General features: G+C 39.6%; 3 protein-coding genes, 6 long non-coding RNA genes and 1 other non-coding gene across 14 annotated transcripts; 6 read left to right on the top strand and 4 right to left on the bottom strand.

The window, feature by feature from the left end:
* Window positions 1-13,161: 13,161 nt before the first annotated feature.
* On the bottom strand, window positions 13,162-13,268 carry LOC127576316 (U6 spliceosomal RNA). The gene has a single exon (XR_007957218.1). It is a non-coding gene; the product is annotated as a U6 spliceosomal RNA (small nuclear RNA).
* Window positions 13,269-92,001: 78,733 nt separating this feature from the next.
* Window positions 92,002-150,080, top strand: LOC127576233 (uncharacterized). Its single transcript, XR_007957192.1, has 3 exons — window positions 92,002-92,091; window positions 140,717-140,820; window positions 150,059-150,080. It is a non-coding gene; the product is annotated as an uncharacterized LOC127576233 (long non-coding RNA).
* Window positions 150,081-321,380: 171,300 nt separating this feature from the next.
* LOC127575884 (PC3-like endoprotease variant B) lies at window positions 321,381-912,667 on the top strand. 2 transcript variants are annotated; one of them, XM_052026095.1, is made up of 20 exons: window positions 321,381-321,515; window positions 377,151-377,340; window positions 460,327-460,440; window positions 542,014-542,131; window positions 564,394-564,509; window positions 586,369-586,477; window positions 657,316-657,353; window positions 686,240-686,322; window positions 691,072-691,160; window positions 700,729-700,901; window positions 702,095-702,334; window positions 707,810-707,910; window positions 745,084-745,197; window positions 856,322-856,432; window positions 859,976-860,069; window positions 868,658-868,843; window positions 889,433-889,553; window positions 902,540-902,709; window positions 906,823-906,960; window positions 908,804-912,667. In XM_052026095.1, exons 2-20 carry the CDS (start codon window positions 377,161-377,163, stop codon window positions 908,867-908,869), a joined length of 2,361 nt encoding a protein of 786 aa, XP_051882055.1. In that variant the 5' UTR covers window positions 321,381-321,515; window positions 377,151-377,160; the 3' UTR covers window positions 908,870-912,667. The 2 variants fall into 2 exon arrangements, with proteins under 2 accessions (XP_051882055.1, XP_051882054.1); XM_052026094.1 differs by lacking the exon at window positions 321,381-321,515 and adding an exon at window positions 361,368-361,459.
* Window positions 875,162-906,406, bottom strand: LOC127575888 (uncharacterized). The gene is made up of 3 exons (XR_007957145.1): window positions 906,346-906,406; window positions 878,371-878,479; window positions 875,162-875,346 (listed from the first exon to the last, which is right to left on the bottom strand). It is a non-coding gene; the product is annotated as an uncharacterized LOC127575888 (long non-coding RNA).
* LOC127575887 (uncharacterized) lies at window positions 911,927-958,663 on the bottom strand. The gene is made up of 3 exons (XR_007957144.1): window positions 957,962-958,663; window positions 914,877-914,974; window positions 911,927-912,046 (listed from the first exon to the last, which is right to left on the bottom strand). It is a non-coding gene; the product is annotated as an uncharacterized LOC127575887 (long non-coding RNA).
* On the top strand, window positions 956,680-975,081 carry LOC127575886 (uncharacterized). 3 transcript variants are annotated; one of them, XR_007957141.1, is made up of 5 exons: window positions 964,847-965,051; window positions 966,276-966,389; window positions 969,303-969,404; window positions 972,852-972,965; window positions 973,418-975,081. It is a non-coding gene; the product is annotated as an uncharacterized LOC127575886 (long non-coding RNA). The 3 variants fall into 3 exon arrangements; XR_007957142.1 differs by lacking the exons at window positions 964,847-965,051; window positions 966,276-966,389 and adding an exon at window positions 956,680-956,718; XR_007957143.1 differs by lacking the exons at window positions 964,847-965,051; window positions 966,276-966,389 and adding an exon at window positions 962,983-963,028.
* Window positions 959,222-961,649, top strand: pou3f3b (POU class 3 homeobox 3b). The gene has a single exon (XM_052026096.1). The coding sequence runs from the start codon at window positions 959,559-959,561 to the stop codon at window positions 960,750-960,752; it is 1,194 nt and encodes a 397-aa protein (XP_051882056.1). The 5' UTR covers window positions 959,222-959,558; the 3' UTR covers window positions 960,753-961,649.
* A 7,025-nt stretch (window positions 975,082-982,106) lies between the features above and the next one.
* On the top strand, window positions 982,107-988,536 carry LOC127576218 (uncharacterized). Its single transcript, XR_007957187.1, has 3 exons — window positions 982,107-982,333; window positions 984,498-984,677; window positions 988,515-988,536. It is a non-coding gene; the product is annotated as an uncharacterized LOC127576218 (long non-coding RNA).
* A 93,146-nt stretch (window positions 988,537-1,081,682) lies between these two features.
* On the bottom strand, window positions 1,081,683-1,091,333 carry LOC127576203 (uncharacterized). Of its 2 annotated transcripts, none has more exons than XR_007957182.1 (3): window positions 1,091,249-1,091,333; window positions 1,088,430-1,088,519; window positions 1,081,683-1,081,909 (listed from the first exon to the last, which is right to left on the bottom strand). It is a non-coding gene; the product is annotated as an uncharacterized LOC127576203 (long non-coding RNA). The 2 variants fall into 2 exon arrangements; XR_007957181.1 differs by having other exon boundaries at window positions 1,091,149-1,091,331.
* A 258-nt stretch (window positions 1,091,334-1,091,591) lies between these two features.
* Window positions 1,091,592-1,152,385, top strand: mrps9 (mitochondrial ribosomal protein S9). Its single transcript, XM_052026773.1, has 11 exons — window positions 1,091,592-1,091,715; window positions 1,095,259-1,095,438; window positions 1,106,612-1,106,674; window positions 1,106,772-1,106,802; window positions 1,116,752-1,116,831; window positions 1,133,663-1,133,748; window positions 1,139,870-1,139,945; window positions 1,144,391-1,144,559; window positions 1,148,507-1,148,615; window positions 1,150,848-1,151,017; window positions 1,151,740-1,152,385. The coding sequence occupies exons 1-11, from the start codon at window positions 1,091,620-1,091,622 to the stop codon at window positions 1,151,829-1,151,831; spliced, it is 1,152 nt and encodes a 383-aa protein (XP_051882733.1). The 5' UTR covers window positions 1,091,592-1,091,619; the 3' UTR covers window positions 1,151,832-1,152,385.
* Window positions 1,152,386-1,153,433: the final 1,048 nt, after the last annotated feature.

Here is a 1,153,433-nt window from a genome sequence, read left to right as displayed (position 1 = left end):
CTATCTATCCACCTGTCCACTCACCTCTTCATTGATGCAGCCATGCCTCCAGACCTCCATCCAGCATCCCAAGAGATAAAAGAGACAATTGCAATGGTGGATTTTGTATTGTTCTCAGAAACACATAAGAGTTTGTAATAAATATTACAGAGTGAATCTGCATTGATGAAAAGTTAGGTCAGTTTATAGAAATTTATTTTTCCCAGCACTGTAGGCTTCATCTGTCCTTCTAATGCCACAGAACACTTAGTTTAATTTTCCAAGTGATTACCTATGTGTGGGTCTCTCTTGTCAGATATTATTTGATCATTTGTTGCTGTCACGAAATCAGAAGCAGCAACAGGAAAGCAAGGAAGGAAACACTTTTTCTGCTTCTGTGTTGTAATCTGTCATTATTATATATTTACTTTTCAGTCAACCATTCATAATTTGAAAAGAACAAATATTTATTGTTTACAAAAAAATCCCAACATTGAACATAATGGTGCGCTGCTGATTAAATCCTTCATGAGAAACATAAAAATATTTTCTAATACTATTGATTTGATGACAAAATAGTTTAATATTGAACCTATATGTATTTTTCTAGAACTTAGAACCACCTGTCCACTTTTTTAATGAGCAAATCATGTGTGTAAAGCCGTATGCTAAGTTGCCCCAACAATCATTGGAAAATTAGCCAGATCACTTCCATATTTAGTGCAGTTGATATCTGCCCAGCATCAGTCATGCAACTAGTGACATCACTGTACATACACGGCACACTTTCTGCACTAGTGGCAGAAAATGGAGCTTTTGGAGGTAGCCCACAACCTTTGTTGTTCATTCTCGGAAGAACTGAGAACACATCGTGCAGGATTCAGGAATGAGACAAGAACAAATGCACTGTAACATTGATGTCTCGCTCACGGCATCTTCCGGTCTTACTTATCAATGGCCAGCTTTATGTTTGCTGGGACCTTGCCAGATCACAGCTTTTTACTTTAAAAAAACTCTTGTGCTGAGCTGCATATGGCGACGAGTGGCACCTTGATCAGCCCACACCTCACTGTGGCTTGGGGCCATTTGATGCACAGGAGATCTTCAGGCCAGTTCATCACTTGAGGGGCACCCAGACACACCAAAGGCATCGGGCCTGCCCTCCCTCACCTTCATGGCAGCCTTTTCTGCGCCTGTTCTGTGCTTGCCAAGGGACAAATTCTTTAAGCACCGGCTTGCTTCCCAGCGGTTACTGTGACAATGATACAACAGCAATGAGCTGAGCATACACCTCCCAATGGGAACCGCAGAGCTCCCATTTCAGTGCATCAATCAGTGTGCTAAATGTGTTTAACATATTTCTGCCCAATTTCATGAATATTTTCATGAAACAGGTCCTTTGACTCATCAAGTCTGCGCTGACCATCAACCACTCATTTCCACTAATCCCACCTTTTATTCTCCTCGTATTGCAGGGGAGAATGTGGTGATGAGTGGCAATGCTGCCTACTTATTACTAAACCAAGTATGATATGCAAGTCATTATTAGCCCTATTGTTAGCAATGTTAGCCCTGTTTTATGAGGTGACATCATTGTGTCAGTATATTGTTACTTATAGTAGCTATAAATCTAAACAGAAAATGTTTGCATTGTGACAATTCATATACTGAGAAATGATGAGACTTATTCTGAAGATCATTTATGTATGAATCCAATATAAGCAACACCATGAATACCAAATAATCTTGGACAGTAATACAATGCAGAAGAAATGTAATAATATGAAAATTGGTAAGGGAGCTACATTTTAAATGTATGGAAAATCATAAACTTCCACTGTATTAGCTACACTTTAATGATGGTAACAGCAACTTATATTGAAATTATATAGGATCTGTAATAAACATGGTACTAAAAGTTGCTTCAGGGAGGTGTGTGGGTAAATTTATGATCCCCTAGTGTTAAATAAAATTGAAAGGATGAAGATGAAGTTTAAGGAAAGAGTTCCAGAGCAAGGAGCCTGGACCACTGAAGGCCCGGTCACCAAAAGTGGTGTGAAGAGGTTCTTATGGGAGATTCCTGTGTTATAGGATGTGGAAAGAAAAGTCAGTGAGTGAAAGGTTCTGGTTCTGAGTGGTTTTGAGTGAAGAAGGGAATTAAATAAGACAATCTCAGCAACGACAACAACTTGTATTTATATGACACTTTAAACTTTGTAAAATCTCCCGATTTGGTTCCCGGAGACATGAAAAGCAAAATTTGACGCTACATTACATAAGGGGATATCAAGACAGTGTTAAAAAAAAGATCTTGGCTAAAGGAATAGGTTTTAAAGTGTGTCTTCAAGGAGGAGAGAGAGAGGGGGCTAGAGAAGTAGGGAGATTTGAGAAATAAATTCCCGAGCATTGGGTTCAGACAACTGAAGGCAGTACCTTTAATGGCAGAGCCAAGAAAGTCATGGATGTGCTAGAGGGCATAGTTGGAGGAAAGAGGAGATCTCAGAGAGTTCCAGAGCTGAACGAAGTGTAAGAGATGTGGAGGGAGTAAAGTCACAGAGACATTTGAAAACAAAAGTGAGAATTTTCTTTTTCTTTTTCAACATTTTTATTAATTTCAAATAAAAAATACGAAGTGCATGAAACAAAGGAAAAAATAAACAAAATGTTACAAAATAGATGATATTGAGTCACACCAGAAATCACAATGCTTCATATTGATAAACAAAAAAGATAACAATTAATATTGATAAGTTGGAATAATTTTATTATGAAAAGATCTAACCCCACTACCAGAACTGAAGCTGTTTGTAACATCCTAAAGACAGTGTAGTATTGGTCAATATCTGTACTTTAAACACCAAATCAGTGGTTTTGAAAGTAGTTCAAAAAAGGTCCCCATAATATTTGAAAGTTCAGAATAGATCCAGAAATAGAGCAATGGATCTTCTCTAAACTTAGATATGACATAACATCCCGTAACCATTGAACATGAGTGGGGGGAGTAGTTTCCTTCCATTTAAGCAATACAGCCCTCCTGGCTATAAGAGAAATGAAGGCCAATATGTGTAAGTCGGAAGTCTCCAGAATTGTATCTTTTTCTCCAACAATCCTGAATAATGCAGTTAAAGGATTTGGCTTAAAATTTATTTTAAAAAGTACGAAAAGGTTTGAAATACCTCTATCCAGTATTTTTCCAGACTCGGACATGAGAGAATTTTAAAATCAAGGCAAAACCAACTGCCAGTGTAAGCCCGCCTGCGCAGGGATGATTAGTGGATAGATAACGCAAGTTCAAATATGGACAGAAGAGTTTTGGATGAACTAAAGCTTACAAAGGATGGAAGCTGAGCAGGTGGCATCAAGACTCAGGTCTACTTGTATTAATGACCAGATAACTAGCTGGAAAATAGAGGCACAACTCAGATGGGAGAAGAATTAGTAATGAGCATAATGTCATCTTTTATATTTTCAGCCTTGCTATTGGCCACAGATTCAGTAAAGATTCCTCTGATACTAGCTAACCAATTTCCTCCATTATCAATTCACTGCTTGTAATTTTGTCCAGCAGGATAGAGAGAAGTATGATCATAAATATTGTGCATTTATTACGGTTGAATAGTCAGTAGTTGGTAGCAAGCTTGAGTTGGATGGAGTATGAGGAAGTTAGTTAGGAGTCCTGATTTATAGATGTTAGTAGTGACTATTGGAGATGTGCTATACTGAGCAGTGCCTGAAGCCAATCATACAGTACGTGGAATCTTGCCTTGACCAAGCATTTAAGATTAAAAACACCATGATGTCGGAGGAAGTCAGCAGGTCAGGCAACATCCGTGGAGATAAGCAGGCAGTCACCAAAACCTCCAATGCAGTGTTGGAATTGCCTTCCTCTGGTGACATTCTTCATTGGCTTCTTGTTCAGCTTTACTTCCCACATACCTGCCATCACTTGTTGCATTCACAATTCACCTTCCCTTTAAGTGGTCCAAGCTGGCTTTAAGTAGCATAGGCCAGCCTTAGGTGATGCTAGCCATTCACAAAATTGGGCTTCTTGCTGAGGTGATAAATAGCACAGAAACCATGTACTTAATTGAGTGACATCAAGTTGGTGTGCCACTCTCATTGGAAGCTGTGGCTCAGGGTTAATCTTCTACCACCAATTTCACCATTGCCATTTTCCCCAGGTTATCTCCTGGGTAGGTATGGAGTAGATGTATGTTTTCAAGAGGCAGTTGATAAAGTTGCCACACAGAAGATTGTTACAAGAAATGAGAGTCCACAGGATTTGTACTGACTAATAAGGATGAATAGAGAGCTGGTTAAAAAACAATATGGCGTGAATATGATTGGATAGATCATTGTCAGGTTGGCAGATTCTTCCTAGTGGGATACCACATGAATCAGTGCTAGGGTCTCAGCCAATCACATTTTATATAAATGCCTTAAATGCAAGATAGAATGTAATGTATGTACGTTTGCCAATGATATACAGGTGAGTAAGAAAGTATTCTATGCAAAAAGGCATTTGATGGGGTAGGTGATGGGAGACTGTGTTCTCTATCTGGAGCATCTGGAATTAAAGGATAGAGGGTCAAAGTGAGGTGCTGCATTGTAAGATGGAGATGAGGCAATTTTTCTTTTAAACATACATGGTTGTAAATATTTGGAATGTTTCTTAATCAGCTGTGATTGCTCAGTTGTTGAGTGCATTCAAGTATGACACCTAGAGATCTTTTGGGCACCAAGAGATCGGGGGCAGGGGAAGAGATCTGTTTGGAAGGTTGATTTCAGACACAGGATCAACCCAGACCTAATCGAATAATGAAAATGAATCAAGGGGCTATCTGGCCAACTCTTGCATTTTAGCTGGTTATGTTGATCAGTGTGAATACTGGAAGGAATTGATTTGAATAATATTTTCTAACTCATCCTGGTCTTCATTTCAAATGTATTTGCATCTTTTATGGTTTTATCTCTTCTTTGAAACCTGTCTTATTGATATACCAGTGACAAATTCTCTGCCATTCTGTTTGCCTTTTGATGTTTTGTTTTAAGCCTCTCCTTACCCAGTGAAGACACTTATAATAAGCTTCGACATTTAAAAAAACTAATTATCTCAGGGAACACTTTCCCCCATATCACTGCAAAATTTATCAAGACTCTTTTCGTTCTTTCATTCACTCTTATTCGACAGTACCTTCAGTATGGGATCTTCCCTGCTTTTCAATTTAGCAGGAATGTGTGGCAATATGCAGCCAAAAACATCAAATATAACAATTTGACCCAGCAACAATAAAGCATTTCACTTCTGGTGCTTATGGTAATGAGGTGATCTGATATACACCTGAAAAATAGATGAGAACTGATAATTGCAATATTACAATTACAAATACTAAATGATTGGAAATAGACAAAATACTTACTCTTCTACCATCTTCCTGAAATAAAAGAATCAAGTGAGGGCGGACCAGTAAAGCAATTTTATTAAAATGGAAATGCAAGCTTTTATTCAAAATTTCAGTGAAGTATTGACCAATCTGGCTCTGAGCATCTGAAGAGATACTCCCAACATACTGCAACGCTGAACCCACAGTGAAGAACTGCCTAATTGCACTCCCTACAATTGATGATACTGCCATGCAGCACATAGAGATGACAGGAAATGAAGTAGCCATTTGATCTGCAGACATATCAGCAGTTTAGGAGCGTTGTTATTCTCTCCTTTCACACCTCCATGAGACAGTGACAGTGTGAGATATGCCAAGTAATGAGCATCTAAAGAAACAGACTAATATCTTGCAAACCAGCAAGAAATCATTTACAGGAAATCAGTCAAACCTTTCAAATACACCCACTGCAATCTTCTGATTACATTGGGAACTATTTAATTATAATTAATGTCTCTAATTAACACATAAGTAATTGTTAATTTTCATAACAAAATTATTGCAAGAAAGCTAAATAACACCCAAAGCATTCCCTTTGTACCATTTTAAATAAAATTATTTTGGTGCATATCTAGTTCATACTTATTTTATATGTGACTTATTACTGAAAAAGTTTAAAATGACCTTTGGACATTTACACTATTTAATCTGCAAACAGTCACTTTCAAAGTATAACTGGCATGATGAAGACTTTTTTTAATAACTGCAGATCATTACACTTCTTTTAGTTTTGCTCCTGCTCTACATGGGGAAGGAGGCACAGGAGCCTGAAGACCCACACTCTACAACATAGGAACAGCTTCTTCCCCTCCGCCATCAGATTTCTGAAAGGTCCATGAACCCATGATCTCTACTTCGTTATTCTTTTTTTTGCACTATTTATTTCGTAATTTATAGTAATTTTTATGTCTTGCACTGCACTGCTGCCGCAAAACAACAAATTTCACGACAAGTAAGTCGTGACAATAAACCTGATTCTGATTCTGACTTTCACTGTGCTACACCTAATTGCCAGCATTTCTTCAGGAAGCTTCATTTATTTTACTTCCAGCTTGTTTCCTTCTTCTCTACTTATTTTGTCACCTGAGAAACAGTTCTAAGTGAGAACCACTGAATTTATTTGCTGCAACCTGCTCCACTTGACCACATAATTCTCTTCGAAGCCTTGCCATCTGTCTACATCTGCTACAGATTGAGAAATAAATTATTTTGTGAGCTTGATGGCATTCAGTGACTAATTGCTGTTAACTGGAAAAGCTGAAAAAGCATAATTTATTATTTCAAATTGTGACATACAAAACTGACTGTATGGTAAACTGTTAATAGTTAACAGTTCTGTAATGTCTGTTAGGTGACGATCCCCTGAGGTGTATGATCTTGGTTGCTAGTGCATTGTGCTGGGCTGCTAACCATTTATAGGTTGGTGATTTCATGAACTGTCTCTCTTCACATGATTTATTCCAGTACAAGTGAAACAGTTTGAAAAGTGACCTTGTTGAGGATTATGGTAGCAATACTGCTCATTTAAATTACATATATGACAGTACTAGTTTTGAAAGAATGCACTGCTCTGTCTATTTTAAGTCATAAGTTCTTCACAATGCTGTTTCTCCATACACCTTTTAAAATCCTGATTATTTCCTGCATGGCAGGAACTAAAAGATGGCTAGCACTAAAATCTGAAAGTTAACATTAGCAATATTGGTTGATGAGTATGTAAATATTCATAAGTCTTTCCTCTGCTTTTTTTTAATTACCTGATTACTTTCAATGGATTCACATTTCTGTTATAATAGTCAGTGGAATGTTAGTCTTTTGACCACAGACAGTAACTTCTAAGCTTAAAAGATTAAATTATTGTCTGCACTCAAAATCCTGATCCAAAAATACATTTAGATCCATTAATGAAACTAATACCACAATTATAATTGACTGTTTACTCAAGAATTTGCTCCTGTACTCCAATGCTTCATAGAAGTATCCATGGAACAATACTGTATACATATTTATGAGATGCACGACTAAACCTATATTATCAGTAATCACCATCCTGATTAAAGGTTAAATGGTACTATTCATAATTAAATTGAGACTTCACTGTGTCTGCAGTGAATAATTACAGGAAAAATAAAGAATCTCTAATCATCATAAAACAAGATGTATTGACAAGCAGAAACATTACCCTTCTTTACATATGCTTTCCTGAACTGCCATAGGCTTCAGTTTGGAAACAAAACTTTAGTACTGAGCAACCTTCCTGGATATATAAAGTTCCTTAGTTTCCATTAATTGAAATGAAGGTTAAAGAGGTTCATCAAATTGCTGAATGAATCAGTTTCTGCATGCATGACTTTAGTTTACTTACCTGTCTTATGCAGTATACTCCTTTTATTCAAAGTTGATTAATTCAAATGATCTGACAGTTCATTGTAGCAATATCTTCCTACTCCGTTGTGTTATTTACATTGTTTAATTAGATGGTTCAATATTTCAAATTTTAGTGCAATTAAAAAATTAAGTTCTATTTGCTGGGTTCAGACTGCATTGTAACGACAGAATGCTATACTGCTCTGCTAAATCTTTTTTCCAATATTTGATCTTTGTCTTGGTGTAAATATTAGCTATATTTAAAAAATAAAAAAGTATCATTTTCAGATTGCCTTGCTGGTTCCATCCCAGTGTTTTATATCATCTTTCAGTGAAGAAAGTGGTCAGGCAATGTTTTAAGCTTGTTCATTGGCATCATATCGACCTTCACTACTTGAGTGATAAACTGGCAGGGTCAATTGCCTGTCTGTTACAGAAGCTGCCTAGCTTTCATGGGAAAATCGGGTGGGTTGTACAACAGACAGAAATCCGGCTTTGCCAATTTGTTGTCTGAAACACAAAGGTGTAAATATTGTACAATATTGAGGAATGATCCAGTAAGAAACAACTATTTAGAAGGAAACTACTATGGAAGCTGGATATTTAAAATAAAGACAGAAAGTGAAAAATATACTCCGCAGATCAGACAGCCTCAGTGGAGAGAGAATAGAGTTAATGTTTTAGGTTCATGAACTTTCTTCAGAATTGGGAAACATGAGAGATGGAATAGGCTATAAGTATGTACAGAGGCAGATCCATGTGATGGCCTTTTTGCGGGGTGGAGAAGGAGGTTGGAGAAAGGAACAAAAGGGAGTGTCTCTGATTTCCACCTCAAGGCATTTTTGCTAATCCCAAACCTGCCCCTAATTCAATGTCTGTGGAAATAGATGTCCAACAGTGAATATTGCTTGTAATCTCAAACAGAAAAGATAAAGAGGTAAAGATACCTTTATTAGTCACATGTACATCGAAACACACAGTGAAATACATCTTTTGCATAAAATGTTCTGGGGGCAGCCCGCAAGTGTCGCCACACTTCCGGCGCCAGCATAGCATGCCTACAACTTCTTAACCTGTACGTCTTTGGAATGTGGGAGGAAACCAGAGCACCCAGAGGAAACCCACGCAGTCACCTGGAGAACATACAAACTCCTTACATACAGTGCCAGGAATTGAACCCGGGTCGCTGGCATCGTAATAGCGTTATGCACAATTTCCCTTCACAAACACTGGCCATTGAGGTCAATTGCAGTGCATTGTCACCATCTTGTAGCTGAGATCACCTGCCATCATTCTGATCTTAATTACTGACATTAGCTGGATAAGCTACCATGCCATTAGGCAAGCTTATTTATTGTCATTAAAAGTCATTGACCTGCTAAAACATTTGTGATTCTGCTGAATTCACTATGTTATAAAATGATCAATGCTAATCAGTACAATGTGCTTGTGCCTTAGATGCAGTGATTATGGTTAAACAATGGTTGTAAAGGTATGTCTGTTTTAATTTTATTGGTATAAAATGCTGCACTTTGCCATTTTGCTGTTGCTATTTAGTGCGTTCAACAATGCTTCAGTGCTGAAGCTGGTGATATAACATTGCATTCAGATCCCAAACCAATTGAGTTGTATGCAGCAGTATGAGACTTGATCCAGAAAACTATCTATCTGGCCTCCAAAACATTCAGAGAGTTCCTGCTTTGAGGTAATCCTATTAATGGCTATTGTGTGATTATGAGGCTTCAGTACACATTATCTGGGTTTATAAAGGGCAGTGTATAACTTTATATCTGTCTTTTGTCTAAATATTTCGAGAAAATGCATGTGTTCTCAAAAACAAAAATTTCTTTTGCTAAGGAAGATAATTTGCACATAGTACTGGTTGGTGGTGAAAAATTGACTAGAAATGCAGCACAAACAGAAACAATGAGACAAAAATGATATATTTGATATTTTTTCACGTAAATCATTCTTCACTGATTAATCCATTCCCCCACATTTTTCTGATCTTTCTCATTCAATAATTTTGCAAAGGTCTCTGGACTAATCTTGGCTTGTGCATGATATTTTGTAATTTCAGTCACTTTATGCTGAGTGTTTCTTCATAACATGTTTCTTAATGAGACTGGTCATTCATTATCCACTGCACTAAAGCATATGCTTGTGTTATATGTCCTTCATAGTCTCCATTTTCAACTCCTACATAGCTTTCATTTAATCTCCTCTGGTGGATTCTTTTCTTAATTATTCTTGGCATGTGGGCATTGCAAGCAAGATCAAAATTAATCCTTCTCGGGGCCATTTAGGAATGGCGATAAGTCATCCATTATTTGTATGTCCTGGAAAGGAATATTGAGATTGCGGTGTCATCATGCACCCATTTTACCTTTCCTTGTTGATGATCTGGTTTGGGAACTGTTATGAAAGAAGCCTTATTAAGTTACTGCATTGGAGTTTAATGATGGCATATACTGCGGAGAGTATGAATGTTTAGATAGTGGATGAGATCACAATCAAGTAATCTGCATGATCCGAAGGATGCTGAACCTTTTGACTGTTGTTGGAGCTACACACATTGAGGTAAGTGGAGTGTATTTCTTCACATCCCGGACTTACGCTTTCTTGATGTGGCGAATATGTTAGGCTGTAAGGAGGCAAACCATTTGCTGCAGCATGCTGTGGTTGCAACCACAGTATTTATATGGAAGATCCAGTGAATTTCTGGTCAAGAATGCCATCCATCCATCCCCCCACCGCCCCCAACCCCCAGGATAATGATGATGGGGTATCTGGAAGTTGTAACTCTACTGAATATCAATGACAATTTTCCCTAATTGGAGTTGGTCATTGCCAAGCAAGAAGTTTGTTATCACATATCAGATTAATGTTATACAAGTCCATAACTATACAGATTTGGATTGTTTTTTACCTGTGAAATTGTGAATGGAAGTTAACCTTGTGGAATCATCATTGAACTTCTTATCTTTTGATCGAGAAAAGGTATTGATAAATCAACGCAAAATAGTAGAGTTTAGGATTCTGCACCGATGAATTCCTGCAGTAATATCTTGGGGATGAAATAATCGGCTGTTAACAACCATAGCCATTTTTCCTTGAGCTATGATTCTAGAGATTGGTGATCTTTCTCCTGAATTCCTATCATCTTCAGTTTAATCAAGGTTCCTCGACACCATGCACGGTCAATACTGCCTTGATTATCACTTCATCTCTTGAATTTGGCTCTTCTGTTGATTGAACGAAAGCTGTAATGAGATCCAAAGCCTAGCTGTTGATGAAGTGCACTGTTTTATAGAACTGTCAACAACAACAATAACATGTCGGCCCTACACCATGGGCCAAAGGGCTTGTACTGTGCTGTAGTGTTCTATGTTCTAACACCTCCATCACTTTGCTGAAGATTGAGAGTAGATTGATTGGATGGTAATTAACTGTATTAGATTGGACCTGCTGTTTGTCCACAGGACATACCTGGACAATCTTTCATTTTGTTGGGTGGGTGTAGGGTCAGTGTTACGGTGGAACTAGCCAGATAGAGGCCCGGATAGTTCCAGAAAACAAGACATCAACAGTGGGTATTGGGATGAAAGGCTGATCCCAGGGTGAGGTTATCTCTTTGTGACGCAGACACAAGCGTATTTTAAACAGAAGCTGCAGGAATAGAGTTAAGTTTTAACTTACGCAGTTGACTGTAACTCAGCTCTTACAGAGCTTCATACAAGACCTTGAGTTTGATGGACAGGGAGAAAGGGTGTGTTATACATAAATAAGAGTAATAACAATTATGACATGTTTGATCATGTACATATTGAAATGCACACGTGCACAGTCTAAGAAGTGCTTTGAATAAACTAAGCACATGTTTACAACTCTCAGTATTTCCCATACATTACTTCACACACTCTGCATACTACATTACTGAGAACCCACAGGGGTAGATGCACCACACTGACAAAGAGGAAAGATTGCTAAATAATTAAAGTGCTTGAAATAATGAAGTTTTCAAAGGCACACAGCTGCTGTATACTTATGATGGTTAGGTCTTTCATAGTAACTTCAACATGTGACAGGATACGAGGGGTCTCAAGTTCAGACTTAAGCACAGGAGAATTAATGTGGATGGAATCATAGAGTTCCAACTGTTAAAGTAGGAACAGAGCAGAATATTAAACTAGATCCAATCTGGGTATGCGGGAGCCTTAGAGTCTATGATAAAGTGTGGAAGCCCTTCAGTTCTTACATCAGATGGACAAGAATGTTGTTCAGGGCAAACTATATCATTGAAATCAAGGGTACGAGTGAACTGGTGCCTTCTTAAAATGAAGCTGTAAGGGAAAATTAAAAAAAAGCAATCTTACTGATAGGAATAGATTCAGGCACATGTCACTTTAGCAGATCTGGCAACATACAAGACAAAAGATGTTTCATCACTTGGAGGTGGTTGAGAGACTAAAGAATCACTTTAATCCAGTGCCTTGAAAATTGAAGAAAGTCACACATTCGGGATCAGAGATCAAGAGTCAGATGAGATCATTAGCGATTATATGGTTGTGCTAAAGAACTTGTTACAGCATTGTAATTTTGCTGTCATCCTGAACAAGTTTGTGCATGGTTTAACAGATGAGCAGATCCAATCTAAATTGTTAAGTACACAAGATCTGATATTCAAGGGTGAATTCAAAATTGAAATGGTTTCTAAAATCTCCAAAGAGTTTCAGCCGATGCCTAACGTCAGGTTTAGAGCTGTGTATGGTCATACTGAGTAGGAAAGTGAGGAGCTCCAATGTAAAGGCTGAATCACATGAGAGAGCTTCTCATGAAAAGTGAGGCTGGTGGAAAAAGCTGCTACTGAGATCACAGCAGACATTCTGGCTTAAGAGAACAAATGTTCCAACAATTAAAAGAAAAGCTCGGCCAAAGATGGAAAGCTAGAATAGTGTCCAGTTGGTGGGTTCCTGGCATAAGGGAAACACTGATAATAGAAAGCCACAAAAAAAAGGTTTGGATAACATGGAAGCTGATGAGCAAAATGAAGAGTGAAGTTCAAACAGATAAGATAAGATATCTTTATTAGTCACATGTACATCGAAACACACAGTGAAATGCACTTTGCATAACTATTCAAGGGGCAGCCCGCAAGTGTCGCCATGCTTCCGGCACCAACACAGCATGCCCACAACTTCATAACCTGTCCGTCTTTTTGGAATGTGGGAGGAAACCAGAACACCCGGAGGAAATTCATGCAGACACGGGGAGAACATACAAACTCCTTACAGACAGAGGCCGGAAGTGAACCCAGGTCGCTGGCTCTGTAATAGCGTTACACTAACCGCTACACTACCTTTTTCCCCCTAAAAATATGGAATGCTTCACGAATTTGCGTATTATCCTTGCGCAGGGACCATGCTAATCTTCTCTGTATCGTTCCAGTTTTAGTATCTGTGCTACCGAAGTGAGCACAGCAGAATAATGGGGAAACTTCACTCAGAACATATGTGTATTACCATGGATGTAGTAACTCACAGCTCTATTGGCCGGACATGGAGAAAGATCTGGAAAAGCCACCCAACAAATGTTTAGCCTATGACACAAAAATAGGTGGAGGGCATGTTACGATGAGGATATATGGATTCTGCAAAAGGATATAGAGAGGTTGAGTGAGTAGGTGAAAACTTGGCAAATGGAGTTTGATGTGGGAAAATGTGAGGTCATACATTTAGATAAGAGGAAGCTAAAGGCAGACTTATTACCTAGAAAGAAAAAGATTTCAGATGAGTGAAGCACAGAGGGATGTTAGTGCTCTTTTGCACAGATCACAATATGTTGGTAGGCAGGTGCAGCAAGTGGTTAGGAAAGCAAATGATATATTGATCTTCATTGCAAGAGGGCTGCACCTGAAAGTAGGGAAGTATTGTTACTACTGTTCAGGGCACTGATGATACCACACCTGGAGTACCGTGCACTGTTTTCACTCTCTTAATTAAGCAAGGATATTTTGCCACTAGAAGCAGTCTGAAAGAGATTCTCTGGGCTAAATCCAGGGATGCGAGGGTTGCCCTTTCAGGAGCAGCTAAAAGGTTCAGCTATCTATTGATAGAATATAGCACATAGAACAGTACAGCACAGGAATAGGCCCTTCAGCTCATAATATCTGTGCCAATCATGTGCCAATCTAAACCATTCCCAGCTGCCTGCAGAAGGTCCATATCTCTCTATTCCCTGCTTGTTCATGCATCTGTCTAAATGCTCCTTAAACATTGTATCTGCTTCCAACACTTCCCTTAGCAGCATGTTCCAGGCACTTACCACCCTCTGTGTAAAAAAAAACTTGTCTCACAAATCTCCTTTAAACTATCTCCCTCTCACTTTAAATTTATAATCTTTAGTATTTGACATTGCCATCCGGGGAGAAAGACTCTGATCATCTACTCTATCTATGCCTCTCACAATTTTTACATACTTCTGTCAAGTCTATAGATTGCAGTTCAAACAAAACAGTTATGCAATGTGTTAATTTAATGGAAATGTGTTAACAATCTGGTAAAGTGAGAGAAAGTATAATCCAGGATGAGAATGCAGCAAATACAGGCAGCTCTTTTCAGCAGGGCAGGTGTAGTGATCAAGTCACCAGTAATGTTACCAAAGCACCATTGTAGATAGGATTTGATGACAGTCTGGCTGACAGCAAATATGAAACTTGAGCTGAAAGGAATGCTAGGCAATCAAAAGTGAAACCTTCCTGGAGAAGGTAACTAGCAGATTGACTGAAGCTGGCAAAGGTTGTGTTCTAGGGAAAAAGTAAAAAAGATCATACGATATAAAAGCTGGGGATATGTCTATTGTGTTATTGGGTCAACAAGTGAAGAAGGTATTGGATAATGGTGGCAGAGAGACAGTAGAGTAGAAGTATTGATTACAAAACGGCCTGAGATGGCCACCACGAGTTTGAGAAACAGACCTGAAAAGCAAAGTAATAAGCCGGTCAGAGTATTAGCCCAAAGGGGAAAACATTCTTAACCTGAGAAGAGTAAAAAACAATCCACTCTGAGTAGCCTAAATCAAAGGGTCACTTTGATGGTGATTCTGTATTCTCAGAACAATGAAACTATTCACATATCTTAATGACAGGCAGATCTGAGGAAGAGTCTGTAATGCATAGTATAAGAGAGTCATTTCACAGGAATTTAAGGAAAGTTGCTATTCTTCAGAATTTAGAAGAATGAAGGGTGATTTTATTGAAACATAAAAAATCCTGGGAGGGACTGTCATGATAGACGTCAATGGAGTTATAAAATAATTTAAAACTGAGGTGTATAGGAACTTCTTGCAGAGGGTGGTGAATTTCTGGAAGTATCTACCCTTAAGGGTTGTGGAAGCTAGATTATTCAGAATCAGAATCAGGTTTATTATTATCACTGACTCGTATGTCATGAAATTTGTTGTTTTGTGGCAGCAGTACAGTGCAAAGACATGAAATTACTATAAATTACAAAATAAATAAAAGAGCAAAAAAAGGAACAAAGATTGCAGAGGGGAAGAAGTTGTTCCTAAATTGTTGAGTGTGGGTCTTCAGGGTCCTGTACCTCCTCCCTGACGGTAGTAATGAGAAGAGGGCATGTCCTGGATGGTGTGGGTCCTTAGTGTTGGATGCCACCTTCTTGAGGCACCACCTCTTGAAGATGTTCTTGATGGTGGGGAGGATTGTGCCCATGATGGAGCTGGCTGAATCTACAACCCTCTGCAGCCCCTTGCGATCCTGTGCATTGGAGCCTCCATACCAGGTGATGATGCAACCAGTCAGAATGCTCTCCATCATACATCCATAGAAATTTGCAAGAGTCTTTGGTGGCATACCAAATCTTCTCAAACTCCTAACGAAGTAGAGCTGCTGGCATGCCTTCTTCATGATTGCATCAATATGATGGGCCCAGGATAGATCCTCTGAGATGTTGACACCCAGGAACTTGAAGTTGCTCACCCTTTCCACCGCTGACCCCTCAATGAGGACTGGTGTGTGTTCTCCCAACTTCCCCTTCCTGAAGTCCACAATCAATTCCTTGGTCTTTTGAAAGATCAGAGATTTGTGGGTGATGGAATACTGGCATAGAAGGGGACGTACAACCTGGACATATTAACATGATCATATTGAATGGCAGGGTATGCTTGAGGGATTTAGAGGTCTACACCTGCATCTATTTTCTTCTGTTTTCATGTTATTCTGTTCTTCTGATGCCTAAGGGATTGGGGGGAAATCACAGGAGGTGTTTAAGTTGAAAATTCAGATGTGGGGCTGTGAAGATGATTGGGGATGGTGAAGAAACAGTTAAGGGGCCTGTGGTAATAATTTGGGGTTGGGTAACAATCGGTGTTGTTTGGGAGATGGTTGAAGGTCTGAGCAAATCAGGGGAGAGGGGAGTGAGATCGGCCAATCACTAATAATGGATAGTTAAAGAAGTAACCTAACAGGAAAATTATTTAACCATTCCACAAATGAGCTTTAAAAAATTTCTATCCAAAAATGTAAACATTTGACTATGCAATTGAATTCTTAGACCATACACTCTGTTTGTCACCAAATAATAATTAAACAAGATTTGCACATAAAATTTCACATTATGTTCAATTAGATGTAGATATGATTCACTTGGTTGGATCTTCTGCAGAGAAGGGCACTATAAACCTTGCTTTCTCTGTATTAACCAAGAACTTTTTATAAGCAAAATTTCATTATTGTAGTATCCTAAAAATGATTCAATGAACTAATAATGTACTGTTATCCAAAGGACACAGGAGGGCACATTACCTTCACCTCTCATTTAATTTCATTACTTGATTTGCTTCCTCCCAACTTTTACTTCAATATAACTCACTAATATTTTGTCAAATGTCACAGTCTTGTGAATGTTCTTGTTTGTTAATGATGCTTTAGCACACAGCAGCATAACATTTTCTGAAATAAGTTTGTATGGGATCAAGTGTATTATAGCTCTGAAGGTGCCAAAGCCAATAAAATTAGAAGATTCATATTACTGGAGCATCAATAATGTGAAACCACTGAATAGAATGGTACCATGATAGAACAGCACATTCCAGAGCCAACTAGAGAGTAGGTAATACAGGACCTGGTATTGTGCAATAAAATGGGATTAATTAATGTTCTCACAGTGGATCCTCCTCGAGAAAGCAGTTGTCATAATGTGATTGACTTTTACATTAAGTTTGATGGAAAGAAGAATGAGTCCAAGACTAGTATTTTAAACTTAAATAAGGGAAATTATGAGAGCATGAAAGCAGAACTAGTGATAGTTAACTAGTGATGGTTAACAGCAATCTTCGCCTTGGAATATTTCTTTCTCATTGCAATGTATCCATTCCCTGTATTCTGAAAGATCCCTTTAAATATCTGCAACTGCAGCTCGATTGACTGATTCCTAAACCTAAATAGGGAATGGATACATTGCAATGAGAAAGAAATATTCCAAGGCGAAGATTGCTGTTAACAATAGTATCAAAGTTAAAGGAAAATAATATAATTGCACAAGGATGGGTGCCAGGTCAAAAAATTGTATAGAATATTAAAAAAAGAATAAAAGATTAATAAGATATGGAAAGTTAGGGTAGGACATGAAGCTAGTTAGAAATATAAAACAAATAATAAGAGATTCCATAGGTATTCGAAAAAGAATAGTTAATAAAGTAGTTAATGCTTAATTGTCCTAGAGAGAGTGAGTTTGAGGAACTAATAATGTAAAATTAATGAGACTGGAGATGAATTAGCTGAGCATTTTGCATCAGTCTTCACTACAAAGGACACAAATGATATCCTAGAAATAGTTGTACTTTGGGACTTCAAAGGGAGACAACAACTCAGGTAAATTACAGTCACCTGAGAGATGGCACTGAGCAAATTGTTGGATTTGCGGATGACAAATCTTTGGTTCCTAATAGATTTCATCCTGGGGTTTTAAAAGAAGTGGTAAATGATAGATGATGCATTGGTTTTGATTTTCCAAATCCCCTGCATTCAAAAAAGGTTTGATTAGATTGGAAGATTGCAAATCAACTCCTTTATCCAAAAAGGGAATGAAACAGAAAGCAGGAAATTGCTGGTCAGTTAGCTTAACATCTGTCACAGAACAAATGTTAAAACTTATTATTAAATAAGTTATATAATAGGGTACTTAGAAATATTAAAGACAATCTGGCAAAAATCAACATGGATTTGTGAATAGAAAATCATGCTTGACCTACTTATTGGATTCTTTGATGAAGTAACGTATGCTGGATGAAGGAAAAGAGTGGATACATTAATATTTCCAGAGGCAGTCAAAGCTTGTGGTGTAGAATGTAACATATTGTCATGAAAAAGAAGATTGACTGGCAATGAGAGATGACTTCATTGAAATGAAATAGGAGCCTGAGGTTTTCAAAAGAATGCAAGTAAAGAGAATGTTTCCTGTTGTAAGGCAATTTAAAATAAGGGATTGCTATTTAAAAACAAGGGATCTCCAATTAAGGCAGAAATGAAATGATTCATTTTTCTTTCAGAGGCCCATGTGTGTTTGGAACTCTTCCTCAAAGTTTGACTGTATGTTCTTAAGGCAAGGTTATAAGGTGGTGAAGGTAACCAGGAATAGGCAGGAATGCAGAACTGAATTTACAAATACCATAATCTTACTGAATAACAGAGTAAGTTTAAGAGGCCAAAAATCCTGCTCCTAATCTGTATGTTTGCATAGCATTAAAGTACCAATAATAATAGCAACAGATGTGCCTAAGCGATATTAGTAGTAAAGCACTAATAAAACTTGAACATAAATATTACTACAATATGAATAATTATTTGGTGCCAATAATGCCAAAATAAAACCCAAACAATAACAAATAATACTCAAACTCCCACATATTGCAATTCCTAACTATGCTTCCATAGTTTCAAATGTTGCTGATTAACCATCTTTTAGGCTCTTAATATTTAAATTTGTAAGATAATGAAGGGTGTGAACTATGGATTCTGATGACATTCCAAACCAAACTTTTTTGGACAATGGAATCTTATTGGAACTTTTTAGTAAACGTTCACACTTGCTCTGATTAGTGTGACTGACTTGAGCTGAGCACAGGTTGTTGCCAGGGTGGTCCCATGGAATTCCCCTTCCTGGAATTAGAATTAACAAAAAGGAAATTAAAAGCTGAATTCAAGGTCATTTGGTACCAACAAAGATTTTGAAAAAATTGACCTTTGCATCAATGGGGAATTAAAATTATACCAGGTAATTTTCTACAGATAAGAACTTTTGGAAGGAAAATAAAACAGGAGAAATGATCTGTTGATGCTGGATCTGTTCTTGCTGTAGTTTTGCTTGCGTTGTACAGCAAGCTGTCTTCACTGGCATTATAGTTCTGACAGCATTTTTACCAGTCATGTTATAAACCCTATACTTTCAGTAAATTCCTTTCATTACCAATATATGCCTTTTCTGTTTGCCTCGCTGGACATCAAGAAGAGCAGAAGAGAAATGATGTTGAATTTCAGCTCTTCAACATTTCTTAAAGTGATACATTGAGATAAGGGCACCAGAATATAAAGATTACTAATGGTCATAAGAGAAGCAGAGCAAACCAGAAGTGATTACTAGGAAATGCTGTACAACTTCCACTGTAGGACTGAGAGGCATCTTTTCTTCAGATTCTTGTCAATGTCACTCCTGAATCAACTCAAAGGAGATATAATGCAATGATCATAATCAAGTCATCTTGTCCACCAGATGTGATGTATCTGACTTGAACTCTGATACTTTATTTGGGGGCAGATGGGTTCATGGAAAATAAGAATTGTAATCCTCCTGGAATGTTATCTTAATAAAAATGGGGCAGAGTGCAATGAGGTGGGAATTTCTTGAGAGTTACAAAGAAGTTAATCAATATATGCATAAGGTCTCACAAATAGATCACTGGAGCACTTAATTTGGTAGTTTACTTATTTTAAAGATATTCTTTAGTGTTTGTGAGGAAGAAGAAAGCCACTGGAGCAGAATGCACAATGTGGGTATTGTTATCTTGGAAGATTAGACAAAGGGTTGCAATCCCTCAGTGGAGCTAACACACTTTCATTCCAGTTGTGGCCATACAGTCCCTCTATATTGTTCTAATATATCCTAAATCTATGCAATTCTTCATTCCTGACTGCTTAAAAAAATCTTTCCAGTGGTTTCACAGAGCAAGTGTACAAATCAGACCATGGACAATTAACTGCACAGCTTGAACAACATCCTGTAATGTCAACACATTTTCCAGGACGACTTCTGAAGTCTCTAGGAATTGCAAAGTTCACAATGCAACCTGTTAAGTCATGTGGCAGATATACAACTTATTTTGATGAAGTAATTTTTCAAAGTGTACGAATATTATTGAAGTTATTGTAGTGGCTGACATTAAATTAGACTGATCAGCAGAGAAAAAGCTAGGATTGACCCAGAACCTATTATAGCTGCAACTACGAAACAACTGCATACAGAAGAAGTCTTTCACTGGAGAAATAACCTAAACAATAAGCTTGAGTTCTCACAAATCTTTCTCTGTTACAGAATCAGATTTTGTACTATAATACTGTAATATGAATGTGGTCATGTGAATAATTTTCATTTTATTCATAGCAACATTTAAAGGGAATATTACTTCCTCTCAAGGACCTGTAAACACTTGCTTTAATTTGCTGAGATGGACGTAAGGTTGCATAAGAGATGAAACATAATTTATTGTGATGTGATTTGTATTTACAATTAAGTGTTCCATGGAGCTTTCCACCTTAACTAGTGTAAAATAATTCCTAAATAATAGTTACAATTAATTTTGAACATTACCCAATGATTAAATGGGTTTATAATGACTAATAATATGAAAAGATGGCAATAGAGTGAACCTGGTTTTGAAAGGTGCTCAGAAATTAAATGAATTTATATTTCAAAGAAATGGGAGAGAAGTATGGAAAAGAAGACATAGTGTTGAATTTTCTGATCTCCTGCTTGGCTGGAATGAGATGAAAGTTCCTGCCATCACAATGGCTATCGCCATTTTCCTGATAACCCAAGCAGCCACTGAAAAATAAACTTCCAATTCCATATTTAGACTGAAGTGCTAAAGTGAGTGGAAGGCCATTAATGATATTGGAATCACAAAACCAAGAACTCATGAGTACTTGTCCAAAAATTAAATGTTTTCAGAGCAACTGGACCATGTCAAGGCTTTGACATTAACCTACTAAGACACAACATAGAATAGACTACACCCTGTATAATGGTTTCTGAATTCCAATAATTACAATGTCTAAAGGGTTTCAGGATCTATTAGCCACCATCATACTGTCACTCTGCTATTAAGTGAAAGATGTGGTCCATAGTGGAGTAACATCTAGTGTGCACAGAGTAATATGCAGGAAACACTGGTAGCCCTAGAAGGTGTGTCTGGTTTATTCAAAGTTTTCAGAGCACACACATCTGTAAATCAATGCAAGCAAGATCAATTATATTATCCAGTGACAACACAATTTTTTACATAAATACACCATTTGCCATTGCTAAATTAAAATTAAGAAATCACGGAGCTATTTTATAAATATTTACACATTTATAAGTATGATTGATTGATGGAGTTTCATATTCACTTTGATCTTCATAAGTCTGTAGGTGCCGATTATGTTGATTTTGGAAACTCAACAGATGTTGTTGATGCAGCCTCCATCTCCAGACATTAAAGACGTCACTTCCTGGGCACTGTAGTGTAGCGGTTAGCGTAATGCTTTACAGCACCAGCGACCTGGGTTCAATTCCGGCCCCTGTCTGTAAGGAGTTTGTACATTCTCCCCGTGTCTGCGTGGGTTTCCTCCGGGTGCTCCGGTTTTCTCCCACATTCCAAAGACACACAGGTTAGGAAGTTGTGGGCATGATATGTTGGCGCCAGAAGCGTGACGACACTTGCGGGCTGCCCGCAGAACACTCTATGCAAAAAGATGCATTTCACTGTGTGTTTTGATGTACATGTGACTGATAAAGATATTTTATCTTATCTTGACTCTCTTCAATCATGTTCTGTGTTGGCTCCTCTTCAACTATTGTAGGAATCACTTTGGAGAGCATATTCAAGCTTACCATCTTTTTCACTATTGAATACCTTGTGCTGAGATCAAATGATTTAGCTGGACCTTTCTGAATTTCTCACCTTCTCCTCCTTGGAAATGTATATCACCACAATCCCTCTGATATCCCATTTTCTTACCTCTAACTTGTCTTGTTTCATAACAGTTGGTCGTTTCAGCTGCCTTTCTTCCACCTTCCCTTCCTCCAGATGTGTTATTAATCCCTATGAGCATTAATGAAAGAATGTACTCTACAGGGAAGTGCTGCATCAGTCCATATCTCAGAAGAATATCTGCAAATCCATCATATAAAACGGGGTCTATCCTGTTTGGCTTGGTTCTTTAGTGCCTCTTTCACTGTCCTCTTAGTTTCTCTGGATGAGAATGAATTGTGAAGCAATTTTTTTTCTCATTCTATTTCACAAACTTTTCAAATTGAAGTGACTGAAATGTTGACTATTATCTGGTACAGTCTCTTGTGCAGGAGGACCATGTGCTGTGGAAATTGATCTGAGTTATTCTTTATTCTAAAGTGGTAGTGCTTTACCCTGAACCATTTTGAAAGGTTGTTCACCAACACCAGGATGTTGTCCACTCCTTTCTCTGTCTAGTCTATGTGGACACATTGGGGTGGCCTCATGAATCACAACCAGATTTGGTATGGTGTTCTCTTTGACTGCGATTTGCAGTCTAGACAGAGTAAGCACTTAACAGCTAGCTCTTTCAAAACTTTCTCCATATCAGACCAATAGACAGAGAATGAGTTACTACATTTATGTTAACAAAGAAATATTCTGAGTAAAGTTTCCCTATTATTCTGCTGTATAGTTCTTTGGGTATAACTTCTCTGAGACCCCAGGTTATGCATCCTGATTTGCGGGCAATGCATAATCTCTATGATGGAAAAGGCTTTATATTCTCATGAAAATATAACTCAAAATCAGTTCAGCAATTCAAACTGTTCTCATACACTTGTTTAAGACCAGATACTTCTGCATTAATTTCACTGTCTCTACTGCTGTTACAAGAAAATCACCTTCTACTCCTAATGGGTAACTTAGTGTGTTTGCCTTTTCAATGATTGTATCAGTGTTTTCTCTCGTGTTTCCTTGATTATGTCACTGTCACTGTCTGTCTAGATACTTGATATTCAGTATCACAACCATGTTGGGACAGGAGGACAGCTCACTGCTGTACTCTTGAGATGGCCATTGTGGGAACTGCAGACATGGATTCAAAAATGGCCGATAAGGGTGTGTAATGGATGACCAATGTGAATGATCCACCAAACTGAATGATGGAACTGTGTACCCCCAATTCTCTCATCTCTATCTGAAGAACATTCCCCATGTCCTTTGCCAGATTGCCATAATGTGGCTCATAATTTCACAAGTGAGTGCATTGCATGTGAGCTTCAGGGCATGGGTGGTGTCTCAGTTCATTTAGAAGGACTCAGTGTGAAGACTTCTCCTTCAGAGGAGGTAAGACTGCTACTGTTCTTTTCTCCACTGCCATGGTTCATCCTTCTTCAACAGTGGGTGCAGCATTGTCAGTATGTTGAAAGATCCAGCAGGAACCTGGCATAATATAGAAACATAGCAAGGTTCCTGCTGGGTCTTGCAACAGTACTGACAATGCTGCAGCTTTTCTAGTTTTAACAATGGCCTCAGACTTGACTGGTTGTAGATTTTGTATCCAGCTTTTGATTCAAATATACCACTTTTGTCTGCAGTAATTTATAATTACTCTTTTGAAGCTAATGTTATTCCCATGTAGTCTTCTGAATACCTTTCCAAGTATTTGGAGATTTTCTCCTTTGTGGCAGTTGCAATGTAAACATCACATTGGTTGCAAGCACAGTGTGAGATTACTTTGAATGTCTTGCCATGGGGGCCTGAAATATTTTAGGTGATGAATTTATGCTTAAGGCACTAAGGTATTAAGACACTAACAGATGTTAATTGTTGGATAGTTTCAGCGTTCTTTATCCACATTTAATTGTGCATATGCCTGGGACAGGTCCAATTTGGCAAAGACCTTGATCCTTACTAATTCAGCAGATAAATCCTGCAACAGGGGCAGAGGGCATTGTTCATCATCCATAGCTTGGTTGAGAGTCTTGTTCAACTCTTCCTCAATACCTTGCCTTCAATACCAATGGTACTGGTCTGGGTCTGTCATGGATTGGCCTGCTCATCAGTTTAATGCGTATCTGGGTCACGTACCCTTGAATGATGAGGACATGTGAGGGAAATATTTTATCACATTATATTTCACAAACTTTTCAGACTGAAATGACTAAATTTTAACCATTATCTGGTCCAATCTCCTCATAAAAATTACATGTTGTGAAAATTGATCTGAGTTTTTCTATAGTTCATTCAGTGGAGTTGCATGACCTCAATGTTTTAATTATTCTGCTTGAAATGGCTGTCCACCAACATCAAGATATTTTCCACTCCCCCTTCAATATTATAATTCCAAGCAAACTCATCTCCAACTTGCTGACCAACAGACTGCAATCAGTAAGGATAGGCAGCAACACCTCCGCCACAATTATTCTCAACACTGGTGCCCCACAAGGCTGTGTCCTCAGCCCCCTACTCTACTCCCTATACACTCATGACTGTGTGGCCAGATTCTGCTCTAACTCCATCTACAAGTTTGCAGATGATACCACCATAGTGGACCAGCTCTCAAATAATGATGAGTCAGAGTACAGGAAGGAAATAGAGAGGTTAGTGACATGATGTCATGGCAACAACCTTTCCCTCAATGTCAGCAAATCAAAAGAGCTTGTCATTGACTTCAGAAAGGGGGGCAGTGCACATGCTCCTGTCTACATAAATGGTGCTGAGGTCTAGAGGGTTGAGAGCTTCAAGTTCCTAGTAGTGAATGTCACCAATAGCCTGTCCTGGTCCAACCATGTAGATGCCATGGCTGAGAAAGCTCACCAGCACCTCTACTTCTTCAGGAGGCTAAGGAAATGTGGCATGTCCCCTTTGATCCTGTTTTTATCAATGCACCATAGAAAACATCATGGTTTGGCATGGCAATTGCTTTGCCTGTGACCACAAGAAACTGCAGAGAGTTGTGAACACAGCTCAGCACATCACAGAAACCAGCCTCCCCTCCATTGATTCTGTCTATACCTCTCGCTGCCTCGGTAAAGCAGCCGGCATAATCAAAGACCCCACCCACCCCGGATATTCTCTCTTCTCCCCTCTCACATTGGGCAGAAGATACAAAAGCCTGAAAGCATGTACCACCAGGCTCAAGGACAGCTTCTATCCTGCTGTTATAAGACTATTGAATGGTTCCCTAATATGATAAGATGGACTCTTGACCTCACAATCTACCTTATTATGACCTTGCACCTTATTGTCTACCTGCACTGCACTTTCTCTGAAACTGTAACACTTTATTATGCATTCTGCTATTGTTTTACCTTGTGCTACCTCAATGCACTGTGTAATGAATTGATCTGTATGAATGGTATGCAAGACAAGTTTTTCACCGTACCTTGGTACATGTGACAATAACAAACAAATTTACCAATAAATCAATTTACATCTTTCTCTGTCTGGTCTATAGGGACATATTGACATGGTCTCAGGGGCCTCTCCCACATTTGGAGTGATGCTTTTAGTGGCTGTGATCTGCAGTCTTAGCACACTAAGAACTTTCTGGCAAGCTTGTCCATTCTAAGCTGATGGTGACTTCCTTCATGTCAACAACAGCCAAAAGCTCTGAGTGAAATCTGTTGGAAAACTGACATAATATTGAACCATGCCTCTGAAAGATCAAAATTTGGAGAAATCCTCAAGTTCTCTATCCTTGAAAATTCCCTCAACCTTCCCTTTGACCAATGGTTGTCAGTTTGCATTCAGCCTTGGTGCCTCCTTCTGTACTGAGGTGTATTTGCTCTTCTTGAGAATGTTATGCTCAGGAAGCCTCCTCAAGTTCTCAGAGATGTTCTTTCCTTGTGGAAATTGTGATCAAAATAGCTGCTTGTTTATAGTCCTTTTAATATTTTATACACAGCGGCCTGAAATACTTTGGGTGATCACTTCACAATGTTCGGTAGTCCGGGATATTCGTAAGGACCCATGACTGACTTTCTTCATCCACAATAATTGTGCCTGTGTATGGGACAGTCAAACTGGCTTAAAATCTCAGCATCTACCATTTTAGCACACAGATACCGCAACAGAGGCAATGGGTAATGTTCATTGTCCATGGCTTAGCTGAGGTTTACCTTATAATCCTTGTAAAGCTGGACAGTTTTATCTGTTTTGGATATCACTAAAATGGGTGCCTCCAAATCATTCTGCAGTTTGTCCCAAATTGTTTGTGTCTGTTGAACACTTCATCTACTTGAGTCTTCAGTGTATATGATGCTGGTCTAGGCCTACTATAATTTGGCTGGTGTACATCTTAATCTCTGTGTGTGGGTCTTGTGCTCCTAATATGAATCCTTGAATAGATCTGCATATTGCTCTAAGTTTGCCAGAAGTGTGGCGACACTTACGGGCTGCCCCCAGAACACTCTACACAAAAGATGCATGTCACTGTGTGTTTCAATGTACATGTGACTAATAAAGATATCTTATCTTATAGGTTTATCTAGACATCGTTGTGAAGTGCTCAAATTGAATACATTCTTCCAATCCTATTTTAATTATTTGAGCCAGTATTTTCCTAATTGAGTTGATCCATTTACATAGAGATCAATAATGACAGGCAGTTTCCTTTTTGAAATTATGCATACTACACACTACATCTGACCTGGAGCTTTCAGTGTCTTGCCAAAATATATCTTCAGATTCAGCATGCTTTCTGTTAATGGCATTTTGTTGAACCTCCTCATGTACATTATTGAGCAATCAGCAGTTGCATTAATGTTCCTATCAATATATATGTCATTAACTACAAATTTAATTTTAAAATCTCTGTATTTTATATTATTGCCATGAGTTGCACAGATGTGGTTTAAGCTTTGCTTTTCAGGTTTCCCATCATTCTCAATACTGCACAAGCCTCTCTTTTGTGGTTTCTGTTCTCAATGTTGTTCTCAGTTGGAGAACTTGCTTGGCAGAAATTATTGTTGCTTGCATCCTGGGCCCAGCCTTACCCTTTGAGGATCTATGCCCTTTAGTTTGGCAGCTGAAGCTTTTCAAACTAACAGATCCATGATGGGTGACCTCCTTTACACTGATCGCAGCTTTTTTCAGCAGTGTCACATCTTCCATCAAACTTACTCAGTTGACTCGGGTTTAATAACTCCAGCTTTTGCGACTCCCATTTGTCCATTTAAAGCATTAGCACTGACATTATGCACCAGCTAATTTGTGGTGTTTTTGGAAGCCACCTCTATCAATGTGATGAAATGAATGCAGCTCAATATTTAAACCTTTTGCATTCAATAATCTATTGTGAATTTTCTCATCTGTTAAACAGTACACAATCTTGTCTGATTCAGGATGGCATCAAAAGCACAGCTTCAAGAGAGATATTTCAACCAACTACATAATCATAAATGGTCTTACTTGATGTTTGGTAGACTAAGATAATTTAGGTTACTGTGAGTAACTGGGAGTTTTAAGCCTTAACATACTACCATGAGTATAGTTGCTGGATGTGTTTGACAACTCTATTACTTCATTACTTCAATTCTTTTTCCATCTCATCCTCATCACCCGTGTGATTTATCCACACCTGTGGGTTTCTAGTCCATAGTCACATGTAGAGTACCATGAGGAAAACATATAATTTTGAGAATGTATGCCTTGCCCTTCTCAAACTCTGCACATGCACAATGCCATACATAAAGTTATATCAGGCAGTGATGTCACACTTATTTACATATACTACAGTGGCTGTTTTGGAATTCACGTAAATGAAATTGGACATGTATGGGCACAGTGCTTTGGATTGGAGGAGCTTAGATTCATTCAGGAAAATATGCCTTTATTTAGTGGACACTGGCATATTACTCGGATGAAGACTATTGTCATGGTTGTGCAAGGGAAAAGAGGGGGATGTATTGTTATGTGACACGGTGGGGGAATGTCCCTTTATTTGAAGGTGGGGGGCAGGAAAGCCTTTGGGTTCAAGGCAGTCTGGTAATCTTCCTGAATACAAGATCCCTGTGATGAGATTCGCCCTGATGTCCCTTGCTGTCAATGTTTTTTGACTCTCCTTGGCTCCATTCTGTGCTTCTGCTCCTCCACTCTTATGCTAATGGATGCAAATGTTTGTCCCTGGAGCACACCACACCTGTTTCTGAGCAGCCCTCACTCTGAGCTGGGGGTGGGCTGGGTCAAAAGATCTGCCACTGGTTCGACCATGTGGAGCAGTGAGAAGCAGTATCAGGGAAGTGCTGACAAAATAGTAACAAACAGTAACGTATTATGCTGCAAATATCACCATTCAAATTCTTCAAACTTATCCAGCTTAGAAATGCTTCACTTCCTCTGGGCATCAGCTGATCCCAGCAGCTGGTGCAACACATAAATCTCAGCTGGAGTCACTGCAGGTACTTGAAGCCAGGAGACTTGGATATGTGTGTCACTGACCCTCATCCTGACAGATGCAAATAAGAGCAGTCGGGGCTCGATTGATAAATCACAGAAAGATTCAAAAAATGCAAACAAACTCAGGGCAAGAATTTACTGGTGGAGACAATTTTTGTCCTAGTTTCCTGCTTGGTAAAACAATTTTTGCATTGTTTCTGCACCACTAAAGCATTGTAAATGTTGAGGAAGTTCATTCCCTTTGCTCTTAATATCTGTATGTGGAAATGTTTGGTAGTGTGATGATATGGTTAAGGATAGGGATTTATCATTGGGGGAAATGTTGGAGACAAAATGCATTGTTTACTTCCCTCACCTCCAGGATACTTTGCGCAATTGTGATTTCAATTCAGTCCATAGTTTGTCAAACTCAAAAAGCAACATGTAGTCAGGGTTTCATAGAAATGGATACACAAACATCCCTCGGTTTAATTAGGCCAAGGTAATATATTTTTAAGCTAACAAACTGAAGAGCAATAAATAAAATAATATAATAAATATTTAAATTACATACTCAATATATACTTCATCCAAGAGAAGCATTCTATCATAATCAATTTCTTTAATAAATGCATTAAACAGATATTTTAACTCTGACTATCACAATTTGCACACCTCCCCATCCCTCCCCACCCCCGTCAATTGCCCTGCCAACCACCTACACTAGGGACAATGTATAGTAGCCAGTTAACCTTCCATCACATCTTAGGGATATGGGCAGAAGCCAGAGCACCTAGGGAAAATCCACACACTCACAGGAAGGACATGCAAACTCCAGCAGCTGAGGTCAGGATTGAACCTGGGATGCATGGCCCTTGCACCTGCAGCACTGGCTGCTGTGCCACCATGCTGTTGAAGTGTGCATAAAGGCAGAGTGGATCTCTGTAATTTAATATAGTATTGTGGAACTACTGTTGTGTCTTATTGCTCTGAAGAGTCAATCTTTGAATCTCTGATTGTTCTAATGACATTTCCACATGGTAACACCATTGGGACATGAGGAATATAGCAAAAGAAAGAGCCATTTGGCCTAACCAGCCTCCTCCTTCCGGCAGGCCCTGGTGAAGTTTACATTCTCATGAATTAACCCTATTTTAGTATAATTGAATATTACCCCAGGGTAAAATTACTGTCAACATTAATTTTTCATTATCTTGTGCTGTTTACTGGCAAGCTAATTATCAAACTGGTTGATTAATGTAAAAAGTATAATTTCTGAATATATTTGTTGACGTAAGGCAAATATACCAATGTTTTCTTTCAGCTAAAAAGAGGTTGCTGCACAACTCAAACAGGTATTTTCTCAGAATATAGGATGAGAAGAGGTCCTGCAGGTTTATTTGTCTTGACAACCAGAATCTGTTTCAAAGTTCACTCTCCTTCCTACAACCTATGTCCCTCTGTCCCTTACTGAATCAGGAATTGCTCCCCCTTAAGCATTTACTGTAATGTTTATGAGCCTTTTCAAGGACTGAAAACAACCAAAAAGAAAAGAAACCAGATATTTTATTAATGATTTATTTTGTGATTTTTTTCTGTTCCGATAATCCCATCACCCTTTTATCATTAACGTTTGCCTATGTCAAATCGATTACAGTTTAATTTCTTATGCCATGTTGCACGTATATTGATGTAAATATTAGTAATTTCCCTCTATATATTCTGGCCAATTTTCCAAATACCTATTTATTTAGACATCCTTAGAAAGAAAATGAACTTTTCTCTAAAATTCATCCTTTTGTTTTTATTCAACTTATTCTCTATGGGGTAGGTCAAATTGTCTGGAAAAATAACTGTGTATAAGATGCATGTTGTTATCAATGCACAAATTAACCTGCGAGTTCATTTGTATCGTCTCTTTTCATGTAACTTCTCCTCATGATTGAATACTTGAAGTCCATGCATTATTCCAGAAAATCAAACTGCACTCCCTTCAAGTTCAATATAACTTTCATAAGATATAGGGTCTAGAACTGAAAATAATACATTAGCCTAATATCTGTATTAGGTGCATCTACTTAGGGCTTTGTTCAGCTACGGAATGACTTTTAACTTCTTATATTTTGGCCCTCTGAATATAATAGAGTGATAGAGTCCTAGATTGTACAGCACAGAAAGGGACCCTCCAGCCCATCATGAACATCTATACTAATCTCATTCACCTGCATTAGGACCATATCCTTCTATGCCTTGCCTATTTAAGTGTGGGTCTAAATGCCTCCAAAACATAGTAATTGTATCAAATTCCACCTCCTCCTTTGGCAGTGAATTCCAGAGATTAACCACTTTCTGTGTAAAATAAAATTTACTCCTCAGATGCCCTTTAAAGCTCCTTCCTCACACCTTAAACATACGCCCTCTTGCTTTTGATCCCCTCACCATAGGAAAAAGATTCTGACTATCTACCCTATCCATGCCTTTTATAATTTAATATACTTCTATCAGATAACCCATCAGCCTCCTTCAGTCCAGAGAAAACAAGCCCAGCTGATCCAATTTCTCCCCATAACTAAAGTCCTCCAGTTCAGGCAATATCCTGGTGAATTTTCTTTACATTTTCTCCAGAGACCAGAACTGCATACAATACCCTAAATGCAGCCAATGTTTTTTAAAGTTGCAACATAACTCTCCAACTCTGTTGTTATGTGAAGGCAAGCATGCCATATGCCTTCTTTGCCGCCCGATCCAACTATGTTGCCATTTTCAGGGAACTTTGGACTTGCACTCCCAGGTCTCTCTGTTCATCGACATTCCTTAGTCTCCTGCCATTTACTGTATATGTCCCACCCCTATTTGACTTCTCAAAATGCATATGTCACACTTGGTCTTCATTTCTTTCTGTCCATGGCACTATAGCAATTTATATCCTGGCAGTCCCAAGTCTTTTAGGACAGTGGTTTTCAACTTTTTTCATGCTGTGGGCCCCCAGAACATGTCCTTTTTAGATGGCAGACCCCCAAAGCCCACAAAATCAAACAATCGATAATTAATGCATACAACACTTAAATTACTGCACATAGGCCCCATTGAAATAGTGACTATTTCAATCACCGATAATTACCAGCAGTGTCTTTCAGTGTTCAGTTCAATGTGAAGGTTGTGCCTGTTTTTCACTGCAGAGTTTGTCCAAACGTGGTGGCATTTGCAACAAACATACACGTATGTCATCCTCAATATTCAGTCTTGATCTGTATTTGGTTTTCATGGCAGTGAAAATGCTATTTCGCACAAGTAACATTGATAGCTATGCTGGACAGCAGTGGATACTCCTGGGAACATGCTATCCAGAATGACAACAGTGACATTCGGTTGAACTGCAAGTGTAAAGTCCTGTCAGATGACAGTTCAGCCAATTCTTCTTGTTCACGTCCAGTTAAATCAGGAAGCATGCATTCAAACGGATTTCAAATCCAATCAAACATGCTTGTGTCATCATCACTGAAATACTCATGGAAATAATGTGACAGCCGTTGAATATAGTTCAAAATATGCTTGCAATGGCCTCTGTCTTAGTCTCGTTCACTGTCAGAAAGTCAGCCAGCAATGGAAACATATCAAAGGCACCTTGCTCGCATCTTCCCTTCCAGATACGGAGTTTTTTCTAGAAGGCATTGATTTTGTCATGCGTTTTCAGAACATTTGAGCCAGGTCCTTGTAATGATAGATTTAAACTGTTTAAAATGTTGAAAATATCTGCAAGGTAAGCTAATCTGGCAACCCACGTCTCATCTGTCAAGAACTGTGCCAATGATCCGTTATGCTCATTTAGAAAAATGAGCAGTTCATCTCGCAATTCATATACATGCTGTACAACGCGGCCTCGTGACAGCCATCTGACTTCTGTATGTAACAACAAATGCTTATGCTTGGCTTCCATTTCACGGCATATGTTTTCAAACAAATGATTGAGCAGCAGGGCTTTGATAAAGTTAACAATTTTAATGCACGTGGAAAACACATCCGCAAGATTTTCATCCATATCCTTTGCAGCCAAAGCCTCACGGTGAATCATGCAGTGGGTTGCTGCTACATGTAGAGCTATTTCTTTCACTTCTGCGACTAGACCCAACTTCCGTCCTGTCATTGCGGCAGCACCATACGTGCATACTCCAATACATTATGTCCACGCCAATGCCGATTGTACAAAAAAAGTGTCAAGCACACAGAAAAGTTCTTCATCGGTTGTACGCCCTGGGAGCACCTTGCAAAACAAAAAGGCTTCCAAAGCCTCTCCTTCCCAGCAATATCGGCCATAAACCAACAACTGCGCAGCACTGGCAACATCAGTACTTTCATCGAGCTGAATCACAAATCTGACTTGCTGAAGATGTGCTATCAGCTGGCTCTGTATATCTTCTGCCATATCGCCAATTCTTCTGCTTGCTGTGTTATCAGACAGTGGAATGGCTTTCAGTTGTTGACTGGATTCTTTTCCCAGTACAACTTGGCACATATCTACTGCTGCAGGCAGTATAAGCTCTTCTCCAACTGTGTGAGGCTTTCTGGAATGTGCTATTCGTAATGCTACCAAATATGATGCATGAAGAGCCTTCTCATTTACAGTGGTGCAGGCTGTCATTTTGCCTTTCTGCTTGAGGTACAGCTTCTTTTGCTGCTCAAAATATTCCTTCGGCTTACTAGCAATATCTGGATGCACTGTTGTTAAATGGCACTTCAATTTTGCTGGTTTCATTGCGTCTTTGGACAGTGTTTGCAAACACACAGCACAGAGAGGTTGTTCTGCATTTGTCCCCACTGCGACGAAGCCATATGAAAAGTATTCTGGATCATGCTTACGTTGTTTTCTCTTTCAGTCACCCTTATCCCCTTCGTCATCAGAATCTTCTGGTTTCTGGTCAGCTTTTCTCTTCAGAAATGTCTCCATACTCAGCAATGCACGCTGGACAGTTTAATTACTATTACTGATAAACAAAATTATCAAAGCTAGTCTAAAATTTACACGCTTGCGCATTTTTCATTTAACAGTGTCGTCACTGTGGCGTAAATGCACGGTAAGTAAGAGATATTATTAAGGCACACCAACAATGTCACTCAGTCTCGCTAACACTACAGTGCACAACAGAATAGTAGTGAGTAGTGAACACTACTGACTACTCTAACTACACAAATCAAATATTAAGCGGCAGCTTACCAGAAGGAAACACCATCTAAGTCTCTAAGATTGTCACCTATAACAGATAGAATAGATATGGCCACTTTTCTGAATAGTGGAAAACTGGAGCAAGCAAGTAAGCTACGTCTTCATAACAGGTCGCTTTTCCATTTTTTTCTTGGGTTGCTTGCAGACCCCCTGGAAACCCGTCGCAGACCCATAGGGGTCCGCAGACCACAGATTGAAAACCTTTGTTTTAGGACCTCCCAGCATCATGGCATGTGGAAAATAGATCTATCATTTTCAAGTGGATACCTTAATTGAAATCTGTATTCCACAGATATGTCCGTTTACTTAATTTATTATTATCTATTTGTACTTCAGTACTTTTATCTACACTGTTTGCAAAGCCACATATATTTGTGTGTTCTGCAAATTTAGTTATATAACTTTCTACCCCATCATCTGAATTGTTAATAATCACAGAAAATAGTTCAGGCAACAGCACAATTCCTGTGAGATTCTATAGGTTATGCCCTGTCAATTAGAATACCTGCCCAATATCCCTAATACCTGTCTCCTGGTACTCACTCAATTCCTTTACTGTGTACGTATTTGCCCTCAGTTTTATGAACTTCAGGTTTAGCTCCATTGTCTTCTGAGGCTTTTCATTAAAAGCATTCTGAAACTCTGAACAATGACACCCATAAATATTCCCCTGTCCACTACCTTTGTTACTCTTTTAAAAAATTTAATCTGGTTCATCAGGCATGATCTACCTTTGAAAATCCAGGTTGGCTCTCTGTGATCAGCTGGAAATTTTAAAATTTTTAAATCATCTTTAATTATAGATGCTAGTAATTTCCCAGCTGCAGAGATTAGGCTAGCCAGTTGATTATTCTTTGGTTTCTTTCCTTGACCGTTCTGAAATAACAAAGTATTACCTGTAACTTTCCAATTGAAAGGAATCATCCCAGAATCAAGGAAACTTTGGAAAAGCATATTTTGACTTGGACTTGGAATTGGAATTGGCTTATTATTGTCACATGTACTGAGGTACAGTGAAAAATTTGTCTTGCATACCATTCATATAGATCAATTCAATACACAGTGCATCGAAGTAGTACAAGGTAAGAAAAATAACAGAATGCAGAATGCAGAATGCAGAAAGTGTAACAGCTGCAGGGAAAGTGCAGTGCAGGTCGACAATAAGGTGCAAGGTCATAACGAGGTAGGTTGTGAGGTCAAGAGTCCATTTTATCGTACTAAGGAACCGTTTAATAGAAACTGTCCTTGAACCTGATCGTACATGCTTTCAGGCTTTTGTATTTTCTGCCCGATGGGAGAGGGGAGAAGAGAGAATGTCCAGGGTGTGTGGAGTCTTCAACATTATCATTTAGTTTCTATAAAACCCAGGAAGGAAATCTTCAGGTCCAGTGGAATCATTACTTTTCTGTCCTGTTATATTCTTCATTGTTGTTAATTGCCTTAATTTAATTTTGTTGAGTCCTGAAGTTCATTCATAATTGTCCATTAAATTCACTGCAAGTACTAAGAGTGAACAATGTGAAGATTATTACTCCAATGCCAATCAGCCCCTTCATCCTGGAAGGAGAATAATTTAAGTTGTTCATTCTCAATCCTGCATGCAATTCATTTTATAGATCTAAAAAGTGTCAAAATTCATAACTTATTTTTTGTTTGCTTTTCACTTTTCCTTCTTAACTTAAACATTCTCTCAAGTTCTCATTCTGCACCTGATTTGACTTAAAATAACCCATTCAAAAGTACCCCTTCTTCTAGGTCACTCTTCTGTTTCATTCCGATTACCAAAATTTCATTGGTTCATGAGTTGCCATTGACCTCTGCTTTCACTCAGGTCCCAAATATCCTCTTGCCCTCCCCTGTTATCGGCTTGAGTGTCCACCAAGTTAAGTCACAATTTCTTTTACAGCTGCATTGTGTCTTTGAGTTCGAATTTCGTTCATAGAGTCATAGAGATGTACCACAGAGAAAGAGGCCTTTGGGCAACATGTCCATACAGACCATTGCACTCATCTATACTGGTCCAAGTTACCTGCATTTGGTCTGTGGCCTTTCATGCCTGGTGATTCAAGTGCTTGTCGAGCTGCTTCTTAAATGTGAGAGTACCAGTCTCCACTACCTCAGGCAGTACGTTCCAGATTCCAACCACTCTCTGTGTGAAAAGAATTCCATCTTAAGTCCCCTCTAAGCTTATTACCTCTCAACTTAAACCTATGCCCTCTTGTTTTAGGCACTCCCACTGTGGGAAAAAGATTCTTACTATCTCCCCTATATATCCACCTCATAATTTTGTATACCTCTGTCAAGTCACCTCTCAACCTCCTCGATCCAGGGAAAACAAACTCAGCCTATCCAGTCTTTCCTTGTTTCAGGCAACATCCTGGTGAATCTCCTCTGCACTGTCACCAGCACAACCACATCCTATGTATCCAAATATAATGTATTTGTGTGCTCCACCAAAGAAATTAAACTAAAATCCATCACCAAATTTTTCATGTGGGTTGTGTACTATCAAAATTTTGTTCCATTTTTCAGTAAGTGGGTCCAGTAGAAATGAAATTGCATCCATCATTCTAAGCATTCGTTCCCTCCACCAGTCTTGCTTTATGGTTGCTCTTGCTTGCCTTGGCTACTCTGAGAGGACCTCACAAACCCAAGGGTAGTGAGCATTAGGGAACACTCCCATCTGTAGATTCCCCTTCAGGTCACGGAACATCCTGACTTGGAAATACATCTCCAGTCTTTCATCATTGGTGGGTGTAAATCCTGAAGTTCCTGACCTAAACACACTGTGGGAGCATCTTAGAACATAGAGAACATAGAACATTACAGCACAGTACAGGCCCTTTGGCCCACAATGTTGTGCCATCATTTTATCCTGCTCTAAGATCTATCTAACCCTTTCCTCCCACATAGCCCTCCATTTTTCTATCATTTATGTGGCCATCTAAGAGTTTCTTAAATGTCCCTAATGTATCTGCCCCCACAACCTCTGCCGGCAGTGCATTCCATGCACCCACCACTCTCTGTGTAAAAAACTTACCTCTGACATCCCCCTTATACCTTCCTCCGATCACCTTAAAATTATGCCCGCTTGTGTTAGCTATTTTCACTCTGGGAAAAAGTCTCTGACTGTCCACTGGATCTATGCCTCTTATCATCTTATACACCTCTATCAGGTCACCTCTCATCCTTCTTCTCTCCAAAGAGAAAACCCCTAGCTCACTCAACCTATCCTCATGAGACAAGCCCTCCAATCCAGGCAGCACCCTGGTAAATCTCCCCTGCACCCTCTCTAAATCTTCCGCATCCTTCCTATAATCTTTACCAGAAAGACTGCAGTGGTTCAAGCAGGTCGCTCATCATCATTGTCTTAAAGGAAATTAGGGATGGGCAATGTATATGCTGGCCTTTCCACTTCCTGAAAATATATAATGGCCACACCTACTTCCTGAACAATAAATAAATTAAAATTAGAAATGACAATGCACTGTTGTTTTTGACTCAACCATCCAGTATGCTTTCTAATATTAAATGTCTTTTGCTCAGTAAAGCTTGTGTTTGGAGTTTGATATTTACATGTAATCAAACTAGAAATAGAATGAATTGAAAATAACGAAGCTTATGTCAGATATAACTGACTGAAGCAATTGAGTTGCCTGTAAGACATGTTGGATGATATAGGTTTTACAAGGAAATTTATCTGTGACATTTTAAAGCTGCCACCTCATCATAATTTTATTTTGAGACCTGAAATTGAATGATTGGCAGTAAGTGTGATGCCAGTTCTACCATTTAAATGAAAAATACAAAACATATATTTGGAAGAATTGGGAAGTTTTGTGGGGAGATGACAATTTCACAGTGGATCAGGACACTCAAAAGTTACACCCAGGTTTGATGATAGCTCATTTGATGAAGTGCTTTGGACATTGAGAAGCCACAGGAAGGTACTCTTCCCCAGTCATGGCAGCAGATGGTTCACCCATCCATCTGGTGAACACGTGATCTTAAAACCAAGGATGGGTCAGTGTGGAAGAGAATACAGAACACTTGGCAGAGTAAAGGAACCAGAAATTATCCTTCACAGATCTGAGAATTGCCACCTTTGCAGAACAAGGGGGATCTCAACATCCCTGGCTAAAAAAGGAGTGATGGGACTGGAGGGAGGGGGATGGATCAGAAACCACCACTTACCTTGTGACACAATTAATCATCATTCACCTACACACCTTACCACAGCAAGTCACACTGACTTGAGTGAAATATTACCACCTCTAAAGGGTGCAACATTCTTATCGTGCCAGTATAAGTCACGTCCTTTCTCTCCATCATAGCTGTGCCGACTGTGGAAGCCTACTTGTCTGATGATTTGAGTTAAATTTCAGACCCCTCAACCTTGGCAGTGCAGCATGTCTCTGATTTGCACTCAGCTGCTCTCCTACAAGATGGTATGTGAATTGCACTTGGTCCTATCTGTGTCCTGCCCCCATAGTGGTCTCTCACCTCCCTTCCTCTCCCCTCCTTATTCCTGCGCAGCCTCCCCTCTGCTCCCTTATCATCCTTTTCCTGACCCTCCACCTCTCCCCCCGCATCATTTTTCCTTGCTCTCTTCTCCCTACTCCTCCTTTCCCTCCCATCTTCTACTTGCTCAACTCCTCCACCCCTTCTTACTGCACTAACTGCCCACCTCCTCTCTCCCAGTCCTTTCCCCTTCCCTCTCTCCTCTCCCCACTCCAGCCCTCCACTTTCTTCTCCTCCCCTTTCGCAGACAAGCCTGCTTCTCCTCTCCCTCACTGCTACTCCTCTTATTCCCCATCCTGTACCTGCCCGTCCAACTCCTAACCTTTCAGTCACTCCCTTCCACTGCTTCCCTTTCTGCACTGCCTGCAGCCCTGTCAGTAGGCGTGGTCAACGTTATTCTTATTCTCAACTGAGGTGCTACTTGAGGAGCCAAGTTTCATCTGTTTTGGTCAAGTCTCAGAACTGCTGAAAGTAACTTCTGCCCCAAGTTCCTCTGAACAGACCTTTTCTCAGAGATATGTAGGAAAGCAGCTGTAGTGCAGAACATTACCCTACTTGCCTGATTCCCAGAGCCTTGTGAACTTGTCTTTTGCTCTCATTTTAGTTTCAGTCATGAGTTTGAAAATCAGTGGATGCACCATTACAGCTGAAAACATATTGAAATATTAATAGGAAGCATTAACTTACATATTTAAATAGTTAACTTGGTTAAATGCAAATATCGGAACACAACTTTGTTAAACGTGAACATTGGGGTTTCAGACCCAGCATCCAGGCATATGTATACTTTTCATAAACTGAAACTCCAATACGCATTTTAGTCCATGGACTGTCCCAAATTAAAATTCCCACATGACATGACATTATTGGCCCAGTGTCACTGGAATACGTAATCTGTATTGTTCCTCAGTCACTAAAAGTTATATGTCATCTTCAATTAATTTCTGTAGAGTATTGCTCCTTTACTATTTTGGTCTAAGTTATTTAGAGGGATGCTGTGTAGAGTGTGTTAATTTTTTAAAATACAGCTAACTTTTTAGTTGTTTGCAAATCTCTGACACACATGTAATTTAAAGGTTGCTTAGCTTACCAAAGAGTAACATTAAGCATTACTGCATAAATGACACGTCTGCTATCAACAATACCCTTCAGTTTTTGCTACTGTCATAATCTCATTCACGGATTAATAGGATGAAGCCTAGATTATTCCTGAAGCATTCTAAGATAATCATTGATGGCTGCCTACACTGAGGAAAGCAATTATTATCAAAAAACACACAAAATCCATTTTTAATAAAGATAAGGATTTAGATAGTGTTAATGCATGCCATCTAAAAGTGGTCTTACAAACAACTGAACTTCATCTTTATACATATTTGGATGAGTGAGGATAATATTAAACCGTATGTGGAAAACAATATTGAAAGAATGGAGAAAATTATGAAAAAGCCTGTTGGCTATGTTGTTTTCCATAACCCATTATATCACACAATCAAATGCTGTGTAGGTAGCTTGATGCATATGTTCCAGGTTTTAAATCTGGATAATAAAGATTTCAAAATAAAAAGAATTTTACGGAGCAATGGGAATGTAGTTCTGGTGTTAGGGACCCAAGAGGCTAGGTAGTTTGGGTCTGTAGTCCTTGCAATTTAGAAGAACGAGAGGTGGCCTTGTTCAAACATATAGGGTAAATGTTGAGATGTTTTTACTAGCGAGAGAGTCATGAACAAGGGGATATAACTACAAAATAAGGGAGTGGTTACTTAAAACAGAGGTGCAGAGAAATTTCTTCTCTCCAAGGGTAGTGCGTTTGGAATTCTCTACCCCTAAGACTGCTGACAAAGGTGAGAATATTGTAGTCTGGTGAGCTGTCCTCTACCTCACAAAGACCAAACGTCAAATGGGATGAAAGTCAAAGGACCCTGGCGTGACGTTTGGATTGCAGCGCCTGTTGTTTGAGTGTTTTTTTTAATATTCATTCAAGGGACGTGGGCTTCACAGGCTGAGCCAGCATTTAATTGCCCATCCTTAGTTGCCCTTGAGAAGGTGGTGGTGAGCTGCCTTCTTGAACCGCTGCAGTCTTTGAGGTGTGGGTGTACCCACAATGCTGATAGGGAGAGAGTTCCAGGATTTTAACCCAGCGCCAGTGAAGGAACAACAATACATTTCCAAGTCAGGACGATGTGTGGCTTGGAGGCCAACTTCCAGGTGGTGGTGTTCCCATTCTTTTGCTGCCCTTGTCCTTCAAGCTGGTCAAGGTTGTTAGTTTGGAAGGTGCTGTTTAAGGAGTCCTGGTGAATTGGGTGCAGTGCATCATGTGTATGACACAAACTGCTGCCTCTGTGCATTGGTGGTGGAGTGAGTGAATGGTTATGGATGGAGTGCCTATCAAGCAGACTGCTACATCCAGTATGGTGTTGAGTTTTTTAAGTGTTGTTGAAACTGCTCTCATCCAGGCAAGTGGACAGTACTCCATCACAGTCCTGACTTGAGCTTTGTAGATGGTGGGCAGTCTTTTGGAAGTTAGGAGCTGAGTTATTAAGGTGAGCTACTAACTATGAAAACTAAGGCCTGAGGTACATGATACATTTGTGGGTTGAGTGGAATTGGATGGCACATTAATGAGGCCATCATTGTGAACAGACTGAACCTGCAGAAATATGCAGAGTAGGGAGATTATGATGCCACTCAGTATACAATAACAATTTGATCCCAGCAGTATCGTTTTGGAGGTCAATACTCCATCTCAAGCTTTTATCAGCAGAATGGACAACCACCCATGTGTTCTGTTTAATGCCAATGTCCATCACATACGGGTTATTTTGTTTCCTGTTAGTTGTTTTCCCAATTTTCTGAATTCTGGACAAACTCATTGCTCCCAGAAGGCACATGAATAGCCAATTTGCTTGAAACTGATAGGGTCTGTGAGAATGAGCAGAGCGCACATGGAATAGAACATGTTGCTGGAAGAGGAATAAAGAGGATGGGTTCTCAGCAGGAGTCCAGAACAATTCTCCTACTAGTACCTCAGTAAGGAATAGTGAGCCACCTTCAATTCAGCTAGCACTTTTTTCAGTACTTACCAGCTGCTCTTAGATTCTCAGAGCAGAGAAAGAACTGCATTGCCTGTGGTTGCCAAGTTGATCATGGTAGTGAAACTTTATGGATCTGTCTCTATTCAGGCTGCAATACATCAGAGTTTGTTGTGGAATCCTCTCTATTTTTGGTGCATAGTGAGCACGTCACACAACAGAAGTGTTTTAGAGTGAAGACGGGACTTTATCTCCATTATTCAGTCACTGTCATGGACAGATATACCTACAGAAGTGGATTAGTGAGGACAAGATTACCTGCTGAAAACTAAAACAGAAAATGCCAGAAACATTCAGCAGGTCAGGCAGCATCTGTGGAAAGAGAAACAGAGCTAAAAGATTGGAGAATCTTTGTCAGAACCAGAAACGAGAGAAAATGAATTAGTTTTAAATTGCAGAAAAAGTAGGAGAGTTGTTACAAAGGGAGTGTCTCTGATAGGATGAGCTCAAGGTTGCAAGGGAAATAATCTACCGATGAAATAATCTACTTGACAGATTATTGGGGGCAGTAGGAGGAAAAGAACATGAACAAGGAAGTTTAAGAGCTGTGGAGTGAGGGCAGTTAGAGCAAGAAAACACAAACAAAGGAATGGAAATGTTAAAGTCAAGTTTATTGTCATATGCACAAGTACACAGGTGCAATTAAAAACCTACTTGCAGCAGCATCATAGGCACACAGCATCAGATACACAATATTCACAAGAAAAACATAAATTATACATAAATTATACAAAAAATATACAAATAAGAACAAAATTAGAACAAAAAAAGCAAAGATGGGAAGTGCAGAGCTGTAGGGAATGCCATGCAGGTTAATCCATGCCAGTAGAGATGGAAATGCTGAACCAGTATTCCAGAAGAATGACCGATAGCAGAGCTGGAAACATTGGGTCTGCTCAGACAGTCCCGCTTGTGGATCCTGAACAGGAAGTAGAATCAGGCTGTGAAGGTTTGGGAGACTACAAAACTGATAGCTGTGGAGATAAGATCTCCTAAGGAAATTAAGTCTGAGACTGCCTGAACACAATGGCCTGATGTTCGATGATGGGGTCACAGTTGAGAGGGAGGTGTAAGGAGGTGTATGAAAATTTGCATTTGGTCTTTGTGAGGTAGAGGATAGCTCACCAGACTACAATATTGTCACCTTTGTCAGCAGGTTTAATGATGATATCAGGGTGAACTGATTTACACAAATGGTTACTGACTTGCTGAATGTTTCCAAGGTTTTCTGGTTTTACTTCAGACTTCCAGCATCTGCAGTTTGTTGATTTTCTGTTACATGTCACAAGCCCAGTCTGGCAGCTTTGTCCTTCAGAACTCAGCAGCCTCAATCAATCACGATGCTACCAACAACTCTTGATGGTGGACTTTAAAGTTGCCTACTCGAGGACATGCTGTGCCCTTGCTCTACTCGTTACTTCTTCCACTGCTACTCAACATTGAGGAGAATTGATTGATCAGTTAAGATGGAAGGTGGATGATAAGGATTGAGAGGTTTCACTGTAATTGACCTGATACTACAAGACTTTAGGAGTTAGGTGAAAATTTTCAGGGCTTTCAGATATCATCCTTTCTAAATCCATACTATATACCACTTCTTCTGCTCCTGCTCTGCTGGTGATTCAGGACAAGCCAAAGACTGGTGATGGAACAATCTGGGATGATGGCTGGGCCTTACGATTATATTGGGCTGGTGTTGATCGATCTTTCGAATAACTTCCACAATTTTACTATTGCCACCCCATGTAGGCTTGACTGGGCTGGGACTGCGTTTATTGTGTACAACCTAACTAATCAGATTAATGGCAGGTGGCTTGTCCTGTTTTATTTATTTATATATACTTTGTTCTAGCAGAGTGCAGTATGTGAGAGCACTATGTCCCATAACCAATCATTCTTTCTCCTCCCAGTTTGTCACTCCTTCGCTCAAGGTGTATTTTTCTTTATCACTAAATGTGTTTATCCACTTTCCCCTCCCTCCATAGGTTGCCTTCACTCAACATCTCCCAAAACAACTTCTTTTATTCTTCCCTTTTCTACTTTATAAGGTGGTTGCTTTCTTACATCTCCTCCACCCTATAACCTTCACTGTTTTTAAAATATTGAAACATAATTAACAATTATTATTTATACACTTATATTGACCTCATATTTTTTCTGTATTTGTACCCAATTACTTCATGAAAGTCTCTTTCCAATGATGGGTGCTACTGTCATAGAGTTATGTGGTAAAGTGGCGCACAAACAGGCCCATCGACCCACAAATCTATACCAACCATCAACCATCTATGTTAATTCTACATAATTAACAATTATTACTTATATACTTATATTGACCTCATATTTTTTCTAATCCAGTTTTTATTCTCCCCACACTCTCATCAACGCACCCAGATGCTACCACTCATCTATACACTAGGTGCAATTTACAGTGGACAATTAATCTGTCAACCCAGACGTCTTTGGAATGTGGATGGAAACCAGAACCTGGAAGAAACCCATGCAGTCACAGGAAGAACATGAAAACTCCACAGAGACGTCACCTGAGGTCAGGATTGAACCCAGGTCTCAGGCGTGTGAGGAAGGGACTTCATTAGCTGCACCACTGAGATAGGACGGATGCTGCAGAGGAAATAAAAATGAAAAGCATGAAGTTATGTAATACCTTGTTACATGAAGCAAAAAATATCCCACAACAGCCATGCATGACAAAGAAACAAGGTTGACTTATCTTGAAAAGCAGATCCAACCAAACAATAACATTGGAAAGGGTGCTTCTAAATCAAATTGGCAGCAAGGAAATTTTGAAGTAAATGTATTGAAGTATAAATTTGCAATCTGTTGAGCATTATAAGTTGGTGTGTGTTCTGTGAGCATTTTATGAGATATTTTGTCTTTTAATACTTGAGAATTGCTGCAGCAGTTATCATCAACAATGCTCATAAACGTAATGTCACTATAAATACAGCATTACTGTTGTTACATTACCTCTACTGCTACTATACTTAGAAATATAATAAGATTACTTGGAAAGTTGTTCAAGACAAAATCAAAACCTCACTGAATTAGAATGCAATTTGTTCATTGGAAAATAAACAAACACCACAATGTCTTAGGTATCCCGATTACATTAATGACAGCAAATTATTTCTGAAGGAATGTGTGCTTTCAGTGATATTTTTACTGGTCAAGTAGATGAATTCTGAAATTTTTATTCTGATTTGATTTTCTGATATTTGACTTTGTTATTCCTCTCAAATTAATGAATATGATAAATCAGAATGATAATTCTATTTTATCAGTCTGTTAACTTCCTGTATTTTGCTGATTATGAATACAATTACTCCCCTACTAGGCTTGGACTCCATTCTTTCTCACAATAAATGCAGGAGTATAATTGCATTTAGTTCCAGAAAGGATGAAATCAACTCCATTAACCATGATGATCATCATATAAGACAGTTAAATTAAGATTGTAAAATACCAACAACGGATCAGATCTTGATTTTATGCTACAGTGTAAAATGGGTGACTGTGTCAACAGGCTGATTTATATCTCCTCCCATTTTTATTTCCAGTGAAATCTAGATCGCTCCCAATGAAAGGCCAAAATTTGTTACATATTTAATGAGTAAAATATATTATTTTCCTGATGTGAGTAACATGCTGCCTGTTCCAGGTGCTTCAACTGAACACTCTTAACATTAATTACTGTAAAGGAAATGACTTTTCTCTTAATTAGCATCTTCCAATCACTTTCTTATTCTCATGTATTTCCTTTCAGAGCTCTTACAGGTTGTTTAATGATCTATTATTTACTGAAGCAGAAAAGATCCTGTTAAAAAGACACACATGGAGAATAAAACTAGCAATGAAAAATGTGTTGAGAAATAATGGGGAAAGATGTTTTGTTCAGAAGGGCTTTGCTGGCATTTTGTTCTATAGAAGAACACTGCTCCAATTACTGCCAACAATAGAAGAAAAGATACAGATAGTTTCATTAACTGCCATGGCACTAACAGTCTTCCAGTGAATTTGCTTATCTACTCCTTTTTTTTCTCTCAAAGAACCATGATTGTAGAAGGTGGAATAAATAAAGCACCGACTGACTTCAAAGTGTCACAAATTACCGCAAACACACTTTGACTCAATGCACTTTTCATTTCTCTCCTCATTAACTGTGTCTTTCTCAAAATGAGAGACTGGGCCTAAACATAATCAAGTTCACAGATAACAATTGGCTTGACTGCTGGGGCAGCCATCACCTTCCAGCTACCAGGGAATAAATTTAGAAATAAAATGAGTTAAAATAAAATTCACTCTGCTTTCTTTTACGCTGCTCAGATAATTTGAAGGCCATCAGGCCCCTGAAACAATCCTTGTCTCTGAAGAGGAAACCAGCCAGTGCCAATACCAATAAGGCATGTCTGTAGCGTTATCAAGAGTAGGCATAATTACATAGAGGAAAGGCCATCAGAGTGTCTTGGGCTTTGGTATTTTTTTTTCCTGAGGTCTTCATCAATAATACTGTCTGAATGTGGAGAATAAGAGCAAAGAAAGGAAAATAATATCCTCCAGATTGGTGTGAGTGACCTGCAATCTACTGAAAGCACATTATAATTTGAACGCTGCAGGTGGATTCAATAAAAAAATGCTGTGTCCCAGTTTTTAAACTGGGAAGAATTAATTTTGTGATGCTGTCTGCTTTTTATTAAATTTACTCTTTTATTTTATTTCTTGCATTATCACAGTACTGGAATCAAACAACTAAGAATGCTACACTGCACATACTGGACCAAGAATAGGAGACAATCAATATCACCCCCTTTTCAATTTTTATTTGGCTACATTTTAAAGAGTTTTAATCCTTTTTGTATTATTTTTTCAATCTTTTATCCAAGGAGTAAGGCAACCATTAATTCCTTGGGTACTGACAACCAGAATTACAGGTTTTGTTAAACTGCTGCTGAACAGATCTCAGAACTGCTTTTAATATATTTCTGTATTTGTTATTTGGTGCTTAATATTTACTGTCTTGCTTTGGTCACATTGACTAGTTAAGATTTGTTTTACTATTCAATAATGAAATGTGTTAATTTTTTATTGCTGCAGCAATTATAACCTTATTTCAGGACCTTTACTCAAGCATATGTGTTTTTAGACTTAACTAAAGTTCAATCTAACAAAGACTCGTATAAATTCAAAACAGATCTATTTCTTCGTTTTCTTTATTGCACTGAGTCTTGTTGTCTCTATTTTTATTAGATGTATTTTTGAATATGATGAAGACATTATGTGTTCAAATAGACTCATTAATAAAATAAATAGACATAGCCATTTTTAATATAAATGGCTTCAATGTTTCTCTGGTGTTGGCTGTGACATTTTCTGTTGAAGTTATTCCTATCCAAAACATAAGCCAAGGCCACTGGTATCTTATGTGACCAAATGTTTCTTCTCATTCCCTACCACCCTTCAGGAGAACAGCAACTTTGGTGAGAGGCTTAGAATATGCTCTTCATTGTTCACTTAAGATGGGCATATGCATATATTAATATACTTGAATCTTACTTATTTGTCTAATCATGGACTGCCTTCAAGTAACGAGCAGAGCATAAAATTAGTTTGTAGAAATCAGCAGAAACAGCGAAGCTGGTGGCATAGGACTGCTGGTTGACAGGTTTCAATTCTGGAGAAAACCCTCTCCACTGTTCTTGATCCCACCAAAATTTCAAATCCAAATCCAAGCTGTCTTGGACTTAGCTTTTTGGATTTTTATAGAGATAGGACAACAGTGGACAATTAGCCTGCTTTCAGAAAGCAAATTGATCATTGAAACCTTTTAAGAAAACTTTATGCCTCTATTTTGACAGGGGTTCTATTTACAGAAAGTCCATTGACCACAGTGTGTTAATCAATAAACTGGCGGGATTGCAAGGCATGTATCTAGTTGCCAGCAAACAAAGTCAATTTGGTCAAAAAAATGGAGTTTGATTAAAGAGCAATAAAAACAAAACATGAGAAACATCAGCAATTTGAAGCAGAGTCATTTCTCAAAAGTGAATGTGGAATAGTCACAGGTGAATTATGTGCACAAAATGAATCTTAATCTCTTTCAGCATTTCAGTTACTAGGCTTGATTGAAAGAGTAACAAATTATATCCACACTTGCTAGACTTAGCACTGTTACCATATGCAGCCTTCTATGTATAAAGCCATGTCAGCTGGGTTTCCTGGACTGGGTTAATCTGACATGGAAAAGGAGGCATGAAGAGTAGTATCATTGTGGGCCAGGAAGACAAGGATTACTTTTCCAGGCCAAACAAGCTTACTCAGCATCCCCCCCACCTATTACGCTACAACCTCTCAGAGAATCACTTCCTTTCAAACTTGCAGACACAGAAAAGGAAAGGAAGATGCTTACATATCCCATGTGCGGCAAATCAGCTTGGGCTGTTCAGTACTATGCTTCTTCACAATGCAAGTATTATTAATGCCACTGATGCAGAGTCTTTACATGAAATGTCAACAATTCCTTTCCTTCTACAGATGCTGCTCGACCTCTGAGTTCCTCCAGCAGTTTGTTTTTGGCTCCAGATACCAGCATCTGCAACCTCTTGTGTCTCCTACTATTTATGTCAGCTTCCTTCAAAAATGTCAGGATGGGATTTGAAAGTGATCCTCAAGCTCTTTTATTGCTATGTAACAGCAACTTTTACAGGAAAAGTAGAAGTTGACAACTCTGTGCCTCATTGAAGGGCTTTGAAAATGTCTGAAGCTTATTCGCGCTGTGTGCATGTTGCAAAAAAGAAGCCACAAATGTGACCAAGAGGAGGGAGTAGCCCTGAGCATAATAGCTGGTGTTGGATAATCTGAAGGAAGAAGCAGTTACAGTGAAGGACTCTGCTTTGATAGTGGGAACCTCAGGAAGGAGTATTAGTGTATAGAATGGTGCAGAGCTGACAGAGACCGGGAGTTATATGATTGTGAGCCATACCCTGGTGGTTCTGGTGTGATCATTGATTTTTTTTTCATGCGCTGTAGCCTGGTCCTGTCAATGCATCTTGAACCATTGATTTGCTCTGCAATCTTTTACTTTTTCTGCTGACTATTTTCACTGAGCATCTATAACTCTCAGAGGGAACATAGCCCGATTTTATGAGCTCCCCTATAGTTACATCAGTGAAGCTGGGGCCTCTCACCTCTGAGTGAAGTAAAGCTGCCTGCAGCTTCAGAAAATAACTCCATGAACAGAATGCATTTCTCCCATTTAAGTGGATGTAAATTGCCTTTACATAGCAGCTGAGTTTTCTGCCCTTTCAAGCACTGAGCTGCTTATAGGGAGCAGAATTGGCACTGGCAGCTTACCAATTACAATCATATGGCACCTGACTACAAAAATTATACTAAATGTCCGCTGTCTCTATGTAGTGAACTAATGGGTGCCTTCCCCACTGTTCTCTGTCCAGCCAATCTGCACAATTTTTGAAAATAGCATCATGTGTCTCACTATGTCTTCTAACCCGCCACAAGGTATCATTGAAATTATTTGTATTTCATAAGATGAGAAATACCCCAGTTTGTGTCACTGATATGTTATCAGAACAGCAGGTGGTGCAGCGCAGATATGGAATCCAGCTAATTTCTACTTATTCTAACAAAATTTCTGTTCTTGCATCATCGTCATCCATTTTCTGTGATGAAATGAAGTTAGCTGCATAGGATGATGCGTCTCAATGTTTCTGGTAAATTCTTTACACGTGGAACTGTTCTCTGTTAACCCAATTGATTGATTGGGTTAGGCGATTGATAGCTCTCTTCACTGCAATTCCTCTATCAAAGAATCTCTGCAGATCCATGGTCCAACATTCAACCATGCAGATTCCTTACAGAGGGTCTTGCCAGCCAACTGTGTATGTCAAGATACCACGGCCGAACTCAGTACAAGTTGTCAGCCATTATTTTTAACAAAAGGAAAATAATAGGGAAGCTTTCACTCATTTCCAGAAATTAGTCCCCAGAACCAAGCACCACCAGTGCACATTCAGGAAAGTAAACCCACATGTAAATCCACACTGTGCAGCAAATCAAAAGAGCATGCAGAAATTTGCTTAAACAGGTTATCATAAGCACGTTTAGATCTTTAAATCGGTCTACATCTGTAATGATAATTGTGTATATTTTGAACACTTAGCTTCAAAGAAGAATTGATGTCTTGTATAGAATTGAGAGAAAAACAATATAATTAATTTGTGGCAACGTATTCAAAGACATGGAAAGTCATTGCTGTTTCTGTAGTAGGAAAGAAAATGGAGAGAAGAAAATCTAGCTTTTAAAATGTGAATATTTAGTTGTACACAGGTGCTTGCATGTTGAATAGAAGCCAAGAGAATATAAACGAAACAATAAGTTAACAGGTCTCAAGGATAATGAGAAATAGGAAGTACCTTTCCACAGTACGGTAGATGTATGCAAAAATATACAGAAAAGACAAGTAGAATAACATCCATTAACTCCTTCCAAAAACAGAGATTAAATCTGTGTTAAAAATGTGCTAAAAGTTTATGAAGTTTAAATGGAAAAAAAAAGCTGGAACAAAGAAATAGAAACAGGGTAAGCCCATTTGTCTCTTGAGCTTGCTTCACCTTTCAATCAGAACGCAGCTAATCCAATGCCTTAAATCCACTCTGCTGCCCAATCCCCATATCCTCAAATTTTCTAAGTGTCCAAAAATCTATCAGTTTCAACCTTGAATCTGTTCAGTGACATGGCATCCAGAGCCCTCTGAGGAAGGAATACAAAAGATTTACAACCTGTGTAAAGAATTTTCTCCTCATTTTGTCCTAAATAGCTGATCCTTTATCTTGAGACCATGTCCCCTCGTCCTAGACTCTCCAGCTAGAGGAAAAAGCCTTTTGCGAACTACCCAGTAAATCCCTCTCAGAATCTTGCAAGTTTCAATTTCGTTTCATAGGATAACCTTCCCCTCCCGGGATTCAATCTAATGGATTTACACTGCACTGACTCCAAGGCAATTCTATCCTTCTTTAGGTACAGAGACCAAAACTATATGCTGTACTTCAAATGAGAACTCACCAAAGGCTTGTACAATCTCAGCAAATCTTATTTTTGCATTTCAGCTCTATGCTATAAAGTCCAACATACAATTTGTCTTTCTAATTGCTTGCAGTGCCTGCTTGCTGTACCTGCTTTTCATGAACGACCACACCAAGAGAGCTTTGTACACCAATATTTATTAGTTTCTAACCATTTAAAATAAATATTCTGCTTTTCTTTCTTCTAACAATAAGGAAATTATGTCATCTTCTCAAATAACATTGCATCATCCATCTTCCTGCTCACTCACGTAACTGGTCTATGTTCCTTCTTATTCACTTTGTGTCATCCTCACAGCTCACTTTTCCACCTACCTTTGTGACATCAGAAAACTTGGATATCAATCTAAGCAATTACGATAAATTGTGAGTATTTGAGAGCCCAATACTAATCCCTGACAACAATCTTGCAACCTGACATTTACCTGTCTCCTCCTGCTTTCTTCTTTCTATCATTTAACCAGTCCTCTTTCCATGTTTGATTTAATCCCTAATCCCATAAACTATTATAGTATGTAACAATCTTCTCTGTGGAACTTTATCAAGTGCTTTTTGAAAATGCAGGTACATTGCTTTCACTTGTTCTCCCTTACTTATATTGTGGATTGCACCCTCAAAAACATATTGATTTGTGAAGGACAGTTTTCCCTCCATAAAACCATGTTGATTCTACATAATCATATCATGATATTTGAAATAGCTTGTTGATGTATGTTTAATGATTGATTCCAGTTTTTTACTGACAACTAATGTTGGGTTAGCAGATTTATAGTTTCCTATGTTTTCTTTCATTTCATTCTGAAATCTGACTGAGTACATATTCGTAGCAACTTCCATGCCCTCAGGTTGTCTTAATTTACTTCATAGTCTGTAAAATATTTTTGGAATTACAGTCATTGTTTTAATGTACAAGACAGAGCCATCAAGGTGGCAACTAAAGCTTTCATAAAGGGAAATGTGATAATGATTTGATCTCCTGTTTTTAGCTGTTAGTTGATGGATAAATATCGGTCAAACTGTTCACTGGGATTTTTACACACAAGAAGACTTGTGTGTAATCTTGGTTTAACTTCTCATCCAAACCTCCAACTGTATAGCACTTCCTCAGCACTGCAATGGAATTCCAACCAATACCCTGTTGCATTTTCAAGAGCCAGGCTTCAATCCACAACCTTATGACTCAAAAACTAGAATGCAGTCAACTAAAAATGAAAATCAAATAAAAATGCAGATGTTGAATGCCTGAAATAATAAAATAATAGAAAGTGCTCAAAACACTACACTGGTCAGGCAACATCTGTGGAAAGAGAAACAGAGTTAGCATTTCAAGTCAAAGACCCTTCACCAGTTCTGATGAAGCTCCTTTGATCTGAAACATTGACTCTTTCCGCAGATGCTGACTGACCAGCTGAATGTTTCCAATATTTTCTGTTTTTTATTGTAATCAGCTGAGCTTTAGCATACACAGCCACTAACACAACACCCTCAACATAGAAGTAACATATTGCTGAAAACACCGGCATAAGTGAATTATGTCGAGTTTTTGGTTAGATGGATCTTCTGGAACTTCATTCAAATAATTACTGAGATTAGATTGAAACTTTGCAAAAACTTCCTTCAAGAGTTATGTGGAGTCCATGACAGAGAAAATAGCTTATGTTATTTGGAGGTAATGGCTTTGATACTTTTTGTGCACTTATAATCAGCAGACAACTGGAAGCATGTATGTTGATTGCAGAGCAATTTGGAAAGGAAGCAGCAGTAATATTGAAATTCTGATTTAAATTCATTTAATTTTATACACAAATATCAATGTAAATGTTAGTAATCTAATATATTAATGAATTATGTTAATTGGAGTTAATTTATTTATGCAAATTAGGTTGATTAGAAAATAAAATTCCCTATTTGACTGTAAAGAAATCACAAAGAGTATAATTTGTATGCTGAGAGAATAAATGATGTATGTGAGTATGCAACAGATCTGTAACACCCTCAAGGGATTTAGACAATCTCGTAAATTGTGAGAGAGAAATATAAGCCTGGTATGAAGAAATATAAATATGAGAAAAGATTTGAAACATTGTCCTTATTTGAAGGAGCAGCAGAGATTATGGGATGGTATAATAGTAATGAAGAAAATTATTGAAGTATTAGAGCAACCTTGGTTGGAGCAGACTGTTTCCAATAAGTTGAGAGGTCAAGAGCAAGCGGGTCTGGACACAGGATTAAATGTAAAGGTTTATAAAAGGGGGCAGAAGAAACATTGTTATAAAGAGCAATGAGGCTGTGGATCCACTTGCCAAGGGAGAAACTATGTCAAAATTTAAGATTTGATTAGATCGGTGAGTGAGGAAAAGGGCTTGCAGGGATTTGAAAACAGGATAGAAGAATATGATTAGAACTACATGGACTGTAAATATCAACACCGACTGGTAGCAGTATTGGACATGAAACAAATATAAAGGTGGAGGCTTCGTAGTCAGGACCAAGCTAACAGCACTGGTTTTGACCTTGGAATACAAATATGACTTCACCTTTTGTGATAGTCCTAGCAGGAACATATAGATAATGCTGTGAGGATTCTTCCATGGCAAGGCCTTCCATGGCATATGGGCCTTGTGCATCATAATGTGTCTTCAAACTGAGAAAAGAACTTCACAGTCATGCCCCAGATTTATTTAGCATCATCAAAGACTTAAATCTTTTGAAAACATTATGTTTCTAAGACATTGAAAGACATTCAGGGATGGAACAAGGGCAGAGCACTTAGTGCTACTGCTGCAGAGCTCCAGCACCCTGGGTTCAATCCTGTCTTCCAGTATTGAGTGTGTGGAGCTTGTATGTGACTGCATGGGTTTTTCCCTGGGTGCTCTAGTTCCCATATTTCAACGTAGTTTACTTGGCCAACAAAAATTGTCCCTATGTAAGTGTGTGACAGAATAGCCAGGGAAGAATTCTTGGACATGTGAGAGAGAATAAATCACAGGGAAATAAGTGGAGGAATGGAATTGATGGAATTGCTCTGAGAGCTGTCATAGACTCAATGGGCCAAATGTCATCCTTCTCTGTGGTAGAAAATATGAAAATTATATAACATGAGAAATTAAAATGCTTAAAAGCTTAAAAAAGATCTAAAATCACATCAAACACTTTAAGGCTTGAAAACATTTTTAAAGACCTTTAATATGTAAATTACCATGTCATTTGAGATGTTAAAAACAAACTCTTGAAAAGATTCTAAGGAGTTTTTTATAGTTTAACAAATTCTTGTCTAAATTGTTCACAGTCAGTCCCTTCAATTAAGATCAATGGGAGAACACCTCTTTTGTCTCTAGAAAGTGGTATGGAATTGTTGGCATGTTTGTGATATGAGGTTTGGGTAATTAGCCCAAGTACCTGCTTCCTTGTGTAGCCCTATGTGGAGTCCAGCATCAGGGCACTGCCTGGTGCCCAACACTGAGCAACAGACAGTAACTTCAGGATCATTATATTTGCATACACGTTTGCAAAATCCCAAAGTTATTTTCACTTTCAGGGCATGATGACTGTGAATGGTGACAGTTTCATTGCTATTATTTCATTGCTTGGCTTATTATATGAGTTCATTCTTGCTTTCACTTTTAAAGATGTCTGTTTGGAATAATTCAGGAGAAAATGCTTTAGAACTTTATGACATCAGACTAATGATGTGATTGTCAGCTGACGGGAACTATGGAGTTTATTGAAAATAAATTTAATCCTTTTACATGTATAATAATAGAGGGGTTAGAAACTGCTGTAGACCAGACTTCCATTGGCCTGAACTTTGCAGGGAAAATAATTCCAGGCAAACTTCCAGTATTTCCCTGTGCATGTCTCAGCAACCTAAGGATTCACAGACATATGTAAGTGAACATGGAAACCCCTAACTTCTTGGCAGCTGTTCCTGGGGAATTGCTCAATGGACCAAAAGACTTTCTTCAATGTTATAAGAGAATATGAGATATGAGATATCACAAACTACTGTACATTCAATACTCAATTTAGCTGCAATTTATTACTGCTTAAAATGACCAAAGAGCAATCATGTGGACCTCACCGATGTCCATTTAAGATCAGCAACGTGGCTTATGACAGAATCCTTAAATTCAAAGCATACTGAATGGCTCCCTGTCTTCACACACAATGCCACACAATCAATTTGTCACGAAGAAAGCGTTCCAAAAAAAAGGACTGATTAATAGTCAACCTGGCTATCAGAATTATTACTTGCAGAATCTTCCCTAGAACTAACTAAAAACTAACTCAGGAAATCAAGTTGCAGTTATATATAACTTTGGTTAGACTGCACTTGGTGTGCAATTCTGGTTGCGCCATTACAGGAAGGGTATGGAGGCTTTGGAAAAAGTGCAGAAGAATTTTGCCCGGATGCTAGACCTGATGGGTGTTTATAAGATGATGAGAGGCACAGATAGAATAGACAGAATCTTTTTCTGAGGGTAAAAATGTCAAGTACTAGAGGACATGAATTTAAGGTGAGAGAAGGAAAGTTTAAAGGAGATGTGTGGGGCAAGTTTTTTTTACACAGAGAGTGGTAAATGCCTGGAAAGGGTTGCCGGGGGAGTGGTAGAAACAGATATGATGGTGACATTTAAGAAGCTGTGAGATAGACACATGAATATGCAGGGAATGCAGCAATATGGATCATGTACAGGCAGAAAAGCTTAATTTGATATCGCATTATGGGCCAAAGGGCCTGTTCCTGTGCTGTGTTTTGAATGTATGCATCTTCAACAGTCCATTGAAGCTTTTATAGACAAAATGCAGTATTAGAAACTGACAGCTTAACTAAGGTGCAGCAAAAGAGACCATGGGATTTGACCTTCACTCTAAGACCCTGAATCCAATGCACAATGGCAAGCCAGATGTGGTTCCCTGCTTCGCAGTTGGCAGATTGTAGATACTCAAGCATAGGTAAGCCAACACAAACAATTGACCGTATAAATTTGTGCCATAAATGTTGATTTTAAAGTTTTTGGTGACTTCCATGTTGTGATAGCTGATGTCATCAAATGAATTCCAAACTTTAATCTAAAACTCTATTTTGCTAATAAATTCTAATATTCATAATACATTAACAATAGGTATTGGTATTGGTTTATTATTGTCACTTGTACTGAGGTACAGTGAAAAACTTTTCTTGGATACCGTTCGTACAGGTCAATTCATTACACGGTGTAGATACATTGAGTTAGTACACAGTGCATTGAGGTAGTACAGGGTAAGAACAATAACAGTACAGAATAAAGTGTCACAGCTACAGAGGAAGTGTAGTGCAGGTAGACAATAAGGTGCAAGGTCACAACAAGGTAGTTTGTGAGGTCAAGAGTCCATCTCATCGTATAATAGGTTTTATATGACATGAATAACTCCATATATGTAATTTTTAAGGTATACATTACAAGCATGAGCTTGTTTTCCTGGCGGGATCTGTCACCAGGGAGTCTCAATCATTGATAGCACATTTTTGAAAATTGTAGATTTGAGTCACCTGATTAATAGATGAGAATAGATTTAATATAGATTGAGCCACCAGCTCTTCTTATATTTTCCCAGTGGTTAGGTATTGGTATTGGTATCAGTATTGGTTTATTGTCACTTTTACCAAGGTACAGTGAAAAACTTGTCCTGCATACCGTTCGTACAGATCAATTCATTACACAGTGCATTGAGGTAGTATAGAGTGCATTGAGGTAGTACAGGGTAAAAACAATAATAGAATACAGAGTAAAGTATCACAGCTACAGGGAAGTGTATTGCAGGTAGACAATAAGGTGCAAGGCCAAACAAGATAGATTGTGAGCTCAAGAGTCCATCTCATCGTGTAAAGGAACTGTTTAATAGTCTTTTCACGATGGGATGGAAGCTGTCCTTGAGCTTGGTGGTATGTGCCCTCAGGCTCCTGTATCTTCTGCCTGATGGGAGAGGAGAGAAGAGAGAATGACCCTGGTGGGTGGGGTCTTTGATTATGCTGGCTGCTTCACCAAGGCAGCGAGAGGTATAGACAGAGTCCATGGAGGGGACTCACTTCCAGGTTTCACTTCCAGAATTGGTAAAATTAGCCCTGTGGTGCACACTTAAGCAGCTTGTTCAACAACAAGCAGCCAACACTGATCAGTAATAACCTAGCAAGCACCATCAGTTTTTTTTTAGGTCAGGTATCTTGGACTCTGTTGTTACTCTGGGGATTTATTCAACCATGCAGCTGAAGATAGATTCTTACAATCAGTCTGCTTCAGGGGTCAGAAAATGTTTACAAATACACAATGGCTTCTTTGAAATTACATATAAAATAATTTAATAATTGTTAAATTAGAAAATTGTTAAACCAAAAAGAAAATCACCCCTGTCCAAAGATCAACCAACACCAGTGTACTTTCAGATCAACCCTTAGCTGAATGCAAAATACACGAGACCTCTTGTTATGAACCTCAGGGCATGTTTTTTGTTATATTCTTGGAGTGAATATATTAATGTTATGATAATTGAACTCAATTTACAAACCAAGCTACGTCTGTTAGAAATTAGACTTCTATATATCAGGAACTGCAAATCTATTTTATGAAATTTTTAAAGCATAATTATTATGCTATTAGCACATTATGAATTATACTAATTAAATGTAATTTACACACTAAATTAGGTTATTTAAAATGCTTTCCCCATTAATTCATATGCACGTTGGTCTGTCAAACAGGAACAAACCTGTTAAAATATCTCTTCCACAGATAGGCTATGTCAGGGAACAAATTGAACAGTCCCTGAAAATGAGCATGAGGACAATGATACACACCCATTGATGGCAATGCAGACCTGCTGCAGAGGACCAAAATAAGGATTTTGAATGCTGAAAAAGAAGATTTAAGGGCATGCTCAAGGGAATGCTTGATGCATTGAGAAACCTACTAGGGGGGTTGAATTCAAAGTCAAGGAGTCAAGAAGCATTGGAGGAGTCTGGCACCAAATTGGCACAAGGTCCAGAGTATTGAGCCCATCCCCTTTCACGTCAAAATGGTGATCAGTTCTAATAGCACACTTCAGGGCAAATATTTCAGGCATCTACTGACTGGTAATGTGGCTTGCAATGAAGCACAGCCATAAACTTCACATCATGCAAGATTAGTTTATTGCAATCCAGGTTTGGTCTGATGTCATCAAGAACATTGCTACCACTCACAGCACTCCAACCACTTGTCCTTTGACAGATCTGTAGGATTGCTAAGTGCCACTCTTTTTACCACTTGGGCGTCAGCGTAACCCATTTACAAAATATATGGAAGAAACTTGCAAGGCTTTATTCCAAAATCATGACTCTACCACCTGAGAGAAAAAGGGCAGGGAACACATAGGTCAGACACCACCTCCACATCATTCATTATCCTAACCTGAAAATATATTACTGCCCCCCCAAAAATTGCTAAGTTAAAAGATTTTGAACCCTCTACCAAGTAGCACTGCAACTGTTAAAGAAGCCCATCAGGGCAATTACTTTACTAAAAATGCTTACATCCTATGTGTGAATAAAAATATCTGATGCAATGTGGATGATCACACACCAATGAACAATGAGTGCAGTCTCCTTTCATTCATAGTCCATCTCACAGTAGTTGTATAGTAATCAAAAACTGATGCGCACAGTCAACGTAACCATGCACCTTGAGGGTCTGCAATCCTCACTGCAGAGGGTTGGTCCACATGGTGTTTTCTGGCAAGAAAGAATGAAATGTATTCAGCTCCTTTGAATAGGAAGTGTGAATATCCTCTATCATGCAATAATATTTCCAATTTTAACCAGGAAGGATCATGGCAACTAAAGGTTCATGACCCAAGTGTTCTAGACCCAGGTGTTCTTGTTATGTACTGAGATTGCAGTTGCTGCTAGAGAATGTGGCAGATCTCAGTGAGACTGCATTTATTGAAATACAGCCTCCTTACACACTATTCCTGATGGAAGTTGAGAAGGGAGAACTATTCACTGAACTCCCTGGGAGAACAAGGTTTCCTGAGACATGCCCTTTTCCCCCCTCCTCCTACGTTTTTCTCTTCCAGAAGCTCGTTCTGGTCTGCAAGCTTTATGCACATTTGCCCAGACATACTTTACACCAAATAAGCAGATCTAATAATTCCCCATGTCTGAAAGGACATGGTTTCCAGAGAAGCTTGTGTAAAGGTTAAAACCCTTCAAAGACGGTCAGCCCATTTTCTGTTGCCTTTTTCCAGGTTTGCTGAGGATACAAAACTAGGTGGGATTGTGAGTAGGAAGGTGGACAGAGAAAGGTTTTAAGGCGATATGGATAATCTGAGTGAGTGGCAAGAACATGACAAATGCATATAATGTGGAAAAATTGAAGTTATCCACATATGGTGAGAGATTTGTTAACATTTGTATTCAATGTATTTTGTACAGAAGTTAATGAAAGCCAAAATGCAGTATGGTAAATTGTATATTGGCCTTTAATATAAGAGAAATTGCGTACAGGAGTAAGGAAGTCTTACTGTAATTACATAGCATCTGCAATGTACCTGAAGGACTGAGTACACTTTTGGTCTCCATGCAAACAAAAGGATGTATTTCACTAGACTGTTTCCAGATGTGGAAGGTTTGTTGTATGAACTCATTCATATGAAGTCGCCAAGAGTACTGGAAAATTGGAAGATTGGGAAACTTTAAAAAACAATGAAGAACCACTGAGCAAGCAATAAGGAAAGGGAAGATAGATTATGAAAGTAAACTAGCACAAAATATAAAAACAGATAGTAAAAGATTTTATAATTATATAAAGCAGAAAAGAGAGGCTAAAGTGAACGTGGGTCCCTTGGAAGATGAAAAGCGGGAATTAATATTGGGTAATGTGGAAATGGCCGAGACCTTGAACGACTATTTTATGTTGGTCTTCACGGTGGAGGACACATCTAACATGCCAAATAGAGATGTTATGGATGCGATGGGAGGTGAGGAGCTCGATACAATCGCTGTCACTAAAGAGGTAGTGATGAGTAAACTAGTGGGCCTAAAGGCAGACAAGTCCCTTGGTCCTGATGGGATGCATACCAGGGTACTGAAAGAAATGGTGGAAGTTATAGTAGAAGCCTTTGTGATAATTTACCAAAATTCTCTGGACTCTGGGCAGGTCCTGTCAGAATGGAAGACAGTGAACATCACACCACTGTTTAAAAAAGGATGCAGGCAAAAGGCAGGTAACTGTAGACCAGAAAATGCTTGAAGCTATCATTAAGGAAGAAATAACGAGACATCTGGATAAAAGTGGTTCCGTCAGGCAGACACAGCATGGATTCAGGAAGGGCAGGTCCTGTTTGACAAACTTACTGGAGTTCTTTTAGGATATAATGAGTGCAGTGGATAGAGGGGAACAGTTGGATGTTGTATACTTGGATTTCCAGAAGGCATTCGATAAGGTGCCACATAGAAGACTTATCCATAAGGTAAGCATGCATGCAGTTGGGGGTAATGTATTAGCATGAATTGAGGATTGGTTAGCCAATAGAAGGCAGAGAGTTGGGATAAATGGATGTTTCTCTTGTTGGCAATCAGTGGTCAGTGGGGTGCAGCGGCGGTCAGTTCTGTGCCTGCAACTGTTCACGATATACCTCAACAATTTGGAAGTGGGGACCGAGCATAGCATATCTAACTTTGCTGATGACACTAAATTGAGTGGAAAAGCAAATTGTGCAGAGGATGCGGAGACTCTGCAGAGAGATATGGATAGGTTAAGTGAGCGGGCAATGGTCTGGCAGATGGAGTACAATGTTGGTAAATGCAAGGTCATCCACTTTGGAAGGAAAAAAAATAGAAGATCAGATTATTATTTAAATGGTGAAAGATTGCAGCATGCTGTTGTGCAGACAGACTTGGGAGTGCTTGTGCATGAATCACAAAATGTTACTTTGAAGGTATAACAGGTTATCAAGAAGGCAGATGGAATGTTGGCCTTCATTGCTAAAGGGATTGAATTTATGAGCAGGGAGGTTATGCTGCAACTGTACAAGGTACTGGTGAGGCCGCACCTGGAGTGCTACGTGCAGTTTGGTCTCCTTACTTGAGGAAAAATATACTGGCTTTGGAGACGGTGCAGAGGACGTTCACCAGGTTGATTTTAGAGATGAGAGGGTTAGCCTATGAGGAGAGATTGAGCCACCTGGGACTATACTCACTGAAGTTCAGAAGAATGAGAAGGGATCTTATAGAAACACATAAAATTATGAAAGGGATAGATAAGACAGAGGCAGGAAGGTTGTTTCCTGTGGTAGGTGACACTAGAACTAGGGGACATAACTTGAAGATTCAGGGGAGTAGATCTAGGACAGAGATGAGGAGAAACTGCTTTTCTCAGAGAGTAGTGAATCTGTAGAATTCTCTGCTCAGGGAAGCAGTAGAGGCTACGTCATTAAATATATTTAAGACACAGTTAGATAGATTTTTGCATAGTAAGGGAATTAAGGGTTATGGGGAAAAGGCAGGTAGGTGGATCTGAGTCCACAGCCAGACCAGCCATGATCTTATTGAATGGTGGAGCAGACTCGACAGGCCGGATGGCCTCCTCCTGCTCCTATTTCTTCTTATGTTCTTATGAGGAGAGATGGAAGAGACTAGACCTGAATTCTCCAGAATTTAGAAGAATGAGAGGAGATCTCATTGAAACTATAAAATTCTTGCAGAGTTTGAAAGGGTGGATGCAAGGGGAATGTCTTCATGACCGAGGAGTCTGGAACCAGCGGTCAAAGTCTCAGAATAAGTGGTAAACTACTTTGGAGTGAAATGCAAGAAATCTCTTCATGCATTGGATTATGACTTTCTGGAATTCTCTGCCCCAGAGGACATGGGAGCCCCAGTCATTGAGTTCATTCAAAATAGACATAAATAGATTTCTGGATATTACAGGAATCAAGAGATATATAGATAATCCAGGAAAATCCAGGAGTTGAGGTAGATCAGCCATAATCTTGATGAATGGTGGAGCAGGCTCAAAGGGCCAAATGATCCACTGCTGCACATATTTCTTAATTTCTTTATTAGCAGAAATATAGATGCAGAGCAGGGAAATTATGATCGGACTGTAAACAGCACCAGTTAGACCTCAGTCTTAATACTGTGTACATTTCACCACATTACAAGAAAGATGTAATAGCACTGGGGAGGTGGAGAGAAGATTTAAGAGGATCTTGTCAGGGCTGAAAATTGTGTCTGTGAGGAAGGATTGAATAAGATAGAATTGTTTTCCTTCAAACAGAGGAAGCTAAAGGGAGACTTAATTAAGACATATAAAATTATGAGGAGCATAGAAAGAGTAAGTAGGAAGGAACCTTTTTTTCATCTCAGACAACCACAAATTAGGGGGTGTAAATTTAAAGTAATTGTTCAAAGAATTAGAGGGGTGATGAGGAAAAGGATGGTAGTGGTCTGGAACTCACTGCCTGGAAGGGTGATTGATGCAGAAACCATTTTCATGTTTAAACAGCACATAGATGTGAGCTCCAGACCCAGAGCCGGAAGATGGGAACAGGTTGGGAACACTCTGTCAACTGGTGCAGATAATATGGGCTAAATGGTTTCCTACAGAGATATAAAAAAAAATTCTATTCTGTGACTAACAACTTTAAATTAATGAATATTGCAAATTCATCATAATACATAGTGGAAATCAATTAGCCAAGAGACTAAAATGCATTGTTTTTAAAGCAGTAGAAGAATAATTACTAACATTAGGAAATTAAAAAATGAAAAACAATTGATCAATTCTGAAATGGCAAATACATGGAAGTATTTCAGTGAAATTCAGCTGCCGTTTTTGTACATTCCACACCCCTATCTGCAGTAAATTTCATATGACGCACATAATGCACTGAAAATAGTTTTAAAGCGTATTATTTTTATTTAGGGAAGCATATTACAGGTTCCCTTGGAGATAAATGTTGAGCCTTCAACATTTGCTTTCTTTTTCAGGCTTTTATACACTTTCTGTCATCCTACAAAAGTGAAGTAATGCTAGCTTTCTTATTTTTTTATATAAGCTCTATAACACTGTACTTTCAATGTAATTACTTGTTATCACATGTCACAGGTTTAAGTTGAGGGTTACTTTTCAGTTTCCAGTGGCTTTGTCTTTGGTTATCTAGAACAGTATCAGGGAATTTGGAAATCAAAAAAACTGCACATACTGGAAAATTGAAACAGAAGAAAACAGAAAGTGCTGGAAACACTTTGCAGAAGGAAAGGGAAACAGTTAATTCTTCAGGTCAAGACTGGTTACTGATGAAGGGTGTTTGACCCGAAACATTATTTTAGTTTCTTTTTCTAAAGCTGCTGCTTGCCCTCCTGAGTGTTTTTAGCCCTTTTTGTTTTAGTACCAGGGAACTCTCTCCTTAACGCTCTCTACGTCTTCATCTCAGATCAGAAACAGAATCAGGTTTATTATCATTGACATATGTTGTGAAATTAGTTGTTTTGCGGCAGCAGTACAGTGCAAGACATAAAATTGTGAAAACTTATAAAAATAAATAAATAGTGCAAAAGAGGAATAACAAGGTAGAGTTCTTGGGTTCACGGACCGTTCAGAAATCTGATGGTGGAGGGGAAGAAGCTGTTCCTGAAACATTGAGTGTGGGTCTTCAGGCTCTTGTACCTCCTCCCCGATGTAGTAATGTGAAGAGATCATGTTCTGGATGGTGAGGGTCCTTAATGATAGATGCCGCCTTCTTGATTAGGAACCTCTTTAAAACCTATCTCTCTCACCAAGCTTTTAGGAATAATTTCTCATGTTGCTTTTAGTCAGTTTACATTTCTGGAATAACACTGGGATATTTCTATGCTGAGGATGCTATAGAAATGTCAGCTGATGGTGCTGTTGCTGGGGGTGATGGGTATGTGACCTGAATAGCCAACAGGATGACCACTCTTGCATCTTCAAGAAAGGAAGAGTTTAATTTATATACAGCCTTTTTTTTTAATCCCAGCCCGTGAAGAACTGCTGAAGTGGAAAATGTGGCAGAGAATTTGGGCAGAGTAAACTCCCACGTACTTCACATTATATTGTTGGGATAATCTGTTTTATTAGTCAATACTGGTGACTAATAATCACCTGAGAGAGAACAGACAAAGCTTCACTTTTAATATTCTATCTGACATTAAGGCCAGCATAGATTTTTGTACTTGAGTCTCTGCAGTAGCATTTATACTGAGAATCTTCTGAGTCATAAGCAAGAGTACTACTAAATGAGCCTAAGCTAGCACTTATCTTATGTTTGTACCTTTATATTCCAAAATTACAAAGCTTTTCAGAGCCTTTTTAAAGCAGCTGAATTATTTTAAATACATGGTCGCTGTTGTTCTGTAAGCAGGTGCGGCAGTTAATTTGACAGTCATGGCCCCAAGTACTGCACTGGCCAGTTAAGCTGAGAAAAAGCTCCTGCTGAGAAATAAATGCTGACCAGGACACCAGGCAAACACATCCACCCTTCTTCAAATGATGGCACAGGATTTTTTTACATCAATTTGAGAAGCTAAAGGCTTTCAATTCAATATATCATTGGAAAGACAACCAAACATTACTTCCTCATGCATCGCTGAAATGTGAGCTTACATGTGTGCTTGGTCCTGAAATGGAGCTTTCAACTAACATTAGGGGAGATGTGAGGTGTGATTTTTTGCAACAGTTTAAATCAAGTGAATGGACTCAAAAATCAGGAGAGGCATATAACTAACAGGAGATCTGATATGGCCATGTTTGCACTTTGGCTATTACAAATTTGCTATGATAACCTTACTAATGATAACATGGACACATTATTTGTTGTATGTTTTTGAATCATTGGAACTAAAAGAATAACTGACTCCTGATCTCCCAATATTTAACATATTTAGATTTGGTTCTGGCAGATGGTTGCTCCTCTGACAACACAAGGGATTCCTTATGGAAGAGCTGAACTTGATATGTTAAATGGCTTGAATCTACTCAGTGTTCTTTTGTGTAGAGCGTAATCAGAAATAAGAAGACAACTTAATGTGGTAACAGTGGGACTTCATGGATTTCACAGTCCCTTTACTACAAGCTTGTCCCACGCTCCAGCTTCCATGCTGCATAATTGATTAATTATGTTTAGCCTACTACACAGCAAGATCAGGATGGTGCCTTTGTTTTGGAATCTGTAGCTCACTGTTTTTTTTTGTCAGTAAATGTCATAACTTGTACTTAATTAAAAATCTCTGAAATCACCAACTTGCTTCCATGGCTCATCCTGTCAACATGAGTGCTGGAGTCACATGCAAATTGTTGAAAACCAAACAGCAATTTAGCTTGGAAAACACAAAAAAACACAAACGTGCAGCCTTGCAATACTGCAGACTTGGAGCTTTCTGAAGTTACTGTGAACCGAACTGATTGAATTCAGAGCCTTATGAAATATTGTAGAAAATCTACACTTGCACAAAAGCAGTGTGTGAAACATCTTGCAATGGTAATGCATGCATCTAACATGCTGAAAATTACTTACTGTATGTTGATCAAGCAAAAATTCACCTGTGCTATTTAGAGATGGAGTGAACTTATGGATTTGAAAAAGTAGAAAGTGCTTTGTATTATCTGTCTTGTTCACAAGGTCTTACAGTTCTCCCATTCCAAAGGTTGCTGCTCAGTTTGTGCCAGAAGTTATTCTGGGCCATCAATTTACATTTAGCTAAATATACAAATACAAACTATCATTAGCAAGCAATCACATTGCAGAAAAAATTAATGTCAGTTTTGGAGTATTTATCAGTTTAAATTTTAGACTTTAATTTAGTTGGCTAATATTAATGAGCTTTTGGCAGAAAAATATACATTATTTCATGCATCACAGAACAAAGTTTCTAAATTGATCTTAAATTTCCGTGGTGCTTATTCACTTTATTCAGATGATGAAATAGAGTTCAGATTTTTAACTTGCATACATTTTCTACTTTTCTTGCAAAGGTTCTCACTTTTCAATCTCATATGAATCTGCTGACTCCTTTTAAATGTATGATTCCTTGGCTATCTCTCCCTCACTGGTGCCTTAACAATTAAACATGTATAAACCTTAGTAGAGTGTAGCAGTGGGGTATTTTAGAACACAACCTGAATCAGACCCACGTACACACATCCAGTAGGGGTCACTTCTCCCTAGCCCAGGAGCACCAGGGCCAGTTGTAGTATCGCACTGTTGTTCCCCTGAGAACAGTTAAATCAACACAGGCTGAATACTGAAATTTAAACCATTTCTTTCTGTATGATGGCTATCAATGGTAAACACACTGAGCCATCAGGAAGGGATGCAAATCTTTTCTTTGTAACATGTGTTGTCTAAGGAACATGTTGTCATGCAACGCTTTTAAGGTAATTCACGAAGGAAATAAATTATCATTTAAGATTAGTGAATCAGAGGCCTGTTTTCAGTCATTGTTTTCCTTTAAATGAATTTTAATCTAAAATTTTAAATAGCAGAAATCTTATTTTTTTTTGTTTTATTTTGTATATCGGTATGGACAACCATGATCTTACTTCAGAATGTGATGTGAGGCTCTTCGATTCACTGCCGCCCGAGGGGAGAAGCTAACAAATCGCTCAGCTGGTGGCTGACACTGTTCTTGAAGACAGCTCACAAGGAACACTTTGCAGTCTTTTAGAAACTCCACACCAGCTGTCACCCAGCCCTGAGTGCTGAAAAGCTCCTGTCACTTTGTCCAAAGGGATTTAGCTGGTCAGAGGGAAAAAATTTAAATACAAAGAAACCAGCTAAGAAGCTGGTGAAAGGGATTAAGAGTGCACAAGAGCACATGTGTATGAGACACTAATACATCTTTAGGAAATTTCAGATCCCTAAAGCCAGGATTACTGCCAGAGGCAGGGTGGTATACGTATGTGGGGATCTGCACCATCACAGTTTTAATCTGCTCACTATTCAAGTTATTAGCTCTTTCATCATCAACAATTTCAGATTCTTTTTTTTTGCTTTTTCCAGTAGGACAGAAAAAAGGAGAGTTGTTAATCTATTTGTTAGTCTTACTGACTCACCTGCATGCAAATATGACATTGCATCTTATTTTGTTGAATTATACTCGCACATTTAAACAAAAACCGCAATGAAATGAAAATGCAAGGTAAAAGGTTTGATCTCTTTAAATGTACCCATTTTCCTTAAAAAATTCTTTGACATTATTCCCAGTGCCAAAACTTGACTAAAATGATTTCTACTGATATCAGTCGAATAATTTTTACTGATTTCAGCAGAATACTAGCAGAATAATTTTGCTTTCAGAAATATTCTGCAGACCTTATTTGTAAAATAAAACACCAACAACAAAACACAAGCTTAGCTTCATAACCACTAAGGGCCAGAAATAACATGCCACCTTCCTTCTTCGTCTTCACATTAGGAAACTGAGTTTGATGGCATCGATTGATTGTTTTTGAATATTAAGCCTGGCTGCAAGAACATCCACTTCTAAAAACCTAGCCCTATTTAAAGTTACAGATTCGGATTCCACTATGAATCATTCAAAGACTTGTTTTAAAATTTTTTATAAGAGACCATAAAAGTTCGATATAAAAACATTGGCATCTTGTCTAAGACCAAAGTTTCAGCTGCACAGACTTCAGATCAGATAGTGATGAGCTGTAGCTACAATTTTTGAGTGTACATTTCCTTTCAGACAATGCAGGTAACTTGAGTTCTCCAGTCTTTTGCAAGGGAGAGGCAAACAATATTAGTAATCTGTGTCAGATTTCAACATTACTCTGGAGCAGTTGAGGTGATGGAGGAAGTTCACACATCAAGCTTCTCTTATAAAACTAGCAAAATCATTCACATCTAAATTTCTTCTGAAAAGCTGGCACAACACAACTTTTCCACTTCACAAGGACATTTGGTACTAATATATTTTAAACACTATAGGTTAACGTGCATCTATTTGGTATTACACGTCATTAATAATTGTTTAATTTTATACAATTTATTCAGGTGTTTAATTTCAGTGTAAATAGCAGATTTCCACTTAGTTGCAACCTCTTGTCCTCCCACTTGAGTTGGTAGGGCATATCTACCCATGACTGGCAATCCATCCAAGTTCACTGACCGTGCACGTACAGATCATATACTTCTTCCAAAAGGAACTCAGCTCCCAGTGAACTGGCTATGCCCTGCACAGAGCATGGCCTCTTTGATCATGGGTGGTGAACACATCCCTGCATTTTGTGTGCTTTCTGGAACTGAGGAGGAGGCTGGGGAAAATCTGGATACCAGGAAAGTAGGGGAAATAAGAGAAAAGAGTGGGGAAGCTGGAGAGGAAGGTAGGGGAAGTTTATTATCAGGAGAGCAGGGAGAGCTGAATATTGGGAGGCTATAGCTGAAGATTAAGGTAGTTCAGAAGGTTTTTTGGAGATCTTAGGTGCTTTTTCTCGGTCTGAAAGTTGGCCACATTTTTTTTGCTTTGATGCTCTTAGAAGTTTGAACTGCAGTCAAGAATTCTGGGCTGTTGATTAAGATTATCAACTTATAAATCACAGAACTCATATCTTCTAGCTGATCCCATGCCTTCCATGCGATGGAGTCCACGCCAGTCCATTTAAATGTCCCCTGAATCAAAATCCTTCTACTCCCAGGGTTGGACAGTTACAAGACATTATACCTACTGTACTCAAGGTAAGCAAATTGACAGAAGATCAGGGAGGGGTAGGGGGTAAGTAGTGGCCTGAAAAATTGATCCTTATTTGATTAAAGTGTAGATGGAGATTATGTTGAAGCTTAGATGGGTCATTGGGGCAGAATGTAGGAGCTTTTCAGTTTTGGAAGATTTGGCACACTATGTTCTAGAGTAGCACACACAAAATGCCGGAGGAACTCAGCAGGTCAGGCAGCGTCTATGGAGGGGAATGAACAGCTGACATTTCAAACCAAGACCCGTCATTAGGACAGGAAAAAAAGACGGCAGAAGCCAGAATAACTCATATTCCGTCTTGGTAGTTTCCAACCTGACAGGATCAACATCGACTTCTTTAACATCCAGTAACAACTCTGCCTGTTTTTCCTCCTCCTTTTGGTTTTCCCTTATCCCCTGGCCCCTTTACCCCTTCTCTTTCCCCTCCCCTGCCCTCACATCCTGCCCCTCACCCACACCTTCCTCCCTCTGGTTCCACACCTCCTTCGCTTTATTCCATGGTCTACTGTCCTCTCCTATCAGATTCCATCTTGTTCAACCCTTTGTCTCTTCAGCCTATCACCTATCACTCCCCACCCCCCCAACCCACCTACCTTTCCCCCTCACCTGGATTCACCCATCACCCACCAGCTCATGCTCCTCCTCTTCCCCCCACCCTTTTATTCTGGCTTCTGCCCTCTTTCTTTCCCGTCCTGATGAAGGGTCTCGGCCCAAAACATCGACTGTTCATTTCCCTGCCTGACCCACTGAGTTCCTCCAGCATTTCATGTGTGTTGCTCCAGATTTCCGGCATCTGCAGTTTCTCTTGTGTCTCCATGTTCTAGGGCAGTATTTATGAGTGTTTTATGATGGCTATCTCCCATATCTCAACACCAGTCAATAGATCAGATCCGGTTAGACCCTATGTGCATTAGTATGAGACCACTTTACACAATAAAACGTAAGGCTTCCACAAATACAAACAAAAGGAATGCTCCAACTGTAACAGCCTCTTCCATATAAAAATGAGATCCAATGTATCAACAAAAAATGACCTTCGTAGCACACATAAACAGAGACTTCTGAAATTTGCTTCACCATATAGTTGGTGAAAATTCATCCCTCAGTGTCAGAATTTGGCAGCCCACCAAACCTTGCAACTTTAAAAATGTAAAGTCAAAGGTGCTCACAGACCAGGTCTTGGACAACCTGGTATGGCTTTCTGATGGGTTATTACCCAGTGTTTCGGTCTGGCTGGAAGACAGGCCATTTGCTGAATAGATCATTTACTTAATCTGATTTCTGTATTATTTTTGTTCTGTGTTATTTGGAGTAATATTTTGAAAAATATAGCTGTTGAGGAACGGACCAGTTTTCACTTTTTCCCAGCTAGTCCTAAGCATCAGACAGCCCAAGGCAGTGGACTGCCATATCCAGCAGGCAGCATTCAGAGCGGGCAGAGATTCGGAGCAGGCAGCAGAGTGAGATGGAGCAGAGTGATTGGGCTTTGGCTCAAGGGGCTTAGAGGTAGGTGATTTGAGGAAAGGGAGTAGTATGAGTGCAGTTTTCTGTGCTCGGCATCAGATGTGGGAGGTCCTGGAGTCTCCAGGTACCACATCTGCACCCGGTGTGTCAAACTGCAGCTCCTGAGGGATCGTGTTAGGGAACTGGAAATGCAGCTCGTTGACCTTCGTATGGTCAGGGAGAATGAGGAGGTGATAGAAAGGAGTTATAGGCAGGTTGTCACACCAGGGCGACGGGAGTCAGGCAAGTGGATCACAGTCAGGAGGGGGACGGGGAATAGTCAGGTACTAGAGAGTACCCCTGCAGCTGTACCCCTTGATAATAAGTACTCCTGCTTGAGTACTGTTGGGGGAGACAGCCTACCTGGGGGAAGCAACAGTGGCAGTGTCTCTGGTACAGAGTCTGGCCCTGTGGCTCAGAAGGGTAGGGAAGGAGAGAGGAGGGCATTAGTGATAGGGGACTCTATAGTTAGGGGGGCACACAGGCAATTCTGTGGACACAGGAAAGAAACTCGGAAGGTAGTTTGCTTCCCAGGTGCCAGGGTCCGGGATATTTCAGATCGCATCCAAGATAGCCTGTAGAGGGAGGGAGAACAGCCAGAGGTCATGGTACATATTGGCACCAACGACATAGGTAGGAAAAGGGATGAAGTCCTGAAAAAAGACTATAGGGAGTTGAGAAGCAGGACGTCAAAGGTAGTAATTTCAGGACTACTGCCTGTGCCACACGACAGTGAGTGTAGGAATAGAATGAGGTGGAGGTTAAATGCGTGGCTGAGGGATTAGAGTGCGGGTCAGGGATTCAGATTTCTGGAACAATGGAGCCTCTTTTGGGGCAGGTATGACCTGTACAAAGAGGACGGGTTGCACTTGAATCCCAAGGGGACCAATATCCTGGCGGGGAGGTTTGCTAAGGCTACTGGGGGGAGTTTAAACTAGAATTGTTGGGGGGTGGGATCCAAACTGGAGAGACTGGGGAAGAGGTGTTTGGCTCTCAAATAGAGAAAGCTTGTAGTAGGTACGAGAGGGAGGATAGGCAGGTGATAGAGGAGGGATGTGCTCAGACCGGTTTGAGATGTGTCTATTTTAACACAACGAGTATTGTGAACAAGGCAGATGAGTTTAGAGCTTGGATCGATACTTGGAGCTACGATGTGGTGGCCATTACAGAGACTTGGATGGCTCAGAGGCTGAAATGGTTACTTCAAGTTCCGGGTTTTAGATGTTTCAGAAAGGACAGGGAGGGAGGCAAAAGAGGTGGGAGAGTGGCACTGTTGATCAGAGAGAGTGTCACGGCTGCAGAAAAGGTGGACATCCTGGAGGGACTGTCTACGGAGTCTCTGTGGGTGGAGGTTAGGAACAGGAGGGGTGAATAACTTTACTGGGTGTTTTTTATAGGCTGCCCAATAGGAACAGGGATATCAAGGAGCAGATGGGGAAGCAGATCCTAGAAAGGTGTGATAATAACAGAGTTGTTGTGATGGGAGATTTTAATTTCACAAACATCGATTGGCATCTCCATACAGTGAGAGGTTTAGATGGGGTGGAGTTTGTTAAGTGTGTTCAGGAAGGATTCTTGACACAATATGTAGATAAGCCTACAAGAGGAGAGGCTGTGCTTGATTTGGTATTGGGAAATGAACCTGGTCAGGTGTCAGATCTCTCAGTGGGAGAGCATTTTGGAAATAGTGATCATAATTCTATCTCCTTTACAATAACATTGGAGAGAGATAGGAACAGATAGACTAGAAAGGCGTTTATTTGGAGTAAGGAGAATTATGAGGCTCTCAGGCAGGAAATTGGAAGCTTAAATTGGGAACAAATGTTCTCAGGGAGAAGTACGGAAGAAATGTGGCAAATATTCAGGGGATATTTGTGTGGAGTTCTGCATTGGCATGTTCCAATGAGACAGGGGAGTCACAAGAGGATACAGGAACCATGGTGTGCGAAGGCTATAATGAATCTAGTCAAAAGGAAAAGAAAAGCTTACAAAAGGTACAGAGAGCTGGGTAATGTTAGAGATCTGGAAGAGTATAAGGCTAACAGGAAGGAGCTTAAGAAGGAAATTAGGAGAGCTAGAAGGAGACATGAGAAGGCCTTGGCAGGCAGGATTAAGGAAAACCCCAAGGCATTCTACAAGTACATGAAGAGCAAGAGGATAAGATGTGAAAGAATAGGGCCTATCAAGTGCAGCAGTGGGAAAGTGTGCAAGGATCCGGAAGAAATAGCAGAGGTATTTAATGAATTCTTTACATCAGTATTCACTACGGATTAAGATCTGGGTGATTGTAGTGAGGACTTGCAGCAGGCTGAAAAGCTTGAGCATGTAGATATTAGGAAAGAGGAGGTGCTGAAACTTTTGGAAAGCATCAAGTTGGATAAGTCGCCAGGACTGGATGAGATGTACCCCAGGTTGCTGTGGGAGGCAAGGGAGGAGATTGCAGAGCCTCTGACGATGATCTTTACATCATCAATGGAGATGGGAGAGGTTCCAGAAGACAGGAGGGGTGCGGATGTTGTTCCCTTATTCAAGAAAGGGAGTAGAAATAGCCCAGGAAATTATAGACTAGTGAGTTTTACCTCAGTCGTTGGTAAGCTGTTAGAGAAGATCCTGAGAGGCAGGATTTATGAACATTTGGAGAGGTATAATTTGATTAGGAATAGTCAGCATGGCTTTGTCAAGGGCAGCTCCTGCCTTACGAGCCTGATTGAATTTTTTGAGGATGTGACTAAACACATTGATGAAGGGAGAGTAGTAGATGTAGTGTATATGGATTTCAGCAAGGCATTTGATAATGTACCCCATGCAAGGCTTATTGAGAAAGTAAGGAGGCATGGGATCCAAGGGGACATTGCAATGTGGATCCAGAACGGGCTGGCCCACAGAAGGCAAAGAGTGGTTGTTGAACGGTCGTATTCTGCATGGAGGTCGGTGACCAGTGGTGTACCTCAGGGATCTGTTCTGGGACCCTTACTCTTTGTGACTTTTATAACTGACCTGGATGAGGAAGTGGAGGGATGGGTTAGTAAGTTTGCAGATGACACAAAGGTTGGATAGGTTGTGGATAGTATAGATGGCTATCAGAGGTTACAGTGGGACATAGATGGGATGCAAAGTTGAGCTGAGAAGTGGCAGATGCAGTTCAACCCAGATAAGTGTAAAGTGGTTCATTTTGGTAGGTCAAATATGATGGCAGAGTATAGTATTAATGGTAAGACTCTTGGCAGTGTGGAGGATCAGAGGGATCTTGGGGTCCGAGTCCATAGAACGCACAAAGCAGCTGCACAGGTTGACTCTGTGGTTAAGAAGGCATACGGTGTATTGTCGTTCATCAATCATGGAATTGAATTTAGGAGCCGAGAGGTATTGTTGCAGCCACATAGGACCAAGTGGATACGATAGGGTCTTTTAAGAGACGTATGGATAGGTACATGAAGCTTAGAAAAATAGAGGGCTATGGGTAAGCCTAGTAGTTTCTAAGCTAGGAACATGTTCGGCACAGTTTTGTGGGCCGAAGGGCCTGAATTGTGCTGTATTTTTTCTATGTTTCTATGTACAACTATGATGCAATGAATATATCTACCAATATCAGCGAAGCGTCCTAAGAAAAACCTCTGATGTCACTTATTTGGCACTTTAATTCCCTTCAGCCTATTAACGTGGCATTATGAAGATTTTATCTCTGATTTTTGCATTAAAGAAAATCAGTTATGGTTGCTCAAACATGGTTAATTTAACACCTGCAAGGGAGAGAAAAATGCTTTCAAATTCAGATCCCAGAGACTGGACAATGGGGTTGTGACCTTTTTTTTTAACAGATGCTCATTGTGTAACTTTACAACATTTTCTCTTGTTACACTACCTCTTTACACCTGTCAGAGGACTGTGGGAAAACACGAAGCATAGGTCAGAAACCCTTCCGAAGGAGGGAACAATAATCAGCAATAAACCTTTGTGCATCTCCCATCAGATGGATTTGGATGCCTAAACTAGACCAGTTGTCAGGACCATAAAGCAAGAAATCCAGTTTGAAAGTAGAAGGAAAATAATATGCATAAGATTATTTCCATTATATTTGATGAGGAAGTTCCTTGTTGTGTTGAGTGCAGTGTCTGTGTTTTCTAACATGCATTCAGTGTCAATGCACTTAAACAGGTTAAGCTTGTCCCAATAAATAGTATAATAATTTTTAGAAATCGATAGTTCCTTCTCCAGTAAAATAATTTATTTTTTGTTGTTTTCATTTATGCCATTTCCCACCACCTCCCGCTGTACGCTAAATGGATGAAACTGTTTTGAACTTGCAGATGTTGAGATGGTGTCTGGAGGTTGCTAAGCAACAGAGCAGGCACCCAATGACATGGAGATACTGCCTTCTTTTTACTGAGCATGTTTTTTGATGCATTTGTCAATGACTTTTAAGCTTGTCATCTGGCATCACTGAGGTTCAAAGTAAGCCTGGCATAACCAACAAAGCAAGCAACATACAGGAAATAATCTTCTATTTTCCAGTGCAGTATTTCCACATTTCTGAATTTTTTTGCACAACTTAGTCCTTAACCAGGTGAGGATAAGAGTTCCCGTTTCAGCAACAGCCATTCTCTCATTAATTACAGTGCAAATATAAAAACAACAGAACTTATATTTATATTGAAGGTTTAACATAGTAAAAAACACTAAGGCACTTCATAGTAAGGTGATTATATTGAGTTGGGATGTTCGACAGGCATCCAGGCACATACCTGAACCAAAGAATCTTGACTGGCAGGAAGAATTGTTGAGCAATATTTTTTTTAAAGAGCTCTTCTGCTATATAAAAGTAAGATTGTCCTTATAAACTGTTGGTTGTCCTTTGATCATTTTTGGTAATTCCTTGATTTAGAAAACTAGATTCTAATTTCCTGAAACTAGTCTTTACATGCAGTTGAATTGTTTTTAACTGCCTTTACTCTAAATGCAGCTGATCCAGTAAAGTTACATTGAGGGTGTAGGGAAATTGCCAAGATAGGATAGAGCAGGAGAAGGTGAGAATAGAAAGAGGAAGAAGCCACACCCATAAATACATTACTTTCACAATGGAGGCTATCACAAAGGTATGTCGACTGTTACATCCACAGCTCCAGGATTGGTCAGCATTGCCTCTTTGGACTAATCACAGCGATACACACTTCAAGTGTTTTAGAGGAAAATCGACTATCGAGGCAATTGCGGGCCTTAATATTTGTATAACAGACTTATTCCAGGCCAGACAACCAGCCATTAGTGACAACTCCTAGTGTCCTGTTTTCTGTTGTATTGCAAATTCATTTAAGTCTCGCTTTATACATTGGGAGCAACCTTCATATCTCTGTCCCCAGAGATCATGGAAAGCAGGGTGAGAAAGAGCACATGTTTTGTCTACATTTTAGTTTTTATCAGATTGCAAGAAGATACAGGCTGTACTCACCTTGCACTGTGTTTCCCATTACCAGTCTGGCTTCTTTCTAAATTTAAAAGGATTTCACTTTCTCAGTACTCAGTTTGTTTGCAGTCATGTGCAATGCATCATGCAGATCTGTGCCCAGTAGAACATTCATACTGTGTCAGTCATCTGCTTCACCTTTGTTCCAGCCAGACTATTAAGTTCCTTGTTGTCAACCTGGTGACAAGGACTATTCCTTCAAACCTGGATCATAACTCATGCTGGAAACCTAGGTACAGCTGGCCTCTATGAAAACCCAAAAACATTATCAAGCAGATAGTTGGCATATTTCATAACTTTGTCATAATGACCCAGACTTTACCACCAGCTGAACAACAAAAAATTCAGCAGGAAGAGGAGCAGGAAAAAATACCTACAGCTGCCAGATCTTCAGTGTGCATCTCAACCGAGTGCTCTTCACATCAAAGATCCTCAATCCATTAGTAATTCCACAATGTCTCTGGCAGCATCCAAATGCTCTGTTTCAGGCCAGTTATGTTCTCTCTTCACTACAAATATAAACACTGACAATTCAAAATAATTCAGAAACTTCACATGCAGTATAATTCTACCTGCATCCTATAGTTTACAGAAATAACTAAGGATACTGGCGTTCACCGTCTTATTGCCCACATAGTCGTTTATTTCTCAAAGTGTTCCTACAAACTGTTTCCCTAACAGTTTGGGAGGTAGAAGGTTTCTGAGCTTCCAATGAGAGCAGTTCAGATAGCTGTCTACACTGGTAGACCTTGAGAAGCTCATTAGAGATTGATCAATATTGTTTAACAGCATCCATAAAAAAAACATTCAATGCAGAACTAAAAAATGCATTATTTATTTCACTTATGTTGTAATCCTTGACCACTCACCTGTGGCTTTGTCATTCATGAATTATGCCATTCTGGTAATTAATACGGATTCTGTATTCCACATTTCTCCATTATATAATAAATGGTTTATAATAAATCTCATGTACAATGAAACATTTAACAAATCACAACCAGTTGTAATTTTTCAGATTCATTAGCCCAGAAATTAGATCATGTGACATGGTTTACTTCAGTTATATACTTACCAAAGAATAAAATGTAGCAACAATCATTTTTAGGTTATTCCGAGCCACTCCAGAAATTCAACTAGGTTGAATGGTGCAAGTCAATCCGGTGACTCTGATACAATTTCAGCATCAGATGTGAATCAAGTTACATCATTCCCCTTGCGATCGTCCCTTGAATCATTACAGAAGAAATTAGAGCATGTTGTTCCAGGAGCAATTATTTTATATTTTATATTTCATGAGTAAACTTTATTCATAAAGATATGTACAAAGATAGATAAGATATTTTTATTAGTCACATGTACATTGAAACACACAGAGAAATGCATCTTTTTTTTGCGTAGAGTGTTCTGGGGGCAGCCCGCAAGGGTCGCCACGTTTCCAGCGCCAACAGAGCATGACCACAACTTCCTAATCTGTATGTCTTTGGAAAGTGGGAGGAAACCAGAGCACCTGGAAGAAACCCATGCAGACACGGGGACGATGTACAAACTCCTTACAGACAGTGGCTGGAATTGAACCCGGGTCGCTGGCACTGTAAAGCGTTACGCTAACTGCTACACTACTGTTCAAATGGCCTTCTTCTCATTCATAGTGTCATGGAAGACCAACAAATTTTGGGCAGACCAAAGTGTATCTTTCACCAAGTTGATGACCTTTATGCAACACTTGATGTTTTTTTCCGTTGACATCTTGGGAACAGCCCGTAAATCATAGAGTCCTCTGTTACATAGCTACTTGGGATGGACCTTGACAAGGATCCTTTCATCCTTTCCCAGACCTTCTTTGCAAACACACAGCCCACAATAAGGTGAATGATCATCTCATCCTCAATTCTTGAGGGCAGCGTGCATTGGGAGTGAGAATCTGACCATGCAGAAAGGATCTGTCGGGGAGGGCCCCTCTCACTGCCAGCCAGGCAAGGTCTTGGTCCATGTTGGTGGGTTCTGGTCATAGAGCATAGAGTCATAGAACAATACAGCACGGATACAGGTCCTTTGGCCCAACGAGTCCATGCTGACCACGTTGTCCACCTAGCCAGTCCCAATTTCCTGCATTCGACCCATATCGCTCCAGGCCCCTCCTCTCCGTCTACCAATCCAAGTGCTTCTTAAATTACACTGTTGTACCTGCCTCAACCACTTCCTCTGGCAACTCATTCCACATACTCACCACTCTCTGCAAGGAAAAATTTGCCTCTCAGGTCCCTTTTAAATCTTTCCCCTCTCACCCTAAATTTTGCCCCCTAGTTTTAAACTCCCTTACCCTGGGGAAAAGACTATTATCATCCACCTTATCTATGCCTCTCATAATTTTAAACACTTCCATAAGGTTGGCCCTCATTCTCCAAGGAATAAAGGCCTAGCCTGGCCAACCTCTCCCTATAACTCAGACCCTCTAGTCCTGGCAACATCCTTGTAAATCTTTTCTGCACTCTTTCCAGTTTAACCAGGTCTTTCCTATAACAGGGTGACCAAAACTGTTCACAGGACTCCAAGTGTGGCCTCACTAATGACTTATACACTGTTGTAGGCCTCTACATAATGTTCCAACCTGACCAGTGTGTTAAGTGCCTTTTTCACCACCCTGTCTACCTGTGACACCACTTTCAACAAACTACATGCTTATACTCTTAGGTCCCTCTGTTCCATTACATTCCTTAGTGCCCTACCATTCATAGCATAAGTCCTACTCTGACTTTCCAAAATGCATCACCTCACACTGAAATCTGTTTGCCACTCCTCGGCCCACTTCCCTAACTGATCGAGATCCCCCTGTAATCAACAACAACCTTCTTCACTATCAACAACACCTCTTAATTTCATGTCATTCACAAACTTGCTGATCAAGCCTTGTGCATTCGCATCCAAATCATTTATATAAGTAACAAATAGCAAGCACCTCTGCGGCACACCACTTGTCACCAGCCTCCATTCCGAGAAACAACCTTTAACCACCACTCTCTGCTTCCTACCTCTGAGCCAATTTTGAATCCTCCTAACTAGCTCTCCCTGGATTCCATGGGACCTAACCTTCCAGACTGTCTGCCATGCAGGACCTTATCGAACGCCTTGCTACAGGCCAAATAGACAACATCCCCTGCCCCACCCTCATCTTTCCTTTTGGTTACCTCTTCAAAAAACTCTACAAGATTCATCAAATACAACTTTCCACACTCAAAGCCACACTGACTCCTCCTAATCAGACTTGGTCTATCCAAATGCTGGTTGATCCTGTCCCTCAAAATTCAGCATGAAGAGTGGCGACACTTGCGGGCTGACCACAGCACATTCTCAGTAACGCAAAAAGAAGCAATTCACTGTGTGTTTCAATGTACGTGTGACTAATAAATAAATATCTTAAAACTAATACAATTATGGTTGCTAGAGCGAAAGTGCTTCCTGACTACCACCTCAGTCACTTGCCCTGCCTTGTTCCCCAAGAGGAGGTCCAGTATTGCACCCTCCTGAGTAAGTCCCTCTATATATTGACTCAGGAAACTTTCTTGGACATATTTCACAAATTCCACCCTGTCCAGGCCCTTAACACTCTGTGTGGCCCAGTCAATAATACTGAGGAAATTAAAATCTCTCAGTAATACAACACTGTTATTCTTACAACTATGAGCAATTTCTCCTCACACCTGCTCCTCAAGTTCCCACTGTCTATTGGGGGGGGGGGTCTATAACACAGCCCCACTAAAGTGACACCCCACTTCATGTTCCTAAATTCTACCCTTATGGCCTCACTGGATGATCCTCCAAAAATGTTTCTTCTAAGCACTGCTGTTAGAGGAAGTGTTTTATCAAAAACATCCCGTCCTCACCTGTACCTCTGTCACGCCTGTAGCATCTGTATCCTGGAACATCGAGCTGCCAGTCCTGCCCTTCTCTCAGCCATGTTCCTGTTATGGCTATAACTTTCCAGTCTCCAGAGCCAATCCATGCTCTGAGTTCGTCTGTTTTACCTGTGCATTGAAATAAATGCTGTTTAACTGGGTATTCCTTTCCCTGCCTTTACTGTGCCCCTGGCTATCCTGTTACGGACTCAGTAAAAGTCCCTTTAAGATAGAGAGTGTGTGTGTATGTGTGTGTGGGGCGTGCTTACGTCAATAGAAGATAAAGGACGTAATGACGTGATTGAAGAAGTTAGAAGAAGAAAAAAGAGAGAGAGAGAGAAGGGAGAGAGACACCAGCCTGCTTGTTTTCTCTATCGATGGATGAGAAACAATAACTGTGTTTGCCACTGAAATCCATGTATGGAAGTTGGAAGTAATCCGGTGGAGTTCACTTTGTTGCTGACCTGTAGAAGGAAACAGGTATTTGTGTGTGGACAACCACGGTTCGGATGCTTTCGGGGTGAGGAAGTCACTACCGAGTAAACACTGGAGTGTCGTTTGGGGTCCATCGTGGAACATTTGGATTTCGTATGTACTCTCTCTATGTTTTTCTACATCTACATCTTATCTTCAGACAACGGTGGTTGTTGAAGAAGCCCTTGCTCATGTTTCACCTTATGGCTTGCGGAACTGAACTTTAAGAACCATTCCGGAACTGGGAGTTTTGGACTTTGTCACACACACACACGAAGAGTTTAGTTTTGGGGTTAACGTTCGAGGTTTAACATTCTTGAATTCTAACATACTAACATTTTTACTTTTATTTTACGTATTATCATAAGTAGTGATTAATAAAATAGTTTTTAACACTAAATCATGCTCAGTGTGTTTCTTTTGTTGCTGGTTCGTGACTATCCTGATTGCTGAACTTGCTCTTGTGGGCTCCTGCTTTATCCCATGACTTTCTCCTGCTCAGAGCTCACCCCCTGCCAATCTAGATTAAATCCTCCTGTGTAGCACTGGCAACCTTCCCTGCAAGGATACTGGTCCATCTCTGGTTCAAGTGCAACCTATCACAAGACGGTTGATGAGACATTCTGCCCATCTGCTTGGGAAACAATCTCATGGGGCTTATTGTGTCCTTTTCCCGCCGCACTTGCAGGATGTTCTGTACTGAACACTGCCGGGTGGACTTGTGGTCAAAGATGTTTTCCTGAAAGAATTTGCCATGAAGGATAGGTAGTGTGGTAATGTCCAATGGAATGGAACATTACTTGGCAATGAAGACAGGCCCATTCTTCGCAAAACCGGGGACAGGTAGAACGTCAGCACATACTGACAATTGGTGTTTGTTTACCTCAGTTCTATGCACCCAAAGGTAGCCTTCAGGACAAGGTTAACATTGGGTACACTTTTCCCCCTGTTGTCTGGGGACTTGTGCATCGAGACCCATCAGATGAACTCCACCTTGGATCTACAGATGAAACAGAAGATAGCTGGGGTGACTGCCACTGCAGAGGGGTGAGGTATAGGCCACACCTACATACAGCAACACCGAGACCACCTTGCATCCGATGACTAGGCTTTAGAGGACGTGCCATTCCTATGTTCCTAACTTTTGTTGCACTTTTCTTCACCACGCCACTCAATTTTTGCTGCACCCCTCAGTTCTTCTGAACCAGATCCCCAGCAACTTCGAGTAGTTAGACTTAACGGTGAAGAGAACAGAGGATCAGTCAGGCCAGTTGCCAAAGAGCTTGGCCTCACTCTTCCTGCAGAAAGGAGCAGATATTTTTTCCAAAGATGAAGTTTATTCATGAAAATTATATACAAGTAGAAATGTATAAAAAACACAGTGCCTGGCTCTCTTTATATCTGTAGTGTCTTTCAGTCCATGTTTCAGTCCACAGTGTTAGCGGTTCTATTCATTGGTAATGTTTGCACATTTCATGTACGTAGCACCATTGCCACTCATGTGGCCTCATGGGATGATGCAAACTTCAAGTGTATGAGAGGCTTCAACACCAGACTTAGCCGCTTGGTATCTGGTGGAAGGACCCTAGACTGCAGCAGACCTTCGCCACAAAGTCTTGGTTTTGGTTATACTGAGTTTTAATGCGTCCCTCATCATGTACTCCTGCAGTCAAGAATATGTCAATCGCCAGCATTACCTTATGGACATCTCATTGTTCTGGAAGACCAACAGGTTTCAGGCAAACCAAAGAGAATCGTTCACCAAATTGATGGTCTTCCAGCAGTATTTGATGTCTGTCCTGGTGTGCATCACTGGGGACAGCCCATAGATGAAAGTGTCCTGTGTTACACAGCTGCTTGGGATGAACTGCGACAAGACCCCTTGCATGTTTCTCCAGTCCTTCTTTGCAAATGCACAGTCCACAAAGAGGTGGGCGATCGTTTCATCCTCATTGCAGCCATCCCAAAGGCAGCAAGCATTGAGAGTGAGATTCTGACTGTACAAGAAGGATCTGACGGGGGGGGGGGGGGGGGGGGGCTCCTCTCACCACCAGCTAAGCAAGGTCTTGGTGCCTGTCGGTGAGTTCTGATGACATGGCAATCTGACAAATGATTTTGATAGTCTACTCAGTGAATCACCCCACCAGATCTATCGTGCAGGACTTTCTGTGCTGACCACTTCCTGATGGACTTGTGGTCCAAGGTGTTTTCCTGAAAGAATTTTTCCAAGAAGGATAGATAATACGGCAACCTGACTGTGATATTGTGCAGCAATGATGCCAGGCCTATGCTTCATAACACTGGCAGGTAGAACCTCAGCAGGTAGTGACACTTGGCCCATGTGTAGTTAGGTTCCAAGCACAGCCTGATGCAGCCATACACAACGGTGGCTCTCAGGATAAGGGATTCTGCAGATGCTGGAATCTGGAGCAACACACAAAGTGCTGGAGGAACTCAACAGTCAGGCAGCATCTATGGAGAGAAGTAAACAATCGATGTTTTGGGTTGAGACCCTTCATCAGGACTGGAAAGGAAGAGGGCAGAAGCCAGAATAAGAAGGTTGAGGGAGGGGGAGGAGCACAGGCTGGCAGGTGATAGGTGAGTACAGGAGAGAGGGGGAAGGTAGGTGGGTGGGGGAGGGGGAAGGGGGAGATGTAAGAAGCTGAGAGGTAATAGGTAGAAGAGGCAAAGGGCTGAAGAAGCAGGAATCTGGTTGGAGAGGGTGGTGGACCATGGAATAAAGGGAAGGAAGTGGGGAATAGATAGGCAGGTCACGAGGGCGAGAGAAGGGGAAAGAGAAGGGGGAGGGGGCCACAGGAATGAGGGAAGACAAATGGGGGGGCAAAAGGGAAAAAGGGGGCGGAGAAAAGGAGAGGGGTTACCGGAAGTTAGAGAAATCGATGTTGAGACCATCAGGTTGGAGACTACCAAGGCAAAATATGAGGTTTTGCCCCTCCAACCTATGTCTGGCATCAACGTGGCAGTCAAGGAGGTTGTGGATAGATATGTCAGTATGGGAATGGGATGTGGAATTGAAGTGGATGGCTACCGGGAAATCCTTGCTTTTGTGGTGGACGGAGTGAAGGTGCTCGACAAAGTGGTCACCCAATCTGCGTCGGGTCTCACCGATGTACAGGAGGTACACCGGAAGCATTGGATGAAATAAGTGACACCCTCAGATTCACAGGTGAAGCACTGCCTCATCAGGAAAGACTGTCTGTGGCCCTGAATGGTGGTGAGGGAGGAGGTGTAGGGACAGGTGTAGCACTTAGTGCAGTTGCAGTGGTAAGTGCCAAGATGGTCATCTGTGGGGAGGGACAGATAAGGGTGATATTGGGTATGCTTTTGCCCAGGGACTTGTGCATTGTGACTCATCAGACCCATTCCATCTTGAATCCCCAGGTGAACCAGAAGGTGGCTGGGGTGACTGCCAGGGTGGAAGAGCGGGGAATGGGCCACAACTTTGTCAAGTCCAGTAGCACTAAGAGCACCTCGCATCTGATCACCAGGTCCTTACCAGTTATTGAAAGGGAGCGCCACTCCCACAGTCCCAATTTTTGTTTAACATTGCCTGTCAACTACGTACAATTTTTGTTTCACGCTACAGCCCTTCCAAACCTGATCCCTTCACCATTGAACCTGCTGGGGACAACTTTTCCTTTGAAGCACATTGCCAGACTGGGACCTCCTTAAGGTAGGTTCCATATGTACTTTTTAAGCTTAGATTTTAGTCCTCAGCACGGATCATCCCACCCATCCCAACCCTCTGATCCTTGATCTCACCACTGGCCCCAATCCTGATTGCTGACTGCACACACCCAGCCACTTACCTAATCACTGACCTGACCTAACAACTTGCCAGTTCCTGTTCTCCACCCCTCACCATTGTACTCCTAAAGGCCAATCTTACCTATAGCAAGTCCTCTGTCCACCCCGGAGCCCTTATACTTGGCCTTGGTAACAGGGGCATGCTTCTGTTCAGGAAAGAGTCCTAAGTCAGCCAGTAACACCTGAGTCCTGGGGTTTGAGATTGCTGTCAATAATTGTCGGCACTGTGACACCCCTGTGCACCCATTACAGTGCAGAGATAGTTCTGAACCATTCCCATTAATTAACAGCAAAAAACAAATTGCAGAAAGAACTCTCATCCTCATCGAAAGGGATCTGACAAGGAAGGCCTCTCTCACCATGTCAGGTGAGGTATTATTGCTCATTGGTGAGTTCTGATGTTGAGGTATTTTGTCAGATGATTTGGACAGTCTGTTCAGGGAACCACCCCACAGGAACTTGAGTTCCTCCGGCAGTTTATTTTTTGTTCCAGATTCCAACATCTGCAGTCTCCTGTGTCCCCATTAATTAATAAACCATACTAAATTAGAACATTCAACAAATAATTAAGTAGAAATTTGAATCACTAACAAATATATGAGAGTGCCTCCCATTGTTTATATCATGCATGAACAATTATGGGAAAGAACTATCATCTGATATAACCAACCCTGCCCCACCTTCCCACACTTCCCCCTTTGAGGCCTTAGATCAATTTGGGAGGAGATTGTGTGGGAAATCCCTCCCTTGATCCTGAAGGCAGTCAAGCAAGTTCCAAAAGAGTAGAGCGACTGATATGACCAGCCCCATTAACCACCTACCTTTGAGAGGTCTAAACCTCGAAGCAATTCATTCAGCTCCCTTTTGAACTCCTGTAGGGAATCCAGGTTCACCGCATGTACGGCCAATTTAATCTCGAGTTTGAAGGCTATCTGTGAAAAGAAGTTAATACTCTGCCTTTGTAACTTGTACTGATGCCCCCTAATCCTTCTCTGTCTATTTAGCTTCAATAACCTCTTCACTTAGACAGATTCTAATCCTTTCATAATTATAAAGACTTCAATCATAACTCTCAATGTCTCTAGTTTTTCACAATACAAAGCCTTGGCTCTTAAGGCTGTCCTGATAATTAAGGGCCCTTAAACTGGGGATCAATTGAATGGTCCTCCTCCAAACCTTTTCAGAAGGTCTCAATATCCCTCATCACATGAAGGGACCAATTCGAACTCAGTATCTGAGATGTGGGCAGACCAGGGTCATATAAGATGAAAGTATTGTTTTATATTGAAATGAAAACTTCATATTTAATTATTCTAGCTATCTATCCAAGCACCCACTTCACTAAAAACCTCACGACACTAGTTATGTTCTTTAATGATTCACTTATGTTAGCTGTTAGGAGCTTCTCTCGTTCACCAAACCTGAACCTGTATGATAAGTACATTCCTGGAGACTTCCAATCTAAATGCACCCTTTGGCACAGACTTGTATTTGAAAATATCAGACAGACATCGGCCCAGTTCCCTCATTTTAACTAAACCTGCCCTCAAATTATGTTTTTATTCAAGTATTAAGTTCTGCACATATAGCATCTGATTATCTTCTAAAACTTTGCAGATCATTAATGAAGAGAAGCTTTTATACAAACCATAAATGAAGATATCAACGAACAACTGACAAAAACAAAGCCAGTGGGGACCAGGCCAATGCACGGCATACATGAACATTACGAGTGCAAATATGGATCAGTGGCACTTGTGTTACGGGCTTTCCGGTGCTATTTTGCTTCCAAATATGTCCCATGTGCATTTGCGTATTTTAGGCAGTAGACCATATTGGTTACAACTTTATTGCAGATGCAGCTATCTCTTGAGAGCTGGCAGGTCAGAATGGCAACTAGGTGTCATTTTGGAATCTAACACACCAGTAAACATCTTTTAACTTTACACAGCCAAACTCATAGAACACAGAACATTACAGCACAGTACAGGCCCTTCGGCCCACAATGTTGTGCCGACACTTTATCCTGCTCCATTATCTATCTAACCCTTCCCTCCCACATAGCCCTCCATTTTTCTATCATTCATGCGGCTAACTAAGAGTCTCTTAAATGTTCCTAATGTACCGGCCCCCGCAACCTCTGCCAGCAGTGTATTTCACGCACCCACCACTCTCTGTGTAAAAAATGTACCTCTGACATCCCCCCTATACTTTCCTCCAATCACCTTAAAATTATGCCCCCTCATGTTAGCCATTTTTGCTCTGGGAAAAAGTCTCTGACTGTCCACTCAATCTATGCCTCTTATCATCTTGTACACCTCTATCAAGTCACCTCTCATTCTCCTTCTCTCCAAAGAGAGAAGCCCTAGCTCACTCAACCTATCCTCATAAGATATGCTCTCCAATCCAGGCAGCATCCTGGTAAATCTCCTTTGCACCCTCTCTAAAGCTTCCACATCCTTCCTATAATGAGGCGACCGGAACTGAACACAATACTCCAAATGTGGTCTAACCAGATTTCTATAGAGCTGCAATATTACCTTGCGGCTCTTGAACTCAATACCCGGACTAATGAAGGCCAACACACCATACGCCTTCTTAACGACCCTATCGACTTGCGCGACAACTTTGAAGGATCTATGGACGTGGACCCCAAGATCCCTCTGTTCCTCCACAGTGCTAAGAATCCTGCCATTAACCTTGTATCCTGCCTTCAAATATTCAGCAAGTCAAAGAAGCCCTCACCTGCATTACTTAAAGGCATCATTAGAAGTGATTATCAATACCTTCAGGTTAGTTAACTCTCGTTTCTACTGGGTTTTGTTACAGAGCTTTATCACTTTCTGGAGTTCTTTAAAGTTGTTGAGGATTCCAAGTTTGGAAAGGACAAGTCCTGAATGACTTTGCAATCACTTCAAGGCTCTGCACAAGACAATTGCTCCTTAACATTGTATGTAAGCACTCCCTTGGGAGTACAGCATGACTAAGAGAATAAGCAAGATGGGGCACAGGAGAATAAACTACTTGGAACAGGGGCAGGAATTAAGAAAGAAAGGCACTCAGCAGAAGGACATATCTCCTCAGAGTGCATTTCACCTTCCTGATCACCTATGAGGACCAGAACGTGACATTTTTCAAGTTTGGTAATGTTGTCACTGGTCTAATCTGCACCAGCTAAAGCCACTAGTGCAACTTCAGAGCAGAGCAAGGACTGCATTGCAATGTTGGCCAGCTGACAGTCATCACAACCTTTGTATGGATGGCTTCTTCCAGGGTGCTGCTGGAGCATTTGCAACATTTGCTACCTGTTGTTGTACGAGGGAGGCTCTCTCCTCCAAGACAGCTGATGACACTTCATTCACTCTTGCTAGCGGAGCAAACGTGCAGTTTCATGAGGATCATGGACATTCCATGGAGCAGGACACAAGCCACTGCACTGACGTTGCTTTGGTGGCACTGCATGTTAGTTCTGAGATGTACCACACTGAAAGAATTGTCCAGCTAGTGTTCAGCCAAAGGCAGCAAATCACACAAGTCATTGCCAGGTATCCAGGCTGCAGTCATATGGCTCTCATTCAGTGGCAATCCATGAAGCCATCTGTGTGTGATGCACCAGGGGACAAACCATTGGATGGATACATAATATCTGCTGAAAACATGTTCATGACAGCAGAGCACAGCCCATGCACATGTGGGCAGTGTGCATACAACAAAAGCCTCACTGTTACTTGAAACATGAGTGGCACCTTAGCTTACTGGTTACTGGACCACTTAGGTACACAACATAGGCAAGATTTGAGTGCTGTGCCGATCCACCTTTAAGTTATCCTCCAAATCACAAGGAAGAGGGAGTGGGCAACCTAGATATCCCCTCTCTGTTCTGGCTGACTGTGAATAACTCATCCAGTGTGACACTATTCATCTCAATCCCAATCCTATTTGGTCTTTCATCAACATTCCCACACTATCTCTTCCCCCTGTGGCTGACAGTATTCTCTTGTTGCAATGCCAAAATAAAAACAACACATGAAATAATCATTACAAACCAAATATATAAACTACTGCCAGACAAATTACATGGCCAGATCAACTGACTAACTTTGTGTTGCCCCTTATGGTTGCTTTTCCTGTGTGCTGGTTGTCCTGGTGCTACCACACATTGGAACTACAGTGGCTGCAGCTTGCCTGGTGGAAGGCTGCTGGCTTTCATTGAGGTGGATGGCAGACTCTGGACCAAGAAGCTCTGGGCTCTCTATTCTCCTTATTATTGCACACTGTCCTTCAAGCAGGCCTGCCAATGCACCAGATATAGAGTCATAGAGTAACACAGCATGGAAACAGGCCCTATGGCCCCTCATCCATGCCAACCGTGGTGCCCACCAAGCTTGTCCCATTCACCCAGGTTTGGTCCATATCCCTCTAAACCCCTTCTATCCATATAGTTATCCAAATGTCTTTTAAATATTGTTATTTTACCTGCCTCAACCACTTTCTCTGGCAGCTCATTCCAGATACGCACCACCATCTGCATGAAGAAGTTGCCCCTCAGGTTCCTTTTAAATTTCTCCCCGCTTACCTTAAACCTATGCCCTCTAGTTTTTAGTTTCCCTTCCCTGGGAAAAAGACTGTGCATTCACCCTATCCAAACCTCTCATGATCTTATACACCTCTATAGGGTCACCCCTCAATTTCCTACATTCCAAAGAATAAAAATCCGATATTAAATATCAGTCTTCTATCATCCAAGGGCTTTAAGAGATAGGGGAAAAAGATGGCTGCCTGGATTGAGTCACAGATCACCCATAATCTTCTTGAATAGGTAGTGCAGTGGTACATCTGGTCATGCATTCTTGATAGCTGCCTTCTCTTGGCTATCCCATGAATATCCCCTGCAAAATAAAAGAAATCATACATGATCACCTCTCCCAGTATCTGGCACCTGCCCTCTTCTGCCCCTGTCCTGGCAGCTGGCCACCCATGCCCAGTCATGTGCTGATTGCACATTGATGTTAACCTCTAAATGATCTGCAATGTTAGCATGTGAAATGGAGGAAGTGATGCAACATCATCTCTGTCTTCTCGTCTCTCTATGGCTTGAGGCATGCAGGGTGGGCGTGGCATCTGAAAATACACTCACTGACTGTGACCACACTTGCGAGGCCTTTGAACTTCTTGCAGCATTGCATTAGATGGTCAGGCTTTGACCTCCAGTTATGCGGCCACACTGGACGTTAGAATTTCTCTGATAGGCCTCCTACCACCCAATAAATGGAGGACATATTTTGATGCTGGAGGAACTCAGCAGGCCAGGCAGCATCTGTGGAGAAAAATAGACAGTCAATGCTTTGGGTCAGGACCCTTCTTCAGAACTCAGATGTGAGTGGACAGTGTCCTGAAAAAAGGGTCCTGACCCGAAATGTTGACCGTCTGCTTTTCTCCATGGCTGCTGCCTGTCCTGCTGAGTTCCTCCAGCAGCTTGTTGTTTTTTCACCTGGATACCAGCATCTGCAGTCCTTTATTTCTCAAGGACATCTCTTGTTCTCTCCATCCCCTCCCCAAGTCTCCCTGTGCCACATTGCAAAGTCTTGGCACTTGGTCTCTCCAATGTTATGTCACTGTTTTGTAATTTTCCATGTCAGCTGAGTTTTTTCTCACAACTTCCACCAGCTGCTGCAGCCTCCTCCTGTCTGAGAGACATAAGCTTGATTTATCTGCTGCAGGTCAGCTTTATGCAGTGTTAGCCTCTCACAGTTTTGAGCCCTCTTCTGAGAGGACCTAAGGTTAAGGGAAAGCAAGGAGTTGGCATGGACAGAGGTTAATCTCACACTGTGATCTTTGTACAGGTTCTCAAGGGACATGGAATATAACCTCTACTTTGTTAGGAGTTTGAGGAGATTTGGTATGTCATCAAAGACTCTTGTAAATTTCTATAGATGTACGGTGGAGAGCATTCTGACTGGTTGCATCACCGCCTGGTATGGAGGCTTCAATGTGCAGGATCGCAAAAGGCTGCAAAGGGTTGTAGGCTCAGCCAGCTCCATCATGGGCACAACTCTCCCGACCATCAAGGACATCTTCAAGAGGTGGTGCCTCAAGAGGGCGACATTCATCACTGAGGACTCATGCCAGCTGGGACATGCCCTCTTCCCATTACTACCATCAGAGAGGAGGTACAGGAGCCAAAAGACCAACACTCAATGATTTGGGAACAGCTTCTTCCCCTCTGCCATCAGATTTCTGAATGGTCCATGAACCCATGAACACTATTTCAATATTCCTTTTTTTTTGCACTATCTATCCATCTATTTATTCATTCAGTTATTTATTTATTTATCTATCTATCTATCTATCTATTCATTCATCTATTCATTTATTTATTTATCTATTTATTTAGTCATTCATAGTAATTTCATGTCTTTGCACTGTACTGCTGCCACAAAACAACGAATTTCATGACATATCAGTCAGTGATAATAAACCTGATTCTTAATATCAACTAGGTGCACATTATCTAGTAAGATTAAATGCTCCTCAGTAAATTCAGTTGTTGTTGGGGGCATAAGTTCCCATTCCAGCAGACCAACAATGGATACCAAACAGCCCTGGTTCTCATCTGGCTTTCAAAAGGGCAAGGTTGTAAAGATAGATTTAGAGAGAATCCAGAACACAGGAGCAAGCCATTCAGATTGGTCTCTATAGTAACTAATACCCTACAATTGATTGTACCCAGTCTAATGACCTCTGCTCTCCCAGTTCTGATTTTTTTTTCTCTCCAATTTAACCTGTTACAACTTGCCTTCAACTGAAATTAAGCTATTGGTTCTTTAGCTTCCTCATTTAACTCATGGCGCTATGTAAAAATAGGTAGATCACAGACCTCTTTTCAGACCATGGGGCCAATTCCAAATACCACTGAGCCAACATATTATGATGAAGTGATTTACATGGTACTGCACACATTTCATACAGCTCCCTACGGTGACTACTGTCAGAACCCACAGCTCAAGTTGATTTAAGAGCTTTAATTCTACAAATTCAGTTTTACCTTCAACCCTATGCTACAGCATGAGAAACACATCAACTTCAGCTGCAAATTCCGATGAAAAATAACTAATTAAGACTTCAATTCTGACCAATTATCTTTGACCAGAAATATTAAATCTTTTTTCCCATCGATGTTGCACAAGCTTCTCAATCTTTCCATCATTTTCTGATTTTATTTTTGATTTCTGCAGTCTTTGGATTTTTATTAGTCACTCAGATCTGCTCTGTAAAATTTATCAAATAGTTTAAAGTAATTCTTTTATTGAGCCTGTAACACTTTACTAAGTGTTTACTAATTCATATTCATCTCAATTACTGTCTTCCCCATTACACATTTTGCCAATCAAATAAAGACTTTATTGGTTCATCTGATTTTATCATGTCTTATTTACTTTATCCTGTTGATATGCTTCCTGTAAATTTGATTTTGGACTTGACTAGTTAACCATTTTGACTTTATTTTACTTTGTGGCTTTCTTACTATATATGGTTTATAAATTGTTTTAGAAGTGGTTTTTTTTGTTAACAACATAGTATTTCCATCCATTAAGATTTTCAATCAGCTTTACTGCTTTAATTCATTAATTCAACACATCATCCACCACTGTCAATACCTTTTAAACAGCTTTAGTTTGGCTGATAAATTGAGTCCAATACTGGTAGTTATTCCTTCCCAATATTACCTGTACTATATAATAAACCTTTTCAAAAATAAAAACGACTGTTGATCTCCACTTTTTTATTCAGAATCATAATTTTATCAAAATATTCTTCAATCATAATTATTGATATGTTTTGTATAACATTAATTTTTTCATCTAGAGTTTGCTATAAAGATCTTGCGATCCTGATAACAACAAAAGAAAAATAGAATTCACATATTAAATATTTTATTTCATGAGCTCACAGAAAGTGTTGCCTTACAATAAATCAAAACAATGGAAGCAGTCATACCAGTTAAACAACAGCATCAGCAGACTATCTATGTGACATTCTTCTATTCACTATTTTAGCAGAGGCATACAACCATCAAAGTTAAATAAATTAATGTTTGATTCAAAATGGTGGGCAAAGGAATATTATTTCAGTAAGTGAAGTGTTCATCACCTATTATCAACAAGTTACAGATGTCATGATCTTGCATCATTTTAGAAATTGTTGATCCGAGGCTTTGTAAAATACAGTATTAAATAACTGTCTAAATCAAGCCTGTTTTATTTTATAAAACAACAAGACTTCTGAAATATTAATATTTTCATATTTTCCACTATTTGCTTTCAATGCATATTTAGACATAAGCAGTCAGAAAACCTTCCCATAGGGGTCACTAATAGATCATTGAATAAAGACTGAAATTTCTCAAACGTTACTGAGTTTCAGACAAGTATAGATTTTGTACAAATCTGTTCCTTGCTGTGTGCTGTTTTCAAAATATCTCTTCTGCACCATGCCCAGATAGGATTTCGTATTTGGCACAGTGCAGCTGATTAGTGAAGCAGCTTGAATCTGGCACATTCATTTTGCCAGCCACAAGCTGCCTTCTGCAGCCCACCATTCATTGCAGACACAGGCCTGGAGCAAGATCGCAAAACAACAAAATGCAAATGAGTTGTATCTTGCATCACTGAAACAGAGATGGCTGCAGTGCGCTGTAGTTTAACATGCCCCTGGGACCGGATGATGCCAGACCTGACTCACCAGCAACATCATTTAGACCCACTGATAGCCTCATAGGACTTAGCACCAGGTATGTCATAATGCTCAATGTGTGGCAGATTATCCTAGAATATTAACTATTGGTCATGGAGGATCAAATACTTTAAAGACAAATGTGGGAAAATGGTTTTGTTGGCTGTAGCCACTGAAAGAATACAATGGACAAAGGGGAATTTTAAAAAAAATGATATATTCCTTTTGTGTTTATGATATGAAATAGAATAGAACTGTCAAAAAAGTTTGGAAGGGACTTCTTTGCACTATAGTGGCAAAATGACCATTTACAAGGTAGACTAAGTACGGTCATACAAAAGGTATGCGCCACTGGAATTCCATGAGCCTGAAATTGCACCATGGGACCTGAGCATTGGATGCTTCATGTGTTTATCTGAAACATTCTCTGGTCTGTTTTAGCAAAATGGTTTAATAGTGTGGGTTATAAACTCAAGTAAAATAATGGAAGGAGGAAATTGGAAGGAATGGATTATGTGTCTGCACACTCACAAGATAATTTCTGAGGGGAAGTTCCCAATATTCCTTAAACTGGCTAAATGTAGGTTTGGACTACCTCACCACTGGGGACATGGGATTCTTGTCAAGGTTGTGTGTGTGTGTGTGTGACTCTCTATGTCTGCGTGGAAGTCTGTGTGTGTGTGTATGTATATATGTAAGTATATGTGCACGTGTGTGTGAGACTCTGTATGTCTGTGTGGAATTGTGTGTGTGTGTGTGTGTGTGTGTGTGTTTGTGTATGTATTTGTGTGTGACTCTATATGTCTGCGTGGAAGTCTGTGTGTGTATGTATGTAAGTATATGTGTGCATGTGTGTGTGAGACTCTGTATGTCTGTGTGGAAGTCTGGGGGGGGTGTGTGTGCGTGCGTAAGTACGTGTGTGCATGTGTGTGTTTGACTCTGTACTGTATGCCTGTGTGGAAGTCTGTGTGTGTGTGTGTGTGTGTGTGTGTGTGGGGGGGGGGGGTGGTTGGGGGGGAGGGTGTGTGTGGGGGGTGGGGTTTACCCCTGAGTCCTCAAAAACTATTTTCTCCCTGGTTTGTACTCTACATGGGCCTTGACTTACTTTCAGTTCTCCGGAAAAATGACAGGAGTGGTATAAAGCGAATGAATATAACTTCTGCTTTATAGCTGTGAGACTGATGCCTGTCTGAAAAATTGGCATGGTATTTTAATCAGTTTCATGAAAATTGAAAGATGAGGTGCTGTTTCTTTTCATCTCCGCTGCCTTTTGTCTTATCACCGAATGCCTGTTTCCTTTGTTCGTCTCTCTGAGTGTGTTCTTGCTCAATACCACTTACATCTCTTAATTTTTTCGGTAATGAAGAAAGACCATTGGTTACAGACCTTCATGGCTGTACAGAATCGCTTTGGATCTTCCCTGATTGGGCATTTGCTTTGTCTTCTCTTGCAATAAGCTTGATAATACTTCCCCCATGTCACTCCTTCCTTCATCCACTATCATTTCCAAAGTTCTACCAAATAGTCCCTGGTAATGGCCTGATCTCACCAATTTTCTCATGAAATTTTGGCTTCCATCAACTGCCAGTGATGTAACCTCCAATAACTTCAAGAAGGAGGCAATATTTGGGTATGCGAATGAGCCTTGGTAATGGGAAGGATGTAAGCCAATTGAAAGTGGCCTAAGTAATTAGAGTGCATGGCTGTAACTGTGTATCTCACATCTCATTCCTTCCGTTAGCTGATCCTTCTCAGAGAAAGTTCTTTAAACTAGTTCCTCACATAATTTTCTAATGACAATTGAGCAAAAATCTGTCACATTATTCTTAAGGCATTCATATAATACTGTGTACTACTGGGTTTTGCATCAATGTAATATCATCCAATATCAGACAATCATTATCATATGGACTGTTATTAACGAACGAGGATGAATGAAATTTCAGATCTCTTGTTTCTTGCTGCACTCAGTGAAACTAAAATTGATGAATTGACTTATCTCCAGGCCATACTCCCTCAGAGAATAACTGCTTGCTGGGGGCATGGGATTGATGAATTTATCATAAATATCCTTCTAAGAAATAAAATTGCAGAGAATTTAAGACATTAATTTAATGTCAGGATTTCCCTAAATGATTCATAAACTTCATACATCACATTGCTTGTATGTGCTGATCGTCTGTGATAAGTGAACACATTCTGAGATTATAATTGGCCATCATATTCTCCCTTTCCAGCCTTTTGAAAAAAAAATCCATTTTCCAGAGCAAACTATCATAGGGAGAAGGGAAAACTCTATTAATAACATGGTAACCTAAAAATGTAAAATGGTTACATTTCATTGGTTAGCAGTTTGTGTGAATGAGCCGTCAGTATCAAAATCTATCATTTTTTTCTTTTATTGTAAAATAATAAAGGTCTACACCAGATTTTACTCATACGATGCATTAGTGACATTGAAAGAAAGTAGAAAGATTTGACGTATTAGCCATTTCTGGCAAAAGTCATCAAAGCATTCTAGATAAAAGTATTAATTATTACACTAACATGAAGTCAAAGCAAATCTGCCAGATTTTTTATGATGTCACAAAATATAGTGGCAAAGCAACGGATTGATCCTGAGTGAATTAATAAAATAAATTACTATTTAAATTCTCTGAATAAAAAATCTGACAATCACTGATGGTGGGAAGTTAACAGCTTCTCTAAAAGACTTTGATAAATTTTTAGCATGTTACTAATAAAAAGTACTGCTGGATGCAAAACTACTGTCCTTTAAATTCCAGGATTTGAGGCTAAATTCACCTCAGCTCAATGGGATGACAGCTGAGATCTCTTAGATAACTGTTCCAGTTCCCACCGGGCATGAATCCATAGTGTAGTCAGAAACAAACATGCGTGTAAAGCTTTATGTAATTTAGGCCTAGCTGGCACTGATTCACCAAAGGTAGCTGTGACTGGCTCATGTGGGAGCTGGGATTTTCACAACAATGTAGTAGGCGGATATTATTCTGAGGCTGACGTTTGAGGCACATTGTGGAGAACAATCTAGAAAAAGTTGTGTGCTGTTAATCCATGACATGGGAGGGCTCAGAATCTGCACAGTTAAGGTATAAATACCAAAATAAGCTTTGTGAAGTACCATGTGTCGTATTTTTGAAGGCTGCTAATATGAAGAATGGAAATGTCTATATAACAATGTTTTATTAATTATTCTTTCTTCAAAAGATAATGGTCCTTAATTATTGCAATGGATATAATTGAAACATAGAACTGTTTTGCAACTGTTACTTACCTAACAGAAGTCTATAATGGACATATATCAAAGGTATTTGTACCATAATCTGAGTTTTTAAACTGTTGTATACAGAGGCGGGATTAATATTTCTCTCCTCTGTCTTTAAGTTTTGGCCTTCTCAAAAGCAAAGGAGTTTGTGCTCAAGGAATGACTCTTACATTTACGTGAAAAACAAGGACTTCTCTTTATATCAAATGAAGCTATAAACCTGACACCCTGCCATCGAACTGAGGTTGTGCCTACCTCCTTGGGTGGCTGATAAAATTCTTATGGTTTTACTTTGAAAAAGATCAGAGGAATTCCACTGGTGTTCTGGTCAAAAATTCCCCTACATTCAACATTTCAAAAACAGACTATTTGGTCACACTGTGACGTGTGGGAGCCTGCTGTGCACAAATTGGTTATCATCTCCCCTAAGTACTCTTCCTTAAGTACTTAGCTGTAAAGCAATTCAGGGCATCCTGCAAATGTTCTATTATTCTTTTTATTTAATATTTAGTCATCAGGGTTTACTGTACCCCACATTAAATATCATGAAACATTATAACTATTGGCATATCCACGTTAAAAAACCTACCTGCAGAAAAGCCCTAATATCATTATCAGTATTACACTGTAGGAATTGAAGAAAGTAGAATGGCATATTGTCCCTGATTTTGGAATTGCACAAGGAGGGCACCAGTACTGTAGCACTTGAAGCTTAATCCATGATAAGATTCCTTCATCATGAGTACAAAACTATCCCCTAACTCTGCTGGTTACCACACAGACTGGAAATCAACTTGTAAAAAGTACCCAATGTCCAAACTGGAAGTGGCACCTCCGATTGCCACCTAACACCATAAACAGATTAAAATAGTGGATAAGAATTTTTGATATTGCTAGCCTCCATTTTACCACCCAACTTTTTCTCCAAACCCTCCTTCAAAAGAAATACTTCAAAGGCTTCCTTGCTTCATGCATTAATCCATAGTGCCGAAGCCTGCAATCCAAAAGAGGTTTCCTTAAACCATCGCCTCAAAACACAACCCAAACTTTTGTTCCTGTCAACAATGTAGCAATTACAGCTCTATTGCCCGATGATTGGGCTCAGACCGACCTGCTCCTGCTATTAATTAATCTTACAAAAGGAGCTCATTTCCTGGTATTCCGATTGACAAGAGACTGGAGAACAGAAAGCTCTTTCAAAACAGCTTACTGAGGAAAGAGGTAACAGAAGAAAGGGAGCCAAAGCATTTGAGGGGGAGAGCACATATGATACCGCCCACTTCCCAGTGATTGAATGCTTTGTTAAAAAGAGCTCTTTACTAATCTTTACCTGCAAAAGCTCAGGCATGAGTAAATGTAACACAAGTGGTGCTAAGGTGAGCCATTCACAGGCCAGAAATTTTATTTCTTTCTCCAAATGCATCTTTCCCCTTTATCATATTCTTTCTTCACATTTTAAGTGAGTGTTTTACTTAAATGGACAAGCACTTGGAAGAGAAGGGAGATGAAGGGAGGCAAAAAAGCAGAGCAATAGAGAAAAGATTAAAGCATTTTATTTAGTATCCCTTTCGTATTCAAATTGTGCTAAGGGCTCTGTGAAAATTAGAAGCAAGCTTGTTCAGGAGGGCTTCTAAAGTGTGTATACATAGATTTCATGGGAATAAAACAGAAGCCATGGACGAAGTGATGAAAGGAAGATAAGATGCCCTATGTACAGCAACTCAAGAGTGGTTCAATTACTTCAGCTATCACCAGACACACTTTGATGGTCGAGAGAAACAGCATCAAAATAAAAAAAAGGCAGTCAAATTTTTATGCGATCACCTGAATGCTTAGACTTGAAAGGAAGATTAAATGCACCACATACGAAAACTCCTAGCTTTAAAGGCCTCAAGAACCACTGGGATATTTTAAATTGGAGAATAACTATTTATTTGCTCAGATTGCTGATGTGTATTTGCCTACATTCTTGTGTCTGATGCAGCACTTTCAATGAGCAATATTATGTGAGAAATGAGTTCTGGTTCTATTTCTCATCATGTTGTAGTTTTACAGTCTTTCTCTTAGTCAATTAGTTTCAGTTCCACTAATCTGCTAATTTATTTAATACACTTAATTGCTCTCCCACATGTGGTTCAAGGAGATTAATGAAACCCTCCCTTCAAATCTAACTGTCCCCTCCAACAGTTTCCCCAGTTTATTTTCATAGACACCACCCCATTGACTTCTCTACGTTTGAAGTACATTTTTTCTTCCTCCAGTTTTTATCTTGTTCTCTTTTACAGGTGCAGGACTCAAGCTATTATAACATTATTAGGGTAGTTGCAGCCTTTGATATGCCACTCAAATGGTTATTCTTGATTAATGAGTCCAGAGGATCAGTTTTTCAAGCTGTGGCTGAGAATCTTTAAATCCTCATATGGCATTCAGATACAAACAGTTTTTGCCAGATGATAATAGGTAGAGGAGTAGAACCACTGGATGCCTTTTCTCTCTTAGAGTTCAAGGGCACCAAGTCCAGCCTGAATACATCTTCATCTTTCCTGAGATCAGCTGAGAACACGGCTGAGATCAAGCCTGGTTATTTTGTTGATCTCTGTGACTCAATTCTACACAAACAAAGTGAGATTTTGTCTTCATTAACTTCTTAAGTCTAAGTTACTTAATAATAAATGTTTTGAATTACATTACCAGATAAAATTGAAATATTTCAGAATTTTCATGCCAAATTTTAACTTAATATATGCAAAAAACTAAAGGATAAAGCTTAAAGTAGGCAGTTAATGTCAACTCCATGACATCTCTACTGATATCCCATTTGTATGAAATTGCCTTCTATTTTAGATAGTCATTGTCATCTGTCTTTAAATCTGGATTACATCCTGATCTATATTTGGAATCATAGAGTACTGCAGCACAGAAACAGGTCCTTCAGCCCATCTAGTCCATGCTGACCTGATCTTTTGCCTAGTACCATCTAACTGCACCTGGACCATATCCATCCAAATCTCTCCCATCCAGGTACCTATCCAAACCTCTCTTAAATGTTACAATTGAACCCACATCCACCACTTCCTCTGGCAGCTCGTTCCACACTCACACCACCCTCTGAGTGAAGAAGTTCCCCCTCAGATTCCCCTTATATATTTCACCTTTCACCCTAAACCTATGTCCTCTAGTTCTAGTCTCACCCAACCTGAGGGGAGAAAGCCTGCATGCATTCACCCTATCTGTACTATATCCCTCATACTTCTGTATACCTCTGTAAGATCTCCCCTCATTCTCCTGTGCTTCAGGGAATAAAGTCCTAACCTATTCAACCTTTCCCAATAACTCAGGGCCTCAAGTCCCGACAACATCCTTGTAAATTTTCTCTGTACACTTTCAAACTTTTGAAATCTTTCCTACAGGTAGGTGACCAGAACTGCACACAATACTCCAAAATTGGCCTCACCAATGTCTTGTACAACTGACATAACATCCCAACTCCTGTACTCAATGCCCTGATTTATGAATGCAAAAGTGCCAAAAGCACTCTTTATTACACTATCTACCTGTGAAACCACTTCCAAGGAACTATGGATCTGTATTCCCAGGTCCCTTTGTTCTACCGCACACCTCAGTGCCCTACCATTCACTGTGTAAGTTGTACCCTGGTTTGTCCTCCCAAAATGCATCACCTCACACTTGTCTGCATTAAATTCTATTTGCCATTTTTCAGCCCATTTTCTTAGCAGGTCAAGATCACGCTGTAAACTTTGATAGCTTTCCTCGCTGTCTACTATGCCCCCACCCTTGGTGTCATCTGCAAATTTGCTGATCCAGTTTACCACGATATCATCTAAATCATTAATATAGATGATAAACAACAATGGATCCAGTACCGATCCCTGCGGCACATCACTAGTCACAGGCTTCCAACCAGAGAGACAGCCATCTACTACCACTCTCTGGCTTCACCCACTAAGCCAATGTTGAATTCAATTGGCTACTTCATCCTGAATGCCAAGCGACTTAAACTTCTGGAGCAGCCTCCCATGCGGGATTTGGTCAAAGGCCTTGCTAAAGTCCATGTAGACAACATCCACTGCCTTTCCCTCATTGACCTTCTTGGTAACCTCCTCAAAGAACTTTATAAGAATGGTTAGACATGACCTACCACGCACAAAGCCATGTTGACAATCCCTAATCAGGCCCTGTCTATCCAAATACTTATATATCCTGTTCCTTGGAATACCTTCCAATAATTTACCTACAACTGACATCAGGCTCACTGGCCTATAATTTATTGGCTTATTCTTAGAGCCTTTCTTGAACAATGAAACAACATTAGCTATCCTCCAGTCCTCCAGCACCTCACTGGTGACTAAGGATGTTTTAAATACCTCTGCCAGGGCCACTGCAATTTTTGTACTAGACTCCACAAGATCCAAGGGGACACCTTGTAAAGCCCTGGGGATTTATCCACCTTCATTCACCTCAAGACTGCCAGCATCTCCTCTTCTGTAATCTGGATACAGTTCATGACCTCGCTACTCTTTTGCGTCAGTTCTATAATGTCCTGTCTTCTGGTAAATACGGATGCAAAAAATTCATTTAAGATCTCCTCCATCTCTTTCGGCTCCGTGCATAGATGACCATGTTGATCTTTAGGAGGACCAATTTTGTCCCTTGCTACCCTTCTGTTCTTAATATAGCCATAGAAACCCTTGGGATTCTCTTTTACCCTACCTGCCAGAGCAACCTCATGTCCTCTTTTTGCCATCCTGATTTCTCTCTTCAGTGTTCTCTTGCATTTCTTATGCTCCTCAAGTGCCTCATTTGATCCTAACTGCCTATACCTGATATGTGCCTCCTGCTTCTTCTTTACTAGGGCCTCAATATCCACCAATATATAAAGTATTTAAAAATATTTAAAAATATTTTATATGCAAGTGGGAAATCTATGCTTGCTTCATGCCAGATAATGTTACGATTAAAGAGAGGCTATTTGAAACCAAGGTTTTAAGAAAATGAACAAAAGAAACATGAGCAGAGGAAGGCCTTCTAGGAGATTACTCTGCTACTCCAAACAATCTGTGCTTGATTTCCAATTTCAACTCTGCTTTCCTCCCCAACATACATATAACTCCTGTTCCTTTGATTCCAAGAAGCTGTTAAACTTGGTGTTGGTCTCAACTCCTTAGTACAGAAAATTTTGCAAGAAAAACCTCTGAAAGAATAAAATTTCCCCTGAAGTTAATGACCTCTTGTCCTAAGACCAATAGCTAGCACATCGTTCTGGACTCCTCAATTAAGTGAAACATTCTCTCAGCATTTATGCTGTCAGGGCCTATCAGAATCTAAATGTTTCATTGAGATCATCTCATTTGTTTAACATCCAGCAACTAAAGGTCCATTCTACTCCATTTCTCCTCTGTAGGATAGACTGCCTGTACCAGATTTTAGATTTAGATCCAGACTAAAATAGGCCAAGTGGATAAATTACATATTTCTCTGGTGTATGTTCCAAATGTAATTCTTTGATTAAAAAAAAATACTCTGTGGTTTGCAGCATGCAGGATGCAGATGGATGTGAGTACCAACCTGGGGTTACACTGGAAGATTGCTCACTAAATTTCTATCTTTTGTCAACTTCATCTCTTATTCAGCAATAGAGTAACTCAATGCTTCAAACAGAAATCAGAGGTCACAGTTAAATACTTCTGCTCATTCCGTAGAAGAATGGCTTTTGGGGGATTCAAGTAAACAAGGTAAATGGAAGCTCTGACAAAAAGAGATCTATGAGCAGTACGGTAGCGTAGCGGTTAGCGCCACGTTATTACAGCGCCAGCGATCGGGGTCTGATTCCCGTCACTGTCTGTAAGGAGTTTGTACGTTCTCCCGTGTCTGCGTGGGTTTCCTCCGGGTGCTCCAGTTTCCTCCCACATTGCAAAGACGTATGGGTAGGTTAATTTGGGTTTAAAATGGGCGGCACGGACTCGTTGGGCCGGAAGAGCCTGTTACCACGCTGTAAATAAAACTTAAAAAAAAATTTAAATGAAACTCCTTGCTTTTGCATGGTCTGTGCTGTGCAATCAAATATTTTGGTGAAAATGTATTTCTGTCCCACATACTTTATCATGTTCCTAATAGGGAGCTATTTTACATCAATCAGTATGAACATAGAACACCCTTATGTTACTTCAGGTAAATGCCCTCAGGAAATCTTGAGAAATTGAAGTCGTTCATGGGCCCTTTCTGTTAGGGTATGGTTTTTAATTGGAATCTTTGTCTAATAAATCCATCTCCACTATATTCTACAGTCTAATAATTCCACCACTTTTACTTTCTTATTCTTGTCTGATTTTGTGCTAGCATAATTAGAAATAACAATCAATAGAAATATGTCCACTTATTAAATTAATTATACTCATATACTTTAGCAGGGAGTGAGAGATAACGTGTTTCTCAGTAAAGGAGCTTCAGGGGGAAAAGCTATAATGATTTTGGCCACCTTATTAACTGCCATCTCAATTTGTCAAAAGTTTTTTTAAACTCCTGAGGTGAATTTATTACAAATAGCAAGGTAATAGAAGACTGATTTTTTTATTCTCCTTTAAGGTTGGAGTCATGCTGATCAGTAATTCAGTAGATGCACTCAGTTGTCTGCATCATATTCACTCAGCCTTACAATCATGTTTTGGCAACATTAGAAGCCTCTTCCTTTTATCTACTACTATTGTTAACTGCTGCTATTAGCCACATTTGGACCAGTATTCCAGCTGGGCTTTTAAGGGGTTTTTTTTTGTAAATGATGTTTAATCACTAGTTGCCGATTGTCATATTTCTTAATGTCGTTTCGCAATCCACTATGGCCAACTCTCACACCTCATATCTTTGTAGATGGCTTTGTTTGTATACAAGATCCCATTTTTGCATTCAACTACATCACTTTCAATGTTAATATAAAATTCTGTCAATTTATTATCAATCTTTTCTTAAGGCCCCTTAAGTACAGCGTTATTAATTAACCCTTTCTCTTTTCACAATACTGGATTTAAAACACCTTGTTCCCTTTGGGTTTCTTGACATACTGACCTGGAAAACCATCTTGTATGCACTCCATAAATTCATTATGACACATTATTATTGATAATTTGGTTTGCTCAGTCCTCATGTGGATTAAAGTCCCTTATAAATACTGAACATGCACCTCTAAATTTCTAGATTTAAGACAAGATAAGGTAAGATAAGATTTATTTATTAGTCACGTATACATCGAAACACACAGTGAAATGCATCTTTGCCTAGAATGTTCTGGGTTAGCGTACAAACGTCATCACGCTTCCGGCGCCAACATAGTATGCCCACAAATCCTATCCCATATGTCTTTGGAATGTGGGAGGAAACCGGAGCACCCAGAGGAAATCCATGCCATCATGGGGAGAATGTACAAACTCTTTGCAGGACAGTGGCCAGAATTGAACCCGGGTCGTTGGTGCTGTAATAAACGTTACGCTAACTGCTATGCTACCATGGCGCCTTATAGTTCCATCATTGTTTAGGGATCTCCTATTAACGTTACCTGCTTTTTGCTCTTTTTTAGCTCCAGACAAACTAAAGCTACTCTTTGATTTTCTGAGCTCAGATCCTTTCCCACCATTGCCTTTGTCTTATCCTTTAATGTCAAGCCTAACCATCCTCCTTTCCATTTTACCTTGAATGTTCCCAGAGTTAAGTATCCTGAAATTTTTAATTCCAACCTTGGACAATTTGCAACCATGTCTCTGCAATGGCTAATAAATCATACCTATTATTTTCCATATGTGCTGTTAACTCCACTATTTTATTGTGAATGACTTACGCATTCAGATACAGTGCCTTTAAATTGACTTTTTTTTTACCCTAACTCTAGATTCCATGTTAATCAATTACACCCCTATTAACTTTTTACATCCTCAGTCCTTCCCAACCTGCTCTGCTTGTTTTTATTTTAAACCCTGCTCATTTGTAGGAGTTATCATTTCTTTGATAACATGAAACTGCTAAAATGTCACAAACTTCATCTGGTACGCTAATGTTCTTTAGGGAAGGATATCTGCCATCTTTACTCATGGAATCATAGAGAGATAGAGAATGGAAAAATGCCCTTAGGCCCACTGAGTCTGTGCCGACCACCAAGCACCCACTTACACTGACCCCGCACTGATCCCATTTTATTCTCCCCACTTTCAACTCCCCCAGAGTCAATCCCTCACTTACACACAATTGGCAAGTTACATTGGCCAATTAACCATTCAACTTGCACGTTATTGGGATATGGGAAGAAACCAGAGCACCCAAAGAAATTTCACGTGGTCACAGGGAGAACGTACAAACTCCACGCAGACAGACAGGTCAATATCGAACCCAGGTTGCAGGAGCTGTAAAGCAGCCATTCTGATGATTGTGCCACTGTACCTCCAATCCCACAGCAATGTGGCTGACTGCCTTCTGAAAAATGGCTTAACAAGCCAATCATTTGATGACCAATTAATGGGCAATAAACATCTATCCAATAATGCCCCATATATTATGAAAGAAAAGACAATAATGGCTTTTGGGGACATTTACCTTAGAAACATCAATACATTCTCAAATTTTCCTCCTACCTCTTACACTAAAGCTATGAAACATTTGTTAAATGGTTCTGATATGAGGAAGAAATCCCATAAAATATTATGAAGTATTTTTATAATGATGTGATCTCTCCAATGATTGAATTGAAAACTTTTCCACTAGTTAGAAGCTTTACAAATAGGTGCTCTTACTCAAGTGGTGAACACAAAGGGAACTTGCAGCAATATGAAATAAAACAGAGGATACTAGAAATATTTGGCAGGTCAGGCAGCATATGTAGGGACAGAAGCAGAGTTACATTCTATGTTGCTGTCCTTTCATCAAAACTAAAAGGTCAATAACCTGAAACATTAACTTTTCTTCTCCCTCCACATTCTCAACCTGACAGCCTGAATATTTCCAGCATTCTCTCCTTTATTTGAATTTTCCAGCACCTGCAGTATTTTGCAACAATATAAATGCATTAGTTGGAAAATATTCAATGCATGTTCACCCAACGTGGAAAAAAGTGGAGATGGTGAAGAATGTGCAGGCCTTCAGCTTGGGCGTTGGAGGGAAATGATCAAAAGGGTAGGCAAGGGATCTGGGGACACCATCACAGGATGAGGTACAGTGAGTTGTGCAGGAAGACTGAAGAAGGAGAGAAGATCTGTACTGCTGAAGAGAAGACAGATGGGTTGCAGCGAAGAGTGAAGGAGTTGGGGAAAACAAGCTGGGGAGAAGATTGGGGGAGCTGTGGTCAAATGGAGGCAGGGCTGGGAAGATGATCAGGGCACTTGTAGAGAGAAGACAGGGGCTGGGAGGATCAGGGTTTGAGCAGAAGATCAAGATTCTAATTTTTTTTAAACATTAGTAGTCTCAGATGTTCTGTTTGTGCATATATTTTAAAGTCAACGGTACCAATTTAAAGTTACAATTTCACATTAAGCATACATTGATAAGATCAAGACAACAAGAAAATCTGAGACTGAAAATCAACTGAGATTGAATTACATAGTGTGTGTTTTTTATGTCATACATCACTGGCTTGAAGAGTAAAATTGATCACTAAATATGCTCAGTTCTTTCAAAATGGGAAACTGAATTCACTCAGGTGTGAGAACTGCAGTCACATGTGGTTACTGCACTTTACTGTGCTAAAGGCCTTGGACATGCATCTACCTCCTTGCATATTTTGTGTATGTAATCATGGCTGTGCCCATAGATAAAACTGGCACAGCTTCTCTGCTCAGTTTCATTTTCACATGCATTCTTTGTGTGATACAACTTCAGGTTCAAGGAACTGACTCACAGGTTTCTGCATAAAGCCTGAATCATTGTGAGTAGGATATCGGCCATTGATGAACACAAACTTCGTGCACTATTCACATGATTGACGGTTTGAACTTAAGCTAAGGTTTGAATAAATGCAAAGGTGGAAATTTGCAAAACTGGTCTTAACATTCTAAGAATATAGCAACACAGGCTGTCACGTTTTCGCTCTCTCGCCATGTATCACCCAGAAAACCACTGCAGAAATGTCTGTGGACAGCCATTTGCAAAGCCTGTCAATTCTCATTGCTGTTCATCAGCAATGAAACATTTACACAAAACTGAACGAGATTCAATTCAGACCAAATACGAGTCAATTTCAGCCAACAGAGCCTGCATATTAAAATAAGCAAATAAATAAATCACTTTAAGCTCTTTGAATGACCTTGTGGGTAAAGATGATACCTAATGCTGTGATACATATGATGGTCCCAAGTGGTCCAGGTTTGATTCTTACTCTGCGGAGGCATCAAATTAGAGCAGCAGCAGTGTTCTCCTATGGGCCAACGACTAGGATGGGGAATATCATCCAAAACTGGGAACAATCACAACCAATTGATCCCTGCTGGAAATTGGATATGAACGGGAGCAAACTGGGTCAAGCTGCCACAGGCGAATAGCTTCCCAACAGTTGCCTGCCAGGCTCATACATGAGTAATGGCTTGAATATGATTCCAAAATGCTGCTCATGGAAGCACTTTGTTTGGCATGCTGGCCTTCATCAATCAGGGCACTGGGTTTAGGAGCTGGAAAGTTACGTTGCAGTTGTACAAGATGTTGGCGAGGCTGCACCTGGAGTATTGTGTACAGTTTTGGTTACCCTGTTATAGGAAAGACTTCATTAAGTTGGAAAGAATGCAAAGAAGATTTATGAGACTATTTCTAGGACTCAAGGGTTACCTAGTACTTTATTCCTTGGAGCAGATGAGATTGAAGGGTGACTTTATAGAGGTGTATAAAATCATGAGGAGTATAAATAGGGTGAATGCACACAGCCTTTTTCCTAGGGAAAGAGAATCAAAAACTAAAGGGCACAGGTTTAAAATGAGAGGGGAAAGATTTAAAAGAGACCCGAGGGACTTCTTCATTGGTATTGGTATTGGTATTGGTTTATTATTGTCACTTGCACCGAGGTACAGTGAAAAGCTTGTCTTGCAAACCGATCATACAGGTCAGTTCATTACACAGTGCAGTTACATTGAGTTGGTATAGAGTGCGATGTGTATATGGAATGAGCTGCCGGGGAAGTGGTTGAGGCCGGTACAACTTTGACAGGTACATGGATAGGAAATGTTTAGAGGGATATGGGCTAAACAGGGGCAAATGGGACTAGCTTAGATGGGCATCTTGGTAGGTATGGATGAGTTAGGCCGAAGGGTTTGTTTCTGTACTGTATTACCCTTTGACTCGATGATTCTGTAAGGACATTGAGTGAAAAAGACCCCATGGTATTTGTGAGGTCCTCGTATTTAAATATAATCTTGGTTGCTGTTCTAATGCACCTGCAGCCCTTGCTCTTCTTGATGCTACAGGTTGCAGTGCTTTCCAAAGTGCGTAACTGCAGTGCATTTTGTAAACACTGCAGTTGCTGTGTGACAATGAGGGAAGGAAATGAATTCTTCAGGTGGAAGATGTGATCTCATCCAGCAAACTGCTTTGTCTAAATGAAAAACACGATGATGCTGGAGGAACTCAGCAGGCCAGGCAGCATCCATGGAGAAAAGCAGGCGTCAACATTTCAGGTCAGGTTCCTCCAGCATCATCATGTTTTGTCAATTTAGATTCCAGCATCTGCAGTCCTTTGTTTCTCTGGTCCTGAGTGATGTTGAGCTTCTTGAGAGTTTCTGAATCTGCAACCATCCAGGGAAGAGGAGACTGTTCGATCAAACTCCTGACTTCTGCCTTGTGGGTAATGATAAAGCTTTGGAGATTCAGGAGGTTAGTCATTTGCCTCAGATCCACCAAAAGAATTTATATTTATTGTTCCAGTCAAAAAGTGATCCTTGGAATGGAGGTGTGGGGAACTTGACGACAATGAGCTATTAGCATTGCCCAGTCATCGCATGGCTTGAATGTTATTTCCCACTTTCTCTTGCTTCACGCAGATGTGAATTGCTTTATTTCCTGATGAGTGATGAGTGGAATTGAACATCGTGTAATCATCAGCGAACATCTCCGCTCTTGACATGATGGGTGGAAGGACAGTGCTGAGGCACAGGAAGGTGGTCAGGCTTAGGTCACTGCCCTGAGGAACTCCTGAAGCCATGTCCTGGGGCTAAAGTGATTGACTGCCAACTACTTCAGCCACTTCCCCCTTGTTCCTCATTGACTTTACCAAGCCTCATTAATGGCATACTCAGCTGAATAATACTAAGAGTACTTACTCTCACCATGCCTCTGGAATTCAGCTCTCCTGTTCACATTTGGACCAAGGATGGATGAAGTCTGGAACTGGCAATAAAACTCTTTGTCAGTTGTCTTACTGTCTCTGCAGAGAGTATCCACAACTAAAGGGAGGTTTTGAAGTGACTCTCAGGAGAGATCTTAAGCAGCTGCCAGTTCACAGTCTGGAGCATCACTAAGGCAGCAGGGGTGAGGGCACAAGGAAGGAGCTGATCAATGGCTGTGTAATCAACAGCAGCCAGAGGCTGTGACTCAAGACCTCGGGTGGCCTTGTAACCCTCACCCATCTTTTCCATCCTTGCCATTATTACACTGAAGAAGGTCCTTGCACTTTGTTGATTCCACAAACTGCTCTCCTTTCCCAACCCCACTCCCCGACCCCACCTACCCCAAACTAGCGGAGAGGAGCTGTGTACATTGCAGCAGCTATATATGATAATGAGAGCCTGCCTGAGGGCTGTGTTCCACCTGGCCCACAGATCTTTTCCAGGCAGTGGGAAGAGTTTATTGTGCTATCCTAAGAAGTCTCTAGTGGTCCGATGTTCCTAGTTGTCCTAGCTTCAGGAAGCTGGGTACAGAGCTGCATGACACCAGGGATGACTCCTCATCGGCTGAGTTGTGACAGCCTTTCTCGCTCACAAAGGCTGCTGTCTGGGATGGGTTCTATTGTCAGCACTTGGGACCAATGACAACCTGCCCTTGTGAGAAGCCAGCTGTGGCAGCAAAGCACACAGGCCTTTCATGCTGACCATCGCCGTCCATGAGTAATTTGACACAAAGAGACCATGGATGACCCGCTTAAATGTGAGGGGATGTTGGTATTGGTATTGGTTTGTCATTGTCACTTCTACCGAGGTTACAATGAAAAACTTGTCTTGCATACCATTCATACAGATCAATTCATTATACAGTGCAGATACATTGAGTTAGTAACAGAGTGCATTGAGGTAGTACAGGTAAAAACAATAAAAGAATACAGAGTAAAGTGCCACAGCTACTGGGAAGTGCATTGCAGGGAGACAATAAGGTGCAAGGTCATAACAAGGTAGATTGTGAGGTCAAGAATCCATCTCATTGTATAAGGGAACCATTCAATAGTCTTATCACAGTGGAATAGAAGCTGTCCTTGAGCCTAGTGGTATGTGCCCTCAGGCTCCTGTTTCTTCTGCCTGATAGGAGAGGAGAGAAGAGAGAATGACCCAGCTGGGTGGGGTCTTCCATTATGCTGGCTGCTTCATCAAGGCAACGAGAGGTATAGACAGGTATTAGTTGAGAATGTGGCTGAAATTCCTTGTTCAAGTCTGGCAGGAATCTAAAGTCAAAGCATGACATTGGTCTCTTGACCTCCACAAGGATGTATGACCTGTTAAGAGAGTTATCAGAAAAGGGTGCCTCAATTAAAACTGAGGCATGTAGGAATTTCTTCTCACAGAGGGTGGTGGATCTCTGGAATTCTCAACCTTGGTAATTAGATTATTATTGTCACATGTACTAAGATACAGTGAAAGGCCTGGTTTTGCATGCCATCCAGACGGATCATTTCAAACATAAGAACATTGAGGTAGTATAAAATGAAAGGCAAATACTAGAATGCAGATTATAGTGTTAGAGTCATGGAGGTTAGATCACCGAAAATATTTAGAGGAGGTGGATTCATGTCTGAAGGATCATGGAATTCAGGGCTTTGGGGAACTGGCACGGAAGAGGAGTTGAGGCCTGGGGCAGATCAGCCAAGATCACACTGAATGGCAGGGCAGGCTTGAGGGGCCAATTAAGCCTACTCCTACTCCTACTTTCTTGTATTGGGACTTCAGGCCTTCTTGTTAGGGGTTCCACAGGTTTGTGCTGACCCCTGGAGAAGCTGATAGAGCCAGGGAAGGGAAATGATGCCTGTGAGAAGGCCTCTTTAAGGTTTCTCCTCACTGCTGATTCTGCTGCGGCCCCTTCCTCTAAATACACAAGATGTGTCCAGGATGGCTCACGTCTGGAGCTGCTACAGAAGCAGAATCATCATGAAAATTGGAAAGGACAAGAGAAGAAAGAATATTTCTGTGAATACAAACAAACACCAGTTACAGGCATCTTTAATCTCAGTTCTAATTCCTGTGTAGTGTCTATATAGCTATGTCCAAGATATTTCCATTTTAATGAGCCTTATTATGGGATCCTGATTTATCAACTGAGGCCTATTCCTGCTTCAAGAAAGCACCTGGTCCAGGCCCATGAGAGCCTTATTAAAATGGCAGTGAATGGCATCAAAGTGGGAATGGGTTGATGTGTAGTAATTCCAGTATAATGCGCTAACTGCTCTGTTCCTGATGGACAGAAGGAGTTAAGGTTAGTCCTGTCACCTGGTGTTGGAAGATTTTGATTTTACTGAGAATGGATTCCAGCGATCCAATTCAAAATCTCCATTGCCTCAAGCTTTGTAATATAAGTCTCACTGTTGTTATCCAAATTCCTTCAACATATGAAGCTAGTATTTTCAGTTACTTTCTTTATCATGCAGAAAAAAAACAATGGCTTGGATCTTCAGAAGCACAATGAAAGGGCCGAGTAATTTGAGAATTTCTTTGAAAAGATAGGTTTTGCAGCTCCCATACTCTTTGTATATCCTTTTTACCAAGTCTCAATCATTATTGCTGGTTAGTTTATTATTTGAATTTAGCATTGTGCATTATTCTTGGCAGAAGACATTACACGTGTGGTATCTTCATCTATGCTTGCTTTTAAAGAATATCAAGATACTTCCCTTTAACGAGTCACAGACCTTTTTCATGTAATGGAAGAAAAACCTAGCAGCCTGAATATTCTAATTATGTTTATTATTATTCAAAAAAAAGATTAATCAGAAGATAATTACAACCCTCTTCTAGTTTTATGACAGCAATTGTGAGATACACGATTGATGTTAACAATAGATAACAAGACTGGGCAATATATTAATATTATTTTGTTTTGGTATCTTGCAATACTAAGAAAGCAGAAAACTGACTGTACCCAGATCAGATAAGATTTATTATATACTTTCTAAGCCGTCCATTTATGCTGATGCATGAACTATTTCAGAATAGTGGATTGAATATAGGAACACAGGAGCATGGGGAGCCTATTTAGTTACTCAAACGTTACTTCCCCATTCAATTAGATCACGGCTGATCTGTAACCAAACTCCCTGCATCTACCTTCCCCCACATCCCTTAATAAATTTGCTGAGTAAATATCCCATCAATATTTAAGATGGCATCAATTGAAGTTAACAAAAGCACATTCCAAATTTCTACTGCCTTGTGTGTTTAGAAAGGTGGTTAGAAATTAGGAAGTAGAAGGGTAGTCATAACCATACCTGAAAAGCTTGCCTCTAAAGTTGAGTCGGTCCAGGATTCTTCAACTAATTTTTTTAATATTCATTCAAGGGATATGGGCTTCATAGGCTGAACTTATTATGGGACCCTGATTTATTAACTGAGGCCTATTCCTGCTTTAAGAAAGCACCTGATCCAGGCCCATTAGAGCCTTATTAAAATGGCAGTGAATGGCATCAAAGTGGGAATGGGTGGTGAGCTGATTGCTTGAATTGCTGCAGTCCTTGTGTTGTGGGTTATGCTTTTTGGGAGAGAGTTCCAGGATTTTGACCAAGCATTGGTGAAGAAATGCATTTCCAAGTCAGGATGGTATATGGATTGTAGAACGACTGCCAGTTGGTGGTGTTCGCATGCTTTTGCTGTCCTTATCCTTCTGTTTGGTAGAGGTCATGGATTTGGGAGGTGCTCTCTAAGGAGTCCTGGTGAGCTGCTGCAATGCATCTTGCAGATGGTACAGACTGCAGCAGTGGTGGAGTGAGCGAACGGTTGTGGTTGGGGTACATATCAAGCAGGCTGCTACGTCCTGTACGGTGTCGAGCTTCTTGACCTTCAAGGAAGGGTCCTGATCCAAAACGTTGACTGCCTGCTTTTCTCCATGGAGGCTGCCTGGCCTGCTGAGTTCCTCCAGCATCATAGTGTTTTTCATCTAGATTCCAGCATCTGCAGTCCTTTGTTTCTCTGGATTTTCACTTGATGGATATTGTCATTGCCAGACACAAATGTTACTTGCCACCTATCATTCCAGGCCTGGATATTGTCCAGGTCTTGCTGCATCTGGTTGTGGACTGCTTCATTATCTGAGGATTCATGAATGGTGTTGAACATTGTGCCATCATCAGCGAATATCCCTACTTCTGACCCTACAATTGAAGGAAGTGCTTTGATGAAGCAGCTGAAGATGTTTGGGATGAGGACATTAACCTGAGGAACTCCTCCAGAGATGTCCTGAGGCTGAAATGATTGACCTCCAACCATCGCAATCATCTTCCTTTGTGCTAGGTATGATTCCAACCACCAGAGCGTATTCCCCCTGATTCCCATTGACCCCAGTTTATCCAGGGGTCCTTGATGCCATACTCTATCATATGCTGCCTTGATGTCAAGGGCAAATACTCTCATTTCACCTCTAGAGCTCAGGTCTTTCTTTCATGTTTGGACTAAGGCTGCAGTGAGGTTAGGATCCAATTGATTTTGGCGTAACTCAGACTTAGTTTTTGTGAGCAAGCTGTTGATAAGCAAGTGCCACTTGCTAACACTATTGATTATACCTTCCATCACTTTGCTGATGATCGAAAGTAGACTAATGGGGTGGTAATTGACCAAGTTGAATTTGTCCTGCTTCTCAAGGACAAGACATACCTGGGCAATTTTCTACATTGTTGGGTAGATGTCAGTGTTGTCACTGCACTGGAATTGCTTGGCAAAGGATGCAGCAAGATCTGGAGTGCAAGTCTTCAGTAATGGAGGAACTTACCTCTTCTCATCCTAAATTTTCTTTAATATCATGGACATCTCTATCAAATCTCCCCTCAACCTTCTAATTCCCAAGGAATGTACCCTAGTTTGTGCAACCCTTCATCACACTTTAATTCTTGGAGTCCAGATACCATTCTATTGATGTGCATTGTGCTCCTTCCAAGGTCAAAAGATCTTTCCTGTGATGTAAGATAAGATTTCTTTATTAGTCACATGTACAACAAAACACACAGTGAAATGCATCTTTTGCGTAGAGTGTTCTGGGGGCAGCCCGCAAGTGTCGCCACGCTTCTGGCGCCAACATAGCATGCCCACAACTTCCTAACCCGTACGTCTTTGGAAGATGGGAGGAAACCGGAGCACCCAGAGGAAACCCACACAGACACAGGGAGAAGGTACAAACTCCTTACAGACAGCCGCGGGAATTGAACCTGGGTCGCTGGCGCTGGAATAGCATTGCGCTAACCGCTACACTACCGTGCCTGAACCGTACAGTACCGTATTGTGTATAAAATCATAGGACTAGGGGAATGAGGTAGGACTGCAGTATGATGCTGTTCAGTTGACAGAGACTTGTTGAAACTTATTCAAATGATTGACATGACTTGATTTGTTTTCAATTGACTTTTGAAGTTACAAAATGCGACAAAATCTAGTACATCATTATTAATGCATTTTTTTCCAGTCTCTGGCCACCTGTTTTGATTAATAGTCGTAAAAATCCAACATCTTGTCTTTTCTAGTTGAAAGGCTCGGGAGTTTAATTTGAGATGAGACTCAGTGTACCAGGAAATTTAGCAATTCACTGTTTATGAATGACTAATTTATGTCACATGATAATTTGCTTCAGTAGCTGAATTCAATGAGTAATCAAAGGTTGGAGGAATATGTAGAGAATTATTGCAGAATTAAACCATCTTCTCTGCTTCAAGGCCTTTTCTCTTGATGATAATTTTCACTTACAGTGAAATGAGAGGGGGTGGTGTGTTGGATGAGGGAAGTAAAATAGAAAGAGAGAGAGAGATGGTGCATTGGTTGGGTGGGTGGAAAGTGAGAAATGTTTTCTCCCACAACTCTATCCCTCCCTCTGTGTCTCACCCTCCTCCAACTTAACTATCTTCTCTCTGCTGTAACCACTTCCAACAACCCTCCATCTGTCTCTCAGCCCCTCTCCCACCACTCTCTTCTCACTCTCCCCAATTCCTTTCCTCCTCCTGCCCATCTGAATCTTTCTTTTGCTCTCCTTCAATTCTCCTGCCAATTTTCCCTGCTACTCTCTATCAGTCTTACCTTCTCTCAACTGCCAACTCTCTCTCTCTCCTACTCCCTCAACTCTTTATCTTATGCAGGTACTCCTTCTACCTCTCAGTGTCAAAGAACAGCATAACTTGGAGCTTTTGCCTGAAATCCTGATGTTCAGCAGGTTAAGTAAGTGAAAACTGCTCCCACCATCAAGACAGCAGGAAGGGTGTGGAGGGTCCAAGGCTCAATGTTGTTCGAAGGGAGTGGAGTGGAGGGCTGGCTTAAAATCTGGCCCTGACATGAGGTGAAGGTGGTGAGGGGGAGATTCCAAGGATCAATGTCGAGATGAGTCCTGAAAACCAGATCCAATATCAACGGATAAGTCAATCCTACAGCAGCAGGTTACGGGTGTCAAAGTTGGCCCTAGTCAATGCTGCACCCCATAGTTTGGAAAGATTTATATAAAAGTCACAACAGTGTATTAGTCATACCAGTACATAAGTTGCGCCTCCTCCTTTGGACCCTTCACTTGATATGATGGTAAGCCTACAGATACGGTTATTAGTGTAATTGTGTATGTTAACTTTAATCCTACAATTTTCTTTCCTAATTATACAGCATTCTGATGCTAGGACAAATATTCATAAAATTGTTATGAAAATGGGGAAGTAAACTGACAGCAGGTACAATGAAGGTCTTACACTCCTCATACTTTGAAACAGAAAGAAGTAAAATGCTGATGAGCATGTGACCATTAATAAACAGAATGAGCATTGACATCAATGCATCAACCAGTTGGTTGGAGGTGAGATGGGATTTACAATGGAATTTACAGAATACAATTACAGCAAAATTGATTATGCAGCTGAGTCTATTTACAAACAATCTCTATGAATTCTGGCAAACAGGACTCCTGACCAAACTACCTGCAAAATCTCCTGGTAAAAACAAGGCTTCCTCTCCAATGACATTCAGCATCAGAAGGATAGTTATGCATTGTCTTCTCATTGTCAGAGTCTTGCAATGTAGAAACAGGTCTTTTGGCCCAGCGGTGTCTGTGCTAGCTGATACTCAGCCTGTTTTCCAGCACTTGGCCATGGTGTTTCAAATTTCATCTAATACTTCTTCAATTTTTGAGATCACGTGACTCATCCTACCTACTCAGGCAGTGAGTTCCAAGTTCAGCCTTAAATCTCCTACCTCTTGCTTTAAATCCATGTTTTCTGGTCATCATCACCTCTATCTACCCTAGCGATGCCCCTCATAATTTTGTTACCTCCATCAGGTAACCCCTCCCCCCCCCCCCCCCGGCTTCTCTGCTCCAAAGAAAACATCTCAGCCTTTCCAGTCTCTCCTCATAGTTGAAAAAGCTTCTATCCATGCAACATCTTGGTGATTCTTCTCTTCACTGTCTGCAGTGCAATCACATCTTATTATCATAATATGGTTATGTAATGTAAAAATTATTTATTCCTTTCAGAGATCATAAATTGCATTTTAAATTAGGGTTCATGGACCTGAATCCATTTTGACGGATACACCATCTCTCACTGAAATTATGATTAATTACAAAACAGCACATGGATTAAACATGACATGAAGTGTCCTGGAGTCCTTAGATGCTCAGCTGACCAGTCTGAAACTGCCTCAGTCTGAACCTTGAGGTACCTTCTTCCATTAAACCAGGATGCTTCTGCCCTAGCTGACTGGAATGTAAACAACGGTATTTTGATTAACTTTGCATAGTCTTTGTGAGCACATTTCCTTTATGTTTGTCACATGCACATTTCAATGATTGTTCCTTTAAGGCACAAATACATTTGTGGTTGTTCATGGTTCATTCAAAGTTTATTTTGGTTTCCTCATCAAACTCTTCATAAAAACAAGGTTTCCTTTCCAATTACATTCAAAAAGGAGGAGGATATTGTACATATTATCATATTGAATATGAACTTGGCAAACAAGTGGTACACCAATAGCCTGCCAGTCTCCCAGTTAATTAGCTAACCAACCAGAATTGGTTATCTGAAGTTACTGTCAGCTAACTTAGAACCTGTTGTATCTGGGAATATACATCTGCAGATACTGTCAGAGCAAAGCATATTTTAGAATAGTGTACATCACCCATTTTGTGTGTCTGAAGTGTACACTATAATGAGTAAGAGCAATGATGAACCTTTAAAGAATTACATAGATCAAATTATTCTGGTTTCTGCATGGTGTGTTATCCTAAGCAGAAAGACGCATGGCGGGACACCTTGGATCTGTGACACATCCTGTGACATGTGGGAACTCCTGGAGGTGACCTGTGTTTTGCACAACTGTGGGTGAAGAAAGTGTCATCGCCTGAAGCTCAACTTAAGGTTTGGGAGCTTGAGCAAGACCTGATATGACTATGAATGTTTCCTGGACAGCATATTTCAGGAGGTGGCCCTGACAGGGGAATGGGAAGTTAGGCAAAGATTCAGAAAGAGAAAAGCAGGATGAGGAATGAAAAGCAGAAAATTTAATTAGAGAGATAGTAAGTAGAGAACACAAAGGTTAGAAAGTAGGCAAAAAAGGAATTTGATTGTGCTGAATGGCATATATCTAGAAGTATACTGAATACGGCAGATGAGGTGGGTGACTAATACACACATGGTTTATGATATTTCATGGAAATGTGGTTGACAGGGAGCCAGGATTGAAAGCTTAACTTTGTTAGTTACAGGGTTTTCAGATGTGTTAGAGGGTGCTTAAAGATGGAGGGTAAAGAACAAATATTGGTCAAAGAAGCAGTCAAGCTGGGCTTAATTTTATGAAATGAAGTTGGGTGGTTAAAGAAGAATCAGTGGAAGAGCATGTCCAAGGGAGTGATCGTAATTCAGTTAGATTCAGTTTCGTTATGAAAAAAGGTAAAGATAAAATAGGAGCAAAGGTCATAAGTTGAGGAAGGCCCAGCAGAGAGAAGCACACGAGATACTGGAGGAACTCAGTGGGTCAGGTAGCATTCTATGGAGGGGAATAGACAATCGATATTTCAGGTCGAGACCCTTCATCTGAACTGAAGGATAGAGGGGGGAGAACCAGTATGAAAAGGTGGACGGATGGGGTAGAGCAAGAGCTGGCAAGTGAAAGGTGGTGAAGAACAGAAGAGCAGCAGAAATCACAGAGGGGGAGCAGTGAGAGGGGGTCTCACAGAACTCCTGCTGAAGAGAAGCGGAAAACTTATCAAGACTTTGGAGTATGTGCTCTTAACTTCACCTTTGCAATACTCCAAGGTCAGGCCTGGTGTAACAGGAATGGTTGTCTTATCTGCTGTATTGAGGTCATAACTTCCTCGGACTGAACTGACAAAGCTTGGACTTTGTTTGCAGCTGACATCAGCTGTCACTCTCCCACATTCTTCTTGGCATTGGTATTGGTTTATTATTGTCACATGTGACAAGATACAGGGAAAAGTTTTTGTTTTGCGTGCCATCCAGATAGATCATTCCATACATAAGTACATTGAGGTAGTAGAAAGAAAACGGAATGTAGAATATAGTATTACAATTGCAGAGAAAATGCAGTGCAGGTAGGCAAATAAAATGCAAGGGTTACGACAAGGTAGATTGGGAGATCAAGAGCTCAAGGAATTCATCCTTTAGTATACAAGAAGTCCATTCAAGAGTCTAATAACAGTGGGATTGAATCTGGTGGTTTGTGCTCTCAGGCTTTTGTATTTTCTGCCTGATGGGAGAGGGGAGAAGAGAGAATGACTGGGGTGGGAGGGGTCAATTACACTAGCTGCTTTTCCGAGGCAGTGGGAAGTGTAGACAGAGTCAATGGAGGGAAAGTTGGTTTGTGTAATTGACTGGGCTGCATTCACAACTCTCTGCAATTTCTTGAAGTCTTGGGCAGAGCAGTTGCCATACCGAGCTGTGATGCATCTGGATCGGATGCTTTCTATGGTTTATCTATAAAAATTGGTGACAGTCATTGGGGATATGCTGAATTCCCTTAGCTCTTTAGCTCATCGGGGACATGTTGAATATTCCTGTACATACAGAAAAAAATATGAGGATAACAAACACATCATGGTTTAACTCAGAACCTGCTTTCACTCAGAAAATGCAAGCTGTCCTGAAGGTCTGAGACAGGCAAGGTAACAGGTTTCCCCTGACCAAAAAAATCTGAGCAACATTTTCATCTACACTGATTCTTCTGCACAATCTGCAGTCTGCTTGAAAGGCCATGGTGGATTCCCCCTCAGGCCCCATATACGGATAAGATCCTGAGTCTTCTGTTCATTTTATGTGGAAAATTAAATCCAGCAGAAACTTTTAGACTACGTTCACAGGCAATGGTAAAAAAAGATTGGCTCATGACTATCCTGCTCAGTTTTATCCACTGGGTAAAAGAGCAAGGGTTAAAATCAAAGCCCCTGCTTTTCCATATATTGTCCAGTTGGATGGATGCATCAACTTGTTATAATCCAAACTTCTTATGCTGTTTTCCTACACACAAATATCCCATGAGAAGTCCAGCTGAAAACTGATTAAATTCATCAACTGCTTGGCAGAGGCTGAAACAACTGATGGCGTCAAGAATAAATGTAATAACAATCAATGCATGGGTCAAACGTTTTGCTGCTATTGCCAGGCAATCCAGAGCATAGCTTAAACATATTCATGGATTTTCACAATGGTCTACTACTCACTACCTCTGTAGGCCTGACAATGAAAGCAATCCACTGGGTTGTTCATAAGGCTTCTATTTGTCAAAGTACATTACCGTAACAGGCTGAATTAACCTCTGCATGCGAGTTGCAGTGTTTCTTTAAATGACTGGATAGTCACAGTGTATTTGTTTAGTAAGGGCACAGACTGGGACTCTATAAGAAGTTGTCCAGCTGTGATAACTTGCATTGAAATTATACATTACAGTTCAAAGAATTCTGCCTTCACAAAAAGGAAGTAGGTATTTTTCAAAAACCTCTTCCTCCCAAAAAGATCACAGATGGTGGTGGTGGAGCTAATCTGGTAGATTAACTGCCATCTGAGAATTGCAGTCCTTGCAGGATGCCAATTTTGTGCTGCTTGCTCATTAGAATGGTTGGTGTTTGTAGCCATTGCTAAGCACATGGCTCATTGGATGGATGCATTCATCCATCCAGATGGATGGTACAAGTCTGCATGGTTTAGAGATACTGACAGTTGTCCTGGAAGCATATCTAACCTGGGAAAACAGTGAGGGGAAATTTCATCACCGGAGAGTGTCTGATCCAGGGTTTTTGGATGCTGTGGTGGAAGGACCTGTTGGAATAGGAGAAATTCCACTTGGTGGAAAGTAAGAAAGATTGTTCTGAATCTGCCCAGAGGCCCGAAAAATACAGGACCAGCAAACAGTGTCAGAAATCTAAACCAATAGGTTATCTCTGAGGACCTGTGGTAGAGCAAAGAAGTTCAATGGCCTCACCTGGTAGTTCAAGGGCAGTAAATGAATCTTCAGTTGTCACATCCCAACAGATTCTGATGTTGTTCAATTCATCACATGCTCCTCACTTTCCATTGACCAATCTTTAACCACTGGAGCATCTCACCCACACAGTATTTGTGCTGCTGTACTCTCCGAACTGGCATTTCACAGCTTGCACCTAACTTTTTTGTAATGTCATCCAGCTTTCACAACATTCTCTCTCTTTGTCAGGAGAAGGTGGCATATGACTGGAAGCAGAAGAAGTTATTTGTCAGGGTTGGGAGAGCCAGAATAATTGAACTGACATGGTGGAGACAGTGCATGCCATTATTGAGGAACCCAGCAGCAAGACCTGGGTCAGGACTAAAATAATGAAAGATGATTATAGTCTCGTACCTAATCATCCTCCTCATATCCTGGTTCCTCTTCATCTCACAAACTCTGCTGATTTATAAGCAACAGATAGTGTAGGTTTCTACTTCTTACTTTCCCTTTCCCTTCACCAGAACATTTTGCTTTTACCATTCACCTCAGAGATACACTAAAGCTACAGTCTCTCCCGCAATGAAGGAAACAACCATAAGGGAGATCCACCATCAGACTACTTCACACTTGTAGTCATCGGTGCATCAAGGCAGGATCGAAATGAGCTGAGATACCAGGCAAGAACAGGCTATGGTCAGAGGGAAATTTTTTAAAAAAATGCTGGGAATACAAAACAAAAACATTTGATGTAATATCAGGTCTGCCCAAAAGCCTGCATTCGGTGTCAGAGAGTGTGGAGGTACAGTTTTGGAATCTGCCCAAGACCACAAGAAATTACAGGGAGCTGTCAATGCATCCCAGTCCATCACGCAAACCAACCTCCCCTCCATTGACTCCGTGTACCTTTCCTGCTGCATCAGAAAAGCAGCTAACATAATCATGGACCCATTCCACCCTCTCCCATCAGGCAGAAGATACAAAGGCCTGAGAGCATGGACTACCAGATTCTAGGGCAGTTTCTATCTCACCTTTAACAGACTCTAGAATGGAACTCACTAATGGATGAACTCTTGAACTCTTGCTCTACCCTATCTACCATGTTGTGGGACTTTGCACTTATTTGTCTGCCTGCACTGCACTTTCTCTAACTGTAACACTATATTTTGCATTCTGTTTCCTTTTTTACTACCTCAAAATAATTATGTATGGTATGTTCTATGTGGATGGCAAACAAAAGCCTTTCACTGTATCTCAGTACATGTGGCAATAATAAATAGCAATACAGAAGCTGACAAGTCTATTCTGGTGTGGGAGTGATAGCTAAGACTGTTTGTACCTTATCTGGCTGGCTCTTGTCAGAAAGCATACCCCTGACATTAGGAGGCTACCGTTTTACCAATTGTTATTCAAACAGTTTTTCAGCCATAACTGCACTCACCTTGACAGTCTACTAGCAATGATTGGAAAAGGGATCATCTAACAGCCAATAACATTTCAAGTTTTGTGAGTGAAACCAAAGAATGTAAGGCCAAAGAAGCTTTGCGAAATTTGAATAAAAATGGTTAGACCACCATGCAGTTTTGAGTATTCAATTACATAAAGACCTTAAAGCCACAAAAAGCAAACAGTAAAGATTCAGCAGAATGATATTAAGGGATACAAAATTAGTTATGGGGATAGTTTTGAGGTACCAGGAGAATTTCCTTTGATGTACAGAATGCTAAGAGTAATTTTAGTAAAGATTTAAGAAATTATGAAAGTCATTAAGAGATTAAATAAGACAAGTGTATTTAATGGTTGGGGAGTCAGTAATGAAAGGAAGAGGAAAATATATGGAGTTGTTAGAGCACAGAACAGTTTCCTACTTCTAAATTTGCTGCATAAACATTTGTGTCTCTTAAGAGAAGAGTTGATTATCATTAAATCACATAAAGATTCAATATTGTAGAGAACTATGGCAAGTAAGTTAAGTTTTGATTGCTTTTGCAAGGAGATGGCACAGCCATATTAGGTAAAATGGCATCATTCTGTGCTGTACATTTTTATTATACTTCATGGTCAACATTGTTCCCTTGACGGAAGCCAGGAAAAAATTGATTTGCTTGTCATTTATCTCCTTCCACTTGTGGTGTGCTGTTTGTGCAGATTGACTGCTGTTTGCCTACTTCGCAACAGTCAGACGAATGTCAGAGACAGTCAAGGGTGAAAAAAAGTCATTGGGCTTATTGAAGCTCGTCCTGCCAGAATTCAAAGTCTCCCAGGCCTAACATCCAGCTATATTATGAAACTGTGTCCTAATATGTTTGTCTCTATTATCTTTAGGTAGTTTATTGAAAGAGTTATCTCCTTTGAACAAACCAATTTTATTTCTAATATCTGTTCAAATTCACTTTCATTATTTAAATGTATACTCTGTGATCCTACTGGCCTGATTTACCTTGAAGTGATGCTTTGAGTTCACCCTCTCTGTTCATTTTATTTAGTACTTTACATAACTTTACATGAGGTTCCTTTGTTACTGGTCTCTCTAAATTCCCACTGGCTATTTTTAATGCCCTTCCATGCCACCTCTGAAAGATTGGGTCAAATGCAAGGTCTAAGATGGACAGAGATGATAAAGTTAGTAGCAATAATAAACAAGATAACCATTAAATGGCTGAAAGCAAAGCAAAGCAAAAAATAAATTTGATATTTTAAAAGGAAACACTGAAAAATAATAGCAGTGAAATATAGAGGAACAGAACTGTCTTCTGTAACCACATCAAACAAAATATTTGTCAGAAATAGTGTGGTGTGAAGCAAGGATTAAAAAAAATCAAGAAATACATAAATATCTTGCTTTCATGTTTTGTTGGAGAATAAAATTTAAAAAAACTGCTTTAGGAACCAGACGATATGGAAGAGCTAACTGGAAGAAAGCTATGCAATAGCATCAGGCCAACTATATAAAAACAATTGGAAAAAGTGCAACAAAACTTGTTATGACACCACCAGGGATCAAATTATTTATTGATTTCAAAGACCAGCATACCATCTCCAGATAAGAGAGAACTAATTGAAATGTTCAGAGTTATGAAATGATGGTGAAAGATCATTTTCACTGGATGAAAGACAGCAGTGAGAGGTCATAAACTTAAGAATAGTGTTAGAGGGATAAGGGATCAGGTTAGAAAAAATCTATGGAAAAAAAAATTCTGCAAAAGATGTCAGAATCATGAAATGTCAGTAGATCAAATGTAATCTATCCCATATGATTTTCAAATAAAATACTGTATATTATAGTTCAAGTACAAGAACAAAGAGCAGGCCAATGGAACATAGATGAAGATTTTTAAAGTTAGCACTCTGTCACCGGGCTTGGATGATGGGACTGCAAGTAAGTTATTTCTAGGTAGAGATTAGTATAGCCTGCACAGTTCACCTGACATACATTCTAAAAGATGGAAAATAGTCTCAAAACCTCCTTCCTCAGTTTTAGAGCTATTGTTATGTGCTTCTGTTGGGGAAACTTTGCAACAGAACCTTAAGTTGTAAAATCAACTCTCTAAATTACTTTGAAGATAATTTTACCTTTTGCCTGGCAGTCTCTCAAAGAAACTTGAATGAGGGGTTATTGAACCAAGGCAAGTACATGAAGTTAAGCCACAGTCTAAATGGAACAGACTTGAGGGACCGAACTTCCTGCTCCTTTTCCAATGTTAACTTAAGTTATGGTATTTTCAAATAAATTTGCTGCTACATAGCAAAGACAGAAAATGTTTCTGATCCTTCATCAGAACTGGCAAAGCGAAGTTATAAATGTGTTTTAAGTTGCAGAGAGAAGAATGAGTGGTGAGAACAGAAGGAATGGCAAAGACTTGAATTTAAATAGAAAGATACAGATGTATCAGTGGGGACAGAAAACATTGTTAAATTCAATATTAAGTCCTAAGGGTTGTTACACATCCAGATGGAAGATGAGGTGCTGTTCCTGAGCTTATGTTGGGCATCATTGAAGTAATGTAGGCAGCAAAGACAGAGAGTGAGTGAGTGAGACAGAGAATTAATCTGACAGGAGCCTGGAAGGTTCGGGTTGCTTTGTCAGACTGAATGCAGGTGTTCTGCAAAGCAGTCACCCAATCTGCATTTGGTTTCTCCAAAGTGAGCACTGAATGTGATGCACTACATTATTCGGTTTGAACAAGAAGAGTTCTTGTCCTTGAAACTTAAAACTTGATAAGCAGAAATAGTGTCAGGAGTTTGTAGTCTAATGGGCTAACACACACAGTTCTTACATCCCTAGGACAAGCGTTCTAATTAAATTCAGATTGTTTATTTAAAACAATTTCACTGCCAGCTGAAACGGTTCCATATAAAGATAACTTGGCCAGTCTAAACTTGGTTCTTAATTAGGTAAATGTAATATAACTTAGAGAACTGCTGAAGGATAATTGATGTGGTGAACTCAAAAAATTACATTTATGGATTAATGTGTTGCTTCTCTGAAATTGAGGGGTAAAATAATGTTCGGAAAATGTGAAGGGAAACTAAGGAAGTTAGGGTAAAGACTGAAAGCTTCTAGATCTAAATTAGTCATTCATTACACACTCTTTGCAATTTTTCCTCCCATAGTGGGAGTTGTTAATAAACCCCCAAAGACTTGAACTTAGCTTGTAGCATACCCAACCTGATGGCACCTAATAGTGGGTAAATTTCACTCATTCTATGCTCTGAATTTGGAGCCTTGACAAGGGGAGTAGATTTTGGATCGTTGTCTCAGGTCATTTGATTTCCCATGTGCTTTTCAGTAGGTAGCATTCAGATATGGAGTTTTACTTGGAGGTAAACTCTGTGCTGAACTGCATAGCCTTTGAGATTGGGAAGCTTAGACATATGGGGAATCTGAAGTGATCAGAAGGCCCCAAAAATGGTGCTGATGTGGAATAGTGCCCAAGTGTTCCAATTGCAAAGGGAGTATAATGGATTGTGTGATGGAGGTCAGAGGACCCTCCTTGTACTTGGTGTGGGTGTGGACAGGGGTAGGGTGGTATATTGGTTTTGATTTTTGGATCTAGTAGTGGTGAGATAGTAGTTGGGAGTCCTGATTCTGAGGGAATTGGCTTGGAGGGGCCAAAGGGGAGTGATTGGTTTGCAACTCAGTGCACCTGACACTGTTCACAGACAGTGGATGGGAGGAGCAGGCAGGTTGCAGAAGTGAGTTTATAGAGGACACACTTGACCCACAATCAGTGTTGCAAATGCATTCATACCGCAGACTCAGTTCTTTTCACCCACTTTCAACAATCAAGATTAGCAAGGCTTGGAAACACCTGTGGTTTAAAACAAAGCATTGAAAATATAGATGCACAGACTCATTGTAACATTGAGATGAACACTTCACTTTCCACAAACTAATTTGCCACCAAATCCTTGCCTCAACTTCATTAACACAGCAAAGTAAACATCTTCAAGGTAGGATTAAAACAGAAGGTACTCGAAGTACTCAGTAGGTCAAGCAGTATCTGGTGGAGAGAAATAGAGTTAACATTCAGGTCAATGACCCTTCATTAGAACCTGGAAAAGTGAGAAAATAGTGTGTTTGTGTGTGTGTTTGTGTGTGTGGGGAGGGGTGGCAGGGGGTGCGGAATGGGGCTTGAAGAGGACAAAGCTAATGTCTGTGATAGGGTGGAGATGACAGCTGCCTTATGGCTTCTGCACAAAAGGAACCATCGTATTCCATAATTTATTTCTAGCATTTCAGTCCGTACCCAGCATTTTAGCTTACAGTTTGTTTGCAGACAAATTTATCTATCACTTTTCAGAAGGAATTACTTAGCATAACACTGGGAGCTTCAGCTGTGGATCTGATCCACGGAACTACTGTAGATTCATGGAGGAATAATTTGTCTGATCTGGTTAACAGCGCACATGCTTTTTCTTTACAGTCAAAAGGAAAGGAAATTGTGTATAAGATAAATCAACCTGCCAGTGATCCCTGAGTGTTTATGAGGCTTGTTTATTTTGAACCTACCTTCTAGTTCTGAGCCCAAAATCTAAGTCCAATAGCCTATTTTCTTCTCCATCATCCATGCCTCCAGCATTTTGGCTGCTTGAACACCCAAAATGCACAAGATTTGAACACAAAGCCTGAAAGAGACAAGAGATTACAGAAGCAACATATGAATGCAAACCACAGAGCTGGTGGCATCACTGAACAATTTTAGGCATCAGTTCAAACCTCCAGAGGCAGCAGTCCAAACTCACTTTACCACATGGAGGGTAAACAGCACCTATAATTCTATAACAATTTTAAACTTTGTCATCACAGAGAGGTGCTAAGCAATGAGAAACTTAGTTCTTACAGGGATGAAAAAGGGAAAAATAGGTCTGAGGCTAAATCACTTGGTAGTTGTCTTTGCAGCTTAGCTCAGCCAGAAAATGCTGCAAACACTCAGCAGGTCAGGCAGCATATGTAGAAAGAGAAACAGGGTTAGCATTTTAGGTTTGACTTACTGAGTGTTTCCAACTTTTCCTGCTTTTATTTCAGATTTCCAGTATCTACATTTTTTGATTTTCACTTATTGTTGAATTCATTGCCACTTCCTTTTTCTCTTGGCACTGTTGCTTAACAGTCCATGCCTGAACATTGTCTAAGTCTTGAAGCATCCAGGGAGGACTGTTTCTTTATCTGAGTGTTTTTTAATGGAATGAACATTGTTTGATTATTGATGAATATTTCCACCTGACTTTATAATGAAAACAAAGTCTTCTATGAAGCAATTGAAGATAGCTAGGTTCAAGTTACTGCGTCCTTGCATGTTGCCTCTGAATTTATTCTATTGACAATATTTTGAATTTTGTGGACAGAGTTAAAATATGTTGTCACTACAATATAGCAAGTTTAGCACTTAATGCCTGGGGATGAACACACGGACTGTATGGTGTAATGATCTTTACCAGTCAAACTCTTAGTGAATCAGTAGTCTGTTTAATAGTGCACCTGCTTTACTCTACAATCAAAAAAAAGGAAATTGTGCATAAGATAAATCAACCTACCAGTGACACCTGAGCCCGTTTAGTGCAACTGGCGTAAATGATTTTTACCCTTAAGACTCCTATGAGCTGATGCCTGTATACTGCACTTTGCCATGAGTTGGATATCAATTTATGAAGTAATAATTATACATTAATTACAGTCAAATAAGCCAGAAAACCCTTCAGGTCGCCCACCAGGATCTCCTATTGCTACCAAACAAGCATGTTGCTGAAGAGTTATGTTAAGTTGAAATTTATTTTTTTTGGTAGTCTATGCTAAAAATAGAGTGCATTAAATCATGCAAGACAATGTAATAATGAATATTTGTCACTATGGCTGGTAAAATCACAAGAGTACTTCAAAGGACTATTTAAATATTTTAATGCAATGGTTCAATCCACAGCAGCACTTTAATTCTCAGTAACTTCTAGAACCTTTCATTCCCCTCCAAGTACGTGTTTACTTCGACAGAACTGGGGTGATATCTAAAAATATGGAGAAATATGATTGAAACTATCTGTCGCAATGAAGTCATAGAGTCTTACAGCACAGAAACATGCCCTTGAAACCCACTTGGTTGGCCAGCCGAAACCAATGCCATATTCATATGATGACAAGGAATTGTGTAAATGGAGCTCTTTCTGCTAAATGATGGAAAGGAATAAACTCTTAGTTAAGAAAAATGAAATTAAGCATTTTAGTACTATGAAAAAATCCCATTTTTCTGAGCCCTACAGGTTGTTTCTGCCAGTTCATGGTTGTGATCACTTCACTTAAAATATCAAATTATTCAGATAATTGAATTAAGCAATTGCATTAGAATGGTACATTAATCCTATTTTGCATTCCCATTTGAATTGCCTAGTAATTCAAAGAACTTCCAATTAACAAGAATAGACTAAAGGTACATGAATGGTACATGAATCCACAAATTATTCTTTCATTAGCACACAGTTGATTTGCTCCCAGAAAGAAGACTCTCCACTTCCATTTCTTCCAGCAAATGTCTTCCTCCTTCTTACGTTCTTCTCTTCCTGCTTCTGGAATTCAGCAAAGATAGTACCTTCATGACAGAGATGTTACGTAGTCTACCACAAATCTTGTCACTTACCCTACTGAGTCCGAAAGGTCTCTAGAGTGGAGCAGGCAGTGGATGTGCTATTTCAGCATGCCAGTGATTGTTCTATCAGATTTCATGCGGCATTAATTTCTCAATCTATACAGGCTGCTTATGTTGTACTAGGTTGGGCACTCAGCTTGCCAGTGGTCACCTAGTAACCATCCTTTAACTTGTAGCTGTTATCCTCATCACATGTACAAAGTGTAGCTGACAAGAGGAAACTTGCAATTCTCAGAAAGCTATATACTTGCTTTCCCTGCTGATATCTGCCAAAAACATTGGTGACCTCCATTTCAGAATATTGGACGAATATTGTGAGATGATGCTTTACCCTGGTAAAAGTTAGAAATATTAAACTTCTTGGCCATGATCACCTGATTGCCACTGGCAATGTGATCCTTATTCTACTCTTATGGCTGGTGCAGGTGGTAGATTTCCATGAGGGACATTCTTGTTGAAGAAACCTCAGCCCTATTTTGTTACTGCTGCTTCAGTTGGGCTGTCTCCACGAGTGCTTATGGGCAGATTTGCACTTCAGTGAGTGCCCATCTATCCCTCTTTCTACTTCCTCTTCCAGCAAATTTTCTGCTCTGCTCTTTCTTCCAGTTCTGGCATATTACAAATGTGTTCTTGTACAATGCTGATCTGCTGCTTATTAATGGTGAGGTTACGAGAGGGCACTGGCTAGAGCATTGTGCTTTATGGCAGTGTTGGTGTCAAATCAACCCTGTACATTGATTGGAGTTGTCTACCTGCTTATTACCACCAGGCTTTCATCAGTGTGCTAATACGCTCACTGAAAAGCTTCTGGCAATATTCCTGCTGCAATCTGTGTATATGCAGTGAATGCCACTTTAAAGCTTAAATATTTTTTGCAGTATTCAAAATGGTTAGTAATATTGCTTTCAATATAGAACATAGAACATAGAAAAACTACAGCACAATTTTGGCCCTTCGACACACAAAGCTGTGCTGAACATGACCCTACCCTAGAAATTACTAGGCTTACCCATAACCCTCTATTTTATTCAGCTCATGTACCTACCTAACAGTCTCTTGAAAGACCCTATCGTATCCGCTTCCACCATCGTTTCTGGCAGCCCATTACACGCACTCACCGCTCTCTGAGTAAAAAAAAACTTGCCCTGACATCTCCTCTATATCTACTCCCTAGCACCTTAAACTTATGTCCTCTTGTGGCAACCATTTCAGCCCTGGGGAAAAGCCTCTGACATTTACCCAATCAATACCTCTCATCATCTTATACACCCCTATCAGGTCCCCCCTCATCCTCCGTCTCTCCAAGGAGAAAAGGCTGAGTTCCCTCAGTCTGCTTTCATAAGGCATGCTCCGCATTCCAGGCAGCATCCTTGTAAATCTCCTCTATGCCCTCTCTATGGCTTCCACATCTTTCCTGTAGTGAGGCGACCAGAACTGAGCACAATACTCCAAGTGGGGTCTGACCAGGGACCTATATAGCTGCAACAATACCTCTCGGCTCCTAAATTCAATTCCCCGATTGATGAAGAACAATACACCATATGCCTTCTTAACCACAGAGTCAACCTGTGCAGCTGCTTTGAGCGTTCTATGGACTCGGACCCCAAGATCCCTCTGATCCTCCACACTGCCAAGAGCCCTACCATTAATACTATATTCCACAACATATTTGACCTACCAAAATGAACTACTTCACACTTATCTGGGTTGAACTCCATCTGCCACTTCTCAGCCCAACTTTGCATCCTATCTATGTCCCTCTGTAACCTCTGACAGCCCTCCAAACTGTCCACAACACCCCCAACCTTCGTGTCATCCACAAACTTACTAACCCACCCCTCCACTTCCTCATCCAGATCGTTTATAAAAATCACAAAGAGCAAGGGTCCCAGTACAGACCCCTGAGGTACACCGCTGGTCACCGACCTCCACGCAGAATACGACCCTTCAATAACCACTCTTTGCCTTCTGTGGGCCACTCAGTTCTGGATCCACACTGCAATGTCCCCTTGGATCCATGTCTCCTCACCCCTTCCTCCATACGGCCTTGCATGGTGTACCTTATCAAACTCCTTGCTGAAATCCATATACACTACATCTACTGCTCTGCCTCATCGATGTGCTTAGTACATCCTCAAAAATTCAATCAGGCTCGTAAGGCAGGAGCTGCCCCTTGACAAAGCCATGCTGACTATTCCTAAATCATATTATACCTCTCCAAATGTTCATAAATTCTGCCTCTCAGGATCTTCTCCATCAGCTTACCAACCACTGAGGTAAGACTCACCAGTCTATAATTCCCTGGGTTATCCCTACTCCTCTTCTTGAATAAGGGAACAACATCCGCAACCCTCCAATCTTTCGGAACCTCTCCCGTCTCCATCGACGTATTTGTAGTGGAGTATTCATCTACAGACCCGTTTACTATTTTAGGCAAAGCTTTCCCAGCAAGAGATTAGAAATCATTCTTTGAAAATGCAAAAGAAATTAAAAATAGGCTGAGACATTTGTTTAATACTACATAATCTATATGCATTTTCAATGCGATCATTCAGAAGATTGTCAAGCTGTTCTTCTTCAGCTCTTTGTCAATGCTTTTGATAAACTTCTAGCCAAGAATAAGCATATAAAATGAGGAATCGTTTAGTTGCGTTTTCAAAAGTGGTTTTGATTTATCAGCCTACCACCTCTTCCAGAGAGGGTTTTCCTCCTTCTGTGTTATTACAAAGGCTGGAGAACCAATCAATGTGCCAGAGAGATACCCTTCAGGTACTACTATTGATTAATGTACATTAAAATGTGATTAAAGCCTGAATGACTAGCAGAATAGAATGGTCATGGTGCATAGTAAGTTGTGAATAAAGTTCACATGCTGTAAAGAAAACCTTGGAAATATTCACAAACCAGATGGAGTTGTGCAATATTCTAATGCTCCCCTTCGTGCTTCTGTCTTTCGTTATTAACACTCACAGAAAAGTTACTTCTTAATCTTAGGATAGGTTGTATTTTATGTAGCACATGGCTTTATATTAATTTATTTGTGTAATAAAAAAGTCTGTGGTATTTCACAAAAGAGACAGAAAACAACATTAGTCAACATCCATAAGGATTTACGAAGATAGATGAGATGGGTGTAATTGGGTGGTGCGGACTCATTGGGCCGGAAGGGCCTGTGACTCTGCTGTATAAATAAAGTTTAAATATTGGACTTTGAGACTTTCACAGGATTGAGAGATGGTGATGAGAGACTGGGTGATGTCACCAGGATGCAGAATTTTAATGAGAAATAGGAGAGGTGAAGGATAGGCCTTTGTAAGAGTCCAGAGGAAGGCATGCAAGGAACAGGAAGAGATATTGTTGTGTATGATCCACTGGCAACAGAGGATTGGAAAAGATTAGAACTAGGTGACTATTGTCCCACATAGTTGGGGGACAGAGGATGGTACAGTCAACCATCTCAGATTCTGCAGGCAGATTAAGATGGTAGTGACTAATTCTGCTATGGCCACATCATATTTGGCAGGGCAATCAATATTGTGGTAGTGGAGAAAACCTGATCAGGGTGATTCAACTATGGCATTGAAAGAAAGATAGTCATGGACACAGAAAACAGTGGTGCATTCAAGACCTTGGAGAGGAAAAGGAGGCTAACAATGTAGTAATCAAGACAGATGGATTGTGGATGGGTTTTATTCGAGGAAAAGGATGGTGATGGTAGATTTCAAGGAGAAGATAATACTTGTGTAGAGCGTGTCCCTAAAAATATTGGCTAACATTCTGAGCTGAAAGGTTGTAGGGAAGTTAGGAGCTAGGAAGGAATGGGATCGAGGAAACAGAAGGTATATCTCAAGGAATGTTTGAATTTGAGGGGATTGCTTCTTTGGGACATTCTGAAAGGATTGTGTTACATAAAAACTGATCTTCTGGTGGTGTTTCAGGAGACCAGAGAGCATTTAGTATTCCTTGAGACTTCGAATCAGACATAGTCATACTGCCAAACTTTAGTTACATAAAGCATTTTCAATTATGTTATCAAGATTTTCTTCAAGTAAGTTAGCATTTGGGTTAACAAATATTATTGATTCATTCTGAGAAACTTGGCATCTCTCATTTGCTCAAATTAATGGATCTGTCTTCAGCTAATGGTATCACTATTGTGGATAAAAATAATGAAAATGCAAAATGAATTCTGAGAGCAACTGAAGTCTAATAAATTGTTAATATATACTTCTCATTATTTTATTCAGAATTTCATTTTTATATGTTAGAATTTTCAGTTGTTGTCAAATAATAGGTGATTTTGACTGACTCAATAAATGAAAATCAAGAAGTCTGCAGATGCTGAAAATCTGAAATAAAACCAGAGCATGCTGGAAACACTCAGCAGATCAGGCAACATCTGTGGAGGGAGAAAGAGAGTTAAAGTTTAGTTTGTTTTAGATCTTTTCACAGATACTGCCTAAAATGGTGAGTGTTTCCAGAAAATTCTGTTTTTTATCTCATCTGATTCATTAATAAACCAAAGTATTTACATTTACATATAAACTTTTAATTTTAACATAGGCATAAAAATTATTTTCATTTGAAACTTTAGTAAAAAAATTGATGATTGCTGATCAAAGGGTGACACAAGAGACTGCAGATGCTGGAATTTGGAGCAACACACAATCTGCTGGAGGAACTCAGCAGATTGAGCAGCATCTGTTGGGGGAAAAGTGTGATCGATGTTTCAGATCGAAATCCTGCGTCAGTTGACAATATTCCACCTGCCCCCCCACACCCCCCCCCCCAGCCACTGCTCGACCCACTGAGTTCCTCCAGCAGATTGTTATTCTACAAAGGGTGACTGAAAACTGTTACTTTCTACCAATTCCATTGAAAATGACTGCAGTGACTCAAAATAGGAAGGTTTAGAAAGGAAGTGTACACCATATAACATGTTTTGATCATGCATACAGATGTTACACAGGAGATACAGGCAATAATCAGAATGTGACAGTTAATCATAAGGACTCTGCTTGTAGTTATCATGAGAAATCATTCCGGTACATTGAAGCTTTCTTTGATCCTTTCTTGCCAGCACTGGGTGTTATGGTTGCAAAGGAGAGGCATAATTCTTATTGCAATGGTTGTGTGAAGGTATCCAGATTAACAAGTTAATAGTTGTGAGTTATTAAATGATAGTCAATTAACTACTGAAAAATTTCAGTTCATATATAACATAACAAAGTATGTACTTTCTTGATCAATTTAATATTATTATATGGCTTTGTATGAGAGATCATATTAATCCTGTAAGATTCTGCATAACCAGTTAGATTTCCTGCAATAGATAGGTCATCAGCCTAAAGTACTGCAAGTTCTCTACCTGTTTACTATCTGCAATTATATTGTATTCACTTTGGTCTGAAGGTATGTAGTGTAGAATCACATCAGCTTTGAAATTCATCTGTGCTTTTTTTTTGCCTTTAAAACCTTGTTGCATGCCTCTGTTATACTGTTTTTTTTTAACAAGCTCTAAAAAGATTGCATAATTCTTCAGTGCTGTTCAAAAATTGGCATTGCCTGACTCCCCTGTGTAACATCACAGTGCTCCAGAAACAGTGGGCATTGCTGAAGAGCTTGAGTTGAGCTTCACACAGCTGCCAGTACTTAACCACACAGCTGAGAGCTCATTAGCTGGTCCTTAAAAACACCAGTGCACAACTACTGAAGGGGTGATAGTTGCTTGTAGTAACAGGCATCCCTGAAAGCAGTGACTGTGCACCCATGTTTACTGAGAGGATACCTCCAGAGATAAGTGGATCACAACATTTGTGGAAGGGAAATCCTTACTTTGAGGGGGCAAAGAGCCCCTCCAGGGTCACAGCTAGGTGTTCCTAGTGGGAAGTTGCAAGCAATGTCCATGTAAGGATATGTGAGCAGTCTGTAAATGGCTCCATTGTGGGGAAACCTGCAATGGGAGTAAATGTCTCTGGCTGCCCTACTTGCTTCTGTGGGCTGATGCAAAACTAGGTGAAGTTTATCTTAGAGAAGTGAGTGTAAGGTGAATAACAAACTGATATGCAGCATATATCCCCAGGTGTGGGCTGGAAGATCCTGGGGCTAAGAAGTTGAGAGTGAGGGTGACCTTGATATCTGCTATGAGTCCTGTGCAGAAGTATGTGGGTTGATATTTTATGAGATTACTGATTATGGAAACGTTTCTATAGCTGTATGCTCCTCCAGGAAGTAATTTTGTTTTACTTCAAAAATATAATTTAATGCTGTAACTACAATTGCTACTTATCTTCCTGTACACTCATTATACCATATCTTTTCTTACAATAAGTAAATGCTACTTGTATTTACTTCAACATTATACCCACAAAGTCTTTGAGTATGTTACACAGGCCTATCCCCTCAATATTTCAGTTGTGTCAGGACCTTAAACTGTCATTCTTCCCCATAAACCCTTTGTGGTGGCTGTATCAAGCTTCATTAGGGCCCTCGGCTTGTACTCCTGCACCTTGGAATGTTTTCAGCAAGCATAATTTGCTTGTAGACACTCCTTGGATGAAGTGTGAGGGGTCAGGCCCTTGAATGCCTCTTGTGTTGGTGTCCCTCCTTTGCTGATGATGGGGATGCCTTGGATGGGAACACAGCAAATCAGCCAGGATGAAAAACATAAGATGTATAGTGTAGAGATACAAAAACCTTTCAGCAGCCTATAGTTTAACAACTGTGTGTATATTTACACTATAAGTGCAAAATATGTGTGCATATAATTGCTATCAATATAATGTCAGATTGTTTGGAGTGTCTTCAGGTACAATTTATAAATGAGACAATAATATTGTTTGGACTCATGTATGCCACTGACTGGGCATTTTGTTTGCAGTGCATGCATCACAGTTGATCAATGTATGGTTTCAGAGGTCCAACTAGATGTGTGGGCTGGGTTTAAGTCCTCCCTTCCCCATTCTGTTCTACTGCTCCCATTCCATTATGAGAGTAGTCCTCATTCCCTAACTTTGATCTTGTGTTTCTCTCCTTCCTATCTCCTGTTTTCTCCACTCTTCATTCTCCTTCCTTCTTACCTAAGTAATCCCAGTTCCCTCCTCTTTCCAATCTCTTACTCCCTTCAAATCCTCTCTCCCTCCCACTTCCCTACCTTCCAATTTTCAACTTTTGCCGTTTGATCTCATTCTCCCCCTACAATCTAAACTCGTTACTCCACCCTGTGCAACGTGGGGACTTCCAAGATATGTATACAAGCACAGAAGGAAACATCCTGTGCCAGCTAACCAGAAGAAATCTCTGAGCTACGAATGTTGATTCCCAAATATATGGCATCATCAATTCAATACAATTGAACATGATTCATGGATCGTTCTGAAAAGTGAGACCAAATGACTACTCTGCTCCATGGCCCTGCATCTTCACCACATGTATTTATTTTTCATCTTTGGTCGAGTTGAAGACTGAGATAGACAGTTCTGGATGGGGAGCAATAAATCCTATTATTTCCAGTGTATTGAAGGATTCTGGACACGTTTTGTTTACTGCATACTGTACACTTGTTAATCATTTTGATCCTATTGAGCACTTGGGTTCATTAATCCTTCCTGCATCTTTTTCTTGAAATCCCTTATTATGAACAATAGAATTTTATAAAACAAGACACTTGAAATATTTTCAGATTCACATCATATTATTGAAATATTTGTTGGTAGGTTTTTGACTGACTAATTTGTTTAATCCTCTTTAACCTCCTAAAATAAAGTTTCCCAATTACATTTCCTTGAATTAAACTATCTGACAGCCCAGCAGCTTGTTCATCACATCTTACAAATTGTGGCACCTACCTCACATTGTTTAATTTATCATTTGATTCAGTCTAATTAGCTTTAGCTAGTTACTGCTGGTTGTTGTGGCAGCTAATTGTTAATAAGCAATTCAAATGGTAGGCTTCACTCTCAGACCCTCTAATGTGAATTTTAACACCCCCACCCCCTCCCCCCCCCAATTCCAAGCCCCATACCAAAACAAAGCAGGTGGCTTTGTGTCGGGGGCTGTGAAGGTTTTAACAACCACAATCCTGACCCCTACTCACATCCTTTCCTTTTCAATCTTTTTATTAATTTTCAAATTAATACAGATTAATACATATAACATTGGTAATTATACACGTAATACAAAGAGATCGGGAGGATAATCATGACATATATAGTCATAAAGAATAAAAAATATATTCTAGGCCCCACTGTTTCTTAGTAGATGAATACATTACAAAAAAAATCAAAAAGAAAAAGGTTTATTACATTAAAAAAAATCCAAATAAAAAAATTATAAGTAATAAAATGAAACAAACTAAAAAAAAATTTCAAAAGAAAAAAGAACTGGACTGATATTTCTCGATGAACAAAGAGCATTATTATGTTGTCAACTCCGCTCCTCTAAGTTCAAAGATTATTTACCCTACTCACATCCATGCAGCCCCATTCAGTGAGGGCACGAAAAGGACTGGGTAGCCAATACAATCCCAATGGATGGCTTAGTCATATAAATGGTAAAATAAAGCCACATGCATTTCTTTTTCTTTCTTCCACCTCTAACAAGGGAAACCCAGCAGCCAAACGGATATGATAACTTCCATGTGGAAGAGGTAAATGCTTTGCAAACAATCAAACCTGTCAATAGGATAGCTTCAGTGCTGGAGGACCACTTGGAAGAAATAGATGTGGCATTAAAATTCCACAGTGTTGGATCACAACTTCTTACCCCTTCCTCCTCCTCGGAAAACCCACCTAAGGGAAGATCATGACTTTGACTCAAAACTGCTGTTTTCTTTAATTGTCTGTTTCTCTTTTGTATTTTTATATTTTATAATTTATATTATTGTGTACCTGTATAATTTATTCAGTTACATACCAACAGAGCAAGTAAATCATTTTTTGCATTGAAATTAAATAATCTTATAATTTGACTTCAGCAAGAAAAAAACTAACAAAGTGGGACTTTGGTGTTTTAAAAAGTTCCCGTGTGATCTGAATGAAGCAGGGAGTGATTGACTGCACTCACCTTGCCTTGAATTCTGAGACCACGTACAGTCACAAAGATTCTCATTCCCTGTGACTTCAGATCATCTGTGTCTGTATCTAAAGGATCTTAATGGTCATTAACTTGAGGAGCAGCCGCAAATCTTTCATCTTTCAATAATCTGTTATGCTGCCCAGATTTGAGCTGCTGCACAAGAACAAAGAGTGACTCCTTGAGGACAAGAACACCTCATTACCATCCCACTTAGAAATCCATGAAAATGAACACAACCCTCATACTATGAGATCCATTTTGCTATCAGCAACCAGTGTTCTGATGCAAAGTTTCTGCTGCTTGGACTACTCCAGGGTGATCTGCAGTGCCCAGTAAATTTGGACTTCAAATCTGTGTTCACTAGTTATATCCACTGCATTCTGGCAGTGATGCTGACCCAGTCACTACCACCATCTCTGAGGCAAGAGAAGGGAGAAGAGAGAGGGAAGAGTTAACATCAAGGCTTCCTCTTTATTAAAATAAAAGGCTGCCATTGCTGGAAATCTGAAATAAAAGCAGAAAATGTGGAAACATTCAGCCGGTCAAGCAGCATTTGTGGAAGGAGAAACACTTAAGGGTTTCAGGTCAGGGACCCTTTGTCAAGACTTTCAGTGTATTCAGGATTTCAGTGTATACAGTCCTAACTTTCCACTCCACTGTGGTTTCTGCCTTCCCATCCCTCCGTTAATGATCATCACCATGTTTATTTGACCAATATCAGAAGACCATACCAACTCAACATTCCCAACTATATTCGTAGATCTATTTATCACAATAAAATACAAATATCAATTAATTGTGCTGCGCTTTTAGTGTTTGTCTTCCATGCGCCTTTGTCTGTCATACTGCTCGGATATTGTGATGATAGCATGGTTGGTTGAAGGCTGCCAACCTGCAGTTCAGTAGCTTGCGGGTGGCCTTGGAAGCAGCTTTGATCCAGAAAGGCCAGATTTCAGACTGCACTCTCATCTGGCTGACGGGAATTGGTGAGGGCACTGGTGCTGAAATCATAAACTCTGCCATCCTAACATAGGGCAACAACTTTGTGGTGCACTGAGAATCTGCATCTCTCCTGGGTGTGAGGCCTCAGCAATGCTTGCAACCCTGGAGGACAGGTTGTTGGAGAGCCCTCGGAGTCCCTTTGATGAACAAGATTCACCGTCTGAGCTTACGTGGCTGGCACCTGAGTTTCCACAGCAGCACTCAGACACTGGGGCTCTAGTTGTGCAGCAACATAAACTGAGATATCAGCCATCATGTGCCACATTATGGTTGGTCCCATTGCTCAAATGGAGCTTTCCACCAGTTCCTAGCTTGTAAATGATGATTTCTGGCTCAATGCATAGCCTTATGCAAACCTGGAACTGGACTGCTTTATGGTCCAGGACATTGTGTGCATAATTTCTGATAGGCTTGCCAAAGCACCAATCATTTCATATGCCTACATCTATAGGTTAGCCATCAACTATCCTATCTTTGTCATCCGCAGCAGAACTTGTGCACCTTCTAGGGAGCCAGCTCTATCCTTTTCTGACTGCAGACTTGCTATTTTGAGATCCAACCAGTAAGTTAAAATAAAATCAGAAAATTCTGGAAACACTCAGCAGCATCTGTAGAAGGAGAAACAGAAGTAACAGTTCAGGTTGGAGAACCTTCAGTATACCTTTCTTTATATCAGATATCTAGAGTCTACAGTCTTTTGGACTTTCTTCAGTGGTAAACAAAGTATTGATTGCACACCCATCTGATCTGACAGTTGTGGATGCCAGGAAGCTTGATGGGAATCTTCCCTATCTCTCTATTGCTGTTTAGTCAGTGCTGCCTGATCAGGTGAAAGCTCTCGGTTACCTGAAAAGAGAAGTGCTCAAGAGTGGGGTTAAGGTGAGCTGTGGCTTTCAGATGTTGAATATTAGGTTTGGCCTTAAATGTTGAAGGTTTCTCGGAGCTGAGTGATTGGGGCAGGGGCCACTGTATAGTTTATGAAGCTAGTGGTGCATTTGGTGGAAGATGTGATTCAGTGATGTATTCACTAATTCTGATCATGCAGGTAATACCATTAAGCTTCTTGTGGCACTGCATCTGTGAACATGGACCTTCTCTGCTCAGTGTCAATTGCTGCCTGTGTCCCCAACTCTAACCACAGCATTGATTCAATGAGTGCCTGCAGGACTTCTTGAGCCCACCTGGGTTGAGCACCTCGCCCCTCTTCTCCACTTTGTCCATCAAGGCCTCCAGAATTTTTCAGAAATTCACAGAGCATAGCACCACCTTTCCCCAGTTCTACTCCTGGAGCCCCACGAATCAAAGCCTCTGTTCCTCACACAATTCACTCAATCATGTAGATAACCTTCAAAGCAGTGTGTCCTCAAGTTTGTTGCCTAGGGAATAATTTCTGGACAATCACCTGTGAGGTTCTTAATTTCTACCCCAGATTCTCAGTCTCATACTTTTCTGATGGTCCGGTCAGACTTGACCTTTTTCTTTTCTGGCCATTTTATTTGCACTTGGACATTAGATGGCGGCTAATTTTTATTGTAGATAGTTTCAGGTTGAGACAAGAAACTCTATTTATCATCTTTGATATTTCAAACTCAGGCAGCCACATTCCATTCATCATGTGAAGGACATGATGTCCAACTACTTCAGTTATGTGGCCGCAAGTGTATTCGTCTTTATCTGAGGCAGCTTGAATAATATGTTTTATTTTACCTCTTCCATTAATATTCGCTTTGTTACTTTATGGCTGGCTTCACTTACTATCCTACTTTACATCCTTCGTATCAGTCATGATAGAGGAAGGATAGCTGTAGGCAGAGGACTTTCTTCCTGTACTATTTCAATATGCTTTTTAGGTAATAAATGAATTGTGGTGTTATATTGACTTGTGGAAAATTATTCTCTCAGCTTAGAAGAGCAATAAGAACAGAGAGAATTTTTCTGAGGAACTAATGCAAAACAATGCAAAGTATTTTTTTAATCACTATTAAATTTGTCTCAATTATTTGGAAAAAATCTGGCTTGTTAGTGTCAATGTATTGGTTTGCATTTTAAGAATGCTACTCTATACCTGTGTCAGTCGATACTATGTAACTGTGTTATGAGGTTAACTGTGCTTCCAGAAGACTAACACTAGATTAGCAACATAATAGTAACTCATACAAATGAGACCAGTAAGCTTCATAATTAACAGCAGCCCATCTGTAACTCTAAATCCTCCCTTTCTTTATGATTGATGCCGTGTGGTTTTCATGTATATTGTCATAAGGTGCATGGCAGCCACTTGCCTCAATGGCATCTCTTAAACCTGCAACCTCTACCAGCTACAAGCACATGGGAACACCAACTTCACTCTCCCACAAATTGCATGCCATTGTGATTTTGAATTATTACGCTATTTCGTTAACTGGGCTGAATTATAACTCCGGAACTTCCTACCCACAATGCAGTGAAAGTATCTTCACAACGTTGACCGCTGTTGTTCAAGATGGCTCACAAACAACTCCTCAAGGGTAATTGGGAATGGGCACCAAGTAATTTCTTTGCCAACAAAGTCCCCATTTCTTGAATGAATATTTTTAAAAAATTCTTCTGGACCTCTTACAACATTAAAGAAGAGGGTTGCTGAAGACAAAGATTTACACTGAGGATGTAAGGGTGTGAGATTGAAATCAATCAACAAATTCAAACAAGGAAGAAATCCTGAAGGCTTTGAAAGACGCCCTCTGGTGTGCCCGAAACTTGTTGGTCTTCCAGCACTGCGAGATGTCTGTAGGGGAATGCTGCCGAATGGAACATTCCAGGCTTCAGGAGTATGTGCTGAGGGACGCACTGAAGCTGGGTGCAGCCAATGCGAGGGCTCAGTGGGGAAGGACTACAGTTTAGGGTTCTTCTGCCACTGGAGAGGGAGGGACGGGGTCAAGCGAGAAATCCCCTTAAATATTGTAAATATGGTATTGGGGTAGCACCCCAGGGAGCCACACGAGTGGCATCGGTGCTGTGTTTTTTATATAAAAGAAGGTAACACTAATGATTGATTTGTACAAGAACGTAAAGATTTGCACTGTTTTATTATTGTATATAGTTTGTCTTTTATTATGAATAAAGTTTATTTTGGAATTAAAAAAAAGAAATCCTGAAGGCTTTGGATTGGCACTGCCCAGCACACAGCTTTCAGGGAAGTAGGTGAAATAAAGGGATTGAATAAAGGAGGACAACTAAAATAAACTGAAAATTTCTTTATTCTGAAAAATGTTGAAATTTATTTTTTGAATAATGACTCAAAGGCGAATAAGGCATGTTAAAAAAACACTGGAAATAATTAAATCAGAGAGAATTATAGTTTATTATATATTGCTTTTAATGCAGTAAAATATCTTGAAAAGCTTCACCGAAGTGAGTCACAAAGCACATTGGATGCAGCACAACAAATGAAAATATTTGGAATATTTGGAGAGGAGAATGAAAAACAGGTAAACTGCATTACCCACACTCTTTTAATGCAATATTTGTTCATGATTTAAGGAGCATTTTCTGAAAGAAACACCTTGGAGGTCAAAGAAGGAGGTTTAGGTAGCAAATTCCAGTGCTTAAGGTTTTGACATTTGAAGATTAGTATTGGTATTGTGAAAAACTTGTCTTGCATACCGATCATACAGGTCAATTCATTACACAGTGCAATTGCATTGAGTTAGTACAGAGTCCATTAAGGTAGTACAGGTAAAAGCAATAACAGTACAGAGTAAAGTGTCACAGCTACAGAGGAAGTGCAGTGCAGGTAGACAGTAAGGTGCAAGGTCACAACAAGATAGATTGTGAGGTCAGAGTCCATCTCATCGTATAAGGGAACCGTTCAATAGTCTTATCACAGTGGGATGGAAGCTGTCCTTAAGCCTGGTGATATGTGTCCTCAGGCTCCTGTATCTTCTGCCTCATGGAAGAGGAGAGAAGAGAGAATGTTCCGGGTGTGTGGGGTCTTTGATTATGCGGGCTAATCACGTGTTATGATTATACATGCAACAAGTAAAATCAAAAGGCAATGTGGGAAATATTAAGAAGTCATATTACAAGAAGATAACAAGAGAACTCTAATGAAAAGAGGAAACAGGTGGTAGAGACTTACCAAGATGAACACCATGAGGTGTGCTGTGCAAGATTCATGAATGGGACAGTTAGAAGGGTTAAGACGTGCAAAAGCAAACCATTAATTAGTAATCTTAAAATTAAAGCAACTTCAAATTAAAGAAAAAAAGAGCAAATTACAGGATGAGCAGACAGAGATTGAGGATTCTTAGAGGTGAATGACCAGTCATAAATTCAGTAAATGTGTTATTGTAGATAATTGATGTTTACAAGCAAGCGGCAGCCCTTGAGAAGTGACCCTTTGAGAGCCATTACTCTCAGAAATGTGCTGTCATGTCACTGTTGAAGGAACCCAAGGAAATAAGAATATTGAAGAAATGATTTTAAAAAACACAAAGAAAATTTAGTAACAATATATAAAAAAAAGCATATTGATGAGCACACATGAGCTCACACTCTATCAGCTGGTGTAGAAGATTACAATATGCTAGAAGAAAATCCAGTTCAAAGCCCATAGAGAATGTTCCAGCTTGATTCAGATAGGTATATACCAATGCCTAGCACATCCTCTCCTATTGAGAAGGAGTGGAAGAGCTTGGAAGTGATTTGATCCTGTAAGAGTGAAATGTAAGGTGGGCTAAATCTTTTTTTTCATCCAAAGGTTATTTTGTGTTTAAGCACACATTATTGCAGGAACCTCTAACATTAAGCACACATTTAAGCTACCTTCAGTAAAGGCTGACTCTGAAGTTATACCCTGCTTGCTACTTGTGGAAATTTTTGCTAGACATACCTGTGGTCTGGAATTCAATTCTCATCCACAGAGATTAAAAGTGCTAATCATTACAACAACAAACAATCTGCTGGAGGAACTCAGCGGGTCAAGGAGCATCTGTGGGAGTAAAGGAATCATCAGTATTTCAGGATGAAGCCATGAATTAGGATCTGATGCAGGGGTCTTTGCTCCAGATTTCAGCATCTGCAGTCTCTTGTGTGCTAATCATTATACTCTAAATCAAGATTGTTAAATAATGGTTCATTAAGGTGTTGGGACTCTTAACTATCTCATTGCTTATTCTCAGCTTCTATGCTTCTGACAACTACAAACAAGGTCAGTTTAGACAGACATGAGTACTTGATAGATTTATCAGGCTGCTTGGTATGTGACGCAAATATACCAAAAATTCAGTTCAGTGTCAATTGTCTGAACAAAGTAACTTTGTGCTATTAGTTTATCATACCAGATTTTCTAAAATTAAATATAACTAGTTTATCTTTAGTTTATTCTTAATTTATTAACAAATAAGACATAACTATAAGATGCAATTCATTTCACTGTTACAGCTAATGTTTTAAAGTAGACAAGTTAACATTTAACAATACAGAAAAGAATTTGCAGAAAACAAATGATATTTCCTTTTAAAAACCATGGAGCTTGTATTCAGCTTACTGTCTAAGTATAACCCTGATGCTGTACCTCAGCCACATGTGTTGGGAACTGTTGATCTCAATGGAAAGGAAAATTGGGTGATTTCTAAAAGGAGGGACGAGTCAACACCACCAGTTTTATGCCCAGTTAGCAAACTGAAAATCAGCACCAACGTCATTGCATATTTCACCCTGCATCTTTGTTGCCTTCAAGAAATGGGAAAAATTTTCACTTTAATATAAATAGCTACATTTTACATAACAGCAAATTAATCATGGTTTAAAGAACAGAAATTAATATTTAAATCCAGTTACTTGTGGGCAGGTTCCCACTGGGCTTTTCAAATAGTAAGCAGGCCAAAGTGGCACTGCTGAAAATCACAGTAAATCACACTCTGCATTCACGCCGTTTGAAAAATTAATGGTGTGTTGGACAAGCAGATTACAATATTGCTCAACCAGTCTAGAAATGATGTGGCCGAGGAGAATAGAGAGCTGGGAATTTGTATGGGGGGGCCAGTGCTATGCACGATTGGCAGTCTCATATGTATTGGTTGTTTGATGGTGAACACTAAATCCTTGGATTTATTTGTCAAAGCAAAAAGCTTAATTTTGAATTATATTTTTGTTTTAGTGCAGTGCAACATTAAATGGTAACACTTATAATGAAGTTTTGAGAGAACGTTTTCATGGTGTCATGGGGTACACGTTGGACTTCCAGTCATAGAGTCATACAGCACAGAAACAGGCCTGTCAGCACAACTCATCCATGCCAAATGTGTTACCCAGTGAGCTTGTCCCATCTGCCCACATTTGGCCCATAGCCTTCTAAGCCTCTCCTACCCACATACTAGATGGCTTTTAAATTTTGCTGATGTGCCTGCCTCAACCACTATTTCTGGCAGCTTACTCCAAATATGCACCACCCTTTGCGTGAAGAAGCTGCCCCTGATGTCCCTTTTTAAATCTCTCACCTCTGATCTTATATCTATGCCCTCTTGTTTTTAGCAACCCCCCAGTGAGAGAAAGACTATGTGCTTTCACCCTGTCTATGCCCCTCATGATCTTCATTGTTCCAAATGTCAAGGCGAAAGCAAGGTTGAAAGGACATCCCGCAACACAAGCACACCCAATAAATTTGATTCCATACGTTCATGAGCAGCTTATCGGTTGTTATCTCAGCTATCTCTCTGTTCTGCTCCATTTAGGATTACAATGGACACATTGACTTAAGTCGAAGATTTTAAGAGAACCACGCAAGACTGTGACCAAACTAACTGAGTCTCTTTCATGTTAGGTAATTTAAAGAGAATCAAAGCGGCACCTGTCATACTTCCCAAAAAAGCTCAACAAAAGATGAATGCCAAAAGGTCCTTCAGTTGACTTCTGACATGCATTGTGTTCATGCCAATTAATGATACCAAAAAAATCAAAAAGACTTATTCCCCCCAAAAACTGTGGATTAGTATTCTAAAGTCTTTTATTTCAAATGCCTCAATCTCCTTTTTCATGAATAATCAATGAAGAATTAATGTTCAAAGAAGAATTGATGTTCATCTTTTTATTGTATTTATCAGCTATTAGCCAGAGACTATTCTTGTTTGTGATGGAATGGATATAAAATGGGACTATCATCTGTTCTATTTCTGAAATTCACTTCAATAGAATCAAAAATTTGAAGCAGAATTCAATGCAGATAGCAATTATAATCAAACATTTAGTATAAATGAGTAAGGACAAATAAAGTTATTGAATTATAAAGACATTTTTAACAGATGCCATACTCATCTAAAGAAGTTAGGGTGTAGAAAATTTATCACTTCCTTCCCTATATGTATGGAGTCAGGATTTTACATTAATTATGTACTTATTGACTGGAAAGACAAAGTATTTATTTAACAACGTTCACTTTTCTGTTCAATGGAAAGTATCATAAAAATATAGTTTCCCCCAGAGTCATGCAGGTGAGTGTCATGCTGAATCATACATGAAGAGCCGAGTCTGATCTTTGGTCTTGGCTGGGTTCATTGATTACAACTAGTGTTTGGAGTGTTCTCTGCTTACAAGAATTACTTACTTAGAACAACACAGAATGAGGCCATTAAGACTATCACATCAATGCTGGCTCCCAGCAGACCTATCCCACCAGTCCGATTCCCTCTCCTTATTTCCCTGTAGCTCTGCAATTTATTCTCTCCCACATGCCCATCAATTCTCTTTTGACACTTTTGCCACTTACCTACACTGCAGTGCAATTCACAGCAGCCAATTAACCTAACGGCACAACTTTTGGATGCGGGAAGGAAACAAGCATCTGGTGGAAACCCACGTGGCCACAAGGAGAATGTGTGAACTTCACACAGATGGCACCCAAGGTCAGGATCAAACCCTGGAACTGTGAGGCAATAGTACCAACTGTTGTACTACCATGCCATGCTTTGGGGCATCAGGAAACGAATACTCGAGTTCTCATTATTGATCCTGATCTTGGTTCTGGAATGGAAATGAGAAAGTTTGGAGAGTTTCCTGTAGATTGTTTCATAGACCCAGACATTTAGCTGTGTTCATATAGCTGTCAGGTGAGGATTGGATTAGGCTAACGTCAACAATCAATTGCATGAGATGCTGAGTTAATGTCACTGGCCATCGAATCATAAAACAACCTGAGGCAGCATGTTAGGAGAAAAAGGGGAGAATTTAGTGTTACGATAAATGACAAAGGAGTACAATTAACTCTGCATATTCCTGATTTACTTTTCTTTATTTCTGTTGATTGGATGAATTTTGCCTTGTTAACATTCTTGGAATTTTAGGAAATATTTCATTACCTATTTCTTTGGCAGATCCCCACCACCATGCCACAAAGTGGATAACTTGCTTCTACTCCAGTTGTGTTGACTCTGAGATGGCTGAAGAGTCCTCTGTGGGATCCACAAACAGTGCCCCAGTTGAGGCAGGGGGTGGGTTGGTTGCTTGGGACATTATGCACTCCTTCCATGTTTTGCAGATGGTCTGCCAGTGCTCCCGGTATGGAGTCTTCAGGTGTTGAATGCTGAATGCCTTTCAGGATGGCTTTAAATTCTTGGTCTTCAAACACTCTTTCTCTCAGTTGGCCAAAGGTCATACTGGTGTACTGAGAGAAAATGATGAATTTTGTCACTGAAGACTCCTTTCACTGAGAGATGGTTCCCATGATATGGAAAGTGATTGACAATTTCCAGGGCATCAACGTGGATCTTGTTCAAGTGACTAGCGGAACTGTGTTTCAAGTGTGGGTTGGTGGAGGATCTTTGTCCTCCAGGTGTTTAATGTAAGGCTCACCCTCTCATTTGCTACAGTGCAGGAATTGGTAATGTTTCAGAGCTTGGTCTCAGAATGTGCACCTGCATAAGTGTCATCGAAAAACTGTAATTCAATTACTGAGGTTGCACTGCGCTTGGTTCTGGAGTGAAAGGAAAGATTAAACAATTTCCGGTTTACCCTCTAGATTAATTGCACTTCAGCAGCAAGCTTGTTGGAGGTGAACTATATTGCAGTGTGGAAGATTGAAGAGTTGGTTGGTGCAATGACATAACCTCATTTGACTCCAACCTGTCCTGAGATTGGGTCTACAGTGGATCATAGCTTGCATTCCATTATGTAACAGACATAAAACTGTGAAGAATTTTTGAGGATAGCCAAGTTTGAGAAAGATTCTCTGTAATCATTCTTGATTGATGGAGTTGAAGGCTTTAGCAAGGTTATAAAACTCATTTACAACAGTTGTTGGTGCCCCCTGTATTTTTCTTGGATTTGTTGCACAGTGAAGATCATGTCCATCTCAAGGATGCTCCTCAATTACTTTCTCCTATTTGCCAAAGAGCACACCTTCAAGAGTCGCAATATAGAATTTGTCAATCAATAAATACAATGGGTGAGATCTTCATGGAACATAGAACATTACAGCATAGCACAGGCCCTTCAGCCCACAATGTTGTGCCAATATTTTATCCTGCTCTAAGATCTACCTAACCCTTCCCTCCCACATAGCCCTACATTTCTCTATCATTCATGTGTCAATCTAAGAGTCTCTTAAATGTCCCTAATGTATCTGCCCTCACAACCTCTGCCGGCAGTGCGTTCCACACACCCAACACTCCCTGTGTTTAAAAAAAAACTTACCCCTGATACCCCCCCTTAAATCTTCCTCCAATCACCGTAAATTTATGTCCCCTCATGTTAGCCATTGTTGCCTGGGAAAAAGTCTCTGACTGTCCACTCAATCTATGCCTCTTATCATCTTGTACACCTCTATCAAGTCACCTCTCATCCTCCTTCTCTCCAAAGAGAAAAGCCCTAGCTCATTCAACCTATTCCTCATAAGACATGCTGCCCAATCCAGGCAGCATCCTGGTAAATCTCCTCTGCACCCTCTCCAAAGCCTCCACATCTTTCCTTGCTTGACAAATCCAAAAGGACATTTTATAATAACCAATTTAACATTCCGAATTATATAGGACCAAGTAGAACTAAAACAGAGCAAACAAAACAAAACTCAAGCAGATAATAAAGGAGATTTTTTTTGGCTGGTGTGTAGTGAAAAATAAATTTCCCGAGCATCTGTTCTGGGTGTTCATACTTCCCTCATAAACAACGTAGCAACAGAGCTTTCTCTGATTTTATAAATTTGTTAACACATCCAAGTTATCTTGCCTTTTTAATGAGTACCAGAAAGATTCACAATCTTCAAAGAAATTGAGAAATAAGTGGATTTATCAAATACATTTTTAGTGTGAACTAATGGGAAATGAGCCCACAATTACACATAAATGTGAGGTAATTGACAACCCAGTGAAATTTCTCCCAATCAATATAAAGCTGCCATCAAAGCAAGCTTGAATTGATTTCAGGAACATTTGTTTATGATTTGATAAAATCTGTTCTAAGCTTATGTTGAAACACTGATGAGGCCACAATTGGATCCTTGCAGTGTTTGGCAGCATGTTGAAAACAGATGAAAACAAAAAGGATAATGGATTCTAGGGTTAAATGCTTTAATTTTAAATTTAAGACTCATAAAGTTAGACACAAGAAGACTGCAAAATGAGAGGTGGGAGACACTGCCAGGTCAGTCTTTAATATGCCAAAAGGGATAGACAAAAATGGGTGTTAGAAGCTTGTAGACCAGAATTCGATATAATTGATATATCCCAAGCATAACTTGGCATTGAAAGAATTGTTAAAGCTTCTCGCCTGTCCCCAACCTTAACCAAGGAGGACCAACAACAATTGGTCATGTTAGAACACTTACAGAAAAGCTGGATGCATATCCAGTTGGAAAAGTAATTGAAGGTTATCGGGGCACTTGTAGATCAAGATAATTACCAAGGAACACGATGGTTTGTATGTTATTGGAACCAAGGAATCAGCTGTGGAATATAACTGAGTAAGCTTGACAAATCAAGATTGAAGATATTCAGAAATTCTCTCAGATGCTTTTAAGGAATGGAAGAAAGTATCAACACCTGTGTGAGATAATTTAATGGGGTAATAGGGTCAATTACATGGTAAGTTGTATGTGACCCATGGAAGAAGTGCCTTGGTTTCTCATTTCAAGTTTCCCTTGAATATTTGATTTCTACAACAGGTATTGATGACATTAGATCAACTTGATAAGAGTATAATTGATACACAGCTGAATATTGGAAAAGAAAAGTTGAAGGATCACATTAATGGGTATATCATGGAGGCAGATAAGATGAAAGTCAGCTTGAATGTCAGAGGTAGGTGTTTTACACAGAGAGTGGTGGGTGCCTGGAATGCACTGCTGGAGGTGGTGGTAGGGGCTGATACAATAGGGTCATTTAAGAGACTATTAGATAGGCACATGGACGAAAGAAAAATAGAGGTGAAGTAGAGAGAGGGGTAGATTGAGTGGGGATAAGGTTTATATAAGTCGGCACAACATCGTGTGCTAAAGGGCCCGTATTGTGCTATACTGTTCTATGTTCTATTAGCAATCACTAGGCAATTTTGCAAATATGAGGATACCCATATTGACAGGATAACTGTTTCTGTTTTCTATGGGTCAAAAGGGCAATAGTCAATCATCTGCAGCCAGGAAATGTGAAGAAAATTTGTATCATGTGACCAATTATTGGTAAGATCACTAGTGGCATCTTCTTTATTAAGGTGCATTAGTCAGCAGCGATAATACATTTACCTTTTTTCTTATAACATCATGACCACTGCTACTAGAGTGGCACATTTCTATGGGTCAGTAGTTATTACAATTTGTTTACATCAAGACTTTAGAATGTTTAAATATCACCAGGATTTCAATCATGTGTTGTATAAGATGTGAGTATGCATGAGACTCAATGAAGAAGATGAGTTTGTATTCCGGATTGGCAATGGCAATTCATTAAAGTGAGATTAGCTGAGAGACTGGAGTTTTTGTTATGTGCCATTCTCCAGACATATAATGCTGTTGGTTAACTGTAGACAATTCCATTCCATCAACTGCAAATATCCCTGCATCTGTTGTCAGATACAAGGGTGTGGAAGAGAGTATTCAAATAAGTCATTACCTTTTAACAGACATGGTGTACCATATTGCACAGAAAAACATGCCTTGGCTTGCATCAGTATCTTTGCACGAACATCAAATGGCAGAATACTTCAACATCTATCAGATGTAGTATGGAGTGAAAGTAGTGTTGTTTTATTATTTAAATATCTCTGCATGGGGTTCACTGTCTTCTTATCAAGCTGAAAACTGTTTCTTGAATTTAGGCTTTGGAAATTGTTCCAACATGCCTTTACAGTAGCCTTACAATGTTGAGACACTTTACTTCTGAACAGGAGCTCCTTAAGTTCTTTATGCCCCTGATTGTGAAAACCTCCCTGTGTTACAATACAATGCAAGGCTCAAGGTGACCAGAGGGCATAACTGAATTATCAAAATAACATCACAGCCCTCGTCCCCCAAACTCTGTGTACCACCACTGCCCCTTACCCCCAACCGCCCCTCCCACACTCCACCAACACCCATCCCAATAAATCCAGTGAGTTGTTACTTACACCACCAGTGAAGTTGTGCATAGTGAAGGTGTGCTCCTTTGAGGAATAAATCATATTGAGTCATGCAAAATATAAAAATGACCTTTTCCCTTCTGCAAAGGATTTACATATCAAGTTTCAACCTTTATTCTTTTTCAGATAACAGTAAAAATGAAGGCAGCATTTCACAATACATCTGTGCATTCCTTATCATCTATCCAGGCTCTAGAAATGTAAGGTATGCATATTCTCTTCTGCATAAGCTGTTGTATCTACTATGACCTAAACATACTTAATAATTTAGAGATAAAACACGATTTAATAAAACAAAAATTATTACACACCTACTCAATCGACCGTAGAACATAGAAAATAAGCACGGGAACAGGCCATTCGGTCCATGATATTTGTACCAACCATGTTGTCAATATAACTCATCCTATTTGCCTGCATGTGGTCCATATCTCTCTATTCCTTCCCTGTTCGCATGTCTAAGTGCCTCTTAAACGTTGCTATCATATTTGTTTCTATCATCTGCCCTGGCAGTTCATTCCAGGCACCCACCACTCTCTGCGTGTAAAAAAAAATTGTCTTGCATACCTCCTTTAAGCTTTCTCCCCTCACCTTAAATCTATACCCTCTAGTATTTGACATTTACACACTGTGGGGGGAAAAAACTCTGATTATCTACCCTATCTATGCCTCTCTCTTAATTGTATGTACTTCTATGAGGTTGTCCCTCAGCCTCTGATGCTCGAGAGCAAACAATCCAAGTTTATCCAATCCCTCCTTATAGCTGATACTCTCCAATCCAGGCAACATCCTGGCAAACCTTTTCTGCACCATCTCCAAAGCCTCCATATCCTTCCTGACATGTGGAAACCAGAACTGCACACAATACTCCAAATGTGGCCTAACCAAAGTTTTCCACAGCTGCAACATGCCAATGTTTATACTCAATGCCCCGACCAATGAAAGCAAGCATGTTGCATGCTTTCTTTTTTCACCCTATCCATTTGTGTTGCCACTTTCAGGGATCTGTTGACTTGCACCCCATGATCCCTCTGTACAGCAATGCTCATAAGGATCCTGTCATTTACTGTGTACTTTCCTTTTGCATTTGACCTCCCAAAATGCATCGCTTAACACTTGTCCGGATTAAAATCCATCTGCTGTTTCTCCACCCATATTTCTAACTGATCCATATCCACTATCCAGATCTCCACCAACATTCATGTTGTCTGCAAACTTACTAATCAAACCAACTAAATTTTCATCCAAATCATATATATTACAAACAACATAGACCCCTGCACTGCTTCTTGTGGAACACCACTGGTCACAGACCTCGAGCCAGAAAAACACCCATCTGCAACTATACTCTGTCTTCTATGACGAACCACGGGACTTAACTTAAAAGTTAAATTAACTTGAATTTGGTTCTGTCTTTATTTATAATCCAAATATAGAAATGGAGCTCAGTACCACAGTGAAGCTTTATTAGCAAGTCACCGCACACCTAAGGAAACTATTTTTATTCTGGCACAATACACTGAAGAATACACTGTATGACCTGTTTAGAAATCATTATTAATGACTTGTCCCAGTCTCAAAAGCGTTAGAAGGGGGTAGCTTATTAGGCTATTCAAGCTCACATTGTGCAAAGATAAATATTATTTGCTGGCAATTAATTTGTTCTGGCTATCATCCAGGGATAATCAGCATCCACAGCCAATTGCCTGTAATTCATTGGTTTGAAGTCATAGCTTGCTAAATTAGAGCTATCATAAAGAAAATAGTCATTCAAAAGGAGTGCAATTTTCATGGGAATAGATAGAAAAATGTATGTATATGACAATTTGTTTTATGCCAAATTATTTGTTTCCCAGAAAGTAAATATTTATTGTTTCTTAAAAAATTTCTTCCCATCTCACAAGTTTCATGGAAGAAGAACTAATCAAGGTAAGTATCTTTCCATGCGTACTTAGTACAAGAGGTATAGTTCAGAGGGAATGTGAACCAAAGGTTTATTTGAGCATTTAGATGCTTGTTATTCTGAGCCTTTCAAATTGTGGTGTCCTGCAAGACTCAAAGGGTCTGGTTATCAAGTTGTGCATATCAGAGGTAATATATACCAGTTATTTATGCAACATTCAAGACTTCAGAATATTCTAGAGTTTTAGCCTACACACAAACTTGGGAAATTCAGTTTCTGCTACACTTTGTTGCTTATCCTTCTGTGCCTACAGTACGATCCATGTAAGATATTGTTGTCCTTGTAAAGATTATGTGCCAAGACATGAAACAAAAGCATTACAGCTCAGAAAACTTCCACCCCCAATGTGTCAGCACTCAGCAGGGGTAGTGACTGCTTGAATAAATGAATATTACAGCATCATCAGCATTTTTTAATCTCTGTTTGTCATCCATTGTGCTGTTTATCAGTGACATCTGCAAAACTGATCTCTTCTTTGGGAATCATTAAACCAGATCTGAATTTGTAATGACCTCTATAAAAAAGAAAGTTTAAGAAAATAAGTTTATAATGAGCTCTCCTCTAAAATGCAAACCCAAGAAAATACATTTTTAATTTCCGGCAATGGGAATGATCATTTGCTGTTGGCTACGATGAGATGAGGCTCACAATGAGAAATGTGAAATTCATTCTCCTAAGGTAAGACTACCTCATTGTTTGAACCTTCAACGAGTACAGATGTGTTCACTTCTCTGCTTTTGCCATCAGCAGTTTGCTGCATTCACTGGATGTTCATATGAATGCAATCATCGGAATGAGGATGTCTCAATGCCTTGACACACTAAAACACTTGTATTTCTCATCAAATCTAGGGCAAGTAAGTGTAAGTACATTACATTCTTGTCCTGTGATATTCACACTAACCTGTGATAAAGCCTAAACAGTTTGCTTCTTGAAAAATTACCTTCAAAAAGCAAAACAAAAATGCTGTTATGATTGAGATGAATAAGTGAATCTGTAGTTCTGGAAGGCTTTCCCGTCTCCTACTGCGAGCCAGAAGTAAAATAATGGTTAGGATGTCATAAGAGATTTGGAATACAATGGTGTCATTGATTAGCCTTTGGTTACTAGTTTTAATATGTTCAGTTTTGGGCACTTTTAGTCAAGGACATCAAAGGCAACAGAAAGTGTGAAGAATATGAAACCAATATTGAGCATATTTTGTTACATGAAAAGACTGGAGGAGCTAAAGCCAAACTGAAATACCCTGGATTTTGAATTCATCCAATATGTGATCTTAATTGGATGAGTTCAAAATTCAGGGTACTTACCTAAACAGTTCAAGGTCAATTCAGATTAAGGTAACCTTGGGAAAATTTAAAATTATAATATAATAGGATAGATTAAGACAGTTTATAAAAATTAGTGGGACATGAACTACTCTATCCAAAACTGTAGTGGAAACAAATTTGTAAGCATTTGCTGAAAAAAAATCAAGTATGAATGCTACAATTTGCAATTCAGCAGAGATAGTCTTGAATTGTTAAGTTACTGGATGCTTTTTGTACTCTACAGTTTTGTAAAAATGGCTATTAATCTTAAACTCTCTACACGTTTCAAGAAAGTGATATATTCTGCATTCAATTTACTATAGAAAATTATGAGTAGTAATTAGTAGCATCACAATCCTTTGAAAGATCTGTCAATTATTCAAGACTGCTGATCAAACTTCCTGGCCCAGAAAGCGAACAATCTAAACCGTGAGTCTCATTCCTCAGAAACTGATTTGTTGTTGGAGATCTAAACCGTATTTTTTTAATTTCATTCTCTTCCTCTTTTTTTCTTTTCCTTAAACTGTTCTTTCCTTCCTTCTATTTCTCTTCCTCTACCAGCTTTTCAAATTCACAGGCCCTAATTTACACTTCTCAATCGCCACTCTATTTGGGACACAATGATTTAATCAAATTAGTTAATGAGATTAATTGTTGTTCTGGTTATCACGAAGATTCCAGATGCCCCCTTATCCTTGCTGTTATCAGCTCACAATTCCAGCAATTTAAAGGGCAAAAGCCACTTGATCTGAAGAGAGCAATCCGGACATGCCATGAGATATGCTGCTCCTGCAGGTTCATCACCGATTGCTTTTAAAAGGAAAGCAAGTAATTTTAATCAACATGGGGAAAGGGAGTAAGTGCATAGCTCTTTCATAAAGTCTACATACAAGAACATAACATAGGAAATAGAAGCAGGAGTAGGCCATTTTGTCCCTTTTTGTCTACTCTATCATTTAAGAAACGCTGGTTGATCATTTACCTCAGCACTGTTTTGGTGCACAAACCCATATCCTTTGATTCCTTTAATATCAAAAAAAATCTATTAATCCCTGTGTTGGAGATACTCAGTGACTGAGTCTCCACAGCCCCCTTGAGTAGACAATTCTAAAGAGTTACTTCCCTCTTTGTGAAGAAATTTCTAATTTCCGAATAGTTGACTATTTTAAAACTGTAATCCTTGGATACACCAAGGTACACCAATCAGGGGATACATCAACTCTGACCTACTCTCTCAAGTCCCATGAGAATTTTCCAATAGGATCACACCTCATTTAATTTGCATGTTAACTTTCAGTGATTCATGTATAGGGCCTCCAGCTCACTCTGAACCCTACCATGTTCTTACCCATTCAGTTAGGCTGCCCATACCACTGAAACATTTATGTAGTCACTTTACAGCCCATACATTTTCCTAGGTTTGTATCAACAACAAACTTGGATATATCACATTTGATCCCTTCATCTACCTCACTGATATAAATTGTAAACATCCAGATTTGATGTGAACAGTTGGTTCAAATAAGCCAAATAGGTTCCTTCCATTGTGTAAAATTCTCTGCAGCACTGGACCCAGTTTACACATTGGGTGCCCACTGGTTGGAAAATGTCCAGTCTGATTGACGAGACACCCAATCTAATTTAAGGACCGATCCTCACTTTCATTCCAGTCCTTGAGCTCTCAGCAGCTGCTCCTCAAGATAGGAAGAAAATATCTGATTCCATCACAGGCTTAATGAGAGAGATGAAGGTAAATATGATGAAGAGGGACAGTACAAATGATCATACAATTGGTTACAATATTTTTGTTCGGTTTGTTTGGAGGGAAGGAGGATGAGAGGAGACTTGATAGAGTGTACAAGATAATAAGTGGCATAGATCGAGTGGAGAGTCAGAGACTTTTTCCCAGGGCGACAATGGCTAACACGAGGGGGCATAATTTTAAGGTGATTGGAGGAAGATGTAAGGGGGATGTCAGGGGAAAGCTTTTTACACAGAGATTTGTGGGTGTGCGGAACGCACTGCCAACAGAGGTTGTGGGGCAGATACATTAGGGACATTTAAGACGCTCTTAGATAGGCACATGAATGATAGAGAAATGGAAGGTTATGTGGGAGGGAAGGGTTAAATAGATCTTAGAGCAGGATAAAATGTCGGCACAACATTGTGAGCCAAAGGGCCTGTACCATGCTGTAATGTTCTATGTTAGAAGAACCAGCGATGCTTCTACAAGTACCAGAAAAAATCAGTGCCACACCATTTCTGTATGAATTTCTGACTGATTGCAGAAGTCGCCCTTATAATTGTTGATTAGGCTGCTGCTTGAGTAGTGCCAATGGACAAAAGATACGCGATCTGAAATGCACACACTGAGGCTCTAAATGGTATTATTTGGATAAATAGATTCCTGTCATTCTGGATTATCCTGGTCAATACCCTCTGCAAAATATTGGCAGGTGTTCGGAAAAGAGTTGGAACAGTATGTTTTGCACTAGGATGCCGCATTCTGAGCCAAGGTGTAACTGCCGCGTTCCTGCCACAGAGAGGCCTTCAAAAATTTGACCTGTGGGTAGTACGGGGCAATGCATTTAAATTGTGCTGCACCATGTCATTTCCACATGTGAAAGAGATTCACACATGATGATTACTTTGAAATGCACTGGAAAAAACATGATCCGCATTTTGTGGACAGGAAGTTCCCACAAGCAAGAATGCAGTAACATAAACCTGCTGTTAATGGTTGTGGAAGAGAGAAGGATGCAAATGAGTCAGCAGAAATACTTTCCTACTCCAACCACTCTTCACAGGCTGAATGAGTGACAGTTTAATGTCTAGAACTTTATCAGGTAGCAGACAGTAGCCTGCATTTCTGTTTGCCATTGTTGATGCAAATCTGTAGTGGGATTTCTTTAGCTCTTGTTTAATGCATATATTTTTCAGAGTCTTTATTTTTTTGCTTATAATAAGGATAGTTCAACTAGTGGATGACAATAGTACCTGCAATAATTGTTCCTAAAATTGATGAGATGAAATTCACTCTATTGATTAGCTGCAGTCACAATTTTATTTCCTATTAACATCACACAAGCCTTATTTATTTCACCCAAAACAGACCATTAAAAAATGTGATGTTTTACAGAGCTTAATGGCAATTTACTTTCCTTCAAGGTGGCAACTTTTACTTTCATTAGTAATTGGAAGACATCTGTGTTCAAAAGCCTAGGATTTACTGTAATAATATTGACAATACTTTGTTGTACCCATGGAAATAAAAACAATCATTTGAATGGTGTTTCTCTGTAGTTTCATGCTTCACTTTGTCAATGGCCTAAGTAAATAATGAAAGGATCCTATTATTCTGTGGCTTCATTTTTGGTATGTAAATGCAATAATTAATAATACTTTTCAGATTGTTAGTAGTAATGCCACAGTGAAATGCAGCTATTATCTGAATAAAGTTTCAATCATAATGTTAAATATTCAATATTATAATTAGTCACACTTTCTCTAATTCTGAAGTACCTTTTGGAGGAAGGCAAAGACACCTATACCAGCAAACACTATAAGTAATTCAATGAGACCTTATTGCAGGTTTTGATATGATGTATGATGTAATTTATAAAAATAAATTACATCATACATGCTTCTCTGTAAACCTTTTAGTTATAACATTGACTCTGTTGCAATCTTCTGGATCATGCTTGATCATAATCAATGTTATAGGATATTCATAGTAATAACTATCTGTTTATAACATGCACAATTCTTGACTCTTGAGGGTTGTGCTATAAATAGAGGGTCACACATTTGAAAGGTTATTGTTAAAAATAATGCCAGTGCTTATGGTGGCTGGAACTGAATTTCAAAACATGCAATTGAATTTATAAGGTGTAACAGAGCAGCATAAACAGCATTAGTTTAATGCAGAGGAGGACCACAGAAAAACTAAGCAAAATGTATTAATTGGCACCACAGCACTGCCTAATTAGTGTCCTTGTGCACAATTCTGTTTGTTGAATAGAGTCTGTACTCCCATTGGTTTAGTTACAGGCAGAAGTTTCTTGTGAAGTTTCTTTTTAGTCATTAGAGCCAGACCTTGAAGTTTCTTGAGCTACCTTCCTTCAGGCTGTCTTTGCTCTTGTCAATTTAGTACTTCTAGGGAATTATTCCTCTTTGAAATTCATATTCCATGCTTAAAACATTGGTGTATGCACACTGTAGAGTAATTGCGTGGGCTAAATGTTTAATTACACATGACAGCTGGAGCTACAGGAGTCCGAGGCAAGCATGAAAACAATTCATGCCCTGTGCAATATTAAAAAAGTCAACAGACGCTCTGTACTTAGTGGGTGGACTGTGGTTTTTGCAATTCCATCCCACTGTCAGAATTAAGACTGAAATAATTGTTTTTTTTAGTAAGTGGACTTCTGATCAGCATTAATTCTGATTAGAAATATTTAACACTAATTTAGTTAAAATGAATTTCAGATTAGCAGACTTTGTTTAAATATAATGTTAATATATAACAATATTCTTCTGGTTGTAAAGATGACATGGATCTGATTAAGCAGATCATTTTGCATCTTTTGTTATAAAACGGATGCACCATTTTTATAAGCAGGCTGGTAGGTAACCTTTGAACACTGTAGGATACTTGCTGCTGGCCAACTGCCAGTTCCTAGATCACCTTTGTAGCATTTTTCATCTGGCAGTAGCAATGTCTGCAACTGTCATTTGCATTTGTCTTATTCACTGATTAGAAGCATATATTTTTTTACCCAGAGAGTGGTTGGGGCATGGAATGCGCTGCCTGGGGCGGTGGTGGAGGCAGGTACATTGGACAAGTTCAAGAGATTACTAGATAAGCATATGGAGGAATTTAAAATAGAGGGATATGTGGGAGGAAGGGGTTAGATAGTCTTAGGCAAGGCTTAAAGGTTGGCACAACATTGTGGGTCAAAGGGCCTGTATTGTGCTGTACTGTTCTGTTCTATGTTCTATAAATCCATATTTACATTCAACAACTTTATGAATTGTCTGCTACAGACTGAAAACTGTGATAGCCCCAAATAATTCTCACCTTATCAATGATGACCAAAAAAAGACAGTGACCACTGGAAATGTGGGAATCAAATTATACATGTGGGAATTATAGAGAATGCTTCCTGAAAGAGGAAGATAGGTTAATATTTCTGATTGGTTACTACACAAGGTTGCAATTCTTTTTGAATATTACTTATAATTTTGGACCTCTGAAATACAGTAAAAGAGAAGTTTCTGACATTGTGTTACCTTTAATATCTTAATGACCAATATCTTGCATTTATAATGTGATTTTACTGTGGCAAAATATCTCAAAATGCCTCTTGAAGACAAATCACTTAAAAATGGATGCTGAGCCTCAGAAAGAGAGATTAGATGGAGTGACAGAAAAACAGGCCATTTTAAAACATGGAAGCTCACTTGGTTTACAAAACTCTTCTGCCGCCACCATATTTTGCCACCACTATATTTTGCCACTGCCAAAGTTGACAATTCTGACCCCACCTCCATGCTGTGTGTCAAATATGATGGCACAGGTCTTTTCAATTTTTAACCAAATGAAATCTATACTCGATATTTGACGATACTGAAGTCATGGAGAGGGAGGCAAACCTGAGGTATCACCAAGGCACATTATGATCTTACCAAAGGGCCACATGTAGATGGGAGAAGTGTGGAGCCAAAGACAATTTTTCAAGGTACCTCGTTGTAAGGGCAGGAAAGGGAGACATTGCTGGAAGTGTTTTTGCTACATTTGTAAATCTAAGAATGGAAACAAGCAAAGTCTTATTAAACAGAAGAGTTCAACAAACAAAACATGGAAAAGGGCTTCAGAGAGGGAATATTCAGAGTATGAATAGAAGTTATATAGAGATTACAAACAGAGTGGTAGTAGAGGCCAAACAGAGACAACAGAGCATGAAGAGAAACAATAAGCAAGGTGGTAATAAGAGCTATACAGCAATATCAACCAAAGTGGGAACAGGAGGGAAACAGAGGCATCAGCCGGTGTGGTAACAAGGGTTATACAGAGCTATCATTGCGGGAACATGAACTATACAGAGACATCAATCAGACCAGAACTGGACCTATACAAAGGCCTTGACAAGAATGGGAAAGAGTAAAAGTTTTACAGGCAGTTAGATAACAGAATGCAATGAAATAGTTGTGGTAAATGTGAATTCAAGGTATAGACTTTCGTAAATTTGAGAGGGAGGTTGTAAGCAATATGTGAAAGAATGTTTTACCTGGGTAGCAAATAGGTTTCAAAGGAGGTGGAGAAATGTAGTCAGTAGGGATCTAAGATCCAAGAAAGTAGGGATCTAAGAAAGTAGTCATTACTTTAGATTACTTGTAGAATACCATGAAATCTGTAAGAAGAGGTATAGCATGCAAGTTAATAAGGTGGAGTAGAAGGCAATGAAGCTGTTTTATTAACAAATCTTGCTCTTTTCTGTACATGCTGATGATGCATGTTTTCAGTATTATGTTTCTTTTCCAGTTATTTGTTTAATATTGATGGTTACACATTACTACATTATATGAAGACTATACATAAGTTAAGAGCCTCAAGCTCTGAGCCAATCTAATGCACCTACAAGTACTGTCTATGTCTTTTGGTTTGTTACTGATTACAGTTACCTTTGTCAAGAAAGACTGGCACATTAGATTTTGTCTAAAATAGTAATCCAACGTTCACTGAAGGTTACTGTTTTGTAAGACCCATGATATTTTGTTCAGAACATTCTTCTGCATTTCAATTGTTCTGTTTATGTGAATCTTCCTTCCACTCTGTGCAACTGTCAATAGTAGTTCAATGTTTGGTATATATTCCAGTATTTATTTGACCTAATATTAGTTGATTTATTTATTGATTTAATAGCAACATTAGACTCCATGATGCACATTTATCAGAGATAGTTTCCAACTTTGTGATTGATTTAATACTCGGCTTCATCTCATGCTGAAACAATTGGTTGATAAATGTGCTGAAGCTCCTGATGTATGTGCACTTTGTCATTTATTATTGTACATTTGATAACACACCCATTTTGCAGATGATGAGAAACACACTTCCACCTATGTACACTAGACAAATTTTTCCAGTGCTATTTGCAATTTAATATACGATTACCAGAATGATTTCACAAAATTACAGATTTTCTTTGTTCCCAGCAGTGCATTCATGCCCTTATAGTACTTTATCAGAGTGTTACCACAATAGTGACCCTTCTCCATGCATGGCGAAATTGTAAACAAAATAAAACAGACAAAAACAAATCCTATCCCACTTCAGCATGAAATCTTCACAATGCAAACTAACCCACACCTAAATAATATAAATGAGTTAAGAGCCAGTTCGACAAGTAGAAGTCCCAATAATATTTTCCCAAATGTCATTCTTGTCTTCTCTCATTGTTGCTGTTCATTTAGGTTCAGGTGAGCAATACCCACTTTTTCATTAATATTTTCCATTTATAGATATGATTCAATTGTACTGACATTTTTAAGTGGAGTGCAATAAACGGATATTGTTTTCTGACTGTGGGTGATACTAAAAAAAATCACAGTAATTGTACATCTCTTGTTAAGAAAAGATGGTTGGGATTCCTCACATCATGAATATAAATACTTCTGAGCATTGATGCAGTGCAGAGGCTGGGAGCAAGGACTAGGAAAGTGACTAGGAATCAGGAACGTGGGTATGTTTGTGGCTGGAGCGAGGGACGAGGAATGGGTCCCAGTGCCTGGCCAGCTTCGGGAGCTGGTGACTGGGTGAGAAAGGAGCAGGGAGGCAGAGGGCAAGAGCTTCTGTGCCTGAATCCATGAGTGAGTGAGTGTGTGTGTGTGTGTGTGTGTGTGTGTGCACATGTGTGCATGTCTGCAAACAGGTGATTGTGCACATGCAGAGTGGCACCTGTGCGCATGCCCACCTTTGTGTGTGTCCATGAAAACCCTGGTCTCCTTTTGTCTTGATCCCCTTTGCTGCTGGATGAAGACCTTGTTCTATAAAGCCTGTGCGGAAGTTAGTGTACAATTACTACCATATATTAAAAGAAGACAGACACAGATAACTTCATATCCAAAAACATCAGGATCCACGTCGACAGTCCCAATGGTGACAGACCCAAATGGTGCTCTGTTCAGAAACTCCAACATTTTGATATTTGACATCACCATTCTGAGTGACACACAACAGGCAGGAGATAGCCAGTCCAAAGAACAAGTCAATGGGTACTCCTTCTGAAGGGACAAACCAGCAGAGGGACCTTTCTCATGGAGTGAGCTTCAGCCTCACATATGAGCTAGTCTGACATCTCAGCAACTCCCCTTATGGAGTTAGCGATGTCCCATGACTCTTTGGCTCACTCTAACTTGGAACCAACATATTACGCTCATCGCATGCACGCCATCATTGGAATCTTCAGGTGATGCCAAGGAGAACTTCTGCAGCAACCTTGAAAACTTCTGGTCCATATCCCAAAGGTTGATTAAACTGAACCTTCTGGGCCACTTCAGCACCAGGATGGGAAGGTATGATCTGCAAGGAAGGAGTAGGGAAGTCCAACTCCAACAGGTTCCTTCTCCTGACAAAATGTTTAAAGCATAACCTCATCATAGCGAAAACCTTGTTTTGTCAGAGAGACAAGCACATTATGTCATGGCAACAAGTGCTGGAACCTGTTGGATTATTTTATCACCTGAATGAGGCACCACGAAGATGAACACATCACCCGCACCATGAGAAGTACCTGTGACTGATGGACTGACGACCATCCTCATCAATCCTCATCAAACATGCTGGGCTCATCCAGTAGACCAGACTATACACCATTGCACAGACTTTACAACATTGTCACAAGAAGGTCAATGGCAAGGACCTCATGAAGCTCCTCTTCCCAGACAGTGCCTGACAGATAATGTCAACTTCCAGTCTACAGGGTCCATGGAATATCCACAGCTTATAGGCTGCTCTGAGGTTTGCCATAAATGGAAATTGTGAAGAGACTCTTAACTTCTCTGCCAAGAAGAACCAGGACTGAGGAGCTAACCAACTGCAAAGTTAAAACATCTCTGAATTGAAAGCTCCACTATTCACCTTGAGGTCCTTTGCAAATACCTGAAGGCAGAGGTCCAACAGAAAACCTGTGACTTAATGAATAAAAGGTGGATGGAAAGAGAGCAGAAGGCTCAATGACTCACTAACAGCCACAATACACAGGTCTTCTTCAACACCTGTAAAAATCATCCACAACCAAACACCTGGGATCCGCCCTGCTGAAAGCCAAGGATGGGGTGAATCTCATCAGGGAGTCAATATCCATTGGAAGCAGCACCTTGAAGATCTCCTCAGCCGTGATTCTGTCTTTGATGCGAGTGCTTTTGACTTAATTTCACAGCAACCGTCTCAGACCAGCCTTCCTACTGCACCAGGTTATAGAGGCTGTATCACTACCCAAAAATAACAAGGTTTTAGGAGCAAATGGCAAACCCCTCTGAAATCCTAAAACTTGGCACTGAAAAGCTTCAGTCACAACTCACAATCTCATCACCCACATCTAAGAAGAGCAGGGTACACCAGGAGAGCTCAGAGATGCCACAATTGTGACAATCATCAAGAAAGGAGCTATCGGACCATGATAACACTAGAAGCACCCCTGCTGTCTGCTATGGTCCAGCTTCAATCTTTATAAAGACAGAAAATGTTGAAAATGCTCGGTGTGTTGGGCAGAAGGGTCTTCAAACTGAAATCTTAACTCTGTCTTTTCTTTTCTATAGATGCCGTCTGACCTGCTGGGTATGTGCAGCTTTTTCTGTTTTTTATTTCATATTTGTAGCATCTGCAGTTTTTTTGATTTTTCAGTCTTTCAATTGTTGAGTTAAAGGTATTCTCCACAACTTGGGGAAAGGAAACAGCCATGCAACATGAGAGTGGTTGATAATTTAGATCTTATCAGGGAGTATTAAAAACAACGGTCTCCAAAAAAAAATCAAGCTGGTGAGTTATGTCACCAAAAAACAGTGTAAAACATTGTGGCACACTGATGTTGGTACAGCCTGGGAAGTGAAGCACACTGATGTTGGTACAGCCTGGGAAGTGAAGCACACTGATGTTGGTACAGCCTGGGAAGTGAAGCACACTGATGTTGGTACAGCCTGGGAAGTGAAGCCATTTCAGGAGATGTGCTGAGTTTGTTGGTGTAGCCTGGGGAATAACCATGTTGCTGAAGGTGGGAAGATGGATGTGGATGATTAGAAACAGACAAAAAGCAAAGTGCAGGAAAAGCTGATATATTTTGAAATTGATTGAAACTAATTAACAGCATGGAACTATCAGAGCATGCAAGCAACTTAAACTTGGGGGTAGCCCAGTCAAAGCAAAAGCTATTAAAAATCTCATCATAAATTCTATCTAAACAAGGTCATTTGTTCTGTCATTTCACTTAGGAGAAAAGTTTGGCGCTCATTAAGGCTTCTTTTCTATCTACTTCTGTGAAAATTTCTCAAAATGAAAGAATGAAGAGTTTAGATTGAGACTGACGGGCTTAAAGCCTGGAAAAAAAAACAATGTCTAGAAATTTGACCCCTTTGCATATATTGTTTGTGTGTAAATTGTGCACAAACCTCAATTCAGGCACATTCGATGGCATCAGTGATCAATTCCAAGTCAATTTTTGATCACAGGACACTCCTAGGTGTGAGTAACCTTAGCCCAAACAAAATTTGCTTGATGTTAAACGTGCACCTCATGATGTCATCCTGTGTACATTGCCACTATGCGACCTATGACATGCATTTACAGCTCACAACAAATCAAGGACCAAATTCCACAGTAGGTTGGCAAGGAGACATGATTCAAGTTTATTGTCATATACACCAGGGTGCAATGAAATTCCTTGTTAGCATGAAGCTCACAGAGTAATCAGTATACATGGTAATAATAAATACAGCAATAAATACAGTGATGAGTGCAAAAACAACAAAATGATGCAAAGTACAGCAGTGCAAACTGAGGTAGTGCAAAAAGAAATGCTAAGGTGACAACAACAGAAGAGGCAGAATTAAGGGATCGAGAACTTGGCAGTACCACTGGTCTCCACTGATATTTTGAACTCTGTATCTGTTACCTCTGTTTACTGATGAACATGTTTCCAGCTGGATATCCTGTAATGTAGACCAGAACTTTTAATTCACTGCACAGATAACTTTGCAATGTCTGGTGGTGTGGCATGGAACCTCTTGGAGTATGGTCTTGATCTGTATGGACAATAATGGCAGGATGGAAGGGGGTCCATAGGTGGCCAGACATGCAGAAGGCGTCTCTCTCCCTCTGCAGCTGTTCCATGGCTGCCAAATGGAAAAAGTCCTGAAAGGTTTTGACAGGCTTTCCATTTTTCACAGCAGCGATAAGATAGCAGCTGCCATCAGACAGATATAATCACAAACTGTGCAGGTTTTTAAACAGAAATCAGGATGAAAACCATCTCATCAATATTTTAATCAGGTTATTTTTGCCCATTTCTCTCCATCTGTGGCTTCCACTACTACCCCTAGTAACCTATTGCAGGTACCTACCACTCTCTGCGTTTTTTAAAAAAAGTCTTGCCCCTCACGTTGCCTTTAAACATCCCCCCTCCAGCCTTAAAAGCAGGTCCTCTGGTGTTAGACATTTTTACCCTGGGGAAAAGATATTGACTATCTACAATATCTATTCCTCTCATAATTTTAAAAACCTCTATCAGGTCTCCCCTTAGCCTCCGACCCTCTAAGGAGAATATCCCAGTTGTTCAACCTCATCTCCTCTAATCCAGGCAGCATCCTGGTAAACCTCTTCTGCACCCTCTCCACAGTCTCCACATCCTTCTTATAATGGGGCAACCAGAACTGCACACAATACTCCCAGTGAGGTTTGATAGAAGTTTTATATAGCTGCAGCATGACTTCCTTGCTCTTATACTCAACACCCCTACCAATTAAAACAACCTTATCCAATTGCATAGCCACTTTCATTGAACTATGGACTTACACACCAAAATCCCTCTGTACTTCAACACTATCAAGGGGCCTACCATTAATTGTATACTTCCTCCTTTCATTTTACCTCCCTAAGTGCAACACCTCACACTTTCCCAGATTAAACTCCATCTGCCACTTCTCTGCCCATATCTGTAACTGATCTATATCTCGCTGTATTCTTTGAGAGTCCTTTACACTGTCCACAACTCCACCAATCTTGGTGTCATCTGCAAACTTGCTAATTCCCCCGTCTACATTTTTATCCATGTTGACTTCAGAAAGGGAAAGGAGAGTGAACATGTGCTGGTCTACACTGATGGGTCAACAGTTTTAAATTCCTGGGCGTTAACACATTGGATGACCTGTCCTAGACCCAGCACAAAGATGCAATCACAAGGCAGGCATGCCAGTGTCTTTACTTTCTTGGAAGCTTAAGAAGGTTCAACATGTAACGGAACACTCCAACAAACTTCCACAGATCTGCTGTTGGAAGTATCCTGACTGGTTGCATCCATGGTCTGGTATGGCAATTCCAAAGCACAGGAATATAAGAAACTGCAGAGTCATGGACTCAGCCCAATACATCACAGGCACATCCTTCCCCACCATCAAAATTATCTACATAAGGCACTGCCTCAAAAAGGCAACATCTTTCATCAAAGTTTGCCACCATCTGGACCATGACATCTTCTCGCAGCTACCATTGGGCAGGAGGTACAGAAGCCTGAAGCCTGAAGTCCCACACCACCAGGTGTGTTGAAGGGAACAGTTACTTCTCTTCAACCGTTTGGTTCTTGAACCAAGTGGCACAACCTAATCACTAGAGTACAGCAACACTATGACCACTTTTATCACTTTGCCCTAAAATGGACTTCTTTTGTTCTAATTGTGTTTTAAGATAAGATAAGATAAAATATCTTTATCAGTCACATGTACATCGAAACACAGTGAAATGCATCTTTTGCGTAGAGTGTTCTGGGAGCAGTCCGCAAGTGTCACCATGCTTCTGGTGCCAACATAGCATGCCCACAACTTCCTAACCCATACAGCTTTGGAATGTGGGAGGAAACCGGAGCACCTGGAGGAAACCCACGCAGACATGGGGAGAACGTGGTCAGAATTGAAGCTGGGTCGCTGGCGCTGTAATAGCATTATGCTAACCGCTACACTACCGTGCTTGTGAACATCAACCAATTTCTCGCTGTTTGGTAGATATTTTGTTTTTCTATTCTTGCTTGCAAGGTGCACAACCTCACTTTTTCCCATCTTCCAGCTTCTTGGTTATGCTGCTTAACCTGATCATATACCTTTGCAGATTGTATCTGTAGTTGTCAATGTTATTGCTCAGACTATTTGTGTGGAATGTTAACCATGATTTGTTTATAAATTAGGAAATACTAAGTCTGTTGTTCAGTTTTGTTTAATGCATTTTACATCTTCCCTTGCACATATTGCTTTCTTTATTCTGATTTTGTACATTAAACTCTTCCTTAAGATGGAAAAGCAAGGGAAGATGATCATACAGATGTTGAGGAATCTAAGCTGAGCTATTATCTCTTGGCTGGGGATTTCTCAGTGGGAAACAGCACCCACAGATGTAAAGAATAGCTACTTCTTAATTTCTTTTCAACAATGCCAGAAATATGGACTGCTGTTGTGGTTGAGCATAGAAAAGGCTGCAACCTATAGTCAAATGTCATACTCTAAAATGTAGTACAGTGGATTGAGTGTGAAGCATTGTGGGATTTGATGCTTGTTGTCTAATATTGACGATTAGGTAATGGTATGTAATCAAATTATATCATGATTGGTTTGAATCCAGCCAATTTGATTGGATTAATATATTTATGATTATATCACAATTGATCTGTATGTAATTGTATGAAAGGTGTATGATTACATTTGTTCAATGGAGAAATTGCCTGGCATGTCAAGCAGCTCACTCCCCACTAATGCCGAACAATAAATATATGATGATTAGAATGGACCTGTGTGCCGAGTGATATTTTGATCTTCAATTTCCCCCAACACTAGTGAAATCTCAAGGTTGTCTCTGCTTCTGCAGTCAGATTGCCACCTGAACAACAATACAGTCTATTGCCGATAGCATGACCAAAACAATTAAATGAATCTGAGAGGCTGTAATAGATCATTGAAGATTCATAACTTACACCATAGGTTTTTATGTGAAAGTGCGAAGATGTATAATTTGAACAATGAATTATGCAGCTAGAATTATGATCCTTTCCTTGTATATCGATAATTTATCCTTTGATTATGCCAGATTACCAGCATAACCTGGGTGAGCAGAGGAGTAATATTGGCAGGGGAACTACTGTCACCCCTGGCATTTTCCACCAGAAATGACATTAGGCATTAAAAATATACCCAGATATAGAGTAGATGTTATTATTGTAATAAGAGGGGAGTGATAGAACTATTTAAACGTCACATCTCCATTAGGTTTCATTTTAGCAATGATACATTAATGGTGTTCTTGGAATCCAGAGCTAAGACATCAGTGTTAAAATGCTGCTTGGCCTATTGATCACAGAGATATTCATTTTATATGTTGCAGCAGTGCTAAATTCAGACATTTTTACTATCTACAGTTGGCTGTGATGCATTGCAGTAAAGCATGGTAATGACTTCCCTTCCGTCCTACCATCTGAGATGAGCAGTCCTACTAATGTGTAATAGTAAGCCTGACTCTGAAAAAAATTGGCCAGAGTCAGAGCTGAGGGTGCATTTTGGAAAAAGAACAAGAGACCAAGCAATTAATGGTCCAGTGTTATTTCAGTGAAAAAGAGAGTTCTTCCTCTGCCATTCATAGCTTTGCTTGTAAGTCTGATGAAAACATACACTGCATGTAATTAAATATTGTCAGGGTTATAAGAAACCTCTGGTATGATTAATCAAGTCTGTTTCTTTTCCAGTTAAACAAAACCACGTTTTGACATCATTGGTTATTTTAATTGTTCTATTAATAAAAAAACATAAAAATATTCATCCTCTTAGGACATATCAACCTATCAAAGAATTACTTGACACCTAGGTCCAATCTGATCATGAGAGGTTTTTTGTTGGAGAAGGTCTCAGACAATTTCTCCAATGAACAAACCTATCCTGGCCGACCACGGTCCTATCATAGCATGAACTGATGACATAGTCAACCAAATTAACAATTAAGCATCATGTGGTTACTTGATCAGTTTATGGACAGCTCAAGCCATCCCGTGATATTTATTAGACACCTTACCAACTGTCCTTGGATCTGTACAATGAATCCTAGTGTTCACAATACCTTCTGGGCTGATAAGAGGGGCCCTCTCTATCAGTCTGCATCAGCAAGTAACTGCAGCAATGTGGTCAAGTCCCTCAATACCTTGTATGCAGTCCACTGTTCTCCATTTTGCAATACAATATGTGACAATTCTCCATTCTGTAACATAATATATGATTATAACATAATATGTGATTATGTGTAGCTGCCTTGGTTTACTCAAATGGAATAAATATTGATTCAAATAATCACCCTTGCAAGTTTGGCAAAAGCAATAAGATGTAAGTAGTGCTGTCCTTCCTGTGTGGATGATGCTGAAATACAGTTACCGTGAGGTTCACTAGTTCTGAGATAATAAATCTGATTAAGCACGCTTTGCAGTATCACTGGAGTTCATTTTGAGATTCCACAGATGTCAGTCAAATATGTTGCAGTTATATCTTGTACTGCAAAATGAATATACCTAATGTGCTTAACAATCAATCAGATACAGCCTAAGTAGTAACATATTCCACATCACTCAACAGTATTAATGTTGGAAATAAAAGCACTGCTGATAACTATGTTTTATTGAAAGCATGACATTAAGCTGTACATTTTTCACTTTTTTGTTTGTCGCTCAGTATGTTTACATTATTTGAATTCAGCTGCTGAAAGTCAAAATGCTATTTGAAAATCCATCGATATGACATTTTAAAATTGCAACATACTGTTTCAATATTATAAAACATTAGTTGCCCACTTTATCACTTCTAAAATGATGCTGTAATCCTAACTTATAAACCAGAATCCCCTCACTTTTATAAAACAGTGCTGCCAGAAACAATCTACTCAGCAAAATAAGATTCTATCATTGCTGAAAAGAATGAAAAAGCGAATGACGTGTACAAGATGAAGCAGTCTGACAATCTGCCAGGATCTCAAATGGAGAACAACAAAGGAAATGGAAAATTGGAAATTCAGAAAATTCTTTTCCAGTGTAAATTTGGTAAAATAGGTGGAACAGGCTACCGACAGGATTGTAGATTGTCCTCTTAGTGGCTGCATTTTTTTTTAACTTTCAAGATGCAAGGGCATTGCCAGATGTCATTTCCCCACCATTTGCTTCTAACTCAACTTTTTAAAAAAATCCTTAAATTTATTTTATTACATTTCTTGTTATTAACACCTGTAAACAAAACTCTTTTTAGCCGTTCATCCATTTTCTGTTTTCCTTCGATGCAGCTTACATGTTGTCACATTCCCCTCTTCCTTGTGTGCGGAGTATCTTTTTTTTCTGAAAATCCATAGTTTTCCAATTCTGATATAAAGTTACACCTGAAGTATCATACCCCAATTTATTTCAAACTACTAAGTTTCCTTAGAATTTTCTGTTTTATTAATTTAAGAAGTACATATTTCGGCATGTTGACTGGGGAGATGACTTCAGCCAGAGACTGTTATTTTGTTCTAACTACATTCTGAATCTGTTAGAAGAAAGGAACATTTGGAAGATGTAAGGAATTCCATAGAATTGAGAGCCACTGAGCTCCATTAAGTTACTGCAATGTATTTTAGTTTCAAAGTGCTGAAGGTACATTGAGGATACCAACAGAATTTGAAGACTAGGAGGAGCAAGAGAGCAAAGTTCAAAGGATCAAAGGCAATAGTGGTGTCAATAGAACAAAGAAAATATAAAAAAAAGGTGCAATGAAATGAGAAGGTTAGAGGTCAGAAAGGGATTATCTTCGATTTTTTTGTTTGTGACTTGTCCAGGAGCAGAGGCCTTTTCCACTTAGCAAGAATACTCAAAACAAACAGAACATTTTCTTTTTAGAATTATGTTTACATTACAGTTTATATCACAAGTGGAGGATTCCACTGAAGCAGTTTTGCTTCTTATGGCTAAAGTGTAAATCCAGAGCTGAGACCCAATATATTCTTCTTGACAAGATACAAAACTGTAAAGCAACAATGTCACCATTGCTATGTTAGTTTTCTTTTAAACAGTACACCTGAGTATTTTATGTCCAGCTTATGATCATTCCCTTTTCAAAAACTTTGAAAGGACAGAGTATTGTCATGTCATTTAATAAATATGCACGAGGGTGAAGAGAACAGAGAATTATGAGATCAGGATGAGTAGAGATGGTTCAGCAAGTAGAAGCGCTTATTGAGTAGAAACAATATATTGGATCAATGAGGCAGAACAGCCCAGAGCCCTGCAGTGGTTTCTATGAATGAGTCGTTTCCAAGTCCAGTTTACAATGAAAGAATAATTCAATGGATTAATACAATGAACCACTTAAAACATTAGCATTTTTTGACCATCTATTGCTCATCTAATTCACACCAGATGTAGGACCCTACATCAAACTATTAAATAATGTTCATGCTTTAAAAATTACTTCATGATCAATGTCAACATTGTCCAATAAATATTGCCATGCAACACCACGTTTGTTAATGAATAGATGGATTTGTACGTTGCCAGTGCAGCTTCCCTGTGTCCAAGAACTACACTGGCAGAAGAGGTACCTGTGGGGAGTAAGCACAGGCCAATTCAGGTGAGGGCAGAAGTTATAACCTGCTCGGCTGGTGTATATTTGCTGAAAAGTATGTGTTGACTTGTGACGTGTTTCCAACATTGCCTGTCATTATTAGTGGAAACCAGAGGTGTCATTGTTCATGCATTCTTCTAAAGTAATTGCAGTGAAAATGATCAAAAAAGAATTGCCTTTAAGTACCCTCAATCCTAATTAGTGAATCTAAAACAATATGCTTGATATGCCCATGACCTGGAACAGTGTCTTGCTAATATTTCGCTGATACTGAATAGAAATTGTATAGGAAACAAGATTTAAAAAAACTGAATTTTTTGAGATATAACTTCCAGAGGTCTTCCTTAGGTAGTTAGCCATACCCATCACAGTATCTGTCGTCTCACCACAGTTCTAACTAATAGAATTTTGCCCCCATGTTTGATGTTGTCATGGTAATGGAATATTATCAGACGTGTCATGCACGCAGATCAGCAGCAGCAGTGCTGCATCAGGCACACAACAGCCAACAGTCTTTGACCATAAATGGGACTGTGCTCTGTCAAAAAGGAAGTTGATTGTCTTATACAAGTGCTGGCACCCATAGAGCAAGCCATTTTGTGTCATCCCCCCTGCCTCCCACCAACTTCACCCACCATCCCCCTTCCACCCATAGTCGTCTGTATGGTACTATTAACATAATAATAAACCAGGATGATCATGGGGTCTTTCACTGTTAGTCAAACAAAAAAATTGTCAATGAAGCCATAAAAGCTTTGAGAGAAACTAAAGGGTGAAACGTCAAAGAGCACTGCCTAGGTTCAGATCCGTGACTGTTCAACCTGAAAGTGACACCTAGTTCACCAGATAAAGTCTCTTTCTTCCTGCCATTAAATCTGACTGTGTTGAGTGACACCAAAGTCAAAGTCGATTCAGAGTTCTGAAAGGTGTTGGTGCATGTGGAGATTGCGCCCTTTGTGACACCACTTCCGAAATAATTTAAAACAATGACACAAAAGGGGTACATGCACACAAAAAAAGAGTGCCCTTTGACAAGACTGTGTATCGAGGACTGATAACTGTGGGAATCTCTGCTGAAACAATTGAAGATGGCTGGCAGTTAGTAATGGCACCGAGGTATAGTTCCTGTTGGAGAATGTTATCAACCATGGGATCTTGTGACATGAGTGACATCACATCCATGTTTGAGTTTGACAGTTGGCATAATGCATGATTGACACTGGGAAAGGATGCTATCTGCTACCTCTCAAAGTAGATCCATATCCCTAAAATATTGCCTTTTACCTTATGGAATATTACTACAGAGAAAATAATTACAATCTTATTTTTATATGTATTTTATTTGATTCAAGTTCACAAGCAAGATTGGAGCAGCAAAATACTGTTCAGAAACACAGAACTGAATTTGTGGACATGCACAAGACTTAAACACAAATGAATATTTAAACAAAAAACAAATGGAATTACGTAAAATCATTTCACCATGTGCAACAGTCTTAATAGAATCCAAGTAACCTTGTTATGACCTTTAATTTGCAGGAAAGGCTTGATAATGCAAGCAATTAGGCTTAGTCATCACACCTTGTCCACAGATATGACCTTCTTCTGATTGTAGCTCTGTCTTTTTACTGATAAAATGTGGACCATTTTGCTGTCAGAATTTTAAATGTCAATGGTATGCCTTTTCTGTCATGCAAAAGCGACATCAAATTTACAGTAAGCAAACTCAGGCATTGTACGGCCAGATTTTAACCTGAGGTGTATATGCTATCCAAAACCATTGAATGACTGGTCAGTGGTAAGGAGTGGAATTTTGGACAGCCATATGATGGTTGCACATAATCAATGGCACACATCCAGATAAGTAAATAGTCTGTGGTAGGATCCTAATGTAGCCAAATTCATTTTTGGTAGGGAAGGCCAAGTACGAGAGGCCTACAGTTTTCTTGGCTCTTAATCCTGACCACTTCTGGTTTTCTCACCCACAAGGAAATGTGTAAAGTGAAAATGATTACATTTTTGCCCTCTTCTCACTTCTGCTTTTGCTGGCTGTTATGATACCAGGTTCTTCGCCTGCTTCCTTTAGTTGGCTCTGAGATTGCTGTAATTCTGCAAGTTAAAATGGTGCGGGCACAGCAGTGTTGGGGCAGAGCAGGGAGTGCCTATCTATCATTTTAAACAACTGTCCAACCCATTTCTACAACCAAGTAGGGTTGAGTTCGACCACCTAGTCTTGCACTTAGTTTTCCTTTCTGAATTTATGAATGATGATATATAATTTGGTGCTGATACTTTTACATTTTACTCAAGAATTTAAAAGTACAAAACAATTCTCAGAATTGCATAATTTCAAGACTATATATTAAAGAAACATTGTCTAGATTTATAAATGAATAATAAATCCTTTATTGATTTGCTGCGGCATGACAATAGCTGATAGTGCTGGGCAAACTATGAAACTCAAGTAATGACATGGAATAGATTGCATTTTAATTGTAAAATAAAGAGGAAACAATCCTTAGAAACAATTACCTAATATTTAGGATGCCGTTCATTACCATTACCTGGATCTGACTGTGTCACAGCAATCCAATTACCTGACTATCATATTTACACGGCAAAACTTCAGCTCAATAATGCAACAGAACATTATATTCTTTTACATACAAAATTAAATTTTGTCTCCAGCCTCCCTGTTTCCTTACCACTACTGTCATTTATCACCACAAAACCCTATTAACTGATCTAATGGGAAACCACACTCGTTCATAGTTATCATCATTTCTTCTCTTTTTTATCTCAGTTAATTCTTTCAACAAAACAAAATAAATATGACATATTTCTAATTCTAATGAAGATATTTGTATTTTGGAATCTTTGTCATCTGGGTCTTATGATTAAGTTAACTGCTGAACTCTAATTAACAATCCATCAAGAAACCAAGTACAAAGTCAAAGAGGCAGATATTAGGAAATCATTGAATGGTTACAGCAAAGGAAGAGGCCTTTCAGCCTGTCATGTCCCTGCCTCTCTTTAGCAGAGCAACTGTTGTTCCACATACTGTTACCCCATAGTCTTGCAACCTTTTCTTTACCGTGTCATAGAGTTGGAGAGTTCCACAGCACAGAAACTCGTTCTTTGGCCTACCTATTTGCCTTACTACACAAATCCTATTTGCCTGCATTAGGCCCATATCCTTCTATGCCTTACCCATTTATCTGTCCAAATGCCTCTTAATTGTAGTGAGTGTATCTGATTCCACCATCTCCTTTGGCAACACATTTCAGCTATCAACCACTTTCTGTATTTACATAAGTCTCTCTTGAAGGCCACAGTGAACCTGCTGCCACCATTTCTGCAGTCAATGTATTCCAGATTCCAATCGCACACTACGCAAAAGGTTTTCCTTGACATTACTCTAAAATTCTTCCCTTTACATTTTACACTTGTTATCTCTTGTCCTCCAATCTCCGACTAAAGGGAACAGACTCCTATTGTCCATTCTATCCAGACCCCTCATCAATTTAAATAATTCTAGCAAATTCTCCTCAGTCTTCCCTTCTCCAATTTGTCCTTGTAACTGAAGCCCCTCATCCCAGGAACCACACAAATATTTTTTGGATCTTTCCTCATGCCTTCATATCCTTCCAATAATGTGGTGACCAGACTGGAATGCAATCCTTCAGCTAAGGGTTCACCAGTGCCTTATGGGCTCAGTATGATTCCCATACTTTTGTACTCCACACCCTTATTGATAAAACTCATACTTGTTTCCCTTATTAACTGCTTTCTTAACTTGCCTAGATATTTTCAATGTTATTTGCACACATACCCCCCGGGTTCCTCTGCTCCTGCACTCGTTTTAGAAGAGTATTCTTTATTCTATACTGCCTCTCTTCATTTTTTCAATCAAAGTACATCACCCCACATTTCACCATATTAAACTTCGTCTGCCCATTCAACCAGTCTCTCTATATCCTGCTGAAATCTATTATTATCCTCTGCATGGTTCAAACTACTACCAAGTTTTGTGTCATCTGCACATTTAGAAATTCCAGCTAGCACTTCAATGTCCAGCTCACTTAATGGATTTTTAAAAAATGGTCTTAACACAGACCTTGAGGAAATGGTATTAATTACCTTTCTCCTGTATGAAAAGCAACCATCCACTATGACCCTCTGTTTCTTCTATACTGCCTCTCTTCATTTCTCCAAGTACCACTTTTTTTACTATTTATATGCCTATCGAATACTCTGGGATTCTCATTTATGCTGGAAACTATATCTTCCTCAAATGCTCTCTTTGCCTCTCTTGTTTTGGTTTTCACTTCTTCTTTTACTTCTTTTGTAATCATCCTGATTCTTGCTTGTACTTATAACTCTATAGTTGGTATAAACAGCCTCATCTTCCTCCAAATCTCTTTTGTCTTCTAGGGAGCTCTGGATTTGTTTGTACTTCCTTTGGCCCACATGAGAAAATGCCTCAACTATAGTTGGCCATGTTTACTTTAAAAGACAACCCATTGTACCTTTACAGTTTTGTCTGTCAACTTTTGATTCCAATTTACTTGGGCCAGATCCACTCTCATCATATTGAAAATGGTCATCCACCAATTAATTACTTTTACTTTGGATTGCTCCTTCTTCTTTTCTATAGATAACCTACAGTAAGCTTATGATAATATGGAGTCATAGAGTTGTACAACACAGGAATGGGCCCTTCAGCCCACCACATCCATGCTGATCTTTTTGCCTATCTATACTCATCCCATTTGCCAACATTAGGACCGTATCCTTCTATGCCTCACCTATTTAAGCATCTATATAAATGTCTCTTAAATGTGGTAATTGCATCTGATTCCACCACCTCGTCTGGCAGTGTGTTCCAGATATCAACCATTCTCTATGTTTTAAAAAAAACTTAACCCTCAGATCCCCTTTAAAACTCCTACCTCTCACCTTAAAACTATTGCTCCTTGTTTTTTTGTACTCCTACCAATGGAAAAGGATTTTGACTATCTACCTATGCCTCTTAATTTTATGTACTTCTACCAAGTTACTCTTCAGCCGCCTTTGCTCCATGCCTATCCATGCCTACAAGCTCAGCCTATCTAACCTCTCCACATAACTAAATTCTTCCAACCCTGGCAATATTCTCTCCAGTGCAATCATTACCACCTAAACTTTCTCCCAGTGAAACATGATGTCCTTCCCTACTTCATTGCCTTGGAAGATTACCAAAAGTTTGACCAGACAGATGCATTTTAAGCGAAGTCTCAAAAGGAGAGGTGAAAGAGTTTGAAGAGGGAATTCCAGCAAGTGAGATCATTGTGGTTAAAGACATGCCTTCCAAGGTCAGAAATTTGGATAGGAATAGGATATGGGATGTGAGAGAAAGTTGGGTGAGTCAGAAAGGAAATGAGATAGGAGCACAGAATGGAAGGAAATATGAGTGGTGGAGCAGTTGATGGAAAAGAAGCCACTGATGGCAATGTTCAGCAATTCACTCTTAATCCTAATGAAACTCTCCTCCTTGATTTCTACATCATAGCAGTCACCAACTCCCCCCTAAAATTAAAGCAATAAAATTAGTGGGAGAGGAAGAAGATGTAAGATTAGTGAAGCTCCAGTGAAGAAAAGCAGAAGCAATAAAAGGGAGACAAAGGGACCAGAATGACAGGCCCCCAGAAATGACTGACCCTCACCCCTGCCCCCACTTATATTTTCAAACTGCACATAAGTATGCACACAAACATAATTAAACAGCAGGGGGAGCTTTAGCTGTAGATTTGCAAATGAGACTGCTATAATATCAGCATTCTTATTTTCCATTACTGTCATCATTTGTTATGTATATGGGAGTTTCTATTTTGCTGGACGATATATGTGTGTAAGTTTGTTGTAGTTATATTGTATGAGTGGTGGAAGCCTGGAACCCACTGTCTGATAGTGTGGGGCTGGCAGAAACCCTCATCACATTTTTAAAAATCCCTGGACGAGCAATTAATGTGCTGTAAACTACAAGACTACAGTCCGAGAGCTAGAAAATGGGATGTCAGAAAGCTTCTCTGTTGTCTGCCATGGACTCAATGGGCAGAATGGCCTCCCTTTGTGCTGTAATCTATGATCAGAATGAATTATCCTGATTATTAAATTCATCTGTCAGCGGAATGATCCATTTGCAAAGAATAAATGGTCCAGAAAAGTACTACTGGTGGACTGCATGAATCAGTCAGTGTTCAAACTCTTCTAAGGGAGATGATAATTGTTTTTATATACAGGCATTTTGACAGTGAGAGTCCACAGTTCCAAATAAAACTGCTAAGGAAGCACAATATATAGCGTGTTTATCTTAAGAATTACTAATATTGTCCAGTATATAATAATCTTAATGCCAAACCACCACTGCTTTGCATATCAGTTAGGCAGCTGGAAGTTACTTGAAGAATACTGTATACTGCAGAGTGACAACCTGGCACTACTCAGGATGTCACACCATTGCAGTGATCCAGCATTTTATAGTCACTGAAGGATACAGCCATGAATCATCATAGGAACCTGGGAAATATTGAATGTATTCTATTAATTTTACTTCAAAATGGAAATTCTGATTTTGTTCTATGTTTATGACAGCATTAGCTCTCAGAACGGAGATTCTCTATCCTCTGTGTCCTCCGTGTATAAAATGCGCATATCCACACTTGAGAGAGTTAGGATTCAAATGATTATTGTGAAATTATAACAAAATAATATGGAAAATTCCACAGTTATTTATGTAATCTAAAAGGGAAAGACTCAAATAAAGTATTAGGCTATTATTTTATCTTCAAAATTCTGTGACTGCCATATAAAATGTAATTCCATTGTAATTTCTCAGCAATCAGTTCATTTTGTATCTAATAAACATCCTGTGATTCTGCCCCAATCATTAATCCTTTAATATGATTGTCATCATACTTCAATAACAGGAGAACACTACTAGTCACTGACAACCAATAGGTGGTGCTGCAAACTATATAATTAAAAATGTTATTAAAAATGTAAATGAACATATATTATTCATTGTAACAATTATCCACATTTTACAGCAACAATCAAATACTTGGTTCTAAATCATCATGGAAGTTCAGCCACTGTATTTATCCAACTCTCTATGTGGACGTTCAACTGAATTCCTTCCTCCTGTCTGCCAGTCTGATTAATGGAACCCACCTGATCTTCATCTCATAATCAACGTAACAGAATTCTGGAAAGTTCTGAAATGGGCAATGAATTGGCTCTGCCAGATTCTTACGCAGGTGTGAAGATAAAACTATTTCCTTCTTTTTGAAATCTCTCTTGCTAGGCAAGTTTTTGGTTACTTTGCAAATTATTGAGTTTCCTTCTCATTTAAAAAAAATAATCCAGTATGTTTTGAAGTATAATCCAGAAATTTATGAACAAATGAGTTTGGGGGACAAATACATGATTCATTCTATTTTTATCTCTATATTAATATGGATTCAGTTATAGCATAAGGCAGCAAATTGGTCCAGATGTTGAGATTTGTGTTGAGAGCCTGGCTAGAGAGGGAATAAATAAACAATGCTATGTGTCATGGAGGTGGTGAGACAGAGCTCTAGGTTTGGGAGAAAATGCCAAGACTTCTGTGGTCAGAAGTCAAGGCACGAGGCTTTACAGTCAATGAGCAATGGGAAGGTGTGCAGTGTTGAATTATGAGTCACATACAGTGGCGTTGATGGCAAAACCAATTGTGACAATCTGGTCCTTTAATGTAAGGTTGGAAGAATTGTTTCTGCTCATACTTACCACTGAATATTTCCCTGCACCAGATGGTGCTGAATATCTAGTTGCCCAATTCACTGGCCAATCCGTGACCTCCTGAAATCACTTGCGGGCCCCTCCACAATAAACATGCTCCCAACCTTTGTGCCATCTGCAAACATACCCAAGCCCAGATCATTTATTTTTATTGAAAAGAACAGTTGTCCTAACACTGATCCCCAGAGAGACCACTGTGAAATAAATAAACGTGTGAGGCAAGATCATATGATTGCTGGAATTATTTTATTGTCAGGTTTTTCTTTCTCAAATATATTGCAATCTTTTTCTTTTATATTAATATGGATTTGATTGTATTGTACTATTCAGGACTTAAGCACTCATCATGAGATTTGTTTTATGATAAGTGTATGTTAATAATTAATTATACTCACGTAGATTACTTCTCACAGAAAATACTACATTTTAAAGTTTTATGTAGCTCAGGTCAAATGGAATTATCACATCACACAAGGCCCAGGTTGTCTGTGGCTATTGGTAAGAATTCACAAATCTTACATTACTAAATGGGAAATAAGCTCAGCCAGAAATGGATTGCCTTGTGAATTTATAATTCTCACTATAGACAACAGGATGAAATTGTGTTTTTTAACTCCTGCATAGAATGTCTTTTATTTTTTCCCTTTCCTGGGATCTAGCTGCTTTGCACCCTCTCCATTTTATCATTTCAGGCAAGCTCGTGTCCAACTTCTATCAATAATTGGATTTAGGAGGTTTATGGAAGTGGCCAGGGACAATCACCAGATGTTTTTCCTTTATTAGAATATCAGTGGTGCAAGCATGCATTTTGCCATTCCACACCACCACTTACATATGATTGATATGGAACAGCATTTAAGCCCAACAGAAAGGAAATTGTATAGAAGTTCCAGAAAGTTACAATCCCTAGAAAAATAGCATTCAAATTGTCTTGCATCATGAAAATGTGGTTTTCCTTAAGAAGGACTTGATTTGCATCGCCCCTGTCAGGGCAGCTCACAGAAATTTATAGTCAGTGAAGTAATTTTGGAGTATAAAGTATGTTTTCACCTTTGTAAAATAGATAATGCTGCAGCCAATTTGCTCACAGCAAACTCCCACTAAAAAATCAGATGAAACAATTTGCATTCAGCCCACTGCACTGCCTCACCCACCCTTCATCTACTCACCAGGTCTGAATGCAGAGAGCCAACTGACCTGACTCCCACATCCAGGAGGAATCCAACAAGGTCTCACGTGGCCCCAGTGGTAACGATACCTCAGGCCGTGGACCGCTGAAGTCCCTCCCACAGAACATCCCGACAGCCTTTGATGAAAGATGAGGCCGTGGGCGGAGCCTCATCTCCTGCCAATGCTGTGGAGACTTTGTCTCTCATCAAACTGTTGGACCTGTTTGTACTTAGTTGTGACTCATTAGGGAACCTGAAGGTGCATCCAACACATGGGTCAGTACACGCATCACTTCTGCACCTGTGCCTTGTAGAGGTACTGAGAACGCTGGTGGTTGGACACTGCTGCAGCTGACTATCCGCTCTACTGCTGGAGGCACCACCTAGTAGGGCTGGTTTTGGATCATTCTGTGATGATGGGCCAGAAACTCCTTGTACCTGGCACCTCAGATGTACTCAGCCATAGCTGGTACTTCCAGTAAGTGAAGGTTAGCATTTGTTTATTTATTTTTATTACTCTTTACATATTTTTGAAATTAATTTATAGTTGTTCATGTATTTTAGCAAAATTTGTTTATTAGTCATTTTTAATATTTTGGATTAAACCTATTTTACTCTGTACTACCTCAATGCACTGTGTACGACCTCAATGCACTGTGTACGACCTCAATGCACTGCGTAATGAATTGATCTGTACAAGCGGTATGCAAGACAAGTTTTTCACTGCACCTCAGTATAAGTGATAATAATAAACCAAAATCAAACAAAAACCTTTCAAATAAATGGTGATTCTAGTCCGATGCTTGATTTTGCTGGGGCGGTCGGATTATAGATTGGAGATGGAGTGTCAGTCACTCAGCTTCTCCCAGATTTAGGGCGAATCTAGGACTCACTTCCCTAAAAGTACTGAATGTTGGCTGTTCCTTTCAGAACCACTGATCAAAGCCCAATGATGGCTTATAGGTTCAGTGCGTTACCATGTAGTTCCTTTGTCGGTTGGAACTTCACTGAACTCTTCATCATTTGGTCATTAATATTCAAAAACAAAGTGACTTTATAACTTCACCAAGATTAGAAAAGAATCTGCTTCCTGTGACAGCCAAAGGGAACGAGACAGCAGATACATAAAAATGACTTACAATCAAGTAATAACCAGACACTTGTTAATTTCTACTTCATAATGTAAATCAGTTTGCAAAAGGGTTGAGTTCACAAAGTATATATTATGTGATATGATAAGAAGAGAATTGTCAGTAATTTTGACATTAACTGCTGTATTGCAAGGATCAAAGCAGAAAATAATATGGACTTAGTCACACTGCCAATCCACCATAAAGGAATCTTGACCACAAATACAAAATTGCTGCAATTGCCTTTTGAAAACACAAGGTTTCTTCTGTTTGTTTTTGAAACTAATTGTTTTTTAATATATCCATTCAAGGGATGTGGGCTTCGCAGGCTGAGCCAGCATTTAATCACCGATGCCTACTTGTCCTTGAGAAGGTGGTGGTGATCTGCCTTCTTGAACTGCTGCAGTCTTTGAGGTATGTGTATGTCCACATCGCGGTTAGGGAGGGAGTTCCAGCATTTTGACCCAGTGATGGTGAAGGAACAGCGATATATTTCCAAGTCAGGAAGGTGCGCGGCTTGGAGGGCAACCTCCAGGTGGCAGTGTTCCTGTGCTTTAGCTGCCCTTGTCCTTCTAGCTGGTAAAGGTCGTGGGTTTGGAAGATGCTGCCGAAGGGGTCTTGGTAAGTTGTTGCTGTGCATGCTGGAGATGATACAAACAGCTGCTACTATGCATTAGTAGTGGGGTGAGTGAATGGTTGTGGATTGGGTACACATCAAGCAGGCTGCTATGTCCTGTAAGGTGACAAGCTTTTTGAGTGTTGTTGAAGCTGCACTCATCCAGGCAAGTGGAGAGTACTCCATCACACTCCTGACTTGAGTCTTGTAGATGGTGGACAGGCTTTGAGGAGTTCAGAGGTGGGTTACTCGCTTCAGGATTCCTAGGCTCTGACCTGCTTTTGCAGCCACATTTTGTGCATGGCAACACCAGGTTAGTTTCTAAATGAATCAATGTAACTTTTTGTAACTTTTTGAATCAATCAACTTTCTTACCTGTGTCAAACCAAATTTATTGTCTATTACTGCTGGATTTTTTGTAAATTAACCCAGCTGCACTTCAGGCTCTAGTGCAAATTATATTTAGTAGTTAGGATTTTCTACCAGGCTGGATTTTGACTGTAGCTTAGAGCAGGTTCCATTTTGCATTTAAAAACTTTTGGTTAGAAATTCTCCAAATATTTCTGGGACTAACATTAGCATGCAAATTTGTAAGCTTTATTTGAAAAGGATTGTTGTACACAATAAAAGACTGATTATATCAGTGATGATTTTTATGAGCCCCAAATTACTATTTTAATGATAAATCAGTGAGGGTTCTGCTGTTATTGATGATAACATAGCAGTAAAAGTTTAGGCATGCATCATTTTGTAACATGTAATTCCTTTAAAAATGGATTTTTAATAATACAAATATGTCAATTGTAACACACTGGCAATAATACTTATTTAAGACTTCTAAAAGGAACTAAGCAGCGTGTTAGCACATAAAAATTTACATTAGCAGAGAGTGTATAGAAGACTGACCATCACCGCAGAAAAGCATATGTCAACAACAAAATGCTCTAAGCTCCAGTAACTGATGTAATGAAGTGTCGCATTGAGATATTTGGTGGGCAAGGAAGACTGGTAAATGAGAAGAACATAAATCAACATACTGAATATTATCTTCAGCATTAAAGAACCTGCGAGGATGTAAAGAAAAAATCTTTCACAATGGAAATGTTAAAGAAAGACAAGTAATTGTTACTAGTTAAAGTAGCACAGCTCTGCAAATGACATTGCAAGTAGAAAGAAAATACTGAAGAAAGACTGCTGCATGGAACAAAAATGACACAGTGCCAATCCACATTGCTCTTACTAACATAGAATAAGACAGGTGGTGGAACTTCACAGGTGAAGCATCACACAATTCAACCAGCTATTAAATACACACATTTGGAACAGCCTCTTTATCAAGTAATTCATTGATTTTCCAGTGAGTTAATTTTTGAACAATCTTAAAAATGCTTTTTAATGCATTTTCTCCCAAAACTACTTCATTGGGAGGTTTAGAAATTCTTTAAATAAATCCTTAAACTTGGAGTAAAGGACTGCCTCTTCCATGTTTTGATCCCTACTCATGATAAGTTTGTTTAAAGTAGGTATCCCACATTTACTACTCATGTTAAGATCCCTTAAAGACTCAGCTGGTAAGTACATTAATCAGCACAGAAACGAACTATTCAGATCAGGAAGATCCCATGAGAAACAAAAGACTGCAGATGCTGGAATCTAGATGAAAAACCATAGGCTGGTAGGATGAAATGTGAGGACAAGGGGGACCCTATCCCTGTTGGGTCTGGGAGGGGTGAGGTGAGAGCAGAGGTGAGGGAAATGGCAGAGATACGGGTGCGAGCTCTCTTGACCACAGTCGGGGGGAAGACATCAGGAAGATCCTGTGTTTATTTGCTGACCAGTACTTAATTCATTTAACTCTTTGAGCCAAGAGTAATAGCAATGCCATTAACATCTTGTGCAAGATAGGGACAAAGTTCAGCCTTTTAGTGCTCCTGCTCCTCATTGGTACCAAGTGACTTCCATGGAAAAAAATAGAAGAATTCATCTTCACAGAAGATACAATAGGATTTACTATGATTCTGCAGAATAATTTTCTAATGTATCATGAGGAATCATGCACCGCAACATGCATTGAGTGCAAAATTTCAAACAAATGTACCAGCTGTATAATTCACCAAATTGGTCAGGACTTTAATTTTGTTTTAATTTTCAATTTTAACTTAGTTCAATTAAACCAAATATTCTAATGAAGGGTCTTCAACCTGAAATGTTAACTGTTTCTCTTTCCATAGATGCAGCCTGACTTGCTGAGTACTTTCAGCATCTTTTGCTTTTATTTTAGATATTCCAGCATCCGCAGTTTATTTTTGATTTTCAGTACAAAGTATTTGTTTAATTTATTTACCATTTCTTGTACTACAATATAATTTCTCTTGTCTCAGTCTATAAGGGACCCATATTAACTTAAATTTTTATCATTATGTATAGTTTTGAACCATTAAATAACATGCATTCATCATTTTTTTGCATTTTAGAAGCTTATATTTTACCTTTTTCATATTCTTTTGCATAATTAAAATAAATATAGTTCTCTGAACATCAATAATCCTGGGAATTTTTCTCAACTTCAAGACATCCATGTCTCTTTGATTATGCCCAGAAGTGCACATAATAAGACAGATTTTCCTTCTGCTCCTATTCTGCTCTAAGTTCAGTGGGGTGAGGCTTCTGCCCATTCCATGCCTGTTTCCCTGACTCTGGCTGATTTCCCAGGGTCGGGTTCATTTTAATAATTTCAGCCAGGTCCCAGCAGGATTCCCACCTGTCATTGAGGCTGCCTCAGAAAGGATAGGAAACAGCTGCTTCTGGCTTCGGGGATGTCAGTGTCCTACAGTAGCACAGCCTGGCCAGCTGCCTCTAAAACATGCAGGAAATCACAGAATTTGGAAAACAATTTTTAAATGGGAACCTGAGTGAGCGCAATTATTTCAGTGAACATAACCAATGTGGAAAATACTGGCCCAATATGCATTATTGTTGCTTCATCACCGTTAGCAACAATTACTGGAATGCAGTAACAAATGATTGAAAATTATAAGCATTTGATTACTCATGTTTTGGTTATAATGGTAATAATTGTCAATTGAATGCTGGTCAGTACAAAGTCAAAATGAGATTCATTGAAAAAAACAAGCCTCTAACAGAAGTAATATTATGGCCAAAAATACAAAAGACGAAAAAAGTATATTAGTTTCTATGTTAAGATATAGTCTGAATGACATTTAAGTTGTGACTAGACAGTATCACTGTGTTAATTGTAGAATTCTACCACCACTCTTTATTCAGTGACCTCTTGTTTTTCTTAATTAATGAATATCCTCATTTGCAATGTTGATTAAAATGGTAAGGAAATTGATATATGTTGCAAACTTGTCACAAATTACAGAATCTCATGACAGAGAAGGAGGACATTCAGCCTGTCATACCTGTCCTTGAAAAGTGTGTTCATTTTAAAGTACAACTGTCATTGGAAACTTTTGTTCCACCCCCTTTCAAATGGTTTATTTCAGATATTAAACATTCACTGTTAAAAAATCTTTCCCTTTTAGTTTTTTTTGCCATTTCCTGTTAATCCATAATCTCTAGTTACCTTCCTTACTGATCAACCATTCAGATAAAAATCAAGTTGTTAGCCAAAGGCATACTCAAACTACCACCATCCCTTTAATATTGAATACTTCTATTTTCTAAATACTTCAGTTATATTGTAAATTATCAAATGCACTTAGAAAATGCATTGAAATAATTATCTGCTGCCTGACCCACCAGTAGAAGTAGCTTCTTGACAATAGCTCTGTCAAAAGTCCACATAATTTTAAAGACTTCAGTTAGGCCTCCTCATAACCTACTCTGCTTTAGTTAATATGATTCCAGCATCTCACATTTCTCTACTTATCTGAAATCGCTCATCTCTTGCGCCTCCTTTCTGCCTATGATTAGTAAATCTCTTCTGTACTGTTTCTCAGCATTTGATATCCTTCCTAAAGTGTATTGCTCAGAGTGGTATATAATTCACCATCTGCAGCATAACCAGTGATTTCCAAAGACTGAGCATGACATTTTTTTTGTATTCTGTACCATTATTTAAAAAGTTAGGTATCATAGACATTTTCCTAACCACCTTAACCTTCAAAAATCTGTGAATATATAATTCTGACTCCGTCTTCTTTTGCAGCCTTTACAAACCTGCATATTGTAACTCACATTACTCCACACATATCCACCTTAAATCTCATCTGCCAGCAGCCTATCTATGTCCTCTGGATTTCCATGACTATCCTGCTTACTATTCACAATTTTTTAAGCTTTATCCTATCCACAGACTTCTAAATTATCCTCCTATACCCAAGCCCATATCATTTACAAACAAGAAAAACAATTTTCAAAAAGCTATTCACCACTACTGTCTGTCTATTACCTATTAGTTAAGTATGCAGCTAAAATTCTAACATTTCTTTAATACCATGGGATTTTATTTTCCTAATACGTTGACTATTTTACATCTTATCAAATGTCTTTGGAAAACAAAAAATATAAAACATTTACTGCATAGCCACTTGCTGTTATTTCATCCAAGGAGTTAATCAAATCTGTTCCTTTGACAAACCCATGCTGACTCCCTCTTATTATTCCATAGTTCTCCAAGTAAAAATTAACATTGTTCTGCCTATTGATTCTAATAGCACTCCAACCATTGGCATTGAACTAGCTCGCCTTTGGTTACCAACCTCGTGCTTCTTCCCAGGTTTGAACAGGCCTCCAACACTTACAATCCACCGGTCATCTGGCACCAAGGAGAATTGAAACATTGTGGTCACAGATCCCACTATCACTTCTTTACTTAGAAGGCATCCCATCAGTTTTGGACTATTGTTCATTTTGAGGGCAGTCAACCTATTTGGCGACTTCTTTCCACCTATTGTGATTCTATCTGACATTGTTACTGTCTTCTCCCCTCCATCATATTAGCCTTATCCTTAATGTCTATAAAAACAAAGTACTCATTCAGTACCTCAGTCATTTTCTCTGCTATCACAGGAAGATTCCTTTTCTACTCCCTAACTATCCTTACCATACTTCTAGATGTAAGTAGATCCACATTACATTACTTGACAGCCTTTCTCATATTCCCCCTTTGGCCTGATGATGCCAATGTTTAATTTCACTCTGCACTCTTTCTGCATTCTATGTGCCTTTCTGTTGCATTCTAACCCAACATTTAACAGTTTTAATTTTACTTTTACCTTAATTTCTATTGACATCTAGTGAAGTTTATTTTCAATACCTTAAGACGACTTCTTAGGAATGTATTTGTTTTGTACCAGAAAATCTTTGGCTTCTCGACTTCACTTCATCCATGCATTAATGACCATACCTTCAGCTAAGTCAATTCCCATCTCTAAATTCCAGCAGTAAAGATATCTTCTTAAAACCCAACATTCTGACCAAGCTTTCAGTCAATCCTCCTATCTCTTTTGGCTCCTTGTCAATTCTTGGCTGATTATACCACTGTGAAGTAACCTGACACTTTTTCTTACATTAAAGACTTTACATAAATACATTGTTACAGGTTAAGTTTGAAAAGTGAGAGACGCTGCAAGAGGACTCCAATAACCAGGTCATGGAGGAATTTTAAGGTTGAGCATGGGAAATCATGGAAGTACTGGGAGTCAGGAGCTATATGCTGAAGATAGGTGACTGTTGGTAGATGTACATGATAACCAAGAAAATGGTAATCAAGAACATGATTTGCAGGATAAGCCTGGATTTGAGTTACAGGTTCTATGTTGTAACCATTGCTGTACAGGGATCAGAAGGCACAGAAGATGACACTCAGCCAACTAGAGGAGGTGATCATGGCATCAGAAGAGTGGACACCCAAGATGACAAATTCTTCTTTGCAATTGAAGTTAACACTAGTGGGTAAATTGAATTTATATTTAATAACCATGTATATGTACCTATGCAAATATTTAATCCAATGTATAAATGAAGATGTATGAATAGTTGATGGTTTATATTTTTTACTAAATGGGAAACAGTGTTGTGTAAGGGTAGCTTTAAGTCTTGAATATACCATTTGGTATGACATAGATATATTATTGTATTCGCTAGTGCTATTTAGTTGAGAGTTGACTGCATTCAGTTAAGGGTATTCTGTTGATAGCTCTATCTCTGCAAGCAACAGCAGTAAAGAACTAAAGATAGTACTCTAATCATCATCATGTCTTAGATTTAAATGAATCTAAAACACAGAGATGAAAAGAGGCACCAGATGCTTTGGAGCAGCCCCTCAGACACATACTATCCTGACATGGAAATTTATCACTGGTCTTTTATCATCACTGGTTCTAAATCCAGAATTTACTCAACACTATTGTGGGAGTACTGTAGATGATCAAGAAGGTAAATTGCCAGCATTTCTCAAGAAAAATTAAGGATGGACAATAGATGCTGGCATTACCAGTGATGTCATCTTCCTGAAAATTAATAAATAAATATAATGTAAATCCTTGCTGGATCTATTCTTGTCAATGTCCAATATATGGAATCATCTTCCCCAGTCGTACAGTCATGAAGAGAATAGGTTGGGAACACTAATGCCTTTGCTCCAGCTTCTATTTTGTTTGCATCCTGGAAGCCAATTTTTGAAGAAAATAATCTTCCACTCATCACAAGTACAGTAGTTCTGTCTCCTGAGAATAGTTTTTAAGTAGTTCAACCATTTGACCTCTGAATCTTTATCTCATTCATTTTATCAATATGTTCCACTTATTTTGATGATGTTAAAGGAAAATAAGAATGCAGTAGACATTTATGAGAGCAAAAAGGCAAAAGTATAGCTTGCCAGGCTTCAGATTATTTGACAAGTCCATGCTTTTGTAATCCAAGATGCAATTTACACACCTTTGGGATAATTTCACTGAATATCCATTGCCAATAACATGTACTACTGATTGTGATGAGGTACCTAATGTTTGATGAACTCTGAGTCATTCAGATTTAACATTAAATATATCTGAATATTTTAATGAAAAAAAACATACAGCATGAGACAGAAATGCCAGGTTTGATTGAAGGGAAGTAATAATTTCAACACATCTTAATTGACAGATGGAGGCCTGGGAGGCACCTCTCTACAAAAGTCTGTCAAACCAAAAAGTGCTAAAATGAAGGAAGTCTAGAAACCACTACATTTACTCAAAAGATCTAGAAAAAAAGTCTTTTAATTCTGATACTGGAAATATAGGTATTATGCTGCTTGATATTGAAAAGATCTATATGAAACAAAACCAGTAATTTGTCTGGCTATGTTTAATGGATTTGTTTCATAACAATCATTTAAAACATTACTATTTACCAAAATTGTGTGCATATTTAACATAAATACAGTCCTGTAATTTTAGATCATGAATTAATTAGAAATAATACGTATGGTTATTGTGAATGGTTTATTTGATTGTTCATCCATATTTCTACTAAGGGTAAAATGCAGTTACCAGATGAAATAATTATTTTAAAAATGAAATAATATTGAGTTTTTAAAGCTAACTGTTAAAATACAGTTGGATAGAGTGACAGTAAACTTCTTTATTATTGTGAAAAACCTGGAATTTTTAAAAAAGGATGGTTCTTGATGACCTCTATTGAACAGTGGCGATGCAGCCTGAGCTAATATTTATTTCATGCAAATGTCAAAATCTGAATGTCATCTTCAAAGACCCTTTTTATAAGAGATAACCCCTGTGTGTAAAAAAAAACAATTTTATGCATGCATGTTTGATGCCAGTCCAATTAATAAAAGCCCTTTTGCTATGCTTGGCCAGAAGCGAATTCCTCTTTTGAAATTGAACAGAGGGAAAATGAGATAAAAGGTGTACATTGTTTCTTTGCAAATTTTACAGTTTTATTTTTAATTTGTGTTTGGATGTGAGGAGCTGGGTACAGATGGTGTGATAGCCCACAGTATGTTCTGAGAACCTGAAATGATAACAAAGATATGCAAATTGGGGTGATTTGGATGGGATCCAAGATATATGGCTTTACAATAGCTGAGGACAAATTTATAAATTCAGGAAATTGTCCACAGGAGCTACATAAAATATGTTATTGCTCTAGTGTAAGATGTCTAGCATATACAAAATAAAGAATCTTGGATTCTCTGAGAAAAATAAAACAAGTTTATATTTTGCAAGCTGAGTCAAAATTTACCCATATTTCATCCCCTTTGTCATTATTGCCACTTGCTGATTCATATTGGCTTACCTAAGTTTACAATAAATTTTCAAATAGATACACACCTTCCTCCTCAAATGGTATCAGAAATTGTGGGTTACATTATACCTGGACAGTAAAATAAAAATCATTTGCATGAGGTTCAAATTAATTTGGTCAGTTTGACCCTTCAGTTTTCTATAAACTTTGTGGATTGTTGCATGATTGGTCATGTCTTCCATCAAATCCATTAAAACTCTAAAACCTTAACTATTTTGGAATACATGTGTCAGCTAATTTTTCGTTGCCATGTGCCTTTCTTTGTGCTCCTCTGTACTAAGTTTGTCCAATAATCCATCTCATTTCTGTAATTTGCATTTATGCACCCCCCCCCCCCCCCAAGTTTAGGGTTATCTGAATATTTGACCATTTGTATTGATATTCTAAGACCATTTTTTTCTTAAAAACTGAATCAATAATGGTGGATAATTTGAATGTTGCTATAATTTTTATGAGCAGCAAATTGAAAGTAATGAGTTCTGCTTTTGATGGATTAAATCATTCATCAATTAGGAGAATCATGTGAAATAGTTTCACAGTTCTATATTAGTATTTGCATTGCATCATTTTTAGGCCAATGTCAGTTGATGGATGGTTATCCTTCTGGATTTACTCCACCCACCAGAGAACTCTGTTTATTGTCCTTCTTCCTGTTCTTGTGCCAACAGGATATTTGTGGCCTGTTGCACATGTCCCATTGGTTTCCATCTTATCCTTAACAAAAATATTTTGCTTGATGAAAAATATGACTGAAGGACAACAGCAATGATTTCAATAATGAAAGAACCACAAGAGAAATATGAAATGGTCATTCTGGCACTGGCAAAACCAGAGACATGACCATTTTATTATATGATGCAGTAAGTGGCTGGGGATTGTGTGGCCCAGTAGGTTAAAACTCTACTCACCAGAGCTTGGGATTGAATCAGTTCAAACTGATAAAATATTTGTTTTCTTTTGTGTCAACTGTAAGGATGTTTGCAATTTATTTTCTAATCAGTATGTTGTCTACTATGAGTCATTGCTGATTTACAGAATAACCATGCTTGAGTTCTTCACTATGAATCTGTTATGGCATACTGTCATACACTTCTGGGATAGGTTTTCCTGCCAAGTCCAAACTGGAACGTGTCCAGTGTAAATGGGCAACAGGTTTACTCTTGCATCTCAGCTTCTTTTGTCTATCATTTCTCCCTGCTGTAATGTCTATATTGCTTTATCTAGCTTGAAACATTCTGGGGCTTTTTGTTACAATATGGAGATGCTTTGAGGACAAAAACAATGCATGATGGTAAAGTATGCAAAAACGTTGAATGAATACAATGATAGTCTATATCTAGTTGGTTTTGCACAGCTTACCAGGACATGCCTATGAATCCTTGGCAATAAGAAGAGATCAGGAGTGATTGACAAGCTAGCTACAGTTAGTAGAAAGCTGGTGCCAAACACGACAGTTGATGACTAAAAATAGCTTCCAACTCGATGTCACCCAATAGGTTTCCAGGTCTAAGGAGCACCATCAGGCAAAACAACAACACTTTCAATTCTATTCCAACCTGAAGATTCTTCCAGTTCTCTATTACATTTTCTCATGTTTCTGTAAATGTTAGCCTCATAATTTGTTATCTTCTTTTGGCAAACTGCAAGTGATTTTATGTGCAAGAGAACTGCTCGAACATGTTATTTTGACTTTCAAGAAATAACTTATTAACATGTATCTGTATATTTCTTTAATTTTATGACAAAAACCCTGTGTTGTCAAAACAAAATCTACAGTTTGCAATGACAAAATGTTATTATTCTTTGAACATTCATGGCCTTTCAAAATAAACTCTCTTCAGAAAGGAAAACCCCACAGTTGACATTAATGTCATCCTGGTGCAAACTAGAGGAATTTTAGTCACTTCTACAACATTTCCATTTCTCAATATCAACTAATGGTAAACTGTCATGTATACCTGCTTAAAGTCTATGCGTAAGTGCTTAACTCTCAACAACAGTATTATCAACAGCAGTATTATGTTTCAGTGCTAAGTTGAAAATCGACATCCCCCACTACCACCACCTGCACCACCTGCCCCCCCTGCCCCCCCTCCCCACTTTCCTCTCCCTTTTCCTCACAGGTATAGGCCATTCACATTGATATTTTCGATCAACAAAACAAAGAATCAATTGGGTGCAAAACTCACCTGGTGATTTGTTGAAAATTTAAAAGCATTAATTGTAGAAAGACATTTTTTTTTTTGACTTTCTCATTCTTAATCTTATTCCATGTTCTTTCTTGTTCCGCTTTCTGTTTCATACACAACGAACAGATAAAAGTTGAATGCTGTCTCACAGGCATTTGCACATGTAGGCTTTTAGTTTAAATTAAAAATGGCATAAATGAAGTTTTATCTTACAGAATTGGTGTCTTGCTAATACATAGATAGAATGTGCGAGAGACTCAAGAAAAATACTCACCAATGCAGCCTTGTAATCAGAGAAGGTAGAGAGAAAAATCAAGAAAAAGAACTATGTGAGGGTGGCCACGTCTGAAGCTGAGAAGCTGAAGTCTGTCAGACTCACAACCCCACCTGCAGCCCATCCTTACCCTCAGTGGAATATATGTTTCTCTGACTCTAGCCTTTTGAATGGCTCCTTCCTCCTTGCCAGTCATCTCCTCCATCCACTCCCACCACCTTGATCTATGTTCTTTCATACTGTGTCCATACACCTCTCTGTTTCTCTCACATATAAAGCAAGCTCTTTGATTAATCTTTTGAGAACTCTCCAAATATTTCCATTTAAATCCATCTGGGTATTTATGCTAATTTGTAGTTTTAATATTGATGAAACCAATGGCAATTTCTGGAGTACAAACATGAATGATTAAACCCAGAAACCCAGAAATAGTTTTGAATGATTTTCCAGATTCAACAGCTTTTACAGCTTTCCCCAAGATAATCCAGAAATCAGCAAGGACGAGGTTAAGTTATGTATGAACTACTCTCACCGTAAAATAACATGAAAATGCAATGCTTTCTTGCATGAATGTGGATCAGTTGTTTAATGGCTCACAAGGCCATGAGTGACTTCAATGGAATAAACGTTAGAGGCAGAGTACAATAGATGTTGCAGCCACATAACTTATTTAACATTAAGAACAAACTTTGCATTTCTAGGCAAATGGGTTTTAATATGAAAATAATTTTACGATGTTTGTTTATAATATTTCAAGTTCTATCTTAGCTTCATTTGCTTTTTTATATTTTTATTGTAAAATATTCAAAATATCAGATGTAGATTCTGCTTTTCGCAGTGAGTGGAACTTTCAATGCAATTGGCTGCTCAACCAGCTTGATAATATGATTATTGTAGGATGCCAGGGATTCTTTTGAAATGAGGTCTGTTGCCATTTGACATCAGGAATGGGGAAGTGGATGCCATTTAGATCACTAGATTGTTGTCTGTAGTTTTCTTTGAGGTCAGTGGTCACTTTGCTGCTGACCATATCATTCAGGACGTTATGACCTACAATCAGTCTGTGCCATTTTCCTGTGTGAAATGGCAATAGCAATCTCCCTAACCCTTTCAAAATAAATTTTTCTAAAATGATGTAATTAATTAATGACAGATCCAAAACAGCATCAGACTCCTCTCTCACATTATTCTGTTTTGAGGAATAACAAACATTAGGGGTCAAATTTCTTTTTGTTAGTAGCATCTTTCCTCACAACTCTGACTTCAGGAAGTAGCCCTTAAAGGGTAACACCTTTTGGATACCAGGGAGAATTGACAAAGGATGATCGCATGCTGCAGTAATGGTAAGGAGTGAACAAATTGGAGAACAACACACACAGGAAGCAAAAAAGAACTATGGCAGGAAATTAGTAGGAAGGTGTCTGGATATGAGTCCCCTCCGTGACTTTTGGGAGCTGGCTGTGGAATGCCATGAAATGCCTCTTACCGCTGCAAATGCAGAAAGAACATTTATCAAAAGATGGAAGGTTTGTTCTTTATCAGCAGAGGTATTCTTGGCAAATGCATTTTGCCGACCAAACAAATACAAGTGCCTGCATTGCTCTCACAGCCTCTGTAAAAGTCAGGGTCAATCTCACTACCAGAAACCTTACCTCAGGATCCTTCTGCAATGCTCACTGATGCATTGCAGAAGTCAGGGGTAGGTCTATTGCTCTTACAGACATCTCCCTGACAATTTCCTAGCATGATATTGACCTCTTCCTTCAGATGTCATTCCCTGGTATTTTACTTATTCAATGAAGATGGAGCCACATCTCTTTTGGCAGAATATTTTCTGGACACTAATTTTGAGGGGGAAGTTACTGAAACCACTTAGTTTGTGTGTATTGGAATCCACGTGGTGGTCAGTTTATTAGAAGCTCATTTGATCGAGTTCAGCAACATTCTGCCTGTGACTGCAGGAAGGATTATTAGTGAAAGAGTTTTTGTTCTGAAGGAGAACAGCTGCAGTCATGATTCAGACCAACGTAGCCGAAAATCTTACGAGAAAAACAAATACACTACTATTGATATCATTTGGACAAGGTGAACACCAGAAAAACAAAATTAGGGTACATCTCTAGTAATGACTTGTTACTTCACACACAAATATGGCCAAGTTGATTTATACCTTGTTGTTAATGAGATTTTTATTTGCATAATACTTTTTTAGGCATTTGACAGATGAATTTCTAAGCTTATATTTCTGTAAAGAACTTTGCATCATTTGTCTACATAGAAACTACCATAACTGTGGACAGACAAGAGACTGCAGATGTTGGAATCTGGAGCAACAAACAAGATTCTGGAGGAACTCAACGGGTCAAGCAGCATCCGTGGAGGGAAGCGGACAACTGATGTTTTGGGTTGAGACCCTTCATTTGGACTGTCCAATACTTGCACAATACTTCCAGGATGTTGGATACATGGTCACAAGAAGCCCACCACCTCTGGAATTGAAATTGCTATTTAATCATCTAATTAAGCACATGTTAATTGGTCCGAATACCCAGCAGATTCAAGTTCCATCCCAAATTCTCCTGGCATGCAACAAATCTGTTAAGATTCTATTCCCCTTGGAGGCCAAATTTCCAATTAAATGTTATCTTCCCTGTGCTTTTGCTGGTGTTTAAATCATGATAAAAGTTCTGGCCTCTGATATCAATTGTTATTCAAGGTTCTTCCCAAGTTGTTAATGTTATCTTTTGAAGTACCATAGCACATTAATCAGACTGTTGGTCTGCAATTTTAATCAGGCCTATTTCAAACTGAAACCAGAGTTTTAATTGGAAACATCTGGTGAAATTAAGATGTTTAACTCTTTGTCCATGTTAGAAGAAATTAAACAATACAAAGATTTGCCATCTGTACTAAAAAAAATGTAGAACATTTGTAAATGCAGGCAGAATGGCTGCCAATTTCCTGCTTGATCATCTATCATATTCCATCTAACATTCTCTTACACTGTCCTTAGTACCAAATTAAAAATCATAGGTCTTTCAATTTCAGGGTCTAATATTTTCCTTTTATACACTATAAAGACCACTTGAGCCAACACATACATTAATAAACTGTTATGGTTTTGTGTATACCCATTTCCAAGAGCACTCAACAGATAAATGTTTTCTGCAGCAGTACTGCTCTTAAAGTGAATTAAACTTCACTGGAGCCATATTCCTAATGAAACAATTTTTTCTGCAGTCATCCTCAGAAGGAGAAAAACAATGCATGCCATTATAAGGAAAAAGTTAAATTAGTCAAAAGTCATTTCTGATTCCTCCTTGGTATGTGTAGTAGTGGTGGTTGTAAGACAAAATGGTGATTGTAAGACAAAATGGTGACAGCTCGGAATGTGGGAATGTTTTGAGAACCTAATGGAGTACAGATGCACATCCTTGAAATTAGATACTGGTGAAGAATGTTTTCTTCTTTGCAGACCTGTTGTCTCTGTTTCTAAGTTAGGTGTTTAGGCCGAAGGTCGTGAGTGATAAGAAAGTACAGACTGGTACCACTAGGGAATGGAAAAATACTGGGGTAAAAGTTATGTTAAGTTTTTGAGGTGCATAAAAGGGGGCACCTTCCTTGTGTAAATTGGGATCTTCCCTTAGGCTGGGTCGTAACTGGTGCTAAGACACAGAGAGAAGGCTGCGTGTAAGGCTGTCGGACACCTGAGGTTCCCTCCGGCATTATATTGATCAGTTCATTGATTGGTTGATAAGTATTATTTTGCTTCTTTCTGTATTTTAAGTGTTCTTCTTCCTTTCTGTATTTTATTCTTTATATAGCTCTAATAAGATAGTTTTTATTACCTTTAACCATGTGTATAGTGCCTCCTTTGTTTGCGAATACCTCTTGTTGCTGAATCAGGAAAGAACAAGGATTGAATTTTAAAATATTTTTGTTACAGCCATATCCCACCAACTTTATTTTTATTATTTCTTTACTTGATATGGTGTCACTGGCAGGCTGCATTTGTTAATCATCCCCAAGTATCTTTGAGGATGTGGTGGTAATCTGACACATTGAACCACTGAAATCTTTGTGGTGAAGATAATACAACTGTACTGTTGGGTAGAGAGTTCCAGTATTTGGCCCAATATTCAATGAATCATAAATTATCTTCAAGCCCTGTGGATGATGTGTTATTCAGAAGGAATTGAGCAAATGGTTGCACTCTCACATGTAGGTTGCCCTTGCTCTATTACACTCAAGTCTTACAGAGTGGCTGCAATACACACTGGCATTGGGGGGGGGGGAATAAACATTTAGATTGGAGAAATGGATGCCCATTAAGGAAATAGTTGAATAATTGGTGGCTGACGTCGTGGGGTCCATTTCTGCACATGGAGTGGTGGCCAGCCAATATCTGGGTGCTGCAGGCCTCCAACCTTACAGAAATGTGGGTTTAATGTCGTCCACAGAATGTATCATATATTCTTGCTCTGAATTTCCACAAATATCTTCCCGATATGCTTCCATTACTTTAGTGTAACTCATGAAGAAATTGTATGAAGTTTGTTTTCAGCTGTTTATAATCTGATGACTTCCAGTTGTCATTAAAGCAGAAGACTAGAGAATCCACACCAAATTTTAAATCTTCGCTCATAATCTGGATTGATTATTAAATGGTTGCATTTTCTGCCTCTGTGAAAGACTGGTCCAATTTCCTGAGAAGGGGTGGCCTGCTGATTCACTTTCACCTGTATTGTACTGTTGGACAAAATCAAAATGACATCTTGTCAATGAACTGTTGGAGTAAAAAGTGTCAAGTCTGAGTAATATTAAGCATTCACAGAAGTTGCAAGCTTGTTATACAAATCATGTGCACCAGTCTAAAGACAATTAAAGGTCTGTTGTTTGTGCACAGGGCAGGCTGTCCTGGACCCAGGTAGTTCCAATCACACTGAAGAATATTATTTGCCTATCTAAGATCAAGACAAGAAAAGCATATTACTGGGATGTAAATTGTAGTAGCCAGATATCAATGGGACAGATTTTAACCTTTGTTACTGGCAAGTAGGAGTGGGTCTCTGCTAACATCATGTCTGATTTTAGTTTGAGTTATCACAACCAGGTTTGTTATAAATGCTTCTTTGCACCAAGCTCATGAGGAATGCTATGCACAACAAAGGACTCGGTCCTGATTCTTGAAGATGGAATAGTTAACCCACCTTCATACCTGCTTAGGTTGACATTTCTTTATTTTCCTAAATCTGACCAAAACTAAAAATCAAGGGCTTGAATGGAAATATCAATACAAAAATATTTAAAGCATTTACATGGAACTTCTTTGGTTAAATCATTTTAAGTGAACATATTAACTGCTGAGTACAATAATGCTTCCACTGAAATAGCAGATGAATAAATTCCAAGAAAATTCATTATAAACCTTACAGTCATGTGGTGTTATTTAATGTTCAAAGCCAAAATGTTGACATTATCTGAATCAAGATAGTACAGAAAATGCTCAGAATATTTATTCGATCAGGTCTGGGTCAATGGTCTTCCATCGGAACTGATGGGAGTATTTTGTTTATGCAGTGCTGTGGCTTTTCCTCTCATGCAATTGTGACACAGAAGATGCAAAAGGCAATCAGGATCAGAAATGGTGGAATGTAATTAAATGTGTGCATTGAGAAGAGGGAAAGGAATTACAAGAGGTATCGGTGACTACTGAGAACAGCAACCTGTGCTCGAGAAGCTGGATCAACGTTTCAAGCCAATGATCTTTTGTCAAACCTGTCCACAAAAAATTAAGAACTGAACTCATCCTCACCAATCTTGGGAAGTCTTTGAAGTTCTTGTACCTCAGCCAGAAAATCCCGGATTCAGGGGCTAGGATCTACAGATCATCCTTTGCACAGAATGGGAAGACAAATTTGGCCGTTATGCTGACCTATCTCATCAGGATCTCCAGTCAGTTTACAATGAACCTTGCAGGCAAGCCTCCAGTGTTACCTTAGTTTCCTGTTTCACCATCCCAAGCATGAAATCTTAAAGGAGGGAATGAAAGGAAGAAATTTAAATTTCTAGAATTACTGTATATGGAATCACATTACATCGAAAAATGTTGCTCTGAAAAAGGATGTATTTCATGGAGAGACGGTTGGAATTAATCCTTGGATCACTGATGCTTAAATGTTTAAAAAATGTTATGGTAGCCTCTGCAATGTTATCTGAAGATGCTGGAAATCTAAAACAAAACCAGAAAATACTGGAAACACTCAGGAGGTCAGGCAGCATCTGTGGAAAGAGGAACAGTCAGAACTGCATAAGAGAGGAAAACAAATTCATTTTCAGTAAAAAAGAAGAAAAATCTCAGTGAGTGAGTCCCGGTGGGTTAATGGGGCAGTTATCAGCACATTAAGCTTCTTATTTTCAGCTTCATATTAAATTTACAGGGGAAGACAGATTCCTTCAAATCTGGTCAGATTGTCACTTTCTTTCCTTAGCTAAATCTACCCTTGATAAAAAACTGAGGCCTTGAAATGACTGAAAATATTAGTGCAAAAATATTCAATACACTTAAATAGAATTTCTTTGATAATGTCATTTCAAGTGGATGCATCAGCTGAAAATACCATTGAAATGACAATAGAAATGAATTTAGGAAATGGAATGCATTGTGTTGCTGCTCTGATATCTTACTTTTATTGGTACTGGCCCATGGATAAGTTTCTCCTCACTAAGAGTCAGACTAGAAACCTGCTTGTGTGTTCACAAAGGTGGTCTGTGAGCTAAAATACCCTGTGGTGCACCAAGTTCACTGGTGCTCTGAGTTAGCACTGTATTCACCTTACAATGCACTTACACAACATCACCAGAATGAAGAGCATAGCCTATGAATCCATGAAATTTCCTCTGAAGAATGAACATGGAGATATTTTCATGTAAACCACTTCTCTGATTGTTTAGATTTTCTCAAGTGGGTTGCATTCATTGAAACAGCAGAGGGAGGAATTTCAGAAGAATGGGTTAAATGTTTGCAATTACCTTTTCCTTGTAAGAAGCATTCAAAATTAAATGCAACTTCCTCCTTCCCCAGTGACCCATCGTTTTGGATTTTCATATTCAGCAGAGAGTTGTTCGGCAGCCGAGAGCTAAGGGAAACATTTGACAGCATTATTCCCATTCTGTATGCAGATTAGGAAGGTTTGGCACTGGTTTCTGAACATTGTGTAGTGCCCACAAAGGCATAATTGAAATGTATTCACAGAGCACACAAGGGTCCAGGCAGATGTTTATACCCCATTGTCTGCTTACGATTGCACAGGGGAAGGCAGGGCCAGTAATTTTACATTGTAATACCGAAGTCAAATCTCTATTATTTAGAAAGTTAACAAGTAATTCAGTGTAAAAGAATCATGGTATCATAAAATCTCAAACTCATTGAGAGACATTATTTGGCCCATCCAGTCCATGCCAACCTTAGCAGGAGCAACCAAATGAGTTGCATTCCCTGCAACCATCCCAATAGCCTCTCATGTTTTATTTTCAAGCACTTTTCTTTCTTTTTTGGAAGCCACAATGAAATCTTCTTCTTTCAGCCTACAGGCAGTCGATTCCGTTATTTGCTGTCTGAGAAAGATTCTCCTTGTGTCTTCTTTTGGCTCTTTTGTCAATCATCTTAAATATGTATCCTCTCGTTTTCAAATCTTCAGAAATAACGTCTCTTTGTTTGCCTGTTTACACAATTTGTGACTTTGAATACATCTATTAGATCTCCTCTCAAACTTCTTTGTAAGGAGAACAATATTATCTTCTCCAGTGTATCCGTAACCCTCATCCCTTGAACTGTTTTCTCCATAAGGCATTCACATCCTTCCCAAAGTACAGGACCCAGAACTCAATGCAAAGGATATTTGCAGCAAAGAATACTTTTAATTCCCAAATACAACGAGCTACAGAAAACATTGTGAAAGTGAAAGGTTGGAGTTCTTTACTGACAATGTAAAAGAGTTGAAATTTGATCAGTAGCTCAGACTATTCAGTAGATTTGCCAATTCAGTAGTTTGCATTCATTTTCTGTGTTGTGAAATGATATTTTTAATGAATATGTGAAATGTCACACTTCAAATTGTTGTGTCTGGTTTTGGGTGTAGAGCAGGCACAAAGCATGCCAACACAACTGTGGATCCTGTTACTAAATTTATCTGGCCCTTTCTTTCAGATGTCCTGGGCAGACTAATAGTATAGACATTAAGCCCTTTGAATGTGCTAAATATGGGCATGGTGGCCATTAAAAGTCCCCTTCACAAGTTGCTTCGGCATGTGTTGGGCCTTTTTATAATACTTCAAAACCCATATGACCCCATCAGAAGGCAAGTGTTAAAATTGTTCTCACCTTTTGTCCAAAGCCAGGAGGAGCAGAAGTAGCCCTCTGCCCCAATGGCTTCACAATTGGGCCCAGTCCAAAACACCCCTGACACATACTTGAGGGCTTTGGTGCACTGAAGTGACATGACATGATGTCTGCTCTGCTGGCAAGCTGCTGTCTGGGAAGGCCAGGAGCCTGCAGTTCACCAGCCTCATTTAAATGATGCCTGAGGCCAGTTCAATTGAGCCTCAGTTCTCATTTTTTTTGGCCCATTCCATGCCAGTGTGCTTTCCTGCTAAGTTTTTTTTTCTGGGATGCTCTCTGGTATTTAGTAGAGACATTAACATAGACATTACTTTCAATGAAAGGGCCGAGAGGAAAATTTCAGAAAAATGGGTTGTGATCATCTATAATTATTTCCTAATTTCATTCTAAGGTTTGTGTATTATATGTCACTTTGAATCTATTTCTTCTAATAATGCCAACAATAATTATTATGAAACACAAACATTTATCGAATCAACAATCCAAAAAAATGTCACTCCCTTTTCATTATTAAAGGATGGGAACATTGCTGCTTAGAAATAACATCATCTCAGCTAAATAAAACATATGACTGCTCTCAATGCTGATGACTGGCAGATGAACAGAAAGGAGAAGGCTATTGGAAGACTTATTAAAGCAGCAATGAGAGCTCACTTAACCACTAAAAAACAAATTGAAATACAACTGGCTCCACTAGCAGAGTGCAATTGCACACTGTACATATTTACAGCCGTTAATGACAGGAAACCCTCATCACTTATCTGCAGCTCAGTTTCAGAAGTGGGCCTCTGTGTGTACATAAGCACTTTGTCATAACACAGTCTAATCCAACATACTGAATGGGCTTTTTATCTGTCAAATGGAAGACGCAGGTGCCATTATTATAGGCAAGAGGAGCCGCTTTTTTCAGGTGGTTATAAGAAGCAGTCTTATAACTGCTCCTTCATTTTATGCACATCAATGAAGTTTACAATTCTGCAGGAAAGGATCCTGGGAAACTTGAGCCTGCTGCTTTGTCACTGTCCATCAGGAGTGCAAGGGTCCAATCAAAGTGTGAAATCACCCACCACATACATACATGCATTATGGATAAGCTGTACGCAAAGTGAATTTTAATTGGCTATAATTGTCATTTCACTTAGGTGAAATATTATCAGGAGACCAGACTTTCAATTAACATCCTCTGACTGCTGTTAACTGTGAAAATTTACATACACAGGTAACTTGAGTTAAATGATAGACATAAGTAATAGTGGTATATTAATTAAGATAATTTGTGATTAATTAATCATAAACTATATTCAGTTATTAATCAAATAACTGCTTCCACTTCCTGTCCAGTGTCTCTGCCACTATATACATGAAGGATAAAATGATGCATCATTTGTACTGTGCAGTAAATGTTGCCATTTTTATTATGGTCTGAATGATTTTAATTGTTAATGTCATATTTTCATGATAGTTTTTTTGAATGGCATTTTCAAAAACCACTACTTAGCCTCCAGCATATCTGTGGACAAGAACAAACCCTTTGTTAATAATCTAAATGCAATAGTTGTAAGAAGTATTTTGTTGAGACACCAATAAAGGATGTTATCATTTGTCCCAAATGACTTTTATGCTTTAGTGTGGTCAGGCATTTGATATTGATTGACTCAACATCCATCCTCTGTCCTGGAATGAATGCCAGGATGCACCCTGAGTACCAATCAGCCATAATCCCATTTAACTCCTTCATGATCAGGAAAAGATCTTTTGTAAGAGTCAGAGACTCAAGCCACAAGAAATACATCTCTGGAAAACTTCTGAAGACTGCACAAACATTCTGGCATCCACCTTGAGACCTCAAGGAAGACCCCATTTCTATAACTGGACAGCTAGTACAGTTGGTCCTATTTGCACTATTGGCCAGTTGTTCTCTGCTTGGCAATGGCCCGTATTGGTTTATTATTGCCACTTGTACCGAGGTACAGTGAAAAACTTGTCTTGCATACCGATCATACAGATCAATTCATTACACAGTGCAGTTACATTGGGTTAGTACAGAGTACATTGAGGTAATGATTATAGTAAGGGTAATGAGTAGGTCTGTAGAGAGCAGCTTGCTACGAGTCACCACGCTCCGGCGCCATCTTTCTCGTGTCCTTAGATCAGTACCCTCAAAGGAGGCAGGAGAAGGCTTCAAATACAATCGTTGAGAAGCAGGACCCCAGATGTCTGGGACCTGTTTTAATTTGTTCAGGCTCCCAGAAGATTTAGACCATTTTGCTTGAGGGTGATGATTATTTTTGGTCTCCCAGTTCCTGCAATTAACACGGGCAGGCTTTATTCTGCACATTGTTAAATTAACCAGGACCAGTAGGTGGTGTACCTAAAGCCTGGAGCCCACTGCCCTTACAGCATACAGACATCAAAGATCACATGCATTACTTAACACAGCGTTGTTCAATAAATGTTCTTTCTCTTCCTTCCCCCTGCCTTTACTGACAAACCTTGACTCGAGGTCCCAAATGCCATAATTTTAAAATTCACATTTTCATACTCAAATCCCTTGCTCACCATATCCTTGTAACCTTTTTCTACACTGCAATTCTGTATTCCTTCACCCTCACTCCTTTCACCCCATCATTGCTGACTGTATCTTTGGCACCCTAAGCTCTCAAAATATTCTCCCTCACACCCAGCCATAACCTCTTCCTGCTTTAGGACTGGCTTCTTTGGCCTGGGTTTGGTGATTCATATTATTATCTTCTCCTCTGGCTTCATGTCATATTCTAACCTGCTGAGTTCCTCCGGCACTTTTTGTGTGTTTCTCCAGATTTCCGGCATCTGTAGTCTTTCTTGTGTCTTAATGTTATATTCTGCCTGTTTATACTCCCTAACCCTAACCTTTAACATGCTGTGCCACATTAATTGTATTTTATACATGCTAAGTGTTGTCTTTATGGTTCAAATCCCGCTGCCTTTCCAGTGGTGGTGGTGTCAAGAAGTGGCATTAACATACAGTAGACAAGGAACCAGGCCCCAAATCTCCACTGCTATTCACATGCAGCAGTGAGAATGATAGACCAGAAGTGAGCCTGGTGTGAGCAAAGGAAAGCCATTGCACGAAAAGCAGTAAGGAAATATCATGCCCTGCTACCTACACTTTCCTTTATTTCCTGCTGTCATCCCATCCATCTTCTATAGCCCCTCATACTATGTCTTAAAATTCTGAGGCTCAAATAAGTCATTGTTTTGGTCCATTATGACCAAAAGAGCTGGGTAGACACTTCAATCAAAATTGATATCCTATCATTCAGATCAGAAAGTGAGACAGTTTAAATTGCCTTCTGAACAAAGCAACCAACATAACAGAACACATCACAACAGACATTGAACATAATCTTTAAAATCTGGAAATAAAATGTAAAAGTAACCTTGATATTGCTGAATTTATGTGATAGAAAATCAACTTATTGACCTTTGTTTGGTCTATAAACAGTTCCAGTTGCTTATTAAGTTGGTTAACACCTGGTTGTCCTCTAAAATGGGTCAGCAAGCCACAATTCTTTTCAAAATCACAACTGAGGATCCAAGCAGATGACAGCTACCTGAGAACACCAATCACTATCCTTTCAGAGGTTGGGAATTACATGCCAACCTTGTCCATTTCTTGGAATTCTGCTCTGGGTGTGATCAGCAACCTGAGCCAATACTGTGCTTACAATTGCAGTGGAATTGAGAAGAATTCAGAGAAACTTTGCTCAAGTTTCTACTCAATTTTATTTACATATCATCCGATATGAAATGTTCTCTGAAAGAGTACAGTGTTCCAGAACAGAATTTTCATCTATTCATTCATGAAATGTATTTCTTGATATACTAAAGAGCAGTAACCTAGTGTTGTTTAATTCATTGTACTGAAAACAGATGTCTCCAAAGTGTACATCTTTAATCTCACTGCTTGGAAGAAACCGTACAATACCCACTTACAAATGACATTAATATGCAGAGCTCAGTTTCTTAGCAAATTAAATATAGCTTAATATTTGAAGTTGGAAAGGTGTCTATTAGTATCTACACACAGGCATGGTTACTGGCAATCAACAAAACATGGCTGAATGCTATGTTAGAGTACATAGTAGAATGCTGTGAGAACATAGTAGAGAACATAGTAGAGAACGTTATGTGAGAAGCCATGTGATTAATAACTTCACTTGATGGAATCTGGCCAGGGGTAGGTATTTTGCCTCCACTGATGCTGCAACTGTCCAGCTATATCTCTATATTAAATATTACAGATTCCAAATAGAATTCTTTGAAGAAAAAACAGAAGAAATGAAGATTATGCCGTAGTTGTAAACATTTGAATTTGTTCCATAAAACGATCTGCTGGAGGAACTCAACAGTCAGGTTGCATCTGTAGAGAGAAATGGACAGTCGATGCTTTGGGTTGAGACCTTTCATCTGAACTGAAAGAATAGAGGGGAGATGGTCAGTATGAAGGGTGAGGGGGAGAAGTGAAGCAAGAGCTGATGAGTGATGGGTGGATCCAGGAGAGGAGGGGTTGCTTGGCAGATGGATTCAGTTGAGGGAGGGAAGGGTTGAGATAGCAAAAGAAGCTGGGAGATGATAGATGTGGGCAACCAAGGGCTGCAGATTATGGAGTCTGATAAGAAAGAAAGGCGAAAAGGAACCATGGAAGGGTTGTATGGTGGGCAAATGGGAAGAGCAGGGGGAGGGTTCCAGTGGAAGGAATATGTGGGTGATGGGCAGATGTAGGTGGGGGAGGGGAAGAAGCTGGGGGGTGGTTTAGAAAGAAGTGAGTGTATGATAGGGCCTGAGTAGATCAGAGAGAAAAAGGGACAGATGGAGAGTAGGTTACTCCTTAATGTAGGATCCCCAGGCCCCCGTCTTTAAAGATTATAGGCTCCTCCAGACATCCCCATGCCTATTTTGTGAACAAAAAAAAATCTCCACAGCAATATTCTATTGAGCACAAGGTCCAAGGATAGAATCAGCCTCATCCATTTAAGCACAGATAAATACCTTTCCTCCACTTGCTCTGAGATGGGGGATATTTGGGGATGTAATTAGACTTGGATCCTGTGTGGCATGGTGGAAAGGGCTTCAGGGAACTTTACCAGACTGGCATCCACGAACAGACGTTCAAATGACTTCAAAGAGGAGGAGTGACAATAAGCACTAGGAAAATGTTTGAGAAACACCTAATTGCCAGAGGATCCACACATCATACACAAAGACCACTGATCTGGTAAAGCCATTTCCCTTCAGTACAGGATCAGAATTTAACTGCCTTCTTAACGCCTGATTCTGTATCAGTGCCCTACACCATATGTTGGCGATACATGCTGAAATAATTTTTGCACAAGTAGGTGTTTGATATACACACAGAAGGTGTGGAACTAATTCATCAACCTGCTCTAACACACAAAAGAACTCAATAGCTAAAATTCATTCAAGTGTTCATGAAAATATTGAGTAAAATGATTGAATTTCTAGCCTATTACCCTTTAGACTGTTGCATTTTATAACATGGAGTTAATAGCTGGGAACTTTGAAATATCTTTTCTTGATGTCTTTAGTTACCTTATTTTCTTCTTGATCTAATTGAGTTAGAAGGATTCCAAATTAGTTATATAGGCATTGGGACTGAACTCCGTGACATGACTAAGCTTTTCTATGTCTACTTTGTAGTTTGGCTTGTTTCCTGGGGGCGAGTTTATTTTCTGTTACTGCCCCATTTATGCCTGTAAAGAGTCTTAAGTCACAGGAGAAAAGACTTGCTAACTTCCTTTTTGAGGTCCATCTGTTTCAATTTTCAGGTAAAGCTTGAATTAAGAAACCAGAGCTCCTGCTGAAAATAGATGCAGTCAAACGACATTACCAAAGGTTATTGGTATTTTCACGACTATCCACATTGCTACTGACAATTTCTCACTCGCCCTCAAACCATGGGCACTTCAAGTTGGAAGGTATAGTTTTTTAGAAGAATTTTTATAGGCTTCTAGTTATGCGTGGTATTTTTATTATATTATATCTAAGGTGCTACTTCACTAAACAAGTTCTTGCAGGTTATGCACAATGTTCTAACCTTCTCAAGCTTCTGACAATGTTTATTTTTCCCTCAAGGGGATTTTCCTAATGATTCCTCTCTAGGAAACAGGAAGAAGAAGCAAACAGCAGTTCAGAGGGCAACTCAGTATAGTGCACAGGCCCACGTTCATCGCTCTGTACTTCTGAAACAAGTGTCTGCAGGTTTTTATTTTTGTATGTACTGGATGAGTTATCTCATCAACAGCATAACTTATGTGGCTGAGGTAATATTGGGTGTGTTGGCATTCCCCTTTACAAGTTGTCCCATGTGACCAGCTGCTCTCCAGGTATATACTGCAAAAGTGTGTAGGATGTCATTTTCAAGACTCTGCCTCTGAGAATAAGATATCCATCTCTGTCGACAAAGCCACAGTAAGAAACATTGTGGAGCATAAGGTCTTTAATATCTGATATATTTTAAGTTTTTGACTGTCGTCCTAAATCTTAGAGAGTGAACAAAGAAGGTGCTAAGACACACCACACAAGAAATCTGATCAATCCCTGTGAATTCAGTACAGCCATAATGTAGTAATATTTAATATTACTATAAAATATTGGTTATTGATTTAATCTGGAAGTTATTCAGAAATTAAATACTGTAGGTATTTCTTGTTTATAAGAGGAATATCCAAGATCAAATTTTTGAAATTTCGCATTACTCCTGCTGTTAGCATCTTGTCACAAGTCTTCCAGAACACTTCAGGTCACAACTGTTTATCTTTTCTAGGTTCCAACTGTATGTCAATAAAACTGTTAGTCCAGATCAACATTTAAAAGTCTCCTGATGTGCAGCATTCCTGAGTGATGAGATGTGTATCTTTTTCATCTCTGATGGAATTTTGGCTTTGGAAGTTGGAGATGGAATGCAGAGGAGAGGAAGTTATCTTCAGTTGCAGAGAGACTTAGTCAGTCTCCATCTGACCATCAAATTTAATTTTAGGCTACTCAAGAAGGATTTGGTGACTTTGAAGATTGTGAATCCCAGTGTCACCAAAAGGCACTATTTTAGAGGGTTAAATCATGAGGACCACTTTCATAAATTTGGCCTGAACTGCTTTGAAAATAGAAGATTAAGGGTTTATCTGACCAAGGTATTTAAAATAATTCAGTAATGAAACTACTTCCTCTGGCAGAGAAATCAAGGACAAAAGGATATAATCTTATAATTATTGGTTACAGAAAGATCTTGCAAGACTCTACTGTGTCTTCCCTTGCCTTAGGGGATCTTCTTTCCTCAAAGCAATCGCTTCCACTCAAAATATTTACCCATTAGCTAGTCACCAGTATATATTGAAAGTTTTACACTACATTAATTAGTTAAATCTAAACTGTGAAGAGAGAAATAGAGAAAATGTTATTCACAAATATATAACAGAAAACTTGAACGATCTCTTCCAAAAAAAGACAGGGATTGCAGGGTCATTTCGAACTTTTGGAGACTGAGGTGATTAATAAAAAATTTAGCTTAGAGTATCAAGGGACGTGGAGCAGAGTCAGCAAATGGAATTGAGATAGACATCGACCGTGATCAAATTGAATGGCAGAGCAGGCACGAAGGGATGAATCGCTGATTCCTGCATTCCCATACCATTTGTGTTCCTGCAGATATGCTGAAGATTAGAGGCTCATGGAGAAGGAATAAGGCTGATTTCTTTGGTCATTCATGTTGTAAAACTGATATCGAAGAAGGTTGCATTTAATCTTTTGGGAGTGATGTTTGTGCTTGTTAACTTATTTGTCCTCAGGGTGCTGTGGGAGTTCTAAACTTGGATATTTTTGTATGTATTCTTTTTCCCTTCATATCCAGATTTGCTGTGTTTGTTGCAAATGAACATAGGCTTCTGCAGTTTAGATAAATTCTTCCCTCTTCAGCAGTTATCTGGGGATATGTTTTCAAACTGTTTGGAAGATTGGCCCTGTGCGTGTATCCATATTTTTCTGCTCTTTTCAATGGGTTTAATCTTGTGGACGTGGCTGCTGTCTACTGTCATGATCCCTCACTATGGCCATCCATTCCTATGTTTACCTGGTCCACAAGTTGAGGGCTTGTCTTGCTGTATTTTCATGATATATCCTGAACAGCTGCAAGGCCTCCAATGGTGCACTGTTAAAGCCTCACCCTTGAAACACTCTTGACAGCCGGCAAAAAAAATGCCTCACCAAACTTTACTAGCCATCAAAACCATATGGTTTTCTAAGCGTCTCTGAATGTTTCTGATGTTCAGACACCTAAAATCTAGTTTAAAAAATGGAGTAATAAATGAAACAAAATTGAAGTACTAGCCAGAAGCTACTAAATACAAAAATAATCAAAGCATCAAATCAACTGAAATAATTAAAATCAAAAGAACTTAGCTTACCTTTTGATTACTTTGCCTTTCTCTTTCATTACCAAAGCACTGAAACCCCCCCACCCCATGTAAAAAGTAGGGTCTGGGTTCTGTGCCAGGTTCATGTAGGATCCAAGAGACAGTTCCACATAGAATCCAGCAGCATAATAGATTTAACACCCTGAATCTCTCAGTAAGTTCGGGATTTCTGCTTTTGATAACACATGCACAGGAGTCCTAGACATGCTGAGAGTTAAACAATTAGAATATTGCAGTTTCTGTTTGTAACCACTGCCGTTTACCATCAAGACCAATATTTTCATGGCTGTCAACACTCCCCAATGTTGCCTTGAACTGAAACATATGATGCAAGAAATTATAGCTGATGGTATTACAGCAGGAGTATTCAATGAATTCATGTACTTGTACCTTGCCCACTATTTAATTAGAGGAGTTAATCGATCTAAACAAAATGCCAGTGAAATGAATGTTGTCCCATTGCTTTAACCATTCAACCATGAGTATGACCAACATACTGGAACTTCTAGTCTTTGACCCTTTCAGCTGGAATGGCAAGGTGATTTTTCAGTGCATGCTTAAGCTGGTGAATAAATATCATGACTAATTGCCAATTTTACAGTTTCATACTGCCCAAAGGTAGGGCTGCTCTTGTATGTAAAGCTAATGGAGCTAAAGATCATCAGTGGATGGAAAAAAAGCATCCTGATACATGTCTACCTCTGATTTCACCTTAGTTAACAGGCAGTGTGGAGTGGGGCATGGGGAGAGATGACGTGGTTGGGTGGTGGGTGCACAATTGGTATAAGTTGTCATCCTGAGTAAGACTACAAACCAGCCTAATTTCTCGGATGTGGTTTGCTCCTACTCTTTAGTATTCTGATACATCTTGTTCCAGGAGATGTGCAACTCTCAATCATCCCGCAGCTCCCCAGAAATGTGAGTGCTGCTTGCATTATTGAGTCACTGGTCTGGCCCCAATCCAGCCCCTCCTCAATCACTTTCTCTGCAAGCTTTGGGCTGTTTAATCACTGTGATGTTCCTGAAGACAAGCCAAGAGCTAATGTTGCTATATCTTGGCCTATTAGTCTTCCTGATAAACTGTAGAAAAAAAATGTGGATTTTAACCACATTTTGTTAATTAGAAAAAAAACTTATTTCTCTGCAAATAGTGGAATGGATTCCCAGTTAATGAACTTCTCTGTATCACCCAACAAGATCTGAGTGAGTACCTAACTATTAATGGGGTTGATAGATATAATGCAAGATACTGGGAGAGACATTTATCTTTGGCTGCTGACACTAAACATGAGAGCACCAGCCATTGGTTGCAGTTACTTCTGCACATTGCAGTCGATGAGCATGGGTTCAATCAGCACTAGTATTGTAGCACAGATAGAGTGCTGTTGAGCATGGTCAAGTTATCCTACTTAATCACTTCCTGTGTAGAATTATAGAGTGGTGGACATCTAAAGAATAATGAAAAACCTAAATGTGAGGTTAAATAGAAAGATTTTGGAGTGGGAATGTGGAGAAACTTTTGAGGCAGTTCATCAGGAGATCTACGACGTCACATTCTCAAGGATCCCTAATTAGAATATGATTAATTGGCTGAATGCCAGTTCTCATCGTGAGTTGTTCTCTCATACCTCTTGATTCACTTTAAATTCTGAACTATTTACAAATGTCATGGAAAATGCAGCAAATCAATTCTTTAGGCCTTTCTGGGACATGCACTCTTCTCAAGCAAGGAATGAATCTGTTCTCAGGGAATTCTGTATATCATTTTGATAAACTAATGTGAGAGCACTGTAGACTGATTTAACCTGGATTTTCCTTTTCTCAGGAAGTGATAGCTCTTTACTCTGCATTCTGTACTTGCCCTCGTTACTTCCCTGTCACTTTTGTTGAAATGAGGAATTCAAACTATAGTAAAATTCTCTGTGGCTGCTCTGTGTGGCAATAGTGCAGAGATATTCAAAAGAAGCCAGCATTGGAAATGTATCTATTAGTGCCTGTTTTTTTAATGCAGAAAATTGCAATTCATTTTCATGCACCTGACAATTTTTACAGTCAGTCATGCACATAGCGACATCGCTGGACGGCACCACATGCCACCTCTCTTATGGCAAAAGCAACGAAGGAATTTTGTCAAATAGCAATTTATGTTGTGCTACTCTATTGAATTTATTTCTATTTAAAGAAGCACTCTGCTGATATCAGTGGACCTTCAGAACTGACTGCAGGCTGTTCATACACCTTCCGAAGTCCACAATGTACTGAAGGTAACAGGAGGTGATTTATTAGCACTTTGCTGCTGAGATATGTATGTAATGGGGGCCTCAGAGATAAAGTACTGGTAGCATTTTATTACTGGAGGCATGATTATGGCATTGACTGGGGTGGAAGAGTCAAATCAGGGCAGGAGGCAAAGGCATGTCCATCTTCAAGAGAAACCACACTGGAGGGTTCAGAGAGAGCACATCCTACCTGGAGCAACAAACAAAGTGCTGGAGGAACTCAGCAGGTCAGGCATCATCTGTGGAAGGAAATGGACAGTTGACGTTTCGGGTCAAGATGAGTCCAGATGAAGGCCCTCCACAGATGCTGCCTGACCCATTGAGTTCCTCCACCATTTTGCTGTTTGATTAGAAAACAGCATATGCAGTCTCTTGTGTCTACATCCTACCTGGACCTCTCTGATGTATTCTCAGGTTTAGGTTTATCAAAGCTATCATCTCTGAGAAATAGGGAATGCTGTAATAAGACCTGTGACCACACTCTCACGGCTGGACTGCTCTCTCTGTGACTCTCAACTTCCTCACCACACTATCATTCCAAGCAGCCATAATAGATCCTGGCTTGGGCTTCGTCCGGGTGCTCCAGTCTCCTCCCATACCCCAAGGACACACAGGTTGGTAGGTTAGCTGGCCACTGTAGATTTCCCTTAGTGTGCAAGTAAGTGGAAGAATCTAGGGGAATTTGATGAAAGTGTGGAGGGAATAAGAATGAGATTAATGTAGGTTTAGTATAAATTGAATCAGTGGGCCGAAGGGCCTGTTTCTGTGCTGTATCATTCCACGATTCTGTCTCTGTCATGTCAGAATCAGAATCAGATTTATTATCACAGACTTAGATGATGTGAAATTTGTTGTTTTGTGGCAGCAAAAAGACATAAAATTACTATGAGTTAGAAAAATAAATAAATAGCATAAAAAAAGGAATAACGAGGCAGTGTTCATGGGTTCATGGACCGTTCAGAAGTCTGATGGCGGAGGGAAAGAAGCTGTTTCTGAATCGCTGAGTGTGGGTCTTCAGGCTCCTGTACCTCCTCCCTGGTGGTAGTAATGAGAAGTGGGCGTGTCCTGGCCCTTGACGTCAGCAAGACCAAGGAATTGATTGTGGACTTCAGGAAGGGGAAGTTGGGAGAACACACACCAGTCCTGATTGAGGGGTCAATGGTTGAAAGGGTGAGCAGCTTCAAGTTCCTGGGCACCAACATCTTAGAGTCCAACACATTGTAGAAAAAAGAGAGGTAGGCTAGTAAAGGGGAGAAAAGAAGAGGCATGTGCGGGGGGGGCGGATGGCGAAGGGGTGTGAGGATTACTCTTCCCTTTTCCTTCTTTTCTTCCCTTATCTAGCCTCTCTCCCTTTTTACTACCCCCATTTTTTTCCTTTCTCTCCTTACCTTTGACCCATCCCCGATGGATCTGCTCTCCCCACCTCCCCCGTATCTGCCTATCCACTATCTCTGACCTGCATCTACCTATCACCACCTTGCTCCACCCTGCCTCCCCTCTTTTGTCCACCTATCACTGCTCTGCTTCTCCCTCCTATATATTGGGTTTCCCCTTTTCCGATCTTCAGTCCTGAGGAAGGGTCCTGACCAGAAGCGTTGACCACCTGCTTTTCTCCATGGATGCTGCCTGGCCTGCTGAGTTCCTAAAGCATCATCGTGTTTTACAGCATGTATGACATGTTCCTCCTCAACAAAACTGATCTGCCAAACATTTTCCACTCTTTTTCCCTGGCTCCAGATCCCAATCACAGCCCTTTGAAATCTGCTGAGTGCTGCAGCAATGACAGCCATATAAACACCTGGACTGTTGTGGGAAATACCACTGGTCTTCTGGGATGTCAGTGCCTTTGCCAGTCTCGGAGAGGGTGGGGAAGTGCGGGGAGGGTGGAGGGGAGGAGAGGTTACTTTGCAGTATAAACTCAATAAGTGAGGAGATATCTTCCATTTGGGCTGTGTGCTGCAAAACCCAACAATCCTCAGCCAGCAGCTGGTTTTGGAGGAAGAGCAGCAGGTAGACCCAGAGCCTGATGGACATGAGGCACAGGTTGAAGAGCAGCAGGAGGCAAGAGGTGCAGGACATGGTGGAGGTTAGAGGTGTAAACCACTGGGGCAAGTCCCAGCAGAAGTACAAAGCTTTATCTCTCAGCAGAGTGGAGGAGGATGCATTCATTTCACAGGAAATAGGAAGTTCTCTGATGGAGACACACTTTTCATAAGGATCTGCAAGGAGACAGGAATCACTCATGATTTTATTGAATAATGGAGCAGGCATGAGGGGCAGGATGGCCTGTCTCTGCATTTCCTTCTTATGTTCTTATTCTGCTAAATCACAGCCCTCAATCCAGACCAAGTGACCTTGTCCACAATCCAGTCCTTAGCAGGCACGGTAGCATAGTGGTTAGCATAATGCTTTACAGTGCCAGAGACCCGGGTTCAAAGCCGGCCACTGTCTGTAAGGAGTTTGTACGTTCTCCCCGTGTCTGTGTAGGTTTCCTCCGGGTGCTCCGGCTTCCTCCCACATTCCAAAGACGTACAGGTTAGGAAGTTATGGGCATGCTATGTTGGCGCCGGAAGCGTGGCGACACTTGCAGGCTGCCCCCCAAAATCACTACGCAAAAGATGTATTTCACTGTGTGTATCAATGTACATGTGACTAATAAAGATCTTATCTTATCTTAGAGTGCATTTGTTTACCTGAGAGAGCTCAGATGACACGTCATGGTCTTTCATATCCTCTTTTGCAAGATCAACTATATTGATTATAAGACATCAATGAATGAATCATTAATCATTTACTACAACAGTTTTCAGTACAGCTCACCATGACAAACCTTATGAGGACAAGAAATTTATTTCTCCATTGCTCAGATAAGTGGGGAGACTGCTGGAGCCATCTCCATCTTGGAATGTTTGTGCTTCTTTTGACTCCCCATACATAGGATATCCCTGTGTCATTTCTGTGGAAATGCAGGTCTTTTTCACTAGATCTCTGGGTCTTCTCCATTTCCCTGCAGCCTCTCCACTGTCCACGGCAACGGACGTATGCGTTGATGGTGTCTAGCTGCTTTGGGGAATGTGCCTTTATGGAATGAGGTTCTCTTCAGATTAGCTTGTAGCAAATTTGTCAAAAGGTTCATTCAGTTGAGCCTGATCTGATTGGGAACCACACTGGTCCTGTGTTAGAGCTTGATTCTGGATATAAAATACCACAATGCTGTTTCTAACATATTTTGGGTCAGTTTCATGATTTTTCTGGCAACCCAGTTGGGCCTTAGCACTATATATTTAATGCACTGAAAAAGAGTAAAATCTATTCTCTAAGCTGTTCATAATTTCGTCAGACACAATGATCACAGAAATTCTTCTTCATGGGACTCTTTTTAAAAAAAATGGCTATAACTCCATGGTCTTCATCGTGCATCATCAGGATAAAGTACAGTTAATGTTTGACACTGCTTGCTGTTGAGATATTACCCTTTCTGGGTTTGCAGAACTAGTGCAGCAAGAGAGATTGTAACAGAAGTGGTGATTTATTCTCTCACTTTTGCTATTACAGTATTGCTTGTCAGCATAGCACAAAGTTCTCCATTGGGAGAGAGCTAGACCCATCTTTTACTGCCACTTGCCCTGAATGACTTTTAAACCAGGGATAAGTGAGATGGGAGGATGAATGTCACCCTCTCCCATCTCAGGCCTGCTGGTACATGCTGCTAGTTTTTTGATTGACAGCTACTAATAACCTTTGTGCTCCATATGCCATGGAGACACTCTATTAGGACAAGCAGCCAAGAAAATCTAGGAAGAAAGCCAAATCTGCAGTGAGTTATTATCAGTCCAGTATTTATCTCAGCTTTATAATTTTTTCAGTGATATGCAAATTCTGAAGCAGAGCTTCTGCAGTTGAAGGGCAGGTCCCTCTGTTAATTGATCCACTGAGATTAAGCCCAATTCATTTCAATCTTCACTTATAGCTCCGACAAGGAAATAAATGACTGTGTAGCAGTTTACAGCTTCCATAAACTTACTGTATTTAAGCTATCATTTACCTTTGCATATCAGTAGCACACAATGAAAATGCCTCATATATATGCGATTAAATGTATTGTTGAGTAAAGTTGAAATCAATTTATGACACTTATAAACAAAGGAACAAAAAGAGTTCATCAAGGGTAACGCTTACATATATCTTTCAATAATTAGACCTTGGAAATTCTGCCAATTTTAATTCTATTTGCCTTTCCTGTAATGTAATGGTAAGCATATGTAACTCTGTGTACAGTTATAAAATATAACAATTATTGTCACTTAGTGCTGCTTCATGCAATTTTTAATTTTCCTACAAATAGCTGAATACCGAATGTATTAATAAAATAATATCATATTTCTTTTATTGCTTATAACCATAAGCAAATTTGGAAAGTAAATAAGAATGAGAATAGAAATTGATACACAGATTTCATAATATCTAATTATTCAGTTGCACATAAATCTTCTGATTATGGGCATGTTCTGATTACTTGTGAATGGTATTAAACTCCACAGTCGATGCAATTTGGCCCCAAATCAGGACATGTCATTATTTGCATGCAAGCTGCTGTGATTTCAGAAGGATCACAGCCTTCAAATGGCAAAAAATTAAACACAAAAACATGTAAACTAATGGTAATAATTACCTCAAAAGAATGTGTTTATTTAGGCTTTAACACAACCAATGTGTGATTCAGTCCTTGGCTTCAACTTGTCACTACACAGCACCCCAGCTAAGGCAAGCTTCCTCATTTATCTAATGTTACTCAAATACACTACAAGGACAAACTCATCCACCTTCTTTGACAATTTGATTTGTTTCCAAGAGATATGCCATTAAAAAGTCAGATCATAAGAAAAGTTTCAATTTGCTGTCATTTGTTATATCACTGTATGTTGCCACAGTCCATGATGCTGCAATTGAAACACATCATCATGAGATAGAGTGCAACAGTGACGAGACTCTCGACAAATTCTAAATGACTGACACAACAGTGAATCTTTATTAAACACAGGAGAATTGTTCTCTAATGTAGGTAGATAAAAATTCTATCAATATAATGTAATATTGTATACAAGAACACAAGTTTCTTGTACAGAAGAAATCAATTATTACGTGAAAAGGAGGTAAACTTTCTAGATTTAACACAATGTGAATTAAACAAGGCAGAAGAAATCTGTAAAATTTGAATTCATTGTCCTTTTTCTCGAATGTGCTGAGAGGCGTCCGTGTGCCGATTTGTGGAGCAATTCTATTCTGGTGAGGTGTTAGCGTATGCTCAGGTAACACTAGTGGGAGTAGGTAATAGGAGGATTGTGACCTCAGTCAGCGTGTGATGCTGATTTGTCTCCAATGCTGTGAAATTGGACCTTCACTCTAGCTAATGATCTACCCTCTCCCACCCGCACCCCTTAGCACCATTTAAAGGGATGATATATGATATACAGTTTTGTTAATAATTGGTGGTTTCTATGATGCTTGGTATTTTCCAGAAATATTTAAATTCCACAGGGAGTGGTGTGTCCAGTGTTGAAGGGCTTTGTTTCAATATTTAGCTCATGTAGAAATTCATTGCTCTCAGATGTGGGTGCATTAATTGGCCTTTCCACTGAACTACAGCATGGTCAGAGGGAGCACAGAGTGCTTCATAATGTTGGTACTCAGGTGAACAAGAGGGGGAGAAGAGCTTTGATCAAGAGGCTACATAAAACATTTCTCACTGTGTCTGAGTGAGAAAGGTTATGTTTGTGTATTGATGAATACATTGTCATTAAAATCTACCATCAAGTCCAGCCATAACTGCATCTTCAATACGGGGTGAGATAACATTGCCATTGGCTGTCAATGTCACTTTGGCCAGGAAGTTTGATGTGCTTGGTTGAGAGGAGATTTGGTGAAGGTGTACAAGATCATGATGAGGTTAGGTAGGGTAAAGGAGAGAAGCTGTTCCTAATATCAGATGGTTTGCGGACCAGAGGAGGCAGATTCAAAATAATGGTCAAAAGACATGGAGGGAGATGAAGAAATAGCTCTTTGTGAGAATGGTTATGCATCTGTGAAGACAGCGGAAACAACTAATCAGGCCTTACAGGAAATCAGGAAATGGAGGCGCTGAGGAGAAAGAGTGAGAGTTTGAAACTAAATAGATTGCTTACGTGGTGTTGACTTGAACCCAAAATGCAGATTAAATCCTTTTGTTCTGTAACAATTCAATGATTCTATGAATTTTCTGAGGCCAGTGTTGGAGATATTTGTAGCATCCTGCAGTTTGCTGTTAACTGATACTGCCAGTGGATTATATTGCCTTTTCTCATGTTAGTGAGAGCAGCAGGAGTAAGCACATGTCTGCAAGGACCTCCGGACTTGTGGTGGTATGCTGACATGCCATCGCAAGGATTCAAGCTTTGGTATAGAGTAGGATGAGGAGGTGGAGAAGGAAGAGAGAGAGCGAGGAAGAAGAGTCCTAGAAGGCTTCTCTCCGCCAGGGCTGTCCATGAACAACTCTTCGAACTGAAACATGAGTAAACACAACTCCAAATCCTCATTGACCAAAGTCTCACACCTGGTATTGGTATTGGTTTATTATTGTCACTTGTACCGAGGTACAGTGAAAAACTTGTCTTACAAACCGATCTTACAGGTCAATTCATTACACAGTGCAGTTACATCAAGTTAGTACAGAGTGCATTGATGTAGTACAGGTAAAAAAGACAATAACAGTACAGAGTAAAGTGTCACAGCTACAGAGAAAGCGCAGTGCAATAAGGTGCAAAGTCACAACAAGGTAGATCGGGAGGTCATGATGTCATAGGTCATAATCCATCTCATTGTATAAGGGAACTGTTCAATAGTCTTATCACTGTGGGGTAGAAGCTGTCCTTAAGTCTGGTGGTACGTGCCCTCAGGCTCCTGTATCTTCTACCCGATGGAAGAGTAGAGAAGAGAGAATGTCCCGGGTGGATGGGGTCTTTGATTATGCTCACTGCTACACCAAGACAACGAGAAGTAAAGACAGAGTCCAAGGAGGGGAGACTGGTGTCCGTGATGCGCTGGGCTGTGTCCACAACTCTCTGCAGCTTCTTGCGATCTTGGGCAGAGCAGTTGCCATACCAAGCCGTGATACATCCTGATAGGATGCTTTCTATGGTGCATCGGTAAAAGTTGGTGAGAGTCAAAGGGGACAAACCAAATTTCTTTAGCCTCCTGAGGAAGAGGCGCTGGTGAGCTTTCTTGATCATGGCATCCACGTGGTTTGTCCAGGACAGGTTGTTGGTGATGTTCACTCCCAGGAACTTGAAGCTGTCAGCCCTCTCGACCTCAGCACCATTGATGTAGACAGGTGTATGTACACTGCCCCCTTTCCTGAAGTCAATGACCAGCTCTTTAGTTTCTCTCTGTTGATCACTATCATTGTGTCTGCTTGACTGCAATCTATATATAAAACCAACACAAAATAAGCATTCCAAACAAGATTTGTAAACCAAAGAAGTATCAACGATCACCTTTGTATCCCCCCTACGGCCTGTATTCCATGATCCTTTGCCTGCCCTTCACCAGTGCCTCCATAATAATAGTTAGATCGTTGATGGCATTTAGTGGAGGATGCTGCAGAGGCCCTTTAGGAGCCCACCCTAAATAGCTTTGGACTTAAAATGCACAACTTTTGAATGCATGTCGACAGCAAGAGAAGGAACAGTCTGTCTGGCTGCTTGACAGCCAACAGCAAGGACGGAGGCTGAATGACAGTGGAGAGATCATGAGTTAACTGCTGAAGTGCATTGTGTGATTCATTGTCAGCTTTAACAAATTTACCCCTGCCCACTCTCAAATCCACCTGCTCACAGAGGTTAACTTTGCCCTAATGTTCTAATTTTCAATATACAGCATAAATTCAAAATGTTGGAAGCTGGTTCTGACACTATTGGGAAAACTGCAATTAGGACAACTAATTAATAGAATTCTCCAATTAAGTATGCCCATGTTGCAGCTTCCAAAAGGTTATGTGGTTTGCTCATGTCAGCTATAAATCATGCTTACCACAAGATGACAATTTTACCAGACCTAGCAAGAGGAGGAATGGGGTATTTACTCCTTTTGTGGCTACCATTGTCAGCCTCTGAGATAAGTAAAAGTTTCTAGTACTCAAAGGAAGACAACGTGTGAGGGGAGAGACTTTAAGGCCACAATATTAAACCTAGAATTAATAGAGTTGACCCTCGTACTGCCAAAGGCCACACCTAGAAAATTGATGCTCTCAGGGAAACATTTGTTGAAATTGTTGCCATTAATATTGAATAGCAGCAATGAGAGTAGAGCTGTCTACCTGGGCCTATAATAGCAGACTCACGTCAGATTGGATTTGAAAGCAGGCAGGTAGGGAATGAATGACAATAAAGTTTAAGGCACTAAAGTAGGAAGTGGAAGGTCAATAAACATAAAGGAAAAATAAATCTAAGGTCACAGATTCTCAGAGCTGTACATCACAGAAATAGGCCCTTCAACCCATTATGTCTTTGCTGGCATTTTTGCTCATTTGCACTCATCCCAAGATTTTGACTATTTACCCTATCCATGCCTCTCATAATCTTATATACCTCTATCAGGCCATCCCTCAGCCTCCTTCACTGCTGGAAAACAAGCCTAGCCTATCCAATGTCTTCCTGTAACTAAAGTCTTTCAATCCAGGCAACGATGCAATCATATCCTTCCTATAGTGCGGCAGCCAGAACTGCGCACAATACTCCATGTGTGGCATAACCATTAATTTGTTACATTGCTCCAACCTATAAAGACAAGCATGCGATATGCCCTCTTCACCACCCTATTTACCTGTGTTGCTACTTTCAAGGAATTATGGACTCTGACCTCTATGTCTCTCTATTCATCAATAATTATGAAGGAGGCACGCCAGTGGCTCTACTTCGTTAGGAATTTGAGGAGATTTGGTATGTCACCAAAGACTCTTACTAATTTCTATAGATGTACAGTGGAGAGTATTTTGACTGGTTACATCACAACATGATATGGAGGCTCCAATGCACGGGATCACAAGAGGCTGCAGAGGGTTGTAGACTCAGCCAGCTCCATCACGGACACAACCTTCCCCACCAAGGAGGAGATCCTCAAGAGGCAGTACCTAAAGAAGGCGGCATCCATCACTAAGGACCCTCTCCATCCAAAACATGCCCTCTTCTCGTTACTACCATCGGGCAGGAGATACAGGAGCCTAAAGACCCACACACGATTTAGGAACAGCTTCTTCCCCTCCATCATCAGATTTCTGAATGGTCCATGAACTCATGAGCACTACCTTGTTATTCCTTTTTTTGCACTATTTGCTTATATTGTAATATATAATAATTTTTGTCTTTGCACTGTACTGCTGCTGCAAAACAACAAATTTTACGACATATAAGTCAGTGATAATAAACTTAATTCTGATTCTGATTCCTTTGTGTCCCACCATTTACTGTCCTCTGCCTATTTGACTTCCCAAGTGCATCACCTTGCACTTGTCAGGATTAAATTCCATCTGTCAATGCCTTTGTAAAGATCCCACATGAAGGGTTGGTCTAAAAGGTTAAAGCATGTGGAATCAAAGGCAAGTTGGCAAATTGGATCCAAAATTGGCTTGGTAATAGGAGACAAAGGGTAATGCTGCAGAGTTGTTTTTTGTGTGTACCACAGAGATCATTGCTGGAACCTTGTTGTTCATCATATGCATTAACAACTTAGATGTGAATGTAGGATGTATGTTTAGTAAGGACATCTGGCTGTGTCCAGATGAAGGGTCTTGACCTGAAACATCGACTGTCCATTTCCCTCCACGGATGCTGCCTGACCCACCGAGTTCTTCCAGCTTTTTGTGTGTTGTATGTTTAGTAAGTTTGCCAATGACAGTCTTAAAACTGCAGAATGATGTAATCGATTGGTAAATTGGGCAGGCCAATGGTCGATGAAATTTAATCCTGATAAGTGTGAGGGGAAGCGGGTTGCGTTTAATATGCAGAGGATATACACAATGAACATTTGGTCCCTAGGGAGTACGAAGGGACGTTGGTGTACAAGTCCAAAGATCCCTGAAGGTGTCAGCAGAGTTAGATTGGGTGGTGAAGAAAACAAATGGGATGCTTGTGTTCCTTAGCTGGGGCATAGAATGTAAATACAGGGTAATCTTGCTACAACTTTATAAAACATTGTTTAGGCCACAGCTGGGATATTGTGTGCAGTTCTGGTCACCACACATTCGGAAGAATGTGATTGCATTGGAGAGGGTGCAGAGGAGAGTTACCAGTTGTTGCATTTTAGCTATGGGAGACCGGATAGATTGGGTTTGTTTTCCTTGGAGGAGAGGGGGCTGAGGTGTTCCTGACAGAAAGTTATGAGAGACATAGATAGGGTAGATAGTGGGAAACTTTTCCCCATGGTAGAGGTGTCTAGAACCAGAGGGCATAAGATTAGGAATAAGATGTTTGGAAGGAATCTGAGGGGGACCTTTTTCACTCAGAAGGTGGTTGATATCTGGAATGCACTGCCTGAGAAGATATTCTCACAACATTTAAGAAGCACCTGGACAAGTACCTAAATCGCCAAGGCATGCTAGACTACAGACCAAGTGCTGGTAAATAAGATTAGTGTTGATAGGTTCTTGTTGGTCAGTATACACATGGTGGGCTGAAGGGCCTGTTTCTGTGCTGCATGACTCAATGAAAGCGAATGAAAGGGTGGAGAGTTAATGGAGTACAATGTCACTGTGTGTCATGTCCAGAAGTGGAGTGCAGCTCGAGACTAGGGATAAGAGAGTTATAAAGTAAATGATGATCTGATGAAAACACAATGACTGCATCGTTTTTCTTTCTTGCAGATAAATTTAAAGATATTTTTAACAAGAATGCTTAATTTTAATGTAAACATGATGCAATACATTTTCTGATTCCCAAATCTAGGCAGTATGCTTTTTGTATAATACCAATGAATGAGTTAATAATTTACTATCCATTCCAACCCTGAGTGCTCGAACTGTTTAAAATGAATGAATACAAAGCCAAGCTGCAATTGGAAAATCATAGCAAATAAGAGAACTGAGGGTTTGAAAGGGACTTCACACATAATCTGTCTGAATGTATGCCATTGTCTGTCGGTTTCTCTGTGGCTTCCATCTATCTTTAAGGTTTTGAAAGACAGTAGGAAAATATTTTTGTAGACGTTCAAAAAAATCAAGTTTCTATGGCAGACTATCAGCCCTGACTGGCAAAATGGTCTTTTGGATGTGTTAAGGATTAGTAAAAATTGCAAATGCCCAATACAGGAATGAAACAAAAATCTTGCCCCATTTGTAATAAAAGATATTATTTTCCTTTGATTGTTTTCCCACCACCCCCTAAGTAGGCTACATATATAACCGACTCACTAGGAAGGAGAACATGTCTATGGAATTGAACATTAAACCAGCACAAAGCACAATATCAAATGGGTCATTGTACTATGCACCAACTTACTCAACGGGGCGAAGGTTCCACTGGGTGTGTTGTTCATCTCAGCACATTTGGCTCATAATTGACATAGTTCACACACAATTTTCAGCTAAACTACGACGCTTTTTATGTTCAGCACAAATTGAGCTTAAACTTGTTTGAAAAGCATCCCACTGAAAAATGGCCCCTCCTACACAAATGGCCAAGCCTCAAGAATGAATTAATCACCAACAGAAACCTTTGTTAATTTTGCTCAAGTGCAGACCTTCATAAAAGCTCCAAAAATCAGTCTTGCTCTTTTGGGTGCCAAGACCCTAAGGAGAAGATTTTAAAAGCTTTTGACTGTCCTTTTTTAAACTTAGAAATATAACTACTGTACTGCAATATAATGTAAATGAATTTTTGCATTTTTAGAAGTTATCTTTTGTCATTTATAATTTATAATCAGGTTGTTCATAGGTAACAGATTGATTGATAGAAGATTTTTTTTTAATGATGTACCGGTATTCAGCTATGTTAATCCAAGTGCAACAAACTACCACCCCTAAGCATATCAAGGGCATTTCTATGTTTTTTAAATTACGTTTTTAAATGCTGGACAATTGTGATGCAGGTCACAGTAGATTTTGCATTTGATGATATGCAAAAGAGCTTGAGCAGAAACTCAAAAAAATAAAAACAACTCTCCAAACAGGCACAATTTTGCATGGCTGATTTCACCAAAAGAGGAAACTCTCTCCACTGTTTTTAGATAGTAACATCAATTTGAAAATGATCTAACTTTACCGTTGCTATCAGGGTAAGAAAATGGGTAAATATCACTTGCAGTTGCTGTGAACAGGAAGATTACACCCAGTATTTGCACATCAAAACTCAAAAACATCAGTCAGTTAAACTAAGCATCTTCGCCACTGCCTGGAGTTCACGTACGTTCTGTGGTGCTGGCCCTGGTAAAATGCAGTGTTGGGCTCTTTAATCCCTATTAGGTGGCAAGGAACAGCAGTCATATGTGATAGGTTTTGTGGCATTAGTTCTCAGTGTCATTAATTCTCAGCATGTGTGTATTGCTGGGAAGACTGGTATTTCTTGTCCATCCTTATCTGCTCTGGGAAAGTGGTGACAGACCACCTTCTTGGTGTCATTTGAGGATCATATGCCTCCGAGTTAAAGGTCCAGAGAAGCTCCAGTGTCCATGTCCCATTCCAGACACACCAAATTCCAAAGTCTAGATTGAGACTCCATTGCAGAACTGAGGGAGTACTGACTGATGCTGTTCTTTGAATAATACGTTAAACCTGGTCTGTTCTTTCAAGTGGATATTAAAGATGGTATGGTATGGCATTATTCTGATTAATGCCATACCATACTATCTGGCATTTTCAGAATAATGCCATACCATACCACCTTTAATGGTATGGGAAATGATCCCTGGTGTCCTGGCCTATATTGGTCCTTCAATCATCATCCCAGATAAGAAAATGTCCTGTTCATTATTATATTGTTGTTTATGGCAGACTACTGTACACAATGGGCTGCCATGCCTTCTAAATCACAGCAGAGACAATATTTAAACTGAAGTGTTCCATTAGCTGTGAAACACTTTATCATACCCTGAAAGGAATGTGAAAAGCCCACACTTTCTTTTATTTACCTGCAGCAGTCAGTTTTGGTGGAAGTCTTGTCACAATATTAATAGGAACAGAGTTTTCACTTAGTAACTGTTTCGGAACTGTGTGAGTGTGTGATTTAGATGCAAGCTTGAATGGGTTGGTTTCCTTGCACCTGCGACCTTTGTTCTTCTGGGTGCTGGAGTTATTGATTTGTGGGGTGCAGCTGCAAAGAAAACCAGTGCATCCGGTATTGGTACACACTACAGTCACAGCATGCCGATGTTGGATGTTTATGCCGATGGATGTCAAATGAGCTACTTAATCTGGACAGTTTAGGGGCAGTGGTACAGCTTCACCCATCCAGGCAAATTGAGAATATGACATTATACCCCTAAAGTGAAATGGGTTTAAGGAGTTAGGAGAAACAGCACTCACATTTGTATGCCCAGTCTTTTAGTATTGCCGATTGCCACTGAATCAATGTAAATGGTCTAGTTTCTAGTCAGCAGGAGCTCTGGTGGAGGATTCTTTGATGTTACTGAATGTCATTGGGAGGTCATTAGGCTCTATCCTATGGAGCTGCACTTTGTCTCATGTGGGGCAAATTTTAGTTGCCACTTATTAATCCATGCACGGACCTTTAAGAGTCTGGCTGTATGCAGATATTGACTCTTTTCTGGAGTTATTGTCACAGAGTCATACATCATGGAAACAGGCCCTTTGGTCGAAATGGTCCACACCAACCAAGATTCCCATCTAAGCTTGTCCCATTTGCCTGCACTTGGTCTGTATCCCTCTAAACCTTGCCTTTTCATGTACCTGGCCAAGACCCTTTCAAATGTTTTTAATGTACCTACCTCAACCACTTCCTGTGGCAGCTCATTCCATATACTGACCACCCTTTGGGTGAAAAAGTTGTCCCTCAGGTTCCTGTTAAATCTCTCCCTTCTCACTTTAAACCTATGCTCTCTAGTTGATTCTCCAACTCTGTAAAAAAACTGTGGGCATTGACCCTCTCGCTGCCCCTCATGATTTTATACACCTCTATAAGATTACCCCTCGTTCTCCCACGCTCCAACAAAAAAGTCCCAACCTGCTCAACCTCTCTCTGTAACTCAGTCCCTCAAGTCCCGGCAACATCCTCACAAGTCTCTTCTGCACTCTTTCTAGCCTAATGGCATCATTCCAATAGCACAGTGACCAAAACTGAACACAATATTGCAAATGCAGCCTCACCAATGTCTTTATGAGGAATTGTCAATGAACACTATGCAATCTGCTGTAAACATCCCCACGTCTTTAAGTAGAGAAAGTGTCAGTGCTGAACAACTAAAGATAACTGGGCCTGGGATGCTACCCTGAGGCATTCTCTAATGCAGTCTCTTCCTCAGCTGAGTTGATTGGTTCCAACAATTTGTATTTGGCTTTGATTCCCAGTATTTTTCATAAGAACATAAGAAATACAAGGAAGATTGGGCCAGTTGAAGCCTCTTGCCTGCTCTATCAGTCAATAAACTTCTTATGGTTCCTTTGCCCCAATAATTCTTTTACCTCAGTATATTATAGGGGTGGCATGGTAGATAATAGAACATAGAACACTACAGCACAGTACAGGCCCTTTGGCCCACAATGTTGTGCCGACATTTTGTCCTGCTCTAATATCTATCTAACCCTTCCCTCCCACATAGCCCTCCATTTCTCTGTCATTCATGTGGCCTGGCGGTTAACGAGGCGGTTAGCGTGATGCTATTACAGCGCCAATGATCGGGGTTAAATTCTGGCTGTAGTCTGTAAGGAGTTTGTACGTTCTCCCTGTGTCTGCATGGGTTTCCTTCAGATGCTCCGGTTTCCTCCCACATTCCAAAGACGTATGGGTAGGTTAACATGGATTTAACATGGGCAGCGTGGACTCTTTGGGCCAGAAGGGCCTGTTACTGTGCTGTATAGATAATATTTTCTAAAATCATTTTCCTGCCCTAACCTCATATCCTTTGATTCTCCTGATAGCAAAAAAATTACTGATGTTTTGAATATAATCAGCAACTGAATCTACACAACCTCCTTGGATTCTGAAGATTCACTACCCACTGGGTGAAGAATTTTCTTTATGTTTCAATTCTGAATGGCTGACCCCTTATTTTGAGAAGATGGCCTCTGGATTTAGGCACCAGACAGAATAAACTATTATTAAAGTGAAATGAGAAAGAGGCCTCTTGCCTAGTGATGAGGTTCTTTGACAAAGGGTCTTTGACCTGAAATGTTAACTCTGTTTTTCTTCCCACCGATGCTACCTGACCTGCTGAGTATTTAGGAGACACAAGAGACTGCAGATGCTGGAGGAGCTCAGTGGGTTGAGCAGCATTTATGGAGAAAAAGATAAAGTCCAGATGAAGAGTCTCGACCCAAAAACATTGACTGTTGAGTCCAGATGAAGCGACTCGACCAGAAACATCGACTGTCTCTCAAACTATATCATGTTTAAACTTGGAAAAAATTAGGAGTGGTACTGTTGATCCTTCGTTTAAATTTGAAGATATTTGGAGTCCATTTATTCAATATTTTCACAAGATGTAGATCCCCTTTCAACAACTTTCCAACTTGGAGGAATGGAGTTGACGACATAATATTGCTCTGTTTCTACTGAGAAGTTTTAGCCCAGATTTTTTTTATTTTTTTGTTTATTTTTTTTGAAATTTTTTTTGTTTAGTTTAGTTTATATTGTTTACAATTTTTCTTATTGATTTGGTTTTTTTTTAACTTGTATAATAAATCTTTTTCTTTCCTTTCTTTTATATTATATTCATTTACTAAGAGATCGTTGGATCTACAGATTTTTTTAATATTTTATTGTTCTTTATGATTATCTATGCTGTGATTGTTATCCTGATCTCTTTGTATTACATGTATAAATATTGATGCTATATATCAATCTGAATTAATTTGAAAACTAATAAAAAGATTGAAAAAGAAAGAAACATCGACTGTCCATTTCCATCCATGGATGCTGCCTGACCTGCTGAGTTCCTCCAGTGATTTGTGTGTTGCTGCTGACCTCTTACACTATTTTCTGCTGTTATTGTAGATTTCCACCATCTGCAGTTTTAAACTCTTTTTTTCACTGATTGCACTACAACTTCCCCTCCAGGAATGCCAACCTTGAAGAAATTCTCCTCTGCTCTCCGACGGGATTTCTGTCAGTCCCTTTAGTCGTGTTCGCCTTCAGTGATTTCTCTTCCTCTTCTAATCTTTCATAAGGCATCTATGTCCATTTGGCAGATCGAGAGAGGGTAAAAGACCAGAAGGAGGGGTCCAGCTACATTGGGAATTCTGTTTTCAGATTTCAGGTTTTGACTTCGTTTTCTGATTTATAGCACGCAGTTCTTTTTAATTCCCACACTACCATCATCCTGGGGAATCACTTGACCAGAAACAGCCCTAATAGACTGCATTTTTATTGAAGTGACTGCATTATCCAAAGTGCACTATCCATTTTTTTTGTGTCTAATACACTAAATGAATAGATTTACCCATTAAAATGGTACTTTCTATCAAAATAATTCCCCCCCTCACCCAAAATGAATAATTACAGAATATTAGAACATTGGTTACCTCAAATTTTATTGCATCATAATTCCTGTTGTGTAGGTGTAGTCCAGTGTTATTCTTTTGGATGGGATATAGTTTATGTTTTCAACTTCTTAATTCTCTGCTTCTTTCATGTATTTTCTCAGTAGGTGGACAAAGTAAGGTGCGTCAGTGCTTCTAAGGACAGGTCATTAGATACAACAGACACAACAGGAAATGATGCAGTAGATCTCTGGCTGTTATAGATTCTGAGAAGTACGTAAATTATCTCTGCCTGCTCCACTCATTCTCCTTCTGCAGGACATTGCGTCGCCTGTGTGAACAAATTGATGAAACTGTCCAGTTCCCCAAAATAATGAATCCAGATATGACAGTTCGTTGTAGACTGGAGTCCAGGGTTTCCAGTCTTCCAAATCATTGTGTTAGAAAATGTAAGTGAAAAATTGCAGATGCTAGAAATCTGAAATTTAACAAAGAAGTGCTGGAAGCATTCAGCAGATCAGGAAGCATCTGTAAAAAGAAAAAAAGAGTTAAGGTTTCAGGTCAAAGATCCTGCTTGACTTGCTGAGTGTTTCCAGCGTTTTCCTGTGTCATATGGTGTTAGAATTAAAGAACCCTACAGAAGGAGACACTGAAGGGGCCAAGGTCACACTGTTAGTCTGCAGCTTGGTTGGGTTTATGCAGCACTGCATAATTATAATTGTGGCCCTTCTTATTCATACTCACAGATACCGTGAACACTCTCCTGCAAAGCATAACTGAATTCCCCCAGAGCAAACATAGTAAGTCGTCACCAGATAAAGGGTGATTGATTCAGCATAGTTGAATTGCTGAGGTTGAGTTAGACGTCACCCATAAAGTTACCTTGTTTTGCATCAGGTGATTGGACAGCTCATCCCCTATCTGGTGTGAGCATTTGAGTATGCCGACAACACCACTGATGTTGGACGAATCACGGGTGGTGATAAGTCAGCGTACAGGAGTGAGATCGGACACCTGGTTGAGCAGTGCCGTAACAACAATCTCTCACTCAATGTCAATAAAACTAAAGAACTGATTGTTGTCTTCAGGCAGGGGAAGGAGGGCGAACATGTGCCAGTCTACGTTAGGGGATCAGCAGTGGAAAGAGTCAGCAGCTTTAAATTCCAGGGCGTTAACATATTGGATGACCTGTCCTGGGCCCAGCACATAGATGTATTCATAAGGAAAGTGTGCCAGCGTCTTTACTTTCTTGGGAGGTTAAGGAGGTTGGTCTTGTTGCCGAACACTCTAACAGACTTCTATAGACATACTGTTGAAAATATCCTGACTGGTTGCATCATGATCTGGTACAGCAATATGAATGCGCAGGAATATATGAAGCTGCAGAGAGTAGCGGATTCAGCCCAATACATCTCTGATACATCCCTCTCCACCATCAGTAGTATCTACAGGAGGCACTGTCTCAAGAAGGCAGCATCCATCATCAAAGATCCCCACTATCTGGGCCATGCCATCTTCTCACAGTTACCATTGAGCAGAAGGTACAGAAGCCTGAAGTCCCACACCACAAAGTTCAAGAACAGCTACTTCCCTTCAACCATTTGATTCTTGAACCAACCTGCACAACCCTAATTACTACCTCAGTATAGCAACACTATGACCACTTTGACCACCTTGTACTACAATGAACTTTGTTTTATTACTCTAATTGTGTTCTTTCATGTATAGTTTTGTATAATCTACATTTACTTTATGTTTTTCTTGTCATTGTGTCTCTGATGCTATGTGCTTGTCACGCTACTACGAGTAAGTTTGTCATTGCACCTATGTATACGTGTACTTGCGCATATGGCAATAAACTCGACTTTGAGCAGTGTGTTGATCTTGCTGCTAGCACCATTCCACATTTCGTGGGGCAGAAGGGAATTATAATGGCATGCCAACAGCATAAATAAAGTGCCAAAAACATGGGAATGCCTATGCATTTAGAACTAGGTGAACAGCTGCCAAAGTGCTACCCATTTTCCCTCTGTGAAGCTCTGCCAAACTTGCTAGAAAGTTCTGTGTGCATGTGCATGAAAAGACAGAACGTGATGACGCTCCCTTTCACAACCCTTTTGAGGCCTGAAAATGCCTTGTGCAATAGCACCCATGCTTGACAGTTCCATGCTTGAGATTTTTCTGTTGCTCTTCAGAGGGAGGCTCCTGTCAGCAACTGAAGTAAGTGCCCTGTTTGCTTGTTACCCAGCTGGAGTAAGGCATCCAGAGCCCATCCGTGAGATTCGCCACGGTCTCCTGAAGCATTGTTGCAGCTTTCTCCCCTATCCCCTCAACAATTCATAGTCATAGAGTCATTGAGTCATACAGCACAGAAACAGGCCATGCAGTCCACCGCATCCATGCTGACCAATGGGCACCCATCTGTAGTAATCCCATCTTCCAGCACATGACCCTTAGCCTTCAATGCCTGGGTGATTCAAGTATTTATCTATTCATTTCTGTCAGTGACTCTGCTTCCACCATACTCTTCAGCTGTGCATGCCAGGCACTGAGAGTTTCAAAGTGACCATCAGCTCATTCATGGCTGCCAGCACTGGAACATTCACTCCCTGACCTGGTGCATGCCCAAAGCACACCAACAATGCACATTATGTTGGAAGATCAGCTGTTACCATCTCAAATACCCAGAATAACCAAAGAACAGTGGTTCTGCTGCCATGGTCTTGATATTAATTTGTAAAGAGATCCTGAACGAGTGAGGGGGTGGGGATCACAGAAGTGGAATTCTATTGGTAAATCCTAGAAATCAATAAATTGGTTAAAATTTCACCTGAGCTGAAAGAATACATTTTGTCTTTTCAGGTTTTTCACTTTGAGCTGCATCATTACCTAAGGTGTGGTTACATGATGCGACCTTGACTCCAGCTAAAGGAATACTTTGCAAGTTGAAATTGGAGGAGCCAAGTGGTTTCTTTGTTAATTCTTGCATGTTGATAAGGTCAGCACCCTTTAATGATGTTTTACTGGGAATGCTGCTGGGTGCCATCAGGGCCAACAGGGACATATTTCAGGAATGGGAGAAAGAATCCAAGGAGGGGTGATAGGAGATAGTTTAGGAGTGTGGTGTACAGCTCTTGGGGACAATTGAAAAGTGACTGCACTAGGAAGGTACTTCATTTTTAGTTATTCATGGGTCTGTTCCTTACCACGTGGACTGGAGAAGAGAGTACAAAATGTAAAGGAGAGGGCAGGCTTGAGACAAATTGTTCAGGTCACAAATGGAGGGGAGATCAGAGAATCATGGAAAAACATAGAGTCAGCACAGAAACAGGCCCTTTGGCCCACTAACTCTGTGCTGACCATCAAAATCAAAATAATTGCTGCTTGGAAGGTGATGGTGAGCTATCTTCTTGAATCATTCCAATATTTCTGATGGAGGTATTCCCAAGATGCTGTTGAGCAGGGAGATTAGCATAGACTAATTTTACTCCAACCTATTTTATTCTCCCCACGTTCCCATTAACTCCCCTTAGATTCTATTACTGGCAGGAATTTACAGTATGCAAGACAAGTTTTTCACTGTACCTTGGTACAAGTGACAATAATAAACCAATACCAATACCTACCAACCTACATGTTATTGAGACAAAACCAGAGCACCCAGAGGAAACCCACTCAGTCACAGGGAGAGTGTGCAAACTCCACACAGACAGTGCTGGAGGTCAGGATTGAATCTGGCTCAGAGCTGTAAGGCAGCTCTACTAGTTGCACCACTGTGCTGTTGTCCTGGAGACAGAGAATGAGGGAAGAGAGAGAGAGAGAGAGTCTGCAAAACTTAGCTCCTGTTATTTGGATGCAACAGTGGGCATCCCCAGCAAGGCCAGTATTTATTATCCATCCCTGATTGCCCTTCAGAAGGTGGTGGTGAGCTACATTCTTGAATCATTCCAATACTTCTGATGAAAGTATTCCTAAACTGCTGTTGAGCAGGGAGTTTCAGGATTTGATCCCAGTGATGGTGAAGGACTTACAATATATTTCCAAATCAGGATGTGTTTCAACTTGGAGGGAAACCTATAGGTTCCATATCTCTGCTGCCCTTGTCCTTATTGGTGCTAGATGTTGTGGCTTTGGGAGGTTCTGTCAGCCGACATGTGACATCAGTATCTGACCTGACTCGAGAGTATTAGTTTGAATGCCATTGTAACTTCACTTTACTTGCTTCTCAGCTCTCTGAATACCAACGATTCCACTTCCTGCAGCTGTTTGAAACTGAACCAGACTGTGGATAACTCGGGTGTCATACTTAATGCTCTTAACCTTGTACTCACATCTTCACCAGGACTGTCCATCTCTATCACCCAGCCTAACTCCTGTCCTACATTTGTTGATGAAAATTTCCATCCATGCCTTTGTTGTGCCTTGACATGACTACTCCAACACACGGCTGGCTGACATTCCTCACTTTAGGTTATTGAAAAGTCTGTTGTCCACATCTTAACTCACACTGAGCCCTCTTCACCCATCACCCCTATCCTTGCTGATCAATTTTGGTTTCCAGTTGAGCAATGCCTCGATTTTAAACTTCTCACTCCTTTTCACAAATCTGTCCACGACCTCACCTCTCCCATCCTGCTGCAGCTCTATAACAATCTGAGATATCTGTGGTCCTCCAGTGTTGGCCACTTGAAAATTCTTGCATTTAACAGCTATGCTCTCTGCTGCCAATCCCTTGGTTCTGGAATTCCATCTCCAAACATCTCTACCACTCCATCGCATTTAAGATCCTTCTTGAAATCAACCACTGACCAAGCATTTGATCATCTGCTCTAATATTTCCATTATATAGCTTGGTGTCTAATTTATTATTGATAATGCTCTGTAAGAGGTGTTGTAATGCTAAAAGACAGAATAAATATAAATATTACTATCATGGGGAGAAAATTATGTTAAATGCAGTCTACCCCAATGTCTACTTAGCTGGTCAACCCTTTAAATGGTAAGGTTTATCAGGACAGCAATGCTAGATGTCCAGCAGACCAGATGGGCAGGTGAGAAAATCATAATATTAATGTACTCAGCTGAATTGGCAAAGTGTATTTCATCCTTATCCTCTGCTTCCTGCTCCATGTTTTCAACAGAAGGTAAATGTTAAGCCTTTACATATTGCTCCATCGATAAACCTCTCCAGTTCTCGGCATTGTGCACAAAGCTCCACATCACAGTTATTTTGCGGTTCCTCTTGTGGTACTCCTTTGCCTTATTGGTAGGATGCCTCACACGTGTCATGAGGCAGTATCTCTTTTTTCTTATGAGCCAAACCTTAATTCTGCTTCCTGGAATTAAAGGACAGAGTATAAATGCATCGGACAATTCCCAAGGAATCTGGCACAGCCTGAATAGACCTTTTCTTGTAACTGCATATCAACTGTGCATTGATGGGTGAAATCTTGCAATTGATAAAATCTCTTGGTTGCTACAGCAATGCTCAGAGTGTCATATGTATGCAGTTGATGATCCTACTTATGAGGGAATCCAACCACATAGGTGAATCCCAATGTCTACTCATTCTGATTACAGTCTACCCAGGGGAAGTTTAGATAGCTCTGTGCCCCAATAAAATAAATCCACCAGTCCTCTGCTTGATATTCCCCGCCTCTCAACATTTTGGGAAGTCCTTCACCACATGGACTCCTATAGTTCAGGAAGAATCTCACCATCATCTTATCAAGGCCTATTATTAATGGGCAATAAGTATCCATATCATGGCAATGCTTATCTCATAATACTGCCCCTGTCATGGCAATGCTCATATTGTGACAATGGATATTACATAAGAAATGTTCATAGCGTCGCTGATATGGAAGCCACAACGAATGAATAACCTAAATTTTGGGTTTCAGGACATGTACTGATGCATCCAGGGTTTGATACTCACATTCTTGGGTTAGAGAGATCCATCCAATGAGACAATGTCTCAATGCCAGTTAAGAAAAGTGCAGGTGGTTTGTTTACTCTTACATTTAGCATTGAGTTTTCTACTTTCTGTGTAGTTTTGATTAATCTGAACTGTTGGCTTAATAAACCATGAGACCGAAGGGATGAACCTGTGGTAGTGGCTGGGTAAGAGAGAGCTAGAGCTGGGTGCGTGTTCTTGTGTGACTCCAATATATAGCTACACTGATGCTCCAATGAATAGGATGGTTATTTTTGGGCACCAAGAGCTAGTTTGCAACTCCTCAATTCTAATACATTCCATAGTATTAGCTCATAAACACTAGTGGAAACCTGGGACTGAATCTGGGCAATTATCATTTCGGTTATTGACTAGGGTAATTGAAATGTGTCCATCCAGGAGACAGCATCTATTCCCATTGGATACAGATTATAAACTGTATATTTCTATACATTTACATAAAAAATCTTACGTTACAGACTCCCAGATACAATTAAAGATATATACTGCACTGCATTCTATTGCAATGGACCAGGTTGTATTTATATTGGTTTGAATGAATGGAATATAATTTCATTGTTGTTGTATAAAATCAGTATTGTTTGTTAGTACGTAATGATGTATCAAAAAATTAAGAATTTTCCCAAAATTTCCTTTCTAATATAACCTGATAGTATAACATTTCTTGTAAGCATTGAATGTAAGTTTAACTTTCACAAAATCATTATTACTCTTTTTCACAAATGCACAACTTTAAAAGGATGAAAATGTTGTTTGCATAAAGTGCTTTGCACAATTTCAGGGTGCTGCAGCGTGCTCTCCAGTCAAGGAAGTATTTTTAACAGCTGGTCACAGTCATCATGCAGGAAACAAAATCTATCAATTATTTTGAAGCATGTTGCTGCAATCAGCAAAGTGCCAGTGACCAAATACTCTCTCGCAGAATGCTAATTGAATGACAAATATCGCCCAGAACATTTAAGGCAATTATGAAATGGTGTCATAAAATTTTTATATGTCTCTGAGAAATCTTTCCTTATATGCAAAGTGACATTAGATCCCAATGTATGGACTCTTGATTTAACGTTTTATCTGAAAGGCTGCATCTCTGACAATTTAACCCTCCCTCAATACTGCACAGAAGTGCCAGCCTGAACTTTATTAAACTCTGGAGTGCAACTTGATGCCAATAATCTTTGACTCAGGGTGAGTATGTTGAGCTATTGATGATGGTATTTTATTTCTTTTTATTGGTAAAATCAATACATTGTGAACTATTGTGAAACGGTGACAAACCTTTCTTTATGCACAATAAAAGGTAGTAGAACCTACATGTGAAATTTAAGCATTAATCTAATTTCTGCATTCAGACAGCATCTGTCTTGAGTTTCACTGTCAGTGTTCATGACAGCATCAGACTTCCACAATTAGATCCCTGTCTTTTCATTTACTTGCAATTATCTGTTGTAGTCTGTCTAGTACAATCCAGTGTGTGAAAACAGAGCCCCCAATGGAAGGAACATTTCCTGTTCATTCAACTGACTTCATCCAAATCCTACAACAACGTAACTTATTATCAGTACAGTGCATATAAATAAATAAATATATATATATATATATACATATATATATAAAAGGTCTTGTCTGTCTGTCTTATTCACCTATGGACACCATTATCTACCTTACTTCACCCTGTATTTCACAGATTTCAAAGACTAAAAGTTTAGGGTGGAATCATACAAAAATAAGTCTACCACATTGTGCGAAAGAGAGTTCAACTTATGTTGGCAAGAAATGTAATTCTAAAACACAGGAGGGAATAGCTATGTACCTACATTGAATATACGATACTATGTCATAAAGCACATTTGTTTTAAAACTCTGATTGTGTGAAATGGTGCATTATTATAGGCTAATGTGTGAGAGTCAAGAAAAGACACTGTTAAATCCCTTACAGGCAATATGTTCAGATATTTTACTGACAATGATTCACTGGTGATATGTGAATGATTTGTCAAACCATTCTTTTCCTTCAGGATGATATCCCTAAAGAAATGTATAATAATTCTTAGAAATATTATTCTTCATAACTATTCACAATGGAGTATACAAATAATAAGAATCCTGTGCAAAAACAGAGCCATTCTGGGTAACAGACCTATCAAGACAATGAAGGAGCCCCATCAATCAATTCCAATTAACAGGAATCTAAACAGGTTTCCTGCCTCCAGTGTCGGGCAGCATTGGCAGTGTCCTCTTAATTCTTAAAGCAAACAGCACAAGCTGGTGTTTCTTGCAATCAAAAGGCAGTTAATCATGTACATAACCTTTTTTCTTGCCAGTGGAGCAAAGGTCACTGAAGTGTAAATAGCCCAAATGTATGAACTGTCACCACAAGACTTCGAACCATCCATCAACCTCCTAGGGTGAGAACACGTTCAAAGCAAAATTATAGATACCAGCGGAAACAGCATCAGAAATGTTCAACTCAACCAAGTTCTTTCAGAAAATGTAGCTTTGGTATTTGATCTCAAATTTGGATGTTAAATGATTATATGTACCTTCAAAATTAAGTGAAGTCCCAATGCGAACTAAAATATACCTTTACAATATCTGTTGTACAAAAATAATTGTAGAAACTGTTAGAATGCCATCGCTTCTGATTACCACTTACCTCAGAGATGATACTTTTGTCTCCTGGCCACCATGTTAGGTGTTTAGGCTAATCCTTAATAACCATTCATATTCTCTGCCGACTGCCTCCCACTGATATATTCCTTATCATCTGCAAAAAATAGAACGTCAGCTGTGGTGCAGAATTTTCCTTAATCAAATGATCTTAGGCAGTTTCAAGTCAATTTTAGAGTTAAATAATTCTGACTATTGCATTAATGTTTTACCAGTTAACTCTGCTCTCCAATTGAACTAAGTTCTATCATCTATTTTACCTCTTCATTTGCCTCAGCTTTTAATTTAAAAAGGATCTCTATTTTAAAATTAAAGCTAATTTTCTTATGATTGCTCAATCGCTTTATTTACAAGTCAGGTTTTTGGTGAGAGAGAAAATAATTAAACAGCACCTTCCTTGTCGGCAACACTTTCTGCTTTTTGCTGATGATTGCAACTAAAACATCAGGGCAGTTATTAACCAGACAGGATTTGTCCTGGCTTTTGAACGCAACACAAAGCTGGGCAACTTCCCACCTTGTTAGGTGAATACCAGTGTTGAGGCTGAGCTGGAACCATTTGGCTGAAGGCACAGCAAGTTCTGGATCTAAGCTCTTCTATAGAAAAGCAGAGAGGTTTCTAGGGTTGATAACCATTATCTAATGTACTCAAGTGTTAAGGACTAGGCAACTGGTAATTGGTGAAATGTCCCTTTAAGACATAGCACAGTGCCCTTTAAGACATAGCACAGTGGTGTGTGTGTGTGTGTGTGTGTGTGTGTGTGTGTGTGTGTGTGTGTGTGTGTGTGTGTGTGTGTGTGTGTAGCGTGCTTACGTCAACAGAAGATAAGGACGTAATGATATTTTTGGAGCAGACAGTCAGAGTCAGTCAGAGAAGAGAAAAAGAGAGAGAGAGAGAGAGAGAAACTCCAGCCTGCTGGTCTCTGTATCGATGGATGAAAAACAATAACTGTGTCTGTCACTACAATCCACGTATGGATTTTTGGAATAATCCAATGGAGTCAACTTTGTTGTTAACCTGTAGTGGGAAACAGGTATTTGTGTGGACAGCCACGATTCAAGTGCCTTTCGGAGGGGCAGATGCTTCGGAACAAAGTGGTGGACTAGTCACTGCTGAGTAGACACTGAGGTGTTGTATGCATTCCATCGTGGAACATTTGGATTTCGTAATGTCTTTATTTTCTCTCTACATCTTGTCTTCAGTCAACTGTGGTTTTGAAGAAGCCTTTGCTCACGTTTCACCTTGTGGCTTGCTGAACTGAACTTTGAGAACTATTCCTGGACTTGGAGTTTGGGAATTTGCCACAAACACACTTCGAGTTTAATTTTTGGGGTTAATGTTTAAGATCTAACATTTTTACTTTTATTTATCTTATTATCATAAGCAGTTATTAATAAAATAGTTTTTAACACATACATGACTCGGTGTGTTTCTTTTGTTGCTGATACGTGACATCAGCTGTTTCTTTATATGATGTGGGGTGACTCAAATTCACTGGTTTCTGTGAGGGTAGTAACCTCAGGCAATGGCCAAGGTGGATCATCCACTCTGGACTTTTGGATGAAATGGTTTCAAGCACTTTGGCCTTGTCTTTTCATATACATTAGGCTCCTTCATTGTCATATTCATATTGATGCCAAGATCAATGCAGGGTGATCCATCCAATGTTAATCTTTTTAAGGTTTAGTACAACCAGGTTACTTGCTGGACCATTTCAGAGAGCAGTAAAGACTCAACCAAATTATTGTAAGCTGGCAGGATAATGGCGGCATGGTAGCATAGCGGTTAGCGCGATGCTATTACAGCGCCAGTGATCGGGGTTCGATTCCTGTCGCTGTCTGTAAGGAGTTTGTATGTTCTCCCGTGTCTGCGTGGGTTTCCTCCGGGTGCTCCAGTTTCCTCCCACATTGCAAAGAGGTATGGGTAGGTTAATTTGGGTTTAAAAAGAATGGGCGGCGCGGACTCATTGGGCCGGAAGGGCCTGTTACCACGCTGTAAATAAAACTTTAAAAAAAATTTAAAAGCTATTAGTGAAAAATCTAAAAAAAAAACTGCAGATGCTATAAATCTGAAATAACAACAGAAAATGCTGGAAACACTCAACAAGTCAGGCAGCAAGTGTAGAAAGAGAAATAAAGTTAACGTTTCAAGTCCGAGATATTTCAACTGACGAAGAGCCTCCAACCTGAAACGTTAACTGTTTCCCTTTACACAGATGCTACCTGACTGCTGAGTGTTTCCAGCATTTTCAGTTTCTTTATAATTAAAGGGCATTCAGGTACTGTATGACTTTTGACAACAGTTCAATAGTTTCATGGTTGCCATTACTGACACTAGCTTTCAATTCCAGATTTATTTAACTACTTGGACTTATCTTCCCCATCTGGCATGGTTGGATTTTAACTCATGCCACCGGGTCATTTGTCCAGGCCTTTGGAATACTAGTTCTATAACTATGCCATTCACTATTCACCATAGATAACCTGAAATTTGCTTTTTAAGGTGGAACTATCTGAAGGGAAGCAGAGGAGTTATTCCTTGTGTCCTGGCCAATAAACTTTATTGAATAAAAAATTGATAATCTTAGTTTTAGCATTATAGGTTGTTATAACATTTCTGTTTATGGGAATATGCAGTACACAATTGGGGGCCATATTTCCGACATCACAACTGTGACGAAACTTCAAGATAATTTTATTCACTGTAATGCACTCCTGGTTGGTTCTGAAGTCAGTAAAAGTTGTGATATAAGTTCAGGTGTTTCGTTCTTTATATATTTCTTTGCATAAGCCATGTGTGAGAATATAACTAATTTACAGGATATGATCCCAAAACACAAATAACCCAAAATCTAATTTATTATAAGGTGATTTAATTTACTCAGTTACCTTGAAACAATAATCCAGGTCATGAAGATCTCATCAGGAAAAGCTAGAGATGCTCAGTAGGTCAGGCAGCAAGAGTGGGGAGAGAATCAGAGCTAATGTTTCACATTGATGAAAAAATATCAAAATAAGATGCTAACTCTGTTTCATCACTCTACCAATTTGACTTTAGCAAGGGAAAGTTAAATGCAGTCAACCCTTATTTGATGGGAAATGTCGTTGCTCTCCTATTGTAACCTGTGATGGTACAGTTAACTCCAGCTCCAGCCAGCTAAAAATACATTACATTCAGTGGCCACTGACAATGTGGCTCCCTCCCAGATCTGAAGTGGGAGGATAAGCTTACTGAAGTTTTTTTTTATTTATTCATTTTACATGATCTGGGGTTTTGCTGGCAAGGCCAGCATTTATTGTCCATCCCTAAATGCCCTTGAGAAGGATGTAGTGAGCCGTTTTCTTGAATAGCTACAGTCATTATGGTGAAGGTAACCCCGGAGCATTGCTGGGTAGTTAGTTCCTGGATTTAGACCCAATGACAATAAAGGATAGATGATGATGTCCATCACAACTCCCATCTCTGAGTTTCAGTGTGGGGTGTAGCCTCCTGCAGAGAGTCGTTCTCCCCCTGCTCCTCCTCCTTGCTTGCCCAACTCTGTGTGCCTTCTCTTCATTTCCATTGTCAAGCCCTGCACCAAGGGGAATGCCAGGTATTGCGTAATATCTTTGTGCAGGAGCCTTAAAGTCGGGACTCATTAGGCACCTGATACACCACATGTTGTAGACCACTGCAACTTTGAAGATACGTATCTAGAAGGTGCCAAACAACAGAATTGTGATGAGAATTAGTAGACATCAGCCAGCAAATAACCCCCAAAAGCTGCAGCTGACTCATTTAAATTGTGCTGACAAAAGGTCCTTCCCGCTGCTGAATACATGTTTAGCTGAGAGAGGTTTAAAATGGCAATACCTTTATCAGTTCAGCTGTGCACTCTGATTGGTGTTGCAATCTGTTGGCCCTGCAAACTTCCAGCAAATGCTAACAGATTCACCAATATGACAGTCACTATCAGGGTCACAAGTCAATGGGCGTATGTACTTCAAGTGGCATATTGGAACTGATTTGGCACACAAAGTGCACATTAGTGTAGGGCTGGGTTTTGCAGCAGACTTGCTACATTTGGATGAAGCAGGTTAATTTTGGCCTTTTGCTGACTCCATAATTTGAATTTACTGTAGTTGCAGTTTTAACACAAGGATAAGTAATTTTAATGGAACAGTATGTGTCGGTTCCTTACACGCACTTCCACTGAAGTTGTCCGGGATGCTGGTTGGAACACAGCAGGGTGATGCGGGATGACTCGGGCTGAGGGAAGGGGCATACATTTTCTTGGATACGGCACTGTGGATCCTGGTGAAGGAAGTGGAAAGGGGAACAGAGAGCCTCCATTTCAGAGGAGAAGTTGCATACCCTGCCCTCCTGTGTGTCTCTCTCCTGCAGCAGCTTATGCTCATCTGCCTGTCCTCACATCCTCTCATTCCTCCTGCAAACCCAGGAATATCTTGCACAGGATTCCAGAGACCATTTCTCCAAAGACCTTTCTCCTGGTGACTACTGTTCACAAGGTAACATAGCACAACACTTAGTCCTTTGGAGAATTTCTGGAATATATCTCAATCAAGTTTACTTAATTCTTGAAAAAGGGTCCTAACATAAAACTCTACGCATTTTAGAAGTATATGCAACACTCTGGATATGGCCGTTTGAGTTATGGAAATTCACCCGAACAAAATTCACAAACCACAATCCAAAAATTTGAGATATGGAATACAATTCTCTTTCACAGAATTTGTGTGCATTAAATAAATCAACATAATTTTTTTCTCAACTTGTGTTTCTTGACACATGCGCAGACGCAGATGATGCAGCTTTATGTTGTGGAAAATTGTGATGTGGACCATTTTCTAGGAACACCAACCCCTCCAGTAATGTGGGGGTTGTCTGTAGCCTTCATCGTTCCAGCAGCAATGAAGATGGAATGGTGAACATTATTTGAAGCCATGCTTAAACTTAAAATGAACATGGTGCTTATGCCCAGGAGAGGGCGCTTGTCACCGAATGTCACACTGACCTCATGATCATTGAATTATAAAATCTTATTAAATTTATGACAGAGAAGGAGGTCATTTGGCCTATCAGGTCGATTCTGTCTGAAAAAATACCATCCAGTGTAATCTCACCTCCCAGTTCTTGATTCATAGCCTTGTAGATTACAGACATCAGCTGCTCACCCAAGTATTTGTTATGTGTTGAAGCTTGCAGCATTTGCCATCCCTTCAAGCTGTGAGTTCCAGTCTCCCACCACTCTCTTAGTGATATATCTCCTTAATTTCCTTCTAATCTTTCCACTAATTACCTTAAATCTAATTCCCTTAGCTGTAAACCTCTCTGTTAAAGAAAGTGGCTCCCTCCTATCCAATATCTAAGCCTCTAACAATTTTATACACCACAATTAAAATTTCACTTTGTTTCCTTTTCTTCAAAGAGAACAACTTCAAACTAGCAACCCTTTCCTCGTGATTCAAATATTCTAGCCCAGGCAACATTCTCCTATGTCTCCTCTGCCATGTGTCCAGAATGGCAGATTCCAGAAGGTGATGAATAGATCTAATCCCTGTGGTCCAAAATTTTAGATAGTTCGAATATGCCTTCCTGGACTTAAACTCAATAACTTGGTCAATAAAGCAAAGTATCTTCAATGCCTTCTTTATCAATTTATCCACCTGTCCTACAACCTTCAGGGATCCATGGACACGCACTTCAAGATCCCTCTGTCCTCTAGAATTCTTGATGTAATAGCATTTATCCTGTATTCCCTTGACTTTTCCCTGCTCATATGCATTATTCCACATTTCTCGGGACTGAATTTTAACCCTCACATTAATGGGCCAGATCATGCTCAGTCTGGCCCACACCACCGGCTGTGAGAGTCACCTGGTTGCATTAACCTTGTAAGGATACATGGCCCCCAGAATCCTGGAGGCATCAGTGCTGCAGTCATCTCACAGGGTGGAGAATTCTTCAAGTGGTGACTAAGTAGCAGGTAGCAAATTTTGAGGGCTCATCCATTGATTGCCCTGATCTCCTTTTGACTGCCTGTGTTCTACTTTTCTATGCCTCCATTGACTGGAGGCTTTTAGTAAAAGTAGAAATACAATTAAATAATTCAAAATATTAAATATTACTTAAAAGTGTTATTATAAAAAGGGGAAAAACACTCAGCATCACTTAACCTTTTTAATGGAGATTGGTGACCTTATTCAAATTCGTTGGGCCTGGCTTGATGCGCCAGCTATGCCCGGTGTATATGGAGGGGTCAGGTTTCGAAGGTATCTCCAGTCCCTCAGCTTTACTCATAATGGATCCATCGCTGGATTCAGGAAAGTCCAGAACTCAGTAACACATGCAATGCAGGCTGCCGACAGATCATTATGGAATTATCTTCTAAAATTCAGTGTGCTTGTGCCTGAATATCTTATGAAATAAGATTTCTTTATTAGTCACGTGTACATCGAAACACACAGTGAAATGCATCTTTTTGCATAGAATGTTCTGGGGGGCAGCCCTCACATGTCGCCATGCTTCCGTAGCTTACAGATTTCTTCCTCTCCATCAACCACATGGCAGTTACTATATCATCTTCAGACCTTTTAATCATGTCTCAATATTGCAAGTGATGCTCTTCCAGTCACTCAGCATCCATTGTAAAGGAGTAAAATGTATAAGGTTTTATTTAAACTCTACACAACTGTATTTTGTCAGTTTTTTAAAAAAATCTATTTTACATTTTGATTTGCTGTATTTGTAACCTGCTTTTCTCCCTTCTTTTCCATTTTCTCACTGCCTCTCACCTGCCTTTAGTTCTCATACTTGTTCATTCCTTGGTCATTTTTTGACAGATCCCAAAATCACTGCAGATTTTTTCCCTAGCCAGCAGTTTGATGATCATTTGATCCATTTATGCTCTTTCTGTTCTTTATTTTGTCTCTCTGCTTTGCCCTGACAGCTTTTCACTAACTTTATTAGAGTGTTTGTCATTTAACCTTCAATTCTGATAAAGGCTGATATGCTCAAAATGCAAAAATATTTGGCTTCTCTTTATAGATGCTGACTTACATGCTAATTAGATCTACCCATTTGTTTTTAATTAATATACAGTAGATCATCTCCACTATTTGAATCTCTTAAAGATGGACTTTATATTAAAATTATAACATTAGAAGGTGTCATGACACTACTGAAGCAAAAAAAAAGAATAAAATATAGCAAACACTCATTTTACTCACCATCTACAAACCCAGATTGTTTCTTAATGTATTGCTATGTGTCATTCTGCAGGCTTGTTAAACAAGATAAATGTGGCAATACAATATTGATTATATTTGACTGGCAATTTCATATTTGTTCTATACAGATTTATCAAGGTGATATTCAACATTATTCCTGCAAGCTCCCATAAAAAGACACACGGTAAAAGTATGGACCTTATATTTCTTTATTATGTTCTTTGTAGCTTTCAGTGATTTTTTTAAATCTTCCTGTTTTTAATTTTTTCGACTTAGGCATCTCATCTACAACTTTGCATTAGTTCCCACTGGTGTTTAAAGCATTTATTTCCAATTCTTTCTTGTTTAATGTCTAGTCAAAACACCCTTCATCCAGGATTATTATTGTTAACGATTGTTTATCCATTTTCCAATTGGCATGAAGAATACCAGGGCCTATAAAATGGTACCTTAAGTTGAAATGCCCTGCACATAGTGCAAGATACCATGTTTACATAGGTGCTGAAGCCAGTGGTAAGAATATCCAGAGGCTTGATAAAATAGCCCATCACCTTTTGTGGTATAAATCAATGATTTAGACCTTTGTTCTAAATGGAAACTGAGTCAGTCTCTATGCTCAGTATGTGAATAAATTATTACTCCAAAGCATTAGATATGTGCAACAGATGGATTAACACTTGCATTAAGGAATGTCAATGGAGTCTTTTAAGCATTTGTACATCAATATTAAAAATATTTTTTCAAGGCCATTTCACATTAAAGGGATTATTCTGTTTAATCTAAAATATTGTGTATAAGGAGCTTTATTATTGAAAGAAAATGCTTGAATCTTGCCTATATTAAATCAGAACTAATAATATAATTTTAGGTTTGTAACGGATGGCTTAACTGGTGTGGACCAGGAGCATATGTTGTTAGCTGAGAGTAATTTGTAATGACAGCATATTAATGCCTTTAATCAATAAAGCAGTCAAAGACCAGTTAACTGTCGTTAAGCTTAAGTAATCACTCAGAGTCCATATATGAAGTCAAAATGGAAAGGGGGAGGGATTGCACTTGTTTCATTCTCTATTTGTCTGTCATTCCAAGATGTTTGCTGAGTCTCATTTTGCAGCACTCTTCCCTTTGAGTCAGAAGGTCCCATTGCAGAGTCATAATTACAAAAATCTAGACTGACACTGCTGCACAGTATTGGAGGAGTGCATGCTGCCATAGGTACTGGGTATTGAACCAAAGACCTACTTGCTCTCTTAGGTGGATGGACACAAACTTTTCCAATAATTCAAACAAATGCAGGCAACTTATTCCTCTGTCTCCATTTATAATGGAAATACTTAAGCTGACTCATCACTCAGTGCAACCTGGTCATCGGGTTACGATAGAATTCCATATCCCGTTAAAACACAGACACAATTTGTAATGTTCAGAATTTAACCACAAATTAAAAAAAAAACAATTTTAAGCATTGAATTCTCGTTCATGATTTTAAATGCCTTCTCTGTTTTTTTCTTTGGTGGCTTAAATATCTCTTAAAAACTTGTGCATAAAGTCAATATTTTCCCTAGTATTGTGACATTGTTTTAGTTTGAATCCAATCATGTTCAGTGTATCTAATAACTAAGAATCCTTAATACTGATTAGTCTGTAGTATGAGGCATTAAAGTACTTTATCTGCTTGTAGTTTCCAGCCCTATATTTTTCTATTACTTGTGGAAAAAGAGGGGATCAAATTGTAAGAGATCTACTGGGGCAAATTATACAGGGTTTTTGTGAATAAAAGCAGTTGTCACCATCCTAGGTTGGGGCAGGCTCAGTTAATACCTGTGCAGTGTTCCCAACAGTAGTGCTATGTCAGGATGCCAATTAAAGTTTGGGGAGAAACTTGAAATAAGGGAGAATCAAAGGACTTGTGAAGCCTGGAAATGTTCTCCTTAATCAACAAGGCAGCTTAAAGGAATTTAACTTGCCTTTCTGGTCCTACTCTGGCGCTCAGTTCACTCCCAACAGATTTGAAGCTCTGTTCAAACCCAAGATCAAACTCACAAGATCAAAACCCTTGGAATAAAAAATAGAAAATGCTGGAAATACTCAAGTCAGGCAACTTCTGCCAATGGTTTTACATCAGAACTAGAAACTGTTAGAAAACATGCATGTTTCAATTTGCAGGGAATAGGGAGGGATAAAGAGAACAATGTGAATGTTTGTGATAGGGTGAAGACCGATAGAGACTAACTGGTAGAAATGGTAGTGTTACTGGCTTAGAGAGGGCAGTGAAGGTTTGGTAACTCGGATTACCTGTCTGGTGGAGATGTAAGTAGAAGCAGAGGAGTGAAGATAGACGACAGAGAAACAAAATCAAGGATGGAAATGTGAGATACAGAAGGCTGCCATGGCCAGACGACCAAAATAGAAGAAAATCTGGATAAGGCAGCATCTGTGGGAAAAGAAAAAACAAGTTATCATTTCTGGTTGATGGCCTTTCCTGAAAACTTGGCATTTCTGCAACAAACTGGAAAAGCTGGTTACCTGAAATGACTGAATTCCACCTTGAGTCCAAAGCCTGTAACATGCCTAGTTAGATGATAAGATGCTGTTCCTCAAGCTTGCATTTGGGCTTTGTTGAACAGTGTAAAAGGCCAAAGACAGCGAGGGCAGTCTGCGTGGAAACAGAAACAAAGTTAACGTCATAAGTCGAAGACCCTTTGTCAGAAGATTTCATCTGACAAACAGTGGCTTGACTTGAAACATTAACTTTGTTTCTTTTCACAGATGCTGCCTGACCTGCTGAGTGTTTCCAGCACTTTCTGCTTTGTTTCATATTTGGCATTGGTATTGGTTTATTATTGTCATTTCTACCGAGGTACAGTGAAAAGCTTATCTTACAAACTGATCGTACAGGTCGATTCATTACACAGTGCAGTTACATTGAGTTAGTACAAAGTGCATTGATGTAGTACTGGTAAAAACAATAACAGTACAGAGTAAAGTGCTACAGTTACAGAGAAAGTGCAGTGCAATAAGGTGCGAGGTCACAACAAGGTAGATCGTGAGGTCATAGTCCATCTCATTGTATAAGGGAACCGTTCAATAGTCTTATCACAGTGGGGTAGAAGCTGTCCTTAAGTCTGGTGGTACGTGCCCTCAGGCATCTGTATCTTCTACCCGATGGAAGAGGAGAGAAGAGAGAATGTCCCAGGTGGGTGGGGTCTTTGATCATGCTGGCTGCTACACCAAGACAACGAGAGGTAATGACAGAGTCCAAGGAGGGGAGGCTGGTGTCTGTGATACACTGGGCTGTGTCCACAAATCTCTGCAGCTTCTTGCGGTCCTGGGCAGAGCAGTTGCTGTACCAAGCCGTGATACATCCAGATAAGACACTTTCTATGGTGCTTCGGTAAAAGTTGGTGAGAGTCAAAGGGGACAAACCAAATTTCTTTAGCCTCCTGAGGAAGTAGAGGCGCTGGTGAGCTTTCTTGGCCGTGGCATCTACGTGATTTGACCAGGACAGGCTGTTGGTGATGTTCACTCCCAGGAACTTGAAGCTGTCAACCCTCTCAACCTCAGCACCATTGATGTAGACAGGTGCATGTACACCGCCCCCTTTCCTGAAGTCAATGACCAGCTCTTTAGTTTTGTTGACGTTGAGGGAAAGGTTGTTGTCCTGACACCCATTCTACTAAGCTCTCTATCTCCTTCCTGTACTCCGACTCATCGCTGTTTTAGATACGACCTACAACGGTGGTATCATCTGCAAACTTGTAGATGGAGTTAGAGCAGAATCTGGCCACACAGTCGTGAGTGTATAGGGAGTAGAGTAGAGGGCTGAGGATGCAGCCTTGTGGGGCACCAGTGTTGAGAATAATCGTGCCGGAGGTATTGCTTCCTGTCCTCACTGATTGCGGTCTGTTTGTTAGGAAGTCAAGGATCCAGTTACAGAGGGAGGTGTGAGGCCTAGGTCTCGGAGTTTGGTGACAAGCTTGCTTGGAATAATTGTATTGAAGGCAGAGCTGTAGTCAATAAACAATAGTCTAACGTACGTGTCTTTACTGTCCAGATGCTCCAGAGCTGAGTGTAGGGCCAGGGAGATGGCATTTGCTCTAGACCTGTTTCGCCAATAGGTGAATTGCAATGGGTCCAGGTTGTCTGGTAGGCTGGAGTTGATACGTGCCATGACCAACCTCTCAAAGCACTTCATGATGGCAGATGTCAGAGCCACTGGTTGATAGTCATTGAGGCATGTTACCTTGCTTTTCTTTGGTACTGGGATGATAGTGATCTTCTTAAAACAGGAGGGAACCTGAGATTGAAGCAGGGAGAGGTTGAATATGTCTGCAAATACTTCTGCCAGCTGATCAGCACAAGATCTGAGCACGCGGCCCAGGACACCATCTGGGCCAGGTACTTTCCTCGTGTTCACTCTCCAGAAGACTGATCTTACGTCCTCCACTGTAATCACAGGTTCAGCTGCATTGGTGGCTGTCAGGGTGGATGGTGACAATCCACTTCCCTTTTGTTGAGAACATGCAATGAATGCATTAAGTTCATCAGGAAGGGATGCGCTGTTGTTAGCTATGCAGCCCAACTTCGTCTTGTATCCTGTTATGGCATGTAAGCCCTGCCATAACTGGCGGCTGGTCAGGGACTTTATTTTGAGTTGGTATTGCCTCTTGGCATCCCTGATAGCTTTTTGAAGGTCATACCTCGATTTCTTGTACAGATCAGGATCACCAGATTTGTGTGCAGCAGTCCTCTCCTTCAGTAGGGAGTGAATCTCCCGGTTCATCTATGGTTTCCTGTTTGGGAACATACGTATTGTCTTTTGGTACACAGTCCTCCACACACTTGCTGATAAAGTCTGTGATGGTGGTGGCATACTCTTCAAGGCTGGCAGCTGAGTCTTTGAACATGGACCAGTCCACTGTCTCAAAGCAGTCACATAGGAGCTCATCTGCTTCCTCAGACCAGCACTGCGTGACTCTCCGTACCAGATCCTCCCATTTCAGTTTCTGTTTGTATGCAGGGAGAAGGAGCACAGCCTGGTGGTCTGATTTCCCAAAGTGAGGATGAGGGGTGGCTCGGAAGGCATCTTTGATGGTTGTATAGCAGTGGTCAAGGGTGTTGGTGCCCCTGGTGGAGCAGGAGATGTGCTGATAGTATTCTGGTAACGCACTCTTGAGGTTGGCCTGATTGAAGTCCCCTGCGATGATGAAGAGGGCCTCAGGGTATCCTGTCTCAAGGTTGTTGACCACGGAGTATAGCTCATTGAGTGCAGGCTTCATGTCCGTCTGTGGTGGGATGTAGACTGCCATTAGGATAGCTGAAGTGAACTCCCTTGGCAGATAGAATGGTTAACACTTCACTGTTAGATATTCCAGGCTGGGTGAGCAGGAGCTCACCAGGACCGTCACATCCGAGCACCTCAAGTTATTGATTAAGAAGCTGACCCTTCCGCCTTTAACTTTGCCTGAGGACTCTGTACGGTCCATTCAATGAATTGAGAAGCCCTTAGGTTGAATTAGCAGAGTCAGGTGAGGCAGGTGTGAGCCACGTTTCAGTGAGACATAGTACACAATAGTCCCTCAGTTCTCTTTGGTAGGTCAGTCTTGCCCTTAATTCATCAACTTTGTCCTCAATGGACTGAACATTAGCTAGGGGAGGGGGGTCTTGTAACCACATTGTTTCAGCCTCGTCTGCAACCCAGCCCTCTTGCCACGTTTCTGAGATACGAGGTGGCGAATCTTCGTTCTTGAAGTGGAGCCACCAAGTGAGTTATTGTTTAGGGTCAGACTTGTATGACCTGGAGTGGATTCTCCTGGACTGGACGGTAAGTATCTTCTCCTTGCTAGACTTTGAAGACCTGGAGCAGGTTCACCTGGACTGGTGGGTAAGTGATTGCCAGTGAACAGAATTGGAAGACCTGGAGTGGATCCATTACTATTTCTAGTAATCAGAAGTATTTTGGTTTTTGAGGTCAGAGTCAGGGGATTAAAGTGTTGGACATTGCAAACACAGAGACGATCTTGTGGACTGAATAGAGGCAAAGCAGAAATCCACTTGTACTTCTTCCACTTTGGTGAATCACACTTGGTGTTCACAATGTTGCCTCCTCTAGACTGGAGAAGCCAATTACAGATTTTACAAAACACTTCTGTTCAGTCTGAAAGTTTGAAAGCCACCACAGCAGGAGGGTAATTTTAACATGTTTATTTTGTATGGATCTGGGCATTGCAGGCAAGACCATCCCTACTTCTCCTTGGTGTTAAGCTCTTGAAACTCACTTTCTGGTGAAGCTGCTCTCACAGTGCTGTTGGGTAGGGAGTTTCAAGGTATAGACACAGTGACAATGAAGGAATGGTGATACAGTTCCAAGCAAGGATGATGTGTAACTTGAAGAGCAACCCTCAAATAGTGGTGATTCTATCTATCTGCTGCTCTTGTCTTTCTCGGTGGTAGAGGTCATGGGGTTGGGAGGTACTGTCAGAGTAGCCTAGGTAAGTAACTGTAGTGCATTTAAGCATGGTCTGCTCTGCAGACATATTGTACCAGTGCTGGAAGGAATGAATATTTAGGATGATGGATGGGGTAGTAACTATGTCGGCTGCTTTGAACTAGATGGTGTCGAGCTTCTTGAATGTTGTTAAAGCTGCACTCATCCGGGCAAGCAGAGAGTATCCCATCACATTCTTGACTTGAGCCTTGCGGTTGAAAAAAAATCTTTGGTATATAAGACAAGATAAGATATCTTTATTAGTCACAAGTACATCGAAACACACAGTGAAATGTATCTTTTTGTGTAGAGTGTTCTGGGGGCAGCCCGCAAGTGTCTCCACGTTTCCGGCACCAACATAGCATGCCCACAACTTCCTAACCTGTATGTCTTTGGAATGTGGGAGGAAACCGGAGCACCCGGAGGAAACCCACGCAGGCACGGGAAGAACATACAAACTCCTTACAGACAGTGACCGGAATTGAACCCGGGTTGCTGGCACTGTAAAGCATTACGATAACTGCTACACTCACAGGATAACTACCCCTTCTCTGCGTTGCTGTTTATGTTGCCTTGTTATTATGGCTGGTCCAGTTGAGTCTCCACTCATTGCTGACTATCAGGATGTTGATGGTGCAGACCCAGTGATGATAATGCCATTGAATGTTGACTATAAGTGGTTATACTCTCTTTTGTTGGTGATGATCATTGCTTGACACTTTCGGGTGCAAATGTTACTTGACACTTATTAACCCATAACTGAACATTGGTCCCACTGCATACAGGCATGGACTGCTTCACTTGTTGAGGAGTTGTGAATGAATTAAACATTGAACAGTCAACAACAAACATCTCCACCTCTGACCCAACAATGGCAGGAACGTCATTGATAAAGCAGCTGATTAGGCCTGGTACACTGCCAATAAAATCAAATAAATCTGGAATAAAATCTATTATCAGATTGGTGATAATAATACTGTTGGTTCATTGTAAAAGCTCCACTAGTTCACCAATGTCCTTTAGGGAAGGAAATTCTGCCTGTGTGTTTGTGACTCTAGAGCCACCAATGATGCTTAACTGCCTTCTAAAATGGTGTCCAAGACAGTTAGCGATGGCCAACCAATGCTGGTCTAGTTAGTGACTGGCACTCACTATAAATAAGACATGGGACTGTTAGGTGCAAAACAGAGATGCATTGAAGGGGAAGTAAGATAAATAGAGGGAGATGGGGTGGTTTAGGGCTCATTGCCTGCACAATCCTCTCTGTAATGTACAGCTGCTTTAAGCAGATAATGAGTTCCCTCTTAATCAGAGCCAGGCTGTATACTACTTTCTCAATGGGCAACAATAGCCAGAATAAAAGAACTCTGAGGTTTGCAGTAGTGTTTGACTTCCCCTATGTACAGGGCATTATTGATTAGAAACCAAAATCCACAAGCCCAGGACTGACCCAAAGTAAAAATCAGGACTCAACTAATTGCACTAAACCAGGTGCAGCAACACTGATCCTTTTTGATGCCTTTATGTAAAAATAAATGCTTGTCTTTTCAACTGTGGTTTGTGAATAAAATTTACATTGCATGCAGCTTCAATTATATAGAAAATAATTGATGCTTGTGAATAATTACAAGGCAATAATCTAATTAAGGGTTCAGCAGTCCTCATAAACTATGAAAGTAACACTTGAGTGTCTTAACCAAGTATATGGCCTATGCTATGTCTGTATTGTTTATATTGTATTTTCTGGAGCTGATGACAGGTGGCAGGGGTTGGGGGCTTTTATTGAATTACTTTTCACTATTTTCACTAACCCTGGCTAATGTGCTCCAGCTAATTGATGCACAATGATACCTTAACTGAAGGATGAATGTTGTGACAGCGTTCTTGCTGCTTTAACAGATAGTGATCAGCATTCAGTTGTTGTGAAGTAATACAGCCTGTCTATTGATAATTAAATGAATTGGAAGTTACAGTAACTCAAAATATTTTTGATGTTAATAAAATCTTATAAATATTAATATTCATTATTATACTAATTGTTATTAATCAAAATTTTGTATGAATGGGATTTCTAAGTTTTTTCTACATTTGAAAAATAGTAGAAGTATGGAAGGATATGAATATCATGCTTAACAGGGCCATTTATCCCTTAGAGAGATGAGAAACAGCTAATGGACAAGAACTGTACTGACTTTCAACTGCTTGCCATATAGAGTAAAAACCCATTAATCCTGCATCATCTCGATTTAGGTGGTGCCTGACTGGCAGATTTTATGTACTATTGGACGGTATTCCAATGAATACTGCAACACACATTTAACTTCATACCAAGATACAAGTGTTTAATTAGCCCCCCCTTCTTCGAGGTAAAATCTTGGTTGTTAAAGAATTTGGTCTGTACGCTCTTGCCACATAATTTGCACTCTAATCTGTCCTTCAATGCTCTGTCTCCAAAAATGAACTGAATTACACTACATTGCATAGTCCCTCAGACCGATAACATCCCCCTAGCATCTGATTATGTGTACCAGTCTTCTGACTGAAATATTTCAGGTGGTACTGGGTTGAAATGTGTATTTAGCTTCTCAACAATCTCATTAAATGAGCCAGTCCCATTTAAATTTGAATGCTGATGAAGGTCTTTGACCTGAAATGTTCACTGTTTCTCTTTCTACAGACATTGACTGATCTGCTGGGTGCTTTGAGCATTTTCTGTTTTGATTCATCAACTGAGATGCAACATTGCTGTACTGAGAATGTCTTTTTCTACTCTGTATTTAGCATTATCACCCTCTGCAATGTTGTCAGACCTAATGAACAAGTGCAAAGGCACCAAGTAAATTCTAAGTGCTTCATGAGTCAAATCTGATTTCCTGTGCTTTTTAATAGATCCCATTTGTGTTGTTCTGCCATCTAATCCTTAGCTCTATCTTTGTGTGAACTAATATTATTTTAGTTTTAAGGGATTTGCTTTTCTGTCACAGTTTTGTGGATTTGTAAACTCAAGCAGTCTTACTTTTTGCAGTTTAGGATTCCCATGCATACCATGTCACATGGTCATTCTGGACACTATGGGTTCTTCATGATCTGGTTTGTGGTGCTGAGTATTACTATTACTTAGTTACTCACAAAGATCAGGTGCATCAAGTAAATATTCTCATATTTTCTTATGATATAGAAGGAGACTTTTCACTATTGAGTCTATTCCAACTCTCAGAGCAATCCCTCCAATCCCATTACCAGTAATCTGTTGTCTCTCATAAACCCATCAATGCCACTGTTATTCCCCTACCATCCACCTACACTAGGGCCAATGTTATGTTAATGTGTTGCATTTGATCTTCAATTGAACTGTACGCATGGTATATCAATGTAACAAGATATAACCATGCATCTCAATGTGTTAAGGTAGAGACAACACATCAGCTCAAGGCAGCAATTTTCCTAGCAGTTAACAGACTTGCATTGTTTTTACTATTGCTGAGTCCCTCCCCATCAATGTCTTTGGATGGTGGGTGAGATCGGAATGGGTGTGGTGCAGTCAGCATTGACCACAAACTTAACTGGACAAGCTACAAGAGCAGGTCAGAGGTGATATGTTTTGCTCAGAGTGCCTCACCTCTTGCCTCCCCAAAGCCTTTGCATGCTGTTGGAATAATGGCATGTTGTTAGAATTCAGTAATGTCATGCCTGGTCCTTTGGCACTGATGTGAAGTATCAACTATGATCTTATTGCATGACAGAACAGGAAGAATGGTCAAATGCCTTCATCCTTCTTAGGTTAGTTTCATCTTCTACCACAGGATTGTGATGAATTCCTGTCCAGTTGACTGAATAAGTGTGGTTCCAAAAGCATTCCAGTACCCTAATGCCATCCAAAACAAAACAACCTACATGATTGGTGCCCCATCCACATCTGAATGTTCTCCCTCTCCATCACCGTGGCTGCAGTTTGTACCATCTGCTAAGTACCCTATAGCAACTTAATAATGTTTCTTTGGCAACTGCACAAACCTGTAACTTCTGCTATCTGTATAAACAAGGACGGCAGATACATCGAAAGGCCAGCATCTGTAATTTCCCCTCCTGATCACACACTATCTGACTTGAATCAGTATTGGCATTTCTTCATCTAAATCCTCGAACTAGCATTGTGGAATAATCATGGAGTCATACAGCAAAGCATTGTGGGATGGTCATTGTGGAATAGTCATACAGCAAAGAAACAGGCCATTCAGCCCACATTGTCCAGGCTGATCATCAAATGTTGGAAAAAATGACCGAAACACTCAGCAGCTCAGGGAGCATCTGAAGAAAGAGAAATGGAATTATTGTTTCAACTTCAAGACCCTTCACCAGATCTGATATGCTGAGTGTTTCTCGCATTTTCTAATTTAATTTTAGATTTCCAGTATTGACAGCTTTTCAGTTTTCATCAGCATTGTGGGAATACCTTCACTAAAAGACCTGTAGCAGTTCAACAAGCTGTCTCCTCATCACCATCTCCAGGGCAGTTAGTCATGCTGAAAGAATGCTGGCCTTTTAGGCGGTGACATCATGGGATACGGGAATTAATAAAGGGACATGTTAAAGATGATATAGGTAGATTGAGTCAGTAATTAACAGTTTTGGACTTCTTATTAGAGAATATACTCAATTATTTTGATGACGCAGTTACAGTTTACTAATTTCAACATGAAATGTTTGGACTTGGTTTTGACCTGGTGTATCTGATAGGCAACCATCCACTTCTATAAAATTCATCAGATTTGCATTGATAAAGGGTGAGTAATCCTCCACGGTGAAAAATGTATCTCATTAGGACAGACGTCATTGGTTATTGCTGGCAGTTCCAAACAGGACTGCTGGTGATTAGCCAGTAGCTTTTTAAAGTGGAGCAGGAAGTAGACCACCAATATAGAGGGCCCAAGTCCATCAGCTTAGCTCATCATCAGATTCCATATCGTTAGACTCACTCAGGATCCATGATCCCATTAATTTTAATGAGAAATGTAGGCTTCCGCTTAAGAGGAAAAGAGAAAAGTCATTTACTCGTCAAAAAATATTTTGTTTTAGTTAATCGTTTTTGGCACCTCGTCCATTCTTCCTCCCACCCAGGCTCCTTTGCACATGAATCTTCCACCTCTAATATATATGCAATATTACCTTTAAACCTTGCATTGAGACCAACAGTGCATTGTCAGAAGACCTTTGTGGACTCCCATGCTCATATGTACAGTCAGTCCTCAGAGTACTGCTGCCTAGCATCATTATTCTGATGACTTCCATCACTTCTTGCAGCTCATACACATCTCCCTTTTAAGAGATGCAGAGCACGTGTACAAGTAGTGTCAACCACTCATGATATTGAAGACCCTGGTGACGTGTGTAGTTAATGAACGGCACAGGTAGCGAAAGGTATGACAGAAATGCAAGGCTTCATGCTCTTTCTTTATGTTTTCATATGGAGTTGTCAGTTACAATTTTACTGATTTATCAATCAATCTTACTTTTGCTTGTGCTGTCATTAAAAAGAAATAGTTCGGGTGATCTCAAATTAGTGCATGGTTTTCATCTTCCACTGTAATTTGTACAAGTAGATGAGTTTTTAAAAAACATTCATTAATATCTTGAAGCATTATCTTCCTTCTCAATTTACTGGGAAATGTTTTGGTCCATACCAGAACAACGACTGCACAACAGGAAATAGCTTATGGTATGAAGCATTGGAGATGTTTAATGGAAAGAGGAGCTGCATAACCACAAGGATATTTTATATATATAATTATTAAAAGTCTTGCATATCACTGCTCACTTATTAAATCTGTAATGTGGTACATTAACTCTGCCAGTAGCAGGTGTCAGACTTTCCTCATTCTCTCTCAGACAGGCAATTCAAGCTCCACAATTCACAGAACCTATTGAAAAGCAACCATATAAAAGGCTGCAATTTCAGACATGCCACAGCAATTTCTTTCAAAATGCTTCTGGTTACCATTCTTTATTTCTGGCTCAGCAATATATATAGCTGTATAAATAACATCTATTAGATAATTTTTCCTAAAATCATGAAAATTGCCAAGTAAACCTCAGAGGAATTCAACATTCTTAAAATACCATATTTTCTAACAAAGTCCTTCTGGATCATGAGCCAAATATTCACTTTTATTTTCATGGTTACAGCCAGACTCCTTTCCCTGGGCAACTTGAGCACCAGAGAACCAGTAGAGGAGAGACCCATTGACCTATTATGCATGCACTGGTTCTATGAATTAATCCCACCTGCTTGTTCTTTACCCAGAGCCCTGCAAATGTTCAACCATTTATCCAACTCATTTTCAAAAGCTACTATTGAATTCACTTTCAAGCAATTCATTCAGACCATGACAAATTACTGAGTAAAGAAAAAAATAATTCTTATGTCCCTTGTGGCAATTTTTACTAATTAAATTAAATCTGTGTCCTTTGGTTATTGACCCTCTTGCCAGCAGAAACAGATTTACCCTATCAAAATCCATCATAATTTGGTACACCTCTATTAAATCACCCTCTTTGTTCTAAGGTGAGTTGCCCACATGCTACACATAATTGAATTCCCTCATCCATGGTACTGTTCCAGTAAATCTCCCCTGCAACATCTCAAAGGCTTAGACATGCATTTCATTGGACACAACACTATGGTTGAAGTCTAAGTAGTGATTTATAAAGGGCTTTCATAACTTACTTGTGTGTGTGTGTGTGTGTGTGTGTGTGTGTGTGTGTGTGTGTGTGTGTGTGTGTGTGTGTGTGTGTGTGTGTGTGTTATTTTTGTACTCAATAATTCTATGTCTGAACCCAGAGGATTTCTCTAACAGTTTTAGGAACATTACAAAAATGGCGCAGGTGAACCCATAGGTTTCTCTGCACCACCTTTAATTTTTACCATTTGGCTTATAGAGCCTCTCCTCTTTTTTAGTTTCAAACTTCAGCAATTTGTCCTTCTCTGCATTGAAGTTCATCTCCTACATTCTGCACATTTGACAAGTTTGTCTATATCAAATTTATTAATTTCCTCCTCATTGTCTGATACAGTTCCAGATTTTGTGTCGTTTTTGTTTACAGAATGTGGAGCTTGCGTCTATCGCACCTTTCTATTTCCTGCAGAGAAGGTGGTGATTAGCACTGCTGTGGCCCTTCTGATGAAGGCACTCCCACTGTGCTGTTAGGGAGAGAGGCTTCAGTGTTCAGAGCAGTAGCAACAGATGGTGTTATTCCCTTGCACCTTCTATCCTGGTCCTCATTAGTAGTAGGGACTATTGGCATTTGGGAGTTGCTGAGGAAATGGCCTTAGTAAGTAACTGCAGTGCTTCTTGCAGGAGATAGATGCTGCAATTAATCTGCCCCACAGAGAAACGACTGCACAGAGGTTGGAAAGGATGTTAGTCAAGAAAGTTGCATTGCCTGAATGGTGCTGAGCATTTTTAATACTGCTGGAGCTGCACCCTTCCCGACAACAGGACAGTATTCTATCACACTTCTCACATGCCTTTTTGGACGGTGGAAACACTTTGGGGAGTTGGGAGGTGAGATACTCACCAGAGGGTCTTTGACCTGCCCTTATAGATTTGCACAATGAGCAGAATTCCGACTGAAAACTGAAGGATAAGGAAAATTTCAGTGGATTAATTAAATTGGGCATCTCATAAGATCATCATTGCCCATCAATTCTCATGCAGATTGTCTGTTTGAATGTTCCTGGGCATATCACTAAAGGCTTGCTGAGGTAGGTCACTTGCTGAAGGATGATGGTTACAACAGGAAGGTAGCCTCCAGAGGTTAAAGTGTGCACAAAGACTGTCATTTACAATGAACATACCAACCTACCTGGTTATCAGTATATGCCCATTATATAACTAGATTGTTTTAAAATGGAATGAGACACCATGAGCTTGAAAGAAGACAGTGTGGCAGAGTTTCCAAATGTATGTTGCACCTTAAAGGAGTGAACCTTGAGATACAAAGGAAGAGGTATAAGTTTGAAAAAGAGCTCGTAATGATGAAGAGCAAGTGTGAAGCAAGCATAGTGTAACAAACTCTCAGACTTTGAGCGGTTAGCAAAAAAGTTCTCACAGGTTTTCATCTCATCTTTATCAGCAACATAAAGATCCTGCCGATTGAGTCTGCTTACCACTGGTTGCCATTCATGATGCTCTGATCTTCTGGAAAGAGGCTCATCAGTTGCAAATTGAACCTTCTCACCCTAACACTTAGCTGCATGTCCCTTCAGCCAATCATGGCAGTGGTTGTTGTATTTCTCAGTTTGGAATGATTTGCAGAATCACCTCACCTCATCTACGGCAGTCATTCCTTTCACAGCCACCACCTCAACCTGCGCATCCCACTACCAACCAAGGATCAGAAATCAGTGAAATACATGAAGTTAAAATGAAACTGCATGTTAGACAATGATCATTATTTAGTTCCATCCCTTAAAAGCGTACATGATGGACAAAAATTCTGTCCATCATATTGAACTGAGAAGTCCGATGGTGGAGCTGTGTCAGCTGGATGGAAATCTTTGAAAAATCTCTGCCTTTCTGCAAAGAGGGCTGTTTGTGCCAGCAGAACAACACAAATACCTGGCTTATACCAGAACCATAATTTTAGGACTTAATGTATTCCAAGTTTGCCCCACCCACTTCCTCTCATCAGCTTTTAACAAACTGCAATGTAACCTGAACTTGTGCACTGATTTAAAAATGCAATAATCCCAAAATGCAGAAAAGTAAACAGATGCTGCCGTCTTCTGCTACTTTTTCCCTTGGAGCCCACTAAATGTTTAAGCATTTCTCTTATTATAGAGGTTCTCATGAGTCATTACATCCAAGAGAGGTCGACATGGAACAGGGAGTGTTCAGCAAGAAAAATGAAAAGCAGTTGAAGGGAGCGGTATTTGGGAGACTGTTGATAACAGAGATGTAGGAAAGTAAATTTTCATTTCAAAGGTCAGGGGTAAAAACTAAAAATTCAGAAACACTTTACTAAAATAAAGTTGACACTCACCCTAATGTTTGTTGGCTCTGCAGATATACATGTAAAAAAAAATCACATTATCATTTACTGTTGTGTCCACCACATAGGTCTGAGTTCTAGAGTCCAAAACATTTGATCCAATGGACAATAGTACTTAGCCATTTGATTTCAGGGTGGTGTAAATCACTTAATTGCATTGTAAGTTTGTATTTAAAACTATGCTATCATAAATATGATTTAATAGTTAACAAAGTTTCACAGAACACAGTACTTTTTCTCAAGAAATGAAATGGTTGTTTGGTCTTTAATTTTATTTGCTGGAAATCTGATGTGCTTGCTCGAAGATAAATATAAACTGAATGAGCTGTGGCTCATTGAGTGTGACATTAACATTTAATTATAAGACAAGGAACATACATTTAACCAGAAACTGGTGTCAGTCTTTTGATGGTTCAATGTATCTGACTGTTCGATTAATTGTTTCAGCAATTGATGAAATATTAATTCACTAAAACGTTTCCACCATGATAATGTATAATTAGAATCACATATAAATAGGCATAAAACATTTCCCAAGAAGCAAAGGCAATTAACACTTACACCGTACAAATAATGAAGAGTCAATTTCTGTAATATTAGTGCTACTGTGACAATATAAGTACTGAAGTCATCTTTCAAATTGTTCTAAATCAAACTAATTCAGAAATAAATAATTTGCATGCAGTGGGCTGCCAGTAATGCTGTGACATACCCTTTAAGCACAAGTAAAAGAAGAACAGCGTAACTAAAATGTTAGCATTCAGTTAGGATTGCTAACGTTTTTAGTTTTTCATTATTGTCTTACTGCAGAATTGGAACATTAATTCTCTAAATGTGTTCTGTACTACATTCAGAACTAAGCACTAATAGGCTTCCATCTCCTACCTCTCACTCATCTCTCACCTGTTCTGATCAAAGCTCATTGACATAAAATATTATCTATTTTTTTGTTCACCATTGCTGACTGACCAGCTGAGTAGTTTCTGTTTTTATTTTATTTATTACCTGCTCAGCTGAACTCAGTGAAGTATCTCAGTGGCCCCAGGTGAAGGCAGGGGCAGCAACTGAGATACTTCAACCAGCACTTTCCCTGTGGTATGGAATGTCCTTCTGATGCATCATCTGGAAGGTTATGGTGGGATTGCGTACGGATGGGTGCAATGGTGTCCTGATTGTCTGGTGGGGAGATGGAGAAATTGAAGGGTTCACCATCACATGATTTTCTTTGTGTTCCAACATTGGCCCTTTGGTAATACACCTCTGAGCTAAGTCTTGAATACATAATCAGGGTTTAGATTTAACCGCACTATTAAGGGGGTGTTGCATTGCCGGTTGTACTACCATTTTGCTAAAATGGCACCCATTTGCTACTTACAATGGAGGTAAAGGACCCTTCAGTGCTGTTCAAAGTGTAAGAAAGCTCTTCTGAACTCATAGCCAGCAGTTATCCTTTAACCAACATCACTCGAATATGTTAATAATTCTTTATCATATTGGTATTGGTTTATTATTGTCACTTGTACGAGGTACAGTGAAAAACTTGTCTCGCATACCAATCGTACTGGTCAATTCATTACACAGTGCAGTTACATTGAGTTAGTACAGAGTACATTGAGGTAGTACAGGTAAAAACAATAATATTACAGAGTAAAGTGTCACAGCTACAGATAAAGTGCAGTGCAATAAGGTGCAAGGTCACAACAAGGTAGATCATGAGGTCTGAGTCCATTTCATTGTATAAGGGAATCATTCAATAGTCTTATCACAGTGGAGTAGAAGCTGTCCTTAAGCCTAGTGGTACGTGCCCTCAGGTTCCTGTATCTTCTACCTGATGGGAGAGGAGAGGAGAAAGAATGACCCGCGTAGGTGTGGTCTTTGATTATGCTGGCTGCTTCGCCAAGGCAGTGAGAGGTAAAGACAGAGTCCAATGAGGGGAGGCTGGTCTTCATGACATGCTGGGCTGTGTCCACAACTCTCTGCAGTTTCTTGCAGTCCTGGGCAGAGCAGTTGCCGTACCAAGCCCTGAAGCATCCAGATAGGATGCTTTCCTGAGAATTTGCTAAGTGTTTCACTATATTAAAGCAGTGAATGCATTTCATAAGTTTATCACTGATGTCACAATAGATGCTATGTTTACATATTGTATCTTTAACTTCCTATTTGTAACATGTCTACCATAAAATAACTATCAAAGATAAACAGGAATTGAAAATTGCATCCACGTGTTGTCTGTTACTTCTACAAAAATCAGAATGTCTTGCACATTAGTAATTATCTCTTGGTTGATTATGAACCATCGAGGAATTGGCACAGGCAAATCGGTGCACAATAACTTCAGTATGTCTGATATTTGCCTGGAACCAGCCATGTTAATGCCTAGAAACTGGAATTTTCCCACTTTTGGAGATAGGTGTGTAGCAGTAGTACCGTCAGGTTATCACAAAAAAAATCAGGAAGTCCTGGTTAAAAATTGTTTGGTTGTTTGTTACCCTGGATCATTTTTATAAAGTTTACCTACACAGCTCGCAACTGTCATATCACTGACACCCTGACCACTGGGAATTGAGCTCAAAGACCACTTCCCAATGGCAGCCAAAATAATGAAAAGTTGTAATGGAGGCAAGAAAAAAATGGGACACCTCCATTTGATGGATTGGCCTATTGACCTCCATACCACGAGATCCCCAAGCCTCTGCAAGACAAGGGCTTATCAAGGAGCCAGTGGTGGCAGCAACACACTAAGGTACATAATATGGAATCAATGATACTTATGGATAAAAGTAGAGAACAGAAGAGTGAATGTGGCAGATGCTGTGGGCAAAATGTCAATGTTCCAGAGCGGACTGTCTCCTCGCCAAATCCCTGCACATTTTGTTCCTTATTTTATTTTGAGTGGAAAATACAGCTTATGGGACAGTGGAGCAACTAAAAAAGAAACATATTGCAAATGGGGGAAAGTAATTTCCACAACAAAGCTCCATAGAGTGGACAATATGAGCAATGCAGGAACTGAGACAGGGTCAGTTTCAGAACATCAGTGGTAAATGAGATTACATTTGAGGAAAAAGCTAAAAATACCCGTACCAGGATGTTGATGCAAAGCCAACCAGTGACATTTCAGCTTTGTGTAATGTCCTTCTGAAGCAAGTTCTGCAATCTTGGGGTAGTGCAGATGAATCCAATGAATCATGTGCTGTAGATATATAACAAGACACACTAAAGCTTGCTGGAAGATGCTTTCTGAAGATGATGAACTTAAAGAGAACTGGAATGCTATTGTAACATGAAGCACGTATATTGAATAGTTAACTTGGATCTTGATTTTTCCTGTTACATTATTAAAGGAAGGATGTAATAGGTAACATTAGTTGTTAACAATCTTTGCCATCTTAATGCTATATCACTGCAAGTATGGTACCATTTAATTAGGTGTTCCCTATCTGTTGCAGCAATGTATAGTGTAGAATTTGGCAGAATTGCTTTCCTTGTCTGGAAGTAAACCACAATTAGGATAGAGTCTCTCACTGCCATTTTGTTTTTGTTGAATAAAATAGCCCTGATGTTAATTTGAATCATTGATTATGTTCTACCATCTTAGTGAATGACACTGAGACAGTAAGCATCCGGCAAATTTGTTAATTGTTGCTAATTGGCCCAGAAGTGATCAATAGTCTGGCCTAACATAACAAAACAGTTTTAATGCACAAACCGATCCAATTGTTTTGACATGAATGGTGCACAACTATTTCTGTATTTACCAACACAAATTGAGCCATGACCTGTGAAACATGGAACAAATCCTGCAGTAAATGGGGAAAGAGATGCAAATTAAAAGGTTCCCACTGGGACATTGATGTTTTGCCCACAGATTCATTTGTTCTGTGCATTACTTTTGGTGGCAAGCATCACTCTCAAAGGACACAACACTCCTATGTTATAAACCTCAGTGCATGATGCTACAATCATCAATCTTTGACAAGCCTGAACCCTGGCATCTTTGGCATGGGGGTCAATTAGACGAGCCAGTTGCGTGAAGGGGATACATGGGAGAGTACTGTATTTCCCCTTCATTCTATATTTTCCCGTACCTCCTTGGCAACCTTTATTGCTGCACCTGATTGTGCCACATGCAACATGAACCCCCCCCCCCCCTCCCGAGGGCTCAACAAACATATTTCAGGTCCAGTTGAAGGTTTAAGGCAGGGTGTCATAGTGTAAGGAATTCTCCTACCTGCAGAACCAACAATCACTACAACAACTTACAAAGCTACTAATAGTTCAGGCAGATGATGCAGCAATAATTGGTTGTACAGCAAACTTTGGTGCATAGATGGAGACACAAGATAATGCAGATGCTGAAATCTGGAGCTTAAAAACAAGCAGCACTCATGGAGGCAAAGGTATGGTCCACATTTCAGGTTGAGACCTTGCATCAGGACCAATGATGCAGGGTCTCAACCTGAAATAGCAACTATCCCGTAGCCTCTACAGATGCTGCTTGACCTGTTGAGTTCCTCCAGCAGTTTGTTTTGGTACACCGATGCTGCCTGGATACATGTGTACCCACCCAACTAAAAGCTGTTCGGCAGAATACTGTAGCGGTACAATGAATAGGTATAGATATTTGGCCAATATGTTGATATAAGTCAAGAGGTTGCTGCTAAAATTATATTGTGGCTCATAAATAAACACATAAAACTAACAGAACCCTTACTTCTATTTACCTTTGTTGGTAAATGCACTGCTCAATGTAATTTGAGCCATCCAGATCACAAAAGGATTGGTTACATTCTACCATCTCTGATCTGTGTAAGTCAATTGAGTTCAGCCCGAACAATGAAAGTACTATAATTGTCTCACCTTCCCTACGTAAGGGAATAGAGCATTTTCAGCTAGATTTTAATCCCTGATTTCTATTTTGTGAAAGAGAGTGAAGATGTGCACATTGAGAAAAAACAGGAGCAAGCTTGATGACTCCAGAGTTCAACAGCTCACTGGAATGCATTGTATAGCTTGACACTTGAGTAAAGGTTATTTGTGTGACGTATCAGAGAGTGGGATGGCATCTGTTGTACCTTACCTCAGAATCAGTCAATATGATTGTTACAGAAATGGAATTGAAATATGAGTCACAAGTATGTCTGGAATTCTTTGCACACCATTTTATGTGGAGTAATTTTATCTGTAGCTTTAAGGTAAAACTACTGACATAACAGACGTATTTACAGAAATGAAATGAATACAAAATTAAATCATTTTTCTCACACTCATAGGTGAAAGGGAAAGCCAATAAGACCAAGGAAACTTGGATATCAAGGGATATCACGAGTTAGATAAGGACAAAAAGGGTAGCTAGTGATGAGTTTAGAGAACTGAAAACAGGAGAATCCCAACAAGAGTACAGAAAGTGTAGACGTAAATAAAAATTAGTTAGTAGGGCAAAGAGGGGGCACAAAATAGCATTTGCAGGCAAGATCTAAAAACAATCCAAAACATTGTTTTAAGAATATTATGCACAAAAAGGTAACCAGAGAAAAAATAGGGACAAAAATAGGAATCTGTGCATGGAGCCAGAGGATGTAGGTGAGGTTTTAAACTCTGAATTCTTCTCATTTGTATCCACTATGGAGATGGGCATTGTTGTTTGCGCATTCAGGATGGGTGACTGTGGAAATACTAGAACAAATTATCATTGTGAAGGTAGGGTAATTAACATTGTACTAGATGTCTTCATCCCCAGGGCCTGATGAGGTGCATCACAGGCTGCTATGGGATGAGATTACTGGGGCCCTGACAGAAATTTCCGCATCTTCTCTGGCCACGGAAAAGGCACCAGATGACTCAAAGACAGCAAATCTGGTACCTTTTGTCAGGAAGGAACAGCAGTGATTACAGGTCCATGAATTCAACATCAGTGATATGGAAATTATTGGAAAAAAATCTGAGAGACAAGGATTAATCTGTGCTTAGGGAGGCAATGATCGATCAAGGATAATTGATCTGGTTTTGGGAGATCCTGCCTGACTAATTTGACTAAGTTTTTTGAAGAGTTAACACAGTGGGTCAGTGAGAGTAGCACAGTTGATGTTGTCAATATTCACCTGAGTGAGACCTTTGACAAGATCCCACATAGGAGACTGGTCCTAAAGGTCAGAGCACATGGGATCCAAAGCAATTTGGCAAAGTGGATCCAAAACTGGTTTACTGACAGGAGGCAGAGGGTGATGATTGAGGATTGTTTTGCGATTGGAAGTCTGTGATCAGTAGTGTACCAAGGTGATTAGTGCTGGGAATCTTGCTGTTTGTTCTGTACATTAGCAAACTAGACGTGAATGGAGGAGGTATGATTGGTAAGTTCACAAATAACACGGAAATTGATGGTATTGTTGATAGTGAGGAGGGTAGTCTTTGGCTACTGAACAATATTGATCAGTTGGTAAAATGGGCAAAGCAATGACAGATGGAATTTAATCCTCAAGAATGTGAAGTATTACAATTTGGGTGGATTAATAAGGCAAGGAAGTACACAATGAATGGTTGGATGCTAAGAAATACTGAGGAACAGAGAGACTTTAGTGTACATGTCCAAGGATCTCTGAAGGCAGAAGTATTGGAAGATAAGGTGGTCAAGAAGGCGGAAGGGATTCATGCAAAGAATGGAGGGATATAGACCATGTGCAGACAAATGGGATTAGTTAAAATTGGCATTCTGGTCGGCAAAGACATGATGGGCTGAACATTCCTGGGCAGTACTGTTTTGTGTTCTATGAACATTTGAATTACCATGGCACAGAAGACCATGGGCTGTTTGCTGGAAAATGGAATTAGTATAGATAGGAACTTGATTGGCATTATGGACATGATAGTCTTAAGAGACTGTTTGCATGCTGCATGACTCTATGACTTACCGTAGCAGATAAGAACAAACAAAATGCAGAGTGCATTTGTTTCAGATGCCTTACAGAACATTCAAAAGACAAATATGTCTATAACATTGCGATGGGACTTTATGTTTATCTTTGAAAATAGAATAAGACAAATGGAGATATATCTACTGGAATATTCATTGTGGTGTCACCTTCATTGTTAAATTCATAGTAAACTCTTTTCTGATTTTACATCAATACGTTTTACACTTGCTCTCTTACCTTTGGTAGTTTATAGTTAAAACTTCATAATCCAAAATCTTATATCTTAAGCTTAGCATATTAGCTATTAGTTTTACAGTCTTTGCATTAATTGCTAAAGCTGCAAATGTATATTTTTAAATTAACTTCATCAGGTTACCTACCTCCTCATTCTACTGGGGTATAAAATGAAGTCTTGCGTACATGATTTATCTATTATAAGCCTATAACATAACATTTATCCACTAATTACTTATAAAATAAATCAAATATAAGTAATCAAGTATACCATTAAACAATCAAAGCTACAATTACAAAATAGAATTATCTTTATCTCATTGATAGGTGGGGCCACTTAGGTCCTTTGGGAATTAGTAAAGCCAAATTACATAAGTGACACACTATTACATTGTTAAGTTATAGTTATCCCTTATTTTGCAGCAGAATGAGTGACTGAACAGTTTCATAAAGTGCTCTGCATGTAGACCAAAGTAAGATAACAGACAGAATTTTGCTGTAAAAGTGACACTTGTGTTAAAATTGCTCAAAATATGCATTGTTGAATGTAAAAATCAGAAAATTGCTGTCCAGGATGCCCTTCTGTTTCTTCCAAGAAATAGCAACTTGCCATTTGACTCACTGATCACAGACATTGAATAGCATGAAGCTTCTCTACCAGCATTATAGATGAAGCTTCTAATTTACAGAAATGCTAAGGCTTTACCATTTCGCTTAAGTAACCTGCTGTCAGTCTTAATTAATATCAGTAAAATTCTCAGGCACAGAACATTGGCTCTGTTGTGCATGAAGTCAAGGCTCTTAGTGTCCTCCTCACAACTTGTTCACCCACTTATCTTTGTATCATCTGTAAATTTGACCACAGTACACTCAGTCCCTTCATTAAAGTCATTAATATAGATTGTAAACAGTTGAGACCCGTCATTGATCCCTGTGGCACCCCACTAGTTACTGGTTGCTGATCCAGGAATGACCCATTGATCCTAACTCTCTTTATCCATCCAATTCCATGTGCTCTTACCTTGTGCAGTGACCTTCTATGTGGCATCTCGTCAAATGGCTTGCATCTAACTGATTCCCCTTTACCTGCTCCACTTGTGGCACCTTAGCAGAACTCTGACAAATTTATCAAATGTAATCTCTCTTTCATAAAGCCAAGTTGACTCTACTTGATTGTTTTATGATTTACTAAATGGGTTGCTGTTGTTTTTTTTAATAATAGATTCCCACTGACAGATATTAGGCTAAATGGCATAAAGTTTCCTGCCTTTCATTTTCCAATCCTCTGTGACTTCTCTAGAATCCTGGGAATTTCAGTAGATTACAACCAATGCACCCACCATGTCTGGGGTCACTTCCTTTAAGATCCCCCAGAGCATAAGCCATCAAGTCCAGGGGCTATGTCGGCTTTTAGGCCATTAGTTTGCCTAGTACTTATTCTCTTGTGATGGACTTTGTTTAAAGTTCGTCTCCCCCATAGCCCCTTCATTATCTATTATTATTGTAATATTATTAGTGCCTTCTACTCCCAATAAACCCTCTAGACTGTTCCCCATGCTCCTTTTAATGTCATGGTGGACCCAATTTCCATGCTCCCTTTCAACTCAATTGGTCCCTGTTCCCTGCCCTACGTTTTCTGAACTCTCTTTAAACTCACCAGGGCTCCATTTCTCTCCCTCCCTCTAAGCACATCGGTCATCCCATTCCTGTGCTCTCTCTTTAAGTTCACTGGGGCCCTGTTTCCTGCACTTTCTTTAAATTCACCAGGACCCAATTTCCCATGCTCCCTTTAAATACACCATGGCACCATTTCCCATACCTATTGGGGCCCTGTGTCCCTCACTCCCTTTCACTGCTCTGGAGCCCTGTTTCCCTCTCTCCCTTTTACCTTACTGGGGCTTTGTTTCCCTGTCAGCTTATTGGGTAGCTGAGTAGTGAGTGTAGCTAACATTTAGTATGGCTTTGAAGACAAGGAAGTATGTACAGGAATTAAATAAATGAATTTATTTGATAAATTGTGGAATTGAAATTGCGGAAAAAAGAAGGCGAATTGAAAGATATAGGAAAACAAAGGGTGATAGATTATGGGAGCTCATAGGACTCGAAGAATTGCCACTCCTGAGTTGTTTAAGAATGTTTCTATGAGCATGTGACTGGGCATGTAATCTGGCATGCCAGTCAGTTGTAATTGATGTGAGCAGTGACCTGCTTTGCAGTTTTCTGTGTTATTTTCCAACATTCATTCAAAGATACAAAAATGAATAGAAATCACTGATGTTGCAGAAATATTCAGGCATTTTTACATTACTGCTGAATTTTATCAAGATATTTTGGGTAAATTCACGATTGTGAAAAATATTTGATATAAACTAATTTTAATAGAGTGAAAAAAGATAGATTTCAATGATGCTAACAACTAAATTAACTTTTTAATATTGCTTCCTTCTTTAAAGATATTTTGTGCATTCCTGGACTGCTTCTAATTAATTTGTGCAATGCTAGTAAGCAGGAAATTTCACTCAAATCATGCATTTGTAAATAAATAGCAACTTATCCAAAATTCAGAGCAATGTTAGCTGGCAGGTTGTTTGTTGAGAAGTAAAGGGGTTTATCTATTTTGATGAATCAAACGAGAGAAATTTATGTTGCAAAGAAGAATTAAAAGCTGTCAGAGGACGTTGATCCAAATTTTCTTTGTCAGTTCTGATATGTAGTCACTACAACCTCATGTACACTGTAACAGAAACAATGATTTTTATAGAATTGTGGACATTAAACTTTATGGCAACGTACTTCATCTTTCCTTACAAAGCAAAACACTGCCTTATGATGAAAACTATCATGGCATTTATGAACCGATGAGAAACCGCTTCCTGTCTCTGCAGTGATACATTTTTCACATAAAATTGCTTCATTGCACTCATCTAAATGGACAACAAAATAAATGGCAGGATAAAAAGCATAATGTTAAAGCAATAAGAATCAATAGCTAAAAATATAGATTATCAATTCTAACAGGAAACAATATTCTAACACACACAATTCCTCAATCAGATAGCTGCCTGCATCTTACAGAACAATGTCAAGGAAAAGACAGTCCAGGAACTCGTACCAATAACCTCCCTGCTGCAGAAAGCACATAGATCAGATGGTGCAGACTGCAAGACAGGCAGACATTCTAATGATATTGATTGGCTTCAAGGCCATGTTAGAGATGAAGACAGGCCTCTGAGGAGAGGCAGTTGTCACCTTGACCTTGGGTCAGTGCTAGGTCATTGACCTTTGCCTTCAGAAACCTCTGTGCCAGATTTTGATGGCTTTCATACCTCCAGAGTAAATCACCAGGGGATGCATGTCGATGTGGCTCATGCCAAATGAGAATTGACTTGGCTGCAGGAAACTGGAGTGCAGCGGGAAATGTGGGTTAAAGTATGTCAATAATGTTTCACAAGAACAATTTCTCTCAAGAATTGTAGCTGGTGGAATGTTTTGACATTTATTCGGTGAAGAAATGTAACGTGTTTTGTGAAGCACTTCAACAGAGCTGCCGCTAACAGCCATGGTGTATTGATCTTTCTGTTAAATTGCATGGGCACACTTGGGAGATCATTGAGATTCAGGCACAGGACAGAAAGGATCGGCTGCAGAAGATGGTCACTAATGGTAATTGCTTTCGATCCTCACACTTGAAGAAGGCATGATTTGTTCTGTGTACAGATGAACTCTGGGCACTAGCTACTTTGGAACAAAAAATATATATTAATTGCTTTGCACCACGTGCCAGAACCCCTTGCCTGCGAATAATCTGAAACAAAGATTTTCCTTGGTATCTGAAGAGCAGAATATACAGAAAAAATGTTTAAAGGTAGGCCAATTTAAATTAAGTGGTTGCAACCACAGAGATATTTTCAATCAAAGTATTTCAAAAAACGTGTCAGTTTTTAGTTGACCAAATTAATGCATTTTGGTTTAATCACATTTATGAACATTTTTGGAAATATAAATTAAGAAAATAAATTTTATTTTTATATTATTTCAAACCAAATGTTACTTTTTTAAAAAGGTAGATTAGAGGGTAATGCATGCAAAAATAAGGCAAATAATTAAGTATTACAAGTAAGACAGACAGACAGGTAAGGAACCTAGCCAGAGCTAACAATTGTACTTTGGACTTCAAAATAAAACAAGTCTCTGAAATGTCCAGGAAGGAGGAACACATTCTCAAAGAAATTTTTAGGCCCAAGGACTAAACTCCATTATTCCTCAGGCCTTTTCAAATGATACCCAGCACAGCTTGCTTGTCTGGCATGACCAGTATTAAAGAGCAAGAAGCAGGAAGGCAAAAAACTGCAAAAATCAAACTGCAAAAAACAAAAATGTTAAAAAAAAATTGTATAAAATATGAAGTAGATCAGGTTCTTCTGGGGCCAGGAAGGGGCAGGTCAGAAGGGAAGATGAAAATGCAACAAGGGCTAAGATTGTGGGGAGAGATGGAGTCAGGAGAAAGTGAGAGGAAGAAATGTCTGAAGGAGAGTTCAAGAGGTGTGATCGCTGACAACTGAAAGTAAGAAAGGAAGTTTTTTTTGTTGAAGCATTAGACATGGCACAGTGGACCAGCATGGTTTTGACGTGGAGTGACTCGATGTTGTTGGAGAGAGGGATGAGGAGCATGTGTCTGTATATTTATAGCATTAAATGTAGATCTCAGAATGCAATGAGAATAGTATCTACCCACTGAGCACTACCAGTTTTTTCTGTGTTTGTATTAGCTGGCAAGAATGCTGCTCAAAGTGCATTGTTGTGTCCTGATTGTGGAGGAAGTGTCAATAGTTTGGTTGGGGATGTGTAATAATCAGTGTCTGGTAGTAGTCATAATGCGGACTGGCTTTATATTAAGGTATTTCAAAAAATTACCTGCAGGTTTCTTCTATTGCCTTTATTTGTCATGTTAAGGTATACATTGTAGGACCTAGGGAAGTATCTGGAACTTGCAGTGTTACATGTTCCAAAAAAGGTTTTACCGATTTGGGGAACAGGTCTAAGTAATGGACCCAAAGCCCAAATTCAGTTTGGATAATAATCAAGTTACTGTCGATTAGCCCAATGTCCACTTCCAGAAATCAGCAGGACCAAACATCCCGTGTTGAAATGTCCCATAATGTACTCCTTCAGTAATAAGAAGCTGTGTCAGGGAGCCCTCTCTCTTCACCATTCTCATGTCCCCATTAATTCCCACATTCCTCAGATTTATTCTGGTTATTTTACATCTCACTCTGCAATGGTGTGATGCTTTGGATCTTTTAAACATAAGAATTTGTCGTCAACAGCAAAGTAGTTAGCATAGAAATTTGTTAGAGAAACAAAAGACTGCAGATGCTGGAATCTAGATTAAAAAATGACAAGATGCTGGAGGAACTCAGCAGGTCAGGCAGCATCCATGGAGAAAAGCAGACGGTCAACGTTTCAGGTCAGGACCCTTCTTCAGGATTGAAGATAGGAAAAGGGGAAGCCCAGTATATAGGGGGGAAAACAGAGAAGTGATAGGTGGACAAAAGATGGGAGGCGGGAAGGGCACAAGGTGGTGATAGGTAGATGCGGGGGAGGAGGGGAGAGCAGATCCACCGAGGGGATGGGTCAAAGGTAAGGAAGCAGGCGGCCCATTGGGGGAGGGGAGGAGCGGGGAAGGGAGAGACAAGAAAGAAAGAAAAAAATGGCAAGGAGAAAAGAGAGACAGAGGCTAAGAAAGGTAAGAAAAAATGAAGAGGCATGGTGGGGTTGCTTTTCTTAAAGCGGGAAAATACAATGTTCATGCCATTAGGCTGCAAGGTCCCAAGATGGAAAATGAGGTGCTGTTCCTCCAGTTTGCATTTGGACTTCTCCCAACAGTGGAGGAGATTGAGGACTGACATATCAGTGATGGGGCGGGAGGGGGAGTTGAAGTAACTGGCAATGGGAAGATGCAGGTCGCAGTTATGGACAGAGCACGGGTGTTCTGCGAAATGGTCACCTAGTCTGCATTTGGTCTCACCAATGTAGAGGAGGCCACACTTGGAGCACCAAATAAAGTAGATGATATTAAAGGAGGTGCAGGTGAACCTCTGTCTCACCTGAAAGGACTGTTTGGGTCTCCGGATGGAGGTGGTGTAGGGGCAGCTGTTGCACCTATGGCGGGTGAAGTGGAAAGTTCCCGGGGTGGGAGCAGGATCGGGAGAGGGGGTGGAGGGGAGTGAACTAGGGAGTTGCGGAGAAAGCGGTCCCTGCGAAAGGCACAAAGGGGTGGGGAGGGGAAGATATGTTTGGTAGTGGGGTCCTATTGGAGCTGGTGGAAGTGGCGGTGAATTGTATGTTGGACGTATAGGCTGGTGGGATGAAATATGAGGTCGAAGGGGACTATCCCTGTTGGATCTGGGAGGGGTGGGGGGTGAGAGCAGAGGTGCGGGAAATGGCAGAGAGGTGGGTGCGAACTCTCTCGACCATAGTAGAAGGGAAGCCACGGTTAGTAAAGAAGTTGGACGTCTCAGATGTCCTGGAGTGGAAAGCCTCATCATGGGAGCAGATGCGGCAGAAGTGGAAAAATCGAGAGAAAGGGAAAGCATCCTTGCAAGAGACCGGATGAAAGGAGCTGTCATCGAGGTAGCTGTGAGCATCAATGGGTTCGTAGAAGAGGTCGGTGGATAAAGAATCTGTTGAGATGGAGATGGTGAGATTGAGAAAGGAGAGATGGGTATCAGAGATAGTTCAAGTGAATCGGAGAGCAGGGTGAAAATTAGTGGCGAAATTTATGAAACTGTTGCGTTCCACACGGGTTCAAGAGGTGGCACCAATGCAGTTGTCAATATAGCGGAGAAAGAGTTGAGAAATGGGGCCGGAGTAGGCTTGGAACAGAGACTGTTCAACATTGCCAACGAAAAGGCAGGCATAGCTGGGGCCCTTGCAAGTGCCAATGGCTGCACCCTTGGACTGTGGAAAGTGAGAGGAATCGAAAGTGAAGTTGTTTAGGGTGAGGACAAGTTCAGCCAGATGGAGGAGAGTGTTAGTGGAAAGGGACTGGTTCTGTCTCTGGTCAAGAAAGAAGGGGAGGGCAGTGACGCTGTCATGATGAGGAATGGAGGTATATGGGGACCGGACGTCCATGATGAAGATGAGGTTGTATGTGCTGGAGAACTTAAAGCTATGGAAGAGTTGGAGAGTGTGTGATGTGTCATGGACGTGGGTGGGAAGGGATTAGACCAGGGGGGACAGGACAGTGTCCAGGTATGAGGATACAAGCTCAGTGGGGCAAGAGCACGTGGAGACAATAGGTCTGCCGGGACAGTCCATCTTGTGGATTTTGGGGAGAAGATAAAAGCGGGCAGTCCTAGGTTGCCGGACTATCATGTTGGAGGTGGTAGATCTCCCGAGTTGATGAGGTCAGTGATGGTGCGGGAGATAATGTCCTGGTGGTCCTTAGTGTGGTCATGGTTCAGAGGTAGGTAGTGGAAGTGTCCGAGAGTTGGCGTCTGGTCTCTGCAACGTAGAGGCCAGTACGCCAGACTACCGCGTCACCACCTTTGTCGGCTGGTTTGATGACTACGTCAGGGTTGGTGCGGAGGGAGTGGAGAGCAGAGCATTCAGAAGGGGTGAGGTTAAAATAGGTGAGGGGAGCAGAAAAGTCAAGATGGCTGATGTCGCGCTGACAGTGGCTATGAATAGGTCTAAGGAATGTAACAGGCCTGGTGGGGGAGTCCAGGTGGAATAAGAGGGCTGGAGGCGGGAGAACGGGTCATCGGAAGGGGGAGAGGTCTCCTTACCGAAGAAGAAGGCACAGAGGTGGAGGCGGCTTGGAATTCGTTGAGGTGGGGGCGTAGAGGTACAAAGGCAAGGCCTTGACTGAGAACAGACAGCTCAGGCTCAGAGAGGGGGAGGTTAGGGTGGATGGTAAAGACCCGGCAGGGTTAGAGTCGGGGCCAGAGGAGGAAGGATGGGGAGAGGGGATGTAGAGGGGCTGGACTGGTGAGAGGAAAGGGGAGAGGGGGTTGGGAAATTTGTTGATATTGTGTCTGTTTTACATATTGAAGTATCCAATCTGATGGACTTTGCCATCTGTCATGTTATTCATATACGCATAAGCAGAGAGGACCTACATTTTTAACAGGCCTTATGCAAATAGGGAGCCTAATGCCAGTTACAAGAGATAGTCTGAAGATTAGGCAGCCCTGAGCACTGCCTGCTATGGACTCTATGCTCAGGATAATCAAAATAACATGCAGCGTAATCAGAGGTCCAGAATGAAAGTCTTACTGGATATGGAGCTGGGAGGCACTAATGCTTTTCTCAGTTCAACATCAATTCCAAAGACCATTCCTGGTCTGATGATGTCCACCAATCCCACTACCTTGCTGATGGAAGGAAAGTCATTGATGAAGAAGCTGATGATTGGGCCTTTGAAAGTCCTGCTGTCAAGTCCTCTATCAATCATAACCACCTTCCTTAGCAACTTCCATCACCAGGCACATCTTCCCCTCCCCTCCTCTTGAAGCTTCTAAAGAGAATGTTCTCTTCCCAATTCCATGATCCATACTTCTGTCTCCAACAACCATTTCAATTCTCATGGCAGCTTTCCGTGCAACTGCAGAAGGTGCAACATCGATCATTTTACTTCTTCCCTCCCCATCATCCAGGGACCCAAACACTCCCTCCAGATGAAGCAGTGGATCATTTGAACTTCTTCCCGTTTAGTGTACTGCATTTTGTGTTTACAGTGCAGTGTCATCTACATCGGAGAAACTGAACACAGATTGGTCGGTACTTTGAAGAGCACTTGTGTTCAGTCCCCAGGGATGACTCTACAATTTTATTTCCCCATTCCATTTCCAGATATATCAATGTATGGTCTCCTGCACTATTATAACAAGGCCCAATATAAGCATAATCTTCAGTCTGGACTCGATATTGAACTTAACATCTTGCTTTCTCTGTTTATATCAGAACTGCCAAGTTCACCTGCAATATTGTCTCAGTTATTCTCCCTCCACTAGCACGGTTAAACATGCTGGATATTTCCTACTGATCTATGTTTTGCAGCTTTTAATTTTTTTTTGTGTTCTCTCTCTCTACCCTCATTAACCTATCAATCAGATACTTCATCAACAACTTATCCCTGTGGTAAACTTGGTTTCACCCTATGAGAAATTTCTTTTGTCCCATCCATCTGCCCACAACCCTCACTGCAATTTTAAGCTACCTTGTTTTCTCTGTGTCCATGTTATAATGAATGGTCTCAGACCTGAGACTCTAACTCTGCTTCCCTTTCCTTTAATGGTGCTGAGTGTTCCCAGCCTTTTGGTTTTATTTCAGATTTCCTGCACCTGCAGGTTTTTGTTTTTGATTTCCATAACCATCCTCCCTGGTGCACTCTATGTCTCCAGCCAGTAGAGATCTTCCCTTATTTGCCATTGACTTCAGTTTGACCTGGGGCTCTTCGATGCCACACTTCGCCGAGAGCCGCTTTGAAGTTCAGGGGCAGTCACTCTCACCTCACCACTGGAGTTCAGCTCTTTTGAACAAATCTGTAATGAAAACCAAAACAACTACAGATGATGGAAATCTAAAATGAAAACAGGAAGTGCTGGAAATACTCAGCGGGTTGGTCCGCATCTGTGGGAGGAGAAACAGAGATAAAGTTTCAGATTGAAGATCCTTAGTTTGAGCTGCAATGAGTTCTGGACCCAAGAAGTCCTGGTGGAAACCAAACTGGATATTGATGGTGAGCTTTGTGTTATTGTGACTTGATAACAATCTTATATTAATTTACTGATGATTGTGAGAGGACTAATGTGTCAGTAATTGGCTGGATGTGATTTTCCATTCATTTTGTGGACAGGGCACACCTGATCAAGTTCCCATATTGACAGGTAGATGGCGGTGTTACAGCTACACTGGAAGAATGTGGCTGACAATTCACTTCATTCAGGAGCACTAAACTTCAAAGGTGCATCTTGAATGCTGTTGGGGGCCACAATCTGTGCTGACTTGCTGACTCCAGTCATTTCTTCATATCATGGTGAGCCAATCAAATTGGCTGAAGACTGGCATCTGTGAATCTGTGATAGAAGGGTCCTCGGAGGCAAGCTGGCATGGGTTATTCCCAGAAATTGGAAATGTTTCAGCTTTTTATTGTTCACTCATGTACACAGCCCCACCAGTTGGGGATGGCGGTGGGGTGGGGGTGGTAGTATTCATGCAGCCTCATCTCAATCGATGATTAATTGTCCACTATCATTTATGGTTGGAGATCTTCTGGCTATGGTTTTGCACTCAGTTTTGCACATGGCACCAATCTGCATGCACGTGCTCCTGTGCGGAGCTTCAGTAGACTGGCTATTGCCTGTTGCAGTTGCTGGTCACCTCTTGACAGTCTCACTTAACCAGGGCTGACCCCTGGCCTGCGATAGTGTTAGAATACGGAACATGCCAAGCCATGGAACTACAGATTGTGGTGGAATGTGATCTTGTTGTTTTTGCTGCTGACAGCCCACAGTCTGTCCTGTCATCCACCTTTGGCCCACTGGATCGGTTTGCACTTTATCTGGGCAATAGCACAGAGGATCACATCATCCTCCTTTTGTGGTCTGTGGATCAACAGTTCACAGGCGGAGTTGCACATTACTGCATCACCAATCGCAAAGGATGCATTTCCACCCCTTGGATCTTTAATTTTGCTGAACGTGCCTCTCATTTGGTAATTTGCAAACTTTTTTGGAAGTTCATCCAGGTAATACCAAGGGCATTTTCCTTTTCTTCAAAGAAAGAAAAAACATATCAATGAAACGTGGGTTGCCTTTAATCAAACCACTCTGTCTTCTCATTTGTTTGCCCACATTTGTCCAGTTGCTAATTTTGTTGTGAATGATAATCTCTAAAATATTCTGCACTAGTTCCTCATTTGTAGGTGCTGGGCTTATCCCTCTCCAATTTTTTTTAAATAAGGGAGTAAAATTTGTGATCGTCTGGCATGTTCCTAACCCCCAACCATAGCTGAGGTAGTTTGGAAGATTGAGCCCATGAAAGTAAATTTTAACCATTATTTTCCTCAGTAACCTAAGATTCCATCCAAACCAAGTGACCTTTCTACTTTGAAGCCTGCCAACCTTTTAAGTTCATCTTCTTTATTTATTTTATTTGGTCGAATGTTGTTACCGCCTCTTCCTAAATGACATTGCCAACTTCTTCTTGCTACTCAGAACCAGAAATCTGTTAAATAAATTTTGGGCAAAATTATCAGGTAAATTAATCTTCCTTAAAATTTTACACAGGGCTGTGATGGTAACTTGCTGACATGCAATTATTCATTTGTTTTTCTGAATGCTCTGAGGCTCAGCAAGGGTTTGGACAAGAACATATAAATTATTGATAAACCTACCTTAAACCTGACCTCTTTATTTTACCTAATATGCATTATTCAGTAATGTGTATACACTTATTTTCTTGAAGCCAGCAGAACTGAATTTCAGAAACAGAGTACATTACTCATCTTCAACTATTAGATTTGTCTGCTTGTATAGATCACAATAAACAAATAAATATTTTTACCAAATGACTGTAAATAGGGTTATTCTACAACAGTTTTCAACTGATCTTTCAAAAGATGTTGGAAAAGTTCAAGACTTAATTAAAATATTTATAAATGTTTGAATCCCACCAAAATCTCAGGAGAAATTCCTGTTCTTTGCCAAAGGCAATCATTGAGGAGGTCAGATCTGTATGTTTGCTTTACATGAAAGCAAAAGCAGTGAAAATTCACCCTCACCTGATGTATGGCATCTGGGGATTGCACTTTCTAACTGGGGAAAGAAAAGGTTTGTTTGTTTCTTTTATCCACTGGAAACATGCTTGTTATGAAAACTCACAGTTGTTTTCTATAAACATCAATTTATTGCTGTTTGATATCCTTCATGAGAGTAGCTGAAGCACACAATGGTAAGGTTATTGGAAAGGTTGAGAAAACAGTGGTTTATTTTTCAAAATCACAATCAATAATGTACCTCACTTACTTTAGCTTTTCCTATTTTTGTTTTGTTAGCATTTTGCAAAGTGCAGCTACTGTCTTTGAAGGCAACATTGAAATGTACACACGAGATGAGAAACGGTTCTAATTCAAGGTCATATCTGGAATTTGCCACTGGAACAAGTACTTGTACAAAATCACAACAACAAATTGTATGTATATAATGTGTCTAATTTTGTCAAGAGGTGTGGAGCTTGGTGGGGGCAGAGAGAAGGAGGGAGGAGTAGGTGAAGGCGTATTCCAGAGTCAAGTCCTCAGCGCCGGAAGGGATAGTCACCAATGATGAAGCAACTACTTCTGAAGATGAGCAAGTGGACAAAATTGGAGAAGAAAAGATACCTTGCAGGGCAGGAGAAGCTGACTGAAGCTGGGAGAGGTGAAGCCATGGAGGGATTTGAAAATAAAAGGATGAAAATTTCAAAGTATTTGAAATTTGATGGCTCAACATAAGCTTTTTACATACTGCTGAATGAAACAGTATTCTAAAATTAATTGAAACTGTGATTAGGACTTTCTGGGATACACTTGCAACTTTTGTTTTTGCAGTACAGTGCTTGAACTGAGCGCACACACGACATAAACCCAGTAAGCCAGTCAGAGGAAAGCAGGTCTAAACAGCAGAAACCCAGTTTGTACCATGCTCTCGAAAGTGATCATCCACTGCTTGTGGGCTTGTTGTTGATTCAATTGGAGCTGATTTTGCTGGAACTGCTGGAAATCCAAAATAAGAACCGAAAATGCTGGAAACGCTTGGCAGGAGAGGCCGTTTCTGTGGGAAGAGATGGTTTTATTTTGAGTTTGCAGAATACGGGTATGTAGACTTCTGGAGGGACCAAATCTGTGAATGTTCGTTGCAAGGGTGAAGAGGGAAGCCAAAGAAAGATGGTCTCTGGCCAGGAAGGTCCTGCCACAACCTGCCCTTGGGTAAAGATGTTCAAAGGCAATGCTGAGAGGGATCTGCAGCTGAGTGCCAAGCACCCACCCACCACTGTCACCCTTCCCCCACATTCCAGCTCTAGATCTGCAACCCTGCAGGTCGCAGCTCTTTGTACACATCCAAGGACTGTTCAAGTGCTAAGCACAAGAGACTGCAGATACTGGAACTTGGAGCAACACACAAACTGCTCCCGCTCTGTCCCTTTTTCTCTCTGCTCCCAATCGACCTGGCTCCTCTTACACCCCGCCCCACTCTACAGCCCCCCATCACCCAGTTCCTTTCCCCTTCCTCCACCCATTTCATCTGCACATCACCCACACGCACCTCCCACAGGGTCCCGCCCCCCGCTGATCCCATCTGCCCAATCGCCTCCCTTGTTTGATTCCATGCTCCACTCTCCTTTCCTATCAGATTCTGTCATCTGCAGCCCCTTGTTGCTTCCACCTATCACCTTCTGGCTTCTGTTGCTACTTCCACTCTTCCCTCCTCCACCTGCCAATCACCTGGATCCACCTATCGCTCGCCAGCTCTTGCTCCACCCCTCCCCCACCTCTTTATACTGACCCCCCCCCCCCCCCCCCCCATCTTCCAGTCCAGGTGAAGGGTCTCAACCCGAAATGTCGACTGTCCCGTTTCCTGCCACAGATGCTGCCTGGCCTGCTGAGTTCCTCCAGCATCTTGCTTGTTACATTTTAAATGTGTTGGGAGTTTTAGTCTCCGCTATTTCTTCAGTAGGTGAGTTCCAAACTCTGATAGTGACTGAACAGAAAAAAAGTCATCACCTTTCCTCTAATCCTGACACCTATTACTTTGAGTCGAGGCTACTCGGGTTTTGACCCTTCTGGATGGAAGATCTCCTGAGGAAATGAGGTCCTTGACTACATGGGAGACAATGGTCTGATGTTCACTAGTGGGGTTGTGGTCCAGAGGGAGGTATGAAGATGTGTCTGAGAGATAATTTCACCAGACTATCAGACCTGCCTACAAGGGTGGTCTGTTGTAATGATGTCAGGATTTCACCAAGTACTATGCTCTTCTGTGTCCACTAACCACTCACCATTTTAACACACTTTCCCATGCAACCAAAGCAGATGCAATTGCTGTCCTTACACTTCTTCCTCTCCCACCATCCAGGGACCCAAACAGTCTTTCCAAGCCCAGAGGCATTGAGCCTACCTTGCCAGCCAAAAGCATCCTGGACTCCTGCAGCTTAGTCTTAGAAGGGCCTCAGACAGTGCACAGAAGAATCTCTGTCCTCAAAATGGTCCTGAGAAGCTTTGGGAGCCGGCAAAGCCCTGACTCCAGCTTTGCCACCTCTCAGAGTTAAGAAGGTCTTTAAATGTCCCTAACATTCAAAGACATTTTCATGTGAGATCCTACCAGCATTTGGAACTGAAAACATACCACTGTTATGTCAAATGAAGAAGAAATCACCTCTATTCCCGTTCACTTAATAACATCACCATACTTATTGCTCAAAAGAGCAGCAACCTGAAGATTACCAGCTGCCAGAACCTGTCCTGGACCTGCCTTTATTGTGGCTGCAAGGGCAGTCAGGACTGAGTATGCAGCAGCAAGAGACTCAACCACCTTCACCAAGCTGTTCAAGGTTCATGTCAGGGCTCTGAGACCCTCTCTGCAGTTCCAAAGACAATGAAGATTCCTGCTCTGTGGAGGCAGATGCAAAGACAATGAAGAATGTTTTTATTTTATTCAGCACAAAATATCAGGCACTAAGCACCCTGAGCTTCCACCACAGTCTGACGTTGACAAGGTGACGGTTATGGGTGCTGTTTTCCAACCTGTGAAAGCTCCCTTCTGCTCCTCCTCTGCTGTCAAAAGGGGAAGATCTTATCTGTAAAACTTAAAAATTTTAAAGCATCACATCACCTGGGTACACCTGAAGCTGTGTATCTCCTCACTTGGAAAGACGTTTTCTTGCCTTGTGTGTTCTCACATTCCCCTGTTACCTTACGGGGGTTAAAGGTTACAGGGAGAAGACAGTAGAAAGGAATTGGAAAATAATATCAGCCACAATTGAGTGGCGGAGCAGACTTAATGGGCTGAATGGCCTAATTCTGCTCTTATATCTTATGGTTGTGCCAATTTACTGCAGTTTGTGAGTTCCTTGCCACAAGCTCTGCAGCAGCTCAGTGGGATAGTTCCTTCAACATACTCAATGGCAAAATGGGAAAGGCAACAAATCCTGACCCCCATCCTAGAGACGTCTGTCAGGAACAAGTGATCACAAATGAAGTAAAGTCCAAACCTCACAGTTCCCTCATAGCTCTCCCTCTTTTCTGATCACTTCCATGCCCATTGCAGCACAATCATGGCAGTCAGATCAAACTTAATCAAAATACTGAAGGTGTTTTTCAAATTTTTTTTACAGTAATTAAGACAAAATCCACACAATTTTCAACCTAATGCACCTACACAGTGCTCCTCCAGAAGTGCAATCGTGCAGTTGGATGGCTGTAGTGCAGTAGGTTGCAGTTGACCATGAAGGACCACCCAAGGTAATTGAGCAGAGCTGGTGTCCTCAGGACTGCAAGGCTTAGTCACAGCCAGCAGTGGTCTAAGGCTTGCTTGCTTGCTGACAAGCAACCGCAGGAGAATTATCAAAGTGCCAGTGGTGGGATTGAACGCTGCCACCCTAAGAGACGAGAGCCAATTCAGAGTCTGTGGACTCACTGTCACTCTGTCTGCCGAGGTCTTCTATCTTCTCAGCAATCTGCCAGAGTGCCAAGGCACTTAGGAAGCCCCCAACAATAATACAATCCAGAACGATGAAGGCATTGGTCTGAGATTGGATAGTAGCTGGATACTGCCTATTCTATAATGGAAGCTGTGACTCCACACATCAGATGCTTGGTCCCTATGTCTGGAAAAGATTGGTTTTATATTCTGTGCAAAGCCATGTGCAAACTTGGAACTGGACTCTCCCATGGTCCTGGGCATCCTATCAGGATTTCAAGCAGGCTAGACATTTCCCCCAAGCATCACTACTTGCACGTCCAGAAGCCTCTATTTGTAACTTACCCCATCATGCACTCATCTGAGTTGTCTGTGTCCGAACTAACATTTGGGAAGCCGGTACAATTAACTACACTGGTCTGGCTGGTGAAGATCTGCACCAAGTGCACATCCTGCCTTCAAGAGACCCTCTACAAAGTGGCAGGTGGGCAGGACTATTGTCCATTGTTGTCATCTTCTTCCTCTTATGATAGGTTGAGTGAGCTGGGGCTTTTCTCTTTGGAGAGAAGGAGGATGAGAGGTGACTTGATAGAGGTGTACAAGATGACAAGAGGCATAGATTGAGTGAACAGTCAGAGACTTTTTCCCAAGGTGACAATGGCTAACATGAGGGGATGTAATTTTAAGGTGATTGGAGGAAGATATAAGGGGGATGTCAGGGGTAAGTTTTTTACACAGAGAGTGGTCGGTGCATGGAATGCACTGCCAGCAGAGGTTGTGGGGTCAGATACATTAGGGACATTTAAGACACTCTTAGATAGACACATGAATGATAGAGAAATGGAGGGCTATGTGGGAGGGAAGGGTTAGATAGATCTTAGAGCAGGACAAAATGTCGGCACAACATTGTGGGCCGAAGGGCCTGTACTGTGCTGTAATGTTCTTTGTTCTATCTATGTTCTCTTCACAATTCAATGACTGAGCTGCCAGGGCCTGTCCAGGTAATGTTCCATGCATATCTGAAATAAGAAAGGAGCAAAGCTGAGGGAAGGAGATGGTGAGAGGGGCATGCTTAACCAACCTGAATGGTATAAGGTTAATGGTTAAGTGGGAGGATGGACAAGGGGAATGTGTGGATGATTAAATATGGCTTTGCTGCCATGGCGACCACTGCAGCTTGATGTGCACTAATAGGGAAACCAACTTTATGTAGCTCCTCCTTAGCATTCAATCCTTGCCCCAAGATGTGAGAATAAAAACTACACTGAGGGCCGTGGGACAAAGCAGCATGGATATCCCAACTGATGCAATTTTAGTGTGTGTTTTATGAACAATTCAATATTAGAGCAGGATAAAATGTCGGCACAACATTGTGGGCCGAAGGGCTTGTACTGTGCTGTAGTGTTCTATGTTTTATGTTCTATGTAACAGTTTTTATTTCATATTGAGGGAAATTGAAGTCAGTGAAAAGGGAAATCAGACAAGTGTTAGATTGTGAGTTTGTGTGGAGGTATAGAATAACTGAATGCAGGTTACCAAGCTGCTTACTTCTCTGTTTTCCTTGTGTTCATGAACCACACAAATGAGATCCCAGCATTAATTCCACATGCTGCTTGGAATGGGGTAAATGGTGGCTGCTGCTCGCTCATTCTCAACAAGCAAAAAGGTACGTGAATGAAACTACAGCAACTTTGAAGAAGACAGAATAACCAGTGTATCATTAAGAAACCACGCAGAATTTGCATAAATAATTAATGCCCCTACATTTAATACATGATGGAGAAAATCCTGGAGACTTTGTAAAAGGAACTAAATGCAACCACTGCAGGAAAAGAGCTAATGATGGAGTAATTGTATCAGTTTTTTAAATGCAAGTGATATTTTAAGTGTGTACAGACTCACATTTAGCACAAGTAGTCGCACCACTGTATTGCCACTGTCAGGAATGTTCTGTTCGATGACACTGCACAGTGATTTGTACACACAGTAGACTAAAGCTGATGGGTGAATGAAATGATCCATAACCCTCCCTGACATATTTAGAGCAGTTCAGCTACAGGGAGAGAACAGTCTATCATCTGCACCCTTCTGTGAAAGCTAGCTTTCGGAGTGTTTCAATGAAATATGTGCAACTTCCCATTTAAATTAGTACCACATGAACCATGAAGAACACCACAGGTATCAGCTATATTACGAGCCAAATGCAAAAATGGTCTGTCTTGTAATACTCTAAAAGGGAAGACATACAACCATTCATCTGTAACATATTAAAAACAGAAGAAAATAATTTACTCCACTGATGATGAATTATTGTTTGTGGGGAAAATATGCAGAGGCACTTCTAAAAAGTAGCTTTTAGAGAAAAATTATTGCAACTGCGGCCAATTGTTATGCTTATTTAATCTAACCCCATCAAACTCCACAAATCACGTGTTTTCTTACTTTGGAAGTAATGTGAATTTATGTAATAAAGGTTTAAGTTTAAGTGCTTTTTTCCACAAAGGTGCTCAGATTGCAAGTACACATTAGTTAGCTATTGTTTTACTAACAGTGATACATTCCAAGAAGTTATAAAGTAACAGATGCTTATAATCTCAGCTGCAAAATTCAGCAAAACACGTTCACTTTTCCTAACAAAATATGAATAAAAATTGCCTTTTAATCATAATTGTAATCCTTGCTTTCAGCTGGAATCTGCATAATTCAGTTCAGCTAGGTCCTTTCCTGGGAGCTGCATATTTCTTTAAGGAGGTGAATAATAACACTTGGTCAAATATCATAAAGCAAAGCTATTCAGACTTCTTTACAAATCAGAAATTCAGTGCTGAGGAAGTTAAAGATAATTGGTCATTTAACAGTAATATAAAGGAATGAAATGAATCTTTTAGGCAAAAGAAATGTTATAAATTTTTTATTCTTAGGTAAGTGCAGCAGTGTGCATAAGATGGGGAGGGGGAATGTGTGTGAGGAATCAGGGATTGTGCTGGAGAATGTTTAGCAACTGTACTAGTTCATACGGTGGAGTTATTTAACTTCCAGCCAAAACGTTGTGAGATGGAGTCCCTGGGCTGCCTGGCAGTCAAAGCTACTCGCCTCAGTTCAGTGAGTTTCATCAGCTTTGAGCTGGGTCACTCTATGGAGTACAAGACATTCCATCTTGGGAACAGAAAGAACTGGCAGAACCCAAGCTGCTTCATGAACCCAACTAATCCACTCTGCTGGTTGAGCACAAAGTGTCATTGCTGATCCCAATGGAGAAACGAGGAACCAGGCTATCGTGTAGTTGGTGAGTTGGACTTCAGAAACCTATTGGCGTGTGGAAAGAAGAACAAAACAAAGCAATTCAAAGAGACAGCATCTTACCACATTCTCATATGTAATTAGGTATGATCATTAAATACTGACCTTCCAAAAACCTTCTAGTGGTGAATAGAGATAAGGAGAAATGTGCTTTCAATTATACTGCAGTCACTATCAATCATGAATCTGTATTCATATCTCCTTTGGCATACCTACACATGTTTGCTTCTGCCACACACACACGCACGCAAGCACATGCCCATGTACACCTGCAAGCATCTCCTATTTTAAAGGTGCTTTTGTCAGTGCTAGCTATCTTCAACTGGTGCTTGTGATTCACATAATTGTACCTTATGAATCATAGCTAGTATAGTGATTCTTATGGTTAGGATAGTTAGCTGCTACGTCATGACAGTGAGGTGCAAGCACAAAATTCAGATGCAACCTATATCGAGTCGGACTGGTATAGATTAATAACACATCATGGTTCCAGCACACTTTTATCCAGTACTATCCAGTTTCTCTCCATATTCTGTTTTCCACTTGACCCTTTGCTGGGTATGCTTCACCTGTACAGAAACTTGCTGCGAAAGCAGCTCCATAAAAAAAAAATCAGCTGGTGAGATGACAAAATGACAGATACTGTCACGTAAATCACCAGAGTAAGCTCTTGCTGAGCAACTAATTAATTTTTGCCCCAACAGGACACTCTAACACTGTCAGGTTTGTGGTCCACATTTATATTGTTACTTAACAAAACAGCAATGAATCTGGCTAAAACAATCTGCATGTGATGCTTCACCAGCCACAGCCCTGGGCACCAAGTTATTTATAGGTGGCAGCTTGCTTGCATTAATTCCAATGTAACATTGTTGTAACCCTGAACTGTACTTAGTAATTTTAACATTATTACCAGAGGACAAGGAAGGAAGTGGAAAGTCATTTCTCTAAATGTGATTGGCACTATCAATTATCAGAAGATATCATTCAATTTGTTTCTTAATCCTGGCATTTTTAAAGCTAGGGGCAATTTTGGATGCAAACAAAAAGCCTTTCATCCTGAATGTTATTTTATAATGAAGTTGCTAACAAGAAGATGTTTAAACTGTCTCATAAAGAACATCTGTGTGATTATGGCACACTTATAATATACACTGGGTGTAGAAACCTGACCATGCCTGAAAACAGTTGACCAAGGAGTAAGGCGTACACTACACACACCTGTCACCGTTGACTCAGGCACTTGGTCAGAATGCAGTATTTATACTCTCAGCTTATTGAAATACTACAAGCGCGCTGCCGTTGTTCTCCTTGATGGTCACTGTCTGCACGCTAACTGCAGGGGAGGAGGAAAATATGATGCACTTCTGCCATCACCATAAGGCAGACAGCACCCCATAAAGTGCCCCTTCTAACAGCAGCAGAAAGGAGCTAATCTTGAATAAAATGGTTAAAGTTTATAGAGAGGAAGCAGGACATTCTCAGACACAGACAGTGGGAAGAAAGACCAGCTACGTTGTATGAAGCACATGGCAGTAATTCTGTAAAGAAAGCATTGGGCTAATTAGAGATGTGAAGTTGAGAATAATTATCTTATAAGCTGCTTACAGCTGCACCACATCCACCTCAAAATAATTCCAATACTGACTCCTTGCACAAGAACATAAAAAATAAGTAGGAGTAAGCATAGTGGCTATTATAGGCTGCTCTATCATCAGTAATATCATGGCTGATCTGACCTTTGTTCTCAATGCTAGGGTCCTGCCTGACTTGCATAAATCCCCTATAATCCAAAGATCTTTCTATCTACACCTTGAATGAATTACACAGGCTGGATCACCCTGAAGTGTGGCTAATAGTGTTCTAGAGAATTGCTGGCTAACAGCATTGCACAGGTCAGCATGTTCCTGACTTCCATCTTGGTGCATTGCAACATGAAAGCCAGTTACCAATGCATGAGACCTCCCATTCCATGGTTGATTCAGCCATGAGTCCAAGGGCATAGCCCAAACATGCTGAGCTGGAAAACTAGTTGCTCTTTGCATCAGCCTCTCAACTTTATTGCCAGGGATGGTTAATGAATGAATAGATGAATGGGGTCGCTGACGTGGAGTGAAACAGTAAGTGGAGGTCAGTGTTTTTCTTTATCTCCAATGAACTTATATCGGAGAGCAGAGGGTGCGAGGTTCACCAGGATGCTGCCTGGATTAGAGAGTATTGCACAGGATCGCTTTCTCTCAAGCATCAGAGGCTGAGAGGTGACTTGATAGAAGTTTACAAAATTATGAAAGGCATAGCTAAGGTAGATAGTCACCATCTCTTTCCCAGGGTAGTAATGCCAAATACTGGAGGGTTTACGTTTAAGGGAGATGTGCGGGGCAAGTTTTTTTACACAGAGGGTGGTAGGTGCATGGAACATGCTGCCAGGGAGGTGGTGCAACCAGGCACTATAGTGGTGTTTAAGAGGCATTTAGACAGACACATGAACATGAATGGAATGGGGGGATATGGATCATGTGCAGGCAGATGGAATTACTTTAATTTGGCATCATGGTCGACACAGACATCATGGGCCAAAGGGCCTGTTCCTGTGCTGTACTGTTTTATGTTCTACATGTTTCTAAATAAATGTTATTTTATATCTTTCAATTTAATTTTTAATTTTATCTCAATTAAATCTATCTCAATGGTTTCTTTTAATGTTTCTTATTGTCAGATATATTTGGAAACATTTTCAAGGGTCTTTGACAGTATGAGATGACAAAGGCCATCGGGACATTCCATAGCAGGACCTCAGGGTTGACGCTTGAGCCCTGGCCATCACTTACAGACTACGCTGCTTTGTAGCATTACTAAGACACCAAGGCCTGGAGTTCAATTTGTCCAAGGGCTACATAAGCTTTGTGCAGTGGTGGAATAACATTGGTTGGGGAGGGGGCTGGAGGGGAGCTGCTGAGGCTGGAGAAGGCAAGCCATGTGCCAGATTAAGCATTATTCAATCTTAGATTCAGCATTAATAGCCTTCTGAAGTCAATGATTCCAACAATTCACAAGCTGCGGAGAGAAGAATTCCTTGTCACTTCAACCATGTGTCCAAACAGAGCCTGGTTCTACAGTGTCCTTCCTGATGTCATTGATCCAGTCCTACCCCTCAGAATCTTACATGTTTTGATGAGTCTCTCACACTTCTAAACTGAAAAGGATGGACCCATTCTTCTCAGTCCTTCCTCACAAAACAGCACTCTGAACCCAGAAGTCAAGCTGGCCCTGCTTTTCTGCACTACACCCAAGGCGAGCATATGCTCCCTGTATAATTGTGCAAGACATCCTTCCTCCTGTGCTCCATTCTCCTTGTAATATAAACTAATACTCCATTTGCCACCTAGTTCCTTGAGTTGATGCATGCTTTTTATTTAATTACTTCAAGGGATGTGGGCTTCACAGATTGAGCCAGCATTTAATTGCCCATTCCTAATTGCCCTTGAGAAGCTGGTGGTGATCTGTCTTCTTGAACGGCTACAGTCCTTGAGTTTAGGACGAGAATTCCAGGAGTTTGACTCAGCGACGGTGAAGGAACAGCAATATATTTCCAAGTTAGGATGGTGTGTGCCTTGGAGGGCAACTTCCAGTTGGTGGTGTTCCCATGCTTTTGCTGCCCTTGTACTTCTAGCTGGTAGAGATTGTGGGTTTGGAAGCTGCTGCCTAAGGATGCTCAGTGAGTTGCTGCAGTGCATCCTGTAGATGGTACAAACTGCTGCTACTGTGCATTGGTGGTGGTGTGAGTGAGTGGTTGAGGACAGGGTGCCTACCAAGCGAGCTGCTACATCCTGTATGGTGTCGAGCTTCTTGAGTGTTGTTGAAGCTGCTCTCATCCAGGCAAGTGGAGAGTACTCCATCACACTCCTGAACCTTGTAGATGGTGGATAGGCTTTGGGGAGTTAGGAGGTGAGTTATTCACCTCACTATTCTTAGCCTTTGGCCTGCTCTTGTACCATAGAAACATAGAAAACCTACAGCACAATACAGGCCTTTCGGCCCACAAAGTTGTGCCAAACATGTCCCTACCTTTGAAATTGCTAGGCTCACCCATAGTCCTCTATTTTTCTAAGCTCTGTGTACCTATCCAAAAGTCTCTTAAAAGACCCTATCATATCCGCCTCCACCACCGTTGCCAGTAGCCCATTCCACGTACACCACTCTCTGAGTAAAAAACTTACCCCTGATGTCTTCTCTCTACCTACTCCCCAGCACTTTAAACCTTTGTCCTCTTGTGGCAACCATTTCAGCCCTGGGAAAAAGCCTCTGACTATCCATACGATCAATGCCTCTCATCATCTTATATACCTCTATCAGGTCACCTCTCATCCTCCATCGCTCCAAGGAGAAAAGGCCAAGTTCACTCAACCTGTTTTCATAAGACATGCTTCCCAATCCAGGCAACATCCTTGTAAATCTCCTCTGCTCTCCTTCTATGGCTTCCACATCCTTCCTGTAGTGAGGCAACCAGAACTGAGCACAGTACTCCAAGTGGGATCTGACCAGAGTCCTATATAGCTGCAACATTACCTCTCGGCTCCTAAATTCAATTCCATGATTGATGAAGGACAATTCACCATATGTCTTCTTAACCACAGAGTCAACCTGTGCAGCTGCTTTGAGTGTCCTATGGACTTGGACCCCCAGATCCCTCTGATCCTCCACCCTGCCAAGTGTCTTACCATTAATACTATATTCTGCCATTATATTTGACCTACCAAAATGAACCACTTCACACTTATCTGGGTTGAACTCCATCTACCACTTCTCAGCCCAGTTTTACATCCTATCTATGTCCTGTTGTAACCTCTGACAGCCCTCCACACTACCCACAACACCTCCAAACTTTGTGTCATCAGCAAACTTACTAACCCATCCCTCCACTTCATCCAGATCATTTATAAAAATCACAAAGAGTAAGGGTCCCAGAACAGATCCCTGAGTATCCACCTGTTCTGTTCAGTTTCTGGTCAATGGTAACATCCAGGATATTGATAGTAGGGGGGTTAGTGATGGTAATACTATTGAATGTCAAGGGGAGGACATAGCTAGATTTTCTCCTGTTGGATATTGTCATTACCTGGTATTCCTGGGGTGCGAATGTTACTTGCCACCTATCAGACCAGGCCTGGATATTGTCCAAGTATTATTGCATTAGGTTGTGGACTACTTCATTATCTGAGGAGTCGTGAATGGTGCTGAACATTGTGCAATCATCAGCAAACACCTTGACGTCTGACCTTTTGATTGAAGTGTGCTACCTTTCTTTTTCTTGTAAGAGGACATCTGAACCAACATTTAATAACCCCACACTATTTAAATAACACTCAGCTTTTCTATTCTTACCCTAAAAGATATCCTCACATTTTCCTTCATTATACCCCATCTGCCATTCTTTTATCCATTCCTTAACTGATCCGTATCCTGTTGCAGACACTTGGTATCCTCTTCACAAAAGGATCCATTTTTCTCCACTCTTTATTTTCAGTTCTCCCTCAATCCCTCAGTACTTCAAACCTACGTGTAGTAACCATTTATGTGGAACCTTTTCAAATGCCCTTTGGAAATCCAACATTAACAACATGTGGACTAGCTCTCCCTCATCTACCTTGTAATTTATATCTTTGGAAAATATTGGGTAAATACTACTTTCCTGTTAATGTTGACTCTGTAAAATTGTTCACAGAAACAGAACATTCTTGAAACACCCAGGAGGTAAAGTAGCATCTCTGAGGAACAAAACAAGAGTCAATATTTTGAGTCAGGGACTCTTCATCAGAACTGGAAAAGTAAGAAGACAAGGGGGTTTTATGATGCCTGGGGAGGCATCGAAAGAACAAAGGAAGTCCCACCACTGATGCTGCCTGACTGCTGAATACTCCCTTTTCAATTTCTAGGATTTGTCATTTCATTTAACTCCAATTGTTGTTTTCCAATCCATTAGAACGTTTTCAGCAATTAGGGCATTTTGGAAGACCTCAACCAAATCATTCAAAGTCACTGCAGCTACCTCTTTTAGAACAATAATATGTTAGTCATTTGGTCCAGAGGATTTATCAGCCCATTGTCCCATTAGATTGCCTGGTGCTTTGTCTCTGGTGATGTGAATTGTTTTAAGTTCCTCTTCTTTGTCCCCTTGCTGTTTTCTACTGAGAAGACAGATATAAAATATCTGTTAAATGTCTCTGTGATTGCCCTAGTGTCCATTATTAATTCCCCCTTTTCATCTATTAAGGCACTAATGTTTACTTTAGCAAATTTTACCCTTTGTAGAAGTAGTTACAATGTGCCTTTTAATATTTTTGCTGGTTTACACTCAAGTTCCATTTTCTGCTCTTTATTAATTTTTTCAGTCATTCGTTGTTGGCTTCCAATGCTTTCCCACTACTCGAGCCAACTGCTATTCTCTAGAAATCCTTTATTTCAGTCTATTGCTGTCCTTAACTTCTTTAGTTGGACATGGATGGATCACATTTACTTCAGATCTATTTCTCAATGGAATGTGTTTTTATTGAGAAATATTTATTCAAATGTCTACCACTGCATATATATTGTCATGACTTAACAAGTTTCCAATATCCTGCGTCAATTCACCCTGCATTACATGTGATTGCCTTTGTTTAGGTTCAAAAGTCTAGTTTTTGACCTAAATTTGTCACTTCCAAATGAGTGTGAAATTCTACCCCATTACAGTCACCCTTCTCCAGAGTATCCTTTATCATAAGACAATAATTAATCTTGAATCATCACACTTGACTAGTTCTGCTCATTGGTAGGTTCAACAAAATATTGTTCTTGGAAACAATCTGAAAACATTCCATGAACTCTTCCTCAAAATTGCTTTTGTCAGTTTGGTTTATCACATTACTTATGATTATTTTTTTTACTTTTGTTACAAGCCCACATTATATTTGAATGTGAATGACTCTTAAATGCCCTCTGAAATGGCCTAGCAAACTATTCTTTCTCTGTTTGCTTCTAACAGGGAAAGAATAAAACCACACTTACCAGCTGACATCGATCTGTGAACTGAATTTGGGCACAGCAATGTCTACTTGTGGTAGCTATTTCTGTCCACAATAGCATTGGTAGAAGTGACCACTGCACAACTGTTGTAAGAACATAACATAAGAAATAGAAACAGGAGTAGGCAACTGGCCCATAGAGCCTGTTCCACCATTCATTAGATTATGGCTGTTCTGGCCATCGACTCAGATCCTCCTGCTTGCCTTTTTCCCATAACGCTTATTTCCCCTACTCTGCAAAAATATATCCAACTGTGTCTTAAATATATTTAATGAGGTAGCCTCCAAAGTTTCCCTGAGCAGAGAATTCTACAGATTCACTACTCTCTGGGAAAAGCAGTTTCTCTTCATCTCCATCCTAAATCTATTCCCCCATAATCTTGGGGGTATGTCCCCTAGTTCTAGTCTCACCTGCCAGTGAGAACAACTTTCCTGCCTCTATCTTATCTATCCTTTTCATACTTTTAGATATTTCTATAAGATCCTCTCTCATTTTTCTGAATTCCAGTGAGTATAGTCCCAGGTGACTCAATCTGTCCTCATAGGCTAATCCTCTCAACCCCGGATTCAACCTGGTGAACCTCCTCTGCACCGCCTCCAGAACCAATATATCTTTTCTCAAGTAAGGAGACTAGAACTGCACACAGTACTCCAGGTGTAGCCTCTCCAGTACCCTGTACATAACCTCCCTGCTCTTAAATTCAATCCCTCCAGCAAAGAAGGCCAACATTCCATTTGCCTTCTTGATAACCTGTTGCACCTGCAAACCAACCTTTTTTGATTCATGCACACACACTCTTAAGTCCCTCTGTACAACAGCACGCTGCAATCTTTCACCATTTAAATAATGATCTGATCTTCTATTTCTCCTTCCAATGTGGATGCCCTCACATTTACCAACATTGTACTCCATCTGACAGACCCTTGCCCACTCACTTAACCAACCTATATCTCTCTGCAGACTCTCCGCATCCTCTGCACAATTTGCTTTTTCACTCAATTTAGTATCATCAGCAAACGTAGATTTGCTACACTCAGTCTCCTCTTCCAAATGTTAATGTATATCATGAACAGTTGTGGGCCCAGCACCGACGCCTGCGGCACCCTGCTCACCATTGATTACCAACCATGGAAACTCCCATTTATCCCAACTCACTGCCTTCTATTGGTTAAGCAATCCTCTATCCATGCCAACACATTACCCCCAACTCCATGCATCCTTAACTTATTGTTAATTCTTTTATGTGGCATCTTATCAAACCTTATAAAGTCTTGTCTTCACACTAAGGACACCCTCCATCACATTGTGTGGCACAATTATGCTCAATGAGATAGGCACAGAACAGATCTTGCAGCTCAAAATTAGGCATATGTGAGGTTCCTATGGATCATAGTCAACAACAGAAATGTATACCTCCACAATTTGTTGCCTCTTGGCTTGGCATTTCCCTCACACTCTCATTACTACCAAGTTAGAATATCGATTCTGGTTCAGTGAAGAGAGCAGAAGAGTATGATGGGAACAGCATCAAGCATGCCTATAAATTATGTGGTCCCAGCCTAGTCAAGCTGTAACAGAGGACACTGAACAGCTAAAACAGCCTGCAGAGAGCTAAGCAACCTCACAACTGATGGATCGTACCGTAGCTCTGTAGTTCTAACAAACTAGCTGCAAATGAACTTGGATAATTAAGCAGCTAACAGTAAGAGGAGGATCCAAGGATATCCCCATCTTCAATTTGTACTCAAGTTTAGTCAAAGATGATCCAACCCGGCATCTTCCCCATCACCATTTGAGGCTAGTCTTCAGCTAGTTTGATTCACTTTATCATGAAATGGCTGAGAGCACTGAATATAACAGGTTATAGAGCACACAACATCCCAGCTGCAGCCCTGACGACAGGCACCCCAGAACTAGCTTTGCTTCCAGCCTAGTTATACCAGAAATTTGCCCAGATTTTCTCAGATCATCCACAAAAAAAGTAGGACAAGTGCAATGCAGCTAATAATTGCCTAATCAGTCTATTGTCAGTCTTCAGCAAAATGATGGGATGTGTCAATTATGCTATCAAGCAGCAGTTACTCACAAAATTACACATTTTTGACATTATATTCCATCCACCATCAACTTGCTCATTCAATTTGCCTGAATATAAACCTGCAAAGATTCCTTCCGTCCTTGCCTCATTCTCACAGCTCACTTTCCCACCTAATATTAATATCATCAGTTATCTTGAATACATTACACTTTGTCTTTTTATTGAATTATTAATATTAATTGTGAACACTGGCAATCCAATACTGATCCCAATGACACCCTCCAAGAACAGCCTATCAACATAAAACGCACCTGTCTATCCCTACTCTCTGTTTTCTGTCCTTTAGCCATTCCTATATCCATATTAATATGTTTCTCCCAACTTCATGAGCCCCTATTTATGTGGTGACTTTTTGTGATTTTATCAAAAGCCTTTTGAAAATCCAAATGTACTGGATCTTCTTGTTCCCATTATCGAGCCAATGGGTTACATCCTCAAAACAAAAACTGCACTGAATGCATTTTTCCTCTTTCATAAAACTGTACTGATTTTATAACAATTTTTGAAGTACCGTTCTGACAATCAATTCCAGGATTTTCCCAATAGCTGATGTCAAACTAATTGTTCCTTATTTTCTCCCTTTCTCCTTTCCCACATGGAGGTTGAATTCACAATCCTCTGCTGCGCCCAGTCCAGAAACATGAAGCTTTGGTGGATCATCATTAATTTAACTGCTAATAGAACCTTTAGCTGTAGACCAACAGGACCAGAGGATTTGTTTGCTTTTCTCCAGTACTTCCTCCTCAATCTTGTTAATTACATTAAGTTCCTCATTGTCATTAAACCCAGTTTTGTTTATTGCATCATCTACAGTAAAGACGGGCAAAATATTTAATTCCTTGGCCTTGAGATGTTCAAAGGCTCTGCCGTGTGGTGGAGCAAAGGGTGGAAGGGATGCACAAAAGCCAATAGTTGGTGGACAGGAGGAGGTAAGAAGCCATACATTACTGTGGGGATGCAGTGGTAAGAAGGGTCAGGATCTTAAGAAATTAGTTTGTGGCCAAAAAGGTCCTGAGAGACAAGATCAAATGGTCTGCCTGCACACCTTCACACTTCTGATTGCAGTATCTATGGGAGTTTAATCATGCAGTTTCAGAAAGTTGTTAATCACCCCTTCTAATCATCCAATCAAAGACTATCAACTAGTAATGTTAATTGGATATCTCTCTCCAAAGATACTGCCTGAACTATTTTACCACATTTTGTATTTTTACTTCAAATTTCCATTATTATTTTGCTCTCTACTCTTATATTATCCCCTTCCTCTTGATAATTTCAAAGTCAATTCAAGACTGACACTTCGATCTTGCTTTTTGTTCCCTTGTCTTCTTCTTCAGTTCCAATTATTTCTGCTTTGCGAACACTTTGGTACATTTCATTATGCTAAGGTACTGCACAAGATGTTCTTGCTCTTGTCATTTGGCACGACCACAGAATATTATATGTAAACTTTATAACTGCCTGTGCTCATTATTAGGACATAGGTAAATCAAAGAATAAGCATTAGCCAAAATATGAGGGAGAATTTTGGCTTTGATCACCAACACTAAACAAGTGCAAATATATTGCCCATAGGTTGTATTCAACTCCACACATTCAGTTTCATTAACTTCAATGCAATAAGTGCCTGTGATGTGCATGATGAAACATTCAGTCTTCTGTTCCATCTGCACAAACTAACTCAGACAGATGAGAAATAAAGACAATGGTCTGGAGTTTTCAATCAATTATGCTGTTTCTTTCTGAGATTTCTTTCAAAGTCCTCATAAATGGGACAAAAATATATAGAATTTGAAGCAGAACTTTGTTCGGTCCCAATCCAGCTTCTACACACTTCTCCACTAATTCTAATAGCATCTTGCTGGAATTAGACAATACCCACAAAATTGATTTCAGACCTGGAGAATTAATCATCATTAGAAGATTCTACTGAACACACATGTTTGCAAGCCTTAAAAGAGACTATAAAATTCAATCCTTTGTTTTGGACAGAATGACTTTAAAAGGTTGCATTTTTAAGCTGCTTTGACAATCCTTCCTTTCCTAAAGTTAAAATTGAGACATTTGCCATTTGTTGCATAGTGGCCACAGTGAAGCAGGCCATGCCTGCATTCAACAACATCTAGTTGCAATTGGATTAGAAAGAGGGAGGTACTATTTATACCTCACATGCATCAGGCAATGACCATCTCCAGATAAAAGTAAGCCTGAGTATTTCCCTTATACCATTACCAAAATGACCACATTTAACATCCTGGGGTCACCAATGAACAGAAATGATGGCTGGCAGAGAAGGATAGAGGGCTGAGTAATTCACTCTCCAAATTATGCCAGGCATGCGATAGTCTTTACTTATTTCAGTATGTGAAATTTCAATAACACTCAAGAAGTTTGATAGCTTCTTGGACAACATATCTTGCTTGACTGGGACATTATGCACCATCTTAAAATATTCATTGTCCCATGACCAATGCAGCATGATTCTTGTGTGTATCAGTTCCAAGAAGGACTGCAGCAACTCATCAATACTTCTCTAACAGCATCCCAAAACACGATCCTGACTGCAAAGAAGGAATAGGGCAGGAGATACATGGGAACATCACCTTCTCCAAGTATACAGTTATCCCACACATATATTGCCTTCTTTCATTATTTCTGATACAAAATCCTGGACAACATCTTCATCATATGCATTGCAGCTATTCAAGAAAGCACCTCCTGACTAATATCTCAAGGGTAATAAGGGTTGGGCAGTAAATGCTGGCTTTGACAGTGATCCCAATAATCTGTGAGTAAGTGAAGAACAATAAACTGACTAATCTACCCCAATGTTCCCAGAAAATGGTCTCAGATGTTTTTCTGAAATGAACTTCAGTAATTTAAAGAGGTATATTGATTCAATTTGTGTTTTGGTGATAAACCTATTTTCATCTCTTATTATTAAAGTTTAAGAAGTTACTCAAATATATGAAGTAAAACAAAACAATATAAAAGTAAAATAAAATGGTTTGTGCAGGTTTTGCATTCTGGAATGTAAAAAAGATCTTGCATGGAAACTCAGGATGATGGGAAATCAATTTTCAAGTCTACTGTATTTGAACACAATTTGCTTTGGAATCAACAACTGCGCCAAAATGGAAACAGTAGGCTAACATCTATTTTGCAAAGTTCATATTCATTTTTGGCAGTGGATATCCATTAAAGTATCCGGGAGCCTGAAAATCTATTTTTATTTAATGTGTCATCTATTATTTGAAGTTTTCTAAGACTATAATCTTGCTTGTTTACTAACTGAGTGCAATTGTTGTCAATGAACATTGATTCCACATAAACTTGAACACGATGGAAAATAATCAGTCAATAATCTAAATGCCATTAAATCACAGATGAGATCTAGTTTACTAAATGCAACTAAACTAAAAGAACAGTAGAAACTTTTTAATGACGATTTAATTTAATTCAATATACTGTTTCCTTGCCATTAATTTGTTTTATTCTTAGCTTGTATCTATAGATTAAATGTAAATTGAATAGCAATTTTCAAAGTGACCAAGAATGTAATTTAAAATTTACAACACTGTAAATGTTCTTCCTCAAATTAGATATATTGGGAATATTGTTTTATGAGCTGTGGTGTGTATTCATTACCATCGTGAATAGATGATGGTAGGAAGGAGATAGGAAGGATCCAGGAAGGAGATAGAGAGCTTAGAAGAATGGGTGTCATGACAATAACCTTTCCCTCAATGTCAACAAAACTAAAGAGCTGGTCATTGACTTCAGGAAAGGGGGCAATGTACATGCACCTGTCTACATCAATGGTGCTGAGGTTGAGAGGGTTGAGAGCTTCAAGCTCCTGGGTGTGAACATCACCTGGTCAAATCACGTAGATGCCATGGTCAAGAAAGCTCACCAGTGCCTCTACTTCCTCAGGAGGCTAAAGAAATTTGGTTTGTCCCCTTTGACTCTCACCAACTTTTACCGAAGCACCATAGAAAGCATCCTATCTGGATGTATCATGGCTTGGTACAGCAACTGCTCTGCCCAGGACAGCAAGAAGCTGCAGAGAGTTGTGGACACAGCCCAGCATATCACGGACACCAGCCGCCCCTCCTTGGACTCTGTCATTACCTCTCGTTGTCTTGGTGTAGCAGCCAGCATGATCAAAGACCCCACCCACCCGGGACATTCTCTCTTCTCTCCTCTTCCATCGGGTAGAAGATACAGGTGCCTGAGGGCACGTACCACCAGACTTAAGGACAGCTTCTACCCCACTGTGATAAGACTATTGAACGGTTCCCTTATACGATGAGATGGACTCTGACCTCACCATCTACCTTGTTGTGACCTTGCACCTTATTGCACTGCACTTTCTCTGTAGGACACTTTACTTGGTATTGTTACTGTTTTTACCTGTACTACATCAATGCACTTTGCACTAACTCAATGTAACTGCACTGTGTAATGAATTGACCTGTACGATCGGTTTGTAAGACAAGCTTTTCACTGTACCTCGGTACAAGTGACAATAATAAACCAATACCAATACCGATACCAAGATGGGATGCAGATGAATTGCCAATCAATTGTGGTAAAAATATATCATTCTCCTCAAATGCATCATTCCTAGTTTAGTGGAAGGTGTTACTGAACAAGTATATTCTTGCAGGATCAGTAATTCTCCTGATATCAATTGGCAAAAATACTCCTCTACTGCTCTTAAATGAGTGTATTGTGACCCTTGAAAACCTTGATCACTTCCCATTTCTTGGGAGCAATCACTCAATAATGGCAGACATCAATGATGAAATTCACCACTGCTGTCAGAGAGCTACGAACCAACTGCAGCAGGCACCACAAAGCACTTAAGAGGTGACAGCAACCTCTCTCTGCCTAATCCTCTAATTTCGTGGGATAAACGAACCAATGTCATCATCTTCTCCCGGATTAAGGCTCTAATTGCAGCCACCCCGCTCCGATTTGGAGTTGACATCAATGGCATGGTCAACACTGAGTCCCATAACAGACACTCTACTCTGAGATATGTCATAGTGAGATTACCAGGTTGACAGAGGAAGGAATTCTCTTTAAGATTCTCTTAAAATGGGGCAGTGTGGGACAGAAGGGTTAGATAGATCTTAGAGCAGGATATAACGTTGGCACAAAATTGTGGGCCAAATGGCCTGTACTGTGCTGTAGTGTTCTATGTTCAGTTTTCTAATTCAAGGATATTCCCAAAGGCTTCTTTAAAAATGTGAAATTATCACTGACTCATGGGAATCTTGAATGATGAAGAAGAAATATCAAGTTGCCATTGAGAATCTTGAATCTCTTAACGTGGAAGCCCAGGAAAACTGGGTGGAAGGAACACACCATCTCCCACACCAACCATCCACCCACCCTATCAAGCATTTCCTGCCCCATTTGTGGCAGCATCTGTAGATCTAATATTGTGCTCCTCAGCAACCTGGTGCTCACAGAACTGGAGTGGATGCAAATCATCCTCAGACCCAAGGGATACCTTAGAAACAGAAGATATTAAGTTCCGAGGAAACCGTTGTCCATTCATTCTATGTTGTCCGATAGATTAACAGCAATAAAAAAAAATTCTGCTCATAAACTGGGGTCCCCATTGTGCACCATGTTGGAAGCCTGGACCCTTGGTGTAGGCCTATATTTTATTCACAAGCTATTTTTAATAATTCTGTATCAAACCTGTTTTACCACCTGCCACAGTTCTCTGCCCCAGTTGTACATATGTTGCCCGTGCCTCTTAAATAGCTTTATGTTCTTTTCCCATGTGTGCTATACTGCAGCCATACAATCATTTTCTGTTTCCCATTTTAAATCTTTACAAATCCATCTACTCTCCCATGTTTGTGTAGCTCCTCCCTCCCACTCCCCTTCATTGCCTTTTTGAATGCTTTTGGCTGCATCTTTTTAGTTCTGATCAAGGGTCTGCTCCTAAAACCACAACCTTCTAACCTTACTCAGATAAACACTCAGCTGCTGAATATTTCCAACATGTTCTGTTTCGTCTCAGAGTCATTGCCTTATCCCTACAATTAAAGGAAGGAAAGACCTTCATTGACCAGCCACCTTACACAACCTCAGGATTGCCCCGAGTGCAGTCCAAAACCATTCACTCACTCCACCACCAAAGCACTGTAGCAGCGGTTTATTCCATCTGCAGGATGCACTGAAGAAACTCACCAAGACTCCTTAGACAGCACTTTCCAAACCCACAACCTCTACCATCTAGAAGGACAAGGATAGGAAAAGCACGGGAACACCACCATGTGGAAGTTGTCCTCTAACCCATACACCAGCTTGTCTTGGAAATATATTGCCGTTCCTTCACCAACACTGGGTGAAGATCCTGGAACTCTCTCCCGAACAGCATTGAAGGTATACCCACACCTCAAGGACTACAGCGGTTCAAAAAGGCAGCTCACCACCACCTTCTCAAGGACAAGTAGGGATGGGAAAATAAATGCTGTCTCAATCTGTGAAGCCAACATCCCATGAATGAATCTAAAAGAAAAAGAATATTTAAAGAAATCACTATTGTTGGAAATTTGCCAGCCAAATTGTATGCAGCAAGTTACTACAAATAGCAATGTGAAAATAACAAGATAATTTGTTCTTCTGATTATCTTAATTGATGAATCCATATTAACACCTGCCGAACTCTTCTTCAAGATAGGGCCATGGGATATTTTACACTTGTCTGAGAGGACAGGTAGGTGTCATCAAAAGAACAGCACCTCCAGCTGCATAACCCTCCCTCAGTACTGCACTAGTGTATCAGCCAGTATTTTGCCTTGGTGGGACTTTAAGCCACAGTCTTCTGACTGAGATTCAAGACAGTTAGAAAAATGAGCTAAAGCTGAAAGGAACTGTTCCAGTCAAAAACTGCATACAATAAAGATTGAATTCCATTTTTTTAAACTGGCTCTGCTCAATAAAATTTAAATTGGCTGGTAGATTTTTTAAAAAGTGCACAGCTTTACCTGATATGGACAATATAAACGGTAGAATTTTAACCAAATCCAAATTAGTTCCCAAAATTCTATTTGCTGTGTGATGAACTGTGATGGAAGTACTTCACTCCGCCCAACTATTTAATCAATTGAACTTCTTCCTGCACATGGAGTGTTACACATTTTATTTTGTTTGGGGTTTAGAAGTAATCAAAAATCTACACAGCAAAGCAACTCTTCCTGACCTTTCTTCAGCTTGTATGCACCCCTGGCAATTGAACATTTCCTTAGTGTTCTAAATAAGAATGGAATTATAACCCATTTACAAACAAAATGGTCACAATTTCATGACATAAAATGCACAGAGGAAGTCTTCCCAGGATGTATTTTATCACATGTTAACTACTTGGATAAAAAAGAATGCTTTCCTGGAAAAATAAATGGATTAAATGTGATTTGTTTCCCCTGCTGGAGCTTTACTGCAGCACCACAGCAAGAACATATTAAAGTCTGCAGTGTTGACCTGTTCATTCGTTCAAATTATTTTAAATGCACAGTCCAACATAATAATCTAAATTCATTTACAACATATGTAGGATTAGCCTCAAAAATACTACTTGCCTTGGCTGATTTTTAGAACCAAAACCACTAGGCTCAAAGTTGTGGGAAAAAAACGGAGATACATGACATGCGTTTAGAATCTTTTACATTTAGTGCTGATCATTTTATATGTTTTTAAATTAATACCAGACAGAACTGTTTTCTTAAATGTGCAATTGTAGCAATGTGATAAACATACTGTGGACTACTCTGTACAGTTTTATGTTGTGCTATGACAATATTACTGTAATCCACCAGCAAAGTTCTTTGATGTTCTGCTTTAGATTAATGTGAAGTGTTGAAATTAGCCAAGACAATTATTTTTGCTGTTTTACGAACACAATTCACACATATGTACATGCAGATGTGCATAATACTCTAGGCATTGCTAAAGCCCTTTGTTATACCCACTGAGCCTTTGTCAATATCCTGCCAGTTGAGTCAGTACCTACGGTTTAATGGAACAGAGGAATGGACACAAATCAGTACAAAGTCTCTGGGTCATAGGAAGCAAATTTACAATTGATTAGCTAAGTACTGCTAACACCCTCTTTGTGCACACACTGCTGAACACATATCAAAGAGGCAGTGTTCAAGACAAAATTACAGGAAAGGTGAGTGAAAAATCCATCAGAATGTTAATCTCCTCCTAACATTCTAGTCTGTAGAAGAACTTTGTCCTTCTAGCCCTTATTTTTGAGATGTACTCATATCTCTAAAACCATCTGGACAACAAAGGCACACTGTGCCAGGATGGAATAGCTGACCAGGAGTTCCACTTTAACCTCAGCTCTGAGTTTTCTCCCAGAGTGAAGCAATTGCCCCAGATACAAGGCCTTCTCCCAAAACAGATATCAATTTACTGCAGTTTCTGCATCCATAGCATCATGGATCATGGAACATCGGCATCATGGCAAGTCTTTCTGCCTGCTGATCCTGCTGTCAAGTAAACCAGTACCATTGTGCTTGCCAGTGAAAGGATCCATCACTGATAGTAGGGAAGTGTAACAGATGGGGTTTCCAAGGCCTGTAAAATCTGCAAAGGAGGTTAAATTAGATATTTCTAACATTGTTAATATATTTAGCAAAGTTCTATGTCTTCTTGCAGCAGGCAAGCATTCCACCTTTGTCCTGTCTCACTAAAATCCATACGTCATCAGGCTGGAGCAGCTTCCAATCAGGCTCAGAAATTTTCCTCATTAAATCCTACACCCAACTGCAGCCAATACCACGTGTTACCCACATTAAAATTTGCAATGGTAATGCTATTATTATTTTTGTCCACCCAAATGTTGATCTTCAAAAATATGTCAAAATATCAAACCATAAAAAATAGAGTTGTGTATGTCATACCTTTATTTGATAAAATTCTCTGTTTCATATCTGTAAGTGAAACCAATAAACTTGCTTCAGGTCAATTCAAAATGCAGTCTTAGTGCTAGTTTTGACATTCTGCCTTGAATTCAATAATTGCTTTTCATGAAATTAAAAATATTTTTCAACAATGAGATCGAAGAAGCTAATTAAAACCTGCTTCATGCCCCTAATGCACTGGCTCCATTCTAAATCATGGCTTGTAATAAAGCACATGGCTGTCTTTTACATTACCTTTAAAAAACATTGAAATATAGCTTCTCAGGCATGTGCCAATACTTAAGCAGGTAACAAGAGCAGTAAAAAGTGCATAGAGTTTTCACCAAGATACTTATTAGCCAGAAATACGGCTTTTAGCTGTACGATCACCAAAGGTAGATTTGAACAGCCACCCAAATGACTGAGTAAGTAGGTATACTGTATCTGTGCTCTGTTACAGTCTTTGTAATCCAACAAGACATAACCTTGCCTCATGTCACTGATCTGGGACTAGATAATGTCTTTCTCATGTAGGCCTTTGTTGAAAATATGAGTTATGTTACAATTGTATGATTGGAATCTAATCTATATTTGTAAAGAAAGATCCCACACCCAGTTTCTCCAGCAGCTGACAACATGCAATTAAAATTAAAGATCAGGGTGTAGGCCCAACTTCAGGCAGAGTTAAAATAAGCATACATATTGTTTATTCAGTCAGCTTCTTACCTCACTCCTATGCACCGTTCTGCACTTTGCTCACAAATTCTGCTGGATTCCTTTAATTCAAGAGATTGTATTGGTAGAGAGGCTTTCGTCTTTTCCAGTTTTTCCATATCAAGATATCTAGTCCCTCCTAAATGCATTCCAATGGCATGCTTGAAAGAGAACATGTTGCAGAATGTATGCTCAAACTCGATGAAAAACACAACGATGCTGGAGGAACTCAGCAGGCCAGGCAGCGTCCGTGGAGAAAAGCAGGTGGTCAATGTTTCAGGTCAGAACCCTTCCATAGGACACTTCCCCAGTCCTGAGGAAGGGTTCTGACCAAAAAGTTGACTGCCTGCTTTTCTCCACAGATGCTACTTGGCTTGCTGAGTTCCTCCAGCATCATCATGTTTTTCATCTAGATTCCAGCATCTGCAGTCTTTTATTTCTCTAGTATGCTCAAACTCTATTAGCCTGTCACTGGTAATTTTATATTAAAAGACCTTTGCTGCCATAAAATTGTTTTCATCCCCCTATGTACCCACAGATTCCAAACAAAGTTGTTAAATCTTTATGTATGTGGTTGCCTTGTCTCAGTTATCTAATTTATTTTGTAGGAACAAAAGTTGGGTTTAATCTATCTTGTAGCATCAAAAGTTGGGTTAGCAATATTTACATCAATGTAAATATAATGGGAATGACTGTAAATGTTACTTTTTGCATCAAAACAATCTTTTTCTGACACAATGAAAAATAGCTTCTGGATGTTCTTGTGGTCAGATGATACATGAAAACATAATGCTTTGTCTCAGCATAAATTGGTTAGGTAATGGGCAGGCACTCAGAGAGAAATGTGCTGCAGGTCCTGCCACATCATTTTTCTTTGCTAGCTTCCTTAAAGGAATCAAATACCAACTGCGGTCTCTTTTGTCACTTCTTCAATATGCTATTAAGCTACATACACTGTTTGGAATGTGTTCTTTATTTTTATTAGAATTTAAATAAATTAGCAGCTTCGTTTCAGGCTGTTTTGGACAGGTTTAGCAGGAAATCTTAAAGATGGTGTAATTGCTCAACTCATGTTAAAATCATGTAGTCTTAATGAACTAGAAATTCCATAGTATAGCGCAACATTTACCTTCACTTCCTGATAGCATTTCCTCAGAAATCTGTTTTTCAAAGTACATTTGGGAACTGATTGGACAGCTTGTGAAGCCTGGATTATTTTTCTGCTGGTTCTCTGTGCATTTGATGTGTTAATTCACAGAGGGGCCTGGACATGCCCAGTGTTCTCCAGTGGAATGCAACACCTGTCTAGACACCCTTTCTGTAAATTCATTGACAAGTGAAAAGTGCAAACCACTCATATAAAAGAAGCCTTCTTTGAATATATGGGTCTGCTCCACTGCTTGTGGAGCGTGGTTTTGAGAACCAACCATGGATTGATGCCACTTTCAGTTAAGCAATCTCACTCCCTACAGTTCCACTCCTAACACCATTGTCCAAATCACAGTCTGCAACTCTCCCACACACAGGATTGTGACTGATACCTTGCGGCAACTGACTATGAGTCCACGATCAATGTCCCAACTCAAGTGCTTGACCCTTAAGTTCTTAATCTTCCCAACTAAAATTCTACCCTCCCCTGCACACAGCGACGGCAAAGTAGAGGAAAGGTTTTCGTGTACTTCAACCATGAAAGATTTGTTCTGTTGAGCTCAATGCCTAGGGTTGTGTTCACAGAATTTCATTACAACGGGTCTTCACAGGAAATGTTTGTTGGCCATCAGGCATTACTTATTTAATGCTCCATTCCAGGTGCCATAGGATTTCTCATCCTATAAGCCATCAGTCTACATGCAAGACTTTTAACTCAAATTGGCGATAATTACACATTAGCAGGAAATTAGATAATTTGGAACATTTTCAAGAGTTCCTTTTGAAGAGACGTATTCAGTCCTGGTAATGCAGTGGTCTATATTTTACAGCAGTCAACATTAAGGGGAAGGGTACAAACTCTAGCCAAGCAGCATGTTGTGCAATCACAATGTATTGGTTGCAGCTTTCCCTGACTCTCATGTTATTTTAATAACTCCATTGGATTTCATAGTCATCCACCTAATTTGTTTGGGAAAAAAAATCCTTCAATTTTAAGGATTTGACATAAATTTAGAAAGACCCCATTCCATCCCAAATGGCCACTGTGTGGTCTTATTTCATCCTACGCACGATGGTACATGTACTATTTCCATGGCCAGCTTTTTCAAAATCTTAGAATGCAAGTCATCAGATCCCAGCTTTTAGTCTTTTCGTGAATGTTGTTTAACATGAAGAAGCCCAAGCCTGACTATTGTTCAGACCTTGCTGCAGGCAGGAATGGGCTGTTTCATTATCTGCCGAGTTGTGAATGGAACTGAACATCCTGCAGTCATCTCCATGTCCTAACTAGTGATGGAGCGAGTATCACTGGTATGGCTTGCTGAAGACTGGTGGGTCCAGAATTCCTGCAGTCATGCCCAGAGCTAAGATACAATCATTGCCCCAAATCTACTCACTATGTTAATGCGATCAGCAAATTTTGAAATCGTTCACTCAGTTCCTAAATCCAGTCAACTTCCGCACATGATAATAAGAGCATGACCAACGTGGACCCTTTTGTAACAATGTTCATCTTTCCGATCTATAATATTTCCCTTGATTGATCATTTTTTTTATTTTTGGCCCTTCAACTGATTGATCACATTCCTCATAAATAAATATGCCATTATATTTTGCATTTTTATCAGTTCCATGCAATCATATCAAGTTCTTTTTGAAAATCCACATATATCTTAAGAATGAACTGGTCAAAAAAGGGTAGATGAAGAAGTGTGAAATAGTGCCTTTTATATTTGAACTCAACTTTAGCACAAAATTCCAAGGGATCTACTTGGGGTGAAAGGTTACAGTACTTGGCATTATGAAAGATGAGGCCTGGAGATGGATTACTCAAATAGCCACAACCAAACTTCCTCCGGCCCAGCCAGGAAATATTGTTCACCATCCCTAGATAAATGAAGCATTCATAACAATGGCAGAGGAAAGCGGAGCCCACCTGAGGTTCCAGGCCTTGGATTCACAAATCAAACAAACCAAAACAGTCATGTATTTTTCTCTTCGCCACTCTCTGCACAACCTCTTTCCCCACCTAACTCCAACCCCCAACCCCCTTGAAAGGCATTTGATCAGACACAAATCAGAATCATCAACCAACCATCTTGACGTGTTCCTGAGGCCTCTATGGAAACAGTAATGAGGATCCTCTCCCTTGATTCCAAGCAATCTGGTCAGGAGGCACAAGTGAGACTGCAGACGCTGGAAATCTGGAGCAACACACACAAAATGCTGGAGGAACTCAACAAGTCAGGCAGCATCTGTGGAGGGAAATGAATAGTCAATGTTCTGGGCTGAGATCCTTCATCAGGACTGGAAAGAAGGAGGGCAGAGAGGAAGAATAAATGGGTGTGGGGAGTGGGGGAGGAGCACAAGCTGTGGGTGATGGATGAATCGGGTGAGAGGAGAGTAGGTAGGTAGGTGGGGGAGGGGGGCAAGTGGGCATGATGTGAGAAGCTGGGACGTGATAGGTGGAAGAGGCAAAAGGCTGAACAAGATGGAATCTGATAGGAGAGGACAGTAGACCATGGAATAAAGAGAAGGAGGTGGGGAACCAGAGGGAGGAAGGTGTAGGTGAGGGGCAGGTTCTGAGGGTGGGGGAGGGGAAAGAGAAGGGATATAGGGGCCAGAGGAATGGGAAAACAAAAGGGAGGGGCAGGGGGTAGTGGTTACTGGAAGTTGGAGAAATCAGTGTTGATGCCATCAGGTTGGAGGCCACCAAGACAGAATATGAGGTGTTGTTCCTCTAATCTGCGTTTCGCCTCAAGTTGGCAGTAGTGGAGGCCATGGACAGCTATGTCAGTATGGGAATGGGAAGTGGAATTAAAATGGCTGGCCACCGGGAAATCCTGGCTGTTCCGGCGGACAGAACAAAAGTACTCGACGAAGCAATCCCCCAATCTGCGTCTGGTCTTACCGATGTAGAGGAGGCCGCATCAGGAGCTTCAGATACAATAAATGACACCGACAGATTCACATATGAAATGCTGCCTCACCTGGAAGGACTGTTTAGGGCCTTCCTAAAGGAGGTTAAGGTGTAGGGGCAGGTGTGACACTTAGCACGGTTGCAAGGATAAGTGCTTGGAGGGAAATCAGTGGGGACCTCATGACCTCTGGGGATCTCTCCTCTCCAGCTTCCAACCTCATAGTTCCCCTACCCTGTACTGCTCATTTCTACCTCCTACATATGATCCACAAAGCTAACTGCCCCGTAAGGCCTGTTGTTTCTGCCTGCTCCTGCCCGACTGTACTTGTATCCTCATATCCTGGCTCCGTTTTGTCCCCTTTGGTCCAGTCCCTTCCCTTCTACATCTGTGATACTTTGCACGCTCTCCATCACTTCAACAACTTTCAGTTCACCGCCTTGACCGCCTCATTTTCACCACGGACGTCGAGCCCCTGTGCACTTCCATCCCCTATCAGGAAGGCCTCAAGGCTCTCCACTTCTTTCTTGACAAGAGACCCAACCAGTTCCCCTCCACCACCACCCTCCTCTGTCTCACCGAACTGGTTCTCACCCTCAACAACTTCTCTTTCGGCTCCTCCCACTTTCTCCAGACCGGAGGTGCAGCCATGGGCACTGGCATGGGCCCCAGCCATGCTTACCTGTTCATTGGCTACGTGTTTCAAACCTACACCAGTTACACTACCCAACTCTTTCTCCACTTCATTGATGACTGCATTGGGGCTACTTCCTGCACAAGTGCAGAGCTCATCAATTTCATCAACTTTGCCACCAATTTCCTCCCTGCCCTCAGGTTCACTTGGTCCATCTCCGACACCTCTCTCCCCTTTCTTGATCTCTCTGTCTCCATCTCTGGAAACAGATTATCTGCCAACATCTTCTACAAACCCACTGAGTCCCACTTTTACCTTGACTACACCTCTTCCCACCTTGTCACTTGTTAGGATGCTATTCCCTTCTCTCAGTTTCTCTGTCTCCGCTGATGAGGTCTTCCATTCCAGGACATCCAAGATGTCCCCTTTTTTCAGAAAATGGGGTTTCCACTCCACTGCTATCAATGCAGCCCTCACCTGCATTTCCTACATTTCCCGCCATCTGCCCTCACCCCATTCCCCCCTCCCCACCATAACAGGGATAGGGTTTCCCTTGTCCATAAGACATAAGAGCAGAATTAGGCCATTCAGCCCATTGAGTCTCCCTGGTTCCCCACCTCCTTCCCTTTATTCCATAGTCTACTGTCCTGTCCTATCAGATTCCATTTTGTTCAGCCCTTTGCCTCTTCCACCTATCACCTCCCAGCTGCTCACATCATTCCCACTTTCCCCCTCTCCTCCACCAACCTACCTTCTCCTTCTCACCTGGATTCACTTATCACCCGCCAGCTCATGCTCCTCCCCCTCCCCCACCCTCTTATTCTGTCTATCTCCCCTCCTCCTTTCCAGTCCTGATGAAGGGTCTTGGCCTGAAACGTCGACTGTTCATTATCATATTTAGAATGTTGTGCGTTGCCAGCTTTATGGGGCCAAATCAGCTTTATACAAACATTTCTGCACCCTTTATCAGTTTTCAACCTCCATCTGTAAGAAAACAACTAAGGCATTTATCACTTATCTTGCCTCTTTGATTTCACCAGACTTCACAAGGCTCCTGCCTTGTTATGTGTATTGTTCCAATGAAACACACAACAAGGTCAGCCCTTGAAGTAAGAACCAAGACCTTGGTCTTTATTTAAATGGATCTCATTCACTCCTCTTCTGAGGGTATCAATGTCACTAAGGGAATGATCCACGTCAGATGGCACTCCGATCATTAGCATTAATCTTTTAAACAAATCTTATTTTAGTCACTATTTTGAAACTTGACATTTAACCAAGTTAAGTCATGGCCAGATTGTAAATATATCCAGGAATACACCGACTTTTCCGGCAAATCAGTTCTGCAAGATTTTCATCCAAGCAGCAGAAAGTTACATTTGCGATGAACTTCCTGGTTCTTCTCATCAGATCAGTCCAGGCTCTCCTTGTTAGAGAAGCCAAGTGTCTCTTGATGGGGGAAAATTCGGTTTCACTTATGGCAGCTGATAAGCCGTGGACACATTGCAGCTGCTGTAGGCTAGGAGCCAACGGGTTGTACATGAGATGATATCTGAGAAGAGAAGCCTTTCTGGGGTCGGTGAGAGCTTTGACATTAGTCTTCTTATGGCAACACTTCTGTTAATGCTGATGTGTTATCCAGATTGATGGAGAAAATGGAACAGATCAGAATCTTTCAGAACCAATGGGTAACTCTTGAACCTACCATGACTATACTCCTGAACATCAGACCTCAGTTGTCAGGCTGCAGCTTACATATAATGTTTAAATTTGAACACATTCAGAGGCCAAGCTCCAAGCCGTCATCAATGCTTTCATTGAGGATGAGCCTTACACTCAGCATCCATAAGACAATGTTCCTCTACAAACTTGCCTCAGCTACACCACATTGATGGCTCATTAACAAAACTCCAGAAAATAGCTGGACATGTCTTTTGCCTGCCAGACACAAGTATCCCAAGAAAACAATCTTTCCCAAACTCTTTCATGGGAAGAGCTTACCAAGCAGACAGAGTAAAACATTAAAGGATCTCCTCAAACCCTCTTTGAAGAGCTGCAACATTCAGCATTGACAACAGAAGCAGCCTGACCTGTTGAGTACTCTGAGCATTTTCTGGTTATAATTTAGATTTCCAGCATCTGCAGTTTTTTTTATTTTCATCCTCACTGATACCTAAGAATCTCTGCCCCATGACCATTCAAAGTGGGGAGGGAACTTCAAGGGTAGAATTGAGAACCTTAGGACTATGGATCAGGAGCACACAGATGGGAGGAGGGCACCACCTCACAAACTACCCACCCACCCACCCACCCCATTATCTGCCTCCTGCCCCATCTGCGGAAGAGTCAGTAATCACCTTAGTGGCTGGGGTTGAGCTGACTGATAGCAGATATTTCTGAAAGGAACCAGTGGCCAGCAGCTGTTTGCACCTCAGCTCATCCAGACTTTCAAACATGGTCACTAAAAAATGGAAGGCTGACATGAGCTGGTGGTCGGATACTAACGTGCCTCATTATCCACTGGTCTCACTAGGGAGGCTTGGAGAATGGGCATTGTCTCATACAGTTGCCAAGACTGGGAGAAAGGTAAGTGTAGGTGCGTGCTTGACTTAGTTTGCTTTATTTTAACATTTTTAATTACTTGTTGTTACTTTAACATATTTTCATTTTTTTTACTTAATGTTTTTTTTGTTTGTTGTTAATTGTATAAATTTTTAAGAATAGTTCATGAATGTCTCTGAGCACCATAAAAAAGCCTTTGAGACAACACGCTGAGGCAAAGCTTCAAGACTTGCTGCCTGAGGCCTACTCACTGCTCGGGGTGTGTGCCACCTCACCAGGTGCCTGCCAGGTGCAGGGCTCTGCTCATTCTGCCCTCCACCCCAAGAAAAAGTGCAAGGATGTAGGGGTCATGGTTGGCAAGTGCAGACAACTGCCTGAGTCCTGGACAATATAACCCAAGCCCATTGATTTCCTTTATTTATTCAATTAGTTACTTAGTCATAAAAAAAATCTTAAACGAGAACTACTTCCTTCAAAAACTCACACAATCTGTTTTAGATTAGCCCATCCTTTCTAAAGGCTTACAAATCTTGTCATAAATTATGCATTCTAAGAGTTTACAGACATTTGACATTGGCTGATCTATAAATATCAGATTTATCTATCTCTTTCTGGTTGAACAATGGTATTACATCAGTAACTCTGCAATCTCACTGCACAACTTACATATTTCATGAGGACTGAAATGTTCTGAAAGGAGAAGTTTAAACATGTCTTACATCAAAGGGAATCAATGCCAGCCATATATAGACACGTCCTGAGAGTCCAGCTTTCAGATGAAGAGGCAACCAAATCAGACATCAATGTTTTGAAAACAATTTAGTTACTGCAGAATTTATTAACTGAAGACTTATTTTAGAACTATTTAGAACTATTTTAGTTCTGAAGAACTACTTTAGAACTATTTCCTTGGTTAACATGAATACCTCAATAATATTCAACAAGCCCTTATCTGTTCTGACATCTGGACAAAAACTTCTATTTATATACCTGCTCCCTAAAGTATGGTAAACATCCTGAATTAGCTTGCACTAATAGCCAGTGGTTTAGGGAAACTCCCTTCCTGAGTTAGGGTTAAATTGGTGTAAAAATGTGCACTTGATGGTCAGCATGAACTCAGTGGCCCAAAGGGTGTGTTTCCTAGCTCTATATCTCTAAGGCTCCATGGCTCTGTAATAGACAAGGAAAAGCCAGTCCATCCATCAAAGTCTGTTTCAGACTGTTCCAGTGCCAGCTTAAACAAAATGTGAGCCCTATCAGTTTATTATTTCACCACCATTTCAGCTCCAGTGCACTTGGAATTGGAAAAAAATACTGAACCAGATGTTTCCAATGCATACAGGTGAACGTCTCGATTATACAATGCAAAATGAATATATCTGCCTGTGGACTAAAGCTTTCATCGATTACCAGTTTGCAGCTAATTTGTTTTTTCAAATATTGCCTAGGTTCCAATTTACATGTCTCACAGCACTATTAGGGGTATCTAATATAAGTGGAATTTTCTTCCCAGTTGTCTTTGACTGTTTCTGCAGTATTTCAAAGTAACTTCAAAGTTACTTATAAAATGAACTTTCTTTTAGATTAGTGTTACGTAGTTCTCGTTGATTATTGAAAATGTTTTATTTTTGTTTTGGATGATACTATTACTAGAGCAGCGAGGTGATGTTGCAGCTCTGTAGAACTCTGGTTAGACCACACTTGGAGTATCGTGTTCAGTTCTGGTCACCTTATTATAGGAAGGATGTGGAAGCTTAGGGAGGGTGCAGAGGAGATTTACCAGGCTGCTGCCTGGATTGGAGAGCATGTCCTTTGAGGATAGGTTGAGCGAGCTAGGGCTTTTCTCTTTGGAGAGGAGGAGGATGAGAGGTAACTTGATAGAGGTGTACAAGATGATGAGGCATAGAACGAGTGAGCAGTCAGAGACTTTTTCCCCAGGGTGACAATGGCTAACACAAGGGGGCATAATTTTAAGGTGATTGGAGGAAGGTATAAGGGGGATGTCAGAGGTAAGTTTTTTTACACAGAGAGTGGTGAGTGCGTGGAACACACTGCCGGCAGAGGTTGTGGGGGCAGATACATTAGGGACATTTAAGGGACTCTTAGATGTGCACATGAATGATAGAGAAATGGAGGGCTATGTGGGAGGGAAGGGTTCGATAGAACTTTAAGATTCTCTTAAAACAGGGCTGTGTGGGACAGAAGGGTTAGATAGATCTTAGAGCAGGATATAACGTCGGCATAACATTGTGGGCCGAAGGGCCTGTACTATGCTGTAGTGTTCAATGTTCTATGTTCTATGTTCTAATGATTAGAAACAGAGGACAGACAAGTGTTCTCAAATTTCCTTTATTCCCACATTTGCATTTGTTATTGGTATTGTATTTGTTTTTGTGAATTGTGAATAGATTTAAGTGATAGTTTAAAGAAAATTATGAAAGTAATCACTTCAAGCAATAGTAATGTAAAATGCAATAACATTCATTGTGAAGAATCTTGGCCAAAGCTCTCTGCTAGTTCCCCTCCAATGTCTTTCTACAGCTTTAGATGCTCGTGGTTTTCTGAGCCAAGTGCCTTATCCACCCAGAATTCTTCTTTGTGTTAAGAACCAATTCCTCGCATCAAAATGCTAACAGTTGTCCCATATCACACTCAAGTACATACTTCCATAATCATTTGTCGAAAAAAAAGATATCATTTTATACCTGACCACTTCTTCAAGCACTTTCATCCCGAGGAGATTCTGTTCTATCGTTTCCTAATCATTTACTTTTCATCTGCCCAAAGAAGATTTGACTAATTTCTTTTGCTTTTTCTCACATTTCCTTCAAACCATTCTAACTTCCCCTTTCACTGCCCTACTGCATATTCTAAATTCCATATGATTGCTTTCAGCATTGTTGACTCTAATTTTATCCTGTATTTTAATCTTGCTATCCATGGAACTCTATTTTTTGATTAATTTCCTTTTCACCTGACTGGAATATGTTGAGGTTGAATGCTAGGCCTCACATATTCTACATATCTGTTGACCCAATTTTACTTAATTTTCTATCCAGATAATTTGAAAATTACTTCTTATTTTACTGAATTTTGCCTTTTTTATTTCAAAACATTTTTATTTTTGGACATTTCATTCTTATTTAGTCTGTTGTTGAAGCCAATTATGTTGTATTCCCTTTTTCCCCATTGTTCTGTTAATTTCATACCATTTAGTTGCCCCACTTCATTTACTAGATCTAGACCAAACAATGTGTCTTTTCTTGTTGGAGAGACTCATACTCTGATCTAAAAAGCCTTCTCCTCTCTGGCTATCTGTGTTATCTTTTATTCTAATATATCAAAATGATTATTTTGTTTCTCTCTCCGTGCTGCCTGAGCTGCAAAGGATTTCTGGTATTTTCTTTTAATTCCTGCAGTTATAGAGTCCTCAAGTCATACAGCATGGAAACTGACACTTTGGCCCACCATCTCCATGTTGATCACTAAGCACCTATCTATATTAATTCCTTTTACCAGGACATGGCCCATAGCCTTCTATGCATTGGTAATTCAAGAGCTTGTTCAGATATGTATTAAATATTGTGAGGGCACTCACCTCTGCCATCTGCTATCTATCCTATCAAAGCTATTCATAATGTTGTATACCTATATCAGATCCCCCATCAGTCTCCTCCAAGGAAACCCAGCCTAGCCAGTCTGTTCTTATCAATGACATCCTGGTGAATCTCCTCTTCACCTTCAGTCACATCCTTCCTGCATCTCCTGGAGTTCTTATTACTTTCTTCTTTAATTTGCTTGCAGATCCACACATTTTCTGTTCTGCACAGCTTGGCAGGACAAATGCACAATGCAAATCTGTCTTTTTACTTCCTGCCTCTTAATTTTATAAAAAGAGGTTCCATTTCCCGGGGAAACATGATGATTGTATTTTAGGCTGGTGGGAAGAAGGTTGTGTTGTTCCCCCAGTGTTGAGACCACTGCCACTTTTTATATTTATTAATACCTGGAGTTGGGTATAAAGGATATAATTTCAAAATTAACTGATGGTGCTTTACACAAAAGTGTGGTAAATAGTAAGGAGGAATTTAAAAGATATTGGAAGTTCAGAAAGAGACTGCTGTAATGAAAAGCAATGTGGCAAATGAAACTTAGTTCACAGAGGTTTCAAGTCATACATTTTGGAAGAAAGATTAAGGAAAAACAAAAATCCTCAATGGTTCAATTTTTAAGGTGGTGCAGGAACAAGGAGACCTGTGAGATTGGCTTCATAACCTTTTGTGAACACACAGGAGTCTCCAGAAATTAAAGAGTAATCTATTATTTTCTGCCAGTCACCAGGAGATGGTTTTTTTCATTGTCCTTGAAAACCTTTGGGCATTTGTTATAAAAAATATTGGAGATGAAAATAAAGGTTGCTTAACTACACAGGGAGCTAGAGATTGGAGGTCTTATAATAGGATACAACCAACCATAAACCTTCCTGGGTTTTTGCCTTCCAAATCTTTGGATTTCAAAAAAATCATGAAATCCTTAACTTGGCTAATAGAACTAAACCTTCATAATTAGCAATAAGATCTCAGTTGAAGTATTAAGTCTAGTTCTGGACCCAATGTCTTTTTAGAACAGTGTCCATGGAGTGTGGACATTGGTGAATAAGGTGATGATTTTATTGTAACTTAAAAATGTGTTAGTTTTGTTTTACAATTAACTTATCTTGTGATTTCAGTGATATAAAGTAGCATTTAATCACCCAGGTGATTGGGTAACAAGCTAGAATTAGTTAATTGAAGTCAAATGATTCATGCTATTATTTGGGAATATAAATCTGTGATCCCAGTTTAAAGCCAATGTCTTCTACTTTTTGTGTATGTGTTAAATAGTTTAAGGCTGCCAGTAGTATGTGGGAGTTGGTAGAAAGCATTGGGATTCATGGTGATTATGAATTGGAATCTGACATTTGGATACTGTGAAGCATCAGAGAGTAGGGAAGTTATCTAGACTCTTTGTTTCAGGAGGCAATAAGAGCTCTTAGATTAAGTACTGTTGAATTAGTCAGGCAAAAGGGAATAGGGGATTATGACTATGTGTGAGGCAAGCCTTAGTATCCTAAAGTAATGCTGAACAAGCCTCAGCTCTTGCATTTATCCTGCGGTTTATGGGGATGAGAGCAGAGACTGCAAACTGACCACAGCTCTGTGGTGCATCAGATGATTCAAGTTAGGAGAGGGAACAGAATGTGGTGGGAGTAGGGTATGGTATAGTTGTAGGGGTTGGTACTATTCTTTGTAGCTGCAAGTATGAATCCCAAAGTTGTTACCTGTTTGGTGCTGGGGTAACGAGCATCTTCTTGGGGCCTAGGAAAAACGAAGTGGTAGGGAAAAGATCCAGTTGTCCTTGTTCTTACAGTTCCCTTAAAGTGATGTTGCAGGTGACAGGGTGGTGAACAAGGCATTTGGCATGCTGACCTTCAGTCAGGGTATTGAATATAGATGTTGGGATGTTATGTTGATCTTGTACAAGATGTTAGTGAGGCTACATTTAGAATATTGTGTTCAGTTTTGGTCACTCTACCGTAGAAAAGATGTCATTAATCTGGAAAGAGCAGAGGAGATTTATGGGGATATTGCTGGGACTTGAGGAACTGAGTTATGGAGAGAGGTTGGGACTTTATTCATTGGAATGTAGGAGAATAAAGGGTGATCTTTTAGAGGTGTATAAAATTATGAGGGGCATAGGTCAGGGGAATGCTCAGTCTTTTTCTCAGGGTTGGAAAATCAAGAACTAGAGGAAATAAGTTTAAGGGGAGAGATTTAATAGGAACCCTGAAGGGCAACTTTTTCACCTGGGGGTGGTCAGTATATGGAATGAGCTACTAGAGGAAGTGGCTTAGGGAGGTACATTAACAACATTTTAAAAGGAACTTGGACAGGTTCATGGTTAGGAATGGTTTAGAGGGATGTGGACTTTTCTTATCAGTCAGATGTGCTTGAAAGCACAGATTCATTTTCCTTGGTATCATGGCCTTGATGATATTATTGGAGTCTTCCAGATCAATATCAGTTGAAGAGTTGTGCAAAAATGTCCAGAACTTGAATGTTAGTGCCTTGCCTTGCAGATTTCCCCAGGTTGGAGTGTTGCACACTGCTGCAGCATTATCAGTATGCCCAGGCAATCTGCATCTGATGGAGATGCAATCTGCATCTGATCAGAGAGACCTTCAGACTAGATGTGGGTCACCCTTGCTTTTGTGGCTGACCATTTACCTTTTACTCTTTGTCCCCCAAGACTATCTTGTGAACACACAAGAACTTGGGGTGAAAAGTGATAATCAAATCGTTCTGCCTCCATCTAAATCATTGAAATGACACAGATGATGAAGGTGACCTTGGAATTATCCCTTCCAACTTTTTAAGGTTGCTGGACATTTACATGATGCCCTCAGTGGTATGAGAGACAGTTGTGAGGTTCATCAAGTAGTCTTGTATTATCATTCCCAGAGTTCTGCATTCCCCAGAACCTATACAAGATGAAAAACCTCAACCAATTCCTCATAGTTATCGAGCACTGTAGCCTTGAGTTCCAAGCAGAGCAACGGTCTTCAAACCTGCCTCCTTCAGGTACTACACCCCAGATGTCCATTGATAGGGTAATTCATGTTCCATGCTATTTCAACCTGTGACTTACCCAAGGTCCACTTTGCCCCTTGTTTTTCCTATAGTTCATTTTAGCTGGCCTTTCCTTTTCTCTTTTTCTCTCTCCTGCACCATTAACAGCAACTGACTGGCACTTAAGTCCACTTTGATCCTTGTAATATTTGTCCCTATATCAAGGTACCTATCTTCTATGGGGCATTTTCCTTTAAATTTGCACTGTTGGATTAGATAAGATATTTATTTTATTAGTCAGATGTAAATTGAAACACAGTGAAATGTGTCTTTTTGCATTACTGAGAATGTGCTGGGGGCAGCCTGCAAGTGTCGCCACTCTTCCAGCGCCAACGTAGCGTGCCCATAGCCCCTAACCTGTAGGTCTTTGGAATGTGGGAGGAAACCCACGTAGACACACGGGGAGAACATATAAATTCCTTACAGACAGCAGTGGGAATTGAACCCGGGTCGCTGGTGCTGTAATAATGTTACGCTAACTGCTACACTACCGTGCCGGATAAATGTTTAACATACTCCTGTAAGGTACTTACAAGAGCAAAAGCACAGCTAGGTAAAGGGTTCCTGATTACAATTTGACTATCTGCAAACATAGGAATTAAGAGTAGGAATAGGCTGTTTAGCTCCTCATGTGTGCTCTACCGTTTAATAAGATCATGGCTGATCTGATGACTTCATTTCGTTCCACCTGTGGTAATCTTTCACACCCTTTCTTAATTCTGCTTCCACTGCCCTTTGAGGAAGGGAATTCCAAAGATTCTCAACCTTGGGAGAAAAAGAATTGACTCATCTATCTTAAATGGGTGATCACAGTTTAAAAATGAGTGATCTCTCTCTCTCACGAGAAGGAAATATCTGCTCCACATCCACTCCATCGAGACCTCTCAGGATTTTGTGTATTTCAATCAAGCTCCTCTTGCTGTTCTAAACTCCAACATAATTTGTTCTTCTAAACCCTAGCACTGTTTTCCCCTTGTTCTTCTAAATGGATGCAAGTCGATCTGTTCAAGCTTTCTGATGAGACAATTCCTGGTATTTTGCTGGCAGTCAGCTTGGTATACTTTTGGCTAACTTAGTTCAACAAGCTAACTATTTTGACAATACTACCAGGGTACTGCTAAATTTGGCCTTAATATGCAAGTTAGAATAGACATCTTTAAAACTTTTTATATTCTATACTCCTTTCATCTATGTTTATTTAATGAGCATTTTTAGTGCAAAATTAATTCACCCAGAATAACAATTCCAGTAACATACTTATTTCCTGGTGGAGGGTAAGTAGCAGGGTGAATCATTTTGCGCAATGATATAACTGGCATGGGTGTGGACTTTGAGATGACCTGTGGTTAACAGTATCATTTGCATTGAGCCATTGAAGAGGAAGTACATGCATATATTGTTATGTATATTTAATTTTGACATTTTCTAAGATAACTAGTTAAGGAGTTCTTTTATGTATACAAAGAGTTAAAGTTCTTACATACTTGGAGAAAATAATTATCAGGTAGAGACAAGAAAACTGACTCACAGGCTCTATCATATACGTAATTGCAGAATTCATCACCTATTCACAGACTAATTTAAAGCAGCCTTTTTTTTTCTTCGTAACCTATACCTGGCCAGGTTATGAACTGATCATAGTAAAAGTGGGTGGGAACTACATTTAGAGAACAAATAAACTAGCTATGCAACGTAGTCTATAAGGATCTTAACCTCACGTTTGTGGTTCAAATATCTTTCAACCTTTTTACATCTTCTTCACCAAGGTTCTGACTCTGGACTCTTTAAACGTTCATTAAGGTAGAAAAATTGTTTTAAAATACCTAACCTCCTCAGTGGAAGTACTTGTATTACAAAGTAGGCCTTTCTTTTAAATGCTATTTGTAGAAATAAATATTAAATCTGATTTGAATACAACTGCTAAAGCATTGTTTTTAACTACCATGATTTCTGCTTCTGCTAATGGTTACATGGGACTAATTACTCTGTGGTCTTATTGTAAAATGTTATACTTTATTACCAAAATTATGGATAACTATAGTAACCCAAATCAACATTCTTCAGCATTTAGAGTTGCATGGGAACATTCCACTGTTTTATTGCAGTATAACCAGCTTATCACATTTCAATGTCTGATTATCAGGAATAAAATGTGGTGACAATGTTCAAGTCATGTGTTTGAGTACGATGTCAGACACAAAAAGAAATTGAATAAAATGTGGTTCTCTGTGTGCCGAGCTATTGGTCTCAGCTGCAAAGAAATATAAATTGCATGCAATGCTCTTTCCAAGAGGAGAGATGGAAAATTGAAGGATTCCTATCCTATAATTTTTGTGGAGGAGGGAAGAAACAGAATAGTTGGTTTACTCTTCAAATTCCCATTACCAGCATCATTACTTTGCTGGCTTTGAAGGAATACACCTGATTGTTATCTTCATCAGTGATGGTGAACACTGCATAGAGACTCAAACAAAAGAGGCATTTAATAAGTACTATGTACTTTTTAATCATGTGAATAAAATTATAATATTACAAATCTTTCTGGACTCCAGGAAATTGTGACTCATTTAGTCTTAGATTTGAACACTGTATGGCTGTTTCTCCGAAATGACTAAGGGAAGGAAAAGGCAGGGAACTAAACTTAACAGGTTGAACAGGTTTTGAAAATTCTTGCTGTTATATTTTACGAAGTAACATGAAGCAGCCAAGATAAATTAATTTGCATAAATAGCCTGTTTGATATAAAGGAAACTTGGTGACGCCAGAAGGACCAGGAGATAGCAAGTGAAACTGACAATTTGAGACTCTCTCCTGCTAGTGATTTAAAAGCTGGGACTGCACGCTGGGACTGGTAAGCTATTCTTCCAGTTTGCTTTTCCTATCCTATTTCTGATATTTTGCAAAGATAAGTCTGGTAAGTTATTGTATTGAAACCAATAACAAAAATAGTGTAAAGAAACAGAACTGTGTGTGAAAGAACCAACAAGTATCTGAACTTCCTAGTTATTTAGATCACTTGTAACTGAGGATATCTGTCTCCTTTGCTACAGGATACCTTAACTGAAAACCTTATTAGATCCCTCTCTATCAGTAAGTGGCATTTCCAAGCCACTACACATCACCTGCATTGTGTTTTATTTTTATTGAATGACATGTTTAAGCAAACGTGTTTAAATTATCTTATAATTTTATGGTGACAACCTTTATTTTATCTCCAGAGATGTGAGAGACTGCAGGTGCGGGAAATCTGGAGCAACACACAAAGGAGCTGGAGAGATCCAGCGGTTGAGGCAGTAGAGGGAAATGGACAGTCGACGTTTCGGGTCGGGACCCTTCATCTGGACTGGAAAGAAAGAATGGAGTTAGCAAGTTTAAAATGGTGGGGGGAATGGGTGGAGCAGGAACTGGCAGGTGATAGGTGGATCCAGGTGAGGAGGTGATAGGCGGATCCAGGTGAGGAGGTGATAGGCGGATCCAGGTGAGGAGGTGATAGGCAGGTGAGGGAGGTGGGAAGGTGGGAATGATGAAAGAAGCTGGGAGGTGATCAGTGGAAGTGACAAAGGGCTGAAGAAGATGGAATCTGATAGAGGATGGTGGACCATGGAATAAAGGGAAAGGTGGGGAAAGGAATCAGTGGGAGGAATGTGTGGGTGATAGATGGAGAGAGTGGAGGAGGGGAAAGAGATATGGTGATGGGGGCCAGTTTTATCAGGAGGGAAAAAAAGGGAAAGGAACAGAAGAGAATGGTTGGCAGAAGTTAGAGAATTCGATGTTCATGCCTCAGGTTGGAGACTGCCCAGGCGAAATATGAGGTGCTGTTCCTCTAATCTGCATCTAGCCTTGACTTGGCAGTGAAGGAGGCTATGGACAGACGTGTTGGTACGAATGAAAGAAAGTCCACCATACTAGCCGGTATCTCCTGGTGGCCAGCCATTTTAATTCCACTTCCCATTCCCATACCAACGTACCTGTCCACGGCCTCCTCCAATGCTGAGTCAAGGATTAGAGGAACAGCATCTCATATTCTGCCTGGGGAGTCTCCAACCTGACAGCATGAACATCGAATTCTCTAACTTCCGCTAACCACTTCCCTCTGTCCTCTTGCTCCACCCCTACCCGCCCCCCACCCCACTTTTTGTACTGGCTATCTTCCCTCTTCCTTTTCAGTCCAGATGTAGGGTCGAGTCCCGAAGTGTCGACTGTCCATTTCCCTCCATGGATGCTGCCTAACCCGCTGAGTTCCTCCACTCCTTTTGTGTGTTGCTTTATTTTATCTCTATTTTACACACTGAATCACCACTGGTAGATATTAAGAAGCGTGATACAGGTTTGGTGGTAGGTGGTTATGTTACTGGACTAGTATCCAAGGTTCTTGTACTAACAATCCAGAGAAGATATAATTAACTTCCATTATAGTAACCTGAGATAATGTAAATTAAATTTTGACTATTTTTTATATATATGAAAAATTGACTAATGCTGTCCATTTGGCTGTCATATTGTGGTAAAACCCAGCTGATTTACAATGTCACTTACACATTCAGACCTAAATATGACTTCAGTTCTGCACCTACGTGGCAAACTCTTAACTGAATTATCTGCACTCATTTGCACATAGAAACATAAGCACAAATCAGGACATGCAAAATCATACCCACTGATTCAACTTCACAAATTTCTCTGTGCCATTATCTATTATAAGTGATGAAGTTGCTATCAAAGTCCTAGATGTCCATGTCTAAGCTTGGTTACATGGGGTGAGAGTGGAAGACTGGAACAAGCTGGATTGCTTTTGCATAGAGCCAAAAGGGATTGCTTGCTTCTGTGCAGTCACCATTTTACAATGCTGTTCTTCTGATAGTGGTATGTACACAGTATAATGCAAGCAAAAACCCATGACGTCAAGAATCTTCAGCATTGATCCTGGATCCCTTTAAGTCTCCTATCTTTGGGTTAAATAGGAAGAAAGAACTTCCAACATATTATTGCCCTTTCTCAGCTGACGATTCAATATTTCTCCTTCATGTTGGACTGGGACGTAATCATCCATTGCTACTGATCGAGCTGGCTGATGAGGTGTGTTGACAGGTGATGATAGAACCAACTTGAGGAACTCATCCACTTGACATTTCCCTCATTGATCGGCTTATCACACATGGGTCTCTGAATGACAGTATTGATAGCAATATCTGCCACATAATCCTTGAGGAAATCCCTCCATCATTTTTTGAACCACTACCCCTGTGCTGTGAGATTACTTAAGACAGGTGTAGCAGTTCAAAATGAGACATCTGTTGCAGCAGAATCCAACCACAATCTGTAATCTCATGCCTGACATCCTGCTCCAGCTAAATAGTCTGGTGCAATGAAGAGTGCAACAGCGTGCTTCCAACTAAACGAAGCATGTCTGAAAATGAGGTACCAATCTGATGAATTTACAACACAGGACTGAATGCACGCTAAGCAGAACTAACACACTACAGACAGAACTAAACTAAGCAATATCACAACAAACAGACGTAGTTAGCATTCACAGCCTTGCTATATCCAGTGGTGGATAATTGATTAAAAACCCTCTGAATGAGGATACCTGAGCTCCCCATCCTCAGTAATGAAAGAACCCATTATGTAATCAGACTATATGAGCATGGGGATGAGTGCTAGTTTTCTGGGAATTTTTTGTGTGAATTGTGAGTGGACAATAACTCGTACCATTTGGAAGTTAGTTGGCATCACTCATACTTTGTGCACCGTTTGTGATGGTAGACATCTTGCAATGCTGATTTGATGCCAATGGTCCTACATTGGACTGTGACCCATCTGATACAGTCACAAAGCAAGAAGAACTACCTCAACATATGAGATTTAAAGGGATTGTACAAAGACTTAATGTTTTGTTTTTTCTTTAACTGGGATAAGAGTGGTTGTTCATATTTGCTCCGGTTTCATCCCTGGATGCCGCTGAGGTATCGGTAGACATGCGGAAATGCTGTGCCTCAGGAAACAACAGTTCCAATTGTAAGAGGGGACTTCAGTGGTCTAAATTCTTCAATTTAGTGTGATGGGGGGGGGGGGGGGGGGAAAGGAGAGGGGCCCAGAGCAGAAGAGTTGGAGAGGAGGAGGAGAAGGAAGAAAGATAGAAGACTCCTCAGTGAAATGTTTTATTCATAAGGTTTTCTGGGCGGATTTCTGCATAAATACTGGAGGACACTAACAGATCCATTACTCTCTGTAATCACATCAACAGCCGCTCAGCAGGCTCAGGCTTGTCTTATCCATGGCAATCTAATCATGGTCATGGTTAATTGCAATACCTCCAACTCTTTCCAGGCCAGGGGTTGGGAAACTAATCAAGTTCAACCGGGAGGTTAGAGGCTCTGCACTCTCAGCCAAATCCATCTCTCTCCACTTGTGTAAAAAGCAGCAGGCACAGAGAGGGAGAGGATTTTCCAGGTTGCATGATTCCCAAGAGTCCAAATGTCATGGACTACACTCACATTGCATTGAGGACTTAATTCTAGAACCAGAGATGCTTCAGAACAGATTGAGATATTTGTCCCTCAATGTGACCCTTGTCTACATCAACGTCAAAAGGATGTTTGGCCAACAGCTAAAAATTCAGCACCAAGCATGAAATATTCATAATGCAATACTTCTCAATGCCCAATCCATTACAGGTGATACTTCAGACCAGAGGCTACTTTGGAACAGGGGGTATAACTCGTCAGCTATTCAAACAGTGCACAGATCTGAGGAGGCTGAAAAATGTGAGGTGTTTCTTATCATCCACAACAATTCACACAACATTACTGTCTCTTGAAAAGCAAAAATACTGAAGATGCTAGCAATCTGAAATAAAACCAGAAAATACTGGAAATAATCAGCAGATCATGCAGCATCTGCTGAAAAGGAAGCAATGAAGACATCTCAAAGCACTGGTGTGGAACATATCTCATCAGAACAGATACTACTAAGCCGGGAAAACTGGGAGAATGTAGTGGAGGTCTGAAAAACTTGCCCTTCTAAACCTTTCCCTTCTCACCTTAAATCTATGCCCTCTAGTTTTGGACTTCCCCTGCCCTGGAAAAAAGACTGACCATCCATCTTTAGTGAGTTAGTTGAACCTTTTGATCCTGATGAATATTTTCTTGCATTATGCAGTTTCATCCCATATTTTTTCAGCAGTATTAGTTTACTCAAGACAATGCCCTGAAACAGTTGGGTACATTGGAGACAGCAAAGAGATTATGTCCCAACAACAACCTACTCACACTGTGTTGTAGAATTGGCTGTGCCTCTAGTGAAATGATTCCATTACAATATTACACTGGCATCTACCCAACAATGTGAAAGTTTGAAGATGACGTAAATTGCAGTTGCTGGAATCTGGAACAAAAAAAACAGAATGCTGAAGAACTCAGTGGGTCAAGCAGGATCTGTGGAGGCAAAAAGTGCGTGTCAACATTTCTGGTCAACACTCTGCATCGGGACTGAGAAGGAAGAGGAAACAATGCTAGCACATAGCAGTCTGAGGGAGAGGTTGGTAGATGATAGAAGGAACCAGACGGTGAGAGGATGATGGACAGATGGAGTCATGTGGGGGTGGGGGAGTGGATGGGAAATATGAACAAAGGAAGAAGAAAACTAGGTGGACAGGTGAATGTGTGTGGGAGAAAAACACCTGAAACTGGAAAATTCAATGTTGATACCACTGGATTGTAAGCTACCCAAGCAAATTATGAGATGTTCTTCCAATTTATGTTTGGCCTCTCCATTGCAATGGAGAAGGCCGAGGACATTCAGGTCAGTGTGGGAGTGGGAAGGAGAATTAAAGTGACATGCAACTGGAAGTTCAAGATGGCCATTGCGGACAGAGCACAGCTGTTCCTTGTAGACTACATCAACTGCATCACCCTTATCAACTCATTTTGTTATATTTATGAAAAATTTAGTCAAATTTGTCAGATAGGATCTCTCCCTAATATTGCACTGCTGACAATCTTTAATTAATCCCTGCCTTTCCTAGTATAAATGAATCCTACGTCCATTTTTTCTAACATCTTCCCTACCACTGACCTCAGACTCACAGGCCTATAGTTACCAGGATAATCCATGCTTCTCTTCTTGAATAAAGATACAATATTTGCTGTCCTCCAGTCACCTGGTACCTCATATGTGTCCAGTGAAGAGCCCCAGCAACCTCTTCCTTTGCCTCCTGTGGAAGTTTAGGATAAGTCCCATCTGGTCCAGGGTATTTATCCACCTTTAAACTCACTAAGGCACTGAGTACCTCCAGGAACAAACAATCTGCTGGAAGAACTCAGTGGGTCAAGCAGCATCAGTGGGAGGAAAGGAATTGTTGCCATTTTGGGTCAAAACTCTGCATCAGAACTGAGAGTAGACAGATGAGATGGACAGTTTGGCCTCACATCTCCACTTTCAGTCCTGATGCAAGGTTTCGACCCGAAACATCGACAACTCTTTTCCTCCTACAGATGCTGCTCAACCCACTGAGTTCCTCCAGCAGAATGTTTATTGCTCCAGATTCCAGTTTTTCTGCCTTCATTGAGTACCTCCACTTTATTTTTGGAGACCTGCACTAGACTTTCAATTATCCCTTCACTGAAATCTTCAACTGCAAATCCATTTCCAGTGAATGCCTATGAGAAGTATTCACTTAGGACCTCACCTATACCTTCTGCCTCCACACGCAGCTGCCCGTGTTGTTCCTAATTGGCCCTTCTCTTTCCATGGTTATTTTTTTGCCTTTAATATACTTAGAATCCCTTCAGATTTACCTTAACCCTGTCTGCCCGTGATTTTTTGTGATCCCGCTTAGCCTTCCCAATTTCCTTTTTAAGCATTTCCCTCCACTTTTTACACTCTCGATGAGTCTCCCCTATCATTAGCTCCCTATCTCTGTCACATGCTTCCTTTTTTTTCTTCTTTATCCATTCCTCCATATCCCTCAACATCCAGGATTCCCTATATTTGTTACCCCTAGCTTCTTCCCTGACAGGAACATGTTGGCCATGAACTCTTGCTATTTCTCCTTTGAATGCTTCTCACTTTGCAGATATAGACTTACTTGCAAGTAGATGCTCACAATCTACCTTTGCCAGGTCCTCCTAAATGTTAGTGAAATCCGCCTTCTCCCAATTTAAGACCTTTATTACTGGTCCATCCCTTTCCTTTTCCATAACCACTTTAACTATGCAGAATTATGGTCACTATCTCCAAAAATAATCCCCAACTGGCACTCCTTCCACTTGACCAGTTACATTCCCTAAGACAAGGCCCAGTTATGCTCCTTCACTCATTGGTCTATCTACATACATGACACACCTCAAAGAGAACTTCATGAATATTAATCACAATTTGTCTAAAATATGATATCTATCGTGCTTCACCTTCACTGGTTTTGTGGCTCAAATTTGAGTACTCAAGTGGGTCTTGAGTTCATGGCATGGGAACAGGCCCTTCCGCCCAATTGGTCCATGCCGACCAAGATGCCCCATTAAGCTATTCGCATTTGCCAGCACTTGGCCTATAACCCTCTAAACCTTTCCAATCCATGTATCTGTTCAATTGTCTTTTAAAAATTGTTATTGTACTGCCTCAACCACTTCCTCTGGCAACTCATTCCACATACACATCAGCCTTTATGTAAAATAACATTTGCTGCTCAAGTTCCTATTAAATCTTTCCCCTGTCACCTTGAACCTATGGCCTATAGCTCTTGATTCCCCAACCCTGAGAAAAGACTGGGTGCATTCACCTTATCTGTGCCCACCATGATTTTATACACCTCTTTAAGATCACCTCTTAGTCTTCTATGCTCCAAAGAATAAAGACCGAGCCTGTCCAATCTTTCCCAATAACTCAGTCCCTCAGTTCCTGGCAACATCCCTGTAGATCTTTTCTGCATTCTTTCCAGTTTAATAACATCTTTCCTATAGCAGCGTGACCAAAATTGAACACAATACTCCAGGTGTGGCATCAACAGCATCCTGTACAACTGCACCATCAACTTTTATACTCAGTGCCCTTACTGATGAAGGTCTTGTGCAAGCTTGTTGGCCGAAATTAATTTGGAGAGAACATGGAAAATGCATCTGTTCCCTCAGATGTCAATGCTCTATTGCCAGTTAGTGTGATATTATTGCATGTCAATGACATCCACAAAATCTGTTTTGCTTTTGCATCTTTTGCAATTATTATTCCCAACCACGGGGAATCTAGGCCAGAAGTGGAGCTTCACTTGAAAAACGTTCTTCTTAATCTTCCTCAGAATACAGTAGTGACTCGTACCAATAAATGCCTCCAAAAGGTATTGACAGCTCTCTGCTAATTCCTGACATAATCAATCTTAAAGCATTCACCATGGCAGGTACCAATAGGCTATTAAATCTTTAACAGTGTCATAAACTGAGATAATTTATCTACACGTCTCTGCTTTCCGCTAGATGACACTGAATAGTGATGAGCTCTGGAACACACTGATTAATTGTTTTTAATCCCCCTAGCCAAGGGTAATAGACGTGATTTATACAGTGTTCATTAAAAACATATATACTTTCAGAAAGGCAACAGACAATTTCAACCATGTTGGTTTGTAGAATGTGTGACACCCCCATGATGTAACATACCAAATCCTCATGCTATGATTTTGACTTGTTGCTGTCAGCATTTCAGAAGGACATCCACCAAAGCTCGAAGGGGCTCTTCTTTGAAGGTACCAATGAAATAACTGGGACCCAGCCATTAACCTTAACTGTGGGCTTCAGTGGGAAAACAGTTGCAGGACTTCCTACGGGCTCCACCCAGCAGGGCCAGAGCAGTTTTAATCAAGTTAATTGACGGTATCAAATAAATTGTAAGTATGGTGTGTAACATTACTCAGCTAATTTTCCACACAGGTATTGAATTGAACACAACATATGGTGAACATTTGTAATAAAAAAAATCAGAAAATGTCGGAAATACTCAGTAGGCAAGACATAAACAAATTCAACACTTCAGGATGATGACCTTTCAACACCTCTGATGAAGGGTCATTCATCTGAAAGAGAGTCACGCAGCACAGAAACAGGCCCTTCGGCCCACTGTGTCCATGCTGATATCAAGCACCCAACTACACTAATACCAAGCCAATCTCATTTTATTCTCCCCAGATTCTACCACTCATGCACACAGTAGTGGCAACTTATAGTAGCAGTTAACCTACCAACCTGTAATGTGGCTTGTGGGAGGAAAGTGGAGCATCCAGAAAAAAAAGCCCATGTGGTCACAGGGAGAATGTGCAAACTACACAGCAGTGATGGTCAGAACTGTACCATAGTGCCAGTGGTTTCTCTCTCCATAGGTGCTGCCTGACCTGCTGACTGTTTCTATTTATCAATTACTTCCTCATTTATCCAATTCAGTTTACTTCTCCAACCTCTCCCACTGTTGGGATCCATTCAACTGGAAAGTTGGGAACTTTTGTAGTTAGTAAAGCTGAGACTTTTCACACTCCATGCTCCAGCTTTAACAAAACATCAACACATTCTGAGTGAAGCATGTTTTCTTACACACAATTCAAGTAGAAATATCCTGTGCAGTGAAACCCCCTCCTCCTTCCTCCTCTCCAACTTCCCCTTTTCTGTCAGCTGATCCTATTTTGGATGCCCTCTGCTAGTTCTTCCAGTCAAGTTACCTTCTCAGTGAAGTGCTTGCAAATGTCCACATATCTAGAAGAAACTAAGTGATGCAGAAGCCTTGATTTTGAAGAATTGAGGGTTATGGGGAACTGGCACAGAAAAGCATTTGAGGCTTGAGTTTTCGTGTCGTTTGAATGGGTGCTTGCAGGTTGGCGTAGACTTGATGGACCAAAGGGCCTACTGCAGAGCTGTATAACCAAATGACTAAATGTTGTACCTCAGACTCTGACTCCTTGTGCATCCCTCTTTCCCTTCACCCCATTGTTGGGCTCTGTATCTGTGGTTACTTGGACCCATGCTCCAGAATTCAAGGGACTACATTTTCAAATTACTTCATTGACTGTACAGTGCTATGAGACAACCTGAGGTTGTGACATGTGCAACATGTATAGAAATCTTTCTTTGCCACTCCATCTTTCTCTTCAAACTGCTTTTGTACCACTAAGGCCCACATTCACCCATCCTAGTATTTCTTCCTTTGGCTTGGTGTCTGTTTTTGCCAGAATACACTGTGAGGTCCCATGGAATGCTCTTGCACAAATGTGCTCATTTCCTAAGACTTGCAGACACCATTATGTCTTTGAAACTGAGAACAATTTGGAGAAGGTCACTAGTTTTTCATTTCAGAATCTACTTAATTTGCAAGGAACTGACAAGCGAGCAACAAAGAAGCCAGCAAATAGCGTAGCAAATGCTTCAGTATGTGTTATTAAATAATTTTAGTGATTTTAAATTTGGTAACTTCCTACAATCTGTGCTGATTTTCTAAGATACACTAGTCTCTACATGTCTTAGAAAATCAGCATAATTTGCAGAAAAAAACATTTACTTTAGGTGGAGAACTGTACAATGCCTAATTTTGATGATAAATTAATTTTCAGCTTTATTAATAAAATCACTCAAATATATCAAGAGATATACCTTAATGGTGAGGAAAAAAAATCATTCATGTTATGTTATACTGCCCATTTGATGTGACTTATTTGTGATAATACAAATGACCTTCAGCAGAAACATGGACTGAAAGTTGGCCTGCACATTTCAGAAGGAATTTGCCAAATGCACACACATGTTGAAGACTCTACTCCCTCATTTAAAGTTCTTGCAACAGTATAAAAAGTTTCATATCAAGTAGAAACAAAAATAGAGAATCAAAATTTCTTTTTGACTCAGTGATGTACTTTGGACTCTGAAGTAGAATTTAAATGCTGTAGGTGATAATGCCTACTCCCTGGTAATTTGATTCAAGTCCAGTGTGAAGTCAATTTTAAGTTAGAAACATACAGTGGATTGTATGGACAACTCAAACCAGTGGATGTAGAAGATTCACCTTATTTTGTTACCACAACATTGATGATGAAGGCAAGGCAGCAACTAAGACCACCCATCTCATGTTGTTACGAGTGGTAGTGGGGCTTCTTCTCAATGCTCCAATAACAGTAGATAGGAGGTCGGCAATGAAAGAATAAAGATCAAAATAATATGCGACTTGGAGGGCAGTTTGGAAGCAATGTTTTTGCTGTGTGTCTTTGTTTTTGAAAGTGCATTCATGCATCACATAAGAGTAGCAGATGGAACAGGTTTTGTGTTCAATATCAGGGTGCTAAGCAAGCTGATATTATCTTATATTTGCTTACATTTTAGAGGTACATGGTACATGGAGTCTCTGCAGGCTCTCAGAATATTCCCTCAGTCCCATTTCCCCACTTATTTCTAACCTAATTTCTCACCTATCAACTCTCCCCAATTCTCCTTCCACTCACCTGAGCGCCATTTACAATAGTCAGTTAAACTACCAGTACGTCTTTGGGATATGGGAAGAAACCAAGGTACCTGGATGAAACCCATGGTACGGGGAAATGTGCAAACTCCACACAGATAGCAGCCCAGGTCAGGATGGAAGCGGGGTTGCTGCACTTGTGCGGCAGCATCATTAACTGCCATGCCACTGTGCTGCTCCACCATCTTGACTGATGTTGACCTGAATGTTTTGTAATGGCCAGCCCTAGCGAGTATAATGTCATCCATTACACAATTCATGACAGAACAAATGATCCAGAGGTCGACGCTAAGTTGCTTAATCTGAAGAAACTTTCAATGCAGCAATGTTGGTTCTCATTATGTTAACTTTGTATTGAAATTTGTGCAAATTAGTTGAAATTCCCTCAATGTGAAATAATGCAGCATTTTTTCTGACAATTTGTTTTGGCAATGTTGGAGGAAACATTTATAGCAAAAAGGCATCTTTGCAATTCACTCTTTCTGATGTTGGGCCAGATAACAGTTGACTTGGCCACTGCCTCATGGTCAGGCTCTGTATCAACCTCACGACCATACTAACCTTTTGTGGCAGGGTGGCTCTCAACGTCTGGCCTGCAGAGCTGCCCCAGTCAGTCTGCACAATGCACCAGGTTATAAATGGTTATGAGACCACAGGTGGTGGTAAGTGGGACCCCATCCCACGGGCCTTTCTGAACATTTATGCTTTTGGAAGCTCTTTTCCAAATGCCACTGATGATCACAGAAAATTGATGACAGAAAGGAATTAAATAACAATACTAATTAATGTTTTAAAATTTTAAATATTAACTATGCTTAACTGACTTAAGTTAATTTAATATATTAACATTAATTATAATGAAGTAAACAAAAAACAAACTACTTACCTTCAATGATCTTTTTCATGAAGGTTGGTGACCCCATTCAAATGAATGCGTCTATATTACCTGTATTGCATAGCATAAAGTTGAGGGAGCAGGTACAAAGTGTATCCAACCCTTCTGCTCAGTCTTAGACTCAGTAGTAAGTCCAGGTATGAAGCAAGAGATCAAATGCACTTGCATCTGATCCTTGGTGCGTTCTGTACTTCAGACAGTAGTGTGCAAGTGTGGAAGTTCAGAATATGAAAGTACATATGCCACAGAGTGCTCCTGGTTCTCTATGAAATTGTCAGTTCAATCTAATCCATTGGAATTGGTGTATTATTGTCACTTGTACTGAGGTACAGTGAAAAAACTTGCCTTGCATACCGTTCGTACAGATCAATTCATTACACAGTGCATTGAGGTAGTACAGAGTAAAATCAATAACAGAATACAGAGTAAAGTGTCACAGCTCAGGGAAGTGCATTGCAGGTAGACAATAAGGTGCAAGGTCAGACAAGTCCATCTCATCGTATAAGGCAACCGTTCAATAGTCTTATCACAATGGGATAGAAGCTGTCCTTGAGCCTGGTGGTACGTGCCCTCAGGCTCCTGTATCTTCTCCCTGATGGGAGAGGAGAGAAGAGAGAATGACCTGGGTGGGTGGGGTCTTTTATTATGCTGGCTGCTTCACCAAGGCAGTGAGAGGTACAGACAGAGTCCATGGAGGGGAAGCTGGTTTCCGTATGTACTCACTCAGTGTTGTTTTCATGGAAATCTTAAATCATTCCCATGTAACCATTCTTAGATGACTTTAACTGCACAGCTTTCAGCCACTTAGAGCACAATGAACTTCAAATGCCGTGAGTGAGTAGCAAATGCATTCTGTTCAGCCCAGCTCTCTACCTTTATAAAAGGGTAGATTTTAAAAACTATATTCTCCCTGCGATCATTTTAATGGTTCTCTGTTCTATTTAGTACCTGACCTTAGCTCATGGACACCGTGCAGATTAACAGCCCCCCTCACTTTTATCTTTACAAATGCAAATTTTCTCATTGTTCCAAATGCTTCATAGGAAGCATTGGAAAGGTCATATTTTGTTCTTCTTCTTCAAAGTGCAGTGTTCCATAAACAAGCCTTAAAACATAGTAGGTTATTAAATATAAGCTAAGCATTAATTATCATTGGATGATTGTAATAATGGGAACCATTTTGCTGGAAGTCAGTGCACTTTAAAAAGTAATTTGTGAAATGCAGAGTTAGGATGGCACCTCTCTAATTCTGTGAAACCATTGCCTGTGCTGGAGGAGAGGCAGGAGGGTGAGGGGTGGGGTTTGTGGAAGATAGTGTTCATGCAACGCACATTCAGACATACATAAAGAACTGCAGCAATACACAGAAAGTGCTGGAGGAACTCATCAGGTCAGGCAGCATCCATGGAGGGAAATAAATAGCCGACATTTTGGGCCAAGACCCTTCATCAGGACTGGAAAGGAAGAGGGCAGAAGCCAGAATAAGAAGGGGGGGGGGAGGACGGGGAGGAGAAACGCAGGCAGGGGATAGGTGAGTTCAGCTGATAAGTGAGTCCAGGTGAGAGGGGGAAGGTCGTGGGTGGGGAAGAAGATATTACATCTGAGAGGTGATAGGTAGAAGAGGCCAAGGACTGAAGAAGAATGATTCCAGGAGGAGGGGACATGGACCAAGGAATAAAGGATGGGGGAGGGGATGAGAGGAGACGGGCAGGCCATCGAGGTGGGGGAAGGGAGACATAGGAATAAAGGGAAGATAAAGGAGTGGGGGGGAGGTGGGGAAGAAAAATCAAAAGAGAAAGAGAAAAAGAAAAAAAGGGGTGGGGTTATTGGAAGTTAGAGAAATCGATGTTAAGACCATCAGGTTTGAGACTCCCAAGGCAGAACATGAGGTGTTGTTCCTCCAACCTGCATCTGGCCTCAACGTGGCAGTATAGGAGGCTGTGGATAGACATGTCAGTATGGGAGTGGGATGTGGAATTGAAGTGGGTGGCCACCAGGAGATCCTGGCCGTTGCAGTGACGGAGCGAACATGCTCAATGAAGCGGTCAACCAATCTGCGTCGGGTCTCACCGATGTACAGGAGGCCGCACTGCGAGTGCCGGATGCAATAAATGACACCCTCGGGCTCACAGGTGAAGCGTTGCTTGTGTCTTATGTCTTGCGTCTATATAAAGAACTGTTATGGAGATATCTGAGACAACTTCCATGCCAAATAATTTGCCATTATTCCCTCTGAGGGTGCAACATCCCAGGACTCAGGCAGATCATGTACCTCACTTTAATGAACCTTTTGGACAGATAGTTGGTGCTTCACACATCACGTGAGCAAGAGTGTTGGACACAGGTGTGGTGTCTGCGTCGGGGGGCTGCAGATCTATCGAGGCACTTGCCCACCCCAGGCTCTCCTTCTCTGGGGATGCTTACAATCAGGATACTTCTTGACCAACACTGAAGCTGTACGAAGAAGCGTTAAACATCCAAGGTGCGTGCTGTAGAGAGTTTGGAGTCCAGTGGCACAGCTGGTAGGGCCACTGCCTCACAGCACCAGAGACCTGATCTTGGGCGCTGTTTGTGTGGAGCTTGAACCCAGCTCTATGACGCCATGAGGCAATTGCTCTACTTGCTGCACCACCATGCCACCCATGTTGCAGCTGGTCCTCCTGTCGGCACTACTGGTATTGCTGGTTATCTTGATCATCTGTGCTGGTGCTGATCTGATGGTTCAGTATTCCAAAATCCAGATAAAGTACAGTCTTCTGAAACACAGTTAAATGGAAAAGGCCATATTAACATCATTGCATTGAATGATATCATTGCAACTGAATGATTAAGATGCTGAAATTTCCAACCCACCCCTCCCATGGTGCTGCATGCACTCAGCCCAGCAGTGGCAGGTCACTTTCCCCAGTTTTAACACTCCATCCCCTCCCAAGCCCATTAGCTCCAATACATTGAAATGTTTTCCTATCACAGGTAAACACTATTTGCATTTGGTCTATTGTTGTATTCTAATACTTCAAAATCCAGTTTTACCAATTACCAATTACTGCTAATAAATTTGAAGATTCCTTTTTACAGTAAATTAGAAAAAAATTCTCCTGACACGAAAGGGGGAAGAACGTTTATTTTTTCCTTACCTGAACCCATGTTAGACTATTAATGTGCAATGCAACGTCAGGGTGAAAATAATCCTCAATCATTTAAGCTGAGTCATTCACAAAATGGACAATAATGTATCATTCTTAGCACATGTTACAAAACTGAACTACAACATATATTCTTCAAAATTTAAAATATTTGTACTTTGCAATACACTGATATGCTAGCAATATTTTTAAAACACTGGTTAATCAATTCAGTGATAAAGTAGCCCAACTTTATTTTGTAATCAGGATAAACTGTTGTCACGTTATTTCTGGAATTGCTGAAGAGGTTATTATGAGGTGCCTAAACTGTGAAAATAATTTTGAATCGCCATTTAGCTTAACTAGTCTGTTTCATCCTTTGCTTGTTTCCTCAGGTTTTAGTGAAGTTCAACATAAAAATAAATTCAACTAACACTCTGACTTAATCATGTTTTCAACTCATCATCTACATTTTGCTACTAAAACTGAAAGAACTGAAAACTACTCAAGAAACCCAGAGTTTTAAACTTATCTGTTCTTACTTTTAAACTTAAAAGAACACATCATTCGCAAGAGGAATTGAAAGGAGTTGGCTGCCAGTGTAGACAGTGAAAGGGGAGAAAATAAAGATGTTTAAGAAAAAAACAAATAGATATAAAGGAGGTACTTAAAAATGAAAAATTGCCATGCTCAATCATAGAGTCATATCGCACAGAAACAGGCACTTCAGCCCATCAAGTTAGTGCCAACCATCAAGCTGACATTCATTTACACTAATCCTACACTCATCCCATTTTATTCTCCCCACCTTCCCATCATCTCTCCCCCGATTACACCACCAACCACTGGGGACAATTTACAGTGGCCAATTACCTTCTCAACGACTATGTATTTGGGATGTGTGAGGAAACTGGAACACCTGGGGGAAACCCATGGGGCCACAGGAAGAAAGTGCAAACTCTACACTGGCAGCACTGGAGATCAGGATTGAGCCCAGGTCACTGAGGCTATGAGGCAGCAGCTCTACTAACTGTGCCATCGTGCCACCCTAAATGCTGGAAGTAGTAACATCTAACGTGATGGAATTGCTTGATGAATTAACAGAGAAGAATAAGAAGGGCATTATGGCTGATGTGTTTATGGACACTCAAAACACATTTTGTCAAAGGATAGCATTATACTCACTAGCACAATTAAAATTCATGGAACTAAAGGGGCAATGGTAATGTAGAGATGGATTTAGTTAAAGGACAGAAAGGCAGAAAGTTGTTCTTCAGCCCAGAAGGCAGTATAGACGTTTGTTCTTAGAAGCAATGACCCTTTTGATATAAATTAACGAATTGTTATGGAGTACACAGGGTAGAATTTCATAGACTGTAGATAGCTTAGAAATGTAGTGTAAAATGAGAAGGATTGCAATATGTTTGAAAAGGACATGAGATCCTGGAAAAGAATAAGGAGAGTTAATGGAATTAGAATTGTAATTGTAGAATAGAATAGTAATTAGAAAGATAAACTCATGAATCACCTTTAAAGATGGTGTGGCAAGAAGCTGGAATATAAACAATTTTTTGAAGGTGACAGGACAGGTTTAAAAGGCTGTTTAAAAGAAAAAGCATTGCCTAGAAAGTTAAGCTTAGAAAGCAGCATTAAACTATACAACCACACCAAGTGTATTGTATTGTATTCTAACTCCAATATTCATACCATTGATGGAATGATGCAGTACATCTGGCAGTAACAGCCAGGAATACACTTCTTGGCACCTGTAAGTTCTTTGGCTTAATTAATAAAGGCACAGTGTACAAAACATTGATTAGGCCTCAGCTGGAGTTTGTTCTCCATATTCTGTCCACTACTCTTTAAGAAGAATGCCAAGGCCCTAGTAAAGATGGTGCCAGTGATGCTGTTTTCCAGTTTAGTAGAGAAGCTGGCATTGTTATCCTTAGTGTGGGGGTTTGAGAGGAGATTTGATCAGGTTGTTCAGAATCATGGACATTTCATTAGAGTAATAAAATGAGTGTTTATAGAAGGATCAGTAAAGAGAGGACAAGGATTTAAGATGATTGGTAAAAGAGGTAAAGGTGACATAAAAACACTTTCTTACATTTTATGGTCAATAATGCACTACTTAATGGATGATGGAAGTGGGTTCAATATTAACTCTCAGAAAAAATTTAGATAAATACTCAATGGGACAGACTAGAGCAGAGCTATGGGGAAAGAGCAGGTGCGTGGGACTGATTAAAGGGCTTTTTCAAAGAGCTAACACAAGCAAAATGGTCCAAATGCACCCCCCCCCCACCCCCTTTGGGCTTTATCATTCAATGATGTAATGAAGTTAGGTTTTCCTGAGCACAGCCCCTTGTGTCTCCACATTCTTTTCAAATCTCCTTTCCCCAGCCCCTCCCATCCAACATCTATCCACATTGTTTGTCCTGCAGCTTTTACCTCCCACTGAAGGTTGCTAGTCAACCCAAAGTTTCCATTTTATGGCACAAGAGGAACCAAACATTAAACACACCATCTGCAATTGTACCTTGCAACAAAAATACACAATGCTACACCCAAGACTCGGAAAACTACACAACTAGCCTCTCTCCAAATTACTGATAAACTTTCCTTCCTTAAACACTTGATAAGTAATTCTAAATATGCTATTTGATTATGGTAGCATGCTCTATTCTGTCTAATTGATTTAAATAGGATTAAATTTGAAAGTGGAGTAGAAACTATCATGAAATTAGGCAGAAATGATTCTGGAGACAAGTCAGGGAACTTCAGAGAGACAAGGGAAGTAACAAGATTTGTCCCTGCAGAATGAGCCAGGGTATGTTGTGTTGGATTCTGCTGTTTTAAGTAGTTTTTAAACATGTAAACCTCAAGTGGCTTTACAAGGTATAACCGCTTTTTAGCTTATTGGTTCGTCCATCAGGAGAATATGTGTTTTCTCATTGGTTGATTTTGTCACAGTTATCTAATAGGTTTTCTGATTGGACTATTGTTAGCTAAGGAGTACCTCTTAGTTTAGGTATAAAAGGTGTCATTTTTTGTTAATCACCCTCCTCCTCTCTTGCCCCTTCGTCTAGCTCATTTTTAGTTCCTTTGTCTCGGCTCATCTCCCAGTCATAAAGCTAGTGCCATGTGCTCTGTGACTGTTTCTTTGTTTTAAACTTTTCCAATAAAACCTTGTGAAGCACCAAGTTGTTTTCAAGTCATTCTTGGACTCCTAAAAGAACCTGCAGATTCGAAAATAACTGGATCCGACAGTAGTTATTGAGGAAGAGAGAGCATAAGATGTGATGTTTCAAATCATTGAAAGAGTGAGGAACTTAATGTACTGTAGTGAGAACAGAAAGAAATCTATGTTACATGGAAATTAATACCATTAAAGCAATTGGAAATTTCCTGAAGTTCTGCATGCACACAAAATGTGTAATCAACAGGAAAGTGAAGGGAAGTTATCGAAGAAAGTGGTCAGATCTGAACAAAGTACATTGTCAGTCACCAGCCAGTCCAGACCTGTACAAATATAGAAATGTTTCGATATTATTATATAATTCTTAAAAAAATGTTTGTAGAAAGCAATGGGAAAGCAAAGGCACAAAGGCACACAAGACTAGAGAGAAAAGGAAGAGAAGAATTTCAGTACGGGATAATTTACAGATGCCAGATGCACTGCAAATTAATCCCAAAGATTGAACTGTGTGGAGACATCAAAGTAACCCTCACAGCATTGACTGAGCTTTAACTTGACAAGTTAGTTTTCTTAAAGTGAAAAAAAGATTTTCTCTAAAATCCAGCTAGTCTCCTGTACTGTGGAGCTGCTATACATGTAACAAAGTGCAAAATATCGATGGTCTCAAGTGGGTTAGCAATGCATTAAATACAAGTAGGATCAAGCTAAGCATTGCATATACAAATAACAAGCTTAGTGAGTCCAAATCATTCAAAATAAATCAAAAACGTACGGTAATGGCAGCAATGACCAAAGTCAAGCACAACATTAAACCCTGGGAAAACTGCCATTGCACATTTACCTTTGAATCTGTAACATTTCTGTAAAAATACATGAGATGAGAACAGTACATTCCCGTCCACTCTGATGTGTCAATTCCAATGGAAACTTCGAGACCCAAATAGTTGGAAAACAGTGTCAATTTATACTCCTGGCTAATGTTATTCCTTCAATTTAAAAATTCCTTTGTTTAAATCTTACTAGCCCATTGGTAGTCAAGGTATTAATTTACTAAACCAGATGATCTGATTGAGAACAACAGCTCTTTATTGTTCTCTGATACCTCGTCACAGATTAATCCAGCTAAACTTTTGCCAGGTTACTTGCATTGGCCCTCCCAGGGCCATAAATATCCTGTCCCCAGTAGATTAACATGACATTGTTAAAGTATACAGGATTGTTGATGCAAGTGATATGACAGAAATTCAGAACATCCAGTCCATCTACTCGTTCCTCAGATTTGTTTTGAAGTTACAGTGCGTAGTCATACTTTTGTTGCAGATAAGACACAGACAACCTCAGATGATTTTACTGTAGTACTGTAAAAATCCAATTATCCATTATCCCATTGTTTGGAAATCCTGATGTTTCTGCATTTAGCTCATCTGGGAGCTAACCCAGACCAGTTCCCAGCCTCCCTTTAAAATCACCCAGGGCCCATTTCCTGTGCTCACTATAAACAATCCAGGGCCCCGCTTCCCATGCTTTCTAAAACCACAAGGGCCCATTTCCCATGCTCACTTTAAACTCAGAGGTCCATTTCCCATGCTCACTTTAGACACACTAAGATCCAGTTTCCCACACTCCCCTTAAATTAACTGGGGACCTGTTTACTGCACTCCCTTTAGACTCATTGGGTTCAATGGGAATGTTTATTATTCAACTGTGCAACATCTAAAAGATAAGATAAGATTTCTTTATTAGTCACATGTACATCGAAACACAGTGAAATGCATCTTTTGCGTAAAGTGTTCTGGAGGCAGCCACGCTTCCGGAGCCAACATAACAAGCCCACAATTTCCTGTACATCTTTGGAATGTGGGAGGAAACTGGAGCACCTGGAGGAAACCCACACAGTCACTGGGAGAACGTACAAACTCCTTACAGGCAGTGGCCGGAATTGAACCCGGGTCGCTGGTGCTGTAAAGTGTTATGCTAACCGCTACACTACCGTGCCTGCCTAAAAGGAAAGTGAATTAAAAGTCTGTTGGAGTATTAAAAGGAGTAGTATCCAATAGCCTGGAAAATCTGATTATCTGACACTGCCATGGTCCCAAGGGTGCTGGATTATCAGAGTTTTCCTGTATATTATGGGCAGGCACAGTAGTGTAGCGGTTAGCATAATGCTATTACAGTGCCAGCGACCCAGGTTCAATTCCGACCACTGTCCGTAAAGAGCTTGTACGTTCTCCCCATGACTGTGTGGGTTTCCTCTGGGTGCTCTGGTTTCCTCCCACATTCCAAAGACGTACGGGTTAGGAAGTTGTGAGCATGCTGTGTTGGCGCCGGAAGCGTGGCGACACTTGCGGGCTGCCCCTAGAACACTCAACGCAAAAGATGTGTTTCACTGTGTGTTTCGATGTACATGTGACTAATAAAGATATCTTATATATCTGCATGAAACAACCGACAATTTTTTCATGGCTGCCAGCAAGTTTCTGGACTCTCACACGTATGTGGAGTCCTGAGCTTAGAGCTGATCCACACCAGTCACTTCCTTGCTGTGCTTCACCGCTGAACTCTGCATGGACACAACCTTGCTGAGATCCCACAATGCGCACACACACAGGTAATCTACTCTCAGATCCTGCACCAGGTTAGAGCTGATCCAGGATCCACAAGCCAATTCATTTGAATAGAGATTGTGTTTCTGCAAGGAAGAAAGATAAGACTTAGGTAAGTTTCATTTGCTTTAATTATTTGTGATCGGCTTAATAATTTTAATTTTTCAGAAGTGCTTTTAGTTTTTCTTACATATGAAGGTAGTTAATTGTAATTAGCTTTTTATTGGCTCTGAATGACATTCAGAAATATTAAAAAATGTTTTGGCTGCGTTGTCACATGTCAAAGCTGGGGACAAGGCTTGGCTGTCTGCCAAAGATTTCCAAAGAAGTTTTGTAGCTGGTGCTTTCACTGTCCCATTCATATTAACCAATTACATCGTTGAAGACCCTGTCACTGCTCTGAACCTCACCACTCAGTTCGAGGACAGGACGTGTCGGTTGGATCGGCATTCAATCCAGAGAAAGCAAGTCAGCAGGCTGAGGAAATGGCCGGTGAGTGTGAGTGCTTAGCCACACTGAGGAAATTCCTGACCAGTCATTTTGCCAAATGACTCCTTTCTTTTTGGCTGAAAACACGTCAGGTGTTATTTTGTGCGAGTTTACACTGCAAACTTGCAGGAACCATCTAATTAAAGCTTCCTCAGTGGAATTGGTCTGGTTAGTGAATATTAAGGCTGCTAGGAACTCAGTTTTGCTCTGATTGATGTCAAACATGGCCCACTAATTTCTAGACTTTTATCCGCCTATAAACCATCTACTGGCATTTTCTTGGCTGTCAGCTAAACAACTAGCACACAGAAAGTGCTGGAGGAACTCAGCAGGTCAGTCAGCACCTATGGAGGGAAATAAACAGTCAACGTTTCGGGTCGAGACCCTTCATCAGGACTGGAAAGGAAGAGGGCAGAAGCCAGAATAAAAAGGTCGGAGGAGGGGGAGGAGCACAGGCTGGCAGGTGATAGGTGAGTCCAGTTGAGACGGGGAAGGTAGGTAGGTGGGTGGGGAAGGGGGGAGATATAAGAAGCTTAGAGGTGATAAGTAGAAGAGACAAAGGGCTAAGGAAGAAGGAATCCAGTAGGAGAGGGCCGTGGACCATAGAATAAAAGGAAAGAGGTGGGGAATAGATGGGCAAGTCATGAGGGCTGGGGATGGGGAAAGAGAAAGGGTTGGGGGGTCCACAGGAATGAGGGAAGACAAAGGAGGGATGGTGAGGAGGAAGTAAGAATAAGGAGGGGAGGGAGAAGAGGGGAAGGGTTGCCAGACGTTAGAGTTATTGATGTTGAGGCCAAGGTGGAATATGAGGTGTTGCTCCTCCAACCTGTGTCTGGCCTCAATGTGGCAGTACAGAAGGCCCTGGATAGACATGTCAATATGGGAGTGGGACGTAGAATTGAAGTGGCTGGTGACCTGCCCGCCTATTCCCTTCTTATTCTGGCTTCTGCCCTCTTCCTTTCCAGTCCTGATGAAGGGTCTTGACCCGAAATGTCGACTGTTTATTTCCCTCCATAGATGCTGCCTGAACTGCTGAGTTCTTCTGACACCTTGTGTGTGTTGCTCCAAATTCCAGCACCTGCAGAATCTCTTGTATCTCCGCTAAACAACCAAATTACTCAGCCCTTGTTTATCTGGAAACCTGTGTGAATAGAGCAAAGAACAACATATCTCTTTAACCAAATAATCAGGCTGAGGATTCATTGATCAGCAATGCAGAAACTGAATGAACAAATGCATTTTGCAAAAGCAAATTCACTGTCAAATAGAACAGAAGCATCATAAGGTGGGTGAAAGAAATATTGGATGAAGAGAGATAGATAAAAATTTAGAAAGAAAAAGTAAATAAAAACTCCAATAATATTTAAAAGCTGAGGGAATTAGTCTCTGTACTTGAGAAAGTAAATTTCCAATAATGTTTGACAGTTTAAGGTATGCAGTTAAACAGGTGTTTAGACTGAAATTGGCAACCTAAAGATGTGTTTGGGCATGTTTGGTCCTTTTCTGTGAGGTAATCACAGCACTTCACACCTTTCAATGTAGGTTTTGAGTCAGATTGCAACATGTTGTTTGCAAATAGTTATTTTGAGGACCAGGGCATCTAGATTAACAACTAAAGGATTTTTACGTTCATCTGCGATTGTGAAGTCACTGGAAACTGCCTTCCATTAGCGACAACCTCAAAGTTCATTACCATTGCCTGACACCCACTACCCACTAATTTCTAACCTAAAGCCACATAAACACATCACCCAACCCAATACCCTTCCATAATCCAATACCCACTCTGAACATTGGTGGAATTATACCCCTAACCATCCATTGTAACTCCCGGCTTGATAGACCTTCCCCTGACTTATCCGAATCTATTAATCTCTTCCCTCAACCAATAATTTCTGCCCCCCTGACTCGCCCTCCTTATCCTTGGTAATACTGCAGCCCCACACTGCCAGAATATGGGCCTTAAGCGGAAAATCTGGTGCTAATAGTTTATGGGCTTGAAATTTCCAGGAAGAATTGTAACACAGCCACACACCCACTGCCAAATCTTGGAGACATTACAAGACATGGAAAGGCACACAACACTGGAGAAAAGAAAAGGAAGGCAGCTTTTGACAGGTGACAACACTGGGGGCAGGGCTTTGCTGTCTATCAAAGTTTCCAGAGGAGTTTTGCAGGTGGTGCTTTCTCTTCCCTATAATGGTGAGTGACTCAAGCCTCACTATAACTCTCAAAGCAAAATCCACCCCCTAATGTCTTGTAATCAATGAAATATAAGTAAAAAGAAAGATAGTACACTCTCTCTAGAGCAAAGAAAAACTACAGGTGTTCGAAATCTAAAACAAAAACCACTGAATGCAGTGTCAAACACCTAGCAGGTCAAGCAGCATCTGTTCATCTATCTGAAATGTTTAACTCCTATCCTGGCTCTTTGATAATCCCTGAATTTAATTCTATTGGCAGCAGTATCTTCAGCTGCCAAGGATTATTGCTCTGGAATTATACCCTGCAGCCTACTTCTCTTTCCTTCCCTTTAAAGCCTATCACTTTGTCCAATCTCTTGGCTCCTTAGTTGATGCAGTGTCAACATTTTGTTGCTAACACTCAGGTGAAGCACTGTAGGACATTTTGTGGCATTAAGGTTGCACGGAAGTACAAATTGGTGCAGTTTGTGTTGTGTGTAAGCTGAGAGTTCCTTAAGGGAATGACCCGTTGTGCACCAACAATACCTTAATCTGACCTGCAATCAAAGCAACAGCAAACCAGAATTTATTAAATTCCTACAAGCATATATCAGGAACAGTCGACGTTTGAAGTAGTCTTTTAACTTGCTGCTTGGAGTCCTTGTGCAAAGGGATATCAATGATTTAAGCTTTCAACTGCAATTTCTTATATGGTCAGCTCAGGATGACGAAAGTAGATGAAGTAATTCCTCTCAAGGAAGGCAAATCTGAATGGCATGGGATCTTACACCCTCCTCAGCAGCTGGAATTGGCTCAACTACCTCAGGTTATGTTCCACAATTTTAGAAGTTTGTTTTCTACCTTACTAAAGTTGGCATTTGATATCTTAACAACAAACTGTAAATATATAAGGGACACCTATTGCATTTGATGTGTGCACTGAAATTGCGATGTCTTTTCATGATTAAGAAGTTTCTTTGTACAGGACTTATGTAGGTGGGTGGGGTGGGTTGAGGAGCAGTGAATACATGTTCTAGCTGCTATAGACAGAAGAGAAAATTCCATTTCATGATTCCACTGACATATTTACAGTTTTGCTTGGTGTCAGTAGAGATATATTTCGGATGTCTCTCACAAATATTACACAGAAGTACACAGCGAACAGGACAAAAACAGGCCATTCACCACATCCTAATCATGCTTGTCACTTCTTTCCTCACACATCTTTGCATCCTGTTCAATCAGCACAACCTTTTCCTCTTCCCTAATGGTTTAAGCTTCTCCTTAACTGTATCTACTCTATTTGTCTCACAACAGCTTGATAAAATAAGATAAGATATCTTTATTAGTCACATGTGCATCGAAACACACAATGAAATGCATCTTTTGCGTAGAGTGTTCTGGGGGCAGCCCGCAAGTGTCGCCATGCTTCCAGCGCCAACATAGCATGCCCACAACTTCCTAACCTGTATGTCTTTGGAATGTGGGAGGAAACTGAAGCACCTGGAGGAAACCCACGCAGACATGGGGAGAATGTACAAACTTCTTACAGACAGCAGACGGAATTGAACGCGGGTTGCTGGCGCTGTAATAGCATTACGCTAACTACTACACTACCATGCCTTGTAATTGTAAGTTGCACATTCTTACCACTGACTGGAGGAAGTCTTCTACCCACAATGAAGTTATTTGTGCCAAGATATTGTACTGCATAGAGTGACCTAAGGGGAACAGATACCAGATACCAGATCAGAATCAGGTTTATAATCACTGACATACATAATGTGAAATTTTGCTGCTTTGCGGCAGCAGTACATTGCAAAGATATAAAAATTACTATAAATTACAAAATTAAATAACATGCAAAAAAAAGGAATAATGAGGTAGTATTCATAGGTTCATGGACCGTTCAGAAATCTGATCGTGGAGGGGAAGAAACTGTTCCTAAATCATTGAGTGTGGGTCTTCAGGCTCCCGTACCTCCTTCCCGATGGTATTAACGAAAAGAAAGCATGTCCCAGGTGGTGAGGGTTCTTAGTGATGGATGCCACCTTCTTGAGACATCGACTCTTGAAGATGTCCTCGATGGTGGGGAATGTTATGCCCATGATGGAGCTGGCTGAGTCTACAACCCTCTGCAGCCTCTTGCAATCCTGTGCATTGAAACCTCCATACTAGGCAGTGATGCAACCAGTCAGAATGCTCTCCACCGTACATCTACAGAAATTTGTAAGTCTTTGGTGACATACCAAATCTCCTCAAACCCCTTACGAAGTCGAGCCGCTGGTATGCCTTCTTCGTGATTGTATCAGTCTGTTGGGTCCAGGATATATCCTCTGAGATGTTGACACTCAGGAACTTGAAGCAGCTCACTCTTTTCACAGTTGACCTCTCAATGAAGACTGGTGTATGTTCTCCTGACTTCCCCTTCCTGAATTCTACAATCAATTCCTTGGTCTTGCTGACATTGAGTGTGAAGTTGTTGTTGCAACACCACTCAACCAGCTGATCTACCTCACTGCTGTACGCCTCCTCGATGCCATCTGAGATTTTACCAATACTAGTGTGTCATCTGTAAATTTGTAGATTGTGTTTGAGCTGTGCTTAGCCACACAGTGTACAGAGAGTAGAACAGTGGGCTAAGCACGCATCCTTGAGGTGTGCCTGTGTTGATTGACCGCAAGGAGGAGATGTTACTACTGATCCGCACTGAATGTGGTCTCCTGATAAGGAAGTCGAGGATCCAGTTGCAGAGGGAGGTACAGAGGCCCAGGTTCTGAACCTTGTTGATTAGTATCGAGGGAATAATAGTGATAGTGATGAATTGGATTCTGGATCCAACTCATACTGGTCGCCTAATTAATTTACTTACCTGGTTTTGAAACTTCCATTGCACCCACCCCCCCCCCCCCATTGGTAATATCCGTCGAAATTCATTACCACTGCCTAACACCCGCCATCCAATAATTTCCTGGCCCATACCTCAACACCCACCTCTCAACCTCACACCTCTCCTGTACTTGAAATATACTCTGAATATATGTTGCACATTCCAGTTCAATTACACCCTGACCATCATCTGTAACTCCCAACTTGACAGACCTTACCATGACTGATCTTCTAACCTCCACCACCAACCACGAGCTCTCTTTCCTGTGACTCACCTTCCCCACTTTTTAACCACCCACCGCCAAATTTCAGCAGCCGACTGTTGCACTGACCTCCATCTAGATGTATGGATCTCCTCACAACCCTGGTCCCTTTCTCTCAATAATTCTTTTTGGGCGGCACAGTGGTGCTGCTGTAGAGCCACTGCCCAAGAGCACGAGTGACCCGTGTTCTATCCTGACCTCGGGTGCTGTCTGTGTGGAGTTTTCATGTTCTTCCTGACTGCGTGCATTTCCCCCTGCATCACAAAGGCATGCAGGTTGGTAGGTTAATTAGCCAGAATAAATTGTCCTTAATGCCTAGGTGAACGGTTAAATCTGGGGGAGGCAATGCCACCAGTCAGTTTTCCCCACCAGGTAAATGTAAGTACCCAGGAGATGATAATGGCTATTCTCCTGTCCCATTTCTCTCCAAAACTGACCTTCTTACCACTGCTGCTTGGGAATACCCAGTGGAAGACAGCAGTAGGCTCGATGATGTCTATGAAATTCTTTTACTTCTTTTAAGATTTCTCATCTCTTCCAATATATTAGCACCATTAAATTCCCCTTTCTCAGTAATAGGTCCCCGCTTGATTGTAAAATCTTTTAAGGATTCTGCAGTTCCAAATCAATGATCTCAATTAAAGTAAACAGCATCAGCATTGGTATCGGGTCAAATCATGGGCTGAAGTCTTTCTTTATTTCCACTGCATCCAAGATTGGAGAATTTAGCATGCCTTCCCCACCCCTGCCACCACCATTACAAGTTTATCTCAGTCTCAGCGCAAATTCAGAGTCATGATCAGAGATCCCACTGAGTGGTGGGAGATTAAAACTGTCAAATGAGTGGAATAAAGGATGCTCTTTTCAGTATGTCTTTCAAGATTTTTGATATCTATGCACAACTAAGTGGAGAAATACAAAATAATAGGGACAAGCATCCTAAAGAACATGTCAAACACCAACTGACTATAATTAAATCACTTTGGCTGTATTTTACAATATATTGTTGTTAAGTAATGATCTGTCTAGTATCAGAAAGACAAACAAAGTGGTTGCTCTTCAGAGAGTATGTTTGGGTGTCTGGAAGTACCCCTTGACATTAGGTTTAATGTTCATTATGACTTCATAGCTACTGGTACTGCAAATGCCCATTGCCCCTTTAGGCATTGCATTCTAACATATGATACTGAGAACATAGAGGCAGACAGTTTGGTCCAAGTTCATGCTAATATTATGCTTGACACAAGCTTCCCTACACCTGGTTTCATCCCATCCTACCAATGCGTCCTTCTGTTCCTTTCTTCCTCATGTACTTGCTTTATGTCTTCTTAATTGTTTCTTGGCTGCAGGAAGGGACCAGAATTTCTGGGCTGAACTCCTTCCTTTCCACTTTGACATTCTGATTTACCACTGATGTGGACATACTTTGAAATCTTTCTCTTTATGAAGCTCTCAACCATCATTTCTGATGGAATGAAGGACTGATGCCTGGAATTCTACAGGGATTCTGTCAGTCTCTGGCCAGTACCTCAGCCCCACAGAATCGGGGGAAAGGACCAACCATGCTATATTCTCTGGGTTCCTTCTCCTCTTCTTCCAAGGTTACAGTCTGCGACTGGAGAACCATTGCAAAAATTCTATGCCTAATTTCCAGTTTGTACAGCACCCAGCCACTTCATCAGTAATTGCCTCAGTAAGGTCATGACAAGTAAAAATAGGCTTGTTCTTGTACATTTGCTCATGTCTATCAATGCATTCCTAAAGGAAAGCTTGAGAAATATGGCCCTTTAACTCTTTGCACTCTGTGAGCAAACTTTAGTTATGTCCAATAAGATTTTACAAACTCTTTCTTTATGCACCAAATACAAGGTACTATGGAAACTCCCTTCACTGTAGTCATTTCTCCACTTGCGTTACATTGAAAACTATGTACATGGCTCCATATGGGACAAAAATGGTAACATAATCTCAAATTCCAAAACATAATCAAGTTATGATTTTTTTAAAAAGACCCTGACATACTGAATATAATAAGAAAATAAATTGATAACAATACACATTTTGTAGACTATCAATTTATAGAACAAGTAACAAGAGCAGAAAATACCAGTGGGAAGCTTTTCAATACTGCACATTAAAGTTGTGGATTTCACATTTGATAAAGTATGTCAGTATTACTTAAAGGGAATTCCAGTGATACCTCTCCTTTCTTTGACTTATTAAAAAGCCTTTTGTCTGAATGATTGCAGCTGGTTCGATAATTCAGATTAGTCCCTCATGTTTATTAATGCACTACATCTGTGCAAACAACATGTCAAGCAGAGAGTTCATTGTAATTGCCTAAGCAAACAGAACCTGAAATAAGCAATTTCCAGTTACAATGTGCTATGACAAGTAATGAGGTAATTGGCATTCTGTCCTGATTACTTCCACCTTTCTTTTCATCAGGTCTTTATTGTGTGTGATAGATATTTTTATGAAAATGAAGGTGTTTGATAATACTGCTCACTGCAGTTTTAACTTGGTGATTAACGACAATCATCATTTACTACAGATGAGTTATCATCTTTAATATTATTTATTCATATATATAAATAGTAACCAGCATCCAGTACAGAAATGTTTGGTTCCCCACTTTGTTGATATTATAGAACTTCAATGCCATAAAATCAGCCATTTTTGTCTATGGATGTGGAACTTGCATTCAAAGAAAACTACTACACAGTATAATAAGTAGTTGACAGTGAGTTATTGGGTAGCAATTCAACTGAATAATTCTGACAATGTTAGAAGATCGGAGTTTACAATCATCAATCAAACCTTAATGTTAAATTGCTACCTTAGATTTGTGAAGAGACATACAGTGGCATGCAAATGTTTGGGCACCCCTGGTCAAAATTTCTGTTACTGTGAATAGCTAAGCGAGCAAAAGATGACCTGATTTCCAAAAGGCATAAAGTTAAAGATGACACATTTCTTTAATATTTTAAGCAAGATTACTTTTTTATTTCCATCTTTTACAGTTTCAAAATAACAAAAAAGGAAAAGGGCCCAAAGCAAAAGTTTGGGCACCCTGTATGGTCATTACTTAGTAACACCCCCTTTGGCAAGTTTCACAGCTTGTAAACGCTTTCTGCAGCCAACTAAGAGTCTTCCAGTTCTTGTTTGGGGGATTTTTGCCCATTCTTCCTAGCAAAAGTCTTCTAGTTCTGTGAGATTCTTGGGCCGTCTTGCATGCACTGCTCTTTTGAGGTCTATCCACAGAGCATATTCACAGTTGGAGAGGTGTTCTTTTCATGAAATTCTACACCCTTTTTTCTTCAAACATACTTTTACTCATTGCAGCTAAGAAGTTCTATTTTAACTTCATCAGTCCACAGGACTTGTTTCCAAAATGCATCAAGCTTGCTTATATGTTCCTTTGCAAACTTCTGACGCTGAATTTTGCGGTGAGGATGCAGGAGAATTTGGAGAAAAAGGGTTGCAGAATTTCATTGAAAAGAACACCTCTCCAACTGTTAAGCACGGGGGTGGATCGATCATGCTTTGGGCTTGTGTTGCAGCCAGTGGCACGGAGAACATTTCACTGGTAGAGGGAAGAATGAATTCAATTAAATACCAGCAAATTCTGGAAGCAAACATCACACCGTCTGTAAAAAAAGCTGAAGATGAAAAGATGACGGCTTCTACAATTGGATAACTATCCTAAACACACCTCAAAATCCACAATGGACTACCTCAAGAGGCACAAGCTGAAGGTTTTGCCATGGCCCTCACAGTCTCCCGACCTAAACATCATCGAAAATCTGTGGATAGACCTCAAAAGAGCAGTACATGCAAGACAGCTCAAGGATCTCACAGAACTAGAAGACTTTTGCTAGGAAGAATGGGCAAAAATCCCCCAAACAAGAATTGAAAGACTCTTAGCTGGCTGCAGAAAGTGTTTACAAGCTGTGACACTTGCCAAAGGGGGTGTTACTATGTACTACCCATGCAGGGTGCCCAAACTTTTGCTTCGGGCCCTTTTCCTTTTTTGTTATTTTGAAACTGTAAAAGATGGAAATAAAAAGTAATCTTGCTTAAGATATTAAAGAAATGTGTCATCTTTAACTTTATGCCTTTTGGAAATCAGGTCATCTTTTGCTCGCTCAGCTAGTCACAGTAACAGAAATTTTGACCAGGGGTGCCCAAGCATTTGCATGCCACTGTATATAGTTCTCTATACTCTACACCTCAAATCAGTTATACATCATGCACAGATTATTATGTATGTCAAGGAAAATACCAACTTTAAGAACCATTATTCTCAGAACTCACCATTCTGCATCACAACAATTGATGCTGGAATTAATAGATTTGGACAAATAGACTTTAAACTTCAATATTATTGAAACATGAAAAATTCTTACCTAATTTGACAGGGTGGATGATGTTTCCCCTGGATGGTGTGTCTGGAACCAATGGTTATTGCCTCAAAATAAGGAGTTGGCCATTCAGGAGAGATGAGAAAAAAAATCACTGAGTAGGTAGTAAGTTTCAGGAATTGTCTGCCCAAGTGTTGCTCTGAAGATTCAGTTGCTAAGTATACTACAAAAAAAAGGATTGGTCATTTTTAGGTATTAAAAGAATAAAGGTATATGGGGTTAGTGCGTGAAAGTGGTGCTGAGGTAAAAGATCAATTATGATCTTATTGAATGGTGGGGCTGTTATGAGAGGCTGAATGGCCTACTCCTATTTCGACTTCTTACCTCCTTAAGTTCGCACAATTCTCTCTCATCAACATTATCTTCTTATTGGGTGTTGATGCCTTACAGGGTGTGGATCCACATGAAAAAGTTATTCTCTGCTGCATGACTAGAGTGCCTTTTATCTAAGTGCAAATTTGGACTTGACACAGTATATGCTGAACACCTCTGGCTTGGGTTGGGCCCAGTACAATCCTTAAGTGGTAAATGAAAGGGTGAATTATCAGGAAGCTTCTTGTCAAGTTTCAGGTTTACAGATGTCAGATATTAATAGCAGATCTCACACCCAAGGAAAACCTTTGTGTGTTTGTCTGGGTTCTTTTGATCTAGGTGGTTCAAATACCTAGATCAAATAGCAATTGTTTTACACTCATAAGCAATAGGGCTTAGATCCAGTCATATTATGCCTGTGTTGTGGAGCTCCAGATTTTTGAATCACATCATTTGTTCTGCAGCTCCATCCATCTGAACCACTTGCTGTGGCAGCTGCAGACTGAAATGTTTTAAATTCATAACTTTCCAAGTAGATTCAAAGCCACATGGCCAAATACCCAACCCTTCAGGTGAAAAGTTGGAGGCATCGAGTTAATGTGATACAATAACTGACTGATCATTTAAACATCGCCACTTACAAACCAGTGAAATGCCATTGGTGGTAACAGAGGCAGAGATAATAGAACATGTGTTTGATTAATATTTGTTCTGAAAACATGGGCAACATTAACAAAACCATGTTTACAATAATTCCAAGCTGACTCATGAAGGGAGCTGTGGATCATATCTATAAACCACTGTAGTATTTGTGTGAGGGTACTGATGCAATGTATTAAGCAGAGAGTTTGAAGATATTGACTCAGCAATCAAGAATAGAGTGGCAGGGTAATTCTGGGTCAATATCAGCAATGTATATAGCACCTTTAACAAAGGCAAAGCTCCCAATGCTATTCACAGATGTATAGTATAGTAAAAGTAGACACTAAGCCAATAAGAGAGGAAAGATCAAAAGCCTAATCAAATATGCAAGTCTTTAAGATGATTGTAAGGATGATGGAAAGCATAACTGAAATAATTTCCATTTATACAGTGCATTAAAATGTCCCAAAGGACTTCACAAGAGCACTGGCAAAAAAAAGTGATATTAAGTCTCTTGATTATGAGCAGGTATCCAAAAGCTTGTTCAAAGAATAAGCCTAAAGAAGCATTTTGAAAGATAAATGAGAGGTAGAGGGGTGAAATTGTTTATGGTAAAACATTATGGACCTCAGAACTGTGGCAACTGAAAGCAAGCTACCAGTGACAGAATGATTAAAATCAGGGACATACATAAGGTCCCAGTGGGTGGAATCCAGACGTCTCAGATGGCTGTAGGGCTGGAAAAGGTTACAGGACTGGAACAAGGGCAAGTTTGAAAATGGAGATGAGAATTGTGAAAGGAAAGTGTTGATCAACCAGGTGCTCATGTTGGTCTGCTTAATTAAAGGTGAAAAGGACTTGCTATGAGCTACAAGAGGGACAGCAAGGTTTTGAATGTGCATTGAGATATGGAGGAAAATTTAAGAATACTGTGCCCATGGAGTTGAAGTTCCCATTTACAGGGCAAAGGGAGGTTGCAGATTCTACCTATGTTGTCAATATCACATTTATGCACAAGGAGTTGGAGCTGAGCATTAGGGACATAGGAATAGAGAGAGGCCATTTAGAAACTTGAATCCAGAAATGAATGCAATGCATCATGTATAGTTTCACCAGAACTCCATACAGCTGTAATATACCTTCCAATCATTGAATTATAACCCCTATACTCCCTGTCTCAGCCTACCAACACCTTATACATTTGTTTCTGTGCTTCCCCTTTCCATGCTGGACCCTGTCTTCATAGAACTCTGATTGCTTAGTATTGCCTTGAGTGAACATTACTCTCTGGAATTTATTCTCCTTGATGTTCATAATACTAATACCTAATGTCTACAGTTATGCTGAAGCATACTCAACCTCACCAATAAGATCATTCGATGTAGCAGTCCCCCAGCTGGTATCCACAATGCATATTATGATATCAGGAGGATTGTTACTCTGTAGGCAGACGTTTAGTGAAGGACCTGGAGTCATAGAGTTAAAGAGCCATAGAGTTGAATAGCACAAAAAAGAGCCCTTTGGCCCGCTACGTCCTTGCTAACCCTTTTTGTCACTCTACACTAATTCCATTTGCCCACAATGAGACCGTATCCTTCTTTACATTGCCTATTTAAACTGCTTGACTAAATGTCTCACAAACATAGTGATTGTATCTGATTCCACCATCTCCTCTGGTAGCTCATTCCATATATCAACCACTCTTTATGTAAAAAAGAACTCTCCCCTCAGATCCCCTTTAAAACTAATTCCTCTAACCTTAAACCAATGTCTCTTGTTTTTGATACCCCTACAATGGGAAAAAAAACTTCTGACTATCCATCGTATCTACATCTTTTAAAAATTTATATACCTCCATAATGTCACTCCTCAGCCTCATTTATTCCAGGTAAAACAAGACCAGTATATTCAATATTTTCCTATCAATAAAGTCCTCCCAATCCAGGAAACATCCTGGCAAATGTCCTCTGGGACCATCCTCCAGTGCAGCCACAATCCTCCTGTAGCGGGTGGCCAGTACTGCACACAATACTCCCAAGTTCAGCCTAACCATTGTTTTGCAACTTACTGTCCAAACCTTTATATTCTGTGACCTGACCTATGACGGCAAACATGACTTACATCTTCTTCACCGTGATATCTACCTGTATTGCTACTTCCAGGGAACTGTGGACTTAAACCCCAGGTTCCCTCCTTTCATCAACACTTCTTCACATCCTACCATTTACTGAATACATACTTTCCCAAAATGTATTACCTTTCACTTGTTGGAATTAAATTCCATTTGTCATTGCTCTGCTGAACTTTCCATCTCATCTATGTCCTGCTGTAACCTTAGCAGACCTTCTTCAGTACCACATCATCTCCAATTTTTTATGTCATTCGCAAACTTACTAATGATACCCCCTACATACACATCCAAGTCATTAATATTTATCACACACAAGTACACCACTGGTCATGGACTTCCAATCAGAAAAACATCCTTCCACCACCATCCTCTGCCCTCCTGCCACTAAGCCAATTTTTGGATCCAATTAACTAGCTCACTTTGGATCCCATGTGCCTTAATCTTCTGGATCAACCTGCCATAAAATATCTTGTCAAGTGCCTTACGAAAGTCCACGTAAACAACATCAACTGCCCAGTGTTCATCAATCTGCTTAGTTACCAACCTTCTTGGTTAGGCGGAAGATAAAAGGGGTAAATAATTAGTAAGGGGTACAAAGAAATTAAAAATTGTTTTTTAATCATGTGATAATACTGAAAACCAAAAGAAAAAGGAAATGCTGGAAATACTCAGCATGTTAGAAAGAATCTACAGAAGGGAACAAAGTTAACTTTTCATTTCAATGTCTTTTCTTCAACTTAAAATGTAACCTCTGTTTCTTTCTCTGCAGATTTGCTGAGGATCTCCAGCAATTCCTGTTTTTATTTGAAATGTCCAGCATCTGCAAGTTTTTGGTCTTAGATTTGCTTTTCGATACTGGCTGGGTGCTGAAACCAACTGAAGATGCAGTCAGTTGGGGGAAGCGAATGGTTCAAGGACAATTAATAATTAATTAATCAATTAGATTGGTTTATTAACCAATTTAATTAAACCAATCATGCTGCTTTTCCTCAGCCCTCTTCCTCATCATCACCAGTGTTATATCTGTTACTCAGCTCCAGTGTTTGCTCCATCTAGATCCCTTCCACACATTCATTTCATCAGCTCTGCCTCATCCCTCCCTATTCTGCATTCACTTCTGCAAAAAGGGGATGGCCTGCTTTAAGAATAGCTATCAAGGATATGGTACAGTATGGTACATGTCAATTCACTGGGAGACCTTTTGGGAAAAGTGGCCTCAATCTGTGTACATTGCTGGCAAACCTCAAATACAATTGATCGTATTTATTGTTTGAGAACAGTGAGTGCTGTAATGAAGCTGAATCCATTCCTGTCATCAGCCTTCATACACCCGCAAACGCAACAGACACCATTTTAAGCTGCAACAGCATCCTTGTCTGATTCTGTTCTTTAGTTTCATCAAAGATGTTATGCCCAATTATAGCACCACCTCATGCTTCTGGCCCGCCTGAGGTGAGCACTCTGCTTGTAACTATATAACTGCAACATTCAAAATCTAAACCCATTATTATTTCTGTCAACCATTTCCCTGTTGTGCTGACTGAAGCATCCTTCCCGAGCCCCAAGAACACACTTAAATACCATGGATAAATACAACCTGTCATATCTTGCACTTAGTTCTGCAGAGATGACAACAGAACATGGTTTTGTGGCATGAATGGAGTTGGGTTGTCAGAAGTATTCACTTACAAATATTGTATTCCTCAAAGTAGTGGCTGATTTATGGCAAAAAGTCAAGTTAAAGCATGTCCACAATAAATGTAGAAGTCTGTCCATTCAAGTACTGATTTAGCAGCACAGTGGTGTTTATTATACTTTAGTTTAAGTGTGACGTAGATCCCACTTAATATTAAAAAGTATGGCCTGACACTGACAGAAGTCTTTGTGATCCCCTATAAATGCACATTCACCATGAAGTTTCCATTTCTAATCCAAAGTCTTTGTCTCAAAACTGTTTTCATTAATTGAGACATATTATCTGTTTGGTTTATTGGAAAATTTTAGGCAATTTAGCAACAAATTGTTTGCCAATTCCATTGATTTCTTTTAGCTGCTTCAGTGCTGAGGGAATATTCCCTGAGGTTGTTGTCTTGCATTGGATGCCTTTCATTTCTCGACAATTAAAATAGTAGGAGTCTGTAGGGCACCAAAAGTTAATCTAGTTTTTTTAATAACATGAATTAGATATCACTTTAATGCTTTATATTTTCAAATTTCCCAATGCAGGGTATTATCCAAATCTGTACCATAATAAAGTTTATGATTCCTTCTTTCCCATATGCAAATAACAAGTTTTATAATATTACACTAAATATAGTATTTAGTTCCATTGTGCTATTTATTACCAATCTTCAGACCTTAATTCCGTGGCCAAAAAACATTTTTTTTATTTATACTTTATATTTATCTTCCTTTGTCTCCTACCTTGTGATAGCAACATTACATGGAACTTCTTGTACTTCAGCTCACTTTCTCAGCCAGTCTGGATCCTTTTGTATTTAGCTTATCTTTTATTTGAAATAATCCCAGCCTCCCAAATTAATGTCAATTTCAAACAATTCAAATCATTTATACACACTCTGTACAATAACCTTTGCACTCGTCACTAATGATACCTTATCATGTCTATGCAGTTCAATTCAAAACAACTGTCTACTTCATTTAGATCAGCTCAAGTATACTATCAGTAAATTTGCCTCCTATTCCTTGCCCTTCTAAGGTACTAACCAATCAAAACATGGTTGAAAAAAGATCATTATGTATGTCTCATTACAAATAAGATTTATTCTAGAAAGCTCCTATAATTTGTAAATAGATGTAAGCAGAGTACCTTTTGCCATAGGTATTTCATTGTTGCTTCCTCAAAGATAGTAAATGTTTGGCATAAGCTCCATATGTATCCTTGCAGAGACTGATGTAACATTAGCTACCTTCCAATCCTTGTACACCACCATGATTTTTGAATAATTCTCTAAAGCTTATGTCAAGGACATGATTCATTTCATTGGGCATATCTTTCATACCATCAAATGAAGTTTGTCTCACAAAGTTCATAATTATCTTCCTTTAACTTCCTGAGCCCTATCAGCCTTGCCTTTAAACCTCCATTTCTTTTAGTACTGCTTCCATTTGTACCCTTTCTCTCATACTTAGAAACTTGCCCATAGCCTCCTCTGGGAATACAGAAATGATTCTGATTCTTAGACACTGCCTATAGGTTACTTGATAGCAAATCATTTCTGGCATTTCTCAATAGCTTCATCATTTCCTTTAACACCTGCTTGCTGCAAATATATTTCCTGCTTACAGATCCTGATTTTAGCACTTTCCCATATTAGGCACCATCTGCCACAGTTAAACCCACATAATTGATCTACCAATGCCTATTCAGTTCTTTTGCACTCATCCACACTACTTACTGTACTACAATGTTGTCTGCAAACTTCAAAATTTGGCAGGAAAACTCAATAGGGATCCTTGGAGAAAACACCAATCAGAACCAGACAGTTTGAGGACATACCAATTATTCCAACAGTCTGTCTTCTAATTGCTAACCAATTTTCCACCCTTGTCAACTAAACTACATATTGTGGCTACAACATTTGTCTCCACAGCAGTCATTGTTTGGACACTATTGGTGTTAAATTGCTTCTAATGTGGCAACCAAAGTGTGTGCACACATTTATAGGGTGATCTGCAATACTTATTATTTACACAGGAGTCATGGATGGCAGCTGCCATGTTGATAAAGGCATTAGAGCATGACGTATACCAGGCCAACACATCTGAGTTTTAATTAGCATGCAACACTGATTTGACACCAGTGATGCCAAATAGAGCTTAATGTTCCAGCTGAAGCCCTCTCTTAACCGTGCACAGCTGAACATGCATTTAGCAACAGGAAAGTCCCCTTAACAGTGCCATTTGAAGAGATTATCAACTACTCGGAGGATGGTTGCCAATTAACTCTGGCTATTCTACAAGAGCTCGCTGCTGCCTATCATTTTTTTTAAAGTCTACAGGAAAGGATGTGCCAAATGCTGAAGGACTTTGGGTGGACTACAAGGATTCTTTACAAAATCAACTGCTCCCAGGCATGGGTGCATTGGTAAGCATTCATCTTTGATGCAATGCACAGAAGGCATTCAGAGCAGGACGAGCTGCTAGAAGATGGAGGAGGAAGAGAAGAAAAGCCATTGAATGGTCATCTTCTATCATGTATGGGGTTTCTTCTGGGGGGAATTTTTGTATCATCTCACAACTGGTTATCCACTATTACTTAAAAAATCTATTCTAAGATGTAACATGAAACATTTCATTCTCCTTAATGAAGAAAGGCAGGTAGAGCATATACATGACTTTGTGGAATGTAGGAAAAAGATGTGAGAGCTCAATGATGGAGAGCTTTGTTTTTTCCTTGGAAATGAGCTAATGCAGCTGGGCCTGTCCCCAGCTGGTTAGCCGTTGCTGTATCTGGTTGTGTGCCACCTTGAGTTGCAAGAGAGTGGGCAGTGTGTCAGTGAGAGTCATGCAATCTGTTCATGTTGTAGTGTGCACACACTGAGTAGCTGGCAGTCTGAATAAGCTATTAGATGTGGGTGTGAGGCTTGCAGTGGTGCTACATTTGTGAAGGTCTGGTGGAACATATGAATGTTATTTATGAGTTCTGGTTGAAAGGCGTTAGTAGTCATTGAGCGATGGTGGTTTGGTGCCAAGAGCAGTGTCTAATACTTATGTAGTTGGTGGTGTACAACAAATAAAGATGTATTCATTGACCTTGACTGCATATGTGAAGTCTTTTAATCTCTTGCATTAATGCAACTCATCCTTGACTCTTGGCATTGGCTGCCACAACTATTGATTTACATTGTCTTCTGACTATCTAGCACGAGGGGCTCCTGGCTCCTGTAAAAAAAGCTACCTCTCTCATGCTCCACGTCCTACACCAAGACCTGCAGTGCCACATCAAAACACTGCATGGTCTACTCTTTTCCAGTTTCAACCTTCTTGAATATCTCCCAGCTCAGCTTTGGTTGCAAAAGACCTGCTGCAGCCACAATGCACCTCTCTTTTAAGCACTGCAGTTTACAATCCTGGCCACTTACAAAATCGTGACCCTGGCTAAAGCAAAAGGTCTTTGAACCAAGCAGTGAATGCTGGCTGCTTGCAACAATTATTGTAATCAGCAAGCAGTGTAAATTTGGTGTCATGCCTGGTCGACTGGCTGTAGGTTGGTTACACACTATGAATCGTTAATATACTCTATTTTACAGGCAGCAAGAGAATGTACAGAATGATAAAACTCACTTACTTTGCTTAAGTTCAAATCCTTCCTTTTGAGTAAGAAATGTTTCATGCTCTTCCACTTGTGAGCAAAATTAACTTCTTTTGATGGATCCACTGGTTCTGATAGACTTTGAACTTAAATTAAGCCAGCATTCCCTCTCAATGCCATTCTTAAAGGACATAGTGACATATCTGGCAAATGTTCATATCCTCTTTAATTCAGGTATTGCTGAAGATTATGTTGTATTTTAGTGATGAATAGTGTTTAAAGAAAAATACAGAGATGTTAAACATTCACTTTCATGTTCTTGTCAAATCAATAAACATTTACCAGCAGCAATTTTCATTCTGGGGATGAGCTGGCCCCCAGTGGCACTAGTGTGAGGAGCTTCTGCCATTGATTCCACTGCAAAATGATCTTTTTCTTGTAAGCTCCAAGTTCCACACAACTAGATTTACAGGAGGTCCCAGCAGAACTCAAGAGAAGCTTACACCCAAATACAAACTTCAGCCCATGAGAATATTGAAGAAATATATTAATATCTAAATTTAACGTCAAAACTATTGAAGAGGCAGTGGAGCCCCATACTCATTCAAATCCACAGAAAAAAACATCTTTTTTTAATATATTCTCTGCAATTATTCTTATTAATTGAAAAAAAAAGCATGGTTATTTTTATAGTTTGGATTCCAGTGCATAGATAAGTAATCAAACTATTTTTCTTAACAGCTGTCAGTGTTGAAATTTTTTCTTGGAGTTTAGCTCCAATTCCAATGGTGAAATCTTGAAAGAGCTATAAAGAAGATGACCAAACAGCCTAGCAGTTGGAATGCAAAGCACCATGTCTGCCTCATAATCCAACTTCAATGAGGTATGAAACAAAATTATAAACCTAGGACTTCATGCGAGTTGCACAAAAATCTGTGACTTTTGCAAACATAAGGTACCTCACCATCCATTGCACTGCAACTCCTCCACTAGATCTGGCCCCGGCCCTAGTCCTGGCCTGTGAACTAACCAGATTCCCTTTGCACATTCCACAATGACAATTCTAGGGCATTGAATGTGCCTTCCACACAAATGAATTACCCAGTAATGTGCCCCACAAAATGCAGTGTTTGTTAACCTGTGTTTTGAGAAGGTGATTTTACAGCATCAAACAATTCTAGGCAAAAATATTAAATGAAGAGATTGCCTAATGTATTCTGGACCATTCAAGGACAGACAAAACTGATAATTGTAATGGGGATGGCAAAAATGACCAGGCATATTCCATGCATAAGGTGGAAAGGGAAAGAGAGTTGATGTTTCAGGTCCAGTTTTGACAAAGGATTTCAGACCGAACAGTTAACTCTGTTTCTTTTTCACAGATGCTGCCAGACTTGCTGAGTGTTACCAGCATTTTCTGCTTTTATTTCAGATTTCCAGCATCTGCAGTTTTTTTTTAATCTTCAGATTAATTGAACACATTATATCAGTGTTCATAACAAAGAAGAAGATTTAAATGCCAGAAATATAAGAAGAAATAAAAACACATCGAGGAGAGGAACTTTTTTTTCCAAATTAAGTAGAAATTAATGAGATTAAAGATGGGTAAATTGTCAGGGCCTGGTGGTTTCTTGCCCAGAGGAAAACATTTTTGATCCAAAACATTCTTAATTTCAAAATTGTCTTCTTGGATTAGAAAATTGTCAGTAGTACTCAGATATTGAAAAAGGTAAGCAATATTTCAGAAAAAAACATATAATTATTCATTTAACATCTATTGTGGAGAAGTTACTGGCTCTGTTATCAGAGAAATATTGACTAAACCTTGGAACAAATATAAGCCTTTCAGAAAGAATATTAACTAAATCATGTTCAATGAATCAGGATGAATTCTATTGAAGAAGTAACTAACATTGCAGATAATGGAATATCTAAAAATATTTGTTGGTGTTCCAGAAAGGATTGAATAGCATTTCATATAACACACTATTAACAAAGAAAAAATGTATGGGCCACTCTATTCATTTGGATAAGGAACTGGCTAGGAAATAGGACAAAAGAATAGAGGTAATGGGTATTGTACTGAATATATGATGAATACTATGAGGCATGCACACGAGATTAGAAAGATCCAACTGATTTCAGCAGTGAGGGAATATACAAGAAAAGATGGCGTGGTTAATTTAGTTGTGGCCGGTGAACTAAGCAGGCACTACAAAGGTGGGAAATCTGTGCATGTTTTGGTGTGATGTCAGCAGTCTTGGCATGAAAGACAGATGAAGAAGCCCAAGTGGCTGCTCGTGTTCAAGTGGCTTCTATTGGAAGCCTTGTTGCAAATGGTCAAATGCATGAGTTGTTTATATGCAGAATGCATGGAAATGATTTTTATAGCAAATAATATAGTGGGAATTGATGGCGAGAATGAAGCTGGACAAAACAATGCTATATGGGAGCCCAAGAAAGGCATTTTTCAATCAAAATAAGTTCTGAAACATATTAATAATTCCTTAGCAAAGCAACATATGTTCAACTTAGAAAGTGATGTAAAAGTTACCAGATTATTACAATCCTACATCTTCAGATATCGTAGGGAGCTACTGAATTGGAACTGGGCAGCAGAAGTAAAGATGGGACTGTCATCAAGTATATTATAGTGTTCAAGGACTTGTCTTAGCACTGCACCTTTGTGCTCTTTTGGACCACGTATTGCATGGCAAATTTGTTGTTTAATTGATGAGTCAATTCAATCAAAGTTATTAAATATACAGAAGCTCATGTTGGATCCAGTGTGCAAAAATTGCAACATGTATAAAGTTGACTAAAAGGAATGCTAAAGAATTTTGTCCAATGTAAGACACATATGACTGCAGTTTACAGCCACAGAGCAATAACAAAGCTAGTGTTGCAAAGCAGAATCCACTGGATGTGCATGTAGATGTGCCTGGTGTGATCTTCTGTTGTAGATGTAATGGAAGCCATTCATGGAGCTTATGTCAATTCAAAATAACAGAATGTTTTAACATCAGAATAAAAGGCACATATCCTCAGCAGGCAAGATAAAATGCAAGACTGTGAATCAAAGAACTCCAGTGGTACATTTTTATCACAGAGGGTAAGCTTTCGCAGTAAGAATTCACAGAGAGGAAGTCTACCCAGGACTGAAGCTAGTGTGAACAATGGAGAATTGGGCTTGCATGGTACCTACCCAGCCAGCGGCAATGGTGGAAATCAGAACATGTTCACGATAAAAGCACAGTTAAAATATCAGTTCATCAACTCTGTAGCAGGTTGCTCAAGTGTGGGCGAGGATTCATATCTAAGTAAGTTTAGCCAAGTATCACTCATAGAATATGTTGAATTTGAAAATATATTCAGGCAAAGTTTTGAAGATGTTAGGCCAGATGAAATATTCAGTGAATCACTACAGCCAACAACTAGAATGATCACAGGTTTTAACTAATTATATGGACACAGACTGGCTCAGGAAATTGAAGCTAGAAGTTAGAAAGAAGAATTCAGTATGGATGCTTCAAAATCACACCTAGAGATAATATTGAGAAAACTTGCAGAAATATTCAAGGATATCTACAGAGGTTTTAAAGATAACAGTACCCACATTCTTATCAACCCAGATGCCTCATGTATCTAGCCTAAGCCTTGATCAGCTGCACATGCATTGAAGAACCAGATGAAAGAAAAGTTAGATATCTAACAACAAAATGAAGACCTAATGAAGAGTTAATGGGAAACACCAATTACTGGTGCCTGAAGCACATAGTACAGTTTGACTAATACCAGTAGTCACAACTGCTGAAGAAGAAAATCCTTGTAATAAAGATAACAGTACCCACATTCTTATCAACCCAGATGCCTCATGTATCTAGCCTAAGCCTTGATCAGCTGCACATGCATTGAAGAACCAGATGAAAGAAAAGTTAGATATCTAACAACAAAATGAAGACCTAATGAAGAGTTAATGGGAAACACCAATTACTGGTGCCTGAAGCACATAGTACAGTTTGACTAATACCAGTAGTCACAACTGCTGAAGAAGAAAATCCTTGTAATATTAGAAATGTAATCAGGCAGCTGCACGAACACAATGGTAAGCTCTAAGGAAAGTATGTGCACTTGAAAAGGTGGGAGCAATTTTGAATGTGAGTAAAGCTGAAAACTTTGTGGAACTTAGATCATTCTCAGGGATGGCACAGTATATTGCTAGATTTTTGCCAAATCTTACAAGGAACTGATATCATTTTATCACTTATTGAAAGAAGATGAAAATTGGAATTAAACGAGGAACAACAAAAGATATTTGACTTATGTAAGAATATAAGAAAGCGAAGCGGATTATACCCACTGGATCCTTCCTGCTAGTTCTGCCAGTCAATGAAATCATGGCTGACCATTTACCATTATTATACCAACCTCTTACCCCTTGATTCCTTAATATCTTAAAATCAATCAGTCTCCACCTTGAAGGCACTCGACGACACGGACTCCACAGCAATCTTGGGTTGATAAATCCAAAAATTCATTGACTTCTGAGTGGAAAAAGAACTTCACATCTCAGTCTTAAATGGCTGACCTCTTATTTTAAGATTCTGTCTACTGGTTCTACACTGGCCAACATCCTCCTTGCATCCATTCTGTCAAGCCCTTCAAGAATTTTTTATGTTTCAATGAGATTACCTTTCATTCTTTGAAACTCAAGAAAGTATGGGCACAGTATGTTTAATCTCTCCTTACTGAACAATTCCCCTGTCTCACGAATCAGTCTGGTGAGCCCTTGTTGCACTCACTCTAATTCAAGTTTGTCCTTCCTTAGGTAAGGGGACCATAATCACCAGTGCAGACTCACTAAGGCACCATATAGTTTCAGTAAGACATCTATACTATTCTATTCAAATTTTCTACCATGAAACTGGTGTTAGTTAATTAGAAACATAAATGTACATTTCAATAAAAGTAAACAAAAATTTACTATATTATACATCATTTGAAAGAACAGTGAAGTTCTTCCTGGTACCTTGGCCATTATTTCTACTTTAAAAAACATCACTTAAGAGAATGTATGTGGTCACATTGCTGTGAAAAGAACTTGCCACTGGATTTCCCACGTTGCCTGCAATTGAAATGTAATTCATTAGTGACTTAGGAAATATAGATAGTCAAGTGTTTTTTGTGAGAAGTGGCTGCACTAAATATTTGTGGCTGTGCGTCTCCCAATGCACTGCCAGCATCACCACTGTGGACAAGCAGTGGCCAGACTTGTCCTTTCCATTCATTCCAAATGTCTCAGATGATCAATTAAAAACCTTTAAAATTATCCAAAAAATTATAAATATTAAATACAGTTAAAAATACTTGAAGCTGCTGTCAATTCATTGAAGCAAACATAGAAAAATAAACCAAAAAGTTAGCTGAACTTAGCTTTACACCATTTGGAAGTGACGGATCCAGATAAGAGGAGTAACCAACCCTTCAGCTCAGCAACTTACAAAACAGAATGTACTTGGACTCGGTGATGAATCCAGGGCGAGAGCCAGAGGTCAAATGCTTGTTCATCTAACCTCAAGCTCCCAAGCACCCAAGTCTGGAACGCATTGTTATAGGCGGCACAACTGCAGAGCAAGTAGAGCTGCTGTCTCATTGCTGTAGCAACCTGATTCAAACCTGACCTCTAATGCTGTGGAATGTGCACATTTTCCCTGTGTTCACATGGGTTTGCTCTGGGTGCTCTGGTTTCCTTGCACATCCCAAAAACATGTAGGTTGGAAGCTTAAATGGCTATTGTATATTGCCCCCAGTGAATGGTAGGAGGATTTGACAGGAATGTGGGACAGATAAGTATAAAGGGGCATCTGATGCTTTGCATGAACTCGATGGGCTGATGGGCCAGTTTCCATGCTGTATGACTCTCTATGCCTAGCAGATGGTTTTCTGTAGACCTGCCGGCTCACCATCAGCCTATCACAGTGTAATGATTGCATCAAGAATGTAAAGATGATCTATTCTCTTGTTGCAATGTGATTATATGAACAGGTATCGAAGTTCAAAACAAAATGCCATTGTGGATACATTATCAAGGTTATCATGTGATAGATCAGATGTAGGGAGTAAATGGATGATCTTCATATTGAAAAAAGGTGATTTTTTTGTTTAGTGTCAGCAATAGAGATGGCCAAGAAGACATAAACAGATATTCTTCTGAAACAAATGCACAGGTATAGCTGCTGTCCCACAGCTCCAGTGACCCGGGTTCAATCCTGACATCTAGTGCTGTCAGATTGGAGTTTCCGTGTTCTCACTGTGAGTGTGTGTGTTTCCTCCGGGTGCTCCAGTTTCCTCCCACATTCCAAAAACATGTTGCTTGGTAGGTTAATTGCCCTGAGTATATAGGTGAGTGGTAGAATTTGGGGTGAGCTGATGGGAACGTAGGGAAAAAAAATCTCTGGCTGTCTACTCGGTCTATGCCTCTTATCATCTATCAAGTCACCTCTCATCCTCCTTCCCTCCAAAGAGAAAAGCCCCAGCTCACTCAACCTATCTTCATAAGACATGTTCTCCAATCCAGGCAGCATCCTGGTAAATCTCCTCTGCACCCTTTCTAAAGTTTCCACATTCTTCCTATAGTGAGGTGATCAGAACTGAACACAATATTCTAAGTGTGGCCTAACCAGGGCTTTATAGAGCTGCAACATTACCTTGTGGCTCTTGAACTCAGTCCCCCAACTAACAAAGGTCAGCACACCATACACCTTCTTAACAATCCTATCAACTTGCGCGGCAACTTTGAGGGATCTATGGACTTGGACCCCAAGATCCCTCTCTTCCTCCACACTGCTAAGAATCCTGCCATTATCCCTGTATTCTGCCTTCAAATTCAACCTTCCAAAGTGAATCACTTCACACTTTTCTGGGTTGAACTCCGTCTGCCACTTCTCAGCCCAGCTCTGCATCCTATCAGTGTCCTGTTGTAACCTACAGCAACCTTCTACACTATCCACAACACCACCAACCTTTGTGTCATCTGCACACTTACTAATCCACCCATCCACTTCCTCATCCAAGTCATTTATAAAAATCGCAAACAGTAGGGGTCCGAGAACAGATCCCTGCAGAACACCACTGGTCAGTGACTTCCAGGCAGAATATGCTCCATCTACAACCACCCTCTGCCTTTGATGAGCAAGCCAATTCTGAATCCACACAGCCAAGTTTCCCTGGATCCCATGTCTCCTGATTTTCTGAATGAGCCTATCATGAAAAACCTTATCAAATACCTTACTAAAGTCCATATACACCACATCCACTGCTCTACTCTCATCAATTTGTTTTGTCACATCCTCAAAGAATTAAATCAGGGTCCTGAGGCATGACCTGCCCTTCACAAAGTTGTGCAGTCTGTCTTTAATTAGACTATGTTTCTCCAAATGTTCATAAATCCTGTCCCTAAGAATCTTTTCCAATAATTTACCCACCACTAAAGTAAGACTCACTGGTCTATAATTCCCACAGTTATCCCTACTTCCTTTCTTGAACAAAGGTATAACACTTGCCACCCTCCAATCATCTTGTACTACTCCTGTGGCCAGTGAGGACACAAAGATCATCGCCAAGGGCTCAGAAATCTCCTGCCTCACACTCCATGGTATCTTGGGATATATCCCGTCTGGCCCAAGGGACTTATCTATCCTAATGTTTTTCAAAAGTTCCAGCACATACTCCTTCTTAACATCAACATGTTCTAGCTTATCAACCTGTTTTACCCTGTCGTCACAAACATCAAGGTCTCTCTCACAGGTGAATACTGAAGCAAAGTATTCATTAAGGACCTCCCCTACCTCCTCTGACTCCAGGTGCATGTTTCCTCCTCTATCCCTAATCGGTCCTACCTTCACTCTAGTCATCCTCCTTTCTTCATATGAGTAGAATGGCTTGGGGTTTTCCTTAATCCTACTCACCAATGCTTTCTCATGCCCCCTTCTAGCTCTCCTAAGGCTACCTTTTAGTTCTCTAGAGCCCTGTCTGATCCTTGCTTCCTGAACCTTAAGTAAGCTTCTTTCTTCCTTTTCACTAGATATTCCACATCTCTTGTCAACCATGGTTCCTTCACCCTACCATCCTTTTCCTGCCTCAGTGGGACAAACCTATCCAGAACCCCTTGCAAGTGATCTCTAAACAATCTCGACATTTCCACTGTGCATTTCCCTGAATACATCTGCTCCCAATTTACACTCACAAGTTCCTGCCTAATAGCATCATAATTCACCCTCGCCCAATTAAATACTTTCCCATATTGTCTGCTCCTATCCCTCTCCAAGGTAAAGGTCAGGGAGTTTTAGTCACTGTCTCTGAAATGCTCACCCACCAAAAGATTTGACACCTGAATTCCACATATGGAACACCTTGGGTTTAACAATGAGTACTGGGACAGATCTGAAGGTCAGATACATTCTCAGTTGTCCTACAAAATGTTCTGTTCTTCTGTACTTTAATACATAACTGTGGAAGTCTGTGGGTCAATGTAGATTCACCAGCTAGTCTGGGAGAAACCAAAGAATTTTGAATTGAATTTCAGTTTTAAAATATTTTCAGTAGGATTTATGTCAGAGGCAAGTTTTGCGATTAAGCTTGTGGTTTATTAAGTGGATATAACAGTTAAAAAATTCACGGTGAATAACTCTAATGGAATTTATATAATTTGTCTGATCTTCTGTATATTTTCTATTTGTTTCACGGTCATCCACCAGTTGCCTGAAATTTAACATCAAAATAATAAAATCCGTCTTCAGGAAAATGACAAATTAAAAAAACTAACCAATAGGTTGTTGAATCCATGTTTATGTAGTTGCCAACAACAAAAACATATGGGTAACATCTCAAAAATTCCTTTGCACACCTTTTTTTTCCTTGTGTAATCACTAAGGCATTGTGAGTCTCAACTAAAGAAACAGGTGTGGCGACTCACCGTCTAGTCGGGCGAACCGGCTCGGCAGTCGGGTCGCGCGGCGTCGGAGCGACGAGGCCCAAGATGGTGGCGGGCCTCGTCTTTCCGAGCGACGGGGAGAACCCACGCGCGGGAAAGTCTTGATGACGTAGGACTTACGTCATTGCCGGTTGTTTTGGGCGGGAACATTCTCCCTTAAAGGGCCCGCGCAAGGCGGGAAAATAAACCAGTTCTGTTTGGCAATCCTCCGAGTAGAGTCTTGTTTTATTCCGCAGTAGCAACCGTTACACAGGAAATATAAATCTAGTGGGGGTGGTGATTTTTAAAGATAGTGTTTTCTTGAAAGGCCAGTTTAGTGACTATTCATTTTAAGATTAATTGCACAGCTAATCTCAAAATTGAGTTTAAGAAACAATCTCACTTTGTAATAATTAATAAACGAAGAGAAGAACTTCCATTTTTATAGATGTATCCACTGGATATAATTTCCAAATTTAAGAGAGTAGCTTAGGCCCCAAAAAGTGGCACTATTTATTATTTTAATCTGCTTTTCTAGTCAGTCATTTCTGACCCAATCTTTCTCTCCTCAGCAACACTCATTAAGAGCTTACAGAAGTGGAAGAAAGTGCCATAATGAAAATTGTAGGGGGTAATATGAATAGAACTGGAAACCCTGCACAGAAATTTCTTCCCTCAGTAGGGAGTGAATCTCTGGAATTCTCTGCCCCCAAGCGTGGTGGAGGCCAGATCATTAGATATATTTGAGGTGGAGATGGATAAACATTTGAAACCTTAAAGGATTGAGGGTTATAGGGAGGAGGAGTTGAGGCCAGCATGGATCATACATGAGTATATTAAGTGGCAATGCAGGCTAGAGGGGTTTGGTGACCTACTCCTGCTCCTGTTCTCTTGTGGTATGCAAAGGCATTGATTCTTTCCATTAGTTACAGCAATCAGAGTGAAAATGAACAGAAGGGCCTAGGAACTGAAAATTATCAGTATTGATTTTGGAGAAGAGGCAGTGGGTGGGGGGGGGGGTAAAAGGAAATGAGAACGGATAACAAGGAGGAGGAAACAAAAGATGAGAAAAGGATGGTAGTGATAGGAAGGAAGAGGAATAGATGGCAATGACAAGGCCCATGATACGGCCAAAGTTTATAAGGACTAATGAAATAGACTTAAGAGAAAGAGTGCTTGCAATGGAATATTAGCAATGGGAACTAGAGGGAAGATGAAGCGTCAGATTGAATGGATGAAATGGAAGAAAAGTATTATCTGGTATGGGTTGGGGGAAAGAAGAGACTCAGCTTGAATGAGGGGCTGCAGAAGAGATCCAGGTTGAGGCAGAGGAAGAAAAGCACTTGTGTGAATGGTAAGGTTAGAACAGAAAATGCTCTGGACAGTCTTTGGAGATGCCATGATCTCCCTTTTAAAGCCATTTATGACATTTTCTGGTAGATCCTTTGATCTGTCACAAAATCAACAGGGATCTGATGCCATTGGTGGTCAGTTAAATATCCAAATCTTACCATTACTGCTGTTTTTAAGATGTAAAATATACAATTTATATGTTAAAAAGATTAACCAGGTTAATAATTCCAAAGGCTTCCATACCAACTTGCCCAGATCCTCAAGAAAAGCAGGTGTGAGAGAATGTAGACAACTTTTCTACAACTGAAGTTATAAAGTCTATGAAACTATTTATTTTTTACAGCAACACACAAAAAGCTGGAAGAATTCAGTGAGTCAGGCAGCATCTATGGAGGGTAATAGACAGTCAAAAGGTCTTGACCCGAAATATTGACTGTCCATTGCCCTCCACAGATGCTGCCTGATCCGTTGAGTTCCCCTAGCTTTAGGTTCCAGCATTTGCAGTCTCTTGTGTCTATGTATTCATTTTTTATATCAGAGATGTATAAAGAGAACCAGTCCTGGATATAGTTTGCTTCTAGAGTTGCTTCGACATTCTTGAAGCTGCTGGCTCATTAGCTACTTTCGTTGTGAAATTCCTTTCTTGGCTTTGAAACTAGGAGGAGTGAAAAAAATGCTCTTGTCCCTCCTGATGCCCATGAACAGGTACTTCAGTGCCACTCATAGTGCAGTGTTCCAGAAAGACAGGTTTACATGAATATGGTAAACTTCAGGATGTCTGAAGCATTTCACAACTCATAGCAATGTATGTAGAAAATTTGGAAGCCAATATGCACATAGTAAGATCCACAAAGACATTATGGTGACCAAATAACGTTTCTAATAAGGTATTAGCTGAAGGGTAAATGTTTATGGGCCTATCAGGGAGAAATTTCCTCTTTTTCTTGATAATATCAAGGGATCTTTTAATTCCACCTGAGAGTCCAGATGGCCTTTATTTTGACATGTCATCTAAAGTGTGGCATCTTCAGCAGTGCAGCACTACCTCAGCACACTACTGGGACTTTCAACCCAGAACTGTTTGCTGAGGTCTTGTGTTGGACTTGCTGCCATCATTCATGTCGGTCCTAGAGTATTCAATGGAGTCAGGATGAGTTTTGATTATTGCAAACAAGATTATTTTTGGCCAGAAAGCAGTTTAGTATTTGATGAAGGTTGTAGTCCGGCATCTCCATTGATAGTGTCAGATGAGTTAATGGATCGTATTACAGTCTTCTGAGAAAGACACCATAACATTGCAAACTTCTAGACTGCACTGTGTTTAGAATCACCAAGATAAGTGATGTATTTATTTCTAAAATTACCACTACAGCTCTCATCCTTTTTGATTTTGGCATTTCTGCCATTATCATTCATTTCATTGGAATTAAAATTCTGGAACCAACCACTTTAAAGTGACATACATGTGTGTGAGAACACATTTGTCTCCCGTAGTTAAGAAGAATAATTAAGCTAAAATGCAACAACAGTATTTAGTTTATAAATTAAACGTTCTACAAAAAATATTATTCTATATTGCTTAAACAGAGCCTCATTTATACAAACACCATGCAAAAGTTTCATTTGAAACTGAACTCCAGATCAAGAATCAATTAATTTTTTCAAAAAATGAATAAACAAATTCATTGGTATAACTGTATATTTTTCTTGCAATGTATTTACAAGAGAAGATGAGGATAATTCCAAAACTAAGAGGTTTTCAGTATCAAGAAAGACTAAACAGACTGAGGATCTTTCATTATAAAAATGAAGGCAGAAGCTTGACCTAAGTGGTCCTTAAAATTATGATGGGATTTTGTTGAAGAAACGGTTCCACTTGTAGAGAATCTAAAACAAAGATTCATAAGTGTAAGGTAGTCTTGGATAAATCCTACAGAAAATTAGTCAAATATTCTTTGCCCAGAGACTAGCCATAATGTAGATACCACAGAATAGTTGTTGTGAATAACATTAATGCATGTAAACAGAAGATAGATAAGAACATGAGGGAGAAAGGAATAAAATGTTTTGCAACCAGGATTAGATGTGGTAGGATGGGGAAAGGCATATGAAACATGAATCTAATGGCCTGTTCCTGTGCTGTAATTCTGGATGCTGCATTGGGAGCTCATAAAAGCTCCTCTTGCTTCAGTGCAAGCTTAGCTTCCTGCAATCAGTTAGCAAAATGAATTGCAGGATCTCAAAGCACTCTGCAGTCTGTGCTCCATAAGGTTACATGGACTAAAGAGGCACAACCTTACAGAGTGGTAGCAGCTCCATGGAGTACAAACCTTCTGTCCTCAGGGAGACAGCATTCGTCTTTGTACCTCTACCACAAAGCCATCACCTTTACTGTTGGCTTCCAGCCAGCAACCTGGACTGCTGTCGTTCATGCTGAAATGGTGCAATCTGCAGTTGGGTCTTGTATATCCTAAGCTGCTCAAGGTTATCATTCAAAGCTGTCTACAGACTCCTCCACTGAAAGTCAGCAGCCTTCCACCAACCACGTTCCAGCCACTTGGATAACACAGTAATGGGACACTAGCAGAGGTAAAAGTCAATGAAAGACAGATCTCATGGGAATGCAGAAGGTGATGAGTTAACTTTTATGTGCAATGTGACATGATACATTTTCTAAATTTGATTTGGAATCTCTTGTTTCTGCATTGAGTTTTAGCAGAGACTGTGATAGTCAATGGTGGAGGAATAGCAAGTTGCCGGAGTGCTGTGAATGGGGAATTGACAGTGCACTTTATTGTTCTCACACTCAACTACACGGAAAATTCAAACAGAAAGAAAAGCAAATCTCACTGCAAGTGCTAGAATTTGAAACAAATCACCCAATCAGGTGTATTCCATTCGTTGTACACAGTGTGGCCTTCTCTACCTTACACAACACAGATTGGGTGATCACTTTGCAGAGAGCCAGCGCTCAGTCTGCAGAAATGACCCTGAGCTTCTGGTTGCCTGCCATTTAAACTCATCTCATTCCCACTCTGACCTCTCAGTCTGAGGCCTCCAATACTGTTACAATGATGCCCAATGAACTTCAGAAGCACCACCTTATCTCTTGTCTGGACATGTTGTAGCCTGCAGGACACACTATTGAATTTTCCATCTTCAAATAACTTACTCTGTCTTTCTGTTTGCAGTAGGACTGGCCACTTGTACTTGCTATTCTCCTCCACTCTTTGAAGATGTAAGAGATTGCAGCTGCTTGAACCCAGAGCAATAAACAAACCTTCATCTATTGCATTCGGTGCTCCCAATGTGGCCTCCTCTACATCGGTGAGATCAAGCATGGATCAGGCAACCATTTTGTAGAGCTCCTGCGGTCTGACTGCAACAGCCACCTTGGGTTTCTAGTTGCACTTCATTTCAACTCCTCTTCCCACTCCCTCACTGATCTCTCTGTCCTCAGTCTTCTCCACTGCTACAGTGCGACCAAACACCTCATGCACCACTTGAGTAGTCTACAACCCATGATATGAACATGGAAATTTCAGGGGGTAACCCATACCCCCTGTGTTCCTTTCCTACTCCAACTGTCCCACATAAGTCCTCTCACCCTTCTCTCTCCCCCCCCCCAATAACCTAGATTCATTACCCTCCCCCACCTGGTTTCATTTGCCCATCACCTACATGTCCATCCACCGAGGTGTTTCTTCTTCCTTGGCCTATCTTCCCTATCTGGTTTCATCTGCCCGTCATCCCTCTCTTAACTGGTTCCACATCCCCCTTCAGCTTCTGTCTCCAAATTACACCCCCCCCACCCCACCTGGATCCATCTGCCCATCAACCCCCACCTCGCCTGGTGGCACCTATCACCTACCAGCCCCTGTCTCACCCTTCCCCCTCACCTCTTTCTACAGGCTATCATCCCTCTGCATTCTCAGATCCGAAATGCTGACCATTCCTTTTCCTCCACCAATGCTGCTTGACCTACTGAGATCCTCCAGCAGTTTGTATTTTCCTTTCCCCTCTTTTTTCACTTCTATCATTCGTATATTCTGACCCACTCAGCACATCCCTGTAGGCCAGACTACAGAGCATCACCCACACTTCACAACATTTGCAACACATTACACAGACAAAGGAGCTTAACTGTTCATTCACTGGCTACATCATTTCACCTATTACAGACATTCCCTTTGTTCCGCTCATTGGCTTTCTACACCTTCTCTGTTACTGAGACCAACTTGCTTTCTCTTTTTCTGATGAAGGGTCTTCAACCTGAAGCATGAACTGATGTCTCTCCTCGCTTGATCGGCTGAGTTCTTCCAGCATTTCTGTTTTTGTTTCAAGCAGAAAGAGTAGAAGTTGTCTCCTCCATAGCTTCTCCTCCTCGTGCTCCTGTTCTTGGCCACTCACCGTATGGCTGATGGCAAGGGCTGAGGTTTCATGGTTATAATGTTGTGCAACAGGCAAATCTTGACTCTCACTTTGCTGAGTACATGGCCTTGGCCAGAAAGTTCTGGAAGTGCTACTTCAGCATGCTGGCCATCTACTCTCTCTCAATTTTCTTTGCAGCATGACTTTGTTCACATGATTTGCTGTATTTGGTTGCACATTAGTTAGACATTCAGAGAATTGAGTTTTCTTATTAGATCAAGTAAAGGGCAGAGTTGACATTTGGAGTCCACATAGTGATACGGAAGCAGTCAATGGGAAGCCTGCAAAATATGACAAGCTAAGTGCTCATTCTGGCCCTGCTCTTTGACAAGAAATGGTGAAGGTAGTTAGGTCTCCACACCCAGAGTTGTAGTGGTCACCCTGCCACAACCTGGACGGCAAACTTCAAGGTTCTTGTGTGGAAGAAGATGGACTCATAAAAGATCAACCATTGGCAATGGTGTCCTTGCTTTGCTCTGAGTCAGCAGATGTGGCTGCAAAAGATGATAAGTTTCAGTGAGGAAGGTTTACTGAATCACAGATGTGCCATGGAGGGAAACAGCATGGATATGGATCCAGGTGTGAACCCGTTGCCTCCTCCTCCGATATCTTCCAGGAGCTTGCCCTGTTCTCTGCGCTTTTGGGCCCCCCCCAAATTTTGGAGAATCTTCCAATAAAATTGTCTGTATTTGAAGGGAAACATCTAGTAATGCACCTAATCCTGGGAACAAGTTGTTTGTGCAGAAGCCTTGAAATAAGCAAATAGTCCTTCAACGTCTGCCACTCCACTTCAGTCCCTACAGATCATTGCAACTTGTCCAAAAATGTTCAAAACCATGAAATATTTAGAGTCATAGAGCAATACAGCATGGATACAGGCCCTTCGGCCCAACAGGTCCATGCCGACCACAGCGGCACCAGCTATTCTCAATTTCCTGCATTCGGCCCACATCCCTCTAAGCCCTGTCCCTCCATTTCCCTACCCAAGTGTTCCTTAAATGATACTATTGTACCTGTCTCATTCACTTCCTGTGGCAGCTCATTCCACGTACTCACCACCCTCTGCGTGAAAAAGTTGCCCCTCACCCTTCCTTTGAAATCTTTCCCCTCTCAGCCTAAACCTATGCCCCCTAGTTATGCCCCCTATTTATAGAAACAGAAGAAACTGACCAGTAATCAAGGAGCCAATGACAACTTTACATTCAGCTTGAAGAGTGTGCAGACATGCAAGGGTAAAAGAAGGCAAGAGCAGGAGCATTGGGCTTCAATTTGGCAGTATCAATATCAAATTGGTTTTGCACACTGAATTGCACCATTAGATTCCTACTCTATCTGCTTCTGGCAGGAGTTCACTACACCTGTGCCAATGCTTTCACCAATCGGCGTACATCACCCCAACAGGTGAGTGCATCGCAGGTGCCATTTTGGAGGTCTAGCGGTACTCACAGCATGGGCACCAAGGATCCAGATTTTGTGCCCAAAGCAGCAGTGTGAATGTGTCACTTCAACTTGTGACTCAGATTTCACCATGAACGTATTCCAGTCCTTTAAATTTCTGGATTGAATTTTTATATAGTGAAGTTGTAACCTTAAAGTCTGTCTTTTGATATAATGTTGCTTTCTACCAACAGTTATTTGTAAATGCAACCTTTATTAAATAATAATACCATGGACAAGTTGAGACTAGTTGTTACTGTAACTCAAGCACGTAAATATATTACAGTATATTGTGTGCTGTTGATTAAGTTCCTGCCACCAGTATCAGTGCAAGGAAGGTTTACGTGTGATAATTATTGTCTGATTCTCTTCCTATTTTCAGGTTTAGATTCATGGCCTTTAGAAAGCTGGTCCAGCTATCATTTTCCCTCTGCTTCCTGCAAAGTGTATTAGTAACCACTAGAGGGGAGGAGACTGCTGGTCCTCTCAACTACTACACCATAGAGATTGACGAGGGAGAGGACATAGCCAGAGACGTGGCTAAAAGGAATGGCTTAGAATACATCCTACCGGTCAGTGCAACTGTTTTAAATATTGTATAACACTTAAAATTATTTTAAAATGAATTTTTCTATGCTCTTGTGATATTTATTTGCATAAAACAAGATATTTCCTATAGCCAGAGTCACTGCTGTGAAAAGTATCATTGAGGATAAAGAATGATACTTGCACTGTCTAGGTTATTAAAAAAAATAGTGAATTTCAAGTTATAAGATAATTTCTGCATGCCTTCATCTTTCTTTGACCTGTCATACTACTGTTTCAAGAATTTAATGAATATCCTTGAAAATTAATGTTTTTCTTCTTAATGGAATGTGCATGGAGTTTGAGATTAATTCCTATTAAAAAAAGGATAGCTATGAAGCCAGTTTTGTTAATTCCCATGAAGATAAATGCAAGGTGCTCCTTTTTGTGATTGGGGAGACGGTGGCAATTATTGAGATGCAGTACTTCATGCTTTATATGTCCAGAGCACAGTGCTTATTTTCTCAATACAATGAAACAGCTGTCTCATTTATTTTCTGCCCTATTACTTTAAGAAGTCGAAACAATGAATAGGAAAAGGTGAAACATGCATATTGAATGTTTTTGTTCTTTTATTTTTTTTGTATTTTTGCTAAGCAGTGAATGCACAAGCATATGAGATGATTTGTTTGTAACTTAGTTTATGCCATTTCCCTTATTTTATTTTTTCCCTTTACATGGGCTACATTTGGAATTCCCAAGTATATTATTTATGGAATTAATTTTTGTTTAAAAATCTCTGTGAGCAACCAAATATCAACCTGATATAAATAGAAATATTTTAGGCATTTTACAATTCAAACCTAAATTATTTAGCTGAGTTTGCAGGCATTACCCAGAGAATAGATATCATAAAATGACTTTCTCTGTTTTTTTTCATCTAAAGCAAGAGAAGCCACAGATAGTTAACCTTCCTGGACATTGCAAGTTCAACCTGTGTTTGTTATTTGACTGAGCTTGTCGTTTCTGCTCCCAGAAGGTTAACATGCTAAAAAAAATCTAGCTGCAAGCTGGTAGGAATGACTCTTTGTGTTGCTAATTATCCCACTGCATAATTATTAATATCACGAGTGGGAACAGGAAACAAGCAGACACCAAATAGTTGAGAATCCTATGATTCTGGCAGGAAGCTAGCCTGCATTAATAAAATGTGCCTGTGCCATTATCACAGTAGATAGAAGTGTTCCTTGTTAAGGATCATTTATTAACTGAGATCATCTTTTAGTTTGCCTTGGGGTAATGACTAATGTCAATGGCAAATTTCACAGTTGTCTAGAGAAATGAATTAAATTTACAATAAAAAGCCCTTTGGCTTGTTGTACATGTTCATTTATTGGAGTAGTTGAACTAGAAGAACTGTAAGGCAACCAAGAACATCGGCTTAATTTTCGTTATGTATAATAGTGACCTTTCAGCTCTGTATTGAAAGTTACATATTATGAGCTAGGGAATGGAATTTGAAGCATGAGCTATTAGTGGCTTCAGGTGAGGAGACCCACAGAAATGTAGAATGCTGTTCTTCAGTAATGTGTTCTATCTGTGGCAAGTGTTGCTGCTCTGAAGCAACAGGACTCTTGATTCTTATTACATCATACCACTAACTGTTGTTTAATTTAATTAAAATCTAAAAACACTTGAACATTTGAATTTATTGTATATTGAAACACACAAAGCAGTTGAATATTTGAGTATAGTGCAGAATTTAGCTATTTAAGCAATAGGTATTGAAAAATTATGATTTATCATGTGTTGCAAACTGTGACAAAAATAGCTGTGTTTGAAAGTTCTTGCTGAATGTATACTTCAAAGAAGATTATTTATCTGAAGCTTAAAGTTGTACAGACAGTGAAAGTAGAATGAGTGTATGCAGTTTCACAGTTCAAGATCACTTTGTTACCAATAACCAAGTACTTTTGAGTTCCTGTTAAAACATATTTAGCTGAACACTAGTTTTTTATGATTAGAAAATAATTTCTAATGCAAGGACAAATTTAGAATATTTGGATTTAGTCACATATTCGATGGTAATTCTGAATAAAAGATGGACAAAACAGTCTGAGGTCTTAATTGGATGATGCTGAGATCATGATATGTGAAATAATACATGCCCATCTGACTTGAAATGCACAAAGTTTGTTCTGTGACCTCATTGATATGACTTCAGCAGCCAGCATCCAGCAAACTTGTTTATTGTCTTCACACACGGTAGAAATTATTCCACTGAAACTTACTGGAAGACATGGTTGATTACAGCAGGCAGCTTGATTCTTCCAAAGTTGCTGTGAAGGCTTTGATTATGAGGTGGAGAGTCGCCCACTTCCCATTAAGGGACTCCTGTACAAGTGCTCCAGGCAAACACTCAAGTGGCGTTGGGAGGAAGATTCAAATCAAACCACAAAGAACTTATGCAAAGAGACAAGATAGATATTGATCTTCCATGGATGATCAAAGTCAGTGAAGACATCATCAGGCCTATCGCCCACCAAATGCACCACTAGCCTTATACACTGCTGCATGCAGTACACTCTCACTATTCATCTATTAGCAATCTATATCAATAAGGGCCACAACGTAAGATTCAAATGTCCCATTTGACCACCTTGTACATCCTTACAATGCATAACTATTTCTGCTGGCTATCCTACCATGGTAGGAACATCAGCAGACACAGTGCATGTCATTAGTCAACACTAACACATTTCCTTCCTCTTGGAAGAGAAGACATTGCACAACTGGCACAAAAGTCCAGCTGGAGACAGGTTGGTCCATTGGCTTAGCTTGGTGAAGGACAGAGCCTGGTGTATTTAATAGAGCGGCCAGCAAAGAGGGGATTGTGGATGACCATTCACCATACTTAGCATTCCTTCTCAGGTCCTATTTCAAATTAAGTCAAGTTGAGTTCATTGTCATCTGCACAGGTACCATGAGGTACAGGTGCAATGAAAAACTTGCTTGCAGCAGCATCACAGACACATGGGTTCAGACAACACACAGAATATAAATTGTACATAAAGTATACAGGACAGTGAAGAGAGAGGAAGAAAAACACAATCGGAGACAAGTCCATGCAAGAGATGGACCATAGTGTTCCATCGCTGAGGTAGGATTAGGGTTGTGCAGGTCAGTTCCTGAACCTGGTGGTGTGGGACTTGAGGCTTCTGTACCTCCTGCCTGATGGTAGCAGCAAACAGACCCCGATAGTGGAGATCCTTGATGATAAATGCCACCTTCTTGAGGCAGTGCCTCCTTTAGATGCTGTTAATGGTGGGGGGAGGGGTCTATGCCCTTGATCCCACAATTCCTTCTCTCTACATAACGCAGAGAACCCCGTCTCTCTATCTGGCAATGAGGACTTCGGTGGACTGGACTTTAGATAAGGGCTGATAGATGCGCACAATGAAAGTGTTGCTGCATTGACAAGCCTGCCTGAAAGCTGATACAAAATATCAATAAGAATGGCATGTCCAGCTCCAACCTTCCATGTGGCATTAGGGAGAGCTTTGAGCATGTCTGTCCCAGGAAGAATATAGAAATCACCTTCAAGTCACCAATGTCTCAGCTTCCATTTCAATACAAGCAGAAAGATGTCAAAGAGAAATTTAGATCTGGTTTTAATGGATGATATCAAACTTCACAAATGTTATTGGAACTTACTCATTCAAGCCGGAGGTGAGAATTTCATCTATTGACATGTAAGTAGTGGAATGACTTTGGGTTGAGTCACTTGTTGCAGGATTCTCAGGCATGACTTGCTCTTGAAGCCACACAAGTGCCTAGAAATTGGATCAATTAGCACATGATTTTCATGCACATAAAGACTGCTTTGCACAAGTTCAATTGCACTGGCAATCATTTCTGGGTCAATTTCTGATGACTGGGAAATTAGCTCTAGAATTTCCCAGCACGATTCACCTTGGAGTAACTGACATTTTCCTGACAGCTTATGATCCATAGGTTGTGAAGCATATGTTTCCTCTGCTGTTGGCAGAAAAAAATTGAAGCTTCTGGGAGAAACCTACAGACTTTGTTATTAACACAAAAAAAAACAGGAGCACATCATGCAGGAGTTTGGAATGAGATGGCAATTAAAGGGTCAACACTGTCACATCGATCTCCTGCACATAGTATTTCACAGCCCCTCTTTGCAATGGCAAGCATCATGTTCGATAATTCACTGCAGCTCTCTTCACTGATCACAGCTTGTTTCCTAACTCACTTGTGAGCTTCACACTGCAGTCACTGGCCCCTTGATCAACTCACCTTCACAGTGGACCAGGCATTTTTTTTAACAAAATAAACGTTATTCATAATAAAAGACAAATTATATACAGTTACAAAACAGTGCAAACCTTAACATTCTTGTAAAAATCAGTCATTAGTGTTACCTTTTTATATAGAAGAACAGCACCGATGCCACATGTGTGGCTCCCTGGAAGCTACCGGGTCCCGTATTTACAATATTTAAGGGGCTTTCTCCCTGTCCCCGCCCCTCCCTCTCCAGTGGCAGAAGAACCCTAAACTGTAGTCCTTCCCCACCGAGACTTTGCGTTGGCTGCGCCCAGCTTCAGTGCGTCCCTCAGCATGTTGGAGGTGAGGGTGCCCTGGCAAAAATGAAAACACTGTGAATTCTGCACTTAGCTCCTGATAGAAGCCACAGAGGACCCACTTTAAGGTGTGAATGTTTGTGCTGAATGCCACTGTGCTACTTTTCATTTACTTTTATCCAATTTTACTCATTTTTGTTTAGAAGGTTGAAGTGGGTGTTAGTATTAGCAGCAGCACATGTTTAGCACACCAAAAGGTAAAGAACTCCAATGTCTACACATAATTGTGTTGCAGGTCCTGTTAGATATCCGTCAGTGGTGATCCTCATTGTCCACTAAATGTTGATGGTGGGGAGTTCAGCAAAGGAAAGGCATTGAATGTCAAAAGAAGATGATTAGATTCACATTGCTAGCAACTTGTAGGGTATGACTGTTTCAAACCACTTATCAGTGCAGGCAGAAAGTTTGCCCAGGTCTTGATGCATATAAGCATGATCTGCTTTATTTTCTGAGGTGAAGTATTTGGATTCAGACTTCTCTTTGCTTCAGTGTTTTTAGTCTCTCCTTGACAGTCTAACTTTTTGGCGTTGCTTCCTTCTGTCCCTTCTCCTATTCTTCTACCTCCTGACCGCCAAATGCCGAGGTCAGGAGGTAGGTTGTGAATGATGATGCATTGAACTGAAGCAGTGACTGTGCAATGTAAGTCCAGACACAATGAGCAGTAGAACAAGAGCTGGAGACACCACCTTGTCTCACCTATAATGCTACAGGTGGATGTGCAGAGCTAATTGTTGAGCAGATATTCCTTGTCCCCATGTAGACTTACTTGAATCTGATGCTGTGACTGAGAAATAGCAGGCACAGTGGATAAATCACAATAACGAAGCTATGCTGCTTTACCCAGGAATTGAGCATTCATCGTCACTGGTCAGAGACGCGGTCAGAAAGGAGATCAACATGGAGAGGGTAAGACCTCTTTGGTCCTAGCATACCTTGGGGTTTGAGTGCAGCATCCCCAGGATGACTTGGGAGCAGCTAGCAGCTCCTTGTATCATAGGGAAGCCCACTAACCTCAAACCTGCACGCTCGCTCTACCTACTGCTTTCCACTTGAGGTGGAAAAAATGTTGTCTTTACTTCAGCGGGGAGCCTTTGTAACCTCTCTTTTGCAGAAGTATGCTGCAAATTGCAAGAAGTTATTAATCTTTCCAGCAACAGCTCGGAAATAGCTGGAGGCATGGAAATTCATTGCAGCGGTGACTCTCACTGTTGCTAGGCAATGAAGTTCAGGCCCTGCTGTGCAGTTGCAGGTGTGACTGCAGCAGGTGGCAGCTAAATGTGAAGACCTACTGGGAAAAGCAAAGTCCTCTCTCCAATGTGAGAAGTGATTTTGGTGAATGAGAGGGACAAGGTTTTCCTCCTGAGAATCCTTCCCTCTCTTCTTTAGCTCACTCCTCTTCTTAAAACTGAGTGTAGCCATCTCCACTTCCTCCTCCCAGTCACATTGAGGGCCTGGAAGTATAGCCACAGAAGTCCTCACATCTGGCTAAAACTGTTCTCAGCCTAAATTAAATGCTTCTCTAAACCCAAGCTTTGGAAATTCCAATGGTATCCGCTAATCAAACCCCTAACTAATCTGCACAACCAATACCACTAACTAAATCAATCACTAACTAAACCTGCAAGTAACAGCAGATTCCTTTAAGTTGTACAGCACGATGGGGGGAAGCGGGAATGGAGAAAGTCCCCGCTCTTGCCTAAAGCCAGATTCTCTGTGCGTGCTCAACGCATAGAATTAGCTGGATCTTTGCAGTCAAGTTGGCAGGAGCCACAATAAATCAGCATTGCATGAGGATTGTTGTCAGGATTTGTTTATATGGTATGTTTCCAGCATCAACAAGTGACACACACTCTACTGCCCTTCCCAAAATGGTGTCACTCTATGCACCCAATAAACACAAAAAGTTCATGTCAAATTGACAGTTTTACAACCTGTTTGTGTGTATCGGGAAAATTTTACAGCAAAGTGACCTGTTATGAGAAAACTTTTAAGGATACTTCATTTGGCGTATTAGTTTTCATTGACAGTTGATCTGTGAATGTGGGTAACGGATTGACAGCATTCAATGCATTGAGCGGCTGTATAACTCAGGAAAAAACTGAGCATGTGACAGGATTAAATATTCGAGTGTGCCTGGATTAGAAATTCCACAAATGAGTGTGAATGGGAAATTCATGATATATTGGAATTTTATGCTTGGATTAAAGTTTATTTGGATCAGGAGTGAAGAAAAAATTCACAGTTAATCAGTGTAACCACAGTAACTAATCATTGGAGGTTTTACTAATAAGATACCGCAATTGCTAATAGTTTCATGCTCTGATGATGAAAATATCTTTTTGATGTTTTGATAATTATTTTGAACAAGGCTAATGAGAAATAATTTTGTAAATGCAAACTATTGATTTCACTTAAATAAACATATTTTATTCACTTCACAATAAGTAATTAGTAAAGGTTCACATCTTTGTCTGACCAATTAACTTAAAGGTCATTAAATTCCTTTCCCTACAGCAAAAAAAACAAAGCTCAAATTTAGCAAGGTCAAAGAGCAAATTGCCTCTGCAATTTCACATGTGCTAGTAGCTTTTACCTGATGCAATGTTGCCTCTGGTTATTTTCACCATGTTTTACCTTGTGCTATTGTGGGAGTTATGGACAGTAGCCTATGCTTTATGTACAATTGATTATTTTATTCAATCGAGTATGTTATTTAAAATATAGGAGCAGATTTAATTGAGAAAAATCTGGAAATGACATGGCATACTTTGCGTTTTTGATCAAACCTGTTAGGTTTTATATTTGTTGAGGAATTGTATGTGAAGCAGTTAATGAAGCTATGTGTGCTGAACCACATCCCCAGACAATAAAATTAGCTAGGGTGACTTCTAGCGAGTAACATATTTCAATTTAATACAAGTACTAGAGTAGATAATACAAAGTTCTTTAACATTGTTTCTCATTATCTTTCAGAATTCAAATAAATAAAGTTTATATGTTCCAAGCAGTATTTATTGCATCTAAACAATTAGGCACCTGTGCACTAAATTTATATGTAGATATCATGGGCTATTATTAACTCTTAGAATGATGGATATTTTTGTAGTATTTGAGTGCTGGATAATTTTTTAATCTTGGATAATTCCAAGCCACTGAATAACTAAAAACATTGGAAATATGAGTAGGATTAAGCCATATGCCCCCTTAAGTCTGTCCTCCCATTCAATAAAGTCATGGCTCATTCCTCAACCTCAAGGGCACAGATTCCTCAACCTCAAGTGCACATTGCTACCCAATGCCTTGATTCATTTGCATAATAAAAAAACTCAAACTTGTTTGCAGTTGATGACTGATTATCCAGAAATTTCTGAGGTAGCAAATTTCAAGGATACACAATCAGTGATAAAGAAACTTCTCCTCAATCTTTAAAGTGCTAAAGAGTTTCTCCCAATTTCAGGCTCCCCAGTGGAAAGAAAGCATCTTCCAGACCTACTAAACCCTTGAGTGGTCAATGAGATCGCATTGCTTTATCATAAACAGCAGGAAGTAGACCCATCCTGTTTAATCTCTCCTGATAGGACATTCCCTCAACTCCAGGAATCAATCTGGTTAAACTTTGTTCCTTTGCTTTAAGTTAAATATATCCTGCCTTAGGTGTTCCAGTACAAAGTACTCTAGAATTCAGCTTCATTTCTGCCAACATGACTGGATCTGTGTCAGATTGTTCATTCTTCCTGTGGTCCTTGTTCTTGTCCATTCAGGCAGTAAGTACTTCTTTCCTATTGGACAAGGTCAAAGATTAGACTTCCTTCATCAATATGTCTTAAATCCCCATTCCTGTAATATCTGTAATATCCTCCAATGCCTGCCAAGGACACTTTCTGAAATTTGGACTCCAATCCATTACTTCCGGTGGACAGTTCTTGTTGCAGCTACTTTACTACAGGTCTGATTGTGTGGGCTGTCACTCTGCACTAACCAACACCGACACACTGTAGTTACAACAGAAACTTGCCCTGACTTTTTTAATTTTAATTAGTTTGAGGTTTGGACATTTCTTGTTTCTAGTTTTACGAAATAATGTGTTTATCTACTTGAAATCACTTCTTTCATAATGTAATAGCAAGATCATTCTGGCCTCAGAGTCAACTGCTATCACAGTGATGCAGTTGTTAGGGTTGCTACCTCACAGCTTCAGCGACTCAGGTTCAAACCTGATCTCCCGTGCTGTATGTGTGGAGTTTGCATGTTCTCCCTGTGACTGTGCGATTCCTCTGGGATGCTTCAGTTTCTTCCCTCGTGCTAAAGGTTTGCTGATTGGTAGGTTACATGGGCACTGTAAATTGCCCCTGGTATAGGTGGGTGGCAGGAATATTGGGGGAGTGTGGGGGGTTGTTCCTAAGGATGTTGTGGGCCAAAGGGTCTGTTTCACTCCTGTATGACTATGACCACCCTAGCTTACAGAGCAAATAAAACAGAATGCTTCACCAACAAACCAGCTGTCCAGGGATAACACTCCTCAGATTTATTATTTATTTTACTGATTTCCACCCTTTAGTGCTCCATTTCAGACTCATCACAGAGCTCCTGCTCTTTATCCTGGAGCTTCTCCTCTGACCGAGGTCTCACAGCTCTTCCTTCGGACTCCCACTCTTTACCCTGCTGCATTCTCCTCTGACCTCGTCTATAGATTCAGGAGTGATACCTGTGGACAGGGAAGTTGCAAATGTTCCTCCTTTTTTTTCAAAAAAGGGTGTACATTAAATCCAGTAACTGCAGACCAATAACTACAACCTCAGGGGTGGAGAAAGAATAATCGATGACAGAATTAGATGTCACTTGGACAGGGTGTGGATTGATTAGAGAAAGATAGTAAATGTTTGTTCATAACAAATAGTTTCTAACTACAGGCTGTCCCCAGGTAACAGATAGGTTCTGTATTTAGAAACGCCCATAAGCCAATTTTGTCTGTCAGTCAGAAAATACACAAAAATCACTTTTATGATAACCATACCTCCACAGTATTGTAATGAGTGACAGAAAAAGCATTTAAGACTGATAAGAAAGAACAATTACTAAAAGTGGAAAGAGAGAGGAAACTTGTTCTGTTGTTTTTAGGAGCAAATGTATGTCTATACATCAGATTTTTGAATGTATTAATATTATGGGAACTTGTTCCTACATAGGGGTGTTCATAACGTAGGGATGGCTTATAAACTTGGCACAAATTTTAACAAAGTTACAGAGAGGATCAATAAGGGAAAGTTGGGCACGGTAGTGTAGCGGTTAACATAACGCTTTATAGCGCCAGTGACCCGTGTTCAATTCCGGCCACTGTCTGTAAGGAGTTTGTACGTTCTCCCCATGTCTGCGTGGGTTTCCTCTGAGTGCTCTGGTTTCCTCCCACATTCCAAAGGCATACAGGTTAGGAAGTTGTGGGCACGTTATGTTGGCGCCGGAATCGTGGCGACACCCGCGGGCTGTCCCCAGAACACTCTACGCAAAAGATGCATTTCACTGTGTGTTTCGATGTACATGTGACTAATAAAGATCTTATCTTATTGGCTTCTGAAAAGTACAAAATAGGCTTGTGTTTAAGATTAAAGGCCAAGGAATAACAGCATTGGTAGAAATTTAGCTAAGTAACAAGAAATGGAGAGTGGTAGTGAAAGGTTGTATTTTGGACTAGAGGGAGTTCCCCTGGGTCAGTACTGGAAGCATTGCATTTCTTAACACATATTAATACTTTGTATTTGGGTGTCTTCGACAAAATTTCCAAATTTGCAGGTGACACATAGCTTAGAGGCACAGTGAACTGTGCGGAGATGTAGATAAGCTGGTGGAAATGGGCAGACAGATAACAAATGGAACTTATTGCTGAGAAATGGAAAGTATTTCATTTTGGTTGGAAGAATGAGAAGAGCCAACCAAAGGTGTAATTCTAAAAAGAAGACAGGAGAGCTAGGGTTATACTGTATGTGCATGGCTCTTTGAAAGTGGCAGTGCAGGTTGAGAAAGTGACCTTAAAAAGCATGTGGGATACTATGAGTACAGGAGCAAAGAAGTCATGACGATAAAACATTGGCTTGACTTGTGGAGCAATTTTGTCTATTTCTGGGTGGCATACTGTGGGAAAGCTGTGAAGGCATGGAGAAAGTGCAGAAGAGATTTACAAATTGATTCCAGCTTTGAAGGACTTCAGGATGTGAATAAGCTGGTGTTGTTCTCTTTAGAACTGAAGAGATTGCAAAGGAGTTTGAATACAGTTTGGCTGCTGGTCTCAATGACAATTACATTGAATTACCAGCAAAAAAACTTAGCTCAGTTGTCTGAGCCATATCAACTGTAAACTGTAAAAGCTATACAATTCTTAAAATTAGTCTGAAAGGAAAAGAAATTCCGAAATTCCACAAGCAGGTAAAGACCTGAGTTAATTATCACGATGCTGTTATTGTTGTTGAAAATTATTTGTATAGTTTGGAATAAACCATCTGAAACTTTTATGGCTGGCTATGTTTCCCAATCCTGAGAAGCCTCAATAGAATCCATGAAGAATAGGAACACCTAGCACAAGGACACATTGATCACATTGGAGTCTCACTGCCTCCTATTTTGCTTTAAGCTGTAATTTGTGAAGTTATCAGTTCTGAATTATTAAACAGTTTTAGATATAAATAATTCACTAATCAACAAATAAAGTGACAGCCCATTAATCAGTCTGTGTACTTGTACGTCGATGTTGCACTGATGTCTGGGTCACAGTACTGGTCCCACTGAGGTCTGCACATTTTCTCCTGCATTTTCACAGCTCCCCTTGGGGGGGGGGGGGGGGGGGGGGGAAGGTACTGCTGATTTATTTTAATGCTTGGTTTGTGGAATGGACAACGTTAAAAAGAGTGCAATTCCTATTTTTCTATGAAAATGAGAACAACCCAGATAAGCTTGCTTTTGTTAACCTTCCCCCAATCCATGCTGAATTTGACTTTATAACTTTGGTAAAGGGCACTTATCCAAATGAATTTGGGGTAGGGTTAGAGTCCGTTCTGTTGGACACAGTGGTGACATTTATTATAATGTTATGCTGGTGATACACCAGACTAGTAATTCAGAGCCCTGAACTAACAGTCCTGAGACATGAATTCACACCACCACCAACTAAGGAATTTCAATTCAGTTAATATTTTAGCATTAAAACTGGTCATGCATAATAACTTATAAAAATCTTTCTGGCTCACTAATATCCTTCAGGGAAGGAATTCTATCATCCTTTCTTGGTTTGGCCTACTTGTGACTGCAGACTATGCTGACGTCCCTTACGTATCCTAGCAAACCCTTTTGTTCATGGAATTAGGGGTAAATGCCAGCATTTCCAATGACACACAGATCCTAAAAAATGAATATTCAAAAGATAAAAATACTGGACTGGATTGTGTTCATCTTGACTAATGATTTCACAGAGAACCACTAGCCAGTTGCAATGCCTGGTCCTGTTCATTATCTTCAACTGATGGCCTTTAGTTTTGCTCCTCTACGCAGAAGAAAAGATGTTTTCTCTGATCATCTTAGCAAAACCTTTGATAATTTTAATGACCTCCATTAGTACACACCACACGATTCTCTTTTCAAGTGAAATTCCCCAACTGTGGGTCCCTTCCTCTTATGTCTAGTCTTGCATTCATGATGTCATTTTTGTGATACTTTTTTTGCATCTTCTTTTACAATAGTAGGAGCAGGTTTATTCACAGCACTTCAGTTACAGTCCAACCAAAGTTCAAAACAAGTTGAGCTGAAGTCTTTATTTTGAATTCTATACCCCAGGAAAAGACCCTGGATTCTCATTTGCCTTTTATTAATTTGTTTAATATCCATATTAAATGTTGTGGCTACTACAAATGATTTGTGCATTACTTTTGTGAGATCTCTTTACTCACCAGCTTAATTTAGATCCTTATATTACACGTGATTTGTGACCTCCTTAGTGAAGTAATGGAATGTGGAAACTGGGGCACAGCAAATGTCACCTGTTGAGCTAGATACCAAATAATCGTGATTTCTGAATAGTCAGATAAAGGATTATCCTAGGTTTACTCTATATTAATATCTTTGTATTTGTTCCAATCTTTGCTATTGACATTCCTCATTCTACTATGGTCTTACAGACTAAGTAGAAAATCTTTTTGATTCAAAATTCAAGATAGCCTCAATTAGATAGGTAAGTTGCTTAACAAAAGACCTTTTTACTCAGTTAATTTATTCAGCCTCAGAGCTCCTCTTCCATTTGTGCTGTAATATCGGTTGAATTTTATGGGTTACTTGAATTGGTCACAAAAGATGTTACTTTTGCAAGAGTACAGTTCTTTTTCCCTTCTCTTTTGCTGCTTTGCCATATTTCTGGTCAATTACTTGGTGCTGCTCCTGTGGGACTCTTTACCCTCCCAAAATTCAATAAGATGCTGAGAGATTGAACCATAAAATTCTGAAAAAACTAACCTTAGAAATTGGAGACTCCTTAGTAAATGCAACCTGTGATGACCATTCATTTTTATGCCTATGTTCCATGGGTTCATCTTCCAGAAACCTTGCTTCTAATGTGTTCATAAGGAAGCTGACCAGAGAATAATCATTTCAGTTAGTTACTTCCTTACATCTATCAGGCCTGGGTTCATTGTCTCTATCAGCGCTGCCACCCTGTCCATTGCTTCATGGTTGGCATTTGTGGTATTTTGTTACCTTGCCTAGAAATTCCATCTTCAGATGAGAAAATGAACCTTGGTTTCATCTATGGCCATTGTTGTAGCAGTTTAGGATATGCAGCTTTTTATCATTCAGAGTGTTGTTATGATTGGGATCATACAGTGCTCCTAATATATCTATGACCACATAGTAGTTATAACTACATTTGTAAAAATCTGTGACATTGCATTTTATACTCAAGTTCAAGTTCATTGTCATAGACATTCATACATGTGGGTATAAATGCCATGAAGATTTGCTTTTTGCAGCAGTGGTACAGTACATTGCAAGCATGACAAACATATGTTAACATAAACTTAATTTAACATAAATTATACATCACTTACACAACAAAATAAACACAATAACATTAGTGCAAGTTGAGAGAGAGAAAAACAAATGTGGTCCGAGACGGTTGTTAGGGTTTCTCAGGTTGGTTCAAGAACCTGATGGCAGTGGGGAAGAAGCAGTTGTTGAACTTTGAGGTGTAGGTCTTCAGGCTTCTGTGCCTCCTGCCTGATGGCAGCATCGAGAAGAGGGCAGGGCCCGGATGATTGGGGTCCCTTATGACGGATGTCTCCTTCCCGAGACATCACCTCTTGCAGGCGTCCTTGATGGTTGGGAGAGCTGTACCCATCATGGAACTGGCTGAGTCCACCACTCTCTGTAGCTTCTTGCATTTCTGTGCATTGGAGTTGCCATACCAGGCCGTGATGCAACCAGTCCGAATGCTTTCCACTGTATAACTGTAGAAGTTTATCAGAGTCTTCATGACATGCTGAATCTCTTTAAACTTTTAAGAAAGTAGAGACACTGGCGCGCCTTCTTCATGGTTGCATCTATGTGCTGGGCCCAGGATAGGTCCTCCGAGATGTTGACACCCAGGAACTTGAAGTCGCTCAATCTTTCCACCACAGACCCTTCAATGAGGATGCTCTTAATTTCATTCTGAACCTTCTTAATTTCATTTTGTAATTTAGTTTCATATTTATCTATTTTAGTTATTGTAAGCTATGATAGCAGCACAAAGGTACAGCTAGTAGGGCTGCTACCTTGCAGCTTCAGTGGCCAGGGTTCAATCCTGACCTCCAATGGTAGCTGTGTGGAGAATGCACATCCTCCCTGTGGCCGCATGGGTTTCCCCTGGAGGCCCTGGTTTCCTCCTACATCCAAAGACATGTGAATTGGTTGGTTAATTGGCCACCAATGGGTTCCTAATGTGTAGTGTGTGGGTGAGTGATAGAATCTGGAGGGAGTTCTTGGGAATGTGGGCAGAAACTCCTGCAGGGAAAATCAGTAGATGAATGGGATTGTTCTGTGAGCTGACATGGACTCAGTAGACTGGAATGGCATGTGTCATTAGGAAATATGGAAATATGTAGATTCTTAAACAATCTGTTGTATAATGTACAGATTGGTACTCACTGAGGGCATGCAAGATGTCTGAGGTTTATTCAAGGACCTTTCATGTACTGCTTGTGGAACTTCCCACTTTCACATGTCCCAACCCTTAAAGGTGTGGTGGTCTTAAAGTAGCAATATTATTCACAACTATATAAGGTGTACTACATTTCTCATTAGTTCTGAAGATTAGGTCCACTTCTGTGAGTAGTTTGTTGGAGGTAAGGTACAGCATTGTGACGAGAAAGACTGGAAAAAAAAGTGTTTCTACACAATGACATACCCATATTTGGCACTGGTCTTCACTGAGACGGGTCTGTTGTAGAGCTGTTGGTTAAGATCATGGCAAGCATACCATCATGAAGCAAACGTGAGGCGGTGACAATGTTCTGTGACCCACCAACTTCGAGGACACTGCTGCACAGTCTGTTGCAGCTGAAGGAGTCAAAGATTTTAGTGAGGTTGAAAAAGACCATATGTGCCACTCCCTGCATTTTTCTTGGAGTTGACATAGAATGAAGATCATAAACACTGTGTCTCAAGATGGATGGAATCCACACCGTAATTCAGACATCTTTGACCATTGGGAGGAGGCAGTCGAGTTGTCCTTGATCTCGAAGGGCTGCTTAAGAAGAAGGTATGGATACCAGTGTCATGGTATTATTTCTTCAGATGAATATCAGACCACCTCAAATATTTACAAAAGTAAAACATTGTTGTAAGTCCTCCTTATGCTTTCTTTGCTTTGTCCTTCTATGGCAATCTTTATAACCAAATCTTCTTCATCACTTAACCAAATTTTAAAGATACCCAATGGGTTGCTTCCCCCAATATTATGGACCTTCGTGAGTTCAGACATAAGGATGATTTGGAGCACAAAGCAACTGGCTTGTAAAGGGGGGCAGAAAAAAATCATTGGACGCTCGATCTTGCTGCAGAGATTATGATGTAATTTGATCTGATTACGAATATGTACCAAATTCCTGCTCCTGTTCATTATAATGATCTCAGTATGAAACCAGCACTGACCGTACTGTTCAATGGTTGCACAGCTCACCAGGGAGCCCTTTGTATGTGTGGCAGTGACTGTTCAAGGAGGGCTACACTACTTAAAGCCTTCCTGCACTACTGAACGGAGAGGGAAATTGTGGCTGCAGCAGGATTATAGAACTCATTCTGGCCCGACTGAGGGACCTTCAAGAAGGATGCATTGTGGGATAGGGTGGACCTTACTATTTTCAAGTCATGGCCGAGGAGGAGGGTCGTATCTGCAAAGGCTCACGGGGTCCTCATTTTCAGAAGGTAACGGTGATAATCATTGCCAGGAGCAGGCTGTGAGGGCCTGGATGCAGTGCACAAAATGTTCAAAGACTTCATGTGCATCTTCAAACAACTCCACCACCAACTGTTCACAGTATTTAATGCTCCACACTCCATCACTCACTCACCAGCAATTTCTATCAATTAGGACTCGTGCCTAACTTTCAAACGCTTTACCCTCATACACAGGGTACTGATGCAGCCCTCAAACCCATATCTCACAGATGGCACAATTCAACCTATTCAACCAGGGGAGGCAACACACCTCCCAGTGACACACTTCACTCTCTATTGTAGGACACAGTGGTACACAGCAACAGGTAATCTATGGGCCATACTTTCATCATGTGAGACCCATGGACAAGATGTTGCTCAAAGTAATTGGACCACACATTTGGACCCCTCCTCTCCCATATGAAAGTGAAGATCAGTTATGTCTCAGTAACTTTTAACCCGAATATAATGCTGTGGGTGATGTCTCAGTTTGGACACATGCTAGCTGCAAACCCTTACAGATGCAGTGCATCCCTGAGTTGAAATGTAGTGCCCCTAAAATGACTTACATTGGAACCTTGCACCATGGGGATGTTTGTAATTCTTGTAAATCCTTTTGCTTCCTCTACCTGCTGTTCACTGACAAGAGAAACTGAAATGTACTCACGTCTGTTAGAAAAGAGTACACCTTATATAGCAACAAGTGGCAAACCAGAATTCCCGCTAAGTACATATGATATCAGATCAGTGTCACCCCTGATAGATTTTGCCTGTCTAATCTGCATATGTTCAGTGCCCAATAATATTACAGTCACTAAAGGCAATAGCAATTTTGCAGCCATTGAGACATGTTACAATCTGTGTGCACATTGTTCACAATTTTTGAACAAATTTAGTGTGGAAATAATGGATGCAATGGAGCTGAATTTATAGAGATGGAAAGGGATAATTAAAAGATAGTACTGCATTTAAGATGGTATGTTACCTGAAAAAGGTAGGTTCAGAAAATTGCTTCAAACTAGACTATTAAGAAACAATTTCTATTCATTTCAGTGGACCTGAATTTTGAAGGATAGTGCAATCTACAGTACTGCAAGTTGACCGATACTGATCGACAGCAGATTTCTAGCTGATTTCTAGCTAAATTTAAGCATTTTCTATGTGAAATTAACCAACAAGTGGGAGCATACTTCAGGGTAGAATAGTATAAGTGAACAGGCAGAAATCATTCATGAAACACTAAATACCATATCAAGGGAATAATTTTGTCTTCTTGAAAGAGCAAACTCAGATTATCTCTGCTTGCCCTTATCTGTGCTTGCATTGTGATCTCCTGGCCATTGGGATTTGTAGATTGGTTCTGGTTCACATGGGTTTTGGTATCCTTAGTCCAAATTCTTCTAATTCATGATTTTTTTAAATGTTGATTTTTTACAATTGTACTGCTTTATACAGTTTCTTTTACTATTCCATTATATTACCCCTTTAGTATCTTACCTGTTTCTAAAATAATTTTTCAGGCTGCTTAATCCTATATCACTCCAGCAGTTCTCAGGAAAGCTAGAATTGGCTTTGACGGTGCCAACATTCATTAAATATATATAAAAATATATTTAAAATTTAAACCATACCCCAAAGGAATGAGAAAATATAATCTGCTCATTTAAGAAGTGAATAATAAAGCACCAAGATCCTTGAATTATACCTCTGACTGTAATGGGCCAGTGGACTAATATATTCTTTGAACAAGATTATAATTAACATAACACATTTTAAAAAGTACAACCATAAACTTACCAGTGTGATAATCACTCTACATCCTAGTTAGAGTTCTTATTTAAAAATAACATTTAATCAGTTGATCTTTGAAATCAAATTGCTTCAGCAATCATTTGATTATTGCTTGTGTTTTGATAGGAAAGGTAAACTAGCCATAACATTCAATCTTTTAGCAGGAACCAGCAGAAATCCCATGAAATTTATAATTAATGTCACTCATGGGACAGAGAAAGAAATATAAGATAAAAAAAAGAGAATGAAAGAGAAAAACATATTCACTCATTGACAGAAAAGATGCCTTTCCTCATCATAGTTTGTGTTCTTGATAGAAAATGTAAGCCATTTCACATAATGAAACAAAATAATATAAAAGGACAGACAGGAAAATCCAACAAACACAGAGATGATGAGACAGGAAGATGCACTTCCAAGAACCAGTCACAAACACCAAATTCATTACATACATAAATTTCTTGGAGGGAATACAAATTAGGCTGTTTGCCCTGGACTCTGCCCCAACTCCACTGGAATATAGTAAGGTCAAAGTAGGAACAACCCTATTGCATATCCCAGGATATGGCACATTTTCAGCTTCCGATAGTTAACTCCAGCTGGTATGTTATGCACATTATCTTCTACCATTTAATCATGGAAGTTGGTGGCAAATAACAAGTGAAATAGACATTTTGATTGAATAGCAACCTTATAATATTTCACTTAAAGACGTGTTATAATAAAATAAAAATATTTATTCATAGCAAGTGTACGGTGAAGAGCATGGTTAACAACAGAGATTAAGGGAAGGTATACTGGTGATGTGAAATGGAATGAAGGGGAGAAACACTGAAGAGCAAAGAAGGCCTAGAGAGATAATATGACTTAATAGGATAGATGTTTAATTTGCTACCCAGACATACAATTAGTATTGTTAATCAACGTCTGCTCCAGAGATCAAACTCTATTCATTTTCATTGTCAGAACAAAAATCGGGTGGTGTCTGCAATATGTGACAAGTTAAACTTTTATCCAGTGTTTTGGATGTAGGTTCCTTACTAGTTCCTTCACTTCTGATGTAGTCTCTGTACACTGAAACACGGGTCTCTATCAAGATGTTCCAGCACGATCATAAAACTGACACTTGGCCATCCACATTGAAAATTGCCCAGGTATATCCAGTTCACAAAAGGGAAGGACAAATCAAATTTGGCTAATTGCCACCCATTCTACTTTTAATCAACAGTAATTGGAGTGATGGAATATGTCATTGACAGTACTACCCAAAACTGGAATTCCAGACATGAGATGAGAATGACTGCTCTTGACATCAGGGCAGCATTTGACCAAGTGTGGCTTCAAGGAGACCTGATAAAGATGAACTCAATGGGGATTGAATGGAAAACACTCCAAGGGATGAAGTCATATTTCACACAAAGGAAAATATTTGTGTTGGAGGTGCAGAAGAGATTCACCAGGATGTTGTCTGGAATGGAAGGGCTTCAGTTACAAGGAGAGATTGGATAGATCACAAGATCACAAGACAAGGGAGCAGAAGTAGGCCATTCAGCCTATCGAGTCTGCTCCAAAGAAAAGAAAGGGAAAAAGAAAAAGGAAATGAGAAATGGGGGAATGTCCATGAGAAAAAACACAAAAAAACCTATTCCTTTCTAGCCCCAATTTCCTGCCTTATCCCCATATCCCTTGATACCTTGACTAATTAGATAACTATCTATCTCCCACTTAAACGCCTCCAATGATCGGGCCTCCACTGCTGTACATGGCAAAGAATTCCATAAATTCACTACCATCTGGCTAAAGAACTTCCTCCTCAATTCTGTTTTAAACCTGTACCCTCTAATTCTAAGATTGTGCCCTCTGGTGCTGGACTCACCCACCAAGGGAAACAGCTTGGCCACATTTACTCTGTCCATTCCTTTCAACATTCTAAATGTTTCTATGAGGTCTCCTCTCATTCTTCTGTACTCCAGTGAGTACAGTCCAAGAGCCGACGAACTCTCATCATATGTAAGCCTTTTCATTCCGGGAATCATCCTCGGCCTCTCCAACATCAGCACATCCTTCCCAAGATATGGGGCCCAAAACTGCATATAGTATTCCAAATGATGCCTCACTAATGCCCCGTAGAGCCTCATCAACACCTCCCTACTTTTATACACTATACCTCTCGAAATGAATGCCAACATAGCATTCGCTTTCCTTGCTGCCGATCCGACGTGGTGGTTAACCTTTAGGGTATCCTGCACAAGAACCCCCAAGGCCCTTTGTACTTCTGTACTTTGAATTTTCTCCCCTTCTAGATAATAATCTGCCCATTTATTTCTGTTTCCAAAGTGTACAACTGCACATTTCTCAACATTGAATGTCATCTGCCATTTCCTTGCCAATTCTCCTAAATTATCTAGGTCTCTCTGCAACCTTCCTGTCTCCTCAATGCTCCCTACTCCTCCACCTATCTTGGTGTCATCTGCAAATTTAGCCACAAAACTATTTACTCCATCATCCAAATGGATAGGCTGGTATTGTTCTTACTGCAGCTGAGAGGTGACCTAAAGAGGTTTATAAAATTATGAGGTGCGTAGATCAGGTAGATATTCTGAGTCTTTTTCCAAGGGTAGAGGAGTCTCAAACTAGAGAGGGGTTTAAGGTGAGAGGGGAAATATTTAAAGGAGATCTGAGCAGCAACTTTTTCAAACAGAGGGTGGTGGGTTTAGGGAACAAGTTGCCTGAGGAGGTGATAGAGGTGGATATTATTATAGTGTTTAAGAAGCATTTGGACGGGCACATGGATAAGAAAGGAATTGAGGGATATGGGTCAAATGCAAGAAAATGGGATTAATGTAGATAGGTATCTCAGTTGGCATAGATGAGTTGGGCTGAAGAGCCTGCTTCTGTGCAGTATGACTCTATGATTCTATGTCAATCATCCCAGCCACAGGAGTTCCTCAAGGCAGTATCCTAACCCAACCATCTTCAGCTCCCTCACCAATAACCTTCCATCCATTGTAAGGTAAGAAGTTGTGATGTCTGTTGATGATTACAGGATGTTAAATTTGATTCACAACTCCTCAGCAAATGAAGCAGTCCATACCTGCAGATTAGGCCTGGCATGAAAAATGAGAAACAACATCTGTGCCAGGCAAGAGTATCTCCAACGAGAGAGAGTTTAACCACTTATCTTTGATATCCAATGGCATTGCCATCACAGAATCCGCCATTTATCAATATCCTGGAGGGTCATAATTGAAGACGCAATTGGACCATCCATTTAAGTACTTTGGCTACAAGCTCAGGTCAGAGGTTAGCTATCTTGCCATGAATGACTCAAGAACGAGTCCCCCCGCAAAGCATTTCCAACATCTGCATGCCATTAACTCAGGAGTTGGGCAGCATACTCTTCACTTGGCCTAGATGAATACAGCTCAGGAAGCTCTACAATAAGAAGGATAAAGTAGACCATTTGAATGGCACCTGATCAACCACCATAAACATTCATTTCCTCTTACAATGGCTCACAGGGCTACACTCTGTACCATCTACAAACACTGCAGGTACTTGCTGAGGCTATTCCAACAAGCAATTCATGAACCCACAATCTCTCTCACCAAAAATGGAAAAGACAACAGATGCATGAGAACACCACCTGCAGGTTCCCCTTCACGTCACGCACTATCCTGACTTGGAAATATATCGTCATTCCTTTATCGTCACTGAGTCTAAATCGTAGAACCCTGTCTTCAGTGCTCTTGTGAAGGACTGCAGTATTTCAAGAAGGCGGCTCACTGCCAGCTTCTCAAGGGCAATTAGGGCAGGCGATTGCCGGAAGTGTCCACAGAAAATAAACAAATAAATAAATACATAAGTAGCCCAGATTTTTCTTCATAAATGTTGATGGACTTGATGTGTGTTTTCTACTTTTATTCTGGTAGGCATTACATTTTGTTTATGATTAAAATGGAACTCTATTTTCCTAATCCACTTACTGTGTGAGTGAATGGCATGACATTCCCATTATAGTAAAATAGCAAATTGCTTATTGTGAAAATCACAGGTTAATTTTCTATTGTTTAACTTACAAGAAGCAATGGAATTTACCTCACAAGTGAAGAGAAACCATCCCTCTAGTCATGAAGTACTTTCATATTTGTCTGTGCACTGACCAAATCTCTTAATTACATTTTGTAGAAGCATTAACTTGAGTTTAAATACATGAGTTGGTCTCAGGATAGTGATTTTGTACAAAGCATAGTCAGCATCAAGTCAGCTTCCCAGCTCGAGCAGAGATTACAGCCTGGGGCTGATAATATGTTCCTTTGCACAATAGGTGCTAGCTTTCTGTATTTTCTGGGATGGAAGCCCTCAGTCTGCAGTAGCCCCTGTCATGGAATTTAATGCAGTAGGAAGTGTTCTGGTACAGAAGTTGGAAGCCTGCAAACCAGGCATGAACTGTTTCCATTTAAACCCAAAATTACATGCAAGTAAACACATGACAACATTTTCTCTTAATTTGGAGAAATCTATGAGTACTGGAATGGATACAATATCAAAGTCTTTGAAGTTGTTTTCATTATTTATAGATTACTTTAAAACATAGTTTCTATAATTACAGAATATTTCCATTATTTCTGCATTTTGATTTCAACATGCACATTATTTTTAATGCTTAAAAGATTTTTATAAGTGTGTCAAGTACAATAATTTGTGATTAAAAGTAGTACAAGTTGAAAAAAGGCGTCCCAGGAAAAATAAGCTAACACTTGACACACCAAATGAAGGTTACTGAGGACAACTGCTTCAGCCACCTGAAGACTGGCAGGGTATTAGATATTGCCCCAGCCCACGGTGATTCATTCCCAGGTGAAATGGTAGTAGCAGTTAATATGCTGCACAGGTATGAGCTGAGAAGATGATTGTAACTTCATTCAGTGATACCAGCACTTTCACAGAATTTCCGACTGAGTAACATTACACAGTTGCTTGAGTCGCCATGCACAGCCTCCTCCCAAAGTATCAATCATCAATGACATCTTGTCCCGAAACTCATTCTATTGTATTCGTGTTAACATTTTAGTGGTCTGATAGGGGAAGATATTGAAGGATTTGAATGAGGAAAGTTACTAGAACTAGAACAGTTTGTAAGACAAGCTTTTCACTGTACCTCGGTACAAGTGACAATAATAAACCAATACCAATACCTTGACTAGATATCTTAATGAAATTTGGATTGTAGTGAAAGAGCTGTGAGGGCTGGTTAGAGCTTAATGTGGATCTATAAAGAGAAAGGATTAAGGGAGTTGAGTAAATAAAGCTGATCCATCCAACAAGAGAGAGTCCCAATAGTTATTTTTATCTGCTTCTGACCATTTACTCTCACTACAACTAACCTAAGGATGGCCATTTTATTCTCTCTCCCACTCAAGTGTCTTTCAATAATATTTGATTATTCAAATGCTAATGTTGTGAAACTCAGGGTATAAATGATGCTTTCAATACCACGGAAGTTTATTACAGCAAGATTACATCATCACCACATTTTACATGTAGCTTCAAGTTATTCAGAGAAAATTTTAATTGTCATTAATCACACAAAGTATGGATGTACTTTCAATTAGCTGATTGTGAAAAGTACAAAAATGCTTCTGAATGATCAATTATAGTTTAGAGTCAGGGGAAAAGAGTCACCATCTTATTACTTGTTGTGTGAAAGACACACTTGTGTCATTCACAAGAACTCAAGTCAAAGCCATCTGAATAATAATGTGCGAAGAATTTAAATGATTGGTGAAACACTTCAGATTCAGTATGGTATTGAAGATTAGAGCTCTGGAAATTAATAATATCAATGGAAAATTATTGCCTCAGTCTCATCTAACCGGATTTCAAAATGTAAGCCATTGGCTTACGGACAGACAGTAAACAGGAAGAAATAAACTCTGGGTGACACTTTGGAGCACTTGATGCTGGTACAGGAAGATGTTGACTTCAATTGCCGTGGCAGCAAGCTGCATGCGTCTCTCTTTGGCAACAAGAGAATGAGTGCAAAGCAGCTCTGAGGCTGGACAGCAAATCATGCATTTGTGACAGCAAAATCAAAGCATAAAACTGAAGACTGAAGTTCAGGTTGTCAGGTTATCTATATATTTATATGCAATGGATGTTCATATAGACATTCATGATTATTCTCAACATTTTATGATCCAAAGCATTCAAATATGAATTTTAAAAATATATAGAAAATTCTGTACCAAAACACTTAAGGGTTTGTTTTAAATGATGAGGTTATCCTTTCAGCATGATTTCACTGGTGATCTAAAGAGCTCAGGATAAGGAAAAATACAACTTTAAGGCAGATATTTTCAAATGGATCATCTGGAATATGGACAAAAATAAGACAGAGGAACTTTAAATGTTATTTGGACTGTTTCTACAGTTTTACAGTATGCTCAGTATGACAGATTGATTATGTGTCTGCGTATGTGACATTTGCAATGATACTGCTAATGATTTGTTTGCTGAATACAAATGAAGTCATTTATAATGTGTTCCATAAATAAATGGAAAGTCTGAGATTTGGATCCTGAAAACAAAATTCAGATAAGGATTGGCCATTTCCCAAATAAATGTTGGCCTCTATATTTTTGGGAATTTATTTGTGTTGGGATCATGATTATTAAAAGCATATATATTTCAAGTACAAAATGCATATCTTTGCTTTTACTGTTCAGTCACTAAGGCCTAAGGTCTCCCAATTTTTCTGCTTATAATCTCTTCACTTTCTTTGGAGCTGCACGTATAAATGAGTTTCTTTGGGAGGGTCACAGTGTGACACCTGTTAATGATAAGTAAAGATCAACTACCTTAAGCTATCTAATTGATGATGAAATAAAGTGGCTCTTAAATACATCTAAACATGCTGAATAAAGGACAAATACTGAAAGGACAGTGAACTGAGCAAGTAATGAGCAATGTGTCTGATGTGGGCTTCTAATATTCCAACATTTATAGGAGTTGAAAGATGCAAATGAGATGGCTTAGGAATTTTGCTTTAGCTTCAGAGAAAGCTGCATCAGCATGTCAGGAATGACCTTTGAATCCTGAAACTAAATGCCCATAACTAAAGCTAAGAGTTTTTCATAAAGCTAAAGATGTGTTGTCTGAAGAGAGGATTTTCAATAATCACAAACAGAGAATCATCTGGTTTGGCTTCCTCTGCTTTGACAAAAGTACCTTCATCTAGTTTCAATCCCCCAAGGCACCGTAAAGCAATACTGTACTATTTATATTGCAACTTTCAAATATTCCATTCACCACAAATTATCCAAACAAATTGTTTCTGATATTTCAATCAGCAGTAAAAGAGCTACAATGGCTGTTCACTTCGATTAAAAAAAACTACCCACAAATGTTAGCAGGCCCCAGAGGACTTACTTTCTTTTCTCCCCTTGTCAGCCCGAATCTGGGACTTTCTGCAAGGTGACTGGTGGCTCAGTACAGGCAGACTGATCAACCAAACAGGTGAATGAATCCTCACCGCCAGCAAAAGAGGAATGAAAAACCAATATGTTCGATCAGATCTTGTTGGCCAGCTCCTTTAACTACATCATTCCAGAAAATGGAGAGCCAAACTCACCTCTGTATTCAGCAGCTGGGGCTGGAAGGGCGTGAAGCAGTGCAGTGAGGAAGTCCCATCCCCAAAAGACTCCTAATGGACTGTGACAGCTGGCAGAACTGGTGGTGGGGCTTTGCCCAGCTGTACTTGCTATATATGATTTTTATTGCTTTTAAACATCTCTAAAAATATTTTTATATTATAGAGGTTCAAAAATAAAGTTAACAAAAACACATAAATAAACGAAGATCATTAATGGAATTTTTGAAAGTAACAATCTTTGCCTCTTCATCTTTTACCTGATAAAGCTCCATTGAAATCAATAGTTCTCATGCCCAGGTCCAAAAGGCAAAACAAAGAACAAACTCCAGATGCAGAAAATTTGAACCAAAACCAGAAAAATGTTGGAAAGTTCAGCAGATCAAACAGCATCAGTAGAAAGAGAAACTGAGTTAACATGAGACTACAACTCTGATTTTCTTTCTACAGATGCCGCCTGACCTTCTGAATGTTTCCAGCAGTTTTTTTATTTTGTTTCAGGATCCAAGAATTAATTACCCCATATAACATACCTGGAGACCCAGCAAAAACGGCTGTGTCTGGACTCCATGACTTCAGCAGCAGAGCAAACTTCTGAATCTGTCAGTAAGTCCTGGACCACTGCTTTTCTTGTACATATGCATTTGTTTAGGGCTTTCTGAATAAAACGGTTGAATGCTAAAGTGGTTGAGATCCAGCCCATTGAAAGCAGGAAGAGAAAATGAAATGAACTCATATATGGCCTTCAGAGAAAAATATAAAAAGCAAAGTATAAACTAAAGAAAAACCTCTAACATTTGAGTTTTCTGCCTTGAAAATTAGTCACAACCTTTAGAAAGTTGCTTTTAAGGCCTGTAAGACTGTTCAGCATTTATTAATATATAGTGTGGTATTACAAAGTCCATTACTCAAGAGTGAATAAGATTATTAATTTTCATTGGTCTTTACTTGGCTGCTTAGTTTAAATTCACACCAATTCACAGATTATGTGTTGATTTCATCTGCAGAAACTACAATCGCACACTCTGGAGAGATTTTTGTGTTTAACTGTATATGTCTAGAGCTCAAAAGTTGTTGTCAGTTTTAGCCATCAACAACAGAAAGCACTAACTACCTTACTGTTATTACTGCAGAAAATTCTAAGACCATTTAACATTACATTTTATATTACTGTGTTCTGAATTCAATTATTTTCAATGACGGAAGAGACCTGACTAAACTATAATCTGGCTGATCAATTGACTACAATATAGTTGGAACCAATACAACTAAATTAGGTATAAATATCTCAAACAAAAACAAAACATTTGACACAGGACAACATATGAAACATCACAATACAGAGCATTTTAATCAAAGTAAATGAAAGTTCTGTAAACTCCACCACAATGCACCAAATTGTGGTATTTGCAATGGCGGAGGAGTAACGGGGAGGGGAGAAGGAGGGAGACCAGTGAAGTAGGTTGAAGAGCTGAAACATAAAAGATGGGATATGAAAATATTAGAAGGGATTGGCTCTTTTATAAACTAGGGAAAAAAAACAAGAATTCTTTTGAAATCTTTCACAACAAAAACCGAGTTACCATGTTGGATTTAATGAACTTATGATATCTAATCATATCTGTTTTAATATGAAAGTGTCACATTTTTAGGTAGAAAATGTCTAACTGAATTTGACCAACATTAGTGGTCTTTAAGATATGGGTGATCCAGAGCCTAAAAGGCAATGATGTTGTTAATGAGCAGACCATACTTTCAACCAGCTTCAAAAGATGTTAGAAATCTGAAATAAAAACTGAAAATGCTGGAGATACTCGGGAGATCAGGCAGCATCTTTAGAGGGAGAAACAGGTTTCAGTTGGAACTGTCTGATGGTTGTCAGCTTAAAATGATTTTTGCTTCTCTCTCCCCAGATAGTGTTTGATCTGCAGAGTATTTCCAGTATTTCCTTTTATTTCAGATTTCCAACAATTCCAGTGTTCCCTATCTCACCATCACAGCAAGTCATTTCCTCTACCGCCCTTATTTATCTCGCTTCATTTACAATCATCCAGACAGAGTAGATTTGATTATTAAGAACTCTTACCCTTTTATAGATGATATCAATAGCATTTGTATAATCTGAGCAACCTTTGACTCTACCCCATCACAGACATTCCCTTTGCTCTCTACACCCGTGACCCTCTCTGCAATTCAAAACGTATTAACCTTCCCGCTTTTCCAGTTCTGATGATCTGAAATGTTAATTCTGTTTCCCTCTCTACTGATGCTGTCTGAAAAACCAAGTATTTCCAGCATTTTCTTAGGTTCCTTTCAAGCAGCCAGCTTCATGGAATAACTTGAATAGCTAAATCTTCTTCAACTATTTTCATGCATCAACCTCCAATTTACTTAAGGAAAAGGATACAATGGAAACTATGTTTTATGAAATGGAAAAGCAAGTGTCTTATTGGAGTTCCAGGAATTTATTCTTATGAAGATTATTTGTATCAGCTGTTATACTGATTCCTGAAGGAAGTTACAGTTTTGAGGTATAGTTAATTTGTCAATGTTTGTTGGCAAAAGTAAGCACAAGCTTCTCCCTTTCAGTCCTGTTCCTGGATGGGTTCACCAGGCCCAGTCATTCATTGGTCAGTACTGCTCCCAAATGTAGTGGCTCAGAATATAGAGTCTGGATGCAATGGAGCAACTGACAAGAGAGCAGGACTTCCCATGAATACAAAAAGCCTGATGTGTTTAGTTAAATGCATGAATTTTTAATTTGACTATCTCTTATGAAAGTAACAAACCAGCCTTGGTAACCGATTGAAGGGCATTTAAGAGACTAAATCTGTTCATTGAGTTCAATAATCAGGAGGTAGTCATAAACTTCACGTAAAAGTATGAGATAAACAAGATAATTCCTGCAGTGAGGAAACATTGCTGTAAAACTGAAGATTACAGTTAGTTATTTGTAAAAAATAACTTAGTATTAGATTGTAGCTCTCACCACTTTTCAACTTGGGAATCAAAAGAAAATTCTTATATAATGTTGGATTGTTCATTTGTTCATTCTTTTTTTAAATAAATGTGCTTGATTTCTATTAAATTAAGATGTGTAGTATGATATTCTATCAGTTTTAAAGAATAACAGCCTATGGGAACATAAAATAGTTCTGCATCTAATGCTAGAATGTGCCAACCAAAATTCTAAGTAACAGTGGACAGTCTTGAAGATGAAGGAAGTTGAACTCACCCATAACTCTATTTTAAAATGTGGGAACTAAAATAATTTAGCACAAGAAGAATAAAAAAAATTCAAAAGCATAGTGTATATGACTCAATGATCAAAAGCAAATCAGTATTCAGTTTTTCTATAGACAAGAGCACTGCTTGTAAGACATTCAAAAACAAGTAAAGAATCCCAGAATGTTCGCATAACTGCTGAAGGAAAAGAAAAGAAGGACTTGACTGACATTGCAATGATGCAAATAGAAATAAAGGTACACACAGGGGAAAGAACACAAAGGAAAGTAGGAGCATAGAAGGGGAACAGTAAGTGCAGTGGCTGCCCTAGGTAAGGGAACGAATCTTGTCACCCCTAGTTACTTTCGCTAAGTTAACAATTCTATATTTTAAGAAAGTGAACTACATTGACCATTTCATTTAAGTTTGTAATTACTGCTTCACACCATTAGCAGTAGACAGAATAACAATGGACGGCACGGTTTCATAATGGACGGCACAGTAGCATAGTGGTTAGCACAATGCTTTACAGCGCCAGCGACCCAGGTTCATATCCGGTCACTGTCTGTCAGGAGTTTGTATGTTCTCCCTGTGTCTGTGTGGGTTTCCTCTGGATGCTCCGGTTTCCTCCCACATTCCAAAGACGTGCAGGTTAGGTAGTTGTGGGCATGCCATGTTGGCACCGGAAGCGTGGCGACACTTGTGGGCTGCCCCCCAAAATCACTACGTGAAAGATGTATTTCACTGTGTATTTCGATGTACATGTGACTAATAAAGATCTTATCTAGAAAAGCTGCTGAGCTGGATGGTTTCAACCTCCTTCAGCTGTGACATACTTGTAGATTTTTGTGCATATTCTTAATGATTGTAACTTGAAGTTTGCAGCATACATGGAAAAGTATAAACATGAGGAAAATTTCACAAGGTACTTATGGGAATTAATCATTGAGTTATAAGACAAAAATTCAGTTGTATGGTGCTGTTTACTTCAATGCTGCACAATTGAATATGTACTTGTATGCAGTTGAGTACAGAGTGAAAAGCAATAACAACCATTTCTAGATCATTTAATATCACTCCAGAAATTTGACCAGGCACTTTCTGCATGAATCACTCCTGTGTGCCTGATGTCAGATGCACATCACATGATGTCATTTCCCATGCAAAGCTTATTACAGAGCAATATCTGGGAAATTAGGCCAAAATGGCCTGGGAGCAACCTTCATTGAGCTCTCTTGAAACATTTAGGTCTTTATAGAACAACATTGGGTGTAACCCCACTATGGTCTCACTAATTACTTTTAATACCTTGAGTCCCCCTGCTCCACACCACAAACTCCATTACCATAGCACCATGCCCCCCATTCCCTTCATGGTGGCCTGTGCCCTGATCACCCTTACCCACCAACATCCCCACCCTCCACACCTCAGAACACAACCACACCTTCAACAACCTCCTGTTTAGACCAGGCAGGTCCCATTCAAACTCCTCATCACAAATCTCCACCTCGCAGCTGACCATCTGTTTGACTAAGGCCCTGACACCATCAACTCACTGATCCACTAATGATCTCCGACCTTGGTGACTTATCTGATTGCTGGCTCAACCCCAGGCTCTGATTAAGCCTACGATCACCATCCTGCCCTTCCTCAACCCCTGTTCAGCCCTTTCTCCGGAACAGTATTACATCAGTGGCAAGGCCTCAGGTGCTGCTGAGGTTTGCAGCAGCAGGCCCACAAGCAAAATGTTCATGGGCTCAATGTACAATACCCTATAGTGCATCATTTAAGGGCCCTGGAACCTAGAGACCATGATATTATGAGTGAAAAGTACAAATATGAATGCCTTTGATAGGTTACTTGACCTAGCATTTAGATAACAGTTTTAAACAAAGGAAGGTTATATTGATTATTTGAGAAGGAAAACGAAACTCTAAAACTTGAAGACCACTATATTACATCTAGCACTTGTGAGACTAAGTGTCAGATTATTCTCATCAGTTAGCCATAAGTAGGTGCAACTCGCATGGTATATCTGAGCACTTGAACATGCAGAGCAATACAAAAGTACATGGAAGGCATCAAAGTTCTTGGGTGTTTTGATTAGTACAAAATAGCTCATTGATGATTAAAAATGAAACTTCAAAATGATCTGCGCTGCACGATTTAAGAAATTTGGCAGCATTCCTTACCTTGGTCTCAATAAACTGCACACCAAAGAATAGCATGAAACTTTGTCCTCCTTAACATTATTGTCACCACATCCAACAGAAGTCAGTAAGTACCTAGAAGGTAAGGAGACTCAACTTTGTGGTCTCACTGAGTCAATCAAAGTACCACTGGCTGAGATCAAGCTGGCACACCAATCAAACTGAATGTAAGAAGAAACAGGAGACTCTGCCTGATAATAAGGTAGCTGCTAATGTTGCTATGACCCAATTGGTCATGAAAACATAAGAGTCTTTTTATGCCACACCACACCACTAAGTTCAAGAACAGCTACTTCCTTTTAATGATTTGGTTCTTGAACCAACCTGCACAACTCTAATCACTACCTCAGTATAGCAACACCATGGCCACTTTGACCACTTTATACAGCAATGAACTTTTTTTTTGTTATAATTGTGTTCTTTCTCATAAAAATTGTGTTTAATTTATGTTTTTCTTGTGAATGTTGTGTACATGATGCTATGTGCCTGTGATGCTGCTGCAAGCAAGTTTCTCATTGCACCTGTGCATACATGTACTTATGCATGACAATAAACTCGACTTTTACTTTGACTTTTGGTGCTGGTGAGGAGGTTGCCCTGTGCATCCTTGCTGCCCTAGAAATTGGAAATAAATGGGAAGTTATGGGGCAGATTTTAGCTAAGGTTGTTTCATTTAAGGAAAGAGAAAGTGGTATGAACATCATGTCCATTGGATTCCTATTACAACTTTGATAGGAGTTTGGGTAGATTTATTTTCTACAGAGCCTCTAAGAGCTTAGGAAATTCCTCTATCAATGAAACTGTTCTTCTGGTTTTATAAGGCAATTTGACCTCCTTGGCCAGTTGTGGTTATTATAATGTATTGAGGCCACAAGATCATGGGTGGCACAGTGGCAGAGCTAATAGAGCTGCTATCTCACAACTCTTGTGACCTGGGTTCAATCCTGAACTCGGGTGCTGCCTGCGTTTGTACATTCTCTCAGTTACTGTGTGGGTTTCCTCTGGGTGTTCTGGTTTCCTCCCATATGCCAAAGACATGTGGGTTGATTGGAACTCGTGTCGGTGGGATGAGAATGCGGGAAGAATAGGTCACAGTGAAAATTAGTGAACAAATAGAATTGCTCTGTGAGCTGGCATAGGCTGGATGGGCTGAATGGTCTCCCATATCACAAGGAAATATGGAATGTCTGCTGGGTTTATAAAGTAGCCAATGGAATCCCTGTGCCTACAGCACACAAATAGCCTGCATGATCCCATGAATTTAGAGGACCCCACAGTGTGCTCTGTTTTATAGTCTTTCAGTGAATACAGCTTTAACTAATCTCTCAGTGATAGACCAAACAAAATACCATCACTATTTTGTTGGTAACTTATCCTACTAATTAAGGACCCTTAATTACATTGGGCTAATTTATCTGCAGAATTACAAACTGAACCCATTATTGTGTGATTTATGCAACTAAGATTGCAGCTTGAATTCAGAGAGAGACAATATTTCCAGTGTACAACCTTACATGATAAGAGTGCAGGTTGGAGAATGGAGCATGAAAGTCAGTGGTCCAATTCACAGATTTTCTAATTCCCCAGTCATGAAGATTAATGGATTATACTGAACAAGTGAAAGATGCTAAATAAATGCAAGTTCTTTTTTTTCATTTGAATAGATGAATAACCCAGAGAATCAGTTTTCAAGTATGCAGACTTCTTGCCCGATCTTCCATTCTGCTGACCAATATTCCTTGCAGGAGTGTAACCTTACTGAATTTACCCATCTGTGTACGTTTCTTACAAAATACAAACATTTACTTGTGTGAAATATTTCAAAAGAAGTCTTATGGAATACAGTCTCAGCAGGTTATCTACAATACTGCTCTGCAGACATCTAGCAAACATCATCCTGATTTATAGGTTAACTTAAAAAAAAAGATTGAAAGAAAACATGAATTAAGATTCTGGACATTTTACGTAACAGAATCAAAAGTATAGTTTCTGCATGGGCCCTAAAGGAAGTGGCTGCAATGCTGGAGAATGTGTTGGCTGTAATCTATTAAAGTTCCATGGTTATTGAAAAGGCCTCAAATGGTTGTCAAACCACAAAATTAACACAACTCTTACAATAGGGATGGAGACAAACATGTGTCATTGGGAAAATGCTGTGATACATTATTAAAGAGGTAATAGCAGGACATTTAGAAATTCATAAGGCAATCAGGCAGTGCTCAACATAGTTTTTTGAAAGGGAAATAATGTTTGACAAATTTGCTAAAAGTATTTGAGGATGTAATGAACCGAGTGGATCTAGGGAATCCAGTAGATGTAGTGTATTTGGATTTCCAAAGGTTTTCAGTAAGGTGCAGGATCTGTGTACAAGACAGGATATGTGGAGTTGGGGCTAATATATTGGCCTCGATAGGGGAATGGATAAATAACAGAAAACAGAGTTGGGATAAATGGGTTCTTTTTGGTGTGGTGATTGGTTATTGGTGGGATCAGTACTGGGGTCACAACTATATGTAATCTACATTCATGAATTGTATGGTAGTTACTGCAATTTGCTGATGATCGAAACATAGGTTAGAAGGCTGTGAGGAGGTCATAAAGTGCCTGCAAAAGAATATATTAGTTAAGTGAGTGGACAAGAAGTTGGCTGATGGAGTATTACCTGGGAAAATGTGAGGTAATTCACTTTTAAAGGAAGAATAAGAAAGCAAACTATTATTTAAATGGAGTGAGATGACAAAATGATACAGTACTGAAGGGATCTTGAAGTTCTAGTATATGGAACACAGAAATTAGTAAGCAAGTAGAGGAAGAAATTAGGAAGGCGAGTGGAATATTGGTCTTGTTGTAAGGGGCATGGACTATAAAGTAGGGAAGTTTGTGGGATTGTATCTGGAGTACTGTGTACAGTTTTGGTCTTCCTATTAAAGGAAGGATATGCTTGCATTGGAGGCAGTGCAGAGAATGTTCACTGGCTTGACTCCTGGGATGAAGGAGATTGACACATAAAGAAAGATAGAGCATGTTGCTCTACACTCACTGATATTCAGAAAAATTAGAGGTGATCTTATTGAAATATATCAAATTCCTAAGGGCAATTAACAGGGTGGATGTTGAGAGGATGTTTCCCCCAGTTGAGGTTTCTAAAACTAGAGGACATATGGTAGAATTAGGGGTTACCCATTTCAGATAGAGACAAGAAGAATTTCTTCTCTCAGAGATTGTCAATATTTCGAATTCTGTAACCGAGAGAGCTGTGGAGACTGAATCATTGTATGTATTCAAGGTGGAGGCTTACAGGCATTAAAGTTATAAGGGAGTCAAAGGGGGTGGGAAGGGAGCAGGAACGTAGTATTGAGCTCAAGATTAGTTCAGCCATGATCATACTTAATGGTGGGATTTAGGGGCTGGTGGGCCCCTGATCCTGTTTCTTATGTTCTTGTCCTTCAGACTACCACAACAGGGTCTCTTAATTGGATTAATAACTTTGTTGAAACAGCACACACAGAAATTTGATTCTGCTGGATTGACCAATGCATGAAAATGCTGGACCAAAAGCATTTCAGCTCATTTTGTGTTTTATTTACCAACGCCAACTTAATGTATCATTCTTGTGCTAAGAACTACTTCTTTTAGCTTTTAAAATGAGATTGATTTGCAAAGTTAACTCTGTTCTCCCAGGACTTTCTGTTTCATTTTAGATTTCCAGCACCTGCTGTATTAGGTTTAGGACTGATTTCCCTTTTAGAATGGATGGCCAGAAATTCTCTAGTGCAGGGAAATGTTTATGTGTGCTGTGCAAACTAATTTCACCTAAAACTCAAATGCTAAACTACATGCATACATAATATGGTCCTGAAAATTTGATCAGGGTTCTCCCAGCATTCGACACACACGTGGAAGCTGACAGTAGAAGTATACTCACATACGACCAAGGCACATTTTAACCAGATGAACCAGCAGAAGAATCCACATTGTATGGAGACAGCTAGGTATATGAAGTGACTTTAAATAGTGTGCAATGGACAGTTTGATACATGCCCAAAATTCTCATGTGCATACTGTATAAGGCCCACCTATGGTGTTGGGCACTCAAACCATAAAATACCTTGTTAGGAGTGCCAGCTTCAGTGCTGGTTAAAGGGGAGGGCTCTGACCTGATCCACTGCTGTGGAGTTTGAACTACTTGTTGTGTTGAAAGTAGTGAAATGAAGGTGGCAATAGAATGACAGGAAGAACTGGAAAAGCAAACTGGGGAAAGGATTTACATGAGCCAAGAGCTGTGGTCGGGTGGGAATATCAGAATAAGTTGGGGAAGGGGGTGTTGGGGTGGGAAGAATAACAGAAAAGGTGTTCCTTAATGCCAATATGATATGTGTGTGAAACACTTTTACACAAGCTATCAATCACATTTATCAATAGAAAATATCAAGTATCAATAGAATTCCATAATTGCTTGTTTTCCACACAAGAAATTGAGGAAAAATCCTAACACCTTTGTCACAATCTTCCCTTTTATACATGTTGGAATGCCAGGCATAGACAGTTCACCACTGAAGCATAACAGTAACCACACATCTTGTTTTCGGGGCCTTTATGTGTTGTCACCTTTTTAAAGCTGTTGCCATGCCATGGTTCACACACTGGGTTGATGTTTATGCTTTACCTCTATTTAATAATTATTGCCATCAGTGTTAATGATCAACCAAATTCACAAGTATTGGCAAGGATCCCTGTTTATGGTGAATAAGCCCATCAGCTGGAGTAGGCAGTGTTAGGAGATGTGAACATGACAGCAATCTGAATCATGGATTCGCTTTCCCACTCACACATGCAATCTGGTCCTTACAGAATTACAAATGGCATTTTTTGAAGAGGTTTCCAGTTTATGTGCAATTATGGACTCAGTCAGCCTGTAAGTGATATAAATCAGAACAAAGATATTTAACTATTTTATGGTTCCTATGCCAATGGAGAAGGAGTACACAGACTATCTTTTCAGAATGTGAAAAGCAGATGCTACTTTCTGGCAATAACTATGGCTGTCATTTATTCTACGTTCACTTAGTTGTACCTTGCTGGATTGCTATCTTTCCTAGAAGAAGTAATATTTTTGGCAGAAACTGTCATTAATCTTCATGCCCTAATGATTTATTAATGAAGAGTTCTAGGGCTGATGATAAGTTTGCCTATGTTAACACAGTCAATCAAAACACCTTATCAGGTAATCCACTCTATGCAAAGGCTGTTAAGCCAAACCTGTGCTTGAGCTGGAGGGTGCAATAATGCAATGCCAGAAGGGTCTGTACAACCCTCCAAGATTATGGGCAGAGGCTAAGGAAGCAGCGGCTTTGAGCAGCAAGGGAAAAATCATGTCCATGTCAGCAATAATGTTGTCTTTCCTATGATTTATAATTCCTGCCAGATCTGAGGATTTCCTGACTGCTTTTCTTTCAAATTAGACCAGCAGTTTTGTGCTATTAACAGGGATGATGCTCAGACAGAATTGCCATATGTTATCATGCCATTCATCCTTCATTTACAAATAATGAAACAGAACTTTAGTCAAAGCTTTCAGTAACCCTTACTACCCTCTCCAGTTGTTTTGCATTGATTTTCCCTACACCTCAGTGAAGTACCTTGGAACATTTTGCTCTGTTAAAAGTTTAATACAAACAAAAACAGAACATACCTCATGAGGGCAGCAGCATCAGTGGTGAAAGAAGCACAGACAATGTTTCAGGTCTCTGACCTTATGTCAGAGTAGCTCCACTCATCCAGAAATTCCTTCACACAACTTCATAAAAACAGTGTTGAGCAGCTGAAATTTGGCTTAACCCACCACAGTGCAAACTTTGTGGGCATTTCAGTTAGCATAATGCTTTACAGCACCAGTGACCTGGGTTCGATTCTGACCACTGTCTGTAAGGAGTTTGTACATTCTCCCCGTGTCTGCTTGGGTTTCCTCTGGGTGCTCCAGTTTCCTCCCACATTCCAAAGACGTACGGGTTAGGAAGTTGTGAGCATGCTATGTTGGCGCCGGAAGCGTGGCAACTCTTGCGGGCTGCCCCCAGAACACTCTACGCAAAAAGATGCATTTCACTGTGTGTTTCAATGTACATGTGACTAATAAAAAGATATCTTATCTTATCAGTGGGAAATTTAGCTATTGACTTTTCAGCAAAAATTTTTCTTTTGCCCTTGAACCATTGTTTTCTGTGTAAACATTCCCTAAATCATCTCCAGTGCAATTTTCAAAATGATAGACTTAGTCACTCAGGACAATCAGGTTTTGTCACCCCATTTTCCTTGAAACCATCTTATTTAAAGGATCATACTCAATCTGCATTCTTTGTCCTCAACAACATCTGCAACCTCGTACAACCTCAAGTATAGCCTTAGAATGCTTTGCCTGTGGAGGTCAAGGTCAAATTAATTCACAGCTTCCTGGTCACGAGATTACTCCATGCCACTGCTACCGATCTCTGCCACATCTCCCAGTTTGCTGCTCATTGCTTCATTAGGATAGACAGAGCAGGCACAGGGATCTGTCTGCTTTATATTCAGAGATGGCACCTTTATAATATTACTTCATATACTGATGTTTTTGGCAACCTCCTACCAGAAGTTCTAGGCTGTGACCTTCACGGACTTACATAAAGATCATACTTCATACAGAATCACAGAATCATGCAGCCAGACACAACCCTGTCATCCTATCAGGTCTGCACTGACCAACAAGCACCCATTTACACAAATCCATTTTATTTTCCCTCCAGCTTCTACCACTCACCTACACACCAGGGACAATTTGTTCTGGCCATTTAACCTAGCAACCCACTTGCCTTTGGGATGTGGGAGGAACTATAACGCCCAGGAGAAATCCATTGGGTCACAGGGAGAAGTTACAAAGTCCACACAGGCAGCACCACAGGTCAGCATTGAACCTGGGTCAGTGGAGCTGTGAGGAAATAGGTCCGCTAGCTGCAACGCTGTGCCACCCACTTTACCTGAAATTCTAAACTCAGAACAGAAAATGGAGACACCTTCTCCTCCACAGATGCTACCTGACCCTTTGAGTTCCTCCAGCAGTTGTTTTTTGTTAAAAACCGAAAATGATGGAAACACTCAGAAGGTCAGGCAGCATCAGTAGAAGGAGAAACAGTATTAACGTTTCAGGTCTGAGATCCTCCATCAGATAGGAGAGGTGTAAAGGGATATAGGCCTAATTTGAGCAAATGGGATTAGCAAAGATAGGCACCACTGTCGGCATGGACAACATAAAACATAGAACAGTATAACACAAGAATACAGACCCGTAGCTCCTTGCAACTGGCATCACAGGATAGATAGAGTTGTAAAGGAGCTTTTGGCACATAGGCCTTCATAAATCAGGGCACTGAGTACAGGAATTGGGATGTTATGCTGAAGTTGTATAAGACATTAGTGAGGCCAAACTCAGAATATTTTGTGTATTTCTGGTCACCTACCTACAGGAAAGATATCAATAAGCTTGAAAGAGTGCAGAGAAAATTTACACTGATGTTGCCGGGACTTGAGGACCTGAGTTACAGGGATAGGTTGAATAGGTTAGGACTTTATTCCCTGGAGCACAGGAGTATGAAGGGAGATCTTATGGAGGTATACAAAATTATGAAGGGAGTAGATACACTTACAGTGCCTGCATGCAGGCTTTTTCCCCTCAGGTTGGGTGACATTTGAACTAGAGGACATAGGTTTAGGGTGAAAGGTGAAATATTTAAGGGGAACCTGAGGGGGAACCACTTCACTCAGAGGGTGGTGTGAGTGTGGAATGAGCTGCCAGAGGAAGTGTTGGATGCGGGTTCAATTGTAACATTTAAGAGAAGTTTGGATAGGTACATGAATGAGAGGGGTATGGAGGGCTATGGTCCGGGTGCAGGTAGATGGGACTAGGCAGAAAACCAGGCTGGCATGGACTAGATGGGCCGAAGGGTCTGTTTCTGTGCTGTAGTGGTCTATGACTTTATGGCTCTAAGAACGGCCCTTCGGCCCACAATGTTGTGTTGAACTAATTAAGCTAATGATGCCTAATTACACTAAACCCTTCTGCCTGTATATGGTCCATATCCCTCCATTCTCTGCCTATCAATATTCATGTGCCTATCTAAGAGCCTCTTAAACACCTCTGTTGTATCTGCCTCCACCATCACCCTGGCAGTGCATTCCAGGCATCCACCACTCTCTGTGTTAAAAACTTGCCCCGCACATCTCCTTTGAACTTTCATCCTTTCACCTTAAATGCATGCCCTCCAGTATTAGAGATTTTGACCCTGGGAGAAAGATACCGGCTGTCTACTCTATCTATTCCTTTCATAATCTTATAAATTTCTATCAGGTCGCCCCTCAGCTTCTGCCGCTCCAGAGAAAACAATCCAAGTTTGACCAATCTCTCTTTATAGCACCTGCCCTCTAATTCAGACAACATCCTGGTAAACCCCTTCTGCATCCTCTCCAAAGCCTCCACATCCTTCCTATAATGGGGTGACCAGAATTGAATACAATGCTTCAGATGCGGCCTAACCAGAGTTTTATAAAGCTGTAATGTAACTTCCTGACTCTTGAACTCAATGCCACGAATAATAAAGGCAAACATGCCATACGCCTTCTTTACAACCCGATCAACTTCTGCGGCCACTTACAGTGAGCTATGTACTTGGACCTCAAGATCCCTATGTACATCAAAATCATTAAGGATCCTTCTACTATTATCTGTTTCACAATCTCTGTGAGAAAAAGAGACCTTTTTCTCCTCTGATATTTTCCAGCTGAATCTTTACTGGATATGGTCAGTAATGTAAGCAGGGCTCAATTCCGTTCTGGGTGAATTCAGCTATTCTCAGCCAAGGCATTAGTAGAGCAATTTAATTTTCCCCTCAAGTAAGGAAGGAGGAAGAGTAACAGCAGTGGCTATCTTGTGATGTTGACTGGGATGTTATAATTCTTCCATTGCTTCCCAGTGATCACTGCCTGAGCTTGCACAATGTCTTGCCACATCAGGCATTGGAAGGCTGCCAGTACCATGGATCTGTGACTATGATGAGAGACAAGCTGGCACCTGCCCCAACACCTGTAAATTTCTGATGTTGAAAAGGAACTGGCTTCCTTTCCATCTACTGTCTGGTGTTCAGCTGTTAGTTAGAAGCTTATCAGCAGTATTTGAGTTTAAGTATGCACTTGAAGAGTTCTACTTTCTCCTGCATTCTCAAAATAATAGCATGTGGGTAGAATAGCTACCATTTTTCACTTCCTTGCTACTCTACTGCATAAGACTGGCTTCTGGAATGGAACCAAGCCAAGAAGACCAAAGTATGCAGGGACTAGTTTTATGATCTCATCAATAGCAACAGGAAGAGCACCACTTCTGATCTGAGCTTTCTACTGAAGGGTGAAGAAAGATCCCAGAATTGTTCATCATTATCAACCAAACCCTTCGAAAAGCTCCGCCCACGAAATCCGGCTGCAAAGTTTCTGCTGTTTGGGTGGGGAGGCATGGTAGCATAGCGGTTAGCGTAATGCTATTACAGCGCCAGCGACCTGGGTTCAATTCCCACTGCTGCCTGTAAGGAGTTTGTATGTTTTCCCCGTGTCTGCTTGGGTTTCCTCCGGGTGCTCCGGTTTCCTCCCACATTCCAAAGACGTGCAGGTTAGGAGTTGTGGGCATGCTATGTTGGCGCCGGAAGAGTGGTGACACCTGCGGGCTGCACCCAGCGCACTCTTAGTGACAGAAAAAGACGTATTTCACTGTGTGTTTATTAGTCATGATGTACATGTGACTAATAAATAAATATCTTATCTTCAGATGTCAATTTGTTTTGATTTTACTCTCTGATATATTGGGATGGTCAGGTGCAAACTAGGAAAAGGTAAAGGTAGAATGTTTCAAGCTGCAGAGAAGGGGAGAGGGACGGTGAGAACAAAAGAGAAGTGTGGAATGTGGGCAGAATTGGGTGATATGAGTGGTGATGGAGTCAGCAGTAAGGGGCAAGTGAATAACAAAAGGCAGGTCTGGGGGACGTACATATAGAAGGCCCAGGTTCAGAATGTCCTCACTGTGGATGTCAACAGGTAAATTTGAGGGTTATTCATTTTCTGCCACAGCTGGGATAACTCTTCTACAATTTTTATATGTCTCTAACATTCAGAGGAATTTAAAGCTATTAAAATTGTCATAAATAATTAAGGATATGAACATTATTAATAAACTAAGTAAATAAGTAAAATTAATTACATCACAAAAAAGTAATGAAAAACATTAAGATGAAATAAAAACTTAATTGCTTTTTCCACCTAATCTCCATGGTGGGAATCCCCATTCAAATGAAAGGTGTCTTCAATCCATGCCAGTCTGATGGTATCGTGAAAGTGGAGGAATCACAGCAAGATGGGGTCCTGCACTGGTGATGGGGTGAAGTGTGGATGACAAGCTGGCCTCTCAGCAGGTGTGCGTGAGTGGCCGAATGTTGATGGCTCCCTTTGGAACGATTGGCCACAGCCAGCACAATTCAGCCTTCGATGCTTTCATTTGGTGGTATCCATTGTAACCTCCATTATTGTGCATGGTGCCCACCCAGATGTGTACAAGAGATGTCCTCCCACCATCTGGCCCCTGCTTCCAGCCCAACGTCCATCCCTAAAACGAGACCCATCATGCTGTCCGCAACATCTTAAAGCAGACGTTGATGAGAAAGCTCTGCCATCTGTATTGCACTGAAAACACCTTGCAGCACACAACAGAGTCTCCCAAGTACAAACCTCAGTGCAACCTCACCTGATTCCAGAGCTACTCTTCCCCCGGCCCTGACTGCAGGCCTTTCGTAACCTGGTGAATCAGCTCGTGTAGGTTCCACCTTCTAATCTAATCTCCACAGTGTCCGAGATAGTCTGATTGGGTAACCACAAGGGTCAGGACAAGTGACGGGGTATCTTCTCACTGCTGAGCTACTGCTGGCTGCCTGGGAGATAGTCAAGGATAGATCAGTCGAGGTGGCAGGGACTACAGGTGTAGAAAACTGAAGAATTAAGCAACGCATCTTTACACCAGCTTCTAACCACGACCATCTAACCTTAATATTTTGTGGGATTTGTGGGATTATAGACAAGCACAACGTGAAAGGAGAAAGTTTAGGTGAGAGCATGGTATAATCTTAAATGGTCTCCGGTCACACTGTGATGGGTGCACTAACAAAATCCAACACTTTGTCCTCTAGGCTGAAGCATCAGTGGAGCCATGCATTTCCCACCCTGGTTTATTGATGCTCCTGCTGGTTATCCAGCAAGAGAGAAAAAAGTGTGTAATTGATTGTATGAAAAGTGTTTGGATTAGATGCCCATTTTGGTTGAATAGCTAACAGTGTGTGCAAGCTGTGAGATGTGGGAGTGAGGCATGGCTGTGCTGGGACATATGAATATCATGTCTGGATCCTGATTTTTGCAAGGTCCTTGGTAGGTAAGTGGTAAGGTTATATTGCATTGGGCATGCTTGATGGTAGGAAGAGGTGGCATTTAAAGATCTGTTCAGTGACCTTCACTGTGTATGAGGTTCGTAACCATTTCCTTGCAGTGAATCCCTTTCACTCAGTCTGCATTCTTCAAATTGACCTCAACAGCTGTTTCCTCCCACTGCTACATCAGTGAGAGCTCCTCGTGGTTAGAGGACCTATCTCCTACGCTGCACAAGTCTTCCAATGTCTCCAGGCCACATAGAAAACCCCAGGTGTTCACCCAAGGCTTCAAGGACCTGTGAATGGCTCCAATACTAGTTAAAACCACAAAGATTCTTTGCAGATCACAATTTTAGTGCCTGCTTTCCAGTGCTGTCCTATTTAGCCATTTTGTGTTTGGGTTGTCACTTGAACATAAAATCAGACTAGGTCTTGATTATCCTCTGCGCATGGCTTGCTCACGGTCTCCCGACAGGAATGACTAGGTGGGTGCTAGTATGAGGCAGCAGGTTCTGCTGTGCCTGCAGGAGTCAGAACCCTTTGGAAAAGAAGGAGACCAAACTAACAAAACAAACCAAAAAGTCCTGGAAAACTGGAATATTTGTGCCCCAAATCAGCATCAGTCCTATTTAATTTGACTGTGGTTCAGTAAATCTGGAATAATTTAGATTCCAGTATATATGTAGCAGCACCCTGCCTCATTTAATATTGGTTCAGTTGAATTTGGATTGACCATTAAATTATTTTAATACTGTAACTAGTTTTTTTTTCATTTAGTCGAGAAGCTTACCCAGCCAAGCATCTGTACTTTATCAATGACTACCATCGTAAAATTTGGCTTATGTTCTAAAGAAATGCTAAGGATGTTGCCATCTGATTAATTATTCTCTGTGAATACAGTACAATTAATCGTTAACAACCACCCATTACAAGAAATGCCAAAGTCACTAAATAACAGACTCCAGCTATATACTCAATGAAGTTCAACAGGGCTTATTCGTTTATTAGAATATTTTAAGGAATATTGTAGTTTTAGGCTGCAAAATGGAAGTTGCAATCATAAGGTCACAAGTTAATTACAGGTGAAGGAAACCATTCAGCCAAATTGACTCATCCATCCTGAAATACTCCAGAATCTTTTCATCATGACATCAACTCATTTCTCTAATGAGTCCTGGATTTTCACTTCCTCTACTCTATCTGGTTATCCATTAGATACATCGATGACTCTTTTGTGTGAGCTGACACTAGTCCTAAATTTTGTCATTGCTTGTGTAACAATATGACCCCCTATCCTTCTCTCACAGTTCTGGTTAAATTGACTTACTTTTGTCACACCATTATTAATTTCTGATAAAGTCACCTTCCAGTAGTCTCCTTTCTGGGCTGAAGAGCCCAAGATTCTCTAGTCTTTTGCTTATAATGGGAAGTCCTAAAATGGGATCAACCCATGATTCATTTCTGAATAGCCTTTGATCCATGAATGTGTCTCTTTTACATCGTGGTAACTGATAATGGAGACGCTACTTCCCAATCCAGAGAATAGTGGACCACAGAATCAGTTGTCTAAATATTAGCCACGAGGTGATGTTGCAGCTCTATAGAACTCTGGTCAGACCACACTTGGAGTATTGTGTTCAGTTCTGGTTGCCTCATTATAGTAAGGATGTGGAAGCTTCAGAGAGGGTGCAGAGGAGATTTACCAGGATGTTGCCTGGATTGGAGAGCATGTCTTATGAGGATAGATTGACCGAGCTAGGGCTTTTCTCTTTGGAGAGGAGGAGGATGAGAGGTGACTTGATAGAGGTGTACAAGATGATAAGAGGCATAGATCAAGTGGACAGTCAGAGACTTTTTCCCAGTGCGACAATGGCTAACACGAGGGGACATAATTTTAAGGTGATTGGAGGAAGGTATAAGGGGGATGTCAGGGGTAAGTTTTTTACACAGAGAGTGGTGGGTGCATGGAACGCACTGCCGGCAGAGGTTGTGGGTGCAGATACATTAAGGACGTTTAAAAGACTCTTAGATAGATACATGAATGATAGAAAAATAGGGGGCTATGTGGGGGGGAAAGGTTAGATAGATCTTAGAGCAGGATAAAATGTCGGCACAACATTGTGGGCCGAAGGGCCTGTACTGTGCTGTAGTGTTCTATGTTCTATTATTGATGTTACTTAAGTATAAAAATTACAACAATTTCAAGCACAGTTAAACAAAAAGTTCCTTAAGTTCAAGTCACTTTGGAAGATCGAATTTGAAGGCAGAATATAAGGTTAAAGACAGGACCCTTAGAAGTGTGGAGGAACAGAGGGATCTTGGGGTCCACATCCATAGATCCCTCAAGGTTGTCACGCAGGTCGATAAGGTTGTTAAGAAGTTGTATGTTGTGCTGGCCTTCATTAGTCGGGGTATTGAGGTCAAGAGCCGCGAGGTAATGTTGCAGCTCTATAGAACTCTGGTTAGGCCACACTTGGAGTATTGTGTTCAGTTCTGATTGCCTCACTATAGGAAGGAAGTGGAAGCTTTAGAGGGGGTGCAGAGGTGATTTACCAGGATGCTGGCTGGAATGGAGAGCGTGTCTTATGAGGATAGGTTGAGTGAGCTGGGGCTTTTCTCTCTGGAGAGAAGGAGGATGAGAGGTGACTTGATAGAGGTGTACAAGATGATAAGAGGCATAGATCGGGCAGACAGTCAGAGACTTTTTCCCAGGGCGAAAATGGCTAACATGAGGGGGCATAATTTTAAGGTAGTTGGAGGAAGGTATAAGGGGGATGTCAAAGGTAAATTTTTTACACAGAGAGTGGTGGGTGCACGGAATGCACTGCCAGCAGAGGTTGCAGGGGCAAATACACTGGGGACATTTAAGATGCTCTTAGATAGCCACGTGAATGGTAGAAACATGGAGGGCTATGTGGGAGAGAAGGATTGGATTGATCTTAGAGCAGGATAAAATGTCGGCACAACGTATGTTCTGCGCCTGGGTTGTGCCACTCCAATATTGGCTTTGCGAAAATGGTGTCATGTACATCAGAGTTTTCATTTGCCATCATTGTTTATTGCCTATTCCTGTTCAGGTAAGTGCTAAAGGGCTGCTTTTGTAGTCTGTGTGAAGGTGCTCCTGCATCTCTACCTCAAGAATTCCCAGGATTTTGCCTCAATATGTTCTTGTCATGAAGATGCATGATTTATGGGCAACGTGGGGGAGATGGTGTTCTCATGTGCCTGCTTCCCAAGATGGAAGAGGAGTGGGATTGAGAGGTTGTAAAGAAGCCTTGCTGAGTTTCTGCAGTGTGCTTCTTTGGCAGTCTCCAAGGTGACATGCTTCTGCTCTTGTTTTGTGTGGCTGATGAGGCCAATGTGGGAACTGCAAACTCTTTCACAGATGGGGCAGGAGATGCCTGATGTACTGGGTGTGTGGGTGGTTTGGTAAATGGTCTGCTTCTTCATTTACTGAAGCAGGATTTCTGTATGCTCCTGATGGATGGCCTTGAGGTTCTCAATATCATCTTAAGTACTTTTTCAGTCAAGGACCAATATTCTCAGGAGTTAGTAAGTATGTTGCATTTCTTCATGGAAGCATTCAGTACCTCTTTGAATCTTTTCCTCTGTCAGCCTGGTGATCTCTTCCCATTACAAAGTCACGGAGTCAAAGAGTTATACAGCATGAAAACAGGCTCTTCGGCCCAACTGGTTCATGCCGACCAAGATGCTCCATCCAAGCTAGTCCCACTTGCCAGCATTTGGCCCATTACCTTCTGAACCTCTCCTGTCCATGTACCTGCCCAACTGTCTTTTAAAAGTTGCTATTGTATCTGCCTCAACCACTTCTACATGACCTTATGCATGAGTTTGGAATGGATTGCCTGTTTCAGGGAGGATCTTGCCAGATCTGTGAACAACACGGGTTATCCACTGAAGCTGGCTAAGAGTGATTGGGGCCTCAGTGCTGGAGCTGTTGCCCTGGGAGAAGACACTGACTTTGGTTCACTTATTCTTCCAGTGCATTTGGAGGATTTTGCAGAGTTGGTGTTATTTTTTCAGTGCATTGAGGTGCCAACTGTAGGTAGACCACGTCTCAGAAGCATATAGGAGAGCAGGGATCACTGCTGCCCAGTAGACCATGAGTTTTGTGTCAGATTTGAGGTCTTGATCTTCAAATACCCTTTTCCTCAATCCGCCAAATGCTGTGCTAGCATAATGAAGGCAGTGGTAAGTTTCATCAATGACGTCTGCCTTAGCCAAGAGGTGGTGCTTGAGATATTGGAGGTGGTCCAGGGTTTCTAGAGTCTTGCTGTGAATCTTAATTGTTGGAGGGCAGTATGGTGCAGCAGGGTCAGATTGTTGAATACAAAGTCTATCCTCTGTATACTTCAGTGAAAGTGTCATCAATGGCTTCTGAGTGTGCTCAAATGCAAGCTTCATCTACGTGCTGCAGTTTGACCACAGAGGTTCAGGTGATTTGGGTTCTAAATTGTAGTCACCATAGACTGAACAGCTTTCCATTAGTTTTGAAGATTAACTCCACTCCTGTAAGAGGTTTGTTGGAGGTGAGATGCAACATTGTGGTGAGAAAGAATGAGTAAACTGTTAGGCCAGTGAGCAGCCTCATTTGACACTGGCCTCTACTGAGATTGGTTCTGTTGCAGACCCATTGATTAACATCATGGCTTGCATGCCATCATTGATCAAACATAACATAGAGACACATTTCTGTGGAGAGCAAAATTTGAGGAGGATGTTTCACAGTCCCTCCCAGTTAATGAAATCAAAGACATTACTGAGGTTGTAAAAGGTCATGTATAAGGGCTGGTGCTGCTACCTGCATATTTCAGGCTATCCTGCAAATGGTAAACACTGCAGGGACATTCAACTACTGGTGGAGTAAATGAACATTTCGGGTAGTGAAGTGGGTGCTGATCAACCTGGCTGCTTAATATCAGGCTTGTGTTGTTGAAGTTGCACTCTTTCAGGCAGAAATAGTAGCATAGTGGTTTTATTACTTGACTAGTAATCCAGAGTTTTGAGTCCAGATATATGACTCAAAATCTCATGTTGAGTGCAGGCGAATTTAAGTTCAGTTCAGTGGAATAGAAATCTATTGGATAAAAACTCATCCGGTTCACTTGTGTTCAAGACAAAGAAAACCTTACCAGGTGTAGTCCATTGGTTACTCCAGGCACATAGCAACATTGCTAACTTTAACCGGCCTCTGGCAAAGTCTGTATGGTAGCTACCCTTCCCAATATTGCTTTGGATTTATGCATCTGTGGCAGGTGAATGCATGAAGGCTCTTCTTTTGTGTCTTCCCACTATCTACAACAGGGCTAATCTTGCAGATATGTCCTTCAGCCCTTGGCCTGGATCACCTTCGGGACAGGTTGTGAGGATCCCATGCAGAGTATATTCTGTGCTCCTTCTTGTTCTTGGTTATCATTCCCAGAGATGTCCCAACATGTCAGGATACTGATTCATCAGATAAGGGAAGACAGTAGTTGGTAATCACCAGGAGATTTCCTTGCCCAGCTTTCACCTGATGTCAAGACTGCTTTCCTGCTGACTGCTTCCTCTGAGCCATTGCCCCTGGATGTGGATGAATGGAGGACTCTGGGCCATTGGCTTATAAATGTGATTCTGTGAAAATGATGAATCTGAATTGTTGCTCAACTAGTCTATGCAAAAGCACGTCCCTGATGTTAGGAGGAAGAGCTTTGTAAGAACAGCTGGATATTTGAATTTGATGCCTTAACTGAAGGTGAGTGTACCACCATTGATAAATCTAGGCCACTGATATTTAAAATTTCTGTTGAATGTATTGGCTATCAAGTTCAACATTTTCTTGCCATTGCTGAAGATTTGTGAGGAGAAAATTAAAAACAAATTTTGGGAGGTTATCCTTCGGTTATCTAGGGTAACAGTGAGACCACATCCTGAATACTGTGCACAGTACTGGTCTCCTTATTTAGTGAAGGATGTTAATGTGTTGGAAGCAGTTCAGAGAAATTCATTAGACTAATACCAGGAATGGGCAGATTGTTTAATGAGAAAATATTTGACAGATTGGGCTTGCATCCACTGGAGTTTTGAAGAGAGGGAAGTGACTTGATTGGATGATGAGATCCTGAGGGGTCTTGACAGTGCGGATATGGAGAGAATGTTTCCTCTTGTGGGAGAATCTAGAACTAGAAATCACAGTTTAAAAATAAGAGGTTGTCCATTTAAGACAGAGAAGAAGTGATATTTTTCTGAGGGTCATGAGACTTTGGAACTCTTCCTCAAAGGGTGGTAGAAGCAGAGTATGAATATTTAAAATAGAGGTAGACAGATTATTGATAAAAAGGGTTAAAGGTCACCACAGATGGATGATAATCTGGTTACAATTAGATCAGCCATGACCTTATTAAGTTGTAGACAAAGCTTGGAAGCACTGAGTAGCCTCCTCTTGCTCCAAATTCACCTTCCCACTCATGCCCCTAATCCTTACTATTGCAAACACTGGCCACAACTACTTTTGCAAAGAAACAATCCCTCAAAAACGTTGAACACAATTAAACTGATAACCCCATAATCAATTCCATAAGTTCATAAACTATTCAAAGTATTAGTTATGATTGTGAATATGATGCAGAAGACTGCAAGAACTTTGTAATCAGATTAGAATAGTGATATTATATATTCTACTTAGTTTAACATAATTTTAGAACCATAGAACACTACAGCACAGAAAACAGGCCATTCAGCCCTTCTAGTCTGTGCCAAAACTTTATTTCGTTAGTCCCATTGACCTGCACCCAGTTCATAACCCTCCAGACCTTTCCCATCCATGTATCTATCCAATTTATTCTTAAAATTTAAGATTAAGCCCACACTTTGTGGCTTGTGCAGCTTTGGACTGGAGTTGGAAGTGGTGTTAAGGACTAAACTGGAGAATATACATTGACATTTTCTGTTGGCAGAGCCTAGGAACAGCAGAAGGGATATGAGAGCATTATTTGGTGTTCTGTTGAGAACTGTTTATTTCATGGATTGATTGAGCAGACAGTGCCTTAAACTGCACTGGTAGCTGAGTGGTGTCAAGGGTTATTAAAGACTCTTACATTTGTTGTTGCCAGGAACAGCAGAATGTGACTGGGGACAGTTTACTTGAATAGTGTAAAATGTTCTTGTTAGTACTTGTGTAATACAACAATTTTCTTGAACATATTGATTGGATCAGAACCACATTGTAATAAACCAATGTTTTGCAACACACCCACGATGTTCACATTTCTTTCCTCTCACTTACCATGTTCACATATCGCTGCTGATGCGATATGTATTTGTTGTCAGATATTTGGCTCCTCTTCATGCTTGAGACAAAAATGAAACAATGCCTTTATTTTTCTTTTAGAAGATTAAGTCCTTGGAACTCTCTTCCTCAAAGAAGCAGTGAAAGCAGTCTGCATATTTTTAAGGCAGAGGTGGATCATTCTTGATAAACAAGAGGGTAGAAGATCACTGTGGGTAGATGGGAATGTGGAATTTAAGCGCAACCATGACCTTATTAAACGGAGGAACAGGTTCAAGGAGCTGAGAGATCTGCTCCTATTCCTAGTATGTTTGTTTCTATCACAGATCTATATCTTGAGTTCAAACTCCACCACTAGTTGTAGATTTTTTCACTTTCATTCTTGCCTATTTCAGCACCCTTTGTAAAATAAGTTTGCTTCCTGACAAGAAGTACAGGAAATCTATGAGTACTTGTGAGGCATATCCCTCAACAATTCCATTACCTATTTTTTTTGATCTGTAAGGAATGGTATCAACAACCTCTAACTCAACATCAGTAAAACCGAAGAACTGATTGTTGACTTCAGGAAGGGGAAGGAGGGTGAATGTGCATCAGTCGATATTGGTGGATTGGCATTGGAGAGGGTCAACAGCTTTAAATTCCTGGGCATTAGTGTATCAGATGACCTGTCCTGAGCCCAGAACATAGATGCAATGGCAAGGAAGGAGCGCCAACATTTTTACTTTCTTAGAAAGTTAAGGAGGTTCAGCATGTCACCAAACACTCTAACAAACTTCCATAGATGTACTGTTGAACATATCCTGATTGGTTGCATCGTGGTCTCATATGAAAATTTGAATGCACAGGAACGTAAGAAGTTGCAGAGAGAAGTGGACTTGGCCCAATATATCACGGCACATCCCTCCCCACCATCAGAAGTATAGATGTGAGGCGCTGCCTCAAGAAGGCAACATCTATTGTCAAAGATCCCCACCATCTGGGTCACGCCATCTTCTCGCAGCTACCATTAGGTATGAGATACAGAAGCCTGAGGTCCCACACCACCAGGTTCAGGAACAATTACTTCCCTTCAACCATTTGGTTCTTGAACCAACCTGCACAACCCTAATTACTACCTCAGTACAGCAATGCCATGACCACTTTGAAAACTTTACACCACAATGGACATTTTTTGTTCTAGTTGCGTTCTTTCTAACATAGTTTTGTATAGTTAATGTTTTTCTTGAGAACATTGTGCCTCTGATGCTCTGTGCCTGTGATGCTGCTGCAGATAAGTTTTTCATTGCACCTGTGCATATGACAAAAGACTCAACTTTGACTTTGACTTTATAAAAATGCAAATTCTTGATGCTTGACCACATTGGGGATATCCTGTCCTGCATAAATTTTCTTTATAAGAAGGATGGGGCAGGTGCATCGAGGAGGAATGACTCCAACAGCAGAGGGAGCAATCAGAGAAGAGTTCCATTCTTTTGTGCAGAAGCTGCCTTCTTCCCCAATTCAAAGTGTGTCTGAAAGAAAGACTTTCATTTTTATAGCACCTTCCCTGCAGGCAAAGACATATCTTCGAATCATAATTACTGCTGTAATGTTGGAAACAATTCAATACAAGTTTCATAGCAAATTCCCAAAAAAAAGCGATATGTTTACGAGCAGAGGGATAAATATTGGCCAGGACGTAAGGGATAACTCTTATGCTTTTCATCAAAGGAGCATGGTGGGATTTTCCTTTTGTCCATCTGATATGGCAGGCAAGTTGTCAATTTAATAGTTCATTCAAAAGGTGGCTCCATCAACACCAAGCGCTCTCTCAGAACTGTGTTGCAATATCAAGCCAGGATTTGCCATTCAACCCTATGGAGCTGAATTTAATCCCATAACCATCCAACTCAGAACCGAGAGTGTCGCAAATTGTTTACCGTGACTAGCAATGTAAGGAGATCTGCACATTGGTAGTTGTCAGCCAGATCACTGCATTAATCTTTCATGGAAACCAGTAGTTTACCTTGTGTTCAAATTGGCCAGAAGCGATTTAATGAATATTTTCCATTTTCTCTCCAAGACTGGACTTTCCCTTCAACCACAATTAAGGAGAGAAAACAGAACACAAGTTGGGTGGAAATGTTGAATGGCTAACTCAACCTCCTTGGGAAATGTCTTCTCTTTGTACTTTACATTTTCCTGTTAATTAATATAGTGCTGTTGATAAAGGAAAAGGGGCTGAGAGTTTTTTTTTCACTATTTATACCGATTTGCTGAAAACATTTCCCGCAGCTTCATTTAAATCCTTCCTTTTACATTTTATTTCAGACTTTACTTCCTAATAACAGGATTTTTGCTTTTGACACTCCGTCATGCCTTAACCCTTTGCCCTCACAACAAAAGAAATGCTTCCATTGAATTGAATGGCTGGGTGGTGAAAAAAAGTCTACCAGTGAGAGCAAAGGTTTAAATACTGCTCATTTGTAAATGTTGGTGCGGGGGAGGGGGGTCAGCTTTATTTCTCTAGTGAAGGCTCTGAAGTAATCCCATTCATCTTCCTAAATAACATAACCAGTCTGGTTGAGAGTAGGAGAGAGGCACAATGAATTACTGTTAGTCTCCTCACTGAATAAACTGAGTTAACGTGTGAAGGAGCCAAATATCTGACAACAAATATGTTACATCAGCAACTAAATGTGACCATGGAAACAAACTGAGAGGAAAGAAATGAGAACATTGTGAGTGCTAAGTCATAACCAATGTATTGAAATAGTTCATAAACCTATGGCACTGATTATGGGGTTAAAGGTTTAATTGTATTCAATGTTATTTTGAGAAATTGTCTCTTTGCTTTTTACATTGCAGTAGAAGTTGGTGGGCGGGCGGTGTTTGCAGTGATGGGGGTTGGGAGTTCTGAGACAGGAGGGGTGTGGGGAGGGGGTGGTGGGGGAGTGGAATTCAAGCATTATCTAATTGTGCTCTGGCCACACTGTAGGTGTTGTGGGAGCAGCTGCTCCATATTCTCACTTGTGATGGCAAAGGCCCACCAGAACACTGTAATTGCTGTTCCACTCACTTCCTGGAGCAGTTGGCAGCCAGTGCCAGTCAGCAGGGAACAGGCAGGGTGGAAGGGGAACCAATCAGGCATACTACAATTTACATCTGATTGATGAAGGTATGAAGAATGTGGAAACAACCAATTAGATGCATATCTCCTGAGTAACCTCCAACATAGGCTCTTTTTATTCTTATTCTAAATCCATAGACTGTCATAGATCTGGAAAACAGTTTTGTTTCCATTTTCTAAAAACGTAGCAGTACTTGAATGTCACAGGCACCGACTATCTCTTCCTTTCATTTGTGTAGCAATAATTAATTATGGCATGGGCCGTCTTTTTTTGTCAAACTGAAATCTGAGAAATATTGAGAGCAAAGGCATTTCATTGCTAACAGTGTTTACATATCTTGGAGAAAGATTGGGTTTCAGAAATTTAATGAATAGATTTAGATTAGTTAATTAAATCAAACATAATTTTGCATGGAGGTGCAATGCAGACCAGCATTAAAGAAAAATATATCTTTGATGTGTTTATTTTTGGAGGCTAAGACCTGATTACAGTGTGAAAAAAGCTCCATAAGAATCCTTTGTTAATGCTTTAAGCCTCCATGTCTGCAGCACCCAGCAGCTCTACAAAGTCATCCTGCCTCTGACCACATAATTGTTAAATTGTGCATGCAAAATGGCTTCAGGATATTCTGCCCATACTCCAGCAGGTTACTGAGAAAACCTGCCAGTATGTATCGTCTTGTTTGTGTGTTTTTAAGAGTAGGAAATTCAAAGGTCAACAGTTGCCAAGAGGACTTGCATTTAGTAACTACTACTTTTTCCCAAGCTCTGTAACTTGCTTTAACCATGATCCTGATCTTCTCCACACTTCATTTTTAACTTTAGCCTGGTAACAACTTACAGCCCTGACAAATATCTGTTCTTTTAAAACTTGGTCAGAAGATTCACTGGCATTGCCTTTCCTAATTAGTTCAATTCATCATTCAATTTGAAAAATTGTGAACCTTCAGAGTTTATATTGCAAATATTATTTTTATTAACAATGTTTGCTGAATTGTCCATTTTTGTCCCTGCATTTTAACTTCAGAAATCAGTGTAATGTAGGTCGCACCCTGCAACTGGGAAGGGTATGTTCAGAGTGTGGAGAGCACTGCTATGCCCCTACCTGTACCTTAATAATCATTAGGCATGTTAAAGATGCAAGCTAATGCACATGTGTGTACAATATGTGTTTGTTTAATGTACTCCTGCAATAGTAGTCAGATATAAGTCTTGTGGCATGTTTCGAACCGCAGGTTGGCTTTCATTCCAAGTAGGACAGTGTTAAGGCACAAAATGCTAGAAATGCACATCAAGACTATAAACATTTAAAAGAAACACAACATTTTATCAGACCAGTTGAGGCAAAACAATAAACCAGCTTTCTCTTTATTTTCTGATTTTATTTCAATCCAAATTTGTTGGATTTCTCAGCCAAAAGGGATGACAAAAGCTGCTGTATGTCTAACTGAAGGAAATCAGAAATAAAGTAGCCTGAAGAGTTCAGCTACCTGCCAGGGAAGTTAAGAACCTTCTCTTTCAACAGTTGAATGGTGCAAATGTTAGGTGCATTTATGAAGGTTTCTTTCACTTTTATTTTGAATGAAATATTAAACAGGCTTTAAAGGAAGGTTCTTATGATATTGTTAGAAGTTCCAAAAAGGTGAATTAGTTTGATTGTATGTATGAAGTTGCAGTACAGAGCAACCCGAAGAATCTTACAACTTGGGGTTCCAATTGACTAAACCTTTTCCTGTTCACTTACATTATTTTGCAATCTTAATCCAAGCAAAATATGGCATAAAATTCTGATCCAAGCAAGAAGCCATCTTATGATGCACAGCATCTATTTATTGGGCCATCACACATTCAGCTTTCTAGTCACATTTGTGAAAAATTTCTAATTTGGCCAATACTTTTATGATGCTCAGATTTCAATAAAATTGCTGAATGAATGATTAAATGAGTAATGGACAAAGATGTGTAAGTTGGTTGTGTTTTCTGTAGCTTCTAGAGTTTTACAGCAGAAGAATAATATCACTTTGCAAAACAATTATGTTTTTCTTACGATTGAAATGCAATCTTAATTTCAACAAAAATATGAAGTGACTGTTATTTGGGAATATTTTCTTAATGTAGATGTCAGAGTTGATCGGGTTTTACACAGTATCATATGCATACAATATGTAATTCAGCAGCATGTATTTGATACTACAGTGGTTATTGGTTTAAAAAGCTATAAGCAAGCATGAGAAAATGCATTTATCACACAACATGGAAACACAGTTAAAGATGAGTGAAATTTGTTCTTGGCCTGTTCTGCATGATTTGATTTTCAAGATTTGCAGTTGTTAGAGCATGCATGTAATGTACATTAGCATTTACATGCTCGTAATGGTTACACTAAAGCTCTCATCATATTGTAGTTGCACACTGAAAGTACCTCAGTTTATAGAACTTTAACAGATGTAGAAAGGTAAAATGGTGTGACTTTGTGTTTATATTGAGGAAACATTGCTGTTTTTTTGTATGCCTGCTGACAAATACCTTGCATCTTGTAGGTTTCTGGACTAGACTGGTGCTTATATGCTTTATTTGCTTTACAACATCACGTATAGTATTTCCCATTAATCTCACAGTCTGACAGTGCAAAATTGCTGGCATAGCTGATGAAATTCTGAAGCATGGGCTCACGTGTGATTTATTAACAACCTCATGCATGCAGGGTTGGATAGGTCATTGTTTGCAGCCAGTTGCTGCCACTACTGCAACAGAATAACCCTCAGCATAAAAAGATGAAGATAGAGGAGACATTTCAAAATGTATGAAAAACCAAATCACCTGTTAACAGATGGGATTTTAAAACAATGAAGAACTCTATTTCTTTACAAATGGAGTCCTTATCCAAAACAAATGCAAGAAAAATTGCAGTCTTAATGGTGATGGGGGTTGGGGGAGTGGAAATCATTTGTATAAATATTAAAGTTGCTTTCTATGTAATGTACTATTCACAACAAAGTACCACGTGTTTTAGCAATGTATGCTGAAACATTTCACAGAGCCTCCATGCTGAATGAATTGTGCCTCCTGCTAATACCATTTTGGTTACTAGTGGAGGTATCCATGTCCTCGGCACCCCTTTTATTTTCAAAATATCTTTTAATATTAAACTTAAGTATGTGGAAAATTCTGAAATGAAAACAGAAAATGCTGAAAACACTCAGCAGGTCAGGCAGCAATTGTAGAGAGAAGAACAAAATTGATGTTTCAGGTTGAACACCTTTCACTAGAAACTTTGATGTGGAAAATTATCTAGGCTGACACCTTATATTAAAAGAGTACCATGCATTTGGATGCAAGTCTTCCAGATGAGGTGTTAAACTAAATCTATGTCTCTCCTCTGGGGCTAACTATAAGATTTCCAAAGACACTTTAAAAGAAGAGTAGGGGAATTATCTTCTTTTTGAAGTGAGATCACCGGTCATTTATCTCAGTGTTTTTTCTGTGGAATCTTACTGTCAGCCACCATATTTCCTACATTATGACTGTGACTGCATTTCAAAAGTAAATAATTAGTCGTACAACGCTCTGCGATATACTGAATCCATAATATGAATAGAAGCTCTTTCTTTAATTAAAATATATCTAAAATATTGGATTTACCAGTCTATGATTTTTATTGCATGCAATTATTTCTTTAGAACAAAGTTTCATGAGAAAATGAGCAACAAGTGAACTGATAATTGCTTTACTCCAACCTGATTCATCGATCAAATTTCCAGCATTGGTCCCATCCACTCTTGAAGCCTTTCAGTAACACTGTTCGTGTGCACCATCAGGATTAAAAAAAAGCAAATGTCAATGTTATTATGCCTGTTGGTTTGGCTTACATGTGAATTTATAACTAAACTCCCCTCTGACTACAGTCTAATCATTCATTAATTTTATGAACGTATAGCACTGCCTCTAGATTTTAAAAGAAAACATAATTACACAGGATTCATTCACAGTCATTCGTAGCACTAGAATGTTCTAATCAGTGGTTTCAGTGTTATTGCTAAGCATAATTATCTCATCTACACTGCATGTACAACCTAGTATTTTATAATAAAATAAAGTTTATTCATTCACTGCCAACTTTGTGATTCCTATTAATGATTCTTTTATTTAACTATTAAATCATTCCCTAATTATCAGAACAGTGGCTTTGGAGGGAATGTGTAATATATTTTAAGAAAGATTTGTATGAGCATTTAAAAAGAAAGAACCTAAAAGGAAATGGACAACAGAGAGATGGAAATAGGAGAGATCACTGGCATTGGCTTAATAGGCCAAACAATCACTTTCCTTGCTGTAATCTATATAATTTTACTTTTTTTTGGTATTTATATATTGTCTAACCTGATGGAGTGCTGATTTTCTGATGTCTGTGTCCTAAGATTAAATACTCTAATTTTTGAAACACTTGTATATCTATATGTTTTCCTGTGCATTAAAGAGGAACTATAACCTAATTAAATATAGCTCAATAAAAGTAAATGCGAGAGGTTTGTGTTCCCATTGTCTGTATATGGTACAAGGTTCCTTTTAATTTTTCTGTGTTACCTGTAAGTTCTTGGAGAAGTAACAAATAACAAAAATGCTTTGTCAAAAACATTGTTGTCACAGTTTGTTGCATGTTAAATATTAAATGATTTGTTACCATAAGGAGCCAGAGTAAAACAGGCTGAAAATTATAAAAGCTTGCGTAAAGCTATTTTTGTAAAAGCTATAAAATATAGTCAATGGGAATACAAAGCTCTTGAGTTTTTTTTCAGCTGTATTTAATTTAGTTGTAGTTTCCCTTTAATGTCCAGGAAAACATGCAGATATGGAAGTATTTCAAAAATCAAGCTATTTAATCTGACACAATTACTTTGCTGATGTCTTAAAGTTAATATTTCATGAAAATGGAAGTGGAACTGAAACATGCGTTTTGACACTTGATAAGAGATTGCACAAAGATAACACAGGAAAAACCAAGCTAAAATGGTTGAGAAATTGAGGGGGTGTGATACAGTAGTAGAAAGAGATTGGTGAAGAAGAACCAATTGTAAAACAGAGGAGTGAGTCATAGGGAAGAAGGATGATGTGATCAAGCGTCTGGGACAGTGAGTATAGAGAGAGTGGGGGGAAGAGGCCAAGAGGAAGAACAGTCAGAGAGTAAGGCTGAGAAGAAGAAGAATAGTAAGAGCCTGGGAGTTAGAGTCATAGAGCACAGAAACAGGCCCTTCAGCACAATTCATCCATGCTGACTGTGTTGCCCAGCGAGCTAGTCCTGTCTGCCCGCGTTTGGCCCACAGCCCTCTCAACCTCTCCTATCCATGCACTTATCTGGATGGCTTTTAAATGTTGCTAATGTGCCAGCCTCAACCACTATTTCTGGCAGCTCATTCCAAATACACACCACCCTTTGAGTGAAGAAGCTGCCCCAATGTCTCTTTTAAATCTCTCGCCTCTGATATTAAATCAATGCCCTCTTGTTTTTAGCACCTCCTCTCTGGAGGAAAAAGGCTGTGTGTATTTACCCTGTTGATGCCCCTCATGATCTTGTATACCTCTATCAGGTCACCCCTCAATCTCCTATGTTCCAGGGAATAAAGACTTAGTCTACGCAACATTTCCTTGTCACGCAGGTCTCCAAGTCCAGGCAATATCCTAGTAATTTTTTTCTGCACTCTTTCTAGTTTAATAATATCTTATCTATAAACAGGGTGACCAAAACTGTACACAATACTCCAGTGTGGGCCTCATAAACTCTTACGTAACTGCAACAGAACTTCCCAACTCCTATACTCAGACCGATGAAGGCCCAGCGTACCAAAACGCCTTCTTCACCACCCTATCTACCTGTGATGCCACTTTCAGAGAACTATGCACTTGCACTCCTTGATCCCTCCGTTCCATAACACCCCCCAGAAAATGGAATAACATAATGAGGGTAAATTTCCATCATTATCATAGAAGCATTCAGCATCATCCAGCTGGAGTTTTAGGATGTAACTTGGAGTAATGGATACTTGAACTCTGCAGCAGATGTGCTTTCTTTGATGTTCATATTTCCTCACGGCAGTCAGCCTGGGAAATGCCTTATGCTCAAACTTCAAGACAAAAATCTACCCAATGAGAGAGATGTACAGAAGGAGAAGAACAGCCAGGAGGGGCACTGGCTGAGAAGAACTAGGTTAGCAGTGGCCAGGAGAGCAGTGAAGATAAAGCAACAATGATAAAGGAAAGTTGTAAGGGAAGAACACAGTGAAGCATGTTGTCTTCATGTTCAATATTGCAGACTCCGTGAAGACTTGCAATAATAAGAGCGTTGTGAGTTCTGAATCAAAATGTGTTAAAGCAGGCCAAATTTGTATAATGGCAGTTGAACTGGAAATGATTCAGTGTGAGGTGGTTGTGAGGAAGTTTGCCTTCCTTGCCAGTCATTGCCTCACTACAACATGCCTGGAAAAAGTGTAGGTAAAGTCGGTCTGCTACTGACTAGTGCTTAGCACTGCCTGTGCTACATGGTGGGTTCAGATATCCTGACACGAGGTAACATATGCCTGTCATCTGGATTTCCAGTAATGCAGACTCAGTCCCCCATATTTGGTGTTAAATAAGTATGGCCTGGGCTTCAAAGATGTTTGGTGGCATCTTATTGAGTATGGACAATCAGACCAAGCTACATCATCTGAGTTTGCCATTTTAAATACTCGGCCACTGATAGCTTGACAACCCATGACCAGGATGCTTCTGAAGAACTACCTAACGTCACCTTTACTCAGCATTCACATATCTTTAGCTGTGTTATCCAATCTACTGGCCCATCATTCTTTGAGAATGGGCTGTACCCCTCTTAGTTCAAACTCACTTAATCAAATGATTACATTTTTGGAAATAACTCCTACTTTGTTGTGTCATTGATGTTAGTCTTTCCAAAATATTAAATTTTATAAGTGCAAATTATCAACTGCAATGACCCCTGCGTGCACTAACTGTCTATCCTGGAGAGTGGAGGTCACGTCCCTGGTTAATACTGGTAGGCATCCCTCAAATAGCTCAACCCCTGCTTTCAAACACACTTCCTTTGGAAAACCCAATGATTGCATTGCTGAAGCTGGTGGATCAAAATAATTGCAACAGGAGCCCAAAAAAGCAATGACATCTGATCTTGGGCAAAGAAAAATAATTCTAAATACCCAGAAATAGCCCACCAAATCAATGAATGAAATTTTGTTTGATTGTTTAAATTTACTGTCATGTTTAGCATAAGTGCAGCAAACTTTACACCATCTGTACTAATGGGTTGAGTTTCTATTTGGCATCAAATTGGTTTTATGTAACTTGATGCAATTACCACAATAATGTTACTTGTACAAATTTGTGTGAATACATAGTGAAATTCCTGCTCTTCAGCTTGATGCTCCCTGAATCTATTCCAATGCTTGTTTAGGATTTGTTTGCCATTCGGGTAACTGTTTAAAATAACCCTCTTTGAAGCTCCTGGACCACAAAACTGAAACAGGACAAATCAACGAAGAAATAAAGGCAAAAAATTGGACATAGCTGCCCACACTTTGAGGTCCAGAATAGTTCAGGTGGCCTGAGAGTATAATTTGGATAAACCACGTTTATAGTATTGAGATCCCCTCAATGAACAGTAACCAGAATTTGAACATAGCATTGGGTTTTTCATGACTTGGAATATGCTGCTTAGCTGGAAAGTATGTACTTGTCCTTCAGTAATGAGCATTTCTTTGGAGAGGATTACAAAAACAACCTTGTCTGAAATGCTGTAAGCAGACGGAACAAAACAAAGCAGGCTGATTTTGGACCTGCTACACTTTTGATATTTAATAAAGCAAAAACAAAGCCAAATGTTCTAGATATTTAACACACAATGCTTCCATGGGAGTGATAACAAATTAGTTCTGAGCGTAAGATTTTCCTGGCACTCTTACTCCAGCTGTCTGTTTTGTCTCTGTATGAATGGCATGAACACATGTTGCCCTGAGGTCTGTAACTGAGCTGTGCTTGGCCTTTTTTTTTCCTCCAACCTTGGTCTTGTTGAAAGGTTGATATGTGTTGTGCAGTGCACATGGCAGAGAGAATCCCTTCCTGGTAAGGGTATCAGAGCATGGGAAAACAAAATCCTATAGTTCCTCTCGCCCTTGTTCCACCCCGTTTCACCCTGTACACCAACCGTGCATGGCCACTTGTCACTGACCCCTGTCTTGTCCCATTTTCTTTCACCCTTTGAGGCTGCACATGTGTGACAGCACTGAGTGACATCATGTTCTGAAACTGATTGCAAAACATTGTCCAGCACAAACCATGCATAAACTTGACTGGCTACGTGCAGAGCCAGCGGAGAGTGTGGAGAAAATGCCTTTGGAGGTGGCCAGGAATGGAGCAGGGTCTCTGACAGACCTCATTGTGCTTGTATCTGACTGCAGAATCACTGGAGTAGAAATGAGGAATCGCAACTGAGAACAGAGTTCTAAACAGATTGATTTAATCTGCTGCAATTCAACTGTTACTTACTTTCCTCAAAACTTTACATGGTTATTTAATATCGCTAGATCAGATAAAATCAAGATTTTTTTTCTGTAGCTGTAAAACCTGACCAAGACCTATAGAGCATGAACTAAAATTGAGATCTTTACACTGACATCAAATAATAAATTGAATTTGTTGCTTGTATTTTTAACTCTGACATCATAAAATGGAAATTACACAAATAATGACTTTATTTGTTTATTTTTTTATTTACTAAACTGATAGATTTTTATAATTTAACTAATTAATGTTGTTTAAAAAATTGGTGTAATATTCTTCTGTATAATTAAGTCAATGTAGAATCTACCATTTTACATGAACAACATGTACACCTTCACTAACTTATGAGCCAGTGCATCTTTCTCCAAAGACAGCTGATTTCTTTTAATTTATCAAAACCAATTCAAAAGGAAATTTAACAGTGCAATACCAGTAACAAATACACTGTGTGAAATTAATCTCCTATTTGAGTGGATACTATACTTTCAAACATGTTCCATTTCACCTATATTTTCCCCAAGAGCACTGCTTATCCTTAGCCAATTTCAAAATAAGAACACATTTTTGCTCATATAACATCTTTATGGCACATTTCATTACTGAATATGATAGAATAATCCTCAATTCAAAGTAATTTTGTCAGAAAAAGATAGATTTTTAGTGTAAAAAAACAAAGTCCAAAGTGTTAGATTTTAGATATATAATATTCCACCCAAAATGTTATTCAGAGGCATACTTGCGTGTGTCTAAAGGAACCAGAGGGTCATTCTTTAGTGAAGTGTATTCAAACAGTAGCTCTGATCTTTTGACTGATTTTCCATTATTGTGTTCTATATTTCTCTTATGTGAGAAATCAGCAAAGTAAATAAAGATGCTGAATTAAAATATCATATCTGTGCTGGAAATGACAAACAATTATGTCTAGAATGCATCATTAACACAGACTATTAAATGGTCTATCTACCCATAATTGATTTTTTCTGTCATTAGTCACCTCTTTAACTGAGAACTATTCAAGCAGATTAAGATAAATAATTTTTGGATAACTACAAAAACATGGAAGAAAAATGAACCACCACAATAATTACCAGAAGCTTCACCATAAGCAAAAATCATGTAACTTCAACAAAATTTGTGTAACATTATCTATGGGTTTCAGTTGGAACAAACATACATAACATGGTCAATAAAAGCTTCCTTCAAAATATGGTATCTCTGAATACTGTAGGGCAACCAAAAATCTCTGTGTTTAAGGCAAATAATTAAAGTTGATAGAACAACCTGAAGATTTTAAAAAAGACATGTAAATCAATTAGACTTCATTCAAACAGTTCACATCATCTGAAAACACTTAGCTTTCTGCAATTTAACCTAACATGAATATTATATCCATAATTATGAATATTTCTATAATGAGCAGGAATTTATTATAAAATCTCCACCATATCTTGTGGATAAGGATGTGATTAGTATTAAGATTTAATTTAGGATAAATAACTTTTGATCTCCACTTTCTTGTTGCAACAGTCCCATTTAACTTAAGCCTATTCCACAAATTGTCTGAAATTCTAGAACCCAATTCCCCAACTAAAGGACTGCATTTAATTACCTTTATCAAAATAGGTAAGTTAACCCTTCTCTTACAAAATAGAAGAAGCCACAAAACAGGCTCATACAAATACACTAACGTACTGTTAATGTTGTCAAGAAAAGAATAAAAAATGCAAATGATAGGAAAAAAAGAGTCTGCTGGCAGAGGAAAAGAAGAATAGATGGGTTAAGATTAAGTTTAGATCCAATTCTGACTCTACCCTGTTCTGTTAACCTACCTTTTCTCCTTCACTTGCTGACTGACTGAATTTCCAGTATTTTTCATTCTTATGAATGGTACCATTAACATTAAAAATGTGTGATTTACATTATAATTCATTTTAACTACATCACTCATAACTCATATGGCATTAAATGCCAGCCCGCATACAAGATTCTGCACAAACTGCTGTGCATGCATACATGTATATTTAACGTATAACTCTAGATGGAGAATTAATCCTAAAAGTCGACAAAACTGTTACTTACTAACATCGTCATGCAAGTGACTTGTGGAAGACCTGCTGAAAAGAACTCTAAATTGTATATTCAACAGCTAATTTTAAATATTTTTGCAAGGCACTAACAAATAATGTTCATTTTATCAGTATATTCAAATATAACTTATTCTTGCCTATTGCGATTAGAGGTTTCCATTGCTTCCCAACCACTGGTGCAAAGCAATTTTTAAACTTTTTCAGATGATTTTTCTTGCTATGGAGAGCTTAAAATTGCAATGATTAAAGTTAAAAAATTATTCTACACTTTGCCTCCAGTACCATATATTTTAATAACTTGTTAATGGAACCACTTTACATTTCCTCTTATGATATATTTGAAATAACAAAGGTATGGAAAATACGGTCAGATATATTTCATGATTCATGGAACACATATTATGAGGTTATTGTTTATTATAATAAAAATGCCAAAATTAGAAGGGTATAAATTAATATCAACACTGTTGTCACTGCTAACTGCCAGCAGTAAGGATACAATGTTGACTCCAATTGATTTGTGGAAATGGAAATTTAGCATATTATTGAGACAAATGATTCAAATTACTGTTTCTGTGGCTTTGATTGCAGTGGTTCTGAGGAATGAATGGAACATGAGAAATTAGTGCTGGTAACCACACCTACATAAATTATGCAAATGATGTTCCACTGACTAGCAAAAGTATCAGGTTGATTTGTATAAATATATTTTTAACCCTGTCATTTATAACTTCAAAACAAATTATAGATGCACCCTTTTATTTAACATAAAATGAAGCACACATTTTAAAATATAATAAACTTGCATGTAACATAAACTTGACTTAAATGTTCTTGACTGATTTTTCCTACATGAATAGATAATTTATTACCTGAGGTCTCGACATCTATTTTGATGGAATATTATAAAGGACACATGCTGTAAATCATATAATGATTTTAATTAGAATGATATCTTGAATATTATCAGTCCAAAAACATAGACGCTAGTATTATTTTTTTAAACAGCTCTATACATTTACAGGTGGCAAAGATAAATGTGGGAAATACACACAATTGAGCTTCAATGTACACACATACTTTGTAAATAACATCCACAACAAACAATCATTTAACATTTCTCATATAAAACTAATTTTCTTTACAATTTTAGATCCTTTAAGTAAATATAAGTGAAATATTTTAAACCATTCACCCTCAAAAGATTTCGTGGTAAAGGCAGCTAAAAATGTTATTTCATTTTTGAATACTTATTTATGCAAATGTAAATTAAAAAATAGCAAAAATGGCCAAAGCCAAAACTTAAAAATCATGACTGTACATAGAAAATGATCATGTCACGGTTAGTGAACTAACCACTGAAGATACTCTTTGGCACAATTCCCACTGTAGTTCCTGGTCTCATGTAGATCCCAGATGGCATCTTTACTGCAGCTATACATAGTGGAAGTAGAGTGTAGCAGATCCCATCACACTGGCGATATATCGTAAATCTCTTGTATATATAAAAGAAAGTTTGTTGGCTACACTTCATGGGCTAAGAGGCACATTGCCTCAGATTGTCACATTTGTTTGAGTCATTGACCTTGCCTCTGCTTTGACTCTATTACAAGCAAGAAAATAAAAGACAATGCTCAATGACAGCATTAAAATTTAAGAAACTTTATAATAGTGAGCCATTTTTGCAAATATCTTCACATATTTAATTCTCCGCTCATGAACCAACCTGGTGCAAAACAACAGCTAATAACCAATATCTCCACAACCTTCTACCTTCCTTAGATGGTAATATTTTAGCATGTATTATCTGTGCTTTGGTCCCTGCACTGAGAAAATAAGAATATTCCATGGAGCAAGTTTTCATTTTTATTGTTAGGCCAATAATAGGCTGTGATGAATCGACCACTTGCTCGCATAGGAAATTTTATGAGGTTTAAAGACAGACCTGTTTGAATTCCTCCATCAAGGTCCACTCTCCTGCTGGCTTTGCCTGGTGTGAAATTTACTGGGTCTTGCTCGCTAGCCCTCCAAACTATAACTGCAGTTGGGTTCCCACAATGTCATCAGAAATGAACGTGTAGAAAATAAAATGCCCACCAGCTTTAGGCAGGTTCCTTGCTGCCTGCTCACTTAAGCAGATTAAAACTGAAACTGGAAGGTTCCTGATGGCTAAGTAACTCAGGCAATTTTAACCACATGCTGATAAGTAGGGTGAAAGTGACCCCAACCCTTTCTCAGCCTTCCTCTATCTCATCGTTGTGGACATACTTCACGTGTGAGCTGGCAAGCCTTTGAATTTTGTGGGAATTTTAGCCAAGCCTTCTTACCTGAAATCCGCCCACTTGATCTATTCAGTCATTGATTCATAATTGGAAACAGGAATCCCAACTGATTTGCTCTTCCCTTGTGCTGCACTTCAAAGTCAATTAAACCCTCTTTCTCTCATTTGCAGAGAATCACCCTAATTCAGAATAGCTGAAAGATCAGCCCCAGGACCATTGCCCAGTGCTGCTCAGATTAGTGTTGCTTTGCAGATTGTGCCAGGGAGAACATTACTATTCTTTATGAGTTCATTCCACTCCCCACCTAGAGCTTCCTATTTCTCAGGAGTCAATTCTTCACTGGGGTTCTCCAAATTTCTGTTTTGCTTTGATACAGTTCCTAACCTTGCAAACTTGAGGCTAGAATTAGGAAAAGGTCCATCTGATGGCTTCAGTCCTGCTGAATTAACTGATCTCATCAACTTGCCAATTCTTTCTAGGTGCTGACTGCTCATCCACTGGGTCTTAACAGCATCTTCTATTTCTGTCTTAGATATCCAACATCTGCAGCTATTTTTCTTCTTTCATTTACTTTGTTAAATATTTTATTGTGAAGTGACACAGAATGTCACGTAATGCTTTAAATAGAATATTTTCAAATTAGAGTTGACAACTCACTGTAACACTTTGATGCCACATGTGATTTGTTCCGGATGTCCTTAAATTTCTAAGCAATGCAGCAAGAATGCAAAGCAATTTTTTCTGAGAAATGATCACAACTAGAAATTCCATGAAGGAAATTATTCCCCTGGACTTTTTAACTTCAAGTGATTAAATGGCTTGGCCAAAAGACATACAGCATTTTAGCCAAACAAAAAGCTTACTGACAATGTGGTGAGAGCTGGCTGGTAAAGGACAATTCTAATCTGTTACATACAGTCTTACAGTTTAACTAATCCATTTGAATTAAACCTAAGGACAAAACACAAAAGTGAATACATCATTATGATATAATAGGGAAAGGCTTTTTTTGCCCTCAAGGATAGAGACTTGACTCAATTTCAATTAATTCTGGCAACTTGCACTCAAGACTCTACTGGCAGACTGCAAAAAATAAAAATGCTTGCTGTTTTACGTCATTGTTACAACAGAGTGAAAGCACTGTGTTTCGAGCACACACATTATGCTAAATTAAAATTTTAAAGAGAGGATCACACTTAATTTTGAAAAAAAATCTTAAGATGCTACAATGTCATTAGATCCCCCACTGCGAATGTGATTTGTTTGGTGATGACTTTTAATTTTGCATGTCCTTCATAGTATACATAGCTTGCAGAACAGGTCACAAATAGAGTGACAGAACGTAAACTGAAGACCTAAAGTGTGACTGCACCATTGACCATTTCAGTTTTGCTTTAATGGAATTCCTCAAAAGACTCCCTGGTAACGGCAATGCTTTGGCTACAATTGCCTTTTGTGTGTCTGCTACTTTAGGAGAATTTTCAGAACAATTCCACATTGATCAACCAGTAGGGGGAAGCAAGATTTAAGGAAACAGATTTTGGCAAAAAAAACAACAATTTGGTTCAGCATATTACTATTGCAAAACTGTTTAAAACATACACCATATTCGTATTTTCATAAACCTACAGTTATCCTTAATTCTTAGCATTTAGCGCAAGGCAGTTATAGAGCATAAAAATTACTTAAGGATTTTAAAAGAAAACAGATATTGAAAAGATTGCTGAAAGAACCATCAAAAACCTCTGATTTCTGTCTTGTACATGAATGTAGTAGGCTGTTACTTTCTATTCTATTGTGTGGGACACTATGTAATATGAGAGTTTAGATGGTGACTGTGATAGGAATTCTTTTGAGCTATGCTCTCACATGAAGCTAGTTCTTTTTTTAAAAAAAAGAGTCTGAGAACTCAGCTAGAAGAGTTGCTGTATCATGTGCCTGGACTCTTAGAAATTAGATTGTATTCGTCCTCTTGTTTAGTGTTAGTTAATTTCTGTAAGAATTGTATTATATTGCACACACTTCACCCCGCTGATGTCTGACCTCATTTCTTTCTAGTTTCTTTCATGAAAACACTTCTGCTATTTGTTCTCAGTCTGGCTTGTTCTGGAGTTTGATTCAATTTTACCTATCTTCACGAGATGTCTCAGTTTCATCAGAATCACAACCATTATTTTCTTGAAGATATAGGGGCAATGAATTGGCACAATTAGTAGAACTGCTCCCTCACAGCTCGAGTAAACTGGGTTCGATCCTGACCTCTGATGCTGAGTGCATAGAGTTTACACATTCTCCCTGTGATCACTTGGGTTTTCTCTGGGTGCTCCTTCAACATCCCAAAGACATGCAGGTTGATAGGTTAATTGGTCAATGTAAATTGCCTCCTAGGATGTAGGTAAGAGGTAGCATCTGGGGAAGTTGATGGGAAAGTGAGGAGAACAAAATGGAATTGGTGTAGCATTACTGTGAGTAGGTGCTTGTACTCAGTGGGTCAAAGAGCCTGTTTCCATGCTGTATCACTCTGACTCTATGTATTCAGATACACTAAACTATTCATGGAAAGACATAAAGGCTACAGGATTGTTGTACTGGGTGACTTTAATATCCCCAATATCGACTGGGACTTACTTAGTGCCAGAGGCTTAGAGTTTGTAAAATGCATCCAGGAGGGTCTCTTGAAACAATATATCGATAGTCCAACCAGAAAAGGGGCCATACCAGACCTTGTATTGGGAAATGAGCCTGGTCAGGTGATTGCAGTGGGAGAGCATTTTGGGAACAGTGATCATAACTCCATAAGTCTTCAGATAGTTGTGGATGAGGATAAAACTGAACTTCAGGGGAAAGTGTTAAATTGGGGAAAGGCTAATTACAATGATATGAGGCAAAAGCTGGGGAGAGTAGATTGGGAGCAGCTGTTATTGGGTAGGTCCATATCTGACGTGGGAGTAGTTTAAAGGCCAGCTGGTAAGAATTCAGGACCAATGTGTTCCTGTGAGGAAAAAAGACAAAGATGGCAAGATTCAAGAACCTTGGATGACAAGAGATAATGCAAATTTAGTCAAAAAGATAAAGGAAGCATATGTAAGGTTTAGGAAGCTAAAATCAGACAATGCCCTTGAGGAATATAAAGGAAACAGTGAAGAAGTTAAACAGGGAATTGGGAGGACTAGAAGGGGGATAGACTTATGAGGTATAATCAGCATGGCTTTTGCAGGGAAGGTTATGTCTCACAAACTTGATTGAGTTTTTTGAAGAGGTAACAAAGATGATTGATGAAGGTAGGGCAGTGGATGTTGTGCACATGGACTTCGGTAAAGCATTTGACAGAACCCCTCATGAGACTGATCCAGAAGATTAAGGCACTTGGGATCCATGGAAACTCGGCAGGTTGGTCTGAAGGACAAGGGTCTGTGACCAGTGGCGTTTCACAGGGATCTGTGTTGGGACATCTGTTGTTTATGATATATATATTTCTAAATGATTTGGACAAAACTGTTGGTGGACTGATTAGTAAGTTTGCAGATGATACAAAAATTGGAGGAGTTATGGAGAGTGAGGAAGGTTGTCATAAGATACAGCAGGATATAGATCAATTGGAAATATAGGCATAGAAATAGCAGATGGAGGTTAATCTGGACAAGTATGAGGTGTTGCACTTTGGGAGATCAAACGTTAGAGGAAAGTGTACAGTAAATTGACCATTAGGAGCATTGATGTACAGAACGATCGTTGGTGCAAGTCCAGAGCAAGTGGACAGAGTGGGAAAAGAAGGTGTACAGCATGCTAACCTCAATCAGTCAGGGCATTGAGCATAAAAGTTGGCAAGCCATGTGCAGCTGTATAAAACTTTGGTTAGGTCACATTTGGTATATTGTGTGCAGTTCTGATCACCACTTTACAGGAAGGACGTGGAGGCTTTAGAGAGGATGCAGAAAAGGTTCACAGGGTGTTGCCTGGAATAAAGAGTATTAACTACAAGGAGAGATTGGTGAAACTTGGATTGTTTTCTCTGGAGCGTTGAAGGCTGAAGGGTTGAACTAATAGAAGTATACCAAATTATGAGAGACATAAGGTAGATAGTTTTTTTTTATTCCCAGGACAGAAATGTCAAATACTAGAGGGCACAGCTTTCCGGTGAGAGGGGAAAAGTTTAAAGAGATTTACAAGGCAATTTTTTTTTAAAAAACACAACGAATGGTAGGTGCCTGGAATGCACTGCGAGGGGAAGTGATGGAAGAAGATACGATAGCAAATTTAAGAGGCATTTAGACAGGCACGTGAATGTGAATGGAATGGAGGGAAATCAACCATGTACAGGCAGATGGGATTAGTTTAATTTTGCACATGGTGAGCACAGTCATCATGGGCCGAAGGGCCTGTTTCTGTGCTGTACTGTTCTAAGTTCTATTTCCCTTCTTAAATCGTTCCTGATATTTTTAATTTATTCTTTCTTTCCTTCCCTCTTTAGATTCTTTTACAAATATATTATCAACCACAGCCTGATCTTTTTGAAAGGGACCTGTTCCCTGACCTACATCAAACGATTGTGCATGAGCAGATTTGTTTACTCTTTATGATTTTTCCTTCCCTCTCTTGGAGAACTGTTCAGATTCTGCCCAACAACTCCCCTAACAACATATTGACACCAGGAACTCACCATATAGGAGAACATCTGCATTCTGTACTCATCATTGTTATTTCTTTTGAGTTTGTCATGTTCAGACTGTGCTAGTTACCAATGAAAATCAGATCACTTTAAACACATTTTATGTGTGACCACTGTCCTTTTAGTTTTCATCTGTCAAAGACAAAATGGTAAATAGCAAATAATTTTCATTTTCTTTTCCTAATTTTCCCACCATTAACCTGTGTGATGATCACACACATACACTGTCTTTACCCAGTTGAAGCCGAGTACAGATCTTTTATTTTATAACTTATGTTCTGGAAGTTTGGAGATTATTTATATCGTCAACAATCACAAAAGCATGTATTCGATGTTTAAAACAAAATATTTCATTTTTGACATGGCCGACATTTGTATACAGTGAAGGTACAGGAAATGTTATGTTTGGAAATAAGTTGAATTGTCTGTGACAACATGCTGAACTATAATTGTACGTAGAATAGAGAGGTCTATGCAAAAGTATAATGACGTGTATCGTTACTTTGCAAGTCTATTCTTTTGTAAGAAAAAAATGTTTTATTTGTTTCCAGTCTGAAGTTTCTCATATTTGTCTGCAGAAGGGAAAATAACACATGAAACACATACAATTGTATTTTATTGAAATGAGAGATTTTCTATTGTGTTGAAACTGTACTTCAGCAATTACATCTAAACAATTTTATATCTCTTAACTGCAGATAAACCATTCTTGTAATTATTTTTTTATTTGCCTCTAATATCATTTTTGAAAACCCAGTGGTATATAGGAGTAAATTTCTATTTTGAGGGAATTGTTTTTCCTCCAATTCTCTCTCGTTCCTGTGGAGAAGCACCTGGCCTCCATTCAATGCCTATCCATGTTGGCACAGCTCAGAGTGGAACTCAACATGTGGGATTTGCAGACACAAAACCACATCCCACCACGTTCTAATACAGTTGCAGAGTATTGTGCCACTAGATCACACACACATTCCTGAAGGAATCCAGGCCTGTGTGGTAGTAGTTCTGGTTACTGGTGCCATAATAACAGATGCAACTTGCAGCATTTGTGGGTAAAATAGATGGCAGAACTATCTGCCATCCTTATACAACCCACAAAGCAAATTTTAAAGGGAAAAATAATCAGGCAAGATGTTAGAACTGCTGTTTAGTTTATTTCCATTTTACTTCCAACTGTAAGCTTGATTTGCATTCTTTCTTCATGTCGCAGGCTAGGTTTTACTGTTATGACTTTAGTCTGGATGTAATGAGTAAATGATTGGCTTTAGGCAGATTCAAATGGAATGATTTTGAATGTTTATCTTTAGCCCTTTCCAGGTTACTGCAGGACAAGTCACCCTTACACCAGTCAGCAGTGCACAGCTGCATTACGCAAGTTTAACTGGTGATAATCATTAAATTACTTTCTCAATGGACACCAGAAGCTGGAAAAAGAAAAAATTGCAGAAGTGGTTACCTTTCCTTGGCTATTGCAACACCAAAGGAGAACTAGACAGAAGTGTTACTTAATTGGAAAGCGTAACCTAGCTATCATTGCATCAATAGCCAGGTTAAGTTTAATTGTCACCAACCCATAATCTACATCCATTTCTCTCGCTTGCTTTCAACATGATACACTTATTCTTTACCTCACTCTTCTACGTCGGAGAGACCAGTTCCTCACTCCAACATACTTGAGTGGCACATCTGCAGTAATGGTCTTGAGGTCGCTAACAACAACATTGAAGCAAAGGTACTGATGTTCTTGGGCTCTTGAAAATTTTTCCCTGATACATTGGGTCATATATTGTGCTGTGCAGTGCACTGCTCATTGTGATTGTGCAATGAGAATGGGAAGAGACACAGAAAGAGCAAGAAGCATCAATGGAGATAAAGGGGGACTGACAGTAGGAAGGGCAGACGATACCTAAAAGCCAGACTAGCCAGGGAACAGTTGATCCGTCAAACCAAATGCAAAAAAATGTGAGAAGTTTATTTACAAACTGAACAGCCATATTCTCAACCCATGGTACTTTTCTTTGCGGGGGGATTTCTCACTTCACTACCCTGGAAGTTGCTCTCCTAGTAACCAATAGATCTGGTGGGAAGAAAGAATTACTTGAAATTACATATGCAAGAATTGCTGGAAGTACTCAGCAGGTCAGGCAGCATCTCTGGAGAGAGAAAAATAGAATTAACATTTCAGGTCAATGGCATTTTATCAGAATTGGAAAAGTTAGACATAAATAGTTTTAAGACGTGGAGAAAGAGTAGAAGGGAGGAGAAAATCAGTGAGGAAGGCTTGTGACAGTGGAAGAACAAAGAATAAATGAAAACTGAATAATATTGCATGGTAACAAAAAGTTAGAAGAGAAGTAAATGCAAAATTATTATCTGTACTCAACAAATTAATTTAGATGGGATGCTGGCAATCCAGAATAAAATGCTAGAATTGCTCAGTATCTGGAATTGATAAACAGTGTTGAATCCAGAAGGTTGTAATGCACCTAATAAGACCGTGAGGTGCGACTGTTTCTCACCCCACATGATTGTAATGTTGGAGACAAGTTAGTTAATTTTTGCACATGCACCTGGGACGAAAGATAAAGGCTCAATTTAAAAATTCATTCAAGTGGCAGCATGTTTGACAGTGCAGTACTCCCTTAAACTGCAACCTTAGACTTTGTGCTCAAGCCTCTCATGGTTACCCTTAAATTGGCTATAGCCAGTACAATATTTGGAAGGTCCATTCTTACCTTAAGTCACTTACAAGTAAGAGATGAAATGCATCTTTTGCATAGTGTGTTCTGGGGGAAGCCCACAAGTGTCGCCACGCTTCTGGTGCCAACATAGCATTCCCACAACTTCCTAACCTGTACGTCTTTGGAAAGTGGGAGGAAACCAGAGCACCTGGAGGAAACCTACCAAGACATGGGGAGAACATACAAACTCCATACAGACAGCAGCGGGAATTGAACCCAGGTCGCTGGCGCTGTAAAACATTACGCTAACCGCTACACTACCATGCCTGTTCACCTGCTGGATCTTCCTCCCCAGAAACAGGCTTGATTCAAGTTGAGTCTATCAGTTGGTAACATGCGCATTTGATGGGTGATGGTCCCATTAAATACTCCCAAGAGAAAGTAGAATGAACTGTGATGACTAGTGGTGTCTTTCCTCTCCCAATCACATCAAATCCTGCAGCTATGTGATCTGTGAAAGACAAAAACATTTCAGGAGGAAGAATATTCCTCGCCAAACCTTAAAGTGATCAAAACCAGTCTAGGAAATCACGCAGAGAAAATGATAATAAATGTCCTGCTTTCTGTGACATAAATGTCATTTGTAATGCGGTCCTTGGACAATAATTGTGCTTTCATGATGCCGTGAGTATAAGGACCATCTCATGTGACCAACTGCTCTCTGTGTTGCGACAATGTAGTATTGAAAGTTTCAGAGACTTTTGAAGAAAGCTGCAGTAGAAGATGCTGGATGGCAGTGTAAGCTATTTCATTGAAGAAGTACTTTTCTTATCAGTTTAAATTTATGACGATTTTCCAATCTCTTAAAGAGTTAATCAGAGAAACCTTGGCACCATCTACACAATGCCCATTCAACCCATTCAGGAGTGGCCTTTTCTTTGAGAGCCTGCAGGGAGTCACCATACTAGCTGGCAATGTGCTTCAGAGGCTCACAATTCTCAGGAAAAGCAAGAACTCCTTTAACTCAGTCTATTCTTACAAACACATGGCTTAAGCAGTTAAACCCAGGTCTCCTCCAACATATTAAATAACTAATTACTAAAAAACTATTTTGTCTTTTAATTATTTTATCATCTTTATTTGTTCATTTATAAATAATCCAATGTAAAAAGACCAAGATTCTGAATGCATTACAATAGCTGAGAATCTTTCAGCTAGCAATCATCTTTTCACCCTCCTCTGGATCTTTTCCAAGCCCTTCATATCACACTCCATGTGGAGGGACCAACAATAGGCACAAATTTTACCAGCGACCAATGTACTGGTGTCCCATGATTCATACGTAATAGTTTCATTAACATAACACACCTCTGTTACCTTTAGCTTTCTTCCAGAATTGACCATATACCTCTAGTAAACAGTACACAATAATTTTAGGAACTTTTTCTCTCTCAACCTCTTTCTGAATGTTTCCCTTCAAGTGATCTATATATTCTGTTTTGACCCTACCAACATGCATGACATTAGCCTTATCCAAATTAAATGTTGTTTGCCAAAATGTGAACCTAGCACCTTTAAACTGCTTTGGATTTATTTGCAATCCTCAACCATCTTAAGTTTTGCAGAGTGTGGAAACCATTCAGTAAAACAATCAGATGAAATGGATGAACTTAAAACTGAAGCAAATATAAGCCTACCCAGAGCTAACCCACATCTAAAACAGGGATCAATAACATGAGAATCCCTTGGATTTGGCACAGCATGGAATAGAGTTCCAATCCAATATTAAACTGGGTTTCAAAGGCACCCAGAACCTTGTTGTGATTTCTGCAGTCTTTTTAAAACCCATGGAAGCTTAACTTACTTTCAACTGTGAACAAGCAGAAGGATGATATTCAGTATACAGTCTAACCTGGTAGTACTGCATTAAAATCAATACCGAACATTGAACTAAATTTGTTTGTATTATTTTATGAGCAAAATTACACCTATTCTTTAAGGAAATATTGGACCATTTTTTTAAGGAATGGGCCAGTGGTAGTATTGACTGCTTGCTTGTTAGACTTCTTCCTGCAAACTTAAACTCTTTTTTTCATTTTCCTACAAGTGCAAAAACTGCTATCTTGGTGAATAATTGGACCAAAAGTCCATCTCCTTATCAAGAGATTTAAGGATTGGGAAGGAAGGAAACAGAAAGTAGAATTAGAATCCAATCAGGTGCAGAAAGATAAATAAATTGAAGGAAAGACTGGATTAAGAAAGAGGAAGAGGAGATACAAAAAGATCTAAGAAAGAAAATTTTAAAAATATATTTTTAAATGTTTAAGAATTTATTCCATACATCAATGAGTCTCAAAAATTAAGTAGCTCCTTTTCTGGGCCAGGGAGGTTAATCATTATTGCATTAACAATTATCGCATCATTAACAGGGTGCTGACACAGTTAAGCACCAGCAATAGCTTTATACAGGAAAGTTTAATTTGAGTTAAGTCCAAGAAGTTCTTAAAAATCACTGGGAAATTAAGACAAGCACCTAGCCAACAGCCAGATGGCATAAACTGACTAGTAAGTTATGCCAATTTGCAACTTGCTGGCTGATGTATGTAATTGCATGCATTATAATCTTGCAACTATTTTTCCAGCTCATTTAGACCAGTTGAATGTTGAAGACTGTGGTGGATGCACATGTTAATTCAAGAGTGTGTGGTTCATTTACAGGGTAAATATGAGTGGCCCAAAGCACAAAGTGAAAAACCAACTTATGTTAGCCAGGGAAATATTTGAAAAGTATTGATGTAGAGGTTGTTTTGCACCAAAAAAAATTGCTTTGAACTATCCTTAATGAAAGAGGTAAGGTTCAAAAAGACAAACCAAATATGAAAAACTTTAGGTAAGAAAGCTGTTTAGATTAGTTTAAAAATTTGCACCGGTAGAATAATTGGATACTATGAAATATTAAATATAGGGAACTGCAGGTGGGTCTCCTATCATATGGTAGGCCACTGCAAGTGAGAGATAAATGTCATTGTTTTCCATGTAGACACAAGAAACTATAGATGCTGGAATCTGGAGCAACACACAAGATGCTGGAGGAACTCAGTGGGTCAGGCAGCATCTATGGAGGGAAATGGACAGTTGACGTTTTGGGTTGTGACTCTTCATCTGGACTGAAAGATAGAGGGGAGATAGCCAGTATAAAATGGTAGAGGGAAGGGTTAGAGCAAGAGGTGGTAGGTGGATCCAGATGAGGAGGGATGATAGGCAGATGGAGGAGGGGAGAGTGGAAATAACAACAGAAGCTATCTAGCTTCTGGCACTATTTCCACCAGAAACATCTATAGGATTTCTCAGTAGGCTGTTCTCAAATGAACGTGGCAGGTAACACTTGCTTTCTTAGAAGGCATGCATGTCAGCTCTACAACTGATGGGTCAGTCAGCCTGAAGGGGCAAATAGATTGGCATCTTACCAGCTCACCACAGGTACGGAGGTGAGGATAAGATATTTATTTATTAGTCACTTGTACATTGAAACACACAGTGAAATGCATCTTTTTGCATTGCTGAGAATGTGCTGGGGGCAGCCCGCAAGTGTCGCCACACTTCCGGTCCCAATGTAACATACCCATAGCTCCTAACCCGTATGTCTTTGGAATGTGGGAGGAAACCGGAGCACCTGGAGGAAACCCACACAGACACAGGGAGAACGTACAAACTCCTTGCAGGCAGCAGCGGGAATTGAACCCAGGTCACTGGCGCTGTAATAGCATTACGCTAACCACTATGCTACAAGAAACCCTGGAGCAGCCTGGAGTAGTTATCAGTTGGAATAGGTTCCACTCCGTTAATGTGCAACAGGCCTTCAGCCACAGAGATATCCCTCTAGGTGTGTGCAATATGCCCGAGCAGCTCTTCACCCTGTGGCACTTCCATCACCATTAATATATTCAGTTCTCCAAGCAGAGAGTAGCACAGCGGTGCAGCTTCCTCACAGCTCCAGCAATCTGCATTCAGCAAACCTTCATGCTGCCTGTGTGGAGCTTGCATGTTCTCCCTATGATTGCATAGTTTTCTTCCAGGAGCTATTGTTTCCTCCCACACGCCAAAGATATTTGATGTGGTAGGTTAACTGGTCATTATAAATTGCCCCTAGGGTATAGGTGAGTATCAAAATATGGCAAGAGTTGATGGGAATGTGCAAAGAATAAAACAGGAGTACTGTCTGATTAGTGTAATTCGGTGCTTGGTGGTCAGTGGGTGCTCGGTGGGCCAAAGGGCTTGTTTCTGTACTGTATTACTCTATAACTCCACTCAAAGATGGAGACATAGTGGCTGGCTACTTGGGAACAAAGGATGCTCAATGAAAGCATGGCTGATGCCCCTACTAAGGAGCTCAAGTAGTGAAACACAGGAGCATTACAGTCAGCACCATTTGTCCACCAGAAATGTTATGGAACCTGCCATGAATCTGTTTAAAGGTGTTTTAGGAGTCCTAGAAAATCTTTCATCCAGAGTTTGTTGATGGTGCACTGTTGTGAGCTCACTTTGTGACAATGTTGATGTGCATGTTACGTCCTTAACTACAGGGTACAGCAGCAGTTAGACTGGACACGCAAGCTACAGAAGACGCAGCTTTCCACCAAATAAAGCAATACTGCAAACATCCATTTATGCCTTGACCAACCCCCTTGGCTTTCCATCAATCCATGGTTTGCCCATTCCACTCAACTATCTGACTTGCCAAATCCACAGAAGAGTGCACTTAGTTGACAAGAGTGGTGTGATGGTTCTCTCTCAAGCCCCAAGGGGTAAGCTTGTCCCATCCTGGGTCACATTCTGCAGGATGAATGAAGGTCCTTTGAGAAATTAATGCCTGAGGTAGGACTTCCAAGGTTTGCTCACGTGCATGATTACCTTTTACTTTTCACTCACAACTTTTATCCAAGCAATTAGATGTTGTGAGATAGAATTCTATCACCAGGAAATGTTGAAACCCCATCCCACTGTCATTCATTATGATATCCTGGTTACATGCAGGGCCAACCCTTCAGCAGATATTACCAGGTTGATGGCTGAAGGCTACCTGTATTTTTTTGTTGCCCCTCTGTTGTAAGGGAGGATAAAAAGAGACCTGTGATGAGAGCAACAGCTTATGTTGAACAGTAGTAGAGAACATTTGTTTATGCCAATGATAAAGGATAGGCATGAAATAGCTTAATGGTGAGGATGAATGTCAATGTTGACTGGATAAGTGGAGATGTAAGAAAGTGATATGCTGGAGTAGAGTACTGAGGTCTTTAGGTTAAAACTGGCATCAGTATCTAGCTGAATGTGCCCTTGTACTCACCTTTACTGATCTAGTGAATTAATTAAACTGCTTGCAGCATTGAATGCAGGCATGGAGACCACGGTCATGCTGCTGATTTCAACCATCCCTTCCTCTTGTTAGCCATGTGTTTCTTCCTCAGGACCACAGGGAATATGAGTTCACTGCAGGTTCTCTCAACCCCAGCATGCCATTTAGTGGGGCATCATTATCTATCCATTTTCTTCAATCCATCAACTCCAAAGTTCATCAAATGTAGGTATATGCCTTTAAATACCAGCGCTGAAATTGAGCATATGCATCATCATTGTACTCACACTGCCGAGTTATTCAGGAAACCTAGAATGAATATGACAATGCAGCAGCTGAGATAAAACAGCTTTACCGAATGTGCTGCTGAAATAGATCTTGCCCATTGGAGAGGCCTCTCCACCACTACTTGCCCCACGCTACCCACCCCCCTCCATCCCCCATAAATCTCACTGCTCAAAGCACATAGAGATACTGAAATTCACACTTTAATATGTACTTAATAGTGGGGAGGACAGCAAGGCAAGGGTGTAAAATGTTTAATGCAAGTATGGCCTTTTATTTTGGGGACATATTTAATCATTTTGTAATGTAAAATATGTGACATATACACTAATAAACAACCAATTTGTTTATAAATTTGGAATAAAAATTATTTTTTGGAGTAAATCTAATTAGTATTTATAAGCTTTAGAAAGAGACAAAAGTTATGGCTGAGTCCACAATAATTTTGTTAGTAAAGGATTTCATTTTATTTCCGTGGAGCTTGATTAAGGATTTATAACCAGATTGAGTTCTAAAAAGCTGGACCCTCTCAGCCATTGGCTCAATACCAAGGTACATAGGGTCATTTCTGTCAGGTCGAGCAGGTCAAAGGAGCCTCAGGAGAAAGATTCTAAATTGGTTCAGCTGGTAGGGCATAGTTTTTGACCCTGTCTCCACTAAAACTCCACAGAGGAATGAGCAGAAGACTTCAAGAAGGCAAAAGTGACCTCAGCAATCTTGCAAATCAAATCAGCGGTATTTTTTTCTCCCCGACTATGGATGTCCAAGAGGAGAGTACACTTTAGTTATGTTTTCATTTGGTAGAAGATCCATGGAAATGTAGGTTCTAAATACACTGCACTGAACAAGCATTTTGCCAGATGGAGTGAACATGTCACCAGTCTTGTTGTGTCTCAGATTCAAAATACACCTTCTGCTGTTTGCTGTTTGCTCCTTCCTTCATTATAGCTTGCCAAGTCACGACCTGGAACATTCACGCAGCAACTACAGAAAAAGAGGACAGGGAATGTAACCATCTTACTCTCTTCCAGTCAGATAAAATACTAACTCAAAACACATGGCATCATTTGGAACAAGAATGACAGCTGAAATACTGTTAAAAAGAGAACTGAACACTGCCCCAAGAAATGTAAATGAGAAAGCTGTAAGAAAGCATATGAATTTTTGTATACTTCAGCCCTCATGAGTGAGTTCACTTACTGATAAACTGGCTTGCTGTTTCAGAGGCAGCAAACAATTTCTGAAATCATTCCAGTGAAGAAAAGGGTATGGATTAAGCAAAATTATCAAAATACATCTTATTGTTTTATCATAAAATGTACTTATTTGACATCGTCGTAAAGAAACATTGTTGTAGGGCAGAGCAGTATTCTTAAACTTCAGTATATTAATGCTAGGGATTGGCAAAGGGAAACTACCATCCATTGGGATTAAAAAAAAGCATCAATGCTTTCATTGGATTTCGTAACATCTGGCTTTTTTTTCCAGTGGTTTGGGTCTATCAGTGTGTATCTCCATACAGGTCATTGTAATTAACATTCTTTACAGTCCTGGAGGTTGATCAAGAGGAATCAGCAATTTTAAAACTCAGTCCCGGCAAAGTACAAAGGAATACACAGCTGGCACTGAATTTTTAAAGTGCTGACACCTCCTGATCGAATATTCAGCTCTGAAAAGGATGATGGTTCTCGTTAACCCTGTGGAGTACTCACTGACAGACCTGTCACTGTTGAAATGAGGGGCCCTTTACCAATCTCAGTGCAAAATATTATGTCTCTCTGGAGCAGTGGAAAAAGGATTAAAACTAAGATCTCCTCCACTAGGTAGAAGGAAGCTTTAGTAAAAAGGCTCCTTATATGAAAAACACAATAATAAGGTTAGGATTTTTTTTGTTATATATTAATCCAAGGAATCTGTTGGGCATTGTAGAACTATAGTACAAAGTGCTGAAATCTGATCCTATATAAGTCTTAGTTTTGAACTGATCAGTGGCTGCCTGCACTTTTGATCTGTTTGTTCTTCCCTTTTGAGGAATGAGTTAGGAGGCTGAGAGCAACATGGACAAAACCCTAAAGGGCCATTGAATGCACAATCATCGATTAAGATGCTATTGGTTGCAATATCCTGATGTGTTAATGTGGATGGGGAGAAATTACTTAGCTTGGATCAGTCCTTTCTATTTAATTCAGTGCTTATTGGGACCATAAACTGAAAGCTAATAATTTTGGTGAGTCCTGAAATAAAGCCAAAAGCTTGAATTCCTGCCATCAGCTCTTGATGATGAATAGGGCTAATGAATACAAGTGAGTGGTAGGAATCTGTGACCAGCTGCATCAAGGCAGGTAATACAGCTCAGATTTAATTGGGAGCAGGTATTGGTAGGCTGTATTACTTTAATTGGTAAGGAGGATTTCTAAATGGAAAGGACAAAGTATAATGGCCAAATTGTGCTGTACAATAGCACTTGGGCTGGGATTGTATGCATTCGTTAATCTGCTGAGGAATGAGGCAATTCTGAACAATTTTCTCAGTGAAACCAACTCCAGAAAGCTTGTCCCTTTTGTTCTCCCTTGGGAAAATGCAAAATTGAAACAGAAAATACCTCTATGGAGGCAATCATTTGCCACGTGTGGAAAGCGGATACAGCTGTAAACTATGAAAAAGGGATCTTTGTAGTACAATAAAGGATGGAAAAGGAGATAAAGCCAGGGATAAGAGTGGGCCTGTCACTGCTTTACTGAAGGTATAAAGTGATGACATTTACAGTGACAATTGAGACCGTAAAAAGAACTCAGTACAATTTAAAGACAGAAATTTGATATTCAAAAGACAGCCTGCATAATTAAAAGTGGACTTAAACTGTTAAGTAAGTCATTAATGACAGAAGGGTTATAGGAACCTCTTAAAAAGTTAATGATGCAGTTGCTATTACACTAGGAACCATATTTTCTGATGCAATCAACTACACTTCATTATTAGATGATAGCATAACTGTACACTTAAATAACATGTTGGTTTGTAAATAAGAGTGGCCTTTAAATGCCAGATCATTAATCTCGAGGGATCATTTAAGAAGCTTATACTGTGATGGAATCAACATGGTAATAGTTTTTTTTAAATCTCAGAAATAATGTATCGAGATGCGCCTAAAAACATTGAATTTCTTAAAGTGATGTCATTTTCATTTAAATAGCAAATTTATGAAGAAATGAATGAGAGACCTTAAACTTACTAATATATTTATATCCTTCACTGAGTTATGTGCCTATAATTGAAAGATTACGTTGTACAAATAGAATGCAGTTTTCTTAATTTCATCTGTCATACTTGAGCCTTTTTTAAAAAGTGGAATGTTAATGTTGCTTGTGGTTATAACAAAATAGATTTCTCCATTGCAATTATAATATCACAATAATCAATATAAAATTTGATATCTTCTATTTGAAGACAATGGCATGGAAATGAGTCTGTCTCTTTTCTAGGGCCTAAACTCAACTACATAGAGGCAACATGCAGCTGAAAACAGGAAAATCTATGATCATTAAAAATTGGTCCTCAGCTCTCAGGAAATGTACCCAAAAGAAACCAATTGCAGCACTCTTGCCTTCGTGATCTTCAGTTACATCAATGGGAGGTAGCAACCAAGGCTGTTGTGGAATCAGGGAAGCAAGCACTCAACCCCCAGTCCCTGCCCAGTCACTGGATAATCATTTTTTGAAAGGGTCCATTTAAACTCCAATAAACATGTTCAGGGAATGTCACACCAGCCTTAAGTCAAGGTGCTTAAAAAAAGAATCCTCCATCTTGACAAGTCCTGCGCACTGCTAAATTGATCCTCCAAGTCCTCCAAAAATTTGATACAGCATATATTTTGCTTTCCAGAAAGAATTGGGTAGCCCCTGGACATTAGTAATGGTCTCTTCTCTATCTCCATAACCTGCCTTCCTCCGCCCCATGCACAGACAGAGAGATAACCGCCCCCCTATCCTCCACATACAACTTTGCACTGTTCTTAAGCTGCCATCACATGACATTTTTAAATTCCCATTGGACCTTGAAGAAGCAAGGGTTTCACATAATCTACAGATAATATGGTGTGAGGTATTCTTAGTAGAGTGGGTTAAATCTTTGGCAAGAGTAGAGCATGTCAGTATCATCTGTGTTGTAATAGTGCTCATGGTAGTCAATCTCATGGTTCAATAATTCTATAATCTTCTTTACTTTGTGGTGATGTAGGTTGGAAATCTAAAAGGGTTCCACATCTTGAAGTTACCAAGTGAACAAATCAGGAGGAGAATCTCAAAACGGAGCACAAAGCAGTTGCTGAAACGTCTTTCCCAGGATCCCCAGGTGGGTTTCAAATGTTGGTAAATGCTGAAAAGTGAGATGGATACCTTTGCTAACAGCTGAGTTCACATTTTCTAAACAATCCTGCCTGATGCACAACAGAGTCTTGGTGTGTTAACTGAGATTCAATGAGAGTTTTGAGCCATTTTCAATGTACAAATGGCAGATTACATGATTACAGCTAAGTATCTTTTTCTCATGTATCAAACCAATATACATCAAATCTGATATTTTTCTCTACTTTTAAAATTCTATTAAATAATGCATTATACAATATGTTTGAAATTATATTAATAAACAAAAACCATGTTGTTATCCTAAAGAGACAATGAATTGTCACATCCTTATTTTAAAAAAGTAATTTGATCCTTTTCTTTGCTTTTAACCATTTGTCTACAAGATTTTAAGAATTGCACTGTCCTGAAAATGATATAATAATTTCATACAAACAATTCAAAGCACATATAACACATTTAAAGAAAGCTTTGTTTACAAAAAAGCTTGGTTTAATATTCTAAATTAAGTAACCTATGAATCAGTGGATTAATAACTAATCAGTATATTCCCTTTTTTTCCTGGTTATTTTTTTTAAAAAATTAATACCAAAGTACTGCGGCATTTTGACAAAATGTCATTGACCTGGAATCTTAACCCTCTATACACAGGTACTCTGTGACCTGCAAGGTTTTGAAATCATTTTATGCTTTGTAAGATGTTAACCTCAGAATCTGTAATTATAAACAAACAAGTCATTACACAACAACTTTAGTTTAACATCAACACAAACCATGTAGCGTAGTATAGATAAATGTTTATGTATGAGATCTTCACACACATTTTGTCATTATAATCAGATGCAAAGCAAAGTTTAAGAAGTTCTCAGAATATCCAAGGGGAATTTTACCTTTTTATCCAAAGGGAACTTTATCCATTTAATTTTGAATCCACCTAGAATGAATGGCGTATGTAAGAAATGACATTTTTATCATGGGGAGAACTGGTTACTCAATTTCCTAGGAAGGATGCAATTCTTCATTTGTGATTGAAGCTCTGGAGGCTTTATAATTGTTCAACCCTTTTGTTTTTTTTGTAAGACGTCAAATAATATTGGTAACTGTATTAATAACATCCACTGCCATATCCTTTGTTGGTTTTGATGAAAGAAATAAGTGTGCCTCGGGTCACAAAATTATAAACCAAGTTAAAATGAAACCTATGACATTGAAAGACAAGCGATTTATGGAGTAAAGTGCATTTAAATCTCAGTGCAACAGATGAATACAACATCTTTTTGTAGCAGAAATTTTCACGTAAGGAACTTACCAAATATTTCCAAAATCACAGGGTAAGTTGATGTAGTTAATCTTTACCAATCTAATTAGCTGATGGAATCACAAAAGACAAGCATTATATGTATTTTTCCTTTTAAATACTAAATGAATATAAACAGCTAGATAAGTAGATTTAATTCTGTTGCTTCATAAATCTATTATTATTTTCTCAGCAAGAGCAATAAAAAAAGTTTTCTTTTTTTTAAATAAAGGTTATCATGCAGTTTAATATAAAGGGATCTGAATGAATGATTATTGCGGATGTGTTGTAAGATTCATCATTGGCATAGCTAATTTTATTTATGACTAACTGGACAATGATCTTGGAGGTGAATTATAAATTAGAGCTTGTTGATATAATTTTGGACAAGAAACCCCCGTGGCAGTGTTAAGTAGATGGATTTCTTAATTGCAAATAGCTTTGAAGTCTAAAGGTGAAGGTGTAGCCTGGGACGTTCAAATCCTCCACTTTCAGCACCGGCACATGAAGTTAGTCATGATTCCACCAGCTGTTTAAAATTCTTCCAAAACTTCCTTTCCTTTGACATAAATCCACCACTGACCATTTGTGCCTCCAGTAAAGTTGAAATTCATCCCCACTGGTTCCTGTGCTGCTGCACTGAGTGGAACTGTGGAGATGGATTGGTATTTTGTAAGTTTTTTTCCCTTTAATTAGATTTTAATGTTCAGGAATTGTATTGTACAGACTTGTCCTTCAGGAGATTAAATGGATTTGGGAACAAACCAAGGCAAAGTGGACTTTTCTTGGTCTGTGGACACAGTAGTTTTAATGTTCATCTGTGTTTTTGTTGTATTACTTTGATTTATTGAATTGCATAGTAAAAGAATTTTTAAATCTTAACTCCATCGCATATTCAGCACAATAGAAGTAACAGGAACCAATAGTTCTAAGTTGCATAATAACTCAAGAAAGATAGAAGAAATGCAATCATTTGATGATCTGTATTCAAGTATTAATACCCGTAACATTACCTGGCATGATTCAAAACACTAATGACAGTCATTTACCTTGAAGACAACGGATTCCGGTCTCTGCTGGTATCATGATTAAATGGGTGTTTACTAATTAAATGTAGCATTTCCTATTTTTGCTGAATCTTTCTTCTATAAAATACATGATAGCTAAGAGTGAAGGATAGTCTTACTTATGAGCGCTTTTTCCTAAATTGTTTTATTTATCTTCAGATACGACAGCAAACAGTGTTTATAAAAGCTGGCTCCTAGGGGAGAGATAAAATATTGAAACAAACCACTGAAATATGGCCCGGATCAGTGGTGGTGTAGGACGAAAGACTCTACACTCTCTTATGTGGGACTATGTGTGTGCAAATGTGAGTCTATGTGTATGTGATTGGGAAGTTGAAATGACAGGCTGTAAAATTCAGTTCGGTATCACGTGTTTAATTCTTGGCTTCTCTGGGTGCTGATTCAGTTCTGATGTGGCATCTAATGTGTATACTTGCTTTTGTGGTGTGAGTCATGCTGGATGTCAAATTGATGAAGAAGGCGTTATCACATGTGCAGCAAACGCCAGCCTTGTACTATACAGACTTAACACTAGTACTGTTATTTTGGAGCTTAATATTCCAGCTGACACTGTTTCCTTAAGCTGTCACGCTAAGCAAACGGACAGCAGCTGGAGTGAGATCCCACCAGTGCTGTTTAAAGGACTCATCAACCTCATGTAGGTAAGTTGCTAATTATTTCTATGGGTGTTGCTATTGTTTTGCAGAGCTGAATGCCTCCTGGAGATAAAGTTCAAGGTGCTGGAGGACATTGTCTCGAATCCAAAGATTATGCCCAGATTAGTTGCTTCCATACATGTGTGAGGTTTATTGAACTTTCTCTTCTGCTGCATCCAGGTCCATGGGTCTTGACTCATCACATTGACCTGCACAGTTATCACCTCTCATTGAAAAACACGGTGATGCTGGAGGTTTTTCATCTAGATTCCAGCACCTGCAGTCCTTTGTTTCTCTAGTGTCACCTCTCATTGCCTTTACAGAGTGTATCTGGAGGGCTTCCTGGTCCCTGTGGATAGACCGCTTCTTTCCTTCCCTGAAGCTTGCGATTTGCATCAGTTAGTGCTGCTCCCTCACAATTCCAGCAGCCCCAAGTCGAACCTGACCTCGGGTGCTGTCTGTGTCGAGTCTGCACGTTCTCCTGTGACTGCACGGGTTTCCCCGCGTCCTCTGGTTTCCTCCCACATCCCAACGATGTACTGATGGATAAGTGACTACTGCAAATTACCCTCGTTAAAAGGTGCATGGCAAAAAAAAATCAGGGGAGTTGATTAGCATGTGAAAGAATAGGTTGCGGGGTTAGATTGGAATCAGATGGGAATGACTGATGTGATTGCTCTGCTGGGAGCTGGTATTGACTGTATGAGCCGAATGGCCTCCTTCTGCGTCATAATAAGAGAGATCATTCAGCATTTAAAATTGGAAGACTGTTCTTACTTGGACAGTGATGTCTGTTTCCCTGATCAGCTTCTATTGTCAAGTGCCTGCCGACACCAGCATCAAAGACAAAGCACCTCTCCTTTCAGCTGTGCAGGCTGACTTTTCAAGTACTGCAGCCTTGCTTTTAGTCGTGTCAATCACTGGCGACGTTTGGCTGCTGCTGAGGCATGAACAATGAACAGAAAAGCAAAAAAAAACTGCAGATACTAAAGATCTGAATTAAAACAAGAAAATACTCAGTAGATCATGTAGTATCTATGGAGACAGAAACAGTGTTAATGTTTCAGGTCAATGACCTTTTACCTGAACAATGAACACTACAGTTAATCCTAGCAGTTTGTGACAATTGTCCAAATGAACAGGTAGTGCTAGGTTGGCATGTTGCCTATTTCAGTAACCTAGGCCTATCGGTTCTAGCGCATTTTGATCCTGGCATGTATATATATATATTTCGAGACGATCAAATTTATCTCCCTATTAAATAGCAGGTCCTCTGGAGCTGGTTTTTCTCCTTTCCTGTACCATGACACTAAACTAGAAGACATCTGCTAAGTACAGCAAATATTAAAAATGGCAAAGCTTCACACAGTCATGAAAGTTTTCCTTTCTATTAAATGTTCTAAATTGTCAAATCTAATTCTTACGATTTGGATTTTGTTGTTCCTTACTTGACAAGCAAGTTGCTTGTCAAAGTCAGACTTGACTGTGATGAATGCAATACTTACCTCATTATAAAACTGAGTTGTAAATAACACTGCTATCATATCCTGGTACCACAGTCCCCAGTTTTTCTTTCAGAGTAGCTCTTGTTGTGCAGGCTGTTTGCAATGGTGTTCACTTCATGATCACAAACGTAGGACATGTTATTATGCTAGGGTTGGTGTCGGCTTTTGTTGTTGATGTCTGACATGGAGTGAGCATAGGCTTGATGGGTTGAACCCCTCCTTCAAAAACTCCAAATTATCTGGATTGCATGGAGCAGCCATCCTTTTGGAGATGTGTAAGGATTAAATTGAAGCAAGTGTGCCTCTTTGGGCTCCACAAGTAAGCCTGAACCAGAATACTAACTTGGATGAGCTGCAAAGGAATTTTGCATGTGAGGTTTCCCTGTGTACTGCAAAGCTTTAGCTCAATGCTTGGGCCGTGATGGCATCCTCTCCCTGACTGACTTGGCTTATGCTTAGGCAGATATAAGAATGTAAGGAACAAGAGCGGGAACCAGGCATGTGGTCATTCCGGTCCACTTTGCCATTTAAATGAACAAGTTGGCATGTTGCCAACATTAGTAGCCCATTAATTCTATTTTCTTGCTTTATTCTCACAACGTTTGACAATCCTAAATCCTAAAAGTCTGTCCATCTCAGCCTTTAATAGGCTTAATGACATAACATCTGCAGCTCTCTGGGATGGAGAATTCCAAAGACTGGCACTTCTCTGAGAGAATAAAGTTCTCCTCCTCTCAGAGTTAACCATCTGACCCCTTATACTGAGGGTTCTACATTCTCCTCCAGTGGAGTATATCCTCTTAACACCTCCATAATCATCTGTCATTCTTCTAAATTCCAGGCAGTAAAGACCTGTTCTGTTCAGGTTTTCCCGCAGGGCAACCCTCTCTGCCCAGTGCACCTCCACTTCCCCAAGGTAAACTTCGAAATGAGGAAACCTAAACTACACAGTTCTTCAATTGTTGGCTTAACAAAACCTTGCCAGGCTGTAGAAAGCCTTCTTTACTCTAGCACATTATCGCACTTCCAATAAAGGCCAACATTCTATTTTACTTGCTAATTATTTGCTGTATCCTCATGCTAACATTCAGTATGCCTTTGATGAGGAAATATAAATCTCTCTGAAGGCCACATTTAGTAATCTCACACCACTTAAATAATATTTTGGTCTTCTATTCCACCTACCAAAGTGGAAAACCTACTTATTCACACTATTCTCTATCTGCCATCTTTTTGTGTATTCACTTAGTCTATCTCTCTGCTTTTGCATGCCCTCTTCACAGTTTACCATCTTTTTTGTATCATCAGCAAACATTACACTTGATCCCTTCATCTAAGTCATTAATATAGACTGTAAGTAGCTGAGGCACCAGTACTGATCCCCAAGATATTTAACTAATTGAACTTTCCTGCTTTATACAGTAATGCCCTGTTTACTCCTCCTTCCTGTCTTTTTGTCAATCCACTCACCACGGTGCCATGTTACCATCAACCCCATGAGAACTTATCCTGTGAGTTATCTTTTATGTAGCACTTTATTAGACCTCAAACCCAGCACGAAGCTTAAGGTGTACCAAGCAGCATGATCCCTTCCCTCCTCTATACTTCTAAGACTTATACTACTTTCTACAGGCACCTCAAAGCACAGGAAAGATACAACCAATGCTGCCTCCACAAGATCCTCTGAATCCACAGATGAGATTAGTGGACTAACAGTCATCATCTTCTCTATTCCAAATTCTATTACAGCAAAAGATTACCACTTGGAGAGGGGAAAAGATTCAAGAATGTCCTCAAAGGTACTTTGAAAAGTGTAACATCCCCACTGACTCCTGGGGATCCCTCATCCATAAACACTCAGGGTAGAGAGGGAGCATTTTAGTTGGCATTAAGAATGTGGTGTCCACGTGTCAGAGCACACAGAGGCCAATATTAATGGTGAAAGGAGCATACACCCTCCCAACCCTGCAGCATTCAAATCAGACAACCCTGACCTATACAAGGAATCGAGATATGACCTCCATAAAGCTATCAGAGATGCCAAGAGACAATATCAATCCAGAGTCGAGTCCCAGACCAGCCGTCAGTTGTGGCAGGGCTTGCATGCTATAATGGGCTACTAAACGAAGTCGGGCAGCATCGCTGACAACAGTGCATCACTTCCCGATGAGCTTAACGTTATCCATGCACATTTTGAACAAAAGGAGATTGGTACATCACTACCCACCCTGACAGCCTCCAATGCCCCTGAACCCACAGTCACCATTGCAGAAGTAAGATCAGTTTTCTGGAGAGTGAACCCGCGGAAAGCATCTGGCCCAGGTGGTGTCCCTGGCTGTATCCTTAGATCCTGTGCAGATCAGCTGGTGGGATATTTGCAGACATTTTTAATCTTTGCCTGCTTCAATCTGAGGTTCCCACTTGCTTTAAGAAGACCACTATCATCGTGGTGCTGAAGAAAAACAAGGTAATGTGCCTTAATGCTACCGCCTGGTGGCTCTGACATCCACCATCATGAAGTGCTTCAAGAGACGGTTCATGGCATGCATTAACTCCAGACTCCCAGAAAACCTTAACCCACAGCAATTCGCCTACCACCAAAACAGGTCTGAGGCGGACGTCATCTCCCTGGCCCTACGCTCATCTCTGGAACATCTGGATAGTAAAGACACCTACGTTAGACTATTGTTTATTGACTACAGCTCTGCCTTCAATTCTATAATTCCAAGCAAACTCATCACTAAACTTCAAGAACTGGGAACACCTCCTTCTGCAACTGGATCCTTGACTTGCTGACCAACAGACTGCTATCAGCGAGGACAGACAGCAACACCTCCAGCACAATTATTCTCAACACTGGTGCCCCACAAGGCTGCATCCTAAGCCCCCTACTCTACTCCCTATATACTCATGACTGTGTGGCCAGATTCTGCTCTAACTCCATCTACAAGTTTGCAGGTGATACCATTGTAGTGGGCCGTATCTCAAATAACGATGAGTCGGAGTGCAGGAAGGTGATAGAGAGCTTAGTAACATGGTGCCATGAGAACAAACTTTCCTTCTGTCAGCAGAACAAAAGAGCTGGTCATTGACTTCAGGAAGGAGGGGTGCAGTGCACAAGATCCTGTCAACATCAATGGTGCTGAGGTCAAGAGGGTTGAGAGCTTCAAGTTCCTAGCAGTGAACATCACTAATAGCCTGTCATGGTCCAACCAAGTAGATGCCATGGCCAAGAAAGCTCACCAGTGCCTCTACTTCCTCAGGAGGCTAAAGAAATTTGGCATGACCCCGTCGACCCTTACCAATTTTTATCAATGCAACATAGAAAGCACCTTATCAGGATGCATCACAGTTTGGTGTGACAACTGCTCTGCCTGTGACCACAAGAAACTGCAGAGAGTTGTGAACACAGCCCAGTGTGTCATGGAAGCCAGCCCCCCTTCCATGGACTCTGTCTATACATCTCGATGCCTTGGTAAAGCAGCCAGCGTAATCAAAGACCCCACCCACCCTGGACATTCTCTCTCCTCTCCCCATCCCATTAGAAGGTACAAAAGCCTGAAAGCACGTACTATCAGGTTCAAGGCAGCTTCTATCCTGCTGTTATAAGACTATTGAATGGTTCCCTAGTATGATAAGATGGACTCTTGATCTCACAACCTACCATGTTATGACCTTGCACCTTATTGTCTGCCTGCACTGCACTTTCTCTGTAGCTGTTATACTTTCTTCTGCATTTTGTTATTGTTTTACCTTGTACTACCTTGATGCACTGTGTAATGAATTTATCTGTATGAATGGTATGCAAGACAAGTTTTTCACTGTACCTTGGTACACGTGACAATTCCAATTCCAATTCCAACTGCCCACATCCCTGCCCTGTCAAACGCCGTTTGCTCCATCAGTAATAGCGGATGTTGGTCCCACATTGGTCTCATCAGTCCCTCAGAGTTGGAGTGGAAAAAAATTATTCATTCTTAGTCCCAAAGGACTGCCTCGAAAGATGTACCTCACCAATTGCCTTTCCGAAAAACAAATATACAAAACATCCATCTCTTCCTTTGTCACATCCTCAAATAACTAATAAGTTTGTTAAATATGATTTCTCTCTCACAAAGCTTTGTTTATTCTGCCTACTATATTACACTTTCCTATGAGCTCTGTTATAACTTAAAAATATTTTCCCTATTTTTGCAACAACTGGTCTGTAATTCCATGTTTTATCTCTCTCTCTTTTCCTGATTAATAGTATTATATTTGGTGCTTTCCAATCCAATGGAACCCTTCCAGAACCAAAGAAATTGTAGAAGATCACAACCAATCCATCCAAAATTTCTGTAGCCATGTCTTTTATAACCTTTGGATGCAGGTTCTCATTTGTCAGTCCCATTAGCTGCCTAGCACTTTTTCTCTGGTGATATTGTTTTCCATTCTTCATTCTCTTTTGCCCTCAGTGACCTACCATTTTTGGCGTGCTTTTAGTGCCTTTATCTGTGAAGACACATACAAAATATTAGATTGAACATCTCTGCTGTTTCCTTTGTCCTCATTATTAATTCCCTTGTCTCATGTTTTACATACTTCTCAAAATTGATTGAATTTTGTTTTCAAATTTCTTCGTAGTTTATTCAGTTTATCAGTCTTTAACTAATTCTTTGTAATTTTCAAAAACTGTATATAAGCCTTTTCTTACAGTTAATACTGTCTTTAACATCTGGTTATCTTATTTAAAAATGTAAGAATTTGAGGGGACTTGACTGGGTGGATGCTGAAAGGATGTTTCCCCTCACAAGGAAGTCTACAACAGGGAGCATGGTTTCAAAATAAGGAATGACCCATTTAAGGTGGAAATGAGGAGAAATTTTCTGAATCCCTTTACTATTCCTAGCATGTCTGATATTTTCAGTATCAAACGTGAATCTAAAGCATTACTATTCATGTAACACAGATTTCCCCCTTTAACATTGTAAATTAGAGCTTTACAGCACAACCCAACTTTGTTGCATGGTCTAAGTACAATGAGAGGCACATTGTGCAATTCCACTGGCTTTTTCTTTTATTTGAACGGACATTCTGCTGAGATTGGTAGACCTGACTGTCTACCTTCGAGCTCACTGCAGGCTGCTCATACACCTTCCAAAGCCTGCAAGGTGTGCTCTAGACAAGGATTGTTTCCTCCAGCATTTAGCTGCTGAGGTACCTTTTCATAAGTACCTCTGTGGTGGGAATCAGAGGAGGAATTTTGTCACTCAGAGGGTGGTTGGAATCTGGAGCACACAGCCTATGGGACAGGGGAGGCAGGAATCCTAACAACTTTTAAGAAGTATTTTGATGAGTACTTTACTCATCAAGGTATAGCAGGCTATGGACCATGCTGGTAAATGGAATCAGTATAGATGTGTACTTGATGGTCAACATGGATGTGGTTGGCCAAAGTACCTTTTCCTGTGCTGTATGACTATGAATCTATCCCCAGCAGCACTCTATTACTGAGGTGTCATTGTGTCCATGACTGGCCACTTGATGGGGTGTGTTTTGTAGGGGCAGGGTGTGATGTTAGAGAGCTCAGGCAGGAGGCAAACTCATGAACCCCATGGCCAGCTGCAAGGAGATTTCTCCACAGAGGCACCACGCCCTACTGGACCTCTGAGGTATTTGCAGGCTCAGTATTACCAAGGCTGAGTTATGTAAGATTCTTCAGGAAGACAATCCTCCACCTTTTTGTGTGTGCACTACTCTCCATGGAGGTCAAGATCACACTGACACTGAAATTCTTCACTACAGTATCGCTTCGAACAGCCACAGCAAATCTCTACCAACTTGCTGCCCACCATGGCAAAAGAAGGGGTTTGGATTTGTCCTGCTTTTTACACACAAGGAGGGGATGAATTCTCATTCCCAGGGATAATTTCTGTGGGGCAAGTACAGGTTTAAATGATGAGTCTACCAGGGCAGTCCTGCTCATGGATTTTAGGTAGGAGGTAAAGAGGGGCTGAGCATGGGTGGCGACCATGAGGGTGAAGGCTGTAGAGGGAAATGTATTGAGTTTGTTTAGATCAGAAAGAAAATTGATACATATAACCAAATTGTTCGGCAGTTTGCATTACACAAGTCGGAATATGAAACCAAAAATCTAAGTATGCATTTGGAGAAAATTATATTTTTTAGTAAACAAGTTTTACTTTCAAAGTACTTTTTAAAAAGAAAATGTTACAAATATAACCACGTCTCCATATGGGCCTTTCTCAATTTTGTTTATTTTTATTCATCCCAACATTTGCAGAATATTTTTGTCATGTCTTTGGGTTTCCTTGTTCACTTCGAAAAAAAATATGAAAAACTATTTGCTACCTACACATTATAAAAAAACTGCTAAAATTACACCAAAGGATTGTTAGCTTTTCTCATGAATTCTATTCATAATAGATTAAATGACTTATTTCTATACGGTGAAGAATGGTCCTGAAAAAATACAGTAGCTATATATGCATAAACATATACTAGAGTATCTAATTCAAGACTGCCATATAGTTTATTTTTGTCAGCCAGTTTTATATTTGAAATCTACAGTAAAGTTCTACTTTTTATGTAACGTAGCCCAATGGGAGTATTGGATAACAATCTGTCCTCACAGTAGCAGTGATGAAACTGATGTTTGCCACTTTTGCTAGTTAGTAGCTGAATGGTTGTAGGATATGATTGAAAGCAAGTGTGAAACCAGAGTTTTGCAAAGAAATTTACAGAAAGGAAAAATAGGCCCCCTGGGATAGGCCTCACTACCTGCCAGCTCAGCTTGTTAGCACTTAACCTTAAATATGTGTTGAAATCACATTGTGTGTTTCCATAGCTATTTACACTTCTTGTTAGTGAGAGTGAATGGTAAAACCATGGAGCAATGACGATGACAACATTTAACACAGATGACTGCAAGTTAAACTGATCCCTGTCAGGTTTCACTGTTGAACCTGTACCAGACACCACAAACACTCAAAGTGCCAGCAAAGCTTCGATCTGCAGAAACAGAGGTTGGCCAGAAAGTACCGTAAGAACAAATCTAATTGAAATTATAATCCCACTTGGGTTTATACCCTGTCTATCACTGTTTTATTTGCCTGATTGCTCTATTTAAATATTTCTGTAAATAAACTATTATTTAAGCATGGGCCTACCTACCTATTACACTGTTTGTTTGTTGATGCTGATCTAACAACAGTAGCAAATGACCAAGAAATGAAGCTCCATTAGAGCCACCGGTAATTCTTTTTCTAAATGTGGTCAGATCATGACATTCTAATCATGTACAGAAATATTTAATGAGGAAAATTTATTCCCTTATATGATACTGCAACAGTTCTAACTTTTGAAATTACCCCTTGTTATTATGATATAATCCTAAACCTAACTAAGCTTTTGTCTCTTCTAGCAAATTGAAAAATACTACTATAATAATTTTAATTTAAAAATCTGAAAAATTAAAACCAGCTTTGCCATCAGTAAAACCACTTGATGGAGCCTCGATCTTTGTTGAAGCCTTTACCTGCCTTAGCACTGGAACTTCAGGAATATATAAGACTAAAGACAACTCCCTATACAAAAGCACTACCTCTGGAAATACCTAAGGCATACTTAAGTGGTGGGATTATATCATTGACACCATTGTAACAATAAGCTGTTAGAACGTCACTTGGAAGTATGTAGTTTACTCATTAACTATTTCAATGTGAAATCAAATTATTAAGATTCAGCCAGGTTTAGAAAAGAATTAACAATAATTGTCAATAGTCCTGATGGAGCTCCATTCCTTGGTCTTTTGAGTCCAAGGAAGTGAGCAATGGACATGCATATTAAAGTGCATTGTACAAACCACCCTGTTTCTTTGTTCAATACCAACATCTTCTGTCAAGCTATTAGAATTTTTTTCTCCAAAATTCTCCATTTACTCAAATGTCCTGGCAGAGTGTCTATTACTAAACCTCTCGTTCACTCAGTACTACAGAGAGACCTTCCTGTGCCAGGTGTGGTCAGGTACACCATTTGATGCTGCTTCTAACAATTTCCATCTCTCTCTATCCGTTTGTATTCAGGTTTGCACCCAAGTTCTTTGGATCATAACAGCTCTAAACTGGGGATTTCAGAATCCATCTTTATACATAAATTCTCCAGCACTGAATGATATTATAGAGTCATACAAAGTAAACCAGAGTGACCACATAAGTGGTAGGAGGTTGGATGTTTTTGCATTTCTCACAGCCTAAGCACTTAGATTCCCTGCACTTCCCTGCATTCCCTGCACTTAGATTCAATAAAGGAAGGGTCTTATTGAGTAATACAATCACAGTGTGAGAGGCAATTGCCAACCCAGATCCCATGTTCTCTTCTGTAACCATTCTCCCCACAGATCCTTTTATATTCCTCCTTTTCAAATAATTATCACATTTCATTATAAGTGGTTTGTTTCTTGCTTCATAAATACTGTTGTTTCAAAAACTCACCACGTGTCTTCTTCATTTGATCACCACACTCACGTGATCCCCAGACCCCATCTCCTTCCTCCCACATCTTCTCCCCGAAACCCTTGTTCCTAACTCCCCATTTGTTGTATTTCCCTTCATGCCACAGTTCCTGTCATCCTCGTTCAAATAAGCCTGGTACCCAGCCCCATTAAATTGCCCTTTTATTCCACTTGCCTTCAAAGCCAATGATTCTTTCCGGCCACGAGACTTCCAGACCACACCCATAATGCCCAGTCACCCAGATGTTTCTCCATCAGCCAGTTCCTTCATTCACCCCAAAGATGGGACGGACTCTCAGAAAGAGACAAGAGGCTGCAGATGCTGGAATCTGAAGCAACGCACAAAGAGCTGGAGGAACCCAATAGTTCAGGCAGCATCTATGGAGGGAAATGGTCAGTCCACATTTCAGGTCGAGACCCATGAAGGGATGCAGCCTGACCCATGGAGTTCCTCCAGCGCTTTGTGTGTGACTCTCAAAAGGAATTGGTTATCTGGAGGAGACAGCCAGGGATGTGCTAGACCAGGAGGATGATGAGAAAATTTACGCAAACAACTTTCATCCAATCTGTCCAGCAAATTATGTCAAGAATGGTCTCACTTTATTGTGGCTCAGCTACTGACAGGAAAAGCTGCAGAAATCTCTCGAGGAAAACTAGTTTCCCGATTTAAACCTCAGCAACTTATATGGGATAAGATGTATCTTATAACAATGAGTTTTAAATGAATCAGAAGGAAAAGTTTACTCTTTTTAGCTTGTCCATGTCCAAAGATAGATTTTTGCCTGTCCCTTTACAAATTTGTATAACCTTGCTTTAAGGTAGCAATTCAAACTTTTTCCATTATAAAAATATTTTAATTCATAGCCTACATCTGATAGAAGGATTGTAGAGGTAAAGATAGCAGAGTTTCTGACTTATGTAATCTCAAAAGCATAGCTAAAATGTACACAACTTCCATATTTCCATTTTATATATTGGTATGAAACACAATGTTTTTTTTCTCTTTCATTTTACTTTTCTGCCATTCATTAAGAAAGTAAACTGTCGACACATCCAATACATGTGCTACTCTAAATCACATGTGCAATGACACATATTTTGAGCCTTGTAGGTTCCTGGTTGCAACAATGCCAACTTCCATTCATGTGGTTTTGCTTTTCTCTTCTAATTCAAAGCAACCAGCTTGCCTTAATTTTATGAAGGGAAGGACTTGAACTGAATCCAAAGGAACTTTTTCCTTTTTTTGTTGTAACCAAATTAACAAAAGGATCTGTTGACTATAAAAAGAAGTTCGCAACAACGAAAAACAATAATAAATGTTCTTAAAAGATTTTCTGAAGTCGTGAATCTGAAACCACAATCAAACATGGGCAAGTAGTTTGTCCTTTAACAAAGGGACTAACAAACAGAAAGTTAACATCGTATCAGTAAATTAGAGTTGCATACTGCATACATTAACAATTGGTGAAGATTCGATTTGAGGATAAACAGAAATGTTTCTTTCTTTACTGTTATATGGTTGATCATTTATTCCACACTAATTAATTAATTAGTACTTCTAGTCTAGATTATGTTATAACATTGCAACATAATCCACGCCTGTAGTTCTCTACAGATCTGCTCTCAAGAATGTTCCTCAAAGTTATAAGTATGTGAGCTTTTAAGTTGTTTTTGGGATGTGGTTGTCGGAAGTATGGATTTGGTATCACATGGAGGCCCCACCATACAGGACTGATGGGTCTTTTCTCTGAATGACGTTATTAAATGTTAATGTCTTACCACATTCCAGGAACTATGGGGTCATTGTGTCTGGTGTCATCACACAAATTATTTCATTTTTTAAATCTGATTTCACAACTTGTCATAGTGATATTCTAGTGTCCAGTCTCTGTGTAACTGGTACACACTTACACCAACACACTTGATTTACCAAAATTCTTAATGCTGAAACCTCAAGACCTTTGTTGTTTGTCCCACAACTAGAATTGCGACACTGATTCAGTCCAGAAGTTCCAAATGTACTCCTCCAGCTCTAGTTGTTACTTCTAACTTCTTTTAGAAGCCGCATTCACAAAGGTGTTCTTTTCCTGAAGAACCCCCTCAGAGAATATCAATACATCTGCACAACAGTGCTGGAAGTACGGATGCCACCATACCAACCAATGCATTCTGGTCCCTAACTTTATATTCTGAGTAGTCAGACGGCTTCAACATTTCATCGCTCAAGCTGCGGGAAGAAACCAAATGCACATTGGGTGGTTGCTTTATGGAGTGAACCAGAACTTCCATCTGCTGCTACTTTAATTCTCCATCACACTCCCACTCTGAACTTTCAGTCAGTAGCCTTCTGCACAGTTAGAGCATAAGCTTGAGGAACAACACTTCATCCTTCATCTGGGCACAGTGTAACCCTTCAGACTCAATAACAAATTCTCCAATCCACTCTTTCTTTCTGTCTTAATCAGAACTGGGTTTTTTTTGCCTGTTATCGTTTTGGCTCAGTATTTCTTATTCTATTCGCACAGTCTGGCTTGTTGGGTATGTCCCATTGTCTTGCTATTAGCAACACATTACACAGACAAAGAAGCATAATGTGCTTGTATTTCCCCCTCCCCAACCCATTTGGTCTCGTCCTAGAACAGATATTCCTTTTATTCTTTCCACCCTTCCTCTGCTACTGAAAAGTCTCTTTCTCAGTTCTGATGAAGTGTCCTCGACCTGAAACATTAATTCTTTCTCTTTGCACAGATGCTGCCTAATCAGTTGAATGTTTCCAGCATTTTCTGTTTTTATTACAAAGATTAGTGGGCTGTTCTCATCACTGGCTGTTCTTAAAATGAATAAAGCATTATTTATTGCCCATAATTATTTGATTGTACATCCTACTGAAATAAAATGTCTTGTTAAAAATCTATCATTAATAGACAAATTGTAACCTTATTGCAGTAGGTGAGAACCCTAGTACTAGCATTGAAATTGATGTGGATGGGACCGAACCTAAATCTTTGTTAATAGTAATAGAAATACAGGCAGCAGCTCCAAATGTGATGGAAGAAACTGGAATAACACTACCCATCTTCTACCACTGATTCACTACTCTGTTTTTGTCCAATTCTTCGTCTTAAAAATTCAGAATGGCAAAAGGATAATTCTCCAGAGGACAAAAGCACATTCTCAGATAGTCATTTAATTGGTGGCAACTTCTATAGAGTGTTCAAGATATGCTAATTAATTAATGTGAACAGGAAGTGATGGTGATTATGCAAGATGTAGTTACTACATCTGATTGACATTTGGATATTGGGGATTTCTTTATCTGAGTCAACTATGTTAATTAGCCAATAAAAGGTTTTATTGTACTTCACCATTCTAAAAATGCATGTGGTTATGCTGATTTATACCACTAGTAAATTGCATCCAGATTCAGTTCTCTGGGAGATTATTTATGCTAAGAATTTAGCATCTGCAGAGTTAAAGTAAGTTTATTTTTGTAATGAAATATTAAAAATAGATATTTTAAAAATGTTTTGATAATTCATATGCATATATTTTTTAACAATTCACTCTGTTGTTAATTAATTTAATAACATAATTGATGTTGCTTCAGGCAGCCAGAATGAAAGCTGGATAAGTGGATAAGTCACATGCTCATAAGATATCCTTTATGCACCATCAATCTGGCATACATATCACACCACTAGTAAAGCTGGGACTTTAAATTGATGCAAGATCATTTACAATAGTGCATAGATTACTTTCTTAGATTTGCAAATGATAAAACTGCAACGTTGCCACGTGTGTAAATAAATTATTTACTTTCGATGAGAACTTATTAATTTGGGACATCACCTAGTTTTTACTTATCTAAGTAAATGTCATCCCATTCAATCAATAAAATTTTTAAATGTTGTCTTAAAATAACCATTTTGTTAAATTCAGAAAAACAGATGTTTTATTTAGAGTAGGTGGCTAATAATGACCTACCAATAAAAAACTAGTTTGCAAAAGTAATACATAGAGATTTAGTTAATTGGATGAAGATAACAGATGTGGTTGTTTTGAGCCAATATACCACATCCTTGCTATAATTCAATGGCAAAGAACCAGGAAATAGTACATAACCTACATTGTGAGTTTGTGCAGAGGTTAAAAGAAGCAAAAACTCCTTGACTTGTGGAATTGTCCAGCCATGTGCAGACAGTGGAGTCAGTTAGAATCTCTCTATGTTTAAGTACCTACACCCTCAGCCTCAGGGACAACATGGTACCCTCAGAGGTCAGTAGAATACTGGTGTCTTCTGTGACAAAAATAACCTGAATTATTGAAGATTAAGTTTTAAATTACACTACATATTAAAAAAAAACAAATAAAGGCATTGAAGGGACATTAGAATCAGAATCAGGTTTATTATCATTGACTTATATGTCGTGAATTTTGTTGTTTTGCATCAGCAGAACAGTGCCAAGACATAAAATTACTATAAATTACAAAATAAATAAATAGTGCATAAAAAGGAATAACGAGGTAGTGTTCATGGACGGTTCAGAAATCTGATAGCGGAGGCGAAGAAGCTGTTCCTATATCGCTGAGTGTGTCTTCAGGAAATTTACAAATTTCCAAATCTGACCATTCCACCATCACATTTTTCAGATTTGCAACCACTTTCTTCTTGTGGAGAATTCCAAGATAATAAACGTGCACCCATTGTAACATTAGGACCTTCTACACATATGCAAATATTTGTACATTTACATTACCACTACCACGGACTCTGTATGCTCAGAACAATCATTAGTGGATTTACTGGTGTATTTGATGTAATGGTTGGAATTACATCCTGGAGGAACTTCTTTTGGCTATAAAGTGGAAATGAATTTCTGAGGCAGGTTGCACCTCACCGTGTTATAATTCTGGTAAAAATGTCATGAATATTTTAGATAAATGTCATTATCGGCATTAGGTTGCTTTTTCAGGGTCTCCACAATTCTTTCACTGAAGTGATGGAGGTTGAGAAATAGAATTATCTCCCTGGAAATTCAGTCTCTGTGTGCAGCAGTTTAAAGTTAAAAAATCTCACCTTTACTTCTTTGGTTCCAAGAAAATCTGTGAATATTTACATAATATTCTAATGGTTTTAGTTAGAAATTTAAAATATAATCTAAATATAATACAATATATAAATATATTAAAATATAATATAAGATATAATGCATCAAAATTTTGAAAAAGGAAATATCTCCTTTTACATTCCTTCTTTACCAAACTTTTTTTAATTATTATAAATCACACAAAACCAATATCTTTTTCAACAACCTTGCACTATGCATGTGATTCTGTTTGACCCGAGAATGGACTTGTGTGAGTGATTCTTTCGCTCCACAACACATGGATTAAACTGCTAACAAGAATCATCATTCAGTAGGCAGATATTTCCCACATTCTTAAGTGATTGACAAGACTGACATATGGAATAGTTCACAAATTCCCAGGTGACTGACAGATGGAGAATAGAAAGCCGTATAAAGTTGCCTGGAGAGCTGAGGACGATTTCATATTCAGTGGTTTTGATCAAAAACATTCCTGATCTCACACTAATTTTAGCATGAATGGTAATTAGTACTTGATTTATTCAGTATTTTTTTATTGCTCTTAAGCTACAATTTAACTTTGGAAAGACTAATGGATGAACTTAGAAAGTTTGTAAAAATACTTTTAGAGTCTTTGCATGTATTTCACTAAATATGAAGATTTCTTGTCCAGCATCAAAAGTGAGAGGTTTATATCCAATTGTTCCCTTGTTTACTTTGTTATTCCAGTTCCCAAGAAAGAATAAGAAACTTTGCCTAAGTTTATATTTTATAATATATTTAAAAAATAAGTTGTATGGCTTAGCCCATTTGGTTTATCAAGTTTAGAGTTCCTATTTTGACTGCTCTAAGAAGGAATAGTTCTCTCAGGAGAAAATAAAAGATTACCTCGCTCCGCCTTCTTCCACTTACTCCCCTTGATTTTAATTTCCCTCACGTTTACTCTTTTTCTGAAGGGGTGGACTTGTTGCTGCCTGCATCTTTACAAGCATTAGCAACTCTCACTTAAGTTTGTGCAGGTGAAAATCTCATCCATGAGTCCAGGCTGTGTGCATTGGCAGGATATTAAACAATAGCAGTATTGTGGTTGAGCAGCTGAATTAACAACCACGCACCTGTGTACATGTACGTATTTTCAGTAGAAAATACTAATAAGTTATCTTGAGTTATTTTGATCAAAACCACTGAATATGAAATCAGCCTCAGCTCTTCAGTATAACTAACTTTGCAGCCTTCTTTAGATTTAAACACTTCCACATATGCATTGATCCTAAGGCACTGACTTTGCGTTCTCCCCTTTATTCATTCAACTGTTGAGACTGAGTCTTTGCCTCAGGATACACCATTGAAATCTGTTTAAAAGCCTTTCAAATACATATTCCTTTGGCAAGATCTTTAAATAACTTTTCTATCCCTCCTATTATTTAGTTCCTTTTTATATGTCAACAATTCCCTCTGTAAACTGATTTTAAACACTTGAAATAAATGTAATCTGGTTTTTATGTGTGAATGAGGGTAAAACAAAGTGTATAATGTTATTAGAGCTGCCCTTTGCCTCTTCTTCTTAGTCAGTCACTAAGGATTGAGGATGACTTGCTTCCTCACCTGTTTTGTGGGTTCTGAGGGGGCTGATGAGGACAATGTAGGAACAGAGAGTCTTCCATGGGGCAGGAAGTGGTTGACATGAGGGTGAATAAGTAATTTGTGAAGTGATGCATTCCTTCTGCTGCTTGTGCAAAGCTTCCACGTCCTCCTGGAGGTTCTCAGTACCAATCTCCAATTGGAGCAGTCACGGGCCAGGAATTCCCAGGAGTCAGATGGGAAGTTACACTTTCTCAAGACAGCTTTGAACACATCCTTGGAACTTTTACTCTGTGTACCCGGTAACCTCCTTCAACAACAGAGGTCAAAATAGTGTCTGGTGTCAGGAATGTGAATGTTATGGCTTGCCTGACATAGCAAACTGAGGAGAAACTAGGGCTTTGTTGCTGGGGATGTTGGCCTGAGAGAAGATGCTAATGTTGGTTTGCTTACAGTTCCAATGATTTGGAAGACAGCACAGGTATTTTTCCAGTGCCTCGAAGTGTCTTCTGTAGGTGTTCTAGGTCTCAGAAACAGAAGGGCAAGGATCACTGCTGTCTGGGTTGAGGTTTTGATCTTCTAACACCCTTTTCCTCAAGGCTATGCTGGCATATTAAAGACAGTGGCAAATTTCATCATCAATGTTTCCCTTCACTTTCCACTCTGTGAAGGATAGCAATTTTAACTGAAGTTGAATTCAACAAAAATATTATTTTACTTCAGCACAGAGGGTAATTATCTCTGATTTTCTCAGCTTTCTTCAGAAATGCAAATTTACTTCTGCTGCGCATACCTGCTCTTAAGTAAGCTTGTGCATGAAAGCTCCAATGCAGGTCAGGATATTAACAACTTTACATCCAACGAAGACTGGAAGTAACCGTTTTCTTTTAGGAGTTCTTGCAAGTAACTCCTCCTCATCAATAAAATAATAAGGGACAAACCCACTTCTACATAATGTTTTAAGAGGCTTGCAGTCTTGCTCTGATTGGACTTTAATACCCTGCACAATGCTTTCAGAATTGAAGAATGTCATTGTGCAGCAATTTATTAGTAATTAGTCAGCAAGTTAACGTTGCAGCTTCAAATTTTTAGCTGCTTTGATGAATTCTGTTCCACGAACTAACGATGAGTTAAAGAAGGGAAGAAAATCCCGCGCACCAGTCACCAAATCTTAGTCCACATGTGTGCATTTGCACACCGCTGTCCTCTTTTGATCCCATGAACTTTAGAGATCCAAACTGTAGTAGGAGAGCACATGGCTGTCACGTGACAGTAACAACACTGACCCCTCTGGTCAGAGGACAGCATTGCTCCTTGGATCGGAAGTGACACCACTGTCAATCAAGGTGTAGCTCCACCCCACCCATCAGGTGTGGGCATAGGGATTGGACTTGGAGAGCACCTTTGTTCCTGAACCTACCTGACCATTGGCCTGTCTAAATCACCTGGCCAGGCTCCACCCAGCCTCCCAGCTCTATAAAGAGTGTTGCAATCCCCTAGTCTATTCTCTTTTGACTGCCCCAGGAGTAGTAAGACAACGCTGCAGAGACCACTGGTAAGAATGTGCATCACCACATGGTTTGGGAGCATCTTAGTCAGATTCCATGGAGTGTTAGGGCCAATGCTTGTTTGGGTCAAGGTATTCAGGCATTGAAGTGTTTATTTCTTGATAAGCTGTACCTTGTTTATTGTGTGTGTGTGTATCTCATCCTCGTTGCGATTTCCCCCCTCACATTTGTGGTCTCCTGCGTGTGTGTGAGTGTGCATCTATTCCCATTCATTCTGTCCCCGCATTTGCCTTTGTGATTAAACTACTTTCAAAATCCAAAGCCTGTGTCCAGAGTCCTCCATCTTTAGGATTCCAAAAGAACCTTTTCACACAACACCAACCCAGGTAGCTCAGCTCTAATGATAAATCCCTCCTGGATATCCAGGACCATTATTATATCTGCATAATAATGAAAAAAGATTTCCAAGAAATTCGGATGCTTGAGGTGTTAGGCAATTATTTTTTTGGCAGTGTTGCAGAACTGAAAATCATGTTCTTCCCGAGATTGTACCATAATAATGAGCATCTTTCAGGTTGTTTCAGGAAACTTGACCAAGCACTTCTAGCCGTGAGTCATCCTTGCACTGTGATGCCTGGGACAACAGCATTCCCATGCATTGGTATTTTTGTGGGTGAACTTGGACCACATTGTCCCTAATCTCCCCTGGATTGAGACACCCATTAAGTTGGTTCCTCAGTTTCCTTTTATCCTTTGAGCCCCTGCCAGCCCTATCCCACAAACTGTTCATTTTGCTCTCCATATTCTCCCACCCTGACCACCCTCTGGACTATATGACTCCCCCAAGGCCTTGAAGTCCTTGTCAAAACAATCTGGCTCATCCCATGATGGAGGCCTGGATTTCGTTGCATCACCCAACACTTAACCACATCCTCAACCTGATCTTGGTGCAAACCCTTTTCTAATCCCACAGCAGGAGGACAGGCTCCAGTGCCATTCCCTCCCCTGGTAACTGCATGATTCCTTTGCCTACCACCTTTCATCAAAGTTACAGTAGATGCTCTGATGCTCTCTCATCCCTATTCCTGCCCCTACCTTGAACTTGGAATTGGGTTTGATAAGATAAGGTATCTTTAGTAGTCACATGTTCATCGAAACACAGTGAAATGCATCTTTTGCGTAGAGTGTTCTGGGGGCAGCCCGAGAGTGTCGCCACTCTTCCAGCGCCAACATAGCATGCCCACAACTTCCTAACCCATATGTCTTTGGAATGTGGGAGGAAACCAGAGCACCCGGAGGAAACCCACGCAGACACGGGGAGAACTTACAGACAGCGGCTGGAATTGAACTTGGGTCACTGGCCCTATAATAGCGTTACACTAACCGCTACACTACCATGCTGTTCCCCCCCCCCCCCCCCCCCATTGGATTTTCAATGAGGAAAGTGTGTAACTGAAATTTGCATTGAAGTTTCAAGGACCAAAATGGTTGTTAGCTTCCTGCCGCATTGCCCCTTGCGCCTTTTGTGTGCACTGGAATTTCTGGATTCTTGGAGTTTAATTTGTCCATTTTGAAGTGTGCTTTGTTCAGCTCTTCTTTATTGGTTATGTAAACATAAATATGAAGGAGACATATGGGAGTTTTCTTGTGGGTTCATACAGAGGAAGCCAAGTTCAATTTGTAGGCCTGACACTGGTTTGAGACTGAAGTAAATTAGCAAAAGTCTTTTGCAGCCTGTAAACTAATGCTGGGACCATTGTGTGTGTCAGAACTAAAAATGCCAGTGTGCGCCACAAATAACAGCAACATTGATACTATTTACTTTGTCTACTTCAGGATTTCTCATTGAAGTATTAGTCTTTGGTATTATTTAATAGGTTATCGAAGATAAAATGTTTCCAAAATGGGCCTACTCACTCAATTTTGCAACTTCTTTACAGCTTTTCCACTGGCCCTGGGAACTCTTCCAGTTACACCAATATAAGCTCCTGGGACAAATATAACACAATCAGCTAAATCATATTAAATCGTAAGCCCCAAGCTCAGAAGGACAGTGCTTTGTTCCCTTAGTGTAGCATTTCAATTTCACCAGCCAGTCCATGGCTGTGCAGTCTGAGGTTCCCAATCAGTGCCAGTTTTGTGCTGTGTTCCCATGCCATAACCATAACCATTGCAGTCAGCAGAGGGAGGAGTGAGCAATTTGTCCTGTTGTACTCATTACCTTGGAAGGAAACAGAAGTGAAAAAGACTGATTTTTGTCAGAACGTGCCTCAGCTGAACCTGCATTATGCATTGTTAAGGCCACTTAATAGATGTTAAAACCCGAAAGCCTACTTTTGCTGTCCTATAGAAATTGGCCTAGATTGCTGCATCCTTCAATCTTTATCAAAGAGTGCACCCCTTCAGAAAAGACTGTTTTTTAAATTCCTGTGGAACCAGGAGAAACAAGAATGTTCTGATTCCATAGTCCTTACGATCAGTTGCATGCATATATTTGCTCCAAATTTCTCATAGGACTTGCACTTAAACCCCTGTCAGGCAGGTAAGCAGCCCAATGTTCTAGCCTGCTTATTGAGGTGCAGCAGGTACAGGTAGTAGACATAAAATCCTTTCATGAGTCTCGAAGAGCAATCTTGGACTTGGCTCGACTAATTTCACCCCATCAACACCAGTCACGGTGTGAAAGGACAGGGCCTAACTCATAGTGGCACCCAATTGCTCACTAAATAAAGCCCAATCAATGTTGTTTACTTGAGAGCATGAATTTTATAATGTTTGTTGCAGTCATAAGATGTCAAACCCAATAATTTTGCAATGCATTTGATGTTTAATTAGGCTTCACTAACTGAATCATCAAGAGTATTTGAACTAAATTACCTTCTATTTTATGCATTTGTACAGATAGAGAAACAATTGTTAACTGCCCATACTGAAACTTTCAAGGAACTTTTATTAGTTAATGACTCATTCAGTTTACTAATTGCTCTAGGGAAATACCTACTTTAGCCCTGAGAATGATTAAGCAATACTTCAGTTCTGTGACATTTGGGGCTTGCTCAGACAGATTTGTTTATACATAACATGTATAAGGCCAACATTTCATTCTCTAGTTATATGTCCTGCTATCACCTCCAATGCACACAGTATCAATTACCAATACTAGTTTTTTCCTGCTTTATTGATGTAATGGTTAGTGTAGTGTGCTCATTGATCAGTAACTGTGTGAATAGCAGTAATGTCGATAGATAATTTATCAAATCTACTCCTTTAAAAATTACTTAAGGTTATCCAAATGTAATCATTCAGACCTTTGAAAAACAAAATTACCAAGATTAATTAGATTTCTTCATGTCTAGTTATTTATCTTCAGTGTAAGTTGGATTTTGAGACATAAATTGACCTAGGGAACTATTCAGTGAGGAATTATCCCAACTTATTGTCATTTTTGGAGATGCATGAAGGAAAAACCAGCATCGGCCAGATATTCCATTAGTGCTTTTATCAATAACCGAAAACCTCTGGGCTGATTGTAAACTCCATATCAGGTATTTCGGGATGATACAAAACAAAGAAATAAATTACTTCTATTGAGACAAATCAGTAAACAAGCATGAACATATTATCAAATTTGCTGAATCTATCTTTCTGTGAAGAAAGCTGAAAGAAAAAGATGTTAATGCAATTGTATTCTAATTCATCATGACAGTAAGTCAGTAAAACAATGGTATTTGCAATGGATTCAGGAGATTGGTCCTGTTCCTACACAATTAAGAAAATTCCTGTGCTGTGATTTCTTCCAAGGGATAACAGAAAGCTTTGGCTATGTTACGTAGTGGCATCAGTTTCCTCTAAGAACTTTGTCAGCTCATTTTTGAATGTTTGCGGTAAATTTGCTTCTTCCACTAGCAACCTGCTCTTGAAGGTCAATATTCCTCATGAAATAGAACCATTCCTAAAGTCATCAGCTTTAGTGTCTGCCAAGCTGCTTTCAATTAGGAATGTATATAGGGTCAGGCCTTTTCAAATTTTAAAACCATAGAATATTACTGTGTGGAAAGAGGGCATTTGGCCCATCTTAATTGTGCTAGCTCTTTAAAGAAGCTGTCTGCATCCCACTTCTTTCTCCTAAAACCAATAATTTAATCCCCTTTGAGTATATGTCCAACTCATTTCATTATGTTTCATAATTTTTTTCAAGACAAAGTCATTCTTTTATAGTTGTTATGAGGAGGACTGATTTTCTCACAAATGGAAATCATTATTTTATTTCTCAAAATATCAGTATCAATATGTCTAATGTTAGGGATAGTATAGACAGCATTAACCCTCAATCGAAGAAAAGGACCAAATGAAATATCACTTTTCTCTATTTCTCTCAGTATACATCCCATAACCACAGAGAGAGAATACATGAACCTTGCTTAAAGATGAAAACCAAACTAAAGTTGAAACAAAATCTAGGTTGATTCCCGTCATTAACTTTGAAATTTGAACATTACTGAATACAAGGGAATCAAGGCTACATTTCTTCATGCATTTTGTGGAAATAAACCAATAACTTATTGGTCTCCAGATATTAAAACCCAATGCATATGTGGCCCCAATAACCTGGTTAATGCTTGAGGAAATAAATGACGTATGTACAATAATATTATCACACATGACATGATGACATTATTGGACCTACACACTTTGCATTTCTTGTTTCCTCAGCAAAAATTATATGGTGTGTGTATCATAGAAACCCACTAAGCATTGAATGATGATAACTGTGTTACATTCATATGTGTGGAAAGGTCTTTTAGCACTATGCGATTGAAAAATCAACTTAACCTGGAGTAGGTGACATTGTGGGTCGAATCACTGCAATTGCAAAATTTGACCAGGCTCTTCCCATTGTGACTCACTCCTGGAATCCCAATCTAATTTCTGTGTCAGGGATGCAGGTATGATGTCCTTTGGGGCATTGCAGGGGAACTTGGGCCTCATTGCTCTCTGGGTACCCATCACTGGTCACTTTTAGGCCATATATATTAATGATTTGGAAGAGAATGTAGGTGGCATGATTAATAATTTTGCAGATGATACCAAAATTGGTGGTGCAATGGACAGTGAAGAAGGTTGTCTAAGGTTACAATAGGATATACATCAACTGGGAAAGTGGGCAAGGGAATGGCAGATGGAATTTCACTCAGGCAAGTGCAAAGTGATGCATTTTGGGGAGTTAAACCATGGCAGGACAAACACAGTGAATGGCAAGGCCCTGTGGAGTGTTGCTGCTCAGGGAGACCTTGTACAAGTTATAGTTACCAGAAAGTGGTAACACAGGTAGAGGGGGTAGAGAAGAAGATGCATGACATGCTTGCCTTCATGGGCCAAGGCATTGAGTATAAGAGTTGGGATGTCATGTTACAGTTGTACAAAACTTTGGTTAGGTCACACTTGGAGTGTTATGTGCAGTTCTGGTCACCACACTAGAGGAAAAATGTGAGTAAACTAGAGAGGGTACAGAAAAGATTCACAAGGATGTTGCCTGGATTTCAGGACTTGAGTTATAAGGAAAACTAACAGGCTGAGTCTGTTTTCCCTAGAGTAAAGGAGGCTCAGGTGACATGATAGAGGTATTTAAAATTATGAGAGGCGTAGATAGGGTAGATAGCCAGTGACTGTATTCCATGGTCGGGGTGTCTAAAACTAGAGGGCATAGATTTAGCGTGAGAGGCAGGAAGTTTAAAGGGGATCTGAGGGGTAAATTTTTCACACAGAGGAGCTGATATCTGGAAAGAGCTTCCAGATGACGTGGTAGAGATAGGAAGAGTAACAACATTTAAGAGGCATCTGGACAGGTACTTGAATGAACAAGATATCGAGGGATATGGAATTAATGCAGGCAAGTGGGATTGGTATAGATTGGCATGGTCAACATAGACACAGTGGGCTGAAGGGCCCATTTCTATGCTGTATGACTCTAACACAAAACTTAAGCATCAGCACCAACTAGGAGACATGCGAGGTAAACTACCTACCCATGGTCTTTCTCCTCAGATTGAATACCTTCTAAATACCCCAAGATCTTCAGCCCAATGAACTACTGATCTGTAATGCCAACCCTGAGACATTCTCACCCCAATCTTTCCTGCTGCAGTTTTAATACTGGCCTATGTCCCTAATCTTTTCCCATGACATGTTGACCCTGTTCCTGACTTCCTGACTGGATCCACACCTCACCCCAACAAAATATCCCAATGTCCCCAATCCTCCTGACAGAACATCACAGCCCATTCTATTCAAAGCTGGTATTAAAGCTTTAAATCATTTATGTTACCACCTTTCTTTCCCCTCTCAAATCAAAAGAACACAATTAGAACAAAATAAACCAAAATTCATTGTAGTGCAATGTGGTCACAGTGTTGCTATACTGAGGTAGTGATTAGGGTTGTGCAGGTTGGTTCAAGAACCAAATGGTTGAAGGGAAGTGGCTGTTCCTGAACCTGGTTGTGTGGGACTTCAGGTTTCTGTATCTCCTGCCCAGTGGTAGCTGCGAGGAGATGGCATGGCCTGGATGGTGAGGATCTTTGATGACAGATGCTGCCTTCTTGAGAACAGTAACTGGAACTGCCTGTCCCTGGGATTATTTCAGGAAACCTGCTCTACAGCCCCTTCCATCCTTCCTAAAGTGCAGAGTGTGGAACTGGATGCAATGTTCACTGCAGTCTAGGCACCAATTTTACAAAGGTTTATAGTTGCTCGTTTGTGCATGGAATGCACTGCCTGGGGTGGTGGTGGAGGCTGATAGGTTGGTCAAGTTCAAGAGATTGCTAGATAAGCATATGGAGGAATTTGAGAGGGATATGTGGGAGGAAGGGGTTAGATAGTCTTAGGAGTGGTTTGAAGGTCGACACAACATGGTGGGCCGAAGGGCCTGTATTGTGCTGTATTGTTCTATGGTTCTAAAAATATCATCAAAACAGATTTTAAAATTCTGATTTTTTTTTTTAACCCAGACTAAACCTAACATCACAAAGTGTGGCTTGATAACCCATTTGCTTTCCGGTCAAGGTGAACAGCAAATCGTGGCCAACGCTGTGATAGCTATCTGTCCCTGGTTCAGATGATCGTCAATTAGCTCCATATTATCCTCCAGGATCTGTTCCCAGAAAACCTTGCACTCATTAGAGTGAAGGAGACATTTATGACAAATTTGAACTCAAGCTGCAGAGGTTAAAAATGAGGTCCAAACCACTACATCACATCTAACATTATTTCTTCAAAATAAACTTCCCAAATTTTCTTTTTATTGGATGACTTTGATTTAAAGATTGGAGCACAGGTGTAATTATTTAGGTTCAAAGTTGTTAAGGTTTATTTTGCTTTAAAAAGCCAAGGAGTCAATCATTCCCATTTGACCTGCTTTCTTCTTTGCAGGAAAAAATTATGAATAAAATATTTGTTAGGGTATCGCATATAATGCTTTGACATCTACGTTTACTTTAGTTCTTATAATTGCTTGAGGCCCTGAGATCCTCTGTTTAAAATTAAAATTCCAGATGTTGTTCAGTCTTGATACAATGAGCAAAATATCCAGAGGGGAATTTTTCTTCATTAAGCTGATACCTTGAGGACCAGACTTTGATATAAATATCTAGGCATTGCTTGATCACATTTTTCAAGATTTAGAACTATTTTTGATATGGTAAATGACAACATTTTCATTTCTCCTGGGTTTTAGAGTTCCACCTTACAATGCTGGAGACAATTGATATCAATTGAATGATGTTTGTAGAGATGGGAATCTCTATTTCTAGAGATGGAGTTTACATAGGAATATTCTTGTTTAAGTTACCTATTAATATAAGAATGTACATTTTAAAGGTCAGGCCTATTTTATGTATTCAGTAACAGCACAAATTAGGGTGCAACTGATTGTTTGAATGTCATCTTCCTGGGTTTTGCTTAACATCATTTAAAACAGATTAGGATCTTGGATTTAGCTTACACTAAATGATTTGAGTTTTTAGTACCCAGTTAAATATTGTGTTTTCATTAGCTTTGTAAAGAATAAGCAAAATTCATTACATTCCATGTTGGAATTTAAAATTTTGTTGATTAACATATGTCATGAATATGCTTTTTAATTTCACCAGTCTGATCTTGCAATGCACTCTATTTAAATTACTTATTAAGCACTATATTATCCATTTAATTAACTGCCAAAATAATAGCTTAACTGTGGAAAGTATGATCAACCATGTTGTTGAATAATGGGAAATTCTCCAGTGAGAGGAGGATGATGATTAGATTAAATAAGATCACTAGAGGATTTATTCCCAAGGGTGTTGCAAAACTTTTTACTAATTGACTGAATGCTAAGGACTTTACTACCTGGATTGTGTTCAAGTTCCATTGATGATCAGCTACTGGAAATTACTTTCAGCTGATATGCAGGCATTTAATTTTCATTTTGAAATACTAGACTTAATCATGGACCATACACAAATTTGTGAGAGTCAGGTTTCCTCTTATTCCATGACAGCCAGGAAGTGAAATTGTTCCAGAGTTTTTGGGAGAATCAAATCATGCATTTCTTTTCATAGAATAGTGTTCATTCGTGACTCTCAGTGCACAAACGTGTAAAGAATAAAGCATACTGAAGGGAAAGTTTGAGATATGGCAATGGAGCATTGATATGCAGTGGAAGCAGATTCTGACTCCATAATCCTCCAAAATTCTGTGGTTATCGTCATTCCTATCGGGATGCTTGGCACATTTCCATTAATGAAGAAAGAAATGAAATTGGATTGGAATGCTTCCTGACTCAGTGGTGTTATCAATCATTACTATGTGGTAGTCCTAGATGCAAAAGGTTTAGGGAAGGGAGACATTTGAAGGTGAGAGGGTATACAACAACACACTGTTTTTACAATATCCATATTATATTAAAAGTGTTTTACAGGCAAATGGATACTTGTGGAGAATCAAACAACATTGCTTGCATTTTCATGATGCATCTCATTTGAAGAAAATGGTCTATTATTTGACCAATAGAAAGTTGTCTATTCCACTATTTCATTAGATCAAGACTGATCTTACATTACTTCTAATCCCCTCTTTTTCTATGTACTCAATGCAAATATTGCTATCTCAGTTGTGAATTTTTCAAATGATATAGCACCCACAAACTTTTTGACAGAGAGAGAGTTCCAAATTTCCACTCTCCTCTGTGTCAAGTGCATCCTGGCATCACCTATGAATACCCTGGCTCTAATTTTAAGCCACCTGGTTCTGGACTTCTTACCAGAGGCAATAGTTTCTCACTATTTATGCCACTCATTTTAAATATCTCAACAAGATCAATCTGTTCCTCACAAGCATATATAAGGCCACTCAACGGAATGTACTTTTATAATTTAACCCCTTTAGACCCAATTAAAGTGGACCTTTGCACAAAAAAGTTCAGTGTGCGTCCAGGTGCTGTCGATAAATTCTCTGAAACACAAAGGAGACTGTGTTGCTAAATAATAATTGTCTGCAGACTGTTAGGAAGTGATTGGAGATTTTTTTCCTCCTCCTGGTTCTTATTATCTATTTTGGAAGCAGGGAAAATTCCCAGAAGGTTGGTTGTCAGCTGAAAGTCAGCTCAGAAATCCACTTTAATTTTTAGTTAAGCATATGCCAAGAATATATAAAGGTTGGATTGATCACAGGAAAGTAAATTATTGATCAGTAAACTGTGGTTCGCCCTGACCCCCTCAGCAGATAACCAGGCAGTCTGTGGAGTTAACACAACTGCAGTATTACGGTAAGGGTGAAGATGAGTTGTCTGCAAACAGTGCATAGAGAACACTCAAACAGATGTTTAGTTGATTGAACTTGGGTCACCTGAATTAGAAGTAAACCTCAAAAACTTGGCTGTAACTAAACAGCTTAAGTCCCAACCATTTGCATCATCCAGACTCATGCCAGACATCTATCTACATCAGGCAAATGGCACTATTTGCCACTACCATTGACATAAGATGGAGGCCACTGCTTAACATTTATTTTGGCTGCTTTATGCTGTTCAATATTGGACAAATGTACCAAAACTGGGAGCATTAAGTTGAGGATGGCGCAATTTTGCCATTTTATCTGAAAGTTAGAAAGAAATATAATTGAAGTTCGTAGCAGATCTGTTACTACGGCACTTTTTTATGGGACGAGCAGTTAAATTACACAAGAAATCAAATATGAAGTCACAGAATTTGAGTGTATTTTTTAAAATTTGCTCCTGCTTTTGCTGCAGAATAGGCTGCTTTGCACAACATCACCCAGATCTGAACTTTTTGTAAATTGCTGGATAAGCTCATTTAAATCTGGAGAGACTTTCAACCTGCAGGACATCTGATTTTCCAGGGAAGAGTAGAAAATTCCTGCAGGGATAGGAGCTAATGGTTGGCAAGCTTCTTCTGTGCTTGCCATTTTCAAGAGATAGTAGTGCACCTCCACTTTGAGGTGCTGGTTGCCTTTATATCACATCAGCAATGTGCCATATTGAAATACTCCATCGGCAAGCAGTCACTGCACAGCCTTAATGGAGACTTGCAGAGCGTCACTTATTTTTAATTAATGTGCTGCACAAATTTGGGATCTTCTTTGTGGCCATAAAACAGGTCAAGAACTCTGAATGTGATGTCTATTCTGTGCTTTAAGGAATATAGTAGCACTAGAAAATGCAGCAAATCTGAAGGATGGCAGCATGGGCTTGAAAGAAGTAATGTGATGCCTTACGATGATGCAGCGTATGAAAGCATTTGTAAATCAGGAACTTGTGAACCACGTTTGGTAGAGGAAGGCTGTCATGGCAGTAAGCACTTTAACTCCTTAGAAGTGTCAAATGACTTCCAAAGTTCTCATCTTTGAACCATTCTAACCCTTCCTGCAATCTCCCTTTTTGAATAGTGTGACTTCATGCTTTCCAGTCATGTTGTTCTAGCACAATTCAAGACCTTAAGATGAACCTCAAGACCTTAGGACATAGGTTATCAAGTCTATAGGATTTGTTGTTTTTAGTCCCATTGATTTTTCCAGTACTTTTTCTGTATTAATATTTATAATTTTTAATTCTGCAATATGATTATCCCTTTAAATATTCATTAATTCTAGTACATACATTATGTCCTTAACTGTGAATATTAAATGACTCAAACATTTCCAGAGTTCTTGTTGTTATTTCTCCTACCTTAGCCACCATGCAACCTATTTGGACTTTTGTTCCTCTCCACCTTTACACAAACTCTGCAGGTCTTCTACTGGAATCGCCAGCTACAATCATTTACCATTCCACCTACTAGGCACAAAAATGGAGGGCTATCTGATTGACTGCCTTCTGTCATAACTTTTAATCTAGTTTCTCAATCTGCTTTGGCCAGCTGGTCCCTCATACCATGTAATTGACTTCATTTTAAGTTAAGTTTAAGACTGTTATTTCAAACTTGAATACAATAAAATAGAATGTTACCTGGATGGTTTTGCACCGTGTTGTTCTAGAAAACCATCTGAGTTGCACTTCTTCAAACCAATCTGATTTGTCCAATCTGTAGGAAAATTAAAATCCCTGCCATTATTTTACTTTCTCCTTCTGTTGCTTAACACTTGTCAAACAGTGCATCTACTCTGAGGGGGCCTATAAACTGCTCACAGCAGCGTATCTATCTCTTGTTATTTCTCATCATTACCTATACTGATTCCACTCCCTTTTCTTCCTGGGCAAGATCCTTCCTTGCAGCAGCCTTTGTGACATCTTTCTTTTAGCTGAAGAAAGGAATTGTTTAATTTTAGCTGTACTGCAGTAATGTCTTATTTCAATGATAGTGTTATATTCTTGATTAAGACCTTAAGCAATTGGTCTTTGCGAACAATTGTTATTTCAATCAATTGTGATTGATTGAAAAGGTATTACATGGCTCTAATGTTTAAGAGCTGTATACCCAAATTTACAGGAAAGGCATATAATAATCAAAAGAAAGAAAGTTTCCTCCAGTTTATTTGGGATTTACTGTTGAGAAACACCCTTAAAAAAAATCCTTTACCAAGATCAGTCATCAACCTATTTTCCCACCAAGTTTGTATAACTACATGATGACAGACCAAACAATAGGCCAAAGAAATGACACATTTAAATGGGTTGTACCAACTGGAGAGTTAATTTGAAATGTTGTATTGTTGTTATCTACTCATCTTAAACTTTAGCACATTTAATTATGTGGCTTTTTATTTGGATTGCTATTGTAGTCATTAATTAAGAGGGTGATGAAATTTGGAATCTGACTTCAACTGTTACAGCTTCTTTAATGAGGAAGGTACATTTCATAATTTAGACAGTTGCTTTCAGAAGAGTCTATTGAAGTTTTCTCATGTAGACTGTAAATATCAAAGGAAATAGATGTCATGTGTGAACAGAAGCTGTTGAATTTACTATATTAGCTGTGAAAGAAGCTGAGACATTTCTCCACGGTGGTGGGTGGAGGATACTAAAAACTGACTTTAATGAGAATAGTGTGGAATATCTATCCTGGATAAACTGCCCTTTTACATAACCTTTGGATGAGATGATACATCATAAATTCCAAATTGCAATTGTTAAACTAAAAATCTTTTGTGTTGTGCAATAAGGTAAAGCAAACTCAAAAGTTGCTCTTTCTACTTTAATATAACTGTTACATCATATTTTCATTTCTCCATAAAAAGCTTTAGAATTTCATTGTGTAAAACTGGTCATGGTGAATTAGCAACCCATTGTACAGTCTAGCCAATTTCTTAAGAATTATAGCATCATGTTTTGCAATTAACCATTTTGCAATACTGACCAAGATCAATTTTATCATATGCAATACTGTATTCATAAAATATTGCATTAAGATCAACAGTGATAATCTGAATTGGGTGCGAATTTCCAGTTAGAAATAATATGATGTAAAATTAAATTATTGGAACAGAGCTGCCATGAAAAATTGGATGATCTGGGTAAAAGTATTTAGTACACATCTTGCTTCTACAGATTTACAGTTCATTTATGCAAGAGCACGGAATGATGTTTATCACTAGCTAAAAAAAGTATTGTTTTCACACAGGACTATTAGGACATCGAACACTTCACCAAAGTAACTTTTGAACATCATTCAAAATAGAATCTGTTAAGTATTTAAAAAGGAAGATTATAAAAGAATGCATTGAGAGAGAAGGTCATGGTGTACAGGAAAGGCCCTTCAGCCCACCCCATTCATGCTGACTATCAGAATACTAATCCCATTTCCCAGCATTGGGGTCCATCACCTTCCATACCTTGGTGACTCAAGTGCTGGTCTAGATACTTCTTAGATGTTGTGAGAGTCTCTGCCTTCACCACCCTCTTGGACAGTGCATTCCAGACTTCAACCACCGATATTCTTCCTTATCCCCTCCAAACCTCTTACTCCTTACGCTAAAACAATGTCCTTTGGTTGTAGACACCTCTACTACGGGAAAAGTTTACTTCTGTCTATCCAAATTATGAAACTTATAATTGTATATATATCTATCAGGTCCCCCTTCAGCCTTCTCTGCTCCAAGGAAAACAAACCCAGCCTATCTAGTCTCTCCTCATAACTGAGACATTCCATTTTAGGCAATATCCTGCTGAATCTCCCCTGTACCCTGTCCAGAACAATTTTCATACCGAGTCAACCAAAAATGATGTAATATTCTCAATGTGGCCTTACCAATGTTTTATATAGCTGTTTCATAACTTCTCTTCTCTTATGTTCAATCCCCTGCTAGAGAAGGCTAGCATCAAGGTATATCATAGAAATTAGATTAAGAAATTAAATTAAGTAAATAGCGTCATTTGAAATGGCTTTCAGAGTTGTAATCTCCATGATTCTAACAGAAGAGGGTAGGACTGAGAAAGAAGGAAAATAATCTTTTATCTTTTTCCATAGGCACATACTCATTACCTGCTCAGATAATGTCATGTCTCACTGACTCTGCACTAAATGTACAATTCGTCACTCATTAGTAAATCAGATACTTTTTACAATTATTTTTAATAGAGTAACTACATCTGCATTCATTGTGCCAATTAGTTGACTACAGCTGTTAAGTGTGGCCAACTAAGAAAAAAAAATTGGATCCATTAACACCTTTCATGTGCAAGAATCATGTATTAATGAATTTTACCTGAGGAAGATCGCACAAGTGATCATATTCGGGTGAAGCAGCAACTATCTGGATATCAGTCCATGCACATCTGTGTGAAATTCACCTTAATGTTGCTGACATTTTCCTGGCATCAGTCTCACAATTAAAGATGTCAGAAGCTATATGTTACATATTTCTTCCATTGACGGTGTAAGTTGGACCTTCTGGTGCACTCCTAAGAAAAAGAAAGTTGGAGTACATCACACTGTAATCAGTAATGGCACATCAGTTACTGGGTTTGCATTGTAACGCATGACATTACTGATTAGGAGCAGGAGCAGGCCACCCAGCCCCTCAATCTAAAGCACTCCGTTGCCTGTTAAGTATGAATCTACATCTACCCTGTTTCCACTGACCATTGAGGAAGAAAGTTCCAAAGACTCTCAACCCTCTGGGAGAAAGAAAAAAAAATCACCTTGTATCTGTCTTAAACAACCCTGGCCAGGTGACTGACCTTTCAGTGGGAGAACAGTTAGGGAACAGTGACCACAACTGCTTAAGATAGCTATAGATATGTATGGACCTTGCGGGAGAGAATTAAATTGGAGGAGGGCAAGTTACCAGAGTATTAGGCAGGAACTAGGGAGAGTTAATTGGGAACAGCTGTTTCTGAGCAAGTCCACATCTGACAGGTGGAGGGTGTTTAAAGGCCAACTGCACAGAGTACAGGAAGAAGGAAGGACAAGGATGGCAAGGTAAGGGAACCTTGGATGATGAGAGAGATGGTGAATTTAGTCAAGAAGGTAAAGGAAGCGTAGTAAGATTGAGGAAGCTAACATCAAACAGAGCCCTTGAGGACTATAAAGAAGCCAGGAAATAACTCAAGAAGGGAATTAGAAACCAGAGGGGACATGAAAAGTCCTTGGCAAGTAGGATTAAAGAATCCCAAGGCATTCTATACATACACTGAGAGCAAGAGGATAACTAGGGAGAGGATAGGACTTGAGGATAAAAGAGGGAACATGTGCTTGGAGGCGGAAGATGTGGGTGAGGTCCTAAATGAGTATTTTGCATCAGCATTTACCAAAGAGAAGGATGTGGAGGATAGGGAGATCAGTGCGGAACATTCTAGTATGCTAAGGCATTTTGAGATGATAAGGTGGTGGTGTTGGGTCTCTTAAAGAACATTAAGGTGGATAAGTCCCCAGGGCATGATGGGATATACCCAAGTTATTGAGAAAAGCAAGAGATGAGATTGTTGGGGCTTTGATCGATATCTTTGTGTCCTCTCTAGCCACAGGTAAGGTCTCGGAGGACTGTCGAGTAGCCAGTGTTGTTCCATTATTCAAGAAGGGATAAGGGATAATCCTGGAAACTATAGACCGGTGAGTCTCACTTTAATGGTAGGGAAGCTACTGGAGAGGATTCTTAGGGATAGGATTTATGAGCATTTGGAAAGCCATGGCCTAATTAGGGACAGTCAGCAAGGCTTTGTGCAGGGTAAGTCATGTCTTACTAACTTGATTGAGTTTTTCAAGGAGGTGACAAAGGTGATTGATGAAGGTAGAGCCGTGGATGTTTTTTTAAAATTTTATTTACAACGCGGTAACAGGCCCTTCTGGCCCAACGAGTCTGTGCTGCCCATTTTAAACCCAAATTAACCTACCCGTACGTCTTTGCAATGTGGGAGGAAACCGGAGCACCCGGAGGAAACCCACGCAGACACAGGAGAACATACAAACTCCTACAGACAGCGACAGGAATCAAATCCCGATCGCTGGCGCTGTAATAGGGTCACGCTAACTGCTACGCTACCGTGCCACCCCAAAGTCTATGTTGTCTACATAGATTTTCTTAAAGTGTTTGACAAGGTCCCTCACAGCAGGCTCATCCAGAAGTTTAAGATGCATGGGATCCACGGTGAATTGGCCATTTGGATTCAGAATTGACTTGCCCATAGAAGACAGAGGGTAGTGGTCAATAGGACTTATTTTGACTGGAGGTCTGTGACTGGTGGTGTTCCACAGGGATTCGTACTGGGACCTCTGCTGTTTGTGATGTATATAAATGACCTGGATGAAAACGTAGATGGGTAGTTTGGTAAGTTTGCAGATGATACAAGGATTGGTGGTGTTGTGGATAGAGTAGAAGACTGGCAAATGATACAGCAGGATATAGATCAGTTGCAGATATGGGTGGAGAAATGGCAGATGGAGTTTAACCGAGCCAAATGTGAAGTGATGCCCTTTGAGAGATCAAAGGTAAAGGGACAGTTCATCGTTAACAGCAAGACCCTTAATGCTGCTGATGTGCAGAGGAATCTTGGGGTCCAAGTCCATAGCTCCCTGAAAGTAGCTACACAGGTTGATAGGGTGGTAAAGAAGGCATGTGGCATACTTTATTAGTCGAGGAACTGAGTTCAATAGTCAAGAAGTTATGCTGCAGCTTTATAAAACTCTAGTTAGGCTGCATCTGGAGTATTGCATTCGGTTCTGGTCGCTCCATTACAGGAAGGATGTGTAGGCTTTGGAGAGGATGCAGAAGAGGTTTAGCAGGATGCTGCCTGAATTAGAGGGCGTGTGCTATAAGGAGAGGTTGGGCAAACTTCGGTTGTTTTCTCTGGAGTGGCAGAGACGGAGCTGAGGAGAGATCTGATAAAGGCTTATAAGATTATGAGAGGCATAGCTAGAGTAGACAGCTGGTATCTTTTTCCCAGGATTGAAATGTCTAATATCAGATGGCATGCATTTAAGGTGAGAGGGGGAAAATTCAAAGGTGGTGTGCAGGGCAAATTTTTTTACACAGAATGGTGGGTGCCTGGAATGCGCTTCCGAGGTGGAGGCAAATACAATAGAGGTGTTCAAGAGCTCTTGGATAGGCCCATGAATGTGCAGGAAATGGAGGGATATGGATATTGTGTAGGCAAAAGGGATTAGTTTAGTTGAGCATTTGATTACTAATTTAATTAGTTCAGCACAACATTGTGGGCTGAAGGGCCTGTGCTGTACTGTTCTATCTACCTAACCCTCTTTTTTGAAGAAAAGGGACCCTTTTGCTAGATTTTCCCACTAGTAGAAACATCTTCTCAACATTCACACTATCAAAATCATCAGATGTTATGTTTCCATCAATATTCCTCTCATTCTTCTAAATTACAGCAAATATAAGCCTAGTCAGACCATCCTTTCCTTATGCTTATTCCATGTACTTGTCCAGTAAATCTTCTCTGAACTACTTACAATGTTTTAACATTCTTCCTTAAATAAGGAGACCAATACTATGATCTATACCATAACCAATACTATGACAAATACTATAATGTGATCTCCACAATGCCTCACGAAACTGAAGCATAACCTTTGTTTTTGTATTCAATTTCCCCTATGAATAGCAATTATATTCTGTTACCTTTTCTAATTACTTGCCTCACCTGCATGTTAGCCTTTTGCAAAATATGCACAAGGACTCCTTGATGCTTCTGTATCTCAGAGCTCTGTAATCTCTCACCATTGAGATAATATGCTTCATTTTATTTTCCCTGCTAAAATTAAATTTTCAGATTTTCCCATCTCATACCCCATTCACAAGATTTTTGCCCACAGTCTTTAAATATTTCATCAGCCAGACTCAATTTCCAATGCTCAGAATGAGGGAGATCTTATCATTGGGGTTCATCATTGATTACAGCCTTTTAATACAATTCACACGAGCTGCAGGCTGTAATCTCTGCTCCTTTGACCATCCTGCACCTTGCAATGGTGTGGGACCAGTCACTGCATGGGGCTTGATTAGAACAACTGGATGGAAGCTGCCTATACACACCTGCAGAAGATTGCCTTGTACCTTCTTCTTAGATTTCCTTTATTTCCATTTTTTAATAAGCTCTTCCATGACTTTGTCCCTTTAAGGACAAATGCTCTTTCTTTTGAACAATGCAGCCAGCCATAGCAATCGCATTCTTTTCTGTCCAGGTTCTGGTGGGAACTGCACATGTTCTATTTGTTGCATGATTCAACGTGCAATCTGTCATAATGCCATTTTCAAAGCATTGTTAGCTGATTTCATGAATTTTTGTGGGGGAAATGAGCAACTATTCATAATATAGCCAGCACATATTATACATACCAAAAAGGGTGACATCAAATTTCAAGTCAATGACTCCTTACATCTTTATCAAGAGATTTAAAAAAAAATGTCCAATAATTCATTTATTTTTAAAAAAAGATCTGGTTTTAGTATCTTGGCTGTCTTCCTGATTTTAACTGAATAAATAAAGGGTATTTTGAACACTTGTCACAGATATTATAAAGATAATTTCACGATTTTACTTTGTTTATTCTTTGCAATTGGACATAAGTGATAAATGCCAACATTTTTAGTTATCTTGAGAAGGTGGTAGTGGGGTGCTTTCTTGAACTGCCAAGGAATCAATGAGTTTGGAAGTCAGGAAACAAAGAGCTGGAAAACTGGACAACAATAGAATTTGGCTGTGGTTAATAATATATACAGTTGCAGGACTTTAATCAGGAGAGCTGAGAGTACCGATAGACATGTGGAAGTATTATTCCATAGTTACTTCCGAACCTTGACTAGGAATGATGGTTCAATAGCATTTTCAGATAATAGAGAGGAGAATTATAAGGACTGTTGCAATATTTGTTAAAGAAACAATTGCAAGACAGAATTATGTGCTAAAAGGATGAAAAAATGAGAACGTGTTTAACTGAGGAACAAAAAAGTGGCAATCACACTGCTCATAGACCCCCAAATGTTCAGGGAGAAAATATCAGGTAAATATCTGAAGGACATAAACAGTAAAATGTTAATAATATGGGATACTAATAATCCCAATATTAATTGTGATAGAATTAATGTGAAGAATGGCTGCACAGGTTGATAGGCTGGTAAAGAAGGCGTGTGGCATACTTGCCTTTATTAGCTGAGGCACTGAGATCAAGAGTGAGGAAGTTGTATTGCAGGCACGGTAGTGTAGTGGTTAGTGTAACGCTTTACAGCGCTAGCGACCAGTGTTCAATTCCAGCTGCTGTCTGTAAGGAGTTTGTATGTTCTCCCCGCGTCTGCATGGGTTTCCTCTGGGTGCTCCAGTTTCCCCCCACACTCCAAAGACGTATGGGTTAGGAAGTTGTGGGCGTGCTATGTTGGTGCCGGAAGCATGGCGACACTTGTGGGCTGCCCCCAGAACACTCTACGCAAAAGATACATTTCACTGTGTTTCGATGTACATGTGACTAATCAAGATAGCTTATCTCTTTTAAAACCCTGGTTGGGCCGCTTCAAGAGCATTGTATTCAATTCTGGTCACCCCATTATAGGAAGGATGTGGAGGCTTTGGAGAGGGTGCAGAAGAGGTTTACCAGGACGCTGCCTGGATTAGAGGGCATGTTCTATAAGGAGAAGTTGGACAAACTTGGGTTGTTTTCTCTGCAGTGGCGGAGGCTGAGGGGAGATCTGACAGAGGTTTATAAGATTATGAGAGGCATAGATAGAGTAGACATCCAGTATCTTTTTCCCAGGGTCAAAATGTCTAATACTAGAGGACATGCATTTAAGGTGAGAGGGGATAAGTTCAAAGGAGACATAAAGGGCAAGTTTTTTTTTACACAGAGTGGTGGGTGCCTGGAATGTGCTGCCAGGGGTGGTAGTGGAGGCAAATACAACAGAGCCATTTAAGAACCTGTTAGATAGGCATATGAATGTACAGAGAATGGAGGGATATGGAAATTGTGTGGGCAGAAGGGATTAGTTTAGTTAGGCATTAATTACTAGCTAGTTAGTTCGGGACAATATCGTGGGACAAAGGGCCTGTTCCTGTGCTGTACTGTTCTATGTTCTAATATATAGGAAACCTAATTCTTAAAAGAAAAATGCACAAGGATACCTTTTGTTGATACATAGCAAGCCCAACAATAGAGTGGTAAGAAGGGAAAAGGTGAAAGGACAGGTGTTGCATTCCCTGAAATTGTATGGGGAAAGTGCCATAAGATAAAGATGGGGAAGGAAGGACAGACCAGGGAGTCACAAAGAGAGCAATCCCTTCAAAATACTGAAAGTGGAGGGGAATATTGGTCTGGAGAGTCGAATGGAGATGAAGAGATCTACCTGAGATGGAGATGAAGTGATCAAGAAAGGGAAGGGAAGAGACAGAGACCATGTGAAGATCAGAGCAGGGTGGGAATTGGCTGCAAAAGTGGTGAAATTTTCAAGAAGCTGCAACAATACAGTTGTCGATGTACCTGAAAAATTTGAAAGAATGGGCCAGAGAAGGATGGAGACAAAGACCATTCCATGTACAACACAAAAGACAGGTGTAGCTTGGGCCCATGAAAGTGTCCATATCTACACCTTGACCTGGAGAAAGTGAGTGGAATTGAAGGAAACATTATTTAATATGAAGACAAGTTTAGCCAAATGAATGAAGGTATTGATGGAGGGGCATCTGGTTGGAACTCTGTTCAAGGAAGAAGTGAATGGCCCTGATGTGAGATGAAGATGCAGAGGCATTGTACATACATGGTGAAGATGAACCGGTTGGGACCAGGGAACTGGAAATGGTTGGTGAAGGGCATCTGCAGTTCTATGGCTATATATGGCAAGGGACTATACTGGGCAAAAAAGAATGGAGTCGAGGTAGGAAGAAATAAACTTGGTGGGACAAGGTCAACCCGAAACAATGGATCTGTCTGGATAGCTTGTGGATCTTGGGCATAAGGTAGAAGCAGGCTGTAACACTACAAAGCTGGAAGCAGTGGAGGGAAGATCTCTTGAGAAGTTGAGGTCCATGACTGTATGGGAGACAATGGCCTGATATTCGACGGCAGAGTCATGGTCCAGAGAAGGCTGAGGATGTGTCTGAGATGTGACATTTGGCTTCTGCGAAGCCAGACCAAAGGCATTACCCTTGTCAGCAGGCAACAGGCCAAAGACAATATAGCAAAAATGGATTGAAAACAATGACTTGAATGTAAATCGCTCTCAAATCAATGGAAAACATTCAAGGAGGAAATACTGAAAGTTATAAGTAAATATTTTCTCACAAAAGTGTGCCTCCTAAATCTAAACCCCTGGAATATGAAGAACCATATACGAAGGCAAGAAAGAAAAAGTACCTGGAGTGAAGTATTGCAGAACGTCTCAAGGAATACAAAAAGTGCAAAGGAGATTAGGAAAAGAGAGAAAATGTGAACAACATATTTGCAAGTGAAATTAAGGAATGCCCGAAGATGTTTCATAAGTACATAGAGTGTGGATAACTAATGAAAGAATAGTGCATGTTGGAAACAAAATGAGTAACTTGTATGTGGAGATGGAAGACTTGTGTATGGTTCCTAATGAATGTTTTACATTTGTTTTCACAAAAGAGGAGAATTATATTGTGGTTGAGTAGGAAGAGTGTAAAGGACTGGGTGAAATAATCATACCAAGAGAGCAAATATTAAGTTGATCAGCATCCATGAGCACAAGTTACCACCTCCAATAACTGTAACCTAAGGTCAAATGAGGAAAGAGAAGAAATAGTCAAGTCTCTGACAAAGATTTTTCTATCCACTAAACAATGGAGAATTGCCAAGATTTTACTGTTAGTAAAAGGAGGAAAGTGTTAGACTGAGTAAGTATAAGCCAGTTATCTGACTTGGTGATTAGGAATTATTGGGAACACCATTAATCATCATTTGTAAGTTACAGATTAATTAAAGACAGTCAGCATGGATTTGTTCAAGGCAAATATTGTTTCACTAACAATAGAAATTTCTGAGATGGCAACAAGGGTCATTAGTGTCATCTGATCTGCATGGACTTCAAGAATTTTGACAAGGGCTCACATGGCAGACTAATCAGGAATGTAAAAGCCCAAGGTGTCCAAGAGAAAGCAGCAGACAGCGAAAATTGACTCAATGCCAGGAAGCAAAATGAATTAGTTGACTGGAGCTTTAACTGGAAGATGGTTTACAGAAGGCCTTTGTAGACCTCCATATTAATTTCCTTGCTGACTCTAGTCTTTATCAAAGATTTAGACTTAAATATCAGAACTATAATTAAGGTTCCAGAAATGCAACAGTTGGCTAAATGGTTAACAGGAAGGAAGAAAGCTTGAAACAAGAAATGTATTGAAGTTGAAAAAAATGCCAAATGTAATTCAGTCCAGAGGAGGACAAGGTCACTTGGGAGGACAAACAAGGCTACAAAACACAGTCAACAGCAAGATACTGAAGTGCAGGGGTTATTGGAACACATCTCCAGACTTCCCTTTAGGGTGCTGGATCGTGTCAATGGGGTTAAAATGCACAGGGGTTACTTCCCCTTAATAGCAGAGATGGAGACTAAACAAGGAATGTGTGACAGACCTGCATGAAATATTAGTGTAATGTGTATGCTGTATAAATCTGGTAACAAGGTTATAGGAGGGATCTGTGTGATCGCACCAAAAAGAATATTGAGTAGTTTTAAGTGGATATTGGCAGGTTAGGAGAATTTTAGCTACAAGGAAAAACTTGTTTTCCCTTGGAATAGAGGAGACTGAAGGAAATTTTAATTGGCGTATAAATGTAGAAGTCAAAATAAAGTGCTTGGGAAAAGTTTATTTTCCTTAGCAGCAAAGTCAATAATTAGAAGACATAGATTTAAAGTAATTGGTGTAAGAATTAAAGAAAGTTGAGGATATTTCCATCAGGATATTGGTGAGGTTAGAAGCTCACTGTTTGAAGGGGTGTGAGAAGGAGAAGATCAAAACACATTAAATGTGCACTTGGAATCCTGTAACTAGCAAAAAGGTTCAAGGGCTGGAAAACGGAATTAGGTTGGATAGCTCTTTTCGAATTGGTATGGATATAATGGGCTGAATGACTTTGTTCTATGTGATTAATGTCTTTTATTCTACAATCCTTTATATATGCACTAATTATATGTATCTTGCCCTACTTAAATTGAGACATTGTAGAAACTGCATGATATTAGACCTCTGTTACTGGATCATCCAACCTACCAGCCCTGTATTTCAGGAGGTCACCAGCACTCCCACTTTTGCAATCTCTGTCCTCCCTTTAGGCTGCTTCCAGGATCTCTAGCCTCCCTCTCAAACTTTGACAGGTGAGTTTCAGTCTTTCTCCCTAATTCCAGGGTCCAGAAACTGTTTCTATAGCAGACAACCTCAAACTGAGCTAATTCCATCTCTGGCAATACAATGCACTGCACTAAGAGATGCATCATTTTTTTAATGTTAGTTACCACAATTAATAGAAAGTAAATATTACTTTTCTGAGATTACTTTGTTTCATCTGCAACATTTTGTTTTTGATATTCATCCTGCATTTTATGCAAGGCCTTATACCTCATTAAAATCACTTTAAAGCCCAGCCAGTTTTTATCATGTGGTGTTCATAAATTAGTGTTATCTCTTAATACAGATTTAATTTTGATAGTCAATTCTGAATTCTATCATAAAATTTCCAGGTATTTTCTGACTGATGCCAAGCTGTATCTCTTACAAATCAGATTAATAGTTTGATAAATTCTAATATTTTGAAATCTCAATGCCACAAAGCCATTTCTAAATAAGTATCTGCATTTCCTACTTCATTCCCTTAAAGACATCTGCATAAATTGTGTTAAGGTCCCACTCTTCTAACAGCTATTTCCTCCATTGCATACCTGCAATTATCTTGCCTGTAGAGGCAGGAATCAAAGCTCAGTTCAATTTTATAAAACCAATGCACTTCAGCCATGGCCGCCTTCAAACTTGTTAAGATTAATATATCTTTTAGTCACATGTACATCAAAACACAGTGAAATTCATCTTTGCGTAGTGTTCTGGAGGCAGCCCGCAAGTGTCACCACGCTTCCGTCGCCAACATAGCTTGCCCACAACTTCCTAACCCGTACATCTTTGGAATGTGGGAGGAAACCAGAGCACCCGGAGGAAACCCACACAGACATGGGGAGTATGTACAAACTCCTCACAGACAGTGGCCGGAAGATGCATCAGCATTTCCACCATGTCAAAATGTCCATTTGGACCAATGTAGCAGAAATAGTTCATTTCAATGCCAAATCAGTCATCACTCAGGGAACCAGGACTGGTAGAATGATAATTCACCTGGATTAAACCAAATAATTACTCTATTTTATATGACTTCTTCTGAAGTAATCCTCTTAAATTGCCATGAAGAGCATGATCCTACTTTTTTCTAACAACATGGGCAATTCCCTGGTGCTTGTGTTTCTAAAAGATTTCTAATTTTTAAGGATCCACATAATTCCCATTATTTCTTTCTGTCTCTCTCCCTCACTTACCCATTCTCTTCTAGAAATTAGAATTACACCGTTTAAATAATAACAAAAAGTTCTCACCAAAACCAACTCATCATTTCTGAGTTACAATGAGCATATGCTCATAGAAGGAAGAAAAATCACAGATCTAGAAATTTACATTTTTCTAGTCTTCTATATGAAGTTGGACACAAGAAACAAGTTCTATTTTCCTTTATTATGGTGCATTTTTTCCTCTCACTGTTATTTTAATTTCAGTTTCTTTAGTGATTCCTTGCCAGGAGATATTAGAACACAATGGGAATGCAATCCAATGGGCTTTGAGTCCATGAATTTGGCTTTGGATCTACCCCTGCAGTTGACTAAATACCATGATTCCAAGCAAACTCATCTCCAAACTCCTAAACCTGGGACTCAACACCTCCCTTTGCAACTGGGACTCAACACCTCCCTTTGATCTTTGACTTCCTGACCAACAGACTGCAATCAATAAGCATAGGCAGCAACACCTCTGCCACGATTATTCTCGACACTGGTGCTGCACAAGGCTGCATCCTCAGCCCCCTACTCTACTCTCTATACACTCATGACTATGTGGCCAGATTCTGCTCTAACTCCATCTACAAGTTTGTAGATGATACCACTGTAGTGGGCCGTATCTCAAATAACGATGAATCAGAGTACAGGAAGGTGATAGAGAGCCTATTGACATAGTGTCATGACAACAACCTTTCCCTCAACATCAGCAAAACAAAAGAGTTGGTCATTGACTTCAGAAAGGGAGCAGTGCACATGCTCCTCTCCACATCAACAGTGCTGAGGTTGAGAGAGTTGAGAGCTTCAAGTTCCTAGGAGTGAACATCACCAATAGCCTGTCCTGGTCCAACCAGGTTGATGCCATGGCAAAAAGGATCACCAACACCTCTACTTTCTCAGAATGCTAAAGAAATTTGGCATGTCCCCTTTGACCAATTTTTACCGATGCACCACAGAAAGCATCCTATCCAGATGCATCTTGGCTTAGTATGCCAACTGCTCTGCCCATGGTCACAAGAAACTGCAGAGAGTTGTGATACAGCTTAGCACATCATGGAAACCAGCCTCCCCTCCATGGACTCTGTCTACTCTTCTTGCTGCCTCGGTAAAGCAGCCAGCAAAAACAAAGACCACACCTACCCCAGACATTGTCTCTTCTTCCCCTTCCCGTCAGGCAGAAGATACAAAAGCCTGAAAGCATGTACCACCAGGCTTAAGGTCAGCTTCTATCCTACTGTTATAACATTATTGAATGGTGTGCTAATACGATAAGATGGACTCTTGACCTCACGATCTACCTTGTTACAACCTTGCACCTTATTGACTACCTGCATTGCACTTTCTCTGTAACTATAACACTTTATTCTGCATTCTGTTATTGTTTTCCCTTGTACTCTCTCAATGCACTGTGTAACGAATTGGTCTATATGGACTGTATGCAAGACAAGTTTTCACTGCACCTCGGTACATGTGACAATAATAAACTGATTTACCAGTTGACAGGGGTGGAATTAATGTCATAGCTGGGCAAGCAGCCTACACCTGTGAAGATGCATCAGAGGGAGCTGTCCTGAACAGCTGACAGTATAAGGTGCTAAATGTTGTCTTTGAGTGATTCCCTAGGATGACTGACTACCTGTAATTTATTTCTTCAATTTTTCAAGGACATGGTAGTTTTGATTTTGTGCATTAGCTATGATTTGTTGACTGTTGGAGACTTGACCCTAAATGGAAATGTTAGCAGCTCTCAACAATAGTTCTGTTGGACCTAATGGGGGCTGAGGTGGTGGAAGTTCCAGAGCCTTCCCACGAGGTGCTTGCAAAGGATTTACAAACTTCATTGCCCAACTTTGAGGCCCCACTAAGAGTTGTAAATCAGACCAAATAAGTTGTTTCCTCATTTCCTGTTCTTTTACAGAAAGTTCTGCTACCTTCCTCCTCCCACCCCAAGAATTTCAACCACTATGCTTTGAGAAAATTAATATATAAATTATTACTTCACACAGAAACTTTGCAAACAACACCATAATTACGAAATCAAGTGAGCAAACTGCTGCAGCTTTATTTTAACGTGGTTATCACTGGCAAGGCTGCACCTTTTATCCATTTTGAGTTGCCTCTTGAGGAGTAGCTGGTTGGCCACCTACAGCTGGATTTGTGGCCACGTGTTTTTGTGGTCACTATAACCGACTACAGGTCCTCTCCAGCTTACGAACGCTCGACTTATGTACAGCCCGTAGTCAAGAATGAGAATTTAGGAGATTGGCGGGATGGATTTGCCTCCTGCTGTGGAATTGCTAGCAACTATTCTTCACACCAGCTGGAATTTTGCCACATTGAACTGAAGAAGAATACATTCTAGTTAATACATTGATGTCCATTTTTGCAAATCGTATCGAGTGACAAGCCACCTGGGCCAGCAGCAGTGTCTTTTTTAAAACCGCCAATTTCACTTGAATCCTCACCTGCAGTAAAATCTTTCAAAAGAATATCATTACTAGCCCAAGAGAGGTTCAGGCTAAATTTATTAATATCAACTTTATTATTAAGAATGGCAAAACAAGATTTAAAATGCTGCTCCAGACTATATATTTCCATGGGACAACCCACCTCTGCAGGCATCTTCTTTTATGTGGGAACTCTGTACGTAGCTGCATTTCAGGTTATGAACAGTTCTCAGGAATGGAACCCTGCCGTAACCTGGGGAGGACCTGTAGTTATTCTTCAAGATCATTCACAGATTTGAATTCAGCTCTCTGGATTATTAGTCTGTACCTCTGAGTTACTAGTCAGGTAATTTAAAAACTGTAACACTACCATTGTCATCATACCATAGGTTAAGAATTTCATCAATAAGTGCACGAGGTATAGAGCAAGAGAATATTCACATCCTTCAGTTGATCGAACTGATAGTTCATTTTACTAAAATTTACTGCACAGATAAACATATTTCTAATTTAGACGTTTTATTTAGAAGGTTCATTGCCTGGGCTCATTGCCATTGTAGAATTTCACCAACCAATGGTCCAAGGTCATTACCATTCATTGCTCGTTCCTCACTAACGCTGCCTCTTAATTCATTGGTATACCCTTCCTCATCGCACTTAACATGTTCTTTTAAAATCTGATATTTCAGTTCTACAGTGATTAGGTTAATCTCCATTAATATGGAAATCACTTGTGCCTAATTGATCCCCATTGCTGGATTACTAATCATTGCTTCCTCTAATATTGTTCGTTCTCTGGTTTACTCCCGTACTGTACTGAAAAGCAGAAATATAATTTGTTTCTTAGGGAGGTCTTATTCTTTCCATTTTAATCAAAGATAATTGAAATCAACTATGATTGTAATTCTCAATATTATATCAATCTCTATTAGTTATGCACAGTTTACAATTAACTTCTATTTATTCACTTTGCTGAGGTAGTTGTTAAAATGATTTATTAATATTATTATGCTAGAATCTTTGAAACTCCCTCCTCTGGAGCACAACACAACTCTATATGAATGAGCCTGTGGATTGTTAGGGCCTTCGTGCAAAGCTTTGCTCTAGAATTCCTTGCCCCCTAACTTGGATCAATGAACATTTGTGAAATGTTAGCAAAAAGTTCTCCTTTCCTGCTTGTTCATGTCATCAGTCATGAAAAAGTTGTTCATCAATACATTGCAGCGTATTCAAATGGAAAGTCTTTACTTTATTCTGGTCCATTTATTATGTTAATAAGCTAAACAAATACAAAGGCCCCAAAATTTGGCTCTGTAATGTTCCTTTAGGTGCCATGGGTGGAGAATTAGGTCCAATGTTTGCAGAGAGTGGGCAGACAAGGCAGATTGTATGATGTTAATTTGACGCCAGCATTACTATTTTAGAACATAACACTTTAGATAATGGTCTCTTTGAACCTCACACATCTGAACGCGTGTACAGCAACAAGGAGGAACCCCTTCTCCACCAACCTCCCACTAATGCTATTTAAAGGCATTTTTAACTATTTGAAGGTTAGTTGCTGAATAAATCCTTTTAAGCTTTTGGCTACAGTTCCACAAGTGCTCTGTGCTTTCTTGATTGAATTAAAGTTGCCAAGGACTATTGGTGTGAAGTGTTAAATCAACCTGCTTCCCAAACAGATAGGGAGGAAAAAAGTCAGATATTCTCAGTATCTCTCAGTGAGCAAGTCACATTTCTACATTAGCTCTAAATTATAGACAGAATGGGGGCTGAGAGACTTACATTGGAAGATGGTGTCTCTTCATTTTCCTCCTCTCTTCCTGGTACATCTGCCGTATCAGCCTTCAGCTCTTGGGTATTTGAAAGGAGGTGGTTGTGCTGAGGAAAGGAGTTTGTGGGGAAAATAATAGATGCAGGCTTATACCATGTGCATTTGAAAATCAGAAGAGATTGTAAGACATCTTGGAAATGGGATCAAGGGTCAGGTATGAAGATACCACCATCTTCCAGGGCTTCAGTTCTACGGTTGCCCATAGAATCCATATAGCCTCAGTGATGAATGTCATCTCCCCCATTAGGTGGTGAGAGGGGTGTTGGTGAGATGAAGCTGCCACACTTGCTGCTGCTTGGAACTAGCTGCCATTTTGTTATGAGTGTGTAAAAGAATGCATCACTGAATGTTACACAATGAGGTTGCCATGGTTGGACTGGTATGCATCCTGTGAGATGTGGGCAGTGCCAAATATGTGAAGGAGTGGTGGGGTAAATGAAAATTAGGCATGAGTCCTGATGAATATAGATCTTTGTAGGTGTGGGATGAGGGTGTGGTGAATTGTCTGAAGTTTGCGGTACATTTGATGGGATATGGCATTTGAAGATGCATTTGCTAACCTTGACCAACAATATAAGGTCATTGAATCCAACAACATCTGATTTTAAGTTATTATCACACATAAAGATCTAAGATTGCCTCATGTATCCATAAAGGTCATGTTGTTCTTTCTGATGAACAAAAGAATGGTGATTACCTAATTACTCCAATAAGTTCATTTATCTTGATATGTAAAAGTGTAAAAACATACCATTTCAATTAAGTCAAGCTTTCAAATGTTTCTGGACAGGTTTTTCACACAACAAAACAATTGCCCAGTAACACAATTCAGTCCATCTGTTTCTGAACCACTTCCTTCTGCTTCATTCAACCTAATGATTAGCTTTGCAGTGATGGATCTCTGAAATGCTGAATTAAATCTGTACCCTAAAATCTGTTTTTTGAAAGATAAAATCGACTAATGTAATTGATAAATTTGAAGAGTTTTTTCTGTTACTTGAAATTAAAGTTAACAATTTTTCATGTTCTCATATGACAAGAGGCTCTTCTACTCATCAAGTCTATACTAGCTCTTAGAACAATTCCATCACATCCACTCCCACCTATTTTCCCTGTAACATGTTCTCTCTCTCATGGCCATCAATTCTGCCATGATTCACCTAACACCCACCCAACACCAGGGGTAATTTGCAGTAGCCAATTAACCACTAACCAGCACATCTTTGGGATGTGGGAGGAAACTGGGTCACCTGGGGAAACCCACAGTCAGAGGAAGAATGTGCAAACTCAACACGGACATCTGAGGATGGTATTGAACTAAAGTCACTGCAGCTGTCACTACCTGCTAAGTCACTGTGTCACTCTATTATTGTTATGCACACTTATGGAAAGCTTTCAGTGGTATAAAAGAGTCACTCTTATTAATGGTTTTGTCAAAATATTCCCCATTTTTTTTGCTGCTAAGAAATTTGAATGTGATTTTCATTTCATTATCTCCACATTTGGGTGATAGCAGTTTGGAAATTTGATTAATGTATGTTTTGAAATGGTGCCAAAGGCCTGTCCAATCTGATACTCAAGCAGGCTTTGAAATAGACAGCCGAAATCCAATCCAAAAGCAGCAGGATCCTAACATCCATGTGTAAAGAAAGTTCACATAATAGTTTTAGAAGCAAAATGCCACATGGGTTGTCATGGGGCTGTCCCTTTCAATTCTCCAACCTGCCCACAGATATTGGTGTTTAAAAGCATCATCATTTGGTCCCAAGAAAATCACCAAGTTTTGTGGAAGCTTGTGGATATTTTTTAACTGCGGTATTGTCTTTACATCATTGATAATGGAACGTAACCTCCGGAATTCCTCTGGCCATGATGTCTGTGCTGCTGGGATTTCAATCCTGCTGGAGGAACAGCAGGAGAAAAATGGGGAAGATCAATGGCAGGAAAAGGCCCGAGAGCTCCACCATTAGTGGGAACAGGCAAAGGAAGCTGACAGGAATTCTCACTGAGTGATCAGACTCTGGACACTACAGCAGTAGCTCTGAAGGTGACATTGACAGATGTGTCATTTCCTGTAGTAATATCTCCAGGCAACCACCAAAGCTGACACTTCCTGGCCAATTGCTGTTAATGTCAGTGCTAATCTTTCCAGAGCCTGTCAGTGGTCATTCCACAATCAGACAAGTGGACCATGTAATCTTTCCTGAGCAAAGATATTGATCCTTTTCCCCATGAATGAGGAACAGTAGAATGAGGCTATGGGCTTTGCACAAATTGATGATGTCTCCCAAGTCCAGAGACCTGATGCAACATTTCAACCTGAAATGTGGACAATTCCTTTCCTCCCACAGATGCTGCTGGATCTGCTGATTTCTTCCAGCAGATCGTTTGTTGCTCCAGGGAATCATTAACTCTAGTTACTTCTCAGCAGTGGCTCAATGGGCAACATTCTTGCTTGAGTTAGGAAGTCACGGGTTCAATTTTCACTCCAGAGGGTTGAGCACAGCTCCTTAGCTAATGTCCCAGTAGAACACTCAGTGAATACCATACTGTAGGAAGTGCAAACTTTCAGATCAGTCAATAATTGTGGGCTTCATCTGCCCATTAAGTGGAATGTAAAATATCCTGATATCATTTGAAAATGAAAAGGAGCCGGGCAAGTCTCCTCATTATCCTTGCCAATATTTATCCCTTGTGTGCGTGATATAGTCATCGCCATATTGCAGTTTGTGGGACTCTGCTGTGTACAAATTGGCTGTAGTGTTCCCTGCATTACAGTTGTAACTACGCTTCAAAAATAAGGCACTTAATTAACTATACTGCACTTCAAGCTACTTTGAAGTTGTGCGGCCATTACCTATATATACATATATATATATATATATATATATATATATATATGGATGTATTTCTCATTGTCCTCAAGGATTTCCATACTCTGAATATAATCCTTACTAATGTTTTCAAACTGCACTTTCCCTTATCTATTTAAATCATTGGCCCAAGACATGGTACTGAGGGTAACCTTTTTATTCATTCATTCTTTTCTTCAAAAATGTTATTCATAACATTTGTAAATGTATAATATAATGCATTCATAGAGAAATATGACTCCACTTGCTTGCAAAATTTATATTGTATCAGCGTGACATCAATTTTTTGCATGCATTTCATTAATGATGTCCAAAAGATTTTTACAGTAAAAAAAACACATGCTGACAGCATCATAGTGTTTTTCATCTAGATCCCAGCATCTGCAGTCCTTTGTTTCTCAGGTTTTTACAGTGGCCAGCCCCTCAGTGTGCAATGGCAGGAGAGCCTTAAACTGTGAACTATCCCCATGGAGATTTTGCAGTGGTTGCACCAAGCTTTAGTGAATCTCTCAGCTCCCAGTCCTGGACTTTGGAATGAGTCAGTCTGCAATATTTGGTCATGGACAACTCCTTGTCCTGAAAGACCAGCAAGTTTTGGCAAGCCAAAATGTGTTGTTCACTGAGATGATCATCTTCCAGCATCAGTTAATGGGAATCTTGCAAGAAAAACACCAAATTTTATCCTGTTTGTGAGTGCCTGTGTGAAATTGATAAAAGCACTAAAACTGACCTTTAGGTCATTAACATTCTGGAGTTTGCCTGTATAAATGGCAAGTACAAACAAAAGTTACAATAAGCTTTATCTGAAGCATAGATTTTAAACTGATGACAGCTACCTGAAAAGTAACAAATAAAGCCTGGTGCAGAGAAACATGAACACATCTGATTTTTCCATTTGATGTGTAGGTAGAGATTTCAATGTGAGATTTGGTGAGCTTTCTGGGTTGGATTAGTGCCCTATGCTACGTGTACCAATGTAAACAAACATTCCAAAGTGTGCTCTGTAAAGACCTGTGTGTCAGTAAGGGGTTGACCTGGATCTACATCACCCAGCTTTCCTGTGGTGATATCTTGCTACAAGGTTTCTCAAATTCCCAGTGACTGGTTTCTAAAGTATTTTTGTTAGAAGCTACTCCAAAGAATTACTCAGATAAGAATCAGTACACCTGTAGACATAAGTGGAGAACATTAATGCTGTCTTAAATCTTTTTTTTGCTGGTTTCTTGTTCAGAATTGCTTATTGCAAATGAATACTAGTAAACTTATTTTGAATAGTAAATTCAGCACACTTGTATTTAATTTGAAGTGGATATGTTCCATGTCAATGGAACAGTTTTGTATTTGAATTAGAAGTCAGGTCTAAAATTGACTAAAATTCTATTTACAATATGTTTTAATGAACTGGAGTTGCAATGGATTTTGCAATTCACCTTTTAATAACTATTTGTTCCCCTCCTTAAGTACGTTGGGTTCAAATTAGTACAAATGAATACACATGCAAAAAGTACTGAAATAATTGTGTCAAAATAATGATTATAAAACCTTAGATGTGAAATTAGCACTGTAGGTTTGAAATCACAATGCAAGAAATTGGAAATGACTGTTAACATTCAGATTAATTTTACTATATCTACTATTTCAGAAGAAGGCCTTAATTTATTAAAACTACCAAATGTATTAAGATCCTGGTTTAAATATAGAAAGAATATATTTTATGATTTCACTAATCCATTTATTATCTGTATAACAATGCACAAACTTAGCCCTCAAGATTTTTATTTTTGAGCACACTAGGATAATCAGTTTTTAATTACCACAGTTGCTGCCAAGAGAAAATATTTATCTGTATACATCATTTTGAAATAAAGTGAATGAGACTGAAATTAACAGCATCATCAAAACTCCACTGATAATATTGAACTGCTTTCTTCTTCAAAAAAAATGGAGGAGAATGGGAAGGGACCTTATTTTTACTAATATGTTTGATTTCCTCGCCAAGAATCAATGATGGCTGCTACACTTCCCTACATTGCAAAACTGAATACTCCTCAAAAGTACTTAATTAGCTATAAAGCACTTTGGGATGTCCTGAGGTTGTGAATTGAGCTATTTAAATTTATTTTCGTTCTCAGACCTCTACCAGTGCTGTTCCTTAATTGACTGCTGGAAAGTGGCATAATGTTCCAGGGTGACATTCTACCCACTTCTCATCACTTTCTGCATCATCACCGACCTTTCTTCATAAACATTAAGTAATCACAAATACAAGCTCCTCCCATTACTTATCCCCTAGTACCAAATTATTATTTTTTTTATTGTTGGTGTTTGTGCTTATCACAATTATTACATCTTTTTTAATTTCTCATACATGTTCATCTTATATCCTTGACAGTTCTTCCTCTTCCTTCTTGATTCATCCCTTCCTATTTTCATTTTGTACCTTCTTTAATTCATTGAAAGGAAAATAGAAATAAAGAATTACAGCATGCAATGAGGTACTTTGGCCCATTATATTTTTGCCACTGCTTTGTAAGAGCTCTCCAATTGGTCCCACTTCTTTGCTATTTCCTTGCAGCCCTGCAGAGATTCTTTCCAATTCCCTTTTGAAAATTGTTACTTCAGCTCCTTCACTTCAGATGGAACATTCCGGAAGATAACAAGGAGAATAGCAACAATTTCCTCATAACCCCAATGTTCTCTGATTAACAACTCTTTTACCAATGGAAACAATCTACTTACAATATCAAAACCTATCAGAATTTTGAGCAGTTCTGTTAAATTTTCTGTTAACATTCTATAGTCAAAGGAAAACAGCTCCTGTTTCCTCACTCTCTCAGCAGAACAGATGTTCCCTCATCCCCAGCAGTAAGACAGTAAATCTCCTCTGCACATTTTCCAAGGGCTTTATTCTTGTATGTTTGAAAGGTTAAATTATGATTTATTTTTATCTGTATTTTCATGATGCAATGCATTAATATATTTGTCACGTCAGATTTGGACAAAAAGAATGAGCCCCATTAACTTTAAAACAATGTGAGGCAAAGGCAACAAATAAGTGATCAACATGGATTAGGTACTTTGTTTAGAATGTAAACACTTGATCAACATTTTATCCATGATCTCCAGATCTCTAACTGTGGAAATGATCAATGCAACAACGTACTGTACCATAGTCTAATACCGGTTTAGACCAGTACTTTATTTTTTCTTCATTTTTCTTATTGATTTTGGTTCCCACCTGAGAATGATTTTGCATTTTACTTTCACTTCCAATCTTCTTGGATTATTAGTTTAAAAAAAACTCAAAAGTTAAGGTAATCAGACTTCTTTCATTTGAATGTTTGAGTACTGTAACTTTAAAAAGAAATGTGACATATATTGCCATGTATGTCAAGGATCTTAATTAAATTAAATATCATCAACCTGAAATATTACTTTTCTTTCTTTTTCCATAAATGGCACTTGAACTACAGAACATTTATAGTATATTTGACTTTATTTCAGTTTTCCAGCATCTGCAGCATTTTTCTTTAAAAAGGTCTTGGAGACAATTTAATCTCCAGATGTAAAACAGTTCTAATTTGCACCATTTTAAGAACTGTCAGAATTTTGAGTTCTAATAACATGTATGTCAAATCTTATTTGTTCATATTAATGGCTCATTGTTCCAGATGCAAATTTTGTTATGACACCACTGGTAGAGGACAGATTCTCAATGTCAAAGCTGAAGGTATTGGGACAATTTTTAAAAAATGACAGAAAAAGGGAAATACCAATTTAGAAAGCTCTAGAGGACATTATAGGATAGATCAACCACTCAGCAACCTGAAATGTCATGGTAATAACAAGTAAAAGGGCAGGATGAAGAGAATGAGACACACCAATGTAGGCATTAGTCTGCAGACAAGTGACTGGGTAGCCCAGAAACTTGATGGTTGATTCAGATACTTGCCAAAAGGATTTCCCTATGTGGCCTTCTAAAGGCCAGCATTGCCCAATGTCTGCGTAAAGTATTAATTTCGGTAATTATAAAAGGTTTTAAGTATCAAAATTGCAGAGTGAAGAATGAAATATACATGCTGAAAAACACAGCCATTGGAAAGTTGTTACTTATTTTCCTGTTAAATACATTAAAAATAATTGCTTCTCCTTTCACCTTTTCCTATTTTCCAAGCATGGGATGCAGTTTCTTCCAATACGAGATTAGGAGTAAGATTTATTCAAAAGGACAATGCTGTCTAATAGGGCCATGCCCATCCACCATGGTTTGTGAGCCTCTACTTTATCTCACACTTTATCTTATCTGTCAACATGCTGTTCCTTTCTCATCTACCTTTCCAAATTTTCCTGAAATGCTTTTCACCTTAACAATTCCACGTGCTTGGAAGTTTTACACTTCAAACATTCTCTGGGTAAAAAGTGATAATCGTGTCAGAAAAAATATTTGGCATACTAATGAATAGGTTGATTCAAGCCCAGAAATAATTGTGAACTCTGCAACTGCATGATCATATAAGACTTAAAATAAGTGGGTTAACAGTTCCATTATAGTTGCGGAGTGGGAATTTGACACAGTTGAGTTAGGTATTCTTAGAATAAGCTTGCTCATTAATTTCCAGGCTCATATTTCTGTTGCTACTGTGTTTTAAACTGCTAATCCTTAATGAGTAATTAAGATCTCAGCATTTTTATGACTATAACCTGCAGTGATTTGTCCAAAGTTTTCTCTTGAACACTAAAGAATCCTTCAATAGCTTGTTTAGGGAAGAATCAGTCTGCAATACAGGATAAATGTAGGTTCAACAATGGTCTTCTGCGTTGTTTACATTCACCTTCTGCCAGCTACCAATTGCTTATAAAACATGCAGGTGGATGGAATAATTACTCTGTAGTCTGCTGAAGCTCTGTATTTTGCTTGCTGTTTAAAATCACTGAAAGCCGTTTTGGTTGATTCACCCTCCACTATTACTCTTGTATGTTTGATATTACTCTCACTCCTATTTCAAAGTTATACATTCAAATCCCACACCAGAGACTGAGTGCTGCACAGTCAGTGATGCTACTTTTTAGATGAGCTTGCTAAAATAATGCCCCATCTACCAGCAACAAATATATCAATGATCCGGAGCACAGGCCAGCATTCTGACCAGTGTCACAGCCGGTGCTTATCCCTCCATCAAACACTTAGAATAAAAACAAATTACCTGATGTATGGAAGCTGCTATGGACTATTTGGCTGCAACTTTTCCTGCATTGCAGCAGTAACTGTGCTTCAGAACCAGCCAACAGTATGTGAAGCCCTTTGAGATACACTTAAGATCATGAAAGGTGATGCATAGAGAAAAGAATTTCATTTGCTATAAAGAGCCTCACTTTTGGAGTTTGGAATATTTTAGCATTCAAATCAGAATATTACTATTTTGGAAATGGACCTTACAAATTCATTAAACTCTCATTTCAATTGGTTTGCATATCTATGTACTTTAATACTGCAAACTGATTAATACTGTCAAGTTAAACTTTGAAGTATTTTACTGCTCAGGCAATTAAAAATATAACTTAAAATTGACAGCCTTTAGCTAATAATAAAGTCTCAGTAGGCAAGTTTGCAAGATATAGACAGTTTCAAGTAATTCAGTACAGCTGCTAACTCGCTACAAAAGCAAATTAGTAGCTGGCATGTAAACGCCATATCTGTTGCTGAACACATTGTTAAATGTGCTTTCTCTACTACTTTATAATGCAAAATATTCAGTGATTTACTATATAAGCTGTCTTTTGTTTTCTTTTTACAAGTTTATCTTTTGTGGTGCAGTTAACACTTCTGCTTGCAATTAAAGTTCATGAAATAAGAGTGTTAATTTTGATTAACAGTTTTGATGATTGGGGAAGAGTAAAAATATGCAACACACCCTGTCTAGCTATACTTGCAAGGCACTAGAGACTTTTCCCTTAGTTTTGTTGTTTTTCCATTGTATTGGATTGTTTTAATTAAATATTAATGAGTCTCCTTCACCTGTTCAACATTAATTTAAAATCTGATTGATGTAAAATCTCAAATATTTCAAACAATATTCTTGGTTCCTGAACCAAGGTGAGCAGAAGAATAATAGGGTGGATAGCACCTGTGCACTTGTCCTACAGCATTCTGCTGTTGCATGGTTGCCAACAGATGTAGGGCCTCAGTCTGGATCGTAGGAGAATCAAGCTATATGTGGCCAGTACAGGAAAGTGGTGCTGAGGAAGATGACTGGTGATGATATAATTGAACAGTGGAACAGGCAGGAGAGATGGAATGGCCTTGTCCTACTTGTGTTTCATGGCTTTCTGATGAACAGACTGGGCAGGAAGCTGCAACCAGGCTTTCCTGAGGCCTGCCCCCAGATCTGCCCTGATGGCCTTTGAAAGCTCGTGTTTCTCATAACCAGAGCAGTTAAAAAAAAATTGTAAGTGATTTAATTTAAATATAAAAATTATTAACAGGAAATTTAAAACAATGTAAAACTACTTTTCAATATGTAAATATACAGTAAAAATAGGTGAAATAAACAGGAAATGTAGCTAAACTCACCTTCTTAATTAAGGGTGAATATCCCATTTAAACAAAGAGGGCTGCAACAGATGTGCCAGCCAAGGCTTATGTAAAGCCATGGTCATATATGAAGTATATCCAGCCTCGCAGTACAATAAGTTTTGGAACACCTTTAGACTCAATGGGCAATCCAGGGGCCTGACTACTGCATTGCATGGATCAAAATGTGTTAGTATAAAGGCTGCAGCTAGCTGCAGTTGTCTGTGTAACTATCGACTGGCTGTCAGCTCATTTTGGCCCTATGTCCTTTTTTCAAATTTTGAAAACAAAAACATGACAACTTCAGTACCACGGATATTAATGACTGCATGTTTTCATGACAAAAGCAAAACACAGCAGATGCTGATAATCTGAAATAAAAACAGAAAATTCATTAAACATCATCAGTCTCTCCACAAAGTCTGTCTAGTTTTTCCAGCATTGTACATTTGTATCTCATAATTGGAAATTGTTGAATTCCGATGTTGGAACTGAAAGACTATTGTATGTGCACAATCCAGGTGAATGGTGTATACAACTATGATGGTGAAAATCAGTATCGTACTAAAATGTAATTAGAATACAACACCCAATGTATAGCAAGTATCCAAGAGCTGTTCTTTCATTAACAGCTTAAAGTGTGAAGATGAGACAATTGGTGCTTGATATTTGGAATAAATCAGTCTATTGTCAGCAGACAATGTTAACTTCAACTCCATATGCTCAGAGTTTACAATGTATCCAGAGACAAAGTGACCATTATAATTCCTCTCTACTTTACATTAAGATATTGTAATTTTTCCAGCAGCATATTGAGTCACTTTCTTTTAGTCTTGTTCAAATTTGGCATCACTTCCACATTGTTTCACATTTTCCTTACATTATGTATATATTTAAACTCTTAGAGCCATGGGATAAGATTTCCATTATGGTTCTCCCAACTTCCTGCTGTAACTCCAGCAAAGGATAAGTGGAACTCCTGGGGAAAAATAGGACAAGCTGATGTTTATGCCACAATTTCCAGTAACCTTCCACTGAAGTTCTGATGAGAGAGGGAGAACTCTGGGAGAACATCATGGAAATTCCATGTCAATATTTCAAGTGCATACATTTTTGAGTATTTTCCACTATAAAGCTGTTATTTTTTTATCTGCTTCCTCCCATATTGTCTTTTAAAATAAACAGTTTTATATATCTTTACATTTTTATAATGATGATGTTCTCAGTCTTATGTCTGAACATATTTCATAAACGGCTAGGATAACTTATAGGGATGATGTGCAAAGATGTTGGTGGTTGTTGGTATGTAGTTATGTTGGAGGTGAAGTCCTTCAGTCTGAGTAGTAGGGACACATTTGCAGAGATCTGTGAATTCTCAGATAATGCAGTTTGGGAATATTAAACATCAAAGTTTCTGGATTTATTTTCTCTTCTAAATTCACTATCCTCTGCTTTCCACAAACCTATCTATTTTTACAAACTCTTCTATTCATACTCTCAAACACCCTTTCAGCCTTGTAAATGCTTGGACCCAGATGATCCAAATAACCTTTATCATTGGTAGGTCTATTTCTGAAATGACGTTGTACCCTCCTGCATTAGGGCTTGTCCTCCATCCTCCAAGTTACAGGTGAATTTCCAGCTGATTAGTCTTGCTGTTATCGACTTGTTCAATTAACTTTCTCATTTCTACCTCCACCATTAATGATCTTGTTCAGAGTAAAATCTGTGCCTTCTCCTGCCTTGGTTGTAACCAATGAACAGATAAATTAGGAACAGGAGGCCACATGGCCCCTCAAGCCTGGCCTAACATGTAGAAAGTACAAGGCTGATCTGATTCTAACCTCAACTCTGCGTTTCTGTCTGCCTGGCGTAACCTTTCATTCCCTTGCTTATTATGTATCTATTTTTCTCTGCCTTAGACATATTTAAAAACTCTGTTTCCATAACCTTTGAGGAAGAATGTTCCAAACACTAACAGCTCTCTGAGAGAAAATATTTCACTTCATCCCTGCCTTAAATAGACAACTCCTCATTTTTAAATATTAATTGCTAGTTCTTCCTCTGGATGAAATATTCTCTCCACATCTGCCCTGTCTGGACAACTCTGGCTCTTCACTCTTCTAAACTCCAGCAGATACAAGCCTAGCCTTTCCTGATAAAGGAAACCTTTCCACATAAGGTAACTCAACCATTCCAGGTGTTAGTCCATTAAATCTTTGAACTGCTTCCAATTTATTAACATCCTTCTTTAAATAAAACCATTACTGTACAGAGTACTTCATACATGGTCTCATCAATGTCCTATATATCTGAAGCAAAACCTCCCATTCGTTTTCCCCAAGCAGTAAATGATAACTTTCTGTTAGCTTTCCTAATTGTGCTGTACTTGCAAACCAGCACCTTGTAAATCGTGCACTAGGATAACCCAACCCCTCTGCATCTTCAAGCTCTGTGATCACTTAGGTATAATGTTATTTTATTGTTCCTGCCAAAATGGACAATTTCAAATTTTGCCACATTATACACCACTTGCCAGACTTTTGCCCACTCACTTAACCCAACTATATCACTTTATCACCTATTTACATTCTCTTCACAATTTGCTTCGCAACCTATGCTTGTGTCATCAGCAAACTTATCAACACCCCTCATGCCTTCCTACAACTCATTTATTTAAATTGTAAAATGCTGAGCCGCCAGCAACGACCCCTGTGGCTTACCACTCATTAAGTTTTGCCAAACAGAAAAAGACCAATTTATGCTTACCCTGTTTCCTTTTAGCCACTTTTCAGTCAATCTTTTATCCATGCCAATACGTTACTTCCTGCATCTTCAGCTTTTACTTTCCTCATCAGCCTTTGATCTGGTGCCTTATCATATGCCTACCACAAAGTACATTCACCTTTTATAGACAACACATATTATTTCTTCAGAGAATTCTGGTAAGGGATCCTTTTTTGGATCCTTTTTTGGTCCCTTAAGTGGAAGAGACAGCATTTTGAGTATGTCTGTCACACAACTGGTTTGACAACATCAACCACTACCGCACTCCAGTTTCTTTGGCCAAAACTGCAGATTAGTCCTGGAGATTAACGATGCTTTTGGCTTCTATAAACCTTTCTCCACTGCTTTTTCCATCCCCACACAGCAACTGCAATTGACATATTATTGAATAAGGTTGGGACCTGCTCAACTCACATTTTTCTGCTTTTCTCCTTCCCCCTTTCCATGAAACTAAACTTTCCTTTATGCTTTGTTCTTCCTTGTCCTAGAATATTGTTTTCTTCTGGCTTCTTTCCTCCCTTCTTGCCCAATACAAGGTTCCTTTCTATTCATTTAACCTCATTCTTGCCAACCTATTGGGTAGCTGATACTGTAAGTGTTTCCATCCTCAAGAATTGCCCCCCCACCTTTTCAATATTGCCATTATCATACCCCTCTTCAGAAATAAACACCCTTCACCCTTAATCAATAGCATCACTTCACACCATTTTCTACTATCCAAATTTCTTGATCATGCTGCTGTTTTCGAAATCTTGGTCAATACTTGCAACCATTTCTCCAAGGAAGCTTCAGCCTTGAGTTCAGTACCTTTGTCTTTGGCTCAGTCATGCAACTTTTGATCCTCGAGGGCAACCAAAAAGGATAGTTGGATATGACTTGATAACTGTTTTAGGAATCCTGAAAATGAATGGAAGTTGTTGCATCTGGGATTGAATCAAATCAATGGGGTTCAGAGGACAATTGAAGAAATCAATTGAAGAAACCTTTGAAGAAATGCATCTTTACAACTTTACTGCAGTATAATTTCTCATTGGGTAGATAGATGGCCAATTCACTGCATGGCACAAGTGCGGAAAACGCACTGTGAAGACATCAGCACTCATATGCCAGATCACCAAAAGAGCACAAAATAGAACTCTAACGTCAAAAAAGCACAGAAGCTGGAAATGAGACGGAAATGGAAATTTATGGAAACACTCAGCAAGTCAGAGTTAATGGCAGCAGTTAGAGAAAATAAACAAAGAGAATAAAGTCAGAGCATTTGGTGAGTGAGAATACAGAAAAAAAAATGTAGGTTGTGAGATGCTGGGCTATAGCTCATGCCCAGCAGGTCAGGCTATGCTAATAGGGAGAGCAAAGAAAGGAGTCAATGCCATAAATAGATATCTTATCAGTCTCACTCCCCCCATAAACCCATTGACTGGATGACTTCCACAAGTTATCTTCATGGATTCACACTATCAGAAATATTCCCTTTATAACACCCTATCTGTAATTCCATTTGATATAAGGGTGAAGGGTGTTTATTTCAGCCCATTAAGTCCACACTGACTCTCAGAGCAATCCCATTCCCTAATTAATGTTCCCAGTATCCAATTCTCCCCATATTTCCATCAACTCTCCCCAGATTCTACCATTCAGCTCCACACTGGGGACAACTTACAGAGGCCAGTTAACTTACCGACCCACATGCTGGAGGAAACTGGGACACCTGGGGGAAAACCCACAGAGGGAGAAGGTGCAAAAGCATTGGAGGTCAGGACTGAACCCTGTCTGCTGGAGCTGAGAGACAGCAGTTCTACTCGCTGCAGCCACTGTGCCATCCCCCATCCCTCCCTCATCTTCTCCACAACTGAAAACTAACTTTTTTTCTTTCGTTCCCAATTCGCATGAAGGGTCCTGGATCTGAAATGTCAACTGTTTCTCTTTCAACAAATGCTGCCTGATCTGATAAATGCTTCCAGTGTTCTTTTTTAAAATGTTATATTAGTGCAAAAATAGACTTGTATAAAAATGGTACAACAAATCATTATTAAGCCATTAAAATAATTGTTGACACCCCCAGTATTAAACCTGCACAGAAAAATGAGAGTTACCGATTCCCAATGAACAACAGATGCTGGATTGAGTTTGCACAGTCAGATGCATTTTTTGATAACAAATATTTGAGACGTTCTACATGGATTGCATGGAGCTAGAAATGTTCACACCTTAGATTTTCGTAGTGGATGCTGACAGATTGAGTTTGAAAATAAGGTGCAATTCATGTTTATCACTCACAATAGATTGCACTTAACTTGAATGATGGCTTTTGGCTGAGAAGATAGGTGCTATGTTCCATTTAATGAATTTAGTGCTTAAGAGTATAAAACACCAGAAATACATCACTAACTGAGACTTTGTTGTAATGTAATATACAGCTTTTAAGTGATATTGGGGATTTTGTACAACAAACTAAAGAAACATTATTTGGCTACAACAAGTTGAAATAAAATAATTGGGTCAACATATTTTCAGAACTACAGATAAATTCTCAATCAACTGGGAGTTAGCCAACATGGAGCAGAATGTGGCAAGTTTGCAAATATTCCCCTATTTTGTATCTGCTATGAATTATTAACTGAAAAACAAACAATATATTCCCTAGTCACAAATAAATATAGCAGATAAAATGCAGAAAAAGAATCAATTAAGATCATGAAAGATGAGCTCCAATTTGCCCTAACCACCAAAATTTCAACTTATTTGCTAATGGATACAGCTGATATTGGCTAATGAAGTATGTTATATTAACAACTAGCACTTACACAAGTATCTCTCGTGGCTCAGTGAAGCAACCCTGTCTCGGAATCAGGAAGCTGGATTCATATCATGAGCCCATCTTCTACAAACCTGATCATAAAATCCAGGTTGGTGCCCCTTCCCCCACCCCCACCCCCGGTGCAAGGGAGTGCTGCACTCTTGGAGGTGCTGAATTTTTGATCAGATGTTAAACCAAGGCAAGGAGGCCAGATATGTTTTCAGTTAGTAGTAAAGGTAATGGCTAGAGGCAATGTTCCTTTATTAGAAACTATGTGAAGCAAGGTCAGGCTATGGTATCAAATGTGGACTGGATTACTTAAAAGAGAATGCATGAGAGAGACTTGTGTTCTGATGCCCTTGCAGCAATAACTGAGGATTACTTGTAGTAACTGTTCATTATGATGATTTGCTCCACATTGTTCCGATTCCAGCTGAGCAAGGGCCTCCCTAACAGCCAAACAAATCAACAATAGCATGTAGTAACATGGTACAGGAACCAATACCGTGAAACAGTCAAAGGTGCTTTGCAAGTGGGGTGATGAGGAGGTAATTAGTGTGGAGCAAGGACAGAGAATACAGCTTAGTAGGTGATTAAAGATATTGCTGATATTATAGGTGAGCCAATATGAATTCAACATAATTCTTTATGATATTATGAATTTTCGGAAAAGCCTGGAAATAATATAATAATAAAGTGGCTAAATACTGTGCATACCAGAAATGTAAAACGCAAAATGCTGGAAATACTCAGAAGCCCAGGGATATCATAAATGAAGTCTTGCTCAGGATAAATCCCCAAAAGTGAAAATATTCCAAAGCAGCATAGATGACAATAGACCATATGCAATCAATAGGCTAGTTTCCCCAGTTGACTGTTATCATTTTTATCCAACCTCAGTAAAAACCAATACCATATGTTACGTAGACAATGCTGTGCTTTGTCACAGTGAGCTAAAATAAAATTCTGCTGTGACAGAGGATGAAAAATTATCATTGTTTTTGATCAGTGCAACAATAGTTTACACTGGCAATTCCACTGAGTCATAGAATCTATCGAGATGTAAGAAACCACCAGTCTGAGTACTTCAATAATGCCCTTGGGCTGATTATAAAACTTTCCAACAAGTGAAGAATATTTCAGGACACTTCTTTGTTTTAAAGCCAGTGTTCAATGGAGACAATGGCTCAGATATCTGATATTATTTCTACTTTTTGGCTGTAACATAGAATTTAAAATGTGACTAATTTCATGGTCCATACTTTCTACAGTTGTTAGATGGTTTTGGCAGCCTGTTCTAAGAGGCATTAAGTTTTTTGAATATGCAATTGAGATGATCTAATGCTTATATAAGTATTCCTCTGTGAACCTGATCAGTGTGAATTGGAGAATGCCTCTGACAAAAAAAAAGGCAAGCTTCATATTAATCCAGGAGGCAGGGTAGTACTTCTGGAACCACTGAATGCCGGAAGATCACTGCTGAACCGAAACCAGTTTTGTTCTTCTCCTCCATGACCTACTTGACCACTGCTTTGGGTACAGGTAGCAATCCAAATTATTCCGACTGGTAACAACAGTATGGTGATGATGTAATGGCACCTTGTGAGGAAAGTGAAGAGGTGCAGAGTAAGCACCACGTCACTCACATAACACTGAAAACCTTTGAGAACCAGCTAAACCATACCCCTCGCTTATCTGGCTGACAGAATTGTCAGAAACTTTGAATGCTTCTTATATTCATCAATATCTAGAAACATTCAATAACTTCAAAAAGCTTGAGGAACATTAAAAAGTTAAGAAAAATTATGAAACATTCTGAACATCTAAAAAGAAACACTCAAATATTTTACCACATTTAATAATATTTAAATAAACTCTAACAATTAACATTTATTGTTCCTGGTAGCCATTTCTTACTGTTGGAATCAATGGAGGAGTGGTCTCCATGTCAGATAAAATCTGGCACAACTTGTTCTAGGGATTCTCCGCCATATGTAGAGAGGAATTGTTGCAACTCTGTCCCCTCACTAGAATCCCATGAGCAGACCAGTGTTGGGGATATTGTGAATCAATACCCCAGAGACCTGGACTGCTGATTGGAGACACAGGTTGGGTTGGAATTCCATCATGGCTGCTGGGGAATGTAAATTCAGCCAATTAAATGAATTCAGATAATTAAATAATCTAAATTACGAAAGGTAGTATTCATTAATTAAACTACATGAGACAATGGGAGGAAAGTAGGGCGGAGTAAACAAAGTCATTTTACTCAGAATGCAAAATTGATTTCAAGAACAGAGGAAACAAAAACAAACAAATTCTTCCAATAAAGTTGAACATTTTCTCCAGGAAAATGATGGATAGTTACATATAGGTTATGCACATGAAATCAATCTCAGTCATCTACATAAATCTGGTCACTAGTTTCATTGATGGGATGTTACCCAGTCATCTCCACATTGTCCTGAGAGTAGCTTTTAAATGAAACTAATATCTCTAATAGTGACCATGAATCTATCAGATTGCAATTAAAGCATATCTGGTTTACTAACATCCTTCAGAGAAGAAAATCTGCTGCCCTTACTCTTGCTAGCTTATATGTGACTCAAGACCCTCAGCAATGTAGTTGGTTCTTAGCTGTTCTTTGAGCAAGACATTCTGTTCTATCAAAACCCCCATGTTAAGTCACAATAAAAATAAAACCATACAGATAACCTAGCATTGTCAGAGGCACCAGATTCAAAAAAGGACTGGCACTCCAGCCCAGTCAATCCTGCAATGTCCACTTCTCAGACATATCAGGATGTGTCTAAATTGGGAGACCTGCCTAACAGAAGTCAAGCCTTCCAGAATTGCACTGACAGAATCATATCATTCGTTCAATGTCCCAAGCTTATTCATAACAGTCTCTGGATATGTCTTTGTCCCACCAGCACTCTGATCCCAGCAGAAGCACTGAGATAATGGCAGACAACTGGTGAGAAGTGGCTTGACTCTTGTCTGCACAAAATTGCATACCATCAGATCAAAATTGGGAGCAGAAAACCCATGCTGAATACTCACTACTATTCTCCTTTAGCTGATAAATCAGTGCTCCTCCACAGTGAACAACACTTGGAAAAACCACAGAGCAGACTCTGGATGAAGGGTTTCATTGCCCATCACCAAGAATGTGGCAACAACACTGGCTGGTCTGCACCTGTTCTGAAAAGCAAGGCTACCAGAATTGATCTACAGCAGGTAGTAAGAGAATTGAAAGAAGGGACAAACCTACTTGTTGCCATCTTCACCAATGCACAACTATGTGGACAGGAGTGACCACCACATAATCCTGTTATATTGAAAGATATTAATATTGTGCAGAATGGAGTGGTTTCAGAGCAGATCTGGCAATTAAAATGAGGAACTGTGAGCCATCAGAAGCAGCAGAGGTGTACGCCACCACAATCTGTAACCTCAGGTCCTGGTATATCCTTTACTCTACATTTATTATCAAGACACGAGATGAACCTTGGTTCAATGAAGAGTGTTGAAGGGAAGAACTGCCAAGTGGCTGATAATTCTCAACTTCCTCCTGAGGGTCCCATCATTATCGTATCCAGTTTTCAGCCAACTTACTTTAATCTCCATGATATCAGAAAACAACTGGGTGCATTGGATGCAGCAAAGGGTTTGGTAGCAAACAACATTGGCTGTAGAGCTAAAGCTTTCACTCCAGAATTAGCTGTATCTCTACCCAAGCTGTCCTTATGTGGTTACAACACTGGTATCTACTTGGCAATGTGAAAAATTGTGAAGGTTTGTCCTGTCCACAAAAAAACAGGTCAAATTAAATCCAGCTAGTTATCATCCCATTATTCCACTCAGCCTTAGGGGGTGTAGTGAACAGTGTTATAAACTATTGTTTACTTAGCCTTACAGCTAAAGTCTGCTTACTAGTGCTCATCTGGAGGATAATGGCTCCAGACCTCATGGACAAAAATGTTAAATTCCAGAGGCAAAGTGAGAGTGACTGCCCTTGATATTAAGGCAATTTGGCTTTGTATGGCATCAAGGAGACCTGGAATAGTTGGATCATACCTCATGAAAGGGAAATGGCTGCAGTTATTGAAGATCACTCATCCTGACTCCAGAACATTGCTGTGGTTGATCTTCAGGAGAGTGTCCTGGATTTGACCTTCTTTGGGTTTTCATCAGTGTCATTTTAAGGTCAGAAGTGGGGATGTTAACAAAATAAATCAGTTCATGCCCTTGTGGAATACGATCTAGAAAATGTTCAGACTTGGGCCGATAAGTGGCACTACACCTGTGCCAAACAGTGACCATCTTCAACAAGAGAGTGTCTACCACCTAGCCTGACAGTCAATCATATTACCATCACCATGTCTTCCATCACCAATGTTCTGAGAGTTTTCATTGACTAGAAATTGTAATTCTGCATCACCCCAAGCTTGACATCACTAGATCAAAACTATATCTTTACCTCACTTTTTCTCAGTGTCATTGGCGTTTTGCTCTCTGGACCTCAGCCTTTGACTTTAGTTTGTTAATGAACAAAATTTGGTCCATTAGTAATTAAAAGATATTTTATGTCAAGATGGGTTATCCCAAAATTGTCCTGGGCTTCACATGAAAATAAAGTGTGGGAAGGATGATTTATCTTTCTCAATTGATAACAATGCATCATCATTCACAAACATTGGAAAAATAATGTAGATTAATAGCTGCTGCAGGATATAACAGAACTTTACACAAAGCTATGGCCATCATGGAAATTCTATCTTCTATTAAAGGGATATGTGCACATCAACTCTCATGTTGATTAGTCCAATAAATCGTATCAGAAAAAAAATTGTCTGTTATATAAATCAATCTGTGACTGTGTTATGACCAATATGTAAAATTAGAAACAGTGTATCTTTTTGTATTTGTGAATATGAGCAAAACAGAGGTGGTGAAAAGGACAAAACAGGCCTAACTCTAATACCTCTGTTTTATATTTTGATTGGCATTTTAATTCATATTGGTAGCAGAAGAAAATTAAAAAGCTGTTGTAGAGACCCATTTCTTAAATATAGCACAGCAATGGTCCTAACGTTAATATGATTAGAATCCAGTTATTCTGACTGGAAACCACTGAACATAAATTACAAAATGTCGAAATAAGACCAATTATTCTTGTGTTAAAATACAAATTGTTTTGAAATACGATTGTGTATTCTATCAGCCATTGTTAAAATTTATAAGCAAAAATGTGTTCAACAGATAACTTCAGTTTTAAATATTTAATCTTGTCTTTTAGTAATTAAACAATAAGTTAGACCTCCTAATGGCTTTCCATGTGTTCATCACAGCTACCTGCATGAGTCGGCAGTAATTAAGCAATCTGAAGCACTGACTGACCCAGAGAGATAGCTATTACATAGTGTGGGTGTCCTTGAAACGTCTTCATCATCACACATTCTCTTTTCTTCATCTCACTGAAAGATGGTGTCAGCACTATTTTGGATCATCCTGTACAAGCGCATTTATTGAAATCTTACAAGGGTTGCTGCAGCAATGAGGCTGCGAGCACAACAGAGGGGTTAAGCAGCAAAACAATAAAAGTGGCCAATCCAGAGTTTTTCCACCATCGAGGCAAAACAAAAGATTTTGTTGGACTTTTTATTAAGGTTAAAATCTGATTAGCATCTGAATAGGCACACAAGTTGATCTCGCCTAGAAATCATTATGGCCAAACCCATGTCATTTAATGTCAGGAGCCATCAAAAATTGTGATAAAATTAATAGAACTCCGAATGATTGATAACCCAGCTCATCTGCCATTCTCCTGGAAAACTCCCAGTGGTCCAGCAGTGGGAAACAATGCTTAGATCATTTCTGAAAGGAGCCCATTTGAAAGATGTGCCTGTGTGCTTTAATTAGTTCCTGAACATTATGACAGCCTTCTCCTACAAAACTACATGATTTGTTTACAAATGCAGGCAGAAATGATGAACATTTCAGCTGTAACGAGTGATAAGTGGGCCATGGATTCATTTCTGTTTCTCGTCACAAATCCGAGTTAGGGTGAACGTTTCCTATGGTTTTTGCATTTATGCACACTAGAAAACTACAGGTGATCATTCAGCTGGTGAATGACCTTTGGGTCCAGGTACATTTGCTTCATGATAAATGTATGAAAAATATCACATTTGCATACTTAAGTTATTAATGGCTGTTTATTCAGTTAAAAAAAATAGAATGGCCTTAGGATGACAGCCATTCCAGTAGCACATGAGCACTTTAAAGTCAGCTTGAGTTAATATTCAGCTGGTTTACAATAATTGCATATAATAAAACAATAATGAATGGAAGGGTTTGTGATTATTGCAGTTTGTGCTTTGCTGGCATTTATTTTGGCACTAGATGAAGTGCTGTCATCAGCTTCTAGTTCATCAGACTACTTGTATACAAACGATAAATAAAATACACGTTTCTGAGGGATGAAAATGATACTTCCCTCCAGTAACTCTACTTCTCCATTGAACAAGACCTTCCATTGCAGGTTTCTAGGTTCCTTAAATGTTATTAGACTATTGCAAATGTTTGATTTGTTACTGGACCAGGGTGCCCTTCGCAGGGCAACAGTGCAAAATCATTTCTGCAATCTCAGGTCGTCACACATGGTGTAGTTGACAAGAGATGCATCTTGGTAAAGGGTTAACTTGCTGAATTACACCAGTAAATTCTGCAATTAACCATTAAGGGGCAATGCATACATGTACGTGGGGCTGTAATTCATGTTACAGAGGTAGAAGTTATATAGTATGAAGCTGAATTACAGAGTCCTGAACCTCAAGTGTTCTTACACCACTTGCTGGAATGGCAAATCCCTTCAGATCAGCGACTTCACACTCAACTCATACAACACCTTTTGTGTTGTGTGAAACTGGAACTGATGGGATATGTGAAAAACCATTTATCTAATTGGTTCAAAAAGCACCTTTTGTTGTATGTTTAAGGATTCCCACCATACCTCTCCTCCCCACACACAGCTAAAAAAGCTTTAGTTAATTTTTACTTTCTTATTCAACAAACTCAAGTAACATCAGCACTCTTGTTACAGTTTTGTACCTGAGACAGAATCAATTTTGGCATGGGGTGTGTACTAGGCTGATCCTGCGAAATAACTGAGCTAATTAATCTGTCTGCTCTGTCTGCTTCGCATTCAGTAGCCCAGTAAATCTAATAGGAAGCTTCATTGTGTAAATAGGTCAGCTACTCAACTCAAGTCAGTTATTAATCCAAATACTTCAAATCCCAAACCAAATTTGACCATAACATATGCCTTTATTATAATTAAAAATCAATGTCTAGGTCTGACTGCAGTTTGAATGTGCTAGTCAATAAACTATTATATACCATTATGCACCCTTTATGAAACCTACAGAGAAATAAATGATTAGCTGTATTTAGTTGTATTCAGACTATTTTCAATCTCTATAAAAAAATGTCAATTTAACGCCTACCCTGCCTAATAAGTGAATAGAATCACCATGTGGTTAAGCAATTAATGTCGTTGAGCATTTTATGAGTTAAATACTTATTGAAGCCTTAACAGAAAACTGCGAATTCTAACACACTAAGCCATCAACCATGTCCAATGCTGACCCAATATCTTGATACCAAACAACTCCATTTGTCCTAATGTAGGAGATTCTCACAGCCTACTCTTTACAAGATAATATTTCTTTTCCAGTCCTTTGGTAGCTTGTCTCTTTTGGGATAGAACAAATTTTGTGGCATTGAGGAAAAAAGAAAACTGTCCATAAGTCCATGTTAGTTCATCAGAATATTTAAAGAGAACATTCCTGCACTATAGATTTTAGATCATGATCTGCAGGCCAGGTTTCATGCACCCACTGGACAACACTGGCTCCTGCTTAAGCAACACCTTAGTTTTAATATTCCCATGTTTGTTTTCAAGTCCCTCTGTGGCCTCATTCCTGCTTATCTCTACTCATCTCGGTTCTAACCATTAAATTCTCTGTGATATCCATGCTCCTCTAATTCTAACCTCTTCAGCAGCTACATTATTAATTACTACATGATGGCATCTGTATCCTCAGCTGGCCAAACCCTAAATCTTTCCATTTCTCCATCCCTCCAAAAATACTCTGTGAAAACCACCTCTTACAAAATTTGGATTTTTTGGTCATAGGACCAGTTACACATTTGGCATTTGCCCTTAGTACATCTATAAACTGATAGCAACTTCGAGATTTCTTTAGCTTAATGTGGAAACTCTGGTTGCTGTCATAGAGTGAGGTCTCCTCCTTAACCTGCAATCTTTTGGAGCTTTCATTATAACTGAGGTGAACAGAGTAACATTTCAGGTATTTATCAACTATTCCTACTGTAAGATTTCCTGAAAATGTTTTACTTGTTGCATGAGATATTACCACAATTACTTAGCAAACTCAATGACCTCAGTAAAATTAATCTTATCTACATAGGGCATAATTTTTCCAGGTAAATATTTCAAAATATAATGTTGGACAAATTCTCCTGTGCTGTAACGCATTAAATGTAAGATGTACATTTTATGCAATGCAGCACAGGAGCCAGAGGAATTAGGTGAGAAACTAACTAAATACTTCACATCGTTTCTCACCAAGGATAGCAAGATCAGAGAGGGGTATTGAACTACTCTTTTGAAATTTTATTCCTTTGACCAAGTTTTGTTCAGTGCTACATTATAGGAGGAATTTCTACCCTTTAAACTTTAAAATAATAAAAAAAAATTTCATCTTTTAATAAACTTCATTTAAGATGCTTCAGTAAATATCTTAAGATGATGTGTTTGTTCCAGTCTTTATTTTGTGCACTGCCCCATTGTTTCAGATATTGTCCCAAATATTATCTCAGATTTTCCTGAGGAACGTGGATGGTCTTGAACTACCTGATGGGTGATTGCTGGGGTGGGCTTTCATGAAATACCGAATGTGGGTGTGCAAGAGGAGGTCTATAAGGGGCCACAAAATGTTCTTGGTGAGTAAGATTAAGGAGAATCCCGGGGCGTTTTATACATAAGTTAAGAACTAGAGGGTAGTTCAGGAGAGGATAGGACCACTCAAGGACAAAGGCAGGAATCTATGCCTGGAGCCAGAGGAAGTAGGTGAGATACTAACTAAATACTTTACATAATTTCTTACCAAGGATAGCAAGATCAGGGAGGGGTATGCTGATATCCTAGGACATGTTAATATCAAGGTGTTGGGTCTCTTGCAGAACATTAAAGTGATAAGCTCCCAGGTTATTGTGAGGCAAGAGAAAGGATTTCTGGGGCATTGACAGAGATCTTTGCATCCTCTTTAGCCACAGGCAAAGTCCCAGATGATGGGAGAATAGCTAATGTTGGTCCTTTTTTTAAAGAATGGTGACAGTGACAAAACAGGAAATTATAGGACAGTGAGGTAGGGAAATTATTTGAGCAGACTCTTAGGGATAGGATTTACTCACATCTAGAAAAGCATAGACTTATTGGGGATAGTCAGCATGGTTTTGTGTAGTTGAGGTCGTGTCTTACAAACTTGATTGAGTTTTTTTGAGGAGGAGACAAAGATGATTGATGTGGGTAGGGCAGTGGATGTTGTCTACATGGACTTCAGTAAAGCATTCAACAAGGTCCCTCATGGTAGGTTTTAAACTTTAAACTTTATTTATACAGCACAGTAACAGGCTCTTCTGGCCCATACTCTATTGGAAGTATTCTATAGACCCCCCCCCCCCCCCAACAGCAGCAGAGATGCTGAGGAGCAGATCAGGAGGCAGATTTTGGAGAGGTGCAAAAATAACAGGGTTGTTTTCATGGGTGATTTCAACTTCCCTAATATTGATTGGCACCTCCTTAGTGTAAAGGGGATAGATGGGACAGAGTTTGTTCTGTGTGTCCAGGAAGGATTCCTGACACAGTATGTGGACAGGCCAGCTAGAGGAGAGGCCATACTGGACCAGGTACTAGGCAATGAGCCTGATCAGGTTTCAGATCTCTAGGTGGATGAGCACTTTGGAGATAGTGACCATAATTCCTTGACCTTTACCATAGCCTTGGAGAGAGATAGGAGCAGATGATATGGGAAGGTATTTAACTGTGGGAGGGGGAATTATGATGCTATTAGGCAGGAACTTGGGAGCGTAAATTGGGAACAGACGTTCTCGGGAAAGTACACAGCAGAAATGTGGAGGTTGTTTAAGGAATACTTGCATGGGGCTCTGGATAAGTTTGTCCCACTGAAGCAGGGTAAGGATGGTAGAGTGAAGGAACCGTGATGTAGAATATCTTGTCAAGAGGAAGAAAGAAGCTTACCTAAGGTTTAGAAAGCATGGATCAGTCAGGGCTCTGGAGAGTTACAAGGTAGCCAGCAGGGAGCTTAAGAATGGACTTAGGAGAGCTAAAAGGGGGCATGAGATTTCCTTGGTGAGTAGGATCAACGAAAACCCCAAGGCATTCTACACGTATGTGAAGAATAAGAGGATGACTAGAGTGAGGGTAGGACCGATCAGGGATAAAAGAGGAGACATGTGCCTGGAGTCGAAAGAGGTAGGGGAGGTCCTAAATGCTTTGTATTTATCAGAGAGAGAGACCTTGACGTTTGTGAGGATGGTGTACGACAGACTGATATGCTAGGGCATGTCAATGTGAGGAAAGAGGATGTGCTGGAACTATTGAAAAACATTAGGATAGATAAGTCACCAGGGCCAGACGGGATATATCCAAGGTTACTACAGGAAGCTAGGGAAGAGATTGCTGCGCCTTAGGCGACAATCTTTGCGTCCTCACTGGCCACAGTAGTAGTGTCGGATGATTGGAGGGTGGCAAGTGGTTTTCCTTTGTTTAAGAAAGGAAGTAGGGATAACCCTGGGAATTACAGACCAGTGAGTCTTACTTCAGTGGCGGGCAAATTACTGGAGAAGATTCATAGAGACAGGATTTATAGGCATTTAGAGAAGCATAGGCTGATTAGGGACAGTCAGCATGGCTTTGTGAGGGGCAGGTCGTGCCTAATGAGCCTGATTGAATTCTTTGTGGATGTGACAAAGCACATTGATGAAGGTAGAGCAGTGGATGTGGTGTACATGGATTTTAATAAGGTGTTTGATAAGGTTCCTCATGGAAGGCTTATTCAGAAAGTCAGGATGCATGGGATCCAGGGAAACTTGTCTGTGTGGATTCAGAATTGACTCGCCCATAGAAGACAGAGGGTGGTCATAGATGGAGCATATTCTGCCTGGAGGTCATTGACCAGTGGTGTTCCGCAGGGATCTGTTCTGGGACCCCTGCTCTTTGTGATTTTTATAAATGACTTGGATGAAGATGTGGAAGGGTGGGTTAGTAAGTTTGCTGATGATACAAAGGTTGGTGGTGTTGTGGATAGTGTAGAAGGTTGCTGTAGATTACAACAGGATATTGATAGAATGCAGAGCTGGGCTGAGAAGTGGCAGATGGAGTTCAACCCAGATAAGTGTGAAATGATACACTTCGGGAGATCAAATTCCCAAGGCAGAATACAAGGTTAATGGCAGAACTCTTAGCAGTGTGGAGGAACAGACAGATTTTGAGGTCCACGTCCATAGATCCCTTGCCACACAGGTTGATAGGGATGTTAAGGAGGCGTATGGAGTGTTGGTCTTCATTAGTCGGGGTATTGAGTTCAAGAGCCGTGAGGTAATGTTGCAGCTCTATGGAACTCTGGTCAGACCGCACTTGAAGTATCATGTTTAATTCTGGTCACCTCATTATAGAAAGGATGTGGAAGCTTTAGAGAGGGTGCAGAGGAGATTTACCAGGATATTTCCTGGATTGGAGAGCATGTCTTATGAGGATAGGTTGAGTGAGCTAGGGCTTTTCTCTTTGGAGAGAAGGAGGATGAGAGGTGACTTGATAGAGGTGTACAAGATGATAATAGGCATAGATCGAGTGGACAGTCAGAGACTTTTTCCCAGGGCAACAATGGCTAACATGAGGTGACATAATTTTAAGGTGATTGGAGGAAGGTATAAGGGGGATTCAGGGGTAAGTTTTTTACACAGAGAGTGGTGGGTGCATGGAATGCACTGCTGGCAGAGGTTGTGGGGGCAGGTACATTAGGGACATTCAAGAGACTCTTAGATAGACACATGAATGATAGAAAAATAGGGGACTATGTGGGAGGGAAGCATTAGATGGATCTTAGAGCAGGGTAAAATGTTTGCACAACATTGTTGGCCAAAGGGTCTGCACTGTGCTGTAGTGTTCTATGTAACGAGTCCACGCCGCCCATTTTAAACACGTTAACCTACCCGTACATATTTGGAATGTGGGAAGAAACTGCAGCACGTGGAGGAATCCCACACAGACACGGTGAGAACGTACAAACTCCTTACAGACAGCAACGGAAATTGAACCCTGATTGCTAGCACTGTAATAGCGTCATGCTAGCCACTACACTACCATGTCGCCGCGGGCTGATCCGGAAGGTTAAGGGGCATAGGATCGATGTGGGCTTGGCAGATTGGATTCAAAATTTACTTGTCCACAGGAAACAGAGAGTAGTTGTAGAGGGATGTTATTCTGAGTGGAGGATAACTGATCCACAGGGATTAGGGCTGGGACCTCCGTTACTTGTTTTATATACTGTATAAATTATTTGGATGAAAATGTAGGTGGGTTGACTCATATGTTTACAGATGACATGGAAACTGGTGGAGTTGTCGATAGTGAGGAAGCTTGTCAAAGATATCACGATATAGATCAGTTGGAAATACAGGAGGAGGACTGGCAGATGGAGTTTAATCCACATAAGTGTGAGGTGTTGTGCTATGGGAGGTCAAATGTAAGAGGAAAAATGCAGTAAATAGCAGGACCCTTGGGAGCATTTATTTTCAGAGGGATCTTGGGGTGCAAGTCCAGAGCTCCCTGAGAGTGGCAACACAATTAGATAGGGCGGTAATAAAAGGCATAAGGCATACTTGCCTTTATTGGTTGGAGCATTGAGAATAAAAGTTGGCAAGTCATGTTGCAGTTGTATAAAACTTAGGTGGGGTTCACATTTGGAGTACTGTGTGCAGTTCTGCTCGCTGCATTACAGGAAGAATGTGGAGGCTTTGGTGAGGATTCAGAAGAAGTTCACCGGGATGTTGCCTGGATTAGAGAGTATTAGCTATAAGGACAAACTTTGATTGTTTTCTCTGGAGCATCGGAGGCCAAGGGGTGACCTGACAGGAGCATCTAAAATTATGAGAGGCACAGACAGGCTAGATAGTCAGAGTCTTTTTTCCCAGGTTGGAAATGTTAAATACTAGAGGGCATAGCTTGAAGAGGGGGGAAATTTAATTGAGATTTGCGAAGCAAGTTTTTTTTTTACACAGAGTGGGAGGTACCTGGAATGCACTGCCAGAGGAGGTGGTGGAAGCCAATACAATAGTAATGTTCAAGAGGCATTTAGACAGGCATAGGAACAGCAAGGGGATGGATGGATATAAATAGACCATGCACAAACAGATGTGATTAGTTTAAATTTGTTTCATGGTCAGGACAGATATCATTGGCCAATGGGCCTGTTCCTGTGCTGTACTGTTCTATGTTCTAACTGGACTGTTCTTGGAGTTCAACAGCAGAGCACAAACTTGTTTCAATTCTCTAGCACCTACACGACACAGTGCCAAATTGTGTTTGATAATGGATTGAGTTACTTTGTCCCCTGCGCTAGATCTGGGGTCACACCAACCTTTTGTGGTTCTGTGTCCCCGAGTGACCTCAGTATTGTAGTTCTGTGGCCCTTCTATCAGTGAAGCTGTGACCAGGACTCCAGGTGTCACATGCTGAGGGCCTGCCCCCAGCATGCCCCAACAGCCAGAGTTCATGTTGGTAAAGACCTCACCAGTGTTTTGAAATGTCTCTGATAATCAGGAGATTTTAAAATAATTGAAATCAATTTAAATAATTAACTAAATTGAAACAATAATACATGTTTCAAAACACATTAAGTTAATTAATATAAAGATCAGAGAAATTTTTTAAAAAACCGAATCTCATCATTTTACCGAAGGTTGGAAACTCCATTGAAAGGAAAGAAATCCAGACAAGTGTGAGGTAATACATTTTGGTGCATCAAATACTAACAAGACATGTACAGTAAATGGCAGGGACCTCAGGAATGTTGATAGCTCACTGTAAATGGTGACGCAGGTGGATAGAGTGGTGAAGAAGACACTTGCCATGCTTCCCTTCCTAGGCCGAGGTATTGAGTAGAAGAGTTGGGATGTCATGTACAAATCATTGGTGAGGCTGCATTTGGACTGCTGTGTACAGTTCTGGTCACCACACTACCGAAGGATGTGGTAGCATTCATGCAGAAGAGATTCACCAGGACATTGCCTGGAATGGAGGGCTTTACTTATAATGAGATTGAATAGGCTGGGTTTATTCTCATTGGAATGTAGGAGGCTGAGGGGTGACCTGCCAGAGGTTTCTAAAGTTATGAGGGGCATACACAGGGTGGATAGTCATAGTCTTCCTCCTAGGGTGGGGGAGCCTAACACTAAAGGACATAGGTTTGAATTGAGAGAGGGGAAATTTAAAGGAGATCTGAAGGGCAAGTTTTTCACACAGAGATTGGTGATTAAATGGAATTAGCTGCCGGAGGACTTGGTAGAAGTAGATAGAATTACAATGTTTAAAAGGCATTTGAACAGGTACTTGGAAAGGTGTAGAAGGATACAGGCCTAATGCAGGCAAACGGGATTCGTGTACGTAGGCATTACGGTTGACATGGATGAATTGAGGTCAAGGGCCCATTTCTGTGCTGTTACAACTCTATTGATGAAAAAACACTAGATACGCCAGCGATGGTAACGCTGAAGGGTGTGTTGAAGCTTGTCCAGCCATTCAACCCAGTAAGTTATGGAATGCCTTTGGACTCCATTGTGAGGTCAGGAACAGAGTGAGGGAACAAGTGCACTCACATTTGACCTCCAACCCATTCAGTACTTCTGTGCTAAATGCACAAACTGCAACTGGCCAGCAGTTCTGTACAGAGCCTCTGGCTAGGTGTTAGTACAATACAATATCTTTAGCTGTTGCACTTGGCTAAATACAAGTTGTTGTTTTTCTAAATGAGACCTATTTGATAAAGAGGAAACTTTCTTCTCTATGCATGTTCTCTCAATTGTTGGTTTCAATTTTATTAGAGTGCCCCATTTTCCTATTTTCTTTCACAGATTTTGATGCAGAGCAGATGCATTTATCAGAATTACTGTTCAACACCCAATGAGGCAGTCCTGCCTACTGTAATGCTATGTGAGCAGTATTCAAAATATCCACTAATTGTTTCTGCAAAATGTGGACACTTTTCACCTACTTGCTCCTTTTGGGGTATGATCTGACCCTGAGCTGAGCTACTAATCCCATATTCTTTCCATTGCCAAGACCGCCCTTTACTCCTCCAACACATCACTCAGTGCAGCCTCCACATCAGGAGGTCTGCTGACAAAACTCTCCAACATATTTTATCACTTCTGGGCTCAACAGTTCAAGGCCCCGCCAGCCAGACTTCCAACCTCCACCCTCAATAACCTTCAACTCACCCAATCCTCTGCTGTATTTACATCCTAACCCTCTCAAAATCCCACTCAGGCTCTCAGTCTTCAGCCCCAGAACTGCAGACCTACTTTGACTGCAGTCCCACCAGTCCTCCATTTTAACTTTATCATCCTGCTTTCCAAAGCCCCTTAAGGTCTCCGCTCTCCTGATTTCTGTAACCTGATCCTGCCCTAGGACCCTCTGAGAACTTCCAAGAATAACATTTACTTTAAATTAATATGGGATCCAGAAAACATTATAAAATCAAACCCAAAATGTCAGCTACGCATTCCATCAGATTATTGCTTCCTTATGTGGATTTTAATAACACTGCTGGGTGGCTGCGGAGCAAGCTGTTCTGTGCTCAGCGCTACACTGAATAGAATAATATCGTTGGGGGAAGGGGAAGGAAGATGCCAGTTCTGTAAATTGTCTAAGATTTTTAAAAAGTCACAAAGAGCATAGGAACTTCTTTATTACATCAAAGGGGGTTCCATTTATTTCAAGAAATAGTATTCAGTTGTAACATTTGCTAAGCTGGTGCTGTGGAATATTTCTCTGGTGCTGCCAAGAATATTAATTGTTTCGGAAGCTATTGTTTAACACAAATTCCTCACAACATCACTAGAGGGCTCTGTGATATGGCAGAAGATTGGCTGTTCTCAAATAAACCAAAAGATACTTCACTTCACAAAACAAAGCATTCTGATTGGTGGATAGGTATCCAATGATTTAATAAAGATAGCAAGTAACAAAAAAAACTTATAAATTTCCTATAATATTTAGTTCATTTAAAAAAAGGAAATACAATTATTATGTATATGAGATGAAAAGGTGAGAGATTGGAGGGTGTACATTTAAAAGTATACCAAATTAACAATGTAAACTGGGCCTTAAATGAAATAATATCATAATGTTTCCAATGTATCCTAACATTCAGAATTGATTCTTTCATTTAGGTCAAGTGGGTAGAACAGCATTATATTCACGATGTGGAAAAGCGAGACAAGCTTGTTTTACCCGATTTCTCATCACTTTTTGAAGACGGCAATCCTGATTCAGCTTTTGAATTACTAGGTACGTACCAAATAACACAACTCATTGTAAGTCAATATGAAATAATTTACCATCATAAAAGAACAAACATAAGGGATCTGACATCAGCAATTTGTAAACCCAATCACAGTTGTAACAGTGCTGCACTCAGTGCTATTGTATTGACCTTGCTTTAAATATATAGCTTTGCATTCTATATCATTTACCTACAAACATTTGCTTCCTGATTCTCATTTTGAATGTAGCTTATCTAGGCTAGTGGAGTAATGAAGATCCTACCTTTCAGACAATATGTTAACCTGACATGGTTGGAAAGGATCCCATGACAATATTTGAAAGGAAGATCCAGATATTTATGCCTGATCAAAATTTATCCTTCAATCAATATTACATATATAGTCCCGACTATTTCCACATTGTATCTTTGTGGAAGCTTGCTGTGCACAAGTTGGTTGCTGTATTTTCTACATTACAACAGTCACTGCACTTCAAGAGTAGATCATTGACTTTGAAACATCCTGATGTCACAAAGGGTGCTTCATGAATGCAAGCCTATCAAAATTGTTTCAATTAAGAATTAAGAAATTGTTGTGTTTGTTACCAAGCCTTTTTCTCTATTATCTCCAGCGTAATTAAAATATTAAAACTCAATATTTTTAACTAATATGCTTCCACCAGCATTTCAGAATGCTGCTCCAAATTACCCCCCTTTATGCATAACATATTCAAAACTACAAATAATTTATTGTGGTTCGGGTACATTGACTCATCATCCTAGTACTTTTGACAATTATACAATTGCAATATTACTTTGTTTAATTAAAATTTAGATACATCTTCCACCACCAATGCACACTTTATTTAGATTTTCTGTGACTTTTGTCTTGTTAACCTTATTTGCCCTTGATGAATCTCAGCTCTCGGTGATGACGAGGGTGAGTGAAAGGGCCACAGACCCTGTTTCTCATTAAGATACAGACTCACTTTCCATAGTATGTAAATCACTTGTCACTTTTCCTTGAGGTGGGATGTCCCACCAAGCTGGCCAGCTGGTTTCTGGCAAAGCTTATTTTGCACATATTGGGAGGTTCAATAGTCACCCAGGGCTAGGACTGAGAAATCACAATCACTGAACTGTGACAGGAGCATTTTAACTGCAGCTCCATTGAATTTTCTAAGGATGCGTATTATTATTATACACTGTGTGTTTCTGGGTTTCAATCCTTTCTCATGCTATTTTTAATATCCTGTTTAACACAGATACCCACATTCTCTGCCTATGTGATTCTAATTTATTATACAGCCTTCATTTTTAAAGGATTGAACACAGTAATTTACACAAAATGTGTTGAACATGGCATGGAAAAGAGCACAAGGAAAAAAATGAACCCACCAATGTTATTTCCTTCACCTGGAATAGAATGAAAAATCTCCATTAACATGACATTTCCTACTGTTTAGTTTGTTTAAAGATACAACGATTTCTTACCAGGGAGTATTTGGGTAGCCTCAGTACAAATCGTGAGCTGCTAACATACCTCTCTGGCTATCAATTTGCAGTTTAGCACAGATCACAGCGTAAACTTTTTCCAACATTGTTTCTTAAAGCTCATCCAGCTATAAGTTGGTTGCTGGCAGCAGGAAGGAGACAGGCTTGATGGTCATAAATGTGTAATCAATTAATCCTCAAAACTTTATGTTGTTAAAAATGGTCTTCAATCAGATATAGTCAAATCTGATGTTAGTTCATTTATCCACTACAGACAGTGGCACTTGCAATAGATTAAATCAAGGAAAGTTTATTGTTTTTTTTAAGTAGTACTATACTGAATTAATTATTCAGTTAGGAGGGAAAATTAATCTTATTTTTTTATATAACAGAAATATAGAAGAAGAGGAAAAGAAGAGAATAAAGAATAGGACAGGTAGATAGAACTTACAGATTTTTTAACACTGCACTCTGTGAAAGTGCTTGTCTAAATTACAAGGCACTCTTCATATCTGATCACTATGAAATTAAAGTTTGTTTTAACTGAATTGAATTGGAAATATTAAAAGTGATCTGTTCGGGGAGATGGGCATTCCCTGAATTTCATTGGGAATCTCATTGTTGGCTTATAATCTTGCACTTAACCAGATGCCATCATCAATGTGCAGGACATCATGCTGTCAATCAGCTCTGCTAGGATATTTGCAAGCTATGGCAACAGTGTCTATTTAAATCACAGGTTTCCTTTTCCTAATTTATAGTGATGAAATAAATGTAATCCATAAAACTACAATAAATAGGATTATGATGCAATATCATATGAGACACAATATTTCAGACCCCAAAATAAATTCAATTAGGCAGTGGACACATTTAACTTCGGCAGAATCTTTAACTAAAATCTTGATTCTCAAGTGGCCAGTTATCCATGCTGAGGCCTCGCAGAGTCAGCTTTGTCTTCAGAACTGATAAATGTGTTCTACTGTGCAGCCTTCAAACTTTTGACTGCAAGCCAAAAAATTGGATTTTGATGCAGCTTGCTTTTCACTCATGTGGTGCAAAAGAATTTTGCCAAGTTTAATGATCATGCTTGAAATCTGGTACCTTGTCCCCAAGATCCACAGTCACTTTTGTTAATATTTAACAAGAAGAATCAAGAAATACTGTGTCTTCATTGAAGTGTGAAATTCACAGAAGCAGAGCAAACTAATAAAAGGAAACTAAGATGGGAGAAAGGAGCAATTAATAAAGAAGAAATAAAGTTCAACAAGGACAAAGGAATAGAAAATAATGTAACTGATGTGTGCTACTTGATAACAAGAATGCTTGCTTTCACTTCTTATTTATACCAGTGTTCTGGACTTCTCATGAACTTTATCTTGCATGGCTTAGCCTGGTGTTAATGGGGCAAGATGGGGTTAAGGGCCTTAACCACCTTCTCCAGATGGTATCATTTTGAAATGAATCTCTTGAAAGTATGTGGCCTTTCCTCATGGTAGAGTTATTTCAATATTCAAATTGTGATCTGAAGGCAATGCCTATCACTTTAGATTAAATGTGATGTGCACATTTCCACTAGTAAGGAAGGAATAAGGTCCAGCCGAGATCAGTTGGATTCTAATTTTGTGCAGAAAGGCACCACATGGTCATTGCTTCAGACCATACACAAATAACCAGGCCTGCTGCTATTCTCAACCTGTGCACAATCATGAAGTCTTTTTATGTCATCTGTTTGCTAGAGAGGCTCGGTATATCTAGGTTTAAATCTGGTGAGCTGCATTGGGATGTCTGCTTGGCACGTTGCAGATCGTTGACCAACATTTGCAAAGCCATGGCTCAAACCTACTGTTGCTTCTGAGCTTCTGCTGTGGTTGATCAGTATGTTTAATCTATGCTCAAGTATTCAATACTTGACTCCCTCTTTTTTAGATCCCGAAGTCCTGATCTCTCTGACTCAATTGGCTATTCTCTGTCAATGAGTAAATAAAAGCAAACACTTGTACTTGAAATTTCGGAGAAAAATAAAGAATAACTTAGATGAACATAAACAATAGCAATGTATCAATATGATAAAAGCGTGAAAAGTTTTAATGGGAAAAGAGTTTGGATCATCAAAATTATTGAGAGATCATCCATCAGACAACAAACTACAAAATAATTGATGCTAGATTATCTGGATCAACTGAAACTGCATGAGGGTGAACTTATAAATAAATATTAGTAAATTGTAGTGCTGACATTTTGAACAATGGGACTCTCCTAAGACCATGATTTGCAGTGAACACCCATAAACAATATTACAAGATTGTGGGCTATGTAAATTACAATGCTGACATTTTGAACAATGGGCCTTTCCCATGGCTACTATTTGCAGTATAACACCCATAAACAATTTTATATGTTGTGGGGTGTGTAACTTGCATAGAAATCTGTAAAATACACAAAATAAATGCTTTAGTATTAGGATATTAAACTAAATCAAACTATCACACAGTTTGGTCTGGTGAAGTTTATAACATATAAAATGTTCCATTTTACATTATTATTACAATTTCAATGTTTTCCCCAATGGTCCTAAAGTGAGCCTCAGACAGAGCTCCATGGATGCCTGCTTTCCAATACATTGCCTATACTGCTATTATCAAATTCTGCATCACTCAAATTCTGGCTCACTCTTTCTTTCTGTACACATCAGAACTTGCTGTTTCTGCTAGTCATCATTTTGACTCAGTTTTCCTTATTCTTATCATATAGTCTGGCAAGTTGGGCATGCTCCCACAACCTTGCAATTTACAATGCATTACATGGACAAAGAAACACAGTGTGCTCATATTTAACTCCTTAAACCTATTTGGTCTAACCCTATCAAAGATGTTTCTTTTGTTCTAATTATTGCCTCCCATTTTCTCTCCTGCTAAAAGATATGTTTCTCTCTTTCCGAAGAAGGGTCCCATACTTGAACCGCTACCCATTTCTCATTCCACATATGCTGCCTGACCTGCTGAGTATTTCCAACATTTTCTGCTTTTATTTCAGATTTTCAGCACCTGCACTTTTTTTGATTTTCTGTTAACCTCAAGACATTTAGTTTAGAGTTTCAGTGCTGATCAAATGAGGTCCTTGTGTGCCGACAATATCGTCAAATATAACATAAGTAGTGCAGCCAAGATGCCTATACAAAGGATGGGAGTAGATAAAAGGGCTATTGTATGCACTATCACCACTCCTTGAGGAGTCCATTCTACATCACAAGGTGTAAGGACAGAAGTGGCTGACAGCTGCAGAAAGGAAAGACTAGAGTTTAGCCATTTAAGCAGCAGTAAGTCACCCACTTTGGCAGGTTAACTATCAAACTTGGGGTGGGGAACTGACTAACAGATTGGGGGAATTGACTGACGGATTGGGAGAGCTTCATGTGCCGGTTCCCACCATCATCACTGCTGCCCAGCAACTGAGTCCCTTTGGGGTGGGATTTCCCAGCTTCCCGCTGGTGAACCACTGCTCACCAAGACTGCGGTGTCAGCCGTGGGGTTTGTAGGGCAACCACAGCGGAGGCAAAGTAAGTTCTAAATTATTTTGTCATATTTAATGTTTTCATTATTAAGTATTTTAGTGCTTTAATTACCTATTTTTTAAAAAATATGTTCAATTATGTTTAACTTTTTAAAATATTTTCTTGACTTTTTAATGGTTTTTAGATGTCTCTGGATGTCAAGCACAGTTAAAAACAAATTTAAAAAATCAATTGCACCTTTTTAAAGCTGTTAGAGCCCCACCCCCATCAAAGGCAATCAGAGAGGTCTCTGGGCTGGGTCTTCTCACTGCCCAGGCAAGGGGGCTGGACAGTATGGAGGGTCAGCAAGATTGGCTTTGTTTATTCAGAGAAGTAGAGGGGCAGGTAGACCGTAAGGAGCAGGCTTGAAGTGGGGACCTTACTGGCGAGTTTCCATTCATAGAGTTGAGAATTTATGACTAGTTGGACACATATTTAGAGTTAAAGGGGTGAAGTGGTTAATTAAAGAAGATGTGGTTTAGGCAGCAGTAGTTTGCATTTATTTTCTCCCTTGCCCGAGAGGAAAAAGAAAAGGCTTGGTTTTAATTACATAATTATTTATTAATATTTATTTATTACAATATAAAATACAAAGATTTGAGATAGATTTTTTCTTCATTGCTCAAATAATGTGACACATTAGCTACTATATATTTTTCGCCTTGAAAGTGTAACTATAACCAGTGCCTCATAGTTTAAAGGACACATTTTTACTACTTAAATTCCAGCACACATCAAGCGTAACCAAACTGGGAAGTTAAGCAACTTCTGCAATAAAGTACTGTGGTATAAACTACCATGGAAAAGTCTATGCAGTTTGTTTTCCACAGTATACCTCAACACTTGAAAAGAAAACAAAAACTGCAGATCTTGGAAATCTGAAATATAGAACAAAAATTGCTGGGGATTCTGAGCAGATCAGACAGCATCTGTGGAGACATAAACAACAATATTTCAAGTCAATGATCCTTTATCAAATTATTGCCCAATTCACTGGCATGTCTCTTCAGAGGAACAAAGCATCATTATCCAAAACATTAACTTCCTTCACCACAGAAACTACCTGACATATTGATTTTCCAAAGCATTTTCAGTTTATATTTCAACTCCTATTTGCCATTACTACCTGTATCATACATGACTTTTTGAGTTTGTTGCTCAATTTGAAGGTGTTCCACTACTATCATGGTATACTGATATGCAAAGGACAATACCCTCATTCAAAGTGTTTTATGTGCATTCATTAGTTTGGTTGATTGAGGAAAAGCATATCTCAAGATTAAGACCTCAATATTGTGATCTACTGGGCAGCAGTGATTCATGGCTTCCTATACACTTTTCAGACCTGGATTCCCTACGTCATGCACTTCAAGGCACTGGAAAAATATTACCAATACTGTCTCTGCAGAATCCTTCCAAAGCACCGAGCAATATAGACAAATCTAGGCAAGGGAGAAAATGAATGCTAATTTACTGCTGCCCAATCTACATCTTCTTGAACTGACAGCTCCACTCCTATAACTCTAAATTTCTGTCCAGCCATTCATAAATTCTCAACTCTATTAATGGTAACTCGGCAATAAAGTACTCACATTCAAATCTACTGCTTACAGTCCAGTTGCTGCTCTACTTGTTTTGTTCAAATAAGTAGACCAATGTCAGTGTCATCTCCTAAGCCAATGCCTAACTGTTGAGGTCCTGGTTACACTCAAGTCAGCTCTGTTGGACTAGCCAAGTAATTCACGTAGATGAAGTGAGACTTCAGAAACAGGTACTATTCTGTCATGAGAAGAAATGACCAGGTAGACAGGATAAGATTCAGGGATGAGCTCAAAACCCCTTTGAGGACATGAAACATCTGTAGTGACCCCTGGGAATCTTGGCTTATGAAGGTTGAAAGTGGAGAAGATATGGAATTGAGAACTTTGAATCAGTGCATTAGGAACATATGGAGGTCTTGCATTAGTGACAAAAGGAATGAACCACCTCACAGACTACTCATCCACCCATCCTGTCGGCCACAATCTGTGGCAGAGTTTGTATTTCCCAAACTGACTCCATTAATCAATAGTGGAAATAAAACAGCATTGATCTTGAGGTACAGCTAAAGAAGGTGAAAAGTATGAGAAGTGGTATTGCCCTCTTTAGGGTCCATGTGAAATCATATCACAAGCTGACCTGAAAATTATGCTGTATGAAGAAATCCTTAGCATCTCAGTTCAAGGTTAATGGAGGACTTTATCTATTTAGATTTCCTGTTAAAATGAAAGATAAAGGAATTGTGAATCAGCTCATCCAGCATTAATCAGCAAATCTCGACAAATCATAATTTTAAGGTGGAAGTTTCAGAACATGTTAGATCCAGATAAAATTTCTGGAATTCTAGTGAGCTGCATTAGGGGACAGGTTGCTGTATGCTGCTTTAATGTTTTGTAGGGATTAAGCTCAGAGCCCAATTTTGGCCTTGCATTAGGCTGAGCTTGTTAGGCATTGTTCCACCATGAATTAAAAACACAATATTACAATAGTATTTAGAATGCATGACAGAATTGAAGGCCATTATGATAGTATGTTAAATGCAACTCATTTTTGACTTAATATATTTTTTAGAAAAAGTGCCCAATCAGATACATAAAAGAAAATGAGTAAATATATTTTAAGAATACTTTCTGTAAGTAATTTCACAATAGGCTACTTAGAAAAGATTCTGATTATGGTACAAGAGTTTTTGAATGACAGGTGCTTCTGTGATTGGAGAAGTACTGGCAGTGGTGTACTGAAGAATTTTGTACTTTTACTAAAGTTATTAAAACAGCACCCTCAGGACCTTGGTAATGGGCAGTGGATTTTTGGGAGTATTGGATATTAGTCCTATTTATCCATGAACATGCTTTATTTTTAGATGTAAATGGCAACGTAATAAATTTTTCAGCAAACTCATTGAGTTTAAAGGGAGCATGGAAACATAGGCTCTGGTGAGTTTAAAGGGAGTGGTAGAAACAGGACTCCAGTGAGTTTAAAAGGAGTATAAAAAACAGCATCCTTGTGAGTTTAAAAGGAATGCTGTAAACAGGATCCTGGTGAGCCAGATGCCAAACCATAGAAATTTCTGAATAATCAGATGTCGGATGTCCAGAGTTTCTATGAGTGCCTAAGAAACACAATCATGAGTTGATCATTCAAAAAGGTTAGCAAATTGTTAGAAGAAACTTTGAGAGACCAGGAATGTGCGGATTAGTTAAAACAACTATATAATAATTTAATGAACTTGTGATAGGCGAAAAGGCCTTCTGTGTTACAAATGTTTAAAAGCAATTCAAGGAGCTTAAAGATAATACACAACTATATTAACTGTGTATATTTGTTACTGCTTTAAAGAATATTGTAAACCGTGAAAGCTAAATATTTCAGGTGAAATTATGTTAATTAACTAGAAGTAAGGGAAAGAAAAGAGCTTTGGACTGAAATGAAAATCATTATGATCAAGAAATTGTGCATAGCAAAATGTTGTACACTGATTTGTGTCTGCTAGTGATATTCTTCAGTGGATGACCTCAACAAGTATCATAGGGCTGATTACCTACTGATGTCAAAAGACTAAAGTCTGCACAAAATAGTTAAAAATACATTTTGAGATATTGTAGATTATTGCATCAACACCATTCATCATGAAGCATTGATGTGGTGTGTGAAATGTTCTTTATATAGGCATTATTTTATTGTTCATCTTCTATTTCAGAATTATTAAATCATTTTATGTGAATTTAGAAACATACAAACAAGAATAAAGCTTTCAATTTTTTGGGTTAATGCTGCCAAGCAATTAAATCATGGTTAATTTGTACCTGGACTTTAATTATCATTTTAGCTCTCTGTCTTATGCCATCCCTATCTGTCTGCCTAATGGCTCAGGAAATAATGAACACCAGTGGTGAGACAGTGGTTCAATCCTTAGTCTATATAACATTAACTGATCAGAACCATCTTAGCTAAGCCACATTATTGGATACTATAAAGGTAGACAGTAGGAGAATCAGGGTAGAATTTATGGACAGACACATCACAGGGAAGTAAGTGGGGAACGGGATTTCTCAGAGAGAGAGCATAGACTGCAAAAGAGCAGAATAATGACACAGCAGTTAATGTTGCTGTCTCAAAGCTCCAGAGATTTGGGTTTGATCCTGACTTCAGGTGCAGTCTGTGTGAAGCTTGCATGTACTCACTGTGACTGTGTGATTTTTTTTCTCCCAGATGCTCTGGTTTTGTCCCACATCCCAGAGCCATTGTTAAGTTAATTGGCTACTATAAATTGTGTCTAATGTAGGTGGGTGGAAGGAAAAATCAGGGGGATGTTAGTGGGCATATGTGAGAGTATAGATTATGGAAAAATAAGTGGGAACATAGGATTCAATTGCTCAGAGAGCTGGCATTGAAAAAATGTCCATCTGTGTCATGGGAAATATGCAATATAATAATGAATGCCCTTGGACTGGAAAATTGCTTACAAAGTTAGATTGGCTCATGGACATTCACTAATATGATTATATGTAACCTTATTATTTATTAATTTATGAGACGCGGACACTGCTAACTGCAGTACCAAATTGACCTTGACAAGGTGGCAGTGAGCCATTGTCTCGTGTTACCACAGTTCTTCTGGTGATGGTACATGCTCAGGTTGTTCAATAGGAAGTTCTGGGATTTAGACCCAGTGTATTTCAATGTACAGTTATAAAGAAAACTGCAATTTTCAAACTGTTTACTCAATGGCAGACATGAGTTTTGAAAATAGAAAGGAGAAATCCAACAAATGCATCCTTCTGCAGTCTGGAGAAAAAGTTATGGAAGGCAAGGTAATTCTCCCTCTAGGTGCAGGGAAAAGAATAGGCAACAAAGAAAGGAGGTTTTTCCTAACTGCTGCACAATTAAATAACTAATGCTTTGAAAATCTGTTAGCTGTTTTGCATGACATGCTGAATGGGAAATTGTTGCAAAGTCTTTACAAATTAAAAGGGCAGGAGAGGAACATTTAAAATAAAATTAGCAATCATAATGGGCATTTTCATAGAACAAATGGGTTTGAGTTGATTGCCCCTGGAATTATTCATTCCCCTTTCAAAATATAGGATCAAGGGTGGAGTAAGCTAATTCCTTTTACTCACTATAGCATTCACTACTCCATATACGGAGGGAACATAATTGGAAGGTTCATTGAGAAATACAGCACAGAAACAGGCCCTTTGGCCCAACTCATCCATGATGACCAAAGGTGATCACCTATACGAGTCCCACTTGCCCGTGTTTGGCTGATATCCCTCTAAACTTTTCCGAACCATGTACTTATCCAAATGTCTTTTAAATGTTGTCATTGTGCTTGCCTCAACTACTTTATCTGGCTGCTCATTCCATATACACTCCACCCTCTGTGTGAAGAAGTTGCTCCTCATGTTCCTTCTAGATCTTTTCCCCCCTCACCTTAATAGTGGTTGAAAATTATGAAGTATTTCAGCACACTGTTATTTCAAAAGAGGCATTGTTATTTCCATATAATAACTCACATTGTTTTATTTGTCACAATTAGGGCTTTCACGTTGTCACCAGCAAAGCAAGCTCACGGATAAGTCCATGTTAGTGACCAACCAAAACTTTAACCTTACAAGAAGTAAATGGATTAACCTAATACCCAATTATCAATCACTCTTAAGAAAAAATAGTCTCCTTGTTTTCTCAAAGCCCAGAAGATCATTCGATATACTTCTATTAATGGAGAGGAGGCTGTTCGACCCATTAGGTCCATGCTAGTTCTCAGAGGACCATTCTCATTAAGCCCATTTTCCCTTCCTTATTTTCCTAAACTTCTTTCTCACACATGCCCATCAATTCCCCTTTGATTCTTTTTGCCATTAACCTACACTAAGACTAAGTTACAGCAGCCAATCAAAAACTAGCAACACTTCTTTGGAATATGGGAGAAATTGGGAGCAACTGGAGAATATCAAGAGGTCATGGAGCAAACATGCAAACCCTGCCTAGACAGCACCAGAGATCAGGATTGAGCCTGGGTCCTGGAATACCATTTGTACATCACAACTTGTTTAGTGTTACCATCTTGATATATTTCTTTTCCTTCATTATCACAAGTGCACATATGAGCAACAGCTCCCTATTGTATGCTTTGGTAGATGAAAGACTGCATATAAATTAATAGAAGAAAATGCTCAATATAGTGTACACACACAAAATGCTAGAGGAACTCAGTGGGTCAGGCAGCATCTATGGAGGGAAATGGACAGTCAACGTTTCAAGTCAAGACCCTTCATCAGGACTGGAAAGAATGAGGGAAGATGGCCAGTATAAAAAGGTGAGGAGAAGGGGTAGAGCAAGTGCAGTTAGCGCAATGTTATTACAGCGCCAGCGATCTGGGTTCGATTCCCGTCACTGACTGTCAGGAGTTTGTACGTTCTCCCATGTCTGCGTGGGTTTCCTCCGGGTGCTCCGGTTTCCTCCCACATTCCAAAGACGTACAGGTAGGTTAATTTGGGTTTAAAGTGGGCGGCGCGGACTCGTTGGGCCAGAAGGGCCTGTTACCACGCTGTAAATAAAATTCTAAAAAAAATACTAAATTCTAAAGAGCTGATGTGTGATAGGTGAATCCAGTTGAGGGGGATGATATAGAATGCACACCCTGCCTTCCTCATTTCCCTCTGTCCCTGTATCCTCAATTCTTGCTGTAGTTCTTCTCTTCCACATGAGTCCAGTTACCTTATCAATTTCTAATCTACTTGTGAAAGCTGAATTTGTTTTTTTCTGTTTTGTGTGCCAATACAATCAGAGGGCAACTATCATATTACCACTAGTCATGGTGAGTCAGGGAGTCTACCTTTTAACAATAATCTCACATTATGCTTAGATGGCAGCAATCTCTTTTATCATAGCAACTAGAATCCATTCTCTTTCACATTCTAAAAATTCCAAATTCTAGATTGTCCAAAAAATGTCAGGTCTAAGATGATTTCAAATAACTGCACCCCTGGCAGGTGCAGAGATGACAATGTGGCAGAAGAATGCAGTAATTGGACATCCAGTTCGACTGAGCTTCCTTTCAAGACCTTCCTTAGAACTCTGCTCTTAAGCAAAGCTTCAGGTTGCTACTTTTCATGTTCAGCCAGATCGTCTGACCTGCTTCCCATGCTCGGTCCCCTTCATCCTCCCTCTGTGCTCACACTAATGTTTGATGGCAGTGACCTTTGAGATCTTGTTGTGACTTTGAGATCTCGATTCTGCCACTGTCCCATGACTGTATCAGGTCATGAGTGGCAATCAGTCCATTAGACATAGCATCTTAAGGACCTGCATTTAAAAGCAGTTGAAATTTATTTAAATAATTATAAAGTTAAATATTTAAAATTAATAAATGTATTTAAAATATTTTAAAGTACAGTTAATTAAAAATAAACATCAGGGAAATAAAGACAAATAAAGAAAATGCTTAGCTAAACTTGCCTTTTAATTGTTAGTGACTGCATTCAAATGAATCAGGCTGTAGTAGATATGCCAACCATGGCTGGTGGATGGGTCAGCGATCAGGTCGAAAGTCCAATTGGGTCTTGAGCTCAGGACATTATAGAACACCCTGGACTCAGTGGTGAGTCCAGAGGTGGAGCAAGAAATCAGATGCATCTGCTTCTGGCTTCCAGGTTGATTCATATTTTCACAATCCTATTCTCCACCAATGGCTAGCTTTCATCCTAATCTAGCACAAGGTCCTTTATCTCAGATTTGCACATTTGTTATGCTTCATTGGCATGTTTCTTCTCCATTGTGGAGAAGGTGCATTGTAAATTTATTGCGATAAATAAATCTTAGATACAGTGCTATTAGTTGCCACAAAACTGAAAACGATGTACAAATTTATTGGCTTCTTTCTGTTGGGTTTGTAAAGCTGGCAAAATCACTCCACTTTCTTTAGTACAGATTTGTCTTATAACATAAGTTTCATCAATGGCAGCTATCCAAGGTGTCAAACTTCTTATTTTAAATATAACATCCTGTGGGTTTTATTTGATTATGTGTTTAACTGACTATTTGAGCTTGAGAGAGAAGTGGTTAAATTTCATTCCTTCAGGTCAAATTTGGAAAGTACATATCTCGACCTATCTCGTTCCAGTTGAGCAGTCCTTCTGAAGTTGTCAGAAGATAGAGAAGTAATCCAGGGAGATTTGATGAGAAGTTAGCAGCAATCTGGCACAGAATTTTCTTGTTCCAGGCCCAATTCACTTTGAAGCTTAGTGCAGCAGAATTGGAGGTTAATTTCTAACTTCCACAGACCACAGCTAAGCCAGCAATTTAAACAGAATTCCCTGTATGTTTTAACTTTAATAAATGCATTTGGCAGTTTTCCGCCTAAGCAGTGGTCTTCTGAGGCATTCGTTTAACAATCTTCTGTAGATAAGGAAGGTATTGTGAGAAGGAGCATTCAAATGTATGCGTTTGGAGAGAGAAGCTTAATGTTTGGGTGAAAGTGTACACATGCTTCCATAGCTTCATGTTTATTTTGGATAGTTATCAGGGATAAGGTGGGTGGCATCACCCTCGTTTACAATCCCTTGCACACGATAGCACATGATCTAATCTGTAAACAGTATGCTGGCATACAATGGGAAGGATTTCATGGGTACTTTCATTTAATTCACTTTGTTTTGGGATGGGTATCCCATCCTGAATTACTGTTGAGAAGGTTATGGTTGAATCACAGTGGTCCTCCCAGTCAAAGTACTCCCACAGTGCTTCTGGTGAGGGTGTTCCAGAATTTAGATCCGGAGATGATGAAGGGCCAGTGATATGTTTCTAACTCTGGGTGGTGTGTGACTTGGAGGTGAACCTGCAGGTGACGGTGTTGCCAAGCATGCCAAGATGGTGTTATCCATCTTGATGGTAGAGCTCACATGTTTGGGAGTTCTATCGTGGTAACAGAGGTGAGTAACCGCAGTGCATTTTGTACATGGTACACACTGTAACCACCGTGTTCTGGTGATAGAGCGAGTGAATGTTTAGGATGGCAGTACCAATCAAACAGACTGCTTTGTCTTGGAAGCTGCTGAACTTCTTAAGACTTGTTGGAATTGCACACATCTGGGTAAGTGAAAACTATTCCATTTCAATCCTGACGTGCCTTGGAAAGGTTTTGGCACGTCAGGAGATGAGTCACTTGCCACAGAAATCCTTCTCATTGACCTGCTCTTAGAGTCATACAGCAAGGAAACTGGATCTTTGGCCCAACAAGTCTACACTAGCCATAAATAGGATATTTACATTAATCCCATTTTATTTTCCCCAAAATCCCATCTGCTTCGCCCAAGATTCTATCACTCACACATTCGTGTCAATTTTTACAGTGACCAATTAACCTACCAACCTGCACATCTTGGGATGCAGGAGGAAACGGGAGAGCCTGGGGGAAACCCATATCATCACAAACGAATAAGCAAATTCCACACAGACAGCACCAGAGATCAGGATTGAACCCAGGTCACTAGAACTGTGAGGTAGTAGCTCCACTAGCTACACTACTGTGCCTCCCTTTGTAGACAAGATTTTTGTCGTGGCTGGTCCTGTTGAATTTCTGGTTAGCTTTGATGGCGGAGGACTTGGCAATGCTAATGTTATTGAATGTTAGGAGTAGTGGTTCATCTATATCTTGGACATTGCCTGACACTTTTGTGGCATGAATATTAGTTATCACCCCATGCTTGAATATTGGTTAAATCTTGCTGCACAGAGGCATGGATTGCTTCATTTGTTGATAATTTGCAAATTAAATTGAAAATTGTATTGTCATCAATGAATATCCACACCTCTGTCCTAATGATGGAAGGATGGTCATTAATGAAGCAACTGAAGGTGGTTGGGCCTGGGACACTGCCCTAAGATCTCCTGAAGTAATGGCATGGAGCTGAAATGATTGAACTCCAACAAACACAGCCATCTTCCTTTGTGCAAGGTATGACCCAAGGTGTTTTCCCCTTGATGTGGATTGACTTAGCTTTACCAGGGCTTCTTGATGCCAGCCTTGGTCCAATGCTGCCACTCTGCAATTGTTATGAATACCCAGAAAGTAGGTAAGAAGAGGGGCGCTTCAGTTTTAGAAACCAAGGAGTTAGTATTCCATGATTTCTCTATCAGCCTGCAATGTAGATAAAATGAACAAGAGAAAATAAATATAAAATTACTCTTATTTTACTTGTGTTCTATGAATGCGGCACTACTTATGTTTTTTTGCATACAATAATCATTCTGTGAAATTGCTCACAGAGCAAATTTGTTGCATATTTTGTTCAGTATGCAATTGAAATGTAACACCAAGGGTTTTCATACACTTGAACATAAATAATTTTAAATATTTTCTTTTTTTTATTAGTTATTACTCAATTAATTCTTTGGCTTATCGTAGCATTCCCACTTAAGAATTGAAACAACCCAATGTTACCGTTTACTCGGTTGGGGAGAAAATTTTTTGGAAGGCATGGTAAACAAAGTCCCCTTATATTGCTGTTCATATGCATTCAGAGCAAACCTTATTCCTCTCGAAACCATAAAGCAGATAACAGGTCAGTTATCTCATTTGTTATTAGTCAGTCCTTGTTGTGCACAATTGGTTGACAATTTTGCATTCATTACAATTGTGACTGTATTCAAAGAGCAATTCTTTGGCTGTGATGCACTGAGAGATATGAAATATGTCATATAATGCAAGTTTTTCTTTTTTTCTCTTTTTTTTCTGAGATCCCCCTATACTACATGCTAACCTTTTACTGAGTGAGTGATTAGATAAATATTTGCCAGCTTCTAGCCAAGGAGAATCAGAAACTAACCACAGAGTGTATGAATAGCTTCAGGTGAACCTCTTTCCAAAACTTTCCTCCATCCCATCATTTTATCAATCTTTCCCACAGCAACATGCTTGAAAATGTTAATTCACTGTTTGGGATTCACATTCATGAATCTACCTCCATGCTTCTGTGTAATACTAGCACTTTCAACATGCTTTAACATTTCTGCACAATAATTCTTTTTGAGATTTTGTAAACTGTAATTTCTAACTATCATGACCATAACTATCATGACTTTTCTTTCTCCATATTATCTACCATGAGTGCCTGAAGACTAAAACTGGTAACTAGATTTCTATGCATGCCCACAGGCTTCTTTTAATGACTTGTGAATGATCGTAGTTTAAAGCTTTGAGGAACTAGTAGATTAATGTAATCTTGCTAGATGCAGACCACCCTGTGTCTAAGGAAAATGGAGCTTAATCCCATGTATTGAAGGGATGGTTACATTTTTACATAAACAGCGAGGCAATGAGCAGTAATGGATACTTTTATATTCAGAATTCAGCTCGAAATCATGGATTTTTTGGGTGCTATTGTTGCCAAGTGCATTTCAAATGGACAGTTTAAATGCATCCAATATGCCAATGTGAAACATTTTTATGAGGACATTAAAAAGTATGCATCTAATACTCAAGGAAGCTAACTTGATGTCACTGCTGTCATAGAGATCAAGCCACCAGTTAAATACACTTAACATTGCACAGGTGAGGTACTGTTCAGATCCTCCCCAACAGTGTCTAATTAAAATACTCATCAACTACTTTCAGATTAGTGGTTGATTTCCCTTTGTTTTTACCATGGTCCAACCAATGACTGATACTTTAGAGTTCTTTAATGTTGGTAATATCAACAGGGAGTTCTATTAGGTGCTGAAGGATTTTGTCCTGAATTCTGCACAAGCCAGATGTTCTCAAACGAGGAAAGTTAAGCTGCATTTCTTTTAGAATATGCTGTTATGAGGATTGTAGGCTTCTCCATGGTGCAGGAAGCATTAATTGTACACACATTGTGAACCGTGAGAAGTGATGCAGCCCAAAGTGAACCCTCCTCTCATAGGCCAGTTGCGGTGTGATTATATGTGGCACATTTTGCAAGCCTATGTCTAGCGTCCTAGCACTTGACAAGTAGGCTTCATTCCATGGTAGTCCAGTCTGCCGTTCACATTGGAGCCACCATGACATATCAAAGGATGTCAGCTGGATGATAAGGGCTATCTGCTACTGGCATTCCATAATTCTTCTTGGTTTCCTGTGTCAGTTCCTCTCCTAGAATACCTGCTACCACCACCTCCTTTTTTGAGAAGCAGGTTGTCATTAATTAGTGTGGACGAGCTTTAGCAGGAGTTGGCTGCTCATCATATTCACCCCCTGCTGAGGTGTGCACCCGTTGCCTGTGTAATGCTGACTGCATGTGGCAGTCCTGTAAATGAGCAGGCAGCATGTTGTTGGCAAGGCATCTGCATTGTAACCAATGGGATAAAGTTAATCATGCATTGTGGCGTTCGTGTCCATTTCACTGGTCGTATAATTTAATCTCCATTTCTTTGATCCAGTTTTGAAATAAACCATCACAGGATAATGCAGTAATCCTCAAGAGCAGAAAATCAATATAAGTGCTTTGATTAAGCAGGAAAATACTCTCCTTTTGCTTGTTCCAGGTGTGTGATGTGTACTTTTTAGAGGCAATGGGTGATGTGTCCAAACTCTCTGGTTTGCATTGTTTGGTGAAAGATTCTGTTTTGACCGGCAGTACAGAACCACAGGTCCCCCATCATCAAAGATGGAACAGATGATTTGGTGCTTTGCTTTTTTTAAATTGTTCCTCCTGAACCCATAGAAAATACTTGACAGGCCCAACATCCTCTCTCCAGGATGTTGCTAGGTTCTGGGTGTGACTCTAAGAAATAAAAATTTAAACAATTACCAAGGGAGGAAAAACATTTTCATTCATTAGTCTTGGGCTGTAAATATTTACAAGGCTATTTTACATAGAATGAACCAATGATTGATTTAATTTATTCAAGCACAACAAATGAATGTGGATATAATATATTGTATATGTGATTTGTAGAAACCTATTATTGTCAAGCCTGTTATAGAGGAGTTTACGAATGTCATATTATTTCAATTTGATAATTCACTGAGAAAAAACAAATTGTGATAGTTTTTTTTCAGATCCTAACATTTTGAAGTAATTTTACCCATGACATTCTCATAATTATTTACTTAACCAAATCATGGTACAAAGCTGATGCCACAAGAAATATAGCAGAGAGACAGGAATAAAAACAATCTCTCCTCTTTCAACTGCAAAAGCTGTGGGAAAAATATACAAAAGTTCACCATATTTCCAGGTCTGCAAATACTTATTAGATGAAGCAAAATTTAAAGGAAAATTGTTTGCTGTTAAGTCACAAACAACTGGCTTAGAAGATACTCCATGAAAAGTCATCTTCTTTGTCCAGAAAGGCATAATATTGAACATAACCTGAATCTTTGAAATGCTCAGATTCAGTAGATTTCTCTTTCCAACTCCTGGAGCAAAAATTGTGACAAATTCACTCAGTAAGTTCACTGTTTTATTTTCTTTAAAATCTGCAGTGTAAAAAGCAAGACACATGCAATATATATTAAAGTAACCTTTTCAATTACCAGTGAGCACAGTACCTTGGAAAATAGGACTCAGTCTGCAGCTGGTAAATACAATGTATTTGTAAGGTTTTTCTAATTTAATTTTTTTAATTGTTATTTTGGTATAGGTCATTGTTGCTAACTTCAAGTACATTCCATTTCAGTACAGTGATTTAAAAAAATATTCTATTTCTACTATCAAAATGCATGTTTAAAACATTTTCTCTCCCTAACCATAATTCATATGGGTTTTTCTTGTACATACCATTGGAGACTAGCCTTGGGAATATGCTAAGCTACAAAAAGCCTCTATTAGAGTTCTGGGCATAGGAGAGTAAACGGAGATCTCTTTATATTCATCAACTGCAGATTCCTAGCACTTTCTGTTTGTGTTGCCATTTCCTGGTGGAAAGGTGATATTTTATTTGGCTAGTTCATGATTTGTGTGCAATTGGGAACATTTTTCTTATTGGAATGGAACTAGGGAAAGAATTTCTATATTTATTTTTCTGCGTTCTCTATTTGAAATACTGAATATCAAAACCGCATTAGTTATTTATAATTGTGTAGCAGAAATAATTAATGCATACATGGATGATGGACACATATCAACAATATGTCCCCTTCCTTCCTACACTGAAAGTTCTTTGGTTGTTACCTGATAAGCTTTTAAATTTTATTAAACACCCTCCGCCAAAATAAAAAACCAGGTTTTGAGTTACAATGTGCAAACAGCTTCTTCATGAAAAGAAACCTGTTTTTCATTTATTTATTTTTTTTCTTGACACAAGTTCTTTGATCAACAATTAATGAAGTAAAGTATTTGAGATCTCTACTTGATTTCAAACTCTGCATGTTCTGGCCAATCCTTTTCTGATTTTTAATTTGGTGACTGTCAATGATATTTGTGCTAAACTTTGATCACATCCTTTTCATCTTTGAGATGATTGCTTCCCTTTCTAATATAATGCATATCATACTGTACAGATACTTATTGAAATTTTATTAATACTTCACAAACCATTTCTCTTCCCACTTTTGCTTCCACTGTTTGGGTACTACAGAATGGTTGGGTACAAAAGAATGGGTGTGTTCTACCAATTCCTTTGTTTATTAAATAGCTTAAAGATCTGTACGAGAAACATAAATGATATAAAAGAAAGTATGATTTACTTATCCAAAGCAAAATAACGAAGATGCAGGAAATCTGAAATAAACCCAGAAAATGGTAGAAATATTCAGCATGTCAGGCAGCACCTGAGGGGAGAGAATCAGAGTGAATATTTCAGGTCAATGACCTTCTGTCAGAAATTTGCATTGCCCTATATTGTTGAATTCACAAGTATGTTCAGAGGGTATAATGCACCTTGGTGAAAGATGAGCTATAGTTCCTCAAGCTTATGTGGATCTTCATTGAATCAATCTAGGAGGCAGAGCTTAGTCATCTGTTGTTGAAATTCTGGACTTGATATTTAACCTTGTTTCTTCCTTTATTTGTTTTGCGTTTTCATACCTTTATTTCCATTTAACTTCTCCTCCCTTCCTGAGCATTGTTTCTCTTTTCACAATTGTGATTTACTTAAGTTAGGTTCAAAATATTTTGCAAGTGTAATTATTATCTCAACAGCCACTTATACTACTTGGTTTGCAGTGGCATCAAGAAAGCTTGAGAGTTGTTCCACTATTTATGCTGAATTGCTGGAAATGAACTGGGTATTGTAAATATCATTTTGAAAAAAATTCAAAAAGCTGGGAGACATAAGTCATGTAGACAGGAAAATAACTGTACCAAAATACTTCAGATGTTTAAGTGATTTGGTGAAGCTGTAGCAGATGGATTCAGTATAGATAAGTACAAAGTCATCAATTTTAGACCAAAAAAGATGGCTTCTAGTATTATTTTTAAATGCTGAAGAACTAAACAGAGAAAGTCTGAAGTGAAGGGAGTGCATCAAGGTTCAAGTGAGTGCCATGAAGGTTCACTAGTCTGATTCATGAGATAGAGGGACTGCCTTTTGAGGAAACATTAGCTCCACCACGTTTGGATTGACTAGATCTTTGAAAAATAAGAGGGGATCTAATTGAAACTTACAAAATTCTGACAGGCATAAATAGATTGGATGCTCAGAAGATGTATTCCCTGGCTGGGGGTTGGGGGGAGTGGGAGGGTCTAGAATGAAGGGTCACAGATTCAGGTTACAGGGCAAAAGATTTGGGAGTTAGAGGAAGAGAAATGTCATTGCTCAGAAGGCAGTAAACCTGTAGAATTTGCTTCCACAGGGGCTGTAGAAGCCATCTCTGGACATATTTAACAAGTAGAGAAATAACTTCATAGACATCAAGGAATAAGTGGAAAGAGCAGGAATATGGTAGTAAGATGAATGATGTAGCATGATCTTATGAATGGCAGGTCAATTTTCTATGTTTCTATGTTATGTTGAGGTCATGCATGCAGATCTTTAAAACACAATGGTCAGATATGAAAAATAAAGAAGTTAATGGAATGAAAGCTTTTAAATTGAAAACTGAGGACATTTTTACTTTGCCTATACAAAGCCCATGTCTGGTGTCCCGTGTATTGTTCTCAATAACTCGCTTTAGGAGGGTGTATTGGCCTCAAAAACTGCACAATAAAGATTTATCAGATGGATACTAGAAATGCAAAGTATTAACTAATGAACAGAGTTTATGTACATTAGGTCTGAATATATTAAAATTAAAGCAGTAATTGAATTATGGTATTTGAGATTTTGAAAGAAAGTGATATCATAGAAAGAGACAAACTATTTTCCATTGACACAAAGGTGCAGGGTGCTGGCAGAAAGCCTTAAAATTGGAGCCAGTTCATTTAGAAATTAGGAAACATTTCCTCACACAAAATCTGTTACAAATGTGGCATTCTCTTCTATGAAAAACAGTGGATCTTAGCTCAATTAATTGTGTTAAATCTGAGATTTTTGCTTATCAAGATATTAAGGGATTTGAAGTAGTTAAACAGATCCTGGATCCAAGCTTGGGGGCTGAGTGGTCTGTTACTATTTCTTTTTTCCTACGTTAGGCTAGAGCACAGAAAAGAAAGTTAATGGTTTATTTTCCTATTTTGAAACCGTGTAGGAAATCAGAAATGTGTGTATGTTGATGAGGACAAAGATTCTCTGGGTTATAATACTTCCCCCCTACCCAACCTCCATAACTAAATTACTTGCCAACACTGGCTAAGGTGAAGAAAGGCAGTGCTTTACGATGGAAGTGTGGGTCTGTGTTAGAATGCTGTTAGAAACAAATGGAGGAAAAATGGTAGATAAAAGAAATAAAACCACCAATCTTTTTCTGTGACCAATTGAAATTGCAGTTTGACATCAGATCTGCTTTCTTTAATTTCTAAGTGCTCAGCAATTTAAAACAGAATGACTTTGGCATGAAGGTTATTTTTATGGAAGTGTTTAAGTGGAACCAATTTCCAGAATCCAAATACAATGTGCACAAAGCTGATCAGCATTTTCAACCAAAGGTGAATTTCTACCTCTTTTTAGTCTGTTTAGAATTAGACATTTTATATGTGTGTGTGTATATGTGTGAGGTGGAAATTTCTGGTGAATCTTAATATAACATTGTTGCACTATTTCATTAAAATGTTTTAAATTTTATTTGGAAACATTTTTTGTTAGATTTGAATTACAAAATAAAATAAGTGACTGATCTTTATGGTTGGTTTCCAGAGCGAGTGAAGAAAGATGCTATCCCTTCAGCAGTCTTCAAAGTATTGGACTCAGAAAGTGAAAAAGGAAATGCACTGCAGTTCAATGACCCTTTGTGGTATGCACAGTGGGAGTTGGTAAGCATTACATCACCAGTTTATCCATTTCATTTTTGTTAACCCTTGAAGCACAAGCTACTTGTGAATTCCCAAACTTCATACCTGTGCAGACAAGAGGATGATTCTATTATACATTATGGAGATCTATATACACATGAACTCAAATACATGTTTAAATCCATGAATGATCAAAGGATCAAAAAATTATTGTCTATACCAATGAATCTGCTTAACTTTTATGCAACCAATAGGTTTAGGTTGCCTCTTTCCCTTGTAATTGTACTTTCTGACTGATAAATCACGAATTATTTCTCTTTTCTTTTAATTTATTTCAGTCTTGCATTCTGTGATGAAACCATTTAATTACAAACCCAGGCATCTTCCTAAATGTTATCCTTTAAGGAGAGAAACATCATCAATTCAGTTGTTATAATAATAACTAGTTTAAAACAGTACACGTATATTAGATTATCAAGGGTCTAGCAAGAACGTGGAATGAAGGGAAAAAAGCATTAATCAAAAATTGATACTTAAGAAGCTGGTGAATTTGAAAAGTGATATATTCCAAAGACACTATGATTTGCATCACCAAGTTTTGTAAAAGATGGCTTTAGAGATGATGGATTCTCTGGTTATGGCAATTGTATAGGGCCTCAGTGAGAATGCATTTGCAGTATTATGTGCCGTTTTGTTCTCCATACCTAAGAAAGGAGGTATACTAAATTCTCTTTAAATAACCATTCATTAGATATATTTAAGACACAGTTAGATAGACTTTTGCATAGCAGGGGAATTAAGGGTTATGGGGCAGGTAGGTGGATCTGAGTCCATGGCCAGAGGCAGAGCAAGCTCGACGTGCCAGATAGCCTATTCCTGCTCCTATTTCTTATGTTCTTATGTTCTCTTTATTTAGAAGGAATAGGGGCATGGACTTCCTGCAGATAACAAAATGCAGATGCCTTAAGGGTGGTTACAATGACACTAAGGCTAAAAGAGCCTCCACGGATATAACAATTTCCATACAAATTTCAGCATAACCAAATGAAGTATAGAAGCACTCCAGACCATTGCTCCCCATGTTCCCGAGTCCCTAGTGTTTCTGACCCTGATCCCCAAATCTGGCTTTGAATGCATACCAGTTATTGATATTTCATTGCCTGCCAGCATAAGACATCGAATACAATCCATCTCATGGCCAACTGGATTCACCAAACACTGCAGGAGAGGACTCTGGAAGAACACATACAATACTCCTAGTAATACACTGCCAACTTCACATGGATCCATGGATAGTAAATCAGCAGACAATGAAGACTTTGCATACTTACCAGAAGTTACTTCACCAAATTGCTTCCAGGGATGGTGGGTTTGCAATATGAGGAGAGCTTCAGAAGACTTGGACAGCATTCTTTAGAGTTCAGAAGAATAGGAGGAAATTTCATTAAATCATACAAAATTCTTAAAGGGCATTACAGGCTGGAAGCAGAGAGGATGCTTGCCCTTGTCAAGGAGTCCAGCACCATGAGGGGACAGTTTGAAAAAGTGGGAAAGGTTCTTTAGAGCTGAGATCTGGAGAAATTTCCTCACTTGGCAGTAACCCAGGAGATCCATGGAGCTCACTGAGTTTCATTGAAAACACATCTCTGAACATTAAGAAAACCAGGATTGTGGTACTGAGGTCGCAGAACACCCGTGATCTTAATGGATGACAGAGCAATCTCGAAGGCTCCCATTTCTCATGTTCTTACGTCATGTTCTTATGTTTTTAATTATAATGGCTCCATTCAGTTTTACTTGAAGTTCTTGAGTCCCCAGTAGTTTTTACATCCTGTAGGTATGCATCTTATGATTGGTGTTTGAGTTGGTGAAGTCGGTTATAAGATTTACTGTTTGTACATGTTTTAAGCATTTCCTAGTGCCTTGCACACCTTGAAATGAAACCTTTGTGCACTAACATTTCATGTGCTGATATAATTAGCTTACAATATGTGCTCGCTGAATTTCTTAAATATTTTGCAATCATTAAATTTCTGGTCTTCTGCAGTAGCTGAAGACCTGGCGATCTAAAGCTGGACTAATTTGAAAACCTGGCAAAGGAACTGTAGCTGCAATAGAAATTGAGATTTTGAATGAACCACATGGAGACTGGAGCTGCAGACATTTAAGAGGAGGTCTGGTGGAAGAACTTCTCTTGGACAAATGTCTCAGTCAAATCTCACTGAACTCAAAAGTACATTGAGGTTTTATACTCTTTAAACACAAGATAACAGCAAGTGATTAAATACGTTTTTAGTAGTCACAATTACAGTTTACTTCAACATTCTGGGTGTAGACATATGACTCCATAGAATTACATATTTACAATGGAAGCACATATGAACAACTCTGCATATTCAAACACCTTTTTGGAATCCAGACACCCAAAACAGGCTTCTTTTATCATTGTGATGGTTTTTATTCAAGCAGTTATATTGAAGACTGAATATCATTTGTATAAACTGGCTGCTACCCCATGATTCCTAAAGGATGTCACCCACCTAGCAATCCCTAACAGATATCATTGTTCTTGACTAGTCATTGACGTTGATGTAAAAATGGTGTTAGACAAAAGCAAAAAAAATTGATGGAATACCTAAAAATCAATATGAGTGGCAAGGAATTTGATCCTTACATTAATGCAGATTAATGTAACATCACCCAGATTGTTTTAATCTTTTGAACATCGTGACTTTATTCAGAATGACCTGTTTAACAAGTCTTGATAAACAACCAACTATAGGGGGCATTCCTGCTTTTTATATTTTAAAGCAAATACTTTTGATGAAATTTTGCAATTACAAGTTTTTTTTATCCCAACTTGTAGCATCCTCCTTCACCTGTTCTTCACCTGATCTGCTCCATTACTGATAAAGCTCAATTTAATGCAAGCTGAGAAAGAGTGCACTGTGTATGCCACTGCATATCTTAGCCTCATTATTCCTTGATACCAAATATTTTAAGCTACAATGTGTGAGCATCAGAAGGTGTCACCGTGACATTTAATATTGTTAAAGAATATGAATCAAAACAATTCTGCAAGCTTTGTGTTAACCCACAGAAGTGAACGAACTGACAATGTGAAATAATTTAAGTCAAAATCATGAATCGGTTAATAAACATTAGCTCTGGAAAAGCAAACTTATTTCTTGACTAATATTTGGAAGCATTTCTGTTGATTATTTTTGGTTAGTCAACAATATGTTTCAATTAGTATTATACATTCAGGGATTCTACAAACAGAATTGTAAAATCAGACAGGGAGCCACATTAGGATTATTGCTGGCTCATGTGGAATGTTGAAAATTTTCTGTGGCGTTGATTTTGGTGACAGACCCAGAGATAGACTTGTGCTGCCTGATGTCCAGTACTTAACACAATTTACAAGAGAAATAATTAGAATGTTCAGGGACATAAATGGGATCAGATAGAAACCAGAGCACTCAATGGCCAAATTAAAAAACCTACTGCAGCTGCTGCTACTTAGTCCCCAAGCTATTTAAACTGAATGGCTGAACTTTGAGCCATGGTTGAACTTTGAGCCAATGGCAGAAATGGCAGAAATGTAATTTTCAAGACATTATTCCACCCTGAGGACAGCTTTCGTACCTATCTGGTTAGTTATTTGAATGGAATAGAATAACCCCCATCTCCACTGAGATAAAATGACTTGGAAACCAGAAATCTTTAGTCTTCAATTACTAAAGTAGAATACAAAAGCAGAAATATTTCTGATTTACCATGTGGATTTTAGCAAGAGGAAACCTGAACAGGTTTTGATCAATAGCAACCACTTTCAGCAGCCCATTGGATAAACAATCCACCTTCAATGAAACCAACTTTCAGAAGTGGAGTATAACGTACAGGACATGCTATATTGTATCTGCTTTTAATTCATGTGACCAAGGACAAATTTCTACCCCAATGGCAAAATTATAAGTGTGACAAATGACAACTTCAAAAACGATATATGGAAAGTCTTCTACATTGCTAAGAAGGAAAAGGAAGTCTGTGGTAATTATTACAGTATGCATTGTAAATTGACAATAGAAGTGAATGATCTGCTTGGAACATTTTCTCAACAGAATCATTGTGCAGATGAATAAGGTGTTTGAATGACTGGGTGTTGAATGGGACAAATTCAATTACATTTTCTTGTATTAGCAAACTAGCAAGGACAGGAAGAATATTTGTGCTAAATCTTTAAACACTTCTGAATATTTACAAATGATGGGTCTTAACTATATTGTTATATGGGGAGGCATGCTTAAAACTTCTGTAATACATGATCTTTATTTAAATAGAGGGATTTCACCGATTCTAAATGTTTTTTATATTAATTTTTTCTGACATAATTGAAAATTATTGAATGTAAATTATTAATATAAAAACAACCTACATATTCTGCCTTGGTCAAAGATATTGGGAAACCCACATAATTTGTATCAATTAATTCAATTTAATCTTCCAGTTAGCTGATCTCTAAGCAGTTTGGATTTGGTTGACAATCCCAAATTCAAGAACAATCCTTATTAGTTTATAAATCAAACAGATCTATTGTTCCAAATTTCTCTGTACTCCCTAATGGTGACAATCATTATGAATTGAAATGATAGGTGATTTACAAAATGGAAGGAAACTCTTTCTTGTTTTTCCCCTTGTTTGTCCACTTGTCTCTCATACCCTTGATGAACCCACAAGCCAGCACAGGATACTACAGTTTGTGGCCAGGATCAAACCAATGGGATAAAGGCAAATTGGCCAGAAATTGTGCTTGAATCCAGGTCAGGTTGGGTTACAGATGCAGGCCCTCAGATTTAGTGCATTTTTGGTGGAAACATCTCCATCACCATGTGATTTCAGATTTCCAGGCACCCTGGATTATTTCTGAATTACCCAGCATCCAGCTGAAGAATCTTCCTTCTTCTTAGACAACCCCTCAGGACTGAGGATGTCGTACTTTCATTCTTGTTTGAGTTCCTGAAATGGTTTAATGAGGCTGATTGTAGAAACCACAGACTCTTTCACAGGTGGGGTAGGTGGTAGCTGACTTATAAGGTGGTTGGGTAGTTGTGTGGATGGTGCACTCCTTGAAACCTTTTGCCTGCCGTCTGATAATTTCTTTCCATGACAGAGTTCAGAGAGTAGAGTTTCTGTTTTGGAAGTCTAGTGTTGGGCATGTGGGTGATCTCACCTGCCCAATGTGTGTAACTAGGGTTTCAATGCTGGATTGTTGGCCTGGGAGAGGTTTGGTTTTCTTGTCCTTCCAGTGAATTTGGAGGTTTTTGCAGACAGTGTTGGTGGTATTTAGTCCAAGTCTCAACAGATAGTCAACTCTCAGTAGCATGTAGGAGCTGATAGAGTTCTGCTGCCTGGTAAACTATGAGTTTTGTGCCAGGTATGAGGTCTTCATCTTCAAAGGCCCTTTTGCTCATTTGACCAAAGGCTGTGCTGACACATTGCAAGTACCAGTAGGTTTCATCATCCATGTCTGCCTTTGTTGAAAGGTAACTCCTGAGATACAAGTGATCTATGTTCTCCAGTGTCCCACTCTAAATGTTTATTCTTAGCTGAGAGTGTGGTGAGGTGGCAACAGGTTGGTAGAAGACCTTTCTCTTCTGGATGTTGAGTACAAGGTCCATCCTCTGTGAACGTGTCATTGATGGCTTGGAGCTGGGCCTCTGAGCATGCTCGAATGCAAGCATTGTCTGTACACTACAGCATGAGGTTTGGGTAAGTTGGTTCTGGAGGCTTGAACAGCCTCTCATTTGTTCTAAATATTACCTCCACTCCCACAGGAAGCTTTTAGGCGAGAGGGAGAAAGAAAAATTGAGAAAATATTGGGGCAAAGACACGGCCTTGTATGATATTAATCTTCACTGAGAATGGCTCTGTTCCAGACCAATTGATGAATATCATGCTTGCATGCCGTCATGAAGCAAGTGTAAGATGGAGATGAATTTCTGAGAGAGGACAAATTTGAGGAAGGTGTTGCACAGCCACTCCACAATAATGGAGTTAAAGGCTTTGATCACATCAGAAAAAGCCATGTATTTTTCTAGAAGTTGTTGCCTAGCAAAGATCATGCTTGCTGTGTCTCTGCATGAACAGAATCCACACAGATTTGGGGATCAGCTCTTTGACCACTAGGAGGATGCTTGCAGTGACTTTCCTGATGGTGGATAGCACAGGGATATCCTTCTGCAGTTACCCCAGCCAGACTTATCTCCCTTCTTGAAGATGGTCACAATTACAGCATCAGTGGAGTTTCCTGGAATATCCTCCTTTTCCCAGATGTGGGCAATGAGGCTGTGGATTTGTGACTACTTAGTTTTAAGATTTCAGAAGGGAAACCATCTGTTCCTGAGATCTTATTCTTTTGTGTTGGGATATAACCTTCTCCACTTCTTGTCATTCAGTGAGAGATGGTAAGGCTGGTGTAGACAAGTTATACAAGGTTGAGTTGAGTGTGCTGTCATTCGTAAATAGTATAAAAATTATGGAAGTAGAATTTAATCCTCAATGTAAGTATATTAATGGAAGCTGAGCTCCCTATTTAACAAGCATACACAGTCAGCACTTCTAACATTCATGCCCCAGTCTTAACCCTTAGTTTTTTCAGTTTTCTGTTGGGAGCCAAAGGGCTGCCTCTTAGTTTAATGAACCAACGAAGACCTTTTCCTTTTAATGAACTTAATGTATTACCTGAATCTTATGAAGCAAAAGACCATTTTTAAAAGATGATAGTTCAGATTTCCTTTGAGTTAATGGTGGACATGTACATGACACTTTCACATTATTGCTTGATTTACCAATTTATCTGAGGAATTAGTAAACATAATCCAAATACTTAATGCCTTTTTTTAATTTGAGGAAATTAAATAGATTGACATCTATCTGCAAATATTACCACCGGCAAATTCTAGAAGTTTCTCCAATTTTGAACTGGACTGTGAGGACCCACAAAAAAATGTAGGATATGAAAAGTTATTCAAAATATTCAAAGGTTTTGAAAAAAAAGTTCTCTTTGAATGAATGTTTTAGAATGGAGGTAAAAGAGAAAGAGGAGGAGAAGTTGAAACAGAGCTGACAAAAACACTTGAATATAAATGTGCATTATCCTATTCCTGTTTGACCCAGTGCAGGTTCTTCAGTATCACGATTGTGGTGTCCATCTGCTAATAATCAGCCCACTTGCTTCATTCATGCATTTCCACAAAGTCCAGTTTTGTAATTGGCTGTTACCAGTCAAAGTCAGGCAACATCAATCTCTTCAGGGAAAGTTTTTAATTTTCGGCAACTGTGGGTGAAAATTGTGATGGCAAGCATCCCAAATTTCCTCTATGCTCTGGATGCTTTGGCGGAAGAGGTAGAGGGGAGCAAGAAGGTTCTATGCATGCAAGAGCCCAGATATCCACTATGCTCAATACAAGATTAGAAGAATAAAGAGGCACACTCCAGGCCAATACCAGGAGTGAGGAACTGAGAACATGCATACAATGGAACAAATGTTTTTGGTCTTGCATGTGGATGCAATGTCATCACTGACTCCCAGCTTCACAATTGCACAAATGGCATCACATACTTCATGTAACAAACTCTCATAACTCACCTGACAGAAATCTATTTCAATTCCTATCTAATATTCATATGCATCTATTCCAAGCCTCACTTTCACATCTCAGAGTTTACTCGTACTGCCATCTATTCAGTCACAGTAAGCACATTGCTATACATTAGGGTACATCGCTTTCTTCTACTGGAGCAAGTAGGACATAATCAGCATTTGTACCAGTTCACCAGGTTGGAGGTGATTGTACCGGACAACATTGAATGGTGGTTGCCAATTGTCCTCGAGACTTTCATGATCTGCTGCAGTGCTGGTGGTGAAGTTTTGTTGTTATGTAGAGATCTGCAGGGTTTTGATGCAGCAACAATGGGGAAATTCAGATATAATTCCAAGTCCAGATAATGTAAACGTTGGTGGCAAACATGGAGGTGCTGGTGTTGCAATTTTATCCTTCCAGCTGGTTGTGATCACGGGGTTTCCAAAGGCTGCAGGAGAAGCTTTGGCAAGCTACTGTGGTTCTTTCTGCAGACCGTATGCACTTTCTGCAAGATACCCAAATTTTGACCTGTTCTTTGAGTCACAGTAATTACAAGTCAAATACAGGTAAGTTTCAGGTCAATGATGACTTCTTAAGATGAAGTTGCTCGGGGACTCGGTGAATGTAATTTTCCAATTTCAAGGGGAAATGATCAGATTTGATGGAGATGGCCATTTCTGGACACTCGAGGAACATGAATAATAATTGTCACTGCAAAGTCAAAGCCTGATTGTTGTCCAGATTCTGCATGTAAACAAGGATTCCTTCATTCTCTGAGCCATGTTGATACTGCATAAGCTCCTCACTTGAACCAATTGCCCATTAATTGGTCTTTTACATCACAGCTCGAGGGGTCTTCTCATTGTCTCCTTTCCTCCTCTTCCTTTCCCCTTATTTTCCTCATCGTCTTCTTTTTATGAGAACATAAGAAATAGGAGCAGGATGAACCGATAGCTCTCTTGAGCCCGCTTCGCCATTCAATGATGTTATGGCTGATCTTGCAACTCAAACACCTGTTTGTATATCCCCTGATTCCTTTCATATCCAGAAATCTATTGATATCTCTCCAAATACAATCAATGACCTAGCCACCACACCCCTGTGGAGTATAAAATTCCAAGGATTCATCACCTTTCAGTGAAGAGATTTCTCCTCATTTCTGTCCTAAATAGCCTACCTGTATTTTGAGACTGTGACCTTGTTCTAGACTCCATAGCCAAGGAAACACCTTTGTATCATCAAGCCCTGTAACTTGACTTTATTTTTTGACGAGCACCTCCCAGTTTTCTAAAGTCTAGAGTATAAAAGACAGTTCTCTATTTTTCCTCTCCCCCACCCCCAAGACCTTTGCCACTTTCCCTTCCTCTTCCACTTCATGCAAGGAGTCCGTCTCCAGGCTAGTCAGAGAATCGAACGCTATGTCTTGACACCCACATTTGCTGTACACAATATGTATGTGGCCTTAAGATAGAGTCATAGAATCATACAGCATGGAAACAGGCCCCTCAGCCCAAATCATCCATGCTAACTGTGTTATCCAGTGAGCAAGTCCCCTCTGCCCGTGTTTGGTCCAAAGACCTCTAAACCCCTCCTATCCATGTACTTATCTAGATGGCTTTAAATGTTGCTAATGTACCCACCTCAACCACTATCTCTGGCAGCTCATTCCATATAGGCACCACCCTTTGTGTGAAGAAGCTGCCCTGATGTTCCTCTTAACTCTCTCACCTCTGATCTTAAACCTATGTCCTCTTGTTTCTAGCACACCCTGCCTGGGAAAAAGACTATATGCTTTCACCCTGTCTATGCCCCTCTTATATACCTCTATCAGTTCACCCTTCAATCTCCTACGTTCCAGGGAATAAAGTCCTAGTCTATGCAATCTCTCCTTGTAACTCAGGCCCTCAAGTCCAAGCAAGATCCTGGAAATCTTTTCTTCACTCTTTCTAGTTTAAAACATCTTTCTTGTAACAGGGTGACCAAAACTGTGCATAATACTCCAAGTGCGGCCTCACCAACGTCTTATATAATTGCAACATAACTTCCCAACTCCTATACTCAGTGCCCTGATTGATGAAGGCCAGCATGCCAAATGCCTTCTTCACCACCCTATCTATCTGTGGCACCGCTTTTAGCAAACAATGCACTTGCACTCCTCAGTCCCTCTGTTCTATAACACTCCCCAGGGCCATACCATTCGATGTGTAAGTCCTACCCTGGTTTGATCACGCAAAATGCAATACCTCACGTTTATCTGGATTGAAAGCCATTTGCCAATCCTCAGCCCACATACCTAGCTGATCAAGATCTGCCTGTAATTTTTCATAACTTCCACACTATCTGCAACACTACCTATTTTAGTATCATCTGCCAACTTACTAACTATGCCTTGTACATTCACATCCAAATTGTTCATATAAATCACAGACAACAAAGATCCCAGCACTGACCCCTGTGGCACATCACCAGACACAGGCCTCCAGTCTGAGAAACAACCCTCAAACATCACTCTCTGCTTCCTTCTACTGAACCAATTATGAATCCAATCTGTCATCTCCCCCTGGATCCCATGCAATCTAGCCTTCCAGACTAGCTTGCCATGAGAAATCTTGTCAAAGGCTTTGCTAAAGTCCATATAGACAACATCCACTGCCCTACCCTCATATACCCTCTTGGTTACCTCCTCAAAGAACTCCAAGAAATTTGTCAGTCACAACTTTCCATGCACAAAACCATGCTGACTGTTCCGAATCAGACTCTATCTCTCCAAATGTTGGTAGATCCTGTCCCTCAGAATCCCCTCCAGCAAATTACCCACCAGCAATGTCAGACTCACTGGCCTGTAGTTTCCTAGGTTGTTTTTCTACCCTTTTTAAACAACGTTACCACATTAGCCATTCTCTGATCTTTGGAGATGATCTCTTGGGATTTTGCATCACCATGCCTGCCAGATCCTTCTCATATCCTATTTTTGCCCTCCTAACTTCTCTCTTAAGTGCACTCTTCCACTTGTAGTCATCAAGAGATTCACTAGTTCCCAATTGCTTATGCACAGTGTATGACTCCCTCTTTTTCTTAACCAGAGCCTCAATATTTTTCATCAAACAGGGCTCCCGAAACTTGCCAGCCTTGTCCTTCACCCTACATGAACATGCAGGCCATAAACTCTTGATGCCACACTTCTAAAGGCCTCCCACTTGGCAGATGCTCCTTTCCCTGCAAACAATCTCGCCCAGTCAACCTCTGCAAGATCCCGCCTAATGGCTCCAAAGTAGTTCACATCATAGAATGGTCTGCTCTCATGCTTGGAGCCCTAATTAAAGTTCAGTATCTGGTGCTTTGGGGATAACCTTTGTTCTCCAACACACACCTATTGATTTGGCATGGTAGCAGGAATATAATAGGAAAAACTGAATCTTGCAGAAAGAAAAATTGTGTATAAGCTCAGGATGTGTTGACCATGAATATTTTCTGGGTTTGAACAAAAACGTATTTGCACATTAGAGGTGTGAAATGCCATGCAATTCTGGTTAAAGTCTGGATTATTTAATGGTGCTCTTCACCCACTGCAGAAGAGAGAAACCTGCTATATCTTGAACCTCATACAGTACATGTGCTGCCTGCTGGTCTTTATCCAAGGAGAAGCCTTGGGTAAAGTGTGTTGTCCATTCAATGCAGTTGGTCAAAATGTCAGGAAATTTCAAATAGCCATGCAGTACTGCCAGAGTTACTCAAAACCTCAGAAGGTTCTAGCAGGCTAATTGATGCTGTCTGAAGCTGACCAAATGAGGCATTGAATTATAGAGCACAGAAACCAGCTCATCAGCCCGCCATGTCCACACCGACCACCAGGTATCCATCTATACTAATCTCATTTCCAGCATGTGTCCATCGACTTCATGGAAGGGGAATGTTTTTTACTCAAAGAGTGGTAAATGCTTGGAATGTGTTGCCTGATAGGGTGGTGGAGGCAAATTCACTGGGGGCTTTTAAGAGGGTCTTGGATGAATGACAGGAATATGGAGGGATATGGGCATTCTGTATGTAGGATGGAATAACTATGTCGGCACAACATTGTGGACCAAAGAGCCTGTTCTGTGCTGTACTGTTCTATGTTCTATGTTCATAGATTCTAGCAGCCTCTCTGTCTGAGGCCAGCTGTTCAGGAGAAACCTTCTCTGAAAGCTTTGGAAGAGCTACAGCAGACCAGCTGATACTGGTAGAGGATAGTCTACCAGTGCGCTGCAGATGACTGTTGAGTCTTGATGCATCTTTCACCAGTCTCCTTATTTAAGGAAGGATGTTAGTATATCAGAAGCAGTTCTGAGAAGGTTTACCAGTCTAATGTCCTATGGGTGGGTGGATTCATGAGGAAAGGTTGGAGTTGAAGAGTGAGAAGGACTTGGCTGAAGCACATAGATTCCCAAGGAATCTGGAGAGGATATTTTGTCTTATGGGAGAATCTAGAACTAGGAGTCACTGTTTTAAATAAGGGTTGGCTATTTAAGAGAGAGCTGAGCAAAAATATTTTTCTCTCTGAACCTTGTGAATTTTTGGAACTCTTCCTCAAAGTATGGTAGAAGTAGTGTCTTCGAATATTTTTAGGGAAGTGGTAGGTGGATTCTTGATAAGTAAGGGAGTGAATAGTTACTGAGGGTCAGCAATTTCATTCCATTCTGTCATGATTTTATTTATTGGCAGAGCAGTCTTAAAGGGTTGAGTGACCTACCTCTGCTCTTGTTTCATATGTTCACATGCTGATGGAGTTCATCTTAATGTGAATTAGGAGCATCCTTGGGGAAAATAAAGATAACATTCTCAGCAAGTCATGGGAATTCCCAGCCTGCGAGTGATGGGAATTCCCAACATGGGGGAGAGGCATCAGGGATTGCACTAGGAATCCCGATCCTCTTTGGACTGTGCAGAAGCCCTACAGAAACAGCAGGAAAAAGTGGCCTCACAAACTACCCACTCACTTGCCCTGCCAAGTACTATCTGCTCCACCTGTGGCAGAGTCTGCACATCCCAAATTGGTCTTATCAGCCACCTCAGAACCAAAAGAACTGGAGTAGTGACAAGTCATCTTCAAACCCAAGGGACTGCCTAAGAAAAAAGTAATGCACAGATTGGAAGACAAATTTTCTAGGGAGCCTCTTTCACGGTATTTAAGTAGCAGTGTAACTTGGAGACATTACTGATCTCTCCATGTCCAGCTTGGAAGAAGTCAGGTATAATAAAATTAAGGCAGAGCAGTCCGGGCAAACTCTGCAGCTGCAGCAAGGGACAGTTCTACATAACCACCATCCAGGGGAAGTATAGCCCCAGTAGGCATTGCCTTTCAGGACATTGAATAGTTGATCTCTGTTCTCGGAATGCCCTGGAATGAAAGCAACTTCTGGCCTGCATGCTGCTGTTGCTGCCTTTTTTGCAATTGGTCCCCTACTCCTCCCCTTTATTCCATGTTGCACGGGGGAACCTTCAAAGACCCCATGTTTTACCTCTTCCAAAATATTCTCTGTGCAGTTTTCTCAAACCTCCCAACTTCCAACTCGGTCACCAACAATCCTACAAAGCATTCAGGATCCCATTAGCTAAAAAGCTTGAGATAGAAGGTGGACGATTGGATTGAATACTCTACCTCCTGCTAAACATCAGGATTCCCAAGTTAGTGAACACATGTTTTTTGGTGGATTGCTGAGCCACAATTTAGCTGCTCTCAAATCATTTTTGCATGAGCTACCTGCTCTACAAGCTCCTAGCATGTAACATGACATGCATGCCACTGTGCTCTCCAATGTACTGAAGAGCACGAGTCATGCTAAAACTGTGTACTCACAAATGAAAAAGGAAACAATTTGGCATTTAATGTGTCTTTAGGTTCCACACAGCCTAAATGTGTGGCCAAAATCTTTTATTTTTTATTTAACCGTGCATTTTGCATTTATTTTCAAAGCATATCGCAGAAGCTGATGGTGTTTGTTGTTTCACCGCAATCTTATTGTATCTTCTTCTCCATATTTTGCTGAACTGTGGGCCAGAATGTGATTTCTCTGGACCTCCCAGCAAACTAACAGTTAAAACCAACAATTACTTCCACTCCATGCTAGTTATTAAAGCTATATGATGGTGTAACCTCAGGGTCATTTCCCCACCCCCAACTCTGAAATAAAATTGTCTGCCAAGGAGTTTTAAAAAATATACTGATTCTATTATTGCAGTTACAAATAGACAGCCACTAACTTAATAAATCAGCAAGTAGTATCAAACATTCTCAGAGAATGATGTGACAAATGCTGACATATAATCTGGTGAAGGCTTTAATGGCCTAATGCTTCCCCCCTCCCCCAAAGGCTGATCTGCGAACTTGTATGGGAAATAGGTATGAAATATCTATTCAGTCCAAAAGACATAGAGAGGCAGCTTGGGCTGCTGCACTTAAAGGGGTATGCTATTTCATCAGTTAATCAGATTGACTGCAAGTAATTACCTCTCATTTACATCTCAATTAATCATAATTGTTAATTTGAAATTATCCCTTTACAGTACTTAAAAGAGGTTGTGGTAAATAATCTAATTTATACATTTCGTCATGTTGTTAAAACCACAATATTATCAAATCCAAAGCTTGTGGTATCATATGAGGTTATCACAGTCTGGTGTAAAATGGGACTTGTGTTCAGCATGTTCAGAGATGAATTCATCAATCACAACATTTTGGTTTGAAGCATTGTCTGATTTAACAATCACTGTCATTGAAATGTAGCTGGCAGTTTCACATTTTTTTTATTACCTGGACTCTGAAATATGTTTTATAACATTTCAAACTCAAAGTGGCAGAAAAGCCCTGTTTGTGTCATTCTGTAATTTAGATTTGTAATCTTTCTGCCTCTATATGTGAAGTGATGCAATTTAAGAATGCTTTAGAACTTTCATAACAAATGAACATTTTTAAAATGAGCTTTTCAATGAAAGCTACTGTGCCAAAAGTTGGGATTTCAAGTAACGCATTAGGAACACATGCTATGAAGGAAGCCATGCAGGAATTTAAAAAAATCTTCCTTGTTTTGTTAGTTTAGATTCTGAAAGAAGCTTTTGTGTGTAAAGATGTAACTTGAGCCCAGGCCTGGAGCTATGCCCTGTGGTACACAGACTGCTGTTTCTGCCCCAGTACCAGTGTGAAAGAAACTAACAAGCCCTGTATCTCCAACCTGACACTGCCTTTTGTAAGAATTAATTTACTTTAACCATGGTGATAAAAAGATCCTTTGTGCCATTGCACAACAGATACTTAATGGAAAAGATCGAACTCTTGCCGATCATATTAAGATCTGTTTAAAAAATATGATACTGGTTTTATTTCAGCCTTTGAAGCCATATGTTGATGTAGCTCAGAATTGCCTGCTACATCTCTAAGTCCCATCTGTTTCTCTCTTGATGATTTTATTTATTAATATTTCCTAACCAGCTTCATTGACTACTGTGCCACACTGACAGAAGGAGAATTAAATTGGTCATTCAGAGCTAAGGGAAACATTCATTTTGGCCTACAAGCCATATTTCCCCTGCTTCTCTGAGAAAGTTCCAGGAAAAACTACTCAGCATAGGTTGTTTTGTTTAAAAAAAACAGCAATGTCAGGAGAGCTATTAGGCTGCTTATCTGTCTTTCTACTTTGGCACGTGAATACTCCCAGCTCAGCATGCCATGTGTCAAATCTATCACTTGATATGTCAGCAACCATAATTCCCTCTTTTGTCACCAATTTTGACCAAAGGATGAAAAATTGCTGTCACACGCCGGCAAAATTATTGTAGAAAAGGGCAAGTCTGTCTTCAGGTGTAAGCCAAGGTGAAACACAGGGAAACTCTCTTTAGATTAGGTCTGAGCTAAAAGAATATTGATCTGTGTGCTGAAAATTGTTGATCCCTGGGAACAGGAGATGACAAATGGTGGCAAACAAAAAAAAATTGAGTCTCTCCAAGGACATTCCAGATGTACTGTGTTCACTGGAAGTATCTGTTTAGTATTAGTAGAACCTACTTGCCCCCAGCAGGAATTGAGCTTGGCTTCTGCCAAACATTTTTTTCTGTAGCTTTCCATTTCAATCTCATTTCCTCATTGCTTTCATTGACTTGGTTTTATGTGAGTTTACTTTATTGTGTTATGGGAATCAAATCTACTGAATTAATTGGAATCATCACACTAAAAATTGTTAAGCATTTATTTAATCGTAATGCACATTTATTAAAAAGGAACTAAAATCTTGCTTCATTGTAAATTTGAGAACATTACATGGTGGGAGTTTTTAAATAAAATGCAAGTGATAATTAAAATGCAATGATTATACATTGCCACACTAAAATAATCAGGAACCATTATTGATTAATGATGCAGTAATCAAAATGCAATTATCCGCCTCCCAGGTTTATCCACTGTTTATTATTTTCAAAGCCATATACAGTATAATTTTACTTAATTTTGACCAGGTGCTTTCCATGTACTTAGACAATAGTATTTTGACTGTACATGCATTATACAAATCTAATCTTACAGGATCAGAACCATGGAAGTGATGTATCATGGGAATCTTGTGTTGATGCCCAAAATGTCAGTGAACAACCATTCAGCTATAAAATTTAGTAATGACTGCAGCTGTAATCAATTACGAATTGAATAACAAAAGCCAACCTTTTTCTTTTAAATATTCTTCTGAAAAGTAGACATTAAAAATAATTGTCATATCTGAATGAAAGGGTTCTTTGCAAAAGGTGAAATGGTGGATGGCATAGTTGAAATATTGTTGTTGACAGGAGTTGGGGACATAATCAGGGGACTCCTGCATGATAGAAATGATTGAATTGGCAGAGGGTAGTGGAAACGACAATGGATTATCTTTTACAGTGATAATGAATAATGGATTAATAGGCATTGGGTTTGGGGGGATTTTAGCTTGTATGCTGATAAGCCTCTAAATTTGAGAGCTGTCTGAATATTTTCTTCTGTGGACATTATTCTGAGATTCTTATCTAATAATTAGCAAATTGCCTGTGGTACCGTTTATGATGATCTGAAGGAGTCACTGTTTTACACTAAGAATGCTCTTCTAGCAGCTGCAATCATGCAGGTGGGTGGTTGGTCACTTGCAGTGAAAAAGTCAGCAGCTGGCCCTGGAGTAGTCCGGAACCAAGAGCGGTTCAGGATCTTGATGTTCCAGCTTCAAACTGCACTGCTTCAGCAGCAATCTGGATCAGCTGGTTGATGGGCAACAATGAGGGCGCTCTCCAAGTGTCAGAGCAATAGTGTGAATTCTGTCACCTTGAGAGGGGCTGGAAGATTTGCTCTCCAGTGAGCAGTTGTTCCTTCCCTAGAGCAGGGCACAAGCACTCCTGCTAATTTGCTGGATGTCAGATTTCCAGATTGTTGCAACACCCTCAAAGCCTGTTCGACCATGGTATTTGGTGCTATGATGCCGGCAGGCTAAGCTTCCATGGCAGAAGAGTAAGCTTGGAAAGAAAAAGTCAGAGTTCTTACAGCAGGCCCCATACCTTGGGTGCCTTTTACTCTGTGGTAATGGAAGCTGAAACATCAGCCATCAGGTGTTGCTCCATGGTTGGGTCTTATGACTGCTGACATGAAGCTGGTCACCACTTCCCTGCAAGGAATAACGGCTACAGGATCCATGGACTACCATGTCCAAGATGGAGCAGAACTCTGCCATGCACCTTGTCATTTCACACAGGCCTACTGTGGACCATTCAATAGCCTATACATGTTGATATTCCTATAGGATGCACATATTCATTCTCCTCTGGGTAGTACTCTGGAGCTAAACTCAAGTGTGACTTTGCCATCTGAGGATTTGGTGCTCTTTCTCTCAGGTAGACTGATGTGGTGAAATTGTCACCACCTTCTGAGTGCAGAAACTCAACAGCCAGACCTTGTGCAGATAATATTTGCTGGGCTTTCAAAATGAGGATGTCTTAAGGGATAGGGACATGCTGGAGAGAGCGTGCAAGGAAGACAGATATGTGCAAACCATCTGAAACTTATAAGGAAGAGAAATTGTGAAATGAAGGTATGGGATATAAGAAGGAGGATTAGTTATGAGCACACCCTTATCTTCAATGATCCTCCACAGGCTACAGGCAGTTTGGCTGTTGACCTGTGGTTCTCCATACCCTCTCTTCAATGCAGCCGTGCACACAGTAAGACCCACTTCCTGTCTGTTGCTGGGGTCTGCCATGTCTGCCACCACCTACTGCTGCAAGATATAGAGAAAGGTTTTGCTGTATGTCAGTGTGTGAGTGCCCATGTAACCTTGGAGGTATGTTTGTGTCTGTATATGAGAGAGAGAGAGAGAAGTGGAGTGATGAGGCAGATGACTGTTAGGTGGGATTATCGATTGATAGAGGTTGTTAGGAAGAGTAACGTGTGTGGGGTGCATGGAGCAGTGCATAAGTATCATTTTGCATATGCTCGTAGATGGGATCTGTAGCTGCTTATGGATGAGGTGGGACAAGTTATTTACCCACTTCGGAGAGTCAGAAAAAGCCTTGAAAGCACACAGTGGCTGTGGGAAGAAGCAGCAGCGCAAGGAGTCAAGCACCAGGGTCCTGGTTATAATGGCCCTAGAGGTTTAATGACCTCACACATGTGATAAAGATCATATCTCCTCTCTTTACTATGCTACTAGCTACACTACACTACTAACTTCATATACAACCCAATACAGTACACTGGCACCACTTGCCCGCCCAATCTTTGTCAACCAGCTTTGGAACTTCACATTTAATGGCCCACCACATCCTCACACACTTACAGATCCTCAAAGTCTTATTCCCACATCTCATAGTTTACAAATACTGCCATCTATTCAACATTGGTAAAGACATCACCCAAGACCTTTAACCAGTAAACTTCCCCCAATCTAGCAGAACAATGCTGGCAGCATGGTGGTGCAGTAGGTGACACTGCTGTCTCACAACTTCGGCGACCCATGTTCAGTCTTCACTGCAGCTGCTATCTTTGTGGAACTCACACATTTTTCCTGTGTCTGCATGAAATCCCCCTATGTACGAAAGTTTCCTCCCACATCCTAAAGGTGTGCTAGTAGGTTAATTGACTAATGTAAATTACTGCTGGGTTTTGGTAGGTGACAGAAGTATTAAAAAGGAGAACTTTTCAGTATGAGAGAGAGCGAGAGAGAGAATGTCATGGGATTAAAGGGAAATAAAGAGAGCGGGAATAGGATTGTTTCATTGGGAGCCAGCATAGACCCAATGGGCTGAATAGCTGCCTGTGTTGTAATCATTTACAAGATCATCATTACAACAGGAATAATATAAACACAGATGAGGTTTAGTCTAATTCTCTGCTTCAGTGTTTATTCCATCTAAGAATTGCAACACTGCGTTGTCTGGAGAAGGAATGTTTGATCTTTACATTTAACAGCATGCAGATAGATGCTAGAAGGTCATTATTACAAAGATAAGAGGATAACACTTTTGATATTGTTACATTTGCAAATTCTGCTCTACATTTCCCAATAAATATGCAATAATTTTATGACATTCCATGTAAAGTGGAAAATTTTATGGGAATATGTCAGTCATATTGGTAAGTAACACACTTTTATAAAATTTCTCTTCATGTACAAAATTTATTTCATTGTAAAAATTGTACTGAATTTGACCAGCTAAGATTTTCAGGCTTAGTAGTTGCTTTTTCATTTTCCATTGTTACTCACAACCTTCTAGTGCAGTACAGCCAAGCACAACAGTAGGCAATTGTAGGTCTATTCAGTCTGCTTCACTGATACTTCATTAATGTAGAAATCTAAATGCACTCACAAGCTTTTCATGAGAGTCAGGCTTCAATAAATATTTTGTGTTGTTTCTATGCATTTTAAATAACAAATTATTTCTATTAACACCATCATTGTTACAACTGTTGTTTAAGCCTGAGTCTGAAGTCCAAAAGCAAATCTATATGTGACTTCACTGAGAACGATCAATTTTAAAACAAAGAAAGGACCATTCCCTTGTTCTGCCCACATTCTTCTGCGATAATTTTGTTTCTGGCATGGAAGGATGTTGGGTTTTACAGGCCTACTACTTGGTGGAAGTGGGATTCACCTGAGAATCCAGACCTACAGGATTGAAGCCATGTAGATTGAGGGCCATTTTACATGTTAATATGGGATTCATGGGCTTTTCCTACGGCAGGTGCTTGAAATTCTCCCCTCTTTATCTTTGGTAAAGCACCTGGCCTGATAAACTCTGGCAGAGTTTGTTGGAAGAACTGCAACTATTCTATTTATATAAACTTAAAGATCAAAGGGCATCTGTATTTCTCTACTTGTATGCTCCATCACTTTATCTGTTACATTTTTTAAGAGGAATAATCTGATACACTAAATAAAAGCAGATGTTATAAGCCTGTGAATGTCTTTATTATAATCCTTTTAATATAATTAAAATGAACATAATAAAGACATATTACTGTTAAAGCAATTCTTAATGGTCGTCTGGTAATGCAGTAATTTGATGCATCAACACACCAAACCACAGAATGGTAGGTCGTGTGCTCTCTTGGGATTTCTTAGTGATGCTCTGTCTCAGCTGGAGTAAAAGACTTTCTAATTGTTGTACTCCGAAGACCGTTCATTACATTGTGATTGTGTTTTTTTTTAAAACCAGTGGACATAAGCTCATCTTGTAGAAATTGAAATGTTTTGCCATTTTACCTAAAGGCTTCAAAATTTCTTGTCTTCCATTGTAACTCCAGCAAGAGTTTGATGTCACCTCCAGAGAGAGAGTGTAAATAGCTACTTGGTCTATTTCTCCGGAGGTTCTAATGATATCCATATCAGTACTATGAGAACAACCACAGAATTCAAGGCCAAATTATTTCACACCTTGTATTTCTCTTTTTTTTACAATAGGAGGTTATTTGTCCCATCAAGTCTAGGCTTGCTCTTCGAGCTTTTTCACCAGTCTCATTCACCGATTTACTCTCCTGGAACCTCTTCTGTCTCACATACCCACCAGGTCACCTCTAATGCTTTTGCCACCCACATACACTAGGGGCAATTTACAGTAGCCAATTACCCTATCAACACATCTTTGGGATGTGGGAGGAAACCAGAACCCCCAGAAGAAACTTTTGCTGTCACAGTGAGAATGTAGAAAAACTCAAAGGGTTTTCTTCTTAAGTGCCTTGGAGAATTTATACTTGCAAAATTACTTCTAAAGAAATTTTGTTGCAGTTTTTGAAATTATGTAAATGAAACAAAAACATGTACTGATGTTTTCTGGTTGCAATCCAAGATATTGTGATTAATTTAAAAATGAGAGAATTATTTTGCTGGGGTCCATTTTATTCAGTCTCCAGCTGGAGCCTACAGGCATGGGAAATAACATTACCACCCATCACAACTGTGTCTATCTGGGTTCAGATGAAAGAGCTTGCACTGCAACAAGATAATGTGGCCAGACAGTTAAAGTCATCCATAACTCATTTAGGACCTGGTGGGCTGCCAGTATTTATGACCACCCCCACCCCAGAACTCACTGGTGACTGGTTTTGTAGCTAAATTTAAAATCCAAGTCCAGTACAACATTGGCCTTTTACTTTCCTGATTTGCTGCAGGAATTTTTTTAATGAAATTCCAAAAAATCACCTGTTATCTGCATGTGTATTCCATATTATAGACCATAATTTCTTTGATTAACATATAACTACTGAAGAAAATGGAAATAATTTTGTTGGTTGCACTATTGTTTTAATAATTTTCAAGTTCATTTTTATTTGTATTGCTGTTTTCTCCATGAGAGTCCTTTTAACCTATTTCTAATACAGCCATCTTTCATGCGTCATTCTTTCTTACTTACTATGATGCACAATACAAAATCTTTGATTGTTGTTTTGCAATGTGTTTGGTACCTTGGATAGGGAATACAAGATCATATTTGTTTTGCAAAAACCTGGTGTAATATTACATTAATCATGGCAGTACACAAGCAGAATATTTGATAAACTTTCTTTGATGGCAAGCTGAGTGCCATTCTACTTTACATCAGATTCATTTCAAGCACATTGAAATCTGATTGCCTCAGGGAGATTTTAGTTTTGTTCAAAGAAACCATGTTTGCAATTCTTGGCATCTCCTTTCAGACTTTCTGGGCTCTGGCATTACACAGCATTTGTAGGACTCAGTTATTATTTTTCTTTGCAGTTCAACACTGGCCAGACTGGTGGACCAAGGGGATTTGACATTAATGTGATGCCAGCTTGGAAGAAAAATATAACTGGCGCTGGAGTAGTTGTGACAATCATAGATGATGGTGAGTAATCCCCTTTTTTAAAGTGCAGCCACCTGGATAAAGAACACATCTTTTTTTCTCCAAACAAAGTGCTTATTGCCTAGTTAAGGATTAAAGTGGGATATGCTGAAATAGTCATCAGTAGAATACTTTATTGATAATAGCTGTTCGGTATTGTGCTTATTGTAAAGCATAATAGTTCAATATGTGTCAACAAAAGTATTTTGTGCACATTCACATCAATGTATATATGTAACCCAACTCCAAAGCAAATTTGTGCATTAATGATGAAGTTTGTTAAAAACTTATTTTGCATGATAGATGCCCATTTCAGAATTTAGAAATATTTTGTTACAACTATAACTGTAACTGTCAAAATCCACTTTTCTACTCAAAGCATCTTTCGTATATTGAGCACCATGTTCATTATCATCCTTTGCCTTTGTTACAAGTTCTGTAAAACCTTCCTATTAACTTGGTTGTCTGCATTGGACATAAAATATGAAATGGAGTAGATGTATTTTTCACAAAATATGATAAGAAAATGTTTGGGTCAGTCACACGAGGTACTTTATAAACATCAGGTCCACCTCGTTCACATTGCATCTGAAAGTTATAGATCAAAGGTTGAAGAACAAGTTGTGCAGAACCCAGATTTTTAAATTGAATGGAAGGCAGGTATCTCTGTAAGCTATTTATATTCATCACTGCAAGCTGAATGAGGCAAGCAGCTGAAAATTGGCAACTGATTTCAATAATCAATGGCAAATTCAATGTCCAAAACCTGGCAAATGAAAGAACATTTTCTTTTTTTTTACCAACTTGGCTCAGAATCCTATGAAGCCACAAGTGGTGTTGTAGAATTCCTCTCAGTTTGTGCACTCGTATGCAGCCCCAGCTGTGCACAATACCTGCAGGCATGCCACTATGTCCATGCTGACCATCAAGCACCCATCTATACCAACCCATTTATCAGCAGTTGGTCTGTAGTCTTCTGTGCCTGGCAATTCAGGTGCCTATCTAGATACTTCTTAAATGTTGTGAGAGCATCTGCCTCCACCAGGCAAAGCATTCCAGATTCTGAGCACCCTCTAGGTGAAAGAATTCTTCCTCCAATCTCCTTCCCTTAAACTATGCTCTCTGTTTTTAGACACCTCTGCTGAAGCGAAAGATTTCTTATTATTTACCCTTTCTATGCTGCTCATAATTTTGTATACCTCAGTCAGATTCTTTTGCCCAGCCCCCAGCCTTCACCAAGAAAAATGCTCTCTCCTCATAAGTGAAATGCTCCATCTCATTGTATCCCCTGCAATGTAATCACATCCTTACCATACCCATCCATTACATTGAAATTATATCAGCCATAAGATTTTATAATGGGATTGAATACTGCTTGGGTGGAAGATCCCTTCCACAGATTCAACTTCTGAGATTTTCCCAGTACTGCCAAAGCCTTTACTGTAACCTTTCCTAAAAGTTCCAGATGAAAGAAGGATACAGAATTGGGACTAGATCTAACTGGTTCATGGCAGAAAGTATGCAGCCCATTATACTCAGTGAAACTCACCAGCTTGCTAACTTACAGAGGACAAAAACAGAATACTGGAAGCACTTAGCAGGTCACATAACATCACTGGGAACCAAGTCAATGTTGCAGGTCAAGGACCCTTCATCATCAGAACTGGAAATGTAAGAAGACAAGCATGTTTAAGTTGCAGACAGGAGGCTGGAGAGAACAAAGGAAATATCTGATGAGTCCAAAATGTCAACTCTTCCTTTCCCTCCCCACTGATGCTGCTTGACCTGTTGTGTGCTTCTAGCATTTTTTAATCCTTGTTCTAGGTTTCCAGCATCTGCAGTTTGTTTTTGCTTTGTTTTATAGAGGAACCCAGATTGCTGCATTTTTATGATTTGCAGGGTCTGAATGCTGGAACTCACTGCACAACAAATCAAAAAAACTCAGAAAACCCGGGCACAGGTTAAATCTGTAAACAGTATGATTCTATAAAACACTCTTTCAAAAAGGCAAATATGTGGTGTAGTTTATATGTGTAATGTATGTATGATATATGCACGTTCTCGGGCTATGTTATCCAATTTGACATCCTCCTGTCTTCACACACAGTCTGTAGCTGTAACGTGCATTATTTAGCAAAACATGAGTGTACCATCAATAGAAGGACTGTAGCAGTCCAAGAAGGCAGCTCACTTCTCAAGAACAAGTAGGGATGAAGATCAAATGCTGGCCATGCTAACAATTCCTACATCCATAAACAAAATATCTTCCCACTGAGCTAAGTAAGATCAGAAGTAACAGTTTGAAAATTCACAAACCTAAAATATATTGATAGCATCCAGATACTCTTTGTTTAGATAGAAAGAAAAACAGATGAATGCACAAAATCTGAAAACAAATAATTAATTCCAGTAAGAATGGTTGGTATTTAGGTCAGGCCATTTAATTGGAAACAGGAGAGTAAAGCTGGATAAACCCATGGTCAGTTAGTGAAAAAGATACTCTTCCAATCTTACACAAAAAGTTGACAATTCTTTTCTATTTCACATAGAGAGTATGACAGCCTAGTATTTTGAGCTTTTCATAATTTTGATAACACTTGTTCGATAATTTATATTCCTTTACATTTTATTTCTTGTATGTAAAATCTACAAATACATGATAAAGCAAAAATTCTTTGAAATGTACAGTAGGTCAGGCAGCATCTATGAAGAGCGAAGCAGAGTTAGTAATCCAGATCAACATTCTTTTGTTCTCTTTCCCCTTGACTGCATTTTAAAGTTTGTTTAATTTTTGATGTTTCCTGATTATGGTAGAAGGTCATTGACCTGAAATATTATCTGTTTCTCTCTCCACACACACTGCTTAACCATCGGGTATTTCTAGTATCTTCTGTTTTTGATTTCAGAATTTCAGTATTTACAGGTTTCTTTTGCTCTACAAATACATTTTAATTAGAATTTCTTGATTTGTTTTACTCTTTACAGTCTATTTTCTTTTATAAAAGTGCTTGCATATGGCAGGAAGTATTTTCTAAGCATTCCAATGTTTTCCTAACTTATCTTCATAAACTTCAGAAATGTGACTGGAACCTTTGTACATCCACAAATGATAATATAAATCAAAGCAGAAGATGTCAGTGTTTTTGCAATTTCCTTTTGGTCAGTAGAATAAGAAACCAGATGGCCTTGGCATGTTGAATAAGCTTTTTATCTTCATTTTTTTTTCAAAATCATAAAATAAATTTAACTTATATAACAAAATGTTAGTGTTTAGGCTTCCCATTTGTCCTATGATGCAATCTGTTTTATATTGGTTTACCTACAGTGAAAGAACTTGCGTAAGGACGCCAACATTTCTTTAAAAATTATGGGTGTATGGCTCGGATCCCGGACTGCTAAAAGGAATTAAACTCTCAGATATTGCATCCTATAATATAAATTATTCACTGAGTACATTATTAGTGATGCTAAAAAAGTGATGTATTACTTCATGTTGCTTGTCTCATTACCAGAAACTGTTATTTCTTTTCTTTTGGTCTCCTTCACATACCTTAACATTTCTTTCCCCTGCAAAACCCATAAGATGTGAACCTTTTATTTAAAGTTTTTTGTTCAAGCAATGCAAAGGTGTCCATGACAGCACATAAAGAATCTGCATGTTTACAGAAAGTTACGATATTTGTAAAATCCCCACAGTGCAATATAAAAAGCGAACACGTCAGTGTTTGTATTGAATTCTTTTGTTCTTTGTTTGAACAAAGTGACGCACCTGTTTAAAGTCTTCCAGTGGTGAAAGAGGTACTTCACATTACTGTTTTAATTAGCAATATTGCACAACTATTTTAACTAATTTATATTGTTTGCCACAGTTTTGCAATTGTAGTGGTCCTACCCACAACAATGGGAACAAAGAGCAGGTTTTTTTTTGCTAAAAGCCAGATGTCTGGAAAGAGCTATTATTAAAGACATGCAGCAGGAACTTTGAATTCAGATCTGGATGTTCGGATGACCAGTGAGGCAGCTGTTGGGGAGTGCTTCCGCCAACATTGGAAAAATATCTGCAGGCATTCAGTGGACAGATGCCAAAGAATTAAATGCTGGCAAAGAAAGATCACAGTCTCCGTCAGGGGCAATGAAGACTGCAAGTGAAATATAGCACAAATAAAAAATAAAAATCAGTGCAGTGGAACAAACATGCAGCAGCTGCTCATAAAGGATTCCTGCAAAATTCTAAAGCTATCAAAAGCATTGGCAATCAAACCTGCGCACAGATACCAAATTAAAACATTAACATCAATACAACAAGACTGTCAGAAGCTGTGAATGTTGCTAAGTATATAGATAACTCGAGCGTAATAGGACATCTCCAGTGCAGGAAAAGATCTGTAGTCCTATGACTAAAACAAGAGTTTCAGCATGACCGGGCAACTTTTAAATAAAGACCTCAATTCTCTTCAGACTTCCGAACAGCACAAAGCTTTGGCTGTCAGGTAACAAAATAGGGGAGCAAGTAAGAAAAACAGATCAATAGCTCCAGCTATCTTCTTAAAGGGTAAGCACAGCAGATTTAAAGGGCAAGCACTTGAGAAGTTAAGGTTAAAGGGTTGCAGAGGAGAAGAAATAAGATGAAAGAGAACACCTGTGGGAAGCAGCTGACCAAGAGGACCTCCCGAGACAGGTCCTGATAAATAAAAGTATCCAAAAGAAGTGAAAAGTAAAACAACACTCCTGAGAGAAGCAGAAATTAAATGTGGGCTCCAGATAGAGACAAACTTAAAAGGGAACACCTGGTATTAGAAAGAAATACTTAAAGGTGACAAGTGAAGAAATAGAATAAGAAATGGAAACAGCTGAGAGATATAACCAAAGTGGAGAGTATGAGTCAGCTCACTATTAGATGTTCACAGATGAGAAAACCAGATACAAGTGGAGAAAGAAGACATGCAAAACTATCTGTTAATCTGTAATTTTAAAGAGAGAATCATGGATTTAGAAGGCAAAGTACAGGAACTTAAAAAGTCTGATGGAGTTGTGGAGATTTTTGAGAGAGAGCAGATGGTGTTAGACTGAGTAAGTGACTCCTCTGAGGTGAGTGATTAAGCATAACAAGTATCATACCTTGAGAGTAAACATTCACAGATTGGAGCAGTCTGCTACAGATGGAGAGACAAGTGATGCGTGAGTTCAGCCTGGCGATCCTGGGTGTACTAAGTTGATAAAAGAAATAAAGTAGAAGGGTCTGCAAAACTGTCCAAGAGTCTAGAGTAAGAGAAGTCAGGTATTTAGCACTGAAGTAATAATAGGATCATGGAGGAATTTTGCTAGACAAAGATTTGAATTCTTTGCTCTGGAATGTGAATAACTATGTAAATTATAAGAGCGATCAGTACCTGTTGGCTAATGAGATTCTACTTGGCCTTGATCTGATCTCAAGCAGTAGGCATCAAGGAAAGGTTAGAAGAAATACTGAAGGGCAGAAAATGGAACAGTTAGTGGTTGTCAAGGTTGGAGTAATTAAACAAAGGTATAAATGGAGAATAAGAGTCTTAAAAGAGGATTTGCTCAATATTCTGGATCTGAGGCAAAGTTCTGCTCTCACGTATATTTTCAGTGTGTAGGAAAATGGGGAAATCCACTGAAAACAATCTGAGGATGTAAATTACTTTTGGGCAGCAATATTTTCATCATACATAACTGGCAGGGAAATGGGCTGGTCTTGAATCAAATAGGAATAAAGGGAATTGTAGTGAACTCAAGACAGCAATAGAATTTTATTTAGGGGGAAGGGCAGAGAAGAAATACAATTTCAATAAAGATAAAACAATAGGTTACAAAGCAGTGAACAATGAGGTTTGGACAAGAAAGCTTCATATGGTTCACATATGGCTATGGGTTTGTAAAGGGATTTTCCCACATCCACTGTCATTTCAGTGGTGAATCTGCTGGATGTGATTGTTTTTATAGTGTTTCCAAGGTTTCCATAGTTCTTCTGAAGAAGCTACAGCTGATGAGCAAGTGAACCATTCGAGAAAAGCACACAGAAGCAGACCTTGGGGAGATTAAAGTTAAATATATCGTAAGATGTAGCAACATGGGAAATTAGGTGGGAAAACCAGAGGCACAACCGTCACAGATAACAATAAGACTGGAATATCACGAACGTGATTAAATACTGAGACTAGAAGTAGGAATGCAGAATACTCAAGAAAGGCTGTGGGCAGAAAAGGTGCCGTATTCCTGGATTTGGAGGCATGTTGGGGGTAAAAGAAATTGATTCCATTGGAATTTAAGCTACAAATGAACCCTTCTTAATGAATATCTACCATGTGAAGAATATCAACACTTGGGGTATGTTACAGACAAGATGAGAAATCAAGAAAACGATAAGCAACAACAGAGAAGTTATTTTAATAAAGAATTCAATCAACCGAATATAAATACAGAAACCCAAGTGGCCTAAAACCAGAGCTGATAGATGGAGTTTATGGCTGCTTCTTGACCCACTGTGTCAAAGAAGTCTTCAGAGACAATATTTATCTTGATATCACATTCATTAAAAATCTCGAAAATGTTTGCAGAATGCAAGTTATATCCTCTGGAAGATGATGATCACTTCATGGTAATGTGTAACATTATCCCAAAATTACAAAAACACAAGACTAGGCTCTAAGCTTTAAAGTGACTAGATCTGTTTAAAGCAACATCCAAAACAAATAGATTGTTGAGGCTTATTTGATAGTCTTTTATGTCAATGGCAATTGAAATGCTTTTAATGGTATAATTAGGAGGACACACAATAAATACAGACCCAAAATTAACTAGCAAATGTGATCCTAAATTAATCAATAACTAAACTAATAGCTACTTAAAGAAGAAATATACGTCATATAAATCTGAATGGGTAAAGCAGGAAAGGCTCACTATAATAAATAACATAAGCATTTCTGTGTCCAAAAATATACTTTATTCATAAAATTTGTAAATATGTAATATCACACATTTATTTGTCACTATTCACTATTCACATTCTAGATTATTTCATTTGGTTACAAGATTTACAATATATCAGCATGTTATCAATTTTTCTTTAACGTATAAGCCATGAATGATGTCTGAGTGGCCTTTACACAGATTCCAGCCCTACAATGTGCTGTGGCAGGAGGGACTTCAACTGTGCCCTTTCCCCATTGAGCTTTTGTGCCAAGCTTCAGTGTGTCCCACAGCAGGTGATCCTGGGCCTTAGAATGTCACCATCTCTAACATTTGGTTGTGAACAACTCTTTGCCTTGGAAGATCAATTAGTTTCAGGTAGACAAAGTAAGCCATTTGCATTGTTAATAATCCTTCACTTTGTGATCAATGTTTGTCTTGGTGTACTTCCCCAGGAATAGCCCACAGGCATGATATGTAACTGTATGAAAGAAACTTTGACCATTGCATCTTTATCTGGAACTTCTTGGCAAATGTATATTCCAGAAGGAGATGGACGACTGTCTCTCCCAGCCATTGCTACCTCAATGTCAGTGTGTGGTAGCACTGAGACTCCAGCTGTGCACGATGTATTTGACAGGGAGAACTTATCTCACTGTCAGCCAAGCAGAGATTTGGCTCTTGTTTAAAAGCCATTCAGCCAAATAGCTTTGACGGTCTGCTCAGGGAACCATCCAACAGGACCCACTATCTATGTTTTCTGCAGGACCTTGAGGATATTCTTTGCAGACCATTCCCATTGCCTGATTAATATGATCAAAGTGTTCATCTGCATGAAGGTTTCTACGAGGGACAGGTGGTACAGCACGATCCAAGTGAATGAAACATGGCATGGTCAGACCCATCCCTCATAACCCAAGGAGCAGAGAAAATCTGATGCTTAGGTTTGTGTGCCCAGAGTCTATGCAAAAACAATGGTAAACTTCAGGTTGAGGACCACATTGGGTACATTTTTCAGAATCAGGATCAGGTTTATTGTCACCTACGTACGTCGTGAAATTTATTGTTTTGTGGCAGCAGTACAGTGTAAGACATAAAAATTACCATAACTTACAAAAATAAATAAATAGTGCAAAAGAGGAATAATGAGGAAGTGTTCATGGGTTTATGAACCGTTCAGAAATCTGATGGCGGAGGGGAAGAAGCTGTTCCTGAATTGTTGAGTGTGGGTCTTCAGGCTCCTGTACCTCATCCCCGATAGCAGTACCATGAATGGAGCATGTCCCGGATGGCCAGGGTCCTTAATGATGGATGCCACCTTTTCCATTTTTCATCCTTTGGAGAGCTGTACTTCACACCTCTGCTGAAGCAATCCATTTACAATCTCCAGATAAAATGGAAGATGGCCCAGGTGACGGGTATGGGCATTTTATCGTGGTACTTACAATATAGGTACAGAAGGGAAAGGTCCAGGCTGGCCAATCTCCCTGAGATCTTTTCTTGACTAATTCAAGGTGGATGTAATAAGCCCTTTGATAAGGTGTATATCAGTGCATAAAATGATTTTGGTATATTCTGTATGAAAAGCTATTAAAGTTGTGGCAAATCAAGATAAATTCTGAGAACTAATAAAGTAGTTAATAGACTAAAAGTAGAAAATGCTAATTAGAGGTGTCAAAGCAGAATGAAGAAGGGTATGTCGGTTGATGAAAAAGGTGATGGTGGCGGTGGCCTTTGTGTACTGGGGGGTGGAGAGGGGGTTTGCTTCAGATCTCAGTGCTGGTACCAGTGTCTATTCTAATTGACATGAATGAATTTGATTTGGGGATGCACCCTAAGACATTTAGATTGTAGCTGGTATCAAATTAGAATGGATAGTGGAATTGAAGGAGGTACATCAAAAATTACAGCATCAATTGTATAAATATATAAGTGGATAAAATAATTAAAGGTGTTATTCTAACAAAGAGAAGCATAAAGCACAAAATGTAGGAGGATAAAAATAGAAGACATGCATACTTCTCAAGTGTAGACTGAATGCTAAACTCATCCAACCAAGGCAGAACAGCAATTAGCAAAACAAATAAGAAGTTGTACTATATAGTTGAAACCATAAAGTATGGTTCAAAGGAAGTAATAGTTAAACTGTACAGTGCTTAGGTTGACACTGTCCTGAACATAATTTCCTGTTCTAGTTGCCAAGAAACAAGCATGATGTTGACATGCTTGGAGGTAGTACAAAGAAAAGCCAGAAGGCTGATCCCCAGTGTTAGGGCATCTGCTTAATGAGTAAATACTGGAGAAATCTGGGTTTTTCACTCAAAAATATGCATCTGAAGAAGGTATAAGAATATAGAAAAACATAATCCACTTTAGAATATTATTTAACATTAAGCAACAAAATGTACAACACAGAATATGCTCTGATATTGCAAAACATTTCACTATGCTTCAAAGACATGATATCAAGCAAAACCTGAATTACATAAGGAGATATTACAGTAAATGACCAAAATCTTTATCAAAATGATAGGTTTAAGGAGAATCTTAAAGGACAAAAGAGAGGTAGGAAGGCAGAGTTTTAAGAAAGAAATTGTCCGCATGGATTTTAGTAAAGTATTTGACAAGGTCCCTCATGGGAGGCTCATCCATAAGATTAAGATGCATGGGATCCATGGTGAATTGGCCATTTGGGTTCAGAATTGACTTACCCATAGGAGGATAGAGATGATGGGACTTATTCTGGCTGGAGGTCTGTGACTGGTGGTGTTCCACAAGGATCCATACTGGGACCTCTGTTGTTTGGGATACAGTATATATAAATGACTTGGATGAAAATGTAGATGGGTGAGTTAGTAAGTTCGCAGACGATACAAAGCTTGGTGGTATTGTGGATAGGGTAGAAGATTGCCAAAGTATACAGCAGGATATAGATCAGATGCAGATATGGGCGTAAAAATGGCAGATGGAGTTTAATCCAGCCAAATGTGAGGTCTTGCACTTTGGGAGATCTCATGTGAAGGGACAGTACACAGTTAATGGCAAGACCCTTAACAGTGTTGATGTACAGAGGGATCTTGGGGTCCAAGTCCATAGCTCCCTGAACGTGACTGCGTAAGTTGATAGGGTGGTAAAGAAGGCTTATGACATGCTTGCTTTATTAGTCGAGACATTGAGTTCAAAAGTCAGGAAGTTATGTTGCAGCTTTATAAAACTCTTGTTAGGCTACATCTGGAGTATTGTATTCACTTCTGGTTGCACCATTTTTGGAAGAATGTGGAGGCTTTGGTGAGGTTGCAGAAGTGGTTCACCAGGATGCTGCTTGGATTAGAGGGCATGTGCTATAAGGAGAGGTTGGACAAACTTGGGTTGTTTTCTCTGCAGCGGCGGAGGCTGAGGGGAGACCTGATTGAAGTTTATAAGATTATGAGAGGCATGGATAGAGTAGACAGCTGGCATCTTTTTCCCAGGGTTGAAATGTCTAATACCAGAGGATATTCATTTAAACTGAGAGGGGTTAAGTTCAAAGGAGATGCGCGGGGCAATTTTTTACACAGAGGGTGGTGGGTGCCTGGAATGCGCTTTCAGGGGTGGTGGTGGAGGCAAATAAGATAGAGGAGTTCAAGAGGCTCTTAGATAGGCACAAGAATGTGCAGAGAATGGAAGGATATAGACATTGTGTAGGCAGAAGGGTTTAGTTTAATTAGGCATTTAATTACTAGTTTAATTAGTTCAGCACAACATCGTGGGCCGAAGGGCCTGTTCCTGTACTGTACTGTTCTATGTTCTAAATTCCATGCAGGGAAACTGGAGCTAAAGCTGTGGTTCTAATGGTGATCATTAAATTTGGAGATGATCAAAGAATCAGAATTAGACAAGTAAAAACGTTTTAGAGCTGATATGAGGGAATTTTTCTGCAAGCGGAGTGAACAACTGCAGTAAACTCCTAGATAGAGAGATGGATACAAAACTGCTAGAGCCATTTAAATTGCTGGATGCTACAACGAAAAGGCATCTTTTCTAGATGGATGGAGTAAGATGATAGAAATGATCTTTAATAAGCTACTAATTTTGTTAAATATTTGCAATGCTTAAAAAAAAAGACCTGGGAAAGAAGCTGTTTCCCCCAAAATGTTGGCAAATGTGGATAACTCTCTGAATCAGTTGAGTTGATACAGAAGTACAAGTTCTCCTCAGTTTATTGAACTTTCAGTTGAGCATGAGGTTGTATGTTTGAAAACAATTCAGTGCCGAATCAAAGGTAAAATTCTGTACATGTCCTGTATTTTCAGAGTTACCACCTTTCACTTAATACCTTAAACCAATGCTCCTGTCTGTTCACTCAGGCAAGCAGCAAATGAATTCTTGAAGCACTTTTCCTGCCTATCCACTGTAATTTCAACAAAAGTGTCACAGAACTCCTGAAAAATGGCATGCACACTATTTACCCCTGTATTTCAATGCATACGCAGCAGAAATTTAATGGAAATTTACCCTCTATTGAACATGTGATCAAAGGTAAAATTCCAGTGGAATTCTGCATTATCAGAGGTAGCATCTTTCAAAAGAGATATTGAACAAACTCTCCCATTTGCTCATTCAGAAAAATATTAAACAGGTGAACTTCTACTGCAGCTTAAGTGGAAGGGCCACTGGATCTTTTATGTCCACCTGAGAAGACAAATATATCTTTTGTTTAACATTACATCCAAAAGATGGGACCTCCGACAATGAAGCACTCTCTCAGTAATGGAATCAAATAAAATTTGTGCTGAGTGTCTGAAATTAGTCTTTAATCCAGAATCACCTGACAAGAGGCAACAATGTTAATCTGAGTCAAGGCTGACATTTGAAGTCATACATAAATCTGGAAGATTGTTTCATGTTTTGGATACCTCACGTTAAGAAAGATAATCTGGTATTGGACTCATCAGAGTGATTCCTGTGTTGAAAGTGACCAAGTGACATAAGATTTGTGACTTCTATCACGTAGAAGGATGAATATAGCAAGAAGCTGGGAAAACCACCACTTCCAAGCTGGCCTTCAAGTTGCACACCATTGTGATCTGGATATATAATGCTGTTACTTCAGCATCACTGGGAAATGTTCTGAATCTCCTCATCTATCAGCTCTGCGTGAGTTTTTTCACCACCAGCACTGCAATGTGTCACCATAGAACATCCAGAGTTAGCCAATAAACTTTGACCTTGAGGCAATATTAATTTCCTGTAAATAATAAAAAAAGGCTAAATCTTATGATAATGAGGAAATTAGGGTTAAGCAGTGATCTAATTGAAAGGCTTAAAAATAAAATTGATGTAATGGATATTGGGCCACATTGACTCACAGTGAGGTAATCTGTAGCAAACAGGCTTCATCTTAAAGTCTGTTTTGGACAAGTTTGATGAGAATCAAAAAAAAAATCAAACAGAATTTATGCAGAGAAATGGACAGTCAACGTTTCAGGTCGAGACCCTTCATCAGGACTCAAAATGCCAACCCGAAACGTCGACTGTCCATTTCCCTCCATAGATGCTGCCTGACCTGCTGAGTTCCTCCAGCTTTTTGTGTGTTGCTTCAGATTTCCAGCATCTGCAGTCTCCTATGTCTCCATCAAACAGAATCTATGCTTTTCTTGAAGGTGGAGAGGTCTACTATGGAATAGCAAGAAACCACTAAAGCACCAAGCTCATTAGTGGAGTCAGAAGTTAGAGAAGAGATTAATAGTTTCATTTTTCTTATTATTTAATAAATTGGAGCATTGTGAATTGTACCACAATAATAGCATGGTGGCTGCTGCCTGGATAATGGTCATGACTACATATTATGGACCTGCATTGGATTTGTTTTATTTTGAGCTGAGTGGTCTGCCTTTGCACAGCAAATTCTATGTAATATGCCATTTCACTCAATTTTCCACTAAGCTGCAAGGTTGTTTCCATAGAAATCACTGGTGCATGTCTTTCGCACATTCTATCGCTTGTTTCTCTTCTTTCCCAATAGGTTAATGAAGATGCTTTTCCGTTTTTTGGTTAGGGCCAAATTATTAAACTGCTTTATTTATGACAACAAGTGAATGTACAGTATGAGATTATAATCACAATTTGACTTGCTTCACTTAACTTTAAACGCCTCATGAATCACAATGTCCCACGTTACCAGTCCAACTTTGTTTTTTTTTCTGGGGTTCTAAATAGCCCTCAGCTTAAGATAAGCAATTTTCCCCTTACTAAACTGGGCTCCCTTCCCAGACCTAAGCAGACTGACTGGCCTATATGTTTCTTGCTTTCTTTCATCACCCTCCCAAGAGTGGCTTTCTGCCAGACAATGTCCACTGAGCCCCCAGCCAGTAGAAGTTTCAACATTTCATTTGTAGCACATGCTGGAAAGAGTAAATAGGTCCAATTTTAATCTTTCATGCAAAATGGGTGGTCGCCGAGCTAGAATTGGTTCAAAGTGTCCTTTTACATTGTATTTCTTGTGATTCATTACAATAAACTTAAAAATTCTCTGTTTAAAAAAGTTCTAAAAATTCTTTGATTTATTGAAAATGCAAAAGTGCAGAAAATGCACAAGTCACAAGGAGGACTTGGTTAAGTTGTGAAAAATTAGATGGACAGGACAGAAATATAAAATAAAAGCTTTAATGTGATAAAACGCTCATAAGTATTAATTAGCAGGATTTTATGTTTCCCTTATTCTTATACAGTGTGGCCTTGAGTTTCTGCTTGATTATGTTAGACTTTCCATCAGTTCCAAAACTGCTATTAGCAATAAAAAAAGTTGGTAGAACTTTAAGTGCAATTTGGATCTAGCTCATCTTGTATTTCCATAATCTGTTGCACTAGCTTAATAAAGCAGACCATTTGCACAAAACTGACATTGCCACAGGGTAAATTAATCAATTTCCACTATTTACACTTATTAGCAGGAATTCAAGAAAGCTTTAACAATTAAATTAGTTCTTTTGATGCACCAGTTAAAATATACATTTTGAAAACTATTGAATGTAATGTTTATTTCAATTTAGTAGATAACAACTGGCCAAAATACTCCAATGTGACTAGAAAATAGTTTTATTGATTTCTGAAAACAAAATTCAACAGATTAAAATCAAGTAAATCAGGTATATTGGCACTAAATATGCTTATTTTATGTGATAAACCCATATGGAGTTATTTCATTAAACCTCAAAGTTGTGATTCTTAAGCATATGAAGGAAAAAGTTTTGTTTAAAGAAAAAGAGGTGTCTTTTGAAATACTGCCAATTATGCTGGTTCAAGGTAGATCTATGTTTAGCAATATGCAAATATGCTAGAGTGGAAACTCAGAGTTGGAAGGTGAAGGGGTGAGAAGATAAAAGCACTTTTCAAGACAGATGCAGTATTGGGCAGAATCAGTCATCATGCTCAAAATGAAAACCCTGCCATGATAAATCAATTATAGAAAACAAATCGAGATATTTTTCTTGTAGAGTGTGCAAAAGGTTTTTTTTGCTACTTGATATATTTCTTTAATAATCCAATCAAAATTCATTATTCTAACTCCAAAGAAATGGATTGCCAATTTTCCCATGTTCTTCAGTTGGCTTATCTAGGTTGTGAAATGTTGCAGCAGGTAGTAAACTTAAGGCTTTCTCCCAAATCTCTGCTTATACCACTCTAAAGTCAGCCTCTGAAAGCCATGCAATGCAATGATAGTTGTCAGCCTGATTTACTGCCCTTGTGAAGAACAGGTAGCTATCCCCTAAACATATCCTGACACCAATATAATCTGCAAGTGAAGTAACACTGGAGTGAAGAAATACTTTACTACCTGGTAATAGAGTGCATCACAGCGTCATTTTCTTCTGTCTACCTTGAAGTGAATCGAACATAATTATTCCACCCAGATCAGTTTGACTAAATACCTTTCAATTGTTGTTTCTTTACACTGGCATTTTTCACAAATATTTGAAATGTAAAATACGTTTTATTTCTTATAATTGTTCCTTTTGGTTTCTATTGAGTACATAGCACTAGCCAATGTAGCTATAGTTAGAGGGAATATAGTCAATGATCAAGAAGCTTAATAGGCAGAGAGAATATATTCTGCCCCATTTCTTGTTCCATTGTGAGCACTGCCCTTTGCCAGGACATTCTCTTTGCCACTTGTGTAAAGCCCTAAAATGAACAGTGAATCTGATGGGAAATGGCAAGAAGGAAACAAACATGAGGAATGTATTTCAACATTACCTGAACCCTTCATAAATCATTGGCTGGGAGATTGGAGAACAGAGCATGGGAATCACAGCCTCTATTAAAGCTTATGTAAAAATGAGCCACGAGTTTGGATGGATGCCTGCTCTTTGTAAAACATTAACAGAACATAGGGGGCAGAGAGACATTCACTTCATTGCCAAAGCACATAGAAGAGGAATTGCATGATGTCTGTATTACGACATTCATGGTATGAGTCATATTTGTCACATTAACAGCAAAAGGTTTTCCAAAATGTGTGCACAAGCTTGGCATTCTTTTGCTACTAAATATATAAAAAGGACTAGTGCCATTATTACTAATTCCAATGCTTTTCCATCTGTGACATGGTGATCCTGCTGTTTAAAAGGAAAATCAATTTTAGAAATTGATTGTTAATACTACATAGGGATAATGTTAAATGAAATTTTGAAAGGTTTTGTAGATAGAAATCTAATTCCATGAATTTACAAAAAAGTCAAACCATTCATCCATCCTCATATCTATTAATCCCAAAGTAAGATACGTCACAGTTGTTAAGAGACGTAAGTAGAGATGGAACAGAATATTTCCGGATATATGAAATCTTAAGCTGGTTTATTTGATTTTTTTTGAAAATTATTTATTATTACATGAATCTTGATTCCATCTCCTTTCATGTAATCTTTCACAATGTAAGTTAAGGATGTAAATTTTTTTTTCTGATTCCAGAGATATTTTGGATTTTAAATTCCAAATTCAGTGCTAAATTCAGCTAATAATTGGAGATGTGCTTGCAGAACCCTCCAATCATATCACATTAAAGATACCTCATGCGGATAGTGCTATGTTAACTGGGATACTGGCTGCATGTCTGAAAGTTAAGAATCTGCTGTAAATTTTTCCCCTACCCAGCAGGTTTAAATTGTCACACAGTACAAAAGCAGTTCATATGTACGTCAAGAGGTACATTTTCTGGAAATCCAATGCTGGGAGCCACAATATTTCCAAGCAGAGATCTGAGGTGCAAATATACCTCTAAGTTCTGCATCACTTGTCTTCTGTAAGTGTTTTCTCCTGCCATACTTAATATGCGCTTAGGCTAATAATTAAACCAAATTTAGTTTCTTTTTGAATGATCATTAGGAAATGTAAAAAACAATCTTAAGCTTGACAATGATGTTAATACAGATACTTAAAAGGTGCTAAACTTCTTGATCTGTCCTGTATTTCTGATTTCAGAAGTGTCCAATAAAATTACTGAGTTGTAACTTAATCATTTGTATAGATTGAAATACATGTAAGAGCCAATATGAATGTCCAGTATTTTGGGTTATTTTTAAAATAACACATCTCATATAGAATGACATAGACAACATAGCCCTAATTATTTTAACAATATCTAAAAGAAGATTCGCCAGAATGGTTGGTTTTCAACAATAATTAGTCATTTGTTCATTTCCAGTTAACATTAAAAAAAATCCATGCAAAGTCAGAAGCATCTTATTCCGTTAAGACCTTGTTAATGTTTTTTATTGTCTCAAACATCAAACAAGGTCAAGAGTCTTGGTTTGAGTGAGGAAAATGCAACACGGTCAATGTTGCCAGCTTGGGTTCATTAACAGATGAACCATCTTAATTAAAAGCGAAACAATCACCTGCAAAGATGTCCTTCCTTTTTGTGCCAAAAATCCTTGTGCACACCTATCTTCAGTATATGAGCAGCACAAAGGGTAATAATAGATGTCTATATAAAGTAACCAGTGAAACTCTACATTAGGCAAATCTGTCATCCATTTCCATTTTTTTGAAAAGAGAAAGCATAATCAAAAGCCTAAATGACAAAGACTTGACAGTAAGATTCTGTTGCAAATGATTCCTGAGTCGCCAGCCTGCGGAGAAGCTGAAGAAGTTCCCAGCAGACCTGATTAATTCTAGTTTCTCCAGCTGCCAGGGGAGCAGAGGCTAAGCAGTTTCACAGAAAGGAGCCTATTACTGCTACCAGGCTGAAATAGATCTAATCAACCAACAGCAGCTCCAAAGAAAACTTTACAAGTTCAGCTCGCTGAGGCAGTGCTTTTAAAATGAGAACGACAGAGAATCACACAACTTCCAGCGCAATTCAGGAAGACAATTGTTTATGCTTTGGTGAGGTTGCACTAATTTACTCCATGCAACATTTTATTAAAAGTTTCCAATACTTGTTCTTTTTCCACACTCAGGTGATGTTGTGGTGATTTGCTTTGATGTGTATGGCGGTTTGAACTATAACAAAATAAAAATTTCGGTATATTTATTCCATCTCTGACTAGTTCCGCCATTGAATTTAGACCAACATGGTTTTGTTATTGTGAGAGATACTACAAGATACTACATGTAACAATGTGATTGAGGCTCAGTATTCCTGCTGAGGTTATCAGCAGCACACTGTCAATATCTTAACATGAGATGGTAGAAGTGGAAAAAGAACGTTAGAAATTAATTTCACTATCCTTTGCATTCGTGCTTTATTGCACTTTAACACAATTCTACTTGGTGCCAATAATAGTTTAATAATTAGAAAAGGTACAAGTGACCAAACTAATCATCAGTTACTTAACTATGTAATTATTGTGTGGATTCATCTAAACTGCAAGATGACTGATCATATCAGCATAGGATAGAAATAAGAAATATTTCAGGTAGAATAAAGAGAACTGTGAGTATAGCAATGGTTAAAATATGGAATTGGAAAATGATGCAATCAATTATATAACAACAATTTATCACTCATGATATCTTCCATCCTTCAATACTCACTTCGATTAGACATTGTTGAAATTATATATATATATACACACACACATATATATATACACACACACACACACACACACACACACACACACACACACACACACACACACACACACACACACATATATACACATGTAAATGCAAGTTGATTATTTGGAGGTTTTATCATTGATCTTAAGGATGTATATATAGGGCCCCTTAATAACATTTACATTCAGGATATACTAAATTGCATTTCGAGTTTGTCTCAATCATCTTCACTAAATGTTGTCTTAAAACTATTTTTTCCATTTTCTTTCCTTCTCTCCCAAACCTGTTGTGCTGGTGTGCTTTGGTGGTCGCATGTTGTTTGATTTAATTTCATGAGTCAGCTGGAGCAGTGAGTTGTTGTTGATCATAAGGGCACACTATAGGAGCACACTACTTTCCACTGAAGCTATTCAATAATATTTCTGCCATAGTCAAGTCTAATCCATTCCCCTCTAGTTGTAATCCACATACATACACCTTGAAGCAAGCTTCCTAAATAACACAAAAGAAAGAGCAGTTGATTTGTTCCCTATACATCTTCTGCCATACCCAGAAACACACCAGAGAATCTATCCCTTTTATTTTTGTAAATATTTAGTTAGACATTTACCTTCACACAAAAAGAACCTTGGAGGTTGAATCTCTTCCTATTCTATATTTTAATTATAAGCTGATTAATAAAAGGTAAGATTAGACTTGTTTTTTTTCAGAAGTGTGAGTATGCTTTCAAAGTATGTGATGTTCAATTGTATTTAAGTGCACTTGTGACAATACTTATAGTGCACTTCCTATACCCTCCTTTTAGAAAGTGGCAGCACTGAGTAGGATGTTGTGCAGTACAGCAGAAGATTTTCACTATCATTTATTAGATTACCCATTGATCATTTGTAGGATAAATTAGTTACCAATTCGAAAAGAAACATGCTTTTCAATTTTTCTGGTGTCCTTCCAATCAGATAATTTCATGAAGCAAAGTTAACTAATGACACCTTTCCACTTGGTGAGTGTAGAAGTTTAGTTATCAACTCCTGGATGTTGAAAGTTCCAGCATTCATAACATCTAAAGTATGCAAATAAAAGATCGAGTCTTTGCTCTCGTGATATCTGATAAGCACAGTGATATTATTAGTCCATTTCAAATGTTTCTAGAGATGGTTTTAAAAGTAATGTGAAATCAATTGTTGCATACATGAGGGAAGGGAATAGAGAAGTAACTGTGCAAGGTGAGAAGAGGTCATTAGTGTCAGGAGTAGCTCAAGTGGATAATGAATACTGGCGTAGACCTCTGAGCTGAATGGCCTGTTTCTGTACATGAGATTTGGTGGGCAAGAGATCCTATTGAAGAGCTCATGATTGTTTTGTCCTACACTATAGGGTGAAGCTAAACAGTAATTGCTAAATTCAATTAACACTCATTGGAAGTAGTATGGTTCTCTGGGCATGACAGGTGTTGCAGTGCAGAGGCCACTTAGCAGATAGCTGTGACATCAATCAGCTGTCAATACACACCTAGTAGTGCTGTTTAGACATTTAAGCGCATATATATTTTAGAATCTGAGTGGGCCTTGAATGCAAGAGTAGACCTGTACAGGATTTTGGAAAGTGACCACTAAATTTTCAGCTATGAAGCAGATAACTGAGATGTTGCATAGTGGGAGAATCTGTTTTTAAGTCTGCATTTCACACACAGCACAAGCGGATACTGGCATATGCAGTACTTCCATGCAAACTGACATATGTGTGAGATGGTGGCTCTGCATAAAGCTGACATGTGCCCCCGCAAAGCAGCATTTTAGCATATGTTTTCATATGCCTTTGCATATCTATGTAGGTAACCTTCAAAAAAAATCGCTTACCATTATCCTGTACTACCACCTGTGGATTTTGGTTTCTACAAAAATTACAGATTGGTTTCCTTTAGTGATTCAGTGCATTTAATTTGTACAGATACAGATGATCACTTTCCTCTTGTGCTTCAACTGAATGACTGGAAGGGCACTGCTGATCTCAGTGTTCCTGTCTTAAAGAATATTTTTTTCCAGGACTCTCCTCGTCACTATCCAGTGATCCTTGTTGGAACTGCATGTGTATCAATAGCTATTGGGAATATTGTTAGGTTCAGTTATGATGCCCCTCTGCTGTAGTTCAGTAGCCTGCCAACACTGTCTGACAAGGTATGCATGTGAATAATGGTGTCAGTGGAATAGTACATTATCTTAATACCAATGTCTGAAGAAGGGAAGTAATGGAGAAAATTTTAAGCAAACAGAAAAAAAATCATTTACTTTGGTCTATCAATGGAAGAGAACAAAGAGCTAAAAATGTAGGTACTGAAAGCCTTCCATTTTGGCAAAATGGTTCTGCTGCATGGAATTATTGTGTGAGTAGTTGTGCCCTTGTTTAAATGATTGACCAAGGGATGATATCATATAAGCTGTGATCACCTCAAGTAGAAAGTGCGTACGAGTTTTAACCAGACTTGTCGATAAATGCCATGTGGCATCTTCTGTTGTTTAAAAAGTTGTTAGTGTTAGTTTTTTTGCCCATCAGCCTATTAGCTGGCTTCACTAAGTAATGAGCTTTCAAGATTAAGAATGCAGAATTTGTATTTCCAATTGATCAATTAAAAGAAATGTCAAAGCTGGCTTCAGAAGCAAAAGCATTGAACAAGCTTTTGTTCGGATCAGAATAGAACCAGTCCAATGGTCAACCATTATGACATACGGTGTAATTGGTATGAAGGTACAATCTGGCATGATTTCCATTATTGAAACAGACTTCTGTAAGCAATTAAGACAAAACAAATAACAACATCCTTCATAAAAGATAATGGGGGCTAAATTCAATGTCCATGAAAACTGATATTGGGATTATAAACCCTCACCCATTCAGGGGAATGCAGACAGTATGTCAGCTTTGTGCTGTCTAAGAATAACAATGAATGCACCATTTCCGGGATGGTTTATTTATCAAGAGACCAGCATGATACTTGGCAGCACCAGGCAGAGCTAACTGACACTGTCCAACTAGTCTACATCTCTTAAAGGGAGATGCAATAATGCTGCAGGAGGAACTGCCATGTGTTTTACAACTGAAGGTGACCTGAGAAACTGAAAGAACATTACAACTCAGGTCAAATAGACTCCACAGTTTATGAACACTGCACCAGAGGCCATTACGGAGGAAATGGAAAGGAAGAGAGATGCCATGTAAACAGATAGTGGCAGGAGCTCCCCATTTACTGGTCTTCTGTCTCCAAAAGAAATTTTAGTGGTTCCTCTGTAAATCCAAGTTTCACTAAACCCCATGTATTGTGGGAAGCAAAGAAATGCAATCAGTTTCTGGTCCTCGCTACCCAGCCATCATTGATGTTTGATGGGGCAGTCAATAGGTGGTTGACGACATACCCAAGAAACCACAGGAAAGTAAATCAACAGAGGTATTGATAGATGAGGAGATGGGACCTGACCTCATCCTGCGCATTTTACATTTATTTTCAACCAATACACCATCCAGCAGTGGAACAAAGGAAAAGCCAGGCCAGAGAAAAGGACCTTCTTTTATATATATATATATATATATATATATATATATGTACAGGTACACTTGAGAATTTTGCACATTTGACTGCATTTGCAATTTCATTTGTTTATTTTGTTACTTGGACTATTTTTAACATAACCGTATGTAATGTAGTGAATGGTAGAAATAGTATCAGCTTGCCGAAAGTCAGATGGTGAGTTAATATTCTTCAGTATTGCATAAATCTCAGGTAAAATTAGGGGACATCTTTTTATTGCTGTTTTCTTTTTGACCTCTTTTTCATTCACTTCTGTGGGATATGGGCATCACTGACAAGGCTAGTATTTATTGTCCATCATAATTATTCATGAGAAGGTGGCAGTGAGTTGTCTTCTCGAACTACTGCCATCCTTCTGGTTGTTGGATAGAGAGTTCCAGGATTTAGACCCAGCAATGAATAAAGGAACGGTGATATTTTTCAGAGTGAGTTTGGTGTATGACTGGAGGGGAACCTGCAGGTGGTGGTGATCCCATGCACCAGCTGTTGTTGTCCTATTTGGTGTTAAAGGTTACAAGTTTGGAACTCACAAAAAATTTTCAGCTTTTTCAGGCATGATCAAAATTTAATTTTCCTTTAATCGGATTTGTGTATACTCCAGTTACATTGGATATTCTCTGCATATTATGTATCCTTTTGCCAGACCCCCTCATTTGTGTAAGTTAATCTTTTTTTGTTGGAGCTAATCTTTTCACTGACCTGCATTCTCTCGATGTATTGAATTGTTCACTATGGCAAAAACTGTGTTATGATATTTTCCTGTTTTTTTCCTACAACAGAGGAAACAACTAAATGCTATGTCTCTTGCAATGCTGCCTGGTTTAGAAGTTGAAGTGGAAAAGCTGTGACCACACATGGAGTATTGTGTACAATTTTGGTTTTCATACCTAAGAAAATGTATAATTGCTATAGAGGTAAAGCAGTGAAAGTTCATCAGACTGGTTTCTGGGATGACAGGTTGGCTATGCGAGCAGAGATTGAGGAGGCTATCCCTCTACTCTCTAGAATTTAGAAGACTATCTGGCAGTTTAGGGATCCGTAGTTTCACTGCTGCTTACTTCTTGACTTTTTTGCTCATTTCTTTGACATATGGACATCCTGTGAGAAAATTCTTAGAGGGCTCAACAGGGTTGGTGCAAGGAGGATATCTCCCCTAGAACAATGAATCGCAGTCTCAAATAATGTGTAGGCTATTTAGAAATGAAAAGAGGAGAAATATCTTCATTCAAAGGGTGGGGAATCATTGGAATTGTCTACAAATTGTCTGGGGGGCTATAGAAACTGAGTCACTGGGGTGGAGGGGTCCTTGATTATGTTGGTTGTTTTCCTGGGGCAAAAGAAAGTGTAGATGGGGTCAATGGAGGCGAGGCTGGTTTGTGTGATGGACTGGGCTGAGTTCACAGCTCTCTGCAATTTCTTGTGGTCTTGGGAAAAGAAGTTGCTATACCAGGTGCAATGCATCCAGATCCAAAGCTTTCTATGGTGCATCTGTAAAAATTGGTAAGAGTCATTGGGGACATGCCAAATTTCCTTAGCCTCTTGAGGAAGTAGAGTCAAGGGTGTGCTTTCTTGGCCATAGCATCCACATGGCTAGAGCAGGACAAGCTGTTGGTGATGGTTACACCTAGGAACTTGAAGCCCTCAACCATCTCCACCTCAGCACCATTCGTACAGAGGGGACGTGTACTCCAGCCCGACTCCTGAACCAATGACCAGCTTCTTTGTTTTGCTGACATTGAGGGAAAGGTTGTTGTCATAACACTATTGCCACTAAGCTCTCAATCTCCTTCCTCTACTCCAACTCGTTGTCGATTGAGATTCGGCCCGCAATGGTAGTGTCATCTGCAAACTTGTAAGTGAAGTGAGAGCAGAATTTGGCTGCAATGGAATCAGACAGAAAAATGATCAACTATGATCTTGTTGAATAGCAGGGGAGGCTCAAGGGGCTGGAAGGCCTACTCTTATTCTTATTTTTCATGTTCTTATGTTCTACAGTTAAAGTGGCAATGTTAAAGCAATGGTGAGGGAATTGGAGAAAAAAAATCCAGAATTTTGCTAATTATCTTCTCAATTCCTTCATGACTTGCAAAAACATTGCATTATGAGAAAACGTATCAGAGTTAATATTTTCATTTATGTCCCTTCAGCCCCATGTCAGCAATAAATATGTCTCAGAAGTTCTACTGATGCAGCACCAAACTGTAGCTTTGCTATTTATTGCAAAGACAGCTGTTGTTTAGAATTGACGTGAAATACAACATCAATACAGACCTGAAATAGCTGTTTCCAGTTTCAAATGTGGATGCAGGAACGTCTTGTTTATGTGACATTTCCTAGATACGCCGCACCGTGTTATGTCATACTAAGTCATTCCGGTCAGAAAGATCCCAGCTTTGATGCCTGATCCATGCAGATAGCTGTTTTGAAATAAGGCAGGAATTGGTTGGAGCAGTTGATCTTACCAAACCTGGATAAAGGTGAAGGGCCGATTAGCCATACTTCCGTCTTCTAATCACCGCACTGTGATGCCTTTTGGCAACTGCCAATGCATTGAAGTTTTATTTAGCTGTGATGCATGTCATGATTCAGTGGTAGACTGCTAATCATTGCATTGACTCATCCACTAAGATAAGCACCTGTGAGTAGCTATAATCCAAGGAATCCTACTTCTGAAAAACTATAATTAAGAAAACAGCACTTTAAGAAAATAAAATAACAAAATTAAGGGTACAAAATTACATTTTTAATAACAGCTTTTTACTCAGATAAAAAATTGATTTATGATTGACTTTTACTTGATAGCTTTACAGTTACAACATGTTAAAATGTGAAGCGCTTTAGTAGGTTTCCATATTAAAAGTAATATGCAGTGTCATCTTTGGAAGCTCTTTATTTGTACAAGATAATTAAGTCAGGGCACTCATTTATCAGGACATGTTCATTTGTTGAGAACAGTCACTTATTATTAATTGATGTGATAGCAATACTGAGGTAAAATTAATATGCATTCAACAGAGGTCAGGCTGATGATAGCGGCTAGCTATCAAAGAGCAAGGTTTGAGATAAATAGTAGCTTGATGCAAGGGATAACTGGAAAATATTAAGCTACACTACAGGGGTCATCTACTTTTATTGGTAAGATTAAAAGAATTAAACTCTACATTATTATGCAACCAGGGTCCATATCTGTTATAAATATGAAATGCATTTATTGCATTAATACTGTTGGTTTTTTCTAAACTCCTGTCATCATTGTATATGCAGAAAATACTTCCTGGAATTTGGATTACATTTTAAAATATTGGTCATTTATACTCTCTTGGCCTTTGACCTCTCTTCAATGTGCAAAGCTTATTTGACGATGCCAAGCTGTTCCCTGTACCCCATGAGTTGGTAATGTACTCCCATCTCTCATTTAGGCAGGCAGCAGAGGCAAAGAATGAACCAGGGCAACAAATTCTGTCTGCATGGAACAGGCTGTAATGAATTGCTCTTTCAGCAGAGGGGCAGACAAATTTTTCTTTTATCCTCAGTCCAGCAATGAGGAATTCCGTCTCCACACCTGTTTAATAATGACCGTGAAAATACATTTATCTATGTACGCCTGTTCATGGGTCGCTGCTGAAACACGTAGCATGCTATATTTTGCAGGGCTGCTGTACATAATGATGGTAATTGATGTTTGGAACAGCCAGCTTTCGATAGCACACGGTCTGCTTCTCCCAGTGAGGCCATGATCTGTGTTATCAGTCCAGCCCATAATTAAATATCTCTCCCTTACAATATGGTTCAGGTTCCTTAATGAGTCTGAGCCAGAAACAGTCACCTCTTTCCCCTCAGAGCTTTATTTGCTAGTTATTAAACAATATTATTTAGCTGACTGTATTCTCAGCTGTGTGGCTGTATCCATATCGTATCTGTTTTATAATTGTGCAATTAGTGGCAGTGCTTGCTTTCATACCTCAGTAAAACCTTGTAGTAAACCTAAAGGCCATCATAATCCATTAGATTACAAGATTTTGGCAAGTATAGTCGAGAGATATTTGCAGTTGTGTTTCCATGATAGAAACTACCACCACCTACCCCCTCCCCACCCACCCACACCCAACAATAATCCTGTGACTTACGTGATGACCTTGTGCTGTGTTGTTAAGGGTCCAATTTGCTCATTGTTCCCCTGCTTGCATAATTCCCAACCCCCCATGTGCACAGACATACACATAGACCAAACCTTTGCCATCAAATCTTCTCATTTAAATTCTGTGGGTAAATGCTATTCATTTGAAGTGACCATGCTGCATGGTTAAAGTAATTCCTTCTAACCTCTTTTCACAGTTTTTTTTCTCTTGGTGTGCTGTAAGCAGTGCATTAAGTTTGCTATGGAAATATCCTTTCACGTCCTGCAATGTCACTTTGCTCACAAGTTGCAGGCTTGCTGCAGATTGGCCTTTTTTTCTCGCTTGCAGGTTGCCACGGTGAAGATTTACAATACCAGTTATTCACACATCTGCCTCCCTTTTTTTCACTCATTGTGAACTCCCTCGGGTGAAGGCAACCTTGATACCCAGACTCGTAAAATTCATGCAGGCCTATCGTCCTAGTCTTGATGCCATTTGGAGGCACTCATTACCGTAACCAGCTGCTCTGGAACTTACCTACCAAAGCACGCCGGGACCAACAAATATATCCATCTGACTATAATGTCAGGTCAGACGAAAATATCAAAAATGACATTGCATGTCTTTTTATTACTTTGAGACCAAAACACAAATAATCAATCTATTTGATAATATTTTAAAACTGACAATGTAAAAAACAGTCTATTATTAATGATGACAAGAAGTTTCAAGTTAGGGCTTCCCACTCCCAAAGAATTACTTGCTAAATTGCTTATGTAATGTCACTTGAACTGAGAGGGCGCTGTTGACACTGTTACTGTTCTATATTAATTTATGGAGGTGTAATCTGTAGCTCTTTCATTACAGAAAACAAACACTTCATTGGCAGATTTTTTTTAATTCCATTGCCTAACATTTAGGTAACTAAACATGCATTCCATTAATGCATATTTACCATAAGACTTGAAACTTAGTGCACCATTGAACACTGAATAAAGTATAGCTTATGTGTTCCAAACTGTAAATTCACTTTAAGATTGAAACATGGTCAACAACAAGTCAGCCTTTGAGAGAGTTATCTAAGCAGCAAGTACTAAATTTCTTTAATTGCTGTAACTTTGCAAATTATTGCTGTGGTGAAAAAAATATTTAATTTGATTTGCAATAGACTCAAAGCAGGAAAGCAAATTAAACCTGCAGGGACTGTAAACAAAGTGAAATAGTGAGGCTTGTTAAAAGTAGTTGGCAGAGTATAGTTTGATTTTTAGATAGTTGGAATCTAGTAAGGATGACTTGTAAATTACACAAGGGCTGTTTTAGTAATATTTCTGTACATTGGCATTTTTAGTGTAACCAATGATATGATGAAGCCTAAATATATTTCTGTGTTCTGCTTGTTGCCCTAAAGTTAATCTGAATAACCATTTGTGTAATTCTTGCAAGAAAGAATGACCAGAATCATCTGGAGTAGATCATTTAAGATTATATTTTCTTAATTTCCTAATTTCATTACTCCATCTCCTCATCCTGCCATCCAATTATTATACCTTAGGAAAGATTTCTTCCATCAAAAGTTCTTCCATAAAAAGAAAAGGGCAATCCCCAAACAAAAAAAGTGATCTTTTTTAGACAATGTATTCCATTACATTCTCAATCTCATTGAGGCTGATGCAAAATCTTTGAAATCAAACTTCAAAACTCGTCAGCAAAATGTGACAAACCTTTTCAATGTTCGATAGCGCAAGTTGTTAGCAGCCATGTTATGACAGAATATAAAGCAAGGTAATTGCCAGTGCAAATCTCGTAAGTCATATGGGAAAGACCCTTTTAGAATGGTGTTACAACAAATAAATGTGCCTGGCTCTTGCAGCACCAGTTCAGTAAGCACATGATATATTGAATCCTAGATGATTGGGAGTGAATAATGTGGCTGTAATTTATCTAGGGTTTTGGATGACATGGCAAACCATGAGGAAATTGTTTAGTTTATAGACGTCACTAGAACTCTGAAATTGTATGTCCTTTTCATTCTTACAACTTACCATATTTATAATTTGTCTAGCAAATCCCCTAAAATGAAAACTACACTGGAAAATAAAGATGAAGTGACATCCATGTAAAATTAGAAACATTTTAAATATGTTCAACAACATCTGAAAGAATGCAATTATTATGTGGATGGCATTCTTTTTCAGAACTAGTGACGAGTCAAACTTGAAATATTATCCTGTTTGATTATTTATAATTTTACATGGAAATCCAACAACGTTTGGAAACATAATGTTCTCTGGCATGTTTTGTTTCAGTTTTTCTTTTTTGTCTTTTTGGTGGAAGAGATAGCAACAGGTGTATGGGTCTCATGTATGTACCAGCTAGTTGAATTGGTAGAGATAGTGAGATTTTTTGCTTGCCTGATGTCCTGCAGTATTGAGCAGAATCCAATAATTATTATAATCAGATAGTAAATACAGGCAAATCATAGAGGAAATCAATCAGATTGACAATACATTATGACTCTTAACCTAGTCATTTTCTTCAACTTCTCTGCATGCCCAAATATTCACTTTTATGGTATGAAAACTTCTGTTTACCAATGCAGTTAGTGATTTCCTTATTATACCTTTAATTCCAAAGTGTCACAGTGAAGCCAATCCTGCAGTAAAACCATATACATAACCAATAAAAGGTTTAGTTTGACCAGAACTATTGTTTATGAAATGATAACTGTGCACTGTCCCAGGTATAGTTACAATGTTGCATAGGAAGACATCTTTAATTCATATATTTAATAATGAACTAAGGTTGTACCAGTTTAACATCACTTATTAATACTTTAAAAAATTTTCTTTAAATATTTACACATTGAGATGAATTTTCTAAGTGTCTGGAAATTAAACATTTTTTACTTTTCACACGATGTGTCAGCGGTAAGCATATCATATCACATTGACATTAATGGGGAATAAAGAGTCCCCTGTCTGTTCCACAAATGGGGATAAACCAATTGCTTCCTGAAAACCACAGTTCTCATTTTCAGTTCCCATTCCATTTCAATATAGTTCCAACTGCTGCTGAGTTAGAGATAACTGCATCTTGAAGACATGTGCTCACTCTCACATAGATTGAGATAACTCAAACTCTTTTCAAGCATGAAGAATAGACAAAAACATGAATACCATTCCAATATTTTGGATTGATTTTAAAGTCAATGTCAAGAAAGTTAAACCATTGTTTCATCTGATCCCTCATTCTTGTTATATACCATCAACATATCCTGTAATATCCAAGGGCAACTAAGTGAGTAGACTATTTTGATGATTTAATTGGGTGATGAGAATAGCCATCATGCTGAGCAGGCAGTTTTCTCTATCCAGAGAATCCAGAATTAGGTTCCATTGCCTCTGAATTTGGACTGAGATGAGGATAAATTTCTTCACTCAGAGGGTTGGGAGCACCTTGTGTTGGTCAGTATTTTTCTGCACTCAAAACTGAGAATAATAGATGTTGTATATGAAGAGAATACATAAATAGAAGGAGATTGTGGGAAGTTGGAGTTAAGGTAGAAGATCAGCTGCAATTTTATTGAATGGTGGACTAGACTTGAGGGACAATATAACCATTTCTTGTTATTCTTGTGTACTTATATTGAACAGAAAGGAGTCATTGTGATTCCTATGGCTGTTCTGAGCTGGCTGGTTTCAGAATTATTACAATTGGCATTAACTGCTGTGTCTTGAAAAGAGGATAAATTCTGTAAGTTCCTAATCCGGTACGATTTGCAGTTGAGGATGCCATTGAATAGTGATGCACTTCTTGATGGATTCTCTTGCCATCTCCCACTTTCAAAGCCTTGTCCATTATTAATTGGCATTTGGTTAAGATATGAAATCTAAGCAACTTGAACAGCACTGAATCTCAAAAGGAATTGATGTCTTCAGGAGAGAATATTGTAAAGATGCTGTCGAAAGATAACAAGGTGTACAAAGCAATTCAATGAAAATTTCAAAAGCAGAATGCCAGAGGAATAAGATTGCCAGCAGAATAATCAAACTGGCAGCCACTCTGGTAACAATGAATTAGAATAATATTAATAAGGTGATAAATAATTTGTCTGTTAATAAAGGAGGAAGGAAATATAAAAATAAGACACTGAAAATTGAAGTGACAAATGAATAAGTTTGGCAGCACTTGAAAGTGCAAGAAGATAGACCATCAAAAGAAGTGGTCAGAATGCAGCTGATCCAGCAGTCATAGTGAGAATGTAGTGTCATTCTGTTACAAAGATCATTGAGATTAGAGATAAAGAAAAGACCAACTTTCTCCTCGGAGAGGACGTATTTGCACCATCAAAGTTGAAGGAAGGTGATTGGAAAGGGGCATTCATCAAAGTTATGAGGGGCCCTAAACGAGGGGCTGAAATGACAAGTAGGAAATAACACTTGACATTTCTGTTCAATAAAATTACATTTGGGATGCCTAAGAGTGGATTTGCAAAGCTTACAGGAAAGATAAAGATGTCAGAGATATTTAAGTCTGATCAAGGTATGATTAAACCAAGAAACAGACTCAGGCTTGATGGAAGGCGAAGAATGAGCTATGAAGCCTTCCATGCCAAAAGCAATAACATCAGTTACATCTCCACCATAGTGAACAGACTCAGAAGAATAACAAAGCAACAGCAGTCAAATCACGGTAAAACAGCAAAGAATTTGATTTGCTGCAGGGTATTCTGCAAATGGGAGTCATGAGAAAGTAGTTAGCAGAGCCCAATATGAAAGGAATACATGCCATGTATACGTTTAGAATGGAAAGATTCTTGGAGATTAAAGAAACTGAGGCTAAACCAAGTTGTTTGCAGCCCTGATTTCTACTTGACCTCATGGTGAGCTTCTGTCCATATATCCTGATCATCACCAGAATGGTCTATTTCCATCTCTGTTATATCGTCCAAAGCTGTTTCTGTCTTAACTCATCTATTGCCAAAATCTTCACATATCTCTTTGCCACCTCTAGACTTGAGTACCCCCCCCCCCCCCACACACACCCAACTCATTCCAAATGCTGTGTGCTCTGACTGGCAGTGAGATCCATTCACTTATCACCTTCTGCTTGCTGACCTACATTGGCTCTCTGTCAAACGTGGCTTGGATTTTTAAATTCTCATTTATAGCTTAAAATCCTTTCAAGCTTTCAATTCTCCAAATCATAGTGATATCTTCCAACCCTGTAACCCTATATTCCTCCAAGCTTGGCTCCTTGAACATCTTCGATTTTAATCACAACCATTGGCAGCAGAGGCCTAGATTCTGGAATTCACTTGCTTAATCTCAATATCTTTCTACCTCCTTTCATCCTTTATGAAGCTTCTTTAAAGCTTTCTCTTTGATCATGCTTTTGCTCATCTTCCCAAATATCTATTTTTGTTGTTTGATATCAAATCTTATTTGATATTACACTTGCAAAGCAACTTCGAACATTTCATGATATGAAAGGTGTTGTTGCCAAACAAATCAGAAATGGGAATAATCGATGAATTTTCTGGTTTCAAACAGGGAGCCTCACAGCTGCCTTAGACTGTCAGGAGTTGTGGGCAGCACAATGAATTTCTCAATAAGTGTCTTTAACAAACTGCTTTCCCAGTGGTACAAACTAGGAAAATGATCCTTGTATTCTGTTTAAACTTTGAACTTGAACTAAAATTGCTTCACCTCTCCCCTAACAATATAATATGATCAGAAAATTAAAAAGTGGGAAATAAAAAATCAATTTAAATGGACAAAGGAGAAACAAGAAACACTGATTCTGTTTTGACTAGTTTTTGTGGCAATGATTCTTTTGTCAGGTCTGTAACCTGTGTGTCAAATCTACTTATCAAGTCTGACATATTTTTTGTAACGTACCATGATTAATTTATAATAATTTAGTGAGTTTAGCATGAAATAATTTCCCTCCATCTAGACAACGTGACTTACAGAATTAAACCAGATTAATTCCAAAGAGAGCGCTTTGCTGAAGATCATGGAAAAGCAAAAGGAGTTTCACTATGAATTTTCACCACACAAATTTAACTTTATCGTAAGGTAGGAACAATTTTGTGCGGATTTAAAACTCAGAATCTTCAAAAGAAATAGAATGAATAAAACATTGCTCATGGATTTTCATAACTTTGTAAATACATAACAAATATCAAATATCTAAGTATTCCACATATTTCGTATCCTCATTACATGTCGTTATGTCTTTCTGAAAAAGAAACTGACATGGAATTCTTCTGGGAAGGTCCTCCCTTCCCATTGCTCTTCAATAAACACAGTCATAGAGTCAAGGAGTTATACAGCACAGAAATAGGCCCCTTAACCCATCACATCCATGCTGATTGTTTTGCCCATTACACCAATACCATCTGCCCATATTTGGACAATATCCTTCTATGCCTTGCCTATTCAAGTGCCTGTCTAAATGCCTCTCAAATATAATAATTGTACCTGATTCCACCACTTCCTCTGGCAGCGAATTCAAGACATCAACTGAATATCTCTATGTAAGAAACTTACCCCTTAGATCCCCTTCAAAATTCCTACCACTAACCCCAAACCTATGCCCTCTTGTTTTTGATATCCCTACCATGATACTCCTAAAATTTTCAGTGTATTTATTGTTGGGTACCTGAATAAGCAGAAATTTCTTGAGAATGCAGTGATAACCTACTTTGCAAAACATACTAGCTCCTAAATATACAATTCATTTAGTTTTGCTATATTTAATATTTGTTTTGTAAAATGTTAAATTCTACCCTGAAATCTATTGTTTTAATTTAGACAACGCTGACTGTGACATGCAAGGTCAGCAGTTCTGCCACATACCACCACTGCTAGATTGATATTGAATATATGCACAAAAACGGCAAGCTCAAATCTGCTTATAAAGTGGCCCAGCGATCAATGAACACTGCCAGACACTGATGTGTCAGCATAGTGATCATGTTGTATTGTGTCCTAGTAAGTTATACCGAGAACAACTATAAGTTCGTTAGTTTTAGTTCCATAATAGAACAGGCATGCGAAACAGGAGGGGTGGAGGTGGGGGGGTGGGGTGCTGTGGGGAGGGTGAAGGTAAAAATAAAACATGAAAGAGGAAGGAGGAGTTTCAGAAATGAGGATAAAGAAAGAAATGAATAGGAGATGACGGCGAAGAGAACAGGAACACCCTATAGATATCTGTTCTGAAATCCTTAGATGGAGTGCTAATCCTTAGCTAGAGAAATCCTTGGCTTGGAAGAGTGAAAGAATATGATTTTGTTAGGGCTGAGCTTTGGAATTGTTTGAAGTGCTGGAAAAATTGGTGCAAAAACGATTGCAATTCTAAGCATAAATATTTCTATTACTGAGTGATGATCATTGCATCAGCAGGAGCTACTCTGCCAACAATAACTATTAATCCAGTATAAAGCAAAGATATAAATGAGTGTAGCGGCTCACCGTCCGAGCAAGCAAACCGGCTCGGCGGTTGGGTCACGCGTCGTCGGAGCGGCGAGGCCCAAGACGGTGCTGGGCCTTCGTCTTCCCCGAGCGACGGGGAGAACCTGCGCGAGGGAAAAGTTTGATGACATAGCACATACGCCATTTCTGTTTTCAGTGGGCGGGAACCATTCCTCTTAAAAGGCCCACACAAGGCGGGAAAATAAATGAGTTTTGTTCTGCAACTCATTGACTAGTGTCTTACTTTCGCATCACGGTAACAGCCACTACATTGGTGACCCCGACAGTCCAAACGGATTTTGGACCCACACAATGGACGACAACGCAGCGGCACTCAAGCTGCCCACCTTTTGGACACTTCGGCCCCGCGTCTGATTCGACCAGGCCGAAGCACAATTCCAACATTGGCAGATCACTTCCAACTCCACGTGGTCAGCTCCCTGGACCAGGAGACAGCCATCCAGGTCGGAGACTTCATCCAGTCTCCTCCGGAGGAAGGCAAGTACCCGGCTTTCAAAGACCTTCTTACTGGGACCTTCGGCCTCTCCCGTCGTGAGCGCGCCGCCCACCTGCTTCATCTCGACGGCCTGGGGGACAGATCCCCATTGGCCCTGATAAACGAGATGCTGGCCTTGGCTGAGGGACACAAGCCCTGCCTGATGTTCGAATAGGCCTTCCTCGAACAACTACCCAACCACATTCACCTGCTGTTGGCCGACGCTGATTTCAGCAACCCACGTGAGGTTGCCACCCGGGCAGATGTCCTGTGGAAGGCCAAACGCGAGAGTGGGTCATCTGTTGGCCAAACCACCAGACCGCGGGCCCAACGCCTACCCAGCAACCTAGCGACCACACCCCAGAAACACAGATGACGACACTGGCGACCAGCTGTGTTTCTACCATCAGAGGTGGGGCACAGAGGCCCATCGATGCTGCCCACCCTGCAAGTTTCAGGGAAACGCCAGGGCCAGTCGCCGCTGATGGCTATGGCGGCTGGCCATCAACACAGCCTCCTATTCACTTGGGACAAGCAGTCCGGGCGTCGTTTCCTCGTCGATACCGGAGCAGAGGTCAGTGTTTTGCCCCCGACTGGCTGCGACACTCGAAGCAGGCAACAGGGTCCCGCACTCAAAGCCGCAAATGACACAACGATACGAACTTTTGGTACCCGTATAGTTCGATTACAATTCGGTGACAGCTGTTTTACCTGGAACTTTACCCTTTCCACCATCGCCCAGCCACTCCTGGGAGCCGATTTCCTTCGGGCCCACAGCCTGCTAGTAGACCTGCGAGGGAAGCAGCTAGTGCACTCCAGAACTTTCCAAACCTACTCCCTGGGAGAAGCCAGCCTACCAGCCTCGCGCCTGGACTCCGTTTCCATGTCTGGCAACGAGTTCACCAAGCTCCTAGCTAAGTTCCCATTGGTTTTGGCACCTCAGTTTACAAATTTGATGCCCAAACACAGGGTGCGGCATCACATCGTTACCACAGGGCCACCCCTTCATGCCCGAGCACGACGACTACCTCCAGACAAGCTCCACCTGGCAAAGGAAGAGTTCCGCCGCATGGAGGAGCTGGGGATCGTTCGCAGGTCAGACTGCCCCTGGGCCTCCCCCCTGCACATGGTCCCCAAAGCCACTGGCGGGTGGAGGCCCTGTGGTGACTACCGCAGGCTGAATGAGGCCACCATCCCAGACCGCTACCCCGTCCCTCACATCCAGGACTTCACGGCGAACCTACACAGAGCCCACATCTTCTCCAAGGTGGACCTCGTCCGGGGATACCATCAAATCCCGGTCCACCCTGACGACGTCCCCAAAACTGCGCACATCACTCCATTCAGCCTCTTCGAATGCCATTCAGCCTTAAGAACACCGCGCAGACCTTCCAGCAGCTGATGGATGGGGTAGGCCGCGACCTGGACTTCGTGTTCATTTATTTAGATGACATAATAATCGCCAGCCGTGACTGCCAAGAACACCTTTCCCACCTCCGCCAACTGTACTCCCGTCTCAGTGATTTCGGCCTCACTACCAACCCATCCAAGTGCCAATTCGGACTCGACTCTATCGATTTCCTCAGCCACAGAATCACCAGCGAAAGAGAAACACCCCTACCCGCCAAGGTAGACGCTATCCGCCATTTTGCCCATCCCAACATGGTCAAAGGCCTGCAAGAATTCCTGGGGGTGGTCAACCTTTACCATCAGTTCATCCCTGCAGCAGCCCGTATCATGTGCCCTTTGTTCTCGCTGATGTCTGGCAAGGGCAAGGACATCGCCTGTAACGACAAGACCGCGGCTGCCTTCATTAAGGTCAAGGATGCCCTGGCAGACGCCGCAATGCTGGTACACCCTAGGATAGACATCCCAACTGCCCTCACGGTGGACACATCCAACACCGCGGTCGGTTGGGTACAGGAACAACTAATCGAAGGCCATTGGCAACCCTTGGCGTTTTTCAGCAGGCACCTTAGATCACCCGAACTGAAATACAGCGCTTTTGATCGAGAACTTCTAGCGCTGTACCTGGCGGTCCGGCATTACCTGTACTTTTTAGAAGGCAGGCCTTTCACCGCTTTCACTGACCATAAGCCTTTGTCTTTCACCTTCTCCAAGGTCTCTGATCCCTGGTCAGCTCGCCAGCAGCGACATTTGTCCTACATTTCTGAGTTCACAAAGGATATCCAACATGTCTCCGGAAAGGACAGTGTCATTGCTGACGCGCTTTCCGGACCGACCATCCACAGCCTGTCCCTGGGTGTAGACTTCGCGGCCCTGGCTGACCCACAGCAAGCCGACGACGGGCTGCCTAGCTACAGAACCGTAGTCTCGGGCCTGCAGCTCCAAGATTTCTTAGTCGTTCCAGGTCAGCAGACCCTCCTTTGCGACGTCGCAACAGATCAGCCCCGCCCTATAGTTCCTGCAGCCTGGCGGAAACACGTTTTTGACTTAGTAGATGGGTTGGCGCACCCGTCCATCAGATCAACTGTCGGACTGGTCGCCAGCAAGCTCGTCTGGCACAGCCTGCGCCAACAGGTCAGTGAGTGGGCCAGGACTTGTCCGCACTACCAGACATCAAAAATCCAACGACACACCAAGGTCCCACCACAGCAGTTCGAGCCTACCCGTAGAAGGTTCGACCATGTCCACATCGACCTCGTTGGTCCCCTGCCAGTTTCAAGAGGAGTCATACCCGCCCTTCGGGGGCAAGAGGAACAACCCGCGGCAGTCCTGGAAAGATTGCGCGAGATGCTCGGCAGCTTGGCACTGATTCCCACTTCGCGGCATGGTCAAGCCCCGTCCTGGGAGCCCAAGGAACTACGAGACTGTACGTTCATTTTCATTTGCAGGGGCACACCCCGGGCACCGTTGCAATGACCATACGAGGGGCCATTCCAGGTCATCAGGAATAATGGGTCCACCTTTATTTTGGACATTGGGGACAAGGAAGAAGTCTTCACAACGGACCGCCTCAAACCAGCCCATTTAGATCTACAACAACCGGTCAAGGTACCAACACCGCGACGCAGCGGCCGACCTCCTAAGCAATGGCTAGCACAGCCCACGAACCTTGGGGACCGTATTGCCAGTTCTGGGGGGTGCTGTGTAGCTACTCACCGTCCAAGCAAGCGAACCGGCTCGGCAGTCGGGTCACGCGTTGTCAGAGCTGCGAGGCCCAAGATGGCGCTGGGCCTTCGTCTTCCCCAAGCAACGGGGAGAACCCGCATGCAGGAAAAGTTTGATGACGTAGCGCATACGTCATTTCCTTTTTCAGTGGGCAGGAGCCGTTCCTCTTAAAAGTCCCACGCAAGGCGGGAAAATAAATCAGTTTTGTTCCGCAACTCATTGACTAGTGTCTTACTTTCGCATCACGGTAGCAGCCGCTACATGAGGATCCTTTATTGAGCAACATTTTTAGTCCACATTCATTTAGCAACAGACATTTTTATTGGCAAAACAAGCAGAAAATAAGAAGTTACAGATTTTCTCTGCCCTTATTCCACCATTATCAATGGTCCTGACATTCTTCCACCCCTAAAAGGCGCACTAGAGTTGTGTTGCACAGGAGTCGATGCTGGTTTTGTGTGAAGCCACAGAACGGCAAATTCTCATAAGCATGAGGCCAAAGGCATTCTGTACAATAGAATGGACCTTGCATGAAATCTTTCCTCTGCTGGCTCCACCACTTCATAGGTAGGACGGGATCTGTGAGCGTGGGTTGGGAGCTGGGTGGTGATTGATAACAAGAGATTGGGCCTCAAGGTAGCTGGTGGGATCTGGGCTTCGGATGATGGGATTACAGCTGGGATAGGTACAAGGGATTGGGGAGTGGAAGATTTCAAAATGGGTTCAGTCACATTAGGAGTATTGTATGCAGTTCTGCTCACCACGGTGCAGGAGAGGTTCACTAGAATGTTGCCAGAATTGGTATTAGCTATATAGAGAGGTTGGACAAACTGGGTTTTCACTAAAGCCTTAGATCCTGAGGGGTGAAGTATATAAAATTATGAGAGGCATAATTAGGGTAGATCAAGTCTTTTTCCCAGGGTGGAAATGTCAAATACTAAAAGGAAAATATTTAAGATATCTTTCTTAATCACATGTATTTTGAAATTTCTCCAGTCATTCATAACAAGGAGGTTCAGCAGATTTTCAACATGTCAACTGGATGAAATTGTGGCAGATTTGTCACCCATTTTAGAAAGTTCCCTATACATTCTCATATTTGCTGTTTGCAATTTCTCAAACAAGAAGTTAAAAAGCTTCCCAATGAGTCCCAACTGATTAGTTCAACAGCAAGATCTAATGTGAAAGGACAGTGACATAAATTAAAATGCACTGCCAATAGCTTTAATTGGCTAATCATAAAAATGACTACACAAGTGGGCTGGTGCTTACTGTCATTTTAAACTAACAGGAACTTTGGCTCTCAAAGTGATACTTTTGGATGGAGAGAATTGAATGGAACAAAATGATAACAACAACGTTGTGACCAATGCAACAGAACATTTCTCCATTGTACATAGGTGCTGACACTGCCTGGGATTATACACGCAATAGGTTTCTACTTCTGTGACCTGTTCAGTTGGAGACTGTTTTATTTATCCCTTCGTATTTCTCCATTGATAACCGCTTTGATAGTAAATGCACCTGTATTGCTGATCAAAAAGCTCTCAGTCCATACCTTGCCCGTTAGGATGCTTTGTTTAGACAGCTCCCAAGAAAGAAGTGCTATATAGTTGAAAATTGGGCTAACCTGGAACAGAGCAATTTTGCACACATTTTTCCCTCTCTCATCTCCCCTTTGATGAGAATTTTGTTCTCCTTGGCGTCTTTGGTTCCAGTGTTAAACCTATCAAACAGTCGTGCAGCATGGGATATCTGCACTGAGAGTTTCAGCCTCATAGGTCTGCGAAATGACAGTTTGTATTTATTCATGAAACAACCAGCTTTTAGTAACTTTGCTTATCCTGAAACTGAACTCATTTAGAGCCAGCACTCAAACCGCATTCTGTCTTCTCACAGAGACTGGTGAATATCTACATCTTACAATACAAGCTCACCTGTGCCTGGACTGCTTTGCTTGCTGAGATCAAGTTCACTGTCACTCACAGCTCCTTGCCTGAGGGTTCTGTTGCTGAGCTCTGCCACATCTCAAGGATTGCTGCTCACTGCTGCATTAGGGAAGTCGTCCAAACTAATTGCATAATCTACTTTTCCTTCAGCCTGGAGAAACAGGTGAAGAAGGCACAGAGGTCTGCCTGCAATATAACCTTCCCTAATGTGCAGGAACTCAGTCCCTTCAGGGACCTCCCTGGCAACTTGCTGCTAGGGGTGCCTGGAAATGCCCCTGGAGGATCTTTGGTGCTCCCCTCCAGAGCCCCTTCCCCCAATTACAAATTCCACTGTGACTGGAAGAGTCATGTGTCCAGTTAGAGATTACAACTGTGTAGCAGTTAGTGTAATGCTATTACAGTGCCAGTGACCCGGGTTCAATTCCAGCCACTGTCTGTAAGGAGTTTGTACGTTCTTCCCGTGTCTGTGTGGGTTTCCTATGGTGCTCTGGTTTCCTCCCACATTCCAAAGACATATGGGTTAGGAAGTTGTGGGCATGTTATGTTGGCGCCAGAAGCATGGCGACACTTGTGGGCTGCTCCCAGAACACTTTACACAAAAGATGCATTTCACTTTGAGTTTCGTCATACATGTGACTAATAGAAAGATATCTCATCTTATCTTAACGTAGTTCTGTGTGCCTTTTTTGTTGGAAGTCTCACCTCATCCAACTTTCAGATGCAGCATTTGGGAGACTCACAACACTGTTTTAATGCAAACATATCGGCATTAAACAATTTCTAAACCTGAATCTCCCTTTTTATTCAATCCACAAATTTCAGATATAATGTGAATTTAAATATTGCAATTTTGATCAAACTCTACAATGGTAAAATGCTGCATTAATTCATCATTAATAATCACATATGTCTTAAATTAAGGCGCTGTGAATTTTCTTAGTTTACACTCATCTGTTTTCATTCCTTTTGGAGAGTCAGCAATGATGTCCAGAGTAGCCACTCAAGTAGAACAAGTTATTTGGCAAATTCTCCGAATACTAAGAGGGAAATAAGGTGGGCTGGGGGACCGGGGAGCAAATCATCCAGAATGTGGTTGGAGGTTAGAACTTCATGTCAGAAGGGGCGGTAGAGGCAGGAACCCTCAACACATTTGAAAGGTGGATGTGTGCTTGATAAATTGCAGGACACTGGATCTCATTTTGGAATTAGGATTAGGTTGAATGGTTCTTTTACAACTGGTGTGGATACTATGGGCCAAATGACCTCCTTCCATGTCAATTTTTATGATTCTATGAAATGTTACTTTGGCTTGGACTTTTGCTTGGCTGCAATGAAATGATTGATGGCATCAATGTAAATTTTGCTGTCCAGCATTTTGATCTCACTGTTGATAACTTCTTGCTTATTTTCCTGCACAGCAGGAGTTCACTACAATGACCATAATGGAAAATCAAACCATGTATTCCATATAAGTATTTGCAATAACACCTGACTCCAGGATAATCTGGGCCAGTCCTTTTTTCAAGAGAAGCAAATGATCTGAGCTCGGGTAATCTTTGACATACATATATCTTTGGACATCAATGAAATGTCCATGACAAATTTACCATTCAATTTCACAAAATACATTTGGAAATTCTTTTGTTATCAGTTTGTTCAAAACGATTATAATTTTATAATCCCACCATATGATAAAGGAGTATATGAATTCATTTCAAGGTTTGTTCTAGTTAAAGCCATCTATCAGAATATCAGATGCTCAGAAGAATCAAAAGTACAAACCAATGCAAATTCAGCTGAAAATTCAAGACCAAAACCTTGAAGCAAGTGACATTAAGCAACAAAAACATTCATGTCAAATAGGATCATCATTTATAATATATACAATTCAATGATTTAAAATTGGAAATGAATAATATATAACCTTCAATGATAGCACAGCATTCCCTTGAGGGAAGTGTTCATGATCACCAAACTGGCCAGAGGATTTTTTCATTACACCCAAGCTTTTCCTTTCACCTCCAACCCCAAGGCAAGACCACAGCTACTCCCTTTAGAGCACAAAGTATGAAAAGCAAAGGGCCATCAGGGTGCCTGTGCCTGACCGACTGGGCCCTTCTGTCAATCATAGCCTGGCTACCCCTGCTTCCTTTCAATCCAGACAGCTGTCCCAATTGCTGTTAACCAGGTAGCAACACTCAAACAATAGAGGACTGAATGGCTGGTCTAGACACTCTTTTAGCCACTTATTTGCTGCACTTGGCAGCTGTTAAAGCATAAATAAGCAGTTTGTAATCAGAAAGCTGACATCATTCCAACTCAGCTGAGAAATAATTGTTCCTGTGCACTGAGCTGTTTTTTTTTAATTTTGAGACAACAGATTCAAGGGTGGAGATGTAAGCTTGAGCTATGCTAGACTGATCTTTACATTTATTTAACAGAATGCAATCCAAGAAATATATTGTCAACTCTTAAAAGTTCTAGCAAAACAACTGCTGCTCTGAGTCCCATTGAAAACTAATGTTCTGAAAATCATTTAGTTATATGTTTTTCAATCATGATATCTTATATTGCATTCCTTACATTAAATGTGCCACTATTTTAAGCACACAAATGTCGGGCAAGAGTATTTCTGATGATGTTTTGGAAGTGTATGAGAGGGTCAGTCAGCAGCTGAAAGACAAAGGTGGGATGAAGTGGGCCTTTCATCAGAACGAATATATCTAATACATCTCCAGTATCTCATGTCTTGATTTCAGACCCTGCGCTGGATTTTTCCTTTTCATTTCTACTGCTCTAATTGAATTTGTGTTTTTTTTCAAACTAGGAAAGATAAGTGAATTGTATATTGAACAGGTAGCAGCTGAGGGGTTTCGCAACAGTTTTTTTTAAGATTATGAAATGGCTTAATTTGTAGATCTAGAGACGATGTCTCCACTGGGGGGAACCAAAACCAGCAGTCATAAATATAAGATAGTCACTGGTTCATCTGATAGGGAGCTCCGAGACAACTTTTCATCTAGATAGAAGTTAGAAGACAGAAAAAGTCATCACAAAGAGTTGCATTTTATGGGAAGCAAGACAAACGTATGTAAAAGAAAGATTATACTGATGAGATTAAGAGGGATGGGAGCCGGTTCATGTGAAGCATTAACTCTTTGTTCAACCATAGGGTTAACTGACCTATTTTTGCGCCGTGCAGTTCTACATAATTTACCCCCCCCTTGTTAGCCTTGCCAGGTACCAGATCTATGAGAATATAAGAAATAAAAGGTTAAGCAGGCCACTTAGCCCTTGACTCTATTGTCATTCAGTGAAATCATGGCTGATCTGATTTGTAGTTGAAATGTGGCTGAAGATCTGGTGTAGAAGGGATAGCTTTAGATACCTGGATCATCTGCTCCAGGGCAGTTGAGATCTGTACAAAGAGGTTTGTACTTCAATTGGAAGGACGCCAATATCCTTGCAGGGAGGTTTCCTCAGTGCTGCTCAGGAGAGTTTAAACTAGTGTGGCAAGAGGGTGTTAACCAGAGTAGTAGATCAACAGGTGGACTGATTGAGGGGAAGGTAAAGGTTTAGTCAAGTCTAATAGCAATAACGAGCAGTGACAAGTTAATGAACACAGTGGGACTGACAGTCTAAAGTGCATTTATTTCAATACAAGGAGTATAACAGGTAAGGCAGATGAGCTCAGAGCCTTAACTAATATATGGAACATCATTGTGGTAGACATTACAGAAACTTGGTTCAGAGAAGGGCAGGACTGGCATCTCAACATTCCAGACATCTTTCAGACATTATAGAGATAAATATAAAAGAGGTGGGGAAATTGCATTACTGAGTAGGGAAAATGTCACAGCTACATTTAGAGAAAACCTCTTGGAGGGCTCATCCAGTGAGACCCTGTGTGTAGAACTCAGAAATAAGAAAGATGCAATCTCTCTGATGGGATTAGACTATAGACCTCCCAATAGCCAACAGGAGCCAGATATGCAGGCAGATTACAGAAAGATGTAAAAATAACAAGGTTGTTGTAATGGGTAACTTTAATTTCCCCAATATTGACTGGGACTCCCTTCATGGCAGGAGCTTAGATGAGGCCAAATTTGTTTGGTGCATCTAGGATTTCTTGAAATAGTATGTACATAGTCCACCTAGGGATAAGGCTATACTAGACCTTGTATTGGGGAACGAGCCTGGCCAGGCAATCAAAATTTCAGTGGGGGTGCATTTTAATTCCTTAAGTTCTAAAATAGTTATGGATAAGGATAAAACTGGTTTTCTGGTGAAAGTGTTTAAATTGGGGGAAGGGTAATTACAAGAGTATTAAGCAATAACTGGGGGCAGTAGATTGGAAGAGGATGTTTGGCAGTAAATCCACATCTGACATGTGGAAGTCTTTTACAGGCCAGCTGGTTAGAGCTCAGGACCAGTGTGTTCCTGTGAGGGTAAAAGATAAGGATGCAAGGTTCAGGAATCTTGGATGACAAAAGATGTCGTAAGCTTAATCAAAAATAAAAGGAAGCACAGATAAAACTCAGGAAGTTGAAATCAGACAAGACCCTTAAGGAATACAAAGGAACCAGGGAAGAAATTAAACAGGGAATTAGGAGGGCTAAAAGACGCCATAAAATGTCCTTGGCAAGTAGGAATAAGGAGAATCCCAAGGCACTTTATACACAATAGGAGTCAGAAGGTAGCTAGGGAAAGGATAGGTCCACTCAAGGACAATGGAGAAAGATTATGCATGAAGCCTGACAAGTGGGTGAGGTCCTTAATGTGGACTTTGCATCAGTATTCACCAAGGAGAAGGACATGGATGATGGTGTGATGTGCTTTGATATTCTAGGGCATGTCAATATTAAGAAGGAGAATATTAAGGTCAATATTAAGAAGGAGAATATTAAAATAAATTCCCAGGGCCTGGTGGAATCTATCCCATGATACTGAGGGAAGGAAGGGAGGATGTAGTTGGAGCTTTGTTTCTGCTTTAGCCACAGACAAGGTCCCAGAAAACTGGAGGATAGTCATTGTTGCTCCTTTGTATAAGAAGGGCAATAGGGACAAACCAGGAAACTATAGGCCAGTAATCCTTACATCAGTGGCAGGGAAATTATTGTAGAAGATTCCTACAGACAGGATTTACTCACAATTAGAAAAGCATGGACGTATTTGAGAAAGGCAGCATGGCTTTGTGCTGGGGAGTTTCCATCTCACAAATTTGTTTTGAGTCTTTTGAGAAAGTGACAAAGCTGATTGATGAGGGTAAGGCAGTGGACATTTTCTACTTGGACCTTAGTAAAGCATTTGACAAGCTCCCTCATGATAGGCTGGTGCAGAAGATTAAGTCACATGAGAACCATGGTGATTGATAAGTTGGATACAAAAGTGGCTTGGTTATAAAAGTCAGAGGTTAGTGATGGAGGGGTGTTTCTCTAACTGGAGGTCTATGATCACTGATGATCTGCAAGGATCACTGCTGGGACCTCTGTTGTTTGTAATATATATAAATGAAAATGTAGGTGGTCTGACTGGTAAGTTTGCAGACAACATGAAAATTGGTAAAGTTGTGGATAGTAAGGATGGTTATCAAAGGATATAGCAAGATATAGATCAGTTGGAAATTTGGGCAAAGAAATGGCACATTGAGTTTAATCTGGACATGTGTGAGGCATTGCATTTTGGGAGGTCACATGCGAAAGGAAAGTATACAGTAAGTGATTGATATATAGAGGGATCTTGGGAAGTAGGTACATAACACCCTTAAAATGGCAACACAAGTGAATAAGGTGGTAAAGATGTCGTATGGCATGCTTGCCTTCATTAGTCGGGGCATTGAATGTAAAAGTCAGGAAGCCATGTTGCAGCTGTATAAAATTTTAGTTAGGCCACAGGAATGTTGTGTGCAGTTCTGGTCACTAAGCTACTGGAAGCGTGTGGAGATTTAAGAGAGAGTGCAGAAGAGGTTTCCCATAATGTTGTCTGGATTGAAATGTATTAGCTACAAAGAGAGGTTGGACAAACTTGGATTGGCTTTGCTGATAAAATTATGAGAGGAATAGATAAGGTAGAGAGTCAGAGTCTCTTTCCCAGGATGTAAATGTTAATTTTTACATAGTGAGCATTAGCCTGCTAGGGGAGGTGGTAGAAGCAGATATGACAGGAATGTTTAAGAGGCATTTAAACAGGTGTATGAGCAGGCAGGGAATAAAGGGATGCGACCCATGTGAAGCCAGTTGGGATTAGTTTAGGCTGGATGTAGTGGGCCAAAGGGACTGTTCTTGCTTTGTACTGTTCTGAGTTCTACGTTTTATGTTTAGTTCAACTCTATTTTTCTGTCCAGTCCCCATAATTCTTGATTTGCTTGTAGAGTAAAAGGTTATCTACTTAAATATACTTAATTACTCAGCTTCCACAGCTCCCTAGAGTAGATAATTCCAGAGGTTCATAAACATCTGAGAAAGAGAAAAAATATCCTCTTGGTTTTAAGTGGTGGCTATGTTAATGCTATTTAAACTGCTATTGTTTAGTGTAAATTAAGTACTACATTATTCATGATATTGTCCTTTGCGTAACACCAAAAAACAGTAAGAAGCGGAAACAGCAGTAGGCCATTCAGCTCCTTGAACTTACTCTGCCATGAAGTAGGACAGAGGTTGATCTGACATTCCCCAAGTCCACTTTCCTGCCCTTTCCCCATTACTCTTGATTCCCTTAATGAGTGGAAATCTATCTATCTCAGACTTCAATATACACAAGGACTCTGCTCTCTGTAGCAAGTAATTCCAAAATCTCAGTATCTTCTGAGAGAAGAAAGTCTTTCTCATCTCATTCTTTCTCATCATCCTGGTTCTGCATTCTGCCACAAGAGGAAGCATCCTCTCATCATTTACCTTCTAAGGGGTCTCGCCCCCTTAGAATCTCATATGGTTCAATAAGATTATCCCTCATTCTTCTAAACTCCAGTGAGAAGACCCTCACAGTCGTTAACTTTTCCTTGTGGGACAATCCTTCTATACTTGAGATTATCCAAGTGACCTTCTCTGAACTGCCTCCAATGAAATAATATCTATCCTTATGCAGGGAATCAAAATTGCTCACCCTAGATGTAGTCTCACCAGTGCCTCACACAGTTGCAGTAAGACTTCACTCTTTTATACTCCCTAGAAATAAGGGTCAACATTCCAGTAGCCTTCTCTATTACCTGATGCACTTGTATGTGAGCTTTCTGTGTTGCATGCATAAGGATCCCTACATCCCCTTGTGCTGCAACTTTCTGCAATTTCTTTCCATTTGAATAGTACTTTTTTTTGTTCTTTCTTCCAAAATGAAACATTTCTTCTTGCCCACGTTATACTTCATTTGCCAACTTTTATATTTCTCACCAGTTTACACTCAGTTTCCTTCCTCTCCCTTTCTTGTCTTTTTTGTCCTCCTTTGCTGGATTCTAAATCTATCCCAGTTTTCATGTCTACCACTTTCTTTCACCTCCTTGTACAAATTCCCTTGCAACTTAATACCCTCCTTAATGTCTTTGGTTAGCCACAGTCGGTTCAACCCTCCCTGATAATCATTCCTCGATACAGGGATCTAGTTTTGCTGAGTTTCATGAATTACATCTTTAAGTGTCTGCTACAGCTTACCTATTTCTTTTCTGCTTATTTAATGGTCCAGTCCTCTTCAACCAACTCTATTCACATTCCTTTGTAATCTCTGTTATTCAATTAAAGTAGTTGTTTATGACGTAAGTTTCTTGCTCTCAGATTGATTAAAAATTCTATCAACGGATAATCACTACATCCTAGGGGATCTGTTCCTTTGAGGTCACTTATTAAACCTGCTTCATTAACCATTACCAGATCCAACTCAGTCTGTTCCCTGGTTAGCTCTGTGGTGTATTGCTTTAGCAAACTGTCCCGAATGTAGTGCAGCAGTTAGTGTAACACTATTATAGTGCGAGCGACCTGGGTTCAATTCCGGCCACTGTCTGTAAGGAGCTTGTACATTCTCCCTGTGTCTGCGTGGGTTTCCTCCAGGTGCTCCATTTTCCTCCCACATTCCAAAGATGTAGGGGTTAGGAAGTTGTGGGCGTGCTATGTTGGCGCCGGAAGCGTGGCGACACTTGCGGGCTGCTCCCCAAACACTCTACGCGAAAGATGCATTTCACTGTGTGTTTCGATGTACATGTGACTAATAAAGATATCTTATCTTATCTTGTATCTACCCTTTCCAGCTTGATTATCCCAATCCACTGGATTCAACCAACCCTCTTACTTTTGCACTGCACTTTTCACACACTCCCATTATTTGTTGAGTTATATCCTTTCCCATAGTGTGACTGTTGTTTAGGGGTCTATCCACTGCACCTAACAGCATCTTCTTTCTCTCGTTGTTTGTCCCTCCAACCAATGACTAAACATCTTCTGAACCTAGTTTGTCTCCCTCAACTATACTTACTTCATCTCTTAAAAACAGGGCTAACCCACTACCTTTTCCATCGTGTCCATCTTTCTTAAAAATCTAATGTACTTGAACATTCAGTTCCAGTTTGATCTCCTTGCAACTGTATTTCTGTAATGGCCATTGTTCCTGTATTTGTGCTGTTAGTTTATCTACCTCATTACGAATGTTTCAAACATTGACGTAAAAAACCATTAGGCTGGCCTTTTTGCCATTTTTAATCACTTACCTTTTATTTCTCTGACCATATTTGTCTTTCGCCCCTGATTTCCTACCCTTCTGTTTCTGCATTCTGCTGTTCCTTCTTTCATTTCTGTGCCTGTTTCTCTCTCCCTCGCCATCCTTCTTAGATTACCATCCCCCTGCTTTTATTCCCCTGGTTTAAACTCTCCCCTGCAGCACAAGCAAACAGCCCACCAAGAATCTCAGTCACGGTCCTGCCTGGGTGTAAGCCATCACGATTGGACTAGCTTCAATGTCCCAGGAATCTAAATCCCTCTCTCCTGCATCATCTTTTCAGCTGTTCACTCATCTGGTCTATTCTCCTGCCCCTATACTCACTTGCAATTGGCACTGGAAATAATCTTGGATTACTACATTTGAGGTCCTGCTTTTTAATTTATCTACTAACTCCCTAAAAGCATCTTGGAGGACCACATCCTTTTTAGCATTTGTGTTATTGATACCAATATGTTCAGCCTCCTGCCTTAGGATGCTCTGTCGCCATTCCGTGATATCCTTGACCCCAGCTTTTTCTGATTGGGTAGTCACTTAGGATAGAGGATGACTTGCTTCTACTCAGTTTTGTGGGTCCTGGAGGTGGTTAACAGGGGAATTGCAGACTCTTCCACAGATGGAGCAGGAGGTGGCTTTCAGGGCAGGTGGATGGATGGTTTATGAGGTTCTGCATACCTTGCAGTTCTCAATACCTTCCCAAATGCTCCTTTTCCACTTTGAGCAGTCATCAGCCAGTGATTCCCAGGAGAAAGTGGGGATTTTGCATTCTTCAGGAAAGCTTTGAATCTTTGAATCTTCTTTATTTGCCTGGTGCTCTCCTCCCAGGACAGAGCTTGGAATAGAATGTCTGTTTTAGAAGTCATGGAATCATAGTCATAATGTCATACTGCACAGAAACAGGTCCTTCTCCCCACCATGTCCATGTTGACTATTGGGTACCAATCTGTACTAATCCCATTTACCAGCACTTGGTCCATAGCCTTCTATGCACTGGCAATTCAAGTTACTTCTTAAATGTTGTGAGAATACCTGCCAATTGAAAAAGTTCTTCTCAGAGGTCCTCTAAACATTCCATGCCCAGTCCTAAACCTATGCCCGATAGTTTAGATATCTCTGCTACGGGGAAATATTTCTTGCTATTTGTCCATCAATGCCCCTCATAATTTTGAACACCTCCATCAGATCCTGTTTCAACCTTCTCTGCTCTATGGAAAATAAACCAACGTATCCAGCACCTCCTCTTTAATGAAATGTTCCATCCTAGGCAACATCCTTCTCTGCACCCCCTCTGCATCCCCCCTGCCCCCCAGTGCAGAGCTGTATACAGTACTTACCACTGTTTTATAAAGTTGTACCATAACTTCCCTTTTCTTACATTCTATGTCCTGGTTAATGAAGGCAAGCACCATGCACAAATTGCCTACATTTGGCCCATATCCCTCTAAACTTTTCCTATCCATGCATCTGTCCAAATGTCTTTTAAACATTGTAATTTTTCTGATCTCTATCACTTCCTCTGGTAGCTTGTTCCATATATCCATCACCGTCCACATGAGAAACCCGCCTTTCAGGTGGCCTTTAAATCTTTCCTCTCTCACCTTAAATCTAAGCCCTCTAGTTTGAGACTCTCCGACCCTGTGAAAAAGGCTGTGACCATCCACCTTATCAATGCACTTTATGATTTTATAAACCTTTATAAGGCCACCCCTCAGCCTCCTTCACTCCAGGGAAAACAGTCCCAGCCTAACCAGTCTCTCTTTATAATTCAAGTTGTCCTCCTGGCAACATCCTTGTGAATCTTTCCTGCACTGTCTCCTGCTCAATGAAATCCTTCTTATAGTATGGTGACCAGAATTGAACACAATACTCCAAGTCTGGTCTCACCAACATATTTGTACAGCTGTAACATGATGTGCCAACTCCAGTACTCAATGCCCCAACTGATGAAAGCAAGCAAGTGTGTCATACACCTGCTTCACCACCCTGTCTAACTATGTTGCCACTTTCAGGAAACTATGTGCTTATACTCCAGATTGCTCTGTTCTGTAACACTCCCCAGGGCCCTGCCATTCACTGTGTATGTCCTGCCCTGTCACCTTGTCGTGGTGGAGAAGCTTGTGTGGTCCTTAGATCCTGAGAGTGATGCCATCTGGAGCTATGCTCCTGGTAGGGTCACCCATGGTGGTAAGGTCAATGGTGAGGTCCCTGACAAAGAACAATCCAACCAAGACCTCAACGGTGGAACAGGTGGACAAAGTTACTTTGAACTCAACGGCTGTGAAGGCGGATGAAGGCTGCAACAAATCCATCAGCTCCAATCGTCATGGTTTCCATGCCATTGGAATCAGTTGGTTGATTTCTGAAGTATCGCGTGCTTTTTGTAGTGCAACATCAAGTACACGTTAAACAAATACACGCACAGGCGTCTTCACCCTGTGGGCTGCCAGAGCCAAGATTGGACTCATAAGCCACTTGAGAGCCCATAAATAGATCAACGGAATGAAGACCATCATCGTCGACCTCGAGGGATAGCCACGACAACAACACGACCTGCCCTGGTTTAACTTCCCAAAATGCATCACTTCACACTTGCCTGAGTTAAACTACATCTGCTATTCCTTGGCCCACTTTCGCAGTTGATCTAGTTCCTGTTACAACCCCAGACAAACTTCTTAACTGTCCACTATACCACCAATTTTGATTTTATCTGCAAACTTATTAATTATGCCACCTACAAGTTGAAATTGTTAATATATTTCATGCAAATCATTAATTTATTTGACAGAGAACAATGGACCCAACACTGATCTCTGCAACATACTACCGACTACAGGCCTCCAATCTGCAAAACAACCTTCCCTCTGATTCCTTCCACCAAGCCAATCTAATGTCTAATTGGCTAGACCCTGGATATCCTGTGATCTAAACTTCTGGACCAGTCTACCATGCAGGACCTTGTCAAAAACTTTGTTAAAGTCCATGTAAACAATGTCTACTGCCCTGGTTCCATCAATCATTGCAGTCAGCTCTTCAAAGTCTTATTCAAATTGTTTATGTATATAACAAGCAGTAAGTGTCCCAGGATGATCCCTGTGGTTCACCACTGGTCACAGGCTTTTTACTCTGTGAGCTTCACACCGAGCAAGGAATTTCTTTGCACCCTAGTATACATGACAATCGACTAATCTGAGTCTGTATCTCAACCCTTCGCCATCATCCTCTGTCTCCTATTATCAAGCCAATTTTTGGATCCAATTTGCCAAGTTGCCTTGTATCCCATTGGCTCTAAGCTTTTGGACCAGTCTCACACGTGGGACCTTGTCAAAGGTCTTACCAAAGTCCATGCAGACTATGTCAACTGTACTGCCCTCATCGATATATTTAGTTATCTATTCAAAACATTCAAAGTAGTCAGACAGGATCTCCTTTTTATAAAACCGTCCTGACTATCTGTCCCCAAATTTTTTTCAATAATTCCCCTACCACTGATGTAATTACCTGGCTTATCCCTGCTACCCTTCTTGAATAAGCGTACTACATTTGTTTTCTGCTAATCAGCTGGGACTTCACTTGTGGCCAGCAACTCTCTGTCAGAGTCTGAACAATCTCCTTCCTTGCGTCCCATTGCAGCCTAGGATTCACCCCATCAGGCCTGGAAATAGATCTACCTTTGAGCCAGATAAAACATCTCATACCTCTTTTAATGACAACATGCCTGGTGTCAGTCATGCAAACAGCTGCACCTGTCCATCATAGCCAACTGAGAGTAACTTGGGCCCTAATGTTGGGGACGTTAGCCTGGGAGAGGACGCTGAGCCTAACACCATCTTGGTGCCTATCTGTGGCAGCAGAAGTACCTAGCTGTTCCCTTTACAATGAAGTTCCCTAACCTTTTTCCCTCCCCTCCTGTATAGCAGAGTCGTCTATGATGCCACAAGCTTGTTTCATTCCCCTGAGAAGCCATCTCCATCAACAATATCCAAAATAGCTTAACTGTTGGAGAGGTGAATGGCATGCAGGATACCTGCACTACTCTGCCTGGCAGTCATCAATTCCCTTCTTGCCTGTGCAGTTTTTACCTGAAGAATGACCATCTCACTAAACGTATTACATCACAGCATTGCAGATGCTCCATGATGTATCCATCCACAGTTCCAGCTCCATAATACAGTTAGCCTATAGCATACTGCATTATGGAAACAGTTCCAATACACATGATTGCCCTGGACACTGGAATAATTCCTAACTTAGATATCTTTATCAGTCACACATACATCGAAACACACAGTGAAATGTATCTTTTTGCGTAGTGTGTTCTGGGGGCAGCCCACAAGTGTTGCCATGCTTCCAGCACCAACATAGCATGCCCACAACTTCCTAACCCGTACATCTTTGAAATGTGGGAGGAAACCAGAGCACTCAGAAGAAGTCCAAGCAGACACGGGGAGAACATACAAACTCGTTACAGGCGGTGGTGTGAATTGAACCCGGGTCGCTGGCGCTGTAATAGCGTTATGCTAACCACTGCACTGCCATGCCTAACTTACAATATTGTGCAGGAGGAGCATTCTGCAGGTCCGAGCTGCCTGTCATGAGCTATCCTTAAATTAATCTCCTGAATTATTCTCCTTAATTAATGAAAATTGATTATGCTAGGAACTGACTCCACTCCAAAAACTGCTTATTATTATGTAATGTTCTGTCACTTTAATTACTGTTCTGCAAAAGGAGTAAAAATAGTATTAATACACACTTGATTTTATTTTGCCCTGCTGCTCATCACTTTTGAATCCTAATGTCACCTCTGGAATTGAGAAACATCCTCAAAATTGCAAAACTCCACTTTTTCATGGAGTCCTTCTGGACAGCAGGTCAGGGACGTGTATGCAGGCCAGCACACCTGACATTTCTAGGCTTTTAATGCCTGGAACATCAAAGGCTGCAGAGCTTCAGCAGGTGGTTTCCAACCTGCTGAAATCCTGCTAAACAGGATAAAGTCAATGACATAACTATAGCATTGCACATACATCCGTGATAAAATATGTGATGTCTTTGCATAACAAATCATCATATTGCAAGGACATTGTGCCATGGTGATTGTGTATTATGGAAAAAAAAACCAGAACCTGTGACCTAAACGATCAGTTCCATTTCCTTCAGGTTTCTTCAGAAGTAGACACCACATGTTTTCGTCAACTTTTTTGTTCAAGGATGGAAAGGAAATCTTTGAGAACTTTGACATCGACTTTATAAGAAACAGTTGCAGAGCATCAACAGAGAGATGAGGGAGCTTTCATAAGCATGACCTCTTTGACCTTTCAGCATGAGGAATAATATTACACACATCATATTGAGCTTTTACTCAAAAAGTGGGCAGTGGGTGCTGTTATATGGCCAATCAGATAATTAGCTCCACAGAAGTCAATGGAACAGAACCTTAGGCCAGATGTACAATGGACAGGGAACTACAAAAGTAACAACAACAGAAGTAACAACTTTCATTAATATGATGCCCTTATCAAGAACATCAAACACTTGACAGGATTGGTAGAAAATAAAATAAAAACACTGAATGAAATAACACTTTATTTTTAATACTTTTGGGATGCAGACATTGCTGTCAAAGCCAGTATTTATTGTCCATATTTAATTGCCCAAGGTGGTAGTGAACTGCCTTTTTGAACCACGGCTGTCTTTCTGGTGAAGCTACCCCTGAGGTACTGTTGAGTGGGGTCTTCCAGGATTTAGACCCAACAACTGTGAGGCCACAGGTTTGGGAAGTGCTGTCAATGTAGCCTCTGGGAGTAACTGCAGATCAGCTTCTTGATGGCACACACAGCAACCATAGTGCAATGTTAGTGGAGGGAATTAACTTTTAGGATGGTGGATCAGCTGTTGATAGGGCAGGCTGCTTTGTCCTAGGTGATATTCATTTCTTAAGTTGATGCTACATTCACCTGGGACTTGTGCCTTGTAATTAGTGGACAGGCTTTAGAGGAGGTGAGTCAATCACAACAGGATACCTGGTCTCTGACTTGTTCTTGCACACACAGTATCTATGCATCTTGTCCACTTGTGTTTCTATTCTGTGGTGACTCTCTAGGTGCTAATGGTAGAGTCATTGAATATCAATCGTAAATGGTTCGAACATCTCTTGTTGGAGATGGTCTTTGCCTGGCACTTTTGTGGTATAAGTATTACTAACCATTTATCAGCCTTTGCCTGTAAGTTGAATAGGCGTGGATTGCAAACATGTTTCTGACCTGATGGTGAAAGGAAAGTCATTGATGAGGCAACTGAAAATAGCTGGGTCTAGGGCATTCCCCTGGGGAACTCCTATAGTGATGTCCTTGGAATGGGATGGCTGACATTCAACCACTGTGACCATATTGTTTTCTGTATAGTATGACTCCAACTATTGGAGTGTTTCCTCTGGATATCCATTTGGAAAAATGACAAATGTTCGAGAAAGAAGTATATTTTAGGGGTGTCTTAAAAGGGAAAGAGTAATAGTGAAGTGCAGAGAGTTCAAGAAGGACTTCCAGAGGTCAGGACTTTGGCTTCAGAAGGCACAGCTGTTAGTGGTGGAGTGATTAAATTCAGGGAGATCAATTGTCCAGAACTGATAATAAATATCTCAAAGGATTTCAGGGTTGGTGAAGACAACAATGAGAGAAAGGGTTGTGACTCTGGAAATATTTGAAAATGTTGAGTTATACAGCACGGAAGCAGGTCCTTTGGCCCAACATCCATTGCAACCTTGTTGCACCTGAGCACATCCCATTTACCCCTCATGATTTTACGTACTTCTATAAGGTCACTTCTCAGCCACTTACACTGCAAGGAAAACTATCCAGTCCTTCCTTATAAATTAAGACTTCCAGTCCTGGTAACATTCTTGTGAACCTTTTCTGCACCCTTTCCAGCTTAATGACAAGTTTTCTATAGCTAGGCGGCCAGAAATGCACGCAATATTCTAAGTGTGGTCTCACCAACGTCTTGTACAGTTGTATCATGATGTCTCAACTCCTGCACTCAATGCTTTGACTGATGAAGGCAAGCATGCTGAGCACTGTGTTGCCACATTCAGGAAACTATGAAATTGTACCAAAACACTCTCCATGGCCCTGCCATTTTCTGTGTAAGTCCTGCCCTGGTTTAACTTCCCAAAATGCAACACTATGCATCTATCCAAGTTAAATTCCATCTGCCACTCCTTGGCTCACTTTCCCAGTTAATGTAGATCCTGTCGCAATCTTAGATAACCTTCTTCACTGACACTATAGCACCAATTTTGGTGTCATCCACAAACTTACTAACTTAAAACAAGGACGAGAATTTAAAAACTAAAATATTTCTTTTTGGAAGCCAGTCTCGGAACTTGATGCAAGCAAGTACATGGTTAACTAATTGAAAGGAAAGAAATGAAATAACAACAAAATATTGGACAATGGGAAATGGAAAAAAAGGCGTACTTAGCTAATGTAATACAGTTTACATGGTGATGTACTAATCTGTGATCACCCCATGGAAAAGATTATTGAAAAGCTTCTCTTTCCAGTAAATATGTAAATCTGTTGCCATATTGGTGACCCATGTATGTTGTAATTTAATGAGAATGGAATGACATATTGCCTTCTTTGTACAATAGTTTGATAACCACATGCCTTGATGGGATTCCTTTGTGTATGATTAGCAGGCTATGGATTCCACCATTAACATTAATCATTAGCATGCTATTAAAGCTTATTACATAACAGCATGGTTGAATTAATATTTATTTGTCAGTGTAAAGTTCACTACTGAAATGTTATTCATATTTTAGCTATCATCAGTGGGGGGAGAAATTATTTCATCATTAGTCAGCAACAAATAGACACAAGCTTCAAATATGACAAGTATATTATTTAACTAATAACATGCAATCATATTTTAAATGCAGAAAGAAGTAATAGCAGCATAACTGCAAGTTGAGCATTAAGTAGATTATATATTCTCTGGAATTTCTATCCTGATAAACTCTATTCACTTGGATCTGTCGGTTTTTAAGCTCTTAATTGTTTGTAGGCTGAAGAGTGATCTTGCACTCTGGGCATTTGATTACCCTGAGACCTTTGCACTGTGCTGGAGCAATCCTGATGGAATCCATCAGTGGAGACTTCCTCAATGGCCTCTCAACTTGTGCAAGGTGAACTTAGTTCAAGTATAGCAGTCACATTGAAATAAATGGGAAGAAGGATCTGTCAGGAGAGCAGTTATTAGATACTTTATCTGATCTAATTTGATTGGTTTAAACTTACTTAACTGTTTTGAGTATCTCTGAAATTCACAAACATTCAATACCAGTGGCAGCTTTGACAGCCACTGAGCCTGGGAGCAGGGTTTCCCCGCTGTCAAAGATTTTCAGGAAGGCTGCTGGCCACTTGTACTTAGAGAGGACCCACATATATGCCAGGTTTCACTGATCAGCAGGGGCGAGCCCTCAGGAAGAACGTTTGTGCCAGGGACCAAGTTAGTTAATAGTATGGTCTAAGGGTCATCCACCAGAGAGCTTGGTCGGCAAGATATATGGCACAACATCTTTCAGAAGAAATGGGACTGAATGATATGCTCAACATATTCGTTAGGCTTTTCAACAGCTATAAATTGCTAATGCCTAGTGAGAAAAAAATTGAAGTTCACTTTTAATATTCCACTATCTGATTGTTTCGAAACCCCAATTGGTTTGGCATTTGGCTCGCCGGGTGCAGATTCCTGCACCCTTTCTATTGCACACTAGGGCCTCGATTCCTGCACTCCCTATAACGCACTGGGGCCAGGTTCCCGTGCTCCCTCCGGCAGACGGGGCCACAATTCCTGCACTCCCTATAACGTGCTGGGGCCAGGTTCCCACCCTCCCTCGAGCACACCAGGGTCCTGGTTCCAGTGTGTCCATGAAATTAACTGGGCTCACTGGAAAATTTATTATACTGCTTTACAGTGTTACATACCAGTAACAATAGAAACATAACGAGCCATGCATAAGTGTTAGAAACTATTTTATTAATAACTACTTGTAATAATAAGAAAAGTAAAAATGTTAGACATTAAACATTGACCCCAAAAATAAACTCAAAGTGTGTGTGTGTGTGTGTGTGTGTGTGGCAAATTCCCAAACCCCAAGTCTAGAAATAGTTCTCAAAGTTCAGTTCAGCAAGTCATAAGGTAGAATGTGAGCAAAGGCTTTTGTGAAACCACAGTTGACTGGAGAGAAAATGTAGAGAGAATTTACGAAATCCACATGTTCCACGATGGAACCCATATGACATCTCAATCACCGAAGATCTCCATTGCTTGGTTTCGAAGTATCTGCCACCCTGAGGGCATTCGATATGTGGCCGTCCACAGAAGTACCTGCTTTCCAGTACAGGTTAATGACAAAGTGGACTGCACTTGATTGCTCCAAATATCCAGACATGGATTACAGTGACAGACACAGCTATTGTTCTTCATCCAAAGATACAGAGACCGTCAGTCTCTCTCTCTCTCTCTCTCTCTCTCTCTCTCTCTCTCTCTCTCTCTCTCTCTCTCTCTCTCTCTCTCTCTCTCCCTCTCCCTCTCCCTCTCCCTCTCCCTCTCCCTCTCCCTCTCCCTCTCTCTCTCTCTCTTCCCCCCCCACCCCCCACCCCACGACTGTGCAAACAGCCAGTACGCTCCAATTATAGTCTTGCCGTCTTATAGATAACACCACACACACACTACTACTCTACTGTCCAGGTGCCTTAAGGGGACATTCACCGAGTAGCAACCTGGCTCGTAACAACAGGCAGTCCCTGGGTTATGTATGGGTTCGTTCTTGAGAACTATCCATAAGCTGATTTCTCCATAAGCCAGAAACGTACATTTTCTACAGCTAACCATATCATATTGTTTTGCATACAATTGCTATTATTCTTTCATTTCATTGAATAATCACCCTAACATTACTCATAATTAAAATAATGGAATATATACGGTATCCAGTCATTAATGAATACCATGAAACTTTTTATTATTGTTATTACTAGCTTGAAAAATGCTTTAAAAATATATAGGAGAATTTTCTTAAAGTCAGATTTCTGTATGTCAGATCATTTGTAACCCAGGGAGTCCCTACACTGTGCAACATCCAAAAAAATAGTGAATTAAAAGTGTGTTAAAGTATTCATTGGAAAAAGAGCCAATAGTCTGGAAGATCTGTCAGTTAGGTGCCACCAAAGTCCAGAGCATGCCAGATTTAAAGGCATTTTACTGTACTGCTATGTTTTAATTTACTCATACTAAATAGCTAGGGTCTTCTATAAAATGTTTTTGTGCTCTACTTGGAATACTTTAAATTATGACTTTTGTGTGGCTAATATTATGCATGCCAGCAGGAAGCCATCATATTAGCCTTCAGGGGATATACGTCTATCTCTCACTGCTGTTTCAGAAGCATAAGTCTCAAGAGACATTGTTTATTGTCTAGATATGAGGCCACTAGCGAGGGAGAAATAGCAAATGGAAGCATCAGTATCTTTGATAACAATCAGTCAAGGGTCTACTTTGAGGGTCCAATTATGATGGGCCCCCTGGGTTCTTACAGTTTTGGATCTGGCTTCTCCATAAAATCCAGGGAATACTCACAAAGTATTAAAGTGTTAGTTTCATTGATTTCATAACAGTGTTCCAATGATTCTTCTCCAGTTTTCCCTCCATTCTATGAAGATTGAGGAATGGAACTGAGGAGTAGATGAAATCTGCCCGGTGCCACTTCCACTGCACCATCCAACACTGTGCCACATTATAAAAGGCCATTGTTAGCAAGTATTTGGCAAACACTTTTATCTTTTCTTTGCAAGCATACAAAATAGAAGTATATCATTGGGGTAGCTATGAATGATGTCATTCTGATAAAAATAATGCACAACAGTTCCCCTGAAATGAATAAAATGATTCACCAAAGATTTTGTTTTGACAGGTAGCATTCCTTCAATGCTCAGCAACATCAGAAAAATAAAAATGACTGCATCTTCACATTCTGTATCAATCTAAAACTCTCCCCTGAATATTATGATGAGGTTTCACACTTCACTTCTCCTGTCTGTAGAACACTCTTCCCTGAAATTCTCAGCCTTGAACTCTGCTCCACTTACACATAAGTTACTGCTGAGTTTCTTGCAAAGCCGGAATTGACAGGGTATCTTTAGAGCATTTTTAAATCTTTTTATTTCCTTTTTCCACTTTAGTACATTTTGTAGACCAATGACCATCAAGGTCCAATTCACGAAGCACTGCTCTGTTTTACTACTTCCTCTCTTCTATCTCTCACCTTGTCATGTTCTGTTCCTTTGATTTCATTTCCTCAAAACTTCCCAATTCCCTTTTTGAACCAATACTAACTGGCATTGTAAACATTCTAATTCAATGCACAAGGTTTAATAGGTAAGGCGGACAAACTCAAAGCATGGATTGTTCTTCAGGCACGGTCACCTCTGTCATAAGTGTTCTCATCGCTGTCTTCTTCAAACAACGCTCCTTGAGCCTCCTGCCTTTGCAAACTACCAGTCCGTCTGTAACTCCTCCTTCTCTCTCCAAGGTTCTTGATTTTGTTGTTGCCTCTAACCATCTTTGCAGTAACTTGCTATTTGATTTTTACTAACTGATAACTTCTGTGTCTCCATCAGCACCAATCCATAAATATCATTTTCCCTCACATTCTCCCTATTCCTGCATGATCTTCCTGCTGCCTTTCAACCACACAATCCCCTCCCAACCCTTCTACTCCATTGGCCAACTGAATGGCATGGCCCTCATCTTTTTCCATTCTTACAGATTCGTTAGTAGCCTCACAGTTGCAGAAGTAAGCTTGTGTTGTAGCCTTAACACTACTTCTTCATAGTGCCCAACCCACTTCCACTCACTTTTATGCTGTTTCTTTGTGATATTTAATTTCCTTCAGCTCAATTTTGAGAAGATTTAATATTCTCAGTCTTCACCAAAATCTCTCTTTCACTGGTGGGGACACCAACTCTCCCCCTAGCCACTGTCCTGAACCAGCCTAAACATTTCATTCTCAGGATTTTGAACAACCATGGATCTCCGTTACAGCAACCACCTCTGGCTGATGTCAAATCATTTGCAATAGGAATCCTTTTCCATTCCTTTGTCATCTCCTGACTGATTATTTTGTAGGTTTCCTGGATAGATTCCTTTGTCCAAAACTCTGCTGCTGATAACTTATCCAGCAGTTAGACCCCTTACTGCTCAACCCCATTCCATTGACTTGTATTAGACTCCAGTCTCCAGATGATTCAAATTTTAAAATTGTCTTCTATTTCAATCCCTCCATAACCACCAGCTTTACAGTTCCACCCCCGAAGGCTCCATTAACTCTGACCTTTTGTGTATCCTCCCATCTGATACCCCAACTAACTGCCGTGTACTCAGTCACCTTGTCCCTGTCTCTGAAATTCCCTACTTAAGCCCTTTAACTATTCCAAATGCCTATTCTCTTTAAAAAAAACTGGATAGAATGCAGAGATTTACCAGGACATTGCCTGCATTGGAGGACCTTAGTTATGGTGAGAAGTTGGATTGGGTGAGCTTGTTTCCCCTGGAGCAAAGGAGGCAGGGGGTACTTGATAGAAGCATATACGATTATGAAAGGCATAGCTCTGATAGAAAGCTAAAATCTTTCTTTTTTCCCATCATAGTGCTATCAAAAACAAGAGGGCATAGTTTTAAGGTGAGAGGTAGGACTTTTAGAGGGAATCCAAGGGGTAGGTCATTTACACAGCTGGTACGTGCTGCTAAATGTGGTGGAAGAATCAGATACAATCATTATGTTTCAGAGGTATTTAGATACTTAAAAAGTCAAGGCATAAAAAGATATGCTTTGAATGTGGGCAAATAGGATTAATGTAGATGGTCAAAAAGATTAGCGTGAATGTGGTGGGCTGAAGGGCCTGTTTCTGTGTTGTACAACTCAATGACTGTCATTCCATGACTCCTGATTCCTCCCCTGATTGACTTAATGTCCATCCTACTGCTACCTTATGTTAAAGTTACTAAAACAAAAGCAATCTGATTTGTTAGATCTTTCCAAAATGTTTTACATGGTATTCTTAATGTAAGTGTTTAGTTTTAGTTTTGACCAAGAAATTATGTATTTTCCCACAGTAAGTATTGAAATCTAATTTTTTGATTCACATTTGGAAAAAAATATGTCTAAAACTTGGGTGGCTGACACAGTATATATAAAAATATATTAAATATTCATGTTATCAAAATACAATCTGCATAATGTACAACAATATTACAGCCTTTCGACTTAATTAATGCTACTTTGGAAGTTCTGTAACTGAAGCTATATCCAGGATTGTACTGAAATTCCACCAACATCTTCAGGATAAGTACTGATGACATTATCATGATGTTAAATTGCGCTTGGAGGTTTCTTTGCTGACCACTATTGCGTACACTTCCGCAGCAATAATATCTAAACCAGCATTGATACAGAACTTCTAATTAAAATGAGCAGAAATGATATTATTAAGCAATAACACTCCATTTTCAAGGATCTAGAACTGGTAATTATGGATGACTTTAAAATGTTGGTGCCAGTTAGCTTGCTGCCAGCGTAGCTCCATGTGTGTTTATTCATGTAACTAGGTGGAAGTTCAGGACTTGTGAGCGAAGCTCCTGTCAGCTACTTGCCAATATGGGACAAATGCACCTTGTCATTAGACCCCTCAGAAAGTTCAGCAAGATTTGGGCTGGAAAATCTGCATGTTAAACTGATGCAAAGCCAGTGGTCAATAGATTTCAATGGGAAAAGCTGTTTAAGGAGAGAAGGACAAGTGTAATCCCAGCTTTTTTTGTTTTAATTTAGTTGAGTTAATTTAAATGTACTTCATTGTTTCTAATTTTTCTTTAGTGCATTTATGTTTCTCATAAAAAAAATTTAAGCATATTCATCATTTTTTTGATAAGAAACAGAAGCAGGAATAGACCATTTGCTTCCTTGTGCCTACCCAGCCATTCAGTAGGTTCATGACTGATCTTTTCTCTCAGCACCACCTTCCTGCACTAACTGCAATTCTCTTGAATTCTTTAATATCTAAAAATCCATTGATCTCTGAGTTGAATATACTCAGCAACTGAGCCACCACAACCCTGTTAGTTAGAGAATTCCAAAGACCCATTACCCTCTGGGCGAAGACATTTCTTTTCATCTGAGTCTTGAATGGCTGACCACTTAATTTGAGTGTGTGGCTATTTTGATACCTCCGTCCCTCTTGGGTAGAGAATTCCCAATGTTCACTACCCTGTGAGTAAAGAAATTTCTTCTCGTCTCAATCCTGAGATAAGCAGCAGTTGACCAATCTTGAGAGTGTCCAGTGCCAGCTGTAAAAGTGTGTTAGGTAAATCTAGTCCACCACTCTTAATGAGGCTGTATTGTATCTGGGGCAGGTGCTGGTAGTTATTCTGTAAATTAATCTGAACTGGGAAATGTTGTGCCTCTATGCTTTCAGTTATTGTCCATGTGGAGAATCAGGAATGAAAGGATGAATAATGTCTTCCTCAGAGGGGATACCTGGCTCCTGCCATTTCCCTGACTTGGCAACCCAGCATTCCAAGTAATGCATTGGAAGATGGATATTACCCATACTGAAGTGGTGCAGTCTGAAGACATGACTTTCAACAAGGAGCCGCTTGAGATCATCTTCCAAAGTCATCTCCAGCCTCCTGTACTGAAAGTCAGCAACTATCCACTCAATTTTATGCAGTCACTGTTGGTAGTAATAGATCTGTGATTTTATATCTCATCCAAGTGTCTGGACACTAAACACCGTGTTTAAGTTTCTCTAAATCTAAAGACTGCAGAATCCATTGCGAGGTTTCTATGATGGAGAGTGCACCATATATCTTCAGATCAGGTTGGAAAGTGTTGAGACCCTCAAGAGTGCTAAGAGATTGTACAAGTATTTACAGCAACTTACATAGTTTTGCTAAAGAATCATTGACCATACCCAACTGGGAATCCAGGGCTGTCTGCAATGAATAAGAATCCCAGGCTAATTAAAAGGTTTACTTCCCTACCACTCATCAATGAGTCAAGTTGACTGCTCATTTCAGAGTATTTCACCAGGCCCATGTATTGGGTGACTGAGACCAGCACAAACAGCAGCGAATCAATCTTCAATTCCAAGCATGTCCTCTTGATTTTTTTAAATGTTGATGTCAGCAAATAATTGTTAATATATTTTTCTATTGTGCTAACTGAGACTTGAATTTTAGAGCTCCATAGCTGTAGCACTTATTATAATGAATTAAATTAAAGAAGAAATTTGGGCTATTGCCTCCTGAATTGTAATTGAATCAAATCCCAATGTAGTTTTATGTCAAGGAAAGTGTTAAAGTGCTTTGTCCTGTCTTATTTGTGAGCTGGGATGCTGTGGTTATTTTTATCTTGAACTATAGTAAACATAACACCGCATTTTTTTTTAATTGTGTGACTAATGTATAACAATCCCACAGTAGCTTTTACAAGCAAACTAGTTGCTCTGTTGTAATAACTAGAAAAGTTAATGTAGCTTGAACAAGGTTCCTAATTGTCCCTGTCTCTGTCATATTTGTCTACTTGAATGGTCCTAAATACCACAGCGATTAATTAGTGCAGAGCAGGTATTACAAGATGTTATCATCCTTTCCAGACTGTCTGGGTGAATGGAGGGAGGCATAGATTGTTACAATGTTTCATCTGTGCACTTCCTGTAAGTCAGTTTAACCAGAAGATTTAATGTGTCAAAGTTAACTGCGTTCAGCAGCAGATTTTCACATTCTAATTAAAGATTAAGAACATAGTACATTACAGTGTGATTTGTCATACATGGCTTGTTAAATAGGAAACCTACCGGGATTCCACAACATTTTATAAACATTATTGAGCCTTTTAATGTGGAATAGGGAACAATTACAAGGACAGGATGTTGACAGCATTACAACAATTTACATACTTTGCTTGCTTTATTGAAAATTCTATAGAGTTCCCATAGTATCAATTTATTCTAATTCTTTAACAGCTATAAAATATTCAAAACTCTTTTAAATATAGGCATTTCTCAAATAATACAATCCCTGAATCTTTTCCTCACAAAAGCCAAACCAGTGATGCAAAAAATTGTGTGGTAGTTTTCTCTATACGAAGAGGAATGGGAAATGATAATGGAGGTAGACTGATTCTCTGTTATTCACATGGGAAAAAGCAACACATTAAAATAATGGGAGACATATCTTTTCCTCCCAAAAACATATTATATTACTTGGTGAATATACCTTAATTCATTTTTTGAAAGCTTGGAGCACTGAAAAAACAACACTGAAGACGAAATCCAGGTGCATTGCAAACCATTAAAATATTCCAGCTTTGAATTTGCCCTGTGGCTTTCAAAATTAAAGATTATTAATACCTCATTATAATGAAGGAAAACAGGGATCTCCAGATATCTGTGGCTTGCAATCCCAGCAATGCCCTCCACTTGAGCTTGTGTGTGAGCAGGAGGACAGGGTCATTTGCACAGGATCAGATACACACATACTCCAGCAAATGCACTTCTCCAGAATCTAACTACAAACACAAGTAGAAAGTCTACTCATCATGAGAGAGGGGAATTACCTCAACCAAATGCCTATCCATCTCCCAGTCAGCTTATGGGGTTTCTTTTAACCATATCTGTGTCCAGTTGGAAACCAGTTCATCTCCGCCCACTTGGTTTGCTGCTTCCTGCATCAAGCAGAGGCTAGAGAAGAGGGAATTCTTGGTGTCAGAAGTCCCCATTTCTTTGGAATTATTAGTTCTATAATTAGTAGACAGGGCAGGAATTCTACCTTAGGAAAACTGTACGGTATGAATATTCCCTCACTTTCTCCATTGGGTTCTACCAGACTCTCATTGGAGTGATTGGTGAAAATCCAGCAAAACTGTAACCTGAAGGGCCATGAACCTCTGGAGATGGGATTAGATTGGGCAGCAGTTTTTTTGAACAGTAGACACAAATGGCTCTTTCTGCTTCCTAAATACTCTAATTCTCTAAATGCCGAGGAAAATCAAAGCCATTTTCTAAGCTCTACTTTGAAATAAGGATATGTAAATACTCATGTGTATTCATTCTTTCAGTATATTTTAATACAAAATAACTTGGAATTTATGTTTTATTAAAATGATTTGCTTTAAATGGTCAACAATAATCCTCTGTTTCCAGACAGGTTAAATGCCAAACTATGATGCATACAGATATATTTTGGCACTGTTTTAATTCAGTAGAATAAATGGTCAATCTTTCCTCATTATTAAGATAAGATATCTTTCTTAGTCACATGTACATCGAAACACACAGTGAAAAACATCTTCTGCAGGGGGCAGCCCACAAGTGTCTCCACGCCTCCAGCACCAACATAGCATGCCCTCAACTTCCTAACCCAAGAAAAAGTCAATGGCATTAACCCCTCTGTAGTTTTGAACACCATGTTGATCCAGGATTAGTTGCTGCACCATTGCCCAGAGAAGGTATTCAAGCTGCAGAGTGTTTTGTGATTCATCTTTTTCAGACTAAAAGGTTATCACTAAAGAAATGAATCTGACTAGATCTGCTTTATGATTATTTTATTTTTAGTGCTGAGGGATTCAAATCAGTTTGTACACTGAAAAGTGCTGATCTTGCCTTACTCCCCCTGGCTTCTAACCACATGATTGACAGAAGCCATGATGATTAACAACACAACAACTTGTGTTTCTGTACTGGTTAATACCAAAGGGCTTCTCAAATTGGCAGAAAGAAAGTAAGTGCTACGTCAGTAAGGGATAACAAAACTCTGAGCCAAACATCAGATAGGATGGAAACATCAGGTGGAAAAGAGGTAAAAGGGAGAGACCCAAAGACCAGGGCTGAGACCATTGCTGGCTTTGTCATAATGGGTCAAAATCAGCAGAATGGCATCTTCGGGAGAGGATTTTGGATGGAAGGAGATTGCAGGGTGTGGGGCAGGGAAAATGCTCAGTGGGGTGACGGAGGAGAATAAATCAAATTGATTTATAGACTAGGGTAAAGATTTCTCACTTTACTGAATTGGGCAATTTTAAATGTTGGAGTTTGAAAGTCACTGATAACAGATCAGGAAGGGAATCATGATGACAATTAAGTCTAAATGTAACCCAGATGGCAACAGCAGAAACACACAATGAAATTCAGGGTAAAATTATCCTACGTGTTGATAAGGAGAAAGAACTTTTGTTTTTAAGATCTCAAATAATACCCAGTGAAGTACCTGTGAAGTGTAGTCTCTATTATAATGTTGGGAAATGTCACAGCCTATGCATACACATTGCCACTCAAACAGCTTTAATGGTCTTGGTGGCAGGTTAAGTGTTGGTTAGCAAGCCAAAAGAGCTCCCAGGCTCCTCCAAATCATACCAGGTGGTCTTTGGTATGGACCTTCAAGGGACAGGGCCTTAGTTCAGCATATCAAACACTGTCCCTCTGACTGTGCAGAACTCCCTCAGCACTGTACTAAAGATTTGGACAAAATTACATTCTGAAGTTCTGCAATGGAGCTGAAGCCGAGAACCTTCAACCTTTAGAGGCAGAGTGTACAAGCACTGATCAAAGGCTGACACATTTTGTATGAGACCATAGTCTAGAGCAACTGGCACTGTCATTTCTATTTCTGCACAAAGTCAGTCTGTAATTTCAGATTATTAGTCATTCATATTTAAAATCTTTTCATTCTGAAGGAGGAGAAGAAATGAAGTCCTTTAATGACTGAATTATAAAGCAATGTCATCAGAGACTTGACATGTTTCTGTCTTGTTTAGGAAATATTATTCAATACAGGAAGAATAGCTGAAGAAGGATTCAAGGATATCTATAAAATTGAGGGATAAAATATTACAGCATGAAAATAAAGAACAATTTAATTTTGAATACAGTTTTGGACTAGTATGTTTCCTTTGGAATGATTAACATTTAAGGGGTATAATTAGTTGTGTTGTATTGCAGGATTACATGTTTTTAAAATTTTGGTGTATTGGCAATACAACTGTGTTTGGTATTGGTATTGGTTTATTATTGTCATTTGTACCAAGGTACAGTGAAAAAATTTTCTTGCATACCGTTTGTACAGACCAATTCATTACACAGTGCATTGAGGTAGTACAGGGTAAAAACAATAACAGAATACAGAGTAAACTGTCACAGTTACTAAGGAAGTGCAGTGCAGTTAGACAATAAGGTGCAAGGTTATAACAAGGTAGATTGTAAGGTCAAGAGTCCACCTCACTGTACAAGAGAATCATTTAATAGTATTATAACAGTGGGATAGAAGCTGTCCTTGAGCCTGGTGGTATGTGCCCTCAGGCTCCTGTATCTTCTGCCTGATGGGAGAGGAGAGAAGAGAGAATGACTCAGGTGGGTGGGGTCTTTGATCATGCTGGTTGCTTCAGCAAGGCAGCGAGAGGTATAGGCAGAGTCCATGTAGGGGAGGCTGGTTTCCGTGAGGTGCTGGGTCTATGTCCACAGCTCTCTGCAGTTTCTTGCAGCCCTGGGCAGAGCAGTTGCCATACCAAGCCGTGATGCATCCAGATAGGATGCTTTCTATGGTGCATCGATAAAATTTGGTGAGAGTCAAAGGGGACATGCCAAATTTCTTTAGCCTCCTGAGGAAGTAGAGGTACTGGTGAGCTTTCTTGGCTGTGGCCTCTACATGGTTGGACCAGGACAGGCTGTTGGTGATGTTCACTCCCAGGAACTTGAAGCTGTCAACCCTCTCGACCTCAGCACTATTGATGTAGATAGGTGCATGTACACCACTCCCTTTCCTGAAGTCAATGACCAGCTCTTTTGTTTTGCTGACATTGAGGGAAAGGTTGTTGTCATGACACCATGTCACTAGGCTCTCTATCTCCTTCCTGTACTCCTACTCATCATTATTTGAGATACGGTCCACTGTGGTGGTCTCATCTGCAAACTTGTAGATGGAATTAGAGCAGAATCTGGCCACGCAGTCATGAGTGTACAGGGAATAGAGTAGAGGGCTGAGAACTTAGCCTTGTGGGGCACCAGAGTTGAGAATGATCCTGCTGGAGGTGTTGCTGCCTATCCTTACTGATTGTGGTCTGTTGGTCAGGAAGTCAAGGATCCAGTTGCAAAAGGAGGTATTGAGTCCCAGGTCTCCGAGGTTGGGGATGTGTTTGCTTGGAATTACAGTATTGATGACAGGGCTGTAGTCAATAAACAAAAGTCTAACGTAGGTGCCTTTACTGTCCAGATGCTCCAGAGATGAGTGTGGGGACAGGGCGATGATGTCCACTGTAGACTTGTTTCGGCAGTAGGCAAATTGCAGTGAGTCGAGGTTTTCCAGGAGGCTGGAGTTAATGCATGCCATGACTAGCCTCAAAGCACTTCATGATAGTGAATGTCAAAGCCACTGGTCAGTAGTCATTAAGGCATGTTACCTTGATTTTCTTAGGTACCGGGATGATAGTGGTCTTCTTAAAATAGGTGGGAACCTCAGATTGAAGCAGGGAGAGGTTAAATATGTCTGAAAATACCCCTGCCAGCTGATCAGTACAATATCTGGGGACACAGCCAGGGACACCATCTGGGCAGATGCTTTCCTCGGGTTCACTCTGCGGATGACTGATTTTACATCCTCAACGGTGACTATGCGTTCTGTTGCATAAGTGGCTGTCAGGGTGGGTGGTGACAATCCACTCCCCTTCTGTTCAAAACGTGCATAGAATGCATTAAGCTCATCAGGAAGGGATGCGCTGTTGTTGACTATGCTGCCCGACTTTGTTTGTAGCCCGTTATAGCATGTAAGTCCTGCCACAACTGCCAGCTGGTCTTGGACTCTATTTTGAACTGATGTTATCTCTTGGCATCTCTGATAGCTTTACGGAGGTCGTATCTCAATTTCTTGTAAAGATTAGGGTCACCTGATTGGAATGCAGCAGTCCTTGACTTCAGTAGGGAGTGGATCTCCCGGTTCATCCATGGTTTCCTGTTTGGGAACACCCGTATTGTCTTCTTTGGTACACAGTCCTCCACACACTTGCTGATAAAGTCTGTGATGATGGTGGCATACTCTTCAAGGCTGGCAGCTGAGTCTTTGAACACGGACCAGTCCACTGACTCAAAGCAGTCACGTAGAAGCTCATCTATTTCCTCAGACCAGCACTGCCTGACTCTCTGTACCGGATCCTCCTGTTTCAGTTTCTATTCGTATGCAGGGAAGAAGAGCACAGCCTGGTGGTCTGATTTACCAAAGTGAGGGTGAGAGGTGGCTTGGAAGGCATCTTTGATGGTTTTATAGCAATGGTCAAGGGTGTTAGGGCCCCTGATGAGACAGGAGACATGCTGGTAGTACTTTGGTAACACACGCTTGAGGTTGACCTGATTGAAGTCACCTGCAATAATGAAGAGGGCCTCAGGGTATCCTGTCTCAAGGTTGTTGACCACAGAGTATAGCTCATTGAGTGCAGGCTTCATGTCCATCTGTGGTGGGATGTAGATTGCCATCAGCATAGCTGAAGTGAGCTCCCATGGCAGGTAGTCTGGTCAACTCTTCACCGGTAGATATTCCAGGCTGGGTGAGCAGGAGCTCACCAGGACCGTCACGTCTGAGCACCACGAGTTATTGCTTAAGAAGCAGACACCTCCGCCTCTAACTTTGCCCGAGGACGCTGTACGGTCCATTCGGTGGATTGCAAAGCCCTCAGGTTGTATGGCACAGTCAGGTGAAGCGGGTGTAAGCCATGTTTTGGTGAGACATAGCACACAGCAGTCCTTATGTAATGCTTTGGTGAAATAGAACTTGTAAGTTTTAATTAGAAAAATATCCTGAAGTTGTGCAATATCTTTAATTCCTCCATTATTTATAGAAATGCAATAATATATGCCAAATAACTGTGAGGTGTTGCACCTTGGTAGGAATAATATCAAGAGGTAGTACACTCCTAAGGGCAAGACCCTTAACAGTGTTAAGAGCAGAGAGAGACCTTGGGGTGCAAGTCCATGACTCATTGATAGTGGCTACACAGGTAGACAGGGTGGTTAAGAAGGCTTATGGAATGCTTGCATTTATTAAGCAAAGTATTGAGTATAGGAGTCAAGAAGTTATGATGCATCTCTATAGAACTCTGGTTAGGCCGCATTTAGAGTATTGTGTGCAATTCTGGTCACCTCACTATAGGAAGGATGTCGAGGCTTTAGAGAGGATGCAGAGGAGTTTTACCAGAATTCTGCCTGGATTAGAAGGCATGTACTATCAGGAGAGGCTGGACAAACTTAGGCGCTTCTCTCTGGAGCAGTGGAGGCTGAGGGGTGATCTGTTGGAAGTGTATAAAATTATGAGGGGCATAGATAGGGTGGACAAGCAATATCTTTTTCCCATTATTGAGCGATCCAATACCAGAAGGCAGGCATTTAAAGTGAGAGGGGGAAGGTTCAGAACAGATGTGAGGGGTACTTTTTTTTAACAGAGAGAGTGGTGGATACCTGGAATGCGTTGCCTGATAGGGTGGTGGAGGCAAATTCTTTGGGGGCTTTTAAGAGGGGCTTGGATGGGCACATGAATGAGAGGAAAATAGAGGGATATGGGCATTCTGTAGGTAGGAGGGAATAGCTATGTCGGCACAACATTGTGGGCTGAAGGTCCTGTTCGGTGCCCTACTGTTCTATGTAATATTAGAAGTGGAACACATTCTTATATATTAACATTGTCCATTTCTTTTATACAATGTACAGATCCAAGCAGAGAAATCAAAGGCAAAATATAATGATGTTCAAGTTAATAGAACACAGTATTAAATGTATTTTTTTTATTGTCAGTGCAGCTTGTTTTTTTTAGAAATGTACTAATATCTTAATGGATTGTCCAAAGGATTGTCATTTCAATTGGTAACAAATATTTACCATATGTACAATCAATAAATGTATTCTCTACTGCTTTATTTTCATATGCAAAGCATGTACCCACTGCATCTACAGTATCACATCTCCCCAAGCAGCTCTTATGAAACCCAGTCTCTGCAGTCTAAATAAAATTTCATTTGGATTTAGCCTCCTGCTGAGAATGGCACTGCTTTGTTTTAGCAGCAGATGCAGTAACGCAGAAAGGTATGTCATGTTTTGCATGGTTGATGGTGTAGTTCAAGGATCACAATCAAGTTGTTCATACTTCCAGGCTTCAGAATATCATCTGCATCCTGTGTTGTTTTCCTCTTTTTTTTGTCCATCTCAGCACTGCCTGTTTCTACCTGCAGGGACAGAAACATTAAAGGCTCACACAGTGGTTTGCCTTTGTGTGCACACCGTGGTTCTGCAACTGTTTAATTTCTTCTCACTTTCTTTTTCCCAGGTGTTGACCACAAAAACACAGATCTGAAGAAAAATTATGTAAGTAGGGGTTATTCTTCGGGATTTCAAATTCAGGCTTCCACAAAGTTGTAGTTAAATTCATTTTAAAATGATTAGGAAAACGCCAATGCCTCTGCAGATTGAAGTTTTAACATTAAAAAAAAGAACAAGTTTGCATTTGTGTGACACCTTTCATGACTCAGGCATGGAGCCCAGCAACTTGACCACACGTGTCAGGTTTGGGTAAGGTTGGGTGTACACTATAATAATACATGCAGGTTCAGGTCAGGTCAGACCATGCCAAGCCAGTTTGGCTCAGTACTTTAACCAGGTCAACAGGATTTCCTTAGTAGAAAAATAACTTTAAGAAAGTTGGGAGTTCCAAGATATATTCATTTAAAGTTTCATCCTCAAAAGATCAAAAACATGTTTGACAGTGTTATATTTAATTTGCTTGGATAGTGTCAGGCATGGAAAAAAGTGATAAGAACTTGGGTCAGGTGTGGCTTGGCAATGATTGGGCTGGGTTCAGGCAGGCTTTAAGTTTATGCTGAAGCAGACCCTTACTCAAGAGCTCACATCGCCTATGAAATATTTCCAGTGCAGTCAGTATTGTAACATAGGAAATAGCCAATTTGCATGAGACAATGTTGGTAATAGGGCTGAAAATATGAAAAGATTGTATATATTATATTTCTTAAAACATTGTGAGTGACTGAAATACCAGCAAGTAGTTTCACAGATACCATTACGTTGTCTTGAGAATCTGAAAGTGACATGGTCCAGTATTCAAGTGAACCTAAGTGAATGTGCTGGATGGATGATGCAACAAAGTGCAAATGGTTGTTTCAGTCATCAGATCCCCACTGTGAATTTCTATGGCCCTGAGACCCAGTGAAGAGTTCTCTCAGGACCACCTGATCTAAGTTTATCTGTAATACTTCAAAAGGAGCAGTATGTGGAGAATGATGTCATCCCATGCACGACTGAGGTTGAAATGGTGTCATCTGCACAAGGGTTGTTCTTGTTGGGAATGCCTAGTGCAGCTTTCATAGTAAAGTAGCTTCTCTGACATTTCACTCTGGATTAAAGCAAATGTTAATGACATAATTCTGCCGAAAAATACATCATGCAATCAGGTTTCTAGACCAATGTATGTTCAATTGTTTGCTGATATTAGTGCAAATTTCACATCAATCCTAACATCTCATCAACTGAATTACATGTGCTGTTTGTGAAATACGTAGCTAATATTTTTCAGCACAAAATGCAATCATTCCTATTCAACAATTGAACGGGAAATCAGAAAGAGATCTGCAATTTCTATTAACCTTGGTGTAAAAACTATGTGGGTTTTTAAAAACAATTGTGTATTGGCTAAATATTTTATTAAACTTAAATAGTGGAGGTGTTGCAATTCCTCCGTGTGATGCTTAATGCACTGGCTAATAGATTCCCTTTGTATTCCAGTTTGCACTATTTTAATAAAGTTGTTAACCTATTGATTTTATGTGGTTGAACAGCATTGTTAAACCACATACTGGAATTTGGCATGAACACATGAACTAAAATATTAAAAATACGATACATAGTAGCTTAACCTTGGCTTAGTTTCAAAAATATTGAATAATTCAACCTAATCCCCACCTACCGGGTACCACTAATACAGATTAGCAACTAACTTTATTGTGAGATTTTAATATCTTTTGCTTTTCTGTGGCCTATCTGAGAAATGAAGCCATGTGCAGGTGTGCATTGTGTCACGTGAAAATCCTGACAAAAATTAAAAATTGCCACTGAAATAGAGTGGCCAGTGAGTATTCATACAGCATGTGTTCACATCAGCAGTTCTCAACCCTTCGGGTTACATGGGGCACAATCAAGAGTGTGCTGCATAGATTGGCTATCCAACCTATGACAGCTGAGACCCAACTATACAGTATGTCTCAGGAATGTGTCAGGTCATCAACTCATACAGCATAAAACAGACACTTCAGGCCACTGAGTCCGTGCCGAATATCAAACACCCATTTACACTAATCCTACACTTAAATTTGTTTGTGGTATAATAGGCTGCTTGTTGTGAGTCACATACTGCACCAGCCCTCCAACTCATTGGCTGATGCAGTGCTTTGAACACCTACTTGAATGCAGTAGGTTTTGACTCTGACTGACTGTCCAATCATGCTGGCTGAGTCCATTTTGAGAGAAAATTTAATAAAATATTTAGCCAATACACAACTGCTTTAAAAAACCCACATGGTTTTTACACCAAGGATAATACAATTGCAGAATTCTCTTTGATCCAGCATCCCTCCCTTACAATTGTTGAACAGTAATTACCATCCCACTCAGATCCTAGTTGGCACAGTAATTACCATACCATTCAGATCCTAGGTAGCACGGATCCAATGTGGCTCACAGGGCAGAGGGTCTCTAGCTGAGGGTGGGAGATGGTGAGAGCCCAAGGTTGCACTAATCCAGATTATTTCAGAGGTGCAGAGAGGAAAACCACTATTTCTTTTGGCCACTTCACCTTGTAAAATCTTGGCATGTTGGAAATTCGGGTGGGGAGGTGTGCTGGGGGACGTTGGACTCCAAAACAGAAGGACTGAGAAATAACAAGGGTCAGGTAACAGAGAGACAGAGAAATGTGAGAAACGGGCAAAAGAGAATGGCAGTATTTCTTTATTTGCTTTAATTTATATTATTCTAAAACTTGTACTTTGAAGCCAATCTACAGTTTTTTCACTGGTTTTATTGGCAGTTGAAAAAGGTTAATCACTTACACTTCTGAGGGAATATGATAGAAACAGAGAGAATGGCAGATGGGGAGCATTTTTCTTCATTTAAATCTGATATGCTGCTTTTTTGAAAAAACATTTTTTAAAGCTGCAGAATCTTGGAAGGAAGGGAGGCCGGGAGGGGACAGGAGAAAAAGAGGAAAATTATTTCAGGTAGCAGAAACATCTGGTCTCTTGCCATCCACTCTTGAGGAGCGTGAGTGTGAGGAAGGGAAATGGATGGAGAGATAGTGGTGAAAGTTACTGATAGAAGAGATGGAGGGATAAAAGAATTGAAAAAAAGAAAGGTTCTGGGTGACATTGAGGTTGAAGGAAGTGGATAGAATGGTGATGAGCTTGGAGATACAGTAGGAATGAAAGGATATGGAAAGCAGAAATAATAAATGTAGGGGACAAGGAGGCATTTCTTTGCAATCATGCCATTGGTAGTTCCATTGTCACCACAACATACCTCATTTCAAACTCTCAAGCAAAGAAAAAAAGCAAAAAAAGACAGACGTAACCAAAAGAGAGGTTGAAACTAAATAAAAAAGAGTTGTAGAGAGGGAAGAAATAAAATAAGTGAAAGCAGAGAAGAGTTAGCAATATTAAAGCATGAGAGTTATGGTATTCTCCAGACTCTTAGGTTCAGTGTGATGGGAGATCAACTATTAATTGATTGTTTGAACATGCTATTTGGTCTTGTCTCCTCAAGTTGAAAGTTATGTAAAATCCATCAGCAAGAAAGTAATCAAAAATGCTAGAAATACAGATCAATTCATACTTCTGATTTAAAGATTTTTGCCTGGGACCTCAATTGTATAATGATTTTTTTAGTGTTATGCAACAGAATTTTTTTTCTCACATTTTGCGTCTTCCAGTAATTTGGCCAGACGCTTCTTGTCTCAGTTACCTTTGTACCTCAGGTGCAATCAGATCTGTGTCCACCAGCCTGTCTAAAAATCAGTCTTGCATGGAACTGAAGTTTTCAGCTGTGTCAAGGACAGAAACAGTCGTGGGCAACCAACAGCTAACTGCATTCTATGCATACTTTGGCAAATCTGTGAAATCTTTGAAGTGTCAATAAGTATACAGCTCATTCCAATAAAAGACTGATCTAAAAATATGAATGAAGGTGATAACATTCTCTTCTCCAAATCAGAAGATTGTGGGATCATGTCCATTGCAGAGACTGGGACACAAAAATCAAGGCTAACACTTCAGTGTACTATTGAGGGGATGCTGCACTGTCAATGGTGCTATCTTTAAACTCATGTTGACACAAAGATCCAATATATTTTGAAGAAAATCAGAGGCATTAGAGCCAGCAGTTTGGTATTTATCTCCTGATTGAAAAAAATGATCTAGTCATGTCATTTTCATATTTGTGAGAGCTTCCTGTGGACAATTTGTTTGCCACATTTCTTGCATTGCAACAGTGACTATACTTTGTATCTTCCCATTTTACCCAAAGGTGGTGCTTTGATAGAACTTCCAATGCCCAGTAGTGTAGGGTAGGCACTGTACTGTAGCAGTTAGCGTAACACTTTACAGCGCCAGTGACCCGGGTTCAATTCCGGCCACTGTCTGTAAGGAGTTTGTATGTTCTCCCCGTGTCTGCGTGGGTTTCCTCCGGGTGCTCCGGTTTCCTCCCACATTCCAAAAGATGCACGGGTTGGGAAGTTGTAGGCATGCTACGTTGGCACTGGAAGCGTGGCGACACATGTGGGCTGCCCCCAAAACACTATGCAAAAGATGCATTTCGCTGTGTGTTTTGATGTGCATGTGACTAATAAAGATATCTTAAGTAGAAAACTACAAATTTGCATTTCCCATATGCATGCTGTTCAGCATTGTGTTGTTTTTCTATTGTTTCTCTGGGCAGCGATCTATTCTGCCAGAAGCTCTTGTCCCATGTCCTTAAAATGTGCTGAACTGGCCACTGTAAATTGCCCCAAGTATGCAGGTAAGAGGTAGAATCTGGTGGGAATTGATGGTAATATGCAGAGAATAAAAATGGGATAGGATAGGACTAGTGTAAGGATGGGTACGTGGTGTTTGGCCCAGATGTGCTGGGCAGAAGGGCCTGTTTCTGTGCTGTACCTCTCTCTCTGTCTCTCTCTATTTGCCAATGATATAAAGAATTTTACTTTTATTTTTAATGAACGTTGCTTTTAAATTCATAGAAATCACAATAGGTCCTGTATCCCCAACTGAGATGCTGACTTAATCCCCATCCCATTCCCACCCCATTGGTTTCCCACTCTTTCCTCAGCTGCTGCTCAGAGGAAATTCCCACAAATCCTTCACGGCAACTTTTGGATCCTTGGAGATTGGGGATACTTCTCACCCTCATCCCAAAGCCAGATGCTTGAACAAAGTAAAACATAAAATAAATCATCTCCTCTGAAATAATTACATATTTGCCCCTTGCTTTCTCTACATACATTATTAAAAATCTCTCTTAATTGTGCTGTCACTGTTTTAGCATGTGTAAATGAGTGACAACAAATTCTGAGGAGAGATGCAGCGTGTGTGTAATAAATCACTATACAGCTTCTAGACGAACAGCATTTAATTCATCGTTCCCCACCCCACATGAGAATTTTTTGCCAGCCTCAATTGCTTTTTGTTCCCAAGGTCCCACTGCTTTAACTTTAGAAACTGCTGACCTTGTTTCTATATTCTTACCACTTGGTAAGGTGAGAGACATAGGCTGCTGGCTTGAATTGTTTCAACTGCAGCGGATGGATCTGCTTATCTGCATAAACCCACGGCTCATGCTTCTGACCTGGTACATGTCCCTGATGGAAGACATTGACCTAGAAATTCGAGTGTGTCATGCCATTTTTTTATGGCTCTGCAAGTCTCCATGTGTGCTCAGTTTTATTTGCAAATCATAGTCACAAGAATACAGCATGCCTCGCACAACTTGCAAAATTGATTGAGTAGTTCATGTCAGAAGGATATACATCCTGAATATTTCAACCATTGGAACAAATCCTGTGATGACTTATTGACCTATTATGTTGAGTTCAAAAAATACTCCTCTGAATCCTTCTCCCCCTTCACTTTCCTCCGATTCCATCTCTCCCCCTCCTCCCAGTCCCACCCTTTGCTGTGTTCCCACTGTCTTTCCTGAGTGTCCCCTCTCTGATTTCACAGAATAAGACCTCAGACCTCAGCAGAGGCCTCCACTTCATTCCTCTAAGTCCTTCTCAAATATAATTGAACTCTTCTTCTACCATTCTTCATCTTTGTGCCCATTTCTTTGGCTAGGACTCCTCACTCCAGATTCCTCCCGAATCCAGAATTGCCAATCCAACTGGACCCCACCTCTGACCCTCTCTAGATCTATTCGTCAATAACTGCTGACACAACATTGCCATTCTCAATTTCCACTGACCTTGCTCACACATAAGCTACCCTACTCTGAACTGCAGCACCTTTTTCACTGAGTATCAACTCCAAACATCATCATCAAGCCTGCTGACGAGGGCAGTACTGCTGTCATTTGGTGAAATGATCCCTACCTTGCAGAAGCAAAGCATCAGCTCTCAACACCACTTCATACATCCTCTGGACTGTGACCACTCAGCTGAATAGCAGGCCATGTTTCACTGGCAGTCACTGAACCTCATTTCCTCAGGCTCATCCCCACTCACCCCCCACACTCCTCAGTGTCCACCCTCATACCCACCTAACCTTGTACAACCTGCTTTCAGCTTGTTTCCAAGCAGCACTGTCCTGATAGGCCCATTGTTTCAGCCTGCTCCAACCCCAGGGAACTTATTTCTTCTGACCTGGACTATATTTGTTCTCCCCTTGTCCCAGTCCCTTCCAGTTACATTCATGCATCTCTGGTGCCCTCTGTCACGAGCAGTTTCAGGTTTCCTGTACAACGATGGTATGAGGATCCTTTACTTCTATCTTGAACGGGAGCCCTTCCACCATCATTCCCTTTCACCTGACTGACTTTGTTCTTACATTGAACATGTTCTCCTGCAACTCCACCAAGTCAAAGATATATCCATGGGGCCCAGCTACACCAGTCACTTAATTGGATAATGGAACAATCCTTGTTTGGATCTAATAATGCCCCCTCTCTTAATTTTTCTTCCATTATGTCAATGACTGAATTGGTACTGCTTCTCACACCTGCACAGCACTTGAAAATTTTGTAACCTTTGTGCCAATTTCTACCCTGTTCTCACTTTCACGTGGGTCATATCCTACTCTTCCCTTTCCTCATGACTTAATATTGAATTTAACACTTGCACATAACTGCTCCTTTCTTTTTGTCTGTCTCCAATGAAAATGGCCCTCTGCACAGTGCGGTCTGCGTGCACCCATGCATCATGGAAACTTGCCAATATTTAAACTTGAGATGATAAGTGCCAAGTTAACACATCACTCAGTTTGAGGAAAAGATCATCTCCAATGTCGGTATTCCAACCACTTTCTCCTGACAATCAACACCCATCAACCCTGTCCTCCATTTCCAACATTCTAGGGACTGTCATTGAGCAGACATTAACTTTGATTATATAATAAATTGAGGGAATACAACAGTATATTGCAGGCTGCTTATTCTGCAGTGAGGGACTCAACCAGGGGCAGACACGGTAGTGTAGCGGTTAGCGTGACTCTATTACAGTGCCAACGACCCGGGTTCAATTCCGGCCACTGTCTGCAAGGAGTTTGTATGTTCTCCCCATGACTGCATGGGTTTCCACTGGGTACTCCGGTTTCCTCCCACATTCCAAAGACGTATGGGTTAGGAAGTTGTGGGCATGCTATGTTGGCGCCAGAAACATGGCAACACTTGCGGGCTGCCCACAGAACATGCTACACAACGATGCTTTTCACTGTGCGTTTCGATGTACATATGACTAATAAGGATCTTAATCTTTAATCTTTAACTCTTAACTTTGCAAAGCATTTACAAGGCACAAGTCAGGGCTGATCAAAAATGGCCTCTACTTACCTCCAGAGTGTAACTCCAAACCCATTGAAGAAACTCGAATTCATTCAGGAAAAATAGCCAACTACAATGCCACACCTTCGGCCTCCCTGTGCAAAATCAATGCTTGTGGCTGGATGTTTGCAACTCACCCAGGCTTCCTTGGCTAGGGGAAATGAATTCAGCCTCGAGAAACAAGGACAGCAAACACATAAGTATCATAACAATGCAGGTCAGCCTTCAGGTTCCAGATTTGATTTGGATTTGGAGTCAAAATTTCTGTTCCTCGGGTGAAACAATTTTGGAGCTGCCCACCCAACAGAACCATTGGATAGTCCTTCACCAGAAGCATTGCAGTAGGCCAGGAAAGTGGTTCCTCAACATCATCAATTGCAAACCAAGGCAGTTATTGCATGCTTTCCTCCCGGTAACGCTCACTTCCCGGGAAAGATTACAAATAAAGGGAATCCCATAGTGGGAGAATTCCTTTCCCTCTATTTCTTCTCTGTGTCCATTTGAGTACAAGTCATAAAAGAGACCACAAAACAACTTTATTTATCCAATCAATACCAACGCCATATAAATGTTTTCTTATTGCCATTGTGCAAATTCTCGAGCATGTCTTCTGCTCTAATATCTCTACACAGCTTTCTGTCACTAACTGCAGCCAATCTGATGGAAAGCTGTTCCCTTGTAATGGAGGAGGCTACAGAAGGCCATAAAGGACTTCCGCAAACAGCTTTTGGTCTAATTTGTCTGAATTCAAACTGCACCAGCTCCCCAAGAGTGGAAGCAGTCTAGGGTAGCTGGCTGATAATCATCCTCAAGGGTATTGTCAAAGTGAAAGAATATGGCAGATTTGTATTCCATGGAATCAATGCCACTTCCCATGAGGAACCCTGGTAACCTATCACAGGACAGCCTGTTGGAATGCACCTCAACGCCCTTCTTTCTTTTTTTTACAATATTTTTACTAAATCCATGAAAAAAATACAGAGTACATGCATCAAGAAAGAGAGTAAAAATACTACTGAATACATAGTGTTAAATCGTATTTAGGATTACAATACTCTAAATCTATTATCACATATAGTAGTTAGTTAATAAAGGAAGAAAAAATTGAAATATTTTATTACAAAAAAAATCTAGCCCCACTACCTAAACCTGAAGCTGTTAGATAGAAGAAACAGCAAGGAAAAACCTTAAAAAACGTAACGGTGTCAGAGATTTTAGTCCCCAGATCAGAGATTTTGAAAATAATTCAGAAAGGGTCCTCACAGGGTTTGAAAGTCTAGGTTAGATTCAAAAACCGAACAGCGAAACTTCTCTAGATTCAAGTATGACATAACATCCTGTAACCATTGAACATGCGTAGGCGGAGTAGCTTCCTTCCATTTAAGCAATACAGCTCTCCTGGCTATAAGAGAAATAAAAGCCAGAATATGTAAATCAGAAGCCTTCAAAGTTATGTCTTTTTCTCCAACAATCCCAAATAGTGCAGTCAAAGGATTAAGTTTAAAATTTATTTTAAAAAGTACAGAAAAAGTATGAAAGACCTCTGTCCAATATTTTTTAAGACTCTGACACATCCAAAACATGTGAATTAAGGAAGTCACTCCATTATTGCATTTATCACAGTAAGGAGATATATCGGAATAAAAACTGGATAGTTTATCTTTAGACAAGTGAGCTCTATGGACCACTTTAAATTGAAGGAGAGAATGACGAGCACATAATGATGAAGTATTAACCAACTTGAAAATTTCATTCCAAGTTTCCTCGGAAATTGACATCTGCAAATCTTGTTCCCAAGAGTTTTTAATTTTATCTAGTGGCACCTTACTCATTCCTAATAATCTGTCATAAATATTAGATATTGAGCCATCCTGAAAGGGTTCCAAATTAAAAATTACATCTAATAAATTCTTAACAGGACACAAAGGAAAAGAATGTAATTGAGGTCGAAGAAAATCTCCAATTTGTAAATATCTAAAAAAATGAGTTTTTGGTAAATTATACTTGGTAGACAACTGTTCAAACGAAGAAAGGTTTCCTCCAATAAACAGGTCTTGAAAACAAGTAATACCTAATTTGTCCCACTCTTTAAAAACTACATCAGTCAAAGAAGGTTTAAAAAAGTAATTAGGGAAAATGGGACTGGACAAAGAAAAACTCAACAAACCAAAATATTTTCTAAATTGTAACCAAATCCTCAAGGCATGTTTAACTACTAAAGTATCTGTTAGTTTATTTAATGATATTGGAAGTGAAGAACCAAGCAAAGAGATAATAGAAAACTTTTTAACAGGGTTAATTTCCGAAGAGACCCATACTGGACAAGCCTCTTGATTAATGTAATGTAATACGCCCTTCTTAATATTGGTGCTGATCTATAGCTATGATGACAGCAGTCTGAGCTTCAAGGCAACAAGATTAGCTCATGTGACAGGCTTCAAAGTTCTCAATACTGCACTCAAATGTTGAGTGGCTTTTGTCAGTACTTCAATGAAGTTGAAAGTTCTGCTGTCAGACATTCCACCATGGTTGGTTCCCTGAGCACTGACATGGAGCTGGCCACCACTTCCATTCAGGAAATTCAGGGCCCCAGACTCTTTGTAAATCTGTGTGGAAATGTTGGAGCTGAATTCTTCCATTTTCAATTCATAGTCTTTTAGGCAAACCTAACAATATTCCAGCTGCTCAATGTGCACTTGTCATTTTTATCAGCCTTGTATAAGTAGTTCTCTGGAGCACAGCCTGACCCAACAGAAAGTTGGGGCACGAACAACCCATTTTCAGTGGCTTGACTGCAGCTGGCTCCTGCTGGTGACTCTCCATTTATAAATCCTACTTTTAAACTGCCCATTACATCATAAGATGGGAAAGCCTGAACTGGTGGCTGGGAATGTCAGATCATACACTGGTGCTGCTTTCTGCCATTTCTTCTGGCTCAGGTTTTTAGTACCTGAGCCAGAAGAAATGTAGAATCTTTTGGGGAGGTGAATGAAGGAAGGCTAAAGGGGATAGCCATGATGAGGGGAAGAGGCAAGAAACAAGAGGTATCATTCAACACTCTGTAATATACAGACAAAGACTGTGGAACAATAGGAGTTATGAAGGAGGAACAAATTTGAATAGACCGCCATCTTCTACAGGTGCTGCCTATAGCGTCTACAGGGTCCTACCCCATAATCAAAAGTTTCTTTCTTCCAGATCACTGAGTCTTTGGGCACAGTCTGCTAGCTCACTGCCACCTTCTCCTGGGAAAGAGAGGAAAAATGTGTTGCATTGTGGCTGTGTGTGTCTGCCACGGTTGAATAGCTGGGTGTATATAAACACAACCGGACTTGTGTGTCAGTGTTGCAGTAAGAATCTGGGAAAATTTTCAGTCGGAGCGGCAATTGATTGAGTTTTGTTGTTGGCTGAGTGATGGAGGTGTGGTTGGGATTTGTCAGTGTGTCCACTGGCCCTGATGTTCCTCATGATCATTAAACCTACCCCATCTCTGCAGCCATTGACGTCTTGGGCCACCTCTTCTCATTAGCCTTTCACTTCAGCTCCACAGGGTTTCCTTGGTCCCTAACCAAACAGGACCTCTCTCCCTATCTCCATCTGTACCCCTGATATTTGTGGCTGGTTTGACATCTGTGAAGTGAATATACCACAACTGTATGTTCACTTCCAGTGGTGATTGGAGGGGATGTGCTGCCTCATCTTCATGATGCTTCAGTCAGCATCAGCTGATGCTAGGGAACCTTCAAATTAATTTCGATTAAATGACATCAGTAGGGAGATGTGGGTGAAATTAACATTGTCATGATGTGGGAGGGAGCTGTTGGGACAGAATACTCGCTGTGGTAGTCACTGGTTGCAGACTGTTGGAACTCATAGAGAAGGGTTCACAGGGGTCAATGGCTTCAATGGGTAGGTGCTATCCCACCACGAGAAGCTAGATATAACATGAATATGTGTATCAAGCCATGGTCCATTTGGCATCGTCCTAACTTCATCCAGGGCATCCTCTTGTTTTCCACAGGTAACAAGTGACCAAATCTTCCCTGGCCTGTTCTCAAAGCAATCCAAAGTGAACCAGATTTCCTGGAAAGATTTCTGTTTTGCTGGTGAAAAATAGAAAGGCAAAGTAGCTTTAAAATGGTGAAAGGATCTGGTGTTCAGATGCACCTTGGTGTCCTTAAACAGGGGTCCGTTCAGGTGAAGCAGGCAATTTTGAAGGCAAATTATATATTTTATTGGAAGAGCATTTGAGTACAAAAGTAGAGAAATATTGCTCCAATTATTGAGGGCCCAGATGAGACTGCATTGGGAACATTATGTAAAGGTCTGGAGGAAGACATACCACTGGGCTCAATCCCGCTGTTATAAGACCCTTGTATGGACTTCTCGTAGGTTACTGATGAATTCTTGACCTCACAATCTACCTTGTCATGGCCCTTGCACATTATTGTCTACCTGTACTGCACTTTCTCTGTAACTGTAGCACTATATTCTGCATTCTGTTACTGCTTTACCCTTGTACTACCTCAATGTACTTATGTTTTGAAATGATCTGTATGGATGGCTTGCAAAACTAAGGTTTTCACTGTATCTTGGTGCATGTGACAAAAATAAACCAGTACCAATACTCGCAATAGAAGAGTACAGTGAAGATTCACCAGATTGACTCCAGAGAAAGCAGATTTGTCATATAAGATGACATTAAGTTGAAAAGGCCCATACTCTTTCTATTTTAAATGGCTGAGAAGTGTTCTCTTGAATTCTTAAGGAATTTGAGAGGGTTGATGTAGAGTTGATGCTTCTCTACTGGGATTTATAAAATCAGCAGTTTCAAAGTAAGTTGTCAGCCATTCAGGACAGAGATGAGAAGAAGTCCCTTCATCCATTGAAGAGCAAAATTTGGAGATTTTCCACCCAGGACGGCTATGAAAGTTCAGTCATTTAGTATATTCAAGATAGATACTAAGGGAATCAAGAGATATGTGGCTGGTGCAGGAAAGTGGTCCTGAGCTAGAAGATCAACCGTTATCTTATCAATTGGTGGAGCAGGCTCTTGCAGATGAATGGCCTATTCCTGTTTCTATTTTTAATGTTTAATGTTCTTATCTAACTGTGTAAGTTAAAGCATAATAAAGGCAAAGGATAAATGTATGAATATTAAACAAAAAAACACCTAAGATCATCTTTTGTTCTACGAATTCCTTGGGAGTATCAAGAGGAGATTGACTGTCCTCCTGCTTCCCACATATTTCAGTACACAGCATGTAACAAGGTTGGCTGCTGTGGTGTCTGTTTAAAAGGAGGTAGCACAATAGCCTCAAGGGCTGTTTTCTGCCTAGTGTAGAAGAGATGCAAGGTAAATCCAGCCATTTCCAGAGACCTAGTAATTTATGTAAATTACCATAGACTCCAGGTCATATCTGTAATGTTTCTAGTAAGATGCTCTGAGAACATACTGATCATTTGATGCCCCCCAAAAAAATCACAATACATTTCTCTCCTATTACTTCTCGGTACAGCCGTGATCTTTCTGTATTTCTCTTATCTGAGGCTTTTACAAACCATGTTTGGAATTACCTAATCATAACTTGCTGATATATTTATGTTTTCTTTTCCTTTTTACTAATTTCACTGCTGTCAGATTCTTTCATGCTGGTTTCACAATGATGAAGCTTGTGAAGTTTTTTTTTAAATGCTAGGAAGCTGTCTAAAGTATTACGCACTCATCAAAGGGGATCCCACGCTGGGAGAGATACACAGACAGAAGGAAAAAATATGCCAGATATTGCTCTGAGATGGAAAGGAACGAAACCATCTGGGAGTATCCAATTTGAAAATAAAGGATACAGTTGAAGTTCATAATGCAAAAGCGTGTTCAAGCCTTGAACATAGCCCTGATAACTGGACCAATACCTTTAGCATTGCTCTGCCTAGATATAAAAAAAAGGGTTTGATGTTTCAGGGTAGGTGACCTACAGCTGAGATTTGAAGTTGTACCAGTGTCGAAACCAAAAACTTAAAGAGTACTCAAGACAATTAACAGATGAAATCATTGAGTTTAACTAAACTAGGTCATATATGGCTGTTGATTTAGATTAAAGTTGCAATCAGTAAATAAATCATGGAACTGAACCACAAAGCAGATTGTCCACAGCTTATTTCTTGGTATGTGCTCAGAAAACCATGATGACAATTTGAGTGTTGCAATTGACATCACCTACTTCAAGAAAAATATTAATCTGACAGTAGTTTAACTCCTGACTCCTGTCCAGGGAGCTTGACAAAGGGGAGATGACTCAGTGTTACTTCCAAGGTTGAATAGCTCACTTATTATTTGAGCTCTAATAGACCAAAATTTGAACAGGAGCCAATACTGTCATTAGGGGAAATTGGCAACCACACCAAAAAGAAACAGATCACATGCAAAGCCTTCTTAAAGCTTAGGCAGAAACAGGGAGAGATGTAACATTAACACTTAATGGAAGCTTTGAAAACATTTACAGCAGACCATCTTCATGGAATATTAAAATACTGGAACACTGAAAGGAATTTTTGGAAAGTTTTCTAACCAAAGTAATGAATATGTCTACTGTCAGATTTATAACAGCATTTGGAACAGGAAGTGAAAAAATAGAAAATGAACATGAAATTAAAACATGCATCTGGCACAAAGCTTAAATAGATATTAGAGTAAAGAAAAATAATGGGGAAAAAACTTCAGAAAAAATAATGGATACTGCTGAGGAAGGGAAGAGAATGGAACCTTTGTTGGGCACAATTACGTTGGAAGCAAAGACTGAACTTAATGCACAAAATTCTGGTGAGGAAAGAATAATGGGCAGAGAGCAGCTGTCAGACAGAGAAACCAGTGCTGGTAAAAGAGTAACATGAGAAGTTTAGGAGTGAAAAGAAAAGAAATGAGAAATCCACTGGAGCTTTAGAAGAGAATGCTTCAATATATCAGAGTCCAGTGCTGACAGTTAAGTGGAAGCGTGCATCAGCAGACCGTACTCTGCTTTGACTGAGAGAAACTAGAAAATGTGCTGACTGCTTAGTCACCTTATTGTCTCATTTCTAAACAAAATGAAAATATTGGTTTCTAAATCTTTACCTGTAAGTATTGTCGACACAGCTGAAGAAAAATGCCTCCCTAAAATAAAATTTTCACTAATACTCAACTGCAGATTACTCAGGGAAAAGTGTTTGTTTAATCAAAATTATGGGTGAAACAATCGGTGCTGCGATTTGTTCCATCAGAAGTTCTAACCACAGATTTCACTAATCCCCCGATGACTGAAATCTTGAGTGTGTAGCCAGTGAATGTTGCTTTCAGGCAGAACTAGTGAATGAGCTAGATTGGGCTCCCATAATGTCACACATTGAAACCCAGGTACCCACCCAGAACAAATTCAGAGAAAATGATCATCTGGCAATAATTAAGGCATCCTAGTCACAGAGGACCTTAGATACCATGAACAGAGCGCAAATCTCGTAGACATTTGGGAACTCAGTTAATTCTCTCCAGACTGAAGACAACACCACTACTCAATGACACAGCACTTTATTAGCAACTAAAGTCACAAACAGTGATCTACTACAGAAAGTTACAACCTCAGAAAACTCATAATAGATTTACCCAACTTGATTTCCCTCTCATAAATCCATGCTAACTTTGGATAATCCTATTATTATTTTTCAAGTGTCCTGCTAACAATTCCTGCATTTTCCCTGCCATTAATGTCAGATTAACTCATCTATAGTTCCTTCTTTTCTCTCCCACTCCTTTCTTAAACAGTGGGGTTACATTTGCTACCTCCCAATCTAAGGGGACTGTTCCAGAATTTTGAAAGATGACACCCAGAGCACCCCTTATCACCTTGACCACCTCCTTCAAACCCTAGGGATGCAGAACATCAGGTTCTGGGAACTTGTCACCTTTCAGTCCCATTAATTTTTCCAATACTAGTTTTTTTTTAATTCATTCTAATTTATTTGAGCTCCTCACTCACCCCAGACCTGCAGTTCCCTGTTATCTCTATTATTTCCAGGTGGTTTTCTGTGTCTTCTTCCATATAGACATCTTATATTTTCAAGAATATTGATAAATGATAGTGCTAAGCTATTGTCTTTAATCACTGCAATCTTTCCAGTGAAGGCTTCCCCACCTTTTTATTGGATAGGAAGTTCCAGTATTTACACCCAGCAACAATGAAGGAATAGTAATATTTTTCCTAGTCAAGACAATGTTTAACCTAGAGGGAAACATCTGACGATGGTGTCTCCATGCTCCCACTGTTTTTTTCTTCCAGCTAGTGGAAGTCAAGAGTTTTAGAGATATGGTCAATTGAATTGGAATGTTGCTGCAGTACATTTTGTAAATTATCAATCCTGCAGACAGAGTGCACTGCTACCGGTGGGAGTGCATATTTAAGGTACTGAACTGTATCCTGCAAGGATATGTGGCTTTGCTCTGAATGGTATCAAGCTTCTTTAGTGCTACTGGAGTCAGATGTGTTCAGGGAAATGGAGAGTATGCCATTGGTATTAGTTTATTATTGTCACTTATACCGAGGTACAGTAAAAAGCTTGTCTTACAAACTGATTGTACAGGTCAATTCATTACACAGTGCAGTTACATTGTGTTAGTACAGAGTGTATTGAGGTAGTACAGGTAAAAACAAGAGTAAAGTGTCACAGCTACAGAGAAAGTGCAGTGCAATAAGGTGCAAGGTCACAACAAGGTAGATCATGAGGTCATAGTCCATCTCATTGTATAAGGGAACTGTTCAATAGTCTTATCACAATGGGGTAGAAGCTGTCCTTATGTCTGGTGGTACATGCCTTCAGGCTCCTGTATCTTCTACCCAATGGAAGAGGAGAGAAGAGAGAATGTCCAGGGTGGGTGGGGTCTTTGATTATGCTGGCTGCTTCACCAAGACAACGAGAGGTAAAGACAGAGTCCAAGGAGGGGAGCTAGAGTCCAAGGAGGGGAGCTGGAGTCCGTAATGCGCTGGGCTGTGTCCACAACTCTCTGCAGTTTCTTGCGGTCCTGGGCAGAGCAGTTGCCATACCAAGCCGTGATACGTCCAGATAGGATGCTTTCTATGGTGCATCTGTAAAAATTGGTGAGAGTCAAAGGGGACAAACTAAATTTCTTTAGCCTCCTGAGGAAGTGGAGGTGCTGGTGAGCTTTCTTGGCCATGGCTTCTACGTGATTTGACCAGGACAGGCTATTGGTGATGTTCACTCCCAGGAACTTGAAGCTCTCAACCCTCTCAACCTCAGCACCATTGACGTAGACAGGTGCATGTACACCGCCCCCTTTCCTGAAGTCAATGACCAGCTCTTTTGTTTTGTTGACATTGAGGGAAAGGTTGTTGTCATGACACCATTCCACTAAGCTCTCTATCTCCTTCCTATACTCCGACTCATCGCTGTTTGAGATACGGCCTACAGCGGTGGTATCATCTGCAAACTTGTAGATGGAGTTAGAGCAGAATCTGGCCACACAGTCATGAATCATCAAACTCCTGACTGGCTTTGAGGTGAGTTATTTGCTGCAGAAAATCCAACATCTGACACACTATATAAGATAGGTGTATGGAGTGCTTGGTTAGGCTGATGCAGTAAATTTGATGGGTAGGTGGTTACACTCTCCTTTGTGGAGGATGATCATTGTCTGGCACTTGTGTAGCATGAATGATAGCCACAGAATATCTACCAATACCTGAATGTTGTCTAGGTTCTGAACCATCCAAACACAGACAGCTTTGTTTTCTGAGGAGTTGCAAATAGAGTTCTGTGCAATCATTTATGAACATCCCCACTTCTGGTCTCATAATAAAGGGGAAGATATTAATGAACTAAGATGTTAGGCTTGGAGTATTGGTCTGAAGAATTCCTGCAGCAATATCCTGGGGCTGACATAATCAATCTCCAGCAGCCACAGACATCTTCCTCTGTGCTTGTTGTACAATACAAACATATGCACATATGCATTAGGAATGGGAGTAGGCAACAAGGTCCCTTATGCCTGCTCTACCAGTTTGTAAGATCATGCTTGATCTGTTTGTAACCTCAACTCAACATTCCTGCTTTCCATGGTAATCTTTCACCACATTCACAAATCTATCTACTTCAGCCTTAAAAATATTTGAAGACCCTGCTTTCACCACCATTTGAGGAACAGAATTCCAAAGACTCATGAACCTTTGTAGAAAACATTCATCTCATCTCTGTCTGAAATGGGCAACCCATTCCCTTTTTCTTATCCACCCCTCCCCAATCCTGTCTGCAACTTAAATCTGATGTATTTTTTTCTTTTCTACATCTGATGTGTGATCTTCACATCGAAACATTAATTTTATTTCTCTTTCCCCAGAAGCTGTCTGACCTCCAGCATTTTCTGTTTGTATTTCAGACTTCCAGCATTTGCAGTTTTTTTTTAGTTTCATTTCCTGGAGCAAAATACCTGGTTAATTTATCTATCCCTTCAAAATGTCTTTGTTAAACATCTATTGAAACTCATACTATCTGTTTTTATATTTCTGCCTAGCTTCATCTCTTATTTTAATTTTTACTGCTTTTTAAACCTTCTACTTATTCATTGCTGTTATTTATATTCTGCCCGTTCTTCTGACCTGCCGCCTGTCTTTTCATATTTATGTTTTTTTTTGATTGACACCCCATCTTTAACTCCTTTAGTTAGTCATGTATGGTGAGTCCTTCTCTTGGAATTTTCCTTTCCGATTGGAATGTATCTATTCTGTGTATCCTGAAAAATCTCCTTAAACCCCAATGCATCTCAATTACTTTATCCCATTGTCCTAATTTTCCAGTTCACCTTAGGTAGTTCTGACTTTGTATGTTCATAGTTGCACTCAAATAAATTTAAAGTACTGCTCTTCTATCCATCACTCTGAATATAACATTCAATCATATTAGTATCACTGCTACCTGGGGATGTATTCATGATAAATATTGACTTTAGTGAGTGGAGAACTGTCTTCTTAATTCCCATTGGTTCAATTTTACTTTGGCTCTTTAATGTCATAATTGGTCAAATGCTGCTTTTATGCTAAGGCAGTCATTTTCACTCATCTCTGGAATTCAACTATTTTGTCTGTGTTTGGAGCAAGATTGAAATAAGTTTTCTGATCTTGGCTGAGCCAAATCTGAGCATTTGTGCATAGGTTATTGAGGGGTAAATGTTGCTTGATAATCTTCATCGTCTTCCATCAGTCTGCTGATGATTCGGGGTAGACTAATGGTGAATAATTAGCAAAATTAGATTTAACCTACAGGCCTGAAGAAGGGTCCTGACCCGAAACGTTGACCACGTGCTTTTCTCCACAGATGCTGCCTAGCCTGTTGAGTTCCTCCAGCATCATTGTGTTTTTCATCTAAGATTCCAGCATCTGCAGTCCTTTGTTTCTCTTAGATTCGACCTATTTCTTATGGCCAACATTGTTGGATTGAAGTCAGTATTGTAGGTACACTGGAAGAACTTGGGTACAGGTATTTCAGAAGGGCAAGTCTTCAGTCTTATAAGTAATGCTGTATGGTCCCATTGCTTTTACTATATTCAGTGCTTTAGAAGTTGTGTTTTTATATATTATGTAGAGTGAATTGTCTATTGACTGGCTTCCATGATGGTCAGGCCCTCAAAAAGAGTCTGGGATGGATCATCCACAGCTGAAGATGAAGGCCAATGCATCAAGCCATGTCTTATGTGTTCATGAACTGGGTTCTGTCACTGTTCTTGGAGCATCCTCCTCCATTTTAATGCCCATCATTATCCATGACTGGAAGTTGCAGGAGTGCAAAAAGTTCTAGTCTGATCTGTTGCTTGTGGGTTTGCATATGTGAAGATCTATATTGCAGCTTCACCATGTTGTAAACTGATTCTCAGTGCTGCTACTTGGCGTGCATTTTATCCTTTTTATTGAGCCTAAATTGGGCTTTCTTTTGGTAAAATTGTGACATCAGAATGAGTGAAATACTGGATCATAAAGCTGCAGATTATGGTGGAATAAAATTCACCTGTTATTGATGCCCCACAGTGCTTTATTGATTCCAATTTTGATCTGCCGCATTTATACAAAATCTGTTCAATTTAACCTGATGTAGTGTCATGCAACAAAAATTCCTTCTCACAATGCCGAGAAAGCTGTATTGCAGAGTTGCACCCATTTCTTGTCCTCTTAGTGTCCATTAGGAATTTTTACTCTTGACTCTCCAGCAGAATTTTAACTAGCACAATAAACATTTCTGGAGGACAGAAGTCCCCCAAATGGTGTCAGTGGTAGTGCAGTGTCCAGCATTTGTTATTTTCAACTTCGCTGATCTGGAAAATGACCGCTCATTTAATCTCAGAATAAGTAGCTTTTATTAACTGAGTTTCCCCTGAAACCATGCATTTTAAAGGGCCGACACTCACAGTGCATTTTTTACCAGGCTGCTCCACAGGACTCTGCAGCCTCACTACTTACTCAACACGTAGCTCACAATTAAGACAAAGCATTCCTTGCAACTCCAAAACTTTTCTGCACTCCAAGTTGACTTCCAAAGGAGATTTATCTGTGTCTAATACTTTCTAACTGGAAGGCATAGAGGTGGACCTTGGGCATTAAAGCTATCACAAGCAGCTGTAGGGACCCTGTGGGAGGATGGGTATAAGGGCATCACCTGTATCTCTGTATCTGCCCTTGATTTAAAGAAACCCATGCTCATAGCTAGACTATTTTGAGAAGCACACCAGGTCAATCTTCACTGAGGTCTGTGCCCTCAAATTCTGAGTCAAACATGCTTGACCACTTTGCGTGTGGAGGTCAAGGTGATGATCAGATTCCTATCCTCAGGGTTATTCCAAGCTACTGCCACTGCTGTATCTCACAGTTTGCTGCTCACTTGTTAACAAGGTCACCCACGGTCCAAAGTCAAGGAGAGGAAGATGTCATTTACTATTTTCTGCTGGTCACATGAGCAGGCACAGTGAGCACAGGGAAATTACCCGCATTGCAGGTTCCCCCAGAGTGCAGAACTTCACAGACCTCACTCACATTGTATTACTCCTTACAGAAACCTGCCAGACAACACCCTGCCAGGGCATAGCCTGGACTGTAAGTCTGCCTTCCCACCTCCCCCACTTCACAGTGACTGTGCTTCCACCAGCCTAAGTTCTGAGACAGACAGATGCAAGCATGGGTTGCAACAGCCTGTTTATCACTGTGGGGCCAGGCCTGTTTAATTTCCAACTGAGGTGTTGAAATTAAAAAAAATATCCTTTCACTGGTGGCACATGCAAAACTTCAGAGTAGGGTTATTGGGCCACTCGTTAGCATGCACAGGAAGCCTAATGCTTGTTACCAGCTGACACCAGGAAGATCTTAATGAAACTGGAGACAATACAATGTTAGGCATACATCAGATTCTGAATGTTGTTGTGAAAATTGGTGCTTTTTATCCATCATTTGGGCCCAAAATCTATGCACAGCATTGTCCAATTTTGCACCAACCAAGTTAGCCATGAGCCATATATCTGCGCAGATCAGACTACTTTGGTTACTTTTGCATTTGTTTTATAGACACACACTAATTAAATTTACCCCTTGTACATCTTTAGCCTGCCAAATCCTTGAGATCTGGGCAGACACATGAATGTCAGGTTGGTATTGGTGAGGAGGAATGGGATTTTGTTGAAAATGAGTAGCAAAGTTACTTCTTATTGTTACGTTAAAGTGTCCAGAAAGATGACAAATTTGGGAATCCAGGGTTCTGGCAATCAGGCAGGAATGTGGAGTTGAGACCAAAGGTCAGATTGGCCTTGGTTTTATTGAATAACTGAGAAAGCTCAAGCATTCACATGGTATACTTTGGCTTCTGTTTCCTATGTCTGCATAAGGTGATTAATATTCTCTGTGTCTGAACTATAAAGCCAGGCTTGACATTTACTCATGTGTTAATGTCAGATTTTGAAGCAATAAACCAACTGAGGGGAGACAATAGCATAAATGCAGGATCTTCCTGCATCTGGCAGCTCACACTCTACTTTCTTATCTCCCACTATGTTTCCTACACGTTTTCCTTGAAACTCCAGGGCTCCTTCTTTAAACATGCTGAGAAAACTGATGTTGAGGTTTCTTCCCCAGTTGTTGTATCTGTTGTTGAAAGTGAACAACGTTTTCATATGATCACTATTCACCCAGATATCAGCAGTAACTAAGAACAGCTTGTTTACAGGTGCAAACAAGTTGTATTCACTTCTCGTGAGTTCTTTACTGTGTCCATCATCTTAGAAAATGAAATTCTGAGTATGGGTCTCACAGTATAGTCGAGCCACAGAATATCTAAACAGCGAAGGCAAGGATAGAAATGAAAGACAGTAAAATAGAAAGCGAAAAAGGAAGGCAGGGCAAGAGGCAAATAGAGACAGAATAGACCCAACGCACTGCCCGGGGTGGTAGTGGAAGCAGATACGATAGTGGCATTCAAGGGGCTTTTAGAAAGGCACATGAGTATGCAGGGAATGGAGGGAAATGGATCATGTGCAGGCAGAAGGGATTAGTTTAATTTGGCATCATGCTCGACACAGGCATCAGGGGCCGAAGGGGTTAACATAAGGAAAAGCAGAGCCCTATATTGAAACACTCATTGTATCTGAAGCAATGAAACAGAAGCACAAACAGGGATAAACGGGTATGATCTGATAACCATTATGGAGATCAAAGGTGGAAATTCAATATTCAGGGATATTTGATTTTTAGGAAGAACAGGTGGGAGGGAAAAGATGGGAGGTAGCTTTGTTAATTATAGATGTAATAAGCACGATTGTGAGAAATGATCGAGCCTGAGAAGATGTGGAGTCCATTTGGCTGGATGTAAAAATAGCAAATTAATGAAGAAGAGTAGTGCATAAGCCATGAAATCGTAAGAAAGAATATAGATCAAAAAATAATAATGCTGTGCAAAGAGTAGTGCACTCATCAGGGGTGTCTTTAATCTTCATGTAGTTTGGGTAAAGTAAATTGGAAATGGTAGTCTCAACTATGATATTATAGAAATAGTGGAGTTTGAGATAGTTTCCTGAAGCAATACATTGTGGAGCTAATCAGGGAACAGGCTATTTTGGATCTAGCAAAAGAACCAGTTTAATAAATGATCTCAGAATAAAAGATCCCTTTGGAAGTAGTGATCTGAAGACAACAGAATTTAGCATTCAACCTGAGAGTGAGAAACTTCAATCTGAAACAACTGTGTTAAACTTAAGTAAGGAGAATTATAAAGAAATGAAAATCGAGTGTCTGGAGTGGACTGGCAAAATAGATGAGCAGATGAGATGGATGAGCAGATAAGATAATAGATCTGCAATGGCAGATGTTTAAGGAGTTAATTCATTACCCTGAGTAAAAATATATCCTGATGAGGACGAAAAATTCGAAGTGGAGTTAGTGCAACAGGCAGGAAATGAATAAGATTAAACAGGAAACTGCAGATGCTGGAATCTGGAACAAAAAAAAACCTGCTGGTTTACTTGGTAAAATGGTGAGATCAGAATGAGTGAAGGGCTGGACCATGAAGTTGCAGATTATGCTGGAGAGGATAAATTCTGGGAGGACTTTTCACCTTGTGAGAGATTCTAGGACCAGATGCCACATTCTCAGAATAAGGAGGCACACATTTAAGACTGAGATAAAGAAAATTTTCTTCATTCAGTGGTCGTGAGTCTTTGGAATCCTTTGTCTCAGAGAGCTGTGGAGGCTAATTCCTTTAATCAATTCAAAGCTAAGACAGACTGATATTTAAGTAGTAAGGAAATCAAGGGATATGGGGATCTGGTGGGAATGTGGATGAGGAAAGTTGGAACAGCCATGATTTTATTAAATACTGTAATAGGCTTGAAAGGTCAAATGGTTGGGTCCTGTTCCTATTTCTTATGATCTGTTGTCTAAACCTGAGGAATACTTCTCATGCACTTGGGATTATTATTTCCCAGTGCTTGGGGCATTATGGGTGTCAGTCCAGGATCAAAGGGCATTCAGTCTGGGTGTGTGAATTATACTGAAAGCCATGTTGATGAAGGCATTAGCTCCACATCAGGGTGTCACTCAGCATACAAACCTTACTTAATGTCAATGTATGAAATCCTTTTAAGGACCTAATTCCAGACTATGCCCTCCCTCGCAACTAACATATATTAATTAATATGAACAACCACCCATCTACAAGTTGCAAAAATCTACAGGGGGTGGCGTGGCAAGTGCTGAATAAATTGTTGCTGATTTTGAGATGCTGGCTCAAGCCACTTGCTCCCAGATAGGGGCGAACCAGTGGGCATTCCCCTTGGACATGACCGGAAGAATGAAAAGAAAGTACCCACAAAGGACAAACAACCAGAATCGAGGGGAGGCGGGCCATATCTGCCCAGGTAGTTTGCACAGCATCACATTGGATGTGTGGCACAGAAACAGGACATTTAGCCCCTCCGTTCCATGCCAGTGTTTATTTTCCTATTTCCTTATCCAAATATTTCAATGTAACCTTCTCCCTTATTTGCTTGTCCACACTTCCTTATACACTATCCACTTTAACCAGTTCCTGTGGTAGAGAGTTCCACATTCTACATTTTTATTGGACTGTTATCTTCATTTTCTCAGCAGCTGGTACCAACTTGTCCACATCCTAACAAGTCGAACCTCCATGGACACATGTGATTATTTGGGGGCTTTTGACATGACCACTTCCCCTCCCCCTCCACCAGTCAAAAATGTGAACCATATCAAAATTGTTATACTGTTTTAATATCAGTAGCAGGAAGTTGAAGTTCATGTAATTCAATTCTCTGTAAACATTTGGGAATTAGAAAAGTTTTACAAATATTGCAGTATCAATTCAAGTGAGTTCATTTTGCATATGTTTGCATATTTGTATTGCAATGTTTGTAGTCAGCAAACACAAGTTTTCACTATTGGCACAATACTTCATTTTGTAAATACCCTGTCAATGCAAACATCCAGCAAAGTGGTTTTTGTGGCCACTTTAATGAAAGTTTGCAATGACTGGAAACTTGAGAGTCTGTAAATACTAATGTTTATGATCAAGGAAAACCTCTCAATATACCTTCAAAACACTTAAAAAATAATTGTTTTAGACTAAAGGCATTGTATTAATTGAAGTACCTTTAGTAATTGTAGTACAATTATAAAATATGTTGGAGGTGGTTTGTAATCTTCAAAATGTGAATGGACACTTTATTGTAGGCTAACAACAACTAATGTGTGCTTCTGTCCTCTGTAGGAAAATATCATTTTATTTGCACATGTGACACATTGTTAACTATTTTTGGAAAGCAATTACGGGTTCAGTCTCTTAAATGACTACCTTAAACCTTCTTAACTGTACTTGGGTCTCTTGTATAATTATTTATTGATCTGATGAACACTGCCATCTTGACTCAATTCACTGTTGATTCATGTCTCCTTTTCAGAAGTTGGTTCTGTATCCAGTTCTGGAATAAGAGTCATCATATATTTCTTCGATATAGCTTGGTATGACTTTTGCTGCAATCATTTCATCACTTTGGACACCTCTGACCTTTCTTTATAAGCTGTCTTTCAAGGTTCTCTATAAAAGTAAGGAAGTGTTGATGAGGCTCTATGGGGCACTGGTGAGGCCTCATTTGGAATACTGTGTGCAGTTTTGGGCCCCTTATCTTAGGAAGGATGTACTGATGTTGGAGAGGGTTCAGAAAAGATTTATGAGGATGATTCCCAGAATGAAAGGGTTTACTTATGAGGAGCGTTTGTCGGCTCTTGGACTGTACTCACTGGGCTACAGAAGAATGAGAGGGGACCTCATAGAAACATTTAGAATGTTGAAAGGACTGGACAGAGTAGATGTGGTTAAGCTGTTTTCCTTGGTGGGTGAGTCCAGGACTAGAGGGCACAATCTTAGAATTAGAGGGTACCGGTTTAAAACAGAAATGAGGAGAAATTTCTTTAGCCAGAGGGTAGTGAAATTATGGAATTCTTTGCCACATACAGCTGTGGAGGCCCAATCATTGGGGGTGTTTAAGGAGGAGATTGATAGGTATCTCATTAGTCAAGGTATCAAGGGATATGGGGATAAGGCCAGAAATTGGGGTTAAATAGGAATAGTATTAGTTTAGCTCATGGAGCAGACTCAATGGGCCGAGTGGCCTACTTCTGCTCCTTTGTCTTGTGATCTTGTGAATACATTTTCTTCCTCTTGGGCATTCCCCTGGGATCAGAGATGCCATGCTTCCAGTCTAACTCTGTGGGTTCACACATAAGCAACTGGTAACTGACAGGTTATGTGGGCAGGTAATTTGTGAGGTTCATTCTACTGTTTATGCAAGGCCTCTGTGTGCTCCCAATGCACAGCTCAAGCTTCTAAATACAATCCTAAATGTTGCTTCTCCACTTTGAGTGATCAGGAACCAGGGATTCCCAACAGTCAGTCATGATGTTGCATTTCGTCAAGGAGGCCTTGAGTACATCCTTGAAACTTTTCCTCTGTCTCTTCCCATGAGGGGACTTGGGAAAGAATGTCTGTATTGGGAGTTTGGTGCTGGGCATGCAAGTGACATTTTAGTCAACTGAGTCTAACTAGGCCTTCAATACTGGGGATGTTGGCCTGGGAGAGGACACTGGCATTGGGTCTTGTACTTCCAATGAATTTGGAAAATTTTGCAGAGACAATGTTGGTTTTGACTAGGCAATATTTGTGTCTCTAATCTAGATTTCACAATATTCAAAAGGACATATGGAGTTATAGAGAGATATAGTGCAGAAACAGGCTCTTCATCCCAGCCAGTCAACACTGACCATCAAGTACCCATTTTACACTAATCTTATCCATTTTATTCTCCCCAGATTCCCATCAACCTTTCCATTCCCCCTCCTCCCCCAGATTCTACTATTTACTTACATATAGGGGAAATTTACTATGGTCAATTAGCCTACCAACCACTGCATTTTTGGGATATGGGAGGAAATCAAAGCACTTGGAGGAAACCCATGTGGTCATGGGAAGATTGAGAAAACTACACAGAGACATCCCCAGTGGGCAGGTTCAACCTACTTGATCTTCAGTTTTCTTTGCAGATCCTTGCCCTGTAATTGCCCATTTGCTCTTTGTATTCAGCTACTGTGTAGTGAACAACTCTACTTAAGATATCTTTATTAGTCACATGTACATCGAAACACACAGTGAAATGCACCTTTTGCGTCGAGTGTTCTGGGGGCAGCCCGCAAGTGTCGTCATGTTTCCGGCGCCAACACAGCATGCCCACAACTTCCTAACCCGTACGTCTTTTGGAATTTGGGAGGAAACTGGAGCACCCAGAGGAAACCCACACAGACACAGGGAGAACGTACAAACTCCTTACAGACAGTGACCGGAATTGAACCCGGGTCGCTGGCACTGTAATAACGTTATGCTAAGCACTACACTACCGTGCCTGCCCTATTTGTTGGTCATTGTAGCACAGTTGTCTATCCTGGTACCTTCAGTACTTCAGCCAAGTGAGACTAACTATACTTTCTGTCTATGGTAGATGTCCGAAGTTCCTGTTATAGGCATTTCTACCCATGTTGATACAATCCATTGCTGCGTCAATATTCATTTCTACAGCTGATCACATTAGTAATATTATTTTGAAATAGTGCTGCTTTTCTCATTTCCACTAATAGCATTGATCCTAGCAAGTCTAGCTCTGCTCTATTGGAATCTGCTCTAATGTTATGCGGACTCCCTCTCTGTGTGTTTTCTTTTGGCCAAGGTTTCATTCTGAATTCACCAAGTTGTAATATTTGGATAAATCTTTTAATGCAACAAAATAGCCATTGACTGTTTTCCTGTTCTTACACTCTTTATGCCAAATTTGTAACTCTTTGCTGTAGATTGAAATATGGCAGCAATTTCTGAACTACTTCAGTGAATGAAACATCTTTGGCTTTCTGTCAGACTACCAGACTGGTAGAAATACGATAGGTCTCAAAGCCAATCTTCACACAAACACACAAATTAGGAGAAGGAGTGAGCCACTTGGGCTCAGCTGCTCCACCAATTAACAAGGTTGTGTCTGATCTGACTGTAATCTCAACTCTGTGTTATCATCTACCTGTGCTAAGCTTTCACTTCCTTGGTATCAAATTTCTTCTTAATTCTGCATTAAAATATTCAAAGACTCTTTCTCCATGGATCTCTGAGGAAGACAGTTCCAAAGACTCCTGAATCTCTGAGAGAATTTTTTCATCATATCTGTCTTAAATGGACAACCCCTTAACTTTGAATGGTGACTCCTAATTTTACATTCTTCAACAAGAGGAAACATCCTTTCCACATCCACCCTATCAAAACCTTTTGGGACTTCATGTGTTTCAATTTCTTTTTTCCTCAATTTCCATCAATAGAATAACCTTCTCACTTTCTGTTATAGCAGTGTTCAGTGTCCGCACATTTTCAAAATGATGTCCTGCTTTCAGAAAATTATTAACCATAAAGAACGTTTCCATCCTTTCCAACTATGCTGTGAAGGACACCCATACTTCACTGCACATTCCTCGCCCTCCTTTATAGCCTGCTGTGCTTGAGCTGATATTTTGTCCCATTTACTGTCTTAACAGCAATGTTGCTCCACTTAAGCTTTCTCACCCATGCTCACTTTTGTGTGTTTAATTCTTCTGTTCAGCATTTCCCTCTGTGCCACAAACCACCATTGTCTTTATTTCCCTCAGTTGCTACTGTCCGCATAAATGTACCGTCTAGCAGTGTAACCTGAAAAATGTAGGCCCCGAGCTACCTTCTCTTCATATCCACAGAGCGCTGAGGTCCTTTGGTCAGTGCCATTGATCGGCATTGCTTATCAGGTGATTTGAGGAATTTCTGAAATCTCTGTCTCTGGATTCAATATGTGCCTGTTTTTTAACTAAACATTGCCACTTATAGTAGTGATCAATGAATCAGAGTTACGATGCTAGTAAGTACAACAATCTTTAGAAACTATAAGGAGTTTCAAAATGTGGGTGTTCACGTTATTGCTACTGACAGCACACATATGATGATACCTTAGTCATTCACATACATGACTTATTTATGTATCTGCATACAGATGTACCACATTCACTATTTTATTTTCACAGGATCCTAATGCCAGCTTTGATTTCAATGACCTCTTTGATCCTCAACATGATCCAGTTCCAAATAATGCAGGTCACTTTAATGGGTAAATATTTCAACTAATTTATTCGGATCAAATTATATCTTTAGAATCTATCTTGAAGAAAAAAATGCATTTTAGCAGAATAGTGCAAAGGACTTAGCAGTTATTATATTTATTAATGGAAGGAAAACAGTTGCAAACTTACTGATATGTATGGATAAGAATAGAAAGTGGATTCATAGCACAAACTCAAAATAGATGCAGCATATAAGACATGTAGATTTCTCAGCTGTAGGCACATAGGATAGTACAACAGGGAAAGGTATTCCTTGTGTTCTAAGGCACAGATCTTGCTGGACCAGGCCCACTGCCCATACACACCAGGGGCAATCTCTCCCACATCCTTGAGTCAGATGCAAAGGTCCATTCAGCAACTTGGCTTTGGATAGTGCAGTGCAAAGGTCCTGCCCCTCAATGCTCCTTGAGGGGGATTGGGTTTTGTCTTCTGTTACAACTGTCATTGATGTTAACAGTTTACAGATACCTCTAACATTCAGAGGCATTTAAGATCTGTTAAAATTAAAATAAATTATTTTTTAAAAAATAAATTGCTTTAAAAGATAAAATAATCAATTAAAAGCACATAAAAGCATTTAAAAACATTAAACTAAAGCAAAATAATTGAGAAGACTTAGATTTCCCCTTGGCGTACTTATCTATCAGAAGGAAATCCCATTGAAATCAGTGGGATCATATGCCTATGTTCTCTGTGTAGGGAGTGTTGAGGCTCTACTTCAAACTAAGACATGCCACATGATACTGCCATGGCTGTAGCCACTGAGCTATGCAAGACTACTTTTCTAGGGGCAGTTAAGGTGATTGTGGCCATGATTTTCTTTTTTTCCTTTTTTTTTTCCCCTGGCTGCTTCTGGTGACACCAGCAGCATATCTATGTTTGTGGCATATCACTGCATCAGGTAGATAGATGAAGCAAATTTATTGCCTTCACCTGGAGCAGGAAGCAGCAGACAGCATGTGGATTCACCAGGACTGCAGTATTCCCAGTGATACAAAGCAAATGAGAGCTTCAACATCAGCTTGATGATTCCATGTGAAAAAGCAGAGTTGTGCCAGAACCACAAAGGATTTCTCTTGCCGAACATTTAGCTGGTCTGCAACTATATGCACAAAATCTTGATGAATAATGCCAAATAGTCAGGGGGCCCTCACAGTACCTTCACTTTGCACCAGCCTGCTCTGCCCTCTATCACTTCTGGACAAGGGCTTTCCTCTGTCCACCTTGCTCCTGATTCCACTGTGGACCCAAATCAAAAAAGGAACTCATTTCTACAATGAGAGATGTGTTGCTACCTACGACATAGTTGAACAGACAGTCAGTGAAGCTTCCAGTAAAGGTTCTGCTGCCTGGACTGCTATAGAGGCACATTGCAGTATGTTTCAGAGGGGTTCTCATAATTAATTATCAATCACTGCATACTGCTCTACCTGGAAGTCACACATGCTCAGCATTGCCCATCATCTGTGGAGCTGGAAGAGAATCAAGGGAAAGGGTGGAGGTTGGGATCCCTTTCTGAGCATTCTGACAGGGAGAGACTGTGATAGCGTTGTTCTTCACTGAACTACTGCTTCTCAGATAATGAAGCACTCCTTGCCAGTATGCACAAAACCCAGCCAGCATTTAGACATGAGATAGTAAGCGACATCTAACATTAGCTACACATAACATTGGATAATGACCAACTCCAACAACAGAGACTAACCTCAGCCCTTGACATTTTATAGCATCACCTTCGAAGGACCCTCTAACATCAACATGCTGGAAATTACCATTGACCAGAAAAATAACTGAAACAATCTCATATGTACTGTGGTTACAAGAGAAATCAGAAGCTGGGTATTCTGTGGTGAATGACTCAATTCCTGTTGTTCTAATGTATTCCTGCCATCTCTGAAGAATGTCAGGAGTGTGACAGAACACAGAGACACAAGAGACTGATTTCACACCCACCTCACTAGGTAGAACAGGGATAGAGTTCCCATAGTCCTCACCTTTCACCCCGCTAGTTTCTGCATCCGGGATATCCTTCATCATTTCCGCCAGCTCCAAGGAGATCCCACCACCAATCACATCTTACCCTTTCTCCCCCCTTCTGCTTTATGCAGGGACCAGTCTCTCCAAGACTCCCTGGTCTGCTCATCCCTTCCCTTTCCACCCCTCCCCATCCCCTGGCACTTTCTCCTGAGATAGTAGGAAATTCAACATTTGTCCCTTCACCTCCTCCCTCACCACCATCCAAGACCTAAATGCCCTTCCAGGTGAGGCAGAGATTCACATGCACCTCCTCCAATCTCATCTATTACATTCAATGCGTGTGATGTAGTCTTCTCTACGATATTACCATCATTACATCCCTCCAGATTAACGTCCTTATCGTCACCAGAAATTTAATTGGATGAGGCACGTATATACTGTGGCTATAAGAGCAAGTCAGAGGTTGGAAGTTTTGCAGTGAGTGACTTACCTCAAGCCTCTGCAAAACTTTTCCACTCTCTACAAAGCACAAAGCAAAATGTTGACAAAGTACTCACCATCTGCACGGAAGAGTAAAACTCAAACAACACTCTAATCTTGAAATTTAACATTTGTGACAAAGCAACCTTGTTGGCCTATCAGATGCTCTGCAGCAACTCATCAGGGTTTCTTTGACAGCACCTCCCAAGCTACAATTACTGTCAACTAGAAGGAGAAGAAGAGCAGGTGTCTGTGAACAGCATCACCTGTAAGCTCCTATCAAGTCACAACCCATCCTGATTTGAAAAGAAAATTGGCATTTCTTATCATTGTTAAGTCAAAATCCTGGAATTACTCATTTAACAGCATTGAGAACACCTTCACCACATAGACTGCAGTGGTCCAAGAAAGCAGATCACCATTAAATTTGAAAAGGTAATTAAGGATAAACATTAAATGCTGACCTTGCCAATAAGATTCACACAGCAGATGTCCTTTAAAATGTGCATGCGTGGCTTCAGCTAGCACCAGCTTGCTTCAACTGGCCCCATTCACAAAATGGCCCTGTAGATTATGCATGAAGGCAGCTGAGCTTTGTGACAAGTAACTGGATGCTGAAGTCTTTATAATAAGGTCAGATTTTGTTTACAATCTGGACTTGGTCAAACAACCATGACCTTATTGCAGATCATGACCCAGAATACAGATACCAGAGTGTCCAGTTTATCCCCTATGAACTTTTTTTTAAAATTTGTTGACATTTTCTGAAATGTGCAGCTGATTAATGCAGTGAATTTGGTGCCGGGGACTTGCACACGTTTGGCTTATTGGACGTTACCCCAACTGGCAATTGCTGTCATCAGTGACATTTAGTTTAGTTTTAATTTAATGGAACAAAAACTAAATATCACCAAAGGCAAAGGCAGCCTACATTGGCTTCTGTAAACACCTACACACATTTCAGCCTTCTTCCTGGCTGCCCGTTATTACTTTGTGAAGAACTTTGGCAAAGTATAAATCTCAAGCTCAACCATTTTCTACATCCGATCTGCTGCTGATATATTTCTCTGTTTACCTCTGAAATACCATGCATTTGTGCCCTACATTTTTCTTGGCCACCTGCCTTCAGCCCACATCTTTATTACCCCAGGATTCATTTTGACACCCTCCCACTTTTCCATCTTCCAAATAAAATAAATATGACAAGCTCCATTTTCACTTGTGAATGAAGGAATGAGGTAATGCACTGCAGATAAAACGTTTCAATCAAACATTAAGTAGATGTTTTTCAGTTTGAAAAAATGTTGATAGTTCAGACTGAATCAGAGTATAGTCATAGGGAAGAGCAGGGAAAGAGGCCCTTCAGCCCACTGAGTCCATGATGACCACCCATTTACACTAATGTTTCTCTCATCCCATTTTTATTCTCCCCACATTCTCATCAGCTTCCCCCAGATTTATGGACTTACCCGCACCCTAGGAGCTATTTACAGCAGCGACCCAAAGAAACCTAAACAGTCATAGGGAGAACGTGCAAACTCCACACAGAGAACACCCACTGCATTGATGATAATGAGCCAGATTGTACTGGAACTGGCCTATTGTCCCCATTCACCACCCGCTACCCTTGCCCACCCTCTCTCACATTTGGTTTGTGCGACCCTTTACATCTGAGGGGGGTCTGGTGTCTGTGCGTGTGGAGGTGGTGGGAGGGTGTGGGGTGGTGGAACAGGCTCCAACCTGCAAATCATGCCCCTGGAATAACCTTACAGTTCAATAGAGAATCAGAGGCATTTAAAAATTAATAAAGAAAATGTAATTAAAAAATTAAATACATATATAATTTAGAAAACATTAAAATATGAACAAATAATTAAAAATGATTCATTTGCTGCTCCTGGTGTAAAGCCAAGGATCAGATGCAGTGCATGCACACCCTCTCTTCAGCAAGTCAGCGCTCTGCTGCTGGGTTCAATGGTGAATCTAGCAACAGAGCAAAAGGTCTGCTGCATCAGCATTTTGACCTTCGGCAGACTTCTACATTTCAAAGGACACTTAGGAAATTCCGATCCATCCAAGACATCAAGCGGATGGTGGCTCCAGCTGCAGGTAAACATGATACTTCCACATGAAAGACCAATGGGACAATATAAAGTGAATTCATATATTTCTGAATCAAGTGTGAAGATGTTTAGGCTTGTTGCTGTGTAGTCCCTGATTTATATCACATGTATGTTACACAGACTCTACCTTTGTGTTTTTCATTTTGTTTTTCCAAGCCATGGAACAAAATGTGCTGGAGAAGTAGCAATGGAAGCCAACAACAGCTTCTGTGGAGTTGGCATTGCATATAATGCAAACATTGGAGGTAATCGATCAGACATTAGTGGCAAGGAAAATCTGAATATTGTTTAATATCACTATTTTTGTGCCATTGCCTTATTTTTGTTAAGATTGTAACTTTGTTGACTGGCATAGTGGGCAACTGAAAATCATATGCAAGTACACTTCTTGATGCAAACAGATCAGAGAGATGCCATTTTGATTATGTAGCACAGGTACCTTGCCATTTTCTTTTGATTTTAATAAAATTTTTTGTCAGCAACTTTCTAAATATAAAATTTGTTCTTCAGCATTTCTAGCACAAATGGGATGCACTGCAAGATATTGGCTTTGGCATTATAAACACATTAGACTTGGAGTGAAACAATAGTATTGCTGTGATTGGCTGTCACTCTGTTGTAAGACTCCTGCTACACTCCTGAACATGCATTTTCAACTTTAATTGCCTTTCTGTGTCACTGTTATTCCTGTTGATGATGCAACTGTCACTTACATTTTTTAAATCAGGTTTGTTTCCTTTATTAAGGACCATGAAACAGGCTATAACATGGAAAGTAAAGAAATTCAATGACAGTAATGAACTCCAAAGTGCGTCTATGTTAGGCCTTGCACCATGCCATATATCATTTTAGTTCTCATTGCTGTCTCATGAAAGGAGATCTGGTCAACACTGTGATGCTCAAATGCTTAAATGTTTCTTAGTGCTGAATTTTAACACAAAACAGTGCTGTTATAATATAGATGCAGAGGGAAGGAAGGAGATCCCATCATCATCTTGTGTAAAGTTGCTTTGGAGGAGCAGGTGGAGGGCAGCAGTGGTGCGATGAGTGGTTTGTGGTGCGATGAGTGGTTTGTGGTGCATTCACTAATAAGTAGGAGCGCAGATCCGCAATGCCTTTACCCTTCCTGAAATTAACAGCAATGCAGCTATTTTAATGCTGCACTCATTATGTATATTGGGGAGGTTGAGTGTGCTTGCGGGAGCTAGAAACCACATTTGTGGTCATACCTCATTCTAAAGCTCACAACTATCAGGGCTTGTACTATCAATGGCTGGCTCTTCCAATGGGAGCTTGCAAGGAGTCTATTTCAATGCATCCTGCAGGAGTGGTGCACTTTTACGTAGAGCATACTGTACCTGGCTTTTCAACAGAGGAGACGACTCTGTAGATTTGGTGCAGTGAAAGTGGTTGTTGATCAATTAAAAAGAGAACTTCATTCCCACTGTTGGACATTGCATTGCTAGTACCTAGTAGCTGCCAATGTCAAGGCAAGCAGTACTACTCCTGGGAGCAAAATATTCAAAGACTTCACTGGGGCTACCAAATACTTCACTCTCTACACCTTCAAACTTTAGGCCCAGCACTACAAAACCTTCCAAATGTATCCCTGCTGCAATCACTGCATGTACTTCACTTCACTTTCTTCTGATTGCACATGCACAATCAATATTTGTTGCTGGCCTCCCAACACCTCCCCATGTTATTCCCTGTTTTCTCCCATCGTGTACGTAATGCAATACTCCCTCACATGTCTCCTCATCCCCGCTCATGGTGCTGGGGTAGGGGGAAGAGGGAGGGTTACAAGTGTGCTAAGTAGCAAGCCATAGGTATTGGCTATCTTTCCTTTCTTCTCTGCTTACAGTGAACTTCCTTCCTTTACTCTGCAGGTCAACCTGATGGTAAATGATGCTGATATCCGTCTGCTGCCACCTAATCCTGCAAACACTGTAAACTTTGTCCCACTTTCTCACTTTATCCAAATTGATTCAAAGGTTATGTGCCTTTAATTTGTGACCTTTACTAAAGCTACTACCTATGATTAAATGCACCAAGTGGGTAATATCAGAGCATTTTTTTCCTATTCATCATAATTCCAGCAGAATATGGGTAAAATTTTTGAAAAAAATAACATAAATGCCGGTAATGCCATCTTCCCAAGCTTCTTGTGGCTGTTCTTCTGTGGCAAGTGTGGTCGCACAATAGACTTTCCAATAGGAATCTACCCTCACTTATTCTGCAATAAAATTAGGAGGAATAAGAGAGAAGGGAAACCAAATGAGACTCAGACCACATAGGTCTACCCCTGCAAAAAGATGTTGGATTACAGGTGTATTTTTCAGACTTTTACTGAGTTCTGTTTCAGAAGCCTCTTCATGATGGTTTGCTCTTCAGCCCAAGGCTGACTTTTTTTTTGTAATTCTGTTTGCATATCAAGTTCCATATTAATTTCTCCATCATTTAATTCTCATATCCCCTGTGTTTTCCCATCTGTCAGTATCTCATGTGCACTTCCTGTACTCCCGTGAGTCAGTGTCATTGTATTGTAGAGCAGTTGGAGCAGGGGGAAGGATGGGGTGAGTCAATGGCCATCTGTAATTTGAAGCCACTATGTGCTGGCATACAGCCTCTGGAGGAAACAATCATACTCTTAATTTTGATCTGCTTGAGCTGCTGTTTTGTGGAATGCTTATGAGGAGAGAAAAGGATTATATTCTTGCAAGCCCATAGAAAGAGTAAAGGCCTCCATATCTTCATGTCCTGCTGTCAGGCATGGTTAATACTAATCATTACGATTGCTTCCTTTACATGTACTGTTAAAAGTTGAATGACACCATGTCCTCCCAACAGTGGTCTGACATTCCTTGGCATAGTGTGTTATCTTCTCCTGCAGGAGGAATCCGTGGTGTTAATTAGCTGCTACAGTCCCAGATTCTGTAGTTGACAGCTTTCAGGATTACATATTAGTAACAGCACATATAAAGGAGTAAGGACCTAAGATGTGAGACTTCACTGGTTTTATTGTAAACTTTCATCATATATGAGCATTGCTTTCATGGTTAGTAGTTATTGTCCATTCCAAATAGCCCCGGTGAAGCTGGTGGTAAGTTGATTTGAAATGTTGCTAGCCATTTTTTGAAGATACTGCTGCAGTGCTGTCATTTAAGGAGCAAAGGCTTTGACCCAGCAACAATATATATATTATTATCAGGATGTGTGCATGCTGAGGGGGAACTCAGGCCTTACATTTGTTGTCCACGTAATGGTAGGTGGTAGTGATCATCGATCCAGGAAGTGCTGTTGAAGAAAGCCTTTAAGTTGCAGAAGCGCATCTTGTAAATGGTATACACTGTAGTCTCAAGCCACCAGTAAGACAGAATATTTAGAGTAGTGGATGGGATATCAATTAAGTGGGCTGCTTTGTTCAGGATGGTGTTGAGCTTTCTGGGTGTTACTGGAGCTGCAACAGCCTTGGTAAGTGGAGAGTATTCCATCACATACCTGACTAGGTCCGGTGGCAAATGGAAAAGATTTGGAGAGTTAGGAGGTGTATTACTCATGGGAAAGTGTGTAACCTTTCACTTGTTCCAGCATACACTGGTCCAGTAAGTTTCTTGTGAATTATGTCTACTAGAATATTGATTATGAGTAATTCAGTTATTGTAGTGCCATATCAAGAGGTGGTAGACTCTTTTTTTGATGATATTGCTTGTCAATTATTGGCATGTCCTTGAATGTTTTCCAAATCTTGCCATGTGCGGACATGAACTAGTTAACCAGAGGAAGAGAAACAAGTGGAACGGAACGTCATGCAATAATCAGAAAACATCCCCACATCTAATCTTACAGTGAAGGACAGGTCATTGATGAAGCAGCGGAAGATTATTGGAGCTAGGATGGTAGCTAAGGCCATTGTGTCTGGGGATGGGGACCATTTCCTTTGTATGAATGCATACAGTGTGCTTTTACTCCTGATTCCCCACTGATTTCAGATTTACGGGGCTGCCTAGACCCCAATTCCCTTGATGTCGCCTCATGTCTGGAATTCAGCTACTTCTCTATGTTTGGACCATGTCCATAATGAGGTCTGGAGCCAGTTGCACTGACAGAGGTTAAATGTATCAGAGTTTTGCTGAGTACATTCTGTTTGATAGCACTTTTGGTGACATCTTCCTTCACTTAGCTGGTGATTGGAAATAGATTGATGGGGTGGTAATGAGCTGGTCTGGATTTTGTGTATACAGCACAGCTAGTCAATTTTCCACTTTGTGAAAATAGGAATATTAATCGAGAATGGGGATATTTATGGAATCACTTCCATTGGCTATTTGTTTAAATCTCCAACACCATTCACAACAGTTAAACTGTAGGGTCTTGATCTCATATATTGCTAATTGTATTATTTAGTTCTTGAGACCTCATTTTTAAGTACCTCTCGTGCTGCTCTTGGCATGCTGTTCTACCTTCCTTGTTGAGCATAGATCAGTATCTAGTCTTGATAGTCATGGAAGAATTAGGATTTGGGCTGTGAAGTTGTGTTCTGGTGGAATACAGTTCTCTAGCAGTTAGTGGTTGGCAGTGTTCGTGGATGTTCAGATTTGATTTACTGGATGTTATCTGAATCTTTCTCATTTAACATGGTAGTAGTGCTGTATACTAAGATAGAAACTCTCAGTGTGAAGAATAGGACATCAGCTCTACAAAGACTATGCAGAGGTCATCCCTACCAACATTGCCATTGACAAATGCACTTGCCAGAGGCAGATTCTTGAGGACAAGGTCAAATAGGTTTATTCCTTGTATTAGTCCTCTCAAAACCTGCCATAACCCAGTCTTGTTGTCAGCTCCTTCAAGACTTAACTTAGTGAGTGGCGATACTACTAAGTCACATTTGGTAATGAACAATGATGTTCCCCATTTTGTGTATGTTTTAAGTTATTTTTTCCCCCAGAGTATTCTCCAAGTGGTGTTCAACATGGAGGACTACCGATTTATCAACTGAGAAAGTAGGATAGTTAACTATCAGCCCCTCAGTTCATTGCCTTTATTTGACTGAATGCCAAGAGATTTCATGAGGACTAAATTCAAGGGTGATATCTCACAAAGTTGCTCCCTCCCAGATATCACTACCTCAGGTGTGTCTGTCCTAATAGAACACTCCCTGATAATGGTAATATGGTATACTGGATCTCAGCTGAAAGGCACAATTCCTTCACAATTACAATTTTAGGCTGTGATTAACCTTTCTCTGCTCTCCCAGGTCTGACAAGTACAAGATAATAGTAAAAACAAATTTTCAATGCTTGAGGTGTCTTTGTCCTGTCCAAAATCAGTGCCAGATGATCCATCTAGTTTTATTATGCCTGTTCGTAGTCTATTGGTACAATTCAATGCTGGCCCATTTCAGCAGACTATAAAGAGTCTTTCATATCTTTATGGATCTGAAACCACATATAGGCCAATCAGGAATGGACAGCAGTATATGCTTCTAAACAATTTTGCACCAATCGCTGTCATTATAAGATATATCATCTCCTTATTTCAAATTCATTTAATTAAATTTAAATTTCCTTGCTGCCATAATGGAATCTGAACTTGTATTTCCTCATCATTGGTTTATGCCTCTGGACCACACATTCACTAACATAGAGTCAAAGTGTCAAGGAGGGATACAGCACGGAAACAAGCTGTTTGGCTCACCAAGTCCGCACTGACTATCAACCACCCATTTACACTAATCCTACAGTGACCCCATTTTTGTTTTGTTCTCCGCGGTTTCTAATCCCCCCAGATTCTACCACTCACCTCCGTACACGAGGGGCAATTTACAATGGCCAATTAACCTACCAATCCACAAGGCTTTGGGACATGGGAGGAGAGCAGAGCACCAGGAGGAAACTCATGCAGTTACAGGGAGGACTTGCAAACACCACACAGACAGCACCTGAGATCAAGGTTGAACCTGGGTCTTTTTTTATATTGCAAAAATGAACTTTATTCATAATAAAAATATATACGCAAGAGAATAAACAGTGCAAAACTTTCTACATTTGTAGTCAATACATTCAGTAGTGTTAACTTATTTTTTTAAAACCATAGCACCATTACCACTCATGTGGCCTCCTGGGATGATTCACCATTTCAGTGTTTGAGGAGCTTCCCCACCTGACTCCACCCCTCCATCTGAGGTAGCAGGAGGAGCCGAGACTGTGGTCCTTCCCCACAGAGCTTTAGCATTAGCTGCACCGAGCTTCAGTGCATCCCTCAGCATGTACTCCTGCAGCCTGGACTGTGCCAGTCTACAACATTCCCTTACAGACATCTCACTGTGCTGGAAGACCAACAAGTTTCAGGCAGACCATAGGGCATCTTTCACCAAGTTCATGACCTTCCAGCACCACTTGATGTCTGTTTCTGTATGCGCCCCTTGGATCAGAGAGTCCTCTGTTATACAGCTGCTTGCGATGAACCGAGGCAAGGACCCTTGCATCCTTCTCCATACCCTCTTAGCAAATCCACAGTCTGCAAAGAGGTGGGTGACTGTCTCTTCCCCACTACAGCTGTCCTGAGGGCAGCATACGTTAGGAATGAAATTTTGCCTGTACAGGAAGGATCTGACTACGAGGACCCTTCTCGCTGCCAGCCAAGCGAGGTGTTTGCTTGGAAGAACTCTTCCACAAAGGACAGATAGTGCCGGCAATGTCCACTGACCGGGATCTTGCGCAGCAATGGGGGGGTCACACCTATCCTCCGCAACAATGGGCAGAGGTAGAACCTCAGCACCTGGGTCTCTGGAGCTGTGAGGCAGTGGCTCTACCAGCTGCGCCACTGTGCAGACGAACCACTGTGCTTCAGACCCAGCAAACTGTCACACATTAGAGGATATATGACACACGCTGTGAGTGATGGCATTTAAAATTGCCCTGAGATAAGGGACATGGAACTGTGATAAAATGGTCCTGAGATAGGGGACATGCAACTGTGATAAAGTCCAAAGGGTGATGGTTAGTTGATTCAGTTATCTCACTTGTTAATTATTTGAGAATTCCTCACCTTTCCTGTCTTATTTCACATTACAAGAGACCTTTTGAGATTATTGGAAGATCCACTCACAGCCACCTCCTTCCACCGTGGTAGGGAGTATTAAATATTCACTTTTTCTCTTAATGGGCCTGTTCAACAGTCTAATTGCATGTGGCAACAAGAAGAGGTCCTGCTCTGTCAAACTTCCATGACTATATTCTGAGCACAGGAATTATTGCCTGATTCTATTGCCTACCATTAGCACATTTGCAGTTCTCAGACATTTTTTTGTTCACATGTTCAAGCTGTATGCTTTGTTCCCTGCTGAGACCAAATCAATTCCCCCTGCTGAATTAGAAATCTTGTTTAAATTTAAAATGCAACAATTAAGATGAAATGTTAAATTAGGTGATGTACTCAGTCTACAGCTGGCACTTTATGGGTGAGGTGGAAATTGGTTTGGTTGGATCAATAAACACTCACAAATTAAGGCAATGCTCAAACAATTCTTACAGAAAGAGAATATTATCCTGTTATATTGTGTAAAGTTGTAACTTGACTGGTGTTCTCTGTAGCTTTCTCTGTGATAAATTGTTCCATGATATGGTGAGATTAGATCTGTTCTGTTACATCATCCACCTCCAAGGCTTGATACTTTTAAGCCCCCAAGCTTGCAAATTTCTATTGATATTAGATTTTAAGTTATCGATTGACTTTGCATTTATTGTTTTCTTTTTATGGGGACACTTCTACCATACTTTACATAAAGGAGTGTCCCTAGGCTTCTCTTCTAAATGGCTTGGCCCTATAGTTATCTTCCCTTGTTCAATATTTGTCCACCTACAGTTAATGTTACTCTCCATTTACCTGAGAGATTCTTTTCAGATGAGTAATGAAACTGAATCATCCCCTAATCTTCTATATTGTGAGAAAGTAGGCTTATTTTATGTATTTTGCCCACAGAATCAAATCTTAAGAGTTCTGGTAAAATTCTGGTACATCTGCATCACTCTCCTTCTAAAGCTAAGATATGCTTTCTGGAGCATGATGCTCTGAACTGTACACGTTGTCCCTGAAATGGCATTTTGTATAAATATTACAGAATTATAATTCCCGTTCCACTTCTTTAGATTTCAAAACTCTATTAACAAATACTAAGGTTCCATTGGTCTTTCTAATTGGCACCTGATCACTACATGTTAGTGGTCTGCATACATGGGCTCCTAAATTTCTTTTGGACCTCCATTCTTCTGAACATTTTCATTATTTAAATAATAAGTTGAATTTTCCTGACTTGGTCCTAATGGATAATGACATATTCACTAGCATTGAGCATAATGGAGTATTGAACTGAATCCATCGATTGTCTCCTTTTAATTTTGTGTTCCTACCTACACATCTTGTATTCCTTTGTATGATCTTTGCAGCATTGGCAAATTTGTATGAATTACTATCTATTTTGCTATTCAAGTCATTACTAAATATTATGAGCAGTTGGGCTGCCAGCACTGATATTTATGGGGTACTGATACTTATGTCCTGGTCCAACAATGTAGATGCCATGAAAGCACACCAGCACCTCTACTTCCTCAGGAAGCTAAAGGAATTCGGCATGTCCCCATTGACCCTCACCAATTTTTATAGATGCACCATGGTTAACATCCCATCCAGATGCATCACAGCTTAGGATGGCAACTGTTCTGCTCGAGACCACAAGAAGCTGCAGAGAGTTGTGGACACAACTCAGCACATCACGTAAACCAGCCTCCCCTCCATAGATTCTGCCTACACTTCCCACTGCCTCGGTAAAGTAGCCAGCATAATCAAAGACCCCAGACATTCTCTTTTCTGTCCCCTCCCATCAGGCAGAAAATACAAAAGCCTGAAAGCATGTACCACCAGGCTTCTATCCCACTGTTATAAGACTATTGAACCATCTCCTTGTATGATAAGATGGACTCTTGACCTCACAATCTACAGTACGTCATCTTGGCCTTGCACCTTATTGTCTGCCTGCACTGTACTTAATCTATAACCGCAACACTTTATATTGCATTCTGTAATTGCTTTTCCCTGTACTACCTCAATGTACTGATGTGATGAAATGATCTGTATGGATGGCATGCAAATAAAGTTTTTCACTGTACCCTCGGTACATGTGACAATAACAAACCAATTTACCAATTGACAACAAACCCCGTCCTTCCAATGTGACTGCATGTCATTACTGTTACTTTACTGGTGTTACATTACAATTTTCAATATAAAAAGACAATTCCTGAAATGAGTGAACAATGAAAGATTGTAGCAAAGGCACCTGCAATTTCCTCACATACTTTGTTTAACACTGTGATAAAACCATCAATGGTAATATTATTTACCACCACAATAACCCATACTTGTAATTGGTACTAGCCCAAAACTTGCAGTGGGACCACAGAATAAGGTTTCAAGGAAGATAAGTTTGATTGGTTGTTGTCAAATTGATGAGCTTATGCTGTAGCAGGTAGGTCCAATCAGTCATGATGATGTATCTGATTATCTAGTCATTACTGCATTGTAGTTTGATGGAACTTGCAGTGTGCAAATTGACGACATGGTAACAGTGACTGGATTTCAAAGATATATAATGATGATCAGGAGCAAACTTGAGGAAATACTCAACTATTGTTTCACATATCACTGCAATTATTAACTATTGGTAATGATACATCAAAAGAAATTTGTTATGCAAAATTAAATGTCCTGTCACATTTCAATATCATTGCAAGTGTTATATTCCTGATTTAGGTATTCGCATCCTGGATGGAAAAGTGACTGATGCCTTAGAAGCTGCAGCCCTCACCTACAAGAACAACTATATAGATATCTACAGCTGCTGTTGGGGCCCCAGAGACAATGGAAGGAAACTTGATGGCCCCAGGAAACTAACATCCAAAGCACTTAAGGAAGGAGCAGAAAAGGTAAGAGATTCAGAGTAGATATTGAAAATGGGCTTTATTTAAAGGATCATTTAATGATAAATGTAAGTGACATTGACCTAGTTTGAAATTAAACAATGGTTGTTTAGGTGTAGTAGCATTGCCCCTGTTAACGTTGTGAGATGAAGTATTATTGGTGTGAATCTGCTGTTAAACACTTCGGAACTAAAAGAGTTTTTGATGGAGTGACTGAATTCTATCAAAGATAACATATGTGCCAATACTTATACTGTAACTGAAATATTTCTTATTGATAAGGAAAGAAAAGGTATAGCAAGCCACATGGTTCTCCTTAATTGTAAGTCCCCGAGGCTTCATTAAAAAATAGATTTTGCATTTTTTAAGTCTGCTACGGATTCTTTGTTGCTGCTGTTTAATTTGGTGGTATTATCATAAATTTGTATATGTGGAAATTAGAAAGAGCTTTTATTGTAATGTGGTTTTTGCATATTACAAAAATAAACCACCTTTGGGGATAGAAATTCACCTTGGCTTATCATTCTGGCTGCCTATAATATTTCTGCAGTTATTCAGTACAATTGAATTCACGAAAGTGGATATCAAGCAGGCCGTATCAATGTGATAATAGTGATAATACTTGTTTTTGTGCTAATGCCTAAGATGAATTAGTATCTTTCAATTCTCTGTAATAAATGCCATCACTAACATCACATCATGTTACAATTTAGCACCCAAAGAAAAATAATATTTTTATTAGCTAAATATTCATTAAATTTATATGAAGGACTCAGTCTACCAGTGACAGGTACATTTTGAAAAAAAAAATAGCAATCCCCTGCTCTTTCCTTACCCTTTAAGCAAAGATTTCATGATTGGAAGTACATATGACTGTTTCTTCCACCCATTTTTATGAATGCTTCGTCTCATTTATCAAATCAAAACTATTATAGAATTTAACAAATATTATTTTCAGTTAGAGAGTATACATTACTTTGCATTTAACGAAAGAACCTGAAGTGTTAATGCTATTGATATATGTGCCTCCACATTTTGAGACTAGTTTTTAATGTGCCCAGGAAAGTTTTCACCAAAAACATAAGATAATGAAGTTATGTAATCAAAAAATCAGGCAACAATTCATAACTGAATGTCTTAAAAGGAGTGTATTTAATTTAGGAAAACACACCATTCCTTCTTTTTTTAAAATTTTACAGGGTCGCAATGGTAAAGGAAATATTTTTGTGTGGGCCTCGGGAAATGGTGGCTTGGCCGAAGATCATTGCGGTGCTGATGGATATGTGAATAGTATTTACACAGTGGCAGTTGGAGCTGTTAGTAACCTGGGTCTCAGTACCTTCTACTCAGAGGCTTGTTCAGGAGTTATGGCAGTAGTTCCTACAGGAGGATCAAGCAACGTACCTTTTAATTTAAATTTGGCCAATGAACTAGATTTGGTGAGTTTGTCTAACATTGTAAAAATGGAGTACTAGAAATATAATAACCATATGTTTGTTATATGCTAGTGAAATAGAAAATTATTTCTCAAATATGGTTTGTTTGCTTTCACCTGAAAATCCAAATATCTTGATAATATATCTGGCAAGATTTTTCAGAAGATCTTGGTAGTTCTCATGGGGATCTGCCTATATCAGGTGTACCCTGATGCAGAAGCAGAATTTCCATTCATTCAAAAAAAAAAGAACCAAGGTTAGTATACAGTAATTTACTTTATGAATTAATTTAGGTTAGTTCAACAATATGAATTGTTTTAAGTATTTTAGCTCTTCTTCTTTAAAATTTATTAATGTCATTTTTTCTAATTGTTTTTGAATCATTTTCTATGTTTCTGAATGCCAGTGTTTGAGAGGTTTGATAGCCAAGCTAAGCCATGGGGCATAGCTTAGCTGACTGGCTTTTCCCCTCATGTAATTGTAATTATGAGTTTTTACCATTCAGGATTGGGCAGGTGCTTGGCAAGTTACTGAAAATGGCAGATCTGTGTTTAAACATATACCTGCTGAGTACAGGCATATCACCACTGCCAGGAAATGCTTGTCCATTAGATTTTAATAGTTTTTTATATTCATAACACTGCATTGCAGGTGGGTAGTCTTGAGTGATTAGGTTTTATGAATGGTAGTTTGAAAATCCCAGTTTTAACTCATCAGTTTAGTGTATGCCTTACACCACGAAGTGAAAAACATCTACTGAACTGCTATCTGGGACAGGGAAAATTGTCAGCTAACTTGGTTTATCCTTGGAACTTGTCTTAGGTGCAGCACTCTCACCTCTTAAACTTCAGTGCAATACTTAGAGTTTTGCACATCCTTTGAATGAAGCAATGAGTAGTTTTCTTCTGAGCTTTCAGCAAGGAGGGACAAATATGTTGTCCTTGCATCCTGAACAACAGTTATCCTTCAACCAACAACAATGTAACAGATTATTTGGTCATTTATTGCATATATTTTTTGTGGAACCTTGATTTGTACCAAGTTATTGCTACGTTTTCCTGTGTTTTGAAAGTAATTAATTGGTTTTGAAGTAATTTCTAATCTCCTGAAGACACGAATACCTGCTATAATTTAGCAATCCCACACCAAACAGATCAAATCAAAGATCTGCTATTTATCAACGCCCAGATATTAACAACCCTAGATAATTAAAACAATTAACAAGGGAAGTTGATTTGTCAACCTGCTCTTCCAACTTCAATGATTTGTGCATATCATTCCAAAAACTCCCAAATTTCACTGATCTGGACCTTTTAGGAATTGTGCTCACTATTAGAAAAATCATTGAAAATATTGGATGCTGCAAAGCTTTGAACCCAGGCAAAATCCCAACTGTGGTGTTAAACAATTGTGGCCTAGAACTACCTGTGCAACTAGCCAAACCTATGCTCAAAATAATGAGGGCTATTGCAATGCAATCCGATTAAAGCCACATCAATCTAATTCTCAACTATCAGCAAATATTGGAAGGTGTCATAAATAGCACTATCAAGTGTCACGTCCACAACCTGCTCTGCAGTGGTTTTCACCAGAACCATTTGGGTTCAGATTTTGTTGCCATCTTGGTTGAAACCAGGATAAAAGAATGAATTGCAGAGTTGACTAGTGACCGAGCTCGAGGCAGAGGCAGCATTTCACCTCAAATGTCAACAAAATTGAAGTAAATGTGGATTATGGGGAAATTTATCTGTTGGTCATATCTAAACAATTCTAAATAGTGAAGGGATTATGGTTACTGTTAGCCATCTCTGTCCCAGGACATCAATGCAGAAGTTTTCCTGGGCAGTGCCCTGGGCCTAATTATCTCCTCATGTGACACAATGTTATAAGCTTTCTATTTAGGGATTCTGCTAAGCTCCAAAATTGGCAATTTTATGAGGAATATCTCCTGCAATAAATCATAGAATCATGGACAGTTTAAGACACAAGAGGCCATTGTTGATTGATGAAGAGCCTTCCAGCCTAATCCCATCATCCAGCTCTAGATCCTTAACCACATAGGTCAAAATACTTCAAGTACCTATGAAATGTGATTAGAATTTATGGTTCCTCCACATTTTAATAGTGAATTCTGAATTCACCACGCTCTGGGTGAAATGAATTTTGCCCATTTCCCCTCTAATCTTTCTATCAATTATTTTAAATCTGCACCATCTGGTTTTTGCCCCTCAACCCACCATCTCTAAGGGAATTAGGTCTTTCTTATTTTTTTTCTATCTATAATGTCATAATTTTGTACACCTCAGATAGATCTTCCCTCAGCCTCCTCACTTCCAAAGAGAAATACTCCAACCCATCTAATCTTCCCTCATTGCTGTAACTTTGTAGTGCTGCCAACACACCTGTAACTCTCCTCTGCAGCCTCCCAGGTGCAATCATGTCTTTCCTGCAATGTTATGCATCTAGAGTTGTTTTCATTTCCAGCATAACCTCCCTGCAATTACATTCTATGCAAAACCTAATAAAAGGAAAGTATCTCATGTGCCTTTTAACCACCTTATTGACTTGTTTGCTACCTCTTAAGACTGTGGAATATATGCTCCAAAATTCCTCCACATCTCTCAGTAACCTCCCACTTATTTTGCAGTCCCTTGTTGCATCTCTTTCTAATATAGCCCATTTTTATATCATCTAGAAACCTCTATTATGCCTGCTACACTTAAGTCTAATTCATTAATATATACTGCAAAAATAGTAAGAAACTGAATGCTGAGTACTCCAGAATCCCACTGGTAAAGCTTTTCAGGCCTCCTCTGGTCAATGTTCTCATTTGAACCAAACTGTTTATAACCTCGTTGTTACGTTCGACCCGGAGGTAAACTTAGAACCAGATATCCACACAATAATTAAAAGGATCAATTTCCCCTCTGCATTAGCACCTCTTCCTCAGCCCACCTGCTACAGAAACTTTCATTCTTGACTTTGTTACCTTTAGACTTGCCGACTCCAATATAATCCTGGCTGGCATCCCTCAGTCCATTCTCCTTAAACTCCTCAAATCTGTGCCCATGTCCTAATTCACACCTAGTCCCATCCATTCATCACCCCTGTACTCGCTGACTTAAACTGGCTCCCAGTTAAATAATGACTTAACTTTAAAATTCTTATCCTTCCTTTCAAATCCCTCATCCTTTATTCAGCAGTGATCTCCTCCAGCCCCACATTTCTGAGATATCAATGCTCCACTAATTCTGATGTCCTGAACTTCCCAATATTAATCAGACCATCACCAGCAGCAAGAAAGTAGATGAAGGAAAGGCTGTGGATGTTGTCTACATGGACTTTAGTAAGGCCTTTGACAAGGTCCCACATGGGAGGTTAGTTCAGAAGGTTCAGACACTAGGTATCCTTGGAGAGGTTGTAAACTGGATTCGAAATTGGCTGTGTGGGAGAAGACAGAGTGGAAGTGAATGACTGTTTCTCAGACTGGAGGCCTGTGACTAGTGGAGTGCTTCAGAGATCTGTGCTGGGTCCATTGTTGTTTGTTGTCTATATCAACGATCTAGATGATCATGTGGTAAATTGGATCAGCAAGTTTGCTGATCACACTAAGATTGGAGGCATTGTGGACAGCAAGGAAGACTTTCAAAGCTTGTAGAGGGATCTGGACCAACTGGAAAAATGGGCCAGAAGATGGCAGATGGAATTTAATGCAGACAAGTGTGAGGTGTTGCATTTTGGAAGGACAAATCAAGGTAGGACATACACAGTAAATGGTAGGGCACTGAGGAGTGCGGAGGAACTAAGGGATCTGGGAGTTCAGATACGTAATTCCCTGAAAGTGGCGTCACAGGTAGACAGGGTTGTGAAGGCGGCTTTTGGCATACTGGCATTCATAAATCAAAGTATTGAGTATTGGAGCTGGGATGTTATGGTGAGGTTGTATAAGACATTGGTGAGGCCAAATTTGGAGTATTGTGTGCAGTTCTGGTCACCTAACTATAGGAAGGATATCAGTCAGATTGAAAGAGTGCAGAGAAGATTTACTAGAATGTTGCCGGGTCTTCAGGAGTTGAGTTACAGGGAAAGATTGAACAGGTTAGGACTTTATTCCTTGGAGCACAGAAAAATGAGGGGAGATTTGATAGAGGTTTACAAAATTATGAGGAGTCTAGACAGAGTATATATGAGTAGGCTCTTTCCATCTAGATTAGGAGAGATAAGTATGAGAGAACATGGCTTTAGGGTGAAAGGGGAAAGATTTAGGGGGAACTTCTTCACTCAGAGAGTGGTGGGAGTGTGGAACGAGCTGCCATCTGACGTGGTAAATGTGGTCTCACTCTTAAGTTTTAAGAATAAATTGGATAGATACATGGATGGGAGAGGGCTGGAGGGTTACGGACTGGGTGCAGGTCAATGGGACTAGCAGAATAAAGTTTCGGCACAGACTAGAAGGGCCGAATGGCTTGTTTTCCATGCTGTAGTGTTCTATGGTTCTATTAAGACCATAGAATTCTCTCCCTAAACCTCTCATGTTCTCTTCCACTATTTCCTCCTTCAAGATCTACTGCTTTGAGGAAGCTTTGTTGTCTTTTCCAAATGCCATCTCTGTCACAATGTGTGTGATAACACTCCTGTGAAGTGCCTTAGGACATTTAGTCTCACTTTTCAAAACATTGTTGATAAAATAGATTCGAAGCATATAGCTATCAGGGCAATTTTCACTACTTATGAACCACTATTTAGGAGTACATTGTATGGCAATGTGTTACTATCATAGATTAATATTTGATAGTGAGACTTTTGCATAGCCTGGAAGTACTACTACACATATCAACAACAATATGCATATACATTTATCAATTATTATATTCATAGAGTGCCTTATATTCTCAGGATATCATTAGGAAACTCACAACTGCAGGGCAGTCATTTTTGTTAGATGAATCGTTCATGAGCAAGGTTAATGTATATATATATATATATGTACTACTTGTGAAACTGAAACATTATTAAAAGAAATTATGGCAAAGAATGCATTTAAGGCAGAAATGTGTTTCCCAGAGAACTACTAATTTCTCTGCAATTTTTGATCTGCAGATTCCACTCATGTTAAGACGTTTGAACAGAAAATGTTATAAATTTGATACAAGTAAAACCACATTTCTGTGTTCACTCCACTTGAATCAAAAATATAAGCCAATATGCAATCAGGATTTATAAATAGCTAAACAATATTACTACCTTATATAGGGTCAGAGTGAGGTAATGCTTCATATTTAATAACAAGAAAGCATTATTTTCCATTATTTTTATGGCTTTATTAGCATAATATTTCATATTGTGCTATTATAAATACCTCTTAATATATTTCATAACTCCTTGGTGCTCAAAGTTGTTGCAATATGTGGATGGGAACTAATTGGAGTGCCAAGCCTGTTAATGGTACAATATGTGCAATTACTTTGTTTTCAACAGGTGACAACTGAACTTGATAATGAATGCACCAAAACCTTCAAAGGTACTTCCAGTGCAGCTCCAATGGCAGCTGGTGTAATTGCATTGGTCCTTCAGGCCAAGTAAGTATTATCTCACAAAATGTCCTGAAATGTAAACATAACACAAAATACTTGTTTGTTCTGAAATGCTAGGTGGACTTTAGAACTGAGGCTTGCTGTAAGGTATTCTTGATCATGGTGAAAAAGATATACAGTTCCAATGAAACTATGTGCATGTGATTCTGTAGAGAACTGCAAGTGATAACCCGTGCTACTCAGCTCATCATTATCTTCCACTCCTGCATATTGAAACATGGAAGTTGGAGACACACTGGAGCATCTGATCTCCCATTCTTTTCTTGGACTCAGCAATGTGCTAATGAAACATCTTTGACCTGAAACATCATCTCTGCTTCTCTATCCACAGATGCTGACTAATCTGCTGAGCAATTCTAGCATTTTCTGTTTTTCACTAAAGGTGAATATTTCCTCTGCTATTTTAGTGATATCAGTTAAAAGACAAATTTTATCCAAGACTGCAGGAAAAACTTCCTTCCTCTCCTTTGAATAATAGCATGTCATCATTTACATCCAACTGATGGTAGAAGTATGCAAACTTAATTGCATGGTTTCAAGCAGAACCCAGTGCAGTAATGGCTGTTGACAATTCCTAAGTGGCCATGAATTCCAATGAATCTCAAGTGTTCGAAGATGCATGGTATCACAGGAAGTATAACTGTACATACAATAGAAGGCAGTGCTTCTAATGATTTGTGCTTTCTACACTAATGTATTACCATTTCTCAACAGCCAAATATACCGAGTAGTTGCACAGATTGAACTTTGATAGACTGCAGCTTTAGCATTATGTTAAAGGTAGGATTTTGATCAGGGTGGAACTTTGGTGCAGAGGGGGAAGGAAGTGCTGCATTGGGCCCTCAATATTTGTCATGATTCATGTCAGCTTCAGGCAGTAATTATTTGAAATTTGGTGCACTGCCTTATGCAAGTTGATTTGTTTCTTTCAAATAAAAAGCGAATGATAAACAGAGATACATATACAGTAAGCAACATAGGAAGTGCCAGCTGCTGATCACAGTTAGTGGAACCACAAGCTCTGCAAAAAGGCCTCCACAGGAGCAGAAAGAAGCAACCCAAATGTGCAAGAGAGAAATGAATTAGAATAAAAAAGCCTAGGCATGACTAAATCCACCTTCAAGTGCAGCAGATACAATGCTTGTGTCCCTGTACAGCCATTGCAGATACTGCTGTACAGCAGATGGAGAACCCATTCTACAGCACAGCCATAGTCTCTTGAGCCTGAATGAACCTACAAAAAAAAACTACTTAATCTCTGATAATCTGACACATTCAGGACTTTAGTGGTGCCAGACTAGCAGATTTTCCAGATTATTAATACCCCAGCACATTTCTAATACACTTCTTTTTAGATATTAGGTGGTATTAAAATACATTTTTCATTGGAGCAGGTAAATAGAAAGGGGCAGCAAGATCTAGTGATTGGGAAAGGAGAGTGGGAACTGGAATCCCGCTGAATGGGAAGGGAGTGCAGCAAATATTACCTGGTGAGCTAAATGCTGAACCTATGGGATTTCTGAATAGTCAGATTGTTGGATTATCAGAGTTTTACTGTAGTTAACTTCTGGTAATAAATAGACAAACAAATCAGAGTAACGGACCAATTATACCAATAATTATGATATAAACCTTAACTTTTTTGATGTTTAAAATCCTGGTTGGAAAATTAGGTATAAAAATGGAAGCATTGGACAACACAGTCAGTCAGGCTTTGGAGTGAGAAAAGATGAGCATTGTTTTTCGTAAGCCTCAACTGAAGAAAGGTGCTATTCAAAAATAAATATCAAAGCATTTTTACTTTTTATTTGTTGCTAATCTGTTTTTGCTTTCCAACATTTTCCATGCTTGTTCTGCATCTTTTGCAATTGCAAAGTTGTTGCCATTTACTTGTTCAGAAAGTGTTGGTTGGTACAAAGTAAACCAAGAATCTCAGATTCTCTGTGCAGAATATGTCCTTGATAAGGGCACCTGCTAGCAGGTCCTCAGTGTGTATAAGAGGAATTGATTTACCAGACCTACATACAGATAGGTCAAAGGAAATTCTCAGATTGAGCACTACATACAAGAATAAAACAAACTATAACATGGTTCAAAAAGCTTTAATGGTATCAAAGTCAGTAAGGACAAAAAAGTTATGTTCACTAACCAAGATTGATCAACTGGTTGAGAACCTCAGGAGAAAAGAATGGGGCAGAATTAGAAAAGTCTGAGGCCAATTTATTCACCTGGAAACATTATGAGATAATTCCAAGAAATTATAGATCTCTATTACTGATATCTATTGAATTTTTGATGAATGTTCAAAATAAGCCAGGTTTGCTTAAAAAGAACTTCCGACTAAATGCATCTATACTAATTCAAAACATTTTAAAAAAATATACAAAATGGGTCTTTTGAAATGTCCTGACTTAGCCAGTTGCCACAAATGCACCTGCTCCATCTTGAGTTCAGGTGTTGTGTACAAGACATTGTGCCACAGGCAACACCACACACAGCATAAGCACTACCACTTCAAATGATTAGCATAGATTGTGAGACCCACTCCAGCAGAATGGGTGTTTGCAACAGTGATCAATCTTAAGTTAGGAGTATTATGAAGAAGCTCAGTTTCTCAGATTTATGACCTTAACAAGTTCTGCTCCCATCAACTTTGGAGGGAATGTCAACTAAGAGTAACTTGGAATGTTATCCTCAATAATTCATAGATTCGGCAACATTAGGACAGTGTTGAAAGTGCTCTGATGGGGATTAATTCAGCTCTGAGCTGATTCTCAAATATTGGAAAGACAACGTAATCATTTACAAAGAAAGGTTTTGCAGATATTAAGGATTTGATCATTGTTCCACCAAGTAGAGTGCCAGTGCAACTCTTAGTTTTAATTGTCAAGGCATAGAATGTTAGATGAAAGGTGGTATATTTAAATGACAATCCTCACATTTTTGATGATAAAATGAGCTTCACCTAAAGACCACCCCAAAGATGAAAATCGAAAAATTGCTGATGCTGAAAATCTGAAACTAAAACAAAAGATGCCGGAAATGCCAGCATTAGTGGAAAGAGAAATAGAACTAATGCTTCAGGTTGCAGACCTTTCATCACAACGTTATGTAAAATGCTTTTCAAGCATAGAGTTGCTGCCCCTAACAAAAATGAGGTCCCCTTGCACATACTAATGGAGGGTTTTGACCCAAAACGTTAACAATTCCTTCCCCCTCCCCCCCCCCCCACAGATGCTTGACTTACTGAGTTCCTCCAACAGATTGTTTGTTACTCCAGATTCCAGATTCTGCAGTCTCTTTTGTCTCTGATGAGGAAACTAATGGATATTTGAGAGAAATTGGGCTGAGTCTGTTCTGTTTCTAATTTCTAGATGTGGATATAGTCTATCCAGCTGCTCCCAATAAAATAGTATGCTCAATTAATGATTTGAAATTGACATGGAAATAGATGGAACAGTATTCTTTCCTGATCCTCAGCATTTCTGCCAACTGCTGAAAGTTGTGTTTATGCAGCATCCTCTTGTTGTTTTCCATCACCTTTTCAGGATTTGCTTGAGGGTTGCTGTCAGCAAGGGAGGTAATCTTAAATTCAATTCTTCAGTTGGGCAAGCAGCTTGTAAAAGCATGACAGTGCCAGCAGCTCTCCACCATTGTTCTGATGAGGCCTGAAGACCAGTTTTATGATGAGCCTGGGCCTTTTGTCTTTGAGGGTGGGGTGGGGAGGTTTGACACTTGAAAACTGGCCCAAGTTAATTTATGGGCCATGATGTTGGAGATTTATAGGGTAATCTGACAAGGATTGCAAATATTCCTCATAGGATATTCTTAGAGTGGTAATATACCCTCAATGAGGATGTGTCAAGGCACTCGCCAGGCACAAAAATCAATCAGGATAACTGCTACATATATCTTTTTCACACCTCAAATTACACATCCCATTTGGATGCAAAATTTTCCAACAAAAATACAGTTCCCTTAAGTATATCAAATAGAAGCAAGTAGGCACTCAGTAAGAAACAGTACAAGGTTTCACAGGGTAAAACAACAAAAAATTATGCAATAAAAATACTCATGCATTGACAGTTTGGAAAATAAATAATTTTGCACTTTATTTTCTGCATTTGTTTCACTAATTGATGTTGTTTTCATGAAATGAAAGTTTGGACATAATGAAATGAGGTATTTATAAATTGGATTCACAGTCAATTTGGTGTAATTATGCATAGCAATCATGTTGATCTAAGTACAGATGGCGACCAGGATGTAATAGATGAGTTGATATCATTTAAATGAAATGAAACAGAAAATGTGGTTGACTGAGGTCACATTGACAGGAGTACGTCACTAGATCCTCAAAAATAACCCAGGTCATTGCTGCCCAGCAGCTCGCCTTCACTCTCTTCCAATTAAAAATGCTGCTGAATTGGCAAGGGGCAATACTGGGAGGTTGAATTGAGTGAATTGCATCAAGATATGTATTAGACTTTACACCCATTGAGGACCTGAGTCCAGTGCCTTAAAGTCACTGCTACCTCTGTTTTTATGTGCAGGAAACCAGTCAGATGTTTTGCCAGTAAATTGCCTATGTCAGTTCAGCACCCTTGGCCAATGCATTCCTCCATAGCTTTCAAAGCCCTACAAATAGTTCCCTGGTGCACATTATAGACAATGGCATATATGGTAAGCACCAAATGTGATACACAAAATGCTAGGATACATGCCTATTCAAAAAGGAAGTTAAATATTTTGGTATCACTAACCCAGAAAAAAAGCTGTTAGAAGAATAGCAAGGCAAGCAACAAGAAATTATATTTGTTTTATTTGTGGCAACTGAAGCTCGAAGTTAAGATTCTGTAAAAAAAAATCTTCTTTGGGAATTGTATTCCACATTGGAAGAAGATATAAGGCAAGACCCTTACATCATAGAATACTACTAATCTGGGCTGCACAATGTATCGCCACAGTGCCAATTTGTGTGCTATGGACTTTCTGTGCAATGCATACATACACTTGTACTACGACTCATATCATCTGCAACAACAGGTGTAATATTGGAGAATACCAGAAATATGAAGAATGGGCTGATCATGATCCAATCCTTGTCAAAATCTAATTTACCATTAGCAATGTCAAACTGAAAAGAATAATGCAGATGACATCTTGTGTTGAGGAGCCCAGAGTTTAGAAACATGATGAAACCCCACTTCCCCCCAATCCATATTCATCCTACACTTTATAAATGAATCATCAATTACTTACATGCTTGTTAACTATCTTGAATGAGACTGGTTGTGGAGAAGTACAGGTTTATGTTTGCAGATGCCATCATGATTTCTGAACTCTGAAGAAATAAGAACTGTCACATTTTTCTGGGCAGCAGCCAAGCTCTAGTGTTCCGAGACATGGAAGTTTTGGTGGTCAGTCCATTTATTCTTCAGTATGACTGAGGATAGGGCCTGCAGAGCAGTGAAGGAGAGGAATTCTCCTCTCATAGGGCATTTCTGGAAGCAGTTTTTCAATGTGTACCTCAGAGAGAAGCCTCAGAAGGTGCTGACAGAGATATGCATCGTTGCATCCACATCTACAGCTGCAGAGCTGCTGGTTCAGATGAAGGTCACAGAGACCATCAGTTTCCGTGCTTCTGAATCATTCCTACTCTGTAATAGACATCTGGGAGATTTTGCACTTTGCATTAGACAGCTCCATTGGGAAGGTCAAAGGTGCTTTCTGTTCCAAGAGAGCGGGTTTCGTCTTTTCCCATAATAGAGAGCAGAAGGGATCAAGAAAACATAGATTCTCAAGGATTGCAGGTTTGCAGAGAGCATTGACTCAGCCAATTTTGAATTCTGAGTTTCCAAATTGCAAGGTTCATAGCCATAGCAAGGGCCTAGAATCATCGAGTCACACAGCACAGGAACAGGCCCCTCGACCCACCAAATCCATGAAGACCTTTTTTGTCCATCTACACTGGTCCCACTTGTTCCCAATAGGACTGTATTCTTCTGTGCTTTGCCTATTCACTTCCTTAATATGCAGCTGGTCTACAAACACACTGTCAGAGTTTGGGCTAGCTATCACAATCCATTCATTTTGCAATAGGCTGCCGTATTATACATCTTTCAGCCACTATGTCCTGCTATCTGGAGACAAAAATTATCTTCGAACTCCTCTACAAAGCTCAATCACAGGAAGAGAATGGACAGCATTCTGCATCTTGCAACATTATAGAGTTAGCATTCTAAAGCAGCACTTCCACTGAAGTGTTCAACAGTAAAGGTATCCACATTAATGGCATTACGCTGGCTACTCTATAAACAGCCAATAGTTAGGACTAAATCTCTACCAGCAGCAGTGGGATGTGAAATGGTGCAGGATGGCAAGGAGCAGGCAACACAGCGCTTGCTTTCTGACAGGGCAATTTGAAATCAAATAATTGTAATATGATTTCAGTTATTTTTAATGGCTGTTAATTAATATTAAAATATTTCCACATAAAGTCTTACAATAGTCCAAAAACTTTTCAGTTCACATAGCAGGTGACACTTTATGCAATGCACAAAAGATCATTCAAAACTTCAAAAGAGTTTTAAGAAATTGTGTTTTATTTATCTTCTATACTTCTGTCTACGCCAGCAAACCAATAGATAAATCTAGCCATTGACTTCATAACCTCTGTACCCAAGTAGTAGTCTTCCACAGTCTTACACTGCAATTCATTTGGTATCACTTGCCTGTGTTGCCATTTTAGCAATTTTGGTTGGTAGACAACTGTTGTATCTACAATGAAACTATTTTGGGTCTTCATTCAGACCTGGATCTAAATCAGTTCATCCACTGAATGTGTTCACCTCCCTCAGAATTGGGCCTTTCTGTGAAGCTCTAGCCATTTCCCTTGTTGTGACAGGGAAATCATCTTCTACTGCCTACTCCGCTAAATTAAGCATGTTATGTCCACTGTGGCCTCTTCAAAAGATAGTCTCAAAAAGGCATCAGGCATGGCATTTTGTTTAGATGTTGTAGTGAAGGTGCTAACTGCACTGAGACAGTAGAATGATCTCCCACTGCATTCTTGATGTTGCCGTCATTGATATAGTGGACATGTCCCAGAATATCAATCAGAGGCTTACAGTTAGTAACTTTCCAGCAAGAATAGGTAAAAACCTGTAGCTCCAAATATAATTGCCAACATCTTCTTTCTGAACAAAAATTTTTCACTTTTGGTCCATGTGTATCAATATGCAAACAGGACCTTTGTCTACAATATGGTTAATCATGGTAACTTCACAGTTGGAAGCACAACAAGCAAGTTTTAGCTCACAGGTAGAGGCATAGTGCACCAAATAAAATTCACTACTGAGCCTTTTCTAACACAGATGAACACTTTTTGCTAATCTTTTCCCCACCAGCACAATTTTTTTCTTTGAAGCTGATGTTGTCTCAACATTATGGCAAGGCTGGTAGAAATCTGCAATACTATAAGATCAAACATAGAAATGACCAGAGCTCAGTAACATTTGAGTTTCCTGGCTCTGATGACACCTCAATCTTCTCTTTATTCAGCTGCAGCCTGTTTTCACCTCCTCACTGACCTAATTAAATCACCTCCTGCTGCACAAAAGCACATTTGCAGATTTCCAGTTTGACATTATGTTGATGAAGTCCTCTGACCACTTCCTCAAAAGTACTGGGGTTTTCTTCTCTTTGCATGTTGCAGGTAAAATAGCATAACTAATTCTGGGCCTATGCTGTATCTTATCCACAGTTGTCCAGAATATTTTTGATTTTAAAATGATTTTACCCTGCATGTTGATTTGGTGTGTAGGTGCAGTTTTTTTTTAAATTCTTAATCTCTTGTGGGTCTTAATTGTCCAGTAGCTTTGATTCTCACCATCAGCATTGAACTGGGAAAAGGCAACTGAGCAAAATTCTTTACTCTGCCAATTCTGTGTATAAATCCTGAAGAGTTGACAAATGGTATTGTCTTTCATGTACCATTCTGTTCAAGGTCACCTTTTAATCTTTGAAAAACCAGAAGGTCTTATTTCCCCCTGAAACCACCATGATGGGTTTCACTCAATTGTTCTGTGAAACTTTCACCAAATTGATTTAGCCTCTACTTGAACATTCATGGCATAAGTTACCAGTATTTTGTTAGTCAAACAATTGATTTGATACAAATATGAGTTTGGTGCCTTTTAATTTGTATGCATGTATCCTGAAAGATATCCCCTTAATTGCAGATGCATACCTGTTCAAGTGTTAGATCCAGTATGTTTTGTAACTTGAATTGCATGTGCTCATTGGTTACTCTACAGATGAGTTATGTCATGGTGTGCAGTCCAAGAATGCACCAAAGTGGCAATGCTGCAACAGGTTTTTTTAGAATGACTTTGTAATTGATAATCGGAGTTCCAAGCTTACAACTCACCACATTCTCCAATTGTGCTGGGCTGAAATTCTTTTGCAGATTTTCTATTATTTTGTTGCATGGGACTGTTGTGGGAAAAGGTTCTTTCATGTCTCAAAGGGAGAGGACTCCGGACACAGTCTTTGGATTTTAAAAAAGGGAATTTATTTACAAAGACAAACGTGGGAACAGAATGAACAGGAATGGATGCACACACACACACGCACTCAGGTGATCGCGAAACGTGAGGGGAGTCGCAACGGGGGTGAAGTTCATATGCACACACACACACATACACACAGTGAACTAGTTACAAACAATCAGGGATATTGCAATACAATGCCTGAACCCCCTGATTCTGGACAAGCATCAGCTCTACGCTACTGGGAATCTACTTAAGATGATCCTAAACCCCTGTGGAAGCGCACACTCTTACCAGTGGTCCCTCGGCGTGGTTTCAACCCTGGCAGCAATCATAAAGAGGAAGATCTACACACATGTGGCATCCTTTATAGTGCTGGAGAGCTGGGTGGAGCTAGCTCAGGTAATTCAACAAGTCCAATGAATCATGGCCAGGTATGAGAGGTGTGCATGGGGACCAATGGTCAAGAGAGTGTGCTAATGGGTGGGTGGAGCTAGACCTTGATTGACAGTGGTGTCACTTCCAACCAGTACTCGATGGTGTCACATGACAGCCATGACCTTTCACGTTACAGGGACATGGATTGTCCCATGGGGCACAAGTCATATTTCTACTTAGAAGTGTGCAAAGCCACACTCTGAGTATTTTTGCCCTCATCCTCCACATCAACAAAGAAACATACCCATTTGTTCAGTGTTGAATGGAGGGGATCCTACACTTTGTCATAGTAACTGATCAAATATTGGACTGCTGTTTCCAACTGCCTTCCACTTCAACAAGTACGAATTTTACTTCTCATTTGCAACAAATTGAGAAGGTGCTCTTTTTACCTCATGCACAGACCTGCATATAGACTTACTAAACTTAATCATAAGCTTCCCAGATTCACCCTACCAAAACAGTTGTGTAATTACTCAACATTGCATAGGAAATGTATAGAGGGAAATGGGCCAAATGTAGGCAAATGGAACTAGCTTGCATGGTCATCTTGGTCGGCCAAAGGGCTTGTTTCCATGCTGTATGACTATGGCAGATAAAATTAAGGAAAATCCCAAGGCACCTTAGAGGAGGCCTATTGGGGACCATAGGTACCATCTGTGCATGGAGCCAAAGGAGATGGCAAGGTCTTAAATGAATATTTTTAATCTATATTCACTAAGGAGAAAGACATTGTAGTTGGAGATTTCAGTTGAGATGATGAAATTCTGGAGCACATTAAGATTAAAAAAGACAAGGTATTCGATGACTTAGCAGACATAGAGTGAATAAATCCCCAGGGCCTGATGAATATCCCTGGTTGCTATGGGAGACAAGGGAGGAGATTGCTGGAGCTCAGACAGAGATATTTGATTCTTCTTTGGTCAGATGACTGGAAGACAACAACAGGGATAGACCAGGTAAGGTCAGTTGGTCTAAGGTGAGTGATAGGGAAATTACTGGAAAAAATTCTGAGGGACAGTACACCTGGAAAGGCAGAGATTGATCAGGGATAGTCAGCACTGATTTGCTCATTAGAGATCCTGTCTGACTAATTGAGCTTTTGGAAGAGGTTGAGGGCAGCGTGGTTGATCTGGTTTACATGGACTTCACTGAGGCCTTTCACAATATCCCACGTGGAAGGTTGGTCAAATCAGCACACTGGATTCAAAATTGACTTGGTAATAGGATACTGAGGGTGATGGTGGTGGGTTGCTTTTCTGATTGGAAGCTAGAAACCAGTAGTGTAACACAGGGATCAGTTCTGGAACCCTTGTTGTTTGTTATGTATATTGATTACTTAAATATCAATGTAGTTCATTGGTAAGTTTTCAGATGACACAAAAATTGGTGGTGTTGTTGATAATGAGGATGGTCTTAAACTACAGAATGATATTGATCAGCTAGTAAGGCAGGTAGGAAAATTGCAGATGGAATTTAATCCTGATAGGTGTGAGGTAATGTATTTTGGGGTTCAAAGAAGGATAAGACACATTGGATGAATGTTAGGACATTAGAGAGTATTAAGGAACAAAGGGACCTTGTTGTACAAGTCCTTGAAGAGGGCATCACAGATAGATAGAATGGTGAAAAAGATATACAAGATGCTTCTCTTCATTAGCCGGGACATAGATTACAAGTGCAGCGCGGTCTTGGTACAACTTTATAAAATGTTGGTTAGGCCACAACTAGAATATTGTGTACAGTTCCATTTGCCACACTATAGAAGACGAGGTTGCAATGAAGAGGGTGCAAAGGAGAATCCCCAGCTTTTGCTTGAGATGGAATGTTTCAGTTATGATGAGAGACTGGATAGATTGGACTTGTTTTTATTGGAGCAGAGGAGGCTGAGGGGGAATGGGATAGAGATATACAGAATTTTACGATATGGTAGATAATAAGAAATCTTTCCCGAATGCAGAATTGTCTAGTACTAGAGAACATGGGACTAAGGTGAGGAATAAGAGCTCATCTGAAGGGGAATTATTTCATAATCTGGAACACACTGCCTGAGAAGTTGGTGGAGACAGGTACTCTCACAACATTTAGTAAGCATCTGAACAAGCACTTGAATCACCAAGGCATAGTAGGCTATAGATCAAGTGGGATTAGTATAGATAGGTACTAGGTGAGCATGTGAGATAATTTATAGTGTCCTGGAGTCATACATCATGGAAACAGGCCCTTCAGCTCACCGAATCCACACCGACCTTCAAGCATCCAATTACACTAACCCTACATTAATCCTTTTTTATTCTTCTCACATTCCCTCACATTCCCACCAACTCCCCAAGATTCTACAGCTCACCTACATACCAGGGACAATTTACAGGGGCCAATTAACCTACCAATCTGCAGGTCTTTAGGATGTGTGAGGAAATTGGAGAACGAGGAGGAAATCCACAGGGTGACTGGGAAAATGCAAACTCCACACAGACTGTACTCGAAGTCAGGATTGAGCCCGAGTCGCTGGCGCCATAACAAAGTGGCTCTACCAGCAGCCAATCCTTGAGATTTCCAGCAGATTTCCTGGGAAATCCCAGTTAGTTGAAGGCACAGCTAATAATGACTTTGGGTAAAGGACACTGCTGGTTATGCAAAAATACAACAAAGGAATGAAGAAACAGAAGCAAGATTAAGTCTCTCTAATGCTCTCCATCATTCAGTAAGATTAGACTGATCCATTCTTGGCCTCAATACCACTTTCCCCATGTTCTTCCCATACCCCTTGACTCCCCTGTAGTTTAAAGGTCTTTCAATCCCCACCTCAAATGTATTCAATGTCTCCACCTCCACAGCTCTCTGGGATATGGGTAGAGAGCCCAGAGAGCCCAAAATTCTCTGGTCTGAGAATTCCTCCCACATTCCATAGACGTACGGGTTAGGAAGTTGTGGGCATGCTATGTTGGCACTGGAAGGGTGGCGACACTTGCGGGCTGCCCCCAGAACACTCTCAGCAATAGTTGCATTTCACTGTGTGTTTCAATGTACATGTGACTAATAAAGGAATCTTATCTTATCCAAGGAACCATGACCCTCTGAGAGAAAAACAAAGCTCCTCATTTCCGTTTGAAATTGATGACCCTTGTTCTGAAGCTATGTTCCCCTGTTCTAGATGCCCCCACAGGGGAAACAATCTCTCAGCATTGATCCTGTTGGTCCTCCTCAGAATCTTTTATTTTTCAGTGAGATCATCTCTTATTCTTCTAAATTCTATTGGGTATACACTCATTCCAGATTTTAGTTCAGTCCTCGGTTGTTCCAAGTTCCTCATCTAGGCAGAAGGATTTGATTAGTTCAGTTAATTAGGTTTGATAATTGGCAAACTTTGTGGATTTCTGTAGATTGGTAACCTTTATTTTCTAAAATTAGGACAGCGAGTTCGCTGGCTTCTGTACTAAATAATTAAAACATTATGCTCCTTCTTGTTCTGATGAAAGGTCATTGACCTGAAACATTAACTGTGTTTCACTCTCCACAGATGCTGTTTGGCCTGCTGAGCAGGTTCTCTTTGGTTTCCAATTTCCAACTTCTGTAGCACTTTGCTTCTTAATGATTTTTTGCTCTTTAATTCGTAAGTATTGAGCAAGTTGGGTGATCATGGCTACACAGTGGAATTTTGGGGAATAGGAACAATCTGCCAACGCTCAGGAGCAGATGAATGGTTTTAAGTTCGGAGGAGTGAGGGCAGGACGGTGTGGTAGAATACATCATTTTTTAAATTGTTTTCAAGTGAGCCCAAGCCTCTAAATCATACCAGTAACTACAAAGAAGGAGGCCATTTTGCCCATCTGATCCATGCCAGATCCCAGGGGAGCGATCTTCTTGGTCCCATTCTACTTCCCCTTGACTCCCTGTACCCCTGCTACTTATTCTCTCTCACACACACCCATTGACTTCCTTTTAACCTACACAATGCCCATTAACATGCGCTCAGGGGTGTTTTATAATTGCCAATTAACCTGATAGCTCCGAAGAAGTCAGAATCAAACCTGTGTCCCCATTGCTCTGAAACAGCAGCACTAACTGCTGCATGATCAAGCCATCAAACTACTCTTCATATATTCATCCCCTTTATCCCAGGACTTAACCTGGTGAACTTCCTTGCATTGATTCCAAAGCAAGCACATCCTTCCAAAATACTGGAGATGTTAGCTGTATCAATACTCCAGGTGGGATCTCACCAACACCCTGTAAAGTTGTATCAAAACTTACCTATTTTTATGATCCATAACCCTGAGAAGAAAGGCCAATATTCCATTAACCTTCCTAATTGCTTGCTGTATTTGCATGTTAAATTTTTATGTTTCATATGCAAGGATCTCCAGATGACCTTGTACCACAGCATTTTATAGTCTCACTCGATTCAAAAAATAATTTGTACTTTCATTCATCCTTCTGGTAACCTTCCATTTTCCCATGATATATTCCATCTGCCAACTTCCTCTTACTCATTTAATCAATCCATATTTCTTTGTAGGCTCTTTGTCCTCCTTACAACTTGCTAACTCATTTGTCATTGTATTAATCTAGTACATTTGGTTCCTTCATCCAAATAATTAATAAGCATTAGAGATAGATGAGGATCCAGCAGTAATCCCAGTAGTGCTCCACTAGTTACTGACTGTCAATCAGAGAGTGACCCCTTTACCCGGATTCCCTGGTGTCTGTTAGTTGGCGACTCCCCCATCCAAACCAATTATTACCCCCCAATTCTGTGTGCTCTTATACAGTAGTCTTTTATATGGCATCTTATTAAATCCCTCTGGAAAACTAAATACACCACATCTACTGGTTCTCCTTTATCCACCCTCTTTACTACATCTTCAAAAAACATTAATGAATTTGCCAAGTATATTTTAACATTCATAAAACCATGTCGACTCTGCTTGATTATCTGAAGAGGAGCTGAGAGGGAACAGTTGTGAGACGAGATTACAGAGAAAAAGATGAACAAACCTATGAAATTTAAATGCAAGATGGTGAATTTTAATTTGAAGGCTTTGGAGATGTGAGAAATAATATAAGTAATCGACGATGTCAGTGATAGAATGGGGCCGGTGCAGGTGGTGGTGAGGAGGTAGGATAACCCAAGGTAGAATGCAGCCTTAAGTTTAGGAGAAAGCTAATGTCTTTGCATTGACAGGATAGGGAAACTTAGAAAGATGCTTGTGCCTGTAGAGGTGCAATGATAACCTACTTTTCCCACTTGCCTTTCGATGCTGCAGGGTAGGGGTAGGTTTAGAGCTTCATGGATCATGTAACACTAAATATAACATCTCCTTAAGCTCTCTTGATATCAAAGCATCTTTGCTTGGTATGCAATAAAATTCTCAGTGCCAACATACTGTGGTGCTTCCTATTGGCAATCCTGAATCCTGAATCCTGAATACAACCAAATAACTTGAAGGTGAATTTTAAGCAGTAGGATAATTGAAGATCTTTATCACAGAGTTTTGGACAATAATGAACTCAGATACAGCCCATAATGTCCTCTGCTGTTGTGCTTTCAGTTTTTCTCCTTAAGAAGTCTCTGAAGAAATAATATCCTTGATGAAAGCCAGAGTATATTTTCAACATATTGCAGCTTGCTTGTTTGCTTATAAAACAGCACCCAAATTAAAAACACAAATGGATCATATAGCACAGAAGACAGAAATATTTCTGCATCGTATTAAGCTTATGCTCCTTTCTGTGACCATTTCATCATGTTTTGGGTAAATATTACCATAGTACATATTATCTCCTCATGCAGCAGTTTCTGGCAAGAAAGTGATGATTGCACTCATTAGCTAAAGGATATCAGCACTGGTCCAATGAACACAGATCTGTTTACTGATTTCAGCTACAAAATAGCACTGGGATTCACAAGCTTGACATTGTGGGTGTGAGAATAATAAAACTGAACTTCATCTTTAGCCTAGTTGCCATGGATGCAGTTAGAGGTCATAGTGGCAGCTGCTAACTAGTTGCCATTTTGCCGGATGCTCCCCTCCTGCTATGTGTTTTCTTGCACCCTGATTTCTAAAGGTTTCATGGTGTTTAATTCCTCCTACTTATTTGGCATATGTACTTATTGAAAAGCTTGAAGTGTTTCCTCCTACATAGAGATTTATTGTCAGTGGCAATGGCTGTTTTGGTGCTCCCCTGAGATCAGAGATTTTACAAGTCTGAATTTTAAAATCTGCCTTCACTTGTTTAGCAACAAAAGCAAGTTTGCTTTGTATACAAGGCAATCTCTCAGCAGCACCAATAACAATTTTATAGTGCTTCCTACTGACAATTCTTAACATAATAAAACAACTGGAGGTAAAATTAAAGCAGCAGGATAGTTGTAGATATTTATGTGAGTTCATCAAAACTAAATATCCCTCAGCATTTCTAATAATTATTTGCAAATCTTAAGTACATTTTATGTTCTCATTTAGTCAAATTGATATCACAGTTAGAAGCAAAATAAAATGGAATGACAGGATAACTTTGGAAATGTTTATGAAAATTCTTGCCTTAGTTTATGGTACAATATTAAACATGGTCTAATGAATAGGGATAATTGTATTAAATTTAATGCTCATTCCCAGTAAAAAGACATCTAAATATTTCAAACATAAAAAAGGTAATTCCATACTTTTTTCATCCCTCTCCTTTCTGTTGAAGAAAGTAACTTATGTTGGACCCAGGTGATCATTCTGTGTCAAGGTAGGGAGTGTCATCAGACTTTCCAATCATAGAGTGAGAGGCACTTTTAGTTCTGGTCCTGTACTCCAGTGATGCCCACACAGAAGCACTATCCAGCAGGAGCCATGAGAAGAAAACAATTAGGAGTGCACATGGTTGCTATTAATAGTAAGATGTAGCAAGATCAAGTGCTGTGACACAATGCTGAGAATTTTTACATTTTGTTTATTTTACCCCTGATGCTCTCATTTAGTAAACAAGAACTTTCTAAAGCTAAAGGAGAGCTTTTGTGCAGATTCAAGTCACGGAGCAAACAGCCTGTTTCAAAATGCTGAAGTCTGTTACCATTGTTCATAGAAAACAAATTTGTTTTATTTTCAAATTCACATCCTTTTAAAAATTATTGGAGAAGTAGGAAAATGGGATCTTGGTTGGCTGTCTCCTTGGTATGCCCTTCCAGCTCTCCTGTTTTTTTTATTGCCAGGGAACATGGTAACGTACCCAGCATCCCAGCCCCTGACCACGCGGTCTTTCCAAGTGTCATGCACTGCATGTCAGCAGTGTCACAGAAATATTTAAATGAACTGTCCTTGCATTATTGTACAAGGTCACTTCATTTCAGCAGAGGCACAGGCAATGCTTGATGAGAAGCAGTCCCAGTGCAGTGAACTGCATAATCAGTCCCTAGGTCTCTATTCTCAGAAAAAGCAATTGTAATAAGAACAGTTACAAGATTCGTTCTTGCAAAACGATATCAACAATAACCACTTATATTATGGAGTACCTTAACACAAAAAAAAAGGTCACAGGGGAACAAAAAGTAGAAAAGCTAGCTAAAAATTTGGTCAAAAAGATGGGATTTAAGCAAGCTTTTGAAGTTGGGGATAGAAAGGTGGATAGATGTAGAAAGGTAATTTGAGACAACTGGATAGAAACAGCCAAAGTTTTTGCCACCAGTAGTGAAGTGAAGGTTTAAATACACAGCATCAATATCAAGGGACTGGTGGATGAAGAGTAATGCATATGGTTATGGAAAATTGGAAAGATAAGGTGGTTCAGGGCAGTGGAGGGATTTCTAAAGAAGGATAAGGTTTTAAATGGGATGTAATGCAGTCAATGTGTTTACCCTTTGAGCATGGTGTCAAAGGATGAGTGGGGTCAGGATGTAAATTTTGCATCTTTGGTTTCTTTAGATCTTATAGAGATTAGATAGGAGAAAACTAGTGCTGAGGTCTAGATAAGTCAGCAAGGGCATAAAATAGAAAGGGCTGGGGAGGGGGTAGGATTGGCATCGGTTTAAGCTGGAAGTTAGCATGCTTGGTGAGGAATCCAATCTGATGCCAGGAGTTAACTGAATAAACAGAATTCTTGGATTGTTTGGAATGTTCTTCAGCCAGGAAGAGGGCTGAATTCAGCTGCAAAAATCAGAATTAGCTGTATTCACAATATCAACATTTATCTCCCTATTTTTCATTTGAGGGAAGTTAGTCATAGAAAGATATGACACAGAAACAGGCCCTTCAGCCTACTGAATCCACACCAACCATCAAGCAACAATTTTTACACTAATGCTATCCTAACCTATTTTATTCTTCCCACATTTCCATTAACTCCCCGAAGATCCTACCACTCATCTACACACTGCACTGAGGAATCAGGAAATGGTTCTTGTGGGAGAAATTGTCACAAAGACAGGGTCATGGGTAATTGTATAAAAGTGAAATACAGAATGTCATTAACAAAAATAATCCCTGCAAATATTATTACTGGGGAGGAGTGTGAAGATAGAGGGAACTCAGAGGACAACAACTTGGGGAAAGAACAAAAAACTGCTGCTGGAAGATGACTGTGTAGAAACATACATAAGAGTAACTCGTCAGAGTAGTTCCACAGAGCAGGATCAAGGAGGAAAGGTTGATGGACAGCAATGGCATTGTCATTCTCAGAGAAGACAGGGTTGTAAAGAGGGATAATGTCATCAGAAAATATTGACCTTGCCCTTTTAGTACGATAGTTGAGACAGAAGCTCAGCTGAAGGTATCTTACCAGCTTTGGGAAGCATGAGTGTGGACTGGAAGTGCCAACCCAAATATCTTAGAGAAATAAAAGAGAGATGAGAATGGGAACAAAAGTTATCATGGAGAAGCTTTTCAGATGATTGAGAAGCTGACTCAAAGTTGGCTTTTTGAGGAGGAATGAAAGTTCAAAAGAAATAATGGCAATACCTGGGGAAAGAGACCCAAACGTCTCCATAATATTGACTGCACCACGAAAGGAGGTTGGGCACCAAGTGAAAGAAGTAAAGGGAAGTGAGGAAGCAAGAAGTAGTTCTTATGGGAAAAATAACGTTACAGAATCCAGCAATGGGAGAGAAGCTGGAGAGTGACAAAGATGCTGGGGGACTTTGGCATGACTGGCAAAAGTAGCTGCTACTTGCAATTTCCTTGATTACTGAAATAACAGAGCTCATCAAAATAAACAGCTCACGGAATATTATGAGCTAAAATCACTGGAAGGGGACTTACACAAGTTGGGGGAGTGGGCAGCGGGAGCATGGGTCTCCCAAATAATCATTAAGCACATTGAAGACATGTATGCATGTATGTGTGTCTAAAATGTCCTTCCAAAAGAGGTTAAATTTAAAGTCCTGTGTATAACTTGACCTCAGGACCTTTGTAGCTCTTTCATTGAAACTATAGCAGACCGCTGGAATAATCCTATGGAATTCATCCCTCCGAAACAGATTATACATTTTATTTCCTTCCATCACCTCTTTGACTTTAGAGAGCCTGGAGGAGAATGAAGAACTCACCACTACAAACAATCTTTCAAGTATTTTGTTTGAGGGCATTCAAGGAACAACAACCAAACACTAATTTTGCTTGCTAAGACCAGTCTTTCAAAATTCAAGTAAAACTTTGGGGCCATGTAGAGGTAAGCCCTGTGATTCAGCATACAGGGTAGAAATGCAAGAATATTTGACATCTTTCAGAGACAATGTTTACTTTATTATTATTTTGAGATTACAATTGCCTTTGTATGACAATTAAATTTTTTTGCCAGTAATAAATTTTAATATTGAAGTGACCAAAACAATTCACTATTGGGACAGTCTGTTTGATTCCTCTTGTGTAATGTCCACTGAAGTGCAGAGATCATTTGCATTTTAAGAAAATCACAATATAATACTACGATTAAATGTTAAAAGTTTTCAGTTGATCTAAGTCATAAATATGTCACAGAAGATTGATCTTAACTGCTTCTGTTTATTCCTTTAATCAAAATTTATTTTCTTTTTCCTGTATTTACTGTTGATTTTGTGCAGCTGATTGCAGAGGAATGACTTTTTCACAATTTACTGTAGCACTGCAGACTAAGCAAACAAAAGGTGCTGATGAAACACTCAGAACCCATTATTATGTAAATTGCTACTGCCTGACACTGATTCCATCTCCAGCCACCATAATCTGGTCCAGTCCTTTTCACTGACAATAATTTTCATGATTACAGACTTTGAAAGTGACCAGAAATGTGGATTAGTTGGTACATTTATCTGCTTTTAGTACTTGAACCTAAATTAGAGTACGAAGGTTGTATAGAATCAAAACACAGCTACATATGTGTGTAGGTTAATAAATATGAGTCGTACCTAAAAAAAAAGTTGCACTCAGTTAATTTAGATAGCTTCTCCAAGTGGATGCGGGAAGAGCAGATGGTTTGTTGCACCAAGGATCACAGATGTCTCCAACAGTGACTGTTGGAGACACACGGTCACCTGAAGCACCCATTGTAATGACAGAAGGGACAATAAAATGCATGTCATTTCATTTGTTTTTATGGGGTGGATTTAGAATATATTTGGGTTCTTATCCATATTGTTAGGAGCTGAAAGGTCATGAGGGTCGTGGGGCTTGTGGTTCAATTGCAAAATAAAACAAATCTCTTCAGCAGATGACAGCCATGATATGCACTTAGCCATTTTCAATAGATATTAGTATCAATAAATAGCTGAACAAACCTCCTCTTCGTTATTTGAGAAAACTGGAGGGACCTTGTCACTTCATCACTGGGAGGGCATGCAGAGTTAAAACAATGTTCTTTCAAACTAGTTTTATCAACAACCCTTCAGGAAGACGTTGGGAGTAAAATTCTATTCTGGCAAAGGTGCAAATGAAGTGGGAGCAAAGAAATATCAAAGAATCTTAAAATGAAGTAGCCCCTGGAGGTAGTCATTCAGCCCCTAAATGCCCATGTTGGTTCTTTGGGTGAAATATCTGACAATGCCTACTCTCTCTGTCTTTTCGCAAAGCCCTGTACATTGCTTCCCTTAAGGCTTTTATCCAACCCCCTTTTGGAAGTTACTGTCAAATCTGCCTTCATCATGCCATCAGGCAATATTGTGGTAGTACACAATGTCAAATAAGAGTTTCATGATTTCACCTCTGGTTCTTGCCAATTTGTTCAAGCTTATATCCTCTGGTTGCTGATCTTTCTGCCTACAGACGGAATTACTCCTTATTTGCCTCTTATTTGATGATGAAAATCATTTTGAATATTTCTATCAACAATCTTCTTGGCTGTAAGAACAGATCCAACTTCCAGTCTCTCCAGTCTCCCAACCTGATTTTGGTAGTATTCAAGTAAATATTTTCTTTGTTTCTCAAAGGCATTGATATCCTTAACACAAACCTAACACCTGATCTAGTAAGATAACTTGTTGACATTTTCTTCATGGAGAAGTCAATTGAAAGACAGGCAATTGGTAAATTGGTTTATTCTTGTCACATGTACCGAGGTACAGTGAAAAACTTGTCTTGCATACTGTTCATATAGATCAATTCATTACAGCAGTGCATTGAGGTAGTACAGGGTAAAACAATAACAGAGTGCAGAATAAAGTGTTACAGTTACAGAGAAATTGCATTGCAGCTAGACAATAAGTGCAAGGCCACGACGAAGTAGATTGTGAGGTCAAGAGTCTATCTTATCATATGAGGGAACTGTTCAATAGTGTTATAACAGTGGGATAGAATCTGTCCTTGAGCCTGGTGCAAGGTGCAAAATAGCTGCCATTGTACTGTTATCCATTTTGTACTCTTACCAAAGTTGAATTTCATCTCCAGATCCCTGCCCATGAGCCCAAAATGCTGTGTTTTTCACTCTGTTGACCTGATGGTACTTTATTTAGCTATTATTCCACAAGCACCAACGGCACTGATCACATCCACTGCAAAGGTGTTCCCTATGTGGTCTGCAGTCACTATGCTCTGCAACACTGAACAGCCGGCTTTTACCTCTGACTCAAGCCCCAGTTATTCATAATCTCTATCAATAATTTTGATGAGGGACCACATAAAATACAGCCCTGTTTGCTGAAGATAGAAAGCTGGGTGGCAGTTGTGAGGAGGACATTTAAGGAGGATATAAAAAGGCTAAGTGAAGAGATGAGGATGTATAAAAATATGAGTTCATTCATATTAGTAGACAAAATAGAAAAGTGGAGTATTATTTTAAAGGGTGAGAAATGGGAAGGTGCTGGTATTCAGAGGGATCTGGGTGTCCTTGTATATGATCACTGAAAGTTAACATGCAGGTACAGGAAACAGTTAGGAAGGGAAATGGTATGTTGGCCCTTGCTGCAAGATGATTTGAGAACAAGAAGTTATGTATGTCCCTAGTGAGCCTGGAGCTGGAATATTGTTTTTAAGTCTGATCTCCCTACCTAGGAAGGATGTACTTGTGACAGAGGAAATACTCATCAAAGGTTCACCATCTTAATTCCTGGGATGGGGCTTTGCCCTAAGAGGAGAGATTATGCAGATAGAGCCTCTACTCTCCAGAGTTTAGAAGAATGAGAGGTGATCACATTGAAACACGCAAAATTCTCAAAGGGATTAACGAGGTAGATGAAAGAATGACGTTCCCCTAGCTGGGGTTTCTGGAATTAGCTTTCACACAAAACAATTTGGCAATTCAGTACTGAGATGAGAAAAATGTCTTCATCCAGAGGATTGTAAAATCCTTGGAGTTCTCTATCCAAGGCAGCTGTGGAGTCACTGAATATATTTAAGACAAAGATTTTTAGATTTTAAGTCTTAAGGGAATCAAGGGATATGTGTTACTGCAGGAAAGAGGTGCTGAGGTTAAAAAATAACCAGCCCTGATCTTATTGAATGAGGGAGCAGGTGTAAGGGGCTGACTGCCCTTCTCTTCCCTCTGTTTCTTGTGTTCTTTGGTTCCCCTCCCCTTTCACCATGCCACCTTGTTCCATCACTAACGTTATCTAATCCTGAACAAAGGTCAGTGATCTGAAACCTTAAATCTTTCTCATTGGAGATATGTTGCTTGACCTGTGAGTACTTATGGCATTTCCTTTTTCATTATCATTTGGGCATTATAATGTTATATTCTAGTGCATGTGTAACATTTTTACTCCCTGTGTTGGAGCAATACTTACATTCCATTAAATATAATGCTTTCGAGCCGAGCCATCTGTCAGAGCCAATGAACTAAGAAAGTTGTAATTACTTAAGTGTATTTGATGAAAATCAGAAAGATGCTTGCGCCACATTAAATAACAATTGTAAATTTAATGATATGTTGGACTATAACAAAACAGCCTTCTACCATTATGTACACTACAATGTACCTTTCTAATTACTCCAGTGATTTCCTGTTGCCTGCTAATATACAATGTTTTCAAAGCAAATGTAATGGTTATGTGGGGTTCTTTGCTATACTGAGTGCAGCTGCATGGTCACTGATAAATTAACTGTAAATTGCTGGCAGATTGCAGATTGATAATAACATTTTGTAATCACTATTTCCAAACATTTGCTTTGAATTCAAACTTTCAGAGCTATTGGCTGCTAATGCTGAGATCCAGATGTGAACATTGTATTTTTTGTAACATTTTATGAATAGGAGGTATTGACCCTTTTCCTTGAGGAAGGTCCAGGTAAAATGTAATCACAATAAATCAGGCAACTGGGAGATACTTGTCTGAGGATCTTTAGCATGTACATAAGGTACAGATACAGATTACTGATCAATGTTCTTATTACCTAAGGCAGCAAAAAGCAAACAAAACTGTATTATCACCTCTATTAACCTTGCACATCATTCCTTTTCTCCTTTTCTCTCTCCCCTTCTTTCTCTGCCTGTTAAGGATTTATAAATTTCCCATTACTGATATATTGATATTATCCTAAAACATTAACTCTGCTTCTCTCTTCATGGATGCTGCCTGACATGCTGTGTAGTTCCAGTATTTTCTATCTCATGTTTTAGAACTAAATTCACATGATTTACCAACAAATATGGAAATAATGTTAACATAACTATTATAATGAAGCTCCTTTTTGTGTGTTAAATTTCAGCATTTCTTTTATTTTGACTGTTCTCCATAACTGAATTATACCTTGCTTAATTTCCCACCATTGGTTTCATTTAGGCTCATAATCTGTGACTGTTCTTTGGGACAATTATTGCAGCTAAATCTGAAGCGAGGTTACCCGGCAACTGTTTTGGGGCTTGACTTTGGCATTCAGTACTTCAGAACAAGTCCTCAACATGTTGAATTCAATCTTTCAGAATATGAAATTTAAAGATCTTTAAATTAGAGCTCTGTTTTATTTCTGATCCAGACTGATTGTATTATATAAGAATTAGTAATCATGGTAGGAATCTGTTGCTGATAATTCCAGAAGAGACTAGGAATATGCTTAATTTTCAAATTTGAGAACAAAGGCAGTTGTTATTAACTCAAGCTCTGTTTTGGACTTCAAGGTATTTTTCTTCTAATTGCAGCTTTGAATCTGTTTTGTTTTCTCATTGGTTTTATCCTTGGAATGAACAGTGACAAAGCAACTGGAAGTTATTGTCACTTGATTTGATGATGATGTTAAAAGTTAAAATTGACAAACATCCACAAGCAGCAGAAAGCTGCAAGGGAGCAATGATCAGTAAAATCAGCGGTCCAATCTGTGCATTCTCCAAGTGCATAGGATTGGACTCATGTATTGGAAAAACTACATCATTATACAAAGTGTCTTGAGATGTTTCTATTTCTCAGTAATTCTCCACATTGTCCACATAAATTCTGCTATCTCTTTCTATCACTATTACAAATGTTCAAATGGTCTGATGGTCAGCAATAAAGGAGGTACAATGGAGTACCCTGAGTCAGTCATTTTATGACACTTAACATTGTTTTCCCTTTGACCATCAAAGGCCATTGAAATCATTAATCTGATTTGTTAATTTGATTTAATAACTTTTATTTTGTGGTTGTTATATGTACTGGTTTTTGATTAATTGGCTCCTTAAAATGCTCATTCACAGTTTGGTGGACAGTACCAATAGCCAATAGGTAAGAAGTGACTACCTTCAGTCAATTATATTTAGTTGATATGTTGACAGTCACCAAGAACCTAGGGATCACAATCCTGGTGGTTATGTGGGGAATACAAACATCAGTTTAGCACCTCATTTCCCACACCCTCACCCCAACCTGAGTTGAGACTCCATCACTCAGTTTTCTCTGCAAGGAGACCAAACCATTTTAAATATTAAAAGAATGTTTTTTGCTATTGCTGAATCATCAAAAGAGGGATAAAGAGCAGTGCTTTAAGGAGGATGTTGTAGGAAAGCAGAGTTGCAGAGCAAAGGAGAAGCTTAGGGGAGAAATTTCAGGCTTTACAGTCCAAAAATCTTTTATTTATTCTATCTTATCTATGGTTAAATTTGAGAGCTGTACAATGCCATTCATTCTTACTCTCAAATGCTGAAGGAGACATGATTTCATAACTACAATCCAAATGTGTGTAATCTTCTAAAAATCTTTAGTTTCTGGAGAAATAGTGAAGTGTTGGAAGACTGCCAATGTGATACCCTTAATCAACAAGCTAGGAGGTGCAAAAACTGTTAAATTTGATTAGCCTAATATCCATTATTGGAAAAATGCTAGAATTGATTATTAAGGAAGTAAAGGCAGAATATTTGGAAAGTCATGATATGAACAGACAGAGCTGAAGAAGGGGAAACCAATATCTGATACATCTCTGAGGAAGTAGCAGCAGAATATATAGAGCAGAGATGGTAGATATAGTATATCTGATTTTCAAAAGGTATTCAGTAAGCTGCCACACAGATCGTTACTTTGCAAGATGAGCTCATGGCGTGGGAGGTAATATATTGGCATGGATAGAGTACTTGGTTAACAAATGGGGATAAGGGGGCCATTTTCAGGTTCCCAATCTGTAACCAATGAAGGCAATATATTGGTGTGGAAGTGGGGTTGTTAGCCACTCCTCCATCCATGCCAATATATATATATAACCCCCTGGAGATCAGTGCTGGGACCATGGCTGTGTACAATATACATTGATGATTCAGAGGAAGTGAATGTACTGGAGATGATACAAGAGCAGGTGAGTAGGCAAGCTGTAAAGAGGAAAGGAACAGTTCACAGAGAGATACTGATAGATTATGGGAGTGGTATTATGTCAGAAAATATGAAGTTGTTCACTTTGGAAGAAAGAATGATAAAACAGATTATTATCTAAATGGAGAGAGACTAAAAAGCTGCAGTACAAAGGGATTTGAGGTCCTCAGACATGAAACATACAAAGCCAGCATTTGGGTGCAGCAGGTAATTGAGAAGGCTAATGGAATGCTGGCTTTTATTTCAAGTGAGTTGGAGGATGAAAGTAAGGGAGTCTTACTACAACTGGACAAGGCAGTAATAAGGCACACTTAGAGCACTGTGTACAGTTTCAGTCCCCTTATTTAAGAAAGGATATATTATCATTAGAGGTAAGCGAAGAAGGTTCACTATAATAATCCCAGATATGGAAGCATTGTCTTGCAAGGAAAGGTTGAGTAGGTTGGGTGTATATTCATTGGAGTTTAGATGAATGAGGGAGGAACTTATTGAAACACAAAATTCTTAGGGGGCTTGAGGACTTGGTGGGCTGAATGCTGGAAAGATGTTTCCCCTCATGGGAGAGTCTATAACCAGAGGGAATAAGACTGAGGTAAGGAAGTATTTCTTCTCTCAAAGGTTTGTGAGCCTTTGGAACTCCTTGTCCTGGAAAATTGTAGAGATTGAATCCTTAGATATACTCAAAGCTAAGATAAATAGTTTCTTAGTTGATAAGGGAATCAAGGGTCATGAAGATCAGGTGGAAAAGTGGATGAGGAAAGTTTGATCAGCCATGATCTTACTGAATGGCAGAGCAGGCTCAAGGGCCAAATTGCCTAAATGAACAGTTTTACATTTTCCCACATTGTTTGCTAGATCTTTGTCCACTAACTTAACTATCCTTCATAGCTTCCTTATGACCTCTCCACAACTTACTTTTCCACCTACATTTGTCTCATTAGCAGACTTAAGATCCATACCTTCAGTGCTTTTGTCTGAATCATTTTTATAAATGTCGAAACCCTGGCACTGATGCCTGAGACTTCATTGAGACATGGTTGAAAGACGAGCAGGACTGGCAACGCAATATCCCAGGGGAGACAGAGGAAGATGTAAAATAGGATGTGGCATTGGTCTGTTAGTTAAGGAATGCATTACTTCAATATTGAGGGAGGACATCTAAGAAGGCTTCTCAAAGAAGGCCATATGGGTAGAGATTCGTAACAAAAAGGGTGTTGTCATTTTGCTGGGTATGTATTACAGGCCAGCTTCCAGTCAACAAGAGATAGAGGAACAGGTATGTGGGCAAAGCCAGAGAGATGTGATAAAAATAGGCTTATAATACCTTGGGTTTCAATTTCCCAAATATTAACTGGGATTGCCTTCACCTAAAATGCTCAGTGGGGAGTGGAATTTTTGAGGTATGTTCAGAAGAGCTTTTTGACCCAGTGAGTAGAATAGACCAACAATGCAGGAGGCTTACTTGTCTTGGTGAATGTAGCCAGGCAGCTGGAGGGAGAGTCAGTGGGGGAGCATTTTGAAGGTAGTGACCATAACTCCATATATTTCAAAGTGGTTATGAAAAAAAATAGAGGTAGACCGGGAATAAAGGTCTAAAATGGAGGCAGGCCAATTTCATTAAAATAAGACAGGGCCTGGCAAAGGTAGAATGGGAGCATCTACTTATTGGTAAATCAACATCTGCACAATGGGATGCATTCAAAGGGGAAATAATGAGAGTTCAGGGCCAACCTGTTCCTGTAAGAGGGAAAGCCAAGGGTAACAAGTACAGGGAACCCTGGACATCAAGGGATATCAAGGGTTGGTTAAAGAGAAACAAAGCAAGCTTTTTCCCCTTAGGTTGGGTGAGTCTAGAACCAGAGCTCATATGTTTAGGGTGAAAGGTGAAATATTTAAGGAGAATCTGAGGGGGAACTACTTCACTCAGAGGGTGGTGTGAGTGTGGAATGAGCTGCCAGTGGAAGTGGTGGATGCGGGTTCAATTGTAACATTTAAGAGAAGTTTGATAGGTGTATGGATGAGAGAAATATGGAGGGCTATGGTCCAGGTGCAGGTAGATAGGACTAGGCAGAAAACCAGGCCGGCATGGACTAGATGGGCCAAAGGGCCTGTTTCTGTGCTGCAGTGTTCTATGACCCTAAAGGAAGCATATTCCAGGTATAGAGAACTAAAGATGGAGGAGGCCTGTCAAGAGTATAAAAAGTGTAGCAAGATGCTTAAAAAGGAAATTAGGAAGGTAAAGAGGGGTCACAAAATATTATTGGCAGACAGGATCGAGATAAATCCAAAGATGTTTTATGAGTATCTTAAAGTCAAAAGAATAACCGAGGAAAGAATAGGGCCCATAGGGAAAGCAGGGGCAATCTGTGTGTGGAGCTAGAAGGTAAAGGTGAGGTCCTAAATGAATACTTTTCATCCGTATTCACAAAGGAAATAGATTTGGAGAACTCAGCAAAAAGAAAAGTGAACTTCCTGTGCAAGTCCCCATGAATAAAGGGGAGGTATTTGATGCCTGAGTGAATTTAAAGGTGGATAAATCCCCAGGGTGGATGGGACTTATCCCAGGCTACTGTGGGAGGCAAGGGAAGAAATTGCAGCAGCTTTGGCTGAGATTTTTATATCTTCACTGGCAACCCATGAGGTACCAGGTGAATGGAGGATGGCAGATGTGGTCCCCTTTTCAAGAAGGGCAGCAGGGAAAATCCTGGCAATTACAGACCTCTGAGCCTAATATCAGTAGCAGGGAAGTTCTTGGAAAAAATTCTGAAGGGCAGAATTAACGATCACTTGGAAAGGCAGGAACTAATCAGAGATAGCCAGCATAGCTTTGTCAAGGGCAGATCTTGCCCACCCAGGAATAGACTCATTATGCCATTTCTCTTTTTCCTTTTAGACTGCCTATCTTCTATCCATGCCAATATGTTACCTCCTACACTATGAGCTTTAAATTTCCACACTAACCTTTGATGCAGCACCTTATCAAACATCTCCTGGAAATCTAAGTATCATAAGCTCCCATATATTCACAGCACATGGTACTTCTTCAAAAAATTCCTTTGAAATAATCAAACATGATTTCCCTTTCACAAAACAATGTTGACTTTGCCTGGTTATCTTAATTCTTTTTAATGCCCTTAGTACTTTAATAAGGAATTCTGGAGAATTAAAACCAACACATCAACTATCGCACTAGACACTTCATTTAGGTTTCCATATCAGGACCAAGAGTGCAAAGTATTGTAATTCCACAGCTCCAATGCAAATACAGGCTTTGTTTTCTTCTAAAATTTCTCTGCATGAAGTCAAAAACAGAACTGAAAAAGGCAGTAAAACATTTCAAGTCTTTGGATGGGAATTCTTCTTGTGTGGAGGTACCAGGAAAAAGTTTAGTCATTCACCATCCATTTTGAACATGAAGGATATTTATTCCATAAGGAAATTTACCTCTTTGTTATTTCATTGAGGGAGCAATCTCCATTCCAGTCTGCAACATAGACAAATGTTACTATTGTTAAAAATACTTTGACCCAGTGGTGTGTTTTGGGTTATTGGGGGAAATTCCACTGACAATGTAAGAATCCCGAAGCAATAGATGAAAATCCATAACATCTTAACAGATGTTTATACACAAAAGAAATTTGAATCCAAATATTTCAGAATTGTTTCACTGTCATCTTTAGTTGTGGTGTCGGTATTAGAACAGGCTGGTCAAAAAATTGAAGTTAAAGCAATAAAGATATTTCTGGACAAGTGTAAGTGTTATTAATTCAGAACATAGGCCATGTTTTGATATTCATTTGTGAGTGTTTTCTTTGAAGTTTTTGATTATAAGAGTAAATGGCATATCATCAAAGTTCTCACATTTTACCTCAGTCAGTGACAGTTTACTATATTTATCTATTTGTTTTTTTCTATACCTTTAAGTGTAATTGTGAAGAATATGCTATTCTGGATATTGCCAGAGCAAACTTTGACAACTTAGTTTAGCACAACTACACAAACATACAGCCTGTAGTTTGGAACTACCACCAAGTTCTAAAAGAGCAGTTTGGGCACTCTGTAAGTGATTGTAAATTGCCATTGAGTTTGTTAGTCCCTGGCTTGTTTTTCTTTTTGTGATAATTGAAAAACAAATACTGAAGGCAATCAAGATCTGGTAAAATTCACACACACACAAATACTCACACATAAATATGCACATGTTCCAGGTACTGAAACAGGCTCCACTTTAAAATGACAAAGCAGCTTGTAGAATATAAAATAGACCTTTGTTTTATTCACTTATTGGATATGGTTGGTAGTAGCAAGGCCTGCATTTTATTCCCCATTCCGTTTTGCCTTTGAGAAATTGATGGTAAGCTATCTCTTAACAACTGCAGTCCTTCTAGTGAAGGTACTCCCACACTGCTACTGAGAAAGGAGCTTCAAAATGTTGATCCAGTGATAATGAAAGAACAAAGATGGAACTGGCAATACTCAGCAGATCTGGGAACATCTGTGAAGAGAGAATGAGTTACTGCTTCATGCCAATGATCTTTAGTCAGAACAGAGAAAAGTTAGAGCTAAAGGTGTTTCAAGATGCAAAGATAAAAAAGAAGGTAGCAGAGAACAATATGAAAGATCTATGATTTGGGCAGAAACCAGGAGCAATTAAGTGAAAAGGGGCAATGATAGCACAAAGTGAAGTAATGTGGTTATGGAAGGAAACTAAAATTAGATCCAAAGGAGGTGTGATTGAGGAAGGCAGAGCAATTATCTGAAATTACCAAAGAAAATACAATGAAGGTTGGAAATCTGAATCAAAAACACTGAAAATGCTGATTATCTGAAATTGTTGTGCTCAGTGTTGAGCCTGGAAGGTAATGCAGAAGATAAGAAACTGCTCCTCAAGCTTACCTTGAATTTTATTGAAACAGTGCAGTAGAGAAGTTTGAGAAGGATTGAGACAGAGAATATGAACCAGAAACTTCAGTTCACTTTTGCAAACTGAATGCTGTCTTTCTGCAAAGTCATTGTGTAATTTACATCTGGTTTCCTCGTTGTATAGCAGATCACATCATGGGTATCGAATACAGAATACTAATTGAATACTGCTTCACCTGGAAAGTGCTGTTGAGATCTTGAATGGTGAGAGGGAGGTGATAAGGAGACACATGTGACATCTCCTGTGTTTGCTCTGGGAAGATGCGATGTGAAGGGCAATGGTTATTAATAGAAATAGGAGGTTCAACCAGGGTGTCTTGAGGAAATGATCCCTTCAAAATGCAGAAAGGGGAGAGAAGGAGAAGTTGTTTCTGATGGTCTTATCATGTTGGAGGTGCTAGAAGATACAGAGATGAGTCTGGAGACTAGTGGACAGAAGGTAATATCTACCAAAAGGGTTGAAGGATTTTTAGACACAGGCAATTACCCAGGTTTAAGACTATATGGAAATAATGGAGGGCTACCATTGAACTGCAAGATCAGTGTGAACCCGTTGGTTCTTTTCAACTCCCAACTCTAACAAATATTTGACCAACTATAGTTGGCTTTAACTTCTTCCTTCTCTTAACATGACTTTCAGTTTTATTGACTGAGGGATAAATATTGGCCTAGTCACCAGGGATAACTTCTTTGTTCTTCAAAACAATTACATTGGGATCCTTTACATTCACATTAAATAGTGAATTAGACCTCAGTTTAGTATATCATCCAACAGCATTTTCAACAGTGTTCCCTTAATTCTATGCTGGATATCAACCTAGATGTTGGTGACTTACTCTCTGGAAACTGGGGATCACTTGATATAATTAAATAGTGCAATGATCCAGCCTTGCACTTAATTCAAGGAACAGAAAGAGTATAGTAAACAAAATCTATCCATCACATGAGTGTACTTTTCTGTCTTCTCCTCATTGTCAATGGTGAATATGGGAGTTCATTCAGGACCCTTAGCAGACTGGAAATGAAGATTTTAATGTTCACTTTCTGGTTGTGGGAAGAAATTCAATGAGCAACTTGTACACACACAATAAATAACTGTAATGTGAAATACTGTTTAACAATGCAATACCTTTTTGTAGGTAAGTGCAGTAATTGCATCAATCCTAATGTTTTAACATTACACACTCAAAGAAAGCAATGAATCCCAAAGTAGTTAACAGTTCAAGTACCAGAAATACAAAAGTGTTTTTTTTCATAAATAAAAAGGTTTCTTTGCTTCAGTAGTTAGTATGTTAATTTTCAGTGATGAAAGGTAGTTGGCAATGGGTTCAAGTCCGACTCCAAATGACTAGACCACCAAAATCTGGGTTGATCTCCAGTGCAGAACTTAGTCAATGCTGCTGAAAATGCTGTCTAAAATGAGGCCCTATTTGCTTTTTAATATGAATGAAAAGGATCCCAGTGGCACTATATTGAGAAAGAGCTGAGAAGTTATCCCCAGTGACCTGGTTCTCAATAAGTACATCTGAAAACATTATCTGGATATGATCATGCTGCTCTTAGCGGGAGTTTGTTGTGGGAAATTGGCTGCCAATATGGCATCATGATCATTCTTCAGAAGTACTTATTTGGCTTTAAAGCTCATTGAAACATGCAAAAAATAATGGAATGGCCCTACATAAGTACAAGTCTTTCTTTCTTTTGGAGATAAATGCATTTTTCTTGGTACATCCATTAGAAGCAAGTTAGAAGACTTAGAAGAAATACTCTTCAACTTGCTGGATAAAATACTTCTGTGATCCACATCAGTAGGCTTGGGATTTGGAACTTTGTTTGAAACAGGTCTCTAATCCTTGGCTACGTTTTTTAACCAAAGAGCTCAAAATATAACATTGCAAGGGAGAGTGCAATAATTTGTTCATAATTATTATTTCCTAATGAAATGGTATTATCATCATATGTGTGGATATCCAAATGTTAGCTCTGTAGTGTTAATAATATTTCTAATCAATTGAACACTTTGTGGTTCAGAGGATTTTTATTAAAAGTGAGGAAGAATAAACGGTTACACAAGGACAATACTTGCACTATATAATTCTTCTTAACAAACAAAAACCCTCTCAAGTGAGCCCTTTGCTATAACAGAAAACAAGTGATTGCTGCAGTAATGATTTGGAGTTTACAGCTTTCATTTGTTATATTTCTTCAATAGCCGTTGTGTTGAGATTAACTGCTTAAATGGTCTGCAGCTGTCTGTTATGAATTAGGGGAGTTTAATCAAAGTATTTCTAATGTAGAGTGCAATGATAATACACCAGGGATGTACTATTTAAGAGATAATGATGGTTTCAGAAGATCACTGTAGTAATGTTCAGTGCCTGTGCCTTCAGCACTAGATTTGTTGTTGTACTGAATTTCCTTAATGGACCAGTGAAAACCTGCCTAATGTGGAATTGTTTGATGGGACTGACAGAACTGGAATTAGCCCATTGCTGTTTACTGCACACAGCCATTAAGATTAATTGCTGCCAGATAATTTTGACTGTTTTTATCTGCAGGAAAGAAAGTGTCACTAATGGTTTCATAAATTGGGTTGCTACTAATGGTGGTAGAAAGCGACCTGTGCTGCAAAGCTTACTGATTGTGGTTGGTGCCTACCTGCTGATGGTTTATGTTTTACTGGGTAATGGTACAGATCCCAGCTGAAAGACAATAATGAGTGTAAACTCCAGAAAAAGTTTATTGGTATTTTTAAGTGGAGTTGAGTTTTAAAAAAAAATCTTAGATCCTTTTAAAAATTTAGTCATGGGTTTATAAAGTGCTTTTCATAACATGAGGGGTGCCCCAAAGTGCTGTATGATAATGTGACAAATTGACCTGGGTGTAACTAGAAGTTCAGGTGGGAGCCTTCAGAGTTCAGTCACTCAATACATCCTGGATTTATGCACCACCATCGTCAGCCTGAGATGAGCTGAGTGAAAGATATGATGCATGGTGGTACTGCAGCTTGTGCTGCTGGCTCAGAACTTGTTGACCTTGGTGCCACCTGTGTAATGTTTGCACACAGTCTCTGTGACAATGTGGGTTTCCACTTGGTGCTGCAGTTTCCTCCCACATCCCAAAGATGTGCTGATGATGGTAAATTATGTGTTAGTGAAGGTAAGTGGCAAAAGACTCAAAGGGGAGTGGATGGGCATGTGAGAAAGAATAAGAAACAGAGTTATAAGGAAATAAGAAGAGATGGAATGCAACTGATAGGATTAATCAGCTGGGGTCTAACATGAACATGATGAGCTGAATGGCCTCTTTCTGTGCCTTGAAAAAAAAGTAACATAAGCATCTGTGCAACAGAGCCTGAACCTGCTGGGATTCTCTGGCATTACACTGGGGAATCCACCTCTGCGACTCTGTGCCCAGGATGGGATTGGAAAGATGTTCATTTGATTGAGGATTCAAAACCTAGAGATTAGGAAGGGAAATTTTAGTTATTTATTCCTTAACTTATTTTATTTGATTTTAATGTTCTGTTTATTTGTTAGCCTTTTAATGCATTTTTAATAAATAGGTCTGGTTTTTTCAAACCACAGACCAACTTCACAAGCTGCAGAGCTCTCCTGTCCATGTTATGCTGTTGTAGAAATGGAGGGCAAACTGAGCTGGCCCCTCATACCTGAGAGGTGTCAGGTGCTGGGGCTCTGCCCCTAGAACCACCCAATGGTCTTTGACAACTCATTCTGAAACTGTTTTGAAAGGTCTCTGATAGTCAATGGTAGTTAAAACTGTTCAATTAGGTTTAACTAACAAAAAAGAATATAAATCAGTAAAAAAATTAACAAAAGGTAATGTTAATTAAACATCTCAAAAGATAGGAAATAATCAAGCCATTGCAATGAAATAAGTAAACTGCTTAGTTATATATATTCCTTGCATTTTGTTTCATTGAATCCAGCGGAACTCTATGTACCACGGTGTGTACAACTAGAGGCTAATATCTGCACAAGCATTCAGCACTGTAACTAAAAGGAAACCCTCCATCTGTTCATTTTGGTAATGTTGATTGAGCATGAAAAATTTCCACTGCTCTTTTTCGAAGAAGTGCCATGGGACCTTTTACATCCACTTAAGAAAGCAGATCAGGCTTCAGTTTAGCATTTCATCCCAAAGGAGCTCTCCAACAGCATAGCATCCCTCAGCCAGTCCAGGTTTCTGTGTTGGTTCCCTGGAGAAGGACATGAGCCAAAAATATTCTAACTCAGAGATAATGGTACAACCATCTGAGGCAGAGCTGGCATTGTGACACCATATATAAACAGTTAATGGTTGACAAACCTATGTCAAAACCATTTATTCCAGGTAAGCACACAGGTCATGGGAAGTGTGCTTATGTTATGAAGAGGATAATATCATCAGGACTGCTGATCTACAAACTTAATAGGTCAAATTCCATTGTATTAAACTGTAGGATCTCAATGTAGGGCTTCAGTGGTTATGGTCACCATTGACCAAAAGCATAAGTGCTTAGCTCCAACATTCAATCCCATTAGCAGCAGCAAGTCCCACATCATCGAATTGCAGGAGTCACTTTAACAATAAATTTAACTCAAATAATCCATGAAGATATTTAGACTAGGAGAGCAGTTCAGCATCAAATGGCTCAACTCCCATTTCCTTATGGTCTCTGCACCACCAACAAAGTGTTGCGGCATGTCAGGAGTATATTTGTATATTGTACTGCAACAATGTACTCAAGATGCTCAACACTATCCAGGATATTCAGCCTGTTGGATCAGCACTTTAATCACTGGGCTAAACTACAAGTCCCCATTCACCATATATACTAAGGACAAGCACGATAGTGTTACAGTTAGTGTAACGCAATTACAGCACCAGTGACCTGGGTTAAATTTCCGCCGCTGTCTGTAAGGAGTTTGTACGTTCTCCCTGTAACTGTGTGGGTCTCCTCCAGGTGCTCCGGTTTCCTCCCACATTCCAAAGACGTACAGGTTAGGAAGTTGTGGGCATGCTATGTTGGCGCCAGAAGTGTGGCGACACTTGCGGGCTGCCCCCAGAACACTCTACGCAAAAGATGCATTTCACTGTGTGTTTTGATGTTCATGTGACTAATAAAGATAACTTATATCTTATCTTATCTAAAACCTTGGCTATAGTGTGTGCTACTCAAATAATATCCTGCAGCAACTCACAATCTTCACCACCTAAGCCTGTAAGTGTAGGGGAACAGTATAAACTTCTGGTAACCACTACATTTCTATCTTTCTTGGACACTTAACTCAGTTCCTTCACCATTAGGAAAAAGTCCTGAATGGCTACTGAATAGCACAATGAGAGTGCCTACACCACATAGGTTGCAGATCTTCCAAAGAAGGCCCAGTGCCATCTTCTCAAGAGCAACGAAAGTTGGGAAAGAAATTCATGCACTGCCAGCAATGCCCACACCATGAGAATGAAGGGAAAAAAGCATGTTATATTGCTATATCTGATGAAGTTTACAGACTAAAACTATAGTTTCTGTCATGACTGCACTTGGATATTGTTTTGATCACAAAGATCTATGAGGCAAAAATGAAAACATTTATTATTATGGTGTAAGGAAGAAGTAAGAGTTCGATTCTTCATTCCTTATTCTTGAGGTAGAAGAACCTTTATCTCTACCTCTGCCCTCTGTATATCTGATGCAGAACAGTTTGATGCCAACTCTGGGTCCCAAAACTAACATTTTTCAACTTTAATACAAATTTAGAATAAATTAAATGATTATTGTGTGATGGGAAATCTGAATTACCTTTTCATGTCTTTGCTCTTCCGGAAACAGTCATTCCTCTTATTGGATAAACTCTGAAATGGTGTAGTTTCATCAGTTTGCCCCATTATATGCATGGGAAGAAATATGAACTTTTAACTTTGTGTACGACAAATGCAATTTGAAATTATGAAAGGTTGTGTCTTTGTGCGTGAAAGTTTGTGTATGCGACATTTTGTTGTTCCCATAATGGCGCTAGTTTGGTAAGATGCGTATTTACTGCTGAATAAATACGGTATTAAACATAATGTTATGTTGGTATTTTTGTTTCTTCATACAGGCTGTATTTATATGTGAGAAATCTTTGTTCATTCGTAGTGTTGTTTATAGCCTTATCATCAGGCAAGTCCTGGAACATAAATAAGGATAGCATTACATGTGTATTAGCTGAAAATGAAAGTCACACTTATCCTTGCAGAGGGTGATGCTGGCAGACTAATTTTGTTACTAGTCCAAAATCTACAGCATTTTCCTCGCTGGAAACCACATTTTTCTTAAGTCCAGGAGTATGGTCACAGAAAAATGTGGCAATGGTATTTTTCCACCATTGATGAAAGCTAGAAGCAGGAGAGGATCCAAGGCTCATATGAAATTTTTCAAATACATAAATACAGTATAAGCTTTTGTTTATCTGGATTTGTGCATCTGGAATTTTCATGCAACTGGTAAAATTTTTTAAGAATATTAAGCACCTTCATAAAATTTTACATTAATGAGGTTTGGCCTTAAGATATAGAATTGCTGTGTAACACATTGTTATTTAAAAGGATAAGCACACAGTTTGGCAATCTATTTAAAAGTTTATTCATGGAATACTGGTGTAGTAATGCTTTTTTTGAACAAGCCTCATGCAACCAGCATATTCTTGCAACCAGCACCCCCCATTCCCCATGGACGCAGGATAGCTGAGAGAATAGAATTTTAGAATAATTACTTCCCACGAGTAGAATTAAGCCCATTGCTTCCCCCATGTAAACTCTTTTTACAAGAGAATAGCTACAATATTTTAGTGGATTAACAGTAACTGTATTGCAAACATTTGTACTTGAGTCAGTCAAAAATTTTAAAAGCAGTCACTCTAGACGTAAAACTGCTGCTCTTTGTCTAGAAAAATTGTACACACTGCTGAATTACTCTTTGTCATGCATGTGCAGGATAATGCAGACTTAAGATGGAAAGCCGAAGCTGATCATTCAAAGCCATTCCTGTTTATACCAAAGTAATATGATTCAGGTTGTTTACAATCTTTTTTCTTTATTTAGTCCTGATCTCACATGGAGAGATGTGCAGCACCTGATTGTTCGAACCTCCAAAATCTCTGACCCCCTGAGCAAAGACTGGAAGATTAATGGAGCAGGCTACCACATTCACCACAAGTAAGAAACCAATTCATGCAAGATTTTATTTGTGGAGTTGTGTCTTTATATTTAAGGAGTTGCATTATGATCAGATTTGTTTGACTGAGTTGGAGATGACAATAGTGAATAAAAAGTACATTACTACTTGACCAAGAACAGGCCTGGATCATAAATTCAAAAAAAAGGGAAAAAACTCGATGCTGCTTGAAGCAACATAACTGTTTTCTCTATTATTTGAAAATGTTATCTACCTTTGAAATTCCTTTGATTAAAAGCTCTGGTTTCCAATGTTACACATATTTTCCTGTTGAAAATATTGTTAAAGATTTCAGTCTGTGAATGAAACTATTTCCTGCAGCAGAACAAAAACGATTTTCTTCAAGTGTGACGATGCTCATATGTTTTAGCTTTATGACTAGAAGTGACTAGCTTTCATTTCTCATTGCCCATGGGTTAAAAAGTGGAAGCCTGTACACAGACATTTACCATAAGAAGAAAGTTACACCATCACGAAAGGAATCTCATGCCAGTCATACAGGATATGAGCACTGAAGTATTTAAATATTGTTGCTAAAAGTAGCTCTGTGAAGACTTGTAAGGAGAAGGAAAAAAGAGAAAGATAAACCATTTAGCCTGACATTAGTGGTTGGGAAAATGCTACAATCCACAATTAAGGAAATGGTAACCAGCAAAGTACTAAGAGGATTGGGCAAAGTCAACATGGATTTAAAGAAGAAAATCATATGTGACATACATATCTGTTGGAGGTTTTTGAGATTGTAACCAGTGGAAGGGATAAGGGCAAACCAGTATATGCTTTCAGAAGGCCTTTGATAAGGTGGCACAAAATATATTAAACAAAATTGGAGCACATGGTATTAGGGATAATACACTGATGCAGATTCAGGATTGGTTAAAAGAAAGAAAACAGTAGGAATAAACTGAGCCATTTTCATGTTGGGAAACTGTGAATAGCAGGGCAAGCAGAGATCAAGGCTGAGGCTCAGGCTGTTCACAATCTATATCAATGATTTTGATGAGGTGATCAAATGTTATATATCCAAGTTTGCAGATGATTCAAAGCTAGGTGACAGTGTTGGCTGTGAAAAGGATGCTGAGGGGCATCAGGAAGTTATAGACAAGCTACGTGAATGGACAATGGCATGGGAGAAGGCATACAATGTGGAAAAAATATCAAGTCATCCACTTTGTTGGAAAAAAAATAGAAAGTCAGCTTTTTTTTTAATGGCAAAAGATTGAAACATTTTTCTGTTCAAAGGGACCTGAGTTTTCTTGTACATGAATCACTGAATGTTAACAGGCAGGTTCAGCAAGCAATTAGGAAGGCAAAGAGCTTGTTGGTCTTTATTGCAAGTGGATTTGAGTACAAGAGTAGAGCTATGTCACTTTAATGATATGGAGCCCTGCTGAGATCACATCAGGAATATTGTGTAGAGGTCTGGTCTCACTACCAAAGCAAGAATATATTTGTGACAGAGGGAGTATAACAAAAATTCACCAGAGTAATTCCTGGGATGGTGGGTTTGTCATATGAGGACATATAAGCAGGTTGAACCTCTACTCTCTTGAGTTTACTGGAATGAAAGACGATTTCATTGAAAAAGATTTCTAATGGCAGTAGATACAGAGTTTCCTTTGGCTAGTGAGAGGTGAATGGGGGTTGGTCTGGAGCCAAGGGCTATTATCCAAAATGGGACAGCTATTCAGAACAGAAATGAGAATAAATTTCTTCACCAAAAGAGTGGTGAATGTTGGGAATTCCCTACCTAAGGAAGGATATAACTGTGATAGAAAAAGTGTAATAAAAGTTCACCAATTGATTCCTGGCATGGTGGTGTTTGACATATGATGAGAGGTTAAGCGGAGTGGGCCTATATTCTCTTAACCAGAAATAGAAAGTGCTGCAAACACTCAACAGGTCAGGCAGCATCTGTGGAAAGAGAAGCCGGGTTATGTTTCAATTTGAAGACATGTCATTAGAAACATGATAAAGGGTCTTCATCCTGCAATATTAATGCTGTTTCTCTTTCCATTGATGCTACCTGACCTGCTGAATGTTCCCAGCAGTTTCTGTTTTTGTTTCACATTTCCAAAATCTGCATTTTCTTTAATTTTCATCCTGTATTCTGTTGAGTTTAGGAGGATGAGAGGTGATCACATTGAAATATAAAATTCTTCTGGAACTTGATGGGGAAGATCTAGAGATGATGTTTCCCCTGGGTGGGATGTCTAGAACCGGGACTCACAATCTCAAGATAAAGTGTTATCCATTTACGACAGAGATGAGAAGAAATTTCTTCACTCAGAGGGTCGTGAATTTTTGGACGTCTCTACACAAAAAAGCTACAGAGGCTTAGTCGCTGTGTACATGCAAGGCAGAGTTTGATAGGTTTTTAGATACTAAGGGAATCCTGGATGTGAGATTAGTGCAGGAAAGTGGCACTGAGGTAAAAGATAAACCGTAGTTACATTAAGTGGCAGCACAAGCCCAGGGAGCAAATGGACTGCTCCTGCTTCTATTTCTTTTGTTATAAAAAAAAATTGTAATTTATAAATGCCTTGATTTTTGGAAATGTTCAACACTAAACCATTTCATTGATTATGCCACTATATTGTTTTCACTTTAATGAAGAAATGATCGAGCAATGTTGATGCCTGAAATATAAAAGACTAGATCGTGCTGTTCATGAGCCAACAGTTCTGTAGCAAACCACTGGATAGTTGCAGTGAACGGATTGTCTTGTTCCTGACTTCTGTGCCTGAGCATTGTAATGTGGATGTTAGGTATGAGCTGGAGGTCAGATGTCAGTGCTTCTATCCTCCCGCGCTGCTGCTGGATGCAGCACTGATTTGCTCATCTGAGGAGCCGGATGCACTTTGTATTGAGTTCCTCAGTTTATGTCGGCTATGGCTGGTGTGTGTGGCTCAGCCATATTCACTTGAAATGGTTCCCTAACCTGGTTTGTAAAGAAAAGTACAGGTAGGTGTTCTTTATTTTGCTTAATTTTGATGTTTAAGTTAATTTCCATTGCTATTATGCATCTTAATGTGTTATTTTTACTTTTTGAATACATTTTTAAATGTCTCAATTCACCTATGCAAGAAGCATCCCCTGACCATCCACCCAATCAAGCCCCGCAGGATACGAATATATAAACATATGAATTATGAACTGGACTAGTCCTCTCAGCTCCTCAACCCTTCTCTGCATTCAATAAGGTTTTGGCCATTCTGATTGTTCACTCAATCCTGTGGTAACTTTTCACCTTGTTTATCAAATTTCTATCTACCTTTGCCTTAAAAATATCCAGAGATTTTGCTTCCACTGACCTTTGAGGAAAAGTTCCAAATACAACCCTCAGAAAACACATTGGCCTTTCTTTTATCTTCAATGCTTTATGTTTCACCTCTCATTCTTACAAACTCCAGTGAGTATAGTCCTGACATGCTCAATTGTTCCTCATGAGACAACCCCCTTTATCCCAGAAACCATCTGAATGAACCTTCTGTAAACTGCCTCCAATTTGGTATACACATCCTTAAATAAGAAGACCAAAACAATAAACAGTACTTTGGGCATAGTCTCACTAACATGCTATGCATTTGGACTCACAATTGGTCTGCCTCATTCAATGATAACTACGTTGCAAATTGCTAGGAATTGCTGATCAATGGGGAACCGAAGAAAGATTGTGGCAAGGGACCTGTTTGAAACAAGAGGGCACTTTGAAGGACAGCTGATTAATGAGATGGGTGGCTTGCCGGTGAACAAAAGATCATAAATTCAATATTAGGAGAGAATCAAAATCGCTAACCTTTTTCTTGTTTGATAGATCAGAACCTTAGAATGATAGAGCATGCAAATTGACCATTTGGCCCATCTTATCTGTACATAATATTTTAGAGAACTATCCAATTGATTCCACTCCCCTAATCTTTGCCCATAGCTCTGCAGATATTTCAGGTTCAAGAACTTATCCAATTCCTTTTGGAAAGTTACTTTTAATTCTGCTTCGTCCCCTTCAGTCAGTTCATTCATGATCAGAACAATTTGCTGCATTAAAAAGAAACATGTTGAAATATCACAACTTACATCCTCTGATTATCCTGTCCTCCTGCCACTGGGAACTGTTTATAACTGTAACAAAACCCTGAGTAATCTTGAACATATCTATCAAATCTCCCTTTCAATTTCTTTGCTTTAAGAAGAACAATCATGATTTCTCCAATTGCTCCTCATAACTGAAGTCTTTCATCCCTCATGTCATTCTGGTAAACTTACTCTGAGGTCTCAGCATCCTTTCCAAATTGTTGTACCCAGAATTGATCTCAATGCTCCAACTGAATTAGGCAATGTTTTATTCAAATATATCATGCTTCTCAGTCTTTAGAGCTATACCTCCGTTTATAAAGCTGTTATTTTATGCCTTCTACTGAATTCAAATTAGCCTGCAAGACATATGAATATACTGCTAGATTTCATGTACTAAATCATGCTATTTAGTTTCTATTGCTTCTCCTCATTTTTCCTACCTACAGGAATCATTTCACACTCCTCTACATTGAATTCTATTGAGCAGGTGTCAGTGCATTTCACCGGTCCTTCTGTGTCCTTTGGAAATCTAATACTATCTTCTTTGCTTCACGTGCAAACTTTGATTTTAAGTCTTGAGTAACCGAACCCAGGCCTTTAACATAGATCTCAACATTACCGTCACTCATCCCACCCTGTTGCACTCACCCCAAGATTTTCCCTCCATTCAGACAAACAACAGACCATCATTGCTGTCTGCTCTCTGAAACTTAGTCATTTTCATATCCATTCAGCATTGTTCATTAAATGGACTGCCTATTTTGTTATGTGGTACCTCTGAAAATACATTTCCACAATAAGAACCATACTTTCTCATTGACCCTTTCTGCTAATTCATCAGCAAATTTAAGTATGTTAACCAAATGTGATTTAACTTTGACAAATCATGCTGGCTTTCATTTATTAAATTTTGTCAAGTGCCAATTAAATTAATCTTGGATCACTGTCTCTAGAAGTCCTCCCATTACTAATGTTCCGCTGTCTGGCCTGTAATTGTCAGGTTTAGCCTTCCCATCACTTTTTTGAATGTGGTGCAACATTACCAGTTCTTCATTCCTCTAGCAACAGACATTTCTAAGAAGAATAGGAAGATTATGACCAGAGGTTCCATAATTTCCACCCTTACTTCCTTTAGCAATTGAGAATGCATCCCACCTGGACAAGGACCTTTCTCTTTTGATGGTCTTTTTACTCTATCTAATTTCTCTCGATATTTTTCAAAAGCTTGATGTCGGCAGCGTCCCCTTCAGTGTAAAAAAAAATGAAAAGTACGCATCTAGTTACCAAGCCAAGCCCTTCACTTCGACAAGAAGGTTTTCTCTTTGGTCCTTAATTGATCCTACACTTCCTTTGATTACCTTTTCACTAGTTCTGTATTAAGAAATTCCTAATTAACTCTGTAAGAAACAAAATCTCAGTCTTTCCCTGCATATATTGTGACCTGTTTTGAGGATGAAGATTTATTAATATCAGTAAGTCCTTTCATGCTACTAACTTATCTGTTCTCATAAGGTTTCTTTTATCTCTTCTACCTTTTCAACACGACTGGCAGTTATTGATCCAGCCATAGGCACCAATGGCATCTCTTCAGGAGCTCTCACCGTTATTTCTGGTGTCTCACAAGGATTTATACTTTGCCCTTCATTTTTCATTTAAACATCGTCCATAAACACGGTGTCAAATTCCTGATGTACCTTGTTGACAGCCAACTTTATCTTGCCACCACCTTTACTGTCCCTAAATTGTCAGACTGTTTAATATCCACCAATGGATATCAGAAATTTCCTCCAACGATACATTGGGAAGACCAAGTCATTTTCACTTTCCTGGAGACAAAATTAGTTCCCTAACTAATGATCCCATCTCTCTCTTTGATAACTCTCTTAAAATGAATCAGATTTTTTCCATCTTTGGTGTTCTATTTCATCTTAAGCTGACACCTCGTATACGTCTCAGCATTAAAATTGCCTAATCCCAAAGTTGTCACATCATCTGATTCCACCATTGCCTCAGCTCACCTACCAGGGAAATAATCATCAGTGTTTTTTCTTCCATTAACTATTCCCGTGCACTCCAGGGTGCCTGCCTTATTTTACTCTCTGTAAACTTCATGTCATTCAAGACTCTGTTTCCCCTGTAATATGCCCCTCACCCATGACACCAAAGCTTAAAGTGCATACATTGGTTCCCAGTTAACAAAGTCAACATTTTATAATTCTCATCCGTGGTTTCAAAACCCTCTGTGGAGTCTCCCTACAGCTCTGTAATTTTCTCTTAAACTATAATTTTCTGAGACCCTTGCACCCCTCTAATAGTGACCTCTTGAGCATTTCCAAATCTAATGGCTAACAATGGCTAACACGAGGGGACATAATTTTAAGGTGATTGGAGGAAGATATAAGGGAGGTGTCAGGGGTAAGTTTTTTACACTGAGAGTGGTGGGTACATGGAACGCACTGCCAGCAGAGGTCATGGGGGCAGATACATTAGGGACATTTAAGAGACTCTTAGATAGTCACATGAATGATAGAGAAATGGAGGGCTATGTGGGAGGGAAGGGTTAGATAGATCTTAGAGCAGGATAAAATGTCAGCAAAACATTGTGGGCCAAAGGGCCTGTACTGTGCTGTAATGTTCTATGTTCTAATCACTCAACCATTGGCAGCCATACAATCAGCTGCCTAGATTCCTCTAAAATTCCTGCCAGACCAGATAATTACACATTCGTTTATCTAAAATTTATTACCAGAAATTTGCTGGAGTCTATAATTAAAGACAAAATGAGTGAACACTGTGAAAAAAGAGACAGATGATATGGATATATTAAAAAAAATATAAGATATCTGACAAACATGACAGATATTTTTGAAGAAGGCATTGGTATAGTGTATGGGGAATGCCAATAGCTGGTAGCTATATGGACTTCCAAAACTATTTGATAAAGCCTCTCCTGGAGGGTTCTGAGCTAGATTTGGAAGCTTTTGAAACAAAAAGCAATTTATTAAGCCAAACATGATTTAAATTTGACAAATCATGCTAGCTTTCTTTTATTATTATATTCCTTTATTATTGGTTAATAAAATTAGCCGAGAAGTAGGGGGATAGAGATTAGGGATAATGGACTTCTGAGGCCCTGCAAGGATTTGTGTAGGGGCTGGAACTATTCACCACATTAATAAAAGACAGCTGTTGGGATAGAAAACCACTTATCCAAGTTGCCAATGGTACAAAGGTAGATAGCATTTATATATTATGTTACATAGAGAAATTAATCAAATGTGTAATGGGCAAAACTGCTGCAAATGGATTTCAACATGGGCAAGTGTGAGGTCATCCACTCTGAACTTAAGAAAGATAGAGAAAAATACTTTCAAATGGTTGAAAGTCAGAGGAAATAGAGGTCCATAGCGACCTTTACTGACTGGGCAGCTAATAGAGCTATTTCTTCACAGCTACAGTGACGTGGGTTCAGTCCTGATCTCTAGTTCTATCTATGTGGAGTTTACCCTTTCTCCTTAAGACTATGTGGGTTTCTTCCAAGTGCTCTGATTTCCTCCCACATCCCAAAGAAGTGTGGGTTGGTAGGTTATTTGGCACTGTAAATTGACCCTAGCGTGGTAAAATCTGGGGGGAGCCCAGACTGATGTCACTTTCAGCAAACAGTTGCAGTACTCCCAAACAGATGGAGCATGGCTGGAGGAAAGCTACTGACTTGCAGTGGAGGAGGCTACACGTGATGTAATGGGTTGAAAAGGCCTTGTTTCAGCCTGCTCCAGTTCACTGGAAGTGACATCAGTCAGGGCTGGTTGATTGACAGACAACAACAAGGTTAACGGTAGAGCAGCAGGGATGGAAGATTGAATGCTATCTCACTCAGCAGATGTGCCATCCACAAAGCCATTGCCACTGCCCTCGAATAGCAACGCAGCAAACCTTATAATTTGTTGGAAAACAGATTCTTGGAATGCTGTTTCAGCTTCAGATATCCAAAACCATTACGGCAGTGCTGTTAATTGATGCCACTGAGCTTGCATGGCAGAGTCTGAACACCAGACAATGAGCAGCTTCACCTTGTTCTGCAGTGGAAGCTGAGACAAGTGGTGCAGTTGTTTGGAGATGAGATTTTTAAAGTATGTTCACTTTCCTTGATGTTGCATGTGAGGTTTGTGAACTCTTTCCTTCAGCATCCAGGTCATTGACCTCAATAGCTGTATCTCCTCCACCACCCTACTCCTGATTTAACATTCCTGGCTGTCCATAGTTAATACTTCATGCTCTCACTTCTACAAAGACCTCCAGTGTTTCATTGGAAAATCTAGGTACCAGTCTGCCAAGTTCTGCCTTGGCTTCCAGCAAGTTCCAAAAACCTGTAGAATAACTTCCACCAGCGGTGTTAGTCAGAAAGCTTGGATTACTTCTCTCTCTGTTGACCAAAAAACTGGTAGTCTACTTTCTTTTTAATTCAGGGAATGAGAGTATTGTTGACAAGCCTGGCATTTATGGAACATCCTTAACTGCCCTTGACAAAGAACTGGTGAATCACCTTGGTGAACTGCTGCAGATACCCTGCTCATGGTTCACCCACAGTGTTGTTGTTCAAGGTGTTCCAAGATTTAGACCCAGTGGGTAAAGGAATGGTGATATAATTCCAGTCAAGAGGTGGTGGTATTCTCTGCTACTTTTGTTTTTATTGATAGCAGACGTTTAGGAGGGGCTAAATGCAGTGCATTTTGTTAATGGTGGACACTGCAGCCTTATTGTGCTGGTGATGCAGTAATTAATATTAAGGGTGGTGGGTGGGGTGTCTGTCAAGTGAGCGGCTTTGTCCTTGTTGAACTTCATGAGTGTTGTTAAAGCTACATTCACCCAGACATCTAGAAACCATTCCATCATACACTTTACATGTCATGTGAATGGTGTCAAGAGGTCATGTTGCAGGATACTCTGAGCATGATCTGCTCTTATAGCCATAGTATTTATGTGGATGTTTCAGCTGAGCTTCTACCGAAAGGTGACCCCCAGAGTGTTGATGATGGGGTACTTGGCCATAGTAATGTTACTGGATGTTAAGGTTAGGTTATTTGCTTTCTTTCGTTAGTGATGATCATTCCCTCGCAATTTTGTGGCATAAATATTACTTTCCTCTTATAAATTGATATTGGTCTGCTTAATTCACTGAAGAATTTTGAATGGAACTGAACATTGTACAATCTTCAGCAAACACCCTTGATTCTGGCCTTATGACGGAAGGAAGGTCAATGAGGATGCAGCTGAACCCATTTAAATCTTAGATCTGAGAAAGGTTCAGGAGGATATATCAGGTTGAGTTAATGAATGAGGAAATGGCAAGGGAATAAAGTGTAGAAAAAGGTCATCTATGTTGATACAGTAAATAGAAATATGGAAAGTTTTCTAAATGGTAAGAAGTAGTTCGGAGGGACATGGGTCTTTTGTGCATATCTCTCTAGAAGTTAACATGCAACTGTTACAAGCTATAATCAAAACAAATGGTGTTTTAAGCTTTATTGAAAATTAATTTGAGTACGTGTGACACAAATTCTTTTTCAATAAAGCTCTAATCATGGCGGGCTCTGCATCTGGAGATTATGTACAAGCCTGGTCTCCCAATGAAAGTAAAGATATACAACTGAGAGAAGAAGTAAAGTGAAGGTTCACCAAATTTACCCGGTTGATTCCTGGGATGGTGTACTTCTTCTATGAAAAGGTTGGACCTAGATGCTCTTGCGTTCAGAATATGAGAGATGATCTCATCAAAACATACAAAATTCTTGCAGGGACAGATGTGGAATTGATTATCCCCTTGGCACAGGGGTTTAGAACCAGGGGTCACATTTCAAAATAGGTCAGCCATTTGGAGTAAAGATGAGAAGAAATTGCTTCACCAAAAAAGATAATGAATCTTTGGAATTCTCAACCCTGCATTTGACCAAAATCTCCCTACCTCAGCCACCAGTCTGACATCTGACTCTGCAGGACATCCATGTACAAGTTAAAATCCTAGCTTTGCATTGATTGTCACTGCCTATGTTGATGACTTTCTTGCACTTGTGTTTATTATGTGCAGAGGACCGAGAAGCAAAATGACAAACTTCGGAATACACAATGTAGCTGTTTTTTCCTATAAAATTCTAATGTGCAGTTATTGGAAGGGGAATCTGACAGTAAATTGATGGTTGAGTGGGGGTGGCAGTTAGAAGTATCTGTCTAGTTTTGAGTGAGGGTCACAAACTCCGAGGCTGGGGATAATGAATAAGAAAGAAGATCTCGAGGCTGGTGACTGGGTAAGTATATTACTTTCAAAGAACTTACCTGAAGCAGAATTCCAGTAGCAGATGACATACTGTAGCTTTGGATGTGTTCAGGCAGGTTTTCTTTGAGTGCCATTGGTGCCCTGGGAAGCGCCTCCTTCCCAGGGCACCAATGCTCAAGACGAGGGGGCATGGCTTTAAGGTTATGGGTGGGAGGTTCAGGGGAGATGTCAGGGGGAGGTTTTTCACCCAGACAGTGGTTGCTGCATGGAATGCACTGCCTGGGGTGGTGGTGGAGGCAGATACATTGGACAGGTTCAAGAGTTTGTTGGATAGGCACATGGAGGAATCTGAGATAGAGGGATATGCGGGAGGAAAGGGTTAGATAGTGTGAGGGTGGTTTGATGGACGGCACAACATGGTGGGCCTGTTTTGTGCTGTATGGTTCTATGGTTCTATGGTTTTAATACTGAAGCAGGCAACAGGTTCTGATGTGTTTCAATGTAAATCCCAGAAATGATATTCAGGTGTGTGATGCAAGCAATTGGATGCCACTCTGCATGTCCAAACCCTTCTGTATGTTGGCATGTCAGAAACATGGAGGACTTGGAAGCTCTTTGTGACATCTAGAGTGACTCTATCAATTTCCATTTCAAATGATTTTACATGACAAAATTTGGTACCCAAAATAAATGTACAATCTAATTTCTAACCATATCTTTTCAATGCAAAATCCTGTTTTACATGTAAATATTCCCACATTCAGTTCACCTAAATGGAATCAAGCCACTGCCATGTTACATCTGGAGGCAGCAACACACTTTGGAGTTTAGTTCAAGTGTAAGGATTCATGAATAACTTGATGACCAATTAAGTGGGCGGAACTGCAAAGTTTTGACAACTGACCATTTGGATCCCCATTTCCGAGAAATCCCAGTGCAAGCACACAAGTTTCAAACTGGTCAAGTGCTTGTCAAGGGTCAACTCAGTTTTATTCAACCACACAAGACATATCCAACTGACAAACAATACGGAGTCCAACATATGGTTATTTCTTCTTTCAAGTTTATATTTATTTTGCTTTTCCACTTGTTTAATATTTTGCATCTCCCCCATTTTTTAATGAACTGTTTCTTGTTCAAATCCATCTTTGATCTCTTTTCACCTTGATGCAGTAGCCTGCTGGGACAAAAAAAAATTCTTAGTAGAAATAAAGTTAATGGCAAATAAGCTAATAGTGTTAATGTGAGGGGATGTGTATTTATCAATACCAGCTTGGCCTTAGGAAGCTGTTGATAAGCAGAACAAAAATTAGCCAACATTTGGCAGCATTGAACCAAACCCTCAGTAAATCTTTGATTTCTGCTGAACAATTTAGTGCTTTCTCTGAAACATTATCCCCAGTTGAGCTGCTCAATTAAGAAGGACTAATAAATTATCCCACACAGAAGCATCTCATTGTGAGCCGTTAACCCTATTGTAAAAATGACGCACAGGCAACTGGTTCTGTTGCTGGACAGCAGTCACTGTGTTTGGACACAATGTTATTTAAATACAGCAGTCAGTGTGAGAGGTGAAAGCAGGCCAGATTAAACCTAACCCCTCTGGCACTGAGAGAATCCTGGGGAGGGATTAATGAATGTGATTTTCCTGCATTTACTGCACTGATTGCTGGATAATGGCTTACCAACAATAACATTTTACCAATCCCCTTTCTCCAGGCCCATCTCATTTCTTCCTCTGTGGGGGTGGTGATTGATTATGCAGGCATAATCAGAGCAGTAAACAGATTTGGGTCACCTCGGTAGGAAGATTAGTTCACTTCAAAGACAGGTGCTTAACGGGTTTACTAAATCTTAAGTAAAGGTTTCTGTACTGAAATGTTTTACCCAACTCGGGGTCATTCTTCTTCTCTTGATCTGGTCCTTTAAAATTGTTGGTGTCTCTTCAGTCATTTCACAAATACATTATCTTCCCACTGAGAATATTTATCTTAGAGATAGATTCAGAGGGTCTGTGAACCAGGCTGTTTACAGATTGGGAATCATTCTGGCCGAATCCCATTGCAAAAGTATTAGATTGCTTTAAACGTTATCAAAATTTTATAAAATCTATATGATTTCTCATTTCAGGTTGGTAAAAATAGCCAAATTTATTTCATCAAATGAATTATTGTTTGAGCTAAATAACTATGAAACTAAAACAAAAAGTATATTGTTCAGGGACCTTTATTCTCTTCCTACTCCATTATTAGTCAGAGGCTAATAGGTGCAAGCGTTTTATGGTGATTGGTTCTCTGAGTAGTTATCTAGCAGGAGATAACTTCCTTTATCATCTTCACGGTTTTGGAGAATGCATGAAATAAACAAAACAAGTTAATTCCAAATGAAATATTTCTGTATTATCTTCACAGCTATTTTTACTTTTAGATATTTGCATCTCTAGTCAGATCAGAATTTAGCTGAGGTTTTATATTCAGTAACAGAGTTTAAAAGACATGTTGTGATTTTTGTTGCAAAAATAAACAATACTGCGCACTGATTATTAGAGCGGGTTACTGCAATTGAGTGTGAAGGTGGAGAATAAGACCATATCATGAAATATTTTGTACGATATAAACAATTGGGTAGGCGGAGTTGAAAATCTGCTTTGTCAACTCTTGCTATTTCTACCTAGTAAGAACCACAGAGACTTCAACCAACTCAAAGGAGGTGGATGGTGTAGAGGATATTGTCAAAGATGTTTGATTAGGTGTTTCCCTGTCTGCTTTCACAGGCCAAGTACCTGGTCTACCAATTCTTTTAGTAAACATAGCACGGGCCACTTTGGGTTTCCAGGCACTAGCTGTGGCTCAGATCTTTGACAAAACAAATTTCCAAGCCATGTCCATTTCATTTCTGGGGCACTTGGCCAGCCTTAGTGTTAGGAAACCATTCTCCAGACTCAATGATCCATCTTGTACCATCTTGATGCAGGGAAGGGCCAACAATATGGGTGCACAAAGAATAGGTTGTTTAACTGAAACAAATTTAGCTTGACTCTGTGAACTTTGGTAGATTGGTTCCAAAGGTCAGACCATTATGCACTTATACCAGAATACCTGCCACCAGTCGAAGGAAAATGATGTTGGGAATGGAGATAGAATAGGGCAGTGAGTACAGGACTTTTTCTGTCCAGGCTGCTCCAACTTTTGTTTCCATTCTGTAGAGTGACTTCAAATCACCGCCAAGGCTGTATAAGTTAGGTGAGAGCAATGTGATAGCCTCTCCAGTTTAACAGACAAAAGTATTAGACTGAAGAATCAAAGTTATTTGGCTGGTCCTTTAAATAGAAACATACCACAATTTGATTCACTGTATTCAAGAATGTAATAATTAGGACAGAATAATTAGATAGTCTGAGCAACACAAGTGCCAGCCTGTTTTACGTGAGACCCTCATTCTAAATCTACAAGTCAGAATTCTATCACATGCAGAGGTGCAATGCTAAGTCCTCATCGTACTGACACCATCATTAACTGGTGAGCTACCTGTAAGTTCAAAATCACAGAATCACAGAAAGGATGTTCTACAGAAGGAAACCATTCAGCCATTGAGTTCATCCTTGCTTTATACAAGAGCTATCCTACTCCCCCAACTTCTCTCCATAGCCCTGCAATAATTTTCCTCTCAGGTATTTATCTGGTTCCCTTTTGAACAGTATAACTGAAGCTGCCTCCACTACTCATCCCAGCCATGCCTTCCAAATTCTGATCACTGATTGAGTAAAAGCAAGGTTTCCTTTGTGTCACTTTTTACCAATCTGCCCTTTCTATGTCCTTTGGTATTTGACTGCTCCACCAGTGGAAACAGTTTGTCTCTATCTGGTCTGTCTAGATCCCTTGTGGTTTTAAAGAAGCTTGAGATTCTCTCTCAAGCTTCTTTGTTCCAAGATAGACCATCTGTGCTTCTCCAGTCAATCCACATAGCTGAAGTCCTTCAACCGTGGAATCATTTTAGTAACTCTTCTCTGCGTCCCTCCTGAAGCTTTCAAATCTTTCCTGAAGTGTAGTGTCCAGGATGAGACGCAATATTCTAGTTGTAGCCAAACAAATATCTTTAAATTATTAGTATACATTTAGAAAAGTTCTTCATAACTTCCTTACTCAATTTATGAAGTCCGGGGGCCCCAGAGTTGGCATTAAATAATGGGCCGAAGAGCCAGTGCTGTAGTTTTCTATGTTCCATGTTCTCAGCCTGCCCTGCCACATTCAACATTGTATGCACATATAATTCCAGACCTCTCTGTCCTGCAATTCTTTTAGAATTGTGCCCTCTCTATTTGTACTACCAAAGCGTAACACTGCATTTTTCTGTGTTAAATCTCAAGTCTCACATGCCTGCCATTCCATCTACCTGTTTATCTCCTCTTGAAGTCTGTTACTACCATTGCTTAGTTCTCTAGGCTACCATGTTTAGTGCCGTCTTCAGATTTGGAAATTGCGCCCTGTATACCCAAGTCCAAATTATCGGTATATATTTAGAAAAACAAATGTCCAATCATTGATCGATACATTTGGTTATTGGTAAATTAGTAAATATCATGGAAATGAGTTCCATTGGTGTGTTGTGTGTTTTCGGTACATGATGGGGCATTTAGCATGTTTGAGGCAGGACTGTAGGACAGAAGTAATCTCTGTTCAGTATCTAGACAAGTATCATATCATGTCTCCAACACAGTAAAACTATCTAGCAGCTTCTTATGATCATGCCAAACAATACTTGAACCTGTCTTCCTATCCACTGCTTCTCCCAAAGAAAACCTGTGGGCTTTCAGGTTTTTCCTCTGAACCACACAGGCACAGTAGTGTAGCGGTTAGCGTAACACTATTACGGTGCCAGCAACCTGGGTTCAATTGCAGCTGCTGTCTGTAAGAAGTTGGTACGTTCTCCCCATGTCTGTGTGGGTTTCTTCCGGGTGCTCCAGTTTCCTCCCACATTCCAAAGACGTACGAGTTAGGAAGTTGCGGGCGTGCTATGTTGGCACCGGAAGCGTGGCGACACTTGCAGGCTGCCCCCAGAACACTCTACACGAAAAGATATATTTCACTGTGTGTTTCGATGTACATGTGACCAAAAAAGAAATCTTATCTATATTCTAATTTACTTATATTATAATGAGGTCTTGTCACACTGCAGTTCCCAGTTTCCTGTTGCTGCATTCCCAAAAAGACTTTGAGAATGTTACAAGGCCATGTCAGCTCAGCCACAAGTTCATAGAAAATGTTTTATGACCTATTTCTGCCACTGCATGTTTTACAGTGATTTCTCCTGCCATTCTGCCTACACAGACCCTGGATCCACTTCTGACAGAGAAACTTTAGGAGATTTTCACTCTCACTCTCTACCCACTGTGGTGACGTCAGGAGCAGATTCAGTATCCCCACGATACCCTAATATTACACTCTCATGGAAGAGGAGGTAGAGAGGGGATTAAGATGGGGCATGATAAAATCAGGCAGTATTTACCGCAGGCTGAATCAGGAAATGGCAAACCCCTGAAGCTTTCTTTTCATGGTCTGCCACCCTCTTTCTCCACTAACTTCAAATAAATGAATTTTCCCACTGCCCACTGCTCATCCTATAATGTGACAGGACATCAACCTCCTTTACCTCAACATGACTGCCAATAAACAGCATTGGATGGAATAATTCAACATTTGTTGTGTTTTTGCTGTCTGCCTCTAAAAGCATAAATAACCATCTGTAATTTCAGTAATCACTCGATTACAGCAAACTCCAAAGGGAATACAACCAACCTACTCTTTCCCAACATTACATGTGGGAATGTAATGTGGCTTTATTTCACCCATAACGGAGACACAAGAGATTCTGCAGATGCTGGAATCTGGATCAACACACACAAAATGGCGGAGGAACTCAACAGGTCAGGCAGCATCCATGGAGGGAAATAAACAGTCGATGTTTCAGGTCGAGACCCTTCATCAGGACTGGAAAGTAAGAGTCTTGACCTGCTGAGTTCCTCCAGCATTTTGTGTGTGTTACTTCACCCATACTCACTTTTGTAGGAGCAACCCAAATACCACTATCATCAACCCATGCTGAACAAATGATTGTGCAAATGAATTGGCATTCTTGTCCTGCCAGCTTGTTCCTGACAGGGAGCTGGTCTTGGCAGTATCCCTGGACCACCTGATTTTCCCTCTGACAAAGTGCAACTGATCAGAGAGACAGCAGTAACAAACAGAGAAACAAGAAATTCTGCAGATGCTGGAATCTGGAGCAACACACAAAATGCTGGAGGAACTCAGCAGGTCAGGCAGCATCCATGGAGGGAAATAAGCAGTCGACGTTTTGGGCCGAGACTCTTCATCAGGACTGGAAAGGAAGACTGTAGAAGTAACAAATAGGTGGGCTCTAGACCTCATTGATCAATTATGCTTTGGATATGTGCTCCAAATGCGCAGTAATGACTCATCTATGGACAGGTATCAGAACTTAGGAAACAGAAGCATGCGTCATAGTCAACACAGTCCAGAAGTCTATATCAGGGTGTCGGTCAGTCCCTTTCATTTTGCCACTAAAGCCACACACTTCTGTTTTATGGAGCTGAAGTGGCCGTTAGTTTGTTGTGTTTTGTAAATGTTCAGTCCAAATTTCAGTAAGCCAACCACACAAACAATTTGTGTTTATGATGAGACTGAAATATCCCCAAAGAGAAACAAAGGACTGCAGATGCTGGAATCTAGATGAATCAACAACAAGATGCTGGAGGAACTCAGCAAATGCCACCTGGCCTGCTGAGTTCCTTCAGCATTTTGTTGAAACATCCTCAATGTTACCAAGAGTAAGAGTTGTAGGCTCAAGAGTCACATCCTGTCACATTGCTCCATCTCTCTTTTTGCACGTGAAGATGATCATGTTGAATGTGGGCTCCTCTCAGAAGTATCAGATTAGTAAACCCTACTGTGGTGGAGGTTTGTTGCCTTCTGTTGTGAGTCTGTTTGACCTGTATAACAAAAAAATGTTGAGATCTTGATTTGAACATATACAGTGGCATCCAAGTGCGAATCCTATATTTCAATGTGTATGTTGACACATTGGCTGTGTCTCACAAAACCATGTTGTGATGAAAGGATGTTCAGTGTGAGGGCCTGTTAAGAAATGAGTGTGACAATAGTGAGAGCAGTAAGTAGCTCCATGTTGGAGGATAATGAATTTAAGGGCTATTGTGCTGTCAGAGAGCTTTTCACGGTGCAATTGTAAAGGTTTAACAAGGTGCAAAAAAAGAGGGGTAATTTTGACTTTGGGTGACAGTGTGAATAGGCAGTCAGGTGTTGATTACACATCTCTGCCAAGTTTATTTTTTTATTATTGAAAGCACTGCAATAACATTATTCAACAATTTCACTCGTAAGCTTGTATTCACAGATCCAACCTATTTCAATGAACTGTTGCAGACCTTTAAGGAAAGCAGCAATGTTTCCAAATTCTGGCCTTTTGCTTTCTGACTCTATCCAGATTGCAGGTGAAAGCTTGGCGTGAATACTTAATTTGTTGCTGAACGAATAGTTCAGACAGAAACACATATGTATATGTGTATAGTCAGGTGGAATTGGATTGCCACAAAAGTAGCAGCACAATCAGAGGTTTTTATCCTACAGTGTTACACAGAATACTTGATTATCTCCCTCTGATTTTCATTCCAATATAGTTACATTTTAAAGGAGTTAATCAATCTCAAATTAATTGCTTTTGCGTGGAGACTGTTCTACATATCTATTGCTCTGTACGGGAAACAATCTTCCAAAGTTTAATAAGCAGCTTATTCTTCTCACTTCTATAGCCAGTGACCTTTCTATTTCTTTAACTCTTGCAGGCCCATCCTTCGTTCAGATTCTGTATGCAGTTTGAATATTTGTTCTTCCCGTCATGGATGAATTTTGTTAAATTTTGAAAATTCTCCAGGAGCTGCTGTATTTGTTATGAATTCATTCATATTTTGACACATTCTTACAAAAAAGGCCATTCAGCCAATCAAGTCTGTGCCATTTCTGAAAGCTATCCCATCGATCCCATTGCCCCACTTATTTCCCTGTGACCTATTGTCTCTCACATACCCATCACCTCCCCCCGATTCTCCTGCCACCCACTGACACAAGGGTTAATTCACAGCAGTCACTGAACCTACCAAGAGCACATCTTTGGGATGGGAGAAGAAACCAGGGTATCCTGGGTTTGTTTTCCTTGGAATGAAAGAGGCTGAAGGGGAACCTGAAACAGTAATACCAAGATTATAAGGGGCATAGATCGAGTGGATAGTGAGAAACTTTTCCCCATAATGGAAATGTCTAAAAGTAAAGGGGAAAGGTTTAAGGTGAGAAGTTAGGGGGTTAGAGGGAATCTAGGAAATTAACTCCACCCAAAAGGTAATTGCAATCCGGAACACACTGCTTGAGAAGGCAGTGGAGGCAGGTACTGTTTTGCGTGCAGTTAATGTGGAAAGATGTAACGTTATGCACTTTGGTATAAAGAATAGAAAAATAGTATATTTTAATATGGTCTTGAATTGCCGAGGCATGGAAGGCTACGTACCAAGTGCTGTTAAATGGGATTCATAGAGATAGGCACTTGATGCATGGACGTAGGGGCCGAAGATCCTTTTTCTACGCTGTATAGCTCAATGACTTCAGAGGGAAATGTACATGGTCACAGAAAGAACATGCAAACTCCACACGATTGACCCAGGTCATGGGAGCCGTGAGGCAGCTGAGGCAAGAGCTATTTGGAAACTGACCAACTATATCATGAGCTCTATAGGCAAGGTTATAAAATGTAACATCATTTGAATATTTTAATTGGTTATAGAATAACACATATTTTCATCTACAATTCTAAAGTCTTTTAACATGTTACAAAAGTTGCATTAAGGTTACTTTTGCTTATTAAAATCATATTACATGTGTGATAAGTTAGGATGGATCAGATTTTGATACAGCATTCCATGTAGTAGAGACTCTGTTATTGACTAGTCCTTAAATTGCTGAAAGAGCATACAAACTGCGGGACAGTGAGGTGAGAAGGAAACATGGGATCTGAATGAACAGGACAACAAACAGATTGAAGGACTGAGAAACAAGCAATAGAAGCACGAATGAGAATGTGTGAGCTGAGTGGGTGAATTGAATGTTAAAGAAAGTACAGAAAAAGAAAGAGGGATAGAAAGAAAGAATAGATTGATAAAGAGGAAAAAAGAAAGTACAAGAAAGTTTTAGACTTTTTTTAAAATCTTGAACACAAGAGTTCTGGTAGAGAGCTGGCATTGGACCTGAGGGAGCAAGTGCTGTAACCATTCTATGATTTTATGTTTCAATTAATACCTGAAGGAATGGAACTCCACACACTTGCAGTAGACATTTTTTTTATTGCCAGGGGTTGAACAACACTAATTAATACATCACGTCATTAAAATAGCTTAAAATGACAAGCCTTACCTTTTTGTGCCAAGCTTGGTTCATATCTACCAGGTAAATAAAGCAATGTAATGGCATTCAATATATTATATTGGTGAGACGAGCAGCAAAATGGAGTTTCATGCCACAGCTCAGACAGCAATTTTTCAATATTGACATTTAACTGTGCATCTACTCATTGGCTGAATTGTTGTACCATTTCTACTAAAATAATGGCAAGCACAAATAGCCTCACCATTATTTTGACAGAAAATTAGAGCCCACTATGTCATTGCGTGGCAAATGATATACAGACCGATACTGAGAATGAATTCAGCCAATTAGCTAGGAAGAAAGGTAAAATGAAAAAGAACTGCAAATGTTGGAAATCTGAAATAAAACCAGAAAATGCTGGAAACACCAAGCGGGTCGGGCAGCATCTGTGGAAAGAGAAACAGTTAATGTTTCAGGCCCAAGACCCTCCGTCTTGCCTGACCTCCTGAGTGTTCCCAGCAATTTTTGGTTTTATTACCTGGGAAGGAGGGTCTGTAGTCCACTGAAGTCTGGTTTTGCTGCGCACAGACTGATTTCAGATTGTCACCACTAGCTTTCACTTTCTGATCTAAGTTGATTGCAATGCAGTTCATTTCATCTCATTTTAACTACATATTGTACTTTATTAAACTGCCAAATTAATGAACTCTCAAAAAATAACATAATAAAATTAAGTCTATAGGTTGTAATCAAAATGTTGCATTGAATGTTGGCAAAAGAATCTACATGGAGGAAAATCTGGAATTTAAAACGTTAATGTTGTTAACTTCACAGAGTTAGTAAAAGACTGAAACTGCCTGTTCAAATGAGTATAAAGATGAATGGTATTTATTAACAGCTCTGAAACAAATAGCAGGGATCAGTAATGGATTTAGTACTTTTAAAATCTATACCCTGTCTACATCCTCTAGAGTGTGTATATTTAAGGGTGCAGCATATTAAAACAATACAGTTATTGTGCTTACTTCATAAACTTGTCAGACTCTTTTCATTTCGTTTTTGACTGAACTGAATTTCTTCACATATTTTAATATTGTTCATCCCCAGCCATTTAATAAATACATCACTTTAAAATATGCTGTGGTATTAAATTTACAGTGCATAAAATATGAATGAAGTTGCACTGGTTCAGGTGCATCAAATGTGATTTAATATATTTCACCACTGGTATGAAGAGTAAAAGATTACCAGACTGCTCAGCAAAATAGTGACCTTTGTTCCCAAGTTACAGCCACTCAGCAAAGAGGACTGAATGAAGGTACAGAAATGGAATAACACAGAGATTCACCAGAAGGTAGAATTAATTTCGAATTTTACGTCAAATCTGCTGAGCAAAGCATTGCAACCGGCACTTCTGTCACACATGTCCTGATTTTAACTGGTGATACTGATGGACACTGAGAGTAAAGTGAGCCATGTATCATGCAGCAGGAAGCCTGGCTATTTTAATGCCCATTCTCACCTCCTGCTATGAAGAATGGCTTCCATCTGATCACTGTGATGATCACATGGAGGCCAAAAATTTGGGGAGGATTTTGGGCAGCTAAAGGAGACTGAGAAGGAAATCTTTTTTTTCTCCTGATCCACAAGAACACCAACAATACTCTAAATACATTATTTTATTGGGAATTCCTGAATTCATTCAGTGTGCATTTCCATCACTTAACAAGAGTCACTAATCCTAGCATTAAATCTGGGAATGGACTGAACTTTGTGTAGAGGGGAGACTCTTTGAATTATTTCAGGTGATAAGGGATGAGTCATAGTTTGCAGTACTCTGCTGCATTCATGTTGGTTTGGAGGATCTTATTTCATGGGGAGGCGAATTTGTTTCCTTGTTGTTTGAAAAGATAGTATAAGCACATGGGTTTCCCCAGTTTCTGCTCTGAAATGTGGATGTCAACCTCTCCATCAACAGAAGAGGCTTTCACTCCTGAATCATGCATAAATATGTGACGACTAACTAAAGATCTTTATGGTCAGTGCTATATATCCTGGAAGCTTCCGTGATTCATTCATTCTGGGATAATGCATTTTCCCCATTGTGTACCAATCACACTACAGACCAACAGATGGAACTTGAGGAAGGCAGTTAATCCTTGTGTCCATTGCTCCTCATTGCTGTTTGGGCTCATGGAAGTGTGGAATTAAATCCTTGGTGCCACTCTCGGAACATTGTGGATACTACCATCATGTCCTTAAAGTGAGATCCTGTTGCCTGAATCCAATCAGGAATCAAAGTATCAGAAAGAGGAGGAAGAGGAGGAAAAGATGAGGAAAAACAGGCAAGAGGCCTCTCCAGATCTGCTCTCAGGATATGTCTGAGGTGCCTTGTGGAAAGAGAAATATTACACAGAACAAGCAGTTCTTAAGCAGTAGCCATGATCTGAGAAGTTTTAACAGCTTTAAAATGCCCCTTTGTTTCTTTTGCACTTCCTAACTAATTAATCTTTTAGCCGGATGGCTCCATAAACATAGGGATCATGTGGGCAACCTAACTCTGTCAGAGACATTCTCTCTTTTCCAGTTCTGAAGAAGGGTCTTTGACCTGAAACATTAATTCTGTTTCCCTTTATCATCTGCATCCTGAACTGCTGAATGTTTCCAATATTTTCTGCTTTTTATTTCAAATTTCCAGCATCTATAGCTCGTTCAGTGACGTTTGTCCCAACCTGAAAAAAACGGCCAACAATCACAAAGGTACTCTACACCTGCTAGAATGCCTCTATTTCACTTACCATATGATGTTGGGATTTTTCTCTTTTGCAACAGTGCAGTGCTTACCTCAGAATATTGAGAATTTCTTCAATACAAGCAATGTTGCTAATCAAGAAAGTGACTTCTCAGTAGTGATCATGTACCACCTTCTACTGAAGCAGAGAGGAAAGTGAGTAAGCGAGTGCATTATCTGTATAATATGCGTGTCTGCTATGTGTGTCTGTCTAAAGTCCATGCATCAGATCCCGGTCTCCAGTCACCTGGACCTCCTGTTCATTGGACCAAGATCTCGCTCTGTCAAGACTGTAGCTGATGTGCTATGGTCATGTCACATTAAAAGAATTTATGCACAGACATCTTCCACATTTCAAGATAAAGTTTAGGGCTTTGAAAGTCAGGCCTCTCATGAATAATCCAACCAGAGACAGCCCTGAACAGTGCACTGTTATCACAGTCCAGGAATCAAGCACACAGATATTGAGATTGCCACCCTATATGAGACATGATGAGGAGGAGAAGGCCACCTCAGTATACCTGCTTCTGGAACAGCAAAATGGAAGAAGTACACGATGCTGTCTTTCATGGGGTTAGTTTCACCATCAAGAATTAACTGGCCGGGATCTCCGTGACTCTCCCTGTATCACATGACCTTTTGGCTCAATCTATCATGGAACCAGCATGCTATGATCATTGTGCATAAGCACATCTGGGAAGCAATGGATGAGGCCAAAAAGGAATTCCACTCCAACTATGAGCAATCCCTGACCCAAGTGCCAATAAGGAACAAGTTGATTCTCCTTATGATTTCAACATCAACATCAGGAAGCCCAGGGATCTCTGGAAAAGCTTGACTGGCAAGGAAGGAATAGGGAAAACTAATTCCAACAGAGCCCTCCCCCGACAAAATGCTTAGAACATGGTCTTGTCATAACCACAGATTGTCAGAGAGATAAGTACAGGGCCTCATGACAACACTCTTGATTCACGCAGTTGGACCTGTTACACATCATGATCTGAATAAAGGACAGCAAGGATGTTTGCACCATATCCCATGAGAGAAGCTGGACTCAGACGTCCTAATCTGCTCTGTCTTCTCCGTCAACCTGGCTCCAAACCAGCACCACCAACGGAAGCACTGTCGCAGGAAAATCAATACAAGAGTCAAGAGCCATAGGAGGTCCGTAATGTCCTGTATGATATACATGCCATGCTTGAGCACCTTTGATATGTGGGTATGAGTATTGGAGTAGCAGTATGCATGTGAGAGCAATGTGGAGCAGTGATAGATAGGAGTTGTTACAACAATTGAGATAGTTTTGGTGAGTGATGGCAGTGCATTGAACAGCGTGCAAGGTCACTGATACAGCTGTTAGAAGATTTAGGTATCGAACTGACTGAAAAAAAAGGAGTGAGGACCTGACATTTAATAAAAGAAAGCAGTACCTCACCATGGGTCACCCCAGGATTGGTTTCTATCCAGGGACCACTGTTATTATCTGGTAGTGCTGAGGCAGCAAAAGGCAAGGAAACATGGTGACTTGTAGGCCCTCAATCTTTAACCATAATTTCCATGTGGTGGGTGAGCAAATAATGGCCAGTTAAAGTTCTAGCAGGAGAAGACAATAGGAAATTGAGCCTGTGATGGAAATCCAGTGGTAGGCACCACTGCTTGATTTTCCTGCCTTTCTCTCCTCTACCCTGCCTAATTGAACATGGATAGAAGAAGAATACCCAGCCTATTATCCAGTAGAGCTCAAATAATAGCTGTTAATCAGTGACACTGTACGGGATTGTAACTGCCTCATTTACTATTCATTATTTCATATACAGTTGTTATTTTTTTCAAATGCAGATTGTGAGAGATTTTCAGAGTCTATAGAGTGTTATTAACTGGGCTTAGTTGCATGACAGTAGAAATCTGTATATGCTGGGTTTAGCTTCAGACGACTTTTACCTATTCTTCAACTGTGCAGAGACATTTCCCTTAAAGTACTAACGGTGGTGGGAGGGGTCATTGGTGGTAATGAGATTATCAGACTGTGACACAGGATTTCAATACTGGGACTTGCAGTTATAGTCACTGGAGCTGGGATTAGCAGCAAAGGTCAACAGTATTTCCTGGTACCAAGAATGAGAAAATTCAGCATACCATGATAGCAATAGTCGAAGGCTTTACATCCTCACCTTAAAGGATTATAACTGAATTACATATCTCAAAGAAAATGCATAGGTGATGAGCCCTAGAAATGTTTCAGAATTGGGATTGTCATTGGATCAGAGAATTTATTGCCAGAGAAACCAGAAAGCAATAGTGTGTGCATTCCAATGTGCCTACTGAATTTAATTCTTATTTGTCCCTGGTTCCTATGTTGAATTAAAAAGGAACCCCCACAAAAAATAATGTGGAAAGAGAGTCATTTTATTATTTTTACATTTGTTTCTAATCAGCACTGACGGTACAATAATTCTTAACGATAAACAAGTTCTGTCTTTTTCACTGCTTGTGTGCACAACAAAATAATTGAGATTAGTAAAATAAATGCCAGAATCTGCTGATGTTTCAGTTCAGACACACGCAGTCAATTTTTAACTATTCCATGTTAATTTGTGTTTTTAACCAAAAGTAAAATGACAGCCCACCAAGGAAATCTGTTCCTGTTGTTGATCAATGGAAAGCGGAATATTTGATGTAGCTTATAAAAATAACCGACTAAAAATAATCTGCAAACTCCATATAAAATCGTAGTCAGATACAACAATTAATTATGGAATATTTTTCTCAAATCCTACAGAAGGACACGTTTACAGCATTTTTTTTTCAAAATGTACCTCCATACTTTTAAATCTGTTTAGTTACAGTCCTGGCCTTTCCAGATAATGAGGCAAGATACTGGTATTTCATTTACTACTAATAGGCTTGAATTACACAATCACACATCTGTGGCAAAACAATTTTTTTCTCTTGGATTAAATCACGGAGAATGGAAAATTACAGCGAGATGTACAATTTCACAGAATTTGTGACCCTGTGACCTTTACATTAGAAGGACAATCCTGAATCTAGTCTTGTTAGTACAACATAAAGTACAGTTTTATCAAACATGTTTGACCCAATTGATGCAAGTAGTATGAAAATAATGGTGACTTTCATGCATTTTTTTCTTCACAAGTTTCATTCCTTGCTCATTAAACAGCAACCCAAGGGAGCAGCAGTCAAGTTTGTCACCCCGGAAAAAACATACATTTTTAACGCTCTTTTTAATGATACCAGAATATTCCACAGCACTCCGTACCCAATGAAGTATTTTACATATTCTACCATCCCCACTTCTAGAGCTTTGACATGTGCTTGAAAGAATGGTTGGCCTTTGGTTCAGAAGAAGTTCACTGTTCTGCATGGGAATTTTTGCAATAGAGCCCTCAACGAATTGGCGTAATGGCATTGCATTCCCTCTGACATCATTGAACCAAATTTATCAAGGAAGCAACCTTGGCTCATGATCAGCCGAACAGTTCATTGCAGGGGTGAATTTACCTTAATGGGCCCTTGAAGAACCATTGGAATACTCATTATTGATTCATTCAGTCTTACAGCATGAATGTTTTCCATCTGCAAGGAGTAGTTTGAAAAGGAGGTGTGCCTTGCACCATTCTGAGCGACCAGCTTTTTTCATTGCTAGAGGTGAAAGTGGAACATGTAAGGGGCATAAATTACTTTTTTGCCCCAATTGCAAAACGGTTTAATTTATCAATAAGTTCCTCTGCATTCACACACAAAACCCTCAGTGAAATCAGGTGTTTTTATGTTTCTTAGTAAACTGACTACCTAGTATACCGGTCAGTGTTTGTAGTGTCCCTATGTCCCATTACCTCTCTGGCTGTTTGATCTTCCTCCCCTATCCTAGCCAGTAAATTGATTCCTGCTGCTGAAACCAGTGTGAACTTAAGCATTTGAGTCAATGGGTAGAAATTGGTATATATTGCATCTTGTACAAGTGAAAAATATGCAAAGAGCAAACCAATTTAGCGATGCTACATTCTCTGGTCATAATGCACAAGTGATCCATTTCTAAATTCTTTGGTATCATTTTTAACTGCCCTTGGTGAAAGCTAAAAAGTGCCACTAGATTGCTGTAAATGTAAGGTTGCTTTTACAAAACTGCTCATCAATGCTTGAACAGGTGTGGTCTATTGTTATGTTGTCAAAATGGCTCAGCAAAGTCTTTTTAAAATGTCTTTAATAGGAAGCAAGTATTTCAAAATACAGGTTTAAAATCATAGAAGTATAAATAAAAACAGATTAGCTCAAATGGATATGCAGTTTTTTTAAACAGTAATACCTGTTTACTTAAAATATATCCTATGATGTATGCCTTCAAGCCTTACAGTCTGCAGGTTCAGATTATATACTTCTTTTTGACGCATGTCAACTCTTTATCAAATAAATGGTTTACAACAGTCAGTTGAGTTCCTGAATTATGGGTGCTACACAACAAGTAGCTTTACAAGTGTCAGTGCCCTCTTTTCAAAGGACAACTGTTTATATAACTCAGGAAACAACAAATTGTACAATTATTCTTTTTGTTGTTTATCATGATTAAGTGTCCACTTTAATAGGTGGAACATTATTTTGCAATTAATTATGAGCTGGTTTATGTGATGCATGATGAATAATCTGCAGCTCTGATGAAGTAATGAAGCCACATTGCAAACCCACATCCTGAAATAATCAGAAACTGCTTAGAGGATAAACAAAAGTATAGCAATTGCCAAGCTACATTCCATTCTGACGCTAGATGAATGGATGGATGGATGGATGGATGGATGGATGGATGGATGGATGGATGGATGGATGGATGGATAGATAGATAGATAGATAGATAGATAGATAGATAGATAGATAGATAGATAGATAGATAGATAGATAGATAGATAGATAGATTAGATTAGTGACATGCACATGGAAACACACGGTGAAGTGCACCTTTTGCGTAGAATGTTCTGACGACAGCCAGCAAGTGTTGCCATGCTTCCGATGCCAACATAGCATGCCCACAGCTTCCTAACCCACACGTCTTTAGAATGTGGGAGGAAACCGGAGCATCCAGAGGAAACCCACACAGACACATGGAGAACGTATAAACTCCTTACAGACAGTGGCTGGAATAGAACCCAGGTCACGGGCGCTGTAATAGCGTTACGTTAACCGGTACAATGCCGTGTTAGTCGCTACACTAACCGTGGCTTCCACACCAACATCTCGGACCAAGATACAGGATAACCATTGCAATATCATCACAACTACAGTGTTTCAAAGTGCTTCACTCAGGTGCCATTGCATTATTAAGCCAGGAAGGAGCCATTTGAGTTTATTGCACCCTTGTAGTAAAGTCCACAAGAATCAATGTTGATTCTTTGACCATATTATACCGCAAATAACAGCACTGCATTGATCTACTTAAAGACTTATTGAAAAAATATTAAAAAGTACAGTGTGGTTTTGGACAGCATCCAACTTCCCTCTTTATTGTCGATTGTTACCACATGGGCAGCATCCAGAGCACTTTCACTTTGCTCTGACAGAAACAATCCATCAAGGTGACTGATATGGGTGGTGAAGAGCAGAAGGAGCCTTTCTGCACAGTTGTGCCAAAGAGATACAATTCATTCCATTGAGATACAGAGGTCAGTATTTCACGTACCGGCTACAGATGCCATGCATTTTGGAGGCACGATAGTTACAGTATTGTCACAAGAGATTGCTTTGCGGAGTACTATATTAGAGTCTCAGATTTTATCACTACATTGGTTATTTTACATTTATTGCTAGCACAGCATTTTCCATGGACTTTTAATAATATTCCCCATGAAATTTTGTAAAACCGTGACTTGGTCTTGATGACATTTTTCTTCTGTCGCCAACACAGTTGAACTGGAAGCTACATTTGTAATATATATTTTCTGTTTTGCACTGCCATGTTGGGGTGAGGAAATCATTATAAGGCTTCCAGTAAAATTTCAAAAATTTGGCAATAACCAGACTGGCAGTAATCAGCTGGCCCAAAAGGAAACAAAGAGTGGAACTGCAGTATCATTCATTTAAAAAAACAGAGGCTGGGAAAAAATGAGTCCCAGAAACCTTGCTACAGCAATGAAGGGAGTTTAGCCTTGTTAAGAGGTTTGTGATCCTGAAACAAGGAAAGTATTCCATTCAACATCCACCATTTGGTTAAGCTAGGAGCATGGCTGTTTTTCCACTGGATTGATACAAAAGCACACCTGTATTACAATTTAATCAGGTGATGAATATTTATTTGGTAGACCAGATTTTATCTGAACTTTTGAATAATTTAAATATTATGTACTTTGGGGTTATGACTCCATTTCACATGAGTAAACGAGCACTACTTGAAACTTTGGACTGTCTGTGTGATTTTAAAAATATAGTATCACGTTAGCTGGTCGTTAAGCTACATCCATAACTCCACATAGATTTTTGCAGATTCTAGACTTGACATATTTTGCCTGATTCAAGATTTCTGAAAACTGATATTTGCTAATTACTTTATTGAAATCAAATGATAATTAATACTCTATACTCTTCAGTCTTTCATTTCCATGACTTATATCAGTTTGTTATTTCTCTTGAATGGCCCACTGACTATAAAGTTTCAGTTAGTACTTGACCAATGGGCATTTCTATGAGGAGTGCATGCAGCAATGATGGCCTCTGACTGACATGCATGATGCATCCACTGGAAAGTTCTCTCTTGGATCTCCATTGACCAATTTTGCTATAGCTCCTTAGCACCATAATTAATCCAATAATGCCAATAATGGGTTGGATCTTGCATTTGTACTGACACCAAAACTGTCAATTTTCACCATTATCACTCTGAGACCTAGGCACGCTTGTGCATAAGATGCAGAGAGCCAACAGACAAGTGCAACAAATGTCCAGGAAGGCAAATTCTACATTGATCTTCATTATGACGTGATTTGAATATAAGAGTAAGGAAGTCTAACTGTAATAGGATATAGGGCCTTCATGAGACTATCTGCAGTATTGAGCACAGTTTTGATCACTTACCTAAAGAGGAATGTGCTTACCATTTGAAGGAGTACAGCAAAAATTCAGTAGACCAATTTCAGGGATAGTGGTGTGATCTCTGAGGAGAAGTTGAATAGACAAGGTCTTTATTCTTTAGCGTTTAAAAGAATGTACTGAAATATATAAAATTCTTTCAAAGCTTGACATTCTAGATACAAGAACAATGTTTCCCCTGGCTCAGGAGTCTAACCAGGGGTCACAGTTTCTGAATTAGGGATAGACTGTTTATGACTGAGATGGAGAGAAATTTCTTCATTCAGTGGGTGGTGAATGTTTGGAATTCCCTGTCACTGAGGACTCTGAAGGCTCAGTCACTGAGTTCATTGAAAATTGAGATGAATAGATTTCTGAATTTTCAGGGGATCAAGGGATAGGGGGACAGAGCAGGAAAATAGAGATCTTGTAGAAGATCAACCATAATAATGATGAACGGTGGAATAGGTTCGTAAGCTGACAATAAATTTGGGATTTTTGTGTATAATTTAATGATGAAAGCCTTAATGTTTTTTCAGTGATTCAGCAATCCCCCTCACCCATCATCATGAGTTAAACTGTTTATTTTCCCCTTCTAAAAATTCAAGGAAGAATACTTAAATTGACTTTTCTGGGAATAAATTCCACTGCAAACCACCTGAGGGTGTTCCATCTTGTTGCAGAAGTGGCAGGTGAGCTTTGCTGGTGTACCAGGCTGTAATTACTGTTTAGTAAACTCTGTCCCAATAAAATAATTCTCTCATTTATATTTTTCAAATATAGTCATGTTAAAATATATTTCAATTTCTGCTTTAATCATGTGCTTATATTCTAAGATCAGTTCTAATACCACAATGCAAATTGTTCAAAAAGATCCACATAATCATAATTTTATTTTCTGATTTGTTGTCTGTGAGAATTCTCTGAAGTAATTGGTTGCTCAACCAGCTTGACATGACAGCTTCTGTATGCCAGGGATTCCCTTGAATTGACTCCTGACAGCAATGTATCACAGAAGTGTATGTTTTCCACAGAAATCACTACATCTTTATGAGGAGCTTTCTTTCAAGGTTAGTGGCAAATACTGTTGCATTGCCTTCAACTGCAGATTCTGGCCCAATGAATTGATATTGAGGGAAGCAATTTTCACTTCTCATCTGCCATTCAATTCAAAATCCTTCTCTGGTTTAAAGCTGAAATTAAGTTTGTATTGTAAAACTCAAATTATTGGTAGGCAGATGTAACTTGGTGGCATTTGGGATGACTTTATCACTTTCCTGATTAGCAGAAGACCAATGAAGTGGGAATTTGACAGGTTAAATTAACGGAGTTTTAACTAAACTATCTACTGCATTGTTCAGAAGATGCCAGTGCGATAACTGCATGTCAATGACACCAATCTAAATCTAATATCTGTGAGATGTAAACAATCCAAGATCATTTTATTTTTGGATACAAAAAAATCAAAGCACTGATAGCAAGGAAAAGATTGCATTAACTCAATTATTTTTCACAAATGGGATGTATGCATTTTTAGGCTGCTATTAGGTTAAAAAATATACTCCTGCACATGATAAGAACAGGGTATCTCCATAGATGCTCAAAAGACTGGTTGGGTTTGCATATTATAACCTTTCAGTTGTATTGCATTGAAATTTCCTGTAGAGAAGAATTTGAGGTTTTATTTATGAAGGAATCCTTTGAAGTTGCAGTGTACCATATACTATTTAACCCTGCATGATGGATTAGGCTATCTCTTTTTTTATTCTTGTGAAGAGGCCCCTTCTTATCTGACTGCAGGGTATTAATCAACTGAGAGGCTACAAAGACGAAAAGAATAAACCTCAGAACATGATGCAGTGCTTACTACCTCTAAACACATCAGTTTCCTTTTTTTCCTAACGTGTTGTTCTAACTAAATTGATAAAAACATTGTAAAGCCCTTCATTTAAAAAAAAGCACTTCAACTTGAAAAGAATGCTGGTAGATTTTTATATTTTCTGTAGTTTATTTTTTTCCCTGTCTTTTTCTTCTTTTGCCTCTCCATTTCTAATTTAGCCAGCCTTTTTCCTGAAGGAGTGGTTCTTGTAGGATTTCCTTTCCCCAGCTGCTGGCAACCAATCCAAATAGACACTCATTAAATGTATATATCTGTAGGTAATTCAGCAAATAAAGCAACACTAGACCCTGGTCTTAAATGACATCCCACATACATATATTGAAATTAATTATTGGCCAAATATAAACTGTGTTGAAAGAGAAAGGATAAAAATGAACACAAGATATTTACCTTAAAACTGGATCTTTGGGAGATATTGCATGTATGAAGGGAAGAAATGGAAAGACAGATCATAATTTTTGGGAGTTTTTGTACAAATTTTAATGGTTGATGGAGTAATGTTATGGATTTGAACCCAGTTGTATAGATTTGCCACCAGAATTATATATCTGGAATTCATCCATGCAGATCCTATGATGTTTCCTCTATTCATGAAAGAATCTTTTTAATTCTTTTCAGGTGGCATTGAAGACTTTGATATCTACTTCTTTACAACATATATTTCACCTAATGTTTTCTATTTCTTGTAACTTAGCTCAGCAGTGCTACATACAATGTTTTGAGCGGTCCATTGTGAAGTATGAAGCATAATTTACCTGTACATGAACTAGCACCAGTTTTTCTTTACATTGTTTTCCTCCAGTTTCCTCCGTGTTCACCTCCTGAAGTTGATTCCTGATGGGACACAATTACACAGCGGCCACCCAGTGGGGGAATACCTTGTCCAGATAGCTATTAGTCATGTGTCAGCTTGAATAGTGAGTTTTAATAGTCTACTTCCCCCAATGGGCATTCAAGCCTGATTTTTGTGTCCAATATCCAAAGGAGCACACTTTCAACACTTTGGAATATAACCAGCTGTATCTTCCTCTCCGACTCAGGAATAGCTAAACTGGTGGTGATGTTGAATACCTTTTCTGATTGCAATCTGCTAGTCAAAACCTTATGATTTGCTTGGCTCAGTTTCACTATGGGCAGTGCATTTCCTAACTGAGTAATCTCATTTTAGGTTAGGTTATAGTTAGTTTTTCATGTAGTCCCAAGGGAGAAAATATAAAACTATAATGGAGTATATTCTACAAATACCAATAACTGGTTGTTCACTCACCAGTACACATATACTTTCAAATTTAGGTCAAGTTTAACAAAGGTTTGAGATTCAATGATATAATGACTGATTTAATGTATTTCTTCCCAAACCTACTTTATTGATTTGCAGGGCTCAGCAACTCCTTTGTGATTAGGAACATAAAGTGGATGATATTGAGCCTCTTCAGTGTTTTTGGAACTATCTCTTGACTTGTGCCTGTAGATGGTCAAAAATCCTTAGGGTGTCAGGGGTGTATCACTCACCAATGTCCTCTGACTTACTCTTGTAGCCAAGGTATTTTCATGGCTGATGTAGGTAGGTTTCTGGTCAGTGGTCACCTGCAGAATATTGATGGTGGGGACTTGGAAATGAGAATGCCATTGAATGTCAAAGGTAGATGGTCATTGCCTGGAACTTTTGTGGCACAAATGTTATTTGCCACTTTTTAGCTGAGGCCTGAATACTGACTAGATCATGCTGCCTGCATGCATGGGCTGTTCATTTGCTGCAGCCTTAGGAATGGAATTAAACATTATGCAACCATCTACAAACTTTCCAATTTCTGACCATATGCTGGTAGGAATGTCACTAATAAAGCAGCTGAAGATGTTTGGAAGTAGGACACTGCCCTGAAGATATTCTGGAAATGGGATAATTGACCTCCAACACTCCTTTGTGTGAAGTATGACTACAACCACTTGAATGTTTTCCCTTTGATGATCATTGATTTCAGTTTTACCTGGGTGCCTTGATGCTGCACTCTGTCAAATGCTACCATGATGCTAAGGGCACTCACTCTCACCTCACCACTGAAATTCAATTCCTTGGCCCATGTATGGATCAAAGCTGTGTGAGTTCGGCAGCCTAGTGGTCCTGCAAAAGTCAAACTGGGTATCAGTGATTGGTTAATTTTTTCATATATCTTTATGAATAAAAGGAGGCTATTTCAACCTATTGAGTCCATGCCAGGTCAAGAGCAATCCCAATCCCCACTAATCTATGGATAAGTACCACTTGGTAGCACAGTTGATGAGCGGTTCCATCACTTTGCTAATTATTGAGAGGAGACTGACTGGGCAATAATTAGTCAGAATAGATTTGTCCTTTTTGTGCATCCAACATGCCTGAGTAATTTTCCGTGTCAGATGGATGCCAGTGTTGTAACTGAACTGGAATGACTTAGCTAGGAACGTATTGTCCTGTTTGGTTCTCTCGCAGGTCATTTGAAATGTTCCTCCCCCATAATTTTATGACAGTTCTAGATCCAATCAAACAATTTTTTGAACTCCATGTTAGCTTCAATCTCCACATCATACTCATCAGCAAAATTCTCTCTCCGTAATATCATGCGCTATCTTTCCTATCTCACTTCCATTGGTGCTGCAATTCTCATCTGTGCTTGCATTACATCCACTCACCACACTGCATCAGCCTTACTCTGTCAGCCTTCTACCCTATACAAACTTCAACTCACTAAAATCTCTGCAAACTGCACCCTTAATCCTAACTGCCAGTTAATTCTGTTCATTGGTCTCCATTCCCCAAAATCCCCAACATTCCAACTGAAAATCATCAGTGTTTACAAATCATCCATATCCTCACCTCACCACATCACTGCTCCTCCTTCAAGCTTGCTCCCCTCTTACGTCGCCCACCATTCTGACTCCAGTCTTCCAATGAAGCTTCCAAACAGGATTCCTGTGGCATTGCTGTTCCCTGTCTAATGTAGAACAGGATTTTTCTTAGAATCCACTGGATGAAAATGTTGAATGTGTGGAACCTGAAAACCTTACTACCTGGAATATTCAGCAACTTTCTTTCCAAGATGTAATCCTTGAAAAGGAAACTCTGACTGGCTATTTGAGAAAAGTAAATAGATTTGGTGATTTAAATGGTTAAAGCAGAGGACCTGTTCTGATCATGAGGAACTTAAGAATGAAATTTCCAATTTTATCATCTTTGCAACACTGAAATAAATTTCAAAAATGAAATGGCAAATTGGGCACTAATTTTGTACTTCAGAGTGGCTCCAGTAAAATATATAGGTGAATGTATTTCCTACACTATCGATGTGCACAGGAAAAGATAATATGCTGTATATGTGTTCCAGTTTGCTCAACATGCCATAACTGTTTGTCATATTGACTGGTGGGCAAGCAGCTGACAGCTGTGACTTAAATAAATGAGACAAATATAGGTGCTCAAAAAAAGGATTTTTAAAAAATGTACTGGTTTATCTCTCCATTTCTCTGCTTATCTGATTTCTGGCAGAATAATAGAACTCCATTTGATTCTTCAATGGCCGTGTTTCATTTTCATATGCAGTTCTTCGTAATACTTTTTAAATGGTGAGAAATTGGGTGGTGTTCATAAGACATAGGAGCAGAATTAGGCCATTCAGCCCATCGAGTCTTCCCCACCATTCCATCATGCTGATTTATTTTCCCCTCTCAACTCCATTCTCCTGCCTTCTCCCCGTAACCTCTGACGTCCTTTCTAATCAAGAACCTCTCAACCTCTGTTTTAAATATACCCATGACTTGGCCCCCATGGCCATCTGTGGCAATGAATTCCACAGATTCGCCACCCGCTGGCGAAAGAAATTCCTCCTCATCTCTGTTCTAAGGGAACATCCTTCTATTCTGAGGCTGTGTCCTCTGGTCCTGGACTCCCCCACTACTGGAAACATCCTCTACACATGCACTCTATCCAGGACTTCCAATATTCAGTAGGTTTCAATGAGATCCCCCCTCATCCTTCTAAACTCCAGCATGTACAGGCCCAGAGCCATTAAATGCTCCTCATATGTTAATCCTTTCACCCCCGGGATCATTCTCATAAGCCTCCTCTGGACCCTCTCCAACGCCAGTATATCCTTCCTTAGATATGGGGCCCAAAACTGCTCACAGTACTCCAAATGTGGTCTGACCAATGCCTTATAAAGCCTCAGCATTACATCCTTGCTTTTATAATCTAGTCCTCTCGAAATGAATGCTAACATTGCATTTGCCTTCCTTACTACCGACTTACTACTGACTCAACCTGCAAGTTAGGGAATCCTGCACTAGGACTCCCAAGTCCCCTTGCACTTCTGATTTCTGAATTTGCTCCCAATCTAAGCTTTTATTCCTTCTACCAAAGTGTATGACTGCACATTTCCCTATGCTGTGTTCCATCTGCCACTTCTTTGCCCATTCTCCCAACCTGTCCATGTCCTTCTGCTGACTCCCTGCTTCCTCAATACTAACTGCCCCTCCACCTATCTTTGTATCGTCCGCAAACTTGGCCACAAAGCCATCAATTTCATCATCCAGATCATTAAGGTATAACGTGAAAAGTAGCGGACCCAACACCGATCCCTGCAGAACACCACTAGTCACCAGCAGCCAACCAGAAAAAGCCCCCTTTATTCCCATTCTTTGCCTTCTGCCAGTCAGCCAATCTTCTATCCATGCTAGTACCTTTCCTGTGATACCATGGGCTCCTATCTTGTTTAGCAGCCTCATGTTCGGCTCCTTGTCAAAGGCCTTCTGAAAATCCAAGTAAACAGCATCCACTTACTCTCCTTTGTCTACCCTGCCTGTTACTTCCTCAAAGAATTCCAATAGATTTATCAGGTATGATGTCCCCTTAAGAAAACCATGCTGATTTTGGCCTATTTTACCATGTGCTTCAAAGTAACCCGAAACCTCATCCTTAATAATGGACTCTAACATCTTACCAACCACTGACTTCAGGCTAACTGGCCTATAATTTCTTGTCTTTTGCCTCCCTCCCTTCTTCAAGAGTGTAGTGACATCTGTAATTTTCTAGTCCTCCAGAATCATTCCTGAATCTAATGATTTTTGAAAGATCACTACTAATGCCTCCACAATCTCTTCAGCTACCTCTTTCAGAACCCAGGGGTGTAGTCCATCTGGTCCAGGTGACTTATCCACCTTCAGACTTTTCACCTTCCCAAGCACCTTCCCCTTAATAATAGCGACTGCACCCACTTCTGCCCCCCTGACTCTCTCGAATTTCTGGCATGTTGCTGGTGTCTTCCATGGTGAAGATTGACACAAAATACTTATTCAGTTCATCTGCCATTTCTTTGTTCTCCATTACCGTTTCTCCAGCGTCATTTTCCAGTGGTCAAATGTCCACTCTTTCCCCTCTTTTTCTCTTTATAAATTAGAGAAAACTATTGGTATCCTCTTTTATATTATTGGCTAGCTTACCTTCATATTTCATCTTTTCTCCCCTTATTGCTTTTTTTTAGTTACATTCTGTTGGCTTTTAAAAGCTTCACAATCCTCTAGCTTCCCACTAATTTTTACAATATTGCTTGTATGCCCTCTCTTTTGCCTCTATGCTGTCTTTGACTGCCCTTGTCAGCCACGGTTGCCTCATCCTCCCTTTGGAATGCTTCTTCTTTGGGATGAACTGATCCTGCGTCTTCTGAATTACTCCCAGAAACTCCTGCCATTGCTGCTCTACCATCATCCCTGCTAGGGCCCCTTCCAATCAATTTTGGCCAGTTCCTCTCTCGTGCCTCTATATTTACCTTTACTCAACTGTAATACTGATACATCCAATTTTAGCTTCTCCCTCTCAAACTGCAGGGTGAATTCTGTCATATTATGATCACGGCCTCCTAAAGGTTCTTTTACCTTAAGCTCCCTAACCAAATCTGGTTCACTGCACAACACCAAACTCAGAATTGCCTTTTCCCTAATGGGCTTGACTGCAAGCTGCTCTAAAAAGCCATCTCGAAGGCATTCTACAAATTCCTTCTCTTGGAATAGAGTACCAACCTGATTTTCCCAATCTACCTGCATATTGAAATCCCCCATGACCACCGTAACATTGCCCTTCTTACATGCCTTTTCTATCTCCCGTTGTAATTTGTACCCCATATCCTGACTACCATTCAGAGGCCTGTATATAATTCCCATCTGGGTCTTTTTACCTCTACCCACAAGGATTCTACATCTTCTGATCCTATGTCATTTCTTGAAAAGGATTTGATGTTCACAAGGAACTTAGATGGGCTTGTACACAAGCCATGGAAGCCAACACGCAAGTGCAACAAATAGTTGGGGAGGCAAATGTTATATTAGCCTTTATGAGAGGATTTGAATAAGGAAGTCTTACTGTAAATGTATATCACCTTTGTGAGGCTGCACCTGGAGTATTGTGTACAGCTTTTGCATCTGCACTGAAGAAATGATATACTTACCAAGGAGGAAGTGCAGAAATGTTTCCAGGGATGGTGGGTTTGCGATATGAAGAGAGATTAAGTAGGCCAGGTCTTAATCCTCCAGAATAAAAACAGAAAATGCTGGAAATACTCAGCAGGTCAGGCCACATTTGTGAAAAGAGAAACAATATTAACATAAGGTCTCAACCTGAAATATTAGTTTTGTTTCTCTTGCCATAGCTGCAGCTTAATGTACTGAGTATTTTCAGTATTTTCTATTTTTATTTTAGATTTCCAACATCTGGAATTTTTGTGATTTTCACTTTATTCTCCAGAGTTTAGAAGACTGAGAGGAGATCACATGGAAACTCAGTAAATTCTTACAGTTCTTGACAGGCTAGATGCAAGGGAGGAGAAGTCTCAGAATAAGGTCTGGCTGCTTAGGACCGAGATGAGGAGACATTTCTTTGTGGAAGTGATTCCTTGACGCTCCATATTCCAGAGGGCAGTCACTGAGTTCATGTATAACAAAGGTCAATAGATTTCTGGATATTAAGTGGATAACGGATATGGGGATCATGTTGGAAAATAGTGCTGAAGTAGAAGATCAGTGATGATCTTGATGAATGGGAGATCAGACTCAAAAGCCCATATTTCCCACTGCTGCTTCTATTTCGTATGTCTTTATGTTCTTCTGTTAAAACCTGCTAATGGACATGTCCATTTTTCTCAGAAAGTTGAAGAAGCTAAAAAGTCCAACCTAAAATCAGGATAAATTTCAGCCCAAAATACAAACATGGTATAGGTAGTTAACAAGATGGTGAAACAGTCCCATTGTGCCAACTTCAGTCTCTTATCAGTAAGTAGACAGAAAGCATGAATGAACATGAATGAACCAAGGAAATTTTTATGCACAAACAGTTTTGGAAAGTAAATGATAGTTATTTTCAATTAAAATTATACAATAAAAGCTAGAAAATCACTCAAACAACTGACAATAGTTTGTGCCATTGGAAACTGCTTAACTTAGGGTAAAACAACATACTTATTTCCAGTGCATTACTGCTCATCAGGAAAATTACCTCCTCATTCCTTTCTAATCACATTTTATTCTGCTATTAGATTCTCCCAAATGATGTCAACAGTAGTTCAACATACAAATTTCACCTGTGGTGAGATTCTCAGCTTCACTGGCTTGAAAACAACAGGCCATGTTTCCCCTTAGAGAATGCCCTTAACAAGGCCAACTGCCTTCTTTGTCCTCACTGAGATCTGTGACCTTTCATAACCCCAAATGCAAGCTCACCTGTGTGTCTGGACTGCTTTGTCCATGGCAGTCTGGGTTATGGCCAATGTCAGCTTCTGAGCCTCAGGAAAAGTCTGTGCAGGTGCTGCTGATCTTTGAACAGCTTTCTGCTCACTGCTGCTTTAGTGTGGTAATTCATTTCCTTTTTCTTCATCCCACAGGACCAAACAAAATGGGCATGGGCTCCCCAAACTTCAGGATTTAATGGACTCAAGCCCCTTGTGAGAACTCTCCCATCATTATAGTCACCATCCATTCGGTAGCAACACCCCTTTAAGAGATAGCTGCAGAGATTGAACCTGTTTATCTACATGTTAAGAACTGTGCAAACTTGCAACACATCAGTAGAGGACTTTGTGTTGAAACCAACTTCATCAGTGTTGTTAAGGAAACCCAACAACACTGTCCTCTGAAGCTCGCAATTGATATTCTTATCCATTACACAACTTTTACAAGTAGCATTAGAGTGACCTAGGATGCTGCTTAAGGTCAAAATGGCATGGTACAATATTCAGGCCCATCTACCTTAGCAACATCACCACACTCAAGATATCAAGGCCTTAGAATATATCATGCCTCAAAGGAAATGGAGATAAATGCTTTCAGTGTGTCTTAAGGATCTCTCCATCTTCTCTATTGTTGATATTTGACTAGATATTATCCGGCCCATCACTACTGCTAAAGGAATTAGGATAAATCTTAGGCTTATAATTTTATGGCCTCTTTGATACTGAGGACTAGAGACATCTGTCACCATTTTCACTGGGTATAAGGATCTGGACATATATCTCTCCTCTGTGACCAGCTCAGTTCCGTAGCTAATGGATGACAGTCCACCAGAAATAAATTAAATATCTCCTAATTTTGTTCCTCTAGTTTCAGGTTATAAGAAGAAAATGTAACATTTTATTTAAAAAAGCATTCCACCAAAAACGCCACTACATGCAAAGCCATTGTGTCCCTTTGCACATGTCAAATTTAATCTTAAACGAACATCCACACCCTTACCTGAATTCTGCCAATTTGTCTCATTTTTTTTCTCACCTTCATCTTATGACTTCTTCAAATCTGGATCAGGTTTCTAAAATCAATAGTAATGAAATAATTCAAGGACTACAATGAGGTGTATCTTAAAAAGAAACTTAAAAACACTTTTTTCATTTTGGAAGATGTTTGTTAGCTAAGAAGTAATTGCCAAGTGTATACGTGCTGCATTCATAAACTCCCGAATCTACTTGAAATCAGTCTCTTTATTTATTTCCTAATAAAAAGCACTTCCAGTATATTAAAATACACAACAGCCATGTATCCTTGATTAATAAATATTGTGACAAATTCATTTTTGAATCAGCTCCATAAGATCTTTAACATTTCCTGTTTAGAGTTTTATTCATTTGATCTAATTCTTAACAGTGGATAATAGCCATCAACACTGCATAATCCTGCATAATTTCATTGTGTGCCATTGTAATTGTATCAGCATATATATCAGTAGCTACAAACTGCTCACTGTGCCCATCATGAATCATGCATCATGTGACTTGGAATCACTAAGAGCCTATCTTCCATCATAGCCGTAGCCCTTGCCCTCTCTGCAGTCAGTTGTTTAAGCAAGTATTAATAAAGGTCTCCCTCTTAAAATTGCACTACTCTAAATGGTCTTTAAGGGACCAGGCAGTAATCTCAAGATCCCTATATTTTAGCTCTAAACTAGGACAGAGGAATTAATAAAAGTCCTTTCTGTGTAAACTGCTACTTGCTCTAAGGCTATATCCTGATGTCAGGGCATTGAGAGAATTTTAAATGTGCAGGATGGATTGTTTGTGTAAGGAAAGCGAAACAGGGGGCAAAGGCTAAGAGACTTGAGAAAATTGAAAGACTGCCAGTGATGCTGAGATGCAAATAGCAACAAAACAGGGATAAATGCTGCTGTTCACATATTCAGGAGAACTGGCAAAAAAAAGGTTATTAATTTTCACAAGGCTGATCTTACAGCTGGTAGCTCAGCATCAGTTTCTCTGTAATGAAAATGGTCTGAGTGGAAGATAAATGGTTCATAAAGTGGACCATTTAGATGCAATCGAGGCTCAATCTGTCCGATGACTAATCACGTTCCCCCCAGTATAGCTGAATTCCAGTAACAGACTTTTTCTGCTGTTCCCAATGAATTGTAGTCGGGTGTAAGTTCAAGGCAGAAAGAGAATTATCTTGATTTATTAGCATGCTGTCTGGCCATGCCATTCGCAGTACTGCGGCTTTGTGGGCTTCTGCCCTGTTGCTGTCTGTGTGTAATTTTTACTGCTCCCTTGTGACTGGTATACAGCATCATTCCAGCTGCTGGAAAAATGGTCTGCTACTGCACCTGTAATTTTTCTTGCTTGGAGCTGAAGGAATACATCTCTAAAGCTTGTAATAAGTTCCTGAAAAGGTGTTTTTAAAACAAATTGATTATCATGCTTTATGGGCCTGAACTAAACTATAAACTAATGCGAGTTTAGATCAGCTTTCCTGGTTAAGGTGGAGGTATGGCTTTTGATGACTTATGCACAAAGCTGTTTAATATATTGTTTATTAGCTTTCATAAGTTACTTCCTCACTTGAAGTTTCCAACTAGAGTGTGTGTCCATATTACAATAGTGTATGAATCAGGCAGTAACTGCAATGTTTTCTGATCACTATCTGATCATCCTTAATACTGTGTTGGCAGCTTGTTTCCAGTTTACCATTTTTTCTGTTTCTTCTCAAACACTTGATGCAAGGGTGTATGAGGATAAACCACATCGTCATATCGGGAGAAGATCACAATACTGAATCCACAGTGTTATCTTTCCAGAATTTGTTGATGAATCTCCTCCTATCTTTACATTAGAGAAAATGAATTACTGATAATGATTATTCGACAAAAAGCTTGCATTTACTACCATGCTCTTTTAAAATTTGTTAGCTTGACACCAATTCTCCCATATGTGGATGATCACAAGAATTGTGGTGTGAAATAACAAAAGCATGAATTGTATCCTTAAGTTTTTGAAGAATTTCTATTTCTCAGCTGAAATAAAGGTTGGTAATCTTTTATGGCCTAGGAATTCATCCCTGGTTGGTAGCATTTACGTCTGCATTTGAAATCTATTTCAGCTCATTTAGTGCTATCAACCAAGAATTAATTTCTCATTTGATTGGACATTATGTTCACCAGCCATTAGAGACAGATTATTTCTCAATAACTGCACAGTATTGAGAAATACTATGGGCCAAAATTGTCCAAAAACTCTGCATCATTATCTTTCATTGCTTTCTACACCCTGACTCTTCTTGTATGGAATGGAATGTGCCAGCTAAGGATCCCATTTTAACATAATTCACCAAGTTTCCATATGTAGACTGGCAAAACCATTACTACCTCACCAACATCTCTTGTAAATGTTTAACTATCTTTACACTGTGAGACTGCTTCTGCAACATCAATATTGGTTGAGCAGAATTTTTCTTTGACTAAATATCATGAAGATAAAATTTGGAAGACTCAGATATTAAGTCCCCGCTGCAAACTTTGTTCCAAAGTCATCGATTTTCTCATTCCTCAGCAGTTGTTTCAGGTAAATCCAGAATCTACACAATCTTGGTTTAATATTTGATCCAAAGATGAACTTATAATTGCATATTCATGCCATCACTTTGACCAGCTATTTTCATCATAATAACATTGATTGATTCTAACCCTACCATAGCTCATCTGCTGAAAACCTCATCCAGGCCTTTGTTACCTTTAGTCTTAACTGTTCCAGTTCACTCCTAACTGTCTCCTACCTTCTACCATTTGTAAGCTTCTGCAGTCTGCTTTTCATCTTACATTTCCTTTTCGCCTATCCTCTTGTGATCAATAAGACAATTAAGAAATGCCTTGATTTTAAAATTACTTTCAAATCCCTTTCATCTTCTTGCCCCTTCTTATTTCTGTAACCTTTCTAGCCCTATAATCCTCAGATGTTTTGCCTCCTCCAATTTGGCTGATTGACAATCTCTGAATTTTATATTTCTGCCACTGGCAGTTGTGCCTCTAACCACCAAGGCCCTGAGCATTGAAATTCCCTTTCTAAGTCTGTCTCTCTGACTTTAATTCCTCCTTTAAGACAGTCCATGAAACTTGCTCTTCCAGCTGCTCAGTGTATCCCTATGTGGCTGAGTATCAAACCTAGTTTCTGGGAGGAGCTTTGAAATATTTTACTACATCAATGGTCCTATTAATACATGTCATCAGTGTTGTTGTTGTCATTATTGGCCAACCTCTGATGTGTTAATTACTCCATTTCCTGCCTTATCACCTCCCCACCACTGAAGTCCTCAGTTCTTTATCTTTTCCCTTTTAAGTAATAGTAAATATGTTGAGAATTTAATAGTTTAATTAAACTCTTTTAATTCAGTAAAGAATCCCACTGTCATGATCAAAAAATAAACTGCTGGAAGAATTCATCAGGTCAAGCACTTCAACATTTCGGGTTAAGACTCCCCACTCAACACTCCCCACTCCCCCTCTCCTACCTGGCTCCACTGATGGATGGAACCAGTGGGAGAAGGGGAGTGGGGAGTGTTGAAACAGAGGCTGCTAAGTGATAGATGGAACCAGATAAGGAGTGGGGTGGGGGAAGAGTAGGCAGATGGAACTGTATGAGCTAGGGGAGGTGGAGGGTAGAGACAGAGGCTGGTAAGTGATAGATGGAACCATGTAAGGCAAGGATGATGGACAGATAAAACCAGGTGAGGGAGGGTGATGAAGCTAGGGAATGAGGAGGGGACGGATGGGAACATGGAACATAGAACATTACAGCACATTACAGGCCCTTTGGCCCACAATGTTTTCCAACATTTTATCCTGCTCTAATATCTATCTAACCCTTCCCTCTCACATAGCCCACCATTTTTCTATCATTCATGTGTGAACAGAGACCCTGGGTGGACTGATGGGAGTGGGAAAGGGACACAGGAGGAGTGGATTACCTGAAATTAGAAAATTCTATGTTTATACCATTGGGTTGTAGGCTATGCAAATGGAATATGTTTTTCTAGTTTGCACTTGGCCTCACCAAGGCAGAGGAGAAGGCCGAGGACAGACAGGTCAGTGCGGGAATGGGAAGGGGAGTTGAAGTGACATGCAATCAATAGCTCAATGGCCATTGTGGACAGAACACAGGGGCTCCGGAAAACATTTGCCGAGTCTACGCTTGATCTTGCTGATATAGAGGAGGCCACATCGCAAGTGCTAACTGCAGTAGACTAGGTTGGAGGAGATGCCCTGAATCTCTGCCTCATTTGGAAGAGCTGTTTAGGTCCCTGGGTGAGGGAGCAGGTGAAGGGACATGTTGCACCTCCTACAGCTGCAGGGAAAAATACCAGGGGTCCTATCAGCTACCAACCTCTGTCTCAAACCACACCTCCCCACCCCCCCGCCCACTCCCCCACCCCCACCACCATCTGGCTCCATCTGGCCATCAGCTACACTCATCTGGTTCCACCCATCACTGACCAGCCTCTGCCTCACCCATTCCTCTCACTTTTCCGTACTGGCTATCTTCCTTCTACACTTTCAGTTCTGATCCAGGGTCTTGACCCAAAATGTCGACCATCCCTTTGACTCCACAGATGCTGCTTAACCCACTGAGTCCTTCCAGCCATTTATATTTTGCTCTGATTCAACATCTGCAGTCTCTTGTATGTCCACTGTCATAATTGCTGGGATAAAGAAATATATAAATAATGTGAAGATAGCTGAGTATTTTGCATGTGAAAATCTACAAAACTACCTGGAATCAGCGTTTAATCAGATCAAATGTTGTGGACTGTTATTTCAACTTACTGAAATGATAATGTATACTGGCTGGCTTGTTCCTGTGAGATAGATGGAACTCATTTGTCCTTAATTGACACAATCATTAAGGAAGTATCGTTCCAGTCAAAAAATTTGATCAACTTTGTTTCACTCCCAGCCAACTAACCAAGCAGTTAGCAGGCGACTGTTCATGCCCCATCAGTTTGAAGAGTAGAAATTATCACTGTTCCAAAATAACCTAGGACATCTTCAACAGTACTGTGAATGCACATTGGTTTCTTGGGAGTACTGTTGGCTTTCCACAAGCTGTGCCTCCCAATCAATTTGAATACATAAGAACCTAAAAAAGGAACACAAGTAAGTAATATGTCCCCCTAGCATAACCCTGACTTCAGCAAGGTTGTGCTGATCTTCTATATCAATTTGACCTTCCTGCCCTCTCCCCACATCCTCTGATTCCCTTAATGTCAGAAGATCCACAGTGTCATCAGTCTTGACTGAGACTGGGACATTTGATTCCACAGATTCACAGTCTATTTCTCCTCATATGCAATGCTAAATAAATAAATAATCCTTTATTGCACAACGACGATCCCCAGTTCTAGCTTCTGCAGCCTCAACATTCACCCAAACTTTAAGCCTGTCAAACATTAAAAGTTTAATGAAGGTCCTCATCTTCTAAACTGTAGAGAAGATAGAGCCAAATTCACGATAACCTTCACATTGTTCCAGTCAATCTAATGTACCCTAGTTGCACTCCTTCAAAGACAAGTACTGTATATTCCTCCATAGCTAATGAGACCAAAGAACACAGTACACCAAAAATAGTCTTACCAAAAACCTGTTTAATTTCAGCAAATTCCTTCCTTTTATACTCCAAAACCCCTTCCATAAAACCTAAAATATAATTTGCCTTTCTGATTTCTTGCGATATCAGCTTGTGTAACATTATGTAGTAAGTGTACGAGGGCCACCATATCCTTTTGAATACCAACATTTGCTAGCCTAAAGGTTTTAGCCTGAAAGTTATAGTCTAAATGCACGGTGTTTTGCATCATTCAGAACAGACAGAATTGCAAGTTGGATGGGTCATGCAGCCTTTACAGTAGGAATAAGTTTCAGATCATTCATAGCAGAAATAGGGCTTGTGGACCGTATTTTGCTATTACCATGATTAAAGAAAGTTGGGAGTTTTAACACTGTCATTTCAAACATCACTTTCCCGCAGTTTGCCGGCTGATGTCCCAAACTACAGGTTATGCAAATTCCAAATTATACAGAATTGAATTGCACAAGCTCGATCCCTTTAAATTCCTGTTTATCAATTTCCTCTATCCATCTCTGCTGGTGTTTCATCCAGTATGTCTTCATCTGCACCTTTGATCATCACTCCACTATCTTCTCTCTTTTCCCAACAGCAGTTTCTTTACCTCTTCTGTCAAAGCTTTGTGGAAATTCACCCCAAATCTAAGGTTAAAATTGTCCTTCTGTCTTATTTCTGGGTAAATGTTGATATTGTTATCTTCTATGCTGGACTTTGTAGACGGTTGCCAGTAAAAGTTTTTCTGGGTGCATCCCTCTGGCTACATTAACTAGCGATTACCATGTAAATCAGAGGACGTCCAGGATGTGTCTGTCATTCCTCAGTGTGAATTTTTGGGGCCAAGATACCTTATTATAGAACATAGGACAGTACAGCACAGAAGCAGGCCCTTTGGCCCATAATCTATGCTGAGCATGATGCCAAATTAAACTAATCCCTTCTGCCTGCACATGATCCATATTCCTCCATTCCCTGTATATTCATGTGCCCATCTAAAAGCCTCTTGAATGCCACTATCATATTATCACTTCATTCAAAATGGCAGTTTAAGATTCTTTTCACAAAATATTTTACGAGCCAGTGGTTCAGTTTCCATGACTTAACATTCTAGGACTATGAATTCTGGGGAAAACTGACATAAATAAAGGTCCTGCTGAAATTGGTTTCAAGTTATTAGCTGAATTGGCTAAAAGGCAGCAAGTGATGTAAGGTTTGGTTGACGGAGATATTTGCATTTTGTAAAAGATCCTGAGCACACATTTAACTTTGACAGTGTAATAGCTTTGTAATGTTATCCAAATATTCAATTATTTATTCAAGTAATTGGAAGAATATTGAATTATTCTAATGATCTGAATCAACCTTAACTGAACTGAATTAAAATTGCTGAAAATCCCTCCTGTGAAAACTATTTAGAAACAGTGCCTTTTAGTATCTTCCTGCTTGTGTAAGAAGATACTTGGGATAAATAGTGTTTTTTGTTCGGAAGCTACTTTTTTATTCTTCAGGCTCCAAAATAATGTTGGTGGTGTGCACTGTGGCATGAATTGCATCTGCCAATTTGAACCTCAGTGTTATAGCCAACACCCTCTCTTACATGACTGAACATACATTCAACACCAGGAAGGACAACCTTCCCCCAACCCAACAGTGTTGTTTGAGAGGATCATCAACTGTTCACAGGTTAGTTGCTGATCTTTATTTCCTCGCTGTGGGTATAATTCAAAAAATGTTTAGTGCTTCATCAAATTGTTTCAGATTGCCTCCAATGAAACATCCAGAAACCCTGGAGTTTACTCTCTCCTGTGTTGTACCATTCTTTGCTGTTTCTCAGGCAAGAAGAAGAATACAGGCGACCCCTGTGTTAAGGCTATTTGGGTCACAGAAATTTACCCTTATGGAATTTGCAAATCACTATCCAAAAATCCGAGATACCAATAAGATTTGCTCCTGTGGAATTTATGTGAGAAAAATATTAAATGAATAAACACAAAATGAGACACAGACATCCAGCAGACATATATCTGCAATCATGCAGCTCAATGGATAAAAAATTTGCCTACTTCTCCTCCCCACCCCAGTAATACTGAGGGGAATGTTTAAAAGAAGCTGTTAATAATCATAAACAGCAGTTTCTCCATGAAGAATTCCAAAGCTTCACAATTTGACTGCACAATCAGCAATAAAAAGTAAAAATGCTCTAACACAGATTACTTTGATCTGCAGTTTGATTACTTTTAATTCATTCAGACGGCCAAAACTCAAACCAAATCATCAAGCCCCCAACACAACACATTTCTACACTGGTCCTACCCCCCCACCCATCCAACAGACATACATCCACAAGCATACAGCTCACTGGATAAAAATGTCGCGTACTTTTTCTCCCCACGCTAGTGATACTGAGATGAATGGGTATTTGATACATTAGATAATGATTTAGACAATAGCTTGGGGAGATGGACATGAAGAGTTTAAACATAAGCCCCAATCAATAAATTCATTCAACCTCCCTTCTTCATTATCCGTGTACTTTCTCGGTGTTGGTCTACTTATTTGGGTCATTCGAATAGTCCATTACTCAACTCTGGAAAGGTGACATCACCAATAAACAATCTTTCTCTTCTCCTATTGATTGGTTTAGAACAACAATTGCTGCAGAGGCAGGAAACCCTGCACCTTGGACTATCCCTCTCTCCTGGATGAGAGACCAGACTGGATTATACAATATTTTCTACAATCTGTAAGTTCAAGGATATGTCGAAGTGAAGTGTAATCCCTATAAATATTGGTATTGAAACCAATGCCAATATTTACGGTCTCTGTGATTTACTGTCCTGTGATTGGGTTTGTGAAAGAATGTTGGTATAATTTTTTTTGCTTCAGTGATAAGAAACTATCTGCTCTTTCAGGAAAGGGAGAAGGGAATTTTAACATCCCCATCTCAGATAAAAGGTCAGATGGGTCAATTTGTATAATTGAGATTGAACTTCTCTTTAAATATCTCAGAATGTTAGGACAAGTAAAGGCAAGGAAAGTTCAATGTTAATGCTGATATCATGATGTATACACCACAGTTCTCTGCTTCATCTTGCTTACTATTTTTGGTTTAATCAAATTCCCACTTTGCTCCTTCACCCTGAAGATTTTTAAATATGAAACCAGAAACTTTCCAGATCCCAGTCACAATTTTCATGCAATGCTGAGACAATGTGTGTCAGCAATCCATTGAACTGTGTGTGTGGGGGGGGGAGGGGGGGGCGGGCGCGTGGTGGTGGTATGATTGGTAGTATGTAATCTAGCACAAACCAAATCATCAGACCCCTAATACAACACACATCTCCACTGCCACCTCCTCCCTCTACACATCCAACAGACATACATACACAAGCTTACAGCTAACTGGATAAGAAATATACCACTTTTCCTCCCCACCCCAGTGATACTGAGGCAAACATTTAAAAGAAACTATTAATAATCATAAGCAGCAGTCTATTCATGAAAAATTCCAATCACTAATCTTCTCAATTTGACTGTATTATTCATCAGCAATAACAAAGTAAAATTACTCTTAAAAAAAAGCTTAGTTATGTTATTTCTCTATGAGCCAGTCACCATTTAAAGTCAGCGTCTATAACAGCTGATATTTTGCAGCACAAACAGAGTGGTGAAAATTAAGTTCCCCCTGCAAATCTGGTTTATTGGAAAATTGTTATGAATAAAGTGCTGCTGGTGGGTACCGATCATTGAATTTGCAGACCAAATAATATATTGAAAATTTCACTTGTGAAGAAAATAGGTCTAAATAATTGTTAAATTTTGTTTCTCTGGGAACCTTATGACCTTAGTAATGGAAAGTAAAAACACATTTCAGTTATTAAAGCCACATAAATTCCCAGAAGTATGGGAAGCTTTTAATTTGAGCCTAAGCTCTTCAGGGCTATTTGATAGTGTTGGAAAAATATTCTTCTGTATTGCAGCTTGGAGTTTTGGGCCATCCTCTCGGGGGAGTGGAGGGAAAGCTGATAAATAAGCAGTTTCCTGTATCCAAGATAGAAAAAAATATACAGGCTCATAAATGTTTTCTTGACTGCCAGTAATAACTAAAGTCAAGAATGTCTGTTATGTTGAATAATCTCCACTCTTCCACCATGCAATAATGTAAGCACACTTTTTATAAACCCTGACTATTAAACATAGAAAATTAATTACCTCAGGCAGTTGCAGGTGGGTCAAGTCCAGTTGCATTACTTTTTATTACATAATGCTTGATACAATTTACACTGGAATGGAAAAAACAAATACTAGATAAAGTGATGATTATGCTTTAGTGAGTAAACTGGGATTTTTTTAGCCATAGAAAATCATGAGAACTGCCATATCCAAAGGAAAATGAATGAAGCTTGCCACATTTCAGATATATAACTTCTTATTTCTTTGATTTTCTAAAACTGCCCCTGTATGTGATGATTTTAAATGTGGTCTAATACTGAAGGAAAGTTAAAGAGGAAGGACAACGTAGGAAAGATATTCTGTGTAAACAGTCAATTAATGCCCATATTAGACATTTAATTAAAAAAATATGAACCTGGTCCAATATAAATTATTGTTTGTGTCCTTTGGAACACAATGATGATAACACATAATTTAAATGAATGTCAAGCTTCCTTGAAATATAGCATGGATAATCTGCCATTTTTTTCAGTGCTTCACCAGCTGACCATTAACATGATTTTTGCATATTACAAATATGTTTCAAACCTGTACCTCCATAACAAACATCATCACAATTGCATTCCAATTTAGAAATGCAAAAAAGAACACTTTCGGCTTAGGATCTTTACTCTAAGTCCACAATTTTATGTCATTTATATAGAAAAAAAATATAGTGAAAGAACGCTCAGTAATCCAGATAAACTTCAGTACTATTTAGTTTCAAACACAAACATCACCAGATAGTTACTATATTCCAGTATCTTACTATAACTCCGTCTGTATCAACTCGCTGATCATTTTGTGACCTCAACTTCATCCTCTGCTCTTAATCTCCATTGTCCCAATTCTACTCTTCATCCTTCTATTATTACTTAATATGCCACCATTTCCCAAAGCACATAATCTCTATCATGCTGCAGCCCTGAAACGTGTCAAAGTCGATCTCAAGTTTGCCAAAGCAATCTAGCCTGGTTGAAAATGAGAAATTATTCTGGAGAAATAAACAGTCTGCTGTAGGAACTCAGAAGGTTGAGTAGCATCTGTGGGTGAGGGAAGGAATTGTTGACGTTTTGGACTGTGTCCCAGCATCAGGATTGAGAGTGGAGAGGGAAGATATCCAGTATAAAGAGGGGAGTGGGAAGGGTCACTCCTGTCTCATCCCTACCCTTCTCCTCTTTATACTGGCTATCTTCCCTCTCAGTCCTGATGCAGGGTCTTGACCCAAAACATTGACAATTCCTTTCCCCCAACAGATGCTGCTCGACCCACTGAGTTTCTCCAGCAGATTGTTTAATGCTCCACATTCCACCATCTATCATCTCTTGTGCCTCTGAGAAATTATTCTAGCCATTTATATTTTTAGTATAAACAAAAAATGCCCCACATAATAAACAAGAGTGTCCAGAAAACCTAAACATTCTTACTGGATGTTAAGAGGTGTGCAGTAGGATTTCAGTTTTGTTACTCCATTTTTCAGACATTTGTCCAGAGTCTAGATTTGCAGCAGGATGCTGTAGATTTTTAATATTTTGTCCTGTGTATTCGCCTAGAAATTTGTCCTACTTTGGTAATGCTGCACATGGTATATACTGCAGGTCAAGTTGGTTTACTCAGTCAGTACACCAAAGGCTACTCCAACAGCATTTCCTAAACCAATGATTCTACCAACAAGAAGGGTAAAGTGCGGCTGGTGCATGCAGGCTCTCTTCCAAGTCATTCACCATTCTGATTTGGAAATATATCACCAGCCTTTCATTGTTGTTGAGTCTAAATTCTAGAATACAGTCCCCAACAGTACTGTGGGATTACCAGCATCAGAAGGACTGCATAGTTCGAGAAGGCAGCTCACCGTCAGCTTCTCAATGTCAGTAAGGAGTGGCCAGTAAATGCAAGCTTTACCACTGCTACCCAGATCCCAAGACTGAATAAAAAAAACTCTGCCACCAAATTTAGTTCCAGTTTCCAAGGCAAAGTAAAAAAGAACTGTTGCTACTATATGGTGCTTTTCTAACCAGGATGAATTTTTATACACATATCTGGAAAAGGGTGATAGGAATGCAACAGTTTTCATATTATGCAAATGAGAACATATAAAAAGGTATTAATTTATTACTACTAAACAAAACACCTAGAATTCATTCATAAAATATAATTTATTCATAATAATTTGCATAATTTACTTGCAATAATATGAGATCTTGTTTTAGAATAATACAAGATCTTACAGACTTGTCACCAGAATTACTGGCTGTGAATTTCTGTGTTTACATTAAACCAGCAAAAGTCTGTTCCAGTAAATAAGTTTAAAATAAGGGTTCTAGTTGTTACATTTGTTTTTGTCAGAATGCATCAAAGGCAACTTAGAATAATATAACTGGCAAAAAGCAACCAAGTTAATATAAATTGAAAATTAATGTAAAAATGAAAACCTCTAAAATATTTAAAACTTAGTACTATATATAATTTGGTGCATTATATATCACACACAAGTTATTGTGTCTAAACAGTTTTGATAAAGTAGAGGGAGGCATCTGTTAAGATCAAATTATTCATGTCTTTTCCACATTTTTCAATTGTTAAAATATATATTATTCTATTCAATTATGCTGACTTGGTACATTGATGATACATTAAAGCTGTACATTTAACAGCTGAGAAATATTATAAAGATGGCAGAAGACATATCTATAGCAGATGATTCTTCTCACTGTCAGCTTTACAGACCCACCACTTTCTTTGTTGAGATGATGCCACGTTGCATGTGACAAGACACGGATATTAAAAATATTGCTTTTATGTACATTCACTTTACTTAGAGGTGAATTAATGAAATTGGCAGGAGATAATTCAAAAAGTTACATTAATATCGCAGACTCATACCCCAAGCGTTTATGGAATTACTCAAAAATTAACTTTCATGATTCCTCTCTCCCTCAGCCCTCAATCTCCTTTAAAAAAAGAGAGTATAAATTCCTCAAGTTAAGATTGAAAGTCGCAGTCTGATGTGAACAAACAGATAAAGCTATATTTATTTTTGTTAACTTCAGAAGTCAGTGGAGAACAATCACTACGAAGGAGTTTCTTCTTTATCCTATGCTGGCTGTCTGCCATCATGACAAGTGTCTGCAGTTATGTTCCAAATCGTATCTAATAATATTGGCAGCAGTATTAGTTGAACCAGAGTGAGTCAAACAAGGACAACAAAAACTGTGTGTGCAATAAAAATTGCTGTTTGTTTTTCTTCAGATTAACTAGAGACATGAGAAATGCCTTGAAATGCTTGATTTCATGCAGATTCTCTGATGTTTTTGCCTAATCGATTTATTTTACCTCAAATTTGCTATACTTTCCATTGAAACAGAACATAACTGAGTTATTAAGTGCATTCCACACCCAGTTTAAAAAAAAGAGCCGCAAATCCATTTGCCCATGATAGCTGTATTGTTTTCTCTATCATTATAGGGAAATTTCATATGAGGTACCATTCCTGTAATTTACTGGTGCCACAATATTAATTCTTGCTCAATAAAGCTGCAGTGATTCTGTTGGTCATTCATTCTGCAGCATGCATCTCTGGCGAGGACCCCTTAATGACAAATTAAAAGCATCCAAACTGAAGTATAAATTTCACTGTACAAACTGAAGTAGATCTCTCTATATTTTGGACTGTGATGCAGGATTAAAGTGTCCACCAAGGGTTCAGAATATCTGCTTAAGATCTAAATAGCTTGATCCATGTGAATTCTCCATTGAGCATGTTTTTTCGCGAACTTATTAAGTCTTTGCATCATAAATGAAATATTTAGAAGAACACTAGAACAAAGTTTTAGCTTAACCTGAGAAAGAGCTCACTACTCCAATTTGAAAGGCCCCAAGGGAAGCTTGAGCAGAAAACAAATTGTTTTCATCTGCTTGTTTTCATCTGATGTAGGGTCATGACCAAAACATTGACTATCCCTTTGGCTCCACAGATGCTGCTCAACCTGCTGAATTCCTCCAGCAGTTTGTTTTTTCCTCCAGATTTCAGCATCTATAGTCTCTTGTGTCCCCAAGAGAAGCTTCATGAACAATAGCATTCCTGAGGAGCTGTAAGACTTTTTAGGCTTTCATTGTCAGTATATTCTTAATCATGGTTTTATACATCTTGGTTAGAGTTCTTACAAAAATCATTCATTATTATTTTGGACAAGAGGAGTTTTTAACCCTTTCACCCTAAAGGTGCTTTGGAGAACCTTAATTTTTTTTTGAATATTACATCTTATTCTTTAGAAACCTAATTTATAGAATTCATAAGACTTCAGTAACAATAATAAAAGAGCCACGTAAAAAGATATCATGTAATGCTCAATGATCCATCCTAAGAAAGTCAAGTTCAAACCCATGACTGAGATTTTGATGTGTTCCTTTTGTAATACTTCATGGTTGAAGTGGTACATGATGAAAGATGACTTGAGGAGGTTGACGACAATCACGTCAAGTGCCTGTACTCATCATTACCTGCCAAACAGCATGGCTACAGGAGAATATGTATGCTCATTTATAGATCTGTACCATCACCTGTACAGAAACCCATTGTGAACCCCATTTGGGTGCTAGCTGGATATTATCCTCGCTGGATATTTTCACCATCTGTCCCTGCTAAGCATGCTGCTGAAAACTGGAAAGGGAACTGAGTGGCAAATGGGCCAACTTCTAACTGGCAGCTCATCACTCATGAAATAATGGGTTTGAATATTGTCCCACTCCATCACAACCACAGACTTTTAAAATTTTATTTATGCATCTACTACCCATCCCTAATTGCTCTTGAGGATGTAGTGGTGAACCACCTTCTGGAGCCACACCAGTGCTTCCGGTGAATGTACTCCAGTGGTTCCATTAGATAGGATGTTCCAGGATTAAGACCCCAGTGCTGATGACAGAACAGCAATATTTTTCCAAGTCAGGATGATGTGTGACATTGGGTTGTTGATGTTCCCAGATGCCTTCTACCTTGAGGGTGAAAAATATGGATTTGGGAAATGCAGGTGCACTGACTTTGCTGAATGACTGCTGTGCATTTTGCAGATGAAACTCATTGAAGCCACCATATATAATTGATGGAGGGGGGAATGATTGCAGTGATGGATGGGACACCAATCAACGAGGATGGTTTATACTGGATAGTATTGCGCTTCATGAGCGGTGCTGAAGCAGCGTACATCTGGGCATGTGGAATATTCTATCACACTCTTGACTTATGCCTTATGGATGATGGAAGGACTTCATGAATCAGGAAATGAGTCATTTGCTGCAGGATACCCAGCTACTAAGCTTTTGTCTTCAGCATGGTATTTATCTGGCTGGTTCAGCAAAGATTCTTGTCAGTGGTGACCTGAGTAAAGTTGAGGGGGTGGTTTCACCGGGAGTACTGCCATTGAATGACAAATAGAGAGCGTAAGAGTCTTTCTTGTTGGAAGTGATCACTTCCTGGCACTCGTGCAAAGTAAATGTTATTTGCCAATTATCTGCCCATGCCTCAACCCCCAGGTCTTGCTGAATATAACTGCTTCATATTCTGAAAAATTGAAAATTAAACAATGTGCAGTCATCAATGGACATCGCCAGTTCTGGCCTTATGATTGGAGGAAAGCAACTGATGAAGCAGCTGAAGATGGTCAGCCCTGGTCACTACCCAGACTAACTTCTGCATGGACATCCTGGAGCTGGGATGATAGATCTCCAACAATAACACATGAGGTTCAGTGCTTCAGTGGAGAATTTTCACACTGGCTGTTCGTAGTGCCATACTGAGTCAAATGTTGCCTTCATTTCTCCTCTTGAATTTAGCTTGTTGGTCAAGCTTGGACTTAGGCTGGTCACATGTGGTCCTCGTGAAACTGACCTGAACATCAGTGAGCAGGTTATTGGTGAGTAAGTTCTCCTTGATAGTACTATTGACAACATATTCCATCATTTTACTGATGAGGTTGGATTAGGTTTACCCTACTTTTAGTGGCAGGACTTACCCTAGGCAATTTTCAACATTAATTAGCTAAGGGCCAATATTGTATTTGAACTGGAATAGCTTGGATAAATATGCGCTGTGGATTCTGAAGTGGTTCAGTACTGCAGCTGGAATGTTGTCTGGCCTTTGCTATATCCAGTCCTCTCAGTTATTTCTTAATAGTATGTAGAGTGAGGTTAACTGGTGACAATTGGTTTCTGTGATGGTAGGATCTTAAAAGAAATCTGAGATGTATCATCCTCTCAACATGTTATGCTGAGGGTGGTTGCAAATTCCTCAGTTTTGCCTTTTGCACTCTGCCATCATTGAGGACGAGGATGCTTCTGGAGCCTCCACTTCAGTTTGCTGTTTATTTATTGGTACCATTCATAATTGAATGTGGCTGCACTGTGAAGAGTTGATCTAATCAATTGTTGCGTACCAATTAGCTCAGTCACATTCTTATCTGACATTCATCCATATGTGGAAATTTTCCACAACAATCTCTTCCCCAGTCCAGGAATAATGAAATCAGTGATGGTGCCTTAATACCAGCCTGGTTAACATCAGGTCATTCAGCAGAGAATCAAATCTGAAACACTCTTTGTCTATATGATTCTCTAGGCTGGGCTTTGTGCTGACCAATGAGTAATCAAGACAAATGACTTAAGCTTCATTAATCTAAATTGAGAACCAGTAGTTAGTGTATTTGTTGCAGGAAGGTAGTATGTATTCTTATTTCCTGCTTAGTGCCAGACTCCTATGACCTGTAATGAAAAGGTTGACTGTAATTAAGCTAGTTGGTCTCACAGTAAGGTTTTCTCACAGAAGAAAATGATGCATGTATTCCATAAGGAAAAACAGCTAATCAACTCTGACACAATCACTTTAGGAATTAGCTAGGTAACCTATCACGGGTCAAAGAGTCCTGTTATCCATTGGCCAAATACTCATTTTATGGAACACAAAGTCCATTTATAATTCGACTGGTGAGCCAACCATATGAAATGCTGTGTCCAAAGCCTATCCACCGAATACTGGTGTCGTACATTTGGCCAAAAGCTGATCAGCAACATTACATCAATGGCTTTTTCAGACTGAAATGTGTAAATTGATCTTTTACAATTTTTCTCTGTGACAGATTCTGTAACCAACAAGATAAATCATTCCTCCTGTGGCTTATTTTATTGATTGCAAAAACCTGTATAGAAACTACACCTCTCCTGCTGTAACCAGCAAACCCTTATAAGGCTGGATTTTTTCCATTTGTAGAGACAGCATGGATACACTGGTTTTAACATCATCAAATCCTTTCTCTACAAACTTATTACAAGTCAGTGTGTCCACCACAATGAGGCGTTCCTATTTGATTTTTATTTAAACCACACAATAAACAAAATTATTTTACCTGTAGTAGATCACATAATGATCACTTCTGGATGAAATTGTACCATTTGCAAAATTAAACCAGCCATTTCTGTTTATGATCCACATTAGCATTCTTGACATTTGCTCAGCATCAGACACACAACCAGTGACGTCATTCATTGCACAACACATATCTCTACCCATGTCGTCGTACATTGGAGATGTGTGGAACAGACGTGTGTGGAACAGGAGAGGCAAAATGAAGGCAACATTTGACCCAGTATGGCACAACAAACAGTCAGTGGTAATCACAGGGGAAATTCTCCACTGAAATACTGAACCTCACACATTATTGTTGGAGATCTGTCATCCCAGCTCCAGGATGTCCATGTTAGTCTGGGCAGTGACCAGGGCTGACCATCTTCAGTTGCTTCATCAATTGCTTTCCTCCAATCATAAGGTCAGAACCAGTGATGTCCATTGATGGAACAGAGTCAGTAAAACAAGGAGCACATCACATAGCTGTCATCACTAGTTGAAGGGACATTACTGTCATTAGGAGCCTTGGCTGGATAAACTTAGAACTGATTTCTGGCTGCTGAAACGCTTTCTAAACCCCAAAGAGTGGCCTACAACCACTATTATCCATGCTATTGATGTGAGGCTAATCAGTAGTTCCCCATTTTCTCTCTTCCACCTTTCTTATATAGTAATGTTATATTTGCCAACTTCCAATCTCTTGAAACTATTCCAGAATCAATGTAAATTTGAAAGATGACAGCCAATGCATCTGCTGTCTCCCTCGTCACCTCTTTCAAAACCAAGGATGTAGGTTCCTGGAAATTTATTGGCTTTCAGTCCCATTAATTTCTCCAGTAGTCTTTTTGTAACTAATGCTGATTTCATTCAACTCCTCATTTAATCTAAACCTGTTGTTCTCCATTACTTTCAGTCAGTTTTTGTCTCTTCTCCCACAGATCTAAAATAATCATTTATTTTTTGCCTTTTCCTTATTCCCCCGTATAATTTCTCCTGTCTCAAAGGAACCCATATTAACTTTTGCAAATTTTTTTCTGTTTTATACTTCTAGAAGTTTGTACAGTCTGTTTCTTTGTTTCTCAGTACATTACCCTAGAATCCTTCCTTTCCCTTCCTTATTAATTTCTTGAGTTTTTTTCACTGAAATCTGATATTTTCCCAATTTTCCGGCTTACTGCTCTCTTTGGCAACATTATAAGTCTCTCCCTTTGATCTAATACTATCTTTAGCTTCTTTATTAGCCACAGCTGGACCACTTACCCTCTTAGTGTTTTGTGCCTTAAAGGGATACAGGTTTGTTTCAAACTATGTATTAATTCTTTCCATGTTAGCTATTACTTATCTACCGTCATACCTCTTAATATAGTTTCCCAGTCTACCAAGGCCAACTTACTCTTAATACCTTTGTAAGTTTGCTTTGCTTAGATTTTGTCAGACCTTTATTTCAGGTTGAACTAAATCACTTTCAATCTTCATATAAAATTCTATCGTTAAGATCACTCTTCCCTAAAAGCCCCTTAACTCCCAAATTATTAACGAACCCATCATCAATGTGCATTACTAGATCTAAAATAGCCTGTTGCCTCTTTGATTCATTGACATACTGATCTGAAAACCATCTCTTATACTCTGCATAAATTTGTCCTCCACAGTTTGCTGCCAATTTGAATTGTGCAGTCTGCATGTAGATTAAAGTCATCTCTGAATATGTACCTTTAATTTCCTTATTTGCAGTATATCCTACATTGCCAGTACTGTTTGAGGCCTATAATTAACTCCAAACAATATTTCTGTCCCTTCCTGTTTCTTAACTCCATCCAAACTAATTCTAGATTTTTATTTTCCGAGCTAAAGTCCTTTCTTTCCACTGTGTCAATATTTCAGCCGTCCTTTCCCTGGGATGTTTTTTTTCTCCTCAATGGGCTGTGAATCACTGGAATGCAGTCCACTCAGGCAAGCAGCTATTCCTTGTAAATGAAAATTAATGTCAACACACAGATTAACCTACTGCAAACATCACAGAAGAGCCCAATTGCAGTCTGACATTCACAGAACCCAGCACCAACTTCTCTCAGTCCTGCTTACCAATTTCTCATGATAAAGAGTGAAAATGTTGGTTCCATTCAGGTCCATAACTCAGGTCAGTCAGAATAATGATTAAAGTAAATAACCTGCAAAAGTGTGAAGTGATACACTTTGGAAGATTGAATTTGAAGGCAGAATACAAGGTTAATAGCAGGACTCTTAGCAGTGTAGAGGAACAGAGGGATCTTGGGATCCACGTCCATATATCCCTCAAGGTTGCCGCGCAGGTCGATAGGGTTGTTAAGACGGCATATGGTGTGTTGGCCTTCATTAGTCGGGATATTGAGTTCAAGAGCCACGAAGTAATGTTGCAGCTCTATGGAACTCTGGTTAGACCACACTTGGAGTATTGTGTTCAGTTCTGGTCACCTCAATATAGGAAGGATGTGGAGGCTTTGGAGATGTTGCAGAGGAGATTTACCAGGATGCTGCCTGGATTGGAGAGCATGTCTTATGAGGATAGGTTGAGTGAGCTGGGGCTTTTCTCTTTGGAGAGAAGGAGGATGAGAGGTGACTTGATAGAGGTGTACAAGATGATAAGAGGCATTGATCGAGTGGACAGTCAGAGACTTTTTCCCAGGGTGAAAATGACTAATTTTAAGGTGATTGGAGGAAGGTATAAGGGGGATTCAGAGGTAAGCGTTTTACACAGAGAGTGGTGGGTGCATGGAACACACTGCCGGCAGAGGTTGTGGGGGCAGATACATTAGGGGCATTTAAGAGACTCTTAGATAGCCATATGAATGATGGAAAAATGGAGGACTCTGTGGGAGGGAAGGGTTAGATAGATATAAGAGCAGGATAAAATGTCAGCACAACATCGTGGGCTGAAGGGCCTGTACTGTGCTGTAATGTTCTGTGTTCTACGTAATATCAGCAAGCTAAGTGAGGACTGAAAGTGGAATCTGAAACTTTTGCAGCATGCTCAATTCAGCCAAGTAAACTCACTGAACCACTGATCTAGAGAGAGGATTTCTTATTTTATTCTTTGTAATCTCCCAATCATGAAAATTGAAGGAAAGACCTTCAGTCACTGAGTCAGGAGAGTTATTGATCTGGAGGAATTGTTGATCTTCTGGCCCAGAGGAGTCACACTTCATTATGTGTCCCTATGGTACCATAATGCAATGGACAAAATGCTAGAGGTAAACAATGATGTGTCCTAACACAGAAGACACTGTTTCATGTGACAGAGATAGTAAAAAGGTAGTATAGTGTCTTTTTTTTCTGAGTCCTTCAAGCAATAAGATTAAGTCCTTTCATTTCACTCTGCCCCGAGGCAGGAGAGTGTGGGTTTGGATCCACAGTTGCCTCATGAAATCCTGACTTCAGCAATGCTGTTCTGACTCTACAACACTTGGCCATAGATGGAAATGTAGAAAGCAAGAGCAGGAATAGGCCAGTCGGTCCTTCAGGCCAACTCCACAAGTCAACACAATCATGTCTGATCCTCCTCTTCAATACCCAGTTCTCACCTTCTCCTCATATCCCATTACCTCTATAACATTGGGAAATACATCTACCTCCTTCTTAAATATGTGTAATGACTTGGCTTCCACCGTCTTCTGTGGCAGACAATTTCACAAGTTCATTGCAAATATTCTCCTGATCATGATACTAAATGGCATACCCCGTATTCTGAGGCTGTGACCTCTGAATCTGGATTTCTCAGCCGCCAGGAACATCCTTGATGTGCTTAATCCATCTATTTTGGTGAGTATTTTATGTAAAGATTGCACCAGCTGGGCTACGTACTGACAACTGCAAGAGCTTGATACAATAGGGAATGCCATGCTGAAGGCAACAATGTCAGTTACATTGGAAAAACTGCCTGTGCTATGTACCTTACAATTGAAGTTCTTGCTTTTTGTATAACATTCACTGATAGCATTACGGTGACCCGCAATTGTGTGAAGATAAGATAAGATAAGATAAGATATCTTTATTAGTCATATGTACATCAAAACACACAGTGAAATGCATCTTTTGCGTAGTGTTCCGGGGGCAGCCCGCAAGTGTCGCCATGCTTCTGGTGCCAAGAAACTTCTGTGCCATTATGCTTGATCACAAGTTCTAGAATTCCCTCTCCGAACCTCTGCCACTCCAGTACAGTTCTTTAAGATTTTGCTTAAACCTACCTCTTTAACTGAGCTGGTCAATAACGTGGTCAAAGATACTCTTTAACAAAGCTATTGTTTATCTGCCTGCATTGTCACCATGTGTAATTCTGCATGAGGTTTTCTGTTTGATGTGCCTTGGGTCTTTTTTTCATTAGGTTAAAGGTGTTATACAAATAGAAATGAAAGGAAAAAAAATGAAAATTATAAATACCGTAAAAATAAATAAGGTCAGACAATCAATAATCAGTTGTTAATGTACAATAATATCAATTCAATTATAAATATAGAACACCTCTGTTGTTTCTTTTTAAATAGTAGTGCAAGCAATTAGTGTCAAGGGAACCTGTTAAAGGCTGAGATTTCAATGACCTATTTAAGCAAAGGCAATTTCCAGCTCCAGCCCAAGTTGCTCACTGGAGGTGACTGTGGGAAAAGTCATTTTCTTCCCAGCTGGCCTTCCAAACCTAATGAGTTAACAATTGAAATATAGGAAGTTGTTTCAAAGGTCAAGAAGGCATCACTTTCACAATACTGTGGGTTCAGAAATGGTGCTGCTCCTCTTAAAAAAAAGGGCTTTGCAAGTTGAACCTTTGGCAAGTTTCAAAAAAGGAAAGTGGCAGAAGGAAGTGAAAGATGATCTGTTGAATAGTACATGAAAAATGAGTTATTTTCAGATCACCTTGTTAGATGTGAGAGAAGCATAGGTCAGCAGAGTGGAACAATGAAAAGGTCCTGGGTTGAATAACACCAGGGAATATTAACCTGGGACCTCCAGGTCAAGCATGACTGAATGAATGGGAAGACTACAACAGCAGCGGTCTGAGAAGGAAAAGTGCAAAAGTCAAAGGGTTAAGGAGGAGGAGTCTCTTGGTTATCAATTAGTGTCAATAGAAAGGTCCTTATCATGCTACTAAAGGCTTGGGACAGCTCCTAAATTTAGTTAATAATCTTTTCCTTGTTTAGATTTTGAACTATAACACTCTCATACGTACCAGATTAGGAATAATTATGAATCATGCTCTAAGCTTCCTCTCTGATCTAAGGACTTTTTCACACACATGATAAGCATTAGAATGCCTAAAATTGTGACACTAAAACCTTGGTCTTAGCATGTCATTGAGGTGGTGTGTCATCTGAAGAGTGTACAGGAGGAACAATTAAAGGGCAGTTGAGCCCGAGAGGTTCTCACACTCTAGCAACTACTGGCAGAAGGATGGGAACAAGTCACCTACCTGCTCCCTTATCTGTTGTATTATGTGTGACATAGGGACAGAGAATGAAAGATGGGTGTGGGAAGGAAAATGCAAAACAACTTCAAAAAAACAAAATGATCAACCAAAATCTGTCAATGTGCAGAGGCATTTTGGTTGCTCATTAACCTGTTCACATGGTGTAGTGTGCATTTTTACAATACTTTTGTTTTTAAGTTGTTGTTGTGCATACACTTAAAACCAAGTAGACTGTGCATCTATGTTGAATTCCTTCATTGAACTATTAATGTGCTGTCACTAAGCAAAATTGAGAAGAACAGTTTTTGCACTCCACCTATCACCGTAAGATTATGCTGCTTTCTGTATGCCTAGCTATAAATATCAGATTGTCATCTCACTAAATTACAAGTACTTTCCTGGCACTAATTAAACTGAGCATTCTCAGCATCAGACAATGGGGCCCTGAAATTGTGTCACGGAATATCTGTGTACAAGTCTTAATATATTAATCTAAAATTCTTTTTTCCACCTTTTTTGTAATTCAGAGAGGAATTTTCAAAAAATTTGCTGCACAACAGTGAGGAGAAATTTAACTTTGTTCTTTGAGAGTAAGACTTATATTTGCAGAAACGATTTCAGTGTCCAAATCAAAAAAGTGACTTATTCTCACCCTCTCAAAACTCAAGCTGTAATAACACAGCAGTATCACTGGGACCATGGGTATTTATGAAATCATTCTGTTAAGGGTGAAAGTAACTTAATTTTTTTTACTGGAACAGCCTTACAGCTAACATACCAGATTTAACCCATTTGTACTGATGGTGTCATCCACTTTCTTACTGGTGTGCTGTACCAGCTTGTTCTGGCTTAACTTCACTTTTGCAGTCTGTGCTAAAATGCTAAATTATCAATTCATATACTGCAGAATGGGTTAAACCTGGAATGTTTGCGGTATGACCATACCAGCACACAGGAGTCATTAAAATAATCCACCCTCTGGAATGGATAGATCCAAAAGCACATTTGAGGTAATTAAACTGGCTTGCCACCTTTATCTTTCTTTTATTGACAGTCCCTTGGGTTTATTGATAACTTGCTTCCATTTCACTTCTGTGGGTTCTGAGGTGATTGATGTGGTCAATGTGGGAACCACAGACTCATCCACAGATAGGGCAGGAGGGGCTGATAGGATAGGTGGATGAGTCATTTGTATCACTCCTCCTTTGTTTAAGCTGGGCTTCTTTGTACTTCTAATGTGTGGATTTAAGGTTTACATCAGCATCCCAAATGCTCTTCCTACACTTTGTTGGTCACAGGCCTGGGAGTCTGAGGAGTCAGCGGTGTCGCAATTTTTCAAGGAGGCCTTAAGGACACCCTTGAGTGGACACCTAATGACCATCATCGTGTAGCTCTCAGAGGAGGCCAGAAGGAGCAGGGGTCTGTGTCATTAGTAGTGGCCCTCATGTAAGAACCTAAAGGAAACAGGGCATGGTGACCAAAAAGGGAAGCCTGTTCCATGTTTCTATTTGTAAATCCAAATGATATTTGCTTTCTTATGGCTTATCAACCTACACTTTCACTTTTGGAAATTACAGGGCACATCATGCTTGAGCTGGCCTGTTTCAATGTTTTTAAACGCCTTTGATATTTAAACATAGTAAAACAATACATTCAGTTAAAACATTGTTTTAGATTTTCATTAAACTAATATAAATTAATTAAGACACGTAAGTATCAAGAAAAATAAACAAAAGCTTAAACTGAACTTTCTTTATAATGAAAACCATTGCCTCATTCAAATGAGTAGAGTTGTTGCTTAAATATGACTGCTGTGAAGCCACCGGGTCAAGTGCAAAGTGCTCCTGGCCCCTCAGTTCAATGGGATCCAGAAATTCTTCTGGACTCACTGGTAACACCAGCAGTGGAGCAGGAGGTTAGATGTTCCAGTATCTAAGCTCTAGTAGGTTTCCCACTACTGCACTGCAATGCACAGACATGGAAGTTGGATGTTAGAGGGCGGATATACAGTAGATCCCCACAGGATCAGCACCACATCAGACCTCAGTCCAACCTTTTGCCTTTGAACTCTTTGTCCAGCATTATTCCACTGATTTGTTATTCCTATTCCTTGTTTTACAGTGGTAGCAATGTCTCCCAGTAAGGAAGGTTGCAGATTCAAGCCCTTTCTGGGTCCTGAACTCTTTAATTTAGGTTGGTACTTCAGCTCAGTATGATTGAAGTATTAAATCAACCCTGTCTCTGTTCAAATGCACATAAAAGAGCTTTGATGAGGAACAGTAAATTCTCCCACTGCCTTGACCATCTGAATTTCACCCCTGGTGACAAGAGGGCTGGCAACAGTATATGAGTACGATGATCTCCCACTGGGTCCCCTTACTCTGCCAGGTTCAGTGGTGTAACCATTTGCAGTCATTATCTCCGCATAACTGTTGGGATTATGACCCCGCAAAATTTGCATAAAACACTTTTTCCTTATTCCACTCATGATTAAAGGTTGGCAGTGAATAGATTTAAGAATTCACGCAAATAGCAAGAACATCTGAATGAGCTTTTCTGATATTAATAACAATGTTCATCACCAAAAGAGTAAAGGTCTTGGAGAGCACACTGATATCATTCTACATAAATGCATTAGTCTCTACACTCCCTGTTATGTGTTTTGTTTTCCACTTTTTTTTTCTTATACATGTTATAGAGAGATAATATAAAGTATCGTGACTTCCAAGCCATGACTTGGAACACTATTGTATAGATTGTTACCAAAGTGAACTCAAAGGATTTTGTGGGAAAAGCTGACAAAACTGTATTTGCAGTTTTCTTCAATGGAGATGGTGGAATATTTTTTATTCGTGTTCAGAATCTGGGCATCACTGACAAGGCCAGCATTTTCTGCCACTCCCTTAGTATGAGAAAATGATGGTGAGCTGCCTTCTTGAACCACTGTGGTCCTTCTAGTAAAGGTGCTCCTGCATTACTACTGGGGAAGCAGTTCCAGGATTTAGATCCAATGATGATAAAGAGCAAGTTATATATTTCCATGTTGGTCAGGATGGTATGAGACTTGAAAGGCTTGAACCAGCAGGTGGTGTGGTACTACCATACACCTGTTGCCCTTGTCCTTCTGTCATAGAGGTCACAGAAATTAGGCATTTACATTCTCACAGGAGTCTTAGAGATATCCAAATATAGCTCAATTAATACCTTTCCAGGGAGATTATTATATTGTGACAACAGAGCATTTCTGCAGCTGGTTAGGCTGAAGGGCAGGCTTATTTTTATTGTTGGATAGTGTGCAGTGTCTTCCATTGCTACAATCATGGTTGTACTTTTTCCCGTAGTTTTCTTCCATACACAAGTTAATACTTAATTAAAATGTCAAATGAAGGAGATTTATCAAAGTAACCCTGAGCATGAGGAACACAATGAAAGTTTGTCACTTCCACAGAAAGACCTGGAACTTTCATACAACTTTAGCAAGGAATTGTGCAATGGTTGATGGATTTGAATTGTGATTCAGTGCCATGCTGAAAAGAACTGTAATGGCTTTGTCAAAAGGAGATGCCAGTGTCAGATGCCATGTGATCTTGCAATTGGAAAAGAAGTGTTGATAGTTTAAAAAGGAAACATTGAGTGTGGGCTAAATTATCTGATTTGAATCTAGTGCCATAATAAATTATCATAACGTTTACATTGCTGAGCAAATATTGTATTAATAGGTTGTCATTACATCCATGATTCCTGCCTGAAAAAAACATGACTAACACCCAGCAATTGGACAAGGAGCTGGGTGAACCAATGATATTTCACCTTGAAGCTCTCAGTTAAAATACAGCTGTCAGGGATGGGACTAAGAACAAATAAAACTGCAGATGCTGGAATCTGAAACCAAAATAGAAATGTTGGAAGACCTTAGCCAGTTAGGCAACATCTGTGGGAAGAGAAATCAGTCAATGTTTTGGGTCATTGAGCATTCCTCAGGACCTTCCTCTGCGGATGGGATGAAAGTTCCTCATCTAGAAATTGACCCACAGCTCATTAGATGTGTTGAGCTGATGATGCACAATGCATACTTTGTGGATGGGTTCCCCAGAGCAGTATTCTATTACATGCATGCTCCACGTTATTTTGCACAGACCATGCAGAAAAAACACGTTCAAGGGCATCTCTTTTGCAATCCAGCAAATCTAAAGGACACAGGTAGGCTATGGATCATTTGTTATGGAGGGTGGGTGGATGGAGATTTGAGGTTGTGTAAGGGCTAGGATAGAGGTTTATTGGAATCACAGGCTGGACATCAAGCAATGGGATTCTGATCAATGGGCGGAAGAGTCCTAGGTTATAATCGAATAGGGTTCAGTGATGGGAGTCCCAAAAACATCTGCAGCGAGGAGCTTAGGTGGGAATGAGGAGAAACTACAAACCTTTAGAATGATACACGTGCCAATTACATGGCCACAGACCAGGTCATGCTGAAGCAGTTCTTACCTGATTAGTGAAGTGCTGCCTCTGAAGGCCATCTCACACAGTCTGCTGTTTACCACTGTGCACATACGGACAACCTCCATGCATGCTTAGCATTCTGTCTGACCCTCACAGAAAATTAGTGCATTTAGCAACGTGCACCAACTCCTTGGCATGTCTGCTGGCTGTTAAATGTTCCTAGTCATCTTCCAGTGTGCTTTGGCAACACAACAATTAATTGTAATGACTAGATATTCCTAGAGGACCGCACTTACTTTTAAAGTCAAATTCCTGATTAATAATCTTAACAGGCAAGGCTCCATTCTAAGAGCACAAATTTATAAAATTACACCCATTTTCACTTGTTTATTGTCTGCACTTTCAGCTCTGAACCTAAAATTCAACTTTGCAGTTAACCTGGGACATTGGCAGTGAATTTGGACAGAGGAACCATTCTAAAGGAAGGTGCAATTGGAAGGGGAGGGCAGAGGGTAACTCAGACTGACGAAGGTCAATAGAGAGACAAGTGATAGGGAGAAAAGGAGTTGATGGAAAAAGGTGGTGATGATTAGGAGAGAAGGAATGAATGCTATAGGAGTTTATCAAGAAGAAGTGGGTGATGGTGAGGGAGAGGGTAATAAAAAGGGGAAAGAAACTGTGAGGGAGGGGAGATTTCAGACAGAGTTATGGAATGAGTAAGTGGGCTTGAGTAGAAAGGAATGATCAAGAAGGAAAAGACAATTGAAGTGGTCAAGTCAGGTCAAGTTTATTGTCATGTGCACAAGCACAGTGAGGTACAGGTACGATGAAAAGCTTGCTTGCAACAGCATCACAGGCACGTAGATTCAGACAACACACAGAACATAAATCATACAAGACAATGAAGTAAAAGAAGGAGGGAGCTATCAGGGTGAGATGAGTGACCTGGAGGCTTGGGAAAGAGATGGTTATTCGGATTGAGAGGGAAGTTTGGAGGGACGTGTGATCGAGAGGGCAGTGATTGGGAAAAATGGGTTGATTTGGATTAATAACAAGCACAATGTTGCTTCAATTTAACATTTAGAGATGAATTTTAAGAATGATGCAAGTTTACAAAATAATTGATGAAATGAAAATGTAAATAACTTCAGCATGAGGCATTGGTACAATTGCCTTTAGATTAAATCAATGCAGCTTGCATGAGAACTCACCATCAACTTTACCACTGATTTTGCTGGATATATAACAGAGAATAATACACAGAAGTGTGTGACTACTGACTGTAGCATATCGTCATTATTAGAAAGTACTGGTTAACTGCTTAGATTTGTGATTAATGACATTTTCTGGAGCACATAATGGAACAAATGCCAAATGTTCAGGACAAATATTACTGTTCCTTCATTACCTGAGTGCTAGAATTACCTGCCCAACACCACCGTGGGCACACCTAAATCAGAGATATTGCCAAATTAACAATCTCAACAGGCAAAACTCCATTCTACAATCACAAATTTGTAGAATTACTCCTATTATCTCTTGCTTAGTGTCTATATTTTCAGCTCTGAGCCTTTCAGTTCAAGTAACTTTAAATTTAGTCTTGTATTTAACACAGCTTAACTGTGAATTTGGACACAGTATACTCGTCCACAGCTTCAAAGAGAAGGTGTCACCATTTTCTCAGGGCAACTTGGGCTAACAGGGTATAGTTTCCATGATCCCCAAAGATTGTGGCTCTCTGCTTGTTCAGTTCAATCCAGTTTGCTAATGAGAGTACAACAACCATAAAATGCCACAACCAGTTCCGCAATATTTTCAATCTTCACACATATAGTGTTATTATCAATGTGTCATTGTATTTTCCCCTTTTTGCCCTACACAGAAACAGAGAAAATATGTTGTGTATATTGAACAAATAAATATATTCAGAAAGATGAAATCTGTTGCCATAAGTGGCTGCTGAAGCCAAATCAGTCATGAAGTTTAAGAAGGAATAAGAGAAAACACTTGAAGAAGCAAAGTGTTAAAGTGTTTGGAATAGGTACAAGGGAATTCAATTAAAATAAATTGATCTGATATGGAACTAGCACCAGGACTGATATAATGGGACAAACCTCCTGATGTGCTGAAGGTTTTATGATTGTATTACCTGGTAAACTTAGGAAAATAACAACCAATAAACTCATTATAGTTGAAAAGATTTTAACTTCTACCCTACAGGCTTTGGTCCTGGTGATGTACTCCAGAACTAAATGCTTCTTTTGTTCACCCTTTGGCAGGTTCAGTAATGTTAGTATTTCTGCTTCAGGTCGGTTTCTGAACTATGGATTTCCCCTTCTATTCCGTTGCCAATTCCACTGCATTTTCAAAACTCAAACGTGCATTCAGAAAATTGCTTCTGTACTTCTTCACATTGATTTCTTTGTAACTGAAGTACAGTGAAAACACACAGAGCTATTTATTATTATTTGTGGCAATCAAACCTTTGTAACATTGCAGATACATTTTTGGCTCCAATATCCTGGTCTAAGATCTTCACTACAAATCTTATCTGAACAGATTTTGTTGTCTTTGGAATCTGCCTATTTATTCCAGTAGTGTTTTATCAATGCAAAGTATGAAATAATACATCAACTGTCATCAGAAGTATAATAATACAATGAAATTATGTTCCATAAGTTAAAAGCAATATTGATCTGACAACTTTTTTGACATTCTTGATATTTATGAAGTTTTGTAATGAGTTTTGTTTTGATCCTATTAGTTAATTTAGCTTCAGAATGTCAATTTTTTTAAATGCATTTGATTGAACACGAATTGAAATTCAGTCTGCAAAATTCAGTGTTGTATTGGTACTATAACTATTGATTTGTTTCCAAATTGCTACATGATCTATCTGCCCACACTTTAGTGCAATACACATGAACTGGCACCCTGGGTATCACAGTAGAATATACATCGTTTAAACAGACTTGAGGTAAAGGCAGACTCTGATGTCAAACCTTGTGCAACCTCAGCACTAGAGAGTAACGGAGTCAACGTGGATGTTCTAACCTTGGAGTGGTGTCCTTTCTTGATGTGAGTTCGGTCTTAGTCAGTGGGAGTTATCTTCACCTTTTGTTGGCCATTCATGTAAGTGAGGCCATTGGATATACAGTAAAAAACAAGTAGCAAGATCAGTGTTTATTTACCACATTGATCATTATAATGTGGTCACAGCATGAAATTTGAACATCTCCTGATCAGATATTATGGAAATGGCTAACCAAACATTATGATCCCAGTAAACATTTTCCAGCAGCATCCAATTTTGCCTTCCTAACCTCATAATTTATTGTATTTGATACTTATCATTCCATTGTAACTATTGTTACACATGCCTTGTAGCAGCCATTCTTTCCTTGTATTCATAAAGCAATGTCTTTTATTCAATGCCTTTTTACCGTAAAGATGGCTCATCCTGCCATTGCAGTAATGTGGTATTTGTCAATTTCCTGCTCAGATCATGTAGTTAGCCATGATTGAGAAACCTGAAGATCCTCCAGCTGTGTTAATGTCAAGACTCACAATGCCATTGACTATCCTTGATCATTGTTTTCTGTGTTCTGAAATCAAGTCTTTTAAAATGACTGCTCAGTATCACCTAACCATTGTTCCTTCACTTCACACATTTTGTCATCAGCCTTTTCTCAACATGTAGTGACCTCTGTACAATAAATGTTAACCTTTCACCTAAACTTATTAATTTAACAAAAATTGACAATATCCTCAGTTGATTTGGATCATCAGTGAAAGCAATGTTGAATGTGTTACAAGTTATCTGATTTCGACATTCATTCTTGGTTGCTTGAACTAAACTTGCATATATAACAGATTTTGGGTGTTCGACTCCAATTGCAAAAAATTTTCCACTGACTCCATTGGAACCAAAGGAAACAGAATATGGTGTGCATGTGCCATTATACAAATACGTTTCATGCTGCCAAGTAAGAACTTTGCCCCAGATGATGGATTGCATGTCACAATTTTTCTATGAAAGAACTACCTGGGTTACCTCATACGGAGAGACTTATTTACTTCTCACAGGTGACTCAGGATGAGGTAGAAACAAAATTTAACGATTTTTCAGTCTTTCAATCAACTATGTTTACTTAATTAAAACATTAGAACAACACAGCACAATACAGGCCCTTCGGCCCACACTGTTGTGCCGACCTTTAAACCTCGCCTAAGACTGTTTAACCCCTTCCTCCCACATATCCCTCTATTTTAAATTCCTCCATATGCTTATCTAGTAATCTCTTGAATTTAACCAATGTACCTGGCTCCACCACTGCACCAGGCAGCACATTCTATGCCCCAACCACTCTCTGGGTAAAAAACCTTCTTCTGATATCTCCCTTGAACTTCCCACCCATTACTTTAAAGCCATGCCCTCCTGTATTGAGCATTGGTGCTCTGGGAAAGAGGCGCTAGCTGTCCACTCTATCTATTCGTCTTAATATTTTGTATACCTCTATCATGTCTCCTCTCATCCTCCTTCTCTCCAAAGAGTAAAGCCCTAGCTCCTTTAGTCTCTCCTCATAATGCATACTCTCTAAACCAGGCAGCATCCTGGTAAATCTCCTCTGCACCCTTTCCAACGCTTCCACATCCTTCCTATAATGAGGTGACCAGAACTGGACACAGTACTCTAAGTGTGGTCTAACCAGAGTTTTGTAGAGCTGCATCATTACCTCACGGCACTTATACTCGATCCATGACTTATGAATGCTAACATCCCATAAGCTTTCTTAACTACCCTATCCACCTGTGAGGCAACTTTCAGGGATCTGTGGATATGGACCCCCAGATCCCTCTGGTCCTCCACTCTACCCAGAACTCTGCCATTAACTTTGTACTTCCAATGTGTACCATCTCACACTTCTCCAGATTGAACTCCATCTGCCACTTCTCAGCCCAGCTCTTCATCCTATCAATGTCCCTCTGTAGTCTTCAACAATCCTCTACACTATCCACAACACCACCAACCTTTATGTCATCTGCAAACTTGCCAACCCATCCTTCTACCCCCCTATCCAAGTCATTAATAAAAATCATGAAAAGCAGAGGTTCCAGAACTGATCCTTGTCAGACACCGCTAGTCACAGCCCTCCAATCTGAATGCACTCCCTCCACCACAACCCTCTGCTTTCTACAGGCAAGCCAATTCTGAATCCACATGGCCAAGCTTCCCTGGATCCCATGCCCTCTGAAGAAGCCTACCATGTGGAACCTTGTCAAATGCCTTACTAAAATCCATGTAGACCACATCTGCTGCACTACCCTCATCAATCTGTCTGGTCGCCTCTTCAAAGAACACTATCAGGCTTGTGAGACATGATCTGCCCTTCACAAAGCCATGTTGGCTGTCCCTGATCAGACCATGATTCTCTAAATGTCCGTAGATCCTATCTCTAAGAATCCTTTCCAACAGCTTGCCCACCATAGACGTAAGGCTCACTGGTCTATAATTCCCTGGACTATCCCTACTACCTTTTTTGAATAAGAGGACAACATTTGCCACCCTCCAATCCTCCAATACCATTCCCGTGGACACGGAGGACTCAAAGATCCTAGCCAAAGGTTCAGCAATCTCCTCCCTCTCCTCGCGGAGCAGCCTGGGGAATATTCCGTCAGGCCCTGGGGACTTATCTGTCCTAATATTTTCTAACAGCTCCAACACATCCTTTCTCTTGTTAATTGAATATTAATCAACTAATTGAATTATTAATTTTGAATATTAATTAACTAATTAAGCTTATCAGTTAAAGTCAGTTAAGTTATCATTTTTAAATCAACCATTATTTTAACCCTCCCCGTTGCTGTAACTTCCTCTAGTTATATCTAAGAGTCTTCCTCTGACTCTAGAATTGTGCATGTTCTCCCTTCATTCACATCTGAGGCCATGCAATAAACAATTCATACTGCATGGTCTTGACTTCCCTCCCAAAAGCCTCTCTGCCCCCCACTCCTCCTTCAAGAGCCTCTCTAAAATCTACCTGTTTGATCCTTCCAACATCTACTTGTTGTCAATTGTTGTCTGATTAAGTTTCTGCAAATAGTATTAGGATATATTTTCATGTTAAAGAGGTGAATTATTTACAAATATGAACAGACATATTTGGCATTTGGTTCACCTGATTGAAGGAGGAGGAAATGTAGCAAGAACGTATTAACATGTCTTAGGAGGTATGATCACAATATTAAAATGACTTCATTAGGACATAAGAACTGATAACAATGGTTAACAGTAAATCAACCATTCCTTGAGTGAATTTAGACATGAGCTGAATAAGCTGAAGCCATTGCCTACAGATAATGAGAAGGCAAGTCATTTATTCATGGTTCTATATCCTAAGTACTTGGGAAATCTTATAGGAAGTTAAAATCTCTATGTAGACCTAAGCATTGTTCACAGATGGTATGGCAACTGCTCTGCCCAGGACCGCAAGAAACTGCAGAGAGTTGTGGACACAGCCCAGCATATCACGGACACCAGCCTCCCCTCCTTGGACTCTGTCTTTACCTCTCGTTGTCTTGGTGTAGCAGCCAGCATAATCAAAAACCCCACCCACCCGGGACATTCTCTCTTCTCTCCTCTTCCATCGGGTAGAAGATACAGGTGCCTGAGGGCACGTACCACCAGACTTAAGGACAGCTTCTACCCCACTGTGATAAGACTATTGAACGGTTCCCTTATACAATGAGATGGACTATGACCTCACGTCACTTGTTGTGACCTTGCATCTTATTGCACTGCACTTTCTCTGTAGCTGTGACACTTTACTCTGTACTGTTACTGTTTTTACCTGTACGATATCAATGCACTTTGTACTAACTCAATGTAACTGCACTGTGTAATGAATTGACTTGTACAATCGGTTTGTAAGACAAGCTTTTCACTGTACCTCGGTACAAGTGACAATAATAAACCAATACCAATACCAATACCAAGATGTTGTGCACGGACCCCAATGTTTTATCCTCAAAAGACTAAACAACATTGTAAACTGAGAAAACTGATATTCACTTCTAAGATCTAGATGTAAAGTAAGATCAAACCAATTAATCTTTGTGAAATGAATTTGGTCTTTGTCTGCTTCTTGGTAGAGAATGGTACAATTGATCACAGCTTACTCTGCACAAGTCACCATAATATTGGAAACAGCACTTAAAGAAGCCAAAGCGGTTCTTATTCATAAAAGAAGTGAAGAGATGCTACTACATTTTTTCAAAAACAAGCAAAAGTATTGGATTACTTTAAAGTGGAGTAATTCATTTTATCAGACAATCATTTTCTATAGTCAAGATCCGACAGAAGAAATAGGAGATAACAATTAATCTATTTCGCACCTCGTCCAATACAGTGCCATCTCATACAATAGAAATCCCTCATTAGTTGTAGCACCAAGCAGGTGCTATAGTATCAGATGCCGGTTGGCACCCAGTTATTGGGAGAAGTGCATTAGCCAGCTAGTACTGTAATGGTCTTTCAGCATTAGTAGTGAAGGACAATTTTCTGTCCCATTGTTCTCAAATCATCAAGTGGGCATTGAAATACAACCTTAAGAATGCAAGAAATAGAACCAGGTACAGTCCATCCAGCATCTCATGCTTGCACCATCATTCAATCAGATTGTGGCTGATCTTTTACCTCAGAGCCAGTTTCCTGGACTAACCTCATATCTTTTGATTCTTTAAACTACAAAAATTGTTCATCTCTGTCTTGAATGTAATAGCAGTTAGTGTAACGCTATTACAGCACCAGCGACCCTGGTTCAATTCCGACCAGTGTCTGTAAGGAGTTTTTATGTTCTCCCCGTGTCTGCATGGGTTTCCTCCAGGTGCTTCAGTTTTCTCCCACATTCCAAAGACATATGGGTTAGGAAGCTGTGGGCATGCTACGTTGGCACTGGAAGCATGGCGACACTTGCGGGCTGCCCCCACAACACTCTACGCAAAAGATGTATCTCACTGTGTGTTTCGATGTACATGTGACTAATAAAGACAACTTATCCATAGCCATATTGAGTAGAAAGTTCCAAAGATACATTGCCCTCTGGGTGAAAAAAAAATTCTTCTTATTTCTGTCCTGAATGGCTGACCCCTTATTTTGAAGCAGGGTCCAAGACATCCTGGCTGGGGAAACATCAGCTCTGCACCTTACCTGCAAGTTCTGTAACAATGTTGTTTGTTTCAATGAGATCAACTTTTATTCTTCTAAATTCAAGAGTGTATAGATCCAGTTTACTTAATCTCTCCTCATAGGACAAACTTCCCCATCGCAAGAATCAGTCTAGTCAACATCTGTCGCACTCCTTTTATTGCAAGTATCTTCTTCCTCGGGTAAGGAGGCCATATCTGTACATAATGTTCCAGATGTGGTCTATATCATTTATCTTTTACTCTTGTCATCAAATCCTTATGTAATAAAGGTCAACATATTGTTTGCTCTTCTAATTGATAACTATACCTTCATGTTAACATTTGGTGACTTGTGTATAACTCTCACCAGTGTTTTCCACTCCTTGCTGCTTCTTGCACCTTGATTTTCTGAGCTGTGATCTGTTCAACTGCCTTTTGCTATTTTTTTCCATTCAGCTAATAAATTTAACTTGATTGCCATGGCTGGACCACACTTTCCATTAGATTTCCTTGCCTTAAAGGGACATAAATTATTTGTAACCTATGTATTCATTCCATAGAAGTTAGACATTGCTTGTTTACTCTCATGCCCTTTAGTTTCCAATCCACCATAGCCAGCGACTGTTGTTTATTTTAATTAGATTTAAGATCTTGGTTTCAGATTGGACTAAATCATATTCAGTCTATATATCACATTAATCATATTCTTTTCCTTAAAGGCCCCTTAACTATCAGATTATTAGTTAAACCTTTGTCTTTGTCTTTGCATAATAGAAGTTCCCATAATGGTTAATCGGGTATCCATAACAAACATTGATTAAGGAGATCATCACTGCAGTTATGAGGAAGAATATCTTAGAAGACTCTTCACGTTGGTAGAGCTTAGAAATAAAAAAAAGACACAATCACTTTGCTGGGGATATATGACAGGCCTCCCAACACTCAATGGGAGATGGATGAACAGATATGTAGACAAATCACAGAGTGGTGTAAAAGCAATAAGATTACAGTCGTAGGGATTTCAACTTCCCCAATATTAACTGGAGTCACCTCAGTGTGAAAGGCTTAAAGGGGATGGAATTTTTAAAATGCACCCAGGTGATTTTTTTGAGCCGGTACATTGATAGTCCTACCAGACAAGGAGCAATACTGGATCAAATCAAAGGGAATGAAGCTGGACAAGTCATTGAAGTGTCTATGCATGAACACTTTGATGATTGTATTATCCTTATTACATACCCCTCTAGTTTACTGATTTATACTATGCTCTGCATTACCACTTCTGCCTATAGACAACTCCTACCAATGTTGCCTGCCCTTTTCTGTTTCTTAGCTCCACACAAAATGTTTCTAATTTTTGAATTTCTGAGGTATGATCCTTTCTATGGTCTTTGTCACATTTATTAGTATCAAAGCAATCCCGTCTCCTTTTCCATTTTGCCTATCTCTTCAGAACCCTGGAATATTTAATTCCCAACTTTGGTTACCTTGTAACCATGTTTCTGTCATGGCTATTAAATTGTACCCATTTCTTTCTAGTTGTGTCACTAATTCATTTATCTTGTACCATTGTTTTTCCTGCTCTGACTTTAACATGAAGTATAATTTTGCATTTGGATCTCTGTTCCTTTCTAACGGACTTTGGTTATCATTACATACTTCCCTAACCAGCCCTATCACCTTGTCCTTCCTCCTTTACCTCTCATCAGAACCCTTCCCTCCACTTTTCAGCTCAATTCAAGTGAAGCCCATTCTTACAGAAAAGCTCTCTCTTTCTTTGAATGTGGTGCTAGTGCCCCGTGAATTGAAGTACATTTCTCCCACATTAGTCTTTGAGCTATGCATTCAATTTTCTGATCTTATTCACCCTGTGCCAATTTGCATGTGGCTCACATAGTAATCCAGAGATTACTGCATTTGTAGTTCTGTTTTTTAATTTAGTTTTGAGCTGCTCATACTCCTTCAGTAGAAACTCCTTCTTTCTCTTATCTTTATTATTGGTCCCCACATGATCCGTGACACGTGGGCCTTTCCCCTCCCACTCCATGTTCCTCTCCAACCCTGAGAAGTTGGTCTTAACCCTGCCACCAGGCAGGCAACACAGTCTTCGGGACTCATGCTAACAACCACAGAGGATAATATCTCTGCCGTGACCTGCACAGTTTCCTGTCAATACTACATTCCTTTTCACTCCCTCAGCACTCCCGGTGTTCTGTGTTAGATGTTGAAAGTTATCAAATCTGATCAAGGGGAATGTAAAGATTAATAATGAGGAAGAGATATTGTTCTCACATTTGGTTAGTCCGTATTGCTGGATCAGATTATAAAGCTTTTGCTTGGTATTTGGCTAGCATTGAACCTGATCTGCAAACCTTTGCTATTAACTACAAAAGAGTACAATTCTAGCAGTCTTAGCAGTGATTTGAAAGGTAGTGACACGGAGGTAGAAGTGCAGGGCAAGTAGAGGCACAAGTCCTCTCATGACAAACACTGTGTAACATGAAGTTAGATACACATTTGCCATAAGAACGAGTCCTGAATACTGTGTTGTCTGCCTGGTACCAAGGTTAAGGATGTATCCACATGCCCACCCTCCCATCCCAAAAACCATTTAAAAAAATCCTACACAGGGTCATAAAGCTCAAACTTATATTGCATAAATTAGCAGGTTTAAGAGGAGGCAGTGCAATCCTTTGTGATCCCTATGCTTTTTTCCCCAGCCAGGAGATTAAACAAGAATCTGCCAACCTGTACTATTTTAGATTGGTAGCTAGTGTATAAGTGCAGTCAAAAGCTGAATCCAAGAAGTGGCAGCAGGCTTTAGCAGTAACAAGCTTAAAAGGAAAATAAAATCCTTTTTCTTGTTTCAAACCCTTGAGATCTCCTTCAGTTCGCATCCTGATGACCCAGATTGAATGTGATTTCCCCTGAGTTTTAGCAGAGGCTGCACCCAGTCAGTTCTTATGCTATAAGGTCTTAAATTTAATTAATTACCTGCCCAATACGTGCATTGACTTTTAATTTACAGTTTAAATCAGCAACCAATTTGCATCAGGTGTTTGTATCAGCCTAATACGAATATCCTGCTTCACAGCTTCAAATAAAACTGAGGCGAAGAGGTGGGAGTTCTTAAATTTCAAAGACCAGTTTCATTAATAATTCACTGTTTTTATGTCTTCGATTGCTGCAATCATGGTGCAAAACACAACAATTGTGTGTTTTCAGCACAATACGATTAAGGTATTAGACCATGACCACAGTACTTATCACTGGTCCTTCTCAACTTCTCTGTAGCCTTTGACCAAATCAGTGCTGTACAGTTGAAAACTGGCAATATTGTGCTGTTGTGTACATTTCTGGATGCCTTGGTGCCCCTCAAGAAAGGTGACACCCAACTTTTAAGCAGAATTATTGTTTATTTTAGCACCACTTTACTGACACAAAACTCCCGGAAATGATGTCAGCAGTAGTGCAGCACACAAAATTCACCCCAGTGAGATTTTCATCCTCACTGATCTGAAAAATGACACTTTTTATTTACTCACAGTACAACCAGTCTTCCTTATCCTTCTTTCCCCTAAAACCATACTATTTAAAGGGCCAGAATTCATTCTGTATTCTTTGACCTCACTGAGATGTGTGACCTCCTCCAACCTCAGATACAACATATGCCTAGAATGCTTTGCTTTTGAAGGTCAATGTCATGCTAACTCTCAGCTACAGGATCAACCCAGGCTGCTGCCAGTAATTTCTCATCTCACTGCTGCAATAGGAAAGTTACACAAACTCCAAACTCAAAGAGGAAAGACTTCATGTGCTTTTCCTTCAGTACACAGGGACAGACAGAGTGGACACAGGGAAGTGTCCGCAGTGCAGGCTTCTCCTCAGCACTGAAATTCAACAAACATGCTAATGTTCTTACTGAGGCCTGGCAACATTCTGCCAGGAGCCCTTGGCAGTAACTTTGCAAAATATCCGTGACCTCCTGATACAAAGATCATACTCCTGCACCTTCACCAGCCTGACCAGGTCCCCATCTTCCCTGGGATGTCTACCACCATTACAGAATCCATTTATTCCACTGCAACACTCCTCCTTTGGCAGCTTTGAGAATTTGCAATGGATCAATAGGTGATGCCATGCTGAATCTGGCACTGTAAGCTTCATTGCAGCATTACACAGGGAAACTGAACTTCACAAAGATCTTGATGTATGTGTGACTTTAATCGCATTAGAGTGACTCATAACCCTGCCTTAATAATATTAACAGGTAGTAAAGCAATTTCTACCCCATTCACAACGCCTGCTGGTGACAACCAGCTCTAGTCTTTAATTGCATCTCTCGACAGCTCGGCTGTCTCAATATTGTTGGACTACTTGGCAAACCTACGGTCCTTCATCTGATGCAGTTTGCTTCACTTAAACATTGAGAAGGCCAATCTGATCATCTTCAACCACCATTGTTAGGTCCCTCCCTTCACCAACATCTCAAGCCTCACTGAGACACTATCTCATACAGAACTATACCCTTTGCAATTTTTGTATCTTATTCAACCTGGATCTGAGCTTCCAGTCCCATATGATCCACATTGCAAAGGCCACTTTCACCAAGCATCTCTTCCCTCACAGACCCTGAGTTTCATATTTCATATTTCAATTACGATATGGAAGAAGGCCATTTTGGCCCATCGAGTCCATGCCAGCTCAACTTTTTCTGGAATCAAGCCCTGAATCAAGAATCAAGAATCTCATGAATCAAGCCTTCTCCAGTATCCCAGCTCCAATCAATTCCCCAGTCATCTTAACTCCACGGTAGTGTAGCGGTTAGCATAACGCTATTACAGTGCCAGCAACCCGGGTTCAATTCCGGCCACTGTCTGTAAGGGGTTTGTACGTTCTCCCCGTGTCTGCGTGGGTTTCCTCCCAGTGCTCTGGTTTCCTCCCACATTCCAAAGACGTACAGGTTAGGAAGTTGTGGGCATGCTATGTTGGTGCCGGAAGTGTGGCGACACTTGCGGGCTGCCCCCAGAACACTCTATGCAAAAGATGCATTTCACTGTGTGCTTTGATGTACGTGTGACCAATAAAGATCTTTTCTTATCAAACACATAAAATGCTGGAGGAACTCAGCAAGTCAGGCAGCATCCATGGAGGGAAAGGAACAGTCGATGTTTCGGGCCAAGACCCTTCATCAGGACTGGAGAGGAAGAGGGCAGAAGCCAGAATAAGAGGGGAGGGGGAGGAGCACGAGCTGGCAGGTGATAGGTGAATCCAGGTGAGGGGGGAAGGTAGGTAGGTGGGGGAGGGGGGATGAAGTGGGAATGATGTGAGAAGCTGAGAGGTGATAGGTGGAAGAGGCAAAGGGCTGAACAAGATAGAATCTGATAAGAGAGGACAGTAGACCATGGAATAAAGGGAAGGAGGTGGGGAATCATAGAACCATACAGCACAATACAGGACCTTTGGCTCACCATGTTGTGCTGAACTTTAAACCACACCTAAGACTATCTAACCCCTTCCTCCCACAAATCCCTCTATTTTAAATTCCTCCATATGTTTATCTAGTAATCTCTTGAATTTGACCAACGTACCTGCCTCCACCACTGCCCCAGGCAGCACATTCCATGCCCCAACCACTCTGGGTAAAAAACCTTCTTCTGATATCTCCCTTGAACTTCCCACCCATTACTTTAAAGCCATGCCCTCTTGTATTGAGCATTGGTGCGTTGGGAAAGAGGCGCTGGCTGTCGACTCTATCTATTCCTCTTAATATTTTGTAAACCTCTGTCATGTCTCCCCTCATCCTCCTCTCCAATGAGTAAAGCCCTAGCTCCCTTAGTCTCTCCTCATAATCCATACTCTCCAATCCAGGCAGCATCCTGGTAAATCTCCTCTGCACCCTTTCCAACGCTTCCACATCCTTCCTATAATGAGGCGACCAGAACTGGACACAGTACTCCAAGTGTGGTCTAACCAGAGTTCTGTAGAGCTGCATCATTACCTCGTGGCTCTTAAACTTGATCCCACGACTTATGAAAGCTAACATCCCATAAGCTTTCTTGACTACCCTATCCACCTGTGGGGCAACTTTCAGTGATCTGTGGATATGAACCCCCAGATCCCTCTGCTCCTCCACTCTACCCAGAATCCTGCCATTAACCTTGTACTCTGCCTTGGAGTTTGTCCTTCCAAAGTGTACCACCTCACACTTCTCCGGATTGAACTCCATCTGCCACTTCTTAGCCCAGCTTTGCATCCTATCAATATCCCTCTGCAAGCTTCCACAGCCCTCCACACTATCCACAACACCACTGACCTTTGTGTCATCTGCAAACTTGCTAACCCACCCTTCCACCCCCTCATCCAAGTCATTAATAAATATCACGAAAAGTAGAGTACCAGAACCGATCCTTGTCAGACACCACTAGTCACAGCCCTCCAATCTGAATGCACTCCCTCCACCACAACCCTCTGCTTTCTACAGGCAAGCCAAGTCTGAATCCACATGGCCAAGTCTCCCTGGATCCCTTGGCCTCTGACCTTCTGAAGAAGCCTACCTTGTGGAACCTTGTCAAACACCTTACTATAATCCATGTAGACCACATCTACTGCACTACCCTCATCAATCTTCCTGATCACCTCTTCAAAGAACCCTATCAGGCTTGTGAGACAAGATCTTCCCTTCACAAAGCCATGCTGGCTGTCCCTAATCAGTCCATGATTCTCTAAATGCTTATAGATCCTATCTCTCAGAATTCTTTCCAACAGCTTGCCCACCACAGACATAAGGCTCACTGGTCTATAATTCCCTGGACTATCCCTACTACCTTTTTTGAATAAGGGGACAACATTTGCCACCCTCCAATCCTCCGCTACCATTCCTGTGGAGAACGAGGACTCAAAGATCCTAGCCAATGGTTCAGCAATCTCCTCCCTCACCTCACGAAGCAGCCTGGGGAATATTCCATCAGGCCCCGGGGACTTATCTGTCCTAATATTTTCTAACAGCTCCAACACATCCTCTCTCTTGATATCTACATGCTCTAGAACATTAACCTTCCCAACACTGTCCTCAGCATTATCAAGGCCCCTCTCCTTGTTGAATACTGAAGAGAAGTATTCATTAAGAACCTCACCCACTTCCACAGCTTCCAGACATATCTTCCCACCTTTGTCTCTAATCAGACCTACCTTTACTCTCGTCATCCTTCTGCTCTTCACATACGAGAAAAAAGCCTTGGGATTCTCCTTAACCCTATTCACCAAAGCCTTTACGTGTCCCCTTCATGCTCTCTTCAGCCCCTTCTTGAGTTCCTTCCTTGCTGTTCTATATTCCTTATGACCCCTATCTGATCCTTGCTGCTTACACCTGATGTATGCTGCCTTCTTCTTCCTAACTAGTTGTTCCATCTCTCTTGTCACCCATGGTTCCTTCACCCTGCCATTCTTTCCCTGCCTCACCAGGACAAATTTATCCCTAACATCCTGCAAGAGACTCCTGAACATTGACCACATCTCCATAGTACATTTCCCTTCAAAAATGTCATCCCAATTTACACTCTCAAGTTCTAGCCTTATAGCCTCATAATTCGCCCTTCCCCAATTAAATATCTTCCCATCCTCTTTGCTCCTATCCTTGTCCATGACAATGCTAAAGGTTATGGAGCGGTGATCACTGTCCCCCAAATGCTCACCCACTGAGAGACCTGTCACCTGATCCGGTTCATTACCTAATACTAGATCTAACATGGCATTCCCTCTAGTCGGCCTGTCAACATACTGTGACAGGAATCCGTCCTGAACACACTTAACAAACTCTTCCCCGTCTAAACCTTTGGCACTAAGCAGGTGCCAATCAATACGTGGGAAGTTGAAGTCTCCCATGATAACAACCCTGTTGTTCTTGCACCTTTCCAAAATCTGCCTCCCAATCTGCTCCTCAGTATCCCTGCTGCTACTGGGGGGCCTATAGAATACTCCCAGTAGAGTAACTGCTCCTTTCTTGTTCCTAACTTCCACCCATACTGACTCTAGAGAGGATCCTTCTACATTATCCACCCTTTCTGCAGCTGTAATAGTGTCCCTGACCGGTATCGCCACCCCTCCTCCTCTTCTCCCCACCTCCCTATCCCTTTTAAAACAGGAATATTCAATATCCATTCCTGCCCTGGTGACAGCCAAGTCTCTGCAAGAGCCACAATATCATAGTTCCATGTACTTATCCAAGCTCTCAGTTCATCATCCTTATTCCTGATACTTCTTGCATTTAAGTAAATGTACTTTAGCCCATCCACCTTACTACTTTTATACATTGTACTCTGCTTCTCCTTCCTCAAAGCTTCTCTACATGTTAAATCTAACTTTTCCCCATCCACTTCTTCCTCTGACCTACCCCTCTGGTTCCCATCCCCTTCGCAAACTAGTTTAAACCCTCCCGAACCACCCTAGCAAATCTGCCTGCAAGGATATTGGTCCCCCTCGGGTTCAGGTGTAACCCGTCCTCTCTGTACAGGTCCTACCTTCCCCAGAAGAGACCCCAGTGATCCAAAAGTCTAAAACCTTCCCTCCTGCACCAACTTCTCAGCCATGCATTCATTTTCCATCTCCTCCTATTCCTACCTTCACTATCACGTGGCTCTGGCAGCAATCCTTGAGGTCCTGTTCTTCAGCCTTCTGCCTAGCTCCCTAAACTCAGTTTTCAGGACCTCATCCCCCTTCCTACCTATGTCGTTGGTACCAATATGTACCACGACTTCTGGCCATTCTCCCTCCCGCTCAAGAATACTGTGGACCCGATCAGAGACATCCTGGATCCTGGCACCTGGCAGGCAACATACCATCCAGGATTCATGCTCACTGCCACAGAACCTCCTACCCGTTTCTCTGACTATCGAGTCCCCTATCACTACTGCCATCCTCTTCTCCTCCCTTCCCTTCTGAGCAGCAGGACCGGTCCCAGTGCCAAAGACCTGGCTACTGCTGCTTGATTCCTGCAGGTCATCCCCCTCAACAGCTTCCAAAGTGGAACCAGAGGGAGGAAGGTGTGGGTGAGGGGCAGGATGTGAGGGTGGGGAAGGGGAAAGAGAAGGGGTGAAGGGGCCAGAGGGATAAGGGAAAATCAAAGGCAGAGGGGGAGCAGGAGGACTGGTTACTGGAAGTTGAGAAATTGGCATTGATGCCATCAGGTTGGAGACCACCAAGACAGAATATGAGGTGCTGTTCCTCTAATAGACATTTAGCCTCAACTTGGCAGTAGAGGAAGCCGTGGACAGACATGTCAGTGTGGGAATGGGAAGGGGAATTAAAATGGCTGGCCACCAGGAGATCCTGGCTTTTCCAGCGGACGGAGCTTCTCTCTCCTGTAACTCCATCCCATTATCCTTTTTCCTTTCCTTCACCTCGTCCACTAGGAGTCATACTTTCTTTCACCTGAGCCTCATGTTCTGTAATTCCATTGACCTCTTCACCTCCTTTACAGTTTTAAGACCTTTCTAAAAAATGCAATTATTTTAATGAGATATGAGCTTCTTTGATTCGGTGTCCTTGTTCTTCATACCTTGGTAGAACGATGCACCATCTTTCTACTCAAAATTGCAATAAAATGTAAGTTTTGCTGCGGTTGATGCAGTTCTTTATCAACTAATGCAAGATGGATTAACTTTCTCATCCCTATGACTTCTTAAATCTACAAAATTTGGATGAGCTCTCTTTACCACACACAGTGATATCTCCAATCTTCACAGGAAAGCCTTGTTAATCAGATCTGGAACTAAGACTACTGGCTAACTATAATTGCACTCGGTTTTATTACACTCCAGGAAGGTTTTACATTGTGAAAAATAATTGATACTCTTTATGGAGAACAGAACTTTAGCAGGCTGTTGGACATACAAGACTTCATCTTTTACAGCACATAATTAAAAGTAATACAGCCTTTAAACTTGGGCAGTGAAACAGAATGAGTTAATGATCTGAGCTCAGCCTTGTATTCAGTAAGAAATGAATGTGGTTAATTCTTGTTCTGGTCTGTGTCTAAGTTAAAACTTTTGTTGTAGATATTGAGACCAGAATTACTATCTAACACAAAGCAGAATATATTTTTCAGTAAGTATCCATTAGCACATGATACCAAAATTGTTTCTAAACAGAAATAAAAATTACAGTGAAGTTCTAATAATATGCAGATTGATCAGCATACTAACTAATACAAATTGCATTTTCTAAAGTGGTTCTTTGAGAGGATTTACATTCAAAGAAACTTCCCTGGCACTTCTGTAAAATGGTTCCATGTACAGGTAGACACACTGATGATTGTGAATTAGTTTATGGGTGAAATGAAAGAATAGTTCTGATTGAGAAGAGTCATTGTGGAAACTCACTAAAAGTGCCTGTACTGTCTCAGAAGCATTTATTGTTCTGTGTTAGTGGGGCTGCACCTGTTCAAGCTATTCATGGAGTGTTGCTAAAAATAATTCAAACTTTATATCAAACATAGGTTGAATACAACAATAATGAACTTGAAGGATTCATTTTATGTAGAGTGGAAAGGAGCAGGATGGTCAAAAAGGTAAACTATATTTAGTTGGTATTCAGCTGTTTCACATTGAAGAAATGGATTAGCACTTAGGCAGTTAATTGGGAGACATTCTATCTACCTTCTTGAAGCTCTCATTGGTAGATAGGCCCAGTCCATTTTAAAAGATCCATGTCTTTTAACCATAGGACTATGGATAAAAAACTGAGCTCCTGGAGCTGTTTGGGCTGTTCTGAGCAGCCTGACCAATATCTGGGGCTGGATGTTGGAAAAGTTTGGTAGGGTAACACCTGGAGGTGAATTTTTGCTCATTTCAATCCCTCGTGTAAATTAATGCTGAACTGCCAGGCTTATCTCTTGCTGATATCATGCAAGTATATTCAGTGTATTCTCTCTCCAGTATCATCTTAATCTTCAGTGCTGTTTTTGTGGAGTCTGCATGTTCTGTCTTTGTGCTGGTTGCTAGGTTAATTGTTTACCATAAATAATCTCTACTGTAGCTGGGTGGTAGGAGAATTGGTGGGCATGTGAGAGGGAATAAGATTCTGGGAAATGGGATTGCTGTGAGGGTTGGCATTGAATCAATGGGACAAATGGCCTCCTGTGTCATGAGAAAATATAATAAAAGGGTATTTTGAGTCCTTTAATAGGATCCTGCTGCCCTTTGATTTGATATAATATGTGTTCTGGCTGTCCAGCAACAGACTTTGTGAGATAGCTTTACTGAGAGAGGAGCTGAGCCAATAAACTTAGTGCAGAAGCACACTGAATGTGCTGGAATTAAGGACAAAGATGTTGAGGATATGAATGTGTGGCTGTTGTATCTAATCAGAAATTAGTACTGAGACATTTAACAGTTTGATAAACTAAAAGGATATGACAAAGTTAGAATGTACTTAACTAGGAAAGCTGAATAAAGCAACAAATTGCTAGATACAAAGCCTCTTCTTTAAAGAAGACTTATTTTTGCAATAAGAGAGGATGGGAATAAATAAGGAATTTCAAATTTCTGAAGATTTAAGGAAAAGATGAGTCAATGTGAGAATCAGCATGATAAGTTTCAATGTAAGCACAAAGTAGCAGGATAACTGCAGTTAAAGAAATTAACCCAAGCTCATCAATCCAATTAAAATTATAGCAGTACTTCCCATGAACTCTGACAAAACCTCAAATAAATCTATGGAATTTATCTCCAATATCTTAATCAACAGGTTGTCCAAATAAAGACTGAAATGAGTCTCTGCTCAGTTAAAGGGAATAATGATTGACCAGTGAATCCTCAGAAATCCAACTAGAACTGTCAGAATTAAGTGATTAGCAGAAAAAGTTTAGAAAAATCAAATACATAATTAGAGGAGAAAACAATCCTTGCTTGCATTGAAAATGTTCTGGAAAAGGGGACAAATAAATAGTCTATAAGACCAGGAAATGTAAGCACACTCTTATTGTACCAGCAATGAGCACTGAATTTTTCTTTACTTCTCATTTTCTCCCATTTTTCTTGAGACATTGAAAGAAGCCATTCAGTCGATCAACTCAAAGCCAGGTTTTAGAGAAATCTCATCAATCCAATTCTCCCCACTTATTTCCCTGTGACCTAGTCACTCACACGTGCCCATTAACATTCCCTTGATACCAAGACATTACCAAGATAGGTGGAGAGGCAGGAAGTCTGTAGGAGGACTTGGACAGGTTAGGAGAGTACGCAAAATGCGGCAGATGGAATACAACATCGGGAGGTGTAGGAAGAGTAAAGGCGTAGACTATTTTCTAAATGGGGAGAGAATTCAGAAATTGGAGTTGCAAAGGGACTTTGGAGTCCTAGTCCAGGATTCCCTTAAGGTTAACTTGCAAGTTGAGTTGATAGTAAGGAAAGCAAATGCAATGTTAGCATTCATTTTGAGAAGACTAGAATATAAAAGCAAGGATGTACTGCAGAGGCTCTATAAGGTGTTGGTCAGACTGCATGTGGAATATTCTGAGCAATTTTGGGCCCTATATCTAAGGAAAGATGTGCTGGCCCTAGAGAGGGCCCAGAGGAGGTTCACAAGAATAATCCCAGGAATGAAAGGCTTAATGTATGAGGAGTGTTTGATGTCTCTGGACCTAAACTCGATGGAATTCAGAATGATGGGGGGGGGAGGTTGGATCTCATTGAAACCTACTGAATACTGAAAGATAGAGTGGATGTGGAGAGGAAGCTTCCATTAGTCGGACAGCCTAGGATCCAGGGCACAGACTCAGATTAAAGGGACATCCCTTTAGAACTGAGATGAGGAGGAATTTCTCCAGCCAGAGGGTGGTGAATCTGTGAAATTTGTTGCCACAGATGGCAGTGGAGGCTTAATCATTGAGTGTATTTAAGGCAGAGATTGATATGTTCTTGGCAAGGAAGTTAAGAGTTCTGGGGAGAAGGTGGGAGAATGGGGTTGATAAGAAAAATCAGCTATGATTGAATGGCAGAGCAGACTCGATGGGCCACATGGCCTAATTCTGCTCCTGTATCTTATGGTCTTATACTTGCACCAGCCACCTGCACTAGCCAGTTAACCTAACAACCAGCATACCTTTGTGATCTTGGAAGAAACTGAAGCTCCTAGAGAAATTCCATATGCTCACAGAGAGGTCAACACAAACAGCACCTGAGATCAGGATCAAACCCTGGTCAGTTGGACTGTAAGGCAGCTGAACTACATGTGGGACCACTGTTTGGTCCATGATATTTATCTTTGAATGCTGTACGTGGATGGAGTTAAGATGGATATCATCCATGATTTCTTACTGATGGAACAGGATTGATGGGCTGAATGGCCAACTATTTGTTTGTTTTTATCTACACTGTTCTGTTATCTTATTTTTGGACTTCTGTCAAACGTAGGCATGTGCAAAAAGTCTACCTACCTTCTTTGCAGCAAAAATTCTTCATCTGGGTTTCCACCACAGCCCACATTTTATCTTATTGGCTTCAATTTCATAGACACCAGCACAGCTAAGATCCTTTTTTCTTTTTTTACAAATGTTGCCCTCTTTGTAAATTCTATCCCAACTTAAACCTCCTTGACATTACTTCTGTTGATCAGATAAAACAGCTAAAGCAAGAACTTCTCCGTTCTTCCTCTGGATGCTACTGTATATTAATCAATCAACAGAAGGCACATTTTGCAATGGTAACCAGAAATCATCCTTTCCAGTGACTCAACTGAGAATGGTTAAAACCCAACCTCATAAGAGACATAAATTAATATGGTTTATTAAAGTTGTCTTTGAGACCCATTCATTGTGTATCTTATACTTCCACTTGAATTTTAAGCTACTGTGCTTTATTTATCTTCTGAGGATTCTGTGATAGTTAATTTCCTGAATCAAAAGTCCTCACTGAAAACTTGGTCAATTCTTACACGTTGGGAAGATAATACTGGTTGAAAGTTTTTTTAAAAAGTGAGCAGCGGTTTTGAGCCAAACATTGGGTCTTACCCAAGCCTGTCCACTTCTATTCTCCTGTCTTTCTTAGATTTGTATTCATTTTGATTAGTACCAAGCATTGTATAATGATAAGATATTTTTTGCGTATTTGTATGCGGTTATTGCTCATGCATGGAATTTACTCAGCTTGGTTGACTATCCATGAGTGCTCATTTCCTTTGAAGTGTGAATTCATTGATATAAAATGTGTAAAGCTACAAAACAAACTACAAAGCAATGGAACATCAGTACAAAACCAATTTTTTACTTGAATAAGCATCAAACTATTCATTATGTGTCCCATAGTGTCTCACGAGAGGTAAATATTTGTAAAGGCTTTGTGTAACAATTGGATACAAGTAAATACGGACTACCACGCTTCTAATGAAAACCATTTAATGAGTAATAATAAAAAACAGAATTCATCAAACAACTGTAAACAAACACCACCAAAATAATTGTGAGCTCAGATACACATTGCTGAATATGCAGAATGACTTTGATATCACAATTTTATCATTATTTTTAAATAACTAGAGTGACTTTCTAAACTTACTATTAAATTTGATGATCTTCGAGACTTACATTAAAAATCTGAGTGTCAATAACTTGATTGACAATGCTCACACTCCAGTATTAATTCAAACAAATAATATCTTATTTGGACCATTTGGGCTTTAGGGTCTGTTTCTGTGCTGTGTAGCTTGATTTGATATTGGTCATAACAAACCCTAAGAACATTTGATTATGTACAAGCAGGCTCAAGTATTGAAAATTATTTGAACAAACACTGCAATCCTTACTTTTCAATTAGATTTCTGTTTTGTTCATCAATAAGCTACCTTTCAGCTTATATTTGATCCTGCTTCATGGTCTCTCAAACATAATGTTGTGATTGGTTACTGGTGCTGTAAATGTTTAAAGAACCTCTGTGCCTCTCTACTGAATGAACTCATAGACATTGAGGCATGATTATTCCCTCAGGGAAACCAAAGGTGTGGATAGTTATAATCACTAGGTCAGTTTAGTAGATAGGACCTAACCATCATGCATGTTCAATGCAAGCAGCGAGGAAACTTGCTCAAGGCCGGTGAGGTCCCTTCTGACATCATCCTTTTTATATCCAAGCCTGAGATGGAAACAGAAATGTGTTTCTCTCTGATGCAACCCAAGAAAGGTTGGGGACAATTTTCTCATGATTTCTGGTGTGGTTTGCTTGAGCATCACAAGGAAATCTGAGACTTGTGCTGCCACAATCACTGCAAGACCCAAGCAGCCATTCAGAACTTATTAAATGAGCTATAAGTTGTGCCACTATTTGTCATGTCTTGCCTGAATGAGTGGGAAGTCAGCAATCATTAGCAGAACAGCTGAAAGATTCAGAGTAGCATCTAAAGCAGTTCTGATGAAGGGTCCTAGACCTGAACCATTAACTGCTTCTTCCACAGATGCTGACTGACCTGTTGAGTGATTCTGGCACTTATTGTTTATGTCTCTCTAAACTTTGGTTCCAACTTGTCTGACAATCCCTTTTCTTTCTGTCAGAAAAACAAGAACACGAGAAAATAGGAGCAGGATTCAGCCACCCTGCCCCTCAAATCTGCCCCTTCATTCTATATGGTCATGGCTGATCCATGCTGCCCTCATTTCCCTCTTCTGTGCAGTTCCCCATAACATTCAATTCTTTAACTTTTATCTATCTCCACTTTAAATCTATCTAATGATCTGGCCTCCACATCCCTCTGGTGCAGAGAATTCCAGAGAATGACTATCCTCTGAGAGAAGAAATTTGTATGCACCACAGTTTTAAATGATGGCACCTTATCTTCTAATGATGTCCCTTTGTTCAAAACTCTTCCATTAGTGAAAACATCTCAACATCTAAGCTGCCGAGCCCCCTTAAGGTATTATAGGTTTGAATAAGGTCATCCCTCATTCTTTTGAACTACAAGGATCAATTTCATGGGCCTTAATCTCTGTGCCCAAATGGTTCCTGGAGTTCCAGCCATACCATCGTTGACTGAGGCCTCCTGAGAAAATAATAGCTCTTTATAAAAGTGAATGAGGTGCCTAAAACCTGATTAGGGTCACATGTCTGAAACTTTGACACTGACTTCATGCAGAGAACATGCTCTTCTCAGTTCTTCAAATTCTTACCACAGGCTAATTAGTGTTCCTTTAATGAACAACTGGAGACTATCAACAGGTAGGTTTGTGAATCTATAATGAAGAGCCAAGGGGAACAGGAGAGCCTTTCCTCCCTCCAGGGCATTGCTGCAGGTTGGTGTTGGCCCACACTCTACTCTCCTTCCTGGATGCTTTCTCAGCATTGCTGCCAGCATCTCTGATGCACTGCAAGCAGGGAAGCTGTCTATATGTCAGCAGCTTGTTAGACCTGCTGATTGATCCATAGTTACATTTTGAATGAGTCCCATACCTACAGAATCTGGGGAATGCTCTGAACTATTTTCAGCCTGAAAATAGACCTAAACAAATTTCCAGCCTATTTCTTATTAAGATATTTTTTCATATACCAGTTTGTACATTCATGGCTGAAGAGTGCTTTTCTAAGGTTGCTAACATCCAACATGAAACAGACTATGTACTTATCCAGGTCCTGATCATAAAATAATTCACTTGTTTTGCCTAAGATTTGAAATGCTCATAAGTATTCTAAGTTTTGTGGTATTTTACCCTAAAGACACTTGCAAAACCTGGAAACAATGCTCTATCATTTACATCTTATTAAGAAACCAATTTTAAGTTACAATTTTCTATAATTAGACCAACTAGTCCAATGCGTTTAAAAGCAAGAAACAGTAAAAGTGTTAAACGTACAGTGCAAGAAATAAAAATTGATTTTGTGTTGAGGAAAAAAATCTAAACTTTCATTAGTTGTCCAGTATTTTTTTAATGGTTTCACCACAGTGCATTTCACCTTGAAGCACATTTAAAACCCATATTCTTGTCTGTATTCATTGGTAACAACTGTACTCTTTAACTGCAAATTCCTCTTGAGAGTTATTTTCTCTGCATTGCACAGTGCATTTGAAGTCACATTTCCTGCTATGTCTGTGTAAAATATTTGAATGCACTTGAGGTTGTTCCCTCCCTAAGTATAATCACAGAACAACATCACACTCTATATTACTTCCCTTTAGAGAAACAGGCAAAATATATTTCCCCTCCATCCAATCTGGACCACTAGTTGTGATATGTGACTGCTGTGGGGCCTGTTAATGAATTAACCAAATGTCAATATGCAATTAATATATAATTATCTTTATTAGTTGTAAAATTTAGTTAGCTCAATGCCATTTGTTTAGTGCAGTGTAGAAAGTTCCAGCACAGAGTTTGGTTCTGTCAAGTGCCTTACGTTTAAATAATCTGCCCACTTAAGAAGAATTGACTGTTACTAGGAATAATATCTTTAAAAAAATCCTGATGGCATTGCATTTTTGCACATTTTAAATGGCAGAACAAATACTTGTATTTATTTTTGACCAGCCTAACCCTCAAATGGTAATCTGGAATTATTATATAATATTTATAAACAAGAACCCCTCCCACCCAGTCAAATCTTTTTAATTGGAAAATTATTGACATTCTTAAAATTAGAATAGTTTAGGACATGAAACAGATAATGTGTGGGAAATGAACATTGTATTATTACATTCAGAATGGCTTCACTGTTTATTTGCAACCAGTAACATAATGTGACTGATTTACAAGAATTTGGCTCAAGTGTTAATCTGACAGTTACAAAGAGCTCCTTGCTGGCAGAATCACTTTCACTATCATATTAGTTGCCTCCTCTATTAAAGCAGCATGGTCGATAATTGGAATGCTTTTATGTCTAGTGGTTCTGACGAGACTCTCTTTAGGTCACGTACGGACGGTCGCTCAGCGCACAGCTGAACAGTCGCAAATAATTTAAGCTGTGAACGTATTGTTCTCCTTGTATTGTGGACCAAGGACAGTTCAAGGGAAGTATAGTCTTCTCCTGACTACCTGCTGATGTGTGGTGAAATAGGATGGCTATGACACTATGTGTTGCATACAATTAAATGTATTTTACACAGAAATGTCAGTCCAGAGGCAAGTTTCCACATGGCCGTGCTTTATGATCTTTATGTAGGATGAATTCGTAGATTGAAGTGGTGCAGCTGAACTTCCTGAGGATGAGAAAGCAGTCTGTAGCACATCCAAGCTACAGGTTTCTCATATACTCTGCATCATGCTGGGTTTTTATAGCTCCTGGCTTTCAAAAAGCCTGTTTCAAAGAGGTTTGTGCTAGACTGGGCATGCAGTTTAGCTCTGCAGATATTGTCGCTACTGATTCAGTGGAATGCAATTAGGAAGCCTAAATTAAGTGGTAATGGAGAACCAGCTCTCGAAACTGGAGTTGCCATGGCAACCACTGCTTACAATACAGCCTCCAGTAGTTTCTCACTTTATCTGCAAAATGCACAATTGAGCTTTGAAACAGCTCAGTGCTGAAAAGTGTACTGTATACAGATGTTTGGTCAGAGTTTCATCATTTAAAAAAAAGTGAAGCATCAAATAGAATCTACTTATTTCCACAATTCTTTTAAAATCCCCTAATTTTACAGGGGAGAAAAGAAAAGAACCCTCTGGAATTATTTTTTTAAAAATCAGATACTATAGTACTGTGAATGCTCCACATTAGTCAGTTGTGAATGATAATGAAATGCATAGAGCAGTTCCTTATCCTCATAGTTCAAGTATTGCTGTTTTTTTCAGCCTCAGATATTTTTTTGAAATAGTTTGTTTGCAAAATTTTAATGAAATTATCCTTAACCATTTAATGCTCAAATTTACTTTGCACCTTATTTAACAGAAGATGACTTTCCAATACACATTGAAGGTGTGTTATTAAATATGTCTGATATTCCATGAGAACATAACTTGTCTAATTGTAAGTTAGGTTGAGTGGATGTCTGCGTAAATCACAGGGCTGAAGAGGAAAGATTACACAGAAATATAGCTGTTTCCTGGTATGCTTTACTAAATCATGATTAAATTTTGGTACTGATGAATTTGTGGCAGATAGCTATATTTTGTTCTATAGATTGGAGAAGTTTTATAAATAGGTCAATTCCACATGTGAAAGGAACATTGTCATCACATTTGAACAGGTTCAATACAATAGGCATATTTATCTTAAATGGCATCATTTGGAAATGTTAATGGGAACTATTTAAGAATCTTATGCAGACCTGATTTTGCATAATAGCCATTAAACACAGCCTGTGGAGGTCAATGTAGGAAGGACGTCAAATCTTTGAAAAGGTTAAGCAGCTCTTTTTGTAATTGCTGCAAAAACAGTTCAAAATTCCAATAAAATTCTTACAATATGCAACTATACAACATGTATCATACAGTGTCTTTTGAAAAACATCAAAAATAATTTAAAATTCTGTAAAGGCATTTTACAGCTTCATAAAATCAACAAGCTTATTAAAAGGTGGGACGATTATGATCTTCAGTACATTTATTGGAAGCCATGAACTTTTAATGGGAGGCTAAAATTAGTCAATCGTTGTTTCACTATTGTTTATATACTGACCTATGTAAACTGATAGAAAATCTTTTGTGCTTTATCCCTTTAAAGGATCTATAATGCCATATAATGGCAAGTTCTTTAAACCATTGAGGGTTCTCAAAGAAGATTCTTTGTAGGTTTCATTAAGAAGTTTATAAACTGTTATCCAACATTTGCAATACCTTATTAGATCCTGATGTTAACCATTACACATGGAGTCGACCTTTCTCATGGATTACACACAGCAACATTTTAGTATCAGCCATGGCAAAGCCGTAGTGCTACATCAGAAGTACTGTATATGGGTAAAAGTCACCTCCGGAGGCATATGTCCACATTTTAGTGTTGAGTTTCAGTGCAGGACTGAGATAGTGTTGCACTTGGAGATGTAGTCCTTTGAGGACTGTAGAATTGTTACAGTGAAAAGGAATGTCCTTTGACCCATCGAGCCCATGCCAGCTCAAGAGGAAAGACACTAAAGTTAAATGTTAAGGTCTGATTTGTTGTCAAAATGGCATACAAGATGCCATGACGTGTGCTCATGGAACACAAAGGTAGATGAAAAACTAAATTGTGAAGAGGACATAAGTGGCCTACAAAGGGATCTAGCTAGGTTAAATAAGTGTGCAAAAACCTGGCAAGTGGAACATAATGTGAGAAAATGAGAAATGGTCCAATTTAGCAGGAAAATATAACAGGGAAACAAATTATCTAAATGGTGAGAGATTACAGAGCAATGAAATGCAGTGAGATCTGTGTATCTTAGTGCATGATTCACAAAAGCCTGTTATCCTTGATCTGTAAGTAATAAGGAAAGCCAACAAAATGTAATTGTATTTCATGAGAGGAATTGAATACAAAAGTAGGGAGTTATCCTTCAGGTATACAGAGAATTGGTGAGAGCACATATGGAGTACTGTATACATCTTTTCTGATTTAAGGAAGGACGTTAAGACTTTGAAAACAGTTCAGCCAAGTTTTACTGGGCTAATACCATGAGTGGGCAGATTGCCTTATGAAGAAAAGTTGGACAAATTAGGCTTGTATCTCTGGAGTTTAGAAGAGTGAAAGGGAGTTTGATTGATACGGATAAGATCCCAGGGGGCCTTTACAGGATGGATTTGGAAAATTCTAAAACTAGGGGGTCACTGTTTAAAAATCAGGAGTCGTTCATTTAAGAGAAAAAGGCAGCAATTTTTTTCTTCTCTGAGAAGGTGGTGAGTCTCTCAAACCCACTTCCTCAAAGGGTGGTGGAAGCAGAGTCTTTGAAGTTTTAAAGACAGAGGTAGGTAGACATCTGATAAGCAAGAAGCTGAATGGTTACCATTGGTAACAGTCAGACCAGTCACCATCTTATTACATGGCAGAGCAGGCTTGGGAGGCTGAGTGTCCTATTCCTGCTCCTAATTCATATGTTTGTATGTAATGTCTCCCCCTGTTCTAGCCAATATTTATCCTTTAACCAACACTTTTTGAAAAATATTATTTTCTGTTTACATTTTAATATTTGCAATACTTTATTGGGTAAAAATTGGCTGCTGCATTTGCCTAATTATAGCAATAGCTATACTTCAGAAGAATTTTATTGACTGTAGTGTGCTTTGGGAAAAATTGCAGACTATACAGAATGACTTTCCCTTGTTCTGGATTCATTATTGTACCTCACACAGATATGCATTATTCATGCACAGGAGCTAGCTTCAAAATCCTAATGATATCAGTTATATCAGATAAGCTTTCAGAGACATATTCACTACTATTCTAGATATTACATTTGTTCTCTACCTATGAGGTATGACCCATTTACTTTCAGCTATCAGCAATAAGCAATGGCTACTAATTATTAAAATACTATTGTAAGAAATAAGTGTTTCCCACTGTCCTCAATTTGAATCTTATGTCTGCAGTCTAAAGTAAACAAAACATCCACAAAAGGAATTTCATGTAATTGCATAAACATTTGTCATTGCATGTGGCATTTTCAAAACTGTAGTATGTTGGAACACTGACAACAGTGGGTAGCAAATTTGAATTTTGTCTTATTATTCTTTTGGGTTTTAAATATAAAATGAAGGATTTAATATAACTGGGCTGTTGATGATCAGTGCAGACTCAATGGGCTGAAGGGTCTGTTTCTGTGTTGTATCCCTCTGTGACTCTAGATCAAGCTAATTATTCCCATTAACACTGAGTGTATAGCTATTATAGATATTGCATACCCAATATCTAGCAATACAATACTATTAAACAAAAATATAACAGAAGTATCTCTTTGTGCTCAGAAATGGATATTCATGTCTTCATAACATGTTCAACTTATAGCTTTCCAACCATTTAGTAACCAGACAGAAAGCACTTGATGAGCATGAGGCCAGGTGAAAATAATTTCAGAGATGCAATTTTAAAAACCACTGGATTCTAAAGGAACATTCATGATCAAATTCACTTGGGATGATCAGTATAATTTGTCCTCACATAGTAAAACAAATTAGGAAATGCATTTCTTGACAATATTGTGACAAACTACTTCTCATAAACAAAATAATTTTGAATTGCCCTCCTATATTCTGGATTCTTCAGTTGGGTGATTGCTGGACCATGCAGCTTTTAGATTAACAATGTGACCAATCAGTGTAAATTTCTGAATCCTAGTATTTTCTCACAACCAGAGGACAGCCTATGCCAAACAAGTCCTCCCAAGTGCCTGAGAATGCACATCTCCAAGTCCAATGGGTATGAGGTACTTATCAATTACTGAGGCAGACCATTGAATTACTTTATTTTTAGAAACTTTGGGGTAAGACCTTCAATTCCATTCCTTAGAATGTTAATCACCTTTCACCCCAGTGCTTTTATTGATAATTGTTTTAAAACCCTTGCATCTTTTATAAATGCTCTCTGTGGTCAAAATGTTCTACATCATGGCAATAGATTTCAATATTAGTTTACCTCAGGTAGCTATATCTGAGTTGGAAAGTTATGAACTAAAGTCTCATTTAAGAAATTGATATTTAAGTTGGAACTGTAACACCAACTTCCCTTTAGATAGCACCTCGAAAATAGTAAATCATCCCAGGCCACTTTACAGGAGGATTGTCAAGCAAGATTGGACACCAAGTGACATAAAGTTTATTAAGGAAAGGTGACATTAATCAAAGCCTTGCTCAAAAGAGCTTAGTTTCCTGGAGCATCTTTAAGTAGGAGAGGGAAAAAAAGAGGTAGAAAAGTCTAGGAAAAGAATTACAGAGCTAAAAGATTAATGGAAGGGGCAATTTAGGGTAAGGAGTGGCAAAGCCTGTAAATCCGGGTTCAGTCCTGACATTGGTTTCTGTCTATGTGGAATTTCCACATTGTCTCTGTGACCCCAGAGGTTTCCTGCCACATTCCAAAGGTTGGTAGGTTAATTGGTCTCTGTAAATTTCCCCTAGAATGTAGAGTGGTCAGTTCTGGAGGGAGTTGATGAGAATGTGGGGAGAATTTATAAAATGGGATAAAATTGGATCCGTTTAAATGGTTTGGTGTGGACTTGGAGGGCTGAAGACCCTGTTTCCTTGCTGTATCTCTCTAGGACTCCAAGAGTTTCAGATGAACCAGTTTGGAGTGCGTAAACAGAGTGGTCACCCTAAGGAACATAGGAATAGCCAAACCTAGAGGTGACAAAGGGTATCAGCAGGCAATCTGCTTACATATGAAAGTGAGAATTTTAAACATAAATGAACCACCGCCTGCTGAATTTTCAACTGAGAACCCAATTGGGTGATGTAATCTATTATCGGGGGTATCAGGTATATATTGTTTGAGTGAGTGCAGGAGCACAAAAAGAATGATGTGATCAGTAAGGCTACAAACATTTTAACAGATAAAAGTTAAAAAGGAACTGGAGAAGTCCATTACCCCTTTACCTTATGTCCTTATGAAGGAAAATAAGTGGCATTAATGTAGCACCATTCATGATCTCTGTTCCTCCCGAGGCACTTTATTACCAATGAAGTACTTTTGAAATGTATTCACTGGTGTAATGTATTATACCAAATGCATTACATCAAATTGAACACTACAATCTCCCTCAAACCACAGTGATAGTAGTCGGATCATCTGATTCACGTAGGAGTACATACAATATAAGGCACAGAAACAGGCCATTTGGCCCAACCAGTTTCAATGATAGTAATTGTTTAGAGATTTACTGCCTACCTTACATTTCTCAGAGGGAATTATATTAATCTTCATAAAACCCACCTCCTTTCAAAGGACCACATGAAACTCAGTGAAAAGGGTTAGGTCTTGCCAAAGGCATCAGAGGGAGACAAATAATGAAGTCATCAAGTAGCATATCTTCAGTAACATATCTATGTCTTCCTAACATATTTAACAATAGGGAAAAATTTTAATTTCCCCTTGTTGAGAACAGAATTGGCAAGCAGTTAAAATGGAACAACCCAATTTCCTGCTTAATGTTGCAAATTCCTGATTGTAACAGAAATCAGAAATAGAAAATGTTAATGGGGGTACAAAGATTCACTTCAGACCCCAATGACCACTTTAGGCTGTTCCTAATTTTTTTTTTGCTGTGGTTTCTCTGATAGAAAAGCAACAAGAACACTAAAGGTAAGTTAACAGCTTTCATCATGGAGCCATAAAGAACCAAAGTATTCCTCCAGACCCCATAAAGAAAGTAGAACTCTTTGGTGTCCTGGGTTGCTGCCTGCACCCACAAGTCACGAGAACATCTCCCTCCACTTCCATCCCACCAGAGCTTGCAGATGGCCTCCATACTGCATGATCTTTATCCTTCTCAACGAGCTGTCTCAATTCTACAGCAAAAATGCAATGTAGTGCCCAATGTCAGAATAACACCTGCTACTGTATAACATCAATTGTTGCCTTTTTGAGTTTTACTAAATGTTTCTCACATTAGCACAAGTGGTGCTGGATACTGGGTGGATTTGTGTTACGGTCACACTAAGAATTTCGATCATCCAGATGAATGTTACGCAGCAACTAATATTGGGGTGAGGCATTCAGTGCCTGAGCTTGGGTTGAATTCAACTCCATGTTGAGAAGGTGCTAATCTAATGTGGCAAATGGAGGACAAAACACTGGAAAAGCCTTTGTTATATTGTTCTCAACATAACTTTCAAGACTGTATACACTTTTTAAAAAATGTGCTGAATAATGAAGCTATAATTTTACATTTCCTGTGTAAAAGCACAATGGTCAAAATAAAGTTTTCCACATTTTCATCAATAACTGCACAATTTAAGCACTATCTTTGGGAAACTTGGAGGGCACATTTGTTATGCTACATGGGAGAACATATTAACAATGTGCTAATTAGTGTGATTTACATATTCTAATTAGGTTAATTACAAAATAGATTTTCCTCTATAACTCAAAAACAGTAAGGCCTATCTGCATGAAAGTTACAGAATATATTCATTATGTTAAGAAGCAGCATATCAGTGCATGCTGCTCGTTAGACACACTTTATATATGCAAATTAAATTAATTACAAAGTACAGTTTCCCCAATAAGCCAAAAATGTTTGTCCTATATAAATGAAACTTGAAGGTTATAACCATTGTGCTATTAAATATAACATGAATTATGCTAATGTTGTCTGATTTCAATATTTTAGTTGATAATGTAATAGTAGTTCCTCTTCAATTCAAATAATGTAAGTGACAATTGCAAAAGAAAAGTGCTGTAAAATCTGTATCATATTTTTGCAGTCTTTGAATAGGAATGGAGAATTTACCCAATATTAGTTTATCAGATTTGTATTATATTAGTAAAAATTGAGAACAAGAGAAAATAACGATTCTGGTAACTTGCGCTGCAACTTCCTTGGTTGCTAGAAGAATATTTTTTAATTATGTATGTTCACTGGTGGTGAGTCCCACTCGACTGAAAGCTGCCTGTTTTCCACCTCCAAACAGTCATGACTAAAGGAGGTGATGAATTAAAAGTTACTGGTGTCATGTGGCAATGTATGTACTAACAAGGAAAGCAACAAGAATACCTGTACCCTTTAGTTAATATTGGAGATGCATTTCTGAATTTGATGAATAGTTTGGCTTATCCACTTTTAAAGTACATTTCCCAGCTTGTTTATAGAGTAGGACTCACCATATTTCTGATCAATTTCTCCATCAACTTTAATCATTCGATTCACCATTTCTACACTTATCGTTAACTCAAGTACTCAACAGAGGGTGGAGAATGGGTAAGCTGAGGGGAACTGGAGTTGTTGCTCTGTCTGTGCTATTCATGTACCTTTTTTATATCAATATGCCCTTTGAATATGTTGTTATGCACTTCTCAAGTGCTGAAAGATGGCTTGACCATGTGAGTACACTGATATTGAGTTGTTACTGTCTTATAATTCAGCATCCAGCGTTCATTTTCTTCTGCTGACAAAACTGACAATCAGAATTAGAGATGGCTACCTGTGATCCATCTGAGATTATTGCTCCTATACTTCTGCTAAATAAGATCCAGGATGACAAAGTCATGGTAGCTCCCTAAACCTCAAAGTCTAAAATCACTTCAAAATAACTTATATAATTGTTGTACCTTTAAAAAGCAGTTTGGAGATTAGAATTCAGCAGCAGACTTGGGGAGTTAGAAGTTAAAGAAGAAACAGCACTTGGCTCTTGAACCTTTCCCTAAAATCAACATTGCATGCCTCAGCATGGTTTTATCACATATGTTCAGAATTAAAGCTAGTTTGGGAATTATCTGTTTTCAGATGATATGGCACTAAGCCACAGGTAGAATGCCCATCTTTCCTCGCTTAAACCCTCTGGGCTGACACTGAATCAGGGCAGACAAACTTCAGGGCACAGACGCTACCAGGATCATTCAGGTTACTGTTTGTACCATTTGCAGGAGCTGTGGTTGTGATGTAACATTTATGCTTTAAAATACATAATAAAAGAAAGATGGATTATTGGTAATGGTATACATCCAGCCATTATAACCTGTGCTTTATATCAATGCTTTATTCATGACATGGATAAGCAACATTTTTGGCTTCAGTCAATCCTTCCAGACTTTCAAAAGCCAAAAAGTTTGAGCACAGCACTGTCTGTGTCCTGCAGTTACACCAGAGGTGATGATGGCCTGGTATTTGATGATCATTTTCCTTGGTGGTCTTCTAAACATCACAAAACCACTGCCTGATAACTTGGCATATTTTTGAGTTGTTGGAGGTCTTGTGCAACTAACTTCACCCTGCTGTGCACGTCCTGTCAGATGAGGTAGGTGGAGGATACATTCCTGTTTACCTTGACTGTAAATTGCAGTTCAATGTCTACAACGCTTGCCTCACTTGGTTTTTGAAGTTCCAGCTGTATGTTTCTGATCCATGTGTCTGCAGTAGCAGGTGAATTGTGTGAATATCAGTTCAAGGGGCCTGTTGTGCACATTAAGGGCTTAGTAGTGATTAACAGATTGAATCATGTGATTTAACTTCCTGATTGACAAATGTTAGACAGCAGATGACAGACTGCTTTCACCATTGTTGGAAGGTGTGCAGCATGCACAAATAAAATCTAATTTAGGATTCCAGAGGACAATACTTGGACAAAATCATTGCTGAAAATGAAACGTGAAGAATGGTTGCCCATTCCCAAGCACTGATATTCCTCAGCTGGATGGATGCAAAGCTGAGCTGCTGAATTTAAACATTGATTTCGGTCAACTTTGTAAACTGCACCTATGTGATGACATCACAGCACTGCAATACAGTTCAGCCTGCAATCAGCACTCTAATATAATAACTGAGGTCATTCTCATGGTATTAGCAACAGATTGATGCCAAACAAACCCCCATCCAGCTCGTGAGGTCCAATTTTGGATTGAAATTGGCAAATAGGAAGACCTTAAAATCCTTCTAGGAAAGGAAACTAAAATTTGCCAGAGAGGTTACAACTACCAGTAGAAGCAGAAGATTGCTTAATATGTATTTTTATAGGCCTCATTCTGCTTACATTTCGGCAGAATTAGTCCTTTTGATTTAAATGAATCAATGCCACCATCACAATATTGGGGGCAGTTTTGGCCGTCATTACCGGTAAATGTCATTTAGTACACAGGCTTCGTTGAAAAAGTCAAACAGCACCCACTGTTCAGGTCTGTATATGTAAAGAAATTATTGATACCAGATGACTGCTAGAGCTTGCGGAATCTTGTGGAGATTTAAATAAGCTGTGGATTTGCTTGGGAGGAAGCCAATGTGTATATAAGGTTAAAGAAACTTGACAAGTTTCCATGAAGCAGTTCCTAACAATCTTCTTACTGCTATTATCTCATTGGTACCCCTTTCATAGATCACTACTTTTCTCCAGCCATTTATCTTGGCATTTTTTTTCTGGAAGTTTTGTCTTCTGAACTGTTAAAGGCATCAACTAATTTGGCTTGGAACAATCTAGAAATTGAGAGCTAAATTAAAATGAATTTTCATTTTATCAATGTCTATTGTCCAGTTAACAGTGATGATGTAAACATTTTTGCACTTTCCATTGTAACAATAGCTTTTTGAAAGATATATGTTACAAATTATGTTGAGGCAGAAACTTAGTTTACATTTCCCAGTGACCGTAGTAAAATTAAGATATGAATAAGCTGAACTGTATGTTGGCAGAAGAAAGAGACTAAACAAGAGAGCATTCTTTGGAGTAACACTATAGGAGGGCAGTAAAGACATATTTGAACAGCTTAGTGGTCTTGTTACTATTGAGCACATAGGCTAATTGTAAAGTAATCTTTCTTGTATGATGTAAGGAATCAGTCACATAGATGGAGAAAGTTCTGTCTGAACTTATTCTGCCTTCATTACAAACAAATTTTTAATAAACCTCGTTTCTATATATTAAAATAACTGGAAAAATAATGTATCACCTTCATCAAAATAAAGTTTCTCACGAGTGACACAACTGTACAATTAAACATGTTTTAAATTTCCATGTTTTTGGAAATAAAACATGCTTAACAATGAAAATTTAATTTTTTGAGTTGGCAGGTGATGGTGAAGAAATAAGTTGCATGCTTCTCAGTGTTTCCCAGAAACTTCCTGTTAATGTGCCTACTGTAAATGACAAGATCATTGAAGGACACCAAGTTAATCACCATTCATGAAGTTAATTTATAACTTAACCTTAGTGCTGGAGACCATTCCCATGGATCCCACACAACGGTTTCTGCCTGCTCAAATTCCTGCACCTGCACACTGGCCACCCACTGGTTCCTAACCAGGATCGGCTGGGAAGCTCCTCTTTGAGTGAATCCACTCCTGAGTTCAAATTAGGCTCTTATACCAAATTGATGCTAATTCTACTTGAATAACCCCTTGTGATTCCTCCTAAGTGTAACACTATATCCTAAATGAAAAAAAAGCAGAAAATAGTATATCTTATTCAAGCAGTTCTATAGATTAAAAGTGTTTTACACCTTAAAGTTAAACTTGCAGCATCCTTTTCTTCTTTGGGTAATGGGTGTTAGTTGTGGGGCTACAAAATCAAGATTTTTTTGTTTTTTGAGGAGTTTTACATCATGAATGGACTGGACATTGTGAATGGCTGTTAGGTATGCAATAATTAACAATAGGTTTAGTTACTTAGTTAATGAATGTTAGAATTCCCTAGCAAAGGTATGGTGTAAAGTTCTCATTGACCACTGAACAAAATGTTCTGCATGAGGATCAAAATTTGCCAAAAAAAAATTGTTGAACATCTGTTAGAAAAAGACCTCTCCTTCATTGCAGTTTTCTAATAGCTGAGCTGTTGATGCTACATCTAACTGGCCAACATTGCAGACCAGTCAGGATTCACACAGCCTAATCATAGTTTAAACAAATGGATTTCTTACTATTGCTGCCCATCAAGCTAACTTGTCGGCAGTAAAATTTGATGTGACATTTTAATTATCACTCATTTACTTGCTTTATAGCAGCTGCTTAAAATCTTTTGTTTATTGAAATGTTTATATTTGGTGAGCTAAATTTTCCTCCACTGTGGGCCTACTGCCAAACTCTGCTGGAGCTGCACTTTTACTGCTCCAAGTAAGCCCATTATAACCCTGTGGTTTTCATCACAGGGCACTAATTTAGAGGGAAATGACCTTAACTGTGAGTACTATATCCAGCAAGGTGAATGGAGACAGCCATGCCATGTTTCCCAGTTCCCTCCAATCCCCTCACTACATTAATCACTGTTTACAACTTACCAGCAATATTCAGAAGGTAACTAAGCTACCCCAAATCCTTAACACTCTATTGTACTTTAGTGGAAGGATAGGGCCAGTCAGTTCAACTGTCTTATACCAGTTACACCTTACTTCTTGTCTGTTGAAAACTCATACATATCACATCCACGATATTATCTTCGTCCACTCCAGTTATTCCTTAACAGAATTCAATGCTGAGTAACATGATCTTCCTTTGAGTAAACCATGTAGATATTTTTATTATATTCCATATTGCTAGATGTTTTTATTACTCATCCTCTAGCAAATATTTCAGTATTTTTGTCATTCCCTGAATTTGTTCAGTTTTTCTATTAGAAAATGATGGTCAGTATAATTTTTCTACCAATCTTCTGGAGCTACTTATTTTGCAAACAAGATGCATTGTAGGGAAATCATTGGTACAAGGATGTTCCATTTAATAAGCATCTTTCACTCCCACGTCTTAAACACAGCACCTCTTACAACCCAGAATCCACGGTACTGTACCAGAATGTCACCTTAAAATGCATAAATGCAGTTATAACAGCACAGAAGAAGCCTTTCAGTGGTCCATTCAGGGGTTACCTGCAGAAGCAATCCTAACAACCTCATTCCCTCTATTGGAGGCACAAGAAACTCTGCAGATGCTGGAATCTGGAGCAATACACAAAAAGTGCTGGAGGAACTCAGCAGGTCAGGCAGCATCTATGGAGGGAAATAAACAGTCGACATTTCGGGCCTCTATTTCCCTGAATCCCCACAACTTACTCTCTTTCTCACCAAGAGACACAAGAGATGGCAGATGCCAGAATCTGGAGCAAGGCACAAAAAGCTGGAGGAACTCAGTGGGTCAGGCAGCATCTGCCTAATGCTCTCTTTCTCACATGCCCATTAACTCTCCTCTGATTCTTTTTTGCCAGTAACCTACACCAAAGGGTAATTTTGACTACCAGTTCTCCATTGCGATGTGGGAGGAAATCACAGCACCCAGAACAAACCCGAATAATCATTGAGAGAATATGCAAACTCCACACACTCAGCACGATGGGTCCAGAATTGAACACAGGTCCCTGGAGCTATGAAGCAGCCAGATTAACTCCTGTATCTATGTGACATCAGTCACTAAGGCATAAAAATGAAGCAGATATCTGCAGGGGTCTAAAATGTATTCCCCTTCTGCTGCGCACTTACAGTACAATCTAAGTGCTGTGCCACTGTGCTGCATTTATTTAAGCAAATGCAACCAATGTTAAAAATTTCTAAGTTAACTTAGTCCCATGCAATTAGTGATCTTCACTGAACTGTCTGGTGCAGCTTATTCAAGCAATGCCCCACTGTAAGTGCTGAGCCATCACATTCAGTAAAAAAATCACCAGCAGCTTAGCAAAACTTAGGGAGTTTCACAATCACACAGAAATTCCAAAGCACCTGACAGTTACATAGGGAAATTTACCCTCAAAATCTGGTCCATATCTTAGCTTCTTCTCTGTTGATTGACACATTAAGAAATCCATCTGACATTTAAATTTCAATCCATACAATAGCAGATATTTAAATAAAAACGGTAAATGCCTGATGCACTCACCAAGTCAGGCAACATCTGTGGAATGACAGAAGGTCTCCAGACATAAATCTCCATTTCCATTTCCACAGAAGCTACCTGTTGAGTGTTTCCAGTATTTTCTGTTTATATTTTAGATTTCCAGCATCTTGATTTTTTTGATTTCCATTTTCTGTTGTATGAAGGGTCTTGGGCCTGAAACATTAATTCTGTTTCTCTTTCCACAGATACTGTCTGACCTGCTGCTTCCAGCATTTTCTGTTTTTATTTCAGACTTGCAATATCTGCAGGATTTTTAAAAAATTTCCACTGACAAGAGATACTTAACTGAGAGCAGTCGAAGACAAGGAAATGTCACTTCAGCTCGTTAAAGCCCTTGCTGGAGGGTATTGGCCATTTACCTCAAAACTTCCCACAACTGAAGGAAACACAGAGCAGAAGGTCAGAGTTAAGTGACACCCAACTTAATTGTAAGACAGCAAAGGAAAGACAATAAATATTAGAAAAGCAAAAAAAACAAACTGCGGAAGAACTCAGCAGGTCAGGCAGCATCTGTGGAGGCAGAGGGATGATCGAAGTTTAAGGTTGAGTACCATTTTGAAGAAGACTGGGGGGTACCTTAGTTGACTTTCCCAATAAATAACCATTAAAAACAGATTATTGATCATAACCTCAGTGGTGTTTGTGGAAATGCTGCATATAAACTGACAAACCCTGATTCCTGTATCCCACGATGACTCCCTACAAAAATACTCCATGGATGTAAACTCCATTGGAAGACTTTGTGAGGGATGTGAAAGGCTCTTTCTAAATGCAAAACTTGTTTTTTCTTTAGCTGGTCAAGCAAAAATAATCCTTCTACAATGAATACAAAAAATCATTTTCAACTACCTGATTCAACAAATCTCTAAACAATGATGGCATATTACTATTTGGAGATGGTTATCAGAGAGCCTTAAATTGTATTTCTGCTGTGCATCACATCCTTTCTTGTCACTATACGATGTCACGTACAGCATGGAGGAATAATTTTCTAATACTTGTCCAGCTTGCATGATAACATATTGCCAGGTCTATTCAAAATAAACTAGCTATACTTTAACATTCTAGTGGCCTTTTCCATGTCTATCTGCTTGCCTGGTGTGGTTGATTGTAATTTTATTCTTTGGATTCCAACACTATTGTCATGGTTTAAAACCTCTTCTACCTTCTGCACTTGAGTGCTATCATTGCAGATGCTATCCTTGAACAATTCATGAATTGTCCGACATAAATAGTGTTTAACTTTATGATTTTTACTGAAAATAACTGAGGAAATACTCCTGAGGACTTGCTTAAAAATATGGCTTTTATATTTTTACAATAATACAGCTCAATGTTGGCAATATATTTTGTAGTGCCTACCAAGCAGTTTTCTTTAAGAATGTGGCTTTCAAAAAGCAGATATTGTGCATAGGCTGCTGACCAATCACATTTCTTTGTGGACACCTAATAGAATACATTAGTCAGTGACTTGGCTGGGTACCTCAGAGGGAGGAAAACCAGGATTAGTAAAACGCTGGACACTAATGGACGACTTTGAATGTGCAGGTATTATTTATTGTCATTTTCAATTTGGTTGCAATTCATCATACAAACCAAAGTTGATACGTTTGCCTAAAGGCTTTCCTGTAACTGAAAACGTTTGATTTTGCCAAAGATAATAACCAAAAATAACTAAAAGGGACCAGAAATATGAAATGAACAATATAACACTTAACAGAAAGGAAATATGCTGTTTGCAGATTACCAACTGCCTAAATATTCAATGAGTAAAATACCTTCCTAGTCAGTACAATGAATTGTTCAAAGGCTGTCTGTATCTCAATGTGCGTGTAGTTAAGCACATCCTGGACTGGGATGGAGAATCTGCTGCCTGAACAATTGTTTTTTTTTTGGTTTTTTTTGTGAAAATGAATGAAGCATGAAGGAAACAGTAAGAAAGAATCTGCTCCTGAATAAATTGAACACAGTGTAGTGAATAATTCCAATGCAATCTCCACCATGATCTTGAAAGGACCCTATGACAAAAAGTAATCAACAGAACAGCAACCATGGCTTTCACTGCTATACAGTGAGAAGATTTACCCAGGCAACATCAAGAAACAGGGCAATGAGCTCACAGATCACTGTAATGGTTTACCTGCTCAATTCCTCACACAATACTCTCCACAAAAATCAAAGTGTCTTCTCCTGCAGTGTCCTATAAGTATGAGAGGCTATTTTGAAATAGCCATTTCTTGTGATGAACCTGTCCTTTCTCTCGGAGGACAATATTCGTAGCTCACCCAATCAGTGATTATTGAGAAGCACACTGGCAGAAATTCAATACAGATTTTACTTGAGTTCTGAATTGTTCTTAATTCCATATCTAGGCAGAAGGGTTTGATCAGTCCAATTTATTAGGTTTGATAATTGACAAACTTTGTGGATTTCTGTAGAATGGGTAACTTCTACTTTCTGAAATTAGTAAAGAGAGTTCTCTGGGTTCTTTGCTAGATCTAAAGATTATGTTCCTTCTCATTTTGATGAAAGGTCATTGACCTGAAATATTTGCTCTTGTTTCTTTCCTCGCAGATGCTGCCTAACAGCTTTAACATACCCCTTTGTTTGTTTTCACTCAATCATTAATCTATCATCCAGACAACTCTGTTAACAGCAGAATTACCGCAGCAACCCGAGTCTCACCCTCCCAGAGATGATCCCCTTGTCCTATCCATCCCTCCCCCATGAGTCTGCAACATAAAACAACTTTCTCTTTCCACAGACGCTTCTGACCTGTGAAGTGTTTCTGGTATTCCTTGTTTTTCTGTATAACTTCTAGCATCTGGAATATTTTTGGTTTTCTTTTTCTAGCACATTTAAATTTGGTGTCATCCCACTGTTGAACAGACAGTACCTGCAGTTACAGGTAGACATAGCCACAGCAGCGTACTTGAAGATAGGGTGTTTGTGGAAAATCGACAGTCATTCTCATTGACTGTATTTTCAGCTTTAACACTGTTGCAAGTAATTAAAACCCATTATTTCCTTCTACTATGGAGATTCCAAATTTGTTAGCTGGTTTGTCCCTACTGCTCAAATTCAGTAACAGTTTTAATTTTCCTGCATTGCAAGGGTTATATTTTACGTCCTAAGTCAAATTTGTTATCAGTTTGACTTAGGAAGGGGTGGGCAGCAATATCTGTATTAATTCTGGGGTTAGAAATAACATGAAAACAATGACTAGCAGAATTAATCCCGTGTCCAAATCTTTTCCATTGCTGCAATTTCATCTTTATTTTCAATGATTTTTCTTCTTGTCATCTTTGGTCCATTTTTCTTTTTCTGTTCCCACTGTATACTAGTCATTTTCTTCCTACAGGCTGTGCTTAGTGAAGTAAAAATGGTCAGTCCACAATTAGCAGGAATCAATCTTTAATTTAAAAAAAAATGCATCAATTCCACGTATTTGGTTCTATTCAAAGAGATATTGGATATATATGGTTCCATCCTGGCTGATTTTTATTCTGTTTAGGCAATTTGATGTCATTTAAAACAAAGAATAAACAGCTGATGAATAACATTGGATTGTCATTAACTTCCAAAGTTTATCTCCAGTTTTCTATGTTCTCACCAGTATGTTGCCTGTTTTCTTCCTCACACTACTGTCCTGATGTGCATTGCTAGTATCCATGAAGGGAATTCAGAGATTAAGATGGATAGCAGCTGAAAAACAGGCCGAAGAGCCTCCTGGTTTTAACAACAGATTCTAAATATTCTCTTAAATCTTCATTAATATAATGAAGATTTAATTTGTGTATTTTCAGCTTTAACACTGTTGCAAGTAATTAAAACCCATTATTTCCTTCTACTATGGAGATTCCAAATTTGTGTTTAAAAGAGCACAAGTACATGAGCTAAAAACTTCTTTTTAAGTCTATTTAAGTACTACCACTGACAATAATGAGGCAAGGTTCAAGGATAGAGAAAATCCCCAGATTCTTTGGTGACTGCCTTTTCAGTATGGTTTTGCACTGATATGTTATTTACGGGACTAGGTGCAGTGCTTATAATTTTCTTTTCTAACCGTTTATATTCAATATGTGTAATTGTTTTTGCTCATAGATATGGATTTGGTTTGATTGATGCTGGGCGAATGCTGAAGGAAGCTCTTAAGTGGAAACTCATAGGTCCTCAAAGGCAGTGTGTGAATAATTATGTTCTTCAAAACAAAATGTAAGTTGCTTAATTTCTCAAAATAAATATGGGACAGACTGCAATTTCATAAATATATAAGATCATCACAGATAATGAACGTATACAGTACAACATGGAGAATCCCAAAAATAAGAAACAGCACATTATAGGCTTGTGATGAAAAATCATTGACCTGAAACATGAACTCTGTTTCCCTCTCACAGATGCTGTCTGATCTGCTGAAAATATCCCTTTTTTTGTTTTTTATTTCACCTTTCCAGCATCTGCAGGTTTTTCCCTTGTGGGAAATTATCAATTTAATTACCTTAATTGCAGGCAGTTCCAGGTCACCTGTAATTTTAACTAAAAAAAATTGAAACAACCCTGTGGTTTTCAAAGCATTATAGTTACCAAGGTAACCAAAGCCAGGGATACTATGTTAAGTGAGGCCAGAACATCACTATTACACCCCCACGTTGTGGCAAAAGATTGGTATCTTTTTCAAAAAAAATTGTTGGATGGTTTGGCTGGTTAACAAACAGATAGCTGAGAGAAGAGGATTAAGATTTGAGATAAAAAACAGAAGATACCAGAAACATTCAGCAGGTCAGGAAGCATCTATAGAAAGAGAGACAGTTAACATTTCAGGTCTGGGACCCTCTGCCAGAACTGAGAAAGAGAGAAAGCGTGTCTCTCTTTCCCAGTTCTGGCAAGGGGTCCCAGACCTGAAACATTAACCGTTTCACTTTCTGCAGATGCTGCCTGATCTGCTGAGTAATAGTGGTTCCAGCATTTTCTGCTTTTATTTCAGATTCCTAGCATCTGGAACTTTTTGATTTTCATTTACAGTTTGCATTAGGTTATTTGATCTCAATCTAAAGACATTGTAATTAGCAATAACTGGATTAGACTGGAGAAAAATGATCAGAGATCCCCTTCATATGATGAGCAATACAAGCGGGCATGCCTGGTGAGAGCAGGGTTCACATCAGCTGCAGTTTTCCCCTCAATCAAGCAGCACTCGAGTTGTTGGCACTTTGTGGGTTGTGTGAATTATTTGAAGCTATTGGTCAGCTATTGTTCGTTTTCTGGATTTTTGTTTGGTTTTGTTTTGGAACGTGGACATTACATCTGAAAAGTTGAAATTTCTTCAATGTCTCTCACAGCTAAGAACTTTGCTGCATCTCAGACCTCCTTCCCACTTAACCAAGCCTACAACTCTTTAGAAAATTACTAATGAACAAGGCACAAGGCAAGTGCATCATTTCTAATTTTACAGCACAGAAGAGGCCATTCACAATGCAGCCACTTTTAAAGATCAGTCCACAGTACCAATCCAATGCTTCTTCCTCAGAGCCATACAATTTCCTGCTTTTTGTTTTTATCCAATTCCCTTTTTAAAAGCTCCTATTTATCTGGTTCAGCCTGACAGACAGTACATTGGAGATTAATGTAACTGCAAAACCTTCACATCTCCTCTCTGGCTCTTACTTTAAATCTGTAGCAGGCCTACTCCAGCATTGAGTAAGATCATGGTTGATCTGATCTTTGGCCCCAATTCCACCTTCCTGCCTTGATTGCCCTATAGTCAAAAAAAATCTACCTTAACCTTGGATCTACTTAATGACTCAGCATCCACAGCTCTCTAAAGTAGATTCACAACTTTCTGGGAGAAGAAATTACTTCTCACATCAGTCTCCTATCTAGATTCTGTCTGAACTGTTGTCTATTTCACCACAGCTATTGTCTGATTCTTGTGTCTGTAGCTTCAAACCACTTACCATGGTTCACATTCACTGCACTGTGAAAAGTTGAACAACCAATCAAGCGCAGCCTTTGAATTGAAACGTGTCGGAAACTAAATACTTTAATAATAGTTGAGCTTGAATCAGACTGGATAAACTAGACCTTCTCCTTTGGTTCTCTAGTATTGTACAGACATGGTCAGTCAATAGTTTTCGTTGCTGCCACAAATGTACCTGCCTACCATAAATCAATTTACTGATCATAAATCTTCTCCTGACCTTTTTGTTATCTCTCCTGCTCAGTTAGGCAATGAGAGTTTCTCAATAATAAATTCAGATTTACTTCATCATCTTGACGAAACTTCAACAACAGCCGAGATTTGAAAGTTGCCAGTGGTTAATTGGACGCATCAACTCCATCCTCTTGGTAGCACTATTCCACCAAGATCCCAGGATAGTGTTTGAGAAGCAAGGAACTGCAGATGCTGGAAATTTGAAATTAAAACACAAAATGCTTGAAATACAGGGCAGGTCAGACAGCATCCATGGAGAGAGAAACAGAGTTAATATTTTGGGCTGATGACCCTTCTTCAAACTGGGGAAATTCAGAAAACAGGCATGTTTTAAATTGCAGGGAATAAGGAAAGTGGGAGAAAAAAGGTAATGTCTTTGGTGGGGTAGTTCTGGGAGGAGATGGATTATACAGAGAGAGAATGTTGAAGTCTTGCTAATGACGGCTAATCTGCCCAAAGGGAGGTAAATAGAAGGAGGAGAAAGGAGAGAGGAATGGATGGTGAAACTGTGAAATATAGAGCACAATGGTTGCTGGAAATCTGAAATAAAGGAGAATGATGGGAAAGCCCAGAAGGATATGTGGGCAGATAGAAACTGTTACATCAAAACTGGGCATGTACTGAATTGAAAAATACTGCAGTTACTGGAAACAAACAATCTGAAATCTGAATTATGAGTCGTCCTTGAAGGGAGTGGAAAGCTGGGGGTGCCCGGCAGTGGGCAACATCGGTGGAGTGGATTCAGGGTTGGAATTTCAGGTTCATGACCTTCCCTTTATTCTCACCAGCTGTCCCTTTCTCTGTAAATTAGGACTGTAAACTGATTCCAGTTCAGACAAAGAGTCATTACCTGAAGCATAAAGTCCATTTCTCTCACCATAGTTACTGCCTGATCTGTTGAGAATTTCCAGCAATTTCTGTTTTTACACCAGAATACTAATCCATATTCAATAACATCCGTTAATTTTTCATCGTCTATTTTAATAGTTGATATAATTTGGTGAGTGCAACTAATGCACCCTAATGATCAGATCAAAAAGGCAGATTTAATCAATATTGGGAAGAATATGTATAAAAGGGAGTATGGAAATGAAAGGGACAGTAACCCAGACTCAAGACTTGATAATCCTCACAAGTGACCAGAGTTGTTAATAATTAATCAATACCAGCAGTATGGCATTTTGAAATGTAAATGTGATGGATGAGGGCACGATGCTGTCATCAGCAGAAAGTGATGTGACTGGAATAGGTAACGTGAAGTCCCCGGTGACTGGGGAATGCATGGCTGCAAAGGTAGAACAAGCCATCAGAGAGCATCCCTAGCAGTAGGTAATTATTGCCTTGACCTGCAACTCACTTTCAAGCCTCTTTCCCAGAAGAGATAAAAAATAGACAGAACATTTGAAAAGTGGAGGAAAAAAAGCTGGGGCACTATCTAACAATACTGGATCTGTGCAGTCTAAATGACTGGAATGTGCCGCTTTATTTAAAAGCTACTGTTTCTGTTAAATGTCTATTTTTCTCTCTTCTCTCGAATCCTCCAGAGCTATTCCTACAAAAGGTTCTCTTACGCTGAGTCTGAAAACAAATGCATGCCAGGGAACAGAGAATGCGATTGACACACTCGAGCATGTACAGGTGAGAGATGCTCTAACAAGCACAGCTTTCACTAGTCTAACCATATTTTATGAAATGTTGACAAATGAAGCAGGCAATGGCTGACATAAATCAAATTATGTAAAGTCAGAAATTTTTGTGTAAACACTAATAAATATTTCCACTGACATTTAAATTTGAAAAATTAATGTTGTCTGTTAAATCCTTCTAACTGTAAATTTATCAGATTAACCAGAATTTAGAGCAATTCAGCACATTCAACCTGCTGGTAACAGAAGCTAATAATAGGATTGTTTATGCTGCAATCCAATAAAAAGATTGAAGATTTATTTAGAACCAGCATTTGGCAACGTAGATGCTTATCTGTTTTGGCACGTCTTTCATTGTACTGATCTTTTCTAACTTCACTGGTTGATCAATTGACTAGTCCAAGAAAATTAAATGTTTCATCTTAGCAATTAAAAATTGCCAAGATAGAGGTCAGATCTATTTATTTTAGGTTCCTTTTTATCAATTACTGTACAAGTACTCCAAGTCATGTACTTTGTTTCACTGTAATAGATTATGCGGTGTCGCATGATTCAGTGTGTTAGTCATAGATTCAAGGTTGTACGATCAAGCCCCTTTTCCAAGGATTTATGCACGTAATTTAATTTAAGCAGAGTATTCGACACAGTGCTGAGGGGCTGCTGCATTATTGGAGATGCCATCCTTTATTCAAGATACAGAACCAACAAATGGTCCATTGGCCATTAAAGTTTTCAAAGCATTAATTGAAGAGGAGTAGAGAATGTCAAACATTTATACCTCAACCAATACCAGCAAAAAGCAAATTAATTACACATTTATCTTATTGCAGTTTAGGGCACCTTGTTGTGTAAAAGTGGCTGCTATACTTGACTACTTTACAACATTGGCTGTATTTTAATGACTTTACAAAGTACTTTGGGAGATGGCACAGCTGCACATAAATGTTAACTTATTCTCTCTTTCTAATGTGCTGCGACTCATCTTTTGGATATGGCTTTGGGCCACCTATGGTTAGATGCCACTCAGGTTTGAAACAAAGCCATTCAAACCACAAGTCATTTCGAGTTTGGTCTCAGGAAACTTTAAGCATTTCCAATGTGCCACCTTTAACTGCAGGACAGCAAGCTGGCAAAGCAGATGCTGCACAGTGTGTTCATTGCTGGGATTATTGTCGGCAGAGTAGCAATTTCCAGAAAAAGCAACAGAAACTAAATTTAAGAAAGGACTTGCACTTATCATGTCAGCAGGATGTCCCAACCAACGAATTACTCTTTGAAGTGCAGGTCCTTGTTATTGTGTGGATTAATGTGGCAGCCAATATATGTACAACAAGATCCCACAAAACAACAATGAAATTAGTCTCCAATTTATCTGTTTTAATGGTGTTAGTGGAAGTACAAATGCCTGCCAGAAACCAGAAAAACTGCCACTGCCTTTCTCCAGATAATAACATTGGCCCTATAACGTCAGCCTAGGCAGCCAGCTGGGACTTCAGCTTCTCATCTTCATTGGAAAGTTGCAGCCTCTGACCATGCAGTGCACCCTCAGCACTGTATGACAGCCCAACTTGTAATTTTATTTCATGGAGTGGCCATGTAGATAGTGTCTCCACTGAGCCGAGTTTCAAACTTGACATTTATCACCTTAACTTCATGAAGGCAAAAGCAACCGTAAACTTTTATAAACAAAAAACAAACTGCGCTCAAATCAATACTGTTTACAAGAAAGATAAAATAGTTAGTAAGGCAATTGATGATGTAATTGGAATTTCTAAATATGCTTGCAGTGTTAATCAGCAAAGTAAATATCCCAGTCCATTCATTTACTGAGGAATGGCTTAATTCCATAATGATGTTTGTTAAAAATTAGAAGTTATTACATGTGCAATATTGATTTTATTTTTTATGTTGTTGCCACTGTAGAAGAAATTCTAATGGCTTCCTAATAGATCACATTAAATCTAGCTTCACCAGAGTCAGACCTTTAACAATGGAGGTGTCAGCAAAGTACTTGTAAAATAGCCTCCTCCAGTGAAGCTTCACTAAAACAATAGGCTGGCACCTCCATGGTTACAAAGCTGACACTACAATGAAACCAAATTCAATGTTGCAATCATATGTGAAGTTTGTCAGTGTTCTCAGCTGTGCACTTAACATAATAGCCTCACTGGTATTAAAATGTAGGATAATTATATGTTGTTTGATGCACCACACTTCTTTCACTGGGAATAGGACAGAGGATTGAGATTGAGCACATGATGGTGCAGTTAACATGAACCCATATTAACCCACAGTTGCTAAAACCAGTATTGTCATTTTGGTTTGCATTGTTATTCCATACATGTACTTCATTTGGGGGGAGTTGAAGGAATAGGTGCCAGAATGGAGGTAAGGGGCAGGGGAAGAAATGGTTGAAAGTTGTCAAGTCATAGAGCTGGGGGAATAGAGTAATTTCCATGTCAATTTGACACACGTGGCATAGAATTAAAGGTGGCCTCTAAACTTTCAGAACATAGAATTACTTTGCCTGTGATGGGGAACCTCATTCACTGTCTGAGTTTATCAGATTATCATGGGCATTGTACCTGCAATTTTTCCAATATTCACTTGTAATAAACAATGTCCTCTCCATTGATATATACACAGAAAATTACCTTGAAATTGCAACTCCAAACCTATCAGAGAAAAATTTGTGCTGGTGTGACACAGCTAATTGTTGCAGCATTTTGAGCCCAACATTGTCATTTTAATACATTGCAACATTTACCAAGGACTCCATTGAAATTTCCCAATTTCTTTCTGCAATTGACTGAAATGTTGCACTTTAATCTCATCATTTTGTAGTTTAACTCAGACAAATTAAAATGAATAAGCACTAATTCCACAGTGTACTTACTCATCCATACATACTGAAAATTCCTGTCATCTAGCCACTCAAAATCCAGTGAACTTTTTCATGTTCATTCTTTCCATATCTGATGATGACTTACCTGGCACATTTTTAGTTGGGGTTTTCAATAAATGGAGTTGAAGTCTGAAGCCTTTAAATCCAAGCCAGAGGATGATTAAAGCCCCCTCCTTCCCCAGCTCCATTTCCAGAAATTACATGATGCTGGTCCAATTTGTCACAATGGTGACCAACCAATTGCTTCTCATTTACATGAGGCCCAAGGATCATTTTGGAACAATACGAGTCCAATCTTGTTGTGTAATTTCCCCACTCATTTCCTATAAGGAGATTTTGAATAACCTTAACACACATTCCTAACATGTATTACAACACAGAAGGAGGCGATTCATTGGGTCCATTGGTCATAGAGTCAGAGCAGAGAAACAGGCCTTTCAGCCGAACTGGTTCATGCTAATTGAGATGACCATCCAAACTAGTCCCATTTGCCAGTGTTTGGCCCATAACCTTCTAAACCTTTCCTTTCCAGTACCTGTCGAATTGTCTTTTAAAAGTTATTGTTGTACCTGTCTCAACCACTTTCACTAGCAGCTCATTCCCTATACATACCACCCTCTCTGTAAAAAAACGTGCCCCTCAAGTTCCTATTAAATCTTTCCCCTCTCACCTTAAACCTATGCTCTCAATTTTATACACCTCCATAAGATCACCTCTCAGTCTCCTATGCTCCAAGGAAATATGTCCTAGCCTGTCCAACCTCTCCCTATAACTCAGTCCCTCAAGTCCTGGCAACATCCTCATAAATCTTTTCTGCACTCTTTGCAGTTTAATAGGATCTTTCTTATAGTAAGGTGGCCAAAACTGAACACAATACTCCAAGTGCAACCTCACCAGCATTTTGTACAATTGCATCATGACCTCCCAACTTCTATACTCAGTGTCCTGACTGATGAAGGCCAGCATGTCAAAAGCCTTCTTCAACATCCTATCTACCTGTGATTCCACTTTCAGTGAACTATATACCTGTACTCCAAGGTCCGTCTGCTCTACAACACACCCCAATACCCTACAGTTCACTGTGAATGTCCTACCTTGATTTCACTTTCCAAGATGCAACACCCCGCACTTATCTGAATTAAACTCCATTTGTCATTCCTTGGCCCACTTACTCAGCTGATCAAGATCCCCCTGTAATTTTTGATATCATTCTTCAAGGCCCACTATATCACCTATTTTAGTGTCACCTGCAAACTTACTAACCATGCATTGTACATTCTTATCCAAGTCATTGATATAGATGAGAAACGACAATGGGCCCAGCACCAACCCAGAATAACTTTACCATAAGAATCATTGTATAATGACAATTAAATGTCAGCCATTGGTGTCTGACAATTCAAATGAATACAGACAGCAGCTTGAATGCCACAACACTGCTATTCAGCTCTTCAGTTTTGACCCTTATATGAGGATAGAAGTTATTATTGGACAGATTGGCTCGTAGCCTTGGATTTATCTGTTACGATTTTTCAACATAAGAGCCAGGAAGAAAATACAGTGTAATTATTGAAAAATAATAGGTGATTGTGATGTATCTGGTATGAACACTTCATGCATGTAGCAAAATCCTGTTTGACATTAGTGGCTATAAGACCATAAGACATAGGTTCATAATTCGGTCATTCAGCCCGTTGAATCTGTTCCGCCATTCAATCATGGCTGATTTATTTTTCCCTCTCAACCCCATTCTCCTGCCTTCTCCACGTAACCTTTGATGCCCTAACTAATCAAGAATCTATCAATCTCTGCTTTAAATATACCCGATGACTTGGCCTCCACAGCCATCTGTGGCAATGAATTCCACAGTTTCACTACCCTCTGGCTAAATAAATTCCTCCTCATCTCTGCTCCAAAGGGAAGCCCTTCTATTCTGAGGCTGTGCTTTCTGGTCCTGGACTCTCTCACTACTGGAAACTTACTCTCCATGTCCACTCTATCCAGGCCTTTCGATATTCGGTATGTTTCAATGAGATCCCCCTCATCCCTCTAATCTCCAGTGAATACAGGCCCAGAGCCATCAAATGCTCCTTATATGTTAACCCTTTCATTCCCCGGGATCATTCCTGTATACCTCTGCCAAACTCTCCCCAATGCCAGCACATCCTTCCTTAGATATGGGGCCTAAAACTGCTCACAATACTCCAAATGTGGTCTGACCAATGCCTTATTAAAGCCTCAGTACTACATACTTGCTTTTATATTCTAGTCCTCTCAAAATGAATGCTAACATTGCATTTGCCTTCCTTACTACCGACCCAACCTGCAAGTTAACCTTTAGGGAATCCTGCACCAGGACTCCCAAGTCTCCTTGCACCTCCAATTTCTGAATTTGCTCCCTATTTAGAAGATAGTCTACGCCTTTATTCCTCTACCAAAGTGCATGACCAAACACTTCTCTACACTGTATTCCATCTGCCATTTCTTTGCCCCATTCTCCCAACCTGTCCAAGTCCTTCTGCTGACTCCCTGCTTCCTCAACACTACCTGCCTGTCCACCTATCTTTGTATCACCCGCAAACTTGGCCATAAAGCCATCAATCCCGTCATCTAGATCATTAATATATAACGTGAAAAGTAACAAACTCAACAGCAACCCCTATGGAACACCACTAATCACCAGCAGCCAACCAGAAAAGGCCCCCTTTATTCCCACTCTTTGCCTTCTGCCAGTCAGCCAATCTTCTACCTCTTTCAGTATCCTGGGGTGTAGTCCATCTGGTCCTGGTGACTTATCCACCTTCAGATTTTTCAGCTTCCCAGGCACCTTCTCCTTAGTAATAGTGATACACTCGCTTCTGCCCCCTGACTCTCTCGAATTTCTGGCATGTTGCTGGTGTCTTCCATAGTGAAGGCTGATGCAAAATACTTATTCATTTCATCTGCAATTTCTTTGTTCCTCATTACTACCTCTCCAGCATCATTTTTCAGTGGTCCAATGTCCACTGTCCACTCTTGCCTCTCTTTTACTCTTTATACATCTAAAAAAGCTTTTGGTATCCTCTTTATGCTATTGGATAGCTTACCTTCATATTTCATATTTTCTCCCCTTATTGCTTTTTTAGTTGCCTTCTGTTGGTTTTTAAAAGTTTCCCAATCCTCTAGCATCCCACTAATTTTTGCAATATTATATGCCCTCTCTTTTGCTTTTATGCTGTGATTGACTTCCCTTGTCAGCCACGGTTGCCTCATCCTCCCTTTAAAATGCTTCTTCTTTGCGATAAACTGATCCTGCATCTTCTAAATTACTTCCAGAAACTCCTGCCATTGCTGCTCTACCATCATCCCTGCTGGGGTCCCTTCCAATCAATTTTGGCCAGCTCCTCTCTCATACCTCTGTAGTTACGTTTACTCAACTCTAATACCAATACATCCGATTTTAGCTTCTCCCTCTCAAACTGCAGAGTGAATTCTATCATTTTACGATCACTGCCTCCTAAGGGTTCCTTTGCTTTAAGCTCCCTAATCAAATCTGGGTCACTGCACAACACCAAATCCAGAATTGCCTTTTCGCTCGTGGGCTCGAACACAAGCTGCTCTAAAAAGCTATCTTGTAGGCATTCTACAAATTCCTTCTCTTGGAATCCAGTACCAATCTGATTTTCCCAATCTACCTGCATATTGAAATCCCCCATGACAATTGTAACATTGCTCTTTTTACATGCCTTTTCTATCTCCTGTTGTAATTTGTACCCCACATCCTGGCTACTATTCGGACGCCTATATATAATTCCCAGCAGGAATTAAGAACCCTTGCAGTTCTTAACTCTACCCACAAGGATTCTACGTCTTCTGATCCAATGTCACTTCTAGCTAAGGATTTGATTTCATTTTTTACCAACAGAGCCACCCCACCCCCTCTGCCCACCTGCCTGTCTTTTTGGTAGGATGTGTATCCTTGGATGTTTAGCTTACAGCTGTGATCTTCTTTCATCCACAATTCTGTGATGCCCACAGTGTCATACCTGCCAATTTCTAACCATGCTATAAGTTCATCTACTTTTTTTCGTATACTGCGTGCATTCGTATCTAACACTTTCAGTCCTGTATTCACCACCCTTCTTCTCAACTCTGTCTCCATGTTGCCTGAAGTTAAATTTTTATCTCTTTCTAAACTTTTTTGTCTTATTCTTTATTCTGCAGACTTCAGTAACCTCTCCTGCACTCTCCTTCCCTTTTACTTTATCCATACTTTTCCAATCTGTTGAACCCACCCCCCCCCCCAATACTATTTAGTTTAAAGCCCTATCCATAACTCTAGCAATGCAATTTGCCAGGACCCTATTCTGAACGTGGTTCAGGTGGAACCCATCCCATCAGAACAGCTCCCTCCTTCCCCAATACTGATGCTAATGTCCCACGAATTCAAGCCCACTTCTCCCACACCAATCTTTGAGTCACGCATTTAACTCTGTGATCTTATTGACCCTGTCCCAATTTGCACGTGGCTCAGGTAGCAATCCAGAGCTGCTTACCTTTTTGGTTCTGCTTTTTAATTTAGTCCCTAGCTGCTGAAATTCCCTCAGCAGAACTTCTTTCCTTGTTCTACCCATGTCATTGGTACCCACATGGACCACAACAACTGGATCTTTCCTTTCCCATTCCAAATTTCTCTGCAGGTCAGATAAGATACCCCGAACCCAGGCACCAGGCAGGCAACACAGGCTTTGGGTCCCTCAATCCTTGCAACAGAGAATTGTGTCTATTCCACCAACTATACTATCCCCAATTACAACTACATTTCTCTCCTCTCCCCCACTTTTGAATGGCTCCCTGAACCATGGTACACGGGTGCGGTTGCTCATCCTTCCTACAGCCCCCACTCTCATCGGCACAGGGAACAAGAATCTCAGACCTGTTGGACAAGCTCAAGGGCAGAGGCTCCTCCAGCACTACCTCTTGGATCCCCCTGCCTGCCTCACTTGCAGTCACACCCTCTTGTCCCTGACCACAGACCAAATTTGAAGTAGTTAATCGAATGAGTGTGACTGCCTCCTGAAACACAGCATCCAGGTAACTGTCCCCCACCCTGATGGGTCACAGTGTTTGAAGACTGGATTCCAGGTCATCATCTTTGAGCCTGAGTTCCTTGAGCAATCAACACTTGTTGCAGATGAGGTCACCAGCAACCACAATGGGGTCCACCAGCTCCCACACCATGCAGCTACAATACATCACCTGATCCTGCATCCCTACTTTTTTTAATTAGTTGTAATTTGGTGCCTTTTTATTTGACTACTATAAAAAAACTTACCTGTTCTTACCTGCTACTCACCTGTGCCTCCTCACTGAAGCCTCTTGAGACAAAGCTGCAGATTCCTGCTCCTACACTGGTCCATCCTCACAATGGCAGCTCCAAAGTGGCCACTCCACTTTACCCTACCTTCCTTTTATTGGCTGAATTGCCACACACTTAACCAATCAGACAACTTTAAAAATAGCTGCTAGCTCCTCCCCTCTGCTGTTCTGGCTGCTGCAACTGAAGAAAACAAGCTCTCAACTGAAAAAAACAACTTTCTAAATGCTGCCCGCTCCTCCCCTCTGCTGCTCTGGTTGGTATTGGTTGGGCAGGTTTGTTCGATCTTACAAATACTAAAGGATTTTAACTTTTTCAGGTGACTGTCAGCATATCAAGCATCTGCCGTGGAGACCTTGCCATTTATCTCACCTCACCATACGGTACCAAATCTGAACTCCTGGGAGCCCGTGTTACTGATAACAGCAAACTAGGACTGAAAAACTGGACATTCATGAGTGTCCACTCTTGGGGAGAGAACCCCAAAGGCGAGTGGAATCTTATTGTGAGTAGTTTTTAGCTTTTATTTTTGGTTTTGTTTGAATTACGATCTTCAGGATCTTTCTTCGTGAATTTCAGCCAATCCATGTGGTGATTCAACCAATGGAGTAATCAGCAGATCTCACTCAATTCCCATTCGTTCTAAACTTTAATTCACCAGTCAAAATAAGAGAGGAAAGCGTTGTAATTACACAGCAGTTTGAACAGCTTTCATGACCTCAGAATATCCCAAAGGCTCCACAGCCACTGACATGTTTTTGAAGTCGCTGTTGTAAAGTGGGCACTAACATTTCCGTTCTTCTGTATAGAATCTGTTCTGCCAGGGTTTTCTCTTCCATTTCCACCTATCTCTATCAATGATTCATGCTTTGTTGTGCCTTTTCTCTACCAAGAATATCTTATGAAAGAACACAAGACAAGATTTCTTTATTAGTCACATGTACACCGAAACACACAGTGAAATACATCTTTTTGTATAGGGTGTTCTGGGGGCAGCCTGTAAGTGTCGCCACGCTTCCGGTGCCAACATAGCACGCCCACAACTTCCTAACCTGTACGTCTTTGGAATGTGGGAGGAAACCAGAGCACCCACAGGAAACCTACGCAGACACAGGGAGAACATACAAACTCCTTACAGACAGTGGCCGGAATTGAACCTGGGTCACTGACGCTCTAATAGCGTTACGCTAACCGCTACACTACCATGCCTGTATAAACATATGAATTAGGAGCAGGAGTAGGCCACTTGGCTCCTCTACTATTTTGATAAAATCATAACTGAACTGAGGCTAATGAAGGATAAACAAGCTTTAGTGGCCACTGAGGCCAGGATCTGAGTGTGGGTGAGCAAACCATTACAATGAAGTCCAAGGTAAGCTCAAGGATCAGCACCTCATCTTCCACCTAGGCATGTTGTAGTCCTTAGGACTTAATACCAAATTCAACAATTTCAGACAACTAGCCTGTAAACTTGCTCAGCATTTTTTCTCTCTCCATAGGTGCCACCTGACCAGCATTCTCCTTTATTTCAGATTCCAGCAACTACTGTGTTCTGCAAGTCACAGTTCCAACAATTTTTTTGCTCTCTCCATTGCCCACAAGCCTGTACTTACCAGTCCAGATGAAGGGTCTCGACCCGAAATGTGAACAGTCCATTTCCCTCCACAGATGCTGCCTGACCCACCGAGTTCCTCCAGCAGTTTGTTTTTTTTTGCTCTATTTTATGCTCTTCAATCAGACCAGCTACAATTAACAAGCCGGCTATGCCCTCTCTTAGACAGTGCCAACTGCACTTGTGTCACTTGGACATTTGCGGTCTCCACTTTATTATGGACACTCTCATTGTTCTCTCCACTGCTCTTCAACTCAAAAACCACTTGCTTCCTCACTTTTTCAGGTTCTGATGAAAGGTCATCGACCCAAGACCTTCATCCTGGCTCTCTCTCCACAGGAGCCTGCTGATTATCTTCAGCATTTTCTGTTTTTATTTTGAGATCTGAAAGTGTTTCTGTCAATTTAGACTTCAAAATTAACTACTGAACAAGCTCACCAGAACTACAATAAGAACCGGGGAACAGATGCATTTGCAGCCACTACCAGGCCTGAAGTGCCGAGCAGATGATCCATCTCAGTCAGGGGATATAATCTTTAGACAAATCAATTCTTTCCACATGATGAAAAGTGGACTGGAGGCAGCAAAGGCATTTAAAACAGACAACATCCGGGGAGTAATCTAAAGGCCTGTGCTTCCAACAAGCTGTGCCTCCAGCCAGGGTCTTCCAGTGTTGTTGCAACACTAGCATCACCCTGACAATGTTGAAAAATGCCCACATCTATCCTGCACACAAAAAAGTCAAGCAAATCCAATCTGGCTAATTATTGCCCAACTGGTCTATTCCTGATCATCAGCATGATATTGAAAGTGTGCAATCACATACAGCTTACTCAGCTATAATTAGCCCAAGTTGTTGCCAAGTATTTGACCAAATGAGTTAAACTGAATTCAATGGGCGTTAAGGAGAAAAAAACTCCACAAGTTGGAGCCATCCCTCACTGAAAGGAAGATGATTGTGATTGTTAGAGATTAATCAACTCAGCCTCAGGGAGCCATTGCAGGAATGCTTCGAAGCAGTATTGAAGGACTAGCTGCTTTATCAATGGCCTTCCCTCCACTATAAGATCAAAAGTGAGAATATAAAACAGAAAATGCTGGACGTACTCAGCAAGTTAGGTTGTACCTGTGGAGAGAGAAATAAAGTTAATGTTTCATGTCAATGATTTTACATCAGAACCTTGAAAAGGCAGAAATCAACCATGTCAAGTTGCAGAGGAGGGGAATGGGGGGAAAGGATAAAAGGAATAGGATGGAGACAGGAGAAACTGAATGACACAAGTGGTGGTGGTACCGGAAGAGAGAGGGTGGTGAAGGATTGTTAACTCTGATTCTCTTACCACAGATGATGTCAGACCAGATGAGTATTCCCAGCATTTTTATGTTTTTATTTAAGAGTTGCAAATGGCAGATGAAGTTTAATCCAGACAAGTGTGAGGTGTTGCACTTTGGGAGGTCAACTGTAAGAGGGAAGCATACAATAAATGGCAGACTCCTTAGAAGCATTGATGTCCAGAAGGACCTTGGGGTACAAGTCCATTGCTCTGTGAAAGTAGCAACACAAGTAGATAGGGTTGTAAAGAAGGCATTTGATGGCGTCTTCAATTTTCAGGGCCGTTATTAACCAGAAACTCAAGTGGATCATAAATACAGGGGCCTAAGGAACAGATCAGTACTTGGGTATTCTGTCATAAGCAACTTACCTCCCGACTCCACAAAAGCCATTCAGTATCTAAAAGGTATCAAGTGTGTGAAGGAGTAATCTTCACTTGCCTGGATAAGTGCAGCTCTAACAACATTCAAGAAGCTTGACACCAAGCCATGCAAAGCTGCTCATTTGAATGGCATGCCATCAACCACCCTAAGCATTCAGTCCCTCCATCACCAGCAAATTGTGTCTGCAATGTGTACCACCTATTAGCATGCACAGTTACTCTGAAAGCACCTCCCAAGCCCAAAACTCTACTAACAAGGCAACAAGGGCATAGGAGCATTGCATTTAAGGACATTTAAGAAGTATGTAGACCAGTACTCACCTGAATCACCAAGGCATTGAAGGCTATGAACCAAGTGCTGTAAATGGGATTAGTATAGATGGATACTTGATGCTCAGAATGGATGTGGTTAGGTTGAAAGTTATGAATTGAGGTCTCATGTAATGCAGTTTGTGGATATGCACTTCTACTATCCATTACATGAAGGAGAGTTTCTTAACTTCTCTCTGAAGAATGTGGTTCTGCATCATATGTCCTAGATTATTCATTGGAACTTCAAGAATCTTTAGTCGTTCAAAAAACCAGTAACTTCCAATACTGAATGTGCCAGGGATCACAAGCCACTGAGCTGCCATGCCACTGCAAAAATAAAGCCAGCAGACTACTTAATCGATAAACCACTAAAGCCATGAGGCCCAGCATAATATTTATGTACAGAAGGCACCAGACTACTTAATATTTTTATATTCAGCAAAGTAACACCAAATTAGAAGTATTCGTGATAGCATAAATGCAAAATACTCCAAATGCAGGAACTCTGAAATTGAAACCAAAATGCTGGAAGTACTCAGTAAGTCAGGCAGCATTTATGGAGAGAGAGGTCAATTCTAACTCTGTTTCTCTTTCCATAGGTGCTAACCAAGATACTGAGAATTTCCAGTAATTTCTAATATTTATGTTAACAATAGGTATTCATTACAAAGTATATTTTGTTTATCCTAAGGGAATCCTTGGCTAAATTGATTGGAAGTTTCTGCAACGTGAGAGACCATTCAGGGTTGCAAGTAGAGCAAGCTACGATGTCACCACTATCAATAAGTACATCGTACTTAAAAGGATACTGACTTTATTAAATATTTAGGGTTTTGGTTTTATTGTTTTTAACTGTAATGGAATAATGTAAATTTAATTGAACATTGTATTAACACCAAAGATAATAATTTTCCTTTTTTCCATCATCAAACAAAAATATATTTCCCAACCACTTTTTATTGATGTTAGAGACCTAGAAGATCCTTCTCATAATTCCAAAATGTTTCTAATGCTAATGAAAATCCTGGTAGGAAGTCAGGTATTGCATTTCCCACTGCATGCCAAGAGGCCAGGAAATATTCACAATATTGCTCAACTCTGGACTAAAACTGTTTTCAGCTGGGACAGATGAATGGGACCAGAACTTGCACCCAGTGCCAATGCTTCCAGTCAGAACCCTCAGTGTTTAACCATTTAAGAAGAGTAACTGTGAATTTATGTACATACCCCATGAAAGTCAGAAGTACAAGACATCACCAGATAGAATGAATTGAAAGCTTTCCTATCAGTTATTGCACCACACAACATGGTGTCCAGCAGTGATTGACTTGCTATGACTCCATAGCATTAAGCCTGGATCCCATGCCAGATTTGACCTGCTGCAAGGTCCAAGGCCCCAATGAATTCAATGGGGTTTGTAGGAAGCAATAAGGTGCTGATAACTCACTCTTTTTAAACTATTTTCCTTTAGTTTCATGCTTTTAATTATCTGTTTGTGTTTTAAGGTGTTTTAAGCTTTTCTCTCATTTATTATTTCAAATCTAATAGTTACATAAAAATAATTCTGAGTTGTAGAGAGTTTTAAAAACTATTAAAAATATCTCATAGCTTTTGCAGCCAGCAAAGCTGTGATGTGTTTTTGCCAACTGTCAAAGCTTTCAGGGGTGTTTTGAGGATGGGACCTCCTGACTACACTTCCAAAGGCCCTTCCGCTCTCCAGACCACATTGGTGGAGTCCTGGATGGTTTGGGCCGACAAGGTTGGCCTCACCATCTGGACCAGGTAATGTGGGCCTAAAGGGATTGCAGGCAGAGATTCCAAGTGGGAGGACTCAAGTCAGTAATATCACTGTCCATGTAGCACCATCCAAATGCCTTAAAAATGCCTAAAAATACAATTCATAATTAACTTCCCTTTCTGAATGCCCATTCCTGCTATTCTGTTGAAAGATTCTTAAAACCTGAAAATCTTTTGAATACCAAAGTGAAATTTGTGATTTAAGTGCTGTAGACGTTGTTCAGAAAATTTACCCAGGAGGGGTTACTGAGTACATTATTGCAAGAGAATTGAATTAACTAGCAGAGTTGAAGCTGAAGTAGCTCAGGTTAATGACAGTTTCACTACCGATATTAATTCAGCTCTTTAATAACCATCAACTGAGCTTGAAGATTGCATTGCAGCAGAATTCACAACCTAGTTTTTTTAATACATACTGAGAAAATAATTACCCACAGATCAATGAAAATGAATGGCTTGATAAACATATAGTAATTATGTCACAATCATTCATCAGTTCAAGGATCATCATTGGCCAGTAATATGGAACGCGCAAACAATCACTAGCAGCTCCAGAAAAAAAACTGCAATAATCTCATCAATTTAGTAATATCTGTTATTACTTGTAAAGTGGACATCAGTAGGCTCCATCAGCAGGTTTTTCAGTCAGCAGAAGCAACAAATAGCTGGCCAGGATGGGTCAGGAAGATAGAATACCAATCTCCTTTGCATTTTGTCCTCCAACTCAGGGAGAAGGAAGGGCAATACAGTGCACTTCTATGCTCTTGAGTTAAAGGTGTGTAGATTGTGGGAAAGGGTGGGGATGATCATGGGGGGCAGGGTGGGAAACAAAGCAGATTTCCCACCCATGCCATCTTCCATGGACTACCGATGAAAGTGTACCCATATAAATATGGGATTCGCTCAGTTGCATGCCCCTACCAATGGTAAATAATCAGCTGACACTCAGTGTCCAAATTTGCACATGAACCAAATCCACTTGAGTGAAGCACCAATTGAGGGTCTGTGAAAACGATACTTCCCGCAAAAAGAGGGCGAATGGGAAAAAAGGGAAAAAGGATAATGAAGATGATAAACTTGAAGGATTGCCTTGTGCCTCACAAGGTCACCCCACCCCCATTCCCAGATTGTTCTGAACTTAGATAAATTTCATTTCTGTATTTCTGTTTAATGTATTGTAGTTTTAAGAACTAATATTCTTTTTGGCGTTTATGTTGACTACAAATCTTAAAATGGGATGAGCCTCTTGAGTTATCAGATTGGTTCAACTGTTAATTCAATAACAACATGTCATCACCCTCAGTAACACCTCCAAGTCAATTCCTTCAGACCAAGTGCTCAGAGGAGGGAAGAATGCCTGGAACGACAGTAGTAACAAAATGAAGTTCAGAATTTTTATTGAGCTGACTCCAAAGGATGACTTTCAAGGATATATCACTCAGTGTATATAATGCTATGTACATTGAAAAAAAACAAATTGAAGCAGAGTGCCCTATTGGTCCAATATGTTTTGCCTCAAATTGACACACAGGGACTGGTATTTCCACTTTGCCTTACTTCAATGAAAATTATCTGCAAATAAAAAAAAAAGAAATCCATCAGTAAAAACTACAAATAGACAATTTGCCAAAGTATGATACATGTGAGAATTCCTAGTTTCTGGTGATGGTCTGATAAATATTAGCAAGAAGTATATAAAGTCAGTTTTTTTTTACTTTTTTAAGCCTAAATACAATTGGTGCATTAACACAGAACTCAGTGTGTATCCAGTCAACCTATAAAACAAATACTTTGCTCCAGACAGTTCTTGCACTAATACACTAAATAAGGGCTCCACTTTCAAAGAAAGTTTGGACCTCTTAAATTTCCTTTTTTATTATTTAATTGTTGAACATTAATTTGTTCATGTTATAATTATAGAGTCATAGTTGTGCAGCACAAAAATTGAGCCCAGCAGGTTCATGACAATATTTTTGCCCAACTACACAAATCCCATTTGCCCGCATTGGAACCACAATCTTCAATTCCTTCCCTATTTCAGTGCCTGTGTAAATGTCTCTTGAATGTAGTAATTGTATCTGATTCTACCACCTCCCCTGGCAAATGTCAACCACTCTCTGTAAAATTACTTATCCCTCAAATCCCCTTTAAACTCCATTCTCTAATCTTAAACCTATGTCCCCTTTTTTTAATAGTTCTTCAATGGGAAAAAGGTTTTGAGTATCTACTCTATCTTTGCCCCTCATAATTTTATGTACTTCAATCAGGTGACCTTTCAGCCTTCTTTGCTCCAAGGAAATTAAGTCCAGCCTATCCAATCTCTCCCCATAACTAAAGTCCTCCAATCCAAGTAATATCCTACTGGATCTCATCTGCACTCTCTCTAGTGCAGTCACATTCTTCCTGTAGTGTGGCAACCAGAACTGCACACTATCCAAGTTCAGCCTAACCAGTGTTTTATAAAGATACAGTTGGATTGATTATATTTTCAATTTTTACATAGCTTCATTTCTATATTGAAATACCATTACTGGAGGTGTATTTTATTTATTTTTATTTCTGGTTACAAGTTACGAGTTAAATAGTTTTCTCAGAAATATTACTTTCCAAGCTCTGTATTCTTTGACTTTACCAGGAGGTTGCTAATTCTGATTTTTAAAAATAATCCTTCAGTCTGTTTTAGCAGAAGATAGAAGAACTTTATATGGTGATTCTAAATCTCAGCATTACCACTAACATTTCATTTCTGGTGCGTGGAGAACAGAAATTTGCAGATGAGGTGCTATCATTTACTGATTCATGGACGGCTCAAGACTACAGTTGACAAAGACCCAGACTAGGCCATCTGTCCATTCTCTTACCTAGAACCATAAAACATGGGACAAAGAAAACTGGATGAAAATAAAAAAAATGTTTAAAGAGAAGCGAAGGAAGCAAATAAAAGATGTAATTTCATGAAAGGAGGTGTGAAAAGAGCAGCCAGGAAAATGATTTTAATGCATTCAAGCTGTGCTAGTGCATTAGAATCAGAATTAGAATGCCTATTTCAGCCTTCTTTGAAAGGCTATCCACAGCAAATCTTATCAAGAAAAGAAAAAAAAGCAAAAAAGGAATGTACAGATGCCATTCTCCATGAATTACAGGCTGTGTAACTGCTTATAGATAAGAGTATGCACATTACAATGGAGCTCCTGTGATATGCTCTTAGTCTTTGAGCAGCAGGTTCCAATTGCTCCCACATCCAAATATTAAGTCTTGTAAATTTGAGTAACCCTCCCTATTGGAGTAGGATAAAAATCATGTCTCAAAGTCTGTGAAATGTGGAGTAGCAAATTGCTCTACTTGGAAGAATGTTCCACGTTAAAAAGTAATTTAGCCACACCATTACACTCTTATTATACACCAGTGATTGTCCAGTATAAAAAGTACACCGACCCACTACATTATATAAAATTGCTGTGAGATATAATGTTGTACATCAGCTTGTGTAATTAATCCTATTTCAGTTATGTAAGTGCCTCAGATCTACTTGCATCATGGTGTGGATAATGGCTAGAGAGCCTGCTGATTTTATTTTTCATTTTTATTATACTTTTTCTGAATTAGCATTCGCAGCATGTTTAGGTCTGAACCTATTGCGTATCCTTCTGGTTGTTGGATTTCTTCACTTTTTCTAGCTTGAAGCTGCACAGATTATTTGGCAAGAAATGTTTTACAAGAAAAGTGGATGGGAATTGAATTTGGCCCAATAGCACAATTTGATTTGGCCCTATGAGAACCCTTGGAACTCCAAAATGGTGTCTGTGGTATTGGGTGAAGGCAGATCGTAGCATCAATCAGCATTCAACACAGCTATTTTAGAGCTCAACACTTGAACTAACAGATTCTCTTAAACTATCATGGATGATTGCCAATCAGTAGGAAGGACCTCTGACAAGTACTGTTTAAAATATTCATCAACCATTCAGAAGTTAATTACTGGTTGAATTCTTCCTTATGTTGCTGTGATTCTACAAATGTTTGATACTGTTCCAGAGTTGGTTGAAGTTGTGGGATGACAAAACTGCCTCCTTCCACCAAAATGGACCTCTATGTTATAAAGTGTAGGTGAATTTTAACTAGAGCCAACCACATACAGTATTAGTCCCTGCTGAGGGTCCAATCAATAAACAGCTGGCTGGGTGTCGCAATCATTGAAATGAGCAGGCACTACAAAGATACCATGTTGCCTGCATTCAATTCAATGAGCTCAGATTAGTCACAGTTCACAATCTCAGTTTGCTTTTGGGGGAAATGATCACCACTGTGATAAGACTATTGAACAGTTCCCTTAAACAATGCGATGGACTATGACCTCACGATCTAGCTTGTTGTGACCTCGCACCTTATTGCACTGCACTTTCTCCATAGCTGTGACACTTTACGCTGTACAGTTATTGTTTTTACCTGTACTACATCAATGCACTCTGTACTGACTCAATGTAACTGCACTGTATAATGAATTGACCTGTACGATCGGCTTGCAAGACAAGCTTTTCACTGTACCTCGGTACAAGTGACAATAATAAACCAATACCAATACCAAAGAAAGCTTACCATAAAAGACCAAGCAGGTTCTGTGGTGTGGATGTGATGTAAGTGGAGATTTGCGATATTCCGCAACAAGCAATGTTATCAAGCTAGCTACTGAGACAGTTAGGCAAACCTGGAAATAAAAAGTATAAGTTTTATTTAACTTTGTAAACATTTTACAGAAGGCAAAATAAAGGTTGGAATACAGAAGGGATTAAGATAATAGCTGAAATAAAATAAATAAAAACATTAAAACACATTAATTTGTAAACAACTGGATTTTATCATGGAAGGAATTTGGCAAAGCTTTTGACAGGACCTGCATGGTAGGCTGGTCTGGAAGGTTAGATCACATGAGATCCAGGATGAGCTAGCCAATTGGATGCAAAATTGGCTTGTTGGAAGGAGGCAGAGGGTAGTAGTGGAGGCTTGTTTCTCAGCTTGTGACCAGTGGTGTGCCACAGGGATCAGTGTTATGTCCACTGTTGTTTGTTCTATATATTAGCGATTTGGATGAGAATGTAGGTGGCATGATTAGTAAGTTTGCAAATGACTTCAAAATTGGTGATGTGGTGGACTGTGAGGAATGTTTGCTAAAGCTACAACGGGATCTAGATCATATGGGACTTTGGCTCAAGAAATAGCAGATGGAATTTAACTAGGACAAGTGCAAAATGATGCATGTTGGGGATTTAAATCAGGGCAGGACATCCACTGTGAATGACAGGGTCCTGGGGAGTGTTATAGAACAGAGAAACCGGGGGTACAAGTACATAGTTCCATGAAAGTGGTGACACAGGTAAACAATATGGTGAAGAAGGTATATTGGCATGCCTGTCTTCATCAGATGGGCATTGAGTACAGGAATTGGGATGTCATGTTACAGTCACACAAGATGTTGGTGAGACCACATCTGGAATATTGTGTGCATTTCTGGTCGCCATACTATAGGAAGGACATGATTACTCTAGAGAGGGTGCAGAAAAGATTCACAAGGATGTTGCCGGGACTGGAGGACTTGAGCTACAAGGAGAGACTGGATAGGTTGGGACTGTTTTCCTTGGAGTGAAGGAGGCTGAGGGATGACCTTATAGAGGTTTATAAAATCATGAGGGGCATAAGTAAGATGGATTTTTACAGTCTTTTTCCAATGGTAGATTTGTCTAAAACTAGAGGGCATATGTTTAAGGTAAGAGGAGAAAGATTTAACGGGGAACTGAGAGGCAAGTTTTTCATACAGAGGGTGGTAGGTTTATGGAATGAGCTGCCAGAGGAAGTGGTAGAGGTGGGTACAATTACAACATTTAAAAGACACTTGGACAAGTACATGGATAGGAAAGGTTCAGAGGGATATGAGCCAAATGCAGGCAAATGGGACTAGATCAGGAAGACACCTTGATTGGCATGGAGATGTTCTGCTGAAGGGCCTGTTTCCATTCTGTATAACTCTCTGATTCTATGACTATGAATGTTGCTTCACATTTATAAAAGTCAGTTTCTCAGGGTCAGGGTCAAGAGGAATTATGGTGTAATCTGCCAGTACTCATTCAACAAGACTTGACATTTAGAATAGTTTTCACAATAAAGTAATGTGCAAAATATTGAAGTCATGTCACGGCACTGATTCTGGATTGATTCTAATGGTGTACCCTGAAAAGGAGCAAGATATCTTGAAAGGAATTTTTGAATTCTATGTCTAAATGTATGTATGCTAAAGCCAATGCTGGTAATACGTATGCTGGTAATATGTGTGTTGGGGACATCCTTGCTGAAGATATCTCAAACATAAACACCCATGAACAATACATAGACTCCTGCTAAGGTTCCTCCTCTCCTCCTCCTACTTCTAGCTACTTCTCCAGTGCTGTGTCCCTCTACTTCTTCCGCTAAGCCTATTTTATTGTGTGAGGAATGGTTACTTATGTACCCATGGCTACAAAGAACTGGTTTGTTCAGAAGCCTTGAAGTCTGCATGATGTTTCTCAACATCTAGCTGAACCATTCTGTGTCGACATTTTAAACTTGAAACAATCACATAAGGTAGCAAACACATGTATAATCACTCAGTCATAAGAAACCAGTTGGCAGCCTATTTGCAAATAAAGGCAACCCCCAGGTAACGCTATTTTGGTAACAGAAATTTGCCCATACAGAATTCATAAATCACTACAGAAAAATCTGAGATAATGAATAAAATTCACTCTTTCAGAATTTATGTGAAAAAAAAGTAAATAATCAAGCACAATTTTTTTTCATCTCTCGTTTCTTGACACATCTGCAGATGATGCAACTTCATGTTATGGAAAATCAAGAAACAGACCATTTGCTAGGTACACAATACTGCCCCCCCCCTATAATGCAGGGGTTACCTGTAGTCAATGATCACTTGAAATCGGGCTAGTGAAACAAAGAGAGTTGGGTGTGGGGGTTTCTTTCCTACTAAATGGTGTCAGCTATAGAGTTAAACTCTTAAGTATTGCCATATCAACATTGCATGCAAGTCATGTCATAGTTCACATACTTAAGCAGCATTGACGTACATGTCCACTAATGCCCTCAACACTATGGAGGCTGAAGTAACTTGTCCCTCCAAACATCCATCTGGAGGTCTAAGAACACTTACAATGCCTAAAAGAACAAGTACTATCAGTCGAATGTTTACATTGAAGAGGATTACCAACAACCATGAAGAGAAAGGATAAGTTAGCAATCCCTTGGTAGACCATTTATTAGAAACTGCACATTTCAGTTGATGAACACAGATCTATAATATTAGTTAACACTTCCCTTTCCCAGGCACTCGTGGACCATCTGTCTATTTCCATCATTTTCTATTATGTTCTGTTATTTTCTTTTTTCAGTTAAGAATATATAGTTTCAACGATCCTTATTCCACCATCAAGGTATAGCCATGCATCTGTCCACATGTGCAGATTACACCTATAGGAAGTAGGTGCTCTGACTGCATCTATCACTCCAGCCGTGTTTTGTGGGTTTTATTCAATCAACCAAGTTTTATTTCAAACTATTCTTGTTGAATAATAACATCAGCATAAAGGAAACCTTCTCTAAAATTGATTTTTCAGCAGCATCAAAGATCACGTAATTATTGCCCTGCTGTCTTTGTTTCTATTCAGACTTCTTCTGCATTCAACTTCTGGCCAATTCTGCTGAGTTTTTAATCGACTGTTTATTTTACTGACAAGAGCTGTTTGTTCAATGCATCAATTCCATGTGCATGGGAGGTAAACTGTTCAATATTCATCTCTCCACCTTATGACCAAATGAAGAATAGACTGTAAAATTACTATAAATAACCTAATAATTAGTATTTAAACCCACTTTTAGGAGTTTTGTCTAAAAGGGTAAGCATTTGTATGCTTGGGATGACAGTGCCTAAAATAGAATAGGAAACCTAGAGAGATAATAACCTGGATGTTTACTTCCTTCCCCAGACTGTGCTTAACAGTACATTCTTAGACTAAAGCCATCATTATCTTTCCTCTAACTCTACAATCTGTTATTATTCTTAGGAAGCTGACCATTAATGCTTCAAGAGATCTCCAGGACATTAACACAGTCTCTGATTGAGGGAACATTACGTTCAGTCACTAACCGGACTGGATAAAGAAAGAAAACATGATATTCTCTCTTTTTTAAAAAAACTAAAGAATCCATTTCAATTAAACTAAGATTTATTGCTATTAAAGCTTTGGGGAACAGTCAGAAAGTAAGAGTGTAAATATTATCCTTGAAATCGATACATTACTAAAAATCTCAAATTTCAGACTGCTCAAGATGAGAGCAGAGAAGCTTTCGTTGAACACTTTAGTTGAACCCTTTTAGAACTTTTAACAAAACATGTAACCGTCTGAAATCTGTAGTCTGAAAATCACAATAAAAGGCAGTCATGTCCTTTCTATTAGTATTATATGGCAGATTGTATTGAAAAATGCAGAATAAATGCATAAAAAGATGAACAATTTTGTTAAATATGAAAAATGGCTAAATCAACGAGTGTTTATTAAGATTTTCCATTCACTTTTCTGGGTGTGTTTATTTTCAGTGTTTATTTTCCCTCCTGAATTGTCCTTGAGTCTCTGCCTTGAACTGTTGCAGTTTTTCTGGTGAACATACTGCCACAGTGCTGTTAGGTAGTGAGTTCCATGATTTAGACCCAGGGATGATGAAGGAATAGCAGTATATTTCACAGTCAGAATGGTTTGTGACTTAGAGGGAAAATGCAGTTGGTCACGTTCTCATGTATCTGAAGCCCTTGTACTTCTCGATGGTAGAGGTCACAACTTTGAGAAATGCTGTCAGACAAACCTAGGATGTAATGTAATTTGCTATGTATTTTGTCAATGATGTACGCATTGCACCAACAGTGGAGGGAGTGAATGATTAGAGATGGGGGTGCCAATTAAGTGGGCTGCTTTCTTGCATAGTGTTGAGCTTCTTGAAATTTGCTGGAACTGCACTCATTCAGGTAAGTAGAGAATATTCCATAATGCCTCAGACTTGTGCCTTGAAGGTGTGAAAAGGGTTTTGGTGTCAGGAAGTGGGTCATTCACAGCAGGATACCCAGCGCCTATGGCCACAGTATTTATGCAGCTAGACCAGCTTGGATTCTGTTCAACGCCAGTGCCCAAGACATAGCTTGTGGGAGACTCGGTGATGGTAATGTGATTGAATATCAAGACTAGGTAGTTAGCCTCTCTCTTGTGAGAGAGTTTTTGTCAATGAGTAAATTGGATTTTCAAGTAGAAGGAAAATGGAATTTGCTGCTACTTCTGTGGGAAAGACTGAACTGGTAAAATGATGGTGTGAAGGTCCTTGATTTCAAACATTGTAAACGTGGCGGAGGAATGCTTTAAAGTTGTTTTCTGGATTTTTGGCAAGGCTGTATTCAGTGTCCATTCCACGATTGCCCTGTGATGCATGACTGGATGGCTTGCAGGACTATTTCAGAAAGCAAAAAGAATCACATTGACTGAAAATTTTCTCAAGAGCTGCATCAGCTCTACCAGAGGTGATATGGAAACTTCAGCAAGAATGTAGAGTGAAGTCAGACTGGCTGCTATAGGGCAAATTCCACTCCCGCATGGAAATCTTCATGTTTTTTCTCATTTATTGTGAAGGTTACATTCCTCATAGTACTCATCAAGTGATGATTTTTGAATTATCACAATAATTATGTTGGTTGTGCTCCCAAAAAGGATAGAAAATGGTCCTTGTCAATGAATAAACAGCAGTATATATCCATGATGTGTGATATGAAGGGATAGTGTTCCCTTCTTACTGTTAGAACTTAAGAGATTCGGTGGTTTTGTTGAAGCAAGCTTAGTGAAGACCTATAGTGCTTTCATTGGATACTGCATAATACAGATACAGTATTCTAACTGCAGAGGGGTTGCTTAATGCTTTTATCCATATGTATGTGTTTCTCAAATATTGTTCATCAGGGAGCACTCAGCCACTGTTATACATTTGTCATCATTGGTTTAATGATGACAAGCTTCAGATCAATAATGGACCCAAGATGTTGATGGTGGAAAAATTCCCCACAGTGATGCCATTTGAAGATTTCAATGTTTCTTGCCAGAGATGCCATCCCTCGCACTTAGGTAGTTTCTGCCAGTTGCCAAACCAAGTCTGATTGTATGAGATCCTGCAGTGGGATAGCATTGCAGCTTCATTATTGTGGGGATTGTGTGATCATCAGTGAAGAGACATCCCACCTACTTTATGACAGAGGCAAAATAATCATTGAAGTAGCTGAAGATGGTCGGGCAAATTACGTTGTTTTAAGGAACTTAAAGCGATGTCCTGAGGCTGTGATAACAGATATCCAACAACTACATCCATTTTCCTTGTTCCTCAAAGAGTTTAACTTCCAGGGAGTTTTCCCCTTAATCCCACTTTTATTACGATAGATTGGTCCATACCTAATGGGAAGTTACTTTGCATTTGAGGACAGCTACTCTTCCTTTCCCTTTGATATTCAGCTCCTGTCTCCAAATCTACTTTAGGGCTGTGACAAGGCAAGGAATCAAGTGGAAAATTGGAATCCAAACTTAACCCTCATTAAATAATTGCTAAGTCTCATTTAATGACACAGTTGCTTTTTACTTCCATGACCTCACTGGTTAATAGGAACTTTTGACTGAAGAAGTATTTTCAACCTCACTCATTTGCTGGGCTCCAGCATGGATAAGACTGGAGATTAAGGGCACATGCAGACACTTCAATTTGATCACTTTTGGAGGGCCATTTTAAAGATATTTACCACAAGCACATGTGCATTTGCCTATACCCTTAATGATAACTGGTCTGAGAGTTAGAGTGTGTACTTGTTCCTTCTGACACCCCTTTGCACATGCTCCTTGTGGGAATCTTAATTGTACCATTTCTCATGCTTCAAAAGCAGAATTCTGCAAATGCTGTAAATCTGGAAAAAAAAGAAAATGTTTGAAATGCTGAGCAGGTCATGCAGAATCAGGGAGAGAGAACAATAAAGAAGCCAAGCTAATGTTTCAGATCATTGATCTTTCATCAAGACACCCTTCTACATTCTCAGTAAACCAAAATTGATCTTCCAAAATCAGTTATGATCCAATGAAGTCTTGTAGCTCACAGTAAACTTTTCCAGGTGAATGTAGTACAAGTTACTCATCAAGCTATTTAGGGATAGTCTAAAGTCAAGCCTGTCCCTATAAAGCCATCTTATAGCATCCATTATGTAAAACTGCAGAATCTTTGCTTTCTCAAAATATCCTTTTACTTTGTTTCAAGCAGCTCTCTATCAATAAATGGGCCAATTATGTACTATCTTATTTCAAAGATTACATCTGAAATGTTTCATGGTCATTCCAAAATGCTCTATTTCTTACAGTGCTATCATTTACTTTCTATTACATTTTGAAATGCTGCATTTCTTATTCTGTAAACATTTATAATCTCTCTAGGATACCTATTACCAGTTCCATTTCATAAAGTAGCAACTCCAATTTAGAAAGCATTTTAATTTTTTTTGTATTTTGCCTAGTTGTAATTCTAAAGCCTCATTGAAGGCACATTAGTCAGTGAGGCACTGCAGGATAGTTGTAATTAAGGGAGCCCAATAGGTTTAATTTTTCATCCCTTTTTATTTACCTCTTTAGAAAGTGTGGAGAAAACTTAAGACTACCCAAAATTCTGATCCACGTCTCCTGGTTTACACCATATTCCATTCATCATCACCTCTGTGTTTTCTGACTCATGCAAGCACCCAGTTAAAGAATGCCTCAAATTAAAATTCTCATCCTTGTTTTCAAATCCTTTCATTGGCTCTCCCCTCTCTGCATCTGTAATCTCTGCACATTCTACAGCTCCCCCTGATACCTTCCGTTTCCAGCCTTCCAAAGCATTCTCTATTTTAATCATTCCGCTGTTGCCAGTTGTCCTTTAAGCTGCCAAAGTCCCATAGTCTGGAATTCCCTAACCAAAGTTCTCTGCCTCTCCACCTCCCATCTCTCTTTTAAGATGCTCCTGAAAAACTGGCTTTTCAATCAAATGTACTCACATGCACAGATGCCAAGATCAAAACCACAGCATGCATAGAGTCTGGGCTAATATATGAATTTTGGACCCAATGTGTAAATTAATTTACTGTGACAACATTTTGTCACAAGTATTCTGAAAGAAACTTAGAAATGTAGTGTGAAGAAGACACACGCAGAGAGACTCTCAAGTGCAATGTAGAAAACAGAAATTCAATACGGAATAGAGTATAAGCTCCAACTGTTATAAGACTCTCAAATGGACCTTTTATATGATAAAGATGAACTTTTGATCTCTCAATCTACCTCATCATGGCCCTCGCACCTTATTTGTCTATCTGCACTGCACTTTCTGTGTAACTGTAACACTATACTCTGCATTCTGTTATTACTTTCCTTTTATACTACCATGATGTATTTATGGATGGAATGATCTGTCTGGATGGCATGCCAACCAAAGCTTTTCACTGTAACTCGGTACATGTGACAATAGTAAATCAATTACCAATTCCCTGTGTTAGCACATTAGGGACAGTGAAAGGGAGTTCAAATTTCTACCAAACACACATTGTAGTTCACCTAGAAACTTCTAATTCCATTACTAATCACGTGTAAAATTGTTTTGGTTAATCATAACCAAAATGACCTTTGGATAATCTTAAGTTTAAGGAAAGATGAACAAGAGGCTGGCCGAGCATGTACTGAAGTTATCAGCGCAAGAGGTAATATTTTCATGGATGAGGGTTTCAGCAGTGGATCATCAGAAGTAGGACTGATCCAGGCAATGTTACTGTATGATCTTAATGATAGGAGCCACAAGGAGGTCTCAAGATCATTCTGTGGTCAGATATGACAGGGAGACAGTCTGGTTTGGGTTCTAGCAACTGCCAGGGAGAAGAATGGAGTTGGTAGTTGGGGAATTTGAGGACCAAAGAGGATCATGTCAGATTTCACAACATTTAGTTTGAGAAAGTATCTGCTGAGTGTCATACAGGTAGAAATTGATCCAGATGAAGGGTCCCAACCCAAAATGTCGACTGTCCATTTCCCTTCATAGATGCTGCCTGATCCATTGAGTTCCTCCAGTGCCTTGTGCGTTGCTCCAGATTCCAGCATCTGCTCTCTCGTGTGTCTCCATGTAGAAACTGATGCTATGTTTTGGGATGATGTTACCAAAACCAGAATATACATGGAAAATAGGAGAGGACCAGCTAGAGATGCTTGGGTGACTTACGAATTATTGATGCCGATGGCAGAAAGAAGGTTGTTTCTCTGGCTACGACTGGATAGAAAAGAAAAGAACTAACTAAGTGTGATCTACCCCAGCTAAACTGCAGAGAATATCAGAAGGAGAAGGTATGGCTAGCCAAGTAAAAGGCTGTGGACAGTTCAAATGAAAGAAGATGGAGAGGATGCCTTTGTCCCATTCACATAGAATTTCATTTGTGATTTTGCTTAGTGTTGCTTTGGTATATGGCAGAGCAGGTAACCTGATTTGGAGGGATTCAATTTGAGGAATCTAGCACATAATGGTTTAAATTGGTAGACAAGAGCATATTCACTTTGGAGAGGAAAGGAAGGTTGGAAGTGAAGAGGCAGTTTGCAAGGACAGAGGCGCCAAGTTCTTGTTGTGGACGTGGGTAATGACAACAGATTTGAAATAAGAGGCAAGGACCTGAGGATAGAAAAACATTCACAACAGCAGCCAATCCAGGGGTCACAAAGGAAAGTTGAGTGGGAAGCAACTTAGTTGGAATAAAGTTTACAGGGAGGGATGTACTACCTGCTGAAGGATTGTGTCCCTTTTCAAACCAACTGCTGCTAGATATGCATGGACCAGTGGGGATTCACCTTGCAATTTGGGAAGATGAGGAGGGTGCACACAAAGCAAGACAAAGCTGCTGCAAGAAGAGCAAGGAAGGGCCTGGATGTTCAGGGATAAATTCTCCATCCCAACCTCAGCACAGGGTGGCACAGCCAGTAGAGCCACTGCCTCACACCAGAGACCCGTGTACAATCCTGACCTCAGGTGCTGTCTGTGCGGAGTTTGCATGTTCTCCCTGTCACCACATTGGTTTCTTCTGGATGTTCCGTTTTCTTCCCACATCCCAAAGATTAGGCTACTTGGGCACTTAAAATTGCCCCGAGTGCCTAGGTAAATGGTAGAACCTGGAGGAAGTTGATAGCATGCAGATAGAATGGGATTAATATAGGATTAGTATAAATGGATGGTTAATGGTCGACAAACACTTGGTGGACTGAGGGGTCTGCTTCATGCTGTGTCTCTCTATGACTCCATGATTCAATGACTCATATATGAACCAATCGCATTTCAATATGAATGGCCTGACCGAAACCTACTTCTTGCAATCACAAGCGAACCTGTTCCTTAAGAGGTGCGGCATGTCTTTGAAAATGATTAACTAGACGTAACCCCCTGTTGTGATGTACAGCCACTCAAAGGCATGATTATTGCTGGCTGCAAGTGGCAATCATGTTAATTACAGAGGTGCTGTCACTGGAGGCAGCAGACGTGAATCAATCCTGCCTTGCAACACCCATGTCTATTCCGAGATCTGTCCAATTTGACCATTAAATCTTGACTTCCTCTATGCTGTTTGAGGTGTGAATGTAAAATTTTATTTTTTTGTGTTTGAAGATAATGCTTTCATGCCTCACAATAGATACATTTTTGTGATGGATCAATATATTGCTGCACTTCATCCAAAACATTTCTTCTTGTCCACCTCCACTCGATGGGACTTGATATTTTTATCCCTTCCCTTTTACTACAACAACCTTCAAGCAGCTTTGTTTCCATTTTACTACCAAACTTCTCTTCTCAGCAAACCGTAATTCCTTCTAAAACTCAGCTGTATCCAAGACTTGATTGTTCTTCCTGTTGAGAATAACCTTTGAACATAATTTTTACATCCTAACAAAGTAAAAAATACTATGCCTGTTATGTGCCCCTTCTCTTAAATCTGGACTCCTTTCTCCACTGGAGTTTTCCTCATCTATTTATGATTCCATGAGTATGTTTAGAGCTTATTTCTCCCATGCTCCAAACATACTGCTGTACTGATTTTCCCTCTCGCTGCATCAGCACTTCAGTTGAATTCAATCATTTCCTCTCAGTGTCTCTCGATGTTGTTCTTTTCCTGTTATCTCAAAACTGAGGTACTTACTCTCGCCTTTGCTTTCCAATCCAGCTCAGCTTTCAAGACCACATCGGTGTAACTTAATCACTACACTTTGATTTATTAAGTTTTCTTTTTCACATTTCCAATTATGCTTATGCCCTGCACCATCACTCTGCATCTTTGTTTCCGTAAATAATTTTAATAAATTTATCCATTGGGGAAAGACCTGCACTATAAATTAACGCCAATGGAGATGGAGTTCAAGCTGTTCAAGTACAAAAGACCCCTGTCAGACCGAGAAATGTTGCCTCCCTTCAATGTTAGCATGATTTGAACCCAAGTTTCAGGCTGAAAAATCAAAGTTTGAACTCACTTCTGCTCAAATAATAACTTTTTTTTCAGATTAGCGATCTCTACAATTTGATTGAAGGCTGCGGCAGAAACGAGAAAGACTTAACATCAGGAATGATCAACAAATTTAAGTTAACCTTGTGGGGAACCTACCAGGATGAAAGACAAGAAAGTATGTGAATCTCACAATGCAGATAAGTATTAGAAAGATAACAGATCCAACTTGACATGAATGCTGAAAAATAATGAACTATGGATATCACATACTTACAGAAAAAGAGAAAGAGAAACTGAGATGTTGGAAATCTGAAACATGAACAGAAAGTGCCAGAAATACTCAGCAGGTCAGATGCTAGAGAAATAGAGTTAATATTTTGGATCAATGACCTTTCATCAGAGCTAGGAAATGTTACAAACTAAACATGTTTTAAGTTGTAAAGAAGGGGAGGTTGTGGAGAAAATAAAAGAAATGTTTGTGATAGGATGGAGACCAAGAGAGACTGAGTGGTGGTGCTTTGGCTGAGAGAATGATGAAGGCTTGTTAATTAGACCTGATCTACCTGGAGGAGATGTAAGTAGAAGGAAATAAATGAGGACAGAGAAGAGAGAAAAACACTGCAATTGTTGGCAACTTAAGACATATTCAATTTCTAACTTTTCCCAGTTCTGATGAAAGGTTACTCCAAATAAATTAGATTCCTTCTGTTACCTTCACAAGCTCCATCCCTGACTCTTCTCCAATTTCTCTACCCATTTCTAAAAATTGGTTTTCAACCACTATCCATTTTGAGCCCACTAACACCCAAAGCCTCATTTCCTGTTTCCTACGCACATTCTATTCCTTCATTCAAGTTTTCTGACCCCATCACATCTACTCTGAGGATATCACCTTGCATCGCAATGTTTTTGATATGTCTTCCTTTCCCTTTCTCCTCAACTGAGGATTCTTCACCACAGTACTTGAGAGAGTACTTCCCCTTTCCCACACCTCTGCTCTCACCTCTTCTCTCACCTCTTCTCTCTCCAAAACTGAAATGGTGTTCCAAAGACACAAGAGATTCTGCAGATGCTGGTATCTGGAGCAATATACACAAAATGCTGGAGGAACACTGCAGGTCAGGCAGTGTCTATGGAGGGAAACATTGACTGTTTATTTCCCCCCATAGATGCTGCCTGACCTGCTGAGTTCCTCCAGCATTTTGTGTGAAATGGTGTTCCACCGCCCTCTTCATTCAACATACTTGCCTTTTCACCTCATGTTCTGCATGACACCACCAGCAGATTCGTATTCACAAAGGGACCTTTCTCTCCATAACACTCTGTTTCATGCCTCAATCACCACTGACATCCATTCCCCTTTTCAAACATGTTCTGAAGCAAGCCCAGGAGATGCAGTATGTGCCCATTTCCCTCTTCCTTTCCCAACATTCAGGTCCCCCAACCTGCTTCCAGAGATGAACACTGATGTGCCTGATTCACTTCGGTATACTCTATTTGCTGTTCACAAAGTGGTCTCCTCTAACCTGGGTGGGGGGAGGAGGGGAGGAGGGGGAGAGGAGGGGGGAGGGGGGGGAAGAAATATAAGTTGCTGACAACTTTACAAAATTCCTCAATCAAGGACCCAAGCGTGACCCCAAATTTGTAGTCACCTTTCACATTACGTCTTTGCCCCACTCCAACTGTGCTCTCCCTACCAGAGTCTTCTACTGAGGCAATAACGCAAAGTACAATCTTTTGATAAGGCTTTTTACAGCTTCCCAAACTAAACACTGAGTTCAGTGCTTTTTGATAAGAAGAACTGCTCCCAATTTCTCAGACGGCAGCTGTTGATAATTATTCTATCACACCCATTATCATCTGTTCAGACCCACCTTTGGTTTCTTTACTTGTTCCAATACCATTATTTCTCACCTTGCGCTCTTATTCCTTTCCCATTGAATCTCTCCTGCAACGTTACCCTGTCGCAGACCATCATTTTGTTCTTTTTTCCTCTCGTCTTGCCCTTGCCTGTGTCCTTAAAATCGATTCATTCTCAGACTTTTTAAAGTCTATTATTATGTTATAGGCCTGAAATATTAACTATCTTTCTCTCTCTACAGATACTGTCTGATCTGAATATTTCTGGCAAGAAGAGAGAGATTGAGTAGCAATGAATATAATGGAAGCAAAAACATTTAGAAAAAGAAATGGAATCCGAGTGGATAGATATCTGAGAAAGAATCATGCATCTAAAATGAGATCGCTAACAGATCACTTAATATTGGGTGGAGTGACGGAAAAAAATGGGCAAAATTTTTTTTAATTATAGGAAATTAGAATAATAATCATTGCAGATTGCAACGAACTGCAATTAATTGGCCAGAAGCAGGAATTTCGCTGATTACATTGGAGATTTTGGTCCTTAACTTCCTCAAAGTTAAATTTCATCCACTATCTCCAGCTTTTCTGTGGGAGATTACATTGACATATAATTCTTTCAGCAATCTGTGCTCCGAGTCACTCAGTCGATAGCACTCTATTGCCACTCTATTAGTAGGTTTTGTGTTCAAGTCTACCTCACAGATCTAAGCACAAGAATCTGTGCAGTTATGAAGAAGTATTGCACTATAAGAGTCTTTATCACTTGGATGAAACACTGAACTGAGGTTCCAACTGGTGTCTCTCAAGTTGAAGGAAAATATCTCTGTGAAAAGCAGGGAAATATTTCTGGTTCCTAATCAATATCTATCCATTAGTCAGAATTACTGAAAGAGATTGTCTGGTCATTATAATATTACTGCTTAAGAAAGCTTTCTTTGTGAGTCTTTCTTCCAGCATTGTTTCAGTTGGTCCATCAATGTAGCACTGGTACGTTTCCTGCTGAGTACATGACCTCCCGAGGTTACAAGTGCCCAACTCATAGACACCCCATGCATGCGAATAAGTGTTTAGGGTACTGGTGTGATGGATGGGGATGGATTTGCTGGCTTCTGCCGGTAGGGAATGGGGCATTTCCACATGCCTTCTCTACCCCCCACCCCCCCCACCCCCACAAGCTGCAACAATCAGGGGCTGGGTCGAGACGAGCGGAGCTGGCAGTGCTGTGCAGACCCACTCGTTCACTCACTGAGGCAGTGAGGCCCAGCTCACAGCCACTCTTCCTGCGCCTGCTCGTTCTCCCATCTCAGCAGTTTCTGTGATCTTCTCGCACACACTGTTTTTGTTCATTTCCGACTTACAAACTGTTCAGGAACAGAACCCTGGGCACTGCCTGCACGGTCATTTATGGGATTATTGAGGTGACTAACAGAGCACCTCCCTGCAAATTGCCTGCCCCATCGTCTTCTGGAGTTCTTCCCCAAACGGCTGATCTTTCCTGTTCTTACCTCCACAATCTCAGCTCCATAGAAGCTTCCAAGAATCTTAAGATCCATGCCACTCCTGAACCCCCAGTATTAGTCCTCCCTCTACCAATTGAACTCTCCTCTTTTCCTCTCTGTCCCTCTCTTTCATTGACAACGTTGCAAGTCTCCGATCTTGTAGTAGTCTATGAACGACTGCATATGAACTATATTTCCCTCATTTGCATCCTCCAAGCTTTGAAGCATCATTTGGAGGCTGGACAGCAACAGAAGATGTTGGAGATAATCAGTAGGTTGGCTTAAAACTGTTTCAGTGCAGCCTGACCTGCTGAGCGTCTTCAGCATTTTGTATTTGACTCCAGATTTCCAGCATCAGTTTTTTTTGGCTTCAAACTTGGTACCAACAGCAGGCTGTCTGTGAACTAAATCTTCTTTAGAGTTCAGTCTCAATTAAGTCATAGAATCACAGAGTCATAGAATCATACAGCATGGATCTACACCGCCCAGTGGCACACTTCCATATTAACCCCCGCACCCAGCACTTGGTCCATAACCTTCTATTGCCAAAGTAGTTCAAGTGTTCATCTGGACACTTTTTAGATGCTGTCAGTGACCCAGCTTCAACCACTCTCTCAGGCAAAATAACATAATTCATTAAAAGTCATGATTAAAATCATAAGCAACAATCCAACAATTTTCAATACAGACAGACGGTGGTCAAAATAATTTTCACTTGTATTTACTTGGAAAATGTAGTGTTTAATGTCAGTTGTTGAGAGGAAAGCCTGGACTGCTTCTATTGGGTAAACTTTACAGCAGCCTTAGTGGCGACTATTCAGCAAAAGGCAGCTGTCTGTATCAACGCCAGCAGTGGGGAGATACAAAATAAATATAACAGTTAAGTGAAAATCACAAAACCTGCAGATGCTAGAAATCGAAAACAAAAACACATATTGCTGGAAATACTCAGCAGGTCAGACCACATCTGTGGGAAGAGAAACAGTTATCGTTTCAGGTTAAGAACCTTGTTGTTGCTTTTCTTCAGTTCCCTCACCTCGAACTTCCTCCCACTCTCCCTCAAACCCCCTCCTCTCTCCTGAATACTGCCACGTGGATTCCTCCTTCTCTGCACCTCTCTTTCCTCTGGAGTTCTGGTATCCCCCTCTGTATCTTTCACACACAGTCACTCACGTTCCAGGCATAAGAAAAACTCCATGTCTCTTTGCTGAGTGGGAGACCACAGAAGACTCAACTCTCTCTTTCTTCACTCACTCCCTTACCGCTTAGATGTTTGTCCCCTTTCCATTCCCTGGCTCTCTCCCCCACCTCAGCATTGCCTCATTTTCTAGATCAGCCTACAGCCTGGCCTGGAACAAACCTCTGTCCCCTTTCAGAAACCTCTCCCAGAAATACCTCAGGAGATACCATTCGCCTGATTGGTTTCATCAGATAAGCCACCCACAGCCTGTGAGTTCAGTTACTACCAGAGGCAGAGTTTGAAATCAGCACTGCAGACAGCAGCCTTGTGAATTTAAAGGCAGTGCAGAAAACAGAGTCTCTTTGGGCTTAGGCACAGCACAGGGGACAGAGGCCCCATGGGTTTAAAGGCAGCACCAGAGACAGAATCGCATGAACTTAGCAACAATAGGAAACAGGGGCCCCGACAGTTTAAAGGCAACACAGCAGACAGAGGCCTCCTAGGCTTCGGGACAATACTGGAGACATAGCACCCATGGGTTGAAGAATAGTGAGGGGCCCTATAGGTTTGGGGACAGTATGGGAGTTCTGGGGATTTAGGGGCAGTGCATACATATCAGAAGCTTTAGCAAACGCAAAAGCACATTGCTGATGTTTACAAGCTGCTTCTGCAGAATATGAAACCCCTTTAGTAGTACGGATGATTCACTGCTATGATAGTGGAATTGAGAAATCCGTGTATTTTGTGTCTTGAGTAGCAAAAGACAGTTTGACTTTGCTGACTTACAGATATGGTTGTTGAATACTAGGCAGTGTGCACTTTTTCCTCATGACAGTAGTAAAATTGACTTTTCTTTCTAAAACTCTAGCTAGGTTATGCTACCAATAGATATTTTTAAATAAGCAACTAAAAAACAATAAAAATATTTAACATACATATGCAAGCCAAAATTTCAGTTTAAAGAAAATAGTTAGATGTTAATGGGAAAGTACTGCAACCGAGGATCAGTACAGAATACATAGTGTGCCAACTTAGATGGAAAAGGCATAGACGGATAACAGCCCAACGCGTGCAAATGGGATTAGCATAGATAGGCATCATAGTCAGCATGGAAGAGGTGAACCGAAAGGGCCTGATTCTATGTTGTACAATTCTATGATTCTATAATCCTTGATATTGCAAAAAAAGACAACTGCTGGGAAACTGAAATAAAATAAGAACATTCAGGAAATATTCAGAAGTTCAATGTTCATAGATAACATTCCAAGTCGATGGCCTTCCATCAGCCATCTCTAATCAAAGGTCTTTGAGCTAAAACATTAACTCTCTTCTTCTCTCTCCACATATGCTGCCTGACTGGTGAGTATTTGCAATATATTTCAGTTTCATTTCTTATTATAGTTTTGTCAGTCTGATGTGTACTATTTTTTGTACTGTTTATTAGACAACAGCATATCACTACTATAATAGTTCAGGGACATTTTGTTTCATCTTTCATTCTGAATGTAACATGGTGAGACATAGCTCTGAAATAGCTTTTGTACCAATACGGCCAGGAATGATACATGGCAAATTGAACATCAAGAGCCGAACCAATTTCAGTCTGTCAGATGAAAGGAAACATGTATGTTAAAGACATTACCTCAAGCTGAGTACAAGAGCAATATTTGCATTCATTGTTTCCAGTGTTTCACCAAAAAATGCAGGAAAATATGCATTTTGCTGTGTTGATCCTTTACTTTAAAAGGATATTTTAGTTATTTTGAGAGGCAGCAAAATACTTGCAACACAGTGGGGCTGAGTCACTGCATTTAAAATCATTACAGAACCTTAACTCTTGTTGAAATAGGGTCAAGAAAGGCTATGTTGCACTTATTTCTGTAGACATGATTGAGAAATACAACCTGGGCTGAACACGCGGTGAGACAGGATACTTTATCCCAGAACAACTGAGCTTTTTTTTGAATGCCTAAAGTGTTTGTTGCTTCTAGTGAGATTGTCAGTTTCTATCCACAGCCTGAGGCAAACAACAAGACTGCTGCTCTTTAAAAAGGTACATTAATTTACAATTGTTTGTCAGGATTGTACCAAGTAAAGAGATTGAATCTGTAACTGAGTACAAAAGATAGTAGATAGCAGTGTTCACACTTTCCATTTACAGATTGTTTCTGTGAGATTTCTTCTCTTGGAAGTTTCTATTGATTTGCCTTATTTCAAACTTACATTTAGATTGTAAAGTGACTTTCAAAATCCTTCATATCTGAGATGTCAGCCCTTCTAATGGTTATTTTTGCAACAGATATTCAGGGTTCTGATTAAAGAACACATCTAATTCAACATTGCCAACAGATTAATTTGGAACCTGGCAACAGTGCAGAACAAAACACATTTCATGAACTTAGATTCACAGAGTTATAGGGAGATACAACATGGAAACAGGTTCTTTGACTTACCAAGTCCACACTGACCATCAAGTACCCATCCTACCCGAACCAATTTTATTCTCCTCACATTCCCATTAACTCCCCCCAGATTCCACCACTCATCTGCACACTAGGGCAATTTACACTGGCCGATTAACCTACCAAATTATGCATTTCACAGAAGAACAAGCATATGATTTCACCCCACTCTTCCACATATAATTCTAGCTCATATTTTCCAGCACAAACAAATGTCTATCCTAAGATTAGGGGCATAGTCTAGAATGTAGAACCAGGCAGTAAATTAAGAACTCAAGTAGACCATTTAACCCTTTAAGCCTATTCCACCTATTCAATGAGATTGTGCTTGAGCAATGATCTAATCCATGTACCCACCTCTTCCCTATGTTCCTCAATACCTTCAGTTCATAAAAATATCCTATTTTAAATTTAACAATTGCCAAACACCAGTTCTTCTTTATGGAAGAGAATTCCAAACTTCAATCGCAATTCAAAATTCATTTTCAAATGGCCCCTAACCTAAACTCCAGCAATGCAAACCTAGTTAACCTAACTTTTCATAATTTACACCTAGAAATTGAATGCATTTGTGCCTATTTGAAAATTGAATATAAAAGTCAATTTGTGCATGTTTTAACATGACAATGATAACTTTCAATGGAAGTCCTGCCCATCAGAAAATTGCACCAAGCACTTTCAAGTACAATTCACCATATCATGGCTGACATTATCCTGCATTATCTGCAAATGCGATGATAACATCTGCATGCCAGATACTCATCTCCGTCTTACCAATTGAAATTGATATAATAAGGTGCTAACTGCAACCTTAATTTCAAACGCAAAGCAGAACAAGAAGTAAACTCCACACCATGTTGATTAGTTATTCTGACTTAGGGTTGCAATTGGGAGTTTGATTTGTTAGTCTCTGCAAGTGCAATTTTGAGTTTTCAATGATATGTATACGTGTCAATTATGATGCTTACATTGATTATTAGACTTTCTAAGCCATACACAGCATGATAATACGGCAACCTCAACCTGAATAGTGAACCTATGCCTCACACTGGTGTGGAGCTGCTCACGAGATGAAGTGCAATCAGTATGGATAATCACAGGAGCTGGGATGGAGGGTAGTGTGGCTACACTCACAAAAGACACATAACCCCTCTTCCCATACTGCCATGCTGTGACTGCCATGGAGAGAACATGATGAGGCTGTGCCCCACTTCCCATGATTCTTTGTAGCAAGGATGCAGCAGCAGCTGTACTCTCTGCAGGCAACCGGCATCAGGCATGAAGTAGGGAACATTTCAATATACAAGTCAAAGTACAAATCACCTTGATTTTTTTAAAGGTCAATATTCTCAATTTTGTGATTTTTGGGAGTACTCTGATTGAGGCCATGGCACTGAATGCAACAATAGTTTAACACATCATGTAAGGGTGAAATCAAATTTCAAGGCTCAGGTACCATTCTGTTAAATCTATGCTACACTCCCTCCAAGGCCAACGTATTGTTCCTCAATTGTTGTGTGCATAACAATCCACTGTAAAAATCAACATTTTATTAGATGTGATCTAACTAAACTTTAACAGCTGTAGCATGACAAATGTCACTGATTGTGTGTATTCTGCTAGTCATGCTGTTGCTTAAACAGGTCAATAACTCGCCTTCAATTTCATTAACTTCACCTTTAGCGGACAGGCTCATTTCAAATGTCTTCATCAAATGTCTTCTGAAAGTCCATGTAAATAACATCCATGGACTATCTCCTGACTGCTGTTTTAGTTACCAAAAAGAATTTTGTTTTCAAATGTTTGTTTGATTACCAGCTCAATTAACCACATTCAGTGAAAATCTCACAAGTGGGTTGTGCACAGTACTGGTATGTGTGCTATCAGTATCAGGTTTATTATCACTGACATACATTGTGAAATTTGTTGTTTTGCGGCAGCAGTACAATGCAAGACATAAAGAAATAAGAATTACTATAAGTTACAAAAATAGATAAGTAGTGCAAAAGAGGAATAACGAGGTAGTATTCATGGGTCCATGGACCGTTCAGAAATCTGATGGTGGAGGGGAAGAAGCTGTTTCTGAAATACTGAGTGTGCAGCATTGCTATCTTAGTGTTGTGGGTCTAACCCCTGTTGCATAGCTTGCTTATATTTCTATTTTGACCTGTTTGCATGTTGATTTATTAGAAAATAGCTGGTCTTATAATTTGTATCATTGTGCCATTTCAACAACATAATGCAGAACAGAATGGAAATCACACAGGGATCTACGTGCCTTACTCACCTTCTTGAACAATGGGCTAATGAGTGGGATTTAATGAAGGTGACCCTGGGAGTGGCATTACTTTTACTCAGCAATAGAAAAGATTTTGAAGGCTGCAACTGAAGATGTGGAAGGACTGTTAATTTGTGCCAATACAGGGAAGTCCTAATGGATACAAAGCTCAGACTGTACATGTCCTTTTCAACGGCATGGCAATGGGGGTAGCGTGTACATTTGGTCTGTACTGCGCCTCCTCAATAAGAGTAAATACCAATACAGATTGAACTTGTGACATAGATGTATGTTAAAGTGAATAAAACAAATTGCCGGAAAAACTCGGCACATCAGGTAGCACTTGTGAATGCAAAAGGGAGTCAACATCTTGGGTCGAGACCTTGCACCAGGACTGAGGGTGTAGGGGGGAAATAGCCAGTATAAAGAGGGGAAGGGGTGAGGCAGGAGCTGGCAGGTGATAAGTGGAACCAGGTGGGGAGAGGGATGATGGACAAATGGAGCCAGGTGGGCGGAGGTGGAGGTAGAGACAGAGGCTGAAAGGTAATACGTGGAGACAACAAAGGGCTGCAGATTTTGGAGTCTGTTAAGTAAGGAAGGTGGTAAGTGGATGAAGTGTGTGGGTGATAGGCCGATGGAAACCAGCATTACCAGCAGCTCCCAATGTTCAAGACACTGCCAGTTCCTCACTGAAATCAAAAAGGAAGAAATAATTTCTTCATGAATACAATGCCTGGGTGCCCTCTCTGACACTGCATTGAACAGCAAATTAGCAGAAATGGTAGCAGTCTGATGTGGTCACATGGAAGGCTCCTATGACAAGAAAGTTGAAAGTCAACGTGACCTTCAACTCCATGGAGAGAGCATTCCAGACATGAGACCATAGCTGAGGGTATTCCCACAGAATGTCACATCTCTCACGATGATTTCCTTGAAAACCTGAGCCTGAACATATACTGCTGATCAGAGATGTCCACATAGGATGTAGTGTCTCTGAAGGCTGTGGGTGCAGGATCTTCCCAGATGGGCACTCTCCAACACAATAGCAGAGTATAATACAATGAGAGCCACGCATAAACCAAGATAATAACGGAAAACACTACTGGTATCGTCAAGGTGAAATTCCATTGTATGCACCAATCTAGGAGGAACATTCCTACTATATTGGAGATTTTGCCGTCATGGGCTGTATAATTCACAACCGTGCAAGTTGAAAAGAGCAGCTACTTCAAGAGGACAACCAGATCCTGGGGGAAAGGGAACAGAGCCAGAAGGGAATCAGAAGGAAGATGGCCATTGGGTGATTTCCCTGGTCAGTACCCAAAGCCCAGCAAAGTAGAGGAGGGCAGCATTGTTGGCAGAGGCTATAAAGGAGCCCCTGAAAGAGAGCCACTACCCTGAAGGAACCTACATATCATGGTCCCCGTGCAAACCAAATGTCTCTCTACACTCCAATCATCACCATCAGTATAATACACCAATAAGGAGGTGGAGAGACCAGAAGATGCATAGCAATCTCTCACATCCTGCTTTACAAGTCCACCTGCATTGATTATAACACATGAATGAACAAATCAAAGCATTAGTTACTTAAGTGGCTTGCTACAACATTCTATGACTGGGATCTCACCAAAAGAATACAGATCTTTGCATAACATATACTTTTCTGTGAACACTCAATTCTGCGGGTGTAAACAATGATCTGTAGGCCGCCATGAGAACATGAAATTCCTTTAAACACTGTTTTATCCTGAGGAAATTACGATCTCTACCCCATGCCAGGCTCTTCCTGTGGTAGCTTTGGTGAATCTCCTGACTCCCTCAATATCCAGGATCTTCTTCGTTGGACAGGCCTCATTGATCAGGACTTGAACATCCCTTTAGTTTATTGTTGGGAACTTTGGCTGCTATGGGACTGTGTATTTTACGGTTGAAGACCTTCTTTCATTCCTGTCCAGCAGAATGTGGAGCATTGCATGGACTTGGGTGAAGTTCCAATGAGGTCCTGTTTTTGTATATATTTCTGGGTATAAGCCACTCTGAAACTGTCTCAAACTTGTTTTTGACTAATTTTGCAATTTAGTTTTTACTAGAGACTTGATTTGCCAATAGAATTAAATGCAGTTATATATTAGCAGTACAATCCAATTTCTATGCAAAAAGTACACATGTGTATTTAAGTGAAATTTTCTCCATTGATTTACTGGCACAGCCAGTTAGTATTGAAATGTAAACCAGCAAGTCCAATGCTTTCTGAGCAATGTGTCTTAAACATCCATCATGGTTTACTTTATCATTCAGGATAAGAGCTGAGTTTACTTCTGTTTTCATTGAGTTTCATTGCAGAAAGGAAACACATTGTCTGGATTTCATGCACCTTAAACATAAGAATCACTTTCACATAATTATGAAATATTGACCCTAATATTTTTACCATTGGGCACGGTAATTTTGATTGGAAGATATACATTTGGTGTACCATTTCCAAACTAAAACCACATGAATTTGTCAGTGGTGCTGTGATATCTTAAATTTTGTAATTATATCATGTTGAGGTAAGGGATCTTTTTTTTTCATTTTTTGATTTTTGTAGTATTGTTACATTAGAAGCAACATAAATCTTTTCTCTCTGCTAGACTAGTGTTTTAACAACGATGTCAATGTTGCGTAACTATAAAGTTTTCTCCTTTCTATACCAGATATCCTTATTTTCTTTCCACAATGAATTGCCAATTTAAGCAGAAGATTTGCTCTGTGCTCTGGGTATAATGAAATGGTAAGCATCCTTCTGATTTCATTGCACCTGGTGCAGAGAGCAAATCTTTCCCCCATATAGCAATTTGTGCCAAATTACAGTCATTTTTTGTGCTGTGAGTATGTGCCTTTTTGAAATTGTTTTGAGACTGCCCAAACTCATCTCACAGGATGATATGGAAGAGGAGTGGTTATGTTACTGGATCAGTAATCCAGAAGTCTGGACTAATAATCCAGACAATGTGTTTATAATCCAACCAAGGTAGTTGATAATAACTTTAAAATAGTTATCTTTTAAGAGTGGTTGCAAAGCTATTTGATTATTTTGAAAATAAACCCCATATAATTTACTGATGTCAGAGTTTTGCCTAAATGTGATTCTAGTTCTACACCAATGCAATTGACTTCAACCATGGTCTGAAGAGTCCAACAAAACCATTTAATTCAGGGCTAGACAACAATTGGTGACTTGTCAGAAACATCCACGTCATTAGAGTCACAGTCATACAGCACAGAAATGGGCCATTCAGCCCATAATGTCCATCAAGTACCTATCTATACTAACCCCATTTACCAGCACTTAGTTTGTAGTTTTCTATGTCTTGGTGATTCAATGGCCCATTACTGCTGTGAGAGAACATGCCTCTACCACCCATCCATGCATTAGAATACATTAAAAAAAGAATCTTACAGCTCATAGAGGGGACGAAAAAGCTGAAACTAAGTTCCTCAATTTGGATGCAAATCACAACAAAACATTGAGTGAAAGGGTAATGTTCTTAGACATTGTACCAACTATTACCTGGCTTGCTGCATTTTGCAGAAAAAAATTAAAATGTTTCTCAAGAAAGAATTACGACAGGAGAAGCTTTTAGGTGAAGCGGTGGATCAGGGATCTCTGAGGGTCGGAAATTTAAAGGATGACGAAAAGTTGAGGAAGTGAGGTTTCTTATTTCAACCTGAAAAGTTAACTCAATTTTTCCTTTGCACAAATGCTGCCTCACCTACTACATGTTCCTAGCATCTTCTATCTTCATTTAATTTGTGAAGGTATATGAATTATATTGAGACTGATCAAAAAGAAGTGGGTTAATCCTGAAAATTATTGTGCTCTTATCTGAACAGATAAGAAAGATGTCAGAAATTTCCAGGATGAAAATGATGAAGAATTTATAAATCTCAGAGATCTAATGGAAGAAAACAAAATTGACAGACGACTAGGTGAAGCATTCTATCATGAAAATAAGAGAAAGGTGGAAGAAGATGAAATTCCTTTCACCTGGTCAGATCCACAGGTGAATATCCTTCATTTTAAAGATGTTTTAAGTTATATTGGGGCTTATTTTCTTTGAAAATTTGTGAGTCACAATGAATATTTATTTCCAAGTTTAACTGATGATACAAGACTAAACTTCAAACTTTAATAAACTTTATTTATACAGCACGGTAACAGACCCTTCTGGCCCAACAAGCCCACGCCGCCCAATTACACCCATGTTAACCTACTAACCTGTATGTCTTTGGAATGTGGGAGGAAACCAGAGCACCCGGAGGAAACCCATGCAGTCACGGGGAGAACACACAAATGCCTTACTGACAGCGGCCGGAATTGAACCCCGATTGCTGGTGCTGTAATAGCGTTACACTAACTGCTATGCTACTGCGCTGCCCTGGCTGGGATTGTGAGCAGTCAGGAGGATGTAAGGAGATTCAAGGGGTAATGGACAAGCTAAGTGAATGGTCAAGAACAGGGCAGGTGGAAAATAATGTAGAAAAATGAGAGGTCATCCACTTTGGAGCACAAAGCTGAAAATCAGAGTACTTTTTAAATGGTGAAAGATATTGATGTTCAAAGGGACCTTGTTATCCTTGTTCACAAACCACTGAGGTGAATGTGGAGATGCAGCAAGCAATTAGGAAGGCAAATGGTATATTGACATTTATTATGAGCAGTTTTGAGTACAGAAGTAAAGATGTGTTATTGCTATTGCACGGGGCTTTAATAAGACTGCACTTTGAGTCTTGTGTACCATTTTCAAGAAAAGGATGTACATATCTTGAACAAAGTGCAACTAAGATTCACTGGACTGTTTCCTGGTATGGTGGGTTTGTTGTAAACAGAGCGATTGAGTAGATTAGGCCTGCATTCTCTAGACTTTTCGATAAGGAGAGGTGATCTGTTTGAAACCTACAAGGTTGTTACAGGATTCAGCAGGGTGGATACAGAGATGCTCTTTTCCCTCGCGGAGGAATCTAGAACTGGGTTTGCATCAGTAAGCCATCTAGGACCGAGGTGAGGAGAAAGTTCTTCACTCAGGGGACTGTATATTTTGGAATCCTCAGTACTGGAGGGCTGTGGAGGCTCAGTCATTGAGTTCATTCAAAACAGATTATTAAATTTCTAGATATTAAGGTGATCAAGGGATGTGGGGATAGTGCAAGATAATAGAGCTCAGTCATGTTCTTGATGAACAGCAGAGCAGACTTAAAGGACCAGATGGCCTACTTCTCTAATTCTTACATTTTTATGTTTTTATCTGTGCAGCAAATAATTCTGATCAATGATGTGATTTCCATTATGCAATGGAGGCCTCCCCCATTAGTGAACAAATGCTTGACAAATTTTCACTATAACAAAGGTTTTTATTTAATTTGATTTGTTGCATAACAAAGGTTTCACTCTTTATAATGAAATGAGAAGAATACATTTCACATCTCCTGGACACAATTTCAGTTCATGAGATAGCGCTCCACGTGCATCAGCTTCCAAAGCCAAACAACCCTGCCCAATAAATATGGCATCTAGATGTCCAAAATCAACTTTGCCATCCATACCAGTGAAGAAAAGAAAGCCATAACACTGGGGAAGAAGCTGGATATTGTAAAAAGGGAGTAAAGAGGAGAATAGGCATCTGCTATCGCCCAGGCATATGACATGCTGGAATCAAATCAACCATTGTTACCGTTATGAAAAATAAAGAGGTGGTGTAAAGGATGACACAAATTTCAGTGACTGTTGGTTCTTGTTGTAACATCACAACAAGTAAAAATTGGATGATGTGATAGCTAAAGTACAATATAAAATAAGAGAGCATAACAAATAATAGAATTTTGTTATAAATCGAGAATAAAATTTAGGGGAGTATGGTTGTGAAGAAAATCATGAGGGTTGGAGGAAATGTGGTATGGAGTTCAAAGGGAAGATTAGAAGCTACATAATAGACATGAGCAAAGTTGATACTCATAGGACTAACAGAGTAGTGGCAGTATGGATGTTAAGTTGGTTAAGAAAAGCAACAAGTAATGGTGAATAGATTTTCAGAGTGGAGGAAAATCTATAATGCTGAACCCCAGGTTTAGAGTTATGATCACTGCTCCTTGTGGTATATATTGTTGATCTTAACTGAGGTATGTATTGGGATGATACAAAAGTGGAAAGGCAATAAACATAAGGGTCATGGCAAGCTTCAAGTGACTGAAGACTGATATGCAAGATGGACTGATACAAAGGAGAAAAAAAATTAATTCAGAGAAGTGAAACACTTCGGGAAAAAGAGTATCACATACGGTGCAGGCATAGAAGTGCCTGAGGGTTCACGATGCAAAGGTGGCAGGGAAAGCCGTTGAAAGAGAATATGAAATATTAGATTTTATAAGTAGAAACACTGACCAGAAAAGGAAGCTACACTAAACCCTTACAAACCACTGGAGTATTATGCCTTTTATAAATAATAGAGTAAAGGTATCTGTTTCCAGACCCCATATTTTAGAGGGTACAGTGAAGATCTGCCATAAAGAAACCAGGGATGAGCAACCAGTTACATGGAGAAACCTGGATTACTATCATTAGAATAGTGAAGATTAGGGGGAGATTTCAATAGTAATGTTTATATGTTTGAGTGGTTTTGTTAGAGTAAATAAGGAGAAGCAGTTTCCACTGGCAGGAGGATCTATTGGAAAACAAAACTTTATTTGGCAGAGGAACCAAAGAAAACATGATTTTTTTTTGTTGCAAATTGTTATAATCTGGATCCCATTGTCTGATGTTTTAAGGACAGAGGATATAATTGTATGCAGTTGTTGGCCCTTCTCTGAGCCCTCTAGGGCAGCATGGAGCCAGCCTAACATCTGGCAAGCTCCCATGCCAGATTCCCTTCTCCTGCTCTCAGACTCCATTCTTCTGGTGCATGGTGGAGCTGCCTCACTCGAAGCTGATCTGCTCATCCTCCATAGTTCCAGCTTCTAATGCTATATTGGATGTGATGATGACCATCATTGTTATCAAACCCATCCTCCTCCTCCCCCTCTAGTCTTCCCTCCTGCTCCTCCAATTCAGAGGGATGGTGTTCAAGGGAAGAGGGAACTGGGGGCCTCTTCTGATACACTGAGGACAGTATGCTATGCCCAAACCATAGTGAAGCAGCAGCACAGGTGGTTATGAAGTTATCTGCTTGAGATTAAATCTCTGGAGATGTAAATATCACAGTGAAAGATTGTTAGCAAGCTTACCCAGCCCACTTCTTATGGCCTCTGCTTTTATGATCCTCTCCCCATAAGGAGGAGGATAGTCTCCTCCAGCACAGTGAGGGGATTAGCTCACAAGGCACCAACACCCCTGCCCCATGTAAGTCACCTCCCACTAGTTCCTCACTGCCTTTGTCTGAATTAGAAGGACATTGAGTAAAGGAAGTGTTTAATTACTCAATCTTTTAAACCCTGACTTCTGTACGGGTGGTGGACTCGGTAGAATACCAATGATGATGTGAGGGGGTTGCAGGAGAGGGTGGAGTAGGTGGGGAGGGCAGGAGGATAACAGTTTGTGAGATGAACAGTCCATGTGAGTGTGAATGCACTGTGACTAGCCATGTGACTGTACATGTTGTTTGTGTAAGTGTGCTTGGGAGCAGTGTTTTTACTGGTGTGCAGCTCACCTTGACATCTCTTGTAAGATCAGAGCTTCTTGCAGCAGTGCTTCATACTGCAGAGATTCCCACTCTTGTAGAAGACCATTCAAGCACTTCCTGCCATGCTCCTTTTTTTAACAGGTGCTCTGATTGGTCATAGCATATGTTGCTGCTGTCTGACTGCTTTAGGGAGTGTGCCTCTAAGGGCTGAAGCCCTTTCTTGATTGCAGTGTTGTGGGCATTAACTTCCTCATTTTTTTCTCATTTGTTTACCCTGTGCTTTCAACCTTGGTTCAATCCTGTTCTGTAGGCCTTATGAGCTTTGTTTCTGCATTTAAATCTCACAATTTGAAAAATGATCAGAGTGACTTAAGTCAATGCAAGTAAAAAAAAGCTTTCTACAAACGCGATGTGTATAATTCAATCTACATCCACTTCACATTAAACATTGCAATATAAGACAATTTATTTAATTTTTTATTGTGTGGTTTTCTTCCCCAATAGTCATCTCATGATAGAAATTTATCCGCTCCAAGCTCTAACCTGGGAGAAATTCTGCTAAAATTCTGGATGTCTTACCGCAGTGATAACATGAAAATTAATTCACAAAGATCTTGGTTAGCTGGTAAATATGGTGGACAGGTGAGTTTCCATACCTTCGCTCCTTTTCCTATCCCATAATAATGGAATTTCAAAATAACAGTGATCTGCCAAACACTTGAGACATTTGCATTGCATTCACATAGCCCTCCCCTCCCAAATTACTTACACATTATCTGGATGGAAGTTAGATATGATTGCATACTTACATAATCACTAGGAAAGATAGTGATTACAAATCTAATCAAATGCATTTGAGAAATCAATTCCAAAGAAAGGTTGCAGCAGTTGTCCTGTCAAGAGAGGCTAGACAGTTTGGGTCTATAATCCTTGGAGTTGAGAAGGATGAGGGGTGACCTTATTAAAACATAAAAGATCCTAAGTGGGCTTGCTGGGGTAGATGTGGAAATCTTTTCAGTAATGAAAAAGTCATGAGCAAGGGGACAAAGCTGCAAAATAAGTGGCCGGTCATTTAAAACTGAGTTGCACAGATATTTTTTCTCTACAACATCTGAAATTCTCTGCCGCAGATGGTGTTGGCGACCAGATCATTAGGTTTATTTAATGTGGAGGTAGGTAGATATTTGAAAGACCAAGGAATTGAAGGTTACAGGTAACTGGCACAGAAGAGAAGTTGAGGCCAGTAGAGATCAGCCATGATCAGAGTCTGGTGGCCTACACCTACTACTAATTTCTTGTGTTCTTTGTAATATGCTGCAAGAATAAGTCACATAGGTACATAACCCATCTCTCTGGAATGTGATCACTTTGGAATTACAATGGTTATACACTGTTTAAATTAGCTCAGTATTTTCATAATGGAATATATTCCACGAAATAAACACATTGATATATTGTTTCGATGTTAATTTAATTAATTGCTCATTTTAAAATAGTTGCTAGATGGATTTCTATCTAAAAATGTTCATATTCTGAGAGAAATTTGGCAGTGGGTACAAGTCAATGAATGAACTTCCTTATGAGAAAAAGCTAGAGTGAACTAAGTAATAAGGAGGTGTGGATTATGATTAACATTGCATGGAACATACAGCTGCTCGCAAGAAAAATGAAGTTTTTATCTTCACTATTTCAATTTGCTGCTGATTTATTCCAACTAAAACATTTTCATGATATGTAAATGATGGGGTGGTATCAGCCAGGAGGTGTGCGCCAATTTTCCCTTTTCCTACTGGTGTTTATAGCTGCTGTTGGTTCTCCAGTATCACATGCAAGTACCTATTATCTATGTAGAATCCTGATAGCTACTCCTAGTAAATTGTGAGCAATCAAATTCAAAACTGTCTTTGCCTGACTTACATTCATTTTCAGTAGGGGTGACTGAATAGCAATCAGGAACCATAGGCAATTTTCCTTTCTCTGGTCAAAGATGTCCTTTTCACTTTAGGCATCCTTGTTCCCATGCCGTTCAAGCTGAGGTAACAGAATTCTAAGTGTCCTGGCTGATCCCTGATTCTAACTATTTACAATATTTGCCCAATTTTATTTCAGATCACCAGCATTCAGCTTTATTTCACCTTTGCTAATTGATCTGTTTAATATGTTGCATAGTGCTATTTTCTTTAAACCAAATAACTTGCTGTGGTTTCTGTTTTAAAGATTTAAAATGATAAAAGACAAATAAATATTGCAAAAATAATGCAGTAATACTTAATGCATGATAATGTGGCAATTAGTCACTGAAGTTAACATGATAGAAGTGATTCTGTTTATTTGTGGCAATTAGTCACTGAAGTTAACATGATGGAAGTGATTCTTTTTATTTGAAGAGCAGAGCTTTTTAGAGTTATGTTGGACTCCAGTCTTTGAAAAGGATCTGAAATATGCTTATCATATTTATTAACCGTAAAGTACTTTCCTGCCACAGCCGGAGGATCTCATTGAAGCTCAGTCTGAATCTGAAAGAAGCAATGTTCCAGCAGCAGAAGAGTAGAACAAGAATTGAACATCTTCATTAAAAGTTTTCTCAAGTAACAGAAAAAGCCAAAAATGGAAGATGTGAACAAAACCTGTAAGGAAAGAATTTAAGACAAGAATATTCATAATGACGCCAAATAATAGCTCTTTAAGTTGACATTCTTTGGGGTGCTGCTCTTCCAAAAAAAAATCAAAATCATATTTCATGAGGGGTGAAAAGTTGCCAGTTGCATTGCTAAACTAATGGTTTTAACCCTATGATATTTGGGAATATGGAAATCAATCGAAAAGAATATCGAGAGGAATGTATATTGCATAAAACAAACTGCTGGAGGAATTCAGTGGGTCAAGCAGCATCTGTAGAGGCAGAGAGTTGGTTGACAAGACCCAAAACATTGATGATCCCTTTGCTTCTGCAGATGCTGCTTGACATGCAGAATTCCTCCAACAATGTTTTTTTTTGCTGCAGAATCCAGCACCTGCAGTCTCATGTCTCTGTTGGACAGCATTTTGCATATTGGCAGGAGGGGTGGGGGTGGTGATTAAGTAGCTTTGCACTGGTGCTAAAGGCAAATTATTGCTCCACAGTTCCTATAGAAAGTGATAGAAGGTAATAATGAAAAGATTTCACTCACAAATCACTATTCTTTGAAACTATCTTTAAGAAACAAAGCTCATGAACTTAATATCCAATATACATCCAATAGAGTTTGGCCATCCTCCTAGCCCAAAAGACTCAATAATGGTTTCTCTTTGACTCATGTTTATTGCTTTCTTTCCGGAGTGACTATGAAAGTGAAATATTTTGCTTCCTAGAGATCATTATTAACAAAGGTTAATAACAATATCTAAGCTCTGGACTCTATAGAGGAGTATCTAATTTACTTATGTCCAAAACTATAGCTTTGAATAATGTTTCAGCTCTGCTTATTACATCTCTATCATCAGCAGGACACTAGCAGAAACTGTAAAAATGATTATTATTAATAGTTTAGTCGATTTCTCCAAAGATCCTAATGATCTTCCACTGGAGAGCCCTCAGACAAGTACGTCCAAGAAAGCACTAGATTGTGAATTCTACATAAGTGTTTATAAATTAAAATGTGATTTGCATACTGAAGCTTTCAATTGAAGATCTAACTTTGTTGGAACTTTACAGCCTGGAAGTAATAAAATAGTAATATTTCTAATCTGGGTTTATAACTCCTCCCTTATCTTTGAAGTATACATGGCCCCATTTATTGTCAGAGTTGGATAATCTGTTTCCAATTCGACTGACTCTGCTGATAATGATAATGTAACCTATGAAGTGAGATGTGATATCCATCCTGCACCTGGCAACAGGAACAATGACATCAGCTGGCTACCCCTGGTGAAAGTAATCTTACCTCCACCTGCCACATTAGACAGGACCCACCATCTCAACTAAAGTTTGGGACAGGGTTATTCATTCCACTCCCATTTCTGGAGGTAACTAAAAGAGAAAGTAATGTGTTGCCTTCAGCTTAATAAAAAGCATGAAGAAACAGATATTAAATCTGTCCCTGATCACAAGCACTAAACTCATAACATAGTAGCAGCTGTACATTGTGCTTCAGTTCCAAAATTCAGTTCCACTGAAGTCAGAAGAATTGACTTTCAGAAGAGGAATACAGAACACGGACACTACCATACTGCACATTCAGTGTTGATGGCCAAGGCTAAATTCCTAACCCAATTCATTAAAACTCCTTTAGTAATTAAACTGAATTGCATAGACTCCTCATAAATAGATTTAAATTAATCTAAAGAATAAAGCCAGAATTATCTTGCTATGAGAACTAGAAATATTATCTTCAGAATGGCATATTTGAGAATAAACTATTTAGTTTATAAAATTTGACCCTCTTCTTCAACCATTGCAGCCAAATTGAGACTTTGAATCTCATCTGGGATTTAGAACTACCAGCATAATCTGAGTAGACAAGGATTTCTGGGATAGGAAAAGTGGAATGATTATGGAAACAGATTCTGGGAGGAAGGTGAGGTCAGGGTAGGTGGGGAGTAGTCAGTCGACAGTTGTACCAGTGCTTTGCACCCTCACTTTATAAAATAAGGCCAGCAAGGTGATGCCAGCTGCCGGAGTTCTCATTATCTTATTACTGGCAGACTGAGGCTGTGCTCTACCATAGCATAAAGGCATACAGAGTCTTCATTGAGCAGATGTGAAACCAAAAAATTGTTTTGTGTCATTTAACTATCTGCTCTGAAAACAAACTAATACTTTTAAAATGATTGTGGTTTGTGAGTGGAATATTTATGATTCTGGTAATAATTAATCTTGCTTTAGAAGCCCAAAACAATAGCATTATATCTTTTTCTCAGCATTATTATCACATAAACCTTTAACTATTGCTTTAAAATTGTACACATAATGATCGTGGCCATCCAGGTTGAATTACAAAAGACCAAGTAAATTGAGTCTTAAAATATAGAAAAATAGATAATTTATAAAGACATCCTCCATTATGATTCATTATGCAGAAAGTGCTACATCAAGATTTCTTCATAATGCAATAATCTATAATTTAACACTACTGGTGGAAAATGTAACTGTCATTGGTTATTAATAAAATAGAGAGCCAAATTCTACTCTGATCATAAAATAAAACCAAAATTCTTAGGAAAGGATAGCTCTTATTGGATGCTTTCCCTAACTCACCATAAAACATTTATTTGATTTTTTTTTCTGAACATAATCCTGCTCATTTTTATTAATCATTTAATTGTAGATAATTTTAGTGTTATGCCACAATAATTTGATCCACTTATCTTTAAGTTTTGTTGGCCATGTTCTTCAATTGCACACTTAAAAGATGAAAGTAGTAATATTTTAAGGAAATTTCATAGCACAGAATCATACAGCTTTTTAAACTCCAATTAAATAAGTTACTCTATTAGAGCATGTCATGACTATTAGATCAAAAGTCAGATGTATAAAGTACATGTAATGAAAAGTTAATACCTGCATCTTCACAGAGTGAGCTTCGATCCACCAATAAAAGTAGACATTAGGGACCTTCCTCCTTGGACAATTCAGGAAACTTGTAGGAATGTCAATCTCTACCGTTCCCACAAAGTTCTACTGATTGGCTTATAATGCAGCATTGGAAGAGTTCCACCTCTCACACTTTCCATATTGCCAAAGAAGTGCCTAGGAGAAAATAAGGCTTACAAATATGCAGTATAAAGCAAAGATGAACATTAACAAGTGGTAAGTTTATGTAACTCTGCAGGAATATTACTAAATTCATTATATATTTATTACTGTTTATTTTTAGAACACACTAATTAAGTAGTTTTAATTTAGCTTTAATAGCAAGTTAGACAGGGAAACTATTTGAAGCTTTTAACTGAGTTTGGTGGGAGAGTGAAATTTTGACATTGGCTTATAGTGACTGTTTAGCTGCAATGCTTTACTTGAAAATTAATCCTTTGCAGAGACTTGTTACCTGGAAACATCTGAAAGTATTGTGAACTCAAAAGCTTTGGAACCAACAGGTGGTTTGATACTGTAATGGTGGAATAGCAGGTTTCTGTGGATAGACAAGGTGATGTACAATATTTCTCAATATAATTTGTGTATCTCATCTTCACTACCCAGTTATGAAGTCTGCTTCAAAAGTATGTCCTCCTCAATATTTGATTACTAAATGACAACTCAGGATGTCTTTCACAATAGTTATTTAATTGCATCAAGGTATTTTGGGAACCTTTAGATTTGTATCTTTTGTGATCTTTTTTCAGTTTCTTCTTTTATTTTATTTTCTGTCCAATAAAATCAATGAGCAAATGCAACCTGTGGCCTTTTATACACAAACACATTCTTATTATTATTAGAATTCAAAATACAGTATGAAAATAAAACAGCTAAAATGATATGCTATGGGTAGAATCTCACAGATACTGGTAATCGGAAATTTTAAAAAAACAGAAAATTCAGGAAATACACAACAGATCAGAGCATCAGTGGAGAAAAAAACAATCCACCTACCTGAATCTATTCATGCCGTTAAGTTTACAAGATGGCTACTCAGAGAAAGGGATATTCCCCTAAAGCGTCATTATCATTCCAGTGTGGAATCCAAGTAACAAGGCTAGAAGTATTTTTACTAAAGCCATGTCCTCAAGAAATCTCATCATGCTATGTGCTTCAAGTACATCGACTTATCTTGAGGGTCTCCAGAACAGTGATGCTTAGCCCTAGTCTCTGCAACTTCACACAATGGTAAGGATTGGAGATACAAGCCAGAGATAACACAGCCTCTTTGGACAAGGGGGATAAGGTGTGAGGTAGAGTATGCAATGTCAGTGGAGTATAGAATCCATCCATCTGACACTTGTGATGAACTTTCTTTAACTCCCATTATTCCACCAGCAAACGAGAACTTGAAACCATCATGCATACAGTTTGGCACCAGTACATCAACTTACCATTCCTTACAGTATGTTAAACTGCCACTTGCCAGTCACTGAACAAAGATGTTCCAGACCAAAATGGATGGTGTCCAGTTCTTTGCATGTCTTTGGAACTGCACTCATCAAGATGAGGAGAAGTATTCGCTCAGACTCCTAGTGTGGGTCTTGTTGATGCTGGGAAGACTTTGGGGAGTCAGGAATTGAGCAGTCACCACAGAATACGCACCCTTTGATCTATTCTTCTGACTACAGTATGTATTTATGTATCCTATCCAGTCAACATTCTGGTCAATAATGGCCTTCAGGATATTGATATTGGATATTCTATGTTGGTAATGCTATTGAGTGTCAAGGGAGGTAGTTAAGTAGCTAAGGAGGTAGTTATGGTTGAAGAAGACCATTGACTATCACTTCTGGGGCACAAGTGTTGCTCACCACCTATAAACAGAAGCCTATATGTTGTCTAGGCTGCTGCAGCTGGCCCAGACTGCTCCATTATCTGAGCGGTTAGAATTCATCTGAACACAATGCAAATATCAGCAAATGTCTCCATTTCTGACATCATGATAACAGAAAATCTTTGACAAAGCAATTAAAGATGTCTAGGCATAGGGCACTCCCCTGAGGAACTTTTGCAGCAATATGCATGTATAATAATCATTATTTAAATCTGTCACAATATATTCATGTATGTCACCCATAATGTATAATATAACGGCAGCAGACATGAAACATCTAATGTGACATGGTTAATCCGAAATAATATTCAGATATGATAATTATGATTTGCAAAAAGTGAGGCTGAAATCATAATTTATCAAGCCAGATATCTGCAATTGTCACAATGTACAAAGTACAAGTCTGAGATATTCAACATGTAAGTTATTTATGAACATGCTTAATATTATCTTTGTGTATATGGCAGTCACAACACATTTAATATGTGCTTGTGTAGGGTGGATATATGAGAGTGTTAGGAAGAGAGACATCCATAATATGTAACATTTGGGAATGTTAGATCAACCCAACTTCAGAAGAATAAATCTTGGTACAGTCAAAATAAATCTTCAATGTTTGTTCTAGCTGTAAAACTGGATTTGCCCACAGGCATGTTTAGACTTTAAACATATTCAAACACGACCTCAGCCTTGTGCCATCTTTTTATTTTCCCCGTTTTGTTTTCTTAGTTTCATAGATATCTAGGCATAAGTATTATTTACGACATGTACCAAAATCCTAACAAAACCTGAGGCCTGTAAATGAGAATGTTATTTGATCACAATTGCATGTGTCTTGCAGAGTACATTAATCTCTCCCCATAATATAAGGCCATTCTATTTACATAATTTGACAGACTGTAATGCTTGAAGCATTTGAAGTGCCTCAGGCAATTAGGGATCAGAATATCAGGTGCCACTAGGCCAGGATAGGCCTGTTGATTGCTCCCAGCATTTTTTCTGGACTACTCTCACTGGGGACTTAGGTTTCTCTTCACAATTTAACTACTGAAGCCAAAAAAAGGAACAAGTAAAGCATGTTAGTCATATTATATGAATACTTCCTACCTTACATCACTTTTGGTGCCTATATAAGCCATTTCTCTGTGGGCAACTGCAGTGGATGGCAGGTGCATCAGATGCAGAGTTGTTCCTAGGTCTCAACACTGGAGGATACAGAACAAGAACAGATTTGTGTCTCACCATTCAATTAGTTTACAGCTAATCTGCACTTTAAGTCTACCTACCACTTTGTTTATGTAACCCAAACCATTCTTGCTAAACAAAGATGAATCAACAAATGGTCAGTGGGCACTGACCATGAAGTTAACAGTCACAATGCATCATTGAATTGATCTAGCAACTTATCTTTAATTGTACATAAACCAACTCTTTGTTATTATAAAAAAGCTGTTACTTACATTTTCCCAGAAGATATTTTCAGTTCTGCTGCCTATTCACCATATCCACACCAATTCTAAATGTAGTTGCTGAATACTCATGCCCTTTAAACTCAACCTCCATTGTACTGATTGATTTTTGAAATGTGGTATGTGTGTATATAAAAAAGATCAGAAACTCCCAAACTTTAAAACAGTAATTCAATGAACATGAGTAATAAGTGAAACATCTTTAATAAAATAATATATGATGGACACTGGTTATTATTGCAAACTAACCTAGATTAATGATATGCTACCTTCCCAAGTCTGAATATGTAAGTAAATTTGTACTTCACATAGTCAAAATACACCAAGCCAATTCTGCTCTTTGGTTAGTATAATAGCATTGATTAAATATGAATGCGGGTGCAATGAATTGAAATATCCTGACTAACTTGGACTGAATTTGTTAATAAGCATGTTATATATGTCCCATGAAAATAAACACACAACCTTAATGCCAGTAATACATGGGCAATGTCAAAACATGAAACAGGGAATTGAGCACACTCCAAACAATTGAATTCATCTGGTGACTATGTTGGTTTACTTCACATTTTCAAGTAACCTCACTGAGGGTGAAATTCGTGCACAATAATTGAAGTATAGGTCCTCCCCTGGTTATGGCAGGGTTCCATTCCTCCAAACTGTTCATAATCTGGACAGTTCACAAGTCAGAAATGTGGCTACAAACCAAGTTCCTAGACAGCGAAAGATGCCTGCAGCCCCACAATAGCCGGCAACTCCATCCTGCCGGTCTCCCAAATGCTTGCTCATATGTACACACTGTACATAAGTTGGACGTTCATAACCCGAGAAGAACCTATACGTCAATGCTCAGGAACACAAGTTACCCCACATCCAAGTTCTGCTCTGATTCAGCATCAAATCAACCGGCAGAGCAAAGATTCTCTTGACCTAACATTATAAGTTAGCCTCAGAATAGCCCTCCTTGTGGGAGACATTTTAAGTTCCTACTCTATCTTGGTGGAATGTCTGACTGAGGCTTTTGGTCTACAGTTTTACATCATTACTTTATATCCATATTGATGTAAGTTGGGGGAAGATTCTGGAAACAGGGTTTCATGTAGTGTCAGGAGATCACATGCTCATTGCCTGAATCCCTTTTTAACTCAATATTTAACTGTGGAAAATGCAGAGCAGAGTCCAGGTAATGTTCCAGTACAAGGGAGGAAATGTAACTGATGGAACAAGTGCTGATACACAAGTCCTGATGTAGGACTTCAACCCAAAGTGTCAACAGTTCCATTCCTCCCACAGATGCTCCTCCAACAGATTGTTAAGTGCTGATAGAAGATACTTTAACAACCCTTTATGGAAAATGGGCCAAAACTCTTGCAGCTGCACAATGCTAAATTTTAACTTCCCAACTCTCAGGGAACAATAAGGCCACAAAACCTAAATGTTTTTTCAGCATATTTGCTGGGCCACTTTAATGCAGCCACACTGTTAATGTTATTGGAGCAGATCATCTGCTTCTATTATACCAGGATTACATACACTTCTCTTCAGAAATCTGCTGCTGGTGTGGTGAGGTCAGTAGTCGCATCTTCTGCCCTGCCACCTGTGCTGTCAGCTGCCCTTGTATCAGTCAGCTCCACAACAGGCTGGGAAGTTTGCATACTGAGCCTGCATCAGGTTAAATCTGGCACAAGTAGAGTAGCTCTGTCAAATGATACGACAAACAGGCTACTGGCAGAAAAGTAGGTTGAACACTTGTTATTTAATTAAGTGATTTCCATTGTCTTTAAGTGCATGTGTGTTGTAAGACAAGTTCGTAAGGTCTTAAAGGGCAAGGACTCTGGACACAATCTTTGGAGTTAAAATGATTTATTTGCAAAGACAAATGTGGGACAGGATGAACGGGAAGGAACCCACACTCACACACGGGTGATCGCAAATGTGGGGGAATCGCAACAAGGGTGAGATGTGTGCACACGCACACTCACCCCAAACTGGGTACAAACAAATCAAGGAAAGAACAATACCGTGCCCGCCACCCCTTGACTCAGTGCAAGCATCGGCTCCACGCTCCCAGGAATCTACTTAGGACGCTCCTAACCCTTGTGGAAGTGCACACTCTTACCAATGGTCTCTTCAGCATCGTCTCACGATTCCTGGAGCAATCAAAAGAGAGTGAACCATGCACATGTGGCATTCTTTATAGTGCTGGAGGGCTGGGTGGTCCACCCCAGGTAATTCAAACAATCCAATGATTCAAGGCCAGGTACAAAGGTGTGTACAGGGTCCAATGGACAAGGGCGTGCACTAATGGGTGGGTGGAGCCAGACCTTGACTGACAGTGATGTGGCTTTCGACCCAGGTGCTCAATGGTGTCACGTGACAGCCATGACCCTTCACAATACAATGTGTTACTTTAGTTTTTCAATTTAAAACAAAAATAATTTTAATTTTCTTAAAATTACGTTTTCTTTTTACCGGATCTTTAGTGTTATTGAATGCTTGTGAATATCAAAGACTTCCGCAACCATTCAAGAGCACTAACAGGTTTTGAAAGCCAGCGAGCCTGGGGGGTTGTGGATCCAGCTGTCAGAGCCACCCTGTGTGTTCAGGAGGAGGCTGTCGGCACTGACACAGTTCCTGTGTTATTCTCTGGCACATTGACGTCCTGTGACCTCCGGCCCCGGCAAACAACCGTACCTGCGGACACACTGAAAGAAATAGCAAGGCTGGGCAAAGGACAATCTGCCCCATTATTTTTGGATTTCCCACCCAATTGGTTGAATTAATGATGGTGACCCTCACAACTTAATTTCAGCTCCACAGTTTAAAAGCAAGCGTGGGATTCAGTGGTTCCGAGAGTTGGCTCACAATAAAATGGAGGCAAAATGTGCCTACCTGCTACAGCAGATGAGCTTGCTCCCAAGATTCAGGGATATTGCAGATGTTGGGTTATGGAAGGAAGAAGCCATCTACCTTCTTCCTTCCATAACCCGGAAGGAAGAAGGTAGATGGCTTCTTCTACCCGGAGAGCTGGAGGCTGTCCCATAGCTGAGCAGCAGGATGCAGTCACCCACACATGGATCCAATGCTGCAAGTGAAGGCTTCCTCCTGCCAGGACAGCAATATGCAACACTCCTCTTCCTCCTCATCTGGAGAGGCTTTGTGTTCTCTAGTTTGTGAAATCAACCTTCAGTTGCTGAGTAATTTTGTGCAGAACCCATAACCATTGCTGTACTGGAGACCTAGGCTGGTGCATAATGCAGGACAATCCCACTTCAGTCAAAGCACCTAAAGTGAATCTTTAGCATGTCCAATGGCTTATTCCATTAAATATCTTGTTGAGAAATTACTTTGTTTCTGCTACTCCCTGGCCTTATTGGTTGGGTTCCTCACAAGTGAAAGCAACATGTTTGAAGTGGCATCCCTAATCTACAAGCAGTATGAAGTGATTTGGAACAATAAATTATCTCACAACCAAGGTATGCCTGGGAATCTTGTGAACACCTGAAGAAAGAGCTCCTTGTGGCATTGACCAGTTGGATATTTGATAGAGTGGAAGCCCTTATGATTGTTGAACACTCTTGAACCCTTCTTCTTCCGACTAGGCACTTAAAGGCAAAATCACATCAGTGACAGCCTTGGAAAGCAAGATATCAGTCACTGACTATGGGATCTACCCATGTCTCTGACAGAATCCTGGGAGGATGCCAAAGCAATGGAGCTGAGGGCAGTGTTAGCTCAGAAATAACCATCAGGTCCAACAAACCACTGATCCTGTAAAATGATCGTACATTTGATAATCAATTGGCAATATCTAATTACAGAACTCAGGGCAAGAAAAAGCCAGGAACCCTCCTGTATCTGTCTCATTGACTGTAGGGACTGCAGTGCTGTGTGAGGGCTGTTGTGAGAAGTTGTTCTAAACCATGTTCCCCTAATTTGTAGATGTTCTTCATGCATGTTATCATGGTGCCTCTGTCATGCTAATATTGTACAGCATGCAACTAACTTTTGTACAAACCTTTCCCAGCCGAGTGGTAGGATTGCTGTCGGGCAATGAGATCAGTGTGTAGCATACAGTGTGTGATCACATTGCAGACCCAGCAAAACTTCTGGGATTGAACTAATTGGATATGCTGTGTGTGCCCTTGGGGGGAGCTACTTATCATTGGAAGTTGGCACACACGAGAGAGCAGGAAATTTTCTGCTGCTAATGCATCTACATGGCAGTCTGATCAACCATTTAAAATTGAATGATGGAACATAAACATCAGAGTTCCTGGCTAGTAAGAAAGTCATCTCCAGGCACAAAGGGAAAAGTGTTGAGCTAGGGAAGGAATCTCTGGCCAAATGAAGAGACAGAACAAAACTGAGAACCTCTGTCACTTCATAAAAGGGAGATGCTACTAAGACATGTTTTGGACTTCATTTTGCCTCTCAAGACATAAGACAGTTACTGCCAGAAGGCCTCATATTTCATATTTTTTTCATTTTCCCTATAATGCAAATGGAGGGCATTTGGTCCATTGAATCTTTGCTGACTCTCAGAGTATTCCCATGTCCCATTCCCCCAATTATCTTCCTAGAACCTACACTCCCACATGTGTGCATTAACTCTCCCCTGAATCTCCTGCCACCCATTAACACCTCGGTTAATTTACAGCGGTCATTTAACCTGCCAGCACATCTTTGGGATACACCTGATGTAAACCCATGTGGTCAGAGGAAGAATATGTTAACTCCATACAAACAGCACCTGAGGATTGAACCCAGGCTGCTGGAGCTGGGCATAGCAGTACCCTAGGAAGGACGTGGCTGCAATGGAGAGCGTGCAGAGAAGATTCACCTTGAACCTTGCTTGAATTGGAGGACTTTACATGATGGTACACCACTTTTGCATTTGTGAAGTATTCTGCCAATAACTTTAAATTGATAGCTGTCATTTTAAATCTGGTCATAATACCTAAGTAGTTTAAATCGCAACTGCAGCCAGAAATCAAGCTTAATTCAATGCAAATGTTTCAAGTTTTGTTGCGCTTAAGGGAGAAGACAAGATATTTTTGAACACATGCAGACTGTGATTTGTTCAGTTACTTGTGTGACAGCCAATTATTTTCAAATGTGGTCAATGCATGTTCAAATCCAAAATGCCCCAATAATATTACAAATGTAAAGTACTGCAGATGCTGGACTGAAAACAGAAAATAGAAATGGAAAGCGAATTAACGTTTCAGGTCGATGCCCTTTCATCAGAACAGTTCTGACCATTTCCTAATGAATAATGCATGAGTTGCAAGAGTACATGGACAAAGAGCAAGATGCTTTAATTACGAGTGGTGGAAATGATATAAGAGGCTTGTTTTAACCAAAATGTGAATGAGAACCTATGGCACAGTTTGTCAGCAACACAATAGGAAAACAGCTTATTGTATATCCAAAGTCTGGAGATAATGGATTTGTGAAAAATGGCATCAAAATTGCAGAAAGAACTGCCCTGCAATGTTGAACTGGATGAAAACTCAAATTATTACAGGGAGTGATTGCTAAAATGCCTGAAATAAGTATTTGTGCATTCATCAAAAGATGGCTGAACAAGAAAAGAACTGTTGAACCTTTTCGAAAAACTCAGCTGTTTACATAATCTCAGTGCTACAGGTTATGATGATGTGGTTAGGAGAAGCGAGTCTGAAAGTCATGGGAGTGAGTGTTGCAAACTGACACTGAATAACAAGCATGTATATAGAGGAAAGCATGCGTCATGCAATTTAATGAAATAACTGATCAAGAAGATGTGCCTCAACATCTTTCTCAAATTAAGGAGGCAAAAGTCCACTCAAAAGTAGCTGGTGAAACACAAACTTTAGCTGGACATGAGCAATTATTATTATCACTACAATGGTTGTCAGAGGGTTACATCAGGCATGAAAGTTTTATTGGAATGCATGACTTTCCCGAAACGGATGTAGAGTTGATTTTCTTGGCAATAAAGGGGATGTTTGTGCATTGCAGATTGGATATGGATTGCAGGAGAGGAGAACGTTGTGATGATGCATCAGTTCTTCAGGGCCAGATGTCAGGCATAGCTAAATAAATCAAAGATGTTGATCCAAAACTGCTTCAGCTTATGATATGGACCAGAGTTTGAAACTTATTCTGAGAGAAACTAGTAACAAGTGGGTCATGATTCAAAGTGATTTAATCTTGCTTAATGATCATTGTGAAATTATCAATTCATTGCCTTTTAAGAACATCTGAGGGTTCTTCTCCTCCCCTCTGATGGACTTTGTTGGCTAAAGGCTCTCTGTCCCTCTCACCATACTGCAAGATGTCAGGCAATTGAATCAGTAACTAACAGTTAGAAAGCCATTTCTGACACTTTGGAGATATTAATTGCTGCTGAGAGTAGCACAAAAGCAGTGAAGAAAGCACTTAGGTTTCAAGCCACAGTGACATGCTTTGACCTGTTTCTTAGTCTTAAAAGTGCCTTTCGTGATCTTCTCAGCAGCTGAAAATGTGGCAAGACTGTTTCAGTCAAAAGTTATCAGAGATTATTGTGTACTCATCTGATCAAAATGATGAGGGATTGGGGAAAAAAATTACAAAAGCTTTGAGAATGCATAGCAAACTAAAATGAAACCAAAAGAATGATGCCAATTCCTCTAAGAGTTTCATTTTGCCTTTTTGATGGAGCAGATGTGAACAACTTCTTGGCACAGTAAAATTCAATTTTTCGAACTGACTGACTTGCTCACCACTGAACTAGCCAAATGGATTTGTCAAAGAACAAAGAATGCTGGGAATACTCAGCAGGTCAGGCTGCATATATGTGGAAAGAGAAAAGTTAATGATGCAAGCCTAGAAAAGAAAAATAATCAAAAAACGAGCCATGCAAACTTGAGGAACAACACTTCAACTTCCATCTGGGCATGCTGCAGCCTTTCAGACACAATATAGAATTCTCCAACTTTAGGTAACTCACTCTGGTAAATATAGGGGCCTACTATGATTTCCTAAAGAGAAAGGAAACCAGAATTTGCTAATTTACAGAATGCTCTGCAATGATCTCTGTAATATATCTGTCACCACATAATACTGATGTGTATTTAGTGCATTGTCTCTTAAAGTCAATCAACAAAAGTGGATTTGCATTTTGCGAGCACTGAATCAAATAAATAAGTCCTCAATTTATAATTTTAGTGCCACCATTGATCTCAGTCTCTCCAATAATCTGTAAGGAGCCAGTAGGCACAAGTTATATCCCTGGCTGTGCATTGCTGCAAGTTTCAGATTTGTCAGCATCAATCATGATGCCTGCTTGGACTCGTATGCAGAGCTCTGACCCCCCCAACAGTTCATTTTCAAGGTGGGCCTTACACATTCTAACATTAAGACATTCAAAGGTAAGATGATAATGCGACCAACCTTTCTAAAATTCCAGTTTGCCCTGCCTGACGTACTGCACAATTAAAATGCATTTTGGAAGCACTCCTGAAAAAAGTATTAAATCATTTGGCTTTTGTGTATTTTTCAGTCAACTTGGGTCCAGGGTCCTGAGTTGCACAATCGCTTTTACAGAATACATATCCAAAACTGTAGTTTGGTGATGCCAGAATGATCATTCAGGTATACCAGAGATATTTAGAAATAACACCTGGTCAAATCTAATTTAGTTTCCAAAGCATAATGGTCATTTGCTAACAAACTATAATTTTGGTTATATTAAATCATGCAACTGACATTTATTCCAAATGTAAACTAATAAATCTTTTATATATATTCAAGACTCATCCTTAACATCATCAGAGTCCATTTTTCAAGTTCAGGTGGTCTTTGGGAAATATAAGGAGATGTCGTTTGAAAAACTCCTAGAATTCAGCTTTTACTATCTGATGGGAATGGGTGTTGAAAACACATGTTCAGTTTCAGGTCAAACTTATGTTTTGCCAATTACAGCATTTTACACACCATTGACTTCAATGGAATGTAAAATTGGGCAAACGGTACAGGAGGCATTCATGATTATCACTAGCTGCATGTTAACCATGAAACCAAGGGGAGAAGCGGTTGGAAACTGTGAAGAAGATGTTATAGAGTGTGGCTGACAATGTCAACACCATTTGCCGGACTACTTGATATGCTCTATACAATTTTCACCACCTACAACTACTTGATAAAAAATTGCATGTAACATCCAACACAAATCTGGCTTTAGATAGGTCCTGGCCTTACGAGCAGTTGCATAGGGCTGAATGCAAATATATTCTGGTGCTAGTGTGGAGTGGAAACCTGCAAAACTGACAGCACTTTGGGAAATTAACTAGCTTATCGGCCTTCATATTTCACTGATCTTCACTTGGAACATGTGAGACATTCACGCAGAAGAGGTAGGTTGCCATTGACAAATACTAGTCATTCAGTTAGAACCACAACTTTAACATCGGTCCACAGGTTTCCTGGAACTTGGCACTGAAAGCGAAGTGAACACACAGCAGCAATTCATGGCCTGAGTCAACTTCAGGGAAACTTGCTCATATATACAGAACTTTTGTTATCTTGAACAGTGTAAGACTGGTGTCTTCCCCTGCCCACTGCTACTTACAACAGACAAGTAATTGAATTGTGCAGAAGTTCTGACTAGGGATTTCATAAATAATAGAAGACCAATTCCTAATTCTGTGATGAAATACCTTTACCTGAGGTATTTCTGTAACTTTAATACAACAAGCTCGCACAATGATCCACTTTCCTTTCTCTCTATCCCTCAGTGTAATGACCTGAGCTCCATATGCAAATGGTGACTCCACCAATGATCTGATCAAGCGCACCTCCTGGTGCGACTAACTCATCCTTCCCTAACTCATAACTGAGAGGTCTTACTTTTGAGGTATACATTTGCTAGCCATTAACAGCTGAAAGCGTGACTTTCCATTTGATCCAACACTGAGTTTGATACTCCCTCCATCTCCCCTGGCTTGAGCAAGCAGGACTTTCAGCTTTTTTCCCTTCATTTGTCTGGCATCTGCTTCAGCTGCTTGTTGCAAGTTTAATGTGTTAAGAAATAAAATTTTGAATTACATTCCTGGTGGTCAAGTACAATTTAAACAGTTACATTGGGGTGACATTTATAATGGGTTTTTACTACAAGCAGGATCGTGATTTCAATAAAGTGCCCTGTCTCAATAACTACCAACCTGTAGCCCCAACATCAACCACGATAAAGTGCTTTGAGATATTGGTAATGGCCCACATCAGCTCCAGCCTCCCAGACAATCTGGACCCCTTACAATTAGCATACAGGAAAAATTGGTCTATGGAGGACACCATCTCCCTTGCACTCCATTCAGCTCTGGACCACCTCAACAAGAGTACATATGTCAACAAGCTATTCATTGATCACAGCTCAGCCTTCAACACCGTTATACCCAAGAAGCTCATTTCTAAACTCCTGGACCTTGGCCTTGGGGCTTCCATCTGCTACTGGCTTCTAGATTTTCTGACTGTCAGACCTCAGTCAGTTAGAATTGGTCATAACATTTCATCCACCCTGACCCCCATCACGGTGCTCCCAAGGGTAGTGTGCACAGTCCCCTGCTCTACTCCCTGTATGCCCAAGATGGTGTGACCAAGTACAGTACCAACTTGATCTTCAAGTTCGCTGATGACACCACTGTTATAGGCTGGATCAACAACAATGATGAGACAATGTACAGGAAAGAGATCACAAACCTTGTGTCTTGGTGTCAGAACAAGAACCTAGCCCTTAATGTCAGCAAGACGAAAGAGTTGGTTGTTGACCTTAGTAAGTGGGTAGGGGGAGTGGTGGGGGGGGCGGGGGGTGAACACAACAATGTCCTCACCAACAGAGTTGCTGAAGAGACGGTTGACAGCTTCAAGTTCCTTGGCATCCATATCACAAGCAAATTCACCTGGTCCCTTCACACTGATGCAGTGATCAAGAAAGCACATCAGTGTGTTACTTTCTCAGTCATCTGAGAAGATGCTGCTTGTCCATGAGGATTCTCTCGATGTTCTACAGATGTGCTATAGAAAGCATCCTGAGGGGTTGCATCTCAGTCTAGTATGGCAACTGCTCTGCTCTGTACTGACATGACTTGCAGAGAGTGGTAAACTCAGCTCAGTCCATCACAGGCTCAGCACTTCCTTCCATCCAGTCGACCTTCACGATGCATTGCTTAAGGAAGACTAACAGTAACGTCAAGGATGCCTTCGAGCCTGACCCCTCCCTTTTCTCTCTTCTACCAAGAAGATACAGGAGCTTGAAAGCCTGGATGTCCAGATTTAAGAACAGCTTCTTCCCCACTGCTATCAAACTTCTGAACCAACCACCTCCTACACATCCCCTTCCTGGGGGCTGTCACGTCCCTGTACTCTTAATTCTACTCCTCTCAGTTATTCTGTTATTGTCACTTCAGCATTTCGTTTTGCATTACTTCAGTTTGCCCTACAACCTTTGTACCACCTTGCTGTTTTGCATTCATCATTATATTTATTGTAGCATTTATTTTTACTATTGATACTGTTTACTCTGTGACCTTCATGCGAGCAAGGAATTTCATTGCACCCTGGTGTATATGATAATAAACTAAGCTAAACTAAATAAAATTTCATATTTACAACAGGGTAGCATTTCAAGGTGAAAATACAAACTTACAGACTTCCCCATGAGTTCTATTGCTGAAGTGTGTGAACTGCATAGGGACATGAAATGCTGTGCACAATGAAACACACCCTTCAGACACATGGAGGGGATCTGATATAGTATCTTACTTGTTTGGTTAGCTGAAATCACCTTCCTAATTTTTTCTAAGTCAACAGCTTTTTACTATTAGCATTTCCGTGGGCTCTAGGTACAGAACTCAGACATATGGAGCCAATTTATCACTGCATCATGAATATATCACAGACATGTGGATCGTCAAAACCATAGGGATTCAGAGAAGAAAAAACATGGTTAAACTAAGCAAATGGATATCTCTCTCTCTCTCTCTCTCTCTCTCTCTCTCTCTCTCTCTCTCTCTCTCTCTCTCTCTCTCTCTCTCTCTCTCTCTCTCCCTCCCTCCCTCCCTCCCTCCCTCCCTCCCTCCCTCCCTCCCTCCCTCCCTCCCTCTTTCTCCCCACTCATATATTTACTCTTATTACATGATGGAGCATCAAACTTGTGGTCAATTTCTATATATCTAATCCACAAACTGCCCCTACAATGCAGCTAGCTGACCTCTTACTGTATGTACAGTTAGCTACTCTTCCTGAAATATGACTTACACAGGGAAGGATTTGCTCACAACACTTTTGCTGAGAGATTACGTTCTACATTTGGAGGTTACTTTCCATATATCAAGCTGTGTGTTACCTTAAACTGGGGCTTTGGTAAAGATTGAGATGGCCAGCAACTGCATGGCAACAGCTCCTGCAAAGAGCTAATCACAAGCACATAGCTACTCAGCAAAGAGGGAATTAACAGAGGGACAACCAACAGAGAGGTGACAGTGCCAACAAAAGGTGGCAATGCCAACAAAACAGAGTCTAAAGGCTTGGTTTCCTTGGCAACCAATGTCTTCTGAAGGTTCAAAATATCACATCCAGTTTTGAAGAAACCTTTATTGCTTCTAGACCTTGCACTGGATGTTAAGTGACTATTTTTTGCACTTACAACCCACCTCAGATCTGCAGTAGACATGTCCACACCATCCATACATAAATGCATCAGATATCAGATAGGTCACTGATAACTTCTTTGACATTGATCAGCAGTCTTGTCAACTTTGTCACTGATAAAGCCAGTTAAAATGAAATGGCTTTTTGTTTGGCTTAGTGGATCTGGAGGGCTTCCATAGATGGACAATGCCATTCAGGTCACACTCATGTCGATCCACGTAGAACATTTACCAATCACAAGAGCTTTCTTCCATTAATGTTCAGCAGGAGCAAGCTTGTGTAGAACTGTTAAGCAGCTGACAAAGCACTTTCATTTCACACCAAGATCTGGTTCCCAAATTTCTTCAAACCTGGAAAAAGACTTGGGGGGTGGTTGTTAGGAAAAAAAGGATGCCCGCTGAAACCATGGCTTCTGACACATCAGGAACCCAGTCGTTGAAGCCCAACATCGCCACAATGAGTGTCATATAAATCACCTGATGTGTCAATGTGCATGCTATCAGAATGCTACAGAAGTATTTTAGGCATCCTTTGGTACGATCCGGGCAGGACCTCCACAATGGTCATGGTTTGCTGCGGCAGCACACCATTGTGGAGCACTGGTTATTGTATGTGTGTGTGTGTGTGTGTGTGTGTGTGTGTATGTGTGTGTGTGTGTGTGTGTGTGTGTGTGTGTGTGTGTGTGTGTGTGTGTGTGTGTGTGTGTGTGTGTGTGCGCGTGTGCATGACTTAAAGGTTCTTTGGCTCTCAAGGAAAGGTTAAGTCATAACCAGAAGCAGATGAATGGATAAAGGGATGCCTTAAAAGAAGAAATGGCCTACATGTGGGAGAGCCCTGATGAACAGATGTAGTGAGAAGCAACTGAAGATGAACGAACAAATATTAAATTTCAAAATGAAGGACCTCTCCTTCATAGGGCGTTTGTTCACCAGAGATAGTCTGAAGCCAAACCCAGCAGAAGTCAGGTAGTCAAGGAGGTGCCAATCCTGATGTTGCAGGAGTACAACACTTTCTGGGATTCATCAACTATCTGAGCAAATTCCTGCCCCACTTGAGCAAGCTGCATGGAGCCACTCAAACAGCTGATCCAGAAAGATATAGATTGATGCTTGTTGGATATGTATGAGCAAGCGGTCAAGGAGACAATGATAGCTAAGTCTGTGTTGTGATACTTTGGATGATTAGATGACACCATTGGCAAATGCCTTAGAAAATGGTTTTGGAGCAACAATCTTGCAGGGGGGTCTGTTGATTTCAATATACACAAATTAAGAAGAAGCTACCTATCACGTTCTTTGGACAGGATAAGTTTCACCCGTATACATACAGAAGGATTAAATATGTGCACAGTGAATGCACGCCACTCAAATTCAGTGATGTCCAGTCACTCTGTAGAGCACCAAAGGGGACAGAAAAAATCCTTATGAGAATGCAGGCAATCAGCCTGCAGAATTGCTCCTGTCACCCAGTACTTACTCTTCATGAGTGAATACCCGTTGATGGGGAGGCCAGGGGCAGTAGTGGAGAGTCTGTACCACAGGGCGCTGCCCTCTCCGAGCTCTGCTCAGCTGAACCCTGATGTTGTATCCTGAGCACTGTCAGTGAAATGGAGAATCATTGCGTATGTAGCATGAACAATAGTCCTCTCCTGTTCCTTGTAGGCCCCAGCAGTATATCCAGGCGGATGCAAGTAAAACGTTTCAGCTCTCAGTTCTCTGTCAGCCAAATTCACATCTGCCAATTTGCATGTTTGAATTGGCCCTTGAGATACTGGAGTTGAGATCACATCATATTGGATGACCTCACACCCTTTGCCAGCGATTGGAAGTAAAATGATAAGGAGGAGGCCAAACTAAAAAGCCAGTGACATGTGTATAGTTGCTTCCAGGTTTCATACGCAGTATCAGACTGCTCTCACTCCCAATGCATCACAAGTTAAAATCAGAGTGAAATAGCATGGCTTATATAAGACTTATTGAATGATTGGTCTGGGCAAAACTGCACCCATATCTACAATGAACTGCCACGACATATATGTCCCAATGCTAACTCTTCTAATTCTGGGTAAATGTATTAAAATGGAAAATTGGTATTGGTTTATTATTGTCACTTGTACCGAGGTACAGTGAAAAACTTATCTTGCATAGCATTCATACAGGTCAGTTCACTACACATTGAGTTAGTACAGAGTGCATTGAGATAGTACAGGTAAAGACAATAACAGAGTACAGAGTAAAGTGTCACAGGTACAGGGAATTGCATTGCAGGTAGACAATAAGCTGCAAGGCCATAACAAGGTAGATTGTGAAGTCAAGAGTCCATTTCATCGTATATGGGAACCGTTCAATATTCTTATCACAGAGGGATAGAAGTTGTAATGATTGCAGATCAATAAGGAAAGAACAAGCCAGTGGACTACCTTCAAAGTGCTGACACAGGTTTGATGAGCTGAATGGCCTTTGTTCCTCTCCCATCCTATGGTTCTTTGATAATCTATGTTAAATTCTGTTGGGCAGTATGTTCTCCAACTCATCATGAGACACAGTTTTTCTTGTACCATAATTCAGGCAACACACCTGAAACATTGCACTTGAAATGCAAAGCAACCATCACACTTCACACACTTAACTGGAATTTCATATTCGGAAGACAAAATCAAATCTCAACTGAAGATGCCAGAAATGTAGAAATCAAAGATGACCAAAGAGAAGAAAGAAATGCTTCCAATAGAAAGATCTATTAAGGGTATAATAAAAGATCAAAGCATGAGTGTTCAGCAAAATTCGACAATAGAAGTAGTGAAATGAATCAAGTCACTTTTGTTGTTGATAAGGTAACATTAGTCATACTTGCAGATCATTGACTTTCTGCATCCCTTGAAGTTCTGTAGATGGCCATCTTACAAGACCAGAAGGCATAGGAGCAGAATTAGGCTATTCGGCCCTTCGAGTCTGCTCTGCCATTCAATCATGGCTGATTTATTTTCCCTCTCAACCTCATTCTCCTGCCTTCTCCCCATAAACTCTGATGCCCTTACTAATCAAGAACCTATCAACCTCCGCTTTAAATATACCCAATGACTTGGCCTGCACAGCCATCTGTGGCAATGAATTCCACAGATTCACCACCCTCTGGCTGAAGAAGTTCTTCCTCATCTCAGTTCTAAAGGGACATCCTTCTGTTCTGAGGTGTGCCCTCTGGTCCTAGACTCTCCCACTATTGGAAACATCCTCTCCACGTCCACTTTATCCAGGCCTTTCAACATTCAGTAGGTTTCACCATTGCAGCCTTTAGATTACAGAAGTACATTGTAGTAAGTAATCACTATATGCCAAAGTTTATGGCAAACAAAAGGTAGAGGTTTTGAAAACATATATGAAATAAGCATGCATATTGAACAACTTATAGCCAAGGCATATTTTATTTATTGTTCTTTGTTAATACTTTTGTTACTCAGAAATTAACCAGCAGAGAAAGTGTAAAAAAATGAAGACACCAATAAAATGAAATGATCATAAATTATGAAATTAATTAGCAACCGATATAAAAAAAGAGCATAAAAAATAGTGTACTGGATATTTCTATTTTTTTTTCCAAACCAAGTTTTGGAAATATTTATGTGTGTGTTTGTGTCTGTGAGTCCATTTGTAGGTCTTGTGGACCCTATTCTCAGTCTACTAGTTTTTCCATGCTTTACTTTTCATGCTTTTAAAAGCAAACTCTGAGCCCCAGATCATCCAACAGCAACAGCTCTCTCTGATGCTGTTGATGTTTTACTGCTGCCCTGCTCACTCTCAGCCAACTCTTGGGTGGGCAGCATAAACATAACATGAGATTCTGCCCACAGCTTGGAGTCTGAGCAAGTGCCAAGATTCAGTTTTCCAAATGCCTAATACACCTCGCAGATGCTTTCCTGTAGCCTGGCTGTTGACCAGCATGCTTTATAAAAGTGGTTGCTTCAAATCAGAAATGAAAATTTAGAAATATCCAACACATCATTCTTTTTACGCTCATTTTTTGATATTGGTTGCTAACTAATTTCATAATTTATGATCAGTCAGTAACTGAAGGTTGTTACATCTGATTGGCGTTTTCATTTTTTTACACTTACCCTGCTGGCTAATTTCTGAGTAATGGAAGTATTACATAGAACAATAAATAAAAGATACCTTGGCTATAAGTTGCTCAATATGCATGTTTATTTAATGTACGTTTACAGAACCTCTGCCTTTTGTTTGCTATAAATTTCTCCATACAGTGATTACTTATTACAATGTACTTCTGTAACCTAGAGGCTGCAGTGGTGTATAATAAGATGGCCATCTGCAGAACTTCAAGAGATGCAGAAAGCCTATGGTATGCAAGTATGACTAATGCTAATTCACCAGCATCAATGTCAGGTGACTTGGCCATTTTCTTCTTAAAATTTGAGGGAGCATCTGCCATCTTTTTGTGCAAGGTTATCAAAATGCTTCTGAAATGAGTGCCAACTTAGTCCATGCATAGCACAGATGAAGAACATCTCTTCATAATTATTGGCAATTGGAAAGAGCAGTTTCACTGTGTATCTTAAGTTCTTAAAATATCTCATTGTCACTACTATCTGTACTCCAAACAAGATGAAGTGTCCCTAAAGTCTTCATGTTGGCAATGGAGCTGTTCATGGGAAATGAGGATCCAGTGAGGCTGGCACAAGAGCTCCAGTTGATGTTGCTGTGTGCTCAATGACAGATTGCAAAGCTGCAATCAGTATCCACAACAACTTCAGTGGAAGATGGCAGATTTGTCCAAGCATCAGTCTCATTTAATTATTCAGTTCACCTTCAAATGCTGTTGACTAGGGCACAAAATACTATTTAATTTTATGTTGTTAATGCAGTATCCTTGCTTAAAAGAAGGTGCCTAAAGTCACCCTCATATAACTCAGTTAGTCGCAACTTGTGACATGGAATGTTTAATGTAGAAAATTGTTCCAAGGTGTTTTAATGAAAGTGTAATTCAACAAAAAGGACACTCAGCTTTTTGGGACTGGCACTTCATCAACGACCATACTGCTATCTAGTCCTCACCAGTACTTTGCATGCAACACTCTGTGTAGCACATCTCGATCTATTTATCAATTAGTATGTGTGTCTGGCATGCCAGCTAGTTCAAGGGTGAACCTAGTCATACACTGAAATTCTTTGTCCTCTTGAAAGAATAAATGGTGCAAATGGGCTTGAAGTTCTGTTGAGTACCACTTCTTATGCACATTTATTGAAATTCCTAGCTAGACTTTTAACTAAATCCTCTGCCTACTTCTTTCAAAGGTAAACTGTTTCGATAAAATTTTTAAACAAGTATGAGAAGTACTCTGCCAAAAAGAAATTTGCTATGCAGAATTGTAAGCCCCAGGCTTTCAACCCCTCATTATATGTTGCTGTTCCTGTCTCTATGTATCTTGAATTGTGTTATGAAGTTATGTAAACTCAATGTGTATGGAAGTTTTAATTTAACATATGACAATGTATTTTGACTCTCCAAATTGAGCAAAAAGATATCGAGCTGAGGTTAGAGACACCTTAACATTTGTGGAAAGGAGTTTGACGTCAATGGAAATACCAGGAATAGGTACTTCAGCCATTCCATATGATGATGTTCAACAGCTCTGATAGATGTCTGAATAAATGACGGAGAATAAAATTGGCTCCTTCCTCTTCTGAAAAGGGAGTAGCATTTTAACATTGGCCCAGAAGGGAAGAGAAATCACTGTGGTTCACCCATGCACCAGCTCAGGACCATAGTAAGATGGTCTGCAGCTCAGGTTTCAGGAGACGGTACATTTCTGCTCAGAGACAACTGGTAGCTTGGGGCTTCAAAGGGAGACCGTTTCTTCAGGAGTAAGCAGGAGAGGCCTGGAAGAATTTCTAGGGTCACCAAACTGAATGCTTAACTCTCCTGGACCAACCTCTGTTGCTTCCTTCAATGATCAACCAATATCTCATACACCTGGGGTCTGTGTGCACCTATATTGTACATATTTGTGCTTTAATATTGCAATCAGCATCCAATAAGAGGTGCATTGAATGGCCTATTTTGGGCTTAATGTTGGGTGCCCATTTAAATGCCTGTCTAAGGTTTGAATCAGAAGGGTAAATGAATGCCTGAAGTACTCAAGTGATAAGATAAGATATCTTTATTAGTCAGATGTACATCGAAACACGCAGTGAAATGTATCTTTTGCGTAGGGTGTTCTGGGGGTAGTCCGCAAGTGTCGCCACGCTTCCGGCACCAACATAGCATGCCTACAACTTCCTAACCCATATGTCCTTTGAATGTGGGAGGAAACCAGTGCACCCAGAGAAAACCCACGCAGATGCGGGGAGAACGTATAAACTTCTTACAGACAGTGGCCGGAATTGAACCCGGGTCACTGGCGCTGTAAAGCATTACGCTAACCACTACACTACCACGCCTGCCCAAGATGTTCCTCTTACTGTCACTCATTTTTCAGAGCAGCCATTGGATACTCATCTCTGCATAATAGTTTTGTAATAGATTTGATCGCTCTCACAGCTAGAGTACATATCCTAGCTAAAATAAAAGATCTCCCATCATTTCCAGTTAGTCAGCGACAGCTGCATGAGTCACCATTTCAAATGCCTCAAAGAAATCGATGAAAAAATTGGAGCAAGTGCCTCGCTGAGCTTTAAGAGACCCTGCAATTTTCTTTTATAATAGCTAAAGTGCCTCGAAATTGAATCGTATAGTGCTGGTGGTTATTGCTTCTAATGGAGGTTTTGGAGGAGTGCAGGATTCAGAGGAGCATAATGGAGAGGGACCCACTTGGTTTCAGAGGAGCACAAGGGACAGGACCCCCGGAGTTTCAGGAGAGAACAGGGGACAAAGGCCCCCTCAGTTTACCAGGATTTAGAGGTCCCTTGTGATGAGGAGGAGTACTCGAGGCAGAGTTCCCTGGATTTAAGAGGAGACTGGAAGGTGGGGTTGCAGGGAGGGTGATCAGCAATTGGGGCGCAGCCATGAAGACAGCGAATGGCAACAGTTGACGAGCAGCCTTGCCCTCGGAGGACAGCTCATAGGTGTTAACTGGAATATGGGGCAGGCCAGAGTTGGAGAGGGCAAAGAAATTGAGTGGGTAAGAAATTCAGAAGAGGTTAAGAGGAAGGAAGTGAGTGAAGTGTGAGTGAGCTGAGAGGAAGACCATCTTCAGAACAAAATGGAAGAAGTCATCTTCAACCCCAAGGAGCTGCATAAGAAGAAGAAGGCATCAATTGCACCAAGTTCTATTTTACCTGGAGTAGAATACACAAGCAAAAATTTCCATGTGAATTCCCCCATCCACTTAATCTTTGCCTGTTGTGTTCATCTAGCTGAGGGGTAAGGAGATCGTGTGCCATCCATTTGGATGACTGGACACTTCATTCACATATCTAAACCAAGACTCCTACTTGTAATTAGGAGTCAAATTTCACTTAGCAGTTGGACTTTCCTGAGCTCAGCAATTTGTTATCCTCTTCCCTTTCATATATTTCAAAAACATTCTTAGGTTTCCCCTGACATTTCCTGCCAATACTTGTTCATGCACTCTGTCAGTCATGCTCATTTCCTTCTTAATTTCACCTCCCCACGTTTTATATTCCTCTAACCTTTCTACGGTGTGATAAGGTTGTCTTCTTTGCTTTATTTTATTCTACAATATTCTTGCAACAAGGAGGTCTGCATTGGGAATTCCCTCTTTTACTGGGAACACATCCAATTTGAACTCTCACCATTCCCTTCTGCTGCTCTGACACTTATTCACCTTCAAATGGCTGCTTCTAGTCTATTATTTTATCTCAGTCTGATGAAATTGGACGTAATCCAATTTAAAACTTCTATTCTAGGTCTATCTTACTCCTTATCCATAACTATCCAAATGAATTGTGATCACAGAAATGCATACTAGGGAGAAGAAAGGGGAGAGATAAATACAAACTAGAGGAAGGAGACGGAGAAAAACACAAACTGGAGAAGAGAGGGAGAGAGAAACATGAACTCAGGAGGGAGGGCAGTTTCGTTCAACCTTGGAGGTTTATTGCAGCGTGTTTTATGACTGGGTTTAGGAAGGTTAGGTCCTTTAACCTGAGGACAAAGCTTTGTCATTCCTGAGGCTGGAATTCTGTGATCTAATGTAAGAGTCAGTGAATTGAACTAGGTTTAGTTTTGGTTTAATTTATTCATTATCATCTTAATGGCTTGATAAGGGTCATGACATGAATTTTTTTAGCATGAATTATCTATATCAGCATGAAAAAAAGACAAGTTTTGGGGAGGCTTACCAATCCTTAAATACTCGACTCAGGTAAAGGCACTGGCATTTCTGAATGGTGGATAAACATCATTGAACCACATGAACAAATAGCATAAGCATATCTTATGGAATATATTGCATTAGAGTTGGCAACCAGACCCACCAAACTGTTATTTATCTCATCCCTCCCATCCCTGACTGCTTCCACACCCCACCAAGACCCAATTTGCATATAGCTGCCTCCCCCCAGTTGTTAGTGACCATCCCCAAGAATCTATGGCAGTTGTCTCCTGCCTTTGGTTTTCCAACCTGGCAGGCAGCCATCCTTGCAATTTGGCCAGTTGCAGTAAGGAAAATAGTAGGAAAATTATAATAAGCTCCTTCTACATTCAATGAAATTCGATAGCAGCTATATGTTAAATTTGGCAGGATCTTTCACACTCACGTTCCCACTACACTATCACAGTCTCACTTGCTTTTCCTGTATCTGGCCCCTTGGTTGTGCATTGAAAGAGTGTTTGTGTGCCTCAAATTGCATCCCAATCACCACAAGTGAAGCACAAATGAGAGCTCTGAAATGATTTTACCAGAGAAGCTTTAATGGCTTCAGCACAGAAAAACAAGAGCACCAACTACCCTGACATTAACTGGGTAACGCTGGTGCAGAATCCATTTCCTCCAGTTGAGCAAGCTCTTGAAGACTTGAATCTTTGTAATTTGTTCCATGGAACTCCCTTGCTGCAGAATTAGTTATCTTCCACTATAATTTGAACAATCCTATTTTCCACTATACTTTATAATAACCGCCTCCATCCAGTGTTAATTTGCACCTCTCTCTTTATCAATCATGACTTTTTTCATGTCCTGTGTGACTTTCCCATAATATCCTGTAATATCTTATACACCACAGCTTCTGCCAGGTTTTTTGAGCAGCAGAGTAAGTGTGCAATGTACTTGCAGGCTTCCCTCCTTCTCTCAGGTCCTCAAAACAAATACATAAGGCAGCACAGTGGTACAGCTAGTACAGCTGCTGCCTCACAGCTCCAGAGACCCAGGTTCAATCCTGACCTCGGGTGATGTCTGCATGGAGTTTGCACATTCTCCCTGGGTTTTCTCTGGGTGCTCCAGTTTCCTCCCACTTCCATAAAAAAGTGTGTGTTTATCGGGTAATTGGCTTCTGTAAATTACCCTTAGTGTAGCAGAGTAGTATTACTTGGAGGGAGTTGATAGTAATGTGAGTGAATAAAATGGTTTCAGATCAGATTAGTGTAAAGGTGGATACTTGATAGTTGGTGCAACTCGGTGAGCCAAAGGCTCTGTTTCTGTGCTATATCTCTCTTTGATCCTGTGATTCTAGGACATCATTAGGGTCTTCTGTCCTTACCATCACTCTGAGGACTGAGTTGCTAAATTGGCTTTTTTATCGGTTGGTATTCAGACAGTTTCTTCAAAACTCTCACACCGCACTATTTGACAGTTAAGGTGTACTTGAGCAGTGTCTAAGAATCATCATTATATGTGATCCACTGCTGTTTCCACATCACAATGAAATCCCTTTCTCACAAATTGAACACTCTCCTGGCTTTGGGTAAAGAAAAAAGTTGAGCCTTTGATGTTTTAAAGGATAAAATACAGGACACATGGAGGTATAGCAAAAGGGGACATTCATAAAAGTGGGAATAGCATTTTAGGCATACAATATTAAATAAACTCAATTCTCAGTAATTTCATGAAGGCTGGATATCTCCTACCATTTCAAAAACAATTGCCTAACTTTCTTGAAGAAATACCTTAATGGATTGGGAACACATTGGAGAGAAAGGAAATGGGAAGATCAGTCTCTATTACTTTGAACTAAGACATAGTTAAGCTCCACTGCAAGTCTTTATGAATATTCTGGTCAACTGGCTTCTGCTGTTTAAGATTACCCACTCCATTGACACAGTTAAATGGCCTTTTTCAAACGGCTGAGTTTGATGTTCCTTTGTAATTCATTGGATGGGATGCTCACATATTTCACTCGTTCCAAATTTTGAGAACTGAACAAGCTAAGCCTCCACATCAGACAGGTACTCAGGAAGGCAGAGTAGGCTCCAATGGGTAGTAGGCCTCAAGTGGCACATCCTGAGCCTCCATACCTAAAATGCCTGACAACCTTATAACTGGATCTCTGGCTTTCAGGGACATTTCAAAATAACTAATAAGCCTTTTGCAATCAATGAGCTGTCAAAGGTTGTCAGGCATTTTGGAAGTTAATAGATCTAATTATTTGTTTTTAAAACTGTATAATTCAAACAAAATTAATTAAAACTTTAAAATATTAGCAAATAATTTAAAACCTTATAATTAAGCACAATAAGCCAAGGACTTAACTGTTTCCACGGGGTTGGTGGAATCATTCAAATGAAAGAGTCACCATTCACATGCCAGCCCTCTGTGGAGTAAAGCTGGAACTTCTCTTAAGTGCTCCACCACTGGGCTCAATGCACAGAAGTTCTATGAGTATTCTTTTATTATTCATAAGTCTGAAGTGAAAAGTGACACATATTTGTAGGAAGGCAGAAGAAAGACAGTAGAATATAAAGGATACAAATCTAAGGGGAATCCAAAAACAGTGAGACTTGGGTGTACCTGTGCATCAAACATAGCAGGGAAGGCTGAGAAAACAATTTGAAAAGCTAACTGGTGCCTGAGATTCATAAGTAGAGTGTACAAAAATAAGGAAGTTATGACAAATCTTTATATAATACTGGTTCAGTCACAATTGGAATATTAAATCAAATAAAAGTTGTAGCACCTTAGGAAGGACATGAAGGCCATGCAGAGGGTGAAGAGAAGATTTATGGAATGATTCCATGAAAGAGAGAAATGTTACGGGGACTGACTGGAGAAGCAGTGAAGATTGAGAGGTGGTGTGATTGAGGTGTTCAAAATAACAAGGATCAGGGCAGAGTAGATAGAAAGAAACTGTCCCCATTGGTGAAAGGAATGAGAACAAGAGGACACAGATTTAAAGCAATTGCCAAAAGAACCATTTCTGGATGTATTGCCCGACAGGGTGGTGGAGGCAAATTTAATTTTGGCTTTCAAAAGGGAATATGGTGAGAATCTGAAGGGACTACAAGAAAAGCGAGTGTGTGAGCATAACTTCATTATTCTTGCAGAGAGCCAACATGCACTTAAAGGGCTAAAAAGCCACTTTTCATGTCATTACTATTCCCCGATTCCATAATTCTAAATTCTATCGTGCAATATACATCTTTGTATATTTCACACTTCCAAATCTTCATTCCTCAAGTTGATAGTCCACTTCAAGTTTTGCTTTCTCCATTCTTCAATAACCCAGAGGAAATACATCCAAGATTTTCTATTATCTCAGAGTTGATGAAACTGCATCAATTTGGTAACTACCGATGAATGATCATGAACCTGGAATGTTGGCTCTTCTTTTATCTCTGCAGTTTGCAACCTGACCTGCTGAGTATTTCCAGTGCCTTCTGCTTTTATGTACCATTTTGGTTTCTGCTTTTTTACTAATACCTTCCCCCTTGATGCTTGCTTGGGACCATTTCAAATCTTCCTTTCCTATTTTACCAAAAATACAATCTATTTTCCATTCATTAGCTTTTCACTATCCTGTGAGAATTCCATTGAGATTCCACATGTGATCTGAAGGAGTATACCTCAGGACCACTTCTAAATCCTGGTCACAAAATCTGGGAGGTGATAGGTGGAGGAGGCAAAGGGCTGAAGATGAAGGAATCTGATAGGAGAGGAAGGTGGAGCATGGAATCAAGTGAGGAAGGTGGAGAGGGCAGTTAGGAACAGTGGGGCAGGGGAACCAGTGGGAGAACCAGGTGCAGATTTGACAACTACTTCACCAAGCACCTGCACTCCATCCACTATGACCATCTGGAGATCCCAGTTGCCAGACTTTTTAATTCTCCTCCCCATTCCTACACAGACATGTCTGTCCTCGGCCTCCTCCACTACCAGAGTGAGGCATAATGCAAACTAGAGGAACAGTCCCTCATATTCTGCCTGGGTGGTCTACAACCTGACGATATGAACTGTTGGAAATATTAATATGGTCGGGGAGTCAACATGGTTTTATTGAAGGGAAATAGTGATTGATAGATTTGTTAGAGTTTTTGATGACATAACTCCAAGGTATATAAGTGAGAACAAGTGGACATAACATGTTTGGATTTTAGAGGGTATATAATAAGGTGCACAAGATTAGGATCCTTGGTATTTGGGTAACATATTGGTGCAGTATAGATCGAGGATTGATTAATGGACAGAAAAAGTGAATAGCATTGGACAGATTATTTTTGGGATGACAAAGTATAACCAGGGAATATTCATCAGGATAGGACCTTAGCCATTTACAAACTAAGGAAGACCACATTTAATTTATTGAACGTGAGTGCAAGGAATAGAAGCAGGTGTAGGTCATTCGACCCCTTCTCCCAGCTTCACCATTCAATATAATCATGGCTGATCTTTCACATCAGCAGCATTTTCCTACGTAATCCCATATCCTTAAATTCCCCTGACTCCCTTATCAAAAGTTCCATTGATCTCTTTCTTGAGTGTGCTCAGCAGCTGAACTGGCACAGTCCTCTTGAGAGTATTCCAAAGGTTCACTCCACTCTAGACAAAGAAAATTCATTTCAGTTCTTCCTAAATGTCTGACTCCTTATTTTAGGGCTTTGATTCGTGATTCTAGTCACCCCAGACAGGGTAAACACCAACTCAACATCCATCCTGTCCGGTCCCTTAAAAATTTTGAATGGTTGAGATCAACTCTCATTCCTCTAAGTTCAACATACAGGTCCATTCCATTGAATGTCTCCTCATACAACAAACCCTGCTTCCCAGGAATCACTTTCACTTTCCTTCCCTATCACAAGTATATTCTTCCTTAGGTTGAGAAACCTGACCTGTACACAATATTCTGGATGTGGTCTCACCAGACTCCTGTAAGAATGAAGAAATAATTTTTAGTCATGTACCCAAAACCTCTTGCAATAAAGGGAAATGTTGCCTTCATAATTACTTGCTGAACTTGCATGTTAACTTTTAATAAATCATGTGCAAGGACATTCAGATCCTGCTGAATACCAACAACCTCTGGTGTGGCACCCAAAAAGAAGGCCTTCTCAAATTCCAAATACATCACATCAACTGGTTCACCCTCATTTATTCTATTAGCTACAGCTCAAAAAAATTCCAACAGATTTATCAACCATGATATTCCTTTCATGAATGCATACTGCCTCTGTCTAATCATATTATATATTTTCCAAGTGCCCTGTTACTACTTCTTCAGAATAGATTCCAGCAATTTCCTAACACAGATGTTAGGCTTACTGGAACCACAGATATACCTGTGTATCACTTGACTTCAACTAAACAGTTCTAGTTCTCCCAGTTAAATTGGAGACTTGTTTACCATTTTATATAATTATTTAAAACTAAAATGTTAAGAGAACTTAACTGTGAAATTAAATTAAGCAAAGTTTTAGAATGAATATAAAATCACTTCCCATCATCTTACTCCACAAAGTCCACTCGCTGTACACCTAAAGGATTCAGTGCTAAAATCTCACAGCGCTTTTAGCTAGGATCACAGATTGGTTTGCTAATGGTAAAAGATTTGGTAATAAAATAAGGGTAAACTCAGAGAATACGAAGATGCCACAAAAGGATATTGACTATTTAAACGAATAGGCAAGAAGATGGCAGGTGAAATATAACAACAATAATAACATGTATTTTTTATATTAAAACATTCCAAGCTACTTCACAGGAGTGTTAATCAAATAAAATTTGACACCAAGGCATGAGCAGATGAAATAGGTTTTATGGAGCTTTTTGAAAAAGGAAAGAGAGGCAGAGAGCTTTAGCGAGGGAATTCCAGAATGTAGGGCCTTGGCAATGAAAGGCAAACCATCAATGGGGAAGCAATTAGAATCAGAGTTGCTCAAAATGCCAGAGACAGTGAAGTGTAGCTGTCTTAGAGGATTGTGAGATTGGAAGGAATTATAGTCCTGGGAGGAGCAAAATTGGACCTTAAAAAATGCTGGAAATACTTGGTAGGTCAGGCAGCACCTGTAGAGAGAAAAACAGTGTTAACATTTCAGGTCAATGACCATTCAGGTTTCAGTATCTATCCTGTCAAGTCCTCTAAGAATTTTATCAAAATTAAACTGCAGAAAGCATTCAGAAATTCTATTTAATCTTTCATCATATAAAAGCTCTTTGCTTACTGTTCTGCATTGACCATAGGTTAAGCAATGACTCCATTCTAAAATTCTGCTCCTGGATTTTAAGTACCTTTATTGGCTCACTTTCAGATTTCTAGCATCTACAGTATTTTGCTGCTAGGTTAGTTTTCCTGGCCAGTGGGTAGAGACTTGAGGGTCATTTTCTGAGGATGTAGGGTCAGCCATTTAGGACTCAACTGAGAAAAAAATTATTTTCATTTAAGTTTGTGAGTGTTTGGAATTCTCCACACCAGACGGATGTGGATGCTCAGCTGATGACTATATTCATGGCTGGAACAAGTAGACTTTTATGCATCAAGGTAATGAAAGGATATGGAAGTAGGATGAAAAAATGAAGTGGATGTGTAAGTTGAGCCATGCTGGATATTGAATGCTGGAGCAGACTCAAGAAACCTGGTGGTCTTCTCCTATCACTGGTTCCCATATTCTTCAGAACATAGTATTGAAGCTATTTATGGAATAGAAACAGGCCATTAACTCAAAGGGATTATGGATCATCTCCTCTTCTTTTATCTAACCTCCATCAATACATTTTACTATTACTTTCTTCTCTATATGCTTTTCTAATACCTTTACTGGTCTTTACTGATCAACTCAATCTTCCTTTTGAAAGTACGTTCCATGTTTTAACCACATTCTAAGTAAAGCAGTTTCTTCTGAATCCACTATTGTAATTATTGGGTTCATCTTACATTTACTTTGTCTGCTATTGTGCAATCGAAAAATAAACAAATGAAAGAACTAGCAGGTCAAGCAGCATCTGTGGAGGCTGATGCAAAGTTTCCATCCAAAAAGATGACCATCCCTTTGCCTCCACAGATACCACTCAACCTGCTGTTTATTTTTTTCTCTAGATTCCAGCATCTGCGATCTCTTATGTCTCCATCATATCAAATCCTTTCATAATCCCGAAAGGATTATGAGGCCATAATCAGGCCACGCCTCAGACCATGCCTCAGTCTATCAGGCCACGCCTCAGTCTTCCCTCTTCTTCAGAAAAGAGCCCTAATCTGTTCAGTGTTTACTGATGATCCTAAACTTTCAGTTCTAGTAAATATTTACTGTACTTTTACTACTGCCTCTATATCATTTCCGTAACATGGAGACTGAAACTGCTCACTGTATTCCAAAGTTCAGACCGATAGAAATTCTATATGTTTAAGATAATTTCTCTGCTTTTCAATTCCACCCTTTTGACATGAACCCCAGGCTTCATTATATTTTTGTTTCCTTATTAACCTTATGATTACTTTTGCTGATTTGTTTATCTGTACCTTCAAATCCTCTACCACATTTGGACATTTTTTTCTCCTGGGAGTCTGTACCCTCTTTACACACCTTGTCAAAGTGTACCACCTCAGATTTAACTATACTGATGTTCAATTATCAATTACATACCCATCCTACAAGTGCCGGAGGATTGGAGGGTGGCGAATGTTGTCCCCTTGTTCAAAAAAGGTAGTAGGGATAGTCCAGGGAATTACAGACCGGTGAGCCTTACATCTGTGGTGGGTAAGCTGTTAGAAAGGATTCTAAGGGATAGGATCTATGAACACCTGGAGAATCATGGACTGATTAGGGACAGCCAGCATGGCTTTGTGAGGGGAAGATCTTGCCTCACAAGCCTGATAGAATTCTTTGAGGAGGTGACAAGGAAGATTGATGAGGGTAGTGCAGTGGATGTGGTCTATATGGATTTTAGTAAGGCGTTTGATAAGGTTCCTCATGGTAGGCTTCTTCAGAAGGTCAGAGGCCAAGGGATCCAGGGAAGCTTGGCTGTGTGGATTAGGAATTGGCTTGCCTGTAGAAAGCAGAGGGTTGTGGTGGAAGGAGTGCCCTCGGATTGGAGGCAGTGACTATTGGTGTCCCGCAGGGATCGGTTCTGGGACCTCTACTTTTTGTGATATTTATAGATGACTTGGATGAGGGGGTGGAAGGCTGGGTTAGTAAGTTTGCGGACGACACTAAGATCGGCGGTGTTGTGGATAGTGTGGAGGGCTGTCGGAGCTTACAAAGGGGTATTGATAGGATGCAGAGCTGGGCTGACAAGTGGCAGATGGAGTTCAATCCGGAGAAGTGTGAGGTGGTACACTTTGGAAGGACAAACTCCGGGCAGAGTACAAGGCAAATGGCAAGGTACTTGGCAGTGTAGAGGAGCAGATGGATCTGGGGGTTCATATTCACAGTTTACTGAAAGTTGCCTCACAGGTGGATAGAGCAGTTAAGAAGGCCTATGGGATGTTAGCTTTCATAAGTCGTGGGATTGAGTTTAAGAGCCGCGAAGTGATGATGCAGCTTTACAAAACTCTAGTTAGACCACACAGAGTACTGTGTTCAGTTCTGGTCACCGCATTATAGGAAGGATGTGGAGACATTGGAGAGGGTGCGGAGGAGATTTATCAGGATGCTGCCTGGATTAGAGCTTATGGAATGTGAGCACAGGCTTAAGGTGCTAGGGCTTTATTCACTGGAAAGGAGGAGAGGAGACATGATAGAGGTATATAAAATATTGAGAGGAATAGATAGAGTAGACAGCCAGCGCCTCCTTCCCAGAGCACCAATGCTCAAAACGAGAGGGCATGGATTTAAGGTTATGGGTGGGAGGTTCAGGGGAGATGTCAGGGGGAGGTTTTTCACCCAGAGAGTGGTTGGTGCGTGGAATGCACTGGCTGGGGTGGTGGTGGAGGCAGATACATTGGACAGGTTCAAGAATTTTTTGGATAGGCACATGGAGGAATGTGAGATAGAGGGATATGCGGGAGGAAAGGGTTAGATAGTGTGAGGGTGGTTTGATGGACGGCACAACATGGTGGACTGAAGGGCCTGTTTTGTGCTGTATGGTTCTATGGTTCTATGGTTTATTAATGCCTTCATGAATTTGCCTAACTCCAATATTGACACCTTCCTCCAACATTCGCAACCACACACTAATGTCAGCTGAAAATTCTGAGCTTGGCGTTTCAATTCCTAAAAATAAATTGTTTGTGTAAATATTGGACAATAGTGGACCTGGCACATCACTTCCCACCTTTTGCTAGCCTGAGTAAGAACAATTAACTCGTTCTCTCCCATTCATGTTTTGTAGACAGCTTACTATCTATTCTGCCCCTGTCTCCTCTTCGAGCTTCATTAAAGGATCCACTGTCACTACTAAAGTAAAGTGTCAAAGCTTGTACTAATTGTTGCATGAAGTTAGAAGAATGAAGTATTGGCTTCTCATCCATCCAGACTATCTGCCAGGCCTTCCTTTCTTCCCCTTTATTTACTACATGAAGGTGGGTCCTTTTGTCCTAACAGCACAAGGATGAGAGGGTCCTACATGGGCCCTATTCTCTAAAAGTTGACAATTCCAACTATCCATTTTGAAACTACAAACCTTTTTTCAAAATAAAACTTACTTTGATATTATATTTGTGATTGCATTTGGAAGGTTAACTTTATAGGCAAAATCTGACATGGTTGGATTTTTTAAATCAGACATATAACCCATCTTAACCAGTCATATGAATAGCAAGTTAGTTCCTCCTCTACTGATTCATACAACGTCCCTGGATTCAGAGCATGGAACAAAAAGGAGATCTTTGGGGTTTTTTTGCCATTGGCCTGAGGGAATAGAAACATCTTGCACTCTAAAAGCATTTGAATTAAGTTTTAAGTTTATAAACTGCCTTCAGCCCCTAAAGGAAGGGTTTTGGCCTTCACTGCTTTAAACCCTCCTTCCCCAGTTTATGCTAAGGTGTTTCCAGACCTCTTCCATGCATCTTACCTCAGTGTTGAAGACTCTTCCTAGGATCCCTGCCAGCTGACATCACACCTCTGCGGGCAGACCAATTGCCATTTCCTATCACAATGGATGAAGCTCAGGAGTTCAAACCTTTCAGGTGGTTTTCTGTCAGGACCAGGATAGTTGGGGGACCTGAATTCCTCCTCTCCAAGTTAAACATCAGGCCTGGGTGACACCTTTGTTTAACTGCATAGCTGAATATTTATGAAGCAATGTTAAAGTTGTCATTCAAAGGCATCTATTGTATTTCCTGCTCTAAGATAGAGCTTGCTCTTTAACGAAACAACCACCCCTCATATAAGAATAGTGTTAATATATTTTCAGTGATTTCCACTGAGACTAGTGTTGTAAACACCTTGCAGCCCACGCCAGGTCCGAACCAACTCCACAGAAAAATAAATTGCTTGTCAAACAACGGGGATGAATTTTTACTCAAGGTGGCATCAGTACATGACTGGTCCTGAAACAGGTGCCATACTGTACTTTGTGAAGGAAGCTGCTAGGTCACACTTCTATTTTTTAAATCACTTTTACGCCCAAAGGGAATAGAAGCCATTGGGAATGAGGCAGAAGCCAGTTGCTGAATTAATGGTGGCTGGAGGAAGGAGAAGCAAGGCTGGAGCTTGGGAGACTCAGTGCTCCACACTCCTTCTCCACCTGAAACACGACTATTCCACATATAAGTAAGATCCTTTAACTTAGCAGAAACATGTTGTTCTTCTACCCACACGATTCCCACCAGGATTTGAAATTAAAAGAAAACCTTTTGTGTTTTTACATTTAATTTAGGGCCCCAACTATCTGAAGCTGAGCCTTTGCCCAGCTTAGAGTCAGCAAAAATAAGACCAGGCAGGAAGGGCTAATAAACAGATGCCGACAATTTTAACCCTTGCCACTCAGCATTCATAATAGGCATAGGGTGAGTTTAAAGTTAATCCATAGCTTTTCAGACTTGGAAACGGTACTCACAGAAACAGAAAGAAACCACATTCAAATCCAATAGAGAAGAGAGAGTATCACCTAAAACATAGAGATGTATTCTTAACCAAATTTTGAATTGCACAATGCACAAGGGCATTGTTAAAGACAAACTATGAACATACAAATTGTATTGAGTCATAGCTCAGATACCCAAATCACAGTATGAAGTACAAAACTATTTGAATCTATCTGCATTTACAATGGAAGAAAATATTTATGTATGATGATGCAGCTATGTAGATGCTGTAAAATGAATTAGTGAAAACACTACATACATTAAGGAATATACAAGCTAAAAATACATCATTGTGAATATCATGCACACACGCACACATGTGCAGTTAGATATTACAATGAGCAATGTTTTATATATATAATTACCCTAAGGTGATTATTAAATGTGTTAAATTCACTGCTAAAATCCTAGCGCATGATTTAACATTTCTATGATTCACGATGTTTTCTTTTTTACAGATATATGTTACTACACACATCACATCTCACATACGTATCGACACTTACATACTTAAACAAGCACATCTGCTTGGATTTTATGGAAAAAGGTAGAATAACAGCATGAGAGCAGTTGTGCATTTTTCTCAGTAAATGTCTGCACAGTGACTGACTCTGGTATCATGCTAAAACATCACCTATACTTCCTCAATTATTTGTGCAACATGACTTACCATCATAGCTCCTCAGTGGCATGTGTAACAATTGGGAATGCAAATTTCGCTGTATAAGTCCAATTCTGATCAAGTGTAACTTAAAACCCAATTGTTAAGAACATCAAATTATGATTTTTGTTTTCTTTATCGCCATATTTTTGTCTTAGTAGTTTTGTAAATTTTATTTAATGAGACCTGGGAATTATTTTCTATATATCTGAATGTTTTATTTATGACATCTCAATCTGAGAAGAGAAAACCGTCCACAATTGGACATTCTTATTTATGTTATGCTAATATAAATAAGTGAGAGTTTGATGGCTTCAATTTTTAATTTTTGTAATATTTATAAGATAATGAGGGTCCTAAATAAGGTGGATTGTTCACACTTTCCTTAGGTTCTGCTGTTTTTGCTAACATCCACTTGATTCACACCAGTATCTTCTCCTGATAATTCTCAGAAAATTTCTGCATAAATTGACATTAGCAAGACAGCATAGATAATGGAATAATAAGTGTAGAGATCATATTGAAGAAATTCTAGACAAATGTATGTATGTGTAGCTTCCTTCTTATGCATATGCACAAAAAAATCACACTGGTAAAAAAAATAGATTCTTAAGGGATCAAATGAACAGGCTCTGATACAATTATAGCAATGCTCCATTAAGACTTCCACCAATATTGGAAAGGCAAACAGAATAGAAAAGCCACATTTTCACATACTGTGCATTCCAAGACTAGAAATACCAAAAGAGAAAATACAAGACTGGGATTCATGTACAAATATTTTGCTCACTCATGGGTTTATTGCATAAATAACCAAGAAATCTGCCTCTCACGTGCACACATATCATAGTCACAAATGCTAACTGATGGCAGGTAAATGGAACACAGAAATATAGCTATTCTCACAGAGTATGTGCCAACAGCATTAACGCACAAGGGATGCTACTATGCAGGAACGCTAATAACTAATATTATGTCATTACACAGCTATATGTTAGTATGTGACAAGCTGCACATAAATGTCAGTAATATCACATACAGTATTTTTAAATTGTGTTTTTTTCTTTCCTCATTATTGTGAATCAGTACCTCTGAAATTTTATTTGGGATCTTACATTGAAAAGTGTCTTGGGACCTGGCAGACAAATTCCTTAATGTAATGTATACCATGGTTCACATAATAAGAAGATACAGCTTTAAATACAACAGTTTAAAAACTATGTGCATACCAAAAAATAAGCAATTGGGCTCGTGTCTATGTCTGATTCTCCTTGACTACTGTCATTCCTTATATTGATTTATATTTATAATTGAAATATGTAAATTAAATATATTTTTAGCAAGAAGATTAGAAAAAACTAAAGCTATATATCCAAGCAGTGTGAGTGATAAAAATTCCAATCTGGGAAGTTTACATACCAACATCTCTAATATTCACTCTTAATACCTGTGTATTAATACCTGTGTATAAATAGATTATTCATTCGTAAAAACAGAATGCAATAATATATTAGCCAACTGATTTTACCTACCTTCAATGAACATACCACCCCCGCTTTTGGAAAATACACTCAATGTGATGTATTGAATACATTGGATGCTGGAGAGTGTTTAAGTGTAAGGGTGTTGCCATGTGAGTGCATTACCTCAGTGTCACTATGTGAAATATATCTTACATTGTGCTTTGCTGAAATTATTCTTGTATTTGAAATGGATTTTTTACATGTGTGTGTCATCGTCTAATAGCATTTGTGTGTGTGTGTGTGTGTGTGTGTGTGTGTGTGTGTGTGTCTGCAGGTGTGTGTGTTAGAAAAAATCTGAGAGGGATTGGAAGAACTATTAGCCAATGGAGAAAAATAGCATGGGCAATTTATGGTTATGACAATATAGTTTCATATGAATATTTTGTGAGAGAAATTGTATTCATTATTGAAGTTTATGTATAGTATTGCTATGTTGTTAAATATTCTGTGAATATATCTGGTGAGTATAGGAAGAGTACCTCTGTGCACTCCCTTATATGCATTTGACTGCATACATATGCATTGTACTGTGTATGAAAACATTTATGTAAGTGCATTCCTGGCTAATAGGAATGTTGAAAGTATTACAAAATGGAAAAAAATCATTTGTCTAGGCACATATATTTGACAATACATGTTCCTTGCTGTTGTAGAGGATATGTGGCGGAATGTGTTTGTGATTGTACATGAAAATATTTAATAATGGATAATTTAATAAGTACACCATTTTAATTAGGATTCTGGGAGACCAACATTCTATATACCTGGATATTTTCTAAAGATCTGTACATACATGATTGAGGATTTCTCTGTGTAATCATATGCTTGCATGTGCAAGTCATTACATAAACAGCATTCACATTACAAAATAACAGCATATTTTCATATATTTGTGGCTGCCTTAACAATGGCATACCGATAAAAAAAACAAATTACAAAATCTGCTTCCAGGATAAGGATTTTAGATTTAACAAACATTGAAAGCTAGTTCCTGAATATTGGTCTTCCAGAATACAATTTAAAGAATAACAGCAAATAAAAACAGCTTGCGAATAGGTCAATGATCCATGTGCATGAGAATCAGTGCACTTCCATGTGTATTGGTCTGGCCTGGACTTTGAGACGCAGTGGTTTTCCTAAGTCTATCATACATGAGAGTTACTGCATTTCTAATGAGGTTTCATGTGGGAGTTAATAGTGTGAAATTGCAAAGGGATATCTCTACCTATGTTAGTATCTACTGTATATACTGAATGTATATATATCAATTGCATTTTGCATGTACATAAAAGAGTAAATATATGCTAAATGGTTGCTTTTCTATGAATACGTGTAAATGTAAGGAGAGCATCAGTTACTTTATATGCATGAACTGGATATTTGTGTATTTATTTTCATTTTTGAAGATTATTAATTCACATTTAGGAGGGTGCATCTCTGAGTATGGATCTTGTGTGATTTGGAAAGTGTTGTTTGCGAAAGGTAAATATACATGCATTTGCATGAAAGAAATGTTATTTCTTGATTACTGTATATTGTGTTTGCGCACTTGAGTGTTAGCGTTCTAATGGACATACTTGCTCATTTTGTGTGGATACCACTATTTGCTGTTGTGCACAGGTGTTAGTGACTTTGAGGAATTTGTACCTGTAAAGTAAATACTAGCTATTGCATATATATTGTTATGAATATGTGCATGTGTCTGTTAATGTTTAACCATGAGCTATTTTGATAGGTGTGTGCATTGACATTGTCAGAAATGTTAATGTGTTTATGTTTTGGATACATATAAATATTTGTACCAATCTGTGTGTTTTTGTATATTCTTTTTGTGAAGTTTAAGATGCTTTTGAGTTTAGCATTTATTTCACATCCCTGGAAACTGAGCAGCTTCCTGGGCCACTTCAGAGGACAAGCAAGAGTCAGTCACTTTGATATCACATGTTGGTTAGACAGGGTAAAAAGATAACAATGAATCTATTTGAGTACATGCCTTATGGTCAGTTTTACTCATACCTGCTCCTCCAGACTTTAAAATATATCAAATTCTCATACTGGTATGGTGAGAGATGAGCACACTTTCTGTGTATTAGTAGACCAATAATTAAACCACCAAGTTGTTATGTCCCCTTCTATTTATAAAACCTGTTGACAAATTCAAACTTAATAAAACTATTGCAAATCAACATTCAAAACGTTCCTCAAAGAGAATATGTCTAAGCATAGAATAACCTGAAATCCTTGAATGCTGCTGTTGTCTCCAAGGAGGCTTTTCTGCCTTCTGGCTGGTTCCCACTCTCACCTCCAGAACCAAGTTCTCTATTCTCTCCCCATTGTCAGTCATGGTTCTGGTCCTCAGCACGTCATACATACTCCTGTGGCCAGTGAACTTTACTGTTGTCCCTCTACCTTAAATGTACAATCTTAAACAAACTCTCCTCATAACTCTACACTGTCCAAATAAAAATGGTAATTTTGTTATTTAATTTCTAGGAAAATCTTGCATCAGCCCCTAGAAATGCAACTCACTGCATCCTACTTTCCTTCATTGTTTAAAAGAGCTCAAACTCTATAACTCTTTACTTCCTTCACAGCTACGCCTCAGAGAGGAAACTTTCAAAACCCAGATTTAGTGAATGCTCATCTCCATTGTTTTGTTTACCTTATGTTCTGTTCCATTTGTTTTCTAAACTTGCTGGTGCCTTACATCAAGATCCCTGGTTATTTAAGAATTGTCTTTAAAAAAAAACTAATCTCCCGGGTTTCTCCAGTTGGCCTTACAGAAGGCCACCGAGCTGAAAGGTAAACTCTGTCACTCTGTCTTTCTCCCTCCACTAACGCTGCCTGGCCTGCTGAGGTTTTTTTTTATTTGCTGGTTGTACTTCAAATTCCCATTCATCTCTCGCGTTTTATGTGTTTTTGTTTCTTACAACATACTACTTTGCATGTGATTCATTCTTCTATTGCAGCATGAACTGTTTTTCTCTCTCTCCGAAGCAGAGATTCAAACACTCCTACACTTTAATTTCCTCGTTCTTTTGAAGTCCAAATACTCTTATCCTCGCCGCTATTTAATTTGGCTCCTTTCTATTTCGATCGTGGAATCCGCCTTCCATTTCTGTAAGGCGCTGATTTATTTTAAATACCACATATTCAGAACCGATATCTCCCCCAAGAGAGGCAGCGAAGAAGGGAATCTCTCCGATGTTACAGGCTCTCTGTGCTATTGGTCCAGGTTACACTTGCATCGGTTTAATTTTGGGACTGCTCCCCGTTGATTTCTATGTAGGTTTGTACAGTTGGAGTCAAAGGCTGTGAGCAGCCTGCGTGTTTTGTAACGTAGTCAGAATGGTCTGACCTTTATTGCAGCGACTTTAGATTTTCCGCAGCGTTTGGAAGCGTTTATCTCGCTCTGCATCACAATAATTGCGACTCAGTACGCTTTCCGCCCTGTCTCTGCTGGAAGGCTCCATTATTCTGTCACCGTGGCCGATGTTCGGCAGCTCCCGCTCCCAGTACTTATCCTGACCTGTGTTTGAAGTCGCTGGATGCTGGTCGCTACACGTTGCCCTAACAGGACCTAGATGTTTGCAACAGTAGACGTGGGATATGTTAAAAAAAAATCCCCGTGTCATGGCTATAATTACAGTTCGGTGTAGGTGCTGTGAAATTCGGGGAGGTCCAACGGCGAGATAATTTGGCTTTAGTGTTTATCTTAAGAGAGCAGGTTACTTTGGCTTTCCATTTCCCTGCAATCCAATTTTATTAGGATATACTATCATTTGTGCGCGGGAATCCCTCGGGAAATAATGCTTTGATTAATGTAATCCTAGGCAGGGATACGCCACATGCCCAGCTCCCAGGGGATGAGCCCTGTTTGACAAACAAAAACAGAGCGACCACGCCGAGTGCAACTATTACAATCCGCACCCACTCGCGGAGATGCATTCTAATATTAACAATAAGGAAAAGAGCAGCCACGGGAACTGCAAGTGCTGCGCTCTGCACCCAGCCTCTGACAGCGGGGTACTTGTAGTCTCTAATCGCACACTCAGAACATAACCAATGTCAACTAACGCCAAACAGCAAGAAAAAGACCCATTGATAATACGTGATGGAAATTCCTCCCAGGCTGCGTTGAAAAAACTGTTATATTTGAATATTTGGAGTAACATTGCGTATCAAAGAACCTTGCAAGCGCTGTAAAAATAAAACGGACGTTTTTATTTACACCAGAAAAAAATGTATATTCCAATGTCACTGCGGCATTAAATAAAACGCGACAAGTAGCAGTCACATGACAGGCAAAATGTATATTCCAATATCAAATTGATCTGAAGATTAAACAAAAAAAATTGACTGGGCATGTGTTGCAAATACCGTCACCTGCAAGCAGGCCAGCAACTGTGTCAACAATGCTAAAAGAAAGGCACTGCTATTGAGCTGGACCTATTACACGCCCTTGCTGGCTCGGAGATAGGCACCGTACACACAAATGTAATTCAAACTATATAAAATGCACAGGGCCTCTGGGAGACATGATACAGAATAGGTGACATCCACATCCTGATCATAAAACAATTGAAAAATGTCCCGGGATAGATGCTATCCGGGTTCCACCAACATCCTGTTTAACCCCTAATACAAAAACAGCATAAACACTTCCAAGAAACGGAATGAATGATAAGCATATTTGAACATGAAGCCAGTGCACAACAAAGCAGCCGGAGCAATCACACTGTGAAGTAGCTATTCCAATCCACAGCCAGAGATCCAGTCTCCAAAATAACATTCCTGTTTTCCATGACATAAGACAACAAAAAGAACCTCCCCCTTTGAAATACATGTTTATTCTATTTGATAGATGCTGAATGAATATTGCTAAGTCATAAAACGAGGTAATATCGCGCTAAAACAGAGACAATCCAAAGGAATATCGAACCGTCCTAAGACTCATTCACGAACCCAAACATGTATTAGTTAGCACCAAAACAATCTTTCAATAAGACCTTGCTGTTATACTGTTCATTCTTGTAGTTGCTTCGCTTTTTATCTTATTTAAGATTAAGAAGGTTGGGAATGGTTGGGGGAGGGGAAGAGGAGATGGAGGGCCTCTCACGTGAAGCTTCTATAAAATGGGGATCTTTAACTCTCTTCGGCCGATAAACGATGCAGAATTCTCAGCCAAACAATTAACAAAATCTAACATTTTGATCTTTTTGAGAAATCTGGATGGCCACTAATGAATGGTACAGGATGTCACTCGCAAAGGGGATGGGGAATTGGCCTGGGCGTTTATTTAGTACTTTTTTTGAAAACTGCGTAAATATAACTTTAAAAAATCACGCACGGTACACAACCACGTCGATCCAGTATGATGAGATTCCATGCTAAATCTTAATAAGATTCAACAATCCCCTACAACGTTCGAAAATGATACACACCGAAACTTTGCCTGTATACTACTGTTTTAATAACTTTTTTAAATGTTTTCTATGATTTTTTCAATAGCCTCTAAGTTAAGCGTGCCATTAATATCTTAATATTAGAATCCTATCTATTGACAGATTATAAAATTATACTGAAGTTGTGGGTTATAAGAGTTGATGATCAATGTAAATTGAACCTAGGTTAGGTAAACCGTTAGAGAATCAACAAGTCCACCTGTGTAGCGACTTTGCTCGGCATAGCATTAATGTTCTGTATATTTATGTTCCAGCCATTACTTATCTAAGATGCACCTTTCTCCTGAGGTGTTGTATAGCGAAACATAGTTTGTCAGTCTAACATTACTGGCAATCAATTGAAGATGTAGAAAGTTGCGGTTTCGATCCGCAAACTGGTTACGCTTATCCTTTACTACCCCGTAATGATTGCAATATATTTGTGTGTGTGCGTCTATGTGCTTAAATCTTAAAATATCTAATTGCAAATTCAATATCTGTGAAACCCCCTCCCCATATCTTTCCGATTTCAACCAAAAAAAAGAAACGACATTCGCTATTGAACAATAGGTTAATTGCTTATTCGATAGGCAATCTGGAACTTCTGTAGTAAACGTACACCTTGCACCTTGAAGCAATGCTGAATATTACTTAATTGTAAACAAACAGTGTAATGAAGGGCGCTCCTTAGCTTTGTAATATCATACTCCGCTAAGTGCAGAGTCATGCAAAACACACCGCGGGAGCCGAGACCTTCTATAACTTTTTCTCCACGAAAAAATGTAATAATTAGCGATGTTAGTATGGATAACTAACCCACCCTATTGTAGGCAACGCCTGTAAGGTCAGACTGTTGGAATTGTAATGTGTTAAATGAGAACAGTAGCGAAGATAAACCGGTCCGGAAACAATGGGAATTATACCGTGGAAATGTTTATCGGGAGAGTATTTTTCATCTCCAGCAGTTAATGATGCACAGTCAAATATCCGTGGGAACCTATAAACTGCGTACCTACAGTTTTAGATAAGCAGTTTCTGCGTTATCTGTGCTGCGAATTGGGCTAAACGTTAATTAAAAACTTTTTATGACAAGTTGAGGCTTCTAATGCACAAAACTAATTTGCCGTTTATAAAATTATGCAACATTCACAAACCGGAACAAAATCTTTAATCTGGCCTCTGACTCAGTAGACATTCTCCCAAAATGGTACATTGTTGCAGTATAAATAGTGGGGAGACTTCAAGAAACAATGAACTACCCACAGAAAGATACCCGACTTTTAGAGAGCAGAATCATTCCTCTTTACGCACTCCCGGACTTTTAAATAGTTTCTATGCCAAGATGATTTTCATCCTTTTCTCTCAGTGACACGTTTCACGTGCTATTTCGCCTCTTTAATTCCTTGTGTTACTTCAGAGCTTTGATTTGAAAATTTAACTCAGTGGGAAGTCACATTCTCAGTAAACCTTTACCAATCCTTCAGACCCCTCCCAGAACTACAGATGTTTAACCTAGTTTTTTATCCCCTGAAGCAAAAAGAGCTTCTGGTTGTTCGCATCAGAATTAAGCTTTTAAATCAAAATTTTCCCCAAACCATTGCCATATTCTGTTAACGAGCAGAACATCAGAGAGTACACTTCGACATGCACCTTAACTCCAGGGAGACGGTCTATGTTTATTTAATATTCAAGCCAACCGTAACAAAGTTAATTCAAACTTCTTAAAATAAGCTGGGGAATCGGAGTTGCACGTAAAAATCTGAGACTGAGCCTTCTCTTCATCTTAAAACTTTAGACCATGACAAAACTAAGTAATTAGTAACAACACAGACAGGTATATATATTTATCTATTTCAGCAGCACAAACAATTAAGGAGACTAATGCTGAACTATTGGCCTGCAGTTTCTGCCGAGTATTCGTCACAGGCTACTTTATGGAAGTGCTTCAGTGAACTACTTTGAATTTTACACTAACGAAACACATTTGTCACTTTCTCCCGCCTGCTCCTCGCTTTAGCAATTCAGTAGTTAATAACTGATCTGATTTCAAATTTAAAAATATCCCTGCCCGGTATAATTTCAATATCTATCGCTCGAAAACAGTTAAGTGTTTTGATCGAGGTACGAAAAGTAATTAATGTATTTTTTAATTTTAAAAAATCACTAAAGCTTCCAGTAGAAATTAAGAGACTGGGAGCTACGTGCAACGTCTAGTGTTCAATACTTCAACGCCAAATAGTTGTTATTTTGACTTTTTATTTATCACCGCGTTATATTTCTCCTTGTTTATAGACTCATTCGGTGCCCTTCCCTGTTCTCCTGCTTCTTTTCATTACTTCATCCCAAGCTCTGGTTATTCCTCTTCGCTCTGCTGCATCTTTCCCCGCACGACAGTGCTCCCTACCGCCCACGGCGTGCAAAGGCAACGTCTTTCAAACTCTCCAAATTTGCATTTGAGCTCTAGACCCCGTGTCTAACAAAATTAACGCCATCCAAATAAAAAAAATAAGCTATATGTTTTAAAATGTCAGAATTGGGAACAGAAGACAGCTACCTTTATTGAGACTATATAGAGAGTTCTATACACTGACTCGGGGTCCCGAGCTTTCTTCCTGGCTGAAATGGAGTCCTTTATCTAAACCCGAGTGCACAAACATATAGGTTAATGTGACTACTGTTCTTTCCTTTTATTTCGTTCTCTATGGCAACGAAAACGCTGTGCGCAGAAATGCACCCCGTCAAGAAAACAAATGATCTTCGGGGAACGGCTCTACATGGCATCTGTTCCAAAGGGGCACAGAGGGAAGGAAGGAAGGTAAGAGTGAAAAATGTGTGTGTGTGTGTGTGTGTGTGTGTGTGTGTGTGTGTGTGTGTGTGTGTGTGTGTGTGTGTGGGAAAGTGTGTGTGTGATACAGAAAGGACTATATATGAGCTTAATGGAGAATTATATGTGCCTGAAAGAAAGATGAGCTTGATGGAGAATTATATGTGCCTGAAAGAAAGAGTCGGCCTGTGAATGAGAACCTGAACAATGAAAAAAAATATTCATTTTAAACGTTGATACATTTTGTTACAGATCTTTCAAATCAGGGTATTCAATTTAAGTTTAATTTTATAATTTATGGATTTTAGAAAACACTGACACGACAGGATCAAATAAAATATTTTATGACATTATGTACGCACAAACTCTTTACAAGGTAACATAATCGATGTTTATAAAATCAGTCGTGCAATGAAAATGAATCAAAAAGCTGCATCAAAGTTGAAAACAGTGTAAAACTGTGGTCCGTTATATCGTGTAATCATACAGTCACACGTGTGTGCGCGCATACATACAAATCTGTGTGTGTGTGTGTGTGTGTGTGTGTGTGTGTGTGTGTGTGTGTGTGTGGTGTTTTAAGTAAGCTTGACATTCAAATTAATTCCATTCGTCACCACGCGAATCTTTTTTTGGAATCAGTAATATGAAGTGCCTCGATTTAAAGACGGGAGCTGCAGAGGAAGGCAACACTGCCTGAAATGTCATATTTTGGAAGATTTCTTTTACACTTGACCTTGACAATCGAAGTGCTTCCGGTGTGCATTGAGTTTTACCTTTTGTATTCGATGGAAGGAAAGTTAAAGAAGATTATTTTAGTGTTGCGAGATGGCGGCGTGTAAGTCCGTGTCTGAGCAGGACGCTCGCACCCACCTCTCCGGAGAACTCGGCCAAGTTCTCCTTAGTTATGATTGATAGTATAGCCTGTGGAAGGACTTCTACAAACCACAGGGCTCTGTTATAGGCGGTGGTATCGTTGCACGATGTGCTCCAGTGTTCACGTTTATTTCCGTGAGATCTCTCAATACGCTTTCGCTTCGAAGTTAATGCTAGAATCTCATATCCATTGTGACCTTGCCCCGTGCTCTCCGCTTGTCCATTTATGAAGCAGATCGATTTTGATAAAATATACCATAGAAAAAAATCAAGCCCAACACTGCAGAGCCTCTAAAGTCCCAATTCCTAAAATCGAGCTGACGCTATCAATAAATGCCTCGCGTTAAGAATGCAGACTTACCAATGGGATTGTCGCTTTCAACTCGTAAATAGTGTAGAAAAGTTTCGCATATTTGGATTACTGACTTTGCTTTTTACTCTCGCTCCGAATTGTTCCTGGTCGATCCTCGCAAGGATGTGCCCTTATACTGGCTTCACTGAGCCCGACTCTCGCTAGTCTATTATTTTCACCAAAATATATGAAAATTTATGCAAATGTAAATCAGTACAAATTGCTCTCTGATGTTTTACTTTTTTCTTGGTGGGGAAACAATTTATGGATGTTTTCTTAAAGACAAAATACATTTTAGGTCTTTCCCATCATTGTCATTGACCTTTAAGTTTTTTTTTAACGCAGCTCTTTTCGGCGGCACATTCGCGTTTCATCAGTCCACCTGAGACATCTTTAAATGCGTGTACTGTGAAATTCGTAGCAGTAATTTAGACAAAATCCTCACTGTATATTAATGAAAGACGGCCCCATGGCACCGCTGCTATACTCTCCATTCAGTGTAAACAAAACCACGAGACTCGGTTTGAGAGTGGTCCAAGGAAAATCTGCTGGAAAGGAAAACATGCTGTTGGGGCTCTGGCACAGACTATTCAGCGTCTGCACCTGGAGATCAGAGATTTAAATGAGATCTGTGTTACATCTGTAAACTCTTTCGCAGCCCTGAAAAGATGAAAATCATACGCTTAAATTGTTCAGATCAATTCCACGTAAAACGGGTTTACTACCACTAGAAAATATATTTCTTTTTTTAAAAAAACTCCTGTCTGTTACAATTAATTGTTTGCTCTCACCCAAATTGTTAAGATCGTGTACAGGACTAAAGTCGTTTGCTTAAACGCAGTTTATTCTTCCAGATCTGAGTGAAGTGGTAAAATGAAACTGGCGCATCCAGAGGGTTCTGTTTACAATGCAAGATGAGTCGGATGCATTTCTTACTATTACTTTCGTGAACACACGTCTTGTTCGTTTGCATTAGTCAGGACTTAGTTTAAATTTTCCTTCACTCAGAAATGGTCAGCTTGCCACCCTCCCCCCCCCCCCCCATTCCCCAATTCTGGTCACTTCTTTTTTTATTTAATCTATTTTCTTGATTTACCAAAAAGAGAAAAGCTGTTTGCAGCTTTTCTGCTTGGTCGCATCTCTCTTCACCCCCACCCCACACCACGCCCCCCCCCCCCATCCCTCCTCACCCAAACCACAAACACAACGACATTCCCCTAATTAAAAAGCAGCCAATCGGAACCGCCGGAAGGAAGCCGCGCGCCCGAGTCTCGCAGTAGGAAAGCGTCAATCACTCAGCGGGTAGCCAATCAGCGGGAGCCGCTGGCTGAACTTCCTCCTTTTTTTTGTGGTGTGCGGGGAGAGCGCGGCGCGGCGGCCGAGGTAAACACTGGCTATGTGAGAAGGGAGCTGTCAAACAGCAGCTTCACCAAGTCCCAGCACCAGCATCCCATTACACAACAACAAAACTCTCAGCAACAACAAAAAAAAGAGAGCGAAAAGCAAAAAAAAAGAGAGAGCGGGATTAAAAAAAAACACTTTTATTTCTATTTATTTCTGGCAATCAAACAACTGCTACAAAAAAAGACAAGCGAGGGGGAAAGCCATGGCGACAGCGACGTCCAATCCCTACATGCCGAGCAATAGCATCTTGTCGTCCAACTCTATCGTGCACAGCGACTCAGGCGGTATGCAGCAGGCGACCACGTACCGGGATCCCTCGAAAATGGTGCAAAGCGATTTCATGCAGGGGGCCATCGCCAGCAACGGCCACATGCTCAGCCATGCACACCAGTGGGTGACGGCGCTGCCGCACACCGATGCCGGCTCGCCCTGGTCCTCGGCCATGTCCGGCAGCCCCTTGGGTCAACAGCAGCAGCAGCAGCAGCAGCAGCAGCAACAGCAGCAGCAGCAACAGGACGTGAAGCCGTCGGTGCAGGTCGTGGGCCGGGACGAGCTGCACACGGGAGCCGCTCCGCTGCACCACCACCGCCCGCCTCACTTGCCCCCGCACCAGCCGTCTCACGGCGGCCACCCGACCGCCTGGGGGGCGACGACCACGGCTCACCTGCCTTCCATGGGCTCGGCCGTTCAGCCTCTGATCTACTCGCAGCCCGGGGGGTTCACCGTCAACGGCATGCTGAGTCAGGCGGGAGGGCAGAGCCTGCACCCGGGGCTGAGGGACACGCCGGAGCTGGTGGATCACGGGCAGCAGCACCACAGCCACGACCACTCGGACGAGGACACGCCGACCTCGGACGACCTGGAGCAGTTCGCCAAGCAGTTCAAGCAGAGAAGGATCAAGCTGGGCTTCACCCAGGCCGACGTCGGCTTGGCGCTGGGCACCCTGTATGGCAACGTCTTCTCGCAGACCACGATCTGCCGGTTCGAAGCGCTGCAGCTGAGCTTTAAGAACATGTGCAAACTCAAACCTCTGCTGAACAAGTGGCTGGAGGAGGCCGACTCGTCGACCGGCAGCCCCACCAGCATCGACAAGATAGCGGCTCAGGGCAGGAAGAGAAAGAAGCGCACCTCGATCGAGGTCAGTGTCAAGGGAGCTTTGGAGAGCCACTTCTTGAAATGCCCCAAGCCCTCGGCGCAGGAGATCTCGACCCTGGCAGACAGCCTGCAGTTGGAAAAAGAAGTTGTCCGGGTTTGGTTCTGCAATCGGAGGCAGAAGGAGAAACGCATGACGCCGCCGGGAGGAGTGCAGCAGACGGACGATGTGTACTCACAGGTCGGCAATGTAAACGCCGACACACCGCCCTCTCACCATGGACTACAAACCGCCGTGCAGTGAAAGCAAGACGCTAAACATAGACTGTTTAGACTGGATTTTTTAAAAAAAAATATGGGACAGAACGAAATCAACAAGATCAGGACTATCGCAATGATAGCAGGTTTTCTACTGTGATTGTGAGGCTGGCGATTGCATAGAATGAGTGCATTAAAACTGCAGGTGTCTTTTCTTTTTTTAAAAAAATATGAAAAATCTGAACCCTCTTGGCTTGTGGTGATCGACAGGTGGACCCCTCCCCACTCCCATGACCCCAGATACTTCCAGATAAGTGTGAATTCATTCCCCTGCTGTTTCAGAAGGACTGGTTTATAAAATAATTTCCAATTTGGTCCAGTGAGATCGGCCGTGGTCGCTGGTTGACTGTAAGGTGCTTGGTATACTTCCAGCGACTTGTTTTTCTTGGTTCTGTCAGGTGCATAGGCAACATGGAAAGAACGAAAATCTTTCATTCTGTTATATCAAATAGAGAAACTGTTCTTAATGTAAATCACGGCAATCTGCGGAAGAAAAGGAGATAATCCGTACTGACTATATAAAAGGAGGACCGGTAAAAGAGGGCCTTTAAAACGCAAAACTTCCGAACAACATTAAACCTGCAAGGCAGGGAAATTTTCAAGAGAAAATAATTAAATGGGTTGATCCAAAAATAATGACAGATGGAACTTTCAGCGGCGAGGCTTGTTGGAAAAGACAAGACAAAGGACTGGGGGATTTGGGCGAGAAATCGTCCCAGATGTGGCTTTGATGATTGGTTCATTATGTTGTGTTCGACCTCATCCCCACCCCCCTCCCAACACCATCCCCCCAAAAAACCTTCGCCCCAATGTTTTCTAATTTCACCTCCAGCCGAATGGAGTAGAAACAATTTTTATTAAAAAAGAAAAAGAGAAAAAAAAACACTCCACCATCTGCAGCTGCACTTACTGAACTTATCCTCTTCTAAAACCATTGCCAAGTTGAATGAATGGGTGCTGTGGATGCGACTGTATAAAACTGCCATTTCCAAGCAGTGTTCTTGGTAGGTTTCAATATAGACTTTACAAAGACGGCAATATAGAGTCAGTAGATCAGTTACTGATCTAAAAAATATTTACTTTATATTTTCATCAAAATTGACTTCTTTTAATATTTTATTCAGAATACCTATGAACTGCTGCAAAACGGTAATTTATTTTTCCCCAGATCTTGTATTAGATGTTTTCAAAACGAGCACAAATAAATGCGATGAAAAATGGACAGTTGTTAGGTAATAAGGGTATCTTTTGATGTGATAATTTGATTGTAATTTAATTTGAGTAGTGATTCCGTAAGAGATGATTCAAGAAATAAATTTGTTAGAGTCAAACGATTTTATGGCTCGTGTGTCTGGTGTACAATAACAGTTGGATTCTGTTGAAGAAAAGTGTTAGGCTAGGGTAAATAGAGAATTTATTTATGAACCATAAATTCAATGGTGTATGATTCAACCAGGCTTTGATATTTAATATAGTTTTGGTTTTAAACAGTACGCGTTTTATTTTATTTTGAAAGGATGGTTTACGTTAAAAATAAGTTATGATTTTCTAAATGAAATTTAATTAGAGTCTATTTTCCATGTTATCATACACAGATAGGCTTTTAATCACGCTTAAGTCCTCTGATGAGTTTGGATGATTGCCCTGTATCTGCTTTCTGCATTTTATGGAGTTTCCAAAAACGGAGAGCACAACAAGCCTCAGCTTCTGTTCTATTGAGTTTGCATAATTTTCCTACGCCATTGGTTTGCTATCTTTTTAAAAACAAAAAATAACCTTGTCAAAAATATTGGACTTTAATCGGGGGGTTTAAATGTGGAGTTATTTATTCGAAAGAAACATATCAGAGCTGTTTAGGTGGGGTGGTAAATGAAATTTCAAAAACAGGTTCATCCGCAGGTCACAGTTTCATTGAATGGTTGTGCTTATAGAGTTTAGACTGGTTTACTCTGTATTTCAAAAGCAAGACCCAATAGAACAAGGACGTCTGAATATATTTAATTAAAGGCGTTTTACCTAAAAATTCCCAATACAGCTCTAAAGGTAAACCACGTATCACATGCAGGGAATATATTAAAATAAAATTATAGACCATCATGAAAGCGTTTAATGGCGTTTAATATTTTACTTACCTGTAGACAAAGGTCGTAAGCCGCTTTGATTTATAGCAGGGTTCTCTGTTGTTCAGGGTTTTTTCCCACAAGCATTCTTTCATGCTTTATACCAGTGGCATCTTACGAAAAATACAGATGAGAATTACAAGTATGGTGCTATTATGTATATTACATTTCTGTTCGCCGGTATAAGCTTCATGCATGAGAAATGTGTTTAGAAGTAATCAAAAATCTACGCCGTGCAATATTTCGGAACATCTTCTTTCCTACTATTTGGTAGTTTAACGTTTTTTCTAACAAATGCCTGGCTGACATTGATGTGCGGTGCTGTTGTGATTCTGCCTTTACTGTATATTCTGAAACAATACTTATCACCCAGTCTAAATATTTTTGACTGTCAAAACGTTCCTGATGGTGCGAGGCGTGGAGGAGATTGATGTAGCGAGATGCTTGGTGCAGAGATTCGTTATTGTTTTAAAATACAAAATAATCACACGAGGTGACAACACATGGTAGGTTGTTGGCATGCTCTGGGTTATATTCTTTCTTTGAACAGCTCGGCATGTGACGTCAGTGAAGTGCTATATTACAGTTAGATCTCGGAATGTATGATCATTTTGCTATTATATTCTACTGCCGTTGTTTTAGTTTATGAAGACCTGTGTATGCGGCGTGTACCAATAGGAAGTTGTGGGTCAGCGCAGCGTTGTACTGGGAATTCGAGATCACAATACCAGAAGTTGTTAAGTCCCAAATAGAAACGTTTCTCGGCACTTATGGTCACTAGGAACCGCGCTGATAAGTGGCATAGTGATACTAATGAATAGTGGGGGCTATGGGAACATTAGGCTTGTCAGTAAGATAGACTCTTGTTAGCATACAATAATATGTGATTCCGAAAATCCTTTCTTTTTACGCACATGAAGGGGGCTGCTTGTTAGGAAATTATCAGAACTGTATAAACTCTCCTGGAGGATGGTAATTTGTGTATTCAAGAAAGAGTGCAATCCCGAATGATTTATGTGTCAGTCCCGAGCGATTAAAGCCTCCGAAACTTAGGCCAACATCTGATTTTGTAAGTTTGATGTTTTGGAGGAAATGAAGCGTTGACGTTGGATTACTTATAAGTGTTCCATTAGATAGCAGAAGAGCCACTGGAGAATTACGTGAAATAAGAAGCACTGTTCCACTCTCTTCCACATTCGTTCAATTTATTCCGGAGAAGTTCTATTTAAAGCCCCGTTTGAACCAAATCCCGAATTGCACTCAATTCTGTGACGACCGTTGGACAAGTAACTGAAATATGTGAGAAAATGCAGAATCAGAGATAAGGCGTAATAAATAATAAAATATATTTCTAGGTGGCAAACTTTGAACTGTTTGATATTACCCCAGCAGATTGGATCTAGGTACTCATTTAAACTGCTTCTCGTACATTTCGAATTTGTTTTATCATCGCATTTTCTCAGCAATTATTTCGATATTTTCCTTTATTATTTCCGTTTGAAATGGAATGCATATAATTACAAGAAGTATACTTGCAGAAAGGTCCCTTTAATTTCTCACTCCTTTATCTGTATCTTTCGGTGACACATTAGCTCTCCTCAGTTTACCAGCGACTCACAATTTCTCAGACGCATCGCCTGTTTTCTGGCTATCTTATTATGGAAGCCCCAACTGTCTCCTTCTTTCCAGTTCATTTACTTATCAATTATTCGCTGGACGTGTTGGAATATTGGTGTGCATGTGCAGAAATTGTAGGAGCATTGAAATACACGCACAAACACAACATAGAGTGCCTGTATTTCAATTATATCTTTTACTGTCTCTGCTTACGTCATTTTCTATTTATTCTGCGAATGGTTGTGATTATTATATATTCATTTACGAGATGTGGGTGTCGCTAGAAGACCGGCATTTATTGTCCATCCCGCACTGCCCTTGAGCAGGTGGTGCTGAGCCGCCTTCTTGAACCGCTGCTGTGTTGTAATGAAGTAATCGCACAGCGCTTTCGGAAAGATGGAGCCAGGCTTTCGACCCAGTATTCAAAAGTACGCGTTATGTTTGGGCAGTCATTGCTGCCGCTTTCACCCGTTGAAATTTATTTGGCTTTAAGTGCAACTGTCACGAGAGAGCGAAGTAAATTGTTGATAAGACTTCGAGGAGGTGAGGTAAGTTTCAAAATAACTGGCGGTTGTTTATGATTAGGCGATATTCCAAAATGCTTTCCTGATCAGTTTTTGAGTGAGGTTTAATCTTTTAAAAGAAAGTTATAAGAACATTCCGAATTTACCTCACGGGCACATGTTGAAGCCGTGCTGATAACTTAAATGTTAATTGATCAAAACTCACAAGCTGCTGCAACAGGTGTATTTTGTACCGAACTTGTTCAATTGAGTTTGCATTCTCATGCAAGTTTCCCATATCACAAGGTGGGAATTAATCCGCGTAGTATTTCCACCAATTTCCTTAGGAAAAAAAAAGTTGAAATATTTGTAATATATTCGGCTCATTTTTTAAACGAATTGCTAGTGGTATGCTTCCCTTTTTTTGCTTAACTTGGACCGACTCGAGAGCTATATATGAAACTGACATCTGAGCATAGGTTGTGCTACTTTATAAATGGATCAGAAACGGCGCCAGAAAACAAATATTAGTGGTTAGCTGAACACATGCTGCGGTTTGATATTCGAGTTTAGGGGTGGAATGAGTATACTAGTTTCTAGTTAATTCTCTTGCTTTAACAAGGTGTGTTGTAACCTAATCTACGCAACAGTTTGACAACATGTTACACGCCAGTGGCAGAAGGTGCTGTGAAAGAATAGTTCTTAGGCTTGGGGAAGCGGCATTGGCTAATGAGTGTTCCCATGGTTGAGTTTCGTTATTATAAGGATTTTTTTTAAAAATGTATGGTATGCATACCTAATACTGTGAGCGATCTTCTTACTGCAAACGGAGATCGAATTGATTGAATTTTTAATGTTGAGAACAGAAAGGTGAAATCACAAAACAGAGTTGTTTTATATACGAAAATCTTTAACTTTTCAAATAAGGGTTATGTTGGAAACCATATGCAGTGGTCACATTTTAGCGCAGGTGTATATTTGTGTCTCGTTAATCTGATCTGCATTTTAATTGCGAATCGCCATGAAAGCCCATCTGGGCTCAAGTCAAAGTGCTTCCATTCTACTTAGTCTGCCTCTGTTCCCATTGCAATAAATGCTACAGTTTCAGCTGTTCCAACCTCCCACTGACCCACCCACTCCCTCCTCTTTGGGAAAATAGCAGTGCAATGCACAGGTCTGTATGTGCAATTTATTTTATTTTAATCGATACACACTCCCAATTACAGGCAGAAAAGAAATGTATCTGACAAAATGTTGCAATCTTTTCAGCCTAACGTGGTCTGCATCCTTGCTGCACGGAAGATGGCCAAGATTTGGGGAATCTGTCTTAACCGGTGCTGGCGCATTGCAAGGGGTCTTGCCAAGAGTTTCCACTGCCTTCACGTAAGACAGATGCTGCCCATACTGCAAGTTGTTTTCCAGGTTTCGACCATTCATTAAAAAGCAGCAGCCCTAAAAAAAATCTCATTTCTCCGATCGATTAGCTAGCACCGGTTGCTTAGCAACTAAATTCTAGCGGAGTTGAAATAAAGTGAATTTTTATATTACTTTTTCGGTGAAGAATAACAATGGAACAATAATTTCCCATGTTCACTTGATTGTAGTGAGTGTAAATTCAAAGCTGCAGATAAGTTCAGAACTTCGAAACTCAATGAAGTTTATATTATTAATAAGGCGGATATCGGGGAGAATACACCATTCTATTCAGTAGCATCACTTTTTGGTAATAAACTGATCTCTACCATTAGATTTATTTCTAAAAATGGACTATGAAGTTGATCTTAGAGACTTGAATTGGCATGGTGTAGTGTTCTGTGTTTTTTTCTTGCTGTGTGATGCGGGGTGTTCTTCAGAGAGCTTCTCATGCAGAGTGTTACAGATTGACTAGTGAAAAAGAATTGTGTGCTTGCCCAGACTTGGTAGTAATTGAACAGGTCACTCCATCTGGTGGGGAAACATTTACACTTCGGGCCTGAATCCGAGTGTTGTGCTAAACCTCCATAAAACCCCGCGAGATTTCTAACTAAGGCATTTAAAGTGACAGTTTTCTGTGCATGACTGTATGTTGTGTCGGTTGATTTTTAACTTCCGAATCATACCTAGTTCTTATTTATCTGATATGTTCCTTTAATTGATCGCTACTTTTAGAATGATTGCAGAAACTAACGCCACAAACGCGTAATGCCTACTGCACCGCATCCCTTTAAATGTCTGTATTTAATTTGCCACATTCAAGTTGAATTTGTATTAAAATCACACAATTCGTGTTGTTGAAGACTTGAATGTGTAAGAGCCAAGGCATGACTATGCATAGATGTGGTAGTTAAATTATTGCCTAGAGGCAGCTATGTACTGACTTGATAGATCAACATATTCCATCTTACATATTATTAAAGCGTACAGCTGAAATTACACAATTGTTCGGATTTCTCGTTCTATGGCCAGGTCTACTCATTGGTTCTAATGGTCCGATAATTAAAATAGCGTAAGATCATTCGTGGGTCTTTGCCGATCTAAAGTAATTGTTAGATGGAACAACGTAATCGATCTGGGTCTGAAGTGATACAGTGCAATTGTACTCCAAAAAAAGCCTCAAAGAAAAATATAGAAGTTTTTAGCGAATGAATTCGGTGACCCGTGCGGGATCAGCCGGCCCTGAAAAGATTCCCGCACAGCTCCACAAAGGTAGAGAGTTCTTTTGTTCAAACTGCTCTGTTGCATCCAGTGGGGAGACAAATTGACTTTATACAGACTTTATTGCAGACCTTAAAGATATGCTTCTGGAGTTTGCTGCTTGATTTATCCAGTTTATGTAGTTTCTGATTAACAAATTAATACAACCACATCCTTGTTTTTTTTTGTTGGTGTGGTTTCTAATAACAAATGCTCAATATGTCTAAACAAACCTCAGTGCGGCCTTAATTGCGAACACTGTCCATCGCTGTACTATTTGCAGAACGATTAAGTTCACCGTGTATATTCTCACTATGAAGATCCACTTTAAAAGAGCGGTAAATGTACGTTGTGACAAGGTGCTTAAACCTTTCATAATGTTTCATTTCCCCACTTTAATCGTAGCCTTGCGTAAATCTTTATTGAAACATGATAAACGAAATAATGGATTCGACCAGATGCCAAGTTACTTGAATCTTTTTTGATCCTGTTTTATATGAGATGGTGGGCTTAATTATCGCTGTGATACTTTCAAATATTCAATTATTTCCAGTGTCTTATTTTTGTCGAGGATGACTCCAGTATCGGTCAGTGTGGAGAATCAGTTCGTGGAGAACAAGGTTGTCAAAGTCAGAGGAATTCTGGCGAGAAAGGCAAACGTGACAGAGTAGAGGATGGGGGAGGGGAGATAATATTTGAAACATCAAACAAGCCCCAGAGCTGTTTAACCCTTTCACCATAGATTCCTATACAAATTAAACCATACAATATTGCTATTTAAGTGTTTCCAGGTACCTTCCAATGTTAAGTTAACTTCCTCATAAATAGTATTTTCTTAGTTTATTCAACAAATAGAAATTACCTTCTCCAGCTTTTTATTGCATATATGAGTCACTGGGAGATTACTCGTGGATGGCGAATAATGGCTTAATATTCTCGTATTTACTATTCAATATGCATTTATAATCAGCTTTTGAAGTTAAATAATCCGATTCTTTTATTATTTTAATGTCACAATTTACGTTAAAATGATTACACGTTTCAGAGATCATTAAAACCTGATAATCACAATCACATTGAGCTTTAGGGAACCCAATGGCCGGTAAAATACTGTTCTGAGCTTGATCTGGTAGGTTGTTAACTGTCGGTAGTATTTGTGTTACTGTATACGCATGAACTGTTGTGAGGCTATTTTTTTATCAACATAAAGAAAGATAATCTGGAACTGATACGGATTGACTCCCATATCAACTGAGTCAACACGAGTTCCAATCAAAACAGATGAGCCCTTTAATTTCGTGCTCTATAGAGAGCTGTAGCGTTCGTTAACATGCACCCAAATACGGTAATATGGGATGAAATGTACACATGGAATTAGCAGACATATATCCTTACCAAGGAACATACGGTTCGACGTACCTGTGTACATCACCTAATCAGTAGATTGTGCATACACCTTGAACACAGACGCCATGAGGCAGTGTGTATTTTAATGGTTGGAGTACCGGACAACATTCAGGTCCGTACTGTTAACAGTGAGTCTTATACCTTGGTTTTATTGTGACATTGAGCATGACAGTGTGAAATGCTTGGATGGATGCTTAACGGCGCACTTTTTCTTAGATTGTTCCTCACCATGAACAGATGGTCCTTGCCATAACTCCATTATGTCCTGGTTCAGATTTCCTGGTGGTACATACGGCAGGTCAAGACTAAGCTGAACAGGTATGTGGAATTTTGAGATCTATTTCGAAATTACTTTGACACTGGTGAGCCATGTTGTATGGATTGCTTAAGCCGCTCAGTAAATCGGGGAACACCCACAGTAGAAATGAGATGATCAAAGATGGTCGTTTTTGAAAATTGTGCAACTGTTTGGGGAAAATGGAGTTTTTAGTTGCACGAGGGATTTGGAGGAAGTGATATAATCGTGGCCACTGCAATCCACCTGCGTTTGAATCAGAAACATTTCGACGTGCAGCAACCTTTCAGCCAAGACCACAGTTCACGAAATTCTTGTGGGAGTTCTGTCAGCACAGGCAAGATGCAGTGTTTGACTATCCTTTTATCTACTGGATTTTAAATTCGGTGAACGTTATCATCGGCTCCTGTGTACTGTGCTTTAATTTTGCTACAGTACCATATCTTTAAACTACGTGAAAAGCTTTCTATCTAGATGGGCCCTTGTAGTTATGTCCCTCAATTGCAACGTTATTTTCCCAATAACATTCTAATTTTGAAATGTGTGTCATTACGAATATCCGCCCCCCACTCCCATTTTCCTTACTAATAATATACAGCATACTAGAATTAGGGTGATATACATATACTTTTAAAGGAAAAGTATTTTGAGAATTGAGAAAAAAAATCTTTTGTTATTTATAGGAGACAAATATCAATGGCCACTGTCCACAACGCTGGCATGAGCCCACCAGTCCTCGCATTTTGCATTTTTAACAGAATTAGTTTTCATACAAAATCACTCAAGCACCATCCACCTCCGGATAGAGATTACAATACATAAGAAAACTGAGTAAAGTTCAGTCAGTAGCAAGCTTCCGTTTGTGGGCATAAAGATTTAGGTTTTAAGCCAAGCTGCACAGTGCAGATGGAAGGTCGTGCAAGCTGCGTTCCGATTGCTCTTTCTAATTAAGACCTTTCTGGTACCAATTTATAATACACTAGCTCGCTTTTCGAAACTAAGAAACAACACAGTGGCAGTAAATTTACCATTTTAGAGGAAACTATTTTAACTTAACTATAACATTTCAGTTGAAGAATTTATGTCTCATACGGTTGCCTGAGAAGTATACACCAGGGCCTAATGTGCTCTCTTGAAATCCCAGTTATGCCAGGAGCCTTGCAAACACTTATAGCATTAGCTGAATATCAGGAGGTAACAAACAATGGATCAAATTTTGTACAGGTATCTGGCATCCTCTTTTTATAAAGTGGCTTTAAGTATTGAAAGAATAATTTTTTTAAAACTTCTGAAGGAACTCGGCGGGTCAGGCAGCATCTGTGGAGAGAGACGGACGGTCGACGTTTCGGGGTCGATATCCCGAAAGGACGACTCTCCATTTCCTTCCACAGATGCTGTCTTGCCCGCTGAGTTCCTCCAGCAGTTTGTTTTTGCTGCAGATTCCAGCATTTTCAGTATTTGTGTCTCTGTGAGAATGATAAACATACTTTTCCTTGGAAAAATGTATCAACTTAGCCTTCCTATGCGAATGGTGTTTGGTGAGAGTCAATGGGACACAAGTTATCAACTGGTGCTTAGAAAAACAGGAGTCAATCCCAGAGGTTATAAACCTTGCTGATAGATCTTTGCAGTACTCCCGGGCACATGCTAAGCGCATAACGGCATACTATGGTTGTGTACCATGGTCACAACTCTGGTCGTATCGTTCGGGAGCAGTGGGATTGTGCAGCAAACACGTCCTTTAACAATATATTGTGTTTCGAATGAGTTACAAACTAACGAAATCTTTTTCCAAGCAGACACAATATGAGGTGAGATCCTAAAGCTCTCTGAATCACACTTCTCTTGCAGCAGAACATTGGCGCTTTCTGTTGAAACAAACACCCACAGTGATCCACACCGTGTTCACATTCAGACCTATGTTGCATGTAAAGATGTTGTTACAACGTTTGTGGTAATCCAGAGTATTAACACACGATGCCTAATGAGAATGAGTGGTCTGAGTAAATTTACATCATCGTGTTTACAGAGCTTTCTGTAGATACCGCCTCAGAACAAGGCGACAGGTTGACAATAATTGGTGATGTTGGAGACCAATGAACACTAAATGTAATCTATTAGTCTCCTTTAGTCACATAAAATGACAGCCTATAGCCACAAACCGGACGAAAAAAAGCCAAATATGGTCGGGAGATGGGCACACATAAGCACGCCTACGGTACGCGCGCCTGGACGCACGTACAGCCGACATACTGTCTTTAATTTACATGGATTGTGTTCAATCAGTAATGGACGCACCAGACTAGCATCTTATTCCAAAATACAAATAAGTTATAGCAGTCAATGTGCGAGTAAATACTTGAAATTATGTTGCCAAACAATATATTTCATTAGCATTTTATTCGAATAATTCTACTGGAACTAACATCTGGCCAAAAGTATATGCAGTCATTCTATACTCGGTAAGGTAAGGCTCAGCATGTAAAAACAAAGTACCGTCTAATTCATTGACATTGCTATACAACAAATATTGAATTTAATTGAAATACCAAAAGCCATATTAGATCGAGAAATTGCAATACAATATAAATTGCTCGTTTAATCTAATGGGTTATTGTATCACGAAACTTGCACATTTTTCATTGTATATATATAAAAAGTCAATATGCTTGAAGTATGAAATTCTCACTTGTGTATGGAAGAAGATAGCCGGTGTCTTGCGATGGTGACAACTCCTAGTTTTAAGCCAATCGTACACTAAACTCGAGTAGTTGATAATTGTTAAGCCGGGCTCCATCATTGGTTGTTTTTCTTTAACTAATTCGGTTTAACCTCCATTTTCAATGGTATAGCCAAATGAATATTCCAATTTAACACATTCATGCATTTAGTTTTTCTCTAAATTAACCTTTTTTTTAAATGATTTTGAAAATTTTTTGTTCTCACCATATTCCTTGAGCAGGGAATTTGTGCAAGGCCTTGGGAAAAGGGAAAAGTAATAAGGGCTAGGGAGGAAGAAAGGATTCTAATCCGGCAGCTCTTTAATAAGCCTGTGCAGACAGAACGGGTAGAGTGGCCTCCTGGTCATTCTTGGATTCGTGTGGATTTTGTGACTTGAGAGATCGGTTTGCAGTGGTACCAATGCTGCACCGAACGTGAACATTAAGAGACACGTGCATGTGGTGAGACGATGATACTTTATATCATCTGCAACAATCGAGTAAGATTTGAGCAATCAATGTGCGTATACTGGCCTGGATAGATTACGTCTATCAAACTCGCCCCTTACTGTTGAAAGAATAATATTGCTAGGCTATTTTACATGTGTATTAACTACAAATATTGTTTCCTCTTTAAATAAATCACCAGAAAGGATGTATTAAACAACATTCATGTCATGCCAGAGCTTTGCGATTTACTCCATATTCTATTTTGTACATTATCTGGAAGTATACATGTATTTATTTCAGGATACGGGCATCAATGGCAAGACCAGCATTTATTGCCTTCCCTTATGGCTGGCTAAGCCATTTCAGAGACAACAACTTTGCTGTTCGGCTGGAATCGCATACCGGCCAGTCCAGGTAAGGATTGCTGGTTTCCTTCCCTAGCGGGCATTAATGAAACCCAGATGCATCGGTAGCTTCATGGACATCATTGCTAAGACTATCTCTGTTTATTTTTGTCGTTCCATATGATGAATTGAATTTTAAGTCCAAGACTACTATGTTCGAATTTGAATTCAGTTCTCTCCATTGCTCGTTGCATTTACCCATTACGCCACCGTCCGATCCTTGCCGCCTTCTCTGTTCATCTCCCTTTGCCCACCTGTTACTGAAAAGGCAGATAGGGGCCTTGCGCTCCATGTGTCTGCCGCAGTCCCACTGCAGTGGCCCCTTCTACTGAGCAGCACCTAGTGGCTAGAATCACCAGGGCATAACTTTCAATTGGTTGATCCTCTCATAAGCAGCATAGTCGTGATAAAGGAATTTGAAACTGCGCGTCAGAAATCACGTAACTCTGTTTTCTTTTACAGGTATTGAATGAGGGCTTCGCAGGCTAACGGCATTTATTGTCCATCTATAATTGCCCTTGAGTATGTGATGTGAACCGCCTCCTTGAGCCGCTGCTTGTAATGAAGGCTCTTCCACGGTGCTGTTGGGTAGGCAGTTCCAGGATTTAGTCCCAGCGACCCAACCGAGGGATGTGTTTCCAAGTCAGAATGGTTTTTAACTTGGAGTATTGGTGGTGTTTCCTTATGTGCACTTCTCCACTTCTAGGTCGGAACAATTATGGATTTTGGTGGAGATTCAGTGAAAATATTTTCTTAAGGAATTTTGGAAGACACTGCTGCGTATTTCACAATGCTTATCCCCAGTTATGACCGAGCTCTTAAATTTTTTGTGGCCCCAAGCAAACTGTTATACCCACCAGCAGCGGGGTCCTCATAAACTATGCAGTGTTGAACATCGGATTCCCAGCAATCCAACCAGAAATGTTCACCCGAATATTATTAATGGCAAAGGGACGGTACATACAATGTGGGAAGCGGTTTTCTATTACCATGCAAAAGTGCCATGCACTTTCTTGTGCTCTGTAGTACAAGTTCCAGTTTATGTATTGTTGGATTGTGCTAGTATGTGAGAGAGGTTTATGTACTGTTTACCGAATGGATTCATACGATATGAGAATTAATGGAATAACGAGTGATATATGTACAGAATGATATTTGAAATGTCGAAAACGTGTTATATTGTGGATATTATGTATAGTATGGGAAATCGTTTATAACCTACAATGACAATATTATTTAATGACAAAATATCAATTGTGCGGCCTACTAAATTATATAAAATAAATAGTTATTCATAGTTGTGAATACTATATAGAGTTTCGTAGTCTGTGAGGACTACGTCCCATACGTACGTAGAGAGCTATTCTGCAGAAATCTGCTTTTGCATTATGCAGTGTGAGGAATGGTACACACTGTATGAGAAACTTTACATTCACAGTCAGGATTATCCTGCGACAGAGTGGTACAGATAGTTGGGACGGTAGAGTGGATAACGTGAGAGAAGTAGTTAGATCTAGTATGAGGAATCGTACAATATACCATATGGGGATAGTTTAATATAGTCTAAGAGAACCGCCCCCCCCCCCCCCATAAGGACCATCTACTGACTTTCTGGTAACATCCTGGAACGGATTTCTCGAGATAAATAGGTATGTTGACATGTACCTGACTTAGTTCTGCATTTAGAGATTGTGTCAGGTCACCGTCACCAAGTATAGTTGATAAATTATCTGCGGGTTGAGGCATGAGACAACAACCATTTCATTTACTCAAGACTGCCCGTAATTGTCCATAAATCTAAATCTAACTTTATAGGTTTTGTTTCGTTTCGCTGGAATTTTGATCTTTGGGCGGTTATTATAATAAAAGTAGCGCTTATTTGCCTGCGCAAGTTACACGCAGAGCTGCGCGTAGAAATTTGCGATATTATCACCGGCGGAGTAACTGTGAATTTCCAAGCAACAAAATAAAGGGAAACTATGCATCCATGAAAAGGTAAAGCTCTCACAAGTCATTGATATACTGGCATTTTAATTTCCAAAGATAATTACAATGCTTGAATGCATTTTGTCATAAGATGTTTATAAGACGCTTTATCTAAATACTGAAGCTTAAGTTACACAAAATTCTTCAACATACTTCAAAGGTGGGGTGCTTACTATTTTAAAAGTAAGATGGTTCTGTTTTAGACAGACCTTGAAACCCAGTCTTCTTGGAGTGGGGTTTGTGGTGGGGGTGGGGGGGGGGCGGGGTGGTGGTTGGCAGGAGAGGGTTCAGAGAGCGGTGAGGGTGTCTGGAATCCGGGGAGTAAGGTGTGATGAACTGTGGATAGATTTGTTCGGATTTGAAGTCACTACTTAAATCTGTTCAAGAAGGATTTCCACACCTACCGGAGGGAAAATGTCCATCCCAGGAGCCTGGGACTGATGCAGTCTACTCAGATGGAATAGTTGCTCGCCCAGTCACTACCCAACGCCTCACTCACCTTAGCTATTACCTTCAGTGGTTTGCAATGATGTCGGAAACATCTTCAGACGTATTCATGCGAACTGCTAGGCCCTGTGGCTAAATCTAAAATTTAAACGTTATTATCAACTTAATTGGCAGTGAATGAATTATTAATCAAATATAGCTTCAACCTGATTTTCTTTGAAGGTGGTGACCACACATACAGCGCGTTCATAAAATAATGTGAAATAATTCTGATATTTGCAATAGACGAACTTATTTTAAACTTTATTGGACATCACTTTAGAACAATGAGAAGACCACTAAAGAGCGAATAACCAATTATGTGGGTGAAGTTCTCAGAATGGGGATTCCTTGAGCAATATCTGGATTGTTACATTGGCCACGTTCACCCAGTTACTACTTTCCCATGAGCTATGACGAAAACTATTCATTGCAATGGGATTCGATACCTGCTAAAATCACAGAAAGCCAATTTAAATTGAAGATTGTATGTGAATCATTAAAATATAGCAATACATCCATCATAATAATGATTATATCATTAAAAAATAACGACAACTCGGTTACCTTATGTAAAATAGAAAATGCTGGAAACACTCAGCAGGTCGGGCAGCATTTGTGGAAACGTTAACCCTGTTTCTCTTTCCACAGATGCTGCCTGACCTGCTGAGTGTTTCTAGCATTTTCTGTTTTTTATTTAAGATTTCCACCAACTGCATTTTTTTCATATTAATTTTGGAAGTCTAATGTCTAGGACAAAGTCATTCACAATATTACGCTAAATTTGTAATTCTTGTGATACTCCAAGTGACTGGATGACAGCAGCTTCGCCATGAATGTAGGCAGTGTGAGTTCAATGCGGTTTATAGAATCTGAACCTGTGGGAGCGGCTGCGTACTTTCACAGAAAACTGAATTCATCTGTGATTTAACATGACGAGCTAAGTATGTTTCGGACGTTGAACAAGAAATATTTTTTTAACACAAAACTTCCAAACTGCACAGGGACTTGACTTTGCGGATGCATTGAGTGACCATGATGTCAAAACGTTGCAATGTTTCTTCGTGTCCTCTCAATCACACTCGCGTGTTATGAGTGGCACTGCCGACCCATTACGAGCTGCGTTCATGTTTCTCGTTCATTTAAACGTCGGCCTTCTTTATTTCTACCCTGCAAGGAGATCACGTTCACTCATACATTCCATGGTATCTTTGCTCACTGGCATCAAGTGAGGGCTGGTGGCGAGGGCGCATGCTCAATGGCCAAATGAACACTCCAACTGCAAGCCGGGGGGAAAGAAACCGCAGGTCAACATTAGAATCATTTGAATTGCGCCAGATTATACAACTGGCGCTCTTTAGTTGCACGTCCCCGACCCAACATCACTATCGATCGGAAATATTCTACAGGAGACTTTTGGCAACGTGGCTGTGTCAGCAGAGGAGGGAAGTGTATTTGTGGTAGAAGGTGCAAAGCAAACCAACCCCTTGCTTTGTAATGATAAAGTTAGCCCCAGTGTCGAGGGGATCATGTTGCAGACTCTGTACTGCTTTCAATCTCGATTTAAATCTAATGCATTAAACTGTGTGTCCTTCCCTCCTCCCCACCCGTGTTCACGACAGCCTCGATCATGTGTTCCCCACTAGACATTTGCAGCTCTCAGTTCTGCCTTCATTTTGCCACGGTTTGCACAACTCCTCGCAGAACCGTGCTTCATGCGTCCCTCCGCGTGCTTTCCTTTAAATCTCCCGCCCTCTCCCCAACAACAGTCACCACCCCCCACCCCCACCCCCACCCCCACCCTCTCCCCTTCACTTCACAGCCTGATTTAATTTGAAATAAGCCGGCCTCATGTGCCAAGTATAGCATCATTTCTGAAACATCCCTTTCGGCCCGGCGGGGTGATTGATGGGGACACGCTCATAAAATGCGAGCGGCTGTTCTCTTCAGGCGCTTGGCAGGGTCCATTCCGGGCGCGCTTCCCATCATTTCAACCAGTAGCACATTACTTTCATTTTTAGCATATGGGTGATGTCGGTGCGACAGGAAAGTCACGAGGATTTTCCTCCCGAGTCTTTAGATCTTGTCAAAGGTCAAACAAGACGTGCATTCTATTTGTTATGGTGTACGTGAGTGTGGAGATAAATGCAGATCGGTTTGTAATAACACACTGCATTCTGTAGCTTGACTAAGTAGATGGAGCAAGGCTCTGCAGCTGGCAAATAAACAGTTGCAATCAATGTTGGATACAAACAAACGAGGGGCTGTTTTTTTCACCATTGTGCTCGTAGGGACTCGGCAGCTTTGAATTCAGATGTGCTAAGAATTGCAGAAGATAGTGATAAGACATGAAAAAAAAGATATGTTCAAGTGAAGATTGCTAAGGTGCACGTCGCTGGCTCCAGGATTTTTAGGAACCCTGCTGTCCATCACTCAGGATACGTGTTGTCACCAGCAGCAAAACCACACAGCAACCGGAAAGCCAGCAGGGAAGCCACATTCCACACTGTGTGGGAATACATGTTCAATGTACAATAGTACCCCCCCCCCCCCCCCCATTCTGCAAAAACATTTCTTTTCTGGTTTACATTCCGAATTTGAGACGTTTCTATAGATAAATCTCTCAAACGGAAGCGTGATCCCACAAGCTGGCAAATTATCGACACCTATGCCTGTCACTGCGGCAACTGAACTGAACATGAATACAGGAGCTATCGGTAGCATCAAGCTTATCACTGCACTCTTTACCAAACGTCACATGCCCACACCAATGACGCACCAAGGCAAAAATCCCCGCTGATCAGCGAAAGAGGCCCCTCCATACTTCAAACAGGTGCAGAGTCTACCTCTATCTCAGGATATTTTGGGGCAGACGTTTAGTACAAGAACACACACGGAGTGTCTCCTTTTGAAATCTTACACAATCTAGCAGGCCGCAGGGTATGCACGAATTCCTCAGTATTATATGCACGAACTGCCGGTTAGTGAGTACTTGCAGCGAGTTGTTAATCGAAATCTCCGAGTGATAGTGAGAAATTATGATTTCGAGGGGCAGCGGCCGGACAGTTTATTGCAACTGCGTAAAACAGCTGTTTACCGAGGCAGCGGTGAAACAGGAGAATTAGAGGTGCACGCTTTACCAAAAGTAAGGGCGGCCTTCAAGCAGCATATCAGCCAACTAAAGAAAGTGAACAAAGATGGGTAACTTTCCATCAAATGGACACACAGATTTTAGATAGATAGATAGATAGATAGATAGATAGATAGATAGATAGATAGATAGATAGATAGATAGATAGATAGATAGATAGATAGATAGATAGATAGATAGATAGATAGATAGACAGACAAAGAGATGGACACTCATATCAGAAGAAAAGCGTTCAGTGTTGTTTGAAATGTTAGGTTTGTTGCTAAACTATTTCTATACTTTTTACATTTAACATGTCATGTATATGAATGAATACATGACATCAACGACATTCCTGTACAACATTAAATCAAAAGACAAGCAATCTAGAAATAAATGTCCCAATTTTCTGCGATGCAGGCGCATAAATTAAACATTTTAAACGCCTACAAAACGTGTCAGAAGATTAGTGTTGGTCACGATTTTTAGATTATCTGCTGTGAGCTTTCGGATGCTGCGGAAGACTGATTGACTTTGAGCTGAAGGGATTCGGTGTAAAATGAGACGAAACGTGCAGATCGATGACTGGGGATTAGAATGGATCTTCTGAGAGATTGCGGGTTCTGACAACAGCAGCCGATCGTTACCAGTGGATCTCGAACGATCAAAGGATAAATCCCTATTCTGTGGATCTTCACCCATCGATACCAATCCCCAGGGACTCGCCGCAGGGTTTCCAAGGTATCTGTTGGAAACAACAACTGACGAGGAAACAAGTACTTTAAATGATACCATGTCTATTACTGGTAACTCTTGAGATCTGCTGTCACTTTGCAATTTTTCTACATATTTTGTATTGTTTTACAATTAAAATATTTCTTTAAAATACCACCACTATTATTTATCCTGTAACTACGATGTATCACATTCACTCTACATAAACAAGGTCATTTTCAGTTCATTGGCTATTAAAAGTTCTCATGACATTTATTTCCCTCTTCATTTAATAACTACAAGTCCCGAAATCCTTCGCTGTTTCAATGTGGCTCTCAAGGGATTTGGGACGGCCTATATTTATCAGCTTCACTGTGACCTGTCAGTATGTCACATGACCTCCCAGTGGTTCTTTGTCAGGAAGAAACACACCAGGGCAAATCCGAAATTGCCAAGTGTCAAAAAAAAGTCTGTAGGGTTGCCAAACCACAAAACTTTTCCGGTTAGCCAAAAACATAAAGCTAATGTAGCTGTTTGGTGTACAAATCGCTGGTACATTTCCGTAGTGTAATTTTTTTGAGTTTCCTGTTCTACAGCGGCACTTCAAAGCTTGAAAATCCTTATTTTGAGGATTTAACCACGTTGAATATTTTGGGAAACCCGAGGAGAGCAATTCAAAAACTCAGTAAATTGTGAGATTTGATACGTTTAAAGAAGACAATTCCTGAAAGCGACCCTCTTAATTGTGCTTTATATTCCGGAATGATATTATTGTCCTGCAGATCTTTGATGATCCGCTTACAGATCTTTGTAACTTGGCTAATTTTCCGCGACTGTCCGTCCTCAAGTGATCTCTCAGTAGAACTTAGCCGGGTAGTTACTTAATGATCAAAGGGTACAATCAATAAAGGATTCCGTAGGTCTATCTTATCACTGCGGGAAAACCAGAGATTGCGGATTCCACCTTTATCTGATACCATGGTGACCGGCTTTCTGCGGTTGTCCCTTTAGTAGGAGCTCAACTCTGAACCCGTTAAAATGCTACAAGGTCACATATGTCTACTTTCAATCTTCAGCAATGTTCTACCTTTCAGTTTACCTTTTACACCCAGTATTAAGACTGAGAATCAGCCCATTACCATGAGTCTTTTGCACAGATTACGTTTTATCGGAAATATTGAGCTGGAAACGACAATTTGAATTGTTTAAAACTTATTTTAGAGAAAAAAGTAAGTTGAAAATAAATTACAAAAGACAACCATACTGAAATCAAGACACTGTTATTCAAATGTAGGCAACCTCAAAAAAAAGCATAAGTACCGATTTGGAAGACCTCGTGCCAACGATGTTAAAGATTGTGAACTTACCTCTCACGGGTGGAACTAATATTTTTTTTCGTTTATGGCACAATCAGTGACGGAAACCATGAAATAACAACGGGATTCCCCTCACTCTTGTATTTTTTTAACCTTTCCTAGCACCTCATGTGTCATCAGAAATAGAAAACTACAGTCAACAAATGAATTAAGAAAATTTGCTCTGCTCGGTGCCTCAGATCAAAGCACCAGATACGTTTCATTCGAAGGAAGCAGATTGGAATAAATTATGACCGCGCTGGATTTTAAGTTTTCAATCTGTTTTAATGCCAACGCTTGATTCTATAATAACACGCACCTTCCCCTAAGTTACTCTAACTTTTCCCTTGGAAGGCTGAGCAATATAATACATATTGTGCAGTCCGACCAATAATACCGCAGAAATTTCTGTTCTGAAGTCTTATGGGCCTTTTCAGCCCGTGTTCTTAACTTTGAACATAAAATGCATAGCCGATATGGGAGAATTATACTGACAATACATTCACATGCCCAGTCCAATCCTACTTCTTACCAATGACAGCTAGAGCGCACTTTAGATAGGCACCAATTTAAAACGTTCTTATAAACGCTTCTATTAATGGCAAAGGGATTTTTATCTAACCTACATGGGGGGCGTTGGTGGCAGGGGCGTTCCTTTAGTTCCTTCATGATTAAACATAGTTTCTTGTGACTAATTGGGACGTTTCGACTTAGATTTCTATTTAATAAAATGAAGTCCTGATGCGGGGGGGAAACCCCTTAGTGATAATATCAGAGTTGAGACAGAGGTACCAAAATGGTTTAACAAACAGTCTATTAATTTTAATAAATGAAAATTAGAGCCCACAACAACGTCATTGGCGATCAAATAAACAACGGACCTGTTATTTTAACAGAGTCTTAATCTGTAATACAGACAAAGTGCATCTGTGTTAAAAAAAAACTCGGGTTATCCGATTTACTCACGGAAGGACATTTTCTTAGAAGAGGTTCTGCAACCGATACTGTTTTACAGAGAATGCCCAGTGCTGGGGCAGTTCTTTTTAAAGGACCCAAACACTAAATGGAGATTAATCTTTCTTTCCTTGCCTTTTTTGGGTATTTATAAACCGTGTTAAATAGGATAAAAACCTAAAAATAATTCAATAATAAATAAAACAGACCGAACATGTACTTGGCCTCTTTCACTCACCGATCGTTGAACTGTTCCGTGCTCAGTAGCATCGGTCTACGACTTGGAAATGTTTTAGCAGATTTTCCAATCAGGCAAGCTTTCACAATAACCGTCCTAACAAATTAAAATGGGAGAGTCACCACACTTGCACATAACGAAGTCGGGCTGAAAATTCCGTGTGCTTTATTTGAACTGGCACTCAAAAGTATACAACAGGTCTTTGGAGATCCCACAGAATGAAGGGATTCTGCTTTGTTATGGAAACGACAAATCTGTTTAAACGAGAATGGAGCCGGGGACATCGGACAGAAGCTACTAATTAATATTACGCAGGATGAAGTCTAAATTCATAGCAATAAAAGCAAAGTTAGATGTTATTTTCCTGCGAAACTGTTTGTTTCGATATTACGCCGGTCCTGTTTGATTTTTTTTGCAAACGTCATCTATGCAGTGAGTATAGCTTTAAATATTCATGCGAAAAAAAATAAATTCTTAAAGGAGAACGCGCTAGAATTACAGATTTGCTCTTAAAGGTATGTGTTTATGTTTTGACAATTGTAATATCTTGGAAAGTGGAGATATGAGTGCCTTTCAGTGCATTTTTCTTCATCATATCAATTCCTTCTTGTTTGCTCTGATCCCATACATACGAATGTAAATTCAGACCCATCAATCATCCTTAACGATCTAGTCTGGTCTCACTTACTAAACCAGTCCCCAGAGACACAAGGAAGCCTTGTCGTGTTTAGAATAACCGCTTACAAAAAAGACAAACCAGAAAAATAAGACTAAAGAGTAAATATCAAAATTCGAAAGATAAACACTACAGATTATAGAAATTTGACAAATATTCGACATCGAAACAATCTAATCATAAATTAAGCGTTCATGTAAATTGTAACAAATTACAAGTCGCTTGATTTTTATTCTTAACGGTTGGTGTTAATTGGAAATTTTTAAAAAATGTTTTATCATCACGCTTTGGAATATAGCATTTTTTTCGAGATGTATCTGTATATTTAAAACAGAACTTTTTAAAATTGTAAAATATGAAATGGATTATGTGTGGTAAGCAATTATATCAAACTAATAGAGTCACCTCACAGTCTCCCGGCCTTCACATTCAACGGATCATCTTGCACTATTTCTGACGTCGCTAACATGATGCTACCACCAAACATGATGTCCCCTCCCTTTCCCCTTTTGTTTCTCGAGACTATTCCCTCCATGGCCCACTCTCCCATTATCCCAATAACTCCTCCGCATCCCACATCAATTCTGGGCTAATGCAACATTTGTCCCTTTACCCCCTTTCATTTCCACCATCCAAAGCTTCAAAATTATCTTCAGGGTGAAGCAGCGATTTACTCCTCTCGATGTAGCATTCTGTATTTGATGTTAGCAATTTGCTCTTTTCTACACTGGAGAGTCTACATGGATAGGGCGAGTGCTCTACAGTTCACCTCTGCTCAATTCACCAGCGCAGCCCCGAGCTTTGGCCACCTGCCATTGTCATTCTTTATCCCAATGGAACTCTGACCACACTTTCCTCAGCCTCCTACGCTGTTCCCGTGAAGCTCAGTGTAAGCTCAAGTAACAGTATCTCGTCTTTTGACAGGTCACGTAACAGACATCGTGTTCAACAATGTCAATTAATGATTCTACTGTTCCCATTTACATCCTCTCAAGATTCATCGTTAGTTTATTTATTTGTCTCATGCTTTTCACCAGATTCCCTTTCATCATTTAATCTCTTTTGTCTTCCACTTTATCACAGACCTTTCCTTCTGTCCCTTCTCCCCCAAATCCACTATTGTATTCACCCTGGATCTTTATATTTCTTATATCGCTTAACATCTTCCAGTCCTGACAAAAGGTCACCAAGTTGAAACGTTAAGTCTGTTTCTCCCTTCCCAGATGCTGCCTGACTAATTGAGTATTGACAATTTTTGGTTTACTTTCTTATCTCAGCTGACGTAGTATTTTGTTTTTTATATTAAACTAAGATTATTTTAAATGTTAATTGTCAATTAACCTTTATTAGCCTATTAGAATACCAACATTATGATCTTAGATAAAAATCAACTGCCAGGACTTGTTTGAAAAAAACTTAAGATATTATTGCCACCTTAGACATATAAAAATCGTTTCTTAAATTTAATATTTTCCCAAACATACCCGATTCACATTCGTCTGCCTGGAGAGGGAATAAATGATCCTCAAAGACTAATTGCTTAAGTCTTTACCGCCATCTAGTGCTAACAGAAGCAGTACGTGACACTAAAAAGTTTGATTAGGCCGCAGTGGAAACCCGCGAAAAAATTTGGAGTGCACATTCAAAATTAAGGGTTGTAATTAACATTTATAAGTCTACGTGATGATCTTTATTGTTCTAAATTAGCTACAGATAATTATGGCATAATTTTTTGTCTTAAAGGAATGACCTAAAATATCAATCAGTGTTTTAATCTTTTCAATATCACAACATTATTTAATTATTCACGTTGCAGGAAAGAAACACGGACATTTCAGAAGAGCAAATTAACAAAACCTCAGAAGTATCCAGAGTATTGAATTCAGTTCATTTCATATTATTTCCATGGCCCAAAATCGTTATGACAAGCACTACAAATATTCTGTTTTGGTATACTCTTATCTGCTTTCCTACATTAAAATTTTTTAAAATTTTATTTACAGCATGGTAACAGGCCCTTCCGGCCCAACGAGTCTGCGCCACCCATTTTAAACCCAAATTAACCTACCCGTACATCTTTGGAATGTGGGAGGAAACCGGAGCACCCGGAGGAAACCCACGCAGACACGGGAGAACGTACAAACTCCTTACAGACAGTGACAGGAATTGAACCCCGATCGCTGGTGCTGTAATAGCGTCGCGCTAACCGCTACGTTACCTTGCTCACACTTTTGGTCTGTTTTAATACACTTAGCAAGTGCATGGACACAGTCCCAACTTCATAATCCTCAAATGACCACCCAACCCAATTTTAATTTTCTTCCTAATTATTCTTAACTAATTGCTGAAGTCTGGTTTTCTTGCCAGTTTAGACTGACCACCATCCTTAGTGGTCAATCCATTTCAGATTATGTGCTTGTTCCCTACCAAGAGATTCTTTGCTTAATTTTCTTTCAGTAGTGCCCTGCCAGGATTTATCTCATGGCTCAGAAAAGTAGAGCATCCATAAATAAATCTTTAGGATTTTTGTGGAGAAATCCTGAGTCTAAGCCCATCAACTTGATATTCTATTCTAATTAAATTTAACATAAGCTTCCAAAAATATACTTCATCCTTACTATAAATTCTGGACCTGCTGATATTAACCCCATTCTTTATAGTGATTATCATTATTTCCTCCAAAATTAAGATAATCCCCAGAAGAAATGAAAGCCTACCTATATTTGTACACAGACATGCATTGCAGACCTTGCTAACAGACAGACTGCAAATCACAGACAGGTACAGCTTTACAGCTACCAGTTGCAGGTCAGTATAATTGCAACCCTCGTTTAGTTCCTTTTGATATACAGCTTGCAGAAAGGGATATTGTTTCATTTGACGTATGAGAACCTAAGAAAGGAATTTTGTTCAGGATAAACACAAACACATGTTAAGCTACTAAAATTTGACATATTTCATCCTGCTGTGAAGGGAAATGTATTAATTTACCAGATAAACCCTAGAAAATCTTGTTAATATACTTTAAACTTATATGTCAAAGAAATCAGACCAATTTTGTTAATGGTTTTTTCTAAAAGATTAAGAAAATAACTATATTTAAAAGAGATTTATTGTAAAATATGTGAGCTCACATTCATCATATCAACAATGTAGTCATACAAAGATTTGATACATTCTGCAACATGTTAATTGTAGCAAAGTTCAGTATTTTATTGATATAAACAATAGCAAGCATGAGAAGCTCCAAATTAGCCAGTCTGATAGTACTAAGGGAGTTTGCTGTGTGCATTAACTTTCATTACACATATTCTCTTCCATACCCTATGCTGTAGTTTCATCCACAATTTCACCAAAGTATATTAGTGGCAGTAAATTGATTTCCTTATAAAAACACACTGAAAATAGTAAATTGAAACCAAAATAAAAGCAGAAACAGCTGTTTGGATAAATTAATCTGACACAAGGAGAATAAACAATCTTCCAATAATCAGCAATTAGGAGAATTGGGAGACAGAGATATCTTGAATAGACAATAATTCTATCAATTAACTGACATATTCACCAATATACCAAGTGATTTTTGTTCAGATATAAATTGTTTGCTGTAGCACAGGTTGGGACAATCAGATCTATTTTCTGGTTAGTCACTGAATCCAAATAAGGTCTCTTCATAAATCTCAAAGTGAAGTTGTTTGAAATGTATGGCTACAGTTACTACTGCTTTCACACATTAACATTCCACGAACTAAATACGGACAGTGTAAGTTAAAGGAGATTGGTAAATATATTGGCTAATGCAGCAGGGAAACACTCTTCTTTGAATACTGCAGGGGATCCACCTGAACAAGCCTCAAGTTAAATATTAAAGGACACTATTTTTCCCAAAAGAGCATTTCCTCAGTCAGAACTGAGATTTCAATCTTGACAACATATTTAACTATAGGAGTGGAGTTTGAACCCATACCCTTCTGATCTGAGGTGAAAGTAGACCAATTGAACAAAGCTAATGCCAAAATCAATGTACTATATCAAGTCAAAATGCAGTGCACCAAAATTTTCCGCTAGCAGTATTAGAGCCCACACGATAGCATCACAAACAGTTTTATGCTTACGAGTGCATTATTTTCTTCCATGTTTTAGACAAGTATTTTCTTCATTCCTTTTCCTAGAATATTGGCAATGATTTCAACAATAGGCAATGGCTGAGAGACCAGCCTGCTACCTTCCTTTTTCAGTGGGGCTCTGTAAATGGCTTGTGTGAGGTGATTGATCTTCTGATTATCCTTCCTCTTAACTGGGGGTGGCCTGACATCTGTTCAGCACAGTAACATGGTTTAGATCATGGATGAAATCCTCTGTCTTAACATTCTAGGGCACGGTAAATTGGAACTGAATTGTATTTCACTATCTGCTGCTCTTGGGATTCTTTAAGTTTCTAGTAATACAAATAGAAACTCCAGGGTAATGCACCTTTAATTGAGTTATATTTGTGCTCTAGACAATTTATATATTGCTTTTCAGTATAGTAATTTTTATATAATTGCACTCACAATTGTTCTTAAGATACCCTGCATTTGCATTGTAATGCAGATTTGAATGGATTTAATTAAGAAAGTTTTATTCATCATGGTAAACATGAAATATTATACTTTGTTGAATGAAGGTGGTCAGAGAATGGCACCAGTGTCTTCATGGTAAAATATAATGAAGTGGCATTGCAAGTTTTCACAGTTGGGAGGAATAGTTCTTCCTCAAAACAAAAATTAAGACTTCAATGTTATCTACCTCAATTACTAAATAATTTAAGTAAAGCAGTTGCCTTCAAATCTAAGGACCATTTTATAAAAAAAAATATAATTGCTCTGAACAAAAAGTGGGTTTAGATCTTCTTCAGAACTTATTCATCACTATTCCAAACATGTTATCTTTCAATACATTGCACCTTTTTTGCATTGCTGATTACAGAACCTTGCAACTATTTGGGTCTATGTGAAATAGAAGCCACCTCGAATCACAGAAGTGGAGATTTCATTTGAAGCAAGCCTAGCACATTTCATGTTGTCTGAATGATGTAATTTTGTGCAACTTAAAAATTCTTACACACACCCTCTAATGCAAAGCAAGTAAAACATCAGTCCTTCTGATACGTAAATCACTTTTCTGTCTGTTTGGTGGATGAATAATTATATCTGCACTTGTCATAATGTTAGATTTACTTCATTTATTCTTAACTGAAGTGGTATTTACTCTCTGTGCCTTTGTCATACCAGCCTCCTATGGAATATATCAAAAGGTATGATAAGGAAACATGAAAGTGCTAAAACACAACAGAAAACTTCCGCTAAATTGCTGGGCAACATATTTGAAATTGAGCTCTTTTGAGTTGAAGCAATTTTGTGATTTAACTTGCTAGGCAAAAAGTCATTATGTCAGGCAGGTATTATGTCCACATTTCTGGTGTCAGGTCAATAGATTTGCTCTTGTCCCTTTAACGGTAACAGTATTTTGAACTGAAAGTTGCTGGAAGAGCTAGATGGAAGTGGTGTGGTGCAATTCGGGCAACTGGGATCCGAGTTGACAGGGTACCCAGTTATATATCTCCTTAAGCATCCAGACTGAAGCACTGTTGTAGGTTTAAAAGAGCAGAGGAAGAATTAATCTCCAAGCTCAAGCAAAATCTGGAAAAAATGAGACCAGATTGGTGGTACTTTTCACTGTCAGGGAGATTGACTGGCAGTAATTCACACTTATCACATCACTGAAAGAGGGCTTAAATGTGAAATGATTTGACTTATTATTCTTTGTGTGCTTACTTCAGACCAATTGTGCAAGTATATGAAATTTTACATCATCTATGTATTTGTACAAGGAATTTGAAACCAAGATGTTGGTTTTGAGAAGCTAATGTAAAAATGCTGGATCACTAATACTAATGTCCTTGTTTAATTGCACCTCCCCATACACTTGAAGTTGTGGCATTTCTGTATAAGTAACCATGAGCACGACTATCCTTGCAGATATTTTGAGAGAAAGATAATGAAAAGAGAAGACTCATTGTGGGCCTGGAGTCACATATAGGTCAAACAAGGTAAGGATGGTGAATTTTCTTCCAAAGAACATTTGTGAATGAAATGGGTTGATACAACAATCCAGGGGCTTCATGATTATCATTACCAGTTTCATCCGAACTTTACAGAATGCAGCATTTTTAGTTTCATTTAATTACTTGAATTTAAATTCTCCATCTACCATGTGGGATTCAAGCTCATTTACCTGGGTTAATGGTCTAGACATCAGGATGCTAATCCAGTAATTTAACTTCCATGGTATTGTACCCCTATTCCATCACAAATCATATTTGGGCTGTGTAGAATATCTAACTTCTGAACTGTTCTTTTTAGCACAATGCTCATAGTTAAATTCCTGATCCAAGGTCATCATTTCCTCTCCATCCTCACTTCAGATGTTGATGGTGAAGACTGGCCTTTGTGACAGTGGCACCCTCAGAAGGAAGCCAAGATGGATCTTCCATTCAACGCAATTGGATAAAGCTGGCTGCTAACATTTCAGCTTTTGTACTCATATGCTTTGTTCTATATTTGTGGTTTAATTGTTCACCACTATTTACATCAGAACGTAGCACTTTTTATCTATTTTGGTGATTGTTGAATGACTTGACACTGCCTATGGCACCCTACCTCTGCTGTTTAAAATATATATAATTGAGTATTATGGCTTTTTTAGATTGGAATCTAATAGTTAGGTATGCCTGGAGCTACTGACCTGTTGATCAGTAGCAGCAATGGTAAACTGAGCAGTGAACAATACCACAATGTTATAGATTGTGAGGGGATACAATTTAGTTCCATCACTGGCTCACACTTCACAGCTGACCAGTTTTGAACCATTTAATCTATTCTAAATTTATCCCACTCAGCAATAAAGTATTCTTTAGACCATTGGTCCAGTAATGTAGCCATGACACTACTATGTCCTCAGTATACAAGGAATTGGACTACTGGATGTGAATTTGTTCAGTATTTTGAACTGTAATCTCTATTACCATAGTTGTAATCTCATCTTTCATTCTGCTATGGAGTGTTGCAATTGCATGCTTGTCCATTACTTTGTACCCTTGAAAAATCACTTGGGAACAGTGGTAATTACTGGTCATAACCAGCTTAATTTTTTTGGTCATTAGGAATGAAATTCTAGATTGAACAGCAAGAAGCAGAAAAGATAAGAATGTTACACATTCATCAGGTAATACCTTAAGCCACATCTGCACATTTTGAGTCTCTTGCTTTATCTGAGCCTTTCGGGCTTCCAGAATTGTCATTTATATTTACATATAATAAATTTAAGTTGCAGGTAATGTATTTTTAGGTCAGTGAATAAAAGTTATTGCACTTAGTTGAAGGAAGTATAGGACAGGGATTCAAGGTGATCAGCAGAGTTATTCACTTTGTAGCATCTTTTTTAGGTAATGTATGGGTTCTATCAGCAGTATTAAACATTTCTTTTATCAGTCAGACATAGAAGTAAAGATTAATCTACATCTTTATTTAAAGGTATGCCAACTGAGAATTTCCAATAATATAATGCAATGCTTCTCAGAACTCTAGTTGAACTTCTACACAAAAGATGGAAAAAATGAACAGCTTACTCAATACTTAATGTAAATTTAGAAGATGTGATTCTCTATATCCTACATAATATTCCATTTCACATTTAAAATTGGGAGAATGTTGTTGCAATGCAAACACTGATGCTTTTAACTTGTAATTCAGTACTCAGAGGGTTTATATGGAGTGCTTGCATATTTACAAAACAACTTTTGAGTCAAAGCCTGTAATTATAGGCCAATCACTCAACACAGAGCTCTTGAACCCATTAAAGTTTGGGCATGGTTGGTCAAAGATTTGGGTCAGAAGTCAAGGTCACATACTTCAGCAAATCTGGTTCCAGGCATTTTTCAAACTGTTCCAAAGCTAAACTTTGTTTCAAAAATAATGGATACCTGGAAGTGATTATAAAGCAGTAATCTAATTGAGGGGTTCAGATGATATCATAAACCATGGAGACCAAAGCTCAGTTCTTTATAATTACCATTTGAACCCCAAGATTTGATTACAACTGTAAAATTCATCACTGGTATATTTTATTGTGTGTGTTTTTTATATATGTGGTTTATTTTCATGTATGTGTCTGTATGTGGGTGGGTGGGTGGCAGGGTTGGGGGTGGGCGGGCAGTGGTGGGCTTTCCGTTTCTGTTCCTTTTCTGTGTTGCAGCAGCTGTCGTTACAGACAGCAGTGGTAGTGTGCTGTAGGTCATTGATGCGTGATGGTATTCACATAAGAGGATTAATGATTGTGACATAATTGTTACAGGTTTATTTGAAATAATGTGCAAACAATTACTGGGAAACTCTACATCCAGTGTCTGTAACCATTATTATTAATAAACAAAGTCTTGTCCCTGAAATTAAGTTGTAGTATGTTACAAGGTTTTCTGATAAAAAAGTAAGAACAGCAAATCTCAATGTTAAATATTCACACAATATTGTTGCACAGCTTAATTTCAGGGTTTTTGGGGCTATGTATCAATGAATCTATGTGAATTTAGGAAATGGAGTGGGCTGTACAGTCCCTCCACTCTGGTCAGAATGCCACCTCCATTTATGTGCCTTTGCTCCATATCCCATGTTACCTGAACTAATAGAAATCTATCTGTCTCCATCTTGAAATTTTATTTGATCAGTATCTATAACATTTAGAGGAAGAGTTGCAGCTTTCCATCACTCATTCTATGAAAAGGTGCTCCTCAATTTCACCCCTAAATTGGCAGGAACAGTAGTGTAGCGGTTAACGTAATGCTATTACAGCGCCAGCAACCCAGGTTCAATTCCGGCCTCTGTCTGTAAGGAGTTTGTATGTTCTCCCCGTGTCTGCATGGGTTTCCTTTAGGTGCTCCAGTTTCCTCCCACATTCCAAAGACGTACAGGTTAGGAAGTTGTGGGCGTGCTATGTTGGTGCCGGAAACGTGGCGACTCTTGAGGGCTGCCCCCAGAATACTCTACTTAAAAGATGCATTTTACTGTGTGTTTCGATGTACATGTGACTAATAAAGAAATCTTATCTTATCTTACACTAAAATTAATATTGTGCCTCCTTGTTTTGAATACTCTGAGTAGAGAAAATAGTTTCTATATCTGGCCTGTCAATCCTTTTATAATTTTATTGATCTCAATTCGATCACCCCTCAACCCTCTGAACTCAAGGGAATAGAAACTTAACGCTTTAAGCCCTGGTATAATTCTTATGGATCCTGTGGGATCAGCATATATTAACTGTCGTTTGGTACCCACAACTGAACATAGATGAGGGATAATCACAACAATTTTGTTAACCAAATTCCCACTCTTCTCAGAAATTGTAAGAACTGATTCTAAACCTTACTTGGCTGACAGATACATAGTGAGCGGGCTGTTAAAATGGGCAACTGAGCCACACAACTTATTTGCACTAATCCTGCCACTACTCCTTTGACTACAATGTTAACTTGCTCTACAGGGCTCCAAGAAGGCAGTGGTTCTCCTTTAAACATGTAGATTAGGTTAAGATGGCATCATTAGACCCAATCCAGTTGGAGTATCAATTTTGGCTTCCATGATGAGCCAACAAAATAAATAGCAAGTTAAGCTCAGGCAAGAAGGGATCAAGAAAGGAAAGTGAATTTTATATTGTTTACATAATTTTGAGTGACTAGGAATCCTTGGCTTTTCCCATCTCTCTCTTTTCTTCTGATGCCCCACCCAACTATTTAACTAAGCACTTAAGGATCATTCTTTCAGGACCAGAGTGATGGGCTCCTGGCCCTTCACCCCACTCGTTGGGATGAAGGGTCGTTGGGTAGTTACTACTTTCAGGTGACTCTGGTTTTCAAGTTTGTCACCTGTTTCAATCATACAACATAGTGAATAGTTTAAAATTGGGGCTTGTGATCCAATTAGTATTCCACTAAAATTAGTGTTCTTGATACTCAATCACTGAATGTTCCTTACTTTAGTCAAATCATGTACAATAACAACATTTAAAAGATACTTGGACAGGTACATGGATAGAAAACATTTAGAGGGATTTGAGCCAAACACAAGCAAATGGGAATAACTTAGATGGGCATCTTGGTCGACATGGATGAGTTGGGCTGAAGGGGCTGTTTCTGTGCTGAATTACTCTACAACCCTATACCTTTCCAGTGATTGTTTCAGGCAAATGATGCCACTAAAACATTCAACTGCATCATGACAACCAGTGCAGGCCATCCCCAGGTAACAAATGGATTTCGTTTACACAGACGTCCATAGTTGATTTTATAAATCAGAAAATACATAAAAACCATTCAATATGGTAACCATACATCCACAGTATTGTAATGAAAGGCATTAAAACCACATACGACTGATAAGAAAGGACAACTACTAAAAGTAGATATTATGGGATCTCGTTCATACATCCATAAGTCAAGTATTTGTAACCCAGAGGTGACATGTATAAGCAAACTTTTAGAAACCTTTTTGCACATATGCAGATGATTATGATGAGGTTAACAATATTTTTTACAATATTGTTTTCTTTGGCAATCCATAATTTTCCTACAACACTTTATCAATTTATTCTATAAACTGGGACCATTTATGCACATTCTTTTGTGTGGAAATCACAAATTAACATTCTGCACATCAGCTATTTGGCATATAACCGATCATGCTAGGGATCGCACCCATGTTAATTAGTGACCATAGTGAAGCTGGCTTGTGCACTTCCCTGCACGATTCACCTGAGTACACTTGACACTTGCCCAGTATTAGTCACACAACTGGGGATGTCAGAAATCGTGAAGAATGTGTTTTCTCCACTGCCACAAGAAATTTGGGCTTCTGAGGGAAATCTACAACCATCTTGGTAACTCTCCAAAAAAAACTATCAGCTCATTGCACAGGAATGAGACTGCATTAAAGAGTCTGTGATGTAACATGGATACCTTGCATCCTGCACCTCAGCCTCACTTTTCAATGGCCAGCATAATGTTAAGTAATTCACTGGAGCTCTTCACTGATCACAGCCTATCGTGAGCTGCATACAGCAATCACAGGCTCCTTGATCAGCCTATGTCTTGCTGTTTGGGGCCACCTACAGCACAGGAGTTGATTGTGCTTGCTTATCACATGGATGAGGCAGGGGCTGGGTAAAGAGACACCACGTCCACCTTCTCCATTGTTTTACTGCACCTTCATGGCAGCCTTTTCTGCCACTCTACTGTGATTTCCATGAGTTTTCTTCCATGCTGTATGACTCTATGACTCCAGTGAATTACCTTATTTATTGGTGGACAGCAGGAGAGTCTCATGGTACAAGGACACAAGAAAATAGGAACATGAGTAGGCTACTCGGCTCCATAAGCCTGCCCTGCCATTCAATATGATCAAGGTTGATTTATGCTGACCTCAACTCCTCATCTGTGCCAGTTCCCCAGAACCCTCAATTCTTCGATCTTTTAAATATTTATCTATCTCATGAGCCATGAGATCTGCACAGGTCCCACTTAAGGGCATGAATTAGTGTGCAAAATGCCAAGGTGCTGCTTTAAGTGTATTTTCGTGTGACTTCATTAAAACTTTTAGGAGAGTGGAATGAATATTACCACCATATGTTACATATGTTTAGTGTGCCAAAAGAGGATGAATTTCAGCTTCGAGGCATTGGCATTTTTATAATCACAATGCCAAGGCCATATAAGTAGCTACCAGTGCAAATGTCAAGGCAATAAACTTTCATACAAAGTTACCTCTATTTAACCTCTAATTATATACAATGTGACCTGTTTTGAAAAGAATTTTTGTGACCTCTGATTCTGATTATTATCCTATGGTACAGCAAAATGAATAAAGATAACTCTTCCCAAAAAATCAATTTCTAAGAAAAATGTCTTCTTGAAAAAAATAATTTTAGATGTTCTATTTTCCACTAAAATATGTATAAGAGGAAAACTTTCCATGGGCTGGAATCATAACCTGCACAAAGCAAGGTAGTTGTGTGCATTGGATGTTAATCATCCCAGCTGCAGGACAACACAGCATTAGCTCTTCAGGGTAGTGTCCAAGACAAAGCTGCTTCGTCAATGGACTTCCTTCCATCATAAGGTCAGAAGTGGGGATGTTTGCTAATAATTGCATATTATTCATTTCATTAGGAAACTTCTCAGACAATTAAGTAGTCTATGCCCGTATGCAGCAAGTCCTAGACAACATTCAGGCATGGGCTCATAAATGGCGAATAATATTCAGTCACAAAAGTAGCAGAAAATGGCAACTTCTAACAAGGGAGAATCTAACCATATCTTTAATACTCAATGGCAATACCATCATTGAGGCCCACTTCTTTGTCAATCTAGAGTCACCATTAATCAGAAATGTAACTGCATCAGCCACATATACATCACCATCACCCTCACTGTCATTCCATCACTTCTGCCTTCCACGCTATCACAGACCGTCTCTTGTGTTCTGTGCCCACTCCCTCTTCCTCTGCACCATAAAATGTGCTTCATCTCCTACTTTTACCAATTCTGATGAAAGCATTTTTTTTGCTTTTACTTTCAATTTCTCACAATCTCAGTATTTTCCTTTCGCAGCCACACATCAGCAGTCTGGTTTATAAGAGCAGATGAGAGACCGGATAACCCAAAGCCTGTAACTCATCTCCTGTCCCTCTAAAGCCTTTCCACCATCTACAAAGCACAAGCCACGGGCATGATGGAATACTTTCCAAATGCCTGGATGGGAATACCTCCAAATATAGTCAAGAAGCTCAGCAACATCCAGGAAAAAAAGTGTTTTATTGGCACCATCCACCATCCTAAATATTCTCTCCCTCCATCACCTGTTCACCGTGATTAGGGTGTGCACCATCCACAAGATGCACTCATTTATTTACCTAGAGCAACCCAACAGCACTTCCAGTACCAAGAAGAACATGAGCACAGACACATTGGGAACATCACTGAACTGCACACCATCCTAATTTGGAGATATGTTACTGATCTTTCATTACTGGATGTAGATTCCGGAACGCCCTACCCACTAACACCTGCAACAAAAGAACCTGTTCAAGATGCTGGCTTACTTATCAGCCTCTCAAGGAAAATTAGGTATAGGCAACAAATTCTGCTGTTGCCTGCAAAACTCATATTCTGTAAATGGATAAATAAAAAATACATATGAGGCCTATTTACAGGACTGCAACAGAAACTTCCATAATTCTCACACGTGCATGGCCACTCAAGTCAAAGAAACTTCCTCAGTACTTGTCATAAAGGAGACCTGCCTGTTCATGGCCCAGTCTAGCATTGGAACCCAACCTGGGTTGCTACCCTTTTAAGTAGGTAATAACCCTGTTCTTCTTCAAGCTCTGTAACCCCATCAGGAGCCAGCCCCCCTCTAAGCTTGTGAATGTCACCTACCCCACCCCAACACACCACCTGAGCTGAACACCATTTCTTATTCCCATGACCACCAACAATAACCCCCTTCCTAGAGCCAAGGAATCTCCTGACACTGGCTTGGGAGACAGACGGCTGCTAGAGCCACCACGGATAGATCATTAGCAATACACAAAATGATGGAGGAGATCAGATGAAGGGTCTCGACCTGAAACATTGACTGTCTATTTCTGTCCACAGATGCTACCTAACCTGCTGAGTTCCTCCAGCATTTTGTGTGTTGCTCCAGATTCCAGCATCTGTAGTCTCTTGTGTCTCATGGATTGATCATTGTTGTTGATGTGGCTGATGCACATGAAAACTTGGCAGTTTGGAGGGGTGGAGGAGACCATGTTCAACATTACTTCTTCTGCCCCATTCTATGATTTATAAGCAATCCGAGAAAATCAGGCCACTTTTTGAAAAAAATGATGGGCACTTTTTAAGTCCAGGCCTCTTGCTTGCCCTCTACCCCACCTACAGTGCCCAATTTAGGTGCAACAATAAATAAGCACAGTGAAAATTCTTTATAATGAACTTAGAGTTTGCAGCTCTGAAACAGATCCTGCTTATCAGCTCTAGAAGAGCATTGAATTGAGCACTGTTTAAGGAAACTATTTGTTTCACCATTATCTTGGGGAGCTGTCTTCCTCTTATTACTGATTATTTCTTCTTGTGCCCTTGAAGTATCTAATAAGCAGAGAAGATAAAACAGATTAAATGATTTACCAGAATGGATTGTGAAGTGTGGACTGGCAACTATAATACTATGTTTTGTATGTCAACACTCCACCAATGCTTCAAAGCACTGCACCATACACAATATTTTAATAATGTTCTGTATGTTTCATCCAAGCTATTACTTGACAGCAGAGAAGCTAACACTGGATTTTTTTTTCTTTAAGGCTGTGTGAACATGCGTGTGTGTGATTCAAAAGCCATTCCAACATCAGCAAGTTGTATATTTCTTTTTTAATCTTCTATTGTTTGGGATTGTGACTATGCAAAGATCTCTGTTCAATGGTTGAATTAAATAACATACTTTCCTTTAAAATTCAGCAAAAGCTGATGTACAAAGGAACCACATTTGCTGTAGAAGTTTAGAGATACATGCCATCCCTTGTTCATCTGTCCCCAAGTACAAGGAATACTATGCAATAAGCTGTTACATAGTTGATTCAATACTTAGCAACTGCATTGCTCTTCACTGCTTTGATTACAAGTACTTGAAGCAGAATAATGAAATCTACAGATTACTAGAAACACACACAGTCAATACCTGAATATAATATTTTACATGTCACAATTAATGGCTATCCTAATGGCCCATGAGTCAAACTTTGGTCAAGATATCAGAAAATTAATGAAAGGTACATGTTCTGGTTACAGGAATCCTCTGTGATCACATAACAAGGGAAGGTATATTCATAATAGTGACAGATAACAGATGCTTCAAATAATGCCATGCATTTGGCTCCTGTGATCTCTTGCTTAGTATGGAGCCCCTCTAATAAAGAAATTGTAGATCTTAAATTTATTGTAAATTATACTGCACCTTTGGGTTACGGTCTAGTGAAGATGCAGCAATTCTCATGTATTTTATTACAGGAAATAATTAAGTGCATTGCTTACCTTAGATACGTTTATTGATATTATGATCAAATCAATCAGCAAGTACTACTTGATCCTAATTTTGTTAGCAGAACACAAGTTTAAAAATTCACAACCTTAGCTTTTACTTCAACACTATAAGCAAGAATACTCATGGACCATTGTCAAGGTCTATGTCCAGGATACATATAAAAAAGTCCAGATGGAGCAGTGAAATTGCTCCCCAGATTGTGATTGTAAAAGAAGGAAAAAGGAAGCCACAGGCTGTCTGGTAAATATTTAATTAGTTTTAGAAATCAGCAAAGACCTCAATAGTAATTGGGAAATGTGGCTATTATAATGATAGGCTACATTTAGCGATGAGTTCCTGGAACTTTAAAAAGAGGTTCATAATTTAAAATATGCTTTCAGCTAGTGACTGACTGGTGAGATCTCCAGACAGACAGTACAGATTCTTAGTTGATGCTCGACTATGATTAGTTTGGAAAAATAATTTCATTAATACATTGTAGGAATTCAAGAACTTGTAGTACAACAATGGTGAACAGGAGGTGCAGAAACAATAGCAAAGACATCTGTGGGCACATGAAATGCAGACTGATTCACCTACTTTTAACATTATTGAACTATGATACCCAAAATCATAAATACATATGCCCATATCTAATGTTCTCTTTCTTACTTATTGAGTGTCCGGGAAAAACTCACACTAGATCTCTGGTCTGAGCTGGCTGACCTCAGCTGAAATGGCAGTTGGATCCATTAGCATTGTCTTCAGCACCCTATGTGAGAGAAGAAAATAATATCCTGTGGTTTCTGATCTTGATCCATAGAAAATGATTACTGCTAGAAAGTGCATATATGTGGATATCAAGGACAAGACTAGACTTGCCTTTGATATCAAATCCCAATAGTCAATTCGCTGACAGACTCACATGCAAAGAACAGGAGGTGGATTAGAAATCAGAACTGCTGGTGCTCAGAAAATCATGCAGCATTAGTAGATGGTATCTGTAGCATTCAACAGACAAAAATAAGAGTTATCGGCTGTAGGCATACTGTTATAATATTGTGGTTCTGAGGCCAAGAAGCAAACATGATAGGGACTTAACAAGTCAGAGACAACAGGGTGAAAAGCATATTTGAAGCTAGAGCCAAGATATCGTGCATGGAAGGAGTCTAAGTATTGTATGAGAGGGGAAATCTATAATCAGGTGAAATATAGTTATCATCAGAGATTATGGTTGTGGGAGCATAACTTTCCATCTTATTGTTATCTCTTCACTGCTATAACTGTGCATCTTTAGCAAGTCCAGAAAAGATGTAAGCAGAGTAAAGAGAAGTGGTTGATCAGCAACATAGCCATGAAGATATCAATTTACACCAATAAAGACTCCTATTCTCTACAGATGGCTGCACAAGATCATTATAACTTTAGATATATATTGAAACACATCTGGTAACTATCTTTGTTAAGTTCAATCTGTCCTCAAGTAAGAGATACCTGTAGAATTTGAAAAAATTGGATGAACTTGTCATTTTAGATGTTAATGAAGTGAAAGGTCAAGAGCCATACTTGCTGTTTCAAAAATCTGGATCAAATAACCATTTTTATTGTAACTTGAGACTAAATAACAAAATTGTATCAGTAAGTAGTTTTGAAAATATAATTCCTGAAAATATAGTTATCAGGAATAATGCCCATTTCATGATATACCTGCAATAATGACTTTAAATGTTCTGCCAGCCAAACTCATTAAATTGGCATAAGTGTAGGTATGTTTGTTATTCCAACTTGAAAGTTCATGTTTTCTAAAAGTTATTTAAAGGTAAGATAAGAAAAGCTATTTTACTAACTATGGTGTAAGTAATCTTTGCTATGTAGAAACTTGAGTCCCATGATGTAAAGGAAGAAGCTAACAACAGATCATTGTAAAAATGAACTTGATTCCAAAGGTTGAAATGACCATGCACAATTTTTGAAAAAGGTTTATCAACTTGAAAAAAACCAAGGCATGAATACTACTGTAATGTAACCATATGGGACATCTAAGGGCTTTTTTTTGTATGCTTCCTGCTGCATTTATATTAAATTGCCAGTAATTAAAGCCCATAAAAATGTTCTAAGCAATCGGTGTTAGAAGCTCATTTGGCTTAATTTTCCAAGTGCCCTTAAATGGATATCCAGAGATCATGACCAAAATAGGCAGAAGCATTACATAACTATCTGTTAGGGCCGTTTGTCCATTCTTGTGTTTTGTTGCAAGTCTTGTGTATTAATGAGTCATGAACCTCTCACGCTGGTTTTGGAGTGACATACCCCAAGCAAGGTTTCTTATAGTTACTTGAAAACATCATTTCTCCTAAACCACTAAATTACTTCAGTCCTCGCTTGCTTCTCCCAACATAGTTTCCTTACTCTGCATCCATACTGTTAGAAGACTTCAAACACTAGACAACCTCCCCACTAGTTGTTACCTCACTTTTCAGCAGTAGCTCTAACTCCACCATACTGAGGCCCAGCCGCAACGATGTTTGACTCTTTCAGTTCTTCAGCGGGTATTAAACCTGATCACACCTTGTAGTCATGTAAGTGTTGTGTGTAGCATTAAGATCAAGATAAATATCTTAAGTGAATTGTAAATGTATCGTACACTCGCATCACATTTTGAAGAATTACTCATACAAAATATGTGCTACAATTGCATAAAATTGGTTAAAATGTAGACTTAAAAATATAAATTAAATAACCTGTAAAAACAAAACAAAAGAAAGATGAGAAATATCAGTTATTTGTTGATAGGTTTTCTGACCTTTAAAGTTTATTCTCTCTCCAAAGATAACAATATGCTTCTAATCCACAGAGAAGTCTCTTGGCAATGACCATTAGCCTCTACTTCACTTTAGCATTATCCCAATTGACCACTTACCGAAAAAGGAAGTCCAGTTCAAATGTAGCTTGATCTTCTAATATACACAGCCATGGCCTGCTTAAAGCTAAAGGGCCAGATATGAAGTGGGATCCGGTGCCTTGGCTAAGTATAATCCATGTCTGTCTCTGAATTCAGCACTGAGCTGAGTGTTGGAGTGGGAGGTCAGATCTCACCTTCTGTGCTTTCTGTTCTTATGTGCTGCTGTGTGCAGATGTGGAAGATGCATTGAATAGCAGAGGGTGGATGTTCTGGATGGAACCATCAGCCAAAATGAAATATAATCTGGCCCAAAACATATGTCAATGTAGCCATACTCTTGCCTCTCTATGGAGCACCAGGAGACAAGTGGTCTGTGACACATACATGGTGAGCACCCTTACACTTTAGGTACCTCTTGAAAATATAGGTATATTGGACCAGATTTTGCAGGTAATGGTGGCATTTACCCATCAAATTGAATTCATTTCACTGCATGTCTGTGAATAATGGGGATGTCCACATGAATGGAGAAGACCTAAACTGTGGCCAGTGGTTCTCCGTTGTTTCTCTGTATGTTTTCTGACAATGGACTCTTCTTGGAAGCCAAAATATTGCAACAATTCCCCACTATTTACAGTGGGAATATTTAAGAACATCCTGTGCCAGGTTGGAGCTGGTGCAGGGACTGTCACTATTGATTTCAATGGTGGGGAATGGTTTCAGAGACTCAGGTGAACATAAATTAACTTAGATTTGTTTAAGTGTTTGAACATATTTAAATGCTTCAAAGTTTTTGTTTTATTTTTGCTCTTTCCAGTAAGTTTTTAATTGTTTTTTGAATGTCAAACCTATTTAGCATATTTGACAGATTTGATAGCCAGATAAGGGAGTCAATTGTTTCAACATTCTTGTTTCTTCCCATAATGGACATAGAAGAGAAGCTGAGGCCAGCATATAATCAGTGATGGTCATATTGAATGGCAGGACTGGTTTGGGGGCCAGGTAGCCTACTCCTCCTCCTATTTTCTTGTGTATTTGTGTTCAGCTCCTCAGCAGGATTGCATTACTTTGCAGAAAGCCCTATTTACTGTGTCTGGATTTAACTGGCTTCAAACAGCAAGATCCTCCCAAGGCAACTGCATTAGAGAAAACAACTTCATTCAGTGATTAGCAGCAAGTATGAATGAGCAGTTTGCCACACATATAGGCCATTTGGTAAACGAGCAATTAGATAATCTGTAAAAATAGTACAAAGAAAAAATGAAGAATATCAGTTACTCCTTGATAGCTTTTCTGACCTTTAAAATCTAATCTCTCTCCAGAGATACTAATGAGTTTTCATTCTATAGAAATGTCCTTCATGAATAGCCTTGAGCCTTTACTTCACTTTGGCATCATCCCAATTGATACATCTCCCAAAGAAGGTGGTTGATCTAAATCTTGACTCTATTTCTCTCCCTACTGATGCTGCTTGACCTGCTGAGTGCTTCCAGCATTTTCTGCTTTTGATTCAGATTCCTAGAATCTGCAGGGTGTTCAGTTCAAATGCAGCTTCATTGTGTAACCTAAACATTTTATCTCCTACATTACCCTCCTTTACTTTTTCTGTTATTTCTTTGCAAAAAAATCTGTAGGGTTAGTCAAGCTGACCTTCCTTTCCTGACATTCACAAGTGTTTGCTTATGGTGTTACATTTCACAATTATCATGTGGCCCTTTCCTCTCAGAAACAATCCCTTGTGCTAGCCATAGAAATTCCACCTAGCATACAAGGATACAATGCATAAACTCAGCATCACACTCATTTCCAATGCAAAAGGATATTTGTTTTCCACACTTATTAGAAGACAGATTTCAGCATGTGACTGACTATTGCAGTTATTTGGTGATGTACCTAATAACTTCTGCTTCTTAGTTTCAAAAATGGAAACATCTATGTTCTGCATGTGTGAAGTGTTAGGCATGTATGAAGTAAACAATGCTCCAAAATCATCTACTACATTGCCAAGATAGGATATTAGTATTAGTATTAAGTTCTCTACTGAATGTTTGGTCTTTCAGAGATGATAGTTCAGGCACAGACAAAATCCCTTCCCAAAATGGAGGGAAAGGAAAGGCATCCAGAGCAACAAGGTCAAAGGAATTGACATTAAAATGAAACAGAGAAAGGAATACAATTATAAATGTCAGGTTGAATCAAGCAGGATATAAGAAGTGCAGATGTGAATGAGAAAAGAAAGTGAGAAGCAAAAATGTGCATGAGAAAAAAAATCACAGGTAACATAAATGGGAATCTCAATGTTTCTATAAATAGGTAATAAATAAAATTATGATCAATGGATCATGGGTACCATTGAGGATCATAAAGGTATTCTTCTAATGGAGTCACAGGACATCTTGAGAGGTTTCTTCATAGACTAGAAGTACACAGTGCTTCTGGCAAAACCTGAAGAAAAAGAGACAACAAATAACATCAAAACCTTTCCAATCAAGGACAATCTAAGGGCCTCAACATTGGCCAACCAGGCGCATAGCTGCGGGGTACCTCTCACCTTTCACCTCTGCTCTGTTGCTGCACTTGATCCCAATGTAAAGACTTGACAAAAGGCACATAAGAAAGTGCCTCAACCATGAAAATGGGTTGTGCCAGGAAAATAAAACACATTGCTCCCATCACAGAAACAGCACGCCTCAGTGTATTGTACTTATCAGATATCTGATATCAGGCAGCAACAGAGAGAAAAAATTGCTCTTTTTTTCCCCTTTTAAGCAACAGTCCCATGAAATACAAATAGCTTGGCACTTGTAATACGGCTCTGACATCTTTTCTTCATTCAAGCTCTTCTCCAATTTATTATTGCCATCATGGAGACTACATACTACATACTTTGTCGCCCCCTAGGATGAAATGCTCTGATAAGTGCAACTTAAGGTGTGGCATGAGCTTCACTGATATTCCTCAATGTTCCCTGATTGTAGGCCAAAGTTTCACAATTCCATCACAGCAGGTGCGGTCTTGCAGTTTGGAAGCAGCTCACTCCATTTAATGAGATAAGGATAGAATGATGGCTAAAATGGGTGCAGCTATTAAAATGATTGAGTTTGGAGGCAAGAAGTCACATCACATTGAGCATCAGTACTCCACTCAGCAGCAGAAATGTTGCTTTATCAGCCAAAGATGTGTTCCACAATCGCTCAGATGAAGTTCCTTGTATATGCACTTTGATGCTATGTATGTATTTCCAGTTAGGCTCATGAGCTCCTAGTGCAACAGACAGGCTTAGTTTCACAAATGCTATCTCACAGCACCTTTGTGAAATACAGATGCATGAAATGCTGCAGAATAAATTGGCTGGTTCTTGGATTACACTACAGTCTTCCTGAACATTAGTACAGTAGTATCTTTTCCATAGCCACTGGGATTAAAAATTGCCATCAGAATATATGGTTCCAACTATAATCTCCTAGCCTCTGAGAAAGTTTCTGTGGGAATGTTTCTGTACTCTCTCTGGTGGATGTCTCTGTAGAAAATAACAAAGGAGTTCATCATGGCACAGATCACTTGCTTAAAGCAAGAGTGAACTGCAAACTAGTTGATCTGGCAGATGTTTCATGCAGGTTTCTGGAAGTATTTTATTGCACAGATCTTAGTGACTTTCATGTGCAGATGCCAGAGGCAGGTCTCCTGTGAAATGTCACAATTTAGGTAATCCATAAATATAGGTCCAGGGATATAGGTTTCGTGTATACATATAATGGAAAAATTTCTTCAGGGACTCTTTCTCTCACCTGCTTTAATTTCAGTAGAAGTGTCATGGAATCCAAGTTTATTGCTAAATCCACAGAAGGCAAGCTAACCAACCGATGTGGAAATTCACTCCCATTGTCTTGGCTCTTACAAAAGTTCCCTTTAAAGTGCAACTTAAAACAAAGACTGAGATACTGCTGCCTCTCTTTATGAAGTAGTCTTAAGCAAACCTCTGCTGTTGGTTCTCTATGTTTCCACTTTGCATTGCCCAAATCAGGGAATTTACCAGTGAGACTGTGTACATTTTAATAGTTGTAGTTTCAGTTCCCTTTTCAAAAATCACCCACTGGAAAACAAGGTCATACAACAGTTCATTAGGAATTGCATTTTTGCTGGAAAGTGCACCAAACAAAGCACAGTGAACGCTGCTTCCTTCAAATGCACATTCTGGCACTAGCTCTCTGTGGTGTGTCAGACTAATTATCAGTGTCAATGCTTTGTTTACAGTTGTGCACCAGATTAGTTCCTCCATTCTGAAGTGACCCAAATTAATTTTGACCCCACTCTACCAGATCTGAACCACCCAACCACTGCACCTCTTACTTTCCTGTATTTTTGCCACTGTAATAATGTCACAAAGACCAGCAGATGCCCCCATGGGTAGGACTGTAAAAAGAAAACCTAATTCATTAGTTACTTGGTTGTACAAAGATACTTAATTTTTCAAAACCTTTTATGTATTCATTGTCCAAGATTCCAAATCTGGCATGGTTGGCATTGAGGGTACTGGATTTTGGACATAGGAACAATAATAAATCTGAACAATAATTCAAATTTGAGACAGTAAATGGCCATTATATTCTATAATCATTATTTCTTTTCTTATGCCCTGAGTATACAATAATGCCAATTTGCATTTATATATCACTTCTTGTGTAGTAAAATACCCAAAGGTTATTTAGAGGAGTGCTATCAACAAAATTTAGCGCTAGGCCACTTATGGAGATATCAGCTCAGATGAACAAAAGGCTGGTAGTTTTAAAGGCAATCTTGAAGAGAAAGAAGTGATTTAGAGTGGTTGGGAGACTCAAAGTAGTCCATATATTCTTTTGAACCATTTTTCTGTCTATTCATCTTGCTTATCATGGAAATAGTCTCACTCCGGTTAATGGTACTAGACTTAATGTACAGTGTACGCCAGACCATGAGGAAGAATGGCTTCTAATTCAAGCAACCATTCAGCATCTTGCTGCAGAAAAGATCAGTAAATTTGAGGATTTCTTGGCTTTAAGGCTCAGACTGTTATACTGATGGCAATTTTTGTGAATTATATACCTTTTTTTAATACTTTAAGCTTGCGTTTTAAAGGTCATATATACTATCTTGTGAACAGAACCCTGACTAAACTTGCTTAAACTCTGTTTCAGAGTATGGTAACCATTTATTAAATTCTGCTATGATATAAATTTAAAGTATTGTTCCAAATTAAACTCTGTATCAAACATCAATTCATTGTTACTGTTTATCTTTCATAAAAAATAGACTGTAAAAGCAATAGGTTCCCAGGTCTTCAATCATTCTCCGTGTGTCACAGGACAGGCAGTTTGGGAATGAATCTACCCACAGTTCACAGCTGACAGCACTGAGATGGAATCATAAAAGTCAATTAATCATTAAAAGCTGTTACAAGCACACATTGAACAGTTCTGGCATGAAATGTTAATCAGTTCAGTATCAATATAATAAATTCTTGCAAATTGGAGCAATCAATAACTTTGAAGCTGAAGAGATCAATTGCAGGGCACCAGACCTCTCCTTTGGGCCCTGGTGACATGGTTGCCACACGAATAAAACACCTCCAGGCATGTTGCCAACAGAGGTCATCTTCCCAACAGGCTGTTCACTTCAGCAATAGTTACCACGGTGACAGCATGTCACAGTTGCCCTAGTGTCCTGCTGGGGTAGGTGGAAGCCAATGCATCACTGGCTTTGATGGATTTGTCAATAATACTTAGCAGGGGAGGAGAACTGCTCACATAACACTTGCAGGTCTGCTGTCCCAGAGTGGGTCAGAGTGATTTAATTGTTTGCAGGGATGTGTGAGCCTGCATACATACAAGGATTAAATAATGTGCACAAAGGCACAAGGTTTTCATCTGAAATTACTGTGGGTTAAAACCCCAATGAAAAAGAACAAAAGCAATGCCCAATGGTTAATTATCCCATTCACTGACAAAATATGAAACTATTGTTATCACACTTATACCAACATTGTACATACTGTTTTAAAGGATAAAAATTAATAAGTTACTCATATTAGTTTACATTTAAATAGATGTCAATTGATCATTAATTTCTCAATAGTGGTGGTAGTATGAATTTCTAAAGCCAAAGAATTCCAGAAGCACTTTTTCCTTATTTTGCAAACACAGGCTTTAAACAAAATATGAAATTATAAAATAGAATTTAAAATCAATGCAATCAAAATATTTATTAACTGTCATTTTTATTTTTAAGTGTGTTATTAAACTTTGTAAATACAGATTAGTCACGTGACACCCAGACTGGCATGTTGCATTTTGACCTCTGGATTCAGCAGATAAATTCTTTGCCACCTCTGACCCATGGAGAAAAAAAACTAATGCAAGCATAAAATGGTATTCATAAGTGGACCTGAGTTGCTATTACTCCAGAGTGACCTTCTACGGTCTAAATATGGTGAGTCAGAAAAGGAAGCATTTTGTCCTAAACTATCCTGTGCAAAGCTGGACTCGTTGATAATATCAAGAGAAAATGTCCATTCCTTTTGCATTTTATTCCACATAAATGCAATCCTCCCATTTAAAAATTGACAAATTATAAATACTTTAAATCATTCAAATGGAACCACATTGTCCAGCTCACATGCAGAAACTGACCCCACAAATGAGTATATTTCCACCAAAGTAAGAGAGTTGGAGCATTAAAAGCAATGACTGCTAATTTTCTACTTCCTTCAATATTGAAGCCTCAGCTGCCAACCACACAGTGTAAATTTAAAATGCACACTCTGCTCATATTGAAATGATTGGAAAATGACGCATAGCACATGCTGAAATTTTTGAAACGTGCCCTTGTAGCAGGACTCTCACTGAAGAGAGAATGAAGGAAATTACCAGTTCAGCTCATACATGCTATAAATGCCAGGAAAGACCTATATGACCTAGTATTCAATATCTGTGACATGTAAATGATAGCTAAGATAATAATGAAGATAAGGGAAATACATAGTTCAATGTAGTTTGGAATTAAATGGGTAAAAAATTAATAAAAAAGAACTGTAGTGCAAAATCTATCAAAAATGGATTGAGAAGAGCTATTCCTAGAAGATAAAAATACATTGCAGCAAATTGATATATGGAAATTAAAACTAAAATGAAGCTTAACTGGGAGACAAACAATGGTGGACAGAATCTTTATGGGGAGATGAAGGAGTGTTGATTTTTATGTAAATATTTCATTTTGTTTCAGTTTATAAATAAGTTGGAAGTATGACTAATGGTGCAAAGCGGGAGAACGTGGAAAAGATGTTAGTTGACAGTAAGAGTTAATAAAATTCAAAATGAATGAGAATGAAACTGCTCTTAAATGGAAACATAAATTGGGCAAAAGCTTACTGGCATCCTGCTTTATGCAGAATTTGATCTTCTTTTCCATTGACTTTAATGGAGAAAAATGTGTTTATGTAAAATGGCTCCCCATTCATTATTGTAAGTTAGTAAATCAGTGAATACTGATAGGATATGCCCTAACATGCAAAGGACAATGGAGAGGAAAATGGTAAGGATCTGGCTGCAGTTTTTGATTCTCCATAAATTTGCAAATTGAACTTGGGCATCTAAGACATGTTTGTCTAACATTAACTTGAACAAGCATTTAGAATCCATAATTCAGCATCAATCTAGTGAGCATTTAAAGATGCATAAATTAATGAAGAGCAGGCAACATGGCTTTGTTAGGGTAATGTTTGACAAAACCAAAAGTTCTTTTTTTGAAATGACTAATTGTATATTTAAAGAAAATGCAATTGATATGAGTGCACATGACATTTCAGAAAGAATTCACAACAACTTGGCATGTTTAACATCTAAGGAGCAGTAGCACTGCAAATAAAATTTCACATAAAATTCAGTGAGGTATCTCAAAGATTTTTGTATTAAAAGATCAGGTGTGTGCCAAATATGACACAGTATGTGTGTGTGCAGTAGGATGACAGTAAGAAAAATGTTGAGGTTATCAACTGTTGAATGAAGAGTTGAAAATGCTGGTTCTGTAATGGTCCAGGCTGGCTGATGGCTCGCTAATGGTTCCGTAGAGTGCTAAAGGCTAGCTGCAGTGAGGCTCAGTGCCTTCCTGGCTACCCCACTTGCACATTACAACACAGAAGTCAGGTACACACTGGGGCTTAGATATTAGCACAGGTGACCTCTCACACTACCCTGGACACACCACTGATGCCAGGTTCAGTTTCGTCTCTTCCTAAGCTGAGTGGGCCAGATGCAGGTCTTATCTGATCCTTGCCTTCATTCCAGAGACTTGAGCACAGCAGTGCGGTGCATGCATTAACAGAGGTGCCATATTTCAAAAGACACCTTGAACTGAAGCCCAGTCTGTTTGCAAGGGTGAGGTAAAATATCCGAAGGCATTATTTGAAGAATAATGAGCATTGTAATTTTTTTTTCCTGAACTAGAAATGATTATCCAGTAATTTATCTTGTTATCGTCTGTGGGACTTTGCAGTGCGTTGAATGGCTGTTGCCTACTTTACAACAATAAGTACGCTTCCATAGTACTTCAATAGCCAAGGCTGAAAAAAGTTCTATATAAATTAAAACTCTTTCTTCTTTTAGACAAATGATTTCTGATTTGGCTGCAGGCTATGAAGTGATCCAACTCAAGGAAAATACTGCCTTCACTGGAAATTGGATCTAAATACATCACAGACACATCCCCCCCCCCCCCCCCCCCACCATCAGAAGCATCTACATGAGGCATTGCCTCAAGAAGGCAACATCTATGAACAAAGACCCGCACCTCTGGGCCATGCCATCTTCTTGCAGCTACCATTGGACAGGAGGCACACCACCAGGTTCAAGAACAGCTACTTCTCTTCAACCATTCATTCTTGAACCAACCTGCACAACCTTAATCACTATCTCAGCAAAGCAACACTATGACCACTTTGCTCAACAATGGGCTTTGTTTTATTTTGTTCTAATTGTGTCCCTTCTTCTATGATTTTGTATAATTTATGTTTTTTTCTTGTGAATGTTGTGTCTTTAATGCTATGTGCCTGTGATGCTGCTGCAAGTAAGTTTTACATTGTACCTGTGCATACATTTACTTGTGTATATGACAAGAAACTTGACTTTGACTTTTACTTTGAAATAAATACAAAATGTTAGAAATAGTTAGGTCAGGCAGGATCTGTTGAGAGAAAAGCAGAATGAACATTTCAAGTGGAGGTGTGCACAAGATGGGAGGGGGGCTGAGTTCCACCAATAATCATCAAAATAAATTTAAGACAATGGGTGCATGAGTATACATTCCCTCCATGACACTGTGCACAGGGACCTCTCTCAGAACCAGTTAATTTAAATTCCTGCACAAACCCCTGTTTCAGGTCAATATACTGATTGACTTTTAGTCCTTTAAACAGAACCAATCTATTGTTAGGGTGCCAGAGACTGAGCATCAGTGTAGTGAGAGGAGAACTGCAGAAGGATGGCCAGATTCAGAGGTGTCTACGGTGGCTAAAGGGCCAAGGTCGTTAGAAGCTGAAAGATGAAGACATTTAAGCAATGGGAGAGTTATGTAAGGTCACAAACCGGAAATGCTATTTGTTTTACATTTCACAGATGCTGCCTGATATGCTGAGCATTTTTAGTTTTTATTTCTACAGAGCAATCCATTTGCTTTTAGCTCAAATACTGTGACCGGAGGGAGTATTCCAATGGAGAATACTGCAACAGTGAGAAGAGGAGGATTCCTATTCATGGTAATCATCTTATTCATCTTTTCATTTACACCTTGTGGTCAGCTTATGGAGCAATTGTTGTAGTAATACCTACCTGAAATATCTCTTTCAATACCAACTCTTCTGAGCTTCCTATGTTTACTGTTAAATGTTTTTCCTTTACTTTATTTCTGATAACATTATGTCCACAAAAGCTTCTGGAAATCTTGGGCCCTGAGCTAAACAGACTCCCCTGAATCTGATCAACCACCTGCAGTTTTCCTCTCTCTGTATTTTTGCCCCATCTTTGGCTCCTTAATTGATGTATCCTGGCCCTTTGAGCTGAAGCAGTAATGTGAGATTTTGCTCTCTCCCAATAAAGAAACCCACTCAGCCTAAAGATGCCTGTCTTGAACAAATCTTGCAAAATTAATTAGCACCTTCACGGAAGGGATGGCTGTTGGTTAACAGACAGTAGTGGTTGGACGTCACAGCCCCTCCATATATTTCCATGTTACTAGGGAAAAAAAAATTCTTTTAGTAATATTTAAAAAAGAACCCAATTTCAGAGTTAAATTTCTACTTCATAAAAATTCCTTTCTGCACATCCCCTACCCAATAAACTTCCTCCTTTTGGAAAACAACTGAACAATCTGTCCTAGACCACTGGAAATACCCACAGCTTATAAGTATCTTATGTTGATGCCCTCAATGATTTTATGAACATGTGACATGGACATATGCAAGGAGAACTTAAACAGATGAATTCATTTTGATTACATAGGCCAGGAATAGGCTTTTGTCACTGCACAGTAACATATTAATCCCAAAGTGATACCAGTACCCTTGCAGTTGGAAATCCAAAATCCAGGACCCACATTCTGATCACCGAGTGATGTCTGTGGGAGAAATGAGTGCTCAGTTACAGTCAGCTTCCACCACTTCTAAAGGAGGAAGGTGATGAAAACTCTGAACATGCATGATGAATCACATGCACAAGTGCAATTTACCAGCTATTTATTTTCTGCTGATTAAAATTATCTGGCAGGAGAAATAAAAATTTGCACAGGGGCATCTCAGAGATGTGAAGAAAGACAGGAACCCATCAAATACTGAAAAAGAAGATAATACTGGAAACACTTCTGCACCACCTGTAGCTTACCCTGACAGCCGAAGCAAAACTTTGACAATGTACCTACGGAACTACCTGCAGGTAATTTCCACTATTTTGAGAATGGAACGAAAGTTACCTCTTCTCTGAGACAGATTAATTTTGATACATATTGGAGCTGGAAGATTTTATAACATATCAAAACATTTTGTCTTTCATGACTACATCAGGATTTGTTTTGCTGTTTATAAGACTTAACAATCTAAAGATGCCTGAAGAATAAGAGGTACAGAAATATTTTATAACATGAAGACAACAGTGAATTGTTTTTCAAAGCAGAGTAAGTTATTAACTTCTGAATATTATCAGCAGTAAATGTATCCACAGAACAATACAGGTTAATTATATTCAAGGGAATGTTATTTATAAAATTATGCAAGAACTATTTTTCCATTTTATTTCCATAATTTGCCTTAAAATAATATTGTGGTTTTACTGTTCAATGTCCTTACCTATTCTGTATATTTCTGAAAGATCGGCTCTTGTATATCTCCTTTCCAGGCTCAAGAGCTCGACCCCAGTTTGTTTCTCAAAACACATACCTCCAGCACTCGATATCATCCTTGGGGTTGTTGCTGTCGGCTGTAATGTCTACAGCATTCCAATGTTCTGAAGGCCTGAGTTGGACATAATACCTGAGGAAAAATCAGATTAAGATTGTGCAATTTGATCACTATTTCCTCTGATATATATTGAACCAATTTGGCTGAATTATTCAAACTTCAATTGCTTCATAGCTGTCAAACCTCAGCACTTACTTACAACAGAGGAAGAAGCTGTAATCCATACCATCAGTCCTATTGCCCCTCTCCATATTTTACTGTACCCCTGCAATTTATTCTCTCACATACCCATCAGCTCCCCTTTGATCCTTTTGTCACTTATCTACACTAAAGCATAATTTACAGTAGCCATTTAACCTGCTGGCACCGTCTTTTTGATGTGGGAGTAAATCAGAACACCTGGCGAAAACTCATGCAGTCACGGAGAGCTCTGAGGCTGTAGCACGTACTCCAGCTCAGGAGTTTAGATCCCTGCTAAATTTGCCAGGATCTTATTTTAGTTAATTCTGCCTGGTACTTAAGGGCTTTGGTAGCAGAAGAAGTGGTCCTTAAAGAAACAATTAAAAACTGCTCAAAAAAAGGACACAAAGCATCCAAAGTTTTATTTTTGTGAAGTCACAAAGAGCTAGAGTTCTTCTCGTCTTCACAAAACAAATGCTGCTGGCCAGGCCTCATTCCCACACCCTCATTGCTTAACCCGCATCTCCCTCTTAATGTGTGAAAGAAAATGATCAGGGCCTGAGGTGGGTACTATAATCGTCACCCACAGTTTGCTTGAGTTATTCCATACATTCATTCTCAGGCCTCTATTTCAACAAACCAGCACTCGCTGGTAGTGCTAAGTATCTGTGTCAATGAAGCCAGGCTGCTCATATCTTTCCTTTTGGTTACTTGGAAGAAATATCAACTCTTTTGAACATTTTACTCAGTTTTGATTATGTTTACATTTTTTATGGTTTTCAACTTCTGAGTGACCTCTTACTATTACACTACTGAATTGTGTTATAATATTTTACTAGGCTTCTGCAGCTATTATTTTGTCCAGGCCTCCCTTTGCCATTTTCCCTTTATTTTTCCATTTTCCTGTACTCATCCCAGCAAATAGTTTCACTTTTCTCTCTGCATGATATATACTTTATCTTTTTTTTAATCCATTTATGATCATGTCTGTTTAGTTGCCATTTTCACTGTCATTTGTCCTACATTTCCAGTGTTATAGCCCAAAATATTGCCAGGAATGTGACAAATTCTTGCAAATAGAAAAGCAGGAAGTCTGGCTGTGCATAAGTGAAGCCTTAGGACATATCTGCTAACAGAAGAGAAATAATGGTTGCATCTAGAACTAACTGACCTAAAAATCTAGATCCACCAAGATTTCCAGCAACCAATTAAGAACCTTTAAGTTGATCTTTTTTAATTTTACAGGCTACTTTTCAAGTTCTGCCAGATCATATGTGAGACTCTACCAATTTCATGAGGTCATTGTTATTGAGTTATTGGGTGTAATATCCAGGAGATTTAGCTCATTTTTAATTTCACAAAGCATTAGTTTATATATGAATCTGATCAAAAGCATAGGGATTATCAATCCAAACTTTGATAGGGATTAATAATGTATTGTGGAAAACGATATATTAATTGAAATGAGTTTTCTGACCGATAGGGAACTTTTGAAAGCTGATCCAGATACGTGACCTTGTCTTAAAAAATAACTGTGGTCCTGAACTTGTAATTCTGCTGAAAACATATTCCACGGTGGTGCCAATCAGAGGGCCTGGAGCAGTTTGGTACTGGCCCTAAGCATCAATATTCTATCAGGCTGAAGCCAAAGCCATCATGTGATGGAATAAGCTTTGCGTGAGGAAACTTGCACAAGGGACTTTCCTTGGCACTGTTCTGCCATGCCAAGAAGGAAATCAAGGAGGAAGCCAATTGGTGTAAAGGAGTATTGCATGCCCCACGGTCTTTGTGCACATGTGCAGCAGACACCTGGAGGCCTGCATCTCATTGATGCAAGTGCTCTACTTGTGAACTAAGTACCCTCCCACTAAATGCTAAAATCTTCCATTGCATAGCATACCCAACTCATTTACTTGACAGCTGGCAAACTTTCTACTGCATGTCAATGGTGAGAAAGCTTAAAATACTTGTTACTTCCTAAAGGAAATGATCATGTTCATTGACAAGGGCAGTAATTAAAGGACTTAGAAACAGATAAATGAAGTTGCAGGGGAATAACTGGTCAGGTCTCTCTACAGTTGAGGCAAGTGACAAAAACAGACGTGACAAGTGAGCAGGCGCAAAGTCTGCACCAAAGCTCTGTGGATATGTTGAAAGGTTTGTGCTTTCCCAATTCACAATTTCAACATGGAGTCTTTCTCCAGGTTAGGATTGTGCTCTCATTGTGCCATCTTGTTGTACAAAAAGGATATCAATATTCAAATACTAAAAGTAAAAGAAACTTATGCATTGTGCTATATACCTGGGCAACTTGCAGATTAATCTGCCTGTCATTAAGTGCATATTCGTTGTGCAGATGGATTCCACTAGAGTAACAACTCTTGGAAAGTGTGAGCCAGCGAAGATTCAGTTATGCATTGCATTGTAAATGTGTGCCCACACGATGTAAAAGTATTTTACAGGCTTGCCTTATGGAAGCAGTAACTGTGTTGACTGAAAACTTTTTGCAGAATGAATTTTGAGTCACCTGCAAAATCCTTAGTACAATCAGAAAGTTTTATACTGACAGATTTTAGATCTGAGTTGCCATCTCCTGCATCTGCTCCCAGATCCTTTGGTTAGTGTGAACAGCATTGAACCTGGTCATTGTCTCAGAGGAATGTTAGTCTGAAGGAGCAAACATGGCATCAGGTCCTTTAGTGATGAGCTGTCAAGGTTTTACAAACAATTAAAATGTAATAAGCAATTTAAAATGTTAAAGTATTTTTATCTAAAATACTTAAATAATTTATAAAAAATTACCACAAACACAAATAATTTTAAAAATCTATCATTTATCTTATTTTTATTTTTCATTTCTCACAGCCATAAAATCTCCATTGAAATGAATGGTCCCCTCTGGTGCAAGATCCAAGAGCAGATTCCCAGCACAAAAAGCTAAGGATTTCCAGCAAGCCCTTGCTCCATAGCCGGACTGTTCAACAACAAGGAACAACCAGTAAGTCAGCTGCGGAACTCAGTCAGCACATTTGAGACTCCTGCATTCATGTGGGAATATTGAAGATACCAGCATTCACAAAGCTAAGTGCCAGCATTTTTATATACAACAGCCGGCAAAACTTTGTCTGTCTTTCTTTCTGCTAGGTGCCTGCATTTAGTCAAAGATTCAGAAACTAAGGGAAATTATCAAAGGAAATGACCCATTAATTTACAGATTGCCTTGCATCAGCAGCTATAAAGAGACACAATGGCAGGTTTTTGGTTTCTCCGTCAAGAGAGATTAATTGAATTATTGCATACAATGAATGCACACTTCTAAGATAATATGTAAGAAAGAGTATCCTAGAAATGTGAATATACATTGATACATAGCTTATTTGGCCAAGACAAAGTCGGTATTATTACAATGACAAAAAATCTATATATTATACAAAAAGGTTGTTTGGCATTTACCAAACCCACAATTTCCTCTTGATTCTATTACATTTTCTTTCTATGCATATTTGGTGCTTCAGTGATGTTTTGGGATATGTGAGAGGCATGTGCTTCATTCCCAGTGATACTACAGCCTTGCCATTTGAGCCAATAGATAAAATTGTTTGTTTCAAGGCAAGTTTTCAGTTTTCATCGAGAAGAGAAAGTACATTCACTTTTAATTTATTATCAAACCTGGCAAAATAAAAAATCTTTTTGCAATACAGTGTCCACTATGGAGGAAACTAAGGAATGAAAGCTATGTTGACAAAGGAAGGGAAATTTTATATTTTTGATGCCTTCATGAGCAATAGTTTCTAAGTGGTTGTTCAACTGTTTGGCACAACTAATAAACATTTCATATATATTTATATATATATATATATATATATGTTTGTGTTGTAATCAAATTTGAGAAAAGCATCATTGAAGAATATTTAAATAAATGCTGCAATTGCAGATCCTGTGCTTGCACTTCCCAGGTGAAATTGGTTCTGTTGCCACCTGATTAAAATGAGAATGCTATGCCAAGCCTGTCAAAGCAAATGCTGTCACTGTCTGCCTCAGGACACAGCAAGTAAACAGAGATGCTGACACATGCAGGATGAGTGGAGCTTCCCCAGGACTTAACCTTTAACCCTGTGTTTGAACTATCAGCATCACATTAAACATGATGTCAGAAACCTTAGTTTCATTGACACCTGAAGGATACCATACTTTAAATATTGAATAATGAATTCCTAGCTTAGTTTAACATCCACAATCTACCACTTGCACATCTCAAAGATAAGACCGAGAAGCAGATAAACCATTGCATTCTTTTGAATACAGTTAATGTAATATATACATATGAAAGCATTAAACTGTACCATTTAGCTTTGCAGTGTATAGATTTGTGGTTAAGAAGAAGAAATTGTGAGAAAAAGATCTTATAATATCCAAAAATTGAAGCAGTCATCTCTGCTTCCAGGTGACTGTTTTATATTTATTTCCAAGGGTGAGCTTTTTAATTCAATTTAAATGTAATCTGTTTTATTTGACATAGGTATTATTAGCATTTAATGCAATGTATGAAACTTACAGATCTCGATATTTGGTTTTGGGCTTTCATCAGAATAAAAATACCATATCAAATTCACCTGAAGCTTTTTTTTACTGTAAATTATCATTTCTATTATAAAATCAGATCAAGTACACAATAAGGCTCTTCCTGTTAGAAATATATTGGAATTGTGCAGTAAAGCTTTACTTAATGAGAGGGTTTAACACAAATGGTTTACGGTCAGACTGTATGTTTTATTAGTAGTAGATATGTTAATGTCACTTTACGTTACTCTTTTGAGTGTTATTTTATCATTGTATTAACCAAATCAATAAACATGAGTGCAATTAAAATGGTTTTCAATTGATAGCCATCAATCTAAACTAATTGTAGTTCCTACTCTAGACAAAAACCATATATAGTATCTTAACAAAGGATAAACCACAGCACCTATAGTTAATCTGAATGTGCAATTATAAAGTATTCACAGGAGGCATAAGCTTTTAGAGACTCTCATTACTATACATTTTGTACAAAAAATATCTATTGCTGTTAGGTTAATAATGGTAAATGCTATTCTATATAGTAACAAAGAATCAATATGATGTCTGCCAACAGCATCAAAATATATAAGAAATCATATTTATTTGGGTTGGAAACAAATATTCCTCAAGATAATATCACAAAAATTACAGCCCATAATTGCTTTGATAATTTACCAGTACAATAAAATATTATGTAGTGTGGCAGAAAGAGCCATCGTTAAAAGTTATTTTGTTGCGCATTTCATTAATTTCACTTCCCTTATCCTTTCTAGTTTTATATTGTTTTTTGCTCTTTCTATTATCCCCAGCTTTGATGTTCCCAAATGTGCCCTGTTGGATTGTCAGTAATAGCTACTTAAGCTTGATGTTCTTATTTAACTCTGCCACCCACCATTATCTGTAACTTCCACTGAAGAACTGATTGCTTATGGATTACTGGCAATTAACAGAGTTTAGTAAATCTCAGGGAAGTTCAATGGAAGTGAAGAGAACAGCTTTGTACTTTATATGTTCCACAAAAAGGCAATCCCAACTTCCATAATAAAATGAATTTCTAAACCCACGAATGGACCACAAATAAAGTGCTTGTGCATTGCAGATTCACTTCTATTTGAAAATAAAAGAGCAGATATTCAGATTCCAGAACCAAATACGCCAGAACCAAGATCACCTGAACCTCAGTAATCAAGCTGCAGTTTGCATTTGCGCATGCTTAGTGGTCAAGCTCCAAGCAAAATCATGAGAAAAAAATGTATGATACCTGAAAATTCAAGCATTCATCTCTGCTTCAAGGTGACTGTTTTCTGATATACTCTGATTCAATTTAAATTTGGTATGTTTTGTTTTGACACAGACATTGTTAACATTTAATGGAATTTATGAAATTTACTATAATCAAGATATTTGGTTTTGTATTTGCATCACAATAAAAATACCATATCAAATTCACCTAAACTGTTTACTATAAATTATCACACACTGAAGAATATGAGAGCACGGATCTTACACTCAGCATCCACAAGACAAAGGTCTTTGACCAACCCACTCCTGATGCACAGCACCAGCGATGAATAGTAAAAGTTTATGTGGAAACTTCCCTACCTCGGAAGCCACCTTCAATGCACCAGTGCAGCATTTATTTTCCATTTGAAGAACAGTACGTCAGATTTGACACAAAGCTCATGGTCTACTGGGTAGCAATGATCCTTGCCCTCCTAAAGCTTCTGAGACCCAGACTGTCAACAGCAGGCACTTTAAGGCACTGGAAGATACCACAAATGTTGTCTCTGCAAAGTCTTCCAAATTCCCTAGAAGGATAAGTGAACCAACAACATTGTCCTCTCCCAGGATAACATCAACAGCATTGAGGTCCTAATTACACTAAGTGGCTTGGTTGGGCAGGTCACATCATATGCATGCTCAACTTCAGATTCCTGAAACAGCTTTGTCACAGAAAGAGATGACCAGGTGGATGGAGGAAAAGATTCAAGACAATGTTCAAAGCCATCTTGGAAAAAAATGCAACATCCCTGCCAATCCCTGGCCCATGGATTACTCAAAGTGGAGAAGAACCATTCAGAACAGTATTGAGAACCTTGAATCCATGTATCAGAAGCACACGGAAACACTATGTGAAGTGCATAGATAGGAGTGCACCACCTCTTAAATTACTTTCCTGCACATCCCATCAGGCACCTCCTGCCTCATCCGTGCAAGAGTCTGCAGTTCCCACACTGACCTCATCTGCCACCTCAGATCTCATAAAACCGGAGTCATCCTCGTAAGAGTCATAACAGCAAGTCATCCTCAATCCTGCGGGGATGCCAAAGGAGATGGAGATATTCAGAGAATTTTGAACAAGGTCCAAGGGAAAGAATTCTGATGAAAAGTCTCTGACCCAAAACATTAACCTTGCTTCTCTTTCCTCAGATGCTGTCTGACCAGCTGAGTGTTTCCAGTATTTTCTGTCTTTGTTCAAGAAACGCTCAGCCATTTCTGCCCTGGGAAAAAGTCTCTGGCTGTCCACTTGGTCTATGCCTCTTATCATCTTGTACACCTGCTTCAGGTCAGCTCTCATCCTCTTTCGCTCCAAAGAGAAAAGTCCTAACCCACTCAACCTATCCTCATAAGACATGCTCTCCAATCCAGGTAGCACCCTGGTAAATCTCCAGTTTCCTCCATTGCTTTGGACACAATGGGAGCTCCAATTCCAGAAAGGAAGAAGGTTCCTAGTCTAAGATTTTTACAGATCCCTTTAAAGATAGATTATGGTAGCTGCAAACAATAGATTAGCAAATTCCATCAAATCCATTTTTTCAATCAGAATAAGTGATATTTTAAAATAATGTTGGGTTTTGTCAAATCTAAATGTATTCATATCCCAATATTGCTTGGCTTTTAACTCAAATTTCTATACTTAGCAAAATGAGATATATTTCAATGTGCCAAGCATTTTTCAGTTTAAACTGAAATTCTAGATTTAATCTCACATTGCACATTTAAGACAATTCAACTGAAATCTTAGCCCAAGGGTGTAACAGATATTCAGTAGAGTACAATTCCAATTATCAGGTTTCCAATTATCTGAGAGGGGCATTCTGAGAATCACTTTTATGTCAATCAAAATATTTAACTACAGTATTTAATTATTGACTTCCGGTTAGCCAACTCAATTACTTGAACTGAATTGCTGTCCCTTGAGTAACTGGGATAATCAGAGTCTACCGTGCTTAATACAATTTCCATATATTTAATAATATTCTTATGTTTAATGTTGCTTTTTCATCTGTCCTGGTGTGAATTAGATTTAAAATTTGCTTTGGTTGGGATATTGGCTAAAAGCCAATCTCTTACAGTCTTCAGTGCATGATGGGACTTAAATTAGAACATAGAATATAGAACATTACAGCACAGTACAGGCCATTTGGCCCACAATGTTGTGCCAAACTTTTAACTTACTCTAAGATCGATCTATCCATTCCCTCCCACATACCCTTCCAATTTTCTATCATCCATGTGCCTATCTAAGAATCTCTTAAATGTCCCTAATGATTCTGCCTCTACCAGCACCCCTGGCAGCGTGTTCCACGCACCCACCACACTCCGTGTAAAAAACCTACATCTGATATCCCCCTTGTACCTTCCTCCAATCACCTTAAAATTATGCCCACTCATGTTCGCCATTTCCGCCCTGGGGAAAAGTCTCTGGCTGTCCATTTGATGTATGCCCCAAGATCCCTCTGTTCCTCCACAATGCTAAGAATCCTGACATTAATCCTATATTCTGCTTTCAAATTCAACCTTCCAAAGTGAATCACTTCACGCTTTTCCGGGTTGAACTCCATCTGCCACTTCTCAGCCTAGCTTTGCATCCTATCAATGTCCTGTTGTAACCCTCGACAACCTTCTACACTATACACAACACCACCAACCTTCGTGTCATCTGCAAACTTACCAACCCACCCTTCCACTTCCTCATGCAAGTCATTTATAGAAATCACAAAGAGCAGGGGTCCCAGAACAGATCCCTGCGGAACACCACTGGTCACCAACCTCCAGGCAGAATACACTCGATCTACAACCACACTCTGCTTTCTATGACTAAGCCAATTCCAAATCCACACAGCCAAGTTTCCATGGATCCCATGCCTCCTGGCCTTCTGAATGAGCCTGTCATGGGGAACCCTATCAAACGCCTTACTGAAGTCTATACACACCACATCCACTGCTCTACCCTTATCCATGTGTTTTGTCACATCCTCAAAGAATTCTATCAGGCTCGTGAGGCATGCATGACCTGCCCCTCACAAAGCCATGCTGACTATCCCTAATCAGACTATGCTTCTCCAAATGCTCATAAAACCTATCTCTAAGAATCTTTTCCAATAATTTGCCTACCATTGAAGTAAGACTTACTGGTCTATAATCGACTGTTGAGAGAAGGTAGTCAAATGTCTTTTCACTGAACGCCAGCTTTTCTGAGTCATTGCTGAAAATTCTTTCAGTAGCCATTATCCAACTGTCAAACAGAAGTGAATCTGAGTCTGGAAATTAATTTTCTAGAGGAAATGGGAATTGCATTTTTGCAAGATATCAAGTCACTTAATTATTACAAGAATAGGAAGACCATCTGTATTGCTGCAGATAACACTTACTTTCCAAATATTTTGTAATGGTTAGCTCCACAAATAAGTACAGAGAGTGGTGGGTGCCTGGAATGAACTGCCGGGAGTGGTTGTAGAGGCTGATACAATTGGGACATTTAAAAGGCTCTTAGATAGGCACATGGAAGTAAGAAAAATGGAGGGTTATAGGCTGTGCAGGAGGGAAGAGTGAGATTGATCATGGAGGAGGTGTTCATATAGTTCGGCACAACATCTTGGGCCGAAGGGCCTGTACTGTGCTGTACTGTTCTATGTTCTAAGTCTGATGTCACACTAGTTTTGTCAAGTTTTGAACATCACAGCTTTGTTCAAAGATTTCTACAGATTTCTACAGATATGTAATGTTAAAAGTTATATGTTTCTCTATTTTGATTTTGCATTACCATCCTGCTAGCATTGACAGCAGCACTAATTTCAATCACTAATGGGCAGAATTGGATCCGTGAAAAGATAGGTGGACTAATCAAATCAAACTTCCCTAGTTTTTCCAGTCTCCATATTGCCTGTTAATTTTTGCTCATATAAAAGCAAAGTTACAGTGCTCACCATTAAAATGGAGTAAAGTGCTCAGTAACGCGTGCACAGTTAAAGATGGAAATCCTAAAGCTGAAGAAAGAGATACACCAGTTGTCCATGAGGTGCATTGCAGAAACACTTTGAAACACACTCAGCACTGAACTCAAGCAATGTCATGAATGGGGCACCTGCTCCCATCCCCCCACTGATTCCACCGAAGACACCAGAAAAAGTTAGGGTTGGGTCTGTTCATAAATAAGTGAATTTCTGGGAAGATTTAATTCTAATTTATATTTCCTGTTTTATATTTCCTGGCTTAGTTTTTGCAGGGTTGTGGGATGCAGGGAGGAGGGCATTTTATGTTCTGAGAGTGGTGTGTTTTGCTTTGGGCCGGGGTTTACATATTCACAGCCAGTATATCAGAAACTGAATTTTAGATTCAATGTGAACACATCCGACAAGGATTGGAAAATTTAGGTATACTAATTGCTCATGAAGATTTAGTTTAACTTTGAACCTGATTCTGGGCACACAGGTTTTTCAAGCTTCCTGAAACTCCTCGCTGAACAGAGGGGTTGACAATTGAATCTGACAATGAATGTTGCAGCAGATTTACTGTTATAACATCATAAGGAATAGGAACCAGAGTAGGCTATTCGGCCCCTTGAGCATGCTCCACCATTCATTACATTCATGGCCATTTTCCCTCCTATTCCCACAACTCTTGATTACCTTACTGATTGAAAATCTATTTATCGCATCTTAGACCATATTCAAGATTCAGCCTCCACTGCTTTCAAGAGCAAGGAATTCCACACAGTCACAACCTTTTGAGAATAGAAATTCTTCTTCACCTCAGTCTTAAACGGATGTCCCTTTATTCTGAGACTATGCCCTCTGATTCTAGACACTCAGAAGAGGAATCATCCCCTATAATTACTCTTTAAGCCATTTAAGAATATTATGTTGCAATAAGACAATCTCTCATTCTTCTACACTTCATTGAGTACAGGTCCAGGTTGTTCAACTTGTCAACCACATAGGATAATCCCTCCATGCTTTGGATCATCCTAGCAAACCTTCTCTGAAATGCGTCTGATTATAATATGTCCTTCCTGAAATAAGGGGATCAAAATTGTTCATGGTGCACCAGATATGGGCTCCCTTGCATCTTGTATGGTTTTAACATGACTTTCCTACTTTTATACTCCAGCCCTTTTGAAATCAAGGCCAGTATTTGATGAATGGATCAATTGTGGACTTCAGAAAGGGAAAGTTTGGAGAACACACACCAGTCGTCATTGAGGGGTCAGCAGTGGAATGTGTGAGAAGCTTCAAGTTCCGGGGCATCAACATCTCGGAGGATCAGTCCTGGGTCCAACACATTGATGCAATCACAAAGAAGGCACGCTAGTGGCTCTACTTCATAAGGAGTTTGAGGAGATTTGGTATGTTACCAAAGACTGGTTGCATTACAGCCTCGTATGGAGGCTCCAATGCACAGGATTGCAAGAGGCTGCAGAGGGTTGTAGATTCAGCCAGCTCCATCACAGGCACAACTCTCCCCACCATCGAGGACATTTTCAAGAGGCGGAGCCTTAAGAGGGCGGTATCCATCACTAAGGACCCTTCCCATCTGGGACATACCCTCTTCTCGTTAGTACCATCAGGGAGGAGGTACAGGAGCCTGAAGACCCACACTCAGTGATTTAGGAACAGCTTCCTCCTCTCTGCCATCAGATTTCTGAATGGTCCATGAACACATGGACACTACTTCGTTGTTCCTTTTTTTCCCGCACTATCTATTTATTTATTTGTTGGTTTGTTTTGTGATTTATAGTAATTTCATGTCTTTGCATTGTACTGCTGCCGCAACACAACAAATTTCATGTCATATCACTCAGTGATAATAAACCTGATTGATTCTGAGCTTTCCGGATTATCTGTTGCATCTATGTTTCATGTGCAAGGACCCACAAATCCCTTTCGCCATTTAAGTTATAATCTGTTTTATTATTCTTCCTTCTAAAATTTCCCATTTTCCACATTATACTCCATTTGCCAACTTTTTGCCCACTCACTTAACCTATCAATATCTCACTGTGGGTTGCTCATAAAAGTACTGCATCCTCCTCACAGCTTGCCCTCCCACTCACTTTGAATTATCTACAAATTTGGCTGCAATACATTCAATTCTTTCTTCTATAGTCCCAGCACTGATATAGTTACAGGCTGCCAACCTGAAAATCATCCCCTTATCCTCACTTTCTGCTTCCAATTGGTTAGTCAATCCTCTCTCTGTGCTGATATATATTACCTCCCACACCATGAGCTGAAAAGGTGATGACAGAGAAGCAGCTCACAAGAGACCATAGACTACACACAATGTACACAGGCTAAGTTTGCTGGGCATGTCGGAACCTCGGGAGCACAGGAGAGTCTGGACCAACCACTGACCCTGGAAGAGCTGACTGGCTCCGTCCGTTCCTTTGATTCGAATAAAACTCCTGGAAGCAATGGCTTACTGGTGGAGTTGTGCTTGGCTCTGTGAGACTGGATGGGCCCAGCCCTGCTGGAAATGTACAATGCTACACTCCTGTCTGGCAGCATGTCACAATCTACGAAGAAGGACATCATTACCCTCATCTACAAGCAGAAGGGGGAAATGGTGGACATCAGAAATTGGAGACCCATCTCACTGTTGAATGTGGATTATAAGATCCTGTCCAAGGCCATCGCCAACCGGGTCAAGTCTGCTCTGGGACAGGTGATCCACCCGGACCAAACCTGTGCTGTATCTGGCAGGAAGATCTTTGACAGCCTCGTGCTGCTCAGGAATACCATCGCCTATGTGCAGGACAGAGGGGTGGACACCTGCCTGGTCAGCTTGGACCAGGAGAAGACCTTCGACAGGATATCACATACGTACATGTTGGACGTGCTCTCCAAAATGGGCTTGGGGAGGGAAACAGGAATTGGATCCAACTGCTCCACACAGACATCAGTAGCACAGTCCAAATCAATGGGTGGGAAACATACAGCTTCCCCATTAAGTCTGCAGGGCTGCCCTCTCTCCCCTGTCTTGTTCATGTGCTGCATAGAACCCTTTGCTGAATCCATCAGGAAGGACGAGAGCATCAGAGGGGTGACGTTGCCAGGCAGTGAGGTCACCCAGGTGAAAACCTCTCTGTACATGGACGATGTCACCGTTTTCTGCTTGGACCCAACGTCAGTTCGCAGATCGATCAGCTTCTGCGACCAGTTTGAGTTGGCATCAGGGGCCAGAGTCAATCGCGCGAAGAGCGAGGCCATGCTCTTCGGCAACTGGCCCGATCAATCCAACATCCCCTTCACCGTCAGGCCTGACTATCTGAAGGTGCTGGGGATCTGGTTCGGAGGGGCCGAGGCGTGCAACAAAAATTGGCAGAAGCAGATTGGGAAGGTGAAGCGGAGACTGGGACAGTGGGAACAGCACTCCCTCTCAATAACTGGGGAGAACTTGGTCATCAGGTGTGAGGTGCTCTCAGAGCTGCTGTACTTGGTGCAGGTGTGGCCTGTTACTTGCTCCTCTGACTCAAAAATCACCTGTGCCGTCTTCCGGTTCATCTAGGGATCCAAGGTGGAGCGGGTCCGATGGGTCGCCATGCACAAGTCCCTGGACAATGGGGGCAAAAGTGTCCCCAGTGTCGCCCTCATCGTGGTGACCACCTTCGTCTGTGGCTGCATCAGGCTGTGTGTGGAACCAAAGTATGTAGGCACTAAGTGTCACTATGTACCAAGGTTCTACCTGTCCCTGGTGTTGCGAAGGATGGGCATGGCGCCGTGGCTGTGCAACACCCCAGTCAGCTGGACGTTGAAAAGTTCCTTCGTGGAAAAGTCTTTCCAGACCAACACCTTTGACCACAAGTCCATCAGGCAGCGGTCAGCACAGAACATCCTGCAGACACTGTAGGAGAAGGACTCGATGGATACTGTGGGGTGGTTCCCTGAGCAGACTGTCCAGACCATTTGGCAGAATGCCTCATCGCCAGAACTCACCAACAAGCACCAAGACCTCGCTTGGCTGGCAGTGAGAGGGGTCCTCCCAGTCAGATCCTTCCTGCATGGTCGGAACATCACTCCCAGCGCATGCTGCCCCTGGGAGGACTGCACTGGGGACGAGGCAGTTGCCCACCTCTTTGCAGGCTGTGGGTTTGCGAGGAGAGTGTGGCGAAAGATGCAATGGTCCTTGTCACGGTTCATCCCCAGCAGCTGTGTAACAGAGGATTCTCTGATCTACGGGCTGTTCCCGGAGAGACACACACAGCTGCTGGAAGGTCATCAACCCTCGGTGAAAGACACCCTTTGGGCTGCCCGACACTTGTTGGGCTCCCAGCACTGCGAGATGTCCATAGGGGAATGCTGCCGACTGGCACATTCCAGGCTGCAGGAGTACGTGCTGAGGAACGCACTGAAGCTGGGTGCAGCCAGCGCAAAGGCTCAGTGGGGAAGGACTATAGTTTAGGATCCTTCTGCCACTGGAGAGGGAGGGGCAGGGTCAGGCGAGAAAGCCCCTTAAATATTGTAAATACGGGATTGGGTAGCCCCAGGGAGCTACACAAGTGGCATTGGTGCTGTGTTTTTTTTATATAAAAAGGTAACACTAATGATGAATCCGTACATGAATGTAAAGGTTTGCACTGTTTTATTGTTGTATATAGTTTGTTTTTTATGATGAATAAAGTTTATTTTGGAATAAAAAAAACCTCAGGAGCACAGGATGTTCAAGTAATCATTGAAGGTGGTTACAAATCTTTGCAGACTCTCCTGGTGGAACTGCACTGTCAATGGCTGTGGAAGTGACCACAGCCCTAAACTGCTACACTTCAAGATCCTTCCAAGATTCTGTCAGAGACAGATGTGGAATCTCTCAACTGAATGCTCATAAATGTATTCTGCAATAAATGCCTTGTTTGCTAGGGCTCTCATGTACACTACAACGAGACACTTGGGTAAAACAACCAGGTACTTGGGTATGAAGCTCAGACTGTCTTACCACAGGTGGACAGGGTTATCAGTTGGACTTGTGCAGCCATCAAGACACATCCAGTCTATTCTATAACAAAACACTGTGGATAGATAATATTTCTGATTGACCTAACCTGATTTGCCATTTTCTCTCTCTGCAGATTTTGCCTAACTTGCTGAGTACTTCCAGCATTTTTGGTTTACATTTATGCAAAATTAATTCATCATAAAATGTTCCATTTCGTGAACACTTTGCAGACCTCCAACTACAGGAAGATCTTACCCAAGCTATGTGGAAGATACCCAGGTGGCTGTCATAATTCAGTCACCCCATGGCATTCCACTATCCCTGAGTCCCCCACGTTGTTCTACAACTGCTCTTTGGATGCAAGACAACCTCTGAAAATATAGCTGAAGACTCCAGTGAGGATCCCAAGCAACAGGGCAAAGGAGAGCTACAATCAATACCATCTTTCCACCAGAAATGTACTCAAGCAAACCATTAGAACATTGAACATGTGTTTTAACCACTCAGAAAGGATCTTTACTCATATTTTGATTAGTTATGGTTTCCTGCCTGCTCCATAAAATTATGCAGTGCCAAGGGTAGAACACACTTGCCAGGGAGGACGAAGTCCTAGAAATGAGTATGCACCATTTTCCAGTATAAAAACATTGCCTCATGCCTCCCTAATATAGTGTTAAAAAGCTCTAAAAAATGTGATATTCAACAGCACAAAGGTTGGAGGGTCCTGTTCCTTTTGACATGGAGGACCCTGCTCATTTTGACATAGACCGAGCACTATTTGTCTTTGCTCATTTGTGATATATCAGACACCATATCAAGATGTAACTGTCTCAATGGACCCACTACAACATGTATATCTGATGGAAGGTAGTTACAAGGTATGTGATGGTGCCTTCTGAGAATGAGTCACTGTCATCCTCTTGCTGCACCTTTTAAGGGATGGGGAAGGCCCTGTGAGAGATTAATGACATGAATTCAAACTTGCAAGGAAAGAATGTTGAAGGTTTTCATAATACACATGTTCACTTTTCACTTAATGTTGACATCCAATCCAAGCAGCTGAATGGTGCAGGCAATGCCACTAGGTGAGGTAGGATTCTGCCACCCAAGCAGCAGTTAGACCAGCCCCACCAAGATCCCATATCTTAAGGTCATGTCTTCAGAAATTCTTATCTCCAGAGCAACCTCTCCATCCCATGTTAACTAGCTGGAGTGCCATCTTCTGCTCTCTGGGGTTTCATGTTGAAGACAAACTGTGCAATCGGTTTCCCTGCTGATGGGAAAAAAACCGACACAAGATAAATGGGTGCATGAATTAATGGTGACAAGTTTTAATGGTGACTATGAGGGCATGGCATGCCATTACATAAAGATGAGGTTGAATGTCATGGGTGGTTGGACAAATGGAATGTGGAAATTGCATGGACAGAGTGAAAGGGGGTACCTGAAAAGTAATCAGGTGTGAGGAGCGATGATGTGCTGACATGAACTTAAAAGGGCAAAGTGAGGCAGTTTGATTTATATTCTGATATGCATTTAAGCTTTATGCAAGTATACTCACCTTTCCTGATCTAATTAAACTGTTTTAACAATGAATTCAGCAGCAGAGTACCATGACATGAGCTTCCGTGAGTACTTACTGCCAGACTATCTTGGTGTTACTTTCTGGCTTCTTTTTCCTATCAGCAGGGAATATAATTGCACTGTGTGCCCTTACAGGCTGCAGTACAATATTCAATGAAGTATCAGTAGCATGAATGCTACCCAGTTTTCTCTTCTTCAGTACAGTGCAAACAACTCTAGAGCTAAAACTGAGTTGTGTGCATCACCTCCCATGTGTCCTGGCAGTTAGCTAATTTGGAAATTTCTCCTGAAGGGATTTTGCAGAGATCTAGATTGAAATCCTTTTTACATCATTTACTCTCTACTTCCCTGATTTTCCTTCTTGCCCTCATCGTCTATGTCCTGAGATGTCCAGGGTGCAAGTCCATGGCTCATTGAAAGTGGCTACACAGGTAGATAGGGTGGTTAAGAGGGCTTATGGAATGCTTGCTTTCATTAATCGAGGTATTGAGTATAGGAGTCAAGAAGTTATGATGCATCTCTATAGAACACTGGTTAGGCTGCATTCAGAGTATTGCGTGCAATCCTGGTCACCTCACTATAGGAAGGATGTCAAGACTTTAGAAAAAGTGCAGGGGAGGTTTACTAGGATGCTGCCTGGATTAGAGGGCATGTGCTATCAGGAGAGGCTGGACAAACTTGGGCTCTTTTCTCTGGAGTGGCGGAGGCTGAGGGGTGATCTGCTGGAGGTGTATAAAATTATAAGGGGTATAGATAGGGTGGACAAGTAATATCTTTTTTTCATTATTGAGCAATCCAATACCAGAGGGCATGCATAAAGGTGAGAGAAGAGAGGGGTATGTTTTTTACTTAGAGAGTGGTGGATGCCTGGAATGCGTTGCCTGATAAGGTGGTGGAGGCAGATTCGTTGGGGGTTTTTAAGAGGGGTTTGGATGGGCACATGAATGAGAGGAAAATGGAGGGATATGGGCATTCTGTAGGTAGGAGGGATTAGCTATGTCGGCACAACATTGTGGGCCGAAGGGCCTGTTCTGTGCTGTACTGTTCTATGTTCAATGCATCAGGAAGTTCAAATTCAGTTCTGCTGAGTCAGTAAGGCTTTTAGAATTTGACGGTTGAAGAGTCTTGTTGCTTCTTGCTCTGGTCATCAAAATCCTGATAAAACTCTGAGGCAACAGAAAACAAGATGAAATGTAAACACTGTTTCTTCATCAACAACTGCAATACCTGGGCCATTGAATGAACCTATCAAAAGCAGTGTGAAGCTGAATGCATTGCCTATCACGAGGAATAACCAGGCTGTTAGCACTATAAGAGAGAAACAAAGGACTGCAGATGCTGGAATCTAGATGAAAAACACTATAATGCTGGAGGAACTCAGCAGGCCAGGCAGCATCCGTGGGGAAAAGCAGGTGGTCAACATTTTGGCTCCTGATCTGAAACGCTGACTGCCAGCTTTTCTCCACGGATGCTTTCTGGCCTGCTGAGTTCCTCCAGCATCATAGTGTTTTTATAGTGTACAGTCCAGCATCATAGTGTAGAGAGAGGAGAGGGGGTTATAGCAGAGCGGGGGGGGGGGGGGGAAGGGGGGAATGGGGAGAAGGCAAAAGGGGGGGGGGGGTGGAAGTATCCAGAGCCAGCAGTAGTAGATGCGATATAGTGATAGACAGGTGAGTAAATTAGACAAAGGCAGGGTGGAGACAGGAATGTGGGAGAATGAAGTGATAACTGTAAAAGTGTTTACAGTAAATAATCAAGTGTGGAATGTAAATAATGAAGGGCTACAGAGATGAGATAAAAAGTAAGAAATGCAGAGAGTAAGGGAGGGGGGAAGCTGGAATGGTATGGATATGGAAGAACCAGAAAGGGGGGAGCTGGGAGCTAGGGGAATGGGAGGAGGGTTTGAGTAGAAGAAGGGGCTGGTTACGTGAAATGGGAGAACTCAATATTCAAGCCATTGGGCTGAAGGTCCCCCAGGCGGAATATGAGGTGCTGTCCCTCAAGTTTGCTTTTGGTTCGCTCTGACAGTGGAGGGGATCAAGGAGGGAAAGGTCAGTGTGAGAGTGGTTGGGAGAATTAAAATGGCTGGCAACTGGGAGCTCCAGATGGCCATTACAGACAGAGGGCAGATGTTTGGCAAACCAATCGCCTAGTCTGCACTTGGTCTCGCTGATGTAAAGGAGACCACAAAGTTTCCTTTTAATGCTTTCTACAAAATCAAGGGGGTTTTGTATAAGAAAGGATTTCTTTTTTTAATAACTTCCATTTGTTTGAAAAATAATCTTCCCCACCAGATTGGTTTTGTGAGTTCCTTTGCAAGTTGGATATTTATGATATCCATTGCCTTGGTCACTTTAAGGAATTAATCCTGATGGTAATAATGTTTATTGCCATTCCACACCTACATTTTATGATTCTGGTACTGTGGTAGTAATTTGGTCTAGAATTTTGGAAGTATATGCTCATTTTTCAGCCTTAAAAAGGCACTGGACTACCCGTCCCAACTGTATTGCACTGTCCCTGTCTACTCTGCTGATCGCCCCCTCTCTGGTAATCTCACTTTGCCCTTCCCGGGACCGCAAGGAACTGTAGAGAGTTGTGGACACAGCTCAGCACATCATGGAAACCAGCCTCCCCGCCATGGACTCTACCTATACTTCTTGCTGCCTCGGTGAAGCAGCCAGCATAATCAAAGACCCCACCCACCTGGGACATTCTCTTTGAACTATCTCTGAACAAAAGCCTGAAAGCACGTACCACCAGCCTCAAGGACAGCTTCTATCTGCTGTTACATGACTATTGAATGGTTCCCTGGTACGATAAAATGGACTCTTGACCTCACAATCTACGTCATTACGACCTTGCACCTTAATGTCTACCTGCACTGCACTTTCTCTGTAGCTGCGACACTTTACTCTGCATTCTGTACTGTTTTACCTTGTGCAACCTCAATGCACTGTGTAATGAATTGATCTGTATGAACGGTATGCAAGACAAGTTTTTCACTGTACCTCAGTACAAGTGACAATAATAAACCAATTCCAATTCCCTCCTTTCTCAGGATCCTGATGAGTTTTGAGGCACATCAACCCAGACATTAAACTTCTTTTTATACTTAAGTTGCCTTGGAATGCCCCCCTGACAAATGGAGTGCAACAGTTTTTTGCAAGTGAAGCTTAAAACCCAGTAAAGCACAGTGCTCAGTATGAAGCACAATAACTGTTCAGGTGCAAGTGTCCTGCATCAAATTCAGACTGAGTTGTTCATGCCATCTAATTTCTGAACCTTTGAATTCTTCTCATTTAAGTTTACTAATATTAATATTCACCAGAAGTTAAAAAAAACCTGAACTATTGATTAGTATCTGCAGTTAGAAATAACGACAATCCTTTCATTAATATCACCATGTAACAATAATTATAATTTAACAAACTGGAGATGAAATTAATTTCAATGAGATTAATTAATTATGTTTATTTTTTTAAATTAACGCTTCATAATGTTTACAAACTTTCAATTTTTAGGACTGTTTAGACCACACACAGTACTGCATTCCATTACTTTTTAACTCATGATTAGTTTCATATTTATGTGACCATATTATTTCCCCACTCTTTGCACCCCAAACCCTAACCTTTCTACATGGTCTGACAGATGACAGCCAGCAGATCCTCTCAGATTTTGTCAAGTATTTAGTTGATTGTTGATCATTAACCTTTTATTTCGACAATGTTGAATTTATCCCCTTCAAAAATTAGAAATAGGAAAAACAGTGGAAGTGAAGATTTTAGCTAAATGTGCCAGTGTGCTTGATCATATAACTTAGCTGGGCTAAATTTATCAAGTGTCAAGAAAAGCTGAAATAATAAATTTATTAAAGGCATCATACGTTCAACAAAAAGGAAGTGATTTTGTCTTAATCGTGGTGATAGCATTAATTAAACATGGTTAATTACTTGTAGAATGGGCACTTCTAATATGATTTGAGATTACTTGTGGGGAAAGTAAAGAGTGATTCAGTATTCTACACAACAGTAGCTTTCAATTTACATTCAGGAAGGTATGGAATTACAAATATATTTTCAGAATATTCATTTTGAATGGTTGTCTCTGGAGATTCTTCTCAGCTGAGACAAGTGAAATCAACTGAATGGCTACTACGGAACTAAGCTCCAGATACTTATCAGGAGTCAAATGGTAAATGATATGTAACGGACCAGAATGTCATGAACTATGTTTATAAATTTATTTGTCACTTAAATTCTTAAAAAGCAAATGTCAGTAAATATACCTTTTGGATTATGGCAGCACCTGATCATAAACAAATAGATAAGCACTGAGCAATTGACTCCACTAGTCACAATAATCACTAACGAATTACACAAAGAATTTAATGATCGTCTTTCTAAATTGTACTTTAGTTTTTAATACCATATTTAAAAAATAATTAATTCAAAATGTTCAGTTTTCCCAATGGAACTAATAGGGGGAATTTGAACTGGCCCAAAATACTGCAGTTACTTGAAATCTGAACCAAACAAAAATAGTGGAAACAATCAAAATGCCAGGCTGCACCTACGGAGACAGAAACAGAGATAATGGGCCAGATATTGCTGATTAGTGCCTGATTCTGAATAGGATGGCCAGTGTTTAGTTGCTTAAAATCATATTAAGTCCCTGATTTCCATGAACTCAACATGAAATCCAATAGCATAGCTCATCCGTCCTGAAGTGCCCTGCTATTGCACAAAGGAATTTTTTTCTCAGATCTTGTGCTAGGTTAAACCTGCAAGCAGCATCTGAGACCACACTAATTTCAATGAGGAAGAAGTTGTAGGCAAAGGGATAGGTAAGTAACATTAATTCATTCATTTTACCTTAAGGTTTCCAATTATTTACAGAACCTTTTAGGCATTTTTAGCTAACTTTCTTTATTTACTCCAATTTTAGTAGTTTTAAATAACCAATTATCTGAGGCATTTAAAATCATTCAAATTACTTATAATTTATACACATAGGAAAGTTGGAGGTGCAAGGCTACCAGCCTGTCAAAACCTCTCAGGGGCACTTCCGGGGTGGGGCTTCCCAACGAGCTGTCACAGGTTCTGTCACTGCTCAGACCATGTTGTTGGGCTCTGAGATACAGCTAGCCCTCTACATCTCAACCAAGTCAGTACAGGCAAGGGAAAACCATTGGATGAGATTCCAAGCTGAGGATCTGGACATTGAAACATGGGATTTATACTGGAACAGTATAAATGGGTAATTGATGGTCAGTCTGGACTCAGTGGGCCAAAGGGTGTGTTTCTGTGCTGTATGACTATGAATTTTATCAGAACTCAGATTTTATCAGAACTTTAACTAAATCTATCCAAAAGGAAAAAAAGGAATGCATTTATATAAAAGAGCTGCACAAAGGCATTGCCCCATTTCCACTTCTGTTTGCTATCCCTTTAACTGGACCTTTGTTTTCTGGTAGTTGAGGCATCTAATGTACAGGTAGAAAGCTTAATGGTATATTTCACTTAAAATTAAATAACATCATAAGGCCAAAAGAGGAGTTGCTTATTTTGTTAAAGATCTTCCTTTGAGTGGCTCAGAGAAGAGGTTCTGCTTCTTCAGGCTCTAATGGGGATGGCTGGCACATTACTGCCCTGGCATCCCTACTCCTTCATCAAATGGGCAAAACAGTTCCATGTCCCATATTATTACTTGTGAACCAATGGTTATTCTTTGATGGCCCAAGAGTTTGAACACCCCAAAGATAGCCACCTGCCTCCTTCTGAGATTAGGTGATCGACAAAATGAGCTGTAGCCAATAAAACTGACTGCACAATGTGGGCTTTGATTGGAATTGTCTCCCTAGCATCTCATCTTCTGGTCCTGGATTCTCCCACAAGAGGAAACATTCTCTTCACATCCACCCTGGCAAAACCTCTCAGGATCTTGAGTGCTTCGATCAAGTCCCCTCTCACTCTTCTAAACTCAACAGATACACCCTTAGTCTGTTCAACCTTTCCTCATAAGACAACATACCCATTCTAGGTATTAGTCCTGTAAACCCTCAGTGAAGTGCTTCCAATGCATTAACATATGGAAAGCAATATTGTACACAACACTCCTGATGTGGTTTCACCAATCCCAAGCTAAATGAAGTTTTACTCTTTTTATTCAATGTCCTTCGCAATACATGGTAATATTCTGTTAGCTTTCCTAATTACTTGCTATATTGCATACTATCCTTTTGTAAATTATGCACCCTCTGCATCTTCGAGTTCTGTTTCTTTTATAATTTTCCTGCCAAAATGGAAAATTTCACATTATATTCCATTTGCCAGATCTCTGCCCACACACCAAACCAATCTGTAATTCCTTTATACCCTACTCATGTCCTCTTCACAACTTAGTTTCCTACCTACCTTTGCATCATCAGCACATTTAGTGATCATACCTTTGGTACTTCATCCAAGTCAGTTATATAAATTGTACAAAGTTGAGGTTCCAAAACCAACCCCTATTGCTTCTTGCCAACCCAAAAAAGACCGATATATGCCTACTCCCCATTTCCTGTTAGATGGACAATCTTTTATACATGCCAAAATGTTACCTCATACCCAAGAACTTTTATTTTCTGCAATAACCTTTGTTTTGACATTTTATCAAATATTTCTCTTTGGAAATCTAAGCATAGTACGTCCATCAGTTTCCCTTTATCCACAATACATGCTACTTCTTTAAAGGATTCCAATAAATTGGTTAAACATAATTTTCTTTTCAGAAAACCATGTTGACTTTGACTGATTACATTTAATTTTTCTAAGCACCTTGTTATAACATCTTCAATACTAATATCTAACATTTTCCCAATGACAGATGTTTTTCAAAACTTGCTAGATTTGGGGAAGGTTTCATTTGATTGGAAAATAGAAATGCAATTCCTTTATTTAAAAAGGGGTTGGGGCAGAAGGCAAGAAACATCAGACAGCCCAGACAGCCGGGAAATTATAGGCCGGTGAGCCTGACATCAGTCGTGGGTAAATTATTGGAGGGTATTCTGAGGGACAGGATATATAATTATTTGGATAGACAGGGCCTGATTAGGGATTGTCAACATGGTTTTTGTGCATGGCAGGTCATGTGTAACCAATCTAATAGAGTTTTTCGAGGAGGTTACCAGGAATGTTGGTGAAGGAAAGGCAGTGGACGTTGTCTACATGGACTTTAGCAAGGCCTTTGACAAAGTCCTGCATGGAAGGCTGCTCCAGAAGGTTAAGTCACTTGGCATTCAGGATGAAGTAGTGTTAATTGGATTCAATGTTGGCTTAGCAGGAGAAGCCAGAGAGTGGTAGTAGATGGTTGTCTCTCTGATTGGAGACCTGTGACTAGTGGTGTACTGCAGGGATTGGTGCTGGGTCCGTTGTTGTTTATCATCTATATTAATGAATTAGATGATATTGTGGTAAACTGGATCAGCTAATTTGTGAATGACACCAGGATTGGGGGCGTAATGGACAGTGAGAAGGCTATCAAAGCTTGCAAAGTGATCTGGACCAGCTGGGGAAATGGGCTGATAAATGACAGATGGAATTTAATGCAGACAAGTGTGAGGTGATACACTTTGGGAGGACAAACCAGGGTAAGACTTACACAGTGAATGGTAAGGCACGGAGGTGTGCTGTAGACCAAAGGGACCTAGCAATACAGATCCATAGTTCCTTGAAAGTGGCATCACAGGTAGACAGGGTCATAAAGAGAGCTTTTGGCACATTGGCCTTCATAAATCAGGGCATTGAGTACAGGAGTTGGGATGTTATGTTGAAGTTGTATAAGACGTTGGTGAGGCCAAATTTAGGGTATTGTGTGCAGTTCTGTCACCTACATACAGGAAAGATATCAATAAGCTTGAAAGAGTGCAGAGAAAATTTACACGGATGTTGCCGGCACTTGAGGACCTGAGTTACAGGGAAAGGTTGAATAGGTTAGAACTTTATTCCCTGGAGTGCAGGAGAATGAGGGGAGATCTTAAGTATACAAAATTATGAGGGGTATGGATAGGGTGAATGCATGCAGGCTTTTTCCCCTCTGGTCGGGTGAGACTAAAACTGGAGGTCATAGGTTTAGGATGAGAGGTGAAATATTTAAGGGGAATCTGAGGGGGAGCTACTTCACTCAGAGGGTGATGCAAGTGTGGAATGAGCTGCCAGTGGAAGTGGTGGATGTGGGTTCAATTGTAACATTTAAGAGAAGTTGGGATAGGTGTATGAATGAGAGAGGTATGGAGGGCTATGGTCCAGGTGCAGTTGGATGGGACTAGGCAGAAAACCAGGCCGGCATGGACTAGATGGGCTGAAGGGCCTCTTTCTGTGCTGTAGTGCTCTATGACTCTATGTAAAGCTTACTGGCCTAATGTTTCTTGCCTTCTGCTCCAACCCCTTTTTAAATAAAGGAGTTACATTCCCTATTTTCCAAGCAAATGGAAACTTCCCCAAATCTAGCAAGTTTTGAAAAACATAAACCAAAGCATCAACTATCCCACTCTTACAACCCTGGTTTCCCTGATTATTGTATTTTATTACACAGTAAGTCCAATTTCAGTTGCACAGCAGTGAAATAAACAACATGCAGAATCTGATTTCTAGGCCCATGGATATAATTCAGTCTATTATTCTGCAAAGTGTCTTCATACACTAAAGCATCACAAAATATCCAACAGGCAAAAATGAACATAATTTGATGAAACAAAAATGATTAAACCCCAAAACCCCCCAAAAAGTTAGCAGTAGCAATAATTGCAAAATGAACCAATCATCATTTCTAAAACCAACTGATCATTGTTTTGATTCATTGAAAGCAACTATCATTTGGTAAACAGCAGCTTTCATCAAACGATAAAGTCAAATCATACCAGTTTTGTTTCTAAATAGCATCAGCTACCTTTTTAATTTCTGGTCCAACTCTGTTTATACTCATGTTAATAGTGCAGGTCTGATAACTAAAATGGCCTGTTCCTTTCAATTAATATATGTAATTCTAATTTATACAGTGATCCAATAGTATTTTCTGTAACACATTTAAGCAACATCTGGAGATAGTTCATAAATAGACATAAAATATACATAAAACTAGTATGATTTTTGGTAATATTCTTTCAGTATCTTCAGCTGCCTATGATGTCAGACGGCAATAAGCCTGGACCTCCATTTTGTTACAGTTGTGTTCTCTTATATTCTCCACTTACTTTTGTTTTGGCCATGTTTATTTCAGTCCAATTAAATTACATAACACATGTACATGACAACACGACAAATAAGTTTTCATTCTCTTATCATAAAGAATTCTTTATCCAAACATGCTACTTGCAATATAATTCCAAGCACAAATTATATCAAAACTGACATACCAGGGGTAGGCAAGAAAATTCTGCAGATGCTTGAAATCTGAAATAAAAGTCAGAATGCTGTAAATACCTGGCGGCCCAAGTGGTATCTGTGAAGAGAGAATCAGTTAACATTTATGGACAATGATCTTTCATCTTATTCTGTTTCTCTTTCAACTCTGTTCCTGTTCATCAGAAATACTGCATGATCTGCTGAGTATTTACAGCATTTTGCTTTTATTTAAAAACAAATAAGCCACTGTCATTAAAGCGAAGTTTAGCTTGCTTTTATATTGTAATTACATTTTGTATAAGATATAGGACCAACATTTTAGATTTGTAATCAGAAGTCCTAATCCAATGTTCTATCTATTAATATGTTTTTGCTTAGTATTTTATTTTGTTTTTTTTAATTTGAATTGATTAATCCAAGGCTAAGTGGGATGCGAATCAGAATTTTTTATCTGTAGTATTCCTCACCCAAACTCTGCATTACTTGTAATTTTTCAATATCTAAATGGATAACTATTTAAAACAGAATGATTCTACTATAAATTGTCTCACCATATCTGAAGTTGAACCAATGTGGATGTCTAATCTTTAAAATGTTGGAGTAATTTCTACACCATTACGCAAGCCACAAGCAAAATTCAACCATGACTGTAGTAAAGACATATCACTGGAACAAGATGAAATTGTGATTTGAAGAGATGTGTGAATTTCTCAGTTTCATGGTGATATTTTGCATCAGCTCACCACTACAAGTTCAACTGTGCTTAACATTTAGGTAAATTTTAAATAAAATTGTGAAATTTTAGTCTGTGCACTGTAATGGTTTTGACTGAAATGGTTGCAAGTACCTGATTTTTAAATTTGTAGTATGGATAACCATACCAAGGTTATTATCAAATTTGAATATGCCATGCTATCATCAAACACGTGAAAAAGAAAATCTTTCAACAAAGAAATGACAATATCACAACATTTTAATATAAACAGAATACATCTATTATGTTTTAAAATGCTAATTGGTTCACTATATCATATTTCAAATGCACTGAATATCCAGAAATCACTTGCATATGGCCTTGGAAATTTGATTGTGTTATGATTGTTCCACATCATGCAGTTTAAAATCTTTCTTTCCTGGACCAAAATGCAATAATGATTGATCCCATGTTGTCAGCTCACTCCAGAAATTCGACAGGGGCACAAGACACCCTTACACACCTGAAGCGATCTATGGATCAGGAGGACATCATTCCCTCTGTAATCCAGGGAAAAATTTGACCAGGATCACCAGCAGCTCCAAGGACAAAGCAGTGTCGTAAGGTACGATACTTAGCTTTGATTGTTTGGGTCAACTCTTCCCGGTCATCTCCTGTACCCACATGGCACTGACAACCTTCATCACCTAATCTCCCTGTGAATGTTCCAAGACTCAGCCCACTGTCTGCTTCTGAACCTCCAGTTCTCCCCAAGGCCCAGGTCAAAGTCGCCAGTCCTCAGTGGAAGCCAAGTCTCCAAATAATCACCAGCAAACTATTACTGCTAGCTCCCCCTCCCACCTCAATCTTGCTTCCAGACTTCTCAACCCCTGCCCCAATCTTACTTACAGACTCTAAATCTTACCCAAAGCCCCACATCAATCTTGTTTGCAAGCCTTCTCCCCAGTCCCAATCTTGTTTGCAATCCCCTCTCCACATCCCTGCAATTACCTTCCTCACCCTCCAACTTGTTTTTCCACCTCCCAATTCCTTAGACCCAATCTCTGTCCACAGTGGCACATTTTCATAGCCACAACCAGAATTTCAAGACCATATTTTCCATGACATTACCTTGCAACACATGTTATGCCAGTAGTTGGCATTATGATAGTTAATTTCATTGATGTAATCGATAACCTTAGTTACAATCTAATGTTAGTGACACACTAGCCGAGAAATTGTTCTGCTCTAGGAGAGGTGCATTAAATCAGTGATGCAGAGTTGGTTAATACATGCTTTCTATGTGGGCTCCTTTGTGTGTGATGTCCAGGGCATTGTCTGCAATAGAATAGTTAAGAAGCTTTTCCTCCACTTGCTCTGTCATAAAGGAGAAAGTGGACAAAGTCAGGTAGATACAGAGTCATGGCGGTTCTCAGCAGGGAGAGGCTCTGGAGGGTGGAGCAGCAGACTCAATCAAGAGTTCAGGTGGCAGAGTCAGGACGTTGGGGATCAGGTTGGGACTTTGGAAAGGGGTTGTGGTCGGCAGATTGTGAGTTGTTGGAGTCACAATCTGGTGGTGAGGGGTGTGTGTTAGGGTGCTGAAATGTGGGATTGACATGTGGTGGTGGTGGTAGTGGGGCACTGATTTAGCTGAGGTTAAAGGAGACCCACAACAAAGTAGAAAACTTGAAGGGCTTCTGCACAAAAATCTAAGTGACTGTACAAGTGCAATACTAAGCAACTCTCTGAGATGCTATCTTTAGCTTGGGAGTGGTGGCATAGTGATTATGTTACAGAGAGAGAGATTTTAATGATCCACAGATAGGAGTTTGAATCAAGCCACAGAGTGGGGAATTTAAATCCAATCAATTAAATCACCTGGAACAAAGTATTAGTTTAGGTAATGATGAAACTAACAGACTGTCTGTAAAATCCAACGAGTTCACAACATTCCTTTAATGAGAAAATCTGTCATCTTTACTCAATCAGATCTAAATGTGACTTCAGACCCATTGCAAAATGACTGCTACTTAACTACTTTCATTCTGAAATAGCCCAGCTGGTCACTCAACTATTTAAAGTCATGGTAAGACTGAGCAGAATATTGTGAACAAGTCTGGTCCCCTACTTAAGGAAGAATATCCTTGTGATAGAAAGTGTGCAGCAAAGCTTCACCAAACTGATGGCTCAGACGGCAGGTTGTCAAATGAGGAGAGCTTCAGCAGACTGGATTTATACTCTCTAGAGTTTAGAAGAATGAGAGGCGTTCTCAGTGAAACATGCAAAATCTTATCGGACTTGACAGGATAGATGCTGTGTTGATGTTTCTCCTGGGATAGTGTCTAGAACCAGGAGTCACAGTCTCAAAATGAAGGGTTGGCACACAGGATAGAGCTGAGAAGAAATTTCTCCACCCAAAAGGTAGTGAATCTTCGAAATTCCTTGCCCAACAAGGCTGTGGAAGCTCAGTCACTGGGTATATACAAAAGGAAAATCAATAGATTTTTAGATATTATCACTGTAAAAGGAAATGGCTATAGTGCAAGAAAATGGCACTGATAATATTAAAAGGCAGTTGGCATTGGAAGGGCTAAGGCTGCTTCTAAGAAAACATACCTGGAAGAGAGATAACCAGTGTATTAGTTTCCCTTTGAATGGTGAAAATGATCAGAAGGAATCCTCAGAAGATGCAGAAAGACTGGCTTCTCTTGAGTCATTGAGCAGCCTATTTGAAAAGGAAGGACAACTTTTCTATCTCCAGTCACAGAAGCAGGATATTCCAAGTCTGAGCAAGGCTCCAGGTAATCATCATAAAAACTTTTATCCTGTGACACTCATTTTTTTACCCATACTCAACCCTTCCAGAAACATGGCCAAATGATTCGGTGGGCAGGGAATAAGCACTACAGGGTTCCATATTTGGGAATATATACTTGTACCTTTGTTTAAGGAACCTCCTAATTCTCATTAAGATGCTGATCTTCCTTGGCTTTGTTTTTTCCTGTGTTCAGAAGTGCTGGGAGAGCAAAGTTGGGGGGTTAAGTTAGTCATGGGAAGTATCTGGTGGTCCTCTGTTTTTTTACAGCTTATGTTAATTACTTAGATGTAATATGTCTAAATTTGCTGCTGATTCCAAGATAGATGGGAAAATAGGGCACAAAGAGTCCACAAAGAGATATAAATAAGTTAAGTAAGTATGGAAGGAGGAGGCAGATGAAGCACAATCTCAGGAAATGTAAGGCTATTCCCTTTAGCAGTGTGACGCATCGAACATCATGCCAAAATGACAATGGTGTAAATGGTAGGAATCTATTAAATGTTAGTACCTTAGTTGGATTTGGGTATCCTTGTACACAAAGAGCAGAAAGTCCATGTGCATGTACAGCAAGCAATTAGGAAGACAAATAGTTTGGTTGTCTTTATTGCAATAACAGTAGCGCTGCAGTTATACTTAGTTTTGATGTTGGTAAGGATTACATTCTGCAATTTTGGCTTCAAAAGGGCATCAATCATACGGTGCCCAAGAAGAGCAGTGAGCTGACTCCACGACTATCGCCTGGTAGCACTCACATCTACTGTGACGAATTGCTTTGAGAGGTTGGTCATAGCTAGAATTAACTCCTGCCTGAGCAAGGACCTGGACCCGCTGTAATTTGCCTACCGCTACAACAGGTCTACAGCAGACGAGGTTTTACTGGCTCTCCACTCGGCTTTGGAGCACGTAGACAACAGCAAGACATATGTCAGGCTGCTGTTTATCGATTACAGCTTGGCATTTGACACCATCGTCCCCTCAGTACTAATCAACAAACTTCAAACCCTGGGCCTCTGTACCTCCCTCTGCAACTAGATCCTCAACTTCCTTATTGGGAGGCCACAGTCAGATCAGATCGGTAGTAACATCTCCTCCTCCCTGACAATCAACACAGGTGCACCTCAAGAATGCGTGCTTAGCCCACTGCTCCACTCTCTCTACACTCATGATTGTGTGGCTAGGCACAGCTCAAATACCATCTATAAATTGGCCAATGACACCACTGTTGTTGGCAGAATCTCAGATTGCGATGAGGAAGTGTACAGGAGTGAGATAGATAGGCTGGTTGAGTTGTCTCACAACAACAACCTCGCACTCAACGTTAGCAAGACCAAGCAATTGATTGTGGGATTCAGGAAGGGGAAGTCAGGAGAACACACAGCAATCTTCATTGAGGGGTCAGCGGTGGAAAGGGTGAGCAGCTTCAAGTTCCTGGGCATCAACATCTAGGATCTATCTTGAGCCCAACACATTGATGCAATCACAAAGAAGGCACACCAGTGGCTCTACTTCATTAGAAGTTTGGGGTGATTTGGTATGTCACCAAAGACACTTGCAAATTTCTACAGATGTAGAGCGGAGAGCATTCTGACTGGTTGCATCACCACCTGGTATGGAGGCTCCAATGCGCAAGATCAAAAGAGACTGCAGAGGGTTGTAGACTTAGCCAGCTCCATCATGGACACAACCCTCCCTGCCATCGAGGATATCTTCAAGAGGCGGTGCCTCAAGAAGGCGGCATCCATGATTAAGGACCTTCACTACCTGGGACATGCCCTCTTCTTGTTACTAACATTGGGGAGGAGGTACAGGAGCCTGAAGACCCACACTCAACCTCTCAGGAACAGCTTCTTCCCCTCCACCATCAGATTTCTGAACCCATGAACCCATGAACACTACCTCGTTATTCCTCTTTTGCACTACTTATTTGCTTTTGTAACTTATAGTTATAATTTTTATGACTTTTTCTCTTGCACTGTACTGCTGCCACATGACAACAAATTTCACGACATATGTCAGTGATAATAAATCTGATTCTGATTCAGAAGGATATCCTAGCTTTGGAGGAATTGCAACACAGGTTCATTGAATTGATTCCTGGATTGAGGGAATAGCCTACATGGAGGAATTGAGTAGACGGACGTCTACTCTATGGAATTTAGAACAGTAGGTACATCTCTCAAAGACATAAAATTCTGAGAAAATTTGAGATGCTGAGAGTGTTTATAGAATATAGAACATAGAAAACCCACAGCACAATTCAGGCCCTTCGGCCCACAAAGCTGTGCCGAGCATGTCCCTACCTCAGAAATTACTAGGCTTACCTATAGCCCCCTATTTTTTCAGCTCCATGTACCTATTCAAAAGTTTCTTAAAAGACCCTATCGTTTCCGCTTCCACCACTGTTGCTGGCAGCCCATTCCATGCACTCACCACTCTCTGAGTAAAAAACTTACCCTTGACATCTCCTCTATACCTACTCCCCAGCACCTTAAACCTGTGTCCTCTTGTGGCAACCATTTCAGCCCTGGGGAAAAGCCTCTGACTATCTACCTGTTTCACCAAGTTTCACCAATCTGGGAGCCAGTTTCAGGAAGGGATTGGCCAGTAGGTCTGAGACAGGGAGAAGTTTATTCACATTGGGTAGTGAACTTTTGGAATTAACTATCTCAGAAGGTAGAAAATCCTCAGCCATTGAATATGTTCAGGACTGAAATCCACAGATTTTGGATTCTAAAGAAATCAAGGATATGGAAATTGGGTGCTAAATTGGTGTTGAAGTCAAGGATCAACTATGATAGTGAAATGTGAAGCAGGCTCAAAGGATCGTGTGGGCTGTTTCTGTTCCCATTTCTTATGTTCTGAGACTGCTCTTGCTCATAGTGTGACTTTGGTATTTACAGAGCTGTGACTTTGGGATTTCACAAACTGATGAGGCCCTTGCCTACTAGTTTTGGCTGAGCAGCCTTCTGGAATCACAACTGAAGCTCCAGCTGTAGGTCAGACATGCCGCCACCCTGACAAACAGTGGCATGCATCAGTCCCACAATGCCAATGTTACAGCCATGGGATAGGGCTCATCATTTCCACTGGAAGACCTATCTATTCAGCTCATCAGTATGTCGAGGCTGAAGGCCTGTCCCAGAAACATGCAGTCAGGACCTACATCATCACCACTTGAATATCAACACCACAAACTGCAAAATTGATGGCATTCATTTCTTCATTCAAGGTCTGACTGGAGCAATTCTAGAGTTTGCCACACTCACCAACAAAATGTCAGAGAATTGATGCTGGAGTTCAGGACACTGAAAATCCTTTGCAAAAATCATACAAACCTCATGCTAGCAATATCAGGCAGGTTTGCCACACAGCACTCTTCCTGATTCCTGCTCCATGTTAGAGTTCATGAAGCTGCATGCAACCATCAATAATCAAACACTGAAAAATTCTGTTGAGCCTTAAAGAGGTGCTTGAATGGTGCAGATGTAGTAGGCAATGTTGGATATTACCCAACCTTATCAAAATTCAGTTGTGACTGCATAATTCATATAGAGTGCTTTTTTATTTGCATAAAAAGGTTTGCATACTCTGAAGCAGAAAATTGTGTTGATCCTTACCTCTACAACTACCCCCAATTTCAAAACAGCTCTTTACACTGCTGAGTAGTGGTAGTCTAATGCACAAGAACAAAGAGTAATAAGTTTTGCAATTTATTACAGAATTCTTCCTGTCATATTCATGGGTTCAATCAATTCTTAGCCATGTGGTTAGATGAAATATTGTGCATAAATGAAGCATGTCCCCAAGATCCAAATTTTCCTGAGATATGGAAGGTTAACATAATCCAGCACTCTATATTTGAGTTATGCCTTCTGCCAGCTAAGCACAGAATTATATTGAAAACATTAAGAAAAAATACAGTATAATTTCTCTATAACAGGGAGAACATGAACAAAATAAGCTTATTTTTCCTGATAGAAACTTGAAGCTGACCTCCTCCATAATTATTTTTGACTAAACAGGAAGTCAATAATTAATTTTGTTGTTTAGCTTTCTAGCCTCCTCTTCATCGACTCTGTCTACACTTCTTGCTGCCTCAGTAAAGCAGCCAACACAATCAAAGACCCCTCCCAACCCAGACATTCTCTCTTCTCCCCCCTCTGATCAGGCAGAATATACAAAAGCCTGAAAGGACGTACCACCAGGCTCAAGGACAGCTTCTACCCCGCTGTTATAAGACTATTGAATGGACCTCTTGTACAATAAGATGGACTCTTGACCTCACAATTTACCTTGTCAAGGCCTTGCACCTTATTGTCTGCCTGCACTGCACTCTCTCTGTAACTGCAACACTTTACATTCTGCTATTGTTTTTTCCTTTTACTATCTCAATGCACTGATGTGATGAAATGATCTGTATGGATGGCATGCAAGACAAAGTTTTTCACTGTACCTCAGTACATGTGACAACAATAAACAAATTTACCAATTTAAGTTTACCAATTTCATGGACCTTAATTTTAGAACATAAAATATAGCACTGTACAGGCCACTCAGCCCATGATGATGCACCAATTTTGATGCCAATTTATACTAAATGTCCTCTTACCATTTATCATCCATATCCCTCCATTCCCTTCATATTCATGTATCTATCTAAAAGCCTTTTAAATTCCAGCAAACTGCCTGCTTCCACTACTATCCCTGGTAACCCATTCCAGGCATCTCTATGCGTAAAAAACTTGCCCCTCACATCACCTTTAAACATCACCCCTCTAGCCTTAAAAGCATGTCCTCTGGTATTTGACATTTCTACTCTGGGGAAAAGATTCTGACTATCTACCTTATCTATGCTTCTTATAATCTTAAAAATCTCTACCAGGTCTCCCTTCAGCCTCCAACACTCTAGGCAGAACAACCCAAGTTTGTCCAACCTTTCCTTATAGCTCATCCAGGCAGCATCCTGGTTATCCTCTTCTGCACCCTTTCCAAATTTTCCACATCCTTCCTATAATGGGGCAACCAGAACTGCACACAATACTCCAAGTGTGGTCTGACTAAAGATAGCTGCAACATGACTTCTTTGCTCAGCACCTCTACCAATGAAGGCAAGCATGCCATACACCTTCTTTATGTAGCCACATGCATAGCCACTTTCAGTGAACTATGGACTTGGATCCGAAGATCCCTCTGTACTTCAATGTAATTAAGAGGCCTACCATTAAACTTTCTCCTTTCATTTGACCTCCCAGAGTGCAACACCTCACAATTGCCTGGATTGAACTCCATCTGCCACTTCTTTGCCCATATCTGTAACTGATCTATATCCCGCTGTATTCTTTGATAGTTTTTTTACACTGTCCACAACACCACCAATCTTGGTATCATCTGCAAACTTGCTTATCTACTACATTTTCATCCAAGTCATTGATATATATCACAAACAACAGAGGTCCCAGCACCGATCCATGCAGAACACCACTGGTCAAGAACCTCTAGCCAGAAAAACAGCCATCCACCCCTACTCTCTGTCTTCTATGGGCAATCCAGGTCTGAATTCAAACTTTCAATTCACCCTGGATCCCATGCATCTTTATCTTCTGAATCAACCTACCATGAGGGACCTTATCAAATGCCTTACTAAAGTCCATGTAGATAATGTCCATTGCCTAACCCTCATCAAGCACCTTTGTCACCTCCTCAAAAAACTCAATCAAGTTTGTAAGCCATGACCTGCCCGGCACAAAGCCATGCTGACTGTCCCTAGGTGGGCCATGCCTTTCCAAATGCGCATAAATCCTATCCCTAAGTATCCCCTCCAATAGCTTCCCCAACACTGACGTGAGGCTCACTGGCCTATAAGTACCTGGGTTATCCTATTACCCTTCTTGAACAAAGGCACAACATTTGCTACTCTCCAGTCCTCTGGGACCTTGCCTGTTGCTAGTGAGGACACAAAGATCCTTGTCAAAGCCCCAGCAATCTCCTCATTTGCTTCCTTCAGTATTCTGGGATATATGCCATCAGGCCCTAGGGACTTATCCACCTTAATGCTTTTCAGAAGACCCAGTATGACCTCCTCCTTAATCTCAAAATGTCCCAGCATATTAGCATGCTTCACTCTGTTTTCACTATCCTCCAAACCCTTCTCAGTAAATACCGGCACAAAATACTAATTAAATACCTCAGCCACTTGATCTGACTCCAAGCATAAATTCCCTCCCTTATCCTTGAGTGGACCTACCCTCTCCTCAGTTATCCTCTTTTTCTTAATATGTATAAAATGCCTTGGGGTTATCCTTAACCCTGCTCGGCAAGGACATTTCATGGCCCCTCTTTGCCTACCTAATTGCCTGCTTGAGCACTTTCCTGCTATCTTTATATTCCACAAGGGCCCAGTCTAATTTTAGCTTCCAATACCTTACCTATGCTTCCTTTTCCTTCCTGACCAAATTTGGGACCTCTCAGATCATCCAAGATTCCCTTACTTTCTGTTGTCCTTATTCCTTATTGGAACATGCCGATCCTGAGCTCCGATCAGCCAATCTTTAAGCAACTCCCACATGTCAGGTGTGGACTTGTCCAACAGCAGCTGCTCCCAATCAACACCCCTTGGCTCCTGCCTTATCCTGTCATAATTCGCCCTCCCCCAATTTTGTACCTTCTCACAAGATCCAATTTTATCCTTACTCATTACTATCTAAAAACATAATGAGTTGTGGTCACTATTCCCAAAGTGCTCACCCACTATCAGGTCTGTCACCTGGCCTGGTTCATTTCCCAAAACTAGGTCCAGTGTGTTCTCTCCTCTAGTTGCACTCTCTAAATACTGTTTCAAGAACCCCTCTTGTATGCACTGAAGAAATCCAGCGCCATCTAAGCTTCTTGTATTGAGGAAGTTCCAGTCAATACTGGGAAAATCATAGGTTCCTTAAAAACCTACAAATCAGATTTTAGCAACTTCATTAGCTATTTATAATTTTCTTACATAGTGAACTCTCCAAAATGGACTCACAATCATTTACAATAAGTGAGTAACAGATTTATGTAAGGAAAATAAAGAAAAATCCTAGTTGAAGTAACATGTTTAGAAAAGGTGGTAAAATGGATAATCAAAGTAACATAAGGTCAGCTGAGCCATAGCACGTACAACAAAACCTGGCCTAGATATTCTTCAGCACCTAAAAGGCAAGTTAAACTAACATTGCAATGGAGATCCATGCCAGTTTTGTGCAGGACTCACCAGCAGCAATATTCTATGAAGCCCAAGTTTAGGCTCAATGTGCAATAAAAGATATTTAAAGTGAAATACAAAGGCATTTCCTCTGATATTGCCACATTATTGGAGGAAATTAAGTAGACCATAAAGGGGGGATGTTGAGAGAGGGTCGGGTGTGAAGGTGGTGGGGTTAGAGATTATTGAGCCTTGAGTCAGAGTCTTTGAGGGAAGGAAGAAGGGACATTGAAAAAAAGGACAATGGGGCTTGAGACATAATGGGGGGAAACATTGTTAGGGCAAGGTGCAGGAGCAAAGGAATGTGCAGCCAATTATAATCCTTCTTCTACCATGTGACAGGAACTAAATTCTGTACTAAATACTTAAACCTCTGAAGAGGACAGACTGAAGCCAGGGTGGATATTTGACATTGATTTCTTATACTTAGTGTATTCTTTTGACCACTACTAAGGACTAATTGTGATGGATTGTTGGTCAATGTATGTTATCTGCTTTACTTACTTTGCCTGCTTATTGTATTCAGTTTACAGCTGTTTTTCATTTGGAATTCTTAAATAAAAATTCTTTTAAAAAAACCATTTAATTGAAAATATTGCTAAGCATCCACTTTACATTACTGGAAATGCCAGTTACTGTTCTTGTTCTAGTCTTTTATTTTCTCAGTGATGTTTGTTGTTCTGGACGTTCACACCTAAGACATGGGATTGATTAATGATGTCATCATAGAACTGCTGTGACATAATTATTGTAACTTATCAAATAATATATCATAAAAAACCATGGATGCCATAATTTACATTTTTAAGCGAACAAAACTTGCATGTTTAGAAAACATTTATTTTTTGCTTAAATGTTGAACTCAGTGCATTCCCCAGACATATTGAGTTTTTATATTTTGAGGACTGTTTTAATAAGAGGGTTTGTTCAAGTTGCAGGAGATGGATTCTCTACCTGCAAAAGCAAAGTGCAATTTTTCTTATTCTGCAAGCTCTACTAGTTAAAACTAATGATAGAAATCACTTCTTGAAAGGTAGTTCCTGCTTATATTTGCACATGGACTTGAAAACATGACAGTTGTTAGTAATGTTGAAAGTAATGATCTAATGCAAAGTATAAAGCAATATATCTTCATTGTTTATAAAAATGACAGATACTAATTGATCATATTAGTCTTAACACAAATTGTTAAAACTCCATATTAAATTATTTAGTGTTCTATATTGGGACCTTGTTAGCTAAGGGAAGTTAGTGAAAACACCGCAGGAAATATGTGCACACATTGAGACTATTACACATAATGTTTATTAAACAAGCCTCTAAGGATGTTTTTTCTAGGATCGCTCTCAAGCATTTGTGAAGAATCTTGTTTCATGTTTGAGGCCCCATATTTTAGCCTCTTAAACGATGAGCAGCTGCAGCACATAGCTTGTTCTGTGTAACTTTGTAATGATTTCCTTCCTTCAGTTGCTACAGGACTCCCTGTCATGCCCAAAACAGAGCAAAACTTTTTAATCCAAGCAAATGCAAGAGCAAATGCTGTTGGTTTCAGGGTAGAAACTCAATACACCAAATGCATTGTACTTGGACCTCAAATTAGAGCCATCTGGACTACAAAAGTTCCGCAGGCAGTTTAAGGGAAAACAGGAGAACACAGATTTATGGCCTTAGGCTTCTGGTATGCACCTGCAGAAGGAGTCGAGTGAAGGCAAACTGATCATATGATGGGATTTAGTAGAAGGTCTCACCCCCCACCCCCCCCAAAACTTCTTTCACAAATTTGTAATGAAGGGCATATATATATCTGTATTCTGAATGGTGACACAATTACTGGATCATCTCTGAAAATAGATTTACTTACAAAGCCACTAAAACTAAAGTGAGTTCTTATACCACATAATATTGACTTATAATATTTTATTACCAAGTTTATTACCTTTATTCCTTATTTAAGTCTCGATATTTAATTGTTGAAGGTAATAAGCTGGGTACTAAAGAGTGTCCAGGGTGGCCAAGGTGGAATCTTGAGCTTGAGCTCAGGTTTAATCCAAGGTTCCATCTTGGTAAAGCAGTGGATGCGCATTGTGAACAGCTACATGGAGAGTTATAAAGAATCTAATTGGCCCTTACATTACGTACGCAACAATGAGGCTTCCAGGTATTTTGGTGGATGCCTTCTCCTAATGGTGACCAGCTGATAGGAATAAGGAAATGGCCTTTGGTGATTTTGAGTGCTGGAGGCATTCTCATCTTTTACTGTTTATTTGCTGGTGGAAATTTGAACAAGACTTTCTGGGAAAGCTTAATCAACACTATATTAACAGTTATTCCAGCAAATTCTAAAAAAAAAGTGTTATATTATTCCATGTTATTTGATACCGTATTGAAGTCAATAAAAGAAAAGGAGTGCATCTTGATTAGGATCCCCTTTGGTCGTGATGTTAACAGGGAAGAGCACCTGAAGCTAGTCAAAGCAAAGTGGTTACTGAAGAAGCGAGAGACAGAGGTGGGGTTAACCTCCTCCCCTGGAGTTACAAGAGATTCCATCTCTCCTGATGTCCACCACCAGGACCTCCAATGCTGAAACTGTGCCTTGGTCCCAGGGACACCTGCTACGTTCCAGCCAGCACACTTCCCAGCTTCAATGGATGTGTCTGCAAGAAACTTAAATATATTGTTCCTCAAATATTCCATTTAGTCATCACTTGAGTCTGAAACCAGCAGGTACCTGTGTTAGTAACTGTGGGCAAGTTCAAGTTAATCAGCAATTAAGAACAGAACTGTGTGCTAAAATCAGACTTTACAGCTTTCACCCTTTCACCAAAATAACCCTTGGAAAAGTTGATTGGAAAAGCATTTGGGTATTTAAAAGATAGTTTCAGCAGGTGTGTTATCAAACAAAAATGTTCAAATCAATCAGTATTTCACAAGCCCTCCACGGACAACACATCATTTCAACAACAGCTCTTATATTAGGTAGTCTGAAAACGATAAAGAGTAACTTGGACCTCAGGAGGTAATACAGAAAGAATTGCCGGTTGTTACTTCTACAAACCATAGGTCACAATTTTCAAACTGTATTACATAGCTGTCACTCAGGGATAAGGATTGTTGGCATCGTAAACTAACTCCAATCCAAGAGAGCTTACCTACAGTTACTTTCAATATTATAAAAAATTCTGTTTCTTATATACCAAGAGAGTGGCCCAGCCATTCAAGAGACTGATATGTTTGCTTTTATTTTGCATATTCTGCACATTGGTTGCTTATAAGAAGGTGTCATTATTCAACATCCCTTTTAATAAGCATCAGTCAAGAAAGCTTCCTCTTTAACTTCACCTCATTACATCTGATATGCTATAACGTTCAAGATATAACTAACTGTGCACTAATGATTTAAGATAATTTTAACTGCTACTGGTTTAATCTCCCTTAAATACTATTATTATTTATATCAGCATTCATGTAATTTTAACCAATGTTAATAGCTTGCCTTCAGAAGTGGTTATAGAAACATATAGATAAGGTCATGCATTCTAATAGTTTGATTTTACTGTTTGACTAGTTTTCACCAACCAATTATTTAAATGATGCCAGTAGTTAATACAGCTTGGACCAGATTGCAAACAGCTGCCAATACAGTGTGTATTTTCATAATTATTTGAAACCTTTTAACAAATAAGTTATAAAGAATATGCCATTGGGCATGATTGTGCTGGACCCAGTGGGCTTCTCAAACTCACCGTGGTGCATACCCAACTTGCTTATAGCATGACTGAAGATTGAACAACCTGAGAGGCATCCCACATGGCATAGTGCATTCTAAGTGATGAGAAGGCTTTAGATGCCGTGCCATAGGATCCCTCACCTGAGAAGTTTTGATAGCCTTTGATACGTTCTCACTTTTGAATTATTTTTAAATATTTCTGGTAGTCAGAGATATTTAAAAACAATTCAAATAAAATAAAAAGAACTTAATTTAGAAGAAATAGACTATAAACAATAAGTTAAATAGGATAAAGTAAAAAATTCAAACATTTACCTGTCCTTGGCTTTTTCCACGAGGATGGCAACCCTGATCAAACAATGTCAGTCAACACTGGCTTAAAGGTGAGGGACTTGACATGAAGTGTGTTAGCTGAGCATGCATTGCAAATGGCTGACAGCTAGAAGTCCCCCAAGAAACTGCTAGCAATCAGGCAGCTTGATTTAGCTCACTGGATTAAAGTGGCAGAGTCCAGTGAATGCATCCTCAGTTAAAGCTAGGGAAACAGAATGGAAACTGAAAATATTATAAATACTCAGCATAGGAGAGAACACACAGGATTAATGTTTGACGTCAATGATCTCTTGTCAGAACTTGTATTCCTTCAAAACGGAGTTCCTAATTTCCCAAGAATATAAGCAGGTTGGTGTACAAAAGAGAAAGTAGTAGGTTTGGATTCTAAAAAATATGACTAATAGAATGGGGTTGATGGGGTTATTGCAACTCAGACATTTTTATATTTAAGAAACCCTCTGAAGCCTGTAAATTAATAATTATTACAGAAGTTGTGTTTCAAATATTAAAATCAAGCCAAACTATATTTGTCCTATTGTTCAAAACAATAGATCATAAGGTTTAGGCAGTTCAGTAAATGTTAAAATAATATCATCCAGTATACTTACAAATTACAAAAATAAGTGTTAGAAAAGTATACTTAGAAGTCATGGCACCACTGCAATTCTATTTTAACAGTGTTTAATCACCATATGTGAAACACATTGCATCATTTTTCCGTCTACTAACAGTGGGTGCATTATTAGCCTTTTGCAATAGCACTGCTTTCTCTCATAAGCTGTTTGTTTAGTATTATGGTGTAGGTACTGTCCTGTGTTAATTAACAATAAGCAATGGGGAAAAATTGTAACAACAAAACTAGTTTATCTTCATCCTTTTTTATTATTATTATTAATAATGTCACAGAAGAAGAAAAAGATTTTGTAACCATAAATATATGGTTATATATTATAATAATTATATATGGTTTTATATTACAATATAAAAAAAATCTGATATCTCTGAAATTACAAACTGATAGAATTCTAACATTTGATAATTTAAAAATTCTAACCTAATTTAGAGCATTACTCAGTACTTAATGTGGATTAGTAGTTCTGAATATTAATAAACAGAAGTGAGAGTCAGGACTAATGCACAATTTGCCAAAGACACAGATGGGAGAAAAAATGACTCTAGGCAAATGTTGTATTCCAGCGTCAAATCAAGATGCACAATGGATAATGCCTTTCACACATACAATTCTAAGAAAGGGTTAATATTTCCCCTATCCATGTTAGTTTCTGTATATCTGAGCAATCCTTCCATCTCTGAATGTACAGACCAAAATGCCTCTCCCTCTGCCACAAAAACCATTTTTATTTGACCTGTAAATAGAGCAATGATGGATACATATATTTTACTGTGGAACCAATACCATAGAACCATAGAACAATACAGCACAATACAGGCCCTTCGGCCCACCAAGTTGTGCCGATCTTCAAACCACTCCTAAGACTATCTGACTATCCCTCTATCTTAACTTCCTCCATATGCTTATCTAACAATCTCTTGAACTTGCCCAACGTATCAGCCTCCACCACCACCCCCGGCAGCACATTCCATGCACCAACCACTCGCTGGGTGAAAAACCTCCCTCTGACGTCTCCTTTGAACTTCCCACCTATTACTTTAAAGCCATGCCCTCTTGTATTGAGCATTGGTGCCCTGGGAAAGAGGCGCTGGCTGTCCACTCTATCTATTCCTCTTAATATTTTGTATACCAAATCACATAGTACTTTCTAGTTACGGTCACCTCATTATGTGGTTGGGGAGGGTATCTAATTAGCATAGGGTTGGTAAGAATTGCATCATTTTGGTCTACCATACACACCCTCATGAGACTGTTGGAAAATGTAGTATGGTAGCGCAGTTTGTAGAACATTCAAGCCATCAGAAATACAAACAAGTTGGTTAATGGAGCTGCAGTTACATAATTAATGAATTAAAATTTACCTTCCAGTTTTGGGCCGCCAAGCTACAACAGTCTAGATCACTGTCCTCCCAGTTCTAGACTTCAGGAGTTTGGTATGCTTAAGGCCTTCAACCTTTAACTTGGTTCTGTAAAAGTCAGCACTCTTGCAATCTCTGAAGGTACAGACCAAAATCCATTTCCCTTTGCCACAGAACCCACTTTCACTTTTTGAGAGACCAATATGTTTTTGCTCATTGTTATACAGACCTCCAAGTGTAATGATGTATCCTGTGAGATTGAGGATCCAGAAACTCCCAGAAATGACTGCCTCAGTCTCCTCTCATAATGATACCCTTGCAAGGAGTAATAGGTATTCCACCATTTTCTCGGGACCATGGAAACTACCCACTTACTCTGCAACCAAGCATATCAAGACCTCACCAACACTTAATATTGTTTCTGTTCTAATTATAGGAGCTACAGCAAGAGTCACTAAAACACTGATGGAATTTGACCTCAAAAATTCTAGTAAGAGATAAATATGGATATAGATGCAGAATATCTTGGTAAATTCTTACTTAAGGACTAGTAGTATGAATACTTAATAAATTTTGACAGTCAAAATATTACACATTACATCTCAATAAGATATCCACAATTGACAGAAAATTCAAAAATATTCATATAAATATTATAAAAAAAACTATTTAACAACATTTTTAAGACCCTTTATTTTCTGCTGCAGTCAGTTTTGTTACATATGAGCATATGTTTAGATCCTTAATTAATACGATAAAACGAGGAACCACAGAAAGGTCAAAATTAATAAACAAGATGAAGTGCCAGTTTGAAATCAATGAGACCTATGTCACTAACTTAAATCTGCTTGAACATAAGACCATAAGATATGGGAGCAGAATTAGGCCATTCAGCCTATCGAGTCTGCTCCGCCATTCGATCATAGCTGATTTATTTTTCCCTCTCAACCCCATTCTCCTGCCTTCCCGTAACCTTCGACACTCTTACTAATCAAGAACCTTTCAACCTCCGCTTTAAATATACTCAATGACTTGGACTCCACAGCCATCTGTGGCAATGTATTCCACAGATTCACCACATTCTGGCTAAAGAAGGGTCCCTTTGGATAAAAACGAACATAGATATGGAAATAGAGCATAAATGCAGAATTTCACTTACTTGATATGTTTGCAGTCCTATAAATTGTCTTATCAGATGGTAGTGGTTGAAAAGCTAAATTTACTGCCATGCCCTATTAGGATCTATTATGAAATGAAAATAGAAAATGCTGAAAAGACCCAGTTTCTTTTTTGTTTCTCTCTCCACAGATGCTACATGAACTGATGAGTATCTCTAGCATTTTCTATTTTTATTTCAGATTTCTAGCATCTGCAGTTTTTTTTTGCCTTTCAAACATATTTTATGTGTCAAGAGTCTAATTAAATGTTTTAAAAAGCATCTTTGTGGAACTAGATTTCTACTGGTGAAGTTCACATGAAAATGCATTTATTCTTGTAAAGATATCAGACAAACACATCTGTATTATTAATAATGCAATAGCATCTACATTGAATATTGAAATTAATTGTAAGATGCCCTTAAAATCTGATTTGATGTCATAATCAAATAAACTGTTAGTCAGATAATTTGATTCTGCAACATGAATAATGCTAAAGTGAATCAGAATCACATTCATCCTATTCAAACATGACATCAGTGCACACAACAGCTTTGAAATCCGATTAGAGAAAATACATAAAACATGCATAAGATGCTATTCTGGGCATGTTTTGAAGTGTTTGCACACATTTCTCAGGGATGCCCCACCCTTTAGGAAACTATACTAATCATTTATTTGACACTGTGAAAGCTCCACATGATGCCATCAATGTGTGCAACAGTCATTAGGCCATTAAGTGCATAATTTTGTCTTTTTCTGTACAGCTTAGTTCTTCTGTGTTTCACAATCAGTTCAGATAGTACTTCACTTTGATCCATTCCTGACTACAGAAAGAAATATTTTGCAAACATCAGAACAGCTTACTGCACACTTTCAAAGAACTTCCACTGTTCATTGAGTGTACTGCAACTTTCAATGAGTGCATTTTACATCATTTAGCTACTCACCTGTGGGGTTCCATAGGGACATTCACAGGGCTAAATTTAAGTACTTCAACTGCAGTGAGGAAAACAAGGCTTCCACATCAGTTGGATTCGCCACTTTTTGCAACAGTGCTGGTGTAGTAACACTATAACATTGCAAAGTCAGTTTAAACATGATTGGAAAGTCATATTCTTTTGAAAATTAAGCATTGTTTTAGTTCACTGCCTTATAAATGGTTTTAAGAGTCCTCATCCTACATTACAGTACAGCTGCAGTCTGACTGCTGGAAGAGAATTTCCTTTCCCCTAGAGTCCACACAAATGTCAACCATGAGGGTTTCCACTCCATCAACAAGCAGCTGGTTGTGGATCACCAGCAGTTGTTCTTGATTCTGATTGCACCATTTACCAGCAGTACCCTTGATGCATTCATCCAGGGGGAGGGCAAACAGCTGGAAATTTTCACCAGAGTATAGTCTGGGAGACGAGAGTTACTCCCTCATTCCCCAGGCTCCTCATGCCAATACGATGTCCCACCACAGCTGTAGAGCACTGAACAAACGATTCATTTGCTGAAGATGATATTCTGTTGCCTGAGACAATCTGGGGATGTTCTGCAATATTTGCCACAGAATTCATCATTGTCTGTCCTATGCTGCAAAATCTGGTCATCTGGAGACTGCAGCAGGTGCCAAAAGAAGGCGGCAACCAGGGAGACCTTAAATGAACTCCTTATCCAAGTTCTGAAATCCCTTATTTGCAGAATCTGTGCTTCCCAATGAGTGCCACCTATTTAAAAGAACACTGACCTCTGAACAAAATACAGATTTCTTGTATCAGATTCTCTCTGAAGCTCTCAACCCTGTTTCAAATCCTCATTCACTGCAGCTCAACATTGATGCTGCATAGCCATCACTTTAGCCACAGCACATGATGAACAATGATCAGGTGGGCCTTCAATGGGTAGGAAGAGGCAGCGAGAGGATTATATTATTACTGTAATCAAACAACAAGGAAAAATGCTTCATTACTGTCAGGAGTGTGTTGGAATAGATGGAATATTCTTTGCTGCCTGAATAAATGTAGCTCGAATAGCATACAAGAAGCTCACCACCATCCAGGCATCTCATTAACCACCCTAAACATTTATTCACTTCACCATTTATGAATAATGGCTATAATGTGTACCACCTACTTAAATGGTTACTCATCTACATTATTCTTACAGCACCACCTAAATTCAGAATTGTCATGTAGGACAATGACTGCAGGAGAACGAAACAATACCACCTCCAGACTGTCCTGATTCCAAGTCACATATAATCCTGACTTAGAAATGTATTGTCATTGGATCTAAGTCCTGGATGCCCCTACCCAACAGCATTATGGGAGCACTTTCACCAGAAGAACTGCCACAGTTCAAGAGGGTAACTCACCATCAACTTCCCAAGGCAGTTAGAGATGGGCAATAATTTCTAGCCTTCCCAGTTACTCCCATTTCCTTAAAAATTAATGTTAAAAAAGTTATGAACATGACACTTCAAACAATTTTAGATATCCAATCAACAGAAAAAACCATACAAATTCTTGACAGCTCAGATTTATGCATTCCTTTTTAGCTGTTTTCCATGAGCCTCTGCCTGCTCTATTAAGTCTACAAAGTGCTTCCTCAGTGTCTGCAGCCACATTGACTATTCATTTGCAGTGGAGAAGGCTTCAGGTGACCAAAAAGGACAACCACAAGCAGCTCTGGACCTATGTAACCCAGCTTTGATCAGCACAGTCTAGCCATGAAAGGCAGCAAGATTGGCCTGGCAATATTAGATATGGTGGAATAATGAATATTGTCATTATGAGAGAGGAGTCTTGAATTTAAATTGCGAGTTGCATTGTGTCTTATGCACATTGTGTTTTTAGCATACTAGCAAATCTAAATCACTGCCACCTACTGGGGTGAATATCTCAGCAGTGTAGATGGATCATTGTGACATGCCACAAGCTACTTTGAATATTACTACACTCAGTCACTATGATAGCAGTCTGAGCTTGTGTTATGCCAAGATGACATTAAGTGAGAGTAGTAGTGTGTGTTTACATGGTGCAAGCTGACCTTGAATGTCTTCATTCTGAGCATCCTCTACAGCAGGCTAATTTTTGGTGGAAGCTGCACGTGTTGAATCAGAAGATGAGATTTCACCTTCTACAGCACGTTTGGGTCCACATGTCTGCTGATGAGATCAGTCACCATTTTCATGCTAACAGAATCAGAATCAGGTTTATTATCACTGACATATGTTGTGAAATTTGTTGTTTGGTGGCAGCAGTATAATGCAAGACATAAAAAATTACTATAATTTACAAAAATGTATAAAAGTGCAAAAGAGGAAAAATGAGGTAGTGTTCAAGGGTTCATGGACCGTTTAGAAATCTGATGGCAGAGGGGAAGAAGCTGTTCCTGAAACATTGAGTGTGGGTCTTCAGCTCCTGTACCTCCTCCCCAGTGGTAGTAACGTGAAGAGGGCATGTCCAGGATGGTGAGGGTCCTTAATGATGGATGCTGCCTTCTTGAGGCACCGTCTCTTGAAGATGTCCTCGATGCTGGGGAGGGTTGCACCCATGATGGAGCTGGCTGAGTCTACAACACTCTGCACCTTCTTTCGATCCTGCACATTGGAGCCTCCATACCCAGCAGTGATGCAACTAGTCAGAATGCTCTCCACCGTACAGCTGCAGAAATTTGCAAGGGTCTTTGGTGACATACCAAGTTTCCTTAAACTCCTAATGAAGTAGAGCCACTAGCATGCTTTCTTTGTGATTGCATTAATGTCTCATCATGTGTCATCAATGTGTTATCATGGTTCATCAATTGCACCGAGATAGATCCCCTGAGATGTTGACACCCAGGAACTTGAAGCTGCTCACCCTTTCCACCGCTGACCCCTCAATGAGGACTGGTGTATGTTCTCCCGACTTCCCCTTCCTTAAGGCCACTATCAGTTCCTTGGTCTTGCTGACGTTGAGTGCGAGGTTATTGTTGCGACACCACTCAACCAACTGATTTATCTCACTCTTGTATGCCTCCTCGTCGCCATCTGAGATACTGAAAACAACAGTGGTGTCATCAGCGAATTTATATATGGTGTTTGAGCTGTGCCTAGCCAGACAGTCATGGGTGTAGAGAGTGTAGTAAGCACGCATTCTTCAGGTGCCTCTGTGTTGATTATCAGTGAGGAGGAGGATGCTTCCAAGCTTAGAGCAGGCTTTGTGTGTCACTGTTCTTGACATGCTCCCTGACACTAGACTTGAGCTTTGTGGTAAGCACACCAAAGCAGTAAGTATTTTATTATTTAAGTTATTAGTCTACTACTGTAGTCTGCCACAATGATGTCATCATCAAAGTTCCTTGCAATGGTTTGCTCGCTCACTAACTATCATGCTGACATTTGCATTATTCTTGTTCTCTGCCCCAGCTACAGCCCACACGTCTAGTGTCACAGCATTTTCAGGTCCTGCCTCTTGTGATGGGTGCCAATGACAATAACTGAGCTGATGGCTGTGAAATCAAGCAATAGCAAGTGTTCAAAGTCAGTGGAGGAATACCTTGCTGGTATTCTTCCACTGATATGAGCTCCAACAAGCGAAAAGCAAAAAGGTATAGTTGTGATCAGGCGCAGAAACCAAGCATCAGATGCTTATCCACACCATCTGCAGCTTTAAAGTCATGAGGAGGCTGTGAAAAAATGGAGTGAGTAATTTCAAATGATTCAGCCTTCTGCAAAGACCACAACAATCATAGCCAGAACTGTCTCTTCTATGAGAGTGATGACAGTGCAAGCTCCTGTTGCCTCCATTTGTGTGCCATATTGTCCTGCAAGGGAGATGGAAGCATGTAATGGGTATTGCACAATCTATTTGTTTGAACAATTCATTTGTGCAAGTGGGTGTGAGACTATCTGCAGTGTCAACTGAGTGAGATTTAGTTGGGAATCTAAATTTAGGAATGATTCCTGATTTATAAAGATGGTTGCTAAATAAATGTTGGGGGCATGGTGAATTGAGGAGTGCTGGAGCCTAGTAGTGCATTTAAATAACAGTGCATCCACAGTTATTTGCTCTCACTGCTTTTTGATTGTCAGTAGACAACCTCTAGGGCATCATCCTCCTCCAAGACCTCCAGTCCAAAAAACTTGAAATGCTCTTTTCCAACCTTCGCTCTGTCCACCATACCAGCCAGGATCTCCCGGTGGCCAGCCAATTGAATTCCACTTCCCATTCCCACAACGACACGTCTGTCCACTGCCTCCTCTACTGCCAAGTTAAGGCTAGACGCAGAATGGAGAAACATATTCCACCTTGGTAGTCTCCAACCTGACGGCGTGAACATCAGCTTCCGGTAACCACTCCCCTACGTCCCTTTTTTCCCTTATCCCACTGGCCCCATAACCCCATCTCTTACTCCTCACCGGCCCTCTCCATCTGCCAATCACCCATATATTTCTCCAACCAGGTCTCCTCCTCACCTTCTTCCCTTTATATCACGGTCCACTCCTATCAGATCCCATCTTCTTCAGCCCTTTGTCATTTCCACCTATCACCTCCCAGCTTCTGACATCATTCCCATTCTCCCTGTCCTCCACCTATCACTCCCCTCACCTTGATCTACCTATCACCAGCCAGCTCCTGCACCACTCCTTCCCCCCACCTTTTTATACTGGCCATCTCCCCTCTTTCTTTCCAGTCCTGATGAAGGGTCTCAACCCGAAACATTGACTGTCCATTTCCCTCCATGGACGCTGCCTGATCCACTGTGTATGTTGATCTTCATTCTGGACTGCTTCCCACTTCCTGCGTGACTCCCAGCAGCTGTTCTAGTTATAGTGCAACCCCCTATTAAGAGGTGCACACAAACGTGACACGTTATCCCAAACTTACATCTGTCTTACTCAGAAAACTTGTTTCAATCCCTCCAATCAGGTTTTCAATCCTGCCACAACAGCAGCTCTGTTCGAGGTCATTAATGACATCCAATGAGATTCTCACAAATCATCTTCCTTGTTCTATTCTGCAGCCTTTCACAGCATTACCCACACCATCCTCATCTAATATCTCCCCACTGTTCAGCTATATGGGACCACATTTGCCTAGTTTCATTCTTATCTAGCCATGTATAGGCAGGGAAGTACCTGCAATGGCTTCTCTTCCCACACCTGCAATATTATCTCTGGTAATCCCCAAAGATACATACACAGCCCAGTGTTAAATCTCATCTTCCCCTCAGTAACATCAACCAAAAGAAGTGTCAATTCTCACATATATGTTGATAATGCCCAAACTTATCTCGTCACAGACCCTCTTGATTCTCCACTGCCCCAGTAGCAGTACAAACATGCCTCCTATATTGGGAAGGCTAAAGCCATTGTGATGAGACATTACAAATCCATTTCCTAGCCATTTCTCCTCTCTTTCTCCTTGTTAGGAAATGTTGGAATTGACTTTTCACAACCTTGCTGTCTCCACTTAATTCGCTTCTCTTATTTCCATCCCTGTGACATTGCTCAACTCCAGTTCTGTCTCAGCTCATCTGCTGCTGAAAATCTCATCCAGATCTCCATTACATTTAGACTCAACTATTCCAATACATTCTTTGGTGGTATCTCTTATTCTGCACTCAGTAAACTTGAGGTCGTCTGAAACCTTTTGAACAGAAGGGCAATGAAATGACACCACCCATCCCGACAGCCATCAACGCACCTGTACCCTCAGTCATCATTGCAGATATCAGATCAGCCTTCCAAAGAGTGAACCCATGGAAAGCGTCTAGCCCAGATGGAGTCCCCAATCATGTCCTCAGATGCTGCGCAGACCAGCTAGTGGGAGTATTTGCAGACATTTTTAACCTCTCCCTACTCCAATCTGAGGTTCCCACCTGCTTTAAGAAGACCACTATCATCCCAGTGCCAAAGAAAACTAAGGTAACATGCCTTAATGACTATTGCCTGGTGGCTCTGACATCCACCATCATAAAGTGCTTTGAGAGGCTGGTCATGGCACATGTCAACTCCAGCCTCCTAGACAACCTTGACCCACTGCAAGTTGCCTACTACTGAAACAGGTCAACAGCAGACGCCATCTCCCTGGCCCTACACTCATCTCTGAAGCATCTGAATAACAAAGACATCTACTCCCATTTATTGACTACCGCTTCACCTTCAATACCATAATTCCAAACAAACTCATCTCCAAACTTCTCGACCTAGGATTCAGCTCCTCCCTTTGCAACTAGATCCTTGACTTCCTGAACAACAGGCTGCAATCAGTAAGGATAGGCAGCAACACCTCTGCCAAGATCATCCTCAACACTGGTGTCCCGCAAGGCTGTGTCCTCAGCTCCCTACTTTACTCCCTATATGCTCACAACTGTGTTGCCACATTCTGATCTAATTCCATCTACAAGTATGCAGATGATACCACCGGAGTGGCCAGACCTCAAATAATGATGAGTCACAGTACAGGAAGGGGATAGAGAGCCTAACGGCATGGTGTCATGACAATAACCTTTCCCTCAATGTCAGCAAAACCAAAGAGCTGGTCAATGCATTTGGGAAGCAGGGCAGACATGTATCAAGGTATGTATCAATGGTACTGAGGTGGAGATGGTTGAGAGCTTCAAGTTCCTAGGTGTAAACATCACCAATACCTTGTCCTGGTTCAACCACGTTGACACTATGGCCAAGAAAGAACACCCGCACCTCTACTTCCTCAGAAGGCTAAGGAAATTCAGCATGTCCCCATTGACCCTCACCAATCTTCATAGGTTCACCACTGAAAGCATCCTATCTGGATGCATCACAGCTTGGTATGGCAACTATTCTGCTCAAGACCACAAGAAAATGCAGAGAGTTGTGGGCACACAAAAACCAGTCTCCCCTCCATGGACTCTGTCTACACTGCTCGCTGCCTCAGAAAAGTAGCCAACATGATCAAAGGAGTCTCCCACCCCGGACATTCTCTCTTCTCCCCCTTCTGTCGGGCAGGAAATACAAAAGCTTGAAAACATGCACCCACAGGCTCAAGGACAGCTTCTATCCCACTGTTATAAGACTCTTGAACAGACCTCTTGTACAACAGAGATGAACTTCTAACCTCCCAATCTACCTTGTCATGGCCCTTGCACCTTATCACCTACCTTCACTGCATTTTCCCTGTAAATGCCACCGTAACACTTAATTCTGCATTCTATTATTGTTTTTCCCTTGTACTACCTCAAAGTACTTATATTTTGAAATGATCTGTATGGGTGGCTTGCAAAACTGTACCTCAGTACATGTTACAATAGTAAACCAATACCAATACCAACTCTACTGCCTGAGTCCTAATCTGCACCATTCATCCATCACCTACACATACGTGAAGAATAAGAGGATGACTAGAGTGAGGGTAGAACCGATCAGGGATAAAAGAGGAGACGTGCCTGGAGTCGGAAGAGGTAGGGGAGGTCCTAAATGAATACTTGGCTTCGGTGTTCACCAGAGAGAGAGACCTTGACGTTTGTGAGAATGGCGTACGACAGACTGATATCTAGAGCATGTCGATGTGAGGAAAGAGGACGTGCTGGAACTATTGAAAAACATTAGGATAGATAAATCACCGGGGCCGTACGGGATATATCCAAGCTTATTACGGGAAGCTAGAGAAGAAATTTCTGCACCGTTGGCGATAATCTTTGTGTCCTCACTGGCCACAGGAGTAGTGCCAGATGATTGGAGGGTGGCAAATGTTGTTCCTTTGCTTAAGAAAGGAAGTAGAGATAACCCTGGGAATTACAGAGCAGTGAGTCTTACTTCAGTGGTGGGCAAATTACTGGAGAAGATTCTTAGAGACAGGATTTATGCGCATTTAGAGAAGCATAGGCTGATTAAGGACAGTCAGCATGGCTTTGTGAGGGGCAGCTCGGGCCCCACGAGCCTGATTGAATTCTTTGCGGATGTGACAAAGCACACTGATGAAGGTAGAGCAGTGGATGTGGTGTACATGGATTTGAGTAAGGTGTTTGATAAGGTTCCTCATGGAAGGCTTATTCAGAAAGTCAGGAGGCATGGGATCCAGGGAAACTTAGCTGTGTGGATTCAGAAATGGCTCACCCATAGAAGACAGAGGGTGGTGTAGACGGAGCATATTCTGCATGGAGGTCGGTGACCAGTAGTGTTCTGCAGGGATCTATTCTGGGACCCCTGCTCTTTGTGATTTTTATAAATGACTTGAATGAGGATGTCAACAAAACAAAAGAGCTGGTCATTGACTTCAGGAAAGGGGGCAGTGTACATGCACCTGTCTACATCAATGGTGCTGAGGTCGAGAGGGTTGAGAGCTTCAAGTTCCTGGGTGTGATCACCAACAGCCTGTCCTGGTCAAATCACATAGATGCCACGGCCAAGAAAGCTCACCAGCGCCTCTACTTCCTTGGGAGGCTAAAGAAATTCGGTTTGTCGCCTTTGACTCTCACCAACTTTTACCGATGCACCATAGAAAGCATCCTATCTGGATGTATCACGGCTTGGTACAGCAACTGTTCTGCCCAGGACCGCAAGAAGCTGCAGAGAGTTGTGGACACAGCCCAGCGCATCACGGACACCAGCCTCCCCTCCTTGGACTCTCGTTATTTTGGTGTAGCAGCCAGCATAATCAAAGACCCCACCCACCCAGGACATTCTCTTTTCTCTCCTCTTCCATCGGGTAGAAGATACAGGTGCCTGAGGGCACATACCACCAGACTTAAGGACAGCTTCTACCCCACTGTGATAAGACTATTGAACGGTTCCCTTATACAATGAGATGGACTATGACCTCACGATCTACCTTGTTGTGACCTTGCACCTTATTGCACTGCACTTTCTCTGTAGCTGTGACACTTTACTTTGTACTGTTACTGTTTTTACCCGTACTTTATCAATGCACTCTGTACTAACTCAATGTAACTGCACTGTGTAATGAATTGACCTGTACGATCGGTTTGTAAGACAAGCTTTTCACTGTACCTCGGTACAAGTGACAATAGTAAACCAATACCAATACCAAGGAAGGGTGGGTTAGTAAGTTTGCTGATGATACAAAGGTTGGTGGTATTGTGGATAGTGTAGAAGGTTGCTGTAGATTACAACAGGATATTGATAGAATGCAGAGCTGGGCTGAGAAGTGGCAGATGGAGTTCAACCCGGATAAGTGTGAAGTGACACACTTCGGGAGATCGAATTCGAAGGCAGAATACAAGGTTAATGGCAGGACTCTTAGCAGTGTGGAGGAGCAGAGGGATCTTGGGGTCCACATCCATAGATCCCTCAAGGTTGCCATGCAGGTCAATAGGGTTGTTAAGAAGGCGTATGGAGTGTTGGCCTTCAGTAGTCGGCGTATTGAGTTCAAGAGTCGCAAGGTGATGTTGCAGCTCTATAGAACTCTGGTCAGACCACACTTGGAGTATTGTATTCAGTTCTGGTCGCCTCATTATAGAAAGGATGTGGAAGCTTTAGAGAGGGTGCAGAGGAGATTTACCAGCACATTGCCTGGATTGGGGAGCATGTCTTATGAGGATAGGTTGAGTGAGCTTAGGGTTTTTCTCTTTGGAGAGAAGGAGGATGAGAGGTGACTTGATAGAGGTATACAAGATGATAAGAGGCATAGATTGAGTGGACAGTTAGAGACTTTTTCCCAGGGCGACACTGGCTAACATGAGGGGACATAATTTTAAGGTGATTGGAGGAAGGTATAAGGGGGATGTTAGGGGTAAGGTTTTTACACAGAGAGTGGTGGGTGCATGGAACGCACTGCCGGCAGAGGTTGTGAGAGCAGATACATTAGGGACATTTAAGAGTCTCTTAGATAGACACATGAGTTTGTACGTTCTCCCCGTGTCTGCGTGGGTTTCCTCCAGGTGCTCCGGTTTCCTCCCACATTCCAAAGGCGTATGGGTTAGAAAGTTGTGGGCATGCTATGTTGGCGCCGGAAGCGTGGCAACACTTGCAGGCTGCCCCCAGAAAACTCTACGCAAAAGATGCATTTCACTGTGTGTTCTGATGTACATGTGACTAATAAAGATACCTTATCTTATCTTATTTTATGAATGATAGAAAAATAGGGGGCTACATGGGAGGGAAGGGTTAGATAGACCCTAGAGCAGGATAAAATGTTGGCACAACATTGTGGGCTGAAGGGCCTGTACTGTGCTGTAGTGTTCTATGTTCTACCTCTGTGTTGTTGTCTTATACTAATTTTTCAATTTTCATTCTTTTTTTCAAACTTCATACAACATTACAGCACAGTACAGGCCCTTTGGCCCACAATGTTGTGCTGACATTTTATCCTGCTCTAAGATCTACCTAACCCTTCCCTCCATTTTTCTATCATTCATGTGCCTATCTAAGAGTCTCTTAAATGTCCCTAATGTATCTGCCCCCACAACCTCTGCTGGCAGTGCGTTCCATGCACCCACCACTCTCTGTGTAAAAAACTTACCTCTGACATCCCCCCATGCCTTCCTCCAATCACCTTAAAATTATGCCCTCTCGTGTTAGCCATTTTCACAATGAAAGAAGAAAACCAACAGCTCACGACGAGGATAGGTCTTTCCTTTCTCTATTTTTTGTGATCTCCACCAGCTGTATAACCCACTATAATAACAACACACCCCAAATACTAGCCTCTTAAGCATCTTGAAAGGAAACCACTCAATTATTGGTGGGATTACTTTGGTTGCTCTCACTTAGCTCAGGAAATCCTTTCCAAAACCTGTGCACTTCTCTGTCTTTCTTTCCCCTTTTAAGATGTCCCTTAAAGTTTAGCTCAAGCAAGCTGATTGCAATCCAAAATAGAGAAAGTCCCTGGCTAACAAGATTGTGCTATACATGAGCAAGTGGAAAGTTGGTTAATATACTGTAGTCATTGTTATCTTCTGGCAATCTCATGATTGCTTTCAAGAAGAATTTCCCAGAATTCTGATGTTGTGTTGACTGATTTTTTTAAAAATCTTAATTCTTCCAAGAGATTACACTGGAACTTGTTTAGGGTCATGATGTTTACTTGTAACATGAAAAGAAAAATAGAGTAGACCACATAATGGGTCACTGATGCCCTATACTCTAATTCATTGCCTTACCAAAGCTGAAATTCACTTCTCATGGGAGTAGATATTCTATGTAAGCTGGCATGGTAGAGGTGGCAGCTGTGACTATAGATTAAAGGAGGATAGAAGAGCAGTGAATTGTTGTAAGAGAGAGCTAGCTGTGGTTGTATGGATATCGAAATTACTGAAGTTGAGAGGTTTTTCAATAAACAAGCTAAGAAAAGTTAGGAGAGAAGGTACAGTAAAATTCCAGTAATCCATTATCTGACTTTTTGGAAATCCTGATAGTTAAGCACCTGGTTCTGTTTCCTGCACTTCACTTGAACTTATATGGGCCCCATTCCCAGTCTCCCTTTAAACTCACTGGGCCCCATTTCCCAGATTCCCTTTAAAATCATTGGAGCCCTGTTCCCATTCTCACTGGTGTCCCATTCCTATGTTCCTTCTAAACACTCTGGAAATCTTTATTATACTATTGTGTATTATCTTAAAAATAAATGAATCAAGATTGAGCTGGTGCATTTTGAGGAATTACGTCCAACAGTCCAGAAAATCTGCCAGTCTAGCATTACCAAAGTCCTGAGGATGCCAGATTATTGGAGCTTCAGCGAAAAACTCAGTGTGGAACTCAGTAGTAGACAACTGGGATTTTAAAGGGGCTGGATACATGAAGAAGAAAAAGATACCAGTTACACAGAGGGAAAAATAACCATGATAACAAGCATCAATGATTTGGGTGCAGCAGACACAGAGAGTAAATTAGGAAAATGAGACAGATTTATACTAGGCTATCAGTGCGATTTTTCATAATATGATTATGGATGTTATCTTCTACATTCTTTTCCCTCTTGTCGAGTTCAGAAAACGTTAAATTCTGTAAGATGAATGATAATAGGCGTTTCTGGCAAATTTGCATGGTATGTTTAAGGAATGAAAGCCCATACTATTGAAGAAATTGGTGTGGTTTTCTGCACCCTGACCTTAGTGCAGCCAACAATTCCATGAAATTGGACGGCCTCCTCTCACAGTTTGAATTCTCCAGCTCTCCTGATGAGACCAGCAGTCATCTTTTAGCTTGCATCACTTACTACATCCTGGCTAATTTAGATATTTACACAGATTGAAAATACATGTAGTTGAGATTGCTGTAACTATCTTGGTAACTAACTAACTAAATCTGTGTGAAATGTTTCAACTTTTGCTCCTCATATTTCTTTTACAAATTCAAATAATAGTTCAGTGTCATGTTTTAATCTCACTTAACTTCAAATTGGCAGGCATTATGTATTCATCTTTGAATTTTGTTTCTGAGTTTTTGTTTTTATGGTTTGTACAGTTCCATGGAAGATAAGAAATTTTAACTGAATACAAACTAGGATTGCAATCCTTCCTGTGTAATAAACTCTTTCTTCCCATTGTCTACTGAATTACTTTGTAAGCTTAATATTACAGAAAATAAGATTGTTTTTGAAAATTGTGACAGAGCTTACATTTTAAGCAAATTCTCCATGTGTTATATATCGCAGCTTAATTATCAATGGAAAAATCTCAATTTGCTAAACCCACTGCACCATCCCTTTTTCGGATTATGTTTATTAATAAAGATAGATTGCATTTTCAGAATGACATTGGTCTTGAGAGGCATCTCACTGGCTGTCCAGGCCATTCAGATGCAGAGTCAGCTACTTATGTTCGCAAAGACCCTGTGCTTGCTGGGAGAGCATCTCCTGTCAGAAGAATTAGTATGGGGACACATTAGTAGAATCAAGGTTTCCAAAGGATCTATGGACCAGCTGTTCTTTTTTTTTGGAGGGGGGGTGGTAGGGGAAGTTCAAGAAGAAGGTTGTTATATATGATGGATTGCATCCTACCTCCTTTACTCCATCCTCTCCTGTTTACCCCCATTAGTGACAAACAAGGTGTGTTGATAAAACCAGATCTCTACTCAAGAAGCCTTTATTATGGGTGTGGAGTGGAAGATTTTAAATCTGGCCCCTCACTCCCATGGATCATTGGAAGCAAATTCCAATACTAACTACCTTTAATGCAAAAATACAGCAAAGAAAAAATTCTCAGCTGCAGCAATTGATTCTTAATTTCCACAATGTTCGGTTTTACAAACTCCTTTCTTCTGTTCATCTTAGATGATTTTGACAGCAACTGGGTGCCATATTTGTCATTCTAACATATCCCAAAACATATCCCAGTGATAGACTGTGACATATAGGGCAACATCTACTGGCTCTCCCTTTAGTACAATAACTAGGCAGCTAGGGATTTAGCAGAAATTTGAAGGATGCAGAAATTTGGGGAGATTGATTTGAGGAGATTGTGAGAAACATATATTTGGTTTTTCCCAAAAAGTCCATCACTTCAATTTTGCACTAAATATTATGCCAAAAATAATTTCAGGATCTTTCTTCTCACCTGAAGAAAATACCCATGAAAGAGAAGAACAGCAGTAATTTTGAATGCAAACATTCCATGGCATCTGAATATTTTTATTTCTTTAAAACACTGATGCTAATATTTATTTGTCTGTGAATGCTGCCCCTTAGTGGTATCCAGTTTTTTTTTAATACAATTCCATGGTATTCTGTAATAACAATATGCATGATGACAGGGGTGTACAAAGCTGCACCTGAGGCCTAATTCAGAATTTACTCCCTTTTCTCTTCAGATCACCAAATTTTTCAGTAAAACAATTGAAATAAATGTTTTATACACTTAATTTCAGACTCTGACTTACTGGATTATTATAGCCTCAAAGATGGAAAGCATTTTGAATTGTTCCATTAAAAAAGCATACATCTCCACTCCTAATATGGGCAATGCATGTAAAATGTAAACAGTATTTAAAAACTCCTGTTGAGCTCAGACCAACTCTGAAAAGCCTAGCATTATTTGGAGAGGTGCATATTATTAGATCCAGAAGTCTAAATCATATATGAAATACTTTAATAATTCACAGTGTTGTTAACATAAAATTATTTCACTAAACTTTGACAAGCCATCTTTTATTCCCCAGATTGTAAATTGTGTCCAGTTCTGGACTTCTCAGTTTTGAAAGGATGTAAAAACCTTAAATATAGTACAGGATATTTACCATAAAATCATGCAGGCATTTAGTGGTGTGGAGAGACTGGAGAAGCAGTAGTGTCCTCAAGCATAAAATTTAAGGAGCGATTTAACAGAACAGTTCAAAAATCATTTGGAGACTTGATAGAACAAGAAAGGGGAAGCTGCTTCCAAAGGTAGAATGGCCATTAGTCAGAGGATTTAAGCTAATTGACAAATGATCTGCAGGCAAAATCTAGAGAATTATTTTCTGCAGCAATTTATTATGACTTGCACTACATTATCCGAAGGGTAATGGGAAAAAGCCAATGGATGGCACCACAGTAGAACTCTGATAAACTGATGCCCGATTGTTTGAAAATCCTGATGTCTGGCATCTGGCTCACTTGTTAGTCTGGAATGTGAGTCAGGGGTCCGAAGTCCAAGTGAGATGTGTAGCTAGAGCCAGAGGTCTGGAGTATGGCCGGCACTGAGATCTGGACTGTAGGCTGGGCGTGCGGCCAGAGCCAGGGGTAGGTTTCAGAACACCAGAAGAAGGGAATGTGAATATGTTTGCAATGAAGCCAGGGTCTCAAATGCTTGTATATTTCCTGTTCCCCTTAAACTCACTCAGATCACTGGAAGGTTTACCATTCTACTATGTGACATGTAAAAAAAGTGAAATAAAAGTGTTTTTCAGTATTGATAGCATGACATCCAATAATCCAGAAAATCTAGTCCAGTACTACCAAAGTCAAAAGGGTGCCAGATTATAGGAGTTTAAATTTAATTTTATTTCTCTTTCAAAGGCCTGCCATGGGTGCAGTAGGCCAATCTTTTTGTGCTGCTTATTTCCATGATACAAAGCAATAGCCTCATCACAATGTAATCTCCAATTTATGTACCTCAGATTACAAACAGCAAGGCAACTTGTCAAACTGCTGGCTGGATCTTGCAAGGAAACACAGGAATAATTCCCAAAATTGCTGATCACACTTCACAAGCAATTTCCTTGATTAAACCTCATGCAGGAAAAGCAACTCTATTCATTTGAATGGAAAGGATTCACTGTGAGCGAGCAAGTTAATTTAGCTAATTTAAACTTTTTGAATGAAGGTAAGAGGTTGTGTTTAATTGTTTAAAAATGTTCCAAAGTGTTTTTATGTGGTTTATTTTTTTATTTAATAGAATTAAGATTTATTAAATTGGCTGATTTTTTTAGTTTTTGAATATTTTGTAATGTCAAAGACACAGAAATTTTCAAAAACTATCAAAATCAGCCAATTAAAGGCATAGAAATATTCAAGATTTCAATTAGTTTGATAGCTGGTTACACCAAGGCATGGGTTAATCAACCATCAATGAACCTTTCAGCACTTTTGATGGTACATTAGCTTCTATTAGATGTCAATCTCTCAATTAGTATGGCTGTAAGCTCTAAATCAAGCAACACTACTTTGCTATCTCTCTTTCTCCCTTCAAAGATCTAAAAACGTATCCATGTTATTGTCTTTGATTCTTGCCCCTCCTCCAATTACTTCCTTTTTGGAATCTATCTCTTTCGCTTGCAGTGGACATATGAGTTCACATGAGGAGCATTGTATAAATTTTTCAAAACTTGTTTCTTTTTATGCACAAGCCACATAAAACTGGTGTGAAATATTAGCAGACTGTGATTCATATCATAAACTATAGTTGCCATTTCAGCTGCAGGGAATCATCACAATTTGTTCTTTATCACATTAAGTACATTGAAAGTGATATCTCCACACTTCCATGAGAACATTTCATGACAGCAACTACTTTGCTGTGATTTTAGCACATTATGCGGGAGATAATGCCTGGGCAAGGACTTCATTACTTTTAAAAACAATATTTTTAGTCCTTTGTTTAAATATCCTCATTTTCATCATTTTATTTCCCTTTATCCTTTCCTTCCTGAACTAATAAGTCACTGAAATATGAATGTTCAGGTATCAAATCTTCTCTTCCTCATCTATGGAGCTATCCTACCTGTGTGAGCCAAGATATGTAACTTGATAGAAATATATAAACATAAAAAAGTAGGCCATGGAGCCCTTCTCCACCATTCAACATGATCCTAAATACCGTTCCTGTTTTCCCCCACACTCTTTGATGCTTTTACCATATCTACTGCCTTCTATATTTAATGACTTGGCTTCCACTGCCTTCTGTGCTAGAGAATTCCACATGTTCATCAACTGTTGGGTGAAGAAATTTTTCCTGATCTCATTTCTGAGTGGTATGCCCTGTAAACTGAGGCTGTGACCCCTGGTTCTGGACTCTCCAGCCAGCAGAAACATCCTCCCTGCATCCATCCCTTTACCTCCACAGATGATGCTTGACCCATTGAGTTCTTCAAAAAGTTTGCGTTTTTTTTGCTCCAGATTCCAGCACCTGCAATCTCTTGTGTCTCTCTGCATCCAACTTGTTCTGCCCTGTTGGAATTGTATAGGCTTTTCTGAGATCCTCTCTTATTCACCAAAATTCTCATGGACATAAGCCTAATTGACCAAATCTCTCCTCATATGTCAGTCTTTCCATCCCAGGAATCAGTCTTGAAAACCTTTGTTGCACTCCATGACAAGAAGACCCTATTTCAGCTGAGGAGACCAAAACTACACATTAAAAACTCCAGATGGGGTCTCACCAAGGCCCTGTATAACTGCAGCAAGATATCCTTGCTCCTGTACACAAATCCTCTTGCAATGAAGACCAACGTTCCATTTGCTAACTGCTTGCTGCACCTGAACACTTGCTTTCAGTGACTGGTCCCAATCTATCTCCAGCTTGATAGTAATGTGTATTTCTGTTTCTTAAGAACCAAAGTGATCCAATATTCCAAACCTTACATTTATCTATCTCATTCTGCATGTGTCAAGCACTTGCCCACCCAGCTAAACATCTTCTTCATAGCTCACTACCACCCACTCTTCTCCCAGCTTTGCCTCATGTGCAAATTTGTAAATGTTACATTTAATTCCCTCATTCAAATCTTTGCCATTAAGTTACACAACATCAAACATAATAGCCAAGTCTGATACTGTCCATGCTGGAAATCTACAAATAGGTTGGATCTAATGTTAATTAATATTTCTCCTCACAACGAAGTGCATCTCTAGTGTTTTGCTTCTCCTATGTTATCAGGCAATTGTTTTCAAAAAAATGGAAAACAATCATGACAACCCAAGTTTTTACTCATTTTAATACAGAAATATTGAGCCCAATTGCAACAATCCTTCTGCTGCCTTGATGAGATCACTCAATCTGACACACATCGTGAACAGAACCTTCAGACGTTTCTAGGCTGAATATCTGACCATGTTAACCGATTAAACCATAAGGCAAACTAGTCTCACTTATTTATCCCTAATTATGCACCATTTTCCTTCAACTTGGCAGAAATGGCAAGTCAAATTATGTCTCTAAACATTTCTACCATTATTAGTCTACAACAAGATGCTAGCAGCATGAGTGGACTGCTGATTTTTCTTTTCCTTATCAAGAATCAACTGCCATCCACACAACATCTGGCTACAATTTAGATTTCAGCAGGTTGGGGATGGTGGACCTAACCCATGCCCTACCATTTTGCTCTGCAGTGGATTGGAGCATCAACATGCAGCACCATAACCACATTAAGATCTAAAGTAGGAGATTTGAGAAAGTTAACATGAAAGACAGCAGGAAGCACCATATGGAAGATACATAAATATCACATTTTTCTTAAAACTGGGCTAATTCATTAAAATTTCCTAGTGAGTTATTGGCGATTTGAGTGAGAACAGACAGTGAAGTTCTACTGCTGCCTGCCTCTAATGAAATCCTTATGCTCAACAAGATTTACATTAAAATCTGTTCATTGGCAATGAAAATGACAACAAAAAATGTTGTATATTATAAACTTTGCAACTGCTGTAAAGCAGCAATTTCATTAAGTAGATACTAAGTACAAATAAAGTTCAGAAACTTTGGTTGGTATGGATCTTATACCCGAGGTAAGAAATCTGATTCAATACAACTTTGACTACAAACAAATATTATAAGAACAGGGGAGATTCAAGTTAAAAAAAAAAGTGGGAAGCAGGAGTGGAAATTTATCCCTTTAAGTCAATAAGATCATGGCTGAACTTGAACCTCACTTTCATTTTTTTCTGCCAGATTACCATGTCCCTAATCTGTTTTGAGACTGATAGATTTTTGATTTTGTCTTGAATATACTGAATGACTGAGCATCCACAGCCCTCCTAAGTCACTGAAATTAAAACATTTACAACCTCATTGTAAAGAAATTCCTCCCCATGTCAGGACTAAGTGGATGACTCTTTATTTCAACATGATGCCTCCTAGATCTGAACATTTCATCAAGATGAAAGAGACTCTCAGCATTTAATCTGTCATAATATGGTATTATCCTAATGAGCTCACCTGTCATCCCTCTATACTCTAGAAAGCATAGGCCAAAGCTTATCAATTGCTCTTCATAATTCAATGCTCATCACAGGAATCAATCTGGGAGATGTATGCCAGACTGACTTCAAGGTAAACATGAGGTTCATCAGGTATAGGAACCAAAACTACACACAGTGCTTCAAATATGGTCTCACAAAAGCCCTGTACAATCTCAGCAAGACTTTGTTATCTTTGTATTCCAAAATCCCTTGAAAAAGAGGTGAATAAACCATATATTCCAAATAGTTTTAATTGGTTGCTGGTGTTTGTGCTACTGGACCAGCTCACCCAGATCCCTTTGATAAGATAAGATTTCTTTATTAGTCGCATGTACATCGAAACACACAGTGAGATGCATCTTTTGCGTAGAGTGTTCTGGGGGCAGCCCGCAAGAGTCGCCACACTTCCGGCACCAACATAGCATGCCCACAACTTCCTAACCTGTACATCTTTTGAAATGTGAGAGGAAACCAGAGCATCCAGAAGAAACCCACGCAGACATGGGGAGAGCGTACAAACTCCTTACAGACAGTGGTTGGAATTGAACCCAGGTCGCTAGCGCTGTAATAGCGTAACGCTAACATTTACCAGCTAACCATTAAAAAAGTGCTCTGCTTTTCTATTCTTCCTACCTAAATACACAATCTCAGTTTTCCATTGAACATATCAGACACTATATACATCCAAACTCTAAATGAATTCACTAGAAATGCACGTATACCTTTACCCCTCATCCAATAGTCCAACTTGCTCCTGCATTGGATTTCAGAATTTTTCTTTGAGTTGGATCATGCTCGATCCAACCTGCCCCTATGCTTTCCACTGCCCACCCCTTGCTTTTCCCATAGTCACACTCACCGAGGTCTGGCTACCATAATTGTCGTGCAAACCAAAGCAGTCCACGTATTGAAATGAGGCCTCAGGCAATGCATCTTGAAGCCCTGTCCCCTGATGGCCTTTGGACAATTAGCTAATATTAAAGGCCTTAAATGTCTATGATATCCAGAGACATTTAAAAACAGTTCAAATTGATATAATTTAAAATTAAAAATCAAGAAATAAATAAATGAAATATTTACTTGAAAATACTTTAAACTATTGAAATTAATTGAAAACACAGGGGCACAATAAAATGAAGAAAAAAATAAACAAACTACTTGCTTGCACTTAATTTTTCAATCAAGTTTGGTGACACCTCCCACCTGCCCAACCCTCAAATGAATGGCGTTGTGCTCCACACATCAATCATGGCCAGTGTAAAGTTGAGGCATCTGGTACTTCAACTCAGTATACATCTGCTCCCACTCTGGACTTGGAAGTCAGAACCTAGTTTAGCTATGCGGAGGACTTTGCCAGCAGTTCTTTATGGAAATACTGAGAAAAGGCAAATATGTTTAGGTTCTTTATTTTCATACTTATTTATAGCAAAATAATCTTGACCTGCCAATCAGCATGTACAGCATTAACTGCCGGAACTTACATTCTTTTCGTGTTGGACGGTGACTGGAAAAGCAGAGTGATTTGCCACTCGTCAATCTTCTGCTTGCTTACCACTTCCCCTCAGTGCCCTTAGGAGCCAGGAACGTCTCATCATCTACATCTGCAGGTGCCCTCCATTGCCAGCAATCCTGCTCCTCCAAGATTTCTCATGCACCTGCTGAGTGACGAGAGACCACTGGCTGAATGAAATCCTGGATGGAAAGGCATCTCTGGCTTAGTTTGAGATTAAGGTGAGACAGTGTTAAATTTCATTATAATTAAATCAAATCTTATTCCACGATGTAAAATTCTTCTGGCATGATGAATATAGATTGTTCAATATTCAACCTGTTATATTTAGAGAGGGGGGAAAAATCCATATAGTTATAAAATCCATATAAGGAACATCCTTTTCCCAGAATGGCACGAATCAAACCTCAATGTTTAGTATTAGTTTACTGAGTGTTTTGGTGATCAAAATACCTACATTAATGTAACACTCTGCTATATTGACAGCACACAGAACAGTAACTGGGGGATCAATGGACTGAATAGTAGCCAAAGTATTAAAAAAAATCATAATTACAATTGTAACAAATTTATATGTAAAACTATCAAGATGTAAGCCAATCTGCATTAAAATAAGCTAGGAAGCAGAGGTGAGTGCTGAACTACTTGAATTAGAATTGAGGATTGCAATAAGTTAAAAAAGACAGGAGGCATTGAAGGGATTCAAGCAAAAGTAAAGTTCAAGAATGAGGCATTGTTGATTTCTACAAAGCGCTTGGAATCTTAGAATGTTACAGCTCAGCTGGTTGAGATTCAGCTTATTATACCTGTACTTTAAAGGGGAATGGACAGATGCATTTGTGAAAATCATTGTATCACTGCAAGAATATTCAAACGTGAACAAATATAATGAGTGTCACATCATTAGTTTGACTCTATATGCCATGAAAATCATTTAAAACTCAAATCAGAGCAATATCATAATAAAAATTAATTTGAGTTTTAAAGCATGAGAAACGAAACAGCCAATCAGGATGGTAATATTTCCTGCATCTGCAATATTTTGTTTAGGTGTAAGAATTAAACATGTATTACATAACACTTATAGCATATAAATAGGTCACTCTGTCTAGATGGTCCAGGCTGCTATTTATGCTCCGTTTGAACCTCCTCCTCCTTCATACAGCCCCATCAACATATTATTTTATTCTTTTCTCCCTTCTTTTATCTAGGTTCCTAATATGTCAATGATAGTCACCTCAGCTGCTCGAAGTGGTATCAGTTCTACATTATCACCACTTCTCTCGAAGTCCCCATTAGGTTTTTTGGTGACTGTTTTATTGCTCATGGTTCTGGTTTCTACTCCAAAAAAATGGACACATCTTGTCTAAATCCTACTTAATCCTCTCACAATATTGAAAGCCTCTATCATGCCAACTCTCAGTTCTCTTTTTTGAGAAAAGAGCCCCCAGTGTATTCAATCTTTCCTGTTAGGTATAGACTCCAGTTTGTATTACCATCATAGTTAACCCCTCAGAAAATAGTAGCCCATGCCTGCTTGCAGCAAGGTGTATAACATATTATGGTACAAGCTGAGTAACTGGCATGTAACAGTCACATACAAGTTTGGACAACAATCATCTCCAACAAGACAAACCATCTTCCCGTGACATTTAATGGCATTACCATCATCAAATTGCCACATCATCAAAAGCCATAAACTAAACTGAACCACCACATAAATATTGTGGGTAAAATAATCAGTCAGAGGCCAGGTATCTTGTGGTGGATGACTGCCTCGTCCACCTACAAGGCACAAGTCAATTGTAGTGGAATACATTCCACTTATCTGGATGAATGCAACTCCAACAAGTAGCTCTATGCCATTCAAGTCAAAGTAGCCACATTGGCAGTCCATCTACCATCTTAAATAACCATAACTTGGCAGACAATTTTAGACGCACTGCAGCAATTCACTAAGGTTTCCTTAACACCATTTCCCAAACTCTTTAGCACTACCAAACAGAAGAAAGAGAGAAGCAGGTAAATGGAAACATCGCCATCTCCAAGTCATATTCAATCTTTCATATGTATCAAGGTTCCTCTTTCATTGCTGGGTCAAGGACAAAGGAAGAGAAAGATATGTGGCCTTTTGAAGAATGGAAATGATATGGATAACTGAAGAATATCCATTTCTTCTAAAGAAGTACATAATGTTTTGAAAAGGGAGAATTAATCAAGAACCTGCCTTGGGCAGACCGCAGGTGATCATGTATAGATATCTGCTTTTTGCTCAGGTATCAACTGTTCTATTCTATAAAAGATAACAAAATATGCATTTTGCACTTCTGGCATTATAATGTATAAATTTTTGATATGTTACTTTTTCCAGCGCCACATTCATTTTCTATTTTTGCATTTCCACTGTTGTGCGTCCATTGTTAATTACCAACAACATGTTCTGATATACAATGCCAGATTTTTAAGCAAGAAAAAATTAACAGATGGTGTATTAGAAAAGTGTAAGAAAACCTGTGTTAGTTCTGAACTTGACACATTATTGGTGTACCACCAAAAAATATTTCAGAATCAAATATACCATTGTAATTCTTTATTAACTATTAATTATCTTTTTCCTCTCTTTTTTGTTTAGATTTTCATAAAATATAAAATTTCTGTTTCATATGGAGTTCAAGTTCAAGTTTATTGTTGTCATAGGCATGCATACACAGAGTATAAATGCCATGAAAATTAGCTTTATGCAGCAACAGCACAGTACATTACAGACAAGGACAAACATAAACTTAAATTAACATAAATCATACATAACTTACATGTGTACAAAATAAACGGAATAAACATAACGACACTAGTGAAAGATTGAAAGAGAGAAAAAAAAAATCCGAGGTAGAATTAAGGTTTTTCAAGTTGGTTCACGAACCTGATGGTAGTGGGGAAGAAACTGTCGTTGAACCTTGAGGTATGGGTCTTCAGGCTCCACCTTGATGGTAGCATCGAGAAGAGGACATGGCCCGGATGGTGGCGGTCCCTGATGATGGATGCCGCCTTCCTCAGACATCACCTCTTGTAGATGGCCTCGATGGTGGGGAGAGCCGTGCCTGTGATGGAACTGGCCGAGTCCCCCATTCTCTGTAGCCTTTTGCGTTCCTGTGCATTGGAATTTTCATACCAGGCCATGATGCAACCAGTCAGAATGCACTGCTTTGTACATCTGTACATGCCGAATTTCCTTAAACTTCTAAGAAAGTAGAGACACTGGCGCACCTTCTTTGTAGTTGCATCTATGTGCTGAGCCCAGGATAGGTCCTCCGAGATGGTGACACCCAGGAACTTGAAGCTGCTCACCCTTTCCACCAGAGAGCCTTCAATGAGGACTGGTCTATGTTTGCCTGACCAAAGAACTTCAGCTCCAGGGTGAATATTTCTCCCAATTATATCCAGTCTTCTGACAGGTATCAGGTAAATGGCATAGGGAAATGGATCAAGGATCCCAGAGCCATAGTCCTAACCATAAATGCTGTGTTGAAACTTTCCTTGTGATCGACTAAAGCTCCATCCACAATGGAGCCCACTTCAGTGAGTCACTTTCAAAAGCTGTTAACAAAGTTCCAATTCTTTGTTGAGCTGCCTGTGGAATGTCCTAAAATGAATGAATACAGGCATTAGTTGAAGGACAATGACAGTTAAAGGTCACCTTCTCACAATTATGTACAAGCTAAAATGTTTGAGATGATAAAACTATCAAGTTTTCTGGCACATTCAGCATTGTAGCTAGTTCTGTGTGTTATTAATTTTCAGCTTCAGCATAGCTGAAAACACAATGATGTTCTTATTAGTAATGTCAGTCAGTGCCCACTCCCAGAACATCACCAGTATTGACCCCTAGATACACTCAGCTATGTTAGGCAGCTCTGCTGGTTGCATGCCTGACACCAGTCCTCCAAATCAGATCCTCTAAGCTCTGCCACGGGAAGGGATTAGCAGGCAGACAGAGGAAATGGTTCAATGACGTGCTCAAAGATGCCTTAAAGAAATATAACATTCCCACGAACTCCTGGGAATCTCTGGTCAACAACCAACAAAGTGGAGAAGGAGCATCAGGATGGTATTGAGGCTCTATGTAAACTGCGAAAGGAGTGCACCAACTCACAATGTACTCACCCGCCAAGTCAGCTACAATATCAATGCTAAGGATTGCCCAAGAAGAAAAAGAACTTTAACCTGTGCTTTGGAAAACAGACTTGAGATCAGGTTATTAATTCAAATCAATATGTAAGGCATCAACCTGCAGAAACCTTACATTTTACATCCTCAGGTGGTCATATCTTAACTCCTCAGATCCACAATGACTAAGAAGCCAAGGCTATGAAGTGATGCACGAGTTGTGCCTTATGAAATCCAGCTGAGAGTACCACTGCGTTATCAAACAAAGGAATTCTGGTATTCATTTTCTAAGCTGTGGCTCCTCTCAAATCGCAGCAGTGGATATATATAACATCAGCCAATCAGATGTCAACCAATATGGATATATTGTTCAAATGAGCAATACAGTTTGTCACTTTTACTGAATGGTGGAATTTTCCAAGGTACAAGAGATAATTAACTACATATTGATAGTCATTCCCCTTCTGAGATAATTTATGAAGATATGGGTTACATGGGAAAGGTTACCTTTTCCTCAGCATCACAAGGTAGTAGGGTCGGCTTCCTTTGATAATCATTGCAGTCCTTATGCTGATACAATGAAATAAGGTAGGAGTGAAGAATATTCCAGGACATTCTGGTTGAACCTTATGCATAATTATCTTATGGACTTGTTAATCATAACTTGGGATCAAATTAGTAATCACTCAGAAATGAAAACCAGAAAAAAACTCCAGATGCTGGAAATGCTCAACAGGTCAGGCAGAATCTGTGGAAAGAGAAATAGAGTTAATGCTTCAGGTTGAAGATCCTTCATCAGAACTGGAAAAGAGAGAAAACAAATTAGTTTTAAGTTACAGACAAGATGAGAGAGTGATGGACAAGACAAAGGAAATATCTCTGTGACGGTCATGAAATGCAGAGCTGTGTAGATGCCCAGCAGATTGGACTGCATTAATGGAGGAGAAAAAAATGAGATATATTACAAATGAATGGGCCACAACAGAACTCGACAATTCCGATACCTTCAGAGAAAGTGGTTATCTGAAATTGTTTAATTCGATATAGAGTTCAAAAGGCTGCCATTTGCTCAAACGAAAGATGAAGTGTCATTCCTCAAGCTTATATTGGGCCATATTAGAACAACGTAGAAGGCCACTGGTGTGGGGTGGAGAATTAAAGTGACAGGCAACAGGAAGCTCATGGTCACCCCTGTGGACTGAAATTGACATTTTACAAAGTAATCACCTGATCTGCATTTGGTTTCTCTGCTGCGGAGGAGACGTCATTGTGAGCACATTCCATTGGAAGTGCAAGTGAATCACTGCTTCACCTGAAAGGATTATTTGCATCGCTGATGGCGAGGAAGGAAGAAGTAAAACGATAACTGCTGCATCTCCTGCAGTTGCATGGGAACGTGCCATGAGATGGGGGGTGGTTGGTGGAAATGGAAGAGTGGATCAGGGAAAGGGAAAAATCTCTTCAGAATGCTGAAAGTGCAGGGGAAGATTTGTCTGGTGGTGGAAATTCATTGAAGGTGGTGGAAAGGATAATCTGTTGAATGCAGTGGTTGGTAGGGTGGAATGTGAAGATCAGGAAAATTCTATCCTTGCTCTGTGAGGTGAGAGGGTGACGGCAGCCTTACAGCAAATAGATGAAATGCATTCAAGGACCATTTAGAAATGCTTGGTTTAATCAAGAACATACAGAACATATTTATGTAAATCATATTCCACAAGGTTGAGTATTTTTTGTAGGCCACTCTACAGCTAAAGTTCATATTGTAGATGGATGATTGTGGGTTCTCGGAAAGCTAATGGTATGTTTCACTGGAGGATTTTTAAGAGAAATTCCAAGATCTGCTGTAGGGAAAATGTAGGAAGATATCTAGGAAGATGGTTGACTGATAGCAAATAGGCAAAGGTTGGGGAAAAAATTTACTACTCGGGCTAGATAAGACTTATAGAAGTCAGAGCCAGGTGCACATTCATTTTCACTGCAACAATTTCCATTAGCAAGAGAGTTAGTGATCAGTGAACAGATTTAAAATAATTGACAGAAAAAAAGGTGGGAGTAAAAAAAAAGATTTTTGATGGCTCTTTCAAAGGAAGGTCAGAGGCAGAATGGGCTAATTGCCTCCTTTGCTGTATGAGTTTATATTGATTTAGTCTTGGGCATAATGTGAACAATGTTGCAGTAATACATTTCCGAGGGAAAATGGGAATATATACTAAATGCAAAGATGCTAAAGGTACGAGGAACAGAAACCTTGTGGCTTGAAATAAATAATCCTTTGAAAGTATGAACAGGTGGGGAAAGCCATCTTTTTCACTGGATCATAGGAGAGGAAACAATAGAGACTGTTAAATTTCTGATGAATTCCTCTAGAATAAAAAGGAAAATATTATTGTCTGGAAGATTACCCTGGTCAGTAGCATCAAAAGTGCTAATTAATAAGTGGCTTTACATTCTTCTCCACTTCCAAGATCAATTGCAATAATTTCAATGAAATCAAGTTTTGGAAGCATTCTGGATTGCACAGCTGTTGCTATGTGGCAAGTTGAGCAATACCTTCTGGAGATGAATTTCTGGGTATATTTCCTCTGGATGTGGAAATGGGTGACAGGGTATCTTAAGAAAATGAAGAGGGAAGTTAGGTGAAATTCCTTTACAGGGATGATTGCTGAAGCATGAAATGGTTTGCCACGGAGTAGTGAAAAAATACAAATGGAACTTTTCAATGGAAACTGTATAAATATTTGAAGCAGAAAGGATAAAACACGATAGAGAGAGCAAACAGCAAGCTTAATTTTGGTTTGCTATCGTAAAGACAACACAGACACAAATAGCTTCATTCTGTCCTGTAAACTTGAGCTTTACCTACCTGCAAATCTGTGACTTGGAGTACAATATATATGTACTGTGGAAAGCTGTACAAAAAATGTACCAAGACTTTTAAAACATATTTGATGAATTTCCACAAAAATTCTATTCATTTACTTTAAGGTGGTAAGGATTTAAGGTGATCTTTGGAAAGTACAATGTCAAAAAACACAAGATAACAGACAGAGAAACTATGTCAGGGACAACTACTGTTTGAATTTATATTAAAGACGAATTTAGAAATTCAATGGAAATTAGTTCAACTAGAAAGCCGATTACTGGGGAACAATCTTCTCTTCTTTGAAATAATGTAATGGGATCTTCCACTTCCACTAATGGGGGTTTAGTTAATGCCTCATCGAGAAGAATATGGACTACGCTGCCTATACTAAACAAAAGTATCAGTCTTGAGTTTTGTGCTCACATCTCTGGAACAGGACTTGAATCCACATCCTTCTGATTCATAGTCAAGAGCGCAACATCTGAGACACAGGTGATGCTATAGTTCTCCAATCCTTGAAACTGATTTGAGGCATAAAATTATTGGAGATGGTTGAAAGAAGACCAATTATATGGGCAGCCTGTCAGAGTTATGATCATTAAGTCATAAAGTGAAACAGCACAGAAACAGACCCTTCAGCCCACTGAGTTCATGCCAACCATCAACCATTTACACTAAAGCTACATTCATACCATTTTTTATTCACTTCACATACTCATCAACTCCCCACAGATTCTACCACTCGTCTACATACCGGGAGTAATTAATAGTGAACAATTAACCTACCAACCCTCACATCTTTGGGATGTGGGAAGAAACCAGAACATCCAGAGGAAATCTGCGCAGTCACAGGGTGAACGTGCAAACTCGGCACAGACAGCACCCAAAGTCAGGACTGAACTTGGGTCTCTGGTGCTGTGACGCAGCTGTTCCACTATCTGCACCACTTGGTCACCTCTCTGAGGAGATGCTGGAGGAAGTTTTCAAAACTGAAGGATGCAGTTGACAAATGGTCTTATTTAAGACATTAAACTTGAAAAGGTAGATCTAAAATGATTGTAAACTAAATTTTAAAAATAGTACAGGGAATATAGATTAAAGCTAGTATATGATAAATCAAAGAATAATCAATGCATGAAATAAAATGACAAAGCGACAGCAACCTAGGGCTCTAGGAAAGAATTGGATAGCCAATTCCAGGGTTTCTTTGGAAAAAGGAAGTTACATGCGCTAATGGCTTTTTATGGCACCAGTTTTTATGTCCTGTAAATATATGTTTGTGAAGCAATGGTGAAAATTCAGAAAGACTGGAATTCAAGACACAGTAATAAGGATTGTTCTGTGTATGTGGAAGGATGAGTTTGATGGACCAAAATGTCTTTCTCCTCCAAAACAAAGGCAAAACAGAATTCTGTATCTGGGTTTAGGTTTGTGCGTTAAAAATTACAAGGGTTTTCATGGTTAGCAAACTCCAGTAATCAGTGATTAACTTCTTATCAGTTTATCATTCATTCCCTAAATTCAACTTGTATTCAAGCCTGACCAAATACTGGGATTGTCCTGCCTCCATGGCTGTCTCTTGCATCTCTCAAATGCAAAACCAAACACCAGTGAATTGCACAGGCAGATGACTTGTGAAGTACGAAGCAGAAATATAAAAGATGGAGACAGAAGAAGGAAACAGCTGCCACCTTCTGCTCTCTTGAAACTGAGCAGGATGACTCTCTGGGCACAGAGTCACAAATTAATGCATCCATGGAGAACATTTAAATATCTCTCTTGTCAATCAATCTATTGGGACAATAGAAAATACTACCACTACGTTTTCTCACTGTGATGTCTGCCCCATAAATGCATTTAAACTGCTTAAATTCTTCTATTCTACACGTGCAGACCAATTTATATACCATTTCTTTTTTTGGCAACCAAGCATTTTGGACAATTTTAATTATTGCTGATAGTAAAAACTAACATCACACTACATAGTCACACAGTACATTTGATTTTGGAAGTCCATAGACACGTGTACATTTATAAATGTGCCACTGGTAGGCGAAGCTTCTCCTTATTGGAGCAGTTGCTAAAATTTCTAATTCAGCAACTAGGATTGAACAGCTGATTAGCTAATTATCTGAAAACTGGACAACTGGTCCTCCAGCATTTACTTTGTTACCACACATAAAATTTATTCAATATTGTATGGCTGCATGTGTTGGAAACAAAGGCAGTGAAAAATTAAGATTAACACTCCAAGGAAGTTCAATGCATTAGGGGTACTGGGTTTGATAATATTATCATTAAAGGTAGTAGCGTGCTATACAGTAAAATTCAGATAATCTGGTACACTCAAGTCTTTGATGATGCCAGACTAAATCTATTAATGTCCCAATATATTTTATAATTCATTTCTTTTAGATTGTACACAGTATTATGACAAATTTCTGAGTGAACCGTGACGTTTAAAGAGAGAAATGGGACCCTGGTTAAGCATGGGAAACGGGGCCCCCTGCAAGTTGAAAGGCAGTGTGGAAATTGGGGTCTCTCTGAGTGACAAGGGAGTGCAAGAACCAGGGTCCTGGTGAGTCTGAAGGAACCATGGCAAACATTACCTGATGAGCCAGGTGCTAAAACATTAGGATTTCTGAACAGTCTGACAGCAGATTATCAGAGATTTACTGTAATGTATTCCATGCTTCTAGCGGAGGATGTGGAGGTGGAGAACAATACACAGTTCCTCAACAATATCCTGAGATCTGAAGTGCACACATGGGGACGTGAAAATGTTGTTATTGATACTGACTGTGATATCTTCCATAGTGAAATACCCTAGATGTTTGAATTAAAGCTGCAATGTGTAGTTCCAAAGGGTGGCTGATAGCAGTAAATCAGTCTAGCATAGAATTAACGGCTTCAGCTGTATAACATACTTAATAACAATTCTGTACATCTAATGGGTTTGCATGCTATTTGCTGATTGTAGGTTTTCCATAAAATTTGAGAAAAGAATAAAGCAAATTGGTGAAAATTTTTCTCTCATTTTTATACTAGATCTATGTGATGCTGGCAAGGCCACTAACTGCATTTAAGAATATGATGCTGAGCAACTTCCTTGAACCACTGTAATTCTTCTGCAAAAGGTCCCTTCATTATTGCTGGGGAGTGAGATGCAGGATATTTTTTCCAGGTCAGAATGGTATATTGACTTGGAGGGCAAGTCATATACTGTATCATTCTGAAGCCAATGGTATTTCATGCTCCTGCTGAAGTAGTCCTCCTTATTAATCGCATTGGGTAATGCTGTTGGAATAACCTAGCCAAATAACTCCAGTACATGGTAAAAACTGCAGCCATTTTTTGCCAGTGGTTGAGGGAGTGAATGTTGAGAGTGGTGGATGGAGTGTCAATGAAGCAGTTTTCTATGTTCTGGATGGTGTTATGCTTCTTGAGAGTATAGGATTTGCACTCATCTGGGCAAATGGAGAGTATACCATCATGCTCCTGACTTGTGTCTTGCAGTTGATGACAAGTCACTGGAATTTCTGGAGGTTATCCATTTGCCAAAAAGAAACCTAGCCTCTGATGCACACGGCATTAATGTGGCTGGTAAAGTTGAATTTCTGGTTAATTGTAACCCCCAGGTGGTTGATGGTATTACCATTGAATGTCAAGAGCAGATGGGTTCTTTATTATTGGAGGTAGACATTACTTGGCATTTTTGAGGTTATGTTATACATTTTAGCCCATGCCTGAATGTTGTCAAAGTCACACTGCATACTGCAATTGACTGCTTTATTTTCAAAGGAGCTGCAAATGGGAAAACATTGTACAATCATTAGCAAGTATCTGAATATCTAACCTTCCAATGAAAGGAAGGTCATTTATGAAGCTGCTAAAGATGGTTAGGTGATGTCCTAGGGCTGGCATGTGTGACTTTCAACAACAATAACTATCTTCTTTTATGTGAGTTATAACTCCAAACATTGGAGTGTTTTCCACTTGATGCCCATTCAGTCAAATGCTGCATGATGTCAATGGCAGTCACTCTTACCTCACTTCTGGAATTTATCTTTTTGGTTTGTATCTGGGCAAAGCTAAAATGAATGGTTATGATGAAATCTGCACCAAGTTTCAGTGTGAAGGTTATTTGACAGCATTATCAACTATATCTTATGTATTGTGACATCAGATTGGATTTGTCCTGCTTTTTGTGGACAGGGCATACTTGGGCAATTTTCCGTTTCCTCACGTAAATAATGCTGTCGTAACTGTATTGGACTGTTTTACCAGAGGAGCAGCATATTGTACAGCACTACTAAAACCATCTACAATCAAAACACACAAGAGCTCACGCTTCTGAAAGCCAAGAGGAAAACATACAAAGGATAAGGAAACAGTTAGTACCTACTATGAGCGCATTGAGGAGATCTTCAGCTGTGGCTTTGTTCTTGATACAAGTGCCCTTGATTCCATCCCACAGTACATTATCCAGTCCAGTCTGGCCACAAATACCAAATGACAAGAAGCCAAAATGAGAAACAACAAGACCACATGATATTCTTGCTGAAGTTCTAAAAATTGGTTGAGAAAATTCTCAGTTGTAAACCCACAACTTCACCCCCCATGTCTGGGACATGAAAGATCCGTAGGGAACCTTAGCAACACTGTATTTATGACAGTCTTTGAAAGGAGACAAATCTAATTGCAGTGACTACAGAGGGATCTTCGGGCTGTCTCTTACAGGGGAAGTCATCACAAGGATCCTCCACAGCTGCTTCCTCCCAGTGGGCTGAGCTGCTCCCTGGACCACAGTATGGATTTCACCCATTTAATGGTACAATGCACATGATCTTAACCACTCGTCAACTGCAGAAGAAATGCTGGAACAGCATTAACCACCATACTTGGTCTATTTTCACCTCACAAATCCCTGGAGAGCTTAGTGACATGGTGTCATGACAACAACCTTTCCCTCAGTGTCAGCAAAACAAAAGAGCTGGTCATTGACTTCAAGAAGTGGGGTGGTGCACATGCTCCTGTCTAGATCAATGGTGCTGAGGTCGAGAGGGTTGAGAGCTTCAAGTTCCAAGAAGTGAATATCACCAATAACCTGTCCTGGTCCAACCATGTAGACACCACAGCTAAGAAAGCTCAACAGTGCCTCTACTTCCTCAGGAGGCTAAAGAAATTTGGCATGTCCCTATCGACCCTCACCAATTTTTATCGACGCACCATAGAAAGCATCCTATCAGGATGCATCACAGCTTGGTATGGCAACTGCTCTGCCTGTGACCGCAAGAAACTGCAGAGAGTTGTGGACACAGCTGAGCACATCTTGGAAAACAGCCTCCCCTCCATGAACTCCGTCTATACTTCTCGCTGCCTCAATAAAGCAGCCAGCATAATCAAAGACCCCACCCATCCCGGACATTCTCTCATTCGCTCTCATCGGGCAAAAGATATGAAAGCCTGAAAACACGTACCACCAGGCTCAAGGACAGCTTCAATCCCACTATTTTAGACTATTGAACAGTTCCCTAGTACGATAAGATGGACTCTTGACCTCACAATCTACATCGTTATGAACTTGCACCTTATTGTCTACTTGCACTGCACTTTCTCTGTAGCTGTTACACTATATTCTGCATTCTGTTATTGTTTCACCTTGTGCTACCTCGATTCACTGTGTAATGAATTGATCTATGAACTGTATGCAAGTTTTTCACTGTACCTCAGTACATGTGACAATAATAAACCAATTCTAATTTGATTTCTGCAGTCAGCCAAGTCTGAAATCATGTCTCCTTCTTGCATGTGTTATGATGGCATGCAAACTATGATCTCAACATATTCACAACAGATCAAATTTCAGTGCAGACGAGCATCAAGCAAGTGTCTGTCATCACCCCAACACATTTCTTGATCTTTACTACCACCGTATTTAATCTCCAACAGTCTTCCTGCTGGAGTGGAGTGACCTGAGACACATGGACAACTGTTCAAGTTATAACATATCTACTCCAGACTCAAGGTTGCCTCCCACTTCAGACAATGGTTGCCTGTGTGCATGTCTGGAGGCAAACTCCAAATCATTATCAATTCATTAACTGTGGCATTTAACAGAATGCGTCTTACACTTAGCATCGCATTACATTGCATAACAGCAAAGCATTGGTCTTCTGCTATACTGACCCTGCTATACAACATCACCCCTACCTACAATAAAGGTCCACGACAAGATCCTGGTAAACATGGGATACTTCCCATACCTTGGAAGCCCCCTCTCAATGAAGAAATTCTCAGTGATGAAATTCACCATTGCTTTCAGTAAGCCAGCACACTCTTTGGACATTTGAGGAAAAATGATTGAAGATAAAGACCTCAGCACAAAGATGACCTTTTGGGCAGGAATGATGTCTACCCTCCTGTACAATTGAGATATGAACAACCTACAGTTGGCACCTAAATGCACTTGAGAGGTACGACCAATATTATCCCAGCAAAATTTTCAAAATATACCAGCAGGAAGATGTGAACTACATCAGTACTATCCCAGACCAACATGCTCAACACTGAGGCCCTAATTACACTCAGTCAAGATCAGGGGTACACAGTTTTAAAATAAGGGGAGGACCATGTGAGACTGAGACAAGGTGAAACTCCTTCACTCAGACAGTGGTGAACCTTTGGAGTGCTCCACCTGGGAATTTCCTATATATTGGTCATTCAAAACAGAGATCGATAGATCTCTGGGCATTAAGGGAAATAAGGAACATGGGAATTGTGCTGGAAAATGGCACTGGTATGAAGGGTCATCATAATCCTACTCCTATGTTTCTACATTCTCATGTGGGATGGCTTTGAGAACCTCAAGTCCATTTGTCACTAATACATAAAATCCCAGCATGAATGTCAGAAGGTGCACACCACCTCCCAAATAATTCACCTGCTCACCCCATCAAGCTCCCCCTACCCACACATTCTGTAGGTCCAACACCAACCATTGAAGTAATTTCCCCAGAGCCATCAGCCACCTCGGAACCAGAGTACAAGTTCAAATGAAAATATAAGAAAATGCAGATGCTGGAAATCTGAAACAAAAACAGAAAATGCTGGAAATACTCAACAGGTCAGGCAGCATCTGTGGAGAGAAAAACAGTTAACGTTACGAATCTGCAACCCTTCGTCAGAACTGGAAATAAGTCATCCTCGATCCTGAAGAACCACCTATAAAAAAATCCGTGCTGCGAGCTGCACCATGGCGATGGCGATGCTCATCAGCCCTCGTCCCACCGCCGGTTCACCGACCCGGCAACGGCGGCCGCATCCCCCAGCGCCCGTCACCATGGTTACCCCTTCGGGCCGGAACGCGCGTTCATAAACAGCACATGCGCACTACGTGTCACTCGGGAATTATCCATTCCGTACGCATGCTATCGATCTTCGATTCATCACATTGGATCACTATGGCGAATTATAACATCAAATTTGAATTTATTTATCATCGTTGTGTATATTATTTTATTTTTCATAGTATAAGTTAGTGGGTGAAAGGTTATCTGGTACGCGTGCGCAGTGCCTTCTCTACGGCCGCAGACATGGCGGTGTGCGGTGGGAGGCTGAGCAGGTTGTTGCAGAGATGTCGTGGGTGCCCGGTGGTGCAGACTTTACCCATTGCTGGCAGGACGGCATCTGTGAGTGCTGGATTTTACTGTATGATTTGGCCTCTTCTTCTTGTGGGTGTGTGACGTAGATTAGATGTTAAGGAGAGAGAAATGTTTTGAGGCCTGGCTCTGGAGCCGCCTCTCTCATCCCATTCACCAACTCGCTCCCAGCTCCAGCAGCAACGGTACAGATGAAGCGTCTCGACCCGAAACGTCGACTGTCCGTTTCTCTCCATAGATGCTGCCTGACCCGCTGAGATCCTCCAGCGCTTTGTGTGTTGCACCTTCACGTGGTCCTGCATCGCCGACTCAGGTGTCCAGTACGTTCACCTGTTGTCAGAAGAGTTAAAGCCCCAGCATGCTGATACTTTAGAACAGTGCAGAGGTGATGGTGCACTGTTAAGTTTTCTTCTTTTAAAAGAACTATTATATCTAGGTCCATCTGTCCTCGTAACATATCCTATACTGTATCTCCGAAACGAGAGTAGGAACTTAACAAGTCTCTAAAATAGTTTAATCATTTATCTACTTGTTGTTTGCGGATCTTGCCATGTGCAAATTGATTGCTATCTTCCTGTATGTATAAAAGAATATTTCATTGCCTTTGAAGAACTAAAAACATACATTTCTTGTATATGTGCTCTGTCAATGGAACTTGAATTTAAAATAATAACTGCATGAATGTGAAATATGGTCACCAAGGAAAGAATCCAATGTAACAAAAATCCAATAGAAGGTGGTTGAATAAATAGTAATATTTTGGAAATGAGAGATTTGGAAGATGCTTTAGATTCAGATTAGTTTAATGACATACACTGTGGTACAATGAAATTCTTTGCTTGCATGAACGTTACAGAGTAAATTGGTATTAGTTTATTATTGTCACTTGTACTGAGGTACAGTGAAAAACTTGTCTTGCATACCAATTGTACAGGTCAATTCATTACACAGTGCAGTTACATTGGGTTAGTACAGAGTGTATTGATGTAGTACAGGTAAAAACAATAACAGTACAGAGTAAAGTGTCACAGTTACAGAGAAAGTGCAGTGTAATAAGGTGCAAGGTCACAACAAGGTAGATCGTGAGGTCATAGTCCATTTCATTCGTATAAGGGAACCGTTCAATAGTCTTATCACAGTGGGGTAGAAACTGTCCTTAAGTCTGGTGGTAGGTGCCCTCAGGCTCCTGTATCTTTTACCTGATGGAAGAGGAGAGAAGAGAGAATGCCCTGAGTGGGTGGGGTCTTTGATTATGCTGGCAGCGTCACCAAGACAGCGAGAGGTAAAGACAGAGTCTAAGGAGGAGAGGCTGGTGTCCGTGATGCGCTGGGCTGTGTCCACAACTCTCTACAGTTTCTTGCGGTCCTGGGCAGAGCAGTTGCCGTACCAAGCTGTGATGCATCCAGATAGGATGCTTTCTATGGTGCATTGGTAAAAGTTGGTGAGTGTCAAAGGGGACAAACCGAATTTCTTTAGACTCCTGAGGAAGCAGAGGCGCTGGTGAGCTTTCTTGGCCATGACATCTATGTGATTTGACCAGGACAGGCTATTAGTGATGTTCACTCCCAGGAACTTGAAGCTCTCAACCCTCTCGACCTCAGCACCGTTGATATAGACAGGTGCATGTACACGGCCCCCTTTCCTGAAGTCAATGACCAGCTCTTTTGTTTCGTTGACATTGAGGGAAAGGTTGTTGTCATGACACCATTCCACTAAGCTCTCTATCTCCTTCCTGTACTCCGACTCATCACAGTTTGAGATATGGCCTACAACGGTGGTATCATCTGCAAACTTGTAGATGGAGTTAGAGCAGAATCTGGCCACACAGCCATGAGTGTATAGGGAGTAGAGTAGAGGGCTGAGGACGCAGCCTTGTGGTGCACCAGTGTTGAGAATAATCGTGCCAGAGGTATTGCTGCCTATCCTCACTGATTGTGGTCTGTTGGTTAAAGTCAAGGATCCAATTACAGAGGGAGATGTTGAGTCCCAGGTCTTGGAGTTTGGTGATGAGTTTGCTTGGGATTATTGTATTGAAGGCTGAGCTGTAGCCAATAAACAGTCGTCTAATGTAGGTGTCTTTACTGTCCAGGTGCTCCAGAGCTGAGTGTAGGGCCAGGGAGATGGCGTCCGCTGTAGACGTGTTTCGGCGATAGGCAAATTGCAGTGGGTCGAGATTGTCATGCTATTAATAAATACTTCAAGCATATATAAACCTGATTACCTGTCACCTAAGAGTGCAGATAGACATTTCTACTATTCTGGAATTTACTTTTTAAGGTGTCGCCTAACAGGAAAGGAAACTATATTTCTGTATTCTGAATTGGTTCTGCATTGTTATTGACTGGTTGTTATGAATCAGTTTAAAAAAAACTTTAAAATCTTTTGCCTATTTCAAGCATTCTTTGCAATTTGGTATGCTGATTGATGAGACCATTCTTAGAGTATTGTGTGCAATTTTGTCTCCTGACCTAACAAAGAATAAACTCGTCAATGAGGGAGTGTGGTGAAGATTCATAGGCTGATTCCTGGGATGGCAGGAGTATCGTAACAGGAGAGATTGGACGACTAGGCCTGTGTTCAGTGGAGTTCAGAAAAATAAAAAGGGATCTCAATAAAATACACAAAGTTTTGACCAGGTTAGACAGACTGAATTACAGAAGTTGTTTCCTCTAGCTGGAGAGAATAGAACAAGTGGTCTCAGTTTTTCATAAGATTGAGAAGGACATCCAGGACTAAGATAGAAAGAAATGTCTTTACTCAGAGTGGGGAACATGTTGAATTCTTTACCACAGAAGACCATGGAGTCCAAATCCCTGAATATTGTTAAGAAGATAAGATAGATTTCTTGGTACAGAGGCATCAAGGGTTATGGGAAAGGTGTGAAAATGGTAGATATGGTAATAGTGGATCAGCCCTGATCACACTGAATGTTGAAGCTGTCTGCTCCTGCGCAGTAATTGAGAAACCATACTTTTTTGATTCACTGCTTTTGTAGAAATGCTTGGTGTGAAGGATTTCACAGATTAATTGATTTAAAACAAATTTCATAATAGATTAAGCACAATTCATTGAACATGAATCAGAGAAGTCTTAATGTCACAAATCAATTCCACATTAAGCTAGAATGGAAAGCTCCTCTGGATCCTAGGAAGTAATAAAGAATAGGCAGAGGGATCATTCATTTGTAGTTGGTTGTGTTTGTCAACAGCAGGTGCCGAAGATGCACACTAAAACTTCTAGTCCTCCACAACAGTTCCACATTTTGATAAGGATATAAATTTGCCTATTTTAAAAACACTAAACACCCAAAAATTGGCACGTCTTATGCATTTAATGTTTTTATTAAATTTTGAAAAATATTGTCCTACAGCATTTGATTGAGAATGTTCACAGCTATTTTGTGGGGACCATCTGCAATTTGCCAATGCATCAAGAGGGCTGAAAAAATGACTCTTGTTAGAGTGAATGCAATGGATGCTCCTGGATGGATATCAAAATCATTTGCATTCAAAGGGAATGCACCAGTCTGGAGCAGCAAGTTAATAGATAATGGTGTTTCTTGTTTTATTCCAGCTGGTGCGAACTTTCTGCAGCAGCAACTCTTTGCAGAAGAAGAGTATGGCTGCTACATTCCATGTGAATTATTCCGAAGAATTTATTAAGCAGCAAATTGAAGAGTTCAATATTGGAAAGAGACATCTGGCTAACATGATGGGGGAAGATCCAGAAACAATCAATCAAGATGATATTGATGTGAGTTAGGTCTCTTGAAGTTTTGTTAACAATATTATACATTTTCATCCTTTACTACCTCTAGTATGTCTGATTCTAAGCACCTACAGCTAGTGATTAAATTATAACCTTGCGTGGTATAGCTGCTGAGAAGTTTCTGCATTGATTATAGATGGTGCAATACCAGAAATGTTATCTTAAAAAAAAAATGCATGTTTAAAGGAAAATAATTGTATAAAATGTTGATGTGCAAAAACAGACCTTGCAATCTGAGCAAGTGTGTGTGCTTCAAATAAGTATCCTTTCACTCTTCTTGATCTGGAAATAATAGTGGAGAGAGTTTTTTGTTTTCCCCAGCTCTCTTTATACCAATCTACCCCAAAGATCAAGAAGCTAGAGGAAGCTGTGGGTTGAGGTAGAGGCAGAAAGGATTATTTGTGATGTGAATTTGGAGAATGGATCAAAAGAAGTAGAGCCAGCTCAGTGAATGGTAAAGAAATGCCCTTGCTCAATGAGGCTGAAAGGGGCAGGAGAGAGGTCATTAGGAAGACCTTTTTATGTTGTTCTCCAAGATGCTTCAGGATTATTTTGGCAAATGGGAGTGAGATCTAATGGCAAGTGTGGTGAATGGAGGCTAAACCAGAAGTGTACTGGATACCCTTATGTATTTGCCCCTTTGGCCCAAAGGAGCAAAGTTAAGGGCCATACTGGGGGAATAAGATGGATGAAAGAACAGATTTTGTTGAGCGCAAGGGACCCAAGGTTGAGGTCAAAGGACAAATCAATAACAATAAAATTGTTAATTAGAAAGCAAAGAGCTAGGCATTAGGAGTTCAATAGTGTAATTATAATTGGGATTTAGAGAAGTGAGTTTTCAAGAGGTGAATAAAGTGGAGTTGGAAAGACTTGAGGCATGTGACTGCTGGAGCTTGAGGGAGTGGTTGTAGCGAGACAATTCAGTTAATTGAGATCATGGAAATGATGTAGTCAGGAATTGGCTGCATCAATAGCTAGGAGGGTACCTGAAGGAAAAGATTAGCTAAGAACAAAAAGGAAGTGCATTTATACGACAAAGGTAAGAGGTGACTGGTGATTGAAGTCTCAGAAGATGAGATAAAAATGGTATTGCACACCTGGGCTCTTTTTTTAAATGCACTAAGCAGCAAACACTTGGTCCAAATGAGAGGTTGTCTGCATAAATTCTGCCTTGTACTCTATCATCAACCCCTGAAATCTGTATCAATGCTAATGGTTACCAGGAGACGAAGTTCACTAGTTAGTCTTCTGGAAAACTTTATGGATGCGTGTCCAAATCCTCATAGGGCATCTCTAACCCAACAGTAAAACGTCCAAATATTGACCTACCATGTAGAATATAAAAGGCTGTAAATCTAACCGGAACAAGCCATAGCCACTGTGGTCACTTGATAGTGGAGCATTAGAAGTTCTGGAGCATGTGACTAGCAACACTGTTCAAACTATGGACTACACAAAAACACCTTGACCTCTACAAACTTGACCATGGTAATTGCATTTTCCTTTATCGAGCATTAACCTGGTTAACCAACCTTGAGCTCAATTTATAATTGTTGCTTCAAATCAGTCATACAAAGAAAATGTGATTCTGTAAATTAATTATAACATCTTTGTACAAAATGTACAGTAATGCTGTGGCTGAGCCTTAGTATGTATATTTGCAACGTTTAAGGGGCATGAGATCTGTTTAATCACAGCTTTACAAATCCAGTAGCAACAGCTGAACTTGATAAAGGAGTGTTCACTTCACAGCACAAAGGGAATGAGCAAGAATAGAGGGAATATGTTATCTTCCATGTTTAAAACAAGCATATGAATGAACCTGGGTCCATTCAGAATGTTAAATCCCATTTTATAAATTGCCCCTGGTAGGGTTAGTGTTGAGTCGATGGAATTTGTTCAGATATCAGCACAGTTAGAATCTATAAATTTAAAATTATTTTGGAGTGTATGACATAATGGTAACTTATTTTCTGTATTTGCACAAAATGTAGACCTCGTGAACTAATGTTTACAAAGTAGTTTCTTTACAAGGACAGAGATTTTGAGAATGAAAGGGTAACTGATGTACTTTCTGTAAAGAAAACTTTACCCAAGTTAAAATGTTATGTGTGCTTCCAAACTAGTTTCCAGCTTCACTTTCCACAATAGTAGTGTGTCTTTGAACAAGCCACATGGAAACTGGAGCTGTGGATGTAAAAGGTCTATATTCGCCACAAGCAAATGGAATCTCCCTGAACTGAAAGTGCATTGTGTTTCTATACTCTTAAGAGCAAAGATAATAGCAGGTGATTTAAAAACAATTTCAATAGTTACAGTTGCACAGTTTATTTCAATATTTTGGGTGTAGACAAATGGTTCCATTGAATTAGATTTTTATAGTGGGAGCACATCTTGATTGCCAATACTATCAAACACCTTTTCTGAGATAATAGTTCATATGGTCTAAAAAGTTTCCAAGGGCAAACACCCCAACATTCAAAATTAGTGTTGTGAGGGCCAACTCTCTGGATACAGAAATACCCCAATTATTTATTGAGAGACCAAATATGCCCATGGCTATGTTTGATGTACTAAGTAACAAAATAACCAGTCTGGTATATACCTTTCTTGATCTCTGTCACAGTGGTGCAAAATAACTTAGCTGAAGATGTATGATGCCTGGTTTGATGTAGACCAATTAACACAGGCCCATTATCTTGCATTTGGCCAATGTATACAACAATATCTTATGGTCACCTCAGTTTACAAACCAAATGTCCTGAGTGGCTTTCTACTGTGGGCCAGTTGCTTGTGCTCTGCATACAGTACTGTTTACTTCCTTTAGCTGTCCTTTTAATTTCAAAAACTAACTACAGTTATAGTTTACATTTTAAAATAGTTCATGAAGACTGGTTCTCATTTGTATAAATGGCTGCTAGCTCCATAACTCCTGAAAGCTGTCCCGCACCTAAAACTGGGGTGCTATTCCACACCGGAATATAAAGAGCAACTCAGATTTTCTACACTTCGGACTGATGTAACTAGTGACTAGTCCTTGGAATGTAGAAATTTCTTCCTCCTTAAGGTTCTTCCAACTGGTTAAAAGCTGTTTATTTAATTTGAAGCAATAAATGTAGGAAGTTTGTTTTAATATGGAGTGCCTTCAATGCAAGTAAATTATGATATGCTGTAGGAGAAGCTATTTTAAATAAAGTACTTTTAAATGAGAAAAATCTGGTTACTTAATAGAACACACCATTGAACTTTAAAAATACTTCTGCCGCTTTTTCTAATTGATTTACTTTGCCTATTTCCTCCATTATACAATTATTCATGATGTGTTATGATTTTTACTCATTTATAATAAATAAAGTTGTTAAGACAAGCGTGTCTAAGTGAAATTGACAACTAACATGAAGAGCCAGATGTTGATTATGGAGTTCCAAGAATTTGCTGAGAACAGTTTAAATAAATTAACACCTGCACATTAGCTGGTCTTGCTATTAATTTATAAGCGAATCAGTAGAAATGACATTAGATAGAATCATTGATTAAGTAAATAGCTTCATTTTCGCTGCCAAGGCAGGATAACTAATTGATAGAAACGGCCAACATGACCTGCTGCTTTTCCCATGTCAATGGTATAGTCATATTCAATTCTCTGTCACTAGAACAGGTGAAACGAACCCTCCTTCTGCATTATTGATCTGGCAGTATGCCTAGATTTTGCTAGCTAAATTAAACTTAAATTCTATTTGTAAATGAGTTTAAAATTGAATTAGTGGTGAATTATAAAGTTATTTCCATTTATTTATTTTGTTCTAATGTCCTTGAAGATGCAATTTATAAATTATCAGATATGAAAACCAGTAACCTTGTGGACTATCAATTCCAAAATGGTATTCATAAAATAAAGTCTGGTATCTTATGAAGATTTTGATTAATCTCTGCTAACTTGTTGCTTTAAAATGCTAAATTGGAGACAAAAAAACTGTCTATTTTGCAAAATTATTAAATATACAGATTGGGTTTCTTGCTGAGGGCTTTCTTATAGCATACTTGGAGTTTCAGAAACCTCTTTGCTGTGTACTGTGATGTAATTCCGGCCTGAATTCAAGCTTGGGCCCTACGTCTCTGTAGAACAAAGTTATTGAATCATCCAAAAATAGCAAGTCAATTCATGGGCAGCTCAAACTGAATCCCCACCCACAGACTGCCCTGGGGGATTTGCAATGCCTTATGTTGACAGAGGCTTTTTAAATGTCTCTGATCATTAATTAATTGACAACAAAGTTTAACAAAGAAATCACTTGCCTTCATTTACCTTTTTTAATGAAGGTTTGCGACCCCATTCAAATGAAAAGATATTGTGTGGCTGGTTTAAAGATGAGTGACCAGATTCAAAGTGTATTAAACGTCATTCAGATTGCAAATCAAATATTACCTTGATGTTTTTTTAAAAAATATTAGTAACTTTCAATATAAATTAATGAAGCAAGGTATTGCAACACAAATATTCTCTCCTACACTTTGTGGTGTGAATAACGCAAGTGGAGGTGTTTTTGAGTGTTAGGTTTGTGCCTACCCACAGACTATCCTATACACGGCAATAATTAAACAGTTTTATAATTATTCAACATCCTTCCAATGCTACCAGCATATACTTGAAACAAAACTCAGCTTTTATAGGCATTCTGGTAAATAAGTCTTCAGAAGGTAAATTATCTTGCACAATATTATCTTACTGTAAGGATAGTACTATATGCATCTAGTCTAAGTTTAGGCTAAAACTAGTAATTAGAATTTATAATGTAGAAATAGTTACAGAACCAAAGGTAAATCAGAAGCATGGTATGATCCTTAATTCTCACAGTTACTTCTGAAAGAGGTTTCAATTGTTACCTTTAATAGATTTTTCTTGAAGAGATGTATTTGACAAGAGAATTTGAAGATTAACACCAAGTTAAGTGAAAGGTTTAAATCATCTGACTACCCTCCCCACCAAACTACTGGAAGATAATTTCAGAAGAGCCAGAATATTGAGGCTCATTTACATTTACTGCTAGGGTAATGAAGCAGTTGGAAATTGGAGAGCTGTGGTGATGGTGAAGGAAATAACGTCTATGTATAGGAGTGACTGAAACTGGCCTAAAGAAAGAAGTAACAAATCTGCAAGGATATGTATGCTGTGGAAAAGGGAGCGAAGGTGGCACTGTTTTGCTGTGAAAGTGTTATGTGTCACTGAGGAGGAGGTTCCGAGGAGGATGAGTTGTTCATACTCATTTTCAGCTTCCTGTCTGCTGCTGTTGCTTGCAGCAGCTGGTCTCATGTCAACATTCCATTTCTCCTGTACACCAAAGGAACCCCTGCTAGATGCCCATGACCTGGTACCCTTTCTCCTGCTCAAAATGATCAGCAATGACTTTACTCCTAGTCAGCTGATGATGGCTATGAAAATGTGAAACTTGCTATCATATACAATGGTTGAGCTCAACAGCATGTGGACCAAAACAGGGCAACCTCGTGAATGACTGTTGGTCAGCAACTTGGATACTCCCAAGGACAGTTAATCCTAGTGCACATTTCAACTCCTTTACCAAGCTGACATATTAAAAGCAGACTAATCAAGCATTAGAGCTAAAAAGACACAAGAGACTGCAGATGCTGGCATAAGGAGCAACACACAAGATGCTGGAGGAACTCAGCAGGGAAATGGACAGTTGACATTTCGAGTCGGGACACTTCATCTGGACTGAAAGATAGAGGGGAGATGATCAGTATAAAAAGATGGAGGGAAGGGGTAGAGCAAGAGCTGGCAGGTGATGGGTAGATCCAGGTGAGGGGTGGGGTGATGGGCATATAGGGGAGAGGAGAGTGGGAATAGTGCCAGAAGCTGGGAGGTGATAGGTGGCAGTGACAAAGAGCTGAAGTTCATGGAATCTGATAGAAGAAGAAGGTGGAGCATGGAATGAGGGGAGGGGAGTCAATGGGAGGAGTGTGTGGGTAATAAGCAGATGCAGAGAGTTGGGGAGGGGAAAGAGACATGGTAATTAGAGCCAGGTAGACCAGGAGAAGAGAGAAAAGGGACGAAGGAGGAGCAGTTACCAGAAGTTGGGAAATTCAGTGCTAATGCCACCAGGTTGTAGGCTACCCAGGCAGAATATGAGGTGCTGTTCCGCGAGTTAACATTTGGCCTCTGCTTGGCAGTGGAGGAGTCTGAGGACAAACGTGTTGGAATGGGGAGGAGAATTAAAATGGCTGACAACCAGGAGATCCAGGCGGCCTCGGTGGACGAGCAAAGGTGCTCAGCGAAGCGGTCACCCAGTCTGCGTCCGGTCTCAGGGATGTAAAGGAGGCCACAACAGGAGCACTGGATGTAATAAATAATGCCAAGGGATTTGCATGTGAAAGATTGCCTCACCTGGATGGTGGTAAGGGAGGATGTGTAGGGATAGATGTTACATGTGATTACAGGGGAGAGTGCCTAGGGTGGGGAGGGGGAATGGGTGTGGAAGGATGAAGGGACCAGGGAGTCATAGAGAGCGTGATCCCCACAGAAAAGGGAGGGGAAGAGAAGATGTGCTTGGTGGTGGGATCATGTTGTAGCTGGTGGAAGCTGTGAAGAAAGATATGCTAGATGTGTAGGTTGGGGCTGATAGGTGAGGACCAGGGGAACTCTACCCCTGTTCTTTTGGGGGATGGGATGGGGTAAGGGCAGAAGTGCAGGAAATAGAGAAGATGTGGGTGAGGGCTCCATTCAATAACTGCGGGGGTGAAGGGGAGGGGAAGAGCTCCATTTTCTGAAAAAGGAGGATCCTGGAGTGGAGACAGAGGAACTGAGAAAACAGAATGGTGTCCTTGCAAGTGACAGGGTCGATGTTGTCAAGATATCTATGGGAGTCGGTGGGTTTGTAGTAGATGCTGGTGGATGATCTGTCTCCTGAGATGGAAACAGAGAGATCAAGAAAAGGGAGAGAGGTGTGGGTGATGGAACAAGTGATTTTTGAGGTGGAAGTTTGCAGTGAAGTTGATAAAATTGGCAAATGAAAAATTGAGATCTGTGCCCTGCTCACTTTTTTTCAATGTCATGAGTGAGGGGAAGACGAGGGGTTAGGGGTGGCATGACAGCTTAAGACACTACCTTGGTCATATTGGAGTCTGTTGTACCTGAATATGAAAATAATCCCTCAAAGGGTGCAGCTAAAGCAAATGGAAGCCGTCATAGAAACATAGAAAACCTACAGCACAATTCAGGCCCTTCAGCCCACAAAGCTGTGCCAAACATGTCCCTACCTTAGAAATTACTAGGCTTACCCATAGCCCTCTATTTTTCTCAGCTCCATGTCCAAAAGTCTCTTAAAAGACCCTATCGTATCTGCCTCCACCACCATTGCCAGTAGCCCATTCCATGCACTCACCACTCTGAGTAAAAAAAAACTTACCCCTGACATCTCCTCTATACCTACTCCCCAGCACCTTAAACATATGTCCTCTTGTGGCAATCATTTCAGCCCTAGGAAAAAGCCTCTGACTATCTACCCGATCAATGCCTCTCATCATCTTATACACCTCTATCAGGTCCCCTCTCATCCTCCATCTCTCCAAGGAGAGAAAAGGCCAACTTCCCTCAACCTGCTTTCATAAGGCATGCTCTGCATTCCAGGCAGCATCCTTGCAAATTTCCTCTGCACCCTCTCTATGGCTTCCACATCTTTCCTGTAGTGAGGCGACCAGAACTGAGCACAATACTCCAAGTGGGGTCCGACCAGGGACCTATATAGCTGTAACGTTACCTCTCAGCTCCTAAATTCAATTCCACGATTGATGAAGGACAATACACCATATGCCTTCTTAACCACAGAGTCAACTTGTGCAGCTGCTTTGAGCGTCCTATGGACTCTGACCCTAAGATCCCTCTGATCCTCCACACTGCCAAGAGTCCTACCATTAATACTATACTCTGCCATCATATTTGACCTACCAAAATGCACCACTTCACACTTATCTGGGTTGAACTCCATCTGCCACTTCTCAGCCCAGTTTTGCATCTTATCTATGTCCTGCTGTAACCTCTGACAGTCCTCTATACCATCCACAACACCTCCAACCTTTTTGCCATTCGCAAACTTACTAACCCATCCCTCCACTTCCTCATCCAGGTCGTTTATAAAAATCACAAAGATTAAGGGTCCCAGAATAGATCCCTGAGGTACACCACTGGTCACCGACCTCCATGCAGAATACGACCTGTCAGCAACCACTCTTTGCCTTCTGTGGGCCAGCCAGTTCTGGATCCACACTGCAATGTCCCCTTGGATCCCATGTCTCCTCACCTTCTCCATAAGCCTTGCATGGGGTACCTTATCAAACGCCTTGCTGAAATCCATATACATTACATCTACTGCTCTCCCTTCATCGATGTGCTTAGTCACATCCTCAAAAAATTCAATCAGGCTCGTAAGGCAGGACCTGCCCTTGACAAAGCCATGCTGACTATTCCTAATCATATTATACCTCTCCAAATGTTCATAAATCCTGCCTCTCAGGATCTTGTCTATCAACTTACCAACCACTGAAGTAAGACTCGCTGGTCTATAACTTCCTGGGCTACCTCTACTCCCCTTCTTGAATAAGGGAACAATATCCGCAATCCTCCGGGACCTCTCCCATCTCCATTGATGATGCAAAGATTACCGTCAGAGGCTCCGCAATCTCCTCCCTCGCCTCCCACAGTAGCCTGGGGTACATCTCATCCGGTCCTGACAACTTATCCAACTTGATGCTTTCCAAAAGTTCCAGCACCTCCTCTTTCTTAATATCTACCTGCTCAAGCTTTTCAGCCTGCTGCAAGTCCTCACTACAATCACCAAGATCTTTTTCTGTAGTGAATACTGATGTAAAGTATTCATTAAGTACCTCTGCTATTTCTTCCGGATCCATACACACTTTCCCACTGTTGCACTTGATAGCTCCTATTCTTTGGCATCTTATCCTCTTGCTCTTCACATACTTGTTGAATGCCTTGGGGTTTTCCTTAATCCTGCCCGCCAAGGCCTTCTCATGTCCCCTTCTGGCTCTCCTAATTTCCTCCTTTAGCTCCTTCAGCAGAGAAGAAAACCAATGAAAGATGAGATAAACCAAGTATGATGTGAGGAACACAGAAGAAGGGTTAATATTACACAAAATATTGAAGTTACAATTTAGTTATAAAGGCCCAAAGTATTTATTGGGGAGCAAAAACATGAATAATCATGCAAGGTATTGTGTAAGTATTTCAAAGAGGTTTAAGTGGATCATGACTGGGAACAATAGCCTGAAAATATTATATCAGGAATACTTAGCCAGGGGTAAAGGGACAAAGAGCCAGCATTTAGGAAATGATTCTACCGCATGGGCATGTGTGAGGAGTTTGTATTGAGTGGAATCCAAATGGACTAAATTAAAAAAATTTTGTGCCCATCATAAGTTTTGAGTGGAACAATGTGAGATAGGTATGAGATGTGTAAATGTTTTAGGGATAAGTAATTTACTGCCTTATTGAAAAAGTGAGCAAGGCAAAGATCTCAATTTTTTTGTTTGTCTAATATGCAAATTATGCTTCAGGGCATGAGAGGAAGCAGTACTTGAAATAGTTAGACAAGAATAGAGGAAGTGCCTATAAACCATTTGGTCTTATTTTATTTCAGGGCAATTTGGATTAATAGGTTTGGGATTGACTTTTATCTGGGTTACATTACAATGTTCAAAACACCAAAGAAAACCATGCCAATATTTCTGGATGATCTTATCAAGCCTCCATTAACAGTGTCTGTGTTGTTCACCTCAACCATTCCATGTGATAGAGTTCCACCTTCTCACAACTCTCCCAGTAAAGAGATTTCTTATGAATTTCATTTTAGACATCAATGACTGACTAGCTTTTATGGACTGTGGTTTTGGATGCTCTGGTAATGGAAATATTTTCCTGTCTGCTCTGTCAGAGTCCTTCATAAATTTAATTACTTCTATCAGGTCACCTCAGCTTTAGGAAAAGAGCCTCAACCTGTTCACTCATTTTGATGATTGTATCCTTTGTCCTTTTCAAGAATGCTAAAACATTTATAAATTCTCACAATATTAAGCATAATTAAACAAGAATTATAACAGATCAAACTAAACTTGAAGCATCCTGCCAAGATATGCTATTTTCTGTTCTTGTATTTGGAGCTACCTTAACTAATTTTTCTCTTTAATTTGTGACTATGCCTTGTGTTTGTAAATTGGTATACTGACACACTGGCTCAAAATCTTGAATCATTACATAAATAACTGAACATTGAACCATGTATTCAAGTTTGCGGCACAGACGGTGGTCATTTGGCCCATTAACTTTGCTGGAGTAATCCAAAACTAATCCAACTGCCCTGCATTCTCCTTAGCACAATATCATTGTCTACTTCATTTTTTTTGTGCACTACCCTTACAAATCATTATGGTGTCTGCCTTGCCTGCTATCTGTGGAAAAGCATTTCATGCTCTGACAATTCTGTTGAAAGAAATTTCTATTGCCACCCCTGACTCTGTGACAATTTTAAATTGTTGTCCTTGTCACAGTTTCTCCGACCACAGGAAAAAAATTTCTGTTCATGTTAACAAAATACTCCTTAATTTCAAAAACCCATTAAATGTCCTCTTAATCTTCCTTGCATCAATGAAAATAGTTCCAGTGTCTTAGAACCCTGGATTTCTTGCCACATATTACTGTAAATTGTGATAATAGTTCCAATGTTTGTCCTGTAATAGTGTGCCTCATAATGCAGAAATACGGTGCATCAATAAGCAGTATTTGTTGTAATTTGTAACTCCTCATTTTTCTTCTCCTGAAAGGCAAGTTGTATTAGAACATAATATTGTGCCAGTGATTCCCCAAGTGGTTACGTTTCAAAATTATTTTTATTTTGGTGTTATTACCCTTCCTGCTTGTATCATGGTTATTTCTTTAAGATGTGACGAACTTGTGATACAATTGTGTTGACACTGAACACTTCAATCAGCTGTTAAGTAATAAAATAACCTCTACCTTCAGGAAAAAGGTGCTTGAAAGAATTATTTATCAATTCTTGCAAAACTGATTAATATAATTTCACAAAGATTTTGTTGTTATTGGCATTGAATTATTTATCATTTTTTGTTCCAGAAAGCCATCAGATACCTCTTCCCATCTGGGTTATTTGAAAAGAAGGCTAGGCCTATTATGAAGGTATTGAAAATGTTTTATATCTCTAAGATATGATTTAAATTCACTGTTTATTTATTTATTTGCCTTTGTTGATTCTAATATGTCTGATTAATTGCAGCATCCTTTGGAGGTCTTTCCAAAACAGAGAGGTAAGATGACATTTTATATAATAGTGAAAAGTGCAAGCATTTTCGGGCACTCTTTATAACATCTGAATGTAGATTATGTACACATTTAGTGAACATCCTCATGGTATTTTTCTATTGTTTTAAATTAAAAACTCAGTTACCATCTGTTCATTAGTGTGCTCTGCTGTATCAATTGCTTACTGCAATATTTTCCACTGAATTATTCAGTAATCTTAAAAGAAGATGATGGTTTATCATGTTTTTGTTGTCCATTGTTGCTGTGTTTTTGCTCTAACACTGCTGATCAAAGACATCTTCAGAGCAATCACTGTGGAAATACTTTTCTATAACAAGAATGGAAGTGATTTTCACAATTCACTTTTCCAATTCCAGATGTTGCATAATGGAAAATCTTATATAAACTTCCTGTCTCCAAGTTTCTTCTACCCAGTAATCCCAAAAATATTTTTACATTTACCTTCTATTTCAGCCACCAGTCTCAGAGCAGTGGGATGTGCAGTGGGGACCTGTGTTCTTCTTAGTTTGACATTAAAAAGAATAACTAAGTAGTTTAGCATAAGTATGCTTAAGCACAGGCTCAGACCTGGCTCTTTGAGTGGATAATTTTTAGTTCCCTTGTGTAGGCTGTGTGATAAGGCTACTTGAGAGATCTGTCACATCACTTAACTGTGGCCATCTTCAGACTTGCATATGATTTTTAGTCTAATGCACAGCTATAACATTACCCAAACTAATATTTATATTTGTGGTCATGGAGTAAAGTATATCTCACTTGATATAAAATAATGATTGCTTAGTCGCAAATTACTTAGGAATGTTGACTCTGTAGGAATTTTAAAATTCTCAATTTCCTAAGAAAGTGAATTGCTGTTAAACCATGGCAGAGTAACATATAGAAATCTCATCTAGCTAAATAGTGGTGCAGGACTTTCCAGGCTTTAACTCTTCTTTGGATCATAGAAGTGTGCTTTACTTGTTTTGAAGGGATGTATTAGAAGAAAAGAATTTAATTTACACACTAATTGAATTAGGAACATTTCATAATGAGCCATCTGGGACCCTTTCATATGTAATTTTTTAATTTAAAAAGTTTAAAAAGTTTTAATGTGAGTTTAAAAAGGCTATATCAAGGATTAAGGCTTTTTTGTAATCTCTGTACCACAGTGAAACAAAAGTTTAATATTGTGGATACTGAGAATCAGAAAACGTTAGTAAGTAGTCAAAGTTACACAGCATCTCTGAAGAGTGAAACAGTTAACACCTCAGATGGATGACCGTTGATTGTCTTTGAATGTTTTTCTTGGTTTCAGTTGTATGATCTTTCTCATTCCCAAACCTCCTTCCCACATCCTTGGTTGAAGGGAAGGGCAAAACTAAAGCATGATTCATGTTAAACTGAAACTATTTCCTCTGAATCGTAGGGTAAGAGGATATTTAATAAAAGTCTTTAAAGCTTTTGTAATACATAGAGAAAGATTATCTTTTGCATGCATTGATTAATTCTGTTTCCATTACCTTGGCAGGCAGTGAGTTCCAGATCATAACTATAGGGTTAAAAAAAACTTTCTCCTTTGCCCAGAACTTCAAATCAGTGTCTCCTGATCCTTGAAGCACCTGCTAATAGGAACAGCTTCCCTCTATTAAATCTATTTAACAAGATCATGACTTCATACACCACTATCTCCTTGAACCTCCTTTGTTCCAAAGAGAAAAATCCCAGCATCCCCATTGTAATCTTCTTGCTGAAATCCCTTATCCCTGGAACCATTCTAGTAAACTTTTTCTGTGTGCTCTCTAGGGCCCTCACATTCTTACTGAAGTGTAGTGGCCAGAATTATTTGCAATACTCCAGTTGTGACTTAACCAGTGTTTTGTACAGATTCAACATAACATCCCTGTTTTTGTGTTCTCTGCCTATATTCATGCATCTCTAGATCATGTGTGTACTTTATTCACGTCCTGCCACTTTTAAGGGTTCACGAACATGCACACCCAAATCCTTCTATTCCTGCACACCACTTCTGACAGTCCAGCACTCATTGTCTTTGGATTATTCTAAATTTTGTACTCCTATTATTGAAGTGGGACTGAAAATTGCAACTACCTGACCTCTGTGACATAGAATTATAAACCACCCTGTTGGCCAAATAGAAAGAGAGGATCTCTTACCTGTAATTCAATATGGTTTGTTTTGTCTCTCTGCCAAAGTGTATCACTTCAAAGTGAGCACCTTTTGTATTGTAAATTCTTATCTGATTATACCCTTGATGATGTACTAGTAAAGAAAAACTATATAAATGTAAGTTGTCGTAAACTTCTGTTATTGTGCATGATCAGCCAAAGACAGCACATATTTTGCACTGAAAACCTTGTGTTTTTTGAATTATTATATTGAAGAATTATTTTCAAGTTAATCTCTTTATTACACTAACATCCTAAATAAGAACTTCCTTGAAATATTTATTGAAGATGTGATTGCTGATGATTAACAAGTTTACTTAGATTGGTATTGGTTTTTTATTGTCACTGGTACTGAGGTACAGTGAAAAACTTGTCTTGCATTCTGTTCGTACAGATCAATTCATTACACAGTGCATTGAAGTAGTACAGAGTGCACTGAGGTCGTACAGGGTGAAAAAACAATAACAGAGTACAGAATAAAGTGTCACAGCTACAGAGAAGTGCATTGCAAGTAGACAATAAGGTGCAAGGTCACAACAAGGTAGATTGTGAAGTCAGAAGTCCATCTCATCATATAAGGGAACCATTCAATAGTCATATCACAGTGGGATAGAAGCTGTCCTTGAGCCTGGTGATATATGCCCTGAGGTTCCTGTATCTGCCTGATGGGAGAGGAGAGAAGAGAGAGTGACCCCAGTGGGTGGGTCTTTGATTATGCTGGCTGCTTCACCAAGGCAGCAAGAGGTATGGACAGAGTCCATGGATGGGAGGCTGGTTTCCGTGACATGCTGGCTGTGTCCACAATTAAATAGCAAATAAGCCAGCATGATTTTCTTGGAGGAAAACACTTAGGTTTAAATAGCATTTTCATAATCTCTGGATGCTCTATAGCATTTACAGCCAGTGAAGTCACCATTATAATGTAGGAAATGCAGCAGTCACTCTGCACACAGTAAGTTCCAACAATCATAATCTGATAATGATTAGAAAATTTGTAGTTAGTTGTCAGTAGTTGAGAGTAATATCGATCAGGAATTTGGGGAAATTCCTCTGTTTTTTTGTCATAGAAGCTTTTCAATCAACTGGTGTGATAGGTGGTGCCTCTGTTTTTGGCATCCTAAATGATGCCACTGCTAACAGTGCAGCACTCCATTGGGACTGGCTTTGGAGCATCCACCTAGGTTTTATGTTCGGATCTCTAAAGCGGGACTTAAACTTGCAACTGTCTGACCTCTGCCACAAGAACTGCTCTGCTACAAGAACTGTGAACCACCTCATGGTCATGTATGGAGCAAGATCTCCAACCAAAGTATCAGCCGGCATTTGGCAGTACATTTACCCTATGTTGCCTGCTCTTGCTATCCAAGAGAAAATGGAAGCAGTGGTTACAGTATGCAGTTATTAAAATCATTAATGATTTATGAACATGTACACCCAGGTTCTTTCCATACAACCCAGGGAAAGTTGTAGATTGGTCAAAAGGTGAAATTTTGTTTTTCCAATTTGAGCTGAACTTGATGAACTTTGACTTTGAAGGTCAAAGACAGAGATGGGAATGTTTGTTAATCCTATGTGGGATTTAGTTGTGGCTGAAAAGCCAGTATTTATTGCCCATTCCTAATTGAGATACTCCATTGCTGATCACTTTGAGCTGCTGTACTCAGTAAGTGAAAGTAGTCCTGCACTATTTTATAGACAGGAAGTTCTATGAATAAGGCCCAATGAGAATTCAGGAACAGTGTTTGTGTGTCGTTAATTCCAAATGACTTGGAAAGGCTATTGAATGTGGTGGCGCTCCTTTGTCCTTCTAGGGGGTAGTTTCCACTTTTTACAAATGATGTGGAAGAAGATTTCAGGGAGTCTATCACCACAGAAACTTAGCCACTGACCTCAGAATCTAACTACTGTGAAGCTTCAGTTTTTATTGGGCTGACTTTGTTAAGTTTCTGATCACTGGTGACTGCCTTGAGAGATTTGGCTATGGGAATGCTGCTGATTATCAAGAAGAGGCATTTAAACTCTTGTTGGGATTTTCATTGTTTCGTATTTATACATTGCAAATTTTATTTGCCAACATCTGACCAAGTTAAAATCTTCAGCACGTGGGCACAGATTGCTTTCTCAAGATTTATGCACAGTCCCTGTTATCAGTGAATAACCCATTTCTGACCTTTTCACTTGAAGAAAACCAATTAATGTAGCAACTGGAAGGAAAAAAATGTACAGTAAATTAGCGACAGCTACAATTGTCTTCCCCTGTACTGGGTTACAGCTCTGGTCATTGCAGAGACTTCCTTCTGATTTTCATTGCCCTCAATTTTACTAGGGCTGCTTGATTCCACACTTGGTCAGAAGCTGTTTTAAGTCAAGAGCAGTCATTCTTACCTCCAAAAATGACTATTTTGACTATCAAGTGACTATCAAGTCTAGTGAGATGTGGAATGAAATGATTCTGGTCAAACCCAAATTGAACATGAGTGAGCCAGTTATTGGGGAGTTAGTGCCACTTGAAAATATCTTTCGTTACTTTGCCAACAGAAATTAACCCTATTAGATTGTAATTGGTTGTATTAGGTTTGTCTTGTTTTTTTTGTGGATAGGATATACCTATGATTGATAATGAATTTGGCTGACAAGCAGAACCTGTGGTTGGAATGGAGGTGTGCAGCAAAGACTGAATGTATTTGCTGGCGATACCTTTATAAATGGAGGAGGGGATTAGATTTGATCATGTAACCATCTGCCTTTAACATGGTTCAATTGCTGCTTATTCACCTGTTCATGAAATTTTGTATTTTGATTACATTAGAATTAAAAACAAAATCCACATCCACTTCTGGCACTGGAATCTCATTTTTATTCAGAAATTTCTGCAAAAAAAGCATGCAAAGAAAGTATGTTAATTCTTAAAAAGCAAAAAGAGCAAGATCTTTTTAAGACCTAGCAATGAAATATACCACTAATCTAGCCAAATCTGATGAATTGGGTATCAGATATTTTGTAAAGTGAGCTGAGTTAATACCTAGTAGTTTGTGCCCCACAAAACTTACCCATTGTGTTAATTGAGAATTACTAAAATGGAAACATTCATTTTTTTTTTGTAGTTTTTATACTTTAAAATGCTACTGTGTATGGTTGTTTGAGGAAAACGATCATCAATTTTTCACTGTCCTGGCTGCGATCATTGGCTACAATATTTTTGTGCTGAATAAAGCAATGTTATCGCCCAAATACTAAATGGTGATTGGGATTCGTTATATATCGACTTGTACTTGTGAAGTACCTTTATCGTGGCAAACAGACCCAAGGCATTTCACAGGAGCATTAACAACAACACTTGAAAATGAACCACAGAAGATGATAATAATCCAGAAGTCTAAAAAAAATTGTTACAAGCAGCTCAAAGGAGGAGAGGTGGATAATTTTTGTGTGTTACTGGTCATTCTAAAAGATGAGCTGTAGTCTGATTTTAAGTATGAAATGTAGCATGGAGTCTGACCTTTCTTTAATCACATATTCATTTCCAGTGGAGATATTTGATGGCATGTCATTAAGATGAACTGTTGTTGATATTTCTCCCATTTCCTTGCTCAGAGGTTCTAAGCTGATTGTAAGAATCAAATCTGAAGACTATAAATAATGAACTTTACCTAATCACTGACTTTCTTCACACAGGTGGTGCTGAATCTTTGAAATTCTCTACCCCAGAAGTGGCAGAGGGTAGATCATTGAGGGTGTTTTAAGAGGAAGTAGATGCATATTTGAAAGATTGGTAAATTGAGGGCTATGTAAAACTAGCACAGAAAGGATGAGGCCTTGGCAGATTAGTCATGATCATATTGAATGACAGGACAGAGTTGAGGAGCTGAGTGGCATACTCCTGTTCCTATTTTCTTATCTTCTTTCTAAAGGTACTAATGTGATGACTACACTAAAAAGGCTTCAATATGCTTGATAGAAGTACTACGTAGAGAAGTTGTGAATTTGTTTGACAGGTTATCTATAGCTGCTTTTCTTACTGGCTTTCGGAAGTACTAGAAATGCTAAGCCCTGATGTGTTGGTTTAATTTGCCAGCAGCTGCTCCAGTATAAGCTTGCTGGACTCATCATGTGTGAATGCCTACTTGACTCAAAGAAGAATCTTTTCACGAAGGGGGTTTTTCAGTTGCTGACTCAACAATTGCAACTAAAGTTTGCATTGTCATTGCTGCTGACTGTGGTCTGCTTGTTGGCAAGCAGCAGGGTTTATCATCTCAAATGGTTAAAAATATTGATTAGCTAAGGGACTTGCCTTATGGAATACTTTTGAATAAAGTGTAATTATGTGGGAAGTCTTTTGATCTTGTAGTTCATTCTTCAAAACTTGCAAAATATAACTGAATGCTGGGATCGACAAGACCTAGTGGCACAACTACAGATTAATAAATACAACATTGTGGCAATCACCGAGTCATGGCTTTATGACGGATGTGATTGGGAACTGAATGTCCAGGGGTACACAGTGTACAGGAAGGATAGGCGGGTAGGCAGAGGGGGAGGTGTGGCCATGATGGTTAGTAGTGATATAAAATCGATAGAAAGGAAGGATATTGGGTCAGAGGAGGTGGAATCCTTGTGGGTGGAGCTAAGGAATAGCAAGGGTAAAAGGACAATGGTAGCAGTCATATATAGGCCCCCTAGTAGCAGTCAGCAAGTGGACGATAAGTTGCAGTTTGAGATAGAAAAAGCATGCCAGAGTGACAATGTGAAGATAATTATGGGGGATTTTAACATGAAGGTGGACTGGGAAATCCAGAATGGCGGTAGTACTCAGGAGAGGGAGTTTGTGGAATGTCTAAGGGACGTTTTTCTAGAGCAACTTGTTGAAGAGCCCACCAGGGGATCGGCTGTTTTGGATTGGGTGCTTTGTAATGAACCGGAGGTGATTAGGGAACTAAAGGTAAAGGAACCACTGGGAACCAGTGATCACAATATGATTGAGTTCAGTTTCAAGTTTGAGAAGGAGAAACTGGTAACTGGTGTATCGATATTTCAGTGGAACAAAGGAAATTACAATGGTATGAGAGAGGAGTTGGCCCTAATTGATTGGAAGAGTAAGCTGGCTGGAGGGACGGCAGAGGAGAAATGGAAGGAATTTCTACAGGAAATAAGGAAATTGCAGGATAGATATATTCCAAGAAAAAATAAGGTTTTTAATGGAAAAAAGGCACAAATGTGGATAACGAGAGAGGTGAAGGCTAAAATAAAAGCAAAAGGGGCGGCGTACAAAGAAGCAAAAATTAGTGGCAAAACAGAGGACTGGGAAGCTTTTAAAAACCTGCAGAGAGAAACTAAGAAGGTCATTAGGAAAGAAAAGAGGAATTATGAAAGAAAGTTGGCGGATAACATTCGAAAGGATATTAAGAGTTTTTTTAAATACATAAGGTGTAAAAGAGAGACATGGGTTGATAAAGGACCAATTGATAATGGTGCAGGAGCTATTATAATGGACGATAGAGAGATGGCAGAGGAATTGAATGAATATTTTGCATCGGTCTTCACTGTGGAGGACATCAGCAATGTGCCGGTTAGTCAGGAGTCTCACGAAATGGAATTGAGTTCAGTTAAGATTACTAGGGAGAAGGTGCTAGGAAAACTAAATGGACTAAAGACTGATAAGTCTCCCGGACCGGATGAGGTGCATCCCCGGGTTCTGAAGGAGGTGGCTTTAGAGATAGCGGAGGCATTGGCGATTATTTTCCAGAAATCGATAGATTCAGGCGTGGTTCCGGAGGACTGGAGGGTCGCAAATGTAGTTCCGTTGTATAAGAAAGGAGGGAGGCAGCATAAAGGTAATTACAGACCTATTAGTCTGACGTCAGTGGTGGGAAAGTTATTGGAATCTATCCTCAAAGACGGGGTTACGGAATACCTAGAGGCGCAGAGCAGGATAGGTCCTAGCCAACATGGTTTTGTGAAGGGAAGATCCTGCCTGACCAACCTATTGGAGTTTTTTGAAGAAATCACAGGCAAGGTGGATAAGGGAGAGGCGGTAGATGTTGTGTATTTAGACTTTCAAAAGGCCTTTGATAAGGTGCTTCACAAGAGACTGATTAATAAGATGAGAGGTCATGGAATTATGGGTAGGATAACAGAATGGGTGGAGCATTGGCTGGTTGACAGGAAGCAAAGAGTGGAAATAAAAGGATCTCGTTCTGGCTGGTTACCGGTTACTAGTGGTGTGCCGCAGGGGTTGGTGTTGGGACCACTACTTTTTACCTTGTACATTAACAATTTGGATGATGGAATAAATGGTTTCGTGGCTAAGTTTGCGGATGACACCAAGATAGGGGGAGGAGTAGGGAGTATTGAAGAGATAGGAAGGTTGCAGAAGGACCTAGACAGTTTAGGAGAATGGGCAAGGAAATGGCAGATGAGACTCAATGTAGGGAAATGTGCAGTTGTACACTTTGGAAGCAGAAATAAGCGGGCAGATTATTATCTAGGAGGAGAGAAAATCCAAAGCACGGAAGTACAAAGGGACTTGGGGGTACTCGTGCAGGATACCTTAAAGGTTAACCACCAGGTCGGATCGGTGGTAAAGAAAGCGAATGCTATGTTGGCATTCATTTCGAGAGGTATAGTGTATAAAAGTAAGGAAGTGTTAATGAGGCTCCACGGGGCACTAGTGAGGCCTCATTTGGAATATTGTGCGCCGTTTTGGGCCCCACATCTTAGGAAGGATGTGTTGACGTTGGAGAGGGTTCAGAGGAGATTTACGAGGATGATTCCAGGAATGAAAGGGCTTAAGTATGAGGAGCGTTTGTCGGCTCTTGGACTGTACTCACTGGAGTACAGAAGAATGAGAGGGGACCTCATAGCGACATTTAAAATATTGATAGGAAAGGACAGAGTAAGTGTGGCTAGGCTGTTTCCCTTGGTGGGTGAGTCCAGGACCAGAGGGCACAATCTTAGAATTAGAGGGTATAGTTTCAAAACAGAGATGAGGAAAAATTTCTTTAGCCAGAGGGTGGTGAATTTGTGGAACTCCTTGCCACGTACAGCAGTGGAAGCCAGATGAGTGTGGGCGTTCAAGGAGGAGATAGATAGATATCTAAATAGTCAGGATATCAAGGGATATGGGGATAAGGCCGGTGATTGGGATTAGAATAGTTTTTTTTTCTTCTTCTTCCCCCATTTCTCATTTCTATTTCCCTTTCCTTGGAGCGGACTCGATGGGCCGAATGGCCTGCTTCTGCTCCCTTGTCTTGTGATCTTGTGACTCAAATCTGTTTGATTACCTTGTCTTGCTAACTATTTAGAAGCAACAAATAGTGAGTAAAGGTCTTGTTTAGGTTTGCTTTTTGCCACAGTCCACATCTCTTTTTGTGTATTGACCAGAATCGGATGTATGGTCTGACCAATGCCTTGGAAATGCAATTCAACTTCTTTAATTGCTCCATCATTTTGCATTTTGTCCTCCATTTATTTTGCTGTGGCAATAGCATATCATTTTCTGAACTAGTGTACTTTCTCTATTTAGTTTCTTTCTTGCTCATTCTAAAACATTCAACAAATGTTAGCTGCATTCACGTCTACTCCTTTCTCTATTTAAGTGCTGCTGGCAAAATTGATGGTTGCATTTGGTGCTTTCCCAATGTTCAAATTCCCAATATGTGTACCAGAGTTCTGAAAATGTTACATACCAATTTATTGTACTAACATCATTAAAGCATTCATTTATGTCTTGGGTAAACCAAAATATGATTTTTGTTTCCATGTTCTACAGCTGTCCAGTGGGGAAAAGATGGTCGTCCTTTCAATTTCCTGTTTTACACAGGAAAGCAATCCTTCTATTCACTTATGCATGTAAGTGTTTAAATAATTCAGTTCCAAGGTAAATAACTTGCTACGCTTTGAAAATTGGCTTTAAAGTTTCAGTGAAACTTAGAGTTTTTCAGAAGCTCTCCTCCTGCAGTTTCAGTTTATTTAAAACTCGGTTACTCCTGTCCTGCATCAAGTCCCACTTGTTCTGACAGTGGTCTGGCATAAGTTTGATTTGCACTGGTTTTATAATTTGTGTATCAATGAAATGTAGATGCTTAATGTGATGTATTGCAAAATTATTGCTTTTACATGTCTGGTGTATTGTCAGGTTTTTGCTTGCAAATTCTTTCCAGCTTGTATCTGTTTCCTCCTTTTCCTCCAATGTATTCAAGCTGCTCCCCTCCCAATGCCAGCACTATTACCATCATGGCAACATGAAACCCTTTAGCCCTGGAGTAAGTTATCATTAACTACCTGCTTTACTACAACTTTCTCTAATTTATTTTAAAGCTTTAATGTTAATTCAAAACTTGGAAAAAGGATGTTTCTATCTTTCCAAAAAAACACTACATATCAAAGTACAGTTTCTTTTCATTTTAAGTATGTTGTCTGTAGTTGCAGAATTGAGTACTGAAAAACCAAATATCATTGTGTGCTGCGTTTTTGTGCTTGATAAATTGCTTAATGGGTTGTCTTTGAACATTGGGAGCAAATTTTGTTTGCTTTTCTTGTTACTACTCTTCAGAAATTATCTATGTTGAGAGACTCGAGTTAATATATTTACTCAATTAACTAAGCAATCAAATGCTAAACCATTCAACAAACTGACGTATCTGGTTTATTGTCTTTCTGAGCCATTGGGTTCACTAAAATTACACAAGTTGAGAGTAAAATATCAATTCCTTTTCTATCCTTGTGAAAACGGTGTTGGAATATTTTCAAACCTTTTGCTCATGTAAACTCATATTTTGGTCTAAACTTAAAAGAGTAAAATAAAATGATAGCAATTTTAACCTGTGTTTTCTGGAGGGAAATAAAGCTACAGTTGTAGATTGTCATTACAGTAGCAATGCAGTATTTTGTCAATAAGTATATTTGAACTTTGGTGTATTACTACTGGTACGCTTGTTGTAATAACACAATTAGTTGTTTAACACTAAATTGGTGTCTCTTTTACCACCACTTTCCCAGTACAGGTTCGCAAGGGTTAATATTTTGGCCAGTATAATTACTGTCTGTGCACTTACTTTGTAAGAGGGAGTTTATTTCTCCTAAGAGCAATGATATGTCAAAAAATTGCATGCTGTCTGTTCCTTCTTCTCCTGCCACCTCCCCCAAACTCTCCCTCTCTCTCTCTCCCCCCCTCTCTGTTTCTGCCTCTCTGTCTGCCTCTCTCTCTCTCTCTCTCTCTCTCTCTCTCTCTCTCTCTCTTTGCCTCTCTCTCTTTGCCTCTCTCTCTCTTTGCCTCTCGCTCTCTCTCTCTCTCTGCCTTTCTGTCTGTGTCAGAATCAGGTTTATTATCAATTATTACTGTCTTATATGATGTGAAATTAGTTGTTTTGCGGCAGCAGTACAGTGCAAAGATATTAAAAAAACTATAAATTTCTAAATAGTGCAAAAAAAGGAACAATGAGGTAGCATTCATGTGTTCACGGACCATTCAGAAATCTGATGGCGGAGGGGAAGAAGCTACTCCTGAATCACTGAATGTGGATTTTCCGGCTCCTGTACCTCCTCCTGATGGTAGTTTCGAGAAGAGGGCATGTCCTGGGTGGTGAGGGTCCTTAATGATGGATGCCACCTTCTTGAGGCACTGCCTCTTGAAGATGTCCTCGATAGTAGGGAGGGTTGTACCCATGATGGAGCTGGCTGAGTCTCCATACCAGTCTGTGATGCAACCAGTCAGAATGCTCTCCACCGTACATCTATAGAAATTTAGTCGTTGGTGACATACCAAATCTCCTCAAACTCCTAATGAAATAGAGCTGCTGGCATCCCTTCTTCATGACTGCATCAATGTGTTGGGCCCAGGACAGACCCTCGGAGATGTTGACACCCAGGAACTTAAAGCTGATCATGCTTTCCACTGCTGACCCCTCAATGAGGACTGCTGTGTGTTCTCCCAACTTTCCGTTCCTGAAGTCCAAAATCCATTCCTTGGTCTTGCTGATGTTGAGTGCGAGGTTGTTGCGACATCACTCAACCAGCTGATCTATCTCACTCCTGTACACCTCCTCATTGCCATCTGAGATTTTACCAACATCAGTGGTGTCACCTGCGAATTTATAAATGGCGTTTGAACTGTGCCTAGCCACACAGTCACAAGTGTAGAGAGAGTAGAGCAATGGGCGAAGCACGCATCCTTGAGGTGCGCCTGTTTTAATTGTCAACGAGGAAGAGATGTTGTTACCGATCCGCACTGACTGTGGTCTCCTGATGGGGAAGTCGAGGATCCAGTTGCAGAGGGAGGTACAGAGGCCCAGGCTTAGAAACTTGGTGATTAATACTGAAATGATGATGATGTTGAATGCCAAGCTGTAATTGATTAAGCAGCAGCCTGACATATGTTTTGCTATTATCTAGGTGCTCCGAAGCAAAGTGGAGAGCCAGTGAGATTGTGTCCGCTGTAGACCTATTGAGGTGGTAGGCAAATTGCAACGGGTCCAGGTCCTTGCTCAGGCAGGAATTAATTCTAGCCATAACCAATCTCTCGAAGCACTTCATTACAGTAGATGTGAGTGCTACTGGTCGATAGTCACTGAGGCAGCTCATCCTGCTCTTCTTGGAGACCAGTATGATCGCTTCCCTTTTGAAGCAGGTGGGAGGCTCTGACCGCAGCAGTGAGAGGTTGAAGATGTCCTTGAACACTCCAGCCAGTTGATCAGCACAGGTTTCCAGTACCCGGCCAGGTACATCGTCGGGGCCTGATGCCTTGCGAGGGTTCACACTTTTTAAGGATGTTCTGACGTCAGTCTCCGAGATAGAGATCACAGTGTCGCTGGATGCTGTGGGGATTCGCACAGGTGTAGTTTTATTCTCCCTTTGAGAGTGTGCATAAAAGGCATTGAACTCATCCGGGAGTGAAGCATCACTGCCATTTATGCTGTTAGGTTTTGCCTTATAGGAAGTAATGGCATGTAAACCCTGCCACAGTTGTCATGCATCCAATTGTGCATGTGTGTGTGTGTGTGTGTCTCTCTCTCTCTCTCTCTCTCTCTCTCTCTCTCTCTCTCTCTCTCTCTCTCGCTCTCCCTCTCTCCCTCTCTCCCTCTCTCCCTCTCTCTCCCTGTCTGCCTCTCTCTCTCTCTCTCTCTCTGCCTCTCTATGTGCATCTCTCTCTCTCAATCTCTCTCTGCCTTGTGTTATGGACTCAGTGAAAGTCCCTTTAAGATAGAGAGTGTGTGTGTATGTGTGTGTGGGGCGTGCTTACGTCAATAGAAGATAAAGGACGTAATGACGTTGTTGAAGAAGTCAGAAGAAGGAGAGAGAGAGAGAAGGGAGAGAGACACCAGCCTGCTTGTTTTCTCTATCGATGGATGAGAAACAATAACTGTGTTTACCACTGAAATCCATGTATGGAAGTTGGAAGTAATCCGGTGGAGTTCACTTTGTTGCTGACCTGTAGAAGGAAACAGGTATTTGTGTGTGGACGACCACGGTTCGGATGCTTTTCGGGGTGAGGAAGTCACTACCGAGTAAACACTGAAGTGTCGTTTGGGTTTCATCGTGGAACATTTGGATTTCGTATGTACTCTCTCTATGTTTTTCTACATCTACATCTTATCTTCAGACAACGGTGGTTGTTGAAGAAGCCCTTGCTCATGTTTCACCTTATGGCTTGCGGAACTGAACTTTAAGAACCATTCCGGAACTGGGAGTTTTGGACTTTGTCACACACACACACGAAGAGTTTAGGTTTGGGGTTAACGTTCGAGGTTTAACATTCTTGAATTCTAACATACTAACATTTTTACTTTTATTTTACGTATTATCATAAGTAGTGATTAATAAAATAGTTTTTAACACTGAATCATGCTCAGTGTGTTTCTTTTGTTGCTGGTTTGTGACAAAATTGGGGGCTCGTCCGGGATAGTTCCCAAGGTTAACGAGTGTCGTCTGGGATTGTACCCCAGATTGACAAGATTTGTTCGGGATTCAATCCAAATTCTTTTTAATTGGCTTGTGTGTGTGGAAACCAGCAGCAATGGATATTAAGGCATTTTTGGAGTCACCAACCCAAAAGAGATTGGAGGTGGCGAAAAAGGATGATTTGATAAAGATTGCTACAAGGTTAAACCTTACAGAAGTAAAGCAGTCTATGAGAAAGGCAGATATTCAGAGACTGATAGCTGGCCATTATGTGGAAAAGAAGGTGTTTGAGAAGGAAGTGTTAAAACAGTTTCCTGGCAGTGAAATAGCAATTTCTGAGGCACAGGTGCAGCTGGCAAAGATAGAGGCTGAACGAGAGCAAACCCAGTTAAAGATAGAGGCCGAACAAAAGCAAACCCAGATGAAGATAGAGGCTGATCTAGCAATGAAGCAGATGGAATTGAGGAGGATGGAGCTGGATAACGAGGAGAAAAAGAGGCAGCATGAGTTACAAATGAAGCGTAGGAGTTCGGAATCTGATTCTGATGATGGTTTTTCAGCCAGCAGGGAGGTTCGATTAGTCCCTCCTTTTGAGGAAGATCAGTTTGATCAGTATTTCCAACATTTTGAAAAGGTTGCTGTGAGTTCAAACTGGCCAAGGAAAGGATGGGCTCTTATGGTACAGAGTGTGATTAAAGGTAAAGCTCAAAAAGCTTATTCTGCTTTGTCTGTTGAAGATGCAGCTGATTATACCAAGGTAAAACAAGCTATTTTGAAGGCCTATGAATTGGTCCCTGAGGCTTATAGACAAAAATTCAGAGACTTGAGGAAATCTGCAGATCAGACTTATATGGAATTTGCCAATGGAAAGAGAATATGTTTTGAACGATGGTGCCTGGCTAAAAATGTAGATGGGGATTATGATAAATTGACAGAATTGATACTAGTGGAAGACTTTAAAAGATGTGTTCCAGCTGAATTAACAACATATTTAAATGAAAAGGCAGTGGAAACTTTACAAGAAACTGCTAGGTTGGCAGATGATTATGCTTTAACCCATAAATCCAAATGGGGACAACCTAAAACCTTTCAAAAGAGTTACAAAGACAATCCAGGTAAACCAGAGATTAAATTGGGAGGTAATCAAAAAGGAAAAGATGAAAAGAAGCCAGGGCTGGAGAAACCTGTTGAGCGTACTTGTTATTACTGTAGGAAACCTGGCCACGTGATATCTAATTGTGCCCTTTTGAAGAAAAAGAAGGAAGCTGGGCCCAATGCTTGCTTTCAGGCAATTAAAAATCAAAAAGGTTTAGGAGATGCTGTTAAAGATCAGTCCTTGCAAGAGGGAAAAGCGGAAAAGTTGGAGGAGGTGAGAAAAGAATTCCGTTCGTATGTATCAGAGGGTTTTGTTTCACTGAATGATGAGTCACCCCAGGTGCCAGTGAAAATTCTTAGAGATACTGGGGCTAGTCAATCTCTCTTGCTGGACAGTGTTTTAAATTTTGGTGAAGAAAGTGACACTGGTGAAGTAAACCTAGTACGAGGCGTTACAGGTGAGACCATGTCTGTCCCTTTTCACAGGGTGATTTTAAAGTCAAAGTTCGTAGAAGGACCAGTCGAGATAGGGATAAGACCTAGTTTGCCAGTGGAAGGAGTTTCTTTGTTATTGGGAAATGACCTTGCAAATGGAGAAAGTGATCCTGTGGTACGGTTAACAACCAAACCAAGGATTGATGAGTCTGAGGATGATCCAGATGTTTACCCATCATGTGCAGTGACTCGAGCTAGAGCTAGAGAATTAGCCAAGACAGACAGTCTGATGCAGTCTGATGTGGTTCCTTGTGACAGTCCTAAACAGGAAGAAAATTTTGATGCCTTATCTGAGACTTTTCTGTCTTCACTGGAGGATCAACATCCTTATAGTGAGCCTGAATTTAAAGATTTGTCTTTGTCGAGGAAGGATTTCATGGTGGAACAGACAAAGGACCCTGAGTTGACAGAATTGAAAGAAAAAGCACTCTCATGTGAGGAGATTGAAAAAGTGCCAACTGGATACTATGTCAAAAATGGAGTGTTAATGAGGAAATGGAGACCTCCTCATGTTCCTGTTACTGAGGAATGGGAAGTTATTCATCAGGTTGTTGTTCCAAAAGTTTATAGGGATGAGATTTTAAACCTGGCCCATAGTATGCCTTTGGGTGGTCATTTTGGTGTGAATAAAACTGTAGGGAAGATCTTGAAACAATTCTATTGGCCTGGTTTGAGAAAAGATGTGGTGATGTTTTGTCGAACCTGCCACACATGTCAGATGGTAGGTAAACCAAATCAAAAACCCCCTGTGGCTCCTTTGAAACCAATTCCTGCTTTTGGTGAACCCTTTTCGAAGGTGATTGTGGACTGTGTTGGCCCATTACCAAAGTCTAAGACTGGAAATCAGTATTTGTTAACCATCATGTGTGCCACTTCTAGATTTCCAGAGGCAATACCCCTTAGAAATATTAAGGCCAAGACGGTGTCAAAGGCTCTTATAAAATTTTTTACCTTGTTTGGTTTGCCAAAAGAAATACAATCTGATCAAGGTAGTAATTTTATGTCAAAAATTTTTCAACAAATAGTCTATGAGCTGGGAGCAAAGCAGATTGTATCATCTGCATATCACCCAGAATCTCAAGGAGCTCTGGAGAGATTTCATTCTACTCTCAAAAATATGCTGAAGACTTATTGCTTTGAAAACACCAAGGATTGGGACGAAGGTATCCATTTACTTTTGTTTGCCGTTAGAGAATCGATCCAGGAGTCAATAGGATTTAGTCTGTTTGAGCTTGTGTTTGGACATAGGGTGAGAGGACCTTTGGAGTTGTTAAGAGAGCAATGGGTTAATGAGGAAGTTCACTTGAGTCTGTTGGACTATGTCCAAAAATTTAAAACTCGGTTGGAGAGAGTCTGCCAGCTAGCGAGAGAGAATCTGAAAACAAGCCAGATAAGAATGAAGACATATTTTGATAGACGTGCTCGGCCTAGGACATTCGCAGTGGGGCAAAAGGTGTTGGTATTTTTCCCTAGCCAAAATAATCCCTTGCAAGCTCGTTTTTCTGGACCCTATGTTATTGAATCTCGAGTGACTGATCTAACATATATAATCAAAACACCAGATAGACGCAAGAAAACACAACTCTGTCATGTAAACATGCTAAAACCTTATTATGAGAGGGATTCAGTGGTGGCCTTGGTGGATGGTGTAAAGGTTGTTTCTAGAATGCCTGATGTTGATGTTGAGGAAGGCCAATTTAGACCAAATATTGTTCCATCGAAACTAAAAAACCAAAATATCCTGGAGAACCTTGAAACGAAGTTGGACCATTTACAAGTTTCACAAAAACAACAGATGAGAGAATTAATTTTAAAATTTAAAAATCTGTTCCCAGATGTTCCAAACAGAACATCGATAATTACCCATGATGTTGATGTTGGGGATGCAAAACCAATCAAACAACACCCATATCGAATGAATGTGGAAAAAAGTAAACTTGTTGATCAGGAAATAAAATACATGTTGGAAAATGATATTATTAGACATTCTACTTCAAATTGGAGTTTGCCCTGTGTTATTGTACCTAAACCTGATGGAACTGTTAGATTTTGCACAGATTACAGGAAAGTGAATGCTGTAACAAAGTCAGATGCTTACCCTATTCCTAGGGTGGATGATTGCATAGACAGAGTGGGAAAGGCAAAATTTCTTACAAAGATTGACCTATTAAAAGGGTACTGGTGTGTTCCATTAACAGATAGAGGAAGGGAGATTTCAGCCTTTGTAACCCCTTCTGGATTGTATGAATACAATGTTTTGCCATTTGGAATGAAAAATGCTCCGGCAACATTTCAAAGAATGATTAATTCAGTGATTCATGGGTTAAAACATACAGATGCCTACATTGACGACTTAGTGACTGGGAATGATACTTGGGAAGATCACATCTCTGCGTTAGAAAGGTTGTTTGAAAAACTTTCCAAGGCTAACCTTACAGTTAACTTGGCTAAAAGTGAATTTGGCCATGCCACTGTGACGTATCTTGGTTATGTTGTAGGTCAAGGCAAGCAAGCTCCTGTTCAGGCAAAAGTTCAAGCAATATCTGAGTTCCCTATTCCCACAGGTACGAGGACTGTTAGAAGATTTTTGGGAATGGTTGGATATTATCGAAAATTTTGTAAAAATTTTGCTGATATTGCTCTTCCCCTAACTAATCTTCTGAAGAAGGGAGTAAAGTTTGTTTGGACAGATTCTTGTCAAGAAGCATTTAAGAAGCTGAAAGCCATTTTATGCTACGATCCTGTGCTCAGAACACCTGACTTTGAAAAGCCATTTTCATTAGCAGTAGATGCCAGTGATGAAGCTGCAGGAGCTGTGTTGTTGCAGAAGGGTGACCTTGATGATATTGACCATCCTGTAGCTTACTTTTCAAAGAAATTTAATGAGCATCAAAAGAATTATTCCACCATAGAGAAAGAATTACTGTCGCTTGTTTTAGCCTTGCAACATTTCAGTGTATATGTTTGCACCGCTCAGAAACCATTGACTGTGTATACAGATCATAACCCATTGGTGTTTCTGAGCCGAGTCAAAAACAAGAACAGAAGGCTGTTAAACTGGAGTTTAATTTTGCAAGAGTTTGATCTCATGATAACTCACATTAAAGGCAAAGATAATGTGATTGCTGATTGTCTTTCTCGATGTTAAATGGGAAACATGTATCTGTACTAATCTGATAGTCTGTAGTTGTGTAGCATGATAATTATTAACATTACTAACTCTATGCGCGGTTAAAATTTTCTTGGGAAAATTTTTTTTTAGGTGGGAGGTGTTATGGACTCAGTGAAAGTCCCTTTAAGATAGAGAGTGTGTGTGTATGTGTGTGTGGGGCGTGCTTACGTCAATAGAAGATAAAGGACGTAATGACGTTGTTGAAGAAGTCAGAAGAAGAAGAGAGAGAGAGAAGGGAGAGAGACACCAGCCTGCTTGTTTTCTCTATCGATGGATGAGAAACAATAACTGTGTTTACCACTGAAATCCATGTATGGAAGTTGGAAGTAATCCGGTGGAGTTCACTTTGTTGCTGACCTGTAGAAGGAAACAGGTATTTGTGTGTGGACGACCACGGTTCGGATGCTTTTCGGGGTGAGGAAGTCACTACCGAGTAAATACTGAAGTGTCGTTTGGGTTTCATCGTGGAACATTTGGATTTCGTATGTACTCTCTCTATGTTTTTCTACATCTACATCTTATCTTCAGACAACGGTGGTTGTTGAAGAAGCCCTTGCTCATGTTTCACCTTATGGCTTGCGGAACTGAACTTTAAGAACCATTCCGGAACTGGGAGTTTTGGACTTTGTCACACACACACACGAAGAGTTTAGGTTTGGGGTTAACGTTCGAGGTTTAACATTCTTGAATTCTAACATACTAACATTTTTACTTTTATTTTACGTATTATCATAAGTAGTGATTAATAAAATAGTTTTTAACACTGAATCATGCTCAGTGTGTTTCTTTTGTTGCTGGTTTGTGACACTTGCTCTCACTCTCTCTCTGCCTGCCCCACTCCCTCTCCCTCTCTGCCTGCCCCACCCCCTGCCTCACTGCCTCTTTCCCTCTGCCTCCCTCTCTCTGTCTCTCTGTCCCCCTCTAAGTTGTGTGAAGTCATTATAGTAAAACATGTCTAAGTAACCTGTAAATTTATAATGCTAGCGCAAACTCATTAACCACCTTAGAATTCACTAAGAGTTGTTAAATGTAATGCATCAGTATGAATCACTCTGTTCTTTTGTAAGGAGTTATGATACGGTGATCACTAATACACTTACATGGAGTTGTGAACTAACAGCTATCAACTTGCTCCCTAACTCATTTCTTCCTTGGATTTTGTTACCTGTAACAGCAACAATAATATAAAGACATTTTTTGCCTTGTTCCTTTATCATCCCTTTCTCAGTGTGTTGCTCTTTTGCTCCCTCTCTAGTTATGGCCTCATTGCAGGTGCACACAGTCTCCTCTCAGCCAAGATGGATATTTATTAAATGAATATATACGTTGTCTGTCCACTCAAGAATATTACTCTAGTCTAAAGACGGTATTTATAAGCTACTTGACCTATGCTCTCATTATCCTATTTTAATATCTCTTCTATATGTCATTTATTTTCTTATAAAATATCTTGCTATTACTTGATGTGGGCTTTCATGTTACAAATCTGAAACACCTCATCTATTGATTCATATCTCCTCCTACCAGCACTCTGACCATGAGCTTACATATGTAGACAACAAACACATGTTCTACAAAATAAGGTACTGAAGAAGGTGCTATTATCTATAGTCCTTGCATTTGTTTCCAAATCTCATTTGCACATTTAGCTCCATTTCACAATAACCATTTTATCATTGATTAATGGAAACCAGCTTGAAATGTTCTTTGGAAAATATCTGTTATATTGATTATATAAAGGATTGACTATTAACATTCTTGTTATTTTTTATCAGTGATTATTGTGCAGTAAGTATTGTACAGGGGAAGAAATGGGAAGCATAGAATAACAGCTTTGTTCATTTTACAGATCATTCTTACACCAAAGTAAAGTAGCCACTTGCAATTTGAGCTACTTCAAAATCAAAGTTATTTTATGTTGCAAATGTAGACTGCAAACTTGTGGAGCTAAATTTTGTTTAGTAAACTTTGGCCATTAATGATTATACCCAATCCTTGCATTTATTTTAAACTGTTTTTGTAAGGGCTAGTAACTGATTTAGGTCATTAGAGAGCACGTAAATAAAATTAGTTTAAGTTGATGGTTATGATCTGCAGCATTACATTGGATGATGACTGTCAAATTCCATTTAACATATTAACATTCAAAATCTTACAGAAAGCTGTCTGTAGGATGTATTATAACATAGGTTTTGAACCTTTGGGCACAGTAGGAATTCACTTTGGGTCTTCTGTAGTTTCCGAAGAGAGCTACAAGACAAAATCTTGGCTTGTCAGGCGCATTAATTTCTTGAAACCCTTTCACTCTTCATTGACCTTGGGCAAATGAGCTTATTGCCCTAGCTGAAATGAAATGAATGATAAATGCATAAAGTGCCTTTGCTGAGTAATGGGACTGCAGTGAAGGCTTCTCTGCAGAGTTTTATTCCTCTACAGCCTGAGGCAGCTCAAGGTCCCCTGCTGTTCATTTAAATAGGTATGTCAAATCTGCCTTGAAATGCTGCCTGTTTGATCTGTGGTAATATTTGTGAAGGTTCCATATGGACTTGAACCCCTGCAGTGGCAAGAAATAATGTACAATGCTTCATAGTGCAGACACAAATTTTCTCTGAAGAGGATGCAACACCACATTTTAGCTGTCGGAGAGGATGATGTAGCTGAAATGTGGCGCTGTCAGCTCCTCGCATGGATGGGCAGAACACAGTGCATATCTGGAAAATTATGCTTAACTTTCCATTCAATCATCATTTAAACTTTCAAACAGTGTCTTAGATTATCTGTTTTCACAGTTTTCTGTGAACTTTTACATTTTTAAAAAATAATTTTTAAACTGAAGTACTCAGTGTGCAAAATGGAATGTCTGAAACCAAATTTACTTGAAGCGGACTGAGTTGTAATAATTTAAGTGCTTGGCTTCCAATTCTACATTCAATCCCTCTCCATTATCATTCAGACTGGAAAAAAGAACCATTGTTGATTAATCACTAATTGTTTCAATATATATTTTATTTACATACTATAATGTCTGATTACAGGGTGCTTTTTTTTAATAATTGAGAATTATACTCTGTGGATAGAATCCACATTGCAATTTGAAGAAAAGCTCTTCATCCACAAGGAGGAGGCAGTTGAGGGGGATCCTTTTAATGACTTTCCCTGTGGCAGACAGCAGGGAAATCCCTCTGTGTAATTACTGCAATTGGACGTCTTTTTTGAAGTTGGCCACTATGGTGTCCCTCAGATCCCCAGCATACACTTTGTTTCCCAAATGAAAATAAGTTTATTGATTCATGTCAGAAGTATGTCTTTCCTATGTTACTTCATCTTCATCTACCAAGTAACCTACAAAACATATTCCTTTGACTTCCTCCTGCTCTGGCTGCTTCTGCATCCTTAGTTTCTTTTACTCTTAAGATTAGAAAGCATGCCATTTGCTGCCTGAGACTTGAGATTAATAATTCTGCAATCTACCCCAACCCCCACCTCCCCCCATAAACCTCATCATCACTGTACCTTTATTTCACCTTGCCTTTATTTCTGAATCTACTGGGACAATTGTGCCTGTGTTCAATCTGTTCCACAAGGATCATGAAAAGACTTTGCTGAAGCATATGAAACAATATTCAGCTAGAAGTCCAAATTCATTTTGGCCTCTTCCTGAGATCCCCACTATTATGAAATCTGGTCTTCAGTTGATTCATTTCATGCCACGTGAATTGTTTTCAAGAAACAAGCTGACTGTGATGGTACAGCAAGGCTATGCACCCTCTTAATATGTAAAAGCAATAGGTTTGTGGATGATTCGAAAATAGGTGGTTCCATAGATACTGAAGAAAATTATCAAAACTTACAGGGGGATCTTGATCAGCTGGATAAGTGGGCCAAGTATTGGCAAATGGCTTTCGATTCGGATAAATGCGAGGTGTTGCATTTTAGGAAGTCAAACCAAGGTAGGAGTTATACAGTGAATAGTAGGGCCCTGGGGAATGTTGTGGAACAGAGGGGCAGGTACATTTTTCGCTGCAAGTGTTGTCATAGGTAGACAGAGTGGTGAAGACGGCATTTGGCACACTGGCCTTCATCAGTCAGAGTTGGAACATTTTGTTGCAGTTGTGCAAGATGTTGGTGAGGCCGCTCTTGGAATATTGTGTACAGTTTTGGTCACCCTTTATAGGAAAGGCATCATCCAGCTGGAAAGCAGGTTTACAAGAATGTTGCCAAGACTCGAGTTATAAGGAGAGGTTGGGCAGGCTAGGACTTTATTCCCTGGAAGGTAGAAGACAGACCTCTGGTGTATAAAATCATGAGGGGCATAGATAGGGTGAACGCACATAGTTATTTCCCCAGGGTAAGCGAACCAAAATTGAAGGGAAACATTTAAAAGGGACCTGAGGGGGATCTTCTTCATATAGAGGATGGTGCGAATATGGAATGAACTGCCAGAGAAAGTAGTTGAGGGAGGTACAGTGACAACATTTAAAAGACATTTGGATAAATATATGGATAGGAAAGGCTTAGAGGGATTCGGGCCAAATGCAGGCAAATGGGATTAGCTTAGGTGGGCACTTCAGTTGGCATAGACAAGTTGGGCCAAAGGGACTGTTTCTGTGCTGTGTTACTCTATGACTCTATGCTACTCCTGCAATTAAATTAATGCATTTTAAAATTATATTTTTGTTAATTGAATTATACATTTGAAATTCCCATGGAATCGACTGAGCTGTTCCACTGTGATTGGCGTCATTGTTGAATTTTGAATTATTGATATCCCAAATGAAAAGCCTGATATCACACAACTAGTACAATTCTTCCAGATAATTCCAGGATTGTTGCCATTCAGTGATTTCCTCAGAGACCTATCATTCCTGATCAGATTTAATAGATTCCTGGCTGCCTTTTCCATCAATCCAACATATTCTAAGAAAAGATATGTTGGGGCTTAGGTCTGAGCATGGACAGATACAGATGAAAGGTGGAAATCCTTTCCAAGGTGGAAATCTTTTAGCTGGAAATCCTCCCATGTGCAATATTTTATTCACATATAGTGGGTATATGAATTTATCCATGGAAGAATTTTCACAGAAGAAGTTCTTGGTTTGCTTTGTGGGCGTCAAGGATGTAGTATGAAAGGACGGGTCAGACGACAGTGACGACACTACTGACCCCCATGGTCAGATGATAGCATTGCCTATCAGGTCGGAGGCTATACCACTGTCAATCAAGGGTCTGGCTCTGCCCCACCCATTAAAGAGCACACCTGAGGATTGGCTCATAACCCACCTTTGTTCTTGACCCTGAATCATTGGCTTGTTTCACCTGAGTGGGCTCCACCCCGCTACAGCCCTATAAAAGATGGTACACGTGGGCTCTCGTCCTCTCTTCCGATTGCTGCTGGGGTCGAGGCCACAGGTGAGAGGGTGCACTTCCACAGGGGTCTAGGAGTGTCCTGAGTAGATTCCCAGTAGCGCAGAGCCGTTGTTTGTCCCGATTCAGGGGGTCCACACAATGTATTTGTTCGTTCCCTGATGTTTGTACTAGTTCGATGTGTGTGTGAGCGTGTGTGTACTTCACCCCTGTTGTGACTCCCATGTTTCGCGATCACCCCAGTGCGAGGGTGCATTTGTTCCTTCACATACTGTTCCTGTGCCAGTCTTTGTGAATAAAATCCTCCATTTAAAGCACAAAGACTGTGTGTCCAGATACCATTACCTTTAAGATACCAAAAGAAACTTTCTCATAAGAAAAGTTTTGTAGCAAGGGAAAACATGAAACCATTTCAATAGGTCAGACCCGAACTAATTCTTAGACTGCCTTCCATGCATTGAATGCTTCATGGTCCTTTCAGTATATGGAAGGGAAGAAAAGATTTGACATTTTAAGCACCAAAGGGCACCACGGAAGTCAATCTGACTGTTCTCCAGCTGAAAACCATGGAGGAACCGAGAGATCCACTCCCGACTGAAGCCCAGGTTTGAGATGTTAAAGTTGGATGGTCCTGACCTTTACAGGAAATCTAGGTACTTCCTTTGCAAAGCCACCAGGGATGCCAAGAGACAATATCAGACCAAGCTAGAGTCCCAGGCTAGCCATGCAAACACCCATTGATTGTGGAAAGGCTTGCATAGGCTACAAAGCGAAGTTGGACAGTATCACTGGTAACAACACATCCCTTCACGATGAGCCCAATGCATTCTAAGCTCGTTTCGAACAGAAGGTCAGTGAAATGATGTCACCCGCCCTGACAGCCTTTGATGCACCTGTACCCATGGTCACCATCGAAGACATCTGATCGGCCTTCTTGATAGTGAACCTGCGGAAAGCAACTGGCCTGGCTGGAGTTCCCTCAGAATCTGCATGGACCAGCTGGCAGGAGTATTCACAGATATCTTTAACCTCTCCCTACTCCAACCTGAAGTTCCCAACGGCTTTAAGAAGACCACTATCATCCTGGTGCCAAAGAAAAACAAGGTAAAGTGCCTTAACGACTATCGCCCGGTGGCTTTGACATCCATCATCATGAAATGCGTCAAGAGGCTGGTCATAGCACACGTCAACTTCAGCCTCCCAGACAACCTTGACCCACTGCAATTCACTTACTGCCAGAACAGGTCCACAGTGGACGTCATCTCCCTGGCCCTACGTGCATCTCTGGAACATCTGGATAACAAAGACACCTACGTCAGATTCCTATTAATAGATTATAGCTCGGCTTTCAATACCATAATTCCAAACAAACTCATCTCCAAACTCCTAGACCTCAGACTCTGCACCCCTCTCTGCAATTGTATCCTTGACTTCCTGACCAGCAAACTGCAGTCAGTCAGTATAGGCAGCAACACCTTCTCCATGACAATCCTCATACGTGGCTGCATTCTCAACCGCTTACTATACTCCCTAGACACTCATGACTGGGTGGCCAAATTCTGCTCTTACTCCATTTACAAAAGTTTGCAGATGTCACTACCGTAGTGGGCAGATCTCGAACAACGATGAGAGGGAGTACAGGAAGGAGATAGAAAGTCTAGCGGCATGGTATCCAGACAACCTCTCCCTCAATGTCAGCAAAGTGTAGGAGCTGGTCATCGACTTCAGGAAGTGGGGTGGAGTACATGCTTCTGTAGGTATCAATGGGCTGAGGTGGAGATGGTTCCTAGGTGTAAATATCACAAACAATTTGTCCTGGTCCAGCCCTATTGATGCTAATGCCAAAAGAGCACACCAACACCTCTACTTCCTCAGAAGGCTAAGGAAATTTGGCACGTCCCCGGAGACTCTTTACCAAGTTTTACATATGCACCATAGAATGCATCCTATCTGGATGCATCACAGCTTGGTATGGCAACTGCTCTGCCCAAGATCGCAAGAAATTGCAGAGAGTTATGAATGTGGCCCAGTCCATTATGCAAACTAGCCTCCTCTCCATTGACTCCGCCTACACTTCCCACTGCCTCGAGAAAGCAGCCAACATAATCAAAGACCTATCCTGCCCTGGTCACACTGTCTTTTCCCCTTTCTCGTTGGGCAGAAGAATGAAAGGTTTGAAAGCATGTGCCACAAGACTCAAGGGCAGTTTTTATTCCATTGTTATCAGACTCCTGAATAGTGCTCTCGTATGCTAAAGATGAATTCTTGATCTCCAAATCTACCTCATCATGGCCCTTGCATTTTATTTGTTCACCTGCACAACACTTTCTCTGTAGTTGCAACAGTATATTCTGCATTGTGTTTTGTTTTTACTACCTCAATGTACTTGCGTATGGCATGATATGCCTGGATGCCATACAAACATATTTGTTCACTCGCTGTATCTCGGTACACGTGGCAATAAACCAATACCAATACTAAACCTAAGTCAGAATTGATACCACTCCCTGCATTTCTATTTGCTGATAAACATAATGTCTTGCTGTTTAAATGCTTTACTTTATTCCTGATAGTAAATTCCAAAAATAGAATTTCACCTTATAATAGGAATGTAATCTCAGCAATTCATAAAAAAATTGTTCATTTAATTTTTTCCAGGATACCTATGAGCAACTCTTAGATATACAAATGTATGAAGACAGACTGAGGACAAAAGGTCTCTTCTCTCTGGATACCAAACCGATGTAAGTTATGGCTGTAAGTGTAACTGAACTGGAGAACAATTTTAAGTAAATCTTGCTTACACTACAATAAACTGATGGAATGCTGCACTGTCTTCTCAAGTGTACAGAAAGGATTCTAAGGCACTATTTTGAAGAAGAGTGGGAAGCAATGTATATATACACCGCAATTAACGGTTAAAGCAGATAATATTGATATTATCATATTGTTGTCTGTTGGAATTAACTCAGTGTAAATTGACTGCCATGGTTTTTTTAAGATGTGACTAAAATTTAAGATATTACATTTGTTGTAAAGCCCTTTAAGAATTCTTGAGGTTAGGAAAAATCCTATATAAATTTAGTTCTTTTCTTAACAATCTTAAAGTGAAGTATAGGGTCCAGCAGCAATTTTTTACTGACAGTGTGTTGATAACTGTGATAAAGTTAATTGAACACACATTAAAACTAATAATTTTAAAATATCAAACATATTTGAATACCCTAATGAAAAAGAGTAGGCAGCAGTTTAGACCGATTTATTAAAAACATTTTTGGGGAGAATACTTTTTGTTTTAATAATCTGCACTTTGTTACAAATTCTACTTTTGACTCTTAAATAGGGGTAAGAATTATGTGGAGTCGTGTGAATTAGAATAATTAATTTTTATATACTAATTGACATTTGAATATATTTGCCATGAAAAATGTAAATGTTCAATTTTTCAGTCCATCAAAATCATTTATGTCTAATCAACTGATGTTTTGCCTGCCTGTTTGTTTGTGATTATTGGTTATACTGCTTTACAATTAGTTAAAGTCATTAAATATTTAAACTAGATTGTTAACTATTTAAAGGTTTAAGACTACTAATGTTCCTTTTTAAATTAAGTTAGCTAAGAGTTTGCAGTACAATAAGGACAGTGTATGTATAACCATCCAGATTGCATTGGAGTATCTTGTGAAAGAACACACAATGTAGAAGTAAAACTGTACTAAAATTATTTTTGTGGTACTTGTAATACCAGAAATTTGTGATTCTAGAAAATTATTCACATAGACATATTTAAGTAATATTTGTGGATGTAATGTTTTTCAATGTGGGGAATAAATACCAATGTCAATAGACATAGTAAATATCAACTCTAATATAAAGTACCATAATCAATTTCTACTTTAGCCTTTAATCTCTGGAGAGAAAATAAAAGTGATTAGAGATTCAGAAAAGAACCAGAAGTAGTCAGTGAATTGTATTTTTCTTTTGTTGCAATTCCCGATGTTGCTGAAAATGCAATGATGATCGTGGAAGTTTAAGTATAAACCAGTATAAATTTATATTTTGTGATTAAATAAGAACATAAGAAATAGGAGCACAAGTGTGCTGTTCAGACCATCAAGCCCACTCTGTTGTTTGACAAGATCAGGGCATATTTTCTGTCTGAAACATCATATTCTTGGTGTATCTCCAAATTCCTTTGTTCCTTTAATATCCAGAACACTATTGATCTCTATTGTGAATACAGTTAAGGAGTTAGCTTCCACAGCTCTCCAGGTGGAGAATTTCAATGATTCACCACACTCTAAATAAAGAAATTTCTCCTCTATTCTGACCTAAATGGCCTTCCCCTTATTTTGAGACCCTTTGGCTTTTAGACTCATCAGCCAGGAGAAATATCCTCCCCACATCTAACCTGTTGAACTTTCAAAGAATTTTGTATACTTCAGTAGGTCGCCTCTCATTTTAATAAACTTCAGAGAATAGAAGCCTTGCCTGCTCGATCTCTGCTCAGGTAACAGACCTGCCATTCCAGGAAACAAATTGGTGTACCTTCTCTGTATGCCCTCTGTAGCAAATGTGTCCTTTTTGGGTATCATTTGTTTTATTCCAGTCTCTCCAAAGGTGGAGTTAGTGAAATAAAGCCTAACCATTATCTCATAGTAAGCAGAAAATTCAAAAAAGTAGTTATCATATTTATTTTATGCAATACAATTTATGCAGTAGCATGAGATGTAGTCTACATCATGGCTCCCTATATTGGTGGGTCTTCTGACTTAAATTTGTTTTGATTCTGATCTCCTAAACTCCAGCCACCTATGTATTTTTGCTGCCAGGACAGCTACTGCTCAATATAAGCTTACATGAAAGTGATCAATTGCAGGCTTTGGAGAAACAAAATCAAAAATAGGTCATTGGCATCTTAACCCTACTATCTGTCTCTAATTCCATAGTTCAGCATCCAACATTTAAAGTAATTTTTTTCATTCTCATCCCACTTGCAAGAACCAAATTCTTTCTATGGAAAATGGCCAAATGAAGTCAAAACATGACATGCTATATTGCTGGTAGTTAACTGCAATTTGACAAATTCAGTTGGGTGAGGAATGTTGAAAGAAGGTATTTTTCATCCTATCAGTTTGATCAAGTTTCAACAATCCAGTCCCAGAAGTATACAGACAGTATTCAAACCATTGGACATGCTATAGAGTTAAATGTAATATGTCATCCCTAGTGCTGGTTTGTCCAATTTATGACTAAACACATTACCACCTTAGATGTTTAGTTGGTTTACTGGTTCCTTTTCTCACAGAACATATTTTTGTTGCTTTCACTTTCATGGGGAATATGGTGATTATAACTGAGATGAGACCTTACTTGATAAACTTGTTTCCACATGTTAATTGGATACTTATGACAAATGTGAAGTAATATCAATTTGTTATCTATATGTCAACCAAATGTGAATCAGATTTGACATCTCAAGGGCGTGCAATTTACCTACTAAAGAAAAGAACCTATATTTGGTTGCACAAACTTCTTATTTCCAGTGTATGTGACTCATTAGGTTGTTTTTATAAGTAGCAATTATAAGTTATATTATAAGGATTCTGTTTAGAGGGTCACTCAGCCCATCATGCTGTGGCAGCTTTTTAGTAGAACTATTCATGCATCTATTCTTTCCCATTAGCCCTGTTAAGTCTTTTCTTCAGATGTTCACACAATTCTTTTTTGAAGGTTATTGTTAAGTATATTCCCATCCTTTCGGGCAATGTTTTCCAGATCTTAGCAAGTCACTGGACCATTTTCATTTTACACTTGAGTCTCTGGTTCTCTTGCGAATTGGTGTAAATTTGTGTCCCCTAATTACCACTGGGTACAGTTTCACCTTGCATACGCCTGCAAAACTACTAATAATGAAACCGAGGATTTCAAATTTTTTTACAAATTTCTTTTCCAGGTTTCACTATTCCCGCACCCTCTTTTCAATTATACATATCTCCCTTACATTTAATTAGCTTTCCATTAATAACATCTTTACTATTTGCCTCAATTATTCCTTGTATTAGAAAACTCATTTCTCACCACACTTTGGGTATAGAAGTTTTTTCCTCTGAATTACTTGTTTGTTTTCTTGATGGCTATCTTATATTGGTGGCCTCCAATTTCAATGTTCCCATGAATGGAAACTCTTCACTTTATTGTTAAATGTTTAAGACCTTACTTGGGTCATACTTACCCTTTACTTTTCAAGAGAAAAAGGACCAATCATCTTACCCTACCCTTGTGGTTATAACTCTGTAGTTTTTATATCATCCTTGCAAATATATTTTTGTACTCTCTCTTTTATTTAAATAATAGAGTGGCTAGAACTTTGGATACAAGTTCAGCATAATTTTCTACTTTGAATTCTGTCCTACAGAAATGAGCAATAGTGCTGGCTAACTTGTTCCATAATATAAACTAAATGGTTTAATAAAATAAATAAACTTTGCAACTCAGTATTCTCATTAACAGGCCAGTAAAACATCAAATATTTGGCTCTGATGTAGCAAGGATACACGTGTACCTTGAGAACTGAAGCATCTATTGTTTTTTTTCTATGACAATATAATTTGGTGGCTAAGACATCATTAGAAACACATGCTTAATGATGTTTAATGGAATTTAAGTTTTGGTGATTTGTAGTCATTACTTATATCGGATGAAATCATTCCTTTAATTTGAGTAATTTTCCTTGGATTTTCACTAACTTGCATTAAGATAACCAGTTTTACTTTTCAATGAAGAAAACCAAGCGGAAAACTCTCCTGGAGTAGTTTCATATTTAAGAAAGTTCACTGCTTTTCTTGACTTTTTGTTTCCTGGTGCAAGATAGAAAGGTCTTAAGTTTCTTGTTTGGTACTGCTTTTAATGCATACCTAAATCCTACTTTTTAATTCTTCTGTGTTGGGTGTAGCAAATATCAGTAGATGATCCTAAGGAACAGTTTGACATGTTTAATATCTGTTAATGACTACCACGCTTCACACTGTTGTTGGTCACCTGTCCACTTCCTGAACAGTTCTTGTTGTCCTTTAGTAGATTTCTGATCTCTTTAACATCGTCAATTTGTTCTTGCTCTGCAACCAGATAGGTTGTGCAAGAGCTGGATTGTGCATTATTGTAAAATTCTAACCTTATAGTGCACTGCTTTATCTTTATGGTTCCATAGTATTTTAAAATGCATTTACTGCATGAGAAGGATTAGATGCATCTTTATCAACATTAAGTTATTATCCTGATAAATCTGCGTACCCTAGTTTAAGTGAATTGCTTCCGACAGGCTTCTTCTGTAAGTGGGTAGTTAGGGCTTTACCTATACATATTGCCGTTAAGGGATAAAAACATATGTCACTACACTTTGGATTTTTGCCAACTTGGTAATTGAGTATTTGTTCAAATACTCTTCCTTTCAACTTGTCAAGAATTTGTCCTATGATGTGTTAGCAAATTTATAGTTTCAAAGATTAGGAAAGTTAGTTTTCTACAGAACCTATATACGTAACTATTAACTCATTAGTACATTAAGTTTGTTTCTCTCTTCTCAGATGCTGCCGAGCCTGCTGAACATTTTCTTCTTCTGTTTCTCATTTTCAGCAATTGCACTACTTTACCTTCGGGAAACCATAAATCACCATTGTAACAGATGCATGATTTTCTTGTAAAAGCAGTATATACAGATCTTTCTACATCTGGTCTGTAATGTGGTATTTTGTTAGACTTTAACCAAACTTGATGTGTAATTTTTGTTTCTCTTAACTGTAGTTGTCTGTTAAAAAAGGAGCTTGTTGAAAAATTGACCATGCTTCTATGTGCCCATGTTCCCATGAATATTAGGGTTCTATTGTTGTTTATCCCAGTCAGTCAAATGTATTACCTGCTGTGCTTAGTAATGAATCATTGACACTGATGTTGTAATTTAATTTGCTGCAACATTGATCCTATACTGCACAACAATGCCATCTGGTGTCTTCCTGGAAATGGAGATTGCAGTAAGAATGATGTCTTTAGAAGTGACAAAGGAAATATAGGCTATGCAGAGCTACTCAGCATTTGCAAATTAGCGGATTAATTTCATTTCTTTGAAGATGCTTTGCTCTGAAATCTACAAGATTGTTATTACTTCACTATGTCTTTACTTCCTTGGAGGTCTGATTTAATTAAGGTTATATAAAAAAAATGAGCACCGAGTAAGGTTGTATATTTTTAACCAATGGTGTGTTAAAGGTATTTTAAAAATTCAGTTTCTGTGTTAGTTATTAGATTTGTTTATTTAAATTGTACTTTACTCCAAGGCACAATACAGCCTTTTGGATTCAACATGGGGCTCAACAGTATCAACTAATTAGCATATTTGGATTGTTTTTACATTTAACTTTGGTAATTTCAGATAATTAATCCACATTTACATCTCTTCCCGGACTTTGTTCCATGTCACCAACTCTTTTCACCACTTTAACCTATCCTGCCTTTTTGTCTGCTTCCTGCCAGCCTACACCCCACACCCCCAACACCTTTCTGCAACTCAAATCTTGTCTTATCTCTAACAATTCCCAGTACTGAAATATTAATTGCTTCTCTATCTTCAGATGTAGCTTAACTTGCTGATTATGTGAAGTTTTTCTGTTTTTATTTCATTTCATCAAGTAGAAAAAGCTATATACAGTATGTCTTTTTTTATCTATAGTTGAACTGGAATAATTCCTTCCGAGTAAAACCTTGTAGTATGACAACCCACTAATATCAATGTTCATGTATAGAGAAAACCTGAGTAGGATTGTTTCTCGATTTCACTAAGTTACTTGATTTTTTCCCCCCTTTATGTAGAAACTTAGTTGGAAGCAGATGGTTGACAAAGGAAGAACTGACAGAGATGTTGCTTGAACAAATTTCTGACCATGATGTAAGTAACAATCTTTTACACGTTGCATGTTACTCAAAAGATGTTGACCTTTGGAGTATGAAGCAAAAATGATTTCTTTTGATTTTTCTAAGTTTTTTTTAAGGTTGGGTCTTGAGTTTATAAAAAGTGCAAATTGTGACAGTCTGACAGGATTTTGACGTACAAACCAATATCAATTTTGTCTTGGGTACAGAATTAAAATAAAGTAAATGGAATGTATCTACTTTTGACAACCTGGGAAGATTTCTAACCATCTCTCATGTAGACAAATTTACGGAATTTATGCGTATGCCTTTGAGCTTTATGTTATTCCTAATTGGTAACAGCTGATGAAGCAATCCATAGCATTTCAAATGTTTACTTGGAACATTTAAGAACTTGTATGCCTACTATAATCTAAATCATAAAGGTTTAATGAGGCTATTTAGTTCCTTTTTCAAAGTCTAAATTTTAGAGCAATATAACTATGTAATAAAGTGAGTTTCTGCATTGTTGCATAAAACCACAATACCCGTAATTTGCAGTGAACTTTACGAGAAGATTAGCTTGAACTTTTGTTGGAATCAGACCTTGAAACAGCAATTTTGCCTCCAGCTAAAATCTAAAAATATTCAAAGCTTCAAAAAGCGAAGACAGGAATCAAGTTTGGGCAGTTTTTTTAAAAAAGTTGACCTCATTGAGCCCATCCATAATTGACTTATCTTTCACAAGAGAAAATGAGGTATACTTTTGCTTAACTTCTCTTGAAAATTAAGAAACATTGTATATTTATACAACATGATTACATAGCACATTAATTTTCTCAGGAACTCTATCTGTGTGAAGGTGCCAGTTTTTAATGATTGCTACTGGTTAATTTTCTTGGTGGATGATTCCTAAAATTCACTCTGAACAATTCACAGTACACTGTTGATTTAATGTACAAATGTACTTGATCCTCGAAATTATTTAGGTTTATCTTTTTTCTGAAATCTATTTTAAAAGATAAATTATCAGAAGATTATTTAGATTCACTAAGAACTTGCTGTAAACAAAGCTCTCAAACTCTGTTGCTTTTTCACTTTTTGTTTGAAGAGGAGTCACGTTCTTTGAAATTGAAATTGTTCTTACCTATTGTACTCCACACACATTTAGTTTTGTTAGGTTTTTAAATTTCCTTTTACCTATTGTGATAAATGTATCCAAATCACTGCTACTGTATATGGCCTTGTGATTGGAAGACAAATACGGATTTCACCATTCCCTACCCCCTTTCCCCACTGTTAAAATTCAGCATGTCTCTTGTGTTTATCAGCAACCAGTATTCTTTTCAGGTCCTTCATGCTGAACAAGGTGTACACAAGTTAAACTGTTCCTTCATTCCTGCAAGGGAGTATATGTGTCACACAATGCAGTATTGAGCTGCAAAGAAAAGGCATAGCTTGTCTGTAATGAGTTAGCTGCTCTTTGTCAGGGCAGTACTTTGGATAACAAAATTTCTTTCTGATCAACTGGAAGCCAAAATCTATGTTTCTATTCACAATTAGTGGACAATTGGAGAAGTACATAGCTTAGAGGGATATGGACCAAACATGGGCAAATGGGACTAGATTAGGTGGGCACCTTGGTCAACATGGACCAGTTGGGCTGAAAGGCCTGATTCCATGCTGTACTACTCTATGACTCCAATTAGTGCCTTTGCTTGAGAATATCTGCAAATGTACACTTGGTGAAATCAGTTCTGATAAAGTGCATTGTTGAATAACCTACTCACACTTGACTTTCAAATTAATTCAAAGAATTTACGTTTCTGGATTGGTACTGTCATCTACACAAATGTATCCCAACAGCATGCCCTGCCTTTGTGCTTGGAAAAAAAGGAAATGAGGAGAAAATAATTAGAGTGTGAAAGTAAGAAATAAGGTTCAGCCTTGGCTTGAGCTGAACTATTATTCATGGTACAACATCAGGATAAGAATTGCAACTCCAAATGAAGTTGATTCCTGCTCAGTTTGATGTGCAACCTGCAGAATAGAATCACTGAACATGTCACAGGAATTCTCTTTGGGGCCAGGTGTACTCTAGTGTGTAACAACTATATATTTAATAACTTGTAATTATATAGCACTTCAGTCTAAAGAAAAATAAAAGTTTTCACAGAAAGCTGATGAGTAAACTGATGGCAAGAAGTAGTGTGAGAAATTAGGAAAGGTGTTGAGAAATCTAGAGTACCAGTTAGTTTGATCACTGGATTTTTAAACGAGTAGGAAAGAAATGTATTGGTCTGGGGGCAGAGTTCTAAAATGTGGGATTGAAATGTTTTGATAACCTTGGTGAAATACATAGGACAAAATTGAGAGTAACAAGAAAGGATAGAGTAAGTTGGAAGAGAACGTAGGAGTATTTTTAGAGTAGGTCTGGGAATTTAAACTTCAGTACATTGTAATCAATGTGTGGAGTTAATGGTAAACAAAAGCAGCTATGGTCAAATGAATTCTGCTCAAGTTAGCACCTGTGAAAGTGGAAGACAGTGAAGGTATTGAAGAACCAAACGCTAACAAAATCACAAATGATGGCTTTAGGAGGCTGAAAGTTGGTTCCAAGTCAAAGAGAACATAAGACTATAACCAGAATAAGCAGTTAGAGAAGCAGAGTTGATGCAAAGCTCCAGAATCTTTGATGAATTCTTTGTTTACAATGGTTAGATGCTTAGGTAAGTCAAAATAAATTTTTAAACAATACTTATGAGAAGAACCCTAAACTCATATACTTGTATGTAGACCAATGCTTTCATGCATCCTTTGTTATATTAAAAGAGATTATTGCCTTAGCCCTGTACAAAAGGTATTGACTTCTGTTTATGCATACTATCACTTAAAATAGTATTGGAACTTAAGTTCAAATAAAGACAATTATTCAAAAAAATCATTGGTTGAACTTCTATGATCATCTATTTTTCTTTGGTGTACTCATTTTACTTAAGGTAAATCAAATTGTACATATTAACCCAGATTAGATAAATTAGAATTGATCGTAATTTATGTTCATTTCAAAAATGTTGCCTTTCCTGTCTGCCTCATCAAAATTTGAACCATAGAGGAACTAGATGGAACTAAAATCTAATTGTATAAAGAAAAAAACTTCAAAAATTCTGACCCCTTTCAGGTTTTATTCTGAGACAAATCAAATTTAGAATCTGAAGACAGACTTTTGTGAAATAACAACCTGCATAACCTGAATTTATATAAAAGCCTTTGCTGTGGTGAAAGAGGAACATTTGTTAATACTTCAATAGAATGTTTATACACAATTCTTTGTTGGTACAAGATGTGTGTACTGGTTAATCAAGCATGTAAAAAATTCTACATAAATAGACCTTTGGCCTGTAATTAGATTAATTCCATTTTTACACTTAACTAAGGCGGAGTCTGATGAAGAACTAAGCATAGTCTTTTTCCCTTCCCTTGCTGTCACTTTACAACCATTCAGGGGTTTGCTAGTAGATTGTTAATCTCAAGGAACTGGCTGCTTTTCTAAAATAATTAAATGTTTACTGCTGTGCAATTGATTATATGCTTTGCATGCGTCTGCATTCCTTCTTTCTATTGCATAGTTGTAGACACAGAATTTATTAGCTTGTAAAATTGCCAATATTTTAATTATAGATTAATGACTGAACATTAGAATTTGAATTTTATTTGTTACAAAGAGCTTACCTGTCTGGAGTATATTAATTATGCTTTGCCTTTTCTAGTTTAAAATATAATTATATATCAATCGATTGACGGTAGCAAATGACCTTGTATTTTTTTGACAAACTTTGCCTTCAGTGAGTTCATCCAGGTACAAAAACTTCAGTCCACAGGCTGAACTATCCTTTTCATAATAACATGTAATGGGAATATTTTTTAAACAGTAAGATTTTACTCAAACTATGGCTTATGAGACTTTTTAAATGTTGTGCACAACCCAGTAAGAATCTCAAATTATTACTATCCTTCTAATTGCTTAAGTTCAGGGATCCATTACATCCCTCTCAAATGGATTGTTGATGTACAATAGCTGGTGCCAAACCACCAATTTTTATTTTGATCCCACACAATTTAGGTCTGTCCGCTGTGACATGAGAGTTTCAACTCTCTCTGGAAGGAGATGTTTTTCAACTACTATACAGCTTCTATTCTAACCACAGTGAATAATCAAAGCTTGCCTAGTGAATAGTTCATTATTATCTTACTGAAAAATGGGTTCTACTGGATATTAATGCAAATTGTTCAACCATTCTCCCAATCCAAGTCGGATCTATTCATAGCCCATTTCCAATTTTGAAATTACTGGGACAAACTTTTGACATATTAAGTGTGGGACTGTGCTGAAGATAATGTGTTTAATTGTCAATTGTCCAGTTTAATAAATGTCTGACTTCCATTAAGTAACATTAGTCTTTTCTTTTATGCTTTAAACAGTACATGCACTTTCTTCAGTTACTGGAGCGTATGTTGACCTTACCATATTGCAGTATTAAGGAAGAATATGTGTTGAAATTTCGCAGAAAGATGGAGGATCAGTCCAAGAAACAGAAAGCTGAAGCATTACAGTTTGATGAGGACGGAGTAGCTTTCAGCAAAGGCGAAGGTACTAAAAAAATTCTAGTATGGGATTCGCACATTAATTTCTGTTTAACTGTTTATTGATCCATGTTCAAATTCTTTTTACTAGCATGGTGCTGAATGTTTTATTAATATCTATTTTTGTGGAACATGATTAATTCCAACCTTTTTGTTTCATTTTTGTTCTGTTTGCTAGTACTAGAGAGAATTGTAGGTTGGGGACAATATTTTATAAATTCTTTATTCTTCAGATTATTGTGTGATGTTTAGGAGTTTCCAACCTGATGCCTTTTTTTTTGTTAAAATTATTATTTAGGTGTAAATGCCATTCTAGTGTTCTCAATTACTGGCACCTTGCCAGAAAAAACTGCTTTTCAATCAAACTGTGGATCATGTTCTTCAGCTAAGCAGAAACCAAATTTGAAATGTGTGTTACTTATGTTACATACTTAAGGAATGTGTTTTTTTTGGTTAACAGACGGCAACTAATGAAAGAAAGATTGTGTGAGAAAGGAGTTGGCTAACTTCCAGCTATTTATATGACGTGCCTCATCTCATACATAGAGTTTGCCATGTTATATATTCCAGTTATACATATGGTTCACAGATTCTGGACATCTCAGTAATGAAAATTAAGCCATACAGTCTAAAAAATCTCACAACTTTGCAATGTGATGAAAACTGAATAAATGATAACTGAGTTTATTGGTTTCAGGTCACAGCTGCATTACCAAGAGTATGACTGCTGATATGTGCAACATGTACAATATAAACTATTTTGCAGTAGGTTTTGTTCTTGAAGCACACTGGGTATCACACTCGGTCACCAATTTTATGGTAGCATTAACCATAAAGGATCACGTAACCAAACGCCCAATGCTTGGGGTAATATCTTTTGTTTAATGAAGACACATTATGTATAATACTAGATGTAAACTGCACTTTCTCTTCCTTCACAACCTTTTGATTTAATTTGGTTGACTGACCATTTTCTTCCAATGCCTTTCCATCATCATCCAACTGGATGGGCCTTGGGTCTGCACTCCAACAACTCAATAAGTACTATCCCAGTACAACCTGCTCATTAGCTGCAGTGGTTTCTTTTCCTTCTCTCACACTGTTACTTCTGTTTCCCCATAAGAATCTATTTTTGAACCTCTCATGTCTTGATAAGATCATCTAAAAACACAACATCCCTTTCTTCATGTATGTCAGCACCACCCAGCTCTATCTTACCACTATTTCACTTTAACCCCTCCACTGTCAGACAACGATATGCAGTGCTAGATGATGGCAAATTTCCCCCAAATGAATATTGTAGAGACCAAAGATGGTGACTTGATTGCCTCAGTCCCAATGCCATCCTTGTCCTGATAACTGCCTGAGGTTGAACTAGACTCTTTACAATCTTGATGTCCTGTTTGACTTTTAAGATGTACTACCACCAGTACTTATTGTCAGTAAGTTATCATATTGCCACATCTGTAACAGCCTCCCAACTCTAAACCGGTCTCATCTCAACTACTGCTGAAACCCTCATTCACACCTCTCGTTATCTCCAGACCTAACCATAAGTACAAATTGTTGTTTTAAGCCATCAAAGGAGGTCATATTAGTGAAACCCCAATAGGAAATGTATATTAAATAATAGTGCCTTTGAAAATTTAAATTGCAGATTTATAAAACTCTTTTCTGAGGTAAGTTTGAAGCCCCTAAAGCAAATTTAAGCACTTACATTTCACTTTGTCCAGGCCACTTGTTTTGTTAACATTACATTCAATAGTAATATAGTAAGGGCCACAAACAGTCTTCATTCCTTCAGCTCTTTCAGTCATCTTTTGGAAGAGACACTTAAATTGAAATCCTATCTGGCTGTTTAGCAGGATTTCTCCCCTCTATTTTCCTGTTGTTTGTCAGATGTTCTGTTCACGTTGCCTGCTGTTATGTCTGCATAACACTGACAGCATGTCGAAAAGTAATTCACAGATGTAAAGATAGACAGTACCGACTCTAGTTCATTGAAACATGGGGAGTAGATTGGAATCATAAGACAGTTGTTTAGTCTTTGGATCCTGTTCATAGTTGATCATTTATCTTAGTACTATGAGAATTTCCAGGTAAGAAACTTTCTTTTCCCTTTTTGAAAATTGGTCATCAAGACACTCTATTCCTACTCTGAAAGACCTTGCATTTTTATAATGTGTTCTCACTCAAATCACTTCAGTTCAGCTCAACTGCAGGTGCACGGCAAGGTATTTGGCTTGTATGGATGAGGGAGTTCTCTTTTAAAGATATTTTCAGCAATTCAGAAAGATAATTTTTAAGCAGTCTTTAATTGCTTCAGTGAATGTCTGATTTGCCTTAGGAAATAATAAAGTTCATCTTTCTTTTGCTATGGATTATTTCTTCCACAAAGCAATGGATTGACGATTATATCCTTGAAGCAGCAGGATAGAAAGTAATTCACATATGGAAAAGAATGCTAAAGTAATGTTATGTTGGAGATTTGCACTATTTGTTCTGGTGTTGTAGAGAGATTTTCTTTATTGCACATTGTCCAAGTCTTTGTGCATTAATGACGACAGAATTCATGATCTTTTATACAATCACTTATGTGAATTTTGGGAGCTGTGTATACCAATGCACAATTTGACATGAAGATGCCCAATTGCAACAGTAACAAAGCCAGTGAAATGCTTGGGGAGAACTATTAAAGAAAAGTGGCAAAATAAATAAGGGTGCACACTTTCCAGTATTGCATGAGCATGACTGTTTCTTCTGTTGAGACCAGGTTTCCTGTATGCTCTCCACCCGTCTGTCCATGTATGGCAAAAATAATTGTGCAGTTGTGGCATCAATTAAATCTTGCAAGTCAATTGACATCATTGTTCCATGCCCAGTGTGATAGGACTGAATGTTTCAATGTGTGCCCTGTGCTAGAAGGTACTGCAATTTATTTTACACTGCAGTTCAATTCCCTAGGTTTACAGAAATGTTAGCAAAGGGATTGAACTGATGTGGTGTCATGTTTCCAATCCATAATCCAACTTGTAAAATTGAACAATTTGAAAGATCTTTGACGTGCAATGATTTTACAAACTTTACTCTGTAAATGGGAGAGGATGGCTGATAAATATGGCTTTAAAAGATGTTTAATAGAAATGAAGTCTTCATATCATATCTCAAACTTTACATCCATTTCCCAAGACATTGCATATTGGGATTGGGTGTCTAAACTAAGTGGAATTTTCAGGTTGAACAGCCTTGGAGATTTAGATAATGTCCTGAGTGGGGAAAGAAGAAAGTTGTGCAGTGGAAAGGTAGAAACAAAGCAGGAGAGAGAGCAGGAAAAGACAATAAAAAGCAGGAGATAAAGGGGAGTATAAGGGGAGACAGATGGAAAGGAGAAAGCAGAGGAAAATAGGTGCAATGGAAGTGGAGGTAAGTGAAAGTGTAGGAAATGGAAACAAAAGGAGAAAATGGTGAAGTATAGATTCAAACAAAAGGAGGTAGGGAAGAAAAGATGTAATTGAGAGTAACAAACTGGGTGGGAAGGAGTGGGATCAGGGAGAAAGTGAGTGGGAAGATTGGAAAGGACAGGAACAAGATGAAGTGAAGGAGAGGAGAGAGGGGATGTGATACATGAAGGGTTGGGGAAGAAAAGATCTTCTTCACCAATCATGTCTCCACATTAAAAACTTGTTGGAAGTTGAAAATTTGATACAAGGTAAAATCTGTATCATGAACTGTGCTTGCAGCTCTATGGAATCTCATGCTGAAGTATACTGTCCCTGCTAACTTTTCTTCAAAACTTTGTGTCTAATGTTATAAGCCAAAAGAGTTAATTTACTTTAACAGTGAATACAAGTGATTTTGCAACTGCTTATAGAAACATCTCTTGGCCAATGTGTTTTTTTTTAATAAAGGAAAATTGATACCATTGTTAATAATCATTATTGTTCTTAACTCTAGGTCAAAGAAAAACAGCAAAAGCAACAGTTATAGTTCGAGACCAAGGAAGTGGCAAAATAACAGTGAATGGGGTGGATTATTTGCAGTACTTTCCATCACTACAAGAAAGGTAATCATGTCTTACTGACTTGAAATAGAATAATGCAAATACCTCCCTTCCTTCCGCGAAACTCTGAAGTTAAGAAAATGATTCAAAATTATATATCCTTTATGATGGACAGAGTTGAGAAATGAAATTTGAAAATTTCAAAATGTGTTTTAGAGTCAAATTAAGTGCAGAAACCCACTAAGGCTACCTATCAACCACCCATTTTACATTATCTTATATTAATCCCATTGTTTTTTTTATCCTCCTGATATTCCCATCAACTCCCCCCCCCCCCCCCCACCTCCAAATTTCTACACTTATCTATACACTTGGAATAATTTACAGTGGCCAATTAACCTACCAACCCGCAGGTCTTTGGGATGTGGGAGGAAACCAGAGCACCCGGAGGAGACCCATGTAGTCACAGGAAAAATGTGCAAATACTGCACAGACAGCATCCAGGTCGGGATTGTGAGGCAGGGGTCCTACTAGCTTTTTTGTTTTATTTTCAAGTGTGAACTTTTTTGGTTTCATTGAATCATTTTTTATCAATAAGTTGCAATATAATACCAGAGGAAAATAAATCTGAACTATTGCAGATTAGACTAGTTTTATTACTGTGTTTACCAACTTAAGAATTGCCTAGTTAATATATTATTGAGTGAAATTTAATCATTAAAAATTCTGTGTACTTTACTAATGTTTTTGATCTGCGTAAATTATTTTACTTAATGTTTGTGCCAAATAGATTAAATGCATTTAGTACTGAAAACAGCTTCAGACTTCAGATGCCAAGAGGCTAGGCTTACTACATGGGAAAAGGCAATTTAGGGTTAGGGAACTAATTCTTTGCCCACTTTCTGTTAGTGTTTCAAGAAAACTGATGACGTTCACCCATGCCTCAAAATTGCCAGATCCAAGGTTCTTTTTCTCTTCCCCAAGAAATCCAGCTCAGAATTGTAAATTCCCACAACTACTCAGTCAATGTGATGAAGCATGAGGACTTTTTCCTCAGTGGTCAACCACAAGGATGTTATTCCATAGTGTTAAATCACAGGAACGATCAAAACTATCAAAGCAAAACAAAAAAGTAAGTTCAACACCTAAGTGTCCTGACTCGCATTTTTTTACTCTACCGTTAAAAAGGCACCATTCAAGCTTTCCATAAATAATGCATTACCTGGAAAGTATAACGTAGTTGATGTACTGTTTTGAGAACAGCCAAATTACCACAATCAGTGCTACAAGAGACCTTATGCTCTGTACATCTAGTGCATGCTAAAAGTCACCACCTTCTTGTACTTCCAATGCAAAATTGCAAATGGAATTACAAACTGCCAGTAAAGAAATGTTCAACAAACTACCACCAATATAACCAAAAAAGGCAACCAAAGAAATAACACCAGAAGAAGTTTAGAACTTTGATTTGGCCACCGCAGTGCTGAGGATTATTAACAAAAATAAGGCTCAAAGATAAAAATGAATTTGCTAAATTTAAAAAAAACATAATAAATCCTAGTAAATTTACATTCTTCCCTTTGGTATGAGAAGTTTGTGGTTTCCTAGAAGTTGCTGAACAGGAAAGCTCAACTGAATAACAAAACAAAGTCCTGAGCCCAGCACCTCACCAAACTATGTGCAGTAACTGTGAACCCCATCTCTCAGAACATGGCTTAAGGCTACGTGCCTCCTAAATCCAATAACGACTACATTTTTGTTTATCGTACATCAAGGTATAATTTTCTTTCCTTGATAATGTTACATTGAGCAAAGCTGGCCATTCATGTTGTGGCAGTTACTTCTTATTCTTTCTCAGTCCTATTATTAGTTTTTTGGAAGTAACTAATAGCCAACATGAATCTTTGAAGGATTTCATCTGACAGGAGAATGATAATAGTTAGCTAATCTTTTGTTTTTTTAATTAAACCTAAAGCATTTGACCAACAGATTTATGTACGTAATCAAGACATGAAAGAAACAAGTTTATTTCTTCATCTTCTTTAAGAAGATAGAAAAACAATGTATTTGTATTTTAAAAGATGATTTTCTTACTTCTCCTTTAGTATTACCATTAGTCTCTTACACAAGATTTTCATATTTTGCAGAAACCAATCAAAAGAAAACAGTTGTCTGAGTACATTTCTCAACATTTTAACCATTTGCACCTCATTGTAACCTCTGAATCACCAAGAACAACGTTGTAAGAAAGCTGCACTACTATCAATATAAACAGTTTTTTCCCATGATTTCCAGAGAACAACTGATGTTCCCCTTCCAGTTCCTGGACCGATTAGGGATGCATGATATGGACTGTACTGTACATGCGGGTGGGGTATCCTCACAAGCAGGAGCTATTCGTTTGGCTACATCAAGGGCTCTGCTCAGCTTCATCACAGAGAAAGAAATGGAATCAATGAGACAAGGTACTAGAATGTCAGTTTAAATTCAAAAATGATTTATAACTGTAGGCAGCAACCTAGTTTCTCCTTTCCTTTCAGATCAAGGTAAAGTTTAAAATCTGCATCTGAAAAGTACAGGTGTTTTGCTGTAGGATTTCTTTATCCTGTTTTCTGAGAATAGATACTTAGGTCAGTAAAATGAAAGTTTGAGGAAAAGAGATGAACAACCACAAGTCAAATATCAATTTCATTTTATTGACTTTATTGTCTTTTTTTTCTGATTCTATTGGTAGCAACTAAAGTTTGGATGTGCATTGCATTAATATTGAACTAATGGTGACCTGTTTCAAGCACATGTTGTCATGGATCTGCCCAGTTCACTTGTATCATAAACACTAAACAAGCTGCATTGTTGGAAGTTCCTTTTGTTTTGAAAAGTACAAAAGGTTATTCCTGACTCAGATACATGTGGAAATAGATTATTTTGCCACCAATATGCTTGTGCACTTTTAAATAAAGGAATTACCTTTTATTTTATGTGGGGCGAATTTTAATCCTGGCTTGGGTATTAATACACAGAATTGTTTTGTCATCAAACAATTTAAAATCTATAACTGATTTAACAATATAACTATGATTGAACCAATGCACTTAATAGTTTTACTCCCAACTATATCATTGTATGAGTGTAATTTGTAAGCTGAAAAGTTAACCTTTTGCATTCACTTTCATTTCAATTTTTGCAGCTGGCTTGTTGACTCCTGATCCTCGTGTGAGAGAGCGGAAGAAGCCTGGTCAGGAGGGAGCGCGCAGGAAGTTCACTTGGAAGAAACGTTAATCAGTGGCTTTTCCTGTGAAGCAACCCTGAGGTGGTTTGAAATCAGAAGCAGAACCTCAACAAGACCTGTAGTTTGAACACCTGCTCAAACAGATTTGAGGACTTGCAAGATCATTACTGTCTCAGATCTCAATTTCCTGCCTTCGAGAACGAGTCTACTGTGGTTTTATTTATCTAGAAATGAGTCCTTTCATCGTTTAAGAAAATGTATATCTTTATTATTGGGCTGTAAAAAGTATTTTTTTTTGCACTGAGGACCCTTGTAATTAATTCACAGTATCTCAAGTTGTTAGCTATGTGTGTTTTATCATGCATTTTGGTTAGAAATTGGATAGTTTATGTGTTGAGTGGCGACCCACTGTGCCAATGACAATTGAAAATTATCTTACCATAATTATTTGACAAACATTATAAACAATTCTCATACTACCTCTTTCTCTTCATTTCCTCCCAATGGAATGATTAAGTAAAATCACAAAGATATCTAATTCCTTAAACATTTTCAACAAGAACCTGGAACTCATTTTTCTAGTGGATCCAATAAAGTTTTTTTACACAAGAAACATGTTTTCTTTAAAATTCCATTATTTACATCATTGCTTTTACAATATTTGGTTTGCTTGAAATGAGAATTTGTTCTAGCACAGTGTCTTGTTTCTGCTTATCTCAGGTTTTTTTTCTGTTGTTACACTACAACATTTTATAAATCAAAGCACTTAATTTAAAAAAACTTTTACACCCTACCGTTAACAATTGTGTCTGCAGTAGGGTAGCTACTTATAATTGGGTGATTGAAATAGGGCTGAATGGTATATAATGTTTAAATGGTATGGGAGGAAACTTGAACACCTGGGGGAAACCCACAGAATTACAAGGAGAAAGTAACTAACTCAACACAAATCGCTCCCAAGGTCAGGGTCGAATCTGGGTCACTGGAGCAGTGCGGCAGCAGCACCATTTAATGCCCTACTTTGCCACACTGGCCATTTGTCCCTTTGTTTCTGTGTGCCTGTTGCAATCATTTACATTTCACTATGACTACAATTTCAAGAGTACATCATTGGATGTCAGAAAAGGCATAATATAAATATAATTTTTGTTCTAGCCTTTATATACATTAAACTTTACGGCATTCTGTTTGCACAAATATTTTGTTCTCTGTCAAGTGGCGAAGTAATGCTTTTCCTTGGTATGACTGAGGACAATTGGTAACAGTTACTTGATTGCTTTTAATCTTTCATTGCAGTTATTAGCCTGCAAATGTTCTTTCTTGTGCAAAATGCCTTTCTGGAGCCTTGCTTTTACTGCATTGCAGAATGAGCTGTCACACAGCCATTGGAAATCCAATATTTTAGCCCCAAAAGATTTGGAAAATAGGCAAGTGCAATTTCTCCAACTGAGCTAAATTTCAAACACTGAAATTACCTGAATTATTTTCTTTCAAAGATGTCTGTGTATTTGTTAGATCTTTAACACACTAAGGTATACCACATTTATCAATCTTGTTCACTTTCAATCCTTCCCAATGCCCCGGCCCAGCTGCAAACAAGATGATCAAGTGCCTTTCTTTTCAGAGATGGCATCAATAACTTTTCATCAACA

The sequence above is a fragment of the Pristis pectinata genome, chromosome 11 (assembly GCF_009764475.1).
Source record: "Pristis pectinata isolate sPriPec2 chromosome 11, sPriPec2.1.pri, whole genome shotgun sequence".
In the NCBI taxonomy this organism is placed as follows: Eukaryota; Metazoa; Chordata; class Chondrichthyes; order Rhinopristiformes; family Pristidae; genus Pristis; species Pristis pectinata.
This window is presented reverse-complemented; position numbering and strand designations above follow the sequence as displayed.

Excerpts from the sequence above, each read along its gene's own strand:
- mrps9 (XM_052026773.1), top strand. The coding sequence starts at position 1,091,620 with ATGGCGGTGTGCGGTGGGAGGCTGAGCAGGTTGTTGCAGAGATGTCGT. Across the intron at positions 1,139,946-1,144,390 it reads AACAAATTTCTGACCATGAT|TACATGCACTTTCTTCAGTT; the intron begins GTAAGTAACAAT and ends TGCTTTAAACAG. Across the intron at positions 1,151,018-1,151,739 it reads AATGGAATCAATGAGACAAG|CTGGCTTGTTGACTCCTGAT; the intron begins GTACTAGAATGT and ends CAATTTTTGCAG.
- LOC127575884 (XM_052026094.1), top strand. Across the intron at positions 542,132-564,393 it reads TTCAGCTTTTGAATTACTAG|AGCGAGTGAAGAAAGATGCT; the intron begins GTACGTACCAAA and ends GTTGGTTTCCAG. Across the intron at positions 586,478-657,315 it reads TGTGACAATCATAGATGATG|GTGTTGACCACAAAAACACA; the intron begins GTGAGTAATCCC and ends TCTTTTTCCCAG.
- pou3f3b (XM_052026096.1), top strand. The coding sequence starts at position 959,559 with ATGGCGACAGCGACGTCCAATCCCTACATGCCGAGCAATAGCATCTTG.